The 1,091,127-nt window shown below is 52.5% G+C and overlaps 284 protein-coding genes and 7 non-coding genes across 291 annotated transcripts in view; 145 read left to right on the top strand and 146 right to left on the bottom strand.

The window, feature by feature from the left end:
* Positions 1-339, top strand: part of ColSpa_06803 (uncharacterized protein) — a gene marked incomplete at both ends in the record, with an annotated part of 373 nt that extends 34 nt beyond the window's left edge. The window contains 2 exons of the mRNA XM_049273015.1: positions 1-224; positions 313-339. The exon at positions 1-224 is cut by the window's left edge and continues 34 nt beyond it. Of these exons, the coding sequence (XP_049128972.1) occupies positions 1-224; positions 313-339 (251 nt within the window). The remainder of the gene's footprint in view (positions 225-312) is intronic.
* Positions 340-936: 597 nt separating this feature from the next.
* ColSpa_06802 (alkaline proteinase) lies at positions 937-2,355 on the bottom strand (the record flags this gene model as incomplete). Its single annotated transcript, XM_049273014.1, has 3 exons — positions 937-1,536; positions 1,665-1,994; positions 2,053-2,355. 3 exons carry the CDS (start codon positions 2,353-2,355, stop codon positions 937-939), a joined length of 1,233 nt encoding a protein of 410 aa, XP_049128971.1.
* A 5,297-nt stretch (positions 2,356-7,652) lies between these two features.
* On the top strand, positions 7,653-8,744 carry ColSpa_06801 (uncharacterized protein; the record flags this gene model as incomplete). The annotated part of the gene is made up of 2 exons (XM_049273013.1): positions 7,653-8,549; positions 8,622-8,744. 2 exons carry the CDS (start codon positions 7,653-7,655, stop codon positions 8,742-8,744), a joined length of 1,020 nt encoding a protein of 339 aa, XP_049128970.1.
* Positions 8,745-9,462: 718 nt separating this feature from the next.
* ColSpa_06800 (uncharacterized protein) lies at positions 9,463-10,023 on the bottom strand (the record flags this gene model as incomplete). Its single annotated transcript, XM_049273012.1, has 1 exon — positions 9,463-10,023. The coding sequence occupies one exon, from the start codon at positions 10,021-10,023 to the stop codon at positions 9,463-9,465; it is 561 nt and encodes a 186-aa protein (XP_049128969.1).
* A 6,876-nt stretch (positions 10,024-16,899) lies between these two features.
* Positions 16,900-17,082, top strand: ColSpa_06799 (uncharacterized protein; the record flags this gene model as incomplete). The annotated part of the gene is made up of 1 exon (XM_049273011.1): positions 16,900-17,082. One exon carries the CDS (start codon positions 16,900-16,902, stop codon positions 17,080-17,082), a length of 183 nt encoding a protein of 60 aa, XP_049128968.1.
* A 147-nt stretch (positions 17,083-17,229) lies between these two features.
* On the top strand, positions 17,230-18,851 carry ColSpa_06798 (zinc-regulated transporter 2; the record flags this gene model as incomplete). Its single annotated transcript, XM_049273010.1, has 2 exons — positions 17,230-17,584; positions 17,704-18,851. 2 exons carry the CDS (start codon positions 17,230-17,232, stop codon positions 18,849-18,851), a joined length of 1,503 nt encoding a protein of 500 aa, XP_049128967.1.
* Positions 18,852-26,722: 7,871 nt separating this feature from the next.
* ColSpa_06797 (uncharacterized protein) lies at positions 26,723-27,682 on the bottom strand (the record flags this gene model as incomplete). Its single annotated transcript, XM_049273009.1, has 2 exons — positions 26,723-27,519; positions 27,616-27,682. 2 exons carry the CDS (start codon positions 27,680-27,682, stop codon positions 26,723-26,725), a joined length of 864 nt encoding a protein of 287 aa, XP_049128966.1.
* Positions 27,683-30,063: 2,381 nt separating this feature from the next.
* Positions 30,064-30,843, top strand: ColSpa_06796 (papain inhibitor; the record flags this gene model as incomplete). Its single annotated transcript, XM_049273008.1, has 1 exon — positions 30,064-30,843. The coding sequence occupies one exon, from the start codon at positions 30,064-30,066 to the stop codon at positions 30,841-30,843; it is 780 nt and encodes a 259-aa protein (XP_049128965.1).
* A 617-nt stretch (positions 30,844-31,460) lies between these two features.
* On the top strand, positions 31,461-31,649 carry ColSpa_06795 (uncharacterized protein; the record flags this gene model as incomplete). Its single annotated transcript, XM_049273007.1, has 1 exon — positions 31,461-31,649. The coding sequence occupies one exon, from the start codon at positions 31,461-31,463 to the stop codon at positions 31,647-31,649; it is 189 nt and encodes a 62-aa protein (XP_049128964.1).
* A 938-nt stretch (positions 31,650-32,587) lies between these two features.
* ColSpa_06794 (uncharacterized protein) lies at positions 32,588-34,020 on the bottom strand (the record flags this gene model as incomplete). Its single annotated transcript, XM_049273006.1, has 3 exons — positions 32,588-33,709; positions 33,795-33,849; positions 33,929-34,020. 3 exons carry the CDS (start codon positions 34,018-34,020, stop codon positions 32,588-32,590), a joined length of 1,269 nt encoding a protein of 422 aa, XP_049128963.1.
* Positions 34,021-37,264: 3,244 nt separating this feature from the next.
* Positions 37,265-38,257, bottom strand: ColSpa_06793 (carboxylesterase NlhH; the record flags this gene model as incomplete). Its single annotated transcript, XM_049273005.1, has 1 exon — positions 37,265-38,257. One exon carries the CDS (start codon positions 38,255-38,257, stop codon positions 37,265-37,267), a length of 993 nt encoding a protein of 330 aa, XP_049128962.1.
* Positions 38,258-42,643: 4,386 nt separating this feature from the next.
* Positions 42,644-43,173, top strand: ColSpa_06792 (uncharacterized protein; the record flags this gene model as incomplete). Its single annotated transcript, XM_049273004.1, has 2 exons — positions 42,644-42,689; positions 42,785-43,173. The coding sequence occupies 2 exons, from the start codon at positions 42,644-42,646 to the stop codon at positions 43,171-43,173; spliced, it is 435 nt and encodes a 144-aa protein (XP_049128961.1).
* A 7-nt stretch (positions 43,174-43,180) lies between these two features.
* Positions 43,181-44,804, top strand: ColSpa_06791 (uncharacterized protein; the record flags this gene model as incomplete). The annotated part of the gene is made up of 2 exons (XM_049273003.1): positions 43,181-43,569; positions 43,664-44,804. The coding sequence occupies 2 exons, from the start codon at positions 43,181-43,183 to the stop codon at positions 44,802-44,804; spliced, it is 1,530 nt and encodes a 509-aa protein (XP_049128960.1).
* A 491-nt stretch (positions 44,805-45,295) lies between these two features.
* ColSpa_06790 (cell wall mannoprotein 1) lies at positions 45,296-45,985 on the bottom strand (the record flags this gene model as incomplete). The annotated part of the gene is made up of 1 exon (XM_049273002.1): positions 45,296-45,985. One exon carries the CDS (start codon positions 45,983-45,985, stop codon positions 45,296-45,298), a length of 690 nt encoding a protein of 229 aa, XP_049128959.1.
* A 4,682-nt stretch (positions 45,986-50,667) lies between these two features.
* On the bottom strand, positions 50,668-50,739 carry ColSpa_tRNA_181. The gene has a single exon. It is a non-coding gene; the product is annotated as a tRNA-Thr (tRNA).
* A 779-nt stretch (positions 50,740-51,518) lies between these two features.
* ColSpa_06789 (NAD(P)H-dependent FMN reductase LOT6) lies at positions 51,519-52,148 on the top strand (the record flags this gene model as incomplete). Its single annotated transcript, XM_049273001.1, has 1 exon — positions 51,519-52,148. One exon carries the CDS (start codon positions 51,519-51,521, stop codon positions 52,146-52,148), a length of 630 nt encoding a protein of 209 aa, XP_049128958.1.
* A 1,646-nt stretch (positions 52,149-53,794) lies between these two features.
* Positions 53,795-54,307, top strand: ColSpa_06788 (uncharacterized protein; the record flags this gene model as incomplete). The annotated part of the gene is made up of 1 exon (XM_049273000.1): positions 53,795-54,307. One exon carries the CDS (start codon positions 53,795-53,797, stop codon positions 54,305-54,307), a length of 513 nt encoding a protein of 170 aa, XP_049128957.1.
* Positions 54,308-56,003: 1,696 nt separating this feature from the next.
* ColSpa_06787 (chitinase 1) lies at positions 56,004-57,434 on the top strand (the record flags this gene model as incomplete). Its single annotated transcript, XM_049272999.1, has 4 exons — positions 56,004-56,113; positions 56,170-56,268; positions 56,299-56,387; positions 56,437-57,434. The coding sequence occupies 4 exons, from the start codon at positions 56,004-56,006 to the stop codon at positions 57,432-57,434; spliced, it is 1,296 nt and encodes a 431-aa protein (XP_049128956.1).
* A 1,132-nt stretch (positions 57,435-58,566) lies between these two features.
* ColSpa_06786 (carboxylesterase patB) lies at positions 58,567-60,410 on the bottom strand (the record flags this gene model as incomplete). Its single annotated transcript, XM_049272998.1, has 3 exons — positions 58,567-59,780; positions 59,835-60,198; positions 60,276-60,410. 3 exons carry the CDS (start codon positions 60,408-60,410, stop codon positions 58,567-58,569), a joined length of 1,713 nt encoding a protein of 570 aa, XP_049128955.1.
* A 2,807-nt stretch (positions 60,411-63,217) lies between these two features.
* On the bottom strand, positions 63,218-64,737 carry ColSpa_06785 (exoglucanase 1; the record flags this gene model as incomplete). The annotated part of the gene is given in 4 exon segments (XM_049272997.1): positions 63,218-63,232; positions 63,246-63,482; positions 63,507-64,217; positions 64,273-64,737. The coding sequence occupies 4 exon segments, from the start codon at positions 64,735-64,737 to the stop codon at positions 63,218-63,220; spliced, it is 1,428 nt and encodes a 475-aa protein (XP_049128954.1).
* Positions 64,738-69,207: 4,470 nt separating this feature from the next.
* ColSpa_06784 (uncharacterized protein) lies at positions 69,208-70,423 on the bottom strand (the record flags this gene model as incomplete). Its single annotated transcript, XM_049272996.1, has 3 exons — positions 69,208-69,737; positions 69,798-70,205; positions 70,306-70,423. 3 exons carry the CDS (start codon positions 70,421-70,423, stop codon positions 69,208-69,210), a joined length of 1,056 nt encoding a protein of 351 aa, XP_049128953.1.
* A 2,564-nt stretch (positions 70,424-72,987) lies between these two features.
* ColSpa_06783 (oil body-associated protein 1A) lies at positions 72,988-73,728 on the bottom strand (the record flags this gene model as incomplete). The annotated part of the gene is made up of 2 exons (XM_049272995.1): positions 72,988-73,575; positions 73,645-73,728. 2 exons carry the CDS (start codon positions 73,726-73,728, stop codon positions 72,988-72,990), a joined length of 672 nt encoding a protein of 223 aa, XP_049128952.1.
* A 3,309-nt stretch (positions 73,729-77,037) lies between these two features.
* Positions 77,038-77,146, bottom strand: ColSpa_tRNA_180. The gene is made up of 2 exons: positions 77,110-77,146; positions 77,038-77,081 (listed from the first exon to the last, which is right to left on the bottom strand). It is a non-coding gene; the product is annotated as a tRNA-Ser (tRNA).
* A 1,281-nt stretch (positions 77,147-78,427) lies between these two features.
* On the top strand, positions 78,428-78,920 carry ColSpa_06782 (uncharacterized protein; the record flags this gene model as incomplete). Its single annotated transcript, XM_049272994.1, has 2 exons — positions 78,428-78,671; positions 78,730-78,920. 2 exons carry the CDS (start codon positions 78,428-78,430, stop codon positions 78,918-78,920), a joined length of 435 nt encoding a protein of 144 aa, XP_049128951.1.
* Positions 78,921-81,784: 2,864 nt separating this feature from the next.
* ColSpa_06781 (uncharacterized protein) lies at positions 81,785-82,098 on the top strand (the record flags this gene model as incomplete). The annotated part of the gene is made up of 2 exons (XM_049272993.1): positions 81,785-82,006; positions 82,066-82,098. The coding sequence occupies 2 exons, from the start codon at positions 81,785-81,787 to the stop codon at positions 82,096-82,098; spliced, it is 255 nt and encodes an 84-aa protein (XP_049128950.1).
* Positions 82,099-87,958: 5,860 nt separating this feature from the next.
* Positions 87,959-88,794, top strand: ColSpa_06780 (uncharacterized protein; the record flags this gene model as incomplete). The annotated part of the gene is made up of 3 exons (XM_049272992.1): positions 87,959-88,013; positions 88,075-88,536; positions 88,607-88,794. 3 exons carry the CDS (start codon positions 87,959-87,961, stop codon positions 88,792-88,794), a joined length of 705 nt encoding a protein of 234 aa, XP_049128949.1.
* Positions 88,795-92,151: 3,357 nt separating this feature from the next.
* ColSpa_06779 (arylacetonitrilase) lies at positions 92,152-92,700 on the bottom strand (the record flags this gene model as incomplete). Its single annotated transcript, XM_049272991.1, has 2 exons — positions 92,152-92,235; positions 92,491-92,700. The coding sequence occupies 2 exons, from the start codon at positions 92,698-92,700 to the stop codon at positions 92,152-92,154; spliced, it is 294 nt and encodes a 97-aa protein (XP_049128948.1).
* A 171-nt stretch (positions 92,701-92,871) lies between these two features.
* On the bottom strand, positions 92,872-93,492 carry ColSpa_06778 (arylacetonitrilase; the record flags this gene model as incomplete). The annotated part of the gene is made up of 1 exon (XM_049272990.1): positions 92,872-93,492. The coding sequence occupies one exon, from the start codon at positions 93,490-93,492 to the stop codon at positions 92,872-92,874; it is 621 nt and encodes a 206-aa protein (XP_049128947.1).
* Positions 93,493-95,595: 2,103 nt separating this feature from the next.
* ColSpa_06777 (short-chain dehydrogenase/reductase tropE) lies at positions 95,596-96,339 on the bottom strand (the record flags this gene model as incomplete). The annotated part of the gene is made up of 1 exon (XM_049272989.1): positions 95,596-96,339. The coding sequence occupies one exon, from the start codon at positions 96,337-96,339 to the stop codon at positions 95,596-95,598; it is 744 nt and encodes a 247-aa protein (XP_049128946.1).
* Positions 96,340-97,248: 909 nt separating this feature from the next.
* ColSpa_tRNA_179 lies at positions 97,249-97,320 on the bottom strand. Its single transcript has one exon. It is a non-coding gene; the product is annotated as a tRNA-Pro (tRNA).
* A 365-nt stretch (positions 97,321-97,685) lies between these two features.
* Positions 97,686-99,680, bottom strand: ColSpa_06776 (vanillyl-alcohol oxidase; the record flags this gene model as incomplete). Its single annotated transcript, XM_049272988.1, has 5 exons — positions 97,686-97,990; positions 98,060-98,211; positions 98,263-98,612; positions 98,676-98,774; positions 98,829-99,680. 5 exons carry the CDS (start codon positions 99,678-99,680, stop codon positions 97,686-97,688), a joined length of 1,758 nt encoding a protein of 585 aa, XP_049128945.1.
* Positions 99,681-101,342: 1,662 nt separating this feature from the next.
* Positions 101,343-102,396, top strand: ColSpa_06775 (indole diterpene prenyltransferase ltmF; the record flags this gene model as incomplete). The annotated part of the gene is given in 2 exon segments (XM_049272987.1): positions 101,343-102,336; positions 102,347-102,396. Coding segments are annotated over 2 exon segments (1,044 nt in total).
* Positions 102,397-104,414: 2,018 nt separating this feature from the next.
* On the top strand, positions 104,415-105,095 carry ColSpa_06774 (uncharacterized protein; the record flags this gene model as incomplete). Its single annotated transcript, XM_049272986.1, has 2 exons — positions 104,415-104,619; positions 104,656-105,095. 2 exons carry the CDS (start codon positions 104,415-104,417, stop codon positions 105,093-105,095), a joined length of 645 nt encoding a protein of 214 aa, XP_049128943.1.
* An 817-nt stretch (positions 105,096-105,912) lies between these two features.
* ColSpa_06773 (uncharacterized protein) lies at positions 105,913-106,882 on the top strand (the record flags this gene model as incomplete). Its single annotated transcript, XM_049272985.1, has 2 exons — positions 105,913-105,948; positions 106,013-106,882. 2 exons carry the CDS (start codon positions 105,913-105,915, stop codon positions 106,880-106,882), a joined length of 906 nt encoding a protein of 301 aa, XP_049128942.1.
* Positions 106,883-107,716: 834 nt separating this feature from the next.
* Positions 107,717-108,473, bottom strand: ColSpa_06772 (endo-1,4-beta-xylanase 1; the record flags this gene model as incomplete). The annotated part of the gene is made up of 2 exons (XM_049272984.1): positions 107,717-108,052; positions 108,120-108,473. The coding sequence occupies 2 exons, from the start codon at positions 108,471-108,473 to the stop codon at positions 107,717-107,719; spliced, it is 690 nt and encodes a 229-aa protein (XP_049128941.1).
* A 2,141-nt stretch (positions 108,474-110,614) lies between these two features.
* Positions 110,615-111,485, top strand: ColSpa_06771 (uncharacterized protein; the record flags this gene model as incomplete). Its single annotated transcript, XM_049272983.1, has 2 exons — positions 110,615-110,823; positions 110,954-111,485. 2 exons carry the CDS (start codon positions 110,615-110,617, stop codon positions 111,483-111,485), a joined length of 741 nt encoding a protein of 246 aa, XP_049128940.1.
* Positions 111,486-119,070: 7,585 nt separating this feature from the next.
* ColSpa_06770 (copper amine oxidase 1) lies at positions 119,071-121,358 on the bottom strand (the record flags this gene model as incomplete). The annotated part of the gene is made up of 5 exons (XM_049272982.1): positions 119,071-119,230; positions 119,281-120,125; positions 120,181-120,306; positions 120,375-120,951; positions 121,021-121,358. 5 exons carry the CDS (start codon positions 121,356-121,358, stop codon positions 119,071-119,073), a joined length of 2,046 nt encoding a protein of 681 aa, XP_049128939.1.
* Positions 121,359-123,091: 1,733 nt separating this feature from the next.
* On the top strand, positions 123,092-123,847 carry ColSpa_06769 (choline transport protein; the record flags this gene model as incomplete). Its single annotated transcript, XM_049272981.1, has 1 exon — positions 123,092-123,847. One exon carries the CDS (start codon positions 123,092-123,094, stop codon positions 123,845-123,847), a length of 756 nt encoding a protein of 251 aa, XP_049128938.1.
* Positions 123,848-123,922: 75 nt separating this feature from the next.
* Positions 123,923-126,460, bottom strand: ColSpa_06768 (putative transcriptional regulatory protein; the record flags this gene model as incomplete). The annotated part of the gene is made up of 5 exons (XM_049272980.1): positions 123,923-124,900; positions 124,965-125,216; positions 125,288-126,032; positions 126,088-126,252; positions 126,315-126,460. The coding sequence occupies 5 exons, from the start codon at positions 126,458-126,460 to the stop codon at positions 123,923-123,925; spliced, it is 2,286 nt and encodes a 761-aa protein (XP_049128937.1).
* A 6,343-nt stretch (positions 126,461-132,803) lies between these two features.
* On the bottom strand, positions 132,804-134,878 carry ColSpa_06767 (uncharacterized protein; the record flags this gene model as incomplete). Its single annotated transcript, XM_049272979.1, has 2 exons — positions 132,804-134,534; positions 134,597-134,878. 2 exons carry the CDS (start codon positions 134,876-134,878, stop codon positions 132,804-132,806), a joined length of 2,013 nt encoding a protein of 670 aa, XP_049128936.1.
* Positions 134,879-144,387: 9,509 nt separating this feature from the next.
* On the top strand, positions 144,388-145,203 carry ColSpa_06766 (protein OS-9; the record flags this gene model as incomplete). The annotated part of the gene is made up of 2 exons (XM_049272978.1): positions 144,388-144,486; positions 144,604-145,203. 2 exons carry the CDS (start codon positions 144,388-144,390, stop codon positions 145,201-145,203), a joined length of 699 nt encoding a protein of 232 aa, XP_049128935.1.
* Positions 145,204-145,250: 47 nt separating this feature from the next.
* ColSpa_06765 (protein OS-9) lies at positions 145,251-146,036 on the top strand (the record flags this gene model as incomplete). Its single annotated transcript, XM_049272977.1, has 1 exon — positions 145,251-146,036. The coding sequence occupies one exon, from the start codon at positions 145,251-145,253 to the stop codon at positions 146,034-146,036; it is 786 nt and encodes a 261-aa protein (XP_049128934.1).
* Positions 146,037-150,115: 4,079 nt separating this feature from the next.
* ColSpa_06764 (putative sugar kinase) lies at positions 150,116-153,189 on the top strand (the record flags this gene model as incomplete). The annotated part of the gene is made up of 3 exons (XM_049272976.1): positions 150,116-150,286; positions 150,657-151,552; positions 151,647-153,189. 3 exons carry the CDS (start codon positions 150,116-150,118, stop codon positions 153,187-153,189), a joined length of 2,610 nt encoding a protein of 869 aa, XP_049128933.1.
* A 1,214-nt stretch (positions 153,190-154,403) lies between these two features.
* ColSpa_06763 (ATP-dependent RNA helicase MSS116, mitochondrial) lies at positions 154,404-156,158 on the bottom strand (the record flags this gene model as incomplete). The annotated part of the gene is made up of 1 exon (XM_049272975.1): positions 154,404-156,158. The coding sequence occupies one exon, from the start codon at positions 156,156-156,158 to the stop codon at positions 154,404-154,406; it is 1,755 nt and encodes a 584-aa protein (XP_049128932.1).
* A 1,583-nt stretch (positions 156,159-157,741) lies between these two features.
* ColSpa_06762 (uncharacterized protein) lies at positions 157,742-159,202 on the bottom strand (the record flags this gene model as incomplete). Its single annotated transcript, XM_049272974.1, has 2 exons — positions 157,742-158,326; positions 158,375-159,202. 2 exons carry the CDS (start codon positions 159,200-159,202, stop codon positions 157,742-157,744), a joined length of 1,413 nt encoding a protein of 470 aa, XP_049128931.1.
* An 873-nt stretch (positions 159,203-160,075) lies between these two features.
* ColSpa_06761 (uncharacterized protein) lies at positions 160,076-160,791 on the bottom strand (the record flags this gene model as incomplete). Its single annotated transcript, XM_049272973.1, is given in 2 exon segments — positions 160,076-160,084; positions 160,096-160,791. 2 exon segments carry the CDS (start codon positions 160,789-160,791, stop codon positions 160,076-160,078), a joined length of 705 nt encoding a protein of 234 aa, XP_049128930.1.
* A 5,225-nt stretch (positions 160,792-166,016) lies between these two features.
* On the bottom strand, positions 166,017-166,889 carry ColSpa_06760 (valine--tRNA ligase, mitochondrial; the record flags this gene model as incomplete). The annotated part of the gene is made up of 1 exon (XM_049272972.1): positions 166,017-166,889. The coding sequence occupies one exon, from the start codon at positions 166,887-166,889 to the stop codon at positions 166,017-166,019; it is 873 nt and encodes a 290-aa protein (XP_049128929.1).
* Positions 166,890-167,914: 1,025 nt separating this feature from the next.
* ColSpa_06759 (ATP-dependent bile acid permease) lies at positions 167,915-172,429 on the bottom strand (the record flags this gene model as incomplete). The annotated part of the gene is made up of 1 exon (XM_049272971.1): positions 167,915-172,429. The coding sequence occupies one exon, from the start codon at positions 172,427-172,429 to the stop codon at positions 167,915-167,917; it is 4,515 nt and encodes a 1,504-aa protein (XP_049128928.1).
* A 1,808-nt stretch (positions 172,430-174,237) lies between these two features.
* Positions 174,238-174,492, top strand: ColSpa_06758 (uncharacterized protein; the record flags this gene model as incomplete). Its single annotated transcript, XM_049272970.1, has 1 exon — positions 174,238-174,492. The coding sequence occupies one exon, from the start codon at positions 174,238-174,240 to the stop codon at positions 174,490-174,492; it is 255 nt and encodes an 84-aa protein (XP_049128927.1).
* A 280-nt stretch (positions 174,493-174,772) lies between these two features.
* ColSpa_06757 (cytochrome P450 monooxygenase ATR2) lies at positions 174,773-176,192 on the top strand (the record flags this gene model as incomplete). The annotated part of the gene is made up of 4 exons (XM_049272969.1): positions 174,773-174,854; positions 174,907-175,581; positions 175,691-176,088; positions 176,148-176,192. The coding sequence occupies 4 exons, from the start codon at positions 174,773-174,775 to the stop codon at positions 176,190-176,192; spliced, it is 1,200 nt and encodes a 399-aa protein (XP_049128926.1).
* A 442-nt stretch (positions 176,193-176,634) lies between these two features.
* Positions 176,635-177,438, bottom strand: ColSpa_06756 (uncharacterized protein; the record flags this gene model as incomplete). Its single annotated transcript, XM_049272968.1, has 1 exon — positions 176,635-177,438. One exon carries the CDS (start codon positions 177,436-177,438, stop codon positions 176,635-176,637), a length of 804 nt encoding a protein of 267 aa, XP_049128925.1.
* A 2,764-nt stretch (positions 177,439-180,202) lies between these two features.
* On the bottom strand, positions 180,203-183,694 carry ColSpa_06755 (nitrite reductase [NAD(P)H]; the record flags this gene model as incomplete). Its single annotated transcript, XM_049272967.1, has 5 exons — positions 180,203-181,313; positions 181,368-182,800; positions 182,830-183,375; positions 183,428-183,578; positions 183,636-183,694. 5 exons carry the CDS (start codon positions 183,692-183,694, stop codon positions 180,203-180,205), a joined length of 3,300 nt encoding a protein of 1,099 aa, XP_049128924.1.
* A 1,380-nt stretch (positions 183,695-185,074) lies between these two features.
* Positions 185,075-185,971, bottom strand: ColSpa_06754 (ubiquinone biosynthesis protein coq4, mitochondrial; the record flags this gene model as incomplete). Its single annotated transcript, XM_049272966.1, has 1 exon — positions 185,075-185,971. The coding sequence occupies one exon, from the start codon at positions 185,969-185,971 to the stop codon at positions 185,075-185,077; it is 897 nt and encodes a 298-aa protein (XP_049128923.1).
* A 1,528-nt stretch (positions 185,972-187,499) lies between these two features.
* Positions 187,500-188,304, top strand: ColSpa_06753 (3,4-dihydroxy-2-butanone 4-phosphate synthase; the record flags this gene model as incomplete). Its single annotated transcript, XM_049272965.1, has 2 exons — positions 187,500-187,563; positions 187,670-188,304. 2 exons carry the CDS (start codon positions 187,500-187,502, stop codon positions 188,302-188,304), a joined length of 699 nt encoding a protein of 232 aa, XP_049128922.1.
* Positions 188,305-189,573: 1,269 nt separating this feature from the next.
* Positions 189,574-190,567, bottom strand: ColSpa_06752 (L-pipecolate oxidase; the record flags this gene model as incomplete). The annotated part of the gene is made up of 3 exons (XM_049272964.1): positions 189,574-189,841; positions 189,907-190,153; positions 190,201-190,567. 3 exons carry the CDS (start codon positions 190,565-190,567, stop codon positions 189,574-189,576), a joined length of 882 nt encoding a protein of 293 aa, XP_049128921.1.
* A 68-nt stretch (positions 190,568-190,635) lies between these two features.
* ColSpa_06751 (L-saccharopine oxidase) lies at positions 190,636-191,025 on the bottom strand (the record flags this gene model as incomplete). The annotated part of the gene is made up of 1 exon (XM_049272963.1): positions 190,636-191,025. One exon carries the CDS (start codon positions 191,023-191,025, stop codon positions 190,636-190,638), a length of 390 nt encoding a protein of 129 aa, XP_049128920.1.
* Positions 191,026-194,350: 3,325 nt separating this feature from the next.
* Positions 194,351-195,211, bottom strand: ColSpa_06750 (uncharacterized protein; the record flags this gene model as incomplete). The annotated part of the gene is made up of 2 exons (XM_049272962.1): positions 194,351-194,837; positions 194,889-195,211. 2 exons carry the CDS (start codon positions 195,209-195,211, stop codon positions 194,351-194,353), a joined length of 810 nt encoding a protein of 269 aa, XP_049128919.1.
* Positions 195,212-201,657: 6,446 nt separating this feature from the next.
* ColSpa_06749 (uncharacterized protein) lies at positions 201,658-203,133 on the top strand (the record flags this gene model as incomplete). Its single annotated transcript, XM_049272961.1, has 3 exons — positions 201,658-201,730; positions 201,780-202,903; positions 202,963-203,133. 3 exons carry the CDS (start codon positions 201,658-201,660, stop codon positions 203,131-203,133), a joined length of 1,368 nt encoding a protein of 455 aa, XP_049128918.1.
* A 344-nt stretch (positions 203,134-203,477) lies between these two features.
* Positions 203,478-204,650, bottom strand: ColSpa_06748 (ergothioneine biosynthesis protein 1; the record flags this gene model as incomplete). Its single annotated transcript, XM_049272960.1, has 2 exons — positions 203,478-204,252; positions 204,331-204,650. 2 exons carry the CDS (start codon positions 204,648-204,650, stop codon positions 203,478-203,480), a joined length of 1,095 nt encoding a protein of 364 aa, XP_049128917.1.
* A 3,039-nt stretch (positions 204,651-207,689) lies between these two features.
* ColSpa_06747 (uncharacterized protein) lies at positions 207,690-208,007 on the bottom strand (the record flags this gene model as incomplete). Its single annotated transcript, XM_049272959.1, has 1 exon — positions 207,690-208,007. One exon carries the CDS (start codon positions 208,005-208,007, stop codon positions 207,690-207,692), a length of 318 nt encoding a protein of 105 aa, XP_049128916.1.
* A 7,015-nt stretch (positions 208,008-215,022) lies between these two features.
* Positions 215,023-215,211, top strand: ColSpa_06746 (uncharacterized protein; the record flags this gene model as incomplete). Its single annotated transcript, XM_049272958.1, has 1 exon — positions 215,023-215,211. The coding sequence occupies one exon, from the start codon at positions 215,023-215,025 to the stop codon at positions 215,209-215,211; it is 189 nt and encodes a 62-aa protein (XP_049128915.1).
* A 3,246-nt stretch (positions 215,212-218,457) lies between these two features.
* ColSpa_06745 (zinc finger protein ZPR1) lies at positions 218,458-219,685 on the top strand (the record flags this gene model as incomplete). The annotated part of the gene is made up of 4 exons (XM_049272957.1): positions 218,458-218,527; positions 218,566-218,667; positions 218,721-218,860; positions 218,918-219,685. The coding sequence occupies 4 exons, from the start codon at positions 218,458-218,460 to the stop codon at positions 219,683-219,685; spliced, it is 1,080 nt and encodes a 359-aa protein (XP_049128914.1).
* Positions 219,686-222,007: 2,322 nt separating this feature from the next.
* ColSpa_06744 (uncharacterized protein) lies at positions 222,008-222,775 on the top strand (the record flags this gene model as incomplete). Its single annotated transcript, XM_049272956.1, has 2 exons — positions 222,008-222,176; positions 222,288-222,775. The coding sequence occupies 2 exons, from the start codon at positions 222,008-222,010 to the stop codon at positions 222,773-222,775; spliced, it is 657 nt and encodes a 218-aa protein (XP_049128913.1).
* A 348-nt stretch (positions 222,776-223,123) lies between these two features.
* Positions 223,124-224,014, bottom strand: ColSpa_06743 (transcription initiation factor IIF subunit alpha; the record flags this gene model as incomplete). The annotated part of the gene is made up of 1 exon (XM_049272955.1): positions 223,124-224,014. One exon carries the CDS (start codon positions 224,012-224,014, stop codon positions 223,124-223,126), a length of 891 nt encoding a protein of 296 aa, XP_049128912.1.
* A 1,712-nt stretch (positions 224,015-225,726) lies between these two features.
* ColSpa_06742 (putative cytochrome b5) lies at positions 225,727-226,358 on the bottom strand (the record flags this gene model as incomplete). Its single annotated transcript, XM_049272954.1, has 3 exons — positions 225,727-225,864; positions 226,004-226,130; positions 226,246-226,358. The coding sequence occupies 3 exons, from the start codon at positions 226,356-226,358 to the stop codon at positions 225,727-225,729; spliced, it is 378 nt and encodes a 125-aa protein (XP_049128911.1).
* Positions 226,359-228,418: 2,060 nt separating this feature from the next.
* ColSpa_06741 (F-actin-capping protein subunit alpha) lies at positions 228,419-229,508 on the bottom strand (the record flags this gene model as incomplete). The annotated part of the gene is made up of 5 exons (XM_049272953.1): positions 228,419-228,764; positions 228,814-228,951; positions 229,002-229,144; positions 229,167-229,304; positions 229,455-229,508. The coding sequence occupies 5 exons, from the start codon at positions 229,506-229,508 to the stop codon at positions 228,419-228,421; spliced, it is 819 nt and encodes a 272-aa protein (XP_049128910.1).
* A 409-nt stretch (positions 229,509-229,917) lies between these two features.
* Positions 229,918-231,172, bottom strand: ColSpa_06740 (2-oxoisovalerate dehydrogenase subunit beta, mitochondrial; the record flags this gene model as incomplete). Its single annotated transcript, XM_049272952.1, has 2 exons — positions 229,918-229,955; positions 230,008-231,172. 2 exons carry the CDS (start codon positions 231,170-231,172, stop codon positions 229,918-229,920), a joined length of 1,203 nt encoding a protein of 400 aa, XP_049128909.1.
* Positions 231,173-232,040: 868 nt separating this feature from the next.
* ColSpa_06739 (putative glucan endo-1,3-beta-glucosidase) lies at positions 232,041-233,788 on the top strand (the record flags this gene model as incomplete). The annotated part of the gene is made up of 2 exons (XM_049272951.1): positions 232,041-232,164; positions 232,212-233,788. 2 exons carry the CDS (start codon positions 232,041-232,043, stop codon positions 233,786-233,788), a joined length of 1,701 nt encoding a protein of 566 aa, XP_049128908.1.
* A 2,108-nt stretch (positions 233,789-235,896) lies between these two features.
* Positions 235,897-238,135, top strand: ColSpa_06738 (efflux pump atB; the record flags this gene model as incomplete). The annotated part of the gene is made up of 5 exons (XM_049272950.1): positions 235,897-236,243; positions 236,311-236,813; positions 236,878-237,400; positions 237,427-237,540; positions 237,814-238,135. The coding sequence occupies 5 exons, from the start codon at positions 235,897-235,899 to the stop codon at positions 238,133-238,135; spliced, it is 1,809 nt and encodes a 602-aa protein (XP_049128907.1).
* Positions 238,136-240,898: 2,763 nt separating this feature from the next.
* On the top strand, positions 240,899-243,149 carry ColSpa_06737 (transcription activator of gluconeogenesis ERT1; the record flags this gene model as incomplete). Its single annotated transcript, XM_049272949.1, has 2 exons — positions 240,899-241,145; positions 241,330-243,149. The coding sequence occupies 2 exons, from the start codon at positions 240,899-240,901 to the stop codon at positions 243,147-243,149; spliced, it is 2,067 nt and encodes a 688-aa protein (XP_049128906.1).
* Positions 243,150-243,597: 448 nt separating this feature from the next.
* ColSpa_06736 (riboflavin kinase) lies at positions 243,598-244,378 on the bottom strand (the record flags this gene model as incomplete). The annotated part of the gene is given in 2 exon segments (XM_049272948.1): positions 243,598-244,098; positions 244,115-244,378. 2 exon segments carry the CDS (start codon positions 244,376-244,378, stop codon positions 243,598-243,600), a joined length of 765 nt encoding a protein of 254 aa, XP_049128905.1.
* Positions 244,379-245,621: 1,243 nt separating this feature from the next.
* Positions 245,622-246,341, bottom strand: ColSpa_06735 (protein fmp-52, mitochondrial; the record flags this gene model as incomplete). Its single annotated transcript, XM_049272947.1, has 1 exon — positions 245,622-246,341. The coding sequence occupies one exon, from the start codon at positions 246,339-246,341 to the stop codon at positions 245,622-245,624; it is 720 nt and encodes a 239-aa protein (XP_049128904.1).
* Positions 246,342-248,552: 2,211 nt separating this feature from the next.
* On the top strand, positions 248,553-249,257 carry ColSpa_06734 (putative RNA polymerase II subunit B1 CTD phosphatase Rpap2; the record flags this gene model as incomplete). The annotated part of the gene is made up of 2 exons (XM_049272946.1): positions 248,553-248,571; positions 248,671-249,257. 2 exons carry the CDS (start codon positions 248,553-248,555, stop codon positions 249,255-249,257), a joined length of 606 nt encoding a protein of 201 aa, XP_049128903.1.
* Positions 249,258-249,664: 407 nt separating this feature from the next.
* On the bottom strand, positions 249,665-250,075 carry ColSpa_06733 (uncharacterized protein; the record flags this gene model as incomplete). Its single annotated transcript, XM_049272945.1, has 1 exon — positions 249,665-250,075. The coding sequence occupies one exon, from the start codon at positions 250,073-250,075 to the stop codon at positions 249,665-249,667; it is 411 nt and encodes a 136-aa protein (XP_049128902.1).
* A 9,391-nt stretch (positions 250,076-259,466) lies between these two features.
* Positions 259,467-261,260, top strand: ColSpa_06732 (protein kinase C delta type; the record flags this gene model as incomplete). The annotated part of the gene is made up of 3 exons (XM_049272944.1): positions 259,467-259,472; positions 260,041-260,166; positions 260,226-261,260. The coding sequence occupies 3 exons, from the start codon at positions 259,467-259,469 to the stop codon at positions 261,258-261,260; spliced, it is 1,167 nt and encodes a 388-aa protein (XP_049128901.1).
* A 3,194-nt stretch (positions 261,261-264,454) lies between these two features.
* Positions 264,455-266,280, bottom strand: ColSpa_06731 (AP-1-like transcription factor napA; the record flags this gene model as incomplete). The annotated part of the gene is made up of 2 exons (XM_049272943.1): positions 264,455-265,747; positions 265,801-266,280. 2 exons carry the CDS (start codon positions 266,278-266,280, stop codon positions 264,455-264,457), a joined length of 1,773 nt encoding a protein of 590 aa, XP_049128900.1.
* Positions 266,281-269,441: 3,161 nt separating this feature from the next.
* ColSpa_06730 (BSD domain-containing protein C22A12.14c) lies at positions 269,442-270,829 on the top strand (the record flags this gene model as incomplete). Its single annotated transcript, XM_049272942.1, has 2 exons — positions 269,442-269,639; positions 269,696-270,829. The coding sequence occupies 2 exons, from the start codon at positions 269,442-269,444 to the stop codon at positions 270,827-270,829; spliced, it is 1,332 nt and encodes a 443-aa protein (XP_049128899.1).
* A 169-nt stretch (positions 270,830-270,998) lies between these two features.
* ColSpa_06729 (pre-rRNA-processing protein TSR2) lies at positions 270,999-271,535 on the bottom strand (the record flags this gene model as incomplete). Its single annotated transcript, XM_049272941.1, has 1 exon — positions 270,999-271,535. The coding sequence occupies one exon, from the start codon at positions 271,533-271,535 to the stop codon at positions 270,999-271,001; it is 537 nt and encodes a 178-aa protein (XP_049128898.1).
* Positions 271,536-272,323: 788 nt separating this feature from the next.
* ColSpa_06728 (AB hydrolase superfamily protein) lies at positions 272,324-275,102 on the top strand (the record flags this gene model as incomplete). The annotated part of the gene is made up of 3 exons (XM_049272940.1): positions 272,324-272,401; positions 272,520-273,548; positions 273,588-275,102. The coding sequence occupies 3 exons, from the start codon at positions 272,324-272,326 to the stop codon at positions 275,100-275,102; spliced, it is 2,622 nt and encodes an 873-aa protein (XP_049128897.1).
* A 307-nt stretch (positions 275,103-275,409) lies between these two features.
* On the bottom strand, positions 275,410-275,828 carry ColSpa_06727 (54S ribosomal protein L27, mitochondrial; the record flags this gene model as incomplete). Its single annotated transcript, XM_049272939.1, has 2 exons — positions 275,410-275,529; positions 275,637-275,828. The coding sequence occupies 2 exons, from the start codon at positions 275,826-275,828 to the stop codon at positions 275,410-275,412; spliced, it is 312 nt and encodes a 103-aa protein (XP_049128896.1).
* A 7,197-nt stretch (positions 275,829-283,025) lies between these two features.
* Positions 283,026-285,196, bottom strand: ColSpa_06726 (metal tolerance protein 7; the record flags this gene model as incomplete). Its single annotated transcript, XM_049272938.1, has 9 exons — positions 283,026-283,143; positions 283,198-283,276; positions 283,331-283,448; positions 283,497-283,745; positions 283,798-283,953; positions 284,010-284,084; positions 284,146-284,223; positions 284,371-284,924; positions 285,151-285,196. 9 exons carry the CDS (start codon positions 285,194-285,196, stop codon positions 283,026-283,028), a joined length of 1,473 nt encoding a protein of 490 aa, XP_049128895.1.
* A 3,004-nt stretch (positions 285,197-288,200) lies between these two features.
* ColSpa_06725 (zinc-regulated transporter 2) lies at positions 288,201-289,666 on the top strand (the record flags this gene model as incomplete). Its single annotated transcript, XM_049272937.1, has 4 exons — positions 288,201-288,291; positions 288,435-288,550; positions 288,611-289,482; positions 289,531-289,666. 4 exons carry the CDS (start codon positions 288,201-288,203, stop codon positions 289,664-289,666), a joined length of 1,215 nt encoding a protein of 404 aa, XP_049128894.1.
* Positions 289,667-295,140: 5,474 nt separating this feature from the next.
* Positions 295,141-297,780, bottom strand: ColSpa_06724 (periplasmic beta-glucosidase; the record flags this gene model as incomplete). The annotated part of the gene is made up of 7 exons (XM_049272936.1): positions 295,141-295,518; positions 295,575-296,225; positions 296,254-296,595; positions 296,650-296,730; positions 296,777-297,077; positions 297,128-297,371; positions 297,423-297,780. 7 exons carry the CDS (start codon positions 297,778-297,780, stop codon positions 295,141-295,143), a joined length of 2,355 nt encoding a protein of 784 aa, XP_049128893.1.
* Positions 297,781-299,186: 1,406 nt separating this feature from the next.
* Positions 299,187-301,550, top strand: ColSpa_06723 (alpha-xylosidase; the record flags this gene model as incomplete). Its single annotated transcript, XM_049272935.1, has 2 exons — positions 299,187-299,360; positions 299,433-301,550. The coding sequence occupies 2 exons, from the start codon at positions 299,187-299,189 to the stop codon at positions 301,548-301,550; spliced, it is 2,292 nt and encodes a 763-aa protein (XP_049128892.1).
* Positions 301,551-303,257: 1,707 nt separating this feature from the next.
* ColSpa_06722 (beta-hexosaminidase) lies at positions 303,258-306,870 on the bottom strand (the record flags this gene model as incomplete). Its single annotated transcript, XM_049272934.1, has 7 exons — positions 303,258-303,275; positions 303,335-303,421; positions 303,472-304,697; positions 304,841-306,025; positions 306,098-306,216; positions 306,387-306,814; positions 306,853-306,870. The coding sequence occupies 7 exons, from the start codon at positions 306,868-306,870 to the stop codon at positions 303,258-303,260; spliced, it is 3,081 nt and encodes a 1,026-aa protein (XP_049128891.1).
* Positions 306,871-307,646: 776 nt separating this feature from the next.
* Positions 307,647-308,435, top strand: ColSpa_06721 (N-acetylglucosamine-6-phosphate deacetylase; the record flags this gene model as incomplete). Its single annotated transcript, XM_049272933.1, has 2 exons — positions 307,647-308,024; positions 308,076-308,435. 2 exons carry the CDS (start codon positions 307,647-307,649, stop codon positions 308,433-308,435), a joined length of 738 nt encoding a protein of 245 aa, XP_049128890.1.
* A 20-nt stretch (positions 308,436-308,455) lies between these two features.
* On the top strand, positions 308,456-309,066 carry ColSpa_06720 (N-acetylglucosamine-6-phosphate deacetylase; the record flags this gene model as incomplete). The annotated part of the gene is made up of 2 exons (XM_049272932.1): positions 308,456-308,745; positions 308,796-309,066. The coding sequence occupies 2 exons, from the start codon at positions 308,456-308,458 to the stop codon at positions 309,064-309,066; spliced, it is 561 nt and encodes a 186-aa protein (XP_049128889.1).
* A 929-nt stretch (positions 309,067-309,995) lies between these two features.
* On the top strand, positions 309,996-311,714 carry ColSpa_06719 (protein pacG; the record flags this gene model as incomplete). Its single annotated transcript, XM_049272931.1, has 3 exons — positions 309,996-310,105; positions 310,234-311,541; positions 311,594-311,714. The coding sequence occupies 3 exons, from the start codon at positions 309,996-309,998 to the stop codon at positions 311,712-311,714; spliced, it is 1,539 nt and encodes a 512-aa protein (XP_049128888.1).
* An 817-nt stretch (positions 311,715-312,531) lies between these two features.
* Positions 312,532-313,972, bottom strand: ColSpa_06718 (glucosamine-6-phosphate deaminase; the record flags this gene model as incomplete). Its single annotated transcript, XM_049272930.1, has 3 exons — positions 312,532-313,029; positions 313,088-313,735; positions 313,793-313,972. The coding sequence occupies 3 exons, from the start codon at positions 313,970-313,972 to the stop codon at positions 312,532-312,534; spliced, it is 1,326 nt and encodes a 441-aa protein (XP_049128887.1).
* Positions 313,973-316,730: 2,758 nt separating this feature from the next.
* Positions 316,731-318,449, top strand: ColSpa_06717 (hexokinase-1; the record flags this gene model as incomplete). Its single annotated transcript, XM_049272929.1, has 3 exons — positions 316,731-317,335; positions 317,393-317,965; positions 318,020-318,449. The coding sequence occupies 3 exons, from the start codon at positions 316,731-316,733 to the stop codon at positions 318,447-318,449; spliced, it is 1,608 nt and encodes a 535-aa protein (XP_049128886.1).
* A 249-nt stretch (positions 318,450-318,698) lies between these two features.
* Positions 318,699-320,001, bottom strand: ColSpa_06716 (E3 SUMO-protein ligase nse2; the record flags this gene model as incomplete). Its single annotated transcript, XM_049272928.1, has 2 exons — positions 318,699-318,902; positions 318,955-320,001. The coding sequence occupies 2 exons, from the start codon at positions 319,999-320,001 to the stop codon at positions 318,699-318,701; spliced, it is 1,251 nt and encodes a 416-aa protein (XP_049128885.1).
* Positions 320,002-321,083: 1,082 nt separating this feature from the next.
* ColSpa_06715 (uncharacterized protein) lies at positions 321,084-321,545 on the bottom strand (the record flags this gene model as incomplete). Its single annotated transcript, XM_049272927.1, has 1 exon — positions 321,084-321,545. One exon carries the CDS (start codon positions 321,543-321,545, stop codon positions 321,084-321,086), a length of 462 nt encoding a protein of 153 aa, XP_049128884.1.
* A 2,732-nt stretch (positions 321,546-324,277) lies between these two features.
* On the bottom strand, positions 324,278-325,389 carry ColSpa_06714 (chromo domain-containing protein 2; the record flags this gene model as incomplete). The annotated part of the gene is made up of 5 exons (XM_049272926.1): positions 324,278-324,352; positions 324,414-324,786; positions 324,853-324,932; positions 324,988-325,030; positions 325,088-325,389. The coding sequence occupies 5 exons, from the start codon at positions 325,387-325,389 to the stop codon at positions 324,278-324,280; spliced, it is 873 nt and encodes a 290-aa protein (XP_049128883.1).
* A 4,438-nt stretch (positions 325,390-329,827) lies between these two features.
* On the top strand, positions 329,828-331,879 carry ColSpa_06713 (uncharacterized protein; the record flags this gene model as incomplete). The annotated part of the gene is made up of 3 exons (XM_049272925.1): positions 329,828-330,444; positions 330,499-331,232; positions 331,665-331,879. The coding sequence occupies 3 exons, from the start codon at positions 329,828-329,830 to the stop codon at positions 331,877-331,879; spliced, it is 1,566 nt and encodes a 521-aa protein (XP_049128882.1).
* A 5,099-nt stretch (positions 331,880-336,978) lies between these two features.
* On the top strand, positions 336,979-341,375 carry ColSpa_06712 (exocyst complex component 1; the record flags this gene model as incomplete). The annotated part of the gene is made up of 4 exons (XM_049272924.1): positions 336,979-337,063; positions 337,149-339,223; positions 339,271-340,406; positions 340,460-341,375. The coding sequence occupies 4 exons, from the start codon at positions 336,979-336,981 to the stop codon at positions 341,373-341,375; spliced, it is 4,212 nt and encodes a 1,403-aa protein (XP_049128881.1).
* A 1,188-nt stretch (positions 341,376-342,563) lies between these two features.
* On the bottom strand, positions 342,564-347,591 carry ColSpa_06711 (putative ubiquitin-conjugating enzyme E2 W; the record flags this gene model as incomplete). Its single annotated transcript, XM_049272923.1, has 1 exon — positions 342,564-347,591. One exon carries the CDS (start codon positions 347,589-347,591, stop codon positions 342,564-342,566), a length of 5,028 nt encoding a protein of 1,675 aa, XP_049128880.1.
* A 1,706-nt stretch (positions 347,592-349,297) lies between these two features.
* Positions 349,298-349,627, top strand: ColSpa_06710 (uncharacterized protein; the record flags this gene model as incomplete). The annotated part of the gene is made up of 1 exon (XM_049272922.1): positions 349,298-349,627. One exon carries the CDS (start codon positions 349,298-349,300, stop codon positions 349,625-349,627), a length of 330 nt encoding a protein of 109 aa, XP_049128879.1.
* A 1,158-nt stretch (positions 349,628-350,785) lies between these two features.
* ColSpa_06709 (2-oxoisovalerate dehydrogenase subunit alpha, mitochondrial) lies at positions 350,786-352,235 on the bottom strand (the record flags this gene model as incomplete). The annotated part of the gene is made up of 2 exons (XM_049272921.1): positions 350,786-351,559; positions 351,615-352,235. The coding sequence occupies 2 exons, from the start codon at positions 352,233-352,235 to the stop codon at positions 350,786-350,788; spliced, it is 1,395 nt and encodes a 464-aa protein (XP_049128878.1).
* Positions 352,236-353,323: 1,088 nt separating this feature from the next.
* Positions 353,324-354,935, bottom strand: ColSpa_06708 (putative transporter; the record flags this gene model as incomplete). Its single annotated transcript, XM_049272920.1, has 3 exons — positions 353,324-353,580; positions 353,641-354,672; positions 354,737-354,935. The coding sequence occupies 3 exons, from the start codon at positions 354,933-354,935 to the stop codon at positions 353,324-353,326; spliced, it is 1,488 nt and encodes a 495-aa protein (XP_049128877.1).
* Positions 354,936-355,684: 749 nt separating this feature from the next.
* Positions 355,685-356,850, bottom strand: ColSpa_06707 (putative CAAX prenyl protease 2; the record flags this gene model as incomplete). The annotated part of the gene is made up of 3 exons (XM_049272919.1): positions 355,685-356,539; positions 356,610-356,714; positions 356,773-356,850. 3 exons carry the CDS (start codon positions 356,848-356,850, stop codon positions 355,685-355,687), a joined length of 1,038 nt encoding a protein of 345 aa, XP_049128876.1.
* A 542-nt stretch (positions 356,851-357,392) lies between these two features.
* Positions 357,393-358,596, bottom strand: ColSpa_06706 (putative transferase CAF17, mitochondrial; the record flags this gene model as incomplete). The annotated part of the gene is made up of 2 exons (XM_049272918.1): positions 357,393-357,774; positions 357,929-358,596. The coding sequence occupies 2 exons, from the start codon at positions 358,594-358,596 to the stop codon at positions 357,393-357,395; spliced, it is 1,050 nt and encodes a 349-aa protein (XP_049128875.1).
* Positions 358,597-360,638: 2,042 nt separating this feature from the next.
* On the top strand, positions 360,639-361,640 carry ColSpa_06705 (2-methoxy-6-polyprenyl-1,4-benzoquinol methylase, mitochondrial; the record flags this gene model as incomplete). Its single annotated transcript, XM_049272917.1, has 2 exons — positions 360,639-360,916; positions 360,974-361,640. 2 exons carry the CDS (start codon positions 360,639-360,641, stop codon positions 361,638-361,640), a joined length of 945 nt encoding a protein of 314 aa, XP_049128874.1.
* A 2,331-nt stretch (positions 361,641-363,971) lies between these two features.
* ColSpa_06704 (uncharacterized protein) lies at positions 363,972-366,080 on the bottom strand (the record flags this gene model as incomplete). The annotated part of the gene is made up of 3 exons (XM_049272916.1): positions 363,972-365,727; positions 365,786-365,897; positions 365,969-366,080. 3 exons carry the CDS (start codon positions 366,078-366,080, stop codon positions 363,972-363,974), a joined length of 1,980 nt encoding a protein of 659 aa, XP_049128873.1.
* Positions 366,081-367,681: 1,601 nt separating this feature from the next.
* On the bottom strand, positions 367,682-370,308 carry ColSpa_06703 (protein zds1; the record flags this gene model as incomplete). Its single annotated transcript, XM_049272915.1, has 3 exons — positions 367,682-367,909; positions 367,964-368,878; positions 368,929-370,308. 3 exons carry the CDS (start codon positions 370,306-370,308, stop codon positions 367,682-367,684), a joined length of 2,523 nt encoding a protein of 840 aa, XP_049128872.1.
* Positions 370,309-375,101: 4,793 nt separating this feature from the next.
* On the top strand, positions 375,102-375,976 carry ColSpa_06702 (3-oxoacyl-[acyl-carrier-protein] reductase FabG; the record flags this gene model as incomplete). The annotated part of the gene is made up of 2 exons (XM_049272914.1): positions 375,102-375,194; positions 375,308-375,976. 2 exons carry the CDS (start codon positions 375,102-375,104, stop codon positions 375,974-375,976), a joined length of 762 nt encoding a protein of 253 aa, XP_049128871.1.
* A 1,366-nt stretch (positions 375,977-377,342) lies between these two features.
* On the bottom strand, positions 377,343-379,309 carry ColSpa_06701 (mitochondrial Rho GTPase 1; the record flags this gene model as incomplete). Its single annotated transcript, XM_049272913.1, has 2 exons — positions 377,343-379,216; positions 379,300-379,309. 2 exons carry the CDS (start codon positions 379,307-379,309, stop codon positions 377,343-377,345), a joined length of 1,884 nt encoding a protein of 627 aa, XP_049128870.1.
* An 8,633-nt stretch (positions 379,310-387,942) lies between these two features.
* On the top strand, positions 387,943-388,128 carry ColSpa_06700 (uncharacterized protein; the record flags this gene model as incomplete). Its single annotated transcript, XM_049272912.1, has 1 exon — positions 387,943-388,128. The coding sequence occupies one exon, from the start codon at positions 387,943-387,945 to the stop codon at positions 388,126-388,128; it is 186 nt and encodes a 61-aa protein (XP_049128869.1).
* A 3,077-nt stretch (positions 388,129-391,205) lies between these two features.
* Positions 391,206-393,313, top strand: ColSpa_06699 (putative helicase; the record flags this gene model as incomplete). Its single annotated transcript, XM_049272911.1, has 4 exons — positions 391,206-391,270; positions 391,404-391,547; positions 391,613-392,375; positions 392,432-393,313. The coding sequence occupies 4 exons, from the start codon at positions 391,206-391,208 to the stop codon at positions 393,311-393,313; spliced, it is 1,854 nt and encodes a 617-aa protein (XP_049128868.1).
* A 2,471-nt stretch (positions 393,314-395,784) lies between these two features.
* On the top strand, positions 395,785-397,410 carry ColSpa_06698 (cytoskeletal signaling protein slm1; the record flags this gene model as incomplete). Its single annotated transcript, XM_049272910.1, has 2 exons — positions 395,785-395,883; positions 396,019-397,410. 2 exons carry the CDS (start codon positions 395,785-395,787, stop codon positions 397,408-397,410), a joined length of 1,491 nt encoding a protein of 496 aa, XP_049128867.1.
* A 1,419-nt stretch (positions 397,411-398,829) lies between these two features.
* Positions 398,830-399,946, top strand: ColSpa_06697 (uncharacterized protein; the record flags this gene model as incomplete). The annotated part of the gene is made up of 3 exons (XM_049272909.1): positions 398,830-398,945; positions 399,136-399,430; positions 399,785-399,946. 3 exons carry the CDS (start codon positions 398,830-398,832, stop codon positions 399,944-399,946), a joined length of 573 nt encoding a protein of 190 aa, XP_049128866.1.
* Positions 399,947-400,425: 479 nt separating this feature from the next.
* ColSpa_06696 (uncharacterized protein) lies at positions 400,426-403,296 on the bottom strand (the record flags this gene model as incomplete). Its single annotated transcript, XM_049272908.1, has 3 exons — positions 400,426-402,575; positions 402,626-403,020; positions 403,082-403,296. The coding sequence occupies 3 exons, from the start codon at positions 403,294-403,296 to the stop codon at positions 400,426-400,428; spliced, it is 2,760 nt and encodes a 919-aa protein (XP_049128865.1).
* A 935-nt stretch (positions 403,297-404,231) lies between these two features.
* ColSpa_06695 (tyrosine--tRNA ligase, mitochondrial) lies at positions 404,232-405,715 on the top strand (the record flags this gene model as incomplete). Its single annotated transcript, XM_049272907.1, has 6 exons — positions 404,232-404,355; positions 404,433-404,782; positions 404,833-404,914; positions 404,967-405,098; positions 405,152-405,390; positions 405,443-405,715. The coding sequence occupies 6 exons, from the start codon at positions 404,232-404,234 to the stop codon at positions 405,713-405,715; spliced, it is 1,200 nt and encodes a 399-aa protein (XP_049128864.1).
* A 554-nt stretch (positions 405,716-406,269) lies between these two features.
* Positions 406,270-407,359, top strand: ColSpa_06694 (S1-like domain-containing protein; the record flags this gene model as incomplete). Its single annotated transcript, XM_049272906.1, has 3 exons — positions 406,270-406,297; positions 406,404-406,895; positions 406,959-407,359. The coding sequence occupies 3 exons, from the start codon at positions 406,270-406,272 to the stop codon at positions 407,357-407,359; spliced, it is 921 nt and encodes a 306-aa protein (XP_049128863.1).
* Positions 407,360-407,765: 406 nt separating this feature from the next.
* ColSpa_06693 (mediator of RNA polymerase II transcription subunit 13) lies at positions 407,766-411,212 on the bottom strand (the record flags this gene model as incomplete). The annotated part of the gene is made up of 1 exon (XM_049272905.1): positions 407,766-411,212. One exon carries the CDS (start codon positions 411,210-411,212, stop codon positions 407,766-407,768), a length of 3,447 nt encoding a protein of 1,148 aa, XP_049128862.1.
* A 604-nt stretch (positions 411,213-411,816) lies between these two features.
* ColSpa_06692 (uncharacterized protein) lies at positions 411,817-412,125 on the top strand (the record flags this gene model as incomplete). The annotated part of the gene is made up of 1 exon (XM_049272904.1): positions 411,817-412,125. The coding sequence occupies one exon, from the start codon at positions 411,817-411,819 to the stop codon at positions 412,123-412,125; it is 309 nt and encodes a 102-aa protein (XP_049128861.1).
* Positions 412,126-413,041: 916 nt separating this feature from the next.
* Positions 413,042-415,017, top strand: ColSpa_06691 (ribosome biogenesis protein ERB1; the record flags this gene model as incomplete). The annotated part of the gene is made up of 3 exons (XM_049272903.1): positions 413,042-413,224; positions 413,275-414,041; positions 414,093-415,017. The coding sequence occupies 3 exons, from the start codon at positions 413,042-413,044 to the stop codon at positions 415,015-415,017; spliced, it is 1,875 nt and encodes a 624-aa protein (XP_049128860.1).
* Positions 415,018-415,201: 184 nt separating this feature from the next.
* On the bottom strand, positions 415,202-415,742 carry ColSpa_06690 (uncharacterized protein; the record flags this gene model as incomplete). Its single annotated transcript, XM_049272902.1, has 2 exons — positions 415,202-415,482; positions 415,544-415,742. 2 exons carry the CDS (start codon positions 415,740-415,742, stop codon positions 415,202-415,204), a joined length of 480 nt encoding a protein of 159 aa, XP_049128859.1.
* Positions 415,743-419,608: 3,866 nt separating this feature from the next.
* Positions 419,609-422,431, top strand: ColSpa_06689 (uncharacterized protein; the record flags this gene model as incomplete). Its single annotated transcript, XM_049272901.1, has 4 exons — positions 419,609-420,176; positions 420,228-420,456; positions 420,505-420,606; positions 420,655-422,431. 4 exons carry the CDS (start codon positions 419,609-419,611, stop codon positions 422,429-422,431), a joined length of 2,676 nt encoding a protein of 891 aa, XP_049128858.1.
* Positions 422,432-422,770: 339 nt separating this feature from the next.
* On the bottom strand, positions 422,771-423,141 carry ColSpa_06688 (uncharacterized protein; the record flags this gene model as incomplete). The annotated part of the gene is made up of 2 exons (XM_049272900.1): positions 422,771-422,982; positions 423,129-423,141. The coding sequence occupies 2 exons, from the start codon at positions 423,139-423,141 to the stop codon at positions 422,771-422,773; spliced, it is 225 nt and encodes a 74-aa protein (XP_049128857.1).
* Positions 423,142-428,240: 5,099 nt separating this feature from the next.
* On the bottom strand, positions 428,241-429,819 carry ColSpa_06687 (putative 26S proteasome regulatory subunit rpn7; the record flags this gene model as incomplete). Its single annotated transcript, XM_049272899.1, has 3 exons — positions 428,241-428,439; positions 428,493-429,304; positions 429,361-429,819. The coding sequence occupies 3 exons, from the start codon at positions 429,817-429,819 to the stop codon at positions 428,241-428,243; spliced, it is 1,470 nt and encodes a 489-aa protein (XP_049128856.1).
* A 655-nt stretch (positions 429,820-430,474) lies between these two features.
* On the top strand, positions 430,475-431,956 carry ColSpa_06686 (mRNA cap guanine-N7 methyltransferase; the record flags this gene model as incomplete). Its single annotated transcript, XM_049272898.1, has 1 exon — positions 430,475-431,956. The coding sequence occupies one exon, from the start codon at positions 430,475-430,477 to the stop codon at positions 431,954-431,956; it is 1,482 nt and encodes a 493-aa protein (XP_049128855.1).
* Positions 431,957-449,510: 17,554 nt separating this feature from the next.
* ColSpa_06685 (NADP-dependent mannitol dehydrogenase) lies at positions 449,511-450,803 on the top strand (the record flags this gene model as incomplete). Its single annotated transcript, XM_049272897.1, has 3 exons — positions 449,511-449,863; positions 449,980-450,231; positions 450,326-450,803. The coding sequence occupies 3 exons, from the start codon at positions 449,511-449,513 to the stop codon at positions 450,801-450,803; spliced, it is 1,083 nt and encodes a 360-aa protein (XP_049128854.1).
* Positions 450,804-452,943: 2,140 nt separating this feature from the next.
* Positions 452,944-455,921, bottom strand: ColSpa_06684 (chromatin structure-remodeling complex subunit rsc9; the record flags this gene model as incomplete). The annotated part of the gene is made up of 3 exons (XM_049272896.1): positions 452,944-452,970; positions 453,056-454,902; positions 454,955-455,921. The coding sequence occupies 3 exons, from the start codon at positions 455,919-455,921 to the stop codon at positions 452,944-452,946; spliced, it is 2,841 nt and encodes a 946-aa protein (XP_049128853.1).
* A 3,797-nt stretch (positions 455,922-459,718) lies between these two features.
* ColSpa_06683 (uncharacterized protein) lies at positions 459,719-460,504 on the bottom strand (the record flags this gene model as incomplete). The annotated part of the gene is made up of 2 exons (XM_049272895.1): positions 459,719-460,119; positions 460,267-460,504. 2 exons carry the CDS (start codon positions 460,502-460,504, stop codon positions 459,719-459,721), a joined length of 639 nt encoding a protein of 212 aa, XP_049128852.1.
* Positions 460,505-461,288: 784 nt separating this feature from the next.
* ColSpa_06682 (lactoylglutathione lyase) lies at positions 461,289-462,469 on the bottom strand (the record flags this gene model as incomplete). Its single annotated transcript, XM_049272894.1, has 5 exons — positions 461,289-461,446; positions 461,529-461,823; positions 461,846-462,282; positions 462,341-462,368; positions 462,422-462,469. 5 exons carry the CDS (start codon positions 462,467-462,469, stop codon positions 461,289-461,291), a joined length of 966 nt encoding a protein of 321 aa, XP_049128851.1.
* A 630-nt stretch (positions 462,470-463,099) lies between these two features.
* Positions 463,100-466,033, bottom strand: ColSpa_06681 (protein argonaute MEL1; the record flags this gene model as incomplete). The annotated part of the gene is made up of 1 exon (XM_049272893.1): positions 463,100-466,033. One exon carries the CDS (start codon positions 466,031-466,033, stop codon positions 463,100-463,102), a length of 2,934 nt encoding a protein of 977 aa, XP_049128850.1.
* An 18-nt stretch (positions 466,034-466,051) lies between these two features.
* Positions 466,052-466,792, bottom strand: ColSpa_06680 (uncharacterized protein; the record flags this gene model as incomplete). Its single annotated transcript, XM_049272892.1, has 2 exons — positions 466,052-466,474; positions 466,730-466,792. The coding sequence occupies 2 exons, from the start codon at positions 466,790-466,792 to the stop codon at positions 466,052-466,054; spliced, it is 486 nt and encodes a 161-aa protein (XP_049128849.1).
* Positions 466,793-468,152: 1,360 nt separating this feature from the next.
* On the bottom strand, positions 468,153-468,689 carry ColSpa_06679 (bifunctional protein RIB2; the record flags this gene model as incomplete). The annotated part of the gene is made up of 1 exon (XM_049272891.1): positions 468,153-468,689. One exon carries the CDS (start codon positions 468,687-468,689, stop codon positions 468,153-468,155), a length of 537 nt encoding a protein of 178 aa, XP_049128848.1.
* A 452-nt stretch (positions 468,690-469,141) lies between these two features.
* On the top strand, positions 469,142-470,123 carry ColSpa_06678 (protein DnaJ subfamily C member 9; the record flags this gene model as incomplete). Its single annotated transcript, XM_049272890.1, has 2 exons — positions 469,142-469,277; positions 469,333-470,123. The coding sequence occupies 2 exons, from the start codon at positions 469,142-469,144 to the stop codon at positions 470,121-470,123; spliced, it is 927 nt and encodes a 308-aa protein (XP_049128847.1).
* A 3,427-nt stretch (positions 470,124-473,550) lies between these two features.
* On the top strand, positions 473,551-475,895 carry ColSpa_06677 (putative endo-1,3(4)-beta-glucanase; the record flags this gene model as incomplete). Its single annotated transcript, XM_049272889.1, has 5 exons — positions 473,551-474,711; positions 474,760-474,904; positions 474,957-475,255; positions 475,306-475,819; positions 475,879-475,895. 5 exons carry the CDS (start codon positions 473,551-473,553, stop codon positions 475,893-475,895), a joined length of 2,136 nt encoding a protein of 711 aa, XP_049128846.1.
* A 7,388-nt stretch (positions 475,896-483,283) lies between these two features.
* Positions 483,284-486,163, bottom strand: ColSpa_06676 (U3 small nucleolar RNA-associated protein 15; the record flags this gene model as incomplete). The annotated part of the gene is made up of 4 exons (XM_049272888.1): positions 483,284-483,466; positions 483,558-484,034; positions 484,266-485,639; positions 485,696-486,163. 4 exons carry the CDS (start codon positions 486,161-486,163, stop codon positions 483,284-483,286), a joined length of 2,502 nt encoding a protein of 833 aa, XP_049128845.1.
* A 478-nt stretch (positions 486,164-486,641) lies between these two features.
* Positions 486,642-488,158, top strand: ColSpa_06675 (cytochrome c oxidase assembly protein COX15; the record flags this gene model as incomplete). The annotated part of the gene is made up of 2 exons (XM_049272887.1): positions 486,642-487,018; positions 487,084-488,158. The coding sequence occupies 2 exons, from the start codon at positions 486,642-486,644 to the stop codon at positions 488,156-488,158; spliced, it is 1,452 nt and encodes a 483-aa protein (XP_049128844.1).
* A 295-nt stretch (positions 488,159-488,453) lies between these two features.
* Positions 488,454-490,539, bottom strand: ColSpa_06673 (lysine--tRNA ligase cla4; the record flags this gene model as incomplete). The annotated part of the gene is made up of 4 exons (XM_049272886.1): positions 488,454-488,517; positions 488,757-490,092; positions 490,150-490,196; positions 490,256-490,539. 4 exons carry the CDS (start codon positions 490,537-490,539, stop codon positions 488,454-488,456), a joined length of 1,731 nt encoding a protein of 576 aa, XP_049128843.1.
* Positions 488,548-490,578, top strand: ColSpa_06674 (uncharacterized protein; the record flags this gene model as incomplete). The annotated part of the gene is made up of 3 exons (XM_049272885.1): positions 488,548-488,554; positions 488,772-490,165; positions 490,303-490,578. The coding sequence occupies 3 exons, from the start codon at positions 488,548-488,550 to the stop codon at positions 490,576-490,578; spliced, it is 1,677 nt and encodes a 558-aa protein (XP_049128842.1).
* A 1,640-nt stretch (positions 490,579-492,218) lies between these two features.
* On the top strand, positions 492,219-492,735 carry ColSpa_06672 (uncharacterized protein; the record flags this gene model as incomplete). The annotated part of the gene is made up of 2 exons (XM_049272884.1): positions 492,219-492,346; positions 492,399-492,735. The coding sequence occupies 2 exons, from the start codon at positions 492,219-492,221 to the stop codon at positions 492,733-492,735; spliced, it is 465 nt and encodes a 154-aa protein (XP_049128841.1).
* Positions 492,736-492,912: 177 nt separating this feature from the next.
* ColSpa_06671 (beta-peptidyl aminopeptidase BapA) lies at positions 492,913-494,085 on the bottom strand (the record flags this gene model as incomplete). Its single annotated transcript, XM_049272883.1, has 1 exon — positions 492,913-494,085. The coding sequence occupies one exon, from the start codon at positions 494,083-494,085 to the stop codon at positions 492,913-492,915; it is 1,173 nt and encodes a 390-aa protein (XP_049128840.1).
* An 868-nt stretch (positions 494,086-494,953) lies between these two features.
* On the top strand, positions 494,954-496,555 carry ColSpa_06670 (hydroxyacid-oxoacid transhydrogenase, mitochondrial; the record flags this gene model as incomplete). Its single annotated transcript, XM_049272882.1, has 3 exons — positions 494,954-494,983; positions 495,033-496,071; positions 496,125-496,555. 3 exons carry the CDS (start codon positions 494,954-494,956, stop codon positions 496,553-496,555), a joined length of 1,500 nt encoding a protein of 499 aa, XP_049128839.1.
* A 352-nt stretch (positions 496,556-496,907) lies between these two features.
* Positions 496,908-500,384, bottom strand: ColSpa_06669 (SUMO-conjugating enzyme ubc9; the record flags this gene model as incomplete). Its single annotated transcript, XM_049272881.1, has 1 exon — positions 496,908-500,384. The coding sequence occupies one exon, from the start codon at positions 500,382-500,384 to the stop codon at positions 496,908-496,910; it is 3,477 nt and encodes a 1,158-aa protein (XP_049128838.1).
* Positions 500,385-502,365: 1,981 nt separating this feature from the next.
* On the bottom strand, positions 502,366-505,989 carry ColSpa_06668 (putative cryptochrome DASH, mitochondrial; the record flags this gene model as incomplete). Its single annotated transcript, XM_049272880.1, has 1 exon — positions 502,366-505,989. One exon carries the CDS (start codon positions 505,987-505,989, stop codon positions 502,366-502,368), a length of 3,624 nt encoding a protein of 1,207 aa, XP_049128837.1.
* A 5,545-nt stretch (positions 505,990-511,534) lies between these two features.
* ColSpa_06667 (PHO85 cyclin-1) lies at positions 511,535-512,679 on the bottom strand (the record flags this gene model as incomplete). The annotated part of the gene is made up of 2 exons (XM_049272879.1): positions 511,535-511,934; positions 511,979-512,679. 2 exons carry the CDS (start codon positions 512,677-512,679, stop codon positions 511,535-511,537), a joined length of 1,101 nt encoding a protein of 366 aa, XP_049128836.1.
* A 14,361-nt stretch (positions 512,680-527,040) lies between these two features.
* ColSpa_06666 (cyclin-dependent kinase 1) lies at positions 527,041-528,200 on the bottom strand (the record flags this gene model as incomplete). Its single annotated transcript, XM_049272878.1, has 3 exons — positions 527,041-527,320; positions 527,389-528,064; positions 528,164-528,200. 3 exons carry the CDS (start codon positions 528,198-528,200, stop codon positions 527,041-527,043), a joined length of 993 nt encoding a protein of 330 aa, XP_049128835.1.
* An 841-nt stretch (positions 528,201-529,041) lies between these two features.
* On the top strand, positions 529,042-530,133 carry ColSpa_06665 (alpha-ketoglutarate-dependent dioxygenase abh1; the record flags this gene model as incomplete). The annotated part of the gene is made up of 2 exons (XM_049272877.1): positions 529,042-529,315; positions 529,370-530,133. 2 exons carry the CDS (start codon positions 529,042-529,044, stop codon positions 530,131-530,133), a joined length of 1,038 nt encoding a protein of 345 aa, XP_049128834.1.
* Positions 530,134-530,618: 485 nt separating this feature from the next.
* ColSpa_rRNA_024 lies at positions 530,619-530,734 on the top strand. Its single transcript, XR_007414255.1, has one exon. It is a non-coding gene; the product is annotated as a 5S ribosomal RNA (ribosomal RNA).
* Positions 530,735-532,791: 2,057 nt separating this feature from the next.
* On the bottom strand, positions 532,792-533,934 carry ColSpa_06664 (questin oxidase; the record flags this gene model as incomplete). The annotated part of the gene is made up of 1 exon (XM_049272876.1): positions 532,792-533,934. The coding sequence occupies one exon, from the start codon at positions 533,932-533,934 to the stop codon at positions 532,792-532,794; it is 1,143 nt and encodes a 380-aa protein (XP_049128833.1).
* Positions 533,935-537,270: 3,336 nt separating this feature from the next.
* ColSpa_06663 (adenosine deaminase 2) lies at positions 537,271-539,167 on the top strand (the record flags this gene model as incomplete). The annotated part of the gene is made up of 3 exons (XM_049272875.1): positions 537,271-538,447; positions 538,498-538,888; positions 538,942-539,167. 3 exons carry the CDS (start codon positions 537,271-537,273, stop codon positions 539,165-539,167), a joined length of 1,794 nt encoding a protein of 597 aa, XP_049128832.1.
* Positions 539,168-540,846: 1,679 nt separating this feature from the next.
* ColSpa_06662 (lisH domain-containing protein) lies at positions 540,847-541,128 on the bottom strand (the record flags this gene model as incomplete). The annotated part of the gene is made up of 1 exon (XM_049272874.1): positions 540,847-541,128. One exon carries the CDS (start codon positions 541,126-541,128, stop codon positions 540,847-540,849), a length of 282 nt encoding a protein of 93 aa, XP_049128831.1.
* A 21-nt stretch (positions 541,129-541,149) lies between these two features.
* On the bottom strand, positions 541,150-542,183 carry ColSpa_06661 (uncharacterized protein; the record flags this gene model as incomplete). Its single annotated transcript, XM_049272873.1, has 2 exons — positions 541,150-541,229; positions 541,568-542,183. 2 exons carry the CDS (start codon positions 542,181-542,183, stop codon positions 541,150-541,152), a joined length of 696 nt encoding a protein of 231 aa, XP_049128830.1.
* A 639-nt stretch (positions 542,184-542,822) lies between these two features.
* On the top strand, positions 542,823-544,467 carry ColSpa_06660 (NIPA-like protein; the record flags this gene model as incomplete). Its single annotated transcript, XM_049272872.1, has 2 exons — positions 542,823-543,561; positions 543,611-544,467. 2 exons carry the CDS (start codon positions 542,823-542,825, stop codon positions 544,465-544,467), a joined length of 1,596 nt encoding a protein of 531 aa, XP_049128829.1.
* A 375-nt stretch (positions 544,468-544,842) lies between these two features.
* Positions 544,843-546,546, bottom strand: ColSpa_06659 (putative GTP-binding protein, mitochondrial; the record flags this gene model as incomplete). Its single annotated transcript, XM_049272871.1, has 3 exons — positions 544,843-545,913; positions 545,988-546,062; positions 546,127-546,546. 3 exons carry the CDS (start codon positions 546,544-546,546, stop codon positions 544,843-544,845), a joined length of 1,566 nt encoding a protein of 521 aa, XP_049128828.1.
* A 443-nt stretch (positions 546,547-546,989) lies between these two features.
* On the bottom strand, positions 546,990-548,789 carry ColSpa_06658 (cytoplasmic 60S subunit biogenesis factor REI1; the record flags this gene model as incomplete). The annotated part of the gene is made up of 2 exons (XM_049272870.1): positions 546,990-548,526; positions 548,644-548,789. The coding sequence occupies 2 exons, from the start codon at positions 548,787-548,789 to the stop codon at positions 546,990-546,992; spliced, it is 1,683 nt and encodes a 560-aa protein (XP_049128827.1).
* Positions 548,790-550,476: 1,687 nt separating this feature from the next.
* Positions 550,477-553,039, top strand: ColSpa_06657 (uncharacterized protein; the record flags this gene model as incomplete). The annotated part of the gene is made up of 2 exons (XM_049272869.1): positions 550,477-550,697; positions 550,762-553,039. 2 exons carry the CDS (start codon positions 550,477-550,479, stop codon positions 553,037-553,039), a joined length of 2,499 nt encoding a protein of 832 aa, XP_049128826.1.
* A 90-nt stretch (positions 553,040-553,129) lies between these two features.
* On the top strand, positions 553,130-554,518 carry ColSpa_06656 (ubiquitin-related modifier 1; the record flags this gene model as incomplete). The annotated part of the gene is made up of 1 exon (XM_049272868.1): positions 553,130-554,518. One exon carries the CDS (start codon positions 553,130-553,132, stop codon positions 554,516-554,518), a length of 1,389 nt encoding a protein of 462 aa, XP_049128825.1.
* Positions 554,519-563,844: 9,326 nt separating this feature from the next.
* Positions 563,845-564,567, top strand: ColSpa_06655 (uncharacterized protein; the record flags this gene model as incomplete). Its single annotated transcript, XM_049272867.1, has 1 exon — positions 563,845-564,567. One exon carries the CDS (start codon positions 563,845-563,847, stop codon positions 564,565-564,567), a length of 723 nt encoding a protein of 240 aa, XP_049128824.1.
* A 4,546-nt stretch (positions 564,568-569,113) lies between these two features.
* On the bottom strand, positions 569,114-570,209 carry ColSpa_06654 (uncharacterized protein; the record flags this gene model as incomplete). Its single annotated transcript, XM_049272866.1, has 3 exons — positions 569,114-569,272; positions 569,331-569,986; positions 570,044-570,209. The coding sequence occupies 3 exons, from the start codon at positions 570,207-570,209 to the stop codon at positions 569,114-569,116; spliced, it is 981 nt and encodes a 326-aa protein (XP_049128823.1).
* A 3,738-nt stretch (positions 570,210-573,947) lies between these two features.
* Positions 573,948-574,232, top strand: ColSpa_06653 (uncharacterized protein; the record flags this gene model as incomplete). Its single annotated transcript, XM_049272865.1, has 1 exon — positions 573,948-574,232. One exon carries the CDS (start codon positions 573,948-573,950, stop codon positions 574,230-574,232), a length of 285 nt encoding a protein of 94 aa, XP_049128822.1.
* Positions 574,233-574,475: 243 nt separating this feature from the next.
* On the top strand, positions 574,476-575,507 carry ColSpa_06652 (ABC transporter atnG; the record flags this gene model as incomplete). Its single annotated transcript, XM_049272864.1, has 3 exons — positions 574,476-574,773; positions 574,856-575,085; positions 575,187-575,507. The coding sequence occupies 3 exons, from the start codon at positions 574,476-574,478 to the stop codon at positions 575,505-575,507; spliced, it is 849 nt and encodes a 282-aa protein (XP_049128821.1).
* Positions 575,508-575,754: 247 nt separating this feature from the next.
* ColSpa_06651 (ABC transporter ecdL) lies at positions 575,755-577,735 on the top strand (the record flags this gene model as incomplete). The annotated part of the gene is made up of 7 exons (XM_049272863.1): positions 575,755-575,761; positions 575,813-576,603; positions 576,654-576,816; positions 576,946-577,194; positions 577,274-577,397; positions 577,453-577,524; positions 577,576-577,735. The coding sequence occupies 7 exons, from the start codon at positions 575,755-575,757 to the stop codon at positions 577,733-577,735; spliced, it is 1,566 nt and encodes a 521-aa protein (XP_049128820.1).
* Positions 577,736-577,780: 45 nt separating this feature from the next.
* Positions 577,781-579,233, top strand: ColSpa_06650 (ABC transporter gloK; the record flags this gene model as incomplete). Its single annotated transcript, XM_049272862.1, has 4 exons — positions 577,781-578,373; positions 578,431-578,511; positions 578,573-578,947; positions 579,005-579,233. The coding sequence occupies 4 exons, from the start codon at positions 577,781-577,783 to the stop codon at positions 579,231-579,233; spliced, it is 1,278 nt and encodes a 425-aa protein (XP_049128819.1).
* Positions 579,234-582,350: 3,117 nt separating this feature from the next.
* ColSpa_06649 (uncharacterized protein) lies at positions 582,351-582,822 on the top strand (the record flags this gene model as incomplete). The annotated part of the gene is made up of 2 exons (XM_049272861.1): positions 582,351-582,461; positions 582,523-582,822. 2 exons carry the CDS (start codon positions 582,351-582,353, stop codon positions 582,820-582,822), a joined length of 411 nt encoding a protein of 136 aa, XP_049128818.1.
* A 1,785-nt stretch (positions 582,823-584,607) lies between these two features.
* ColSpa_06648 (carboxy-cis,cis-muconate cyclase) lies at positions 584,608-585,511 on the top strand (the record flags this gene model as incomplete). The annotated part of the gene is made up of 3 exons (XM_049272860.1): positions 584,608-584,754; positions 584,838-584,946; positions 585,045-585,511. 3 exons carry the CDS (start codon positions 584,608-584,610, stop codon positions 585,509-585,511), a joined length of 723 nt encoding a protein of 240 aa, XP_049128817.1.
* Positions 585,512-585,543: 32 nt separating this feature from the next.
* ColSpa_06647 (carboxy-cis,cis-muconate cyclase) lies at positions 585,544-585,882 on the top strand (the record flags this gene model as incomplete). Its single annotated transcript, XM_049272859.1, has 1 exon — positions 585,544-585,882. One exon carries the CDS (start codon positions 585,544-585,546, stop codon positions 585,880-585,882), a length of 339 nt encoding a protein of 112 aa, XP_049128816.1.
* Positions 585,883-586,130: 248 nt separating this feature from the next.
* Positions 586,131-588,578, bottom strand: ColSpa_06646 (protein MAM3; the record flags this gene model as incomplete). The annotated part of the gene is made up of 4 exons (XM_049272858.1): positions 586,131-587,259; positions 587,311-587,980; positions 588,036-588,262; positions 588,328-588,578. 4 exons carry the CDS (start codon positions 588,576-588,578, stop codon positions 586,131-586,133), a joined length of 2,277 nt encoding a protein of 758 aa, XP_049128815.1.
* Positions 588,579-590,563: 1,985 nt separating this feature from the next.
* On the bottom strand, positions 590,564-592,267 carry ColSpa_06645 (D-3-phosphoglycerate dehydrogenase 2, chloroplastic; the record flags this gene model as incomplete). Its single annotated transcript, XM_049272857.1, has 1 exon — positions 590,564-592,267. The coding sequence occupies one exon, from the start codon at positions 592,265-592,267 to the stop codon at positions 590,564-590,566; it is 1,704 nt and encodes a 567-aa protein (XP_049128814.1).
* A 1,957-nt stretch (positions 592,268-594,224) lies between these two features.
* On the top strand, positions 594,225-596,030 carry ColSpa_06644 (uncharacterized protein; the record flags this gene model as incomplete). Its single annotated transcript, XM_049272856.1, has 2 exons — positions 594,225-594,345; positions 594,412-596,030. 2 exons carry the CDS (start codon positions 594,225-594,227, stop codon positions 596,028-596,030), a joined length of 1,740 nt encoding a protein of 579 aa, XP_049128813.1.
* A 568-nt stretch (positions 596,031-596,598) lies between these two features.
* On the bottom strand, positions 596,599-596,980 carry ColSpa_06643 (protein transport protein SFT1; the record flags this gene model as incomplete). The annotated part of the gene is made up of 2 exons (XM_049272855.1): positions 596,599-596,757; positions 596,846-596,980. The coding sequence occupies 2 exons, from the start codon at positions 596,978-596,980 to the stop codon at positions 596,599-596,601; spliced, it is 294 nt and encodes a 97-aa protein (XP_049128812.1).
* Positions 596,981-598,565: 1,585 nt separating this feature from the next.
* On the top strand, positions 598,566-600,138 carry ColSpa_06642 (SH3 domain-containing YSC84-like protein 1; the record flags this gene model as incomplete). Its single annotated transcript, XM_049272854.1, has 4 exons — positions 598,566-598,602; positions 598,691-598,794; positions 598,946-600,018; positions 600,075-600,138. The coding sequence occupies 4 exons, from the start codon at positions 598,566-598,568 to the stop codon at positions 600,136-600,138; spliced, it is 1,278 nt and encodes a 425-aa protein (XP_049128811.1).
* A 14,251-nt stretch (positions 600,139-614,389) lies between these two features.
* ColSpa_06641 (virulence protein SSD1) lies at positions 614,390-618,386 on the top strand (the record flags this gene model as incomplete). Its single annotated transcript, XM_049272853.1, is given in 6 exon segments — positions 614,390-614,642; positions 614,660-615,009; positions 615,072-616,265; positions 616,277-616,365; positions 616,419-617,371; positions 617,422-618,386. 6 exon segments carry the CDS (start codon positions 614,390-614,392, stop codon positions 618,384-618,386), a joined length of 3,804 nt encoding a protein of 1,267 aa, XP_049128810.1.
* Positions 618,387-619,174: 788 nt separating this feature from the next.
* ColSpa_06640 (acyl-CoA synthetase fum16) lies at positions 619,175-621,465 on the bottom strand (the record flags this gene model as incomplete). Its single annotated transcript, XM_049272852.1, has 4 exons — positions 619,175-619,261; positions 619,321-620,444; positions 620,498-620,922; positions 621,026-621,465. 4 exons carry the CDS (start codon positions 621,463-621,465, stop codon positions 619,175-619,177), a joined length of 2,076 nt encoding a protein of 691 aa, XP_049128809.1.
* Positions 621,466-625,125: 3,660 nt separating this feature from the next.
* Positions 625,126-626,821, top strand: ColSpa_06639 (uncharacterized protein; the record flags this gene model as incomplete). The annotated part of the gene is made up of 3 exons (XM_049272851.1): positions 625,126-625,161; positions 625,230-626,211; positions 626,262-626,821. 3 exons carry the CDS (start codon positions 625,126-625,128, stop codon positions 626,819-626,821), a joined length of 1,578 nt encoding a protein of 525 aa, XP_049128808.1.
* Positions 626,822-630,946: 4,125 nt separating this feature from the next.
* On the bottom strand, positions 630,947-632,662 carry ColSpa_06638 (1,3-beta-glucanosyltransferase ARB_07487; the record flags this gene model as incomplete). Its single annotated transcript, XM_049272850.1, has 3 exons — positions 630,947-631,617; positions 631,673-632,504; positions 632,582-632,662. The coding sequence occupies 3 exons, from the start codon at positions 632,660-632,662 to the stop codon at positions 630,947-630,949; spliced, it is 1,584 nt and encodes a 527-aa protein (XP_049128807.1).
* A 2,789-nt stretch (positions 632,663-635,451) lies between these two features.
* Positions 635,452-638,727, bottom strand: ColSpa_06637 (ubiquitin carboxyl-terminal hydrolase isozyme L3; the record flags this gene model as incomplete). The annotated part of the gene is made up of 1 exon (XM_049272849.1): positions 635,452-638,727. The coding sequence occupies one exon, from the start codon at positions 638,725-638,727 to the stop codon at positions 635,452-635,454; it is 3,276 nt and encodes a 1,091-aa protein (XP_049128806.1).
* Positions 638,728-640,649: 1,922 nt separating this feature from the next.
* On the top strand, positions 640,650-642,992 carry ColSpa_06636 (vacuolar protein sorting-associated protein 28; the record flags this gene model as incomplete). Its single annotated transcript, XM_049272848.1, has 5 exons — positions 640,650-640,723; positions 640,773-640,905; positions 640,959-641,243; positions 641,300-642,086; positions 642,136-642,992. 5 exons carry the CDS (start codon positions 640,650-640,652, stop codon positions 642,990-642,992), a joined length of 2,136 nt encoding a protein of 711 aa, XP_049128805.1.
* A 2,067-nt stretch (positions 642,993-645,059) lies between these two features.
* Positions 645,060-645,933, top strand: ColSpa_06635 (putative phosphatase; the record flags this gene model as incomplete). The annotated part of the gene is made up of 2 exons (XM_049272847.1): positions 645,060-645,621; positions 645,713-645,933. 2 exons carry the CDS (start codon positions 645,060-645,062, stop codon positions 645,931-645,933), a joined length of 783 nt encoding a protein of 260 aa, XP_049128804.1.
* A 136-nt stretch (positions 645,934-646,069) lies between these two features.
* On the bottom strand, positions 646,070-647,950 carry ColSpa_06634 (T-complex protein 1 subunit gamma; the record flags this gene model as incomplete). The annotated part of the gene is made up of 4 exons (XM_049272846.1): positions 646,070-646,531; positions 646,585-647,701; positions 647,763-647,811; positions 647,941-647,950. 4 exons carry the CDS (start codon positions 647,948-647,950, stop codon positions 646,070-646,072), a joined length of 1,638 nt encoding a protein of 545 aa, XP_049128803.1.
* Positions 647,951-648,491: 541 nt separating this feature from the next.
* Positions 648,492-651,092, top strand: ColSpa_06633 (HBS1-like protein; the record flags this gene model as incomplete). Its single annotated transcript, XM_049272845.1, has 4 exons — positions 648,492-648,795; positions 648,874-649,587; positions 649,638-649,838; positions 649,888-651,092. The coding sequence occupies 4 exons, from the start codon at positions 648,492-648,494 to the stop codon at positions 651,090-651,092; spliced, it is 2,424 nt and encodes an 807-aa protein (XP_049128802.1).
* A 1,736-nt stretch (positions 651,093-652,828) lies between these two features.
* On the top strand, positions 652,829-655,121 carry ColSpa_06632 (endoplasmic reticulum chaperone BiP; the record flags this gene model as incomplete). The annotated part of the gene is made up of 3 exons (XM_049272844.1): positions 652,829-652,963; positions 653,410-654,879; positions 654,936-655,121. The coding sequence occupies 3 exons, from the start codon at positions 652,829-652,831 to the stop codon at positions 655,119-655,121; spliced, it is 1,791 nt and encodes a 596-aa protein (XP_049128801.1).
* A 1,414-nt stretch (positions 655,122-656,535) lies between these two features.
* Positions 656,536-657,546, bottom strand: ColSpa_06631 (WW domain-containing oxidoreductase; the record flags this gene model as incomplete). The annotated part of the gene is made up of 1 exon (XM_049272843.1): positions 656,536-657,546. One exon carries the CDS (start codon positions 657,544-657,546, stop codon positions 656,536-656,538), a length of 1,011 nt encoding a protein of 336 aa, XP_049128800.1.
* A 649-nt stretch (positions 657,547-658,195) lies between these two features.
* Positions 658,196-658,483, top strand: ColSpa_06630 (putative NADP-dependent mannitol dehydrogenase; the record flags this gene model as incomplete). Its single annotated transcript, XM_049272842.1, has 1 exon — positions 658,196-658,483. The coding sequence occupies one exon, from the start codon at positions 658,196-658,198 to the stop codon at positions 658,481-658,483; it is 288 nt and encodes a 95-aa protein (XP_049128799.1).
* A 160-nt stretch (positions 658,484-658,643) lies between these two features.
* Positions 658,644-659,143, top strand: ColSpa_06629 (uncharacterized protein; the record flags this gene model as incomplete). Its single annotated transcript, XM_049272841.1, has 2 exons — positions 658,644-658,668; positions 658,770-659,143. 2 exons carry the CDS (start codon positions 658,644-658,646, stop codon positions 659,141-659,143), a joined length of 399 nt encoding a protein of 132 aa, XP_049128798.1.
* A 1,688-nt stretch (positions 659,144-660,831) lies between these two features.
* On the top strand, positions 660,832-661,156 carry ColSpa_06628 (uncharacterized protein; the record flags this gene model as incomplete). The annotated part of the gene is made up of 3 exons (XM_049272840.1): positions 660,832-660,890; positions 660,947-661,106; positions 661,145-661,156. 3 exons carry the CDS (start codon positions 660,832-660,834, stop codon positions 661,154-661,156), a joined length of 231 nt encoding a protein of 76 aa, XP_049128797.1.
* Positions 661,157-665,048: 3,892 nt separating this feature from the next.
* On the bottom strand, positions 665,049-666,560 carry ColSpa_06627 (FAD-dependent urate hydroxylase; the record flags this gene model as incomplete). Its single annotated transcript, XM_049272839.1, has 1 exon — positions 665,049-666,560. The coding sequence occupies one exon, from the start codon at positions 666,558-666,560 to the stop codon at positions 665,049-665,051; it is 1,512 nt and encodes a 503-aa protein (XP_049128796.1).
* Positions 666,561-667,229: 669 nt separating this feature from the next.
* On the top strand, positions 667,230-667,316 carry ColSpa_tRNA_182. The gene is given in 2 exon segments: positions 667,230-667,266; positions 667,282-667,316. It is a non-coding gene; the product is annotated as a tRNA-Glu (tRNA).
* A 3,946-nt stretch (positions 667,317-671,262) lies between these two features.
* ColSpa_06626 (alpha-amylase A type-1/2) lies at positions 671,263-672,991 on the bottom strand (the record flags this gene model as incomplete). Its single annotated transcript, XM_049272838.1, has 3 exons — positions 671,263-671,819; positions 671,885-672,709; positions 672,778-672,991. 3 exons carry the CDS (start codon positions 672,989-672,991, stop codon positions 671,263-671,265), a joined length of 1,596 nt encoding a protein of 531 aa, XP_049128795.1.
* Positions 672,992-678,371: 5,380 nt separating this feature from the next.
* On the top strand, positions 678,372-678,981 carry ColSpa_06625 (cell wall alpha-1,3-glucan synthase mok13; the record flags this gene model as incomplete). The annotated part of the gene is made up of 2 exons (XM_049272837.1): positions 678,372-678,791; positions 678,862-678,981. The coding sequence occupies 2 exons, from the start codon at positions 678,372-678,374 to the stop codon at positions 678,979-678,981; spliced, it is 540 nt and encodes a 179-aa protein (XP_049128794.1).
* A 50-nt stretch (positions 678,982-679,031) lies between these two features.
* Positions 679,032-684,251, top strand: ColSpa_06624 (cell wall alpha-1,3-glucan synthase ags1; the record flags this gene model as incomplete). Its single annotated transcript, XM_049272836.1, has 1 exon — positions 679,032-684,251. One exon carries the CDS (start codon positions 679,032-679,034, stop codon positions 684,249-684,251), a length of 5,220 nt encoding a protein of 1,739 aa, XP_049128793.1.
* Positions 684,252-684,281: 30 nt separating this feature from the next.
* ColSpa_06623 (cell wall alpha-1,3-glucan synthase mok13) lies at positions 684,282-685,601 on the top strand (the record flags this gene model as incomplete). The annotated part of the gene is made up of 1 exon (XM_049272835.1): positions 684,282-685,601. The coding sequence occupies one exon, from the start codon at positions 684,282-684,284 to the stop codon at positions 685,599-685,601; it is 1,320 nt and encodes a 439-aa protein (XP_049128792.1).
* A 1,759-nt stretch (positions 685,602-687,360) lies between these two features.
* On the bottom strand, positions 687,361-689,396 carry ColSpa_06622 (dehydrogenase xptC; the record flags this gene model as incomplete). The annotated part of the gene is made up of 5 exons (XM_049272834.1): positions 687,361-688,553; positions 688,607-688,739; positions 688,794-689,053; positions 689,131-689,141; positions 689,236-689,396. 5 exons carry the CDS (start codon positions 689,394-689,396, stop codon positions 687,361-687,363), a joined length of 1,758 nt encoding a protein of 585 aa, XP_049128791.1.
* A 1,824-nt stretch (positions 689,397-691,220) lies between these two features.
* ColSpa_06621 (minor extracellular protease vpr) lies at positions 691,221-694,535 on the top strand (the record flags this gene model as incomplete). The annotated part of the gene is made up of 11 exons (XM_049272833.1): positions 691,221-691,367; positions 691,424-691,765; positions 691,814-691,877; positions 691,927-692,032; positions 692,086-692,143; positions 692,196-693,565; positions 693,618-693,727; positions 693,778-693,886; positions 693,942-694,029; positions 694,097-694,338; positions 694,397-694,535. The coding sequence occupies 11 exons, from the start codon at positions 691,221-691,223 to the stop codon at positions 694,533-694,535; spliced, it is 2,775 nt and encodes a 924-aa protein (XP_049128790.1).
* An 82-nt stretch (positions 694,536-694,617) lies between these two features.
* ColSpa_06620 (ribonuclease P protein subunit p29) lies at positions 694,618-695,535 on the bottom strand (the record flags this gene model as incomplete). The annotated part of the gene is made up of 1 exon (XM_049272832.1): positions 694,618-695,535. The coding sequence occupies one exon, from the start codon at positions 695,533-695,535 to the stop codon at positions 694,618-694,620; it is 918 nt and encodes a 305-aa protein (XP_049128789.1).
* Positions 695,536-697,625: 2,090 nt separating this feature from the next.
* On the bottom strand, positions 697,626-698,254 carry ColSpa_06619 (dynactin subunit 6; the record flags this gene model as incomplete). Its single annotated transcript, XM_049272831.1, has 2 exons — positions 697,626-697,817; positions 697,865-698,254. 2 exons carry the CDS (start codon positions 698,252-698,254, stop codon positions 697,626-697,628), a joined length of 582 nt encoding a protein of 193 aa, XP_049128788.1.
* A 389-nt stretch (positions 698,255-698,643) lies between these two features.
* Positions 698,644-700,222, top strand: ColSpa_06618 (NADH-ubiquinone oxidoreductase subunit, mitochondrial; the record flags this gene model as incomplete). Its single annotated transcript, XM_049272830.1, has 3 exons — positions 698,644-698,916; positions 699,008-699,995; positions 700,050-700,222. The coding sequence occupies 3 exons, from the start codon at positions 698,644-698,646 to the stop codon at positions 700,220-700,222; spliced, it is 1,434 nt and encodes a 477-aa protein (XP_049128787.1).
* Positions 700,223-700,831: 609 nt separating this feature from the next.
* ColSpa_06617 (uncharacterized protein) lies at positions 700,832-701,950 on the top strand (the record flags this gene model as incomplete). The annotated part of the gene is made up of 2 exons (XM_049272829.1): positions 700,832-700,880; positions 701,064-701,950. 2 exons carry the CDS (start codon positions 700,832-700,834, stop codon positions 701,948-701,950), a joined length of 936 nt encoding a protein of 311 aa, XP_049128786.1.
* A 326-nt stretch (positions 701,951-702,276) lies between these two features.
* Positions 702,277-703,242, bottom strand: ColSpa_06616 (uncharacterized protein; the record flags this gene model as incomplete). The annotated part of the gene is made up of 2 exons (XM_049272828.1): positions 702,277-702,448; positions 702,512-703,242. 2 exons carry the CDS (start codon positions 703,240-703,242, stop codon positions 702,277-702,279), a joined length of 903 nt encoding a protein of 300 aa, XP_049128785.1.
* Positions 703,243-704,531: 1,289 nt separating this feature from the next.
* Positions 704,532-706,359, bottom strand: ColSpa_06615 (sn1-specific diacylglycerol lipase alpha; the record flags this gene model as incomplete). Its single annotated transcript, XM_049272827.1, has 3 exons — positions 704,532-705,475; positions 705,525-706,164; positions 706,330-706,359. The coding sequence occupies 3 exons, from the start codon at positions 706,357-706,359 to the stop codon at positions 704,532-704,534; spliced, it is 1,614 nt and encodes a 537-aa protein (XP_049128784.1).
* A 1,856-nt stretch (positions 706,360-708,215) lies between these two features.
* Positions 708,216-710,290, top strand: ColSpa_06614 (fatty acid amide hydrolase; the record flags this gene model as incomplete). The annotated part of the gene is made up of 3 exons (XM_049272826.1): positions 708,216-708,268; positions 708,525-709,123; positions 709,176-710,290. 3 exons carry the CDS (start codon positions 708,216-708,218, stop codon positions 710,288-710,290), a joined length of 1,767 nt encoding a protein of 588 aa, XP_049128783.1.
* A 7,006-nt stretch (positions 710,291-717,296) lies between these two features.
* Positions 717,297-718,420, top strand: ColSpa_06613 (actin patches distal protein 1; the record flags this gene model as incomplete). The annotated part of the gene is made up of 2 exons (XM_049272825.1): positions 717,297-717,620; positions 717,671-718,420. The coding sequence occupies 2 exons, from the start codon at positions 717,297-717,299 to the stop codon at positions 718,418-718,420; spliced, it is 1,074 nt and encodes a 357-aa protein (XP_049128782.1).
* A 1,098-nt stretch (positions 718,421-719,518) lies between these two features.
* Positions 719,519-722,046, top strand: ColSpa_06612 (GTPase-binding protein rid1; the record flags this gene model as incomplete). Its single annotated transcript, XM_049272824.1, has 2 exons — positions 719,519-721,029; positions 721,080-722,046. 2 exons carry the CDS (start codon positions 719,519-719,521, stop codon positions 722,044-722,046), a joined length of 2,478 nt encoding a protein of 825 aa, XP_049128781.1.
* A 1,396-nt stretch (positions 722,047-723,442) lies between these two features.
* Positions 723,443-724,193, bottom strand: ColSpa_06611 (4-hydroxy-4-methyl-2-oxoglutarate aldolase; the record flags this gene model as incomplete). The annotated part of the gene is made up of 2 exons (XM_049272823.1): positions 723,443-723,718; positions 723,780-724,193. 2 exons carry the CDS (start codon positions 724,191-724,193, stop codon positions 723,443-723,445), a joined length of 690 nt encoding a protein of 229 aa, XP_049128780.1.
* A 5,504-nt stretch (positions 724,194-729,697) lies between these two features.
* ColSpa_06610 (UPF0665 family protein) lies at positions 729,698-730,575 on the top strand (the record flags this gene model as incomplete). Its single annotated transcript, XM_049272822.1, has 2 exons — positions 729,698-729,979; positions 730,045-730,575. The coding sequence occupies 2 exons, from the start codon at positions 729,698-729,700 to the stop codon at positions 730,573-730,575; spliced, it is 813 nt and encodes a 270-aa protein (XP_049128779.1).
* Positions 730,576-731,188: 613 nt separating this feature from the next.
* ColSpa_06609 (cytochrome b-c1 complex subunit 6) lies at positions 731,189-732,031 on the top strand (the record flags this gene model as incomplete). Its single annotated transcript, XM_049272821.1, has 4 exons — positions 731,189-731,278; positions 731,437-731,584; positions 731,764-731,880; positions 731,967-732,031. The coding sequence occupies 4 exons, from the start codon at positions 731,189-731,191 to the stop codon at positions 732,029-732,031; spliced, it is 420 nt and encodes a 139-aa protein (XP_049128778.1).
* A 2,174-nt stretch (positions 732,032-734,205) lies between these two features.
* Positions 734,206-736,050, top strand: ColSpa_06608 (MFS-type transporter EF102; the record flags this gene model as incomplete). The annotated part of the gene is made up of 2 exons (XM_049272820.1): positions 734,206-734,634; positions 734,833-736,050. 2 exons carry the CDS (start codon positions 734,206-734,208, stop codon positions 736,048-736,050), a joined length of 1,647 nt encoding a protein of 548 aa, XP_049128777.1.
* A 167-nt stretch (positions 736,051-736,217) lies between these two features.
* On the bottom strand, positions 736,218-737,804 carry ColSpa_06607 (3-keto-steroid reductase; the record flags this gene model as incomplete). The annotated part of the gene is made up of 2 exons (XM_049272819.1): positions 736,218-737,655; positions 737,734-737,804. The coding sequence occupies 2 exons, from the start codon at positions 737,802-737,804 to the stop codon at positions 736,218-736,220; spliced, it is 1,509 nt and encodes a 502-aa protein (XP_049128776.1).
* Positions 737,805-739,397: 1,593 nt separating this feature from the next.
* ColSpa_06606 (FAD-linked oxidoreductase sor8) lies at positions 739,398-741,260 on the bottom strand (the record flags this gene model as incomplete). Its single annotated transcript, XM_049272818.1, has 3 exons — positions 739,398-739,683; positions 739,742-740,021; positions 740,072-741,260. 3 exons carry the CDS (start codon positions 741,258-741,260, stop codon positions 739,398-739,400), a joined length of 1,755 nt encoding a protein of 584 aa, XP_049128775.1.
* A 1,351-nt stretch (positions 741,261-742,611) lies between these two features.
* Positions 742,612-743,609, bottom strand: ColSpa_06605 (fumagillin beta-trans-bergamotene synthase af520; the record flags this gene model as incomplete). Its single annotated transcript, XM_049272817.1, has 2 exons — positions 742,612-743,207; positions 743,237-743,609. The coding sequence occupies 2 exons, from the start codon at positions 743,607-743,609 to the stop codon at positions 742,612-742,614; spliced, it is 969 nt and encodes a 322-aa protein (XP_049128774.1).
* A 1,399-nt stretch (positions 743,610-745,008) lies between these two features.
* On the bottom strand, positions 745,009-745,842 carry ColSpa_06604 (uncharacterized protein; the record flags this gene model as incomplete). Its single annotated transcript, XM_049272816.1, has 2 exons — positions 745,009-745,468; positions 745,520-745,842. The coding sequence occupies 2 exons, from the start codon at positions 745,840-745,842 to the stop codon at positions 745,009-745,011; spliced, it is 783 nt and encodes a 260-aa protein (XP_049128773.1).
* A 66-nt stretch (positions 745,843-745,908) lies between these two features.
* Positions 745,909-746,256, bottom strand: ColSpa_06603 (uncharacterized protein; the record flags this gene model as incomplete). The annotated part of the gene is made up of 2 exons (XM_049272815.1): positions 745,909-746,052; positions 746,104-746,256. The coding sequence occupies 2 exons, from the start codon at positions 746,254-746,256 to the stop codon at positions 745,909-745,911; spliced, it is 297 nt and encodes a 98-aa protein (XP_049128772.1).
* A 1,809-nt stretch (positions 746,257-748,065) lies between these two features.
* ColSpa_06602 (short chain dehydrogenase citE) lies at positions 748,066-749,272 on the top strand (the record flags this gene model as incomplete). The annotated part of the gene is made up of 4 exons (XM_049272814.1): positions 748,066-748,182; positions 748,342-748,626; positions 748,696-748,981; positions 749,094-749,272. The coding sequence occupies 4 exons, from the start codon at positions 748,066-748,068 to the stop codon at positions 749,270-749,272; spliced, it is 867 nt and encodes a 288-aa protein (XP_049128771.1).
* A 185-nt stretch (positions 749,273-749,457) lies between these two features.
* Positions 749,458-751,390, bottom strand: ColSpa_06601 (cytochrome P450 monooxygenase FCK2; the record flags this gene model as incomplete). Its single annotated transcript, XM_049272813.1, has 6 exons — positions 749,458-749,642; positions 749,698-749,799; positions 749,852-750,135; positions 750,186-750,666; positions 750,730-750,912; positions 750,967-751,390. 6 exons carry the CDS (start codon positions 751,388-751,390, stop codon positions 749,458-749,460), a joined length of 1,659 nt encoding a protein of 552 aa, XP_049128770.1.
* Positions 751,391-752,136: 746 nt separating this feature from the next.
* ColSpa_06600 (dehydrogenase citC) lies at positions 752,137-753,941 on the top strand (the record flags this gene model as incomplete). Its single annotated transcript, XM_049272812.1, has 2 exons — positions 752,137-752,343; positions 752,409-753,941. The coding sequence occupies 2 exons, from the start codon at positions 752,137-752,139 to the stop codon at positions 753,939-753,941; spliced, it is 1,740 nt and encodes a 579-aa protein (XP_049128769.1).
* A 700-nt stretch (positions 753,942-754,641) lies between these two features.
* ColSpa_06599 (BRCT-containing protein 1) lies at positions 754,642-757,235 on the top strand (the record flags this gene model as incomplete). Its single annotated transcript, XM_049272811.1, has 3 exons — positions 754,642-755,159; positions 755,207-756,554; positions 756,606-757,235. 3 exons carry the CDS (start codon positions 754,642-754,644, stop codon positions 757,233-757,235), a joined length of 2,496 nt encoding a protein of 831 aa, XP_049128768.1.
* A 227-nt stretch (positions 757,236-757,462) lies between these two features.
* On the bottom strand, positions 757,463-758,173 carry ColSpa_06598 (vacuolar protein-sorting-associated protein 36; the record flags this gene model as incomplete). Its single annotated transcript, XM_049272810.1, has 3 exons — positions 757,463-757,575; positions 757,634-757,880; positions 758,078-758,173. 3 exons carry the CDS (start codon positions 758,171-758,173, stop codon positions 757,463-757,465), a joined length of 456 nt encoding a protein of 151 aa, XP_049128767.1.
* Positions 758,174-761,808: 3,635 nt separating this feature from the next.
* On the top strand, positions 761,809-763,640 carry ColSpa_06597 (putative glycine dehydrogenase (decarboxylating), mitochondrial; the record flags this gene model as incomplete). Its single annotated transcript, XM_049272809.1, has 3 exons — positions 761,809-762,029; positions 762,136-763,139; positions 763,222-763,640. The coding sequence occupies 3 exons, from the start codon at positions 761,809-761,811 to the stop codon at positions 763,638-763,640; spliced, it is 1,644 nt and encodes a 547-aa protein (XP_049128766.1).
* Positions 763,641-764,348: 708 nt separating this feature from the next.
* On the bottom strand, positions 764,349-765,782 carry ColSpa_06596 (mannose-1-phosphate guanyltransferase; the record flags this gene model as incomplete). The annotated part of the gene is made up of 4 exons (XM_049272808.1): positions 764,349-765,245; positions 765,311-765,439; positions 765,583-765,626; positions 765,776-765,782. The coding sequence occupies 4 exons, from the start codon at positions 765,780-765,782 to the stop codon at positions 764,349-764,351; spliced, it is 1,077 nt and encodes a 358-aa protein (XP_049128765.1).
* A 5,288-nt stretch (positions 765,783-771,070) lies between these two features.
* On the bottom strand, positions 771,071-771,473 carry ColSpa_06595 (uncharacterized protein; the record flags this gene model as incomplete). The annotated part of the gene is made up of 2 exons (XM_049272807.1): positions 771,071-771,413; positions 771,460-771,473. 2 exons carry the CDS (start codon positions 771,471-771,473, stop codon positions 771,071-771,073), a joined length of 357 nt encoding a protein of 118 aa, XP_049128764.1.
* A 3,596-nt stretch (positions 771,474-775,069) lies between these two features.
* On the bottom strand, positions 775,070-775,321 carry ColSpa_06594 (uncharacterized protein; the record flags this gene model as incomplete). The annotated part of the gene is made up of 1 exon (XM_049272806.1): positions 775,070-775,321. One exon carries the CDS (start codon positions 775,319-775,321, stop codon positions 775,070-775,072), a length of 252 nt encoding a protein of 83 aa, XP_049128763.1.
* Positions 775,322-779,826: 4,505 nt separating this feature from the next.
* On the bottom strand, positions 779,827-781,640 carry ColSpa_06593 (protein farnesyltransferase subunit beta; the record flags this gene model as incomplete). Its single annotated transcript, XM_049272805.1, has 6 exons — positions 779,827-780,079; positions 780,146-780,445; positions 780,543-780,660; positions 780,726-780,853; positions 780,959-781,431; positions 781,494-781,640. 6 exons carry the CDS (start codon positions 781,638-781,640, stop codon positions 779,827-779,829), a joined length of 1,419 nt encoding a protein of 472 aa, XP_049128762.1.
* A 15,051-nt stretch (positions 781,641-796,691) lies between these two features.
* ColSpa_06592 (uncharacterized protein) lies at positions 796,692-797,224 on the top strand (the record flags this gene model as incomplete). The annotated part of the gene is made up of 2 exons (XM_049272804.1): positions 796,692-796,762; positions 796,876-797,224. 2 exons carry the CDS (start codon positions 796,692-796,694, stop codon positions 797,222-797,224), a joined length of 420 nt encoding a protein of 139 aa, XP_049128761.1.
* Positions 797,225-797,232: 8 nt separating this feature from the next.
* Positions 797,233-799,217, top strand: ColSpa_06591 (satratoxin biosynthesis SC3 cluster transcription factor SAT20; the record flags this gene model as incomplete). Its single annotated transcript, XM_049272803.1, has 2 exons — positions 797,233-799,060; positions 799,117-799,217. The coding sequence occupies 2 exons, from the start codon at positions 797,233-797,235 to the stop codon at positions 799,215-799,217; spliced, it is 1,929 nt and encodes a 642-aa protein (XP_049128760.1).
* Positions 799,218-803,558: 4,341 nt separating this feature from the next.
* Positions 803,559-805,784, top strand: ColSpa_06590 (RNA 3'-terminal phosphate cyclase; the record flags this gene model as incomplete). Its single annotated transcript, XM_049272802.1, has 2 exons — positions 803,559-804,515; positions 804,570-805,784. The coding sequence occupies 2 exons, from the start codon at positions 803,559-803,561 to the stop codon at positions 805,782-805,784; spliced, it is 2,172 nt and encodes a 723-aa protein (XP_049128759.1).
* Positions 805,785-806,589: 805 nt separating this feature from the next.
* ColSpa_06589 (manganese transporter SMF1) lies at positions 806,590-807,405 on the bottom strand (the record flags this gene model as incomplete). The annotated part of the gene is made up of 1 exon (XM_049272801.1): positions 806,590-807,405. One exon carries the CDS (start codon positions 807,403-807,405, stop codon positions 806,590-806,592), a length of 816 nt encoding a protein of 271 aa, XP_049128758.1.
* Positions 807,406-807,492: 87 nt separating this feature from the next.
* Positions 807,493-808,475, bottom strand: ColSpa_06588 (manganese transporter SMF1; the record flags this gene model as incomplete). The annotated part of the gene is made up of 2 exons (XM_049272800.1): positions 807,493-808,010; positions 808,067-808,475. The coding sequence occupies 2 exons, from the start codon at positions 808,473-808,475 to the stop codon at positions 807,493-807,495; spliced, it is 927 nt and encodes a 308-aa protein (XP_049128757.1).
* Positions 808,476-809,595: 1,120 nt separating this feature from the next.
* Positions 809,596-810,423, bottom strand: ColSpa_06587 (phosphatidyl-N-methylethanolamine N-methyltransferase; the record flags this gene model as incomplete). Its single annotated transcript, XM_049272799.1, has 2 exons — positions 809,596-810,110; positions 810,363-810,423. The coding sequence occupies 2 exons, from the start codon at positions 810,421-810,423 to the stop codon at positions 809,596-809,598; spliced, it is 576 nt and encodes a 191-aa protein (XP_049128756.1).
* A 645-nt stretch (positions 810,424-811,068) lies between these two features.
* ColSpa_06586 (uncharacterized protein) lies at positions 811,069-811,935 on the bottom strand (the record flags this gene model as incomplete). The annotated part of the gene is made up of 1 exon (XM_049272798.1): positions 811,069-811,935. One exon carries the CDS (start codon positions 811,933-811,935, stop codon positions 811,069-811,071), a length of 867 nt encoding a protein of 288 aa, XP_049128755.1.
* A 247-nt stretch (positions 811,936-812,182) lies between these two features.
* ColSpa_06585 (uncharacterized protein) lies at positions 812,183-812,682 on the bottom strand (the record flags this gene model as incomplete). Its single annotated transcript, XM_049272797.1, has 3 exons — positions 812,183-812,350; positions 812,418-812,539; positions 812,610-812,682. The coding sequence occupies 3 exons, from the start codon at positions 812,680-812,682 to the stop codon at positions 812,183-812,185; spliced, it is 363 nt and encodes a 120-aa protein (XP_049128754.1).
* Positions 812,683-813,648: 966 nt separating this feature from the next.
* ColSpa_06584 (trafficking protein particle complex subunit 12) lies at positions 813,649-817,432 on the top strand (the record flags this gene model as incomplete). Its single annotated transcript, XM_049272796.1, has 3 exons — positions 813,649-813,915; positions 813,967-815,515; positions 815,568-817,432. 3 exons carry the CDS (start codon positions 813,649-813,651, stop codon positions 817,430-817,432), a joined length of 3,681 nt encoding a protein of 1,226 aa, XP_049128753.1.
* A 153-nt stretch (positions 817,433-817,585) lies between these two features.
* ColSpa_06583 (abhydrolase domain-containing protein mpaH) lies at positions 817,586-819,004 on the bottom strand (the record flags this gene model as incomplete). The annotated part of the gene is made up of 2 exons (XM_049272795.1): positions 817,586-818,677; positions 818,807-819,004. The coding sequence occupies 2 exons, from the start codon at positions 819,002-819,004 to the stop codon at positions 817,586-817,588; spliced, it is 1,290 nt and encodes a 429-aa protein (XP_049128752.1).
* Positions 819,005-819,939: 935 nt separating this feature from the next.
* ColSpa_06582 (uncharacterized protein) lies at positions 819,940-821,938 on the top strand (the record flags this gene model as incomplete). Its single annotated transcript, XM_049272794.1, has 2 exons — positions 819,940-821,048; positions 821,218-821,938. The coding sequence occupies 2 exons, from the start codon at positions 819,940-819,942 to the stop codon at positions 821,936-821,938; spliced, it is 1,830 nt and encodes a 609-aa protein (XP_049128751.1).
* Positions 821,210-822,965, bottom strand: ColSpa_06581 (efflux pump aflT; the record flags this gene model as incomplete). The annotated part of the gene is made up of 2 exons (XM_049272793.1): positions 821,210-821,860; positions 821,931-822,965. 2 exons carry the CDS (start codon positions 822,963-822,965, stop codon positions 821,210-821,212), a joined length of 1,686 nt encoding a protein of 561 aa, XP_049128750.1.
* A 2,856-nt stretch (positions 822,966-825,821) lies between these two features.
* On the top strand, positions 825,822-827,804 carry ColSpa_06580 (uncharacterized protein; the record flags this gene model as incomplete). Its single annotated transcript, XM_049272792.1, has 1 exon — positions 825,822-827,804. The coding sequence occupies one exon, from the start codon at positions 825,822-825,824 to the stop codon at positions 827,802-827,804; it is 1,983 nt and encodes a 660-aa protein (XP_049128749.1).
* Positions 827,805-828,309: 505 nt separating this feature from the next.
* On the bottom strand, positions 828,310-828,984 carry ColSpa_06579 (uncharacterized protein; the record flags this gene model as incomplete). Its single annotated transcript, XM_049272791.1, has 1 exon — positions 828,310-828,984. One exon carries the CDS (start codon positions 828,982-828,984, stop codon positions 828,310-828,312), a length of 675 nt encoding a protein of 224 aa, XP_049128748.1.
* A 725-nt stretch (positions 828,985-829,709) lies between these two features.
* On the bottom strand, positions 829,710-831,081 carry ColSpa_06578 (uncharacterized protein; the record flags this gene model as incomplete). Its single annotated transcript, XM_049272790.1, has 2 exons — positions 829,710-830,210; positions 830,263-831,081. 2 exons carry the CDS (start codon positions 831,079-831,081, stop codon positions 829,710-829,712), a joined length of 1,320 nt encoding a protein of 439 aa, XP_049128747.1.
* Positions 831,082-834,284: 3,203 nt separating this feature from the next.
* Positions 834,285-836,073, top strand: ColSpa_06577 (putative vacuolar membrane protein; the record flags this gene model as incomplete). The annotated part of the gene is made up of 3 exons (XM_049272789.1): positions 834,285-834,350; positions 834,401-834,824; positions 834,872-836,073. 3 exons carry the CDS (start codon positions 834,285-834,287, stop codon positions 836,071-836,073), a joined length of 1,692 nt encoding a protein of 563 aa, XP_049128746.1.
* Positions 836,074-842,890: 6,817 nt separating this feature from the next.
* ColSpa_06576 (white-opaque regulator 2) lies at positions 842,891-843,574 on the top strand (the record flags this gene model as incomplete). The annotated part of the gene is made up of 3 exons (XM_049272788.1): positions 842,891-842,920; positions 842,980-843,114; positions 843,164-843,574. The coding sequence occupies 3 exons, from the start codon at positions 842,891-842,893 to the stop codon at positions 843,572-843,574; spliced, it is 576 nt and encodes a 191-aa protein (XP_049128745.1).
* A 1,333-nt stretch (positions 843,575-844,907) lies between these two features.
* Positions 844,908-845,654, top strand: ColSpa_06575 (uncharacterized protein; the record flags this gene model as incomplete). The annotated part of the gene is made up of 3 exons (XM_049272787.1): positions 844,908-845,125; positions 845,170-845,390; positions 845,539-845,654. 3 exons carry the CDS (start codon positions 844,908-844,910, stop codon positions 845,652-845,654), a joined length of 555 nt encoding a protein of 184 aa, XP_049128744.1.
* Positions 845,655-845,803: 149 nt separating this feature from the next.
* ColSpa_06574 (formamidopyrimidine-DNA glycosylase) lies at positions 845,804-846,897 on the bottom strand (the record flags this gene model as incomplete). The annotated part of the gene is made up of 2 exons (XM_049272786.1): positions 845,804-846,828; positions 846,879-846,897. The coding sequence occupies 2 exons, from the start codon at positions 846,895-846,897 to the stop codon at positions 845,804-845,806; spliced, it is 1,044 nt and encodes a 347-aa protein (XP_049128743.1).
* A 58-nt stretch (positions 846,898-846,955) lies between these two features.
* On the bottom strand, positions 846,956-847,223 carry ColSpa_06573 (uncharacterized protein; the record flags this gene model as incomplete). Its single annotated transcript, XM_049272785.1, has 2 exons — positions 846,956-847,155; positions 847,205-847,223. The coding sequence occupies 2 exons, from the start codon at positions 847,221-847,223 to the stop codon at positions 846,956-846,958; spliced, it is 219 nt and encodes a 72-aa protein (XP_049128742.1).
* Positions 847,224-852,507: 5,284 nt separating this feature from the next.
* On the top strand, positions 852,508-852,702 carry ColSpa_06572 (uncharacterized protein; the record flags this gene model as incomplete). Its single annotated transcript, XM_049272784.1, has 1 exon — positions 852,508-852,702. One exon carries the CDS (start codon positions 852,508-852,510, stop codon positions 852,700-852,702), a length of 195 nt encoding a protein of 64 aa, XP_049128741.1.
* Positions 852,703-853,598: 896 nt separating this feature from the next.
* On the bottom strand, positions 853,599-854,213 carry ColSpa_06571 (uncharacterized protein; the record flags this gene model as incomplete). The annotated part of the gene is made up of 1 exon (XM_049272783.1): positions 853,599-854,213. One exon carries the CDS (start codon positions 854,211-854,213, stop codon positions 853,599-853,601), a length of 615 nt encoding a protein of 204 aa, XP_049128740.1.
* Positions 854,214-854,758: 545 nt separating this feature from the next.
* ColSpa_06570 (carboxypeptidase S1 B) lies at positions 854,759-856,817 on the bottom strand (the record flags this gene model as incomplete). Its single annotated transcript, XM_049272782.1, has 2 exons — positions 854,759-856,336; positions 856,392-856,817. 2 exons carry the CDS (start codon positions 856,815-856,817, stop codon positions 854,759-854,761), a joined length of 2,004 nt encoding a protein of 667 aa, XP_049128739.1.
* Positions 856,818-858,413: 1,596 nt separating this feature from the next.
* On the top strand, positions 858,414-860,136 carry ColSpa_06569 (uncharacterized protein; the record flags this gene model as incomplete). The annotated part of the gene is made up of 2 exons (XM_049272781.1): positions 858,414-859,641; positions 859,715-860,136. 2 exons carry the CDS (start codon positions 858,414-858,416, stop codon positions 860,134-860,136), a joined length of 1,650 nt encoding a protein of 549 aa, XP_049128738.1.
* Positions 860,137-860,447: 311 nt separating this feature from the next.
* On the bottom strand, positions 860,448-862,883 carry ColSpa_06568 (uncharacterized protein; the record flags this gene model as incomplete). Its single annotated transcript, XM_049272780.1, has 1 exon — positions 860,448-862,883. One exon carries the CDS (start codon positions 862,881-862,883, stop codon positions 860,448-860,450), a length of 2,436 nt encoding a protein of 811 aa, XP_049128737.1.
* Positions 862,884-864,486: 1,603 nt separating this feature from the next.
* On the bottom strand, positions 864,487-865,399 carry ColSpa_06567 (NADH-ubiquinone oxidoreductase 30. subunit, mitochondrial; the record flags this gene model as incomplete). The annotated part of the gene is made up of 2 exons (XM_049272779.1): positions 864,487-864,995; positions 865,048-865,399. The coding sequence occupies 2 exons, from the start codon at positions 865,397-865,399 to the stop codon at positions 864,487-864,489; spliced, it is 861 nt and encodes a 286-aa protein (XP_049128736.1).
* A 621-nt stretch (positions 865,400-866,020) lies between these two features.
* ColSpa_06566 (general negative regulator of transcription subunit 4) lies at positions 866,021-868,583 on the top strand (the record flags this gene model as incomplete). Its single annotated transcript, XM_049272778.1, has 5 exons — positions 866,021-866,064; positions 866,158-866,224; positions 866,294-866,406; positions 866,459-868,227; positions 868,294-868,583. The coding sequence occupies 5 exons, from the start codon at positions 866,021-866,023 to the stop codon at positions 868,581-868,583; spliced, it is 2,283 nt and encodes a 760-aa protein (XP_049128735.1).
* Positions 868,584-869,466: 883 nt separating this feature from the next.
* Positions 869,467-871,659, top strand: ColSpa_06565 (uncharacterized protein; the record flags this gene model as incomplete). Its single annotated transcript, XM_049272777.1, has 1 exon — positions 869,467-871,659. The coding sequence occupies one exon, from the start codon at positions 869,467-869,469 to the stop codon at positions 871,657-871,659; it is 2,193 nt and encodes a 730-aa protein (XP_049128734.1).
* Positions 871,660-872,293: 634 nt separating this feature from the next.
* ColSpa_06564 (outward-rectifier potassium channel TOK1) lies at positions 872,294-874,565 on the bottom strand (the record flags this gene model as incomplete). The annotated part of the gene is made up of 2 exons (XM_049272776.1): positions 872,294-874,211; positions 874,252-874,565. 2 exons carry the CDS (start codon positions 874,563-874,565, stop codon positions 872,294-872,296), a joined length of 2,232 nt encoding a protein of 743 aa, XP_049128733.1.
* Positions 874,566-875,732: 1,167 nt separating this feature from the next.
* On the top strand, positions 875,733-877,001 carry ColSpa_06563 (uncharacterized protein; the record flags this gene model as incomplete). The annotated part of the gene is made up of 3 exons (XM_049272775.1): positions 875,733-875,767; positions 875,856-876,469; positions 876,499-877,001. The coding sequence occupies 3 exons, from the start codon at positions 875,733-875,735 to the stop codon at positions 876,999-877,001; spliced, it is 1,152 nt and encodes a 383-aa protein (XP_049128732.1).
* Positions 877,002-881,027: 4,026 nt separating this feature from the next.
* Positions 881,028-881,494, bottom strand: ColSpa_06562 (uncharacterized protein; the record flags this gene model as incomplete). Its single annotated transcript, XM_049272774.1, has 2 exons — positions 881,028-881,247; positions 881,349-881,494. 2 exons carry the CDS (start codon positions 881,492-881,494, stop codon positions 881,028-881,030), a joined length of 366 nt encoding a protein of 121 aa, XP_049128731.1.
* A 1,760-nt stretch (positions 881,495-883,254) lies between these two features.
* ColSpa_tRNA_183 lies at positions 883,255-883,346 on the top strand. The gene is made up of 2 exons: positions 883,255-883,290; positions 883,311-883,346. It is a non-coding gene; the product is annotated as a tRNA-Pro (tRNA).
* Positions 883,347-883,519: 173 nt separating this feature from the next.
* On the top strand, positions 883,520-883,720 carry ColSpa_06561 (uncharacterized protein; the record flags this gene model as incomplete). The annotated part of the gene is made up of 1 exon (XM_049272773.1): positions 883,520-883,720. One exon carries the CDS (start codon positions 883,520-883,522, stop codon positions 883,718-883,720), a length of 201 nt encoding a protein of 66 aa, XP_049128730.1.
* A 1,501-nt stretch (positions 883,721-885,221) lies between these two features.
* Positions 885,222-886,078, top strand: ColSpa_06560 (uncharacterized protein; the record flags this gene model as incomplete). The annotated part of the gene is made up of 4 exons (XM_049272772.1): positions 885,222-885,234; positions 885,391-885,570; positions 885,632-885,754; positions 885,816-886,078. 4 exons carry the CDS (start codon positions 885,222-885,224, stop codon positions 886,076-886,078), a joined length of 579 nt encoding a protein of 192 aa, XP_049128729.1.
* Positions 886,079-886,781: 703 nt separating this feature from the next.
* Positions 886,782-888,246, bottom strand: ColSpa_06559 (serine/threonine-protein phosphatase 2A activator 2; the record flags this gene model as incomplete). The annotated part of the gene is made up of 2 exons (XM_049272771.1): positions 886,782-887,135; positions 887,197-888,246. 2 exons carry the CDS (start codon positions 888,244-888,246, stop codon positions 886,782-886,784), a joined length of 1,404 nt encoding a protein of 467 aa, XP_049128728.1.
* Positions 888,247-888,988: 742 nt separating this feature from the next.
* On the bottom strand, positions 888,989-889,379 carry ColSpa_06558 (acetylxylan esterase; the record flags this gene model as incomplete). Its single annotated transcript, XM_049272770.1, has 2 exons — positions 888,989-889,132; positions 889,212-889,379. The coding sequence occupies 2 exons, from the start codon at positions 889,377-889,379 to the stop codon at positions 888,989-888,991; spliced, it is 312 nt and encodes a 103-aa protein (XP_049128727.1).
* A 1,913-nt stretch (positions 889,380-891,292) lies between these two features.
* ColSpa_06557 (uncharacterized protein) lies at positions 891,293-893,722 on the top strand (the record flags this gene model as incomplete). The annotated part of the gene is made up of 2 exons (XM_049272769.1): positions 891,293-891,679; positions 891,959-893,722. 2 exons carry the CDS (start codon positions 891,293-891,295, stop codon positions 893,720-893,722), a joined length of 2,151 nt encoding a protein of 716 aa, XP_049128726.1.
* A 5,263-nt stretch (positions 893,723-898,985) lies between these two features.
* Positions 898,986-900,787, top strand: ColSpa_06556 (cytochrome P450 monooxygenase andK; the record flags this gene model as incomplete). Its single annotated transcript, XM_049272768.1, has 4 exons — positions 898,986-899,297; positions 899,352-899,714; positions 899,769-900,596; positions 900,656-900,787. 4 exons carry the CDS (start codon positions 898,986-898,988, stop codon positions 900,785-900,787), a joined length of 1,635 nt encoding a protein of 544 aa, XP_049128725.1.
* Positions 900,788-901,226: 439 nt separating this feature from the next.
* ColSpa_06555 (6-hydroxy-D-nicotine oxidase) lies at positions 901,227-902,893 on the bottom strand (the record flags this gene model as incomplete). The annotated part of the gene is made up of 4 exons (XM_049272767.1): positions 901,227-901,958; positions 902,034-902,152; positions 902,213-902,336; positions 902,393-902,893. The coding sequence occupies 4 exons, from the start codon at positions 902,891-902,893 to the stop codon at positions 901,227-901,229; spliced, it is 1,476 nt and encodes a 491-aa protein (XP_049128724.1).
* Positions 902,894-904,675: 1,782 nt separating this feature from the next.
* Positions 904,676-908,718, bottom strand: ColSpa_06553 (uncharacterized protein; the record flags this gene model as incomplete). The annotated part of the gene is given in 3 exon segments (XM_049272765.1): positions 904,676-904,798; positions 904,865-908,282; positions 908,297-908,718. 3 exon segments carry the CDS (start codon positions 908,716-908,718, stop codon positions 904,676-904,678), a joined length of 3,963 nt encoding a protein of 1,320 aa, XP_049128722.1.
* Positions 904,886-908,689, top strand: ColSpa_06554 (uncharacterized protein; the record flags this gene model as incomplete). Its single annotated transcript, XM_049272766.1, has 1 exon — positions 904,886-908,689. The coding sequence occupies one exon, from the start codon at positions 904,886-904,888 to the stop codon at positions 908,687-908,689; it is 3,804 nt and encodes a 1,267-aa protein (XP_049128723.1).
* A 3,150-nt stretch (positions 908,719-911,868) lies between the features above and the next one.
* On the bottom strand, positions 911,869-915,759 carry ColSpa_06552 (NPC intracellular cholesterol transporter 1-related protein 1; the record flags this gene model as incomplete). Its single annotated transcript, XM_049272764.1, is given in 3 exon segments — positions 911,869-914,294; positions 914,306-915,431; positions 915,493-915,759. 3 exon segments carry the CDS (start codon positions 915,757-915,759, stop codon positions 911,869-911,871), a joined length of 3,819 nt encoding a protein of 1,272 aa, XP_049128721.1.
* A 1,631-nt stretch (positions 915,760-917,390) lies between these two features.
* On the bottom strand, positions 917,391-917,711 carry ColSpa_06551 (uncharacterized protein; the record flags this gene model as incomplete). Its single annotated transcript, XM_049272763.1, has 1 exon — positions 917,391-917,711. One exon carries the CDS (start codon positions 917,709-917,711, stop codon positions 917,391-917,393), a length of 321 nt encoding a protein of 106 aa, XP_049128720.1.
* A 518-nt stretch (positions 917,712-918,229) lies between these two features.
* On the bottom strand, positions 918,230-921,199 carry ColSpa_06550 (ATP-dependent DNA helicase srs2; the record flags this gene model as incomplete). The annotated part of the gene is made up of 1 exon (XM_049272762.1): positions 918,230-921,199. One exon carries the CDS (start codon positions 921,197-921,199, stop codon positions 918,230-918,232), a length of 2,970 nt encoding a protein of 989 aa, XP_049128719.1.
* Positions 921,200-923,211: 2,012 nt separating this feature from the next.
* ColSpa_06549 (uncharacterized protein) lies at positions 923,212-924,857 on the top strand (the record flags this gene model as incomplete). Its single annotated transcript, XM_049272761.1, has 2 exons — positions 923,212-924,592; positions 924,625-924,857. 2 exons carry the CDS (start codon positions 923,212-923,214, stop codon positions 924,855-924,857), a joined length of 1,614 nt encoding a protein of 537 aa, XP_049128718.1.
* Positions 924,858-928,229: 3,372 nt separating this feature from the next.
* Positions 928,230-931,228, top strand: ColSpa_06548 (sterol regulatory element-binding protein cleavage-activating protein; the record flags this gene model as incomplete). Its single annotated transcript, XM_049272760.1, has 2 exons — positions 928,230-929,084; positions 929,135-931,228. 2 exons carry the CDS (start codon positions 928,230-928,232, stop codon positions 931,226-931,228), a joined length of 2,949 nt encoding a protein of 982 aa, XP_049128717.1.
* A 2,087-nt stretch (positions 931,229-933,315) lies between these two features.
* ColSpa_06547 (neutral ceramidase 2) lies at positions 933,316-935,737 on the top strand (the record flags this gene model as incomplete). Its single annotated transcript, XM_049272759.1, has 4 exons — positions 933,316-933,945; positions 933,992-934,522; positions 934,544-935,086; positions 935,144-935,737. The coding sequence occupies 4 exons, from the start codon at positions 933,316-933,318 to the stop codon at positions 935,735-935,737; spliced, it is 2,298 nt and encodes a 765-aa protein (XP_049128716.1).
* Positions 935,738-936,406: 669 nt separating this feature from the next.
* On the top strand, positions 936,407-936,701 carry ColSpa_06546 (uncharacterized protein; the record flags this gene model as incomplete). The annotated part of the gene is given in 2 exon segments (XM_049272758.1): positions 936,407-936,576; positions 936,590-936,701. The coding sequence occupies 2 exon segments, from the start codon at positions 936,407-936,409 to the stop codon at positions 936,699-936,701; spliced, it is 282 nt and encodes a 93-aa protein (XP_049128715.1).
* Positions 936,702-939,918: 3,217 nt separating this feature from the next.
* ColSpa_06545 (glutathione hydrolase proenzyme) lies at positions 939,919-941,667 on the bottom strand (the record flags this gene model as incomplete). The annotated part of the gene is made up of 2 exons (XM_049272757.1): positions 939,919-941,239; positions 941,294-941,667. 2 exons carry the CDS (start codon positions 941,665-941,667, stop codon positions 939,919-939,921), a joined length of 1,695 nt encoding a protein of 564 aa, XP_049128714.1.
* A 5,156-nt stretch (positions 941,668-946,823) lies between these two features.
* ColSpa_06544 (gluconate 5-dehydrogenase) lies at positions 946,824-947,618 on the bottom strand (the record flags this gene model as incomplete). The annotated part of the gene is made up of 1 exon (XM_049272756.1): positions 946,824-947,618. The coding sequence occupies one exon, from the start codon at positions 947,616-947,618 to the stop codon at positions 946,824-946,826; it is 795 nt and encodes a 264-aa protein (XP_049128713.1).
* Positions 947,619-948,588: 970 nt separating this feature from the next.
* ColSpa_06543 (acetyltransferase aurG) lies at positions 948,589-950,118 on the bottom strand (the record flags this gene model as incomplete). Its single annotated transcript, XM_049272755.1, has 1 exon — positions 948,589-950,118. One exon carries the CDS (start codon positions 950,116-950,118, stop codon positions 948,589-948,591), a length of 1,530 nt encoding a protein of 509 aa, XP_049128712.1.
* Positions 950,119-950,481: 363 nt separating this feature from the next.
* ColSpa_06542 (FAD-linked oxidoreductase ZEB1) lies at positions 950,482-951,957 on the bottom strand (the record flags this gene model as incomplete). The annotated part of the gene is made up of 3 exons (XM_049272754.1): positions 950,482-951,582; positions 951,640-951,782; positions 951,834-951,957. The coding sequence occupies 3 exons, from the start codon at positions 951,955-951,957 to the stop codon at positions 950,482-950,484; spliced, it is 1,368 nt and encodes a 455-aa protein (XP_049128711.1).
* A 2,881-nt stretch (positions 951,958-954,838) lies between these two features.
* Positions 954,839-955,654, top strand: ColSpa_06541 (short-chain dehydrogenase/reductase SAT3; the record flags this gene model as incomplete). Its single annotated transcript, XM_049272753.1, has 1 exon — positions 954,839-955,654. One exon carries the CDS (start codon positions 954,839-954,841, stop codon positions 955,652-955,654), a length of 816 nt encoding a protein of 271 aa, XP_049128710.1.
* A 3,676-nt stretch (positions 955,655-959,330) lies between these two features.
* On the top strand, positions 959,331-960,760 carry ColSpa_06540 (satratoxin biosynthesis SC1 cluster protein 4; the record flags this gene model as incomplete). Its single annotated transcript, XM_049272752.1, has 3 exons — positions 959,331-959,415; positions 959,737-960,208; positions 960,268-960,760. The coding sequence occupies 3 exons, from the start codon at positions 959,331-959,333 to the stop codon at positions 960,758-960,760; spliced, it is 1,050 nt and encodes a 349-aa protein (XP_049128709.1).
* Positions 960,761-966,990: 6,230 nt separating this feature from the next.
* Positions 966,991-969,216, bottom strand: ColSpa_06539 (uncharacterized protein; the record flags this gene model as incomplete). Its single annotated transcript, XM_049272751.1, has 1 exon — positions 966,991-969,216. One exon carries the CDS (start codon positions 969,214-969,216, stop codon positions 966,991-966,993), a length of 2,226 nt encoding a protein of 741 aa, XP_049128708.1.
* A 63,548-nt stretch (positions 969,217-1,032,764) lies between these two features.
* Positions 1,032,765-1,033,473, bottom strand: ColSpa_06538 (NADPH-dependent 1-acyldihydroxyacetone phosphate reductase; the record flags this gene model as incomplete). Its single annotated transcript, XM_049272750.1, is given in 2 exon segments — positions 1,032,765-1,033,299; positions 1,033,316-1,033,473. The coding sequence occupies 2 exon segments, from the start codon at positions 1,033,471-1,033,473 to the stop codon at positions 1,032,765-1,032,767; spliced, it is 693 nt and encodes a 230-aa protein (XP_049128707.1).
* Positions 1,033,474-1,036,947: 3,474 nt separating this feature from the next.
* On the top strand, positions 1,036,948-1,037,680 carry ColSpa_06537 (uncharacterized protein; the record flags this gene model as incomplete). Its single annotated transcript, XM_049272749.1, has 2 exons — positions 1,036,948-1,037,066; positions 1,037,149-1,037,680. 2 exons carry the CDS (start codon positions 1,036,948-1,036,950, stop codon positions 1,037,678-1,037,680), a joined length of 651 nt encoding a protein of 216 aa, XP_049128706.1.
* Positions 1,037,681-1,040,415: 2,735 nt separating this feature from the next.
* ColSpa_tRNA_184 lies at positions 1,040,416-1,040,497 on the top strand. Its single transcript has one exon. It is a non-coding gene; the product is annotated as a tRNA-Ser (tRNA).
* Positions 1,040,498-1,042,384: 1,887 nt separating this feature from the next.
* ColSpa_06536 (uncharacterized protein) lies at positions 1,042,385-1,043,470 on the top strand (the record flags this gene model as incomplete). The annotated part of the gene is made up of 1 exon (XM_049272748.1): positions 1,042,385-1,043,470. The coding sequence occupies one exon, from the start codon at positions 1,042,385-1,042,387 to the stop codon at positions 1,043,468-1,043,470; it is 1,086 nt and encodes a 361-aa protein (XP_049128705.1).
* Positions 1,043,471-1,043,752: 282 nt separating this feature from the next.
* ColSpa_06535 (uncharacterized protein) lies at positions 1,043,753-1,045,552 on the bottom strand (the record flags this gene model as incomplete). Its single annotated transcript, XM_049272747.1, has 1 exon — positions 1,043,753-1,045,552. The coding sequence occupies one exon, from the start codon at positions 1,045,550-1,045,552 to the stop codon at positions 1,043,753-1,043,755; it is 1,800 nt and encodes a 599-aa protein (XP_049128704.1).
* A 3,453-nt stretch (positions 1,045,553-1,049,005) lies between these two features.
* Positions 1,049,006-1,050,629, bottom strand: ColSpa_06534 (efflux pump rdc3; the record flags this gene model as incomplete). Its single annotated transcript, XM_049272746.1, has 6 exons — positions 1,049,006-1,049,103; positions 1,049,177-1,049,308; positions 1,049,380-1,049,776; positions 1,049,840-1,050,078; positions 1,050,129-1,050,189; positions 1,050,249-1,050,629. 6 exons carry the CDS (start codon positions 1,050,627-1,050,629, stop codon positions 1,049,006-1,049,008), a joined length of 1,308 nt encoding a protein of 435 aa, XP_049128703.1.
* Positions 1,050,630-1,052,033: 1,404 nt separating this feature from the next.
* On the top strand, positions 1,052,034-1,053,124 carry ColSpa_06533 (proline utilization trans-activator; the record flags this gene model as incomplete). The annotated part of the gene is made up of 3 exons (XM_049272745.1): positions 1,052,034-1,052,507; positions 1,052,557-1,053,072; positions 1,053,119-1,053,124. 3 exons carry the CDS (start codon positions 1,052,034-1,052,036, stop codon positions 1,053,122-1,053,124), a joined length of 996 nt encoding a protein of 331 aa, XP_049128702.1.
* Positions 1,053,125-1,053,229: 105 nt separating this feature from the next.
* Positions 1,053,230-1,053,808, top strand: ColSpa_06532 (uncharacterized protein; the record flags this gene model as incomplete). The annotated part of the gene is made up of 1 exon (XM_049272744.1): positions 1,053,230-1,053,808. The coding sequence occupies one exon, from the start codon at positions 1,053,230-1,053,232 to the stop codon at positions 1,053,806-1,053,808; it is 579 nt and encodes a 192-aa protein (XP_049128701.1).
* A 144-nt stretch (positions 1,053,809-1,053,952) lies between these two features.
* On the bottom strand, positions 1,053,953-1,054,556 carry ColSpa_06531 (uncharacterized protein; the record flags this gene model as incomplete). Its single annotated transcript, XM_049272743.1, has 2 exons — positions 1,053,953-1,054,469; positions 1,054,519-1,054,556. 2 exons carry the CDS (start codon positions 1,054,554-1,054,556, stop codon positions 1,053,953-1,053,955), a joined length of 555 nt encoding a protein of 184 aa, XP_049128700.1.
* A 643-nt stretch (positions 1,054,557-1,055,199) lies between these two features.
* Positions 1,055,200-1,057,474, bottom strand: ColSpa_06530 (sodium/nucleoside cotransporter 1; the record flags this gene model as incomplete). The annotated part of the gene is made up of 3 exons (XM_049272742.1): positions 1,055,200-1,055,673; positions 1,055,731-1,056,487; positions 1,056,591-1,057,474. 3 exons carry the CDS (start codon positions 1,057,472-1,057,474, stop codon positions 1,055,200-1,055,202), a joined length of 2,115 nt encoding a protein of 704 aa, XP_049128699.1.
* A 1,914-nt stretch (positions 1,057,475-1,059,388) lies between these two features.
* On the top strand, positions 1,059,389-1,060,360 carry ColSpa_06529 (cytochrome P450 monooxygenase aflN; the record flags this gene model as incomplete). Its single annotated transcript, XM_049272741.1, is given in 2 exon segments — positions 1,059,389-1,060,006; positions 1,060,019-1,060,360. The coding sequence occupies 2 exon segments, from the start codon at positions 1,059,389-1,059,391 to the stop codon at positions 1,060,358-1,060,360; spliced, it is 960 nt and encodes a 319-aa protein (XP_049128698.1).
* Positions 1,060,361-1,062,316: 1,956 nt separating this feature from the next.
* Positions 1,062,317-1,063,030, top strand: ColSpa_06528 (uncharacterized protein; the record flags this gene model as incomplete). Its single annotated transcript, XM_049272740.1, has 3 exons — positions 1,062,317-1,062,514; positions 1,062,587-1,062,832; positions 1,062,905-1,063,030. The coding sequence occupies 3 exons, from the start codon at positions 1,062,317-1,062,319 to the stop codon at positions 1,063,028-1,063,030; spliced, it is 570 nt and encodes a 189-aa protein (XP_049128697.1).
* A 3,745-nt stretch (positions 1,063,031-1,066,775) lies between these two features.
* Positions 1,066,776-1,068,299, top strand: ColSpa_06527 (nitroalkane oxidase; the record flags this gene model as incomplete). The annotated part of the gene is made up of 3 exons (XM_049272739.1): positions 1,066,776-1,067,028; positions 1,067,197-1,068,067; positions 1,068,137-1,068,299. The coding sequence occupies 3 exons, from the start codon at positions 1,066,776-1,066,778 to the stop codon at positions 1,068,297-1,068,299; spliced, it is 1,287 nt and encodes a 428-aa protein (XP_049128696.1).
* A 722-nt stretch (positions 1,068,300-1,069,021) lies between these two features.
* On the bottom strand, positions 1,069,022-1,069,795 carry ColSpa_06526 (uncharacterized protein; the record flags this gene model as incomplete). The annotated part of the gene is made up of 1 exon (XM_049272738.1): positions 1,069,022-1,069,795. One exon carries the CDS (start codon positions 1,069,793-1,069,795, stop codon positions 1,069,022-1,069,024), a length of 774 nt encoding a protein of 257 aa, XP_049128695.1.
* Positions 1,069,796-1,070,328: 533 nt separating this feature from the next.
* On the bottom strand, positions 1,070,329-1,071,237 carry ColSpa_06525 (uncharacterized protein; the record flags this gene model as incomplete). The annotated part of the gene is made up of 4 exons (XM_049272737.1): positions 1,070,329-1,070,414; positions 1,070,482-1,070,575; positions 1,070,643-1,071,065; positions 1,071,139-1,071,237. 4 exons carry the CDS (start codon positions 1,071,235-1,071,237, stop codon positions 1,070,329-1,070,331), a joined length of 702 nt encoding a protein of 233 aa, XP_049128694.1.
* Positions 1,071,238-1,073,079: 1,842 nt separating this feature from the next.
* Positions 1,073,080-1,074,294, top strand: ColSpa_06524 (sugar transporter STL1; the record flags this gene model as incomplete). Its single annotated transcript, XM_049272736.1, has 2 exons — positions 1,073,080-1,073,801; positions 1,073,877-1,074,294. 2 exons carry the CDS (start codon positions 1,073,080-1,073,082, stop codon positions 1,074,292-1,074,294), a joined length of 1,140 nt encoding a protein of 379 aa, XP_049128693.1.
* A 1,148-nt stretch (positions 1,074,295-1,075,442) lies between these two features.
* ColSpa_06523 (dihydroanticapsin 7-dehydrogenase) lies at positions 1,075,443-1,076,332 on the top strand (the record flags this gene model as incomplete). Its single annotated transcript, XM_049272735.1, has 3 exons — positions 1,075,443-1,075,701; positions 1,075,784-1,075,873; positions 1,075,950-1,076,332. The coding sequence occupies 3 exons, from the start codon at positions 1,075,443-1,075,445 to the stop codon at positions 1,076,330-1,076,332; spliced, it is 732 nt and encodes a 243-aa protein (XP_049128692.1).
* Positions 1,076,333-1,076,974: 642 nt separating this feature from the next.
* ColSpa_06522 (uncharacterized protein) lies at positions 1,076,975-1,077,954 on the top strand (the record flags this gene model as incomplete). Its single annotated transcript, XM_049272734.1, has 2 exons — positions 1,076,975-1,077,007; positions 1,077,067-1,077,954. The coding sequence occupies 2 exons, from the start codon at positions 1,076,975-1,076,977 to the stop codon at positions 1,077,952-1,077,954; spliced, it is 921 nt and encodes a 306-aa protein (XP_049128691.1).
* A 4,881-nt stretch (positions 1,077,955-1,082,835) lies between these two features.
* ColSpa_06521 (phosphate-repressible phosphate permease pho-4) lies at positions 1,082,836-1,084,745 on the top strand (the record flags this gene model as incomplete). The annotated part of the gene is made up of 5 exons (XM_049272733.1): positions 1,082,836-1,082,908; positions 1,082,974-1,083,119; positions 1,083,178-1,083,402; positions 1,083,601-1,084,492; positions 1,084,543-1,084,745. The coding sequence occupies 5 exons, from the start codon at positions 1,082,836-1,082,838 to the stop codon at positions 1,084,743-1,084,745; spliced, it is 1,539 nt and encodes a 512-aa protein (XP_049128690.1).
* Positions 1,084,746-1,087,365: 2,620 nt separating this feature from the next.
* Positions 1,087,366-1,088,289, top strand: ColSpa_06520 (dehydrogenase azaJ; the record flags this gene model as incomplete). The annotated part of the gene is made up of 1 exon (XM_049272732.1): positions 1,087,366-1,088,289. One exon carries the CDS (start codon positions 1,087,366-1,087,368, stop codon positions 1,088,287-1,088,289), a length of 924 nt encoding a protein of 307 aa, XP_049128689.1.
* Positions 1,088,290-1,091,127: the final 2,838 nt, after the last annotated feature.

Genomic DNA, 1,091,127 nt, shown 5'->3' with positions numbered 1-1,091,127 from the left:
AGTACATGCAGACGGTTCGGTTACCAGGTAATCCGCCGATGGGCACCGTCGATGTCGTCTTTGGGAGGGTTATTGGGGTTCACATTGACGAGAGTGTTTTAACGGACGGAAAGATTGATGTTTCCAAGACGAATCCCATTGCTCGCCTGGGATACTTTGAGTACGGAGTGATTAACGAGTCTTTTGAGATGGTAGTCCCTGGGGACAAACGCTTGCTAGTCGGAGTAAGTCAAGCCCCAGGCCGTACAATTCTATGCGATATAGACTAATCAAGAAGGATAGCTTGAGGGTAACACTGGTAAGCACAATCAGGACTTGCTTCGCGATGGTTCCGAATAATAGAGTGGTAATACGTAGCGTCCCTCGAGCTATGGAGCTACCTATAGCTTGTCAGCCACGTTGGATACTCCAGCCTTAGCCACAATAATAATAGGTAGCCAAAACCTGTACTCCATAGAATCAAGAAAGGGAAAACAGTCACAAGCATGAGTGTTCAAGCCTCTGAACGACGTGTAAAAGCTCTCGAAAAATGGTTAAAAAAATTGAACTGGCCTATGGAGCCACACTCTTGATGCCAAATGGCCCGCTGGTGACGGATTTAGAAGTTAGCTTTGGACTTGCTGATGGCAAACATTTTCATGCTAAAATAAAATTGTGTCCAAGCATTTCTAGTCATTAGTGTCACCAACAGGGTTCAATGCAACTCAATGGAATCACGACGGAGAATTCAGACTCAGTGTGAGACTAAATACCCTTCAAAGAGGTTATATTCAGCTACTTGAATGCATCGCTCCAAGTTCTCAGAAGAGTCCTTTTAACCTCGATAACTACTCTAAACCATGTTTGAATAAGAAGGAAAACTTGTGAGAGTGTCTCTCGTCGCAGCAACCCCTTATCCTCCTTTTCATGTTGTTTAGTAATGGACCGTGGGCGAATTTACGCGCCGTTGCCGTTGTACGCAACCAGATTGGGGCTGCCGTTGAGGGTGCCGGTGACACGGCCAGAGGTTCCCAGGGCCTTGATGCGGGCAGTGACGGCAGCGGGGGTGGAGAGACCCTCGAGAGCCTGGAGGTAGACAGCAAGGCCGGCAACGTGGGGAGCAGCCATGGAAGTACCGCTGATGGTGTTGGTGGCAGAGTTACCGCCGATCCAGGCAGAGAGGATAGAGACACCAGGGGCGAAGATGTCGACACCGGCACCGTAGTTGGTGAAGGAGGCGGGGCGCCAGCTGGAGTCAATGGCAGCAACGGTCAGAGCATTGGGGGCGTTGGCGGGGGACTGCTGGGAGACGGGGAGGGGTCTGCCGAAGTCATCACCGTTGCCGGCAGCAACGACGGACAGGACGCCCTGAGTGTAGGCAGCCTGGATAGCGGTGGTCCAGGTGGTGGAGGCGGGACCACCGAGGGACAGGTTGATGACGGAGCGGGCCGCGCGGGACTTGGAGGTGATGTCGTTCACAGCCCAGTTAAAGCCGGAAAGAATGGAGGAGGTGGTGCCCTGAGCACCCTGGAAGACCTTGACGGAGATGATGTTGGTCTGAGGGTTGGGTTAGCATGCGTATTATAAAGTCTGATGAGGAACAGCGAGTGGGAGCCCCTAGCTACGGTAGCGGGATAGCCCGTCCGACGAACTGGTGGGTCCATCGATCAAGAGATGGTACTGACCTGCTTGGCAACACCGTACGTAGAGCCACCGATGGTACCGGCGACGTGAGTGCCGTGGCCGAGGGTGTCGGTGTGGGTTCCGGAGAAGGCGTTGAAGCCGAGAGTGACACGGCCACCGAACTGGGAGTGGGTGGAGATGACACCGGAGTCGACGACGTAGGCGTAGGTGTTGGCACCGGCCGAGGTGTCGTAGACGTACTGGGTAGAGCCAGAGGTCTTGTGGGAAATGGATCCCAGACCCCAGGGGGCGCCAGACTGGGTGGTCAGGGCACGCTCATCGACCTCGAAGTCGGACAGGTACATGTAGTAGTCGGGCTCGACAACAGCAACCTATGAGGATTGTTAGACGGTTGGTTCTGTGGCCTTCAAAGTCGGGTGTGAAATATACCTCGGGGTTGGCCTTGATCTCCTCAATGGTAGCCTCGTCAAACTCTCCAGAGTAGGCGTTCCAGTTGCTGATGTTGAACTTGTTCTCAATACCCGCAGTGTTACGCTTGCCCAGAGAGCGCTTATGAACGTCGGCAACCCAGTTCAAGTGCGATTCGACGTTGGCGGCGGCCTCGTCCTTGAGGGTGACGATGTACTTGCCAGGGGCGGCCGCGGGCTCGGCGCGTCTGTTGACGGTGGGAGCGGCGAGAACGGCCGGGAGCAGAGCTCCGATGGCGAGGGCGAGACGGCGGAGGTTGGCCATTGCGATGATGAGGAAACCTTGAGGAGTTGATCAGAGGCAGAAGAGAGCGGATGGGGCTGGAGAGACAAGAGCTGATGGAAAGGCGAGGACGAAGCCGTTTCTTATACTCGAGTTGACAGCATACCTGAGCTGACGATGAGACGATGCGATGTTGTCAATCCATCTTGTCATTGCGCCTATCAGAGTCGTATCTTGCGTGATGCTCTGCCAAGCTGTGGCTGTCAAGCTTGAAGCTGTTAAGCTGCCTAAAACGGACTTAGAGCCAGAGCTACCAGGCTTCCGAGCAAGGAAAGATGTGGACTTGGAGGCACGCGAGAACCACAATGCTCGTATGAACTATTACCTACCATAAAGCAGGAGTTGATTTACTGCTTACCCGCAATTGCATGGGCGCCCAGCTCTTTGCATATCCTGCCGGAGCTGATATCTGGGCTTGGGGCTTTGCTGGGCAGATACAAGCTCCGAGCACGGCCATCTCCTGGAGGCGAAGCGAGAAGGGTTCCGGGAGTTGCGCCGACCGATCGATCAGCATCATTAGTGATCATCTTAGAGGTAACCCGCCTGCCACTAGGTCCACATGGGCAATTCTGTGGTTGGCGGAGGCCCTAAAGTGGTTTAACGTGACTTACCATTAAATGGACATAGGTCTCGTTCTTCTTGACTTGATGTAACTACATCCTCCAATCTGCTGGCCAAGACCGCCAGACGTTGCGGTAGCAGAGGGGCCATATTGGCCTAACTTATGCTTAATTCGGAAGGTCGCGTGCTAGCATTGGCCGGAGCCAATGCAGAGGGACTAGTACTTAATTAAATGCTACATGAGTCCACACCGCCCTAACCTCTTCCCGCCTTCCATTTCCGTAAAGATATCCGACGACAGGGGGGAGGCTAATAGACTCTATGGAGGCGGGAGGATCCTCATACAGTCCGATTGCCGACCAAGAGTCACTACTCTTGCATTGTAAGCAAGGGAAGTGCCCTAACGTGCCTTTCTCAGAGGCCAGTTTGGCTTATTCAGGTACAGGCACAGGGTCATGTGTGGTGGTGCGCGCCCAGGTTAATCTGGGGAAGACATGCGCGCGTAAGCCCTGGTGTGGTGTGCATCGAGGGATACGGCATCCGGCGGCTTGGCTCCTTACTCTCTTGGGATGATACCACGGAATGGCCAATTCAACCTGCTCATCACTTCGTATTTCTACTGCAACGAGCTGCATTTGCGATTCATGCCGACAAAAACTGCGTGTTGCTCCTCTACGACCATCAAGGTTGGTGTGTTCATCTCGGGTTCAAGGAGAAGTGCATCAACGCTATGTCTGCGTTGGCAATGAACTCCCCGAAGTGTCCGTCACGTCCTTGATGACGGCGCGGTCGTCTTTGGCACGTCAGAGCCAGATGCTTTTCCGTGCTTACCTGTGGGGGAGCCTAGACGGCTTTCTCATTCCCATTAAGGCTGTTCGATGTGTGTTGCGACACCGCGCCCCTGCGAGTTGCCAGTCAATCCATATCTTGGATGATGCCATCGAGTGCTTCGCCCAGTAGCTCGCCTGTCAGACTGTGGATAGCGCCAGCTTCCCGGCGTTAACAGTTGATGCGCTGTGGGGTCTTGCCAAGAGCCGCAACAACGGAGCTCGGCTTGCCTTTGGTTCAACTGGGGGTCAACTGCCGTTCGCGTTGCGGACTAGGGTAGCAGAACTGAGGGGCGATGGCGACCGACCGAGGATTCGGGGTTTAGAGTCAGGTTGCTTAAGCCAGGGAGAAGGCAGAAGGTCGGAGTGAACACGGAGCCGGCCGGTTGCGTGACTCGCGCCCTCGAATTGGATGGTAAGCTACAGCTTGGCAAGCATGGGAGTTCTGCCTGCTCTTCCTGAGTGCAGCATTTACATCACTCGCATCGTTCTGCCCGTTGGTGAGGGATTCAAAGTTGGCATTCCCGCCGCACGGGCCGCGAGCGGCGGCAGCGGCAGTCAAATAAGGTAGGTCAGTTTAGGCGGGTTTCGACATTTCTAATGAAGGATCGAGGGGGGCAAAACTGGCCGGGCGGCACGCCGCACGCCCGCCTTGGGTGCTGAGGTGGATATTGTGCGTTGCGTCTTTCGTGTGCCTTGAGTTTGGAGTGCCCCTTGTGTCCTTCGGCAGACAAGGTAAATAGTATGCTGAAGCCGAGCGAGAGGGAAACAGGAAGGAGATAAAAGACCCCAGCAGACCCAGCAGCGCCAAGGTCGACAAGCGAGGCGCCCTTTCTGGTGACAAGGTTAGACGACAACGGCCCTTCAGACGTCACTGCGCAATCTACTGCTCCAAGGACATTTGACATGTTCCCCCACTTATCGACAGGGCCGGTGACGGGGCCGGGCCCAGAAGAGTTACTTCTTTAATGTTCGCCCGATTCATGTTGTGAGAAAGAATCACGATGGCCTTGAATCCTCACATGTAAAAACCCCTTTCAAGATCTCCTCCAATGTCTCCGCTCGGAGGGAGGTTGCCAAGCAATGGTCCCGGTGGAGCTGATAGGGATCGGGCTTCAGTTGACTCCGGCTTGGCAACAGGCTGGGACTTCGAAGACTCAAGGAACGATGTTGATAAAAACACACAACTTCCAAAAACTCTTTCGTCAACGGTTTATCCACCACTATGCCTTCTGATAGTGGGACTCTTGACATGCCGTTCATGAGGCTCTACAAGCTCTTGATGAGAGCCAGCACTTCGGTCTAGTAACCCAGTCTCGGAATCATGGTGGGTTGCACTACCTTATCAGACAGGGAGTTCACTGTCAATCGCATCCAACACCCAAAAAATCCTCCGAGATACCAGTCCCACGGCACAGGCTGGCGTCACATGCCCTGCATGCATAAAATGGACGGTTGTTATTCGATCATAGATGTTGTTTCGTCCCTGGAAGACCCAGCAAAACTTTTGTGCTTTGGGGGCTTGATCCCGTCAGTCGACGACGCAAAATCGACTCTTCTCTTGCTACGCGACACAGAGAGGCGGGTTATGTTCCGACGTTGTATCTGTACTCCGTCAGACAATTTGAATGACTCCCTTTGTTCAAATAGGGGTGATGACGCTTCGACTGCTCTCGGAGTAGCCTACTCACCTTGAAGTGCTGCAGTGCGACATTCGATCGTGAGGGTGGGTGTCAACCCAATGCCAAGCATAACACAACTAGCGTATTGTACGGTACGGGCCAATTTGTTGTGTACTGCGATAGCGACGTACGCAGCTGTGCATGCCGAGTAGCCGGGTGCGCATGTGGTAGTGCAACTAGGGCCGGGGACTTGACATCCTCTATCAGCCTTATGCGATAAGCTTGCATGCAGAATGTGACGGCATGACTGGACCAACCATACTGAAGCAGCTGCCGTGAGTCGCTGATAAGACTTGCACATTGTCAAGTTATGAATCCAAGTGTTTTCAGTAATCAGTTGTCGATAGCAAAAGTCTCAAAGTCGCTAGCAGCTGTCAGCGATTTTGAGGTGTTTGGATAATACATGCCAGGGCTCATCGTGTTCAACAGGTCGCAAATGAGGACCTCTGTAGTTGTGCAACACAGAAAAAGCGAGAATCAGGTTCATGATAGCATAACTTTAACACCAGTGCGTCTTTCATCAGGCTCTCTTGACACTATTGAAAAATGCGCTGCTGAACAGAGCAGTGCTTTTCGAGCCATGAAGGTCGCCTGCGCGGGTCGAATAACAGGTGAACAAGGAGTTCAACCTTGTACAAAGCATGATGAACGTTCCCGAGACGTCTAATCAGCAGCAAGGTTGAGCCGTCATGAAGCTAAGCAATTCACATAGACATCATCTCTTCAAAGCCGGAAGATCATGTTGGAAGACTAGATGTCAAAATAGGGAACGTCTCTGAAAATGTAAACCTGTACGTTATATCCCGGCAGTCATTGCTTACGAAAGCTATGGTTCTATTAAAATGCTTCACTATCACCGATGTAGCATCCTGAGAGTGCCAGTAGTTTCGATATCCGGATCTAGGCTGTAAGGTGTTACTGGGATAAGGATTGACGTAGACATCGGATCTCCCGGCATGCACGCCCATTACTATAACCACTTCTGACTTTTGGAAGACTGAGATCTTCTCAACGTATGGATATCGATTGCGAATATTACTTGGAATCATGGCTGCTCGATCATCTTGCGTCTTGTTTATCGAAAGCATTAGATGGCCAACCACCTGCCTTCAATTTCAAAAGGGACGTGGGTTATGTATAGATATCAAATACCAAAAGGCGTAACAGGGTGATTTGGAAGATTTTCTGGCTGAAGAGCTTGATTCAGAGTGTCTTCAAATTTTTTTGGTTAGCAACAACTAGACTCTGCTCCGACAATTGAACTGTTACCTGCATGAAGTGGCGGCTTGCATGGATGCCACTGGCTTGATTACTCTTAAGTACAAGAAGCGAGAGCTCATACTGGCAGAAGTGAGATACATGACTTGGACTGTTGATGCCCATAAGACTATATGACCACTCGGGTGACAAAAATTAGCGCCAGGATTTGTAAGGTAAAGGCATAGGAAAGCGGCGCTGGTTTTTGTCATCCGAGTGATGACTCCGATTCTAATTTGAGTATGTCTTGAAAAAATGGAGAACGGCTGCAAGAAGCTGGTCTTCAACGTCCCACACTGTGGCAATCTAGTCACCGAAAGCATCCCTCCAACCCTCACATTCTTGACGTCCTTCTTGTTCGATCCCAATTCGAGCTGTCGGAGTCAACGACCCACCCACCTGTCCCAAACCTGTCAAATCCTTCTTGGAAGCACGGTTATCGACTCGCCAATCCGATAGAGTCATCTTATCTTGCGGCCTGCTTAGGCGAGGTGAAGATGCGTAACGTCAAGCGTGGGGCAGGACTTGCTTCGAAAATGCGCAAAATGCGGGGAAAATATGGGCGATGAGGAAAATCAGCTACCGCTACAAGCCTGATTAGGCATTGTTTCCCCAGATGTTTACCTTGTAGTTAACCCGCGGGTTATTTCATTCCCTTTCACGGAGGTTCGGGGATGCCACGCCACGTCACCCACATGATGTTTGGACCAATAGATGATGATGGATATGCGAATGGTGGGTGTTTGTCAATCGGCTTATAAGTAGAAATCAAGTCAAAATAGCAAAGTTTCTTTTTACCGGATCATATCTTCGACTCCAACATTTTCCAACTCGGTTTGGACATCTGTATATCTGACAACGGAGCTACCGACTGAACAGTTCGCGCGAAAAGCAACCACCCAACGCTGATAGCCGGCTTATTTCTGACGGCTTCCTGACTAAAGATACTACTATGCCTCACGCAGAGTCCTCAACCATAACAACGCCTCCCACCATCAATGGCGTTCACCTCCACGTCAATGATGGCCTACTCTCCCCCAACGAGGTCGAGGCTCTAATCCAGTCCTATCCAGCAGAAGACCTCAACATCCTCCGCGAAAGGTTCCGCCGGAATGGCTACCTTCTCGTCAAGGGGCTTATCCCGCGCGAAGATGTTCTCTCAGCCCGTGAATCCTACTTCAAGTCACTTGCCCCCAGCGGCGTGACCAAGCCAGGAACATCTCTCAGAGACGGAATATTTGATGATGCAAAATCGCCCGAAGACTACCCGGGTATCGGTGCCGGCAGCGTCAAGAATGCCGCCCCAGGCGAGACCGACAAGTCCGCAATCTTCACCTCAGCAGCTTTGAAAGCGCACACGGAAGACTGGTACGCCGGCTCTGAGGATGGCACAGTCCAAGGCTTCTGCAACCACCCGATCCTCCACGACTTCATCTCACGCTTCACGTTGTGGGGCGACAACACGCTCACCGTCAAGCGCACACTGCTTCGCAACAACACGCCGGGCAACAAGGCCATTGGCGTGCACTATGATCAGTCCTTTATGCGGTACGGAGAGCCAACTTCCGTGACGGCCTGGGTGCCCATCGGCGACGTGCGGCTCGAGGGCGGCGGGCTGATCTATATGCAAGACGGCGAGAAGCTAGGCGAGGAGATTGAGAACGAGTTCACAGCCAAGGCCAAGGCAGCGGGTATGAGTGAAGATGAGACGAAGAACGCGTTTAATGCAAACATGATGACAACAGGATTTCTATCCGAGGGGCCAGCGGACTTCGGAAGGAGGTATGGTAAGAAGTGGTTGGTGAGTGCATATGAGGCCGGCGATGTTGTGTTTCACTCGGCACATATGGTAAGTCTATTCAATGATCCCTAGCTGGTCGTGATCTGCCCTTGGTGCATCGGTCTCTAACATGGGTGTCAGATTCATGCCTCGACTAAGAACCATGACCCTGAGGGCCGTATCAGACTCGGGACCGACTTGCGCTTCGTCGACAAGAGCCGACCATGGGATACTGTGAGGCACATTCACACCACTATGATCTGACATAGCGACTGATGACAAATAGCGATGGGATAAGCACTACAGCTTCGGCGATGGCGTTTAACATCTTCAACCACGTACTAACTACAGAATAGATACTTGATGGTATTTTCTGGCCATGTTACTTTTTCACACGTACAGAGAAAGTAGGAGGTCAATGGAGATTAAAAAACACGTTTTGGGTATTTCCGACTCCTAGCAATAGCAAGTCGTTATTTTCAACCACGATGATCATCCCCGTTCACCTAGACTGGAAACTATCAAGCTCTGTCCATTGCTCCTTTAGAGTCTTGACCAGTGCTCCTGTTTTCCACTGCACGATGGTCCTCACCTGTGCCAAATATTTGATGGTATGTTCTCGCTCGAGTGGGTGTCTTATGAGATGCCCGCCTGTGATGTTGATGTCAGATACCCTCTGGAAGTGGACACAGGCCTAGGTGAACTCACATAGAGACAGCATATGCGCCGGTAAATAATAGGCGTTAACTGCTTCGTTCGATAGAGCCAATCCCATCAGAATACAGAGATAGAACGTGATCTCGCGCTGATAGAGTTGTTAATAGTGTGCAGGAAGTGATGCCTCATACTTTACCTACCTCACTATCCATCCTCTTTTTCGTCCCCTCAAATCCCGCCGTCGGGTTTGAGCTATTGTAGTCATGGAAGCAAAATATGGCTTTCGAAGCGTAATAGTAGCCGAGACCGACGGTGGCTGGATAAATCAGCACCGGTGCGCAAACCCTTCCATGCTAAGGGATCTGCCTCTAGTCTCCGTTTTTGACTTGGCACAGGAATGAGCGCTCTTCTTACCTGGATCAGCAGCCATCCAGAGGGTTGGGAAAGGCCTCTCCCTCACCACATCTGCCTTTTCGTAAAAGAGCGGTCGGAACGAGATGGGTTTCTCTCGATACCAAACCTCCACGTCGGCTTGCAGTTTCTCCCACGCCGTCGCGCTATCTGTAGGGGATTCTATCCCATCCTCGGGAAAGAAAAGCTTCAGCACCTTTGCGAATAGGTACACGATGCGATTTGCGTGCGCCGTGTCATCGTTGCTTTTGAATGTGGACGATCTCTCAAAGTTCTCCAAGCATATTTCTATGGGTGTTCGACGAACCAGGTATACGTAAAGGGCCTGGCGGAGGTGGACCCAACTCGCGGCCTCGGCTAGCCCGCCCTGTGTGACAAAACGGGCGATGGCGTCGTGATTCAATAGGTTTCTGGTACCTCTGAGGTGGTGGTAGTGTGAATCCGTTTCGTTGTCGTATTCCTCGTACAGGCGCATGATGACGACAGCCGTCAGAAGGATGGAGTCCCATGTCTCGGGCGGTTGCGAAAATGCTTCGATGAGCAGCTCGATGCAGCGGTTATGATAGTAGGTGCTTTCTAGATCGGACTCTTCATTGGAGTCGTCATTACATTGGGTGTCGAAACGACTCGCAAGAGCAAAGATACCGTTGAGCAAGATGGGTTTGCGAAGGGCTAGGCGAGGAACATCTAGAGTGAAAGGTCGGGCGTCGTGACAGGCATCGATCTGGAACGGTAACAGACATCAGCAATGTTGTTTTCACAGTAGCATCGCACTTGAAAGAAGCCTCACAGATGGCGCTATCCTCAAGATATAAGTCCGGAATAAGAACGCCTGCCGCCCAGTGAACCCGTAACATCCAGGGTCCCCGGGCTGGCCCCGGAGATTTGCATCCGAGATAAGACCATCAGCCCGTTCTAGCTGATGTAAAGAGCCAGCTTGCGTTAAAGGAGAATCTCCTAGAAGATAGGATATTTGAAGCTGGGGCTGTACTTCCCCAGCGTTCCACTGACTGCTGTCGGCTGTGAGACCATCGCAGTCGGATTCTAGGAACCTTAGGCTCGACGTAAAGCTAGCACGATGGCGGATTTCCGGCGGCGGTCCTCCATTCAGCACGAACCCAATCGGTGCACTCCCATCTCCGTGTGAACCGTGGCCTGAGAATCGCTGACCGGGTGCTTCGGCTCGAAAGCTGTGCGTGGCCGGCGGAGTGAACTCGAATGCGAATTGAGTCTCGTATGAGGCAGAACCATGCAGAGATGTGTGAGAGGTAAAGCTGTTGCTCCTGTCACCGGTAGTCTGGACCGACTGGACGGCTGGCGATGATGACGCTTCGGTAGCAGCTTCATCTCCGCGGCTTACTTTGCTCTTGCGCCTGACTGAAGAGAGTGTGAGCTTATGTATGGCGTGCAAGGGGCGGTGAGATGATCGCCAGCGAGACTGAGACAGGGGAGCTGGGTGTGGATGTGAAGACGGTAGGGGCACATCGAGTCATCCAACAAAGGAAGTCTAGACAAACCTCTCTGGTCCGCCTTGCGGGCTTTATCACCAGCAGCCTTCCTCGCGCTACCGGGCGCGTGCTTGAACCGTAGCGTCGTGTCAAAGTGACATTCAAGATCAGCTTCGACACACGCGCCGCAGCCCGTCGCACCGGGTTGCACGACGCATTTACGGTGACGCCGCCGGCAGGCGTCACAGCAGCGCCGGGGCTTCATGTAGGTCCGGCCAGACCCTCGCTCCCAAACCCAGATCCGTCTCGCCGTTCGGGTGTCATCCGAATCCCGTTCTGTTGAATTAGACTCGATTAAAATGCCAAATTCACTTCGGATTAATCAACTCGAGTGTGAATGGCCGGTTAGTGGGTATTCAACCCCGAGTACCGAGGTAGGCAGACAACAGTGCGATGCTTTCTCGAGATTTTGGGATATGCGGGGGAGACAAAAGATGAATCCCGCGGGTTACATGGCCTTTTGAAGACATGGTCGGGGCTCGGGATCGACACTAGGCGGGGGCAGGAAATGCGGGGTGAACCCCGAGCATAAGCATGCAGTACCGCGATTAAAGGTGCGTCACGGGGGGTTGCTCCGTGTAAGATCCTGTAGGGTGTTAGTATCATGGTGCCGAGCGAATGGAGGTGGTTTCTGGTGCGATTGTGTGGCCGCTGACCGAGAGAAGGAAGTAATAGTCAGTAGACGCTATCGTCTTTACTTTGTATAAGTCAAGTCACCCACTTCTGGGCACCCCACCCATGTGGGCACCCACAAAACGAAGCTATCGCAACAACACCACCCTTTTCAATTGACTATCGCCGAGGCCCAGATGCAACTATGATACAGCTTTCTGCCTCACTAGGGCAATCAGATGCGCTAGATTCATCTATATCAATTTCAGCATTGCTAGCCTTGATCTGGGCTTGCTGTATATTGCTGATGTTAGTGAACTTAGTGTTAAGGTTGATTTTGATAGTCTTCTTTTTTTTTATTGTAGTGTTGTTGATTTAGGCCTGGAGAAGTTGTATTTAGTGGTAGGTAGTAGCTAGCTAGAAGGATTGCTTTTGGAAGCCTTTTTTGACCTTTCTGAAGAGCTGGCGTTGTGTGGTAATACTTTGATTTAGCTTGCTGAATAAGTCTAGTTGACTATTAAGGTCCTTTATTTTCCTAGGCGTAGACTATGTAATAGCAGATGAAGCAGATGCTTATCCCTCTATATCCTGGGCATCTTAGATACTTTGGGTACCTTGGGTAGCCTTATTAAGTAGTGTTATTAGTGTTATTGCTTTAGGCAGTAATAAAGAGCTTATAAGAGGTTTATTTATAGTAATAGGCTATAGTCTAGTATATTTCTAGTTATTTAGAATATTCTTTTTTATTAGTTTAGTTAAGTGTGTTAGCTAATAATAAAATAAAAAGTATCTCTTATTTATTATAGTTAAATTATTTTATTAGCTAAGGTTAAGCTAGAGCCTTTTGTGATAAGTTGTTTTAATTAGGCTAAAGATTAACTAATCTAGTGGTTAAAGGATATAGGAGGTATATAGCAGCAAGAATAATAGATAGACGTTATTAATATAGTATTACTATATGAATTTTGTTGTTATATAGCTTTTATACTTATCTAGGACTAGTAGTCTAGTTTGATTAGGCTAGGAAAAGGCAGTTTGTAGCAAGAAGACCTTTAATAGTTACTTAATAATAGTCTTATTAGTTATTTATTTATTCTCTGTTATTATAAACTCTTATTTATTATATAGGCTAAGATCTAGAAGAAACTATTACTACTAGACTATTTTGCCCTTATATATTACAAGAGGATATAGTGTTAGGCCTTTAGCTGAGATACACTTAATAATAGATACCTAGGCTTATGATCCAGGCTGCTTTTTCTGTATAGACTTAGTTTTTGTTTTACTTAGTACTAGCCTATTTATGCCTTGGCCCTTAAGGATACTAGTCTTATTTATGTTATATCTGTTGGTTAGCTAGATGGCTGATATTGATAGGATCGTAAGATATTTAAACTAGTCCCTGATAATCTTAGTAGATGCCTTATTAACACGTCTAGAATCAATAGATCGACTTCTCTGGACCTTGATAGATAGGTTTCTTTGTACAAAGGCGTCTATCTATCTCTTCCCTAGAGGCTGGGTATTGCCTATGGCATGGAGGATACGCTGGGCAAAAACCTTGACTTGTTGATGCGTTGGCGCAAGCCCAAGGTCAGCCTGTATCTGTACCCAATTAGCCAGCTTAGCCTCCTGACTAACAGAGAGCCGCTGGAGGTCAGTAAATGCGATATCTCTAGGTTGGATACCCTTGAGGCGATTCTGAAGTGTTGACCGAGGGACGCCCTATTTCCTAGATGCTGCCTGGACAGGGACGCCGTTGGCGATATCCCCAAGAGCCTTGCTAACCTCATACTCGGTATATTGACCCATAGGGTATAGAAGAAGGTATCTGCAAAAGATGAAGTGATTTGGATAAGGGATGAAAATGTTGTGATAGTTTGAAGTGGGAGGCTGGTCATGGTGTTGAGGGATTTTTGGGGTGCCCACATGGGTGGGGTGCCCAGAAGTGGGTGACTTGACTTACCATTCTCTCTGTCCCCAACCCAACGGCCCAACGAGAACTGTTGGTAACAGGTAACGAATGGAAGCAGAACCTGACCGTTTCCGATCGGAAACAGGCAACCACCAATATCTACTCGGTAACAGACAGACCCGTCGGACGCTTTGAGGTACATATTGACCCAATGGAGGAGCTCTCCAAGTTTGCCGTTGAAACCCACAGCAATTCCAACCTCACCACGAAACTGTACGGGTCCAATGCCATTGTCGTCTAAGGGTCAGAATGAATAAGAAAAATGACGTGTATTATATTGTCACCAAAACCAGCCAATAATCACGAAAACAATAGCCTAGGAAGTCCCCTATCATCGCATCTGACATCTAGGCTCAGATTCTAGCCACAAGGCGCTGTGCTGAAAGCTTTTCGCAGGGAAATGGAAGCGATCCCAATCCAGCACATCTATCAAATCGTTGTTTTAATGATAGATTAAACCATTTCTTCAGAGTAGATCGCATCACACCACATCGAGGTGGCTGATAGCAACGCTAAATAAAATCGGAAAAGATCATAAAACTGAATGGTAAGTCCACTTGACGATTTAGTTTAAGTTCATGGGACTAAAGCTTGTCTTGATGGACAAAATAGCTTAACAACCATGCCATTCGCGTTCTTTCTCTACTGATACTAACTGACGCAAAAGAGATGGTGTTTGGGCTATAGAAAAGCAGTCGAGTTATCGCAAATTTTGCATTCTTACGGCTTTTCCTTGGGATGGTTGGTAATCACGATGGCAGTTGGACATGCGAGTTGTGCCTAGAGTCTTGGCTACTTGCTTCCGCCCTCTTCGCTGCTTCCGTGATCTGATGGAACTACTGGGCCATGAACCCATCAGATCGGTATGCAGTAGCCTTGGACTGTTTTCTACTAAAACATCAATCACCGTCAGGGACGAGGTTATTGGATTCTCTTGTGAGAGGTCTGGTGTTAACAAAGGAGCGCGGATTGAGAACCTTAGCACTCTTGCTCGAGAATCTAATCCTTGACACCGTACCCTTTTTGGTTATCATTGTAGATCTTTCTTGGACGCGTCCCATTTGTTTGCAAGTCGCACCGGTGCCACAAGCTAGTCAGTTAGACCGAATGAATGCCCCTCTTCTACACATCTGTCAAACCTTCGGCTCATGACATTGCCAAGAGGCTGTTGCTATGCTGAACACTGAATTACTGGCTTTTCTTTACAATAACTCATCTCATGAGCCTCGATCGAGCTTCACGTTACGAACACGCTGCTACACATTGCTTCGGGACAAATGACCAACAGAGGGGCCATGATTGGCCCAGTCCGGGTGGACTCGGGAATGCTTACGTAAAAGATATCGCAGTGTCGCCGCTAACCCGTTTCTGGACTAGTGCATCTAGCTCCAAGATCCGCCAGAGGGGCAGATCTGCTTTTACAGGCTTTGACAGAAAGCCATCTCGTTTTCCAGATCTTTCTGGATTTGAGGGGGAAGCCGGGTTCAAGTGAGCGCGACGGTAAAGGCTCTTTTCAGAGAAGCACGTTTCTCACGCGTTCGCGCCGCCGTTGCTCAGTTCTTGCAACCTTCCACTTGAATCCAACACAAGGACAAGAGGAACTGTCATGCATGCGTCGGCAAAATAGTCTCCGAGCGCATTCGGTTCCCGGCAAACAACAAGCCCTACGACGAAACGATACTCGCATCTGAAAAGGCTCATTGCACCACAACGCGCAACATAAGGTTCGATTGAACCTTCGTATCTGCCGTCTCCCGTACCTATTTCCGGTGACGTGGGCAAGGTACAAGGTTTGCCGTCTCTTCCGGCATCAACAAACCCAACCAAGCGCCGAACAAACATCAAGGGCCAATTCATCAGACGCAGCCAAGGAGCCTCACAGGCGTGGGCCGCGCTCCCCACCGACGCGTCACTAACAATCTGCACCAGTCGGCCTAGGGCCTGGGCGTGGCCCAGGGCATGACGCTGTCTTTGTCACAGCTGAAATGCAGAGATTTTTGCATACAAGCCACGGACCACAGCTCATAACCACGACTCGGCGCGCGGTCACCCGAGAGAGTCCATCACGGAGGAATCGAGGACCATGCCAGAGGGAGGGAGTCAAAACTGGCTTATCGGCGCTGGGTTTGTCGGCTATCGTGGTGCATCCCCCTCGGAATAGAGCGGGAGCGCTGAGCCCCATGGGGTAAGTGGGAGGGCCTATCACTGGTGGCCCCCTCGTGCGATGCGACCATGGGAGGAACCGGGTATTGGAGGAAGCCGTGACGTTTACGCGTGGACGAGAATGCGGGTTGGCGCGGGGGGATATATGCATTGCCGGCGATACAGCGAAGCAGTTTATCCTCGGGTGCTCATCATGGTCCTGGTGGTTGCCAGTGATACTGCACTGGGCGTCAGCCAAGCAAGTAGTGACCGAGTGGTGATGAGCTGACAGCGACGCTGGGTACTGTACCTCGAGGTATGCTGATATCACTCCTAGGGTGCAAAAGCGTACTGCATTTCCGGAGTGATACCATCAACATCGACAAGTGCAACAAAGGATAGGGCCAAAGTCTCGTCGACCGGGTAGCATCCCCAATCGTCAAACACCAGGAGTCTCCTACCGGCCCTGGCAGACACAAGTGATCCCAAGCCGGATGACTCCCCAGGCGCGCCAAGTGCAAGCCGAGCCCCCCCATGGCCCGTCCCAAGCCAGTTCCAAGGCTCAAGGATCCATCGGGCTCCCAAGGGGGCTCTCACGGCTGGGATAACACTGGCCAATAGCCCGTTAGTGGCCAGAATCTGCTGACGCTTGCTTCAGACTGATTGTCCCCCTGGAGGACTTGGAAGGCTGTGTTCCGCATTTGGCCGAAGCATCGTTCCCGCCCCCGCCCCTAAAAATTCTAGATCCCGAAGACGGCCACGCCCTGCTGGGCCCGAGATCGATAGTGGTGTGTGTCTCCCTGCCGCTGCTGCTGCGCGCTCGATTGTCACTGCCCGTATCTATTTAGGTACAAGAGTACCTTGACATCATCATCGCTTGTGATTTTTCCACGCCCCCTTTCAACGACTCTTGACTCAGCTCGTGTGATCCATCTCCGTTTTCATAGCATCCTCTTACGATACCAATCAAACAACACGTTCAAAATCACAGTTTACAGCGTTCCACCACGAAGAGCCATTGTACTTGAGGCCCTGAATTGAGTGGGACTTGGACGGAAACGAGGCCATCATTGAAAAGGAAAAAAGAGACGTCAACCACCTTACCGCCGCCACGATGAACTGTCCCTCGCGCAACGACGACATCACGCTGGAGCATCCCGACTGGAACCAGAACCCGCCCTTTCTCGCCGCCGACCTCACCACCTGCGAGGACCTGAACGGCATCGCCAACGCCCGCGAGCAACGCCGCGCCCGGAGCGGTGCCGGGATGGGTCCGACGGCCGGGGTGACGAGATGAATTACCAGACGTTACCGCGTTTACAACCCGATCGGAGGCGCCCCGTTTCGGGAGGGTGGAACTATGGTAAGTCCCTTTTTGTTTTCCGAGAATGATTCCAAAATGCTACTAAGCTACGATGCCACAATATGTGTTCGTCACCGCTCAATGGCTGCACCAACGGAATGGGAAAACAGGTGGCCAGCTGCTGTTGAGCACCTCACCGCCCTCGGTATTCATGTGCAAGCGCCAACACCGACGACGTCTAAACACCACCTCACAACACGAAATGCACATGGGACGCTGACCAACATCATCTTAGGTTTCCACCCCCGAAACAAAAAGGTGCATGGTGGTGACGACCATACACCTCCCCTCTGGGCCTCCGCGCCCACCCGCTCCGCCCTCTGGGGCTGGGTGAGTTGGATCATGTCCGTCCTTGGCTGTTCGGCCATCATCTCTGCTCTCAAGAGCCCCGAGGCTGTTGCTTCGTTCCTCGTTGCATCCAAGCAAACCGCCCAATGTGAGTTTACTCTCTGAATCCTTTGCTTAGCCTTCAGTCATGATATCGCACGCAAACGCACAAACTAATTTCACCCTTCGTCCCACAAACTCTCACATGAACATAAGCTGACGGCACAGCCATCGCCAAACACTCCGCCCGCTCCGTCCGCCGCTCGACCTGCCCGACTGGCGGCCTCGGCAACGAGGACGCCTACAACACGCCCTTCCACGTCGGCGCCCTCTTCATCATCCTCGGCGTCTCCTTCCTCGCCTGCGCCTTCCCCCTCATCGCCTCCGTCACCCCAGGCGTCCGCATCCCTCGCCCCTTTTTCTTCGCCGTACGCCACTTCGGCACCGGCGTCCTTCTCGCTACGGCCTTTGTCCACCTCCTCCCCACGGCCTTCACCCTCCTCGGCAACCCGTGCCTCAGCTCCTTCTGGGTCGAGGACTACCCCGCCATGCCGGGCGCCATCGCCCTGGCCGGAATCTTCCTGGTCACCATCATCGAAATGGTCTTCCAACCCGCCCGCCACATGTCCCACGCCCCCGACGACTCCGTCCTCTCGCCGCAGCGTTCGGGATCCGTCGACAACGACGACAACCGTGATCCCGGGCCCTACCCTCTCGAGATGGCCCCGAGCCGCGGCGCCGCCGGCAGCATGGGCCGCACCCTCTCCCGCATCGGACGGGACGAGCAGCAGGCCGGTGACAGGCTTGCCAAGCGCGTTGACGAGGAGAGCCGCGCCGTGCAGCTCCACGCCAACGGCGTCGTGACCCTCTCCCCCGCGCAGCAACACCAAAAGGACATTCTGCAGTGCATGATGCTCGAGGTCGGAATCCTGTTCCACTCCGTCTTCATCGGCATGACGCTCAGCGTCTCCGTCGGCCACGAGTTCGTCATCCTCCTCATCGCCATCGCCTTCCACCAGACCTTTGAGGGGCTCGCCCTCGGCTCCCGCATCGCCTCCATCGACTGGCCCAAGGGTAGCCTGCAGCCGTGGATGATGGCCCTCGCGTACGGGTGCACCACGCCCATCGGCCAGGCCATCGGGCTCGCGACCCATAGGCTGTACAGCCCGAACTCGGAGTTCGGCCTGATCCTGGTCGGCACGATGAACGCCCTTTCGTCCGGCCTGCTTGTCTTTGCCGCGCTGATTGAGCTGCTCGCCGAGGACTTCCTGTCCGACGAGAGCTGGCGCATCCTTCGGGGCTCCAAGCGCGTCTGGGCCTGCCTGCTCGTCTTCTTTGGCGCGTTCGGCATGAGTCTCGTCGGTGCATGGGCTTAAGTCTGCATGCCAGCTTATACCGGGGACGGGGTAAATGATCCATCGCGTCGAGAGATCTCTGGAGACCTAGACTATTAGTGGTTCCTCGTTCCGTATATTGGATGTTGTCGGCCATCCTGCGGTCTTACTGCGCCTGAAAAGACGCGGTGAGGCGTCCATTCGGAAACCATGACGAGATCATGAAGAGGGAATGGCGCGAGCTGTCTCTTCACGATCCCGTCAACATTGCCGTTCTTTGACAGAGGTGTGCAGTCAGCTGCTGACCTTGGTTTCTATTTAAAGTTGAGATTGCCGATGGCTGTTTGATGGATTATGTTCATTGAGCCACGGCTTGAAAAAGCCGATGGCCCAGGTACCTTGATTGATATTTGTTTCCGCCCATCCATGGGTGTCCGCTCGTTTAAAGTTCCAAAGGCCACAATTAGATCTCGCAGAAAAGATTAGAGGAAGGCATTAAATAAGAATACTGTTGGAATAACAGCACCAGCTGGTTGTACGACACGCACGACTCAGGGACACACATCATGGCAGAGGGCACAGACTGGATATTCGGCCCTCGGTTATCCATTGAGGGGATCAAAAGTATATTCATGCCGAACTGACTCAGGGACGTACGAGATCATATATCTTGTGTACGAAAGCCAAGTCTTGTAGTTAGGAAGATAATCACGGAAAATACATCTTTGGTTCACCCTAACTTTAACCCGAGTACGATCGTACAAACGGGTTCTCTCAGGAAGAGAGAATCCATTCAACACTGATCAGTGGTTGCTTGGCAATCCGTGCGATTGCTTTGTGCAATCACAGATTAGCAAGAGTGAAGAGACAAGACTTAGGCTTTACGGCCGGGCTACCGGGTAGTCTTGCACTTCGTGCGAGGCGAGAAATCCTCAGGGATACCTAAGGGGTCACGCTAGAAAGTCTCTTGTGCTAAGAAGCCTTAATCCTACCTATTGTCGCCTGCTAAGCTGAACCGGGTAGATAGGATAAAGACGACTTTTGCTTTACTATCGTACAAGACAGATTCCCGTTGTCGCCTGCTAAGCTGAACCGGACGAGAATCTTTATTGTACTGTACGTAGAGTACAAAGTGTGCGCCACGGCACCAAACAAACCAATTTTGACGTCGTACGATACGAAACGACTACCGAACACAACATGGCTTCCCAAGAGGATCCAGAAGACAATCGTCAAAGCCAATATGACAACATTGATGGATACCTGCCAACGTACGAAGAAATAAGTGCAAGGAGCGAAGTCCCACTGCACACGTGGAAGAAGACTGTGAATCCTAGACGCTGGGGAAATCCAGTCGATATTACACAGGCACCGTCCGAAGAAGAGATGACTACGTACATTGCGTACATCAACATGGAAATGCTTCATCTTAGGCAATCAAAGGAAAACCTGACAATATCACTGTACGAAGATTTCAACGAATGGTCTACCTTCCAATGGGAAAAGGTCTATCGTGCGTTCAGGGCAGAGTTCATACGACTTATTGAGCTAAAGGGATTCCGATTACCGCCAATAAGAAATGTGAATCAACAGTTGGTTGAATTCATCAAGGAGATTGGGAGGAAGTTTGATGAGCAAGAAGAACAGCTTTCTACTCGTACAGCACTTACACCAAGTCGTACGATTACAACAACTCAAACACCTGTTCGAAACCCTGAATCAACTTTACCCCAAAACACAGCTGAACCAACAACAGAGCCAATCGAACCCCCGTACGATACACAGACAACTCAAACATCAATCGTACGAGAGCAGTCACAATCAGCTTCAGGAAACATACCTCCTGGAACAAGATTCACACAGGAGGTTGAGAGTTTTCCACAAATCCAGGGTCGTACAACACCTTTACATCAAGGAGACAGCATCTATGACCTACCACCAAGACGAATAGTCCAGAATGGATTGTGCGAGCCAACTACAATTTCAATCTTCCAAAAGGGATGGAGAAAGGACAGGAATTATACGGGCAAGCCGTACGATATCCTGTACGACAAGGCAAAGGTCTTTATCAGTTTTTGTCGACGCCTCAGGATCACTGAAGACCAATACCATGCAGTATTTCCTGATATCTTGGCTGATCGTGCGGAAGAGTTTTATCTCCATCACATTGGACCAACAAGGAGATGGGACGAGATGTACAACATGTTAGAAATGCATTTTAACACTAACATCAACCACACTCTCTATTGGACAGATTGGACAAGTCTATCCTTCGCACGAGTCAGACAAGACAATCCAGACAAGAATCTGATGGACGTATTAGAGATACTCTTAGACAAGATACCCCTCGTACAACGGGCACTTGGCCCAGGTTTTCAGGGGGAGATTATGCTTCGTACGCAAGTCACCCAAGCGTGCAGAGGTGTACCAGAGCTAGAAACTGCTCTAAGCAATCTTAAAGCACATCACACGTGCGAGCAATTCTTTTCTAGTCTAAGAGCATCACTACAAGTCGCTTTAGACAGGAAGTCTATGTCGCACGACATCAACTTCGTGGATAGAAGGTACTCTAACAACAAGAGTTACCCACGACCATCGTACAATAGACCGTCAGACAACAGAGGATCTTCTCGACAACCTTGGAAAGGTCAACCTTCATCACGACCTAGGTTTAATCGTGCAATATCTAAGAAAAGATGTTTTGTGTGCAAGAAGGAGGGTTGTTGGTCTACGAATCATTCGGACGAAGAACGTAATCGCGCGAAAGACCAATACCTTCAGGCATGCGGTATACTTGAACAAGAACCACAGAGAGATTTTGCCTCGTACCTTCTTGACTTTGAAGGAGAAAACCCAGTGGACGAATCGTGCGATGAGGAGGGAGAATTTACAGGAGATGAAGAGACATCAGCTTTCCTAATGTCTTCTTCATTCTTCCATCGCACGACAGGGGAGGATATCTTTTCATTACCAAAGACGTCAGAGGCCTGTCAATTCTTGTTGCACGATCCTTATATCTCATCGTACCAAGGGGAACTATGGGATACAGGAGCAGCGAAGTTCTCTACTGTAGGGAAACCTCAAGTCCTTGCATACCTACGGGAGAACCCTCGTACGGCAATATCCTGGGGACCAGGATCAGCAAACGTACGATTCGGGGCAAGTGACTCAATCACATCGGTTGGCACTATGGAAATGGAGAATCAGCTTGGAAAGGTTACGTATCACATCCTTGATGCTCCTACTCCGTTCCTGTTTTCATTGTACGATGCAGACAGGTTAGGTGCATATTTCAATAACGTCGACAACGTGATTGTACGGCAGGATGGAAAACCTATCCCAGTCGTACGGAAATGGGGTCACCCATTCTTCAACCTTAGTCGCACAGAGGCCAGCATGTTCTTCACAGAAGGACAACTCCGAAGGCTTCACAGACGATTTGGACATCCTCGTACGGACCGTCTTTACCACCTCCTGAAGAAGGCTGGGCATCACAACATTGACATCAACATTCTAGAAAAGGTCCAGAAGTTTTGTCATCATTGTCAATCGCACGACTCAGCACCAAAGAGGTTTAAGTTCACACTTAAAGACGAAAGCTACTTCAACTATGAGATAGTTGTGGATGTCGTACGACTAAGAGACAAGAACGCCTTACACGTTATCGACACAGAGACAAGCTTCCAAGGAGCCACCTTCCTGAAGTCCTTATCTGCACGAGATACGTGGAATGCACTTTGCAAGTGCTGGATCAGCACGTACGTTGGTCCACCAGACCATATCGTACATGACCCAGGTACAAACTTCGCATCAGCAGAATTCAGGAACTATGCCGACATCATGGGCATATCGTGCGAAGAAATGCCAGTAGAAGCCCACTGGGCAGTAGGCAAGATAGAAAGAGCTCACGCTCCTCTGAGGCGTGCGTACGATATCTTGTATGCTGAGCTTGGGCACAACACGGACGAGGAAACCATCCTCCAGATGGCTGTGAAGGCATTGAACGACACAGCTGGTCCGCACGGCATCGTACCTACACTACTTGTCTTTGGGACATATCCAAGGATTAACAAGGACTCACCTCCATCGCCCGAAATCACCCAAAGGGCAGAAGCAATCCAGAAGGCAATGAAAATGCTTCAGAGCATTCGTGCAGAAGTAGAGATCAATCGTGCGATCAACACCAGAAATGGCCCTAACCTCCAGAGCATACTATCACTACCGATCCAGAGTGAGGTTCTAGTATGGAGAGAAAACAAGGGATGGACTGGACCGTACGAAGTCCAGGCTATAGAAGGCCATACAGTGACAGTCAAGATGGTCAATGGTCCTACACAGTTTCGTGCGACACATGTCAAACCATACCATCAAGACACAGCACAGTCAGATTCAGATATCGCACGACCTATTCCTCAGAAACAGCCAAACAAGAGAGGAAGACCAAAGAAAGGCCAGAGAAGGGCTGTACGACAATCACCACGTACCAATCAAGCATTTCTATCTCAGAAAGAAAAAGACCACAAGGAGTTAGCAGAAAAGTTACGGCTTGACAATGTGATTACAACACCAGGTGCTCCGTACGAAGAGTCAGACCAAACAGAGATAGACAACCTTATTAACCAGGGAGTCTTCACCTTTGTACCGTACAATCCAAAAGAGCATGACCACCTCCGTATCTACAAGACACGGATGGTACGAGAGATCAAGAACTTGTCATCTAAGCCGTACGAGAAGTCAAGACTCGTCGTACAAGGGTATGGGGACTGGGAGAAAGAAGAACTCTTAACCCAGGCACCTACTATCCAACGGATGAGCCAAAGGCTCATACTTGCGATTGGACCTACCCTTGTGCGAGACTACAAATGCAAAGGGGAACTCAGAGACATAACTCAGGCATATACACAGTCGGACGATCGTCTAACCAGGACAATTATCGCACGACTACCCAAGGAGTTAGAAGACAAATACCCTAAGAACACACTTCTCCATATCTTGAAACCACTATACGGCCTAGCAGAGTCAGGCCTATACTGGTACAAAACCTATTCTGAGCATCACAAGAAAGATCTGAAGATGACAGAGTCAACGTACGATCCATGCTTGCTGTATACAACAGAAGGACCGGATACCTTCGGGATTACAGCTATGCAGACAGACGATACACTTAGCTTTGCTACACTTGCCTTCTCCCAGAGAGAAGAAGAAGAGCTGAGAAGGAAAGGACTTCGTGCGAAACCAAAGACCACCTTATCGCCCAACAGTGAAATTGACTTTAATGGGGGAAAGATTCAATCGCACAATGACCACATTACCTTTACTCAAAAAGGCCAGGCAAAGCACCTGAAACTCGTTGATCCTGATGCGCACGATGCACATCAGCAGTATGTTTCCCAAAGGGCAAGAGGAGCATACCTCGCATCTATCTGTCAACCAGAGGCATCGTACGACCTGTCAACTGCAGCCCAAACTAAGGAGCCTGATAAGAAGGATATTGAAGCTTTGAATGTACGACTTCAGTGGCAAATCGATAACCCTACACGAGGTCTTACATATATCCCTCTTGATCTCCATCGTGCGAAGATGTACATCTTTACGGATGGATCATTTGCAAACAACTCAGATCTATCGTCACAACTTGGATTTGTTATCGTACTAGCTGAGGAAACAGCTCGCACGACAACAGACTTCCAGATCAAAGGAAACATTATACACTGGAGTTCAACAAAGTGCAAGAGAGTCACACGAAGCGTACTTGCAAGCGAGTTGTACGGGATGACCACAGGATTTGATAGTGGGATATCCCTTAGTACGACACTTACCAAGATCCTTCGTACATTACAACTCCCAAGGATTCCAGTTATCATCTGTTCAGACTCACGATCTCTGTACGAGTGCCTCGTACGACTAGGCACAACAGATGAAAAGAGGCTTATGATTGATATTATGAGTCTACGTGAGTCGTACGAAAAGAAAGAGATCTCAGAAGTGAGATGGATTGATGGGAAAGATAACCCTGCCGACGCCTTCACCAAGAAATCGCCAAACTCAGCACTTGGACAATTGATTACAACAAACACATTGAGGATTCGAATCGAGGCGTACGTTGAAAGATTAGGAGAAAACACTTGACAATTAATTCGTACGACCTCACCGCCGTACGTTACCAACTATCTGAAAACGAAGTGTAACCTCAAGAAGGTATCTGATATACCTGACCACTACCAATTCCGATATCAATGTCGGATCGTACCTCCACCATATCCACAACCTTCCCGAATTACCATATCGTGCGATCCATCTGATTGTCGTACGAGATTTCAGGGAAGAGAAGTTGTGCGACTACTCCTTGTCGATAACCATGGGGCTGGCAGAAGTGCCAAGGAAGCGACCGCCCTTGCCGATGTTCTTGCCAAGCTTGCTGCCAGGCGTACGAGGCTCACGAGCATTAGTGACGTTGGGAGCCTTGTAGTTGCTGGGGCCGCCGTTGTCATCATCGTCATCATCATCGCCCGGGTTGTCGGACGAATCAACATCTCGACCGCGGTGGGTGCAGCGAGCGCCGTGCGACTGCTAGACGCACTCGGCGCAGGCGCCACCCTGAAAGGTGGGAATGCGGGTGCACTGGCGGAAGCGCGGGGAGTCAGTAGTCGCGCATTTATTGCCACAGGCAATGGCCGCACGACCACGAGACTGAACCAAGACCGCAAGGAAGTAGCCCTGGCGGCGGATGATGCTGGCAACAAACTGCTGGACAGAAGTGTTGCTAGTGACGCGGATCTCGATATCGCGCGACGGCATGTTGATGATGAGACGCTCCTCATCCTGCAGTCAAGGTTAACGTACGAAGACAAGGTAAGGACAAAAGCAACGTACGTTGATGGCCAGAGCCAACAGAAGAGCGCGATTGTTGGCGTTGCCAGTCGGAAGACGAAGCCAACGACCACCGGACGCATCGGTATGCATACCGATGTTGCCGAAGATCGAACCACCGGGGGCAGCGAGAGACATGATGGATTGATCGTGCGAGGTGCTATTGATGAATCAGTAAGAGGAAACGTATGAGAGGAAATCCTACGTACAAGTAGTTGTTGTTGGAGTTGATTGAGGAAGAAGGGGAAAGATCGTCGTTGATCGATTGTATGGGAAAACGACGCGTGCGAAGGGTGAAGAAGAAAAGAAAAAGAGGAAAAGAAAAAAACAAGTGAGAAGGGGTTTAAATAGCTAAGGTTGCCGTACGAAGGAAGGAAGGTACGTCAACAGCAGGAGCAGAAGTGAAGTCAACGAGGAAGGAAGGAACTTCACCAACACGTGACTTGCCTGCTCAACCAGGCAAGAAGGAAATGGACAGTTGCCTGGAGTTTTGATATTGGTGATTTATCGTACAACGCAAGTGGCCTAACCCACAGGGTTGTACGATGAGGTTATTGATGTCACAATCAGCGCAACCTGATTGGACACCGCAGGGAGTCGTGCAGTCACAAAAGAAAAGTTGTGAGTGTTGGAATAACAGCACCAGCTGGTTGTACGACACGCACGACTCAGGGACACACATCATGGCAGAGGGCACAGACTGGATATTCGGCCCTCGGTTATCCATTGAGGGGATCAAAAGTATATTCATGCCGAACTGACTCAGGGACGTACGAGATCATATATCTTGTGTACGAAAGCCAAGTCTTGTAGTTAGGAAGATAATCACGGAAAATACATCTTTGGTTCACCCTAACTTTAACCCGAGTACGATCGTACAAACGGGTTCTCTCAGGAAGAGAGAATCCATTCAACAAATACTTTTTTTCCTAGCGAATGTTTGCAGCAGAAAGTCCTCCGTCGCCGTCTATCATGTCTATTCCAGACTTCATTTTCGTCAACTTACACAACAGACATCTCCCTTCTCCAGGTCTAGCCAGTATTCAACTCACAAAAGTATTGGAGCTGGTCGAGTCCGACACGGTTGGACTACCAATAAATCCGCTGTCATGACTTCCCGCCCGTTCCCTTCGGGCCCCTTTGCACCTCGTCTCGAGTCCGATGGTGGCTCCCACTTCGCCGACGCCTCCGAGGCCGCTGGTGCCACTGATTCCGCTCACCCTGCTGTCCCTCACACCAGCACCTCGAGCCGCAGCAGCGCTGGTGCGCCATGCCCTCAGCTCCTGATCCAGCCTCGCCTCCTGATCCTGTCTCTCCCTTTCTTCCCTGAGTCGCTGACCCAACGCCTCCTCCGTCTGGCTGAGATAAGAAAACCTCTGAGGTTGGGCCTGCGGTTGCATCTGCACAACAGGCGGCGGCGGCGGCTGCGGCACAGACCGTCCCTCGCTCGAAGCGTAGAAACCCCACGCGGCTGCGCTATCCCGCGCAATCATGGCCGTGTGCGAAGCGCAACACACTGATGCTGCTCCGGTGGCGCCATCGCTTGGACCAAAGCCGCGGGGGGCGGGGCATCCCGGAACGGCGCAGGCGTGGGCGTCCTCGCAGTAGCTTCCATCTGGCCGCGCCGCGCCGTGACATCCCGCAGCTCGGCACTCGTGCGCGGCGCATAACTGGCTTGCAGGGACGATCAAGGGGTCTGCGGCGCGGGGAGAAGGGCAGGATGTGTGCAGGCAGGCGTGCAACCCGCAGAAGCGGCTCGCGGGCTTCGAGGGGTGGTTGCAGTCGGCTCCGGCGCACTTGTGGGTGATGCAATAGCGAGCTGCAGACGGATTCGCGAGGTCTGCGGTTGGTTGGGGGCAGGCCTGACTACTACAAGTGTCTGAGGGAGCGCACGAGTGAGCGCGGGCCTCGCGGTGAGAATGTTGGAAGGACTTACGGCTCGCACAGTAGAGCCGCGATGTATCAGCAGCTTTATCCTTCTGCTCACGGCATGGAGGATACATGCACTCATGCTGGGGGCAGAATCGTACGCCTCCGTTGACGATGTTGACGCAGCCTGCACCGAGGCAAGTAGCTGGCAAATCTGGAGGAACTTGTCAGCCTTTGACCTAACACAGCCTGGAGAAGGTGTGAAATTACGCTGCCAGCAAACGTCTTCATATTTCCCAATCGCCGTGACGGCTCTCTGGTGCCCGCAGCCCTCCGTCCTGCAAATCCGGTGGTCCTTGCACCATTGCCCGCCGTTGATGACATTGCTGCAGTCGCGGTTGGCACAGCTATGCGAAGAACAGTAGAGTCCGTGATCGGTCTGAGGCTGGCCGCAGCCGGGTATCAGGCAGAGGGGGGTATGGAGGGTGCACATTTGGCAGGCGGTGGCGCGTTTCTGGTGACACCCTTGGAAGAAGCAAGTATCTGGAGAGGAAACTGTCTGTTAGCATGGGAATTCGAAGGCTGCAGGAGAAGGACCATTGGGTCTCACGTTGCTGACAGTAGGGCCAGTCCTGGCTGGTGTCGCCACATATGCGCTGGTGTGAACAGCCGTGGTTTCCACAGCGGCGGTCTGTTGATCCCATTCATTGTCAGCAAATAGCATTGTGCATCGAATCTGGCCACACACGGTCTTCGCAGTATCTAGATAAGCCAGGTGCTTTGTGGTTCGGGCACATCAGCTCGCCCAACCGTTGTCGGCAGGCATCTATGAAGCATAGTCAGCATGGCATCTCGCCGAAGAGCTTCGGGTTACCAACGGTCTTTGCAGTAAAACGAGCGCATGACCTTGCCCTCGCTCCTTGGGTCGCATCGCAAGGCACGATGAGAGCACCCGGAGTACAGGCACCGCGGCCGGGGCGGCCGGGGAGCTTGACGCTGGCGGCAGCTGAAGAACATTGCTGCCCCTCACTCTTGGATGTTCAAGCGGCGATGGTTCAAACACGGAACAATTTGAACAAGTTCAGCCTTATCGGTGATTCCCAGTTTACCACAGGAATTCGAATAAAACGCCATGAGTGCAGAAGACTCCTTGGCATTTGGGCGTTGCCATGATATACGGGGTTACGACAAAGGACAGTGACACAGAGACATTGGTGCTGTTATCAATACATCGTCGGACCAACCGGAGTGCCTCAAAACCGTTGAAAAGAAATTCTAGAGCTGGGTACTATTGACTCAGGGTTCAGATGCATTTCGTAGGTGCCGCTTGACGGTTGAGGGTTGCCATTGTTGACCCTCAGAAAAGGGTGTTCAGAACACTGTTCCGGAGGGCTGAGGTAACAAGAATCTGCATGCAGACGATGTCGAAGGCGGTTGTGGCCAGGTAGAAACAAGAGCTCCAAGGAAGAGTCCCTGGTCCTCCATTGTTACGCAATCGGATCGCAACGCAGACATTCTCCATCTTTGACGTTGAGCTGGCTCTGCAATAGTACCGGCGTCAGGACCTCTGCAGGAGTTTGTCCAAATGTTTCAAGACTGACTGACACCATTAGCTTGAAGCAGAGAGAGTAAGCCCGCAGGAGCATAAACATATTGCTATGTCTTTGTATATCCATTATCAAAGAAGTACCACACAATGGCAAATGTAGCAGATATGCGAGCATCCGAGCCAGAGGAAAGCCGACTGGCCAACAACTTCTGATAAACACATGCCAGACCGAGCCTTTTTCCAGGAGCCCACTTGAACACCAAAGGGTAGCTTCTGCCATGAACCACTAACATACAGAGGTCGAGAGTTATGGATGAGGTTTCTTATCGAGAAGAAATATTGAAGCAGAAGAAAGGCGTGGATCTGACCGAAGCAGACCGAGACCAATTGCGTAGAGGCGTTTGACTGCCCAATCCCGTTTATGCAGGTCCGTCCAGAGGCGTACCTGCCTTCGGCTTGAGCCTAGTCCAGAAACAGACTCGCTCCACCAGCCACGCGAATCATGTGGTCCGTGCGATGCGACGTCCCCCTCTCTTCTCGCCAATAGTACCAGCCACACCCGCCACATTCAATCGCGAAATCAAGTTTCCCATCCTGGCCCGTGGGCGGCAGAGACAGAGATGATCGCCAATCCGCCAACCAGTCGCTCGTTTGCTCCCTCCCTCGTCATCCGGGCCCCCTGGGACCTGATGACCTCGCGGGTGAATCCGCGAATCGCTGCCACCACCGGCGTTACTCACTGTCTCCTGGGTTTGTCCTATCCTCGCCCCAGCCTGCCTGCGTGTTGCCGTCTATCGGCACCAGCGATTCAGCATCAACCCACTCATCCCTCTACCACGAGATCCCAACACACGGCCTTGCTCTCTTCTGTCCCACGAACAATGCCTCCAAGTCTTCTTTGACGATTGAAGCATCACATTTCGACAGTCTACGATCTCCGATACCAGCACATCTAGCGACAACACAATGGCCGATGAAGAACAAGCAGTCCAGCGCCCGGCGCAAATGTACCAGACGCCCGAGTGGGAGACTCCCACCACTAACAAGCGCCGGTCTTTCTTTGATCGCTTCGCTCCAGCATCAGCTACCCACAAAAACAACACCACCTCCGACAAGGGCTATGCTAAGGAGAACATTTCCAATGATTCGGATCATGCACACTCGGCTACGCCAGTGGTGGGCGCAACGGCCACAACGGCTGCGATTGCGACTGCGGCCCCAAAGACCCATCCTTCTCTCCGCGCTCGCTTCGACGCTCTGCTGCCGCCGAACAAAAACTACGTTGGCCTCTCCCGCAAGCGATTCCTTCTCTTCGTGGTCCTCCCACTTGCCGTACTCATCTTGCTCGTCCTACCTCTCGCCTTGGGTCTCGGACTCTCGAAGCGTGGCGGCGGAAAGGAGGACCTGCCTCTGCCCACAAATCAGGAGGTCCACACCGGGGATTTGACGTACTACGACGTGGGACTGGGTGCTTGTGGACAGACCTACAGCGATAGCGATTTGATCGTCGCCGTCTCGCACTACATCTGGGACGCGGTTCAGAGCGGCGGCAACCCGAACAGCAATCCCCTGTGTGGAAAGAAGATCCGCGTCCGCCGCGATGGCGAGGGCTCTGTAGACGTGACTGTGGTAGATCGGTGCACTGGATGCGAGCCAACTGACCTGGACCTGAGTCCGGCCGTCTTTGACCGACTGGCGAACAAGGACCAAGGAAGAGTAACAGGCACATGGAGCTGGTTGGATTGAGCTTGGCAAAATGCAAGTGGCTTTTGCAGAGAAATAATACCCCTAGTTTTTGACACTACCTGCATCGTATTAGTATCCCCAACATCTCGATTTAGCCAAGCTACAGCCATACGTGAATTAGTTCAATCTCATGTCGAATAACCTCCACAGCACGTGAGACGCAGCATCCAACTTCGTTAGGCCTTACGTTGCAATGCTTACCAACCTGACGGACATCGACCTTGGTCTAGACTTATTCTGGAGAATTGGATTGAAGAAAGAAAATGTTGTTTAGGGTCAAGGGTCTCAGTGTCATCCAAACCCGCTGAACGAACACAGGCTAATCAAAGCAGTATACAGTCGCTCCTCCACTTTGAAAGGATCTAACCTGTAACAAACCCAGCCGCGTGTACAAATATTTGGCCGTTCAAAGGCAGAACGCTGCTCAAAGACATCGGGCTTCTTGAACCTACAAGAGATTCTCGACATCATCGACGAGAAGAAGCTAAAGCCCACTCACGACAAGGAAACCGGAGTCAAGTGAATACACTAGGACAACAAGCAGTGCGTTTCGTATGACGATCACGACACTGGTTCAAAAACACAACTTTGCAGCATCGCGCTGTCTCGGCGGCACGATGATCCAGGCCCTCAAAGCCGCTGAGACGCTCGTCATAGAGATCGCGGCTAAGGCCTTCTGTTGTGTAGCTATCATGGCCGCCATCCTGCCCCTCCAGCTGATCTCCATCGTCGACTGGATAGTCTCTAAAAACGAAAAGGTCCTTGGGATTGGTTTGCTTAGCAGCGATATGAATCTCGAAACATAGTACCACCCTTTTCCCACGCTCCCCCCCTCGCTACCATAACCTTTTGTTCTCATCACGCCCACGATCGTACATCTTACGAATGGCCAAAAGAAATCAATTATATCACCCATGACGCTGGCAACACTTAATACCTAGCAGAATATAGGCCTGTATCAATAGCGGAGGAGAGATTGTTCCCTATCAACCATAGATAACCCTAAGTTTTGGCCCTTGTATCTATCCTTATAAAATGCTGGTTTCCATACATAAGGATATATATCTACAGTATATTAACCCTCTCATACCTCATATCTATTTGGCCTCACAACGAATCGCACTAACCCTTAAGACCGTGGGATAGGTATAGGAAGAGTAAACTGCTTCCTGCCCGGTCTAACGGATTTAAAGTTCAAAACCAGCATGTGCACATGACTATCAACAAGATGATATTTCGAAAATTTGCAACCTACAAAGATGCCTAAATCACTCTACTTACACCACTCACCTCAGATCGCTCGACTTAGGACGGCGGGTGATCCCGCGATAACTGACCGACAGAATGGCGTGATGAACGGATGATTACAGGCTTGCCCCCAGTATCATCTTGCCGGCTGCGATTCGATTGGGGTTTTGCGAGAAATACGATGAGGAACCCAAAGAGGGAAAGATGTTGCATGTGTTTGAAATCGCTTCGATACCCCTGTACCCCTTTTTTCTCCTTTCCTGTTATAGATACCATTAAGGAAGAAGGTTGCGAATACAACCTTTTGAGACTATCAAACGTCGCGGGGCTTCGCCACTTGGTGGAGCCGAGACAGGTATAGTTTAGCTTCTCAAGAAGGTGTTTTTATCAATATTAGTTCAGCGCGTACTGATCTATCACCCAAAGCAGATCCAGGGGTATCCATCAATATCTAAAGGTACGCCACCAATGCTTACTGACCTAAGCGACAGAACACTTACTTCGTCGGACTAAAGTCTAGCGGTCTCATAGGGTATAGACCTTGTCCTGGGCCAAAACAACTATACAACCCTCGTTCAATATCCAATTCCATCGTCTGTCGTCGTGTGCTCGGCTTTTCGTCTTCCCGCCCCAGAATGAAGGCCTTTGGGAGGGACGACCTTCTTTTCCGCGTCTTTTCCGTACCAGGGGATGAACTGTCAGGATCATTACCTTCCCACTCAAGAATGTGTCGCTGGCTTGAACTGGGCTGTAGTGCTTGCAGCGAGTTCTGTAGCTCGAGGTCGCCCGCGTTCAGCCAGATCCCAAACCCATCGAGCGTATCCCTCCTCGCCACCGATATCGCCGGTAGTGCCTGACTGACGCTTTGAGTCATGACCCCTGAAGATCCGTTCACTGCCTTCGTCCGTCCCACGGTACACGGCGTCGGCAAGAATCCAACCGCTTTCAGGCTGCGCAACCATGGGAACCATTCCCTGAGCAATGGCCAGATGAGTGGCAGATTCGACACGTAGACAGCAACGCTCGCCTCGCGGATGTACCACAACATGTAGTTCGGGCTGTACGGGTCGCTCAAGTTGAAAATCTTGGTCAGTAGTGCCGCAACGATGACACAGAGCCCCAAGCTGAAGATGAACAACAATACAGCCTTCTGCCGCCAGGCGATTTCCATCCGAAACACAAGCGGCAGCGGCACGAGCAGCATGAGCACGTCAGAGGAGATGTTGAACCACCCCTGCAGGATCGCGTACTGTTCGAATGTGGCACATTGCGGGTCGGGGGGCGGTATGGCCCAGTACCCGCTGAAGGGCCGGCAGGCGGCGAACATCATGATCTGGGTCGCGGTCCAGCCGACGGCTACATAGACCGAGAGGTAGCGGACAAAGCGCTGTGCGGCGAGGCCCAAGGTGAGCCGGGTGTAAAGGATCAGAACGCAGGCCTTGAGGACGTAGATGACGTTCAACATGGCCTGCTCCGAGACGAGGACAACCTTGGAGCCGGTGGTGCGGGCTCGAATATCGAAGGCAGTAAAGATAGAGAATTGTTCAGGCGGATAGAGGTTCGAGCCGCCGTTGTTGATGATTATGTTGAGGGATACGAGGAGGATGGTGAAGAGGACCTGAAGTGAGAAAAGGTGTCAGTGGGAGTTTAAAATACCAGGAGTGATGATGAAAAGTCAAAAATCATAGCGTTAGAAGACGTACAGCAGCAAGGATCTCGAGATAGTCGTCGACTTGATAACGGGATATTCCTCCCAGCCTTCTTGCTCTTCCGTACCTGACATCCCAACACATTAGCATCGATAGTCTGAATTCTGTGACCTAGGAGTCTGACGAACATTCTCAGAAGAATGATGGCCATTCCCAGAGCATAAAGACTCCAACCCTCCCGCGCGAGTCTCTTGGCAAACCCTTCATTCACGTCGGCCATGCTGGAATCTGGGTGCCCTAAAGGGCTGGTATTGCTGAAAAGCTTTCCCAATGCCACGGATGAATGTGGAATAAAGCTGAGCAGAGGTTTAGCGATCTTTGAGAATGCTTTGAAAAGACGTAGTCATGTTGATTAGATCCTTCCACGAGCGTAGCCAGTTGCTAGAAGAAGTTTTGAGGCATCCGCCAAGAGTCTAGGAAGGGGCGGAGAGGCAATATCCCACACGAGGTGAAAGAAGATAGCGGTTATTGTACAATGGGGATTGCAACTCCGAGTCTGGTCCAGGTCATGCGAAAACCGCGAACACCGCCAATGAGGCCCAGCTACAAGTTATTAGTGCCCTTTCTAGACAGCACCTAGGTCTGCTAGCTCGCGAACATCTTTCGGTTTCAACAAAGGCGGTAGCAGCACTACATCAATCAGAACGGGACAGTTGCAATAGACCAAAAGACACATGCAGGGGGACTCAAGCCTGGGAGCTGAATCAGGGCTGGCTCGGCCTGAGATGGAGTTATGGAAAACCCTTAGGGTCTGAAAGATTTGGAAATGACGACCAACGATCTGCATGCTTTTCATCGTGAGGCTGCATGTGGCCTAAAGCCGCGATGGCTCGGTGGCGGTTCCGTGCCGGATGCGGTGATTCACCGATGACAATGAGCGATCACGCTCAGCAGATCGAGAATCTCGAAGCGCGCGTCGAAAATGGTCAAATAACACCCCTACATGCTACCGCTGCGAATCACTGCGACCATGAGCTCGTGCGCAAACGTGACAGAGAGCTTCCTTTGTGCGAAATGGACTCACACACCATACGCGGGACGCCGTGTGTTTGGACGTTGAAAAGCATGGCTGGCCGGCAAGATTCAAGCCCACCGGACATTTTCATCAGCCACCCCGACTCCTGGGATTTTGGGCTTCGGCAGAGGCAGGCCAAGACAGTCTTTCCCCGCATCCGGACGTTCCGGGCCCTTTCTAGCTGGTTGCCGTTTTGTCGTAGACAAAGTGGAATGTCTTGGAAGAATTCCAGGAAATTACAATTTGACGGCGACGGTATTCACCGGCGACCGAGCCTTGCCCAGAAGCGTATCGATCTCATCTCCGAGACTCACATGCTCTTAGTTCGGACGGGATGAGACAGATAGAAGAGTGCTTAGATATACACATGCTGGGGGTTCTGATGAGCTATTGTATGATAAGTAATTTTTAGGTTGAGGGAGCTCCCAGTTAGCGTCTGGCTTCCGACTTCTTTACAATAAGAATTTGATAGAGCGGCCAAAAAAGGCTTTTGGGAATAAGAACAAAAGCCTCAACTGGTGAGGACTCTGGGGATGATACATTGGCCCATGAAATGAGAATACATGTACTGTTGTTAATCACCTGGCATCGTGTTGTGATCTGCTTCAACTCACCCCTCCTTGGCTGAAGCCGACAAAACGTAAACGCAACATCATGCAATTGTGATCTTCCGTATCTGCCTGGCCATATTTGATAGAGTTGCCCTCAAGTTTCAGTGTTGTGGGATGCGTTGCTGTCGGCTTCGAAGAGTAACTCGTTTGGCAAACGTCGACGCCACTGCTGTCTAGCCATACTGGGCTACTGATATCCCAAAATCGCCGTAGGGGCCACGCTCAGTGCTTTAACAGTAAAACGCCGATACGTCCAGGTCATAGCAAAAAAGAGAAGAAAAATCTATTGCTTCAACTCAACAGACCTCCCCAGGGGGTACGGGCAGCACGTGGTCTAGAACGCCGTATCATACCCCTTTGGGAAACGCGAAGATAAACAGGTTTCTAACTATACTATTATTCAGCCGAAAACTATAACGATGCCAAGAATGCAGCTTGCCGCCAGGCACCGAAGTTGATGGTGGCCGCTATTCTCTATGCATCGCTCATGCCCGTTACAGCATTCGACGGCTTGAGGCAAAAACGGCGACCAGTTCTTGCCAAGAAAAAATACAATCTTATGTCATTACTTTTTCTGAAGGCGGCCGGATGACCCCGACAGGCTCAAAGTTTCGAAGGAACGGTGTTGTTCGGACATCTATGATGCATAGCGAAATCCTTGTCGGCGCGGATTTCAGCGCAATCCCGACCGTGATCACCAAAAACTAGCAAAAAAACTTAGGCGATATGCTGGCTCTCGCTTTTCAGGCAGTCTTATCACTTACCCTAAGAGTATTAAAGGCAGTGCAGCTAATTTTCCCAGCAAAAGGGACAACGCTTGGCCTGGACTCGCCAATCAAGAAGCTCGGCCCTGCTCCGGACAGAGTTCGCATTCGTTAACACTCAGAAGGGTAATGATATCGTAGCATCATGTGTGCAAGAGATTTACTTCCTCACAAGAACCAAGTCATGGGTCCACTTCATCATTGACAACAAAAGCCATTTTGGTGAGAGCCCGACGTTAATGGTTTCAATCATGACCACGTCGTGTTCCCCCGCCGGGCTGACACGGAGCTCGGGCAAGTTCGCGGCACCTCTCAGTCGCCAATGTCATTCCACTAGTCAGGTACCACGACGACATGGATCGATCGCCATGATCGACGCAGACCGCGTGGCGGGCTGTGCCGTCCAGGCCAAGGACGGGAGCCTGTGACCCCGGACGGCCAACGCGCGGAACACGTCTCGAAGTATCTTCTCGGTCGATTTTGGGCTGCCCAGTTTCTCTCCTCTAAGGTGAAGTAGGTAGGTACTCTTGTTTCCGGCCTATCTCTATCTGTTGATGACCCGCATTGACGGAAGAAGCCGAAACCAGGTCAGCCCCGTCTGACCCCCTGAAACGGAGAGGCACAGATCGCCCCATCCGCAGGCGCGCCAGCATCTCCCCGGACGCAGCAACGGATCTGATCGCTTGCAGCGTACATGCGATTCCCGTTTTATTCATGCTAGGTTCTGGCTAAGCTGTTTCATTGGCCATTAGACAGGCGGCTGAGTAGAATCTTGGCTGCATCTGCGACTACTATCTACTTTTCCGCACACCGACTAGACTACTTGTTTCACATCTTCGCCAAGCTCTCACAGTTCCATTGCTTAAGCCTTATGCTGCCTCCTGGAATTCAACCGGTGGTCCGGACGGAATAAGGAGTTACCCCTGGTTCGAACTTCAGAAATCAGGAGATGGCCGTGGTTTGGGACGACTATAGCAGCTTGACAACTAGTTGCTGAGTTCCAAAACTCTTACAAGAGCATTTCTACATTCCTCATCTTCTACTACCATCTGATGATGATGCTGCATGGAGCGTTTATCGTTTGCCAAAAACCCTTTTCACCCATGCCAATCTTGTCTCAAGCGCAACCTTGGCAACCTCGGAACCAACAGCCAAACCCAGCAAGTCGAAGCCATGAAAACCACCACTCCAAACATGCAGGTCGGCCTGCACACCACTGTCCCATAGCTTTGTTGCATACGCCACGTTTTCGTCCCTGAACGGTTCCGCTGTCCCGACGTCGATGTATGCCGGCGGCAGGCCAGACAGGTCCGTTGCCCTCCCCGGTGCGACGTAAGGGCTGACATCTGCGTCCTCCAGGCCGGCCTTATCGCCTAGGACGCAAGACCAAGCGCCCTTGTTATCTGTAGCATCGAAGGCTGTGTCGTCTCTGAATTGCTTCTTGGACACGCCCGTGTCCCGGTCATCCAGCATAGGGTACACTAGCAACTGGGCGCAGAGCTTCGGACCACCAGTGTCCCGTGCCCTCAGAGCCGCGCCAGCCGCGAGCCCGCCGCCGGCGGAAACGCCTGCGATCATGAGGCGCGTGGGATCAATGCCGAGCTCCTTCACATGTTCGCTTGTCCAGACCAGTGTTGCGTAGCAGTCATCCTGGGGAGCAGGTGCTGGGTGCTCCGGCGCGAGTCTGTACTCGGCACTGACAACGATCGCATCGAGCTCTTTAGCTATCCGAGCAAATGGTTCAATTCCGAGAAAAGCGTCCCCAAGAATCATTCCGCCGCCATGGAAAAATACTATCCCTGGCCGCTCGCCGCTTGCTGTCTTTGGGCTTCTGGATTGTAGGATGACCAAGCAAATTTCACCGCCTGGTCCCGGGATTGTACGATCTTCCACTGAAAGGCCCTCATCTTTGCGTACAGCTGCTTGTGCGGGAGCCAGAGCAGTGGCGCGCAATTGTCGTCCCTCAGCAATTCCGTCTTTTGATTTAGGGAATGGAGTGATTCGTCCTAGAGCCGCAACCAGCTGAGGGTCGTACGGGGGCCTTGGAAGTAAGTTCGGGGACGACATGATGACGGATGTTTGGCGGCTGGTTATCGCGCTCTATTGAAATACAGTGTTTTGCAACACTCCGCTTTTTGTCTGGTCTTTTCTTTTCGGTTTCTACTCCTTTTGTCGCGGATGTGCTGTCCTTGGGCTCTTATGAGACGTTCGGCGGCAGGAAGAGTTTGAGTATGCAGCTGAGGGGTAAGTGTTACACCGATCTACGCCAGGACTCTAGCTCCAAACAAATGCGTACTAAACTGGCTAAGCTAGCCATTCGATGGTTCGAGGAACTGGCACATCCGACCTGTCCGGAGAGGGAAGGCTGATCCCTCAGATAGGAGGGATCAGTGGGATATTGTCCTGCTGCTACCCCGCGAGCCGCCACACAGGCTTATCTCTCAAGTCAACAGGACCAGCTCGAAGCCACAAGCCGGACCTAAGGTCTTAGGTGCTGAAGCTACCACGCGAAAAGTAGCCGAGGAGTACATCTTATTCGTTTAAATGCGAGACATTATCTTACCCCGCTCACATTGAATAGTAGCCCGCTCCCTTAGTGCAACAACGGGCAGACCACCGAGTGCGCTGCAGCATCGCGTTTTGACGGGTTTTCAGAGATTCACCTGGCTGGAACGATCAACCTCACGCTTTTCCAGTTCGTATTCTTCATGATTTGTTGCTATTGAATTCTGTGTATATATATTGTCCAGGAATCCCCAAGGTGATAATACTGTTAAGGTGCCCAGGCTGACGGCAAACATTTCCTAAGCTAAGGAAATGTTCACATGTTTCGGGTATAAACCTTTACTTTACCTACGGTGGTATACGAGCCGAAAGCCCAGATGACATCTGCAGGGTTTACATTTGAATGTCCCGCGCTTACTCATCTCCACTCGCTGAATCCAGAACTGAGGCGATACTTTCGCAACCAGCGTATTCAAAATTCAGAATACGTATTTGTGCGTTGCTAAGTTACTACTTTTGAGGAGAGTTATTTAGACACGGACTAGCGCAAACCCTGTCACCCTGCGAGACATGATAATAGTGAAAAAGACGGTTCCTTGGTGGCAGGTCAGGTTGCCGATTGACGGACTCGCGAAAGATGAGACGAGGAATCAGATCAAAGAGAAAATGTTTGCGAACTCAGGTATTTTTCGGTGGGAGCCATTCTTGACTTTGTCTTCCATTGGGTTGTTGATCATGAAATGTGATAAACTGCTCCAACCTACGAGACCAAGCTTGGGACCGGCTGTTCCCTTCTGAGGACGACACGATGGTTGACCAAGATTTATAGAATGGCATCTATACTATGCCCCTATTGCGGAGTTTACTTGAAACATATTCACCTATCAAATTGCTCTCCCTGGCAAAGCCGTGAGAGCTCATCGACAGGTGAGGTTGTGACATCAAATAGTCTTCTATCTTCAGGATCAGACTTTCCTCCGCGAGATGACCACCCTACATATCTCTTCTTTTGGTTCACCACTTTCTTCTCAGGAAAGTGTGTGCCGCCCTTACCAAAAATAATGTCAAGTGTTTGGGCAAAAGATGAGATGCAGGCCTAGAATGACAATCCAGCCGGAGGTGGTTGAACCTCCAGATCTCTTGGTTTCTCATAGTCCGGATCAGGGGGCAGAATCATGTTTCCTGGAAAGTGGCGTGGCTCTGACCTGATGCGATAGAAGATTCCGCTAACGTCCGTGGGTAGGTTTCGGAGATGTGGTTGTAAGGGCGGCTAGTGGAGACAACAGCCCTGTTACAGAAATTTAAAAGCTGTTTAAACTTTCTTGTCATGTATGGATCGCCTCGGTAGCCATCAGACGCGAAGATCCAGTATATGATGCCCCCGCTGGCTTGGAGCCGGTCAAACTTGAGATGGACCATTGAGAACGCCACGGTTCGCTGTTCGACATTACGCCATTACAAGGGGACTTTCGTAGCTGTGGATTATGGAATAAGTTGTGACAAAATGAACCAGGCTTTGCCGGTAAACGGGAGGACCTGTGAATCGGTTTTCTCGTCCTGCCATCCCATTATGTGTATTTTTTTCATTGAATGTGAAATGGTTGATTGAGCGTGGCCCGGAAGGCCAACGTCGAATTCACTGGAGGTTAGTCTATGGGCGGACTTACGGGCTCGGCGAATGCAGACTTGTCAAAGAAACAACAAAATCAATGAAAAACGTGCAGGCTGGTGTTATTGCTTGGGCCACAAGCAATCAAATTTCGCGTCCCGAGCTGTGCTCAGTGTGGATGCTAAGACTTTTACCATCAGGAAGTAAATTGGAGATCATACTCCAAGCTTCGGCCGCACGAGGTGTGCTCTGATGCGTTTTCGGCAGACGAGAGATAGATACAACCTATTGAAGTTTACCTAGAAAGTCACACCAAGTCTAGCCCTAAAGAGACGCTGCTCAAAACTTTGACGTTGAATGCAGACTTGAGCCAAAGCAGTTTTTATCAGAGTTCTTCCCCCATTGGCAGGGGAAGCCGAACCCTCAAAGTTGACACAGAGGGCTTAGTATATCAATCGCTTCCGGATGACCCGCAGCATTGACACCTCAGCCGGCACTTGGAGGTCTTTCATTCATGTACTTATCATTGTGGCGCCAATTGGACTCGATAAACATTTTTTACCTAATTCCCGATACAGAGCTACCAATTTACACATCAGGCCCTTTCCCTGCAGCATCGGTGACCACACTCGCATTTCTCAAAAAGGTCACATTCGGTCTTCGAGAAACGCGGCGCCGAAATCCTTTATGCCCGGTCAGTCATTCGGTGATGCCAGGAAAGCCATCGATCCCATAGGATTACAGCTGGGCGAGATAGCACCACGAGGACCCAAAGGCGAAAGCCGCGAGGTGGGTTCGGGGACTCTTCAAGCTTAAATCGTACCCGTCAGCGCTAGAAAGAGGTCACCCTCGTTAAAAATAGGACCACTTGAGAAACAGGCATGTACATGTCATACCCTTTCCATAAGTGGGAACGCATGCGGGCTGTGAGGATTGCATGACATAGCCAATCAGAAGGCTCCGGGTCTCATGTCACATCATGTTTGATTCTGTGTGGCTGCCATCCACTGCCGATTTGAGCCTCTTCATACAGACATCGATCGAGGGCACAATCATAATCTCAAAATGATGGTTGCTAGGCTAAGGATAGTCCCTGTGGCGGATCTTTAGATGACGGACTCAGTTCAGCCGTCTTCTCTAGTTCGGCTGCATTGCCAAGGGTAAACCACTCCAAGAACCGAAGCATGTGAGATGGTAGATTGTTCGCCGAGTAGTTGTGATTGTGTGGATTTAGGACACTAAGAAGACCGAACCGTTCGATTGATTCGGTGGGTATACAGCGTCTCAGCATCGATGTGCGATGCTTGTCATTTGAGTTCAGACGTGAGGAAGTAATACTACGAAATACGAACAAGGCAAGGGACGAACCCCGTATCCGGATCCATTGGTGAAGGACCGGCACTGAGCTGTCTACAGGTAGTCGCGTAATATCCGAGCCATTCTACCTGGATCCTGCTCCCTTCCTCCAAACGAGGACCATGATTCAGTGGGTGTGGTGCAATTACATCTGGCATTGGTGGTGGATCGGTGATAATCAGCCCCGTCCTGCCGACTTCCTACCGGCTTCCTTTCGGTTTCCTACGCAGTCGGAGTTTCATTAGGTGCTTACTGGGAAATGTGAATAGGATGATAGGGTGGGAACCGGCTATGTCGGACGACCGTCCCATCTTTCACACGCTGTCACGGAGGTGCCTCAGAACGTCGAGAACCCTTTGACCGTCTGGGGCGTGATAGGTCGCATCCTGTAGGAAGTGGCTCAATCGGGGGGTATGCTCGCATTGTAGCCAACTCTGGTTGTCGAGATCGGACTATGGAATCATAGCGGATGCGGATAGGGATGGCGCATGTATGCGCGCGGGTGGCGGGCAGACCCTGTCGCTGAAACCTTTTCTCTAACTCTGTCAACCTACACACAGATCCGAGTGACGCACGCCACGAGAGGCCTTGACACGGTAACGTTCTGTTTCCGGGATGCTAGACAGTCAGCCTCCTTGGAAGGGCCGCAGCCCCATCTTTTCAAGTCGTCAGTATTCCTGGCCGACTCTGCCGACCGGGACCTGGTTTGCTCAAGTCCTTACCTTGTTTAACCTTCCATCAACCCCCGCTCCGCCCCCCCTCCCTCTGCACCAGTCAATCACATATCTCGAGGGTGGTGTACGGCGATAAATCTCTCGTGTCGTGCGAGCGCTCTTCTACTCCTAATCTTTCTTAGACACCACCTTGGTGCATGCCCAATTGTTACACGATACCACATGCTGGCATGGCTTAAAATCTAATTCTCATCGCATCTGAGAGAACCCTGAGAGGCACAGAACGCCCTCGATCAGCTCACCATCAATATGTGGCTGCTCAAAATCGCTACCATAGCAGCAGCAGTAACAGCAGGTCTTATAGGACCTGTTCAACAACAACCTCGCTTGGAAGATAGGCAACTTAACGACGCCACTTCTTTCATAGCTGAACTCCCAACTGGCCAGCAGGCGGACTCAACTTCAATAGCGCTGCCGGTTGCAACAACGAGCTCGCCTCCTCCACCTCCACCGCCGCCGCCAACGTCGACATCGACATCGACGACAACCACATCGACCGTAGCACCACCATCGCCTCCTCCGCCTCCAACGACAACTTCGAGGACTTCGACTTCAACTCCACCTCCCCCGCCGCCTCCGCCCCCAACGACAACTTCGAGGACTTCGACTTCAACTCCACCTCCCCCGCCGCCTCCGCCCCCAACGACTCTGAGGACAACTTCATCAGCAGCGCCTCCACCACCACCCCCGCCAACATCGACAACACGGCAAGTTCAAACCACAACCGCTCCACCGCCAGTGTTCTCAACACCGCCGCCGCCATCATCCACGACGACTAAAGCAGTGATGGCTTCGAGTACAGTACCCATTGCTTTGCCAGCCACCACCACTGGCGCGGGTGTCGGACAGCAACCGCCTCCACAAGGAGCAGCACCGCAGCAACCTCCAGTCCAGCGGCTCATTGATCCAGCTCAAGGCGCTTTCATCGGTGGTGATCCAACAACAAATATTGATGTACCTGTGACGTTCCTTTTCTTGCTGCTCTTTGCGGCTGGTGCGTATACGCACATCAGGATCTACCGCGCCAATGCCAAGCGAGGGCACAAATTTTTGCTCTCGGATCTCATGTTCGACTTCTGCATGGTGAGAAGCGTCACATGCATCATGCGCATTGTTTGGGCGTTCGAAAAGGATCGAGTTGTCATCCTCATCGCCCTCATTGTTCAATTCGGAGGGTAAGTCTCGGATTTCCGCTCTAGAAGGTCAACTGAGCTAACGTGTCCACAGAGCCGTGGTAATAATGGTGGTAAACATATTCTTTGCTCAAAGAATTATCCGGTCAATTCACCCGAATTTCGGATGGCACCCAGCAGTCAGAGTCTTCACCCTCTTTTTCTTGTTCTCAGTTCCGGCCGTCATTGTCCTAAACAGTACTTCTATTGGCGTCTCATTCTATAAGATTGAGGATCAAGATCGCGTTGACACAGCTCTCAACCTCCTCAAAGCTGGCATATCCTGGATTATGCTACTTGCGGCGTTACCCGTCATCGCTGTTGTCTCAGCATCAATCATCCCTGGTCCCAGGCCTGAAAGGTTTGGCCAAGGCGACACTCATCAGAAGATCGCTGTGCTCCTGGTTGGCGCTACTCTGTTGATTGCCGGGCATGCCGTGCGACTTGCAGCAACGGTTCTGGGCGACCCACCAACAACGACAAACGTAATATACAGCAAAGAATTATTCTACACCAGTGGCTTCATGTTGGAAATATTCGTTGTGGTCTTCTACGCGGTAGTGCGTGTCGACTTACTATTTCATGTCCCCAACGGATCGAAGGGACCAGGCGACTACTCGAGGAAGCCGAAGCCTGGTGAAGAAGATTACGAAGCCGCACTCCTTACTAAAGAAGAGATTGAGGATGAACTCATCGGGCTTGGTCACCCTTACGAGATTGTCGACTCTTCTGGTCTCGGTAGAGACGGTTCTGGACGCACTATTGTCGCCTTCAGCACGAGGCGCATGAACGGCGAGAAACCAGTTGTGCTACCGCCACGACCAGAAGCATACAGCCGTGTCATGTCTATCCGGGGATCTGTCAGGTCCATGCGTGGCTCTCTGAGATCTGCCCGTGGTGGCCTGTCGCGAATGATGTCCACGCGGATGACATCGGTTCCTTACCTGAACGAAGTTGAAGTTGGCCACCCTGAGATCAGAGAGAATCCATTCGGAACACCTCCAGTCAGCCAATATGGTGTGGCACAGCCATTGTTTATCCAATCGAGGTTCAGTAGATATACGGACCCCGAGGATGAAACGACACAGCTGCGGCCTGAAAGCCAAGCAACTTCTGGTGAGATTCCACTGAGTTTGGATCGGGAAGGTCTTGGGCCTTACGAAGGAAGACCATTGGCACGTCGTTCGTCAGTACAAAAGTTTACGATCCTCGAAAGAGAAGGGGGTCCTTTGAAATAGAGTGCTCTAGGCAGCATATCTGAAGTAGTATAGTATGTTAAATGATTGGATTCACGTGTTGCTACAACACGATATTACCTAAGTTTGGTTATTCGGTAGATAATTTCATGAATGGGGAGTACATAGTAATCCAAAATACTGTAAAGGGCATCGTACTTCTCCAATCTTGTAAATACTTGACAAGGTTCTGTCCCGTTTCCAGAAAAACTAAGTCCTGACACTCACTCCTGTCGAAATTTCAGGTGAATTTATTCACATGACGACGCTGGTCAAGTACACGTCCCTCAACTTAGGAAGAGAAACATAGAATAAATACAAGTACGAGGATGGCTTAATAGGAAAAAGAAAGGTATATTATAAGTGAAAGACGCTCGTTGTTCACTTTTTAAATCAAACTATCCCCACTAGCGTGTTCAAGACGGACCCTGCCGTAGTATACCCCACGCCTGAATCCAAACGCCAACTTGATCGCACGCGATTCCATTCTGGCCTTAGTGTTTTTTTAAGCTGCCTAGTAATCCCATCAGCCCCCCCAAAATCCCTCCTCCACCAGCTGGAGCCGCAATCGAAGGAGCCGCAACCTCAGAAGCCGTGGCCTCAGGATCAGCGACCGCAGGAGCCGCGACCGTAGTACCACCAAAGACGCCGATGCCTTGATCTAGAACATTGCTGAGAGCAGTAGCGCTCTTCTGTGCATCGGCGTTGAGTTCGGGTGGCACTTTACTGACAAGCGCCTGAGCAAGGGCAACACTAGCAGTCTTTTGATCCTGGAGGGCGACGGCTACTAGTGGCGTTGCACCAAGGGAGTCAACCAGGCTTTTCTTTGCTATGACATCGTTGATGGTGACTTTGACGTTATTCGTGAGGGCATCTGTCGCGGCCTTCAGATTTCTCGCGTCTTGTGCGTTAAGAACTTCGGAGGCCTGTACCTGCGTGGTGGCACTCTCAATGGAATTTTTAACGCCGCCAACAGCACCCAGCAGCTGGATTCCGCCTCCCAGAGTGACGGAATTTGTGTTCTTAACAGAATTGTCGAGACCCTGGAGCGCCGAGTTGATGGTGTTAAGGGCGGCTTGAATAGAAGCCAAGTCGCGTTTGTATTTAGAATGTTGAATAGAGACAGGAGCGGCGAGAACCGTGACCGCAGCAAGGGAAAAGGTCAGCAAAGAGTGAAGCTGCATCTTGGCCTGCCAGAAATCGTCACCTTAAACTAAAATGATTGAGGTGCTTGTTCCTTGAGTTAAAAGAGAGTGTAGAGGGGAGAAGAGAGCGAGAGGGGAACTTCAGACTGCTCCGTCTCAAAGAATCAATTATGAGGTGACAGATGTAGTAACAAGAGAAGACACGGAATCTCAAAGAAGGAACTGAACTCCGACTGCGACGTCCATATAGGTCATGCGAGTGCGGGGGAGTGATGGTAATGCCAGGTCCAGGCCCATCACGACGCGCGCCGACCAACAAGACTTGGCTGTCGCAGGTCCCGATGTCACCAATAGTGCAAGCCTGAATCCTTGAGACTGCTGGCCTCATGAGGCAGAGTTGAGACGGTTTTGACTTTGTGTGGGAATGCCGCTGTTTGCATCAAGGGTGGATCGCTATCTTCCTATGGCCAGCCTCAAGGGCCACTGTTATGTGATGCGAAGCCATAGTACGACGTTGGGCTTGTCGGCAAAATACCCAGTACAGGGATGCGAGCCACATACGTTCAGATGAGTTCCCTAAAGAAGCAACTTAGTTCAAATGTTTGTTTCATGTTGCGGAAGTCCAGACGAATCAGAAGACAGAGTTTGACATACTGCATAATTGTACTTTCATTACTCTTACTGAGACCGATCGATCATCGGTGCAGACATTGCTGACTTTTCTACAATAATTGCTGGCTGAATTTCTATTCTAAGTACTTCTTCACTATCGCATGGAAGCCTGGCTGCTTCTTTATATTATCACGACATAGGCCAGCAATAGCCATTATGGCTACGTGAGGGGACCTCTTCGAGTCAGGGGAACGATATGCGGAACCAGCTCGGACTCGCCTAATTCACATCATCGAATGAGTTTCCCGATTCAATGGTGGCGCAACCTTGTCTGCACTTCAACCGTCGCAGCGTCTTCTCGTTTTCGTTTCAAAACTCGCACAGTCATGTTTCCTTAACCAGGCAATTATTGGGTCTAATTCCGGTCCCTGGTGATCACATCCACAACGATCCCCCGGTTTGCAGTGAAGGCCAACATTAAAGTGGAGATCTCCAACATATAATCAATGAGGTCAGAGAGCGACATATGCGTCTCATCACACTCAAAGTCCAGAACTTGAGCGGTTCAGCCAGTAAAATCTCTGTGCCGCGTGGCTGGAGGGTTCGGAACTTCAAGTAAACCGGCGCAGGTCATCGTTGCTATTTCAACCACATCTTCACATGAACCCGACAACAAGATATCCATACTATGACAAGCCACTACACGAGAACTAGGTAGTAATATCAATGTCTTTCAGTACTTGGGTTCGTCATAGACCAGCGGATGTGCTGTGAGTCGAGACCGCATCCGTCAGTATCTATTCATCTGCCTCGAGAGACTGAGTTGTTTATCTCGCTCATTGACCGTTGCTCTTCGGTATCAAGTCATTCCAGCACTATCCCCGGAAACATCTTTCACAAATGCTTCTGAAGATGTTCATCCTAACCCTGAATTCTTGCCGTTGTTCTATTAGTGACGAGACCCAGGAGGACTTGCGAGACTCCTGCCGCGCTGATTCCGGAGGAAAGCCTATCAGGATCTTCACAAAGTTGAATTCCCAGCAAAAGCAGCTGATAGCAGCGTCACGATATATTCGGCTGCAAATCTGTTGCCAATCACCACTCCAGCCTGTATTTTGCATCGGAATGCGCCCTGGCCGATGTCGATCATTGGTACCAAACCCTAGGACCTCAGGAGCAACTGTCCCGGAAGCCTTTTGTGTAGTAGAAAGTCAAGAAAGTCAAGAAAGTCAATCGAAAAACTCATTTCATCTCTATTTCTGCTAGGACTATTGATAAGATCCTATTGGTCGCTTACATTTTTCGCGTGACCTTGCGCAACTTCTGGAACCTAGGAGAGACGTCAAGTTTTTATTATGTTTTGGCTAGTTATTAAATGCGAGACCTAAGATAGTCCCGAGTGCGACAGAGGACTATAGAGAGTCCCTCAAAAGAAAGACTCTAACCGCATGTTTGTGTCATCTGGATCCGTAGGACGATGCCAAACCATCCGATAAGGTTATGCAGTAAAGACACATGCTGACATTTGATCATCATTTTCCCCTTTCGTAAAACGCTATCAATCTTGAGGTGAAAATTCTAACTGCGAAGCGAAATCCTCGCAACTCTTGCGTTTCTCACCATGGAAAGTTCTGTCATGGTTTCGGGCAATCCTAACTGTCTGCCATACCAACACAGTCAAGATTCCACCTCCCGAGTTTGCCCATTGCCACGATCATCCACTAATCAACACAAGCTGTCAAAATATACATAGTTCCACACGAATGCAGAGCTTCTTAGTTTGACTTTTTACAGTCATCTCCCCTCTCGAGAGTTGCCGAGTGTGGCAACCACGTGTTCGGACAAACAATTACCGTTCTTATAGTAACCATGTGCTTGGAACACAATGGCTCTTCATCAAATTGAACCATCCAGTGCGATGCTTTCTTAAAATGGAAGTCCATTTAGCCTTGGTTGTGATCCGGCATCCGCGGAAATTTTTAGTGTCGCTTCTGCAAACATGTAAACAAGTGCACTGGTAGTTACCACCTACGTCGCGAGATCAATCTATGTGCGTTCGGCGAACTTTTCAGAACAAGACCAATCCACCAACGCCACAGATTCAAGCAAGACTGTCTCTTTTCGGAAGAGACTTTGGGCCAAACCAGGTAATGTTCGGCTTTAGCGTATTAAAGGCTCCTATCGGCCGAGGGTGGACACTCTTCTCCAATTTGCCGACAAAGTTTATGCAGATGGCACCGTCCGAAAATGAGTAACGGATCTCTTCATCGTAGGCTAAATAAGACGTTTAGTTTACAGACTCCCACCGGCCGCGACCGAACACGCTTCTCCGATTTACCTAAATCATGGGTAAAGTCTTACTCCTCCAAAGATAATAGCTACTTTTTACACATCGAAACCTGGACACCAAAGGCCAATAACCTGATTTAGCGTTTATGTGTCTTCTTTTGACCTCTTCTACCCCTTATTTGATTTTGATTCATTTCTCATTTTACGCAATATCGCTCTTCAACCTGCCTTAAAGTCAAAGTGAAGTGCACTTGGGACTTGAGGCCAGTGTAGGATACCATCGGTAGATCAGTGTTCTGTTTTACAGAACTCTCAAGCTCTCTTTATGACTTTCAACCAGAAATCACACAGAGAAATACTTTGAAGTAATAACAAGAATACGAAACATTTATCCATTGGAGAGGGGTGTCTCGCTCACCCGCCGGGTGTCTGCAACAGCTACATTCAAGAGATGGCAAAGTCAACTGGATGGATCCTAACACAGTGCCGCTTGTGGCTGCTTCGATGACGGCAGCAATGGAAACGCCTCTGAAAAGTTTTGCGAGCGGATTTGTGACAGCAATTGATTGCTATGCGTAAGCTCAGCCAGGGGGTTTCCCCTAGCTGCAATACCTGGGCTGAGGCTCAATTTTTTTGCACACAGACCATGAATTGCTATGCCAAAGAGACTAATAGCCCGGATCAATGTTGAGCATTCCGATTGAGGAGAGCGAAGCGTTCAGTGTGCATTGTACCTCGTTTTTCCCTGTCGACGCAAGGATCTTTTGCTTTTCTGATCGAAAACTAGAGGCTGTGGAAAGTGGATTTGATGCATTGGTAGAGCAGAAAGGTGAGAAAGTTCGGGGGTTTTTCTCCTTGTCGGCAAGACTTACGGCATTGACAGAGACTCAGAAAACGGGTTGGTACTCCTTAGTAGCAATTCTGGGTTGGAACGACTAACGGTTGAAATCGATTATAGCTTCCACGAACTGTTTCCCGGAGCAGTGATCTCTAAAGTGAATCCAAAATGGCTCAGGAGGCACGAGACTCTATATAAGCCGTGACCACCGATCATGTCGGTTGCTGCACAAGCAGCTGAAGTTGAGTGGACCTTTTACCTTTTGTTTCGACATCGCTTTTCGAAGTAAGAGGCCTTTCTATTGCCCGAGGATGATGTATTTCTTGAAAGGCGATCCCTCCCAAGAAAAAGAAAAAAAGAGGTTTTTTTAAGGATAAAGAAGCACCCCTCTCCGAATGCAGCCATCCTTGAGCGAATACTGTGAACCTATTTTTATAGCTTTCTGCAACACCACATGTGCGCAATGACTATCACAACCAACTGGGCAGCGGTCGCCGACGAAGCGATCAAGTCGCGTACCCATATCAACTTACTACTTATGGGCTTGACTGCTGTGTCTCGAATATCTCTCTGGAAAGGTCTGTTGATCAGCGAACAAGAAATCAAGCATGGACTTAGCGAAAGCAATTTTGGCTCCTTGCAGAGATGGATTACTACTGAAGAGATACCACAGGTGCTTTGAAGTGATTATTGCGCTTCGATAACAAAAGGGGACAGACTACTAAAAATCAAATAAAGAGCTACAGACAGGTATGCTGAATCACAGTCGTTGCATTAGAGACAATGAGATGGTAGATGCGCAAACTCAGCAACAGTTTCCGAGCTCATCAGCAGTATTTTACATTTCCTTACCAAGCCCAGCCAATCTCCAGTGCAGATGTCTCAACCCATCAGCACTGGTACTACAGAACAAAAAGCTATGTAGGCAGCAAATAACGCACACTTCATTCAAGATGTCATCAAAAGTAACGGTTGCAACGGTTGCCTCGAGGGCGAATCGAACGCCCGATCTTCTCATTACGAGTGAGACGCTTTACCACTGAGCCACCGAGGCATCACAATGTTAATCGAAGTTGGTGGTTGGAAGATGCTCTTGGAAGAGCACAAGATGAATATCCCATACCGATGTGATGTGAGTTCATGATGCACCGAGTGATTCTCTGTCATACTGATGTGATCTGCTAGTGGTTGGTGCGACGGAGGCGATGTTGTTTGTCCATCTGGCGAGAGGCGGGGTTGTGGCTTACTAACCTCCGCGCGGTTCGTGTCGCCTTTCCTTCTTCCCTCGGGTTGCTCGTTTCGCCTTTCCCCAAACTGCGAAGAGAGGCGCTGCTGCTCACAGATGCAAGCAGTAAGCGCTAGATCAATTCTTGCAACCCATCTGCGAGTTTCTTGCAATGATAGGTTGACCTTGGGAAAATCAGCATGCTAGTGTATCTATGCTCGCAAGAAACGGCGCGGCGTTTGGTGTCAGAGGTCCATTCAATGCGCGCGGGTGTGTCATGCCGAGGACAGTCAATCAAGCCCGAAAACGAGCAAATATTGCGTCAGCATAGTAGGAGAGCTTACCAGCCCAATGAATATACGAATTTACTCAGATTGATGCCAACAAGGCGTTCTCACTGACGCGCGCATCAACATGCATCTGTCTCATCGGTATACGAATGACAGGCAGAGGTACTTATAAAAGACCCGCTCATCTCAACTCTTGAACAAGTTTCTTCCTGTTAAGTAGTCAATAGCAACCAGAAAAATATTCGTCAAAACAACAGAAAACATTGCGCTTCTTTGGAATCTCTCATAGTCTAAGTCATAGACGATCGAGTCCTCAAGATGAGTGCTGTCAAGAAAGTTGCCGTCATTGCAACAAGCACCAGAACCCCACGCATCGGTACCAAAGTTGCGGAATTGGTCAAAGATACGGTCACCAAAGATGCTGTCGACAGCAGCATCGATCTATCTCTTGTTGAAGTAGCCACCTTTAAGCTTCCAGTCTTCGACGAACAAATCATCCCTGCACAAGTCCCCGCCCTCGGCAACTTTGCCCACGAGCACAGCAAAGCCTGGAGCAGCGAAATCGCCAAGTACGACGCATACATTCTTGTAATTCCCGAGTACAACTCCGGACTTACAGGAGGCACCAAGAATGCCATCGACTACTTATACAATGAGTGGATTGGCAAGCCGATTGCCGTTGTCAGCTATGGTATTATGGGCGGCCACTCGGCGTCGGCTCAGGCTCAGAAAACGCTCGAGGGCATGAAGCTCCGCGTCGTGCCCACTCGCCCAGCACTCGCCTTTGTTGGCGGTGCCGGCCCAGACCTGATGGCCGCCATGGGTCACGGCGAAATCGGTGAAGAATCGCGAAAGCAATGGGAGGCGCAGGCGAAGACAATTTTGAAGGCGTTTGGGGAGTTGAAGGATCTCCTCAAGGCGCCAATTATCCACAAGACCGGGAACTGAGGTATCATTTTGCAGTGCAGCTCATTCCATTTAGACAAAAAAGAAGAACGGGTTATCAACCGGGCCTTGAAGAAAACAAGCTTGTATTTAGCTCGAAATAAATTGGGACTTTTGGGATTCACCTAACCCTTTTAACTGCGGAACTCCACCTGGTAATATCGCTTAACCCTTCAAGACATCGTCGTGGTCCTTCGTGTATCAATTTGCACCTCTGCTGCCTACCGAGAATTGCTGTGCCGCTTTCCATGGGCATTAGCCTAAAAAATCTTGTAGCGCCAGTTGCTTGCATTTCTTTTCCCATTTCTCTTCTCTTTCTTAACCATGTGTCATTGATCACCCACCACTCGCTCACTGTCCTCTTCACTATGCGGGCATCCTCTCTTTTTGCGGCCGCTACTTGCGCGGCTGTGGTCTCTGCTCAAGTCCGTCTACCATTTGCTCGCCAAGATCACTCAATCGCCAGCAGCAATGTTAATTCCAGAGCCCCGGGTGATCGCCGCTCCATCCCCACGCTCGACGTTTTGAACAACGACTGGTATTACCTTGTCAACGTCTCCGTCGGTACTCCCCCGCAGGAAATGTCGATGAGGCTTACAGTACAAGTCGATACTTCGTGGGTTCCTGATGCCCAGTACTGCAATGGCTACGAAACCTACTATGTCGACTCCGCTACGGACAAATATCAAGACGAGTACGCTTCGTGCAAATATGGCGCGTTCAATGCCACTAAGTCGTCAACCTACGTTAACCCTGGTACTGAAAGCTTTTCGTCGATTTATACCAATGACTACATCAGCGGTGATTGGATCAGCGACACTCTTGATATCGCCGGCATCCAGGTGCCTAAGCTCGTCATGGGGTTCGTTGGTTCAGCAAACACGCTCATCGGCGTGCTGGGCCTAGGCTTCAACGTGAGCAGCTATTCCTCGAGCTCGTCCAGCTCTAGCCCAAGCAGCTCTAGTGCAGTTCCCACTGTACCTGAACGTTTACTCAAAGATGGCATCATCAACTCTACCGCTTACAGTGTCTGGCTAGACGATAAGGCCGCCAAATCAGGGAACCTGCTCCTAGGCGCTATCGACAAGTCGAAGTTCGAGGGGCCTCTTATTCGATTTCCGACCAGTAGCTCCTTAAGCAGCTCTACATATGACAGATACAGAACGTTTGATACCATTATTTATTCCGTGAATGGTAGTAATTCAGCGAAGGACGAGTTGAAGCCTCTCGGGAGAGGTCTCCTATCCGAAGAAGACTACCCCTACGACAGCGACAAAATCAACGTTCGGCTTGCACCTGACTACAGTTTCTCTGTGCTACCTCCAGCTCTTGCTCTAGACATCTGGGCTCTTGCAGGCGCTTCATGGAATGACGACCTCTATTATACCGTAATACCATGCGCAGCGGCGGAAACCCTCACAGGATCTATCGTAATGCAACTTTATGGAGCCGAAGGACCTGTATTGAACGTTTCAATTGCAGACCTTGTGATACCCAAGCAAGCGTGGTCTCATTCGGAGTGGTCTTGGGACACTGAATCGTCCTCAGACTACTGTTTGTTTGGGGTTCAGTCTGACAACTCGACATCAGCGAGTTACGGCTCTTCCTATAGTTACTCCCTTGGCGGCGCGATGCTTAAACAAGCATACATGGTCTTCGACCTCGCGAACGCTGAGATTGCCATTGCGCAGACCAAGTTTGGCAGCACCGCGAAGGAGGACATCATCCCGTTTGCCAGCTATGGTGCCAATACTCCGGAGTCGACGGGTGTCAGGCCCAGTCACAGTGGTTCTGGATCTGGGGGCGGATCCTCAGCCGACGACTCTGACGATAATAATTACGGCAACAATGGGTACGGCAACTATTCTGACGGTGAATACACCTCATCTCTCCAGCACTCTGTCAAGCTTGGGATCGGTCTTGGCGTCGGTCTGTTTTGCCTGCTCGTCATGTGCTTGTCCATCTGGGCTGTCAGAAGATGCCGTCGGATTAGGAAGGCGGAAAAGGAGCTATCAGAGAAACAAGCGGACGTGGAGCAAGTACCCGATATACTGGCTAGCACTAGGGATGGAAACAACGTGGCCAAGGAGGGTTCTCTGCCGCAACAGCCAACGAATGCTGTGACTCGAGACACCTCTCACCCACACGATGAATCCAATTGAAGAGCAGCAGAATACCGTGGATGCGGTTTCCACGAGACCACAATAGACGAACAAAGGGCTCGATAGATAATCTTAATGCGATACTTAAGTCCCCCATGTGCGACAGCATGGGGTGTAGTAACCAAATTAGTAAATTTGTAAATGTCTAATTCCCTGCCTGAACCACTGATAGTGGGCTGCCGGAATCAGTGGGTCGGATACGATTGCTGTGCATGTAACGTGCGGACCGGTCCGGCATCCTTCCACGGCCAGTCAGGAGATATTGCCATACGTCTCTAGAAAGTAGGTGATCGCGGTGGCAACGCGTTTAGGCATTGGCCCGATAAACCTTGATGAGAACGAAGTGTTGATAGGCTGATGCAGGTAGATTTGATCTGCAAATACTGCTAATTTGGTTCTCTTTTGCAACGTTGCACATCGCGAAGCGTTGCGTAGCTGCGTGCGAGTCTTATTGACGCTTTGGCTGGCTTTGATTCTTCGGAACCAACCTCTGATGCTACGCCGTAATATGCATGAAATCAGATGGCAGCTACTCAGACGGCGCCAGATCCCGTGGGGTGGCGCATCCCGCAGCTAAACGGGGGGAGCGGGTGATGTGCCGTCGCCGTTCTATCATCCTCCCCCCCTTTAAGATAATGCCAGGTTTACGTTGATCTGCTACGCGAGTGGTGTGGTGGTCAATTGTGCTTCATCACCGACTTTTTATTCCGCGACCTGGTCTGTGGGATACTGGTGTTCTGGCTCTAAAACTGGAAGCTGAAGGCCATCAACCCTTCGATGAGTATCTGGATCCTCAAATTGTATCACAAGTCTTCGTTCAACTGCCACAGCTGCGATAAGAAAGTGACAGGTCCCAAGGATCCCTTGGAAGGGTGGCATGTGCTCACATTGGTCCTGTCCCGAACAGGCGACAAGATCTTGTAATGGAGGGTCACATTCGGCCCCGACTCGGTCATTCGCTCTGATATCGCCAACCTGGAGGGCACATGGTCACCAAGGGTAGCTTCTGAAGAATGTTGGATTTAACCAATCCTGAAGCATTGTTCACTTGTACTAGCAACGACAATGTGGCTACACCTGCATTAGCCCTGGCCCCTCATGTTGGTTCAGCCACTCACTGGGCGCCATCACAAAGTCGTTACCACTGCTATTGGCACTTTGCCGTACACAAATTATCTCGAATCTCCGAATTCTCTTACGCGATCAGTCTTCTTATGCTCTGTGTGGTGTGCCAATGGTGTGCATCGAGCCGCCATCTTCGTAGGTCATGGTGAATTTCACTGCTACCACTTGAACGTGACGCGCAGACGACGCGCTGGACCTCTTCACATGCGCCTGTCAATCCCACACAGACTCTTTGACCAGTCAATAGTTACTGTAGCGAGTCCAGTAGTTGGATGAATTCTTTGGCAGATGGCGTAACGTTCCGATTGAAGTGGACACGAACTGCAGCCCAAGCCACTTTGAGAGGACGTGTGAACAAGAACAATCGCTTTGTGTTTTGACTTGCATCTCCTATAAGTAGTCGCTGGTCTAAATGCACCGGACTCAACTAGTATCTGACGGTCAGTTGATCGCTTCATGTCCAGTGACGTTTAGACAAGCCGCAACAACATCTTTCTACTCCTTCAGCAACCTATTTAAGCGCTCTACAGATATCCTAGACGAAATGTTGCTTTTACCATCATTAATCACAATGGCTGGCCTACTGTCATGGGCCACTGTTCGCCCTTGCGAGGCATCGCTATTGAAATTTACACAGCGGGGTCTAGAAGGCTATACCAATGCCGTGTATTTCACCAACTGGTAAATCAGTACTAATCAACCAAAAGTCGTAATCAAACGCCCTAACATTTGCAAAGGGCAATATACGGCCGTAACTATCAGCCTCAGAACCTGCCTGCGTCCCAGATCACAAACGTTCTCTACGCATTTATGAATCTTCGTCCATCTGGAGAAGTGTGAGTCTGCCAAAGCTGCAACTTCCCTAGCCGAAAGACACGGAAGCTTATTGAAGGCATCGCTTTTAGCTATTCTGCCGATACCTACTCTGACTTAGAGAAGCATTACCCAGCAGACTGTGAGATATCTAAATTTCATCACGCTTAACCCTGCTAACAATATCAAAGCATGGAACGATGTCGGCAATAATGCTTATGGCTGTACCAAGCAGCTCTATCTCCTCAAGAAAGCCAACCGTCGCATGAAGGTCGTGCTGAGTATCGGAGGTTGGACTTGGTCCACCAACTTCCCTGCTGCGGCCAGCACTCCCGAGGGCAGGGCTTTGTTTGCCTCGTCCTCTGTCAAGCTGATGAAGGATTGGGGATTTGATGGTGTTGATATCGATTGGGAGTACCCGGCCAACGCTGATGAAGCTTTCAACATGGTTCTTCTGCTTCAAGCAGTTCGAACCGAGTTGGACGCCTACGCTGCGCAGTACACCCCTGGCTACCACTACCTCCTCACAATTGCTTCTCCCGCCGGTCCAACTCACTACAACGTCTTAGACCTTAAGGCTATCTCGGATGTAATCGACGCCTTCAACTTAATGGCATACGATTATGCCGGCTCATGGGACGCCAACAGCGGTCATCAAGCTAACCTGTACCCAAACCCCGGCAACCCAGCATCTACGCCATTCTCGACTGACGCTGCTGTTAATGACTACCTTCGCGCAGGAGTACCTGCATCGAAGATTGTCCTCGGGATGCCGATTTACGGTCGATCTTTTGAACAAACAAGCGGCATCGGTCAGACCTTCTCCGGTGTCGGCAGTGGCTCTTGGGAAAACGGAGTTTGGGACTACAAGGCCTTACCGCGCGCAGGCGCGACTGAGCTTTATGACTCTACAGCGGTGGCATCTTACAGCTATGACTCGAGCAGCAAAGAACTCATCTCGTACGATACACCTGCCGTCATCAGGACCAAGGTCTCGTATTTGCAGAGCAAGGGGCTTGGTGGCTCTATGTTCTGGGAAGCTAGCGGAGACAGAAGTGATGGGAGCAGTTTACTGGCGACTAGCTTTACTGCTCTCGGTGGTTCAGACACACAAGACAAGAGCTTGAACCAGCTGAGCTACCCCAACAGCCAATACGACAATATTCGTGCTGGTGTTCCAGGTGGTTGAGATGGAGATTTTCCGCTCGGATGAGGTTTGGGGGTTGGATTAGCGAAGGAAACGTCTTCTTGTTCTTCAATTTTTTGATACTCGTTCTGGTGTACATCCGTATACGGCGCCTTTCGTTTGACTCAAGCAACTATTAATACTACCTCCCTCGTCCTCTCAGCATCCATGTCTTTGGCACTCCAAAAGGTTTCTAAAAAATGGTGATCGTTGCCGCAAGAGCCATGGCTGTATGGATGAGTCAAGCTCAACTCCGTTTTCTGATCAATAGTTGGTGAACTTGTAGCATTTGGCAGACTCGGAATCAGACTTGGTTTATCATATGTATTCTGGTCTGTCAGGTCAGAGTTTGGAAGTCAAAATGCGACATATATGTTTCGTCGATAGACAAAACGGACGGGTCTGTTAACCTGATCTCGAACACGGCCATCCTAGGATGCTTGGTTTGTGTATATGAAAAGATAGGTAGGTTTTCAGCATATTATATGTTTCTCCCTGATTGTAGCTGGGTGCTATTTCATGGCTTTATGGCGAGTTTACTCAGCTTCAACCCCTCTACCATGTCAGATAACTACTTCTCGTCAAGCTCAGATGATTATATTTTTTAAAGTGCATTTGTATCTTCAGTTTTTCTGCACCATCTCTTCAATAGTTGCTGGTTATTACTTCTAATCTAAGATCATCTTCAGTGAATACACACTTTGCTCATCATTTCACATTAGTCGCCTTAGTTCTCTTGCTTATCTTGGGCATCTCTTCAATAAACTTTAAACACCCTAAACTGTCAATCATTCCAAGAAAGAGACTCTCGTGAACTATTAGCGCAATCAAGTGCGTCCAGAGCTATCTGATATTTGCCTCATGTGGCTCCGTCCATTTAATGTGCTGATCTTATGAAGCCGATGAGTCCAGGCCTTTTCCATAATGAAGTCTAGGCGAAATCGATAGTACGCTCGGACATTGTTAGCGTTCGACAAGTTTTCCATCGAGCCCACTGTTTAGCAGAGATCATCTGCAAACTGGCAGCTGGTTCGTGGAAACAGTCATATTTTTCTACGCTATAAAGCTATGACAAGATGCACACTGACTATGGACTCAATCGCTTCCCCAATGCAAGATGTTGAGTTGCATTGGTTCATCTGTACAAAGCCTTCTGCCACCAATCACATCTTGCTCTCGCAGCCATATCAACAATCAGCGTCTTATTGTAGAGAGATAAGACAGCCGCATCGGCTCCGTAGAGGGGTATATTAGGCAGACCAGCTACATTCGGGCTCCCTGTCTTAGTGAACGTTGTGAGATACGCCTGCAGCGTATTTGCGATAGACGCATTCAACGGAAATCCGTTCGAGCTCGTCTCGTTATTAAAGAAAGTGTAGGGAATGTCGGTACCGTGCCATCCAGGGGGAACGTCGAAGACATAGTTAAAAGCGTTACCATCCAGTGCTTTATTAAGAAAGTGATTGTTGCAAATGAACCAGGACTCGGCAATAGTTTTGGATGTTCGTTCGAGAGGTGTTTTCCAGGGATAAGTGCCATCATATACCGCTGGGTAAAGCTTGGTGGTGACATAATCAATGACTTCGTCTGAAGCCTCCGGTAAAAGAAGCTTCAGGAGAGAGGAGATATACTGCTCATTGTTTCCAATGAGGGGAGAGGCGAAGATGAAGCCCTCATCACTGTTGTGTGCGCCGAAAATTTCCACAGACGAGTCGTACTTCCCGTTTGAGAGCAGAACACCCGGCAAGTCCGGCACGAAAGCACCATCAGCTACAGGTCCCCACCCAAAGGAGCCCCAGTAAGTGGTTGCCACTGTGATCTGGTTGACCTTCTCGATCACCTCGAAAGAAAGCTGTTTAAGGTCGTTGAGAGTTGTGACACTAGAGTTGCTGAAGTAGGACGCCCAGTCAAGTGCTTTGTTGTATGCCAGTATTTGCTTCTTAGCTCCGGTATTGACCTCAAAACCAGGGGATTGAAGGATCGCACGCTTGAATGGAGCGCCGCTGGTAGAACCGTAGGCCGTCAGTTGATGGAGAATCGAGCCTCCACCTGCAGATTCTCCTATTACCGTAACATCATCGGGGTTTCCTCCAAATAAATGAACGTTTTCTTGGATCCACTCAAGAGCAAATCGTTGATCATGGAGACCCAAGTTCGAGACACCGCCCTGTTCCTCGTAGTCTGGGCCGGAGGCAAAGCCAAAGATACCGAGTCGATAGTTGATGGCAATATAGACAACACCATCAGACCCGTTCATCTGGGCTTTTGTAATGAGACTGGCAGGGTTGCCAGCGGAATTTTTGTCACCAGCGACATAACCGCCTCCATAGAGCCACACAAGGACGGGAGCTGCATCGTGATGTGTCAGAACAGCAAGTTCATCTTACTCAGAAACCAACTTACCACCGGGGTCTGAGGCATCGTGCGTTCTTTGCCATATCGCCTCCGGTACCACAACATCCAATGTCAAGCAGTCTTCTGTGACGACGGGATCGGGATGGGTAAGATATTGGCCTATCAAAGTTGCGTTTGATGATGGGCTCAGATTTCGAAGCTCGAGGAAGGTTGAGTTGACTTCTTCCAGAGACAACTGACCAGCCTGGTACAATGCTGTCAAGTCGTACCATTTTGGAAGCTTCAATGGGCAAATGCCTGGGGTCTGGCCGTCATTAATTCGGCGATCCACAATGGTTACTGGGGCGGGTGCTCCAAACCGAGGGGCAGCGGCGTAATGGATGTTAGAGAAGTTAAACCAACCCCTCGAATCCTACAAAAGACGCGATTAGTCTATGAGATAGCAAGAAATCTTGCCAACTCTCATTACGGTTAGGGAGGAAATCTTACATTGTAAGTGGCTTGGTGAATCGCATATCCGAGATCAACGGTTGGTAGTTGACTGGTGCTGTCAGCCATTACTTCCGATGCAAGGACCAGAAGTGCCAAGTTGGCCAGGTAGGCCTTGCTGTTGCACAGGAACATTTTTGTACGTTCTGCGTGGTTTGCAAAGGGACCGTCTATGCCATGTGTTCAAGAAATTGACATTGATGCGATTGATAGAGAGAAGAGACCTTTGTACTTTCCGCGTTTCGTGGTCTGCTTTGCCAGGCAGACGGATTGCGCGGATACCCTGACAAATCATTATTTTTCATAATGTTATCTGCAGGTTTCTTCTGCTTACGCTCTTCCTAGGGCGGAGCACATGCATCTCTGACTGGCTATTGGGGACTTTAGTATGCGCTGCACCCATGAGTGATGATGATTCATATTTGATGTGCAATGATGGGCCTATCTCCTTGCCTAATTCGGAATAGCCTCTGCCGCCAAATGGTGAGCGCCTGGTGTAAGTGAGATGGCTCTTTAATCACAGCCATAGTGAGTCTTTCTGCAGATATTTCCAAACTGACGATGTCTTCGGGAAGCCCAATAAGTCCAGGAAATCAACAGTTGTCAGAGTCAACACTAAAACCATTCTTCAGCAATCACATTGGCGATTACACAATTCGCTGAGAGCCTAGTAACAAAGAAACAGAAGAAAGGTTTGGCTGACTCGGCAGTTCGCTTCAGTTTGGCATATAAGCTGATAACTTCGGGCAATCATCTAGATATTAGAGGTTGATAAAAGGGGTATTAACCCAAGCCTTCAATAGATAAACAAAAAAGACTGTACTTGTGGCATTCCCACCGTCCAGAGTCCACGAATTAGATCATCGGCTGTTGCGATGCCGAGAGGTGCAAGCGAATGGCTACCACCCGCTAACAAGTAGCGGGTTACCACTGAGCTTGAGCTGGTCCAGTATTTTCCCCAGCGATATGCGACCTGGCAGGTCAAAGTTGCTTGAGCACAGGCGGCGCTGGTGAGTTACCACAGTGGTTTTAGCCTATGACCACGGTGACAGATAGCGTGCACAACTACATGTTTTAGAAGAGGCACAGGTCTAGACACATAAAGCTGGTGACGCTAGTGGGCCGTGGGCAACGAACCAGTGCGTTTCACGCTGATTCGGTCACTCGGAGTGACGTTGCTTCGTGATGCACTCATTGTACCCCACGACAGAGAACCGCTAAAATCAGCAAGAAATACTTGAACACTTTGAGAAGTCTTGCTTTCGGTGTGCTTTTGAGGGCCTCCGAAGTAACACTTACACGCGAGGTCCTGGCCACGCCGGATGGAGCAAGGAGGAATGCCAAGGGAAAATCGCTCATACAAAAGGTGAACCCAGACACGGTCAGATTCGATGGTGATGGTCAACTATTACGTTAAAATTACCTACAGGCTATCGGTTCCCCGTGGGACGCGGGTGAACCCTGCCCTGGCAATTTCAACATCATGCCAATCGGCTGCCAAGCTTTGGTGATGCTTATTGGAAAACGAACTAGATCTGGCAAGCCGAGCATCGCAATCCTTAATCCCTCAACCGAGACATTGCATGGAAACAAGTCGGTGAGAGCAATAGTACGAGTTGGGTGTCAATACGTACACTGTTGATGAGAGGCAATTTATTTAAGATGTTGTCAACAGTCCGGAAAGCGGACCGGATTCCTGTTTACAATCCTAATTGCTGTTTTCTGACTTCCTCTATTATTGCCTTACTTGTTTGAACTCTCTCATATGGGCTCAACAACCATAACAGATACTGCTCCTAGCAGTCCACCAACCTACTCAGACCGTAAGGGGCAGCCTGCTGCTGTAACAGCCGCGATATGTGTCGCTTTCGCCGTTCTGATCGGCCTCTTACTATACATGCTTTGGTGGAAGAAGTCCAAGAAAACACGACATTCGATGGCATCAACTCCTACGCCGCCTAACCATGGCCACCATCAGCACAGTAGAGACAACGCACTGCAGTTGAGCCATCGTGTCGTGCACAAGATGCCAAGAAGACCAAGGCTGGTGAAGTTGGCCAGTGGCAGGCTTGGTTCGATGGCCAAGGCGGCGGAACCCAGAACTTGCCCTGTATGCCTGGACGACTTCGCTGCGGGAACATTGGTTGGGCAACTACCTTGCGGTCATGTCTTCTGCTCCGTGTGTATCGAGCTCTGGCTTTCTAAGCACGCCTTTACATGCCCCATGTGGTGCGTCGCTCGGGTTGAGGCACCGGTCATATTTCAGAGCTAATACTCAATCCTCTAGTCGGTTCAATCTTGAGGTAGGTGCCAGTCACGTGGAGACTTGCTAGCCATGGACAAGCCGAACGAAAATAGCGTGGGGAAATTGGCCAGGTGCTTTTATTTAGCAACGATTTTTGCGTCAAGCCGCAAAGTCTATCGAGGCTGTATGCTTCGTATGTACAAGAGAAATAATGGGAAAACATGTACAATAGAAAGGATAATGTATGGTTCGTTTATCGCCACCTTGAGACAACTATGGAGATACCATGTGCATGCCTCCTTGCAGAGATACACTGGTAAAAACCAGCCATTCGCTGCGGGCAAAACAACCCTCTCTATCAATTCGTAGATATAGAGAAGTTGGCGCCATTAGACTGACAGCAAGCGGGGCACCGTAACTACTAGTTGGCTAAGCAGCAACAGGAGAGACTACGATGAAAAGAAACGAAGGATGGAATACCCGGAGCTAAGAATATGGCAGGCGTGGTGGCGGCGAGGTTGTCCAAGTCTGGCTCATTACTGTGGCAGTGACACGTCAGTAATGGTCTTAAAAGCGCGGGAAGTGGGCATATCAGGTTTGGAAGAGATGCCGGCTTGTCTCCCATGATGATAAAGACAGCGGAGCTTGAAGGTACGTGTGCGAAGGAATCGACCGTGGGAGGTCGCGGATGGGGCGTTCAACTCCAAAGACACTGCATTACTTACAGCAGTAGTTCCAGCACTGTTGAATGTAGAGCCGATGGGGCCAACCTTGATGTTGGAAAAGATAACATTGGAGTTGGGAGCCTGAGACTCGACGTCGGCGGGGAGGCCAGAATCAATGCCGCAGGTACCGCGAGCAGAGCCGGGGCCGGTAGAGTTAGTGGGGTAGGTAGAGTCGAGCCAGAGCATGTTGGAGTTGTGCTGTGCAAAACAGTTAATTATCACAGCGCCATCGGGGACCTGTATAGTCGGGGGTAAACTTACGTCGTCCCAGACGGACATGACAAGAACCATGCCCTCAGCAAGAGCCTTGCCCATCTGAGCGAGGCCGCCCTTCTGAGTGAAGACATCCTGGTCACCAAAAGCCTTCTTCTGAGCGGTGCAGTAGTCCTTGGTGATGGAGTTGCCGTCAACTCCGGAAACATCGGACTTGGAGTTGACAAAGACCTTGCCGTCTTGGACGTAGAAACGCTTGATATCCGAGAGCGCGCCAGCCTCCTCGATGAACTGGGTGACGACGGTAATCTTCTTGGAGGTATCGATGGCAAAATTAGAGCCCTTGCCGTAGAAAGAGGTGTTGCCCATGCGGTAGCTGTTGAAGTCGCAGCCGTCGGGGTCACACTGGCCAGCGTAACGAGTGGCGCTGTACGTGCCGCCGCAGGCGTCGCCGGAGCAGCTCAACTGACCGATTGTCTCGCAAGGGTGAGGGGTGTAAGCGGCGGACACGGAGTTGGCCTCCCAGATGTCCATCTCGGAGCAGCAAGAGCCCATGTTGCCCACGCCGGCGTTGGCGTCGTTGGATGAGGGCACCCAGCCCTCAACATTGGCTTTACCATCAATGAACTTGAGATCACGGGGACACTGGCTGTCGCAGTAGCCGGTTCCGTAGGAGGCGCCGGCCTTGTTGGTGGGGTATTTGGAAGCACCTCCATCTGCGTCCATGGAGACAAAGTACAAGGCGCCATTCAGGCCGCACTGTGGTCGTTGTGTTAGTCATGGCATTTAATGTCACTAAGGATGTCTGACTTACACCTAGGTTGGAAACATCGACGTCAAAGGTGAACTCCTGGCCCAAGAGCTTGAACATCTGGTACTTGTCGGTGCCCTCCATGAGGTACATGCGAGAGCCAATGTTCTTGCTGTAGGGACCCTGCTGAACGAACTTGAGGTTGAGCGAGTCACCGCTGGTGGTAGCACCGTAGGTGCCGGAGTAGTCGGCACCGTCAAGGCAGCACTTGGAAGCACAGTCCTCGCCCGTGCTGCAGATTGAAGTGTCCCATTTGTTACCGGTGTAGCAGTTTGTGCTGCCGCTGGTCTCGTGAGTCCAGCGCCAGTTGGCGTCGACAGTGATGGCGCCGTTCACCTTGGTGCAAGTGCCACCGGCTGCGCAGTTGGACCACGTGAGCGCGGGCTTGGTCTCAGCGTTAAGCGTGCAAACCTGTTGCGCGCGAGCAGCAGCCACAAGAGCCGTGATGGCGGAAACCTTGGTTAACATAGTGATAATGCTGCTTCGGAATTCAGCGGAGTAAAGAACGGATGAGAGAATCAAAAAAGAGTGTGCGATGTTCAGATGGCCGAATAGAATGAAGCATATGCTGGAAAAGAATGGCGCGGGTGGCTTAAGATAGAGAGATGATTGAAAGGGGACGACCTCGACCGCATTATATAGACTCTGAGAAACTGTTTCGAGATGTTGTCCTAGGTTAAACTATCATAAATGGCCGCGTTGAGCCCCTCAACCCTACTTCCTCCCAAACTCTGCAATTTCCTGCCAGGGGTTTTCAACATCCCGCAGGCGAGTCGCAATACTATCAACTGGGAACATTGACCCAGGATAGTACGGTCGGTTGAAGAGGATCGATAGTACAGTGGGACCACGATGTCAAGATCGGATGCCTTCCCGTCGTGCCTAAGTTGGCATTCCAGCGGGGATTGGACGAACGTGGTGAGTGCATATTGTTGTATATGTTGGAGACAACCAAGCCGCTGGGCAAGCTTGATCCGGGAGGCGTAGCTTGGCTGTCTTGGAAGGTCGTCTGCAACAAATTGATTAAGTCGTTGAAAGACCGGCACCTTGATGGCGGGTGAGGCGGGGGTTGGAAGCGGTATTAGCGAATTGGGAGAGCACATGTTGCTGCAACTTGCCGTCAGGTGACATCGTGTGTCTTCTCCGCAGAGTCTGGAAAAGCCAAGTTAGGGTTTTTGCCAGGGACACCTAGGCGGAATATCTCCTACCGCCCTCCGTTTGAGCTTAGACACTCTGCGCCATTGGTCGGGCAATATCGAATGCCCTTGTAAAGTCCGGAGGACCGGCACTTGGAAGAGGTACCGACAGCTGCCGCCGCGCGGGTGTAACGGCCCCAATTACCCCAACAATCAACTTATTTGCGGCACTAGTTGAGTTGGTCTCACGTGTGCCGTCAAGCATAGATGGGTTATGCATGCAGTGAAATGACAAAGTTCCAAGACTTTCTGGTTCGCAAAAACGGTTATAATGGTTCATTCTGCGGGTATAACCAGCGTCAAAACCTTTCATTGCGGGCTCAACCCTCCGCAGTGTGGCATGGTCTAACATCGACGACGTCCGTTGACATTTGCGCCCATGAGTCAATACTGTAGACTTTAAGCCCAGTCATCTATCTCAAAACCGCAAGCTCTTTATTTTGAAATGCGTATCTATCTATCTGTGGGGAATGCAAAACTAGGCTCATATTCGTCCCATTCCCCCTTTTGCCCCTTAGTCTAATTTGCTTTTGTGCCCCTTTTCCAAGTCAGGCTTTGCCTGCTTCCCGGCTTCGGTGTGCTGGCCGCGGGGCCGTGGGACCCACGGGGCATCGAACGGAACGGCGGGCCGCGACAACCAACATGCCCATCGGTCCATAAGAAAACAAAACAAAAACCCGGCAATGGTCTTGTCTCCCGTGTCTGGAGTTGTACTTTGGAGGCTTAGGAAGTTCGTTACGTAGTCAATGCTACTCAGAGATTCTCATGAGATAGTTATATCTACCTGCTGCAAAAGTCCCCAAACTCGGATCACCATTGACTGTAGAGGCATATGTATGCAGAGCCCCTAGGTGCCGTTGATCGACGCTGCCGGGTGGTAAACGCCACGGAGCCTAGCGTACCGCAGTCTCGGAATGACAAAGATCAACGACGTCCCCGTTATTTACTCCACGCGACAAGCGCCTTCAAGCTTTGCGGCTCCCGACCGACGGCTTGGCTGAATTGGGATGTCCAACTGGTCAGCAACTCTTCCGAAAAGACGACGGTCGGTCCCGAAGATTGCCACCAAGGCACTCGTCTTTCTCCGGTCTTATGCACCTCGGACCCGAGTGACAACTCAGTGATACGAAGACTTCGCGCTTTCAAGCTGCAGCACCTACAGATGTGCGGTCTCAAAGTATCGTCCGTCAAAGTTTCCCAGACACCCTTATGGATCAGAAACCCATTTTACCAGCAAGTGAGTGAAAATTGACAAGGTTGCGAATTTCTGACGACTTTATTTCACATCTTTTATCCTGCAAACGCACACCCAAAGTGGAGCATCTTTACTTGTGATGATTCAAGGTCGCGGATGCTGCCGCACCGTTTGAGCCTCTGGGGAAAGAGGTGAACGAAAACTAAAATAGCAGAGGAGAGTGGAGATCCGTGGCGTCAAAGTCTGTTCAAGCATATTGACTTTCTTTGTCTTGATGCTTACTCGTTGCTTACTAGACGACACTTTCTTGTCTGACAAGTACAGAGATTGTCTTTCCTGTGGGCATAGGACGGGGACGAGCGTTCAATGGTACATTTAGTTCAGACCCCGCATCGGAAAGTCGCCGCCGAGCATCTGAGACGAGTGAATGCTGTTGAGTTAACATGCTGAACTAGCATTGTCCATCTGTCAGCTTGTTGTCAGGCTGCCGTCTCAAATCCAGCTTTTCGAGTGTTTTTTTCAAGGGAAACGTATTCGACCCAAAGACTATGATCTACGGTCGGTTGCCGGGAAAGAAAATGGCAGTCACGTTCAGCAATCAAAAGATAGAATCTAAGATGAGGGTGTGCGACTGACTCGAATGATTCGCCAGGATCTACTGCAAATCTGGCGTTGACATTGACGGTCGGGTCGGGCATCATCGAGAAGAATCTGTGGCTATGACAGGGTCTTCCCCGTCTGTCGTCGAAACGGGTGAAACATTGAGCTGGTCAATGGACGCCGAGCCATACCCGACCGACAACCCGTTGTTTAAGAATGCGTTGCTGCCTATTGCATCAATAAAACGGGCTGTGCGCTGCAAAGGGAAAATGAGCTTGATCGGTCTTACACAAGGGCTCAGAGATAAGAATCATAGTCTTGAATATGGTTCGATACAATGGAGGTGCGCATTCGTCGGAGAAGCAGACTTATTGACTTTCAACGATCTACAGGTACCACTGAACTCTGGACGATTTACAAGTGCCGCGCCACCCTTCTCTCGCTTTAGCCTCAATGAAGTTTTTCAAAGACCGGAGACAGTGAGCTTGTTGATCGTGGTCGAGTCAAATTCTGGAGTGACTGAAGCACTATCCGGCACTTGTTGTTGCATCAAGCCAATCGAGGAGTGTCCATTTTTAACTATGAGCTAAAGCCTAACGTTGATCGTGGATCCATTCCTCAACTCACAATTGAAGCCATGAAGGTGCAGCGGAGCTTGATGCCCCTATAACAAGTATCATCGATTCTGCATTTAAACTCCAGAAAAACGTCGCAGGAGCTACGACGGCCCTCGAATCACACGGGTTGGACTGCAGGTGTAGGTGCCTAGATCAATCGCCTTTCTCCATTGGATGGCCTGTGGTTATCAACATCCTTCGGGCCTGCTTGACAATCAAATGGTGCGTGGGTAGAGTGCCCGCTCATGCAACCCACCACAGGTACGTCTGATTGTCTCTTTCAACTCCTCTCACTTCGGGTAGGTAGGTTCACAGGCTGTACATAGTATATTACCAATCACCTACATGTGGCATCCAGATGCTGTGCGTCGCCAAGGACGTCATCATGCCCACATCTGATGTAGGAGGGATGAAAAGCTTGCCTAATATGTACCTGCGGTGAGAAGTAACTTGATTCATTCCAAACTTTCCCGTTTCCTCTTCTGGCCGAAACGCAGCGGCGACACCGCTTTCCGGAACACCAGCCGTACGGCCATCTCCAAGAGAATCACTGTTTTTCTGTAAAAGAGAAAAGAGTACCATTGGCTCTTTGCTCCGCTTCGCTCGCCATAGTTCCTCCTGCTAATAACGTAGCGTAGGTCTCGCTTGTCCAAGAATCGTACGAGACATGTCATGGCATGCCCCCATCGGTTTTGCTTCCCTTGCTACCCATAGTATCCGAGCGTTTCAGCACGGCTGGTTTTCTGGCTGCGGACAAAGGGAGGGGGGTTAACGGCGTTTAGAACAGGGAAAAAACAACGACTCCACCACCTGGTTTCAGAAGCTGTGAAAGTCTTTTTTGGGACGCACTGCACGGGAATAGGACACGGGGACATTTTGTAAGGGCCAAGAAACTGGTAGAATGACGCGCTCGTCTCATGCTCCCAGAACCTGTTTGCTCACCATCACTTGCAGCGTCCAAGAGGGTCAGCAAACCTCGCTCACGGCTCATGCATGTCGCTCACGGTTCTGAGTTCTTGAAATACGCCTCAGTACTGACCTGGCATCAAGCCACTGCCTCAAAGTTTGTTCATAAGTTTACAAGTTTACACACAAAAAGTAAAAAGATGTATTGGTTGGTTTAAAAAATAACACTTCGCACCCGCTTCCCGTCCATTGCTTTCCTTCTCCGGATTGAGTTTCGCCATCTGTGTGTCTCTGTGCGCTCAACAACAAAAACGGGGGACGTTTTGACGTTTTTCGAGAGACTGATTAGAGTGAGACCACAAGCACATGAAGAGCGAGCCCCGGAGGCTGAACCTCCTCAACCTGAAGCCTATCATGAATCCCTTCATGGGTCAACCTCAGCCTGGAAGTCAGCACCAGGTACGACGTAGCGCCTGGCCCATCGCAGGACGCTGTTGCCCTCCTCACGCTTGTTGTTGGCGCGGTTGCGTCCGTTGGCCTTGCTAGCATTGCCACGGTTACGTCCGTTGCCGGTGTTGGCGTTGCCGGCGTTGCCAGTGTTGCCAGTGTTGCCTGTAGTAGCATCGGCGGTTCCGTTGTTGCCGGGACCGGTGTTGGTGACGGGGAATTCCTTGGTGACGACGTCGGGAGTGCCGAGAAGCTTGGTGGCGGTATCAGAAGCAGCCTTCTGCTGGTCGGTTCCATCAATCTGGTTAGCTTTGATGGCGGCCGGGAGGTCCTTAACATTGCCCTGCTGCTGCTCGAGGACGGTGTTCAAGTCCTTGAGCGTCTGGATGTTCTGGGGAGTGTTCTGAGTGGGGGTGACGTCGATCTGCTGAACGGGGAAGCAGCCGCCGAAAGGACCGGCGACGGCGTTGTTGCGGCAGCGGACAGTGCAGATGTTTCCAGTAGAAGCTGTCATTTTCTATTAGTCACATAATTCTTGCGCGAATAGATGAAAGGCTTGAGGCTCACCTCCAGAGCACTTAAGGTCAGCGGGCATCTTGACGGTGATGTTAAACTGCTGAGCCTTGACCTGGGAGAAACCGTTTACGCCAGGAACGTTGTTGGTGACCTCGAGAGGGATCTGGCCGCTGCCACCGAGAGAGTTACTCGTAGGGTCCAGATCGCAGGCGTAAGGGCCAGCACCATCGGCGTTGACCTGGTGAATGGTAACCTGAAGCTCGCTGCCAGCCTTGACCTTCGTGACCTGGCCGGCGGCCAGAGCGTTCTCCGTGTTCTCGCCAATATCGATGTTGCCAGCAATCTCAGTACGTCCGCACTCGTTCACGATATTGGCGTTGATCTCGGCATCGCGAATCAGAGTGGAGTCCTGCTGGCAGGGGTTGATCGTCGTGCAATTGCGGGCGACGTTGGGGTCAACTGAGTCGTGTTAGTGTAAGTCGTGAGGCCTGATGAAAGACTTTGGCTTGTAGGAAATCCCACGAAAGCTTCCTTCTCCTGGATTCTCTGCTCAACATACCCTTGAAGCCAATACTGGCAGGCGAGCCTGCATCTCCTTGGGCGTTGAGGATGACTCCGTGGCCGTGGGCCACCGCCAGGACGGCCGAGGCGATAACAATTTCCTTGAAAGAAAGCATTTTGGTCTCGCAGAGACGAAGTCGATGTGCCAGCACGATTAAGGAACGAAGTGAAGTGGTAGAATCGAAAAGAGAAAGAAAAACGGAACAGCCCGCTGAAAGAGCGTAGCGGAGATGTAGAGCTAATATGTAATGTGTGTGGGTAGAGAGGGAAACCTAAACACTGGACGACGCCGTGAAGGTCATCTTATACATACGCTCGCGGTCGAGGGTCGAAACGACGCAAACACAGCCAAACGTCCAACAGCGATGATGTACGCTGATCTGCTCAGATCATCTGCAACACCTCCTGTCGCAAGGCTGTGGTGCTGGGTGGAGGTCGCGACCTAGTCCTGAACCCGACGTTTTCTTGGCAAAGTAAGGAAGGGTTGCGGCAGGGGGGGTTGCGGCAGGGGGAAGAAAGAGACGAGCCCAGGAAGACAAAAGCAGAATGGGGGGGGGGGGAACGGACACAAACGGTGCAGTTTGCGTTGGTTCGAGGCCCGCTCAGCGGCTGGTAGCGAGGCGATTGGGGAGGTATGGCAGGAGGCTCACATGGTGGATGTCGAAGATGGTGGTGGACCTGGAGGTTTAGTCCGAGAACCTTGTTGGACGACAGACGACGGACTCGGCCACCGCGAGTCACAGTCTCGTTTTCACAAACGGCGTCTAGCCGTGTTTGGCTGGGCCGAGACAGATGAAATAGGTCGGACGATTACGCGCTGGGGGGCGCTGTCCTGGAAAGGCGAGCGTGTTTCATGGGGGTATTAGTCGATGTCCTGGTAAGCAGCGGTTCTAACCAAGGTCCAGCATGTCAGTGGTGGTCCGTCGCATGGGTGGGCGGGAAGCTGGCGAGAATAAGCCTAAGAGGAGAAAGCATCAATCGAACCTTCGACGCTTTGAGCAGGTCTTTCGCTAGAGCCCTGGTGCTTCTGGGTTCGGCCCTGTTGCCTTCGTCCGTTGTCAAGGGTAGACCCATCTCACCTCGGCCTAAAGGGGGTCACAGATCGAGGGGTGATACAGACGCCAAGCCTTAAGCACAAAGCGCATGCGACAACCGAGAAAAGCGGCATGCAAGCCGTTTGGTGAGGCGGATGAGTGAGCGAGTTGGGGGAGGTGCTCTCTTCTCACTCTCCTCGCCTTTTCGTCCCATTCCTGAAGCCCTTTTGACGTTGACAGCCGAGGCGTGGCCTGCCGGTGCGGGTAGGATGCAGAGAACGTGGCTCGTCTGGTGTGGGTGGTTTTCTGAGACTTGCGCTCGGAGACCTACCGAAGGAGAGAGTCGCCATTCTGGCCCAAAAGATGCCACAGAAGCGCGGCGGACCGCAATGCCCGACCGATCCAAACCCAGATGGTGGCGTTTATCTTTCGTCTGGGGATGCCGTGGACAGTTTCCCGAGGGCAAGAAGATGCGAATGACCCGAGCCTCACGGCTCACGGGATGTTCAGGGCGATCGGGGCCACTTGGCGACGGACAGATTCGAGAATCACCTACGCCTTAAGCAGTAGCCAAGGCTGTCAGGCCAGTGGCGGCGGGGACATAAGTCAACTGTCAGGGACGCACATCCGTAACCTACAAACCAAGAAAGATGCCCTACCGATGCTAAACTTTGTTCCTGAGGGTCTGGGGATGCAATCTATCAAGCCCACCAGCATCTGCCTTATTTGACATAAGGTACCGGGCGGCGTGCGGGTACCTGAACGCTTGATTGCTTACTTTGCATGTAAGAGACATGGTAAACTTTGCCTCGGATGGTGCACCGCAAATCCCTCCGCCCGCCTCCCTCTTCCTTCTTCTAAGCCAGTTCAGACTCTACGGAAATTGCCAGCCACTTACGAATACACCACTACACTTTCCTAGGAAAAATTCTCCGTAAAGGAAAGGAGAAGCGCGGGATCCACAAGATTGCTGCAAGGAGCCATCTCGTCCCTGCGGCAACCGGGATCTTTCCACACCAGGATACCCCCCCTTCACGTTTCACCCTGGCCCACAGGCTGAGCCGCTCCGAGCGAGATGCCATTCCATCACCAGCAGCCTCAAGTGGGTGGGCTGCATCGAGCCATAGGTCGAAAGAGGGGACGTTTCGAGACGAATCTGAAGCATCGACATCGAGCCACTAGAATGTAAAAGGGGATAGCTCGGCGTTTTTACTTTTTTGCTGCCCGTTTTGCTTTTTGCCTATTTTGCGGTGGTGCTCCGTCACTCGCCCACTGGTGGGCTATTGGCTTCTGAGTATCCACAACCTCTGGGTTTCGCTACCGGACCCCCGTGTTCAGTGGATAGGAGGGATGTGAGGCCAGACGGAATTATCTCGCTTCCCGCTGCCCTGCTTGACTGCAAACCCACAGTCTCCTCGCCTTTAATTGCCTGCCATAACCATTGCCCCTTTGTGCGTCCAGCAACCGTCGACTCCTGTTAGACCCGCCTACAACCCTTCATGCGTCGGACCAATAATCGATCGTGTAGGACGGCTTTACCCTCCTCGTGACGATGCACCGGACCCGCAGCTTGCCTATTTCTGCATGCAGGAGCCTCAAAAACAGCCATCGTTGCATCAACTTCATATGTGTTTGACAGTCTATACTTATGCTTTATTGTTATGGTTCTTCCATGCTTGGTCAGCGTCGGGATGAACCGCGGGTGACTCGATGTGCCTCCGGGCCTCCTGCTTTCGCTTATAATCAGACTTAAACCTCTGATCTCTCTCGCTAACATATTTCTCAAAGTCGAATTGCCCCGGCTGAGTGAAGCTTGTCATGAGCTGCGGTTCGCCCAAGGGGAGCTGGTGGCCTTTGTCGACTTGCCATAGGTGGAAGACCTTGCCGTACAGATGAACGACCTGTTCCATCTCCTTGTTCTCCGCTGTTTCCCATACCGAGTCTGGCAGTGTCCTTTGCGGCATGATAAGCATGCCCGACTTGACCTCGTACACATGGCTGTGCCAGAGCTTCCGCTCCTCCGGGTCCAACGTTTCATACAGCTTGGGCGTGATCATGTACTCAATTCCGATGATGCGCGCGTTGGGCTCGGGACTGTCGTAAAGGATGCACTGTCGTACATCTTCGTTCAGATGGCCACAGTAGTGGTTTGCTTCGACCACGCGAGAAGGGTCCGAAGCATAAGCATGGAAGGCATTAAGGTGAGCGCAGACGTTTCGAAGAGGCGCAAAGTCCTATGGTGGAGTCAGCAACGCCGCATCGTAGCATCACTCTCCAACATTGATAGCAAGACAATGGCCTACCTGGATTGCTGATGCGCCAGCCTGGAGCACCTGGTTCTCGGTGCTAATCGGCTCCCCAGCATTCGCTTCCGGCTTGGCTGCCATTATTGATCGTAGACGGGATTGCAGCGTTCCGTCGATAAACCAGACCCTGATGGGATGAGATGAAATGGGTTGAATTATGCTCAATGGAAGCTTGGTGATGGGAGATGTTATTTGCCTTCTGCCTTCGTCTTGTCCATACAATGTTCTCCAAATCCAATCGTGATGCGAGAAGAAGGATGTATCCTTGTGACGTCATGGGCGAGTGTCCGTTTTCTCCGCCTGCTATTTCATCATCATTGCAGCATTGCGGTACCGCTGCTCTGCTCCCGCCAGCAAACCGGATTGGTATCCCCCAACCACCAGGCCTGGGGACGCGGAACTTGCAGACGGAGCCGCATCGGGCGGAGCATTCTCTCCGGCGGTCTCGGCAACTACGTGTGGAAGGCATAGCCGACTCGGTCGGCCCCTATTTTCCGGTGCGGTTGATCCCGTCCCACTATTGCGTGCCCCGTTTTGCCGAGACCCGATCGGCCGGCGTCGAAGAAGGGCAGTGAGCGTCATGGCGCAGAGCCGAATGCCTGCACTGTCGTAATTTCTTGATCGGCCTTCCTGAATCATGACAGTGTAAATCATCCCCACTGGTTGTTTGAAACAGGACCGTGTACAAATTCGAATCATATTTACAATTCTAATCAACACTGATGATCTCTCATATCCAATTTTCAGAAGTTGTTAAATCAAACAAACACATAAATAAATTTATCGTGGTTTCGACGTCTTGAAAATGAGCAGTCTCTACCTCGTCGCTTTGACATTCTCTGTTTGAATACTCCGGTGACCCTCGTTGTGGTGATTTCATCTGGTATAAGCTTAAAGGTTGACGATGCGCTCATTTCTAGAATGTGTCCTACCTTGTACAGACGGCGAGCGTGCCACCAGCCATAACCTCATCTTTACGTCAGTTTCCTCTGCTCAGTTATGTAGATATCAAAAGTCACAGTGAGACTTGAGCCGTAATGGGCACGCAACCGCCCTGGTGACAATGATAACCGTTTTTAGCTCTGGTTACAAGTGAGTTCTTACAGGAAAGCTTTAGCACTGTCGACAGATATCGTCGATGTCAAAGTTTCGTTGTTGGACCATGGACTCGAAAGAGTTGGCGAGTCTGGAGCTGAATTCAATTCTGATTAGAGACCAAGGCCGCCACGCCTGGGAGTCCTACATGAATGGCAGCCCCTCCACAAGATGTCAAAGCCCTGCGAGAAATGTAACAGGTCATGACTCATCTCCAATACCTAAACCAGTCTGATGGCGGTTGTATTGCTAATGAGCCATTCGCCTGTCACCATATAACCAGTCTGTAACTAGTATCTGCTGCTGTTCAGTCGCTTATACCCGGTTGAAGTGTTGTAAGCTATGCGACATATCCCTAGATAAAAGTTTTACTCCTCAGATCAAGATTACTCAGATAGGACCAGGTTTTTCTAACCAAGTCATATGCAAGATTGCTTATCGTCTATTCTTATCAAAGCTGCTCTGAGCAATTTCTGCTCTAATTCATTACATCAAGAACGCAGTCAAAGAGATCGCAGGGCAAGGAAGCGCGCAAATAAGAAGCCTATAGCAACTAGTCTGACTGGTAGTAGTCTTCATCACACCTTTCTGGCTAATCTGAATAGCCGGAAGGTTGGCGGAGGTATTATGGGCGGGAATTGAACCAAATCACGACTGAGGTGATCGGTACAGTGATGATGAGCCTTGGCAAAGTGTTGATATACCTCGGAGTAAGAGGCACAGATTCTCGGAATTAATCCTTTTGGATCGTATTATTGACGTCGGCAGCTTTCTTGTATGAGCCTGGCTTATACCTAGTCGCTGACCCACGTTCTTCAAAGTTTCCGAGCCGGTACAGCAGCCAACGTTACGTACGCCATGATGACCATGTAGCATCTGCCCTCGTGTCACACATTGGTGGAACAAGCGGTGTTCAGGGCGGCTGGATCGCTATGACGATGTCGCATGCGGAACTAGTGGGGTATGCCAACGCGACGGAACTGTTGATCATCCGTGTCGAGGGCGAGCTTACTTTAGAGCCGACAGGATACGAGGCGCCATCAGAAGCAACAGCACGAGTATGGCAGGTGGTGCTAGTGCGAAGATCCTCAGCGGCGCGTTGTGTATCACCGACTATGACGACATCATCTTTAGGGACTTGAAAATCGGCGACACGTACGTCTTTGGAGACTGCAACGGAAAGTCGCAAGTTGGGTTCGTATTTAGTTCGACAAGCATACCTACAACTTGGGAATGATCATGTCACTGTAAGTTGTCTCTCCACCCTGCTCTGCTATTTATATCACACACCCCTGTCTGGCGTTCATCAATCAGCCGAACCCGATTCGAGTCCAACTAGCCGCTAACAGTGGAACTTGTTTGCCCACATGGGCTGGCGGCCTGATGGACCGTCGCAGAGACACAGACTAAGTCAAGACGTCCAATTGTCTCTTATCATCACACAGTAAGGCGCTCGGAGTTGGTTGGATGTACAAGTCGTCTGCAAAATGTCCAGTACCGATGACTTCTTCGGCTTTACTAATCAACGAAACCCGAGAACAGATAAACTACCAATGTAGAACATGCGCAACACCTATCTTTCCAATTTTGATAGTTCGTATAGCGCCTACGTTCGGGCACACGAAGTTGCTGATTGAGATAAGGTCTCCGAGATGATCGAGACGCAGTCGTTGTGGGCCCAAATGCCACGATCTGTACTTAATAACTGGTTAATTTCTTTGGACTGTACGGGTGGGACGCACTTGGATGTCAATGGAAAACTTGGTATCTAACACAGGAGACTTTTATCCCTATTCACTAACCACCAAGACAGCTTACCGACTACGGTGCCTCCACTTGTTAAGTCGCGACTTGAGGCTGGAATCTGTGAGGTGCTGAACATTTAGACCAGACCATCGGTCGATATAGACCTAATGAGAGTGGTGGACCAAGTTCTCGTCCATTCGAATCGTGAAGCCGAACAAGGAGAAGGGGTAATTAACGACTTCACCGCATGCGGGTCTTTAGAATCTTGAAATGACTATCCCCACTATCCGACGCTGTGACGCGCACTTTCGTACCTCGAAATCAATGACTGTATCGAGTATTTTCAGGAATTCTAATACTTAATTCATGCAGTGTGCGTAAGAAAAGTAATCACTTAATTCTGATTGTTTTCCAGTATGCTCTTGTGGCGATTGGTACGTGCGTTGCGAACGAATCGATCTGAGAAGCAGAAAACCTAGACCAAAGGAACAATTGATACAGGACCAAAAACAAACATTGGTAGACGGACGCGAAAGGAAAAAGTTGATGCGTCGCCCACAGGATTCGAACCTGCGCGTCCGAAGACACTGGCTATCGGCTCTCCGGGAGATGATCCCAAACTAGCAGGCCAGCCCATTAACCACTCTGGCAAGGCGACTGTTATTGACTACCACAGGTATTGAGTCATATATATAGCGTTGCAGCTCAGCCCAAACCTGACAATAAGATCCACATTCATCATGCCGTATTGGGAGACATCCAGCGGCAAAGGCTTTAAGGGCGGGTCTCTGTTAGCGTGAATTGACCGACCGAACGCTGCTAACTACTTATCAACCCAGACTAAAATTTGCTGCGACAGCTCAGTTGAGTACTCACAAACCTGCAAAGCGGGTGTGTCCAACTCAAATGTTCAGGGTTTGTCTGTGTCCGGAACCGTTAAGAAGCAGTCGCAAGCCCACGCACGGCGGGCATAATCGGCAATTGGACCCTGAAAGTAGCGCATTCTAGCGGGCCCCACCACTATTATTACTCTTGCCGTTATGTTCTGCGTCATGCTCGCTGTTTACGCGCTGTCTCTCCGCGCCCCGTTACTTTTGGCGGCTAGCAGGTATGCTAGCACTCGTCGGGATTGAAACGTTACCATGATGAACAGGTGAACAACCTAGTACGGTGCTTCATTAGTTTGGGTTATTTCGAGAAAAGCAAAGTCAGTCAGCGCCTCGAAGCGGCAACTTCCCTTCCCCTCATTGGGACTTCTTCGCCTGCAATACGAGCGCTTGTTATGTTCAATGTTTTTATTAGTGACAAAGATCGCCCGGATCGGCACAAAATCTGCTAAGGTTTGATTAGTGCCAGCAGCTTCGCCCTGCGTTCCGTGATCCCGTGAAATATCCCACAGCACACCTTACCGGCTTGTTCCCTTTCTCGGGCGACTTGGGCTCAAGTCCGTGCCATTTGGACACGATCTTGGGCGTGGAGAGCCCGCTAAATCGCCAGTCACTGCTAAGAATAGATGGCCTAGGGAAACCGTCGGAGACCTGCTAGTCACTGTTTTCAAGAGCTCCAAGAAAGAGCTTGGGATTGCGCCATGGACTGCAACGCCACCCCGCTAAAGCCAGGCCCGCGCTGACGGTTAGCGCGGCGGAATAATTCTAGCCAAGTCATGTCCCTTTGATTTACGACTACGGAGATATTCTCTGGGGACCCTGACGTCGACTGGTGCGAACCTAAACCATGGGGAAATCACAACTGGGGTGGTCTGTTATGTTCATTCAATGTCTTGATGAAAATACTTAAACACCGGACAATCCCCCCGGGGCCATTCTTTCGTACGCACCATCAACACAATAGCGACCGATTTCACAGACAATATCTCCAGCAACGATCACAGCACGCAACCAATCTACTCCGAACACAAACAACTATAATATCGACCGAAATGCAGTTCCGCGCCTCCCTCGCTGCCGTCGCTGGCTTGTTCGCTCTGGCCAACGCTCGCATCTACGGCATCGCCTTCCCCGAGACTGTTAAGGCCGGCGACGAGGTTGAGGCTATCATCGAGACCGAGAACTACATCCAGTCGGTCGAGGACATTGCCATCGCCTTTGGTATCGCTACCGAAGCTTCCGCTTACCCCGGCACACTTGGCCAGAGCGTCCTGGGCTCGTTTTACCTAGGGCCTGGTATGAATGCCCAACCAAGCTGAAGGGTTCCTCGGTCAATACTGACAATCGTATGCAGAGAAGTCCAACACTCTTGACAACATCACCGAGACCGTGACCATTCCTGCCGGTCTTGCCGCCGGCGAGTACGTTGTCGCCGCCAGCTTGTACAGCTTGTACGGCGCCTCGTCCTCCGCCATCTTGACCAACTACAATGTTACCATCACCGTCGGCGGCGCGACCAGCGAAACTTATGTAGGCAGCCAGTAATAGACACGATGTAATGGGTGTTGTTGAAGAACCATGGGGCACATAGAAGCGTTAAAACTTGATATTCCGGTTGATGGCTTTCACGCTGTTTGCATAGACAAAGTATCGACGAGGCCGGTCGCTCGATCCGACGAGCAGACATTAGTGTCATTTCAGTAATCGTTAATGAGTCGGGGGCCCGCGATTTGATTGCTCTCTGTCCGGGATGAGTTACAACATCTAATTTCTTCTAGTAAGAAAACGACATTTGTCTTACTTTGCTTGCAAACTATGTTGCACAGATTGTGGTTTGTTGCATTTGTAAGATTGAAATGGCGAGTGTGATGATGGAGGCCTTACATTGTTCGAAAAGGCCCAGTGGAGCTTTTCACACATCAATTTAGTTTCTAGATCATGCTTCTCTCAAAAACAACGTTTTTGAGGTAGTCAATATCGACTGTTGCCTTTCCTAGAACGGCTAACATATAGCATTGCATGCGAGCTAAAGGTATGTTTGCGTTGCACACTGATCGCATGAGTTACAAGGCATTATTTCCGAGGGACCACCTGCATTATTTCCTGTTAGCAATAGTGAAGTGCGAGAAGGTCTTTTTGCTTGTCCTCCATTCATGACCTGCTGATGTAGTATAGAGAGTGATTGCGGAGTTTTGTTTTCCCCTCATTTTCGAGTTTTGATATTTTCCATGCCTCCGGAGATCTTAGACAAGGAGGTAATAAACAATTTTCAAAGGCAAACCAGGCATGGTGATCTACTCGGCTAAAACCGTCCACAGTCATTTGTGCAGTCACTCCTAAAGATGCCGAATCAATCGTATGAATGTTACCTGGGGGGAACTCAAAGTCGAAAAAAAGAGATGGATGCCAAAATGAGCATTATAGTCGGGCACATCATTCACATCTCTCACATATCACAATTCGAATCTGTGTTAAATAGTGTTTATTTTTGCAGTGCATCTTATGCAGGTGGATATGTTGGGAGGGCTACATTTGGGGCGGGGGGGTTGGGTTCTTATTGTTAACGCTCTATATCGGACTCTATTCCGGTGCAGAAAGAATGGAGAAGCTCCATTTTTGGGACACAGGCGATTGGTTGACTTTCCCACTTTCCGTATCCGTACCTCAAACAAGTAATAGGTCCTGAGTTAAGACGAACCCATCCTCATGAGTCGGACCGAGATCTGAACCGAAGGGTACCCAATAGCTAGGATGAGGCACCTTCCAGTCCAGAGTAGATATATCGGCCTGTGATCCGTTGGTTCGTTGAAATGAAATGGAAAGTAGAAATGATCAGAATCATCACCTAACCACAAGAGCAAGCAGCGAAAAGCATCGTTGGTTAGGACCTGGCTAGAATCCGGCTAGGATCCTACATCGGCAAACTGGCTATTTTCTAGCGCTTGATCCCACAATGGTGTCGTCATGTCGCAGCGAGTCGTCGAGCTATATCCATGTGCGCAGCGATGGTAAGGTTGCATCGCTTGCGCCGTGCCATTTAGTCCAGCCAGTCATTTCGAAACTGACAACGAGAACATCACTCAAGCTATGACAAATGTTTGAGATTGCGGTCTGCATTTTTCGAGAACCACCGTCGAAGGCAAGTATGTTGTAATATACCATTTTAAATGTTATGTTGTGGTATTGTGGTCATCGAGCGCAACGTCATTGCAGGCAAACGAGCAACTTAAGCTCATTTATGAGCTGTTATGTGGAGATACCAAGATGAAATTTTTGTAGGAAAGTCAGTCATGTAACTATGTTTCCTGGCAGACATTACCAGCCCTTAAACATTTAACATGTATGAGATCGGCGATTTAACAGCTGCAAGAGGTAATCTTCAGGTTGCGTTAGAAAGTAGCGTTGGGAAACGCAATGTTACAAATAGTTGCTAATCACGCATCAGGTAAGGTCTGCGACGCTGTTAACCATGAACGCGATCTGGCTAGATTCGCTACATAGTAGTCATTGACAAAACTCGGATGTTCATCGTGTTCCGAAGGCTCCCTACTTTATCGATAATCTACAGATCCTTGCCACACATAGAGTTGATGTGGGCGTTCTTAAGACCCATCTCCGATGAACCCCGCAGCCTCTGGTCCCAAGGTAAGGGTTCAGCAACAACGCCGTCTCCAATTTCTTGGGCCAAACACACTTTTGGCCCAGAAACCGGGCTAATAATTCGCGCAAAGACACCATCGCATGTACATCCACGCACTAGACAGTGGGATCCCTACGTTCGTCAGGATGTTCTTCGACTGTTCTGCACGCAGGGGCAGGACAAATCGATCACAGGTGCAATATCGGAGACGGATCCAAGTTCCGGAAACGAATGTCACCCCGACTCGTAAGCTACATCTGGTTGGAACCCATCCAAGTCGCGGTCCGAGCACAAGCTAGCGGGGGTTGTGGACGGATGACTTCTGGCCGTTCTGCCCTGTCGTCCCATCTTGTGCCATTCCAACCACATGCAATCGGACGCTATCGCCGGTTCCTTCAAATCAAGAGCGTAAAAAACAGGTTTTGATGGGTCCAACCCCTCTATTTGTGACGAGCATTTCCCTGCTTGAGACTAATTGCCGGAATCATCCAACGGACGAGAACGCTCGAGCGTACATGTCGGATGGAGATATCGAATTCCTGCTGGGATGGCGTGGGCTGCTCCAATCTTTCAAGAGACGCCAGAAGCCCTCTTTCATGTTGTCTCAAAGCTTTCCTTTTTCTGCTCTGAGAACGCCCACTCATATCGTCGCAGGGTGAGACACCCGCGCGCCAACTCACTTCGCCAGGTTTCGCTTCCGATCTTGGAAAGCCACAACCCGACCAACAGTCTTCTTACTTCCAGTCCCTAGCGGGGGTATCGCTCAGCTATGGGGGCTGGCTATGACAACAATGACGACGCCGCGGCCTTCACGCCATCCGGGAACGGCAATGCTTCGAAGGCTGTTCTTACAGGGTCCATCGACGACGAGCTGCTTTCGAAAGTCTTGCCCCGCGTAGACACGAATGCCATTGAAGAGGCGCGTATCACCATTGGCCAGGAATTTGATGACAGCGATCTTCAGCGTCCTCTTTCACAGTCCAGCGTACTGGTAGGCCATGAAGTCGTTAGAGACCACTCCGACAGCTTCCGAGATACAACCTTGGACAGGCTAGAGGGGAGAGCTCCAACAGGGCCGCGTGAAGCTTCCCGTTCCGTACTAGAGAATGTCGAACTTAGTCGCCCTTCCCGCCCTTTGTCTCGGACAGGCATGGTTGCCCAGGGTCACTCCCCTCGATCCTATGCTAGGTCCAGCATGGAGAGCGTGGCTGTTCCTGCGCGTCGATCTTCTCGCGCAGATCGAGCTTTCGGAAGTCCCGATCCGATCGCCAGACAACATGATTATAACACACCCCAGCGTCCTCCGCGCGCCGAGGAAATCGAAGCTGCCAGACGGCTTTTGGCGCAGGTTTCTGAGGCCGAAGAACACTCCCTTACAAGCAAAAAGGGGGAAGCCCCACGAGCGTTTCGCTCAGCAACTCCTCCGCCCATAGAAAGTCGACATCGCAGGATCATCTACGACGACTCGGAGGAGGAAGAGGGCAATTCCGGCGGCCACGGTGAGGAGACCGATCGCGATTACCACGAATACTTCACAGAGCGTCTTGATGAAATCCGAGACATAACGACGACGCCAGTCACCGCAATCTATCAATCGACGGAAACTATATCCCGACCCTTGCCAGCGCATCGATCTACGCGGGATCATCCTACCACTTCGAGGACGTCGTCGCGACAATCATCGCAACCGCCACCCCGATCGCGTGCAGCAGAATCTCTCGCCGCACACAAGCTAGGGCTGCGGACACCCGTTCTGGACCATAACCGCTTATATCAGGATGCAGAGCCACCACCAATCACTCAACGACGCCCACACAACCCACGCTCTCGCAGGGCAACGTACAAGGAGATTTCAGATATGGATGAGGAAGTGCTTCAGGACTACAGTGTAAAGAATGGAATGGATGCGACGTTGACACCGGATTATCGGCCGACAACGACCGAAAGGATGGCAATGAGCGACGACTCCATGTCAATCTCGAGGCAATCGACTTCCAAGCACAGCATAACGAGCAACGGGTCTAATCGTGGTGTTGATTTCTTTGGGCCTGGTATCTTTCAAATCGTCCTCCATAATCCGACTACTTCGCACCAGCTGCTCAAGTTCGCCGAAGCTCGCTTCTGCAGCGAAAGTGTTGAGTTCCTCAAGAAGGTGAGCCAAAATGATGACACAACGCACATGCATAAAAGACTGGGCAACAACTCATCATGTTGGAATTATGCAGGTTGAGCAGTATCAAACGGTATTGAATGACCTTGCAGGCATTATGAAAAGCATACACAAAGACTTCCTTTCCGAGGATTCGTCGAAACAGGTAAACGTCAACGGAGACTTGCGAAAATCAGTCCATTCCAGCATGAAATCTCTTGTTACTAGGGCGCTCCCATCAATGGAGACTCTTTTCTCGGACCTTCAAGAGGGCGTCGAGCAGGATGTATTCCTCGATATTTACCCACGTTTCGTTCGTTACCAAATGGCATTGAGCGCGACAAGAGCGTTGGCGACCAACCGTCACAGCTATCAGGGACTTGGCGATTGCTTCTGCCTGACAAACCCAGGGTAAAAGATGCCTTTCATATTTGAGTTGGTTCTTTGCATAGCTGACCCATATTGTCCGACTAGTCTCGCAGACAACCCGATTGTGTTTGCTTCAGATGGTTTCATCAAAGTCACCGGTTATACACGTCCTGAGATCATCCCACGAAACTGTAGATTCCTCCAAGGAGCCCACACCGATCGGGCCCCGGTTCGTAGGTTGAAGACTGCTATTGGTGAGCGGAAGGAATCAGTCGAGTTGCTTCTGAATTATAAGAAGAACGGTGACCCGTTTTGGAATTTGCTTTATGTTGGTAAGTGTCAATAATTTAGATTTTTTAGCGCAAAGGCCGCGTTATACTACGACGGCGTCTCTTCGTCATCTGCGGTCGACAACGCTAATTGCGGTGGCATCCAACAGCTCCGCTCTACAACGAAACAGGAAAGCTTGCATTCTTCATCGGCGGCCAAATCAACTGCTCTACAACCATTCACAGCAACGCGGATGTGATGAAAGTTCTATCAGCTTCGAGTAATGATGATGCTGAAGATACAGGCAAAACAGCACCACTATTGCGTCGCGCTACATCAGCGCCATCAGCGCGCAAGGCATTCCTAAAGGCTCTTGGAGTCAAGTCCGATAATCATGGACTGAACAGTTCCGCCGTTGACCCAGGTATGGAAAGCAAGTTGCTCCAAAAAATGGAGGGAAGAGACTTGAACACGCAGATAAAGGAATTTTACACTGCGTACTCCAAGGTAACCAAGACCACAATGCCATGTTTTCCAATGAACATCTCTGCTGACTTGGTGACGCCAGTACTTGGTAGTAAGCTACGACTCTTTCGTTATCAGATTTTATTCTGAGGGTGTGTTGGACATACTCCACCCTGCCAACAATACTGTTGGCTTGGTGGCCGGACAAGACGTCTTCCGTTTCCTCAAACAGAACATGATAAACCATCAGTCTGACTACAAAGCGCGTGTACGTAACGGTGTCCGTGCTGGCGCGCCCGTTAGCGTAGAAGTGCGTCTCCAGACTCGACGGAGCGCTCTGTTTCGCGGTGACGAGAGATTTATGACCCACTGGACGCCTCTAAAGGATGAGAAGTCAGTAGTGCGTTGGATCGTCGTCACGATGGCGCCTACGATCCAGTAAGAATGAAGGCTTTGTACGGAAACGAAGCTGGGGGGACTTTAGAGGAGAGGAAGGAAACATCTGCAACGAGCCAGATGAAATTATGTTCATGCTGCGAGCTAATTTAGAAGCAATACTCTTCCTTGGACACCTGAATGCGTTCACGAAACGCACTTCCGTTGACTTGCGCTTTGTCCAAGGATTAATTTAGTTATGATTAAAGTCGGGTTGGTGATATGAACTCCCAAACGACCTCAAGAGCAGTGATCTTCGAACCTGGTGTTGGTATAGGAGCGTAAGAATGACTAAATTGGACTTCTTTTCACTCACGACATTGTCCGCAACTTGAATAAGTATTAATCGCAGGATGCTACTGGACTGCAACATACTAGTTTCAGTTGAATCTTTTTCTCCTTCTGTACTCGGCAGGATGCAAGTGCATCTCAGCCAATAACAACTCGACTGCGCACTGTACTCATCAAACTAATTTCTTCACATTTTAACGCATGTATGCCCGTTTGTTATGTTGAATACTAAGTGAAACAGGCCTGAACCTCATGGAAGAAGAAAGAAGAACAGAAACCTTATCCATAAATCTGAAGACATTGGCAATGTTGAATGAAGTGTTTGCACTACGACTCCTATGCTTCGCCGGACTCCGTACTTGATTTGGGACCACTCATCTCCAGCACTACTATATGGTATGACAACCGTAGAAGTCCTTCCAATTGCCGTCCGAGTGGCATACATCGCATGAAGATGAGTATGATAGTACTAGCGACGTTCCCTTCAACAAGGGGAGAAAGAACAGGCTCGCCCAAAAAACAGCGATTTTACCAATATCATCGAAAAGCCAAACGTTCTCAGCGTCGGGGAATTCCCTGTTTCGAGTTGAATGCGATGAATCGAACTTCCAGGAGAATGCGTTATTTTAGATCCGTCTATCAAGGTACCTCCGCTCATTGACTCGGTCGTAGATATCAATGGTATCGTGTCCGCCATAACGGGGGATCCTCGAGAGAGAAAGGGAATACTATCAGACCCATAGAACATTCCTATGATTTCGCGTCTTACTCTGACTTCAAATCTAGCTTACTTTATCAGGATATTCTGTGGAAAATCCGGATCATAAGTTTCCCAAGATGGGTTTGAGTCTGATCACTGAGCTTGTTGTAGAAAGGAATGCTTGGTTTGTGTCCCGTATCTAGCAGGCCATGTTGAAAAACGTCTATCTTGTTGGAAACAAGTTGCGCTTCCGATTAGTAAGGGTGAAAAAATATTTTTTTGTAGTCCTGGGATCGACTTCAAAAATGGCCTTTATATGTTGTATGATTGTGCCGGTTTGTCATAAAGAAAAGGTCGCCATGGAGTTCACACGCTGCAAGGTCATCGAGGCAGATTACGACTAAATCGCATTACACGGGATCAAGCCGCAGCAGCTGACATGCACCAGGCGCGCCGCTTATATAAAAGGATATCTCGTCAAGTATGACACAGCATCAGAAAAGAGTCTTACTTCTGACGTGAAACTGAAATCCTTATCTATATAAAGTCAGTCATTACTGTCTCCGGGAGAATGCGTGTGGCAGGTCAGCTATATGCGGTATAGAGTGTCATAGTGCAACCAGCTGACGTGCCGTTTCAACCATCACGAAACCGTTGATGCATGAGTCGATGGTCAGCACCATCAACATGTAATGTTACCCCCACAGTTGAGAGTAGAGTAGCTCGTACGCGTCCTTATATCTCCTCCATCGAGCCAAGGTCACAGCTGCTAAACAGACGATGTTGTCGTATGATGAGACGCTATCAACACCTAGCATACACTTGCACATTCTTGCTTCGTTAGGTGGCGATGGCTACTGCAGACCTGGGTATAATCGGTGGGCGGACATTTTTGTTGTTGCAAAGACCTCACTCCCAAATCCATGCTGTACTAACTCCTCCAATTCATTTCGGAGTTTCACGTATGAGACCGGCATGTTTATCTACGGTTTCAAATGGTTCGTTTTGCAGAGACCAAGGTATGCATTCGGCATAAGGTATTGTTAGTACAGAGTAGTACCGGGACAATCTTTGGACGTCGAGCCACGACCTTGGCAGGGTCCTTGCTGCCCGATCCAGCAATTCGCAAACATGTGCCAGCTGTCGTGCTTTACATAAGTTGCACTACTATTTTGGTTGTTAATTGCCCACTTACTGTGCGGTCGAGAAGTAACCAAAAACATCAAAAAGCGGCTTATGAGATTGCTGCTAATTGCTAGCTACTTAGTTAATCGCAAACCATTTTGTTTATAAGCTTGTTTTCTTACCACCGTCACCCGCTACGGGTACGAAACGTTGTAAAAATAAGGTGGTCCAGTTGAGCGATAGTTTTCGTCCTTGTCTTTTATAATAGCCAGTCATTACGTTATAGCTATGACTAAAATATTGTTTTGTTTGGAAGAGGGAGCACATTAAAAAGGCGTGGGTTTCGTTACGAACATAATCTTTATCAAAACCTTGCGCTGCCTAATTTAATCATATATGTTTGAACGAATTTGTGATTTATCGCATAGAGTACCGGTAGACATCATGATCCTTGTCAAATGTGTATTTCGTATACTTTCACTCAAAGGTGTCTCTCTTTCTTTGAAAGAGTCGTCGCATAGTCGAAGCAATCTAGAGTAATCATGCTCACGGCGGAATGCCTCGGCCGAAAGCTACAGATGCCGGAATGAGTCATAGACTCTGGCCGGTCCAGCTTGTCTATTGTGGCCAAGAACGACAATACGGTGGAAGAATGTTAGAAAGTTGACGAACCTTTCATGCGTTTGCGAATGATCTCATCAAAAGCACATTGAGGACTGGACTACGAACCGAGTGAACACACGAGTTGTACTGCAGCATTGCATAATTACAAAACACGCAAAGTACAGGACTCTAGTGGATCTGCAGCTCAGTCAGTCAATGATTTACGGGGCATATCTCGCAACAACGCTAAGCCTAATCAGTGGGGGAAATGACCCAACAGGTGTCATATTTATTAGGCTCTGAAGTGTCCTGAAATTGAGCAGACACTTTTCCAATTTTTACACACCTTTGAATCCACTTGAAGCTCACCGAGGAAAATCAATCATCATTGACAACCAACTTGTGACCGCTAGGCTAAAATACAGACGAAACTGCGAAATCGCGCGAAACGGTGTTATGGAGATCGGAGGGACTCAACATGCTACAGCTCGCAAACCTGTGTTCTTCTTGTAAGCTGAGGGCTCCAAAGGACCCCCATGATCAAGCGCTCACGTTGCCACAGTGATATTGACAACTGTCTCTACTCAAGAAGTGAGTCCTTAACCATCTCTCGAATGCAATGAATTTGAAGGATTGATCTAACTGTTGTAAGGTCACAAGATTCATGACTTGATGGCCAAGCTCATCGACCAGTATTTCGTGACGCACCTCTCCTTGTCCGAAGAAGAAGCCTCAAGGTTGACCAGAGAATACTACAAAACCTATGGCCTCGCCATCGAAGGACTTGTTCGCCATCATCAAATAGACCCACTGGACTATAATGCCAAGGTGGACGATGCTTTGCCTCTAGAAGATATATTGAAACCTGACGCTGAGCTCCGTCAGCTTCTGGAAGACATTGATAGAAGCAAAGTCAAAACCTGGCTGTTTACGAACGCGTACGTCAATCATGGAAAGCGTGTTGTGAAACTGCTGGGCATTGACGACCTCTTTGAGGGTCTCACATATTGTAACTATGCCCAATTCCCTTTCGTGTGCAAGCCGGCGAAGGAGATGTTTCACAAGGCCATGAAAGAGGCGGATGTTGAACGGGCTGAAGATTGCTTCTTCGTGGGTACGTTGAAATTTGCATTCTCTCCTAAGCTAAACCATGTCGCTAACAGTAAGCTTTTCGAAAATTGTAGATGACTCATATGACAACTGCAAGAGTGCATCAGAGCTTGGCTGGACAGCAGCACACCTCGTGGAGAAAGGGCTGCCAACCCCCGAGGCCAAAGCATCCCAGTTCCAGGTCTGTCATCTCCGAGAGCTGCGCGACATCTACCCACAGTTCTTCAAATCAACCAACACCAATACCATGTCCAAGAAGTAAAAGGCTGGCAAAACGATCTAGATGATTGTCTTTTTGTGGCCTGTGGCTGAGTAGCCAGACGGCTGTCAAACGAAAAAGTGTCGGCACAACGTCAGACCTAGTTGGAAGACTGTCAGTAACATAACACGCTTATATTCTATAGAAGTGTGGAAAAAAGGACGGGCAAGTAAATCGACGATATTGCGCTTGCCACGGAAAGTAGTGAAGTGGTGAAAGGCTATAAATTAAAGTCTTTTCGTTGTGAGGGATTTCGGTGGTTGGCCATGTCGTTATCAATCTAGACAACCATTAGTATCTAAGATAAGGGATAGCAGCTTTGGAGGTGTTTTAAAACCTGGCCAATGCCTTTGTACATGTCTCAGCTTGCGAATGACAGTGCTTCAATATCTTGTTAATTGATCCTTGCTTCATGACTCGTCCATACTGACTCCGAAGTAGGGCATTAATGGCTGTTGCTCAATCTACTATGTGATTGTCTGAAGACAAAATGGAGAAGAAGCTGGGTGAATAAAAACCACACGCAGTCTCTTGTATGTATTTGCATGGGATGCTGCTTTGCGGGTCGGAAATGATTCCGAAATCCGCAGCCACTCAGCATATCAGGGTTGTCAGCCCCGCGGTCCCTGAAATGTCTTGGAACCCCCTCATCTCCGCTGACGCCGTGCTTTGACATGTCAACTCACCTCCGCACCCGCCGCCCTCTACTCCTGCGGAGGTCTCCACCCCGCAGATAAAGACGACAGACACGCGACATCAGCCGTTCATTGTGCCTCTGGCAGGGACATCGCAACGATTCAGGCCTTCCAGGTCTCGAAACCCCTGACTCTGGCAGCCTGTGGAGGCTTCGATCAGCAGATGAAAGAGACTGGTGGCTGCCGAATGAAGTGAACTGTCCATCACACAGCCTTTCTGGCACGGCACGTCAGTAAGCCTACTGCTGCACTTCGCCTAAAAAGTCGAGCGAATATCCAGTCTTTTCCCAGCATACCATGTCCCAGAAACCGACAAGCTTTGCTTGTGAACGTTGCAGGGCGGGGAAGCGAAAAGTAGGTTCCTTGGGACTCACTGGAACGTCTCCCCTACTCTTTACCTCATGGGGACGGATTCTAAGCTCTCTGCTGGTCTGAATTACCGTGAATTACCGTAACTAACCGGCACTCCTGTTGGCAGTGTGATGCAGCTCGCCCTGCATGCTCATTGTGCAGCAGACAGAATAGGGAATGTGTCTACGCAGAGCAACGCCCCAGAAAGTGCGTCACCACGGATTTGCCGTCCTCCGCTCGAGAAAGGTTTTCGGGCACAGCTGGATACGTGGCTAATGTAACACTCTAGGCGGAAGTACTGGGACGAAGACTATGTCAGAGCCCTCGAAGCACAAGTCCAGTCGCTGCTCTTAGCATTGGAAAAGCAAGGTGCCGAGAATGAGCCATCACCAACACTATCTCTGAGTGATCGGGCATCACAATCAGTAGAGCCTGACGCCACCCTCAAAGAAAGCCTTGGCGGGGGCGATACTGCAGAAAACACAAGCGTCAACGACGCAGACCCAAACGCCCAAGGTGTCTTCTTTGTCGAAGACAACGGCGGCAATGCTAGCAAAGGCACAGGAACACAAGAAAGATCTCAGGTGGCAATGGAAGAGTTATGTGTGATGCTTTGGAGGACCAATGTTGGCGATGGAGTTACCATCATTGATGATCCAAGCACGGGGTCTCACTACTCCGTCGACCCTGTTCTACAGCCAACCCCCCCAACGTATCAGGTTACTCCCACAGACCAGGTTCTTGTCTATTGCCGCCAGAACTGTCTCATACATGAGATGTCGGGCCTTTTCCTTGAGAACATCAACCGAGAACACCAGTTCACGCCTTACAATAGGGTCAACTTTCTGCAGAGCTATCCTTATCAGGCTCCAGATGATGCCTTCTTACACAGTGCCATCATCGCCACAGGTACTACGTTCTCACGAAGGTCCGATGCCAGAATGATAGGGGATACTTTCGCGGAATTTGCGGAAACTCTTGTCTTCACTTGCTGTCGACAAACCCCCACGATCAAGGTTATTCAAGGTCTCTCGATGATGTCCTGGCGTTCATTAGCTTTGGGCCGAGACCATTTTGGATGGATGTTTATCTCGATGGCGGCAGGAATGTGCGTGCATCTTCGACTGCATGTCTTAGCCTTGGATGAGTGCGAAGCGAGACAACTCGAAGCCACCGAGCAAGAGATTCGCACCTTTTGGATGTTCTACATCATAGACCGGACCGCCATCTCTATCCTGGGCCGCAACTGTGCACTGCCATGGAGGAGAGTCAACGTCCCCAGTTTCGACACCACATTTGAGAGTTCAACAGCCGACCTGCCCCAGGTATCCTTCGCATGGCAGTGCAAGCTATGGTATCTCCATGATCAGTACATGGATCAGGTGTAGGTCTCATTTCCAGCACGTTCATGAACCGAACCCGCCCAACTGACCCTTTCAAGCTTTTCAACAACTTTTGATTCCCTTCCAATACCACAGCAAGTGCGCATTCTCGTCGCAAGCCAGGACACTCTCAGCGCATTCTTCCGCTCCCGGGACGACCGGCTTCATTTATCAGGCGATTCGACGCCCAAACCCGTTCTTCAGTTCCATCTCGCATACCAAATGACGATTCTCATTACGATGCCACCATTCCTGCGCATTTTTGCCGCTCTCTTCCAATCTTCTGCACCTTCCACGACTGAAAACGCTACTGGGCAGAACTCTGAATTCATGCTCCTCGTTCTCCGTTCACTCACGGCGGCAGCAACGGCAACTACTCGTCTCGTACGTACTTATCGCCGAGCTCATGGTTTTGAAGTTTCTCCAAATCCAGTGATTGTTCATCACCTCCTCAGTGCGGCCATCGTCCATCTCATGAACGCAACAAGTTGGACTCCAGCTCTCCGACACCAGAGTACATACTGGCTCCGCCAATGCCTTGAGCTTCTGCGTGAGCTACAAGTATCATGGCCAGTTCGTGCAATTAAAAGCATAAAGATCATCCGCATTCTAGCTCAGCGCTGGGGCGTTATGAGAGCATTGCCCATTGAGTTTAGCTACCAAGTCGAGCCTGCAGCACCAGAAAATGATAGAGACTTCAGCACAAATGGTGTGCGAGGGACTCGAACAGAAGAACCGGGCCCGGACGCTAACACTCAAGTAAATTTTGAATACGAATGGGATAGATACGGCGCGCCAGTGGTTGATGCACCGCCGGTGGATTTCAGCACTTTGGATATGAACTCCTTCACATCTCTAGGAGCGCTTGACATGTCTGTATTGGGTGGAGATCGCACAAACGGTGTTGGCGCTACTGATTTCCTCCTAGCATTTCAGAGCTTGGCGGACTGCGAGAATTTCAACTGGCTAACAAGCAACAATGGCCTCTGAGCAAAAGCGAAGTTCAGAGTCTTATTCTACTTGCGCCTGGAAAAGTCGGAATTCATGTACACGCTAAGATACCACTTCAAAAGCAAACAAACATGATGGACGTTTTTGTTAGTCGCCAACAAATGTACTCAGTGCACGCTGCAACATTATCAACAGGCTTGAGAACCTTTTGCTACATGCCACAGGCGCTTCCTCGTCCGACTTACGAACAAAGGCTATTGAAGGGGTAACACTATTTCCTCCTCTTTTGGTTCCTTTGCGATGTCCCCATCTGATCTTACCAAGGCTTTGATCTCTCTGTCAACGCTGAGCCTTAAAAGATCAGGTCTACTGTAGTGGCCTGTGCAGTCCGCAAACATTTTCGCCCTATGGATCGCGTCCATATCCAAGTCGGCATAGATGATGGTCTCCGTCGTCTCATTTACAGGCTCCGTTATACGGCGACCATCAGGGCCGAAGATGGCAGAAGAGCCACCACCGGGGGTGCACATGATGGCGCCACCGGAGCTGTTGTGTGTCTCGATGCCACTGTTGGTAATTAAAGCAGTGCTATGGAGAACAAAGGCGCTTGATTCAATCGCGTAAGTACGAGAAAGGGTTTGACAACCTTCATGTTTGGTTAGCGTCAGGTTTATGTAGCGATTAAACGTTTCGAAATCTCATCACCAACCTTCCGCACTCATTGACCACATGTCTGGGCCACCACCAGAGTGAGGTGTAACACTTGGCCACGCCGAAACGTGTATTTCCTCTTTTTGTGCAATGGTGTTGTATTTCAGAAGTGGTTGGATGTGCTCCCAGCATGCTAGGGAACCAACCCGGGCAAAGCACAAGTCGCCCACACTCTTCAAGCAGTGGCCAGAAGCATCGCCGAATACGGTTCTCTCCATGTGCGTTGGCTTCATTTTTCGACGGTGTACTTTGATCTCGCCGTCCTGGCCGATCAAGGCTTGTGCGATGAATAGAGAGCTGTTGTCGTTTTCCGAGAACCCAAGGGAAACAGCGATGTTGTTGTCCTTGGCACAGGCTTGAATAGCAGTCATCTCAGGAGAGTTCAGTTGAAGAGAGTTCTTGATATAGCGGACATTAAGGTCGAAGTCGATGAAACGGCTCCAGATCCATACCGGATAACCAGGAATCCAGCATTCAGGGAAGGCGATGAGTTGGGCGCCATTCGATGCGGCCTCCTTAATGAGGATACATGTTTTCTCAACGGCAGCAGGTAGGTCAATCCATGCGGGCTCGGCTTGGGTGACTGCGACTTTGACACTCCGGCTTGACATATTTGCAGAAGAAAGATGATGTGATGAAAGTCAGAGTCTAAAATTCAAGAAAGGGCGGGTAAGATGACTGCAGGTGAAGGCCAGACCCTTGGCTCGTCTGATACCTGTGGATCTCCCCGCGACTTATATACTCATTCACCGAGCCCTGGTTTGCTGTGTGTCGACTTGCGTAGTATACAGTAATATAAATCACAGCATTTCCTTTTCAAGACAACGCCAAGAAGCATCCCCGTTCAGATTCGTCTTTTCCATGCAACCCTTGGTCCAGTGATAAGGAAAATGCGGGGTGAGAGTTCCGCTATTCTTCATAGTTATTCTAATGACAGGGAGTCCATTACACCACACGATCATAGTCGGGGGTTTCCGCTCAGCTTTCGTGTGCTTCGCGGCGGTCATCTGGACGCGGACCGCAGACCTCCGCAACGATACTTCATCACCGATCTCACTAGACCCTGGGACGTGCAACCAGGCAAAAGCTACCGATAGTGCAAGATGCATTCTCCGCAATTTCTCATGACAGCGCTACCGGCTGAGGTCTATCAAACGATTCTAGAACAAAGATAAAACTTCGTAGCAAGACTAGTTACTCTGATTAAGTGATTTAAATAACCTGGCGGGCGCGAGAAAGCAGGGCGACTCGTATTTCGAAATGCCCCCGCAACGAATCACCCACCTTGACATCCCACGTCAGACCAACCCCACTTCGACACTCTAAATCAGGTCTCTTCACGAGATTTGGCGATTCAGCCAAGTCAATAAGCACCGCCTTCCCAAGGTCGATCGAATCGAATGCCCTGACACCCTTCTTGATGCAACTCAAGCCAGTCAAGATACCCAATCCACTTGTTCTCCGTAATCTCTCGTAAGTCGAAGCCATCTTGACCGGCGTCGATGGAGTATCCATTGACGCTCAAATAGCTCCCAAACTTCTTCCCTTCCTTCCAACCTTCCTTTTTAGGCCTCCAGACTTTGGTCATCCCATTGCTGTCACCCGCGCTGTCCCTCTTTACTTCTTTTTTGCTGCTTTTCACTCCCATCGCCTCCAGGTCAACTTCCTCCACTTCTCCTTGACCCATTAAGATGATGCATCTCATCCCACAAGTCTTGCAAAATAGGAAGTGAAGGTCATTTTGGTAAACCGTATAGTCGCCGAGGTCCTGATACGGATTGAGAGGCTTTAGCAGAAAGAAGTCGTCCGGAGACGAAGCAAGACGCATATGAAAGAACCCTGCCTTCTGGCAGGTGGTACAATTGCATCTGTAGAACTCTTGATGGGAGCGAGGCGCCGTTCCTCTCGGTAGCCGTTGTGGTGGTAGAGTGTGTGGAAATGTCAGGAAAGCGATGTATTGCGTTTCGCCACAATGGCATGATCCTCTGTACGGTCGCCTATTAGGAACTTCCATTGTCAAAAGCTTCTCTTTTGAATATGCCGAGTATCTCATCAAAAGGGTGGCATTATTATCCAATTTTGTTGGGAAGGCATACACACATTTTGAAGGGGGGAACCTGCGGGTGCGCCTTTAGTGCGACATGATGACAATCCATCATCCAATGATTGACTTCTGGCCATGCCCCTGTAAATAGTCTCGGAAACAGACATATCCCTTAAACTGCTTTTGGCGCCGCAACACAAGGGCTTTGAGAACTGCCAAAAGTGGAATCAAACAATGCAATGCACTCTACAGTAAAGAACACACTTGCAGTAAAATAAATCTTTGACGTCTACCTTTGGTTCTGTACAAAAATGCAAACTCTCTGATATTGTTCTTGTGCGATGCAGTCCCGCAACGGGAAAAAAGCACATTTCTATATCACAAAGGGTTTTTGTTGGAATATCCCCAACCTCAAGTGGCTGAAGGGTGGCAGGGGTCAGGTGACCTCCTTCGTCGGCCAATCAGATATTGAGGATCTGATTGCACACCCATCAATATCCTCTTGACGGCCACCTTCAGCTTCACCTTTCACTTCTTAATAACAACAACCAGCAATATCACCTTCTTTGACGTGATCGTTGCTACCCATTCGTGTGAGTATTTCCGCCTGTGAAACCAACAGTTTTCCATCTCCCAGCAGACTATGAGCACCTGACTGTCTCCCAAATCGTCACCATGGCAGCGGCCCGTGTCTGTTTGAGAAAGATGCAGTAATTCCATCTGGTCCCAGTGTCGCCAATTTGACCGCCTGGACTGATCCAAGTGATGCTTCGTCAGGGGCATCGTAATCGTTCATGTTGGTCGCGCAGTAGCCAGGGCAACAGATATTGAACTTCCACGAGTTGTCATCTCTGAACCGGGAGGCAAAGGTCATTGCTGCGTGATTAAGCGCAGCTTTGCTTGAACCGTACTCCATCAAGTCTCTTACGGGAAACCCTAGATTTGGATCTGTTCGGATAGCAAGACTCCCAAGGCCAGAGCTGACAAACACGACACGACGCGTTTTGGTAGAATTGTGTAAAAGGGGTATGAAGGCATCCGTGACAGCGACCGAGCCGAACACGTTGGTGTTGTAAACGGTAGTAAGCTTTTGCCGAATGGAGTCCTCTGGCTTTCCCAGCAAGATGCCTGCGTTGTTGATAAGAACGTCGAGGTGACCAAATTTAGCCTGAACCTTTCCTACAGCTGATGTTATACTGTCGTCGGACGTGATGTCCAGTACCAGAGGCTCAACGTTGAGTCCTGCAGTCTGCAGCTCCGCAGCTGCGTGCTCGATTGCGTCTTGCCTTCTTCCCGTCATGTATACATGGTAGTCTGGGTGCTCTGAGGCCAATCGCTTTGCGATCTCGTAGCCGATGCCTTGGTTTGCCCCTGTCACAAGGGCAATAGTTGGATCTACGGACTCTTTGGACATGTTGATGTTCTGTTAAGTGAAAAGCCCAGCTGCGTTCACTGACCAAATTTGTGTATCAAGCTCTGGAAGTGGATCTAGCGGTTTGAAATTGACAGACTTGGTCGGTATTAGATAGCTCAATGATTGATGGGGGAAGACAGTGGATGGGAGAACTTCATTTATTATCAGGAAACGCCGACAAGCACGTTCCACTGGATCGTGGCAAGATCTTGTTCACATGTTCGCGTCGCGAATCTTCCCAGACGTCCGGGCAACTACACAACACTGTTGACGTATCTGACCATCGGTTACCGCGCCTCCGAGCCCAGGAGGCTACGAGTAGCAGGCCTCAGTTGGGAGCGCAAAACGATCGATCAGCAGGGCAAACGACAACGCATTTGGGATTGGGTTGAAACTTGAAAAGTCTAGAGGAAACTGTCTGGTGATGAAACAATGTTGGGGCCAATACTAATGCTTGGAACATTCCACGCATCCGAGCGCTAAATCCTTCGTCCTATTCTGAAGACGACTGATGCCCAGAGTCTCGAAGCGCAAAACGTTAATTATGAGCTGAAACTGGAAGCACAAAAATTCATGCTTCTTTTACAGCTTGATACCAACATCATACTGATAGCTGCATGTAACGACGGATGTACACCAGGCAGAAGCGCCAAAAATACAGCCGAATATCGCCGTTTAAAGGACCCGACGATAGAGAGTACGTGCAACTCAGGGTAACTTATAAGCACGATCCAGTGGTAAGCGGAAGGTCGTGAGACTATATGGCATTATTTAGAATAGCAGAGTGTTCTAACCCATTTGTACAGGGTAATAGAAGTGAATAACACACTCCTCTCCTTCAACGATCCAAACCAAATTTACCCATTATGGTTACCTTAGGAAAAAAACACGATCCCATCAAAAGACAGAGGCCCTAACCAGGGATCGAACCTGGGACCTCTCCCACCCTAAGGGAGAATCATACCGCTAGACCATCAGGGCTTGATTTGATTGTGTTTCATTTCCAGAGAATTTCATCATATTAAGATTTCACATCTGAAGAATTGCCTTTGTAAGAGTAGATCTACACTTTTCCCGATATATGAGCAGTGTAGCACTGTAATATTAGATGATGCTTTGTTGCCGCCCGCTAAAGGATCATATTAGTCATTCCTGAATGCTCCGCGACGCTCGATTGAGACAGCCGTCGTATAGCTAGTGACGAAATGTGCCAAGGTCTGGAAAAACCAGTGTCCCCATATACGTCAATGAAAACACGTTATTGATTTACATCTAGTAGAAAATAGCTCCATACAGAAAGAAAAACTCCTTCTATGCTATGTTTGAGCCGCAAAACTGATCAGGTTCTATTTAATATAGTCCTTCGCCAGCGCCCACTTAGACTTGTCGTAGCTCTTGGGCCAAACACCACTCTTTCCTGGCGCCAAAATGCCGTTAGGGTCCAAAGCATCCTTGATTGTCTGGTTCAATTTGCCGAGGGCATGGTCGTTGAAATCGTAAGTGTCGGCGATCTGATCCATCAGAGCGACGTGGGTGCGGAACTCTCCCCAACCGTTGTCGGCACAGTCTTGGATCATGGTGCGGACGAGCCACTGCGCACGGCGACGCATGTCAGGATCCTCCCGGTTGTATACAATGCATACGATGTTGTCTGTGCAACTACGCGTGAGCTTATTTCCCTAATGAAATGTATGATGAAGGGGCAGGATGAATAACTTACGCATCTCACGCATGCCAATGCTAAGAATACCAAAGTAGTCAAGTTTGGCTTCAGCAAAGCGCTTCTTGGCCATGGTGTACTGCTGCATAGCCGACTTGCCGTCAACCTTGGAGATCGGCGAGAAAGAAAGGAATGTGCAGTTAGGGATCCAGCTGGGAACATGTTAGTGACTGTCTAGAACAATCTGGCGTTTGAGTGCTTACTGGTTTAACCATCGTAGTTCGTCCCAGGTTGGCAGACCTCTCATGGTATCAGCACGGCAGTGCAAGGTGCTAAATTCCTCTTTGCGATCCTCAAGCAAAAACCATCTGCTTCCGGGGACCTTGGTCATTTCTCGCTTGGTAATCTCAAGATGTGCCTTGCGGATCGGCTCGGGTCCATAGGCGGCCCCTATGTAGACCCAGCGTCCTAGGTTGACCTTCTTCGCCGCCGCATCCAGCTGCTCTTCTGTAAGAGGCATATCGGGATTGTCGGTATACTCAGTACGCGGGTGATAATGTGATGCATCAAGCGAAATATGGCGGAGACTAGCAGCATTCTGGAGAATCATATTCTGATGGGATTTGTTAGCAGTAGCTTCAACAGAGCATAGAACCATATTTCTTAAGCAACTTACAACACGAAGTGGACGAATGATATCTACGACAGCTTCGAGATCCTCGTCCTTTTCATAGGTCACCATGAAAGGAGTGATGCCAGGTGGGGCAGGCATGAGCTATGCACCAGTCAGTTCATCTAACACTCTCAGAGGTTGTTTCAAGTCACTTACCCACATGCCCATCTTGGTGACAATGGCATTGTTGCTCTGAGAGAAGATTCCATCGTTGATGGGACCGAATCCATAGGGGAAAAGCTGCCAACACTCGTTTTGATGCTGATCTTGAGGAGGCACGCCTTGGGCTGCTTGCTTGCGACCCTCGGGGCTCTGCATAGCACCCATACCGGTGCGGACCACTTCACCGTTGGCGAGAACGACCTCCATACCGCAATGCATCATCCAGTGATCACCGTAGGGAGTAAACCCGACTCCGTGGTCCAATGAGTTGCCAATCATGGAGCCATACCCAAGCTCTGGGGAGTCGAGCCAGACTTTGTCCCGAAGACCGTTATCGTCGAGATACTTCTGCATTTGGAGGTAAGTCACACCAGGTTCGACCAGACAGTAGCAGTCGTCAGCGTTGACCTCAAGGATACGGTTCATGTGAGTTCCGAGGTTCATGACTAAGCTCCCAGATACCCTCGGGGCGGCGCCACCGTAGCCGATGTTGTGGCCTTTGCTGAATGTCCATACAGGAACAAGGAACTCATTGCAAAGCTTGATGACAGCCTGGATATCGGCTACATTCTTAGGGTGGATGAGAGCACTACCAACAAACTCCTCTCGATCGTACAAGTGGTGCATATCGTGCGTTTGACAGTCGATGGTGGTGTAATCGCCATCTTCCAGAGGGGTGTCCTGGGTGATGATTTGGAGGTTCTCTTTTCCTACAGCTTGTTGAAGACCAGATGCAAATGCTTGCCACTTCTCAGCCGTGACGCCAGGGGGAAGGAATCGGGGGGTGGGCGCCGGGCCTTTTGAGGGATAGGAGCCGTTCTCCGTGCTCGTGACACTAGGTGCCATGTTGCCGTTTATAGTCAGTTAGTTCCTACTGAATGTTGGGTGTAGAAAATATGTAAATGTAAGCTTGTAATCAGATAGTATGAATGTTGATAAAGATAGAAAATTCAACTTGAAATCGATAGAAGAAATGTAGCTCATTTATTTAAGAATAGGCAACAAGTTTACGAGGCCCAAGTGTTGTCAATCCTGGAGCTCATCATTGTCCTCGGAGACCGTATGTCAACGGGTCCTCGGCCTCCACACTGTCGCCGATTGTGTCCCTCCGCCGGCCGCGAGCGGCCTGTTCAACACGGACTGAATGATGACACACACGCCTGTCCATCAGGGGGTCCGTTCAGAGAGACCGATTCTCTTCGGATTACTCGAAATGGTGTTGTGGTAATGGACAAGGTTTATCGAGTCCGGTGGGAATCTCCGAACGACCATTGCTTTGTGACTGATGCGGGAAAAACACCCCTGATCGAAGGGCCTTTTCGGAAAGCCGACAGCCGCGGATGGTGTGGTAGCATTGTTAAGTTTCAGGGTTGTTAGCAGTGGCATTCCGTCTGATAAACCATAAGTGATTACTTTGTCGATAGTTTAATTTTATTTTTCAAGCTGCTGAGTCCGAGCTTGTCTTCGGTTCGGCCAATTTTTATGAGTAGTAAATGGTACCTATTCAAGCGGCTATGAGAAACAAAACACTTTTTATCACTGGGTCGCTATCGCCGACTAGTCATTGAAAGTTCATGTGCACATATGCGTTTTTGTGGCTGTCGAAATTGACCGAAGAAGAAAAAGCGGGATGATCACGGCTTGATGCCTTTTTAATTTGTTTGTTTTAAAGTGTAGCGGTCAGCCTCCTTTACGTCCAAATAAGTGAAGGCATAGTATGAATACAAAATGTTCAATTTTTTCTATCCCCAATTTCTACGGTAGTCTGCTTCAGTGTTTCGTCTGGTCTGTGCATGTCGAAACTTAAGGCCGCCCTTGACTGTTTCGAATGACTCTTGGTTGTGGAGAATACACATGGCCTCCAGCCATCTGGCTTAACCTTGGGCAGGACCCCTGTCGCATCATTGAGTTTCCAGCTTGGCGATAAGTAAAAAGTCACACATAATCACCGTATCCATGGGTTGCTGCAGGTCAGAGCCCCGGACGTAACCACATTGACGTGACGTTGTCACGAGATGTCACCGGCCATGGCCAGATACTGGCTCGTCCGCTTCAGACAAATGTCAATAGGCACGCGAAGTATGGCGGACTACCGTACAAACGCATCAGGTTCAAGAACTTGGCATGCTTCACTCGCACGCCTTCCCTTGTTTGGACGTGAAGTATACCGCAATCCAATTGACTTTCTGCCAATGCCCCTTCCATCCAAAAAAAGATGGACGGGTGGATAATTCCAAGTCGAATCTGCTGAGTTTCTATGGTAGACTGTCAGTATCGGAGTGCGAGACTCCAGCCAAACAGCTCTTGCGCGAGGTGGCCGGGATTGGACATGACGCAGGCCTTTAAATCATTGGAAACTCCCAAATAATTTGAGAGGAACTCATCAGACTTTTCCCCCAAACACTTGGAGCAATTGAAAATACAGCAACCGCATCTCTCAACTTAACTTGAGGTACTCCAACCTCACAGCTTTATCTCTTCTGTCCACGTCTTGATACAACATTCAGTATGGCACCAGCTGTTACATTGAACGATTTTCAAGCCGACATTGACACGCCACTGAAGTCGCCCCATAAATTCAACAGTTTCACGTCTTCTGTCAACACAATCACGATTCCAATCGACCCTCCCCTCAACCAAAATCATCGATGGTGGTGGGATAAATGCGCACCACTCCTGAACAGCCTACTCAACAGCGCGGGGTCTTATTCTCCTGAAGACAAAGCGGATCACTTGCGCGTTTTCCGCGATGTTGTCGTGCCTTCATTTGGACCTCCGACACCAGAGGCTAAAGTTAGGCCCCTCCTTACGTACGATGGCTCAACATTTGAGCCATCGTGGAATTTCACTAAGGGTGACGACGGTGTAATTCGTTACACTTTTGAGCCTCTGGGCGATACTGCCGGCTCCGACGAAGACCCTTTCGCCGGAGAGATTGGCCGATCTATGATCCCGATTCTCTCCCAAGTCTCTTCCGATGTTGACTTACGGTGGTACGAGCAGATCGTGAGTGCGTGGTTCGTTACTCCTGAAGAAGCAGCTGCTGCTCGTCAGAATTTGCCGCCCCACGTCAAGCGCATCCCACAGCTCTTCCTTGCCTACGACATGAAACGCTCTAAGCGTTTACTCAAGGCCTATCTCTTTCCCGTGCTGAAGCATTTCGCCACGGGGACAACAACATCAGACCTTGTCTTCGACATGATCCCTAAGTTGCAGCCATTTGGCGACAAGCTTGCTGTGCCAGCCAAAAAGTTGCAGAAATACTTGGCATCCTGCAAAGAGCCATGTCTTGTTGAGATGATGGCAATTGATTGTATCGACCCCAGCAAAGCGCGCGTTAAAGTCTACGCCCGAACAATCTCGAACTCGAAGTCCGTGCTGGCGGATGTCTTCACCCTTGGCGGCACTCAGACCGACGAAGCGACATTGAAGGGCGTAGAGACTGCAGAGAAGGTCTGGCACCTTTTGCTTGATGAGCCACAGGGTATGGCCCCAGATCAGCGTAAGGATAGTCGAGATATGCAAAACCTGCACAAAGGAATCTGCTTCGCATTCGAATTGAAGCCAGGAGCAGAACGCATCGACATCAAGGCCCATTTACCATGGGGACAGACTGCGCGGAGCGACGCTCAGACGATTGAAAACTTTACGCAAGCACTGAGGAACTTGGATCTGAACGAGTCTGCAGAGAAATTCTATAAAGGGGCTTCAGCAACTGCTAAACTGTAAGTTAGCTCTTTCGTCACCAACGATCTTCAGAGGCTGATCAGTTACACAGACCCGGAAGAGACTACTCTCAGCCAGGCGGCCTTTCCTACGTCTCATACAACTACAATGAGACAGGGCCTTATTTGTCGTCTTACTTCTCTCCGTTGTTGCAAGATCGTTGAGAGCTTAAACGTGCGCAGAAGGGATGCTTGTAAGGTAATTTAGATTGTCGAACTTGTTCATGTAATGTGTTTTGTTTGCAGGTCAATCGAAGAGAAATTATAGTTTCTTTGGTTTCGCACTTCTGTATGACAAACATTCATGCCTGAAAAATACAAAAAGTTGATCAAAGTTGCAAACACGAGCGTTGTACATTTGGTTGCACCATGCGGTATTCAGCTTTTGTAGCGCCACGGTAGCTTAAACTCTAGTGACCACATCAAGATTATTTCGATCGCCGACCTTTCGTTACTATCATTGCATCACAACAGAACTCGTGGTTGCATACTAAGCTCCTCTTCGATCAGACGACACGCATACGATCTCTTACGAATCGTCAAGTGGCTGACCTGACACATTTTAGACTTGCAAACATCGTTGGGGATAATTTAAGAGCCGGGATTGGTACTTTCCTGCTTCTCGCATCATACCAAGTCTACGTTCATGACCCTTCCATTTCCCAAGCAAGCTGATGCCGTCCATATTTGTGGCTGGCCATATCGGCTAGGTTTCCCTAACTTTGCCTGCCAAAAATTTCCGACGAAGCCGAAGTCACGTTGTGGGGTGCGTCGCTATGGAAAGAAACACTGAACTCATTCGCCAAACGCCATTCAACCACCTACCTAGATGTCCCGTAACCGTGTGAGCTAGAAGAACCAAGTGTAACGAAGTGGCTCGTAAATTTCACGCTGGGAACGTGATGGCGATGAACCAGGGGATGAAGCACAGTCAGTGTCGCAGGATTTCGGAATCGTATTGACAGGACGGTTTATTGGTGGACGCTGCACTTAACGCCCTAGCCGCCATGCTGCTTGTTCTCAATATTCGGAGGTCAATGAAACACGCACTTTCCGGACATCCTCTGTCGATCCCCCATCTTGTTTCCGCATTGTCCGCTGTAAAGTTTCAGGCATACCATCGGATTTAAAGCCCTATTTCTAAGTCCCTAGTCAATTTCACCTCCACGTCATCACTGCATGTTACATAGTTGGTGTCTCGAACTGCGGCATTCTCCTACGAGCCGCAGGGTTTCTGTATTTTACCCAACGAAGCGATTCACAATCCTTGTCAGTTCGTCTGAAGTTCTAAGATGCCTAAAACATTTCGTTTAGGATACAGTAGTTTCCGACTTGACAGGTACGAATCGCGATTAGAAACATCACGGAGGAATGCAAGCCCCCGGCTTACAATGACGGCAGAGTTACGGCTTAAATAGGGTGGGAAAACGCGATTTCCTAAAAGTTGTCCGTATTAAGCAACCCCACAACATCGCCAAAGCGCTAATGACTCTCAGGCATCATCTTCAATTATGAGGTCAAGGCGTGGATGGCCTGACTCTGAGCCGCGGATGTCTCCATAACGAGCATAATGTATCATTCCACCGAAAGCCGGGGAGCCGAATGTTATCCCGTGTGAGATTCTTTTCGGACATGCCACTTCGCTGTTATACTTGACCATAATGTGAAGTCTGCGAAATATAACTGCGATCCGCAGGCCAGCACGTACTAGTATTTATATGAACTCAATCACCCTCTCCAGGCAACTTTTGATCAGCACCATCAACAGAGTTCTTTAGATCCAGTTCAGCACAAATCATAAAAGCAACAATACCCGAACTTTTCAAAGTATTCTTTTCACTCACCTAAAGCCAAAATGTCTGCACCTCCTGCCACCGGCGTTACTGAGCGCATGATCATCCCTGTCAAAGGAACTAAGGAGGACTGGAAGGAACCCCTCAAGGCGTATCTTCTTGCCTTGAAGCAGCATGATGGCTACCTCAGAACTCGCTGGGGACCTTGGTCTGAGAATGAGCAGATTCTTGACCTCATTTCCGGTATTAAAAAGAACCTTGCTTGCGGTATACATGGGTTGAAGGTCATCTAACACGCAATAGGCTGGAAGTCACAGGAAGCCCATGACGAATTCTTCGCCTCTGCTGAGTGCGCAAAGGTGATGGACGAGTTCAAAAAGGTTATGACTGGCTCCATCAAGTCATACTTTATCAAGTTTGTTCCGTATGCCCCCAGAGCAGCTATCGATTCACCCATCGCCGAGTGTATTACCATTAGCGGCGCGACTATGACCGAGGACGAGATGAGGGCCCAGATTGACAAGGCCCGAAGCATGGACGGTCTTAATGACCTTGCAAGCGGTTTCTCTGTCGGGGATGTTGATGGCGGCAAGGTCTTCGTTGCGGCGTTGGGCTGGGAAAGTATTGAGAAGAGCAGAGCGGCCGACAAGTCAGCCTACATCCCCTCTACTGGCAAGGTTGAGTCCCACCACGTCAATTTCCACTACCCCATCAAGGGTTTTTCTGTTACGAACACCCACTAGATGAAGAGGTGCATAGAATCATTAGCTCAGAATCTCTATGCAGTTGGTGTGCGATAGTAACAGTTTCAGTATCTCGTAGCTGAGAAAATCAAATCTTCTCTTTCTATCATCACGCATCCATAATTATTGTTCGGTTTGCCCTCATGAGAAAAGCTAGGTTGTTCAAGAATCTATAGGAGAGTCTAGATCAACAATAGAATTAAAATCACACCTTCCCGTAATGAAGCTTGGTTGAAATCGAAGATTCAAACTCAAGAAAGCCGAGGTGATGTGCAGCGCATGCGTATTAGCCCCTTTTGACGGGTAGTCACATAAAGTCAAGTATTGGCCGTTTCCGAAGGGACCAGACGACATGAGACAATCTTGGTTTTGTTATGATCCGAATTGCGACAAGGAACAGTAAACTGCCCCAACGGACTCACCTCGGAATGGCACGGATGATTACGTTGTAGCATAAGGTTATATCACATGGTGGGATTGATATGCCAAACCGGGTGTCCGATCCAATCATGTTCTGGCGAGGTAAACAGAGGGTTGAGGCGAGATAAAGAGGTACGGCAACAGCAAACATGCCAGTTTCCGAAATTTCCGCGAGACTGCAATAGCTTACGGTGATAATGCCTAGGCCCCCGACGCGGTAGAGAATACCGCCGGGGAGAAGTCCGGTTCCATTGGTTCTGTGCTGGACCGATGAGCCCGTGCATCGATTCCAATTTAACATAAGGTAGAGAGCACTTCATCCTCTCTGCAAATAAGTCGAAAACTATCAACCTGTTTACTCGGCGCAAAAATCTTCAAAGGAGAATTATCGCCCGTCATGGCACCAAAAATACAAAATGTGGCACTCGCCGGTGTAAGCTTTTTCCTGTCGATACCAAAAAAGGACTTTAGTGATTTTGCCTTGCTAATCATTTTAGGCAACCGGCAATGTGGGCAGATGGGCTTTGAAAGCCTTGGTCGCAGATAGCTTCAACGTGACTGTTTTGGCTCGCAAGCAAGGATCTTTTCCTGATGGAGTCACAGTCAAGGTGGTTGACTTCAATTCCCCAGATGATTTGATAGAGGCATTGAAGGGCCAAGAGGCTTTTGTGGATTGCACACTGGTTCATGACGATACTCCAACGCGACTGGTTGACGCCGCAGCCGCCGCAGGAGTGTATCGCTACATCCCGTCGGATTTTAGCTTGGACTTCAACAACCGCAATGTCCACGGACTTCCTGTTTTCTTTAAGAAAGACCAAAATGACAAGTATCTCCTCAAGAAGTGCGAGGAGAGTGGCATGACCTGGAGTGTCATCTGCAATGGCCCGTTTTTGGACTGGAATCTGCGTTCCAGCTTCATGAATATCGACATTTACGAAAAGAAGGTCAACTACATCAATGATGGCAGCAACATTCATGTTTGGACGACACTCGAGACAGTCGGCAAAGCGGTTTCCGGAACCCTACTGCATCCCGCCGAGACCGAGAACAGGCCGATCTACGTTCACTCCATCAACAAGAGCCAGAAACAGTTGGCTGATCTCTGTAAGGAGGCTTTGGGATCCAGCGGCTGGGAAGAGTCAAATTCGGATATGGAACAGGTCCTTGCAGAGGCTTTGAAGGAGTTCACAGCTGGGAATTATGGATGGAATGTCTTCGGCGATATGATCCGGTACGCAAACTCGAGGCCGGATTTATCGTGTCCTTGGCCCAGAGATGACAATCCGATGTTGGGTGTGAAAGTAATGACCGATGATGAGGTGAAAGATCTGGTCAAAGCAATTTTTGCTGAGAAAAACACCTAAGAGGATGAAACCACGCATATACACACACAAAGAAATAGATAGAGAGATAAATTATGTGTGTATGTCATCTTTCCATCTATTTAATGATAGGAATCGAGACTTGCGACAACCCAAAAGATTTTGTTATAATCACCAACAGTTACCGAATGCTTCGTTCAATGATATCTCTTACCTAGCCCTGACAAATCGCGCTAAGAACCATGTTGGTGGAACAAGTATGAGGGTTTCTGTATTTCTAGCAACTCTTGTTTTGTGTTGTTTTGACCTGAGAGTTATGGTGTCACTTTTGTCTTGCCGTGATTTGGTTGAACGAATTATCAGGAGTATCTCTGTAGGATTTGGCACGGCACCTCGATGCGAGCTTCCAATACTCTATATTACGGACATTAAGAATATTCTTTTCCTGAAAGCATTGTGGCGTCTTATGCTCTATATCAAGAGTAACAAATACAGCTAGTAAAACAATTCAGAACGGAAATACTTATGTCAATAAACTATCATAAATGCCATCCACGTAAGTAGCTGTTACATATAGACAGTCTTATCGTGGACTCACATGCCTCACTTTTATTTGAACAATCATTCTGGATATACATTGGCACAAATGAATGTGAGGACATTGAATCTAAGGTCATGGTACTGACATTAGAAATTTTTTCCAAAGGAACTAATTAGGAAAAAGTTGATTTCCCCTACAGCTGTGAGGCCCGCTTTCCTCGTCAGAATTGTCTGTTTCTTGAGGGGTCGCTTACTGAACACACCTGATTGTTTCGTGCCCGTATCTGGTTTGCTTGTCCAGCGGGCTTCCGCCACTGCCGGTTCGGTATTTGTCATTCAAGCTGCAGTCTCAACGTTGATGTTGGCCGATCCAGCGGATTTGTAGCCTTCGGTTGCAACGATCATGTAGTCGAAAGTGGTACCGAGGCTCATGCCTGCCTTTGCCCAGGCGTTGAAGAAGTTTTGAGTGGTGACAGTACCACCAGTGCGCTTGTCCTCGCGTATGGCCCAGAACTGCTTGAAGGTCTGGGTGCCTTCGATGGAGGGTGCGTTGGTACGGGTGCTCTCGTATAGTTTGTAGACAGAGCCATCGCTGGTGACCTCACCCTTGGGGGTACCCGAGCTGCCGGGATTATACTCTCCGTGGTTTTCGACGATGTAGTACTCAATAAGCTGTTGAAGCAATATGTCAACAATATGGTTCTAAGAGCTTAAATTTGCTGGCTGGGAATTCACTAACAGGGTTCCTAGTCCAGCCGTAGATAGTCAAGTAGCTGTTGCCGTTGTTGACGGGAGACCAAGTGCCAGAGTACTTAATGGTCTTGGCACCACCAGTCTTCCAGCCTTTTCCCCCTACGAAATTGCCGCCGGACTGCCACTGAACGCTGTAGGAGCCACCAGCACCATTAGTGTAGGTGACGGGGGATGCGCCATCAGTCCACCAGCTGTAGAAATAGCTATTGTGGGTTCCCTGAGAGGAGGGAGTAGACTGGCGTTTGATTAGGTCCGTTCTGGTGACGGGCTCGTTGGTGGGGGCAGCAAGTGAGCCGACAGCGGCTAGGGTGACCGTAAAGATAGAAGCGAAGGAGCGCATTCTAAAGGAGAGGTTAAGTATATATGTATAAGTAAAAACAGGACTAACGTAGTGGTTAGGTTATGACCAGAACTCAAGTGAAGTAGCAAACGCGAAGAAGAGCATTGATGTTTGAGAGCGGACGACCAGGTCCTTTTCAAGATAACTCTCAATTATCTCTTGGGATTCAGCTGGGTCCGATGCTGACACGACAGGGGACCACGGAGGTTCAAGTGCATGTGCGCTTTCTAGTTTGCCGTTGGTTGTATGGGAAGTGGAATGTTTGCGTGATGGGACCACCTTGTCCAGAATAAACTCATGTTGACCCATGTTGGTACTATCATTTCACGAAAGATCGACACAACGGATTTGACACTACGAGATCTTCTGTTGGTGGTCTATGGGAAACATTCCCGAACGGTCAACGCGCGACGGCCAAGATGGACTGATGAGGAGCTTTAGGGTTCCGCCTATGGACGTGCCGGGCTTTGTAGGTCATGAGACGGCGTTGGATACAGCGATGTCGGGTGTAAATGAGCCAAGCCGGGGCCGCTGTTGCACGATCCTTGCAACGCTCTCCGCAATTTGTGCTAAGGGCTGCCTGCGCCGGTACTGCGGCCGATCGAGAATTTTAGAAGAGACAGCTCCTCCGAACTCGTCCAATCGCATTGATTCCTTCAATGAACCGGCCGCCTCGGGTGCCCCATGGGCATTGATCCATCACAATGACAGCTATTTTGATGCTGGGCGATCACTATAAACATCGGGCGAGATCTCAAGCTCTTATTAGTGTACTCTGTAGTTAAGACGAGATGCCAAGGTTCGGGATGTTTGGACTAGCTACGGCCCGCTAACCAATTTGGTAGCACTTAGCGTGGCCATGCTGCACGCTGCCTCCTGAGGAATCAACAACCCTAAAGTTTATGTATTCCTTTCCCGGCGGCTGCCTTCATCTTGCAGTGTTCAGCGAAGAAAAACGGGGCTTGGGTAGATCACCCAATTCGTAAGCGCGTTATGCATGTGATGCTTCCCATCTATAGTGTTGCGAATAGGACTACTCCATCCAAGGCACCGTTCAGAACGCCGAGGGTTGGTCAGACAATCTCCTGCTGTCCCATTGAGCATGCAGAGTGGATGCTGGCTCAGACTTATTTGGTCAGCTTTACATCTTTCTCGAAACCCGGGTTGGCTCAGGGGCATCGAGCCAGTCATTTAGGAACAATGTCCCCGTCTTGCTTGAGTGCTTAACGATTTTGTCTTTGACTTATTTCTTTTTTTTTGTAACAAAGGGCTTCACGCCTTGTTCAAGTCAGTCGATTTACGTGTTAAAGTGAGGGACATGTCATCAATGTTGAGTCTGGACATCTATCTATCCTAGCCTGAACTCTTCTCCACAAAAAAGCTCTGAGCTTTTCATTTTGGGCCACAATCAGACAAAAACACCAAAGGTTGAGAACTCGTTAAGCTGACCGCCGACGCCAGCACATAAGCGACAGGATGATACTTGGCTCTGCCGACCACTGATCTGTAATGCCCTCCAACTCGTGTCTGTCTACATAGTATGGTCCCCGACGCCACATTTTGGTGTTGAGTCTAGAGTACGATAGCGCTAGAAGGGATCACCCGACGGCCCCTAGGTCACATTCCAAACCAATTGAACGCACGCCACCATCAAGCCACTAAACCAAGCAAAGCAACGCTGGCAGCCCAAGCTCGCAATCTTGAATTAGCGGCTTTAAGCGACAGGCCCTGACTTGTACAATGGGGCACCCAGGCTGCACAAACCCCGCATTTCGGCGCGTCCAGGCTTTTCCCTCTTCCATCAAAGTGCTCCCAAGCGAAGCACAAGACCACAGAGACCCGAGACCAGACGACGACGTCAGTGCAGCCGGTGGCACCACGCTCCGCCCATTGGTCCTTCTAGTAGTACTGCTAGTGAGGTAGCTGCCATGCCTCCTCATCAGTTCATAAGCCACACCCTTCGAAATGCGGGGTGCGTTGGCCGTTCTCTGAGGATGAAGTCGTGGCACAACTCAACATCGCAGGCGGTGAGGAGTTCGATAACTCGTCTTCCCACGACATGCTATCAACCAGCAGGACCATTAACGCCTAGGAGACCAGTATTCCATACTGCAGGCTACTATCGCGAATCCGCTGCCGAGATGACGTTGTCACGCGGTCTGCCCCGGTCCAATTCTTGCAAGACGCACGCAAAAGCGCGCCTCCAGGAGACTCTCACGCCCGAGCTGCTCGAGAAGCTCCGCCGATTTTGGTTCAAGCACTTGAAGACAGATGAAGCCTATATACTGCCGCAGAAGAGCCAGATGGGACGATGGTTCTTCTCTGACGCCGACTTTGACGAAGTCTGTGTGTATGTTGGCCCACAAGCTCTTCATGAGAAGTAACAGTGCTGACGTTTGTTTTAGAAGGAGATACCGCCCAGTTCTGGAGGCCATTAAGTCAGCGAGGACAACAAGCAAAGACATACTCTCAATCGTAAGGCCTTTCACACCTCTGCAATGGCTAAGTCTCGTCCTCCTTCTGGATCAAGTGCCGCGAAACATCTACCGAGGCTCGGAGTCATCCATCGTTTTCAAGTTTTTCGATCCCATAGCCCATGAGATCGCCCAGCATGCCATCAACGCCGGCGCGCCAACCCATAACAGAACTAAATACCGCGTCGCCTATCGCATGTGGTTTTATCTCCCTTTCATGCACTCTGAGGATTTGGCACTACATGACTTTGCCATTGAGCAGTATCAGCAAATGAAGGACGATTTTGATGAGCTCCTGGCTGACGATGGATCGGCCGGGTCCGACGACCAGCGGAAATGCTGGGGAGTCTTGGCGGTGCAGAAGGAATCTGCCAAAGACTTGCTGGAAACGAACTACGACTTTGAGATGAAGCATCGGGACATCATTGTACAATTCGGAAGGTACCCTCACAGAAATATGGCTATGGGCCGATCTTCGACGCCGGAAGAGATAGATTATCTCGAGAATGGTGGTGAGACTTTCGGCCGTAGCAAGTGATAATATGTCTTCAATAGTCAATGGGACTGCGACGTTGCATGGGTTTCCGCCATTGTGGATAAGCGCACCGTTCAGGTTAGGGTGCAACGAGGCAACTTGATAACTCCAGATTCTTCTCCCCGATCTTGATTTTCGTGCCATCCTTTCAATCCTTCAGTGAAGACATTGAGTGGGGATTTTGTATGATCTGTTATGATTAATCTACCGTCTAAGCAGAGGTTTTGGGGGGGGGACTAAGAAACAACCTTGATATGTGGTGAAGTCTTTCTAGCTGTTCATGCTTTGACGACTTCATTGGATAACTCAGAAGGATTGGGCATGCTGACGATAAATTTGCGGCGCTGATGTTTTTAGTAATCTCGTAAATAGTAGAATCTATTTGTTGTGATGGAACCCTCGCGGGCCGCCGACCAATAACCGCTAATCTTATCCGCGGCAACTAATCACGTTTTTACAAATCGGCAAATCATATTCCTTGAGAGCGTGCGATCCTACAACCATGACAAGCTCGAGGACAAGGGCAGCTCCGAAAAGTTCGTAAATCATGGAAGTTAACTCAGGAGGAAGTAATTCGCGACTGCTCCTGAATTTCTGTTGTTTTTCTACCAACTTGTATCTCAGAGCACAGCTGCTCGTCACATGCCATCCATGTCTCCCATCATGCCGGCTTTCATCACTTACGCAGCCTAGAACTTAATAGTCCGGATTTGCTGTGTAGCTTCCCTGAAAAGAACAAGGCAAGGACTTTGACGGCCGTTCTCTGCCAAACCCCCAAAATGCCCATTTCTAACATGCGATACTAACAATGGCCAGTTGGAATCTTGAGTGCAAAATAGGAATCGCGAGTTCCAATTTGTCGGTGGACATAAGTATGGGAAGAAAAGTCAGGTGAATTCTTGTCGAATCTTTGTCCTACCCCGCCTTGGACTCGCTAGTCACTCAAACAGAGTTCGTGTGGCTGACAAACCTTAAGACCTGTTTAGGAACTTTCTGCCCCTATGGGCCACGGAGTAAGTGTCGTTCCGAGTCAGCCTAGACGGCGTTTTATAACTCCTTCCTGATCAGGCACTTTCTTACCGCTTCCTCAGCCAGCCGTTTTAGGCAGGTTATCTTATCTTCGCGCAAGTCTGCAGCTGACAACATAATACTGGTCATCTATAGCGCCAAAGCTTGAGAGAAAGTCACTAGAGATTAATTTTCCCCTCATAGAGTCCCCTAAAGCGTCTTTCCCTTTCCTTTGTTTTTGCGACATCATTCCTGTTACCAGTTTTATCTTGCAGCCAAGGAACATTGCCGTAATGCCCTTTTCCGTATACATGTAAGGTAACGATTGAACTGGTGCTATCACGGCGGTGCCACGACCCTGTTTTGGCAGCTCAATGAGTTCTCCATGAATAGCTTTTGGCCGCGTTTTTGCTTCCACCCGTATGTGCCAAGCAGTTCAATAGGACCTTTTATTGGTTTCGCCAGAAAGGTCTGCCTGCCACCGCAACCCCCTGATCTCTCAATCATCCACCCAGCCAAGGCCTAGCTTTGAGGCCATGTTATGTAGGGCCCGGGGGAAGCGACATGAAGGTGATGACATATCTTCAGGGCCTAGAATGAGGATCTGCGCTACGCGAGGAAAGGATTCCGTGTTGGGCCATTTCCTGATTGCTTCCTACGGAATCAACCATTGTCTTCAATGGTTTTCACATGTGTCGAGATTGGCGATATCGCCTCTGATGTAGCGACTCCAAGCCCGTTATCCTTCCCTCGACGTCTACTTCGCGTGCTCATGGGAGAAGTCCGTCCATCGAATATGTGATCGTTCTGGATTGTCTGCCAAATTGGCGATAGAGACCCGCCGGTCTGCTCGACGTCCGGAAGCGCTAGCGTCACTCCGTTAGTTCTATTTCTTCCAATAGTCGTTCGGTTATTGCTGTCGGGCAGAGTAACTGATGGTATGGTCTCAGGGCCTCGGCAGTTGCAGGTACTCATCCGAGTAAACGCCAGCAGCTTGTTCAGAACTACGAACTCCACTTTGAGCTTGACGCTATACACAAACGGCTTGCACATGGTCTGAATCTCGAATTTATCGTTATATTCGAGTATTATAAGGCCTGCGTCGAGAATGAATACCACAGCGAATAGAGCTGCTAAGTGACGGACCATGTTCGTAACAGCTTTCGGTTTTATCGCACTCAGAGGTTTGAGGCTTTTGTAGCCTTCGTAGAGGAAAAAAGTGGCGATAGTAGTTTCTTGAATTGTGAAAACAACCAGCTCGACCTTTTCGTATATCTTGAAAGGCAAAAGCCATTGTTTCGGATTCGTGTTGGCGAGAAAGAAGATTACCGTCTCCGGGATATGCATCGTGACTGCGTTGAAAATAATCATGGAGAGGATTAGACGGATTTTTCGCTGGCTGTGAACAACGAGGTGAAGTCGAGACCACAGGACTATAGCTTGACCGGTGACCATGGAATACCAAGCTATAGGTATGATGATACTGGAAGTGAAGACAGCTTCATGGTAGTAGCCAAAGTATCGGAGGACAAATGCGATAACATTGATGTTGATACCCGTATTAGAAACAACCATGCTCCAGAAGTATCTTCCTCGTCGGCGTTTGAATGTGGTGAAGATAGAAAAGAACGTTTCGATGGTATTGTAGTATGCGGTCGCGGCAAAAGCGACCATCACCATCGCCTGGACCTGAGAGACCGAGATGGTTCCTGTCTCACCCGCCATCTCTCGGCAGAGAAGCAGAGGAGCAAGGCTAGGTATTTCGACGGTTCCGGTGGTTCGTATCTTCTGGGAGGCATCGTGGAAGACTCACAAGCGAGCGGTGGGCGCGAGACGGGATGGAAGTTGCGATGGTGCAGCCCTGCTCAGACGCTAGAAGGATTCCATAGATTAGTACTTAAGACGAGCATGGACGCTGTGCAAATCGGAGTCAGATTAATTCCACATTAAAGTTTACGTTGCACTTCGCGGGAAAGCTTATATTTCCTGCAAATTTACCGATCGTTGTCGCCCGTGAAACGAACAGGATCGCAGACCCAGACGGGGTCTCACGGCTGACTCGTTCGGTGTACCGGTAATATGGGAAGGCGTACGCACTCATCAGACGTTCGAAGCATCGGCTGTTGACGTTAGCCCTTAATGCAACACTGTGCAAACTTTGTATCCCCTTATGGAAAAGGTCAAACGATAAGCCTGCTCGCCATTGGCTGTCGAGATGAAGGAACCTTGAATGAAGGCTGGGTTCATGTCTGCACGGCGAATGGACTACGGTATCATTTTGCCGTCGAGCAGTTATAGTTTGAGGGGTTTCTGAGCTGTTAAGGTTCTGTTCTACCATCTTCGCCAAATCGTTGGTTTCTTTAGCCTGCCGAAATATCTCAATTGGTCTCAGAACCCTGTCCCATTAACGACACTAAAACCCTAGCCGCTGTAGTCATTTGGATGGCCGACGTGGCATGAAGGAATGATTTACACACTGTGGTCAATGGGGTTCGACAAAGTTGGCTGAACTTACTCGGCAGCAAGTTGAGACGACACACGTGTTTTCAGGGTACCATAAATCAGTTTCGAGATCTGATGTGAAATGTAAGATCTCTGCTCTCACTAACAAGGGTGGAACAAGATCCTGAGACTGAAGAATCTGCATGTAGATCATTGCATCATTTGGTTTAGTATGACACAGGGACCAGAAAGGATTCATCCGTAAAATAGTGTAGAAGAGCACAGCACATCCGGTCAGAAACGGATGATGAGGCTTGAAGTTGTCGAGTATTTTGGGACTGTGTCCCTATTGTTCTGAGCCACCTTCTCACCATGGATAAGGTTTTCGCCTCATTTTGAAAAAGTCGGGCCATGGATACTGGGGATTGGCACACTCTAGGAAGCCCAATGCCCATATCTGATGGAGTTGATTCTTTGCGCAGTCCACATGCGCAAGGGCAAAATGTTGACGGCACAAACAGTTGACCAACAGTTGTTCCTCCAACACACCGTTTTGCAAAGCAAAAAGTGTGCTATATCTACTTGAAAACAGAGGCTCTTGAGATAAAACCGAGGGTTGAGCCGAATCATCAGCGTGTTGTTTTCTATCCGTACGCGTATACCTGCGCAAACTCTAACGGTATAATCCCCCAAATCAAGTCTGGATTTTCACATCAACCCACCAAGCCGATGAAGTGATGCCGACAAATTTTTCTTATCCCTTCGTTCAACCTCCCACAAGGAGATAGCTTCGTGATAAGTGGTTTCTTCTACTAGACTGTGATCTACGAGGCGTGCGTGTGGGTTCGTCAAAGAGACTGGGTTCATTTGGTTTGAGTCGAACAACAGAGGGTGGTGGAATATCGTGCATAAGCATTATCTCGAATCGCCTTGGCCCTTCAAGGCCGGCTTTGTCCTTTATTACCAAACAACAGGATTATTGACACATTTCACAATATTCTGCCCGGATATCATCAATGTCATTTTCAAGCTTTAAATGTCTTTGAAGAGAATTTGTGCATCTCTTGAGGCTGGTTTGGCACAATTGCGAGTACTGCTGTTAATATTGCCTCGAAAGGGCCTGGTGTGATTGTTTCATGATATCAACCTGCCGACTCACTCTCTAATTAGTTCCATCTAGTACCACTCGTAAGTTTTGCTTCAACTTACTATCATGATCAGAAAACACTGCCACTCATTTGATCTTAATAGATACATGCAACTTGACATGTCGTAATCAGACTTATGCAACTCGACGACTAGAAGAGCGAATTTGTCTGGTAGATACTATCTCGGTTTATAGACTAACCTCAGCTTCAAGGGATTTCCCTGAGTTATCCTAATCTCTTGACTCAAGACTCTCCTGTATATCTGCTTGAGTGCTAGTGTTCGTGATCATAGGGCATTTTACATTCTGTGATTGTGACCCGGGTGGTTTGGCTTGCATTCTTCTCAAGCCAACTGAAAGCCTCACAATGACTCTTTCAAAGAATTGACGCATGCTCGGAATGCAAGCGGTGAAGACTCCTACATAGATCTCGATGTCCGACCAAAGGGCAGTCGCAAGAGATACGACTGGTAAATCAGTATTTTTTAATCACAGAGAATTGGCAGTCGATGGAGTAGACTTACCAGTAGGATTTGTTGTTTTATAGTTATATCCCACCATTTCGTGGACTCGAAATGCACTCACGAAGGTAAGGCTTGGAGGGCAGGTCAGACAATACGCTCAAGGGACGGGATTAAAACACAGAGACGGAAGCTGGGAACCTACAAGAACCCCAAGCAGAACATTGACATGACACCGAGCTTCTGGCGCAGTTTCATATTCAGTCTCCCTATTTGCATAGCAGGTAAGATAAGCATCCAGACATCCAGTGCGACGTTGAGAGCCCCGTGGCTAAGTGCTACACTGGGCTGGTCGACGCAATGCCCGGGTGATCCCGAGACCAGAAATGCCAGGCTAGATTCAGAGGCTGACATTGGAACAAACCAACGAAGAGGAATGCGAGGCACATCATCAAGTTGACGGCCTGCGTAACCCATAGCGCCAGCCGAACTCTTTCACTAGGGAATACTCGCAGAAACATGAACAAGATTGATGCCTTGATAAGTGCCAAAGTGACATAATAAAGGGCTTGGTTAATATAGAAGCTCTGTTATATTTCAGTCATTAGATACCATCATCGAGCGTTGTGAATGGAATGAGGTGAAGGACAATACCAAGAAAAAGTTGTCAACCTGGTCGAAAGAAAGTGTCCAAATATTCCTTCCCGCCCCATTATTTTCGGCTATTAAAGATTGATCGGTCAGTCTATTGGTGGTATTATTGCGTTTTTTTCGTTGCGTCACAAATATGTACTTACAGAAAATATTTACTGGAATAAATACAATAAGAAGGATCTTGAACGCGAGGTTAGTTTGCAAATCCCATCTTCGTGAACGATGTCGAGAAAGGTAAACACTTACATAAGCTGGCAAGATAGTCGAGTCATCAGCCCCCCACGCCGACCACCTTGCGATTTTGACCATCATGCGGATAATGATAGAGACGGTAGGCAGTATGATGAACAGGACGAATCGGACACCCTTGGTTTTGGCAAACTCATCGACTTCAGGAAAATCGCAAAATTGCGATGTAACGTTCTGTGTGACTGATAATTTTATCGTTATCAGGTAAAGTTCATTTTCGACATAGTAAACAACAACTGATACTAACCTAAAATTTCCTTGATTGTGCAGTTTGCCCTGACGCATGGTTCTATCAGTCTGGGGAACGAAGGATCTTGGCAAAGGCAGTTTTGGTTCGTTGGAGTGCATGGTGTCTGAGGGAGAATTGCCTGCATACAAAGCAACTATGAAGGTCAATACAAACCTTGCAATGGATTCAAAGAGATTCTTCTTACAGCACAATAAGGATATTCTTCGATTTCTTGTGCCAGGACGCCAGGGAACAGAGGGAGGAGAAGCAGTAGAAGATGACCTGCTCGCATGATTGCGTTTTTCTAGACTCTCTCCCTCAGACGTCCGTTGAGTGTTCAGCCTGTTGTGTTATGGAAGCGTGCTTGGTTCTCGAGGCAGTAAATTCGACATCAGATTGGATGCGAAAGGTTAACGAAACGAAACTCCAGAAGATAACTTTAACAGTGGAGAAAGTGCGCAAAAGCTCTCACGAGAACACAAGCTAGAATTGCGCCGATGTAAAAGTCGTTTCTATTCAGCATTCCACTTGAAATATTCTTAGGCGGTCTAGAGCGCTAGCGGGGTCCCCGGTGATTCTAGCTCTCATGTCACAACCATTTCTTTATCGCATGCAGTGACTATAGCTCAATCGGGATGAGGCAACGAAGGTTCTTCATTCTAAAGAACGGAACCGCTTGCAGAAAGCTTGGTCGCATCATATCTTTCGGAAGGAACGATTGTCTGTTTGCGGATTTTGCAACAAGACAGTCGCAACGTAAGTGCTTTATCAGTTCATGGCTAGCCGCTAATCGCCACTAATTAGGGTCACCTCAGCAATCAATTCAACTCTAGTTATCTGCTTTTTGCATTGACGTTGTGGCTTACAATTCCGAAGGGAGACCAGGCTGGTCCGGTCCGCAAAGGGTGACGTATGGCTTAGTGGGTCCCATATTTTGTGCTATCTGAAAAGTACAACGGGGATGCGATTACCATAAGCAGAGAGTATCATCTGACGAAGGGTCTATTTAGTCCTCGCTACGATCCATCTTCCAGTTTTTTTTTGTAAGGAGGTGGCGGGTGCGCGACTCCAGCCCTAGAACCAAGCTTCGGTTCTCTCTATACGAAGCAATAATAATTTTTTGAACAGAGCTCGAGAATGTGTCATCACAAATGCCCAATGTTACCTGTTTAATCACTCATTTAGGCCAACGCCCAAGTAATACGGGTCAATCCGTATTTCCGCCCTCTTTGGCTATCTAAATAAATCAATCTCCCTGCTCAGTATTCATACTAGTTAACTCTTATGCTTGACTACATACCAATGGTATTGGCCGGAGATCTCTTTCTTTCCTGAAGACATCTTTATCCATATATGACACGGGCCCATGCCGTTCTATACCCCTCTGGGAGTCTTGCTTTATAAATTGCTTCGAATGGGAAGTTGTTCCTCGGCACAGCAACTACCGTTGCCTGAGGTCAGTTGTGAGCCAATGTCCTTGTTTGAGGGTACGTCTAGCGCTGGGTTGCCGGTGAAGAAATCAGAAGGTGTAATGTGCAATTGCAGCATTTCGACGGGCCTACAAGCTATGAGTAAAACGTAATAATAGTCAGAAATATCGCCACTTACATCACTGGCCAATCTTCGGTACGAGGGTTGTGTGTCAGTCCGAAGACACTCCAGACCACAACATCCTGGTTGAGGACATCGTCGTTCCTGTCGGCAGCATCCTTGACACCTCCGACCTCGACCTTGCTTTGCAGGGTGTATCGACCGCCGGCGTAGAGCTCATGGTCCTTGTATTTTGTGACCCAGAGGTGGTGGCGAGCGAAAAGCGCACGCTTGGACTGGATGCTGTTGGGGTCGGCGAGGAGAAGCTGCGTTGCGGGAGGTGTGATCTTGTATCCGACAGGCTTTCCACTGATAGGGTTTGACTTCTTCAGATTCTGGACCTTGAAGACACGGTTGTTCATAGGCGCTGCGTCGAAACCACCCGACGTGGTGACTGGCGTCTGTCTGACTTCGTAAAGATTACCATTAGGGTTTGTCCGCTGGTCGATCTTCAGAGGTAGGCTTTCCTCCTGCACGACGGTATTCTCGTTTCCGTCGATTGAGGGGTCGATGCGTACACAGAAAACATGCTGATGGTTCTGTGCCAGAGCACCTGGGCTTACAACGTTGCCCCAATGAGCAGTCTTGCCCGGGTCAATGTTGACAACTGATACAATACCCGTGGCGCGTGCCTCGACGACGATGCCGGCCGCCTGATCAAACTTGAAATTGAAAATGTACTCGTAGTTGGCGAGCGTGATGATGAACTGGATAACGAGCTCGCGGCGACGTGTCACGACAGCGCGGCCAGTGCGCCAATTTGTGTGCTTCCAGTTGATGCCGTTGTCCTGCTCGTGGAGGCAGATGACGTTCTTGGTTTCAACGGCATTTCCCTTGGCATCGGTAAGGACACCATCGAAGTACTAGCTTCAACGTTAGTATCGAGGACGAGTGAGAGAACCTCAATGTAGGACATACCTTGATCACGCCAAGACAATCGCACCCCAGAGTCAGATTGTTGACGGCGTTACCGAGACCACCGTCGCCAAAGTCGAATGCTTGCTTACGGTGAAAAGGCGGCCGAGGATCTGCGTAAGGCACAGTCTGGGACAGTTTCGTCAGATTTTGCTCCCCCAGCGACCTCACATTATGTAGTGACAGTTGAGACTTACCATATCGCTCATGCTTAAACGGTAAACTACTGGACGCCCATCGTATCGAATATCATGAACAACAGCACCCTCACGAGGGTTGAAAGTTACGCGCATACGCCACTTCTGCCACTGGATGAGGTTGCCATCCAACACCGAGAAACTGGGACCTTCAGGTTGGACCACAGTCAAGGGCTTAAGATCCTTGCGCGTACCGTTCGGCAGCAGTTCGGGCACGTACTCGCTGTTCTTGCAGTGATCAACAACAGTAGGCTTGTGCGTCTTGCCCTTGAAGGCGTCGCCCTTGCCGCCAGTAGCAAGCTCGTCGATACGCACGACTTCCTTGGTATGCGCATCCATGACAGGGATCAGGGGCAGGGGGTAGGCGTAGAAGTTGGAATCCGGGTTATTGCTCCGCGTGTCCCGTGCAAAAATGAGGGCCTGGAAGAAGCGGCGGTCCCCATCCGCTGGATCGGGAGCGCCGTAGGGCCATGGCTCGATGACGACCTCAAAACCCTCTGGTAACTTGAGCTCCGCGACCTTCTCCTTGAAGAGTGCCGAACGCTCTACTGCTTGAGCAAGGGTTTCGAATTCAAAGCTAGGCGCATATGCATGTCAACACTCCTCCTCGGTGCGCAAAATGCGGGGTAGCAGGGGTTGGACGTACACTGTTAAGCTTGCCTGGTGCTCAGAACCAATGACTTTCTGTTCAATAATCCTGCCAAGGTCAAGGTCGACTATGGATTCAGTGTACTGTGCTTTGCTTGTACCGCCAATGACATCGTAGAAAACCTGTGCGCATCTTGCTGGTCTCGGTGACGAAGCTGTAAGTTTCTGAGAGTGCTCAAGGTCCAAGAATTTCAACACCTCGGCCTTTGGCGGTTCCAAGACATAAATCTGCCTGAAATCGAGGACGGATCCGTGGTGGGCAGAGAGGACAATATCGCGGGCTTTGTTAGTTTCTGCGAGAGATAGAGCAGACAAAGGGTGCGGAACTGATGCCATGTTGGGTGATCCAGGAGCCGACAGTGGTGACAGACGATTGTTGTCAAGGCAGGTCTCGAGACTGAGCAAGATGTTTGTGTTTGTGAAGGTTCCGGAAAGCGGAGGACTGTGACTCTGAAGCGTTCAACCTATTGGCGCCTATCTGAGACAATGGGCAGATGTTCCGCGAGCTTTGGCCCCATTAAATGAGTCGAGAACGCATGGTTGGCTGTGTAGGTCGGAAATGGTTCCGAGCGCTGCGTGCGGAAACCCTCGGAAAGACGGAACCACCCGAGTCAAGGACCTCGTTTCCATCGCTCTTATCTTTTACCCCGGCCTGGATAAGAGGCTATGGGGGCTCATTTGTTAAAGAAATCAAGCCCGAAAGCTACTCAAAGGCTCACTCGATTGGCCACTGATTATGATGACGTTGGTGATTGGATCCATTGTTGAAGATAAGAAGGCGGATTCCAGCTGTGGTACCGTCGCAGCCGAATATCGTCTCCATCTCGGAGGAATCGTAGCACTCCGATTTGGGAGCTTCTGACAACTTGAATGATAAGATCAAGTGTATCTTGGTGCTAAACATAATACTTATGGCGTACATAACGCGAGGGCGCCCGATACACAGGGGCCATCGCAGTAAGATCGTACGACGGCAAGTCAACACCATTGATAATGGAAAACGAAATGAAGAAAGACACTGCAACTCTGACCAAAATCGGCTCACAAACAGACATTGCTAATGGCGATGACTATCGACTAGCTCAACTAGGGCACGCGCAGGAGTTGAAGAGACAATTCTCGTTGCCTGCCTTGGGAGCGTTGTGTCTCTGCCTCATGGCAACTTGGGAGGCTCTGTCAACTGTTGTCACACAAGCTCTTGTCAACGGCGGCGCACCTTGCCTCTTCTATAACCTGTAAGTCGACAACCTCACTTTAGGACTTGATAGGTGCAAAACTAACATCATGCCAAAGCATTATTTCCACCATTTGCACGGTGTGCATTGCCTCATCACTTGGAGAGATTGCTTCCATATATCCAACTGCTGGAGGTAAGGTGTCTTGGGCTCGTGTTCAACTTAAGAAAGCTTTCGAAGACTCCGAGGCAGACAGAAGCTTACAATCAAATGTCCAGGTCAATACCACTGGGTTGCGGCTTTATGCCCACCATCGACTCGGTCCGCGGCCGCATTCACAACTGGTTGGGTTGCCGTCGGCGGTCAGGTAGTCTTGACCTCGTCGGCCGCCTTTGCAGCCGGTCTCCAGGCTCAAGCTCTCATCATACTCAACGATGACTCCTATGTATCGGCACGGTGGCAAGGCATGCTGTTCTACTGGGCGATCCTAGTGTACAGCATGGCCATGAACATTTGGGGTCACAGGCTACTGCCAACCGCAAACTTGATTTCCGGTAAGCCATGCCATGTTGGCTTCTTCCAAACCTGGTTTCATTGACCGATATCAATAGGTTTTCTCCACGTCTTCGGTTTCCTGGCAATCCTCATTGTGCTTGGCGTCATGGCACCTAAGAATACTGCCTCGTTCGTATTTACGGAATTTGTCAACTCGAGCGGCTGGGAAAGCGACGGCGTGTCATGGCTAGTGGGGCTCATTAGCGCAGTATATCCCTTTCTTGGGTAAGAAAGTCCCTTTCTCAAAGCATGAATCCTCCTGACGACCTTTGTAGCTACGATGCTGCATGTCACTTAGCTGAAGAGTTGCCAAACGCAAGTCGGAACGTTCCTCTCGCCATGGTCGGCAGCGTTGTCGTCAATGGCCTCATGGGACTTATTTACGGTACCTTGCTTCTTTTCTGCACAGGTCCCCTCGAAGCACTCCTGTCAACTCCGACCGGATTCCCGTTCATGCAAATCTTCATGGACGCGACAAAGTCCCATGTTGGCGCGACTTTCTTGTCCATCTTGATCATCCTCACCGCTGTTGCTGCCACTGTGGCAGGAATCACCTCCACTTCGCGGACCTTGTGGGCGTTCGCCCGCGACAAAGCCACGCCTTACGATCGCTATCTCAGCAAGGTCAACAAACGCCAACAGATCCCAGTTCCCTCCGTCGTTCTGGTGACCGTTCTGCAGATGCTACTGGGTTTCATCTACCTCGGCAACACGACGGCCTTCAACGCCATTCTGTCGATGGCCATCATCGGCATGTACTCTAGCTACATCATTCCCATTGTCTACATGATGGCGTATGGCAGAAAGAACTTGAGTCCCTCCGATTATGCACCCTTCAAGCTGGGTCCAGTGCTGGGTCCTGTCTTGAACGTCATCAGCCTGATCTGGATGATCGTGGTCATCATATTCAGCACCTTCCCCTCGGCAATGCCCGTCACGCCACAGAATATGAACTATTCCATTGTCGTGATGGCTGGGTGGCTATTGTTTGGGGTTTTCTACTACCTGTCTTTTGGCAAGAAGAAGTTTGAGGTGCCGTCAGTTGACAGCAACGTCGTGACCGGCATCTCCGTTCCTGTGGATTTTCATGTCTGAACACTGTTCATATTGTTTTAGGAACGTATCAGGCTTCTACCTCAGCAGTAAAGAAACGAGAGAGCCCTTCACTCATCATATCAGCCCCTGGAACCGCCTTGAAATCTCCTCTGGGTCCCCAAGTGACACTCCTTGCTCGCTGCCCCCAAAGAACCCTACTGGAAAATCAGATGGCGCCGGGTGGCCTGCATTTGCATGTCCGAATGCGTCGAATAGGTTCAACAAGTCGTTTCCCATATTAAACATATCCGGTATAGAACCATTCGTCTGGGGACTCGTATCGTAGGCGTCCCATTGGTGTTCCACTCGCCTCCCATCCCGCTCGTTGTGACTAGACGCCTGATCTCCTTCATTCACCTGTATCTGAGCAAGGTTCTCGTCTCCGTTCTCCGTCGCTTGAGGAGCTTCTCCCTTGTCTGCATCGCTCCGTAAACCCAACGACTTGATACTGGGAAGAAAGCCCCTGATGGTCTTCCATAGTCTCCGACTTGCGTGGCCATGGCGTGAAAATCCTTTGATGAGCTGAACAGCCTTCAGGAAGTTTTCTTTGCAAAGGTCTGTGAAGATGCCTGGTGCATGACACACAGCCAGGAGAATCACGGCCAGTGCGCTCATGAGGAAGTAGTTGAACGCATTCTGCTGCCGCGCGTAGATGTCGCTCGTGTCGTTCAAGTGAACAAGGACCTGGATCGTATCTAGCGCAATGTCAGTAACAAGCTTAGCGCTCTGCATATCTGCCTTGATGCTGGCAGTGCTAAGGACGTGATGTCTGTGGATGAGCATCCGCATTTGGTTGCTACGTAGGTAAAGAAGGGTCCGTAGCCGATGCATGCTACGTGGCTGGACTCTAGGTGCAAGACCCAGCCTTGGGTGTCGAAGTTGCAAATCTTCTGGTATGGAGTTGAGCCAATTCAGCGTCATGAAGTCCAGGAATGCCACTGTGTCCCTGGGAATGAACTGTGACGGCGATTCAAATGGCGGAAGTGCATCCCAGACTTTGGAACAGAGCCTTCCATAGGCGACCATGCACCTAAGATAGGGATAGTCGTCTCCCTAACACAGACCTGTCAATATATCACCCTGGGTGGAGTCAATGCAGAGAACGGTGGGGACTCACCGGCTCAGGTAATTCAGGGTCGATATCCCTGTCAATGAGCCCAAATGACAAGCTTGTCCCGAAACTCCAGCGGCGGTCTAGAACATAGACACACCAGAAGCACCGCAAAGCCTGGTCCCTCTGCTTGGGGTCTTTGAAGTTCTCCATGAGGATGGCTCGCCGATGCAGCCCAATTTCTAATACTTCTCGCCCCGAGATGCCAATGGATCTCCAAGCTAGCAGTTCCTCGCCGCAATGGAACCAGTAGATGCTCTGCGACTGGTCAGTCACCAATTTCGGAACCAGCCGTGTCACACTTCCAGGAAACAGTTTTTCGAGCTTACCAGCATGGTCATGATTTGCAGCTCTTTCAAGTCTATAAAAGCCTCTCCAGAAACACGGCACACAATGGGCTCCACTGCATCAATAAGTTTCGTGCTGATCGCATTCTGCCCTTGAGCCTCCATTACTATGGACGTGGCGATTGCAACTTTGACGATTTGAACATCCTTAAGTTCGATCTTGGGTCGATCCTTCGGGGCTCGTGAGTCGGCTGGTGGGTCTTGTGGACGTCTGGCGTAGTTGAGGATATGCTCTAGGTTGGCCGAAATGTCTCTCATGTTAGTAAAAGGATAGACTGACTCGATTTCCTCTTGATACACATCAATCAGCCGGAGAACCTCGTCAAAGTCCAATATCAGGAGAGGATCGAGGTCCTCTTGCGCTGATGACGTGTGGTGGTCGGAAACCGCGGAAGGTGCTCTCGCCGAGGCCACGGGAGACGCAGACCTACTCGTGGGCGAGGCGTCGCGCGTCTGGATGTGCACCCGCGATAGGGACGACTCCGCTATGCGAAGGCTGTAAGCGGATCTCGTGGGTCCGACAAACTGAGGTTCTCTCGGTTCGCTGGGCCGTCCGGTTGACTCGCTCGTGTACAGAGGACTCGGATGCTGTGGGCCACCAAGAGCCGCTGGTGACCGGGTGTTGATGTGCGTGATCTTGTTGGTGAGCTCCCGAAGTGACGACGACAACGTGGCGACCTGCTCCCGGAGAATGGCGACCTCGTCGCTCAGATTTTTGTATGGAGAACTGTTGGTGCGGTTAGTATTGGGTAACTCTCTGTGGCGTCATTGCAACATAGTACGGATTGATAGATTCATCCCTCTCGTGTGTAACCTCGCGTTCTCTAAGTGGCGTATGTTGCGGGCCGGGAATGACGACGCATTCGACTCCATTGGAAAGACATCGCTGGCAAGCCTCGCGATGGTCTTCCTTGATGCATTTGAGTTTCCGCTTCTTGCACGCGTTGCTATCATTAGTTGAATTAGCTGTGGTCTCAACATATGAGGGACCAACAACCAGATGCCATACCAGGCTACAGGGGTGTACTTGGCTCGTTTGGACCGCTGGCCAACGCCAGATGCAGACGCAGGGGCGGCGCGCTTCTGGACCGATGCGGAGCCTGCCGCCGTCGACTGCGGCGTCACGGCCTCCGTCACGTCAGGGTCCGGGGCCATGTTGCGCTTCCAGCAGGATCGCGGTCTCTGGGATAGAATGCAGCGCCGCGGAACAAGTAGAGGTGCTCGGAATTGGGGGGCGATGTGGATGTTGATGGAACGGAATGGTTCCGAGGGGTGATGCGGTCGTTCCGATATTTATGAGATTACCTATTAGTAACGTACGGGCGCTCCTTATCTCGGTGCTGCATCCACCTGAGGATTTGCAGTTTTGGGGTCCAGATACAGTGGGCGCTGATAACGACTAAGCCTCCAAAACAGCCGGGATCCGGCAGGAAAGTCACCTTCGTTCAACGGCCACCATGACTAGTCATCCGAGGGATGATGGCAATGCAGCTCAAGCTAGTCGAGGAGAGATTTAGTTAATAACTAGTATCTACTATAGCGATAAATGTATCTTCCGTAGTAAACCACTTGCTCTTTCTTTAGCTGAACGCATGACAGCATGGAATGAGGAGGGGATGTTACCGCTTCCTTGATGCAATTCACAGGCTCGTTTACCTGGTTGTAAATCCTACTGAAACTGCCCGTTGTGAACGTAGGTGAATTCTTACGTATCTAGACACAGCGGGCAATCTCAGCCGACGACCGCTGTCTATAGCTGCCGAGCAGGGGTGGACTAACAGCACCCGATTGAACCAATTTGCCTTCTAGATAACAGAGAACATTATGCAAAATAGGTCATTGGAGTTACCATATAAAAGTCGCAATGAGAGTATCTCCAAACGCTGAGCCACATTCTCAGAGTTCCACGTAGGTTAAAGTAGCTAGACCTCAGGTCTTGGAAGAACCTGGGACAACTAAGCGACTTCACTTCGATCTGAGCTAGTCCATAATCTAAACCACACTTGACAATGAGTAGTACTCGATAGTTAGGCAAAGATGGCTGAGTAGGGGTGCTGACGGCTGAGATGGTTAAGGATGTAGGCGCGAAGTTTTGACCGGGGGGAGACTTGGCAGAACTATGTTCGGTGCTACTCTGTGAAGCCCCTGGTTGTTGATTACTAGACGTAGGGGACGATATGTCGCTGGAAGATCCTTGGGCAACACTACCCGGTGATGATTGATATGGTTGGCTTGACTGAGGAAATCTGTTCATGACGGAGGAAAGGATCCTTGCGAACTCGGTAGGGACCTCTGCCCATCTTTCCTCGCCACAAGACTGCCATCAGACTCGTTAGTCCAAAATTAAGTTATTGACTACGGCAGTTTGGCTCACGTACGCATGTCCAGTATACCCTTGCCTCTTTATCTCTAAGAAGCCTCTTGGTGGGCCCCAAGGGCCACCAGTCCCAAGACTCCATTGTCCAGCTCTCAACCTTGCTTTTAAAGGACTCCACTATCGACTTAAAGTAACCGTCGACGACTTCATCTTTGTTTCGAAGCCAAATTTGTGACGGTGGGATGCACTGCAGTTCCGTAATCAGAGTGGGCAATTTATATAGCCTAACCAACTCAGATCTCTTGCTTCCAGGCTCAAGCCAAGCCCTTACCACGGCCCGAAGCTCTGTTGTCATGGAAGGGTGGACGAACTCGTGCAGTTTCTGGCGGAGAGTCAGGAAGGCTGAGCTTTTAACAAAAAACTCAGTGATGTGATGCAGTTCCCTGAGCGAACCGTCGTATTGCTCATCCTCTTCGGCTCCGGCTTCTTCGATGCCCCCCTCGTCATCCGAGTCGTCTTTTATCTCTTCTTTCCCAAAGCGATTTTTAAGAAACTCTTCGATCTTTTTCCTGTTGTTGATCGACTCTGCTTGGCTCGTAATGTTTACTGAAAGCTTTCTTTGCGCAGCTGGGAACCTTGAGAAGAGCTCAATTGAGATCTTGATTGCAAAATGGCCCACAAACGCTGCAGCGACGCGGTGCTCACTGTTCTTTGCTTCCAGCTTGAGGTCCCTCGCATAGTATTGTAGAAGGCGGCCAAAGTTATTCCGCATTCTGTTTGGCTCTATGGCGCCTTTCTCCACTGACTGATTGATCAGGACTAATAGAAACTCGTCCTTACAGATCATATCGGCAAACTCTTGAATAAGCAAATTATTACCGGTTGCGGACATCGACCCTAGAGACGTCAGGCTTCTCAATGATTCGGCTAGAGAGAAAACTGAGTTGTTGTCAGGATCCGAATCAGAGTGTTCCGAATCGGTATCAGGCTGTAGGCACTCAGAGGCTGATATATTTTCAGGGTCTAGGAAGGAGCTTGCGTGACTTATTTCCAATGGGGTTTCGATGCCAGCTCTTGGTTCTCCAACCCTACATTCCACCTCATTTGAGTTTTCGGCCACCACAGCGGTGTCTTCTTGTTCTGCCACTCCTAGTCCTTGGCTTATACTCTTCTTTTCGTTTCGGATCTGCGTCAGTCGCGTGATAACAGGTTTGGACAACGTTTCTTTCGAAGACATCGCCTCCATTTGACTGCTGATAAGAGCTTCATAGGCCTGCAGACGAGCTTTGAGAGACTTTATAGACTGCTCAGCTTCGCTTAGACCCGCTTTGATGTGTTTGTGTGCCGATGGACGCTGTGAGAACTGGGTACGCTCCGTTGATGTAGATTCAAACCGCGCGATCTGGGCAGAGAACTGAGAACACATATCGAGACCTTGTCGGGTGCTCTCCTTCTCCTCTAGCATCGCATTCCACGTCATTGTAGCGTCGTTGATAGCTTATTTATCCATAGCCGTAATTTGGTTGAGCCTTTCCGTTATGTCTTCTAGACGGGCATTCAGATCGTTTGTGGTGTCCACGATCATGTCCTTATAACCCTCAAGAACCTCAAGCGATATAGCAGTGGTACGTCTTTTAAGTTATGTTATAAATAAAGGCTACTACATGACAGCGTAAACATAAATCAAACGCTACTTACAGGTTTTCATCTGCTAAAGCAATCCTGATAGTAGACTTATGTGCAGCTAGCATAGTCCTAAAGTCGTTGATATCAATTTGAGAATGTCTTTGTATTATCCACTCCCGTACGGTCAAACGCGATGGGTCATTGGGTTGTTTTCCGTATCGAGTAATGATTCCAGCATACTCTTCGCATGCGTTGCCGCAGCGTTCAAGTTGCAACATGAGGAATTGGAAGTCGAGGGTCGGGTCGTTGGCGATAGTCTCAAGAAATGAGCTCAAGACCATAGATAAATCACTGACTTCTGCTTCAAGTGCTCGGATTTCCTTGTTTCGGCTTTTGAATCCACGGATGAGTCCGTGGAGCGCTATGCTGGACTTGAGAGCAAAGCCTCCAACTGCCAAAACGCTAGCCGATATGCTGATCGGATCTGCCATGATGTATGTGGTACGTTTTGATAATATTGACTGCAAGTGTGGTGATCAGGGCAACAAGTGAGCGGCGAAGGAGTTACTAAGCTCTGAAATTGCCATCAAACGACTGGCGTCTGGTATGCGTATAAAGCCTTTCACCTTTCTTTCAGACCCTTATCGACAAGAGCGTCGTTGGTGTTGGAGGTAGAATGGCGGCGGTTAATGAAACACATCATCTCGTTGAGGGGTCGCATGAGGCTGGCGGGTAACTAATAATACATCTGCTTAGCAGGGGTGGAGTTGCCAACCGCAGCGTTGGAAACCTCGGCGTGCATCTTTAGGGCGCTAAGACACGCGCCCTAGGAAATTTAATGGTGAATCCTGCCTCAAACCATCGATACGAGTAGCCATCAGAAACGAGCTGCGCCGTGCTTGCAGGGGAGATTGCTGGTGTTCACTAATGCCGTTGCCGTACATCAAAGCCACCACCTCCAAACTCTTCGCGTAGCCGAGGATTCTATTTTCTAGGGTTACAGTATATATACAGTACAGTCCGAGACACTAAACAGTTGCTGATATACATAAAGGAATCACACCACGTACTATCTCATCATGCAGGCTGGAATGTGACGTGCTATCTCAAATTATGAGCTTGGGCATTGTGTACTGTCCTGAAGAATATACTGGTATGCTGTGTGCACTGGTTATATTTCTGACAATGCGACCTGATTCGCGCTTGAAACTGGGCATGTTCAACTTCTGATCAAGGTCTTCCGTGACCGAGCTGTGGCGTATAAGGAGTCATAACACCACATTGCACATGTACCCTTAGATAGACTTATGAATAGCTACGCAATACACACATGATTGGCCCAAAAGATCAGTGTATATAATCAACGGTCGATTTTACTTTGTTCTTGCTAGCAAAGCGGTATATACGCCCCTTACCTTGACAAGTCTAGACATAAGCGTGATTCATCAAGACGTTCCAATTCTATGATCTTGGTCTGTTGAGGGACCAATTCTGGACTTCTGGAGGCTTGGATAGACCGTGTGGGTCTGAACCTGAATAGAAGTGAGCAAATGTGAGAAAATGTGAGTAAGAGGTCAACGTAGGCTGAACACGGTGAGTTGGGTTGGGTTGGGTCTGCGCTGGGCCTACACAGCGCGCATTCAAATTCAACACAAGCGGCGCTGCGTTGCATAAGCAAGGGTAAGGTGTCCATGTTTGTTTCATGAAGTCAGTGATACAAGGTACAGAACTTTTTCCGAAGCCCATCGCGGAACAGAGTGCCCAGCGGTCTGCGACCTCATCGCCTAGATCTGTGGGGACAATGTTGAACATCACTCTTCTCTCCTTCGTCGACATGATGAGACAGAATAGTGGTTAGATGTATGTCGCACGCCCTTTTCTGGCGTCTCAAATTTCCATTGCTCTGGCCACGAACTATGTTCCAGACGTCTGGACCAACAGCCGTCATCAACAACCGCAGCTACAAAGAAGGACCTATGCTTTTTCGAGGACTACGATTACTCAATTGCAAAATTTAACCAACGCAGACGCGGATTTCGGCACACCCCTTCTGTTGAAATAACGCACAAAGGTATCGCCTCGCTTCTGCGGGAATGGTAACCTAGACGTATCCGGCAAAGGGGCACATTTGCCATCAACTCTGTCATCTGTTTCCAACGCCGCATTACAAGGGCTTGTTTTCCGACACCTGCTGCAAGTCATTTCACTTGCGGTACACAAAAAACGGCATCCACGTTACCGAGCTCTCCTCTCTATCCAACGTCAAAACCACGGCTTGGATCTCATCTGCATGCGCCGCTGAGTGAGGGTCCCTCCCCGGACAACGGTTTTCATTCTCTTCGACACCAATTTCATGAACGGCCGCCTGCAACCGATCCGTTCTACATGACCCCAGACAGAGGAGACTGGGCCATCGATAAGGGCGGTGCGTCCATGATGACTACCCCGCGTGGTCTTTATTCTCTACACGTTAACCCTGTTCACGTACATCCCAGCTTCTCGGCACTCCATCGTGCTGACTATTGGAATCCACCAGCAGCTCATGGGATGTCATGTTAGACGCGGATCAGCAGGAGGACCCCACCTAAACGTTTGGTCTTCAGGATACTGTGCTGCATTCACAATCACATCACACATCTCGGAACCAATAATGAGCTGATGGGTGCGGAGCACCGATTCTTGTTTGTGCTATACACCCCTCTAGGACATTGCCAAAGTCCTTTCACCATCCAACGCAAGCGTGTGCTGTGCGTGTACCCAGCCGACCTCACGGTCCCGTGTATATACATGCCAACGCCGCAGGGCATTCCAAGCCCTCGTCTTCCGGACCCAAAAGCAAACCGAGAAAGACATTCCGTATCCCCAACACCTTGCAGAAAAAACACAACTCTTGGAAACAGACCTCCTTGCGGAGGGGACAACACCTGTACCGTTGAAGTCAGGAGTGACGTGCCCAACCCGTCACTTGCAGCCCCTTTTTGATCCCCGAGGACCTTTCGTCCTAAACGTGGCCGTCTGTTTATATACAGCTTTTTCAAAACCTCGGTGACACCACCGAAGCGTTTGGCTCGTTGAGGAGGCGTGAAGTGCTGTCACCGCATTTCACCGAGCCATGAAAACGTATCTCCACCGATTGACTGTCGAACGACAAAAGATAGAAGGTAACGAGAGAAGCACTCAAAAGAAGAGAGTGAACTGAAAAGTGGAATACAGAAAGTGGACTGGTTGCGGACGCAGTGCCTGGGCGTTCCCACCGGGCAGGCATTCGGCAACCATCTGGTACTGAGCATGATGTCATGGCATCATTGCCATTGGAAGGAAACTAGCCTCTTTTTTTGTCGTGTTTTTCTTTTTTGCTCGACCTTGCAGGTCGCATGGTGGTGGGCGGATATTGGGCAGGCTCGCGTCATGCACAGAGCACAGTCGGCCCAATGAACGCCTGAGCGCTGCCCAACACCAAGCCCAGCCACAGTCGGGGGGGAGGATGTAACACGAAAAGAGAAAAACAAGCCATAATTAGGAGAACCAAATCAGGGAGATCCAAGACATCTCAAATCAGTAGGCGGCATAACCGTCGAAACCCTCGGCGAGCGGGTCCTGAAAGGTTGTTGGTGTGACAGTGTTTGAGGATGAGATGGAGAAGGCCGGCTCGTGCGACAGACCGTTCATTGGCGAGTTTGAAGTAAAGGGCGAAAAGGCAAATGCTTCCGACGCGGACGAGAGCGGCATGTTGGAGACAGCCAGGTATGAGGCCTGAGAGGTGTCGATAGCCGCCAGTTCGGGCATGTGGTAAGATGTCGTGAAACCCATGTCGTAGTTCATGTTCTCGCCCATGTGCCCGAGGGACAGATCCATCGACATGGAGGGGTCGAACTGTGCGGCCTCTTCCTCCTCTTCTTCCTGGGCCTCGGCCTCGGCAGCCTCGTCGTCGGCGGTGACAAACACCTCCTCCATCCACTGCTTGAGCTCGTTCATGGGGGGCCAGTCACCGCCGCCCTTGCCGCCGCGCTTCTCCTCGTCGTCGCCCCTCTTGTTCTTGCCACGGGGAGTCTTGGGCTTGAAGTGGGTACGGCGGAGGTGAGCCGCAGCGTTGTAGTAGGCGCCGTACTGTTTGCGAGCGACACACTGCTTGCACTTGGACAGCGGGTTGATGGCCTGGACGCCGGACTGAATGCCGACAGTTGAGGGGTCGCGGCACACGAACTTCTTGACGATGCCCTCGTGCTTTGCGTTGATGTGTCTCCGCAACTCGTGGTCGCCGCGGAAGCCGTCGGGGTGCTCGCTGCACATGTCACAGAAGACCTTGGGGTGCTTGGGGCGAGTGTAGGTGCCCTTGCTCACGGCAACCTTGCCCTCCTTCTTCGCGGCAGTAGACTGGGACGACTTGGCGGCTTCCAGAGGCTTGGGGCAGATCTTGGTCCGGTGGGCATTTTGGATCTGCTGCAGACGGGCCTCCTTCGCCCGGCGTTCGGTATTTGACTTTGTAGAGGCGGTGCTGTTGGCGGAGATGGAGCGCTCCATCATGGAAGAGCCTTGCGAGAGGAATTGCTCTTCCATGGGCGACGGCTGAGCATAATGCGGCGAGAGGCTGGCGCCGGCCCCGACATAGGCGAGATAGCTCTCAGGCTTGACATTGGGCGAAGTGCCTGTGGGTGGGACAGCGTACAAGTCAGAAGGCATGTATTCGGCGACCTGCGACTGGGTCGAGTTGATCCTTGCCATCTCGAACGCGCCACTAAGAGACTGGTTGTCGAAGCGGTTGTCGAAGGAGCTGTTCTCCCTCGTCAAGGGCATTGTCTCGGCGGCAGAGGTGCCAGAGCTCATTGACGGGCAGGCCGAAGTAATCAGGCTGGCCTGGGAGTTGCGGCCGTCGTAGGGGTTCAGGTAGTTCTGCTGCGGCGGCGGGATCATGGCAGGAGAAGGTATCTCGTCATGTGCAGCCAGGTAGTCGGCGATGTTCATGCCGACGCCGGGGTCTGGGAAGGTTGCGTGTTCCTCGACTGGCGAGAGGCCGGAATGGCGACGATTTGACGGCGCGCTCTGCAGAGAGGACTCGAACAACACATGAGGGTCGTCTTGGCTTTGGTAGAAGCGGTCCATCATGGTGTTTGGGTTATTTGATGTCTGGAGGGGCTGCAGAGGACCCTTGACGACGAAGGGGATCGACTTCTCTGATCTGTTGGAAGCGCTTCTTGCCATGCCCGTCATGGGCGCTGCGCGGGGGTGCTGCTGCGACATGACTCTCGCGCGCTTGACGGGCTGCGGTGAGTCGTCACTGTTGCGTTCCTGGACGCTTGTTAGCACGGATGGCACTTGATTCACGATGGTCACGGTCGGTGGAGCATTACCATCATTCTTGTGGGTGCGGCAACGTAGCCCATATTGGACTTGCTCCTAGGTATGGTGGCCCGGCGGCCCAGAGGGACGCCATTTGACAGTTGCTGATGTTGGAGGAAGGCAGCATCTACATGGTAGTCACCTTGGGTAGGGAGCATGTTCATGGGACTGCTCTGGGCAGCTGGGGCAGATGCATTTTGCTGGAGGAGAAGGTTGTGGAGGTTTGCCAGCTCTTGCTGCTTCTGTTGCATCTGCCGCTGAATCTCTTGAACGTTCTGGTAAGGATGGCTCATGTTGAGTCAAGTCGACGTTGAACAGGCGGGGTGGTGAGTGAAGCTAGGGTGGGTTTGGCCTGGGTTGGCTTATGTTTCGTGCCGAGGTGTGAAGCTTATCGAGCCTCAAACTCGGTGCAATAATCCGGGGCCGTCCAAGTCAAGACGGGGAAGTGAGTATTCGATGGCGGCGGACGAGGTGTGAAGTGACACGGTGTTGGTGGTGGTGCAGCCTCGTTCTTTTCTCTCCAGCGCGCATTCAAGGACCCCCGAGTAACGGTGGTGGAAACTCGGCGGGGGGGTATTGACTGAGGGGAGTAAATAGACGAGACAAGACTATTGTTGGTTTGTCTCCTGCGTGCCGTGCGAAACAACAAACCCGGCAGCGGTAGTTTTTTTGTTTCTTTGGTCGAGACTATCTTTGTCTCTTGGGGGGGGGGGGGGGGGGGGGGGGGGGGGGGGGGGGGGCAGGTTGGGGTCTCGAAGATTTGTGCGAGCAGTAAGTTTCAAGGTTGACTTGAAAGGCGAGGCGAGGCAAGTCGATGGAACAGGGAGATTGTGGCTTCGAATAGGAAGACGATCGTGGGAGGATATGGGAAGGCGGACGGCGCGAGGCCAGTGGTTTAAAGAAGTCGAAAGGATCAGCAGCGCAACAAATGTCCAGTCATGGAAGTGAGGCTTTGCGGCGTCTCCACAGCGAGCTGGTAATGTCGGTGGAACAGACAAGACAGAGCACGCTAGACGAGCAGGGATGGGAGGAGGGATGGAGGGTGGATGATTGACGGCGGTGGTGGTGGTGGTGGTGGCAGTTGGATGGATGGATGGGAAGGGGGTGGGCCTTGCGATGATGATGATGAGGTGTGGTGTGTGTGTGTGTGTGTGTGTTTGGGGGAGGGGGGAGGGGGGGTGGATGGAGGGCGAGGATGGATGGTTGATGGTTGGACCGGGGGAGAAAAAGAGAGAGAAAAAGAGACAGACAGACAGACAGACAGACAGAGAAACAGAAGATGATAGGGTGGATGGTTGGGCGAAAGGTGTGATTGGGAGAGAGATGGACGACGAGGACGAGGTGGTGGTGGTGATGAGCTGGCCGGCGTGGAGCTGCACCGGTGCTGGTTGGTCATTCAGTGTCAGGACTGAACGTTCCGACTGGCGTACCGTACGGATCCAAGGAAGGCCTAAAGGGCTGACTTCTCTCTTTCCCTCTCCCCTTCTCTCTGTGTGTCCTTTCCCTTCCCCCCACTGTTTTGCTATTGCCGGTGATATTGCAGTTATTACACAGCTCCTCTGCACCTGGGCTGGTACCTATTCTGCCCGGCGGGAAAAGGTGCGGTGAGAGGAAATGGGGGGGGGGGGTGTGGGACGAGCGACGAAAGGCACGGCGAAGGGGGGACAATTCCAAAGGGTACGTACCGCTCGTTGCGCCAGAGCAGAGCAGAGGCAGGCAGGCAGGAGCAAAGAAACACATTGCCCATTGGGTGGCAGACACGAAAATGCAGGGAAGGAACGAATGGAAGCGAGGAAAGAAGGTTAAAGTGGATGCAGCCCGCCCGTCCGTGGCCCCGCGATTAATGGCGACCCGTTACGAGCTTCACCCAGTCGCGGTGCAGCACTCTTACGGAAGGCGGGTACGTACCCGGCCAGCTCGGTCGCCCAGTCTGCTAGGAAGTTGGGTACTTGATATGGGTAAGGTACCATGCCATAGTGCCATGTATGTATGTGCTACAGAGCGCTCTACCGACTCTGTACACACGTCGTCCAGTCCCGTCCGGTTTCCCGGCTCAGTTCAGTTCAGTTCTGGTTCAGTTGGGTTCAACCCCCACTGAGCCGACGAAGCAAGGAAAAGCTAAGCAGCTGGGACCTTCCTCGTCAGCCGCTGGCCGCCGCAGAGCGCTGTCGTCGCACGCCGCGTTTCCAGTTCCTGGGTCGGCACCCGCGAAGCCCATCCCAGCCCACCTGGCCCTCGGGTCCCTTCCAGTGGACCAGTGCTGGGACGGTATTTTGGGCTTCGGTGACGAGTGTCCCAATCCCAGTTTTCAGTGTGGTATTTTTGAGGGGTGGGAGTGTGGTGGATGCCGTGCTGTTGATCAAAGTGTGAGTGCTGAACACCCAAAGGGGTGTGTGTGAGTGTGCGTGTTGTGTTGTCTTGTGTCTTGTCTTGTGTACGTGTGTGCGTTTGTGTGTGTGGGCACCGAACACGTCTGCTAGCGTGTGTGAGGTCAAGGGTGCAACGTCTGAATCGACCCTCTCTCTCTCTCTCTCTCTCTCTCTCTCTTCAGCTCTTCAGCAGTTGCCGATGACCTCTATCCATCACGCTCACTCTCATTCTCAATTGCCGCGCATGCTCATGCCCACGCTCACCCTCATTCGACTTGAGGTTTCGCCCGGTTGCCGTTCAGCTGGCTCACTGGCCACCCGCCCACGGACTCACAGTCCCCTGGACGCCATGATGGTGGTGGTTTGGATGGGTGAGACTGCGAGCTCTGTCTTGGGCTCGTTTGGCTTTTGCATCCATCTTGACCGCATCGAGACTGGCCCTGAACCGCAGCTCAGGAACCTTGCCCTCTAGCCCGGCTGTAGCTGGGCTGTAGCTGGGCTGTAGCTGGGCTGTCATTGTCAATCTTGCCGGGGCCTTAAATCGTGAAGCTTTCCCCAACCCAGCTTGGTGCTGCCCATAATGCCCCCTAGTGCTGGCCATCACGACCTGACCGTCATCTTAGCCCGCCACGGCAGTCATCAGTCAGTAGTCGTCACTCGGGTCTCCTCTAAATGTGGCAGACGTACATACAGCAGCAGTGCGGGTCGGCCCCCGACGACCTGGTCCTGCGTGTAATGAAAAAGAGAGGGGAACACGAACGTCTGGCCTGGCTGGGCCCCCGAGACCAGGCAGACTGCGTCTGTTTCCTAGACACTCACCACCCTGGCCAGTTGGACCGACATCGTGATCGTCCCGAACTCTCCTAAATGGGCCCACCCGCTTTGGGGTGGGGAGGGATCCCCTTTCTGCTGCAAAGGCGAGATCGAGATGCCGATGAGATATCCCACATCCATGTTTCTCTCTGTCTTTACGAATCCTCCACTTTGGATTCATCCGTCCGTCCAACCACCTGTTCCGACCTCGTCGCAATTGTCGTACTCGTCCGTCTCTTGTGCAAAGGATTTCCATCGCATCCATCCGGCTATCTGAACAGGCAGAGTGCCTCTTGACTTCTGCCCATCTCTGCTTGAGTTGCCGCCCGTGCAGCACCTTCTTTGCTATTCCTGCTCCCGCAACCTGTCCTAACATGGTGACCATCGCGCCCGACGCAGCTGTGCGCAAACGCACCCGCGCGGCCTAGGAGCTTCAGAAGTTCGGCACGCAGCACCACATCCCGTCCGCCGAACCAAGGAGGGGGTTGGTGGATCGGCTTCTGCGACGCATAAGCATTGCCCGCAAAGAAAGAAAAAACAACAGACCAGACCACGATCAAACCAGACCAGCCAAACTATCCCCTCCCTTCGAAAACGGGCACCGGCACGGGGTTGGATGGATGGTGTGTGGCTTCCCGGGAGGTCTTACCGCAAAAGCAACCAGCGCCAGGCCCGTTTGACGCCGTCTTGCCATGACTCGTCCCTGGCGCCATTGACCGTTAGGTTTGCGGTTCCGCGCTACATGACATGACAGGTTGCCGGCCGAATGCAAAGAAGAGCGCGAGAGACAACCTTTCTTGACATCATCCCATCGGTCGAGTGCCAAGCAAAAACACCACGGCCGCCAAATGACTCCGTCATCCCCATCAGCTCGGCGGCCGCAATGTCCGCCATCATCAGAAGGGGGCCAGAGGAACGAGGTCCTTTTAGAGCAACCCTACTTCGTCCGTACTTCTGTAACCTTTCCCCCGCCATGTATTCGCGTCCTCTCCTCGTCTTTATTGCCCTTTCAACGACAAACATGGTCTTCAACCTCGTTCATGCGGAGCTTCCCTCGCTCCCCGCTTCCCACCCCCCTCCACTTTCTCGCAATTTTGTCGGTCCAAGACGCCGGATCGCCATTCATCACACACGTACGCAAACGAGGTCAAAGTGCGAATTGGCTTTTGCCTGTCTTTTCGGGACGAGATCGGGATGAGGGCGGGGGAGCCCTTTGCGCTTGACAACGTAGATCCATGGGTTTTCGTCCCAGTTCTCGGATCATAACCCATCTTCTTGACCCGATCTCCGACCTTGGCGGTCCGAGTCACTTCTTTCAAAGTCACCGACTCGAGAGCGATCATTACTCCGGATGGGGGTGACTGTGAACTCTACCGCAGGAACAATGATGGAATTGTGAGTCTCGAATGACGGACCACGTCGAGCGTTGAGCAGAGCCTGCCAAGGCACGGGGCACAACGGAAATGTGGTTGGAATTGGAATTCCTCGATATGCTTTTGCGGCTGCGCGACGACGAAGTCGCGCATCAACAAAAACATGCCGCACATGGGCTTGCGTAAGGGTCCGTGGACCGTGATCTACCCAGCAAAAACCCAGACAGACTAAGGCCATGCCTGGCTACCTAATCTACCGTAACTGATCTTCAAGCCTGGACTGGGGACGGGGCAGGCGGAAGGGAGCCCGGCATGCTCTCCTAAGACATTGGGGAGCGCGGGATGTTGACGCACGAAAGAAAAGCAATGTGAGCATGAAGGCAATAGTTGTGCTTGGATGCGGCCCGGGGTGGCACTTTGCAAAAAAGGGTGTTGAGGGTGCCCGGTGCCGGGCCTGACTGACCTGAGGAATAAGAAACAACACCAGAGACATTGGCTGTCATTGTGGTCGACGCCGGGACACTAGGGACAGCAGATCCCTCTTCGTTCGGGCCCTTTTAGGCTTTCTCGCCCATGATGACCATGCAGCTTCCCATGTCCATACGGCCGGCGAGAGGCTGATGAGCTCTCGGGGCAGGCTAAAAGGTGGAAAGGACCTCGACGAGACCATTGAATCCCCACGGGCTTCCCACGCCGCGACCATGTCGTGCCATGCCCTCCCTACGAGGCTCACAACGGGGACTCCATGATGATGCTCAGGCACATCGACCACCTAGGTATGCCTGCTTGCCCCTCGTCCCTCCCCTCCCTCCCTTGTCGCGTGTCTCTGGTAGCCCACATGCATCGTGGACGCCCACCACCAACTGCATCTCGTTGTCTCTCTCGAAGCAGTAATGATGCGATGGGGGGTTTGCTCTCGACCCCAGGCGCCCGGGTGCTGGCTGACCACCTCATCTGCCCGCGTCCCCCTTCTGTATCACGTCGACCCGGCGTCTCATTCGACGGGGACTCGCTGCATCTCGAGCAGGAAGTCGAAAAAAATACTGCCTGACCACTAGGGATGTCCTCTGTCGACTTGCATGGCGCCGCGCCGTCCATAGACGACAAGCGACATACGCCATGGCCCAATCCAAAGGCCATCCGTCCCATCACATCACATCTCAATCCACAGCACCCGCCAGCGACCCCGAATCGTTGTTTGTGTGGTTGACACGATGCGAGGCCATGCCATGCCCATCACTGGGTGCATGTCGTCCCCTCGCCTGTCCAGTGACATCCATTGGCGATGTTGGTCCAATCGTCGACCTGCTTGCCTCGTTTTTTGGTGAGGGTACGTACCTCCTCGTCCTCCCATCACCCGCTCTTCCCACCACGCTGGAGAACCCCCCACCACCACCAGATGATCACCACACGCGTGCCGTCTCGCTGGCGATTGGGACGTTCACTGAAGAGCCCATCGAGTGCCGTTTGGTGTTAGTGCCGCCAGGGTACTAACACCGCTGAATTGGGCCGTTCCATGTCCTTCAGCGCCGGGAGCTCCCCCCCAACTTCCAACTCCACTTCCCACCCAGATTCGGCCTCGGCGAATCACAGCTTGTTGTTTTCTCGCTATGAGGGGACTAGCGCCGCAGGGCGAGGGACGATTGGCCACGGCTCGTTCCCGCAAAGTGAGGCTGGCGCCCCGCTGCCGTAAGCCATTGGCTCCTGCGATCCCGCGCCGACACACGTGTGGGGGAATGGGAAGTGGATGATGGAGGAGGAAAGTGCCAACAGCTGCCTTCCTCGTCTCTGCTTAGCTGAGCTTAGCTTAGCTTGGCATGCTGCTGCTGCTTGCTTTTCCTCGTCTCGTCTCATCTTGTCTGCTCAGGCTCCCTTCTACTGAACGAACTCTCTCACTTGATTTGGTATTCCCACCCACGCACGCTTTTACTTCCAAGGACATGCCAGACAAGGGCCGCTCGGCCAGTCTCCATCGCCCAGCAGCGCTCCAGCTCTCCAACTTCCCCATCCGACTCAAATCAGACCTGCCCCAGTCCAATACCACCAAGCAGCAGCAAACAAGCACATCTCCAGAAGAAGCTCAAGATCGTCCCGCAGACCCCCCCGTCGGCGCAGGGCACTCCGCCTTGGAGGGAACGTCCCTCCATTCGGTCATTTCCAGCTGGAGAAGAAGTGACCCAAAAGAGAGCAAGCCAAGTTCAAAGTTGGCAGAACCCGCCAGAGAAGCATCTCCATACTCCAGATAGACCTCTCTGACCGCCGGAGAGATGAGGTGTCATGAACCGCGACCCGGCTAGCACATGGGCCAAGCATCTTTGCGACAATCTCCCGTCATCAGACGGCTTCTGGCATTGTAAGGGGAGGGGTGTTCCCGGCAGCCCCGGGACGTTTCCTTTCCCCTCTGTGCGACTGCGTGTGTGTACTATGGTCTGTGTGTATCTGTGTGCGCGTACGTCTCCTTCTGTTTCTCTCCCACCTTTCCTGATTCGACCGTGCGGACGCGGCTGCGACACAATGTTCCTCGCAGATCGCTCTATGTTTGTCACCTCACCGAACCTGCAACTTTGAATAGCGCAGGGTTCCCACCTCGGCCTTTGCGTAGCTACTCGCGCGCGACTCACGCGCGGAACGACTGACCGCAGTTGCACTAGAAGCTGACTTGACCGAGTGGGTTGTATTCCGCAATGTACAATTGCCCAGCTCCATTCAGTTCCTCATTTCCCTTTCTCGCTTTCGCCATCGCTTCTAGACCCGTCTCACGAAAATGCCACCGTTCCACTCAAACCGTCGACACACGGCTCTTACCGCCCCTCGGAGATCATCCGCATCTCACTGGACCCATTCGGTCATCGACCCCGCCAATGGATGCAACGCCAACGGAGCGCAGTCCGGGAGAGGCGTCAACGTCTGTTCCATCGATCGCCGCATAATCCCCTTCTTTTTTCCTTCTTTGTTCTCACTAGAGGGTGTTTTTTGATTACATCTCAACCCTCACTGCCAAGCACAGAAAGCCAATCTGTCTTGTCTGTCTTCCGTGCGGAGGCTGAGCCATACACACCCATGATGTTGTCCGCATGCCACAACCACGCATGGAACGCATGGTTGCCTTTCGACGCCGGTTCTCCAATCGGCGGAGGGCATTGCGCATCCCCAATGGCCACTGACATCTGTTTGTTTTGTTAGTCTTCGCCACGTCCCTCTCGGTGTGCCAGAGAAAAGGGTGCGGGTGGGGGGTTTAGGACCGTACATTGAGAGACAAGATGCAAGCCTGACAGAAGGAGCCTGCCGCTAGGACATTGTCATCCAATCCGGGCAAACTCACGACCACCTTAGCTTCGTCTGTCCTGGACACTGGTTAATGCCTCTCTCCCCCAGGGTAGGACGTGCGATGGGAGGCGTTTCCTTCGCCGAATGGGATCTGTGTTGTCTTCGGCCCCGAGCCGTATCGCAGAGATGTACCGCATCGCATCACATCACATGGCATCGCATAGACTCCCCGGCGCAGCGCCGACCATGCACAGTCTGCGTCTGTCCCCTATCCCATTTGCCCAACCGGTGCGGCTCGTCATGTCAGTCGTGCAGCAGCTGCCTGGCAGCCTACAGCAACATTGGCCCGATGGGGCGCCCAGAGCCAGACCGACCTTTGGCTGCCGTCCGCGCCGCTACTGCCTAAAAATCTTCACAGCAATATTAACACCCTCAGAGACGACGGTGCCGCCAACCTGGTGAGGCTACTTCGAGGCGAAATTACAGAACAAAGGCCGTGTGAGTTCAGTATACGATTTAACGATAACCCAGCATTCTCAAATTTTCCGAAGTGGCATTCTTGTACAAGGCATGTATGGCAGGCCAGACCTAGGGGCATGTTAACTGGAGCTTTGAAATGTCGGGCTTCGTAGCTGGAACGATGCACCTAATCTCATCGATACCGACGGTGGCACACCCGCGCTTGAGGCGCTTGCCATCCATGCCCCGGCGTTGCGTATTGCTTGGCAATCAAACATGTGAGATCGGCACTGCAAGTCGAGACGCCGCAGAGATGATGCCCAGTAGCATAGGCAAAAGGCTTCGCTATGAGGCAGGGTGAGGGCAGACACGGGGAACTGGCATACGTGCTGCCGCATCCATGATAGGTCTGTCCCGTCGAACCGGCTGTCCAATGCAATGTTTCGTCGGTAAATCAGGAAAGGCCGCACGGCTAGTCCTGCTTCTGGCTTCTTGGCTTCAGGTTTGCGCCCAAGTGCGCATCTGGTTTGTTCAATACCGGTGTTGGCGACTGTATACAGGAAGTGCTTGTGACCGATGGACTGACAACGTGCTTGATAGCTCGGGGTGATGGAAGCAAGACCAGTCGTCACGGTGTCCCAGTGAAGTTGGTTCCAGATGCTGAGAGCCTCAGCTCTGCCGTGCTGGCCGTAGCCCGAGCCTGTCCCATCTCCTATAATCCCAAACGCCGAACAGGAGCTGTGGCATTGCATCTGGGCTCTCTCTGATGCAGAAATGCCACCACCATCCTCTCGGAGTGAGACAGATTGTAATGCAATCCCATAGATGTACCATTCGTGAAGTCACAATTTAGCGCTGTGCGTGGGCTCTCTCTGGTAGGTTGGTAGGAGACGCTGCACAGATTTGATGCTGACATTTTCTCGGCACACTCTCCCATAGATAAGCCATTTTACTCTTTCTTAGCTGTCAATCGTGCACTGCAATTTGAACAGCCCCCAAGGGGATGTCATCAGCATTTCTATGCATTATTTCTATCTCAGAGCCAAGATGCAACACCACAACGAGGCAGGCCGGAGATCATGTTATATCTATGGGACACACAAAGTAGTGGTCAATTTACTCAGGTCCAGTTTGTTCGACAGGTTCCGGAATTGTGGCCCCCGAAGACATGAAGCTTTGCGCAAACTCAAGTTGGGACAGTGATGTCGACTTAACGTACGTACTTCTCTGGTGCTACCAGCTGGCTAGCAATTGATGTTAATATGGCAGAGCAGCACGTGAGACAAGCTACAAGCTCTTATCGGTTATCGGAGCGGTCTCCACCGAGCCTACCGGCAGAACATCGGCAATCTTGACTGGTACCTTGCGTAGATGACACCTGTGAGCTACGGAGCGACGGAGCCAATGCGCGGCGCGGGTGTCTAAGTAGCTTCAAGGTGGCCACACGAGCGACGGGCACCTCTCCCTCATAATCAATCTTGGTTTCTCTACATGTGATCGAACATTCAACTTCACGGCACGATGCGCCGTCTCAACCTAGTCTTGCTGGCGACAGCCCAGCTGTGCGGGGCCCGTCATCCCGGCTTCAGCATCCACGATGACCTCGTAGCCTATCCTCAGGTTCGTCCGAAGCCGCAACTCAACGCTGACGATTAAGCTGTGGTATGCTGACCTTCTGTGCGCCCTCAGTACGAGATAGTCTTTTCGGAATCATTTATATTAGAACACGATGCGCAGGCACTCTTGGACCGCACGAACCCGCACTCGACGTACTCGGCGGAGTTCTCGACAGCTTCCGACATCTCGCAGAAGGTGCGGGAGGCCGGCGACGCCGACGACGGCGCCGGCACGGAAGTCTTTGAGAAATACGAAATCATGAACATGAACCCGTCGAAATATCTCTGCTCAATACCCATCTTGGAGCCGCAGACGCCCGAGAACCACACGGCGACGGAGCTCGCGAAGCAGGAGGAGGCGCGGGAGCTGGCCAAGGCATCGGCCCATGGCTGGGAGCTGCTGAATGAGCTCGACGGCAATTGCCTGTACTTCATGTCCGGATGGTGGAGCTACAGCTTCTGCTACAACCGCGATGTCGTCCAGTTCCACGCGCTCCCGACGGTTCCCAACGGGCAGCCGCCGGTCCGCGACCCCCACACGACCCAGTACGTGCTTGGCAGAGTGCAGAAGTCTCCCAGCCAGCACCAACAGACACAGAACGAGGAACAGCAACAACAGCAGACAAAGTCCGGGGACCCGCCGGCGAACACGGATCTGCAAATCAAGGGCGACCAGCGTTATCTCGTCCAGAGGATGGAGGGGGCACCATTTGCGATCTGACTGGCCGCGAGCGGACAATCGAGGTGCAGTACCACTGCGTGCCGGGCATGAAGGGAGACCGCATCGGCTGGATCAAGGAAGTCACAACGTGTGCCTACCTCATGGTCGTCAATACGCCGCGCCTCTGTAACGACGTCGCCTTCCTCCCGCCGCGGGCTACGAGCGCGAACCCCATCAGCTGCCAACTCATCCTCCCATCCGACGACCCCAGCGCGCAGGCCGAGTGGCACCGCCGCAAGACACTTGAGGCCGAAGAGGCGATGGGGGGGAAGAAGGTGGACGCCTCTACCAAGGAGGAGCAGGAGCTGCAGAAGAAGCAACAGCCCGACCCCAACGCTAGGGACAAGGCCAAGGGCATCAACGTCGGCGGCGTCATCGTCGGCGCGCGCAACGTGCTCGCTGACGCCGACGAGGAGGGCAAGCCTCCCGCCAAGCTCGCGCCTCCGCGTAGCTACCTGCCGGGGCGTGGGCACGGCCCGCTGGTTGAGATCATTGCCAGCGCCAAAAGCAAGGCCGAGGGAGGCACTATGGAGGTCCTCGACGAGGACGAGCTCAAGAAGCTGGACCTGAGCCCGGAGCTCGTGGAGGAGATGCGGGCGGAGCTGGAGCGCATCGCCGGCGACAAGGGGTGGAAGCTCGAGGTTGTCGAGCAGCCGGGCGACCCCAGGGAGATCCGGGGCATCGTCGACCACGGCTCCGAGGGGGAGCTCGGGGAGGATGCCGCCAAGGGCAAGAGGAAGAAGAATGGCGCGGCGGAGGAAGACGGGCAGCACGAGCAACAGCAGCAGGAGCAGGAGGGTAGCGAGGAGCATTTCTTCAAGGAGGACCTCTGAGATGCGCTCCTTTTCCCGAGATGGATAGCATTCGGCGTTTTGGGGTGTGGGCTTGTATTGATACACCGAAGCATTGCCGAGGAATACAGACGTGTTTGTAACGCCTTGGTTCTTCTGGCTCTAAACCCTCTCGTGCGCAGTGATTCCAGCCATGTTCTACGGGAGCATCGCCTCCTGCATCCATCTGCATTGGCTGGGTAACATACCCAACGTAGAGAACATAGAGTGACCAAAGGCCTTGCGGTTGTTGGCCTTTGTCTCTGCATGGTTTGGCTCGGTGGAACACGCGGCTGCAAACTTTGGAATACACCGTGTCACAGGACGCATCGAAGTTTTTCGTATAAGGTATCATAAGGCATGAATGGAGGTATTCCCAACCAATGCTAGCATTCCTCATATGGATACCCAACAGAAATGACCTCCTTCTCGAATATTCTCCTTCCCGGACGATCATCTTGGGCTGTAAAGCGTCAATATTGTCTGGACTCCCAGTCCACACAACGCTGGATGTAACCCTGCCATGGCCTCGACTGACTCCTGCCTGCTCTTGGCGCTCTTTCGAGCCATTGCCTCACGGATCGAGTGCTGTATTCTCCTCGTACCTGCCTCCGGTCTCCTTTCTTGCCGTCTTTCCGTCTGGACCAGGAGACAACCTAAATGCCACGCAACCCGGGCACCTTGCAGAAGTCGAGAGGACCCGCTGGTTCCTTCCACATCTACCAGCTCCTGGCACAAGCTAGGTCGACGGAAAGAGTGCTCGGTGAGGCAGATGCAACTCCAGTCATACTATCTCGAGCTTGATTGGCTCCGCACCTTCCAACGTCGCTTTTCAATCTGGGCCAGAACGTTTTATCGCGCTCCATCGGATGATCTCTTCTGCTTTTGTCGAGTTTGTTAATCACTTTGGAAAAAAATTCTCTCCTTGCGTTCAAGGCTTGGACGGACGCTCCGGTTGCCACGAATTGCTCCTCAGTACTTCAAAGCACATCTGTCGACGCGCCCATCTATCGGTCCGCGCGTGCCGAGAGTCCCATCACGTCACGAATCGGTATCCCACGAAGGATCCTAATTAACGCAAATGATATGTCGTTCCCTTCCCCTGCCCGCTCCTGTGTTGCCTGCATCGCTGGCGTCTAAACCGAGTCCTAGATTGTTGTCGACTGGAGGTGGATTCCTCTAACTCCTGAAACAGCAACTCCGATAAACCCCCATACCTGATTCCCTCTGGGGAGAGGTGGTTGTTCTATCCAGGATCAACCCGGATCAAACCCAACGCTTCCCCAGCATTCTAGAATGGGCACAGAACACTCGTCAGGGGCACAAAACAGTCACCCTGGGTCACGGCATCCACCCGACATGGTCGGCTTAGGAGGCACAAGCATCTTCATTGAGCTTTCCACCTTGTCAGAGACACATCGTAACGCACTTCACCATTAGCTCAGTAGTTTAGCCCGCCACGATGATCTGGGTCTAACCCATCGCTGCCTGTGTCTGCGCCTCGTTATCTGTGAAAAGCCACATATGCTTCCGCCTCATATAACTGGCAGGGACGAATCCAAACCAAAGCGACGGCCCTGGTAATATTCGGTTTAACCGTCTTCGTTTCCTCCCGCACACGACGAAACGGGATTCAAGGTTCTGGTTCACAGGCCCATCCTCCTAGCGCGGCACCCGACAATGTCCTCAAAGAGAGACGCCATCGACACCGTGACATGGAAGAATCGAAGTGAGTGGGGGGGAAGCTTGAGCGGCAATGCCTGTTGTCAAAGTCCGAACTCTGGCGAAATTGGGTCGGGGGTCATTCCGGCAGGAAGAAATTTTCTTGTTGCCCACAGCTCATGACACGCTTACTCCGTTCAAGTTGATAACATCAGTGGGTTCACACAGCGTCAGCCTTATGAACGTCCCCTGCGCTGAAGGAGGAGTCCTATGCACGGCCATGTCCGACATGCCTAGGTATCGACGCTGGCATGGTTGCCAAAGAAGTCATCCCGGCTTTCGATCTGCTCGGCAACATGGGCTCAACTCCCGAGCGACTTTGGAGCCTTGCACGAGGTCCAGCTGTTCATCTCAAGATTGACGGCCCGCTCGGCATCAATCCTTGGCTGCAGGCTGTCCAACGACATTCTGTCTTCTATCGCGGACAACATCTTTGCAGTCGACAGGCCCATCAAGATGTTCAATGACACCGTCAATGCGCCGTTTCGTGTACATAGGGAGCAGCGGCTGGTTGGTCAACCACCCGAGCCACTCAGCTGCCATCTAGATGATCTTCATTATTGCGCCCGTTGACCCCCATCGGCTTCCCCGGATTCGATATTGCATGGGCAGTGAGCCGCACCGTTGACAAAGTGACAGAAGCCCCCGATACTACCGTCGTTGTGGAACACTGCATGGCCTAGCCATGCGGCTCCTTGCGCGTCTATATCACGCATTCGGCATCAGATCACAGGCGGCTGGGCTAAGAGCCGGTAACAGGACGACGATCAATAGTTGCGATTCATACGGAATATTTGACGCCTGGGAAAATCCCCGTCCGAGCACGTCACGCAGATGGAGTCCGGGAAGTGATCGACAACCCAGCCATCTCTACGGTGCACCTACCATCATCCTCTGCGCCGATCCGCTGCTTAAAGGGCTGTGGTAATGGTTGTTCGTGGCATCCTTCGACGAGTTGTTGCTTGATGTCTGATATTGTCGGTGGTGGGACCAGGACACCCACAGACATTTTACCATGTACACGCTATGGTAGCACTTGGAGCGGCTACGGGCGGCAACCAAACTACACGCACTGTTGGGCTTGTCAGGGGTTTCAGGAACTGATCGCCGGTACATTGTCAGGGACGTAGCATTTTGAGCAGAGTTCTCGCAATCGATCAAAGTTAGCAACAGCCTTGGGCGTCTCGAGCAAGGGAAGACACGGTTCCCCCGGGCTCCCTGCCCACAGCCGCGAACAAAGCTCGCAAGCATCTTGTTGACCGGCAGCGGGGTGGTGCCTGCGGCTAGCTCCGCTCGGCGGTACTCTTGTGGAGGAATCGTTGGATCTTGGCGTGGGCGGGCGGGTGCCGGGCACGTCTCGAGCAGCCAGACAAATGGCTCCGTTGGCAGAGGGGCCGGAATAGCACCGTACAGCTGCTGGTCCAAAATAACTGGAGGTCCCTGACAATCGCAAGACCCCGGGACGGAATGTCCTTCCGATTCAGCCTGGCATTTTCAGCTCAGATCCACGAGGGGAAAACCACAGACTCAAACTTGAACAAGTCTCGGCGACTTATTTGTTCCTCATTCCTCTCCAGCTTTGCCTTGCAAAGCTCATCCGATGTTGATTGGCCTCCAATCTATTCCCCCGCACATCTCCAACCCGTCTGTTCAATTTCCCATCTTTCAACTTCATCAGCTGACTCGACGGCCGCACCAGCACCCACCAGCCTCACCCTCAACCAACCCTCCCTTTCGCCCCCCTCCCCTTCTTGGCCTCGAACTGTTTCTTTTTTCCCCGCATTTGCGAAGAGAGACACGCGCAGCGAAGACAGCGGCGAGACACGCACTAGCGGTTTACTTTACACCCACTACGAGCCCCGTTAGCGACACCTTTCCCGACGAAGACGACGGCCAGAAGACGCCGCCACGCACACCGCACACGACACGAGACTGCCTCTCTCTTTCTCTCTCTCTCTATCTCTCTCTCCGGCCCTTTCTCTCTCTCGCGCGCGCGCGCACGCACGCTCACTACGTACCCCCTTCTCTCACCGGGCGCACATCTTTACCGATCCTCCCTCCCAGCTCACGCGCTCCTCGTTTCGCCTTTCTCTTCCCCTTGCCGGTGAGGGGCTAACGTGGCCGAGAGTGGACTGGCTTGGACCGGGGTGAGGCTGGACCCGGGGGTGCGCTCTTCGAGTCGAGATTTGCTCCATGACGGCTCTGCTTCTGCACTGCTTTCTACCGGGCTACAAATCCTCGCTCCACCGCGAAATTCCTCGCTCAAACCTTTTGACGTCCGACACCCCTGTGACAACTGTCCCGTCTCTGTCTTCTTCCTCTCGACCGTTCCCTTCTTCTCGTTGCGTCATGCGCCAGTGATGGACGACACAGATACCGCGAGAAATGCTGCGAGCAGGGCGGGCTCTGCAGAAGTCAAGGCCGAGTCACCGGACGCGACCACCCAGAGCCACCAGCAGCAGCAGCAGCAGCAGCACCCGAATCAGCACCACCACCACCACCAGCAACAGTCAGCGCCGCCCAAGAGAACAGTATGCGATCACTGTCGACGGAGAAGTATGATGTTCCACTTCACTCCCTACACTGACTGCACCTATTGTCGTATTTGCCCGAGTTTGCTTTCCCTGCCGTCGCATTCATGAATTTTCGTGCGATCCTCCCTCTTCCCAGCGGCCTGCCGCCTGGACAGTCCATCTGTCGGCTTCACGGTATCATCCCGCCGCCTTAGCCACTGCCGTTGCATGTCATCCCCGTCACCATCACCACCACCAAGACTGCTCTCGTCACGTTTGCAACTCATGTCCCTTGCCGCACCTCTCCTTCTCCGCCTCACCCCTCGCCGAGACAACCGCTAACCATCTCCCAGGAATCCGTTGCGATGGCAAGTTTCCCTGTGAGCAGTGCGTGCACGCTTCCCTCACCTGCAAGCGCGAGCATGTCCCCAAGAAAAGGGGTCCGAAGCGCGGCCATGGACGGGTCATAAACGAGCTGCGCGCAAGGGAGTCGTCCCATAAAGAGCAGCAACGGGCCACGAGCCAGAAACCTTTCAATGCAGAGAATGCGCTCGAGAGCCCTACAGAGTATGTGCGGCGTCGATTGTCAGCAGCATGCCCGCCGCTGAACGTAGACAGCCTCGACATCGGGATGAGCAGTAGTGACATGGGAGAGGCGGCATCTCAGCATTCATCCAACGCCTCCGCAGCCTCAACCCCGCCGAGCTTCTGGGCCGCCATCACATCCAACCCGGGACACAGCAACGTGCCGGAGCCCAGTGGCATGTTCTCGAGCGACGAACTACGACCGAGGACGAGGAGCTACCTTCACATGATCCCGCAGCTGGTCGAACTATACTACGAACACATCTACCCCATCATGCCACTCATTTACATGCCATCGATACGCGAGACAATCAACCGACCCATGACTCCCAGCGAGAAGAACCTCGTCTATGCCTTGTGCGCCCTGACTTCGATGCACATGTCTGGCAAGAGCATCGGCGCACCGGGACCAACGTCGTGGGAAGTCGTCGGCCGCTTCTTCCTGGACGAGACCATCTCAATAAGGCATTCGTACGATTTCCTGGAGGATCTGTCGCTGTATGCGGTGATTTCCTCGTTTTACCTCAGCACGTCCTTTTTCGAGATCAACCAATCGCGCAAATCGTGGTACTACTTGCGAGAGGCGTTGACAAACGCACAGGACCTAGGACTGCAGGACGACTCGTCATACTATGGGCTGAGTCGCGAAGAGACGCTTTGTCGGCAGAGGGTTTTTTGGATCCTGTTCGTGACGGAAAGGTGAGTAACGACCCCGCACCGCGATCGACGTCCATCAAGCAAGATGGCGACGTCGCAAGAGCATTGCAGTGCTAACGCGCCTCGCGCCACACAGGTCCTTTGCAATCTTGCGCAACAAACCGATCACGTTCAAGAGAACGCCGTCGCTTCCAACAACGCGACATCCCTATGAGGGTCCGGACATTCACGCCGGATTCTTGCAGCTCGTCTCGTCTTACACCCCACTCGATGAATCATTCGTGACGGCGTGGAACGAGGGGTCCGATCCCCGCGTCAGCGCAACAACCTTCTTGGCGCTACAGAACCTCCTCTCCCTTCCTCCAGCGTTTCTCCGTCCGCGAGGGCGATCACCGACGCAGCCGCACGAGCAGCTGATGGGCTCTTTCGGCGCCTCGTCCGCCGCCAGAGACCCAGGAGCGCCGGAGCCAACAGATATTCAGAAGGCGGACTTGCTCATCACGCAGCAATGGCTACGCCTCATTGTCTGGCAGTCGTCGATGAGGCAGGGCCTGCTGAGCTGGACAAACCCAGCCGACTCGGGAGGAGGCGTGTCCTCGGGCAGCGGAGTCGGAGGGGGAAACAGCATGTGCTTCTCGTTTCCGCTGACTGTTGCACGCGACACTGCATCGATTCTGTCGAGTCTCCCAAGCAAAGCTGTCGAGGTGCACGGGATGGGCATCATGGAGAAGATTTTCGAAATCGGAACATGGTGCGTCAACGTGCTGGGGGCGTGCGAGAGTGTTGGTTTCTCGACGGCCATGGACTTCACATCAGGCGACATGGGCGTGTTGAGTAGCGGTAGGAAAGGGGCAAGTCTGGATCCGATTGAGTTTTTCGTTCGAACACTGAGCGCAAGCGACAACTCCCGGAAACAATTCGCCGAAAAGCTGCTCACCGCTGCCGGGGAGAATCCGGGGAGCATGAGGACACAGCTCAGTCCGGCCATGTCTGGGATGGGGGCCGCGGCGGCCGCCATGATGGCTAACGGCCAGGGGCCCAACGCAATGGATGCAGCAGGGTGGAGCCAACAACGGGGAAGCGTAGTTGGTGAGGTCTTTGACGACAACGAAGAGAGCAACGGGAACACGCATTGTCAGCAACAGCAGCAACAGCAGCAACTAGACATTGGCGACACTCCGATGCATCATCAACCCGGCATGCAAGGTATGGGACTCGGCATCGAACTTGGCGCTAGAGAGCCGAACGGCGGCCTGGGCGGCGTAGACATGGACGCGAGCAGTGTTGATCTGATGAGCCCCTTAGGTTTGACAAGAAGCAATACCTCCGACATGGCGTCCATGGGCATGCCCGGATTCGATACGGCGTGGAGCCCCAGCAGCGGCGGGACCGGATCGCGCGATTACACGGACTATAGCGCCGGACCATATGCGGCGCAGAGAGAAGGAGGACCACCAGGCTATCCCGACATGGCAAACGGAATCATCATGCAGGACCGGATGGCAGTCGCCGTCGGAGGTCGCGTCGGAGGCCCCGTTGGCGGAGAGACCTCCGTGATGGGCGAGCGTCCACTTCATCACCATCAGCCGGCAGATATTGGGCCCTATGATCCAAGGAGGGAGGACAAGACCGGTGGATACCAAAACGGAGTCAGGGTGGGCCTGTGGTTGGGGACATGAGCCAGCTCTCAGGCTTCTGCGCGGCACGGCGGGGACGGGCGGTCAGCCGGCCGATTGATTTGTACTCATATTCAACGTTGTAATTGCTGGCGAGGGAGCAGGCCAGCACGGGTGAATTGGGGAGCGTGTTTGCAAAACGGGAGGGGGAAAAAAAATTAGGGATTCGCGCGTTGGTCAGGTGTTGTTGTCTTTTGGGCAGCGGAGGGATTTTCCCCGACGCAAGCATTTACTCGGGGGGAGGGCATTATCTTTCTCACGACATGGGGTCTATCAGTGACCACGGGGCGGATTGGCGACGCTTTTACGTGTACATGTATAACCGGCGATTATGATGAATGTCCATTGATACAATATTACCCTTACGCTTCCGTCTTCGTGCCTGGGCCTGTCGAGGCCGGGTTCGGTGTCTTTCGAGTGCGGCCTCGGCGGTGAATGTGTAGATGACCGATGTGCGCTGGTATGCACAGGACCGAAATGGGACGGTTCTGGCGCAACAGTGGCAACCCTTGAAGCTAGACTTGAGCAAGGATGTGAGAAACCCTCGTCGCGGTCTCCATGTCTTTCCAAAGTGGTTCCGTCAACACAGGTCGTCCAGCATGTCTGACTCCCAACAACAAGCGCAGGAGATTCGTCCCGGAGACAGCGACCAAGACGTGGATGTAGCGACGGGCTTGGCTTCCGTCCGGCGCTCGGCACGGCACCGTCATCACGACCTCGCGCCTGCGGCTCCGGGCCGTGGAACCAGTTGGCCTGCGCGCTCTTCGCCGGGTGAGGATGGATGCGACGTGACACGCCGCATGGGCGTCACGATGTTCTGGGCACGGTATTATACTGGAGGAGGCCGAAAGGATGCGAATATGGATTATCAACCTTGAGTCAGGATTGTCACTTCATAAAAGAAGCGCCGTCGAGAGCAAAGACAAAACCACACGATATCAAAAAAAGGGACAGGAACATTCTTTTTTGAAAGTAAAGCGTCTTCAAGGCTCTTTGATTTTATTGCAACCAGGCCCTGGATATGGTTGACTTTTCCCGACTTCTAATACCGAAAACCGAAAACCACGTCTATACCGACAACGCCAGCCACCTATCCCAGGTGTATCCCATCTCCCGTCGTACAGATGTATGAGGGTATCAAGTTGTAGTAGTAAACAAGCTCAGGACCGCCAGAAAAATGTGCAAGTAAAGAAACAGACATGAAGCGTCGTGAGAATCTAGAAACGTCCACCACGTCTTCCGCCGCCGCGGCCACCACCACCGCCGCCACCGCCGCCACCACGACCACCCGAGCCACCGCTGCGGCCTTCTCCGCCGCCTCCACCACCGCCGCCACCGCCGCGGTGTCCGTGACGGCCCTTGGGCGCATCCGGAATGACGACGAGGCCTCTAGTGCCGCGGAGACCCATCTTGCCGATGGTGCTCTTCTGGATAGGGGGCGTCTCCGGGGAGGCAAGGGCGTCGCGAGCGAAAATGTTGCCCTCGGCAACGAGCTGCTCCTTCTCCCACTTGAGAGGCTTCATCCAGTTCTTGTAGTAACCCAACCAAGCTTGGTAGATCTTGGCCTTCTGCGCCTCGTCGATACGCTGCTCGGCGATTTCGTAGACCTGCTCGGCGGCCGAAAGGTCGGCGGGGCGGGTCTCGAAGGAGATCTCCTTGAGAGTCCACTGTGGGAAGAAGCCTTCAACCTCGGCAACAATGAAGATACCGCGGCCCTCGGCGCCCGCACGGGCGGTACGGCCGAGGCGGTGGATGTACGACTCCTTGTCGGCGGGGATGCCGACCTGGAAGACGGAGGTGACGCCAGGGAAGTCCATGCCGCGGGCGATAACGTCCGTGGCGACGAGGATGCCGGACTTGGAGTCGCGGTAGTCGTTGGTCGTCTTCGTGCGCTTGCTCTGGGAGATGCGGGAGTGCAGGACGGCTGTAGGAGGCATGCCGGGGATGTTGGCGAGGACGTCACCGTAGAAGTCGGCGAGGGCGGCCGTCGGGGCGAAGATGATGGCCTTGAAGGTCTCGGGCCCGACGTGGGCAGCCTCCTCGCGGATGGCGCCGACCATGGCGGGGGCAACGGCGGCGAAGGTGGGCACTTTGATGAGGTGCTGGGGAACACGCTCATGGGTGTTGGCCTCGCCGGCCGGGATGGTGGAGATGAATTTGTAGCCCTTGGAGAGAATGAGGCCGGCGACCTGCTCAACGTGAGTGGCGATGGTGGCGGAGAAGAGCATGCCTTGGCGGTTGGTCTGAGACTTGTCGGGAAGGGCGCGGACGATGTCTTTGAGGGCGGGCATGAAGCCCATGTCGAGGAGACGGTCGGCCTCATCGAGCACCAGGGTATCGAGGTGGCGGAAAGACTCCTTGATGTACTCATTTGAGAGGTGGTCGATGAGACGCCCGGGGGTGGCGATGAGGATGTCGCAGCCGTTAAGAATCTGCTTCTCCTCACGGTCCTTGTTTGTGCCTCCGATGGCGATGCTGACGCGGTACTGCGGGAGACGCTGCAGGAGAGCCTGGGCCTCTTTGGCGATTTGCATGGCCAGCTCGCGGGTAGGCGAGATGACGAGGAGGGAGATTCCGGCGCCACGGCCGCGGTTGTTGGTGATGAGCGTCTGGATGGCAGGGAGGAGGAAGGCAATGGTTTTGCCCGTACCAGTCTTGGCCTGGACAAGGCAGTCGCCGCGCTTGGGAGGCAGAAGTTCGGTCAGAGTGGCCGCCTGGACGGGCATCATGTGGTCGAACTTGAGATCCTGGGTGATGGCCTGGATCAGGGCCGGGTTGACGCCAACCATGTCGGCGAACCTCGGTGTGTCCTCAGGAACGGGCTCGGTGAGGGGCGGCGCAGTGCTCTGAGGCGCTGCTGCAGCCGGCGCCGGCGCGGGCTGGGCCGCTCTGGGGGACTCATTGTATGGCGCATCCCGACGGTCGCGTCTGGGACCACGCTTCTGGTTCGAGCCTCTTCCTCTGCGGTCCATGATGTCGATTTGAGGGGGTGTTTCTGGGGGGATTACGGCGAGAATTTTCAAGCCGTGTTGAGAGGTGATGTCAAGGGGAAAATTTCCTGGAACAACAGGGACCTGACGAAACTGCTCTAGGCTGGGTCTAGCGCGCGCTGCGATAAGAAGCTCCGGAAGGAGCGATAAGGATTCTAGGGGTCCTGTGCAACTGCACACCGCCCGATCCACTTTGCCCCGCCCCCGCTTCTTTTACACGGGCAAGCTGCTGATAGAATACCAGCACGAGAACATGTCTTCACCTCCTCTTTTCTCTCTAGCATATTTGCTTTAACCTTAAAGGCCCTAAACTTGTTTTCTGGTTATTTAATTACCGTGTATGATTTGATTTATCCAGGACGAAGAGTGCAAGACACTTGAGGGTGGAAATCAAAGTCCCCGAGGTCTACACGATCCAGTCTTGAGAGCCATCATCTACATGCAAAAATGTATGAGTAGCCAACAGCTTAGATTACCTCCAACTAGCCTACAACAAGATAGAATTTCCTTAGTTAGTCAGTGGATATTTCAATCCGGAAGAAGCCTGTTTAACTCATCAGTCTGATCAATTTTGCTCTCAAAATCTACTTCTAAGTGCTTGATAGAACTGCAATTGATGAATGCTATGCAGCAAGCGCAATTAGCTGAACTTCGCCGCTACATAATAAACCACGACACATTCTTCAAAGAGTAGACTGCAGGACATTATGGCAGCTCACGGCATTACGATGCAAAATGGTAACCATGCCATTTTGATGAATAAAAAATGCCCATGTAGCCGGAACATTCGAGCAGTTCCGAGACTACTCTTGATGAAAATGCAAACTTTTTCCAACAGAGAGCCTCTTGTACTAAGCCACCCCAATACTAATGCCATTCTACAGCTCAAAGTGAGATGAAATTCAATGAATTGAATCGTCTAGCATTGAACATCAAACTTTAACATTTGGAACTGTGAAACACATCAATCATAAGTAGTACCTAGGATATTGTGGTGAATCAGATGATCTATTCGTTGACGGCTGTTGGCTGACATTCAGGGTTACCGGCGGTGCTGGCCGAATGGAAACCGGAGTCTCGGATGTAAAAGCCGACTCTGGCGACATGGAATCGATAGTCCTTATCGTTGATGACCTGCCGGGTGTTATTGGCGGAATGTTTCCATCTGGGTCGTTAGACAAGGCCGTCGGGAGCTCATGGAAATGTGATGGCGACGGTGAATATCCTGGCTGAGGTGGCATGGAATGATCTACCACAGATTTGGCATGGGTTACACTCCGTGCTGGCGACTGAGGATCTGTTTTTGTTTGTGATTGCGTGTTCATAGAGTTACGCTGTCGCATACTATGCCTGTTGGCATGCTGCTGTTCCCCAGTCGTGTTCTGTGCAGTTGAAGAGGGTGAAATGGGTTGGAGACTGTAGCGCATCCTATGATCGATTTCTCGGCAAAGACTTCCAAGAAACATCTTATAGATATCTCCTTCCGCAAATTCTGTATCTATGAGATCTCTGTTTGTTTAAAGTCAGCCATTTTCTGCTTCAAGCTTCAAGAAACCGGACGGGGCTCACGGGCAGCCGTTGTACCACAAGTCGTCATCGAGGCGTCTGAGCCTCTCACTTGCCCCTTTGTCGTTTCCGAACTGAATAAACTGAATAGTTATTGGGCGGATTGTGGAGATGCCCTCTCGATCGAGGGGCTGATCCGACTCAACGTAGGTAAGGTCTCCGTGTATATCTCTCAGGCCATGGAATGCAGATGTGAGATACACATCCAGAGTATACTCATCGTGCATACCTTCCCATATACCATCGGTCAATACGATGATCGTTCTTTTCCGTGTCTCTGGTTTCGACAACTTAGCTCGAGTGTAGACGTTGACGATCCTTTCCAGCTCTGGCACAATTGTTGTCTGGCAAACTACTAGCCCGTTCTTGGCTGGTTTACCCAGATCCATAGCTCTGGCAAACTGTTGAACCGTTTGGGACTTTTCTTCCCGCACAATAGCCTTGGGATTGGTGTCTGGATTGGTGAAGTAGAGTTCCATGCCGTTGTCGTCATAGCCTAGGACTCTCCACACAAGAACTTCCAAGAGCTCGGTAGCTTGCTTCCAGTGCTTCACCATTGTGGACCCATTATCCACAAGAAAAATCTATTCCTGTTAGTTATGAGTAAGATTCATTATCATGGAGAGTCCTACTAGATCACGGTCTTTGAACTGCTTCAATAATTGCTTATCCAGGTCGTCCATGTTTCCCCAGGAGCGTTTTCCTTTGACCGTCGTTTTCTGCTTGTTGAAGAGAGAACTCAGGCTTTTCATTTTGGGTCTGTATTTCAATCCTGTCTCCTCTAGCTCTTGCTTAACCTGCCAGACTGTCACGATATCGCGTTGCGGTTCTTCTTCCTGGGGATGGTAGTCTTCTGAGTCCATTGGCACCGGAGATGCGATCATCTCCAACGGATGATTCCTAGACGACGTAGAAATGTGTCTTTGAACAGATCCGTCACGTTCATATCTCTGAGAAGCATCTGTAGCTCTTTTACTGCTAGGAAGGCTCAGCGATGCACGCGATGCAGTTGCCGAAATCTCGCCCAGCTTTCGTGACCGTTGAGCTGTCGGCAGAATCTCTTCGTCCAGAAGCTTCCACCTACTCTCGAACTCAACATCTGGAGGGGGTATTTTGATATCTTTGAGTCGTTTTGTGGTCTCCGTTGCATCCGGTCTTTTGATCCCAGAATTATGATCGTAGGTTCGCTCAACTTCAAGATCAATGCTTTGAAGCAGATCAAGCAACTCGGGAGGTACTTCCGATGTCTTCGACTCCTTTAGCTTCAATATTCTCTCGAACTCTTCGCAAACCTTCTCGGCTTTCCATCTTCTCTCGCTGGCCACCAGCATATGGTTATCCACCATGTCCAGGACGGCGGCCGAAAAAATGTCCGTCTGCCGGGCTGCTTCGCGAAGGTATTTGTGCCAATGAAGGACGTCCTGGAGAACTTCCTCGCCGTTGTGGAAGACGTCGCTCATTTTTTGGGTTGCATTATAATATGCTTGGCGACGGAGTTGGTTGAAGATCAGGAACCCTTGCTTTCCGAGAACGACATACGTTGCAGCTATAGAAAACAAACAACCAAGAGACCAGACGTCACTTTCGGGTGTCACCCCTGATCTGAATTTTGCTAAACCGTCCAGAAATGCGGTTTTTTCGGGTGCAGCTATTGATAATTGTTAGTAATTGTTAAAAACACAGCCCCGGGTTCAACAACTTTGCCAATGCTGGCGTAGCTTACCATAGGTTCGGGTGCCTCCTACTGATTTGGACTGCGGCAAGACGGATTTACCAGTGGTTTTTAATAACATACTTGCTTCGCCGGGATCTGCCAACTTGAACTTGTAGTCTACTCGAAGGATGTTTTCCGGTTTGATATCACCATGCCATCTAAGTATTACTCCATTAGCTAGTGCTCTTACTATATCAAAGTTCCATGCACGGCTTCACTCACGTCAAGTATTTGCGACGGTCAATTTCAACCGTATGGATGGAGGCCAAGGTTTTGGAAATGTCGGACATCGAATCCCAAAACCCCTGAATTTCTTGGAACGATATTGGCGGTGATTCTTTCAGCATGGCCTCATAGAAGTCGAACTCTGCCAACTCGAGGACAATGTTGTAGTATTCTTGTTTCCCCTGTCTCCCATCTTTCGAGACGATTTCGGAGTTCTGAAACCATCCGATGTACCTGATTAGACCCTCTTGGTGCTCGAGGTTTTTGAATATTCGCTGCTCATTCTCAAAATGATCGTACTTGTGAGGTAGAAACTGTTTGAGTGCGAACCGGTATGTCTGTCAGGTAGAAGCACATGTTAGTTGCAATTTCTAACAATGACGAAAAGCAGATGCTAGTGGAGCTGGTTCTTACATAACCCTTGCTGTTGCCGCCATGCGTTCCTTTTTCCTGTCTTTCTACCCGCGCAGATGCCATACTTTTCCGTAGCTCTGGGCCCACAAGCTCTTCAGGAACATCAATCTCATACAGAGATGCGGTGTTTTCCCTAGGGCCTTTTCCATCACGGTATGGTGTGATCTTGTGTTTGAAGGAAAACGGGCTGATGCAATCTGGGTACTTGCGACCCATACCCATTTCGAATCGAATAGGACACCAACAGAATTGTTGCTTATAGAAGCGCTTGTGGAAGTCGGCAAACCTGGATGGTGATGGAATGTAGCGGAGTAGACGGGGATAGTCGATAGGTAAGGCGTCGGTGTTGAAGTTGCACTCTCGGAACTGATGAATAAGGGCTGGAGCGCCAATATCCAGCAATATGTAGAATACTGATAGGTAATCATCATAATCTCGCCGTCTTAGGTGAGGGGGATTTGAGTTGTGTTGGAAGTATGCCGTTTGCGCCAGGCGATCGAGTTTGTCGACGTACATGGAGTCTGTCTGGTATGCCGGAGACGGCAGCGCAGACGTTAGTCTTTTGGTGACATTCTCAACTAGTACGAACTCCTCTCCAGAAGCGGATATTCTAGTTTCCTCTTTCCGAATTATGTCGAACTCTTCGAGAGCGGCCTTGAACTGTTCGTTGAAGTTGGGAAGATTCTCTTGGCTCATCGTGAGGGTCGAGAAGCAGTTAACGCGCAGAAGGGAAGACCTCTGGAGCAAGTAGCAGGTGAGGAACGTCGGACAAGAACCAGTGCGACCGGTGAGATAATCGTAGGATGATCACAGGCGTTAAAATGAACCGTACAGCTCGTTCAACAAAAATGAACTGACACCAGCCCCTTTTGACACCGATGAAGAACAATGCTATTGATCTTGACGAAATCAACGCAATCGACAGTGATGGGTGAACAAAAGAGAAAGATTGATGAAGGAGGAGAGAAGGCTGCGTTCCAAGAACCCGTCCTAAAAGGAAAAGGGAGGGGCTCCAATGTCCATAAACGTGCGGCTGAACAGCCCCGGCAGCTTGAGTCTGTCGCTTCTTCGCAGATAAGGATTATGTTTCTTTCTGGGAGCAGCTGGAGAGTCGAGACGGTCGCCGCCTAACGACAAGGATGAAATTTTTACATATGCTTTCCTACATGCATGTACTTCATCTCGGATGCGATATGGATTAAAAAACTCATTTAAGTCCTGTTAAAACTTCCATTTTGTTCTCATAGTACCTGGCTTATGTCAAAATAACCATCACATAACGCCTGCTGCCAAGCTCCTCTACATAGTAGGTGGGAAGAAGAGTCCGCCAAAGGCCTCCAGGTTAATGAAGCGCAATCACCTGCGGCATGCTGCCCATCACATCACATCTCGTTGAAGGCTGGCGGTGAAGAGTCGGGAACCGGGGTTGAGTGCCTGCCCCCCCCCCCCCCTCTCTCTCTCTTTAGTATAGATGCGGAACCCAGACAGTCCCTAAGCTGTCGGCCGTTGCGAAGGCTCAGTTTCGTAGATGAAAAAAAATAGTTGGGGTTGCCCCTTGTTGGGCCAGCGGCAGTTCGGTCACCCGCGGTCACTCTAACGGGTTTGGTTCGTAGACATTCTTACCACGGCATCCACACGCCTTGCGGCTCAAGACGTGAGTGAATGGTTCGATGTGATGCTGACCGAGATTCGTGCTAGGTAGCCTTCAATCCTATGAGGCGACCAGATTGCCTTGCGTTTGCCTGCTTCCCGCCCTCGCCCTAAGAACTTCCCGCTGACCAAAGCCTGCCGGCCCTACCCACCTAGCTGGATGGCACGACAGTTGTGTTCCACCAGTCAAGCACTAGTGAAGTTCAAAAAGCGGTGGTTCCCACTCGATGTTTTTCTACATTTCGCCCGCTTCTCACACCCTTTCTTGCTGCCCCGCCACAGCCTGCTTGCTAAAAGCTCACTACCAACCGTCACCCGCAGATATATCTGCCTGACAGCCTGATCCTTACTTGGCATTTACTCTCCGCCCCTAAACGAGGCTTGAATATTGCGACTTCAGCAAAAGGTCTTCAGTATGTCGGGAGAAACCCCGAGCCGATCTGGACCCAAAAAGTCACACAGCTGGAAGAAGCCAACAGCTCAAGATGAACAGACACCCAAAGTCCGACGTAGGGAAACATTGCCACCTGCTCCTATGGGATGGGTTGAAGTAAATATTTCCGCATACAACTTGAAGTGGCCCAAACTCCAAAGCTGGTTGGTTCGTCGTTTCAAGATCCAAGATGGAGATCATCATTTCAAAGAACGCCAGGTGAGATTTCCGTCGTGTTCCTCAAAGTCTGTCAGTATTCGGAAATAAACACGACTAACACCACCCTCAACTTTGTAGGCGTTGTATGAAGATGAGTTCTTCTTTTTTGCCCCAGACCGCCTAACAGATGTACGCAAGATTCTTGAAAACCATTTTGCCAGCAGAAGCTAACACTACATTTACTGATTAGGGTGACAAGCGGGCCATCGACGATTTGCGAGAAAGAAACGACGACGACACTGCCAGACTCCTCAATCGACGAGACCGCACCCCAGATCGGGAACAGCGAGTACAAGACAACAAAGACTTTTGATCATCATAAAGAGTCAAGATTTTATCACTGGTTAGGGTGTTTTATACAGCTGCGTAAGGCGTTCGTCTCATGAAAGGACTGCCCATAGGCTTTTCTTCGGTCACCGACCTCGAATGGAATTGGTTTCATTGCATTCTTAGCGTACAACGAACGGTTGGGTCGAGGGAGATGGCCACACACTTGTCATTGGTTGCTGCGTCCTCCGGCGCTTACTTTCGGTGACAACGCATGAAGGCTTGCATGTGAAACCTTGTCACACTGGTCCTATCTAAACCGCTCGGCTTTCTGTGTCCATTTTTCTTACCCCTAGTTTGTCCACCTTTTGTATGATGCTTATCTGCCCTGTTGTCTGCCTCGGCTACACTGCGCCACACGGATGACACAAGAAGCCTCGTCGCTGTCTGTATGCCCTCGGCTGACATAGTAGGTGCAATAGGAAGTGGTTCCGTTTTAAGAGAACATGCCTGCACCCTTCTCATCTATTCTCTATTTCGAGGTTCTTTTCATGTCATTAGTTCAACATTCTTCTGAATTGACAACATCTTGAATAAAAATAATGACTTCCATTTCTGACTTCGCAGCGGTCTGTGAGGCATATAAACAATATCCGCTACATTATCCATCTACTCACGCGTATGGAACAGCTGCTCTTGTAGCACAGCGAAGCAGATTATGGAACTGCAAGGATCATCTTTTCACTGGCCAAGAGGATGAATATCAAGTGTCGATACGTGACATTTCAGCGTCCGGAAATGTTAACAAACTCAACATCTTCGATAACGACACATTAGGCGAACATCTGGGACTTACCCAGGTGACTAGCCCGCAACAGTCTCCCTTAGAAACTCCCTGGAAAAAAGACCTCAGTTGTCGCTTCATGTGAGTCCTTTCATATTCTGGGAGTGCTAGCTAACCCACTGGTAGCTTTCTCTCTGCAACAACCACACTAGGGCCACTGGAGCTAAGCGCCAGAATGCTGTTGCGGCTACTAGCATTCTACCAAGTCATGCCACAATTTCTAGATTTTTTGTACATCTATGCCTCGCCCCATGGCCTAGATAAAGAGGGACGCTTCTCTGGATTCAAGACAGATAAAGTGCTGTCGAATCCAGTTCCTGGCACCTCAATTCCAGAGCTCGGAAGAAGCGGGAGACGATATCAAGTTTGCTACAATCTCAAGAATCCTGCATTGAAAGACAATGGTTCTTGGAAGATTCGGCAGTCAGTCCTACATCATCAATTTGACGTTAGCAACGGCAATCAGTTGTGGATGATCGGCGATCCGCATGCCTCTCTCAAAGACCGAGTCAGTGACCTCTATCATGAGAAGAGGATCTATCCTACGAGTTTCAGTACAATGCAGCAAGGTTTCCAATCTTCCCTTGACATTCATCTTACCTTTGCATACTGGGCAGCGTCAGAATGGAGATGGAATGTTCAGTTTCTAGAACAGGAGGCAGACAGAATCGTAAGGCTCGAAAATGCACACAAGACATATATGCAGCATTGCCACTAACATACCGACAGACTCTTACAGCTGCTCTAATCAGAGAGAAGTCTCATATTGAATTCTTGGATCCAGGCTCACTTGGTGATGTACAGAGATGGGAGGAGAAAACTAACGAGTCCCTTATTGCCATGGAATCAAACGTCAACATTATGAAGCTGCTACAAAGGTTTTACGAAGACCTTGTCAAGGACGATGATTTCCCATCGAAAGAGTCCCAGGTTTCCCAAAAGATGGTCAGGAGTTTCTCTGTCAAACTGGAGGAAATTATCTGCGATACCCAAATGCAGGCCGCCCGAGCCAGAGTTCTGGTGAAGATTGTTGCTGACCGGAAAACTGTTGTAAGGAAGCTTCCCGTTGATTTTGAGGCAACTTTTCTTGGAATTACGATTAAGACTGACACTTCGTTCATATGAACAGCTAATCCAACATCTTCAGACACAGACAGCCATTATATCTTCCAAGCTCACCGCTAGCATGTATGAGCAAGCAGATCGTAGTGCAATGGAGGCTATTGCAGTGCGGATTGTAACAATCGTAACTTTGATATTCCTTCCAGCCACGTTCTCTAGTGTAAGCAGATGAAGATGCGTGTGATGCCGTGCATATAAACTGACCTCATCAGACGTTTTTTAGTACGGACGTTGTCAAGTATCAAGGCGGAGAAGCATTCTCAAATAAAGCCCTTGAACGTTTCCTCGAGGTCACCTTTGCACTCATGCTTCTGACTTTTGTTCCGGCTGGTTTTTGGTTCTGGGTTGAGTGGCGTCGACGGATGCGAAAGTCACATCAAACTAAAGATAACTTCGATGATTTGTTCCCTCGAAACGTGGGCAAAAACTTCTCGGAAAGGGACTGAACTATCGCCTGACCCTACTTATCTTAACGGAAGAAGCTGGAGAATCTGGGGCAGCTACCATTACTCAGAGTACAGAATTGGGTGACCAAGGCACTTGCGACTCTTTCGCGCGACAAGTCATGTTTGGGTACAGGATTGCACTGAGTCCGCCAAAACTGGCCATTGTGCGCAATCCTAACCAATTATACCGGCATCAGTTTGGAGTTAAACTTCAGGGGGCAATCAGGAAGGGCGTTAAACTGAGGTATGTGCCATTAGTATCTAAAACGAAAATTCGATTTATTTGTGTCAAGGGCGCATCGTGTGCGTAAGCAAATAGGTCGCAAAATTTTCTTAGTTTCTATGATAAGATGTCCAAGAATGATCATAAGCCCGCGAGATTCTCCGTCCAAGCCGTCACCATATTAGTGGCTATGAAGCAAATCATATACTATCAATAGGATGCTTGCATCCGAGTCTCTGAGGTCTTTCCAATGAGATACCGTTCTTTACCGAGGTAATTTCATATCAGAATGCTTAAGCTTGTAATCGATCAGCAAGAGTCGGTTCCTGAAGGTCTGGCTTCTCTAACGTTGTTTCATTGTGATAGATGGATAGAACACTGAACAATGAGACGTTTAAGTCATCAACCAAGACTCTAGTCTGAATGGGCAAACGCGACACCTAGGCTTCTTCGTCACCGTGTATATGCCTGCCATAGGGCTCTAATGATTTTGGCGTAGGAATGGTCCTAATTTGGAACCCGTTAGACAGGTTTCTGCTTTGACCACTTTTGCACACCTATAGATTCACCTCACATCTATCACGGGCACTGTTTGTATCCAATGGACCGATTTCGTTTTATCTCATCAGCGCTACACCGATGTTTTCTAGATACAAATGCCTCTCTGGACCTCTACAACCCAGAAACAAGCGAAACAACCACACATTAGCAATATCTTTATGCCTTGAAGAAGGCAATCACAGCCTTGGTGAACTGATCAGGGTCCTGCATGGGCGCAAAGTGGCTGACACCAGTGAGGGTGGTAACCTTGCTGCCGGGGATGGCCTTGTTCAAGATACCAGGGACGTCCCGGTTGACGGCCTCCTCGTGATCGCCGTCCGCAATCATGACCTTGGTGCCGTCGATGCTCTTGAGCTGCGCGTCCGTGAACTGCGGCAGGGTGGCCTCCATCGTCGCAACCTTTGTCCCAAAGTCGGTGAAGTTGGCTTTGGGCTGGAGGGTGGCGTACTCTTTCTGGCAGCGCGTGACGAATTCTGCGTAAATTGCCGTGTCGGCAAAAGTGGCGTTAGTCTGGTCGGGCTTGGACGAGGCGCCAAAGAGGAAGGCCTTGTTGATGGGCGCTGCGGTGACGGGGTTGATGAGCGCCGAGAGCGTGGCGATGCCGCCGTCAGACCACCCGACGACGTTGTACTTCGTCACGCCCGCGCCCTTGAGCAGGGCGTAAATGTCCTCGGCCATCTGGTCGTACGTGAAGACGTCATTCGTGTTGTACGTTGTGCGGCCGTGGCCGCGGCGGTCGATCGCAATAACGTAGTACCCGGCGTTGATGAGGCGGGTGATGACGGAGCCAAAGTAGGCTGAGTAACCCAGGCCACCGTGGTCCATAACGATGGGCACACCGCCGGCCTTTTCGTTGTACTTTTGCCACCACATCTGGATGCCGTTGATCGGCGTCTTTGTCGTGGAGATCGGAGATGGGAGAGCCGGGGTTGCCGGGAGGACTTGCCAAGCTGGGGTAGTTTGGCGGACGGCCAAGCCCGAGACGGAGCCGGTCAGAGCGACAGCGGCGAGGAGAGCGTTGAAGTGCATTTTGCCGGTTCTTGTTTTGTGGGAAAAGACGGAAATCTCAAAAAGAACGAGAGTATGGGTTGGTAGAAACGAATGTGTGAACAACCACGAGTAGAGAAAGACTGAGTGAGAGACTTGGCGATTTGGAAACCAAAGGCGCGCAGATGGGGTGAAGAGGGAGGATGATCTAGAACATCCGGGGGGTTAATCGTGTAATTAAATACACAGCCATCTCATCATTTCTCCATGTTTTTTTCACCTGCGCGCGCGTACCGAAAGGCTGGAATTGAGTTAATTGCCATTCACTTGACGGCGGAGCCAATCTGAAAATAGGAGGTGCTGTCAAGGATCACGACTCAAGCAGTCCGATTTAGAGTTTGCGCAGTTTTCGCCCTCCCCGCTTGTCCGCGCTGATGAGTTGGTGGCCCTATTGACCGGCTGTCCCGGGAACAGAGCCTCAGTCAACTCGACGATGATTAGTGAGTCTGATGGTAAAATGGGTTGCGGAGAAACGAATGGTTTCTCGGTTAAACGGCAGCCACCAAGTGTTTTCCTGGGGTTTGAGTTTGCTTCTGTCTGGACTCGTAGCCAGTTGTTGCACCCCGGAAATGAGGTCTGTCCTTCCCAAGCGGATGGCTCCTGACAACTTCGGGAGGAGCCGACTGTTCAGCAGTTTGACACATGGGATGACAGGGGTGGCCTGCGTAGAGCACGTCTGGAATTAAGGCAGCATGGCTATACTGCAATGCATTATTCACGCCAGGTTTGTCAAAAGCCTCGATTCTGCATTCGACGTCCAAAAAGAGAGCCCCAGTCGTAGTGCCGATGCTGCCGGTCCGTCCGAAAGGACTGAAGACTATTGAACTTAGGTAGCGGGGGTTGAGCGGGAACGCAACCGGCACCCTTGTGTCCCCAAGACCGATGCTTATGATCAATGCCAAATCTTATAATCGTATCTGTCGAACATAGTTCGTGAATATCAACGAGTGAGATTGTATTTAACGGTGTAAGTCTCTATTCAAGTACTAACGCGGCACTCATCTACTCTACTGGTTTAGTCCTTGCGTTGGGCCATGCTCAACCACCTTTCCCTTGTCCAAACGGATAAAGTAGTTGGCGTCCTGTACAGCCTCTAGCCTATGGGCAATCGTAATGACGGTACTCGTGGTCAGCTCGTTTCTCAAGACCTCTTGCACCCTTGCGGCCGTCTCCTTGTCAATGGAAGCAGTGGCTTCGTCCAAGACCACAATGGGGCTCCTTCTCAAGACGGCCCGGCCAATACCAATCAGTTGGCGTTGGCCTTGGCTCAGATTCTTGCCTCCGCCTTCGACGTGCGAGTAGAGATCCCAGCCGGGACCCAGCACACGGTGCAAGACAACCACGCACTCAGTGTCGGTGTACTGATGCAACGGATCCAAGTTGTCCCGCAGTGTTCCGGGGAACAACACCGGGTCCTGGGCGACGAAGCTCACGCGCTGTCGCCACACATGAACGTCCACATCTGACAGCTTGTAGTTCCCAATGCGGATGGCTCCCTCAGAAGGGTGAATTGTTGCGAGAAGGGCTAGGGCCAGGGTGGACTTACCAGACCCTGTCCTGCCAAGGACCGCGCAGGTCGAACCGCCGGGAATGGTGAACGAGGCTTCCGACACAGAGGGGTCTAAATGAGGCGCGTACTTGAGGGTGACGTTCTCAAAAGTAACGTCGTCCGAATGGTGAGGCCAGCTAGCAGGAGGCGTGACTTCGCCACAAGGTTCCTCGGGGATGTCCAAGAGCTCGATCACACGTTCGACGGAGACGAAGTCCATCTGCAGAGTGCCATACTGCTTGCAGAGATTGTGGGTCGCTTCGACGAACGCCGATGCGGTGGTCAAAACAAAGGCGGTAAGGCCAGGGGAAAGACCTTTGTAGAGCGCGAGGAGGGTAAGTGCGAATGTTGAAATGGCGGAGAGAGCGTCAAACCGGTACATGAGCCAGGCTTGGAGGCTCCAGTAGAAATGGTCCATCTTCTGGAAGGCATCAGTGACGAAAATGTTCATATTCTGGAAGTGATGCTGGGCCTTGAACGCGCGAATAGTTGCCAGTCCGTCGAGCAAGATGCCAAAGTTGGACATGAGTGGGCTTAAAGAGACCATCTCTAATCTTCGCAAGCTTTGAGAAGTAGGCAAGAATCGCATGAAGATGTAGACGAACCAAAGGGTCATGCCAACAGAAAACAGAAGGAACAACGGCGTGACGGAGGCAATGACTACCATGCTCGAGAACCAGGTAATCGACTGCACGGCAACTTCGCGCAACGGCCTCATGATGCCTCCATCGATCATGCCAATATCAGACACGAGGCGGTTCATCAAGCGTCCCACAGGGGTAACATCGTAGAACCGAAAAGTTGCTTTGCTGACTTTGGTGATGACCCTCTTGAACAGGTCCCTTGCTGCTGTGATGATCATGAGCAGAGTGAGGCCTTCCGACAAGGTGTACACAAGAGCCTGAGCAGTGGCAATTGCAAAATAGACCCACAGCCACGGGCGGAGATCAGTGTCGGGGTCTGGGAGTCTGCCAAAAAGCTTTGAAAAATCGATGCCGTTGAATGTTTCTTTCGTTGAGGTTTCGTGTTTGTAAGCTTCTCCCCAGGCTTTGAGAAACCAATAGTTGAGCAGGCTGCCCAATCTGAACAAGCCGAAAACTAGCACAAGCACAGTCCACCACTTGAGCTTTCCAGCTTTGATGTATGTCCAGTAAACCGACAGCATCACGCCTCCGTGAGCTCGATGCTCCTCCTCGATGAACTTGGACGGCACGGCGGCGTCTTGCTGCTCCTCGAGTGTCTGCTCCGGCTCGTCATGATGTGCCACTGGATCGTCATCCTCAGAGAGAAACTTGGCAACTTCGGCTGTCGCTTCTTCCGAGTTTAAAACCCGAGCGGTGTTGTCGGTAACTTCTACCATCTGGCCAGCCAAGTGAAGACAAAGGTCAACTCTATGGGTAACGAGGACCACAGTGCGGCCTTCCACAAGCGGGCCCTGAAGAAGCTTTCTCACGATAGACTCGGCGGTGTTATGATCCAGCGCAGCGAGAGGATCGTCCAACAGCAGCACGCGAGACTGGCTGTATACCGCACGGGCTAAAGCGACACGCGCTCTCTGGCCACCTGACAAGCCAATGCCGTTCTCTCCCATGTCCGATAGATCGCCGTGCTTAAAGTTCGCCAGGTCCGGTAGTAGAGCACATGCATCCAACGTCTGTGTATATCTAGTAGCGTCGAAAGGTGCTGAGAAAAGGATGTTGTCACGGATGCTCATGTGCTGCAGCCAGGGGCTTTGAGCACAATACCCAATGGGTTCGGTTGGTATAATGACATCGCCCATTTGACGATCAAGTTCGCCAAGAATCGCCTGTAGCAACGCCGTCTTACCCGATCCAACTTTACCAAACACAACAGTGAGGCCCTGAGGGAAGCTGATATCGAGGTTCTTTAGCACCGGCTGTTCGTATCCGGGCCAGGCAAATGTCGCCTTGGTGAACTTGATGTCATTCGTTAGATGGTCTGAAAAGATACCTTCCTTATCTGGTTCGCTCATGAACTCCTCAATACGGCCCATGGCAATTGATGCATTTAGAAGGACAGTGATGAGGCTGGGTAGCTCCTTGAAACTGGTCTCTAGCAGAGTGAAGAGAGAAAGGGCGGGGAACGCCACATCGACTGTCAAAGTCCTGCCGGCAATGAACGTGTAGGCGAAGAACGTGGCAACTGGGAAGAGTGTACCAGAAGTGATGTTAAGGGTAGATATCGCAATACTCCATAGACCCGTCACCACTCTGGTGCGCAGCTCGTGTCGTCTGGTGACCATTATGCTATCCAGCCACTTCGATTGCCAATCATACCACCGCAGATGCCGAATTCCTTCGACAAACTGAGATGTTGATTGCAGCCTAGCATCAGTTGCAGCCCTGCGTACGCGCTCGTTCTTGAGGAGTTGAGTGATGAAGATCGTATTCAACATTTGGGCGAAGATTATACAAGCCATTCCGAACAAGCAGGAATAACCCAGGAGTTGCCACACGAGGATGAATGAGAAGATGAACTGAAGTGGCTTCGTAACAATCGTAGGGAATTCCCAAAACCGCTGCGCAACTTCATAGACATCGTTTCTCATGAGATTGAGGATTTTTCCAGTGGTGGCAGGCTGCCTCTGCGCCTTTTGCTTCTGCAGTCGCTGATATTTGGGACGAGTGGATTGACCGCGACGAAACCAGCCCAGGAACCTGCTGAAGCGGCCGGTTTGCTCGTCATTGTTGATGACACCATCGGCACCAGTCTCTTCGTCGTCTTCACTGTCATCGTCCTCGGCGTCGATCATCTTCTCACCAGCAGGCTGGCCAAAGTGTTTCCTAGACAGCGTCTTAGCGTAGATGGTCGTGATCATCTCGCCTCTAGACCGCTCGTAGCAACGCCTGGAGAACCAAAGTTGAAAGACAGCTGCCTGACAGGCGACCAGGCGAACAGCCAAGATAGCAATAGCGTACAGAATAGACACTTCAATGTTCATCGAACCGCTCTGAATAGCCCGCAGGAGCTGTTGCAACAGCATAGGAATAGAGAGAGCCGCAGCACACTCAATGATTCCAAGGCAAGACTGAATGATGAGGTCCAGTCCGTTGGCCGAAAACAACTTGGCTGTCATGGAGCCACGAAGCTCATGAAAGAGAGCATGAAGCCTTTCGTGCTGAAAGTCGAACGGCAACTGCCATACATCTTCATTATGCAACTGCTTCTCGTAACCCCTGGCAATCATTGGCGCCATCCATGACACTGTCATAAATTTCCAAAGTGAAAGGTTGTCTTCAGGGCTGCGGAGCGCGTCTGTTGGCTCCTTTCGGGCAATATCGGAGTCGCTGAGAGAAGGGTCTCGCATCGGCATTGCGACGATGCCGACGATGCCTACTAAGCCGACAACAGGATCTGCAATAACGAGCGTAGAAATCAATCTATGAAGCCTGTAGCTGAATGCTGTCGAAACAATGCCGCACGCCAGGATTACGACATAGAGAAACAGCAACGTCTTGGGTGTCTTCGTAGGGCGGTTGACAGCGGTTATGAGCAACGCCGCAATCCATGGCACAAGGTCTAGAAGACCAAATACGCGACGCGGCGGCGCGAGGACAGACAAGATAGCCTGAACCAGCCCTGCAAGTGCCACTGCAAAAAGGTAGACAGTCCAAAACGTCCAGGGTTTTTTCAAAGAAGGTTGCGCGGCCTCGGAATACAGCGACTCCTGTGCAAAGCCGCGACACCAGGCGGGCCTTTTGCGAAGAAGCGGTCTGACGAGAGCGAGACACACCAGCAAGGCTGCGATTGATGCGCGAACAATGTTTGTGACATCCATAACTCTGGAGGCATTGAAACGAGCCGCCGTGGTCAAGGTCGCGTTCTCGAATTCGGTATGAGACAAAAGAGGAAGATGCGGACCGCCGAGCACATCCTGAAAGGCGGCATAGCTGTAAAAGGCCAATCCTCCCTGGGGAGGCCCGTCGGCTTCAAGGCTTGCAAAGTTACCCATGGTTCAAGGAGTTCAGCAGCGGATGCCTATCAAGACGTGTGGAGCCGTGGTTGCGACACCATCAAAACCGTGAGCCGCGGGGTTCTCGAACCAAATGAGCGGGATGAGGTTAAGGTAGAGAGGTTGGTCGGGTACCGGTACCGATTCACCGCTTTCCAGGTTCTCAGAAGTTCCAATTCGTCAAAGGCAAAAGAGGAGGAGGGACCCTTAGTAACTATTTTCGGAAATCCTTCACCTGACTGTTCACGTGCTATTACCGGATCACGGCACTACGTACAGTTCCTTTCGTCGGATCCATCAGCCGCATTCGGTAAGGATAATGTGCGACAATCGGATGCAATTGACGATATTGAGGCTGCGCTTGAAGCTCAACTGCCCGTTTTTGGACAAAAGAAATAATGAAACACCAACGAACCGGAGGGGCCTGTCCCGACTTCCCGCTGCTGCTAACGGCCGCCACGGAAGAGGACACGGCACATGACTTCGCCCCGAAGTTTTTGCGGGCGATGGTGACATAATGATCTGACACACCTGTACGCGGTAAATGACGTGGGGACCAACACGACCCAGACCCGGCATTGTTGGTTAACCGATCAATGGTCCCGGGAGTCGTATCGATCTAGTTTGCCGCCGACGAAGTCGACCAATACCAACCCCTTTGTTTCCAAGTTCATCCCGCCAGGCGGGTGACCAAAAAAGCCGTACACCTTAACAGTTAGGGATAACTTAGGTACCTGCACTAAAACGATGATAAGTAGTACATCGTCATCCGTAACGTTCCCTACTCAGCCTAGGTATCCCCTACCTAAATCCTCCTTGAAGGTGTCCGGCTTTTTTTGTCACCCGCTTGCCCGCCAAGCTTGCATACGAGACGAAGGACATGGTAAGAGTATACGAATGCGAACCCGATCGCCATGCAGGGCCCCCCCGTCCAATTACCCTGGATCCGCACGGCCATCAGTCATCGCGTCAGCTAATCAGACCGCATGCGAGTGATGTTGCGGTTATGCACCACACTCACTACAATGAGCTCTGACACTTATGTATACACATGCTCGTGGGTTCGAAATACACCACCATCTGTCACAGAACGCCTGCTTTTTTCCAAATCACAGTGACTAGCGAAACACTTTCAAAATCTATCAAAGTAAGATCTTAAGGGAGTGTTTATGGGCTCTGCTTATCACATGATAGATGTCTCTTCTGATCTTTCCCATCTGTTCCGGGGCGCTATCGCAGGCTTAGACAAGGTGCTTCTTTAAGAAATCAGCGGTGTTTCGGGAGCCTGCGTGAGTCTTTGATCACAACTGTACGAAAGGCGCTTATGCAAGCAACCTGGTGACAAAAGAAACGACGAACAGTGCAAGACATCAGTAGGTAATACCAACAAGCTGTTCGATATTGAGCCGTTGAGTCTCTCTTGGAACAACGACTAGACTTGGCAAGGATTTATCTTAATCGTTTCGAATATTGGAACAGAGGATACCTATAGGTGAAGTAACGGCCCCCTAGCAGTTGAGGTGGTGTTTGTATCACTTTTGCTCGCCACTGGCTTAGTGGGGAAAAGTTGGGCCACCTTTGGGCGTAGCGTTATCCTTGTGCCACGGCCTCAGGGGCTAGTACTACATGGGGCCGCGTCCTCTTCCTCGGCACCATTGGCTCTACTAAGGGTGGTGGTCTACTTACCTAGAATGGACTATGTTGGGATGGGTACATAAGTCATGGACACCCTACAACATGGGCAGTTCATCCGTAGTAATATCAGACCTGATCCCACGTTCTTCGACTCGCAAAGACCATCACCCATTATGACGACTGCAACCGATCCCGTCGCTCCGGCTGGCGCCTTTGACGCCCAATTCTCGAAGCACTGGTCCACGGCTGTGGCTGGCTTCGTTTTCGTCGTGTTTGCATTGCTGGCACAGAGCTGGTTCACAGTTGACCCCCTGGCCAATGTGCCGTTTGTGGGTAAGGGAGGACGATGGGCTCGGAGGAAGCAATTCATACAGGGCAAAGGGTACCAGCTTTACATTGATGGCTACAGGCAGGTTAGTTGGACTTGATACCGCCGGCTCTTTATAGAGTCCTAATTGTTTTTCCAGTTCAAGGACAGTATATTCCGTATCACGACGTCAAAGAGTAAGACCCAGCACCCTGCGATACTTGCCTAGACGAATAACTGACGGGCCCTTAGAGAAGGACACCATTTGTGTTCCTCCCAAATACCTCCCCGAGCTGAAGAAAGCGCCCGACGACGTAATCAGCTTCACCAAAGCTATTGATGAGGTACACACCTCTACACTTGCCCGTACCATAACTTTGAAATACTGACGTGTCAAGTCCATGCAAGCCAAGTATACAAAGATTGAGAACGACATGCCCATCTTGGTCCATGCCGTTAGAGCGTCGTTGACACCGGCTCTACGTCAGCATCACTGTACATTTGCTCTGGTGACTAGCGCTGACATCTTCAACAGCCCGTCTGAACGCGAGCATCTCCGACGAAGTTGTCGAAGCGATGCGTCTCGAGCTGCCGCAATCCACCGACTGGAATGAAATTAACATCAACGCCAAGCTCCTGCGCATCATCGCCATGGTTTCTGGACGAGTTTTCATCGGTTCCGAGCTCTGCAGGGACGAGAGATACCTCGACGCCTCGATCAACTACACCGTTGACCTGATGACTGCTGTGCACGTCATCGCCATGGTGCCATCCTTCCTGCGCCCCATCGTGGCCTCCTGGCTGCCGACAACCAAGAAGCTCTACGAGCGCATTGCCGCGGCCGAAGCGGTTTTCCGCCCAATTGTGACGGCCCGCAAAGAGGCTGCTAAAAAGGGGGACTACCAGGAGCCAGACGACATGCTTCAATGGATTCTCAACGCTCAGACAAAGTTCGGCGAGCTCAGCGACCGTCACCTTGCCATGGCCCAGCTCGGTATTAGTTTTGCTGCTATCCACACGACTACCATGACGACGACCAACGCCATGTATTGGCTCGCGGCGAAGCCTGATCTCATCCCCATGCTGCGCGACGACGTTCAGCAGGCATTACTTGGGTCAGGAGGAGAGTTCACGAGCGCGGCTTTGCAGAACATGAAGAAACTGGACAGCTTTTTGAAGGAGGTCATGAGAGTTTCCCCGCTTTCTGCCAGTATGTCCCCTACTATCGTAGCTCCCTGACCACCTTACCATGGATTTGGAAACCGTGTGGGGTGGCCCTGAAAAAGCCGTCGAAACTAACCTTGTCACCCTTCTCCCAGGTTCCTTCCAGCGCAAAGTCCTTAAGTCCCTGACGCTCCCCAATGGCCAGACCATCCCAGAGGGTATGTTCATTGATATCCCTTCCGGCGGCGTCAACAACGACCCCGATATCTTCCCGGCTCCCGAGGTTTTCGACGCCCTCCGCTTTTACAAACTGCGCGAGGCCAAGGAGCACGCCGCGTCCGGCACCAAGGCGGTGGAGGTCGTGATGCAGGCCCAGTTCGTCAGCGTCGGTACTACCCATCTGACGTTCGGGTACGGCAAACACGCCTGCCCCGGCCGGTTTTTCGCCGTCAACGAGATCAAGATGATCATGGCCAATATTGTATGCGATTACGATGTTAAGCTTCCGGATGGCGTAACCGAGAGGTACGAGAATAGGATTTTTGGCGCGAGTGTGAGTAAACCTCGGATTGCTCCAATGTTGAGACGAAAGCTGACGTACACCTTAATTAGTCTGTCCCTGACCCCAACAAGACCATCATGATCAGGAAAGTATGATCCAGGATGGAAACCGAATACGGATACGATGTCTCAGGTACATATTTCAAGCTTTTACTTATGCCAACAATTATCGTTAGTAACAATCATTGATATACGACCATTGCTCACCCCTGTGAACCAACTTCATATTTCTGCCTCTTTTTTCAGAGTATAATGATGGGTTGTAGCGTGCTGTGGTACCAGGCAGAAATAAAGCCTCCTAGTCAGGTATCTGCGGCATCAGCCGCAACCGTCAAATCAACAGGAGCATTCTGCGATCCTGGCGAACTCTTGCTTTGATCTAGTCACGAAAAAGCTGCACCCCTCCAGTCTAAACGACGGTATGCATCCAATCATTACATAGTAAGGTGTTTCTACTTAATTACCCCTACTACCATAGTATGAGTTTCCAGAATCGGTTTGTAATTCGCCGGTTCAATAGTTCAACCCGTGAGTCGATTCAGCCCTCCATATCGTCAATATTAATCCTCTCCATCACGCTCCGCTTTGGCCAGTGAATCCAGGGCTGCCAGTTATTGTCTAGGGCTTCGTCTACAAGGCCCATCACAGTAGCGCTCCACCCTCTGAAGAGCCAGTTCCCCTGCTCATATGGTCTTGTCAACGCAAGGTAGTGCGCCAGAATGACAAGCGCAGTTGGGTGTCGGTTGCCAATCATTTCAATGAACATGGGAGGCAGAGAGCTTGGCCATCCCCACGGGCCGCTAGGATTCTCATCATTGCTCTTACATAACTGGTGTACCCTCCGCATTGACTCGACCGCCAACACGCAAACCGACTGCGGATTGATCACCTCGGAGAACATTGCAGGAACTTCCCGCGCCAAGACGGTTACGGCGTCGAGACGCTTCTGGAATGGTAACGACAAGTAATCACGCCGCGACAAAACTGGAGTCCGCAGTAGCGAACCCAGAGGCCCGCCATGTTCCCTCCAAACCTCAATGGGTTGGTAGCTGAGTATGCCTCTGACACCATGGAGGAGCATGAACGATTGCGAAACTTCATTGAGCGAGACTGACCTGCCCAGTCGTTCGTTATGGGCGACGCAGCACATACTGACGAGGTAAATGAGTGTTGCTAACCAAAAGTATGCCTCGCAGTTATCCTTGTTGATCGCACTCAGGCGGAGGGCGAAAAAGCGGAGCGCGATGCTTTGGTGGTGTACTGAGATGATGTCCCATTTCTTCTGCTCTTGAGGGTGGAGATAGGCGTAATGCAGGGCTGAGAGGGCCAGCAGGCCGTGCATGAGGAATTTCTGCCACGACGTGTAAGACAATCTGATCTGAGAACTCCCACTATCCCACCATGACTTCACGAACTTGAATAAAAGAAATATGGGGATAGGGCACAGTCGAAACTACGATTCTGACATACGTGTGAGCAAGCCATCTCGGGAACAGTCGTTCTCCAGATCTCTTTTGTACAGCCTTCTGTGGGTAAGGCATCACAGGTGCTGGTGTTGTAGTGGTACATCAAGCGCAAGCTTTGCAACCACTCTTCTGAGAGGCCCCAGGGATCTGTGACGGGGTTGTTAAGAGTTGGCACCGAATCTCCGGAATAGGGCGAGGTGCTGCTGCTTGCCGTGACTTGGACTTCATGCGTGTGTCAGTTGTCGAACACTCCTTCGTCCCTAGAAGACCAACTCTAAACTTGAGTGAAAGTTGGCATACCTGCCGTGGGAGTGAGACTCGCTTCACTCGTTGCCTCATTAACGCCATGTGCTGGTTGAAGCGGCGCATCCTGCTGATCGGTCTTCAATGGCGCTGGTGGTGTAGACGTCGTCATCAACGGCGCAGGTTCATCGAGAAGGCTGCAGTGCATCCCGTGAACCACGCACTTTTGACAGGGTCGTCCCTCGTCGCACTAGAAACATCCCCAAGTCATGAGCTTGGTGGGCACAAAGTTATGCTAAACTACTTGGTCTGCGTACCTTGACTCGACGCGATTTGCAGCGCAGGCACCCGTTCCTCGACTTTTTGTGACCAAGACGCCGGGAACGCTTCTCCATAGCTAGAGCAGATAGAGCGCAAGTAACTCGATAATGGAGCTGGGGCTTCTTTTTGTTTGGCTTAATTTGGTGTCGGGGTTGGTGATGGGTAGTATAAGTCGCGTTCGGATTCGTATGCCGTGAAGCTAAGAGATGGTATAGGGGGGGGAAAAAACGAGATGAGTGCGAAGCTCAAAGCATCTCGGGTAACCCCGAATACGAGGTGGGTTTCGCAAAGTCACAAAGCTTGCTAGTGGGCCCCGTTGCAGATCACGCAGCGACTCACAACGCTATGGACGCGGGGACCTCCGGGGAACCAGGGGGTTCGAACGCGATAGGCTGCCAATGAGGATCTGAGAATCAATTGGACGATATTCTACTAGCTCTCGGACCCTGAGCGGGAGAATATCACATAGTATACCTAGTGTAATGTATGGCGTACAGAAGCCTCACGAAAGAAAAGCAAGTCAGATCACCCGAGAGCGTCTTTCCTTATGCAGGGGCCAGTCAAAGAAGCCAAACAGTAAGCATCTTCGCTGCCTGGCAACCTTGTCATGCACGTACTTTGGTAGACTGGGTTATCCGTGCGAGCCGCAGGCTCCGGTTGTGTAGGCAAAGCAAGTCAACTAAGAGTTATACACAAAGCCATCATAGAGCCTGAACACCTAGAGTATACTCGTGTTTGATCAAGCCCCCTCCATTAAGACAACAGTCGCTAGTGTTCGTCAGCATAGAGGTGTAAAGAGCTCAAAGTGCAAACGAGAATGGCCTGGATGGTGGAAATGAGTGAGCCAGATATGTCACGGTATACACGTGCATCAGCCACATTGTCAACAGTAAGCTAGCTCAGAATCGGGCGCATAGATGCAACATGGAACTAGCGGTTGCTGCCTATTGTGGGTTAACCTCACATTTACAGCGCCAGGCATGCGTGCCTTGCAGACTGCAATTCGATAACATGACGAGCCACCTTTTCTAATAAGACGTACTTTTCGCACTGCTACGGCATTGAAGGTGTCCCTTAATCCGGGCGTTCCGGGTGTTGCGAGGCTCCGAGAGTCGAGGTTCCATTCGGTACTTGCCAAGGACGGCATGTAACCTGCATGAGTTGCATAGCCGGCTGATGGCATAGGATTCACATGTGTATACAAGTGCTAAAAAAACACTTAGCAGGGCCACGTGCTGCTGGTGCTGGCAGAAAGTTTCGTCGCGAACTGACTATGACTTGGATGTCGTGACGAGACTATAAACCTACAGGTTTGTGATTTTTAAAGCATGTGGTCTCATATACCTTATAATACCAGAGAACTAAATCTTGCTTGCAAGGAATATGTACATAACGGCTGAGTCTTTGTGTGAGACTCCAAGACATTAGATTGGTCTACAGTGAATTACAGACACTTTTGCTAGTTTGTTGCTGTTCCTACCTCATGAGCTTGAGCGACACCTGATCTTCGTACAAATTGCGGGTTTACTTCTATATTCAAAGCACACGATCCGGCCAGACCAACGGAAGATATAGAATATACTCTGGTAACTGATCGGCTTAAGTGGAACCAATTACCGTCAGTAGGAGGAGTACCTGAACACTTCTTGAATACTCTTTCCAGAAAAGTATCATATATCTCAGCTAAGCGAGGATCGAGGCGTGCAGATAATTGGGATTCATTCTCAGGAGCACGCCGCAACCCGGGCCAAACCCTTGAAGCCCGATGATGGGAAAAGATTGAGAGACCAATAAATCGCAGGCCACCCAGAAGCTCGTCGCTTGCACTTTCCGCAAATACGAGCCAGATCATCGCCTTGCCGTTGTGGCAACCATCACTTTGGCAGCACGGAAACAGCCTGAACGTCACGTAACATCATCGGCGTCTCGACGACCATTCGTTGCAGATCATGAACGCTGAAATTTTGCCTACACATCCCATGTACCCCCGTCCCATTCCGATGCATCATTATCTAAGTCCCATATGTACACGAACGCCGTCCCAAATGACAACCGACCCGGAGTCCCCCGCTCTTTTTACCAGTCCGGCGCACTGCCGCACCCGCCGCCCCCGCCGACCAGCAGCTGCGCCGGCTTGTCCATCTTGAGCGGCGCCATGGGCTTGACGCCGGGCTTCTTGGCGCGGTGGCCCTTGAAGTTGATCTTCTTGTCGAGCTGCTCAAACGGCGAGCCGCCGGACTCGCCCTTCTTGACCATCCACTTGGCCGTGCTGAGCGCCGCGTCGAGCTCCTCGACGGGGGGCAGCTTCAGGTAGACCATGCCGTCGGCGCGCTCCTCGACGGGGAACGTGGCGATGCTGACTTCCTCGTCGTTCTTGCAGCTGCCGTTGGCGAGGTCAAAGTTGCGCTTGTGGTACGGGCACGACACCCAGGGGGCGGCCCGCTTGGCGTCGCCGTTGGTGCTGCAGCCCGAGTCGGGCTTCTTGGCGTCGTCGCACGCGTCCGCGCCGAGCTCCTCGCCGATGAGGCCGTCGGACAGCACGAACTGCCGCTTGTGCGGGCACATCTGCTGGGTGGCGTAGTACTTGCCGCGGATGCGCCACACAGCCAGCTGCGTGTCGCCGCGCTTGACCGTCGCCGAGATGCCGTTGGGGGTCTCGTCAGCGCCGGAGAAGTGGCTGGCCTGCAGCATGGGCTGCCACGCCGTGCTGCTCCACCGGTCCTTGAGGCCCTTGAAGTCGTCCTTGGCCGAGTCGGGCGCCCAGTACACGGGCCGGGGCTGGTCGCGGTCGAGCTCGACCTCCATGTTCTCGACCGTCTCGTCCGTGTTGTTGAACTGCTTGAACTTGGCGGCGATGGCGGGGTTCTTGATGGCCTCGGCCCACTCGTCAAAGAAGCTATCGACGAGCTCCTGCATCTGCGCCTCCAGCGAGGCGCAGATGCCCAGCTTGTCCTCGAGGACGACCTCCTGGAGGTACTTGATGCCGCCCGGCAGGTTCTCGAGCCAGCGTGCCGTGCGCTGCAGCTTGTCGGCGGTGCGGATGTAGAACATGAGGTACCGGTCGATGATGGGGATGACCTCCGTCGGGGGCACGTCTTTGGCGAGCAGCTCAGAGTGCTTGGGCTTGGCACCGCCGTTGCCGGCTACGAAGATGTTGAAGCCCTTGTCGGTGGCGATGAGGCCGAAGCTAGGCAGGTCAGTCTCGTACTCGGCTGGGTAGGGAAAAGTCAAGTCTACTCACTCCTTGTTCTGGGCTTCGGCGCACTCGCGGACGCAGCCACTGACACCGCCCTTGATCTTGTGCGGCGCACGAATGCTCTTGTACCGCTCCTCCAGCCGCACCGCCATGCCAACACTGTCGCCAACACCATAACGGCACCACGTTGTGCCGACGCAGCTCTTGACCGTTCTCAGCGACTTGGCGTACGCGTGTCCCGACTCCATGCCGGCCTCGACCAGCATCCGCCAAATGTCCAACAGGTCCTGCTTCTTAGCGCCGAACATGTCGATGCGCTGCCCACCAGTGATCTTGGTGTAGAGTTTGTACTTGGACGCCACGTTTCCGATGGCGATGAGCTTGTCGGGTGTAATCTCGCCGGCAGACACTCGAGGAACGACGCTGTACGTTCCGTTGCGCTGGATGTTACCGAGGAAGCGGTCGTTGGTCTCCTGTAGGCCGTGCATGGACTTGTCCATGACGTGGCGGTTCCACAGGGAAGCAAAGATGCTGCCGATGGTGGGCTTGCAGGCCTCGCATCCAAGAGAACTCGGGTCGTTTCCGGCCTCGCGCATGACGTCCTCGAGGGTCTGCAGCTTCTTGACGAGGATGATGTTGTACAGGTCGGCACGCGAGTAGTTGAAGTGGGCGCAGAGGTAGTTCTTGACCTCGTTGCCCATGGACAACATGGTCTTGTTGAAAATGGTCGTCACCAGCGGCATGCAGCCACCGCAGCCGGTGCCGGCCTTGGTGCACGACTTGACCTCGCCGAGCGTCTTGCAAGTGCCTTCCTTGACCGAGTTGACAACGTCGCCCTTTGTCACGTTGTGGCACGAGCAGATCTGGATGTCGTCTGTTAAGTCGTCGCCGTCGTCTTCGCCATCCTTCTTGGCACCGAGGATGAGTTGGCTGGGAGGCATGTCCAGCTCCTTCATGTTCTTGACAATCGGCACCAACTTGATGTAGTCTTTTGTGTCGCCGATCATCATGCCGCCCAGCAGGTACTTGCCGTCCTCGGTGAAGATGTACTTCTTGTACACGTTCTGGAACGGATCACGGTACGTGAGCGCCTTGACGGGGGCTGGCGGCAGACCGTTTGTTAATGTCTCGAGCGTGCTCTGCTCGTCGCTCTTCTTCGCTTTGCGAGCCGCCTTGGGGGGCAGGTATAGCGGGCCGTCGCGGTCGGCGAAGAAGTCGCCGAAGCTGGCAACGTCGACGCCCAGGAGCTTCAGCTTGGTGCTGAGGTCTGGTCTCTTGAACGCCCGTGGTTGGTGCAGCTTGGCTTGTGTGAGGTTAAAGGAGAGAACGTCGGCCATCTCGACGCCGGGGGCGATGAGGCCGAAGGTCTGGTTCCGCCAGCTGGCGCACTCGCCAATGGCGTAAATATCAGGGATACTGGTGCTCAGATCGTCTCCAACGACAATACCACCCCGCGGTCGGCACACTTGATGCCGGCCCTTCGCGCGAGATCGTCTCGCGGCCGCACGCCAATGGCGAAGCAAATGGTTGAGCAGTCCATGCGCTCGCCGTCCTCGAAAACGACTCCCCGGACGCAGTTGTCTTCCGTCACCTCGATTTGACCTACCCGCTTGCTGAGCAGCACGTCAAGACCGAGGTCTCTAACCTGGTCCACAACCATGGAGCCGGCGTCGTTGTCTAGCTGTCGACTCAACACCCAGCGGTTTCTCTCAATCAGCTTGACCTTCTCGAAGCAGTCCAGGTCCATCATGGCCTTGGCTGCCTCGAGACCAAGGAGGCCGCCACCGACAACGGCTCCCACGGTGCCTTTCCGCTGCGCGGCGAAAGCGATGAGGTTGATAAGATCATCGATTGTGCGGTACACGAAGACGCCCGTTGCGTCGTGGCCCGGGGTGTGCTTGGGAAGAACAGCATCCGAGCCAGTGGCAATGACCAGGATGTCATATGGCACGATCTCGCCATTGGAGCAGGCTACTGTCTTTGCCTGGGAATCGATGTCTGTGACTTTGGTGTTGACGTGGTAACCCAAAGAGCCTTGTGGTGTGCTGTGGTACTACTCATCGGATCAGCAACGCGCCAGGTTAGACGTGGGGGTCTGCACATACCCATTCCTCCGGGTTAAGGTAGAGGTTCTCTACTTTGCGGTGGTCGAAGAAGCTCGTCAACCCGACACGGTTATACGCCAGGTGAGGCTCCTCTCCAAGGACTGTTATGCAGTACTCATTTGCGCGGGCGTCCAGCTTCAACATCTTCTCACTTTGCAAAGTCAGCCGGACAGTCAGTCGCATGGCTTGGGATCTTATCGCCACTCACATGAAGGCGATGCCGACCATGCCCAGGCCGACAACGACGAGTCTCTTACGTTCCGCCATCGTGGAGATGTCAAAACGCTATGAGACACGGAGGCGAGTCTGAGAGTGCTGGTTGCAAGAACGAAACACAGATCAAGACACCAAAGGAGAAGAACGGAGAGAAAGGAAAAACAGGTATACGACTTCCTACGCAGACTAATATTTGTCGTCCAAGCCAACGGGCCACCTATTAAAAAGACGCATCACTCATTCCTCGGCGCACAATGAAGTCAGCCCAAGGTTGATCCGCTGGGAACAGCATCTCCGGCGAGACGGGCCACCCGCACCAGGTCCCAGGGGCGGCGCTCGTTGATTGGCCGCGACGCAGAAACGACGGCATCTGGAGGTGCATTTCCACGGTTGACATCAGACTTTGGGGTGGCCCGGACCACGGCTTGCATAGCCTGGCAGGGAGGCTCGAAGTAAGAGGTGGCACGGTATTACATGTAGGCAATTGTACGGCGTCGAGGTCGATCGCGGCGATAAGGAGGGACCATCGGATGATAAGGCACGGCACGGGCGAATCAGGAGCGCAGGATCGCGGCCCGCTGCGGGCGGCTCTGGTTGCGCCCGCGGAGAAAGACGCCTCGGGCCCCATTATCATGGCGTCTCTCTCTCTCCCGTTCCTAGCCTTCATGACACTTCCCAGTCCCCACGCGATCACTGAAACCGCGAGCGAATGAGAGACCAGGGTGGTGCGTGGGGAGACCTCTGTTTCTCTGTCTCCTAGGAGAAAGAGAAAGCTTCCCATTGTGCGCCAGTGCGCCCCTCGTTTGCCCGCAGAGCAATCGCCTGATAACAGATGGGCGCAAGCCTATTTGATTTCGACGCGGCTTGATTGGACAGCCACTGCCGATACCAGACTGCAGACGGGCAGGCTTGGGAGATACACATGTTCCAGATTGGCGTTGCCGACACTTTCGCGCACGCATACACACTCGTCATGACACATGGCGGCGTCAGTAGGAGATCTGTTTGGCAACCATGGATTCCACGAACGGGACTGCGCACTCTGCCCTTGTCTCGTCGTGGCGAAACTCGTCTCTGCGTCTGATCATTTCTGATACCACCAGCAGAGGTCATGGCTCCTCTGCATCAGACCACGCGCAAGGAAATGCATTAGCAATCGAAACTTGGCCTGTGGCGCGCTGACAGGGACCACGACGGGCTGCAAGGTCAGAGCGCAACTTGGTATTCACTCAACGGGCCGGGCCATTACAACCTGCAGCCTGGGCAGGGAACACAACCTGAGCCAGCGTCCTGTCTTGGCAACGACGGCCTTTGAAAAGGGTGAGGGTTCGTTTTTGTGTTGGAGACTCAATTGTTGCGGCACGGCCAGCCTCAGGGTATCACCAGTACTACTGTACAGTATATGTTTTACACAGGCGCCGGCGTGCTTCGTCACGCCGCCCGCCTCACTCCGAAGAAGTAGTTGCCGACCTTTTCGCTGCCCTGGACCTCCTTCCAGCCCAGCCCGGGCACGTAAACGACGCCCATGATGCGGGGCATCTCCCAGCCCTTGCCCATGAACATTGCCTTGAGCTCGTGGTCGTTGATGTACTTGCGCCAGTCGTGCGTGCCCTTGGGCACGATGCCCAGGATGTCCTCGGCGATCAGGTTCGTCGTGAACCAGCTCACCCAGGTCCGCGCAATGGTGCTCCCGACGAGCCACCCGCCGGGCTTGACGAAGGGCGCGCACCGGTCGAGGAACTCGGCGGGCGACGAGACGTGCTCGACGACCTCGAACACGGAGACGACGTCGTACTGGTCCGCCGGCGTGGCGGGGAGCGGCAGCGTCTCGATCGTGGCCGATTTGTATTCCAGCTTGCCCCTCAGCGCCGGGTCTCGCCGGGCGTGGCCTTTCGCGATGGCGAGGACGCCCGGGGTCGGGTCGATGGCGGTCACGACGGTCGTGTCTGGCAGCCTGGCGGCGCTCTCGGCGAAGATGCCGCCGCCGCAGCCGACGTCGAGGAAGCGGGCGGGCGTGGAGGGCGCGTCGGGCTGGCTGGCGAGGCAGTTGCGGATGAAGGTGTGACGGAGCGGGTTCATCAGGTGCAGCAGGCGCGAGGAGCCGTGGGGGTCCCACCAGTCGGCGGCGAGGGTGTTGAAGTGCTCAACCTCCTCGGGGGAGACGGAGGAGAATGTCGAGTGCTGGCGGCATGCGGCGGGTGAGGATGCGGGTGCCGTCCGGAGCAGTGGCGTCGCAGCGGCGCGGGAGGTCTGTCGGGCGAGTGGACCCGTGGTCGTCCGCCGCAGTGCGCGCAGCAGAGCGGCTGTCGCCGGGCGTGAAGATGCCATGGCGATTGTGTGTCGCGGAGTGCTGGGAAGGCGGGTGGTGTTCCGAGGATGCAGAATCCAGAGCAAGGGGGAAAATGGATGACAAAGCAGAGGAAGGTGTCACAATCTTTTCTGGGGCTGCTGGGGGGCCGGTTTGGAGAAATTGGAGATCCTTGGACGACCTCGGCGCTGGTACCGGCCGGCCGCCGTCAGTGCACTCGCTCGTCCTGGACCCCTGTCGATGCAGCTCTGCACCTCATCTGCGGGCGCGGGATTCTCTCGACGATGCCACCTAGGTACTATCTACGGCCCTCAGTAGACATCGGGTGCGAAATCCCTGGCAGCAGTGAGAACCGGGCACTTGGACCTTCTTCCCGGGATCGTGCCGGTATTACGGCGCAGTAGCCGCTGAGAATCATCAAGGTTGAAGAGGGGAGGAGTCGCCGAGATTGTGCAAGAACGGGGCCGCGCGGGAGTGTTTGTCAGCGTCAGTAATCCTCGCAACCAGGGAATGAGGAGCACCCATGAGAATGGTCGGCTTATGTGATCCCGCGTCTGTCGGGTTGGGCCGATTCGCATCTGAAAGTGCACCGTACGCCGCGGGCCACCTGCCAGCAGCTTCACGGGTGAGGCTGACAGCTGCGGCCATGGGTGGTGCCAGTCGCCAAAAGCCCGACCGCCGACCGAAAAGTCGAAAAGTGAACCCCGCGCAGGCCGACGTCCTCGGCGCATTCGGCGCCAGGCCGTCAGATCGGGCTGCTGTAGGCAGGGTCCAGATGCACTCAACCACATGGATGACAGTTGCAGACTAAGCCGCCTGCCAAAGGGGTGTGGTGTTCTCTGTAGCCCGGCGCGCGCCAAAAAAAAACAACCAAAAAAAACAACCACATGAGTCAACCAACAAGGGGCCGAGCGGTCCTCGACATCCTTTCGCGCTCTCATTGACGACATTTTTGATATTAATATACTTGTCGCCAGCGCAGCAAGTTCGGCACGGGCTTTTTCTCTCTGGAAGAAAGAACACGTTGTGAATACGGCAGCTACCCAAGAAGACGAAGCAAACCCGATTGATATCGTACCCCCGAGACCAGACCAGACCAGACCAGACGGACCCGGATTCGGCCCAGAAAAAATTCCCCATCCATCTGCCGCCATCGCTTTCGTTGCCCCTCTCCGCCCTCGCGTGACAGAATCCCTGGCGTCGCGCAGCAGCAGCACCAGCAGCATTGAATGAACCTAGAGACCAAAAAGACAAAAAAAAAAAAAGAGAGAGACCAGACCCCTGAGGCCACCGAGCTTTGTCCGCCAGAGACCCTAGCTTTGCACCTAAATTTCCCTCGTTCGCGGGGTCCGCCTTTCCGTCCAAGTCCAACTCGACAACCCCTCCCCCTCACTGGCTCCCCCCGTTCCCGTCACCACTTTCACCGACGAACCATTAACCTCACCTCGCCAACTCCTCCCACGACATCGTCCGCCCGCCCGCCCTCGCTCGCTCTCTCCTTCTTCCGCCTCACGTCTCGCAAATTCCCCTCCAATCCCAGCCGCCATCATGCCTTCCTCAACAATAGACGAGTCCAAGTTCGACTCCATCCCGGACGCCATTGAGGCATTCCGTAAGTCCGATCCCGAACCTCCCGCGCCCGCGCGCCGATTCGCGCTCTGCTGCGCGAGGCGCCCACAAACCTCCAGAAACTAACCTCGGAATCCCCCCTGCTCCAGGCAACGGCGAGTTCCTCGTCGTGCTCGACGACCCCTCGCGCGAGAACGAAGCCGACCTCATCATCGCCGCCGAGGCTCTGACGACGGGCCAGATGGCCTTCATGATCCGCCACTCGTCGGGCTACGTCTGCGCGCCCCTCGCCCCCGAGCTCCTCGACCGCCTCGCCCTGCCGCCCATGGTCGCCGTCAACGAGGATCCCCGCGGCACCGCCTACGCCGTCTCCGTCGACGCCGCCGACCCCCTCGTCACCACCGGCATCTCGGCCCACGACCGCGCCCTCACCTGCCGCGTCCTCGCCGACCCGGCCGCCCGCGCCGCCGACCTGCGCAGGCCCGGCCACGTCCTGCCCCTGCGCGCCCGCGCCGGCGGCGTCCGCGAGCGCAGGGGCCACACCGAGGCCGCCATCGACTTTTGCAGGCTGGCCGGCAAGAGGGAGGCCGCGGCCATCTGCGAGCTCGTCGACGACGGCCGCGCCGTCGAGGGCCGCGCCGTGCACGAGGAGGCCGGCATGATGCGCGGCGAGCAGTGCGTCGAGTTCGCCAAGCGCTTCGGGCTCAAGGTCTGCACCATCGCCGACCTGGTGACGTACCTGGAGAAGACGGAGGGCAAGCTGGCCGTCAACGGGTCCTCGTGAGAGCATTGGTTCGTCCCGCACCAAGAGCGAGGGGGGGGGCCGGAGCAGAGGAGGTTCTGCTGAGATAACGAGGGTGGAAAGAGGATGGGGAGACATGTCCTGGCTTTCGAAGCTCAAAGGTTGGGTGGTGGCGGGTGGCATCGACGTCTAATTGTCAGTATATATATCCATGGATATCGAACGCGGGTCAGTCAAAAAATTGGGCGCTTGGGTTTTTTTTTCTACATATAAAAAAACAACTTCTCGTCACATCGTTGCTTGCACCTCCCTGTCGGCGCATATTGGGTCTAGAGGTACCTGCTTGCTAGGAGCATCCAATTGGAAAAATCTTGTGTCTTTTGCGTAGCCAGTTGTTGATGAAGCCGGTGCTGGTTGAATAAATACGAGTGATAGATATCTTCGTCACTGCGTGTTAACCCGTGTGGCCATGATAGACGCATTCCAAGCCGACAACAGGCACAACAGGCATACATCACGCTGAGCCAGCGCCCCGGCAAATTTGGTGTGACGAGATCCCTCGACAGAGTGTACAGGCTACACACTGACTCCGAGAATGTCGCGTATGTGGCTGAGACGGCTGTACTTAGTTGACCGCATGGGCTGGTAGGCGTGGCGCTAGCACACTAATTCGTTTCGGGGTTGGATCTCAGCCTCTCATAATATATCTCGGCTCTGATGTAAGTTGCACGCGGGCCCGGGTCACCCTTGAAGGCCTGGCCGAGATGGAAAGCAAGCTGATGCTCTACTGCAAAGCCCCCAACGGTTGTCATAATTTGAGACGGGTAAGCAAGAAAGTGTCTTCAGAGAAGCTCACAGAACTGTGCTCTCTCTCTCTCTCCTCTGAGCCCCAACAATGGGGTTGCAGCCGCGACTCGTCTTTGGGTCTGTTCCGAATGCCAATGTGCATGGCGACCTCGAGCAAGAATTGAATTCGCCCAACATGTTGCTCCAAAAGACTTTAATGCAGGGCGACTTGTTTCTTCCCGAGAAACAACCGTCCAGAGGTATCACAAGATGTTGCTTTAATAAGATTAATCAAGTGTGCCCCCCCGCCCCTTACTCAACCGAAAAGCCAATCACAGTGATCCGTCTCCCGTTTCCGAACACAATTTGCACACATCTCCATGCTGTATGCAAACCGCAGGTCCTGTCCGTTGCCGATGCAACTTGGCCAGTGACGCCGATAATGCACTCCCATCCCCATGACCAGTGTTGGTCAACTTCGCCCAACCGTTCCCCTCGCTCCTAATGCGACGCGTAGGCAAACGCCTACTGCTTCTCATCTTCCCTGATCCATTCACCAAGATCACCCTCGATGCTGTATGTCGAGTTCGCCACCTGGCCGCCAGCCTTGCGGTCCCAACCCCAAATCTCGGCATACTCGGGCTTCAGCTCACCGTGCAGCATCTGGACAACGTATTTACCAATGACGGGAAAGAATTTCCAGCCGTGAAAGGAGCCGCCGGTCGCGATGAAGAGGTTTCTGCATTGGGAGTGAGGGGTGATGAGAAAATCGTGCCTAGGCGTCGTTGTGTCCCTGAAGCTGTGTAAGTCGAGTCAAGACTCAGAGTTATTGCGCCCAGTGGCAATGGTGACACCTACCAGCAGACTCGGTATTTTTCGATGGTCCTGCCCTTCATCTCATCTCCGTACAGACCTCTAAGGGTTTCGTAAGCCCTATTCTTCAGATGAGGAGGAATATGCTCCTTGGTGGTCCACTCAGTAAGGTGACGGTCCGTGGGAGCCAGGGACATGGTGGTGCCCGTAGGAGCATGGAACTGGTTGTTGATGAACGCCATGTCACAGTTGAACTTTAGTGTACCGTCTGGGGTCATTGACATGGACTCCCCTATGCTGGTCAGTGTGTCTCTTCAGGAGAGCCATCGGGTGTCTTACCTTTGACCGAGGGCAGGCGGTTCTTGAGCACGGGGATGCCTCTGAACCTCTCTTTCTGTTCTCCCTCAGCCTTCAAGGTAAAGCTGACGGCGCCCGTAGTAACCAGCCTGTGAGCGGCGTGGATGCCTTTACGATCAGGGGCGCTCTCGGCGAGCAATGCAGCGGTACGAGCACCCGTGCAGAGCACGATGGTGCCGTTCAGCTCGTCGCCGTTGACCAGCCTGACGCCGGTGCAGTCGCCACTGGTGTCGAACAGCAAGGTCCTGACCTCACCGACGACAAGTCTTGCACCAGCATTGATGACATGCTGACGAACGGCTTCGAGGGAGTTGGCGGCCTCGACCCAGCCGCAGCGAGGGTTGTACATGATTCGATCGAGCCCTTCAAAGTCGGCCGTGCCAAAGGCAGGCCAGGTAGCTCGCACCTCGCCAGGAGTCATCCAGCTGGCCCGGAGTCGTGCCCAAGACTGCGATGCGCGCTCTGAGCTTTCTCGTTGTGGCCATCCGGATCCGCACGAAGCACACCGACTTCGTGGTAATAGTCCTTGAAGAGGCCGTTCGTTCTCCAGCAGTCCATGGCCTCTATAGCCAAGGGGGCGTAGCACACGTTGGGGTAGTCATCCCTGAGGATCTTGGAGATGTCATGAGAGGCCGCTTTGGGGTTGGAGAGCTCGGTAGGGTCAACGAGGATTACGGTGCATCCGGGATGGCGTTTGAGGAGCCAGATAACAGTCGACAAGCCAAAAACGCCGCCGCCAACAATGATAAAGGCTTTGGGCTGGGTGTTGCCAGACTCGACAACAGTGAAGGGCTGTGACTGGGCCATTGTATCGTTCTGATGCTTCTGTTTCTCCAGGATGCTCTGAATTGTTCAAACAGAACCTTACATCTCACGGGCAAGACTCGAGTCTTATATAGACAAAAGTTGGCATCTTGAGCAGTTGGTTCGAGCAGACTTTCTGCCGTCAAGGGATATCAAGACGCAGCGAATGGTTTCCTGTCGTGCCATACACCTTCCGCCGAAATTCGCCAACTCGCCCGAATCGATGTCTATCCGCATCGATACGTCTACCCGGATTACCTTCAGGCGGCCCAAAGAAGTCGACAGCTACGCTTTCGGGGTCACCTTAGCCTCATGCTGTAAGTCAGATGGGAGTGGACCTGGCGCCGGGCCTTTGGCGATTAAGAGACGGCGGCCGCGGCGAGGGGAAACAGCTCCGCATGTGCGGCAGGAAGTAGCGGAGTATCACATCCGGTCGTGTACGAGAAAAGCGAGCGGCAGCAGTCAAGACTCGGGTGACTCCCGTGATGACGATCTGCCATCGGACAAGAAATCGTTCAATAGTCTGAGATGTATAGTCGTCAATGAGGTAGCGGAGTGTGCGATGCGACATGTCAAAGGAGACGCTGGGTGCGAGTGTATGTGCGGGTGGTGTGGTGCGGTGGTGTGGTGTGGTGGTGGTGGTGGTGGAGTAAGCCGGCGCCGTCGATGGCAGGGGGAAGATCCGCGTCTGCGGGTCTGCGCGTTCAGAGGTCGTCGCCGCCCATGTCGTTGGAATCGAACAAGGAAATGGCCATCTCGACTGGGCTTTCTGGGTGTGCTGGCTGGGGCGGAGGGGGGGGTAAAAAGCCGCGATCTACGCCGGCGCTGCTCGTCTTTCCACTCTGCCCGCTGCTTTCGAGAGTACGTACCCTTGGATCACGACCGACGAATTGATTCTGGGCGTTCTGATTGGTTCGGCGCTACATCCATAGATCCAATCACAACCCCGTAACCAATCAGCGGGCCCAGCCTCTAGTCTCTAGGTTGTTGGGACCAGCAGCTTACCAGTTAGCGTTCTTTCCTCTGTGAGACGGTTCTGTCTGTCTACTGTACCTGTGTTCCAACAACGACAGATTGGGACTTTGGTCGAAACCAGATACTCCATCCATCCCAGACGGTTCCTCCTAAATGAAAATGTACTTGGCCCGGGGGAATCAACCACCAGACATGGGGCGGGGGAGAGGGGCCTCCATCATACTACCTAAAGTAGGTGAAAACAAGTCATTTCCTCTTGTCTGGAAAGACATGATTTCTCGCGATTCTGCGCTGCTCGGCGTACCTTGGGTGGCTGACTAGCCTAGCTCACTACCAAGTTGGTCGCCTTACAGACACGACACCGCGGAGACATAACGACGTGTCTCGAGTGAATGAATCCAAGGGAGGGGTGTTGCGATAACAGCCTTGCAACTCGCAGGGTAAACAGCATCTAGGATCCCTTTCGGCCATTGCTCCTCTTCCGGCAGACATGTCCGGTTCTCTGTTCGTTTTTGCCATTCAGATTTGGCCATCAACCCCTCGTCGGCCTCTCTACGACACTCCCCCAACATGCGCCATGTCCCAGCTTCTGCGATGCAGACGTCAAGACACCGTATAGCACCGCTCTTGCAACATGCGATCGCTGGGTGATTTCCCGCTAGTCGCCATGGAGGTACGAAGCCGCACGCGCACACACGCACACCTTCGCAACCCATCGCCCGCAACCCTACCAAGAATTCCCGCCCATCAGCGTGGTTACTGAGCGGCATGTTTCCAATAGCCAAGCCTGCCCCATTCTGTGCTACCACCCGCCCCACGTTGGCGTCGAGAGACGACCGCCCCCCCTCCCCAATTTGAACTCTTGCTTGTCTCCGGTTGCTGGGCCCAAGACCCTCGCATTCAACACATTCGAGTCGCGGGCAGGCCGATACAGGGCATCTGCCTCGCGCACCTCCATTCGATGTGATGGCCGTTGAGGACCAAACGCTTCGCAAAGAGTGCAGGACTCCTTTCTATGGGAGCACCATCTCACACTTCAGGGGGAGCAAGAGCGTGTTCCTCGCTTGTTCGGGTCCAGAGAGATCTGTCCACTAGTTGCTGTTACACCAGCCTCGACAGTGGCCCGTATGGCGGGAGATATTATGACAGGCAGCGCCCCCATCTAGGAGCCTGCAGGTCCAGGGCCTCAACATATGGTGCATGCGCCGACGCCCGCGCCAAAAGCTCCGCCTTTACACAGATCCATGTGTGTGAGTCTTCCGTACCTATTGCCGGGACATGGCCTGGCGCCCCTTGCCGGCAACATACAAAGAAGGCTCCTTTTGGTGCCAGACCCCCCCTGGGCCCTCGAGGCCATCGCCGCTTTCTTGGAGAGGCATCTAGCAGTCCATGTCAGATGCGATAACTGACGTGATGGGTTGACTTGGGTGCTGCATGGCGAGTCAGCACCGGCTGGGTTCTAGTCCGACATACCAGTCGTCGCGTCGACAGACGACATTGCTGGTATCCGTACGTCGCCATCATCAATGGTGCCCACAAGAGATTGCTCGTGTCTCAGTGGCACCTTGCAGGACTCTGCTCTCGTAGGCCGCCAGCCGACAGCATAGGTGCTTCGATCGCCGGCTGGAAACGTTGCCTTCGGTATTTGCTGGTGCTTTTTCGGGCTTTGTGAAGGATAAATATGAGAAGATGCAACGCTTGGTTGCTTCAACAAGTCATTATTTGGTAATCAACTTCGTGGTTCTCGATAATTCGTATCTTGTACGCCCATGTTTGGGCGTTTTTCCACGCAGGCTTCAAGACTGCTGGTCTGCCCATCATACCGATTGACCTGATGACCATGCCTCACTCTTCATGTCCACCACGTCACCTCTTCCGAGGCGGGTATAACATGCAGCATGCCCCGACTTACAAGAAAAATATACAGCCCCCCACCGCTGACCCTTGTCAACGCGGAAATAGTGATACAGTGTGCCAACCCAACGCCTGGAGACGCTTATCCCGCGTGCCCCAACCCGAATGAATGAAACCAAGACCGCTTGGAAATGATCAATAAAGTGGCGCAAGAGAAAATTTTGTTATCCCAACAGGTTCCCGTTCGCCAATGTGGAATCTAATCCGGCTGCAGTTGCATCCTTTGCCCTAAACCCAGTGCTACCTCCGAGGCCCAGGCAAAGGTAACGGTTGGTCGTGCTTCACGTTCGCCTGGTGTCGGACCAACTGGTCTTTCCTTGCGAAACCGTCCTTGTTGGGGCACCCGGGTAACATACACTTGTGAGGTTTGGAGTGCTTCTGCAAGTGCTGCCTGTCGTCCAGATTAGCGTGAGGCCTCTTCAAGTGGCGCGTGTTGCTATTACCTGTACATGCAGTTGCGGTAGAAGATCTTGGGCCCCCCCTTGTGGTCTTGGCCTCCCTTTTGACACGTCTGCCAATGGGGGCAGATGTAGTGACCCTTTCCTCTGTGCCTCAAAGAGTCCATGTCTACGTTGGTGCCCATTCTTGGGCCATCTACGCTATCGTCGCCCATCATGGTGTCGTCGTCGTCGATATCCTCATTGCCGTCGTCATCTTCTTGCGGAGAAGCGGGGGTGGACGACCGACGGTACCGGTCAGACTGGCGGTATGTATGCGAGCCATCCGAAACAGACGCTTGTGATCCGACTGCGGAGAAAACCGCACCAGACGATGACGCCGAATAGGAAAAGGACGACCTGGAGCTCGATTCCGAGAAGAAGGTCTGCTGGCCGGGCTCTGAAGGGTGCTTCTCGTGAACGGGAGAAGCGCACTCCCTAATGTTCTTAAGGCTGGCTGTGTTGGAGTCGACCGTCTCCTTCATGCTCCTAGTTCAAAATCAGCAACTGGAGAACGCTACGTCGCGGGCTTGAACACACCTGAGCATTTTGCGCTTCCTGGTATGGAACTCAAGGATGCCCATGTCATTAAACCCATTCGCACGATACGCCTGATCAACAATGTTGTGGCCCGTCGAATTCAGGCGTTCCTCGTCCAGGAGCTCGTCGGTAAAGTTCTTGTACAAGACTTCGGTGATGTGGATGAGGACATCGCTAAAGTATGCCAGTGCGCCCTCCTTGGGATCTTGTTTGGGTAGCGTCCTGTCGCAGTCGGCATATGCTTTACTGAGGATCTTGCGGACCTCGGCCTCTTGGTTGATTGATCCCTCGGGATTGAGGAGTGAGTTGATCTTAAAAGACATGACGATTAAAGCAGGCAACTGGACGCATAACACCGTGACAAATGATCCTTGACTTTTTGGGAAGCGTGTCGTGAAGAGTTGGGAGGAGTGGCAGGTTGGATGGGTCGTAAAAAATGTTGCCCCAAGTCGAGTAAGAGAATGGAAACTGGAAAATGGGCCGTGGATTGGGGAACGGCTGGGCAATGTTGCTCTGAGGCGCTCCAAGTGGGTCGTTGAAGAGGGAAGGAAACGTTCCGGAGTACTTCAGGCCACAGTGAACCAAGACGCCGTAAGACGAACGATGGTGTTGGCGCTGGCGAAGGGACAAGAAGAGTTCTGGTCACAACTCAATAAAGGTTGGAGGGTTTGGGCAAGGGGGAAGATGGAAGATGGAGACCAGGTGGAGAGGGCGTCGACTTTGAACGAGGTGACGGGACGGGGTGAGGGAAAAGAGAAAAGAGATAAGACTACAGGACACGAGGGATGGCGGGATAAGGCAAAAAGAACCAAAGTCAAGGCAGTAGTAGGGTAGGGTCAGGGCGGTCGGGTCAGGTATCCGTAGTGAGAGTCTGATGGAGATTGATGGCGACGCGAGGGAGGGGGTGCGGCACGGGGGGGGGCGGCTGACACCCAAAGGATTACAGTATGTACGGTTTGTGTAAGACTGGATGAGAGAGGGGGCAACGACTTGACTAGGGGACCACGAATGGAACAGCGCCTTGGTATCGGTATTGGTGTTGTGGGTTCGGGGCAAGTTGCGTATGAGAAAAGGGACACGAGAGAGAAAGAGAGAGAGAAAGATAGAGAGAGAGAAAGATAGAGAGAGAGAGAGAGAGAGAGAGAGAGAGAGAGGAGCGCGAGGAAGCGCGAGACAGTGAGAGGGAGACTCGCAGACGCAGATGCAGATGCAGATGCAGACGCAGACGCAGACGCGGTCTCAGGCGTAGTGCCAGTCCCTTGCCTCTTTACGCCCGTATTGAGCAGCCGGGCAAGGCCAGGGCCTCGGGAGGGGAGAGATGAGGAGGAGATTCGAGAAAAGGAGAGGGACAGGATGAGATGGGCCGCCCGGGGAGGGGGGGGAGCAACTAAGAGGCACAGCAGGCTGCCAGGCATGGTGAGGCAATGAGAGCGGGTTGGCATTCTGCATGTTCCATTTCCTGCATGTCTAGGAGGATGCAAGCCAATTAGATGGTTGTCTGCTAGCTTCGCGTGTATGGGTTGGCAGACCGAGTGTAAGCAGAGAGACAAAAGAGGGAATGGGAATGGGGTGTGTGCCAGGAAGAAGCAAGTGTGCGGCTTGAGAAAGCAGGGCAGGTCGAGGGCCTAGAACATGGCCGATTCTACACACAAGTCGTCGAGTGAGAGGCCGAGGGGGTGTGCAGTCGGAGGTGGCAGGAGGCGAGAGGTGGAAGAGGGACGGTGGGGGTGCGGGCGGTTCACAGACACCGTTTACCGGGACCCGTAAGGCAGGTCGACCGGGCCCAGTGGAGGCAGGCCAGGGGAATGTGAAGGCGTGGAAGGGGGCAAGGGTAAGGCAGCGTGGGCGCGCGGGCAGCTTGCGGGGCCGCAGCCAGCAGCGCAGAATTAAGGAAAGGCAACAAGCGGTGTCGGGTCGGCGTTGAGAGGAATGGCGCTACCGAAGCACTGTCTAGGCGCTGCGGCTTGGGTGACGGAGCATAGCATGGTAGCCGTCAGGGTCTGGGGCCGGGTCTGGTCTAGAAATCGGAATGGCTCGTTTGGGTGGGACGGGGCAAGACGTGGAGGTGGTGGTTACTATCCGCGAGCCAAGCAGGGTTGACGTTGGATCATGATGCCGACGACATTTTGGATCATCAGAGTCGTCCTGGGGAGGGCTGGTTTACATCCGTGCTGTGTCGGCGTTTGGTGACGCTGTTGTCGATGGCCGTTGGTCATTGGTTATGGGGGACGCAGGTGGTGGGTGATGGGGTGTCCTGGAGCGGGCAACGACCAGGATACGGGGACAATTTGACGGGAACGAGATGAAGGGCGTGTTTGGCTATGCAAAACGCTGTACAGTAGGAGCGGCACACTTGCGGCCTCAGAGTTAGAACAGGCAGTTCATCGCGGAGTGCCAAGGGCTCAAAGAGAACCAGTAAGGGCCACAGGCGTCAGCAACGGACCAGCCCTCATCGCGAGTCGCCGTTGTCGGGGATCGTGGGCTTCTAGATTCGGCTTGGGCTTGGGTATGCAGGTCAGGTACATCCAACAGGTAGTGAACGGAGCAAACTTCCCTGACCACCCCGACTCGGTCATGTGCGCAGAGACGCGCCCTTGTATCTAAGGACAAGACGCCTTTGTTTGTTGTTTAGCCTCGCCGTTGCTCCGGACCTTGGTGCCTGGCAAGCTGGGTCTCACTGCAGGCGGACGCGAAGCGAGGCCAGGAAAGAGAAGAGAGAAAAGGCAAAGTGGGAGAGGTTCGGCGAGCTTGAGGACCTGTTCCGAGTATGGGTGACGGGTTACGGAACTGGGGAGCTGGTGAGCGGCAAAGGCCCTTGGAGCTCGGCGCAGGCCCGCAGCAATGATCGGTTGGTCCGATTTGCAAGTTGACAAGGACACGATGCAGGCGCAGATGGAAAGGGAAAGGCATGCTGTTGCAGGCGTTGGTGGCGGGGAAAGAAGGGAGGGGAGTTGGAAGTCGGGAAATGGGGCAGAGGAAGAGAGACATTCGAGGTAAACTAGGTAGAACAACGCTAGTGGGAGAATGGAGAGGACTTGGGACGTTGGATATGGAGCCATGCTCGGGGAAGGGGGGGGGGGGGGGGGGGGGGGGGGGGGGGGGGGGGGGGGGGGGGGGGGGGGGGGGGGGGGGGGGGGGGGTGGAGGAAGATGAACCTACTCTGCAATAGCAAAGATCGACCAACGAGGTAGATTTGCATATCCGCATGCTTTCCTGTCCCCACGTTCCTCTTGCCGTTCCTGTTCCCTCCTTCTTTCCGAATCAACTTACTTGGGTTTCTTCGCCCCCCCCCCCCCCCCCCCCCCCTCCTCCTTCCTGCGCTGTGCCCCCGTGAAGCCGTGCCCTTCGGATGTTGGAAGGTGATATCCCCCTCCCCCTTCCTCTTGCTTTCTGTGTTCTTGTGATTCTTCTTCGCCCAAGGCATCCAAAAAAAAAAAAACCGGATCGTGTTTCGTCATACCTTCCTCATTCCATCGCATTGCACATCCTATGCATCAACGAACTCGAAGCTTTGCCGGAGAATGCAGATGTCGAAATAAGCTCACCCCCCCCCCCCTCGACTTACAGTTCGCCTGGCGTGACATGCGCAAGGGCAGACACGACGCAGCAAGGACCACTTTCACCCGAAGTTGCAGTCGCAACCGCCGTCGTCCTCGCAGTCGCAGTCGCAGTTGCCGTTGCAGTCTTCTCCCACGCCGTCGCTGGTGATCATTGTCCCCTCCTTCCTCCTTCCCCGTTTCTCGTCTCTCCCGGCTCTTGTCTCCTGCCTTTTGCTACTCCCTCCTGCCTCTTACCTCTCGCTTCCAGAGTCCTCCTCTCTTTCTCACACACACACACTCTCTCTCTCTGGCTTCTTCCCTCGTCTCCGCCTACCTAGGTACCGGTACTCTACTCCTCCTCCACTACCTCCTGCCTTGGTCCTTGTCTCACTCGTTGTAAGGGACTTCTGTTGTCGAGATAAGAGCACGTCTAGTCTCTTTTTCCCGAACACCCTTCCGGCCCAATCATTCACGTTACACGGACTGGCCCGTCTGCCATCCAAGACAGCGTCCACTATTAGTTTCCCTTCTGCTTTAACCTCCCGTCCCATCCAAGGGAGGTACAGTCTACCCTCACTCGTCCTTCGGCTGGCCCTTGCGGCTTCTTCATCCTCCTTCCCGTCTCACTCTCTCTGACTTGCGAGCTCGGGCTTGCAGCAGAATTCCCCAAAGTCGCGTCACCACTCGCAGCCGCGCTAAGGCAGAGACAATTGAAAGACACAGTAGACAGGGCGACCTATCTTGGAGGGTGTTGCGACGACTGATACCACCTCGTGCGACCTCCGCATTCATTTGTATTCCGTCTCATGCAGACAAGACTCCCAGGCTAAGACCATCCGATGAGGAGCGGGAAGGTCCCATTGGGCTGAAACTCTAATTCACGGACTCGACCCAACCCAAGACACGACGGCCGGCACATCAGGTCATTTGACAAAGGAGGTGCGGTCCGCCCTTGCCTCGCCTTGCTTCTTGGGCACTGTCCCTAGACGCTGTCGAATTGCCTGCCACTACCGGTTGACGTTGGGCCCGTCACAACACCTGCAGCCACGCTATCTACGCGACGCTGCGCTGCCTCGCCCGTTGGACTTTATCGTCGTCGTCCTCGCTTTGGACAAGACATCGTCACATCCCCCCGTTGCTTAAGGCGCACGCCCAGGTCGCCTTGCGCACTTCGTCCTCGCCCGAACACCGCACGCGCAGGTGTCCGCCATCGATCCGTGCACGCCCTCGCAGCTGGAGTCCTCACCCTGAACCAACGACAAGAACATCGAATTCCTCGGTTCGATCCTGCCAGACTCCTGCCCTCTTCTTTACTCGGTATCATAAATGCCCGCCCGCACACCTTGTCTTTCCCCAGTGTTGCCGACAAGTCGTCACGAGGTACCTCACCTCACTTTTAGCTGCCAACCTGCCTCAAGACATCTGAGATCGCACAAGCCGTACACCCACACAAGACAACCTGCGACCCCAGCCCACACGGCCAGCATCCCAGTCAGTCAGATTCATGGTCCGGTCGGTGTCTGACGTCTGACTCTGCCCTCCACTCGAAGTGGAGCCGTCGTCAAACTAAACCAAACGAGAGCCCCGATACATCGGTCCCGTTCAGTCCGAGGCGGTAGGCGGTACCTAGGCGGTATTCCTAGGGGTTCGACATCTGTGCCCATCACGTCGCTACGCCACGCCTCCACGTTTTGTTCAGTCTGTTACCGGTAGCTCATCCACGTTACCCTCGCTGTTACTAGTCAGTCACTCGTCGCGCTTGCGCATCGGCCACCACCCTCGCCCGCGTTTTCCCTCCCTAGTTTTCTCATCCCACTCGTACGCGTAAGTACGCACGCACGCACGCACACTACGGTACAACCCTTCCACGCCCTGTGACCCGCCCATTAGCGGGCGCGGCAAGACATCCTGAGTTTGAGCCGACAGTAGCGCGCGCTGGGTCCCGTTGTTGGCCGTCGCTGCTGACTACTGGCCGCAGGTGCTCACTCGTACTCTTGGCCTCTTCTTGCTGGTCCTGGTCGCTGTTCTCTCCTTCGGCCCCATCTTGCCTCATTGGCCCGCACCTGCACCTGCATTTGCGTGTTCAGTCCACGCTAACGTTACCGCTCCGCCGTCTCCGCCGCCTTTTCTACCTGTTCCCGGCCCCGGTCCGCATTCAACCTCCCCTGCCCTGCTGCCCTGTCGTGTTCCTGGCCTCGAAACCGCCCTTCACGCCATCTTTTTTTTTCTCCACTGCCCTCTCCACTTTGAATCCGAACCACCACGTACCGCTGTCCTCGGATATTGACCTCTTGTCTTGTCGGGGAACGGGCGCCGTTAGGCTCGTGTGTTTGTTCTTCCCGATAACCTGGGTTCCGTAGCCAGCACGGCCCTCGTGCTCCGCTCGAGGCCGGCGGAGCTTGATGACTCGACTTGATATGGACGGTGCTGCAAACATGACAGCGAAACAGCCCCGTAAGAGAACCCTGGACCTAGATGGGGATCCCCCTCCCCCTCCGGTTCCCAATTCGACCGCTTCACTCTCTGTTCCTACAACTCCACCTTCCTCTACGCCTGCATCCACCCCTTCGCCCGGAGCCGACGACATTGACAACGCCAACCAAAACTACCAGATATGGAGCCCCCGTCAGAGTTTCCATTGTCTCTTACCGAGTCCATTCCGGCAGCACGTCGGCGTCGATTTTCTAAATCACAATGCGGCAGTCGTCGTACGACATTCTCTCCGACTTGTAGGTTCATCACTGTCTCCTAAGTTTGGTGACCCCTCTGCTTGCCTACCCCCTTGCTTGGACACCCAAGGAGAGGACTTGGGAGAAAACAGTGGACGGAAAGGGCGGGCGAACATGACAGCAGATCGGTAGTATGGCCAAAGCATCGTGCTGATAACTTACACAGCACACCGTGATCACCCTGCTGGCTCCTCGACACAGGCGCCCTTGTACGGTCCGCCGGTCTCTCCTCGCCGGTCTGCCAATCTTGTCTTCTCACCAGTACTGCCAGCTCCAGAATCACGCTTTGTGGAAAACCTGGACCTGGCGAACCCCTTTAATGACAATGCCGACGATGAAAACCGTCTCGTCTTGGGCCAACGCCCAATACAGCGGGGCGCCAAGGTTGATGGATACATCAAATTCCACAACGAGAAGAAGAAGGCGACCAACGAGCCTGGAGTAGCCGTCTTCTCGTACAAGGAAAGCGGACAACAGTCGTCTCCGAGGTCGACCCTCGCCATGTACCTCTCCCCGCAGTACATGTGCGAGATGGGTCTGCAAGACCAGGACGACAAGAGTCTGTTCGCGTTCTGTAAGTCCATGGCCTTTCATTGGACCAACACTCACTAACCGTCTACTAGACTTGAAGGCCTGGTGCCCGGGCCGGAGCGTTCTGAATAAAACTAACTGCTGGTTTGAAAACATCCCTCGGATGGCATCCAAAGACTCGTGCGTCAAGTCTGCCATCCTGGCGCTCGCTGGAACCTACGTGCTCGATTACCAGCCCAGAGAGAGGATCCGTCAAATTGCCCAGCGCCACTATAAGAACGCCGTGATTCTTTTGAACTTGGCGTTGCGGGACATTCGTGACCAGCTCCCCAGCGATAATGAGGCAGATTGCATGGTAGCTGCCATGTGTCTCCTAAACATGATTGACGTCGTATCTCCAGAGCAACGCCGGCCGCCAAATTGCGTTCCTCGTTGGTTAGAGGGTGCTCGTCTCGCGTGTAGGGTATTAGACGCAACGGATCCGGGACACCGCTACTGGAACCCCGTCAACATCCAACCCTCAGAGGCGCAAACGGGCAATATGATTATTGCCGGTCGAGCGGCTATCCTCGCCCTTCCGATGGCTCCCCTCGACTTGGGTGCCACGGACAATCGCCAGTTTGCGTGGCTGTTGCAGGGGTCGGAGCACGATGTACACAGAGTGCACGGCGGATGCGGCATGTCTCCGAGACTCCTGCATCGCTTTTCGCACATTACACACATGAGCGCCTTCTTAGCCGGCAACCCCGAGGACAGCGAATTCGTGATCAAACTGGGTGCTGACGCGGTACTTGAGGAACTGGGAAACCTTTGTCAATGGACCGAGGCGCCGTCCTCTTCGGCTGCCTCTCGACTAGACAGCTCCAGAGACACCTCTCACCCCCGCGACTTGTTGTCCTCGATCAAACTCGACAAGCACGGACTTGTCATGGATAGGAACTCCATGACCGAAGCCACAGCGGAGGCGTGGCGCTTGGCAGCCATCATCTACCTGCGGTGCCGTCTCTTGAGGCTCCCGCGTTCTCACCCAGAGGTCATCTCCCGGGTGTCCGAGCTGGTGAGGTGCGTTCGTGTGATGCCGACGTCAGGCACCTTCTTCACCGCCCAGGCACCTTTCTTCCCGGTGTTCCTGTTGGGTATCGTAGCCATACACGAGGCGCACGTCCAGTGTGCCCTGGGCTGGTTCCAGTCGGTCATCAGCACCAGCTGCCGCTCTGTAAGTCCCGTCAAGTCTGTTGCGCGTCTTGGCCTGGTCTAACCGACTCTTTGTTATAGAGCGTGCCGCCTGCATTCCAATCGCTCGAGCGGATCCGCGCGTGGATGGCTCACAACATCCGTGACGGCAGCATTCCCGAGCTCCCCCGGCGCATCTCGGAGCGGTATCCTTGGTGGGAGACGCTCGTGTCCCATATTTTTTCAACCGAAGGGACGTTGTGCTTGATTTAGGAGAGGGTAAGGACAAGGGAGGCGGATACCACGATTCATAGAGTCGCGCAATTTAGAAACGAGCATGCATCAGCCATTGATTTATTTTATCATTATCACTAGTCGTTTATTCATATCTCCTGCTGAACCACACGGCGGATCCCAATTGACTCGAGACCTGCCTGGGCGAGTAGAACCCGCAACTGCGCATACCCCCCTTTCACCATCTTCCACGAGCACTTTGTCTCCCTTGCCAAGTGAAACGAAGAAAGGAAAAAGACAAGGCAGGAGACCCGGGAATGCTTTTCGTACACACTTGCCCCGCCCCGTCTCGCTGGCGACGGAAGAAGAACCGGCCCCCGCTCCTACTCCCCGCTGACCGAGATGGCACTATCCTTCTCGTCAGACGAGGTTTCGGCGGCGGCGTCGGAGCTGATGCGGAGGAGGTACTGGCGCATCTCGGAGCCGTCAATGGCCCACGACTTGACGACCTCGAGGCCCGCCTCGGTGCACATCTTGCCGACGTCCTTATCGGACCGCTTGTGGGCGTCGAACCAGTCAATCTCGAGGCCCCGCCTCAGCGTCTTGCCCTGCGTCGCCGACACGACGTCCCGCTTGGCCCGGAGGTAGAAGCGGTGGCGCTTCTCGTCGCTTTCGATCTCGGCGCAAATGTCCCAGTCGCCGGGCCGGAAGACGTCCTCCCCCAGCAGGGCGTTGGCGTGCCGGAGGCCGTTGTGGAAGAAGCTCTCAAACAGGGCCGGGTGGCTGTGGTAGGCGTCCCAGACCTTGGCCGAGGTGACGTCGTGGCCGTCCATGCCGGCGAGGATGAGGTCGGCCGGGCGCATGAGGGCGGCCCAGTCGCGCAGGGAGGCGACGGCCTTCTTCCATGGGTCGTTGAAGAGGACGGAGCCGAGGGAGAGGAAGACGCGCGGGGTCCCCTCAAGGGTTTCGGCATAGGCGAGGCCGGCGGTGAAGTCGCCCCAGAGGCCGGCCATGTGGACGCTGCCGCCGGCGTGGCCGGGGGCGAGGTCCTCGAGGTTGGAGGTGAGGGAGTGTTTCGAGATGTCGAGGGCGAGGTAGGTCGCCTTGCGGCCCTGGTGGGCCAGTTCCTCGAGCAGGTAGTTGACCTTGCGCATGTCGCTAAAAAGAAGACAAAGTTTTTGGGTCAGCCAGCCATCCATCATTCCCAAGGAGCAAAGAGGGAAGGAGTAGACTCACCCCGCGCCCAGATCGATCATGGTGCCGTCGTCGGGGATGTAGTGCCTCGCCATCTCCCCGCTGTGCCTCTCAAACAGGGCAATCTCGTCGCGCGTCTGGTAGAACTGGGGCGTGAAGATGATGTCGGCCCAGATGGCCAGGCCCTTGTCGTCATACAGCAGCTCGTCGGGCATGGTGGGCAGCCCGCCGCGGGCGTTGGGGCGCTCGGCCGTGACAAAGACGCGGCGCAGGTCGTTGAGGATGGTGGACGACATTTGGCCGCCGCCAATGTCGAGCACGCTACCGTGCCCAGGAACGACCGCCTTCAATCGAGGTGTCATTGCTGCGGATTATGACGAGTGCGTGGTATCAGGATGTAAAGATGTCTCAAAACTTTGATGTTTGTATTGGGTTGGCGTCCAAGGTAGCAAAGCGGACGGCCAAAGGGGTTTGGGTGCTTGTAGATTCTGACGATCCAGACAAGAAACCCGAAAGCGCTGGTTCATAGAGGCTTTTTATACATGTCTGTCGTGGGATCCCGCAGTGAATCACCTCCATCGCTCTCCCGCCCTCTTCGTCCAATCCACAACGGCCTCCCTACCTACATCGACATTCACCGGCCCTCTCTTGGACATCACATCGCTTCCGATGTCATATTGCCGGACCGCAACACCACGGGCTCCTGTCCCTTGGCGACGTAGGCTGCAAGCGAGATATCTCTCCTTTGGGAACTCAACCCCGAAGCTGCCTCGAATGTGCAGACCGGATCGCTGAGACGAGATGCCCCGGCATCTTTTGGCAAACATCATCATCTTCGCAGGTGGCCTGATCCCACTCCAACACAATCATGGCAAGAGAGGCCGCGCCAGTCAAATCACGGGAGGAAGGCCCAGCTACGTCAGACGCATTGAAAGCGGGACCTGGAGCGGCCCGAGGAGTTTTCTCCTTTCTCTTCTTGGCGTGACACCCCAAGCCTTATTTTGGTTCCTGGCGACGTGGACACGACGGCCAATAGGAGGCTTCAGGCCGAGCGGGAAAGCGGAATCAGTGACGATGCGACTCGGGGAGATGGATGAACCTACAGCCGTTGGACTGGCTATTGGCTCAGTGACTTGTTCAGCGACGAGCCACGTCAAGAGACCACAAACAAATGTGGTAGAGCATGCGTTGGATGAGGACGCCGAGCCTGCCCCTCTTTGGGCCCGCGGGGTTCCCATGAGACATGATTTGAAGCGCCCATCAAGTTCCAGCGTCAGGAGCGCTCCGCTGTCTTCCGGTCAACAGAAGCAGCCAACCCGACAAGGCCGCGCGCCCGGTGAACTCGGAAGCCCTCGAATTAGGTTGCACCTCGGGCACCTTACAGACAAACTGCATGAGGCCGGTCAACTTGCATGCCGTGCGTATTAGACGATGGTGCCCCTCGCTCACCGGGTAGAAAGTTGAGTGTGCCGCACAATGAACCCGGGGAGGTGGGACTTGCAGGGTGGGAACGGGTGTATATGAGTGGTCGGTGGATGCGGGACAGCCAACGGTAATGGAAAGCGGCGTTTTTCGAAAATCTCTCCGTCAAAAGTGCATGTTTGCCTCAAGGCCTTGCCTGCGGTGCGGATGCAGCGAGGGCTTGTTGGTAATCTGACACAATCGTGGCTTTGAAGATCCGTATTCTGTCAGCGCCTGCGTCGTTCGAGTGACTAGCGGCTATGATGCGAGCCTAGCCATAGAGACGGTTTCTAGGCGATCAAGTTGATGAGACTCACATCCCTCTCTTGTAGTACGGTTGTCGTCAAAATCTGTCCGGCCGCTGTCTGTTTATGCAGCAAGACTGGTCTGTGCCGACGCCGCCCTAGGTGAGCGCACCGGCTCCGGGTGGCTTTCCGGAGCGGGCCGCTGAGTGAAAAGACAGCAAATGCACATGGCCTCTTGATGGCCTTTGCGGCCGTAGATCACCGCTTCAGTCTTTGAATGCAACCTTAGCACGTTGCAAGCCCACAAGCTTATGGATTGTGCTGCTTACGCCGGCCGGATATGTCTCTGTTCGAGGCAGCGCCCAGTCACGTCCAAGAGCTGAACACGCAGTGATGCCATCTGCACAGGCTCACATCTCAATCACGTTTTTGGGGAGGGGGTGAATGACTTCGAGCTATGCTGCCCAAGTGACTGAGGTCACGGCTGGATGGTGACTCGAAGTGCCCGCAGATCCACACAGGCAAACACACCTGATGGGAGTCGCCCATTTGCCAGAACACGGCTGAACCAGACAGCCCGGACATGACAGTACGCGCCATTAGCCGAGCTGCGAGTTCCGGTAGGGATGCTCTTCAAATCTCGTTGGTCCGTTGTAGCGGGCCTCGGGGAATGGCAGATGTCCACGGCCTCCAGCAACGTCAGTGGGACCAGAACCAAGCATGAATGTGGCACGGCTGGCCTGGGTCGTTGCTCCCAACGCACGCGCCTTGGAAAAGCCGAAAACATGGCCATGGCCCAATCTTCGATGATCCATCCGCATCACAGATGAAGAATCTGAAAGTCAAAGAGGCCTCGGGGCATATAATGAAGCGTCTTTGCAAGTTTCGGGTGGTTGTGCGCTCCCCCGGATTAGATCGTCTAACCGTCCAGATTTCTCGGTAATCACGGGTGAACCGTCTTGTCGGATGTTGACGAGTTCGGCAAGGCGGGCATGACCCAGGCTTGCCAGGCCCCTCGGTCAGGTTGGCCGGGGCCAGCCTTGCTTCCGCAAGGTCCAAATCCCCTGTTGAGCACCCGGACCGCGCGTAGTCGAGCCAGATCAGGCCGCTGTCTTTGCTGTGCCGTCGTCATGGAACTGCCCGCGGGAACCCTACCGCAACGTTTACCAAGTTGCTGCGACAGTCCCTCACAGGACCATGGGGCAGTGTGAAGCTTGAGATCTGAGCAAACATCCAAAGACGTTGTTGACCGTAACAACAATAAGAGCCCTAATCTCTGTCGATGGTAATACACATGCCTACCCCGGTGCAGAGAATGAGTCGAGTCGCCCCCTTCCAAACGCAGCGAATGTGCGTGCATCTTCGACCTTGATGCTGATGCAGAGAGACGCAAGCTGTACGTACATAGTAAGGTACGACGCGTCGGAACAGTGGGGATACAAGCGGGCGTCGGCCCCGGTGTGGGTGTGGAGCAACTCGCTCAGCCTGTGAGAGGGAGTTTGGGCCAGATTACTTGACTCAGTTCTCCCTACTCGGCCGGATTGAATTTTCAATGGCGGTTTCAGGACGGATAGGTTGGCAAAGATGCCTGGGCAAGTGATTCGCCTCCCTGGAGCGCCTCGACAGTCTGAAAAGACGACCGTTGAAATGACTATTGTAGAAGCCCAATGGTGCCCAAGGTGGAGGTCAGGCGGCCTACAGTTCGGCCGGGAATCGTTGAATGGCGGCCGTGATGGTGGCAGCGATACCTTCTAGAAGCTGGGGAGGAAAGGTCAGTCGTGAGTCTGTGTCACGAGTGTGACGTTGTGGCTCTCGGGCGGCAAAACTTGTGCGCGGCCACTTGTCGACCGTTGACTTGTGCTCGTCCGCCGTTTCAAGCGAACTCTTCTCGAGCCCACGGGACCGCCCAATGCCGAGGCTTGTTGTAGAGCCTCCAGAGACCACAGCAGCTTGGTGCGAATGGCCCAGTTTGCCTGGTTGGCCCGTGTCCGCCGTCGATTTGGACGGTGGCATTGTCTTGGTCCTCTTCGTTTTCCAGAAGCCTGGCAAGCTGCCAGGATGATGGTGGAACGACGGAAATGCCGGTGCTGCCGCAGGGTGGCCCAGTGAGAAAGCCTCTGGGGTTGACGTACACGTAGATTCACAGAGTGTTGTCCATTCAGGGTTTGCCGACTCCAGGTGTCGAGTCGAATCGGCATGGTCTGCCCGGACACTGGAAGCGTCTATGCACTGCGTACCCGGCGAGAGGGGTGTGTGCGCGCGCGCTTGTGTGGATACGGCGAGGCCCAGTCAAAAGGACTGGACAGCCAACTGACCACCATCATCTTGGGATTCTTGTGTCCCGTGACGGGAAGGCCGCCCAAGTCCCATCGAGCGAGCAATGCTGCAAGCTTGGCATTGGGTTAAAAAAAAAAAAGTTGACAGCTTCTAGGTGTGGTGCTCGGGGAGCGTGAAGAAAAAAAAAATGAAAAAAAAGGACGGCGTAACATGGCCGGTCGGCGGTCATCTCGGAGTTAGTTCATCCCACTCAGCTAAGTTTAGCTAGTAGACGTAGTTTCCTCGTGTGAGTGGGTCTAACGAAATTTAACATGCACATCCCTTCAACTGCCGGCGTCTTGCGTGGTGCTCCCTGACATGACCTGACGTTGTAACTTGTCCTTCTCGCTCGCTAGTGGACAGCTAAGGCAAGCAAACAAGGCGAAGCTAGTGCCTTTGGGACGCGTGCTAGTGAAGCTGGACAGACAACTGACAGAGATCGCCATAAGCCAGGTTTCGGCACGGGCGTTTCATGCCCGGATCGAGAAAGGATGATGGTGAGGATGTGGACGAAGGCATTTACTGCCAGGTGCCGCGCCGAACGGAGCAGCCGCCATCTAGAGAAGATTGATAAAATTGCTATTGGTAATTCTGGCATTATGGGAGTGGATATTGGCCACGATCGGGAGACTGGGGCGGGACTGTTGGCGACCCCGTTGCAGGCTTTTCTCTCTCCTCCTTTTTCTCTCTCTCTCCCTCTCTCTCACCCTCCGGCCTTGATCCTGACTAGCCCGCCAACGGGAGGATTCCTGTTGGTTGATATATGCACCCGTCACAAAGAGCAGAGCGCCCCTGGCAAGGGCAGTTGTGTTTCTTTGGCAATCCGACTGAGGCTTGGTAATGTCTTTGTCCTATTGTGCCTTGCCACATTGTGCCGGCAAGCGACGAATAGGGGGAGCATTGACTAGGTTAATGTCCCTGGTGTAATTCAGCGTCCATGTGCGATCAGGCCTAGCGTTCGTCGTGTGTGTGTGTGAGAGAGAGAGAGAGTGTGTGTGTGTGTCCTGGCCCAACGTGTGCCTGGTGCGGCGACATTGACATTGGGCTGAGAGGTGTCGTTGCTTAGAACAAACTCGAGTGATGTACGGGAGATCGTACCGTGTGAGTAAGTGCCACTCAATGCAGGGCAAGGCGTGTGGGCGCGCGGGGCGCCCGTCAATGGGATACATACTTGGAAGGCCTCACGGATCGGGAATCTCGAGAGCCCTGAGAACCATTTGCCGTGGCCAGCATGACGGCTTGTGCATAGTGCCGCAAATGAGGGCGGTGACGGCGATGTGTCGCTCGGCATGCGTGGTGTAGAGGATCTGCGGGTGAAGGAAGTCCCAGACAAAAATAGACAAGAGGTTTGGTTCGCGGCCCCCGCCGAAGATGATGAAATGACCTAGGCCATCCTCGTCGAGGGCAGGATAACAAGGGTGCCTTGGTTACGGGAGGAAGTTTGGGTTTGGTCAGTGTGCGTAAAACGTCGTGAGTTGGTACGAGGACAGGTAGCGGCGCGAGGAGGGACGCAGGGACTCTGGTTCGTGAGAAGACAGAAGACGATCCGGTCCATCGGGGTATCCGCATCGAAGTGCGAAGTGATCGCGTTTGCCTCGCAACGCGGAGGCAAGCAGACAGACAGACCGACTCGCACGGCAACAGCAACAGCAACATCATAATCTTCAACTGCAGCCACGGGCGGACGACAAGACGCAAGGCAGGGAGGGAACAAAGAACAGAGTAGAGAGCAGAGTCTGGTCATGACACGAGGCTGGAAACCAAGGCGCGAAGAGGAAGGGACAGCACACACCCACACACACACACACTGTCAAGCCATCGCGGGAAGGAAGCACCTGCCCTCAACTGTGGACAGGTAGGTACTCTGTACGTACACCCCATGATCATGTTTCTACCTGTGTCCAGTTTCCCGTACTGTGCGACCTTCGAGCCACAGTGTGGAGGGGGGAGTGGTGTGGGCGTGGATGTGTGGGATAGGTGGGTGAGCAGTCCTTCAGCCTCAGGCGAGGCACGGCCCCCACCGTCAGTGAACTGGGTGTAACTGAATGTGCCGGCTGCTGCCACGCATGGGGGCCGAGGAACCTGGAACACGCACTAAGTGCACAGTAGGCGACGTGCTCACTTAGACCCTGCCGGGCAAGGTAGGCAGCGCAGGCGTACACTACCTTGCCTACATTACTACACTACTACAGTATACTGTGGAAGCGACAGTTGAACACAATTGCCATGTACTACACAGCATGTAGAAGCGAGCATGCATGGAAGCATCATGGAAGCCTCCAATGTCCAAGACCATATCCATGCATCCCATTCGATGGACCCATTGGAACCGTGGTGAAGCCCCTCATCCAACTATCCCCAGCCGCCGACATATCCCAGATGATCTAGCAAGTGGTTACCTGCACTTGATGCAAGGCACCCTGCCTTGGCGTAGCCTGATGGCAGCCTCGTGACTGGTGACGACCCTGAAGTCTAACGCGATCGACGGTCGAGATGGGTGGGCCGGGGCATTGATGCCCGCGTTGACGACGCAGCGAGCCGTCCGACCACGATCACAGCAGCAGCAGCAGCAGCAGCAGCATCGAGGAGCCACACGAATGGACTCGGCGTGCCACACACTCGATACCCGAGTCGGGTTAGTTCGAATCCAGCCGGTTTGCGTACGTCTACCGATAAAACACGAAGCGACCCTCATCGCTGTTTGTGCTCGCTTTCCAATCGGATAGGTGATCTGAAACAGCTTGTCCCGAGACGCCTCGCTCGCTGAGTCGTACAAGCACACTTCAGATCATGTTTGTCGTTTGGGACGATGCTGGTTGCAGACTCGTATACCTACCTCACCTTACTCCACCCCAGCCAGCACACACATCTCAATAGAGTCTCCTGTCTACGACTGACCGCCGCCTTGCCCGCTGGCCGACTATGTTTGACGCGTCTGTGTCGGGCCAATCTATCTCCCCGCCCCATCCCCTCGCCCTTTTCTTTTATGGGCCTTGGCTTGGGGGTCAATGTCACCAGGTCTCTCTCTCTCTTTCTGTCTCTCATGGGTTTGTCGGATTGGGTCCTCTGTGACTGCAGCAGGGCGGGCCGCACAGACAATCGATGTGCAAAGTCGCCTGCGGCAATCTCCGTTGAGGCTCACTAGTCCGACGGCTTTGTCGGCTGGGCCACCCCTTGGACCATGCATGACGGTTGTAATAAACCGTGGTTGCTTTGGCTATGGCCCAAGGGAGATGCCGTGATGCGCCCGTGCCTGAGCTGAGTCCTGGCGAGGCGGGAACAATTCGCAGAGGGCCCCCAGAGTCTGAGCTCTCGGGAGCAGAGCCGCGGGATATTACCTTGGTGCTTGACTGTCGACACGCCCGTCCCCCCGCCCTGTTGCTGTTGTTCTGACGCCGAGGGCAGGTCATGCTACGAGGCTTATTGCAGCCCCCATCATCCAGTTCTTCAGTGTATTCGACCTGCTCTGCAACCAGCTGTCCCGTCCACAAGTCAAGGCAGCCATGCGTGCGGTCGAACGGGCGGCCATGGCGACAAACACACGACCCAGATCCCGAGTTCGCCAGTCAACGGCAAGAACGGGTATGTCTGAGGCCCCAAGCCCGTTTCTCGCTTGATGCACGCCCTCGCCGTTTCTTGGGACAGAGGGCAGGTACCATGGTACTCGACCTGCGGGGGGCCGGTCCTCCGGTCTGCGCTGCGCGCGTGAGCCCGGCTCAAGGCTGATGCGACACAGCTTGCCTTGTTCCCTCTACGTCTTGGGCCATGCCCTGTGTAGCAGAAAGTCCGTGTAATCTTGCTTGTCGGCCAATTACCCGGGGACCCCTGGGGTTGGCCAACTTTCTCGAAGCATTCTAGAAGGAGTGGAGTGGTAGAGAGAGGGAGGGAAACGGCTCTAGGGATGGTTTGACATTGGGGTACCCACCTTCGTCGCAGATGAAGCAGCGGGACGGCGGCGCAGCTCATCCCTTTGATGCAGCCGTAATCCCACCACGGCTTCCACGCCGTCAATGATTTCCAGACGCCTTCTGGAAACCTTCTCTTCTGGGTCTAGCGCCAATTTCCTGGGCTGCATGCATGGTTCAAGTCTCCCCGTCGTGCCAGGTTTGCGCCCCCAACCCTGCAGCTCACTTGTTAGAGATGTTGGGCGGCACCCCTTTTTGACCGCTGCTTCCCAGGCGCAGGTGCTCTGATGCCCCTCGCACCGGACGGCTCAGAGATGCCAAAGGTCGGATTACTGATGATGATCCTTGAAGCAGACAAGGGAGGCCGGCTTGGTGCAGGACGACCGTCGTGGACGAGGATTGCCTTTGGAATTGTACAATCGAAGCTAGCCCGGCGCGTCATTCAGTATTTGGATTAACGACCCCGCTAGCGTGCAGAATAATCGTCTCGACGGTGGTGATAGAACTTGTGGTGCACTTAGACGGAGGTACGTCCTCCATTGTCCGGCTACGGCCATGAGAAGCGGCGGCGGCGCAATTGCACGAAGGCCTTGGGCAAACGGTTCAACGGCTGTCTCTCTTTCTCCCCCGTTCCATCAGAGGTGCTTAGACCCCGATCTCGATACCAGATACATGGCAACGATGATGATGGCATCGGCCAGATCATCTCGATGTTAGGTCGCTCGAACCTGACTGCTTGGGCTCTACATCGATACAGCGCGTCAGAGGTCAGAAGGGGTAGGCAAACAACGAGCACTTCCAGAAGGAATGGAGCCCTTCCACGACCATGCCCCTTTCACGGAGCGGAGCAGCCGGGAGCCCCTGCGGCTTGTACCGTTGCACTGTCGCAGAGCCTTGGATCGAGATTGGCCATGCTAAGGCGCCCGTATGGCGAGGAAGCTGACCACGGACGTCAGTACATCACAGAATAGGAATGGACGGACTGCCATGGCAGCAGGGGGTCCATTCAAACAGCTCCAGCGCAACTTTGTTTCGTGATTTTGATACGTGCTTCGGAGGCCGCAGCCAATTTCAAGGTGTCTGAGCGTTCATTTGATGGCACTCTGCACCTTGTTGCCGTAACATTGCAGGCCAAGGGCATAACCAGTGTGACGGGCGAGGAGTGGCCGCCAAGAGGACAACTGGCGCAAACAGTGGGAAAACAACAGATTCTGCGGCAGTTGTATCTTGGGGCGCCTTTGTGAGCGCGACGCATGGAAAATGAGCGGTTATGCGATGCGCAATTGCCCATCCTCGAGACCATCTGCCACCCGTGTAGGCTCAGTTGGACGCAGAAGAAGGATACCCGTACTTGGAAGTCTGGCCCATCATGTGTTGCGAAGGCGCCTCTTCCTGCAGCGTTGAGCTGGCTGGCGTAGGTACTTGGGGTGTAAATGATTTACGAGATGGAGTGGCTTTGACCACCCTCTGTCGGGCCTCGACGACAAGCGCACGCTCAAAGAAGGTCGGCGAGCACCAGCGGCGATTGCCCAATCGAGAAGGGGAGTGACCACATGGAAGCTTTGGAATATTCCGTTTGGCGCAGGGTCATAGCACCGCCAAGTCTACGCAGTAGCTTATCTGACGAGTTCTGACTGTCGTTGTTGCTGGGGGCCCATCACCGGATGCCCACGGGCGCATTCAATTCCATCGACATATATATGTGAAGTGCAAGATCCCAGGCGGAAAGAACGACGGGCGCGCACATGTCATGATCCGCAGTCTTCGTTTGCATCGGAGATACAGAAGGCACGTCAAGTGCAGAACAACGTCGATAGAGGGAGGGCGATGCGGCCAGGAGCGGGCAGTCCAAACCCCAAAGTACGGGAACCAGATGCGAGCAAGAGCTCCAGCCCCTGTTCCGCCCTATCGTAGGTTTTGCCTGTGGGGCTGCAAAAGGTAATTTGGTGTCTCATTCTGGCTCCTGACTGGGAGACGTAGGAAAAAGGTCCACTTTGCCAGAGTGGAGATGATGGCAGAAATAACCCGATTGTTTGATGATGACGAGGCCAAACGAGCGAAAAGCCAAATGGGCTACCGGGGGGTGCTTGACGAGCCAGCTGCCAGCGGTCAGCCAAACCTCGGCGAAGGCCCCCCTCCTTCCCCTGAAAGACCAGAAACGGGGAGAGAGAAAGAGAAAGAGGAAAGGGAGGTTCGAGAAAGAATGGGGTAGGGCGAGTGCAGTTGATGATGATGAGCAGCGGAGGTGTTAGCGGTAGCGGGTAGCGATGATGATGAAAGACGGTCCCTTGCCCCCCCCTTTTGCCATTGCTGGTGCAGGCAGGGCGTGCAGATGAGCCTTGCATCGTTTGTCAGTCTCCCACTGGCTCATTTGTCGGAGTGTTCCTGACGGTGGTGGTGGTCCATTGACGCTGGCAAACCGTCACCTGTCAACGGCATGAACCTGGCTACCAGCATCAACCGCAGGGCTTTGGTAAAACCAGCAGGGGACGTGGCAGATGATGAAAAAGCATAGCAGGACGTGAGGGAAGCTTAAGGCAAGGGGCCGCGCAGAAGGCTGCGTACTGGGTGTCGGTCTCCTGATTGTGGGATGTTCTGTTCCAGCGATGAGTGTTGTGGGTGGACTCGGCCAAGGTAGAAAACCCCAACCAAACGCTCTCAAACAAAACAAAAACAAAAAGAGGGGGAAAAGAAGCAGAAGATATTGGAGTTGAGGGGTGATGGCCGAGTCTTCGTGAGGCTCAAGTCCTGACCATCGTTTAACCTCCCCGTACCGTGTTCACTTGAGCACGCAGGTACAGATCGCAATGGCTGCGGCCGTCTGGGGAGGCCAGCACCTCCAGCTTCACGTCGAGCTCGCAAGGTGGTCCCAACCCCTGAGCGGCGGCGGCGGCGGCACAGAGTCGATCGACACTGACTCCAGGTCCAGCAGGTTCAGCAGGCCCAGCAGAGTGGAGCAGCGGCAGGGAGCCCATGGAAGAGCATTGAGTGCTTGAAGGCCGCTCCCCCTTCCAAGAGACCCAAGCACCAGGTCATCAATCACCACCCGCACTGTACGCACTGTACTCACAGAACACCGCGCGGCACACCCAGCCGCTAATGGGCACGACCATGACAGGGTAGGGACAACGGGAGGGAGGTGGCAGAGAGGGAGCGAGGAGGGAGGGAGCGAGCGAGGCAGGCCCTGGGTAGTGTAGGCAGAGCAGAGGAACGGAAGAGAAGAAAGGACCGGGGTGAGTTAGGTAGGCATGGGCGAGGAAGGGAAGGGGGCACGCACCCCCGGCACCCAAGTACCTCCTTCCATGCGTCTAGGAAAGGTAACGTCGGCACGGCAGGTACCTCACCCATGTACCCATGTATCCCCGTACCTTCCCTTCCCTTCCCTTCCCTACCTTACCTTACTCCCATCACCCCCGTTCGTTCCTGCTTCAGCGTCAATGGTCCCCGGCTGTCCCAGCTAAACCGTTCGTTTCAATTCACCAAGCTTCTGCACTTGGGTCCTCTCTCACTTGACCTGACTTGGGGGGAGGGTGCGCGCGCTCTGGTCTGGATAGGCTACGACTACGGGGCACATGACGTGTGTACCTTTTTGCCTGGTTGCAGCAGGAAAAGGTACCTTGCGGTAGTACGAGTGCGTGTGCGCATGTCAATGTGGTGTATGCGTGGTGTAGGTCTATGTACGATTGTGTGTGTGTGTGTGTGTGTGTGTGTGTGTGTGTGTGTGTGTGTGTATGCAATGGATCAAACTGCTTCATATCTGACATGGAAATGCATTCATATCTTAGGTTGTCCGCTTCTCCTGCTCCCCGTCTCTTCATCTCCGTGGACTATCCTCTCTATCCATACATACTTGTTCGATTCGTAGGACAGCCCGTTTCTTTTGGTCCCCCATCCACATCCATCCCTCGACCAGGTCCTTCTTTCTGACCGATCCGTTACGACAGTACGGATACCTCGACGCTCTGGGATATTTTTTTCCCTTTTCCCTTTCTCCAGACGCCCCCCCCCCCCCCCCTCCCCTTCCCTCCCCTTCCTTCCATTCTTCCTTCCTTTCTTCCATCCCCCCCCGGTCTTACTAAAAGGATCGTCTCCGTGGTTGACATTTTTATAATACCTGCCGAACCCCGTCCATTTGTCCCTGCGCTCCGCCTGCTGCGTCACAGCTTCTTCTCCCCTTCCCCTTGCTCTTTCATTACCTCGCACCACACACGACCCTCGAGCCAAGGACCGGACCCTACGCCTTCCTGCCAGAAGAGGTCTCGACTTCCTTCATACATATTCAAACGCTCCCTCTGCAGCAGCGATAAAACTCAAGTCAATCGAGTTTTATTTTTCCCTTTCTTTTCCACCCTTTCCTTGCAATCGCCGACGACGCAATTGCAATTCCGACGACCAACCCCGACAAGGAAAACGACTACCTGTTTTACTAATATACCCATTCCACTCTCTCTCCCTCTTCCCCCGTCAAGTAAGTTACCTCTCGTTAATGTTATCATCATTGATCCCGCATTCCCTTCACATGCCTTTCTTGACCCCCCTTCCCCCTTTCCCATTCCCTCTCGCGTCTTTGTTGTCGTCGTCGTCGTATTCGATGTCGAGTCCGACACACCGGAGCGATCCTGTCTGTTTATTTGTTCATTCATCCATCAAACACGTGCTCGCCTGTCACTGCTCTCTGTGTGTGGCTGTGGTAGGCCCCGACGTGGACTGTTGGCTGGGCTCGTTGCTGGCACTTGCACTGGCACCCGGCTGACGGATGATACGTACTGGGCCTTCCTTGCCGTCTGCTTTTGGTGGCTGCCCTGTCCTCGCGTCCGGGGCTGTCCAACGCCTTGGTCACGTCTGCGGCTATGCCTCAGCTTTTTTTTCGCTCTTTTCCTCTTAGACCCGCTTTTCCTCCCCTAACCCTGCCGGACCATCTGCACCCCCGATCAAGGTTTCTTGGCCCCTGTTACCTCATCTCTCGTCCGAGACCTCAGCACACGCGAACTTTGACAAACACCCTTCTCTCTTGACACAACTGGTCGAGCCCTCGGTCCGGAGGCACCATCTTTTCTTCCTTTATCCCACTTCACACTTTCTCGGGCGCTGCACACCCTCAAGTGCATGCTGCATCGGTCTTTCTTCCAACCTTGTATTATTGTATTTCACCTTGACCCAACACTAACCGGAGGCGCGTCGCATAGGTCGCTCCGACACCACCGCATTTTGACCCTCACCACCCACACCCTCCCTCTCCTTTTCCGTCAACGGTTTCGGTTCTACAACCCATATCCGAACGAGATCCATCATCCTTCAACGGCGCAAAGCGAGTGCTTAGCACACGTCTCGGTCCCGTGACGCCCCTCGACCCATCTTTGGTGGGCTGTGCCTCCTTCGACGGGAACTCTTCGACGTTTCGCGCCACGTCAGATCCATCAGTCGTGACGACACAATAGCTCTCTATATAGACCGAGCGTCAACAATCCAACGCGTTCACGATCCCCTATCGGCATCGCGACTACGACTGAGGTCGAGCTCAATCCCGACGCGTATTTGAACGACGAGAACGAGCAGCATACTGGTCTGTGATCTGTGGTCGGTCTGTCCCGGATTTCATTTCAGCATCCGCACCAGGTAAGCCTGCCAATGTGATTTAAAGGACCCGCCACCGGGTGCTCCTGGCACATCTAGTCATGCCCGAGGTTGTGCTGGGCTATCCCCGTCACCTCTACCCTCTGTAACCCTGCTTCGTGGAATCTTAGCCAAACGCTCCCTACTCGTGGCGATGTGCCTCCCCCTTCAAAGCGGCCCTCCTCCAGATCCCTTATTCATACTCTTTGCCCCTCGGGATACCACCATACTAACTTTCCCCCAGGTAGCGCCGTCCTTATAAACTCAAAGTCTCACCTTCGTCTGACGCGGAATATCGTCTGAAAGAATCCTGCAAGCTGGCTATCCACGCAGGAATCCCGACCATTGCTAGCGATTTCCTTCGCCGTAATATGAGGTCGCCAGCTCCGGGCGAGGTAATGGACATTGGCAACTTGATGAATCAACGAAGTGCCGCTATGCAACAACACGCTTCCATCCACACCGGATCGACCCCCGAACGTCAGATGCACCAACTCCCCCAACTTACGGCGAGAAACATGCCTGAACCACCCATGGACCGCGCAGGCTCTCCTCACGGGTCCGAACACTCTCAATACTCTCGTCACAATATGGAAGGCGTCCCGCGTTCCTACCCATCTCCCAGCGCCATGGTTGGCGCTCCGATGCAGATGCAGGTGCCCGTCTCCCACATGGGACCCGGCCCTGTGATCCTGCCCGGTATCCCTCAACACGACATGTCCCAAGGCATGCCCCAGTACAAGGCCCCGAGCAGCAGGCGCCTCAGCAGCCTACGAAGGCCTACCCGTGCAGCACTTGCGGCAAGGGCTTTGCTCGCCGTAGTGACTTGGCCCGTCACGGTATGTGTGACGATGGAAGACCTGATTGGATCCCATTACTGACATGGCATCAGAACGTATTCACAGCGGCATTCGTCCGCACGTCTGCGACTTCCCCAACTGTGGAAAGCAGTTCATCCAGCGATCGGCCCTCACGGTCCATCAGCGAGTCCACACCGGAGAGAAGCCTCACATGTGTGAACGCTGCGGCAAGGTATGCTGAGACTCGATCAAGATAACGGAGGTTCTCTTGCTGACTTTTTTTTGCCAGCCTTTCAGTGACAGCAGTTCCCTGGCACGCCACCGCCGAATCCATTCTGGCAAGCGCCCTTACAAATGCCCCTACGCCGACTGTCAGAAGACCTTTACCCGCCGCACTACTCTGACGAGACACCAAAACCACCACACCGGCACTGTTGAGGAGGCTGCTGCTGCGACTGCCGCCGCCCTCGCCGCCCGTGGAGCTACCGCGAAGCCAAATGCGTCCCGCTCCGATGGTGACGCCATGTCCAACCGGGGCTCACCGCTGACGACGCCTTCTCCTGGCCAGCGAACCCTCTCGATGTCGCCCAGTGCCGACAGCATGCACCGTGCCACTTCGGAGTTCCAGTATATGGGCAACAGCTCGCTCCCCGTCCATCTCCAGCGGGACATGCACGTTGGCAGCCCTGCGTCGACATCTTCGGGCGGTTACAACACCGGCATGAGGCCCACCTCGCATCCTACCAGCTACGGACCGCCCCCAACGCTGGAGCCGAGTGTCGAGCAACACTCCGGCCCTGGCAGCGCTGGCGGCAGCCCTCACATGAGCAACGTCGGCTGGCAGTCGCCGTCGCACGTTGCGTCTCCCTCGCACAGCAGCAACGGTGGTGGCTACACCTATCCCGATCCCGACGCATACCCCGCTGCTCCCTCGCTCGGTGGCCAAATGTTCTATGGCAACCCCGGACAGGTCCGCCGACCCCAGAGCACCGAGCCCCCTGCCGGCGCCTATGACATTAAGGGTCGCCAGAGCGAGCTGTGGGCAGGCGCTCACTAGGATGAGTCCTTGTATCAGTATTGCTGAAAGCGCCCCGTATGCCCACTCAGGTCCTTGGGGCAGCTGACGACTCAGCACTTTTTTCCTTGACGTGGTTATACTCTTCTCTTTCTCCGACACGAAAAGTTCTCGCATGGCAAGGTTGGAGACGGTAAATACATACACCTTTAATACTGCGGGCTGCACCGGGACAGGGTCAGGAAGATACCAAAGGGGCGGGCAGCCATCTGGTTCGTTTTCACACACAACTGCCTTTTCTTTTGTTCTCATAGACTGGCGGAAAGCACACTTCATGATGACTGGGTCTCCATGGGCATTGGCTGGAGGCAAAAAGGTTGGGAGGAGTTTCCAGACAGGAAACGAGTGCTCTTGAGCAGCACGCCGACGGTTTTGGCGGAGACTCACTCGGCAAAGGAATTTGGCTTTTTTTCTTTTTCTTGCGGAATCTTGTATGCAAACCTGTACTAGACAATGAATGCTCGTAGCTACCTCTTTGTTTTCTCATCTCACTCATCCTGCAATGTTGTCATGCGCGTAGTGTCGTCCTCTTGGTGGAGTTGACCGGGTAAGCTTGAGGGTCGACCTGACGATGGTCAGTGTGTGAAGCGCCATGCCAGGTGCGCCGTGCATTTGTGGAGGCGCAAATTAGATCCCGTTGGTGGGCGATCCGGAACTGGCGTCCCGCTGTGACTGAACCAAGCGAGGGTGACCTCATCGAAAGGCAGGCTAGCAAGGTGATTATGGCTGATGTCCATTGAGGAAAAAAAGAAGACAATAAAAACAAACCGTCGGAACAACACCTGACAGAACAGCTGTGGGCACGTGGCATAGTCCATGTGTTTCGCATGTCTTATTCAACCCCCAGAAGACTGATCGATTGATTGGCTACTCAAGCATTTTTCAATTCTCATTCGTGTACGACTAGATGGACTGACGGTTTCAACACGGCCCAGCGAGACGCGGGCCGGGACAGGCAAACCCCGATTACCGGCAAGAGCGCCCTCCGACATGTCCCCCGCCGCATGAGGATGCCGGGACAGGACAGCAAAAGATTCGACGCTCGACTCGGGGGCAGAGACAACGACAAGATTGCGAGGGAACATGAAAAGGCGCTCGGTGGGGATGGGGGGAGAGGCGATGGCCAAAGGACTTGCTAAAGAATGATAAATCGCAAGGAAGACAACTAAATACGTGATTATTACTTTTCTTCTTTTCCTTGTTTGTAGAGAGAGAGAGAGAGAGAGATCGGACTGATGAGATAATCAAAAAATGGACAAGACGTTCTGGGCGCGTCTGTGCCTCGTTGGTGTGATTAGTGAACCGTCGACTTTTTTTTTTGTTCCGTTGATGCGGTTTTTGCCACGAAGAAAAAGAGAGAGAGAGAGAGATAAAAACAGAGAGCCAGAGAGCCAGAGAGCCAGAGAACTGGGCGATGCTGTGGGTGGCGATTGAATGGGGGAATTTCCTAAATGGGGAGAGTGCCTGTTGTGGAAGTGCCTGTTTTGGAAGGAAAGCAGTTGGGTGTAGTGAGCCGGGTCCGTAATTCCCGAGACGAGCTGGTTTCCATCGAAGTTGGTTCGTTAGTTTCGTCTGCCCTCTTTTTTCCCGCCTTCCCCATTGTACAATATACCTCGGCAAAGAGGCCTGGGGATCCGGCCTTGGGGTCTGTTTGCTTGTCGCTTGCGCTTTGGATTAGTAGTCAAAACGCTTCGGTGGGACCAGGTGTGTGAGTGATAATGTGTGTCCTGCTTGTTTGTATATGCGTGTGTCTCTCGGTCAGAGCCGAAAATGCGCGGATGCTGGTTAGCTTTATTCTGGGAGACGCTCTGGGGCTGATTAGTATTCCAACATCCCATTCGGGTCTCTTCCTTCCCACCCATCAGTCACTCGGCCGCCTCGCTCCCCGGCTTCCTGCCTCTCCCATTCAAACCAACAACGCGAGGGGCTCGGTTGTGGTCTTATAAGCTGGTCAGAGCTGCCGCCAACGTCTGACAGAGTTTCCATCCAAACCCCCGGTTTCCCCGTCCTTGCCGATCGAACCTACCTAGTTTTTGAGTCGGGCGAGGCCCATCCCCCATTTTGACGCCATTTGTCGGGAGCGAAGCTTGCATTTTTTTTCGGGGTACTGTATCCGCCGAAAGCAAGTGAGGCATAACACACATTCGCCGTGCTTCTCTGCTTTCATCGCGGCCGTCCTCATTCTCACGACCCGCGTCTTGGTCAGATAGCTACTGTAAGTGTCGACGACGCAGTCTTGCACATCTTGCCCTCCTCTAGCGCCACCCGAAAAAAGTCGAAACCAAAACCCGAGGGCGCCAAACGATGGTGGTCATCAAAATTGAGGCCGTCACGGACCTGCTCTGTCCGTGGTGCTATGTCGGCAAGAAGAACCTCGACCGCGCCATCTCGCAGTACCGCGCCGTAGACCCCTCGGCCGAGTTCGAGGTCATCTGGAAGCCCTTCTACCTGAGCCCGGCCATGAAGAACACTGGTTCGTAATCCCTCGTCCTCGTCACGATTCCCATTCAACCCCCCAAACTCACCTCGCCCCGTCTGAGCCCCTCCCCTTCACTTACACCGCGACCACTGAACCGTCACCCAGGCTACGACAAAGTCACAATGTACAAAACCCACTTCGCCAGGTCGGGCGACCTGCCCAAAATCCTCGCCCGCATCACATCCGCCTGCACCCTCGCCGGCATATCCCTCAACGTGACCGGCAACACCGGGAACTCGCGCCAGTCCCACAAGCTCCTCGCTCTCGCCCTCGCGAGGAACGGTCCGGAGGCCCAGGACCGCCTGCTCGAGACTCTGTTCCGGGGCCACTTCGAGGAGGGAGAGGACCTCTCGGACCGAAAGTATCTGCTCGCGGCCGCGACGTCCGCGGGTGTGGATCTCGACGAGAAGGAGGCGGCGGCGGTGCTGGACGACGACCGCGTCGGCAAGGCGGTTGATGAGGCCGTGCTGGAGGCGAGGAGGGCGGGCATCACGGGGGTGCCGACGTTTACGGTCCAGGGGAGGTGGAGAGTTGGCGGGAACCAGGAGCCGGACGTGTTTTTGAGGGTGTTTGAGAGGGTCGAGGATGAGTAGCGAGCGGATTTGGCTGGAAAAGTCTTAGTTCCCGTGTTCCTTGGTTGAGTCAGCGGCATTGCAGTATCAGGGATATCATTCATAGCAGAGCGTTTGGACTGGTTATGATTTTGCATTCAGTGTCATATTCTTCTTTCTCTCTGTCCTGTCACACCAGCGGGAATCCTCGTTCCTTCCACCGACCGTGACAAATCCCCCCCCCTTTTTTTTTTGGACTCATCTATAAAACTGGAGGAAAAGCGCAAGAAAACCTGCCAGTTTCGCCCATAGAAGCATCTCCCGGTTCCTAAACGCCTTTTGAAATGCAAAGCTTCGGTATATTGTAACAAGGAAAAAGGGTCGCCCAGTCTATCGCTTGACCATGTGGCTGTAGTCCTTGAGCAGATGCTCCATGTGGGTGTTTGTCGTCTTGCCCGTTCGCCGCACGGCGCGCTTCTTCTGCTGCTTCTTGGAGTCGACCTTCTTGATGGTACTCGGGTCGGCGCTGGCGGGCTTCTGGCCAACGGAGACGAGCTTCTTGACGATGTCATCGGTGGTGGGCACCTCGACGGCGTTCCACATGCGCTTGAACTCGTCGTCGACGTGGTGGTGGAGCGAGGCGTCGTCGAGCCAGATGGCGCGGGGGTGCTGCTCCTTCTTGGTCTTGACAATGAGAATCTTGTGCTCGCGCTCAAGCTCCATCAGCGCCTGGTCGCAGTCCGGCCAGCCGTCCTTGAGGTCCTTGACCGAGGTGCCCTCGGCGTCTTTCTTGCTCTGCAGGTGGCGTAGCAGCGAGATCTTGTCCCGAACGCCTGGGATGATGGGGCGGTGGACGTACATGCCTGTCCTCCAAGTCTGCTCCGAGAGCTTGGGGTCGGGCGTCCACTGGATGCGGGGATGGCGGCGCATGGCCTCAACCAGCTGTTGCTTGTGCTTATCGGTGCTGCGGGTCTGGCCCAGGTGGTCAAAGATTTCGGTGGCCGTCTTGGCCTCGTCCTTGCCCTTGAGCCACTCGAGGGCATACTGCATCTGGGTGAAGACCTCCTGACCGAAGCTGGTGTTCTGGGGCTGCGAGTAGACGATCGCGTTGGGGTCGCGCTTACGCTTGCCTGATGATGTTGTCTCATTCTTGGAAGCGGTGCTGCCCACCGACGGAGAGGGCGACGGCGGTGCGAGCGCTGGGTTCTTGGATGTCAGCTTGCTCGCTGCCGAGGCCAGTGAGCTGCTGAAGGCCGCTTTCTGCTTCTCGAGGAGAGACATGATGGACGGCGTGAGCTGTTTGTACGACCGAATCGATAACCTCGTAGGGCCCGGGGTAATAACGTGAACGTAAGGCTACAGCCGCAACACCTGGGAGGGGTAGGCAACGGTTCAAGAAATGGTCGAGTTGTGACAAGGGAACAGCAAACTTCGTGACCAGCTCTATCCAACTTCTCGCTTCGTTCTTTGATGGTATTGAGAGTTTATGTGATTCCACCTCGGGTTGGTAATAACGATGCTACGCTTTCGATGTATCGCTACGTAGAGGATAGAAGAAGTGGACTGGTCGATCGTGATTAAGAGTTCCGGGAATCTTCCACGGCGTCGCAGAATGGTCTTGCCAACGGGATTCAATCAATCACTGGTCGGACTAGCGAGATGATTTCGAGGGCACTATTGTCTTGCGCAAGCTGGACTGTCTCTGCCGGGGCTTTCCGCGATATTGCCTAGGCAAAAACGACCAAGTCCTCAGATGGCGGTTTCTCGAATCGCAGGCGCAGCTAGGCGTGAGGGTCGGCAGCACGGGAGCAGCCGCTTTCGTATTGATCGCCGTTGGCAGTCTCTGTAATGTTTATTCGGGCTCGTCGTCTGCGTTTCGCCTCGACGCCGCTGTCTCCGGAGCTGCAGCCTCAAGCTTCCAGCTTCACCCGCGCGGTCGGTCGCTGGGATCGATTTCGCCCGTGGTCTACAACTCGACCAGTCCTCGCCCCAGACAAGGTACTGCAAATACCCGTGTATTCGGAGTGCGTCCGTTTATTTTCGATTTCTGTTCTTCGCTGTAAAATGGCTGCCTGCTTTTGAGGTGAGAAAGGAGGCTTTTTAGTCAATTCGTCGGTGGTAGGATGCTTGCTGATACAATTCTTTGGAAACAGGACGTCCAAAGTTGTGGCGCACGGACGAGGCTGATGACTTGCCTCAGCCACAGATCGATTGGTTGGCTCGGAATCTAGAGCCACCCCGATTCCGCTCCTAGTCAATGTTCCGAAGTGGGTGGTGCCTGTGGACCTGTTCCGCCCGGGCCACTTACTGGTTGGAACACCAGGTTGATGCAAACGCGGCCTGGATAAAGTACCTAGCAACTTCTAGCTTGTTATGACATGGCAGATTCATTACTTGTGAACAACTTAGTTTGTAAGAGTGACCTGATGAGAGAAGGTGTCTGACCCCAGAGGGGCCTTTCTTCGGATACCCTCTCTATTGCATGCTGCATGGCGTTGGCCTTCGGCAGGACGGATTAACCATTCACGAATGCCCTCGATAAGACTCAGGTGATGTGCGAGACGTTTGCTATGCTATTTGTCCAGCATCGCGCTGTCTGCTATCCGTATATCTAAAACGCAATCCAAATAAACTCATGACCAGAACGTATATTCTATTAAAGGCATATCTTCTCCGGCAGATGCGGCTCAGTCGCAGTTGACCAGCCAGACCCTCTGCCGCCGAATTGACATCAAAAGGCTCCCTACAACACCCATCTGCGCCAGCTCGTAACGCATCCCCTTTCAGATATCGTGAGCCCCGTGCGACGCGGGAGATTTCATTAAACCCCCCCCTGCTCGTAAAGAGCCCGCTTGTTGAAGGCGGTGGCTTGCCATTCAGTCGCGAGCGGCGTGCGCGCGCATACCCTCAACCCCCTTTTCAGGAACCGCAGGCGATTCAAGCTGCATCCTCAGCGTACTTGAGAAAAAAAGACGGCAGCGACGACGGGCATTTTATGCCGACGTCTGCTGTTGCTGCTGCTGGTACTGGTAGGCGACGTAGGCGAGAACACCGCCGATGAGGAGGACGGCGTACAGGCCGATGCCGAAGCCGGGGCTCTCAGTGTTGCTGGCTGCGCTGGCGGCGGGGGTCTGCTTCTTGGGGCAGGGTCTCCGGGCTGCAACAAAAGAAAACGCGGAAAGTCAGCAAAGGTCATTCCGTGACCAGAAGTCGGAAGCAGTTATGATGCGCAATCGAGCGGAAAGAGGGGGGAAGTGCGTGGGAACTCACCTGGCGCTTCAGGTCGCCGATGAGCAGCTGCTCCAGGGTCTCGCGGGCCTCGTCGCTGTGACCGACATCCTCGAAGGCCTCGGTGGCATCCTGACCACCGACGTCGAGAAGGACCTCCTCACCACCGCTGTGCACGAAAACAAAAGTCAGTCCGGGATACGGCGTGGAGGAGAAGGGCCTGGGGAAACCCCGGGGAGGTACAGCGCGGCGCAACGCAGCGCGGGCGGAGGGGCGAGACTTACGGGTGCTCGTCGACGAACTTGGTGCAGTCATAGATCTTGTCGTGGATCACCATGTAGATGTCCTTCTTGGTGTTGTGCTCGGCAACATCCTGGTAGGTGAGTTCGACGCCCATTGTGACAGATTTCGGTAACCGCTTAGGTTTTTCGGTGATTAAACGTGGCTCCTTTTTTTGGTTTGTTTACCAGTTTGTTGAGAAATTGCGGTCTGGCTCGGATTCAGTACTGAACTCGAGTTGGAATTGCGCGACGGCGGTGTTGCAAGGTCTTTTAGAAGGGAGGTTGTCAGCTGAAACTTTTTTTTGGCGAGATTGGTTTGCAGGAAGGGTTTGTGCAAGCAAGATTCGAAAGAGAAGGAGGTCGCTCGGATGTTGAGCCTGTTGAACACTCACACTTTATCGCGGGTCCCAGAGAAATTGGGGGGAAAGGCGCACTGCACTGAACGACTGACAGCTAATGGAAGCTTCCGCCGGGACCACTGTGAATTGTGGGCTCAACTGGCACAGCTTGGGGGAAGGATATCGGTGGTCCGCTCAGGGGCGGGATTTGAGCCAATCAGGAAGACAGAAATTAGTGCACAGGTGCCGTGATTCGCTGGACGGGTGGGCTCGGCGCATTTGGGGAAAAGAAGGTGCGGATTGTAGAGGGCCATTTCAGAAGCCAGAGACGGGAGAGGGGGGAAAAAAGGGACCATGCCACCATGCAAAGGACAGCTCGCTAATGAGACAAAGGATGGATGCACTGGGACTTTGACCGGAGAGGAGAATGGTGCCGGCGTCCCTTTTCGGCATCGGATTCGGGTATTTCTTCCCCAGCCCGACAAATTGCAAGACTGCACAGTCACAATATCTCTGAGTGAGACGACTTCAAATGCCTAGGTACACCGACAGGTATAGCCACGTCTCCTTCCCCCGCCCATTGAGACTCGAAGAAAAGCTCCCGAGTCAGGGTTTCTCGCTGCATACCTGTTCGCCGCTTACATCAAACTCGCTTTGCCGCCCAGAGCTTCCACGGCGGACAGAGACAGCCTAGCTCGTTTCGAAACGGGGTTGGCTCTCCCCCCCTTCGTGCCCCCTCAACAGCAGGAATCCTGTCGGTGTCCGGCGGGCCATTGCTCACCTGGTCCGCACCAAACCTGCAGCTTTCCTTAGCATCATTCCCTCCTGCAGAAAGCTCAGCCATATAGGCCTGTACCCTCGTCTATTTGGTTTGTTGCAAACTTGCCATCAGGTCTCCAGTCTTTCGTGTTCGTATCCTTGACAATCGCTAATCGCCGGGCTCTCAAAGGGCTTGATTGCAACCCAACTGCAACATTGAACCTGCAGCTGCAATGGAAGGTCCAGCTTGCTCTCAATGCCGCTGGTACTCGGAGTCACAGAAGCACCAATAACTACTGCCTCTACTGTTGTCCCGCCATCCCGTATTATGTCATCCCGTCGGGAGTTGCGTTATCTCGCCGGTCTGCGGGGCTCTGATGGACTTTGACTTTCTCCTCCATGGCAACATGCTCGCGCGCCGTTGAGATGTCCGGGTCCCTCGGACCAGATTGGGGGACTTAGGACTTTTCAAGACAACCTACCCGGTGCCGACACGTTGTTCCGCACATGTAGGTAGACTCTTGTTGGATAGTGAATGTCACATTGCCTGCTTGAGCCCCAGACCCATAAGACCATCCACCTCCCCCCCGACCACATGCTTCGAGGCCTAGGCAGCACATCTCGTCCCGCATGACGATCCCGCCGCCCATCTAGAAACTCGGCATGATGCCGAGGCACTCCGTGCTGTCTCTGGGGTTGTGATGTCAGTCCCATAGAAGGCATAAGGCGGGGAACGCGCGGGGTAGGGATCCAGCTGTTGATAACCAACTGCCAAAGTTCATGGTACGGCTTCGCGTTACATTGCCTGAAAAGGTAATATTCGCCGGTCCGCTCCGTTGATGCATCCCTATGGCAGCAGTCGCACCAGAGAGCCAAACGGTTGTCATGTAGCAAGGCTGAAGCTAACGTATGCGCCTCGATTTTCATCATGGACGCTACCCAGCAGGTCTTCTCATGTTTGTTGTAAAGAAGCTTTTAACCATTTCTAGCCTGCGTGCTAAATGCGCAAAAGAGCATCGCTCTAATTGTGGCCCCTCCTAAGGAAAAGTGCCATGCCGTCCTCCTCCCGCCATCCCGGCTCATCGTCGCGCGCCGCCACCAATATCCTGACCCAGCCTGTACGAGGTGATCTTGTCCCACTCGATCTTCTGCCTCGTCACGGGCAGCTGTCGCCTCAGGCCCTTGAACGCGCCCTCGCTGAGGTTCGTGAACCCCCTGTTCAGTTCCTCCTGGTACTTCTTCTCCGAAGTCGAGATCTCCTTGACAATGCCGGCGCCCGTGCCTGACGAGATCGACGCCTGCGAGGGTCGGTTGGTGAGTAGCCGGACGTTGCCGTCCTCGTAGTAGTGCACGTCGACCTTGACATAGCCCTCGAGGCTCGAGGAGGAGGGATCGAAGATGTAGAGGGACCGCCAGCGACCGTTCCTGAATACTGTCAATACACCAAATAAGAACGAGACCCGGGTGAACATACCAGAAGTTGTTAGGAGAGTACTTGTTCGAGACAATAATGATCGCGACCTGGGTGTCATTCGCAGTAGGGTAGACGCCGTACGCTGCGTTGGGGAAATGCTCCTGTACGTAGGGGCCGAGACTCTTCAACGTCGACTTGCTGCAAAGCTTTCAGTATCATTGTGACACCACTCATTCCATCCAACCTACATCAAGTCCGAGTTTGCGCTCTCCAGCACGTAGCTCTGCACATTGCTGGCCTTCTGTGTGGTGTGGTCGAAAGAGAAGCTTGTCGAGCTCTCCACGTCAAAGTACTGGCCGTCGCCGAGCGAACTGTGGGAGCTGATGATGACCTGCAACGCTTCATCAACATACAGTGTCTCCTGGCGGCTGGGCCGAACTGACCTGCTGGCTTCCGCCCGGCAGCTTCACCGTGACGAACTGCTCCTCGTTGTACTTCTCAAATGCCGGCTCTAGGCTGGACACGATTTCGGGATCCGACACGGTGAGCGACTTGATGTCTTTGTCGGATTAGCATCGATCGAGCTCGGGGGCTTGGAGGATGGTCCGTCGGAGGGCATGGATTTACCTGCAATGACATCTGCGAGCTTCAATCAGGTCAGCTTGGTTTGTAGCCAAGTATCTGGGGGCTAGTGGACGGACCTCGCCTGGGGGAGCCCCCTCCACGAAGGAGGAGACGGTCTCGACTTGGGACATTGTGGATATTCTGCACGGGAAAGGTTCGGTCGGTCGTGTCGTTGGAGGTTGGACGGCGGTGATGCGGATGCGGATGCAGCTGTGATGTCGAGCTGTTGCTGCTCCCGACGTTGAAACGTAATGCGGGGCAATTGGAGGCGGGACTGGGGAGGACGGATTGGCTGGGAAAGGGGCTAAATTGTTAGCGCTGGACCTCCACTCACGCATAACAAAGTGGGCACACTAGGTACTTTTTCATCATGAAGCTTCATGTACGACCTGGACTCAATCATTCGAATGGTTTCTTCATTTTTGCAGACCTACCAGACTCCTATCTGCAAAGATAGTTCGTCTGGTCATCATGGGTATGTACTATGTTTTTGCACCTGTTCTTCCACCTTCCACAACTCCTGATCCATCAACAATCGCCTTAATAGTCCAATACCCTTTTGATGTTGTCATAAACCCCTAAGCAAGTAAGCATCACTCAATGTCACGGACAGGATAGGTTCAGACTTACTTGCAACGTCCGGAATGTTGAACTTTTCGTACAACAACGGTGTGTGAATGCTCCATCCTGCAACTCTCGCAACCGGCGCTTCCAGCCTCAAGAACGTGTCGGGGTCCTCTTGAATAGTGGCAGCAACCTCGGCTCCGATACCAGCATTAACCATGGCCTCGTGCACCACGATGCAGTGGCCAGTCTTGCGCACACTTTCAAACACGGTCTCTTTATCCCACGGGTACAGTGTCCTCAGATCAATGAGCTCAACAGAGATACCCAGGTCTTCTTCAGCCCGCTGGATAGCCGACATGCACGTGTACAGAGGCTGTCCGTACGAAATGATGGTAACGTCCTTGCCCTCCTTGAGGACCTCCGCCTTGGACAGAGGTAGCGTATATGCACCCGCCGGGACCTGTTCAACAGCAGCTCTGTACAGGATCTTGGGCTCCATAAAGATGCAAGGATCGTTGCTGCGGATAGCTGATAGCAACAGACCCTTGGCCTGGAGAGGAGATCTGGGCATGATCACACGCAAGCCAGGGACGTGAGTGAACAAACTCTCGGGCGACTGAGAGTGGTATAGAGCACCATGGCCGACGCCGCCGCAAGGCATCCGCACGGTCAAGCCGCCTACGCTGCGGCCGCATGCTCCGTCTCTGTACCGGTACTTGGCCGCCTCGTTGACCAGCTGGTCGAATGCCGGGTAGACGTAATCGGCGAACTGAATCTCTGCGACTGGTCGCATACCCTCCGCCGCTGCACCAATGGCGAATCCCATGATGCCTTGTTCTGTAAGAGGCGTATTGAAGATGCGGTCGGCGCCGTATGTCTCGGCCAGCTTCATTGTGCATCTGAAGACACCGCCAAAGGCTACGTCTTCGCCGAACACCATGACAGAGTCGTCCTCGGCCAACGCAATCGAGAGGGCATCATTGATGGCCTGGAAGAGGTTCATCTTCTTTGTCGTGCCATTGCGCACCTCAGCTGGAAGCTCTGCTGTGCTGAGGGCCGTCTGAGACGAGTGCGCAAGTAGGGAGGTTGTCGCGTAGTCGACCGGGATGTTGAGCTTCGCATTGGGCGGGTGAGTCGAGTAAAGCCGAGAGACGGCTAGGGGAAGCTGGGTCGATGCCGACGGCGCCAGCGCTCGCCGCAGTGGACGTATTGAAATCGACGACCTCATTTTGAACGGCATGGAGAGCCAAAAGAAATTGTCACGAGCAGTCAATTCCTGGATTTGAAGGGTGTCAGAGATGAAGGAATTGAGGACGGCCGGCCAGACGAGGGGACTCTCGTCCTAACCCGAGGGATAGCGGGTGATGTAAGTCAGGTTCGGCTTGCGCCGGCGTTCGCGGGGTTGAAGCGGCCCTTGGCTCCCACAGACCCTTGCAGTCACTTTACGCCCTGATAAGACTGATTCGTTCGATTGTTGCCCTGCCAACATCCGAGCTGTCAATGCACCCCCAAAACAAGGCAGGGGAATTGGATACGATCCTTGGTACCCTTGGCGTCACCACCTACGTATTCACCAAAACGCATTCATTACGCCTGGAATGTCATTTGAACTCAAAACATTCCAGTGCAACGGCGGCTAGCACCTTCAGGGACGACATTCGACGAAAATGGCGCCCGGTGAATCCTCCAGACCGTCGTCGCATCGACCACGAGACTCATCGGGCAGGAAACATCATAAGAAACGACGATCGCATGGGCAAGGATCCAGACGACCAGCCACAGAATCGAGCGAGAGCAGGGACGAGAGGAGGTCACAAACACTGTCTGCAGATGCGCTGGCAGCACTGAATCACGAGAACACGAAGAGGAAGAAGAGAAGGGAGTCACGTGCGAACGGCTCGAGAGATCCAGAGAGGGATGCAGAGAGGGCGGCAGAGCGAGCAGAGAGGAGAAGGGCACGGCGAGAGCAACAGTACAGAGATGCACCCAGGGAGCGTCCAAGGAGGGCGGAGCGGGAACAGGACAGAGAAGCGGTCTACGAAAAACCAAGAAGAGACCACAAAAACAAGAAGAAACGAGTGGTTAGCGGCGCGGTGATGGAGGAGGGACGCTCTCGCGGTCACTTACGAGGCGGCGGATGGAGCAGTTCTGACCACAGCCTCGAGAAGGAGTACCTGATGGAAGACCTCCCACAGCCCGTGAAGAAGCGCAAGAAACTATGTGAGTTACCCGCGCCTGGACATACTGACGACGACTAATTCCGGCAGGGATTTGCCTCGGCGTTTCGCTAGTTCTTCTCATCATCATCATTGTGGTGGCAGTGGTAGTCAGCAAGAACAACTCGAACAAAAGCAGCTCACCGACAACCACTCTCGACGACAGCAACAAGGACAGCGTACCGATGAAGTGGCGCGGCACATACCTCGACCCGTGGTCCTGGGAGGACACGACCGATTTCAACGTTACTTTCACCGACGAAATGGTTGGCGACCTACCCGTCATGGGCCTGTACACCGACTGGGACGACTCGAAGCGCGCCAACGACAAAGTGCCGGCCCTCAAGGACTCCTGGGGGTCTTACGGATCGCGGCCGGCCCGCGGGGTCAACGTCGGTGGGTGGCTAAACCTGGAGCCCTTCATCACTCCGTCGCTCTTCGACTACGACTCTCGGCTGGGTATCATTGACGAGTACACGCTCTGCAAGCACCTCGGCACCAAGCAGACGGCGGAGGTTCTCGAGAAGCACTACGCAACGTTCGTGACGGAATCGACGTTCAAAGAAATCGCCGACGCCGGCCTCGATCACGTCCGCATCCCCTTCAACTACTGGGCCGTTGAGGTCTACGACGGCGACCCGTACCTCTTCCGCACCTCCTGGCGCTACCTCCTTCGCGGCATCGAGTGGGCTCGCAAGTACGGCCTCCGAGTCAACCTCGACGTCCACGGTCTGCCCGGCAGCCAGAACGGATGGAACCACTCGGGCCGCCAGGGCGTGATCGGCTGGCTCAACGGCACCGACGGCGCGACGAACGCGCAGCGCAGTCTCGACATGCATGACCGGCTCTCCAAGTTCTTCGCGCAGGATCGGTACAAGAACATCATCGCCTTCTACGGGCTGGCCAACGAGCCGCGCAACGTGGACCTGAACAACGCGGACGTGGTGTCGTGGACGGAGCAGGCGTACAAGCTGGTCAAGGGCAACGGCATCGGTGGCATTGTGGTGTTCGGCGACGGCTTTATGGGCCTGGCCAACTGGCAGGGCAAGTTGACGGGGCACAGCGACCTGGCGCTCGACGTGCACCAATACGTCATTTTCAACACGGACCAGATCGTTTATACGCACAAGAAGAAGGTCGAGTACGCGTGCAGCGGGTGGACGGAGCAGACGGAGCAGTCGATGGACACGTCGACGGGGTACGGGCCGACGCTCTTCGCCGAGTGGTCGCAGGCCGACACGGACTGCGCCAAGCACCTCACCAACGTCGGCTGGGGCAACCGGTGGACGGGCACGTACGACACGGGCAACACGACGACGTCAATCCTCGAGCCGCGGTGCCCGACGGAGGACACGAAGTGCAGCTGCGACGCCGCCAACGCCGACGCCAGCACGTTCAGCAGCGACTACAAGCAATTCCTGCAAATGTTTGCCGAGGCGCAGATGTACTCGTTCGAGAAGGGGTGGGGGTGGTGGTACTGGACCTGGGACACGGAGAGCGCGCCGTTGTGGAGCTACAAGAAGGGCCTCGCGGCCGGAATCCTGCCGGCCAAGGCGTATGAGCGGGACTTCAACTGTTCCGGAACCGTGCCGGATTTTGGCGACCTGCCAGAGTATTATCGGATGTGACAGAGCGAGCTTTCGGACGTCCGGAGGTCCGGCAGACGACGACCAGTCAACGACACACGGACGACACGTGAGCATTCTGCATGCAATTGGCGTTTTTACAGGGTTCAGCAACTGCACTTTTTTCTCGATTGAACGAAACAGATAGATGGAAGATTGACGGGCAATGACAGTCATGTATAAAGCAAAGATGGAAAGTCATGTATGATAATAATGCAACGGAGGAGATGCGGAGATGCACATGATGATGTTCTAGGTAGATAGTCAAAACGATGGGAGATTACACATAGGCCAGTGCCATTGGGCTGACCGTTTCCGAGAAACGCAACGGAACACGAGCCACGGGCGGGTTTTCGCACCGAACGAACTGGGAAACCTGCCAATCCACCATGTCGCCGAGGATTTCCAATCTTGAGGATGTGCACAGACTACGAACTCGCGGCTCTGGGACTCATTACCAATACCTACACGTGGCTCGGAAATCGCAAGCCAAAGCCACCGGCGCCGAATAGCGAACGGGGGCGCGCGGAGGTAAAGGAATTAGGAAACTGTCAGATTGAATACAGACAAGCGAGCGACGACGGCGGCGCGGGACCGGTATCCGATGCTTCGCGGCTTCGGCGCTCTGCGAAAGAAGCGAAGAGACAACCCAGAGTCCAGCCGGAGGGTTCGCGTGCGGGGATCAACCATCCAGCATTCCTTTGGTCATGGGCCACATGCTACAACGTCCCGGCCTGTCACCGCCGCCAAAGAAGATTTGGAAAAAAAAACAAAATCTCATTCGAGAGAATGGACGGGGGGAGGGAGTGAGCTCCTGGCTCTTCGGGCTCAATCCAGTTGGGCAAAGGGTTGCGTCGAGGCCAGCCATATGCTGGGAGGCGTGGAATTCCGCCCGGCTAGCGTTCACGTTTGCTGCGGTTTTGCTTCTCAGCGCACGTTACAAGGCCTATTTTAGCCCTGTGACTCGTTGCAGAAAAATACCTAGCTGACTGACACTGACAGGCGCCTCCTGTCTCATCCATCCCGGTCACAGATGCCGAGGGTCCCCCGCCATGTGAGCGAGCTCTCGGCCATTGCAACGTCATGTCGACGACGATTTTATTTCCGAAGCCGCTCCGCATGTCCGTTTTTTTTCTTTCTCTTTCGCTGCCCCCCCAGCGAATCCTCGTCTTGGGCGCTCACTAACGGAATGCGACCAATGTGCTATCCCTTGCAAGATGGTTGCAGCTGTTACGCTCTAGAGCCAAGCGAGCGCTCTCTTCACTGGTCCTCGCCGACGCCAATGTCGTTGGCTGAGTGTGCAGGACGCTGTTCCTCCGGGGACAGACATCGCAAAGGCGGCAACGACCCGTTTTGCAACGGCGTCATCCATTCCCACCCCGTCCTTCACAAGGGGAGGGGGGCCCCTATGACATGCCATGCCCCGTCCTCCCCCTGCGTGTGTGTTCCTTGCCCGCAATGACGAGATCCACCTCTAACCCGGGGTGCGCTCCATCTAAGAGCGAGCCGCGTTCTGGGCTGAATAATCGACAAGAGACAAGATTGTGGGCAAAACTGAGGAAGGAAAAAACCGCCAACTGGTGACGGGATGCCCCGCTAGCACCATTTTGCTCATCGTTGACTAATGCCGAGAGTGCGAGATTGGGCGATGGGGGTGTGATGATTCTTGCTATCCTATACCCACCCACTCACTCGCCTTGCGCGAACGGCAACTTGATCCAAAAAGGGCCCGTCTTCCACTTCCACTTATTTTTTTTGCTCTCGCGGATTGAAAACAGAAGCGTTGCAACGGGAGAGGACCTGTTTCTGCCACATCCTAAATAAAACCCAACGATCCCCCTGTGCCGCATCTGTTCGCAGCCAGACAAAACCATGCCGAGCAACTGACCTGATCCTGACCTTATTACGCTCCACACGGGCCGCTGGATCTCGGAAGCAGGCCCACAGATCGGAACACCCGTACAAATATCCGACATCCGCAATCCGCCTGGTACTAACAACCACTCCTTGGGACGTTGTTGTTTTCAAGCGACCAAAGCATTAAAGAGAAAGGAGATTGAGACCCGTCTAGACTCGTCTGGAGGTCGCTCAACTGCGTCCATTACCGAAACATGACGGGCGACATCGAGAAGGCCGAGAGCCAGTCGTCCAATCCCGACAATGACAGCGCAACGGTCCACGACGACCCGGGCTTTGAGCCCATCCGCACGGGCGCCCGCAGCGGCACACGATCCATCCGTCATTCGCGGTCCCTCAGCCGGCCGCGGTCGCACAACGGCTACAGTTGTGATGACTACCACCATAGCGACGACAGCCCGCAAAGAGAAGCGGCCGAAAAGGAGGACCCCTACGAGGTGAGCTTCGACGGCGGCGACAGCGATCCCTTGTGCCCTCGCAGCATGGGCAAGTTCAGGAAGTGGGTGATCGTATCCATCGTATCATGCGCCAGTTTTTGCGTGTAAGTGACATGATTCGTCCGGGGACCGGGGGTGGCATCGAGGATGAGGTGTTGACACGTGTGACAGCACCGCCGCAAGTTCCATCTACACATCGACCTACAGCCAGATGGATGCAGAGTTCGGCAACTCCCGTATCGTAGCGACCATCGGCCTGTCGACTTTCGTCCTTGGCATCAGCCTGGGTCCCATGTTCCTCAGTCCGCTCAGCGAGTTCTATGGCCGCCGGCCCATCTACATCGTCTCCTGGACCATGTATGTCATCTGGATCATCCCGTCGGCCGTCGCCAAGAACATTGCGACCATGATCATCGCCCGCTTCCTCGACGGCCTGTCGGGCAGCGCCTTCTTGGCCGTGTCCGGTGGCACCGTCAGTGATCTGTTTACCCGCCAAGAGCTTCAAGCCCCCATGCTCATGTACTCGCTCGCTCCCTTCATCGGACCGTGCATCGGCCCGCTGATTGGCGGCTTCATCAACTACAACGTTAACTGGAGATGGACCTACTACGTGTTGATCATGTGGGCCTTTGCGCTGCTGGTCGCCATTGTCTTGTTCGTGCCTGAGACTTATCGTGAGTTGACCGTGGAGGGTGCGCCCCCTGGATTAGCTCCTGACGGCTGACGTGTGCGGTACAGATCCGATCGTCCTTCGAACTAAGGCACGCAAGATCCGAAAAGAGACAGGTGACGAGCGCTGGAAGGCCCCGGTCGAGAAGATGACAAAGTCCGTCATCAAGACCATCGGCATCTCGCTGATGCGGCCCTTCCAGCTGCTCTTCTTCGAGCCCATGGTCCTCAACCTCGACATCTTCTCGGCCATTCTCCTGGGTATCTTGTATCTCTTCTTCGGCGCGTTCCCGCTCGTCTTCACCAACATCCACGGTTTCAACCTATGGCAAGTTGGCCTGACTTTCATGGGCATCCTTGTTGGCATGTTCCTTGCCGCCGCGACTGACCCCCTGTGGCACCACATCCGCGGTCAGCTCATGGCCAACCTGGAGAAGGAGACGGGCGTCGAGGGCGCCAGCGAGCCGGAATTCCGACTTCCCCCAGTCATCTGCGGCGCCTTCTTGTGCCCGATTGGCATCTTTTGGTTTGGATGGAGCCTTCATGTGCATTGGATAATGCCCGTCATTGGATCTGCCATCTTTGGAGCAGGGTAAGTCAGCATCTCGTTTCGCACAGCATCGCAAGCATGGCCCAAAGTTGGAGAAAGGCCCGTGGTTCCGCAGCATCCACATCGTGCTGCGGTGACAAGACATGTCCGTGGTCGCGTCAAGCAGGTTTCTGCAGGTTCATGTGTGCTCGCGCATGCTCTCGGCCGTTGGGCAGTCTTTGTCAGGCATTACGGGCCGCAGCGTGGTCTTGTTTTGTCCCAACCTGTTTGCAGAATATGCAGCTGACCGCGTCAATGTGCTACAGAACCCTTCTTGTTTTTACTGGCATCTTTACATTCCTTGTAAGTGTAGCCGTCTCGCTGCCAGCTCCCCGCCTGTGGCGTTCCAGGGGTTTGGAATCATTCTCAGGACCGGGAGTTACACCACAGAACTGTGCTAAAGTTTGGACTCACAGGTCGATGCTTATCCCTTGTACGCCGCCTCGGCCCTCGCAAGTAATGCCTTTGTTCGATGCATGTTTGCTGGTGAGTAACCTGGTGGCACCAATACTCATAACCACCCGGCTGGGTGGTGTCATATCTCGCTCTGTGCTGACTCGGATGCCTTCGACAGCTGCTTTCCCATTGTTTGGAACTCAAATGTATAACAAGCTCGGATATTCCTGGGCTTCGTCGTTGCTTGCTTTCTTGACGGTAGCCATGCTGCCGTTCCCATTCATCTTCTTCAAGTACGGCAAGAAGATCAGGGGTCGCAGCCGATTCGCCACGCGTGCCTAAAAAGGAAGAGCGCCAGAAATTGACAAAGGCGCGGACAGCGATTGACGAGCGGGCCGAATCGACGAGAGATCCAGCGGCTGCCGCTGAAGGATTTCAGACATGAACGGCACCGCACAAACTTTCCACATTGGTCTGGAGGGCTAACAGCGGCTAGCTGGCCCTGAATGGTCGACAGTGTTGCGTGCAGCCTTGTTGCTGCTGTTGTTTTTGCTGGTGCATACACACAATGCGCGCGCCCCTGACCCGTCCGGCCGAACAAGGATGCCGTCCGGCGTTATTGGACGACTGGCAAGCGGAAGCCTGAGAGCAGTAGATGCGGCTGTTGATCGCAACGATCGTCATGAGGTGACGACAGTAGCCGTCTGCAAGAGGCCAGATGCTCGGGCTATCATTGAATGAATAGCGTCAGGCAGGCATGTCGACAAGGCAGAGGGTGACGCCGCATAATGCAGCGAATCGAAGGGCTGCCAATGACGGGCAAGAGGGTTTGGATGATTTGGTGCTCACATGCAACGAGATACCCCCAGTGGTTGCTGGACTGCAGATAGATAAAACAGACCGACGCTCGGCACGTCGGCTAGACCAATGTTAATGCAATGATACCATAACAGAGCTTGAGCGAACAACGCCCGGGTTTTACATTCAAAGGCGAAGCTGTTGCTGGTGCCCTGTCGGCCTCGGCCTGGCTCTAGGCTGGCACGGCGGGCTGGACACCTGGGTGAACGTGTAGATCGTATTGGATCTCACATGCAGCACGGGAACAGTGAAAATGCCAGATGTCCAATAGTGTGGCTTGCAGCTGCGTCGTTAACGTAATGCTGTGCAACGGATTTGGGCTGTAATTGGCAAGACGACAAGGGTATCCAAGGGCCAAGGGAAGGAAGACAGAGGCGGGTGGTCATTTGTTAGTAATAAGCGTTGGGTTTCGGATTTGATGAGATTTTGATGAGATTAGAAGAGGTTGACATAAGAGCAGGCCGTGGGTGAGGTGAATTGGTCAAGAAACAAGACGTGGTCAGGCCAACCTGGTCCACGTTCATGTTTGGTTTCTGCGAGAGGACCGTTTGTTGCTCGGATTGAGTCTGGGCCCGAGTTGCCTGCCACTCTGCATGCGCACAGGTGCAGTTTCTGCAGACGCAGCGGCAGGCGGCAGGCGGCAGGTCAAACCTACCTCGCCTCAAGGCAAGGAAACCTTGAAGATGTACCGAGGACAGATGAAAGCGAGGTCCTTCTTATCCTCTCACCCTCAAAGCAAAACTCGCATGGCTCTGGCACTCTGCAGGTAATTTAAAGGCTCTTCCAGCACATGGGCGACTGCACAGTCTCTGGCAATGACAGAGTCAAATAGAGTATCAGGTACTTCAGCCCTGGGCGTCTGTGGCTCCCATATTTCGTACCAGTTTCCGTCCTTTTCAGGTAGCCGATACATGGAATACATGGTGGGTCGTTGGGCTGGTACCCATATAAACCGCCCACATGCCTACTCGGTTGGCGAATGACAGACCTCGCATTTTCTCCAAGAGAAACCCCGCAGCCCAGCAAAGCAAATCTTTGACCAACGGCAGCGAGGCTGGGGGGAGCGTTCGTCCTCACTGGCTGTATGTGTGCGCGCGTGTGTGGGTGGTACTTTGCCTGTCTCTCTCCTTCGCTCTCTCTCTCTCTCGTTCATTGTCAGCTCCGAAGACGAAACCTCCTCGCGTGCTCCTCTTCCACCCGACCGAGGATAAACATCGTGACCCCAAAAATCCCCGATCCCGACCCCGACAACGACGTCTTCCGCTCAATTGCGCCGCCGCGACATCGACTCCGAATTGCGAATGCGATCCCCCCCACAAATACTGCTTGCTGCAAAGTAGTCGTCGACTTTCGCCTGCGTCTCCATGCTTCGTTCCTACAAGCACAAGGGCTACGGCTACCTGCAGACACCACGCTTGCTGTCGACCTCTTAGAACCTCCGTCACATCACCCCGGCTCAAAGCCGCCGCCAGCCCTCGATCAGCCCCCCCTCGACCCTGTCCCCCGTCCTCGTCTCCGTGACCTCATGTGGTCCGCGACGCAAACTCCGGTCTCGAGACGACTGCGCCAACTATCGAGTCCTAGTCCTGCCGTGCCGAGCACGTCGCACAAGGAACGCCTCTTTTCACTCCACCAACTCACCATTGGAGATTCCTGACTGCTGAGGATACGAACTTCAGGAGGCCCAAGACTTGCCCGCTCAATCCCACTTGCGTTGCCCTGCTTGTAAGCCGTCTGCCGACGTGCGGCGCAACTGGAAAGAAGGGAGATAACAAGACTCTCCCATACACGTTGCGGCAGCGTACAGCACCTAATTCGGGCCCTGTTTCTGCTATACCACGTCGACGCGGGAACCAGTATCAGGCTCGAATCCTATTCGCAAACCCGAACCTGCCCTTGCGCACCTAGGTCCTGAGGACACCAAGCCACACCGGTGCTGCACTTCAGACTGTGTGCCTCCACCAGCCCAGCCAGGCCCCCGCCGTGTGCTACTCGCCTCCAACCGCAGGAGGATTTTCCCAATACATTTCCTATACTGCAACGCCTGCCCAGCGCGATACCAAGCCAGGCTAGGATAGGCCACGTACGTTTGAAAGTGAGCTGTGTGGTTTCGCAAGCATAGCATCAGGGAGATTCCTAGACCGGGTCTTGCAGTACGGTACCGTCACTGCACCAGCTCTTACGCTGTTGTCGCTTGTTTCTTTCTTCTTTTGCCGAGGGGAGGCTTGTATATAAACCCAAGACACCATGCCGGACGGCCTCGAAGACACCGGGGCAGAGGCCTCGGATGCCATGTCAGATAATGACCACGAGTACGACGACGACACGCCCGTAAAAGACGACGACGACGAGAAGATGGCCGAATCCCACGAGAGCGGCGCCGACACTAACGGCGAGGTCAAGAAGAAGTACGATCCCAAGGATCCTTCACGACCGAGGAGAAAGAAGGCTCGCCGGGCGTGTTTCGCTTGCCAACGAGCCCATCTGACTTGTGGTAAGCTCCACCTGATTCCTCAGGGTCCGGCTCTCGATAGTCTCTGGTCAAGTGAATGCTTGTGAAGTCTTGTTCCACTCTGCTTTTCTCTCTTTTTCTCTAGCCCCCTTAAGTAGGGGTCATCACTACCTGCCCCACTCGTATGGCTGCCTGCCGTACAAGCTTGCTGATGTGATGGCTACAGGAGATGAACGACCTTGTCAGCGATGTATAAAGCGTGGACTCGCAGACGCTTGCCAGGACGGTGTCCGCAAGAAGGCAAAGTATCTTCACGATGCTCCGCCTGAGGCTCTCAGGCCCGTATTGGGTCCCAACTTCAACCCAACGGCGGCCCCGGCCCGTCCCAACGGCCAGCGGAATAACAGCGGGGTTTCGGATACGGCCTCGACCTCCGGTAGCACGTACTTTGGTCAGACCTCGACGGCATCCTTCCCCGTCTACTCGGCACAGCAAACACCCGTCGGGATTCCCGAGAGTCTCCCGTTCCAGACGCAACCTTCACCTATATCGCCCTCATTCCCACAACCGGGCAACAACGCGCGGACCATTGGCGGCATGATCTCACCACAGGTCGCTAACGACCCCTTTAATACGTTGTTCGACCCGAGCAATCCAGCAATCTTCAACTTTGATCTGGAAGGGCTCAACTTTGGCAGCCAATACGGCGCCATGGAGTTTGGCATGCTCGGACACATGTCGTCAGGCGCGGCGGAGACCCCGCCGCGCGACGGCTCCTTATCCGGACCGGGCGGTGAGGTCAACTTCGGATCCACAAACGTGTTTAGCAATGGCAACAATCAGTTTGGCCAAGTCTACGATAGCGGTATGATCAACGATTTCATGGGTATAGACCAGTCTTCCAACGGCATGTATCAACAAGGCAATTTGCAACATGGCCTTCCACATGCCTACGCCATTGCTGCCGGCCCAACAAGCCTACATAGTCCAAGCACAGACAACACCGCCAGCCCGCAACCTACTAACTTTACCTTTGAAGGATCTCCAAGTGGAAACTTTGGCGCCGTTGGAAACTCCCAGACCATAACCGCCGCGAATCGCCCCAAATCCAAGCCTGGACCGGCCCAGAAGAGCGGGCCGCATACACTCCTGGGCAAGCGGCAGCGCGACCCATCATCCATTTACGAGACTGTCAAGGAGCCATATCCATACCTGGCCGGCTTCCATGCGCTCATTGACTACCTGCCAAAACGCTTCTCCGCCAACCGGACATTACGCATCGCCAAGGCGCTCGCCAGTATTCGCCCGTCGTTCATCGCCTGCACCAAGACGCTTAGCCGACAGGATCTCATCTTTATGGAGAAGTGCTTCCAACGGACCCTGTTTGAGTACGAGGAGTTTATGCATCACTGCTCCGCACCCACCATTGTTCTCCGCCGCACGGGCGAGATCGCCGCCGTCAACAAGGAGTTCATTGCCCTGACTGGGTGGACCAAGGACGTCCTCCTAGGAAACGAGCCCAACATGAACGTCAACACCGGCGGGGCGGGCTCAACAACAAACAGTGGCCGCAACACCGGCCGCGCAGGCTTGTCGACACCCAAGGCACACTCTGCAACGCTCGAGCAGCTCAAGAACGAGGGCGGCTCGCGCAAGCAGCCCGTCTTCATCGCCGAGATTCTCGACGACGACAGCGTCGTCGAGTTCTACGACGACTTTTCGCACCTCGCGTTCGGCGACAGCCGCGGCAGCGTCAACCGCACGTGCCGGATCCTCAAGTATCGCACCAAGGAGCAGGTGGAGGCCGCGGGGTCAACGGACATGGCACCGCAGCAGGACCCGCGCAAGAGTATACTCAGCAACCGCGTTACCCGCATCGACGGCGAGCACGGAATCTCCAAGATTGAGAAGGACGGTAAGGTGGACTGCCGGTATTGCTGGATGATTAAACGAGACGTATTTGATATCCCCATGTTGATTGTGATGAACGTGAGTGCCCCCGCCCCCATGTTTGTGTGCCTCGAAGTCACTGACAACCCAAAATAGTTTCTTCCATGCTATTACCAGAACAAAGAATCGCATGGCCTGGCAGTGTAAATCGGAGACGTAGAAAAAAAGGGGTGATCAGGGCATATATGAAGGGAGGGGGCATGGGAGGCGTTATTTTGGGGTTTGAATCGGGATCTTCTTTTCTTCCCGCTAGCAATCGAGACATGGCTTTTCCCTTTGACAGGGAGGCCGGGATAGGGCGCATCTCTGGGTCATGATTCATTCATATTCATCGGTATCCCACATATTTCATTTCAGCCACACCCTCTGCGGGGGGGGGGAAAGGACATGACCTTATGGTCCTCTCCTTTCTATTGGACAGAGACAGATTCTTTTTTACTTTCAAATGGTTACTACTTCTTTGTTTCTTCTAAATTCTACGCTTCAACTCAGCTGTGCTCTATGGAAACATCATGATCACGGGGGCGCGAGGGCAAATGGGCGTTCAGGCCTTGGGTAGCGGCTCGACGAGCCACTTTGCGTCCAACACGCCGTCCGTCTCGGCACCGGGTCTCAGGGTCTTGGGCGGCGCCCAGGCCTTGCGGTCGAGCGAGTTGCGCGCGACGTCGCAGTCGGTGTTGATGTCGGCGACCAGGGCCTCGAGGCTCTTGTAGTCCTTCTCCTCACGGACGAAGCCGAGGATCAGGAGGCGCATGTGGGCGTCGTAGAAGTCTGCCGAGAACTTGTGCAGCACGTGGACCTCGGCGGAGCGGACCGTGTTCTTGTAGAAGGGGTTGTAGCCGATGGACATGACCATGGGGTACAGCTGGAACTCGAGGTGGGGCTGGGCCGGGCCGGCGCCGGAGGACGGGGGCGGGGCGACGCGGTCTGGGTGCGAGGCGGGGAGGGAGAGCGAGGCCCAGCCAAAGTAGACGCCGGATTTCGTGGTGTCTATCCAGGGGGTCTGGGACGCGTCTACGGGGAGGTTTGCGGTTGGGATTCCGAGCTGTGGATCAGGGGACGGGCGTTAGCGGCGCGGGTCTTGTGAGGCTTCTCGTGTCGAGCACGAGCCGGAGTGGGTGCCGCGCGGGGTGTAGTATATGCGTGGTGAAGAATGAGGCGTTCGTGCATGCCGTGAGAGACGTTGGCGAGGATCGATAGTGACTGACCTCCTTGGACCCCCGGCCGAAGCCGGAAATCACCTTGCCCTCCATCTTGAGCGGGAAGGGGGCCTCAGGACCGGAGTCCGGGCCGACGATGAGAGGGCGTGTCGTCTCTTCTGCCATCTTTCCTTGTTTTATGAGTGCTGCTGTTTGAGCGGTATGCTACTGTGTTGAGAATTGCTAGCCGTGCTGATTAATCCACTTGAGTGAGATTCGCTGTCACGGTGTTAGCAAAGGTCCTTCCGCGCAACGGTGTACAATGGGGCTTACAAACACTGTGAGTTGCAGTCGGGAGACCGGTTTTCAGCCGCGTGACTGTCGCGGGAAGATGGAGGTTGCTAAGTGAGAATCCAGGCGCAAAGGTTGTGAGAGATTGTGAGAATTGGGGGATGGCGACATGGAGTGGTGAGTCGCCGGCCGATGAGATGTGGTGGGGCTGGACGATTTGATGGAGGGGTCGACGGCGGGCTGTGATTCGGGCAACTTCGATAAGGCTCTGGCCGTCGTTATCAAGCCGAAGGAGCGGGAGGGGCGCCTGGGCAGGCACCCTTTTTTCCCTGGCGATTGAGTGTGGTGGGGGTTTCTTGGTGCAGCGCGGGAGCACACTTCGGGGATGTGGGTCAATCCAACCCGATCCTCTTGGGGAAGGACGAGCCGGCTGTCGGAGGCTGCCGTGTGACAATGCATCATCAGAACACTGGCGTTCAACTGTTCTCGTCCAATACTTGGCGACATCGTCCCGTGTACGATTTCAACATGCGGAGAAGCTCTTTTCGACTCCGACAAAAGGATAGTGATTTTTGGTATAATTTACTAGGGAGATACAAAAGCAAATCTCTGCTGCCTGGGCATAGCCGTTTCTGGTCTAAAGATAGTGGGTAGTATTTCGTACAGGAGGGATATCAACAAATTTCAATAAAACCAAAAAGCTATCGACAGGGACATCCACGAAAAGGGAGAAGCGGGAGGGCGGACTTCTCGGTACAGCCGAATCAGCTTCTGCGAAGAACCATAAAGCAACCTCATCCGTCCAAGAGGGGCGACATCGTCCCACCGCACCAAACAAGCGTCTTCGAGTGCATATGCCACTTAGCCTTGCCATCGTGACCGTGACGATCCTTTGTGTCTGTCGTAGCTACGGGCCAAGCTGCGATTGGGTTCGAGAACCCCTCGCCGGCGCCATGTCATGGCGGAGAAAACACTCTGCGAGACGAGACACCCGCGGTTGTTCAACAGGTAGAACACTTTCGAAGGGCCGCATGACCACATCGTATTCGGGCGATGGCAGCAACCGTCCCCTAGCCCAATCTCTACGCCTCCGTGTCACCGCACCGTTCCACCGACTCACTCAACATCCGCCCGGAACCTAAGAGCGGGGCCAAGGGCCGTGCTTCCACTCCGTCCGTCCAAGCCGCACAATCTCGGCGGCGCTAATCTCCCATACACCGGCTGGCGCCTTGCCCTGCTCCACAAGGATGGCTGCGTGCACGGCAGCGCGGGCAATGACCTCGGCGTCCTGGCCAATACTATCCTGGATGTTGCGGCTGACCATGCCGAGAGTCTTGATGACACTCTGAAATATGCCCTCGGCGGCACGGCCCTGCTCACGCTGACCGAGGATCAAACCGGGCTTGAGAATGATGCCGTGGTCGAAGCTGGCCTCCTTGATCGCGTCCTCGACGCCGTTCTTCATCTTGCTGTAAGGCGCCTGGGCCGCGAGAGCGCTGCGGGTGCCGGCGCTCGAGATGAAGATGAAGGCCTTGCTGCCGGCGGCCTTTGCGGCCTTGACGAGCTCGACGTTCAGGTCGTGGTCAATCTTCCACTGCTCAGCGATGCTGCCGGCGGCAGCACGCGTGGTACCGAGGGCGGAGATGACGACGGTGGGGATCGGCTGCAGGGCGGCCAGCTTGGGTGGCCAGGCCGAGGTGTCCTTCTCGATGATGGGGTTGAGGGTCAAGCCGCCAGCCTTGGGCGGGCGGCGCGAGATGGTGTTGACGGTGGCAAAGGCCTCCGAGGTGATGAGGTTCGTGAGGATGTGGGACCCGACGAGGCCGGTAGACCCAATGACTGCGGCTGGGTGCGCCATGGTAGAGAGGAAAAGAGGTTTAGTGCGACGGTAGCTTTGAAGAAGCAGGTGCCAGCGGTGCAATGGCAAAAAGGAAGAATAGGACGATTGATTCGACGACCCGGCGGCTTGGTATTTGTCAAAGATGCCTTGGAATTGTCTGTGATGCTGCAGCTGTCGGCGGGCTTTTCCTGTCTGTGTGTGGGAAAGGAAAGAGAAGAAGAAGAGAGAAGAGGCGCGAGAGCAAGATGCAGGAAGTCCGTGGGATATGTTGAAGCGGGCTTTATGAGAACTTGTTGCTTGCCTCTTCGTGTTCAAGGACTTGACCTCTGCGTTGTCTGTGTGTTTTTGGTGAGACAGGGCCGTGAGGGGGTGCGACGAGGCAAGAGGAGGGGAATGGCGGATTTGGGCAGCAAGAGGAGAGCTGAATAATGCGAACGAGCGGGATGCTTGCTCGTTCACGGGCTGGAACTGAGAGAGGAGGAGGATTGTCGAGCAGTGTTCCCGGGAGATGACGAAAGGCTGCCTGTGGTGACTTGATGTTGGCACCTGCACTTACACTGGAGACGACGGCTGAACCGGGATGGGACTGGATGAGGAGGTGGAGTGGCTGAGAAAATCACTGCATTGAAGAAGGGACGGTTTGGGGGGAAAGTTGGAACGGTGTACTTTTTAAGCTCGGACAGGGAGGTCGGAGCGGGTTTCTACATGACGGTCCCAAACTTCTCTCGCAGCTCTCTGCGTGGCTCCACCTTAGACGGCGATGTTGGCCGACCCAGTGTCGCTACGCCCGATCTCGTCATGCCCGCCTGTTCCGCGTCTGCCCTTCTCTTTTGGCAGCTAGGCAGTCTGCGGACAGCCGTTGCGGAATCCTCCTCCTCCATCACCCTTCAAGGTTGCCCCCCGCTCGCGACCTTCCTCCTTGGTCCGATCGGGCCCCACCTTAGGTTCGCGAGTCTCGTCTTCGTCAGTGTCTCTGCCTCACCTTGTCCCAAAGACGCACTTACTACGTACATCGAGTGTGAACTATCCGGTAAAACAACCTCGCATGAATGAAGGAATCTATGCACGATCAGTCATGACTAGCATATTCGGCCTCGGCATCTAGGGCTTTCTAGCCTGAATGTCCCTGGTGCCGGAGCACCTCTCGGAACATCAAGGCACGAAGGCGCGACCAACGAAACGTGTTGAAGATGATGAGCATCTGCAGCGTGATAGATGCTGCCAATGCACCGGACAGAGGTGGAAAAATGGTAATCTGCGACAGCTTCCCTAAGGCACCTTACTCATGTAAACTCCGCATTGCACGGAGAGCTCGGCGGTGGGGGGGGTTCGCTACCTTATCGCCGGGATCCTGCTTCCATCGCCGCAATGTTTGATACTATATATACCTTGGTACGCCTATGGCTAGTGGGTTCTTCGTTCCGGCTGGTTGAAGCACCACCACTTAGGTAGGTTTGGAAACGAACTCTCTACTACACAGAGGTACTTTGCAAGCCTCCGAGCCATGGTCATGCCAAGGTCGCACAGAGATATGATGTTAGGCTCCAACTCGAGTCAAACATGGTCAAAACGATCTGCTGTGGTGGTTCTTTTCGGTGATAAGATGATGTGCGGACGCTCCGCCCGTCCTCCACCAACGCGGAACCCATAGCGGAATTTCACCAATATTCGGCTTCCCCGATTACTTGGACACTTTGAAGAGAACTGATCAGCTTGTGGGAAGGATTCCGCAGGACTAGAAGTCATTCACATAACGGCAACAGTACTGGTGGGCCACTGCCATATGTAATGCAGCAGACTCTCATCCTGGGCACCGTCGGCCGACCCAGAGGAACTGATGGAGGTTTGGGTCAGATCAGCCACGGGCAGAAGGTCCAGGTGTAAGGTGTGAGGTGCGGTGAGGCGAGCCGTCCGTCCGCTGGGACAGCCACACCAACGCGGGGTGCTGATCCCTGCATCTGCTTTCTTTTTGCGGCGCACCTGCGCTAGAAGCTCCCCTCCTTTCCACTACCGGTAACCCCTCACCTCAGGCCCTCTCCACTGACCGAACTTGCGACACCAACGACTGCCTAGCCACATCATCGCCGCAGCCTCATCCTGGCCTCCCCCAAAACGCTGCACCACACCTCGACCTCGACTTCGATCTCCGAAAGAGTCTCACCTTTGATTTCAATCCTCACGATCCTGCGTCGCTCCCAACAAGCCGTAGCAGCCGCACAATCGTCCACAATGGCTACGCAATACGAAGGTGAGCAAAACCCTCCTCTGTTCACATGTCTCCCATCCCACAAACTCAACCACCCACCCCGTCATGCGTCCTCTGACTAACAAACCTCCCCCCTCCCAGTCGAGCACAACATCAAGCCCGGGCCCTCGACCCAGGAGGGGACCCGCCGCATCGACATGTCCTCCTTCACCTCCTTCCTCACAAACCTCACCACCACCGACGCCCCGTCCACGGCCCGCCACACGAACCCGCACGCGACGCCGACCCCCGTCGATGCCGCCGCTCTCTACCACCTCCTCCAGCAGCAGTTCCAGACCCTATTCTCCACGGCCCCCAACGCCGACAACGCCCGGTTCCTGTCCGGACTCGTCGAGGCTCTCGAGAGCGACATCGCTAGCCCGCCCACCGAGATCCCCGGCGTCTCGCAGGAGTACCTCGACTCCCTCGACCGCGTCTCTAAGAAGGCCCTCGGCAAGGACGAGGCGTGCCCGATCTGCGCGGAAAAGTTCTTGGACGACCAGTACCCCCTCGTCGTCGAGCTGCCGTGTCACAGCAGCCACCGCTTCGACCTCGAGTGCGTGAGCCCCTGGCTGCGCAGCAAAGGCAGCTGTCCTATGTGCCGCAAGGACCTGACCAAGAAGAAGGAGCAGGTCGTCGTGCCGGACGACGACGAGGAGAATGATGATCCCGATGGACTGTATGCGTAGGTCGGGTGTGCGATCTGGGTATAATTGTGGAGGGAAAGCATGAGAGGCGGTGGGCTCGGGTCCGGCAAACAGGCAAACGGAGGACAGAAGCCGCGGAAGGGGTCCGGAGTTTGGCTGGAGTTGGGGGGCAGCATTTGATACCCCCTTTTGATTTTCACGGCGGACGTACAAAACAAAAACAACCAGAGGCAGCCTAAACCTATGCCCTCATGTATCCTCAATGGGGTCTCATGCATTCAATGTCGAGACGGGAACGCCATACTCTCCTCCCAGCCCGATGCCGATGATACTAGTACATGCCATCCCTCCTGTCCATCGATCCCCCCATGCCGTTTCCCTCCTCTCCCTCCTCTTAGAAAAACAGAACCGCCTCGCCCCGGAACACCAGCATCGCGCGCGCGGCGTGCTCAGACGCTCCCAGCCTTGGCCGTGCTCGACCCGCTGCTCTTGCCCCCCTTCCTCGTCTCCCTGCCCGCGCCGCCGTCGCCGTCGGCCTTGTCGCCCTGCGGTTTGGACGCGGCCTGGTTCGCGCCCGAGACGTCGAGGACGTGGCCGTCGGCCTCGCCCTTCTCGGAGCCCGGCCGCGTCGTCGACGGGTCAAAGGCCCCCTTCTCGTGCGCCACCTCCGAGTCCCGCCCCGTCTTGGTCCCCTCGGTGCCGCCCGGCTTCAGCGACTCGCGGTCCTGCGAGTCCTTGTAGGCGTACCCCCTGGCCGCGGCGCCCGTGAACCTCCTCGTCGTGGTGGCGGGGACGGCTGCGGAGGACGGCCGCGCGGCGGCGGCGCGGAGGTTGAGGGTGCGGAGGGCGCGGGATGCCATGTTTTATAGGTTGGCGGTGGTTTGGTGTGGTGTTTTTGGATGGTACAAGTTCGGCTGCCGTGGTTTTGTCTCTTGCCTGTTTTTATTCTCGAGTGGTATGCTCAATTTCGTTCAATTGACTGTTTCGCTGGCGATAGAAGATTTTGTTCAAGTAAGGAGAAGGGTAAGCGTTAATGTGGTCGTCATAGTTGATGAGGGAGCAGAGCTCCGTCAAGATGGCTCTCACACCGATTCGGTGACGTCATCCATACGTGCAACGATGGACGGACTTTGACAGGTGCGGCCTGTGGCATCTGGCGTGCTTTACCCCAGATTGTCATCAATTCATCATTCTTATTTCCACTACAGTGGTTTTTTCTAGAAAAGCAAGCCCTTCCCCGTTTACCAACCAAACAGAGTCTGTGACAATGTATGCAGTTTCTCGCAAGGGTGTTCTCCCTGGTGATCGATGTGTTGCCCTCTTTTCTCTCTTCCTCCATCCCTCTCTTCGGGGCCGTCAGGAGCTCAGGTGTGGCGTCTGTAGGTTGCTAGCGAATCACTGGCTGTATCTGAGTATCTGCTGATCAGTTCCTTACCCAGAAACATGGCGGTGTGCCAAAGGCACTGAGCATTCCCTCATTCCTTTGAGACCTTCGGCATCCCGATCCCTTTGGGCCCCGTCCCTATTTCGTTACGGCCGAGTCGGTACGCATGCCAGTTTCCGGAGATGCTGCATTCGGCCATCGGGCTGGACGCCTCATGAAGCCAAGAAGGGGTTGTAATTGTCGCATTGTCTGAATTCCATCGGCCGTCCGTACAACTCGGTCGAGGAACGTCACTGGCGCGACTGGATTGGCCAACTCGTAAGTCCAAGTTGGACCCCGCTCCTTTCATGAGATTTTCGAGACACTCAGGATGGCACGCTGGTGAGAATACTAAGGGAACCCCTCGAATTGCATGCCTGCCTGCCTGCCTGCTTGTTTTCTCTAGCCTTGGCCATTCCTATCTCTCTAGCATGCCCTTTTTCTTGTAACCTGTTCTCTTCAACTTCCTTAGTTCCTCTGAAGATTACCATGCAGGAAAAACGACAGCAAGGGAGAGAGATGGTAATGAAAAGGGCATCACGCCCGTCTAGTTTTGTTCTTATTTGCGCGGGCAGTTGGGACCAGTAGTCAAGGCCGCGATGCCATGTTTGGTTTGGGTTGCATGCCGAGCCAGACATGCCAATGCTCTGAATGTACCAATAGCCACTACGCACCTGCTGTGTTGAGTGAAAAGGTTTGGTTGTTGAACTGATGCCCCCGACATCTCTGACCGCTCCAGGAAATTGCACGACATCTGGAAGCCACCTCCTTTGTTGGGAATGACTGGTCTAGAATGACACATCGCAATCTCGACGCTGCTTGCTGGCTGGCTCTGTAGAGCTAGGTCTCGGTCTCGGTTCCGCAGTACTTAGAGGTGTAGATCTCGGCCGAAGCGAATCTTGAGACTAGCTGTGCGTGATTCGCCGGGTGGCGCGGAATGGTCCGCATAGACGGCTCCGGAGTCAGTTGGCCAACAGACTTGCATTCTTCCGACGCTTAGGTCGTACGGCGACTAGGAATTTGGGGCAATTCGGCGCGTCTGTGTTTCTTTCGCGTCTGTATCCCATGGAAAAGGGCAAGCCACGATCGTTGGCCCCTTCCACATAAACTAAGCTGGTATTTGTCCCAAGACAACGTCATGTCCTGTGATGCCCCCGTAATGCGAGAGGCCTTGCCCGAGACCTTACTGCTCGTGTGTAATCCTGGCCCAACAGAAACAGGAGGCGGCACAGCGCCGATGCTTTCTCCCGCAGTTTGAGGTTGCACGCGACAACGCTTGTTGCCCGTCTCTCGATCATGCGCAGCGCCGATTTGACACTCTGGGAAATGAGACTCAGATTCTGAACCCTGCCAGCCCATTCAGCCAAGTCGCATCTTCGCGGTACATGCAATGCAATGCATAACCACTGCTGGCCAGTGCGGTCATTTCGTTGGAAACCAATCTTCTGCAGTCCTGTCGCTAAGGAACTCTTGCGGCATGCAATACCGCCCGCCCAGTTGGGCCTCCAGCTCACAGGAGTGAGCCAAATGTTGTGTCTGTCAATGGCTGGGGCCTTGAAGCAAGCCGAACTGATCCTAGGGTTGGTAAGTCGGGCAATGGAATTCTTTGAAGAGGGTAAGTTCTAAACAAGCATTTCGAGGGAACATGCCGTCTTCTGACTGGTATGAATGGGGGATCGGCATGCTACTCTCTCGACGAGACAAGCAAGGTAGGTTGAGCGGCCGGTTGCATGACCTTGAACCCAATCCCCGCCGCATGCCATTCATTGCTGCGTTTGTGGGAGCTTGCGTACCCTTCCAATATATCTAGACCGGCTTGCTGCACGACTCACTGCTCCCTAGCCACGCGCGTCGATACTTTGGAGTAGCGAAGCATGTCGTGCTGCGGTATGCGGGTATGGTGGTCTTAACACGATCACCAGGCGTCGTTAGCTTTGCGCTTGTCAATAGCAACACCTGCGTTTCAATTGTGGAAGGTGAGCAAGGTTTTCTCGCAATGATAACGGGGGATGTCAAAATGAGACTGCTGGTGGACGCATCCAGACGTCGTCAGAAAGTCAGTGACATCCTAGGAACTCGAGGGGCCATATTATTAACCCCTGAACATGGGCCTGCCAGACTAGGCGGAAAACCCGACCCTCGCGGCAGTCTTGTTTTGGGTTTGGTTGTGATCTGCAGGATCAGCAGCGTTGAGCAGCGAAAGCCTGCGCGTGCAGCCCACCGCAGCGTTGTTACTGGCGGAGAGCGGTCAGGCAAGCCGCGACAGCTGGACTGCCTGGAGACTGTCAGCAAAAGGTATTATCGATTGTGAAATATTAGAAAAAAAGGGGGAATAAAGGATCGTGTCGTGTGTTTGACACGGAGATGACCGGCGATGGATGCTCGCAGGTCCAGTATGATCCTCCAGTCGGAGCTTCTGAAACGAACCTGCAAAATTTGAGATGATCTTTGCGTAGGTCGGGAATTCCATGTCATTGTCGATGCTTATTCGTTCGTATGTAGACTCAACCTTTGTCACTTGGAGATGCGCGGTCTCGAAACTCGAATTCAATAAACAAGACATCTATTTTTGGTCTAGGTAATGGAGAGGTGTGGCTTTTGCTGTTGATTGTAAACGTCTCGACGTGTGCTTGTTTGACATGCGTGACGGAGCGTGGCGCTGAGCGGAAAGCCAGTCTGTTTTCGTTTCTTTCCCCCGACAGCGGTGTCCATTGTAACAGTGTCTCGAGTTTAGCTGACGTCCGCACAGGGTCTCCTTGGGACCCGCGTGGCACAGTACATTGACGGGAAAGAGACGAGTCGCTAATCTGGGACGGCAGGAAATCTAAGGGCAGAATCTTTCCAGAACACCGCACAATGTTCCTCGCGTTCCACATGGGCTTCGCGTCTCGGATCGGTCCAGCCGTGCGTGCGCTTCGTTGGCAGGCGGGACGACCATCCGTCAAAAGCGGGGCAAGCCGTGGTGGCGGTGATCGTGGTGGCGGTCGGCCGATAGTCGAGCAGCACATCCAATGCGCATGTGGTGTTCGGAACTACTGTACAGAGAGTTTCGAGACGTGCCTGGCAATGAAGCTGATGCGCAAGCCTCGGACAGCAATTATGCATTCGAGAAATTGTGGAACAGGCCGGGTTCCCTAGGGGTAGACCTGATGCTGACGGGGCCTACTAAGAAGTTATACGCGCTGATGAAGATATTTCTTGCATGGTTTAGTTGGACCCACGAGTCGTTAGAGGGGCGGCCCAGTCCCCTAGAATGGATTAGATGATGGATCATACAAGCGACGGTGGAGCGCGGAGTTTTTGACGATAACTCCAAACCGGTTTGATAGAAGGCCCCGGTTGCGAAAAGGGCGACTGCCGACCGCAGAGGTAGGTTTGACCGTTTTCCCTCGTGATGGTCGGTGTCAGTCAGACGTGCGGCAGAAAGGCATAGGCCGAGCTGTAGAGAGTCAGAAAAGTCGAGGTAAAAGAATGCGCCATGACATTCTCCGCACGTGGTGGGCAAGGATTTCGAATCGACTTGCCGCCGCCAGCTGGTCTAATTGCCCCGAATCCGGCAAAACCACTGTGCGCCGCCCGTTTGCAGGGCAGGATACAGCGAGAGGTGGTAGCGTCCCTTGCATCCGTCCTTTTTGTGATTCAGCTTGCAAAGAGGCAGGAAGACGCTAGTTTGACACTGGGTTTCCATGTCTTGCCAGGTTCGTGATTCCCAGCGCTGTGTTCTCGTATCCCGCAGTGGATCTAGACGTGCGGTCAAGATCCATGGTACTGTTGTTCAAGCAGAGGGCAAGTGTCTTGGTGGCTCGAGTTCCTGGGAGATTTCTGGTAACAAAGGCGAACCACGGTGCGTCTTCCCATACCTGGGGAGCTTCGTAAGCCTGTGACGCGTGGTATGACAATGAGCCGCTTTGTTAGCCATGGCTTGCACCGACGGCATCGAGATGCGTAGCGGACGAGGCAAAGAGGCCGAAAAGCTGGGCAACGGAGTGAGTTGGAAGGACTCGGCCGGCGACTAGCCAAGGCCCGTCCAGACTCAGGGTGGTTTACCGGCGGTTGGCCTCGTGGCCGTGACATCTTGGTTGGAGTGCTTGGCTTAGCACGACACGACATGGGTCTGGGAGCTGGCTCGCCTCCAACCTGCCCTCTTTTCATAGCCACCGCAGCTATATGTAGCTGGTTGGCAAACGACCTGCTGAGGCTTGACGGAATCATTTTAGTTTCTTCCCAAGTCTGCCTGGCCAGTGCATTGGAGCCTGTCTTTTTCGGGAAGGCTTGCCCCCCCCCCCCCCCCAATCCGTCCAGTGACCAGAACGTAGGCGTTCGGTAGCCGACAGTCTAGATGCGGCCGGCTTGTTGCATTCGAGTTGAGTCAAGTTGCAGTCGTGATTGGTGCCAGTGTCCGCATGTCAATTGCTTGGTAGGGCATCTTGTTGAAAGCCTATTGGGCAGGTTTGGCATAGACGGCGATGTTTGACTTTAGGAGAAAGAGGAAAAAAGATACGAACATGTGTGGTTGGGTTGCACAACAGGAGGCACGATGGGCTTTGGTTGTATACGGGCTGTAACTGTGCAGCGGATCGCCGTCCCGGCAAGGTCTACATATATACGAATTGTCGATGATGTTTGCCGCGTCGTTGCCGAAGGGGATAGAATACCTACGATGGCGACGAGTAAGAGAAAACGCAAGAGCTTCCGGGCAGTGAGGTTGGGCTGCGACTTCGTTTCTCAACTACCTCAATCCAAACATGGTTAGTTGCCTTTTGAGTTTCCCTGTTGCAACTGCTAGCGTCTGATTCGGCAACTGGGAACTGCATCGGGCAGGTGCATGCAGCCTTGGATCAAGGCCCCGTCCATTCTACGTACGTTCCCGAGGTTTGGTAGCTGTCGGGAAAACGGCATATGTATCAGAAAGAAGACAAACATACAACGATGCTTCCTCCATTGACTCGGGCGCGGGTGTGGTTACCTAGGGTTTGCAGCTGCTCGCTGTACCTTGGCGGCGTCGCAGCTGGCGTGAAAGACGACGCTGTTTGCGCCGGCAGAAGAATCCATCCTAGCCAGTTTGGCGACAGGCTCCTCCCTAATTTACCCTCTTTCCCAGGGCCATACCTATCCTCACCACGGCCACTCCGGCCGAGCGGATTGTGTTTGGGTCTACGTCGAATCGGTCGGCGGGACGGGTAGTCAGACGAAATTCGCCTTCGTCTCCCTCTCTCCCCGTCTGTCTGGCAAGGGAAGGACGTTGTTGAGGCGCAGCCATCCACACACCTTCGAGCTGTTCTTTCATTATGATGAGACAAGCGCGAGCTCCAGCCGTAGGAGAGACCCTTAGAACCAGGGGGTGGGGGCACTCTTCATGTACGCTATACCACACTACCGCGTCACGGACAGAGGGGGAGAGAAATGAGCTGGACGCGACTGGCGACGAAGACAAGGGAAGAAACAAGCGGTCGCCTGTTACAGATTTCCCAGCGTCCCATCCAGATGGGGCCTTGCTCGTGTGCTTTGCCACCACGCGTGTGGCTCGACCGGATGGCATCTCCCACTCGCCTGTCGTGTTGCCGTACCCAAGATACCGCACGACATGCTGCGGCCACGAGAGGTTAACTAAGGTTGCTTTTGCGGCTTGCTCGGTTGTGGAAGGCTCTTCATCTTTTTCAGTTGCATCATCTGAAACCTGACGTCTCTTTGTCTCTCTTGCGACCACGGTCGGCTCGACTCTTGTCGAGCACTGGGAGACGTACGCAGGCTCGACGGGTGATTCCATGTCGTTGCTTTTTTCTTTTCGAGAGCCTCGGATCCTCCAATCTGGGGAACAGGCCAATCCTCACCGTGGGTCGTCGACTGCAGCGATGGGAAATGAGAGCAAAAAAAGAAACCACGGGATCAGGGTATCTCGGGTTGCTGCAGGTCGCGTTGCTTTGTCGATTACCAGCATCATCCATCGTCCATTCATTCCTCAACCCCTCTCTTCCCCTGGTCTTTAACTCTCCCTTGAGGATACTCTCTCAATCACCTCATTCGGCCTGCAATCCCTGCTTCGTTGCACAAGCCTGTCGGTTCCCACTCTCGCTGCCACGCCCACTGCCATTCACGTCGTGTTTGGCACCCCCCTGCCATGGACAACAAGCACCGGAACCCACTTCGCAATATTCCAAGGTACGGATAGACAACGTGGGAGGGACGGGTCAGATAGTACCTCGCCGTGTTTGGCATGTACTTTGGGGTGCACATTGGGGTCACACGCAAAGCTGCGGGCTTGCCTAGGTTCCTCGTGGTCTTGGACTGGCGGTCCAGCAGCAAAAGCAAGTTCTTGGCCCGGCCCTACGTTACCGATCTATCCTGCGTCCGTCCCGACGGGCTTTGGGGGTCGGTTCCTCTGGGCCAACAGCGGACAGAGCCAACCTCAGCGCTGTGGAAGCAGACCAAGGGAGCAAAGCTACAGCGGTGTGATTCGCGGTGGTACGGCGCCGGGAAGCAAACGCGTGTGGCAGCCGCAGACCGACGTTGCGTCTGTAGAGGGAAACCTTAAAGAGCCCAAACGAAGGGAGAAACAACGGACTCTGGTCGACACCAAAGCTAAACCCCTTCGCAGTGTACCGGTACTGTACCTTTCCAGAGGGACCGGGCCAAGACGAACCAGGCAGATCTAGAAGCCATCCTGCGAGTAGTCAAGTGTCGGTACGGTATCTGCATTATGCAGGTCGGCATTCGTCCACTAACAAGGCACGGAAAGGTAGCCGTGTCTCGACCTCATCTTGCCTACTGATGCAGCAGCTAGAACGGCGTGTCCATTCGTGCGTGGGCTACGTTTCCGGAGCTGTCCAGGTTACCTTTTGCCGTTTAGGTTGTTGCCCGGCCTTACTTTGATACTTTGACATGGCCGGCGCCGCGTGGGAGCTAGGCTTCACCGCAGATACTGGTGTGAACAGCACGTTTCTCCAACCTACTGCTAGCTGTAGAGTGACGAATTGAACGGGGCGATGCGGTAGCTTTTTGCTGACCGCAGTTGTCTATTGGTCGCTTTTAGCTGCTTTTGCTCGGTCCGGCCTGATCTGTCTGGTCTTGCTGCTGGTTTCCCCTGGGAGTAAACCCGAAGCAGAGAAAGTCCTGAAGAGAGAATGAAACAAGACCATAGAGGCAGGGACGGTCTGGTCTGCAAGTATTTCCAAGTGCCATGTGGGAGAAGGAGGCGAACTCTTCATTTGGCCTACTGTTTTTTTCTTCTTTTTTTCTTTTCTTTTCTTTTCCCCTCCTTCCCAGTGTCTTTCTTTTTCGTCTTCTGCACCTATGTCTTTGTTGGTATCTGTCATGTCGAGTTCCCCAAGCCGGCCCTGACCATCCATCTGCTGTCCCGAAACAAGGAAAAGACCATATATAAAAGAAGAGGAAGAAGGAGAAGAAGAAGAAGGAAAAAAGCAAGAAAAAGAGGAAGTACCCCCCTTCTAGTTTCCGCTGCCTCATCCGTCCCCCATCCCGTCGTTTGCCTGTGTTCCGAGCCTGCTTCTGCACCCGCCCTGTCAGGAGTCACTGGCCGTGTGCTATCGCGTCTGTGCTGGCCCGTCAGTAAGATGGTCACTCAGCAGCCCCGGCCGGTATCAGCACTAGCACCAGCATCAAACCCAGGTTACGGGCAACTAGTTTCCCAGAAGGTATTCCGTACCGTTGGCGTACCTACATACGCCTACACCTACCTGCACTTGGCTACCTACCCTACGATACCTGGGCCCTGCCTTACTTTCTGTTCTTTGGCCCGTGGCCCCCTGGTCTTTTTGGGTCCATCCCCTCCCCCTCTCTACCCTTCTCTCCCTGCTGCTGCAGCTAGGCCGGTCTCTCTCACTCTCACTCTGTGTCTTCCCCCCCCTCCAAGGCCCCATCTCGTCTTCTTTACTTTCTCTCTGCTCCTCACCTCTTGTTTGTCTCCGTCGTCCCTGTCCTCGTCCGTCCCTCCTTTGCTCACTCTCCACCGCAAAGGCACCAAGTCTCCGGTTTGACACCGTCATTCGAGGCAACTTTACGGAGTAGCACAACCTAACTGGCCCTCCCAGCGTTTGTTCCCCCCTGTCACCCCGTGCCAGCTGACTGCAACGGACTCCACTCCTATCTATCCAGCCTGTGCTCCATTTCTGTTGCCGGTGCTCTCACGCTCTTCTTGTTCTTGTCTCTCCTTCTTGCTCTGCCCGTTCACCTTGCCTTACTTTACTTTCCATCTCTTCGCATTTGCCCCGATATTCCTGTTCTCGTTCTCATTCCCATTCCGCCCGCCGCCTTCTCCCTCCCAAAGACAAAACCACCGTCCCCGTTTTGGATCATGGTGCACTCGAGTCGACAATTTTCCCCCTAGAACCGAACAAGTGCAGACGTGAGAGGCCATTGAGAAGCACGACTGCTGCACGTCGCAATGGGCAATAGCCAGGGCAAACCCATCGACCTGGATGGTGAAGGTATGTGTCTCGCAGTCCCTCACCTCGCTGAATGCACGAAACCACCAACACCAACAACCACAACCACAAACCTCCACCGTCCTCACCTCCACCAAAAAAACAAACAACCACCACCCTGAGTCGTCGATGCTGCTGTCGCTGCTTCTGCTGCACTGCACCGCCCATCTCGGCCTTTCCTGCTCGATCCCGCCCTCTCCCCCCCACCACCGTTGCTGCCACCCCGATCTCTGTTCGCCAAGCTAATCCATCTCGTCTTTCTCCGTGTAGTCAACCTCAACCATTTCCGTCTACTACGAGTAGTCGGCCGAGGTGCCTTCGGCAAGGTACGCATCGTCGAAAGAAAAGACACGAATCTCTCCTTCGCCCTGAAGTACATCCGAAAAGATGAAGGTACGCACCATCTCGTCCTACCGTATTGTCTCGCCGCCTCCACCCTCCTAATCGAGACACGATGGCTCGCGCATTGCAATTGCATTGATGTTAACACCTGGCCTGCCGAATAGTTGTACGATCCGAGAGTGTGCGGAACATTATACGAGAGCGCCGAATGCTCGAGCACGTGAACCATCCCTTCATATGCAACTTGCGATACAGTTTCCAAGATATTGAATATATGTGGGGACAAATCTGCCGACACGGCCCGACGCCTGTTGCTAATAATCCATTCGCTAGGTACCTAGTTGTCGATTTGATGAGCGGCGGTGACCTACGATTTCACATCTCGAGAAAAACCTTTACCGAGGACGCTGTGCGCTTTTGGATTGCGGAATTGGGATGCGCTCTCCGATACATTCACAGCCAAAACATTATCCACCGTGACGTGAAGCCCGACAACGTTCTCCTCGACGCGGACGGCCACGTGCATTTGACTGACTTTGTGAGTTGTCCTGCAATCGCACTTCGCTCCATTGGTTGCTGACTGGGCTAGAACGTCGCCTCCGACATCATTCCTGGGAAGGTCTTGTCGAGCAAATCGGGCACGCTGGCATACCTCGCGCCCGAAGTGTACGCCGGCAAGGGCTACGACGTGCGTGCAGACTGGTGGTCGTTGGGTGTCCTCTTCTACGAATGCATTTACAACAAGGTGGGTCACCGCTCCATTGGGAACGATTGGCGGCCATTTTCACTGACAGCATCCTGCAGAGGCCATTTGACGGTAACTCTGAGAGCACCTTGAGCCAGCAAATCCAGCTCGCCAATCCCAAGTACCCTATTACTTCGCCGCCCGTCAGTCTTCCCTGTTTATACGCCATCCGAGATGCCTTGGACGCCAACCGCGACAAGCGAATGGGCTCGACGTGGGAGAGTTTTACCAAGCACGAATTCTTCATGATGATCGACTTCGAGGCTCTCGAGCGCAAGGAGATCGAGCCCGTCTTTGTTCCGGCCGCAGACAAGACCAACTTCGATGCCACGTACGACCTCGAGGAACTGCTTTTAGAAGAAGCTCCCCTCGAAGCGAGAGCCAGACGACAGAAACCCCGCGAGCGGCTGAAGGAAGATGCCTCTGAGAAGGAGATAAGAGAAGACGAGCTGTACCGTATGATCGAAAACGAGTTCCGCCCCTTCGACTACACGCTGGCTGCATACAAGAAGTACGCCTCCCCCGACTCGCTTTTTGCACACCTCGATGCTGACATTCCTAGAATCACTGGCCAAGTCGATGAGTGCGGATACGTCAATGGCGACATGGTGATGATGAACCAGCCGCAGGCTTTGACGACCGATGAGGCCACGCCCGCGGCGATGGCCACGAACGGAGGGGCCTCGAGAGCCGCTCAACCTCCGGGCCCGTTGCGGAAGAGTTCAAGCTTGGAGAGGCGGCCGGGAAGCAGTCATGCGGGCGTGCCTCGTCGACCCGTCTCCAAGCCACCCCCGATACCACACTACCCCAGCGAGTATTCCAACCAAAGGTCTGTAATGCCGGGAGCAGGGAAGAGGGTCACTAGCCCAACTGGCGGCATGCAGGTTACACTGGATGGTGGCGGCAGCTGGTCTGACCTCGCCCGGCAGGATGCCACGCTGCCAACGGACGCCAACGCCATTAGCGAAGGTAAATCCGAAAGCTCCAGCGGGGTGTTCGGTTTCCTCAGGGGAAAGAAGGGGAGAGGGCACAGCCCGAAGCCGAAGGAAAGAGGAGTGTTGGGCAAGGAGGGTGCGAGGCAGGTTATTGGCTAGAAGACAACCGCGGTCTGTTGAAGAGTTGGATAGACGCACAGGAGAGAAGGATCGATACCCGAGGAACTCAGCAATGCACCAAAGGAGCCACCGACCAAAGTACCGCAGAACATACGGTGTGGATGGCCTGGGGGCGGCTAGATCGTGGTACCCTGGCAACCGATGCCGGTGCCAGTGCGCCTCAGAACCTCATGGAGTCGTTCTGTAGAGGATCCCCCGGGGAAAGGCCACGGCGTCGAGACGGCCGACACTGCACGAGCCCGGCTCAGACTACTTTGTCCACCGGCTGGGTCTTCTCGCCGGCTTGCAAGTCGACGGCGGTTTGTGCCTCTGATGCTGGCCCGGAGTCAATCGTTGCGGCTGCCACCCCTGGCGAGCTTGGAACCATGGCTATCATCCTAACCTGACCAGTCACAGGATCTACGAAGATGAAGCGATAGGCCCGATAAGGGCGAGCAGTTTATGAAGCATCAGATGGGACGGACTGTGGAGCAGCGGAGAGAAATAATCCAACCCAGGAAGCAATATACCCTTTGTAATACCAGTCTGTTTCGTACATGCACCTGAATGAGTGGTGTACCTCTGGCTTGGTGCTATACAAACATGTTGATTCGCTCATTGAAATGAGACCGGTGCATAATCCACGAACCGTAAGGTCACAGGTTGATTTCCTCCGATGGCCAAAGCTCACCCCCGTCATCTCGTCACCTCGTTTAACCCTGATTCGAGGATGAGAGAAGGCGAGACGCAAGTTCGTGGAATTTGCCGTCTGCCTCGGACGGGGATTGCATGACGTTGGACGATTCGAGCAAGTCCGGCCCCGGTCCCCAACCTCGTCATTGGCTGCACCCGCGACGCTGCAACCGGTGGACGGTCCCTGAGGAGGAAACACTCGCAGATCGTTTTGCCTTCCACTGCCCGCCCCCCTCATGGCAAGGTTCCAGTTATACCAATTGGTCGCCCGGCCCTACGACGATAGCGTGATGGGCAGGCCAGTGCAGGCAACCCACACGCACCCAAGCAACTGGACCTGCGGCATTGCATTCCAAGGCCGAGGAGAGCCTCCCCAAGGGGCCCCGTCCATCCCCCCCAAGTGCCGACCGCATGGCGCCTTGGCTGCGCATGGGTGTGAGAGGTCGGCTGGTTGCGCCATGAACAGCGGTGCGGGCAAGGTGGGTGCGGCAGGGAGGAGGGGGAAACGACCCGATAGATCAGAACCCGATATCGACGAGGTCTAGTTTCTAGTTGGTCGATGCCAACTGATTGCGACGGAGGAGGACGGGGGCCCGAGAGCTCCTCGCGCAGCCCTTTTTCTCCATCCGTCTTGCACTGGGCCCCTGGTTCCTGTAAGCCCTAAGGTACGGATTAGAAGGGCCTCTTTGGCGCACGCACCTCGAACATAGGTACTATTAGATACTGGTCGGCCCAAGGGGAACAGAGGGTCCCCCCTTGGACGAGTCGGAAGGCGGGGGTTCATTGCCTATCGCTCCCGCGCAACGCGATACACCGCTCATCCAACCCCCCCCCCCCCCCCCCCTCCCTCAACATCGTTATCAGAAAACTATGCGCCGGCCACGTGCTGTTCATTCCGCCCACGGCTTGCTTCTTGGCCCGTCACACCATCCTGACCGATGGGGCCGTCTTTTTTCTCTCTCCGCCTGCCCCCGCATACCGAAACCTTGCGCCGGGGAATGGGGGGTAGAGGGTTTGGGGCCCGACGAGACGTCGGAGGTTGCTGCTACGGCGGGAGGAAGTGGGGGGGCGTGTGGTGTTGGGGGAGAGGATAAGGATGAGGAGCAGGAGCAGGAGCAAAAACGAGTGGCTGATGCTTGCCCTGCCACGCTTCCCCTTCCCCGCAGCGTTCTAGAAGCATGGGTACGTACGTCCTTTTATCTTGTATTGCCTCGGCTTACGGGCCAACCTTTTATTTTGTTTTTTTATTATTATTCTACAAGATTCTGCCCCCCGTATGCTATGGGGCTAGACTACCTGCAGGAGCAGAGAGCATGCTACTACTCATGGTGCCACGCCCGCCAGCCTGCGCGCGCTGCGCGCTGCAGGCTTTCGGGTGCGGGACGGCGGCGCGCGGGCGCGGGCGGATGCGGGGTTGGGGTTGGTGCGGACAGGCAAGGCACGCAAAGCAGGCAGGCACCATGCCAGTGGACTGCCAGGATGGAGTTATGAACGGACAGATGGAGAGACGGCAGGCAGGCAGGCAGGCAAAATACAGCTTATAAGGTTGGTCGCAAGTCTCATAGTGTCTTGTCATGTCATGTCTTGTCATGTCCTCCAGGCGGTTCCGGGATATTGCTTCCGGGCTGGGCAGGCGACATCAACGGCCGCCGTGGCAGGGGGAGCATGTGTGTGTGGCCGCTGTTGATAAGGAAAAGGCTAGTGTGGCCACGGGCATAGCTTAAAAGCTGGGAATTGCTTATGGTCCGCGTTTACGACGCCGGCATCTCGACCCCGGCTCTGCAGAGCTCGACCAGGTCATATCTCGTTTTGGCACTGCAGCCCTTCTCTTGGATCAAACACGTCCCCTGGAGATCAACGCCGGCCCCCCCTCCCCCCGCCCCGGGACGCCGAACGCGAATCGCCGGCTAGCCCAACGAGTCCTCCCAAAGGGATGAAGCTCCGTTGTGAGACCGGCTTCGAGGGTACGTCAGGTATCCCCGGTAGTGAACAGGAGGTTTTCTCCTCGAGACGAAAAGCACCGCATGTTTCCACGTTTGTCTCAAAAGATGCAGTATATAGTCCAATGTGGAGATTCCTATTCGTTCGTCAAGAGACATACGTATTGTGGCATAAAAGAATTACATCTGCGAATATCAAAAACCCTTCCAGTTCAACAGGGACCGTCTGGCCACCTTTAGTGTCATCATCATAGCCTCCTTGAACCATATTCGGTCTCTCGGAAGGGGTCTCTCTCGCCAGGTACAGGCTGGTGCCTGCATACACCGCCTAGCAAGATCCCCCATGTCCGTATCTAGATTCCCGATATGGAAAAATCACCATTCGCCTTGCCGTTGGGGTCGAATCAAGCCTCGATTCGCCCTGTTTTGGTCCGTAATATAACGCCTGCTTTCCCCAAAGTTTCCCGACCGTTTCCTCGGATATGCCTTCAAACCTGACCGCGTGACCCATTGCCCGGGGCGCACCTATGCCAATGTACACGTAGATGTCGAGACGGCTGCTTAGGCTTTCGTCTTGTTCTTGTCCTGGCTCGCAAAGCAAGCAGCCGCATCCTTGCCCATCCACTTGTTGACAACGGTTTGGAAGTCCGTCTCGGAAACAACCGGACCCTGGCCAGAGCACTTGGCCTTCTTCTGAAGTTCGGAGCACAAGCCATCGAGGTCAAACTCACCAGCCTGTACGCTGGGGCAGTTCTGGAGCTTCTCCCTATTGGCTTGATGAGTAATTGAAGCATTGGCCTTTGGTTGGACCGGATCGTACCAGATTTTATTGCAGTTGTAATTCTCGGCCTTGACCGCCTCCTTAACCACATCGTCATCTGCGTTCTTGGCAGCATCAATTTGGTCGATGAGGTTCTTCTTGGGAATGGCAGGGCTAGGGGCCATGTTATACGGCGTGATGAAGTCGGCGTCGATGGCGTCGTTGAAGAAACTGTCGTCAAAGGTGGTGCCCGCAAGGATGTTCTCTTGCGGTTCGCGATAGCCACCGAAGAGCTGAGGATCAAACTGTCCGCCATTCTGCTGCGCAAGCCAGTCGAAGTTGCTGGTGTCGATACCGGCAAACAGAGATTGTTGGTTAGTAGACTCTTCGCCAATGGTCGTCATCGTGTCAACGGGCTTGAAACCCATGGGTGACTGGGTAAAGGGCTCAGGGGAAGTTCCACAAGATGAACTTGGACCTCCGTTCGATTGCGACGAGGCTGATGGCGAGCTGGTCGATGTGCCGTTGTTCATACCATATGAGCCAGAGTCAACGCTGGCACGCGATGTACCGGTGCCCGTCGAGCCATTGGCAAGGGATGGGCTGAAAAGAGATGTAAAGTTGGCCAGGTCGTCCTTGGTGCCAAAGTCGAGTCCTGCAATAACGCCAGGGCTGCTGTCTTTGTTGTTGTTGAGGGGGCTGACAGGATTGCTACCATTCACGTGATGAGGCGACGAGGAAGATCTCGCAGTCTGGGCAGGCTTGTTGGGCATCTGAGATCCTGGCAGGACACCGAACTTGGGAAATTCAAACTGGAAGTTGACATCGCTCAGGTTGCCAATAGCGGACGCTCCGAATCCCATGGGCGCCTTGCTGTGAGATAGGGACCGGGTGCTCATGGCTGCCATCTTCGTCTTGTACTCATTGAGCTCTGCTGTCATCCGGTCGATTTTGGCACGGAGCTGGCTGTTCTCGCTGTTGGCATCCTTTGAGGCTTTCTCGAGTTCTTCCACCTTGGTCTCGAGGTCCTTTAGGTGCTTCTCCTTACGCTCGCGGAATGCCCGCTGGGCAGCGCGGTTCTGTGCCTTACGCTTCTGTGTCATTGTTAGTGCGGCTTCGGTACCGAGGATGAGGAGTTCAAACGTACTGAGCTCGGCTCGGAGGTAAGCGGCTTGCGTCCAGGCTTCTTGGGAACCTTCTCGCCGCCTTCGCGCCTCTTCGCGTCATTTCCAGGCGAGTCTTCGTCTTCCTCGTCGTCGGGGTGAGCTCTCTTATCGGTACCGTCGTTCTCGGTCGAGTCCGACTTGGTTGACTGAGCGGACTGGGCACTGCCAGGGATGTCACCGATCATTTTGCCCTGACCGACGGTGCTGACATCGAAGTCAAAGCTAGAGTCGCCGAAGTCGTAGTCGTAGTTGTCGAGGTAGGGGCTCTCCTGGAAGCCATGAGCCGCGCCCTGCGCCGGCGACGTCTGATAAGAAGAGGGCGACATGGAGGTGTCCTTGGTGGTGGGTGACTGGTTTGCCAGCTGCTGCTTGTTCGAGTTGAGGGCGGCGAAGAGCAGGCTTTGTTGCTGCGGGGTCAAGATGAAGTTGGTTGGGAAACCACTGTTCGTTGCGGAGGCCATTGCAAAAGGAATGTAGAAGGGCGAGGAGACGTAGGTAAACGGGAGTCAATTCGGAACAGGAGGGCTATGAAAGGAGGCAGACTCGGAAGGCCGATTGCGGCTCGGGATGCCGGGGTGAAGATGGCTCAGGTTTCCAGATAGGCCGGATCGAACGGTAGTGTCGTCTGGCGATGAGAAAAGAAAGCTCGACTACCGCGCGACACCTTCGATCCTTCTCCGTGGTCCTTGACGTAAAGCTCGCCGTCGAAAAAAGAGTAGGGGAACGGTAGTAGAGGTTCCGCGCAAAGGAGACCCAGGTACCAAGATGTGACGAAATGGTCCAAGTCTGGAGTGGGCTGAGGATAGTAGAGTTGATGCCTTTGCGGCTTACAGTTGCTGCCTGACTCACAGGCCGGTTCTCCAGGGCCACCGGATTTCTTTGTGGGCGGCTTTCGTAATATCCAGAATCCACGGGATTCGGGGGGACAAGACGTGCTTTGGAGAGGGTGTGCGGTGATGCGTGTACGGAAAGTAGGGGGAATGGGAAAAAAAGTTGTTGGTTTGTGGTGACCGCGGTGCGTCTGAGGAGGGAAGTGGAGAGAATCGAACTGAATGGATGGCTGCAGACGGTGAGGAGGGGGAAGAATTTCAGCGCCCTTCAGTGTCAATTTGTCAGCCGTCATGACACCAAAGAGGAAAGGGAAAAATGGAGGGGGTCGGCCAATGGAGCCGGGGGTCCAGGCGCATGGGACTAGGTATGGATCCCATTGAAGCCTATCCATTGGCTGGTAAGCCGGCTCTCCCCGATAAGCCAAAGGGCGCAGCCGTCGTTTTCGCATCATGCAGGCGTCGATGTGATCTCTGGTGCACAATGTCCATGTTGCTTTCCCCCTCCCCATCCGCCCGCCCCTCTTCTTGTGGCCTTTTTAGAACCTGCCTGCCCATCTCGCCCTGAAAAGGACCCCTTCGAGCCGGACGACTTTCATCCCTGTACCAGTAGCGCCTCGTCCCTCTCCCTTCCAGGTATGTAGTAGAAGAAGAAGGCCACATTCGCCACGCATCCTTTCTGCTGCCTTGGCGTCTCTTGCATCTGGAACTTTGAGAGGTACGAGACACCAGCACAGCGTAATCCACAGTGGACGCGAAAACAACGGACTTTGGGAGCAGAGGCCTCGGCGGACGGACTTTAAACACCGAGGTCCGACATCCAGTTGTCATCCAGCATCTTCGTCCCATCTCCTACCTCCAGTATCGGATCATCGCGACTTCGCTCCCTGGGCCCAGGCTCCCCTGGCAATTCAACACAACACTATGGTCACAACCTGTCAGCGTTGACTGGTGGCTTACCAGCGTGTCGCATGATGTGGGGATGGTTACTCATTGCGTAGCAATGCAAGTGGCGGGTCACCGGCCAAGAAAGCAAGGACGAGTTCCGCGCTGCAATCTTCGTCAGTCAAGGCAGTGGAAGTGGTGTACTAACCCCAGCCTGGCTGCCAATTCTTCAAACGGCGCGCCCGATCAGCCGGAATGACTCAGGGTCATCCTCCACACCAGCAACAGCAGTACGGCCTTTGCAGGAAGTTGTACTGCATAGTACAGATAAGTCCGGCATAGGGCCATATCCGCCAGAGGTACTTCCCCCAGCCCTCCAGCACCCTTCTGATACCTGGCCCAGATAGTTTTGCATCTCCATTCGTTATTCCGATCAAATCCCGAGAGCATATTGCGCAGCAAGCAGCCCCATGCTCGCGGTCACTCTTCGGACGTTGAGATCTGGCCTGACTGAGCGAAACTTAAATTAGCTGTGGTCTGCTAGACCGCCTCGGCCTTGGTTAACTGTTCACGCAAGGATTGCAGAGAAGCGGCCGTTGGTTGGAAAAGGGCTAGATCACGGCGATCCTTGTACCACCTCGTAGGGGACGTGCTCCTCTCAGGGGAATGCGTTGCTGTGTCAAGGCTACGGTGACTAATGACACAGCGAACACGTCTCTGCCACCATTTTGCGACGGTCATAACACGCAAACATTTCGAAAGGTGAAGGAGGAGACAAGCGCAAATCCCGTTACTCCACAGCCAATGTTTGCAGCACGAGACAACGGCTCTTAACACCCCTGCCTGGTCTCCCTCGGACGCGTTGCGCCGTAGCATTTTTCCTAAGAACTATCGGCCAGGGACCAAACATGATCTGCCCGCTTACTGCCTTCCCTGCATGTATTGCCACAGCCTAGGACGGTGTCTAGACCCGAGCTACTCCGCCCGAAAAGCTTACACCGTAAGCCTCGGGGAGATTGCGAAGAGGCTTGGTCCTGTGCGGAGATACAAAGGAATAATCCTGTTGCAGAGCACGTCTCGCACGTCTCCAGGGGATGGATCACTCGGGTTTGCCCGGGCGAATGCAACGAGAGGGCAAACCGTTAATGGTTGCAACTTGCAGACCAGCAAAGGCAATTGGTAGAGCAAACACACCACTTACAGCCTTGCATCATCCGATGGGAAGAGCACACAACCTGGATTGAGCCACTGAGCGATCTGTTGGAACTTGCCACTCGAAGGAGGGCCGCCACCTTGCTGTCTGTCTCGTCACCAAATGCCCTATCCAGACCAGTTGGGAATGCGTTCCATAAGTTGTCAATGGGTGAGGTCTGGAAGTTATTCGCCTCGACGTCTTTGGATATGGGTCGAACCGACTCAAAGTTCGGTTGCAGGTTCCTTCGTGCAGGAACAGAAACCATCTATGACCTGTTTCCCATCTCACCAACATTTCTCTGGAATTTCTGACGGGCCGTTTGTTTCCTAGGTGCGACAATGTGACTGTCAGGGTGCCACGAGCAATGAAATGGCGGATGCAAGCAACTGGGCAGTGTTCATTCTTTGGTGCAAGAAACAGCAGCTTCCGGCAGTAGCCGCGCCGAGTCTCCACCTCACCTGTGGACATGTGCAGTCCACGGGATGTACACTACAGTGTACCCCCCGCATTGACCACCATGCAGCCGTCCACCCCGCTCATCAGGGGGAAAGGCAGCCTCATGTCAGAAGCCAGACATCATTCGTCCGGCAGCTTCGACACCTCGCGAGACTCGCTTCAACCTTAACCCACGCCCGTCAGCCTAGCCTCGCAACAACCCTCCCAATACCCCGGATAAACCCAGCGTCGACTCGAGCGTGGACTCAGCAGCCTTGCGATGGATTTGGCTTACGATCACATCCAGGAGAGCTCGCTCCCCAAGGATGCCGACAAGAAGACGGGCGACACCAAGGACTCCAAGTCTGACCAGCCGCAGCACTCGCTGAACGATGACCTCCAGGATGCGTACAAAGCCATTTCTTCTAGCGCCTGGGGTATGCGCATCGGCGGTTTCTTGGGAAACGCTGTGAAGCAGGTAGGACGCCGTGGTAAAGTTTCTCCAAGGGAGCGGACCGGCTAACTTGATGATAGGGACAGGAAGTCTACAAGGAAGCCTCCAAGGAAGTCACCGAGCTCGGCGAAGATGCGGCTAAGGGCTTCACGTCCATCATTAGCCGAACCCGGTCGCTGACCGTCAACACGACGCAGGGAGAGCCCTCCGGAGATAAGAGCAAGGAAACAGACGGCCAAACGACGCCGACAAAGACAAGAGATCAAGCATCGGACGAAGCGATGAGCAGTTCGGAGAACTACCTAGCAAGGCTCCGCTCTGAGGCAGCCAAGCGACTCAAGGATTTGCAGAAGGCCGAAGATGCTGCCGACGAGGCTCTCCTCCGTTTCGGCACCAACATCAGCAATTTCCTCAAAGAGGCGGTCAGCATCGCGCCGCCTTCCGGTTCCAACAACCAGGGGAGCACCGTTTTGTTCGAAAGCAAGGATGCACAGGGCAAACGTGTCATTCACACTTCGAGGCAGGACGCCCAGCTGCACGTTATCCACACAAGCACCGAGAGTTTCGCAAAGGACCCCGCAACGGAGGAGTTCGCTACGTGGGCCAAGACTTTCGACGTCGAGAAGAAGACGGCAGAGATTAGCGACGACTTGAACAAATACCCTGAACTGCGTACAACGATGGAGAAGCTTGTGCCTGACCAGGTTCCTTATGCTGAGTTCTGGAAGAGATATTACTTCCTCAGACATGGTCTCGAGGCCGCCGAGACCCGACGTCGCGATTTGCTCAAGGGTGAATACTACAGCCTGAACATACCACGAATCTATGCTAACGGATATACAGCTGCATCTGCAGAAGACGAAGTTAGCTGGGACGATGACTCCGAAGACGAAGCTGCCCCGGCCGCTACCCCAGCCCCTGCTCCTGCCACTGCCACTGCCACTGCCACTGCTCCGGCTTCTGCTCCTCTCAACGCCGAGCAGAAGCAAGCTCGCCCGCCATCAGCCGAATCCTCCACCACCATCCAACCCCCTGCCCAAAACTCTGGTCTCAAGCCTGCTGCCGAGTCCCGTAAGTCGAACGACGAGAAGTCTCAGGCCGACAGCGACACAAGCTACGACGTTGTGGGTGCCACGTCCGGTGTGCCCAGCCAGGCTCCCAACAGCCCCAAGGATTCTCGTAAGGCCGACGATAGTGACGACGACTGGGAGTAGCCTCGCCACTTATTCTGCTTATTCTTTTTCCTGGCTGGCGTTGGTTGGGTTTGGACCTTTTCGGCTCGAATGGCAGCTCATAATTTGCGGACATTTGTACATCAGCCGCGGCTCGTAGTGCACCGTTTCCTTTGAGACCAAGTCGGATTTTCTCTCTCGCGCGAGTTATTTATTTCTTCTTCCTCGTGACCGTGGTGAATCCGTCCTCGTCGACCTCTGGCTCCGGCTTCTCCTTGGGTGCACGAATGAGCTGCGGGGCGTCGTCCATGTCGACGTCATCATCCTCATCGTCCTCGCTATCGTCCTCCCAGTCAGTCTCCTGGTCGCCACCCTCCACCTTCTTGTAGAGCCCCTCGACCTTTGCGCCCTTGCGACTCTCCCACTTGTTGCGGAGGCTGTCGACAGCCTCAAAGTTGCCCTTGGCGATTTCACCCCTAAGCTTGATGATCTGCTCGGCGACATCAAAGCCGGTCTCGTCGTCGACGTTGACCTCGAACTCGTCCAGCATGATCTGCAGCAGCATGGTCTCGACGTACTCGGTATCGGGCTCCTCGGGGGCGTTGGCGGCGGGGACGGCTTGGCCGTTTACGATCTTGGAGTACTCGGGGAAGACCTCGGCGACGGCGCCGGCGAACCAATCTCTCTTGTCGGCGGAGTCCGGGCCGCCCCAGTGGTTCTGGACGGCGAGGGACAGGGCCGGCCACATGTGTAGCGACAGGGCGACGGCCTGCTCAAAGGTCGACTGGCAGGCCTCTGAGTGGAAGTTAGTATCATGACATGCATCTCTCGAGGCTCGGGCGTGTAGACTTGCCTGCCGTGATGGGGTTGGAAGATCCCGTGGTTGCCATGTTGACTGATTTGCTGTTTCGCGGGGTACTTGGAGGGGCAGTATTATTATTTTTTTCGTCAGTGACAGTGCTGCCAAAATCGAAATCACAAATTTTTGGAAGACAGTGCGTGCGACGTCTGGTACTGTATTCGGCGCTGTGCGGGGCTTCCCGGTGGCCCCGCAATCGAGTCTAGGCAGGGTCCTCTTAGATTGGGCTACCAAATTCATGAAGATGGCCGCTGACAGAGGTAAGGTTCAACGAAGAATAAATGCCGGGTTGTCTCACCAAGTGGCACAATGGAACGTACAAAAACAACTTCATAAATCTTCACATGTATGGGGTTTGTTTTCATACCCGTGACAATACTCTTGGAAGCTCTGAGCACTCAAAACAGTCTTCCGCTGCTGGTCTCGCTTGGCGGACATTGCCATCCACTTGGGCGCTGCAGTGATGTCACCAGTCCCCTATTCCGGGATCGAGCTCTGGGGAAGTTTCAAGGCCGGCTTTGCTCTGTGCTCCTCAACGACGTTATGGTCTGTTCACAACTCACAAGCATCGGCCATTGACCGGGAGCTTCAAAAAGCCTCGTTTGTCCGTCCACCGTCCGCCGTCGACGGGGAGAGCTGCAATTTCAGTCGCTGGCTTCACCCAAACGTGACCGACCATGAACCCGTTGAAGCTCAACACCACTTCGGTGTCATTCGCCGTAACGCCAACCGTCGTATCCACCCTCTTCTCACATGTGAGTCCCCTATTCCGCCTTGTCCCCCCCCTAGCTTTTCCCGGATCCGTCGTTACAGGAACGCGATGCAGCCCGGTCGGTCCGTTGCGGAACGTACAGACAACTGACCTCCAACTAGTATCTCAACCGCAAGGTATCGAAGCAGCGACCGGATGCCCATTTGTCCTACGACGAGGGCCTGCACCTCGTCCGATCATTCCTCGAATTCGCTTCTCACCACACCGTCGAGGAACTGCAGGCGTTCACGGCTCAATGGGTTCCTCATCCACAATGGGTCAAGGTCGAGGACGTTGCGATCCCTGAGGCCCAGATTGAGAGATCCGCTGAACTGATTGAGGGACAATTGGGGCCCGCAGGCGTCCAGGCGGTGGGCGGTCGGAAATGGTGGAAATGGCGGAAGCCGCAGAGCCCGCTCAAGGCCGAGTGGGTCGAGATGCGAGCCGACTACCACGAGCGGAAGAAGAACGGCGGCGCGACCAAGAGGGTGATGCTCTACGTCCATGGAGGAGCCTACTTCTTCGGCAGCGTTGACGAGCACCGATACCAGATGCAGCGGCATGCTCGCAAGCTGAAGGCGAGAGTGTTCGCACCGCGTTATCGACTGGCGCCGCAGTTCCCCTTTCCCTGCGGCTTACAGGACTGTTTGGCGGCCTACCTCTACCTACTTACCGTTCAGGATCCCACCACTATTGTGCTGGCTGGCGACTCAGCGGGTGGCGGTATGGTCTTGTCCATCTTGTGCATCCTGAGAGATCAGGGCATCCCACTTCCGGCTGGAGCCGTCCTCATCAGTCCGTGGGTTGATCTCACCCACTCATTCCCCAGTGTCTCTGGCGATAATGCGCTTGACTATATCCCGTCTTCTGGTTTCCATCACAAGCCATCCAGGGCTTGGCCGCCCCCGAACGAGGACGACATGGAGATGATGAGAGAGCAGGCCATCAAGGCACGAGCGGGCAAAGAGAAGAGTGCCACGAAACTCAATACTCTTGAGAAGAAGCAGGCTCCACCGATTGCTTTGAACGAGGAGGGTGGAGCCGTGGAGGGTAACCCCAACTCTTCGGATAACGGAGATCCTCGCAAGACCGCGTTGCAGATATCTGTGACTATCAACGGCGAGCTCATTACAGTCAAGGATCAGATTCAGGTAGGTTCGCTGGCCCTAGCTTCTCGACAATGCTAACAGCTTCAGTTGTACACGACGAATGCTTTGCTATCGCACCCGTTGGTCAGCCCTGTCATGCAGCCAACCCTCGGTGGGCTCCCGCCGCTGCTGATTATGGTGGGAGGTGGTGAAGTTCTCCGCGACGAGCAGATCTACCTTGCACACAAATGCGCCAACCCGGCTAAATATCCGCCACCTGGTCTCGACAAAGCAGGCCTGGCACAGTTGCAGCAGTATAAGCCCACGGATGTACAGCTCCAGGTCTGGGACGACCTCTGTCACGTGGCCCCGACTCTCAGCTTCACGCGGCCCGCCAAGCACATGTATCGAGCGGCTGCGCAGTTTGGCGCCTGGGCCCTTGCGAGGGCACAACAGGCAGAGGTTGAGATCTTGGATGACGACGACATTTCTGAGATTTCAAGTTCGGCCTCTGATTCCGATAATCCTCATCAAGAACAGACAGAAACCCCATCTCCTCCAGAAAAGGTCGGCAAGGCCGGTATGCCACTACCGTCGTTCAAGAAGCATATGATCCGACAGAGAATTACCACTCACGGCGTTGTCCATGATCTTGCTCCTGAATCGGAACTGCCAGGCTGTACCATGAAGTTGGAAGATGTTGGTCTTGTTAAGGAAACCCCGGTCAGGAGATGGCTCAACACCAAGGCCCAGTTCGACAAGAAATTTTCAAGCGCCAAGGCAAAAGTACACAAGTCTATCATCAAAGATCTCGCAGATGGCTATATAGACTTTGGTGACGGTGAGAAGCCACCACCAGCTGCCCTGGCAGGGCGAAGGAAAGCATCGGAGGAGTTGATCGACAGGAAGAAGACCAAGAGCATTGGTTTAGCGTTGTGGTCACTTTGGGGCTCAAAGCACGACGAGACGACAATGGGAAGAGAGAAGAAAGGGGGCTCTGATGCAAAGACGAATTTTTCACAGGTCTCGCCGAGAGGTGGCGAGGGAGCCAGGTCGTTCGAAGATGTCGAGAACCAGGAGCCAGTACCGGTTGAGTCGCCCGGAACTACGAGACGGGTTGTCATGGATGAAAACCAGACATTGCAAGCATCCGACTCCCAAGTTGAAGAGTCTCTGACCACCGCGGCAGAAGAGACCCCGGTGGCTGCTCTCATCGAGATGAGAAAAGAGCAGGAAAAGCAGAACGAGGAGGCCGCTAGTGCCGCTGGTCACCAAGATCCCGACTTTGTGGCTGGGACTGGCGTCGCCGGTAAGCGGCCTTTCCTCGATGGCATCGCCTTGCCCTTCAGTCTTGGCAAGAAAGACGCAGAGACGGCGAGCATGATGACGCTTATGTCTGGAGGCGACAGTCGACCGATCAGTCCCATGCCGCCTATGAGCCGAGCGGAGACTTCTGACCTCAATGGGGCATCCGCTTCCGAGGCCACAACGCAGGTCGCCGAGGCTGAGCACACCCGTCCCCAGCTCGACAACTTTGTCACGGCGGCAGAGGATCTCCCTCTTGCAAAGGGCAAGGGAAAGGAGGTTGTTAATGGGAACGTTGAGCAGACTGCGTAAATGTGCACATAATTTAACCAATACCCCTAGTTTGTATTCGTAGTGTACAGTGATAGCTTGTGGTTTCTTGGCTTAGCCTACCAGTTTCTGGCTAATGGAAAGGTTGCACCCTTTCGAACGCTCCCCATTTTGCGTTAATGTTTTACATATTGTTACAATGTCGAGGGTATATACAGCTCTTGTACACTCAATTCGGGGCTCACAACCCCCCGATCTTTTGTGTTGTTCCAACGCCAGCTGACGCTCGTTATTCAGGCAATTCTCGTTTCTCTCTGCCTATACCACTAACTCCGTCCCTGAAATCCTTTTAATCGACGCCGTTCTGCTGCTTCCAGGTGTCGAGGTAGAGCTGAGGGTCGCGGGGACCCTCTTTCGAGGGGTAGGTTCCCTTCAGGGGCCGGACGGCCTCGGAGACGAAGGGTGTGAGCTAGGAAAGTCGAGTTATGTCAGCGAAATCGTTGTAATCGCCGTATTTTCCTGAAGCCTGCAGCTTTGGGGGGAAGGAAAAAGCGAAGGGGAAGAGTCAAAACCAACCTTGGTGTCCTTCAAGCCCTCGGGCACGACGTACGTCCGCACCTTGTGCCACTCAATGACGTATCCACCAAACTTGGTGTGGCGACCCATGGCTCCCGTTCGGTTTCCCTTGTAGAAGCCCTTGTTGACGTCCTTTGTCGTCAAGCGCAGGTGCTTGTACTTGAGCACCTGCAGGATGGGAGAGGGCCTCATGACGGGCGGTTTTCTCGGGGTTGGAACCCGGCGTCTCGATTGGGATGGTTTGTGTTTCGATGGATTAGGAGATTGCGGTCAATTGACCGGTTGTCGCTGAGGGAAGAGGAGCTCCGTATGCTCTTTCGGGTTCGTCGTTGTCGTCGTCGTCGTCGCCTTCCTCGGAGGCTTGCTGATGCGTGAGGGCGTGGTTAGCTTGTCCCCCGAAATTTTGGCGATGCGCGATTGCGCCGGATTAAGAGTTGGTCCTTTTACCGACGCTCATCCCTGTCTCAGTCCGGAGGCTACGGAGGGGACGTGCACCATTGGACACCGGGACCCGGGGATCCATAATTGGGACCCGGCGCTATGGTGTACCGGATTAGACTCGAAGGCACCGAAATGCATACGATAACGGGTTGAGAAAGGCGACCATAGGGTTTCAAGCAGATATTTTCAAGAGCTTTTTTCACTGATTGGTCCTCAATGGTAGTTCATCTATGGCACCTTTGCCTCTTTTGTGCTCTCCCTTCAGGGTTGATCATCTCCTAGAGAGCGGCAAACCCTTGCAATCTCAAACTTGTGCAACCAAGAAACAAACAATACCTTGCGTTGTCTATCTGCAGTATTCCTTTATCCAGTTTGAAGTGCATGGTTTGTTATAGTGCTGGTATTTTATGGCCAAAATGCAGTTTTCAATGTTCACGACGCTCCGTGCTGAGTTCTCAAATCCCTTTCTAGTGGATGTCTGGCGGCCGAGTTTCTCCCTTTTGCCCCGAGAGACATCTATCTAGCGCCGTTGCACGCCTTGCCGCTACCTCTGATGCAGTCTCAGAAATCTATGGAGTCGAGAGCTGGCAAACGTTCTGCGAGGGGGATGAACTGTCAGTAAAGCCCAGTCTCCGGCGCCGGTGACTGCACTGCAGTCAAAAGCCGCGGCATATGTCGGACCCACGTACCCTGGAGAAAGTGTTTCTGCCACAGCAAACTTTTGTGAGCCTCTTGTGCGCTTCACGGTCGTTCTGGTTCCCAATATCGGCGCAATAGACAGACGCCCAGGCCATAGTCCTACAGCCATTAGTTCAAGCTTGAAACGACAAATCTCTCCTTATGTTAGAGTGTATAAATACGTGGAACTGAACAAGGTAACGGTTGAAATGGTGTAATGCAGCATACTGATAGGTAATGGACAGTGACAGCATCTCGTTGATCCCTCAAGACCTTGGTTGGGGTGGGTCCGCGCTTGATTGCTTCAAAGCCAGCCTCTTATAAGCTTTTTTACTCAAATCTCATTTCTGATTGCTGTAGCAGTAACCCATTCTGCCATCTCCCAGCCACAGGAGTGTTTTTGCTTGCTATTTAGATACGGTCATGCGAAGACGCCTAATATTGCTACAGCCAAATGACTCGGTTGATGGAACTAAGGCTCGGTTGCCGACTTTGTCTTTCAATGTATATTGATTTCCTGAACTTTAAACGTTAGTCAGACAAACCTTACGCCAGAGTTCGCTATTACTGAAGTTGAGTCATCACCAATTCTGGTCCAAGGCTGGGGCAAACTTCCGTCTCTAAACGGGTCCATCGTCGCCAAAATGGACGAAGGCCTCCCACTCCCCGGGCATGCTTGGTAGTGGGCCTTAATGAACCTTTATGGAGCAACCTCGACTGTCACTTCTCACCGAATCGACTTGGGAAAGGTAGGGGTATGCCTACAATCATGAGTATTGCGGACTTGCCTACAGGTTGTGGTCTCTGAAACAAGCCATGCCGCTCGAGGTGTTCAAGCGGTTCATCGAATCTCATTCTGCGCCCACACGAAGGCTGTTATACAGTACTCCGGACCGACTATACCGCGAGTTCTGACTTTCAGTATCTGGATTGGTATGGAGCTATGCGCTCACCTTTCAGGATGAATATATGCGCCAACTTAGCTAAACTAGAGAGGGCTAGGCAGTGGTTGGGTTGCCTTCGTATTTCTAGTAAATATATTGAATAATACAAGCGAAAAGAGCCGCACCAGTAAGCATTGTAGAAATCAATGACTAGGTACTTAACGTGGTGTTTCTGCCTCTCTCATCTGCGCACCTGCAATCCTCCCTTGGCGAGCTTCACCAGTCACGGAAGGCCGAATCAGATGAAGAATTGATATTCGAGATATTTCAAACGTGGCCTAAATCATTTGAGCCTGTATCCTCCATTAAATTGGATGTGAGCAGAAGACGGGAGCTGCAAGGCCTGGAGGCATGGCATTGCCATGGACGCAGGAAAACCTCTTATGAAATACGCTGTGAATCCACCACATTGAAGTACTATAACCGTACATCCTACACATTCAAAGTAATTAATTATGTTACGGCATAAATTACCAGATCAATCTTGATCCAAGATCACAGAAGTGGTTCCAAGTAGAGTCTCCTGTTCGGGACCGGCCACCTCCTGCTTAGGCCTCCAGTCACCTAAGGACGGATCTCAATCTCGGCCCCAGGAAAATTAAAATCTTTTTCCAGCCTAACATATCGGAAACTAAGTACCGGGGCAGCTCAAAATCTTTGTTCAATGTGAAAATGGGATGTTGCGTCTATGCTTTCCTAGTAATCATAGTCATGATGTGCCTTGTTTTCGTCTCACGTCGCAGACTTATAGGAAATCCCTCTGTATTAAACTATTGGAGTAGAGTCCCGCTTGCATAGCTTATATATCGCGGCACTCACTTTATTGTCGAACAGACCGTAAGGTATTACTACCAACGCCTTTCCCTCTTTCCCAAATGGCCGGGTCGAGCTCTCGACGCGTATAGCCGATCCCAAAAGACAGGTCTTCAGCGGGAATTCAGGGGAAACCTCATGTCATTTTCCAACCCAATTCCAGCCTGGAGACAAATCTTCCAATCCAGGAGCTCACTTAGAAAGCGGCTCGCTCGAGCGCTGAGAAGAAGCCGAATCCCGGAGTAACTGTAAAAAGGTCCTCTCAGGCGGTAGGGAGGAGTATGATGTATGAAAGTTGGCCCCAGGTTGTGTACCGACTTTAACACCTACAAGGGCCCAGGAGGTTGCTCTTCATTTCGATATTATCAGGTAAGTACGCAATTGTCTCAGGAAAAAATAATCTAGCAGAGTTCAGGTCCTAACGAGGCATAAGGGTGGATGCCATTGTCCATCTGCGCCCCAACCGATAGCACACTCCTAGCTGTGCATGGTCAAAGTGAATCAGCAATTAAAACCATTTTTCAAGCCTTCCCAAACAGGTTATGGGTTGTTTGGATTTGGAAACAAGTCAAACCTTCCACGGGGCAACACTGGATACGGATTAGGAGCTTCTGCCACAAACCCTGAATCACAGCACCTTTTTCATGATGCTGTCAGTCCTCCAAGGTGACGCAGTCGTCGGACGTTGCGATATATCCCACGATCTTTATAGAATATATCTCGGGTATTGAGATTTAAGCGTCATCCGTATCTTAGTACCACCTGTTTGCGCCATGGACGCGAATAATCTCAGACGTCATCGAGAGAGCTTCCGAGAGCCAACCTCCGCCATACTCCTCGAGGCCGTGGCCGAATACTAGCACGTGGGAAGGGGAATGGTTAACTAATTGCCAGAATCTGTTAGACAAGCTGCGTACTTATCGTCCAGTTCTCAACCTTGGGGAATAAGGCGATGGATGGATTGCGAATGAGATGTTGGGCTTCTGCATGTGTGTTGGGAACAGATGCTTTTCTTCACGTGATATTCACTGTGCGGTCAGTATTGATTCTAGCGAAAGTCTTCAATGATACGCTGAAGACTCTATAGATTGTGGCGAAGGGGCATATTCTGTTAAGGTTCGTGGGCACATCCCGAATTATCTTCACCAGTTCCCAGGTTGTTGAGAGGCTCAACCTTCCCAAGTTCGACTTTGGTTGTCTTGATGCAATGGTTGAAAAGACCTGATTCATCGGATTCTATGCTTGCTGGATGGCAGTGCCCATCCATGACAATGAAGCCCGTAATTAAATATATCTGATATGCATTTTTTTCAATGTCACTACTATTTGGCACAACATTCACGCTGGAGAGGTGATTAGGTTGTGTTCACAGCTGTTTATCCAGCATTGTCAGTTTGATCAACCATTGAATCGCCCTCGTGCTGTCGTGGCCTCGGAAAAGCTAGCTTTTTTGAAACTAATTTTACGAGATTTCATTCACACCAACCAAGAAATCACTGAACTCAGTTGTCTGCTGAAAGCGTTTTCCTCTGGCGCTCCGTACCTGCTTACAAATAGAGGGCGTTCATCTTTTGGAGTCCTCCTGAGTCGAAGCACTCAGAGGACAGGATTCGTTTTGCATTGTTTTAGATAGTCATTGGATTCCCAATACTCTTCCAACAATCGGTTTTCGGCTTCAGCATGGTGGATTGAACCTTTGTAGTTGGCCTGATCCAACAAATCACCATCTCGCACGAGCTGCAGTCAAACTCGGGTTAAAAACCAGACCCTCGTCATCTAACAATACCGGCTTTTGTGACCTCTACAAAAAGAGAAGAGAAATAAAGATTTGCCCAAACCCAAATGCTGTCTGTGAAAGAATGAAGCCGTGGGAAAGCTCGTGGCAAGACAATTGAGGCGTTTGCTTTGGGCTTTGCAGGATGACCAGGAAGTTGCTGCACTGCCCGCTCGCCAGGACCATACTAGTCTACTTATCACTGTCAGTTTCTGACTCGTTCCGGAGATATATGTGCACATATCTTCGAGTAGCTGAGTTGTGGTGGTAGTATGTCAACACTCGTGACTGTCCAATGTGTTCCCTAGCCCCATTGATCATCCGGGGGTAGACTGGGGCGTATTTGGATCAGTCTTTCAGCTTTCCAGCATCTCCAGCGATTGACTCTCTACGTCATGACTTGATAAGCCACTTCAGTGGTGGAAATATAAGATCGACAGCACATGGATGCTGGGAGATTTAGAAGGAAATCTATGCAATTTGTGGTTACGTTGACCAATCTCAAGAGATATCCCCTGATAGATATGTTATGGCCGAAGCACTAGCTGACTGAACCCCAGTATCCAGATTCAATGGGGTACCCTACGGTAGTGCATAAAACCAAGATGTTACACAACGCCATGCCAAGAACCAGCGGCCAATACCAGCTTCATGGTCGGTGAGGTGTCTCTAGCAGCTGCAGAGTTATGGCGCAGAAAAACACTTTAAACGAAACAATGAGTTTGTCGATCAAAGAATGCGAGACGACTACAGAAATGATTTTGCTTTTTTCCTGCAACGGAGTGGCTTGGGCACAGTACCTGTTACCAACTCTCGTCGCCGACTATCGTGCAAACGCTTCCTTTGACGAAAGGATAAGATATACCTATTGCTGTTATGAAGTGCCATTTTCTTTCTTTCTTTTTTCTCCAAGTTTTTGTCTGTATCTTGTATACTTAATCGACGAGATATCTAACCTGGAAGGCATGGTTTTCTTGGAGTAGATGTAATGTGCATGGTGTTTGGGATTAGGAAGCCTTGGAAGCCGGAAGTTACTGTAAGGTAGTATGAGGCTGGGTGTGGGGCCATTGGGTGCCCCACCCGGATCCGCCGCCGAACCTGGCCGAAACTGCGTAGCTTCATCGGCTTCACCACCTGGCCCTAGAACCTGCGCCATCAACACTCTCATTCGAGTGAGCGAACCAAAGCTTTGTGGATCTATTAAAGACATTACTGAACATGAAGTGTGACTGAGTCATCAAGAACTGCCGACACCTTGAACCAAAGCTCCTGTCACTGCATCGATACGTCCGCTTTTCAACTTCTCCCAGACCTTGTATGCCGCGTCTGATTTGGTGGATATCATCGTTTAAGGCAGATGGATTACTGTAAACCATCCTAATACTAAAAACAGCAGTTGGAAAGGGGTTTCGTGTTTTAGAATACATCAATCAAATGGGCATGGATTCGTTTGATAAAGGAGAAGTTCTCACTTGATTTGATCATCGATGACCATATCTTGCAGACACCGTTGTGGTTCCAAGCCATTCTCTACTTCTACATTGCAATAGCCGTAAGTCTTGAGCTAGGAGCCAAGCCAGGTGTGTAAACTCATGACTGGATGTAGCCCACAAAACCTGTAAAGTCTCCCACCAGGTCAAAACATGTGAGTTTGACTGCAACATACGCGAGTGAAGAGACGAGGCACCTCGAAGGGCAAGCATCATAGCCACCATGCTCGTAGGGAGAACCATTCCGAACATATTCTCGAAACTACCTGGCACTTTATCGTTAAGATCGTGATGGCTCTTTGAGTGGATAAGAGCACCCGGCCGTTAGTCAGAGAATACCCAGCACCCTGAACGTTGTTGTCAATGTGGACCATTTGTCATGGAGGTGGAACATGGAATATGCCCCTTTGTGTATCGACATCAGCCCATCCGCATGCACGTCCCCTTTCGTCCCACCACCCCCTCAGCCCCCTCCGATCGGCTCAGTGAGCCCGTCCCATTATCCGAACCCTTCCTCCGCCAAGCCAAGACTGGGGTTGATGGGCAGATAGACATACAGCCAAGCCTTCGAGTCTGGGGCAGGACTACAGCTCGCCCAAACTGCTTGGCTGCACCGTCTCATGCTGCCCCAACCGCCAAGTCCGTTGCTCACTTTACTTGGCGATCACTAAATAGGGAGTTCGAGCAAGCAATTTCGCAGTTGACGCGACGCGCACATCACGCCAAGCATCCACATGCCACGACAGCACTTACACTACCTTGTTCGGGGTTCTCGACGACAGCGCCATCATGGTGGCAAAGAAACAGACACTTCAGACACTTGTGAGGCTTCAGGCAGGGATAGCAAACCCTTGCGAGGTTGTAATTTCTGCTTCACAAGCTAAAGAATTACGTTTCTCTGTGTATTTTTCTCTATGTGTCTCTGCGGGGAGCACCAATTGCCGTCCCCATATTCGTTTCATGGCCCGCCGAAGCCGCTCGGGAAGCCGCATTACTGCAGGTTATTGTGGCACCGCAGTTGTTGCAGACTCGTCCCCGCCTGTTCCCGTTCTTTCCCGCCGTTGCGTACCCATGTCGAAACCAGGTACGCAATGGCTAAGCACACCTTTCTTACAACGACATCGTGGAGATTTGATAAAACAGATTATACAATATTGCAGCCCAAACGCCAAGTGGCTTGTCCCCATCACTTGTTGTTTCCCTTTTATTGCTCGCACTTTTCCCTCTTCAACGTCCATCCTTCCTTTCATCAAGCTGAGTTTCGGCCGCTGGCAATCTCGGTCTCACTCACTTGGGTTGTGTCCTTCTTCGTTCGTAGAAGGATCTCCTTCAACGTTCTCTTGGTCTTCTTTGAATGTCTCTCGTACCTGAAGACGATGCGGTAAGAAACTGGCCATAACGCAAGTTGTGATGGTACTTACAATGGCTTGTGCTCTTCGTGAGGGTCGTGCGCCTCTGAGTAGTCGACGTGGACGAACGCTCTTTCGACATCTCCTAGTCCTGATCGACAAAGTCAGATGTGTACGATTCCGCACCGCCACGAAATGATCTTACCTTCAACCTTTCGCTGCAAATCCTGTGCAACGTCATGGGAGATTCTCAGAGGAGTTGACTCATCCATGACAATATCAATCTCGACGTAGTATCTCTGCCCCGCATGATACGCTCGGCACTGTTCACGGTCAGACGGCTTCGACACGCTCGGCAACAAGTTTCTTACCGTGTCAACCTTGAGGATTCGAGTGTCGTGAGTCATTGCCATATAAATGAGCTTAGAGACAAAGTCCCTTGGCGCTGACTTTCCGACCAGGAGCCAAACCTGATCAAAAGCATTTGAAACCCAGGAAAACAGGATGAGCAGTGCGATGCATATGGCACCAATGGGGTCCAGATACCACACGAATCGTTCTCCGACGACAGACATGATAAGACCGAAGGTATTGACGACGATGTCATTGCGGTGGTCGATCTACGCTTCTCTTAGCAGATGTCATCCGAAGGGGTGGATGGGATGACCATACGAAGAAGACATGCACTGAGGGGTACTTTCGGTATGCAAAACAGTACACCATCAAGGAGCCCTTGGCAAAGATGGCTACACTGACGATAACAATGGGCACAATGTGCAACTTCTCAGAAGTCCTTGCGCCCTCGGCGAGTGCGCGGCCTGACTCAACCTGTGCCCCAGATCAGCGTCTCAAACAACCCAGCCACACATCACTTGGCAACTTACCAAAAGCTGGATGGCAACGGTAGTCATCAGTGCACAGAAAAGGATGATACCGATCGTCTCGATCCTGGTTCGTCCCTATTATTGCCTCTCTGTCAGACGCTGGAAAGCCCCTTGCCAAGGCGTCGCGATAACTTACGACAGGGTACTTGTATACACTAGGCCTGGCCGCCATCCTTGAGGTGATGAGCATCACAAAGGATGAGACTAGGTCCATCTAGGCATCATCTCTTGGTCAGACTCTACGGCAATACCGTTTGGGGGCAAAGGGGTTTACTAACGAAGGCGTCGGCTGCAGTAGCAAATAGCTGGATTTCACGAGTCAACAGAGTCCACAAGAACAGGGACTTGGGTTCCAGTTTACCGAAAGAGACCCAGTAGAAACGGCAGCATAGAGCTGGATGACGAAGAGACAAAAGTTGACTGTGAAGGAGGCGTTGACGGCGAACTTGATTTTGGGCCCTACTCGCGCATCTTCGGCGACCTGTAGTCTTTCTTCGTCCTCGGCACCAAGGAACTGGTCAATGAGCTCATTCTGTCGGTTGTAGAACTTCTTCAGCTTCCTCTTGTTGCCCTTGGGATGCTCAATGGCCATCTGCTTCTTGGAGACATTGTCACGACGGTGTCGACCAAAGTCGTAGGGATCTGGGCGGTAAGTGTCAACGGTGATGGCGTCTTCGGCGTCGACATTGGAGTATGAGCCTCTGGAAGAGGTTCTAACGACCTCATTCTTGTTGGCAGTGTCATTCGAGGTAGACGTGACTAGTCCTTTGGTCGCAACTTTGTTGTCCGTGCCAGAAGCCGGAGTAGGCGAGATGGTGTCTGTGTTGGGCTCATGGTGGTTGTTGAGTTCCTTGTTCGCTTCACCATTCGAATTACTTTCCTGGTGACCGACAGAGTTTGCCCCGGCTGAGGCGGCTGGAGTGACGGTCAGCAAAGGCTGGTTCGTTGCAAAGTGGGATGAAGCAATGGCCAGTGGTGGTCAGTGGGCAGGGCAACCCGATGCGAGTAGCTCTTTGCACATCTCTGGGAGGATGTGATGAACCAGCATCTGGAGGGAGCTGGTGAGGCGAAGAGCGCTTGGTGAGGGGAGGGGGGGAAGGGGTGTGTGACCAAGAAAGAGACTGAGCCGAAACCCACGTACTAGATGATGGTTGGCCGCCGTCCTGAGACTCGCGTGGAGTATGCATTTTTGGGAACTATTGAGCTGGGTTCGGGCTTGGTAGATGGGGATGTAGAAAGAAGGTGATGATGCGACTAGAGAGTGGTAGTCATATATTAAGCATTCATGGCATCCTACGTGTTGTTCATGTCATGCTTCTCCCCCGTGACATCCGGGGGAGGTAACCGGCCACAAAGTCGGCCCCTTAGGTCCTGGACTTAACAGGAGAGCAGTAAGCTCGCTGCCGAAGGCTTGCTTCAATGCATTCCCGGTGGGCTAGACCTCGAGAGGGGAAACCAAACCCTGGCCGAATGACGAAAAGATGCAAGTTTGTGTGTCTCCAGGAGGCTTTCCCGCTTGTTTCCTGTCATTACTACTCCACCGTTCGGCCAGTCGAGTGGTGATGATGGCGCACGAGGTTGACTGCTCAGGGGGCATCTATTTGCGTCTTCCTGGTCAAGACAGGTCGTGCCGGGCTGACTTACAACTGTAAGCGAGGGAGCAGCGCAGTTGGCAAGCAGAGTCGAGGAAGCAAAGGGTCACATCGGGCCTAGCTCGAGGGCGAATGGCAGAGGTGACCCTGCCATCGCCATGAAGATGCTACCAATGTGCTGCATAGCTGGCCAATATCTGGCGAGGACGATCAGAACGCGGTCTGAGCGAATGCGACGCCGATTGGCCAAGGACGTGTTTCACACGGACGGCAGCCCCAAAACCCGCGTGGGTACGGCAGAGACAGGAAGCGACGGCCACTCTGCCAAGAGTTTGGGGCTGTTACAGAGTTTTGGGTAAGGTCGACGCTGGAGCGTAATCCGAAGCATGCCGTTGGTTCTTTGCTCTTACCGCCTATCACGAGACTTGGAGGGACCACCATGACAGATTAGCAGAGTTTTGCCGAGGGCCTTTAGCTGGAGGCCCGGAACAAGTTGCTTGTTTGTTTCGTTCCGAAGCAAGAATGAACGACAAGAAGACGCCATCGCCCCGCTCCGCATCGTCTCCAGCTTCTCCTCTTCGCATCAACTCCAGCTAGATTGCAACTATTGCTCGGATGTAATAGTTGCTTTTTTACCATCAATAGCAACAAGACGCGGCCTGCCCTCGACTGGCCCCATTATCTGTCATCTCAGACACCAAGAGCTCCTCTTTTCCATCAGCTTTCTTGGCTCCCCAAGTTTTACAAGCCCTGATCAGAAACCCTCGTTGCGGGACGATTGACGAGGTCTCGGCGCCGGACTGTCATCCCATCCCATCAGTGAGCCCATTCGGAGTCATTCTCTTACCTGGGGTTCTCAGCTATTTTGCCATGGACGCCAGCCAGCCTCCACTTCCGCCCACGCCCCGACCGGCGTCGTCGCGGTGGCCGTCGCTAGCCAGGCAAAAGGTTACCCTCGACTGCCAGGCCGATACGGGAAATGCAGCAGCGTGCGAGACACTGGCGGAGTAGACACCCCGAGACGACCCCAGAAGGCGAAGCGCAACCCGGAAGCAGGTCGCGGTAGTTTTGCGTGAAAAAATCGAGGGGCGGAAGATATGTGAGGTGCAAAGGCAAAGACACTGTCGATGGCCGTCTCTGCCTTTTCCTGAACCCCAGCCCAGCCAAGCCAACAAGACAAGCCCAACAGCAGAGTTGCCAATTAACATTAACTCGAGGAAAAGGGGACAAGTGTGTCACGGCTCTTGGCTCGACTCTTGGCTTTGGACGGCTGCGCCGGTCCCGCTGCCGCTTGCCTAGTCTTCCCCGGGCCTTCCGCCTCTAGCCTCCCCCCTCCCCCGCGCTTCCCGTTGGGTGTGGCTGTCCGCGATGAAGCCTCACTAAAGTCAAATCGAGTTAAGGAATTCTCCGACGGGTGTCCCTAGCCGTTGGACCCCGGTCGCCTCCGTTTCACACAACCCAAATTTTCCAAATGCCGGCTGGCAGACCCCGTTCGACGCGCGCCCCACGACACAACCCCCCTTCCCGCTTGGCAGTTACCCGGTGGAGGATCGACCGTCGTCTCGTTTTGGATGTTGTTCATCATCATCAGCCATTATACCCATTATCAATGTTGTTCGCCAAGGTCGACAAAGCGTGCGAAGCCGGTCGATTCGAGACGAGTGGCTGGATTGGCCACTGCTGGCCCGTCCCATCCGATCTGTTGCCCATACACCGTCACTTGTTTCTCATCTGTCAGGTCGAACCGGGCTCTCAGACACCCAGTCTCGCCTCTACCGGCAAATCATGCTAGAACGAACCACATCGGACCTTGATGGCGCCCGGGGTCATCGATGCTAGAGACGACCTGGGTGTCAGGCACCGCAGCGACTGCAATGCCTAAGCGTGGTTGACCTACTCTCCCGCCCTCTTCCTCGCCCCCTTCCTCGCCCCCAATACACTCACGGCCACCCACGTTGAACCTTGTTTCCGTTCAGGTCCTCCCGCCTCCCGCTTCCCGCGAGGCGGACGCTAAGGCCACGTCCCCCATCACGAACTCGCTAAGGCTCGTCCATCCTCAGCTCTTCCATCCTTGACAACGTCTTCTATTTCTGAATCGACTGGGCGGCCCAGGTCCCACTGCTATGTCCCATGTCGACGTTTAATCTTGCCTTACCCGTCGGTACATGGGCAGTCTTTGTGCGGGCTGTCATACGCAAAGCATATTAAAGCAAGTCGAGCCCAGACTTCAACCAAGCCTTTTCTGCTCGTCACAAGAGCGTCTGTTGTCGTTCTATCTTTCTATCGCCCGTTTCTTCCTTCCGTTTTTTTTCTTTGCTTCATTTCTCTTTTTGTTCACTCCTTTCCCTTGTGCACTCTAAATTACGACAGCGGGGACTTGATCAGCACTTTCGTCTGTTCTACTTTTGAAGCTGCGGGACAGCTTCTTGTGTCCCCTTGTTTTCTGTTGCCTTTATTTCGCAAATGAGTAGCTGGCTGTAGGCGGCCCCGGATCCTTTGGCTGCCTTTACTCTTCTTCGATTTCTCTTCTCTTTTTATTCTAGGGTTACCAATCAGGTAGTAACTCTTTTCTCGCAACACATACGATTTTTTAATCGAGATGGACGGAATGAAGGAGCCCAAGCCGCAATGCGGCGGTGGAAACACAGGCGGCACCGAGTACGACGTTGGATTGCACGTTGCCGGCCTTTGTAAGCTGGAACCTGAGGGACGTTGTGGTATAGAGCAGTCTGACTAACTTGACATAGTTTTGGTCTTGGCCTTTTCGATCTTTGGTATGCAGAACAAGCCTCGACGGACTTTGTGGCGCAACGTACTAACTCAAGGGCTTCAGGCGCTGGATTTCCCGTGGTGGCCAAGAAGGTCAAGTGGTTGAAGGTGCCCCCCAAGGTCTTCTTTGCATGCAAGCATTTCGGTACTGGTGTGCTCATTGCAACGGCCTTTGTTCATGTAAGTGGATCAGTCCAGTCCGTCTCTTAATTCAACGGGATCGCGTCTAACGTGTCGCAGCTTCTGCCAACCGCCTTTGGCAATCTCATGAACCCATGCCTTCCCGATCTCTTCACTGATGACTACCCGCCGCTCCCCGGAGCTATCATGATGGGGTCCATGTTCATTTTGTTTACTATCGAGATGTGGATTAATGCCAAGATTGGAGGCCATTCCCACGGAGGTCCCACTGGCGATGTGATGCACTCGCATGGTCATGGTCCGACGCAAGTTGCCCCAGCGCGACCCCCGCGATTCGATCAGGACAGTTTCGACGCCGACGATGACAGCATCGACTTTGAGAAGAGAATGGCCCAGCGCACATACGGCGATGAGAAGTCCCGCGTCCCCGCCTACGGCGAGCAGCCCGTAAACAACTTGTCCGACTCGGATATGCCTCCTTGGTTCGTTGTTTTCTACGAGCAGTACGTGCGTCAGCGCATGGAGATGATGAACATGATCCGCACCACCCAGGAGAAGCAAACGTCGTCGCAGGTTGCCGTGACAGAGGTCAAGAAAGAAGACCCCTTTTACGATGAAGAGGGCCAAATGGTTGACCCTGCCGTGTACCGTAAGATGTCTCTTAACATTACCATGCTCGAAGGTGGTATCCTGTTTCACTCGGTGTTCGTTGGCATGACCATTTCCATCACCGTTGACGGCTTCATTGTCCTTCTCGTCGCCATCTTGTTCCACCAAATGTTCGAGGGTCTTGGTCTGGGTTCCCGTATTGCCGCCGTTCCGTATCCCAAGGGCAGCATCCGTCCGTGGGTGTTAGTCGTCGCTTTCGGTACTACGGCTCCCATTGGACAAGCCATCGGACTGCTCACCAGAAGCACCTACGATCCCGAAAGCGCCTTCGGTCTCATCATCGTCGGTGTGTTCAACGCAATGTAAGTTACAATTATCAAGTGACAGAGATCTGAGCTAACATGGTCCAGTTCTTCCGGCCTGCTCCTCTACGCCGCCCTGGTCGACCTCTTGGCTGAGGATTTCCTTTCAGAAGAGGCCAACCGCATTCTCACCAGCAAAGACAAGATCACTGCGTTCTGCTACGTCCTTGCCGGAGGTCAGTAGAAGATTGCCACCTCGTTCATCCAATCTCAGACTAACTCTTCTTCAGCTGCTGGCATGTCAATCGTCGGTATCTTTGCCTAAGCCATTAGCAACACCATCGGGGAATCCGACTTCCCCACTTTCCCCTCGACTTGTCTCCCGCAAGAGGAACCAACCCCCCGTGCAGCCGAGCGACCAGCCCTTTCACTTCCTCAGGACCACACTAGGACGGACGAAGAGCGAAAGCCATCCCGCGTTCGACTGGACTTTGATAGCAGAGGATTAATGCTTGTTATTCGCCAATGCTGCGCCAGATTTTGTCACGCGAAACCAGGAAGGGACGGACTGTTAGTGGATACCGACAGCAACTCTCACAAAATCTACCACACTCTTTTATTTCTTTGCTATCATCCCTGGTGCAACTAGCTGCCGGGAACTTTGTATAATAGTAGTGACGTTGCTATATGTGGACCTCGCCCCGTAAACCACACAACAAACGCGTACGGGCACAACAGGCAACTTCTTTTTTGTTTCGGAGCATTATCAGGTTAACCTCACATGAGCATTTTTCATGGTGTAAACTGATATATGAGGGTACACAATATTTATTAGTCTCGCGATATAAAGGCACGGAAATGGAAAATCTTCTTGTACGATAGCAACCCCCCGAAATAGGACTGGCAAAACATTACTAGGATTGGCCATCACCATGACATGCTATCATATATGTTTACGCGTCAATAGTTCCGAGCATTCGAACCGTCATATGCTCTATTCTGGTACCGTCTTATCAGGCCGTTGTGCGACAAAACACAACCGCGGCAACGACAGAGTTGGACTCTGATCGGATCACGAGAAACAACCCACAATGTCGTTTCTGCTCAGTCGCCGGAGACACTTCGAAAGGCCAGCGCGATAGTTGAATGGGTAGGCTCAATAAAACTTTCTACTCCACATTGGTTGGCGTCTTGGAACAGAGTAATAGTGGGAGCATTGGTAGGGGGGTCGATGGAAACGGCAAAAGAAAAGACAGGATGCCAAGCAGCCGCCTCGTATGAAGTAGATGGCGGACACGAAAGGGGGTTGGTGAGAAAAGAGACCAAGAAAGATGAAGCGACGTTGAGAAAAGCGTAGCGAGGGTCCCGAATCAGGGACGGACCCGTTACCCTGGGAAAAGGCAGATGAGAAGCTTTTTCGAGCACAGCCGCCCTAGGTACATACCCTAACTACTGGTAGGAAACCCAGCCTTGCTTTGCTTTTTCTGTTTGCATCGGAGCTTGGAGCGACTGTTAGTCTTCCCACACGCAAATCCGAACTTGCAGGTACTGTCTGTTTGTTACTGCCTGCACCCTGAACGGCCGAGAGCGAGAAGAAGGGGCTAGGCTGTTACGATTTAACCATGTCGTGTATAAGGTTATCCTACGGGCCGGAGGATTACTGCACGGCGGAAGGTAAGAGGCAGAGGGGAGAAGGGGTGGAAATGGTGCAACAGTGACAGCGCGATGCATGCCTGCACCTGCAGAGCCTTCCCTCCCTCCCGTACGACTACTGCAAGGGGCATGCTGCTCTTTCTCTCTTCCCCCCCCCTCTCTCTCTGCCCCGTGGACCCTTGTGCGAGGGATGCCAGGCTCTGCTGTGTGTGCTGCGTACTACAGTGGTATGATGGCATGCACGCGAGTGTCAACCAAGGAGGGGATGGGCATGGTGTCACTGCTGCGCCTATAAATATGATTTCAGACAGTTTGAAGCAGCGGGGGTCCAAACTCCGGACGAAAAGGAGGGGGGGGGGGGGGGGGGGGGGGGGGGGGGGGGGGGGGGGGGGGGGGGGGGGGGAGGAGGACGGTGGGCAAGGGTTGCATGTGGAACTGATTGATGGGGAGACTTGTCTCGCACATGCGTTTCCCTGCAACAGCGTGGGCGAGTTCCGCCGACGACGATGGCGACGAAGGCGGCGGTGTTTCTAGAACCTTGATTTGCCTGGCGTTTCCTGTTGGCCCTACTATGTATATCTCGCATCAGTATCGGCGGTACGATGTACAGTGGGGGGTCAGAAGTGTGGAATCACCCCCGCTTCACCCAGCCACCTGCATTTTCACCCCATCACTTCATCCAGCAACAAAACTATCAACTTTTTGAATTATATAGTAAGACTATAGTTAAATTAAAGCCCTAAGTTTACTGGTCAGTATCGTGTATACTAACCTTATGCTTTTACAACTGCCTTTAAGTGTAATAGCACAACTCCCCTAGCCCGATGGTTGTACGTCACAAGGGCATATAAGCAGTGTTGACAGCAGGGCTTGCACGCGTGCAAGCACTGACGGATCTTTTGGGTCAATTGGGTCAATTGGTTAGGCCATAGAGTCAAAGGGTCCTTGCGACCGACGTCACTGTCAGCGTCTGTTACATTAAGCGCCTCGGTAATGACTTAATTAACGCTTGTATTTTCTCTTATAGGATTGTTTTTTATGCTGCCTATAATTGCTCCTTAAATCTTTTGATATCTAGCTCGTTTTTCCTAAGGTTAAATGCTTCTAGGTATAGCTTTTATAGGTTATCTTTTATTATACGCTAATAATACTTAATTAGGTTGAGATCTGGCGAATATAAGGGCTAGTTTATCTAGGAGATCCCCTAGTTAAGTATCTAATCTATGGTCTTTATAGCATTATATATAGGCGCATTATTATATATAAAATAACATATTTTGTTTCTATTAAGAAGATATTTTTCTTTTAGGTATAATATATAGCTATTAGAGCTATATCTCTGCTTCTAGGTGGTTGTATCTCTCACAAGAAAGATAAGTTTACTTTAACCCTCTTTCTATATTATTGCCTACACTATAATTAAGATATTTGCTTTAATATAGCTTATTAGGTTAATAAATTACTTATCTTAGCGCTTAGAAGGGAATCTAAATACTTAGGCTAAAGGCAATAAGGAGTTATTTTGGTATAAGTTCTTGTCAGAGAACTAGGTCTATATAAGAAGAAAATCAGCAAAAAGGCCTATATAAGAGGTAAGTCTAGAGATAAAAGTACTATTATTAACTCCTTAATTTTTTGTAGCTATTCTCTAGTAAAAGTAAGCCTCTTTAATGCTGCTTTTCTAGTAATAAATAGCCTTTTTATAGCCTTTTATTTGCGAAAGTTAGTGTCTTGTAAAGTCTGCTTAATAGTACTAAGGCTAACTTGGCCTTTCTAAGACTTAGTAAGCTCTAAGTAGATAACCTGGAAGTTATAGCGAGTAAACTTGATAATTGCCTTTTTTTCCTGCCTATTAAGTTTTGGTGGCTTGCCTTTTCGGGGCGTAGACTTAAAAGATTGGCTTTCTCGGTATTGTTGAAGTGTGTTGGCGACTGCCTTATAGGAGCAGTTGAAGACTATAGCTGCGTTGCAGTAACTTCGGCCAGCTAGCACAAAGGCCACAATCGCGATCCGCTGATCTCTTGATAACTCATTGTTAGGCTTTCGATTTCCTGATAAATGAGAAGAAAAAGCTTATAAATTGGCCTCTATTTCCTGAAGTTATGGGAGAAAGGAAAAAATCGATGTATAGAGGAAGACGCGTCAGGACGCGCTTTAAGGTGGGGTGATTCCACACTTCTGACCCCCCACTGTATGCACGGGTCAAGTGGTGGTGTACACATATCGTACACTACCTACATATCGCTTGCCTTGCCTTTTTTCCCCTTTGGGTGTGGGCCCGCAGGATGCACAGGCACATCTCCGCGCCGAGCGCACCCCGGTACGAACATTTTTCCATCTATTTATCTGATTTGCCTCTTGGGGGGTTATGACGAAGAGGAGCCCGATGATGTGGTGGAAGGCAGATCAACTGAGAAAGGCAGAGCCAGCATGGACGCCAAACGAGATTGGCTTCCTTGGCAGAGCGTCACTCGACTGTTTGGGTGACACTCGAACAGCGTTGAGGCATGGTGGAGTAAGTATAAGGCATGGATGGAATGCAGTGGGAACTAGGCAAGGTGAACCGAGCCCGGAAGAAACGGCCACCCTGCCAAGACTTGTCATGAGCAAGCCAGGTCACTCGACGTCCTGCCCTTTTTGGAGTTGAGATTTTTTTTCTGGGGGGGGTTTTTTTTTCTTGGCACAGAAAGGTAAGGCGAACGAAACATTCTGGCTATAGAAAAATGGATACGGCAAGTTCATGACGCGGCCGTGCGTTGCATCCGTTGTTCGGTTTCTTTCGAGGCGTTCGGGTTTGACAATTGTGGCTCCAAGTTGGACGTCAGGCGAGAAGGAGAAAAACAAAGCCACGGCGGCGAAGAAGGGGGGCCTGGCAGGTGGGCATATTGGCAGGGCGGTTCGTGTATCAGAACCCGATTGTGAGATGGGGGATGGGGAGGTGGTTTTTCCAACTTTTTACAAATACACGGTCTTGGCACCTGTGTGATAATCACAGGATGAGCACGGAAACCGTTCGGCCACGCACATATCAGCCAACATGTTATTACCGCAGCTCGCCAAAACTGGTCACCAGAAAAAGCAAAAAGCGGGAACGTGGCGTTTCCCCCCCTCTCCTATGCGACACATCAGCACACACCGGACGGAAGCACAACGACTACTGTTACCGATTGCTACGGTATATCATGAGGTTGCTAAGCCCGCGCGCGTTCCTTCCCCCCCTGCGGACGCCTTTCATCCGACGTCCGAGGGAGAGACAGCGGAGCGATGGTACGATTCGGAGGGAAGTGAGCTGGGCTTTGAGGGGGAAACGAAACAGAAACTCGAACCGGGAGGTCGTGAGGCCGCCTGGACGTTGGTCATGGACAAAGGGTCGTAGTCCCGTCATTGGGTTCAGGCAAGTCTTGCCTGACAATCTCTCCCCCTCCCTCGCTGGGTTCTACTCGAGATGGAAAGGAAGATTCGGAGTTACGATGTGCTTCCCTCTTTGGGGAAGCAGTAGCAAACGGTTCTGCTCTGCGAACTGGCCCAACCCCTCCAATCTCGTTATCTGAGGAGAGTTAATGGGGAGCAAGGCATGGGAAGCTAGCAGAAAGCCATGGTTCTTGCAGAGGCGAAGCCCGCCGACGGATCCGGAAGTTTTCTACAAACCTTCTGGGACACATGATGCGTAAGTCGGAGAAGCAGGTCGAAACGACATACGGAATAGAAGAGCGATGGCAGGCCTTGGTTGCGTGGGCGTCGATAAAGCTGCTGCTAAAGTATATCGTCTTCGAGATGGTGCGTGCCGGCGCGTGAAGTGATCCGAGAGTAGTTCACCACGAACTTTTACGGTCAAGTTAGGTTGCGGGGGAGGAAAGCAAGAAAGTCGTGCGTGTTCATCAGACTTTCGACCAATGTAGTTCATTGCTCTTTGTCTTTTTCGTTCAAACATTATAAGTAAATATCTACAGAGAAGGCGGCCAAAGCTGGCCCAAGGTTGTGTCATACTTGTTGAACGTTTGAACCCAGATTCCCACTGTCTAGCGGCAACTCAAAGACGGCCCAAGCAAGCACGATCCACCCCTTCTACACAACTGTCACGGTGGCGTTGCCACGAAGATCGTCGCTGGAGGAGCCAACGAAGACGGTGAAGTCGCCAGGCTCGACAACGTACTGCAGCTTCTTGTCCCACAGGCCCCAGGCGGAGACGGGCAGGTCGACCGAGACATCGGCGGTCTCGCCGGCCTTGATGAAGACCTTTGAGAAGCCACGAAGCTCCTTGTTGGGCACAACGATGGAAGAAATCATGTCTTTGACGTAGACCTGGACGACCTCGGCGCCGTCGCGGGTTGAGTTGTTGGTCACCTTGACGTTGAGTGTGACGGTGTCGGTCGGGGAAACGCTCGACGAGGAGACACTGATGTCGGTGTAGTCGAAGGTGCTATAGGACAGACCGTAACCGAACTGCAATCATGTCAGAAGCGCGTTCTCACTGTGAATCTGGTCGGTTTTATGCTTACCTCGTACAGGGGCAGAGGACTCGACAGGACGTAGTTGTTGCCAAAGACCAAGGTGCCATTGGGGTACTCCTTACCCGGGTTGGGCCAGGCGCGGGCGGAGTTGAGGTAGTCGTAGTAGACGGGGGTGGTGCCGACGTCGTAGGGGAAGGCGACGGAGAGCTTGCCGGAGGGGTTCACGTTACCGTACAGGATGTCGGCCAGCGCGTGGCCACCCTCCTCGCCCTGGTAAAACATCTGGACCAGAGCGCCGGCCTCGTCCGAGATCCAGGGCTCGGTGATGGGCTTTCCGGAGCTGAAGATGACGACGGTGGGCTTGCCGGTGTCAATGACGGCCTTGACAAGGCGGCCCATGGCGCCGACGAGCTTGAAGTCGTGGACGTCAATGTGTTCACCGGTGGTGGCGTTCAGACCCGCCCAGAGCTCGTCCTGGTCACGAGACCAGGTCCCGACAATGACGACGGCGACGTCGGCGGCCTCGGCAGCAGCGATGGCCTCGGGGAAGCCGGCCTCGTCGTTGGACCAGCGCTCAGCACCCTTGGCATAGGTGACAGTGCCCTCACTGGCGGCTCGGATACCGTCGAGGGGAGTGACGCCGCGCTCCATAGCGGTATGGATGACATAGTCGCCGTACTGAGTGTTGTTAGCGCTCGGCTGTGGTCTGTCTGAGTGGGCAGCTTACGTTGACATAGCCGTGAGCCATGGGACCAATGACAGCAACATGGGCATCCTTCTTCAGGGGCAAGGTCTCGTTGTGGTTCTCGAGCAGAATGATACTCTCGGCGTCGAGGTCGCGGGCAATCTTGCGGTGCTCTTCGGTATTGATGTAGTCGAAAAACTGGTCGTCGGGGACAGCGGTGTAGGGGTGCTCGAAGATACCGGACTTGAACTTGGCACGAAGGACACGGGAAACAGCGGTGTCAACAACGTCCTCGGGCAGAGTTCCATTGGCGACGAGTTCGGGGATGTACTGGAAGCTGTAGCGTCCACCACCCATCTCGGCGTCGTTGCCAGCAGGCAGTGCCTATTCTCATGTGAGCAAATAGTCACGGGCCGAAAGTATGATTAGGACACTTACGTTCAGGGTGATGCAAGAATCGTCAGTCTCTCCGCAAACGAAGAAGGCGTTGGCCAGACGGGCGGTACCACCAGCGTCGGACTGGGTCTCGTTAGCCAAGCTCAAGGCCAATGCCGGATCAACTTACGATGACGTAGTATTCGTAGCCCCATTCCTCGCGGAGAATCTCGGTCAACAGATGGTGGTCGGCCACAGTCGGGACGCCGTCGTAGGCGTTGTAGGAAGACATGATGCTCCAGGCATCGGCATCAAAGATGGCGCGCTTGAACGCAGGAAGGTAGGTGGTACGAAGCTCTCTGGGGCCGCCGTGAACGGGAGCAGTGTTGACGCCCTGCTCAGGGGTAGCGAAGGCAGCAAAGTGCTTGACCATGGCGCAAACGCCCTCCTCCTGAAGGCCCTTGGTGTAGTGGTATCCGTACTCGCCGACCCTACACTGTGTCAGTCTGGGTTGTTTGTTTCTGCAGTCAATGGCACATACAAGAAGGGGTCCTCGCCGTAGGTCTCCTCCACACGCCCGAATCTCAGCTCACGAGCCAAATCTACCACGGGGGCAAAGATCTGGTTCACGCCGAGAGCCTTGGACTCGATGGCAATGACTCTGGCCATCTTCTCGACCAGTTCAGGGTTCCACGAGCAACCGTGGGCAATGGGCGAGTTGAAGATGGTGGCATTGAGGGCAAGAAAGCCGTGGATTCCCTCGCTCTGGATGAAAGCCGGGATACCTAGAGAGTCTCAGCATCTCACTCGGTCCATTTGATCGCGTCCCAACTCACCCAGCGTGGTGTTGTGCAACAGGTAGTCCTGGGCTAACTTGGCTCCATAAGAGACGGTAGACATATTGGTGTAGAGTCCAGTCCAGATGGAGTTGGCTCTGTTCTCAGCAGCCCAGGCCAGACCACTCTGGTTGAAGCGGCCATCGGTCAGGTTGAGGTAGTCACGAATATCGGCCTGGATCAATTGGGCAGTCTTCTCCTCAATAGTCATGCGCCTAAGAAGGTCAGACACTCTGTCGTCAATGGTGGCATTGGGGTTCTTGTAGGTGGGCGTGCAGGTGCCGTTCGTGTAGGTGCCGTTCTGGGCGGCGACGGCCGCGACCAGCAGCGACGAGGCGAAAGTCAGAGAGAGCTTCATGCTTCCACGATTCGGTATGCGGGTCAATGGAACACTAATTGACGTATCGGCTACAGCTCTAGAGCTCAAGAAGAACGCGACTCTGGGACATGACGCGCGCCGTCAGAGGGTATTAATACAGCTCTCGCTTGCGCCGCTGCTTCGACCCGACTTTACAGCGACATGATGCCACGAGCCAAGGATTCAGAGTAAACAGACGTAATTGCATTGGGAAGCCGGCCAACGAGGGAAAGGAACTTCTCCGCATCGATCATGAAGCCCCCCCCCAGTCTTCCCCTCGTGAAAGGCCAAAACCTGGCGCGATGTAACTGCCAATTTGCTCTTGCAGCGGTCTTGCCCGGCACTCATTGGGCAGCCAAACATGAAGACCCCTGGTCGTTCCTGCACATGGCCTCCCAGAGACTTAGGATGTGGCCGTGCTGGAGGCCAAAAGAGGCGGACTGACGACATACCCAAACCTGCCGGGCATCGAACTAGGAGATCAGCTTGCAGCAGACCATTTCGATGTGCATATCGGCTCGTGAAGCTGATGGTGATGGGTGATTTTGCATGAGGGGAAGTCAGTTGGAGATGGAAAAGTTGGGGAAAGCTCCGCCCGCATCCCCAGATCTGCAGAACGAACATGAGGTGGGTTTGCTTGGGGGATGGATGGTGGGGCAAGGGGAGCGAATAGCCAGTGTTTAGCGAGTGGGTCTTGAATCGGCTCGTTTCCACCAATGACAGTGTCTGCGGTCCCAGCTCGTCCGGACCCCGAGAACCGCTCAAATCCGACCAGTCCGGTTGGAGAACAATGTTGACCATACTGCACTAACGGGGGACCGGAGACGGCAGGTTTCCCCACACTAACGACAATCCAATGGCACAACATTGAAGTGGTGATAGGCCCCAGGTCTCTGCGGGAACTGCGAATGGCCTACGGTGCTTTGCTGTGGCCTGCTGATGTCTATCATTGCTCTCTTCTCCCCTGCCCAATCTCCCCTCCTCTCTGCCGCTAACTCCACGCTTCGCTCACTATCCGCGCCGTCTCTCTCCTTCTTGTCAACTCGCTCCAGCCCACCCGAACCTGCTCTATCGGGCCGCACCCCGGAACCAATCGGGCGAAGCCAATGGCTAAACATGAATCAGCGGCCTCGTGGTCGAGGCTCACCCCATTGCGGATACTGGCGGGATTGCGACGATGGGATTCGCTGGCCATGGCCCCGGCAGCGGGACTCTGCCGTGTGAGCCCTCCCTGCTCCGAGTAATCCTCCGCAGCCCTCGTGCTCTCACTGAGAAGCAATTATCGTACAAGAGACGAGTTTCACTCAGGTCTTGAGCGGCTTCCCGGCTCGAATCGTGCCTTGACTCCCAACATCTCTGTTCGTCGTCTGTTTGTGCGCAAGATACCCCTTTGATCGACGTTCATCATGGTTCGCCTCCGCGATGGAATGTGGCTGCCCGCCGAGGGCACGGCGACGGAGTACGCAGAGGAAGTTTACTACACCACCGAGATCGAGGGTGGGAAGGGACTCAGCTTGCTGTGCCCGACGAGGAAAATCAAAACCCGCGGCCACACGCTGAATGCGAGCACCGTTACTCTTGTAAGTCGGAAATTCCGCCAGCAAGGCAGACCTCTCAAATCCTCCCAAACTCACTGCTGACACCCGAGACAGGACATCAAGGCCGAGTTTGACGGCGTCATCTCAGTCGAGGCGACTCACTGGGCTGGCGCGCTCAACAAGGGTCCTCACTTTGAGCTGTTTCCCGATGGCAGGCCAGAAGTCGAGGCTCAGATTCAGAAGGGTGACAAGGGCACGACTTTATCCTCGGGCTCGCTGTCCGCGACCATTCACCCGGATTTTGACATCCAGTTCCACAGTACCGACGGCACCAAGCGGCTGACATCCCTTGGGAGCCGGAGTGTCGGTCTAGCATACAACCCTGCGCCAAGCACGCCAATGCAGACCGGGGACATGCGCGACTTCAAGCACTACATGTTCACTCAGACCACGCTCGGCGTCGGCGAAACCATCCATGGCCTCGGTGAGAGGTTCGGTGCCTACAACAAGGTCGGCCAGTCCATCTCCCTGTGGAACGCCGACGGCGGCACCTCCAGCGAGCAGGCCTACAAGAATGTCTCCTTCTGGCTAAGCTCCAAGGGGTACGGCGTCTTCATCGATACGCCGGGCAAGGTGGAGCTCGAGATCGGAAGCGAGCGCTGCAACCGCCTGCAGACCGTGGTCGAGGGCCAGCGACTTAAATGGTACATCATCTATGGCCCCACACCCAAGGACATTCTGAAGCGCTATACCACCCTCACGGGCAAGGCGGGCAGGGTGCCTAGCTGGAGTTTCGGCCTCTGGCTGACAACAAGCTTCACGACAAACTACGATGAGCAGACGGTCAACACCTTTCTCGAGGGCATGAAGGCCCGCGGCTCGCCCGTCGACGTCTTTCACTACGACTGCTTCTGGATGAAGGCCTTCACGTGGACCGACTTTGTCTTCGACTCGGAGCGCTTCCCCGACCCCAAGGCGCAGATCGCCCGCCTCAAGGAATCGGGCCTCTGCAAGAAGGTCTGCGTGTGGATCAATCCGTACATCGCGCAGCATGGCGAGGCGTTCAAGGAGGCCGCCGAGAAGGGCTACCTTGTGAAGCGCAAGAACGGCGACGTCTGGCAGTGGGACCTCTGGCAAGCCGGTATGGGCCTTGTCGACTTCACCAACCCCGAGGCGTGCCAGTGGTACGAGGACAAGCTCAACACGCTCTTTGACCAGGGCGTCGACTCCATCAAGACGGACTTTGGCGAGCGTATCCCCTCCCTCGACGTCGAGTGGCATGACAAGACGGTCGACCCCGTCAAGATGCACAACTACTACGCCTTCATCTACAACAAGGTCGTCTATGAGGCGCTGCAGAAGCGCTACGGCCAGAACGAGGCCGTCTTATTCGCCAGAGCCGCCTGCGCCGGCACCCAGCGGTTCCCCTTGCAGTGGGGCGGCGACTGCGAGTCCACGCCCGAGGCCATGGCCGAGTCGATCCGCGGCGGCCTCGGTCTGGGCCTCAGCGGCTTCTCCTTCTGGAGCTGCGACATTGGCGGCTTCGAGGGCTACCCGCCACCCTGGATCTACAAGCGCTGGGTGGCCATGGGCCTGCTCTGCAGCCACAGCAGGCTCCACGGCAGCAGCTCGTACCGCGTGCCGTGGGTCATTGACGACGACGACGCCAGCGACGAGGGCTGCTCGCGTACGCTGGCCAAGTGGACGGCGCTCAAGTCGCGCCTGATGCCGTACATCTTCTCCGAGGCGCAGGCCGCCGTAGAGCAAGGGATCCCCCTGTCCCTGCGCGCCATGTGCATCGAGTTCCCCGAGGACCCGACGTCCTGGTACCTCGACCGCCAGTTCATGCTGGGGCCCAGTATCCTGGCGGCCCCGATCTTTGAGGAGTCGGGCGAGGTGGAGTTCTACTTGCCCAAGGGGCGGTGGACCTCCTTCTTCTCAGGCGAGGCCCGCGATGGGCCCGGGTGGTTCAAAGAGACGCACGGTTTCGGCTCGCTGCCGCTCTACGTGCGCGAGAACACGGTGCTTGTTCTGGGCAGCGAAAAGGCTGTCGGCGCGGTGTACGACTACGCTCAGGACGTCGAGGTCAGGCTGTACCAGGTCAAGGAGGGTGCCAGGGCAACGGTCGTTGATACTGAGGGCCAGGAGATTGGTGTTTTGGAGGTTGGCGAAGATGGTCAACTCAAGGACACTGCCATCCTGAAGGGCGACTTCAACGTCACGGAGTTTTAAGGGATCGGTGCCAGTTGTTGTGTGCGCGCGGTATGACATGTTCATGAATCTATGAGGCTATCTGCATATCTAGGGTTAGATGGCTTAGAACCGGTTTTCCTTCAAGGGTACTTATGCCAACACTCGCAAAGTTCATGATATTCCCAAACGTCATTGTATTTTTCAACCACCGTCCTTCCCCAAAGGTCTTCCGGGCCGTTCCAGCGGAGAGGCCAGCCAACCGGGACCTGTCGGATAGTCGGCTATTCCCAGGCTTGCAACCCACCGCCACGCAGAGCCGTCAAAGTATTTACCCCGCGCCGTGGCCCTTGATCTCGAAGTGACCGGACCCCTCATCTCATTTCCCATGATGCAGGCCTCTCTCGTGGTCTCACCTGGTCTCTTCACGTCTTCGCTAGTCATGATTTGGTACCGGGAAAACAAGCTCATCGTTCTCCAAATCTCTTACTGTCTCCAAGGCGGTCTCCAGGTGGTGATCTCCGTATTTTTGTCGCTCGCAGGGCCGGGTCCGCCCCCAGCCGGCCAGAGTTTCCCCGCGAACCACGAACGACTCATCTCCACTCCCTTCCGCACCCTTGGCTCCGGCTACCCCTCAGTCGGCCCCAGATCTCAGGCGGTGACCATTCACAGTAGCCCAAAGCCGCCGCTACGCAACGGTAGTGCTTCCCCGGTTGTTCTACTAGTGCCGGCTTCACATCTTGCGCAGGACCACGGAATCTTCAGGCTTTTCTTTTCTACCTGGCCTCCTTTGCTTGGGTGTAAGTGCAGTTGGGGTAAGCTGCAGCCTGATGTCTCCCGGTAGTACCAGAGCAGTACGTACTATGCAATGCTTCACACCCATTCAAATTCTCCAAATCTCGGTTCTTGCCATTTTGAGGCTTCCCCGGATGTGGGATAGGCAGGGTGAGTGATACTGAAAGCGAAGAAACCCGGGGAGGGTGGCATGGCTTGCGCATGTCCGAATGACTTTCTCTGCATTGAATCTTTGGAAGCTTTCATAATGCAGAGGACAGTTTTCGATTCGGGCTTCGTAAACCTTGCAGCACGTTGTGAGCCCTTTAATGTGCTTATTCGAAGTGACGGAAATGAGATGCAGTCTATATAGTCGAATTTGAAAGGAGCACGGAAGAGGAAGATGCGAAAGTCATAGACGAAGTGGCCCCATTCTGATTTTCCATTGGAAACCGTTTGAACGCATCTTCGCCGTCAAGCTAAACCAGAGGCCGCTATTCAGGTTACAGCATACGGGTGCGGCGGCGGAAGAATCAGATACCTGGACACCACTGCAGATCAATGGAGATAGACGAGCCAGAGGATTCTGATCACGGTACACGATCCACAGCCTGCCAGTCCCACTCCGGCACTACATATTATTGACATAGCCAAAACTCACAAGGAACCTGAGGGCCTGGGTCTCGGAGTGCGACTCTGCGATGCAACTTCAAGGGTATCTCGCACTTACCAAGCATTAATGTTCGCTCGCTTGCGTGATTTGCCACTGTAAAGTCTGAGTGGGCTTCTTCAACAACTGTAAGCTGGAGGCTGTATAACCAAGACACAAATAGCTTTGGTATGTGTACATGAATAGAAAGACCCTTCCATGTTCGGAACGACAATAGCCTTCCGGGCTGCAAGACAATGACGATGAAGCAAGAAACCAAAGGGTATCCCACACTCTGAGCCTCCTAAGGCACATCACAGAGGTTGCTAGTTCAAATCAGACCACTAAGACAGGGCTCTCGGTTAGCCTCTCAACTCCATCCTACGTTGGCTGCAACACTTACGTTATCCGGTGTAGTCGTAAGTTCCTCGTATGCCTGCAATATCTCAAACCCCATTGCCATGACATTTTCGTAAGAGTCGTCTTGTATCTACAGTTTGTTAGCCTTGGGACGTTATCCACGACAACGGCAAAGCTTACCCAGCTGAGCACAGTCTTCGCCGACTTGTGTGCCTTGTTCTGACGGACGCCCATCAGAGTCAACCCCTGGAGAACCAAGGTATCCTGTGACCCAGGGTGTACGACCGGTGCAAGGACACCTCCGATCCCCTCATCTACGTTCGAGAGCAGCGGAGGTACAAAGGTTGAGAGCGGGCTGCCTGGTCTGCAGATGATGATAGTCCCGAGCAGCGTATCGCCCGGCCCTTTTGCCCGCACTATACCGCAAGCCTTCGTTTCTTGCAAAGCGCACTTGTACAACTCCAAGACCTCGGGGTTCGCGCAACTGCCAACGTGACTGAGGACGCTTTCGGCATTTTCCAGGCCGTGTATCAGATCGAAGCTAAGGTTCGCTCGCTGGATACTTTGCAGCAGGCCCTCGGGAATGCTCCAGCCGCTCAGGTCATTGATTATCAGGTTGGTTAGCCGTTTGGGGAATTGGACGTCCCAGCCGTTGTTGGCGAACCAGTTCTTGACACCGCCCTCGTCGATGGGGATGCCCAAAAACACGCCCGGAAACGTGGTTCCCAGCTGTAGTTTCTTCACGCCTCGCTTGCCAATGAGATACCGTAACGCTCGTCGGTGGAGAGATCGTCCAACAGAGACGTTGCGCTTTGAGGGATCCACAAAGATGGCTCCCAGAATACCGGTTCCGTCTACAAAGTATGTGGCTGCAAACCCGTACAAGGCGTGTGTGCTGCTGTTTCTGACGACAAAGTGCGCTTCTTCAATGTTTTGGTTAAACAGCTCAAAACTCGCAGCAGGCATCGACTCCAAGTGACCCATATCGACTATATTGGCCCGGGCAACGGCTTTGGTGAGCTCCTCGAGTCCATGGGCGTCGCGGTGGCGATCATACTCTTCCACAATCCAATGCTGGCGTGACTTGAGGACCTTCTTACTCTTCCGCAGCGTCCCTGGCAGGGTTCCCTTTGGCACAATGTGTCCACAGAGAGCCCGCACCAGTGCATGCATTGCAGTCTCCGTGAAGTCAAAGGTGCAGATGTAGGTACCGATCGACTTGTCCATGGCGAAGTCATAAGGAGAGCTCACAGCTACGACGATGACGGACTTCTTCTGGCCCCGCGTTCGCAACATCGAGCACATCATCTCTACATGCTTCGTGAAGCCAGCTTGGTACAGATTCCTGTTCGCATCCGCAGTGACGATGATAATGCACGACGCTCTATGGATGAGGTTCTCATGGACTAGAATGATGCTGTCAGCAGGGCGCTCCGTTTTAGGAGAGAAAATATCGTACCTGGCCTGACTCCGTTCGCTGTGTAACTCGTATGAAGGAGTTTTCCATGACGGGATCGTGCTAGAGAGCGTCCAAACTCTCTAAACACACCCTCTCCGCTCATTATTGCTCCCTTCTCTCGGTGAAGCCATTTATCGTGAGGCGTTGGAGCTAGCCCTTGTGCATCTTTGGCCTGGAGAATGCTTTTCGTCAAGCTCGAGGCTGGTAATGGTTTGACCAGTGGTGTGAGAAGCAACAACTCTTCCTCCTTGTGCATGGATTCCGATAAGGGTAAGAGTTTCTCCTTGTCTCTGATGACCGTAATCGAGTCGTCATATGCTTTCCTGGACAGGGCCATGTGTGATGGATGTAGCTTAGAGAGCAGAGATATTCCAGGTGGGTTGAGGGCTGTCTGCCAAGACGTGCAGGTGTCTTTCAGTCGTAACACACGCTTCAACGAGGTGTAGATCCGTTCTTTGGTGAAGATGCCATTATCGACACCCAGTTTGAGGCCCTTGATGGCTTCCAGCTGTACGTCGTAGGCTCGGCACAAAAGAACCAAATCACATCCTGCCTCAACGGCCATGACTACTCCGTTCTGTACTCCAAGCTCATGGGTAAGTGACTCCATTTCAAGACACTCTGAGATGGCAACACCGTCAAACCCTAGCTCCTCACGGAGAAGATCGTCGACGACTTGGTTGGATAGGCACGCATGTGATACGTTCATGGAGGGATTCGAGATGGCACATCCTCCCACGAACATGGCATCAAGCTTGCCAGTGGCGATAGCATTGCGGAAGGGTACCAGCGCGCTCAGACTCAGCTCTTCCAGCGTCTGAGTGATGATTGGTACGTCTAGACTGGATCCTAGGAAGTCCAGGTTTCCATAAGAGGGGAAGTGTTTCCCACAGGAGGCGAGACCGGCATCGCGAATACCGTTGATGGCAGCGATGCCATACTGGGAGACCTCTTGGGGGTCGTCTCCAGTCGCTCGAACTCCAATGGGCTGGTACCTGGCGTTCGAGAGAACATCCAGGACAGGGCCGAGCATGAAGTTGATGCCACACGCCCCGACCTCGGTTGCAGTAGCCTTTGATACTTCATAGGCTAGTTCGACCCGCCCCGTGGCCGCCACGCCCATGGCACTGGGGAACTGGCACACGTAGTCTTCATCAAAGAGACTGTTGACACCCCCATTCTCTTGATCCAGAGCTATAAGCAACGGCTTGGGATGGCCAGCCTTGTGAGCAATCGTCTGAAGTTCTTTGATCAACTTGGCCGTTTCTTGAGCAGCTATATGGTATTAGCATGAATCTACAGCCCGTTGTTCCGACAGCCCAGTCAGAAACAATGAGTTTCACTCACATTTAAGGTTCTTGGCGGTCAAGATGATGGTTCCCAGATGGTGGTCCTCGATGAGGGAGCGGATTTGGGGTGTCACCTCGGTGCCGTCCCAGCCCATGATGAGCATCTGGCCAATGGCCCTGTGCGGCGCAACGACAAGACATGTCAGCTAACGAATCGGAGTATAGTCGAATGAATTGCATCATGCCCCCAGATACGATGCCGTAATGAGAGCTACGACAAGACAAGGGGAGAAAGGTGATTTGAGATGGGATGATGGAGGGCGGGTCGAGCGAGAGAGCCAACGTACCAATCGAGATCCTGCCATAGTGGGTCGAGCTCCATGTTGAGCTGGGCCATGGCTAGTGGTCTGCGAGCCGTCACGTTTTGACGCGCATAGTACCTCTCGAGGTAGCGTGTCTCGGGGTGAGAGAGGTAACGGCGACCCTTCTCGGATGTGGATGTGGACGTTGACGTTGACTTCCGCTTGCTGGACGGATGTGACCCGGAGCCGTCGCGCAGGACAGGAAGGAACGTCTGTGAGGACGTGGAGGTCGACTGGGACGCCATGTGCGGCGGCTGCGTTGGTGGGCTGCTGCACCAGCCACGGTCGACAATCATTGGCTGGGGCGAAGGCAGAGGGGAGGGGGATTCGATTGGCCGATAACCCCCTTCGACGTCCGCGCCGTTATCTCGACCAGCGGGCACCTTGCGGTGTGGGGCGGTTGGGGCCGATGTCTGTGCCGGGCTGGGACGTGTGCTCGGAAGGTACGTACCGGGTGGCCAAGCTCCATTTCTGATGTTAGCGTCTCTGATCATCGGCCTCGACAACGGAACGTTACATGGAGCCTCACCACGTCAAACCTTCTTTTTGTTCCCTCCGAGCCTAGCCGGTGTCTTTCTCTCTCTCTCTCGCACTCGCCCACACACACACACACACTGGACGCTCGTCCTTCGAGGCCCTCCAACGTCAACCGTCTAGGGCCCTGACACAATGTGGGGCGCTCGCGCCGATTCTGGAATCTGGAAGCAGTGGGTGATGCGTTGCGTCGGGTGCTTGGGTGCTTGGTAGTGAAACAAAGCTCCAGAAACGAATGCCTTCTGCCATGTGGACCATCCGTTGGTCAAGTAGTTTCTCTGACTCGAGGGAACACAACACACAAAGAGGCAACGTACAACGGGCACCGACCTGGCTCTCCCCGCTCCCCCAAAGGCACGTTTGATGCCGTTGCCTACCTAACACACAAACACACGCAAGTCTCCGTCCTATCTCCATACCACCATGTGTGGTGGCCATCCCGCTGCGACTGTGAGGGGCGATGACGATGTGCCGGTGCTCTGGAAGGCCATGAGACTTCCATGCAAGCCAGGCCATGCCGGTAGCATTGGCTTTCGCCGCTCCGGTCACTGCTGCCGCAGCCGCAGCGCCTCTGGTGAATAATACCCAACGCAGTCCCTCACTGCCACTCTGTGTCTTCCTTGTTCATGGCGTCGATATTGAAGATCAACCTTCCACTCAACCCTCCAACAGCCCAGAAGCCAGTCAGCACCCATCACCCAGTTTGACAAGATGCCTATCGCCATTCCCAAGACGCCAAAAAATGGCATCACAAAATTCACAAACTGTCGCCTTGTGAAGGGCGATGCCTTGGTGCAGGAAGACATCTGGGTCAGCTCCGCCACAGGCAAGATCATTCACAGCCAGGCAGCGTTTTTCGACGACCTGTGTCTTCCGGATGAAACCATCAACCTGGGCGGCCGCATCGTGTCCCCTGGCTTGATCGACTGCCAACTCAATGGTGCTTTTGGCTTCAACTTTTCCACGCTGCTGGAGGATATGTCGCAATACGGCAAGAAGGTCCGGGAGCTCAACAAAAAACTCGTGGCCACGGGCGTCACATCCTACGTCCCAACTCTCACCAGCCAAAGACCAGAACTTTACCAGAAAGTGAGTCTGCGTGACACCATCGGTAACTTGAGACTTACTAACATGCCACAGGCACTTCCGTATCTTGGGGCGTCAGGAGGCTCACAAGCCGCCCACGACGGTGCCGAATCTCTAGGAGCCCACGTTGAAGGACCGTTCCTCAACCCCACCAAGAACGGCGTCCACAGCGTCGATGTCCTGCAACAAGCGGAAACATTTGATGACCTAAAAGAGTGCTATGGCGCTGAGAATATCGAGCCAACCGCCAACGGAGGCACGATTCCAATCAAGATGATTACGGCGGCGCCAGAAAGGGGCAACATGACCAAGATCATTCCCGAGCTGCGGGAAAGGGGATCATTTACTCCATCGGTCACTCGGAAGCAACATATGAAGAAGCATCAGCCGCCGTGGCAGCGGGAGCCACGATGATTACTCATCTCTTCAACGCCATGCGACCTCTTCACCACCGCAACCCGGGCGTCTTTGGTGTTTTGGGTATTGCCGAGAGCCTGAACAGGCCGTATTTTGGTATCATCTCCGACGGCATACATCTTCACCCGACAACGATCAAGATCGCCTTCAATGCCCACCCTGATGGCTTCATCCTAGTGACGGATGCGATGCACATGATGGGCCTTGCAGACGGTTCCTATCAGTGGACGAATGGGCAAGATGTGAACAACATTATCAAGGCCGGCTCTACGCTGTTGCTAGAGGGAACCAACACCATCGCCGGAAGGTGAGTTCATACGGACGTCAAGAGGACGAATCGAAACTAACAACGGATAGCGCCGTCACCCTGATGGAATGCGTGAACAACTTCCTCCGATGGTCCGGCACGGGCATCCCCAAGGCCCTGAAAGCCGTGACTGCCACACCCGCAGCGATGCTTGGCCTGCAAGGCGTCAAGGGCTCTCTGGAAGACGGGGCCGATGCCGACTTGGTGGTCTTTTCCGAGGAAGTGAGAGACGGTGCCATTCAGCTGGTTGTGGACGAGGTTTGGAAAGCCGGAGCGTTGGTATCGAGCCGGAAGGAGAGCCAATCGCCCATCACCCCGTGAAATGACGAACTGCACGAGTCAAGAATATTGGACTTTCGTAAGAGAAGAACTAAGAGCAGAGCGGGGCCCTACAATAGACTGTACACGCATAGAACTGCCATCCGAACCGTGTTGTAAATGGATGAGCAAACGTTTCATATCCGGGCTGTAGGCTAGAGCTTTGGAAGGGGGAAAAGCGACGTAGACAACAAGGTCTGGATGCTCGCTTGTTTTTGCCTACTTTCGCAGATCCGCTTAAGAGCATGGTTGTACGACGTCGAGTTAGATTAGCGACGCCGGCCTTCGGCTTTCGAATACAAAAAGATTGCCAAGTCGAAGTTGAACAGTGCACCGAAGCCGAAGTGAGAGTTGCAACTGTACAGTGAGATTACCAATGAAGACTGTGTCATCGGGGTTATTAGTCCACAATTAGCCCTGCCGGCTCATCCCTGAACCCCCGCATCTCGGTGCCATCCAGCGCCAGTGCTCCTTATCCCCAGCCCGCCAGGATGCGGCCAGCCCCCCATTTGCCTCCACAGTGCGGCAACGCTTGTCTTCGTCGATAACCCCAACCAGCCAATGACGGTAATTTAGCTTCCTGATAGGGGTGGATGCAGGTGCCTGGCGCTCTTTCTCGCTGCAGCAGTGTGTCGGCGGCTGTCCACAGTGTCTCTCCACTCTCGCTTCGCTCTGCCAAAGAGATCCCTCCGCTTTTGCGTTTCCATCGATCCTCGCTCGGACAAGACATTCGTTGAGGCCAACTCCAACTCCTCGATTCGACTTGCTTTTTTGCCCGAATTTGAGTGGTTGCGGCCGTCCCCTCATTTGACAGACGGGGAGTCCTTTGGATACATTCTTGCGCCGCCCACAGCCGCTCTTCAGCTCGCGACAGCACGAGGCGTAGCTTGCGCATCGTCGGCCGGCGCTTGCGACAAAAGCCCTACCATGCCATGGCCGCGTTCCACTCAATGTCGTCCGGCGCGACGCCCGGGGATGGCATGGCTCTGAATAGCGCTGTGGTGGACGGCATAGACGCCTCCATGTTCGATGATTCTCTGTTGTAAGTATCGTCCGGTAACAGATGAGGCTGCAGCCCCGTGGCTTAGGGACAGCTCTCTACCAGTCGGTTTGTCGCAACCATGGGATGAAAGTCAGTTCAACTAATCTCGGCCCTCCTCACTGCTCTAGGGATACTGTAAACAGCACCTTTCCTACTATACCGTTCACGCCGACCTACGACTTCCAAGACTTCTCCGCTGCGGGCTTCGAAGACCCATTCGCGTACTCGAATCGCCAATACGAGGCTCAACCTGCGCCTGAGGAGTTCAACCAAGACTCGCCCACACAAGAGCTAGACAACAAACTCCTGGGGTTTTCGGCGCCGTCGCTGAAGGCCACACTCGTGGACGGCGCTGGCCAACATGTGGAACCCAACATGTCGGCCGAACTGTACGGCATGTTCTTCGTAGCCGAGGACGTCTTTGGAGCTGAGAACAGCGGCAGACCGCTCGAGCTGACCTGCTATCGGAGAAACCTGTGGCAATGCTCCGGGCAGGTCACACTGCCTCGACACATCACTCATATTGTGGACGAACAAGGCCGGCAAATACCCATATTCGAGTTGGCGGCGTCGATAACGGCGATCGAGTCCATCGAGGGCAAGATGACGGAGATCATCTCGATACCGTGGAAGAGCGCGCATCCGATAGGTGCAGAGGAACCCAAGTCTACTGGCGGACCGCCTAATATCGTTTTGGACCTCGGAAACGGCCAAGAAGTAGATGCCAACAGGGTGTCTCTGCCGTTGTCGTGGAAGAGGTTGCAGTTCAAGCACGCTACGGCGAACAACGGGAGGAGGAAAGGCCTGCAGCAGCATTACCTGGTACAAATCAGTCTACTTGGCAAGCAACAAACCGGCGAGTACGTCAAGATTGCCGAGGTCCACTCTGGGCCCGTTATCGTGAGAGGCCGCAGCCCACGAAACTTCGACAGCCGGAAAGATATACCCTTGACCGGTGGAGACAAGAAGCAGGGAGGGAGAAGCAACAGCGACGCTTCCGCAACACCTGTCAAAGACAACAGCAACAACGGCGTTCCGACTCCTGTACCCAAGTATCAGTCCCTGGGTAACGTCCAGCAACCAGCGGACTGGGCACCGCCGCAGATGTACCGTGAACTGAGCGGGGGGCCGCCTCCCGCAAAGAAAATGGCCCTGTCACCGGGAATCAACCGGCCCCCAATACCGGCCTGGTCGTCAGAACCATCAAGGCCGCTACCCAGAGCATCGACGTCGGGTTCGGCGCCGCGTGCTGGGATCTCGGGTCCCATCAACCTTTCTCTCTCGGAAGACGAGAGAAGTCCCAACAGGTCCAACTCGGACGTGCAGAGCCCGCAATTCACAAAGTCCACGGCACCCACAGGGCACAATGCGAGCCAGAGCCCCAAGGAAGAGGATGACTTGCTCTATGAATACTTTCCTCTTAGCGTGGATGATTGGTACGGTGCACTATGCTCCTTTTTTGTGGTCTCTTGCTAACTGGTTCCAAAGGATGCCACCCGTTGAAGCAATTTACCGGCCTCACGTCGTCCACCATACCATTGTACCGCCAGAGATCAAGGCGCAGCAACTGCGGAGCAAGGCGAAGCGATACTTCACCGCTGAATCTTGAACGTCATCTGAGCTTGGCATTCCCATCTGCATCTAGACTGTGCGACGACACGCTCAACTCTTGCATTTGTAGCACGGCCGGGGCTCGAGGGGTTTTTCTGAATGAATTGACGAAGCCATACATGTTTGTGTTTTCTTTTCTTCTTGGTGTGTATTATATGGCAACGGTACTTGTGCTCGATATTGGACAGACAAACCAGAGCAGGAGGGAGGAATGGAGGGCAAATGGGAAACAGGGTTCGCGAACGAGCCGGCATAAGTGGTTATACCCGAGTCTAGGTGATGAAGTAACTCAAAAAGTGAAAGAATATCAAAGTCTGTCCGGCTCCCCTTGGAGCTGGACTTCCCTCACTCCTGCGTCTGCGGACTGCGAGACTTGCATGACAGGTTCGGCGCGGTGCAGGCATAGCGCTGCATACGGCCAATCACACAACTTCACACAATGCCATGCAGCTTTGACATAAAACTGACTTTCTTTCATGTCTACGTAGTCTCAAGGAAGTTTGTAATCTACACGAGGAGCCCTGCTCTACCTTCTTGCGGCGTCGTTGTCCGAGCGGACGCGTTAAAACCCCCTTTTGGAATGCCACCGAGTTCTCGTCAAGCATCAATCTCATGTGCCCCTTTTGTTTTTCGGCCGTAGTCTAGCCATGCTACAGTCTGGTATTGGCCGCCCAAAAACAAAACAAGAAAAAACCACCGCAATGCAGACTTTGGGAAAATACCACTTTGCGTCTAGCTAGCGAGTGACGATAATGCACCAGTACCAATATGCTCGCCGTCCCAAGAACTCCTGAATTTCGCACCCGCACACTCGATCAAGCTCCGACAGTGTTCAGTCTCGACATCATCTGCTGCTCCGGGTTCGGCGTCAACCGCCGCGTAAGCGCCGGCTCCGGAATCCTCGAAGCCATGCGGTCGGGAACCAGATCGGGGGTCACCGATCTGGACAGCTGCTGCTCGGGGTTCGGCGTCAGACGCCCCGCCAGCGCGGGCTCGGGGATCCGGGTGGCCATCCTGTCGGTGATGAGGTCCGGCGTGACGGCGCGAAGCTGCTGCTCCGTCGGCGACTTGGTGCGTGCCGACATGCTCTCGAAGACGAGTTCGATGTCGGGCGACGTGGAGCGGATGGGGTATTCCGTCGCCGGGGAGGCGCGCAGTAGACGAGAGGTGGTGGGTTGAGGGTGTAGGATCGTGGGGGTCTCGACCTCGTCGACGACCGTCCTCGGTACGGGACCGGGGCCGGTGCGGATCCTGGAGGGGAGGATCTGTTCAAAGCCTTGTTCCCTGGCGACCTTTTCGATGCTCTTGAAGTACTGTTTGCCTATTAGCATCTCTTTGTTGGGTTCAGCGTGTTGGGGAGAGAAGTCTTACCTTGACTGTCTTGACCTGCAACTCCAGGGTCGCGTCCTCATCCACAACAATCATAGGGTGAGGGTGCAACTGCAGGCTGGAGAGCGTCCACATGTGGTTCACGCCTTGTTCGATACACCTCTGCAAGGCGAGCGCCTTCTTGGCGCCCAGGATGATGGCGACCACCTCCCTCGCCTCGAGGACGGTCTGCACGCCGACGGTCAGGGCGAGCTTCGGGACTTTGTTGACGTCGTTGTCGAAGAAGCGCGAGTTGGCAAGGATGGTGTCATAGGCAAGGGTCTTTACGCGGGTCCGCGAAGCGAGGCTGGAGCCGGGCTCGTTGAAGGCGATGTGGCCGTCCTCGCCGATGCCCGCGAGGAAGAGGTCGATGCCACCGACAGCCTTGATCTTGGCCTCATAGGCGACGCACTCGGCCTCCAGGTTGGGGGCGTTTCCGTTGAGGATGTTGACGTTGTTGGGGTGGACGTTTACGTGGGAGAAAAGGTGCTTCCACATGAAGGAGTGGTAACTCTCTGGGTGGTCCCGAGGGATGCCGACGTACTCATCCTGCTCATCGTCAGACAAGGTCGTGATGGGGTACGATAAGAGAGACGAATGGTGGAAGAGTTCACATACCATGTTGAAAGTGATGACATTTTCAAAGGAGATCTAGGATAGAAGCTATAAGTCACTGGCCTCCAACACACACAGAGATAAGGCCCCTACCTCTCCAGCCTTGTACTTCTGAACAAGTATCTTGTATACCCCCAGGGGGCTGCTTCCCGTCGGCAGACCAAGCACGAACGGGTGAGCCGGGGTAGGGTTGAAGTGCTTGATCCGGTCAACGACGTAGTTTGCTACGTACGCGCTGGCAGCGTCGGCATCGTCGCGGATAATCAGCCTCATCGTGGGATGTTTCTACGAATGTAGACTAGTGTGGGTTGTAACGAGACCAGAAAGGATAGTCGGTGTAAGTGGCAGGCAGCGCTGGCGAGCTTAGGCTTTGCAGGTTGGTTCTCGACTTCAAGAAGGAGCAGGATACGAGGGGGCAAAGCTGAAGGGGCCCTGCTTATGAGGGACGACAATATCAAAGTGCGGCGGCCAGAAGGTTTTGCGGTTCCGCCTTCCCTGGAGGGGGTCCCCTTTCGTCGCAGCCTCCGTCGCAGACGCCCTGACATCACAGACCTGCGGGAAGCAGCCCCAAAGTCTGCTGGAGTTTCTCATTAACCCCCCCCGTGGAGGTGGAGGGGGATGGAACGTCACTGTTATCGGCGGTGTTTGACGAGCGAAGAGTCCCACCACCGGGGCGGGCGTCCCACAACCGCCGGGGAGGGAACATTATCATCAACGTTGCCAGTCGCGGGTGTCGGCCGAGTCACCTGGCCCCAAGGATTGGATGGCGAGGCCCCGACTCATGTGGCCTGCGGAGTGGGTGGCCGATATGACGGGGTTTATCAACCCTCTGCGAATGAGAGAGTTGGGTAAAGAGCAGCACTTGCTTGCCCCATTCGATTCGATCGTCATCGTCATCCGCGATTTAAAGTCATCATAGCCCGAAGCCCCTGGGCCAGGGTTCGGCATGTCTGTCCAAGGCAGTGGTGGTGTTGAAGGAGCCATGCGGCCGGGACGATAAGCCATGCTTGCCCGCGGGGGAAGCTCTCCAAAGAGGGTGCCTGCTGTACTGTGTGGAGAGGTTCCGATATCAGCAAAGTTCGCGACGCTACGCATGGGTGGCGAAGGTGGTCGTTCGTCGTCGATAATGGGCGGCCACGGCGGAGGAGGGGCCACCAAACGTCCGTGACGTGAAGCCGGGTCCCTGGTTTTGTGATCTGGCGGCTGCGTGTTACCACTGCATGGGGGTGTAAAGTTCTGTGCTATGCATGTAACTGATACATGGGGGACCGAAGGCGAGCGATCTAACGTAACGGGCATGGTTCCCGCTCTCGCCCGGCTGGATGCTCCGGAGGAGTACATATTAAACGGCTCGTGCTGGTTGCATGTCGATGGGTTTCTGGCCGTGCCATCGAACATCTGCAATGATGCGAGCTGCCGAAGAGACTGCCAAGACGCACCGCACTGTCTGATTGATGATTCGGCGTCGACGAATGGGTCATACAGAAAACAGCTTGATTAGAATCATCAGACTGGGTAACGCGACATCGCGTAGCTGATGGAATCGTAGAGACGGAAAGCATCATCATCATCCGGGAAACCCCTGGTCCCAGCACCTCTTCCGTTGTGTCGTTGCGGCGGGAGGTTTCCTCCTGTCCGTCTTCAGTCTCCAAGACTCCGCTGTTGGTTGTTGCATGTCACTTTGGCAGTGGATCTTAACAATTTCCGCTCACAGAGTGGGGGATCTGGACCCTTCAGCGTCGGGGGTGTTCCTGCGTGGGCCTGAAAGCGCCGACGTCTCGGGACTTGAGTGGTCAACTCTGCACCTAATCCGTTTTCATCTGATTTGGCCCAGGTCAGCCACCCACTCTGTTCTTTTTGGAGCGCCCAAGGGGGGTCTGGTCTATCAAAGGCAACGTTACAGCTGGAGGGGCGATTTCCTTTCTCCATCCAACCCATCTCACCTTGAACAAGTTGAATCACGACAACCATTGACCATCACGTTCAATGCCCAGAGGCCCTAGCCACGGTCAAACCCAGCGGGCAGGTTAAGCCTAGTTCAGGGTACCTTGAGGCAGGAATAGTGGCTGTTCGAAGGCGTCGAATCTGCGCGTCCCGCTGTTTCGGCACTACACTTCTCTCATATCCCGTCTCAACGTCTCCATTAGTTACCCGTAGGTGGGTTGTCTTTGTCTAGCACTTTGCGGTGAGAAGAAGTCTCGCCCATCCACCGTTCCAGTTGATTGTTGCACGCGTTCGGTTTCCCGTCCCCGCTAGCTGGGGCTCGCAACTCTCTCATCCATCTCCAACCCGTCGCCATCCATCTTTCGACCCCCCCGGTTTGTCCATCCATGCATCAACACGAGCATTCGGCCCCCAAGTGAAGTGGATTGGAGCATCGAGCCTGGACTGGACTAGGCAGATGAACCTGGTAGCGGGATTACGGTGTGTCGCCCCATCGCCTGTGCGACGTTGAAGAGAGAAGCTCCTTCGGCCATTCCCGCTCTCACCTTGTCCAGCAGCGCATGGTTTCGCCTCCAGCTGGCGCTGCACCTCCTCCTCATCCTAGACCCTAGACATCGGTGTTGCTCTGCCCTGTAACTCATTGGCCGCTGGCCGCTGTCGCCATTGCCTTTCGTCCCTCCGGTTTTGTTATTCATCCCACTGCCGGCCTCATTGGATACGACGTCCCCAACATACACCAACCCGAGCAGTCGAACGACCGCCCGGCAGGTTTCATTGTTGCTCCGTGCACACCAAGTGCCATTCACCCTTCCTCGGATTGTGCCTGTCGATCCGCTACCAGTCCGCCCGTGGAGTCCAGTCCCCCGTTTAAACGTTGTTTACGACGTCTATGCGACCCTCCCCTTCCTCCTCCTTCTCACGCGTCTCACTTATCCATCTCGCCGGGCTTGTCTCTGGGTGACATGGCTCTTGCCCAGTTCCGTGTATTTACAGTCCAACACCTCGTCAGCTAGATGGCCTAGGGTCGTCCATAGCTCACCCGTTCGAATCCTTTCCTTATACCTTGCAGCAGTTTCCTCCTCCTGCCATGACCACGTTTCCGAAAACCTTCTTGGCCGCTGTCGTCAAGCAGCTGCTCCGGGGCAAGTCTCTGATACAGGCCCTCATAGCCTTTTGGATCACCCCTCTGTCCGTTTCCGGGAAACAGACGAGGTCGACAGTTGAGTGCTCCAAGTCCACGACGACCACATCGTCATCACGGAACGTTGAGGAGTTCCTGAAGGAGGCCGAAGACCTGCTCCTGGGGCCTCTGCTCAACAATGGCCTACTCGACTTATCCAACGCCCTCAAGGCCCAGTTCAGGGACAAGCTACGGACGAGCATGGCCTGCATGCTGCCCTCGTACAACCATCAGCTCCCAGGCGGACACGAAGTCGGTCAGTATCTGGCGGTGGACGTTGGAGGATCGACACTGCGTATCGCATTGGTGGAATTGCGGGGCCGGGATGCCAAGGGGAGTGAGAGCGAGATCGTGCGGATGAGTTCGTTCAAGATCGACAACGATATCAGGAATCTGGAGGGCATGGCCTTCTTCGATTGGATGGCCGAGAGGATATGGGAAATGGTGTCACAAGACGGACATGACCCTTCGCGGCCCATGCCCATGGCGCTGGCTTGGAGTTTTCCCATCGAGTAAGTCTTTGGCACACTACTTACACACGCCTAATAAGCTAATAGCTCCCCCTCAAGACAAACATCAGCAAAGGGCGGCCGGATCCACGGCATGGGGAAAGGGTTTCTGGCTGCGGAAGGTCTCATGGGGCAAGACCTCGGCGAGGTGATCGAGTCCGCTTGTACAGCGAAGGGCATGAACGCACAACTGCGCGTCATCCTCAACGACGGCGGCGCCACGCTACTCTCGCAGGCCTACATCCACCCGGCCACGCGGTTCGGCCTCATCCTCGGCACCGGCGTCAACATCGCTGCGTACCTCCCCGTGTCCCTCATCGGGAAGCCCAAGTTCGGCCATCGCCCGCAAGAGTGGTGGGACGAGGCGCGCGACGTGATCGTCAACACGGAGCTTGGCATGTTTGGGCAGGATGTTCTGAGCGTGACGCGCTGGGATAGGTTACTGAAGCAGGGGCATCCGAGGCCAGATTTCCAGCCTCTGGAGCAGATGGTGAGCGGCTTGTACCTCGGCGAGGTGGTGAGGTTTGCCTTGATCGAGGCGATCCAGACAACAGGGCTGTTTGGGGGCGTCGTGCCCAAGTCGCTTGATGAGCCGTACTCTCTCAAATCGGAAACGATATCTGCCATTGAAGGGTAATGCGTTCCCCCGCAATCGTAGCCTGCGTGAAAATGCTAACCACGTCACAGAGATACGTCACAGTTGTTTACGTCGTCCATCGACCTCTTCGTCTCACGCCATCCTTCATCTCACACGCCGACCTCATCCGATATATCAGCCCTCCGTACTCTAGCGTCCTTCGTTTCGAGAAGATCGGCCGCCATCATCGCCGCGTGCTTACACGCCGTCTGGTCCTTGCGTCTCGAGGCGCTAGGCGATGAGAAGCCAGAGGAGGAGTCCTCTGAAAGACTAGAGCAGGAGTCGGGTCTGGTGCGGACAATGGTCGCGTACAACGGCAGCGTTATTGAGTGCTACCCAGGGTACCTGGCCATGTGTCAGGGGTATGTGGATGCTCTGGTCAATAGGACAGATAGGGGCATCGACCTCGTGCCGGCAAAAGAGAGCTCATTACTAGGAGCTGGGGTTGCGCTGGCGAGGGCATGTGATACATCTGAATGAGACTGATGCCGCGTAGAAAGCGCGTGGGAACGTAAGCATTGCATAATCCGGGGAATTGGTGCGTGGGTTGCATGGCGAGGAGTAAAAACTGAAATCACGTACATAATTACAAAGCGCAAGGTTTCAATTTTAAGATAACTAGTGCGGCTAAAAGCTCACTTATACTTGAATGTGGGTATCATCACTTTCGTATCCATCCCTGTAACGCCGTTTCGACCGCACAAGATTGCCCAGGCAGCATGACAACTCTCACTCATCGTCAATCTCTTCAACCTTGCGCTTGTGGCTCTTGGTGCGAGCCTCACGCTTGACCTGACGAGGCTCGCCCTCATCCTCGCCATCGGTGCTACTGTCGTCCGCCTCTTCCTCTTCGCGGCGACGCTGTTCTTCCAGTGCTCGCTTCATCTTGCGTAGGATCACCGGATCATCGTACAGATCGTCAAGACCCAGCTCCTGTGGTTCTGATCAGTGGGAAAGCTCTCGGAAGTTTGCAGTACGTACGTACCATGGAGCAGCCCGCAACGGGGCAACGCGCACGCTTCATCGGCGACTTTTGCAACATGTCGACGATCCACTGCTTCTCGTACGTGTGGCTGCACACATTGTTGCTGACCGGGTTTTCGAACAGCTGCATAGACAGCGGACACCTGTAATCCCTGACCTCGCCGGCGATAACAATATCCTCATCACTATCATCAGCCGCCCGGGCTCCAGGTTCGCTCTTGGCGTTCCCAGACCCACGGCGCATGGCGGGCACAACGGGGTTCCCCGCGTCGTCGAACCAGCGTTTGGCATTAGGCAGGGGCATCTCGGTGTCGCCGTGCGCGGCGTCGTGCCAGAGCTTTTTGAAAGCGGCGTAGTCATTGTTTAAGGCGTATCGCTGATACGCGGTTTGGCGCTGGTAGTCGCGGGCTTTATCGGCACGGTGCTGGCGGAGAACATCAATGACGGAGTGGTCTGGGGGCGGGGGCGGGTCGTCCACGATGTCCCCCTCCTCGTCTACATTCGAGTCGTCTGCATTGGCTTCCGCACGGGTTCGTCTGCGTTGGCGTGGCGCTTGCTCGGGGAGGGTCTGGAAGTACGACACCGTATCCGTTAGGGCGGCCTTCTCGTCGTCGAGTTCGATTTGCCTGTCGATGAGGTCACGGAGGGCGGCCTCGGCCTCGGCCGTCAGGCGGGGGACCTCCTCGTCGAGAGTCGCTGTGTGGGTCTCAATGTCAAGCTCGCGCTGTGACTTCTCCTGGCTATCAAGGTCGGTAGACTCGGCGCGCTTCTCAGCGAAGCGTTGAAGGGACTCATGGCGGGTCCGGATGCTGTCATTGATGCCAACGACGGAAAAGCCGAGATGACGGATGGAGGTCTTTATGTGGTTCTGGTAACGGTGAACGTCCCGACTGTTCGAGAGGTCCGCGATGGCGCGCTTCGCTTCGGCAGTTAGAGGGCAGGCAAGGGGTTCGTATTCGGGGAGGTCGCTCCCGGGGGCATCGTCGTCGTCGACTACTCTTCTTTCTGGGCGCCGCTGGCCTGGTCGGCGGCGTTCGAGGATGGGCATTGTGAGAGGGTGAACTTGAGGGCCAGCTTTTCACATTCACTATAGCAGCTCCTCCTGGTTTGTGTAGCGGGTGCTTATGTCGATAGCGTGGTCTGGTGTGTTGACGAGAGCTGCTTCGAAGGTGTGAGATTGGAGATGGGAATTTTGGCGAAAGTGACCAACAAGTGGAAGGCGCGATTGACGTGCCGTAGCGCGTCGGTAGGGTTAAAGAGGTTGTCGGGTACGTACCTCATGGGCCCACTGCGGGGGTGGTCCCTGTAGAGTGCCTTCCACCAGAACGTCCTCTATCCAACATTGCCTAGGTTTACTTAACCGACTTTGATTCACCAGAATGCATCCATGGTGGACATGGAAAGCCTCTTCACGTTTCATAGCAAAGGTAACTCGGTGTTTTCGGTTTTGACAGCGATTCAAGACTAAACCCCAATGCTACATTGAACACAACATGGTCGACGACGACGACTTACACTCATAAGGTCACTGTAATCAGCAGATTGAAGCCATCACTTAACCATCCCCAGACGACACACTACTCTTCCTGTATGTATTCAAAAGGCTAGGCCTTATGCTCACTAAGGTCAAGGCAGCCTACGTTAGCATGGCCATGTTCGTCGCGCATTGTTCTCTCTTCACAGGCTGGCGACCATAATCTGAAAGTTCTGGAAGCTGTTCTGTTCCCTCACAAACCATTGTCTTGAACTTGATTCTCTATATGATTCTAGTTTGTCTTTGCCTTATCCTTGATTTCTACCGTTCCAGAATTCACTGGTTTATGGATTATCCCAGCGATCCATATCCTCCTCGATCCGTTCCCTAGCAATGGAAACCGAACGTTCCTTTCCCTCTCTACCATGTTCGTTCTCGTACTCCACCTGCATCTGAAAGATCCTATGGGTCTTCTCTATCAGCAGCATCTTCCAGAGAGGAGGCTCAATTGAGCCTACAGAAGCTCGGCGGCAGAGATTTTCGGCATCATCTGCCTGTTTCATTGCAGCGGCAACGGCCTTTATGTCTTGCTGAACCTTCCCAACATCCTCATTAAAGCGGGCGAGGTGGTTTGTGGCACGCTCTCTCTGGGAACTCTATTCGTGAGCCTGTTCTCTCGCTTCACGGCAGATGCCGTGCCAGTCCTCGTCCTCGGGTGGCACCTCCTGGCCTACCATGAACATAGCATAGTCATAGGGTGCGATGGAACAAATTGCTCCATCTAGGGTCTCTATGGCCTCTCGTAGTTCACTAGTAGCGGTCATAGCCTCACACAGCTTCCTGCCAAGCTCTCCCAACACGGTTTGAAGAAACTCGATTGTCGAAGGAGAGTGGGAGAAGCGCAGAAGTTCTGCGGTTGAAGACTCGGTGGCTGGAAAGTTGTTCTCGCAGAAGTCGTTGACAATGTCGATCTCCTCTGTTCTCTTGTCTTGCCTTGGAAGCTCAAGCTTGTAGTTTTCGTAGAGGAATAATTTGTCACCCTTGACATACCTTATGATACGCCCATTTTGACGGAGCATCTGGGTAGAGGGCGGCGTCTCAGAGGGATGGCCTGTCATTGTTGCGTCCATTTCAGATACCGATAATTTTCTTGTCTTAGAGGAACTTCTGGATTGATCTCCTTCGATTGCTTCTTTGTACTAATGCTTTGTTTGAGAGAGACTTTTGTTTCTTATATATGTACAGGACTTGTTGGGGACACTGTAGTTCTGTCTTAACCTCCGGCACTAGTGAATCAGTCAAAAGCTTCAACTTTGTAAGCGGTTCAGTCTAGGAGATACGTCAGCCTTCGATTACTCAGGCTTAGAGATGTATTTCCTTTGTACATGCATCTGTACATGTATAAGTCTGTCTTTCATATTCAAAAGACCTTTAGTTAACACCCGCCAATGCCTACGTTTACTTATTTCACTCCTCTGTTTCTTCCAGTAGTATTTCGAATGCAACCAGATTTTTGTATATTATGATAGCAATAGAGTTCTACTTGCTAAATACTAAACTTGAAAGGCCTCTCGCTATGAAAACATGCGCAAATGTACTGAGCCTGGGGACCGCCGCGTCGCATTGACTAGAGCGAAACATGCGGTCAAGGGGTAGGAGATTGGATGAATATTGACAACACCGCCTCAACCACGATCAAAAGGAGCCAAGTGGGAGAAGAATGTCTAAGGTCATGAATGGAAGAGATCTGCAGTTTTTCTCTCAGCCTCACCGGGCTTTCGTTCTATTCACGCTAGACTTCTCTTATACGTCAACTCGTCTGTAGATACGCCGAGCCAAATCACTCGGCCAGCCCGCCCATGTTGATCCCAACCAATGACTCGACTTTGTTGATATCATACACTCGTAGATATGTTCCGCGTAGATACTCTCTGTATCTTTTGTAAATCCAACCGACGTATGAACTTGTGGAAGAAAATATGCTGTGAAAATGCCAAAACAAATGCCCAAAAATATCATGTCTCATGTCCGTTCCCATACTCCCGATTCCCCTCTCCTCATTACATCTTTCCTCGTCCCAAATCATCCTTGCCTTTTCATTCTCAATGACTTCGTAGATGACCGCCACTGAAGCGGCAGTGAGCCGTAAATGCATCCAGAGCGCAGCGCGCTTGATAGTATGTCGTGGTATCTCGGTGTAAAAGCGGTAGTAGCAGCGGCAGTAAGCGACTGTAGGTGGCGGCGAAGGGATCAATCGTCGACGATCTCGTCGGAGCTGCTACTACTCGACCCGGATGTCACGCTCATGCTCTGGCGCGCGACGTGAACTAATCTGTAGATCCCAAAGGCGACGAGGGCGAGCACGACGAAGAGGACGATGACGATGATCGCGATGACGTCGTTTTGTTTAACCATGGTTGCGGTTGAGGTGCGAGGCTTCCGTCAGGGTCTGAGACTGACGGAGGGCCTGAACGGGAATGGAGGTGAACGGCGGTGTGGGACTGGTGTGGAGTGTCGCTGGTCCCGGTGGCTGGGGAAAAAGACGGTGGAGGAGACACGGAGCTCAAGCGGAGTTGCCGTGCGCCGAGGAATGTTTGGGTCTCGGGAGGAGGGTTGAAATTGGTAAGGATTTTCAACGGGCCGAGAGGAAGGATTGAAGGGAGGATGATTGTCTGTGGAATGACCGTTAGGCAAGTGCCCTTTTTCGAATTCCAATGGAGTGGCCGACGTGCGTGGTAGATTCCGACCAGTGGGTGAGTTGCCCAAAATTCCCCGCGATGTACAAGATCGCAAGTACCGACGTGTGTATGGGTCCGAGGTGGTGGAGGTCGAGCAAGTTGACCCAGAAGGACAACGGAACTGTTCGCTTCTCGATGTCCGTAAAGTGTAAAATAATAGCCGGCTTCAAGGTCTCAACATGGAATATACCAGAGAAGAAGAGAGCGGAAAACCAAAAGGCGAAGAATGTAGCGCGGGCAGCTTCACGTTAAAAAGAAGCGTTGCCCCGCCACCAGCTTTACGGCCCAAGTCAATAGAAATGCGAGAGGCTGGTCGCCAGGAAAACCGCGACAGCGCTACCGCACCACACCCGACACCCAACCGCCTGCAAAACAGGGGTCTTGAGCTGTTTTTAGTGGGCCCGTCGGCTTTTCGACGCCTTCGCCCAACCTCGCGGACTGCCAACTCGGTTCAACCTACAGGATCCCCCCCCCCTGTCGTCCTTTTTCCGTGTACCTTTACATATAGATCCGAGTGCAAAGAGACTTTGGAGACTTGGTATCCCACGGCCATCACCCCCCGGTCCGTACCTGCATCGTGCCTGAACTCAGCACTTGAAAGGCACCCGCTTGTATGGATCTCGTTCATGATTTCTTGACAAGGCTTACAGCTGACAAGCCCCCCTGGGACGAGCCAGTACACATGAAAACCCCAAGGTTCCTTGGTGGACTGGTACCCGGTCCTTGATTTGTTTACTATCTGGCTCGCAAAAGAGCTTAGCTCCTTTCTGCCATGTCGATGACGGAATACAATCAAAACCGCAGGGACTGAGAGACTAACCCGAGACCACGGCTTATTTTCAACAACTGAAAATCAGATTCGCACATCCCGCGCGCTTCCGCAAACCCACGTGTGAGACAGACGGTCCCAATTGGAAAGTCCCAAACCTAATTACAGGTAAGGTCTCGCGAGCCGTCTTTTGAAGGACCTTGACACGCGCAACCTCAAGACGACTAGAAATAAGTGCAATAGTCCCAAAGGCCTCCTGATGATATCGAGAGTACCATCAGTCCAAACGCCGTTTCCGCCCAAGATAACTCCATAGAGATCACAGACTTTTGTTGTTGCTGTCCTACGTCTCGGCCTCCGGCGTGGCGTCAGGACCCGCCTTGATGATGCGAATATGTCTTTCGTAGAATTGTAGCATCTAGTGTTCTGTCAGCATCTTTCTCGATAAGGAATGGGGCTATGCGCAGCATATCTCCTACTTTTTGGGGGCATCGCTTGTACACCACCTCCTTGGAGTGCTTGGTCTTCTGGCCGTTGCGCCAGTTTAAATAGATAATCAATGATCCTGACTCCTCGTCCTCGCAGGCGTCGATGCTCTCCACCTCTTCTTCCCAGCTGCCGCTAGGAAGAGTCCAGGCTTTGCTCTTGGCCTCCTTCGCCGACGCAGGAGGGGTAGACTCGGCGGGGTGACCGTTGCGCTTGGATTTCTTGCTGGTCGCCGGTGGGGTAGATGAAGACCCTGATGGACGACCGCGCTTCTTCGTGGACTTTGCCTTGGACTTCTCCTCGAACAGCGCTTCGCGCCCGCCGAGCTTTCTCAGGTATTCCTCCAAGATCTCGGATGCGCCGTCCCTGTCAATGTGTCAGTATGCGACCCAATGCCTCGGCTCCTCCTGTTGACCGGACGGCACAACTTACTTCAAGCTGTCCTCGGGTTCCCAGGTCTGGTCCGCCTTCTTCTCATAGCCCTCCCATTTGACGCGGAAGTTGACAGTGCCCTACGAACTGTGTTAGCAAGTGAAGCATGCAAGTGCGGACAAAAGGGGCGCGTACATCTTCGGCAACCTGATGGTCGAGAATCTTCTCTACAACATATCTAGAGCAGTGTCAGTCCAATTGTCCCGGCCGGGAGGTGGTCCAGCGCAGAACGCACTCGTCAGGCTCCAAATCCTCATCCTCGTCCTCATCTTCCGCTTCCTTGTCGTCTTTGGTTTTTGTGGTGGGTTTGGCGGGGCCGCCGTTCAAGTCGCCCTTGATCTCCGGTATTTCTTCCTTCTCCTCAATCTTAGTTTCGGGGAGGTCGTCTCGGTATTCAGCCGATCGGGACTTCGCGCGCTTCTCCTTGAGGGGAATCGCAATCTCGTCGCCCACGTCGGATTGCTCGTCGTCACTGATGGCTGCAAAAGCGGTCAGCTTCTTGGTTTTTCTTTGCTTGTACGTCTTCTGGCGCGGCATTTTGGCGGTTATGGGGGATTTGGTGCGATTATCGTGACATGCATGAGTTGCATTATTGCAACCAGACGCGCTTCTATTTTTATGCGCAGTGTGGAATTGGGGAGACAAGAAGCTTACCAGGAGGCATTAGGGAAGGAGCTTCTTATTCCAACAGGCAGCTGCCCGCTTGTGACTACAGTGTAAGATAATATGCGTAGATGGAAGGCGCGCAAGGCGAATACTGGCAAGAAGCAGCGACGCGGTTTAAGGCCGGGTGAATCGTAACTGTGGAAAGTTGCCCCATACCTACACCACTCCATGCACGGCCGCTTGTGGCGCGTCATGGGCCACGTGATCATCCAGCACAAGCCACTTTGCCGAGTGGGAAGGACCTGCCCGTGCCCGCCGTCCCTTCCGGCGCTTTATTTCTAATCCGGGGCCAATCCACTTTGGCCCGACACTTCACTGGAAGGATCTGGTGTGGAACTCCGAACTGTTGGACCAAGCTCCAAGCTCCAATCAGCATGTGCGCTGGTATTGTTTGTCGTTTTTCTTTCCTTTCTGGCTTGGAAGTTGAAGATCACAGCATGAGTAAGAAGCTTCGATGTTGTTGGACTTAGATTCAGAGGAACCGAAACAAACCGCAAATTTAATCATTAAAGACGGCTCTCTCTGTTCATTCACGCGAACAGCGTCTTGACAAAACTAATTGCCATAACTGCGTTGCAGCGATGGTCATCGACTCGCTCGGTTACGCTATACTAGGTTCCTCTCCTCGATTTCTCTCCAGTTCAAGTCGCCTCCTTCTTATTCGGATCCATAATGACCTCACAATGACTGTCATCCGTGGGAGTAAGTCATTGAGTGTCTTCTGCAGCCGTTGGTGATCTTCAACAGGCCGCTGCAGAACTATACGTCTTCCAATCGTTTGGTTTAAACCCTCCACCTCGTCAAGGACAGGTTGTCCAATTCAGATATTGCAACCCGCATTGGCTCAATTCTCTGGGAATACAGCCCCCAGGAACCAAGACGACTGTGCCGCTTCAACCAACGGAAGCATTTCTTGGTATGCAGCGTGTCTGCATGGAACTGTAGAAGCGTAATGAGGGTTTCATTAAAGCCTCTGCAGCGCAAAAGGGGTAGCGATTTGCTGAAGTTAACAAAAAAAATTAAATGACAAGTTTAACCAACACCATAGCCCATTCTTGATGAGGCTTAGGCAAGAGCGCCCGCAGCATGGATCTCGATTGCACAGCTGGCAGTATAGTGTTCAGCCATGAGCTGTGATCAAGTACAGGGTCTTATCAGACTGATTGCGCCTCGCGTCTCCCTCACATCATCTTCAGGTACTGGTCAAAAGCCGTGGCATTCTGAGGCCAGAGGACGGGCCAGCATGCGTCTGCTGCTCTGGATCAGGACCAAACGCCTTGTGACACTGGTGGGTGTCAGCTACAGCTGCCATAGAAGAAGCGGCGGAAATTATCGGCGTCCTGCAGGCTGCTAATGTTGGTTCGCAAACGACCTACTTGATGGGGCCAGTACGAGACGGCCCGGACAAGGTTGATCCAAGACGCTGCGGCTATGAGAGGCCACACTAGGCGACCATCTTCCAGGGGACGGCTTGGACGGGGAGCATCAGCAATCCAGCGGGCGGCCGACGGGCAACAGGAAGCGCCTTGAGAACCTGGACGCGAATATCTGTGTTGTTGTCCTTGCTTCGCGTCTTGCAGATGCCGACCCCATTATTCTACGCAGGAAAACGGGGTCCTATTGGGGCTGGGTGTCATCCCCAAGACAAATACGAAAAGAGAGAGGGGAGAAACAAAACGTCAGGCAAACAATCGGTACAAGGCGAGGTTGCCGACATGTGGAATCCGTGCGTTTTTCGCCGAAACGCAAGCCTTTCCATAAAGTTGTCGCCGGCAGTCGACGAGGGATATTTATTTTGTTGGTGCACAAATGCTCATGAGACGAAACCTGTCAGGTCTACTCTGTACGACTGTTGGCACCGCTGGCACCAGGTCCTTCACCGGCTCCCCTGGATGATCTCCCGAAAGCCCCCTGAAAACTGGATCGGACACAAGCCAGTGGGGGCCCAGGAGCCTAAAGAAACGAACCGGGAACGCCTACCCACGCCCCGGTCGGTCGGCCAGTCTAGCCAACGCGGTGAGTTGAAAGGTGTCTTGTCTCAAGCGAGAGATGTTGGCCACAAGTGTCGATAGGTTTGCAGCTCACTGTGGGAACAGCCATTGAGGCATCCATACCTTAGCTACGACTGGTGACGGCTGCCAGCTCCATGTAGCAGCCCTGGAGCACCTCTACCTTCCGGACAACCCTCGCGGCTGGCTCGAGTCATAGACTCTAGGCTATCCAACGCAATTTGGGCTCAATGAGGCAGCTCGACAGGGTTTAAAGAGCTGTGTGTCCGGTTTTGAAGCGTTCGGCATGTGTGGGTGTTCATCCAGGCATCCTGAGAGGAGAAGACAACAGACGAAAAAGACGGGCGAGCTTCCTCGAACAAAAAGTTCCCCGTGCACGCCCCCAGGGCCCCCGGCGGCACTAGACCAGTAAAAGTGATGCACAGGGCGGTGCCGGGTTGTGCCTCTCCTTTCCACGGACCAGATCAGCAGCACTAAGCGGATAACGGAAACATGTGAGAGAGAAGCAGACATTGGTAGTTGGAATGAGGGCGACGGGGAGAAAGATCCTGAGCGGGATGGCCGTGACATCTGAACCCAACGCGAACATGTTACGTGCGTCATGAATTGGGGGGTCTTGGTCGGCTGCCTGTTTCCACGAGGTCTCGCGTTAAGGAGTAGGTGGCCATGTCCAGCCAAGGAGAGCGCGTCAATAGAATCTTGGGAGATGGGCACTGCGCAACCGAGGGGCTGCCTCTGGTTGGAGTTGAGTGGTCTTTGGCCATGTAACCTCGCAAGGTAAAGGAAGATAGGTATATGAGAGACCAGGAGTGAGGACGATGGTGTGCTGCTGGCGTACCCAAAGTCCAGCTAGACAAGTTGTGTGTGTGTGTTCCTGGGCATGCTTGAAAACGCACCAGTGATTAGGGAGGTACTTGGTCGACGTGCAGCAAGTAAGTACTTTGCAACCGCCTACCAGAACGAGCGCAGCAAAAGGATTCTTACGCTTGTTGGCCACGCGGATTATACACTGCATGCTCGCCTTCGTTTTCTTATTCCATTTCTTTTCACAAGGTACTGTTGGCGACAGGTCGCTGGCAGGTGCAATGCAATGCAATGCAGTGGACAGGTAAGGAGAGTGCCCTGCCATAGCAATAGCAATCATCGCTATTAAAAGGACATCAGCGCAAAGGTGGGACCACCGTACGGCCCTGAACGGGCTTTGATCTGTGCCGTCCTTGGCTCCGTCTGTGCAGCTAGGTACTGGCCTGGCGCCAATCTGGGGAGCATGGGAAAGGAAGGGAAGGGAGATGGTCGTCCATGGATGGTGGATGGGGCCTGTGGGATGAAGGTGAAGGGGGGGGGGAGGGGGGTGGATGGGAGCTGAAGAGAGGGGTGCACACCCGACCAGAGCTCTTGCTCCTCCTTGTCTTTTTTGGCTTTGGCGCAGGTCGTGGACCGTGGTGCTACCCCTGCCGTTTTGCCTTATTAAAAAAAAACTGCAATAATTAAATCCCGGGTGACATTTTTGCAACTTCCCCTTACTCTTCTGTACTTGCTTTACCACCGTCCTACCCTTCTTCATCCACCCCCTCTCCGTATCTTTTTTTTTGTTGCAAGAGGTCGAGAGACTGCGAGTGTCCACGGTTGAATCGAGAAAACTGCACACCGGCGAACGAGAGAGCGAGAGCAAAGACAGAAAATTACTTCCTTAATACCCGGGATCCAACTGTACTTTTCCTCCTCCTCATACTACTACCACTTCCGACTCCTCCTTCGCCAACACGCCCTGCTCCCTCGCCTACTGCTCGTACCGACGTCCCCGAACCCGAAAACCGTGAACAACAACCCATCCTCCTCCTCCTCCTCACATATACGCACAAGGATTGGGCCGAGTTCTGTTCGTACGAGGGTAGCAGCTGCTTCTCGACATCTCCCACCGACCTCCTTCTCTTCGCACACTCGTTTGGCTCTTCAGCATCTAGTCCTTCTTTTTATTCTACCCATATTTCTCTCTTTTCAAATTGTCTCCTTGCGTACCTACCTATCACTATCCTTCCCAGCTCGTTTTCATTTTCTTATCCTACCCTGACCTGCTCTAAAATTTGCTGGCTCCGCCATCATCTTCTATCCGACCCCTCTACACATGACCCTCGATTACATAGCTCCCCTGGAGCAGCCGCAAGTGTCCTTTTAGACAAGAGCCTTGTAGCCCCCGAGCCGACCTAGGCTTCGTCCTCCCTCGCCGTCGTCGTCGATACATCCTTCGAACTACTCGTTATCCCCCACAGTCCCTTCACATACCAAGACCTCGAGCCACCATGGCAGAAACCGCGAGCAACGCCGACTCGAGCCAACAAAAACTGAGCGCACCCAAGGATAAGAACTGTCCCTACTGCGGCCAGGCCTTCACCTCCTCCTCTCTCGGTCGACACCTCGATCTCTACATCAAGGAAAAGAACCCCAAGCCTCCAGATGGAATCCACGACGTCGACGCAATCAGGCGTCTGCGGGGGAGTATCACGCGGAGACAGCCTAGGGGATCGTTGGGCACGAGGAATGCCTCGACCCCGGCCAGCACGCCGAGGCCTGCCCAGTCGAAGCGGGACGCTACTCAAGATGCTGAATCACACCAGTCTCCAGCCCTGCCCAAGGACGGTCAATATGCTGTAGACTCGACGCTCAGCAAGTACCCATGGACCCCTTCTTGGGAAGCCACGGGTGTCATCAACAATATCCCCCCCAAAAATGGCGATGTTGCTACCTCTACCGATGGAGAGGGGAGCCAGAACGCAGGAAAGAGGCCGAGGCAAGTGAGCAAGCAAGTGATGCAAAAGGCACAGTTCGATGTGAAACACAAGCTTGCCGATGCCATGGACACCGCCCGCGCGGCGGAGCTCGCATTAAGAGAGCTCTTGAGCTCTTGGAGAGCAGCCAAGTGAGTCCCCTGATATGTGACAGGGAAAGCCTGCAGTCACTGACCTCGAGCCAGGCAACACATCGACAACAATTCTATGCCTTTTGATTTTGACCCTCTCGCCCTCGACTTCCCTGCATTGACGTTGCAATGCCTTGCCTCGCCGCCTACTCTCTTCTCTTCCACGCAACATCCCACCTCCACCTCTTGGTCCGTCCAATCACCTGGCCAAAGAGAATACGACGCGCTGAGGGCCTTCTTCCAAGAAGAGTTCAGCAATTGGAAGATCACCTGCGCTACTGCTACTACGGCGGCAATGGAAGAGCTGACATATCCTCCCCGCGAGGGTCCGGTCCGAGACACTCGCGAGGCCGTGAAGAAAGCTGAAAAGTCGGCGGAAAACCTGGAGAAGCAGGTAAACGAGCACTTGCAATCAGCCTTTGCCGTTTGGACCTCTCTGCCTATTCAGCGACGGAACGAGCTATGGCTATTGGAGATGGCAAGAAGCGTGGGCAGGAAACAAACCGAGATCGACAAGATGAAGGACGACCAGCACAAACTGCAGCAGGAGAACGCCAACTTGAAATCTCAGATTGATCAGTTGAATCGCTTGCAACAGCCGCGGGAGTTCAAACTGTTCTCCCCAGCCACAGTTCCCCTAGAGCGGCAGCTCCTGACCCATGTTTTAGAGGCAGGGATCAAGGGCAGTGGCCGTGGCGTCGGCTTGCGGCTGGAGGATCGACAACTGGACCTCAATGATGTTGTTGTGAGGGCAATCGAACGGTGGAAGACGGTCATCAGCATGAACCGTGTCGCCAACAGCGGCATGAACGCTCAAAGAGCCTTGGATCAAACAAACAGCAACACACCGACACCAGCACCAACTCCTCAACAACAGCAGCAGCAACAGCAACAACGCCAACAACAGCAACAGGCGCAGTCTACGCAGCAACAACAACAACAGCAGCAGCAGCAGCAGCAACAGCAGCTTCAACAGCAACAAGTGCAACAGTTCCCGAGCCCCGATCAGCCGCAATCAACGACGAGTACCACTGGCCATAGTGACCCAGGTGTGTCGACTAGCGGTCCGCCTTCAATCGACGATGCTAGCGACCAGGATGCCGATGGGGATGCCGATGGAGATGCTGATGCCGACGCCGAAATGGAGGATGATGACAGTTTTGCCGTAATGAACACGCCCACCGCAAAACCCATGCCGCAGCAGCCGATCCAACGACAAGCCACCCTCGAGGTGCCGCGAACGAGGCAGGTGCAGCAGAGGGGTGCGAGTGATGCACGGTTCATGATGCAGAACAGTAATCCGAATGCGAATCGGGGTGGAATCAACATGAGCCGGTCAATGCCGAACATGCAGGCGACGATGCAGGGCATGCATGGTGGCGACATGGGAATGGCCATGTCCCAGGTGAGAGGCGATCCAATGTACATGGATTGAAGGGATCTGTCAACTTGGGTGTGAAGTGGGATAAAATTCTGGAGCGGAGGGCAACAAAAAAAGAGCTGCGGCATTCTTCCATCCGCAGCTTGTTTTCAGGGCGATTGCCCACTGTATAACCTTATTTTACACGGTTGCATCTCTGAGGCATATAGTACGCATATAACGCGTCGCCCAGAATGATATTTCTGGATTTTTATGGTGTTCTAGTACAAATTTACCTGTGGGGTGAAACAGGAACTCTTCTATCACCACACTTGATCTCCTCTGCAGCATGTGAATTGCTGGACTTGTACTGTCCCCAGCACGATACTAGGTACTACTGCCATTGATGACCCATCCACCAGTCAGCCAATTTGGGCTCAGTTGAGTTGGGGGCAATGCCCAACTTATCCACAACTTTAGATTACGGGTTGACATCCGGATTATGATTCGGATTTGGATATATCTCCCAAGATTCGACTACCCTTGTGCTCAGACTGTCAAGATTACTTGATGTTACCGTTCCGCCGGTGACGCTACGGTGAAAAGGTGGGGTGTTATTGACTTCGCCCTCCACTTTGCGAGGTGGAGTGCGTGCTTGGCTTCCATCTTCGGAGGGCACTGTCCCAAGTTGAGATAGTCGCTCGGGGAATGGAAGTGTAAAGTAACTTCGTTTAACTCGCTCGGTAAGAAGACCACGAGCGAGATGGGCAGCAAACGGTGCAGCGACTAAGCGTCCCACTGCCGCTGTCATGGACCCGGGATTTCGAAGGTTAGAACGGGTACGCAAACCGGATTTCTGGTTGCGAAGACTCGAGGTCCAGGTCTAGGTAGAATGAAGCTCCAGGTTGACGATGTGGGGCAGGGGAGTTGACGAGCCAGTCTTTGTCCGTTCTTTGAAAACCTCGGCCATGGGCGCCTCCGCGAAGCCGTGAGAACGAGAGAGAGAGTGTGTGTGTTAGGGTTATGCAGAGTTGCTTTGTCTATACCCCGGGTTGCGAAAGCCAATAGTTTGGCTCCTCGATGCTACGGCGGGACGGTTTCCGCGAGCACTACCCGGCTCTCGGAAGGGGTGTGGGGTTGGTTCGGAGATGGGTGACTTCGTTTAACGCTGCGAGCGCAATCTACCAGGACCACGGAAGACTCGCACTCTAACCATGAATTCTGAGGGCAACGAGACTAGAAAAGCGACCGACTTCATCTCCCGGGCGGGCCTCATTTATCGGGACGATCCCCTTGGAGGGGGTGGTGTCTGTCATCGGTCCTCATGGGGCGCCCCCAATGTTGGACGGCGCGTCGATTACGGTTTTTTCTTCTTCCATTTTTAGTTTTCACTTTTATAATATTGTCTTTCCTGAGGCGATCTCGGGGAGGGGTTGTTCAAGGACGCGTGAACGGGTCTCTCCGTAAAGGGGGGCACCGGGTCCTGGTCGGCGGTGCGCCGTGGATCGGGATTTCTAGACGCAAACGAACAGGTGGTTCTCGAAGCTATTTCTGGATGATGGGCTGGGTGTAAGCGGAGCACAAGGGTTGAGTGGCGGGCGAAGTGTTCGTGGCTGGCACCGTGGACGGATTTGGCTTCAGGGGAGGAGGGGGTGTGGTTCATTGATTTGGGGGCTGAGTTCCGATTGATGAGGTCTCAGGGGCTGGAGATGAGAAGGGGATGGTGTTTGCAATGTTGAGGGGGTTGATCTTCGTTGCCACGGGCGATCGTCTTGGGGTTGGTGTGCGTCTAGACAGGTGGGCATCGTCCCGAGGGTCGAGGTGAAAGGGGTCTAATGGCGATGGAAGGGTGGCTGAGGGGTTGATCCCGGACATGGGTTTCGCGGCCAGTTACAGAGAATATGACAGTGTTGGAAATAATGGTTCGATGTCAGTGAACTTGGCTCGTGTTGTTGGAATATCCTCATTCCAGGTTCGAGCCGGGTCCAGTCGCCTTGAGCTGTTCAGGAAGCCATGATGTTTGTTAGTGAGAGGAACCGCTCTTTTAAAATTTGCCCGATGTCTTCTCAGGGGCTCCAAAGGCGGCTCGCACCTTTGGTCGACGCAGTGGTCCCCCGCCGGCTGTTGGCGCTCGACATGTTGGAACTTTCCTCCAAGTTCTCCTGGTGAAATGCCTCATAACATCACTGTATGGTAGTTTGATGGAACAAAGAGAATACCCGAGCCCGGGTCCCAGTTGATGGGGGAATATAGGGACCAGTGTAAAGTACTTCAGTTCGAGCCAACGTGTCTGTTATATCGTCTTTGATGCATTACCGAAGGCGACTACTCCTGTAGATGCAGTGACGGGGAGTATGGGCTGGCGCGGAGAACAAGTCCCCGGCTTCATGTCGAAGGGCATTAAAGTCTCGAGATATCAAGTAAAGCAAGGGTTTTGGCTTTCCCATTGCAACATGCTCATTTAGATGTTTGTTGTTCACTTCTGGTGTACCCAACGTTCTGTGAGATTGAGATATATTTCTCTCAATAGCCATAGATAGTTCCGTACGCCTACCCCGTTGATATCATGTGGCATCAACGTAGTAAACTTTGTTGACTCGTTGCGAGGGGCGCAAACGGTATTGAATGTGAGTGATTTCAGAATTTGCAACTGCTTCTTTCTAACAAAATTTTCCAAGCCCTTAAGCGGCCATCCGGTCAGTCATCTGCTCTGGCAGGGATGCTTCAAGATGCTGGCCAGATCATTGGTATAGTTCTGAATTGAACGAAATATCACCTATACTCTCGTGTATTGAAGGCGTCGTTCTTTGAATATTCTGGTTTGAACACACCTTGAGATACACACTGAGAGAAAGCGGGCAACGCGGGTCATGCCCACTGCGGTAAACTTCCCTAAGAAGAGACAGCAACGCCCAACTAGAACAAATCAGAACCTTCCGGGCCTAGTTACATCATGGAAGCCCTGTTTCATCATCTAGACGTAACGACATCACCAGGCACATGGGGGTTCTTCCTATCTTTTGCGTCAGAAAAGGCGGACATAGCTTTTGCTGCTTCATCATTCGGCGAGGAGGCAAGTTGAAGGTGCAGAGTCAGAACACGGTGGTACGGGTGCAGGTAGTTGTCATGTTTTTTATTTTGCCCGAGACTGAGTCTAAGCTACCATACGTGACAAAATAGTGACATTCCATGGTAGCCTTGAGCGAACTGCTGTGCTTGTCATGTTCCTGTTTTCATCACCGGGTGCCTGACCAACCCCTTAAATTGGTTCTCACGATAACAATAGTCATGAGACTTTCAAGATTGTCGCGACTTCTCCGTTGCTTTTAGACGGTCTCAGAAACAGTAGGCTCGGTGTCAAATATTTAATGTTGGTGTTATTCGATGTCCATGAACCGATCGGTTGTCAGAGTTATGGTCCTAGCTTTGCAACCTTCTACCGACCACAAACACGACATCTTGTTACGTTCGATCGATTCATCGTTCTATGGCGAAGTCGTCATGAAACCGCTTCTCACTTCATAAAATGACAGTTTGGCTGCTATCTAGTCTTATATGGAAACGAACCTTGAGAGCTGGGCGGTCGCTCTGGCTCAGTTAACCCGCTCCCCTTCAAGAGCAACGCCAATAATTGACAAGTCATGATCCGTGGTCGCGGAATCTTGACAGAGAAGCAACCTATATGCCCTGCTTAATTACTGGTGCATGGATCGTGATTACTGGGCATCATATAGGAATGGGTGGCAAGCGGATGGATTTTCGCTACAACATAGAAATCATCAAATACGCATCTAAGGCTGAGTGTGGCTTCGAATCATCAAGGTTTCTGAATTAACCCATGGACCATATGTTCACACATTACTTGCAAAAAACAAAAATAAACAAGCTTATCAGCAATCTCGGAAGACTGATTGACGATGGCGGTTTCCGAGTCAGTTAAGAAGGCCTATGATAACCCTGTAAGAGGTCCGGATGAAGTCTATCAATCGGCGAGATCACGGCCCGAAAAACTACTGGACTTGGATCACAAATCCCGGAGCTTCGGCAGAAGAAAATACGCGAAGACAGCCTCGGAACCCCGGATGTCGCAGTGACGGGCGTGTCGAGGGGGTTTCTCATTCATGACCAGGGCAGCTTGAAACAAGTACGAGTGAGGCATGACGACGGGCGCCCGAGCTCTGACGGCAACCTTGCTAGCTATACGTCTGATATTGGGTTGGTACATCGGTAGCGTAGGAAAAAGGCGAGTCTGTCCCGTTGGGACTCTGGTCTTTTTTCTCCTTTTTTCTTTTGTTTCCAATTCTTGTTTATTTTATATTCTCTTGTCCGCTTAACGCCGAGTTATCGTTGAAAGCAGTTCTCAGGACGGTAGCTTTCGAGTGGGAAAAGATGCCGAAATGGGGGTAGCCTGCAAGTGAACGAGCCAGGGGATTGCGAGACACCAGAAGCCAATTGGTGGCGGCGGTCCATTCCGCGGTAACTTTGTGTTGTGGCCTTTGGAAGGAAGGAGCCACCCTTCGTGCCTTTTCAAGTATTCTCAGCACCCAGTTGCATGGCCCAGGGGACAAGACGTCGCTGCAAGTTCCCGTCCCGTCAGGTAGCAGAAAGACAGGCATTTGGGCAGGTACCGCCCATGTATCGTGGAGTCGACGCGGGACGAAGCTGATTACAGGTACTCGGTTTGGATGGACCTAAAGGCTGATTTTGTCAACTTGCGCCCCCTAAATAAATCCAGAAAAAAAATCTAGAAATCTTTTGAAGATGGCCGAGAAGGCATTGCAGCAGTCAGAGACATATTAAACTGTCAAAGATGATGCGGTGGCGGCACTACTCGAGTCGCTGGCTAGGCGCGCACTAACAGAAGCCCCAGAATGAAGGGACGAAATACCTCCACCCCCAAACACCCGGCGGGACCAAAGGCTGGCAGCAAGCTACCCCCAAGGCCAGACACCTGCACACGTCGCTCCCCTTCTGGCTTGCATCACGACACGGCCTCGAAATCCCACCACAACCTAATCGAATCCCCTTCGGAGCGCCTGCCGCTATCGCTCCGCTCCCCTTCATCGACCGATCGATTTGCCGCGATAGTCATGCCAGCGATTTCTCCCGTTGCATTGCGAACCCCCTCATGATCGCTCCATTCCACTGCGACGGGACCGCCCAACCGAGCAGCCATGGACAGCAGGGCCCAGCGATTCGAGGATGAGAAGCGGCGCATCATTGAGAGTTGCTTCAACAAGAAGGATGTGGACGGATCGCGTGCGTCAAATGCCTCATGTCGCTTTCTCTTGAGACGACGTCTCGACGATTGCTTACAGTACTAACCCTTGCTTCATGACGATAGTGCTCGAGACATACATCACCCACATCCGAATCACAGAGTACTCGTCTCATCCGACCTCCCCTCCGCCGCCTCAAGCACGAACTCCTGAATCCCAGAAACCCCGTGTCATTGTCGTTGCTGTAAGAAAAAGTGGCCGAGTGCGTATGCACAAGACGAAGGAGAATGCCAACGGAACCTTCTCAATTGGCAAAACATGGAACCTCGACGACCTCACTGCCATCGAGTCCTTCACAGGGCCGGGGGCCAACCCGACCTTCCGCGAATGGGCTGGAGATACCGGCTTCGTCGTTACCATCGGCAAGCCCTATTTCTGGAACGCACAATCGGACAAGGAAAAGAAGTTCTTCATTGCCAGCTTGGTCAAGATCTATGGCAAATACACGGGGGGCAAGATCCCCGAGCTGGCGGGTTTCGACCAGTCCGAAATGGCCCAGATCCTGAGGAACGAACGACGACCGCCACCGCCGGGTCAGCCTCCCTTCAGACCGTCCCCCGCTCCAGATGCTGCTCCTAGTCAACCGAGCCTGATCGTGAACCCACCCTCCAACTACGCCACACCCTCTCCAGGCCCGCCCGGCCCGCGCCGGCCGCCGGCTCTCAACAATGGAATGACTTCCAACTCTCCCGTTGGGAGCATGACCTCGTCATTTTCGCAAGACCCCCCCACGCTGAGGCGTTACGGAAACAAAAGCCAGGAATCGTTTGCCCCATCCCTAGGAGCCAGGAGCGACGATGCGGGCAGCTTGCCGCCCCGTTCGAGAAACGGTATGCCTGGGCCAGGGGCATTGGGCAGGTTTGCTGAGCCGCCGCCCGAGCCTGTCCCGGGACCGCCGCCACCAATCTCGGAAGAGGGGGGTCGCCCGCCAGAAAGAAAGAGACCGCCGATGGACCCAGCACGACCGCAGGGCTTCGCCGACAGAGACTTGGTTCCCGCGCCGTTAATTAGCCCAGGGATGCGACGAGATCAGGTTGCTCCTCCACCGAGAAGCACCGCCAGGAAGAACTCAATATCACAGCGGTCAGATGCTGGTTCTTACAGAGACAATAGGCCTGTCACTCCCCTCACTCCCGTCGACCCGGGGACAGCAGATGTCCCTCTCGCGCTCCGAACGCCGACGCGAAATGGGGCTGCACCTACGAGGCCAACTCCTGCAATCGCCTCACCGTCACCCGAGATCCCGGTGCCCCCTGCGCCTGTTTCTCCCGTAGCCCCAAGCCCGCCTCCAGCTCCATCCCCGGCGCCTGTGCCTACGGTCGAAGAGCCTGTTCCCGAGGAGCCTGCAGCTCCCGAATCCCCGTCTGTGCCTGAACCGCCTGCTGAGCCAGATGAGAGTCGGCCAGGTCTGGGCCCGATGATCAAGTCCAAGAAGTCCAAGGGAGACCTCGCCGGCGTGCTTTGGAAGGCCGCATCTGCTGCCTCGGCCTTCAGGCCCCGGCCCGGTGGTGCTGGCGAAAGACTACGACAACTTGCCACGAAAAGCACTGAGCCAGCCGAAGGAATCACAACCGTCTTTCAACCCCCGCCCAGACCAGTCTCCTCTGACGGTGCCAAGCTGGCATCTCCCGAGGCAGTTGCCGAGAAACCTATTGCACGCGCAGCATCAGCAGCCCCCGCAGAGCCTTCCAAGCGTACATCCGGTTTGCCTGAGGTGAAGGTCACCGTTCCTAACTCTAGCCGTCCAACGAGCTTGCAATCATCGATGAACGAACCCAAGAAGCCCGAGGAGCCTATAGCTAAAGAGGAAGACCGCAGGTCGATTGTTGTGGGCAACGACGCCAAATATCTTGCATCTCTAGGCATTGATCCCACTGTTTTGGACAACAAGAGCGGGGAATTCACAAAGTGGCTGGATTACTTCGGCTGGGTACCCGGCGAGCAGATGAGATCTCGCAATGTCGATGATTTGAGGACAGATCTCGAAAGAGAGCTTAACAAGGCTCAAGCTGGGGGCTGGCTGGCCCGATTCCAAGAAGAAGATGACCGAGTTGAGGCCATCAAGCGTGGCATCGACCTGGCAGTCGCTGAGTGTGAAGAGATGGAGAACTTGTTGACACTTTACAGTGTTGAACTCTCGGTAAGCTAGTCGAATACCTAGCGAAGAACTTTACTAACGTAAAACAGACGCTTTCTGATGATATTGCCTACATTGAAGCTCAAGGCCAAGGTCTTCAAGTTCAGACTGCCAACCAGAAACTCCTCAAAAAAGAGCTGGAGTCTCTCTTGGAGACGACGACCATTACTACGGCTGATCTCAACGCTTTGAAAGTCGCCCCGCTTGAGGACCCTGCAGGCCTTGAAGATATCGAGATGTCCCTAGTCACACTGTACAAGGCCATGATCAAGATCGACCCGTCACTATTAGGAGGTGAGCCCAGGAAGAGCGAAGATCTTGTTGGAGAAGGGGACCAAGCTGTTGGACTTGAGAACACCGACTACGGCAAGATGAGAATCGTCCAAGAAAAGAAAGAGATGTATCGTCAAGAAAGCGCCGCCTTCTCGCGACGGTTGGTCGGATACATGGCACAGCAGTTCGACGTTGCCTACAACGAGGTAAACAGAGCGCTGCGCGAGGCTCTGTCGAGAAAGGTAGACTCCCGCCACCACGATGTTGGTCGCGACATGCTTTGGAAGTACAGTCCTTTGATCAAGTACGCCAAGGATGTTGATCCGGCCAACTGGGATCGCATGATCCAGGTCTACCAAGACAAGAGCCATCCCGTATACAAGAACGAGTTCCGTCAGGTCTTGGAGGCGTGGAAGCGCAACGCACGCAAGATGACTGCCGATGAGACATCCGAGCTCCTGTTTACGTTCGAAGTCGAAAAGCAACAGGAAGGCAAAGCGACCACTGTCAGGAAGCTCACCGTCAAGCGTAGTCAAACACTGGCCAAGAGTCTGCGTTCGCCCATCGACACTGGCAGCAGAACGAATCTCAAAGAGTCGGGGGCCGAGAACCGTAGCCTCCCGTACGAGGTATTTGGTCATGTATTGGATGACCTTTTGCCATTGGTCGAGATGGAGCAAAACTTTATTGTCGACTTCTTCCATGCCACGACGATGGAGCAGTCAGACTTCCCTGACTTGGTCGCTGCGAGCAGACCGAAAGACCGAAGAGGTGGTGACCTACGTCGCCATCGTCTAATGGAGCCAGACCGCGATCTCGCTCGGAGAGTCACCAAAGCAATGGAAGTGATATTCATTTTCCTCGAGACGGAAATCGCAAAGCTCATCGAATGGGTCATACAGGCCGATTCTTTGTAAGTCAATCAATATCCAGTTCTACTCATGAGAAACTAATTATGTGAACCAGGCAAGGGGCAGGCGTCCTGGCTGTTCTTGAGCGGAATCTTGTGGACATCCAACAATCCAACCAAGAGTTCCTCAACGCTCTGCTTCAGAAGCTCCACGGCGTCCTAGAGTCCCGCTTTAAGAAATTCGTCGACGAGCAAATCCGCGCCATCGAGGAGACTAAGGTTAAGATCAATAAGCGCAAGGGCGTTATTTCGTTCATTCGCGTCTTCCCTCAGTTCTCCAATGCCGTCGAAAATATTCTTACGGGCATCGACCCGAACCTGGCTGTACGAAAGACGGTCGATCGCGAATACGACCGCATTCTCAAGTCTATGTTCGACTCGCTCAAGATCATCGCCCGCGAGAACCCGGCTGTCAGCGTCGGCGCAGCGGGCGCGGACCCGGAAGACAAGGAGGCGCTCAACTTCCATATCCTCCTCATCGAGAACATGAACCATTTCCTAGAGGAGGTCAACACGCATGGCCTCGATGTCCTCGAAGACTGGCGCGAGGCCGCAACCAATGAAATGAACGAGCACATGGGCCTGTACCTGAACGCGGTTATGCGCCGCCCTCTCGGCAAGCTCCTCGAATACATTGAGAACATCGAGGGTCAGGTTCAGTCGGGCAAGCCTGGCTCGAGCATCGCAGCACAGCCGTCCAACTCCAAGTCGACGTTCCACAAGGTCCTGGCAACGTACGACGCGCGCGAGGTTCGCAAGGGTATCGAGACGCTGCGTAAGCGTGTCGAGAAGCACTTTGGCGATGCGGACGACGTTGCTCTAAGCCAGAAGTTAGTGATCAAGGTGCTGCGCGAGTGCGAGCGCTTCTACGGCGAGGTGGAGTTGCGCATCAGCCGCATCACGGCAGATGTATATGGCGGAGACGTTCTTTTCGAGTGGCCGCGCACAGAAGTCAAGGCTGGCTTCCGCTAGAGGCAGTTGCTGAAGCCGCACCTGCTGAGGCCTGGAGCCACCTTTTAATGTACCAGGGGGGGGGGGTTGCCGCAGCGTTCAAAACAGCCACCCGCTCAGAGATGTTTCGAATTGCTTTTCTATCTCGCCGACTACCCTTTTCGTTATTTGCTCATTGAGACTTGGGGGAAGAACAGCATTCCAGGCGGACGAACGGGAATGTGTAGGCGCTGTACCTGCCCTTGCTACCTTATTGTCACTGCGTCTCGTCCCCCAATCGCTTACTGGAGGAAGCAGTGCATAGATAAGAGAAGGGCGGAAAGGAGACGGGGGACGATGTTTTGATTTCTTGTGTCGTTGTTTCTATAGGCGGACATGGGAGATCTGTAGGCGGGACGGGATCCAAAGGGGTTTCGGTACCTTGGGCAAGCCTTTTGCGCAAATAGGGGACACTAGATCCTGTGACGAAATGAGAGACTTGTTATGCATGCATGCCAGATCATGGCCACTAGCCGTGAGACCCAGCCGGCGTACGATGTAGCGTTGGCGGGAAACAAGACGGATAGATGATAGACCCTGAACAGTACCACGCTATCCTAGTTCATCATTATACTTCTCCACAAGACTTGGTGCAGATCATGTTGAGGTCGGTTATGTGCCAGGCCTTACATCGCGATCACTTCAACAAAACCACGAAAGATGGATTCTCACAAATCAATTTGACCATTCTATCAACTAGAAAACCCCCTGGCACTTCGCATCAAAGCAGGCTTCAAATGGGCCTGGTCATGGACCCTAGAGACAGTGCCGAAACAATGAAGAAATGCCTCGAGGCCAGAGCAGGGAGGCAAACTGAAAAGAAGCTCTGACGCCTAAACAACCCTGCCATGCAAAGTTGGGGTTCGGGGTTCCTCATGTGCCCCTTCTCCCTTCAATCCACCTCACCCAAAACTGGTGTGTCCCGTCCCAGGCCGTTACCATCCATAAAATCTTTGTTGAGTGAATACTATCGTCAGATGCAGAAGGGATGCATCAGGTCCTTCTGTCGGAGAAGTGCAATGCTCGTTGATGCATGTTCCATTCCATTTTCATGCAGACGTGACATCGTCTGCTGCGATGGTCACTTTGACCATCGATACCGCCGCTTGGTTCTTCTTTTTTCGTGTTTCGTTTCTTTCTGGATTTGTCATGCGGTTATGGGATTGCCACCTAAGACAGGTGGAACGCTCCCTGACCCTCTTTGATTGCAGTCGAGAGTTGTTTCCGCATAACTTCAATGCTGGTGTAGTCGGGTAGTTTGAGGTAGTTCACGCAAGTCATGACGCTGGGGAGATAGTCGTCAGACGTGTATGGGTGTTCACTCGGCTTGCAGACGACGGTGAACATGGGGGTCAAGCTCTTGAAGCCTGTTTCTGATGTAAGTATGTATCCCTTGGAGGGGACAAACAAGGTAAACGCACCTCCAATCGGGAGCTTGGGGCTTCCCGTGGTGAACTGCAAGAAGTCACGGCGTTCAGAGGGAGACAGCTCGCTCATGGCCTGCAGCAGGTTCTTGACGCTCTTGCTATCCATGTTGTAGCCATGATCTGCCTTGATAGAGTCCATAAGTGCTGTTGAGTAGGTCAGTAAACATTCGGAAGAACTCATGGACGGGAAGGCGAGCTTACTCTCAAGTGACCAATCCTCGTCAACTCTACCGAACAACGTGACGAGTTCATCGGGAGTGAAGGCGCTCAGGGCTGAGTACGGGAAGACCTGGGAAAACCCAGACCGGAATGCATCGACTTGGCGGCGAACGCCAGTCCCAAGAGTCATGTCAACGACACGCTCCAGATACGAGTCCACATTATCAATGGTGACCCGAACCTGACCGCCGTTAGGCATAAGCTCGATCTCGGGATAACCAGGCAGGGTAAAATCGAGGCAAAGGTCATCTAGCTTCATTCCATCAATGGCGATGTCCTCGGTGTCAGCCACCTTTTGCGCAGGAGTGCGTGAAGGGTCTTCGTCGATTTCCTTCTTGGCCACAGCAAACTTCTTGATGGTCTTCAAAGATCGAGCCAGGCCAGGGTCAACAACCTTAACTGCGCCAAGGGATGGCTTGACGCCGGGCGCCGATGAACCGTCTCCAATGCGGAAGAAGGTAGGGTTGAAGTTCAAGTCAATGATGCGAGAATCGATCATTGACCGAGCAACAAACTTTCCGAGAGTCTTGAAGAGCTGGAGAATGCGTTCACCGTTGGGAGCACCGGCTTCATCGTCGCTGAGTGGTCGAGGGAAGAGGCCGCTCGCGCCAGAGATATACTCTTCAGAGTCGTTCGAGTCCATCTCTCTCCACAACTTGAGTTTCTTCTTGGAAAATTCCTTCGACACCGTCGAGTAAAACTCAAGGGTGGGGCCCAAGCCTGTTCCTACCTCCTCGAAGTATTCAACCTCTAGGATACTTTGAGAAGCACCATAGAGCTCCATGACCTTCAACGCAGACTCCAAGATCTTGGATCTAGAGATGCGCACCTTCTGGCGCTGTAGTCGTCCGAGGAAGGGTCTATCGTCACGTCGATCACGACGAGAGTCGTCTGCAGAATGGGCATTCTGCCAGCGAGTCATAGAACGGGCATAGCCGAATGAGGTCGACTGCAAGAACAAGTGCCTCGTCTCGAAGGGGAAGAGGAAAGGATACAGTCTCGCAAGATCCTCTACCCAACTTGGCAGGCAGTTGCTCGCCACGATAAGCGGTTCTTCCAACTGTCTGTTCAGCTTGGCGGTGAGCTTGGTATTGACAAACTGTGACAGGGGCTCCACGTTGAGTCGGACAGCATCCTTCTCACTGTTCTCAACCATGACATCCTCAATATTGGCATTCAAGTCGTGAAGAATATTGAGCAGACGAAGAATCGAGGCGGTAGAAGGATGTTTGGCCAGGGACGCTGGCACGCTTCCGTCCCCATTGTCTTCCGTATTAGCCTCGGCGTTGGAACTGAAGGACAGAGTTTCCGCAGGCGGCGGACCAGGGGCACGCCTGAACTTGATTGGGTGGACCGCAGACCAGACACTCCGGCTGAAATGCTCATCGGAGTTCGCAGCTGAGGTATGGACAGCACGATAGATGGTGGTCTCACTGGGGATGACTTTGCCATCAAGAGTAAACTCGATGTGCCAGTCTTGAGGGACAGCTTGAATAGCTGCAGCGTAAGACATTGGCCGCGATGACGAAGTCGATGGAGTGGGCGTGCTCTGTGCCGGTGGGGGAGGGAGAGCGCTGGACCGAGTAGGCAAAGCACTCTGCGATGGCGTGGGGACTCTGGTCCCATCGTCCTTTCGTGCGGTGACCCTGCCACCAGCTGCAATTTCCATGTTGACGGCACCAGGCTCGGGCGCAGGGGACTCGCTCATGTCTTCATCGAGATCGCCCACAATAGCATCGAGGGCGCTGCTGCCGCCGATCTCTTCGTCGTCAGACAGGTGCTTCTCGTCTGCGCACTCGAGCGCGTTCTCCAGGTCGTCTTCTTCCGGAGGCGGTCGTGAGGGTGCAGGACTTTCTGCTGCAGACGCCGCGCTGCGGCGAGTAGACCTTCTCAGAACACCCTTATCTCTCGTAGTGGAAGAAGTGTCTGGACTTGCTGCAGTTTCAGAATGCGGTGTTGACTTGGACTTCGTCTTGCGAAGGGAACGCGAGCCGCTGGGCGTGGCCGCACTGGGCGGAGGCGGGATGGGGCTCGACGCAGAGGCAGCTGAGGCGCGTTCTGCAAGTCTAGCAGCAGCGTGGCTCAAAGGCAGGCCAGCGGAGCCTGCAAGTGAAGCAAGAGCTCTGGACAAATTGTCAGCTCGCCGAGAGCCGCGTGGCCGTTCAGACAGGCTGATTCTGGGACGCAAGTAGTCATCCAGCGACTTGAAGGTGGCGATAGCGTGGATCGAGACCATAATGTTCCGATAAGACCGCGGTATGTCGGAGTCATCATCAGCAACGAGTCTCAGCCGGATTTGTTTCGCAAGCATGGACGCTGCACTACTGCGGTTGCCGTCAAAGGTGTTTTGGTGGACTGTAATAACCTCGAAATGCTCGGACCTACTGAGAAGATCTTGGAGTTTGTGAACCATGACGCTGAAGGGTGTTGCGGGAGAATCGGCGGTTGCGGTCTTCGGCTTAGACTTGACAGTGTAACCCATGAACACCTGCAGAAAAGCCGACTGTGCAGTTCGGGCCAGCTCCTCATCAGGGTTGCTGAAAACCTCCAAAAGAACTCTGACGAGTCCAGAAGCTAGAAGTTCTGCACTTGTAACGCTTTCAAGAACATCTGCGTCGAAAGATGACGCCAGCTTCTTGAAGAGCTCTACACCGTTTTCAGGTGCAAGATTGGTCGCCGTTCTGTGAAGATAGAAGGCCTCAATCTCTCCAGCCAGATCCGAGAGGTTGGACAGAATCTTGGTCGCCTTCTTCTTCATGGTCTTGCCATGCTTCTCGGTCTCGTGACTTTCCAAGAACTTCTTGGCCACATCGCGGATCCTACTCCGCATTGAAGGGACGTCGGACAGGAAGTGCTGAGGCGGTCCGTCAAGTGACATGGTCGAGCCACGTGAACTAACCGGAGAGCCCGAGATATCGTCTGGATGAGGCTCGTTCTCGTTCTCCTCTTCGTTCTCCTCGTCCTCCGATTCCTCGTGATCTTCATCATCTTCCGACTCCTCGTTGTCCGACGAATGATCTCCAGAGTCTACAGAAGCTTGTGGGTCAGTGTTGCTGGTTTCCTGTGAACCAGTCGGCTCTAGCGCCGGTGGAGGAGTCTGCTCCTCGGTGGCGAGTTTCGTGATCTCCGAGATGACACCCTCACGATACAGCTGGTACCGGTAAACATCCTCCAGACGACTAAGGAGAAGTTCCGTAGCCTGAAGGGCGAGCATGACGAGCGAAGGATGGTCCTGCTGGGACAGAATCGAGGCCAGGAAAGAAGCGTATGAAACAGTCTTCAGTGCCTCTCCGAGGATCTCTTCATCAAGGTTCGACAGCATCTTCAGTTGCGCAGTGAGAACCTTTTGCCGAACATTGAGGTTGACTGTACTCGAAAAAGCATCGGTCAAGGTTGGGAAGAGAATGAGCGCGAAGCGGCGGACCTCAGCTTTGCAGCCATCAAGGAGCTCAACTCTCTTGTCGTTGGGTGACTTGCGTGCCTTTCCAGGTGCAGTGGATGAGGGAGTAATGGGTTCTGTTGAGTTCATCTCGACGAAGTCGCCGTATGAAGGGTCAGCATTGCGAGGCAGGCTAGGAAGCAGCTCGCAGATGACGTTGAGGGTTTCGATGATCTGCTCTTTGGGCCGGTGAATCAACGCCTGCATGATGACAACGCTGTCGAGCTTGGAGGCGACATCTTCGGTTCCGCTTGGTGGAGACACGCCGGTCAAGATCTGGTAGAGGGTCTCCACAACGTTGAGTTTGAACAGTTCTGCCGACAGTTGAGGGCTGGCACGAGCTGTGAAGGCCAAGACTCGCAGAAACTGGGTGTGGATATCCGACCTAATGAGGTTGGTGGTGCCAGGTACGAGCAGTCTCAAAACTGCCTTGAGTAGGTCGACACTGACGAGCTCTTCCAGCTTTGCAGATTGGTATTTGAAGCTCTCGACAATCCCAGAGACACAGATCGAGGCTTGTTCCACAACTCGCTGATCACTGCTGCCTAGCACATTGAGTAGGGTGGGCATGACATCTCGAATGACTGGGAAGGAATCCTCGGGTATGTTCCGGCAGCAGTTGGCAGCAGTGGTCACAGCCGTTCTTTGTGTGCTTGTTGCGAAGAAATCCAAGTAGGACAAGCAGGCAGTGAGGCCACCCTCTCGAACAATGCTGGAGGGGTACTCGGCGGAGATCTTTTCGAGAGTGCTCAAAGCTTGCTCGGCGAGGTCGATGAACGAGATCTCCAGAAGCTTTTGGCACAGAACCGGGACAGCGCCTCCATATACGACGTTGGCCACGCTCGCGGGCAACGCCTCCATCAAGTTTGCCAGGCAACGGCAAGCGAGAAGCATGATTTCCGGGTTCTCCTCACCCGTGATCTCGTTCGGCTGCATCAGAGTTACCAATTCCTTGACGAAGGAATCGGGCGAAAAGTGGCCCGACAGATTGTCCTCGTTTGAAACCAGTAGTATCTCAGACAGTTCCTGCAGGGCAATCAGCTGAATCGAGGGGTCATCTTTCTGACGCAGGTTGTTGAGGAGCTCTCGCAAACGTGACGAAATGCCCGACATCATGCCCGTGAGAGCTCGCAAAGTGCTCGACAGGCCTCCAGGCCCGCCAGGACCGCCAAATCCTCCGAATGGGTCATCGTCCTCATCGTCGTATCTTCGGCCATCTTCATCATCGTCATCGTTCTCGTCACTATCCTCGTCGTCGTCATGATGTTCAGGCGGAGGTGGGGGAGGTGGAGGAATAGAGTCTTTCTCTGCGTCGTCTGTACCCGTCATCGCGGTATCCTGATCGGCGTTGTTCGCAGCATTTCGTTTCGTCCGACGAGAAGAGCTGGATATGTTGGCAGAAGGATCTGCACAAACGTCAGTGTCACGATCCCTAAGCATAGCATTATTAGAAGCAGCCTCGGATTTACCTGAAGCGCTCGGAGCTGTCCTTTTGCTTCGGCTCGATTTCCGGCTCGAAGAAGCTGAAGGAGCAGTGTTCTCGGATACATTCGCGAGATCGGCGGGATTGCTAGAGAACACAGTCAGCCGAAGATGCATTCGGGATCAGGGCGGGTTTCTCACTCTGGACTCGACATGGTGGCGGTAGATTTTCCCTTCCTCTTTGGACGAGACGGAGCGGGTGTCTGTGTAGGAGGTTGAGAAGGCAGAACAGCGTCGGCTACTTTCTGACGCTTGGATCTTCTGGCCGAAGCACTCGTGGGTGGTTGTGTTCCTGGAGTAGGGCTGGCAGCTTGAGCTGGAGCTTTTCGCTTCCGCGAGGCGGTCGGCGGATGGGTTTGAGGACTGGATGTCGCCGATGCAGGGGCGGTCGCAGCAAGATCGGCGCCGGCAGCGGACTGGGCGGATGAAGCTGCGAGACTCGCTGCTTGCCGAGCAGAAGATCTAGTAATTCTAGGAGACATGAGTGACTGGTTTTTGCGAGGCATGCCGACCGAACCAATAAAAATAAAAAAACAAAAGGTGACGATCAAATCAACGCAGCCGAATCGAGAGTGCAGGCAGCCATCGGTGTCCCAACTCAGGTCAAATGTGTGGGTGCAGTGGATGTGGGTGTACGGTGTAGGTTGAAGTAAGTTATGGGTGGTGTGTAATAAATTGATGGATCGGAAGATGAAGGGGGGGTTGTTGGATGGCACTGGCCCGTAGCTGACCAGGAGAGCCGGACAAGTGAAGGAGTAAAAGGAGGAGTCGAGACGAAGAGAAAAAAGAACCGTCGAGGAGGAGGATCAACGTCGATGGTGCGGGTGAAGGAGCGGTGCGATGCAGATGCAGCCGTGTTTCAATGGTTGGAAAGAAGGCGTTTCTCTCTTCTTTTTTTCTTAGAGGCAAGGTGCCGGTGCCTGACAGATGGACAGCACGGTATGGTAGGTAGTGACCCGCTTAACTTCGATCCAACCCGTCAGGTACCTAGCTCCAGGTAGAGGGGGAAGGAGGGTAGGCACACCGGATCCCGAGGCAAAGGTGACTCTTTTCCCGAGTTTGGTTTTGAGGATCAAACGAGGTAGATGGGAAGGTGAAATCGAAGGGGCTTGGTGAACGTAGGCAGGAAGGGACGGGTTTGGCTGTGTGACTGGTGGTTGCCCCACGGCACCTGGACGTGGACGTTGAGCTGCCTTCTCCTCGTCCTGGTCCTGCTCCAACTAAGGGTGTTTCTGCTTGCCTGATGAAAGCCTCTTACTCCTCTCTTCACTTCTTCCTTTTTTCATCTTTCTCTTCTTCTCTTTCAGATCTCCCTTCTCCCCTCTCTTTCTCTCGCGATGCGCAATAAAAACAGTACAAGGAGCTCGAAAAGAAACGCGGCAAATACGGGGGAAAGGGCGGCCACCTACCGATGGGAGGGCGAAGTCGAAGCGAAGGCGGGCGAGCCCGGCCCTGAGGACGATGTCGTCGGCGTGGACGGGAGGCGCGCGGAGGGATCGTGGTCGACTACCGATCTGGAGCGCGGGTTTGCAGAGGCGATTCGTTCTGCCATGGATTACGCCATGAGGCAGGACAGCTCGAGCAGTGCTGACGGTTGGGCAGGGCGGTATTGCGATGTTATCAGTTCGGTCGGAATGGCCACCGGACACGATGCAGGGGCGGGATAGTGCGGAGGGTTCGACCGAAATCAACGGATCAAGCAGAACGTCTTCGATGTGTGGGCAGTCATCGACAGGAGCAAGAGGGATTTCCTCGAGACGGATGTTGTCGTTATCGTCGTCGTCGGGAGTAAGAAAAAGGATGTCGATGGGCGAGTACGGGGAATGTCTACGGGTTTTGGTTCGGTTGAAGTTATGCAGCGACAAAGCAGTATGGAGGGAAGAGGTGTCGGTCGGGCCTGGTTTGACTGATGGGCCGTGGCCGGTAGACGGGGACACGCGCACACCACCGTTGCTGCTAACAAGGCATACAAGCACCCCAAGACCAGGCCAGGCCACAGTCCCGCCCGCTCATACATGCAACACGCACCAAGCGGCTCTGATATCGCTGGCCCCCAGTCCACTTTTTTCCCTCCAAAACAGCCACTGGGCAGCGGGACACCCATTCAGCACGCAGAGGGGGTATCCCTGCGTCCACAGCCCAAAGTGCGTCTTGGCTCGCGGCCGCACGTCTGGCTCCTTATGTCATGGAACGGTCCTCCTCCTGTCACACCTACCGTTTGGCTCCGTCCCAACCTCCAACTGTCGCCCACACCCAATCATGGACGTGCCGCCGTCCTTCACCCCGTTAGTGCGCCGTCACAAGCCTCTGCTGCTGCTAGGTAGTGTACTAATTAGCTGCCTCCCAAACGCAGTAGCTTTGCAGTGTCCGACCGTGCAGTCGTTGCAGCGTTTGGCAGGCGTAGGCATGACATGGCACGCTTAGCCAAACCCCGCCCTGCCACCGAATGTAGGTTGGACGTTCTGTGCTGCGGCCCACGGGCAGCATTGCAAAACCGCTCGTCATAACGGAACCATGACTCCGTTTACCTCCCCACAATTCGCTTACGAGCCCCAGATTGTGACGGAGCCGCTTCAAGCGCAGTGGAGAGGCGGAATTTGTTGCTCTTGTTGCGCCATCAGGGTCTTGCAACGCATGCAACATCCGGACCAACGCTCCATTTCTAAGCAGATGGAACCCAGTGCAAAAACACCTCACACGACGTTTGTTCAATGTGGATGCTGGCCAGTGAGATCTGGCCGATTCCGTTCCATTCCGTTTGATTTTATCGCCGAAGATGCCGTCTTATTTTGTATTCTAAGCAGGTATTATGCAGTATCGCAGGTCTACGCCTTCAAGCTGTCCTTGCCCCCCTCGAACTCACTCAACTCGTACTCGTCTGGGTAATTATCCAGATGCTCACGCAGCTGCGTCATCTGTTGCTTCAGATCTGGCGTCAGCTCCTCGTAAACATCCTCAAACATGCCCCGGATAGGCGGCTTCTTCTCCATCTCGGCCTCCTTGAAAGCCTTGAGTACCTCCCGCCTCGTCGACTCTCGACACTCCTTCTCCTTGCTCTCGTCCCACATGCCCTTGGCCTCCATGTACTTGCGCAACCGCGTGATGGGGTTGTCCCTCCGCTTCCAGTCCTCGACTTCGACCCTGGCGCGGTACGCAAACGAGTCGTCCGACGTGCTGTGGTGGCTCACCCGGTAAGTCATGGCCTCAATCAGGACCGGCCTGCCCCCGTTCTCCAACGCCATCTCGCGCGCCCTCTTGGTCGCCTCCCGGACGGCCCAGATGTCGTTGCCGTCCACTCTGATGGTGTCGATGCCGTATCCGAGACCCCGGCTGGCGATTCCATCGCCCCGGTACTGCTCCAGCGTTGGTGTCGAGATGGCGTACCCGTTGTTTCTGCAGATGAAGATGACGGGGCATGACCTCGTGGCCGCAATATTCAGCGCCGCGTGGAAGTCGCCCTCGCTGGCTGCACCCTCGCCAAAGTACGCCGCAACCACTCGCGGGGGTATGGACTGGTCCTGCATCCGCTGGACCTTGAGAGCGTAGGCCGCTCCCGAAGCTTGCGGCAGCTGCGTTGCCAGGGGTGATGAGATGGTGTGCTAGATATCGCCGTTAGCGAGGCTCTTTGTAGAGGTGTAAACGGATGTCGCCCACAATATTCAATTCCTTGCTGCCGTAATGCACCGGCATGTTCCTCCCCTTGCCCGGGTCCTTGGAATTCGCAAACAGCTGATTCATAAAGTCCGCCGTCGTGAACCCGCGCTGCTTGAAGACACCCTGCTCGCGATACTGGCAGAAAATCACGTCCTCGGGGGTCAGCACGCTCGCCGAGCCGACGCTCAGCGCCTCCTCGCCCGCCGAGACTATGTAGAAGCTCAGCCGGCCCTGGCGCTGGGCTTCGAACATGATGAGGTCCATGACCGAAATGAAAACCATGTCCTTGTAGAGCTTTACGATCTCGTCCTCACTCAGGTCCGGCACGAAGGCATCGTCAACGACGTCGCCGTTCTGGTCAACGACGCGGTAGGTCGGCACGGCGGGGTAGTCGCCAGGGGTCTCGAACTTGAGGGTGTTCGTGAAGGCGCTCTTCACGGCGCCGGGAAAGGAGACATGGTTCGCGTCGGGCCGCTGGGAGAGGCTGCTCGCCGCTCGGCGGGACGGGGTTTGGGGTGTTGTCGTTGTCGACGGTGCCACGAAGGGAGCTGCTGTGGCTCCGCCGGCTCGGGGGACGGCCCCGCGCAGGGGCGCGCGGCGAAGGATCCTCGAAGACCTCATTCTCTGCTCCTTGAGGCAATTGAATTTGCAAAATCGACGTTGAAAGAAGGCACCGGATATTCAATTCCAGCGATTCGTAGAAATTCGAGGGAAAAGTCGACGGCTTAGAGGAAAGCCGAGCCAGCTATCCCGAGGGACGGTCGTCTATCGTCGGCCGACGCTCGACGTCATGGCTGAGCCGACGGAAAGCGAGGCGTTCTAGGGGTAGAGATAACCGCAGATAAACCCCCCCAAAGCCGCGAGTGGCCCGTCACCGAGAGCAGAGCTTCCCCCGCGCTGCGCTGGTGCCCCCGTGTGGGACCCGACCGATAGACGACAATGAACCGAACCTTGGACAGGGGACGGCGTCTGGACTTCTTGGACGCGTGACAAGGTTATGGTTTTCTCCGTGCCGGACGAAAAAGGAAAAAGAGTTTGGATTGTTTTGCTCATCTCTGTTTGAGATTGGTAGACTTTCCAAGCTGCCCTGCATTGATTCCTTGGGACGCGGTCCCTTTTTCGGTTGCAATGACGCTCTTTTGGAGTCGTGACGGTGTTTGTTACCCGTATCGGACGGTTCATTCTGAGGGCTGTTTTGAGGGGTCGATCAACCGCGCTGGGATTTGCCAGTGCTAGCCAAGACTCTGGTACAGGTTCAAAATAACTTCTTTCGGTCCTTGGTTCTTAACCCTGTGGTTTGCTCAAGTATGTTGTTGCCTGCCATGTATTTTGCGTTCTCTGTAACTACAGACATATCCTGAATTGCTTTCCCGGAAATTGGCGGACAACCCCGAGAACTAGATCAGTTGCATTGGAAATGGCTGGTCTAACAATAAAGTTATGACAACTGACTTTTCGCTGAGCCTCTAGGGCGGACTCTAACCTCAAGAACTGACTTCAAAGTGCCTCCAAGTTCGTTAGGCTGCAAAACAACTTGGTTTTTTACATGGTTTGCGGGCAAGCTCGTGTTTGGGCCTCTTTCCGGAATGTTGCCTGCTTCTTTAAGAATCATACATGTGTTATCACTAACCCCACCAGGCACAATACTGAGGGATTGAACATAAAATCGACATTCATTACGCGATGTAGTCAACCGTTGACCGAGGTGACTAGTAGGTGTAGCGGAAGGCCTTGTTCTCCCAGTCCGTCTTGTCCTCCTTCTCCTGCTCAAGGCCAGCCTGGAGCATGTTTTCGGGAACTCCATACTGGGAGTTGCGGCGCTTATTTTCAGCGATACACAACAGGTAGTACGCCAGCCCAGAAGCAGCCATGAGGGCGAACGCGAACATCATGGCACCGATTCCCAGGGGGTATCTCGGTGCTTGGCTAGACAGGAAGAGCTGCGGGCCAATAATGTTTCCAATTGCTGTAGTTCGGTCAGTCAGTATCAGCTGTAACCCCTAGAAAACAAGGAAGTGAAACCTACCATAGCACACAGCAACAGTGACTCCCATGAAGCTCTTCTTCGTCGCTCCGGCCGTGTTGGACGAGTTCAGACTCAACATGAACACCCACGGCACGTTATAAAAACCCATAATATACACGCCAGCCAGCGACGCGTCCCGCTGCAGGCTCACGTCGAGCGTGTGCACCATGACCGCGCCCGCGAGCCCGATCAGCGCCGAGACGATCCAGAACAGACACCGCAGGTTCTGCACGAACAGGGAGATTGTCGTCAGCACCGCGCCAGCGACCATGGCGACCGCCGCCTGCGGTGTGGCCATGAGCACCGTCTTTGTCTGGCTGAAACCGTACCCGGCGATGATGAGCGGGTTGAAGTTGGTGATGCCTGCGTTGGCGATGGCGTAGCCGATGCCGCACGCCCAGACGCACCAGCACTTGGGGTCCTTGAGGGCCTCGATGATTTGTCGGGAGTCGAACTTCTTCTTCGTGTCGACGCCCGTCTGGTTCTCGGCCAGCCGGACGATGACGCGCTTCTTCTCCTCCTCGCTAAAGAACCACGCCGTCTGCGGGGAGTCGGGTAGGGCGAAGACCACGACAAACCCAGTCAGGATCGTGACGGCGCCGTAGATGATGAAAATGTACTTCCACGTCGACAGCGAGCCCTTGATGTTCCCGATGGCGTACGAAAGGATCCCGCCAAAGACGCCGGCGAAGGTGTTATGCCATAATGCGGTGCGGAGGGGCTGCTCTTCGCGGCGGTACCAGGTCGAGTTGAGGACCAGCATGCACGGCAGCAGGGCGGCCTCAAAGATGCCCAGGAGCACGCGGATCGTCGCGAGGCCGGCGAAGTTATGGCACGCCGACATGAGGCAGATAGCGGCGCCCCAGAGGACTAGGCAGGTGCCGATGAACTTGCCAATGGGAACCTTTGTGATGAGCCAGAGAGCGGGGAGCTCCATGGCCAGGTACCCAAAATAGAAGACGCTACCTAGCCAGGAGTACTCCTGCCCTTTGAGGTTGGCGTCCTGTCGCATGCCGTAGATTGCAGCGAAGCCTAGGGCGTTCTTCACGACAATGCATGGTTAGTTTGGAGTTTGGCGGTGTTGGGGAGACTCTACTTGCCTTGTCAAGGAAGGCCAGCGTCATGCTGAGGACGGCGCATGGCAGAACCACAAGATCTGTCTTCATGAGCAGACGCCGGTTCTGGGCGGGCGTCGGCGCGAGAGGCTCGTCGTACTGCGTGACTCCATCTTGGGCGTCTTTGACATCCATCTGGTCGGTTGAGTTGTTGTCAACCTTGACTGGTTTAGGGTCCATGTCGAATACGGTTGGACTAACATGCAGAAGTGTTGTGTAAGTCGGGGCCGTGTAAGTCCCAGTCTGATCAAGAGACGAAACAGCTCAACTCGTCAATGGAACCAACAACTTAAATCAGAGCCAAGTCGAAGCCAAGATATAAGTGCGATTGGCATTCTTGTCAGTAGCGGCAGACCGCAGATATTTCAATGCCACTCCACATTGTCTACTGACGTTGACTTCAAGCTGTCGGCACGTCGTTGTTGATATGGAGATAATGGTAATGAGTTCGATTGACGAAATCGTCTTGGGGTATCACGCAATGACAAGGTGGGTCTTTCTCGGTCCCCACCGAGATGATCGTGGTGAAGATATCGGTCCAGTCCGAGTTATTGCCCGATTTGTGCTCCACAACCTTACTCTGTGATTGAGAAAGTCATCATGGATCGGTGGATGGTTTGCTAATAGAGTGGTATTGCGCTCAAGCCATGACACGTGGAAACACTTGCCGGCTAGCTAATAGGTCTATTGACAGTTGGGTCTTTGCTAACGGGTATGGCTTTACTGAAGGCAAGTTGGTCCAGGCCGTCTCAATTCAATAATGAAAATTCATCCTACTCTCAGAATCGTAGAGATTGACTCAAGAAACACAAATTCTAGAAAGCAGATGTCAACCATCACTTCGTAAATTTGATTGTTTTCTAAGGTCTCTAAACGCTTGGCCGTAGTGGAAGCATTTGGATCAAGAGTTGGCAACTTGAGTCAAATAATTAAAGCTTGGATCTCAAGCTTTCCAAAACACTCAAATCTCGAGTTTGCTCGAGATCCGCCAAAATCTGTTCTCTGGTCCTGGACACATCTCGCTCAACCTCGGCTGCGTACAACTTCTGAATTGCCTCTGTAAGAGGCCCTCTCTTCCCATCACCAATCTTTCGTCCGTCGACCTCAGTAACGTGAATCTGCGACGGGAACGTGCCGGTGCAGAAAGCCTCGTCCGCCCCGTACACCTCAGTGAGCGCAAAGTCGAGCTCTCGGACCTTGATACCGTGGGCGCGGCAGACATCGATGGTCTTCTGGCGCGTGATGCCTTGCATCTGGTTATCCTTCGTTGGCGCCCATACCTCATCGCCGCGGACGATGAAGAAATTGACAGAGTTGCACGTCTTCACAAACCCCCTCAGGTCCAACATCAGCGCCTCATCGACACCCATGACGTTGGCGCTTACGCAAGCCTGGACGTCTGTGGCTTTGGAAATGTGGTTCCACTGTTCGTCTTTGACGTCTGGGGGGCCGCGGCGAACCCAGGTCGTGCCTAGACGTAAACCGCGAGACTTTGCTGTTGGATCAACCGCCTTGATCTCAGGAATGATGACGATGAGCGGCAGACCAATGTTGACATGTGGGTTCTGGTATGGCGTCGACTTCAGCCCTCTGCTTACTACCAAGCGAATATGTACGTGAGGCTCGTTGCCCATGTCGTTGGCGTCCAAGGTTTGATGAAGTAGTGATAGAAGTTCTCCTTTGGTCAGGCCCAAGTCCATGTACATGGCCTTCGCGGACTGGAACAGCCGGTTGATGTGTTCCTTGGCGAACTGAACGCGCCCCCTAACGGCACGTATGCCTTCCTGTGCATAGTAACCCGGCGTTTAGCTGTTGAATTCTATTTTTCAATGAGAGACATGGAGTTGGACTTACCCAGATTCCATCACCAATAAGGAAATTTGAATCAAATACCGAAACCACTGCCTGGTTTCTAGGGACTAGTCGAAAGTCTTGTGTCACACCATCGCGAATACCGACCTTTCGATATGTTAGCTCTACCATCAAGTAACTCAAACCTACGTCTATTGAGACTCACCAAAATGGAAGCGTTCTTGGCATTGAGAACAGAGGTATGGCTTGTGGCCGGCTGACTCTTTGGTTGAGGCTGAGACATAGTTGAGAATCTGGCAGACAATGTTCCATGTAAGTCGGCGAAAGCCTTGTTTTAACAGTCAAGACCTTAGCTTTGCAAGAAACCCTAGATATAAAGTTCCCTGAGATTTAACATGCTGCACCAGCTTTGGGAGTGGTCGAATGCCCCAACGTCGTTCCCTATGTGGTAATCCGGATGGACAATGAGCTCGGTGAGGGCCGAAAGTTTAACGATGTCGTGCGACATGGGTCTCCACTTAAACTCGGTCCAGTCCGAGATCGCCTTCCTGCTGAAGTAACAGCAGCTAATCTTAGAATAACATGATATCGATCCGGCGATAGTGGTTAAATGCCCGAGCTCCCAGATACTGGATGCTACCATGTCAATTTGGTTTTCCAAGGCTATGCCAACTGTCAATATCAGTAAGATGATAGTAAGTTTGCCAGGGGTGGAACCTTGATTGGCTAACCGGATTTGACGGCACGCACTGAAAGCGTAGCTGAACATCACTACTTGCGGTACTCTTGCAATCGGAAGGCCTCGTGGATGACACGGAAAGAGTCTCATCTAATATCCCTATTCTGAAAGGGCTGGAGTTCGTCCATGAATGTACCGAACCAGGCAGTCAAACCTTCATCCAAGCCAAGCTGGGTGCTGTCAAAATATCCCGTTACTTCGTTCACATATGTTTCTAGTCCTTCGCCCTGAAAGGACATGGGATACTGCAGATTATCTGAAGCGAACATGCCGAGCGTGTCAGAAGAGCTGACCGGTAGCGTGGATGGGGTATCTGTCATGTGAGTCTGTACGCTTGGTGGCTCCCAGTTTGTTGGCCCGTATACTTTTATTCGTGCTGCTTGAAGAAGGTCGCGGTACTTCAGCAATCCTTCTTCTTTCATATGGGAGGTACCGCGCTCGATGAGGTCGATGCATGCGGCCACATCGCTACCATGAGAGTGAAGGAGAGGGGAGTCAGGATCGCGGGTCATTGCTTTGATATGCCTGGTCTCACTCTATCAGCCTGTGGACTATGAGATGCAGATGGAAAACTTTTAAAATGGGAGGTTGATGTGAATACGGGACTGGGATAGAGACTTACCAATCGCAATACAAGCCTGCTAGTCCTACCATCAGAATCGAATGCACATGGCGGAAGCATCGACAGACGGCCATGATGCCATGCTGGAGTTCCAACTTCAGCCATTGACGCACGGTGCCGGCTACAGCCCGAGAGGATATTTCAACCATCTCGCTGGAGGGAATCATGAAGGTGGGAGATGGTCGGTACATGAGAAGCAGGAGAAGACCATATTCAACCTTCATCTCGGAGTATTCTCGAGTGCCCTTGACATCAAGGAGAGTCATCTCTCGCTTCCAGCCTTCCAACTCTTTTTGGACATCTTCAATTTCGCTGCATATTTGCTGGAATGTGGCTCTGGACGCTCGCCCGTCGGGCGCCCTAGCGATGTAGATAGATTCGAGAACACGGCCACCTATTTGGCGTAGTCTTACAAGGTGGTTAAAAAGCTTGACATTGAGGTGGTTGAATACGGGTGCCGCCTGCACTTCAGCAGGTGTAAGGTCGTCCAGGCTGCTGAGGGACGGCCTAGAAGCATCTATCGCGTGGTCTCGAACCGATAGTACTCGCCCGGTGATTACTGCGACCTGCCTTTCTAGACTGTATATGCACCACCATGTGCGGTTACGAATCTCACGATCCTCGGCACTAAAGTCTCCGGCAGCAACAGGACGACGGTGGAGCCCCATTTCTATGGCTGTTGACATAGCATAGCGACTCAGCTGCCAAAGGTCGTCACCATGGCTCCTGACATTTGATCCCAGCATCCATAAGCTTAACAAGAGTGTGGAGTGGAGGCCCTGGAGGTCTCTCGGGTGGTCGTGGAAGTTGTAAAAGAAGCGAAGTCCGGTCTGAAAGTAGTCGGTTGGGCTGTTTAGGTCCATCATCCTCCGGTATTCTTGTTCCTCGGAGCAAGCGGCGGAAGCCAAGGAGAGAACTAAAAGAACCAAAAATCTCTGGTACACAGTACATCTCGTTGGGTCCTTGTATATGCATGCGAGACTACTCCTCAGAAAGGGAAGCGAGATAAATGGCCACCAAATGTGAATGCGGCGAATATACGTTTGCAAGAGGAAAACTGCAACTGGCTGTGGCGGGAGAGCTGCATTTCTTCGAAGAAGCTCTTGTTCTAAGTCAGGGAAATCTCCAAGGGTTGAGCGTGATCCTGAAGAGGGCGGTCCCAGGTCGATCTGCTTGAAAAAGATCCGGGCAAAGGTTGAGCCAGTGGCACTGCCCACTGGGCGATGTCACATTGGTCAACACGCAGTCACAGATACCGTCCGGCAGTTGGCATCCAGATTGGGTAATACTCACTGTATATCCTCTCGGAATAACTGTTGGGCCTCCCAATGGCCAGAACGCCAATTTCTTCGGCTTCTTTGCGGACATCGTCAAACTGACCAGGTTCGGATGCTCTGGCAAGCTGAACAGACGAGGGTTGAGAAAGACCATCGAGCCTATTTTGAAGCTCAATGATGCGATCTTGCAAGCTCTTGACAGCAGCATAAGAGTATGTTACGCGATCCGTGATGTTACATTGCTCATTCTGTCGATGGCATGTTGAGCATCGCGGAACCCGAAGGTCACACTTCGATATCGTCAATTGGTCGTTCTTGTAGCATTGGGCGGATGTTAATTCACCTTGACTTTTCGTGCATGACAGCGACTACAAGCCTTTGACACTGTCGGTGGAAAACGTGTCTCCCAGCTCGGATCCATCAACAGGTCATACAAGAACAGACAAGTTTGGTGCGGGTTCTGCGAGAGAGAACGTGGATCACCATGGCTCGGAGGTGTCCGAGTCTTTACATTGATTTACAGTGAAAGTACAGTGCTGTTCACTGTGTGTCTGTGGTCTGGGTGGGCCGGGGATCCTTACCACAGTCCCGCTTGCCGAAATCAGTAGGTTGGCAGGCTCTCGGTAGGCGGCTCGGTGAGTGGTGTGTCTCGATGAAGGATGTCACTGGCAGAGTTATGGTGTAAGTGAAGTAGTCTCGGGTACTTGGCTCTACGATACAGAAGTCTACTACATTTGGTGGCGTATATTTGAAGTGAAGTGAATTGCCTTGGTTTAGCAGACTCGAAGTTTTCCCAGCACATAAGTCGCAATACCTGCAGAGGAAGGAACTCACTTGCCATCAACCATCGCACACAGCAACTACTCACCCATTCTTGCCCATAACAAAACCGACAACTCTACACTTCACTACCAATTGACGACAGAATCTTCTCTTCATCTACAGCCTCAAAATCCCCAGAAACTCAATAAATAAACCTAGGGGTCAAACGCGAGAACATGAGTCCCGCTGCTAAGATCGCTGTTCTGGTCCTCATGCTCACCCTCCTCCTCTGCGTTATCGCCTATTTCGCCCGCAACCAAATTCACACCTTTGCCAAGGTCCTCTCCCATCACCGAGCAGCACGCAAGGAGGAGACGACCACTAATGCATCCAACGAGACCACCGTCTAAGGTATGCTCTGAATTAATATCATGAAGATGTCTTCTCCATCCACCGCTTACACGTGTCGGTATGATAGTCCCATACCCCAATCATATTCGAGGTGTGGCTTGGCCCCATTGTCACCGAAGTAAGGTAGCGCGCACCAGCCACACCCGATATCCCATCTCCACCAAAAATTCCATTCGGAAGCTCTCCCAAGCACCGATCGACTGACTTCATTGCGCCGCCCAGGATCCTCCCCTTCCACGACCCCAAGCCATTCTCCAACAATGGCCTCCCGACGCGCTCTCCGCTCCCCATGGAGCGTGCGATCCCTCTCGAACCAGCTTAGCACATCACCGTCTCCCGTCTCTCGTCCCTTCGCAATTGCATCGCGATCCATCAACACATCCGACTCGTCCGCTGAAAGCAAGACCACGCACTTCGGCTTCAAAACTGTCCCCGAATCCGAGAAGGCCGATCGCGTTGCCGGCGTCTTCCACAGTGTCGCCGATTCATATGATCGCATGAACGATCTCATGTCTTTTGGCTGGCACAGAGTATGGAAGTACGTCTCCCTCCTTACCCCATGCATCCTATATCACCACTAACACCCAAATCTTAGAGACCACTTCGTTTCTGGCCTCCAGCCAGGCCTATCAGCCTCCAACCCCCCGACTCCTCAGCACATTCTCGATATCGCCGGCGGCACTGGCGACATCGCCTTTCGCATGCTTCACACGGCGCATAACCTCAACCACAATCCTGACGTGCGCGTCACCATCTCCGACATCAACCCCTCCATGTTGGCTGTCGGCCGCGATCGCTCTAAGGCCCTGCCCGCCTCCCAGCAGGCCGCCATGTCTTGGCTCGAGGCCAACGCCGAGAAACTTCCTGAGGGCGCCATCAAGGACAATTCGATCGACCTGTATACTGTCGCCTTCGGCATCCGAAACTTCACCAACATCCCCGCCGCTCTGCGCGAGGCCTACCGTGTGCTCAAGCCCGGCGGTGTCTTCGCCTGTCTCGAGTTCAGCAAGGCGGATAACTACCCTCTCTTCAACGCCGTTTACAAGCGCTGGTCTTTCAGCGCCATTCCCCTGATCGGTCAGCTTGTCGCTGGTGACAGGGACAGCTACCAGTACCTTGTCGAGAGTATCGAGCGCTTCCCTAGCCAAGAGGAATTCAGGGATATGATCAAGGACGCCGGATTTGTGGTTTCTGGTGAAGGCTATGAGAACCTCACGGGTGGCGTTGCGGCCATCCACAAGGGTATGAAGCCTGTCGCGTAAGCGGTTCAGGTGCAAAGAGGGATAATGAGAAGGGGGCCCTATGAAGGGGCAGGTCGAGCTGGCAAGGCTCATGTACAATGCTGTATCTGTAACAATACGGAAAGAAACACGAATCAATGGCAAGGCTACATAGACGGCGGGTAGCCAGATAGATTCTACATAAAAATGTATATAAAGACGGCCGTTGGCCCTGTGTAATAGCCACTTTTCGTCCAGAGTCTCAATGGCAAACCGCTCACTTTCTCACGCCGCCCAGAGCTTTCGTATGCGCATGTAATGAGCACATACCAACAGCGTTACGAAAGCTTTGATTACAAGAAATGAATTCTTTACGTGGCCAGGAGCCTCTTGTTCTTGAATGACAGGCTGGTGTATGCAAGCTTTTTGCTACCCGATGCGTTACGAGTTCCATACATCCAAGGACGCAACGGTTACTTTTTTGAGGCACTGCAATCTCGAATCCCCTAGAGACATTGAGTGTTCATACACGTCTCATGTAGACCCAATATGTTGCGCAGACGCCATTGCGTTCTAGTAGCAACATCAGAAAGCGTTCGGGTCCTGAGCAACTTCAGTAAGCAGCTGGTGTGGTAACATTCAACAGTTCAGAGCCGGGATCACAACGCAAGAAGCACAAACCAAGAATGAGAGAGACTGATCAAAAGTGTACCTTTGAAAACTTTAGTCATAGTTTCCATGGAGTGGGGTGCGAAGACATGGCACAACACATCTTCTAAACAACATTTGAATTTGATATGTACAATATCTCCTTCCGTACAAGCTCCATATCATATGCTGACGTGCCCCTTCCCTTGTCTAGGGCCAAGGCCGAGGCCATGGTTGGCAGGCAGTGTCTTAGCCAATTTCACTGCAACTTTAACCCACCCAGTGGCTTTGGCAGATGGGCAGCAATACTTGAACGTTGCTATTTCACACCTCTTGTCCAGTGCCATACTCGCCATATAGTAAGATATGGGTCGAGTTTGGCCATTTTACTCGGGCACTAGCGGAAGCTGCAAGCATCTCTGTGTTGGAATTTCGTGATGTGCATTCCCAGAGCTGCCAGTCAAGCCCAGGTGTCCAGGAAGTCCAGAGCTTGACTAACAACATGTTTCCAAACCATCAGCAGCTTATCAAGGGGAACGGAAACCGATAACGTTTCAATAACATCGACGGAGGGAACGATTGTTTTCGGCAAAGCGAAGGGTCTCTACGTGAGCTTTCTCGCCTTGCGCAGCCCTGTTCAAAGCTCCGCCTCAAGAGGGACTGGAGTGGTGACAGCTGGATGCCAGCATATCGTGCAACTCACCGCAAGCTTACAGGACCAGGTGTGTCGGGTACCGTACACTTCAATCCTTCGCGCTTCCTTCACAGCAATTTCAACCCACCCAAACGGGACCGAACCGTTCACAGCAGCACCTGCAGCCTTCGGTATCCCAGACCGGATGTTCACTGCGTTTTCAAGTCTACCAAAGACAGTAAAGCCAGCACGCCCAGCTTGGCAGCCGCCTTTCCCAATCAGGCCATGACTTTCCTGCACTGCAATCTTAAGTCTCTTCGGAAGGACAACTCATAAACCTCGGGACTTGTTTGGGCCGATGATGCAAGTGTCCTCTACTGGCCGTTAACTCATGGACACTTCAGTCGGGTTGACTGTGCGAGCCATCATGCATGAGGAGAAGTCAAACTTTCCCCGGATGATTGGGATTGCAGTAGTTCTATGACGCCCACATATATACATCACGTCGGTCTCTAGACTTCAACCCATGGACGCAGGACGGAAACACATGTTTGGCTGACATTGAATTGGAATCTATCCGTCCGACACCACCAACTGCCATGTTCTGCCTCCCAAGGGACGCGACCCAAACAGAATGAAACATCATCCCTCGAGTTGAGTCCGCCGGCCCTCTTCCTCAACTCCCCGCCGCAGTCGTAAAATGCCCCCCTTTTTTTTTTGTCTCTCATCGATCAAAGAACTCCCAACATGAATAAACGGGGGAAACTGAGGGAAAAAAAAGGCTTCTTTTGGAAAAGATTCCCGGATAGACTGCCGTCCAACTCGAGAAAAATACCTCCATCTCCCACTAAGCTGTCTCATTAAGGTACGCGTACAAGAATTGGTAGCACTTGTTTTTTTCTTTGGCCCCTCCCCTTTCTCCTTTCATAACCGGCAAAAAACTGTTATTGTTTTGTCCTTCATTCCTCTACTGTCGAGGGGCCAAACTTGGCCATTATGGCTCCAAAGACTTCATTCGATGGTAAACGTCGCTTCGATTCTGAAGCCCGCGCCATCTTCCATAGTTCATCAAAGGGTTCGAGCGAAGAGTCCTACTCCGCCGGAGTGGCGGGGCCAGGGGCAGGCGAGGCACCACCTTCGCCCTTGAGTCCGCCTCGGCCACGGCCACGTCCCCGCTCGCCTCCGCGGCCGCCTCGGCCACCGCCGCGACCACCGCGGCGGGTGCTCTCAGAGTCACTGGCGCCGCCTGCGCTGCGGTAGCCGCTGCCGGTGTTCGCCGAGTTGCCGCCGCCTCTGCTGCTTCCCCAGTTGCCAGCACCGCCGCGAGGCTGGAACTTGCTCTCGCGGTGCTGGAAGACCTTGACCAGGGGACGGGACCGGTCCTCTTGAGCACGGGTCTTGAGGTCCTCGGGCAAGCTGTTAAGGGCGGCATCACGTTCCTCGACGGTCTTGAACTGGACAACCTTGTTCGAGTTGCCCCACTTCTCGACCTTGAGGATGTTGTCTCTGTGCTCGCCGTCGAAGAGCTCGCGCGTCTGCTCATCGGAGCTAACATTCATAATGAACAAACCGATAATGTCTTGAGCAGGCGTCTTGGGCGCAGGCGACGAGACGGGGTCAGGGCCGTGGGCCGATCCGTTAGCGGCCGCGGGAGCAGGGCGCTCATCTTTGGGGGGTACGGCGGGCGGCGCAGGGGTAGCAGTAGGCTGAGGGGTCGCGGGTTTGGCAGGCGGCAAAGGTGTTGCAACAGCAGGCTTAGGGGGTGCTTGGGATGAAGGCTGTCTGCTGGTGGGCGGGGGAGCCGTGGTCTGCGTCGAGGGAGGCGCCGGGGCGGGAAGGTTGCCAGCTCCAGCCGGTCCCGAGGGAACAGGCACGGCCGCCTTGGCACCTCTGTGTGAGAAGTTGAAGCCCTGGGCGCGCATCTCGGTTCCGATACGTCCGTCCTGAATCTCGAGCACCAACCAGCCAAATGCGGCATCTGCCAAGTTGAAGTTCCACATGTTCTTGAAGGCACTCTCGTCGACCTGGCCAAGCTGAGCCTGGCCGGCAACAGGGCCGCCAAAGGGGTTACCTCCGGCGGCAGTGGTGGGCATCTTCTCGACAATCTGGAGAGCGTTCTTGAGCAGGTTCTGCTGCGCCTCGTTCTGAGAGATGGCAGGCTCGACCTCGTTCTTGACAGTCTCCCAAACGTCGTTGAAGGACGCCTTGGAAGCAGCGAGCTTGCCACGATAGTGGTCGAGGGTGGGATTTACGCTAAACTCGTTGTAGGAGCTGCCATAGCGGAAGTGAAGCCCCGCAGAGATGGAGAAATCCGCCTTGAGGGTGACAGAGAGCTGGTTCAGGATACCCTCGCGAGCGGGAGAGGCGTGGGTGACGAAGACGCGAGTTTCGGTAGGATCGTAGACTCGGTGGGCGGTGTCGACGAGCTCGCCCATCTGCAGAAGGGTGGTCCACATGGTTCCCTGGCCTCCGGCAATCGTAGTTCTACCCTCACCGTTGTCGAACAGCTTGTGCATGACAACAGCACCGCCAAGACCCAGGAGGCGCAACTTCACCCCACCGAGTTCGAGAAGCATCGAACGGGCCTCGTCGATGATGTGCAGGTTCTGTACCTTATACTCTCCGGATCGGAACTTCTCGAGCACGCGGACATCTTCGCAAGCACCCCAGACAGTGTATACCGGAACATCGAGCTTGATCTCGCCGCTTAGGAGGAGAGGCAGTTCGGAAAGGGGGAGCTCGTTTGCGGGGAATCGGCTCTTGACGGGTCCAGGGCCGCCCTGCTGAATCGCCTTCTTGACGGGCTCCGAGATCAGAGGAGAGTACTGAGCAACATGCTTGAGGGTCCTTGGCACCAATGTCAGAATGACAGCGGTCGTGTGTAGGATCGTAGAGGGTTCCTTACTTTTCTGCGATTCGCTCCAGGGAAGTGTCGTCGTAGAAGCCAAAGTCGCCAGTGTGGATGATGTGGTCGGCTCGTGCTTGTCTCGCCAGGTCGTTCAAAGATGTGAGGTTTCCTGTTACAAACAAGTCAGATTGGAGCTCTACGGCTGGCCATCGGACGGGATTTGATGGAACAGCGACGCACCTCGAACATCAGCTATGCACAAGACTCGGATGGGGCCAGTCTGGATAACACGACCCTGGTTGGGGAGGAGCGGCGCAGCTCCAGGAGGGATCGAAGAAGCTCCGTTAGGCATGTAGCCCGGGTTGTTGTTGTATGGACGCGGCTATCAACATCGATGACATGTCAGTACTGGGGCCTGAAAGCGGGACAGGTAGGAGCTATCAAGGTCCGGCCGGGGGTCGACCAGGAAGCATCGTGGCAACGAGGACAGATGTGAGGAAGGGGGAGCGCAACGAAAAACGAGTCGCCGGGCAAGATTTTCTATTGCCAGCTGAAGCTCGACGTGACGAGAAATAAGATGCACTCACGGCAGCCATGCTAGGTTGTTGTTGGAGGATTCGCGAGATGTCGATTGGGCGATGGAGGTCACAGGGGACGATCGGGCTCGGTGTTGTCGTCGGATGGTTGACCGGTCGCTCGGTTCGGAGAGGTCGAAGAGGGGAGGGTTGGGTATCAACGGAGATGGAAAAGAGGTTGGAAGAAGCAGCCAGTGATGTTTGCGACGAGACAAGGAATAAGCTCCCCTTACAAGGCTGGTGATATTTTTCTGGAGGTTCAGGAAAAGTGCAAGGTGTAGGTGGAAGCAACGAACGGACGAATTGGCGCACTGCCAGAAGAGGCTGCTGCTGCCCCAAACGGTTTAGCGCGGATTCCCACAGCTGGTAGGGGCCAACGTGCTCTTTCCTAAGAGCACCTTGTCTGGCGCGGTGAGCATCAACCTCAGCATCCTGGGAGGCGGCAAGCAAAGACAGGGCGACAAGCTCGCTGGGCACCTTCCAGGCACCGCAGCGGGGCTTGGGCACCTGTCTTGCGCTAAATTAACACAGCTCCTTACTTCCACTTCCTCCTCCCGTCATCCACGGGCTGCGTTCCATTGCTTAGTCGGGCGCCCCGAGTTGGACCTGTCAGGGATAGACACGACACCTCATTCAGCCTACACAAACGGAGGCGACCAGCACGCACTTCAGCTCAATTTCATGGACAACAACGGAGGCTTCCCTGCGGCTCCATCATCTGCAAGTCTTGTGGCAAATCCACTGCAGAATGTTTTGCTGTCTCGCACCCAAGCACACACACAAACACACACAAAAGCAGACGGTACGTAAGTTGCATTGCTGTTCAAAGAGTCTGGACAACCTTGGCACGTGAGGTCCAACCCCAGGTATGAGGCGGGCCACACCGACGCCAAAACAACGACCCCAACGGCCATTGATGGCCAAAATCCATGGATCCACCGTACGTGGTGTTAGATTGTGCTTGTAATATACTTTATTCTTCTTCCCCATGTATCACCATCGAACCTAAGTAGCCGTCAGATCATCCCGGTCGCTATGCTATCTGTTTACATGTGCTTGCCAAGATACTTCCATCCACCACAATACAAACCGAAGGATAGTAACTACGATGGGATCAAACATGTCGGAGAAGAAGAGAAAAAAGAAGAAATAGGGCTGCCCAAGGCTCTGCCAAGCCATCAGCAAAAGCCCATCCTGAATAAATATCGAACTCGCAATCCCTGAACTCCGCCTGATGCACATCCGTTTGAATGATTATACAGCGCCTTCCAACGGGTCCACTCTCCGGTCCGGACCACAACTGGGGACCTGTCTGCTCGCCAGTGTACCCCCAGCATGCCGCTGCCGTCGTCTTCACTTCTCACTCATGCATCGATGTTCACCACATGTCCTCTCGATCGTCCCTACGCCTCGCATCGTCGCCGCCATCACGTCCATACTGGTCGTGGTAGTACTGCTTGCCAGGTTGAGCATTATAGCTGTCAGGGCCATTGTAGCCATTGCTGCGTCCATTGTCAATGTCGCCGCCGTGGTCGTACTCATAGATCTGAGCATCATCCACGTAGTCCACCTCATCGTGAGGATGGTCTCCGTACTGGTTTTCACCCTGTAAATCGAGTCAGCTTCAAAGTATGATGCATCACACTGTGGTTCAACATACTCGATGGTACTCAAAGTTGTACTGGCCCGTAGTGTCCTGGTCTGCCGCATCTTGCTGCTGCTGTTGCTGTGCGAGGTACTGTTCTTCCTGCTCTTTGCGGCGGCGCTCCTCCTCCAACCGTCTTTGTTGCGGTGATTGCGGAACCTGCATCTGAGGATGCATGGCTTGAACGATGGCGAGGTAGTTGTACATGAAGTTGCTGAGCAGAACCTGGCTGAGTAGCGACCGACGTGGGTTTGCGAGCTTGATATGAGCCATCCGATAAATCGCTCGTTCCTCGAGGAGCGGGAATCTGGTCCAATGGTAGTCAACGTCAGGCTTGAGAGGTCGATATGGAACGTCTTCCGACACGCGCAGGTGTTGGTTCTTCTTGCTGCTGCTCTCCTTCTCGCTCTTCTTCTTACCGCCACCGAAGAGGCCTGAGAAGAGACCGCCCTCCTTCTCCTTCTTGGATTCCGTCTTCTTACCCTCCTTCTTCCGCTCCTCTGCAAGCTTGTTGTCAACGTTGTCGCGATCCACAATGATGCTCTCTCTACCCTTGGAAGAAGCTCCCTCAATCGAGTTCTGCAGGACATCCAACCGGGCGTTGTCTTGTGCCTTTTCTGCGCTGTGCTTCTTCTTTTTATCTTCATCCTTTTTCTTCTTGTCCTTATCGTCACTGCCGCCCTTGAGCCACTTGGACCATCCCCCGGAAGACTTTGTCGAAGAGATGCTAGACGCGTCGTCGTCTCTCTCCTTCCTGAGCTTGCCCGCTACCCTCTTCTCCTCCGGCTTCTTTTCTTCTGCCGGCAAAGTGGGAATGAAAGTCAGGGTGTCCGTTCGGGAGGCACCACTGCCGGGCAAGATAGATGGGTGGGAAGCCATGTCGTTCAGCGTATGATTGGGAGCGGTGGTTGGCTGCTTGACAGGCTGCACCTGTGGTTGTTGGGGTGTCGTAGGAGTCGTGGGGCTTTGCGCAGAATTACTAGATCCAGGCCGCTTGGTCGAACGAGCAGGAGGCTCCTCCACTGGAGACTGCGGGGGGCCTGCTGGTTTGCATGTTGCGAAGATGACCGCTGGGGAAACTGCTGCCTTTGTCCATTATCCTCAGCTGTCGGTGACTCAACAATGGATGGGACAGCTTGTTTAGCGTCGGCAGAAACGGAAGACGTCCTCGCGGGATGCTGCTGCTCGGGGCGAGTGTTCAGAGACAGAGGCTCTTCGACCTCTGATGATGCACCGTCGGGTAATGTACCCATATCCTGAGAAAACTTGTGCTGCCGGCGTACTGATCGGTTGGGGCGTGAGAAGTTCTCCGCTACGGGGTCAGACTGGACTCGTTGGTGGCCAGGCAAGGGGGGCACATCGGGCACGTCAGACGGCAGAGGTGGCACCGTATCAGCCGAGTCGGACGAGTCTGTGTGAGCGTGTCGATTCGCAACCCGTTTCGAGAAGGGTAACCGATCTCCCGAGCGTACACTGCCGTTCTTCCGGTACGTTGTTCGGGTCGACCGACGGAGTCCCATGCCGGGAGCAACGGGCAGGATAGGCATATCTTCGGCACCACCCTCGGCTTGGCTCTCCTGAGAAAGCTCTCGCACTACCTTGGTGGGATCCTTGACCAGCTCATTCAGGTTGAGCTCCGGTGTCGAATAGTCTCTGAGGGAGCTCTTCCGTCCGAGCCTCTCGGCACCGTCCACGTAGCCGACAGCTCCTCTTCCTCCTGAATTGTCAATCTGCCGAGAGAGCATACTCTTCTTCCGTCTCAGGCCACCGCTAGAGTCGCTCCGGCCCATACCGCTGTCGTTGGATTCGCCTGATCGTCTTCTGATAGTTTTGACTCGGTCCTCCAGGAAGTTTTTGAATTCTGTTGGCGCAAGCTCCGGGTGAACAGCTGCAGGTACCCAAAGCAGCCTTGAAGGGTCGTTTTCGTCATCGTCTCCCGTCGGCGCGATTGGAGGCATCGCCACAAGGGAGAGACCGGAAAAGGGCAGCATATCGGGATCAGCGTTATTTCCAACATCCATAGACATGCGTCTCAGGGCCTGCAAGTTGCTGAGCTCCTGCGCGATATCGTTTGGGTTCTCGATGCTACCGAGGGGAAACTGGGAGGACTCGTTCTTGACATCGCGCAAGGACATGGGCGGCGACTTGGGTCCATTTTCGTATGAGTTGCTTCGCTGAGTAGGTGGGCGCGTCTGTAGAGTCTGGGACTGCTTGAGCGGGGGAGTTCCGTTCTGTACTGCTCCTAGGCCCGTCTTGTCCGTGGCCGATCGTATCATTTGTCTACGGGGGTCTTCGGCGGAGGGGTCGGCTTCGCCCTGCTTGTCGGGTTGGTCAGAGTACGACGATCCAAGAAAACTCATAGGCCGTTGGTCATTTGAGTAGTCCTCCTCGTCTCCGTACAGAGTCCCAATGGTCTCAGTCACATGGTGGCTGGGGTCTGAGATTGACAACTGGGGCGCATGACCGCGTCGACTCGCAAAGCTGCCGCCTACATCGGCGCGGGGTCTAGATGAGGTCTGCGGATAGCACGGAGAGTCAGCAACAGTAGCAGGCTGTGGGAGGAGATTCAGGTGTAAGAATTGGTGATGGAGTCCCCGAGTTCCAGGGGAGGGGCCGCAGCCGGTTCAACAATACGGGGCAAAGCATTTGGGAGCGCGAGGACTGAGGGTCTGGCCAAAGTGGCAGGTTGTGGACGAGGGTACACACCATCATCTAGGAGAATGAATGACCCGCAGGGAGGCCGAAAAGCCAGCGTTCCCTTGGATGCACCACTTGTTTGCCAAGTATCTTGTTCGGAAAGATTGCGTTGGCGAGGTCTCATCTGTCGAGGGTAGGGGGCAGCATAGGCGCGGCGAGGAAACGAGGGGGGAATCTCGTGAGCGAGCGTCGGAACGAATCGGTTCGCAATACGGAAACAGGTATCGATTCTCGAGTTAGTCGCGGTGTTTAGTATCGCATGCGAGAACGTGTTGGAGCGGTACTTGGGATGTACTGCGATAAGAGTTGGGAAAGACTGGAGGAGTCGGCCGTTGCGGAAAAAAAAGAGAAGAAAAAAGCAAGCGGCGAAAGGTGCTGTTGAGAGCACAAAATCGGCGAGGATGGGGCAGAGCCAGGCACGTCAAAGGTGGGCAGTCGGTTGGCGGTATTTCTGCAATGTTGTGTTGTGTCGTAGTGGTTAGGCAGGTAAAAAGAGTTGGTGGTGGTGGTGGTGGTGGAAGTCGTTGGTAGATGTACCGCTCGGTAAGGCCAGTGGTGTCAAATGGTTCACCGTCCAGTCATGTCTTGGAAACCGAACTTTGGAGAATGGAGTTGGGATTTCCGTCCGGGCAGTGCGCTGATGCTGATGTCGGTGCAGGTGCGGCAGGTGCAGACAGACGTAGCCAGTCAAGACCATTACCCCCTACTGCAGGTCGGAGAGCGGGCAGGAGACTGAGCGCGAGCAGCAGCAGCAACAGCACGCACAGAGAGTGTGTGAGCGAGCGAATGAGTGGAATAGAGCGATAGACAGGCGCTACCAGGTTGAGGTCACGTCGTGGAGATCAGGTACTTGGGGACGAAGTAGATGGGTACATGCCTATTTGCAGAGACGGCCCATGACAACTTCTCGTCTCAGGCGTCGGAAGTAAGCGGTCTGCTGGGACCAACCAAGTGGAGGTGAAAGAGGGGGAAGTACAAGATACCCTCTAATGAGTGGGTGACATTCGTACCGTGGAGGGGAGGGCGCCACTCAGACCGCATTAGCGCCAATTAAACCGGGCTCCTCAAGGCTCAAGCGGCCAGTCAAAGTGGTCTGGCACGAATGGGCCGCGGTTCCGTCACGTGCCCTGCCAGCCAGCCAGCCGGCCATTTGCCGTTGCTAATGGGCGGCCGATGCACCTCCCTCGGGCGAGGGAATGACTAGCAGAGTGCTTTGTATACAAGGCTTAGAACCCTCCGCGATGGGAAAAGGGGGAAGAAAGAAACCGGTGGGCCTAATGGGATGCTTCTTCTTGGTTTCAATACGTTCCCTCTTTCGTTGTTTGTTTCTGTGTTTGTTTTTTCATGAATAGTTCAGACCGGGCGCGGACGGACACAGGAGGGGATCAATGTCAAGCAGGCACGTTAAAGATTACCTAATACGCCAACCAGCTGCCCCTTACACTACCTCGAAGCACGGTAATTAGGTAGGTAGTTTAGTCCATCGTCTGTTCGGCTGGATTAAAGTGTCTTTTCGAGTCGTGCATGTGTGTGACCGTACCGCGCCTGAGTGCCTGAGCCAAGACACCTATCGTCCGTTCCCCCTTCGTCCTTTGTGCATCGAGTGCAAAGAACCCCTGGCTCGTGTGTATTGCCTACTGACTGGCTGCCGGTTTGGCATCGAGGCATTGCCGACGGATACCTACTGTACTTGCGCTGGCGGGGGCCGAAAGAGATATGAGAAGAGGGAGGGGAAGGGGGGAAAAGGGCTGGCCCATCCTTCGCCTTCGCCGCATCTCAATCACAGCAACCATTCGATTCGACCGAACGGCACCCAATCATACCCACATTGCTAGTGACACACTTGCAGTCCACCTCTCTTGCGCCTGGAGCACGGCGCCTTACCTGACCCTACCTCCATTGCTACTCTACATTCCAGGTCCAAGCCAAGGACCCCGACACTGACGATGGATGACGAGCCGAATCAAATTGTCAGCTGGCTCCGGCCGACTCTTCCCAAAGAGCACATACTAACCACGAGTTCCGGACATTGGATGTGGATGGGACATGGATGCGCCATGGCCGCACAATCAGTCCATCACATCACTGATCAAAGTCGCCAAAAAGAACCGTGAAACAAGGAAAAACCACAATACGAGTTCGGGGCTCTCCTTCTCTCGCTTCTCATCTCTAACCCGAGCTGAATCCGGCACTCTCCAGCACGTTTCTCAAAGCCCCTAAGTACCCTCACAGCCTCAACGACATCCAAACGATGCAGGGACTGCCTGCCAAAGAGGAGAAGCTCCGTGATGTGTACCAGCACCAGCGTGGCCCTCTATTGTAGACGCTCCAGGAGGCGTGCTCGTTTCTGTGCTGGACTATGGAATACAGGTTACACTTACACACAGAGCTGTTCCTGGTGGCAACTGACTTCGCTCTGCCTTGCTTGCTGCCTCGACGTCCGCCCATCGAACCGACGTCGAAATATAATGGTTCTTCGCTGATGGCTGCTGCCGACAATCGACACTAACACGGCTCATATGCCCCAGAGCGATCCCAAGGCTCCCCAACCTGGCCGGCTTTAACATCCCCAGAATAGCTCACCACTTTATGCCAGGGAACATCGGGTTTCTCTCGACAGGGTTCGGCTCTCTCTCCTCATCCTGCCTTTGCCTGACGCGCGATTTGCCTTTTCTACGCCCCCGAAACAGAAGCCATCCAAATCGAAGGGTGCCCTGGGTTAGGGGATGCAACCCACAGCCGTGCACCACGGAGTTGAAGTGGCCCCCATCGTTCCACGTCCTTCTCGAAGCACTGGACTCTGGAGAACGGGAGGCTGGAGACTGGGTTCTTGGGTCTCGGGGCTGGTCAGGTTCTTGGCCAGTGGGCCGGTGACCATCGTCACCACATCGGGCCCCTATTCACCACCGGCGCTGCCGGCCGTCGTCGCCGTATCTTTGGAGTCATCTCCCACTCTCGCCCCTTGAGCCCCTTTGCACCTAGGGATTTTTGATTTCAAGGCCCAACCGCCCTCTTGGCTCCACTGCGCCAGAGCGACCTGAATGGGCAATCTCATTTCAGCGCCCGACGGCCTCATCACCCTCCCTCCCGCTTATCCTCCTCAATGTCAAGATGCTCGCCCCTGTCCACCATCACGACCAAGGCGAAGCGCCCTAGCCACCTCTGAAAACCATCCCCTAGGGACAAACCAACCAGGGCCGCCCAACTGCGATCGAAACGCCGCATGTCATCCATCTGCCGCTTCCTAGCAAGGGTGTTCGCCATCCGCCATGATAACGATCGGGCAGCCGGTTACAACCGGCGGGTGGCTGCTGAGCGCTGGTCTCTTTTCCATGGTACCGAAAGATGTCACTAATTGTGCTGAGATGCACAAAACCCCCCATGAGAAGTGCTAAGTAGGGGTCTTTGTTCAGTTGTTGTTCAGTTTTTAAATATATATTCAACCTCTACGATGACATGTCTTTAGCCTTTCTCTCCTCATTTACAGGCCATGCGCTTCGGAAATACTGGGCATCAGAAGGCGGTACAGCCGTCCCCCATAGATGCATTCCCGACTGGCCAGTGCCGGCGATCAAGCGATCATCACCCGAAGCATTGAAGTTGGCAGCTGAACGGATTCCTCCAGGGCCCAGATCCATGCGCGCGCGGGCTGGGCTGCAGCGACTGGCATCGGTCGCTATCTGTCAGAGGACTTCTGGGCTCCCAAGGTAACACCACCACGAGTCCACGATTCCTCCCCCCCAAAAGCCAAAATGGTGGTGTGGCTTGATGTCCAAATTCCCACCCGTACAGCTGCAACAGCTGGGGTCTGCGTTCTTCCTTGCAGACCGCTCGGCCAACAGAGCTTACAGCAGCTACTGGCTGTGGCGGCCAAGAGTTGAGTTGGAGCAAGGTGGGTGGACTGGAGCTTTGTCTCACATTGGTCATCCACTGAGATCAACACCTCATTGTTCCCCGCGCCGCCACACCAACACACCATCTCCAACGCACGGGGAGACTCTGGTGTGTGTGCGAGGCCAGGCTGACATTAAACTGCTGCATGATGTGTGTGTGCTAGCCTCTTGCTTGTTGCCCGTCAACCAGACTTCGTCATCGCATCCCACCTCTCAAACCGCTGCAGCATAACTGCATGGACGTCGCACGCACTGAAGATAATGCCATGACTACGGATCCCAGTCAAATGGCTTTCCGAGCCGTAACGCATTGGCTCCAGAGCCAGACTCTGCCGGTATTCTGCTGCACTACACCGGCATTCCGGTCGAGGATGCCAACAGACATCGACGCTGACAGTGTACCTTTATCACAGTCTCATCTGAGCAACGCGCTGAGCCAGCAACAGCAACATCAGCAAAGCCAGTCGCCCCAATTCAGCGAGGGAGAGACCAGCGAAAGCGTCGCGAGGCGCGCATCATCTGCTTTGTGGACCAAACCGCTACCGCAGCTCCCGCCACCCAACATGTCCTTGTCAGGCAAGGTCGCCATCGTCACTGGCGGCGCGCGAGGCATCGGCGCGGCGATCGCGTTGAAGCTCGCACGAGAAGGGGCCAGGGTGCGTCTACCAGTCTCAGCTCCCTCCTCATTTTTTCCTTCTCCATCTATATATATATTCAAGGGAAACGAACCACGGCTAAAGCTAGATTCCTATGATTCGCGTGACTGAAGGTCGCCTTCACATTTGTAAACACTTCGTCAATAGCAAAGGCCCACGAGGTCATATCCGAGATCGAGGCCTGTGGGTCCTCGGCGACGGCCATCCAGGCCGACGTCTCGAAGCACCAGAAAAAGGTCATCGAGCGAACGATGATGGCGTTCGGCGTCACCAAGATCGACATCCTCGTCAACAACGCCGCGGCGACGCTCAGCGCGACGCTCGACGACACGACGACCGAGGACTACGACCGCATCTTTGACACCAACACGCGCGCCGTCTTCTTCATGATGCAGGCCGTCAAGCCGCACATCGCCTCCGGCGGGCGCATCATCAACATCTCGTCCGTCGCGGCGCGCGCCGACAGCCCCGGTAGCATGGCGTACGCGGGCAGCAAGGCGGCCGTCGAGGCTTTCACGCGCGTGGCCGCCCGGGAGATGGGGCAAGCGCATGGCGTCACAGTGAACTGTATCAGCCCGGGCACGGTCAAGACGGAGATGTTCGACTCGTTGCCGGATGACCAGCGGAGTGCCGACCTGGAGAGGGCGACGCTCACGCCTGCGGAGGCTCGGCTCGGCGCCGTTGAGGACATTGCCGACGTCGTCGCGTTCGTCGCGAGCGACGAGTCGAGGTGGATTACGGGGACGGTTATACCAGTCAACGGCGGCCGGTTGATGAACTGAGAGCCAGTGGAACTGATGTCTGACGTCCAACGCGTGGCGGTGGCGGTGTCCTTCGTGGCGTGCGAAATGAAACGAAAAGAACAAAAAAAAGGATTATGTGTATACGGCGGCTTGGGCAAGGGTTTTTTTCTTTACGAGGCTGTATAATGAGTCAAAAGTGTATGATGCGACTTCGAGAGACATCGGGGCTTTTCTGTATTCTTGGCTACCTACTTGTATCTTGGGTAACGAAACGGGTTCGGGTTCGGGTTCAGGCTTTGGGTAACGGACAGGTATATGGGCCGGGCTGTTCATGTTGTGCTACACGAGGCTCTTTGGGATTCCCTTTCAGCTGCGAGGTTTACGAAAACCGCAAAGTTGCACAGTTGTTTTTTAAACCTCTTGTTTCCCCCCTTTCTTTCATGTACGGTAACGACTTTGATTCTTCAGTATACGGCCGGAAAGTTTGAAATACCACTTATGACATCTATTGTTCTCTTCTACGAGACGCTCAACTGTAGCCCCGTGCATATTGTGGTGCTGCGACGGCTCCTCTGGCCAAGAAGCCAACGGACCATCGGCTGCCCTGTCCTGCCTAACCGGTCGACACTCAGACATGAATTACGCTCCGATGACAATGATGGACGACGGGAGGACTGGGGAGCCCTGGCTGCAAGGATGGACGAACTAAACTGTACGTCTTATACTTTGGTCCCATTGTGCTGATGAGCTCTTGCAACACCCTCATCGGAAGCCTTGGGAGCAAAGGTTGAGGGGAAATGCAAGTCGTTGATAGCCTGTAATTCAGAGCATGCTGTGTATTTCACGTTTGGACGGTATCTATCTGTGGGAGATACCATAGCAATCCGGAATGTCATTACAGCCAGTTGCCGGCGTATGGTTTTTGGTGATCATGCTACTGTAGTATGTAGTTCTCCGCCACACAAGCACTAATCTTTGCTAACAGTAGCACGTTCCGGACCATTCGTATTGCTACGATGCCAAAGCTTGTGTACCCGTTTGAGAAGCAAGAAAACGGGGGAAAAGAAGAACAAAGAACCCTGTCAGGTCCGGCTTTGTGTTTTCAAACTCCGCCAGTCAGGTGATGCCGTTGGGGAGTTCAAAATGACAGCCCGTTAAGAATACCTTGCATTTTATGCAACAGCACCTTAGACAATTTCAGAATCTAAACAAAAGACAAACCCAGTAACCAACAGAAGGACAACGTATATATTACTTTGATTAGAGACTAAGGTTCCTAGTATATGTGTGGGGCGGAGTTGGGTATCATATTTATGTTTAACGAGCGGTTGACAATAGTGCGAAATCGCGCCAACTCCGAGCAGATGCAAGTGGAAAAGAACGCGCCTGAAATATGAACCCTTCTCTAAGCAGATGTCGTTGACCGTCGCCAGATCATGAACGCCGCAACTCCAGCGCAGGCCGTGGCACCCAGGGCGAGATACAGGCTGGTCCTGTCCGGCGGCGGCTCCTCGCTACGTGGGAAGGCCGTGCTAGGGTTCGTCGCCGCGTCCGCCAGTGCGATGAAAAGCTCACTGATGCTGGACCACTTCACAGTGACATGCAGGGGTGTGCTCATCATTAGGCTCGAGGTGTATGTGTCCGGCTGCATCTCACTGCGCTGTGTCGTCTTGTCCTTATCCGCCTTCAAGGCCGTGTAAATGTTGGGGAGATCGTCCAGTTGCGGGTAGCGCTTGCGCAGCTCAACGATGTGCGAGAAGGAGTCGGGATCCGAGGAGTCGTACGTGTAGCAGATGAGATCACAGGCGTCCAGCTTGGCCTGGTTTTCCAGGATGGCAGGCTCGAGTTCGCCTAGTTCTTCGAGTATCAAGTAGCATTGCTTCCCACCGGGAAGCTCGACACTGTTGACAGCCCTTCGCGGCTTAATCGTTGGCCGATACAGGTTGTCAAAGGGACGGTTCAAGAAGGCGTCCAGCAGCGATGATTTGCCAGCTCCCGAGGCACCCAACACATAGCACAGCACCACGTTGCGCTCCACCTTGCCTGGGCGCCTTCTCCGCTTCCGCGATTTGGTGACCTTGAGAGCCGCTGTCGTGGTTTCACGTGCAGTTGCGGGTTCAAATCCCAGGTAGGCCAGATACTCGAGCGTCGTCTTCGGTTCCATGAACGTAGTCATACTCCATTGAGCGAGCCAGCCTTGTAGAGTGACGTGCCCGGCTTCGTTACGCACGGTCGAAGATGGGAACGAGGTCTCGATCCAGGAAGCGGGAAGCCCAGGTGTCGGCGCGAAAAGGGCCTCCAATTCCTTGTCGTTCAGACCGCCGTCGTTGTCCTTATCAAACAGCAAGAACAGGTCTACAAAGAAGCGGTAGCCTGCAGGACTCAGCTCTGCCGAAGAATACTCCGGCACATCAAACTTGGGGTGCAGGAAGCTATCCTCCAAGCTCAAGCTGTCCGTGTAGCGGAACTTGCGCAGTATGATCCAAATCGTTTCGTGCCGGCCCTTCTCCGCGTAAATCTTGTTCAGCTGCAAGAACCCTCGCTGGTCGATGCCCTTCTCAGTCGACATGTTTGGCACTGTTTTGCTGATTGAGAGCTTGATGTTTTCCAGATCTTCGGCGGTTAACGGTTTGTCGAAGCACTTGGACTGGAAGTTGTGCATTTCTTGGTCGTTGAGGTATCCATCCTGGTCCTTATCACAGAGATAGAATATCCGCTTCAACGCGTCGACACAAGCCGGCTTCAAGTTCCCCTCCTTGTAGTCGAATAGCGGGGCGATGGGGTGTGTGACAGCCTTTTGGCAGAGGAAGAAAACTTCGTTGACGTTTCGGTGCTCCCTCGCGCTCGAGCGAATGCATGAGTCGATCTCGCGGAACTCGGACATGACGGGTAGCATCTCGCCCTCGACGACCTGTGGTGTGTTCCCCTCGCCCGTCAAGTCGGACTTGTTCGCGCACAAGACGACAGGCACGTTGACGCCGAGGGAGCGGAAGTACGGCATCCAGAAGAGGGCGACGCGCTCATAGCTGTAGTGATCTGAGTAAACGAGAAGGATGACATTGCACTTTCGTATCTCTTTCCGCAGAGTGGTGCGGTCCTGAGGCCGGGCGGAAGTGTCGACGATGGTGGTGGTGACATTCTCGGGTGTGCCGAGCTGGGGAGGGATCGTAATGGAGGGGAGGACGGATTGGATCTTGTTGGAGATGAAGACGTCCTTGACCAGCGAAGCAATGAGGCTGGACTTGCCAGTGCCCTCGTCACCGCAGACGCAGATACGTACTAGAGTAGGGCGCGAGCGGTCAGTTTGAAGCTCAGGAGCAGGAGTACCGGGATGAAGCATAGCTGCCCGTCAAGCCACCTACCAGAAGCCATGGTCGATATGTTGAAGCTCGGAGAAGCGGCTCTATTGCGATGCCATGACAGGTTCGTTTCCGACTGTTTGCAAGATAATCGGCTCGGTGCAGCGAAGCAAAGCTTGGAGATGGAAGCTGGCTGCTGTGGCTGTTTCGCTGGGGTTGAGTGCAATTGTGGTCGAATTGGCCCGACGGGCTTAGAGAAGCTTTGAAGCGGGTAGTACGGGAATCTGCAGGTCGACGGGGGTAGAGTTCGAATGACGACCTGATTTGCAAGGATAACTCCGGTGGGGGACCACTGGAAGGCACTGATGGCTCGGCGGCACCAGCGCGTCGGCGATAGAAGACCCGCTGAGGAGTGAAGTCGCTTAGCGGATCAGCGCTGAGCAACTCGGGTGTGATAACCGAGCAAGAGCAATGGGTGGATTACGTAAGGGCGTGGTGGACGAGTGAGGTGAAATGCGTGCCGCCTCATTCGTTGTTGCGCGACAAATAATGAAAAAGTGAGACATTTAGGAGTTGAAATTATTTCCGAGTTCCGAGTCTGGCTCGAATCAAAGGCTGGAACAGCCCGGCCTTTGTGCCAGTCTATTTGTTGAATCTCGAAGGTATCCTTAAAGAAGCCGCTGCTGCTGATCAAGGCATCGTTAGCAAAAACTAATGTTCTCTCTTGGGACCAAGCTGATTGACGAACGGAGGGTCCCCGTTGTCGCTTCCCCTCGTAGCTGTTGCTATCCCCTCAGCTTGTTCTGAATTATAAACGTCGAACGGCCTTAATCTCTAGATTCGTCAAGTCCTCGTCATCCGTCTTTCAAGGCTGGCTCTCAACGTACATTACACAAGTAAGACATCTATTTAGCAGCCAGACGTTGTTCTGTGGCAATTCTTATTTCCAAGAGAAACAACTGGTCATTTGTATTCCGGGTTCTCAGACCTACGTGGATACAGCATGATTGAGAACCTAGAAAGGAACACAACTCGAATTAGCTGGAGCAACGCAGTGACACCACCTTCAACTGTCCGGTTCCCCGGACCCATCAACACGATGGCATGTTCCATCGCCCACCTCGAATGTTCTAGCATTACGGCTGGCTGCCCTACCAGATGCCGTCTCTTCGGGCAAGCAATCCGAGATGACTTGGAACTCCTTCTCCAGCTTTTACCCCACACTTCCGAGCATGGGGGACCAGTCTCAAACCCGGCCATCAGGGACGATTCGCCTGGCGTATGCTGCAGCGTGCTGGTGTGACTACCTATACCGCGCCCTCTCTCTCCACAGTTGACTGTTGGACCCCCTGGTGGCCACCCCTCCTGTTCCCTTCCCACCACTCACATCTCAGCAATCCTTCTCCGGACCCCAGGCTGACCTGCCTCTTTCCATGCCCTCTTCATGGTGCCTGTTGGATGGCTTATCCCAGGGTATTGACATGGCCCCGGGGCAATGGGAAGGGCGGGGACCAAACCTGAACCAGAACCACACCGAGACGTAGGTACGAGGGATGCGTGTGCTTTCTGAGTTGGGGTTGGCGCACCTTGGCCACGAACCAACCTACCTTGCTTGACTTGCCTACCGTACCTTGCCTTGTCTGCCAACCTCTCTACCCTCTGCCTCACCTCTCTATTAATACTCGTGTGACACGCCTCACATCCTCTTGCGCCGGCCAGGACAACTGCCCTTGGATCCATCTGGTCGTTGGCACCCGCTGCTCACCCACTCTCCCGCCCGACCTCTTTGCCGTCCGATCCCCGAGTCCCCGAAAGTCATCGATATCACTCGGTCGTGCGACCTTCCCGAAACGTTGATTGTCGCTATCGGCCTCGTCCTCAACCCTCTCTCCACCGCCCCGGCGGTTGTCAGAGACCCAGAACCCCCACTGCGGCCGCCAGTGACGTGAGGCGGAGCCGATAACGAACCTCCATCCCGAACGCCCGACGATAGTTACCTCAACATTCTGTCGTCGACGTTGCGGCCTTCCTCTTTGCGCTGTCGCCCGCCATACTCGGAGTCCGTACTCAATCACCGTCAGCCCAATCGAAGCACTCGTAGACCGGGACGCGCTTCATAAATAGCCCGCCATGTTGTGAGTACCCAAAGAAACCTTGTCTTGCCCGCGGTTGGCCTGTCCGTCAGCCTCCCACTTGTGCGACGCCCAGAGCACGCACCCAAAACCGCTCCTTTGGCGTACAGTCAAGCCCTTCCACGATGTTCGTGGAGGCCAAAGTTGAATTGCGGCTGACATTAGCACCTCGTGCGACATCCGTAGCGTTCTTCCGCCTCCCCCGCGATACCCTTCGCACTCAGGCGCCTATGGAGCCATCGGCGCCGGCATCGCTCCCATGATCGAGACGAACAACATCCTCTCGAACCCTGAGGGACCCGAGTACCAGTTCCTGGTCGGCGAGGGTACCTACGTTCTTAAAGAAGACCTCCACCTCGCGACGCCGCCGCCGCACCCATCCGAAGCACCCGTCGTGAACCCGAATCCTCTTGCGACGAACCCGCAGCCCGCGACCGCGGGGACCAAGCTCTCCCTGATCAGCCTCGACATGCGCGCTGCGCCGCCCTTCTTCTACAAGGGCTCCTCCGCCACAACGTTGTCATTCGGAGGTGATATCCAGGAACACCCCAACGAGGGCCGATACTCGACCGAGGCTGGGCTCAGCAGCGACGGAGGCGGCGGGTCGCTCAGCGATGCGCCCCCGACGTCGTTGACCATGGTTTCCGCTCCCGCTTTTGGGGACGGCAACACAGCGTTGGCGCCGGCCAGTACCAAGGATGCGGCCAAGAAGAAGGTGGCTAAGCCGAAGAACAACATGACCAAGAGCAACTCGTCGTTCATCTCTAGAGTGATTGTCAACGAGAGCTTGGCCAAGAAGCTGCAGGACCGGCCAACGGACGGTGTGTTTGCTTTTGCCAACATCAATCGGGCGTTTCAATGGCTGGACCTGTCGTCGCCGACAAAGGTTGGAAGTCCGGCATACAGACTGATGCAAGCATCTTGCTGACATGGCCCAGGCCGACTACCTGACCAAAATCCTGTTCACCAAGGCTCACTGCCTCTGTCATGATGTCAACCCAATTACCAAGAACATTGCGCACATTGATGTCATCATGGGCTTCTCTACCGGTGAAATCATCTGGTGGGAGCCCGTTTCGCAACGATATACCCGTCTGAACAAGAACGTGAGTTCAATGATTCGACAAGCTCGCACTACAAACTGACAGCAGTGTCAGGGCATCATCAACGGTACGCCCGTCTCTGAGATTAGGTGGATTCCTGGCTCCGAGTCTCTTTTTTTGGCAGCACACATGGATGGTTCCCTGGTGGTATACGACAAGGATAAAGAGGACGCGCAGTTCTCGCCAGAGGATGAGTTGCCAACAAATGGCTCTACGAACGGAGAGAGCGAATCGACAAACGGCGTCAACCACAACCTCAAGATTCAGATCAACAAGTCGGTTCACTCCAAGAACCAGAAGACCAATCCGGTGGCGTCATGGAAACTGTCGAACCAGCGGATCAATGCATTTGCGTTCAGTCCGGATAACCGACATCTGGCAGTGGTCTCGGAAGACGGCTCGCTCCGCATCATTGACTACCTGAAAGAAGAGTGCGTTTGCACTTTGAAGCTCAAGTTACTTTGCTGACAGATGACAGGCTCCTTGACCTTTACCACTCATACTACGGCGGCTTCATCTGCGTTACGTGGTCGCCGGATGGCAAGTACGTGCTGACGGGAGGTCAAGATGACTTGATCTCCATCTGGTCCGTCGTGGACTCGGCCATCGTAGCGCGCTGTCAAGGCCATCAGTCCTGGGTGACATCGGTAGCGTTCGACCCGTGGCGCTGCGACGACAGAAACTACCGATTCGGCAGTGTTGGCGAGGACTGCAGGTTGTGCTTATGGGATTTCAACGTCGGCATGCTGCATCGCCCCAAGGCGGTACGTTACCGGCTCGAGTCAGGCGTCGAATAGCATAGGCGTGCAGGAAACGCTAACTGTCGAGATAGGCTTCCGTCCATCATCGGGGCTCCGTATCATCACGGTTCGCCAACCCCTTGCAAAGACAAGAAACAGCGAACACTTTGGCGAGCCGGATCCGGTCCAACTCTACAGTGTCCGGAGGCGTCGTGGACGAAGAAGGCAGCGTCGTCCATCCCGTGGAACCTCGCGCGAGAATCGCCATGCTGCCCCCTGTTTCCGTAGGCTGCGCTCCGCCCTCCCCATCGACAAGAGACAAGAGAGTTTGGTTGCTGACGTTGGCGACATAGTCCAAAGCAGTTGATACCCACCCATTATGCTGGCTTGAATTTACAGAAGAGGCCATCATCACGAGCTGCAAGAACGGTACGTAGACCTTGCGCCGACAGGAAGGTGTCACCATGCTAACATGCACCGGCAAAGGTCATATTCGGACGTGGAATAGGCCGACTGACGCCCCGGTGCCGACGGAGGGTGCATCTCAACCATTATAGTCCTCCGGTGATTTTCGTTTCGCTGCAGATATTGGAACTTGGGTGTAGACGTAGCCAGACAGCCAGCATTGCACTGCGCCTCCATCATCTTCTTGAAGATGTCGAAAAAAGTCATTTTTTAACTTCGCTCCGGTTCCACCTGGTGCCATATAATCCCTGAATGTACAGAAACGGGTTTCGCCGCAGTAAACCCTTGATGCGCGCTTCTCTCACGAGGAACAAGGTGATGATGACGTGCGATCGGCATGTGATTTGAGGACCAAAGATGTCAGAGCTTCCCACCCCCTCGAGGACGTTTTGAAAATTGGAGACGTCAGTCTGCATCGGCTGGCAGAAAATCGAAATGCGGCTCCGCGGTGGGCTCCGAAGCCTGCAACCGCAGCGCCTCTGACCTCTGCATGTGGCCCAGTGTTCCAGTTAGGGGGGCTCTGTCACTTAGGATTGCAACCTGCATCCAACGTCGTCGTCCATCTGGTGGTTACGCCTATTCGGCGTAGGCATGCACGGTGCGTGGGGGTTCCACCAGCCGGCTCGTCGCTTCGCCGCCTGCTGTGCTTGCGAGCCCATGTCAATGGGAACAAACCGGGTGTGTGTATGCCGTTGGTGGTCGTGGTGGGCTGGAAAGGAAACCAAGCTTGCCAACCGCTGGCAGGGGTGGCGGGATGGAATGGGTGGAAACCCGGCCGATGGGCTTCCCGATCCACGTCGACGAAAAGAAGTCGGGATGGGAAGTTGGACGGTCGTAGCTGCTTTGACCGAGGAGATAGATACCGCAGGATTCTGGAACGCGATCCATAACTCAAGAGGGTGGAAATCGAACGGCCTCTTCCATATGGCCCATGGATCGTTGACTTTTTTCCCCTTTCCCCCTGCTCAGGAAAAGCAGGGAAAGCAAATTCCCGGCGTATAGAGTACCCACCTTTGATTTGATATGCGACAGCTTTGCTGGGAAGCTTAGGAAAGGGTGTCGCAGTCACGGAAAAACACGTCGTTGCTGTCGTTGCCGCCAGTGGGCGGAGCCTTTTTCACATGTCGTTCTCGTTGTTGGCGGCGGCGGCCTCGAGTTCAACACGCAGCATGCGGCACGCCGTGATAACGAAACTGGTGGAAGATGCTATGAGTCGTTGGACGATAGTTTGTGAGGCTTTTTAATCAATGCAGCCGCAAAGGATGCATGGCGCAGTGGTACCGCCGCAGCGCACTTCTACATGCCTTGGGTAGTACTATGTAGGTATTAATCTAGTATCTGAGGTGCATGCAGGCGTATCGGGAGATCCACGTGTATGGATGCAGAGCCCATTTGAAATTTTTCTATCCCGGCGAGTTCGATACACCTTATGAAGCCCCTCTCGGTAACCAGGTGTTAGTGTATCCTTCGTTTGTAGTGTAGATAACGGGTAGACGGCCCACTTTGAGCGGTTTGTGTGCGTGTGTGCCCGCCAGGGAAGTTTAAGAGGTCGGGAGCCAGGAGGCAAGGCTGAAGGGAGGGCTCCACAGCCGTGGTCCAAAGCAAGCGTCCTAGAGGTTAGAATCGGGCCAAAGCAAAGGGTGTGGTATCAAGGTTCACGTTCAGGACGCCTCGAAAATGTGAGACGTGCGGCGCGGCCCCTTCTTTTTCACCGCTGCAAAGGGCCGAAGGTGAGAGATTTCGGCGCGAGTGGAGATGGGTAAGCGGTAGTTGGCGAGATTTCGAGATGGGGCCAAGCTTCGTGACTCAATCTAGCTTGGTGCCCGAGATGGACCATCGAGCTTCAATATCGTTGAAACGATGGGCCTGTTTGGGCATTCCGACCATTACCAGCGAGCTTTTCGCACATTGCTGCAATACAAATGTAAACTATGCTTGAGATGCGGGCCACACTACAGAATCGCTGCGGCTCAACACGTAGCCCGCTCGGTTCCGACGGTCCTCAGTCGATTCCCCTTGCCGACAGGTATAGTACGAGCAGTGGACGATGCTCAGGCCATGATGTGCGCTGGGACGAGACAGATCAGCTCAGGCGAGACGACCGAGTAGGGATCAAACGCATGCGCACACAAAAAAGAAGACGAAAAAGAGAGATGTCATGTTGATATCAGTGGGTCTCTTGGGTGATCTGACATCAGGTCTGCGACCAGGCATGATGCTACATAGTGTCTTTGCACACGCCCTGGGTCGATTGGGTGGGGCCCAGTGGCCGCGAATGCCATCTGCGGCAGTCGGCGAGCTGGGCCGTTGGGACGCCAACTCTGTGCTCACAGCGAACTTTGTTCGTTGTAGCCTTGGTAGCTCCATGGGATCTTGCACGCTGGCCCCCTTGCAAGTTGCGGCCCTTCTTGTACCTAGTGTAGCGCCACTTAGTTCGACGGGACGACCACCCTCTGCAGGCGGAGCCTTGGTGGGTAAGGGATTGAGCTCGCTTCTGCTGGTTATCCGCCCTCAACGCAGCTTGTGCGGGCTATTCGACTGGGATGCTTGGATATCAAAGACATTGTATAAAGCAACTATTCAAACTTTCTGTGGCTGCAAAGGAGACGGCGAAGGGGCAAGCGGTGCGTACATACGTGGCCAACTTGGGACAACCTGGCCTTCCGTGGATGCAATGGCGATAATAGCCAGGGGCCAAGAAAGCTCGCCTACGACGGCGGGCGGCTGTAGTTCATTAGTTCGAAAAGAGGCTGTTCGAGCCCAAGGTTGAGGATTGTTGATGACACAATCCCGGCTTGATTCTCGGCATACAGGGAAGTCTGATCAAGAGCACTTAAACCGCAGTACTCGACGGGCGCTGAGCGATTGTGAGACGAGCCGCCGTTGGCAAAAGCCGAAACTCACGTCCGTATCCTGAAGAACTCTAGTCGGCGTAGGTCCGGGTTCGGTGCGGCTTCGGACCGCTGCACGGTGGTGTTGGTGGTTTAGTGCACTTTTCGTTATCTCGGAGTCATTCTTCCTAGCGCGGCGCTTATTGGTTGCCAGCCACCGAAAAGGGGAGAAAAGTTGCAATCGGAGGGAAAAGCAGGGTTGAAGGCGCCATCGCCAAAATTTCAGCGAAGAACCCACACACTTGTGTCGGTGAGAGGTCCATTGTTCCCTGTCTCCTGTTGGTTCTTGGTGGAGGGGTCGAAAGCCCTCGAAAATGGAGAAGAGTTGCAGTGTGAATGGTGTTGGCCGTCGAATCGTATGGTCATGGATTCATTTCGGGCTCAGCTTGATATGTTTTCTTATGCAGCACCAAGTATGGGCGGAAGCGCTGCAACCGCGGCATTGTAAGTTGATAGGCCGGCAGCCCAAAAGCAGGACCATCGGTGCTAGGATTCGGAAGTCTTAGGGAGGTCACCCTTCGCTTCGAGCTGGAACGAAAACCGGAGCAATGCTGGCCCCAAACCAACCAAGGCCTGGTGCTTATCGGTGGAGATGTTACCGAACCCTCAGGAGTCCAGAAGGATGCTCCTATGGCAGGGCTCGGTCCAGGGCCGGGTCCAGCTGCCAAAGTGTTTCCGTCTCTCTCCTAGCGACGATCCCACTGGATCCTGGGCAGGGGGTGAAGAACACTGTCGGCTCAGTGGATTTCAATGGATGCTGGATCCGTAAAAAAGGAAAGGAAAAGAAAAAGCATTGCCCAGACCAGCAGGCCGGCTAGGCGTACGGTCTGGAATGCCTTTGTCTGCTGAGAATGCTGCATGCGGCACACCAACCCGTGGAAACGGGCCTGCCAGAGAAGCTGGGTAAACTAACATGCATCGAATTCCCGCCGACCTGCAGCTGCCAATACGGAGGGGTCACACCCCCGACCGAAACGGTCGCTCGTTCACTACATGGTGAGAGACGAGACTCACAAGCCTGTCGAGGCGCAGGGTCGGAGAAGAGCGAGATGTGCGGCGATGAGCCGCCGGATTCCCCGTGTAACAGTGGCCGTGGGATGCCGCAAGCATCTCTGTTTCCGTTTGACCACATCGTGAGATTCTGGCCATCAGGTGCGCGGGGGTTGTGGAGACGCCACGGCTATTGCATTCAGCCTGTCTTATACATCTGCAGGTCTGGATGTTGCACATGCCGCTTGAAACAAGCAACGGCGGACCGTGAGCCAAGCTTAGCTGCTATCGCTCAGATGTGGGCAGCATCTTACCCCGCGATGGTCTTCTGAAAGTCTCATGATCGATGAAGCCCATGACTGCCCGCTGCGTCTGGGATGTGATCATGTCTGGAGGCACCGACGTTAAGCAGCGTGGCCTTGCCATGGCCATCGTCGATGGCGGCTGTGGGGGTTCGCCAATCTTGCCCGTTCAAGGGGAGGAGAGGCGTGGCGTGTTGGAGACGCAGGCGATTGCTTTGGGCGAGACTGGCAGCAGGACAAATCATGACCCCCGTGTCGCAAGAGGATAGTTCAGTGCGCCCAGTTTTACCCCTGCGATGCGTATAGCTTTGTGAGGTGCATACCAAAGCCATGTTTGGTGACGACGGCGTTTTCGAGGCGGTCTGTTGGCGTATGGTTGCTAGCCTAGGCTGGGTTTTAGCTGCATTGGCCGTAGACGGTCGTCGATGTGAGATATTGGGCGCGGACCAACAAGAGACAGGTACCGGGCAGCAAGCTGCGAGGCATATTCTGGCAGAGAGACAGTCGAGGAGACAACTACTACTACGACTACGCAGTGTCCCGTGTTCCGTATTAATGAACGGAAAAAAGACCGCTTCAATCGCAGCGGACCATGGATTCCAGGGCAGGCAGGCAGGGGCAGGAGTGGTGGGCAACCACGCTCATCCCACACGAGGACCCACTGGGCCGGTGTTGCCTCTGCCATTTTTCCATCTTTTTTTCCCCAAGGACGGGCGTGTCATTCATTGCCAGTTCGATGGCGGTCATTTCCAGATTCGCACCGGGCACCGTCACTCTTGCAGGGCAGAATTGGAAGGAAAGGGAAAGGAAGGTGTGGCGGCGGCGGACGGCGCAGCAACAACGACTTGGAAGGGCAGGCGTACACGCAACCACCACTGGGCGACGGCGGCAGGGAAGAGGCAGGGACCCACAGCTTCTATCGGGCTTCCATCCCATCGCACGACTCATGCAGGGGCCAATCAGTGGCGTCGGGGGGCTTTCGGTCATCCGTCGCCCTATCCGTCAGACGAACGGCGGGCGACGGCAACACCGTCTGTGGGTGTCTTCTTGCTTGTACCAAGGTATTTTTTTTTTTTTTTAATTCTGTTTGACTTTCGCTGTCGAATCTCAAGTTTTCTGCTCGGCATTGCTGACTCCGGTAGTCTGCGGTGACGAGGGTAAACCGACACGCAGCTTTCCGGCTCGGCGCTGCCATGAATCGCTTCGCAAAGGCACCATCATGGTGGGCGCCCGTCGCAATTGCTGTATTGAAGCGCAACGCTTCGGGCATCCTACCTCTTTTCCTCTGGCACTTACGACGACGGTCTGAAGAATGGGCAGATGCTGCTGTACCTTCAAGACATCGCGAACACCTTAATTACCACGTACCGCATGTGCCAGCGTTGCGTGCAGATGTTGCGCGCGAATAAGGTGCATGCCATGCAGGCCGTATCGCAGGGCTGCCTCTCTCGTCTCTTTTGGGCGACTGGGCGCAGTCTGAGCAACAATGTGCAAGTGCAGGCGCTCGAACCATGTGTTTCGATTCTGGTTGCTTTTCTGCCCCCCCTCCATCGTTGCTTGCTACCATCGTAGCACTGCTCTCCCTACCATCGATCTGGGTCTCTACCACATCGCATGCCGTGGTCTGGATGGGTTTTTTCCTTCTTGTTTTATCAAGCACACATATGTCTGATGACCACCCGCGCAGCCCACAGGAAGCCCCCAGCTGAGCTATGGAAAAAGGCAGATTGTTGCAACCTGGCGATGGTCCGTTGACACGATAATGACAATATAAGTTGCTAGTCTTACGAAAGCAGAAGTTCTGCATCACGGCCTGCGTTACCCAGGAAATCCGCCAAGCCGGCCAGACAATCCACCACCCTAAGTTGGGCAGGTTTCTTTAACCGAGCCAAGGCCCAAGCAAACAGTCTCGTCGGACAGGAGCGAGGGAAAGCAAACTGGTGGTGCTGAGAGAAACGGAGTGTCAGCCAGCAAGCTCCGGCTTAGAGTCAGACTCAGACTCAGCATCAGCATCAGCATTAGCCAGCCGCGACGCCCAATCTCACGTGGAAGTGCGCTATCAGTTCACAATCGCTACAGTTACACAACGAGTTTTAGCTTGGCAAGGGTCACGCCAACTCGAGGCACGGAAACATTGCGAACAAATGGATGTCGCGTACGCTCGTCATGACTTTTGTTCAGATGTCTGGTTTGACCGAGAGACTGACCATGATTCACCCACCCCCCCCTCCCGAGTGTAGAACTCAGGTGGTGTGCGGTACAGCACCTATCTGTACGCGCGAGACAGTAGTCCTGAGGCAAAAAGAGAGAAATTCATCCCACTTTCCATCCATCAGCGTCAGGACCGAACCCATGTCTTGGTTCCCGCCTACACCACACACAGGCGGCTCACCAAATGCATTTTTGCACAGGGCATAGGTCAGATACACACCCGCCCTCCTCGCAAAGGCCTAAGCCTCTCTTTCTGTTATCTGCGTGTTTGCTTAGTGCGTGCGTGTTCTGCCTCAGCTTTCATCTGACAGTCACAGGCCCGTCAGTCAAGCCAATCGGTCGGTGTAGAGTCGGGATTCTCTTCCCGTACCTTTTCTCCCTATTCCCAGGGTGCGGGTACAAGTTCTGCGGCAGGGCAGCACGGCAGGACGCACGTACCACCCGTACCTTACCTCATTCTCGCCTTGCATCTAGCGCATCGACCCTGCCCTGCACCTCTGCACCTCTGCACCTCGTTTCTTTGCTCGCCATGGCCCTCCCGGCTCCGTTTTGGGCCGTCTTCCTTGCCAATCGTGCCAATGGGCCCGGTGGCTGCCGCTCGCTGGCTGACCCTCACCATCCCAAACCACAATCTACAACGACGGATCCAGTACGTACCCGGTCCTCGACTGCGCCTGGGCTCCCCTTTCCTTTCCTCTGATCCCATTTTATCCTTATCCTTTCTCCGTTCAAGGTTCAAGGGGACCCTGAACAAGGAACCTCTTCACACACACCTCGCCCAATCTTTTCTCTCGGGCCATGGCCATGGATGCCCCACCAATCCCACCAGGAGCGAACCCGCCGAGGGGCGTGGCCTTCGTCGTGGTGGGCGAGGGTGTGGGCGTGGGCTTTCACTTCCCACGCTTTGGACTTTCAGACGAGGGTGGGCTGCCCGTTTGTGAGGGTAAATGCGCGAGCTTTTTGCTTGCGCTTGCTTGATTGCCCACCTCTGGTCAGATCGATGTACCTCGTACCCAGGAAGGACGCTCCGTCGATAAATACAAGCCTGTCTCCAGACCTCCCTTTCCCATATGTTTAGGCTGTTTTCTTCCGACCAGGCATACCGCTTGGTTCATGTCATCTCCAACTTCTGAAGATGCCGTCATTCAACCCATTTTCCACTGTCACGGGCAAGCATGCCGCTTCGCTCTTTGAGATCAGGTATGCGCCCTTGCCCCACGTCGCCAGATTCAATCGTTTCCTGCTTGTCGTTGGACTTGTTTGACTCTCCTGTCTCACTCGGTGTCGCTCTCTTTCTTTTGTGTGCCGTTTGCTGACGTTGGACATTCCACAGGCTAGACAATGACTTCATTGTATTCCGCGGAGGAGAGGACGAATCTGCCGGTCAGGTCCTCAAGGGCGTCGTGGTCCTGTGTTTGCCCACGCCGCTGAAGATCGAAGACGTCCACCTCCGTTTGACTGGCACCCACCGATTATCGTATGAGCCCCTCCTTGTTCCCGGTTCTCTCTGCGCATCCGCCAGCTGACTTGCGCCGTAAATAGGTGGGAATCCTACAAAACCGTCGCGTCTGGCGTCTCTACCCAAAAAGTCGACAAGACCACCATCCTGCTCCAACATCGCTGGGCTCCCTTCGTCGGCGGCACTGGTGGCAAGAACACTGTCTTACCAGCCGGCAATTATGAGTGGCCTTTTGAGTACACCCTGCCGGGCAACACCCCCGAGAGCGTCGAAGGCATCCCCGAAGCGAGCATCACCTACAAGCTCAAGGCCACCGTCGCCCGCGGCAAGCTCGCCTACGATCTGCACGCCTACAAGGCGCTGCGTATCATCCGTACCCTCGAACCCGCTGCACTCGAATTTCTGCACGCCATGAGCGTCGAGAACATCTGGCCGAACAAGGTTGATTACTCCATCATCATCCCGCAAAAGGCCGTGGTCTTCGGAGCCACCGTTCCTCTCCAGATGCGATTCACACCCCTCTTGAAGGGTCTCGAGATGGGAGAGATCTCCGTCAAGATGCTCGAAATCCGCGAATGCACATTACAAGGCCCCACGGGCAACGTTTTCAAGGAGCACAGGACCGAAAGAGAAGTTTCCAACTGGAAGTTCGACGTCGACCGAGAGGAGCATTGGCACGATACAATCGAAGACACTGGACAGGAAGGATGGATGGTGGAGAAAAAGTTAAACCTGCCCAAGCGACTGAGACAGTGTGTTCAAGACCTGAACCATAATGGCATCAAGGTCCGCCACAAACTCAAGCTCGTTGTTGCCCTGAAGAATCCGGACGGTCATATTTCAGAGGTAAGTAACTGGACGCCGTTTTTCCATGACTGTCGAATCAATCTAACAGGATCTAGCTGCGCGCCACTCTCCCCGTCTCCATCTTTATTTCTCCCAACATGCCCCTCGACGAACATGGTGTTCTCGTTGACCAGGCCCCCGGTGCGCCGGCCCAGGCCGAGGTCACCAGAATCGCGCCGCCCGGCTACGGCGAGCACGTTCTCGACCAGCTCTACGAAGACGTCGATATGAGCGGTTTCCAGACTCCGGGCATCATGACTCCGGGTATGCAGACTCCAGGCATGCAGTCTGGCTTCAGCAGTCCCTTCTACGCCCAGTCGCGCGCTGGCTCGTCTGAGAACCTTGCTTCCCTCGCCATGATGAACGGCCATGGCGTCGCCCCTGCGGCTCTCTCTTCGCGTCTGCAAAATGTTTCGCTAGACCCCACGCATCGCAACACTTCTTTTAACTCGCTGAACGCAATCACGGAGGACGTGGCGTTTCCGACGTCCATGCCTACGGGGGCAAGTTCGCAGTCGCACTCCACTGCACTGACGCGCCAGAACAGCGCTGAAGATCATCCCAACCCGCACTCATCCGGCCGCGCTTCGCCGGAACACCTCGACTTCTCTGATATGGCTACGTTGAGCAAGGTGCCCAGTTACACCACGGCTGTCAAGACCCCTCTCCGGCGGGGTGCAGGCAGCAGCGACGCGCTCCCGGACTACTTCTCGGCGATGAGCGCTCCAAATACACCACCTGCTACCGATGTTCCTATTGCGGACCCCCTTGGCATGATCCCCGAGTCTCAAGAGGGCGCCGGCAACGACCCCACCACACCAGGCGGCTCGCGCCGCTCATGGCATCGCCCCGCGAGTATGAGCAACTTGCTTCAGGCAGTACAAGGCAACGATGACCGTCGGCTCCACCTTATCCAAGGACGGGAGAGGGTGTATTGAGCGTCACTGGCACGAGAACATTTCCCTACTCATTTGATTACAATACGACTACAGAAGGTGGCAAGCACTACTTCGGGCATGGCATTGGCGTTGGATGGTTTGAAAGGAAAACCAACGAGGGCGGGGCTTTTTGAGATTTTACAGGTTATAGACATGCGCCTTGGAGGCATCAGGACTCGTTAGGCTGCTCGGACACAAGTACACGGTTTGATAAACACTACACAGGGATCTATTACTGGGGGGGCGATATTGGGAAGGCATTGACAGTTACACGATATACCCGCCGCTCAGAGCGCGGCATGTCGCATGCGAGATACTTAGATGACAAAAAAGGGTTAATACTCGATTTACATTATTCTCTTGGCTTTCTGTTCTTCGTCAGCGTGCCTGTTCATTTGCCATCTCATTCGAATGGCTAATCCTCATCTCCAGGCAGGGGCTCTAAGGAAGCTGTTCATTATTGATTCAATCACGGCCAAGTCTTCCTCCGACGACAACTCCCTAACACAACTCGGATAAGGAATCCCCGCCCGCAATGCCGAGGGGTTGGCGGCGTACCACGGGGTTTATGGTACCCGCTCCACCGTTGCGGCGTCGAGATCACTGTCGCCGGCCGATGTCGGAAGTCCCCGATAGGTACTGCGTGAGCGATGGCCTAACCCGTGACCCCGCGGGATCACGGGTTCGTTTTCGGGGCGCCCTTTGGCAATTGTATTTCGGAGTCGTGCAGACGAGGCAGGTCGGTCTGGCCGAGGAAGGCCTGCGTTGCGGATGGGACATTGCGCCAAGTCGTGTCTGGTCAACACTACAATGGATTCGCCCGCCGCAACGCCCGAACTATACCCTGGCGTTGGGCTCTTTTGTACCATCTCGTGATATTATCAAGCAAGGTTTCAATGTCTTTTCATCTTATGAGCAGGGGGCGAAACAGCTCGTGTCCCTCGGTTTCGTATAGCTTTCTCACCATTGCTTCCTACTGTGGCTAGGCTTCACTCCAAAGTGTACCTGTGTGAGGTAAATGAAGTTCGCCTTTGAGCCCATTTGAGGTTTCTTCCATTCCCTTCGCCGCCGTTGGACTCATCGTGGCTTCCTTACGTATAGGGTTATGGAGGAGGGGCGCGGGCTGATGAAGGAAAAACAGGATATCGTCAAGGTTCCGAAGCTTGTGCATTGTAGAGTCACATTGCGCCTAAGCACCCAATCGATTACAGAAGACAACCCAAGGGCGAAGCATGCCACATCGGAAACTCGGATTGTTGTCAGCACATGTGGGCGTCGTCTGACAGGAAAAGCACCGTCTTCCGCGCTCGAGGGGAAATCTGCAGCGCTGTGGTCTGCGATTGCAGTGCCATAATGCGAACAACACAGTCATTGTCGTCAACAGTCAAAGCGATCGCCGACTACTCTCGAACCCGCTGCTGTCGTCGCTTGGAAATTTTCGTACTGGGTTTAGAACACCACGAGCACAAGACCAATCGGTACGAATGTCCGGCGTTGGCAACCACCCAATCCCATTCTGTCAGAATCAAGGCCGCAACCCTGTTGTGCTGTCATTGCAGCCGTCGTCACCTTCGGCAGCAACGTTGCTTGATGGCGGGAAAGCTTGTTTAAGCGAAAAAGGAGATGCCTGTGACCGTGTGGCATTGGAATGTTGTTGATGTAACTATTGTGTTAGCCAGGATACGCCCGAAGTGGTATAACGACTAACGTCGTCGATGGTCAAACAAATGGGGATCGTCTCATCTCCCCTAGCGCCATCGTGCGTTGGAAAACCAAGGGACCGTTCACTTGAGTCCTGACGTCATATCCCCCCCAAAAATGCTTGCTGGCCCTCCTTTCTTAGCGCAATACTGCGCAGCCGGCCTATGATGCCACGGTTGAGAAACAGTGGTGAGGGCCATGCCCAGCTGAGGGGATTTAGCCAACTAGGGCCGAGAGTTGATGGGTGAGTATCTCAGTAGAGAGCGGCCCCGAGTCGTTCAGCTGTCGGCAGGAGCAAAAAAGCTCGGATGCGTCCCCCCTCTTGTGCCTCTTGTCCCTTAGACAGTCGAGATCGTCACAGGGGGTTTCCAACCTGGCCCCACCTTTCGGGGTCGTGCAAGCCAAATCTCTGTGCAAGAGCCAGGCGCTAGTGCCGCAATTTGGCTGCTGGCGCTGGTGGAGAACGTCATTCGTCTCTCTTTTGGCGCAGAAGCTTGGGCGGGTGTTGAAATTACCAGTTGTCACTGGCGGGGGGTGCGTGGGTTGGGACGGGACAGATCAAATGTCCGCTTGTTGGGCCAGCAATATAACCTCTTGCCCTTTCGCGTCGCATTCTCTCCCATCTTCAAGCCGAACCAACAGCTGAACGCAACTTGGACGAACCTCCCAATCACACCTTACGACGCCATAATACTGTTTGTCTCGCAACTCGAATTCGCAAAACTCAAAAACTTTCCTCTCCTCCACAGTTGACCCTCCACATCACGACCATGGCCGACACTAAAACCCTGCCCCAAAGGTCGGGCACCATCATGACCAACACTTCCGTCCTTAGCGATGAGGCCGTCCCCGAGGTTGACCCTACCAGCGTACGTACCATTGCCCTGCAGTTCAGAAGGAGACGAGGCTCAGACTTGTCCGGACTGATCCGAGTTTCGTCAAAATAACCCCTCAACTCCCTTGCGAGCATTGTTTTTGTATTTTGGCTAACAGAACGCGCGCAGACCGCCGGACTCCTCGCAGAGCGCCTCCAAGCTTGGAAACATGCCGTCGGATACCTGGAGGACTACATGGAGGCCGTTGAGAAGATTCACAAGGCCCAGTCCAAGGAGTACGAGAAGGCCCTCAAGACCATCTCCCACCCCTTGAAGGAAGGTCATCACTTCGACCAGAGCCTCGGCGGCATTGCAGGCTACTTTGAGAACATGCGCTCCAACACTCAGGCGATTATTAACACCAATCTCGAGACGGAAAAGAGCATCAAGGGGTCCGTCCTCCCCGTCCTCGAACGCCTGCACAAGGAGATCAAGCACAAGGGCAAGGAGCTGGCACATGGCGCCTCAAAGGGCGCCAAGGAGGTTGAGAAGGCCCGCAACACCACCCAGAAGCACATTGAGCTCCTCGGCCAACAGACTGCTGCTTTCGAGTCGGCCGGCGGCAAGATGCACGGAACCGATGACCCCTATGTCGTCCACCGAGGTGTCTTGCACAGACTGCACAAGCAGGTCCTGGAGGAGAACAACAACAGGAACGATCTCATTGCCGTTCAGAACAACTTTGAGGCCTTCGAGGCCCACACCATCGAGGTTGTTCAGCAGGCAATGGAAGCATTCATCCAGTTGACCGGCGGTCAGGCCGAGAAGACTCGCGCCCTCTACTCTGACATGCTGGGTGCGATCCAGAGAGTCCCGGCCGACCTCGAATGGAAGGGCTTCGTCTCCCGCAGTGGCGACCGCTTGGTCAACCCCAACGACCCTCCGCGTTCAGTTGAGTCCGTCAGCTTCCCCAACATGGACCATTCCGCCGTCAAGCCTCTCATCGAGGGTTCTTTAGAGCGCAAGTCGCGTAACAAGCTCTCCTGGGGCTACTCTACCGGCTACTATGTTGTCACTCCGGCCAAGTTCTTGCATGAGTTCAAGGACTCTGACAACGCCCGCGTTGATCCCAAGCCGGAACTTTCCATCTATCTGCCCGAGGCCGTGATCGGGGCTCCCAACGGGAACAAGTTCAACGTCAAGGGCAAGGATAAGAGCAAGTCGATTAGCTCCAAGCTCACCGGATCCTCGGAATTGGCTTTCCAGGCCCATACCCCTGCCGACGCACAGAAGTGGTTTGAGATTATCAAGAACATTGCGGGAGCGACTGGACCTGCGGAGCCCACTTCGGCGCCCACTTCGACGCCCACCTCGCCTGTTGTTGGATCCGACGAGAAGATGCCTACGATTGCGCCTGCCGCAACCACTCAGTCTGGCCACTCGGTACAGGAGGCTGGAGTCACTGGCGCTGACCCTAGCGCGAGCCCGGAGTTGATGAGCCCGGTTGACGGCCCATCTTCCAGCGCTGCGGCTGCTCCCGCTGCTGCGCCTGTTGCGGCGGCGCCGGAGAAGAAGGCCTAAGGATTCGCACGACACCCTCAACTTCTGAGATCCCTACACTTGCAGGTTTGGCCTAGCACCTCGTCAAGAGCTCGGTGTACCGCCCTGCTTTTATCAAAGTGAGGCGAATACTAAGGCGACAAAACGCGCTGCGAACCTCTCCGGTTGCCTTATTGTATAGCCTGCGAGGCGGACAGGCGCAGATGAGTTCGAGAACACGACACCACTATTTTGATTGGCTGCGTCACTTTTTAGCAACACCCAAAGCCTTATGCCCATTTGCTTTCCGGCGGCCTCTTTTGGCACACGCGTTTGGAGGATACCATTCTGATTTCATGTTTATGATATATAGGAGTCCTAATCAATCACCATTCTTGTTTATTTGCCGTTTCTGGAAGTGATCATTATCAGGCTCATCGTCGCCATGCGGCTCACAATCGCCCAAATTGACAAGAGCCCGCTAACAAAGGAACTGGTAATTACAACAGCTGCCCATGGCGAAGGCTGAGCCTCACCACCTTCATCCCTTTCGAGACACGGCGCTGAGACTCGCATACATCACGCCTAGGTGTCCGCGTCCCGGCGAGGAGCCTTATTTAATAAATGCAGAACGTCACCATGTCTTTGTTTACTCCAGCGAGGCATTTGATTCGGGATGCAACGCAAGCCACCTGGCGTGGTTTACCGTGCAGCATGGGCGGCATATGGAGTCAAGGATATATCCAATTCGATTTTCAGAGTAACCCAACCGGATGGACAGCTTTGGAGTAGTCGGTGTCGATTGTCTTGCACTTCCGAGCAAGAAAGCCGTCTGTGGAGAAGAGTGGTGGTTGCACACCTCGCTGAAGTTCGGTGAAGGTCTGGCTGTGGGGTGGTGTGCTGCACAAGGCACCCCCTACAGAAGCCGTTACGCTCCTGTCATTCACCACCACTCCTTTGGTTCCCCCATCCGATTCGAGAAGGCAGACTCTTGTCTGTTCCGTCATGGTCTCCGCACTTGAGGCGCCATCATACGGAGAGTGTGTTGGCTTCTTGTCAGTGGGCACTGGCCGAAGACGGAACTGCACCTTTGGCGCACCCCAATAGCTTGGTAGCCTTGGGTGCGCGGGAGAAGTGTTCGAGGCAGAGAGACGTCTAAGACAGGCCGTGTGATTCCTTTTCGTCAGCCCTGGAAACCTGGGGCAACTCCCCATCGTTACCGACTACGGTCGCAGTGCAGATGCCCCGGTGCCCAGCCTTGTCCTTGGTGACATATATACGGCTTCGCAAGTAGTTGCCCGTTTGATTCTGGACAAAACTTGCTTGAACCCGGTCAGACTCCGTTGATCACCATCAATGTAGCCCTGGCCCATCCCATCGTCGTGGTCTCTCTCAAGCCTCATCCTCATCCCCTCCAATGATTCAGAAATCCCTTGGTCGTGCTCGTCTCCAACCTCAACAATGACGAAAGCGTGGAGAGAGAAGCAGGCCGACATCACGAGGCTCTACATCCATGAGAATAAGACCTTGAACGAGGTCAAGGCGATCATGGAAGAGCAGCATGACTTCAAGGCCTCGTCAGTCTCCCCCTATTCTCTTGCTCTTCTGGATCTCCAACCTTCCCCAAGGACTGGTACCCGTCGGATGTCGCCCCCCTTTTTTGGATTCTGTGACGTTCATCAAGGATACGATGCCGAATCCACCACACTTTGGAGAAACATGGCGTAGGGGATCGTCCAGCTAACACATTGCTAACCCGCTATACAGGACCAGATCGTACCGCCAACAGTTTGACAAATGGGGCCTGGCCAAGTACAACTGCAAGAAACGGACGGCACGTCGTCGGAGCCAGGACGACAGCGGCCATCAACACCACCACCAGAGCGCCGGGCAATACTATCCCGATATGGGTGCCAACGGAGGCGGAGGCGGAGGCGGGGCCTCTGACTTTGCCGCCGCGGACCCGGACGCCTACGACCAGTCCATGAGCCCCCAGAGCTGTGGCAGCAGCCTGAGCTCCGAGTCGGCAGTGGAAGGCGGCGTGGTCGAGGACATGATGGAAGTTGCTGGCGCAGCCGCCGGAGAGCCGTATGCGAGAGACTGGCCGCTGCATCTGTCGTATTTGGAGCCTGGCCGACAGCAACAGCAGAGCGTCTCGTACCCTCAGTATACCCAACAGCATCAAGCGCAGCAGGGCCAGCAACAGATGCAGCAGCAGCAGCGACGCCGGCGCCGGCCGTCGTGGGACCAGCAGAGAACACTGCAGAGCCCCTACAGCACGCTGCCCAGCCCGCCCGCGGACCTCCACGATGGTGCTTCCTTCTACCCGGCGTACTCCAGCGCGGAGGCGGGCATGCCCTCGCAGCCCTTGCCCCCTCAGCCTTATTCCGTCCTCCATCCCGACCCCCGTCGTCAGGGGAGCTACCCGCACCAGCAGCCCCAATCCCCTTACCAATACCAGCAGCAGCAGCAGCGGCCGCAGGTGTACTCGGCAGCGCCGCTGATGCCCGCACGTCGGGAGAGCGTACCGTACTACGGCGGCGTTGAATGTGTTGTCCGTCAGTCAAGGCCGCAGTAGACGGGGTCTCGGGTTGGTGGAACCGGTCTATTTCATTTTCCTTACCGGAGGTCTGCTTTTTTGTTACCAGCCTGTTGTCGTATTTGATAAACAAAAAATGTCGTCGTTTCTGTTGGGAGTTGGGGCTGTACTATCTTGTCTTTGTTTCTCCTTCTTTTAAGTGCCGTGTATCTCAAAGACGGATGGGCTGGAGCTGGTTCTTGGTGGAGAGGGTTTGGATGCTTGTTTATGGTGGAACACAGGACACAAAACTTGGCAAACTCCCTTCCCACCCCTTCTCCTTGAGTATTCTTGATCTGTAGACTTTTGACTCTTGGTGGTCTTGTTTGTATTTCTTGATGCTAAGGTATTTCGCTCGTTTACATGACTATAAACATGAGAAAAAAAAGCGGGGTGGGTGTCTTTCCCTTCCCATATCCCAATGCTATCCTTCCCTTGCCCTTCTGTCCCAAAAACTCGAACAATGTGAGAACAAGCCCTTACATGAAGTCGTCGTCAGTAAAGGGCTCGCTACTGGCGTTGGATCTGATGTTCATCTTTGCCGCATCTTCGGCCAAGCCGTACGGGTCGTGGATGTGCTGCCTCCCACCACCGCCGCTGCCGCCCTCCTGCCCCTCCCCGTCGCCGGCGGGCGCCGAGTTGGAGCGCACCTGCACCTTGACCTCGCCCTGGATTCCGTCGACGCGGATCGTGGAGACGGTGGTGCCGCCGGGCGGCGGGCGCAGGTTCTGCGGGGCGCCTAGGTTGACGAGCTCGCGGAAGAAGTTGTTGGCCGCCTCGCAGCCGTCGAGGAGCCACTTCAGGCAGATTGTGACGCGCTCCTTGGCGAAGGGGTTGTGGTCGTCGTACGCGCAGCAGTTGAGGAGCGGGACAATCCCGTTGTGGTTCACCATCTGCGTCTGCACGTCCGGGTTGCCGGGCGTGGATTGGCCCGGGGGCGGTTGGAGGAGGGTGGCGAGGATGGTGAAGATTTGGCCCTTGATGCCGGACCAGGGGTACTTGTGGGCGGGGTCGGAGAGCGACGGAGGGGGAGGAGAGGGCGGGAGGGACTCGCTCGTGGAGTAGGGACGTTCGACGATCGGGGTCGTCTGGGAGGATTGGGATTGCTGGTCCGAGGGAGGCGCCGAGGGGCGGTTGCGGCTGGGGATGGTGTCGACGAGGGGCTTCTTGGGAACGCCGGCCTCGAGACCGTTGAGCAGGGTGATGAGGTCGTAGACGGCCTCCCACTCGATGAGCTTCTTCCTCGACTCGGCGATTTCGGAGGCCGTGGTAAGAAAATCGAGGTATTGTGCAAGGCCATCCTTGGCGCGCTCCATGTCCCAGGTGTCGACGGGGAACTCGGCCGGGTCGACATTGTCCTCGCGGATCTGGGCCTGGAGGTGCATGAGGGCGACGCACTCGGGGACGATGCGGCTGCGGAAGAAACTGAAGAAAAACATGACGAGCTTAACGTCACGCTCCTGGTCCTTTTTGTCCTGGGGAGGGTTACTGATGCGGCTCCGGAAGATGTGGTTGACGAGGCGTAGGAGGACGGTCTGCGCTGGCGAGATGATGTCTTTGGGGATGCGGAGGGAGTTCCAGGCGTAAGGTACCAAAGCAGAGTGGTGGAGGGCCTCGATGAGCTGGGAGGTGATCTGAAAGATGAGGGACTGCTCATCCTTTTCCCAGACGGCGATGAAGACAAGCATCTCGCGCAGCAGGGACTTGCCACAGTCAAGGGCGAGGAACATGCGACAGCGCGTCTTTTGGAGGTTCTCTCCCGCACGGGTGAGCCCCGTGCCGGCCGAGTCGAGGATACATGACTTGACAATCATGTGGAGGGCCTCGATCTGCTTCGGGTCGAGAATGTTGGGGATCTCAGTCAGGAGACCCGTCAGGGGGCCCTCACCGTAAGACTCGTCGTCGTCAATGTCTTCGTCATCCATCATATCGTCGTAGCCCTCAGCGTACTCCTCCTCCACCGACGCACCAGCCCCCGCCACAAAGCCCCCTTCATCGGGCCCTAGGTCCTGCTCCGACTCGTCAATCTCGACGACCTCGTGGTGGTCCTCAGTGCGCATGACGGGCGTGTAGCGGTTGAGGAGGTTGTTCTTGCAGTGCTCTGTCCGCGTTTTGGCGAAGTCGACAGACGGCATCGGCACCGCCCATCCCTCGTAGTTTGCGTCGCGCGCGCGCATCCACCACGTGTCGATTTCTCGCGATACCCGGCAGTAGGCGCGGTCCTGCTCGAACTTGTCCTGGATTTCGGGGTCCCACTTGGGGTTCACCTTCTCGCCCTCCTTGTAGTTGTCAGCGCGGACCTTGACCTGGCCCTCGGGGAACCAATTCCATGCCAGGGGTGCGATGGGCGCAAGGACGCCGGGCGGTTTATGAGATTTATTCTGGGAATAGTCCGTAAGGAGCTTCCGTGCAGTGTCGCACATCCTTGAGTTGCGCTCCAGCCAGTGTTGGATTTCCGTCTTAGCAATGTCCACGCGGAATCCGGAGCCGTCGCCCATGCCTTCTTGGGGGTCGTCGAGCTGGGCATCTTCGTCGAACAGCACGTCGTACCAGAACGACATCTTGTTGCGGTCATTCTTTGCTGTCCAGTTGTGTGCTTGCTGAAGGGACGTGACCAGGAGCTTCTTGTCTACGAAGTGTGAGCGACTGTCTTAGCATGACATATCAGCGAAGACTTACACATATCAGTAATCTCATTCAGCTTGGCCCGTGACGTCTCATCCAAGATTTCACCATCGTATCCTTTGCTGGTGACGTTCACACACAGGATTATGGTTTGGTAAACCATCTGGTCGAAGTGAACGGCGGCGCAAATGTCTTGAGGCACCTCAGGTTCCGACGTTACCAGCAAGTTTCTAGCAATGTGCATGAGCTTATTCAGAATAGAGAGGTCATCTTTAAGGCTGTGATGGTTCTTCACGATGAGAGCGGTGCTCTCCTGAGGAGTGACGCCTTTCTCGGGGTCATTTAGGCTTGACAACGGGCCTACTGAGCGCGTGGTGAGGCTGGGGATGGCGGCGCCAAAGATCTTGGTCAACCAGATCCATATCTCGACGTTCCTCGAAAGGGTTTCCCTGGTTCTTGTTAGGCAAATGAGAAAGTACGAAACTAACATGCGCGGTGAGGCGGGCCTACCTGACGTGCTTGAAGGTATGTGTTTTTTCAAGGGTTTTGGCGATCATGGATGAGACCCTCGCGGCGGTCTGGGGGCCCATGGGGGGAATGGTGTAGTGGCCCTCGAGGCATATGAGGGCGGCTGAGAAGCAGCGCTCCTCGATGGTCTCATAGCCGGGCGTGCCATCCTCAAGGTCCAGATCTGGCAGAGACGGCGGCGGTGTGTCGGCCGTCATGGTGGGGGTTTCTAGATGGCGGCCGTGAGTTTCGACCGTGGTGCCCGGGGCACGGTTGTGAGTGAGCGTGGTAACGACCGGTGAGTGGTACAAAGGCTGCAGCACTTGGGTTGGGGGTATCTTGGGAAAATGCAATGTCGCTTTTGGGGGGGAATTTGAAGTTATTGCCAAAGAAAGAAAGAAAAAGAGAGACTGGGAAAGATGTGCCGCTAGGAATATTCTCTTGAAGAATTGGAAGATGGAGTTCTCGTCAAGGTGGCGGCGCCAGGATGTCGTTGTATTGTCAGCAAGGAAAATTTCCGCCGTCCGCAGCCCAAAGTATCTCTGCACCACAAATTGGTCAGCAGATACACACAGACCAACTGCCCTTTTGAGACTTTTCACAGTTGGGTATTGGGACAGTGGTGGTTGACATTCACGGTATTCTTTACGATCCTCTGTATTCAAATCTCGCTAACTTTGAAATATCAGGAATTTCCGGGTAGTATAGTAAGGCACATGCTTTCCCTCACCTCAGGTTTCTGCCTCATGTCTTTGCCATGCTGTGTGAAAGCGACAACTGAAGACTAGGATACAACTGCTCCTCCGGGCTGAGAGCCCTGTGGAATTCTAGCGCCAACCCCTCCACAAGACCCCCTAAAACCGACCAATGATCCAGGGAGGTGTGCCCCGTAGACCCCTCTATCGGCCGTGTCCTCCTTTTGCGCTCCGACGACGTCCCCTCGGCGGGGTAATTTCGCTGCCAGTGTCTTCGACGCGAATTTGGTGCCATTTGTGCGACGAGTCACGGATTGACTCACTCCGATAGGAACATCCTCCAGGACCGCCAGATCTCGACCGATCCCGTCGCCGCGAAACTCCCAGCACCCCGCCTCCTCGAGCATACGCGCACCACTTTGATTCCGATTTTACAAACACAGAAAACCACCAGCAATATGGCGGAAGGCACCAAGGCCCAGGAGAGGTTCGCCCTCATCCAGGAGAACCTGGCCGAGATCATGAACCCCGAAATCATCGAGAAGATCCTGGCCGAGGGACGCAACCCGAAGATTTACTGGGGTAAGTATCACCTCAATCCCAAGGCGATTGCCTCTCGTCGGCGAATTGGCTGACCTTTGCGTCTTTTTGTGCCGTAGGAACCGCGACAACGGGCAGACCGCACTGCGGCTACTTTGTGCCAGCCATTAAGCTGGCTCAGTTCCTCGCCGCCGGTTGCGAGCTGACCGTCCTCCTTGCCGACATCCACGGCTTTCTCGACAACCTCAAGGCCCCGATCGAGCTTGTCGAGCAGCGCGCCAAATTCTACAAGTTCGCCATCACGAACATCCTCAACGCCGTCGGCGTTTCCACCGAGAAGCTCAAGTTCGTCCTGGGTAGCTCCTACCAGAAGAGCCCCGAGTACATTATGGACGTCTACAAGATGAGCTCGCTCATCAGCGAGAGGGACGCGAAGAAGGCCGGTGCTGAGGTCGTGAAGCAGTCTGATGTAAGGACTCTGATGGAATGGGTGCATGGGTGAAGCTGACGTTTTGGCAGAACGCCCCCATGAGCGGTCTGCTCTACCCTGTGCTCCAGGTTTGCGATGAGGAGCACTTGGGTGTTGATGCTCAGTTTGGAGGTACGCATTCGCGGTTGGGACTTGGGCTAGCTCTTATACTGATCATTTCCAGGCATGGACCAGAGAAAGCTGTTCGCGGCGGCAACCGAGTGGCTGCCCAAGGTTGGATACCAAGTGCGCGCACATTTGCTGAACCCCATGGTTCCTGGCCTGAACGGTGGCAAGATGAGCTCAAGCGACCCTGGTAAGATGAGAGCTGCTTCGTTTTATGAACTGCCTCTGACCTATCTCGTGCAGACAGCAAGATTGACCTTCTTGATGCGCCCGAGGTCGTCCAGAAGAAGCTCCGCAAGGCCGAGTGTGTGCCTAAGGTTGCCGAGGGCAATGGTGTCCTGGCCTTTGTCGAGTACGTGATACTTCCGGCCGCGGGTCTGAAGGGCAAGAAGGAATTCCGCGTCGAGCGCGAGCGCGACGGCCTCGAGCCCCTAGTCTACACTGACATCGCCGAGATGCACACCGACTACAAGAACGACGTGGTAAGTAGTGAAAGGGATGGGTTGCAGTGGCCATAGACTAACATCAATCTAGTTGACGCCCCAGCTGTTGAAGCCCGCAGTGACTAAGGCTCTTAACGATCTCCTGGCGCCTATCCAGAAGGCGTTCCAGGACTCGGAGGAGTGGAAGGAGATTACGCAGAAGGCTTACCCCCCGGTAGAGGACGACAAGAAGAAGAAGAAGAAGCAGCCCAAGGACAAGGGCTCCCGCTACCCCGGTGGAGGCAAGGGCGGCGCTGCGGCCCAGGACGGCGCGGTCAAGGAGTCGGAGCTGCCCGTGCGTCCGGCCGAGGGCGCGGCCCAGTGATTTTTGTTTCTTGCATAAAGAAAGCGTTTTTTATCTGTACGTACTACTATGGATTGGAGTTCGGATGAAGGCCAGCAGAAAAAAGAAGAAAGAATCTAGAGAGTTAGATACCTCAGATGAAAAGAGCATATGAAAGAACCAGGTCCCTGAATCGTTCCCACTTCAGGGGAAGCTCCAGCCAAACGAAATGAATGTTGAGTGTTGTTGCCTCCAATCTGAACCCCAACTTGGCCAAAGAGACCCCCGACACCGCACGGAGATCTCCCACACGTGGTGAAGACGGCGAGCGTGTGTGGTGGGGGTTTCCAGGGAGCGGGATGCCCGGGACGACGCCATGGCGGGGCACTGAAGAAATGCGGTATGTAAACCGTGGAAGGATGGCGGGGTAATTTTCGGCGGGGTCCCTCGAAAAAAGTGTCAGACTCCTAGGTATCGCAATCCTCAAGCTTTGCGCCGATCATCAGCTCTCGATTTTCTCATCCTTTTCTACTTTCTTGCCCTCTTTCACCGAGAGCACTATACCCTCTTCCCATAACAACCTCACCGAGAACATAATGGCCAGCCTTCCCGAGACTTTTGACCGTAAGGCTCCCCTGGTTCATCCTCAGAATCTCCTCCAACCTCGAACCGCGGCCTCACGCGCGCGTGAAGCTATAGTCTCCAAGCTGACAGTCTCTCCCTCCCACAGGTCCCGTCCACATCGCCGTCATCGGCGGTACCGGCCTGGGCAAGCTCGAGGGCTACACCCCCGTCGCGGCTTTGAACCCGACGACGCCCTGGGGCAAGCCCTCGTCGCCCATCCAGATCCTCGAGCACAACGGCGTGCCCATCGCCTTCCTCGCCCGCCACGGCGTGCACCACCAGTTCGCGCCCCATGAGGTGCCCGCCCGCGCCAACATCGCCGCCCTGCGCTCCATCGGCGTGCGCTGCGTCATTGCCTTCTCGGCAGTTGGCAGCCTGCGCGAGGAGATCAAGCCCATGGACTTTGTTGTCCCGGACCAGGTCATCGACCGCACCAAGGGCGTGCGCCCCTTCACCTTCTTCGAGGGCGGCGTCGTCGGGCACGTCGGCTTCGCGGACCCGTTCGACAAAGGGCTTGCCGAGGTTGTGAAGCGGTGCGCGGCACACATGCAGGGCGACGGCGTCGTCCTGCACGAGAAGGGAACCATCATCTGCATGGGTAAGTGCTCCTCACACGAAGGCGGTTGTTCGATGTAGACCGTATACTGACGAAACAATACAGAGGGCCCCCAGTTCTCCACCCGCGCCGAGTCGCACATGTACCGCTCCTGGGGCGGCAGCGTCATCAACATGTCGGCCCTGCCCGAGGCCAAGCTTGCGCGCGAGGCCGAGATGGCCTACCAGATGATCTGCATGGCGACCGACTACGACTGCTGGCACTCGTTCGAGGACGTCGACGTCGCCATGGTCATGAAGTACATGGCCGCCAACGGCGAGAACGCGAAGCGCCTCGTCGGCGGCGTGCTCGACGAGCTGTCCAAGCAAGACAACAGCGACATGGTCCTTGCCAAGCAGTGGGAGGGTGCCTCGCAGGGCGCCGTCAAGTTCATGACCAAGCCCGAGGGCCGCGACCCCGAAGCCATGAAGAGGGTCGAGTTCCTCTTCCCTGGCTTCTGGAACTAGGATATAATTCTTGTAGAAGACGGTTTTTTTTGGGTTTAATTGAATGATGAATATGGGAAGAAATGGTGTTCATATGGGAATATCAAAATCAGCGTAGACGTATAGCAACGAACAACGCTTTCATGAGTTTGCGATGGGATGGAAATTTTGCCTGAGCATCAACTGTTTAGGATGGGGAAGCGATATAGATGGCGGAATGGAAGCAATGCGCAGAGGAAGAGATGTGCCAGCGTCAACACGATGTTCAATGACTTTTTTGTCTTATGCGATTTCTTCTCTGCGCTACCGTCGTTCCATCACATGCTCAAACGCCTCGCAACGCCGCTTCTTTGACTTGATGTTCTTTGGCTTCCCCAGAAAGCAAGCAAAAAAGTCTACGTTTCATACCTCCGCCGTTGTTTCCCAATCACATCAAAAGATATAATGCCCGGACGCCCTTCTCCGCTGCCGCAATGTGCCAAGGCCGCACATCCGTTCCCCTATCTATAACGCCCCTCGCACGGGCCAGAGTACCGAGACCCCTGAAGTAGGTGAGCATCTCGCGCATCAGGGGCTCGTACATGCGCGGGTTATTGTCCGCGTGCACAATGTTGACCTCCATGACGACCGGCGGGTCCTCGAGCTTTGTCCCGCCGCGCTTGACGAGGTAGCCGCTGATGAGGGCCGGGTTCAGCTCGCCCAGCGTGGATGAGTTGCTCAGCCGGTGCGCGAGCACGGCGCCCCATGTTTGGTCTGTAACGTCGAGGAGGATGGCGTCTCCTTCGGCTGGCTCAGGGTTGGCATCACCAGGAGTGCCGCCCGGCGTGGCGGCGTTTGCTGGGTTGTTCTCTTTCATGGGCGTTGCCGGGGTGCCACTTTGCTCTGGAGACACTATGGACGCCTGTGGGGTAGAAACAGGCGTGGTGTAGAAGGCCGAGGATGCAGATGCCGGGACCTTGATAGCAGGCGGAACTAACTGCATCGATGGATTGGTGTCGACCGATATCAAGGTCAAGCTCACTGTTGCTACCGACTCCGTCTGAGCGAGCCCCTGCCAGAATCCAATCTCTTGCGCATCCATGAACCCGCACTTGGAGATGACCACACGCCAATGGACTTTCCATTTGGAGATCAAGTCATGGGTAGTTTCCCATATCTCATGACAGACATCGTTGAGCGACGTCGAAAGGGGCTTGCCTTTGCGACCAAGGTTGTAAGACGCTGTCATCTGCTGGCATCCCCTGTTATCCGTCCATGCAGCGGTAATCCATCTCTCGTCGATGCTTTGTGCGTAGGCGATATGAATGCAAGTGTTCTCATGCATGAGCGAGGACGATGATGTGTTGGAAAGTTTGAAGTCGATGCCTCGTGGCAACGACTGCTCCAGCATGATGGCAGGCGATGGCATCGGCCCTCCAAATAGCGTGCAACGGTCGTATGTCTCAATCGCCAACTTGATTGCGTCACTTGGTGTTGGCTCCACTATGCCTGTCGAGGAAGTCAAGAAGTCCAACGGCACTAGCTGTAAGACTAACTCGTTGGCCGGAGTTTGTCGTCTATCCGTCAGAGACCTCCTGTGCATCTCGAAAAGTTGCTGGAAAGCGGTGCAAGCCTCGACGATGGACCCAGGATGGTCTGGGGGATATACAAAGTATATCACAAAATTCTTCTCTGTAGCGTTGGCCGAAATGAGCCCTTGGTTAAGTGCCTCCATGCGATCGCCCAAGCCCGCAACAATGTGCGGGCTAACCGTCCCTGGCGAAGTTGCGATCTTGTCTGCTTCGAAAGGCACCAGACCATCAGTGACTTTGGAACTGGACGGGAGACGTTCAAAGGAGCCTAGTTTCAGAAGCTCGTAAACGTTTCGCATGCGATCCAAAAAGGCAGCGGCAATATCTGACATCCCATCCCAGTGGGGGAACACACACACGACGTTGACGTCCTTCGTCCCCTGAGCAGGACCAAGCCCCAGACTTTCCCAAAAATGAACGCTTGCGGGCAGAACCGACAGTCTGGCTTCCGCACGGCGAAGCTCCATATGAGGAGCTGGGATCTGGAAGAGATTGTTCGGCTTCGGCGGCTCTGCATTGTCTCGTGGGTTGACCGGCCTTGGATGAAGTCTGCTGGGCGGTCCGATCAGGGGAACGTCGGGGACTTCAACGAGGCCCTTAAAGTTGCACGTGTTGAACTCTCCGAGGCAAGAGGGAATGACTTCACGCAATGCCTGCAGAGCAGTCCGGCCAAGGGAGGACAGCTGGCGACGCGTATCTGATACAATAGCAGTATTCAAAGTATTCGCAAGCGCATCGCGTATCCTCAAATTACCCGTCACAGCCTGCTCGGTCACAATCTGTGCAATCGTAATCGTGTCCTCATCCGGGAGCGAAAGATAGATAGGGAGCGACTCTGCGTCCTCGAAGTACTTGGGTAGCAGTATTTCCGACGCTTCAGCTTTGGCTAGTTTCGGGAGATCCAAAGCCAACGCTGGGTCAGAGTCCTCCACAGACTCGATATCTCTTAGAGAGGTGACATGGGATGCAACATCGTCGTCCAGGTTGAGCCTTCGGATGCTAGACTTGAAGGGCGATGTTGGCTCATCCTCTGACACACTCGAATCGTCCTGATCTGACACCAGGCTGATGTCGTCTGCATCAGATGCCAGGTCGTCTCCCTTTCCAGGGCTTGCAATGAGTGAGCTGTTCTCGAGGTTGCCCGTAATTGTGCGAATCAACGCATTTGTATGTTCTGGCTGTCGCAGTGCTTTTCGTTGTTTTCCATGTCGTCGCAGGTAGTCAGTTGTTGGTGGCCCCTGAGAAACGGACTGTTTATTTGCGTCTTGCGACTGCCCTTGAAAGATTGGGGGACAGTCAAAACGACCACCTTGCTCATACTTCTTATTCACAAGAGGTAGAACTGGGTCGAAGTCGACGCTGTCGAAGATGCTGCCCTTCCGCGTTGGTGTTCTCTGTGGGGTGGAGCGGATGTCTGCCAGAGAAGCCCGAACTCTTTTGTAAACAGTGTCTGGATCGAACGGGCTTGATTCACGTTTGACACCAGCTGCCTTTTCTGCGTTGAATTTTTGCTTCCCTTCATCCAACAGCGTGCTTCGCGCATGCTTCAATTCTGGTTTTGCGAAAATCGGGGGACTTGGTACTGGCTTGACTTCCTCTACTGCGGGAAGCATCATTTTTGTGGGCTCGGGCACAGGAACCGGGACGGCAGACGGCGCAGAGGGTGCATCGGGCATACTCAAATCAGGCAAGCCCGACAGATCCAGGTCATCGCCGCCCTCTTCGTCAAAGAAGCTGAAATCAGCGTCCGTAATGTCGGTGTCCCCAAACATATCTGGTCCCATGTCACCGAAAAGGTTGTCGTTGTCGCCAGCCAGAAAAGAGTCGGCCCGGTCTCTTTTACTATCGTTCGATTGCCATCCGTCACCGTATGCTTCATTGTGCTGATTGGTATTCATCGCAGATGTGTCATGAGTGCCTGTGTCAGCCATAGTCGTATCTATGTCAATCACTGCCATCGTAGTCCCAGGGGCACCCGGGCTTGACGTCGTCCCGTCCATGGAGGGTGTTATACCCAGAGGATTCTGAACTCCGTCCGGCGGTGTCGGGTACATCGTACCCGCCGCGGCGGCGTTGCTTGCGCGCCTCAGTCCTAATGGTGAATGTCCGTTCGCTTGTTGTACCGGGGCAGCCGCGGCCGCCTCTTTAGATGCAGCGACTTCTCTCTCCTTTTTCCGCTTAGACACCTTTTCGTCTCTTTCAGTGCCGAGCTGAAACCATGTTCTCGCGTCGTTTAAAAAATCGGACGTTTCGTCCTGGGCCAGCAGCACAGAATCCCCAAGGCCGTTATTTCGCGCGAGCATGACGGACTTTTTACGGAAACAGAGGACTGCAGGCCATGAGATCGTAGCCAGCGTAGAAGAAAGTGGCGCTGTTTTTCCATCAATCTTGTGATCGCCCGGTTTTCGGCGAAGCAGCTGCAATGCGATCCAGGGACAAGACTGGAGGAGAGTGGGAGAAAGCCCGCGGGACTGAAGGATCTTGATGCAGGTCTCTCTCCATTGTGAGGATCTTGCATCCACACTCCTCCAAAGCTGAGTATCTGGCGTTTGTCCCAGGCCAAGTTCGGGATAAGACGTGCCTCCGCCTACAAATCCTTGATAATTTGCCAGAACACCGAATGGGGCGGCCAGGATCTGAGAACCCAGAACAAGTTGATTCGGAGATGATGGCTCATTCACCGATAAGAGACCCTCGCAGCAGGACAAAGACAAACTCATAACCAACGCCCCTGTCGTGGTAAGGTAGACTCGGAATGTTCCAACAACCGCGGATTCCGTGTCCAAAGCCCGTTCAGCTTGGCCATCCCGCGTGACTCTCGAGGGCAGCAGAACGGTTCGGTGATTTAGGGGTATCGCCGAGATACGATTGCAGAAGGCTGCCGATATCGTCGACAGAACCGCCGTGATGAAGTGCTCGTACGCATCGGGCAGGGCAACCGAGCCTGTGCCCTTCGGTTCGGGATCGGAAGAGCTCGGCGGTCCGGAGGTCCCTGACTGCGGATTTCGAAGCGACAGGTCCAGAGCTGAGTTGCTCGACGATGAACTCGTTGGTGTATTTGAGGATTGCTGCCCTAGCGTTCGCCCCTTGGACAAGCTGACTGGCTCGAAGGAACCTTCGTCAACCATCAACAGTGTTACGCCAGCGACACTGACACTGTTGCCCAAGACCCCATCGATTTCTTCGTCCGAGACCCCATCCTTGTTTGGAACGTAAAAATACCACAGAACGCGTCTGGTTGCATCGTAATAAATGACATGGCCACGGTTCCTCAGCTCGTTCTCGACGTCTGCCGCCGCCGAAGGAAAGGTTTGAGCTTGTTCCTGGGATGGTTCATAAACTCGGTAAACGATCGACGAGATATTATTCTAGTAGTACAGCGTCAGTAACAACCTCCGAAATTTCCGAAACCAAACGCACATTTAATAGGGTATTAGTATCATATTCGCTCGTGTCCATATCGACGGTCGAGTCTCGCGACGGCGGGATGTCTTCCGTGTCGCAACATCAACTCTCGGTCGCCAACGCTCCTAGGGCCACAGGAGCCGATTCACAGCTGGATATCGGCAGTCATAAAATTTTGGTTTCGTTTAGGCATCGATCGGAAGATGTTATGTGATTGTAAAGGGTTTCGGAGAGGTGATTTGTTCGAAGTCGCGAAGTCATCGACTCCATCTCCGTGTGTCCAAAGCGCGACCAAGGGACCGGCTTCTCGGCTTCAACCGAGTCCAAGATTGTTTCGGAATAATCAAGCAGCCGACTATGAGCAATGCTGTCAAGTAAGCGGAAGGTGATGAAAGACTAAATGCCGCCGATGCTCGGTTGTCGTCGTTGTCGTCGTCGGGAGTCGTTGGATGTTGTCGAAGCTTTCGCAACAATAGTCAGGCCGGGTCGGGATAGCGTCGGAGGCTGAACTGAAGCGGCGGAGTGCACTAACAGGCCCAGCCAGTGCAACCTTGCCTAGGGGGTGGACGGACCCACGAGGTGTGGCTCCCGTGTCGACCCGCTTATCGATAAGAGAAAAAAAGTTCCTTTGCGGGCTGCCCTCGACCGCAGGATTTCTTACTCTTGCCGTCGCATCGTCGCGTTGAACCCATACCCGAATTTTCGATCGCGGTCTCCGACAAATACGATGAAGTTGACAAACCCGGGAACCGTTCCGGTGTACACCGTCTCCGGTGCCTCAACAGCCAGACCTTTACCGGACTGGCTGGCGAGACGGAGAAAGCGATCGCTGAAGAACGACCCCGAATACCAAAACCGAGTCGAGCTCCTCCAGGACTTCGAGTTTGAGGAAGCCAGTACCTGCATTCGTGTCAGTGAAGATGGGACTGGGCCGTCAGCGCAGGAACCTACAAGCCTCAGATTCACGTCCACAACCTCCCTCAACTGTCTCTGTCGTTTGCGCGCCATACCAATTCTCTTACCGAAAAGTTAACCATCCTCTCCTCCGACTACTCGAAAACTCTGCTTCTCCAAGACGACCGACGCCTCGAGTTCCACACCCCAATGGGCTGCCACTACACAATTCGCATTCCTCGTTACGGAAGAGACTTGCTTTACGACAGACAATCTACCGAAGCCCTTATCCCGGCGGTGGGCGTGGATCAAGATGGCCTGGGCGAAGTCTTCCGGCTGAACCTTGAAATTGGCAGGTTCATGAAGTCGTTCCAGATTGACGTCGGTGGCGACGAAGAAGGGGCTGGTCTGCAGGGAAGCATCGAGGCGGGAAGTGTCAACGCTGCTGCATTGGCAGAGGGCACTCATGGTCTTGCCGCTTTTGGTACGTCCATCGGCACGGTCGAATTCTGGGACCCCAGATCGAAGTCACGAGTGGCGCGTCTTGGATGCCAAGAGGGTGCCATCACCGCCTTGGACTTCAGCGCTTCAGGACTGTCCATTGCTACCGGTTCCGCGACTGGCATGGTTCAGCTGTTTGATTTGCGTCGCCCTGTTCCTCTCTTAACCAAGGACCAAGGCTACGGCTTCCCGATCAAGAAGCTGATCCACATGACCACTGCTTCGCAAGAAAAGAAGGTTCTTTCTGCCGACAAGAGGATCATCAAGATCTGGGACGAGACCGACGGCACGCCGTGGACCTCAGTCGAGCCCATCGTGGATCTCAACGATATGTAAGTGATGAAGTTCCAATCATGTTTGGTATTTCGCTAACCATGATTCAGTGCTTGGTGCAAGGACACCGGCATGCTTCTTACAGCTAACGAAGGCAAGTCGCAGCACTCCTTCTTCATCCCCAGTTTGGGACCGGCCCCGAGATGGTGCTCGTTCCTCGACAACATGGTCGAGGAGATGGCGGAGGAGGTTCGCTCAGAGACCTACGACAACTACAAGTTCTTGACGCTGCCAGAGCTCAAGCAGTTAAGCATGGAGCATCTCATCGGCAAGACGAATTTGCTCCGGCCCTACATGCACGGTTATTTCGTGGCGTCGAAGCTCTACGAGCAAGCTCGTCTCATCGCGAACCCGTATGTCTGGGAGGAAGAGAGGACGAAGCGCATCAAGGAGAAGGTCGAAAAGGAGCGCGCCAGCAGAATCAGAGGCAACAAGAAGGTCAAGGTCAACCAGAAGCTCGCCGACAAGCTTCTCAAGAAGCAGGAGAACAGAGAGGTTGTGGACACACAGGCCGGTCTCCTCGGCGACGACCGTTTCAGCAAGCTCTTCGAGGACGAGGCCTTCGCCGTCGACGAGTCCACCTACGAGTTCCGTGCTCTCAACCCCAGCACAAAGGTTGCCGCAAAGGATGCTCACGAGGTTGGTGTCAGTTCTGCTGCTCGCCCTGTGGTGGACTCAGGCCCCAAGGGTCTTGGAAAGAAGGCTACCCAGGAGTACGAAATGAAGATCTCTTCATCTAACCAGAAGGGCGGAAAAGAGAGGGACACTGCCCTGGGTGCCAGGGTGCAAAAGTCGGGCCGCATCAACAAGACGAACCGTGGAGATGCGTACGGCGAGAAGGCGGTTACGTTTGTTCCGCAGGGCAAGAAGAAGCATGGCGGGCAGCAGCCCGATCACCACGACGACTCGAGGCCTCGGGATCACAAGAACAATGCGAGAAGAAGCGCCAGCACAAACACATTCCGAAGGCTATAAGTATAACCGCTATAAGATCTCAGGGGCATAATAATGGTACAAGGAAGAGTATTCTTTACGCCGCACGCAGAACCATATTCGTCAATCGTCCAGTCTCGACCGCCCCAGCAAATGAACCCATTACACCAGCACCAAGCCAGTTGGCGGCCTGCAATCCCAAGGTCTCACTACCCTCTACCTTTTCTCACTTCCGGCCCCATCTCATCAGCTTGCGCTTCGACTCGGCCTGCGCGAGACCTTTTTCGAGATCTTCTGGACGGAGTCTGGGTGTGGGCGGCACGTCATCAGCGAGTCTCGCGCGGCCGCGGTGGCTGCGTGGCGGAGACGAAGACTCTTTGACTGATTTGGGGAACTCGGTCCTCCGCGGCGTGAGGGCTGTGACGACTTTCCTGGCGGACTTGCGCATGGTCTCTCTGATCTTCCATTCGCGCTTCTTGGCGACGTAGAACAAGATGGCCATGCCAACTGTATATGGGGTTAGCAAACCGGTATCCTACAAGAGTTGGCGTCTTTTTCTTATACGTACTTCCGAGAGCGCCGACCACAGAGACGACGACGATAATAGCAATCATAGCTTCGCGGGACAGGTTGACCGCTCCAGGGCTGTCACCAGATGCTCCCGCCTCGGTGTCGACTCCGTTCCCGGATGAGCTGGCATCGCCAGGTGTGTCTGGGTAATAAGTCTCGGTCGCCAGAGGGAAGAAGTTGGAGGTCGTGGCCGCCATGGTGTTGGTGTTGGCCAGAGTGCCGCTCACAGAGGGCAAAGGGTCAGTGTCGTTGTTTTGGCGGATTGAGAAAAGGTTCAAGAGGCACAGGCAAACTGGGCGGGAAGAGAAGAAAGGGGAAAACGGCGTGGGAATCGTACGAGTAGAGTAAGAAGAAAAATACTGGACAAAATCGAAAGGATACCCGGCGCCACGAATGTGGCCCAACTCACTATTTACATTGTTTAAGCGCCTCGAGAGGGGTCTTTTACATGGTTGCCCGGCGCCAATCGTTGCTCTCCTCGTCTCCCCCTGCAAGCAGCCATCCAGAAGATGCACAAGCTAGGAAATGTGATGAGCTACAAGCGACTCTCTTACCCGAACAGTCTCTCGCACGGCACTTGTGCGCGTGCGTTGTGGGGCCCAAGAAGAAGAACGCAGGAACCGTATCAAAGTACCCTGTTATCCTGCGAAGTCTGAGTCCCAGACGGTCGAAATAGGCTCGCGATGCTCTCATTGGCGTTGAGCGGCCTCGAAGCGCCGGCACAAAGGCGCTTTCACATCTGGGGACAGGGGTGAAGTGTCCAATCAGTGGACGGGGCCTAGGATGGGCGGCTCGGCCGCTTTTTTAGGGGGCGCAGGGGACGAAGGCGTGCGTCGAGTCCCTCACAATCGAACCCCATGGCTATCTCCTAGCACCCGCATATATGTCTGCTCGGCACTCCCATGGCCGAAATACTACAATGAAAGCCACTGTAGGGCCATCGGTCACAGCAGTGGATGCTATATCGACAAGCTTTACTCGTGTGATCGGGATGAGGATGCGCAGGCGTCGAGTCGACTATGCAGTGTGACGAGCAAGCTCCTAGAGCTGATTTGAAGCTTTCATTAGGGAGGCACGTTCCGTGGCTTTGCTCTCCGTGATGGCACTGCACGTCTCGTCACTGTCACGCTCTTGCTGACAGCAAGACGCACCTGCGGAGGGGTTAGGCCATGGCTTACTCCCCCCTTCAGGCGCGGATCACGTCGGTTCCGACGATGATGCCTCCGAGGTGTCAGTTACCGCTCACTCTCCTTCCCGCTCATGTCGATATATTGATGGGCATCGGCGTTGCTTGGCTTTTTCTTGGGTAAGATCTAAAATTGGACAGCGGCCTTGGCCTGTACCTATCCTGGGGGTCCTTAATGTCATCCGTGTGGCCGCAGGGTTTCGTCGCTGGAGCCTGCATCGGCCACTCAGCAGGTCACATGAGGGAGCAGATCGCAGGGCCGAAGGGTGAATGTCCTCTTCTGCCGTGCTTCATCGCACGGATTTAGGGCGGAGTTCCGGCAACCCGGCTTTGCCCTGCAAGATGATTGTACTGTGGAATTGTCGATTGAGATGTTTTTCTGTTATTAGCAATGACATTGCTTAACAGCAGTGCGCCTCTAAGGCGACCTTTTCATCGATTATATGCTGCGTTCCAACGCAAACCACTTCAGGTTCGCTCGGACAGCTTGAGAAGCCCTCATGAGACTAGGGATCGCTTCGAGGAAACCGTCACACAGCTGTCCTATCCCCAGTTCAAATTTGTAATAGTCTGTTTGCGTGGACGTCTGCGTGGCAGACATAGCCCTCGGCGGGACAAGACAAGCCGAACTGCCTCTGAGAAGCCATGCTGAGGCGATGCTGATGGGATGGAGTCATACATTGATCTTTCCGGTTGCTGCCAAATCCGTTGAAGAAGATTCTCCCTCATCTTAGTCACTTGGACACATCCCCTCCTTAATCTTGTCCAAGTCATGTACTTAGAAGAGTTGGCTGCGAATAACCACCAGTCTCAGGTGCTTTATGTTTTAAAATGACAGTTGGGACAGTGACAGATACCTCAAGTGTCCTACCATTGTCCGTGGGATTTAGTGAGCAACTACGGCGATGGAAACCCGTTTTCTATTTCAGAAAGACACGCTGGCCTGCTGTAATACGTCTCGACTCGATGTAAACGCATATAGAAGTTACGAGCTTGCCGCGCTAGACGGGTACTCCTCGGTGCTGCCTTGGAAATATCGCACCTTCCCCGTGCTTGGATAAATACTTACTATATCAACTGCCTCATGACTTCTGCTCCTCGCCGAAATGACAAGAAGTCAAGTTCTCGTGCTTTCCGCGGGCTAGCAACAGCACTATCGTAGCAGGCGTCCTGAGTGACGATTCCTGGCATACGTTGTAGAATGTCTCCTTGGCCGTGTCATTGTTCGTCAGTCTCTTAAGCTACTTTCATTCCCAGGTAGTCATTCCAACAACACCTCCCGAACCCATCATCCATTCATCCATTCATCCATTCATCCATTGAAGGACTGCCGTTTTCCCTTGGTCAATTTGGCGTTCTTTTATTACTTGCTGCACCAATCTCGTCTTTTCTCCAAAACGCAAGATTTGACTACCATCACGTGCACTATCGCCGCGGCCTTTGGCGTCCCCTTTCAATATGACTGGGAAATCCAGTCCCGATCCGCTCCACACAAATGGAGACAGGGTTCGGTATTCTCCAAACGTACACGAGTCTGGCTCGAAAAGACACAGTCCTAACCGCCCTCTCAAGAGTGATCCTCCGGATGACAACTTCCCTTCCAGGGTAGAGCAACAGCCAGGCTTGCTAAGCCAACTCGGAGATTCGCAACCAACCACCATCTGTGTCTTTCAAGATAGAGAAAATAGACGATACCGCACCCATCAGTCAGACGTATGTGGCCCTACATCCACGGTCTATCCAGCAGAGGACAAGCAGGCACATGAGGCCAATGAATCGTTCACTTTTGCACCGCAGCCAAAGCACCGGCCAAACCAATTTTCTGGTCGCCAACATGAGCTTAACATTGACTTTGAGGTCCTCGAGAACTTGGAAGATAAGACAGAGAGACTTGTCGTAGACAGATCAGTTCCTGAGTCTGTCAAACTACAACCAACCTGGGAACGAACTGCCCACATAAACAATAACGGTCACCACCGCAACACTGCCGGTACCCAGAAAGGTGATTTATCTTGTCATCTTCGCCAAGAGAAGCAGACAAATCAAGCCTACGATTCTCAAGTCTCGAGTTCTGCTCAGCCCAAACTTGAGCATGTAAACAATCAGACTAGATTGCCAACTCAGCATGCCTCTGGTCAGACGAATGCTCCATTTGAACGTCATACAACTAGAGAACAGGTCTCGAAACTCCAAAGGAAGAGTATCGATCACCGTCCAGATTTCACTATGGAAAGGGGGCTCAATAGCCGTCCTTTTGCTGATGCCGACGTTATTCTGCCTGGTATCAGTCGGGTGTCTGCCCACGTATCAGGCCAAGCTGCAGTCGCCAACAACAATTCTACAACATGCTTTAATAACTCCCGAAGGGCAAAGGATAGCATCGTCAACTGCGCACTGACTTCAAACCAAAAAATGAAGACCATGGCACCAGTTGAGACATCATTGTCTCCTGAAGGCGATACGCTCGAAAGATTCAGCCACGAAAAGCGATACCACGCATCTCGAAACAACAAGGAGCACCTCGAAGAAGCCGTGGATCGTTCGCGCACCCCGGTTGGCGATCTCGAATTGCCACGGGGGAACACTTCAAGTACTGCCAGCAAGAAATACCGACACCGTTCTCCTCGACAGCTGCCGAGTCAATCAACGAGACATGAAGAAGAGGGGGAACATGTGCCTCAACGCGCAACTTCGCGACAGTCAAACATCTCGCGACACCGGCGGCCCCGTAATCACCAAGAACGACATAATCAGCCAGCTCTGGAGGTGATTCGGTCGAACAATCAGGCCGACGATCGATATGGGGAACCACACAGACAGACCCACGTGCAAAAAAGCCACTTTGACGTACTCAAGAGCATAGTGTCTCACCACAACATGTTCCTCGAGGATGCGAGATTGACAGAAGAGAATATGAAAAACAAGATCACGGCTCAGGAGTGGGAAATTGAATTGTTGCAGACACGCCTGGAAAAGTCTCACTTACGCTACCAACAAGAGCAGGGTCGTCGAAAGACCGTTGAATCGGACCTTGCTCTGCTGCAGCAGAAAAAGAACGAATTCGTTGCCATCAAAGCTCAGCGTGATGGTCGAGCGCAAGAGCTGGAGGATGAGGTTGCTAAACTCCAAGCTCAGGGAGAGCAGCACGGCATGGAAACCACTAAACTGAAGAACAAGCTTGCAGAAACGCAATCTAGACTGGAGAAGCTGCAGGAAAAAGGTCGTGGATACAAGGATTATCTCAACAAGGCTATTGCGGAACACCAGAAGCTTTGGCAGCAATCCAAGGACATCAGCCGGAAGGCAATCGACGACATGAGGAAGGGACATCAGAAGTCCGAAGAGGAGTTCCGCTTGGTTTTGCAGGAGAAGCAAAATGCTCAAGAAAAGCTGAATCACATTTTCAATGACAAAAGAGCAATCCTCGAGCAAGAGTTGATTGCCGGTGAGTGGACTTGGTACGATGGCTTCAGATGATTTAGCTAACGAAACTCAGCTGCCACCAACACCAAAAGCTTGAAGTATGCCATGGAAAGACTCGAGGGCGACTTGCGCGCCGAGGCAGACAGAACCAAAGGTTTGGAGGAACAGCTCAGCGAGAGCAGAGACCAGGAAATCTTGTTGCAGCGGGTCGAAGGGAACATCGAGCAGATTTTTGACAAACTAGACGAAATACACGTCAAATCAATGCAGGAAAACATTGTGCCAATCAGTATCACGGAAAGGTAGGTCAAGTCTGCCGTTCACCAAAAGGGCCAGTCTAATTAGTACAGGTTGGATGAGATTGGGGGATACGTGCAATCGGCACCACGAGTGGATGTTGAGGACGAGATCCGTCAAGCCCTTAAGACCTTCCAGGGAGATGTGGTTTTACAGTCAGTAACACCTATCTCTTCGTGATACGCCTACTAAGGAACGTTCAGGTTTCGTCAAGAGGTGAAGAGTATGATGGCTGAACGATCCGTCGTTGAAGATAGGCTTCAAAGTCTCGAGAAGAGCATCCAGGATCATACGGCACTCGCCCAAACAGAACGTAACGAACAGCAACAGCAACTACTGCAGGAAATTTCCGAGAAAAACAAAGAAACCCAGGGCCTCTTTCAGACTATCCAGTCGAAGGATGACCAAGTGACGAAAATGACCAATACTGTTTCTGAGCTGGCTCGCACGCTCCAAGAACTGAAGACATCCACGGTACTTGCTTCGCAGAATGCAACAGCCTCAGAAGTAAAGCTTCAGGTATTGGAGGAAAGCTTGCTCAAACGGGAGCTTCAAGTCTCTGATACACAAGCCGAGCTCAAACTTCAGCGAGAAGGTCATGAGGCGATGCTTCGAGAGCTCCGGGAGAGGCTCCTACTTGCCGAGGAAGACGTTCGCCAAAAAAGCGAACAACTAAAGGACTCGCAGTGTAAGATGGCAACCGCAGAAAATGACTTCGCTACTGTGGTACAGGAGAAGCAACGAGAGTTGGAGCTTCAAATGAGATACTCTGAAGACTCTCGACAGATCATCCAGCAGCAGTTGTGTGAGAGTGAAGCAGAGGTCAAGCGTCTGAAGGCATTGGAAGACGACTCTGAAGCATCGAGACTTCGGAAGGAACTCAATGATGCTAATCAAAGGATCACCAACCTGACTCTTAAGATCCGCGAAACCCAGACACCGGCTGTCGGCGATGATCTTCTTGACCAGCTGGCTGAACAGCTTGCCCAACTGAAAAACATGAAAGATGATATCAGGCAGCTCAAGGAAAGCGGCAAGACCTACACAGCGGTCAACAAAGAGCTTGCAACGATGCTCCTTGAAGTGGATGCCGCAGAGAGCAACGACATACTGGCTCCTGACAGTCTGGTGGTGCCAGAGCCGGACCTTCCCCAGTTGCAACCAGGTGATTCAGTCGACCCACTGACAAACTTCGAGTTCACATCCTCTGATATTGCGCTTGTACAAAGAGGCAAGAAGACTGTGTTTCGTAGACCTGTCGAGGAGCCGGATCACGAGGTGCCTGTACCTTCAGTCGCGCAGGAGAAACTTCAACGGAGGGAAGCAAGAAGCCATGAAGCCCATCCCAGACCAATCCTTCGTCAGCAAAAAATGGCTGCATGGTCATCAAGTGCTACCAGAGAGCCTATGGTCACCCAGCATGCCGGGCACTCTTTGTATAATCGCCCTGTTCAGAGTACGTCCAGGACTGGCCAAACTGCCATCTCAGATGTCAGATCTAACCTTGTGGGTAATCGTAAAAGCCAAGTCTCCGATTTGACCAGTCATGGTGTTTGGCAAAAGATACCAGAGCAGGAAATTCAGAGCGGCAAGCAAGGAACCAAGAGGAGCAGCAGTGTTCCACCATTCTCTCGACGCCCGAAACGTTCGAAGATCAGCTTTCCTGTAGATGATAAGGATGACGAACCTTCAGTAGTTGGAGGACGCAGCATTGTCAATCCTCAGCAGATCGATTTGTCGCAGCAAAGCGAGAGAGACAACACTCAAGCCTCCCAAGAACAGTCCAAGGACAGCGACCACACCTCACGTCACTTCCACCAGAGTATGCATAAGTCGGACGCTGATTCAGTCCCCCAGGAGAACATAGGGCGCGATGGAGACTCGCAGCAGAAGCAGCAGCGACCCAAGGTACGAAGCAGTACTAGAATTTGTTTGAAAAGGGCCCCTTCGCAGCGCGATACCGACTTAAGCAAGGTATGAGGATCTTGTGGCATTAATAGCTGAAACTTTTTGGTACGTCGAGACATATCGTAGTGATTAGATGAAGCGAAGGTATTTGGAAGTGTTGGTCTTTTTCTTTTCGTAGAATATACATCTAGATCGCGGCATTCAAAGCCTCTACTTTCAACCCGCCCATGGTGCCGGCCCAACGTGCCAATGTCCTCCCTAGGACGCGATGTCTCTGAGGGGGCGCATGCTGATGTACAACCCGTCCATGTGGTCTCCGAAAACCAATTGCATGCCGCCGTGAACGCCGTATATGGTGATATCAGTGTTGTTACATATGGTATTGATTGAATGATGAGCCATAGTGCGGGTTCATTTGCCCTTCTTCTTTTGCTCCAGGAACAAAACCTTTCTCCGGACTGTGATATCGTCAGCTCTGCCATCCCTTTCTCGACTCTGCAGCGTGACGGGGTCAACGTTCGTGGAAAGGAGCATGTATATCTCGGGGAGCGAGGGCGTGCAGGTGTTGTCGTACTTATCGGGTCGTATTTCAGCATGCTCATAGGCGACGCGGTTCGGAGGCGCTTGAAGGTGTAAAAGTATCCAGTCGCGGCCATGGACAAGAGCCGGACGATCATGACACGAGACTTCGCTGTTAGGAAACAGTTAGCTTGACGGTTCAAGAGATGCACCCGTATAGACCGAATTTCTCAGGGACTGAACAACGGACCTTTCTTGGCCATTTTGGAATGGGAATTGCACCGCGCGCGATTGGTGGGGTTGGAGCTTGAAGCTGCTTGTACTCGATCTGGGAGATCACGGGCGGATAGCTTCGTGGTATGGAGACTGTAATTTTGCGGTGGTGAGAGGCTCTCGGCGAGAAACGGGCCGTTCACCGTGAACTCGATGGGTGCTATTTTCGGTGAGTTCGGTCAAGAGTGGATCAGACTTTTGCAGGTCTCTTCTCCACAGCTCGCATCTTCTCCAGCTGCTACGTAGTGGCGGCAGCTGGCGTGGGGATAGCTGCTTGGCCCATGACACTTGTCTCAAACAGTCTCATCCGGATCTTCATGGGTTTCCTGTTGATAGTCATCCTGGTGACATAATGTTAGTCAAGTGAGACCGCTTGGAAGAAGCCTGGACATAAGGGGGTGAAGATTGTATCGTCAGTTGCAGGATTTTTGCGAACAGTCGAGGACGACAGGAGATTGCAACAGCTGCGACCTGCGATTCACCATTCGTCAAGCTTACAGGTAGACTACGCGGTGAGAAGGTCTCAGAGATGGCAATCCGATCAACGGAGTTAGCCCGGTGGAACTTTTCAGGGTTTCCGGCACTTTGCCATGGAACTTCCTCATCAATAGCTCCCCCGAAGGCCCCGGGGATTCCTTTAGACCTTGCAGGGACATGGCATGAAGCGTCACCGCCGTGTGTGTTCGGACGAACCTAGTCCACGAATACGTTTGGTGACTCTAGCTTGGGGGTTTCGTGCCTTTTCATTGCGCGCCGCTTCCCTGCATGCGTCCCTCTTCGGATTCAAGCCCGCAGTTAAGGTGGCTTTTCCCGCGAAGAGACCCCCTCCCCGACTGGCCGGCGGCCGGGCCGCTGGGCGGGCATGTTATCTCGCAGCAGCTTGGGTCGCCCTTCTCAACAGAAGTTGCAGGCCCATGCCGTGAGATGAGCAGTAGGAGGGTGGGCTAAATTGGGAGAGCGGTGGGTGATGGATAAATAAAGAGGAACGGACATCCTGTCTTGCCTATTTCCCTGAAGGGGGGAAAGGAGGGTAAGATGGGCTCGTCGCTGTCCCGAGACTTGTTCTTTCTTTCCTCTCTTCAATCTTCAACGTTCAGCTGTACGCACTTGGGCTGTTTGGGCAATTCCAGCACGCCGAGAGCAGACGCTGTCTCGTCGAGACTCCTTCTACGCCATTTTCGAGCCTTGGTCGTTTCCATCACATCGGCGCCGACGAAGAACCCGGAACGTAAGCACACGACATTGAAAACGGCGATTTCCCTACGAGAATCCTGCTTCGCGAGACCGACCATACCACATATCCTGTAAATTCCGACCGGCACAATGAGTTCGACAATGGCAGCAAGCAGAGTGGCTGGCGCAGCAAGGTCGCTGGGCGCGCCGAGGAGGCAGGCTGTCGTCGCGAGCCAAGTCCGGATGTTGAGCGGCGGAAGCAATGGCAGTCACAGACCAAACGGTACGTCGCGGTGCTGCGGAAGCTTTCCACATTAATTTTGATCTTCTTGCGGTGTTGCCTCAGAGCGTTCTTATTTGCTTCAGGCCAGGTCGGGCTATTTCCATCATCCATGCCAGCAGCTGTTGGTGGTGGTCGAGTGCAGCACAAAGCTATTCGACCTCACATTCCCCGGCGGCCCCAAGTGGGAAAGTTTCCAGTGGGAGCTTTCAGTTGGTCTCAGCTCCTCCAAGCTGCGCTTCTCCCCAGTTTTCTCACCTAGTACACCGCGCACCGCGCTATTTCCCCTCCGCAAACGAGCCCTCACCGAACAAACAAACGACCAACAATACACTTGATCAATCACCCAAGTCCGGTCAAGTGCGCTCGACAACCCCCACGTGGAAATCCACCCTTTGCTCTCCCACTACCTATAGTCTCTTGCCAGCCATTGGCCTCCCACAGTCTCGAGAGACTTGGGATTCGAAAAGGCCCTAGGGCGGAAGAATCCGCAGAAGCTCTAGGCCCGGCTTTCCCCCCCCTTGTTACCGGCCACCGGTTTCGGACACAGGCCTTTGAAGCACACCCGCGTCAAACACTGCCGGGTCTGGTCCCTGGCTTCGTCTACGACTCACCAGCGATCAGCAAGTGCTCGGCTGGCGTCCGTCGAGAAGGGGGAGGGGAAACACAGCCCGTCATGGAAGGCATCCCGCGGCAGCACAGAAACGATGTCACGCCCCCTTTGGGACCATTCATGATGCAGGGCCATGTCTCGTGCCCAATGTTACAAGTCTCAGTACCGGCCTAGTTGGTTGTGGCTGTCAAAAGTGGTGAATAAGAAGCTGGCTGCATCGGATGATGACGGGAAAGAAATGCGCTGATTTTTTCTCTACTTCGTCATCCTTTCTCTTCGCTCTGTCCGTTGATATTCGTCAATAAGACATTGTACATCGCGCACTGTTTACAACTCACCCCGCCCGCGTCCAGGACTGGTTGGTTAGTCACTGCTTTTTGCCTCGTTGACGTGGAGTAAAACAAATAGCAGCTGAGCTGGCTGTGCACGTTTTCGGGCGTTTCTGCAAACTCTCATTCTTCTGGTTGTCGTCCCCTGGTCTTTCCTATCTTTCACAATCCTTGCTCGGTCTCTTCCCGGTGTTATCCATTCGAGCAAAGGTTGCCTTTTTTCCCTCCTTGATCTCCACTGTTGCGCGGTAGGAGCCCTTTGACTAACTTTTATATGACTCTTGCACAGATACCCCGCGGTCCCCTAAGATCTTCCTCTCCAATACCCCGCCATCGCAGAGGCAACTTTTCTTCAGCAACAGCAACAGCCGTTTGTCACCCCACCATCGAACCATGTCGACCACACCGTCCCGTCGGTTGAACGTGCACAACATCAACCAGCATGTTGTTGCCGCTGAATACGCCGTTCGTGGCGAACTGGCTGTAAAGTCGGAGGAATACCGCGCCAAGCTGGCCAAGGGCGATAAGGACCTCCCCTTTGATGCTGTCATCTCGGCCAACATCGGAAACCCCCAGCAGCTTGACCAGAAGCCTATTACCTTTTTCCGCCAGGTTGTCAGTCTGTTGGAGAACCCTCTGCTCCTCGAGCACGAGGACGTTCTGCTGAACCAGCTCGGCTACAAGAGCGATGTCATCACTCGCGCCAAGTGGCTCCTGAGCAAGGTTGGCTCCGTTGGTGCATACAGTGCCAGCGCCGGTGTCCCTGCTATTAAGGAGAGCATTGCCAACTTCATCGAGCGTAGGTTTCGACCTTTGATTGTTTTTGTGCCGCGAGAAAAAACTGACAAAGATGCTTTGTAGGCCGAGACGGATTCCCTGCCGATCCCGCTCACATTTACCTTTCTGGCGGTGCCTCGTCCGGTGTCAACACCCTCCTGCACATCATTTCCAAGGACTCTACAAGCGGTGTCCTGGTTCCCATCCCTCAGTACCCGCTCTACACGGCGACTCTCTCCGTCCTCAACGCCACCTGCGTCCCTTACTACCTCGACGAGGCTTCCGGCTGGGGCACTGACCTGGCCACCATCAAGTCCGCCTACGAGAAGGCCACCTCGGAGGGCACCGATGTTCGCGCTATCGTCATCATCAACCCCGGCAACCCTACCGGTGCCTCCCTGTCCGAGGATGACATCCGCGCCGTGTACGACTTTGCGGCCGAGAAGAGCCTCGTGGTGATGGCCGACGAGGTCTACCAGACTAACGTCTTTGTTGGCAAGTTCCACTCTTTCAAGGGCGTCCTGCGCAAGCTGCAGAAGGAGACCCCCGGCAAGTACGACCATGTCGAGCTCGCCTCGCTGCACTCCATCTCCAAGGGCATGGTCGGCGAGTGCGGCCATCGCGGCGGCTACTTCGAGCTCGTCAACTTCGACCCCGAGGTTGAGGCCAATATCTACAAGTTCGTCTCCATCACTCTTTGCGCCCCCGTCATCGGCCAGTGCATCGTCGAGCTCATGGTCAACCCCCCTAAGGAGGGCGAGCCCAGCTATGAGCTGTACCGCAAGGAGTACGATGGCATTTTCAACGGCCTCAGGGAGCGCGCCACGGCGCTGCACAAGGCCTTTGACCAAATGGAGGGCGTCGAGTGCGGCAAACCCCAGGGCTCCATGTACCTCTTCCCGACCATCAAGCTCCCCGCCAAGGCCGCCGAGGCCGCCAAGAAGGAGGGCCGCACCGCTGACGAGTTCTACTGCATGCGCATGCTCGAGGCAACCGGCGTCTGCGTCGTTCCCGGCAGCGGATTCGGCCAGAAGGAGGGGACCCTGCACTTCCGCACCACCTTCCTCGCCCCCGGCACCGACTGGGTCGGCCGTATCATCAACTTCCACAAGGACTTTGTCGAGAAGTACCGGTAAGCGATGCTTTCATGGCCTATCGTTCGTCTTCTCCAGGGTTACATGGGAGAGGGGCAAGTGAGGTGCGAGGAGGCCAGCCGTCGCTGGATGGAGTCAGGTTCGCATTGATAGCGAGTGCGCGGCTTGGAAATTTACGGGGCTCGCACAACGTGGTGTGTGGCTTTGAATGCACACGAGAACATAGCATGCGAATATCGAAAGGATAAAGGAGGCGGTGCGTGAGGCGGAGGGTTGGAAATCTCCCCTTTTTTCAAAAGTTGCAGTACATCTTGCATCGCGCGAGGAAGTTCCGGGTATTTTAGCGTGTTGTTGATGCTTCTTTTCAGCATAGCTTGCGAGAATAGAACACTTTCCCGCTCCCAACAGTGGCCCATCGTGCGGTCCTTGGCTGTTTTTTTCACAAGAGACGGAACATTATGTTGCTGGCAGGGCTATCAGATCTCATGTCTACAACCCATTTTGGCATATTGCTGAGCGAATTGGTCGACCTCGGAAAGGATGCCAAACACCGGACCATCAAGCACCTCATTGATGAGGGAATAGGCAGTGAGATGCGTTCAAGCCAAGATTTCTCATATTGGCTCGTCTAATCCGTAGGTATCATACAGAGTTATTGTAGTAGCACACATTTGCTTGCCCGACCCCTCGGTTCTATTCGCCGCCTGCCATTTCTACCTCGCGCCTTTTGTCGTCCCAATCCTGACCATGAGACACAATTGTGTAAGCATTTGGTGAAGAGAGAGCGTCAACCCTCCCATCTTTCCATGACACCACTGGCAGATTACGCCCGCTCGCTTCCCCTCAGGCGCACGGCCTGGCCGTACTTCTGGAGCTTGGTGATGAGCTGATCGCCCTGGCGGACGACGTCCTGGTACTGCTTGTTCTTGTCATCGGGGCGGTTTGTCTCGATGACACCCTTGCCGCTGACGCGGTCGATTGTGCAGGGGATGCGGCCGGCTGCGATGAATTTGGCGAGGTCACTAGTGCAGAGTTAGTTATCTGATTTTCAATCATATCGGGTAAAGAATCATACCGGTCTAGGAAATCAACAGTGACGCCGAAGTCGGTCGCCATCGTCTCCAGACCAACCACACGGTAGCTCTGGAGGAGCTGCTGGTATGCACGCAGGCGCATCTCACGGATGAACCAGTTCTTGTGCTCGTGCAGGTAGCGGTCCTGCGTGAGGAAGTTTTCCTCGACCTCGGCAAGAGCCTGGAAGAAGTACTTGTACTGGCCGTTGTACAGGCTCGAGACGAGCTGAGCCAGAGGCGAGAAGTCAATGGCCATCTCGGCCTCGGGCTGGTCGGTGCTTGTGCCGAGGGTCGTCAGGTTCACTGCAGTCTTTGCCGCCGCCGTAGGTGCCGGGGCGTCTTGCATGGTGTCGTCCGCACCGGGGCCGGCACTGAGTGCACCAGACAGAGCCAGGATCTTGTCATCTCCGTCACCGAGGATAGCCTTGATCTCGGGAGCATCAACAACCTTGCTCTTGAAGTCAACACGCTTCAGGGACACGGATCCGGCGAGGACGGAGTAAACGACGAGGGAAGAGTAGGTGCAAAGCTCGTAGCTGGTGAAGGTGGACAAGCTGTCCAGGAGCAGCGGGGCTGCCAGATTGTACGACCGGACGGTCAAAAGGTAAATGCCCTCGTAGGCCTTGAGGCGGTTGCGACGATCCCAGTCACCACCAGACTCAACCAGAGTCTTTGCGCGCTCAACGTGCTTCTTCACAAGGAGCTTGTCGCCGTAGAACAGACCCATGCGGATTATTGCGAGAACCAAGTCGATCTTGGTACCCAGAATACCGGTCTTCTCGAAAACGTCTTCGTATGCAGCGATCGCCCGGTCCTAGATCTAACGTCAGTATTCCCAATCGGATTCGCAATCAGCCTTCACAGACGCACCTTGTCACCAACTCTGGCCCAGAACTCTGCCCGCTTGCCCCGCGCAGCCTGGATCTCCGTGTCACCGGCCTTCTCGACGGCCTCATCCTCCTCCTTCTGGAACTCCTCCAACTCTCTATCGTTGTCGGCCTTAAGCTCCTGATACCGAGCCTCGTCCCAAGGCAAGTTAACAGTGGTCGGCGTGCTCTTGGTGGCGATCATGCCTGCCAAACTCGACTTCCGACTCAGCGGCTTGCCGGGTGTTTGGCTGCCACCCTCGCCGACTTGGTTCAGGATGCCCTCGAGCGGGTGTGCGAGGTAGCGGTAGAGCGGCGCCATCTTGTGCTCGGTGATGGCATCGTTAAGGGCTTTCGCAGCGGCTTGTTGAGATGGCCGGGAGGCGTAGGCGTTTGTGAGGGCGAAGACATGCTGAGCGAGCGGGAGGAGAGGGTACTTTGCGTACTGGGGTTCTGAGCCCATCTTTGCGGTTGAGTGTTCGGGGGCGCCTGGAAGAGAGTGTACTGGATTATGGTACGCGAGGGAAGAAATGGAGGTTGCGGGATGGGTTTACTGGGTGGACAAGAGTGATGTCGTTGTTTGGAGGTGTTTGGAGCTGGAGCTTGAGAAAGCCCCCCTGCAACCCGCAAGCGGCCAGTCACAGTCTTGCGTGATTGGTCCGCTGGCGGGGGTGAGCTTAGTCAAGCTGGCAAGGCTGCAGTGCGACACGTACCGGACCTGCCTAGCATTACCGTACCAGCTCGCCCGTTGTTGGTCTTCAAAGTCCAGGAGTTGTTCTTTCTCTTGGAAGTAAGCTCATTATTCAAATAACTGATATTTCATCTCTCAAGTATGCCTTCCAGTTGTTCAGACTGCAACGCGACGTATTCTACCCTTTTTGATAAAAGCACCCTCGCCGTTTCTTTAACATTGCTACAAGTGGGTCCGTACCATCCACAGCAGGACCCCAGTACTTGCGGCGCTGAGCAGCTTCTTCCTTCCTTAGTGACCGTCCATTCTCAACCCTGTGAGACGGCAGGACGTTTTCGACCAGATAAACAATTCCAGGTCCTTATTCAAGATCATACAATTCATTCTCGACCTTATCACGCCGCCCTTGTCTAGAAGTTCTGAAACAATGGCGGGCTACAATGACGACGACGACGACTCTTACGAGCGACAATCTCAATCCTACGACGCGAAGAAGCGCAAGAGATCGCAATCACCATCCAGGAATGGCAACTCCTCCTCACGCCGAGGTGAAAAGCGCGAAGACGGCGGTACCGACGAGTTGCCGCAGCCCTACAATGCAAAGGAACTCCAGCCCGCGAAGCGACGAGCCGTCTCTCCCTCTGAGCAACCTCGCAAGCTGAAGAGGCCCGGTGCCCGAGCTCGCATCTCCGAAGCCGAACGAGAGGCAATCCGTCAACGAGCACTGGAGCGAGAGAGGGAACTGGAAGCTGCAGCTCAGGCTGCTGCGGAGCGCCAACGTAGCACCGCCAATAACGACGTCGTCACGCAACATTACAACAGTGTACCAGAACGAGGCAGAGACTGGAGACGAACCGACAGCAAGATCAAGGGACTTCGCGCCTTCAACAACTGGGTTAAGAGTTGCATCATCCAGAAGTTCTCGCCAGATGAGGACCATACCCCCGGCTCTCGAGAGCAAGGACTTTCGACTGGGAAGGAGCTACTCGTACTCGACATCGGCTGTGGAAAAGGAGGTGATCTGGGCAAGTGGCAGCAAGCGCCGCAACCAGTAGAGCTTTACGTCGGTCTGGATCCCGCTGATATCAGTATTGATCAGGCTCGGGAACGCTATCGCCAGATGGGCAGTCGCGGAGGGGGTGGCAGGGGCGGCAGAGGTGGATACAGACGCCCACCTCCACGCCTTTTTGAGGCACGGTTCCATGTCAAGGACTGCTATGGCGAAAACATTGAGGACATTGAAATTATCAGACAAGTCGGATTTGACACCAGCCCCCTTAGCCGACGAGGATTTGACGTCGTGAGCATGATGTTCTGCATGCATTACGCGTTCGAGACAGAACAGAAGGCCCGCACTATGCTGCGCAACGTCGCCGGTTCGTTGAAGAAGGGAGGTCGCCTGATTGGATGCATCCCCAACTCCGACGTTCTCGGCGAGCACGTCCGAAAGTTTAACGAGCAACAGGAAGAGAGAAAAAAGAAGGCCGCCGAGGAGCCGCCTCAGGAGGCAGAAGAGGGAGAATTGGAGGATGGCGAAGCAGAGCAGTCGGCGGAGTGGGGCAACTCTATCTACCGAGTCCGATTCCCGGGCAAGACCCCAGCTGATGGCGTCTTCAGGCCCGCGTTCGGCTGGAAGTACAACTTTTTCCTTGATGAAGCCGTGGAGGAGGTACCCGAGTACGTTGTGCCATGGGAAGTCCTCAGAGCCCTGGCTGAAGATTACAACCTCGAGCTTCAATACCACAAGACATTCATGGAGATTTGGGAGTCGGAGAAGGACGATGAGACGCTGGGTCCTCTGAGTGAGAGGATGGGTGTCCGGGAGCGCGGTGGTGGACGTCTTCTGGTCTCGCCAGAGGAGTTGGAGGCGGCAAGCTTTTACACTGCTTTCTGCTTCTACAAGGTTTAAACTTGGGGAGAGAGTGTGACAATAGAAAGCCTCGTGGCATCTTGGAGTAAGAAGCCGTGGGAAAAGTTCTGGGTTCAGGGTTATCATTCGGACTTACAGGCCTGGGCGCATATCCAATAGTGAAATTGATCACCTTCTGAGCAACTATGTGTGTTTCGGGTTGCGTAAAGATGCAATACCGATGCTGTGTATGCATCATGCAGTTGAATGAGAAAGAGCCCATTTGCCTCCTTTCTGTAATGCCTCCTGTTTTAGTAGAGGTCTCTTGCTTGTATAGTCTCTTGCCTCTGGCGCCCTTTTTGTTCCGTTTGTCTTCTTCTGTAACTGTCATTGCTCTCGATCTCTGTGAATTCTGCAAATTTTAAACAATTCATAGGGTGAGAATAAGAACAGTATATTCAGGTATTTCCCTGAGGTGCGTAGCCAAGGAACGGTACTGTAAATAGGAAAGAATTTTGCAATTTGTTGGTGGGTGTAAGCGCTGAGCATCGTACGCTCTCAATCCGCGGTCTGCCCGGTGGACATCTACTTAGATCTTTGTTGAAAAGAACTGGTTTCCCAAGGCACCATGTTGAAGATGTCGAAAGACGACAGACACAATGTGCCGAAAACAAAGATTAACATTTACTCCACCTCCCAGTAAGCTCAGTCGCAGGTGGGTTGGCTCCATGGTCAAACAAGAAAACACAACGCCAACCAACAAACTAGCGCAGCCCTTTTATCCAATATAGGATGCTGGGTGCTGTTGTGATCCCATGACTTTGATGAAACCTCAGCACTTAGGCCTCCCTTGAGATTGCAAAGAAAAAGATACACTATCGAATCGATATTTCTGTTCTCCTTGCTGTTGGCATCTTTTCAAGTCTTGTTCTCGTCAAGTACATCTGGCCGGACCTTTCTACCATTGTTCTGCCACTCTAACAACCAAAAGAGGATGCTAGGCAGATGCGCAGTATTTCTGTTTGCGCTAGACCCAGAGTCTCATGAAATCATCACTGTCAAACAGTGTAACGTATTGACTCGCCGCTAGAGCGCGGGTTCGATATTTTCGCCCGTGTCGTAACGAGTCATGGAAGGCGAGGGTTCGTATTTATCCCAAGGGGAATGTACCCGAATTTGCGGTAAGAAATTAACGGATGAATCGGCCGGAGGCCGAAAATTGTACTGGAAGAGGGCCCTCGTCGAGTCTGATGTCCAGTCTGGAATGTTGAAAAAGTCCTGAGGTGGAGAAGACACCTGGTTTTCAGACCTTGCAGTTGTCGAGAGCATTTGGTTCAAACTCGAAGGCATATGCTCAGTGTTTCCAATATGGCCATATTGCATCGGAAGAGCGAAAGTACTTGAGTGAAAGTCAAGAGCTGTAGAAGAACTAGTGGCATCAACTCGATTCGAGGCATCTGTGTACGGTAACTGCGCAGTGAGGTCTCTAATATCTAGTTCCGAGGTAGCGCTGTAGATAGTCTTGGCCATCCCGCTCTGAGATAGACCAGAGCCATGATAGCCCTGTTTATCGCCGTTATCAATGGCCCGGGCTCGCTCAAGATGGACTGAACTTTCTGGGGTAGAATGTGGTGGCACGGTACCCATCGAGGAGAAGTATGATGTGATGTAGCTCGGCTCGTTGCTTGCAACAGAGTGGGTTCGCTGATAATCGGAAGGCTGAAGAAGGTCCGACGGCTTTCTGGGTTGGAAGGTTGCACTTGCTGCTGTAGGAAGAACATCTGCTACTGTCAGTCTTCAGTTAAGTGTGGGTGTTTCAGAAACCACTCACTAGATTCGCTGAACAACGAGAACGGGATCGCCGAATATGCTGCTTGTCCTCTCGCATTCTCAGTATGGCGGTCGATCTTCATACATTGATCCTTGGACATTCCGCAGTCTTCTACAAGCCTCGTCAAAATCTTTCTCCCGATGAGTATTTCAATACCCCTCATTCCCGCCAGACCATCAGGTATAACAGCGAAGCAGCAGTCACCCAGAATAGCTTGCAACCATGGTATTCGTACACAAACTCTGATGAATCCCAGTGCCGGAGTTATGCCGCTGGTGGTCCATAAATCAAAGCCCCCCGGCTTACATGGGATAAGTTCCAGGGACATCTTGTTAACAACCGAGAGCGGCACAAGAGTCTCTGGACAAAAGGAATCGTATGCGGCGGCAAGACAGACGTTTCCAGCAGAAAGGGGTTCTCGAAAGCTGATTTCCACTGGCAGTTCGGGGTTGTCAACACTTCCAGCCAGTCCGTTGAGAGGGATGCCGCGCCAAATTGAACTCTGTCCATGATGCTGGGTGCGTGCCGTCGGGAACGGGGTGGTTTTGTGGCCAATTGTAAACGGATGGTTTGAAACTTGTGAAAAGGTCGGTTCTAAAGACCCAGCTGAGCTGCTTTTAGTTTTGGGTCTTCGGCGCTTGGTGTGTGGCGTCCGAGAGGGTCTTCCATCAAGTGGGCGCTGTCTCTTTCGTATCGCTGTCACATTCGGATTGCGAACTTCTGGTGTAGTGGTTGCCGTATGGAAAACTTGTCTAGTACAGCTTTTGGACGAGTCAGGCCAGGTAAGAGGGCGCCGTCTATGGAGAAGTGTAAGGTCATAAGCGCCGTCTATCGAAAAGTTCCCACGCATGACCCTCTTGCAAGTACTCATAGGGACTTTGTTTTGTAGTAATAATCAAGAGAATAGATGAAGGCAGTGCAGAGTCTCATCCTGCAGAGCAGGATCTGAGGTATCAACTCGAAGGAAGGTATTCGAAATTACACTCGGATGGACGCGGAAAGTGAAGCTCGTATCGTTACTGGGGGTGGTGAAGATGTAATGGGAAAGGGGGCAGAGCAAACAGGCGGTATGTGAAAGGCGGCAGCTTAGAAGTGGGCGAAGCCTGTTAGTAAATAGATGCATATGGCAAGCACCCTGATTATATTTAACGATGCGAATTGGATAAAACAATGGGTTTAGTCCCGGCACAGGGGATGACCCAAGTTTGCCATCGAAGGCAAGGAGGCAAAGCCCCCTTCAACTCGACTTTCCCACTTCCAAATGAACAAAATCGGAAAAACATCAATACCATTTCATAGCATTTACAATTACATGGGTAATTACTGGTGCTAGAGAGGGCTGAATGAGTCTCGGCGCACCGAGTCGCTCAGCCATTGGGCTTTCTTCGTGGACTGGGGAGGGCTGCTGCGACTTTCCCGGATATCCCAAGCCACAGCAGCAACAGCGTGTTTCGAACACAGCCAGTTCCAAGCGCTCACATTTGATTCTAGAATCGGAAGGCTGGGCGGGTTCTAATTCATGAGGAGCCGGCTCTGAGCACGGCCGAATAAGGGGGCAAGCTACGTGAGATCGACTCGGTCAGTGAACATACCCAGTGAGGGTGCCTAGTGGAACTGAGGAAGGCGTCCAAATTCCATGGGAGCCTTGCCGGAAACGCCTTGATTCTTATGGTGTCTGGTTGAGTGCTTCATAAAGGGAGCTGGACTCTGCATCGGGCGGCACACTGTAGATGGATTCCCCCTCATCACATTCACGTCTAATTGCTCAGTTCGACCGGCATACGCATCGTCTCCACCCACACTCTCTTGTTTTCGGTCTAAATCTATGTGCTGTCAAACCTCCATGTTCAAAAGGGCGCTTTTCAAGCAGGCTCTGCCCAACTCATTCTTGGAAGACTCGTCAGCTTACCATACCCTGTCAAATCCTTGGGAGTACCACTGCAAGTACAATTGGGTTACATCCTCTTCGACAATCGCAATTGGAATTTTGGGACTTGCTTCATACGCACTGGCGAAGCCTAACAACCTCTCAATTGACAATTACAATTAGGAGACCCTAAAGCCGTCAGCATTGGAAATTGGGTATGAACCGCCGATTGCGTCGAGTTAATCCTGATGAAAACTGCGGCTCTCTTACTGCGGCACGCGGTGCGCCTTTTTAGTGCCTAGCTCGTCTTGACAGCCTCACTTTAATTTAAAAAAGGGGGAAAAAAGGACAATAAGACTAGAAAGTGAAAGAAATGGCACCAAATGGGGATTGGCTCTGACGTGGTAACAACGTGAGGGCACTATGAGGAATGCTTTCTCGAGGTTTTGAGAATTCAAATAAGGGACAAGGCCCGTGTTATCATTGTCAACATCTACTGAAAGTTGTCGAGGCAGAAGATTAACCGACATCGTATCTGCATATAAAGCCTACCGCCTATTCAGATCGAAGTCTTTCACTCAGTGTACAGGATCGGGTTTCAAGGTGGGATATGCCCTGCTACAATGGAATCAGGTAAGATCACAAGATACCAAGTACTGACCTCTTTGGACCTGACATCTGCCAGAAAGCCTACATTCCTTGTGCGTTCTTCGACCCATATCTGAGGCAATAAGCCAAAAGACCCATCTTGCCTCCCGCAGAACTGTTGGTGCCCCCAAAACCCAGAGCTATCAAGCGTCGCGGAAGTTGAGCCGACCTCGATCTGCATGGGCCGAGCTATTAAAGTCATCTGAAATAAAACCCAGAAGCCGAAGATCCGATCAGAGCATCACCTCTTCAACGAGCAGCAGGTGGAACAGCAGCAAACGCCACCACTGTGATACGCCTCCATCCTCGATTGGTGAAGATGTGTCTCCTGTGGGAATCGATTCACAGAGGCACGACCCTATTGAGCATTGCGAGCGGGTCCAGTTGCAATTAGGTCGATGCCCAAAACTTCATCACAACAGCGCCAAAGAAGAGCTGGCCTCTAGGAGCACCTCTTTCCCACAACACATCCTATCCCAGGGGCAAGCCCACGAAACTGTATGTGCGCCGAGCCCAAGCTTAAGTCATCTTCAGCCTGAAGAATCAGCACGGGGGACAATCTCAGCCATTGAAGCCTTTGAAGATCATCCGGCCCACGAATATTGGACCTGGGATATCGACACGCAACGATGGTTTCATAGATATGAAGATACAGGACTTGTAATTCACTGCCCTAACGCACTGGACTAGCATCCTTGCCTAGGTAGCTGCCCGTCCGAGTCAGTAACAGGATGGAATTGATTCATTTTAGGGATATAAACACGCAAGTGATATTGATGAGTAGTTTTAGTGGGTTTGGTTGGTGTTTATCATATGAAGACTAGTTATAGACGGGGCGATAGATGTTGGCACTCAAAACTTTGGGATTTTTCTTCTTGTCATACCCACATTAGGTCTAAATTGTATGGCCATGCAAAACGTAATACACTATACACTATTTTGAAAAAGACTCAGCAGTTATCACTACCACAATATCATTCGATAGAGTTACTGTCATTGCAATGATCTTTCGTACATCCATGTTGGGGAGTCACCTTCGCCATAAACCTAAGCCACCAAAGACAGGAAGAGATAAAGCACCACCTTTGACCCTGGTCCTTCATTGTGCCATACCCCAAGACCAAAAATATCCTGGATTGTCTTTTGGAATGATCTGATGTTGAAGTAACTAAGAAGTCGCCTGCCTTTGGCTTGTAGACGTGTAATCATGCTTCTGCGGTCCATCGCAATAGCGTCTTTTGCTTCAAGTTCTTACTGTGAACATACCTACAGTAGTAAGAATACAGGTGGATATTTGGGGTTCTTTCTGAAGAATATATACGTTGAATGACAAAGGAAAGGAACAACAAAATTGAAGAAACAAACAACGAGGGTGGCTTCTACAGCTTGTGACTGATTGGTGCGTCAGTCACTATTTACATCGCCTTTGTTTCTACATCTTGTCAGTTACATCATAAAATTAGTAGGTTCCATCAAAATGGTGCAATCAAGAGGGTTGGCATTCGTGAGGAAGAACAGGTGGTGGTTTATTACTCTCCGAGACACACCTTGTCCTATGTTGCCTCATGGCCATCGTGCGATGGGAGCCTAGCCTTGCCATAGCCCTGTTTAGAGCATCGGGATAATCCATCCAAAACGAAGGACGTCGGAGGAGTAGATAGGTGCGCTTCAACAGGAGTGCCTGATGGAGTGGATTCGATCCAGCTTGGAGTCCGTGAAGGCCCTGGCGCCGGATTCGGTAGACACAGGCGGCTGGGTTCAAACGGCCCTACATCGGACGCCATCTTGGGACCAGACGAACCTTGGATTAACTTTGTTTCTCCGAAGCATCTAGGCGAGAACTGTTCATCGACTCCAGCATTGATGAATGGGATGGGAAGGGTTGAACTCTGATCCTCCCGAGTCTGGATCTGACCGTGTGCTGCCATGATGGCTTCTTTGGCTTTGCTTCGAATTCCATTCCCAACGAAAAGACCCATGTTCTGCCACGTGATAGCCATATCTATAACCGCAACATTGACGCAGAATGAAGGACTTCCAGATTCGATTCCTCGGATCAGCAGAACGACAAAGTGGCTGGGGTCGTATAAGCCGAAGGGCGTCTGGCAAGGTTTCGCCTGCAGTGACGGCGCCAAGGGTATGCGCTTGAGATGCAAGCTGGCGGCACATGAGGCAGTGATGAAGGATTGTTCCAACAACGTATGTATAGCGATGATGTATCTGAAGCAGGTCGTGTCTTTTGCCGCTCCTACGATGAAAGGTTGTTCGGTTTCGCATATGCCGAAACGCGGGCGATCGAAAGATTCAACAACGAGCTCTTGTTTCTCAGGTAGCCCAATCTGGACGACTGGGTTTTCCTGCGTTGCTAATGAAGAATCCAGATCTCTGTTTGTTTGCTTCTGCCTAAGGTTTCCGGGAGTCGGACGGTGACCCTCAGCTGACGCGGGTAATGTATGGTGGGTACTTTCGTGGTATATGTTGCCATGGTGCATGCTGACCGACAAGAAAAGACCCTTCGGTAGATAGCTGTTTACAGCTGAGGAGTCTAGTTAGTAGCTGCATCGCCGCTGACCTTAATAACAGTACATACTTTGCAAACCTGATCAACAACCACCGTCCTTACACCTCAGCGCCGATGATAGCACCACCGCTTATTCAGGGAATGTTAAACGTTTTCCTTGGATCGGTATGCAGGATATAGAAACTGATCGTAAAAATTTCTGGCTGCTGGTAGTCAACTGTAAGTAGGTTTTGGAAAAGGGCGTTGACTACGGAATCCAGAAAGGTGAGGTGTGTTTCGTTACCAGTATAGGTCAGAGTTGTGATACTCGGATCGCGGAGACTCAACAAGGAGAAGGAGATTATTACGCGACAGCGGATACGAGCTTATGACTTCTAAAGAGTGTATGGCGGTCAAAGGGGATGGTCCGCAGAAGATGGACGGACGGATGAGGCAACCGTCGATACCCAGGGACAGCCTTCCTTCATCACTTACAGGAAACACGATTGCGATCGGAACGCCTACAACGAGCCGCAGCAGCCAGCACAAGAACGGATCGCTCGAGGACTGTTAGACATAGACATGTCTTTAGTTTTGGGCTAGTCAGCACCATGGTGGTGACTCCCCAACGACATAGTGAAAATGGGAATTACAAGAGTCAAGTGACAATGACGCAGGAACAAACAGATTCATAAACATGGCTTTTACATGTTCCGGATCCACCCGAAATGATTGAGATGTAACGAATTGGAATTTACAACACAGCCCTGGGTTCTGGCTTGGCTTGAGTGGTGCTGTGCTATCTGCACGGCCAGCACATTGAGGCGAACACTGCAGGATGTCTGCGATGCGGGCGTAATAACAATGCCTTGCCATCAACCCCCCCAATGCATATTTAGTCAGCAACATCCAATGGCAGCTTGCATGACTTAACGCAAGGCAAACCACGGGCTGGTTGACACGATTCACGATTCCGCCTTCGCTTGCCTGGATCGTTGAACGAAGAATCTTGTGTGTCTCGACTCTATCCGTCGACGCGGGAACATCCATCCTAAAATAAAGACCATGCTTTATGCTTATGTGAGTGATTCCGGTTTCACCGTCAATGGCTTATTTCGCGGGCCATGATCCCCGAAGATGGCCGCCTCGTTGGTAGGAGGATGGGGACTCGCGGAAGCAGGCTGACCATGCTGAAATATATGGATTGCAAGTTTTAGGGGCTGAAATATTCTTATACGCAGGTGATGTCTTTAGGGCCTTGTTCTCGAACTAGGCAGCCTTATCCGGGACTGCACTTCGGACGCAGGGCGACATACCATGTCGCTTCAGCAATAATTGCTCATACGACACCGAGTCCAGAGCTGTCCTATCGAAAAGCAACCCAAGGAGGCTCTATATGTCTCGCAATTCACGTATATATATCACCCCATTGTGCTATTTGGCGAAATTCTGACTTCTCTTTTCCTTGGTGGTGTGTTGTGTTGCTTTTCTTTGCATACACCCGCTCGCAACTAAGTTCGGTTCTTGACAATACTATCGTACATATATGGGATCTTAGAGTGTATACAATATGTTTAACTTGTCTTCTATGTCAAAAGTTTTCTCTAATAGATAACAGATGCACTTATAGCCACAAACAGCTGGTTAGCCAACCTTACGCCGCAAGCCAAGACTCAATGGACCGCAGTTACGAGCGCAATTCAAACAGGAGCAGATGCTATCACGGTTCAAAGTCGGACACCAGTCTTCCACTCGCCAAAACCTCGGCTGGGGGAGGTTCGTCCTTAGGACATGGTCCTTCTTCGCTAGGGTCGTATCCGGGTACTGAAGCCACTCCAGCTACAGGCTGTTCACCTGTCGATCTTTTGCCAGGGAAGAATGATACATACAGGTCGAAGAGACGACATTCTATAGAGGAAAGCGAGAGGATACAAGAATCAGGAAAGGGAGACGACGAGCAGCAAGCTGCTCTTACGGCCTTTAGGCGGGACCTCTTGGACAGAGCAACTCCGAGCCAGAGAGACTTTGAAAAGGACCCTGCACACAAGTACTGGAAATGGAGTGTGCAGGAACAAAGCTGGTATCATGTGAACGAGTCTACGGGTGCGATATTCTGGGTACCACACCAGCTGGATTAGACTTCTGAGATACTCTCATCAGTCACATCACTGCCCCTTTGCCCAGTGGTATTAATGTATAGAAAGTAAAATTGCGTTGCGTGGGAGATTGCTTGCGACTAGCAATGGTTTTATGGACGTTTTGTTCGACGAGTTCCTTTTCCATATCACAGATAGCAAATATCAAGCATAAATTGTAATAGAAGCTCCAAGTTCTTCGTCTTTCGAGAAAGCAGAGCGATATGACCTTGTTGGAAGGCTTGTCGATATTCCCAAGTCATGTAGTGAACACACTCATGGGGTTTCTTATCATACTGTTGACGGTGTCGAAGCGGTTTGAGAATCTATTGTTGTGACAGAACTCTTCATGCTCAAAGGAAGGAGGTGGGGTAATGGACACGAAACTGCACGAGGGTGATGAAGGTAGTCGCCGGGCAAGCTTGAGCTTTGACTTACACTACCTAGGCACATTTCTAGAGTTCGAAGAAGTCGCAGTGACCAAAGACGAAGACCAAGAGCCAGTAATGCCATAATATGCGCAGCTAGAAACTCAAAGTCATTTTCATCGTTTCAAAGCTGTCCAAATCCGGGTCTGAACACCAAGCAATGGATGGTTCTTTGCCGTCACGACCACTCTAATCGTGAGAGTTCGATGACTTGAGAGACTGATAGAACACAAGAGCGATGAAGGACGAAAACACTGGAAGTGAGTGTCCGGCCTGATCTTCGTACCTCTCATCATTCTGATAGATACCCTTTGATGGGCCAGACCGCTGGGTACGTTCCACAGAATTTATGTCCTAAAATCGTGACTTATAGACACGGTGTAATGACGACGTGGAAGACTCAGACATAATCTGTCTCTGCTGCTGGGCGAGCTATGCACTGACACCATACATGTATAGGCACGGCATATCGCATGAAAGGCCAGGGCTGTCTCCTAGCACATACAACGAAGCCGGACGACTTCGTAGCTGGTCCAGTCCTTTCATTAGGTGGTCTTGAACGCATCGAAGGATACCGCGTAGTCGTTCGATGTGCTTCCTCAGCAACCAGTGACAAAGTCAGTGAAGGAAGGCGGGCAAGAAGCAACATCTTCGCGCTAAAACTTTCTTCATGAGGGGCGACGCTGGATATGCCCCTCGCATTCGCTGGCGCTGGGGGCTTGCCCCTCCATCCTCCACGGCTAGCAACAGCAGACTAAACGAGAGAGTTGACACCATCATAACTAGGGATGACCGGGGGGCAATGTTGGGATGTTCCCCGATTCGCTAGGCATGTTCATGTTCCGCTCTTTGCGGGAGTCAAAGTGTGATAGGTGGAGGTGGACCGAGGGAGGGAAACGCCATGTCAATGAGCGAGTACCTAGGCGCAGAATCTTCAACTGACAAAAATGACAAAACAACAGTAATGCAAAAAGATCCATGGCGAGCGACTTACCCGCCGTGGCGGGAAGGGGGAAAGGACCCCCACGACTCCTCCGGTCAGCCATGAACACCCCCGCGGGCAAAACGTGGAGATGGGGAGGCCCTGACGGATGCAGGCTTCGAGAAGCTCCCTCGTCCGTTGAGTGTTTCGTCTCGTTTGGATGAGAGCAGGGGCATGACAGACCACCGTCGGCATGGAGGGGAATGGGGGGGAGGTTGGGAAGGTCTGTATTCTTCACCGCATAATCGGCGGGAGCGAGCTACGTCCCCCGACGTCAGACGTGCTGCATAGACTGCTGGCACCCCTAAATAGTATGCCTCCAATCGCGGATACCGAAGATTGGACATGCGGGTAGCAGCTGCTGGCAAACGAGGAACGAAGAAAATATAGACGCAAGAAAGCACGAATTGGTAGTGTCTATACGTGGTGTACAAAGAGGATTGTCACTCTGTTGTACAGCGAGAGAGATGAGTCTGAATCGAAGCTTAGGATAATGCTGCCTAAGTCATTCATCAGTCTCGAGGAAGAAGTGTGGCGTCGTTGCTCGGCAACCTAACGGCTGGTACAGGGTTGTGGTACAAAGGGTGAAAGCTGGCGTACGGAGCAAGAGCTTCATGAATGGCCGGCCGGAAGACGAGTCTTGGTGATGGATGATGGATGGCGCTTGTGGGTGCATGTTTGATACTGTATAGGACCAGCCAAATCCGACTGATATGGTGTACTCCACAGTCAAGGCTTGGGCACTTGCTCGGTAGGCGGCCACTGATAATGAGAAGTAGCTTGCAGGGTTACTATGATAGGTTAGCCGGCTTGTCAATTCAAAGATACGACCTGTTCAGTATAGCTGTGCACAAAATAGCTTTTTAAACACAGGTTCGTTTCATGACCTGTCACCTGTCTCATTGAGGTCGATCGGTCTTACACCGACTGTGGGGTCGGACAATAACGGCATCGAGACGACTTGCATCGTTCATTGTTGATGCTGCCCAACTTGTTCCTTGGAACTCGAGTTTCGGATGTGTTCAGGACCATCATCCATATAAGTTGAGCACTGAACGCGGTGTGGGGAAGCAATGATAGCTAGTTTTGGACTGGTGTTCGTGGACGTGAGCCCAAAAAGGGGTTGCCGAGTGGGGACGGGCGACGTTGATGGCACGGAATAGAATGGCAACGATGATTCCCGACTGACCAGGGTAGCTCGTAGGGATTATCTGATTACGCGAAGTATATGGACGGGAAGGAAACATCTACCTAGGTACGGTGGTCAGTGCTCCAACCCCATGTTCGGGCAGGTGTTAAGGTTTCGGTCTTGGCGTGTGCCTAAGTTGGCCCATCCCATTTCAAGGCAGACTAGAGCTTCCAGCCTGCATCGTGGGACGTGGAAGTGGTCTGCCGGCTGCGGATCGTGGGAGGCTGCAAGCCCAGACTCCAGACTCCAGACTCCAGGAGCTTGGGGGAAACAGCTACTCGGGACGGCCAGGGTTGTTGGCTTCATCACGGCACGCTTCCCAGCCAAGGAAGTATGTCCTTCTTCCAAGGCAGCTCAACTTTGTTGTTAACAACCCGCGAATACAATCAATCTTAACCATTCGACACCAGGGATTAGGCCAGGAAATCGCAGTGATTACATCTCGCACCGTTCCGCGTTGCTTCCAGTTCAAAGGCAGGATACAATAACAGTAGACTCGGCCACTGTTGCTTCCCATCTGTGAAGCTTAGGTCAAGCGATGACCCCCACGGCCGTGGCCAAACTTGTATCAATGCAACGCAAAGCAACTTTCGCGCTCCCTGCCTCTGTTCGATTTCAAAAAGAAAGAAGAAAAACAAAAGCGACTCCGGACTCAAAGAAGGCAAGTCGTTGCGCACCCGAGACCCTCCCAATGCTCCTGAGGCTCTTCAGGGATGTCTGAGCCAAGTCGACCAACGCAACTCCTTGAAAACTCTTCTTGTCATCTGACCAATTTCAAATAAGACACCCATGCCCGTCGTTCATCCATCACCCGTCAGTGCCGTGACAACATACCACCCACGGAGCTTAGCTCCTCTCCCGAGGTCCTATGTAATCTGCGACCGAAGAGACATATTGCGAGGCGCAGCTAGCCTCCTTTCCCGCTTGCCCTTCCCAAGTCCCCACGATGTGCCCCACGACGACCAGGGTCCGGCCGGGGAGCTTCTCCTTTCTCCACGCTCGTCGCTAGCCTCGTCTCCTCCATCCCCAGGCCGTTCCTCCAGTCGGGACAGGAACAGGACCCGCGGCGCCCAGTCTCGACATGCCAAAGCTTGCAGAGCTAGCTACCCCCTGTAGCTCGACACCACAAGCTAGCAACAAGCTCGATGGACCAAGCCAAACAACAACCGAGTGCCTTTGCCAGCCACTGTTCAAATCACATACTACTACATCACACCGACCGAGGACTTGCGATTGTGACTTTGTCGACTGTCGGAGCGCAACGGGGAATGCTGCGGATCTGCTATGCGGCGGTTTGTAAGGCAATGTACGGCTGGGCAAGGTCATGCGGGGGGTTCCTATCGCATCCGTTACTCAATGGATGAAATGGCCAAGAGAAACAACCATAGAAGCAAGTGAGGAAACCACAGACCTAGTCTCCCACACCCGCTCAAGTCTGTATTATGGTAAATCATCCGAGACTGGGGGTTGACGACCTTCTGCTGTCAGCCCTTGCTACCATCGCATACCGCCAACGCTAGGACATCTGCAGGCTTTTTAAGGGAATTGATAGTAGAATGGGCCCCCGGTCCCAAATTTAGACCAGTGACTACCACCCCGAAAGGCTTGAAGCTACCCACCTACCTAGCGGTACCCGACAGAGGCGGGATGTTATCCGGTGCACAGACAAGCTTCTTGACACCCACTCCCACCTGGCCTAGAGGTTTTTGGGTACCAAAGTGCCAAAGTCCCTGCTGAGCTGGCCATCCAGGTGATGGACCAAACAAAGTGTGGTTGGGACGCGCTGCTCGAGAAACCAGTTCAGGAGAAGAAAGCGATCCTAGGGACCTAAACGCCATCTGACGAACAGGGGAGCAGCTCAGCGTTATCGGAGAGTTGTCCGTCCCACGTTTTCTTGTGCCTGGATGGGATATGTCGGTTGGGACACGGAGTCAATACAAGGTACGAGAGCCGGATCACTGGCTCGCAACGGTAGCCCAGTAGCCACGTGCAACTAAGCCGGACCAGCTTCCATTGCCGATGGCGTTGTCGAGCTGAACTCTCGGTGTTGGACAGGTCACAGCTCTGGCTTCGCCCAGCGCATTCATAGCATCGGCACCGTTGGCGGTACCAGACTATTATTGCAGCGTCAGACAGGCTGCCGAGAGCCAAGAGGAATTGAGATCTGCAGGGGCCATCAGGCCCAGACTCTCGAGTCTGTTGCTACCAACCCCCCAGCCTTTTACCTGTAGCCGCAGTGTCGTTCTTGTCCAGGTTTCTACTCTCGTCGTCAAATCCCCAGTTGAAACGGCATCACTTGCCTCATCACAGGGCCAGGTTAACCCTTCGGCAACACGATTGAATACACTCTTGCAACAGCCTGGCGACGTCTTTCTTAATAGCCATCTTGGATGTGACCACTGGACATCTTTTGGCCAAGCCATTCGGTTTCGTGGCCCTTGACATTCCCCGTCGTATGGAAGCTATCCGATCGCCGTCGACAGCGGAATTATGCACGCTTCATCCGCGTTCTCCAGGTCCCATAATGTCTGATCAACCTATGAGGCCCAGGTGACCAACAGCGACCGCGTGGCCTTTCTTCTCTCGAGTTGCCAACATGGAACTCAAAGACAATCTCATCAAACCCCCGGCAGCTTCCCCAGGGGCGAGTGTCTGCATCTGAGACCATTGCAAGCTTACAGCGCATCTCAGACACAAGACGGCGCCGAATCAGCAGGATGTATATCCATGCACCAGACTGCTCGCGCAGCCGGACCTCTGTAACGCCGCCATCTCCGAAAGACCTACTCAGTCCGAGCCGAGAACCAGGCTGCCGTCCAAAGTAGAGCTTCTGTCTTGGAGACAATAACGGCCATCGCGCCAAGCTTCCGCAGCCATATATGTGTGCACGTTCAGAGAAAGCAATATTCTAAGCACAAGCCGCCGAGAGCTACCAATCCGCTTAAGAACTGGCCCGTTTTGACGGCTCTATGTACGAAGACGACGAACTCGGGATACTGCCAAAAACGACTGTTGCTTCAAGAAGATCTCAGTGGTTGAGCTGGGTGCCTTGGTTGTCCAAGATGAGAATAGCAAAATGGCAGAGCGACCATCGCAGTGAGAGATGACCCTCGTCCGCCACGGATCGAGGCATAACGAACAGCCGAGTTGATCTCAGGTCAGTGGCATGGCAATTGACCAAGTCGATTGACGGTTGCGTCTCTTGAAGTGCGGCACATCAGCCAACTCTTGAAGCAATACAAAGCGGCCGACGCCAGTCTCGACAGACCAGAGGTGCATTTCCGGAAAAGATTTCGAGCGACTCAAACCTCCAAAGCCCCATCATCTACATCATAGCGTTCATTTGGCCCCACTAGCGCGGTTGGATGGGGAGCGCAAGAATGATCGACACGCCGCCATTTTGCCACCCAGACGTTGTGTTCGCCTCCTCCAGGGTGCCCGCCGTTGCTGCCGTCTTGCGACCGTTCCCAGGGAAATCATGTCGACATCAAGGTAAAATGGAGGATTCCCGAACCGACTCGGATCAAGCCTGAACCGTTGTGGTTCCACAAGAAATAGGGGTCCGTCATGGCCGCGGGAAAAAGTGGTTGCTGTGGGTTCTTGACCCGACGGGCCACAGCTATGACGCAAAAGAAACCTTTGATTGTCGGGTTTGCTGGTACGAATTGGATAAGCACACAACACAAAACAGCAAAAAGAGACGGCAGAGCTTAGGGAAGACGAGGGAATGGTGAAGGTTTTCATCCTGCTGGTGCCGCCGTGGACTTGAGTTGGTTGCCGACGCCAACGCATCTCTCTCAAAGACAGGGTGCCAGACTCCAGACACAGTTTTATCAGAAACAGATTTAGGCACAGAAGAGGCAGGGGGACGAGCAGGTTGAACTCTACAACCAACTACCGACGACGTGCGACTCAAAAGCTGGCTAGCTGGTTTGCCAGTCTTCCTGAGACTCCAAGGAGACTCTGTGGAAGAAGCACCTCAGCGTCTGGAACGGTGCTGGACACGGCCAGTGCAATCGGAGAGTTCCTATCAACAAGCAAGACCCCGGCAACTTGGCTGCAACACATTGCTGTTTCCCCCTCCACTCAACTCCACGGCCCACACGATGACGCCCCCCAGGCACAGAGTTCCCGTTCACAAGCCTGCGGCACCCGCTCCCGCTGGTGATGTCGACCTCCCGTTCCTCATGAATGGCGAATCGCCCCAACTCTAGCTTTTCTTCTCCTTTGACTTTGGGTCGCCTATATCGCGACAGCGGCGGCCTTCGTCCCATCTTGACCCACGGGGCTGGCGAGTGCAGGCGAACGTGCAATGGTCTGTCAAGGCTCGAGAATGAAGGACGACCGGCCTACTATGTACAGTGCCTAACAGCCATGGCAGGCCCTCCACCCCAGGGACTCGTCTACCCTTTTGGCCATGCAAGTATGCACAGGCCTATCCGTCTGGCGGACGCGTTCGCGATGCAGATTGACGTATCCGTACCTTTTCAAACGCTAGACAGATATCCTTCCTTACGGTACGGTGGGCTCGCACGGGGGGGGGGGGGGGGGGGGGGGGCTCTTAACGCTAGGGCGGGCTCTGCATTAGCGTTACAGCAGCAGCGAGAAGGCCTTGACGGGCAGGACACAGCTGCAGTGTTTATGTGAGGTGCAGGCGTGGGACGGAGTAGCCGCCATCCACTTCGACCTGCAAGCCGCACTCCACCTCTTGGCTAGCGCCGCCCGTCCCAGAAGTTCTCTACCTTACCTAGGAGTGAGTCCCGGACCCGTCCACACCACACCTCCAACTTCCAGCACTTTCAGCACTTTCGCCCAGATTTGCGGCTTGCCAGATTGGAGATTCCACGGCCAGACATCCAGGGGCACCAGGGGCCATGCTGTCCTGTCATGACTCCTGATACGGACTGGACCTGGGAAACTGCCCGTGCCTGGCCTTGGAAAGTGGACGGGGGACGGGGAACGGGGACCCTTTCAGTCGCATCGCCATGCCATTTCCATCTAGGTATTCTTCCCACCGTAATCACACTGTCTGCCTGCTTGTGCTTGCCAATGCCATGCTTCCAAGCTCCTCTGTGCCTCTTGTGTTCGGATACATCCCGCTGTCCGCAATATGGCCGCCCAGGCGTGTGTTCTGTGTGTTGCGTTGTGCCCAATCCCAAGCCAGAGAAAACCCCCTTCGTCCACCCCTGTGCATACAGTAGGTACGTGGTAGCAACAGCCGTAGCAGAATCGAGAGTGGGTGTGTGTCCAGATCGCCATCTCATCCCATTGGCATCGCCATCCCGACCGGCCGAAACAATCCCATTCACCGTCCGCACCCACACGAGCTCCAACATCAGCGCCAGCAGGCACTTTTCCTGGGGTGGTTTTATTTTGTTTTATTTAAAACCGGGGCTCTTGAAGCAAGCACCCACGCTAGAGCGGTTCCGCAATCGCCGCACGCCACGCCCAGATTCTCCACGTCCATCACTTGCAACACTAGGTCCTGTACCTAGGAAGGAACGTACGACGGTATCGATACGGATACCTTCCCTTCCCTCGAGCTCGGCGTAGCGTTTTGAGCCACGGCGGGCACAAGAAACCAGACCCTTCCTCCTCATTGCCTGCCTCACTTCACTTGTACCTGTCTCCGCGAACTGTCCCTGCCTTCACCTCACCTTTCCCCCTCCCGATACGTACCCTACCGTACCTTCCCAAGCTTACCTCCCCTCTCTCACCGTCTCGACCAGTCCCTTCCTTCCTTCTTTTACAGAAAGTCGAGCTTACACGGGCCACGCCTCCCCCTCGGACCTATATCAACTTGGACACGCTCCCCCTTCTTCTACCTGCCCGTCCAACTTTTTTTCCATCCACCACACATCTCATTCTTGTTTCCCTCTCCATCAAGCTTGACCTCTGCGCAAACCTCTCTTCTTCGCGCCTTCATCAACGGTCACAGACTTCCTCGCGTCTACTCATACTTTCCGTCCTCCTGCTTCACCATACTAGACAGTCCTACATCACATACTCATCCATCACCCGACCGATCGCAACAATGGCCGCCGCTCGTTCTGCCTTCCGTCTCACTACCCGCTTCGCTGCGCCTCGCGTTGCCATCCGCAGCCAGGCTGCTCGCCCCTTCTCCGTCTCTGCTCGCGCCTTCAAGAGCGACGTTGTCAGCGAGAAGGAGATTCCCGTCTCCGTCTACGCTCCCGATTCCAAGGGTGCTGGTCAATCCGACCACTTCTCCATCCCCGTCCGCGAGCATGATTCTCGCCCTCCCACTGAGTCTCCCATTCCCGGTCCCGAGAACGATGATGTCGTTCCCCTCACTCGCAAGACCTACGACTCGATGCCCCCTATGATGCAAAAGCTCTCTGTCATGGGCAAAACCATTGTCGTCACTGGGTAAGTTTTCTCTGCCAACCAATTGGAGCCTTTTCACCTCAATTGGTTTTTTTGTCCCCTAACGCGCTTTGACGAAAGCTTCTTTTTTTTCTTTTTGGCTGACTTTGAATTCGCAGTGGTGCTCGTGGTTTGGGCAACTACATGGCTCGCGCCTGCGCTGAGGCCGGTGCTAAGGCCCTGGTCATTTTCGACGCCAACCAGGAGCTGGGTGATGAGGCCGCTTCCGAGCTGCACCAGAAGACTGGCCTGCCCGTCACCTTCTTTAAGGTGGATGTCCGTGACGGCGCTGCCATTAACGCTGCAGTCGACTCGGTGGTTGAGCTCTACGGTGCTCCTGATGTTCTGGTCAATTCTGCCGGTATCGCTGAGTACGTCATTCCCCCATAGTGCAGCGTGCACCCGCAGCACAGCTTGTCCCCCCTTTTTGCTTAGCGAGACCCACTAACATACGTCTTTGAACAGCTCCAACATCAAGGCCGAGACCTACGACCCCGCCATGTTCCGTCGTCTCATTGACATCAACCTTACTGGTTCCTTCCTCATGTCCCAGGCCGTCGGCCGCGCCATGATGAAGGCCGGCAAGCCTGGCTCCATCATTCTGGTTGCTTCCATGTCTGGTAGCATTGTGAACTACCCCCAGGAGCAGTCCTGCTATAACGCCTCCAAGGCTGGTGTCATCCAGTTCGGCAAGTCCCTTGCTGCTGAGTGGGCCAAGTACAACATCCGTGTCAACTGCATCTCCCCCGGCTACATGGACACTGCCCTCAACCGCGTCCCCGCCCTCGACGCCCAGAAGAAGATCTGGAAGTCCCTGACCCCCCAGGACCGCCTCGGCAGCGTCGATGACCTCAACGGTCTCTGCGTCTTCCTGGCTTCCGACGCTTCCAGCTTCATGACCGGCTCCAACGTCATCATCGACGGTGGCTACACTTGCTACTAAGCTTGTGCACGTCGACGCCTTCCAGCGGAGCCTTGCTTCTGGTATGGGGAGGGTCATTGCACGTGTCTGGCGAGTTATGAGCTACTAGTCCGCATCGGCATCGTCTTTGGCATATCGTCGCCAGATCCGTTCCGACGCCATGCAGTTACGACGAGGAGCATTGCTGACCCACACTTCCGGTATGTCTGCTTTGGGCAGACGTGGTACCCGTGGCATCAACACCATCCCTCCGACATGGTCGCGTACAACAATGCGCGACTTCGTGCCGATTTCCTAGCGTCTACGTTTTTCTCTCATTGGTCGACTCGACACAACATCCGGGACTATACCCCCCAGCGGTCCAAGGGCTGTACGGCACCTAACCAACCCTTGACTCTTCGACTATCTCGATTGTGTTCTCAGGCAGGCAAGGCAGGTTCAGGAGTCAACGGAACGAACCAAAATATCGGGGATTTGGACTTGAGTTCTTTTTTCTGGGCTTTTGGGTCTTGTTGGCGGCTTTGGGAACAAGATCAAGAGGATAGAAAGGAAGAGAAACTTGGGCTTGGACTCTGGGATTCCTGGTAGACGAGACAAGAGTAGACATCGCAGAATAGATCTGAAAAAACGGCCACGCCTTTTGTGTTCCCTAGTTTACAAACTTGATGCATCGTAATCGCAACGCGACAGGTGATGTTCCGTTGGTATCCTTATGACTCCTGATGAACATGATTCCACGTAAGTGCATCCATCCATGACCAATTGGTGTTGACAGTGCGAGGCGGGCATCCAGATATTTCATTCCCAGAGCTTCATGACACAAGGCACACAGCACGGGTGATGCGCATCCGATGGCGGAGACCTCGTCGCGGTGGTGCAACCGTGCAGATCATAATCCCTCCTCTCCCCACACCCGCACAAAAAGCGGCCCCATGACCAGAAGATCGTGAGGCCTGGCATCGCGAGTTAATCCTGCCCACCCGCACCGGGACCGGGAGCGACGAAACGCATCGTGGGAAATGAACGGGGCGGATTTTGGGATGGGCCACACTCACACTCACACACGCACCCCGGCCCGAGCCTTTCCCCCCCTATCGTCCCGTCCCTTAGTGTACCCCCTCCCCCCGACACCTGGGCCGCCACGAGGCGCTGCTGCCAGAACACCAGGGCCGACCATCGTGAACCCCAAAGTCGCTCCCTTGGCGCTGCTCCACGGCGGGAGAGGGCCCCAGATTTCCGATCCAGGGTCCTCCCTCGACTCCACGAGAGCCATCAAATCCTGGAGCCAGTTATCATGAAAAGGGTTAAAAAAAAAAAGAAGAAAAAAAGAGACCAATGGAGAGAAAAATTAGTTTGCATCCACCCTCTGGGCGGATGGTCCCGGGTGGCACCTTTTTCAGTGGGACGGCTCGGGCTGGCGAAGCCGACACTGACTTGAGCAGCGGGCAACGATTCACAACACAACAGAGGTCTGTGAGCTTTTCCTGGGATACACGACGGCATCACGCAAGACTCGGGGCTGATGGCAGGTCCTTTTTTTTTTCTTTTCGTTTTTAGGTTTGGTTATACTACACTGCGGCAACATTGTTTGGGACGACTCGTCTCTGTCAAGACACGTTGCTCGCCCATCAACCGACCTGTTCCCTCGTACCTGACACATGATACGTGACTCTCTTCTCTCCCTCTGTCTTGGAAGTTTCTTCCAACTGAGAGCCCTGTTTAGACATGCAAAAACTGAAAAACGTCCATCAGTCTCGGGACATCTGGCAGAAGCACAGCAGTGTGTCCGCCCGCCCCGCAGAATGAAAGATAAAATAGGAGTAAATCGTCACCCTGCTTGCTAATCCCACATTCGCAAAAGTTTTGCGGTCGCCCTCCCCAACGCCTGGGTATTTGCCATCCCAAAAAGCACAAAGTTGTCATCCGCTGATCACTCACTGTCTTCACACCACAGACGGCTGTAGTTCATGGTTCTGCAGCGAGAACAAGGAACGCACGGAACATCCTCTCCCCTCATACAAATGGGTTGTGTCCGAGGTTGCTCGAAATGCTGCCCGAAAGTGCTCTCGCAATGCCACTCCGGCTCAAGGGTACAATCTGAGATGGGGGAGTGGAATTCGGGGGCTTCAAAAGGGCAAGCTCTTCGAATATATGGTTTGTATTAGAGGTCCCTCTCTGACTCGGCGAGCTGGATAAGAGAAAATACGTGGGGTCGCTGTGCACACAAACATGTTAACCTTGGGGTAGCAAAGCATGACGCAGATCAAACTTACCAAAACCCTGTTCTCGGTCATGACTTCGTAGAGACGAGGAAGCACAGTCCGGAATAGCCGCTCATTCCAACCCCCAGCCTCGCCGCCAAGCTCATGCAGCTTGAGGAGGTCCTCTTGCGCAGGTGTCTTGACCACGTTCCGGGCGATGTTGCGGAGAATCAGCACCGCACTGAGGGGAATACCAGCCGCTTGAGGAGGGGCTGAAGGGTTCTGCTCGTCGGGAGCCGTGGCCGTCTCTTCGAAGTGGACCACGAGATTATCGCTGGGTTGAGGTCCAGCCTGCGCCTTCTTGTCATTGATGGCGATGCCATTGAAGATCTGGCAGCAGTGAGTCTGGAGATGATGGCCCATGAGGGCAAGCTTCATCTTTGTGGGCTTCGGGTACTTGGTACAATCGGCCCACCGGCATCTGATCTCCTCTTCCTTGTTATCGAAGCCGCCTTGTTCGTTGCGAGTTAGCTTCAGGTGAACCTTGACAACATGGTTCCACATGGTCTCCTTGTTTCCAAAGAAGTGGCCGCACTTCTCGTTTGGTCGGCCAGACGCCGAGTCCCAGAGGCACCGAAGGAACACCTCGCCCTGGATGCCCACAGGTCGAACTCGGCATCGAATGCCATGAATGATGAACTTCTGCTGAACTTCTCCAGGAACTCCGCTGCCTGCCCAGACTTCAGCCTTGGAGCCCTTATAGACCGAACAGCTGTTCCTAATAAAGTCGGCTGGGGTAATGAGGGGCTGGCCAATGGCCTGGAGTGCCGATTTGAAAGCGTTCTGGTACGCCTGCCAGGCTGCAATCTGAGTGACAAAAGAGTCCTTGTCCTCTTCAAAGAAACACTTGACCCATTGGTTGCATCGCTCGGGCTCGTCAAGTTTCAGCAGATCCTGCAACAGATCTTCGGGCATGGCAGCAGGCTCATCGGTCGAGGGCGGCTTCATCATGGGCTTCAGGAGCGTCTCTTCCTGGTAGCGCCTGGCGTTGTGAGAAAGTAGACGGACCAGATGCTGAACCAGATGCTCGCAGTTGAGGGCCTTAACTAGGTTGTCAACGTTGCTGACAACTGCCGTGTACTGGTACAAGAAATCGAGACAGGCATCCTTCAGCTCGTCATCGTTGAGCAGCATCAGCTCGCCGATCTTAGTCAAGACGGCTGTAGGAACCTTATCCAGTCGGTTGGTAGCTTCGAGGTTCATCGAGATGCGTCCGAGCGCGCGAAGAGCCGTGAGGATAACACCGCGGTCGTCAGAATCGTTCAGTTGCCACATGAGAACCTTGTACAGGGGGTCGCTGGAGTCGATTTCAATGTAGGGGGTCAAAGCCTCAGCAATGTCGAGCATCGCATGCTTCACTTCAATCACCCACTCGTGTTTTGGAAGGCTCAGCACAATGCAAATAAGGTCCTTGATCGGCAGGAATTCGGCCAGATGAGCAGCGTTCTCCCGTAGCTGAGACATGTTTCTCAGTGTCAAGGCGGCCTCATTGATGAGGACCATCTGGTCCGCGAGGTCCTCGGGTACAATGTGCTCGTTGATTTCCTTCGGGTCGAGGGTGTCGATGCGCTCCAGGATGTCTTCGGTTCCTTCATTGCCATCCAGAGTGTCGAAATTGTCGGCGGCCATCTGAGATACCCAAGAGATTTTCCACTTCACATTGTAAAAAACGGTGCCAACCTCCAAAACTTTTTCAACCAAGCCTTCACTGAGTCCGGGAAACCCTTCGAATTTGAACTTGTCATGGCGTTCGTATGAGATCTTGACGAGGTGGTAGAGCGCAAACTGCTGCTCTTCGAAAGTGCCCGAGCGCAAGGCGTAGAGACAACGAATGTAGATGTTCGGGCCATCATATCCAACTGAGAGCTTGTTAGCAGTTGCATACGGTCTCTAACTTAGGTTGTGCCTTACCTCCAGGATAGGGTCCACTACGACGAGGGGGCTCCATAAGAGAGCGTCTAAGTTGACGGCGCCGAGCAAACTCAACCGGATTGTTACTCGGTGTGTCAACAGGGCGCATGGGAAGAATGTGTTGTTGCTGCTGGGGCTGCAGGGAGCGTGGGAGAAACGATTCAACGCCGATCGACGTGTTCTCGGCATCGGGCGGATTGAAGCTGCCGCTGGGTCCACGAGGCGGAGCTCTGGGCTGGTGAGGAAGAGGCACTGGAGTGTGTTGAACCTGCTGCGGTGTCGAATGAAGGCCGCCTGGCTGGCCCATGGAGGTAGGCGTATTGCCATGGCTCGGCTGTTGACCAGAAGCATGACGGGTCGGTCTAGATGGGCCGGTGTCTGGCTGGAAGATGACTCTTTGAGGCGGGGCCTCGCGCAGGCCTCGTGAGGCTCGAACGCTAGACGTAGGAGCAGCATCTGGAGTAGGACGCTCTCGGGTTGGGGTGCCATCATCGCCAGAAGCAGCCGCAGAGTCACCAACTGTGCCGCTATCACGTTTGGCTCCCCGGAAGTTCTCCCTGGTGCGGCTCAAGAGACCGCCACCCTTGGCCGACACGTCCTCCAGGATGTCCTTGGGAGGAGGCTCCTTGCCATGGACAAACTTGATCTCATAGGCAGCAAGGTTCTTATAGTACTTTTCCTTCAACGAAAAGGCAGTCGAGGCTACGTTGGAAGAGTGGATACCAAGCTGCTCGGCCATCCGCCGCCAAGCCAGCTTCTCATCGGACACCTTGTCGTAGCCGCCATTTGCAACGATATGGTTGAATGTCTTGTAGAGGTCAAGGTAAACCGGTCCGACCTTGGGCTCAGCCTCGAGAGTTGTGCCTCGCTCCTGATGGTAAGCTCTCAGCTTAGCCATAAACTCCTCGTATTCGGGGGTTCGGCTGATGGCGTGGAGCTCAACCTCAGCTTCCTTTGGGGGCGCCATGTTGGATTGATCGCACGGACTGCTGTATGCCTTGTCAGTAAGCACGCGAGATTCGCAGCAGTGATGAGTTAGGGCCGGTTGACTGACCACCTGGAGGGATGCGTTTGCGACTCGTTGAAGGCCGTGGCCTGTCACTGGGGCTCCAGAACGCGCCGAGAGATCCTTCGGCAGGTGTGACGAATGGCGAATCAGGCGTTGCGCGGTGCTGTTCTAAGCTGTCCCAATCGACGAGAGGATGCGGTGAATTTTTATATCGAAAGTCGTGAAGTTGCAGCACCCAATGGAGGGAGGGGGTTGAGTGTGCTGTTGCGCAGGCAGGTTCGTGGGCCCTTTGCGATCGGTCAGTGATGCGCCGGATGTCAACTGGCCCAACCGTGTTTTGCCTTGCGCTACGCGACGTTGAAAATTCCCCTGTCGCTTTGCGGCTATCTCCACGTGACTGTACCTGCCTTATCGGATGCTTGTGTGCCTGAGCTAGCAGGACAAACGCTTGCCCGTATCTGGACTAGACCCACTTGAGCTGCACCTCCCCCAGAAGCTGCTCGGGCAGGGGGGTGGATGGTGGATGAGTAGGTAGGTAGACAGACCCCTGCTTGACACTTTCCCTCGACCCGATGCCAACGTTTGCATCTTCCTCTCAATCTTTCTGATTCCAATTCGGCTATCCCCAAGCTTCCAACACACCGGGTTTCCATATCGCGATCTGGAGAAACCGACAGTCTATGATCTCATTCAGATCGCAGGCTGCCGATGCTATACTTCTTTACCCTCCTTCACTGACAGCAGTTAAAGCATGAAGCCGTCGTCAATGATGACGTGATTTACGTGATCACAAGTTGCAAGTTCATCACCTCAGACGTTGTTCGTGCGTCGCTCCTTGATCTTTTACCTCATGGTTTCAAGGCATTGACTTGGAAGCCTCAGAACATGGCGCCGAAACTCCAGAGTTGGGTATTCACGCTGAGCCAGGCTTGTGTTCGTCAAAGACCTTCTCATGAATTTGAATGGGACATCATTTCAATGCTGGAAAATGCTGTTGTTACCATTAAACAGGAAAGACTTCTTGCAAGTATTATGGGGTCAAGAGACCAACTAACCAAAGAGCCAAACCATGTACTCATCATCCCTTTGCAAGAACGTCCAGCAGTAAATCCAGCCTACACTACATACAAACTCACGTTGCTAACTCAAACCCCAGCTTAAGTTAGGTCTCGGTAGTCGTGATGGCAACATCGCCCCAGAGTTCATCTATGGAGTTCGATACAAACAGGAGAAGGGGACGATCAATATCAAATTGAACACACACGATGTACGTTGAAGTACTACTTACTCCTCGCCTCGTTATCAAAGCTTACCATCTACAGATGACCCAAGAGTTGGCTCTCCAATTCAAAACCCGAAATGATCAGGAACAGGTGCTGCGACTCTTCCGGGATCTTGGCCTACGTCTCGAATCACCACGTGAGCCTCCACGCCAACCGGCTTCTCGACAACCATCTCGGTCATCACAAGTAGTCAGCAACTTTCAAACCCTGTCGACTAACCGTCCTTTCACCTCCAGACGAAGTACCACTCCTCTGGTCCAGCACTTCCCTGAGCGATCGGGTTCTTCTCTAAGGAATCACGTCTTGGCAAGTGAGAGCAGTCCAACATCACGAGCCCGTAGCGCACTCGCGAATGACCGCCGACCTATGATGTCTATCGGCCAACGCAACGAAGCTCCTTTTCAGTCCTCTGGCCCATTGGCACCCTCTCGTTCATATGAGAGAGCAAGGACCGTATTCACAGACCGGCAGGCTATGGGAGTACATTCAATATCCTCTCAAGATAGACAGTACACACCAACACTCCATTCAAAGTCCACCACACACCATAGACTGTCACAGACCTTTTCCCCGCCATCAATACAAAAACAACAACTAGACCGGGATTTGAGTCCACTCGCCGAAAGCTTTTTGTATGACGAGATTCGTCAACCAAAATCGAGGCCCAGCTCCGGTGCTGTATTCCGAGACATGCTCCCTCCTCGACGTGAGCTGCCGTTCTCGTCAGGGAAGCAGGCAGAGTCGGGTGTCCCGAAACGATCTCATGAACAGTCAAAGTTTTTGGTACCGGAACAAGATTCTCAAAAAGCGAGCCAGCGGAAGGAATTCTTTCAACAACCGACACAACTCGTCTCAAAGCCCTGCCTCTCTGCAGAACAAGCTAAGAAGCCACCACAGACAAGGCTACTCATCGTCAAGCGAAAGAATAACGACGATATTGACATCTCGGCTACAAAGAAACAAAGGTGTGATTATAATGCAAAGCCCGTATCCACCACACCGATACCGTTGCCGAGGATTCCTCCCGAAGCTTTCGAAAGGAAGGCTATGATACGGCAACCAGACGGACCCAGCAACCCATCCTATCCACCTCCCGATCACGCCGCTCAGAAGGTCAACAATAAACTTAAAACGGGAGGTCTAATCGCTACATCCCCATCCAATGCTGCAAACCCTGAGGAGATTGCCCCCGCAAAAGAGGGCGAGGATGGAGATGCTACTGAGTTACCCGCCGCGGACACAAGCTCAACTTCATCGGACGAAGAGATTGACCTGAACTTAAACTCTATTGTGTCTAAATCTTCAAAGATCTCTGCAATACCAGATGGCAGCAATGTGCTCTCTAAGCCAACATCTACGAAGATGGGTCAGGGCACGCAGACCTTGCCTGATTCATCCAGTACTTCCGCCGAAGAGGAGGATTTATTCGTAGCCAAGTTCAAATTGATTTTCGACATCAGAGATCTCCAACAAGCATGCTTTCAACGGCTAATGGTTGATACCGGAGCAGAACAGCAGATTGATGAGGTGAAAGTTTTCGAGGAGCTGGAGCAAAATACCATTGATTTATGCCAGGCCGCCATTGACCGATATGGCCTAGCCATGAGTGATATACCTTACGATAAGCTTTTAAGAGCTATCATGCAACCGATGTATTGAAGCAATGTAATGCGTTGAGTGTTGTATTTTCATCAAAGGGGGGCTTAACTTTACATGGCAATGACTAACTAGGTTGCAACGATGGGATGCATTGCACGCACTAGACGTAGTTAGATGAGAGATTCAACCCACTGTTCAAGTCAAACTAGGAGATAAATTATTAATTAGATGGTCACACCTTCTAGCTAACCTTGAGCAGTGATGGTGACTTCTTCAAGAGGAACTCTACTAAGATTGTACATAGGAGTAATGACACGAAACATGGGTTTTCCGTTCTGATTAATGAATTATTGATCAAACAGCCTTGGTGGTGATGGCGCCTGACGAAGTGACCAAATGTAAGCATGGGGCTCAGGCGAGCACTGGCGGATTGTGGGCGCTGTAGGAAATATCGTTGCCTGTATCTGAGCCGCCAGATACTGTGGCGCCTATGTCAGGGCAGGCCATGATACCACTCATTAGTAGGTGACATACTGGTCCCAAACGCATGATTCATGAAGAATGAGTTGATAAAAAACAACTCGAAGCAGAAAACCCAGCCCTCGGAAAGATTCATATAGGCAATTTTAGTAAAATGATCAGACCTCACCTATCGAGTTGGTCACCGTGGCTCTACGCAAAAACTTGGTCTGTCCCGTTCACATCTGTTGATACACTTAGACACGTTCACAACCGCAGCCATCAGCTTCATGATCTCACCCTGTGCATTGTCCCCTAGCACACTCTCAACACCACAACACCAACCCGAACCTCATCGCCATCAACGCCGTGAACAAATCAACCCGACCCGTCCACAACCTCTGCAATCGTACCTCAAACCTTGCTCTCTCCCTTGGCGCCCTGGCCGCTTCCCTCGCCAGCCTTCTTCTCGTCGGGCGAAAACGTCAAGCTCACGCTGTTGACGCAATGCCTCTCATCCGTGGGGGTGTCGAAACCCTCGCCCTTGAACACGTGGCCAAGGTGACCGCCGCAGTTGGCGCAGACAATCTCCGTCCTCGCCATGCCGAAGGCGCGGTCCTCGTGGCGCACGACGGCGCCGGGCAGCGAGTCAAAGTAGGCCGGCCAGCCGCATCCCGACTTGAACTTGTGCGTGGCCTTATACAGCGGCGCGGAGCACCCGGCGCAGGCGTAGACGCCCTCCTCGGGGTAGTGCTTGTCGAACTTGCCGGAGCCGGGGGGCTCGGTTCCTTTCTCGCGGAGGATGCGGAATTGTTCTGGTGAGTGTGTCAGTCTCCTGCCTCACTTCCCAACCCCAGTGTCGTAACGAAACATCTCATGAGGACGCCGATATCGGGCTGACGGCTTGAGAGCACGGAACGAGACTCATGAGAGGTTGGGACACAGCAATCGGGACTACGTACCTTTGTTCAGAACGGCCCGCCACTCATCGTCGGATCTCTTGTCAGGGTACGACATCTTGTCTTGCTGCGAAGCGGAAGAGCCGAACAGAGCACCCAGGAATGGGATCGAGGACATAGAAGCGCGGAGCGGGCGTGCGGCGACAAGGGGAGTCTGGGCGCCGAGGGACTGCGCTGCGCGGACGCGGGTGAGGTTGGAGAACGTGTAGACGAGCGTGGAGATGAAGGGTGAGAATCGCATTTGCAATTCGTCGACCGTCTCGTTCCTTGTTTGGATTTCACCGGTTGGTAGTCGGTGAGGAGGAGTGGTTACTTTTAGATGCCGAGTAGTGCAACGGGTTTAGTTGGGGATTTGTGAGGTTTAAATAAGGAAACCGTGATGCCGTCTCAATGCCGTGTGGTCTGAAGAAAGAATGTCACAACGTGGGAGGGGTGGTGAGGCAAGTGACAAATCAGAGCCCTGGGGGTATTCACAGGGCCCGTGGCCACCGAGAGTGAGAAGCTCGGGAGCAACTGTTGCGTCAACGACTTTTGGCGGGGTCGCAGACAATGGGGAGAGGTCCCGCCACAGCGGCACTGCAGCGCCACAGCGTGGAATCTTGTGCTGTGATTCCATCATGGTTCCACAAAGCGCACGGTCATCCGAGGATTGGCCGGGGGATTTCACTGGCAGCATTTGGATCCTTACACATACCAGCATCAGCACTAATATCAACAGCCACAGAGCATGTGGAATCTCAGCATCAGAATTAGATATTCCAAATTCGCTTGCTTTTGGATTTGATTCCGTTTCAGACACACCCGCAGGCATATGTTGGCACCCTCAAAATGGCCGCTGGATTCCACTACCGCCGCCCAAACACCGCCGAAATGGCTTCGGAGACTCGGAGACAACCTCGCTCACTTTTCGTACGCCTCACCCATGCATCAAACCATCCGCCCCGCCTGTTGCCTCCCACCGAACACCGTTCCGCTTTGCTTTCTCATGCCATGCTCAATAATCTCATCCCTGTCCGGGTTTAGGCTTAAAAGCTCTCATTCTGAACAACCTCAATCCAGTAGTTGTCAGGGTCCAGCAGGAACGCAATATTCTTCATGCGGCCGTCGGTAAGGCGCTTCTTCCAGTTGCACTTCAAGTCCTCGAAACGCGCGCATGCGGCGTCAATGTTATCGACCGAGATGCCTGTTTCCAAACCGTTAGCTCTCACGCCCTTCACTTCCGAATCCCTCCCAAGTGTAAGTCCATAACAAATGGGAAAACTCACAAATGTGACCAAAGCCCTGGGGCTGGTCGTTTCCGTTGTGGTAGCTGAAGCTCTCGTCCTTCTCGGTGCCGTGGTTCCACGTCAGCTCGAGGATGCCCTCGCGCTGCGCCTGGCTCTCGCCCTCCTTGAGGTCGCCGTAAGCCAAGAAGAAGAGCGTGAAATCGCTGGACTCGTTCTTGCGGATCAGCGACATGCCGAGGACATCCTGGTAGAACTTGAGCGACTTCTGGGGATCCTTGACGCGGAGCATCGTGTGGTTCTGCTCATCTGTCAGCTTTTCTTGCCCCTCTTGATACTACTCATGTCGAGGCACCCACCATTCTGTACGTGGTCACATCCGTCTCCTTGGCATTCTCCGTCTGCTCAATCGGCTTCTGTCCGATGATCTCGACCCAGTACTGGTCCGGGTCCAGCACGAACGCAATGTGGCGCATCTTGCCATCAGTAAGCTTCTTCTTAAACGCGTAGCCGGCGTCCTCGAGGCGCTGGCACGCCGCCTGGATGTTGTCGACGCTGATGCACGTGTGGCCGAAACCGCGGTGCGGCTCCGTGTTGCCGTTATTGGTCTTGTACTCCGGATCATTCTCGGTGCCGTAGTTGTGCGTCAGTTCGATGATGCCCTCACGGTCCAAGGCGCCCTTGCCCGCCGACAGCGCGTTGGGCGAGTCGTAGGCCAGGAAGTACAGATCGAACTTGGCCTCGGGCTGCGGCATCTTCCTGATGACCTTCATGCCGAGGGTCTCGTAGAACTTGACTAGCGCCGGTCAGTAAGGGGAGTTGAAACGCGCTGGCGTTGAGCTTTTGCTGCATACTCGAAGCTTTGGGGTCCTTCACTCGGATCTTGGTACATGATTAGTATGAAGCAGATACCGATGCCGGAACTGCGCACTTACCATCGAGTGGTTGAACTTGTAGTTCTTGACATCTGTCGTGGTAGCCATGGTTGCAAACTGACTGATTCGTCCTAAGGTTGTCGAGAAGAATCAGTGCCACTGCTCTTAATACGGATATGAACAGACCCAAGGTTTTGAGCCGCACCTAGGGGCTTAGCTGTGAGCGCGTTTTGTACGAGTTTGATTCTCTGCAGAGCTCTGAGGGTGTTCATAGAAGCAACGGGGTTCATGCAACATGTGCTATGAGGAGGTTGCAGCGGGGGGTGAGATTTCGGGGATTGAAGCTTATGGACCGGGACTTTTTTTCGGACATAACCTGTAATGCATGACGAAGAGTCGAGCTCCAACGGCAAACTACCCCGCCATCAAGAAGCTGCCCCTCGCTAGAACCCCACTGACGTCAACACGAAGCCAATAGAAAGAACAGCACCCATTGATGCCGGCAACGTAGCCCGGCCCGGGAGCGGACATGGTAGAGACCCTGTAGAAACGGCACGGCATGGCTGCCTCGCCGATTCGGGTCACAATATCCAAAAAACATTTGTTTCAGTAACTTCTCAGTGATACTCAATTTAGCTCCATCACGCAACCACTGTGTAGCACATCTGATGTCTCCTCGTCTTCTTACCAAACGCCGTCCGATCCAATCGCCTCCAAAACACCAAACGCATCTCGCCCTTAGATGTAATACATGGTGTCCTTCAAGTTGTCATGCACGCGTCTGCTCGTGGTCAGGCCCGACGCACCACTAACGCTCGAGACTGTGTCTGGTGCATCGAAATGTTCAGGACGGTGCACACGCGCTCGCTCGCACACGATGTCCGCATAGTATGCAGGCGGGCAGATGCTGACAGCCTTGGTAGCGCGGCCGAATAAATAGCACAGGTCGTGCGTGAGCTTCTCCAAGTTGTTTGCTGCCGTGTCACCAACACCATACTTGTCACGAAAGATTTCGTCCAAAAGCACAGTGTAGTGTGCCGGGCGGGCGGTTCCCTTCAAAGCCGTATGCGCCGTGAGGAAGAAGTCCCAGTAACGGGCCTGAGTGACGCCACGGTCGACGACAGTGCCACTGCGGATGTTGCGTGACTTGGGGTCCATGGTCTGCTCCGAAGTCGGGTAGAATCGAGTCTGGTGGCGCTTGACAGATACGATAATTGACAACTTGGCTTTGCGGCCGGCTTGGTAGAGCTTGGAGCATGCCTTGCGAATCATGGGCAGCTCGACATCGAGAACCTGCGTGAACTGTCCCTCAGACACACCGTCACGGTAGATGACGATGTATTCCGGCAGCTTGTTCTGGTTGTGTTTCATCCAAAGCCGCAGGCGATCCGCGAAGTGACTGGTCAGTTCATCACCCAGCATTTCTTGGCGACCGGGCTGCTCCCACGCGATCGCAGGCCACTGTCCAAGGTCCTTATCGATGCTGGCCACTAACCCGACTAGACTGGGCGCAGCGTTCTTATCGTTTGGCATATTCGTAGGATGGGTCACGTCGTATCCAACAACCATGGTCGTGCCCGTCTTGATGATGTCGATGGGATTCTTGACAATATGATTGACGCCGCCATTCTTCAAGTTCCACTTGAGTCCAACGTTGGCGTAAGTCTGCGGACTGTCTTTCATGAAGGTTTTCTCCACTACACATATCGTGTGGATGCCGTACTGCGTATCTGCCAGCTTCTTGATGATGCCGTAGAGCGCAGAGTCTTGACGGGGAAGGACGACAAGCAAAAAGAAGTTCTTGGTGTTGTCCTTGAGGTATCGCTTCAACTTACTAAAGTAGTCATCAATGGGCGCATCGTAGTTGCCGTGACCGACGTGGAGGTCTCGTGGCGTGTTGGCGCTTTGTTGACTGATCGGGATGCCGCTAGTTTCAAGGAACCGAGAGAAGTTTCCGACGATGCGCGCCATATCGTCGGTCTGGACATAAGAGCCCTTATCATCATCAATGATACGCACCCAAGTCCAAGCATCGATCTTCCGTCCAGACTTTGCGACCTTGACGCCGCTCATGTTCCAAGAGCCTGCACGAGCCATGATATCTTTGTTCTTGTAGGACACTGGAGGCGGGTTGAGCTCGCGACCGGTAACCGTAAGAAGCTTCTTGTCCACATTCAGACCAAATCCGCGGAGCAGGTCTTCGTCAAAGCCCAAAGCCGAACAGCTATCGACCGTTAAAGACATGGCGTTGGCGAAGGGGGACCGGCAAGCAAATTCGAGCATCACCGTCGTCTCGTCGCCAGTGAGCTTTGAGCGAACGGCTTGGCCAGGCATAATGGTGCATTGTTCGGCAGGAAAGAACATGGGTTTGTCGTGCGTCCCAAGATTGACGAGGGGCATGGTCTTGTCGGGAGCCTTGCCGTATTTCCATGTCCAATATTGATCAACAGTGTAAAATCCGGGCGGCCTGTTGTTCATCACCGTAGCCTTTCCCTCTGGCGCCCGCAGGTTGAACTTGACCTCCTGAGGGCCGGCATGGTTGAAATCTGGGGCGAAGAGCACATCTTTACCCAAGAATTCCTGGGAAACGTCGAACCTGTCTGCAAGACCAAGGATGGTCTTCTTGCCCGTGATCTCCTTGTTGTTGGAGTCACGGAACTTGACCGTTACTCGAGTACGAGCCAGAAACTTGGATAGAGTACGGAGGCGCATTCGTGCATTCTTGGCTGTAGTTGGATTGCCCTGACCGAAGACGGCCACATGAAACCAGCGGCAGAGTTCACTAACGTTGACCGGGGTCTTGAAGACCCCGTGAGTGACGTTGACGTTCAGGAGCACTCTGCCAGTGCCGAGCTTAACACTTTGAAAATAGCCCCTAATGGCCGTGAGCGGGTCGTTGTGACCAAGCTGAGAGCTGGCCGCCCCGGATCCCCATGGGAAGAAGCGGCCCTTGCCAATGGAAGTAACTCGTTCACTACTCCGCGAGGTGTAACCGAGAATGACACCAAGAGCATCCACAGAGGTCGCGAATCTGGGGAAATGAGCTTCGTCCGGGTCACTCTTGTCAATCATGGTCTTCAAATACTCCTTCATTTCGGCCAAAGGGGCTTCCGTCTCGCCGACAATGTTGACCGAGTATGACTCCTGTCGATCAGAGCTCTCCTGCTTGAAGATGACCCGAATTGGGTTGACAGCCAACTTGAGCTTCTTGAGCGAGACGAGCTGGCTTTTAAACTCGGTGGCGACAATGGCACCAGGCTCGAGTTTCCGAAGCTCCTCGAGAGCATGCTGCAGGATGATCCTTAACTTACGAGCGGGAATCGTCGCAGGGGCGCCATCGCTGCCACCACCCTGCGCTCTCCCCTTACCCTTGTCTTTACTCTTTTCAGCGCTGGTGGGCTCCTTCTTCGTTTCACCCTTACGGACTTCAATGTTGTATCGATAGATGACGTTGGGGTTCACGGTCAAGTGGAAGTAATTGGCCCAAAGAAGAACCTTGTTGCCTAAAGTGCCGTAGGCAGGACGACGGGGCATGAGAGCGACAGCGCTTGTCTCACTGATACTCATGCTGTTCATCTTCTTGACGAGACTAGTGTCCTTCGACTGGTGGAACTTGATGATCTTGTTTTCGAGCTCGGTGATGCTGCTGTCGGGCTGGGGAACAGAGGGCATGTTGTGACTACCACGTTTTTAGCTAACCCGAAGCGTGGAACCTGTGATGGTGAACATACCCGTAGAATGAACCTTCGCCGTCGAAAGGAGGAGGGCGACCGCCGCGGCCACCTCTGCCGCCACCTCGACCTCCGCGATCACCTCCGTAACTGCCACGGCCGCCGCGATCATCTCGAAAGCTGCTGCTGCCGCCGCGATCTCCTCTGACGTTACCGCCACCACGATCGCCACGAAATCCTCCTCCTCGAGGCTGAAAGTCACCACCTCCACCTCGGCCACGACCGCGACCAAAGTCACCACGGCCGCGGCCGCGGCTTCCACGTCCAGAATCCGCCATCGGTGAGCAGAAGCCGGAAAAGAACAGGTTACGACTCTGGCGAGCTTCTGATGCCGCACAACAAGGGTCTCAAAGCGCTTCTGTGTAATGAATGTCAAGTTGAGCTGGAGTGAGAAGGAATGGGCATATTCACATGGATATCCTACAATGTGCCGTTGAGTAGGGCCGTTTATGTGCAAAAGGGAGAGTACATGCTTCCACCAGCAGCTCGGCTGATAATCGGGATGGGAGATCAAAAGCCTATTGTCGGCAAAGACGATGCTGCAAACAGATACATCAAGGTAGGCAAACGAATGCTGGAGGCCGTTGAGTCACTATGCAGCAAGCCTGAAGCCAACCGGAGATGTCGGGGAGTGTACATTAATGCAGTAGAGGGTGTCGATGAAGGACGGGATGTTAAGGTTGAGATGGACACAGGACATGGCAATGGATCTTGGGACGGCGTATCCTTGTCCCCAAAGTGGGGCATGATGCCAGAGGGGCATTCAAAAAAAGAGGTCCCCCTTCTAATTAATGAAAGTAGCTTTGACAGGGCAACATCAGCAGTGAAGGTACCGTAAGATAGTAAAGTAAGATGTATGGATAACTGGAACTTGCAGGGTTGGCAAAGTTTATCAACAAGGTCTTGACTGTGACATATGGAAACGGTCAACTTGCCCAATGAACGGGGATATTGGCAAGCAAAGCATTGCAGAAGGGGGGGGGGATCATCAAGAGTCACCAAGCCATCTGGTGTGGTACAAAACTTCCTTTCCAGGTATTCACATGGTTCTGGTTGATACTTCGGCGATGTTGGAAAAGGCAAAAAAGCAGATAGGCTTCAATTACCCAATAAGTGCATCTACCAAACAGCGGTCTCCCGTCGCCCCCTCTCCCTGCACAGACATTCAACAAATAAGATAATACCAAAACATACCGCAAAGTTTTCCCATGCTATTTCTTTGTGAACACGTCAGAGGAGATGAAGAGTTGCTTGAGCGCATGCACAAACCCAACTGCTCCGGGACACTCCCAATTGGCCCGCGGAATAGTTGTGAGAGAACGCCGTCTTGGTGTCTAAGCTATTAGCAGACTTGGTTCCTGGACACACTTTCGGGCCCTCGAGAAACCTTGCAGTCGCTGAGAGGGCCTTCCGCAGCTGCTTTCTGATGTCCCCATCCAGATCCAGCTGCAACTGCAACCGTGTCAAGCTGGGGGCAGCCTGACCAACTCCAATAGCTTCCCATGCTAGAAGTAGACGACTTATCTCTGTAAAACACTTTTGAAGAAGATTGCTTCACGGTTTGGAACCATGAACAGACTGAGAAGAAAGAGGGTATGGCACTGGCTGTTGATGACAGCTGCAAAACCTCTCTCATCGGCAGCAGCACAGCGCTTCTGGTCTCGCTTGCCACGCTTTTCCAAGCCATTGAATTCTTGCTCCGTTTGTCTTTTTTTGTTCCTCGCCTATGGATAGACAGCTGCTCCGCGTTTGCCTTCCCCTCATCTGCCCATGCCCACTATATCGGCCATCATTGTGCTAACAACCTTGCCTTCCTCCTCCTTTTCTCTCAGTCAAAAGAAGATAACTTGTGCCACTCGTATAAAAGTAGAGCATGCGTGTGAGTAAATGATGGCTCAGGTGCTAGCCGTTTGGCTCATTTGCTGTCAAGATAGTTGCTCCAGATCCACCACACAGGCCGCGCATGGCAACGGACCGTTGCATTCGCCAGCACTGGCGGCTTGGACAACGATCATTTTCCGCGGACCGAGAGCTTTGACCAAAGACAGCGATAAGCATGCCTATGATGGGTTCTTGACATGGCCAGCTGTGGCCACCCTCAGGATCTCGCCCTCCAAACCCTTGACGTGAACGAAATCGACACCAGCCCTCTCAAAAGCACCCCGCCCGGTATTGTCCTTGACAAACTTTTCCGGTTCTTGAACACCGACGTAGACAGTCTTGATGAAAGACCGCAGTTGGAGGATCCTCTTGGTGCAAGGTAGATTTCCGCTGAGCCTGATCGAACATGGCTCCATGGTGGTGTAAAGGGCTAGAGGCGTCTTGATCACCGACCCGAGTTCTTCTTCGGTTACCCCGTACTGCTCGGCTAGCTTCATGAAGCAGCATTGCTCGGCATGTGTGTTACCGGGAAGCTCCAGCGTGTAGCCCGTTGAGACGACCGTATTGTTGGCAGGGTTGACGATCACAGCTCCAACTCTGTAGTTGGTAGGCTTAGGTGGCGACCTCTTTGCGAGTGAGAGCGCATATTGTAGATACGCTGTGTGGTCGCCTGGCGCTATCGACGCATGCTGAATGTCATCGTCCTCTGATGTCATCTTTGAGCTATTCGAGAAACGTGCCACGGGCGCTGAAAATGCCGGTTTGGTATTATAAGTCTGGCGATGGTTTGGTTTTTTCTTTCTTTTTCGTCTTCCTCGCCTCTCCCTGTCGAAGCAGATTGATCGACACGTTAGTAGACTGGTTTGCAAGCTCGGGTCGACAAGCAGCTCTTTAAGGATCTGGTCGGCGCAGGAGGGGTAAGTACCTAGGGAAGTCCATGGATCCAGGTTCTTCCTGAGTCTATCGGTGCCGTACGCCCCGGTCCGCCGATTGTCGACGCTCGAGTCCCTAGCGCACGGCTCTCTAAATGGTCTTGGCGCACTAGCACCTTCACGGTAGTCGACCCACCACTTTAGCTGTCGCGTCTCTGCCAGCTCGAGCGCGTCACAGAGCTCCAACTTTCCGTCTCTCATCACCTCGACATCCGCACCACCATCACACCCCTGAAATGTCTTCCTCCGACGATCTCGTTGAGGGCGAGCCCCCTGTCATCGACCCTTACGAGATTCTCGGACTGGAGCGCGAAGCCACGGCCGACCAGGTCAAATCAGCTTACCGGAAGGCAGCGCTCAAAAACCACCCAGGTAAGTCACAAAGACGTGCCCGCATCTTGGGTCGTAGCTGATGTGTCTCTTGCAGACAAGGTTACCGACGACCAAAGAGACGAGGCCAAGGAAAAATTCCAGTCCATCGCCTTCGCGTACGCCATCCTCTCCGACCCGGCACGACGCAAGCGCTATGATACTACCGGCTCGACTTCCGAGTCCATTGTCGACTCGGAAGGCTTCAACTGGTCCGACTACTACCGCGAACAGTTCCGCGATGCAATTTCTGCGGACGCCATCGAAAAGTTCGCAAAGAAGTACAAAGGCTCCGACGAGGAGAAGGACGATGTCCTGCTTGCCTACGAAGAGCATAAGGGCGACATGGACAAGATCTATGAGACAGTAATGCTAAGCGACGTCCTCGAGGACGACGAACGCTTCCGCAAGATCATCGACGAGGCCATTGCTAGTGAAGATGTACCATCCTTCAAGCGATACACCAAGGAAAGCAAACTAGCCAAGGCGGCCCGCGTCAAGGCAGCAAAGGGCGAGGCGCAGGAGGCTGAGGAATACGCCAAGGAGCTGGGTGTGCACGACAAACTTTTCGGGGGTGACAAGAAGGCCAAGGGAAAAAAGAAAGCCAAGGACAGCGGCGAGGATGATTTGGCGGCGCTCATCAAGAGCAATCAGCAGAAGCGCGCCGGCTTCCTGGACGATCTCGCCGCCAAGTACGGAGCCACCAGCCAGCCCAAGAAGGGCAAGAAGAGAGTCGTCGAAGAGGAGGAGCCGTCAGAAGAGGCCTTCCAGGCTGCGGCTGCGCGGTTGAAGAAGCCCAAGGCGGAGGAGAGCAAACCCGCGAAAGCGGGACGAAGGTCAAAGCGGTAGACTTGGCATTGTTGTTTCGGCGTCTTAGGAAATGGGTTACAGTAGGCAAAGGCTGACGGGAAAGGATGGATTCGACTCAACGGTTTATGACGGAGTTATAGAGAATTGACTATCGAGAAGAAGACGCATTTGGACTCTTGCAGTTTTCTTTAGTTGAATGCAAAACCAAGGCGCATGGCGGTTCAGGTCTTAGCGCATTGGAGGAACCGCTGCCTGGCGCCACAATGCGGGGGATACTTAGCGCTGTACTACCTATCTATCTAGGTAGTAAGACATTCGCGTCCCCAGGTCAACCATTTCCCAGTAAACTTCTCAGCGCCACCTGCATATTCTCGACGCGACGCGCCCATTCGAGTCTCACGACGAACCACTCCTCATCAGTAGCAATCCATTGCAGAGATCATGGTCAGATCTGGGTAGATAGAACCCATCTGATCCAGCCCGACCATGCCATGACGAGCGATCCATCTGCAGGCCTCTATCCGCGATACTGCCTCCACCTCTCCCCGACCTTCAACACTTGGTGCCTCCTGCACGTATCCGACATCCACGGCCTGAAATCCGTGCCCGAATATGAAGGTATGCTGCAGCGAAAGCCGGCAATGCATTGCGGGTTCATGCTGACGAGTGTGCGGTCTTGCAGTTCAGAATTTCTACTTTTACAGGAACCTACCTATCAAATGGGCGCGCATCGTCGGCATCGTTGTCGCTGTTGACGACTTCCCGGGCCGGCGCATCTACACGGTTGACGACAGCAGCGGGGCCTGCATCGAATGCGTCGTCGCGCTGAAGACGCCGCCGTCATCGGACGCGAGCACTCCGAAGCCCAACACGAACGGATGGTTCAGCAGCAACAGGCCGCAGCCGCAGCCGCCCGCGGACTGCGTGGGCGTGGATGTGGGCAGCGTCGTCGACGTGAAGGGGGCCCTCGCGACATTCCGCGAGGAGAAGCAGATCAAAATCGAAAAGGTCAAGATCCTCAGGTCCACGGAGCAGGAGGTGGCGCTATGGGAGCGACGCACACGGTTCCGGGACGAGGTGCTCCGGCAGCCCTGGGTGCTCAGCGACAAGCAGATACGGAGGTGCAAAAAGGAAGAGACGAGGGATACCACTGGGGATGATAGCGAGGAGAAGAGACGAAAGAAGGAGAAGAAGCGCAAGGAGAGGAGGAAAGCGGAGGAGGAGATGCGGCAAAAGGCCGATGCTGCTGCTGCTGCTGCTGCGACGGCGGCGACGGCTGCGGCTGCCGAAGAAGATCGATATCGTGCCCACAAACTGAGAAAGGGTGCACAAAGACAGCCGAAGCCTCTGTTTGCTTCTGCAGCTGCGAGTTCGGCTGTGGAGGAAGATCGATATCGTATCCATAAGTTGAGGAGGTCTGGGGCCAGGAGCTCTGATAAAAGAGCGGGTGCATCTGGTGGCCTCTTACGGCAAGTCCTCGATGACAGCATCAGGGGGAAGGTTAACGGCCTGGGACTTTGACACTTGGTACGGACGGTATAGGCGCTCTGGAGTTGGCTTTTGCATTTGATACCCGAGGGTGGTGCCGAGATTTTAGTTGACTGTTGTGCTTCAGCCGGTACTAAAGGACTTGAGCTCTGTGTCATCCTGCTGGCCCTACCTGTCTCCCATTCCCTCTTTCTATTCTTTCTATACACCCTCATGGTCTCGTCGACAAGCCGAATCTTACCATAGACATTTGCCAAGAACATGCCAAGGTGCCCCGCAAGTCTGACTGACCGTTGACACACTGGCAAAGGCCTGGTTACACAAGAAGGACTACCTGCATGTCAAGATGAGGGTATCATCGCAATGGGTCTTCTGATCAAATGGAGAACCTCTACATGACCTTTGAATATGTCCTGGAGTTGCAAATACCACCCCTTCTCAGCTGGTCTTTACGTGGGATGCGGTACTTACCTTACGTCACTGGCCCGAGTGTCTCGCCGAAAGGCTCAACGGGTTCCCTTCCAAGACTGAGTTGGTCCCTGGAAGAGACAACATCCCGTCTGCTAACGGCCCTTCATCCCACTTGCATTCCATTGCAATCAAGGCCAAGTGACCAGTTGCTCTGTCAATTGCGCGATATTTTCCCCACCATTGGCGGTTTCGCTCAATAGCGTCCTCGGCCTGCTCGACGGCAGCTTGGATGCCGAAGGGTACCCACGCCAAGGGCAAGCACGCGTCAGCCAAAGAGGGTCGCTCAGTGCAGCATTAGTCGTGTGTGCATCTATTGAGTCGAAACTTCCTTCACGTCCAACACCTCATATCTTGCGCCTGCTACCAAAGGGCCTGAGACCTCACGGTTAAACTAGCGGCGGCTGCTCACTTTCCCGGCCATACCACGTCCCTCTCATCAATATTCTTCAAGCCTCGAATCTTACAAGTGCCGCGGCGGCCAGCCACAACATCATCTTCCGATCACCAGTTTTGGAAAAGGGCGTCCAATCCTCCAGCGATACGTAGACAGACTCACTGCAGACGCTTGCCTGTCTTGTCTGATCACGATTCCTCAGTCCCCAAGCCCCTCGCTGCCCTATTACACTGCCCGCTTCGCACTTGACCTTAGCCGAGTTCCCTGGCAGGACGTTCTACATTCCTAACAGGTGAGACCTCTCCATTGTTCCTGGAACTCCCACATTCCTGCACCCTCGTGTTGCACGGTAACGACGGAACCTATCATGTTCTGGACTTTGGTAGTAGGGCCAAGGGGCATGACGCTGCCGGCCCGCGGCCGGTTTCCATTGTTGATCCGGCTGCTCTCTGCGTGCGCCGTTTATATGAACCTCGAAGCGTCGCACATTTACCTTCTGACCAGATGAGGAACTTTTCTCCTTTTCGCAACGCTCTATCACGTATCAAGAAGCCAGACCTGGGCTTGAATTTCTTGACTGGCTCTCGCCGAAACGAACAAACATTATACTCTCCCGCAATGGCGGGCCTTCACTTGAAAATGGGGATCATTGGGCTAACTTTGATACAGGTCTTATTCTGCGAAAGTGCCCTCGGCTTGTTCCACCAGCAGCACGTTCGGCTTCACCCTGCTCACCCGGGCCCGGAGAATGTTGGCCAGCTGAACATCCGCTCTTTGCTGCTCGATAGTCGTGATCTTACCTGCCTCACGGAAACGGCGAATTTGACTGTCACAGTCAAAGTCACGAGAGGAGCGCAGCAAACATCAGCACCGAATTTTGACACCACCGACGTTATCTCTGCCATTACCACCGCAGACCCCTCAGGAACAGTAGTGATTTTGCCATCGTTAACTGACAAGGTCCCTCAAACATCCGGGTTCATACCTAGTAGTCTGGAAACCTCTGGCAAGGCAACATCTTGCCCTCTTATGTCGAATAGCATTCCGGTGCCAACCACCTTGATTGACTCGACATCACCAGTTACAACAGCCGCACCAATCCCTTCCGTACCAATGCCGTCCGGTGACATTTTTGCGGAGCCCATCGCTACGGTGGCCCCTCCTGGCTCTATTCCGGTCCGCAACGACCACCCTGTCCCGAGGAAGGGTATCACATCGAGCTCACCGCTTCAAACAAACAAGTTTTACTCCAACTTCTTCCTGGGAGACCAGACGGCGCCGACGTATACCTACCCTTACGGCATAGCATGGGGGGCAGGACGAGGGGCCGCTGCCAGCTTCGGCATGACTATCTCCCACATCGAGGCGAATCAGCGTGTCTTTGGGCCTACTAAGGCTTCTGGCGCTGCGGCCTATTTCATCAACCCGGTAGGTATTCAATCCATGGTCATCAGCGCCCAGGAGCTTGGCTCGGACACCGCCGTGGGAATCGACAGCATCACGGCCTTCTCTGCAACGATTCACTTGAAGCCAAATGCCCAAGCTGTGCCTGCGGTTTCCTTCCCCCTTGTCCAAGGAATGCCCTTCATCACCGCCCAATACGCCGGAGGGACCCCTGTTATCCGGACGGGAGTGTTCTTCAAGACGGTCACACGAGTGACACAGGACCCCAAGCCGGGCGTTGCCAAATACACCTTCCAGCTTGAAGACGGCAAGATCTGGCGGCTGTATGCATATGCAACCACTGGACCACAGCTTAACTTGCAGGTTGTCAACAATGGAGTCGCTCAATCAACGCAGCCCTTCTATGGCATCGTCCAGGTCGCCAAGGATCCCGGAAACGGCGAGGCCTTGCTTGACCAGGCTGCTGGTGTCTATCCCACGACGGTGGAGTTGACTGGCTCCGTGAGCGGTACTACGGGCTCATACAGCTTCAAGTTTGCCAAGGACGGTCACCCGGAGGGAAAGCTGGTCATGTATGCGCTGCCTCATCACGTCTCCTCGTTTGATACCACGACAAGAAGCGCCGTTCAGCCGGTGCAGCTCATGACCCCTACTAAGGGAATCGCGACTGCGGTCTTGGCTGACCAGTGGACGATGACTGAGGCGAATATGCCCATCAACATGAACTTTGCTCCGTGGAGTCCTGAACAAGGCAGCCTGACAACACTGTCTGACAACGCACGGGTCGTGATCCGCGGGATAGCAGCCCAGGAGGTGTCCCAAGACATGACGGCCCAGTCCGACTTGGACTCAATGTATTTTAGCGGAAAGGTGTGTGCATTTGAAACACCCCTCGTGATGTGACTAACATGGGAGTAGGCTCTCGCCAAGTTTGCCTTGCTGATTGTTGTGATCAATGACATTCTGCAAGACCCAGCCTTGGCACAGTCGGGTCTAAACAGACTCAAGACAGCTTTTGCAAAGTTTGCTTCTAACCAGCAGAAATTTCCATTGACGTATGAGAGTAAGTTGTGCTTGACATGACAAACGAATCCTTATACTAAACAGACATGCAGCTGCTTGGGGAGGTGTCGTGTCTTCAGCAACCTACGTGACGGGCAACGACGGCGCCGACTTTGGCAACACGCAATACAACGACCACCACTTCCACTACGGCTACCACATTCTAGCCGCCGCTGCCATTGCCCACCTGGATCCAGGTTGGTTGACCGAGAACAAAGACTACGTGAACGCTCTGGTACGCGATGTTGCCAACCCCAGCACCAAGGACACTTACTTCCCTACATGGCGTGCCTTCGACTGGTACCATGGCCACAGCTGGGCGCATGGCCTGTACGCCTCGTACGATGGAAAGGTAAATATTTCTGTCCGCATACGAAGAGCATCAACTCACTTCACAAACAGGACCAAGAATCAAGCTCAGAGGACATGATGCACGCATACGCTCTCAAGATGTGGGGAGACGCCTCGGGAGACGCCATGCTCTCGATGCGAAGCAACCTGCAGCTCTCCATCATCGCTCGCGCACTCCAGGACTACTACCTCTACAAGAGCGACAACGCCGTGCAGCCACCCCAGTTTATCGGAAACAAGGTGGCCGGCATCCTCTTCGAGAACAAGATTGACCACACGACCTACTTCGGCGCTAATATCGAGTTCATCCAAGGCATCCACATGATCCCCCTCCTCCCACCCTCGCCCTTCGTCCGCACGCCCGACTTTGTGCGCGAAGAGTGGGACGTATACTTTAGTGGAGGTCGCGTCGATAGCATCGCGGGCGGCTGGAGGGGTATCATATACGGAAACCTTGCGACCATTGACGGTAGGACCGCGTGGGACTTCTTCAACAGCTCCAACTTCGATCCTAGCTGGATCGACGGCGGTGCGAGCTTGACGTGGTACTTGACGTATGCTGCCTGTAAGTCGAGTTTTAGTCCACATGTGCCAAGAAGCCCGACCACTAACCTGGACGTCTAGTGATGGGTAACGTCTGATGCTGGGCCCCCCACAAAGCACCATACCAGGAAACACTATGCTAGAAACTAGAAACACCAAGATTGTCATGAACCCTATGATTGGTGGATGAGACATGAAGCTTAGAAGGCGGCACCATTCGAATTCAATTTTTTTCCCCTTTCGCAACGCAGATGAGTAATGACGGGACGGGAAACGAACCACGAAGAGATGGAGACGGCGATTCCTCGATAACGACGACTACAGAAACGACACACGAAAACCCTACGACGACACCGACACCAAACACTATTAGACAGCATCTTTTTTAATCAATGAGAATGGGAGTTTACTGCTTTGAATCCGAACGCCAGAAAGTGCATCGGCCAAGTGAACGCTAACGCCCAACCGTTTTCCCACCGGCCATGCAATGAACAGATGATATGCAAGAGGTGTCCCGAGGCTCCGGTCTGGACTACCCCGAGGTCCGATCTAGCAATTCCGTAACTTGGCGCGTCTGAAGAAATGGTGCAGCAACTGAATCCTGCATGCCCCCCGTTTTCATGATCAGGTCCCTACCTACGTCTCTGGCCAGCAGGCTCAGCGCATGCAGGAGGGAGCTGTACATTGCTAGCTCGAAGCTCGGGGGGTGGGATCCAACCGGACATTCCAAAAACACTTACACAGACACGGGCACACACACACCCCGGAACCCCCCCCCGATGGAAAAGACGGTAACCGCGGCCTTGGTGGTCTGGGGAAACCGCCAGAGAAATCCCGGAGGAGTGGATGGAAGTCTCCCCCTCGGGCGTCCCTGTGTGACGCGTCACTTGTCCGCGTACCACGGGTCCCCGGCATCCTCTGGTCTCTTGGGACTCGGGTGCGAAGGGCGTGTGGGCGGCACGAAACGAGAGGGGGGAAAAAGTTGGGGGCCGGAACGCTAAGCTTTTTGGTCGCCACATTGCTTATTGCAACTGCGGTTCAAAATCAGGCTGCCGCCGACCGAGTTGTCATATCCACGGGTTTTCTCAGAAATAACCAGATCAAAATGGTGACTCCGCTGTTAGTCGAAGGGTGCGTATAGTATGGGCGGTGTTGTAAGATCGTGCCGGGGGTTCACAAAAACGATATTTCTTCTCATACACGCATTCCTTGAGCACTGTGCGTCGAGCATGACATGCAGTATACAAATTCACGACTGTACATTTGCTTACCAACCTGCGGTTGGATTTGCAAGGGACATGACCGTGGGAAGTAGCGTGCATGCAGTGTAGAATAACGCGAAAGTCGTGGACGGCGCAACAACAAAAGCTCTCCAGCTCAGGATCGGATATGGTGCCGCGCCTTGTGTGCCTCACTCTAGTTTTGAGGACAACAAACTTGTCGGACGACGAGACGTTGGTGCAGCTTCAGAACCCGCCATTCACAGGGGAGTTCTTCTTCGTTCCGTGGTAAGTTGCCTTATCTATAAAGATTGCCTTGGTGGACAACTGGTATCTTGAAGTTGTCTCGTTCGGAAGTCGGCACCGGAGCTGAAGCAACTGTGCTTTTCAGCCCATTGAGGCTTTGGCTGACGGGGCTACACTAGATGACAACCTGCGCTGGGGCGAAAAATGAGACGAAAGGTCAACGTTCAAACAACCGCGTGCCTACCATAGCTGCGCTCGGGCGAATGCACCGCATAGAAACTGCAACACTTCTCAGTCGTAGGCATGCTGAGGCTCTGGTCACTTGGATGTTAATCAAGTCAGCCTGTGGAGAGTAAAAATTTGTGACCAAGGCGGGGTTGTGTTCATCCGCAGCAAGTTGCCAAGTCTGATGTGTAAGTCGTCGAGAGCTTATCAAGGTGCTATTCTATGGCCAAACTCGTCCCCAAAGGATTGCGCTGAACTGCTGCTACCTCTGCCTGGCTTGCAAACTGACAGGCCAAGCCACGCGTATATGACGAAGCGCCCGACGCAGCAGTCCGTGGATGCAGTTGGCTAAGAGAACGTGGTCGGCGCTCAATGGGGGCGCGAGATGCGTCGAATGGATGGTGGTGGCTGTGAAATGCCAGCGCACGAAGCCCGCATCAAAAGCGCGCGCATGGAAGCATGGGGGGGTGGATGACTCGAAAGTTGGTTGCAAATGAATCGCCGACGGGCCAGCCAACCAGCCCAAGTGCCCCGTCCCCGCAATTCAGAGTTGGGGAAGATGCTCGATGCCGCAAATTGCAAAGCGAGGCATACCACGCATATCTGCTGCTGCCAAAGCCAATAGTCACGAGTCGAGACAGGCTCACCAGATGGGCCAGGCGAGCGAATACTTGCCTTGAGGCTTGGCGCAGGGCTAAGACGATGGTTATGCGGCGGAGCGACGAGGCTTGGTTGCAGTTGCCGCACTCAGGCCGCGAGAAACGACAGACAGCAAGCTTTTATCGATAAGAGCAGTGACGATAAGGGGTCCAGCGTGCCGAGCAGGCCCCATGTCCGGTCATGGCATTCAGCGTCGATGTGGTTGGGGGGGGGCCGCAGATCGGTGCATGGGGGCTTGGAATCCGAGTGGACAAGGGGGTCCCCGCCCCCCGGCAAGCCAAGGCAGGGCGTTTCGCAGGGCAACCGAAAACAGCATTTCCAGGATTTCTGCTCTGGAGCTTGTTTGCCTCGATGGTGGTTGCAAGACTGTGGGGTGAGAGGCAAAGAAGGCGCAAATAGAACCATCAAGGTTTACGAGTGCTCTGTACCATGCACCGTGATAATCCATTGTTTGGTCGGAGCAATAGTCTTCGGACGAGACCAGGAATAGGCCCCTCGTTTTGAAGTTTGAGAAAAGAAAAAAAGGACGGCGAGAGCCGAAAATGGAACAGCCAGGGGAGCTGTGCAACTGTGGTGGGCTGGAGCTCGAGCTGTTTGTCGCACATCGTCCGGTCCATGAGCCGAATGTCAGGACGAATTGCCTGGCAGTGGGACGGCTGCGTGTCCGGAGGGGGAAATGTGGAAACAGACTGTCAAGCCGAGCCCGAAGTCGATCGTTTGTTTTATTGTGTCATTCTTTACCTCAAGGTTGCTGAGGCGATGCGTGGCGGGTATGCAAATTTGAGTTCGGACATTGGAGAGGCAGGAGGAGGAGGAGGGAGAGGAGGAGGAGGAGAAGACGTGATAGCCTTGGTGTCTAATCACGAGCAGGAGGATTTGAAGATGACAGACAAGTGATGGTCCCTCTTCCTCTTTTTCGATGCGATGTGATGCGATGCGAGGGATGCCGAATGGAGTTAAATGTGTGGATGACGGGACAAACGGTCAGAGTCTGAGAGGATTGGAGGCAGACGATGACGGCGTCGGCGTCGGCGTCGGCACCGGGGAGAAGAGTGTATGTACCTTTATTAGCGGTGCTGGCAGAGGCGGTACTTAGAGGCGGAAATGTGGGAAGGAGGTCCAGGCGGAAGAGGGCAGGCACGGAGGGCCTAGCAATCCGGGCAAGCCAGGTACACTAGGCAAGTGGGCGGGCGTCAAACAGGAAACAGCGGAGAAATATCAGAAGCAACGCCAGACAACACAGCCACGCTTGGCATCCCAGGAAGCTTCCCATTGGGTGTCGCCAACCATCCCCCTTGGCTCCCCAAGACTGAAACCTGTTCGTGACTGGCTAGTTGGTTGTATGACGTTTTGGGGGGAGTCCTGCAGAGGGGCCTTAGGAGGAAGCCACGGGTTACCAGAAGCTTTTATTCCCTGGTTTCCAGGTCGTTTGGTAGTGGAGAGGAGAGGGGAACAGCGAGAGAGCGCCAGCAGATCCCCTCTGACAGCTCGATGCAGTCATGGAAGGGTAATTAGGCGCCAGAAGTGCTGTGCCAGGTGCTGGATGCAGTCATTGAAAATTCTGGATCGGTGCTAGCGGTCCCCGGCATGCTGTTCCGGCGAGGGAGGCCGCCCGCGCACCCATAACTGTGATTCCCACCACGACTGCCACTCCCTCGCTCCCTCCTCATCGGCTCGTGGCTTCTCTCAGCGTCTTTTTCTGTCTCGTCTCGTCCCGTCCCTCCTTCTCTTGGGTACCACAGCGTCCGTCCCACCTTATCCATATTCGCCTGACAGGAAAAGGGGGCTGTGTTCGTTTCTTGTTCAACCGCCCTCCGTACCCATTCCCATTTTGCCATCGCCTGAACTCCTGGAACACGGCTTTGTCGAACAGATTGCTGCCGTTGCTACATTTATACCAGCAACTACACAGAGCCTGTCTCGTCTTATTGCTGCATCGCCGCAGAGACTACCAATTGGTCTTGCGCTCGCTCACACACCGTCTCTCCAAACGGACAGACACCACTTTGCAAAGCCCGACTCGACTCAATACTCCCACCTCGACTCCCATTCGACTTGGCTCGCCCCCCCCGCGCTCACTCTGCAGACACTCTAGCACTGCTGCAGCATCGTCACGTCCTTCCCGCACGTTCAATCCAACCCACTTGGACCACCTTCCACCTTCTTCCGATACAGATCACTCAGTGCCTTGGGACTTGGCGCCCAACGTGCTTCCCATAGCTCCGCGTCATTGGACCACACCGTCACTGACCGACCTTTACCCCACTCTCTTCGCCGTCAGGCGCCGCAGGCATAGGGCCTCCAGCGAAATTCTCGTCCGGTCCGTGGTGACTATCAACTACTATCGGAGATACCTCAGCTTGGGTGTGCCGGCTGTTTGTGATACTGAGCAACAGCACCAAAAAAAAAAGGCCAAGAGTCACCCGTCGCACACAACATGGTGTGTAAGTACTTCGCCCGCCTAACTTCGTCTTGGCATTCATTTCCCTCAGTTGCCTACCTTGCCTATCTACCTACCTTGAACCCGCCTTGTCTGTAGTTCAACAATTCTTCCACTTTCCCACCATCCACTGTCACCTTAGTGTAGCCCCGGCAAGGCCCCATTGGACTTTCCTCCCCCCCATGTCCTAGAGCTGCATCTCCCTGGACACCCTGAGCTTGGCACGCGCAGTCTTAGGCTTGCTCTTCTGTTTCTCTCTGCCGCAACCAAAAAGTCATCCACTTCTTTCTTTCCTCCAAGCCACACTCTGGCAGCATCGCAAACCACCCACCACTGCTTTTTTTCTTCCATTCTTCCCACCTACTTGCATAGGATTTCGGCGCCCATCTTTTACCTGGCCGCCTTGTCCCGTGGATCGTCATTCCCTTACCTTTACCTTACCTTTTTTTCCTCTTCCATTTTCACCCGCTGGCTGCCTTACCCTGAAATACGCCTACCCATTACCAGACACGCGACGGCGACGGGAGACATATCTTTGCTTTAGTGGTCAGGGCTCCGGCTAATTATGACGGTGCGATGTCCGACAATTCAGTCAACCAGCATTTTCGCGGACAGGTCCGCTCTTGGGGCACCGCCAACAAGCCCAATGGACGCGATGGCGACGCCAACGAGAGCTCGCCGCTCCTTGTAAACGGCAACCACGCGGCGAACCAGGAGAACCACGTCGCCAACGGCGACAGCGGCAACAAGACGCTCAAGTTCCTCTTCAACTCGACACATACTCCGGGCACCGATAGCCCCAACATCGCCGTCAGGTATTCCTCGCAGGCATGGCACGTTACCAAGGTATCGCTCTTGAGCAGTAAGTCACCGCATCCATTGGCGCTTCGGGGAAGCAGGCGATATTGCGCCGCGAATGCTAACAACCCGCTCTCCTCACAGACTATGTCAACTTTCTACTTGTTATGGTGCCTCTTGGCATTGTTGCCGGAAAGCTTCACTGGAGCCCGACTGCCGTCTTCACAATCAACTTCTTCGCCATTATTCCGCTTGCTGCTGTTTTGTCGTTTGCGACTGAACAAATCTCAATGAAGCTGGGCGAAGCTCTCGGAGGATTGCTCAACGCCACCTTTGGAAATGCCGTTGAGTTGATTGTTAGCATTGTGGCCCTGAAGGAGGGTCAGATCGAGGTCGTGCAGTCGTCCATGCTCGGCTCCATTCTCTCCAACCTGCTTCTTGTCATGGGCATGTGCTTCTTCTTTGGCGGCATTGTCAACATGCGCGACAGGGTCACTGGCCAAGGTATGGAGCAGAGCTTTGCCTCTGCTACGGCGCAAACCACCTGCTCGCTGATGACGCTTTCCTCTGCCTCGCTTGTCATCCCCGCCACAGTAAGCATCCCAGCCCGCTCACGCACCCCTGCTCATTGACTAACGGCATATGGCAGCTTTACTCTGTGCTCGACAAGGCCGATAGCGTTGAGAAGGAGCACAGCATTCTGGTTCTGTCCCGCGGTACCGCCATCATTCTGCTGATGCTCTACGTCCTCTACCTTTGGTTCCAGCTGCGCACCCACCCCAACCTTTTCGATGCCGAGATCCAGCACCATAACGAAGAGGAGGCCGAAGAGCCCATTATGGGCCCTATCGCTGCCGCTGTTGTGCTTGTTGTCACCACTGTTCTGGTTGCCATTTGCGCCGACTACCTTGTCGAGAGCATCGACCCTATTGTCGAGACGGCTCACATCAGCAAGAACTTCATCGGTCTGATTCTCATTCCCATCGTCGGCAACGCGGCAGAACACGTCACGGCCGTCGTCGTGGCCATCCGAAACAAGATGGACCTCGCTATGGGTGTTGCCATCGGCTCCAGCATTCAGATCGCCCTCCTCGTTACTCCTTTCCTAGTCATCCTCGGATGGGCTGTCCTTGACAAGCCTATGACTCTGCACTTCGAGACGTTTGAGACGGTTGCTTTCGCGTTCTCCGTGCTGGTGGTTACGTACACTGTGCAGGACGGCAAGTCCAACTACCTCGAGGGAGCCATGTTGCTCGGCCTCTACATTATTATCGCCCTGGCCTTCTACGTTAGCCCAAGCGATGCGCTGGACCGGGTCTTGTCTGTTGTCCAGAGTTGAAAGAACAATGGCTGAGGATGCTAAGCCATGGTAGCGTTTGGCGACCCAAAAATCAACATACGAACGATTCCTCTCCCTGTTCTTGTAGGGCGTCTTGGCATCGTTGTGTTGTTACGAAACTATTAACCAAACGTGACCAACTGTTGGATGAAAGCCAACAGATAAATCACTCTCTAGATGATGATCGCGGAACCCCTGTGTATTTCCTAGTGTACGTAAGTGCGAACTGTATTATATTTCTTGGAGTAGAGTTAGGGGCTCGGATTCCAGGCTCCTTTTCTTTTTTACAAAACGGAAAAAATTTGGTAGGAGCTTTGAGAGCCGGGAAGGACGAAAACATGATCTCCCGAGGTCTTTACTTTATAGTGTTTTGATCGAACAAGAATAAGAACACCAGGATTGTCTGAATAACGAAAAAACTGTGCCTTTTTTGTATTGCCATTGGCGCCTCTGGTACCGCGCCGGATACCAACATGAAGAATTCTATCTCTACCAGCGACCTCGAAAATTAAAGCGGTGTTCAACATGCAATGCTTCTTAACGACATGTTCCACTCCATTACATGGTCGGCCTTGACATGGGCGCAATAATGCCCTGCTTCTTAAGGATGCGCGGCTTCGTCGCCTCCTGATGAGACTCCTTGGTGACCCATTCCGGGCCCAGGGGCAGGCGCAGCGAGCGCTCGTACTGGGCCTTGGACTCGAAGGGGTGGGGGAGCTGAGAGGCGAGGTACTTGTCGTTCTGGAGACGTGTTAGCAGAGTTTATAGAGACGGCGTGGGAAGATTGCAACGAGAACAAAATAGAGGAGGACGGGGGAGGGGGAAAACCAACCTTCTTGACGCGCTTCTCGCTGATGATGACCTTGTCCAGCTTGGCGTCCTTGCGGTCCGCCTTCTTGACGCCCTCAACCTTTGTCACGAACCGGCCCTGCTGGCGCTTCTTCTCACGGTTGCTGACGCCGTCGCCGACCCAGCCGCCCCAGCCGGGCAGGGTGTTGTCGACAATCTTGTCGTCGTCCTCGGCCTCGACATCGGCCTTTTCGCGCGCAAAGTCGACGACGACGTCGTCGCCCGCAAACGCCTTGTCCATGGCCGCGATGTCGCGGATCGCGAGGGGCAGGTGGACGTCCGGGGAGTCGGAGTCGCCGTCCGACTCCTCGTCGGCGAGGGTCGCGCCGCCCGTTCTCCTTGCCGCGGCGGCGGCGGAGGACTTGGGCTTGGACTTGGACTTGGGCTTGCCGGGGGCAGCCGTCATGGCGACGGTGTTGTCCAGGTCCTCGACGCGCGCGCCGCTGCTCTTGCCGCCCGTCTTGGCGGACTTCTTGCGCGGGCCCGAGGACCACGCGGAGCCCGTCGTCAAGGGCTCCGCAGTGAGCGAGTAGCCCGTGTTGACGACGCTGTTGTCGGGGACGTCGTCGTCGTCGTCGTCATCATCGTCGTCGCCGGCCTGTGCGGCCTTTTTCTGCTTCTGCTTCCGGGCCGACAGGGCGGGCGCCGAGATGGCGGGCTGCGCGGCGCTGCCAAACTTCTTGCGGCCGACCTCGGTGACTTCGGCGTCCGAGTCGCCCTCGCCGGCGTCCGAGTCGAGGTCCCGGCGGATCTGCGCGATGAGCTCGTCGTTGGCCTTCTTCTGCGCCGCCTCGGCCTTTTGCATAAACTTCATCTGCATCAGCTTCGACGCGGGGCCGTCGTCCTCCTCCTGCTCGAGGCGGTCGAGCTGCTTCAGCAGCCTGTGCTGCTCGCCGCCCTCCTCGTCCGACCCGTCGCTGTCGCTGCCGTCGTCGGCGGACCGGTCCGAGTCCTCGTCGCCGCCCGCGCGGCCCTCCTTGCGCTTGCGGAGCTCCTCCTCGCGGCGCGCCATGTCGTGCAGGCCGGCGCGGTAGTCGTCGTCCCATACGGCGCGCTTGTTGCCGGCGCCGAGCTTGGCCCACTTGGAGTCCCTGTGCCGGGCGCCGACGCGCTCGAGGGCCCGCGCGCGGTCTTGCGCGTCGCGCTCCGCCTCGGAGTCGATCTCGCCGTTCTCCGCCATGGCCTCGTGGAGCTTCATCTCCTCGCGCTCCTTCTCCTTGCGGTGCACGCGGTGATACGCCTTGGACTTGATCTTCTTGATGCGCTTCGCGCGCTTGGCCTCGCGCGAGTTGAGCTCCCGCTCGCGCCGGCGCTGGTTGACGAGGTCCTTGAGCGCCTCCTGGGAGAGCCCCTCCTCGGCCTCGGCCTTCTTCATCTTATTCTCCTCCTGCTTGTTCATCGCGAGCCCGGACTGCTCCATGATGCCGAGGATCGTCTGCTCGAGCTCCGACGCTGTGTTCTTGGCTGTGATGGCCTGCAGCTCGCGGTTGTCGAGCCCCGCGTCGGCGGCGTTCTGCGGCAGCGGGAATACGAGGTGCTCGGCGCGGCGGTTGAGCTTGACCGTCTCCTGCCAACGGGTGAGCGTCTCGTTGGCCTTCTCGTACGCCGCCGCGCGCTGCAGCTTGTCCTGCTGCCGGCGCGACAGCGGCACCTCGAGCTTCTTGCCCGCGCCGGGCCGCGACGTCTCCTTCTCCTCCTTAGCCATGAGCTTGACCGACTTGCGCATCTGCGCGTCCTTGACGCCCGCGAGGCCGAGGTCCTTTAGGTTGATCTTTTGCTTCTGCTTCGTGGGCGCCGCGTCCTTGTCGTCCTCGCCGCCGAAGCCGGCGATGAATTTTTGCAGCTCGCCCAGCTTCGAGGGGTCGGCTTCCTGCTCTTCGTCGTCGTCCTCGTCCGAGGACGGCGGGCTTTCGGCTTCGGACTCCGAGTCGTCGGATCCCTCCGAGTCCTCCTCGTCTTGGTCGGCCATGGACTCGTCGGACTCGTACTCGTCCAGGGCTTGCGCCAGGTCTATCGCATCCTCGCCGAGCGACTCGTCGTCGTCTTCCTCTTCTTCCGAGTCGTCCTGGTCATGATGTCAGTAAAATGCTGACGGGCATGCGCTTCCGATTCATCACAAACCTGGTTTCCCTTGGCAGACTTGCTGCCTCTGAAGGAGTAGCCCTGGAAATCCTCCTGGTCGCTCTCGCCAAACGCCTCGTCACTGTCGAGCTCCGAGTCCTCGTCATCATTAACGCCGTAATGCCACTCGTTCCCCTCACTGTCGCTGCCGTACTCATCCGAGTCGTTGCCGCCGGCGCCGCCAGCAGAGGGCTTCGCCTTCTTCCGCCTGGGCTGCTCTTCGTCGTCGTCGTCGTCTTCGTCCTCATCCTCGTCGTCGTCCGCGCGGCTGTGCTTCTTTCCGGTGTCGGGCGCGGCTTCGATTTCGCGAAACCGCGGCGTGCGCTTCTCCTTGGTCGGGTACTGCTCCGAGGCAATGGTGAAGGCGTCGAGCGCCTTGGCCTGGGCCTTTGCTTTCGACTTGCGGAAGTTCTTTGGTGCCGACTTTGAGGACAGCAGAGGCCGCCCGTGGGATTGTCTGCCGGGCATCTTGTATGTGGGTTGAGGGAGGAGGGTCGCGGGGGGAAGGCGGTTGTCTTGGGTGGTCGTGTGCTTCAATCTTCACTTGTCCCGCCCGAACGCAACGCACACACCGTCCAAGAGCATGGGCAACTTTTTCTGATTCTGCCGTGGTGGGCGAAAGGCGGTGAACAAGAAATTTACAGTGGGGTCGGTAGACCCCTGTCGGATTCTGCCCGTGGCACCAGCAGCTCAGAATCGATTCCCGCGCTCTGTTCCGCCCACCGACGTTCAGGGGACCTTGCGATCGAACCAGTGGGCCCACTTTGCACAGCGCGCACGCCGAAGGGGCCCGGAACTTACTGGCTAGGGAACCCCGAGCCACTCCGCTGCTTTGGATTTCTAAATAAATTGGTTCTATGATTCATGTGTACACCCAGAACCCTCGCACCACCCGCGCATATCTCTGTGCGGTTGCGCAAACAACACAACACAGCAACCACCCAACATGGCTTCTTTCGCGCCCGGCTTGCGAAGGCTCGCCCTGAGAGCATCTCCCTCGCTCCTCGTATGCCGACAATGCCAGCGCCAACAGCCGCAATGGCAGCGCTCGTCCCCGTCCCGCATCGTCGACAGCATCGTACGATCCCAGCAGACCCGAAGCTTCAATCAGACCAAGGCGCCGCTGAACTTCAGCAGTAATGCCATCGCCGACAAGGCTTCCCCGATTGCCGAGCAGGCTGTGGCCGCAGCGAAGGAGGGCGTCAAGAAGAGCGCGTGGCCCGAGACGAACTCCAAGTCTGTTGGCTACTGGCTCGTTGGCAGCGCCATCAGCGTTTTTGGAATTGTTGTCTGGGGTGGTCTTACGAGGTTGACTGAATCTGGGTATGATTCTTCCACCATTGGCCTCTCTCTACCACTTGTGCAAACCGTAGTTAACGCCAATGCAGCTTGAGCATCACCGAATGGCGTCCCGTGACCGGCTCCCTCCCTCCGCGAAACCAGGAAGACTGGGAATCCGAGTTCGAAAAGTACCGCGCATCTCCCGAGTTCAAGCTCCTCAACCCGCACATGGACCTGGACGAGTTTAAGAAGATCTACTTCATGGAGTGGTCCCATCGCCTCTGGGGTCGCGTCATCGGAATGACCTTCGTCCTGCCCACCCTATACTTCATCGCCCGCCGCCGTGTCACCCCCAAGATGGCCCTCAACCTCTGTGGAATCTCTTGCCTTATCGGCTTCCAGGGCTTCATTGGTTGGTGGATGGTGAAGTCCGGCCTCAAGGACGACCTTTTCGCTCCGGGATCTCACCCGCGCGTCTCCCAGTACCGCCTGACTGCTCATCTCGCTACGGCCTTTGTGTGTTACTCATGGATGCTCCTCTCGGCCCTCACCGTCTTCCGCACTCGCCGTCTGTTAGCCGACCCCGTCGCCGCCTCCAAGGCCTTTGCCGCGCTGCAGAACCCCGCCATCAAGACTTTCCGCCGCCTCTCGTTTGCTCTCGTCGCCCTGGTCTTCACCACCGCCATGTCCGGTGCCCTCGTCGCTGGCCTCGACGCCGGTCTCATCTACAACGAGTTCCCCTACATGGGCCTGGGTCTGACCCCGCCGTCCAAGGAGCTCTGGGACAACTTCTACTCCCGCAAGGAGGACGGCTCTGATCTCTGGTGGCGCAATATGCTCGAGAACCCCAGCACCGTCCAGCTGGACCACCGCATTCTTGCCATGACCACCCTCTGCTCCATCCTCTCCCTCTTCGCCTACTCCCGCACCCGCCGTGTCTCTGGCGCTCTTCCCAAGGACGTGAAGAAGGGTATCCTGGGCACTGTTCACCTCGTTCTGCTGCAGGCCGCACTTGGTATCAGCACCCTCATCTACATCGTTCCCGTCCCTCTAGCTGCGGCTCACCAGGCTGGCGCTCTTGCGCTGCTCACCGGTGCTCTGGTCCTTGGACACCGTTTGCGTGTGCCCAAGTCCACGCTGGCCATGATCCAGAAGCGCATCAAAGCCATCAAGCCCCAATAAGCCACGTTTTAGCGACCTTGAAAAGTTACAGTTACATTGGTTAACTGCATTATGGCAGCGACAGCATCTGCATTTTGGCACCTGATTCACACAACGTAAATATGTACAACAATAACACACTGTAGCAATATCACCCCGAGGACGGGTACGGTCAGACCCTTCGCGGTGACCCCTTATGTATCTCTTGTCTATCCCATTTCAATTTTTTTGTTTTAAATAGAAACTCAACTCTAGACTATGGAATGTCTGCCGGATATCACTAGTGGCACCATTGCGTGCTCTCACGAGTAGACAATCATATAAGGCTCTTCGTCTTGACATCCAATCCCATAATGCCGGGCGAATTCTCTATTTGTGGGCTGTGACTTGGCATTAGTCGAGATTTCATAATGACTGGTGGCGGATTGACTCACGAATTCCCTCCTCAGGGACGGGCTTGACGCCGACAACCTCGGCGGCGGAAGCCTTCTTCTCACCCTGCTTCTCCTCCTTCATGAAGGGGAAGGCAAGCACCTCGCGGATGCTGTAGTTGTCGGTCAAGAACATGACCATTCTGTCGATACCCATTCCCCAGCCACCGGTGGGCGGCAGACCGTACTCAAGCGACATGCAGAAGTTCTCGTCGATGAGCTGGGCCTCGTCGTCACCCTGATCCTTCTGGCGTGCCTGTTCCTCAAAGCGCAGTCTCTGGTCGAAGGGGTCGTTCAACTCGGTGTAGGCGTTGACAATCTCCTTCTTGCACACGAAGGCCTCGAATCGCTCGCACAGACCGGGGATCTCACGGTGGTACTTGGCGAGGGGGCTCATGACCTGCGGGTGGCCGAAGATGAAGGAGGGGTTGATACACTGCTCCTCGATGTACTCGCCGACGAGCTTGTCGATCATGCGGGCGTTGGTGAGGGGCGGCGAGCACTCGAGCTTCATCTTCTTGAGGACCTTCTGGAGGAACTCGTTGGTCTCGGCAGTGTGCAGCTGGTCGGCGGGGGGGAACTTCTCGCCGGTGGCCTTCTCGAGCTCGGGAATCATCTCGAAGCGCTTCCAGGGCTTCTCCCAGTTGACCTCGTACACCTCACCGTGCTGGGTGTGGAACTTGGTCTTGTAGCCGCCGGTGACGTGCTTGACGAGGCCGCTGACCAGCTCCTCAGTCAAGTCCATAATGTCGTAGACATCGGCGAAGGCTTGGTAGAACTCGCAGGTGGTGAACTCGGGGTTGTGGGTGAGGTCGATGCCCTCGTTTCTGAACTGACGACCAAGCTCGTAGACGCGGTGGAGGCCACCAACGACAAGCTCCTTGAGGTAGAGCTCGGGAGCTATTCTCATGAACATGGTCATGTCCAGATCGTTGTGGTGGGTGACGAAGGGAGCGGCGGTAGCACCACCGGCAATGGGACCCATCATGGGCGTCTCAACCTCGATGAAGTCTCTCTCGTCGAAGAATCTTCTGATGTAGGTGACCATCTTGGATCTGGAGATGAGGATCTGACGGCTCTTGTCGTTCATGATGAGGTCCAGGTAGCGCTTGCGGTGACGCTCCTCGTGGTCCTTGAAGCCGTAGTACTCGTCGGGCAGGGTGTGCAGGCAGGGGGTCAAGAGGACGAACTCGGTCGCGAAGATGGACAGTTCACCCTCCTCGCCCTTCTCGATCTTGGACTTGGGTGCCGTGCGGCCGGGGTATCCGATGATACCAACAATGTCACCGCGGCGGAGGTGGACGTGCTGGTCCTCGAAGGACGGGCTGCCCTCGCTGACCTCCTGCGCCTGGGCCATGACCTGGACCTTGACGCCCTCGGCACGGATGTCGTAGAAGAAGAGCTTGTTGCCAGAGGCACGCTTGTTGTAGATACGAGCGCCCACGCGGACGACCTTCTCCTTGTCATGCTCGCCAGACTTGAGGTGGCCGAAGTCCTTGACAAAGTTGCGCAAGTCGTAGTTGGCTATGTATCGAGATCAGTATACAGATTCGTTCAGGGATCACGTTGCGCAGATCTCACTGTGGAACTTGTGGGGGTAAGGGTTGGGAGACTTGGTCTCGCGCAGCCTGTCGCAACATATCAGCCCCAGTGCACATATCACGGATGACTCCTGGACAACACGAACTTGTTGATGGCGCGAGATCGGTTCTCGAAGTACTGGCTGGGGTCCAGGTTCTTCTCGTCGGCTTCGGCATTGCCCTTCTTAGCGTTGCCGGCGGGCTTGGGAGGGGCGGCAGCGGCCTTCTTGGCCTTCTCAGCCTCCCTCTGGCGGGCCTTCTGGCGCTTCTTCAGCTCCGTCTTGGAGACCATCTCGCCGGTGACATCGTCCTTGAGCAGCTTGGCGGTCTCTTCGACCTTGAGGTCCTTGACCTGCTCGGTGGGGGGCTCGGAAGCGCTGGGGTCGGCCATGATTGCGGGTTTGCTGTATCACGGGGAACTTGTCAATAAAGACAAAGTTCGTGGAGAGGGTTGGGTTTGTGAAGGGGGCGCCCGGAAAAATCGTATCGACTCACCAAAATTTGCTGCGTCTCACGATCGAAGTTTTATAAAATTATTTAGCAGCTGTGACGAGGGGCAGCAGTGCATTGGCTACAGCGGGGTAGTGCCATTGACTCATTTGCCCTGACTCACCGCCTTGGATGGAGGGGCAGTGACCTGCGTGGGGGAGGGGTACTTTTTCGCCGTGTTGTCGGAAGAACGACACTGTGCTTCCGCACTGCTACCCTGAACGCCTAAGCAAGACATGACCTGCAAGTACGGATTGTCGCGTGGTGAACGAAGTCGAGCGAAAACACTATTGCTTTGACTGCGGGCCACTCGTGAACTCGAAGTTTCTCTCAAGCTCCCTGCCATATGCTATGCTTCTGTAAGCTTGGTTATTGACGTGGCATTGCCTGCAACGAACCGCCTTGGCTACGATCTTGAGTGTAAGCTAAGGGTGAGGTATTGCGGGCAAGGCCTTGTCGTATAAGACAATGAACATATACAAGAACCTCTTAGAACGGATAAGTCTTTTTGGTACGATGGTTTTAAGTCGTAGGCCCAAAGCCAAAGTTGATATCTTTCGCCTCCAACGATGGAAATTGTATTTAGGAGTCTGTCAACCAGCGAGTGGGCATGCCAGTCAAATATTCCTCAACATTTCCATTGAGAGAAATACACATTCTTAAATCTATCTCCTACAACTAGTTGACTTATTATGAACTTTAACAAAGTTTAGGCCATCTGTCACCTTTACTCGCAGTCCACCCTTGCTTCACTGCCATTCCTGGATATTCCTCGACCAAGGCAACACCCCACCACATCAAACTCTCTTCTTACCAGATGCTGGGTACTTGAGCCGGAGTCCTCTTCAAAAGATTGCAGTCGCTTTTTGATGGACCTTAAGATGTAACCTGTACATCGCACCTCCCTAGAGGCGCATAAAAGTCGGCAGCAGAAACGTGCAGGTTCTGATTTAGAAACAGATAGCCTCAAATTTTTGGTCTGCCTTTTGGCTCTGATAATCGGAATTATACATCAGCAAATTCAAAAGTTCGTTTGGTAGTTTGCCATAAAATCTGGGATTGAAGAGGTGTGTTGATGGAAGCGGACTGCTGCCTTCTTCCCTCGCGGGAACAGTCTAGCTCATTCCGTAACCCTTCTGACTTGCACTATTGAACTTCGTACAGAAGCCGAAGTTTCTTGATATCTTGTGTAGTTCTCATTCGGCTCCCGGTTCCGTGGTGTTTCTGTGCCTTTGCTATCTAAGTGCTTTCCAGAAGGCTCTTACCGTATTCGAAAATCAATTTCACCTACCTCCTTCCCACGAATGGACCACTTGGTCAAAGATTCAAAGTTTATTCCACTTCTCCTTCCTTGTTTTGAGAATATTGTATCGTAGAACCTCAGTAAGTGAAAAATACAGGAAGGAGAAGACCATACAGAACGGAGCAAACCGGAACTACCTTACGGGCACACCAAAAGGCCAGTTATAAGAGGTTTGCTTTCAACATTTTCTCCGTCTATCCATCATTCAATCAGATTGGCACGGCTAAAAACACTATTCCAACTTTCGATAACAAGTACAACCCGACTAGCAGCAAACGATGCTGACAGTTTTCTCCAAAATCGAGACACCTCTCAGCAGAGAGAAACCAGACGGCAGCGGTCCGTCACAATGCTGCGAAGAGGAGGATGCCGCTGCCGCGGCTGTGAGTCGAGTCTACAAGGCCCTGTAGGAAGCCTTTGCTCCTATCCAAACGTCCCATATTGACAAGAACTATCAGAAGTAGCCTCGCTCGCGGTCTTACCGCAATCAATCGCATCCTTGGTCACCTGAACTTGAATATCAACGCTGCAACGACTACGTCTGATTACGAGATTGACCCGGATGTGTGGGAAGCACATCGCCAGGAGTTCATCGAGACACTTATGGAGGTCTACGACGCCACCGAAAGAGTACTCAAAATGGCTATACGCACTGAGGAGTACCTTGACGCCGGACAGCATGAGCTGCTTGTGAGAAATATTTATCGTGTTTGCGAGAGGGTTTCTCTACTCCTGCCCCAAGATCTATACAATAGTCTTATCGGCAAAGGAAAAGAAATCACGAGACGAAAGTAGCTGGAGACGTTGCAGCTATAAATCAAGGAGGTGAAAGAGAAGGCGCCTTTTGAGCACGAGAAAAGGGACATGAAATGAGCGACAGCAAGAGGGACTTGGAACAACTGCAGGAGAAGGCAGAAGTGTGCTAGATTCTTCTCATATTTCTTCAAAGCACAAGGACCCGTTGGTAGGCGATCAGGAAAACTGCGAATCATACTTCTCCATGATCTCCTTCAACCGGTCAAGAGGCAATTCCTCAACTTTGTGTCCACAAAATCCTGTCAATGTCTCAGCCGAGCACAAGGCGTTGTAGATGCTCTCCTCCGTTGCGTCTGCCGCCGCTTCTAGGAGTCCGTTGATAGTAGTATCATCGATCGCCTCAATCTTCAGCGCCCTGGCCTTGAAAGGGTCAACCTCACGCTTTCCCTTGGTCACCGTCTGTACAGGGATGTGGTTTCCTGTCGAGAAGGCGAGGAAAATGTCTCCAGAAGGGTTATGGCCATAACCGCCGACTCTCGACAGACCAACCGTTGCCCTCTTGGCAAGTCTCTCGCATTGACTCGGCGTCAGAGGCGCATCGGTTGCAACAACGATAATGATGGAGCCATCCTTCTGGTCCTTGTGTCGTGCCACGTCGGCTTGCGCCTCTGCTTTCTCCTTCTCGAGTATACGACCAACAGGGAAGCCACCGATACGCAGGTGCCCTGCTCTTCCATAGTTGGCCTGCACGAGTGCGGCGACGGTGTAGTTCTTTTTGTTGCCCTCGCCATCGAGGCCTTCAACAAGACGGCTGCTGGATCCGGTTCCGCCCTTGAAGTAATGGCAGACCATACCGGTGCCGCCCCCAGTGTTCCCCTCGGGAACAGGTTCGTCCGTCACTGAATCGATTCCCTTGACAATATCGGATGACTTGACGGCCAACTTGGCAATATTGTTCAAGTAACCGTCGAACGTCTCGCCAACTACCGGTAACAAGAACCAGTCCACTTCGCCGTCATCGTTCGAGTGATGTTTTGTGGCGTACTCATAGATACCGCGGTAGGCATCACCGACCGAGAAAGAGTTGGTGAGTACGATGGGACTAGCAAGAAGACCAGTCTCCTCAATCCAATGGGACCCAGTCAACTCCCCAGAGCCGTTGAAGCGAAAGATACCAGCGTAGCAGGCCTCCCTGAACCAATTCCGACGGGGGAGGATGACCGTCACGCCGGTGTTGACTCCGTCCTCATCGTTGTGGATACTCTGCGTCGAGGCCAATACGCCGGGAACGTCGGTGATGGAATTCTTGGGTCCCGCCGGCCATGATCCCAGGTGGAGATTCGGGAGGACATCGCGGATGCGGCCGCGGGGAGTCGATTGGGTGGCCATGTCAGCTCTATTGACCGAGTTGCGATTGGTGATTGGCAAGTCGAGTTGGACTTTCAACTTGTCCTATCTGTCCCATCCCAAGACCACCTGAGTCGGGTGGGCAGTGGCTCACTTTATACTAGTGCGGTATATGCCTCGTCTTCCCCTCATCTGACTGCGCAGTCCTCGTAACGTCGCAAAATCTAAAGTTTCCTGGTCGAAAGATGAAATTGGCATCCACACTTGACTCACGCCGGGTTTATTGGCCAACAACGCCTGCGGACGTAGTCCGATCATCGTACCTAGCTCTAAAGCTCCGAGCGGTTCCATCCGTTCGGCCAGCTCCTTTGGGCAGGTGGGTTGGAGAAATGTTGTGGATACAAGGGACCACGCAACCCTGCTTGCGTTGCAGGTGTGGTGACGCACGTGGGATGACACATGACGAAGTGAATTGGAAGTCCGGGTCCTTCAGTCGATGATAATATGTAAGGCTTTCAGAGCTATCACATATCGCAGAGATGGAGTTTGGCGCATACCAAGGACGAAGTGAATGAGAGGGATTCAGGTACATATACCTCGGCAAACGGGCCCACAGTGATGGTTCGGCCGGTAAGTGGAGTCGGAATGCGGGGAAGCTGCTGCAACCGCCGGGGAAATCGGCCATGACATTACCAAGACAACTAGTTTGAGAGCTCTGTGCGGAGGAGGCGCGGGACGTCAATACCGACATCGCTTGTCTCATCGTGTTTCTGCTTCATGTTCCTCTCGTCTCGTCATCTCTCCTCTCTCATCTCACACCCAGGAGACCAATCGATTGACCACAGTCTTACAGCACATATCCCATATATCGAGTAGACCATTGACCACGAACGCACAGCTTACGCCAGCCATGACGCCCTCACTTCGGGTCATCCCCAACGTACGTGTCTTGCCCTCTCGGCCCAGCTCCTCGCTCATGATCCTTCCAGGCAGCATCCCGTGCCGTCTCTCTCCTACGGACAATTCAGGCCCATCCGCCATCATGCCCGTGCCACACCAACCCTGGCCACCACCACCACCATAACCCATTGAACTTTACTCCACGGCCCTTGCGGACAGGTAACAGCAGCCGCGGCTTTGCCACCCCGGTAGATGGACCCCAGAAGGAGTATGCCTTCGAGATGGCCGCCTCCTCCATCCGCTTCGGCCCAGGCTCCACGCAGGAGGTCGGCATGGATTTCTCCAACATGGGCGCCAAGCGCGTCGCTGTTGTCACCGACCCGGTCGTCGACGGTCTCTTTGCCATGCAGCAGGTTCGCGAGGCCCTTGACCGCGAAGGCATCAACTACAAGGTCTACAACCAGACCCGCGTCGAACCCAAGGACAGCAGCATCCGCGAGGCCATCGACTGGGCCCGTCCCTTCTCCCCGGACGCCTTCTTGGCTGTCGGCGGCGGCTCCGTCATCGACACCGCCAAGCTGATGAACCTGTACTCGTGCTACCCAGACGCCCCCTTCCTTGACTTCGTCAATGCGCCCCTCGGCAACGGACGTCCCGTGGACAAGGCTCTGAAGCCTCTCATCGCCGTGCCCACAACCGCGGGAACCGGCTCCGAGACCACGGGCACCGCCATCTTCGATCTCGTCTCGAAGCGCGCCAAGACAGGCGTCGCCCACCGCAACCTCAAGCCCACGCTCGGCATCTGCGACCCGCTCAACACTCGTACCATGCCCTCCGCCGTCAAGGCCGCCTCGGGCCTCGACGTGCTCTGCCACTCCCTCGAGTCCTGGACCGCAATCCCCTATCACGAGCGCGTGCCCCGGCCCAAGAACCCCATCCTGCGGCCGGCGTATCAGGGCGCCAACCCCATCAGCGACGTCTTCTCCTTCCACGCGCTGAGGGCGACGGTCAAGTACCTCCCTCGCGCCGTCAAGAACCCCGACGACTACGAGGCGCAGAGCGAGATGCTGCTCGCCGCGACGCTGGCTGGTGTCGGATTCGGTAACGCCGGCGTCCACCTCTGCCACGGTATTTGCCTCCAAAAACACCCAAAGTGGACGTAACTAACTCGAAACTCTCAGGCATGTCCTACCCCATCTCGGGCCAGAACCCGGGCTACCAGCACGCAGGCTACAAGGTCTCGTACCCCATCATCCCGCACGGCGTCTCCGTCGCCGTCACCGCGCCCGCCGTCTTCCGCTTCACGGGCGCCTCGAACCCGGAGCGCCACCTGCAAGCCGCCGAGGTCTTTGGCGTGGACGTCTCGCGTGTCCGCAAGGAGGACGCCGGCGCGGTGCTTGCTGACGCGCTGACAAAGTTCCTCGCGGACCTTGGCGACCAGCCGGCGGGCATCAAGGAACTGGGCTTCGGCACCCAGCATCTGGATGATCTGGTCGAGGGGACAATCCCGCAGGCCCGGGTGCTGATGTTGGCGCCGGGCTTGGAGACGGAGCTGGAGAAGGAGAGGGAGCAGTTGAGGGGTTTGTTCGAGGATGCTTTAGTGCACTCATGATGCTGATGATAATTGATGTGGATTGAATGGGACGTGGACAAGATGTAATCATGAGACCTTGGGTAACAAAAAAATGAGAACCTTCATGACTTACATCATCATATTGGGCAAGCTGCGGTATCGAGGACACAACAACCATGATTCACATTTCTTCAGGCATTGTCAAAGATGGTCTCAAATCTGAAGCAGTAAAAGTGCTCCATTCATAAATACTGGCTAATGAGCAAGAAACAACTTTTCGACTGACAGCCGTAGATGATATATATACAAGGCATGACGTTCGGCTATTATACCCAGCCCAAAGTCATTTTTGATGCTGACGCAAGGGAAAAAAAGGAACGAATAAACTAGTCTAGTACACCTCGAGCACGTAGCGGCCGTCCTCCTTGAGCTTCTCAATCTCGTTGCGGGCGTTGACCTTCTTGCCGCTCATCTTGGCCTCGGTGTTGATGGCCTCCATCAGCACGTCGGTGACGTCGGGCACGGGCCAGGTGGGGCCGCAGAGGTAGAAGCTGCCCTCGTCGCGGATGTAGGACTGCACGACGTCGCGCATGGACTCACGCATGCGGTCCTGGATGTAGATCTTGCGGGGCTGGTCGCGGGAGAAGGCGGCGCCGAGGTGCGTGATGACGCCGGCGTCGACGTAGGCCTCCCACTCCTCGCCGTAGAGGTACTCCTCGCGCTGGTGGCGGGAGCCGAGGTACAGCAGGATGGCGCCAATGTCCTCGCCGCGCGACTTCTGCAGGGCGCGGTACTGGACGAAGGCGCGGAAGGGCGCCAAGCCGGTGCCGAGGCCGGCCATGACGAGCGGGGCCTTGGGGGAGGTGGGCAGCTTCATGACGGAGGGCTTGACGGAGGCGACGACGGTGGCGCCGACGCGGAGCGAGGAGAGGTAGCGCGTGGCGTGGCCGAAGCGGTTGCGGCCGCGGGGGTCGACCCAGTCGACGACGACGATCATGAGGGCGACGGAGTTGGGGGTCACGGCCTGGGCCGAGGCGATGGAGTACTCGCGGCGCTTGAGCGGGGCGATGATGCGGACGAGGTCGTGGAACGAGGGGCGGGCCGAGGGGAACTCCTGGAGGATGTCGACGTAGGTGACGAACTCGACCTCGGCGCGCTTCTTGAAGTCGGCGGCGCCCTCGGCGCCACCGAGGCTGGCCAGGACGGCCTTCTCGCGCTCGTCCGAGGCGAACTCGGACAGGGCCTCGTAGAAGCGCTTGGGCGGCTTGCCAAGGACGTCGATGTTCTGCTTGAGGGACTGGTAGACGGTGCGGGTCTCGAAGGCGGCCGGGTCCTCGCGGGCGGGCACCTGGACGACGGCCTCCGGGTCGAGGCCGTACCAGGCGATGAACGCGCGGACCTCCTCCTCGTCGTTCTCGGCGTGGATGCCGAGGGCCTCGCCGATGTTGTAGGTGAGGCCCGAGTCGCCGAGGTCGAACTCGATGTGGAAGATGTTGCGGTCGTACGTCTCGGGGGTGAGGCGGCGGTTCTCCTTGACGGTGATGGTGTGCGTCTTGACGGGCAGCTCCGGGCGGAGCGACGTCTGCGTGCCGTAGGCCTCCTTGAAGACGAGGCCCTTGGCGGCCGACTGCCAGTCGACGAGCTGCGAGATCTCCTCGGGCTCCTCCTTGTCGAAGCCGACGAAGCTGTTGGGCTTGATGGTCGCGGGGAGGGGGCTGACGACGACGTCCGCGGGGAGCTCGGCCCAGGCGGCCTGGGGCTCGACCTTGCGCAGGGACTGGCCGAGGGCCTCCTGGGTCTCGGTGAGGGACACGGCAAAGCCCTCGGGGAGGGCGACCTTGGCGACCTCCTCGGCGGTGATGTCGGGGCGGGCGATTTGGAGGAAGGCGAACTCCAACAGGACCTTGGCGGCCTTGGCCTCCTTCTCGGAGATGGAGGACTGAGCGGCGTCCAGGACGTAGAGCTCAACGGACTTGTCCTGGATCTGCTTGCGCACGACGGGGGAGAGACGCTTTTCGACGTCCTCCTCCTTGAAGCTGGGGAGGTTGAGGAGCAGCTTGCCGCCGGCCTTGACGCTCTTGAGGATGTCCAGGTCCTTGAGAAGCTTCTCGTCACCGACGGCAACGACGTCGGCCTCCTCGACGGCGTAGGGGGCCTCGATGGCCTTCTTGGAGCTGCGGATGTCCGTGCGGACGATGCCGCCCTGGAGCAGGTTGTCGAACGACTCGTGGACGTAGACGTTGCTGGTCGACTCGCGGGAGAGCAGGTTGCTAACGACGGCTGGGGAGTCGACGGCGACGGAGCTGTCGACGTCCCAGAAGGTGTACTGGTGGGCCTGAACGAGCGTGGGGAAGGGCTTGGACTCGGCGTCGGCGTTGACGAGCTTGCCAAAGATGTCGGCGACGGTCTGGGGCGTCAGGGCCTCCGAAGCGGCGTACTTGACGTCCGAGACCGCGGGGTCCTGGCGCCACTTTCCGGAGAAGGAGACGGAGGTCAGGACATCGGTGTAGAGAGCCGACTGCAGGGAGGCGTCGTTGACGGAGAGCTCGTCCTTGACCTGGCCCAGGACGGCAATGGTCCTGGCGGACTCGGGGATGCTGGCAAGGAAGGCCTCCTCGACGAAGGGGCGGTAGACGCGGACGTTGATGGCGCCGACCTTGACGCCATCGGCGGCCAGACGGCTGACGACCTGCTTGGCGAGCTGGGCCTCGGCGCTGCCAAAGACAACGAGGACGGCCTCGGCATCCTCGTGTCCGTGGTACTCGAACAAGCTGTAGGCGGTGCCGAGCTCGTTGTTGAAGAGCTTGAGGAGCTCGACGACCTTGCCGGCGTCGTCGAGTCTCTTGTTCAGGGACTGGACCTCGCTTGAGATCTTCTTGTAAGTCTCGGCGACGCCCTTCTTGTTCAGGGCGTCGGAGGCCTTGAGGGTCTTCTTGGCCAGCTTGACGCCGTCCTCGACGCCCAGGTTGGGGGTGAGGGCGGTCATGAGGGTGGCCAGGAGCGCAGTGTGCTGGCTCTCGTGGTCCTCGGTGGGGTCGAGGTGCTTGTTGAAGACCTCCAGAAGGTCGGCGACCTTGGAGGAGATGGCGGCTCTCTCGCTAACGCCGGTGGACTCGGAGGTGATGCTGTTGTACAGGTCCGCGATGCCGCTCTGGCTGAGGGCATCAACGACACGGGAGGTCTCGCGGGCGAGCCTGACACCGTCGTAGATGTGCAGGGTGGGCATCAGGGCGGCCATGAGGGTCGCGAAGAGCGCCATGTGCTGCGTCTCGTACGCGCTGGAGCTGGCAACGAGACCGAGACCTAGGTCCTCGGCGGTCCGCAGAGCAGTGTCGTAGTCGGAAACCAGGCCGTTGGCGGCATCGTAGTCGAGGGCCGCGACGTGCGCAACAAAGGGAGAGGCAACTCCGTACAGGAGGCTCAGCTGGTCCAACGCGCCGCGCAGGTTCTTCAAGCTCAGGGTGGGAGCAAGCAGGGTCTGGGGCAGATGCCTCTTGGCCAGGTCAAAGTCCGGGCTGAAGATGTAGCCCAGGGCGAGGGCACCGGCGCCGGTCCTCGTCTGCAGCTGGACAATGTCGGTAGTCTCGCCGTGGATGTTCTGCTCCTTGGCCTCGGCCCAGGCCTTTGCGGCAACATCGAGGTCGAAGGTAGGCGCCGAGTAAGAGAAGATCTTGTCGGACAGCAGGAAGGCGACCTGCTGGACGAGCAGCTGGGCCGTCACGTAGGTAGGTCCGGAGATGGAGGAGAGGGCCACGGGCTGGCCAAAGGGGAGGGTGGAAGAGACCTTCTTCTGGGGGGCGGAAGAGGTCTGCGACTTGGAGTCGAGCACGGCGGCGGGGCCGTTGCTCTCCTGCTGCTTGAACTGCATCTTGGGAGGCTGTCAAGAAAGGAAGTCGGGAATAAACACAGCAAAAAAGATGCGACGAAAGATGGCCCTGGATATACGAAGGACCAGAAGAGAGAGTCTGGCCACTCGCAAGAGAATGGGTAGCTGCGGAAGCGATTGGCACACTCAAGAGCAAGTGAAGTTCACTTGCGTCAACCTAAACGAGAGCAAACAGGAGCTTCTTCGTTCTAGGAGGACCTTGAGGTTTGTAGGAGAACAGGAGAATAGGTGCGAGTGAGTGTTGAAGTATCGCCTCGACAGACTCCGAACAGGATCCGAGGATATAAAAAAACAAGAGAGGACGGGACAATGGGGACCCTTTAGCCGGACCTTACCTTAGCACTCGTAGCCACCGAGGACCCGAAGCGTCGAGCAGGGAAGAAAAAGAGCATGGCCATTTGTAAAGCAACAGGGGGACGCCCTCGGAGACCCAGCCATGCGCAGCGCAGCGCCGTTGCCGTCTCTCATGCTGAACGACGAGACTTTCATGTTCGCGTGCGAAACTCGGCGTTTGGGAATTGTTGAAGCTCGAGAATTGCGACTAAGGAACAATTGCGCCATCGCGCACCAATGAGCGTCCCGGTCGCAAATGCAACGGACCCACATTGCACCATTTCCGATCCACTCGAAGTCCCCCGACCGGTGCACTTGGATTACCAAAGCCGCCCATCTGGTCTGGGCTTTGCAATTGCGTGCTCGACCATGCGGTAAACGCAAGCCTCCTTTGCGGCCCTTTTGCCCCAGATTCGACACTCGTCGGTGGCAACCTCGCCCGGGCGTCTCACTGCCGGAGTCATTGACTCCAGGCTGTCGGTCGGCCGCCCCGGCTCTCGGCTAGGCGGTACCCGCTCGGTGACGGGACCGGCTTCCGCTCCTGGCGAGCCCAACCTCGCCTGCTCCCCCTCTGCCCATCTGATGACGCGATGAACGCTCAACACCTGGGTTCCGATTATCGAGACGAACCCTAGAATGTGATTTCATGAACCTGAACGTCGCTCTTTGGGTGCTGGAAGTAGCCATTGGCGGGATAAGGCACAATCCTGCCGGGTCCATACGCACCGTTGACCAGATGCCGTGTTGAGTCTTCACACATTGGCTGGTTGCGTCAAGATGATGTTTCTTAGTGTTGGTCATTGTGTATGAGAATGCCAAAATGCCATTGCAGCCACTTTACTTAGGTTGCTCCTTTACCCGACGTACTCTCGCCCAAATTACAGTTATTAACCAGCGTCCTAATCCCATCGTGAGTAATGGTTGCAATGTCTAATTGATGTACCGTCAGCGTTCAGAATGGCATCCCATTGCCCATTCGCTTACCCCGTCAACTTATAACAGTATATGTACCCACGTCTCCAACGTTAATCATGAAGGACTTTCAACGTTTAGTTCTGGTTACCAAACCCTGATACAGAGGCAACATGCCATTCAAGCCGCTGTTGTTCTCGAATGCGTCTTGTACTTTGATCGAGCCCTCTTCGACACTAGCGTTAGCGCTTGCGTCAAGTGACGTCTCCTTTGCCCCTGGGTGATTAACCAGCGTTGGCCCTTTTCGAATTGAACGACTGACAATAATCGCCGTCTTGCCCCAGCTTCCCTCCTCTCTCGGTGTATTCCTCTTGCAATAATGAAGAAGAGTCTCGGAAGGATCAGGCTAACCATTGACGCGTGAATGAACCATTGTCTCCCCTTGGATTCCCGGAACCCAACGTCTGAATAGGCACATAGACGGCCGGTAGAAGCCGGAAAAAATAAGGAATGAATCGAAAGCAATCATGTTCGTTCATGCATGACTGGTTCGTCAGCGCGGTCCTTTCACCACGGTATACATCCTGCTTCGGTACTCGTAGACGTCGTCGTTGTCACATATTGCAAACCAGGGTGTGTTCTTAACGCTTCTTGTCTTACACTATAGTATACAACTGCTCTATATCAATACAAGGTACAAAGTACAGGGTATCCCCAACTACTCGATCTTCCTAGCCCGGAAACCCAACCATGGGACCTTGCTCCTCAAGGCCAACGAGCTCAAGACTACACTGATGCTGCTCAATGCCATGGCCAAACTAGCCCAGACAGGGTCCAACCGCACGTGCTGTCCCCCACTCGTCGTAATCGGATACAAACATCCGGCGGCAATCGGAATGGCGAGGATGTTGTAGATGACTGCCCACCCAAAGTTGACTTTGATGCGCCTGAAAACCGTCCGGCTGAGCTCGAGCAGCGTCACGACCGCGCGGAGGTCGCTGGTGACGAGGACGAAATCCGCACTCGAGATAGCCACGTCACTGCCGCTTCCTATGGCAATGCCAACGTCGGCCTTGGTCAGCGCAGGGGAGTCGTTGATGCCGTCACCGACCATGGCGACCATGGCACGGTTCTTGGTGTGTTCACGAGACCGGCCGACGCGCGCCTTGAGAACCGTCTGCAGGTACGTGATCTTGTCCGCCTTCTCCCAAGGAAGGACCTCGGCCAGGACGTTCTCGGGGTCGATGCCCACGAGGTTGGCTACGGCCTTGGCGGTGACGACGTTATCGCCAGAGAGCATCCAGACGCGGGTGCCTTGCTCCTGGAGCGCCTTGATGATGCGGACTGCCTCCGGACGGATGGGATCGGAAATGGACAGCGCTGCGACGAGTGCCCAGGGGGCACCGGGCTTGGCCAGGGTAGGTCTAACAGCCACCAAAGCGACCGACTTGGCCTCGCTCTTCCACTTTTGCAGCTGAGAAGATACCCGGTCGGCGAAATCAACAGCGTGATCGCGCATCAGAGACTCGTTGCCGACAATCATGTCGAAAGACTCCTCGGGCTTCTCCCCGCGATTCGTTGCCTTCATGCCCTTGCCCGGGAGCTCCTGAAGGTCATCGACGTGGACCCAGGCGTCGGTTTGCGTGGTGCAGAAGGACACGATGGCCTTAGCCACCGGATGACTGCTGTTTTCCTCGATTGCTCGCAGGGTAGCCAAAACCATGCTAGACTCCAAGCTGGCACCGTCTTCTTTGTCAAGGTATAACTTCGAGTCGGTGACCTTGGGTTCGCCGCCTACGGTCAGCGTACCGGTCTTGTCGAAGACGACAACGTCAACATTGCTGGCCTTTTCGAATGCCTCTCCTCCTCCTTTGGCGAGAATACCATGCTTCGCAGCGAGGCCGCCACCGACAAAGATGGCCGTCGGAGCCGCCAGAGCAAGACCACATGGGCAAGCAACAACGAAGACGGCAATAGCGAATTGCAGGGCAAAGGCCGCCCATCCGCTCTCGGAGTCAAGGTACCGCCCAGGGACGACGCCGGCGTACCCAAGAATTATCCAGGTGAGCCAAGTGATAACGGCGATCAAGGTGATGATGGGGACGAAGTAAGCCGTCAGCACATCGGCGACGCGCTCCATAGGCGCCCTCTTGGTCTGGCCCTCGCGAACAATTGAGACGATCCGATCCAGCATAGACGCTCCGGCAGCACCCGTAATGCGAACTTGAATGGCCGAGTCCTTGTTAACCGTGCCGGCGTGAACCTCATCGCCAGGGATCTTCTTGATCAACCGAGACTCGCCCGTCAAGCTCGACTCGTCAAAGCTGCTCTCGCCCTGCACTACAATTCCGTCTGCCGCAGGCGAAGCGCCATGTGGCACGCGAACGATGTCTCCGTACTCGAGCATGTCAACCCCAACAACGGAGTCGGTAGTCTTTCCGATGGAGTCTTTGGTGACGAGAATGGCTGTAGTCGGTCGCAGCTTGCCCAGCATCTCGACTGCGTCGCCCGTCTTGGACTTACTGTAAGACTCGATCAGACGACCCAATAGGAGGAACAGCGTCAGGAAGACGACCGAGTCGAAGTAAAAGTGAGTATCGTCAACCTCGACGGGCTTGCTGATAGCAGCAGAAATCATCTGGCCGATGGACGAGACGTAGGCGATAGTCGTGCCAAGAGACATAAGCATGTTCATGCTTCCGAACTTGTAGAAGCGTCGAAGAATGGGCGTCTTACTTCCCGGACGCCACAAGTTCCTGATCTCCTTGACTGCTCTGATATGGAACACGTCGGCTCCGAAAAAGTACACGGGGGTGGCGAGAACGAACAAAGCAAACTGCGCTCGGTTGAGACCGGAGACCCACGGCTTCATGAGATAATGCTTGCCATGGTCCGAGTCGGGGACCAGACTCATGTAAACGATTCCAATGACGAAAGTGGGGATAGTCACCAGGAAAGTCAAGTAGACTCGTCGAAGGAGCTGCTGTTGGTGCTTTTGGGTGATGAGCTTGGATCGCTCCTCGAGACTGGGAGGATGGTAGATGGACGCCTTGAACGAAGGGTCGGCGGCATCGATGGCGGACAGGATTTGTCGAATGGTGAAGAAGGGTGCGTCGGGTGTGTATTTGACGGTTACCAGAGGCTTCTCGTGACTAGGCTGAGAGACAACCTTCAATTGATGGGTGAATGATGTAAGAGAGTGCGTCACTCGGCTGGGGCAGTGTTGACAGTACAAGCCCTTGATCAAGATTTGGACCGTCCGCTGCTTTGCGCCCTTGTCCTCAGACCTGACTCTCGTCACGGTATCCAGGGTGGCGTCGTATCCCATATCGTCGATAGACTGAACGATCTCGTCCTGTTTACCCTCCACGGTGTAGTCGATCGTGGCGTTGTTCGCGACTAGGTTGACAGAGACGTTGGAAATCCAATCCTTCTTACTCAACTGTTCTGTGATGGTGTTGGCACAGGAAGCACAAGTCATGCCGCCAATGGCCACGGTTACCCTCCATTTTTCGCCCTCGCTGCCTGCCTCACTGCCATCGTCGCCGTTGTCGTTGAGTTCTGCAAGGTTGTCAAGGTTGGCATCATAACCCATGTCTTCGATGGCCTCGGCGATCCTCGCCGCGTTGGACTTGTCAGTAAAGTCGACAGTGGCGCTGTTGGTGACCAAGTTGACGGTGGCATTGTCGATCCAATCCCGTTTGTTCAGTTCCTCCCTGATGGCATTCACGCAAGACGCGCACGTCATGCCACCGACAGAGAGCGTTGCTCTCCATTTCGAGCCGTCCGATGACATGTCCTTCACACTCGCAATGCCATTGCTTTTGCTCCTGGACTTCCGCAGCCCGTTCTGATGCCCGTTCGAGTTTGATGGCACTCCTCGATCTTCGCTATGGGACGAGTCGTCTGATTCACGACACTGTTTGCAGTTGAGAAGATGGGCCTCTCGCTGCGCCTCTGGTGATTCACTGGACCATCTGGGCGTGAAGGAAAGCAGCCCATCAAGGGCACCGTTGTGAGTGGAGTCATCCACCCCAGTTTGCGGTTGGGTCTGGGTGATTGTCTCCAGGTCGGTGTCGGTAGCAGCCGTGGTAGTGACACCACAGATCTCAAAGCCGGCATCTTGAAGTGATTTGGCCATGCATCTGATGGTGATGTCGGGAGTTGGCGTGTGTCTGTGTTCAATGGTGACGACGGACGTGACGACGTTTGGTGAGACCCAAATCACATCGTGGCTGGACGATTCCTGAAGAGCCTGCTGGATCGACGAGACACATGACGGACAATGCAGGTTTGCCAGCAGAAAGGAGGTGGTGATGCGTGAGCTCCTTCCGTCGTCCATGGTGATAGGCCTACGGGCTGGTCAGTCAGTGTTTCTTGTGATCGTCGCCGTCGTTGTCGCCAGAGTCTCTGTGCCTAATACACGAGAGGATCGACAGGGACGGTACACAGGGATGGAAGCGCGTCGAGGGACAGCCGCCAGGAATGTGGCGGGGGAGATAAGAGGACAAACTTACTAAGAGGGTGACGGAAGGATATAAGAAAGATGAATTGATTACGTGGCAGGAAGGTATCTGTTCCGGCCAGTCCCAGCTAGGTATACCTTTACTTTTTGAGTATTTGTGTGTTCTGCACAGTATACAAAACGTTCAAGTGGGTGAATGAAGCAGAGATGAAGGCCGTGATGGTGGGGAAAAGATGGTGTGTTTGTGCTTCAGGCTCCGTGTCCGAGTTTTCCCATCCACCTGTACGCCCAGTTTCTGTTGCGCCTCCGTGGTTCGGTGTGGAGGGAGCAAGTGAAGATTACCAAGGGAGTGAGTGCAGTCTACGATTTTATTCCCCGTGCCTGGCCATCATTCGGCATTTGGCTTTCCACTTCGCGGCAATTGTGCTGCTTTGAAATGTTTTGACAGATTGGTCTTGCCTCTTTTGGGTGCGCGTTTTGTGCGGTGCAGAATTTCTTAGGTGTCAAGAGTCAGCGGCTCACCATTTTTTCCTCAGAAACACCGTGTTTGTAACGTCGGGTTCTGCACCCAGAAAAGGCCCGACACTGTCACCACACTGTGCCGTCGGCACAGAAAGCGCAAGTTCTGACGTAACCTGCTCAAAACGGGTCCGTTCCAGTTTCATTTGGGTGCCTCAAGGGGGCAGGCACGTTGACACGCCAAACCGAGCGCGCTTGCCTTACTGGACTTTTGGAAACGACGTGAATCTTCCGCCGGCATTCCGCCTTCGCCCACCACCCAGCACCACTCATTCGGAGTCACCTTGATTAACGCGACCCATGTTCGAGTTGAGAGTCTCCTCCAGTGGCAAACCCGACCAGCGGCGCCTGTTGAGTCTCCCCCGCAATGCGCTAGCCGCTAGCCGCAGCTGGGTCCACATGGTTCCCGATTTCTAAGCACCTGCAACTGCCATTGATCAGCCAGCCCGCCTAGAACATCAGTCCAGCGGTTTCATACCTTTTCATTAGATATCCATGTCACTGTTCCTGTCGATCTCGGAACCTGCCATTCGGGTCCATTCTGGACCCTTCGAGCTCTCATGGTGCGCTGAACACTGACCTATCAAATGCCCTCCGGCTCCCGTTCCCAAGGTTGTGCGAAAGAAACGTTAATGCCGGCCACGCTGCATCTCGAGCACCTGGACGCAGTTCCATTCTTTGCGATAGTGCCGAGCAAGAACGTTCTTCGCGATGGCGGACGATGGGCGGACATAACAGACGCAGGGGCCGGAACTCCTGCATCCTCATCACGTAGCATCCTGCCATGGTCCTCCGGACTTCCCACGTTGTGTTCGACTGCGAACCGTATCTGCAGGGGTATGGGCAAGGCATTGTGGACAGCTGCGCCGAGCCACTTTTCGGTTGCTCGGATCAGAGAATAACTGACCGGCAAACCACAAGAACAAATCCGAAACAAAATGCCGTACCGGGCTTCTCTGGAAGGCCCGCGGTCATGGTCATTGGGACAGCACTACACCGCTTTGAGAGCATGGTGAACAGACGTAACTCAAGCCTCGAGGCTGTGATGAGATCGGACAAACCGCTCAGGCCGTGTCAGCTGTGTCAAACCGGGGGGCATCAACCCACACATATCCCAACGCCCGTACGGAGAACAAACTCCTTTTGGGTCGTTTCGCTTCTTTCTTCCTCTTGTGAGCATAAGAGATATTGGTAGCATCATCAGGTCGACGAGACGCAGTCGTAGCTGGCCCAGCTGACTTCCCTATCAGCCCACTCATCCGGACGCGTGGCTGTGCATGCCCTCAACACTTGACAATCAAGGATCAGCAAACGTGGTCCTGGTCATGGTGTCATGCCTTTAGCATGGCTATTGATGCGCTGATCGACACATAATCTGCGTCCGTTACCTGCAGTCCGGTTTTCCGGCCACCACATGCGGACTGCGTCAGATGAATCCTCATCGGACGCTCCAAGGTCTTAGAGCGGTGGGGAAACGAGACTGCCCATACTTGGTGTCGCCAACCATGCCCCACGTATTGGTGACTACGCTTTCCAAGACCTTGTTGCATGCCTGGGGCTGAGACGGCGCAGCACTGCTCAATGGCCGCCAGGTTAACAAAGCCTCGCAATGAAGTATCACGGACTGACATGATTTTACACGCCTACTCTAGGTCACATGTGCAGTTCTGCCAACAAGGTTTTATCGACAAGCAAGGAAACGTACGAGTGGCCAAAGCCACATTGGGTATGAATCTAAACGACGATGGCCGCAGCAGGCCCAGTTCGCGGTCTGCCCAGCCGGAGCACTCGGGCGCGCGACGCGGCCGTGTGTGGCGGGACCGAGGGCTGGCAGACAGGGATTCAAGTCGCTGGACCTTGGCGCCCGCGTTCACGAATCCGGGGCGGGCTTATGCCAAACCGCGGCACCGCGGGCGTTGGGCGGGCTGAGAGGCGCACACAGGCTTACTGCCAACCAACCGCAAGGGAAAATTGTGTAGTTCATTAGGCATTTCGAGTGGCACAGATGGCACATCACGCAAACCGATCAACATTATCTGGATAGACAGACATCCGACCGCCAACATAACGGGCCCCGACCTCGTGACTCATCCCCAGCCCCCGACCCGGGCTACAGACCCACCCCGACCCGGACCGCCGGCCAGCCAGAAGGGACTCCGCCCTTGCCCACAGGGCAATACGAAGTGTGCAAGCACGACGCGGCACGTCTCTGGGATCGCCGCCTCTTGGAAACACGTCCATCGACACGGACATGGGGCATAGGTACACGGAAATTTCCATCCACTTTCACGAATGGTTCCCCAGCACCCGTTTTAGCATGCTGCACCTCACGATCCGCGCGTGTGGGGACGGAGCCTAATTCCTGATTCCTGACATTGGTCCCTCCCCCAGCCACATCCTCCAACGAATCTTACACGCCCGACGACGCCCACATGCCCATCACCGCGCACACCCCCCCTCTCCGGCGGATTATTGACCGACATTTCCTCGCAAAGGGACAACGGACATACATCCACATCCAAGCCGAAGACGACCAAGGATGCAGAGTGTTTCTGCAACGATCTTGTTTCTTCCCATGAGGATGATGATGATGATGATGATGATGATGATGGTTTCCCCGCTGCCTGATCGAGGATCACTCCTGTACGGAGCACACACGTGTACCCTCCCCGACAGGCAAGATCCCCGCCGCCCGTGAAGCCAAGTCGCCAAGCAAGCCGGCTGCCCTTGACGTGCAACCCCTCCCTGCCGTTATGCATGTCAAACCTCCCCATCCAACCCTCGTCGAGAACGTCACCATATCGGACCCTTAATGACACTTGTCAGTGTCGGGGCTGCATGCTGCATTCCCGAACCTTGCTCTGCATCGCCCAAGACGCCATGCAGGGCAGTTGCGAGGTGTAATACCTTTAAACTCTGCGCGCCTCTCCAGACCGTTATTTCGTTGGTGACGAATGGCGAAGACGAAAAGGGCTAACCAAATATCCCGAGAATTGTCCTAGTGAGCATTTGATTTAACCCCCCCCCCCCTCGCGACGTCCTGGACACGCATTCCAGTTCGCCGGCCAATCGCAGGGACCTCAGAGTCGAATCCTCCGTCTCTGGATGCAGAAACGAAAACCCTGCGGGAGGAGAGAGGACCAGACGTCCGGGATCCGCCGTCAGTCCTTTTTCTTCAACTGACCGAAAGTCTCGGGAGGGATGGGGGAAGTCGATGCCCGACGGCGAACCCTTAGCCTACCAGTGCGCTAGACCTGCTAGTCACCGCGAAAGATGATTTGACATCTCTCGTCCACCGCCATGGACAGACACCCCCCCCCAAAAAAAAGGCCCAGACCGACCTTCTCCGAACCCACTCACCGGCACCGGCGTCGTCGACCGCTAGTCTCTCGTCTGCTAACTGCCTGTGGTCGCACCCGTATCCGTGCGACCCCGTTCCGTCCGACCTTCCGTCCACCCCGTGCATCTAGATCTCTCTCGCTCTCTCTCTCTGCCACCGCCCTTTCCCACCCTTTCCCAAGAAGAAGAAGGGGAAAAAACCGTCCCCGGCTTGCGGAATGCATCCCCTTCCGAAAGCCCACGGCCGCCATTAACGGCGTTTTCCGCGTCACCCGCCGCCCCTCCCCTCGTTAATCCAAATCCATCTCTTTTTTCTCTCCCGCTACCGCAGCAGCCGTCGTCGGCACATCGCAAGCCCGCGACGAGACCGTTGTCGTCAGCGATCCGCAACCAAGTTTTTTTTTTCTGCTTGTTTTCTTTTCCTGTTCCGAACCCGGGTTAGGGAGCATTTTCCAGGGCTTCCAAGGCATGTTCGCCGCACAACCCATACACCCACCCTGATATAAGGTTGTAGCAAGACTGCGGAATCCGACTCATGTCCCGATCCCCCCAGCAGCAGCACTGACGTCGATGTCGAGGGTTAAGGGTGGGGGAACCACTCGCGACGTCGGCCGGGTCGATAAGCTCTAGGACCAAGTCATGCATCATATGTGCCCTGCGGCCACTGCGACATGTTAAAACCCACAGACTCGGGTGCCGATGGGCGGCGGGATGGAGTTGAAAGCGTCCCTACGTGGTCGGTCTCGTGAGGGAAAAAAATTGAAGAACCGAAAATAAAAATTAAAAAGTAAAAAAGTAAAATAGCCTGGCCACGCTACCATAGACGCAGGCAGACAGAACATGAGGGCCGTCTAGATGACCGCGGCGTAAGCATGCCCAATGTCTCGCATGTGAAGCTGAATGCGATGAATTCTGAGCCCCCCCCGCCCGCACCCGCTGGCTGCATTCGAGATCACGAGGGGCATCGATTGCGGGAGTATTGCCCGCCGCTAGCGCCAACCGTTCCAGACCACCACCCCGGAACCCCAGACAGGCCGAGGCTGCAAGCGGGAAGAATCATCGTGTAAACTGCCGTTCACGAAACCAAAGACTCGGGACAGGTGGTAATGTTTGGGAGCGGCGATGCCGCGCTGTGTTTCTCATTTGATGGGTGACGTGTTGTCTGCCCAGGCGTATTTCTGCTACGCTATACGATGTGCTGACCGTTCTATGTGGCAGCGTGCCCAAGTCCAGCCCGAATCCCACATCCTCTACCAAGCGAGGATGCCAAACAACCCAAAGAAAAAGAAGAAAAATTCATGTCCATGAATGTCCGCCCAACACCGATCCATATATGCAATGCCCGAGGATGCTCTATCCTCAATTCGTGTTCCATGTACCGGTCTCCATTACCCAACGCCCTCGGGAATAGTAGAAGAAAAAGAAAAACAAGTCAAGTCTGTCCCCCCGTTGCTGTCTCTATAGCACAATCCAACACCATGCTTTTGTGGGGTGGCTCAAAACGCAAGAAAACGTAAAAAGACGAGGCTGTAACAAAGAGAAAAATCTGTGCAATGTGGCAAGTCTACCGCACTGTCACGGCACCGCCGAAAACGCGGCCCCACATGCCACGGCCCATGCGTGCCCTCTTGGCCTTGGTGCCATCTTGCATGTCGCGAAGCTCCTCGGTGCTGATCTCGTAGGGAAGAAGTGGTTTCCGCTTGGGCAGAGTCGACGCCGGCTGCTCGATATGGACCTCGACCGGCGACTCGTACAGGCTGCCGTTGGGCACGTACATGTACGGCTCGTCGGCGGGGTTGTCCAGCGGCGTGGTAGCCCGGGACTGGGAGCGGCTTGATGCTACTGAAGGAGCGTAGGAGCTGATGGAGCTGCCGTAGCTGCTGCTGTAGCACAGGCCAGGAGGAGTGATGGAGGAGCCGCTGCAAGTGCGGGCGTGATCCGGCGTCTCCTGTCGTGAGCGAGAGCTGGCGCGCGAGGAGGGGGGCTGGGGTAGACGGCCATGGTGTACATCTCCTCCTGCTTCCGGCGCATCTCCTCCTCCTGCTTGCGACGGCGAGCGATACGGCGAGCGTGCTTGGCCTCGATCTCGGCGCGAATGGGTGCCAGGAAGGGGTCAAGCTCGCGGTAGAGATCCTCCTCGGTAATCTTCAGGTCCCAGTCCAAGAGGAAGAGAAGTTGCTTCTCCATCAGGTTGACCTCCGTTCTGCTGAAGCCAAAGTTGGAGAAATCGTTGTTGGCATGGCTGTAAGTAGCCCAGTGCTTGTTCTTGGGCGAGCTGTCATTCAGGTACTTGGCCGTCAGGATGAGGGCGGCAAGGAAGATGCGGTGGGTTGTGCATCGGAGACCGCGAGCCATGGGCTGAAGACGAGACTTGAGTCTCGTGAGATAAACCAGGGTGGACATGAGCGTCGGGACCTGGACGTTGGAGGAGACAACGAGCTGCGTGATGAAGGCCTCGAGCGTAGGCAGGTCGGCGTCTTCGGAGCGGACAGCGCGGGGTTCGGGTGTCCTGGGCGGCGTCGGAGGAAGCTGCTGCTGGCGGTACGCCTCTGCGGATGCGGGAGGCATCAGGGCGCTGTCGCATGCGATGACATTGTAGGCGGCACCGGCCAGGTAGGAGATCATCGACTTGCTGACGGGCTGGTAGACGAAGTGGTCAAGGGCGGCGGCGTTGAGCTCGGCCAGGCTGAGATGTGACCGTGACTCCATTGTGTCGTGTATGTGTGTGTGTATGTGTGTGTGTGTGAGGGTGGTGGTGGTTGGGGTTATCCTGCGGTTGGTGATGGGAGGTTGGTTGACGGTGAGAGTCCTACGAGTAAAGGGCTCCTTGGGGTTTAAGGAGGCTTCCTTTGGGGTATTGTTGTTTGAAGTCGTTGAAGAGTGACGAAATGAGAGGAGAACGAGAAAAACCGCAGACGGGCAGCCTGGACTGATATATTAGACGAAAAGGAGGGTGCGGGTGTGGTGTGCGGCGAAGTTCATGTGCCTCGTCGCAAGTGCTGGGGCCAGGCTCTGGGGATGGCCCTGGTAGCAGCGGCAGTGAGGGATGCGGAATAGCTACTCGTCAGTGGGTGACGTGCGGTCCACGAGGCTGAGTGGGCAGGTTGTCAGGGGGTCGCTAGTCAAGTGCTAGCGTAGTAGGGGGTTAGTTTTTTAGGGAGTCTCAGCAGGACGCCGACGGAAGTGCCTGCTGGGGGGGGCTTGGATGCTTGGGGTGGGCTGGAATGCTGTAGATCCCAGGGGTGCAGGGGTGTGCAAGCGGGCAAGGGGAGGGGCGTGCTTTGGTTGCGGGTGGCAGGGGGTGCGGGGCTAGGGGTGCAAGGAAGGTCCCGAAGGGGGTGGCGATATGAAGGCTCAGAGAAGAAGCGAGGTCGCAAGGGGGCGGACTAGCCGGCAGGGGGGGTCTGGATTTGGCGGGTTGCAGAGTCGGTGCTTGCGGATTACAGTTTCTTCTTCTTGCTGCTGCTGGATTCGACCTCGATATCGGGACTGGACTGTGGCGCGAGATTCTCTCAATTTTGCAGTTCTGCCCAGACAACTTGAATTTGTCCGTTGCGAAGATCTCGCGATAGTGACTCTGACCAAATGGCCTTGGCACTGCAGAATGGTGCGTTGCGGAACACACGGCAGCCTAGCTGCTGTGTTGCTGTATTTTGACGACGGTGAATGCGGATGGGGCGGGTCACCCTCGACGAGTAGGTGGCGATGGGGAAAATTGTGAAAGAAGGCGCCAACGACGACGGCAGATGGTGGAGGTGGTGCAGAGTTGCAACGAGAGGGTGCTGGTTGGGGGGAGTTGCTTGAGCTGGAAGCAGAGGAGTCCACGACGGCGTCTAGACGATTGTGCGATTGTTGAAACTGACGACAATGGCAGTCAAGGAGAGACGAAAACCTAAACTTCTGGAAAAAATTGCCCGGCGGCCTATGACGAATCGAGGAATAGGCCGAGTTTTGAATGTCTGCAAGCGGATGAGATGGCCGGGTCAAAGTTGCCAAGCGCTTGGAGAAAGTTGCGGGTGAGGAGTGTGACGGCGTCAAGTAAAACGACCAGGGCGAGTCAGGGAGTGCGGGTTTGGGTTTGGGTTTGGGTTTAGGTGAAAGGGTCGAGACGGCGATGCGGCTTCTTGGTGCTCGACGAAATGAGACGATGCGTCAAGCCGTCTAGGACAGATTGGGCCAACGGGCTGCGATCCGAATTGAACCAGGTTGATTGAGTGACTGATTGACGGTTGGGTCGTGCTCACTTGGTGGAGCGAGCGGGATGAGAAGGATAAATTACTTGCTCGAGGCGGCAAAAGCGGCAGAGCGGAATCCGTGGAGGATCGGAATTATTAGCAGCGCGATTGACGACTGTTGATTCCAGGCTTCCGAACCAGCGGACGGCGTTGGATGAATGTCGATTGTTGATGAAATTGTTCTCGGGGCCGCGGCGGATGCGATGCTGATGCGGGCAGCGGGGGTGTGTGCAGGTCAGCAGCGAGATCACAAAGAGTGCTTGCTGACTTGGGCTTTGTTCGGCCGGGATCCGAAGACCGAAAACGTTAGGCACCGGTCGAAGACGGGGGGAAATTATTGACAGTCCTTTGCGCGCACAATCGGGGCTAAGGGGCAGACTTGAGTTTGTCCGGCAGCGTGTAGCCAACAGATGAATCAAGGCAATGTAGCCGTTACAGGGCAAGAAGTATCGAGCGTGTAGGCTCGGGATGGACCTAGTCTGCAGTCTCTCGATGCGACGAGCAGCCCAAGATGCAGTCAACAAGAGAGGCGGGAAAATGACGACAGGCGACCAGCATCCAGAGTAAGGTTTAGCAACGCCCTGGGATGGCCACAATATGAACCGTCAGAGTGAGGCTTTGGTAATGCGCTTTCCCAAGTTGAACCCGCTTCCCACTCGGATAGATGATGCGGTGGGGAGGGAGTATGGGGTACGTGGGATGTTTGAGCAAAGTTACGCGGCAGACGAGGTAGTTGGTACTTGCGGGCTCGCAAAGTGCAGGTTCTGGACTGTTGGGCGCGAGGCGGTGCTGGTTGCTTTCTGCGAATGGAAGGCCGCAAGCAGGGGTCGTCCAAGGTGGGCAGATGGCGTCGGCTGGATTGGATGGATGAGATTGATTCGGGACCACACACGCTACGATGCAGGATGTGCTTGCCGAAGGGTCGAGGCCTTCGGGCAGAATCGAAGGCGGAATTGAACACGAGGGTAAGGTGTCAATCGAGATGTGAACGGGCACGGGTGGGATAGAGTCGACAGCTGTGCTGTTTTGGTGGTACGATGTGTCTCGGCTTAAGGTGTCGACTTGCGCCTCGGGCAGAAAGTGTACGCAAGATAAGCGCACGGGAAAACGCCTGAGCGAGAGAAGGCTGGTGATGTTTGATGTGGTGAGGATAACTGATCAGATGGCGCAGGCTGGGCTCTGCCTTTTGAATCCAGACTCGCGTGGGCGGACGAGGGAGAGGTAAAGGACTGGAGTCGACGACAGGGCAGTGGCAATGCAAGAAATCCAATCGATCCAACAATGGAAAATCCCGTTCCAGTTTCCTGGTGCTGTTGGTCCAAAGGGGTGCAGGGCCAAAATGGGATGGATGTTTGGAAACGAGGGCGTCGAGAGCAGCAGCGACCGACTGTGCGAGTGCAGCGGGTGGAAGGCGCTACTGGGGAGGGGGGAAGAAGCTGTTGTGGGGCGCAGACGAGTGACTGGAATGCACAGTCGATGGAGGGGGAGGAGCTTGGGTGCAGAGACGCGATGACCAGCAACGGAGGGGGTCGATAGTACAGAGATCGGACGAGAAAACAGGAATCCAGGGGAAAAAAATAGAGTAGTAGACAGTAGAGCCAGAACTAGGAGGAGAAAAAAACAATGAATGAACAAATACGATTCGTATCGACCAGGCCGGCTGTTGATGCAGATGAATCGGGTGGGGTCTTCGGTGTGGTGACAGATCGGTGGCTTCCGGTCGGTCTGTATGTCTCCCTGCTTCTGCTGGTGATGGACGGCGGTAAAGCTCGGTCGGTGATGGTGCCGTTGAACGCGGGAAAGAACCGGGTCAGTTGTCGTATTCAATACAACAGCCCTCGAATGCCGATGATGATGTAACTGATTTGGAAATCAAAGTCAAGCCCAACCAGACAAGACTCGAGACTCAAGAGGGAGGAGGACACAGGGATGAGATATAGTGCAAGAGGCGCCGAGGTGAGGGATGACTTTGATATATTTACTTTTGCAAGCCCAACACCAAGACTACCAGCCCAGAATCAAGCAAGATTGCATCCCGTACCAAGGAATCGGCATTGCCATGGGCAGAAGCGGCTGCAGGCCGAGACCCGCCGGTTGTCGACGACGACGGCCATTGCCAACTTCACCGAGTGTCTTACGAAGGCCGTTGACTGGCCATCACAGCTCGGTTGAGAGTGCTACCCCGTCCGCCTCGTTCCGCTGCACACCAGAGCTGATGCTATTTCAGCCAGTGGTTGCAGAAATACCAAGACACGATCCCACAAGCAAGGGCCCATGTCTCTCAAACAAGCTGCGGGAGCATTGCATCCACTCAAGCGAGAGACTGCAGCAAATATCCGCACAGGACGGACTCTGCGCGCGCGAGAGAGACACAGCGGGGCGACAGAGGGTAAAAAAAGAAAGGGAGGAGAGACCAGGATGACCCGCCTCCAGCCGTCCGTCCATTCTCCCCATTCACAGCATCTCGCTCCTCTTTGCATGCTGTCAGTCTGCGTTGGCCGAGATGCGTCCTTGTGGTTGGTTGATGCTCGTCTTGGGCAGTTGCCTTCCTGCCATCTGACTGGCCAACGACGGTGCTCATAAGCAGGTACGTACCTTGCTCGCTCGCTCTCTTGCGGGGGCAGTTGCGCGCTGCCCTCCCTTGCCTTGTGCGTCTCCGGTGCCGTGCCTGCATCCAATCGATAGAGAGAAGAAAGCACCCATGAACCGCCAGCTCAGCACCAAAAAAGAATCAAGCAAAGCAGAGCAGCGCACGTCAGCTTTCCTCTCCTCCTCACCCCAGCCTGTCAGGGACGTCGACCCAAAAGGCTTTGCCTGGCACGACAGATGCGCGCGGCTCATTGGTGGTCGCGCCTTCCGTTGAGCGTGCAGATGAAACAAGCGATGAGCACCCTTCTCTCGACCTCTACACCAATCGATCCACGGCCAAGAAGAACAAGGGCCCTCCGCGAACTCCAACTCGGATCCGCGTTGACGATGGACCCCCTTCCACCTCTTCTCGCATGGCGTCTGCTCCAATGAGCGTTTAATCTCTGCTATTCTTCTTTTCGGTCCCCTGCACTGAAACAGCGTATCGACTTGCCTTGCCTCGCCATACCGTATCAGGACGGGGCCATGGACGCACAAAATAACAAATGTTAACCCACATCTAGCACCACGCCGCGTAGTCGCCGACCGCTGGAAGCAACCGGGCCCGCGTCGCGACCGCCCGTTCTTGACCTGACGCCGACACGCCGCCGCGCTGCTCCTCGTCTCTTGGGGCCACTCACTCCTCCGTGATTCATCTCGTTTCCCACCGGCCTACAGTCATTTGGTACTACCGCTGTTGGGCTGCCGTCTGGGTCTGGCTGTGCCGTCTCGTTTGTCTCGAGAGGCGCTTCTGCTCACTGCCTGCAATCTTCTTCCTCGCCGCCCTGCCGCAATCAGCAGCGTCAACAAGCCTGCAGCCAGGCCTGTCGCGCCGTCACAAGTGATCAGCAAACAAACGCCCTGCTCGGGCCTCTGGTTTTGCTTTTGCTCTCCCTGACCCGCACATGGTCACCTAACAAAGCTAGATATTCTGCAGCCAACACCGATTTGGTACGCATCACAACCTGCGTGATGCCGCCTCGCGCGCAGGATTTCGATGACTGGGGAGCTACACGCTTTAGACTTTGGCCTCCCCCAAAGGCCAACGCCCGCGCTTGCTACAAACCTTCAGGTCAGAACAAAGTGAGACCACGCCCGCAACCCACGGTACGGCGCAGCCAATCCCGCCTGGGCAGCCTTCTCCTTTTCGAAAGTCGCCATGAATGATGATTCCCATCCTGCATCGGCGGCTCAGCAGCCAAAAGGGTGCTGCAAATGGTTAAGCGTTCGGTGGTGCTGATGAAACGAAACATTCAACGCCATTGCTATGCTGAGACATTCCCTGGACCTTTGGCAATAGTTGTCACCAGCTTAACCGTCAGCTAATGGAACACGAAGGGCAGCCGGCCAACCATCGTCGATGCTTCCTCCCCTAGCGGCCAAACGACAGTCATCAACATCAAGGTTTTAGACTTCGTTCAGCCCAGTCCAGCCAGCAACATTTATCACCCCACAAACCTCACACTTTGCTCCGAAGCGGCTTCTTTGTCGGGCTCTCGGGGTATCAGCAGGAATTCCAGAGCAGGGCGCATCCCCCGCCCGCTTGTGAGAAAAGGGCAAAGGTGTTATTCATCTAGTGACCTTGACCTTCGCATCTTGCCACACACTGAAATCTCGAACAGACTTTCGAAGTCATCGGGATTCCTCCACATGGCGGAAAACTCATCCAATCCTCTCCCTGCACAAAAGCCCCTGCAGGACATTAAGCCTCGAACGGTGAACCTACCGGACACACGTCCTGGTGAATCACCCTCTGCCCTCATACACGGCCGAGGTTGGGCTTGAGACTGGACGCCGTTACCAGAACAGGTCACTCTACACCGAAGCTGAAGTCCAGGGCATACGAGGGCACCGTCCTCTGCTGGTCACCAACAAGCACGACCCTATCATCGGCCCAACGTCAAAGTTTCGGGTTCGCATGATTGATCGCTCCCTTCCCGCAATTGACAAGATGGCCTAGCCATGCTGGAGCAGGGAACGGGCTCGCTCTACCACTCTCTCTGTGGAAACCCCACCGCTGGCCATACTAGTTTAAATCCTCATGCGCCAGCTGCGACTCTCGTTCCCTGAGGTAGATCGTTCCCCACGTCACGGTTTCATGTGGATTCCTTTCATTCCCAATCGAATGCATCCCTCCTCCCCCTCGTCTCGACGTGTCCAAATGGCGTCTGGTATCACGTTGTTGGGCCCCTATCGCCCCCTTTCACTTTCCGTTTGATCGGGTCGGTGGGCCGACGCCTAAGCGCAGGGCAAGGGTTTTGGGAATGCGGAGGGACGAGCAACAAGCTGGCTAGGAAGCTAACGCAAACACTGTCAAACAGCCCCGATCTGTATCGCGAACCACGGCAGCCGTACAGACTTTCGTCCGAAACGGCGGCCCTCTTGCAGGGACATGGGATGGCAGCTGACAAGAAGCCAAAGACACACCGTCGACTACCACATGCCCGAGCCCCATGACTGGCGGCGTTAATAGCCCCGCGCCATGCGTCTTTTCCAAATGACCTGCTGCGACGGTGGCTTCGCCATGACCCGCGGGGCCACGGCCAATTTGCCCCCTTTCGTTGCCCGTATCGGAATTCAAGATGCCCACCAAGTCAAGATTCCTACGTTGCCTATTGCGGCGTTATCAGCTCGACTGATGGCCTTTGGGTGCCCCATTGACAAGCACTTATCTCGGGCAGGAACGTGCTAACCACCGCCACCATGCATCGAGGCGTTGCTTGGTTGGAAGCTATTCCGCTTGAAATTTTCTGCAACACCCCAAGCTCAACCAGCTCAGCTGGGAGTTTCCCCTGAATGGCGCGCCTCACCTGCACCCTCTTCCAGTTTGCAAGGAGCGGGGACGGATTACAAGCAGCGTGGCTTGCCCTGAAGAATCGGGGCGTGCAAGCTGTCAGTACATTATCGATGGTTTACAATAAAGTGCATTCTTAAGGGGTCCGTCAATGGGAGGTGAACCGACTACTATTGGTAGCAAGTTGACTGGGTACGTACAGGCACCACGACGTCTCAATCCATCGCCATCATCGCCCTACCATCAGGCCAGGTTCAATCCTTGCGGTGCACCAGATCAACCGTCCACGTCGTATGCTGAGCCAGCGCACTCGTCTCGTCCAGCCATTGCAGCGTCCGTCCGCCGCCCGTACGTCTAGACCGTCTCGGCACCCGACTGAATTTCTCACCGCCTCCCTTCTCACTCTCCCCAACGACTCCCGAGCTCCAGCTCCCTCTTCTCCAAACTCCGTCTCCATAAATCCCGGGAGGCCTTGCCGCTTTCGGTCCTGGTGCGTCGGAGACGTCTCCGAGAGATTTCCATGCGAGCACTACGATTGGCCAGAGGGGATGCAAGCCAAACACCACCCCAGCAGTACGTGCTCGCCAATCGCGCTTCACCGTGCAGGCCACACAATGTGGCTGAGTCTTGAGTCAACCTGTGGCTGACGCTTCCATGAATGACACGCGTGAGAGGCCTTGAACCAGGAAAAACTTTTCCTCTTTCCTTCCTGAACGAATGCAACCACAGTGTCATGCCGCATTGAGACTTAGACAATAGGCCTCCCAAAAAAAACAAAAACAAAAACTCCACGTTTGCTTAACATAACAGGCACAGCCGTCTCCGCAACGACAATGGCCGCGATGCAACTTCATGCGGCCGTCGAGGCAGTGAATCAGTTAATGTGTCGTGTCCCTCGCCCGTTCGGCTTGTGCCAGCTGATTCGAGGCATGCCCATGCCTGCTGGGCTAGGGGGACCTGTCGCTGAATCTGCACCCCGCATAGGCCGGCCCCTCCCATTTGAGCCACACATGCTCAAGACACACGCCCCCCTCCCCTACTTCCTGCACCTGCCGGGGATTTCGCACATCCCCATTCGCCCAACAGGGATGGTAAGGTGTGGCGCGTGCGCGCTCTCAATCTGTCATCCCATCGCTGATCGCCGGCCTCGGCTCATTAGTCAGTTGATCGACGACTCTCCCGATCACGCTCTCCAGGGGTCGTGCTGCCCTGCGTTGGTCTGCCCTTGTCCAACGTGCCCCCTTGGCTCCCTCGTCCGTATTGCCTCTCGGCCCACAGCCCAAAATAGGGAACTGCGGCGCCGTCCAACAGCACCAGCCACACTTCGGGACCTGCGTCGTGGCCTTGTTTTCCCCTTCCACCCGATCCGCCACTTCCCGGACCTAAACCCAGCCTCTTGTTTAGTCATTCGCGTCGTATCCTTGGCTGCGAGGCCATCTCAACCCCACGAGCCGTCGAAATACGAGCTGCCCCCGCAGCAAAAGAAAAAACACCCCGATCTCAGCAACGCCACGGCGGTGCAGTGACGCCAACGTCACGACCCGAGAAACCACGTCCCAAGAACCCGGAGAAGAAACCCCAGCAGCAAGCCCGCCAAGTCTCTCTTTCGTACGAATCTTATCGCCCTGAAAACCCCAGTGTTGCAAGGCGGCGGCGAGTAAGCCATTGATCAACCGCCCGCGGCGCTCGCTTGCCGGGGCGTGGCGGCTGTCCGGCCACCTTGGTTCTTTGACGTCTCGGCCGCAGTATCGAAGCGGATAAACTTCGCTGTTTCCTGCCAAGCAATACGTAACAGTGTCGTCGACTCCAAAAGCACACTGGCGGTGTCTTCCGTGACGCCTCGTCGGCACGTCGCCGAGACACTGTTCCTGTCTGGGAACTGAGTCAAGCTCAACGCCGGTCCGCCCAAGGAACGCCAGAAAAGACAACAAAGAGCATATACCCTATCTCGAAAATGTGAGACCTGCCGTTCACACTCCCTCCAACCCCGATGCTGTTTGGCACCTGAGCAACTGCGTCTCGCTGCGTAGACGCCCTCGAGTCCAAAGAACAGCCAAAATAGCCTTCCGCAATCAACCTCCAGAGGTTAGGGATTGGTGTCCGGCGCCCCAACATGCAGGCGGCTTATTCCTCGCTTGAGCTCGAATCCTTATTCTCCAACGCCATCAGCAAAACCCCCTCCTCAACCTTGCAAGTGGCTAAACATCGTCTTGTCGAGAAAAAGCGACGAACCATCCGCCCTTCCACGGCGGGTCGGCCCCCAAGCGCCGCGTTTCAGGAAGCGCGTCTTTTCGTCTAAGCCTCATTTCTTGTTCAATCAGAGCTGCACCACCATGACTAGCGCCCGCGCATCTGTCATCCGAACAGCGCCTCCGTCCCATGTCTTCGGCGGCCTGTCGCCTCCCCCACAAGCGCTCGTCGGTCATTTCATGACCTGTTGGTCCACCCAGGCAGTACGCTTCAGTTAAACGCCGCACGGGCCACTACTAATAGAAATAGCCACGGCAATCTGCGCAGCCGCTGCGAGTATCATGCATCCACATGGGCCATCATTGGCTCTCCAGCCGCAGTCACCTAACCGACCTCAGACATCTCCTACATGTTTGACCGCTAGCAAAGAGCAACTGATGCCCGGAAACAGCACGACTGATCCGAGTTGCTGCGTTACGTTTTGGGAACTCAACTGTGCCCTTCTACGCCTCTCCGCATCCCCCTTCGTCATCCAACCCAAGGACCCGACAGCTTGGGCGACGGCGTTCAAGCTTACCTGCCAAGACCGAGACATGGGCCCCTTAGGCCTCCTCGAGAGGATTTCCTTTAGCAGGTGTAGTACACATCATCGCCTGGCCCCCACCCACAAGACGAACCCCAAATCCAACAAAAGAGGTTCCTCTGCATCCCATCATCCACCCACCAACCTCGATCCGCATCCGGCGAGACACTTTCAGCCAGCGCACATGGCAGCCTCCTGCTTCACTAACAATCGAAAGCCTAACGGGCACAGCCTCCACAAGATATTCGATCCTCCCCGTCTATAGAAAGCTAGAGATGCGCATCCCGCCGCTTTCTGTCAGTCGTTCTTCCCTCTAAGGCGTAGTGTCGACCTTGGCCGTACCACAAGCTTCAGGTCCCCGAGACAGGTACCACGTCTTCCGGATGGGTCCCATCTCGTGCTCGCTTTCGCTCTTTCCATCACACACCCTCCATGTGGGAGATTTGGATAGCCTCAAGCCTCGCGACGTCTCGCTTCGCTACAGTCTCTTTTGTTCCAAGTCTCCAGTCGAAAGCCTCCCGTTTGCGGCATCGCCGGTGACGCGCAGAAACCTTCTTCGCCGCCTTCTAGCTCGTTCTACTGTTCGCACCGTCACTACTCAGGCACACATGCAATCACTGATACACACCCCCGAATCTATCGACCAACGAAGCCACCCGTCGTGACGAAGAAAGCCCAGGACGAGGAGCGTCTGAAGCTGCGCCTACGGAGATGTCCTAATCACGCGATCTTCACGCGATCTTGGTGCACAAGACCCCGAGAGCCCGTAGCGTGGTGGTGATGCCAACTGCGTGCCACACCGCTTCTGTTTTGCGCCGTAGTCACTATCCATGCCTATCCATTTCCCTTTTGAACCCAAGTTCTGTCTGCCCGGGCATGAAGAGCAGCCAGGCACACAAGGACACTGGCGCCCGTCGTCGCCTTTCTAGGGTGACGTGAGCTCTCCACGAGAGCCTCATTGGGGAAGGAGGTGTCTCTCATGTTGACTGATTCAGGCATGGTCGACAGAAGTCGAAACTCTATTGAAGCTTTCATGAAATCATCCTCGCAAGTCTCAAGTTTTGTAGGGGTGTTTACAGACTGAGACTTTGGAACTGTTTCCAGCTTCCTGGGTCCTCCGCCCTGCTTTCTTCCCCCCCCCGTTTGAACCTGTTTCTTGGGATTCCTTGGTTTCGCACGTAAGAACCAGTCGGCGGTCTTGTCTTACCACTGGACAAGCCCATTACAGGATCCAGGTATTGGGTTAAGGTAAGGAAGGTGCTTTGGGCTGAGAGGAGGAGCAAGAAGGTTGAGCCCGTGAGACTGGGATCGCGATAACGCTTGGGACGTTGGCGATCTGGTCTCGATGTCGATGCTAGTCGCCCATGACGTCTGACGGCAATGTGGCACACATCCCCTCCCAGTGTGCGCATACAATGAGAGTGCCCCTTGGCCTGTGGTGTACGATACCAACCCGAACCGTGTACGAAAAACAAGCTCTCTTGCGCGGCCCAGTTTCGTTGGCCACAATTCGTCCCAATCCCGTGCCGCTCAATGCAAAAGGTCCCTGGCGGAGGAAGCTTGTTGTTGTTTGCTTACGTTTCAACTCCTTCTGGCGAGGGGCTAAGAGGGCTTCTCTTGTTCTCCTTGCCCCGAAAAGGGGCACCCCTCGACCGCAGAACGCCGAAAACGGTCGTAGTGTGAAGTGGTGACCGGGATTGAATAGTAAACACGGACACGGAATTTAATCTGAATTTTTTTGGCACCCGCTCAGCCTATCCGCTACCTCCTCTCCGTCACGTCCTTGTCCCGCTTCCCCCCCAAAGCTCGCTAAGTCCTCTGCGCGGTGGACGGTGACATGGGAGGAGCTGGGCGTCGTCAGGCTAGGTGAACTTGGGCGAAGGCTGGCCAGGCCAGGGTTGCTGCATCGACGTTCCTCGTCGCTTCCCATTGGTCCGTTCGTGCTGTTATGTCTCTGGCCCCTTTTGATTTTGAGTTTTGTCCCTTAGATCTTGATCTGCCGCTTGTCGATGGTTTGCGTCAAGCGGCTTTCTTTCGGGGGTGACACACGTCCGATTTCTGGAGTCATGGGCCCACTAATCAGGCCTCCTTCCTTGTCGTGTCGATTCACATCTTGTTCCGAGAGGCCCGTCTAGATCGACATCCCATGAAGGTCCTTTTTTGCCTGTTCGGATTCAGTTCGTCCCGTCTGCCGGGACGATGCGTCCGGGGTTCTCGGCGGCGGCGGCGGGGAGGGGCGTGTGGAGACGGCATGCGTCTGACATCCCCAGCCGAAAAGGACGGCTGGCGGTAGGGGCATTCAGAGACACACGCCCGGCCCGAGGCTTCGCGAGATGATGGATCGCCATCCTGACGTTTGTCTTTCTTTCAGTGTTTGCTTGGTGTGCTTCTCCTGTTTCAGTGGGAAAGGGGCGGCTTCCCCCTCCTTCCCTCTTTTGTTTTTTGTCATTGCCGCCGAGAAGGGAAACCGTTTCGTCGTGCTAGCGACGCTACGGACTTAAGAAGCCTAAACCGTTCAACCGCCATCGACTATGCGAAAGTTCCTTAACCCCCAGAAAAAGACGCAGGAACAGGAACGATGTGATGTGTCAGTGATACGCCGCCTCCTTGTGCGGGACAGGAAACACCGTTTGCGATGAACTGGGCGGCTTCCAAACCCGGTGGGCATGTCCTCCGCGCGTCCTGTCTTTTGAGCGGTCACCCGCGGACGAGCGAGCATTTCTTCGACGTAGCTGCTGGTACAGTGACAAAACAAAGCACACGCTGGGTGGTTCGAACGCCCATCACCCCCCCCTCGCGCTATGCCCGTTTCCTACCCATTCATCCGACATTGCCGTTGGACGATCATGATGCTATCGACGGATGGGGATACCACCCCGACAACTGCCGGACAGGCGAGGCACCGCATCAGCGTGAAAAAGTGAGCTGATGTGGGACAGGCAGTGGACTTGGACGGCACTAGACGCCGGGGGACTGATTTGAAGCCACCCCTTCCTCTCTCTGGTCACCCGAGATGTGCGTTGGAACCCGGACCACGTGCCTTGTACCTCGTAGATTCTCGAAAGGGTCCCTACGCATATGGAAACTGCTCCGACGAAGTGCCGGACGAGGACCGCATGCGAGGCATGTCCGTCTCGTCCCGGCCGTCGGACGTTGAAAGCGTGCGCGGTGGAAGAAAGCCCTGTGCCTTATGTTAAGGGGGGAATGATACGATTTTCCACGTGTTTTCCCCCTTGCTCTGCTCGAGATGCTGCTAGAAGTCCCGGAAGAATGTTCTGGACGATATGGGGGAACTGGTTTTCCCCAACTGCCGAGGAGGGCTACATGTCGTTGTTGGCGCTGATGCGAGCTGATGACGGGGGGTTAGGCCGGATCAAGTTCGCCGCACCGAACGATGGAGATTTGTTTTGGCCCGCGGTGACTGTGTTACGGGTCTTTCGGGGACTGTGTTCATAGGCAAAAAGACATTATGCTCTAGCGACCAAGATTACGAGAGACGTGGGCCGCCAGCCCATGGCAGAAGCCCTCTGCTAGACTGCAAGGTCCAGCCAAGGCCTCAGGATGCCGCGATAACCTGGTCACGGTTCCTAACCTTTGTCCCTTCCAATTACAGAGTTTTGGATGATCGCCCAACTGCTGACTTGGCAGCTGCTTATTCCCGGGGAGAAGAGGTGACAAACCGTCTCCCCGGTGAAGATATCTCCTCGGCACAGATCTCATCCCGCTAGCTCGCGATGATCTGACCATCCCGCCCCTTTTGCGGGCTAGGATCTAGGCTTATGCAGGAAGGGTGCACCGTTCCCATCAATCGTCGGACCTGCAGAAAGCACAGGGGCGAGGGTGAGCACTAGGCAATTGGGCTGGTCTAGAATCATTTGGCCAGGCATCACATCTGGGCAAGGGGAGCGGGTGGCAGCCGGTGATGATCTCGCGGGTAAAAGGCAGAATGCCAAACGTGTCTTTTTGTTCCATTAACCTGCCCTACCGAAACCGACCGTATGCATCATCTTTACTCCGTACATTAAGGTTTACGACAAAAAGAAATGAGAGAAGCCATGTTCTCCTTTGCGTGGGACGGGGGGTTCCTTGGTGATGTGTTGATTATTGGACTCGCTGCCTCCTGGTGTCTGAATAGAGAGGAAACCACTGACGAGTGCGAGACACGCGTCCCACGATCTGCAATGGGCCCCGGTGGGCCAAACGCAAAATGACAAGAGACACCTTACCGTGCTGTAGCAACGTCTGACGGTCTGACAACCAGTTGGAGTGACTCGACATCGTCACATCTCGGGGGGGTATTGTGTTGTGAGTGCCAAGCTACTTGCAAACGCTTCCCGTCGCCTCTCACCAAACCCCCCAGTGCCGTTTGTCCCCTGGCGATAGAAACGTAGAAAAGTCTGTTTCGTAATGGTGACCACCCAATGACCAAGAAAAAGACAAGACATCCCCTCTCAGTATCCTGGAAAGCAGATAGGATACCGAGTCCATAAAGAGTATGCTGTGTTGTCCCAGGTCTCGGCCCCCCGAAAGCACCACCCCCTGCCGCTGAAATACCTGCTGCAGGTTCCCGAGGTGGCATCTCAGAAGTAGTCGAAGCGCTGGTGCTGCATGGGGGCCGCGTGCGAGATCATGGGAAACTCCTAGTTGCCATAGTATCCGTTGGTGCGGCTGCTTCTTGTCGTCTGGCCAGAGTGCTGGTCAGGGTAGCTCTCGAAGTACGGGTGGTTGCAGGCGCCCTTGGCCGAGATGCGACTGGCCGGGTCGTACACCAGCATCATCTCGAGGAGCTCGAGGCCCTCCGCGTCGAGGTTCGTGCACAGGGGTTGAGACTCGTCTCGGATCCACTTGGGGAAAGAGCTCTTGAAGTCGGGGTACGAGGTGACACCAGGCCAGACATCCTCGGTCGGCGTGCCGAGGGTGCTACGAGAAAAGGGTTAGCGAGCTGTGCAAGGAGATACAAGACACTTGATGACAGCAGGAGTACTCACCGGAAGATCTTGAAGATCTCGTCAATCTCAGAATCGCCAGGGAAGAGGGGCTTGCGGGTGCACATCTCGGCAAAGATGCAGCCAACGGACCACATGTCGACGCCGGTCGAGTACTGGCGTCCACCGAGCAGAATCTCCGGGGCGCGGTACCACAGGGTGACGACCTCGTGGGTGTAAGTGCGCAGGGGGACACCGAAGGCGCGTGCGAGACCGAAATCAGCCAGCTTCAGGTTGCCGTCTCTATCGATCAACAAGTTCTGGGGCTTGAGGTCGCGGTGGAGGACGCGGTGGGAGTGGCAGTAGCGGACACCGTCGCAAAGCTGCCACATGAACTTCTGGATGACGGTCTGGCCGAGGCCGAGACGGCCCAGGGACTCGGAGCTGCCCTCGGGCAGAGCCTTGCCGCGGCCACCGTCGGCGACGGGGAGGGACTCCATGTACTTCTTGAGATCGAGGTCGAGGAACTCGAAGACGAGGTAAAGCTTGTGGCCGTCGGCGTGGACGATGTTGAGGAGGCGCACGATGGTGGGGTCGCGCATCTCCTTGAGAAGAGAGATCTCGCGGATGGCGGTGGAGGGGACGCCCTCATCCTCGGCCTCGAGGCGGATCTTCTTCAGCGCCACGATGCGACCGCCATTGAGAAGGTCCCGGGCCTTGTAAACGACACCGTAAGTGCCTGTAAAAGGGAGGCAAAGTTAGCACATGTCTGTGTGAGAGGTCTTGCGTCATGTTGTGCCCAATTCGGTGCCCGGGGTGCATTGTCTGGGGTGCGTACCTTCACCGATCTTCTCGAGCTTCTGGTAGTTCTCCATGATTGCAGTGCAAGGGGGTTGACAAAGCGAGGGTCAATTCGTGGAAGGGGGTTGCAAGAATTAAATCGAATCAGCTCGTCTGCTGGTCGAAGGAGCGTCGAAGGCAGTCCGTCGTGAGGTTCGAAGCGGCCTTTGTTGGTGGGGTGAGTTAAGGTCGCTGTGTTGTGTAGTCACCTCAGGGTCTGGAGGGGCACAGGTGCTGAGGGTCTCTCCGGGAAGAAAGGTAAGCCGCTCAAAGGGAGGGAATCGATTGTCGTCGTCCGGGGGCAACGTGATGCACGCAGGGGGTGGGCAGAAGAGAATATCAGAAGTCGGCCGCTACAAGAAGGAAGTCTCCATGGGAAGAGGGAGGAGAAGGGGTTAGTATTGTTGTCGTCGGTCGCAAAAGGCCCTGGCGGGAAGGGCGTTGTCGGTCGGCGGATTGGGCGATGTTTTGTGGTGCTAAAATTGCACTTGGTTGTCGTTGTTTACTAGCAATGAAGAAAAACAAGGCGCGATCTGATCTCACCCAACCAAGACCGCTGTAGGCAGGGGCGCGTCCCAACTTGTGGCGTGGACTCCCCTGACAGGCTGCCCGCACTCAAGCTTATCGATAATCAAGCTTATCTCCTATCCGTCCCTATCGATAAGGTCACTGATGGTGGGGTCACGGACTCACTCCCGATTTTGTCCCGCAGATTCACCAAGGGTTAGAACATACGATATGAGAGCTCAGAGTGCCACGAGACTACGGCATTGATTGAAAAGTTTATATGAACTGGTTTTTTTTTTCAATAGATTATTCCACAAAATTTCTGCGCGCTCGCACGCCTTCCTGTAACTCTCGCTTTAGTGCCTCACAATGGCAGCTGGAATAGCCGAGCTCGATGCTCATGAGCAGCCCTCAGAGACAATGCGGGCACAATGGAAGGGATACTCAAGGGCAGACCAAAAGGAACTTGTAAATGGGGACTCCATCGATGATCCTCGATCACCAGAACAAGCTGGAAAGTTCTCAGTGGCTGGGAAGATTTCGGTTGACCAGCTCACAACTGCTTTCTCTCACATAAGTTCGGCCGCAGTCGACACAACGGCACTTCAAGAGGTTCCTATTCTTTACCACCCGCTTCTTCCAGGTATGTAACTCGTACTTGAAAAAAACTCCAAGGAGATTCGCTAATGGTGTTTAGGACTTCTCATCGTACCGAACCTGGTGCCTCCCGAAGTTCAGAAGACTCTCCTCTCACTAATGATCAACCGAGACCTAAGCATCCCAACACATCAAACAAACCTTCATCTACACTATGATCTACCTTATCCAAAAGCTTCCGATGGATCTTCCGAGTCGTTCTTCTCATATCCGCCTGATCAAACACCCATCTTCACCCCTAAGGACCCTTCAGTTCACAAGCCCCTATCCATCAAGCAGGTTATGGAACGACGCCTACACTGGGTCACCCTGGGCGGCCAGTACGACTGGACGAACCGCATATATCCAGAAGAGCGCCCTCCTCAGTTCCCCTCAGATATTGCCCAATTTCTGGAGGCAGTTTTCCCGGAAACCCTTGCTCAAGCTGCCATCGTTAACTTCTATACACCCGGCGATACGATGATGATGCACCGCGACGTTAGTGAGGAGACCGACAAGGGCCTCGTCAGTCTGAGTTTCGGCTGCGATGGTCTCTTTATGATCGCACCAAACGAGCCTGAGAAGATATCCGACGAAGCAAAGGCCACGGGTAAGGAGTACCTTCTCCTCAGGCTGCGCTCCGGTGACGCCATCTACATGACCAAGGACTCCCGGTTTGCGTGGCACGGAGTGCCCAAAGTCATGAAGGGGACATGTCCGGACTATCTGGCTGACTGGCCGGCGGAGGATGGAAAGTACGAGGAGTGGAAAGGTTGGATGCAGAACAAGCGGATCAACCTCAACGTGAGACAGATGAGGGACTGATGGCGAGCGTATAGCTATGGCTGTCTCTTTGGAGTGCTTGTCCAAGTCACCTTGAAGGTATCGTGGAAGGTATCTGTTTGCTGTGCTATTCTCGACGGGATAAGACCCTCCGTTTTAGCTCGGTGCTATTGTAATGGCAGGAAAAAGCAAGCCGTGACTTTGCATTTCCTACCTTGTTGTTCGACTATGCTGCATTTCACAGTGCGCATCACGGCACAACCAAAATACAGTTTGGGGATATAGAAAGCTGCTTCAACGGCCGGTCCTGCATCATATCTCAATTCCACAAAGTGGTTCGCAGAGAAACAGTCTTCCACAGAAGCCTGAAGAATGAGACCTAGTTCTTTAAACCAAAGACTACCTCCCGACGAATCCCCAAGTTTGACGTGTCAGGACATGATGTCTTCCTGGGATAAGGTGTGCATGCTTCTCAGGTCGTCACCAACCATACCAATATAAGTGTCCCAGGAATGAGTTTCTGTCACATACGACCATACCCACTGGAAAACTCGGGATCCCGTCCGCTCTCCCTTAGATAAGCCAGTGAGGGCCGGATTAGTAGTTGAGTCGGTGACGATCAGCGAATACCTGGTGTTGTATGTTTTTTTTGCTTTTGTGCTGATTTTCCTGGGAAAGCCTGGGAAAGTAACAGGACTGTCTGTGACAGACCAAATGAAAACAAGAAACATCGAATTCACATACAGTAGCTATCTGAGAAGTCTGGCCTGTGATAACCTAAAACTGCTTTGGAAAGCGCAACCAAGGCAATTGTGGCAGCCTTGTCACCATCTATCAGTTCAAGGCTTCTTTGCCGACTTGCAACCACTTAGCGGGGAAGCTGACAAGGCTCGGGGGTCCTCTTTGTTTGACCTCTGCCTTTTTTTCTTCTTCTTCTGTCTGTTACTCACATGATTGACTAAGTAAGTGTGGGTATTGAAAAGTTCAGGAACATCAGTATACGCCATCTTAACATAAGTAATTACTGTGCTTCAGCAATAATGGTCAAGCAAAGTTACAGGTAGTGCTTCTAGATTTCATAAAAGTTCGACCAATGGTTTGAGTACTTTACTTATGCGTCCTTGGTGTCGCCGTCCCGACTACATCTTGGAAAAAGAAGCGGAGAACTATATGGATTGAACTCATTCCTTCACAAAGGTCTAATGAAGAGTTGACTGGGAACAAGTTTCAAGTGCACTGCGCTTACAGAGGCACCCGAAAATAACACAACACAGTAAAGAGTCTTATTAATTTGTTTGAAGATATTGCTTCTGGTTCTTCTGGTTCTTATTGATACCCTTAGGCCAGTGCCAGTGCACTAGGCGGCGGGCTTGAAGTTGATCAAGCTGAGTGCACGATTACCACTAGTCCAAGAAAACCTGAAGAGAGAAGCGGTATAGAAGCAAGATAATGCTGATTGCGAATTCTCCGAAGCTTGTGCTGTTTTGATCATGTTTACGTCTTTTGATTCATCAACTGAACGTCATGAACATTCAAGCTAGGCGAGACAGTGTAGACCCAACCTTAACATGCTGATGGCCACGAGCGGCCTCGAACCACCTTTCAAGATCAACTAGAGAATTGGACAAAAACCTGCGATGGTACTTTTTGTAGCAAGGCAGCAAGTCAAGGCGAAACACATTGCGGCCTTTCCAGCTCCCCGTCTATACGACGTCGACACCATCTCCAACCAATGCGATCTTAAACACCGTACGAAAAAATTGACGAAATTCCAAACAACTCATGACTGTCTCTATTGAGGTTGTCCTATTAGCTCCAAATTCTGCCTGGAATTGAAGTGGAAACAAACCTAGTCGACTCAACAACTCCATGGGGCAGTGGCTGTGCCTCGCCCGAGCCCCCTTTTGCAGACCCTCCCCAGATCAGGACCACTCTTTCTAGTAGAACTTACTTTAGCGGCCAACTAGTCATACTACCGGCGTTGGGACTTTTGTCAAATAGTGTAAGGGAACATCATGTCACGTTTGGGATCCAAAACCTCCGCTTCATCACGCGAACCCCATCGCCTGTCTGCCTCGCTCAAAGCCCTGATCGATTGAGATGCTCGAATCTGGAGCCTAGTCACAGAATTAATATCTTCTAGCTGTGATCGGCCCGACTATTGACTTCACATGTCGAGGCACTGCCGATTTGATGGGTGTGACCGGGAGTCTGGTCCATGAATTGGACTATATCGACGCCCAGAAACTTGGAACACGAGATGCCCCAGGCTCTCCCCGCGCCTCGTCCAACAAGTAGCATAGATCTTGTTTGGTACTTCTGAATAGGATGCACATGCACCATTGTCATTTTGTCGGGCTTCATCAGTTCCCGTGCCCCGTCGTCAGGGATAAAATGCCGTAGCCCCAGTTGCCAAGGGGCAGTGTCACTGGTTATACGATCACCGGCAGCATGAAGCTAGAGTTTGGTACATAGGGTCACCGCCACTTGGACGGCCTCATGTGGATTGTCGAAATAAGTCTATCTAGAAAGTGCATATGGTACCTCTGGGACGTACACCGTCGGCCTCATGCGGCTTGTGGGCTGCTCCTCCCGGGGGTATCGCGAGCAGGAGAAGGAATAAAGTAGAAAAAGAACCAATGTACAGAGGAACTATGTACAACCGAAAGGCGTTAACCCTCCATTACTCCCGTGGCAGACTTACTGCACGGTGAAGCCGGCGCTGACGGGGTACGTCGCGTACTCCCAAGACGCAGCCCGCTGAAGGAGCTGGTAATCGAAGCCGTCACCCCCTCCGCTCACGTAAAGGAACTTTGTGAATGTGGCCGAGGCGTGGTACCTGAAGGGAGTGGCAGCGGGGATGAAGACGACGTCGCCCTGGATCAGCGTCACGGTGTCGTATCCGTCGACAGCGATGTCCAACGCACCCTCCTCAAGCTGGAAAGCCAGGGGCTGGGACAGCTTCGCCTCGGTGGCCGTTTGGTTCGACACTAGGGGGCTCAGGGTGACAGTGCCCATGGTGAAGTTGCTTGCCGTCTGATTTCCCGTGGCCAAGGGGGCGATGAGGTGGTAGACACCCCCGTCGGTGTTGAGGTACTTTGGCCCGCGGTTCTTAGCGACGAAGTTGGGCGTAACGGCGTCGGGCGCGAGGGCGTTGGCGGCAGTGTGCCAAGTGTCATCGCCCCCGGCGCTGCCATTGACGAGGTCCCTACGGGGGGTGAAGTCGAGCTGCGCGTAGACATCGAACGCCTCCAGGGCAGAGATCAGCTCCGGATCGGAGCCGGACGACCCGTCGGCGGCGGCGGGGACGAACTCGGCGCCCGTCGACGAGTTGAACTCGGAGTTGGCGATGGCGATAAACAGCTCCTCGAAGCCTCCCGGAGAGATGACGCCCGTGAGCTGGGTGTCCGGGTCGGTGATCTGGAACGTGTGGACCGTGTTCTGGGGCACGGCGCCATAGTCGCCCGGGGTGAGTACACGGGCCTGCTCCTCGGTGTCGTTGGTCTTGGCCCAGAGCTGAATCTGGCCCTTTGTGCAATAGAAGTTCTCGTAGTGCGCCTTGTGGATGTGTGGAAGCACGCCGAGCTCGGACGAGTCCGGGGCGTTGGTCTGCATAAGGGTGAAGGCGCCGGCCGAAGAGTTGCCTGTGACGGAGAAGCGGTAAACCTGCTCGCCGACGGCGACGGCTCGACCGGAACCCTTGCGAAGGACATAGGGCTGCGGTGCATCCGGCGCTTGATCGAGGATGAGGGTCTTGCCGGTGGCGTTGACCTGCTTGAAGGAGTGGCCCTGGGGAGCGGCTGCCGCGAGCGGCAGGCCGGCCGCAAGAGTTGAGAATCTCATGGTGATTTGGTGGGATCGGATTTCGATTTGAACGGGAATCAACAAGAGGTTCAGCGGGAGACGCAGACAATGTAGGGAACCAAATCAAAACGTTAAGCACCTCAGGGGAGACACACAACTTATAGCAGTCACATCAGAGCACTTCATTCAGTGTTGCGGCCGGGCAATAAGATACTCGCTCGGTGTCCGAGCTGTTTGCCCCCTACCGGGCCCCATCGCGAGATTTTTACCCGGTGCAACCCTGATCGCAGGTATTGCTTGTTCTGAAAACATAGAAACGTGAAAGCGCCTTCTTCTTCGGTCCAGGTTGTCTCCATCACGACTCCGTCGGCCCGCTGTTCATCCCATGCAAAGAGCTGAGCAGCAAGGGTCACGGGTACCTTGCATGCGTGACGTGAACCAGGGCGAAGATGAGCCGGAGATAGCAAATGCGTAAGGAGCAAATAGAAGCAACGACAGGGAGCTCGAATGGAACCAAACACTATGACGGGGATGAGAGTGGGTTGGCGTACGTATGTATCTCGATGATTCTTAGTTGAAGTCCACTTGGGGATGGGTCCGTCAAGCAAGGTCGGCGTCCGTGAGGGCGGCATTCCCGAACTTCCTGGTCAACCGGCAGTAGTAAAGCGATGTTATCCACCTTGGTCTGCTTAACTCCACCCGGAAATTCCGGACTAGATCAGATAATGAATAGAGTCCGTACCGCAGCGTAGCAGACGACTTCTTGGGGACAATTTTCTCAAGATGACAATAACAAATTGATTTAGCCCGGCGTCCCACTGCGGACTTTCTTCGTAGCCAGAAGGTCTTTCAGTGTACGCACGAAAGCACCAGGAGGTTCTGGTGGTGGCCAAGCAAAGTGCCGATCAACAACCACACTCGTAGTCGATGACCTTTCCTATGCGGTTCTTTGTCTGTCGAGCTTCACCAGACAAACCCATTGCGAGGCGTGAACGGAAGATACAGCCTGGACTTTTTCCACAATGCTGCGGCACAGACTGCAACTTTGGGACGTCTATAGGCAAATATCGTGTTGATCGCAGCCGGTCATGCGGCAGGAAATTTCAAAAGCGCCCATCTCCACGAGGTTCTTTTGGTTATGCGCGAAGACCTACTCTCGTGTGCAAGCAATCTGCCTCTGTTCAGACCTTAGTCTAGTCGGGGTTTGGAGGCCGTTCTTGAGAGGGTGTTGCACCGCCCCCCATGGATTTGGACACTCGACATCCCTATTTGCCGCTGATCATGTTGTGAATGTCAGTTGGCCCAGACAGCTCATACATTTGGAACTCTATATCAGATTATCAGATGCTGATCTGAGCCACGTTGTGGCAGTTGATGTAAAGGATGAGGTGGTGCTGAGCCATTTCTGAAGCCAAATGCAGCTGCTTAGAAGATGGACTTGGTGACCAGATGACACACAATTCTCCACTTGCTCTAAGGTGAAATACGCGACGAAAGGAAGCGGCTGCGCCAGCCTCGAGTCCGTGATACTTGATCCATGTCGTCCGAAGCGGTCGAGAGCAGGCGCTTGTTGATTCACAAGCTACTTCCATGAGGCGGGTAAAGCAGGCGCTGTCAGGCCGCCAAAGATGGCCATGCTCCATACCTATGGGGTCAACAAACATCCACTCTTAGTCGACAAGAAAACGCCATACATACAGCCTTGCTGCCTTGGATTAGAGTTGAGCCGCTTAAAAGGGAAACAATCAGTTTCTACGTCCCAACAGGGGTCCCGCACTTGGGGAACATGCAGAAAAGTCCCGGTTCTCTGGAACGGCGGGAGGGGTTCGTGCACGGAAAAGAACCTTGTGTAGGGGCGTTTGCAGATTTTCAACGGTGTGGCTTTCGTAGAAAAGAACCCCTGGCAAGTTTGGTTGTTGAGCTGGTAAACTGGGTATTGTGTGGCTTTGAAACTTTGGAGTACCATGCCTTTCATGGATGAGAGTCAGTGGCGGCGGGTTTGACGATAGGTGAGAAAGAGTTTGGTGAAGCGCTGTCGGCACTGGCGGACAGCGTTTGCTGGCGGGGCTGGACAAAAGCAAGGAACCGAATGATTCATACGGCAAAGAGGGATCCATGTCGAGATGGATGAATTGCAACCGCCCGGACAATTATTCGTGAATGTAATAGTAGTTGAGCGCTTGTTGGTCCTGACAAGATAAGCCACGAGACATTGGGGAAGGGGTCGCGTGGGCAGGTCCCCAGGTGATTGTGGTGGACTGGGAATAGCCACATGGTGCTTCCCACTGTTGCACTCAAGTGCCGCAAAGAAAAGCAGATGACACTGGTGGAGCAGTGACGATTCCTTCATCGCGGTTCCTCAGTTGAGCCATGTGAAGTGAGGAACTGCGTTCCCCAGAACCAGAAGCACGGAAGCGCTGAGCAAGAGCAGAGGACGAGAAAGCCTGTGGTCTGCCCTGTGGGTCCTCTTATTGGCCCAGTCAGTAGGTACTGTCGACATGAAGGAACTGTGCATTGCTGTGGCTATGTATATGGTAAGCTAATCCCGATTAGGTGGAGGGGAAGCCAGGCAGCTCCTGCCTCCCCAACCCGCCCCATTTCGTGCTCATCTATCGAACCCAGCCCTGCTATTTGCTTCTAGACGCAGGCAGGAACCGAACCTAAACGCAGTTGTACCATCGTGTCCAAGCCGAGCTGCCCAGTCATTCTCCCCCCCCTCCCTCCCAAGGTGAGCGGTTGCATCTAACCACCCCGACCCTAAGGCTGGCTGCGCGATTGACTGGGGGGCCAAGCCAAAGCAAAAGGAGCTCGCCGGGCCTGAACCACGTTACCTACGTTGAGGCCTCGGGGCTTTGTTGTACCTGGAGTCACTCGTACCTCTCTCCACCTACTACTCTTCTAACAACGCATCTCACTATCCGGAGGGAGGGTTTTGAATTTTTTACATTTCTATGGACTACTATACCTAGTAGGAATCCCTTGCTCACTATGATAGAGCTTGTCATGGGCCTTGCGCATTCAAATAATTGATACTTCTCCCTGCGACCGCTCATTCATTCGCAATCCAAGCGATCAAGCTCATTCATTGCGACAAAGCGCCATTCACTGCGCCAGGCGCTGCTTTGGTACCTCCCTTCAAGACCGAGCACCCCAAAACTTCAGAATCCCACCGTGCTTTGTTCGGGTTCAATTTCCAATCTCATGGGGAGCTTGTGCTCGAACCTTGAAAAGGACGATGCACCTGGCGAAAAGGATGGTCAGGGAAGAAGGGACGACAACAATCTCACGCGACACTCCTCAAGAAGGCTACGGAAGCCTCATCACAGCCGCTCTGCTTCACCGTCAGCCGACATTCATCACCGCCACCAGGCCGACATGGAAATGGCTCAAGAAATGATTGATGCCCACGACAAAATCATTGACGGCACCGGCGACGGGCTGCTGCGCAACGGCCTCAAGCGCCACCGCCGGCAGGTTACCGTTCTCGACCAAGCCCGGACGAGGTCGGCCGCGGCCAAAAAGATCGAAGAACCTGATGAATACTTCCGCCAACGGATCGAGATAATGAACCGCGAAAAGACTCTGGCGTTTGACTTCCGTCTCACGGCGCTGGCCTCATCCAAAGAGACCAGAGCCAACGCCATCATTCAAATCGTCAAGGCTGAGGACCAGCGCTTGGTGTATGACGCGGCTGAGCCAAGGCAAGGGTGGGGTGGTCAGAACCACCCGCGCTTCCCTACAGACCACTTTCTATCAAACGTCGATCTCATCAACGAAACGAGGCTACTTGATATCGCGATAAAGATGCCCAAAGGGGCACATCTTCACATCCATTTCAATGCTTGTCTGCAGCCTCATGTGCTCCTGGGCATAGCCAAGAACATGGACCGCATGTTCATCACCAGCGATAAGCCCTTGCCTCCGAGTGATGACGGTAGGACAGACGAGGAGGCACGGAACGCTCTTCACGTCTGTGAGATTCAGTTTTCCATTTTGCCACCTGAAAAGGAGAACCCGGGCGACATTTTCTCGCCGGATTACGTGAAACGACAGACGATGAAATACTCCGAGTTCCTCAACGAATTCCCAAAGAAGCACAACATAGACCCAGAGAAGTGGCTCACAAATAAACTCGTCTTCCATGAGGACGAGGCCCATAACGTGCTCCAGACAGTCCAGGGCGCCTGGGAGAAGTTTAATGGCAAAACACGCATGATGAAGGGCCTTTTCAACTACGAAAGCGCCTACCGAAAGTACACTCAGGGGATTCTTGAGGATTTTGTCCGTGACAATATCCAGTACGCTGAGATCCGGCCAAATTTCATGGAGACGAATCAGCTCTGGACTGATGACGGTACACGACAAATCGATAACGTGGGCATTATGAACATAATCATTGAGGAGTTCGACCAGTTCCAACAAAGGACCAATAACTCGTTTGGCGGCTTGAAGGTCATTTACTGCACACCTCGGTCCTTCTCGAATGAGTCTGTAGCTTTCGCGCTCGACGAATGCTTTAGGTTTAAGAAGAAGTGGCCCAAGTGGATCGCTGGTAAGTATTAGGATCCAGGAACTGCATGAGACGTGTAACTAACGAGCCAGGGTTTGATCTGGTTGGCGAAGAGTCCAAGGGGCGACCTCTGCGGGACTTTATCCCCGAGTTCCTTGCATTCAGAAAAAAGTGCGACGAGTCTGGCGTCGACATTCCGTTCCTTTTCCACTGTGGCGAGACGACGCAGATCGGCAACGATACGGATGGTAACCTCGTGGATGCGCTTCTGCTCAACTCGAAACGCATCGGCCACGGCTTTGCGCTGGCTAGGCACCCGTACATCATGGAGCACATGAAGAAAAAGGGCATCTGCCTCGAAGTGTGCCCCATCTCCAACGAGGAACTCGGTCTTACGCCGAGAATAACCGGCCACGCCATGTACAACCTTCTCGCGAACAACGTACACTGCACTCTGAACTCCGATAACGGAACCATATTCAGGTAAGGTATATGGCCTGGGTTGCGGAGACAGGTTCGCTAACCAGAGACTGCAGATCAAGTCTTTCTCATGATTTCTATCAGGCAATGGTTGGCAAGACGGATATGACTTTGCACGGCTGGCGACAGCTTATTGAATGGAGCCTGGAACACTCTTGCATGTCCAAAGAGGAGTTGGCCATCGTGCGGACGGACTGGGAGAAGCGTTGGGAGAAATTTCTGGATTGGGTCATTGCCAGACATGGTAACATACAGGCGTTGGAGGACGAGTCTAAGACGTAGTAGAGATGATGAGGCGCCTGCCCTTTTAGATACCGCTTTCACACGACCTAGTTCGTGACAGATACCACGTTTTGGGGCGACAGAGGCACGAGGCATACGTTTATGGATTGATGATCAAAGTAAAAGAAGTTCGTTTCCCCTTTGCAATCAGAGAGAATCCACAAAATGATTTGACTTGGGGGGAATGGGTTGCCATTGGGCATTAAGGTGGTGCTGGCCGTTCATCCAGCAAATGACGAGGTATTCGCCGGACCAGGCGCTTTTCCATATATATCGCACGAGGCTACCGCTGACACCCTTGAGAGCTCTCGATAATGTGCAGACGGTTGAAAGAAAGGTACATTGGTAATGGGCCTATGTATCGGGGTACCTTGGCCAGGCTGTCTCAGGCCGTGAGGTCGTAGCCGGTTACCCGTGTTGTTCCATGTACTTACATCAATGAGACTCGTCAGTTCAAACAACCCCCGGAAGTACAAAGCACAGTGTATTGTCCCAGGGCTTCGCCACGTACGTGTTTGCAACCGACTGCCAATGCGAAACCAGTATGCCAGGCTCGTTGGATATACGGATCCGGGCCTGTGTCTTTCGTCCATTCCACGGCACGGTCCCTTGCCCATAGGTAGTGACCCCTAACCCATCCAACTTTAGGTTTTTTTAAGCTTAAGACCGCCGCGGTGGAGCACCCGCCCGCCCCGACCTGCCTACCTTAGGTACAGTACCACCTCACGACCGGGGGCGTGCCCTTTACCCGCCTGGGACCCCGAACCAGAACCCACCTTTTGCTGGTGCGCTGACCCTGACACTGACCTTCCCCCGTGAGAGCCTGGCCTCCCGCCTCTACGAGATTTCTCCATCTCGTTCTCCATTCCCGTCTCTTCTTACCGCGATCCCCACCCGTTCATCCTATTTCTCGCCCGCTCCTCGACTCCGTCCCACGAAACACACACACCAGACAACGAGACGAGGAACAGAACTTCGGAGCCCTGCGAGGACGTGGGACTCCCTCGGGTCGTAGAGCCGGGTCAGGCGTCGTGCTCTTACACTTCCAAAACTGGGAGTAGTGGAGGGCAATCACCTCATCAGGCTCTGGGCCCTTGCCGTTGCTACCCTCCTTGGGGCCTGTTACTGCGCCACAGCGTTCGTGTCACCGGTCCAGCCTGATATCCGATCTGAAGGGTGCGTCCGTCACCGGTCCGGCCAACGTGGTTCCTGTTGTGCATGGCCACAACTGCACGTGATGCCAATATACTCGAGAGTTGCCCCTTGGGCCGTTGGGGTCACATGCCAGGACCGCTGTTCAGAGTGAACAGGACTGCAGGACTGGGGAGCACTTCTCGATTCGACGTCACCAGAGGTAAGGCCACTGGCGACAACGTAATGATGCTGAGGGAAATGGGCTGAAAGTGGAAGATGTTCAACTTTTGGATTCTATGTACACAGTATCGCGTGCGAGCTAATACCGGTTCTAGTGATTATACCCTCTACCAAGCTCTTTCGTCTCTTCTTCTCCCTCCAAAAAAAAGTGCAATGCTCTGGGTAGAAAACAACGAAAATGCAGCAGTGAACCAAACCCCTCTGCTTCTCTTCACCGAACCTGAACGCAAAATGTCTCTTTTTAGGGATTCCAAACTCCAAGGTCAAAAAGCAAGACAAGTCAAGGTCTGAGCTAGTCGCAGGACCTAATACTCAAACTTGATGCCCTTCTTCTCCGAGATGTCGATCAGGCCGCCGCGGTAGCTGCCGCGCTTCTTCTTGTTCTTCTCCTTGGTGAAGGCCTTGCCCTTGGTGACAATGAGGTCCTCGTGTGCGCGCTGCGAGTAGTCGTTGGGGACGTACTCGTTGCTGGCGAACTTGGGGTCGACGTAGACCTCGTCAGGGATGCGAGAGAAGGGCTTGTTAGGCACCTTCTTCTCCTTGCCGTTGGCGCCCTTGCCGCCGCGGTTGTTGGGGCGGTTGAGCATGGGGTCGGGGGCAGAGGAGGGTCAGCAGCGGTAGAGGTTTCGGGCGAGGTCTTCTCGAGGGTCGCGGAAGAGTTGGAGGCCGAGTCGGCAGTCTTGGCGGCCTTCTTAGCAGACTTCTTGGCAGACTTCTTGGTGTCTTCGTCCGAGTCCGAGTCGGAAGAGGAATCGGAGGATGAGGAGTTAGAGTCGGATTCGGGAAGGGGCACCTTTGCGGCCTCGGAGCCGTCCGAGTCGGAATCGCTGTCGGAAGAGTCAGAGTCGGAGTCTGAGTCGGAGGAGTCAGAGTCGCTCTCGCTGCTGGAGCTGCTGTCGGAGCTGGAGTCTGAAGAGTCAGAAGAGTCGCTGCTGTCGTCCTTCTTGACCTTCTGCTTCTTGGCCTTGGGAGCCTCGTCTTCGGAGCTGGAGTCGTCCGAGCTGGAAGAGTCGCTGCTGCTGTCACTGCTGCTGCTGTCCGACTCAGGCGCCTTGCGCTTCAGAGCGTTCTTGGGCGCAGGCTTCTCGTCCTCGCTCTCGCTGTCGCTGCTTGAGTCAGAGTCCGAGTCAGAGCTGGAGCTGGAGCTGCTTGAGCTGTCGCTGTCGGCGGCGGCATCGGCCATGTCCACGTCCTCATCGTCGCTGCTGCTGTCGCTGTCACTCGAGGAGCTGTCGCTATCGCTGCTGGAGCTGTCGCTGCTCACAACCTTGACGTTCTTGACATCAACCCCGGCGGCAACGGGCTTGCCATCGACAGTAGTTTGCCAGCTCTGGAAGACGGTGACAAGGTCGGGACGGGTGGTCTGCTTCTTGGAGGGCTTCCAGCCGCTCTTGGCGCGCTGCTTCTGGAAGGCCTCGTGGGCGGAGGTGAACGAGTTCTCGGAGAGGAAGGAGTCGACGAGGTCCATCAATTGGTCAGGAGGAGCCTGCTGGGTAGGAGCGGCGACGGCCTTGGCCTTCTTCTCGGACTTCTCCTTCTTGACCATCTTGTCTTGTTGCGGTGTTGTGGTGGTAGGGGTGGTGTCGTTGGTCTTGGTGAAGTTGTTGGAGAATAGCCAGGACGGAGGTGCCGAAGCTGACATGTGTGTAGGGGCGAGAAGTGGGAAATGTTTCTGTCAATCGCAATGGCAAGAAGAGGAAGGAAGAGTGGGAAAAAGCCAGGCGCGTAGGAAAGTCCTCGGTGAGAATGGAGTCGTCTTCGGCCTTCACCTGGGAAAATTTCTGTGGGATCGCAGTGTCGGCCAGTCGGCGTCTCCAAAATTTTAGCGTCGTGATCCCTGCTCGCAACTTTTTTTCTCATTTCTTTTTTCCCTCGGATTCCTTTGCGAGTTGCTATCTTATCGGGAAGCGCCCCAGTAGACTGATATATGCATCTAAACCTTCTAGCGCAGCCCGTTGCTACGTCTTCCGCCTTAGCGCCGCCACCCACGCGACAGGGGTGGAAGCTCATTGCCCGATCAGCAGCTGCCGTTTGTTGACTTTCGCAAAGCTGGGCGCCTGGGCTGCGACAAGCCACCAAGCACCATCCTATTCCTGGGGGATCCGTTTCATAGTGCAGCACGGCGCAAATGATCATAGACGACTGAGAGAAAGCCTTTACTTACTCCAGTCCCATCGCCCATACGAGCCGACGACCTTTTCCCCGCCGCCCTCGTTCCCCAGTTCAGGATAGACGCCATTGTACACCCGCCGCTCCCGTTACATCGAACCACGAAATCACAATGAACGCTACCAAACGAAAGTTCAACACCCTTATCCAGGGTTTGGGCAGATCCTCCGCGTCGACAAAGTCCAACGACTCCTCCAGTCTGCCCGCTGAGTCTCCTCGTCCATCGACGACATCTCTTCAGCCCACCGACACGAACTCCTCGACTACGACCACAAACAATAAAACGAGCATGTCAATCGACGAGGACATATTGCTGAAGCGCCGGCGCTTGCAGGCACTGACGGAGAAGAATGCCGCTACAATGAAAAGTTCCCCTTCTATCCGTGCAACAGGACCGGGGACGACCATTACGAACGTTGTACTGAAGAAGTGGACGCCCAACTCGTCCAAAGTGACAGAGGTCAAGCTCGCACCGAAGTTCGCGCCGAGCGACCGGAGCGAGCTTTTGAAGAGGTTGGCTTCGTTTCAGGAGATCACTGACTGGACACCCAAGCCCGATGCGGTGAACGAGATTGAATGGGCCAAGAGAGGGTGGGTATGTCAGGGGAAGGATCGTGTACGGTGCACTCTGTGCAACAAGGAGCTTGTTGTGAAGCTGAACAAACGCGAGGTCGATGGCAAGGAGGTGCCGGTCCTCGTCGCGTCGGATGTTGGTAGGTTCATGACTGCCACTCCTAGTCGCTACTCAAAACTGATTGGTGAAGCAGAGGAAGCGTTAGTCGACAAGTACTCGGACCTGATTGTCACAGCACATCTGGAAGAGTGCTTGTGGAGGAAGCAGGGATGCGATGGTATGTCTTGTGAGATCTCCAGAATGAGGACTTGCACTAACTTACAAAGATTCACTACTTCGGCTGTCCCTCACCAATGCCAAAATTAGTATGGAGGCATTGCGGCAGCGGTACGATGAGCTGTGCGGGAGGAAGCCGTTCCTCCCCTATGAGTTCAACCTGAGGCTCCCCGAGGGTCTCAACATTGACAGCGTCCTTACCCAACTACCTGACGACTTCTTTACAAACCCGCCACCAGCCAAGGACTCCCCAGACCCGAAGCAACCCAACAGAGTCGCCTTGGCCTTGGCCTTGACGGGATGGCAAGGCCTCACAAACCCTCGCATTGGAGCGGTACCGAACTCTGCATCCTGTCACACTTGTTTGCGAAGGCTAGGACTGTGGATGTTCAAGAGCAAGGAGGTCAGCGCCGACGGCGAGATCCTTGTCCCCGCGCCAATGGATCACCTCGATCCCGTCAGAGAGCACCGCTTCTTCTGTCCGTGGAAGAACCCGATTACGCAACGCCTGGGTAGCGCCAAGCCCGGCTCCGAGTCGGACATGGCGGCGTGGAAGTGCCTGGTGCAGGTGCTCAAGAATGACGCTTACCTGCGCGGAGCACTTGATGATCGCCCGAAGAACAGGTGGCACAGCAGAGGCGCCTCGGTACCGTCGACGCCGGTACGCAGAGGTGTCGCGCCGCCCTTGACACCAGGCGGCTATGACTCGCCGAGTGCTGCAACAGAGCCGGGAGGTGACGAAGACGAGAAGTCTCGGGATGCAAAGGATAAGGAGCGCTGGGCGCGTCTGCGGAGGGTGAAGAGTCTCTTCGAATCCAAGAACGCGAAGAAGATCCGCCGGCAGCTGAGTAGACCGGGAACGGCGCAATCGGCAGTCTCGAAAGCCACAGCAGGGGATAAGGAGTAATTACGACTAACGGACCGCGTTGTATTATATTTCACACTCATTTGGCGATTGCACATTGGGAGGGACGGATGAAGGAGTTCTTGAGGGTTAACGTTATAGTCGGACGACGACTGCTCGCAATTTGTCTTTGCTAGAATACCCATATGATGGAACCTGTCCAAAGCGTAAATAGCCCTTGGAGTCAATAATTTTTCACCGAAGGCCTTCTACCCTCGCGCGCATGTTTGCATAACAGGGTCCTCCATTCATATCACCAAATGAACGGCCGTTCCTCTTGTTCAAGTATGCGCCATATAATGAGTTGCAATTTCTTCTAGAGGGTATCTCTCGTCTCGTTACCAGATCGAAACACTATCCTACACCGCCACCGCCGACTCACGAGCTCCAATCCCCAAACTTCTTCTCGAGCTCCTCAAACGAAACCACGTCGCCCGACCACGCCGCCGGATCGCTCTCCAAGGCCTTGCCCGGCTCCAACCTCTTCTCCTCCTCCGCCGTCCCGGTTCCCGTCTTTGGCGACGAGACCCTCGCTCGCTCGGGCGCGACAAACTCCCTGATCCCGGCCAGCTCCAGGACCCCCATCCTCACACCCGCCATGCCCGCCGCGCTCCCCGTCCCGTCGACCTTCCAGCTCTTGTCGCGCTCCATCCTCGCCGCGGTGATGTACACCTTCTTCACCCACCCGTCCCACCCTGTCCGCGCGAAGCACCGCTCCGCCTCGCGCAGCCTCTCGGCGATGCCGCCCTCCTCCCGGGCCCGGCGCAGCAGCGCCTTGTCCATCTTGGTGAAGACCAGCATCACGGGCCGCCCCGCGTCGGCGAGGAGCTTGACGATCTGCGCGTCCTTTTCCGACACCTTCTTCTCGGACGACAGGAGCAGGATGATGCCGCGGAGCATGGTGCGCTTGTTGATGTACTCGACAATCTCCTGGCCCCACTCCTCGTGCGAGGCGTAGCCGTAGCCGGGCGTGTCGACTAGCACGATGCCGTGCTCGGGCCGCTCCTCCTTGGTCGCGCCGCCGCCCTCCGCGGCGACGGGCTTGCGGAACGGGAGGCCGGTGAGGGGCCCCACGCCGTACGCGTTCATCGACACCGTCTTGCCGGCGCGGTCGCTGACCTTTGCGAGCGAGGCGGCGTTGGCGAGGGCGTTGATGAAGGACGACTTGCCGCAGTTGCTGGCGCCGACGACGCAGATCTCGGGCGTCGTCGTGTTGATCGGGTGGTGCTTGAGGCGGAAGGCCGAGTAGAGGAACGTCGCGGGCGGCGAGAGGAAGAACCTGGCGGCCTGGGCGTGCGGGAGGTCCCGGACGTGGGAGGCGACGATGGCGCCACCGTCGCCCTCGAGTTCGGGGAGCGGGGGCGGCGGGCTGGGCTTGGGGTCTGTCGATATGCCCTGGATCGCTGCTTTGATGGCGCTTGCGGAGGCGATGCCGGTGTTGCGGTTTCGCTGTGGCGATGCGGGTTTGGGGGTTTGGGGACGGCGACGGGCTGCTGGTGTTCTTTTGACCTCTTGGGAGGCACGTAGTAGAGGGACCTGGCCTCCCACACGTCCTTTGGTGTGTTGATCTTGTCCAGCTCCTCTTGCGACAGTTTCGGCTGATGGATAGTCAGTATAGGATTTCAAAGGAGCCGTTGTTTTAGGCTTGGAGTGGCAACTCACCATCAAGACAAAGCCGCCTCCCTTCCTCTTCGGAGCCTGGATCTTCGGCCTCAAGGGCCTGCTTCTGCGAGGCGGGTCCGTCCGCGATGGTGATGAGAACCTTCCATCTCGCCCACGGTCGTCTCGAGGAGCATCCCTATAATCCCTAGGATTGAATCGATCGGGTCTCCTGTAAGACGCGCCCATCCGCGATGACGACGAGATCCTCCCATCACGCCCGCTGTACTCGTCTCTAGGCTTAGGTTTTTCGAAGCCGGGCTCTTCGTGGCGGCTCGGATGTCTCCGCCCGTCATACCACCCGTCCGCGTCTGGTTGGGGTCGCGGGTTGTAAGTCCTAGTCGGGGTGGTGCTCAGCCATCGTTGCGTCGGAGGGCATTGCCTTTGGACAATAGCTCGACAACGGCACGCATTTTTGAGCATTTCGGGGGCCGATCAATGAGACCAGTAAACAATATTATGAAACAATAAAGTGCATTGCCACCAATGATGAGGCAAAAGTTGATGGAGAGCATGATGAAAAGAGATATGGATCATTTCAACTTGGTCCGAGTTTGCTGGAGAATATGTGCCTAGCCGGCTAATCTCTCCCGTTAAATGCATATCTACGCAAAACTCCATCGGCTCAAAGACATGATCACATTGCAAGAACGTACACTCGCTCATGTTGAAGACGAGACAGTTTCACAACGCTCGAAAGAGAAGAAGAAATATTGGCTTCAACAGCCTCTATTTTGTCTATCTTCCCTATGCATGGTTCATCAAAGCCTCATCATGCATACCAATTCCTCTCATGGTTCGATGTAATTCCGCAAAAAAGTAAAAGCCAACCCGTCCAACGCCCTCCGCATCCAGTGGCGAATTGATCAACCACCGGCCTGGTAGCGGTAGTAAAAGTTCTTCTGGTTGTTGAGTTTCACGCTGACTCCGTAGTCGTAACGCTTCTGGTGACGGGTGGCATTGCTGCGGCCTCTGACCTCCTCCTGTCTGACAGCACGCTTCTGCTTGTCAGTCGCACCAGCCATACCCGCAGCGTCTCTGCGAGTAACGGCACGCTGGTTGCGAGTCTTCCGGTCGCCGGTGGTGGCAACCTCTCTTCCATCCACATCCATCTCATCGCCAGAGCCTGCCTCGATAGCCAACCGCTCCTCACGCTCCTCGGCAGAGGGGTAGTTGTGCAAGTTCTGTCTGAAGTATCGATTGTGAGAGCGGTGGCCAACTGCCTTGCCAGACGGAAGGTGGAGCTCGTAGTCGTCGTAGAAGACGGCTCGAGTGTGCTTGTGGGCATGAGAGTGCCAGCCGTCTGCCTGGTGACGGGTGCGAGGGTCTTCACGAGCGTGGTGAGGGTGCTTGTCGAGGCGCTCATACTGCTCATAACGGCCATCCGCAGTGAAGGCCGTCAACTCATCCGAGTCGAGAGAAGAAGCCGAACTGTCCGTCTCCCAACCGTCCTCTGCGCCATCAACCTCCTCGCCGTCTTCACCAACCAGCTTGGTTGGGCGCTTCAGACCCAGCTTGGCTCCGCCATTCTGCTCAGCCTCCTCTTCCTCGTCCGACTCCTCGCCATCGGAGTAAGTGCTGCGGAAATCGTAGAAGTCACCAATGTCCAGCTGGACCTCCTCGGTGTCGTAAGGGATCTTGCAGTGACCCTTGTCGCGCATGTGGGTCTGCACGGCGAAGGCCGTCTTCTTGGTCTTGAAGCAGTACAGGCACTGGTGGCCCTCGTGAACGCGTTCTTGCAGGTGCTGCAGCAGACCCTCGAGGTCGACAAGGTACTGCTTCTCAGGAATGAACATGTCGTGGAATCGCTCCATGTGGTTGGCGTTGAGGGGGACAGTGGGCGACTCGTAGTTGCAGAAAAGGCAGGACTTTGTGCTCCATGCGATCTCCGGCTTGGACGGGACGGGAGTGGTAGAGTCGGAGTCGCGGTTGATGGAGGCATCATCACCAGCACGCTGGCCCTGAGCAGACAAGTGGGGGTTCGAGGGGCGCTTGACGGGCGAGGGACGATCGTCGTGGGACTCGTGAATGTTGGCCTTCTTGAGACCCTCGACGACCTGGGTGAACTCCTCCTCGGCCTCGGAATCCAACTCGTTCTCCTTGTCGACAGCGATGGGCTCGCCGAGAGAGAAGGTAGAGCTCATGACAGAGCTGGCATCGTCGGCGACGCCACCCTTGCGTCTAGCAATGGCGGCGACACGGACCTTATGCTTCTGGCTCGTAAGATGGTTCTGGTACGCATTCTCGCTCGAGTAGGACTTTTGGCAAGCATCGCAGCTGCGCTCAAACAAGGCCTTCTCTGCCTCGGCCGTCTGGACGGCGCGGGCCTGGAGAACCTTCTCGTTGAAGACCTCAGAAGCGATGGGAGGAAGCGAGGCGACTCTGCGCTTGAGGTTGTATCGGCTGGGAAGATGATGTCAGTTGGTCTGAGCGGAACAGCGCGGAAACACGATGGGGAAAATCGGGGACAAAAACATCGACAACAGGTGTTGAAGAGGAGAAAAATCAGGGAACACATACTGCCAGTCGCTCTTCATGTGGCCTCTCTGCAGATCGATGTTTCGGTACGCAACAGAGCAGGTGTTGCAGGTGTAGGGGTGGGAAGCCGCGGTTGCCCCTCCATTGGCGGGAACGGCACCGAGTGCAGCAACATCGACGCTCGCCATGGTGAATGTCGTGTGCGAAAGGCGTGGTCTGCTTTTTGTGTTTGTTCTGGTGTTTGCTCGCCTATGTGAAGGATCCTTTGGAGTAGGGAGTCAAGTTGCGCGCAAACGTGAATTTGGCGGGTGCGCGATAGAAAAGGAAGAAGGGAGGCAAAAGATGAGCGTCCCGGCGGTGCAGGTGCGTCAAAGTCAGGCGGATGGAGGGGAAAATGATTTTAAAAGGGAATGGGAAAATTCGCAAGGGCTTTAGTGGGTTAGGCGGGGGTTTGGAGGGACGTGATAGGCACGTCACTTGCAGTGTAGAGCCCTTGGGTTGGGCCTGTCCTGAGCCTGTCGTGAAAAGTTGTGCCACTGACAGGCTTGAGCCTTTAGCGTGTTCCTGGCAGTTGCTGCCCTGCTAAGTGGGGGCAGGGCCTTCTTCCCGAAGCACCGGACCTGCGAAGAATGGGCGATCCTTTTTTTATTGTATCGGGGATGGGGGGGTTCTGCCTCCTTCTTTCTGGGTTGGTCCGGCTGACATATCAAGAAATGAGATGAGTACCTAGGAAGATGAGGAGGAGGCAAATCATGGTCGTGTGCCTGCCACCGTTTGGAGATAAGGTGCCGTACCTTATCCAGCAAAGTCTAACTTGTTCTGTGTGGTTTTGGAGGCGCAGGCGCTTGGTCTTTGCGCATCAACATGCAGGTCTTGCTTTGGGCATGTCTCGATGAATAATACAGTACAGACAGACGGTCGACACAACACTGGGACCTTGTCTGACGCAGGTGGCCAAGAGTGGTCTTTGACTAATTTTCCCACGGCACATGTCAAGATTGGCTCATACTTACCATCTGGTTGTTTGGGTTTTTTGTAACAAGGTAACAGCTTGGCCGGCGAGTGGTTGACGCTGAAACTATATCGAGGAACCCCTCCGAACGGCAAAAATCATCAAGGGACTGCATGATGACTGATTGCCAGATCAGGATGGATAGAGAGGAGGGGGGGTTGCGGAGGGCGGGCAGTGGCGGCAGTTGGGTCGAAAAAGGTCGGAGGCAAATACCGCCGACCACGCCGGGCCTGGGCTGGCTGGCTGGCGCCTGGACGTTGGTCCCGTCCTCGATCGAAGGCGGCAATGATGCGGCTGATGTCAGAAACCATGGTCCCTGGTTCGTCCTTTTTGGCCCTAACGCCGCTCTGACTGAAGTCGGGGTGGAATTCGCATGCTAAATTCGGACCCTCTGCGGAATGTTCCATGTCCTGATTGCCTGCTCCCGTCTTTCCGGATCCACTCTTCTAGAAAGACCCCAGGAACCGTGCCCCGTCGAGTCCTAACCGCACGGTGTCATCGCCGAGCCTCGTGGCGTGGCCATACGGTGCCCAGTTGCTCCCCCAGCGCAGACGACACTACTGCGTACGCAGCCCGTAATCCACCCGCTTTCCCTGCCTACCCACCCGTCATCGACCCAAGGTTGCTCATTCATCGTCAACGTTTCTCTGCTTGCCCCAGCTGTCGCTTGGTGGTTGTAATATCTTTTGTACCACTACACCTTACCGACGACAACAGTGGCCCCTGCGCTTCAGCTTCTCCTGATTCCTTCGGTTTCCTGCCCTCCTCGCTAACCGCTCCCTGCCGCATCTGCTCCTCTCCATCGCCAAGAGCTATCCAACTTGAGCATCAGATACCCCCAGAGCGCCTACGACCCGAATGACATGACTCGAGATATCCGCCGCCCTGAAAAGGGACCTCAGCCCGAGACCAGCCTCGATGCTGATCTCCTGGCTGCGCTCTGGGAAGACGCCCCGTTTGCGCGCCTGCCTCCCGATGCGCCGCCCGAGCTGAAGGACATGGTCCAGACCATCGAGAACCCGAAGCGCGTCTACGCCATCCACCGAGCCAGTCGCCGTCACAACTTTCAAATCCTCGTCGAGATGTGCGTCCCCATACACCTTGGGACCTTGATTCAGTGTCATCGGAGCTAACATGCCTCGACTCAGATACATCCTCCAGCTGCGATACGGATGCGACTCCAAGTCGTGTACGACCGCGACCTGTTTCTCCTGTCGCAAGCGCCTCGCCGGCAAGGCCCCAGTACGGAGATACAACACCACCAGTGCAAGGACCTTGGCTGTCTACCTGGCTAGCCAAGACAACCCGGAGACCGGGCTCTGTCCCTACCTCAAGCCCCCGAAAGAGACTCCGGCCGCGCTGAACTCGCTCATATTCTCGCCGAACCCCGCCGCTCCGGCCTTTAGCGACCCATTCTCGAAGCGTTCCGCTGCACCGAAGGATCCAAGGCGGCGGAAATCAGGCACGGCTAGCAGATTAAATGGCGAAGACGGTGGTTCTCAAAAGGCCATATCCGATGCTGAGGAAACGGCACGTCGACCAGCCTCTCCCTCCAAGGAGCGATCGCATTTCGATTCGACAACGGGCGCCGCCAAAGCCGCTTTTAAAGTCGCTGAAAGGCCCATCAGCAAGGACTATCGCTCGTTCGCCGCCAACGTCTTCGGGACTGTCGCCTTCAAGATGCTGGAATGGCTAACTCCAGCTGGCCTGGATGCCATGTCTGAGAAGGTTGCGGCTCTAGAGGCCGATGCGACGCAAAGCCCCCCGAGGGAGGAAACCCAAAGATCACAAAAGCCGTCAGGCCAGTCAACACCCATGCAATCAATACCCCCCGTCATATATGCCGACAAAACCTCGAGCGAAGTACCCCAGCCGATGACGGACCATGGGCCGGACGCTGTTCTGGACCAGGCTTCCCAAAAGCTGCATGGTTCAAGTTCGACGATGCCTAACTCAAGGCCAAGCAAGCCTAAGAGGAGCTCAAGCGCTAGAGTGAGGGCCAACTCGAAGCCGACAAGGAAGCTCTCCATCGAGCCATACCCAACCTCATCATTGCCCGAGGATGTGACATCAGGGTTGGCTTCTCCCAGAACGTCCCACGAAAAGCCGCAGAGGCCATCCAAAACACCACACGTTAACCCTTACGCCATCCCTGAAATACCATCGACACCCTCTTTTTTTGACAATGTGCCGCCGCAAAATCACTCGGTGACGATTGTTCAGGAGCCAGAGTCACCACCAAAGACGAGTCTTCGCAACGTTAGACCGCCAGCAGAGATTCCTAGCTCACAAGAAGGGGTATCAGGAACTCGGTTTGCACAAGCGGATCATCCAATCAGCGACACGAAGCAGAAGGAGCAAAGCGAGGAGCCGGTCGACGTTTCAATTGCCGATAACATGCTTCCGCAATCATTGACACACCTCAACGTCGAAGTCGTTGATCTTGTATGTGACATACTACAAGATGACGGCACCTCAGAATCCCATCTCCTTGACCCCCCCAAAATTACCAGCACGTACTCCGGACTCAAGGACCGGGCTCCCAAGATGCAGAGGAAACACAGCCCTAGAAGCACCTACCCTAAGCGGCTCCGAAGACAATGGAAGCTGTTTATCGAGCAAAGCCTGTTCAACATTTTAAGCGACCCCGCCACTCTGGTCTCATCCTTCGTCAAGGATGATGAACTGCTTGATTCTCACACAATCTGGTACTGTATGCTGAGGCTTACACGAGTGGCGCCCAGTCTGGTGTTTCACAGCTTGTGGATGGCTGCTGGTAGTCTTTTTGGCGCACCCAAGTCACTCCAGTCGTTGCGCTCCCCTACCACCAAAGTCTTCCGCCGGACTGACCGGTCTCTCGCCGGTCTTGAGGCCGGCCACTTGCTATCAATATGTCTTCACGCATTGGTAGCGGCGGCACCGTTGATAACAGACTCTAGAATACTGTTCGATATGTCACGCATCCGCTCAAATGGTCTCACTCTGGCGGGTAGCGGTGCTCTGGCGCGGCAACCGGCTTGGTTGTGCCTTCTTTATGATGACGCATTCTCGAACGATATGGCACTCAGGCTAGCGAGGCGCCTATTTGCTGCCATTTCTGCGCGGAAGTGTTTTGCGGACATGGCCGCGCAAGACGATGGTGCCGAGAATGGTGACGAAGAGTTGGATGCCCTTCGACCTCTCCTTTCTCAGCTAGACTTGCTCAACTCGTACTCGTCTTCCAACCCCGAGCTGGGACAGCTTGAAAGGGCTGGTCATGAATCAAGGGTCTCAACTCTACTTTTAGACTGGGCCAAGACAGTCATGCTTCAGGAGTGGGACGGACAGCCTGAAATCTCATGCGATGGCTCCTTCGGCGGAGCTCTGTCATTGATTGCTGCAATGTGCAAGTGTATAAATCTTTATCTCTTGGGCCATTCTAACTAATATGCTACAGACGAGAAACGGCAGGACCTGCTTCTGGGAGACGTCCAATTCCGCGTGGACTATTTCGCAGAGAGGCTAGACTCGATCAACATGCCTGTCGCCTGGCTTAGCCACATGTCATCTAAGCAGAAGAAGCATCTGCTCGACTTCCCCTTCATCTTTGACCCATCTACACTAGTTTCTTATTTCCGATCTATCAACTTTTCGAAGATGAGCCGAAGCTACGAGGAATCCAGCTCGCTCCAAACACGGATGAAGGCGATTGTTGCCCCCGGAGGCCTCATCACCAATCCCCATCACAAGCTTGTTTTGCAGGATCTTTTGAAAACGGCGTCTTCCAAGTATCTGATTCTCGAGATCAGCCGTAAAAATGTCGTAAGGGACGCCTTCGATCAGCTTTGGCAGCGGGAGGACCGGGAACTACACCGACCATTGAAAATCCACCTTGGTGAAGATGCCGGAGAAGAAGGTTTCGATTCGGGCGGAGTCCAACAGGAATTTTTCCGACTTGCCGTCGCTGAGTGTCTCAACCCAGACTATGGCGCTTTTACGGTGGATGACCGAACTCGTATGGCTTGGTTCGTTCCTGGATCCGTCGTGCCAGCATGGAAGTTCGAGATCCTTGGTCTTCTGGTGTCGCTGGCCGTCTACAACGGCCTAACGTTGCCCATCACTTTCCCGAAGGCACTCTACCGCAAACTCCTGGGTGAGCCTGTAGACGAGTTGCATCACATCGCCGACGGGTGGCCAGACCTCGCTATGGGCCTGACGACGCTTCTCGAGTGGGACGAGAGGCAGGGATTGGTGGAAGACGTTTTTGCACGCACATACGAGTTTTCGATTTCGATGTTTGGCCAGCCGGTTTCTCGTGAAATGAACGACCAGGCTCGCAGCTGGCCACAATTCGAACCCGCGGCAGGCAAGTCACTAGTAGACGAGAATCCCGAGGACGCTCCGCTCGTAACCAACGAGAACAGGAACGCGTATGTGAGTGATTACATCAAGTACCTCACAGACGTTTCCGTTCGCCCACAGTACGAGGCGTTCAAGCGCGGTTTCCGGGCTTGCCTGCACCCCAAGGCACTTCAACTTTTGACGCCTCCACTTCTCCAATCGCTCGTTGAGGGTGTGCAGGAGATCGACATATCTGAGCTTCGAAGATACACGAGATACGTCGGCTGGGACGCCAGTCACCGCGGTGTCCGCGACTTCTGGTCGATAGTCAAGCGCTACGACGAAAAAATGAAGAGACGCCTCTTGGAGTTCGTGACGGCCTCGGACCGTGTGCCCGTGGGAGGCATGAAGAACCTGCAGTTCGTCGTACAGAGAAATGGCGAAGAGGAAGGCGAGGGTGGGCATCTGCCCACTGCATACACATGTTACGGCACGCTTCTGCTGCCGGAGTACAAAGACAAGGACGTCCTGAGAGAGAGGCTTGCTATGGCATTGGAAAATGCGCAGGGCTTTGGGTTTGCTTGAGCGAAACTAGGCGAAGAGTTGTATGTTAGAATAATAAAAAACCTTATGGGCGGGAGGGGATTCTCGTCGGTCTTGAAATCCTTGGGGCGCCTTGCTTGCATTGAATAGAGAGGAAAGGTTCCTAACTGTCTATCGTAATTGACATTGTTCCAAGCAGCTGAGGCTCTTCATCATGATTGGGCACGTCCGGCCTGGCCCTACGCTACCATGTATGAGCATTCGCATCAAACCCTGTCATCGGTGTCTATGTTTCTTTTCGTTCACCTATCTGTCTAAGCGCCCCGTTACGGCTCTTCTCCTTTTCAAGTTGGGGGCCCTCTCAGGAATTCCTGACGAACTCAGATACGCCGCCACGAATTCTGCCTTGCCGGCGTTCGCCCAATGACTGGCCGTGGAGCATTCAGCGAGCACAGCATGTGCAACAAGAGCTGCGCCATGCTCACGCATCGGTCGCTGAACCAATGGGCACCGCAGCTGCCAGACTCACCCATTGGGCACATCGAAGGCCTCCGCAGTGGCTTAGTTTGTACACGTGGTGAAGAGGCATCGGCCAGCCTGATCTGGTTTCACCATCTTTTCTCTCCTTTTTCCTGATATTCCTCTGTTATCTATGAACATGACGAACATCGTCAATCTCCCTGCTCTGGATTATTGGGTTTCATGAAATATCTCTACATTACCTTTGTTGAACACACCATCAACCCGAGTATCTCGCCCTCGTCCCCATCGCAACTGCACAATGTTCAACTGGCACGAGTCGACTTGTCGAAACCCTGATGTCGTCTTTCTTCATGACCTCAACATCCCGTACTGCCAATCGTGCGGGGAGACCGCTTCGGTGGACGAAGGTGCAAATGCGAAACTGGATGGGTCGTTGTCCAAGCCACCATCACAGGCAAAATTCGAACTATGCTGGCCGTCTTCGCTGCCATTCGTGGAGGACAACAATGCTACTCATATCGATGGCAAGAGTGAGTTGCCTATGGGAGAACTCAGTTCTTCCACACACACTGCCAATCAATACCAATCACTCTCATCCAATTCTGCTCCGACAAACTCTGGTAATTGTGCAGAGGTCACCACGGCGTCTTTATACAAGCCTCTTGTCGCACGAAAGATCCGAATACTTCGATTGCTTCCTGGAGCGTACGGCGAGCCCATCAGGGGTGAGCTGCTGACCAGGGACTTGGCAACCAAGCCAGAGTATGAGGCCTTGTCGTACACCTGGGCTGACCAGTCGGGTGATACATCAAGGTCTCAACTGATCTTCTTGGGGAAGCGTTGGGACATTTTGAACATCACTGTCAATTGTTCCAATGCCCTTCGTCGCCTTCGGTCACCTAGATGGACTAGGGACATATGGGTCGACGCTATCTGCATTGATCAAAACAACACGCACGAGAGGTCACACCAAGTCGGAATAATGCAGTATATATATGCAACTGCAACTAGGACCCTTGTGTATTTGGGCGAGGATCCTAAAGATCCTAATCCATTACCACTAACTCCTTGGAAATACGAGAACAACGGAAATACACTACAGCCTCGAACAGACGTCAGCAATCAGTCTTACTTCTCTAGGATATGGGTTATCCAAGAAGTTGCAACAGCCCACGAAAAGCACATCCTATTCGGGTCAAGAGGAATCAAATGGCAAGACTACTTCATTCAGAGAGTTCGTAGCGTGGATAAAAAAGTCGACAATAGCCTGCCTAACAGTGATTGGGAATATGCTCACAATACCAAGAGGCTACATCAGTTGTATCCCTGGTTATGCCAGGTCAACATACGACAACACAGAGACCTAGATGAGCTTATTCAACTTCTGTATGCAACAACTCAGTCTGAGGCATCAGATCCCCGGGATAAGATTTTTGCCCTCCTGGGCCTTTTCACCGACGCTCAAACTTTAGGTCTGGTTGCAGACTACTCCCTAAGCCGGGAGCAAGTATTCAGCGGTGTAACAGCGTTTCTTCTTCACCGACATCACCCAGAAAGATGGCGAGTTCTGGCGACGAGACGACCGAGGGCATTGTCAAACCTGCCTTCCTGGGCAATTGACTGGTCAGAGCACACTGACTGGCCGAAGGCATCAACCCCTCCGGAAACCACTTGGTACGACCTAAGACCTAGGGAATCCAGCACTTTCCGGTTCAATAAGGGCGGGGAGCTATTGTTGCTAGTCGTCTCACTCTGGGATCTCAAAGACTGCTTTTTAAGCACTTCTGCCACTCCCTTCGAACCGCCCGGTGTAATAAGGGGCATAGCTTACTTTAACAATCCACCTCCTAAGCCGAAAGAGCTAAATCTTACACGCATGACTTGGGCTCGAGATGGAGATAAGATTGTTGCTGTAGCAGGGCTTCCGTATCACCTGATGATTCTCCGACCAACAGCAGAAGCGACAAACAAATACAACTTCGTCGCCATCTGTGAACAGCCCAAGTGTCGCTTTATCTCTGGAATGAACTTCACTCTCAATAGACAACAACTTCTCCTGATCTCGGCTTGGAACTATATTTTGAATGGCGACTCTTTGTATTCTCGACTGACGTGGGTGAGAGTCGAAAATATCTGTGACAGCATAATGGAATTCTGGAGGCTGGAGTGCGGTATCCGAATTTTTATGAGCGACTTGATGCAATTTCGGAAGAAATTTGGCTATTCTCGAAATATTTGGCCAAAATTTCTGAAATCAAAAAGACATATGACGATTATATCGCCCGAGTTGGAACAGATTCTAAGTCACGCGTCAGTGGTTGAACCAGAGGAACTCTGGGAACCTGGGGAGGTTGAGAACCTCGAAGATCTCGAGGATCTCAAATGGCTCGAGGATCTCGAGGATCTCCAAGATCTCGAGGATCTCGAGGATCCTGAAAAACTAAACAAACGCAAAAAACTCAGAGAGTTGTGGGGACGTCTCATGATTATCGAGACGCGTGCTGCCGAAATACTCTCGATTGACAATCATACAAAGGGGCTAACGGCTAGCCCACTTCAGCTTCTCAGTCAACAAGTTCAAGGCCAAGTGAGAGATGCTAGGATTAGGGTACCCTGGCGGCTAGTGGACTGTGACTACGCTTTTTTGCCAGATATCCCCCTGAAGGTACCGATATAGAACCATACCAAAGTGACACAGTGAAAGATTTGATTTCCGAGACAATGGTGCAGGCTTGTTGGGATTGGGGCGAGACAGAAAGTTTCGCTATGCCGTTGGAGGAGCCAGTGTCACTATCCCCAACCGATGAACATCGCCGCAAATTACCGTGGCACCCTGAATATCTACACGGAGAACATATTGCTCAAGTTCTACAGAAGCTTGGTTGGTGTTCCGGTATGACCTTAAGACTCGAGACCACGGCCAGTCCATCTTCGCCAGCGTTTATCGATTCGCTCGTCAAGCAAAGACTGGATGACAAACTAAAGGCACTCAGAATCATCGCTTCAAGCCATAGAAAGACAGAACTAGATCCTGACCGAGGCGCCGAGTCTTCTCAGATCATGCACTGGCTTCAGAATAGCGTGGAGCTACACCCTTGCAGCTCCGAAGACTATATGGGATCACAAAAGCCAAGCTGGGCAAGCGACCTCATCCGTACATGGGAGCTCTTAACCATCGAGACTCAAAATCATAACGAGAGATCCAAGTTCTTTAAAATGGAATCTCTGTGGAGGCTGGATTCCAGGGGGTGGGATGATGCATTCGACTTCATAGGAAAACGAGAAAAATGGGGGCCGCTGCTCGATCTTGCAGAAGGGACGAAGAGAATACTACTCCCAATCACGCGAAATTTCACTAAAGAGTATTATGCTCTTGAAAGCATACCAGATATGATCTTTCATGGTCACAAGAGATGGGAGAAAATTTGCGTAGTTTGACTGGTAGGCAGCAACATGGATATACGGCTTGGAACCGGTATCTTGGAATCTTGCTCTCTAATGTATCAGAATATCCTACATTGAGTACCACGAACAACGTGGTCTGTTTTACCAGCTCATACTGAAACATAATTGTAAGCAGCTGACATCGAGGTTCTTCCTTGCTGAAGATGCCCCAATCTTAATTTTGGACTTACCCCTATTTCGAATAGTTCCACTAGTAAAACGAAACCACAGTGCCTAATAAATCTGGAAGCGACGTACAACAAGATTTTTAATGGGCTTCGATCCAGTATTATCTCTCCGAGTCCACAGAGGCTTGCTGTTTGTTAACACGCCGAAATATTGGGCGACATCACAAGTCTTAGTGCAGCTTGATGGAATTATTGGTATAATAAATACTTATGTTCGATTGTTTCGTTAGGTTGGTTTAGTTGCAGACTATTCTCTTGACCAAGATCAGATCTTTGCGGGTATTACGGCTTTCTTTCTCGCCGAGGTCCCACCATTTGGTTGGTAAATATTTTCTAGGGTAAAACCAATCTTCATACCCAACCTTCCATCTTGGGCCATTGACTGGTCCTTAACTCAAAATAGCGTCATACATAACTTCGCATTACCAACTAGGTCACCCAATACCAATGAGATCTGATATCAAGAAGACAACCGTGATGAAAAGCGTACTAAAATTCGATTCAATCGAGCTGGTATACTTGTCCTGAGCGGGGATCCAGTATTCGCTCTCGACTACCACACCTCCAGTGGACTTGTAGTACCTGACGCCCCAGGGCTCATTCAAGATGTCAGGTTCTATACAGCAATGGAAAATGAGAGACTGGAACCTTCTTTTCCGTCGATACACCCTTTTCTAAAGACTGACTAGGTTTTCTACTCTCCGGCATTTCCTGAACACCTCATGCTACTTCGGCCTGTGGCACTTCCGAACCTCCATCCGTTAGTAGGCATATTCCATCAGAAGCAGGTTGACCCTTGAGCTAAGTACCTTGATCTGATTGATGATCGAGTCATAGCCTTGTTTGCGGTTTCGAACCAACCACTTTTGCACACCAGCATGGTGCCCGTATGGTTAATGCCAGAATTCTGGGCTGAACTGAAGAGGGTCTGTGAAACCATCAAAAAGGCATGGAAAGTGACTATGAGCCAGTGGACCAGAGCTTTTATACTTAGGACCAAAAGGACTCTAGCGAGGAGAAGCCATGGGAACTTGTCCGGGCATGTTACTGGAACCCTAAGAGTGACTCACAAGGATAACATCCGACAGACAAAAGATATGGTTGACCAAATTCTCGCCTCTATCCGAGCATTAAGAGAGCTTCGAATTGTAAGATATAGACTATACCAGCCGGCAGAAACGCTAAGCTGGGATCTAGTAGCGGGATACTAAAATGGCTCAACGACAATACCGAAGATTGTTGTCCCGGTTCTTCTGCAAGCCTGCTGGAACTGGGAACGCAACCTGAGATAGGGAAGGATATCCATCGGTTTCAGCGATGGCACTTCGGCAGTAGCTTATATGTAGATTGCGGATGGAACCGTGTCTTCCCAACTCTATCGACACGATATGACGGTAACCTCATTAGAAGGGCCTTCAGAGTCGATGTCAGATGCATATTGCAACAAGTATTGCACAGAACTCCTCTGCTTGGTTCCGAACACATTGCCGTGCTACTTTTAGGGCAGCAAGTCTCTGACAAGACGCGCGCTATACAGATCTTGACTCGAAGATACGCAGCCACTACGGATGAGGACAAAGATTTGGATAAAGGTTGGGGCCTGGATGATCACAGTAATATCCGCAACATTTTTCGAGACCTTCGACAAGGGCCTCATCTATCTCGACAAGATTTCGATAATGTAATTAGTGAAAGTTCCTTACGTCTCTCGCTTCCAAAGGGGTTCTCAACCACTGCGGATGACGGCGAACTGACAAGAAGGCTTCGAAAAGTAACTTCATTGTGGGCACCAATCCTCGATTCGCGAGACAGAACAAGGCTTGCTTCCCTTGGAAGCGCCACTCATAATTGAATCCCGAAGAAGACAACGCTCGAAGTCAATACCGCTCGCAGAAATACGCATTATCTGAGAAGTAAGGCTATTAGATGATCAAGGACAACACGGTTCTCAACAATGGCCACTGCTGCATTGAGACATCTCTCAGGGAAACCAACCATCATCGTCAAAAGTATTGGAAAAGTATAGGGTGTGAAACGTAAATGGATTCAATGTTGAAGCGGAGCTCAGATGCTTGAAGGCCAGACAGGCATAGAGTTCTGATTGAGCTTTGCATTTGGTCGAGCGAAACTAGACGAGGATCTATGGGCTAGAAATAATAGTCTTATGGACTGAATGCTATTCTTTTTGGGCTGATATCCTTCCCGCTGCTAAGTTGCATCGAGAACCTGAAAGAGAGAGAGAGGCTTCTGCGTGTCTGTTGCGGTTCCCATCTCCCGACGCGCCGCGAATTCTAACAGCCGCAATGGGCAGGCTCGACTGGCCCTGTATTGACAAATATCAACTGTGTTTGCGTCGCATATAGTGTATCTCCGACGATGATTTTCTTCATATTTTTGCCGTAATGTGTAAGCGAGTGGCCCAGGCGCCTTTTTCTATTTTGCAATAGAGACGTCCTCAAGTCTACCTTTCAATTTTAAACGGACGAAGAATCTTGGCTGGTGTTTGAGCACAGCCTACTCAGTTGTAGCTGCGCCATAGACCAGGAACTCAGTAAGGAACATGCACCAATAGGCGTTGCAGGTGGCTTCGTTGCTAGTTAGCTGGATGACAGGCTAAAGCGACGCTATTGTCTCGCAAAGTGAAGACAGCGTCGGTGAGGCTGAGCTGCCTGTCTAGTTAGATTTCCCTCGTTCGTAAATCATCTTCACTTTCCGTGCTCTGAAAAAAACACAACTTCGCGCTCTTCGAAAAAAAGAAACACCTTTACCAGCATCTTGCCGAATCACGTTTTTCAACACTGGCCCTCGCCGTCTCGTTAAGTTCGCTGAAGAAGCCCGCAAGCAGCTTCGCCGAAAGTTCTACCAGGAAACCTCTTTTCCGCTACGGCAACGATGTTCAACTGGCATGCTCCAGAATGTCGTCGGCCCCATGTCATGTTCTTGGATGATCTGAACCTCCCGTCGTGTCTGAGCTGTGGGAACACAGCTGCAGTGCCCGACATTTCAACCCAGTCTAATGGACCACCATCCCTACCAACCTCAACCGCGGAGCATAAGCTTTGTTGGCCATCCTCGTTGCCTTTTCTTGAAGACAATGAGGCACAAAAAGTTCTGCCAAAGAGCACGGAAGATGTGTCCCCCGGTTCGAAAACTAAAAGCTCAAAAAAGGAGAGTGAAGACGAAACCTTGCTCCTCAACTTCTCGGCTGTCAACGCCCAGAAAGATACGCCATCCTCATTGAATGACCGGAAATCATATGACACTCTATACGCCAAAAGAATACGCCTACTTCGGTTACTTCCTGGTAAATTTCATGATCCTCTCCGAGGCGACCTCAAGGTTGTGAACTTGGCCTCCAAGCCAGATTACGAAGCGCTGTCATATACCTGGTCCGACCTGAACGGAGACACACGAAAGTTCCAATGCATTTACATAGGGGATCGTTGTGACAGTCTTGCTATCACTGGAAACTGTGCGAACGCCCTTCGTCGTCTTCGATCTCCTAGCTGGAGCAGGGATCTCTGGGTCGACGCCATCTGCATCAACCAAGACGACACACGCGAGAGATCCCACCAAGTCGGCATAATGCAGAACATATACGCAACTGCAGCCAGGGTTCTGGTGTACTTGGGCGAAGATCCCGCAGATCTCAACCCAGCGCCACACTCCCCTTGGAAGTACGAAAACAATGGAAACACGTTACATCCTACAACAGACATCAGCGGCCAGCCTTACTTCGCGAGGGTCTGGGTCATCCAAGAAGTTGCATCAGCCCAAGAAAAACACATCCTGTTTGGATCAAGAGGGAGCAGATGGCAGGATTTCCTTCACCCACAAGATGACGCCACGGTTAGAAGTCTGCATAGACCAGATGCTGCCGAAAGAAGCCATAAGAGGCTATATCAGTTGCATCCTTGGGCACACCAAGTTCTCAAACGGAGGCACAGGGATCTAGAGGAGCTACTCGATCTCATGTACGCCACAGTTCGCTCTGAAGCATCCGATCCAAGGGACAAGATTTTTGCTCTCCTGGGTCTTTTCCCTGGCGCACACAATGCTGGTCTAATCGCCGACTATTCCTTAAGCAAGGAGCAGGTGCTCACTGGCGTAATGGCATTCTTCCTTCTTCGACACCCTAAAGAAAGATGTCGCCTGTTTGGGACATTACAGCCAAGGTCCTCGTCAAGCCTTCCTTCCTGGGTCATTGACTGGTCACAAGAATCCGACCTGCAGGAGCAAAATGCACCAAGCACCTCGATAACCACACGTTACTTACGAGTTGTAACTTCTCTAGAAGATTCCAGCGCTTTCTGCTTCGATAGAATGGGAGGGCTTTGGCTGAGAGGTGTTTCACCCTTGCGACTGGAGGACTGCATTTTTACCAGAAACGTTGATCAACCGAATCTTCCCGGCATAATAAACGGCATTCTTTATTCTCCAACATCGGAAGAGCAACGTCTCACGTCCGTCACATGGGCACGAAAATCAGATAAGGTATTTGCGGTGGCAGGACTTTCAAATCACTTGCTGGTGCTCAGACCAGTTCCACTTCATGCAGATAAGTACAGTTTTGTGGCCATCTGCGAGATACCCAGCATCGATAATGTCGTGTTGATCAACACTCTTGACCGCCAGAACATTCTGCTCATCTCCGCGTGGAATTACATCTTGGGCGATGATGCCTGGTATAGTCCGAGAACGTGGCAGGCAATGGAAGACATTTGTTCTGCCATAGAGCAATGCTGGAAGAGGGAAGAAGGTGGACAAAATGCCATTCATTCCCTTCGGAAACTATATGATCGGGCAGGCCAAAGTAAGCCTTTGAGTCTTGGTCCCTTATTTCTCGAGGCGCTTCGGACGATAGCGAGCATTCCGTACGAGCTATCACAACTACTTTGTAAGGGACCGTCTGATGGGGTACCGGGCACAGGACAGATGCATCATTCTTGGACGAGTGTGCCAGAATTTTTCAAGAGTGTTGCCAGAAGGACAAAATCAATGACTCGGCAAGGCTACAATGAAGTTGCGTGTGAAGATCTCCTTGATCCGAGTCAAGAAGGCGCTTCAAGTGGCTCCCCACTAGCACTTCTCCGGCAAATCGTCAACCGGCGTTTACAGGCTATGCGGACTGGACAAGAACCTCAGCCTCTGCTATCACTGTTCACACGTTTACCCGACCTGGAAATGCGGGTGAACCTACCTCTGAGAGAGACTCCACTGAGTAAAGGAGACGCTAATTTATTGTCCCAAACCATGGTCCAGGCTTGCTGGGATTGGGGAGAGAATGGAGACTTCGCTGCGAACCTGGAACGACCAGAATCGCCGCCTAAACCAGATGACCATCGCCGCAACCTCGAGTGGCAAACCGGACCTATGGAAGGTGAATATATGGAGAGGCTTTCGACAGAGAAAGTTTTGACAGACCTTGGCAACATTTTTGGATTGAGCTTGAGATTTAGAAGCAACATGACGTTGGATGGTCTCCTGAAATTGCTCTTGGGACAGAGACTCGACGACAAGCTACATGCTCTGTCAATTCTCGAATCGTACTACCACGAAACCGCAAAGGGCTACCACAGCCGCAGGGATGAGATCAGATCTAGAGGGATCATGCGATGGCTTCAGGATAGTATGGAGCTGCAAGGAGAGCCTCGTAACATGTCATCCAGTCAGAGGCCTCGACACCCAGGCTGGGGAGGGAACCTTGCCCGCACGTGGGATCTCTTGACCCGGGACGACCTCCACGGAGACAAAGTGGACGAGTTCTTTTCGCCTTCGCCATCGCTGGGCTCTTTCTGGAGGCCTGTTTCGCCCGCCACGAGAGCAAATTGGGCGCCGCTGCTCGACTTAGTGAGGGAGACGCGGGAACGGCTTTTCCCGCTGCAGGAGACCTTTACGGCCTATACCAGCCTCGAGGAAAGCCTGAAGAAGTTTTCAGTCAATCAAGATGGGTGGGAAAAGATCTGCGTCGTTTGAAGGGCGCGCAGCCTTGCAGCATACCGCTTGGGATGCCGGATCCGGAGCTTCGCAGAAAGTCGACCCACCTGACGGCCGGTGTGGATCTACTCGGAACGGGCGACTGGCGTCCGGACGAAGTCAAAAGACGGAAAGAGCCCGGGGGTTGGGCCACGTTGATGCGCAAATAGATATTTCTAATTGCGTTCTACTAGAGCTATTGGCTCGAAGCAACTCTAGAAATTCTGTCGAAGAGGAACGCTGAGGGGTGACAGCACCAGGTGCCAGAGGATAGTGCAGAGCCAGCTCACAGCCCTTCACTATATGTCATATCACAAATGTTTTCGTCGGCTTATTGCAGTCTCGGAAAGTCATTGATAGATTATGCAAAAAAAAATAAACATTAATCTCGTATCTCGTCAACGTCTTTTCAGATGTACAAGAATTTAGGGGCACTTGAAATAAGCCCGGTATTTACAATGGTCTCGTCTCCCTTTTTTTTTTCTCGGAATGGAATCCAGCACCTAGCACCCGCACAGGTTGAAGCGCGCAACGGACGGGTCGTGGTCGCTGACGAGCTCGTCGTACAGCTCCCACGAGTTGACGTGGATGTGCTCGTAGGCGGTGCCGTTCTTGGCGGCGAGCGCGGGGCTGACAAACATGTGGTCGAGCTCCTGGGCGTTCATGTCGTAGACGTACGTGTAGCGCTCCTCGACGGGGATGCCGACGGCCTCGTCGAGGTCGACGAGCCCGGACTTTGCGGCGAAGTTCTTGATGGGCGCGACAAACGCGAACTCGTTGAAGTCGCCGGCGGCGATGATGCGGGCGTTGGGGTCCGCGGCGAGGATCTCGGCGATGAAGGACTGGTTTGCAGGGTTAGCCGGGGCTCGTAGAACGGAAGAAGAGGGTAGGAGGGGGGGGGGGGGGGGGGGGGGGGGGGGGGGGGGACATACGCCGGTGAGCTCGCCCTGCTCGATGCGCGGGTTCACGACACCATTGACAGGGGGGCGGGGGTCGCCGTGCAGAGATGAGGAGCCGCCCTTGGAGGCGAAGTGGACGTTGACGGTGAAGAAGATTTTGTTCTGGGGCCCCTTGATGGCGCGCCACGCGGCGACGAGGGGCTTGCGGCTGGCGTCCCACGCGCTGCTGGCGGGCGCGATGCGGCCGGGGTTGTACTTGAGCGCCGGGCCGGGGAGGACCTCGTTGGCGTCGAGGCTGCCGCCGGGGTTGGGCTTCCACAGCTCGACGACGTCGGGCTTGTAGAGGTACGCGACGCGGATGTTGCCGCCGGGCTGGCCGCCGTCCTGGCCGTCGACGGGGTCAATGACGACGAAGTCGTAGACGGCGCCGGAGCGGGTTTCGATCTCGGCGGCGAGGGTGGACAGGGTGACGTTGGAGGAGACGACGCCGTTGTTGGTCGCGCCGCTGTTGTCCTGGATCTCCTGGACGAAGATGAGGTCCGGCGTCTTCATGTAGTCGACGATGTGGGCGGCGACGGCGGGGAGGTGGGCCGAGGAGGGGAGAGGTTCTCGACGTTGTAGTCGCCGATGGTGATGCCCCTGCAGTCGCCGCGGCTGACGAGGGAGGTGGCGGGGGCGTTGTTGGTAGCGTTCTTGGCGATGGTGATGGCGGTCAGGGGCAGGATGCGGTAGAAGCCAAAGGCGTAGGTCACGACGCCGGTGATCTCGGTGAGCTCATCGCCCATCTTGGACTCGGGGTTCTTGGTGCCGTCCAAGGGGTGCCAATGACAATGGTCTCAGGGTTGGAGTCTTTGAGCATGTTAGCCACTCGTTTCCCGGGGTTTGGAGGAGGTGCAGGTGAAGCTTACCCTTGTCAGTCATGGTGATGCCGCCGTGCGAGTTGCGGCCGGTGGTGGGCCAGTCGCCAATGACCCATGTGTCGCCGTACTGGTTGGGGCGGGTGACGGCGACGGGGTTCTTGACGGTGACAAGCTCGCCGCTCAGGGACTCCCAGAAGTCGAGGCCGTAGAGCGTGGGGTCGAGGACGGGGTTCTCGATGGAGATGTTGGCGACGGCGTTGGGCACGGCATAGATGTCGCCGCCGTCGAGGCTGGTGTACTGCTCGGTGGGAGGGGGAAGCGTATCGACGCCAATGACAAGCGGCACCACCTCGTTGCCCTTGGACACGACAACAACGTTCTTGGGGGAGCTGAGCTCCGTGAGGTAAATGTAGTTTGTCGCGGACCTACGCTGTATTAGCCGAAGCTCACATGAACTACGATTGTTTGTGTGGGAATCATCTTACCTGTACTCCTGAATCTTTCCATCCAGGGTAATGACGTCGCCTACAGTGAGGTTTGCGCCAACGGTACTGCCGTAGACGTAGACGGCCTCGGAGGTGGCATCGTCGTCGTCGGGCGTGGTCGAGCGGATCCAGATTCCGTTGGGGCCCTTGGCGAGGACAAGACCGGTGACGTTGGTCACGGACTGGTCCTTGAAGGGGGAGAGGAACTTGTTGCCGTTGATCTCGGCGATGGTCAAGGCCGAGGCGGCACCAGCGACGGAGAGGAAGAGGGATGCGACCTTCATCTTGGCTTGGCAAGGATGTCTTTGGACAGGCCTTGAAGGAAACTAAGAGGCACACACGCGCGCAAGCACCGACGGTATGGGATCACGAGAAAAAAGGCAACGAAGCTCTTTCTCTGGGTTGGCGTCCTGGAACAAGAAGAAGATCGTCCACGAACATTTTTTTCTACCGCGGGACCGTCACCACTATATGTAGTATGGAGCTGAACTCTCAGCTTGTGGTCCGCGTCCCCCGATTCTCCTAGGTAGGGTCGTATCGCACCGAGTCGAATGCCAAGAGAAGCTGTACACATCGTGGGGACCGGTGATCCATTCCGCCCTTGCATCGCGGGAGCTGCCTCTTCGCATGTGTGTGCCTTTCGCGTGGACAATCTTCCATGTACGAAGGCGAGATTGGGCGGAAGAAGACAGGGAGAGGCGCGGTCAGCTCCGATGCCTTCTTCCAAGATGCGCAGATACCCGTTCTCACTGGACGGGACGGACAGAGATTCTATCGATTGATGGGCAGGGGTTGACGTTCCGTCGTATCAATTGACCTCTTAGAGCGTTCCGTGCCTGGCACGTTCTGATTTCTGCCCACCCTTGGCCACGGCGCCGGCAACGTCACGGCTACACAAGCAGCTTGGGCTAGCTGCCAGACACGCAAATCGTCGCGGCGATGCATTGGCCAGCCCACACCCGATCGGGAAGGTGAAGGGGTGTCCTGCGAGAGCGCGGGAGAGTCGCCTAGCTGGTGTCTAGCCCCGGTGGGGACGACGACAATGGTTGAACGGCGTGTGGGGGGGAGACGAGAGAGCAAAGGAAATGAGAGTCAACGTCGAGAAGCAATTCTGCCCTTTGACTGAACCCATCCAACATGCTATAATTACAATGGACAACCCGCTCCAGCCAGTAAGGAGAGGGAAGATGACTCGTCCAACGCAAACACAAGCCGGGCCAACTCCCTTCCTCGGACAAGTGAGCCCCCTTCGAGAGCCAAGACGCGTCGGGGCCACACTCGATAGGCCTAACCGGGACGCGCGTGAATCACTTGCTGTTTTGTTGGTCGAGGTCGTTGCTCCGGCGGTGGAGGTGCGGAGACGGGAGAAACTCAATTACACTACTCTAAAGGATCGGGCAGGGATTCGTTAAAGGGGGCCCGGGCCACGACTAATCTGCGCCTTATCGCCTGCCAATCATTCCCCTCACGTGTTGGTGGGCCCTTGCCGGGCCCCGAAGCTCTGACCCCCGGTCGTCCTTGGATGTGCCCCTGTTGCTTCGCCGGCCTCCGAACCCGTTAAACTTGATTCGACATCCCTCACCCGTTACCAGTTGCCGTTCGTCTTCACTCACCAAAAACTCCAATTCACATCTCCCTCGTGAGGATCTTCAGCTCACCCGTAAGGGTCCCCAGCCCACTCTGTTCTCTCTCTCTCTCCTCACACTCACACACACACACACACACACACACACACACTTACACCAAAATGTGGTTTGAAGCAACCAGTTCAATTCTCGCTCTCGTGGTATCACAATTCTACGTAAGCTCCTGAGGGCGACATCTCAGCTTCGCCCAAGACTGCGGTGCGCACCTTTTCACTCAATTTTCCTATCAAAAGGAACACACGTCTTCCCAAGGACGTTTACAAAACATATCCCATGGAAACTCACGTCCACAGAGTGAAAAGATTCCTTCGCCCCAAGCCCTTCCTAAGAATACACCCAAAAAAAAAAAGATACTCCTCAGTAGTGCGACGGGGAAGAAAGCTGCTTCACTGACATCTCGAGTGAGATCCAGCCAGCCAAGTTTCCGTGCACACCGCAAAAACAAAAAAAAACCTTAGTATGATTTTGTTCTTTTTCCCATTCAATCATCGAGACATATCAACACACTCGGCGAACAGCTCTGCCTGCGTAGCTGCCTTGGCTTTGGCCGTTGGATTGGCCGGGTCCTTTGGGAGGAAACCCTGTCCCAGGACCCGACTCGGCCTTTAATCCTTCGGCTCCGGCATCGGGAACCAGACGGAGTCGTCCACTTCTGTTTACTCCGCATCATCCGCATCATCCGCATCAGCTGCATCAGCTGCATCGGCTGACTCTTCGTCGCGTCCAAGAAGGCCGGTGAGCGGGGCGAGAGGGTCGTTCTGCTGCTGCTGACCGTCGGCCGCCTTGCCAGCGCCACCAGCCGCGCCACCGGTGAGCTAGACGTAGATTAGCATCGCTGTCCAACTACATGTGACTGAGATGACGAGAACTTACACTACCGAGAATGGAAGAGAGGATGTTGTTTCCGTCCGCCGCCGCAGCGTTGCCTCCGGTGGCAGCACCGCCGGCAGCGTCGGCGGCGTTGTTGTTTTTGTTCTTCTTTCCGCCCTTCTTCTTCTTACCACCGGCGTTGGCGGTTCCGTTCTTCGCACCACCGGCAGCCGCTGCGTCGACAGCGGCTTTGTTCTTGGCCTCGGCAGTCTTCTTGGCGTCCTTCTTTGCCTTGGCGGCCGCCGCATCATCGGCAGCGTTGGCAGTACCGTTATTGGCGGCGCCACCTGCACCGTTGTTCTTGTCCTTGTTCTTCTTCGCGGCGTCCTTGCCTTTTGCCTTGGCTGCCTTGTTCTTGTCCTTCTTGTTCTTCTTGGCATCACCGGCGTTGGCGGTTCCGTTCTTCGCACCACCGGCAGCCGCTGCGTCCCCAGCCTTAGCAGCCTTAGCAGCCTTAGCAGCCTTGCCATCCTTAGCAGCCTTGCCATCCTTCTTCTTGTCCTTCTTATTCTTCTTGGCATCGCCGGCGTTGGCAGTTCCGTTGTTGGCCGCTCCGGTTCCCGCGGCGTCAGCAGCAACGGCGGCGGCGTCCGCAGCCTTGGCATCCTTCTTCTTCTTGGCGGCATCCTTGTCGGCGGTGCCATCCGCGGCAGCGTCGGCTGACGAGGGAGGTTAGTCAAGATGTAAGCTGGGGTTGAGGCAGGTTTGGCACTTACATTGCGCTTCCTCGTCCTTGGCACGGCGGAGCTTGGGCCTGACGTCGACCTGGGGCGCGAGGTTCACGTCCCTGATGGGCAGCGCCACGGATCGCTCATCGTGGGTGGGGAGGGCGATGACCTGGGCAGCGATGGCCACAATGGAAAGGAGAACGGAGCTCTTCATCTTGGAAGTTGGGAAATGGAACGTTGATGGTAAGTTTCCGTAAGTAGAAAGAGGTTCGCAGAACCTGAGAGAATCGAAAGAAACTGAGAAAACAAGGCACTCAAGGAAAGACTGGACCAGCCAAAGTGAAGGAACTGAACCGAGTTTGAAGTTTTGCTAAAGGCTTGGGAGTGTCGAGAGAAGAGAACGAAAGAAGGGCCAGGCTGGGCCGGGTTGATATAGACTATTAGGCCAGAGATAATCTTACCCCGATCCAGATCCTTCGGGAATTCATGCCGCAGGTTAAGCATGCACAGAATGCTACTGTGAGGTCACAGTGCCAAGGAATTGAGACATCTTGTCAAACAAATGAGGTGAACACTATCTCTGTCGCCCATGGCCACCATGTCAGCCATGTCACAGGCTATGATCCATCGCGAGGGCAGTGCAAGTTCGGTGGAGCCAGGAGAGTGAGGGCCTCTCCCAGTTTGAGAGAAGAATGTCGCGCCACACCCCGGAGCAGCCGCGAGCCGGGGGATGTGGAGACAAGGTCCAAAAATAATGGGAAAGAGGACAAACGGTTAGGGAAAAAGGGCGTGTGTAGCCGATTGATGATGGGCGGATCATGGGCTTCGATACCGCGGATTGGTGCCGTAGAGGCCCATGAGGGCGGTTGCTGATCAGACGGATGGTGATTCAGAAAGGCCCCGCCGCGCCGAATTCCAGTGTCTGTTCTCCGAAGTTCTGGGCTTGCGGAGGTGGGAACGGGGTACCAGCTTCAACGTTGGTGGCTTGTTGGAGAGGCGGCTAGACCCCTTTGCGGCCATTACACAACAAATCCACGGCTCCGCGGCTTTGGGAAAACCCAAGGTCGTCCCCAACTTCTGCTCCCTGCGCACGGTGGAACACATGGGAGGGTTGTGCAGTTTGATCGGAGGGCAGGTTGTCAAACCTGGGATGAAACGCCGCCAGCGAAAGCGCTTGGCTAGAGTCGCAAACGCTTTTTTGTGATCCTCCCCCCTCGTTGACTTGACTCTTCGCTGATGTGACGGCGCTTGTCCCAAGACACTGGTGCCGACCGAACAACTTTGTCCGTCTGTCCGCCTGCCCTACACCAGGATGGCCTCTGAAGCATGAGCATAACCGAAGCGACAGAGTCTAAATTCATTACAACGACGCACCCTGAGCGGTTTCTTGACAAGCAGGGGCGTCTCTTGTGAGTCGGAACCGGGCTCCTGGGTGTTGCAGAAACAGCGAGTGCTCTGGATGGATGGATGGATTTGCAGAATTTGCTGCATCTTTGCTGCATCTTTGCTACATCTTTGCTGGGTCACCAACCGGTTATGATGGCCGCAACAGGTTGGAACAGGCAAGAGGCTCTCCAAGAGCCTTTGAACTGTCAGCCGCAATGCTGCGTTGAAGAGGTCGAAGCTTGGCTTCACGCCCTGGTCGAAATCGTTCCAGCCCTTGCTTTCCCCCTTGCCGTCGCCGCAACGTCGCTCGTTTAGGCGATTTTCAAGGAAGGGGAGGGATTCGGCGACTTTCCCTACTGACCAGCAAGATGCTTGTTTGTTTGGACGTTGACCCGCGGGTTGCGGTTGCTGCGCCATTCCGTGCCTGTCCATCCCGTCCGCTCACATCCCTCTCACGGTAAATGCCGAGGGCCAGGGCCAGAGCCACAGGCGACATTGGGGGTCGGCAGAGCCTGGCAGCGCGGTACCGCTCGAGGTCGAGTTGGAGAGAAATGGATGGTGTTTCAACTGGTGCATCGAATTGCCAAGGCCCTGTGTCTCGAGGAGATTAACAAAATCGGGCGATGATCGTCGCGCAACGAAGGCAATACCTACTGTCGAGCAGCAGTAATTAAGCGGCTGAAAGAAAAGAGTTAATAGCAGATCAAAGAACCTATAACACCAAGAAACATCAAGAAACCTGCTTGAGGGGTTGGCGATGCTTCTGGCCTTGGCTCCCCGAGTCTCAGAAATCGCTTGGTTCTCTCGTGGCTCTCGCCAGTCCACAGACCTCAAACCTCAGACCTCAGAATTCTCAGACCACAGGATCTGAGAATCCCAGGCCACCACTACATCCGGGGATCACTGGGGCGAGTCCCCAGGGTTCAGAATTACAGTAGAAGCCAAGCATTTTCGCGAGGAGAATCAGGGGACGAACGGATGTGCTGCGATCCTGTTTGGGAAATCATGGAGCCGGCGGCACAGAGATGATCGGCGAGCCAGAAAATCAGACAGTGACACAGGAGAGAAAGAAAGACGCCCCATCGTGGGTACAGGTACCTAGGTATTGTCGACTGGCACGACCGGGCCCTGCTGCATTGCTTTCTTTCCCCACGAGAAGGAAGAGGAGAGGAGACAGGCCGCTCGCATCCCCTCTGAGTGAAGGGGTGCCCCTTTAACCCCGTTGATCCATCTTTCTTTCCTTCTGTCCAACTCTCTGACCAGCCTGTGAGGCGTGACAGGTGCTCCAGACTGACCCGAACAGAAGGAGAGGACCCAGAGGCTCCCGTCTTGGCAAGTCAGTGAGTCAACATCATGTGTCCCCTCTTTCTTCTTCGCATCAAATCATGTGCATGATGACGAGTCCGCATTTCAGATTTGGTTGGGTCTTCCCTTCCATCTGTTCGTGGATTACACGTGTGGGGGGGCAGGAGCAGAACACCAAGAGTGGACGCCATTCCAAATGACTCCATCTTCTGCACGAGCTTGTTTTGCTTTGAATCGTGCAAGTCTACATTTAGCAAAAGATGGGCACAATCGACCGACTTCGGACGACGCCGTTACCATGTAAATTCCCACCCCGCCGGCCGTGTGAGCAAATTGCAGCAGGTCGCCTCGCCTACAGCACCTAAACTGGCAGACACCTCAGCCCAGTTCGTGCTCGCATCTGCCTTACCGGTACGTGACGTGACTCTCTAGGTTCAGTCATCTCAACGCCTCTTCCCAGAGTCATCTCATCGACATGCACTCTCTGACCCAGACGGTTCCAAGGTCAGAGTTGACACGCCCTGCGGTCCCCAACGTCCAATCTCCTTGCCAGTGCTTCTGCATCTTCACTCCCCCTCCCAGGCCGGTGTGCCGGTTAGCGGCACGGAGGCCGACTCGTCCAATGCGTTGGTGCTAGCTAGGCTGCTGCCCTCGAACCGACCAGACTCCCACCTTTTCCCATCATCTGTCGGTAACGGGCCGCCCTATCCTCCATCATCGTTGTTGGCGTCGACTGTCAACCCGTTCATCAGTCACAGATGAGACTGCATCCGCTTTGGGCAGTTCACGGGGTGGCTGTGTCTGGGTTCCACTGTGCCGCTCCCCGACGCTGACACTGCTAACGCCGTCAATCCGATTGGCACCAATTACCTACTATGTACCACCACCTCACCGTCTCTCCAACTTGACTTGGCTACGCTGCCTAAGGCTGGCCTCTCCAGGTTACGAAGGATTTGCCCGCAGCTACACGACGCCTGCAGCAAGCTTGTTTTCCATTCCGGCCCAATCTCGTCGCGGTTGAAGGCTTTCCCGTTTCTCAGCAAGCTATAAGAGTAGGCAAGATTCAACAGTAGTGTCTCTTTGAAATATTCCCACAAGGTCCTTTACCTCTGACATTGACGCTCATACTGGGAAGCGAGGTAACAAAGCGTTGCATTCGGTGCCATGTTTTGTTTGAAATCTTCCTTCTAATTAAATTGCCTCACTCTCCTGGATCTTGAAACACCATCAGCGCAGACAAAGGTCCGGTGCCTACCACACCATGTGGCTCCCGCAGCCGGCCTGTCCTCCCGAGCTGGATGACTCGCTCGGCCCGTGGGCCGGAGAATCATGCCGGGGCGGCTTCGACTTTACGCTACTGTTCGAGGAAGCCGTACTTGCGGTTCCCCTGCAGTCTCTCTTACTCCTGCTGCTCCCCACCTGCACCGTACGCCTGGCTAGGTCGGATGTCAAGGTCATAGCTAGTACCTTGCGTTATCTCAAGGCTGTCAGTCTCGGCGAACTCGCGCCACTACTATGTACTTGCTACACTTGGCTGACGTACTGAAAGGCTTCATTCATTTGCCTGGTTGCTCTCAACCTTGCGCTTCTCATACTCTGGACCACTACGCCCACTAACGTGATCGCTCGCACGCGTGCAACCATTCCCACCTCCGTCCTCAGTCTCGTTGCCTCGCTCGGGCTAGGTTTGCTGTCATGGCTTTCACACGAACGGTCCGTGAGGCCGTCGTTCGTCCTCTCGACTTATCTCTTACTGTCAGTCTTGTTGGACGCCGCCCGTGCTCGAACCATGTGGATGTTGAGCCCCCATCGAACCATCCCCGCCGTCTTCACATGCACCTTGGCGTTGAGGGTGGTCATGATCCTTCTAGAATCGACAGAGAAGCGGCGCATCCTGGTCCCGCAGCACAAGGGATATTCCATGGAGGTTACCAGCGGTACCTTCAGCCGATCCGTCTTCTTCTGGCTGACGTCGCTCTTCGTCAACGGCTACAGAAATATTCTCCGGCTAGACGACCTCTACCCGCTGGACCCTGAACTAGCCTCGGGGCCGATATACAGGAAACTCGCGGAGGCGTGGGACAAAGGTAACAAAAAGACCTCCCGCCCGTCACGGCTAAAATATATTATTCCGCAGACTAATTAATATATCTGGCGATCGCTAAAAAGTCCCCGACAAGACCGTGCCCGGCGCTTTGTTCAACACCTGGCTCCGTACCTTTGCGGGCCCCATGTCCGCCGCCATCGTCCCGAAGCTCTTCCAGATCGCGTTCAACTACGCCCAGCCGTTTCTCATAGAAGAAGCGATCCGCTTGGCCAGCCAGCCGCAGACACAGCCCTACAACAACCGTGGTTTTGGTTTGATAGGGGCGTATGCTCTCGTCTACACAGGTATTGCCGTGAGTTGTTTCCTCGTTTTGACTTGTTTCGGTTGCGATTGCTTCGGACTTTCGGCCGTTCTGGAGACCACTCAATCGCGTACGCTGAACATTGGACCCAGGTTTCGACCGGTCAGTATGACTGGCGTAATCAACGCGCGTCTTCGATAACGAGGGGCAGCACCACTGCACTTGTTTACAGGAAAGCCCTCAGATTGGATCTGACGTCACCAAATGTCAGTCCCTCGGGGGCTTTGACTCTGGTTGGCACCGATACCGAGACCATCAGCCAGGGCATCACTCAGCTCCATGAGGTTTGGGGTGGGCTTTTGGAAATTGGCATCGGCATTTACCTGATCTACAGGCAGCTCGGGGCAGCTTGTGCCATGCCCGTTGCCCTCGTCTTTGGTATGAGAACGTATTGGATTCTCCAAGTGGCGTAGTAGACTCATTGGATCATCAGGTGTCCTCATCGCCACAGCTTTTTTCGCAATTCCGACTGGCAAAGCATCAGCAGAATGGATCAAAGCCTCGCAAGACCGAGTTTCGACAACCTCGAAGACCTTGGGAAACATAAAATGGCTCAAAATCTCTGGCCTTAACGATGTGGCCTTTTCGGTTATCCAGAAGCTCCGCGGCACTGAGCTAGAGGTATCGAGAAGATTTAGGATCTTGCTCGGCATCTCCATGATGTTCTGTTAGTCAAATCAATCCTTTGGCGTGATTGTTACTGATGATAGCCTTCAAGTGATTTGCACGCCAATTTGGTCTCCGATTCTTACGTTTAGCACTTTTGTTGGCACCGCATCCGGAAACGGCGACACCCTGACGATTCAAAAGGCTTTCACGGCGTACTCTCTTTTGATTCTCGTGAACCAGCCTCTGGTTGGTATCGTCATGGGTTTGCCCATTCTCGCAGCCGCCCTTGCGTCTTTCCAGAGAATACAAGACTTCTTGAACGGAAATGAGCGAAGCGACAACAGACTCATCACAGACAGCCCCGAGCGGGATGTCAAAACCTTGGCAGGAAAACTCACTTCTCAGAGCCCAGCAGGAAAGAGTGTGCCGATACAGGATCTCGAGCTTTTCGAGATGCAAAAGAGCGGCTCTGATGGCTTCAATCTTGCTAAAAACGTCGTCATTTCTATAAACGGAACGTTCTCGTGGTCAGACGACTCCAAACCTGTCATCGACATTGAAAACTGGAATGTCAAGCGAGGTGCCTTCACCTTGATTCTGGGGCCTGTCGGGTGTGGGAAGTCAACGCTTCTCAAGGCCCTCCTCGGTGAACTTTCGTCATTCAAGGGAGCGATACATTCCAACTTCGCCAGCATCACATACTGTGGTCAGACGGCGTGGATACCCAACGATACGGTGCGGAACATCATCGTCGGTCACAAGGCCTTTGATCCGTCCTGGTATCAGACGGTCGTCAGGGCCTGTGCTTTGGAGAAGGATATCTCTAGCTGGCCAAAGGGAGAGAACACCGTAGCTGGAACAAAGGGGATTTCTATGAGTGGTGGTCAGAAACATCGGCTGGTATGTCTCCCTACAACGAATGGTAACCCCTGGTCTTAACATTTATTCAGGCTATTGCGCGAGCTTTGTATGCAAGACAAGAACTGATGCTTCTCGATGATGTGTTCAGCGGCCTAGACTCTACCACTGAAGAAATCGTCTTTAGCAGTCTTTTCGGTAGCGAAGGCTTGCTTCGGAATACTGACACGACTGTTGTGCTGGCATCCTCTGATTGTAGGTTCTTCAAGTTCGTGACACGGCATTCTCGCTTTACTGACAGTTGTGATGTAGCGCGTCGACTATCATTCGCTGACGAAGTCGTTGTCCTCAATGAAGACGGCCAAATCGTAAAAAACGAAATAGCCGGGAAACCTGCGAGGAGCCAGATCCCTGGCAAAGAAACTGTCCAGTCAACCAATTTGCCCAAGGGTGCGCCTCGTCAAGCAGAGAATCGCAACGATATGCCAACAGCTACAGTCTTGGATATGCTCGAGGACCAGGCGGACGCCACGCGTCAGCTCGGCGACTGGGGGATGTACAGATTCTACGCCAAGGGAGCTGGTTGGCTCAGCTTGACTACCTTCGCCAGTGCCATGGTTGTATTCGCCTTTTGTGATTCTTTCCCAGGTAAAGCTTACACCTGGCCTCTACCATAACAGTTGATATTTGAGCTGATGCGTGGTGGCCACAGATATTTGGCTCAAGTGGTGGGCGGAGTCGAACGAGACGAGGCCGAATCAAGACCTTGGCAAGTGGCTTGGTGTATATGCTGCGCTCGGGGTCGGATCAGGAGTGTCTGTTCTTTTCGGCATGTGGTAAGTCTCAAGAAGACTGGTTTACTCCTGCCTCAACTCTGACGGCCCATACCAGGCAACTCTTCATCGTCATCATCAACAAGTCGGGCGTCTATTTCCATGGTGCCTTGCTGGACACCACGTCTCGGTAAGACGTGGAGATTCTCTTCTTCCCATAGACAGAAGCTGACGAATTCAGTGCACCAATGTCATTCCATAGCTCCGTAGACAGCGGTATTACAGTCAACAGATTCAGCCAGGACCTCCAACTTATTGACATGGAACTGCCATCTGCCGCACTTGGGCTAGCCATTGGTTTGCACACCTATCTCCCTCGCAACAAGCTTTACGTCATCTAACTCTCGTCTCGTTCAGGCGTAGCATTCGGCGTGGCCCGCTTCATAATGATTTCCGTGTCCTCCCGCTACGTGGCCGCCATTCTCCCGGTACTTGTCCCTGTCTTCTACGCCATCCAGCACTTCTATCTCCGCACCTCACGTCAGATGCGTCTCCTCGATATCGAGCACAAGGCCCCGCTCTACTCCCAGCTCATCGAGACTCTCGAGGGTTTAGCGACGATCAGAGCGTTCAAGTGGGAAGACGACTTTGAGAAGACGAATCTGCACCGGCTAGATAACTCGCAGCGGCCTAGCTATTTACTCACTTGCCTCCAACGGTGGCTGACATTTTCCGTGGACATGGTTATTGCGGTCATTGCTCTCGTATTGATTGCACTCGTTACGACCCTCAGGGAACAGATCGGACCTGGCTTCATAGGTATTGCTCTGACGAACATCTTGTCGTTTAGCGGCATTGTCAAGACGATCATCACGTCATGGGTTACGTTGGAAGTTTCGCTCGGCGCGGTTGCGCGGGTGAGGAACTTTACCTTGACTACAAGACCTGAAGGGGATTCCGAGGTCCATCTCACTGAGCCGGAAGGGCAGTGGCCCAGTCGAGGTGCGGTTGAGTTTTGTGGTGCAACGGCGTCATATCCGTGAGTTCGGGGAGATATCTTGAGACGTCGACGAGATGGAGGCTAAAACATGTGCAGGTCGTCCGGCACCATCCTTAAAAGGGTCGACTTATCGATACAGCCGGGCCAAAAGGTCGCTATATGCGGGCGAACAGGCAGGTAAGTTGTCGCTCGCCGCTCCACGGAGAACCCGTCAAGAGGTATCTGACATCGAAAACAGCGGGAAAAGCTCTCTCATCCTCTGTCTTCTCCGCATGATGGACCTAGATTCCGGCTCCATCACGATCGACGGCGTCGACATCTCCACCCTCCCACACGAATACGTCCGCTCTAAGCTCGTCGCCGTACCGCAAGAGTCATACATCTTTGATGGAACGGTCCGTCTGAACCTCGACCCCACCGAGACCGCCCCAGACTCGGAGCTCGTAGCTGTTCTTGAAAGAGTACAACTCTGGGACAAGGTCGAGGAGCGAGGCGGGCTCGGCGCGGTCATTGACGACAAGTTCTTTTCGCAGGGCGAGGCGCAGTTGTTGGTCTTCGCGAGGGCGATGCTGAGGAAGGGCAAGGTGCTCATCTTGGATGAGATCACCAGCAGGTAAGACCCAAGCCTACGTTTCCTCGCCAAGTGGAGACTCGCTAACATGCGTCATAGTCTAAACGAGGAGTCGAGTCGGATTGTTGATGAAGTACTACGGACTTGGTTCCGTGACTGGGCCATCATCGCCATCGCACATAAGTTGGAGTCGATTCTGGACTTTGACCGAATTGCGGTGCTTGATGCGGGCGTGGTTGTCGAGTTCGGCGAGCCCAGGCAGCTGCTGAGACAAGCATCAGCTTTCAGCAGGCTGTATGAGCATTCGCCGGCTTCTGGTACAGGCTGATGGAGGAGCACGTAGGGGTATGCAAGGCTGTAGGATCGACCATCACTTCTCCATTTCATGTAACATTACTAGTAGAAGCCGACTCCATTCTTTGGATAAAAATCAATATTTAATGGAAGATATACCATCTCTATCCTAGAGCCACTATTGCCTGCATGATCATTATTCTGTTTCCAGCCCGCTTCGAATCTGTGCCACCTAGTTGTTGGTCTTGGCTACCTAGGTCCAACATGCATATTGCTGATTCCCATTGGATCGTGTAAAGCTGCACTTCTGCAAATACCGAAGCCTTGCAGGCAAGCCCAACACACCAGTTGCGGCCTGAGACGTTTCTTCTGCCAATCACCCCAGCCTTTTTTCACGTCTTCCCCTCAATCACTCACCTCGCTGCCTTTCCCACGAACTCCAAAGTGCCACTGCGAGGGTGACCAAACATCAACATCAGATTCAAGTTCTACGATTTCTGATATCTGTCTCATTAACCTCTGACTTTTCTTTTCCCTGCTTGCTTAATTTATCCTTTTGTTATCTTTAGCTCTTTATCTCAATACGAGATACTGGAAAGGAAACAACCCGAGGGTCACCAAGGAGCGAAAAGTCTCGGAACTCTCGTCCGAGCTCTATGTCAACTACAAGCTATCATAGCCGTACATGCCCCTGCGACTCATTCGTCTCGCTTTCGACGATACGGTCACTTTCCATACGGCGTGATAATAGGCCCTGGGAAGGCTTCCTACGAAGTTTGACGCCATAGGAACACATGGAGAACCTACATACCGAGTCCCGAAAACATTGGCGAGCAGGAACTTGTCAGTGGATATTCGACACCGACGAATACACAGAATGGGAAACGGGAGACAAAGAGACGCTTCTTCTCGTTGGGCCCCCTGGAGTAGGAAAGTCAACACTGGCTTATGCAGTCACTGAGAGACTGAAATTATCCCAGGATCCTGTGCTGTTTTGGGATTGTTCCAATGGCACCTCCCGAAATGACTTTTTCGGTTCACTGGTCCGACAATTAGAGCAACACTTTGGCTTAGACGAAGCGCACCAAGGATCAGATTCTTTCCAGTATTTCAGCGACTTTTTATCAAGGACTCGTCATGATATGTCGTGGCGGCTGATCATCTTTTTGGATGGACTTGAGCAAGTGAAACCTGAGGCCTTGTCCACGCTGTGGGAATCGTTTGACAAGATTTCGAAACACGGACGTCTTAGGGGCCCCCTCAAAATCCTCGCAACTACAAGACCTTCAGCTGGAATAACGAGGGCACTCGAACGTGTCGTCATTTTGCCAGTAACTTCCTCTTATGCAGATGTAAAGACCTACGTCTTCACCAGTCTCGGCGCAACTCATTCGCTCCCTTTCTGGAACGATGATCAGCTCCTTCATCAAGTCGTCAAGGAAACGAAGGGCATGTAAGTAACGCTGTCAAGGAAAGAGCAGGTTGTACTTGACAAGTCTACTAACGCATATAGATTCCACGTTGCCACCCGCCTGGTTTTGTTGTTGTCCAGGCTACGCAGCAAGCTAGAAGCGGAGCGCTTCCTTAATGCATGGACCGTAAGCCCGCAGGACCTGAACTATGTCTTTGACGGACTATTCAAGCCTCTTCTAGAAAGACTTGGAATAAGCTTTGCAAGGAGTGCTATTGAATGGGTTGCTTTCTCCAAACGACCTCTCACCGTCGATGAGTTCAGATACGCGCTCATTGCTGGGGTCTCCAGGTATCAACAACCTCTTCCAGAGCTAGATGACATTTTCTTGCTATGTCATGGAATCATAGAGGTGTCTGATAAAGGGCCTAGAACTGTCCAGTTCTATCACCCTGCTGTTGGTGAATACTTTAGACAAACACTGCACGACCACCAGTCGAAGATCCATGAAACGATCATGGATTGCTGTGTGCAATATCTGTCGCATATTCAAGGGCCCCATGGCCCTTCTCAAACCGACTGGGAGTTTGAGAAAAGGTTGGAGTCCAATCTCTTCTTCCAGTACGCATCATGCAACTGGGGATACCACGCCCACGAGTATTCGGAGCCTAGTCAAAACCTCCTGAGCTTCCTGAACGACGACGACAACGTCGCAATGTCGACCCAAGCAATCATGGTGCATAGTAATGGATCTTCAGCTCCTGGCTACAGCCAAAATGTGGCCCGGGGTGTTACTAGTATGCATCTGGCCGCCTACTTCGGACTAGAAAAGGTCGTGGAGAGCTTGGTGAAGAGCGGAATGGCGGTGTCTGCTAGAGACTCACTTGGGCGCACACCCTTGCTGTGGGCAGCTCGAAGCAAGAATGAGACGGTGGTGCGATACCTTTGTCAGAAGGATACAACCACACTACGAGCGCTTATCCGGGATGGCAACACAGAGCTCGTGAAGGGCTTGCTCGATGCAGGATGCGAAGTTGACGCTCTGGACTTCCTAAGGCGGACCCCATTGCATGACGCGGTAACATTTGAACGCGCTGATATTGTGGCCGATCTCATTTCTGCAGGTGCAGATATAAACGCCAAGGACGCGAATGGCGCAACTCCTCTGGGACTTGCTATCCACACTGGGAACTTGGAGATATTCCACTTTCTAGTCGACAAAGGCTCAGAAACAAAATCTCGAGATCCTACTCGGCTTCGTAGTTTTCTAGGCGGGCAAGAATGCCAATTGTTAGAAATCAGGGAGTTCCTCACAGGGCATACTGCTCTCCGGATCCTACCTAAGGAAGTTGAGACAATTAGAAAAAGCGGTAACCAAGAAAAGTATATGCTGTAAGTCCTTCAGGGTCTCTCATTTCGTGTCTTGCATTACTTACTGTTCAATGAAGACAACGCTTTGACTTGGGTAATATACGCCCTCCCCCGGGTTGGCCTGATGTCGAAGACCCGTCAAACGGGCCTCAGTTTGAACGTTTCGAACTGGGAATCATGGAGTCAATCAGGCTAGCTGATGAATCACGCAACACTTACGCTAGCTACTTTGTCGATATCACCCTCCCAGCTAGTCCGCAGCATACTATCAACCAAGAGTCACGACGCGTAATTATAGGCTGGGATGTCGAGTTGACAGGTTCCGAAGATGGGGCAAAACTATGGCGCACGAAGGCCCATTTCACCACGATGCCAAGTGTATGGCTCCCTGAGAACGGCACCGAGTTCTTGCATTACTTTATATCCCACGTCAAGTCAAACTGGCTTGCTTATTGCGACGCCCATCTCGCGGACGTCAATGTATGTGCTCCTCTATCAACTCAAAGGGCGCCGCACGCACCGCATACTGAGCCTTTAATAGCTTCGCAGGCAGGTGATCAATTCCAATGGAAGTGATCCGCAACTCTTGAACACGCTGTTAGAAGATGGCCTAAAGTGGCTGAATTATCGACAGCAGCTGGGAAGGTTCACGTCGAAGATCCGAGATTTCATCAAGAGTTATTCCAGGAAGTATAACGAGACGGGCGACCTGGACGAAGTCTTGGACCAATTCTACAATGATATTGGTAAGAAACTCGATTTGCTGGACGAGAACTCAAGAGACATCATTCAATTGGTGAGCGTATCCTACTATATTGTACGATCGATCCCGTTGGGCTAATATCTGAGGAAAGGAATTCAACCTAGTATCCATAAGGGAGGCACGACAATCAGTCAACATGTCAACAAGTATGAAGCGTTTGAGTTGGATAACGGTAACCTGAATATACGCTCTACTCCTGCCTCGTACTAAGTCTTTGTTTAGTTCATATTTCTTCCACTCACCTTCGTAGCGGTAAGACCAAGCACTCTGTGGACACATTAGTGTATACTAACGTGAGCAAGACTCTCTTCGGAATGAACATAGACATACTCGAAAACAACCCGCCCTGGTGGATTTATATCGTATTCGCTACGGTTATTTCTGGCCTCACATCGGCCGTGTGGCTCCTCTTCAAGTTTACTAAGGTACATGAACTACCGATCACAATCTGAAAATGAACAAAACGGTTCTGACGTAGCGTAGCTTGAGATTGGTATTGAGAATAAAGTCGTCGATGTAACCTCTTTTTTCAAGAAGATGAGACCAGGGAAACGGGAGGATGAGGAGCGTGCTTGGATGGCGGCGCCGCCGGCCAACAGGTGAATGCAAAGAGCAGGAGGCCAGATTTTGGCACTCGGCAACCTTGACAGGTCAGCAGGGCAGTACGGAATTAAGTATATATTATCCTGGCAGGAGCCTTCTACAATTGGTTCCCTCTCTCCAATCGGCCATGGTTGGCACAATACCCTGATGTGAAGCTGTCGTTAACGGGAAATGCGCAAAAAGCAAAGGTAGAGGTCTAGCGCAACAGCAGAGAGGAACGTGGTTGGAGGGAGGGCGGGGTGAAATCGGCCCGCATCCGCATGACTGGGTTAGCCCGGGAAGGCTAAGCAACATGACAACCGGGGACCTGAATTTACAGTCCAAATTGCCCCTCCATTCGGGTGTTCAAGGTCGACTGATTGGTCAATGAGGCCTTTGAGTGCCTCCGCACAGTCTCATTGCCGCGGGCAGTGGAATGGGAGCGCCGAGGTTTGTGTGTTGTCGGCCGGCTCCCGGGTCATGCGCTTCCGATCTCGAAGTGTCACCGATTGGGAATCAAGATCTAGCAGTCGGTACAGGACGAGGGACACTGCTCGCTCAAAGTAAGCGTTCCTTGCGCCAACTGACCGGCCAAGTCATACGAGCCGGCCAGCATCATTCGACGTCAGTCCACTTCTTCCCGGGTCGATCGTGAGAAACCGGCCTGGATATATATCTATCGTTCGAGCCCGTGAAATCACAACTCCGGGCGCTGGCTGATAGCTCCAAGAAAAAGTAGTGAGAACGCGGGGGAAGAACACTCTGCCGGGAGCAATCGTCCCTCGTAGGCCAATTACCGCCCACATCTCCCGAACGGCCCCTCCTAAATTGCGGCGACCCCACCCTGCAGTTATCCAAAGCGGGTCTTTTTCCTTCTTCTCCATGCACCGTGCCCCTCGTCGTCCGGGGTTCGGAAACGAGGGGCAGCAACAGCTCCAACTCTCTATCTTTCCCCCGTCCCCCATAATGCAAGGTACATAGTTCTTTTCTTAAATCTTTCGTCACCTCGATCCCTTCCCATCTTTTCTCTTTCACATGATTCTCTTTCTGGCCTTGTAAAGCGCAGATATCGTGATCTTTACCAATTGTAGCCCGAGCTATACACCTAAAAGCTGGCCTCTTAATACTTGCCGGAACCTCGCTCCTAGCTTCTCCGACTTCGCGCCGCTTTTTTCCTCATTGCGAAGCAGTTTCGTTCAGCCCATGCCCCCACGGCCATCGCGACTCTTTGCAACCCTCAAGACAACCTCCACTGCCAGGCTCTTCTCCACGACGCCCAAGATGCCCGTCCACCACCTCATGATCGGGACATGGACCCCGCCGGGTGCCATCTTCACCGTCGCCTTTGACGACGAGAAGTTCACTCTCGAGCTCGTCAAGCGCACCGAGATCCCCAAGGACCAGCCCATCTCGTGGATGACCTTCAGCGTAAGATGACCTTGGAGCCGTTGTGTGGGAATGCGTTGTCGGAACCAGTTGGACCCGTTGGCTTACACGACATGAATCGACAGCACGACAAGAAGAACATCTACGGCGCCGCCATGAAGAAGTGGTCCAGCTTCGCCGTCAAGAGCCCCTCCGAGATCATCCACGAGGCCTCTCACGACATGACCCATGATCGTACGTCTCACGCTCTACCCTATGCTGCGACGCACCCGTGCCGGCCGGCAGAAAGCCTCTCCAGGCTTCACCAGGACTGCCCAGCTAACACTGCCCAGCCAACGCCGCCCTCTCAACAACAAACACCCGCGCAATCTTCCTGCTCGCGGCGCAGAAGCCCCCCTACGCCGTCTACTGCAACCCCTTCTACAAGCACGCCTCCCACGGCAACATCTTCACCGTCTCCCCCACCGGCGCCCTCCACACAAACGTCCAGAACTACCCCTATGACCCCAACTCGGGCATCCACGGCATGGTCTTCGACCCCACCGAGACCTACCTCTACTCGGCCGACCTCACCGCCAACAAGCTCTGGGTCCACAAGAAGCAGTCCGCGGACTCGGCGGAGCTCGACCTCGTCGGTTCCGTCGACGCCCCCGACCCGGGCGACCACCCGCGCTGGGTCGCCATCCACCCTACCGGCAAGTACCTCTACGCCCTTATGGAGGCCGGCAACCGCCTCTGCGAGTACGTCATCGACCCGTCCACCCAGCTGCCCGTCTACACGCACCGCTCCTTCCCCTGATCCCGCCGGGCATCCCCGGCGCCAAGAACAAAATGTACCGCTCCGACGTCTGCGTCCTCTCCCACAGCGGCAAGTACCTCTTCGCGACGGCCCGCTCCAACAGCTTCGACGTCACGGGCTACATCGCCGCCTTCAAGCTCGGCGACAACGGCCACATTGAGCGGCAGATCTGCCTGAACCCCACGCCCACCAGCGGAGGCCACAGCAACGCCGTCAGCCCCTGCGACTGGAGCGACGAGTGGCTCGCCATCACCGACGACCAGGAGGGCTGGATCGAGATTTACCGCTGGCACGACGAGTTCCTCGGCCGTGTCGCGAGGCTGCGTATCCCCGAACCCGGATTCGGAATGAACGCTATATGGTATGATTGAGGCAGCAAGCGGAGTTGGGACGGGGCAAGATAGATTTTTCTTGGTTCAAAAATGGATAGAAATACATAGCATTTATATATACACCATACATGAGAGTTCAAACGACCGTAACTGAGGCCCCCTCAGTCGCCAACATGGCGCGTTGTGGGAGTGGTAGCAATATCGAGTGCGGGAATTCGTGCAATTGCTCAAATTATTATTCGATATCATACAGACGCATCCCGCCCACGAAGCCTAATCACACCCGTCTACGACTTATTTTTCCTCTTCTTTCGCCTGTTTTTCTTTTTACTCGCTTGTTGGCTGTTGTTGGTGCTTGGGGCGGTACTAGATGCGCCGTCGCCATCATGTTCTTCGCTCTCCGCATCGCGACCGGCAGTCTGCACGTTGGCCTGGCTGGTGGTCCGGGAACGGTGTCCAGAGGATCCCTTAGATCCAGCCTCGTCAGAGTCCGAGCTAGCGGCCTGGATAATGATCTTCCGCACGCCACTGCTGGTCTCAACCACGTTCTCGCTGATACTACCGCTTCGAACGAGAGGTCGGCGCTTGGGAGTAGCGGATCCTTCATCAACAATGCTCGTCACGCTTGTCGCGCTGCTGACCTGGCCGGGAGAGACAACGATGGTCAAGTCTGTTCGGGCAGCCTCGGGGCTTCCACTTCGCGAAGCTTCGAGGCTACCATTCTCGGGAACGGTTGCGGGTACATTTACCCCGTCAGCACCCTTGTCATCCTCTTCATCGTGAGCGGTGCTGGAGAGCCTGACCTGGGTCTCGCTCTTGCCCGCCGCGCCATAACTCTTACGGATAGCATGAACACCGCCCTTTCCAGAAAGCTTAGGCCGCATAAGAGGGGTGTGTTCGTCTGTCTCTTCGTCCAATCTGTGCTCGCTCACGTCGCCAGTTACGGAAGCGGGGCGAAGAGCCGGAGAGGGGCTGTGGAGCTGGGACAGGGGCGCACCAGTCGGAACAGGCTTGATCTTGACTGTCGTGGACTTTGTGTTCTTGGGGTTCGATGCGCGGTTGGAAGGCCCGAGGTGCTTGAGGTGCTGCTTGGCCTCGTCGAATGTAGCCTTAACTGGGACGGCGGATGAAGTCATACGTCCGTCTGGACCTGCGGAACTCCTTCTCATCAGGAATGTTGTCCTCGGCGCACTGCTAGACAGATTCTCTGGGGCATCACTCAGAGCACTAATTGATCCATTGCGTTCATACGGAGGATGCGGTTCTTCGCCAAACTCGATGAGATCGCCGTTCTCTGGGATAGGTCTGGGGGAGGGTTGGGCGGACTTCTTCGGAGTTCGCGCCTTGGGTGCGGGAGTCATGCGGCGGATGGCCTTGTGTACGTCAATGTATACGTCGGACTCGTCGATAATTTCCCTGTGACGCGTTAATACGTTTCCAAAAGAGGACGGATAGGTCACAACTCACTCTCCAATAAGCTCCTCAATCACGTCTTCGAGGGTAACGACACCAATGGCACCGTAGTCAGCGCCGGGATACTCAGATACCAGGACCATGTGGGATTTGCCCTCTTGAAAGAAGTTTACAATATCCAGGCAGCTTGTCTCGGGACGGGTCTCGGGGAGCGTGGCCAAGGGGAAGTCCTTCACCTGCAAGCAATCCTCGGGGTCGTAGGTGATGAGGATCTTGACCAGGAGCATGCCTACAAAGTCGGTCGGCTTTCCAGTGGCGTGAATGGGAATGCGAGAGTAGCCTTCGGACAGGATCCTATCCATAGTCTTCTCGTCAAGAACGGTGTCCTCGGCCATGATGAAAACATCGTCCATAGGGGTCATGACATTCTCGACGGGCTTCTCCTTCAAATCCAAAACGGCGCTGATGATGGTGACCTCATCCTGGTTGAGACGTTCGCCAACCTCGCCAAGGGACTTGTGCAGGGTAACCAGGGTCTTCAGGCCGCTCTTCTTGTACACGGTGCCGTGATCCTCGCCCAGCGCCCAGTCAAGAAGCTTAGCCGTGGGCCAAGCAATGGGCGCCATAAGCCACATGAGCACAAGCACAGGCTTGGACATGTAGCCACCGATCTGAAGACCGTATCGAACGCAGACGGATTGAGGCACAACTTCGCCAAAGATGACTGCGCGAACGTGTTAGTTGAGGTTGCGCACCCACAAAGTTCCTTTTCCACGTACCAATAAGCACAGTACTGCCAACAACAGCCTCGACGCCTCCGCCCAGACAGCGATCCAGGACGACGGGCAGAGACTCATTTACGATGACGTTGGAGAGAAGCAAAGTGACCAAGACCCAATGCTTTCCCTTCTTGAGCAAGTTGTAGACGCGCTTGGCGTTCTTGGACTGCGATTCGTCGGGGTCGCCGGCGAGGACCTGGAGGTAGATGCTGTCTTGTCCCATCAGGCTGGAGGCCAATGTTAGCAAATGGGCATCGGCAAAGCAGACGTAAGATATGGAAGTGGTACTCACGCGATGGTCAATCCAGCAAAAGCACCACCAAGAAGAACGAGCGCGATGGAGGCACCCATAAGAGGCCAAAAAGATGCGCCATCGGCCTCGGGCTCCTTGTCGGGATGGGTTACGGCGTGGATGGGCGCGGCGGCGACGGAAGATACACCCAGCGTCAAAGCCTTTGTGAGGCCGAGCACGGCGGTGCGGAAAAGACCGAAGCCGCCGGCATTGTTGGCCCGTCGTGTCGGGACGACTCCCCTTGTGGCCATAATCCTCGGCTCGTCAATTGAGAGATCGTGTGTCGTGGGAAGAGGCGTAGAGTGCGTGGAAAAGCAGCAAGGTCAAGCGCACATTTTATGTGGCGGACGCGGGAGACGGGCGACAAACGGGGCAAACTCAGGGTGGTATGGTGCAGTGCTCCACTCTGTTTACCTGCAGCTGCTTGTGCGTACGCAGGTGGGCGAGGTAAGCCGGGCAGTAGCTCCACCTACGGGCCAAGATCGGAAGACAAGTGGGTTCTTTGCTGTGGATGAAGATGCAGTGTGGTTCGAGCGACGGAGCCTTGCGGACGGGGACCAAAGGCACAGGAAGGAGTTGCTGGACGTCACTGATGACGGTAGACCGTAACGTATTTGTAATGGAAAGGTTTGCAGCGACGAGAGACGAGGATGCCAAAGAAGCCCAGGACAGAGCTATTGGGAAAGAGGAAAACAGAAAGACGGGAAAGGGGTGCGATGGCAGGTTAGGTAGGGTAGAGGTAGGTACCTACAGTAGGGAAGCTTTGCCTCTTTCTTAATGGGTGCTACCTAGGCCCGGCCAATCAACGACTCTCGTGGCGCACAAGCTTGGCGTCATCAACGGTCGGGGGACGGGGTCTTGAATTGCGAGGATGATGCATCATTGCCGCAGAGACCTTGGGACCTCCGCACTGGCATGCAAGCCGCCCACTTGAGTGCCAGGACGCAAGGTAAAAAGGCTGTCATCGGCACGTACGTTTATCGGCTATTCGGAATGGGCATAGTCAGTGAGCGCTCTTGCTTCGTCTCACTTGCCCCGCCATTTGCCTTTTTTTTTTTGCCGCAACACAATGTCTCGTCATTCTCACTAGATAGGTACGTGTGTACCGGGATTGTGCAAAATCCGGGGTAATGTTATGCAGGACAAAATACCGCGGCCGAAATGTTTTGTTCCTAGATCTGGGTAGTAGATGAAATCGCGATGGTCGGAACTCCTCGCATGAACTGAAGCTCAAGGTCTAGGCCGAGGCACATGCTCCAGTCTTTCTATTCGGCGCCAATTGAGGCTCTATTGCTGGCTGGTCCCCTGCCCTCGGGACGTCGGCACATGTAGAGCTCAACCTAAGCATAAGTCCCCTTACCTTGGTTGTGCAGTGCAAAGATACATGCCTCCATCCTGGCATCCACTGACGAGACTTGCTCGCGTGAGCAAGTATCTCGCGGTATTTTAAGTGCACAAAACGCCATTACTCATGGCGAAACGACTCGACGCTACGACGCGTCAGTGGTCGGCCGAGCTGTCTAGTCGTCGACCAGCTGGGAACTCGAAGGATTGCCCATCCATGTCAACATCACAGCGCTGGAGAACCACCAAGGAGTCCACGGGTCGTGGCAGCGACCCTGCGTCCGCCAGTTCACAGACTTTGAGGTGGCATTGACCTTCACTCGATAAATCCTCGGCCCCACACGTATTTCGTGCATTTACGGAGAAGTTGCACAAAACCGTCAGATCTGCTGTGGACTGTCGCAAACTTGGCAAACGTTGCAGCAACAGGAGCGAGCGATGCATCCGAGCGGCAACATCGCAAACAACCCCATTTCGCAACGGCTGCCGTTATCCGACTTGTAGCGACACAAATGCAGCTTCTTGTTCGACGTGAAAGCACGACAACGTGTCGGTTCTGCTTTGGAAGAGATTGCCATACTTATATGGCCAGGGTCGCTGTCATCGATCTAGTTAGGCACTAAGATGGCCGCCCGCGTTTAGTGTTGCAACAGTCCCCAGTTTATTCGCCGTGCCGCCTCTCGATTGACCTCTTTCACTCGTCAGTAGTATCACAAAAGCTGCCAAGATCCACGAACTCGTGGGGGGAACCGGCCCCCCCTCCCCCCAAAGAAAGTACGACTCTGCTTCGTCCTGGCTGGAGGTTATCGCTGGCATGCGGCATGCGGAATGCGGCAAACGAATCCCATACGATTTCTTTCTACTTCCCACCAGTCTCCATCCTTTCTCCTCCTCACAACCTTACCAGGCTTACGTTGAGAATACCTTCTGCTTTTTGCAAGTCATCCACCACTTCAACGCCAACTTTCCCCTTCACACCTAAAATCATGAGCGCCTCGTTGCCTTCCTCCGCCTTCTTCTCCTCGTCATCCAGGCTGGCCACCTGCATGAAGGTGATGTTGATCCCATGCCGGCCCAGGACCGTTCCTACACCGCCAATCTTGCCTGGCTCGTCGTAGTTGTGCAACACCAACATCGTCCCCTGCGGCTGGAATGTTGCGCTGAATCGGTCCAGTTTGGAGATGTATATGCTCTGTCCCGAGACATACCCCTCAATGACCTGTTCGCCATCCTTGCCGTGTGACCGGAGCGTCACCAAGCTGGCGTATACCGCGTTATTCACCTCTCCGCTGTGCGTCTCGCTGATGATGATGCCCTTTTGCTTGGCGGTGAGGCTGGCGTTCACAATGTTGACATCACGTCCGCCAGAGTCGCTGATGGACGAGACAAGACCCTTCACCAAAGCGGCAAACAGCGGCCGTGTGTTGGAGATGCCTGCCAGGTCGCCCTGGTAAATGAGCTCGAACTGCCGGCCACCCACCATGCCGCCCCTGCCGCCAACGAAATGTTGCGTGTACAGGCCCCCCATCTTCTCGATGAGCCGCACAAACGGCTGCAGCTTGCGGTATTCCTCCGGCATAATCAATGGCGCGTTGACAGCTGCCGTCGGCAGTCCGCCCCGGAGGATCTCGACAACCTGCGTACAGACATCCATCGAGACATTCTCCTGGGCTTCGACCGTGGACGCGCCCAAGTGCGGTGTAGCGACCACCTTGGGGTGTTGAGACAACTGAGCGGCCACCGAATCGACTTTGACAGGCTCTGAGGTGAAGACGTCGAGACCAGCTCCAGCGATCCACCCCTCATCCAAGGCACGAAGAAGGGCAGCTTCGTTATACACTCCGCCCCGTGCAACGTTCAGGACCCTGGCAGTCTTCTTCATCTTTTGGAACTCCTTCTCCTTCAATAGGTCCAATGTACTTGCCATCAACGGAGTATGGATTGTCAGGAAGTCCACAATCGGTAACAGGCTCTCGAGATCAGGCACAAGCTCGACACTCGCTTGGCGAGCAATCTCGGCGCTGGCATATGGATCAACCGCCTTCACCGTCATGCCAAGGCCGATGGCCATCCGGGCAACCTTCATTCCCACCTTGCCGAGTCCGATGATCCCGAGCGTCTTGCTGCCAACTTCAACGCCGACAAGTTTGCTCCTTTCCCATTTCCCGTCTTTCATTGTGGTATCTGCACGGCCAACATTTCGTGCCGTAGCGAGGAGGAGGGCAATCGTGTGCTCGGCAGCCGCGAGGATATTACCGGAAGGCGAGTTGACGACAATAATGCCTTGGCTTGTCGCTGCGTCTACGTCAATGTTGTCCACCCCAACGCCAGCTCGTGCCACAACACGGAGCTTCTTCCCAGCTGCAAGTACAGCCGCGTTCACCTTCGTCTCCGATCGCACGATCAGCGCGTGGTAGTTGGGGATGACGTCGATGAGATCTTCGGGGGACAGCCCGGTGCGGTTGTCTACGTCGTATTTGTCTTGAAGAAGGGCGAGACCGTCCGAGGAGACTTTCTCAGGGACAAGGATCCGAGGTCTGTCGGGTGAAAAAGATGACACTGTCGACGTGATCCTCTCGATAGCAGAGGGAGCCATGGCTGACACAGAGTATTGGACAATTACACGTTCAGTTATTCGCAAGTTTGATTCGAGGTAGAATGTGAGGCAGGGCAAAACCCGACCAGTACAGAATGCTAGATTTGGGAGCTAAGGAGAACTACTTCACAAAGAAGGTTTATACACGCGACCGCCGCTTAGGTTTATATACAAAGCACCCCCCGCATGACGGAGCTACACACGTCCGAGTTTGAGGTTGGCACGGCGGACGGAAACCAGCATGGCTGATTTGGATCCAAAGGGAAAGGTTCCGAGATGGATGTCGAGCGATATCGCGCCTCTCCGTCGGCGGGGGGAACTTTTGCTCAGCTAATAGCATGTGCTAATGGGAGCTGGGTGTCCGATGCGGGCAATGACGCCGTCAGGCGAACAGACGCAGACTTGGGTAACGATTCTGCCTATGACAGACAGAGGATCCGTCGGAGAGGCATCAAGATGCGACGGATTAAGGTGTAAGTCGGACGCGAGGGACGCGCGACCCCTCACTTCCCCCACGTTCACCTAATGCACCGGCGTCCCGCCCCCGCAACTCAACTGGTTAGCCCCCTCGATTCAGTGTCTATGGCTCTGCAACATGTTTGCGGCCATTGATGCTGGCTGGTCCCTTTCCGGGCAAGCGCTGCCGAAACGTCCTGGATTGGAGGAGCGCTGAGCCCCCGGACTCATTGCAACGCACACGAAATGGCACGAGAGGACGATATTGGACGGTGTTGCAGGCCTCATAAGTAACCTGCTAATACCCTTGCTGTTGGTCGGTCCATCAAGGTGTGGTCCACATCCCAGAGAAGCAGACATTGGTTATTCTTTCCAACGAAGCTAGGCATGTGCCGGGGAGTGGGAGAGAGACCAGATACCGTGGTATGATACTAGAAGATATCCTGCACAAGTCCAACATGACTCACGGCTATACTTCCGTCGAAGGGTTCAGGTTTTACTAATATCGATGGCCAGCGAGTGTCATCAAGTCAATGATGCTGAGCCAGTGTCTAACTCTTGAGACCTGTCGTCGACCGTTCAACCTGGCACTTGACTGGAGAATGCTGGATGACAACGTGCTCTGAGGCTGTCATCAAATGGCTCAAATCAAACCCAAGTCATGGCATCTGCTTGGGTAAGCGCAAACAACATCAATGCCGTGCTATGGATAGCAGGCAGACTCGGCGTATGGGATTTGAGCTCGTAAGACGACTTGTAGCCCCTCATCGAGCCAACTCTGCACCTTGGAAAGCATAAGAGCCTGCGACAAGTCCGTGTATCGGTCTGAACGCGGAGCTATTGCTCAAGTTGTTATCTGAAGTTTTGGATTCTTCCATGCATAAGTCTTTTTCTTCTAAACTCTGTTGACAGGGTCTAAGCGCAAGCATCATGAGTAAGACAGGATTGCTTGGAATGTCAGAACTACGAGTAGATGATCAAGCCGTTCTCTTGTGAGCCTTCAGGACTAAAGAAAAAATGGAAAGCAAAGCGATTGCTATACATCGTCTCGCAATATAGCAAATGTGAAGATATGCGTGTTGTCGGGACAAGGTCCAACTAACACAAACGCAGCCTATTTAACATGGGCACCTGCCAATGAACACGGGCACCTGTCAGCGCATCTACCACCTTTTCCGTCGATGTACAGTGGAACGGTAGGACCCCACCTCCACTGCCGTCATCACTGCCTTAGGCAGGGACATGTTCTACGGACTCGACCCCCAATTGCCCCTTACCTGGCCGGTATCAGCGGCGCGTGGATACTCTACTCCGTAATATTGACCCTAGGCATACGACGGTTAAGGTCCAGCTGGTCAACTCTGCGATCTTGCGATCCTTCCCCTTTCTCTCCGACTGTACCTACTGCATCAACTGGAGATCGCGCGACGATACAAAAGACCCGCCCGCCGCAGAAACCCCTCAATCCTTTAGCCTCGTACACACATAAACAAAGGCCACGATGTCTCGAAGACCGCCACCGAACCCCGCTGCCGAAAGAGCGGCCCAAAACCAGCAGACAATCAAGAGCCTCTTGAAGTTGGAGTGCAACAAAGTATGCGCCGACTGCAAAAAGAACAAGCGTAAGTCTGAGGCGATGCTTCTTTCCCATACCCTTCGATCTTCCCACTGACGGTGCCACGTTGCAGACCCGCGATGGGCTAGTTGGAACCTCGGCGTATTTATCTGCATCCGGTGTTCGGGTATCCATCGTGGCATGGGTACGCACATCAGCAGAGTCAAGTCTGTCGATCTCGATTCCTGGACCGACGAACAGCTTCGAAGCATCCTCAGCTGGGGCAATGCGCGCGCAAACAAATACTGGGAGGCCAAGCTGGCTCCCGGCCACGTCCCCTCCGAATCCAAGATCGAGAACTTTATCCGCACCAAGTACGAGCTCAAGCGCTGGACAATGGACGGCCCCATCCCCGACCCCGCCAGTCTCGATGTCGACGGCGACGACGATGTGCCTTTGAGCCTAGTCAAGGAGAAGCAGAACGTGGAGCGAAGGGAATCGGTTCGCAAGAGTTCGGTTGGAAAGTCGGCGGCTCCTCCCAGGAACGTTACTTCCCCGCAGCCGCAAGTCGATCTTATCGGCGGTGATCCCATCCCCAGAGCCAGTACGGCCGGCCCGCAGCCTGGCAAGGTGCCCCCGAAATCCGAGCCCGCGCCCCCAAAGGCCACGAGCACTAAGGATTCTCTATTGGGATTGGATTTCTTCGGCGAGCCCGCTGCTCCTCCACGACCCGCCAGCACCAACAATGCAGGTGGCATGGGAGGACCCTCGCGGCCAGACCTCAAGCAGTCTATCCTGTCACTCTACGCCTCGGCCCCGCGACCGCAACCCCAACAGCAGCAGCAACAGGCTCCTCAGGCCGCCGGCGGGGCATTTGGCGGCATGCCCTCGCCTACCTTTGGACACCAACAGCAACAGTCCTTTGGCGGCATGACTGATGCCTTCAGCAGCCTCAGCTTCTCCAATACCACCAGCCCCAAGCCGGCTCAGGCAGACCCGTTCGCAAGCCTGGCCAGTCCCGTCAGTAGCACCAGATCACCACCGCCCGCCTCCAACAACGCTTTTGGCGGTCTCAGCGGCGGTAGCTTCTTCGACTCCAAGCCGGCGGCCCCTGCGCCCTCAGCACATCAGAAGCAACCTTCAAACAGTGGCTTTGGCGGATTTGGCTGGTCCAGTTCCCCTGCCCCGGCTGCAGCCCAGTCCCCGCCAAAGCCCGCTCAACCGGCGTCGTCCATGGGTGACCTGTTCGATTTGTCCGCTCCTGCTCAGCCTGCCGCTGCCCCCAGCAAGCCGTCCCCCACTCCCGCCTCCTCTTCCGTCTTCAACCTCTCAAACCAAACCAAGTCAACACCCCCCGCTGCCAACCCGACCGCAGCTGCAAGCACGATCGGCTCAGGAAACTGGTCAAACTCGGACGTTTGGGGCTCCAACGCCTGGAGCACACCCGACACGAACACTGCGGCCGCTACTCCCGCTGCTCCCAAGCCTGCGGAAGCACCCAAGCCCGCCTTTGGAGGAACTGGTGACTTTGGTGGATGGGGCTCGTCTGGAGTGTCCTCGGGATTGCCTACTGGATCGTTTGCCAGCACGCCGATTGTCCCCGGAGCGTCTGGTGGCTTCAGCGCCGCGCCCAAGGTCGCCGCCGATGAAGAGTTCGGTGGATGGACCAGCAGCACGGAACCCGCTGCTGGTTCCGGATCGGCCAAGCCGATCGGTGGCAGCGAGGATCTCTTTTCGAATGTTTGGCAGTAAATTGCAAGCCGAGCAATGGGGGATCTCGGTGGGGAGTGAAAGGCTGGTGTGCGCTTCCCAAGACCAGGCCCTGGATTTACGTTGATTTATAGATATTCAATGGTGACGTCGGGAGACATGCCTAGTAAAGGGGGATTTCCCAATGGGCATGTTGGTGGTTCGAATGCAAAAGCGTCATAGATCAAGAATTTGCCCGAATATAAAGCAAGCATTGAAACTCATGGTAAACAATGACATGAACATTTGTGCGTGCAGTGCTAGTTTGCTCGTGCTAATACAGTCAGACGGTCCTGCTGGCCCCCCCAAAACTCCAAATCCATGCGCAGGGTATTTGAACGTCCACGCGCGCCCTATTTAAAAGTTTTACTCCCGTATGTGTCATTCCCGTAATGTTGGTTTCCAGGCCGCTGTTGGGTTGTCCCCCCCTTTAATTCCTTATTTTGAAGCAGTTGAAAAAGCTCGGCGTGTTCCGTCGTGAATTTGGTTGGACCTGAAATCGCCATGGGAGAAACAGACTCATCTCCGAATAGGCGATTGTCGTCGAAGCATAAATCATCTATTATCCGCTTCAGAAGAAGAGCTTTGCGATGTAGTACAAGACGATGAAGATGCCGATGATGATGCCCGACAGCTTGAGGATGGCGACCTTGTTCCCCGAGGCGGCCATACGCGTTAGGCGGCCGGCGGAGCCCTTGAGCTGGGTGGACATGGAGGAGAAGGTCTCGGACTATAGAGGAGAGACATGGTTAATTACGGGGTTCGACAATGGGTTACGCCCGACCCGAGGCAGGACGAGGGAAAAGGGGGGACCGTACGGTGCTGTCAATGACCTCGTGAGCGCGCGCGTTGTCGTAAATGTCGACCGTCACGCCCCTGAGAGCCGAGACCTTGGCCGACAGCTCGTCGAGGCGGGCATTGTTTTGGCGCTCGCGCTCGTAGGCTTCTGACATTTTTGCAGGTTTCTGTGGGAGGACGGAGGACAGGGGCGAGAGAATCCGGTAAGGGGTTCGGGAGACGGAGGGCGGAGCGATGCGGTGCGGAGCGGGAGGGTTCGGTAGACTTTGCGATGAGGGTTCTTGGGTGGGTATACGCCGCTGAGGCTTATGTCGACAGCCGCGTGTGCTAGATCGCCTTTGTCGTCGTGGGTGTGGACGTGGTTCTCGTGGTCGCGTGGATCGTGTGCGGCGATGGAGGGTTTTCACGTGTTCGCGAGAGGACTTCGTCTTTAGTGTCGGCGCTTGGTGAATGTGCTAGGGAGCGGCAATAAAGGGTGGAAGTAAGGTGCGTCTCTGCGTCTGTCGTGACTCTGACAATGGAGGTTGCGGATGTGGTTGATTCGGGCGGCGAAACAATGACGATGGGGGTTCGGAGGGCTGGTGCGTTTCCGTCGGTCTGTCTGGCTGATCTGCTCTCACAAAGGCGAGGCTGGGGGCCTGGCTGGATGGGTCTCCGACGGCGGCAGGCGAGCCGGGCCCAAGAAGAAGCACACACCCCGGACGGCTTCTCCAAAAAAGTGACATTGTCAGCAGATGGTCTCTGCGCTTTCTCGGAAGCCGCATCCTTGCCGGTGGGGTTGCGCGTCAGTAGGCCTGCGCCACAGTGGCCCGGAGCCGGAAGAGAGACCAAGCAGCCTCCCCCCTCGACTAGACGTCGAGGTACCCCGCGAATTACTATGTAGAGGACGGATTACCTCATCGCGCCTACCTTGTATATGCGAACTCGTCAAGGTCACACCCTCTCCCGCCCGGGCTTCTGTCAAGCTTGCAGCGCCTCATCAGGGCAGCTGGCTCGCCTCCCGGTCCTGGTTCTCGAAATTGTGTCCCGACGATCCCAGAGCTGACGGAAGCCAATGTCACCTGGTGCTGCTGTTGGCTGACCCCAAATGATTTGAAAAGATTTCCAAGCCTCCCGAAGTCATCAACGTGCGCCGCTCGCCAATTTGTCGTGTTTGATGAGCTGCAAAGTCGTCCAATTGTTGCTCAGTGGTGCCTCGTACGATGGTTCGGCTGAATCAACAAAGCTTAAAAAGAAAACCCTGGGCAAATGGCTCCGAGAGGGAATCAGTGCCTTGCTTCATGTCGCATGTCGAGTCCCCCAAGCCCAACAGGAAAGAAATAAAGTCAGGCAGACCCCTCCCCCCAAAAACCCCCCAAAACAGGAAGGAAATTCGACTACAAGCTAGAGGAAAATTAAGAGGCGCAGGCCCCTCGGCGGCTCTTCTCACCTGTCGTATCGCTGAGGATACCCCACTCAATCGTTAATTACGTGGAGGTGTGGGCACGCACTCGCACTCTTGGTGCACGCTGCTGCGGGAACTGTGGACGGAGAGGATCCCCGAGGAACGGTGCCTACCTAATCGCATCCCAATATCCCAGGCACACTCCTCCTGCTTTTTCGTGGCTCTCTTTCTTTCCCTTTCTTCACCTTCAAGTCTCGCAGCCCTTCTCTCCCTCTCTTCCTACGTCCCCGAACCGACCCTCGAGAAACGCGAAGACCGATCACACCGTAATCCCTCCCCTCGATACACTCGTCAGCATGGGCCTCCACAACCCGCTCCCGTCGTCTATGGCGTGTAAGTCCACACTTTTCCCTAGGTGCCGATCGTGCCGTGGCCCGCCAGTCATCATTGCAACATCACGGCTGACAACAGATACAAACAGCGGAATGCAAAAAGTGCGGCAAGATCCTGACCTCCTTCATCGACCCTCGGCAAGCCTTCAGCCCTGACAAGATCATTCCTCCGTCCGTCCTCGCCAACGCAAAGGTGAGCCAAAATTTCCCACCCCGCCCTTTCGAACCCGCGATCTACCCCCGCCGCCCGCGCTCTTGGCGTATGCGAATTCCGAGAGGCCTCCCAGCCCTCGCGAACCCCGTCGCCGGATGTGACTGCTGACGTGCATTGGTCTGGAATCTAGGGCCTTGCGATTCTCACCGTACTCAAAGCCGGCTTCCTTGGATCCGGTCGCTTCGGTAGCGGTCTCGTCGTCTCGCGACTCCCCGACGGATCATGGAGTGCGCCGAGTGCCATCGGCACGGCGGGCGCCGGCTTCGGCGGACAGATTGGCTTCGAACTGACTGACTTCGTGTTCATCCTCAACGACGCGAGCGCCGTCAAGACCTTCGCACAGGCTGGTTCGCTGACGCTCGGTGGAAACGTCTCCATTGCCGCCGGCCCCGTCGGTCGCAACGCCGAGGCTGCCGGTGCCGCGTCGCTGAAGAGCGTGGCGGGCATTTTCGCCTACTCCAAGACCAAGGGCCTGTTTGCCGGCGTCTCGCTGGAGGGCTCCGTAATCATCGAGCGCCGCGACGCCAACGAGAAGCTCTACGGCACCCGCTACACTGCCGCCCAGATCTTGACCGGCAGCGTCCGCTCTCCGCCTCAGGCTGCGCCGCTCATGAACGTCCTCAACTCCCGCTCCTTCAACGCTGGCCGTACCGGACAGGCCAACGATTCCATGTACAACGACATCCCTGTCTACGATCAGAGCCATGACGATGTGGTATGGAACGGTCGCCAGGGCACTGGATACGGAGAGGGAGATATGAACCATCGCAGCAGTGTCTTCGGCCCTGGTCATGGTCCTAATCGGGGTGCCGATGGCGCCAGCGAGTTTGGCGGACCCAAAAGGTCGAGTACATGGCAGGACGATGTCTACGACCGGCCGAACAACGGAGGCTTCGGTGGAGGAGTGTCACGGTCCAACACTGGAGTGTCGCGGTCGAACACGTTTGCGTCAAGAGGAAGCCACAACGACGACTACGTCTACAGGGACAACCCATCACCCAACTTCGTCAGCGAACAGAAGACCGGAGCACCCGGCAGACCTGCGGCGCCGAAGCCAAACTTTGCTTCCAAGACTGCGATGCTGAAGAAGAACGAGGCGGTTGCGCTGTTCACCTTCGATGCCGACCAGCCTGGTGATCTTGGGTTCAAGAAGGGCGATGTCATCACGGTGCTCAAGAAGACTGAGAGTGAAAACGACTGGTGGTATGTAAAAGGTTCTTTAGCACTTTCCATGGGCACAAAGCTAACATTCACAACAGGACTGGCATGATTGGCACGAGACACGGCATCTTCCCCAGCAACTACGTCAAGATGCGTGAGTAAAAGCCCGCCGAAAGCTCAAGGGCAGCAAAGCGGCAGAGTTGGATACCCGATTGATTGCATTCGAAAGCATTGCCCAAGTCAAGTCGCATACGCAGAGAATATGGGGAGGACTCGAAGGATTTCTGTTTGTTCATGATACTCCGGATGGTGGGTTCTTCGCCCCCATCCTGTTTCCGCCACAACGTCTTTTATGATAACGAATGTCGTCGTTTTTTGGCAAGTCCTGGCGTTTGGGTCAGGAAGAAGGGCGATGTTGAATGAGGGGTGTTTCTTCTTTCTAATTAGTCTCCCAGCATAAACGTCGGAATATGGGCTTTTGGGAAATGAGAAGAAGCTTTGTCTTAATACATACCATGCCGGTTTCCTACTACGAGTGGCATGCGCTCGGGAGCTCTGATGTTCTGTGAGTGTTGTCGAGACGCACAGACGGGTCCACGTACCGTCTCCCATGCCTCAGCTTCCCACGGCACAGTTGGATGCCGAGGCTCGCGGGCGCGACTGTCGCCCATGGCAAGACGGGTTTGGGGGACAAAGAAAACAATGATGTCAGCCGGGATCGACGCTCCAGACGAGTTGAGGTACCGGAGAGGGTGGGGGAAGAAGGGTAGGAGAGGGGAAGGGGGGTGTGGGATTTGTTTCAGCGGCAGCGTGGGCGGGCGGGCGGGCGCGCGCGCGCACCTTGGGACGATCCGGGGAAAAGCTTTCCTGGCCCCCTCCCCCTCAACGCAGGTTGAAACGTTGTTTCCTCGGGCCCTCCTCGCCTGCTGAGTCAGGGACGCGACTTCCATCGTCTTTTCGCGCCGTCTGCTGCGCGTTGGTGTCGCTGTTCCTGGTCCCTCTCCGCGTCCTGGATTTGCGGAGAGGAGGAGAAGGAGGAGGAGGAGGATCTCTTCTTGACGGGGCGAGCGAAGAGCGCAGGTTTCGGAGGTTCGTTCTTTCTGCTTGCACACGGGGGGACTTTTTGATGGCGGGCTCGTGGTGGTCGAAGAGTGATTAAATCTTCCTTTCCCTCCAATGTTGGGCAAGGGGAAAGGTTGTCTCCTTTGGGTACGAAGTGGGCCCCGGCTTGTGAGTTGACGGACTGCAGACCGCGTGTGCGACGGAGGCAAGTTGGGATGTCGTCGCCCGCTCTGCTCCAGAATCGCAAGATAATACAAGACCGAGAGAGAGAGAGAGGCCGGGGACGGAAGGACGGCAGAGAGATGGAGATAGGGCGGGATCCATGTCCCGGGAGAGATACAGTACTTGAGATACAATTGAGAGGCTGCCCGTCACCTTTACCCCATCCCTTTGTGTGTGAGTAACTGGTCTTATTCTGGGCTCAAGCTACCAATAGTCTTCATCTTTTTCTGCTCCTAGACGCAGAGGACACATACGGCAGCAACGTGCCATACGCACGATGGCGGGAAGAGGAAGCAAACAAGAACAAACAGGGAGATGGCATTATATCCGCCATTCAAGATCCCGTGCTGTCTCGGCCCCTGAAAGCGGGTTCAACTAGCCACTCTCACGAAACGGCAAGCCAACTCATTCCTCTTGAGAGGACACTGAATCACAAGATAGGACGGCAATAGTACACAAAAGGAGTTCACCAGGCATCCATCGTTAGTCACGTCACCTCTTGCACAAACCCAAGATCGCAATGCTTTAAACTTTCTTAGGCTTTCTAGGCCTTAAGGTCATTTCAGTACTTAGGCGAGTCTCTCTAGACTAGAGTTATTGAACCACCATCTCCTCGGCGGTACACCTTCTCGCACATGACCAGTAAAGAACGCCCCCTCTGTGTGGGCATGAGACATGGTGGACCAAAGAGCCAAAGATTCTGGCCTCTCGTCGCTGTCCAGCAACGTCTCGTCTGAATAGCGATCCTTTTTTCCCCCTTTGAATTTCCATACAAAGCAGAAAAAATCCCACGACAGGTTGAAAGGGGTTTGCCTGTCTGCCCCAACAAATCTGAATTGGCCGCCCATTCCCGCTGGCCAAATCAAAGCATGCGATTCATCGTCTCGTCTCCTCTCAGCGACCGATTGCCGAGGTGACGTTTGTCACCAAAATTCGGGAAACACGATTGGCCCAAAGCGCATGTCTCAATCCAATGAGAAGAAAAGGTTGCCCATATACAACCGGAGCCTGACATCGAGGCGAGTTGGCGGATCCAGGATCGTGATCGCCTCTATGTAATGCATAAAGTGAAAAGCCGTCAGGAAAAAAAAGACGTTGCTTGGTCGCCAACATGCTAAATGGTGCGCGTGTGCAAGTCGTCAAGAATCAAAAAGAAAAGTCGAGGGTCCATGCCGAAAATGGTTCAGGTGTCCTCCGACGTGGTATCTTGAAAGCAAGTAGAGAGTTATGATTGGGGCTGAAAGCCTGCTGGCCATGGCACGCAAGCACTAGATTCCTCAGACGGACCAAAAGCCGACGAGGCTTGGCCACAGAATGAATGAAGCCGTGCACAGCGCAGATGGAAAGCGTCCTCGAGCCGAATGTGCCGAGGCCAACAGTACTTCCTGGGGTATCTCAATGCACAGGTAAGGGGCAGCCCCATTAAGGAGTACGTTGTCGTCAAGGTCGTGGGGTTAGTGTCGTTTCAACCGCCGAAAGATGTTCTTGGATGCCTGGCTGAAGGTGTCCTACTGTCCCTTTCTAGCCTTTTCTGCAAGACGTGCCTCTCTGGCGGCGCGCACCAACGGTGACAGCTGAGAAAGATCAACGCAGCCCTTCATGAACTCGTGCTGAGAAGGAGGTCAGTAATCAGTCCTTGGTGGCATCAGGGCCAAACTTACTCTAAGTAGGTCATGCGCGCTTGCTCTCTTCTCAGGGTCGACCTTGAGTGCGAAGTAAAGGAAGTCGCGGAACACTGGCGACAAGTTGGACTCCTCCTTGATGTGAGGTGTGCCGTTGGTAGCGATCAACCACAACGCTCTCAGGGGAGACTCTGTCAGGTAGGGCGGCTCTCCCTCAATCATCTCAATGGCCATGATGCCAAGAGACCAGATGTCGACCTTGCGTCCGTACTCCTTCCGCGTGACGACTTCAGGGGCCATCCAGTAAGGCGTGCCAACCATAGTGGTACGCTTGTTTTGGGCCTCGTTAATGGTCGCGCAGAAACCAAAGTCGGCTACCCCATTGTTAGCATCTCACCATCTCGGAGAATGCTCAGAGAACCTACTCAGCTTGATGTTGCCCTCCATCGACAGGAGAATGTTGTCCGACTTGATGTCGCGGTGGATGACACCCTTGGAGTGGAGGTGCTGCAGGCCCTTGAGCGTTTCCCGGCAGACAGAAGCAATCTGTCCCTCAGTCATGATGTTGAAAGTAACGACATCAGTCAGACTACCGCCCTCCATGAATTCCATGACCACCCAGAGTTCACCTCCGCAAAGGTAGCTGTCGATGAAGTTGACAATGTTCGGGTGGGAGCTGTCCTTCATGACAAGGATTTCGTTGATGATCAAATCCTTCTTGGGCTGCTGCTCGAGGTTCATCTGCTTGATGGCAACCAGACGGTTGGATCCTCGCTCGTAGCCGGTGTAAACACCGCCAGACGCGCCTTGTCCAATCTTATTGAAGTTCTTGTAGACTTCGCGTGGGTCTCCGTCGGAACAGATGCGCTTCAGTGCAGCAACGACATCGATGCCAGTGCTCTGGCGGGGACGGTGTCGAGGCCTGGAGCCAGGAGCGCCAGGGACGCCAACCTGCTGTCGCTGGCCGGGGCCGCCGTTGGCCGCAGGACCCTGGGGATGCTGGTGCTGCGACTGGGGCGGGGTCGGCTGCTGGGGGGGCTGTCTCTTACTCGGGGCGCGGCTGATTTGGCCAGACATGGCTGCTTGGGCCTGGGCCAAGGCCTGCTCTTGCTGCTGCTGCATGAGCTGCTGCTGGTACAGGTTCGCCTGGACAGTCTGCGGGTTAGGGGTGGGGGGGACGTAGGCGGGGGAGGCGCCGACGCGCGAGTTGGATCGGGATCGGGACCGGTGCTCTCCGCGGTGCTCCTCGGGGAGCATGGGGACGTTCTCCTTGGGGGGCTGGTATGCGACCGGGGGCAGGTCCTCGCCGGGCTGAGACATGCCAATACCGGAGTCCTTGGCGGGGTAGGGCGAGGGAGCGGACCTCATCGGGAGGCTGACGGGAGGCTTCGGGGCCGGACGGCTGGGCATCAAGTTGATGTCCTTGTTGCCGGGGCCTTTGCCTCCGCCGACACCAGGAACGGGGGGCGGCTGGCGGGGGTTTTCGAAAGATCCTTCATGATTGACAGTTGGAAACCTAGGGCTCGCAGGTGGACTGATCATTGGTGACATACCCATATAAGCTGTTGGCGGATACATGCCCGGCGACATGGCACCCGACGGCGAGTTTGTGTTCGCATACTGACGGTAGTCAGGGGCTCTGGCATCGTGGAACTTCTCCAAGACTTGATCCTCGGCTGGCTTCTCGGTGGTCTCCTTGTAGAAAGTGATGATGTCAACCATGGTTTGGGGGTTCTCCCTACGTTCCTTCTCGGGAATTCCACTTTCGTTGATCAATCTCTGCCATTCTTTCGGAAGACCCTGGATCGTAAACATGTCAGCCGCAACCATCGCAACGACAAACGGGAGCACCACGAGGGCAGTGGTGGTAGTAGCAGCAGCAGCAGCAGCAGAAGAGGAGGGTAAGCAAGCAACGGGGGAGAGTGGAGGGAACGACTGACAGTGAACTGGCCAGTGGAGCTGTCGTAGCCGACGTGGGTGACATGGACGGGGTTCTCAGGCGCTGAGATGACTGGCTTCTTGGGCGTGCCGACGAGACTGTTCATGAAACCAGAGAAGCCCGACTTCTTGCGGAGGACGCCCATCCGGGGCTCCTTTGCCTCGTCCGAGTAACGCTTGGGGCTAATCATTGAGTTCTCCGTCACCCGACCACCTTGTGATTTTTCGTTCATCATCGCGGGATCGGTCGTGAAGCTCCTGGACTGTCGAAGGGCAGGGCTTCTGATGCGCGAATCGGTCGCCGACTTGATGAGGGGGAGCGGCGGGACGTTCTGTCGCTGGTAGAGGCCCTGGGGAGGCTGGGGTTGAGCGGCGACGGGGGACTTTGTCTGCTCGATGCGGTTCAGGACCGCAGCACCGTCAAACGGAGCGCCGATGAGTTCGTCGTGGGGTTGTGACGGCAGAGGCGAGGTCGCGGAGAGATCGAGGGGTCGATCACTGCTGTGGGCGATACCAACACCAACTCCGTTGCCGACGGGAGAGTTGTTGCTGGTGGTGTTGTTGTTTTGGTAGAAATTGCTTGTGTGGTTAAAGTTCTGATGGTGGTGAGGGGAGAAGGCGGTGCTGGCGTTGGCGTGGCCGTGGAAGGTGGAGGTCTGGGTCTGGGGGTGGTGGTAGGCAGTTGGGGAAGGAGCGGCTCCGGCGAACTGACCCTGAGGCAGGATGGGGGAGGGATTGGGAAGGTGCGTCTGGCTGGAGGGGAGGTGACGGGGAGAAGAATTGTTGGAGGCAGCAGAAGAAGCAACACCAGGAAGAATACCAGCCGAAGCAGCAGCGGCGGCGTTTGAGGGGGTCGTCCGAGCAGGTGGAGCGGAAGGAGCGCGTCTCAGCGAGGTTGAGCTGCGTTTGCTCTGTAGCGACAGGGCGTCGATGCCACCATCGAGACCACTCGAGGAGCGGGTGTGTTGCTGGTAGGACGAGGGAGGCTTCTTGGTGAGCTTGCGACGTTGGGAGGTGCCGTTGGAAATGGTCGTGCTCTGGCTGCTGTCCATGATACACCCTAAAAAGTCTAAAACGTCGAGGAAAGGGAAAAGGGAAGCGAAAGGAAGCAAAAGAGGGTATGAATAGAGGGTGTGTGAGGAGGAAAAAATCGGTACGGACACAATGCGATGCTGCACCCTCGACTTGTGCTTGAGACGGGGGGCGGAGGGGGGAAGGTACGGGACGCTCGCAGTGGTGGGAGTGGGATTGGATAGCGGCAGCGGCGCCCGGTAGAAGCAGTCGCCGTCGCAGTACCTAATCTGTCGGGTGGGTAGTGGTCAGCGGTACCAGCATGCGTAGGTGTGTGAGAAGAATAAAATAAATAAAGGTAGTGGTGCAGCAGTGGCAGCCGTAGCTCGAGACTCGAGAGCGGAAGACACAGACGGAGAGAGAGGGAGAGTGAGAGAGAGAGATGTGGAAGAAGCCTTGGCCTGGCTCTTAGCAAACAAGCGGCGGCGGCAATCAATCCATGCACATGCGCTGGGTCGCAGCACTTTGTGCTTGATGGACCGGGTCACTGACTGTCACTGGCTGAATGGAGTCAAAGGGTGGATTCCAGGACAGTGTGTGGGCTGGGTCGGGAAGGGGAATCAAGGATATGTAGATGGAAGTGGACAGGACGGGACTCATTTGCAACTTGCTGGACCCGAGGCTGGTACAAGCTGGAACTGGAAACGGGAGGTACACGCAGCGGCAGCAATAACAGCAGTAGCAAGGCCTGCAAGATGAGAGAGAGGCAGCCCTGGCCTGTCGATTGGACGGCCTGGACTGAATGGATGGAAGAAATGGACGTGTTGGAATCTTGACTGAGGGCGAGGAACGGTACATGCGACACGACTAGACAGGCAGGACATGGAGCCCGTGTGTGGTCGACAGTACAGTCGAGGCAAGCTGCCTGTGTAATGCGGCGGCGGTGGTGTGTCGATGTTGTTGATGTCTATTGTGCCCACAGGCTTCTTTTCTGCCTCTGCTCCCTCTCCTTGTCCTTGTCCATCGCGTCCTTCCCGGTCTGTTTTGGTGCTGTGAAATAAAGTGGAGAGTCGAGGGGGAGAGGGGAGAGGGGTGGATACTGGCCGTGGGTATCGGAGGATGAATGGACTGGGCGCGGACGGGACTGGGACTGGGACTGGGACTGGGATTGGGCTAACTAACATTAGGCTGGGGGCCGTGTGGCCGTGTGGTCGTGGCCTGTTGTTGGTGGTGCTAGTGTGGTGGTAGTGGGGGGAGGGTGGGTAGAGGCTGCACGGTACGTATCTTGCCTTTATTTATTTTTTTATCCCGCTTTGTTTTTCTTTTTGCTTTCCCTTGCGCTTTGAGATGACAGAGCCCTGGCTGCAGGACTGAATGGGGGGACTGCTCTCCTCTCTCCCCACCTTAGACCTCTACCATGTACATACTCTGTACTGTGGTAAGCTCTCTGTCCGTGGACCGCCATGTACTACAATAACTCAAAGGCAAGGTTAGAAAACACAGTATGAACCTGAACTTAAACTTTCCGACCTTTCCACGTCGGCAATGTTTTGTTTGACCAACTGCAAGGAAAGACATGGATATCGCTCGCTGGCAACTGCCATACCCACGGTGAAGCAAGCACCGGAAACCTCGGTGAATATCCATGGTCGCCTGGGAATGATTGCGTAGGTAGTAGCAAGCAAGGCGAAGGCAGGGTATGACGGGGACGACGACAACTCGAGCTGCCGAGTACGCGCCCGGCCCCCTAACTGGTTTGGATGCTGAGTGTGTGATGCGTGTGCCGGGTTCTGGTCCCCAAGGCAATGCGCTGCGGCAGCAGAAGAAACTATAAACTGCTTCCTGCACGAAAGAGTGTGTACCGTACTGGTGCATATCAGTCGACATCTCCGTTCGATTTGCAGATAGAGCTCCCGTACATGAAATGACCTCCTTTCAGGATTTGGTCGAGGTGCTTCTTTACACGCACGGCAACAGGCTGGAATGACACGCCATTGACGCCTACCGTCTGCTTGACGTTTCTTATTCCCCTGGCGCCCTCATCACCGAACCCGTCCTCTTGAGTTCCTGTCCCGAATTGGTGGACTCGACCACGCGGCTGGGCGGCCGGGCAGTTCGACAATCAAACGACTGGCGCGCTCGCAAAAACCCGCGACATTCCAAAGCGGTGCAGCTTACGACACGTGCTCTATCCTCTGTGCCCCTCCATCTCTGAGTAACCCCCTTGCCTACCTAGTTGTCCTGGGCGAAGCTCACCTCGGGCAAGAGGAGGCGAGAGGAAACCCCCCATTAAGCGCAACCGACATGCTGGTAGGCTGCAAGTGAGCCTCTTTGCGTTTTCAGTGCATCGAGGTTAATTATGGACTCGGTAGGAAATAGAAACGAGCAGGGGCGTGGCTATAATTCTGGTGGTCGTGCATCGATCGGCGAATCGTGCCCAGAATAGATGCAGAATACGGCATTGGCAACGAAGGCAATCGTCTGGGCTTTCCGCCCTGTTGTACCAAGTATCAATTGGCGGGAGCAGGTTGGCGACCTGAGGTAAGGTAGGCCCAAGGTCGAATCACTGGCGTGTTTGGGATCGTAGGAGAGCCAGGGCAAATGGCGCGGGTCCTGGGCCTCGTCTGTGGTTTACAGTGACTCTAGCCGAGCAACAAGCAACCCAATTGCAACAGCAACAATATATCGGTAGGCTTGCTTTGCGTGCTTCCTTGCCCAGTGCGCCGTACCTTAAATGGGACGCTTTAGGTTGGTGTCGGTGCTGTGCATGTGCGTCTCCAGCCTGTGCTGTGCTTCAGTTGACTGCTTGCCTGCTAGAGCCTCAAACTGACGGTCGATCCTTGGCCAATCTCAGTTGCGAGATGGGCGTCTCTGCTTGACAGAACTTGGGGGAGGGGATCGTACGACGGCTCTGCACTAATGATGGTGCGCCGCCATGCGGTGCGGTAAGGCCAGGGTGCGAGGGGTCAAGGATCAGTCAGGGTCGCCGGCGCCGTCGCGGTCGGGGACAGTGTCAGTGGGGAGAAGCTGAGGCACCAAGGGTCTTGAGTCTGAGCCGGATCGAGACAGACAGAGGACAGTGTGGTCCTGAGATGGAACAACTCTGCCGCGTCGCTGCGTTGCGGCATTGCTGCGACCCGGACGTCAATCCGGCCGGTTGGGGTAGCAGAACAGGCACTCGGGAGCTGGACAGCCACTCTGCGGATGCCTGTTGGTAATGAGCCGAACGAAGCGACTTATTGCTTTGCTATTGCTTACCAAGGCTTCTCTTGGCAGACTGACGTATGCTTGCAGACAGCATTGCATGTCTTGGTGGTGGTGGTGGTGGTGGTGGTGCATGTGCCTACAGACTTTCCCAGGTGTGAAGATAAGTAGGTACGGACGTAAGAGGTTAATCAACCATGCAACGCTGTGTAGATGGGTAGTGTGTGCCAGAGTAACCAGCCTGGTGCGAGGCATGAACTGCGTTGAAGCCGTGGCCGTGAGGGAGTGCGGACGGCCGGCGGCTCGTTTCTCCCCGGCCGCCAGTGCCCAATCCCTAGGGAAGGTGCAAGCTTGCAGCCTCCGTGCAGGTGAGGGACGACATCCAATCCAACGAGGGATGAGGGAAAGCCCGGAGTGAGGGGGAGGTGAGGGGGGGATGATTGGGATTGGAGGAGAACGAAGATGAGGGCGTTTGCTTTTTCGCCCAAGCTTCTTTTTCCTGGGCCCTTTGTTTGTTTGAGCTGACCTTATTCCACGCCGACAGGGAGATGCTTTCTTATTGCGTCACGGAATCTGCCAGATTTTGCAACCGTTCGGACAGAGATTTCGTCTTACTGGACCAAGTTTGACACCACAATAGGGAGCGCAAGTAAAGTCGTCGACGGCGAGATGAGCCGATTGGACGTGTGCGACCCTATCCGTGTCTTTTAATTCAGATAATTGAACAGCCCCGTACGAGAGAGGTACGTATCGCTCTGCTGCGGGCATGTGGGCGGTACAGACACGCTCTCATCACACAATGCCGGGGCTACACGAAGTCGCTTGGAGTCGATGTTCTCTGTCAACCCCGCCGAATACCTACTGCTCCTGTCCCGCGAGCTGCTCAAGTTGACTACTTTCCAGCAGAATCCGCTGTGGGCTCCGACGAATCATTTCCAGCTTGTAGATCCTTATAAGTGGTCATCTAGGCCGTCGCTCAAAGGTGACGATGGTCCAAAACGACACTGTGCCAAAGCCTCGTCCAAGACATCACACCCTCCCTGGTTTCCCGCCCACCACTCCGCTAGTGACCTTGGGTTGAGCACACGCGGGCCGGTCCAATCAGCCGCGGGAATGGCCGTCATCCTGCGCTTTCCCGCCATCAGACCAGAAGAAGCTCTCCACTTGCCAAAAGATCTTCCATCCAGCAAATGGAACGACCAGAAGCAAGCCGAGGAACTTCAGCCCTCCATCCACTCCTTCTTTCCGCCTTCTCCAATTCTTCTATTATTGTTCCAGTAATATGTCCGTAATTACCTTCAGCAACTACCAAGCAGCGCGCCCTGCCTTGGTCAGGCTGGATACTTGGGAATGAAGAGATAATCACGGCTGCGTGCCGCAAACAAGGTGCAATATCATATCGTGCTAAGGGACACATGTGAAGTCGAGGTATCTGTAGTGTACGTACCGACCGCCCTCTTCCTCACCCGATCTACCTATCCAAGGGCCTGGGGCAATCCAGTGCTGAAGTGGGACACTCCTAGCCAGTGCGTCTTTCTGGCCTTCCGGCTCCTGAACCCGACATGAGCTGGCCCAGCGGGCCTGCCCTGAGAATTTGTGTCTTGTTTCAAACCATCGAGGGGATGACTGGGGAGTTGGACTCTGTTGCTCCACAAAACGGTCCCGGTAATGCTTCATCGCCTGGGTCTTAGTCAACCGCTGTCGCAACGCTTGCACCCTTCAGGCATTAAACCCTCCTCATCTCCAACAGACTCCAGCAGACTCCAACCGCGAGAGTTACATCGATGCCTGTCTGCGAAGCGCTGAACCCCTGGAGATGACATGCCAATTTCTCCTAACTGCAACCGGCTTCCCGCCCGTGGTCCCGTTGCCTGCTATCCGCTGCCCGAAACGCTGCCCAGCAACTTTTTCCCCAATCGTTTTGGAAGGGGGTCCGACGACAACGACGACAACAACAACACCACCACCGCCTAGGCCATCCTCGAGGTACAAACACCATCGCCAATTTCCGTGCGGCTTGGTGGTGTGCACCTGCGACACTGCGGCCCATGGTTCAATGGAAGGCATAACTTGGATGGGGCGGAACCAACAACCATCAGCAGTGGCGCCAGACCTTTTCCCCTTCTTCCCACCGCATCAAGCAAAGCCGTTACACCAATATAACTAGGTCCCGTTTCCGTGCTTAGCGGCGACGAGACGGGGATGCTACCAAGGAACTGCGCGCCTATGTCATCATTGTTGCTCGTTTGGGGACATCACCGCGCCCAGCTCACCCGCTCCTGCGTCCAAGTTTCTGCACTGCCACTAGATGGAAAGCATTCCTGATACGACCGGCGCAGTGGATTTGTTCAGCCTCGTCAATTATTTACATCGGTGTTACCTGCGCTTCATTTACCTCCAACCTTGTATCGGGATTTCACCGGCCCATCCGCCTTGGTCGGATTGAGGTCGCTCGTCAGATTACTACTAGTTTTGATGAGATCGCGGCCGTTTTCCTTGTCTTGAGGCTGTCACTAGAGCCTCATGGAGTTGATATCGTGTCATCACGACATTACATGCCTTATTCAACATCCTCGTATCAGGATGATGCTTGCGCCGAAAACACCGACGCGTCACTGTGCCTACCAGGCAAGGATTTTGCAGCTTTCTGCCGCCGTAGCTTCGCCCAAATCCCATTCCCAGAACACCCCGCAAATTTGTTTGACAGACCCTACAGTTCATGCGTCATCCTATTTGCTACACGATCACAAGAGCTTAAGACAGCTTTGGTCGAACTGCTACGGCGAATAGGCTGGGTACAAGTCACTGTCTCAGCGGCATGTCTTAATCAAGTCGTTAAGCTCATTTACGGTGCCAGCGGGCTTCTTCTGCCAATCTACGTAGACAAATAGCTAAAACCTAGCGCTAACAACGTCCTAGGTGTTTGTCTCTGCCATGCGCATCGATGACTTCATGAGATATTGTTGTCAAACACAGATAGGGTTCTATGGACCCTTGGGTACGCGCATCTACGCTTTGCCGGAACCAAAAACTCAAAACTCAAAACTTAAATGCGTAGAGGGATCTAATTTCACCTTTATCCAATTCTTAGTAAAATGGGGACACTGAGTCTATCTGAAGCTTACTTTATCTACTTGTTTGCAAGAAGGGGGCGCACGACGACCCCGCCCTGGATCGCATCGCTTCCTCGACTCCTTTGCGCGTCGAACGTGGACGAGTCTGGGTTATGGATGGCATCATGCGATTAGTCTGCGCCCGACACAGGCTCATTACCTGCCGATTCCCAATCGCGGCATGTCTCTCCCTGTTGCTAATGTTTGATTATGTCGCACATCTGCGGTATGCTTGTTTGTTGCAAAGACAAATTAAACGCTCCCTTGCTATTTCTTTTCTTTTCTTCAGAATGCAGGATGTCTTGACATGAAGCCACTCAACCCCTGTGTCCGCCACCTTTGGCAGCAAGTTTTCGGGACAGCTGAGAACATTCCACCTTCGATCTTAGATCGAATGACTTTGCTCGAGTCTAGCTGGCTAAGCCATTTCCCGCGGTTGCAATATCAGTGCCATCTTCACGTGCTTCAATGCGAGCACAACGGACTTGGTTGTTCTCTCAAAGTGCTATCAGAAGCTTTCAATACCGAAGTCTCGACCTGACTCCCGCTGAGTCCAGTAGTCAAACATCATGCGCTGACGGCTCTTAGGTTACCAGGGCCGATGGGACTAGGGTAATCTGGGCTTCAACGACCTGGCCAGTATCAAGTCTAACGAGGTTCGGTTTGAGTGCTCAACAAGTTGATTTCCCAGATCTGAATGATCGGGTGGTTGCATGCAGCTTGGTTTCAGGAGTAAGCGGAGGTCCTCGTTGGCACGTACTGTGCCTCTTTTGTGCAATGTACGGAAATGATAATGACGATTTTGCTCAAACTTTGAATGTTTCAATAGGCAATGCTCCATGGATTGTTCCTTGGAACCAGGATGTCTCTGTCCTTCAGCTGTGTAGCTGCGGTGTTGCTTGTTCAATCCACCCAGCAGGTGGAAGGACCGGCCGTTAAGTAAGCCCGAGACATCAGATCACGGAAACATCCACAAGGCTACATGGCATGGTAGATTTGGTTGTGTCGAAAGATCCGAGATTTATAAACGTCATGAACCATATTCGCGCCTGTATGGAGAGGCCTTTACCTTACTGAACGGCTGCACGCAGCTGACAGTTTTTGAGACTCCGATCCGACGCGCAGCGACGCAGACTGCGCGACGAAGACGACTTCAAATGGATGATCACCCTTGAATACATATTTTACTCTCTCAAACACATGAACCTCAAATTGTCCTGCTGCATCCCTATACTTTACAAAATTTCACTATTGAGCCCACGGATATTGATCAGCCGCAAAAGGCCTAGACTCAACCCCAGTACGAGAGCATCACATTGTTCGAGACCCCTTCCTGGCAGATCCATTCAGGGAACGCACACACCTCCAGTTCCTTGAGCATCCTCGACTCGGCTGCAGCCCCAGATTCCGGGGCCGGCTGAGTGAGACCTAGGCGTCCGAGGATCGGTTGAGTTTAGGCCCGGGACACACACCGGGCCACGTCGAACCGGCGCGCCCCACGTGATGCCGGAGCTGTCTCCCGGAGCTCGTCCAATGACGGGAGCTGCAATTGGGGCTGGTCCTTCCAGGCGCAACGGCTGGCCCGCGCCTTAACACTTTAGGTTGTGGCTGAGTTCAAGTGTGGGGTCACGCAAAGTGGAGAAGCTGATGGTGCTGGCAGCGCACCGCTGGCCAGACGGAACCTATCTGGAAGTAGAATCCCTGCCCGCCAGAAATTCCATTCCAATTGAACAGCTCGACCATCGTCGTGGAGTCGAGAAACTTCCACCTCACCCTTATTCCCCTTCAAACCCCATCCCATCTCAACGCCCTTCTCCCATCTCCCCCATCCTTTCGGACCATCAATTGGTTGGCTCGTCTACTCTGCCAATTCCTCTATCGCGATTCAACCTCACCTGGATTCGATCATTGTTGCCGCTCCGGGTCACAATGTTCTAAGCCAGCAACAAAGTCCATCCTCTCCATCGGTTCATCTGCTGCTCAACGGTTTCTCGCGCTTCAGCCTTCTTTCATCGGAAGTCTGATTCTACTGGTCTTGTCCCCAATTGCCGTATATATCGTTAGTTGTAAGTTCCTTCCCCTGGCTCGAGTTTTATGCACGCATTCGCATCGTACCCTCCGTTGTCGCTACACGCACAGCTAATCGTGGCTACCCCTTTCAGATATACCGAAACGCTCTCCGAATACTCCCACGATTCTATCGCATCCCATCGACGACTACACTGGTCGTCACGCTATACAATGGCTTCTGTCGATCCTACAACCTCCAACGGTGCTGAGCCCTCGGCTGCTCAGAAGCTTCTTCAGACTCATGTCGACCACCACCCCACTGTCGAAGATGTCCCTGATGAGGACCTCCCCTTGAAGTCTGGCGACTCGGCGACCTGGGCCGACCCTATCTCCACCAAGGCTGCGGGCAAGCAGAAGGAAACCTCTGCTCCTGGCAAGAAGTTCGACCCTCAGTCCCATGATCTTTTCCCTGAGCTCGGAGCCGGTGGCCCCAAGTCCAAGACCAACGCCGCCCCATCTGGGGAGCCAAGAGCAACGTTTCCACCCCCGCCAACGGTCTTTCCCGCTCCTCGACTCCCGCTTCGGGAGCTGCCACCCCGAAGAATGGCCCTCCTTCCATGTCGATCCCTGGTCGCAACGTCGAGACGGTTGTACTGGAGCCTCAGTTTATCCTCCCGCGTGGCCAGCTGAAGCGCCCCATCCCGGACATCATGAAGGACATCAACCGCAAGTCGCGTGCCAACATCACTCTGTCTACCGCTACCAATGGAAGACTGAAGTTTGATGCGACTGGCCCTCAGGACGTTGCTCAGCAGGCCCTGAAGGACCTCGTCCAGCAGATTGGCACCAAGGTAGGAGACCAACGACGCCACCAAGCTCGGCAGCCACGCTGACATTGTTTTCTTTCTTTTAGACTACTATCAAGGTCCCGATCCCCCAGTCCGCCCGTGCCCACATCATTGGAAAGGGTGGCTCTGTCATCAAGGCTATTCAAGAGAAGTCCGGTGCTCGCGTCCAGCTTCCTAAGGTGGAGGAGGGTAGTGCCCCTGTCGACGAGGATGACGACTCCACCATCGATGTTCTCGTCGAGGGCAACGCTCTCTCCGCTGCCTCGGCTCGCAACGAGATTCTGAAGATTGCTGGCGAACGTGCAGCCAACGTCAACACCAAGCTGCGCGGCATCCCTGCTGAGTTCTACCCCTTTATTGCGGGTCCTGGAAACAGCCATGTCAGCCAGTACGAGAACAACGGTGTTCAGGTTCGCGTCCCTCCCCACCAAATCTGGGCTCCTCGTGGCCGCAACCTCGCTGCTGGCGAGGGTGAGCGCCCCGTGTTCGTCCCCGCTGCCGACAACCACATCCAGCTAGCTGGTGACCGTGCTGCCGTCCAAGCTGCGCGTGCCGAGATCGAGCGTCGTGTGCAGGAGCTGCAGAACCAGCTCGCCATCGACCAGTTTAGTCTGCAGAAGGGTCGCCACCAGTTCATCGCAGGCCGCCGCGGCGAGTCTCTGGATGACTTCTTCAACCAGACTGGTTGCACCATCCTCTTGCCAACGGACGAGGACGATGACTCTGTTACCGTCATTGGCCCTACCGCTCAGCTGAGCAAGGGTGTCGAGACTGCCATGGACAGAGCCATGAACATGCAATTCTCCACTTTCGACATCGGCCGGTTCCACAAGAACGCCCCCGGCGGTGTCAACACTCATGCCCGCAATGTCACCCGTTACCTGCGTCACCGTGATCTGTTCGACGAGATTGAGAGAGCCCACAGCACTCACATCAACACTCCCTTCTCCGCCAACGGCGCCTCCCCATACGAGTTGTATGCGCGTGATGGCAAGAGTGTTCTCCAGGCTCAATCGGCCATCGAGAAGCTTGTCCACGCTATTCCTCCTGCTAGAATTGCCCCCATTCCCGTTGACCCCTTCTACCACAACTACCTCATCAAGGATGTCAGCCCTCGCATGAGGAACAACCACGGCGTCCACGTCATCCTCCCCGAGGCTGGTGAGCCTGACGCCCCTGTTCTGTTGGTCTTCGAGGGCCCTTCTGCTCCCGAGCCCAAGCCTGAGATTAAGACCGGCCGCCCTCCCAGGACGAGATCCGTGCTTTCCAGGAGGGCCTGGAGGATGCGCGCAAGCAGATCTTGGACATCATCAACAAGCAAGAGCAGATCGCCTCTGCCTCCATTGACGTGCCCCAGAAGTAAGTTGTTGTCTTGAGCCCGTTGTAAGAGTGTATCATGCTGACTTTGGTAGGTTCCACGAGCGCCTTCGCCGCTTCATCAAGAAGGAGCAGGCCAACCGGCCCGATGACCAGATCCCCATCCGCGTATCCTCGGTTGGCACTGTCGTTACTCTCCGTGGTCCTGCCTCCGCCGTCAAGAAGCTCGAGACCAAGGTCATTGAGTTCGTTGAGCAAGAGAAGGAGGATGAGAAGGAGCGTGGTTTTACCATGTCATTCGACTTCCCCCAGAAGTTCGCCAATCACCTCATTGGTAAGGGTGGCTCGAACATCAAGGAGCTCCGTGACCGCTTCGACGTCGAGATTCAGGTGCAGGACGGAAAGGTCGAGCTCAAGGGCCCCAAGGCTAAGGCCGAGGCAGCCAAGGCGCACATCAGTTCCCTCGGCCGCACTCTGGCCGATGAGGTCACTCACATCCTCAAGGTCGACCCCAAGTTCCACCGCGAGCTCATCGGTGCAGGAGGAAGCGTCACAAACCGCCTGCAGAGCAAGTACAAGGTCTTGATCTTCTTCCCGCGATCCGGCAAGGCTCCCAAGGACGACGATGCAAACGCCGACGCTGCCAGCGATGCCGGCAAACCCAAGCGTCAGCAGGAGCCCGACGAAGTTATCGTCCGCGGTCCCAAGAAGGGAGCGGATGAGGCTCGCGACGAGATCTTGTCTCTCCTCCAGTACCTGAAGGACAATTCTTTTACGGCGACTGTCTCTGTGCAGCAGAAGCAGGTCCCGTCGATTATTGGACAGGGCGGTGCTGCCTTGGAGGAGCTTCGCATTTCTTCCGGCGCTAAGATTGACATTCCTAGCGGCCGCGACGCCGACACTGTCGAGATCCAGATTAAGGGTACCAAGTCTCAGGTGGCGGCTGCCAAGAAGGCTCTCGAGGAGAAGAGAGATGTTTTCAACGATACCATTGTGAGAACCATTGAGGTGGATAAGAAGCACCACAAGTCTCTTATCGGTTCTGGAGGTAAGATCATTGGCATCCCAATTCGCTCAGCTCAAACTAACACGTGGCAGGTGCCAACCTCCGTGACCTGGTTGTCAAGGCTGGTGGATCCGATGACCGCCGCGAGCTTGCCCGTACCATCCAATTCCCCAAGCAGGAGGCTGATGGCAACACGATCAAGGTTGAGGGTCGTTCTGACATTGTCAACAAGATCTGCGCAAGGATCGAAGAGATCGTCGCAGAGAAGGAGAGCCAAGTCACCGAGGTTCTGGACGTCCCCACCGAGAAGCACAGAACCCTGATCGGCCGTGGTGGAGATGCCAAGCGACAACTCGAGTCCCAGTTTACTGTCTCGATCGACATCCCCCGCCAGGGCGACGGCAAGACCGGCGTCAAGATCACCGGTCGCCCCGAGAACGTTGAGAAAGCCAAGGAGCACATTGCCTCGCTTGTAAAGGAGCAGGAGGGAGAGACCCTCCAGGTTCCCCGCAGCCTGCACCACTCCATCTCCAACAACGGCCAGTTCTTCCGCCAGCTCCGCAACAACCACCAGATCTCCGTCGACCACGCTGGCCAGAGCGTGCCTCCCAAGCCCAGTGCCAGCCGCAGCAACGGCGGTGCTCTGCCCTTGATTACCGACGACGATGATGCCACTGCCGATGTCCACTCCTGGAAGGTTGTGGACAGCGCCGCTGGCGAGGACGGCGATATCGCCTGGGTTCTCCGTGGCTCTCCCGAGAACATCGAGAAGGCCAAGGCTGCCATCGCTTCAGCCATCGAGCAGGCCCGCAAGAACACCCACACGGGCTACCTGGTCCTGCCTGACCCCAAGACGTACCGCTACGTCATCGGCCAGGGCGGCAGCAAGGTCAACTCCATCCGTAAGCAGAGCGGTTGCAAGATCAACGTGCCCCGCAACGACGACAAGGAGGATGCCATCGAGGTCATCGGCACCGCCGACGGCGTCGAGAAGGCCAAGGACTTGATCCTGGAGGCCGTCAAAGAGGGACTCAGCTCCCGTGCGCCCCGGGACTAGGAGTTCGGACGCGATACTCGGACGACAGAGGAGACATCCCACTGTCGGTTCCGACAGCAGCTGTGGGGACTCACTTCCGACTGGGCAGACGAGCCACATGTAGAGCCTCTGCAATGGTAGATGGAACAGGAGACGGTATTTGGCAGCAGCGGCATATATATTGCGTTGTCGAGCGTAGACACGACGGAGGTATATCGCTCTTGCGCCGAACAAAATGACACACACATATTCAAACCAAAAAATGGAATAAAACACTGGATCGTACTTGAAGATGACCCTGCCATGTATGTGCCTTCTTTTAAACGTGAGTGAAAGTGAAGGATGACGGGAGAACGCTGGTGAAGTTGTGTGTGGACGGGACACCCATCTCGGCGGAGCAAAAGCTCAGTTGCAGAGGCCCTCCATCCATGCATGGCACGCCGAGTGCCAGAGCTTGAGCGAGCCCATCACGTCAATCATTGTATTGTCCCTTGAGGCTACACTCACCCCACGAATGGGGTAACCGATACAGGGATGGTTAAGCAAGTCGAGTTTTTGGTAATCCAGACTGGGTAATAGTGTACATCATGACAGATCATTCAGTGCTACAAAGACAATAATGTGTCGCAATCCCTGTTGAGCAAAGCAAAGTTCTCGTCCCTTCCATCCCCTCCCTTCAGCCCCGCTTTTCTGCCATTACTCGATTTTGGCGGTCTTGTTGAAGGGGAAAGCTTGGAACAAGATATCGGCTGTCTCGGTGTGTGATGGGGAAAATGATTTCCTTCAACAACGTCTCATTCCCTCCCCGATCACTCACTGAAAGCCTTTTCCATCTGCGCCTTGTACTTTTCCCTGATGACTCTCCTGTTGACCTTTTGGGTGGCAGTAACGAGGCCCTGTATGCAATGTCAGTCTGAGTTCCTGTTTCGGGCTTGCCGCTGGTAGGGCCACTTACACTGTCCGGGGTCCACTCCTCCTCGGTCAGAACGACACCGCCGATGATCTCGAGGCCTGTCAGACCAGCTTTCTTGCCGAGTGATACGAGGTCCTTGTGTACAAGATCAATGACTTTCTTATCGGTGTGCATGTTGTGCTCATCAACACCAAGCTTCTTCGCCTCTTCAGCGAGAACCTTTTCGTTGGGGGCGATGACGGCAATGGCACGAGAGTGCTCGCCGTCGCCGTAGACCATGAGGTTAGCGATGTAGGGGCTGCCGCGGTAGACGGTTTCCAGCTTCTCGAGGGCAATGTACTCTCCGCCCTGCATCTTGACAAGGTTCTTGACGCGGTCGATTACGCGCACGTGACCGACAGCATCGAATTCGCCAATATCACCCGTCTTGAACCATCCGTCCTTGGTAATGGCCTTCTCTGTCTCCTCCGGGTTCTTGTAGTACTCTTTCAGCACAGGGGGTCCCTTGATCCAGATTTCACCCTGGGGCGGGTTCGCGTCCGCGTAGTAGTTCAGATCCGGAATGGAGACGAGCTTGAGGTCAACGGCAGCAGGGATGGAACCAATGGCGGTAGATGTGTACTCCAAAGGGTCGCCAAGGGCGCCGTTGGCGGCCGTCTCAGTCAGACCGTAGCCTGTCAACATGGGCGCAACGGTCATGGAGAGGAAGTGCTTCGTCCCGTCCGAGATGCCGCTCGCACCGTTCATAATGAAGCGAAGACGGCCACCCGTCATGTCGCGCACCTTCTTGAAGACGATGTTGTCCAAGAGGGTTGCGCCTGGGAGTCCATACTTGACCATGAAGGTCTTGTAGTTGAATGCACCCCAGAAGAGGGCCTTGATGAGAGGACCAGAGCTGTTGACCTTGGCCATGATGCCCTTCTTCACCGTCTCCCAGACTTGCGGCACACCGACCAGGGCCGTCGGCCGGAACTCGCGCATGTCACCAGCGCAGTTCTTGACCGACGCGTCGGAAAGCGTTCTAGGGTTGCCATAGCCCAGAGTGCCGCCGGCGAATAGGACAAGGTTCTCGAGGACGAGCTCAAAGATGTGAGCCAAGGGCAGGTATGCCAGGACGTACTCCCTGTGGCTGACACATTCCTCGACGCAGGTGTAGAGGCCGGTAACTGTGCACGATTAGCTTCTGGCGGTTTCTCGAAGCAGAGGAAGGATGACTTACTCGCCGCCACAGTACCTCCGTGGGTCATGGGTACACCCTTTGGCGGCCCAGTGGAACCGGAGGTGTACATGATGCAGAATAGGTCCTCAGGCTTGGCCTCGACGGTCTCGACGGGGTTCTCCTCGCCTAATGCGCGCACCTCCTCAATGCTAACAAGCTTGATGTCGGGGTTCGCCTTCCTGAAAGCATCGACCTCGGTGCCATCGGAAAAGAGGGAGTTGTTGTTGTAGACGACGAACTTGACATTCTCAGCTTTCTTCAGAGCTCCGCTTGCCGTCTTGAGGAGCTGGGGGTCGATGTACATGGCCTCAGCATTAGACTGGAGCAGCGAGTGCTCGACGCCGCTGGCGCCGAGGGTATCGTAGGCGGTAACAATAGAGATGGACTGCGAACCACAGGCGTGGGACATGGCCATCCAATTGGCACTAGGTTCCAGAAGGTTGGGTTAGCTTCTTGGCGAGCCTAGATTCCCTTCGCGGAGTGCTCGGGACACGGGAGGATAGGGGAGGGTTGTGCTCTCGGACGTACGTGGTGGTCGCAAACAGATGGACTCTGCTGCCTTCGCTCAGACCCAGTTTGCGCAGGCCTGAGCCAATCTGGTTGATGTAGGTGAGGAGGTCGGCGTAGGTCATGTAGGAGTATCTGGACAGTTCGAAGAACTGCCACTCCTTCTCAACCTCTATGACCTCTCCATCAACGTTCTTGGGCACCTTCTTCTTCTCCTTGTGAAGGCGCACGAGCTTCCGGGTGCCCACGGCGGGTTCGTTAGGGTAAACCTGGGCGCTCCGCTTGACGATGTCGTAGACTGTGCGAACGTCGGGATGGGGTTGAGTTCGCAGGCCGTCCTTGGCTTTCCAATGGCGGCGAGGGAGGGTCTCGCCCTCGACGCGTTCGTAGCCAGGCGACTCGACGGTGTAGGGAGGTTTGTGCACCGGGTGCAGGGGCATAATACCCTTGGTCCAGTCCATTTTGGCGGCGACGGCAGGGTTTGCGGGAGACTTTGCGAGAAACAGGCCGGTGAGGATGGCAGCCAAAAGGACGAGTGCGGCGGTGATGATGGACGGAATGGTGGGAGAGTTCACGGCCGTTGAGCCTTTGAGGACTGAGGTGAGGAACGGACACGAGATTGACGGGTAGAGCGAGGAAGGGGAGGGTTCAAGCTACAGGATTTCCAGGCAAGCGAGGGCTCGTAAAGATGGCAATGTAGGAATTGTCGAGCGACGGGATAGAGAGTTGACGGTCGCAGCGTTTGCAACGTGTGCCGAGTTGCGAGACTTGACGAGGGAGAGCTTGGAGTTGCTCTGGTGTCTAGGTTTCGAGGAGCTACGTGTTGCGGGCAAGAGCGCAAAGCCAAGCTGTGAAGAGGGCGACAGGACTTTAATTGCGTCACGGTTGTGAGCTGGAACGCTGCACTGCTGCAGGCCTGCAAGGTAGACAGGCGGGCGGGCAGGGGCAGGTCGATCCGCCACTGGCTGGTACGTGTTACGTGGGCCCTCCTCTGGGCTCTCTGCTACGAAGGCCGCTGGCTTCCATGTTAGTGTACATTGTACTCTGGTAGGGGGGAGGGGGCCCTCGGAGCTGGCTCCCGCTGATACCTACCCTAGTATGTAGTACCTAGCTGCTAAAAGAGGCTTTCCCAGCTTCGGAGCTTTGGCACGCGGAATGCCAGGCCACCAAGAGTAGCTTCCTGCAAGGTGTGACAGGAGATACATGTGTTTCGGTAGGAGAACACATCCCAAACCAGCTCGATTGGCATCAGCCTCAAAGTACACGATACGCTACTGTCGCCCTTGGCTGCAGCTACCTGCTGGACTCACTGACGACGGAACGCGTCAACCCCGGGTTTAGGTATGGACGCCTACGCAGTTCGTCGCCAACTTAAAAGCCCGTCTCCGTCTCAACCCTGACGGGTGACCTGCATCTGTTGGAGAATGTAATGTGGCGATATGTATGGAGGACGCCTTTATACAGTATGTACAGCGCAGCCAGCCCATGCGACCTCCACGACTAATGCTTGCCTCTTGCAACCGACCACCATGTCCACGACTTCAACTTACCTCGGCCTCACGGGGGTCAACAGCTTTTCAAGCATGAGAAATGGCAGCTTTCCAGTGGACCATCTGCGGCCGCCAGCCAGCGACCAGTTTCCAAATCTACAAGCCAAGTAACCACTAGTGTACGGATAAAAAGAGGGGCGGACGGGGGCCTGATTTGGTGATCTTGGCACCGCTTGGGCGAGATGCGAGATCTCTCTGCCCACCGCAAACTTGGTAGGTGGTTACATAGTTGATGTGTGGTCAAACCAAAAGCCCCCTGGCAGTCTTGTGTCACCAGGACAGCACTGCCCATTCCTCTCAACAACCAAGCCTGGGACGCTTCGCAGAAGACCTCCTGGCCTGCTGATGCTGACTACTACATCGCCTGCCATCCTCCAACAATTTCATTCCCAACGCTCAACAATGCTATACTCGTCTACGCACAACGCCTGCCTGACTGACTGAATGCTGAATAATCACATGACAGAAAGATCAGCACCATGCCAGCGTCGGCGCGCTCGAACCCGAGCAGGGGGACAGCAGGGCGAGTCCGACGATGATTCGGGGACCATTCTCTAGATCCAACCGACGGGCTTAACCTCCCGATGAAGAAACCCGATCCACGTCTCAGTGTCGAGATTGTCACTCTCCAATTATATCCTGCAAGCCTTTGACTCGAACACAACCAGAGAGAGCCACCGCAATCCACTCTCGCAGCAACACCAGTAAGCACGCCCGACACGGGTACACGGCTTCTTTTGTCTCGATTGTCCTCCTGTCAACCTCGCCTATCTACCCTTTCCTGATGGCAGAATTGCAACTGCTGGGGTCGTGATCCGCTCACGTGCAAAAAGTCATCCTCCGTTGCTGACACATGCGGCGGACCTGCTCCGACAGCCGAGGCCAGAGCAGGAAAGAGGGAAATACCTAGGGAAAGAGGCTCCTCGGGGTGCCACCGCTCATGTTTCCACCCCTCCACCTCTTGATGGCCCCCCTGTTTTACCGTCCCGCATCTCCAGTCGCCCGTTGTCTGAATTCCAATCCACAACAGAGTTTGGTTCATCGCTCTCTTTCAATCGACCGCCCGAACTCCTGCTTCCTTCTCTCTCTCTCTCTCTCTCTCTCCTCCATCCCATCCTCATGATAATTCTGCGTCCCACCGCTCTTGAGGCTATTCCCGCATCGCCCGACGCTGCTGACGTATGTCATGTTGACGCCTCCCCGTCCTTCTAGATCGTGCGCCTGATTCAGATTCCTCTCCATCATGAGCGGCTCACGACCTGCATAAATGTTCCTCGGACCTTTGGTAGAAGGAGCTATGGCCACAGTGAGCCACTCGACGAGGAGCTAGACCGACCGGTTCGGGAACACCTCAGCTCCTGTTCCAGGCCCATCTCTGAAGCAGACGGAAAAAACAAAAAAAAAAATCAGCCGACATGACGATTACATGTTTTGTGGCGCCCAAACAAATAAGCAAGGAAACCGTGGAAACCAAGTGGTCAAACGCGGCGGCTCAGGTTGAGATACGCTTCGCACCGCGGTGAGAGTTCATCGCATGGCAGCAGCCGGTCAAAGAGCAATTTATAGCAACACTCCGTCCAGCTCAATCTTACGGTGCCTCTCCCTGCGGGCCGAGCGTGCAGACGGCTCTGATCAGTTTCCCGCCGCCGCAGGGGAAACATACTCTAGTCGGAGGTCTAGTCGGGCCCCCAACACAGCATAGCAACCAACACATCCGAGGGGTTGGTTTGACTGGAGAGAGAAAAAGAGAAAGAGAGAGGTCAGGCGGCCGGACAGCTTGCTAACCGACCTACAATGCCAGCCACTTTCTCTTCCTCTGTCTGCAGGACGCACGTGTCCTGGGTCACCAGCGTTGGAAAACCACTCTTCCAGCCGTCGGGTCCGTCTCTGCTACCGTCACGGTGCTAGCGGGATCTACGCTGGCCTAACGGCTTACACTATGGGGCTAAAGCAGCACCGCTCGGCACTCCCTGACTCCCTCGTACCAAGGGGCCGTGGGTCTAGCCTCATCCTTTCACAGACAGAGACTGCCGCACTTTGTCAACATGCAATTTGGGCGGCGCTGCCGTGCAGGAGCGTCCAGCACCAGATGCTGACCATCGCAATTCTAGAATGGACTTCCCCCATCGGACTCTGACTCCCTGCCCTGTGTCTCTCCCTCGCCCAACCAATCATGCACCGCAAGCGGCCCTGCCGCTCGACCTTTCTCCTGCTGCACAGCTCTCGAAATATACTCGTCGTCACCAGTGTGACAACAATGAAACGCCCCTTCTGCAAAGCCCCGAGCGTACGCCAGCAGAAGATGCCCCAAGAGCTGCAGCACAGAGACGCCAGAGGGCGCCTGAGTCCACCCAACCTTTGGACCAACCTCGATGGAGCAGGAGGGGCGCCCGCCTCCGACGTGTTGTCGGCACGGCATTGATGATATTAAGATAAAGTTATGCCGCAGCTGTCTCCCTTTCGAGACGAACTCTTGTCCTGTTTCCCGTCGTGTTTCTCGTCGTTCCAGAGCTGCTGCCAGGCCCCCAACCGAAACACCCCTGCCTCTCTCTCTCGCTGTAAGTAGCCATCATGCAGAGGTTGTGTGGTATGCGCCCTGAAGGGTTGGTGAGTCTTCCCATTTCCATTGGCCTTGACTGGCATATCGCGATGTTGCTGCTCACACTTCCGTCTAGACGGTCCACTCAAGGTTCAGCCCTCTGCCGTCGACGTGCTTCTTCGACACAATTATCATCCCCTTACCGGCGTGGATTCGTATCGTCGTCACCTTTGCCCTTTTCCACTTCGTCGTGCCAGTTATCATCGTCGACAAGATTAAGCGGTATGCCGTTAAGAAGGAATGGCAGAGACACGCCCAGCTGTCGGCCTACTACTTCTCGATCCTCGTCGTCTTCCTCATGGAGATTCTCGAAATCGCACGACTGGCGCAGCTCCGCTACGCCATCGGTCTACTCCCCTTCGTCTTTGCGGGCTGCGGCTTATGCGCAGTCATGCAGGCCACCCGCGGCGCCAAGGGTCGGGTTCGCAACTGGCAGCCGGCCAACGTGATCTTTTGGATCATGAGCATTGCCGTCACCATCATCAAGATACTTACGATTCAGCGTTCCAGTATGCGCAGCCCGGAGTTCAGGCGGATGAATACCGACTACCCGACGACCCATCAGGTCTCAGACTTGGCCGTCATTGCTGGCTTTTACTTTCTCCTCTTTGTTAACGAGCTCGCACTCATGTTCCAGAAGACGTGGGATGAGACCGTCGACGGCGAGAACATCAAGAAGCTGCGTCTCACCAGGTCGATCAGCGACCAGGCTCGGTACGATCTCACGCGCGCCATCGAGGAGGGCTACTACCCGTCGGGCGTCACATATCTCACGCTCAGACTCGAGGGCGAGTCCGCCAGCGAAAAGGCTGTCAGCAAGGACGACATCCTCAAGAAGACGGCCAGCAAGGACGCCTCCATCGCGGGCTCCTCATCCAGCGAGAAGACGGCCGGCAAGAGGATCATGGAAGACGACACTATTGAGCCCGTGCCCTTGATCCCGCCCAGCTTCCGACACAACAGCGAGCGTTGGTCTTCGGCCATGACGCTTAAGGACGCCGGTGGCGATGACAACATGAACGAAAAGGTGGGCGGCAAGGACACCAAGAAGCGTGGCAGTGAGAGATGGTCTTCCGCAATGACGATCAAGGAGCCCACCCCCGTGAAGGTCACGACAAGCGCATTTCAAGCTTCGCCACCCCCATGGTTGCGGATATCGACGAGATCACGCCTATGGAGCCTTTGTCGACTTCGTCATCCCGCTACGAAGACGAGCACATCGCTCAAAAGAACATGCTCCTTGACAGCCCGTTCCCCTTGAAGGAGCTCCCCGAGAGGCGATCCTTCTTGCTCAAGCCTTCGCGTCCTAACACGGAGCGATGGTCCAACGCGATGACGCTCCGAGGCGAGCCGTCTTCGAGCCAGGAGCCTTCTCCCAAGGACAAGGACTACTACACTCCCAAGGAAGACTCTTCTCCCAGCACGCCTCCTGCCCCCGCGACGGCGCCGACGACGCCAGAGCGCAAGGTCTCAAGCAGCGAAAGAAACATGACGAGGCGGTACTCTGACGCGTCGACAAGATCTATTAGGCGGTTCTCGGCGCGCAGCGACCTCCGCGAGGCGGCGGCTACGGCGGCGGCGTTCGTAGACATCGATGAACCGCTCTCTTCGCCGACGGAGACGCACCCGCTGCAGCCGCATGACGACAACAACGAGCAAGCGCCTTGAGGTGGTGGGCCCCGATAACACCGAACTATCCAGTTGATTGTTCACGATCCTCTTCGTCACGTTACAAAAAATCATCACCATCTTCTCAATAGGCTACGAGATGGATCGTCTAGTGTGTAATGCCCCGACAGTGTTGAAGCCAAACAATGTCCGGGAGGGGGCGTCCGGTTGGGGATTTGGCACCTGGGGGGCGTTTGTCTATTTTTTCCCGTCCTGCCCTGCATTAAGGAATCCCGTGTGTTATTTTTCATCCTCTGAGTAAGATCAGGATTTAATGAGACAGACATGTCTTGGATGTTTTTCTTTTTCTTGCAATATAGATCGAATGGGGTTCGCTTGGAGGGAATAACGGAAGAAAGAAATCCAAGTTGCATAAATTAATTGTCTGCGCCCCCAGATTGTGATTTGCTAGACTTATGCGGCGCTACGGACGCCAGTCGACATTTCCCCCGACGCCACCCCGTCGCAGGAGCGGGACACGAGGTGAGGGCTTGGTGGCTGGTTAGCCCAGCCTACAAGCAAGCCCGTCCGACGCGGGAAGGTGTCCCAGAATTGACAGACGGGCCTAACAAACATATCCAGTGATATCTGCTACCAAGCAAAAGACACGGCGCGTTGTATCCAGTATATTTCGACGTTTCGGAGTAAAACCACGCCCCTGGTCTTGTCTTATCATACGTCTAATTTCAGCATTACTCTTTTCGAGTTATCTCTTTACGCATAGTTCATTTCCGCTCCCACACATCAATATATATTGATATCATTGCCGCAGGAATGTTCGCCAAGGCTGATGTGTGTGACGTCAAGGGCATAAACCGAACCCAACTTAAGCTGCTGGAAGATGCCATAGTAGCACTATGATATTAGTCAATGATGTCTTTTTTACTACTGAAAGGATGTCACATTGATCATCTCCGGGTCAGTTTTCTTTGACTTGATTTCGTTCCGTATACTACAATTAGTTCTGTGATGCCTGCCGCATAGAATCATAACCACGTAAAATCGATGCACATATTCAGCCCCTCAATGACTTGGATGCGCCTTCGACATATCTTTCTCCTCACTCCGTGCTAATGTAGTTAATGGTAAGACCAGATGAGCCGCGTAGCCGCATGAGCTAACAACGGCATACACCTCCCCGGATATCAAATCGGAAGCCGAGATAGCAGTGATCCAAACTGCTTTCATTTTGCTGTTAACGATGGCTTCTCAAAAGAGGACCGGTTCTACAAAACTGGCGGCCTGGTCTTTTGAGCACTTCTCCTAATACATGAGAACATTTGAATTCTATGCTAAAATGGGTCACGCAGAATCAAACGTTCTCTGTTAAAGTAGAAGATCTTGCATATGGAATTCGCGGAACATGCTGTTCAGAAGCCGATTTTTCGCTCGTGCGGGTTGCAGGGGAGGGAATCGAATTACAAACCCGCATTGCACAGCTGCCATCAAGACGCATACTGACAATGATGTTTTGCTATGTGATACAGAGCAACGTTATTGCTGGTGAGGTTTGAATTATCGCGTAGGAGTTCTTGAAGAACCTGGATGCCCTTAAAATTGCTACTGCTACATAGTTGGACATGCCGAAACTGTAGGTCTGGTACTTTGATTCATAACTACTGCCGTTACAGAGATGGTAGGAGTCTTCTAGTTGGTCGCCTTGTTCAAAGAGTTGAGGAGTGTGGGAGAATACTACAGTGGCCTAGTGTGGGGTCCCCTATGACATGCGTCAAACAGGCCAGGGACGAAGACCTTAATTAGGTTAGTTGTAGGAGGGCAGATCACGACGGGTAATACACACAAGCGGGAAACAGCTCGTGCGGGAGGCGTTTTCGTTACTTGTATGCGGAAACAACCTGGCTCTAGCACTAAGTGCTAAAGTCATAGGGTTGCATGGTCGTGAACACCCTGCTTTCTGAATGCAAATCATTTTAGCGTGTACTAGCCTCGAGTTCTGGTCTGGAAAAGCCACTGAGAGGTGTCGGTGACCGGAGCAAAATCCAGCCGGTGTCAAGGCATCATGCCGAATGGATCTCTGGCCAAACTATTGAATACAACGATACTGGCATATTGATAGATGTTGATTCCCATAGGTTTGCTTGTATGTGGCCAGCTGGCGACTCTACTCCATTCCCCGCGACGGCTGGTCGATGCTAGTCCCAACATCCAGCAGCATACATAGTATGCACCTGCGTTTGCTAAGAAAGAAGCTTTTTGTTCGTTACTTATTGTACACGATTGGAGATTGTTAGCCACCGAGAAACATAAAATATCGCTGAAGAGAAGACATCCATTGGAGTGCCAGTGAGGCGCAGTCGCATGGTGCCCAGGAATGTGTGTAATTTCCAAAGGTGCGAACCAGTGTATCAAGAAATTGGCCAAGACAGCCAATAGGAAATAATCGACATCGAATGCCTCGGCGGCTAGTCTGGGCGCTTCTGACACCTGTCGGCGACTTAATTATACGAACCTTGGCAGCCCTCCTCATCTCACCAAGATCAGGTGTAAAAACAGAATCCTGCATTCTCATTTCTCGACCATTTGGTGCGAGTTTCAACGATCTTGGTAGAACTACACTCATGTCAGCTTGGGGGAAGCAAGAGTTCTCCTTGGCCATCTCAGTCGCCGTATATGCGGACTACAGTAAAAGGGGCTGTCAATGGTCTGGACGTGGTGGTCATGGCGGCCTGGGCATGCATGCCAACCCATTTCAGCAAAGCAACCCCGCTGACTATCTTTCGTGTGGAGAACTCGTCTATAGAGAGCCAAAGGTGGTTGCGGCCTCGTCCGAGGTGGTTTGCTTCAGTATATGATTAGCACAACTCAGCTGCAAGTGCCAGGGTATCATAGCGTCTAAGGGATCAGCCGGCTGTACCTGCAGAGGTATGGCGCGTTCAAACGCGACTCTGAGTTGCTGCCTTCCGCACCTGGGCCGTCGCGAGATTCTCAACCCGCTCCGTGGTTTGAGTAGTTTGAACTCGGGCTATCCCACCTCATCCGGTGAGCCCGCTGCTTGATCCGAGAACCACCCCGCCCTATCCTACGCGAGTCTCATACAAAGCCCGATTTCAATCTGCAGGTACTTGTGGCACGGTTTATGCTGCGGGCTTTACACGTTAAGCCTAAAATATCTCTTTGGGACACGTAGCTTCTTATTGATTTCCTTGGCGATACGGGGTGAGCGCGCTGTTGGACGTTGGAGCAAGGTTGGCAACACCCCCTTGCTCGGGTGGAGCAAGCAGCATGCCCTGACCATGTTGGGCGAGACGAGGAGGGGGCCATGCCGTGTGCGGACCAGATCATTGGTGCGTGTGAAGCACTGACCTGTCGTCGGGCACATACATAGTAGTCTACTGTTTTTCCGTTATAAGTTTGTTGGTGTACCCGCCCGGGGATGACCTTCCCCCTGTCTCCCATCCACCCCCTACCCGGTTCCCTTGGGTGACTAACACACAAAATCCGCAGTGTTTGTAACAGACCTCTATCGACTCCTAACAACAATATATTGCCAACAGCCATCAGAAAGAATAGAAGACCTACTTCCTAAGCTCTGGGATATTTGGTGGGAATCCTGTCATCTTTTTGAGGCTTGCGTTGGCGCCGATGTTGTCTTGTCTTTTGAGACGTCCTCGAAGGAAATCGGCGATTTTTCGTTACCCGAAGGAGCTGTGTCCCACATGGCGGCCCTACGGCTCAGCCCCAGGTTTGCGGGCGTTTACCTTTTTTAGAGCTGCACCCTACCCATGCAACTGACACGAACAAAATTCCCTCACAAACTGCGGAAGCCAAAAGTCCAGCATCTCCATCGACAACGTTGTCAATGGAACATCTCATTTACATGGTTAGTGCTACAATGTGATGCTTTGGCTCTGGAACTAGCTACATGACCTCACTCACGAAGCAGCTCTTACAGCAGCACTAGAAGAAGATAAATATTAGGTGTATACATCTACAGTAGAACAAAGGAAAGCGAGTTTGATGCTGATTACACACTGTCGAGCCGAGACTGTATCCGCGGAACGCCGCGTGGTTCCTACCTGGGAACCCTACACGCGAGTATCAGATGTAGCACCTGCGTTTCGGCCATCTTATTTTCTTCAATTTTAATCCCATTACAGACGCCATTTACAAGGCTAGGATGGCTGCACCAACGCAACCGCTGGCAACCACGTAGGCACCAATGGCGAAACCTCCGAAGTTGAACATGGGCTGGGAGGGGCTGCCAGCGGCAGCGTTGCCGGAAGAGCTGGAGCTGGGGTTGGCGGTGGAAGACGAGGGGGTGGTGTCGCTGGCAGAGTCGAGGGCGGCCTTGCAGGTGTCGTCGCTGGAGGGGCTGACTACTTCGGCTTGACCGTCGTGATCACAAGCACTGCTGGAAGAATCCTGAGCCTTGTAGTAAGCGTCCATAACGAAGGCAAGCTTCTGCTCATCAGAGCACATGGAGAAGGCGCCATAGACGCCTGTGGTGGTGTTTGTTTTGATTCCATCGCAGGAGGCTGGTGAGTTGCTGCAAATGAAGCCGAAAATTTCGCCAATAGCGGAGGCCTTTAGGTCGGACTTGGGAGTACAAGAACGACTCTTGACCATGCATTCGCAGAGAGACTTGTCAGGAACAGGAGGGAGGGTGTCACCGTGAACCTCCCAGTTGGAGGTGGTGCCTGGACACTCGGCGGGGCTATTGGTCGGTTCGTAAGAGTCCATCTGTACGGCAGAGGGCGTGGCAGCCAGGACGCGGGACGCAAGCTGGTCGTAGTTCTTCATCGTCTTAGCCTGGCCGTTTTTTATTTCCACAAGACCTAGATATACGTTAACGCAGGGCCCAGGAACACAATTGTGCAGTGTTAGGCATACCGTAGTCGTTGGCCTCCTGGTGGAACATGTACACGATGCCGCCAGAGAAGACCTCAGTCATCTCCTTCTCATATAGAGCAGTCGTTTCCTCAAAGATGCGGCCGTCGCCTCCGCTGGGTTTGTTGCAGCCGTACTCAGCAAAGAAGATAGGAACAGAGTAGTTCTTGAAAAAGTCGATTTGCTTATCGTAGCCGGCGCCTACAAGGTCGTTCTCGCCGCACCACGAGTAGATGTTATAGCCCCAGAAGTCGATAGCGGTATCTTGGTTACCGCAGTTGAAATAATGGGCAGAGTTGACGCGAATGTCCTCGTCATCGTTGGCAGCATAGCCGACACCCAGCCAGCGGTATCCCTTGTCCTTGATATGCTTCTTGGAGTCACGGACGGCGGCCTTGACAAACGCAGAAGCTTCAGTGTTGGACTTGTTGTTAGAGACCTCGTTGCCCGCGAAAAAACCGATAGTATTATCGTATTTTGCGAGCGCGTCGATCACAGAGGTGTAGCGGTCGTACAGGTCAGTGTTCCACTGAGGGTCGTCACGGTTGACAGACATCTTGGGCTCACCCAGATCAGAGACAACATAGATACCGGCATCGCTAAGGAGCTTCATGCAGGCGCTATGGTCGTTCTTGGGGTCGATGGCGTAGGTGCGGATAGTGTTGGTACCGGCCTTGGCCAGAATAGGAACATCGCGCCTGCAGGCTGTCTCGTCGGCCAAGGGGTCTTTATACTCGCCGGTGACGGATTCACCACCAGCGGCGGCGGTGTCCTGCTGGTAGGCGATGCCTTTCATGAAGAACTGGGTGCCATTCTCGTAAAAGAATTTCGAGCCCTAGGGAATGTTAGAGAATACGAGAAGGACGGCAAGGCAGGAACATTGTTGGAAGCTAGTCGGAGCTGGTGGCATACCTTCATGACAATGGGGTCGAGGGCGCTTGCATTACTAGCAAGCAGCAGAGCCGCCAAGGCGGCGGTAGACAGTTTGCCCATCGTGAAGTTTGTGTTCGCGAGGCTCGGGATGGGTTTGGTTGTTCAGGTCGCAAAAGCCGTCAAGTCAGTTGCCAGTGCTGGGGAGAATGACGCCTGAGATGTGTGTTGCTCTTGACGTCGGAACCCCAGTGGGAAGTGTTTGGTTGATGTCGCTCCTTTTGCGTAGACGGAGATTACAAAGAAAGAAGAAGAAAAGGAGGGGAACAGAAAAGAAGCAAAAAAGGGCAGAAGTGGTGGGTTTTGTGAATACGGTGCCAAGGATGGCTGAGTGCAGTCTAATTAAAAGATAACGGTCCATGACAACACCAAATTCGGGTACGAATGCTGTTGGATTACAAGTGGTGAAATGAATGGACAGTTTTGAGGCAGGACGTCCAAATGGGACCAACTGGTGAGGCGGACCGTCTTGGCCTCATAGAATTCACAATGAGTGAGAAAGGACTTTGGCAGGCAGGCAGGGGAAGAGGCATGGAGAGGATGCAGGGGTCACCCCTTGCTGTCCCGCTCATCCCTACTGGGCAAGCCTATTCTGCTAGCCTTTCTTTCCTTGCAACCCCATTCCTTCTCCTTCCAGATTCAGGTTAATTATGCTCGCCCGTCACGACTGCGCCGCCGACCGCTTGGCAAGCATTGGCAAGCATTGGCAAACGCTGGCAAGTGTTGGCAAACATTGGCAGGTCCTTCTTGAGTTAGGGATAAATTTCGCTTCTCAGGAGTAATTAAAAGGCCAAGAAACGTCCAAGAAGCGTCCAATGAACCGCCTGGCCAAAGTTCAAATCATCTGAAGGTTATGGGGGAGCACCATTAGCCCCAAAAATCACTTCCAAAACTCTCTTCAAGGAATCTATTGTACTAATCGACTTATGCGCAAGTCACTTACTGCCAGGTGTCTCAGATAGTCCCCGGCTAGTGTTACTCCTCAAAGACTACCACTACTTAGTATAGCTCGAGATTGGGACTACCAGTAGAACATTACTTATTTGGACTGTGTATTGATCTATGTAAGTGATCGTTAACAATTGTGGTTAGTCTAACCTGAAAAGTATCCAGTACGAGTCCCGCGTTCCAGTACAGTTTGCTTAACCACAGAGAGGAAGGCCACCGACATATTTACTGACAAGCAAGTCTAGCCAAGTTTGTATCCGAAATGATGCACGACCGAATAGGTAAACTCTTACATATATATATGTGTATATATATATATATATAGAGAGAGAGAGAGAGAGAGAGAGAGGAGATTTAGGCTATTGATAGTAACCACAACTGTTACCTCCTTGACCCACCGGGCAGAAAACCTGTGCATGCTGTATATACAGATGCTAGAGAACCTAGCAATACTTTCGTTTTACCAAGTAGTCTTATTGCTCAGCACTGGCCCTGCAAACAGCTTGAATTATGAGCCAATTATTCAGTGGACAAGCTGCATGAGTTGTTGGATTGGCATATGCACAATGCATTTCATCAGGAAGGCAGAGATGTTTTAGAATGCCAGCAATCCACTCCCTGGTCGTTAGCTTGATATATTGACTAGCATAGGCCCAGCTGTCACAAGAGACTGTGATGTCTTGGGACAGAACCAGCTTAGCCGCTTTTCTCTGGTAGAAGAATGTCAAGAAAGACTCCGTCTCCAGCCTTGTACTACAAAAACTTCCAGCACGCAAAACGATGGTGGTGATAACAACATGAAGGGCAAGAACCACCTCAAACCGACTGCCCACAGCTGATGACAGTATCCGCTTCAACCTCTCCATCCGGAGCTTCTCGCCACCCTTCACAGAAAACCCCTCTTCGCGTCCTGCTCTCCGAGATACTTGTTTAGTGCCAAACGCAAAACACCGCGATGGCGACCAGCACAGTTAGGCAGTGCTTCAACGAGCTCGACGAAACTACAAAGGGAAGGCAACTGTTCGTGTAAGCACCACTAGCACCATCACTCACTACATCGTTATACAGAATGCAACCATCGACAAGGGAGATGGGGACTCGTTAGGGTAAGCCCACTACTGCACCAGGTCGAAGACGGGGTAGGATGGGAAGCCAAGGACGTCTTTCACGCGTCTTTATTGAGAAACCTGTTGTAAGATCCGGCAGACGAAGACGAAGTTGTTCATCAGGGCCGGTTTCCAGCAGCTGCCATATACCCTCAATCAAACCCATTCAGAGAGGAATAGACATGGCCCCTTCTGGAGTGGCGCATTGAGAAACCCGATGGACAGTCATACACTCTGCCATTACTTCAAAAGTGCTCAAATATAACTCCTCTTATGAGTGCCTACCCTGCCCTTAGTGCATCGAAACAATGAGAATACCTCGGTGTTGCCAACCCTACATGACTTCGTCCCTAATTACGCCTTGAATTTGAGGACACCGACGGCATCGACGACTCGCGTGGGATCGACACGGTCACAATCTCACATAGGGACGATAAGCAAAGTGCCCGGGCAATCCATTGAATTCAACTCTTCACTCGATCGTACTATGCTTGTCATGGCCTCATAACGAATTCACTCCGCAGAAAAAACAACCAAAACGATAAAGAAAAAAGACCCCAACGCATATCGGGGCCCAGAAATCACCCAGACGCCACGCTTAGAAGCGCTCGAAAACACAAACCGCAAGAAAAACACGCGCATCCGTTCCATGCTTCGCGAAACCCCGCCCCCACCACATCATTCCGCTCTATATGAACTTGAAAACTTCCTTTTCGATAGTCCAGCATGTCAGTGCCTGCGATGTATATCTGCCCCCGAGCCCCTTTTACAATGTGTAACCCGTTCTATTACGTCTCATCACCTCGCTAACCGACTACCCTTTCGGCGGAAGAAGATCATGTACGGTACCTCGCCGCCGCTTTTGAACACTCTTTCACTGTAATCAGTGGAACGCCCCGTCCCGTCGATCCTGATACTTGTCACCTGGGAATCATTGATTTTGTACCAGGCGGTGGGATCAGGGTTGTGTGTGTCTCGGGCATAGGTGTAGTAGTGGCCGGAGTTGATGTTTGGTCCCGAATGGATAATGACTGCGTAACACTCGTAGTCGAATGGAAGCTCAAACTTGTCATCTGGCGCAGGCCCCGCGGCCCGCTCTTCTGCTGGGATGAAGAACTGGTCGGCGTTGAAGCTGTTGAAGTCCCATGTGACCCTGCTCAAATCCTTCTTTACCGCTCCGTGGTTATCGACCGTGAAGCGCTTTAGGCATAGACAGAAAAGCTCTGGCATTCGCGCCAGTCTAGCCTGTTTCCTGCCGAGCCCCTTCGTGTTGCAACTGTCGCATTGGTAGTCGGATATGTTTTCAGGCTCGAGGTGGGCTTTGAGGCAGTCCTCGAGGGTACGGGTGTCCCGGTTGACAGGTATCGAGAGGAAATCAAAGGTGTCCCAGGTGTATGTGCGGTTCTTACACTGTGCACATACAACAGTCGAGAGTTCTATGCCGCGCCAGTATTTATCGACAATAGATGCGTTCTTCTTTTGGTACTGCGTCCACCATTCGTAGGCGCCCTGGAGCATTGACTTGCCACCCATTGAGGGCGCCGGTGTCTCAGGGCTACTGCGGTCGCGTCGTACGTTCGTTTCATCGTGAAGATAAGCCATGAGCCATGAAATGAACTCATGTGCATCCTGTTGTCGGCCGCCACCAAACTCGTCACCCCTGTCCTTATGACGGCTCTTTTCACAGACTGATCGAGAGTAGTCCTGGGATTGGTTAGCAACTGTGTGCAAATGGCAAGAAAAAAGAATACTCGCCATAAGTGTCTGCGCTTTCATGACGTCAAACTTGCCAGAATCCAACCAATGGAACAAATTGGACAGGATCCGAGACATCAACTGGGGGTGGTCGTTCTTCTCGTCGGCCTTCTTTGGCACCTTGTACATGTTTTGCCATTCAAACGTGGCCAAGTCCTTTCCGAATCCGGGTGACATTCGAAGGGCTTGTATAGAGCTGTTCGCGTAACACCATACACCTGGGTTGTTAAGACCTGTGATACGCAAACCATCCTTGCTGACATTCGTGACCGAAGGAGAATCAGGGCGGGCCAAAGGACCTTGCTTCGGGTTTCGGGCTTGGGCAGAGAAGGCGACAGCGCCAGGTCCCTCGTGGTCGTCTTGGGTCTGTGATAGACCGCTATAGCTTGGACGCGGAACTGCCGGGGCGGGCCTAGTAGGTGGTGATGGCAGGTCGGAATAGAGATCGACGTGATTTTGAGAATAGCCGTAAGTCGACTGTTCCGCACCGACTGGTGACTGCATGGATTCTTGTTCGGTCGATACCGCAGGGAACCTGCGCAAGAACTCCTCCGTACTACGAACGTGCATGAAGCCAGGAGATCGCGCCGTCTCGAGTTCGGCATTCTGCAGTGTTTCCTCCCAAAGCTTGACTTCTTCGGGCCTTAACGGCGTGACCTTGTACTTTCTGGTCGGCTTAGAGATTGAGATGGTTGGCTTTAAAGAAGGACGAGCCATAGGCGCTCGTACGGCGCCTGCAGTCTGCGAGGTGGCGAGGGCGCCCCTACCCATGAGATCAGTCCAAGCATCCAAGCCACCCTGAAGCAGCTTCGGGGGGTTCTTCAGCTCTTTCCCGTAGTTGAAGTATGTCAAGGCGCGCTGCAGAGACAGCAACGCAGCGGCGTCCATGTCAGGTGAAATATACCGGGGAATAGAGTCCGAGTCTTGGTCGTGGAAAATCACTAGGTCAAAGGCGTCTCTCCTTTCGAAGTGGTGGTACTCTTGAGGGGGCGAGAGAACCATGCTCTCGGCTATTTGCTCCGATGAAATATTCTCACGCAGTAGAATGCTGGGTTCGATGCAGATGACGGCCTGTGATAAGATATGGCCCTCGTCAAAGTCTTCCCGACTCCGGACGTCAATGATCAAGACCTGCAAGCTTGCGGAACCCCTTTTGATGTAGTTCATTAGATCTTCAGCCGTAATCGAGTCGCCTTCGGGTATCGTAATGCTGGGGGCTCTGGAAGTAGTGGAAGAGGCATTGGGGCCGGAGTGAGACGGAACGAAGTATTCGGAAGACTTGTTGTTGCTATTGTTGGCAAGAACAGTGTTGATAGCAGCGGACGAGCCGGTCCTGCTGAACAGGCCCCGGGGTGTACTGGATGGTAGTGAAGCTGCTTCATTGGACACAGTCCCTCTAGCTGGGCTGTAGATGGCATCTGGCATCTTGGGCAGATCCGGCAGACTGGTCACCACGGCCACTCTGGGTTTCTCAGGCGGCTCCGGCATAGCTCTCGGCCCAGCCGGTCTGGGAGGCACAATAGGGTGCGTTCGTATGCGCGGATCCTGGCCTGGTAATGCAACAGGGCCTCGCAGGTTGGCGAAGCGGGCCGCCAAATCCTCAGCAGCCTTGCTCTTGGGGAGACCAGCGCCGCCAGCGCCAGGACGTATGGCGTTGCCATGCAATGACACAGGCTTTGGTTGTACAGCCGGCTTTGGCTTGGTTGCCGGCGACCCATTCACTTGCGTACCAGCCTCGGCTCGGGTGGGACTCGTTACCGGCGGGCTTCGGGGCGTCTGTGGTCGGATGACTTCTCCGTTGCTGATGGAGGATGGCCTCGATGTCGTGGGTCTGACACCGGTCCTATGGTTATCGGCGATGATGTCGGCCTTGATCTTTTCGAAGTTTCCATGCTGGGAGTCGATCTTCTTCATCAGAGCGGTGTAAATGCGATTCAAGTCGCCGCGACCGCCCTTGACGGAGACGGACTCGGTGTGCAAGGGCACGTATTTGACAGCGATCAAGGAGGCTTTGATATACTCCTTAAAGGCCATATCGGGTCGACCGAAGTCGCGAAAGGTCTCGGCTTGTCGCATGGCGTTGTCGCCCATCTCGAGGATCTTGCGCAAAGGGAGGTTCATATCGATATTAGGAGAGGTAGAAGTGAGGTCGTCTATGTGTGGCAGGGGAGGTCTGCCACCACGGCCGGCAGGAGCTCCATCTCTGCCCATGGCGAAGGAGTGCAGTCCGGAGCCGCTGGATAAGGCCGGACCAGCGCCGCCGCCGCCGCCGCCGCCGCCGAGGACGGTTCTGGTGGCCGAGGAAGCCGTGGAACTCATGTGAAGAAGAAAGGGTGTGTCGTGGTTTGGTATAGAGCTTGGATCATGTCGTTGCAAGCTTGGCGACTCGGAGACGGGGGGAGGAAGCTGCAGCTGGTGATGTCGGGGAGACGTAGGAATCGGAGTCGTCGAGGTATGTAGGACGAGAGGCGGACACAACGACAGTCGGCGGCGGGTTCGTCATGAGTGGCAGACAAGGGACCGACTACTCTTGTAGGCTGTCGAGAGGGGCAGCAGGCTCGTTATGTCGGTGCTGCAGGGTGAGCCGAGATGGACATGTTTCTTTGAAATGAGGCAAAGATCGAAAAAGGGCGTCGAGAAGAATGGCAAATGAAAAGAATGGCCGTTCTTTGACAAACGAGACGTGGATGGATTGCTGCGGATACAGCGTGTACAGCACAGCGGCGGTCCTGTGAAAGACAGATGGTCTGTAGTGGAGGGACAGCCTCGTTCGCTGGCGCTAACAGTTTCAACAATGGCAAGACATTGTGGAGAGGAAACGGTACCGTTGCGGCGGCTGTGTTTTGGGGGACCGAGTCGGTATCTTATCCGACAGGGTCCGTACTTCTTTTTGGGTGGGGGACCAGGGCGTCAGGTAATACTCCTCCACTGCTCACTGTAAGGCGCTGTGGTAAGGTGGTAAGGTAGTAAGATGGCTGGGGCTGGACAGCTTCCTGACGCTTCCGGCAGATTACCAGATATGTCAGAGGGCGTGGTCGGACGTCAGAGCAGGTGGGCAATGTGCGTTCTCGTCTACGGGTTGTCTGCTGCGTGTTCACATGGAAAGGTAATAAGGTACTATAGGAAAGGCACGGCGTGAACCGGAACTGGAGCTGAGGCGGCGACTTGCACCAACTGATTCATGACCTGGACGGGACTTGACAACTCATGTTTATGCAGAGCCACAAATTGGCCGATGAATGTCCATGTTGAGGACGTTGGATCGCTTGTTCTCCTATAACCAGAATCGCTAGTCTAAAACAAAATACATTATTTGAGGTTTGCAGAGAGAACCGTGCTGGACTGAGTAATTAGCTAAGGTCATGTCGCGATATCCGGGAGGTTCATGCTGGAACCCAAAAGATACGTACCTCTACGGGCATCTCGCTTCAGCCCAAGTTCTCAAGTGCCTCACTTTATGGCCGAGCTGGGTAGGCACCTGGCAAGCACATACCTTACCTACGCGGCTACGCCACCAGCGATCCACTTTACTTCTACCCAACTTCGTCATCTACGGGGAAGTCGTCACTGCCCGTCTACGCCGACCTGGTGCTCTCTGCCCGCAGTGCCCGCCTTGCCCGCCTTGCCCGCTGTCCAGAAGACTGGCCAGTGGTGTTTTTATTTTATTTTAGGTTTAGCGCGGAGACTTCCGCTCGTCACAGGGCGACGTTTCTAAGCGGAGCAACAGCCACGAGGCGGCGACGACAGCAGCCTAGAAGACACTCGGTCACTAAACACTGATCATACAAGGCGGCAGCTTGGAATCCACAGTCCACACTTCCAGTTGACCAACCCCTGCACATTCGTACTAAGCCAACGTAACCCAGAGAACTTCCACGCCCGAAGCTGTCCACGTCTAGCCTAGTCGGTCCTGAGCCCACGCCGAAGCCTGTTGCATCTCCGACTGAACCACGTCTTACGCACCTCCACCACCGCCGCCGCCCCCAACGCCGCACCTACCGCTACATCTGGGCAACCAACAGTTAGACAGAGACGCGCCCAAGCTTTCCCATCGCCTTTTCATCCACATCCTCTGCATACGCGCAATCCCTTTGGACCACTTTTCGTACGTCGACGACAAAAGACGACGACGACCTTGCGTTTGCGCCCGAACACCCGTCGAGTAGATAACCAACCGCCGACCATCGAGACCCGCCCCTTCGATTAGCTCCCCGCCAACCTAACGCACCTAGCTTTCCAAGATGATGGGCTGGTGGTCCAGCTCGGCCAACTCGGCCCTGGACGAGCAGATTGAGAAAGCGACCAGCAGCAGCTTGTACGACCCCTTGTTATCGCGCGGGATGCCGTCTCTAACACTGTTACAGGGAGGACATCGCCTTGAATCTCGAGATCTCTGATGTCATCAGATCAAAGACTGTCCAGCCCAAGGAGGCTATGCGCTCCTTGAAGAGGCGCGTCGGGAACAAGAATCCTAACACCCAGCTGAGCGCCTTGAATGTAAGCCATCATCGCTGCCTGATCGTCGTTGACTAAGCTAATCCAGACCGCAGCTCACCGATACATGTGTTAAGAACGGAGGCACCCACTTCCTCGCCGAAATCGCCTCGAGAGAGTTTATGGACAACCTTACCTCACTCCTCCAAGCAGTCGGGCCCGCCGCCGTCAACCACGAAGTAAAGCAGAAAATCCTCGAGCTGATACAGTCCTGGGCTGTCGCCACCGAAGGCCGTCACGATTTGGGATACATCGGAGAAGTTTACAAGACGCTGCAGAGAGAAGGCCATCAGTTTCCTCCCAGAATCAGCGTCGCCAGCAGCATGATCGATAGCAGTGCGGTAGGCTCTCGTCCGTTCTAGTAATTCCGCGGCACCCAAGCTAACCATTTTCAAAGCCCCCCGAGTGGGTCGATTCAGATGTCTGCATGCGATGCCGAACCCCCTTCACCTTCACGAACCGAAAGCACCACTGCCGAAACTGCGGCAACTGTTTCGATCAGCAATGTTCGGCCAAGTCTTGTCCCCTTCCGCACCTCGGTATCATGCAGCCTGTCCGTGTCGACGATGGCTGCTACGCGAAACTCACGGATAAGTCCGCCAAGGGAGGCGCACCCTCGCCCTTGCCGCAAGACCGATCCCCCACCTATCCTTATAAGACCCGAAGCACATCCGCTATGCAACCGCGCAACGCTCGTGTTGACGACGCCTTCGACGAGGACCTGAAAAAGGCCTTGGCTATGAGCTTGGAGGAGGTGAAGGGTTACTCCCAGGGATACGTTGCACCTACCGCCAACGGCCCCTCAGGTCCCAAGGTCAACGGCAACTCCGAGCCCGCGGCATCGCATGGTGCAGATGAGGAGGACGACGACCTCAAGGCCGCGATTGCCGCCTCGCTGGCTGACATGGAGGAGCAGAAGCAAAGGCACGCGACGGCTTTGAAGGAGCAGACCTCGAGTGCTGGTCCAAACCCGACACAACAGTTCTCCTTGCCTAAGAACGACTACGAACTCACTCCGGTCGAGGCTGAGAACATTAACCTGTTTGCAACTCTCGTCGACCGCCTACAGACGCAACCCCCCGGCACGATTCTGCGTGAGCCTCAGATCCAGGAGCTTTACGACAGTATTGGCACACTGCGGCCGAAGCTTGCTCGCACTTACGGCGAGACTATGAGCAAACATGGTAGGTTTCGTTTAGAGCTTGTCACAAGCCGCTGCTGACATTTGACCAGACACGCTTCTTGACCTTCATGCCAAGCTCTCTACTGTGGTTCGCTATTATGACAGAATGCTGGAGGAGCGTCTCTCCAAGGCATATAGCCAGCACACCGTTGGGGGCTACAACCTTCCTAGTCCTCGCCATCCCTCTGGCGCATACCCGTCTCTTCATGCGAGTGCGCCCACCAGCGCTGGACCAGCCGAGAACTTTTACACCGGTTCACAACAGGTGGACTACGGCCACGCACCACCGCTCCAAGGATACCACCAACATCCTCAACACACACCCCAACCCCAGTACGCAACCTTTGACAAGCGCGCCTCCATGGCCGGTCCACCTGGAGGCCCTTACCCTCCCCAAGAGCCTCAACAGACGGAAAACTGGAGGAGCGGAGCCGGTTCCGCCCCTGACGGACAGTATGCGCCGCAGCAGCCGTATGCTCCCAGCGAGCCACCCCAACCGAGCCACCAGAACCAACCTGGCCAACCTGCTGGAACGCCTTCTGCTGACCCTAACGCTTCTTACTACTTCAACCCTCAACAACCCAGCGCGCCGCCCTCTGCGCCACCCTCTGCAGATCCCAATCCGTCCCCCTATCCGAATCTTCAACAGTCAATGCAATACCGACAGTCCATGTCCCACCAGCAAACGCCCGTTCAAGCAGCTGCCCAGCCCGCGCAGCCAACGCCGCAGCAAGCCCCGCCGCAGCAGCAGAGTTACTGGCAACCGTCAGTACCGCAGCAATCTGCGCCTCCTCAACAGCAATGGCAGGGCCAGTACAACAACGGATATACCCAGGAGTCGTTCCCGTCTGCACCGCAGAACGCGCCGAAGCAGCCGGCAGTGGAAGAGAGTCTAATTGATCTCTGAAGGAGAATATGATGGCCCTGAGGCATACAGGTCTGCTACATTGGTTCTTGGCGTTTCATGGTCACAAAGGGGAAAGCCGAACACCAGCATCTTCGGACTTGAGACTGAGCTATAAAATGGTACTTTTTTGTTGGACATTATGCATCCCTTGTCCGGCGTTTTTGCTGGGATAAAGAGTCAGTGCACTAATTGCGGACTGACATCGCCAGACTGAACAAAGAATAATACTTTTCGAGGTGATAATGTACCGATCTTGTGATGCCCTTGTGCACATTCTCGTGGAATTTGAACGAGGGCGACAAAGGCAATACCAGTGGTAAGATATGAACCAAGAGGGACCGAAGCAGAAATCAAGCAGGGCTGTGCCAGCTCGTCATACCACAGACGAGTCTTGATTAAGCCGCAATTCGTTTTAGGGGCTACCTTTCGTCTGATGATTTTGGATACAGTCTGTGGGACCACCTCGTTCACCTTGAATGTTCCAAACACTGTTCAAAGCTGGTGGTGGTGAAGTATCTCTATGCTCCTGTCTAGATGAAAAGTCCCGGCTAGCATAAAGCATCCTTGTAAGATGAATGGCGATCTATGTGTTCGGTGATTCCTTCTGCGGTACTATTTGCGTATTCGTTGCTTAGTGATTGACTACTTGGATACGCTGGTGCTGACAACCAGGGGTCAAGAGAAGTCATTGTTTCCCTACTGCTTTCTCTTAGAGCGACGCTTTTTACGGACTGCGTTGGTTCGTAACACAGTTTCAACCTAGAGCAAGCAGCATGGCCATGTCCCTCATTAAACTTCAATACTAAGGATATTACGATGGTTGAGCTTCTTATGACTCCGCCATAGTCAAGTCTTCGACATGACTACCTCAGTACTCAATCGCCGATTGCGTCGTTGGCTATCCCCTATCCTACTTCTGGTAGCATTGCTGGTGTATGGGAAGGTACCAATAGGCTTTTGTGAAGCATAGAAACAAACCGCTGGCCAGTGGTCTCAAACTCATGTTGCAGGCGTTATTGGAAGTTGAAGGCTTTGTAGAACGGTCGTCCAACCAGCCCCTCATTGGACCTTACCGACCTCGCTTTGCTTCCACTGTTGATGGTCCCTGTGGGTTTCTGCATCATCGGCGAGTAAACGGCCGCAAACCTCCTCCTTTTGATCCTTGACTCCGAGACGTTGTCCAAATTGATGCTAGGAGTCGGAATAAACGGCCAAGCTCCGAGTCGAATCATCTCACGACTGGTCCATATAGCAGTCAGATCTGCAGTATCTTAAACAAGAGTAGGTTCCCGTTCAATATACTTCCCGCCAATCTGCTCCGTGACGGTCGGCTGAGTCACACTGAACGTAGTCCAGAACACCCAAGCTCGTCAGGCATCATGCCGCACCACCTATATCGGCGAAGCTGTAAGCAGTAATTCCGTTACCTGTAACGAGGCTAGCGGTCTTTCCAACCATTGGCTCGGAGAACACATCACAAAAAGCTCAATTTAGGAGCCCGAGCCCACGCCGGCCAACCACCGCCGGTGCCAGAGGCCCGAATCCCCACTTTTCGCCGGTCATCGGCGCCGGAGGATACCTCCAGGTACTTTGCCTTTACTGCCCGCAGTATGAAACCAGCAACGCGAAGCGTAGCGCCAGCGGCACGGCCGCAGCAGCCCACGTGGATCCATTCTTACCCCTTCAGTGACTCTCTACCTCTCTCCTTCGACGCAGATGTTGCCCATTCGTTTTTTGAGTCATTCCCAAAAGTCCAATTAAGCCCACCCACCCCAAACAAGGAATTTTCCCGAGACAGAAGGCCATTACGTAGCTACGTTTTGCTTCCTCCACCGACACCAACCGGTTGCCTATAATTGGATCGTGAACCCCAGAGACCCAGAACTTCAAACTCGTGCTTCAGTATTCATCGTGAACAGACCGTTAGACAGCAGTCACTTTTTAAAAAAGAAAAACAATCGCGGCATCGCCCATCACCCCTCTCATTTCCGTCATCCCACCTCATCTCATCTCATCATATACTCACAGACAACACACTCTCATCTCATCAAACGTAAGACCAGCAAAATGCCCGTCCAAATCCACCTCGTCCGTCACGCCCAGGGCTTCCACAACCTCTCCCTTGAGAACGAAGCTATCCGCGACCCCCTCCTCACAGATCTGGGCAAGCAACAGTGCGCCGCCCTCCGCGCCGCCTTCCCCTACCACGACCGTCTCACCCACCTCGTCGCCAGCCCCCTCCGCCGGACGCTGTACACCTGCCTCCTGGGCTTCGCCTCCGACGCCGCCGCCCCAGTCGGCAAGTCCCTCAAGGTCCTCGCCCTGCCCGAGGTGCAGGAGGTCTCCGATGCGCCGTGCGACACGGGGTCCGCTGTCAAGGACATCGAGGGCGAGTTCGCCGGCCGCGTGGATTTCAGCAGGGTTCCCGAGGACTGGACTGACAAGACGAACCCCAACTCCAAGTGGGAGCCGACGCTGGAGAAACTCGAGAAGAGGTCGGCCGAGGCGAGACGGGCGCTGAGGGAGCTTGTGGGTGACGTGCAAGGCGATAATCACGTTGTGGTCGTCACGCACGGAGGTATTCTGCACTTTTTGACGGATGATTGGTCTGGTATTGGTCCCAAGAAAGGTAAGTTACACCGTCTAATCGCAGGCCTCTCAGCTCAGCTGGAGGATATCCCAAGTACGCAGGTGAAACTAGTTTCTGACTGAGCACATAGCAACTGGCTGGGAGAACACCGAGTACAGATCGTATGAATTCGCGGACCCCACCGGCGAGGACTCCAACGCGTTCCTGAAGGAGACGCAGGAGAGCTGGGAGCGTCGCCAGGGCGAGAACACTCGTCTGACGCCGGAGCAGCAGGCCGAGTTGAGGCAGACCTTCTACCGCGAAATGGAGCCTTACCTCAAGTACAGCCCCGAGAGAGGCTGGATGCAGTGAAGGAAGGGGCGAACGCATTAGTTGGGAGGATAGAATTGGTGGTCTCGACATTGGGGCCTCTCTATTTGCATAGTACACAGCTTGGTATAATCCCAAACACCATAGACCCATCTAGAACCTTTTTACCGTTTTACTTTTAAAAGTCCTCCTCGCCAGACCCAGAAACAATGACGTTGTTGACCTTCAGCACCATTCTGCATAATTGCGTCGCGAGCTGAAGTTGCTGCTTCTTGCTGATAAGGGGGTCGATGACGAACGCGTCCTTCATGTCGTTGCTGCCGCGGGCCATGCAGTCCACGCCGAGCTTACCACGGGCGTCAGGGCCTGCCTTGACCTGCTGGCTCTTCACCTCGGCCAGCGTCGCGATGGGGTTCAGACCGCTGTTTTCGGCCAGCGCCATCGGGACGGCGTCGAGAGCCTCGGCAAACGCGCGCATGGCGTACTGCTCAAGGCCAGGGGTCTTGACAGCGGCGTCCTCGACCGCCAGGGAGCAGGCGATCTCGGCGGCACCACCACCGTAGACAACACGGTTGTCCTTGACCAGGTTACGCACGACGCAAAGGGCATCGTGAAGAGAGCGCTTGGCCTCGTCGATGATCTACCACAAAGTCAGTAATCAAACCATCGCTTGAGAGCAAGTCTAAAACTCACCATCTTGTTGCTACCGCGAACAAAGACGGTTACCGCGCGGGTGTTGGCACACTCCTCGATAACCAGCATCTTCTCTCTTGTGGTACCAAATGTCATTTCTCTAACGATGCCTGCAGTTCCAAGCTTCTCGGGCTTCAGGTCCTCGAAACGAGGCACAATACGGCCGTTTGTCGCAATAGCCACCAACTCAATCTCGGGGCCACCAACCCACCGCACGGCAGGGAGGCCGTTCTGGAGCAGAAGGTGGTTTGCCTCGTCGTCGAAACCCCACTGGCAAAGGGCCAGGTTGGCGCCGGAGTCCTTGATTTGCTGAATCATCTCGATAAACTTCTCGCGCTCGTAGTTCTGCAACTTCTTGAACTCCTCGACACTGGTAATGTCGAGCTTGTGCTTGGTCTTGGGCTTAGGGGGCTCGAAGGCACAGGTCAGGATGGCGATCTTGGCATCCTTGACCTCCGAGGGCATCTGAGGATGCGAAAAGTCCTTGTCAATAATGACACCCTTGACGAGCATGGTATCTTCCAGAGCTCCTCCAACCTTGCCGTCAACCTTGATCAGCTCAAAATCGACGTCTCTCCGCTCGAGGTCGGCCACCGAGAGGACGGCGTCCACTGCGATCTGAGAGAACTGGTCGTGCGCCTTGGAGACGATCTTGCTGCCCAAACTTGTCCGTGCCACCTTCAACAGGTTTCCTGTCTCTTCTTTGCTGAATTCGATCACATCTGAGATCTTATCAAGCTCCGACACGGCAATGTCGCAGGCCTGGTCATATCCGTCCGCGATGCGGATAGGGTGAATGCCCTTGTCGATCAGCTCCGCCGCCTGCTCTAGGAGAGCTCCGGCGAGAACGACGACACCCGTGGTACCGTCACCAATCTCGTCATCTTGCGACTTGGACAGCTCTACCAACAGCTTGGCGACATGGTTGGAGATCTCCATCTGTTGCAGAATTGTGGCACCGTCGTTCGTCACTGTGATGTCTCCGTCGGGGGAGATAAGGATCTTGTCGAGGCCGCGGGGGCCGAGGGAGGTCTTGACGATGTTCGCGACCGTCCGGGCGGCGAGGATGTGGTTCTTGACGGCTTCGTTGCCATATTGTCTCTTCTTCTTTCCTTGGCTGCGGGGCAATCAGTATAGTGCCCCTTGGTCGGGCGGCGAATGGTAGCAGCAGAACTCACTCTCTAACGACGATGAAGGGACGGCCCTGCTCGTCCTTCATGACGGCCGCTGAAGCATATCTCCGTTAGCATGTGCATTCCGGAGCTACTAGTCATCGTGGTGCTTACCATTTGCCATATCAAGGTCTATGCATATTGTCAGCCGCGTGCAATTTAATTGGGGTAAGGTACCACATACTCATAGCCATGTTGAAGGTATTCGCACGTCACTGGGGGTTCGGGATGGTAGTGCGATTCAACTGGGAGTGACGCCGGGGGGATAGAGGTATCGTGCGTTGAGGGGGGTTGAGCTCCAAGGACCGGGTCGTGGTGGACCAAAATTTCTGAATAATTGGTGGTGCCTACCGTTCTGGGCGACCAGAATCTTCGGTAACCGGGGGCAGATAATCCGGAAGCTCACCGCCTGAGGTGCCAGAAAAAAGGCCTGGAGGCAGCACCAAGTACCCCGCCATCCAACGTGGTTGCCCCTCCATGACCAAAGCGCCCCACGCATCCCACTTCATGACCAGTCCAAGTGCCGTCGTTTGCAAGTTTCCAACTACCACAGCAAAGAAGTTCGAGTCACAGCTTTCAGTGCATCACTCACCCGACGGACAAAGTGGTCAAAAAACCGGGATGCAATAACGACTTACAAATCTTTTTCAGCTTTTCGAAAATCAGTTTGCGACATAATCCCACGCCTGCACCCCTTACCCGAACACATTTTCAGGAGATCCTACCACAGTAAAGATGTCGCGCCACCAGGCAGTTCGCAATCTCGACTATGATGAGGCTCTCGATGAGTACGAAGGCGATGACTTTGAGGAGAACGAGGCCGATCAGCTCAGCCCCGAGGATCGCGAGGCTATGAACGTAGGGACCGCAACCGTGCAAAGCGCACTCGGCCCTGACGCCGACAAAGTGACTGCGCAGCAGATTCAGGATGCCCTGTGGTACTACTACTACGATATCGATAAGACGGTGTCTTACTTGCAGAAGAAGTTTATTGCACCACCGCCAGCCCCAAAGCAGGAGCCGAAGAAGGCCAAGGATGGTAAGTCACATTTCCATACGCATGTTACTCATGTTTCCTGTCAGGCAGCGGCAGTAGCAGAAATTGAGTGTTTGGCAGATGGTTTTGGTCTTGGGGGCATCAATGGCGAGGTTGGGGAATACGACACAGCATCTACTTCAGAGTACCCCATTCAGAGGGTGGTCTCTCTATCTCCGGCCTCATTTTTCCATGGCATTTCTTGGATGAACGTACCCAGCAACCGACAGGCTGTTTTCGTCCCACCCCGTCCTCTCCCAGGCGGCCTCCTTGGTGGCGGTGAGGGTCCCAAGCTTTCCAAACTGCAGGCTCTGGCCGCAGCACGGAAGAAAAAGACCGCGGACGCGAAGAAGCCAGACGACAAAGTTGATCGAGCGGAGAAGAGAATGTCAGCTTTAGCTATCGATGAGCCCTCGAAGGAGAACCAGAGATCCGGCTCGAGCATCCTCGCTAAACGACAGAAGCTGGCAGAAGACTCTGCCTCGGGATCTCAATCTTCAACACCTGTCTCGCCGCCGCAACAAGAAGGCAAATCTGTCCCAAACCCAGTCGACATGGATGTTGACCAGTCTCATGTGCCATCTGCTGGAACCGGGGAGCAGGACGAGGATGACTGTTTCGTGGTGCCATCAACAAGACCATCTGCCTTTGCTCAGACACTCTTTGGACCTGCTCAGGATACTGCTGCCACCTCTCAAACGTACACAATACCGTACATGGAATCGTCCACTTTTGTTCCCAGTGCTTTCACCCAGCCGAGCCCTGATGACATCGTACTCGCTGCTCAAGCGAAAGGTTCGCGTTTTGCGAATACCCAGTAAGACGCTGACTCTAATTCCTTCCAGCGGGCACCAAGTTCGACGCTGCTGCTGCTAAGAGCGCCACCAAGAAAGTCGTCACCAAACCTACAGGCTCCCAGACGCCCACTGGCGAGATGAAGCAGCTACAACTCGACGACTCGGCAGCACCCAAGAACAAGAAGCTGGATGTTCTTAAGGAGTTTGAGAAGAGCGAGAACAAGAGAAGTGCCAGCTTCGTGGTAGTCGGTAAGCTGCATTCACTGATACTTCTGGTCAGCACACTGACACTCTGAAGGCCACGTCGATGCTGGAAAGAGTACCCTGATGGGTAGGCTGCTGTTGGAGTTGAAATATGTCGAGCAACATCTCATCGACCGTTACCGACGACAGGGCGAGAAGATTGGAAAGTCATCATTTGCCCTCGCATGGGTGATGGACCAACGGGAAGAGGAGCGCGAGCGAGGTGTAACTATTGACATCGCCACGAATCAGTTCGAAACCGACAAGACGCGTTTTACGATCCTTGACGCCCCAGGCCACAGAGACTTTGTACCCAACATGATTGCGGGAGCCAGCCAGGCAGACTTCGCTATCCTCGTCATTGACGCCAACACGGGAGCTTTCGAGAAGGGTCTAAAAGGCCAGACCAGAGAGCATGCTCTTCTATTGAGAAGTTTGGGCGTGCAAAGAGTCATCGTCGCTGTCAACAAGCTTGACATGGTCGGTTGGTCAAAGGATCGGTTTGATGAGATCTCGGAGCAGGTCACCGGGTTCATGAAGGGCAACGGATTCCAGCTCAAGAACGTCACTTTTGTGCCCATATCTGGACTCAGCGGTGCGAACCTGGTGCAGCGGCCGGATGATGAAGGTCTTTCATGGTACACTGGCCCGACATTGATCGAGGCTCTGGAAGACTCTGATCCGATGACAAGAGCGCTCGAAAAGCCTTTCCGGATGTCGATTTCGGAAATCTACAGGACGCAGCAGAGTCAACTCACTGTGGCTGGCCGGATAGAGTCTGGCACGGTACAGACTGGAGAGCCGTTGATCGTTCAGCCCAGCGGAGAGTCGGCCTCAATACGATCGATCGAAGTGGATTGCGAGGTGCAAGAGTGGGCTGTCGCGGGGCAGAATGTCAACATTGGCTTGTACGGCATCGACCCGATTCATGTGCGCGTGGGCGACATCATCAGCACCAAGGCGGCGCCTATCGAGACGAGTGATACCCTGACGATGAAGGTACTGGCTTTCGACCACTTGATGCCGATGCCTGTGGACCTTCACCGCGGTCGTTTGCATGCGGCCGGCCGGGTCGAGGCCATCCCAGCCGTTTTGGACAAGTTGACGGGGGCGACATTGAAGAAGAATCCTAAGATCGTGCAGCCGGGCAAGGTCGCGCGAGTCGTCGTCAAGTTGGAGTCCAAGGTGCCGTTGGAGGCGGGGCAGCGGGTAGTGCTAAGAAGTGGCGGAGAGACAATCGCTGCAGGGCTGTTGGAGTAAACGGTGCAGAAATCAAAAAGAAACGTGGCGCGATTCGTAAATAGGGACTGTTGAAGGATCTGGTTTATGACTGACGAGACGCTTCCAAGCATGGCGTGCAACATGGTGCTCGCGTTGAGGCTCAATTAGAGTTCTGTACTGAAAATAGAGTTGGTGGCGACCGTCGTCGAAGCGCAGCCAATAGGAATACTCATATTCATAGCAAGATGCCAACTAAACAGCACGCAGGAAACGCGGATGCCTCATACATTTAGTGGGAGGACACGATTTGATAGCTCTTCTTGAGCAATGATTGCTGGCCGCTGAGACCTGCTCAGATTCCGCCCACTCGATCCCAGCGATGTTGACAGATATGTCATGGCCCCCGTCAGCTCGAGGCCACGGAAATGAGGCCGTCGTGTTTATTGTACCTTAGTAAGTGCATACAGGTACAGTACCTACATTGGGTAGCCGCTGCGCGGAAGAGCATGGGCCAGGAGCCAAAGCTTGCCCCCCTGCCTAGGCGCCCCCTCATGTTGCCCCCCTTCATCTCAGGGCAGGGCGAAGACGGGATGGCACTGCTAAGTGCACCTTAAGTGAGGTAAGGTGTCCCGTTCTCTATGCACCTTGCCCCTGCCCTTCGCTGGCCTTGCCTGACTTTCTCAAGCTTCTTTACCCGGAATGCCGCCCGCCCGCCCCACAGCAAGCAAGTGGTGGGAATATTCTGGAAAGGAAAGATGCATTGAATTGCCCCGAAATGGGGGCTGGGGGGCAATCAAACTGGTTTGAGGCCACTCTGTTCGCTTCCCCAGGAGTTTGGAAGGGACAGATTGAGGATACAGATAGAATACTAGGTAATGGGTTGCAACCATGGATACAGTGACAATCCAATGGGGCCGTTGTCTCTTTGAAGCAGGTGCTGGGTCGTGAGTCACTGCCACAAGTAAAAGGAGTCAAGTCATGGGTACTGTGTACCATGTATGTACTGAGGCGTGGAAATCGGCCGGAAGCCTGTGGAAGACTGGAGGCGAACTGAACAAAAAAGGCCACGTTCAATGGTTTTCCAGGGGGACCACCTGTAATCGAAATCTCCAGAATCGCAGCCTTGGTGGGGTAGAAGTGCGATGGAAGGGCCAGCACGGACGCAAGGACGACAGGCAGCGGCAGCGGTGAGGCGCGCACACCTTGACTGCCGTGGCTAGGGGGCCGTCGAGGGTGAGATGCTCACACGGTACGTGGTCACTGTGCTGCCGCGGCGGAGACTGGTCCCCCGAGCGCCCATCTCTGCCATCCCATGGTGTCCGTCCCTCCATTTGCCGGAGGAGCTGTATTACAGTAGTGGACACACTGCAGCTTGCACACTGCCCGCGTCAGGGTACCACACAGTAGGGATCCCCAAGGCCACCACACCTTTGACCAAAAGGAAGTGACCCCTGTCACGTGTGGCGCCTCTCAAGGTGAAATCTGGCCTTTTTGTGCAATCTGGACACCTCAATCTTTTTTTGGAGAAGCCATTCATAAAGCCAGCAGCTCTTCCCTTCCACCGCTTCACTCTCAACCTCTCCCAATCCAACACCTGCCAAACCACCTCAATTTGATTGGGTGTGCAGCAAGTAGAAGGGAATCCTGTCAACCTTCTCCCACACGTCTCCCATTGACGTATTTTCTTTCTTTCCTTTCCCCCCAAGAGCTCGAGATACCACACGCGCGCAATCCATCTTCACAAGGTAGCTTCACAGCACCAAAAATCTCCCACAATGTCGAGATCCAGAAGCTCGATGGCCTTAGGCTTCGGCCTCCTGGCCTGGATGGCTCTCCTCTTCTCCCCTCTTGCCTTCGTCCAGACCGCCCAGGCTCAAGACACTGAGAGCTACGGCACTGTCATCGGTATTGTAAGTTTGACAGCTCTCCCTGCACTTGACCGGCGGTGCGCTTCGGCGCTTCTGTCGCCACCACCAAAAGAAGACACCGTGTCCTAACAATTTCTTTCTAGGATCTTGGAACTACCTACTCTTGCGTCGGTGTGATGAGAAATGGAAACGTTGAGATTCTCGTCAACGACCAGGGTACGTTTATACTGCCGGAGCTCTTCAAGCGCACCCCCCCTCAGCTCCAGACAGCTTGACTGGCTTGACTGACTTTGTTGCCTGCAGGTAACCGTATCACACCGTCTTACGTCGCGTTCACCGAGGAAGAGAGACTCGTCGGTGACGCCGCCAAGAACCAGGCCGCGGCCAACCCCCACAACACCATTTTCGATATCAAGTAAGCTCCAGTCTGGCCTCGCGAGCCTCGAGACACGAACTAACCACCTGACAGGCGTATGATCGGCCAGAAGTTCTCCGACAAGGCTGTTCAGTCCGACATCAAGCACTACCCCTACAAGGTTATTGAGAAGGATGGCAAGCCTATTGTCGAGGTTGAGGTTGCCGGCTCCCCCAAGCGCTTCACCCCCGAGGAGATCTCTGCCATGATTCTGGGCAAGATGAAGGATGTCGCCGAGGCCTACCTTGGCAAGAAGATCACCCACGCCGTCGTCACTGTCCCTGCCTACTTCAACGACAACCAGCGCCAGGCCACCAAGGATGCCGGTGTCATCGCCGGTCTCAACGTCCTCCGCATTGTCAACGAGCCCACCGCCGCCGCTATCGCCTACGGTCTTGACAAGACCGACGGTGAGCGCCAGATCATCGTCTACGACCTCGGTGGTGGTACCTTTGATGTGTCCCTGCTCTCCATCGACCAGGGCGTTTTCGAGGTCTTGGCTACTGCCGGTGACACCCACTTGGGTGGTGAGGATTTCGACCAGCGCATCATCAACTACTTCGCCAAGGCCTACAACAAGAAGAACAACGTCGATGTCACCAAGGACTTCAAGGCCATGGGTAAGCTCAAGCGCGAGGCCGAGAAGGCCAAGCGTACCCTCTCTTCTCAGATGTCCACTCGCATTGAGATCGAGGCCTTCTTCGATGGCAAGGACTTCTCCGAGACTCTCACCCGCGCCAAGTTCGAGGAGCTCAACAATGACCTCTTCAAGAAGACCCTGAAGCCCGTCGAGCAGGTGCTCAAGGACGCCAAGGTCAAGAAGGAGGACATTGACGACATCGTTCTCGTCGGTGGCTCCACCCGTATCCCCAAGGTTGTCAACCTCATTGAGGAGTACTTCGGCGGAAAGAAGGCTTCCAAGGGTATCAACCCCGATGAGGCTGTCGCTTACGGTGCCGCCGTTCAGGCCGGTGTTCTTGCCGGTGAGGCCGGAACTGAGGACGTCGTTCTCATGGATGTCAACCCCTTGACTCTTGGTATTGAGACCACTGGAGGTGTCATGACCAAGCTGATCCAGCGCAACACCCCTATCCCTACCCGCAAGAGCCAGATCTTCTCCACCGCCGCCGACAACCAGCCCGTCGTTCTCATCCAGGTCTACGAGGGTGAGCGTTCTCTTACCAAGGACAACAACCTCCTCGGCAAGTTCGAGCTCACTGGCATTCCTCCCGCGCCCCGCGGTGTCCCCCAGATCGAGGTTTCCTTCGAGCTTGATGCCAACGGTATCCTCAAGGTCTCCGCCCACGACAAGGGCACCGGCAAGCAGGAGTCCATCACCATCACCAACGACAAGGGTCGTCTCACCCCGGAGGAGATTGACCGCATGGTCGCCGAGGCTGAGAAGTACGCCGAGGAGGACAAGGCCACCCGTGAGCGCATTGAGGCTCGCAACGGTCTTGAGAACTATGCCTTCTCCCTCAAGAACCAGGTCAACGACGAGGAGGGCCTCGGTGGCAAGATTGACGACGAGGACAAGGAGACTGTAAGTTTGATCATACCCTTCGACCCGCTGCTACAGATTACTAACAAATCGCTCAGATCCTCGAGGCTGTCAAAGAGACCACCGACTGGCTTGAGGAGAACGGCCCCACCGCCAACGCCGAGGACTTCGAGGAGCAGAAGGAGAAGCTGTCCAACGTCGCCTACCCCATCACTTCCAAGATGTACCAGGGCGCCGGTGGCGCTGGTGGCGAGGATGAGCCCCCCAGCCACGACGAGCTCTAAATTCGTAGATTTGTTGTTGTTGCTTCGTTCGGGATTAAAAAGAGACAGTACCCAAAGATTCCATCATGCAATTTTCGTCTCTGGTGTTGGCAGGTTAATCGGCGTCGGCAGCATGGAGCATGACTCCACCATTGTGTACACTAAACACGCATAAATGAGACCACTTGAACACATTCTGCTTCCAAAGGACATGTTTTGATATGATGTCCCATGTCGGTGTTGAAGAATTCTCCTGTTGATGAAGCAGTCAAACAGCTTCGTGGCCATGTACCGCTCGGTGATGAAAAACGTCACGGACACGTTTATTACAGACTACAAGAAAGAGGAAAGCCATCTGAAAGAAAACGTTTTTCGCCCTTCGATACAAGGAGCTAAACTCACCGTAAAGGACTTGGTTTGCATCAAGGTCTTCAGGGTTAGGGACCTCGTCATGCTCGCCAAAAGTTGTGTACCACCTTAAAAGCTCGGGAATCGTCTTGGACACGAGCTCGCCGTCCCACTGTTTACAGAGTATACTGCCATTCCCAAGGATCCCGAGCAGATCTGTGGCAATATACAACGCCAAAGTTAGCTTGCGGCCGGGTTCGCAGCTTAACACTGTATGCAGCCGAAGAGAAGTCGTTATATGCAAAGTAAGTAAGGCGGGTATGCCTATGGCTAATGTCCTTTGGTTGTATCAGCATGCGCGCGCTGGAAGTGGAAGCTGCTTGTGAGATGGAAAATTGAAGCTCGTCTACTGGCTGGGGACTGGGATCGGAGCGATCTGCGCCCACAACAAGTGCAGCTCCACTGCTCTGCGTTGCCAGCGTCTTATGCTAAAGAGCGTGGCCTCCCATCATGGTAGATTCAGGTGCTTCCGTTTGACGAAAGATGTTCTTAGTGGGCGTAGCATCTGGCAGGGTCGAAATTGGCATCAATCGCCTTGGCCCTTGGTGGAAGCATGTTTTTGAGTAGTCCACTTAACACAAACGAAGCAGATATGAACGATTATTTGGAATCTATTGTGTGGGATACAACCCATAATAAGGATATGTCCACCATGGGGTCAAAAAGGGGGTTTGGCGTTTCAGTGACAAAAAGTATAGCACTTGGCCAATCACTCTGATCTCCTTGGTTCAAGCAATCTGATTGCCGTGAAATTATGGCAGCTATCTAGGAACTTCATACTGGCCTCTATTAGCTAGCCGTTAAGAGGATTCTGGAAAGCTCAACTCCATCTTCGCAAGGAAGAAATTTGCGCGGTAGCCGGCCTATCTCACTAACCAGATATTACTTTGTGGAAATCTCAGCCATGATTTGGGAATTCGTGTACAGGAGAAACCGAAGTTTGCCTGCACAACTATGACTACCTTTGCACTAAAATCTTACTCGTCCGTTTACAACCCAACATCTTGCCGCATTAGCCGTGGTGCCATCAGTCATCGTTGAAGCCCACTAGCTTGTTCGACTCCTCCCAAAGCTGCTTGGCTGATACCTCGTCGTAAGCCCACGGAGCGTACCCAGGCTCGCTTTGCGACCCCATATCGGCTGGACCTTGCTCGACAAGATCGCTGAGATACTTGCCGCCTCTGCCCTCCCATTCCTTACTAATCGCAGCGTAAATGGTCGTGGCTGCCCCCTGAGGGATGCTCTTCATGTTCTTTTGCAACGCTTCGTCTTTTGCAATCGACTCCAAATGCTCCTTTGGAAGATATTGAGAAAGGTTGGTGGCAATAATACCTGGGTGTAAAGAGAGAGCGTGTAAACCCTTAGACCCGTAACGTCTCTCGACCTCGTTCGCAAAGTAAATGTTTGCCGTCTTAGACTGCCCGTACGCACTCCAGGGCTCGTATGGATCCTTGGTAAAGTTAAAGTCGTCAAAACGGACTTTACCAAAGCGATGGGCCATAGACGATACAGAAATAACCCGAGACTGAAATTCGGGTGTAGAGGCCGCCAGGAGCGCAGGCTTTAACAACTGGAAGAGAAAGAAATGACCTAGATGGTTGGTCCCAAATTGAGTCTCGAAACCGTCTTCTGTCTTGCCCTCTGGTGTGGCCATAACGCCGGCGTTGAGGATGAGTAGGTTTAATTTATCGCTTTTGGAGAGGAATGCCTTGGCAGCTGAGCGTACTGAGGCCAGAGAGTCTAAACGAAGCTCGATAGCATGGATTGGCGCATCAGACTTAGGTCCAGGCCCATTCTTGACGCTATCCACAGCTTGCCGGGCCTTGGCTAGATCTCTGGCTGTAAGAAAGAGGGTGGCACCTGTGGCGTGGATGGCGCGTGCTGTCTCGACACCGATGCCTGAGTTCGCGCCCGTCACAAGAACGACTTTTCCAGAGAGTTTGCAGATAAGACCTTCATCGTTGACGACTTGGAGGGCTGTAGGACGGGCATCTCCAGGCCCCTTGGGGCTGACGTGGGAGGAGGCGTATCTAGACATTGTGGTTTGATGCTGTTTATTGCGTGTGTGCTCTTAGTGTGTTGGGGCGCGGATAGACAAGATTGCGTTGTTGCGTTTCAGTTGGTGAGATGCCGATTTGAGAAAGAAAAGGCTTGGGGTTTTTATATTCGCAGTCAAGGCGCATTAGACAGTCCAACTCTCCCGGCCGATGACCTCCCTGGCGCAGACTTCAAACTCAGAGTGGGCTCTGACAGACCGTTCTCGGCCTTAAGCTATCTCCATATGTGAATTACCTTTTCTGGTAATCAACGGATGCCAGAAACTTCAAACTAGGGTCATGGGAGATGCCAGGGGCCCCCGATGATTCTGCAAGGCGACCCTCTACAAGTTTAGGTGAACACACAACGATGCCAGTATCGGCACCCCCCTCGGAGTGGCGATCATAGCGTCAACCCCGAGAATGTTAAGTCCGTCACTCCACAACGCAGATTTGGTCACCCGGCTGCATGATGCAAATCCCAGGTTGATACTTTGGCGCCAAAGCGTATGGCTCACTAATCTATGTAGGGTATTGAGATATAAAGCTTCACTTAATCATTCAGCATCCTCAGAAATTATCCAACCACATATACTCGCTACTCCTTCAGTCCCTACACACACACGCTTTTACACCCACGTATCGTACAACATGGCTCCTCTTGTCTGGCTGATCACAGGAAGTTCCACCGGATTCGGTGCCGAATTTGTAAAGGCGCTTCTCGCGGCGGGAGATAAGGTCATTGCCACGGCACGCAACACCGCCAGCATCGAGCATTATCAAAAAGCAGGAGCATCTGTTCTCAAGCTAGACCTGGGCTCAAGCCAGTCCGACTTTGACAAACTGGCTGAGACAGCTATTGGTCTCCATGGCGGGGTTGATGTTGTTGTAAACAACGCTGGATACCCACACTTCAGCACTGTTGAGGACGATAGGTAATTGTGACCACGCTCCATCTCGTGAGTTTGGAGGTTCCTAATTGGATTTTAGCCTTGAACACTGGAACAACGTGTTTCAAACTCATGTCTTTGGACCTTTGGGAGTAGCACGAGCTTTCCTGCCGCATTTCCGGTCAAAGAGAAGTGGAAATTTTGTGTTCATGGGGTCCATTGCCGCGTGGGGAGGTATGCCAGCATTGGCAGCGTATTGCAGTTCAAAGGCAGCTCTCCGAGGTTTGTGACACACCCAATCTGGACTGAACGAAACAGTGACTAATATGTGCTAGCCGCCGTCGAAAGTCTGAATCTGGAATCAAAGCCTTTCGGGATCAAAACGCTTTTAGTCGAGCCCGGCTACTTCCGGACCGAATTTCTCAATGAGAAGAAGGCAGTCTTTGTTGACACCAAAATTGACGACTACAGGCCCCTTGTGGACAACTTGTACCCACAAGTCAAAGGGATCCATCAGAAACAGCCTGGCGATCCTGCCAAAGGTGTGGCGCGTATCGTCGACTTGGTCAAGTCTGACGCCGCTACAACAGAATTCCCCGTTAGTTTGGCTTTGGGCGACGACGCTCTTGAGGCGATCCGAAACAAGTGCCAAGCCACGTTGGATTTGTTGGACAAGTGGGCCGACAAGTCTTCGAACATGACGTTCTAATCGACAACTATGGGTAACATGATGACGGTGAACGTAACTTCTGCAGACCTGGCTGTGCCTTTGGTATCGCTTCTCAGGAACTGCAGCAGCCCCCCCCATGTACTCCAAGCAGAACAGACTATGTCTAATGACAATTTATCTATCTAACATGTATCTTTGCATGCTCCCTCTTCCTTTGGAGCAGACACCTACGGTGATGAAACGTCCATTAAAATTCGCATGATTAGACATCATCTCATATGATATTCAGGTTTTTCAAACCTCAATTGTTTATATCATTCTGAGGCTGTCGCTCTACTACTGGCTTTCAAGGCTGAACATGCACTCGTTGGCCCTCTTGATGCGTTTTTGGGACACATAACAAATAGCGCTTCACACTCTCGCACTTTACTTTGCAGAATGGGTATATTGCATTGGAACATCATGGTTCAATCAATAAAGTAAACAGCAAGGCACTTATAAGGCTTGCATGCATCGCGAAGCAGGGAAACAGTTTTCGGAGATCAGTTGCCTTGCAACCTTCGTTGCAACTAGTCTTTGTTTGGTAATGGCCAAGCCAAGAACAAGACGAGGGGTTTGGATGCTTTGAAATGCAGTCTTCTGGCTTGTACGAGTTCATGCGGACCAAGAGGTTGGCAAAGCCCTCTCTGCCTGGTCAACCTCGCAGTAGGCACCAATGATTTCCACAAGTGTCAATAAAGTTCGGCTGTGTTTCTGCCAGACTTCCGTATTAGGCAAACAATCAAGCAAGCCCACTAGCTACCAGCTACTAATCGTACGTCAAGCCAAGCTCTGCGTCTGTGCGACAGGGCTCCTCAAGGGTATGGGTGAGCACAACAATCGCGACAGGGTCCAAGAAAAGTATCTGAGGCAACCCTATCTATTCTGAATGTATCGGTCATGGAGCTGCTTTGTAAGCCATCAGATTGTTTACCCAAAGCGGCAAGATACGAGGAGAGGCAGATCACAGCCCATTGAACCCCACAAATACACGCTCAAATCTGATCCAAGCCACCGCTGAGCTGCGTAGAAGTCACAGCGGTATGAAATTCATGGAAAAGACATCATCCTAAAACTTTCGGACTTCGCTAGCAATATCGATGATAACCTTTCAACGCGGAAATAGGAGTTAGGACGAATTTCCAGTCTCTAAGCCGACCCTCTGAACTTTCCATGTGGTTAGGGCCACTTTCTACTGCGGTTGCACCATGAAGGCTCTCATCTAGCTTGGGCTTGGCCACGAGTATATTGCCGCCTGAGCCCAGGCAATGCCCCTCAATACGAATCATCAAATACCGTAGACCTCGTTGCCAAGAGTTTTAACGTCAATACCGGCCATCTTTCCCTCATCCTTCTGAGCTCACCTGACCTAAACTAGTTGAGCCAATGCCGTAAATGCGTACCATTACTTTCGAAGTCGATGGCCAACAAGGAATTGACCGTGGCCGATGTTGTAATCAAATGATTTGCCAAGTGTAACAGGCCATTCATGCTTTTACCGGTTCATTTGGAAGGCAGGGTCAAACTGGTTATTTCAAGAAGGCCTTATATAGATGGCAATCACTTCCAGGTCATTTTGAATCTTCCGAAACCATTATCTTATTGTGTTCACTGACAGCTGTCAGAAAATGATGCTTTCTATTACTACCTTCTTTTGCTTGTTGCTAGGAGCAGCTCAAGCCATCAACATGACAGATTACGCGCCGGCATGTGGCGTTGACCATGGGTTCGACCTCTGGTACAGGAAGTACGTCGACTTTCAAGACTTATGACTTAGCAAAGCTCACACAAGACCCTACGCAGAATCCTCGGTGTTTTTGAGGACCCGACAACGACAGACAGTGTCACCCAATTCTTCGCACCAGGTGGCGCCTTGATTCTCCGTGACGTTAGCGCAACGGGCGACCAGATCTTGGAAGCTCGCGGAGCTATTCTGCCCGTCGACGGTTCAGTGCAATGGAACGTATGTAGTAACCCTTGCTGCTCAGTAACATCCCCAAGCTCGCCAGCTAAATTCGTTCGAACAGCATTTCCCAAACAATACAATTGTCGCCTCAGAAACGCCGACGAATAAGTCATTTGTTGTCGCCGGTGTCTTGGAGGTAACTCTTCCCGCTAATGCAAGCTGTTCCACAACCTAGTAAGGCATATCAAATTCCCGGCATGTGTGACTTAGAATATGGGACAGCACTGACGCTGCAAATCTAAGCTTCCAAACTCTTTTCACTGTGGAAAAAAACTTGACTACCGGCAGAGCAAATCTTGCTCCCTATGGCGGTAGTCTTCTCATCTACCATGGCTTTTCAATCAACGCAACGAACGATCCATGCATCAAGTAGGTCATCAACGATCCAAGCAACGCCCGATCAATACAAGGAAACCAAATTGATTTGAGGGCTGCTGGCGAATGAGAGTGTGTTAAACAGCCAAGCACAAAAGACGTTGGATGCTTGATTAGTGGGTGGCCACCTATGATAGCCCTCAAGCCAATAGATCACCAAGACCACAGGAGAACAGGTCCAAATTTTGTGCTGCAAGAGACTTAAAATCTTATATAACGTCATCACCCCATGTACAGTATGCGCTTAACAAAGATTGCTTCGTGTGTAACGTATCGAGCAACAGCTCCGTGATCCAGTCTAGATGCCTAAGTTCCCTCCCATAATTGACTATGTACACCCCTGAAGCCACTATGGAGCGGGCCCCAGATTACTCTTGATTAGTTTTAATCTCTGCGTCGGTACCTTGATCGTAGCTTGCAAGCCTAGTATTGTATTCAGACTGGAACAGGCGTGCTGCAACAGCTAGCAGAAAACGTTATCCAGTAGGCCAGCTTGAGATTTCCACAGAGTCAGCCACGGCACGCTCGTAGCAACAGGATAGGACTTTGTAAACCCGATCACTAGAGGTAGAACTCAAAAAAAGATCTGGGTGTACGGCTGAAGTGTTTAGCAGGGCTGCTAACATGTAACTTGCTGCTAGTGATCCGAACAAAGGCCAAGGTTTACGCTAGAGCAAAAGCAGAAAACAATTAGGTCTTGGCACCCGATCAAACTGAGAGAGCTTTGTTTTAGAATTAATTTTGTAATCCGGCCCCCACCCCGCGCGCCTTAAGTCCGGGAGATCTTTATCACTGACTCCGGCTTTCTATCTACACCAGTGTTCTCTAATTGTTTTCCTAATTGGGTGAACCCATAGATCAAACACCTCGCTACATCTCATCCGCCAGCTTTTACATCGAAAAGCTCTAAGACCACACGCCCTTTGGACAGGCATACGCTTTGGGGAAGCTACCATCAGGTGCCGAATTGTTCATGTAAGTGGTACCAGGACAATCTTGGTTAGCTTCCGGCGAGCAAGCAGGCTTGGGAACCACATGTCTGCCTCAAGGTTGGCCCCATCTACAGGTAACGCCATGTCTATGAAGGCGCGTGTTGCAACAAGACGGTGCTGACGTGGTCAAAAGAGGGCAAGGGGTTCGCTTTCGTGACAGCAGATTCGCATGGCCAGCCGGCTGCCGAGGATCGCAAGCTTATACGAAGTCATGTCATGAGGGGGAAGAACACCCGCAAACGAAACACCCCTAGTAGGCTCAAGGGTCGTGTCTCTACTGCCACTCTTGCGAGACAAGTCTCAGAGCACTGTATAGGGGGCATTGATTTGTCCAAAGAGTCCCACACAGCTCATGCAGGATCCCGGATTCTCTACAGTGATGCCATTCCGTTGTACGGCCACCCCGGCTCGACCTCTCTTGCCGTCAATGCTTTCACTTTTGTCACGTTCCCTGAAGAAATCGACAGCAAAGCCCGCAGCATGCTATGCACATGTAAGTCTCTCTGCCTAAAAGTGGGATACTTCTTTTGACACGTTCTTCGTTGCAGACTTCACATATCTGAAAGATACTATGTACCCGATTGCAAGATATTCTCGTTCCGATTCTGCCAGCACGTATTGGTTCGACTGGACCCAACTCGATCTGGCATATCTACACTCCATTCTGTTTACAATGTCATTCTTCTCTGATAGTCTGACAGGACATCCAAGTGAAAGAACAAAATATCACTCGTATCGGACCATAAGCGAGCTTAACAAGCAATTAGCTGACACGAAAACTGCGCTGACTGACTCGACAACCACTGTTGTCATGGCTATGGCCCTGATTGCAGAGTGTTTTGGGGACGTGGATGCTGCTCATATGCACGTGATGGGCCTTAAACGAATCGTTGAGTTGCGCGGTGGCATGGAGTCTTACGTGAGCAAGCCTCTCCTACAAGCCAAGCTTTACCGGTCAGTCATGTTTCTGTCTTCTGTCGCGCCAGAATCGCTGATGACTATGCTTATAGTGCTGGCTTGGTGTACAGTATTTGTACCGGGGCTGAACCAGTATTTTGCGAAGAAACTACATCTTATGCGTCAGCTTTCGATCATTCACCTGAGCTCATTCGGCTGAAGCCGCTTGACGCATCACACTTCTCTCACTCGCGAACTCTTGTACGCGCATTAGACAGAAGACTCTACAGCGTATTCAAAGATGTACAGGGCCTCTCACACCTGCTTAACAACAGCTTTGACTCTGGGCACAAGACACAGGAGATGGTTCTCGAAGAGCTATTGACATCTGTTCAGTCCCGGCTACTCAGGCTGAAGTTCCATGACCTGGGCAGTAGTATTGCCGAGCTTCTCCGGTTGTCACTTATTGCTTATTTGACAACCGTATTCTGGTGTTTCCCAGGTCTTAGGTTCGACTACCCGCATCTGGCCATCCAGTTTCGGCAGGCTTGTTTCGCCTTCTCGCCTACGACAGCTAGAGAAAAACATCATTTCGTCTGGGCGTTGACGGTAGGCGCAATCTCTTTGTTCCACGGGCGTGATCAGGATTGGCTTTTGAAAATACTCTACCCTCTGATCCAAGATCACCTAGGGACGACATGGGTTGAAATGAGGAAGAGTCTGGGTCACATCATGTGGGTTGGAAGTATTCATGATTCTTTAGCTTTAGAGGTGTTCAGCCACTATATTGGAGAATCCGGGGCACAAGATGCAGCTGTTTTCGAGTCAGCAAAATGAACAGTTTTGTGAAGTTATCCGTCTTTTTACAAGCATGAATAGCCATCGCAGCTCGCCCCATCCCAAGAGATCAACATCTTGAATGTGCATGCGGAGGCGCCCATGGGATCTTTGCGTTGTAGATACTGCGGCTCGCCGAACAAAAGCTGCCGTCTTACATGCCCGACTTCCCGGTGCAGAAACATCTTTGGCTTGCTGTGGGCACAAGCCCCGGTACGTGCTGTATCCCACGCTTGGCGCATTGAACTGTCCACTGACCCTTGTTCAGGCGGTCTCAATGTCCTCGGTTCTGTATTGAAAGGCCGAGGAGCATGGGGAAGACATGTTGGTGGTGGCAATCAGAGAGATACACTTAAAGGTGATGCACTTATTACTGAACAAAGATGGACAGAGATATGGATCTACGAGTTGACAAGTTTCTAGCTTTCAGCGTTGCTTTGCCCCGCCATTACCTTTTGTTTTCCTTTCTTCTCTTGAGTCTCTTTTCCGGTCTTCTTACGTTTCTGGATTTACAGCTACGTCCTCAAATGAAAGTCTTGCCACAATGAGTACTGGTCGCCCACATGTTTTCCATGGAAAGCTGTTGTAGAGTGTCCCCCCCCCTCCCAAACCACTCTCATCTATTCGGGCCAAGGCTCGATGATCTGAAATGTTGAGGACTCCTAAGAATAGAGACAATTCAATTCACACCGTCTACTTTGAAACGTCCATCCATAGGCCACGGGTCCTTGGTCTTCTTAGCCCTGGTAATCCGAACAAGTCAGCGTCAAAAACCCACGTCTCAACACGCAAGACTCGAAGTACGAATAGGGAAGAGAGTGAAGGACATCGTTAAAACCTACTTCAAGTCGGCCCCAGGCGACATCTTTGCGGCATAATGCCGTAAAGCCCTATAATACCACGCCGAACCTAGGCCAACGGACCCGACCCACGACGCCACGGTAGCCATCTTCCCCGACCTGGGCACCCGAAGCCTAGCGTACCCCTCGGCAGCCGCCCGGAAATCGCTGCCTGCAGCTGACGCTTTCTCGTTTCTCTGACTAGAGGGGCCACAGTGCTTCAAAAGCATGCTCGCAAGAACAGTGGCATCCTCGATCGCGAACCCCGTTCCCTGACCGCTGGTGGGGAGCATCAGCCGCGCGGCGTCGCCAAGGAGGACGATGTTGCCGCCGCCGCTGGGGGTGCTCCAATGGATTTCGTTTTCTTTCCAGACCCGTTGGCGCAGTGGCGTGTGGATTATACGGTCTGCTGACTTTAGAATTGTCTTGAAGTCGCCGGCGAAGGGGTGGCGGAGGCGCAGGTGGGCGCGGAGTATGGCGATGGTGGCGGATTTGGGGTACTGGCTAGGCACAATGGCGGCGTGCCACGATTCCTCGGTCCCCTCTCCATCTACAGTTGAGAAATCTGTATCGTTCGCAACAGCTCTGGAGTCTTCTGCCGGGTCTGTCCGAGATTCTGGCGGCGTTTGTTCCGGGAGAATCAAGTCCCAGCGCAACATCCTCCCGGGACATGGTCCCGTGGCTAGGAACCCCTGCGGCAACCACACAGAATGGGATTCGGAGAACTGGCGCTCAGGGACGTGTGAGGCGGGCATCTTGTCGGCAGAGGATATACCGTAGATGCCCGTCATGCCCATATGATCCGGAAGCCAGCGCTGTTCCGCTGTCTCCGGGTCACGGAGGTTGAGGATATGGCGGCGAACTGGGGAGTACCCGCCGTCTGCACCAACGAGAAGGTCGACATCAAGGTGTGTGCCATCGGCGAAGCTCACACGGGTTTGACTGTTGCTATGGCCATCTTCTTCTTCCATGCTTTTGCTGGTAGGAGCAATATGCTCGAAACGGACGGCTTTTTTGGACCACCTCAACTCGCCTCCGAGCTCACGTACACGGTTGACAAGGAGGGATTGCAGCCCCGCACGCTCAAAGTACATGGCGCCCATTTGCATGTCGTGAGACCAGAATCCATTGACCATTGTCTTGAGATGCGTGAGGGGGGCGTCCACGTCGCAGTCCAGAGACGAGGGACCGGACCAGAGGGTCAGGTCGTCACATTCATAGCCGTGCTTACGGATAGCGTCACCGAGGCCGAGACTCAGGAGGGGGTGTAGGCCGTTTGGGAGGAGGGCAACCGAGGCGCCAGCGCGCTGGTGATGGTTGGTTGAGGGTGAGGATGGAGAGGAGCTTCCATCGCTAGTGACCTGGACTGGGACCGGGGCTGGCGTCTGGTCGAAGAGGATCGGACGGAAGAGAGTGCGGAGAACCGGATGGGTCAGGAGGTGTAGTGCCAATGTCGGGCCGGCGATGGCGGCGCCGCATATGCCCACTATTCTCGGTGCCGGAGGTGTCATTGCGGGATTGGTTTATCTGCGATGCGGGGATGGAATGTGCTAGCATTCCATGAAGTACGTATTACAAGCGTAAAACGAGCAGCAACAATTAAGAGTAAGAGTGATCACTTCAGAAAATATCTGATGTCGGAGATTGTTGACTTTTTAAGGATTCCCACACAAGGAGTATTTTTTACGAAGTGTCGATATTCTTCTTTAATTGCTTTGCTCTCTTGGCTTGGTGTGTCCTTTCGGACAACCCAAGCCGCACGAGAGCATCTACATCCAACGAATCCGTCGTCCAACATTCCAAAGCTGATGCCTTGGCAGAAGCCGCCCAATTGGAATCTTACGCCAGGCATTGGCGTGGCGCGTGGCTTCCATAGGGCTGCATCCTGCGTAAAAAGGTGACGCCCGGGCCGTAAAAAGACGATGGCCGTGGAAGCCAGGTCCGGTCACAGTTCGTAACGGGTTTCACTGCGGTGCCTGTCACTTCACCGTGCCGACGGGCTTGCCCAAGTCAGCGGAACTCACAAAGGTATACAGGGACTTGGGAATAGAAGATAAAAAGAGATTGGCTGCCTTTCAAAAGCCTGGCAGGCTCGAGGAGTGTCATTAAATCTCGGGTTCACTCAATGTAGAGCAAAGAGAGATACTTATTGTAGAATTTGAAAGGCTTAGTCACAGAAATCCGATATGGTGTAGTGGCCAACATGATGCCCTCTCATCTCTACGAGAGGTTAGGCATAGCCCCGAGTTCGATTCTCGGTTTCGGAACATAACCTTTTGCACTTTTGACCAAGTTGCAAACGATCGATCGGTCCTCTCGCAATTGCCCATCTCCCTTTTGGTGCTCTTGCTTCCACATGGGGCGTTTGCTGGGCCAGGAAGACGAGAAATTCCGCGTTACGCCCCGGTGTTCATGCTTCCGTTTTCTAAATAACGATGTGCAAACTCAGATTTTTGATATATAACAAACAAGACTCGGCGATGAACATCATCGATCATCAAGTTTCAACCTGTTCACAAGAGTCACCGACACCAGCATGTTCCTGAATTACGTAGCATCGAGTTGGGCTCAGTCGTTTTGGGAGGCAGCGCACGCCGAGGCTTCTTGCTCTTCATCTCTGCCAAGGACGACCTGAGCCTCATATTATGCCGTCAAGCTAAACGGTATAAGCGACAGAAACTCAAGGGAGTTTAAACAGCAAGTAAAGTTGCAGCCGCAGCCGCGAGGCAAACCACCTGCGGATCCCATCCCAGTCACGATGGACTTCCCATAATCCCCGTGAACATCAGAAGCATCGAGGCCCGACAAACACGAGGAAATCGTCCGCGAGCCAGTCCAACCAAAAACCATCAGAACCGTATGCCGCGCTCGTCAGTCCTCCCTGGCTTCCCGCCGTGCCCTACCCGAGTACCAAGTTTCAACAAAAGAGCATCGAACAAGCAAGCATGAGACAAAGATCCACCAAGTGTCTTGAGGAACTGAACGCCACTCTGCCGATCGCTCGTGGCCCAGCAAGGTTTGTCGGGACCATTCCTCGCTGGTCCCGACAAAGTACCGGCCGTGAGACGGGATCAGCTACCGGTACTCGAGAAGCTAAGGAAAAAGGAAATAGACGACCATGTCAATAAACAATCAAAAACCCCACCCGGAAGAGATTTGGAAGAAACTCTAGAAGTGTCGAAGCGAGAAACAACCAAGGTGACAACATGGCACAACAAAATGTCCGACTCGAAGCGGGACGGGATCGGCATCGCACGTGCGCTCTCGCAGAAATAAACTGCCCGCTTTGAGCAGACAAATATCATCCTATGCGAGATGTTCTCCATCGGCTCATTCAGAGACAGTAAGATGGACACTGGCATCCCAGCGCGTTCGACCCTTTTCCAAGGATTCAACTTGGCGGTCCACCGCGGTTACGTTGCAAGAGAGACTGGGGGGAGAAAACGAGAAAAGGCGGAGCCGGACATGCCCCCGGGCCCCGAGCGAGGATCGGCGGTATCCCACTTGGGGGTGACATTGCAAAGTCGTAGCCGGCCAGCAAAGACGCCTTGCCGTCGAGGCGTCGCGGCCTTATCACGAGGGTTGCAGGATCAACAATGCGGTGCCTCATCGGTTTCCCCTCACCATCTGCAGAGTTGTTGACGGCCAGAATTGAGTCCCATTTGTGAATCCCGCCAGGCTTTTTTCTTCCAGAAGGGAACGAGAGAAAAATCTTGGAAGGGCGGCGGTGCCCGCCAAACTTAACCTCGCGCCAATCCCACCCACGCCCCCATCGAGATCCTTCTCATCGACAGCCCATCCATCCTTCTCGTGCGCGCGGGCACGACGGTGCACCGTCTGCCGTCCTGTCCCTGCTGGATGGCTCCAGCTTACCGTCGATCGCCAGCATGCAAGGGAAAGGCAGCACTGGCCCCCTCTCCCCCCCTATGCGCGCTATCTGATATCAATATCAAAGACATGGGCACCACCAACCACCCTCACCAAGCCTATTCCAGACATGGATGCGCCGCTCTCAATGTCGGCACCGACGAACAATCTGCCGGCGCTTCTGGAGCGACGAGAGAGACATGCGTACAGCAGGAAGCATGGCGTCTCAGACATACTATAGTACAGAACGTCCGCATCAGCTGCGGGCCTCCCTTGCCTACCTGCTGTCTCTGGTCAGTGATCGCCCGTCAACAACGCGTCAGTCGAAACAGTGTTGCATGCGCATACGCGCAGGCGATGCGTGGTGCAAAGAGATGTGCGAAGCCCGCTGCATGTCTTATCTCTCGGCGTGGGAGGTTATCGCCTGCTCTGCTCAACCCGCCCGCTTGAGCCGTGACAGCAGCCGGCGCGCGTCTTCCGTGCGAACCCACCCACACGTATGCGTCTTCAGGTCACGTTCGTTACGGCCACTATGCGATGAGCATCCCCATGATCTACGCGACTGTCTTTGATGCAGAGCGAGAGAGAGAGAGTGTGTGTGTCTATGTGTATATGCATGTGTACGTGCACGTGCGTGTACACAGTCGTGTCAGTCTTCAGTCATTGCTGCCAAACCTTTGACATCGGCCCAATCTCAGTGTCCTCTGGAGCCAGCCACCAAGAATGGCCATCAAAAAGGTCCATCCCTCTCTGCATCCCATTTCTTCTTCTCCGTGCGAGCCATCCGACCGTTTCCCTCCTCCTCTGAGAGCCCTACAGAGTAGGTACAGGTAGGCCCTCAAGGGGGCCCCAAAACGGAACGCCGATCTCTTCGTATCTCACCCTCGTCCGCACCGTGTCGAATGGGCAGACGGGCACCCCGTGCCCGCTCAAATACGGCGGGTGGGCTGGATGCAACTCCCCAGTGGCCCCCCTCTAGAAAAGCCAGGTAGCAACCGGTACGAATGCAACTCTGCCATCTTAAGCAATTGGGTCTACTTTGTATAGGACCGGGGTGCGGTCCGTTTTTTTCAATGCAAGGTACAGTCGCGCCGCTCCTCCCGGTCAGGTGGCGCACCGTCTATCCAGAAGCCCCACAAGGAGTCTCGCCAAACGTCCCACAAGAAGGGAGCCGACCTGTCCGACACGAACGGATTCAACCGGCGTAGGTACTCTGGACAGGTTACAGAGTACCGTCCAACAAAACCCACCGCCTTCATTCAAACCCCTTTTCCATCCCCGGGCGCCGTGGGAACAAAAGGGGTCCTCGTTTTCCCTGGACTCTTCTCAGGTACTTTTAGAGAACTCTCGGCAAAAAGAGACGGGCGCAGAGACTGAGCAAAGGGTCTACACGTTTTACACTCGGCGATACGGTTATCCTTTTCCCAGATGCTTATTGTCCATCGCGTGGTGGCGGTGCGAAATTTACAACGGGCGACCCAGCGGCCCCCCAATGTTTTCCACGGGGGACGCCGACTGGCTGGTCCAGGCCGAGGAAGAAAAACAATGCCCAATAACCAAGGAATTTTTTTTTTCAAATAATAACGGCGACGGGGTTGTGTGGGCGAATCATGCGTGACAAACGTGCATGGCGGTTCAAAAGCTGTTTTCTTGGTCCTATGCCAAGTTGACTGGTAGACTTGGCCGGCATGCTTTTTCGGCTGCGCTTGGGGCTCCGTTTTAAACGTTTCCTTATCCTTGGCCAAGTGGACGGACGGCCTCGCCTAGTGCGTTTTTGTGTCTCGATTCGGAACAGACGTGCAATCATCGCGAGTCCGCGGGCGGTATCGAGGTCCGATGGGATAAACCACCTGATTCTCGTTTTTCACCACAGGCTGCATGAACCACCGTTACATGGTCGGGTTGATATTACGACTTATTCTTGATTTTTGAAAGTCTGGTATCACTACAAACAAATCCCTCGGCACCCTGCTAGAAAAAGCTGCCGCCTTCGAGTCGTATTGCCGACCAAGGTTCATAATGGCTTCGTCGCGGAGGGGACATTAAACAATACAAATGTACGAGAGAATACATTACTCACCAGACCATGTGAAAGCTTCGGGCGGAAGCCTGGGGGACACCCTGAAGCCGCGGGAGGATAATTACACAAAGACTGGTTAAGAGATGTGATAGCCTGCGTCATAGCCGCCGTTGGATGATCCAAACTTCGCGCGCGAACAAAACAAACACTTGACATTGAATGGAAAATAGCAGACATGTCTTGGCTCGCAGTACACTCTAACCCGAGCTCGCGCCTTTTCTCGTTCTTTCTTTCTTTCTTTCTTCGCACATTACGCCATGTGTTGCTTATGCAAGGAGAGCAAAAGAAATGGCCATGACGGAGGCCAGGACCAGGGTCAGGCTGCTGCCGACGGCGCCCGCGGCGCTGTTGCTGTCCTTGCCGGCCGTCTTGGTGCCGTTGGCGCAGAGCTGGGTGCCGTTAAGTACGGACACGGGGACAACGGCCTTGGGCTCACCCTTGGACATGTACAAGGTAACATTGCCAGTGCCGTCGGCGGTGCTGGTCGCGCAGGAAAGCACCTCGACAACCTCGTCGCCAGGGTTGAAGCCGCCGACGCTGAGCTGGTAACTGTCGCCCTTGGAGCTCTTGTTGGTGATGCAGAAGACGACCTGGGCGCCATCGGGGCCCTTACGCAGGCACAGGTGGGTGTCCTCAACGAAGAGCTGCTCAGAAGCCGTGGTAGCGAAGTTCTTATTCATGCTCTGCAGCTGGTTGCGGGTCTTGAGGAGGGTCGAGGTCAAAGTGTAGAGGGGCGCCGAGGTGTTGTACTTGGACTGCCAGAGGGGCTCGCGGTTGAAGGGGGTAGAGTTTCCGTTAAAGTGCTGCTCCTGGCCCTGGTAGACTATGAGACATGCATGTTAGCACATGAAATGTCACTGGGCTGGGGGTTGGAAGAGGGGGTCCTACCAGTGGGGATACCGTCAGTCAAGAGGATGTAAGCCATGGCATTCTTGGCGAGGGCCATGTCTTCGTCGTGGACGGCGAAACGAGGCATGTCGTGGTTCTCGACGAAGGATCCGAGGGCAAAGATGTCGGTGCAGGCGTCACGGGCCTGGTTACGCCAGTCGGCGAGCTGGTTCATGTCGCCGCCGAAGAAGACTGAGTTCAGAGGGTAGTACTCAATGTAGTTGGGCATACCAGGCAACAGGTTCAGGGTCTGGTAGCGGCACATGTCCGCGGGAGCTCCCGTCAGAACCTCGCCGAAAGCGAAGACTCCAGAGGCGTTGACGAAGGTGGGCAGGAAGGCGTCGTTGACGTGCTTGGCGGCGTCGATACGAAGGCCATCAATGGAGTAGTTGGAGACGAGCTCCTTGATCCACTTGTTGAATTCGCTGTAGACGGGCTGGGTCTCGGTGGCCAAGTCGGCGAGGGCAACGCCGTAGGGGTAGAGCCAGCAGTCCTGGTAGTCGGTGCTGTTGTCCCACTCGGTCACGTTGCAGTAGGAATGAAAATACTTCTCGTCGTTGAAGGGGTTGAACTTGGAGTAGTCGAGCTTGGGCGGGAGGCTGTCGAGCTTCTGAACCATGTTGTTGACGACAACGTCGACCATGATGTACATGTCACGCTTGTGCATCTCGGTGATGAGGGCCTCGAAGTCGGCCTTGGTGCCAAACTTGTCGTTGGTGGCGTAGTTGTCGAGGGACCAGTAGCCGTGGTAGGCCTCACCGACGGCGGTGTCGTCGTCCATGTTCTGGACGATAGGGCTGACCTGGATGGCAGTGAAACCCATATCTGCATGTCATTGTTAGTCGGGAGATTCCAGCAAGAGCCTGGCGATGATCTGATTCCCGGTTGCTGACCTTGGATGTAGTCGAGGTTGTTCATCAAGCCCTTCCAGGTGCCGCCACAGAACTTGTAAAGCTCGCATTCGTGGTCGGTAGAGCCATCATCGTGGGCGTAACGATCAATCATGACCTGGTAGATGGCCCGCGACTTCCATGCCTCGAGGTCGGCGGCCGAGACCAAGGCAGAAAGGGCCGAAACGGCAGCCCACGCAACTGTTGAGGTACGCATGGCTGATGAAGTTGACTGTGAGTCGAGTTAAACGAGGGACTGCGCCGCTTATGGGCGATGGATGAACGATTGGCTTTGCGCTTAGGAGTGAGCGTGGTGAAAGGAATGAATAGGGTCGGGGGAGGTTGCGGCGCGCACACAACACGATATAGACTTTTGGTATGTAGGATGGACCGTCAAAGTCCTCTGGGATGGGGGATGAACGAATGGATGGGGGGACCCTTCAGTGAATTAGAACGAATGACTGGTCCTCGGGTGCCGAAATGGACTGGACTGGGAAAAGGGGTGGGAAAACCCGGTAGATTAAACGAGTGACTAGAGAGCGACGTGGAGTCGGTTGACAGCGAAAGAAGAGGGGCCAAGCGCGTAAAGATGACACTGACGCCGTTGACACGAGGGGAGATCAGCAGAGGAAAACACAGAGACCGAGGGAAAGAGGGCGAGGGAAGGTGTGTGGTGGTGGACTATGGAACTCTTTTCTGCAGCCATTGATTTTGATTACCAGTGTACACGGTGGGTGATGGGACACAAACGAACCCAGCACTAGGTACGGGGAGCCAATGCAAGGTACGCGAGACAGAACAGTATTGGCGCGGAGAAGGGGCCAAACCTAGACACGAGGGCCACCGGAACAACGCACCGAGGGGCGGATGGGCTTGAAAGAGACCCGGAAAGACGTTGAGGGAGATGACGGTTCCTGGCGAACTTGGCCTTACTTGGCCGCAAGTGTCAATGCCTCGGATCAGATGGGCAACGAGGCCCACACGGGGGCGGGCATGGTTAATAATAATGGCCAACAGGCGGTTGATAGGAAATTGAACCCAAGCAGAGAACATGAGGGACTACGAGGGGGGAAGGATACGATGGTCGCCACGGAGGCCAAGCTGGGGGGTGTGGAGGTGATTTGTTCCTAAAAGGGAATAGTCCCGGGGAGCACGGCTCGAGGAGACGTGATTTTAGTGATGGAGAGCAAGTCGGCCAAGGTGCTGCGGACTGTAAGGATATGGGAGAGGAGGGCCTACTAAGCAACGGCGTGCAACTTGACGAGAAGAGAAGTGAAGAGACGACGAGGTGTACGGAGGGGGGACATGCAGGAGAACGCCGCAAGCCTGGTTAAGGTGCTGATTGATACGTGCCCAGCCGCGTAATATTGCGGCAAAGGAAGAGAGGGGGTGGTAAGCGGTAGTGATAGCCATGTTGTTGGCTGTTGTGGTCGTGTGCCGTGCGAGCGAGCAGTTGGTCGGGTGTGTGGTGATTGTGGGAGAGAGCCGTCAACGGCGCAGCGAAATTGACGTTGTTGTGATTGGAACAGCGCCAGCCAATGAGGAAAGACAGAGTACTAGGGAAAGGGCAAGGGAAATAGAAATAAACGTCAAGAATAAAGAGATCAGCTGGACGTAGGGAGAGGCAATCAGAAGGGTGGAGAGCGTAGTGTTTGGTTCGCGGAGAGCTGCAATGGTGTGCGGCGTATTGATAGACGGGGAAGTTGGCAAGGTACCCGTTGAGCGTTCCAATCTGCAAAAGCCTCGTTTCCCTTGTCAAGCAGAGCAGCGCCAGTGCGGCCAACGGTGCGGCCTTGGAAGGACCTTGGAACTTTTTTTTCTCGTCGAGCGGGTGTTGAGCTTATCCCGATGTGGTGTGGTGGCACCAGGCCGTGGGAACGTCAAGTCGGCAGTGGCATCAGCGCGGCACTGGGGACTTGGGAAGGGCAGTGTCGAGCTGTCAGTGGTGCGCCTCGCGTCGTCAACGGTTGACGGGCACGACGGATACGACGGGTGGGCGACGCCACTTGGCGGGCGCTGGCGGCGGACGGCGACGGCGACGGCGACTGCGGTGTTGGCGCTGCAAAGGTGCCATGGTTGTGCAAAGGCTCGGGGGAAGTGAGCTCTTGGACAAGTTTCTTGCGTCTCTTGGTGGTCTCCTGGGCGTGGTGCTTGATGCCGGGCTTGGTGTGCTTGATAGTGTTGGGCGGCTGCTTGATGCAATTGGCGGGCTGCTTGGTGTTTGCTTGTGTGCGCCGCACGTTTGCAGCCCGACGACGGTTGATGATGATGATGGAGCGTCTGGTGGGTGCGAAATGCAAACCGTTCGAAATACGAATCACGAATGTGATGCGTGGGCTGGACTAGGTACCTGTATTCCTGCTTGTTGTTGCAGGGGCGGCCTGTCTGGAAAAGAGTTCAGAGTACCGACATAGTAGTTTACCTCCAGGAGCAAATTCTGCCACCCCCTTTCCTTCCCCCTTCTGCGTGTGCATCCGTCACAGTACGTACTTTGCTGTTGTTGATAGATGATAAGCAGTCTGGGTTTGGTTGGTGCGAATGCTAAGGTGAAGGAAGGTGGGCAGATAGGGGGGAAAAGGCAGGCGCTGCGCTGCGCCGCCCGCCATTGACGGCAACGCAATAGCCGTTGGCGTCGAGGTGAGTAAGCCTCCATCACATAATCCTCCCGATTGAGGCACAACTCGCACCGTGTACATAGTAGTCGTCCCACAATCCGCCAGACTCCATGGAACTGGGAGCGGCGGGCAACCTTACTGCATAATGCTCAAACTTTATAAATGCATCAGGGAATCCCTTCATCCTCAAACGCACGAGTTCCCAAGAAGGGGCTTTGTGCTTGATGGTCCTCCTGAACGGACCTTTCTCCTGTTTCCTGTCTCCCGTCTCCTGAAAACCAAAAATGGCCGACAAGCATGGGCAGACCCAGACGCCAGCAGCATCCGGTCACGATGAGACACGCAGAACTGACAGGGCGGCAGAACCAAGAAAACAAGGGATAGATGCAAAGAGAGAATAAGAAAAAGGCAACGCCACCATAAAAATAAAACTAGAATACTAAGAAAACAGGAGCTCGCAGGGCCTTGGCTCAGCTCAGCCGACCTTCTGACTTGGGCGAACATGGTCCCCGTGGTCTCGATTGCTCGCATCTCTCCTCAGCACTTTACTTCCCCTTCCACAGTTCCTTTGCTGCCCTGTTTCAATGCCCAGCGCCGCCAACGATGTCCAGCAGGGCGGCGTCGAGTGGCCATAATTAACTGCGTCACGGCGCTGACTCGTCAATTGGACTGCGCCGACCGCTCTTCTCCTCCTTGTTCTCCTGCTACAGTACCTAGCTGGAGTACCTAGGTATTGTACACTACAATGCGGCCGATCGTCGAACATGGCAAGTGCTGCACCGTGGTAGGAGTCGGACAGGGGAGGCCCCGGTCTAGCCCGCAGGAAGTGCAGGTGCAACTCCGGCCCCTGGAGCCTCGACCAGACTTCCCAGCCGACGTCGTCCCATTGTAGGAGAACTTCCTCGTGCCTGAGTGGATATTACGAGTGGGTCTCTTTCCGGCTAGCCCCAGTAAGGTGGGACTTCTTAGGACGTGATCCTTGCTGATGTGGCAGGTGGGGGAGGGGCGTCAAAGACGTCCTCGATGGGCAGGCCCAGTGAGAGGCAAGAGGCCTGCGGGAGTAGCACAGGAAAAACGGTTGGATGCGCCGCGACTCTGTGGCTGATGCAGCCGGAAAGGCGGCCAAGGATTGGCCGAGGGGGTTCCCAAGCGATATCCATTCGAGGCCCACTGTGTGGTTCGGGGTTTTTGCAACGACACTCCATCGTCGAATTCTCCTAGGTTAGGCAGTTTTGACCGTCCCTTTTTTTTTTTTGCCCTCGCCTTGTTTGCTGGCTGCTACACGGCACACAATCGGTCACGCACATGGACCTTGCTCGCCCAGCGTTCCTGTCCCGTCGTCGGCTTTGGCTCCTCTCCTTGCTGCCCCTACCCAGTTAACGGATGCATCACCCAGGTGCATCCCCCGTTTCACACCAACTCTGTGTGTGTCTTGTGCCACCGCCTTCCCAACGCCAACCCCGATTTGCATTGTATCTTTCCTTCTGCAAATCCTTCCGTCCTGCAGCTGCCATGATCGACTTGTCTTCTCTTGCCTTGGTTCTCCAGCCAGGCGACGTCACAATTATGATCCAACAGATGCGCCTAATGTGTTTCTGTCTTGGCTCAGTCCACTCACACCAGAATCAACCCAACTCAGCTTTCCAACCCAAGCCTACGGGCCGACATGGCTTGCCCCAGCCCATCGATGAACGGAGTGCCACACCGTCGCCGGCCGAGCATAAGCGACTGTTATGCTAGTTGAGACGAACCCGTTCGACTGCCATCTGTCCTGTCAAATTGCATCCACCGCGCCGTGCTGATTGGGCCCTGCCCTTGAGCCTCAATTTGACCCGACTGGGAAATCACTGCTTCTGGATAATCTTCGAGAGCATGGATCATCCGTTCTGGTAGCCCGGTTCTTCTCCAACGCCTCGTATTCTTCTGGGGGGGCCACACAAAGTAAAACTGACTCGATACAACACAGCACGTCCACTGGCCAGGGGCCGACTGACAGCGGATGCCTCGACCGACAAAACGGAGCTCGCCCGAAATCGACCAACGAGAAGCACCACACCGTGCCGGCCCATCCTTGGTCTTCAGCGCGCGCCCCCTGCTACTGCCTGCCTCTGGACCACCGTATTGGCCAGTTCTTAATGTGGGAATCGTCCAAAAGGGCAATTCAGGACGGAGCCCGCCAATCTCCTCTCACCCTAATGGTTCGCTGCTACCCAGGCATTCGCCTGCACCCTATGCATATCCATATTCCAAACTTCGTATAGCCAGAATTAGCCCCGACCACCCCCGGAGCCACACTGTCATGTACCACCACAGAGAGGGGTTGGACGAGCAGGAGGAGTCTCCATACGGGTACCTCTCTCCCCTTCTCTTATGTACTCCCTCTCGACGAGAACTGGGGAAGCAGGAAGGGCTAACGACTCGGCTGGCCCGTTCCTGCAGAAGGGGGGAGGGGGGCCCATCGCCATCACGGAATCAACGCCCTGCGGCCTGTATCCCACTCTGGCCCCCCTTCTCCCAAGACCGCTGTCTGCGAGACTGGAGCCTTGACAGGCGAGGCGGACGGGACAGATCCTTCATGGACTCTTCTACGGCCCCAGCCACTCTGGAGTCTACAATGCCTATGCCTGTGCCTTTGTCCATGTCTGTGCCTCTCTTCCAGAGATCCATCCCCCTTTCCGCCCTCAGCCTGGGGCATATTGCATTTGGGCTGACCCAAGCTCCCACGAGATTACCCCCTTTTCTACCGGTACCAACGTGGTGTTGACGGCCGAGTTTTCTTCCCATCCGTCCCGCGCCTTGCCTTGCGTCTCATCCCGTCATTCGTTCTTGCTTGCTTGCTGGTCTGCTTCGCGGCCTTTCTCTCCTCCCCCAACCCACCATCACCATCACACTCCTTCGAGCTTCACTTCGTCACTCATTCCTGTTTTATTTTTTTGTTGTACAATTTTGCTCACTCGCCCCTGCCGGCGAGTAAGAGTAACAATGTCTAATTCAGTACTGGCTTGGGCACTTACACTCCTTACCGCCTCATCAACACTCGTTTCTGGCCTCAAATACACCGCGAGCGAAGTCGATTACAACCTCAACCAGAACAGGTTAGCAACGAACCCATTCCAATATACAGGAAAGCGAGACAACCACACATTTGCGAAATCACCAGAAAACTGGCGGTTCCCTTACTACACATTGTTCATCGACCGTTTCGTCAATGGCGACCCCGAAAATGACAATTCCAACGGCACGCTTTTCGAACATGATATTATGAGCAACCAGCTTCGCCATGGCGGAGACTTGGCCGGACTCGTCGACACATTGGACTACATAGCGGGCATGGGCATCAAGGGAATCTACATCGCCGGTTCCCCCTTCATCAACGATCCGTGGAAGGCGGATTCATACTCGGTACGAGAAACCGCCCGCCCCTCGTGACCGGCATACGGGCCCGGCACACGAGTGCTGACAGATACCTTAGCCTCTCGATCTCACCCTTCTCGACCGTCATTACGGCAACATCACGGCATGGCAAGAGGCCATCGACGCCATTCACGCCAAAGGCATGTATGTGGTCATGGATCAGACCATGGCGACGTAAGTACCCAATGAATCGATGCGGTATTGCCGTCACTCACCGTTTCTGCTAGCATGGGTGATTTGATCGGTTTCGAAGGATATCTCAACGCGTCGACCCCGTTCCGGACCGATGAGCACAAGGTTCAGTGGAAGACGTCTCGGCGATATCTCGATTTCGACATCGGCAACGAGTACAACGAATCCTGCGAGTACCCGGCTTTCTGGTTCGAAGATGGCAAGCCCGTCGGCCAAGATGTTGTGTCACAGCTGAAGGGCTGCTACAACAGTGATTTCGACCAATACGGTGACATTGAAGCTTTCGGCGTTTTCCCTGACTGGCAGCGTCAATTGGCAAAGTTCGCGTCCGTGCAGGACCGTCTTCGTGAATGGGTTCCCTCCGTCCGTCAGCGTCTCGAGCTCTACTCCTGCATGACCATTCAGATGCTCGATATCGACGGGTTCCGTATCGACAAGGCCGTCCAGGTCACCGTCGATGCACAGGCTGAATGGAGTACTGCTATGCGAAAGTGCGCATCGGATCTCGGCAAGGACAACTTCATGATTGTGGGTGAAATCACCAGTGGTAACACTCTGGGGTCCATTTATCTTGGACGCGGACGAACCCCGGATATGGCCTCCGCTTTAAAACTCGCCGACGCTGTGGCCTTGGATTCTAAAAGCACTTCTACGTCTGGCAGCTTCATCCGTGAGCATGGAAAGAGTGCGCTTGATGCTGGTGCCTTTCACTACTCCATCTACCGTTTCATGACCCGTTTCCTCGGCTTGAGCGGTAATCTCGAGGCTGGATACGATCTACCGACCGACTGGGTTCAGACCTGGAACCAAATGATTTTGACCAACGACTTTTACAACGCGAACACGGGCGAATTCGATCCCCGCCACTTGTACGGTGTAACCAACCAGGACGTTTTCCGCTGGCCTGCCATTGAGCTTGGGACGGAGCGCATGCTTCTCGCCTACTTCATTACTACCATGCTTCTTCCCGGCGCTCCCCTGGTTTACTACGGTGAGGAGCAAAACTTCTACGTTTTGGACAACACTGCCGAGAACTACGTTTTCGGTCGTCAAGCATTTTCCGCCGCCCAGGCGTGGAAGGTTCACGGGTGCTACGCAGGCGATAACTCCGTCTACGTCGGCTGGCCCGTAACCAAGGGCAAACTGGGCTGCGAAGACGAGACCGTGGCTTACGATCACCGTGACCCCTCAGCCTCGATTCGCAATTGGATGAAACGCCTCTTCTCTTTCCGCGACGAGTACCCCGTCCTTGAGGGTGGCTGGCTCCTCGAGCAGCTCTCCAACAAGACCCACGGTATCCAATATAATGGCAGTAGCGTCGCGACCCAGACAGGAATCTGGAGTGTCGCGCGTGGCTACTTGGGCAACCAGAACAAGACGGGTGACCCAGTCTGGCTGGTTTACCACAACAGCCCCAACGAGACGACCTACGAGTTCGACTGCAGCAAAGAGGCGGACGCCTTCCTTTCGCCTTTTGACGGCAACACCAAGGTCAGAAATCTATTCAGCACCGATGCCGCCATCACTCTTGAAAGCTCGACCAAGGAGAATGGATTCAAGGGTGCTGGCCACAAGGCCGGCTGCATCAGCAGCATCACCATGTCGCCCTTTGAGTTCCGAGCCTACGTTGCCGAGAAAAGCTGGCTGGATATCGCGCCTGCCATCACCGGTTTCGAACCTGGCCATGACGCTCCCATCGACTCAACCGACGCCAACGGCAAGATTCCCATTGCCTTCAAGTTTTCGACCGACATGGACTGCGACACCGTCACCAAGGCCATCTCCGCCTACGTTACTGTTGACGCGAACACCATAAACAACGTCACCTTCGACACCCCCGTCTGTGGTGCTATGGACCCAATCGAGAAGGATTCATTTATTGGCGCCGTCGCCTCTGTGTGGAAGTGGTCTGCCAACCTCCAGAACGTTCCCGACGGCATCGTCAAGATCACTGCCAACAACGTCACGGCGCCTGGCGGAAAGAGTACGAACGCCATTGACCACTTCCTTATCCGCTTCGGCAAGCAGTATAACCCCGTTGTATTCCCCGCTACCGCCAACTACTCGCGATCGCTCATGGAGGAGAGCAATGGTGTATACTACATCAACCACGCCGCTCCTGGTGCCACCAAATGGCGTTACAGCACCAACTGGGGCTCGACTTGGAGCAATTGGCAGTCGTACACCGGTGCCAAGCAGCGCATGATTCCCCAAGCTTGGGATGGGACTGAACTCCAGAAGTGGGAGGGCGAGCATCTCATGGTTCAGTACTTCAGCAAGCCTCTCGGTTCGTCTTCCTTCATCCAGCACTCCGACAGCAGTGACATCCCCTTTTCTCGCCGCTGGCCTCACATTTTCCTCCATGGACCCTTTAACAAGTGGGGTTACGATGCTGGTCTGCCAAACTTGATGACTCAGGTCGAAAACAACCTCTGGGAGCTGCACTTCATGTACGAATGGCCCGCCCAGGTCCAATTGAACCTTTGGGGCATTAACCCCGACAACCAACCTGATGCCTCCTTCATCTACGGCGATCCCAACGGCGACGGTGTCCTTGACCGTCTGCCCCCGAGCAGTTTGTCCGACAACGTGGTCAACCTGACCTCGCCGCCACCGATGCCCGCGCTCTCCTACAAGCTGGTTATCAACGACGCCAACTGGAACTACGTCGCCGTTCCCCAGGGCAACATGTGGATCCAGATTATCTTCTTCTTCCTCCTTGGTCTCATGCCCATTGTCCTCGCAGGATTGGCCGGCTGGATCTACATGAAGGGTTTCTACCAGGTCAAGATTAACAAGTCAGGATTCTCCAAGAAGGGTTGGTTACCACTCAAGCTCGGGAATGAGTCCAACATTAACTTCGGCGAAAAAGGCAAAAGTCTCGAGATGTCCCAAATTCCTCCCTCCCCTCTCGCCACGCCAGCTGCCGCAGCGGCCGCCGGCGGCGCCCCCCGAAGGAAGGTCCTCATCGCCACCATGGAGTACAACATCGACGACTGGAAGATCAGCATCAAGATCGGTGGTCTTGGTGTCATGGCCAAGCTCATGAGTCAAGCGCTCACCCACGTGGATCTTATCTGGGTTGTCCCCTGCGTCGGCGACGTTGAATACCCCGTGGAGAACGAGGCCGAGCCGATGTTTGTCGAAGTCATGGGCGAATCCTTCGAGGTCAAGGTCTACTACCACGTCCACAAGAACATCACGTACGTTATCCTCGATGCTCCCATCTTCCGCCAGCAAACCAAGGCCGACCCCTACATCGCTCGCATGGATGATCTCGAGAGTGCCATCTTGTACTGTGCCTGGAACAGCTGCATTGCTGAGTCGATCCGCCGCTTCAACGTTGACATCTACCACATCAACGATTACCACGGTGCTGCCGCGCCCCTCTACCTCCTCCCGGAAACTATCCCTGTCTGCTTATCTCTGCACAATGCCGAGTTCCAGGGTATGTGGCCCATGAGAACCGAGGAGGAGCAGAAGGAAGTCTACAGCGTCTTCAACCTTCCAGCCAAGGTCGTCAAGGACTACGTCCAATACGGTTCGGCTTTCAACCTTCTGCACGCCGCCGCCAGTTACCTCCGTATTCACCAGCGCGGTTTCGGTGCTGTCGGTGTGTCCAAGAAGTACGGTGACCGCTCCCTCGCTCGTTACCCCATTTTCTGGAGTTTGAAGAACATTGGCCAGCTGCCTAACCCCGATCCCTCCGATACTGGCGAATGGAACCCCGAGGAGGATATCTCTAACCACCAGGACGACATCAAGATCGACGAGACCTTCGAGGCCAACCGAGCCACTCTCCGAAGACAAGCCCAGGAGTGGGCCGGTCTTGAGGTTAACCCCAACGCCGATCTTTTCGTCTTTGTCGGTAGATGGAGTTTGCAGAAGGGTGTCGATTTGATTGCCGATCTTTTCCCTAGCATTCTCGAGAAGTACCCCTCTGTCCAGCTCATTTGCGTCGGCCCCGTCATCGACTTGTACGGCAAGTTTGCGGCCCTGAAGCTCAACAAGCTTATGGAGAAGTACCCTGGCCGTGTCTTCAGCAAACCTGAGTTCACCCAGCTGCCTCCCTACATCTTTAGTGGTGCTGAGTTTGCCCTCATTCCTTCTCGTGATGAGCCCTTCGGTCTGGTCGCCGTCGAGTTCGGCCGTAAGGGTGCCCTGGGTGTCGGTGCCCGTGTCGGTGGTCTTGGTCAGATGCCCGGTTTCTGGTACACTGTCGAGTCCATGAGCCCGACCCATTTGCTCCAACAGTTCAAACAAGCCATTGCCTCTGCCCTCAGCTGCAAGCCTAGAAAGCGAGCCCTCATGCGCGCCTGGAGCGCCAAGCAGCGTTTCCCCGTCGCGCAGTGGATCAGACAACTAGACACGCTCTACAATGACTCGATCAAGATTCACAACAAGGAGGCTGCCAAGCAGAAGAAGGCTGGCGGCATCCGCAACCTGACCGATTCTTCTCTGAGATCAAGCGTCGCTGTCAGCGAGTACGGTGCAGAACTCACCCCTACCGGTTCAAGAGCCCCGTCGCCCCTTCCTCCTCCGAGCCGCATTGCCAGCCCCGCGGGCCGTATCAACTCGCCTGACCTCGGCACACCCAACATGCCGTGGACCAACATTCCTTCTTCCCGCCGCAGCTCTTTCTCGAGCTCCATTGGTGGCCGAGACAGCATGCTGGCACCTCGTGAGAGCATGTTTGGTGCGGGTCGTGAGAGCATGGTCAGCGTGGACAGTTTCGCCATGCGCGCCCAGAACGACCCGTCTCCCCAAACCCCCGGCTTCGATGGTCTCGGTCTGCCTCAACCAAGCTTCTACAAGCAGCAGCGCAACAGCTCTCAGCTGTCTCTGCCTGATGTCGTCGGTGACCGCCACGATCTCAAGCTGCAAAACGTGGACCAGAACTTCACTGATAAGAACGGCGAGTTTTACGCGGAGTTTGAGCAGATGCTCAACAACCTGACGGCCAAGAACTCGGGCAACGATCTCTGCATTGAGAACTTCCTCAAGAAGAGTGAGAAGAAGTGGTTCGCGAGATACCGTGACGCCAAGCTTGGCCGGAGAGATCATAGCCGGTCGAGAAGTCCCGCGCCCAGCCGTCCAGGCTCGAGCAAGGGTCTTGGTGCCAAGTTTGATGATGAGCGTGGTCGTAGCCGCACACCGAGCGGTCTCACCGGTGCCTCTCGTTACGATGACAGTCCCGTCGACGACGAATTCCTGTTGGGTGACAACTACAACGCGCCCACAGGTCTCAAGAAGTGAGTCTCAACCCTGACATGTGTGCTTTGCAAAATGCTTATTTCTTCCAGGATCCTGTCCATCCGCATTGGCGACTGGCCCGTCTATGCCTTCTTCCTTGCCTTCAGCCAGGTCATCTCCATCAATTCATACCAGATCGTCCTCCTCACGGGCGAAACCAACCAAACGCCCCTCAAGCTCTACATTGTTGCGGCGACTTACCTCGTCACATCCGCCCTCTGGTGGATCATGGTCCGCTTCACCAAGTCCGTATACGCTCTGTCGCTCCCTTGGGCCTTCTTCGGATTGGCCTTCCTCCTGCTTGGTCTTTCCCCCTACATGTCGCCCTGGCAGAGCCGTGCTGCAATGCAAGACGCCGCCACTGCTCTCTATGCAGCCGGCGCCAGCGCCGGAGCTCTGTCCTTTGCGCTCAACTTTGGTGACGAGGGCGGTGCCCCGACGAAGCAATGGATCACTCGCGCTCTTGCTGTTTCCGGTGTTGCTCAGGTGTACTCTCTGATGCTCTGGTACTGGGGATCTCTCAGCCACACCGCGGAGACTTCTCCCATGGCTTTCATCAACGGTACCAGTATTCCCAAGGCTTTGGTGGTCTGCGTCCCCGTCGCCATCATCCTTTGGTCCATTGGTCTGATCCTCTTCTTCGGTCTCCCCGACTACTACCGCCAGGCACCGGACAACATTCCCGGCTTCTACATCTCCCTTGTCCGCCGCAAGCTTGTCCCAGTCTTTTTCATCATGATCATTATCCAGAACTACTGGCTGTCGGCTCCTTACGGCCGTAACTGGCAGTTCCTCTTCGCCTCGCAGTTCATCCCCGGATGGGGCGTCGTCCTCCTTGCCCTCGGCTTCTTCGTCGTTCTCTGGGCCATCATCCTCTACGTCTTCTCCTTCTTCTCCGAGAGCCACACCTGGCTCCTGCCAATTTTCGCCATCGGTCTGTGCGCTCCTCGTTGGGCGCAGATGCTCTGGGGTACCAGCAGCATGGGCATGTATCTCCCCTGGGCCGGTGGCCCCGTTGGTTCGGCCATCCTATCCCGCTGCCTCTGGCTCTGGCTCGGCCTCTTGGACAACATCCAGGGTGTCGGCCTGGGTATGATGCTGCTCGCGACCCTGACACGCCAGCACGTGTTGGCCGTCCTCATTGGTGCACAGATTGTGGGCAGTGCCTTCACGATGCTCGCACGCGCGACGAGCCCTAACGCCCTGTCGCCCAACACGACCTTCCCCGATTTCTCCCAGGGACTGATGCCCGGCGTTTCAAGTTACTGGTTCTGGATCTGCCTGGGCTTCCAGCTGGTGATCCCCATCTTGTTCTTCAAGTTCTTCAGAAAGGAGCAGGTGTCGAAGCCATAAGGGATGGTTCGTGCAAAACTTATGCGATGCGAAACAAAAAAATACCCGGGGGCGCGACTACAGTGCCGCGCCTCTTGTCATGTTTGGTCTTGGGGTTCCAGGGAGAGAAGACCGGCACCGGACCACTTTTCCCCATATTTATGGAGCCTTTGGTTGTATAATGATGTATAACTTTCCCTCCGTTTTATATACACATAGCTCTATGTGCCTCTTGCGCGAGGAAGCAAAAAGCGTTTGTACCTAGCCACGAAAAAGGGAAAGGGAAAGGGCGCAGATGGCGATGGGAAAGGACACATGAATGTCTTTCCCGCAATGTTTCTTTTTATCATAACCTACCCACACATGCCTCTCTTTTCGAGACGAGCGACGGGAGGCGGATGTTTCTCTTTGACGGCACAAACACAACGCTCATGGAAACCCCACCATTTAGATTTTAGACTCACGCTATGTCCTCGCTCTTTTTTTTCAATCACGAATAATATCTTGCAAGCATTCTCCATCGTTTCTTCAAGTGACGCTTAACTCTTGCCCAGTCTTTCCACTCGATGTCCGAAATTCCCTGACTGACCGCCTTGAAAGGCGCAGGAAGATGTCGTCCTCAGGATTAACCGACATGGCTCCAACGGCCTCTCCACACCTACAAGACAATCTCGTCGCCAGAGCGCCGCATTCGCAAGCCAACCTGCCCCCCCCCCCCTGGTTCTCCCTGCTCGGCACATGCCCCGACTCGACCACGGCGCCCGCCCGCTTCAGCTTACTGAGCTGCTCCAGCAACCCCCCTGAACAGGTGCTGGTTTTTTTACCGCTCCTCTTTTGGCGTTCAGGTACCCGATGCTGTCGCACCTTCTCGCCTGCGGCTGCTCTCCGTTCTTCTCCCGTGAAGTCCGGGAAGATACTCGGGGTGACAGTGGTCCGGTCGTTAGGGATACATCAGGGAGGGGGGTGCGCTAGCGCGGTGGACGTGGGCTTCGGGACTGTCTCATCTGGCACTCGGGGGATTGAAGTGGTTGGCTTTTCTCCTGTGACATGTATACGGCAGTGGTGTTGGTGGTGTTGGTGGTGTTGGTGGTGGCTCAAGAGTGAGGCTGGGCCGCTGACGCGGGCTTGGTCATGGCGACGAGAAGATTCAGGCTTCCTGGGGACTCGCAGCTCAAGCTGCCACAGTATGCGAATTCCGTTTGCATCCGTATTGCGACCCTCTGGATCCGGGCAGGTTTGTTTGGAAGGAACGTGCTTGCCTAGATATCACTCTCATGGCTGTTGAAACCCGTCGAACAAGGACCGGACGGATGTGTAGATTGTCTTATCAAAATGCTCTTTCAACTCTTGCCCACCGACGATGGAGTCTTGACTGGCTTCTGGTGGATTAGAGAGCACTGAAGGCTTGGGGTTGATGTAAGCGTGAGATGGAGTCCGATTGATCGGCATGGTGCTTTCGGAAAGCTCATCCCCGTCTGAGTGAGGGGGTTTGCCCTGTCCTGGAGTGAGATGTTTGCGACAATGTCTCCCTGTTGTAGTAGTGATTCAAAAGAGAGGGCTAGTGTTGCTATTGATGATGCCGAACAGTTTCAACATTGAGCAGGCGTCGGACAGGAGGGTATCAGGCGGATGCTCTTGGCCACGGCACCAACAAGCTTCTTTGGCATCCTAGTTTCCTCCGGACAAGTCTCCCGTCTCACAATCCATTTTCACCAATTCTCCATTTCCTCTTGCAAAATGCCCTCTTCCAATCTTCCTTGCCCCTCGAATAGCTGTGTGACTACTGCCTCGCCTTGATCAGATCGACAGCCTTCTCCGCCAACATGTAAACCGTCTGCTGCGTGTTCGCCCCGGGCAGCAGCGGCATGATGCTCCCATCCACAACGCTGAGTCTCCGCGCCCCGTGCACCAACAAATCCTCACCAACAACGCCGCCCATCTCCAGGGGCTTCTTGGCCGCCGTCGCGATCGGGTGGAAGTTGGTCGGGATATACTGGCCTCGAATCCATTCCCTCAACGCCGCGCCCGTCACGTTCGCCCCCGGGGACGTCTCGAATGGCTGGTACCCTGCAAAGTCCGGACTGGCCATGTACTTGCGCATGAACTCGACAATCTCGACCATGATGTCCATGTCGACGGGGTTGCTGAGCGCGCGGTAGTCCACCACCGGCTCGCCCTCCGGGTCCGACGGGTCAATGTTGATGGTCCCGTGGCTGACGATGTGCATGGCCATGACGATGCCGCCCGCGCCGCCCGACAGGGGCAGCCACATGACGTTTATGTTTTTGTCGCGTAGGAGCTTCGCGTGGAGAGCTTGGAAGGCGGCGTAGCCGGCCACCACAGTCGGGTGCGTGTTCTCCGGCAGGAACTCCGCCGGGTTCTGAGCCTCGTAACGGGACGCGATGGCCTCGAAGTCGGACGTCATCGTGGGCAGGCCGACCCAGGCGCCGAGGTTCGGGGCAGCGACGCTGGACGGGTCGCCGTTCCCGGGGACGTCCGGGCCCGAGGGCGTTCCATTGCGCCATTCGTAGCCGACGCTGAGGTATGCGTGGTCCTGGAAGTTCTGGCCCACGCCAGGGATGTCGAGGAGCACCGGGATGCCGGCCTCGTCGAGGAGGGGTTTCGATCCGATACCGCTGAGTTGTAGGACCTGTGGGGTGTGGACTGCGCCGGCGGCGAGTATGACTTCCTTGGTGGCCTTCACCGTGATGGGCTGGGCGTCGCCATCGCGGGAGGTGAACTCGACCCCAGTTGCCGTTGTGCCGTCGAAAAGAATCTTCCGGACTTTGTGCCTGGTGATGACCTCATAGTTGGGACGAGTGATGCCGTCGTAGTGGCCGGTGCGAGCGTACGATCTCCGGTAACGCTTGGGGTCGATCGAGGACGGGAACCAGAACAGGCCGTTGTCACCGCCCGCGCCATCGAGAGGGACATCCATTCGCGGCATCTTCTTGACGGCCTGGTACGTGGGTACTGCTCGGTGTCAGTACATCTCCATTTGTCAATGTTCTCATGGTCTTTCTTACTCAACCAAGGGTTCTGGTATTCGGGGAACGACGCAAAGACCCTCGTTTTCTCTTCCATACCCCAAGCATTCGGGTCCCAGGTGATGTTGAACGTCTCAGCAATCTCCTCCTCGGGAGGTGTGAAATGCACAGCCTGCATTCTCGGTCAGTCGGGGGCTAGGGATAAAGTAACAGCCGCATTGCACACCTTCTTGAAATAAGGCAGCACACCGTCCCAGTTCCAAGTCGAGTTCGGCCCCCCCAGCTCCGCCCAGCCGTCGTATTCGACCTTTGTCCCACGCACCATGACCATACCGTTGATGGCCGAGCTACCGCCGACGCAGCACCCGATCCAGACAAATTGCGTGCGGTTGTTCATCCCGGGCTGCGGGGTCGATGTGATATTGTACTGGATGCCGGGGTCGTTGAACCAGCGACCGCCGCCGGCCTCAATGATCGCGTCCGATACTGCGGGATGTTAGCATATCAGGGTGCTTTGTGAAGTGAAAGCAGGTGGACATGCTTAGATGACAATACTCGATCACCAGTACGGAATCTAGTCTCGACGGTTAGTGTTTCGGGTACGTGTTGATGAGAGATTGGAGGACTAGCATTTCCCATCCTCGCTCAATCTGTCGGCGACGGTCAACCCCGCGGTTCCAGCGCCAACGATGACATAGTCGTATGAGTCCTTGACCTGCTCGGTGCGCTCGAGTATGGTCGCCGAGTCTAGGAGCATCGACCTTGCGGCGACTGGCGTTAGTGCCAACAAAGCGAGGACGCTCGTGAAAGCAGCAATGGGCCCGAACATCTTGTCGAGTCGATCGTGTACGGTTGTCCTTCCTTGCAAAGAGGGTGTCCAAGAATCTGCGAGCACAGACGCCCCTTTTATGGTATTGCAACGACCCAGAATCCCATGGCCTGGTGTGCCTAAACATCGTACCTACCATCCTCGGAAGCGTATGCGCCGCAATTCGGCCGTTTTCGAACGCGGGGAACCCAAGTTCAAAATGCAACACTGGGACCTTGCCAATCATGCAGCTATTCCGGTGTCCAAAGGTCTCATTGGGAGACCCGAATGTCGGTATATTGTGTGGGGTATGTAAGTTAGTCTGAAAGGGGTTCATAACCTGGGGAGCTTCAAGGTGCCCGGCAGTCGCAGCGTCTCCATGCCAAGATATAAGCGTAATTCACCCGGCATGCAGTCAGCGTTGCCATGTGGCTGGCACGAGGTCGATCTTTTGCGAGCTGACCACCGGCCGGTCTGCGTAGGTAACGAGTCTAGCCAGACCAATCGGAGCAGAATCTTGTTCTTTGTGCTACGATTCATCGCTCCTATTGTTTCATCCATTATGCCCCTCTGGCTGCTTTGGTCCTCATTCTCGGTCCCGAGGAAGAACAGGAGAGATGATGCCGTTTCTGTGAACACACGAGAACTACGTTTGTTCGGTTTCAGGCAGTTGGTACCGCAAAACCATAAGTCGCTGCCGGCTTTCATTGTACAATAGAACAGCAAAGGCGCCTCATGCTGAAGTCGTAAAAAGAAGGAGAGGAAAAGGAGAAGGAGGAAGTTGTGCTACTTCACACAGTTCGTTGTGTTGCTAGGTACGGTCTACGTACGATGCTACTAAGTATTACTTTCGATTATCACTGACGATGGTTGCCGAGAACGTCTCCTTGTGCTTTTGGAGAGTCTCAACTTGACGGAGAGCGCAACAGGCATCTTAGGGCTCTACGAACGAACTGAGAGGAAGTGATGGTACCTAGTTCTACGCTGCGAGGCACTCTCACCTAACGCGTTGTTTAGACCTGAAGCCCGACGGGTATCTCAAGATGTTGATAGCTCGTGTGTAAGCACCGCACTTTTGATTGACATATTTAGAAAAACCCGGAACTGACAACAGTATGTGCGCATAATGGGATGCGTTTGAATCTCCATAGAGTCGTCTCATTGTCGTCCATCCTTGTGAGCCCCTCCTTCTGGGCGGAAATAACCATAAAAGTCAAGGGCGGATCGTCTCATGAACGGGTCGTTCCGACGCATCTGCACCTCTGGCACCACCTATTTAAGCGACCGGAGACTCGAATCGCGGTTCTCGCGACAAACACAGCCTTTCATCCCACCGAACCCCGAGGCCGACCGGCCATCTTTAACCACTTCCTTGTGTCCCAGGATCGCAGAATACGAGGATGCACGCCTCTAGCGTGCATACCGAATATTGAGGAAATGGGCCGGAAAAAAGTGATGCGTTGATAGACCAAACTCAAGAAGGCAGGTCAACACAAGGCACTTAGAGGGGGACAAGGGATCCGGGTGCTGGACGCCATGGTTGGCGGTGGGCCGCAATTGCTTGGCATCGACGGTGAGGTCGCCTCTGGGGTGGAGATGCCACTGCGATGACTGCCGAAAGGGGACAAGATGCCGGGGTTTGGGGTTGCTTGTGCATTCCGTGGTATCAAGCTCAATACGAGATCGTCAACGGGTCGTATCATCACGCGAGGGTTTCCCGGGTGCTGCGAGCCGCGGAGGCTCATAAAAGGTGTTTGCCGTCCGGTGAAGTCACGAAGAAGCGAGGAAGAGAAAGGCATCGGCCCCCAGCTCGATTCTCAAGATTACATTCGTTTATTAGCAACTATGCGTGTCGCAAGTGCCCTGGTCTCTGTGCTGGCTTTGGCCGGCGCGGGCGTGGCCAAGGTCTCTCGACGTGCCATTGACGAGGATGTTCGTCCGTCCAACGATACCGTCGTTGCGCCCAAGAAGTTCATCCTTGAGCTCGAGCAGGTATGTGACCTAGGCGAAGGGAATAGTCCAGAAGTCAGGACGCTAACATCTCATAGGGAGCCGACAAGGACGCCGTGGTTCAGCAGCTTCAAACCCGCCCTGGAAGCAAGGTCCTCAAAGTGTTCGACTCATCCATCTTCAACGGCATCGCTGTTGAATCTGACAGCGACAACACGGACTCACTCGAGGCGATTGTGCCCGTAATCAAGGCGTGGCACTCTACTCGCATTCAACTCGCTCCCGTCGTAACCGGAGACTCATTCAGCGACGATGCCAAGGCGCTCAACTACTCCATCCACTGGATGACAGGAGTCGATAAACTCCATGAGCAGGGTGTTTTTGGCAAGGGCGTCAAGGTCGGCATTGTTGACACCGGTACTGAGTACACCCATCCCGCAGTAAGTGTTCTTTCAATCTTTTGTGTGCCGATAGCTAACCAACCTCAGCTTGGAGGTTGCTTTGGAGAGGGCTGCAAGGTTGCTGCCGGATATGACTTTGTCGGCGACAGCAGTAGGTTGGCCATTGTAGACTGAAGAGAAACAATAACTGACTTTAGCAGCTAATTGGCCATACCCGGGCGAGGAGAGACAGCCCGATGAGGACCCCATGGACCAGGCTGGTCATGGTACGCACGTTGCTGGTATCATTGCCGGCAAGAGTGCCGAGTAAGTCGGCAAACTAGAGAGGCCAAACGAATATCGACTTACCCTCTCATCAGATTCACCGGAGTTGCCCCTGAAGCTACCATCTACTCCTACAAGGTCTTTGGCCCAAATGTAAGTTCGCGGAACGAAGGATCGTCTCCCTTCAACTCTGACTTCCTTACAGGAGGGTACCAGCGAGGAAGTCTTGATCGAGGCTTTCCTTCGTGCGTTTGACGACGGCGTCGACATCATCACAGCCTCTGTGGGTTCGACCGGTGGCTGGTCTGACAACGCCTGGGCGCTTGTCGCCTCCCGTATCGTCGAGCAAGGCGTGGTAGTCACCATTGCCGCCGGTAACTCGGGTGATGTCGGCGCCTTCTTCCCCAGTAGTGGCGCCGCCGGAAAGGAGGTCCTCGCCGTGGCTTCTGCCGACGCCTCCATTGTCTCGGCCCGCCAGTTCGCCGGCACCTTCAACCTCGACGGCCACTCGAACCGGACCATCCTCGGGTACCGTCCCGCCGTGGACCTGTTCCCCGCTGAGATTGTCGGCTGGCCCATCGTCCCCATTACTCTTAACATCAGCGTCGAGAACGACGCCTGCCAGCCGCTCCCTGAGGGTTTGAATCTCACCGGGACGATTCCGCTTGTGCGATTCGATGAGGGATGCCAGGATTCCGTCAGGCAGAGATGGGTCCAGGAGCGCGGCGCCAGGTTTATGCTCTTCTACCTAACCGACAGACCTGTTGTCAGTTTCTCTGGTTTAGGCTGGGTGCAGAGCAAATGGGGTCTCCTTTCCAAGGATGCCGGCGAGGCCATTGTCAAGACCATCATTGCCGGTGGAAATGTCACTGCAGACTTCTCTCTGGATCAGAACAGCAACTATGTTGCCATGTACAACGCCGGCGGCGGAAAACCCTCTCAGTTCACGAGCTGGGGCGGCACTTTCGATCTCGAGGTGAAGCCTGACATCACTGCACCTGGAGGCAGGATCTTCGCCCCCTACATTGGAAAGCGCTATCGCGAACTTTCAGGCACGTCCATGGCATGCCCCTATGTCGCCGGTGTTGCCGCTCTATACATCAGCGCCCACGGCGGCCGCTCCACGCACGGTGCTGGCTTCGCCAAAGCCCTGCACGCACGTATCGTCGCTTCGGGTCGCGCAATCCCTTGGTCCGACGGCACGACCAAGGATTTTGGCTTCTGGGCTCCTCCAATCCAGGTCGGAAGCGGTCTCATTGATGCTGTCTCTGTCCTGAACGCGATTTCGCAGCTGTCCGGTGAGACCAAGTTCGCGCTTAACGACACGCACCACTTTTCGCGGTATCACCAAGTCGACATCACCAACACCGGCACCACGGAGCTCGAGTACGTATTCAAGGTTCAAGATGCCGCCGGCTTCGAATCGTACTGGACCGCGGAGGCTGCTGGTGCTGGGATCAACGCCGTCCCTCGCATCAAAGATCTGGTCGAGATCGAGCCCTTCAAGATTGGCACCCCTGTCAGCCTGCCTTCGGGCACGTTCAAGATTGGACCTGGCCAGACCAAGACTGCGAAGTAGGTCACCCCGAAGACTGTCTGTGTATGACGCAAGCTGATGTGGTTTCAGATTCTCTTTCAATATCCCCCAGGGTCTCAACGCCACGAGACTGCCTATCTTCAGCGGCAAGATCCTTATCAGCTCCAGCGCTGGCGATGTCCTCTCTGTGCCTTACTATGGTGCGGCTTGATCCCTTTTTGACTTGTTTATTGCTAACCATTGTCCGTAGGCGTCGGCGGAAGCATCAAGCACGACATTGCTGACATGTTTTACACGTCCTTTGGATACCCTCGTGTCATCTCTGGTGTCAACCGGACGTTGCTGTCTGAGAAATCGAGGTAGGCTCCCTACTTCTGTGCTAGAGAACCGACGTAACTGACGCGAGATCATCAGCTTCAACTTCGACCTCTCCCTCGATAAACAAGATTTTGTCAAGCTTCAAGTCGCTTTGACCTGGGGAACTCGTGAGCTGCGCTGGGATGTAAGCAATTGCCCCTCGTGCCAACCTTATAGTCAAAGTTGCTAACGGGAACCCTCAGATCTTCCAGTCTAATTACCAAGAGCGCGAATGGGTTTACCCGCCCGTCGTCGGCCAGAACAAGTACATTGGCTCTGTTGCCAGTTTCGACGTCTACAACAGCGTTAACTACCCCGTCTTCGACCCCGCCACCGACAGCGTCAACAATACCTTCTCTTACCCATTGCAGGACCAGTCCCGTGACTCTCCCTATGAGTCGTGGTGGCTCGGAAAGCTGGCGGACGGAAGCCAGATCAAACCTGGAAAGTACAAGTTAGTGGGCCCCAGACGCGGTCTTGGATCTGTTTATAATGCTAACTCTCGTGGCCAGGTGGCGCATCGCCGCTTTAAAGCCGTTTGGCAATCCCAAGGCGTCGGACAATTGGGACATTTACGAGACTCCCGAGATCGAGGTCCTGTCGCTCACTGGAAGCAACTCCACGGCCACTCTCCGTCACCGAACGCTGTAAAGATATTGTCGTTCCACTCCGTAGACCAATAGTAATCTAAACCCTTTTTCTCTGCAACATGTGTGCCTGGGATCCAACAGAATCATTCCATTTCTACCAGCTCATCCTTGGCCGTCTCAGGTTTCTTTTTATCGCCCTTGTGCTCATCTTTGCCAAAAATGCCCTTCTCGTCAAACCAGTTCACGTCCTGCTCGAGCGCGTATTTTGCCAACCTGTCCGCCTCCTTGTTCTCCTTCTTCGGAACCTGCCAGAACTCTACCGCCACGCTCAGCTTGCCGAGCGACATCATCGTAAGCATCAGATTGTCCCACAAGTCCTCGTTCTTGACCTTTTCTCCCTTGGTATTCTTCCACCCGTTGGCCAACCACTTTTTCATATGCGGTGGCTCTCCATTCCTTCCGCCCGACACACCCTCCACAAGGTACGCCGAATCGCTCTTTACCACAATATGGTGTAGCTTGAACGGCGCCGGAGCCCTGCCCGCACCACGCGAATGCGGCAACCCTTGCTGCGCGATCCGTGCTCCCTCCATCAGCCCTGCGATCGCTGCATATAGATCGGCGCGCTGTTGCGTGTGTTGCGGACGGTCACGACTGTCACTGCCGTCCGTGTCGCGCATGACATGACCGCGGTCGGCGGCGTCTGGGACGCGGCAGGCGCGGTTTGCGACGTTGTTGGGACCAAGGTAGACGCCGACGGCGGATTTCGTCGGTGGCTGGTCCGGACTGTTTTGAGGCGGGCAGATGCCATGGATAGCAATGACGAGGGAGTCGGTGTGGCACGAAGGTTTCTGATCCGCCGCGGAGGGCGCGGCGTGGCAACGGACGTGGAAGAGGTTGAAGTGGCCGGTCCCGCCGGCGATCTCTAGGTTGGTGGGATTTTCGCCGTAAACTTCGACGTGGTCAGTCGGGAAGCGGCGGACGACGTAGCCGTCTGAGTCCGGCTCGACGAGCTGGCCGATACGGTGGTGGGTATGGGGGTCATGCTTTGTGCGATTCATTTTGGCAACAGAAAGATGGGCGCGATGGAGTCTTTAGTGAGAATGGTATGTGCACTGGTGAATCTTGATTGTTTTGAAGTGATATGCCAGTTCAGATTTCGTTGAATGTACGGGTGGATGAGATGGCGAAGTATGAGTGACGATGGCGGCGATGAGGTTGATGAGTGAAGTGGGGATGCCAATGAGAGGTTGAAAACTCAGGGCATGTCGTGCAAGGGATAAGTCATCCGCCCCAGATTTTCACCCGCCCGGTTGTTCACTTCTGTCGTCTCGCAGTTTTTGTTACTTGTGAATTGCCCGAGAACAGCGGGAGTCAATAGCAACCTTGTGCTCTTAATCCCCTGTTCGTAATATCGAAGGCTCATTAGGCGTTCAGCCTAATTCGGTGCCTAGTGTGGGCAATCGGCACCCGGCGGTAAGGGGATCCGGGGCCGGCAGGTAGAAAAGTGGGGAATACAGCACACCGACGGCCGCCGGCCGTGCTGTTAATGGCTTTTCTTAGAAATGTTAAAGTCGGAAGTTTCTTGTTTGTTTGCACAATCTCCTACAGTTATTCGCCTGTTATCGCGCCAGCCAAGACGAAGGAGAGTTTCAGGTGGTCGACGCTGGAGCATTCCGGCCTCTAGTATGCGTTAACAGAAGGAATTCTTCGTGAATAATCCAAATAAATTCACGACAAAGTAATTAAAAAAAAATTGTGTTTTGTGCATCCCAACCAGGGTGAAGACGGGCAGAGTAGAACGCATCACGGCCTGTTGGTGCCAGCCAGATAGAGACATATACCTTGTTATAGTTATTGGCAGTCTATGCTTTGCATTCTGAAGGGCTTAGATGCTTCATTCAGCTAAGCCAGGTCTTAAGTACTCCAAAAAGGCGTTGTGCTTGACTATACCTCGTAGGACGCTCTGTAGCGGAACGAGCTTGAGGATCGAGATGTAGGGATGCTATCCTTGACTTGCAGTACTTGAGGACGACACAGCGTCTGCCAATTATGTTTGTGTCGCTTGTCTATTGCGGTATGCCATGTTTAGTCTTGGTCATTCATTATGTCTTCTTTTTGGCTCAAAAAGCCTCCTGCTGTGAACCAGTTATGACACCTGACATGCCACAACAGTGGTTGCGTGAGGTTGTGTATTCAACCTGTTACCGAACCTTATACCAGCATTCCAGGTACCACAGTCGAACAGATCAGCAGCAAATAGACGAACATATCAAAGGCATCGGCCGGTCAAGGGGTTTCATATGGCCACCGTAACAACTGGGGGCCGGCAACCATTAGGATTATCAGCATCTAAACAGAGCAGCACACAGAAAAGGTGCAAGAGAAGGATACGACAGACAGATCAAGAAAGTGTTGCTCCTTGTATAAAATGGTACTACTCGGTGGGGGTTTGCTATGCTGGAGCATCCAGCCCCTTCTCTACGGCGGATGTTAACGCGGAGTGTACGTCTCAAGTCGGAAGAGCAACGACAAGCTCTGTGAGAGAGTGTCCAGCTCTGGTGTCTTATTTTACATAATTTCAACCGGTACTTCGAGCGTTATGTGCCTGCTCGGTGAGTATGGGTGAAAATGGGAGCACTGCAGACTCGTGGGAGAACCGTCAATGCCTTGAACGCCGCGCTAAGATACGGTCCCATGAGGCACGAACTAAGCTCAAATGGCTTAGACTGCGACTGGCGCCCTGGTTGAATAATCGAGCATACTTCAAGTGCCGTCTATGTCCGTTAGGTTTAACGACACCTCTTTCTCACTCCAAACCGTGTAAAAGCTTAGCACTCGAAGTTGTAAGGTTTGAATGCTTGGAACCTAAGCCTTGCCAAAAATGGCTCTGCCCTATCGTTTCGAGATCGGTTTCGAGACAATGGTTTTGCTGAACAACTCGACTACCGCGGCCTATCATACTGGAAAGTTCCTGTTGAAAGGGGCACATGTACCTAGCTTCAGACCCATTTCTAGGCGGAGAAAAACTGAAGGTCGAGGGGCACCGGGTACAGCCAGACAACAGGGTCTCGTTGACGGTCTCTAGTCTTGTGCTGGAAACGGAATCTTCTGGTAACATGAATCATGGGGTATCATTGTGGTACAGTTATTAACTCAGCCATTTCTCGGCCTTGTTGGGTATCAATCTCCTGAGCACATCAATCTGCCGCGCCTGCGCCTTATGCTTCAAGTCCGTAACTCCTCGTCTGTCGATCCGTCGCTGGCCATTCGAGTACACAACTGTGTAGTCTGGTATCTTCTCGCCAGGTTTGATGACGGTCAAAGGTGATATCGTGCAATTCTATGGCAGTCAGCATCTCAACTCGGTATCGAGAATGTCACACCAACCTTCCCAATGACAGCACCACTCCCTATCCGAGATCGGACCCCAACCACGGTATCCGCCCCAATCTCCGTGCCTCCAGCTTGTATGACCGAGCCGACCTCTACGGTCACATAGTCTCCAAGCACAATGCCTCCATTAGCATCATCATTGCCGACCGCACCAATATGAGTTCGCTCGTGGATGATGCACCGTCGGCCTATGAGGATGCTGCCGTCGGTAGATTCCAGCTTCGATCGTGGATGTAACACACTTTCCGATTGGATCGTGACCGAGTGCGTTCCGACAAGAATGGCGCTGTCAGCGATGGTGAGGGAGGAAGAGAAGTTGACTGGCGGTCGCGGGCCGGTGTTGGAGACGGCGGGCAGCATAGAATGCCGCTTGCTAGACGACATTGTGGTGTGTGTTCTGGGTTGCTCCACCGCAAAAGATTTGCTATCCAGAAAGTGAATGGTACATTCTTGGTGAAGATCGCAACACGGGTTCGGGTCTCTTTAACCTGCCGGGCGTACGACGCGCAGCGATGTTAGCGATCAGTGAGCTTGACGTGGGGCATCGCACCGGCCGTCAACGCTCATTCTCCAAAGCTGCCCCAGCACATAACCCCGGTTGATACATCAGAGTCTGTCACGTGATTGAATCGCTGACTAACCGGCCCGCATTGGCCAATCAACGCCAATTGGAAATAAGCATCATCGACTTGGTGCAGCAGAGCTTCGTTCCACGACGACGAATTCATCCGACCGACAACCCCCATCCACCACCAGACCCCCCAACGCCCACGATGGCCACTCCACGGCGGTTGCCCGCGCAGGCCGCGCAGGCTGCGCGAAACTTCGCAACGGTACGAACATACGGCGGCCTGAAGGACCAGGACCGCATTTTCCAGAATCTCTACGGCCGGTTGCCCCCGACGCTGGCTTCGGCGAAGAAGATGGGCGATTGGCACAAGACGAAGGAGATCATTCTCAAGGGACACGACTGGATCATTAGTGAGGTCAAGGCTTCCGGTCTTCGTGGCCGCGGAGGTGCCGGTTTCCCCTCAGGATTGAAATGGGTAGGTTGACACCTTGCGAGTTGCTGAATTATTGCCGCGGCAATCAAGGGAAGGAACGGGACAACGGGCTAACGCAGATGGCACCGCGCAGTCGTTCATGAACTTCAAGGACTGGGACAAGGACGATAAGCCGAGATACCTCGTCGTCAACGCCGATGAGGGTGAGCCTGGAACCTGCAAGGACCGCGAGATTATGCGAAAGGACCCCCACAAGCTCATCGAGGGATGCCTTGTCGCCGGCCGAGCCATGAACGCCACCGCCGCCTACATTTACATCCGTGGCGAGTTCGTGCACGAGGCTGCCATCCTCCAAAACGCCATTAACGAGGCATACAAGGACGGTTTGATTGGCAAGAACGCTTGCAACTCCGGATACGACTTCGACGTCTTTATCCACCGCGGTGCCGGTGCCTACGTCTGCGGTGAGGAGACCTCCCTCATCGAGTCCCTCGAGGGCAAGCCCGGAAAGCCTCGTCTCAAGCCGCCCTTCCCCGCTGCCGTCGGTCTCTTCGGCTGCCCTTCGACCGTTGCCAACGTTGAGACCATCGCCGTTGCCCCTACCATTTGCAGACGTGGTGGCAACTGGTTCGCGGGCTTTGGCCGCGAGCGTAACCAGGGTACCAAGCTCTACTGCATCTCCGGTCATGTCAACAACCCCGTCACCGTCGAGGAGGAGATGTCGATACCTCTGCGCGAACTGATCGACAAGCACTGCGGTGGCGTTCGTGGCGGCTGGGACAACCTGCTGGCCGTCATCCCTGGTGGTTCTTCCACCCCTATCCTCCCTAAGAGCGTCTGTGACAACCAGCTCATGGACTTCGACGCTCTGAAGGACAGCCAGTCCGGTCTCGGTACCGCCGCCGTCATTGTCATGGACAAGAGCACCGACGTTGTCCGCGCCATCAGCCGTCTTTCCCACTTCTACGCCCATGAGTCCTGCGGTCAGTGCACGCCCTGCAGAGAGGGTAGCAAGTGGACCGACCAGATCATGAAGCGCTTCGAGAAGGGCCAGGGCCGGCCACGTGAGATCGACATGCTTCAGGAGCTTACCAAGCAAGTTGAGGGTCACACCATTTGCGGTATGTACTTGTCATGACGTAAACTATTTCAAACACTAACAGGTCTTTTTCTAGCTCTTGGTGAGGCTTTCGCCTGGCCTCTTCAGGGTCTCATCAGACATTTCCGTCCCGAGCTTGAGAAGAGAATGGAGGAGTACGCCGCTCAGAACGGCGGTGCCCACGCCTTGGGTGGCGGTTGGGCGCATGATGCCCGGGCTCAGGGCAAGCTGGTTTCGCCAGGACAGTAGAAGGCTGATGTTTTGCATGCTTGTAGACTGGCGCCTGAGGGCTTGTATATATTAGTATCGTACATTAGCAGAGCCCTAAATGTGCTGGAGTTCATTTGTTCACGATACTCTCGCATGCAACTCGGGCATTGGTGACCAATCGCCAGTGTGCTAACACGGGACATGGATAGAAGAGCCACAGGGATATGTCGGGTATTCAATCCCCATAATTTACTATAATCTAGGGGTGGGCGGCAGTCTATGAATCATTCACGTCCATTCCTCAAAGCCTGAATTTCGGCGTTAAGCCGCAAAGAGCTCATCCAATGAGGCCGTTGGATTTCTCAGCTTGCTCGCGTCCCCATGCTGTAGCTAGGATCTTCTCGGCCCACACATCCGGACAGCCGCTCACACTGGGACTTCGGCTGGGCCCGGTCAAAGAACCTCCGACGACGGCGGGATTTCTTCACCACGACCACCGACACCGACCTTTGACAGCCGTCCTCCTACAATAATGCCCGGCCAGTCAGAACATCAATAGGCCACACTCCAGTCCATCCCCCCCCTTCGTTTTTCTAGCCTATTCGCGAGCATTTCTTATCTGGGTTTGTCGGTGGGATATCTTCGGAAATGACTTCTTTCAAATACGACCAGTTTGTGGCCTTCGGGTCCGACAGTGGTAAGTAGATCCCCTTGGTCTTGTCTTCCATCTACGGGCTATTCTAGTTTCGCCGGGAACGACATCTAGTCACTGCTTTCCTTGCGTGGTTTCTGGTTCGTTGAGAATTGGCTTTTAGCGAGGGCGCTTTTCTTGCTCATCCCTCACTGCCTCCCTCACCTCATAATACTCATGAGACTATAGCCGGACTCGAGCGCATCCTTCGCGGCCTCCAATCCCTCACTTTAATCTTTGGCGCATACCCATCCCTCGTCTCCCTCGTTCTCCTGGCCTCAGACTCGCCCCTCCTCGAGGCCCTCGGCCCGTTGAAAGGCCACCTGAACCTAACCCGCCGCTTCATCCGCTTCTTCTGGTTCCTCAACTCTTTCGGCACATCGTACAACCTCTACTCTTCCATATCATTGTCGCAAACCACACATGGCTCTCAGAAAAAGAAAGGCGTCGGTCTGGAAACCTGGCTTGACATTCTGAGGTTCACGCTCCTTGGCATCTACGGCGGCCTCGAGTCCCTGACGCTGCCAGACCTCTTGGGCGTTCCGCAGATCGAGATCTTTGGCGCGGAGCGCACGAGGACGCTTAATATCGAGGCGCAACGATTCTGGCTGCTCGCGTTGGTGTTGGGAGTGGTTGCCAACTTGACAAGGATGTTGAAAGCGTTTGCATATGCGCCTGTGCCGCAGCATGGTCATGGGTATGGAACTGGCGAACAGACTCAGCAGAAGGCTGGAGACAAAGAAAGCACCGGTGAAGAGAAGAAGGACGACGATGGCGAGGAGAAGCTTGATTGGCAAGCTGAGCGTGCTCGTCTCAGGGCTATCGTGGCCAAGAGACGGGAGGAGAGGAAGAGGTGGAGAAGGAATGTGGCCGTCCAGGTCAAGTCTCTGGGACGTAAAGTCTTCTCGGACTCGTTGGATTGTCTCATTCCCGGTGTCATTTTGGGTTGGGTGAATTTGCAGCCGGGTACCGTAGGAGTTGCCATGCTCATCACGACTGTCCTGACGAGCAGAGACATCTGGGAGAGGTGCGGTGCTACAGTCACGATGAAGAGGGCTTCTCAAAACAGTACATAGTGTGGTTGGCGAACGCTCTGCATACGATACAACATATAGACGGGATAAAACGATTGGGTTGGCTGCTCTGGAGCCTTGGAATACCGGATTGATAGAAAAGATTGGCATGGCATAACGCTCTGCATAATGCCAATTTCGTACTCGAGTTTCTTCGCACAAACTCCGGATAAAGCATTCCTTCACATCTGTCATGGTTTCTTGTACTCCGCTCATTTTGTTTTCTGAGGACACGCTCGTCTCGTTTAGTGAGCTAACATCGTCGTAGTACAGGCAGCGCCTGCAAGCCAGAAACTGCATCATTTTGAACAGGGCGCTGCTCATCTTAATCAGGCTGCAACAGACATGGTAGCATGCCTCTGTTCGGGGCTCTGAGGGAGCTGGATGCGGTACTTGTGCGAACCGATGTCATCCTCTTTATTAGTGTCCCACATGATCTGTACCTTGGCACGCTTCAAGATTGCGAATTGTGCGGCAATCGCGATGACGCCTTCGAAGACACTTTGTGCTTGTCAGTTACCAATCCAGAGAAGACGCTCTACCGAAGCCTGGCAGGGAACTCACCCAACGAAAATGGCAACAATGGCAATACCGACATGCTTCCCAAAACCCCAAAAATCCGGGGCGCCGGCAGCAACAACACCAGCAGTGAAGGTGATGACCGCAAAGGTGATGTCGATGGCGGTATACACCAGTCCCACCACCATGCTCCGCTTACTACCATCGTCCTCCATCCAAGCCAGCACACCGCCCTCCTCATAAGAATCATTTTTGCGACCCCGTCGGCCAAAAATGCACTGGACAAAGCCGAGGTCAATAGTGAAGCCCTTTCTACGTCCGCTACGCCGGTGATGACACCGCAGCACGAGGGCCAAGATGAGCCAAATGAGCTGCAGGATGGCGAGGGAGATGTAGAGCTTGGCCACACCCTCATAATGGCCTATGAACTCGAGGACGACAAGGACGATGCTCAACGCAATGGTAAAGACGCGTAGCGCGTCAACGACGCTGAAGATGAACGTCGCACACACTTTGGGTGAGCCGCCATCGTCACCGCCGGGATGGGAGAAACCAGAGGCATGAGACGGAGGCGTCATGGGCCGGAACACGACGTTGGGATTGAGCGGCCTGTTCTCGGCCGGGGATGAGGAGGCAGTTGCCATGGTACGGAAGGTACCAAGGCACTTTGTTGAAGGGAGGTCGTATGTGATGTCGTAGTGCAGCGGGTCTGTGTTGACCGGGAAAGACGGGACCGGGTATTGGTGGATGTCTGACTTGAGCGAGTCGGAGGGCATCGAGAGTCATCCGACGGTGGGCTGTGGTGAACGGGAGATGGTTATATATGAGAGCCGGGCACGTTCCATTTCAAGACATGACACGAAAGAGGCAAAGCAAAGGCGGGAGCCGAGTGAGAGCTTCTGGAATCGGGAGGGGTTCGTGTTTTTTTCCCCCCCCAAAGGAGGAGGAATTACCAGACTTGTCGCTTGGGTCCAGGAGGAACCAACAGGTTTACCTTGGACGACACGCCATCAACCTGCCCACTCCTATCTCTTGGTTGTCTAGGTGCCCCTTTCCTAAAACATTCTCCCTCCCCATTGGAAACAGAGCTAAGGAAAGCTAAGGAGAGCCGCAGATGCGCCCGGCTCCGCTATGCGGCATCGCTAGCTGCTGGCTCGTCCACTGACGTTGTCCGGAATTCGGGTGCCTGGAGATCCACTTGGATACACGTTGGTGCTTGTCAAATAGACACACGACACCCGAACCCTGCTTGGAGTTGGTCCGATACATGATTGGCCAGTGATGGTTTGTGCGGAGGCTGCGGCGGTGCTGGGTCGCTTGAGTTTAGGCCGGGGGGAGGAAAGGATAGACGAGTCTCGATTTAATTGTCGGGGTTGGTCAACGGCTTAAGCTTCGCGTGATAGAGCAGTGTGATGATCGACGTCAAAGTGCTGTTTGGTCAACGTGGATTGGTACTGCATTACGCGTCGCTCGCTGTCTGTAGGAACGTTGTTTGTATACTATCAGAGGTCATTTGGGGCTGGTGGATATGCCTGGGGAGTTTGGGAACAGTTACCAACCTGAGATATTGGCAGATCGCAGGGGCTGTATTTTTTTATCCCTTTGGAAATGTAGGTGTTACTTCTGTGCTATTTCGCCCAGAAAGTACGCTGTCAGAACAGGGTGCTGGTTTCTAAGTGCCGTCGCCGTGATGCGAGTATCATGACTAAAAGATAGAACACTTGTGCTTCATTGAAGAGTTCTGTATCATGGAGATATCCATCCACCTATACCGCAAGTCGAACGCCTCAATGGTAAGCAAGTCAAATCCTCCCAATGGTATCTTGCTCATGACCGCAAATCATACAAACATCATGCAGAAGTTGGCTCCCCCTCCACGATAGCTCGTCTCCTCAGTCCAAATAGTCCACCCCCGGGCGTCAGGAGCACGTAAGTTTTAGAGCATTTAACGCTGTTGCCTGGCGGGCAAAGTCTCCGAATGTTTCAATGCCGAGTCCAGACACGGATGGCTGACGCAACCAAGCGACGCTCTCCGTGGCAAGGCATGCGTCTTCCGCCAGCCAAATCACCGGCGGCCCGTCACCCGATAGCTCCCAGTTCCGATCGACACTTTCCATCCATCATTGACGAGGGCAGCAATAACGCCCTGTCTCAGTCGCGACACACCCCCAGCGCTGTGAAGACCCCGGCCCGTAACAATTGTGAAGCCCTCCTGGGCCTTCCTGGCTCTGTACTCTCCCAGGTTGTTCCACCAGTCCCAAACGCGTTCCCGCGCGATTCTCACACCGTCAGCGACCTCGACACCGTGGAGATCGATCTCATTGGTCGAACTGGTACTTGCAACATGTATGTCGGCGGCAACACTCTTGGCCTTGGCAAAACTGCGGGCTTCCTCGCGTCCGCGCTCAGCATAGTACCCTGCTGCCTGTCGGTACAAATGTCCTTTCTTGTACACTTGCCCAGCGGTGCTGTACGAGTGGTTGCTAGCATCACGATATACGCTAGCTGTTTCCATTGCTTGCCGATAGGAGTTGGGTGCGGACGAAGGAGCGGAGAAAGCAGGCGTGCTGAGCGTACGTCCAGTTGGTGACATGACTGCTAGCTTGGGTGAGGCCGTCTTTTGCCAGCCTTCTGACGAGCCTTCCAATTCCGCGTTGGTCAGAGGTGCAAGCTTGTAGCTAATATCTAGTCGCTTGGCCGGCAACTTGCCAAAGTAGCGATTCAACAATGCAGCAACCTCCTCAGTCCATTGGTGATTACTTTGCGTAACTTCGTTAAGGGGGGGTAGGTAATGCTCGGGAACATGTCGAAATTGCTTCTTTAGCTCCTGGATATGTTGCTTCTGGTGATTGTCTTCGCGGCTCCATGCGCCAACACCTTGTTTAATATATTGATCCAGAAACTCAACAATGGTAAGTTCTAAGGAACCTTTACGTGCATCGAAAACGTCTGATACCTCTTCGAATGGCAAGTCGAGCTTTTCCACAACGAACAGTATCTTTTCGACTCCTGCAAATGGTCAGTCACGGTGCTTTATGAATTCGGTTGTTAGACATACTCTCATTGTCGTCGTTGATTGGCGGAGTATCCTTGATGCTGCTAGAACTTGACGACAGATCTGTACGCATGTCTTTTCGTTTCTTTCCCTTGCCTTTTCTTTTCCCAGAAGCCTTTTGAGTGTTTTCTGATTGAATAAAACCGTCAATTCCCTTGGGCCTCTCGCCAATGGACTCAAGGAACTGTATGTTCAACAAGGTCTCCAGAGCTGTCTGGAAATCACCCTGGGCTTTTTTGAGGGCAAAGTTTACGTCATGCGGCTTCAGGTCCGAAAACATCTCTTGAAGCTGCGAAATCTTCTCCTGGTCCGAGTCCCCGTCAAACGTTTTGATGCGCGGGACATCGTAATCAGGCTCAGAGGGGGGCGGGCTCGTCAGAGTAGTCCCTGAAGAGTCTGAATCCTTAGGTTGCGGCCCTTCAGAAGTGCTGGTAGAGCTATCCGGAGCATAGACTGCTACATCCATGGAGCTGATGGTGTCAGGGACGCCGCTCGCATTGAAGCCGCTTGCTTCCTCATCTAAGACATTCTGGGCGAGACTCTGCAGCATGCCTCGCACTTCGCTAAGCTGACTGTCATCGTTAAGATCCACCTCACTTGCAATCGCGATAACAACTGTTGGGTCAAGGAGAGGAAACTCCGCCTACTGTGTCGTTAGCATGGTGCACAAAATGCAACTCCCAGGGCTCATTCAAGCGCGAGTCGTGTTACAAGTCGTCTGGTATGACATCGCCCATGATGTCATCTGCGCATGAGACTGGGTAAAGAGAAGGACAGAGGTCTTATTGAGCCGAAAGGCATCACTCACCACCAAGTCGTCGAGTTTTGTTGTAGCCATTGAACAAGTTTACTTCAGGGTTCGAGGTATCGTCGTGGGATAATCCAGATAGGCTCGCTAGTCATAATGAGGGAAAGGTAGCACGAAGGTTTCGCTCGAGGTTGGTCGTGGAAACCACCGATAGGTTGGGCCAGGCAAAGTCGAGATGTTAGATGATCGACGACAACGCAAGCACGGAATGGACGGGTAACGCCAGCTGAGCGCACTGCAAACAATGGGATACCGTTATCGAGAAGTAGTCGATGCGACAAAATTAATGACGCGGAAGCGGGGCTGTTTAGCAGCAATACTTGTCGATTTCTGCCGACGTCTGAAAGGAGGGTCCGTGGCGCTAAAGTGCTTAAACACGCGATCTAGTAAGTGCTTGATGATTCATAGGGTGTGCCTGTTCGCCAGTGCAGGTTTATGAAGAGAAAAAGAAGAAAAAAAAGGGCAAAGTCAATGACTCTGATTCAGTGTGTCATTGGAGTCAGGCTGTTGGTTGGGTCAGACCGCCGCCTCATTGTTAGGAAAGAATATTGGTATTCAGAGCTTGACTGTGGCTTATCTTTGATTATGGCTGAAGTCATCATTGGCACGTGCAGTTTCGAAGTGTGGCTAGCTCGTGGCTGTTGAGCGCTAAAGAAACCGGTGGGGTAAAGTTTGTGGCTGAGGTTTCGGACTTTGGGTGAGACTCATCTCCACAGATGACTTCACACACGTACATGGTACCGGTACATCCGCCCCCTTTGAACCGTGGCACGACATTAGTGGCCCGCCTAGTGGGTAAGCACCAGCTACCGGTTTCCTTCCCGAGGCCGGTTCGCTGCGACTTCAAGCGCTCTAAATGCATCAAGAAAGTCCGGCTGCTTTCCAGGTTTCCAGGGGCGGCAATCCGCGGAATGGCAGAGACCCCATTTCTGCAAGAAACAGGTTAGTGCTTTAATCTATTCGTTGGGTCTCCTTCCGCTATTAGGAGGGAAGCGGGAAGCGGCCCTCTAAGCTTGTTCCACCGCCCTTGTAGGCCAAAAGAGTATCTCACGTTACCATATGGGAATCTGCTGAGATGCATCAGCTGTGTGCCTTTTGTCCTTCTAGCCACCCGATGGGGAGACTGCACTGGCGTGGATTCGTCAGTCAAATACATGAACAGGAACAGGCTCAGCTTTCTTGTTCCGTCCGGACATTTTCATCCCCTTAGCTCAAAGGAACTCACCTGCATGAGCACCACCTATAAACACTCAACTCCTCACCTTGTCTAGATTCGGCAAGCAAAGCAGGGCTGCACGGGCAAAGACAGGGATCAACTGCTTCGGTCGACCGAGGATCCCGACCACGACCATCTGGAGGCAAACACGGCCAGCCTCGCGTCGTCCCCCGGGAGTAAATGAGGAAGCCAGAACACAGGTGAATCACCTTGGATGAACGCAAACGATTACAGAATGACTTAAGACTAGGTCACTGATAAAAGGTCACATTACAATGACTGGACTGTCATCAGGGACAGCAGTTCCCAGTGACAGGCAGCTTTTCTACCCACTTGGCCACGGCGTGGTGGTTCGTTCGTTCGCGAGCTCAAAGGGCCTAGGCGCAAACCTGCCGCATGGTCATGCCCAGTGTTCTCATACGAGGGAGGTCCTGGCGGCTGCATCCCAGCGCATCAGCCTTTACTTTTTGTTTCCGACACAAACTCGGCACAGGCCTATATAAGCTTGTGCCGGACCCCTCCTCCGGCGCGGCTCTGGTTGAATATGTCACACTCAACGGCATTTACCAATTCTGTTCTTAGACCTGAAACCGATGTACAATTGAGACTTGAACCACAATTTAGACTTGGATCTAACCTACATCCCCATACCGTCCTTAGGCGGCCCATCATGAGTACCGAGACCCGGAAGAAGTTCATCAACTACCCTCTGCCGATTCCTGGGTGAGTTGTTCCATCTCAATTTCTCGGTGATGGACGCACGTTCGTCTCGCGCGGCGTGTTCTATTGTCGACTTTGTTCGTCTCAGTTTTGTATATGTCGAAATGACTTGCTCACTGATTTTTCAGACCAACGTTTCCATACAACAATGGCAGGAAAAGCAACCCACCTCTTAGAGGCTGGATTTTGGTCCTAGCAGCGTGGGCGTAAGTTGTACTCTGACTGGATTGAAGTGCCCAAACATTCTGACAGGATGCAGTATGGAATGCGTGTGGTTCGTGCGGTCATATATCTGGGAAAACGCAGGCTTCGGAAGTATTAGGAAGATCCGCAAGCACATCGAAGATGCTGAGCCTCGTTACGACCCTACTGTTATACCCGTGCCGACAGAAGAGGCCAAGGACCCGGCTGTCCTCCACCGCGAAAGTGCCGTGAAGTCGAAGCCGCACCCCTTCAAATACTACTCCGTCAACGACTATCATGAGATGTATTTGTCAGGCGCAGTCACACCACTTGCCGTTGCCCGAGCCATTTTGCCGTTGATACGTCGCGACACAAACCCGCCGGGTGAGCACTCAATCGCGTGGTTCGACACCAAGGTCGCGCAAGTTTTGGCCGCTGCTGAGGCTTCTACGAAGCGATACAAAGAGGGGCGCCCACTGGGGCCTCTTGATGGTGTTCCTACGGCTGTGAAAGATGAGTACGAGATTGACGGATACCGGACCTGTCTCGGCTCAAGGAACGATTACACTACGCAGGCCGAACCTGGCCAGTCCATCACAAGCTGGTGCGTTAGAAAGTTGGAAGATGCAGGCGCTGTCGTTCTTGGGAAGCTGTCTATGCACGAATTCGGACTTGGTGAGTCTAGAACTATGAAACAAACGGGAGGCCTTCCGCTGACAACCACCAGACACAACCGGAAACAACCCAATTTACGGAACGCCGCGAAACCCTTACAACCGCGGCTACTACACTGGTGGAAGCTCGTCAGGAGCCGGATATGTTGTTGCGACTGGCTTGGTTCCCGTAGCCCTCGGTAGCGACGGCGGTGGCAGCATCCGCATTCCCTCGTCCATGTGCGGTGTTTACGGCCTCAAGCCTACCCACGGCCGCGTTTCGTTTCACCCCTGCCCAAATCACAGCAATAGCTGCGCAGTGAATGGCCCCATCGCCGCAGACATCGAGTCCCTCGCAACCTACTTCGAAACAATCGGTGCGCCGCACCCCGATTCCAACTTCATCCAGGCGTCCCCCTTCATCTCCTCCCCTAGCGAGAAGCGCGGCAAGATTCTCGGTATCCCCGAGGCCTGGTTCGGTCAGGCGGACCCGGCTATTCAGCGCATGTGCAGAGCCATGATCACGAAACTAGTCACGCAGCATGGATACACCACCGTCCCTATTGATATCCCGTTCTTGGTTGAAGGCCAGTTTGCGCACGCCATGACCGTTCTCACCGACGGTGCCGCCCTCCTCCCGGAGACCAAGAACCTCACACCCGCGAATCGTATCCTGCTCGCGATTGGACGTGTTACATCCGCCATGGACTACCTTCTCGCGCAGAAGCTCCGCGGTCTGCTCATGTCACACCTTGCGCACCTCTGGCGCATGTACCCCGGCATGATCATCGTCACCCCCACGACTGCCTGCGCAGGCTGGCCTATCATGAGCAAGGGTGAGTTGGCCTACGGCTTGAGCGACGGCGACCGCACCATCAGGTCGATGGAGTACGTATGGATGGGCAACTTCTGCGGACTCCCGGGCGTCACGGTTCCAGCGGGCTACGTCGTGCCACACGATCAGCCAGGTGCCGGTGGCGAGGCTGGTCCCGAGACATTGGGCAAGGTTCCCATTGGGCTTATGGGCATGGGCGAGTGGACGGATGAGCACAGCCTCCTCGAGTTCGGGCTCGACGCTGAAGAGCTGTTCGCAAAGGAGCGTTGCAGGCCGCCAACCTGGGTTGACGTCATTCAGCGGGCCAAGGATGACATGGCAAAGACCGGGGAGGACAGCTTGATAGACATTTAGAGACGATATCCACAGCAGCGGGAAAGATCCAAAACTAGCGAGCAGGAGCAACCTTGTCAAAATCAAACAAGAATCCACCATCTTCATGCCTTCTGAGACTAAGTGACTCTCGAGCCACAATGACAACATGCCATCTCCACAGGTTTGAGGAGGCCAAGATTGTCACAGGGTTGATTCGTCGCCATTGATCTGAGGCAGGGATACCCCCCCATCGACAGCAATGGAGAAGCAATTGGAGATCGTCTATCGATAAGCTCGCAAGCGCCTACTCATCCCCCCATGCGTGGATCAATGCGAGTTAAACCCGGGGAAAGGGCCCAAGCGGGCAGGGTGACAGCTCCGGAAAGGAAACATGTTGACGACCTCGGTGAACCAGACAAGCCGGAGCAAACCTTCCTGGCCGAGGCGCTTCAACCGGCGGGTAAAGTCGCAGGAGTCCAAGCACCTTATTCCTCCAATGTGGACGCTCCATTTGCCAAGCCCAAGACGGACGGACGCTCTCTGGAGGGTGAACGCATGTTCAACGCAAAATAAGCATTTTTTGGAACTGGTTCGGGACGGATTAGGTTCATCTCCCACCCCGCCAGTAGGTGTTGGAACGGTACCTGTAGGTTCTTGCTTATACGTCCCGAGATATCGGACGTAACCTGGACCGCCCGACCACTGCAGCTTGATCATGCAACAGCCCGTTCTCGTTGTTATCGATGCTTCGGTGGCACGGGCGGTGGGGGAGGAGACAGGATGCATGAAAAGGTGCGACTGCAGGCTCTGATGGTGGCAGTGCATGTGAAGACCGAGAACCTGGCCTGACGATGGAAGCTTAGGTTCCGGGTGTTATCTAGACTTCGGCGTCTTGTACTCGATCGTGTGGTCGGGAACATATTCCCGACTGTCAGTCATAGTCGCTGCGTTGTCAACATCTCGCTGTAGCCTGCCTTGGTGAATTTTCAAGCGACTTGCGTCAGTCAATGTGGCTTTTCTAAAGATAATTCCAGAATACTGAATTGCTTTGAGGAGGATGAGATACAATCAAAATTAATAATACCACAACAAACACTTGATCCAACAGGCCACGCTGCCTATGAAGAACTTTTACTATCGCACGATGTTTCCGTAGGGGAAGGCTGGGTACTGGCAGACTTTCTCATACGCATCTAAACAATTGTATTTCTTTGAAAAGGAATTTTCGCAGAAGGCACAATCTTTTGTACTGTTACTGTATGATTGCTCAACCGGCGATGTAATACGTTGCCGGACTGGCATGGCCGTGGAGCCCCACCAGCCCACCCGGCGCCGGCGGCGAGTCTTCGGACTCCCTGCCATGTCCTCAGTTGCTTCACCTATCATAAAGTAAGACCTGTTCAAACATTTCCTAGTGTGCTGTTCTGGTTGAGCCAAAATTTGGCAACTTTAATTAGTTCAGTGATATTCCTACGTTTTTATATTCACTATGGAATCCGCATAGTAGCAAAATCCCGCCAGCACGCCTCATATGTCAACCACGTGTTCCATATCCTCGCGCTTGTTTTTGATCATAATGTTGGAATACATGGACTGTAAAGTTGTTTATCAGAGCCGGCCACTCTAGACTGAATCTTAAGCGCTCACATCAGGCTATTCAAAGACTTTAACTTTATATGGTTGTCCAATACAAAAGTCATGATGCTTTTTGTCTTGTGACTTACTCCCGTTTCTAACTTGCAGGCACACGAGGCAACATCGCAATCTAGGAAGGGATGAAACTTATCTCAAAATCCGGTCTTAAGATTCCACCGACCGTCAGCCAAATGGTCTGGCGATGTCGTTGAATCCTTACGAAATACCCTTCGATAGGTGACGCGGGTTCGAATGGGCTTACTGGCATGAAAACAGACTTATTTTTGGCTCCTTCCAACTCTTGATATCACGCTGTGGTACTTTATCGTGGTTATGACGCCTACGTCGCGCTAAACCACCGATTCAACCTCGCACTTTATAGACAACTCTAGAGGAAATAAGCCCCTTCCAGCGCATGTGCTCAAAGAAGATCTGCCAATCTTGAATTGTATAGACCCAACTCGATGGAATAAGATGTCATCTTTGTCATCGTACTGTAGCGCTCCAGGCAGATCAATGTTCAAATTGATGTCATCCGGCGGTGCCGTTAGAACAAAGGGATATAAAGCCATTATGAGACCAGAACGCTCAAGAAATCTCGGCGTCGAAAATGTACAGTCAAAAGTCAGGTGGTCTCTTACTGGACTTGTTGCCCTTGGGAACCTTATCAGTCTAAAACAGCATCCTTTTCTGTAAGTGTATGGCACCTGACTGGCTGAAGTTGAGTGACGGACAACGTCTATGGCAGCATAAAGACTTCGTTTCCAACTGAGAGGCCTGCAACAGCTCCAGCCTTGTACTTCAGGGCTGGTCTTGCGATCCGGCCATACGCCGCCACGCTTGGCTCTTAGTCGGGCGCCATCTACTTTAGGCACGTTATGCACGTTTCTGACGTATTCATGACCTGCGCGGGGTCTTCAGCACTGATGCAGGCGAACTGCAGCGACCGAGACCAGACAGCACAGACTGATGCAGAACGCCGGGCGCCACCCAATCAGCTGCGGCGCCGTTGACATTCCCGGAGGCACGGTAGACGATTATTCAAACGGGGTCGTCTTCAGGTCCCCGAGGTCGACTGCAACCGCATCGGCGTCTGGAACGGGCGTACGGAAGCTGGTCGGGCGGCAGGCGGAAACACAACATGGACGTTTTTACCTGTTCGGGAACGGCCGGCGGAACTTGTTGAACGTGACAATCATCGGAGAGCTCTGACGTCCCAACAAAATGCAAGGAATCTGGCTGGTTGAGGTGAGGGGTTAAGGTAAGGTAAGGTAAGGTAAGGTACAGAAAGCTGGCTAAACCTGACGTAGCGCAGGAGCTTCAACCTCTAAAATGCCACTTCGCTGCCTTTCGCCCGGTACTGTGCAACCTTACTGCTACCTCGCGCCCCGAGCTTCCTGCTTCTCCGTAATTCTTTATTTTTTTTTCCTTCGTTAGTTCAGCTCCCCCGCATTGTTTGAGCATTGAGCGAGAGATGACCTAATCTTTCCTGCAAGGACCTGAAAGGCTCACCCAAGACTTGGCTAAAGCTGCTGCCCGCTATATTTTGTTTTTCGATTGCAACCGCCTGCGACATTGTTGTGCGGCGGGTTGCCCTGAAGAAGCACACCGAAGAAAACAGAACAGACCGGAAGAGCCGCACGTGGGAATCCATTCGAAGGTTCGCATCACGTTTAGGGAAAGAAAAAGAAGAGGGGCGTCTGGGGAGAAGACTGGATGACATCGCGGGCTTGGCTGACATTGTGGGCCCCCCCCCCCCCCCTTTGGTTGGCGCATTCCCCTGCCTTTCTCTCTCTCTCCATCCTTCGCCCGGACTCTCCATAGGACACATCCCTCCCATTTTTTGGACAGCCAGTCTCAGCTGCCCTTCCTCCACCATCTGCGTCTCCAGTCGCATCGCCAGAATAGACAGAAAGAGGCGCTACACTTTGCCGTCGCCGTCTGCTGCCCTGCCGTTCGTTTCCTCTTTTCACAATCGCAGAAGAAGCAATACCCGTCAGCCTTGGACTCTTTATCGCTGCCGCCCTACTGCACCCGAAGGTTCCACACCACACCACCGAGGATGAAAGTCTAAGGGAGTGGCGCAACAGTTGGCGAGATTTTCACACAGCTCCCTATACCATCTTACTTGTTCGAAACCACCCAGATCATCCTTCGACATCCTCCATTGAGCCGATATGCCTGACCACGCTGGGACGGCGGCCGCCGCGCCGCCGCAGAGCGAGTCTAATCCGACCCCTCCCAAGGAACTCTACCCCATGGTCAACTGGAAGTACGACCTCTTCCTCTGGGTCTTGGGCGTGCTGGTCGACCTTTTCTTCCGCGAGGTTCATCCTCGAGGCTCGTGGAAAGTCCCCAAATCGGGACCTGTCCTTTTCGTCGCTGCTCCTCACGCGAACCAGGTCGGTTTATCCCCTTGCTAAACCCCCCTGTCATTATCACATGCTAACCGCAATCTCTGCAGTTCGTCGATGCTCTGATCCTCCAACGCACCCTCCGACACGAGGCCGGCCGGCGAGTCTCTCTTCTCATCGCGCAAAAGTCTGTACATGGTTTTATCGGATGGGGTTCGCGCCAGGTCGGCTCCGTGCCCGTCGGACGCGCCCAAGACGCCGCCAAACCCGGCTCTGGCGTGATTTATCTGCCCGACCCCATCAACGACCCTACGCTTATCCGCGGCGTGGGCACCAAGTTTGGTGAGGGTGAAGGCGAGGTTCATGGTATGTTGTTCCTGCCCTCTGCCAAGAAGCAGACCGGCGCCAGCGTCGACATCGCACAGATCCTGGGCCCCGAGGAAATCCGCATCAAGCGCCCTTTCAAGGGCAAGCTTCCTCTGGAGCAGCTCACCGGCCGCGACGACATTGACGAGAAGGGAAACTTCACGAACAAGGACCTCAAGGGATGCAAGCCTGGCTTCCAGGGCACCAAGTACAAACTCGCTCCCCACATCGACCAGACCAAGGTGTACGAGGCCGTCTTCGACCGTCTGAGGTCTGGAGGCTGCGTCGGTATCTTCCCTGAGGGTGGTAGCCACGACCGCACTGAGCTGCTGCCCCTCAAGGCCGGTGTCGCTATCATGGCTCTCGGCGCTCTCGCTGAATCTCCCGACTGCGGTCTGAAGATTGTGCCCGTTGGCATGAACTACTTCCACGCCCACAAGTTCCGCAGTCGCGCCGTTGTTGAGTTCGGCCCCCCTTCGATGTCCCCCCGCACTTGGTCGAAATGTATAAGAACAACCAGAGACGCGAGGCCATTGGTCAGCTTCTGGACAGCGTATATCAAGCATTGAGCGCCGTCACCGTGTCTACCCCGGACTACGACACCCTGATGATGCTTCAGGCTGCTCGCCGCCTCTATAACCCTACCGGGAAGAAGCTGCCTCTCCCTGTCGTTATCGAGCTGAACCGCAGACTGGCCATGGGTTACGAGAAGTACAAGGATGATGCTCGGGTCGTCAACGTGATCAAGGCAGTCAAGCAGTACAACAAGGAGCTTCGCTACGTCAACCTTCGCGACCATCAGGTCCAGTACGCCAAAATGTCAATTCCCAAAGTCATCTTCCTGTTGCTCTACCGGGTTGCGAAGCTTCTTGTTCTTCTGATTGGAGTCTTGCCTGGCCTTATTTTGTTTGCCCCCGTCTTCGCCGCGTCCAAAGCCATCAGCGTTCGTAAGGCGAAGCAGGCATTGGCGGGTTCGACAGTCAAGATCCAGGGGCGCGACGTCATGGCTACCTGGAAGCTCCTGGTGGCCATCTTCTTGGCTCCGACACTGTACCACTTCTACTCGGCCATTGTTACGTACAAGGTTTGGCAGGACCATCTATGGGGCTACATTCCTGAATGGGTGCCATGGTGGTCAACCTATCTGGTCATGTGGCCGTTGATGGTGGGCGTCACATTCGCTGCCCTTCGATTCGGCGAGGTTGGCATGGACATCTTCAAGTCTCTGAGGCCGCTGGTCCTGTGTTTGAACCCCGCCTCCAGCTACAACATTCAGCAACTGCGAGCGAAACGGGCCGACCTCAGCGCCCAGGTCACGGATCTTATCAACACACTCGGCCCCGAGATGTTCCCCGACTTTGAGAAGACTCGCTTGGTTGCGGATCCGTACAAGGCCGATGGATATTCTCGACCTCGTACTCCGCCAACTCGGAGGGATAGCGACGCATCTAGTGCTTACGAAGCGGCCACGCCGCCGTCCATCTCCCGGAGAACAACTCACCAGTCGAGCCGTGGCCTGCCTCGTAACGAGTCGTACAGCAACATTGGCGGTGTCGGTATCTTCTCCACCCGACCTCCTTCACGCTCGAGGAGTAGGAGCAGCAGCAGCGGAGGCGGTCTTGGGTCCGGCGGATTCCCCATCAGCGGTTTCACGACCCTGGACTCTGCCGGTGGGTTTGACGAGGCAAGCAAGAAGATTCGTGAGGCTATGAAGCTGCGCCGGAAAAAGAGTGGTGAGCATCGCATGGAGCTGGGCGCCGACGACAGTGAGGACGAGGAGTACAACGAGGCGCGCAAGAAGAACACATGAGGTCACACCGGTTGCATGATTGTGAGAAGAGGCAGTCTACCCATGTGGAGACTAAGGTGAAGGCAATCCTTATTGCCATGAGTACGTATAGACAGCGATTAATACTTAAACGTGGATTCCCATTTTGTATGCATGTCATCGCCCGTTGATTAGGCAGAGCTAAAGCTGTGGAGGAAATGCGAAATGATGGGGCAAATGCGCAGCCAATAGCGGCGATTACAAAGTGAGCGCCGAGTAACTCCGCCGTCAGGGCGCTGTGGCAAGATCTGATAACTCAAAAGTCTCCTGCGCACCAATTGTTAGTTGGTTTTCGGGCTGGCGGTCACGCTATTTGAGACGATGTGCACGCGTGGCCCGGCTGGCAATCCATGCCGGACAAGCCGTGGATCCATAGACCGTCTCATTCACGGCGTATTGAAATCGCCGAGCTCTCGGTGATACGAGCCACACTGGAGGAGCCCTTAATAAGGAAGCGCGCGGGACTGACTAGTAGGAAGCAATCATCGACCTCGATGGATTTGTTGACCCAAGGATAGAAAAGCAAGAGACTGTATTGGTTCGGTCCAAGGAGCTCTTTCTGCGCCGTTCTGGTTCCATCCCGCTTTTCCACGAATCCCCCCAAACTACCTACTCCGACGTGAGCGTCATCCTGGCTCGACCAAAACCAATCCCCTTACCCCACATCCCGCTACCTTTCCGACAGGTTGGGCCGAACGACGCCGCGCGCTCCCCGGACTGCTGTTCATCAGCCTTTAGACTGCCCCTCGTTTCTTTGTTCCCGTATCCCTTTTCTGCAGAGGGTTCGGCGCATTGTTATTCGGAAGTCAGTCGCTCGAATTTTAAATTTTTCTTCTTGAATTTTATAAAGCATAACGGCATCATGGCGTCTGCATTCAAATCATTCGTTTCCAGCGCCAAGAAACTCGCACTTGGCACCACCCACGGCGTGCCGGCGCTCGAACTGTTTCCCAAGACGGACCCCGCCGTCGATGGCGATGATTGCGACCATGACTGTGAAAGCTGTCATGTCAAGTACCCGAAAGGCTTCAAGATTGACGAGAGCGACGAGCTGTACGGCCACGTCAAAGGATGGAGCACCCACGCCCTCGTTGCGACGGGTAAGAGCGATTGGGTAAGGGACGTTGCGGACGAGAAGGGCAGTGTGATGGAGGCCATTGGCAAGGCCGCGTCACCTAGCAATGGAGTACGTATCCCTCTGGATGTTTGCGAGAGCCCGCGCTGACCAGGAAACAGAAGCTGATGCTGTCCGCTTCCAACATTCCTACCCCGACACACTCGAGCAACTACTCTGAACCCACGACCGTCCTCCTGCTTCCCGCGTTCGTCATAATTGACCACGTTACCCCGAAGCGCGTCCCCGAGCTGATCACTGAGTTCGTTGACAAGGCGCCGACGAACGACTCCCCTCTCGCGCCCCTCACTCTTCCCACATCCGTTGCCGTGACCGCATCCAATGGCACCGCAACAGACGCTGCCGGCGCACCCAGCATACCTCCCGAAATCTCCCGCCGCCCATGCCCGCACAGCGCACTGATCCTCCTCTGCTCGCAAAAGACGCGCGACGCACGCTGCGGACAGTCCGCGCCGCTGCTGCGCAAGGAGCTGGAACGTCACCTGCGGCCCCTAGGCCTCTTCCGCGACATGGATGACGAGCGACCCGGTGGTGTGGGCATCTACTTCATCTCGCACGTTGGAGGACACAAGTACAGCGCCAACGTCATGGTGTATCGCCGGCCGGACCCCTTCGGTCTGGATAACGTGGAGCGGGCGAAGGAAGGGGGCGAGCTGAAGCCAAAGCCGAGGGTGGCAGCTCTCCCGGAGACGGAAGACGTAGGCGCCGCACAGTGTATCTGGCTGGCGAGGATCAAGCCCGAGGACTGCGAGAACCTGGTGCGCTACACGATTCTGCAGGGTAAGGTGGTCAAGCCTGAGACGCAGCTGCGTGGCGGGTTTGACCGTGCAAAGGGGATGATGAGTTGGTAAGAGGAGGGTTTTGGATGGACGCGTTGGAGGAAGACATCGAGCGCATTCGGAAACGGGGATATAGAGCTACGGACTGCTCGTTTGGGCGTTTGGGCGGATATACATGGAGGCACGACCCGCGGTTCTATGTAGAAGAGATACATGGTTGGGACGTCGACCGAATGGAACTGACGGGGGCAAACAAACAGGAGATTAGAGTTGAGGCATCAGGAGGCCAAAAAGAAAAGAAAAATTCAATGCTTACAGGGCCAATACGGGCCACGGCTTATTCGAGGCCGGTCCTGGGCATCAATGAACACAAGTCGAAGTACTACGATCGTTGTGTTCCTCCACTCAAAGGGCGAAAACATCTACTCGTAGAGATTGGGATAGCAATCGTATGACGGAAACAGTAGATCCAAAAAGCAAAAGGCGGACAGTTATAAGTTTAAATGTCTTTCAAACGAAACAACATGTGCACTGCAAACCCAGTCTCCGCACAAGAATCGAGTCGACCGGAGGACAGGCCCCGCTTGGTACCGGCCCGCCCCGCACCCTCCAGAAAAAAAAAACACACGCCAAAAACCCCAACTGCGAAAGCTACAAGCGCGTTGGCCGATAAGATAGGCAGGTACCTCACTGCAGTGACGGCACAACGGGGACAGGTCCCACCGTGGTCGCTCAGACAACGAAGCTAGCATAAACAATCCCCACGGCCGCCGCCTCGAGCCAGTACCACCACTTTCAGCTCACCGACACGACCATATCCCAACCCATCCCAGAGACCCCAATCTTTCTTATTGCTACGACAGAAAAACATTCGCAAACGGGACGTAGTCTGGCTCTGAGCCGTCTCCCCCAGCTTGCTCTACTGATTCTCTTCTTTTTTTCTCCTCTCGTCTATCCCCAAACATGGTGTGACTAGGAAGAGAGAAATATCCAACAAAGCTGCCGGGGCTCTCTCGTCTTCATTCATCACAAAAGCATTGGAATTACGTTTTTTTTTGTTTTCTTCGAGCAACATCGACTGGAAGCACATTCCGCCCGGGACATTCTTTTCGTCCAACGAAACCAGCAGAACCCTGTCTCGAACATTCCCGCCCCCATTTTCACTCGACAATGGGCTCCGCCGCCGAAGGAGATAACAATGGAGGAGGCCGCCCCAGGTCCTCGGTCCTGAAGAGCTTCATGCACCGTCGTAACCAGTCCGAGGGGTCTGCACTTCTCACCTCGCCGCCCTCCGTCCAGGTCACCACCACGCCCGCACACCATATCCAGACTACCTACGCTCAACTCGAAGGCAGGATGCCGCCCCCTCCCATCCGCACCGAAGGCTTGGGGGCCCTCGGAGAGCTGAACAACAACTCCCAGAAGGACCCCGTGCCTCGTTCGCCCCGCAAGGAAGACGACATCCGCGACCGATCGCGCTCGCCGACAAAATCCGCCTTCAGCAACATGTCCTTCAAGTCCCTGGCCAAGGAGGCACGGAAATCACGCGACGTGTCCCCCGAGAAGCCCAAGAAGACGAAATCGAGCACGAACCTGACAGGCTTCCTGTCGCGGCCCCGATCGACCATATCCCTCAACAAGACCTTGTCGAAGGAGGAGGAGGAGCGTCGCCAAGCTAAGGACAAGGAGAACCGCACGCCCCCGAGCTCGACGTCGAGCGCCGACATGACGGGGCCGGCGCCACCCATTTACGCACAGTTCTGCAGCCAGGATTTAGGAAGCAATAGGCTGCGCGGCAAGACGTCGTTCGACGCGGGTAGTGGACGATACGGAAGCGATGCCTCGAGCGAATTGAAGAAGCAGAGGCCAAAGTCATACCATCCGTCCACCGCGATATCCGAGCACAAATCGACGTCAGACCTCCGCAACAGACCGAAGGCGGACGGCCGCGAGCCCTCTGCTTCCGAAAGAATCAAAAGCAAGGTGCAGCGGCCGAAGCTCTTCACAGCCTTTTCCGCCATGGGCCACAGCACAAAATCCAAGGCTTCGGATACCTCTTCTGGCAAGGCCATCGACCCAAAGGAGATCGACACCCATCTAGAGGCCATGCTTGACCGGCGCAACATCCCCGAGAACCAGCGCTACAAGATGCGTTGCTTGGCCGACACGATCAAGATGGAGTTTATCCGACAAGATTGGGCGGAAATGGCTGCCAAGGAGCAGGCGGGTGCCGCTGAAAGCAGCGAGCCTTCCTCCGCGGTGGCTGGAGGTTCGGACCGCGAAGAGACCCAGTCCAAGCGCTCAAGAGGCCGAAGCTTCACGCTCTCGCGCAAGAAGGATCCTGCTTCTCCTACAAAGAAGTCAAAGGGCGATGGTAGCTCGATTGGCCGCCACTTCAGAAGCAAGTCCTCCGAGAGCATAGTGAGCGAGCGGCCGACGTCGGCAGGCTCCACGGCGAGCAACGGCATTCTTTCTAAGATCAAGTTCGGCCAGGGGCCGGGCGACTACGTCTCGTATCTGCGCAAGGCACAGAAGCCGGAACTGGTCGAGGTCGGAAAGCTGCATAAGCTCCGGTTGCTTCTGCGCAACGAGACGGTTTCGTGGACAGAGGACTTCATTCGCCAAGGCGGCATGCAAGAGATTGTCGGATTGTTGAACCGAATTCTCGCAATTGAGTGGAGGTATGTCGTTGTCTGAATTACACAAGGGGAACAGTGCTAACAAACAATAGGGAGGAACACGACGACGCCCTTCTCCACGAGAACCTACTATGTCTGAAGGCCCTCTGCACGACGGCATTGGCTCTGCAATATCTCCACTCCATCCACGACGACCTTTTCCCCAAGCTCCTCCACATGCTGTTTGACCCCGAAAAGAAGGGTCCAAGCGAGTTTACTACACGCAACATTATCACATCAGTGCTATTCACATATATCGAAACGGCCGCTCCCGCGGAGCGAGTCGCTCGCGCTCAGAAGGTGCTTTCGTTCCTGCGGAACCCCCAGCCCAAGGAGGAAGAGAGGCCCGTCGGCTTCGTGCTGGAAATGCGAAAGGAACGCCCCTATACCGTTTGGAACAAGGAGGTGGTCAGCGTCACCAAGGAGGTCTTTTGGATCTTCCTGCACCATCTCAACGTCATCGCCCTGCCCTCCGAGATGTCTACCAAGGGCGGCGCGCCGCTCAGCACCATCATGAACGGTTCCCAAGACCCGTACGCCTACATGCACAGGCACTTCCCCTCGGAGCGGCCACCCGTTCCGGCGGCACCCTACGTCGGCGGGGTGGAGTGGGACGCAACCAACTACCTCGCCTCCCACCTCGACCTCATGAACGCCATCATCGCCTGCACGCCAACGGCGACGCAGCGGAACAACCTGCGCAACGACCTGCGCATCTCGGGCTGGGAGAAGGTGCTCGGGGGCAGCCTCCGGCTCTGCAAAGAAAAGTTCTATGGCTGCGTGCACGAGGCCCTGCGGTGCTGGGTCGCCGCCGCCACAGAGGACGGCTGGGACTCGAGAGACGTGCGCTATGGCCCGCCGCCCGAGTCGCGGAACAACAGCCCCGCCAAGAAGCCCAACGCGGCCCAGAAGGCCAAGGTGGCCGAGGCGGCACCCAAGATTGAGATGCCCAAGCTCGATTTCGGACTCGACAACCACCGCGTTACGCCGGTCAAGGAGAGAGATGTTTGGCTGTCGTGAGAGGGGTGTGTGTGTGTGCCACACTACAGAGTAAAAGAGGACGAACAAAACGACAAACACTCTCGGGGACGGTTGGGCTTCCCGGCAGGGCCCCTCCTCCTCCGGCACACAATTGTACATCATTGCTACGGGAACGCGAAAGGAAAACAGGATGGGGGAGTCGACATGTCGTCCGGGCTCCCTCAGTGTCAGGGTATCCCTCAAAATTGTCAACGCAGGCAAGCGAAGCGTGCTCCCCCCTCCCTCCCTCTCCTATACCGTCCTCCCCTCAGTCCGAGGGAGGGGGCAAGACGAGGAGGGGAGGTGGTCGCGTAACCAACGGCGCTGCTTTCCTTGTGGGTTTTAGGTTGGATTAGGAAGGGGGAAGGAGTTGTCGTCTTTTTTTTTTGGCTTTTTTCCCTCGTCTTTTTTTTTTTTTTTTTGGTTCTTCCCATGTTGCGTCTCTTCCTTGTTGTCTTGCATGGGGTTGGGATCACGGGAGAATTGTCTGGTTTATACATCCATGCTGCCTAATGCTTCTTATGAAGGGCACGTTTATGAATTGATGATCATCATAACATAGAATAAGCATTATTTTTTGTGCGCGCCGCTCATTTTTTCCAGAAGCAGAAGAAAAAACCCTCTTTTGGCCTGCTCGTGGCCCCCCTCCTCGATCTGTGTGCGTGTGTGTTTGCGTGTGTGTGACTCGTTGCTCTCCAGCAAAGGATGGCGAAACCCCGGGAGACAACGCCCACAACTGGAGGAGCTACTTTGCGCTTTGGAAGGGGGGAAAAGAGGGTTTGTTCGAGGGGACAGAGGAAACCTGAGATCTGACAGACTTGTCGTGGTGTAAGTTCCAAAGGGGGGGCGGTCAGCGAGCCGAGGGCACGGATGCCGAACAAGCCGTAGGGCTCCAAAGGGCAGGCCTGGGAGGGCGGATGCGATCCCAAGCCTGTGGTTGGCAGACAGGTTGCTCGTCCAGTGCATGATTCGCGAATGGGCCAGGGGTTCTTTGCAGACATGCCGGGGATGGTCCAAAGTCCTCCTGGGTCGTGAGTGCCGGTGGGCTCGGCGGAGATTGGTGACGAGACAACGGTTTGTGCATTGCATTGCTCCGGTGCATGCCTTCTCTCTATCCAGGTCCTTGGAAATACACCGAGAGCAAACGGCAGCTGACGCTGGATGCCGAGTATCTTTGCAGTGGCATTGCTGAACTCAGGGGGGGGGGGGGGGGGGGGGGGGGGGGGGGGGGGGCTGGCAATACTTCGGTTTGGTTGCTGGCATCGTAGTCACCAGTGGTCAAGGATCGGTGTCAAAGGGCCAACTCGTTTGGTTGGGTCATTGAAACTGTTGTCTCCCAACCAAGTCCGTGAGCTGCCGGGAGGCGAGACATGTTCAGAGGAACAGTGGCCGAGGTTCAAAGATTGCTGCGATGGGCACTGAAGGCGTCATAGACACTCACTCCCCTCAGCACGTCTTCCTTAACCTTGTCGTCAGCGGCCGTCAGTTTGGGGAGAAGCTCCAAGACCTGATCGACTCTATCCTTGGGGATGGAGACGACCCCGTTGACGGGGTCGGCGAAGACGAGGTCGCCGGGGTTGATAACCGTGCCATCAACGTTGATAGGCACTTGCACTGCCCAAGGCGTACTCTCTGCCCCCGCGCCAACGGTGGAGAGCCCTCTCGCCCATATCTGGGTTGGTTTAGCCACCGCCGGTCAGGATAAGGGGACTTGCAAGTTTGGTCCGACTCACGGGTAGGCCCGTACTGGCAAGTTCGTCCAGGTCCCTGGCACGACCCACGACCACCACCGCCTTCGCTTGGCGAACCTTCATCCTGACAGCCATGATGCCTCCGCAGACGGCGTTCTTCTGCCCGTCGGGCTGCCTGATGATCACGACGGTGCCGGGCTGGGTGACATCAGCCCAATGGGTGTCTTTGGGAATGTTGGCTGGCGGCGAATCCAGCGTCTCCCCCTTTCGGGCAAACAGGATCGTCGACGCTGGTGCTATGGTTACGGGAGCATCTGCCGTGTTCGATTGGCCCAGCAGTTGTAGGTCGGGCAGGAAACCAGCTCCGGGGACCTTGAGTTTCGCGAGTGCATCTGATATGTCACAGGCGGTGAACTTCTGAAGAGCTGCGATTCGCGCGTCGTCCGTAGTGGCCATGGTGACGAAAAGCGACCAATAGGTGATGGCGCAAGAGCAACGAACTGGCGGGTAGAGGGCACGAAGGCGGCAGGCTCGAGGCAACGTTTGATCGAGAAGGCAACTTCAAGAGCTCCAATGTGTCAAGAAACAATCAGGAGCGAAGACGGAGCGAGGGGCCCAGGTCGCAATGCCAGCATCAAGTGGCGTTAGCTCTGGTTGACGTTCGGCACAGCTGGGGTTCGGGTGATGTTGGATGCTCGGGAGCCGCTGAGGGTGAGCCCCTCCAATCAGATGGTGTCCCAGATCGACTTGTGTGGGCTGCTTTGGTGGAATGCAGGTTGAAGGCTTATTGTGTGGTGGGGGAAACAACATGTGCGCGGTGCATGGGCGTGGTGCAGTGCGTTGGGACGAATGCGGTGCCATCTTGGCGGCTGCGAAGGCGTTGTGTGGCCTCGCATGTGTTTCCAACCTTTGTCGCCTGCAGACACGTTGGTTAATGCAGCAACTTTGTTCCCAAGTCCGAGTTCTAACAACGGGAGGGGGAAAGAAGCCGACGACCCAGTTTCGATAGTTCAAAGGTTACGGTAGCGGCCTAGGCGAACGACCCATCTACCGGGTTTAGGGAACGGTGCGGCAAAAGAGTGCCTTAGAGGCATGGGCAGGAACTTGTAGGTGAGACTGGTGGAGTTGAGGTACATCAGTTGTAGAGGTACTATATCTATGCCACAGACTGGAGGTACTCATATGCTGACTCGGTCCGCTGACTTTGCTGGTGGTTTATCACTCAGGTATTCACATACGCCTCAAGCATCAGGGGAGGCGATTTTGCAATCCTAGGAACATTGATTATTGATTAGACAGGAAATGGTAGTATAGGTCGTTCTCATCCCGAGCAAGACGGCCTTTGGCTGTCTCTGCAAGGTAAACCGAAAACCGTATTCTCTCACGCAGACTTCCCCTCAGTCGTCGCAATAACAGCATTTCGTGCGCTCACTTCTCTCGCAGCTATTGGGCTGCGCCACGCGAGTTGTCTAGGAAGTGAGAATAAGCCGACAGGGAGGCTGGCAAGTTGCAGCTCAAGGTAGGCCTCGAAATGGGTCAGGTGTGAGTGTTTAGGATGTGATGTGGTCCTTCGGAGCTCGCGTGCGTGTTCCTGGAAACAAGGGCAGGAGATCCTGGCTAGCAGTCAGTAGCCAAAGAGACGCATTGGGTATTGGACATTGTGGTGAGGGCGGAACAGCTCGTGTACTGCAACCAGATGGGAAAAACATATGTCGCCTCAGCAGGAACCTAATGCCGGTCGCCCGCTGCCAAAAGAGCCGAGCTGGGTTTGAATCACCTAGCCAAGAGAGTTTGAAGCCGACAAGCGAAGAGGGAGAAGGATTCTAGACCCGGGTAGGAACACCATGGCGACATTCCTTAGTCGCCTAACACCGTGATTGGCAGGCACCCTTCCGTCCAACCACCAACGCTCTTGCATTGCATCGATGTCTTATCGGGGACCCACGTGACGATAGGTGCAAGTGACTTTTCACAGCCAACTCGAAGGGAAGGAGCTTAGCGACGCCCGAGATTCCATTCCCGCCCATGGTCTTCGTTCTGTCCAAAGACACGGTTGATGTGGAGGTAGTTGCATTGGACTCGAATATCGTTGAACTTTGACAAGTACCGGCCCAGTCAAGATAGCACCACTTTGACTGAGAGATACGGGCACGGATGGATGGATGGTGGAGGAAATGATGATGGTGGTGGTGGTGAGGGGTAAGTATCTTCTCGCATGTCTCTGGAGAGAAGAATACATTCAACACAGCACGTCTCGAGGCGATACCAGACTTGCTGGTGTTGGAGTCCTACGATAGTAACCTCAACCTCGCAAACACCGGGCACATTGAGGTGACACAACTTCCGGCATTGTCGATTAACATCTCGAAGTGATGCCGCGATAACGCAACTGATGATTCCTCGCCTCTCCACGAATCCGCCATTCTACTCGGCATCCACGCCCCTGCCGCTCGGCTCCCACTGACATCGCATCCAATCTCTTGATTCATTGCTAATGTAACATTGGCCTCAAAAATCAACTATACCCCTCATTCACCGGGGCCAATCGCCGGGCCACGAGAGATACCGGGTTGGCGACGACTCCAACGACATGACACGGAACACTCGTCACTGGCTGCCCAATGCGAATCGGGTCAGGGTCTGTCCACAGTCCCCTCAGTCCCTCCTCAGTCACCACTCCAACGCCCCTGGCCCCCGACAGAACCCCCCGCCACAGATCTCCGTTTATTGCCGGGTTCCAAGCGGGACGCTGGCCAGGGACATTCGGGCAGGCATGTTGCCGAGCGCGCTCTGGTCAATGAAAGCCTACCACTGGCGTATCCTCGCAACTTGATACTGGGCCTGGACAGTGGTTGGAACACTGAAGCGACTAGGACCTGCTGCTCGACGCCCCGATGTCATGGCAAGTCTCGGCCCGCTGAAGATCGTTCCGCTCTTGACAGGAAACGGGAAGACAATGGACGATTGACAAAGTTCCCTCCCTGGGCTCAGACCATCACAGCTTCGAGTGGGACATGAACTAAACGGCAGCCATTCCGAGTCATTCCTGTGGACTCGAGGGAGTCGCCCTCTTTGCTTTTTCTTCTCTCTTTCAAAACAACGTACATTATTCGTCTGGTACCCCATGTGAGACATATGCCGCGCAGCGCGTTGCGCTGACCTGGGGCGTCGATAGCCGGAGGACTCAGTGTTCATAGTGGGCCAGGCGCTGCTACAATCCAAGCAGTTAGGACTGGACTTGGAGCCCTCAGGTACGAACGACATCGTCCTTGGGCTCGTCGGAGCCAATCTTCAGGCATCAAGACACGGCACGGCGTACCTTGCTTTAGATTCAGAATCATGATTCAATGCCTTTCTGGGAACCCTACCAGACGACCTGGGCATGGCAAGCTTGACTGGATGCCTTGAGGGTTGTAGTTGCAGTCCACAAGGTGAAGGGTACTCACCGAGCCAATCCAGACGGGAGAGCTTCGAGGAGGCTTTAGTTCCAAGGACGAGGGTTCCTGGCTCGAGTCGGGTGTAAAAGGATCGGCGCGTCCATTCCGACGTCCCTAGTCTGCACTTTGACACTCTGTTTGCCAATCTGGACCTGAACCTGGTCATCCGTCGTTCTTGGAGAGACCTCCAAAGTTGCAACTGCTACAGTGATGCAGTCGAGCAGCAAGCCGTAGGTACACTACCGATGAGCACCAAGTACGGCACGCCAGCTACAGGAGCCGTCACCATTCACTCCGGCCGTGGATGTGGCCCCCCTTCTCTGGGTCCTTAGTCAAGCCTTACCGCGGCATGACTCCCCAGGCAGAGGTAGGGGGCATCTTGGACACCTTTTCCACATCTGCGCCGCCTGGTAGGTAAACCTCGGAGGGAACAGATCAAGTACGGTCCACAGGCGTCGTCAATTGGGCCAACTGCAGGACGATGTCGCCTCAAGCTCCGCAATCTCACAAATTTGCATTGAACGGACGGGTCCCCAGGTCTGCTGCTACTGCGTGATCCAATGCGCCTGCTCCTGCGGCGCACAGAGCCCCCCATGGCTGCAATGGTCGCACAGGGCGCGACCAGCTAACCCTGGCCAAGCGCTGACCTCATTCGTCCAGACTCGAGGTGCTGGGCTGCAGCAGTTCTGACCAGCAGGGCCCATGTCGCTGGCACCTCATCCACACCTGCGAGTCTGCGACCTCCAAACCACTCAAACCACTAATCAGTGGTATTGGCTAGGCAGGACAACACACACAGAGAGAGAGAGAGAGAGAGAGAGAGAGAGAGAGAGAGAGAGAGAGAGAGAGAGAGAGAGAGAGAGAGAGAGAGAGAGAGAGAGAGAGAGAGAGAGAGAGAGAGAGAGAGAGAGAGAGAGAGAGAGAGAAAGAGAGGCAGATAGCGACCCGCGCGGATGCTCCAGACCGAACTCATCGTTCTTCATGCGGAGGTAAGCAGCAAGGAGCAAGAAGCAAAGAGCAGCAATTACGGTACTGGCATCAGTCCGTCCGTGTTCCTGCGCAAACGGCATAAGCAAACACCGAAACAGGCGCGTAGCCAGCTGGACATGAGGCACCGAAGCGAATCAACTTAACCAACGTTGGCCGACTTGCGTAAGGTACCTTGGCAGCTACCGGAATCCAAGGAGCCTACCCACTAAACGCAGACTGCGACGTAACGCAACGCAACGCTGCGCAACCTGCGCAACGGTTCAGAGTCAGTTGGAGACTTTTTGGAGACAACCTAGCTTGCCTCTCTCTTTTGCGCTGGCTCTCTTACTCTCACTTTCACTCTCACTCTCACACCCGGCCATCGACCTCAGCACCTCAGCCATCAGTCGCGGCGGCGTCTTCATTGGATCCCCCGCTCACAGGTAGGCAAGCAAGCAGGCAAAGCAAGCATACAGGCACACGCACACACGCCTCCGGGGGCTACATGGGAGGTACATGCTTCATTTCACTTTGTCTTGTCGACCTTATCCGCATTTTACACACACCCATCTCACCTCGGGTTGATGAGAGAATCCTCTACATAGTACTGTACCGCCTGGCCCATCCCATCCCGCCCGATCCCATCCTATCACACCATTGATTGTCTTGTCACAGAACCCCTCCCCCACCTCTATTACCTACGCATCCGAACTTCCCCAGCCACCGTCCTCTGGCTAGTCCGAGTAGCTGCCGCAACCTGGCCCATCCTCTTCATCTGTTTGGCTGACGTCCTCTCTCTCTCTCTCTGTCTTCCGGCCTGGCCCACTCTCTTTCGCCTGTCTTCCACGGCCTTCACTGCCTGGCCTTGCCGCGCCTTGCTTCGGTCAAGCACAATGTACCTTAAACCCAACCCTGCCGGCCTACCTTGACCTTACTTTGTCATTACCATAACATACCATACCGATCCTTGCCTTGCCTTGTGCCTCGCCTTACCTTTACTTATCCGCCCAGCTACCTTGACCTGACCCTAACGCTATCAGCCTCTGCATCCTTTCCCACCGCTCCGGCGACTTTCTCCTCTTTCCCGTCTCGAACTGTATCAGACAGCAGCCGCCCTCACCACCACCACCCGCCGACGCCGACGCCGCCTCCGCCGCTGCCCAGAACGCGACGCCCTTTTCCCTCAAAGTACCTCCCCTGTGCCTGTGCCCATTGCCAGGGATCCACCCCACCACAAGCATCCAGATCTCCGAAGCTTCTCTGCAAGCCCTGCCGCTACCGACCACGCCCACTCCCACGCAACCCTCAACTCGCTGAGACGAACTAGGAAGCTCTGCGCTGCAGCTGCTCGCCGTTCAAAATGTCAATAAAGTACGTCCCTCCATGTCCGGTCCCCTTCTATGCTCTGCCTCTGCTTCCCCCTTCATCTTCCCGTCATCCCACGCTGCTCGAGCCCCATCACCACCGGAGCCATCCCGGTCAGAGTCCGTGGTACCCCGCCGCCAACCTTGACCTGATCTTCTGTTGGCTCCCACCCCACACTTCCCGTCCAACATGACGGACCAATATCTGCAAGAGCAGCATGCCCTTACCATTGCCCGCACCGTCCAGAGAGAACGGCAGCTTGCCCAGGCCCGCCTAGATTCTGACCATGGCGACAGTTGGGTCATGATCACCCAGACGGGTGAAATCAACCCTTTGCCTCACGAGCACATCAGACACAGATCCAACGCCAAGGTCAGCATCGAGCTGTCGGTCCCCAAGTCACTACAGCAAGGGAGGACGCCGTTCACGCGCAGGAGTGACAACGGCACAGCATACATCACAACACAACGGGTACGCAATGCATGACTGTCCCGAGGTGTGGCGCGCCGGAGCTCTAATTGACAGTTCTCTTCCAGGTCATATACATTCCCGCAAAACCAACCAGCGAGTTCAAATCGTTTCATGCGCCCATCTTGAACTGCGCCGACTCTTACGTGGGTTCGCCATTCTTTGGCGCATGGTTCTGGTCCGCCACCGTGGTACCGGTGGCAGGAGGCGGCGTGCCTGCCGACATACCGAGAGTTGAGGTGAAGCTGAGCTTTAAGGAGGGCGGTCACAGCGAGTTCAGACAGCGATTCGAAGAGTTGAAGGAACGGCTGGAGCACGTCAGGCGCCTGCAGCAAGAGACTGGGCAGACCGTCAACATCCCAGACGAGCCGTTACCGGCATACGAGGCGACTGAAGGTGGAGGCGCTTCGAGCGGCGTTGCCTCACAGCCACAGCAGCAGCAACAGCAGCAACAGGAGCCATCGGTCGGCCGGTCGGCCAGCTCTGGGAGTCAAACCCGACGCCCGGATGAGCCCCCACCAGATTATGAGGAAGCGCAAGCCCAGACACTCAGCATGCGGCTCGAAGACCACGTTCGCGAGGAGTCTGATAGAGCATAGTGGTGGGTGGTTCTTCTCGGCTCATGAATAACGCGTTGCATCGATACCTTGCATTTCACTCCCTACACCTGTACTTTTTTATAGCATCTACACTAGCGGCTGGCGGATTCTGCGTTACTTGACGAACTTGCAGTGTAGAAATGACGGGCATGTCTTGACGATAATCGGAGATGTGCATCCAGGAACAAGAGATAGGGGCACAAATGAAGTACGTATGCCGGCTCACGCGGCAACATGCTGGACGATTGCCGCTTACCACAATGACCCAACATGACGCTGTGAGGCTGTACGCAACCATACAAGAAATCATTTCATAATTTTGCTGCGCTGTGTCTCCATGTGACGGCGATTGAAGAACTTTGAGCCTCCAACCCGGCCCTGAAGACTGAAGTGTGAGCCGGGACGGCAAATCCTTGGCGCTCCGGATCACGTTCGATGACGCTTAGTCACCCAGCCTTTCCACCGCAGCCAATCAAAAACGACCAATTGGGAATAACTTAGCATCCGAATCAGACACCCAGTTTTCGTCTTCAACCTGCCGAAAGCTCCCGACTTCTTCCATCACCATTCACGCCATCACGTCAAGCCATTGAGAGCACACACCTCCGCCACAATGGGTTTCTGGGATACCATCACGGACCTCGCTGAGGCCGCCATGCCGTGGGCCACCGTCGAGGCCGAGGCTCCTGCTGCCGAGGAGAAGGTGAGCTGCGCAAATTGTTGCGCGATGGCCTGAGGCCGGGCGAGACACGTCGAAACCGCTCACCGCGATGTCCGACGGCATCTCACACGGTCTCGGTGCATCTCGCGGCACTTTTCCGACACTCGCGAAGCTCGAACCGTTCGCTGACGACATTACAGGAGGAGGAAACCCCCGCCGAGGAGTCCAAGGAGGAGTCCAAGGAGGAGCCCGAGGCCGAGGCCGAGGAGGAGGAGGAAGAAGAGGAGGAGGAAGAGGAAGAGGAGGACGAGGAGGAGACCGTCGATCCCAAGGAGCAGCTCGAGAAAGGTCCGTCATCCCGATACTTCGATGCACAAGCGATATCCGGTGCTGGCGGTGGTCGATGACACGCACATTGTGCAATTTTGCACATCATCCGACCCAGCGTTGTTTCGACCGCCCCTCAGCCCGATGCGAAATCAAGATATCAGAACATACCTGAACAGAACGCTGACAACGTAGTGCAGAGTGCGAGGAGTCCAAGGCCTGCGCACCGGCCAAGCACCACTACGACGAGTGCGTCGAGCGTGTCACTGCGGCCGCCGACAGCGAGGACGGCGCCAAGGAGGACTGCGTTGAGGAGTGTAAGTCGCCCGAGTCTGCCAAATCTGTGATGCAATGCCGCTGGCACGGTGTCTAGCCGTCGAGGACGAAAGCTGACTTTGTACAGTCTTCCACCTTGCCCACTGTGCCACCCAGTGCGCTGCCCCCAAGCTCTGGGCCAAGCTCAAGTAAACCATCCACTCGACTCACGAAAAGACGGCGTCGACGGATCCCAAGACCATCGCAGCGGCATAGGCGCAGGTTATTTTCTTAGAAGGTGGCCGCGAGAGACGTGATGCCGAGACGAGACGACGTCAAGCATCGGTCCTTTGGGACCAACCCTGTACCCCACGGTGCCGATCAAGCCGGGCTGCTCAGCAGTGAGCATTGTCGGGCTTGCGGCACAGATATTTGTCCTTTGTACCATAGGCATCGCCCGCAATAGATTCCTCTATGATTTATCAAATTGGTACCATTATGATGGCAGTCGACTTACGATCTCGGCAGTCTAGCTTGAGACTCGTTGCCACCTGCTGCGAACCCAGACCGGAAATGTCGCTCAAGTGCCAAGATGTGGAAATCTGCTGATGTCTGGAGTTAGGTACGCTTCAACATATGCTCTCTCTACGCTTCTGAGTATTCGAAGACCAAAGCTCTTGGGTGATAGCGCAGCACAGACAAACACACCATCTGGCAATACTGCACAACAAAGATGTGCCAGCTTGACCCAAAAGGACAAGCTCAAAATGCAGCACTAGGCGCTATAAAGCACCAAAAAAAAGGAGAAACCCGGTCATCTGCGGCAATACGGTGAGAACTGGCCTCCGGGCAAAAATTCAGGCCCAAGAAGGGAACGCCCTCCTTCGCCGACTCTCAGTTGCAGGTGCTGATTCCAACCGTGACACACAATCATTGCGAGATGTTTCAAAGTCCTTTCTGTTCTTCTTCTTCTTCTTCTCGAGTCTTGGCGTATCGACCTCAAGGGCTGCAGCGGACCAGCGGTAGAAGTTTATGATATCTGCAGCAGAGCGTTTGCGGCATCTCTCTCGGACGACGATGCTGAGATTGGCGGACTTCGGATGGCTGCCGGTCCCTGTAAACCAAGGCGACTAGGCCGGGCGACAGGGCCCAATACGATGAACCGGCCGAGAGACAGGCCAATGGGAGACCAGCCACACAGCGCCTTCCATCTCTGCGGTTGCTTCGCCGTCAACCCGCTTAATGTAGTAGGCTTGTTCTGCCTGTTCTGGACAACTGGGAAAAAAGGTTGTGAGTTCTGGCCAACCGCCTCCTTTCTAGCTGCACCATCTTTTGTAATTTTGGTACGTTATCTATCTACCATGTAGTATCCCTCGGCCACGGGAACCACAATGATGCAGGTTCAGGCATGTGAGCGTCTCTGAATGATAAACTTGGGGTAAGAGTAAGGACCAATATCCACTGCACGACACGAGACCTTTTTTGGGTTTGCTTGCTACATGTAGTGGTTCCAAGCTTCTCATGCAGCGGTTCGTTCAGCTGTGGTAAAAAGCATGGTTCTCCCTCGCAGCTTCGCAGCCTCGGACTCCGTGGCCCGTTCCTACTTTTGACATCTAACAGTCGACCATTCGCCGGCCGGTGCTGGCATGTTAACACCGGTAGTGGGCTTCTTTCCACAAGTCGGCATCGAGGCACGGGAGGTGGAAGTTTGACGCCATCTTCCCCTCACCTCCCTCCTCCGTGCTCGTAATTCGGATACTGGACCAACATGCGCTGACAGGGGGAACTCCTGCAGGTGAGAAATGGGGAGGTGACCAGATTCATCCGTCGGTTTGACTTTTACTCTACTGCGTGTTGCGTAATGCCAGCCAGCCGGCGTCGAGTTGAGGTACGGTGGGTCGGATTAGCCGTAGCCTCAGTCACAGCAATAGACAGGTTCTATCCCACATCCAGTATCAGTTCACTTGTTCTGGATAGGTAGAGATGAGCAAGAGCAAAAGGCCACTGACCCATGCAGCGCGATAGGTGTGACTTGAGGTCCCCTGTCATGGCTTCTGGTTTCCCATTTCCTTTTCAAGTCGGCCTCCCGCTTTCCCTTCTTATCTTCTCTTCAGTCAGTTTCCCCTCATTTGCGGCCTTGCTCGGCTGTTGGTTGTTTCTTGCTGCCTCTGGATCTACGGCCAACTTCAACCGTCGGGAAGGCTCGTCTTTTCTGTTACGTTTGCAGACATAAAATCGAGGCGAAAGGAGAGAAGCTCACAAAGGGCCAGGACACTTCCCCGCCAAGACACGCCTAGACCGATTCCCCGTGCCCGCTAATCCACAACCCCCCCCCCCCCCTCTAACCCGCGTCTCAGAAAGGCGCACGACCCAGTGTATCTAACAAAATGCCCTTCTTCCGCCGCCCCAAAGGCCAGACTGAGGACGTCTCGGTCGCAAACAACACCACCGCCGATAATACCAACATCGCAACCCACAACGACTATACGGGCAACGAGGACAAAAGCAACGCCGAAGACAAGGTCGCGAACCCTTTGCGCGATAGCCTTGCGAAGCAGGACGCCCCGATGCCGAACCACGCTCGGCCCGGCTCCGGCTTTGGCAAGCTGGGGGACGAGGACTACGAGCTTCGCGATGTGGACTCGTCGGCGTCGCGTGACCACTCCGGCAACGGTGTGCCCCGCAACCCGAATGCCATGGGGGGCGCCGACAACGACAGCGTGCTTGAGGGAACGGCGACCGAGTACCGCACGTATAAGCGCCGCTGGTTCGGCCTAGCGCAGTTGACGCTGCTCAACATCATTGTGTCCTGGGATGTAAGTCGACGAACTCGTGCACTTCCGTATTCTCTTTCCCCGGACATGATGTCTTTACCGATTCGGCATTGAGGTCTGGTACCTGCAGCCCGTAAGCCAGGATCCTGCGATCTCGACGAGACTGGCGAATGAAACAATCCCCATGGGCCAATCCTACAAAACGGGGATCGCAGAGAAGCTGACATCAGATCGTCACAGTGGCTCACCTTCGCCCCTGTCGCCTCCAGCGCCGCGTCCTACTACGGCGTCTCCGAGTCCACCATCAATTGGCTCTCGACCGCCTTCCTCTTCTCGTTCGTCGTCATCTTCCCCGTCGCGATCCGCATCCTCCACTGGGGCCCCAAGCCCTCCTTCATGACGGCGGCTGCGCTGATCCTCATCGGCAACTGGGTCCGGTATGCCGGCTCGCACGACAGCTCCGGGGGAAACTACGGCGTCGTCATGTTCGGCCAGATCCTCACGGGTCTCGGGCAGCCCTTCGTTCTGGCGGCGCCGACGAGGTACTCGGACCTTTGGTTCACCAACCGCGGCCGCGTCGCCGCCACGGCGCTGACGTCCCTCGCGAACCCCCTCGGCGCCGCACTCGGCCAGCTCATTGTCCCCTTTTGGGTGACTTCCCCGAGCGATATGTCCTCGGGCGTGCTGTACGTGTCCGTCATCTCGACCGTCGCGGCCCTCCCGGCTTTCTTTATCCCCGCGCGCCCGCCGACCCCCGTGGCGCCTTCGTCGGAGACGATCAAGCTTGGCATCCGCGAGTCCGTCGGCATCGTCTCGCGTTCCCTGGAGCTGTGGCTCGTCTTCATCCCCTACGCCTTCTACGTCGGCTTCTTCAACTCCATCTCCTCGCTGCTGAACCAGATGATGGTTCCCTACGGCTTCTCCGACGAGGAGGCCGGCATCGCGGGCGCCCTGCTCATCGTCGTCGGCCTCGTCGCGTCGGCCATCACGTCCCCGATCCTGGACCGCACAAAGAAGTTCCTGCTGGCCATCAAGACGGCCGTCCCCATCATCGGGCTGTGCTACCTTGTCTTCATCTGGATGCCCGAGACCCGCAACATCGCGGGGCCGTACGTCGTCCTCGCCGTCCTCGGCGCGTCGTCCTTCTCGCTCGTGCCCGTCGCTCTCGAGCTGCTCATCGAGCTGAGCCACCCCGTCAGCCCCGAGATCACGAGCACCATCGCCTGGGCCGGCGGCCAGCTGCTCGGCGCCCTCTTCATCATCATCTCGGACGCCCTGCAGGCGGACAGCAAGGCGGACCCGCCCAAGAACATGAAGAACGTGCTCATCTTCCAGGCCGTCATCGCCATGGCCATCGTGCCGCTGCCGCTGTGCTTGGGCCTGTTTGGCCGGCGCGACAAGGTCAGCCTGCGGCGCGTCAGGTCCGACACGCAAGGGGTCCGGCAGGAGAACCCGTAGTCACGTCTCTGCCGGTAACGTGTGCACGAATTGATAAGGCCAGAGGGAGGGGCGTCTTACGAGTGAATGGAATGTGATTAGGCATTATGTTAGTTTTAATTTTGGATACCCTCTATGTTTTGTTTTTTTTGCCAAGCAAATGACCCGCGACCGTTCGTGGGCCCGTCTCATCCGGATTTGCCGTTGCTGTGTCCGTTGATACCCTGCCCGCGGATGTCAAGAAACTCTTCCCACTGGTGTCGCAGCCTCTCCATCTCGGCCCAGATCTTGGTCCCCAGCACCTCAAACTCGGCCAGCTGCTCCTTGCTCAGGTCCTTGGCGTTGGGGTTCCTCCCGACGACCTTCCTCAGCACGCCCGTCGCCGGATCCCTGGACAGGGAGTCGCGGTCTTCGACGGCGCCCTCCCACCCCCACCCCTCGACCTCCGTCTTCTTGACATCCTGCCGCCCGGAGAAGGACGTCGCGGAGCCCCACTTGATCTTCTTGGCGTCCAGCTCCACGAGCGTCTCGTCGTCCTGCAGCGCGATCCAGACGGGCGCCGCGGCGCCGTTGTACCCCGTGACGGGATGCCACGGCGAGCCCAGCCACCGCGCGAGGTAGAGCGCAAACTTGTAAGCCCAAAAGAGGATGAAGGGGAAGGGGACGGGGAACAGGTTGGAGGCGACTACGCCCGGGTGCGTGAGGTAAAAGGAAGGACGAACTGGTAGGGCCTGCGCCGCCTTGGGGTCTTCGGGCTTGAAGAAGGACGCCGAGACTTTCTGGGTTGCGGGGAGGTGCGAGGTCAGGCAGAGGACGTCGGTGAGACGCTTGGAGGACTCGTAGGGCCCTTCGGTCTCGACGCCCTGGAAGTCGTCTAGGCGGAAGTGCCGGGCCTGGGGCTCGATACTGCTCGTCCAGATGACGCGGCCAGGGGTCTCTTCGGGGGTGGCCCTACTCAGCAGGGGGAGGAGCTCGTGCGCAAAGACGTAGTGGCCAAAAACATTTGCGCAAAAGACTTCGCCGAGCACGGGGGAGGAGGGCTTGGTATCGTAAGCGGAGGCTAGGGAGAGGGGGTTATCGGGGGAGTCTGTGGGTACCAGGTCGGAGCGGACGGGGCGCTGGTTGAGGACGGCGCCCGGGCGGGCGAGCTTGAAGGAGGGCCAGGTGACGATGGAGAGGAGGCCCTGTGTGAAGAGGCTGGTGAAGAGGCTGGCCCAATCGAGGCCCGTCCAGCCGCCGAAGCCGGCGTTGAAGATTATCGAGTCGAGACGCGGAATCTTGTACTGTGGTGCGGGGTTCGTTGTGTCGGTCGGGTCGGTGATCGTGCCGGACACGAGGTTCGCGGCGCAGGCATACACGGAGGCGAGGTCGCAGAGGTCGAGCTGGGTGGAAAGCAGGTGGACGCGGGCGAGGGTGTCGGCGGGGTCGTAGTAGGAGGATCCGGCACGGGAGCGGAGGGCCGGGGACGTGGTCGCGGTGCGGTGGAGGTGGTCGCGGAGGGAGGAGATGGTCTCGCGAGACTTGCGGACGGAGCGGGTCGTCGGGATGAGGATCAGGTGCGCGGTCAGGGGCCGGGTCGCGAGGAAATCGTCGATGAGGCGTTCGCAGATGCCGAGGCCGACTCCGCTGATGGGTGTCAGCGAGGGTTTTGGAGGTGTCCAAAGGGGGGGGAACACGAGACGCTCGCTACAAGAGGTGGTTTACCTGTTTGCGCCAGTGACCAGCACAAATAGCTGCTCGCGTGCTGAGGCCCTGTCCCAGGGCGCTGCGATCATTGTGTTTTTGTGGTCAATTGAAAAAGGGTATACTGAAGGTCGCAGCTTGACAAGCGGGGTGCGGAATGAATGAATGAAGAGAAAGCAAAGGGGATGGTCGCAGCGAGCGCGTGATGGTTGGCGGTGAGTCTCGTCTTAATCAAATTTCAGACGGAGGGGGGGGCTTGGGGCACGAAGGAGAGGGAAAGCTTGATAGGTCGCTGCCTCTTTGGGAAATGCTAACGGGCCGCCCGCGTCTCATGCGGGTCCGAGGAAACCTCCGCGCGCCGGTTTTACGTCGAACTGCCTACCCTACCTCTGTGCATTGTCCGAGGGGCAGAGGGAGGCGTAGTCGACGTCAATGTCCGTTGGTACGCGTCGGAACGAGCTCTTCCAGATCGTGCCATTATCAAAAATTGCGCGTTACCGTACCTGGCACCGCTGCATGCAGGTGATGATTGGGGGGGTGGATGCTTGGAGATCGGGTGTAAGCGAATTGGGTGGGAATTAGGGTCCCTGTCAGATTCACATGTACTAGTAGGTCCGACTATCGTTAATCAACGGGCGGTGTGATTGGTTGATGGTGTTTACTGCGTACTGTTTGCTGCAACCCGAAGACCCGAATACGGATGCGAGAGGTCGTTCAAGATACCCAACTTGAGAACGTTGTAGGAACTCGGCGTCAATGATTGTCTAAAAACCGCCGCGGCAAAGAACCGGGGACATCTTGTGGATGTTGTTGCGGACAGCCTGGTCCAAGCTCACTGAACAGGAATGGCCACGAATTGAGGTCCACGCCTTCATGACGTGCACTCGGATTACGTGCATGCCGATATAACTACGGAGACGGTGGAAGAGGGCTCACCAGACGCTATCTGGAGTGCCGTGGGGGTCCGATGACACTCAAGGCGCTACAGTCGACTGCCGATGAGGGTTGTGGGGTTATAGGTTCGGATCTTATGTTTTTGGGTAATTACAAGTCTGCTTAGATCGTTACTTGCTGTCTGGGAACGCAGCGTCCTGTGACCGTCTAAAGGAAGACTTGAACCTTCTAAAAGGTCCGTCGTTTTTATTGCAGTGAGACAGGTATCCAGACGGGCCTCACGAACCATGTCATTGACGTAATGACACGCTGCTATGCCCCCTCAACGGATGTAGTCTTTATTATCGCCAATGATGCATTCACGCATGAGGCCGTGCTGTTATTTGCCCAGAGGAGCTTTCGATTTTCGAGTTAAGAACGATCTTGATCAAGCCAATCAGGTCAATTGGTCCACCGACCAATGTTTCTACTCAATCACGACAAGCCTGCATGAGATTTGATTTGACAAATCTGACTCGCTTACGATACCGGATTCGGCTGGTTGCCAAGCTTTGATCTCAGTCAAACAAACCAAACAAATCACGGACCTCCGCCTTATTGCTCAATCTGTCACCAACGCTGTATCTGATTGGCCGGCAGGTTACCCAGTCGATTTGATTACTTTGGAACGTTCCCAACTTCACTTCAACCCAACAACGGAGCATGCAACTCGAGATTGAGGCATTAAATAAAGCTATATTATATTATGATTATGTATGCTTGCAATTTGATACAGTATCGTCGTTGCCCTCTCACGCAACCATGCAAAGACGGCCGTCGCTCCGCACCTCCCAGTCGTCACTGCCAACACCCGTCAGGGCGTAAAACGTGCTCTTTGGGTCATAGAGGCTCTTGATCGCCTTGAGCTTGGCGTAGTTGTCGCCGTAAAACGTGGACTGGAAGTCAACCTCGTTGCGGTCTGCCTCGTTAAGGTAAGCGCCGCCGCCGGGCGTCAGCGCCTTGAGCTTGGGGAGGATAGTGTTCGTAACCGTGTTTTGGCCGGAGACGAGGGTCGAGAAGTCGGTGCGGCTGTAGGGACTGCAGTTCTTGTTAGCTAATTCGCTCGTGACGGAGGCAAAAACAGTGGAACACTCACGTTCCGACGGTGGCGGAGAAAAGGGCGGTGCGCCAGGCCGGGTTCACGGCGTTGGGCACAACGTTGGCGGGCCGGGCCACGTTGATGCTGAGACCAGAAACGATGCCACCTTCGTTCAAGATGGAGCGCAGCGTGTTTGTGAGTTCTGTGGCGGAGGCGTCATCGGCGACAAGGGAGCGAGGCATGAGACGGCCGCCAATGTTGTACTCGGTGACGGCAGGCTCCGGGTTCATGTCGTTGTAGCTGTCCAAGTAGGTGTTGTACTGGCCAATGTTGAAATCTGGAGTTTATTAGTCGAATTGTGATATAGGGGCTCATCGATCGACTCACCATAGGTGATGCCAGCAGCATCAAGCGCATCGAGGGTCGGCTGGAGCAGAGCTTGAAGCTCCTCTTTGGTCTTGTTGGGCAGGGTGGTCGGCTGCATAAGGAACACGCCGGCGCTCAACAACCAGATGCTGACCGCTCCGGCATCGACGATGGCGGGCAGACTCTTCAGGTAGGTGGTGACAGCGCCATAAAAGACGTCATCCGTGACACCCGAGTTGGTCATCGTCAAGTTGGCAGAGGAGACAATCGTGTCAGGGTAGGCCTTGACGGTCATGGACAGCACAGCAGCGTACACACCGCCGCCACCTCCAGACAGGGCCCAGTAGAGATCAGACGACTCGGTGGGGGTCGCGACAACCGTCTGGCCTTCAGCAGTGACAACCTCCCACTCGAGAACCTGGTCGGCGGCGAGACCGTACTTGGAAACAAGAGGTCCGTGGCCGCCACCCTGGGTATAGCCTCCCGCGAAACCAACAGTCGGGCTGTTACCTCCCACAACGACAAGGCCCTGTGCGTGCGCGGCGGCCTGGGCCTCGCCGGCTTGAACACCAGCGCCGACCTTGAGCGCCTTGCCGGTGTAGCCAGTGGACTCGTAGTCCAGAACGCTGGTATCCTTCAGGGAGTGTGTCCAGAGCGCCAAGGCACCGGCGCCAGTGGACTTTCCGAGGTAGTCGTGGCCGGTGTTGCGGATGACGAAGCGGATGTTGTTATCCTGGGCGAACTTGATAGTCTTGACGTAGTCATCAGAGCTGGCGGCCTTGACGGCGTATTGGACGTAGGTGCCGACGATGCAGCGCGCGGTGCGGTCGAGAAAGGGATCGCAGCTGTCGTTGGCGAAGAAGGCCGCCATCACCGAGGAGGAGGTCTGAATGTGCGTCTCGGAGTTGGCCCAGCTGTTCTGAAGAGCTGTGCACTTGGCCTCGTCGTAGGCGCCGAACGAGCTATCGTGGCAGACGGCACCGATGGGGACCGTTGCGATGAGACGTCCACCGACGGTCTCGTTGAAGGCATCCCACTTTGCTGTTGTCGGCCAGCAATCCTCTCCAGGGTAGCAGCGGCATGTCGAGTCCCTTTGGGCGATGCCGTGAGCCAAAGGCTTTCCTGGTCTCTCGCCCAGACCAATTCGGCCGATGGAAATGGCCGAGGCCACTGCAGGCGCGATTGCGAGCAAGTTGAGGAAAGACACCATCTTGAGCGAACAGAAGATCGTCACGATGGCTTGCGGGAGAGGAGAGGGGAGGGAGAACTGGAGCTGAGAGAATGGAGGTGAGGAGTAAACGATTGAATTCTAAGCTGCCTGTCCTATATATTTAAGATCTAAGTCATGAACAAGAGCACCAAAAACACGAAAAATGAATGACACCGAGCACAGCCAAGAGACTGACGATGGTTTGATTAGCACCCATGCCAATATTGGTCCCTTTGGCCCCGATTGCTATGTGTCCACTTGTCCATTCGTCCACCTGAAGGGTGAGGGAAGAAACTTTTGGACTATTGGCAAGAGTACGTCTGAAGCGGCACGCTCCTGACTCTTTAACCCTGCGAGCCCGAGCGGAGGAACTGGAAGAAATAGGACTGTTTGCCGTATGTAACTCCCGGTCAAGAGACCAAGTCAACGCACGTTGCGGATGAGAGGACCGTCAACCTTCCGGATAAACATCGGCCTCCGCGGGACTCGGATCTCTTTCATTCAGATGAGGGGGCTTGTTAAACAGTTGGATGGTCCAATTACTCTAGTGACCTGGTACAGGTAGGTACCATCACGGTGTTCCCCTGAGGGATTGTCACTAGCACTTGTACTATACTCAAGGATGTCAGTCGTTCTCTGTCAAGTTGATAGTATGCAGGACTAGCATCTCGGGGCAGGGGACTCGTAGGACACCCTGTAGTGTGCAGACTGGCACTGTCAAGGTCAGCCCGTCCGCACCCACAACCGTTCCGATGCCTGTCAACGATGCAATCAAAATCTGCAGTTACGTGGAACCCGCAAGGTGTCGTTGCAAGATGATCTACCCCAGGTGGCTCGGGTGGGCGGACGATACCCGGAGTAGGACGGAAACCAATGAGTCAGCCGAATGGAACCCCGTGCCATACCACTGTCTTGACGAAATACACCACCAGCAAGGAGGGAGCCAAATGATCCTTCCGCGTGTGCGGCTTATCATTAACACCAGACGAGTCAATCTTGCGCCTAGTTGGCATCTTTCTAACGTTTCAATTTGCCAACCAATATTTACGAACAGAGCTAAGGTATCCTCCGGCGCCGCGCCATATTCTTGCACATCCTGACCCCCGCGGCCCGCTCCCTGCCTGCGCTTGACTCGTGACCCTAGTCGACTCCAGATCACGCACGTCAACGACTCGACAACAACCTCTCCGGGTTCCAAACTGACCTCCGACTCCCAGACGGTCTCACCTACTTTCATCGCTCATGACTCGCACAGCTTCAAGGGTCCTTGGAAAACCGACTGTAAACGGCGCGCTGCATACACTGCAGACTTGTAGAAAACAGGTAATGTCCTAACGCCCCCCAGCGCCTCTTAGACATGCGCCGTGAACGACACGAAACCGTTACCGACGAGCGGCAGGGAATACAGACAGATGGTCCACAGGCACCATAACTTCCAAGCCCAGGAATCTGTTTCGGGAGTTCGTCTCCGAAGGACCCCAACGACAACCATGACGCCGGATAACGTGGGCAGCAAGACTGCCCATGAGCGGATGTGCCACACGTGGACACAGACGCACGACCAGAATGGGACGAGCACCGCGAGCGACAGACGCGAGGCCTTATCGCCAAAGAAAAGGGGTACGGTGGCACGGCCGCGGCCGCGGTCGCCGGCCTGGTCTTTCAGGTCCTGAACCTGCATTGTTGTCAGGATCACGGCGCTAATGATGGAAGCCCACGCATATCCCTCGTTGGTGATGGTTGCCTCGGCGTCTCCGCCGATTGCGATCTTGAGTGAGGCCGTGTTGAAGAGGCCGTACGCCACGGCGATGATGAGGTCCCGGACCAGCTCGTCGCCTCCTCGAAGGTCGTTGTACAGCCATGTGAGGATGAGGATGAAGACCCCTCCTTCCAGACGTCCAGGACGTAGTTCAGCGCCAAGACGGTAGGGATAGCGACCAGCATGGCCTTGCGCGTTTGCTCAGGTGTAACCTTACCGGCGGGTATCGGACGCCAGGGCTTATTCGCTTGGTCCTCGGCCACAGATTCGGGACCGCGCTGGTTAGCCAGGTCGAATATGAGAACGCTGTACCAGTTGAAGGCAACGACCAGAGGAAGACGCTGGAGGACCGAGAGCGTTGTTGCGTGGCCTGAAGTCAGCGGCAGTCCCGTAAGCCCGCCCAGGATGCCGAAAGCCGTGTTGGGGACGACGAAAGTGGCGAAGTTGCTCTCGGTAAAGTCCCAGATCAGACGAGGGACGCGGAGGATGTTCATGATGGTGGACGGCTCGCTGCTCGAGGCAATCTCGCCTTCAAACGAGGAGTGTTTGAGCGTTAGGGGGGAACGCTCCCCGATGGCTGGGCTCTGCATGGTGTCCCGTCCTGCAATTAGGTTCCTTGACGTTCAAAGAGATAATGATTCTGGAGAATGATCAGACAACTTGGGTCGACACTTCGTTTGAGCACAAGGAGGACCCTCTTTGATCTTTCATCTTTCGAAGGGTGCTCATGGCCCATAGATAAAGGCCCGCTGAGGGACAACACATCGTCGGCCTCGAGGGTCTTGCGGGCAAATACGACACCGCTTTGGCCGTCGTCGTCGTTAGCACATGCCCAAGCGGCTGTGGATGCCTCCATCACCAGATGTCTAATTGTTAGACGGTACATCAACCCCAGGCTCGTCAACATGACGCTTCCGAGGTCTTCGCAACCATGGCGCGCCCGTGACTTATGCAGCAGGCAATGCACACATATGCGAGATGCGTTGAACCCCTGAACGATCATACGCCGAGGGTCGAATGAGTCGGCTTGGTGCGATATGCAGCTCTCACGGCAAATCAAGGTACACGGGATCCCTTTGGGAAACGTTCCTCAAAGCAGTTTCCGTTTAAGCATGACCACACTTGTGAGGACTATAGTAATGGTCGGTATCCCACGAATGCAAGATCAAAGTCTAAAACCAACTCCTGACTCCCACGACGAAGATGGGAGCTTGTAATCAACTAGAGTTTGTGATCGTGGAGATCAGGCATGTGATACTACACAGTGTCGTATGGAGCAGCGATATAAAGTGGTATTGACCCATATTCTAGCGTTGTATTGATACATCTTTCGGCTGAGCGGGAAATGGGTTTAAATCATTAAAGATGGAAGCGCGATACACTCAACTGTGGAGATATACCGGGGTTGATTGATCTCTCGCAGCATTACCCTCGGTCTCGGGTGGCGACACTCTTCCATGATTCTCACACATTATCCACCTCAAGGTCCACGTATGATTAAGATGTGACCATAGCTTCTGCCAGTTCAGACTCAAAAAATTGGTCTCGCTTGGTTAGACTGCTTCCCATCGCTGAAGTGATACCTCCTAGACACGATAGCAGGGTATCCCCAGCCACGGCACCGGGTTGCCTTCACTTTGCTGCTCCACCTGAGACTCCAGAGTCTTGTCTTTGCTTGGAGACGAGAGAACCTTTCTGGGCAAATGATTCTACGTGCCTTTCGCCAAGCCTGCCTGGACAGTCCTGCCGCAAGTGATCGCGAAACCGGTCTGTTGGAAATTCTCCCGGAAGTTTTACAACGTTAGTAGCCACAGGCATTGGAAGATCCTAGCCGCGGATCATTTGATAGGAAAGTTGAACACTATATTTATCTCGATCGTTGAGGACAGAAACTCAGATGGATACCATGTGATTATAAAGGAAAGGCAATTAAAAAAAAGCTATGTAACTCATATTCCGATAACGCCGACCCTAACCGCGACCACCGACTCAATTATGCGACTCTCGTTGAGACGTCTCTGACGCAATGTTCTGGTGGACATAGATGACCGGCCTGTTGGCACGCGGTGCCTCAAATTCTGGGGAGAATTGGCACCTGGTTGTAACAGCACCCTCTTTGACCAGCTCGGCGCGTTCGAGGTCCATATAGGAACCGCTGTCACCGAGCTTGTCGTATATCCGACGGGGCTGACGGCTGCTATGGCCACTGGTAGAAATCTCCTTGAGATGAACAGCTCCCCTCTCGGTCGAGGGGTTCGTCAGCTTGGAGACGGCGGGTTTTACGTATGTCTTGAACAAGGGGCCAAGAGTGGGCAAGCAAGCAATGATGATGCCAATCCACAGCTCGAGGAGACTGATGAGGCCGATGTCGCGGAGGTTATAGACGAAGTCGAGGTCCCCAATCGTGGTGACTGTGTTGATAAGGCGCCAGATCATGATTCCAATGGTTCTGTTTGTGTTAGCTAACCTGAGGGAGGACGGTGCGTGGGGAACAACTTACGCAAAGCCCATGCCAAACATGGCGCTGACGGCAACCTTGTTTCTCAGGGGCATCTGAAGCCCCCAAAGCGCCGGCATAGGAAGTGCGGTCATGGCGACGTCGATGACGATGTTGATTGTTACCGAAACGATCTGGTCGATGGTGATGTCGCGGCAGTGACCATCAGGGACCGGCGCCCACTGCTGAGACATTGGCGAACACCTGCTCATGAATAGGATGAGGAACGCGACGCCGTAGGCGCCAGTGATGCCCATCAGAATACGTGACCAGCGCTTGAACTGGGCTGTGGCGAAGATTCTCGTGTATAACCACAGGATGGCCATCTTGATAAAGATGGTGCCCAGGAGCCATGTCACGCCGCTGGCGAGGATAAGCTATGCAGCAAGCTGTTAGAGGATGATATCGAGAGGAAGCTGCAGAATACTTGCCTTGAACTGCACAGCATACTCTTCCAGAGTCAATTCGTTCGTGTGTTTGCCCAGACCGTTGTAGATAGCCCAGACCACCACGCCTTCCAGCGCTATCAAGTTGGCCTGTCCGAGTTAACCCAGTTGATAACGAGAAAGAAAAGAGCCAGGACTTACAAACGCAAACAGGATCATTCCGTCATCCCAATAGAATGACCTTCTCATTACCTTGGCAGACCATGCCCGCAGACACAGTACGGAGGCGTCGAGAACGGTAAAGACAACAGTCCATACCAGGAGGCTGATGCCCCTTGCGCCAGCGCCAGGCATATCGGGCAAATTGTTGCGGAAGGATTGAGACTATGTGACAAACAAAGCGCGCTTGCAATGCGGTTGGTTCGAACCCCAAAGCTGAAGATGTAAGTTCGGATGCCAGACAACTAACACGCATTAGCGGCACAGCCAGGCGCGTGGGATGCCTTCAACTCTTATGGGGGGTGCGGAACCGATGCTCATGGCATCGAAAGCCGCGGCGTCTAGCCCGTCCAGGCACACTCATTGAGACGAAACTTGGTTCCCCGCGACTATCAGTCACAGCAAGGGGCCTTCCCAATAGCAGTGGACGATGAGACACAAGTCGATGCGACCCTATTTGCGGTTGTTCCCAGCTTTGGTGTGTGTATGGGACGCTAGCCATTGGTGGCTTGGTTGAGCCAAGTACATTAACTAGTGGTTGCGTTACCGGGCCGTGCATTGTATTGTATTCCCGCATCACCAAGCATGCAAGGCTGCTATCTGATAGAAGGTGGTGGTAGAGAAAGATGAGATGGCATGAATCAGTCTAGGGTCGCGCGTTTGCCCGACACTGCATTCTGCGCACTCCACACACGCACACAGGCCTTCAGCATCCGGAGACAATCGGACAACCGACTGCGATGGGTCCGTCATTCGTCCCTGGAGGCCAACCATCTGCTCGACGTTCCCGCACGTGTGGACCATGTCAATATGGAAGCATGACATTTCCCACATGACTGTTCTCTTTCTCAGCTGTGATCGGAAACCATGATGTGCGTGATAGACCCCACAAGTCGCAACCCGCAAGGGTGCTTGCCAACTTTGCTGCCCATGTCTCTTTGAAAACGGTGTCCCCGCTCTACCATTTACATGTTGCAGGGGTCTAATTACTATTCTCCAGTCTATCCAGTTTGAGTCTCGGAGTCTTTACGAGTACTATGCTAGTGTAGTCGAGTACGTACAGTCTCAAAGGGGGTAGATCCAGAGTGGAGTTTCTGCAAATTGATATAACAAACTTCCTGGTATCCTTGCAAACGGCCATACATAGTACACACACTACACAGAGCAAAGTCCCACACAACCACGGCAAACATGTGAATGCCTCCGACGGCACCGCAGCACTACATGCCGCATACTCAGCTGGACCTGGCTCCATATCCCAAATCGTCGTGCCTGCAGACGTCCTTCTAAAATGGGACCCCGCCTTACTTGTCCGGCCATGGTGATGTTGCAGTAAAGATTGCTGTGCCTCACCGGTGGTCATGCAAGGCACAGTTATCACTTTCCTTCAGTTTCACCTGAGTCCCGGCTCGGCTGTCCGTGGTGGAGACGTTGTCGTTGACAAGCTTGCATAGGGTCAATGAAGGAACGCCGCCGCCGACCAGTCACATCATGTCCAGACCAACTGCGCCGCACTAGTCGCAACCCAAGGCCTTGTGAGCACGTTCGAGCTCTCTGGTTACTACCGTGCCAGGCCGAAGTCCTTTTACCCCTCTCTCTCTCTCGCGAGTATCTTGTGGTTTGCAATCAGGCTTATCTTAGCAATATTACTTCACACACATAGGTGACTGTCCAGCCAGTTGGGTTGTGATCCCACGCTGACTGTGGAACCAAAGCAACAAACTACCTGGTGTGCGTATACGAGTTACCCATCACAACATAGTACATGGTGGTTCGCCCTGGGGATAAAAGACGGGCCCCGTTCGCGATAGTCGACTGTATTCGTTCAACCCCGTGCGCTTCTTCTCAGTCTATCCATCGCTCCTGCTTCATTCAATCTCTGTGTTCGACACCTCCAAGGTTGAAATCCAGATTCCTATCTCGGGCGACCTCAATATACCAAAGATGCAACCCCCTCTACCCTCCATCACGCCGACTTGGCGCAACGACACCTACGATGCCATCTCGCCCTCGCGTCCAGAGTTGAGCGCAGCGGGGAAGACTGTCATCGTGGCAGGCGCAGTAGGTTCCATTTCTCAACCCCCCCCCCCGTAGTCCCACCCAACTCCTCCGTCGTACCCGCGGATTCCCACTCCGATATTGGAGTCCGGAGTTCTTTGCCCCTCGCAGCTTCATGTCGTACCACGCGCAATGTTGTGTCTAACTGAACCTTTCCTGAAGGGGAGTGGAATCGGCCGAGAGACCGCTTTAGCCTTTGCTTCCGCCGGGGCGGCCCGAGTCATTCTCCTTGGTCGCACTGTGGCCGCCATAGCCGAGACGGCCGCGTCCCTGCCGTCTTCGGTACAGAGTGATGTGCACGCTGTGGATATCACCAACGAGGAGGCGTTGATCAAGGTCGCAGCGGCGATTGGAAAGTGGGACGTCCTAATTCTGAACGCTGGATACGTGTCCAGCCCGTCGGCTGTCGCAGAGTCGACCAGTGACGAGTGGTGGCAAAGCTTCGAGGTGAGTGAACCGTTTACGCTTGGACGAAACTCCACAATGAAGAGAGCCCAAGCACTTACAACATGGTAGACGAACACCAAGGGGACATACCTCGTTACCAAGGCATTCCTCCCAACGGCTAACCCAACGCACGCTTCCCTTGTGGCCCTTACGACTGGTACGACGGCACTGCCGGCGGTTGCGTTGCCGGGCTTGTCCGCATACATGGCATCCAAGCTAGCCCAAACCAAAATTATCGAGTTCCTGGCGGCGGAAAACCCGAACATCTTCGCGGCCACCCTTCATCCGGGCATGGTCGAGACGGACATATTCAAAAAGAGTGGCGCCAAGGCCGAGGCCCTCCCAATGGATAAAGGTGCGTCGTCATTTTGCCTTCTTTGCCCTGCCATCATTTCCCAGGTTGTGCCTGGTCTCCTTCCTATTGCAGCTTCTGTGGGCCAACAGGGTGCTGACTTGCCGTACTGCAGTACAACTCCCTGCCCACTTCACGGTCTGGTTGACCAGCCCCGAGGCGGCGTTCCTGAACGGTCGTACTGTTTGGGCGAACTGGGATGTTGACGAGCTCAAGAAGGGTGCCGAGGCCATTCAGTCCGGTCAGCTGCTGACAAGCGGCATCAACGGTTGGCCTTACACTAGTCTTGCGTGATATCGATGACACCGTGACTGTAAAGGAGGCCCATCACCGTGGCCCAGGTTGCAGATACTCAATGAGTTAGTGTTTGAAGTATGCAGAATGGAGAACAAAGACCGTCCATGTGACTTGAACTTGCATTACTACGATTGGCCTGACTAAAACTTTGGTCGACTATTTGTTTGCACGTGGTAGTCTGATCATCTCAGCTCGAAACACAGGGACAAGGGTCCCGGGTTAGATGTGAACTGGTCCTTGATGTCGTCAAACACGCGGTGTCCCGTCTCCCCTGGTGCGAGGCGGAAGTGGTACTTCTTGACCAGCCTAGCAACAACGAACCTCATGGTGTCCATGGCAAGGAAGCGACCAAGACAGCTGTGATGGCCTGGAAAAAGATTAGCTGTCGATCCAGGGAGGTAGCCAAAGAAAGTTCACCATACCTGTTCCAAATGGTGCAAAGGCTGCTACATTGCGGATCATCTCCGGACGAGTGGTCCATCTCTCAGGAATGAAGTCATTGGCCCGCTCAAAACAGTCCTCTCCTGCAAATGAAAAGTTAGTTGAAGTCTAAAAACCACCTCCACCGCTGCTTACTTCGAGATATAACGTGACGCGGGGCAATGATTGTCGTGTGAGGTGGGATGAAAGTCCCGCCGATCGTTGCCCCGTTCTCCGTCGTCTTCCTGGCCCCGCCTGTGAGAAGTGCTGGGTACAGACGGAGGCCCTCGTTGATGACTGCGTTGAGATGGGGAAGGCTTGTGAGGGTCTTCAGGTTGGTCGCGTCGACGTCTTTCAACTCCTCGTAGATTTTGTCGGCGTGCTCTGGGTGTTTGGCTATCTCGCAGAAGATCCCAATGAGAGCGGCAGCCGTAGGTTCGCTGTGTCCTTTAGTTGCTGGATTTCCAAAGGGGAAGAGAGGCAAGTTTACCTTCCTGCAACAATGGCGAGCAAGCTGTCGCCATAAAGCCATGTCAAGCGGTCCTTTTTCTCGGTCTGGCCGTCGTCCAGCTCCATCAAGTAGTGAGCGAGATCTGGCATGGCCGGCTTCGGGGTGGCATCATCCAGTCGAACGCGCATCTGCCGCTCGCACCAGGCGACCATGTCAAACCAGTCCTTGAGGACGTTTACCCGTGGTCCAAGTTTGAAGCCAACCTGAATGAGCCATGGAGCCGGGCTGAACGGGCCCAAAAGAGATAGGGCGCGCTGCAGCCGGACAATGATGTGATGCCACTGCTGCTGATGCAGCATATCAAACGACTTGCTAAAGACAAAGTCGCCCATGACATCAAAACCGAACCAGAAGAATAGATTGCGAACTTCGGAAGGAACGTGTGCCTTGGCATCCGCCTCGATGCACAGATCCAGCTGCTCAATATACTTGAGAATTTTTGACTCGTGCTGGACAAGGGCTATCAAACGGCACGGCTCGTCAGAAATAAGCTCACGGCACCGGAGATCTATGGGCTGCATACCTTGTGCCGAGAATCCACGGTTCCATTCACGGCGTCTCGCAGCGTGAATTGGCTTGATGCGTGTCGTGACAAGTGCTCTGTCGGGGTGCAGGATATCGTACCACTCAGCCTTGATGCATTCGGATCGGGGTCCATCCACAGCCATAAAGACTCCAGGATGGAAGACGGTGATCTCACTGGGACCTTAACAATCAATAAGAAAGTGTTCCAAAAAGACCAGAGTATGAGGCTACTCACCTGTCCTTACGAAATCTCCATATTGCTCGTGCAACTTCTCCAAGACCAAGTGGTTTTTGCAGTCTCTGCAGGCCCAGATGTGCCAGAGCTTCGTGACACGGGCGTACCATGGACCTTTGAAGCCAGCGGTGCTGAGCTGATGAAAAAAGACTCTGTATAAAGTAATGCTGGTAAAAAGTCCAGGAAGATATCCAGCAGACAGAATCAGCAAACAATGGGAGAACTCCCCAATGGCAGTGCCACTGTAGTATATGCTCAGGCCTGCGAAGCAAGAGAAGAGCCACAAGTGACCCAGCAGGATCTGAGGTGCCTGTACGTGCCATTCACCACGGATGAAGATTCCCCAGTGAACGGCAAAGCCACAAAGAAGCCCAAGACCATAGACAAATACGCTCCGGTAGTCGGAGTCGAAAAGCGAATCCATGATGAAATTCGTGCTGTGTTCTCGGGAAGTCTGAAGAAGCTCAAAACCCATGGACTGACGGTCTGTGAGTCTATCTTTTAGTTCCAAAGCTGGCATGAGCTTGGAGTTGGTTTACGTACGCCAGCTGAGCCGTCGTCGAAGCTGGCATGGCTCTCATTTCCATGATTGGGTCCGGCCTGGTCTCACCGCCAGACAGCATGTTGAGCAAACCAGAATCCCACGCACACTGACTAGTGTCCAATAACTGTGATGTAAACCAGCACGGTCTGCAGTGCCCGAGATTCTATCTCAGAGTTTGTACTGCTTGATGTGAAGTACATGCCATATCGCGACGTGGTCACCATGGGTCACCCCGATAACCTTGATATACAGATATCCGCCAGGCCTCCCCTAGTCAGTCACTGACCGGGGGGCCCCGGGAGGTGGGAGGGTCTTCGCCCTAAAACGTCAAGCCCCTATTGCATTTACACTGTCGTACGGATGCGACTCTGCAGTGGAACGTCCTCCCAACGGTACCAGAAATGGCTGGTTGGCGCATTGTCGTATGTTGGTGCAATACGGCCGCTGCGCGGGGGAGATGCCGGGAGTGTTCTCGGCGCTATGGCAACAAGATGCTTTGCCGCAATTGTACATGTCTCGGGATAGGGGATTTGCCATGATTTAACAGTGGCGGGAAGTCCAATGCTCTCCTCTGCTTCTGCAGGTTCATTTGCGTGCATTACTTGACATCACACCTTTCTTTCAAAATGACTGCGACGTACGACTTTGTCATTGTGGGCGGCGGCGTTGCCGGCTTGGTAGTAGCGGCACGCCTGTCCGAGATCCCAGATCTCCAAGTCCTGGTGCTCGAGGCGGGAGAAGACCAAACGGCGGATCCTCGGGTCAATATTCCCGCATTAGGCCCCAGTTTGGTGAAGACGCCTTCTGACTGGCAGTTCCGGACGGTGCCACAAGTGAGTTCTGCCCAAGAACATGTACTCTTAGCAGGCTAGGTTTGCTGATAGAAAGTCATCTGCAGGAAGGCCTTGGTGGCCGAGAGATTGTCGTGCCTCAGGGCCGCCTCCTTGGTGGCTCGGGTGCGCTCAACGGCCTCTCTTTCACTGTCACCACAAAGTCCAACGTTGAAGCGTGGGCCAGTTTAGGCAACCCCAGTTGGAACTGGCCTACTTTCAAAGAGGCTTCTGAAAAGACCTACTCCATCGCATCTGGTGAGGGGAAAGGTCCTCTCAAGTTGTCTCTTCCAGACAACGCGGAGTCTTTCTGGCCAAAGGTCTGGCAAGACACCATCCGCGGGCTGGGCTTCGCGGACTCTTGCGATCCCTTGAGTGGCCAGGGAGTCGGCAGCAGCATCACACCCGACACTGTAGACCCGGAGACAAAGCAGAGAAGCTATGCCGCTAGCACATACCTCCAGTCTGCAAAGTCCCGGTCTAACCTTACTGTTGTGACGGGAGCACTCGTGAACAAGATCGTCTTCAAGGCAGATGCTGGCGAGATTGTCGCTGAAGCTGTCCAGTACACCAAGGATGGCGAAACGAAAACAGTGACGGCACGAAAGGAAGTTGTGTTGACTGCTGGCACGCTTAACTCGTCACGACTCCTCGAGCTCTCTGGTGTCGGAAATGCAGAGCTTCTTCGTGGACTCGGCATCGACGTTGTGCTTGATAACCCCCACGTTGGCGAGAACCTTCAGAACCACGTCATGGTTGGCGCAAGCTTCGAGGCCCTTCCAGAACACGACACCATGGATAGTATTGTCCGGCAGGATCCGGCGGCCGTTGGAGCTGCTATGGAGGCGTATGGCAAGGGCACCGGACCCTTTGCCCGAAGCGGTACTTCGGCGACGGCGCAGCTCCCTCTGCCGGCTGGTGAGGACCTGTGCCAGCTTCTCGACAAGTTGGGTGGACCCAAGACATCTGCAACTCCGGCCTTCACAAAGGCCCTTGAAACGTATGTACGGTCCGTCCTGACGTCGTCCTCTGAGCCTTCGGGATACTATCTGTCGTTTCCTGGGTATGCCTTGTTCAGCGGAGATGGAACCATGGCACCTCCACCTCCTGGCGACGAGAAATACTTCACAATAGCCATACTCCTCGCTCACCCACTCTCGCGAGGTTCGAGTCACATTACGTCGGCATCCTTGGAGTCATCCGCCCTTGCCATCGACCCCGCCTATCTTTCTCATCCTTTTGACGTCGAAGTCTTGGCCAGGCATGTCCGGCTACTGGAGAAGATTGCAGCTAGTGAGCCGCTTCGCAGTCAGCTGAAGACGGGAGGAAAGCGTAATCCGAACAATGCTTTGACTGATCTCGAGCAAGCCAAGGATTTTGTGCGCCAGACTGCAATTGGCGCTCATCACTTCACGGGCACTTGCTCCATGATGCCTCGTGAACTAGGTGGAGTGGTCGACGAGAAGCTGCGTGTGCATGGTATCCGTGGGTTGCGGGTGGCTGATGCTTCCATTGTTCCCATTACGGTGCGTGCCAACCCGCAGGCGACCGTATATGCCATTGGCGAGCGTGCTGGCGATCTGATCAAGTCGAGTCTTTGAAAAAAATTCGGTATAAGATGAGATGTCTTCAGGACCAATGGAAACACCAGGGTCGTGAGGAAGAAAGGTGGTAGCTGTAGATAACGAATCAATAGAATGGCCAGAATCTGGATGAAACTGTATGTGATTTTCATCAATGCGAGGGTCCCGAATACAGGTATGACGATGTTTGGAGTCGGCAGTTGACTTAATTGTTGGCAAAAGCAGTCTGCTAGTTGGATGTAAAAGAAATGATAATCTATTTAGACAAGAAGAAACTCCAACTCCCGGGGAAATCGTAGTTGTATTAAGCTTCCAAATTTCAGTGTTTTCGCCTGCATGGATGTCACCATAGCTCCGCTGACAGCGCTAGCAAGCGCCTGTGCCACCTGTTTGGTGGCTGTTTGGACGCGTCCCATCGCGGTTTTAATAGGCAATGTACCAGTACTTCAGCTTGCGAGCCCGGTCCACCAAATCACAGGTATCTTCAAGTCACACGTGACTGCGAGCTCACTTCGCGTCCTTCTCCCGGCCGCGTCGCTAACATTTTCGCGTCAAAATCGCCTCCGTACCCGATTGTCTACACTCACACCTTGTCACTTTCCACAATTAACACTTCGACAGCTCACTCCAGAATCTCGCCTTGCGTATGCCTAAACCTCGAACTCGCAGCCCACTGGCTCTATAAATCCCAGTTGCATGCCTTATTCAAACGTCAGTCATGTCTGACCTAAAGGGCTTATTTACAGAATGCGCCTTCGCCTTCGTACCGAGCGCCTACTTGGCTCCCAAGGAGATCAGCGAACTAGCAGAAATCGTGAAGGGCCGCGGCGGCACAGTCCTGGATCCGAGACGCGATGGTTCTATCAGACTTGAAGCGGTTTCTCACATTATTTCCAACACCATCGACTTCCCCCAGTTCACCGAAACCCAAGCCTACATGATCCCCGTCGTCAATCCCGGTTGGATCAAAGCATCGATCCAGAGGAACAAGCAGGCCCAGGTGCGGCCCTACTCCCCTGACCCGCGCATGTTCTTCTCCAAAGTCACCCTCACTTGCGCCGGTCTTCCTGAAATCGACAAGGAAACCATCATCGGTGCCACCTTGGCTATGGGCGGTATGGAAAGCGCCGACGTCACGCGACAGACCACCCACATTTGCGCCTTATCCATGGACAATCCCAAGTGTGTCACCGCTAAGGAAAAGGGGCTCAAATGCAAGATTGTTCTGCCTCATTGGTAGGTTTGGTGAGATGAAGCGTCGGATCATCCCTGACGCGTCCTAGGTTCGAAGACTGCTTCAAGCTCGGCAAGCGAATCGACGAAGGCCCCTACACGCTACCCGACCCCGAGATCCTGCGCAGACCTGAAAACCAGGGCGAGGTTCAGATTCCTCAATATGACCACCTTCAAGGAGCGACCTCCACGACCCCTAATCACCTCGCCGACGGCCCCCGGAGGGCGGCTACCATATTCCGAGACAAGAAAGTCATGCTCTCATGGGACCTTAATATCACCCCACGATCGCTGGAAGTTGTTAAGCAGCTAATTACGAATGGCGGCGGTAAAACTGTGGACGATGTGGAGGCATGCGACTACTTTGTCTGCCAATACCGTGACGGAGAACAGTATGTGAAGGCTGCCCAGTCAGGGAAAGACGTCGGAAACCTGTCGTGGCTCTACCACCTTATCACCCACAACGAATGGACATCCCCTCTCCGTCGGCTCCTCCACTACCCAGTACCCAGAGACGGCATCCCGGGCTTCAAGGATCTCAAGATCTGCCTCTCCAACTACGGCGGCGATGCTCGCATATACCTAGAGAACCTGATCAGAGCGACTGGCGCCACGTATACCAAGACTATGAAGGCGGAAAACACCCATCTCATCACGGCGCGAAGCAGCAGTGAGAAGTATGAGGCAGCCAAGGACTGGAACATCGAGACAGTCAACCACCTGTGGATCGAAGAGAGTTACGCTAAATGCGAGATGCAGAGGGTCACTGTGCCCAAATACTCCCACTTCCCGGTTCGCACAAATCTGGGCGAGGTTATTGGCCAGACCTTCTTCGACGAGTACTGTTTGCGAGAGACATACTACCCTGGTGGCGAGGAGCAGATGTCGCCGCGAGCGCAAAGGAAGCGCAAAATCCTCGAGGCTGCACAGGAGAACTCCTACAACCACGGACCAGCTGAGGGCGTCGTCATCGGCAGGCAGGAGGAGAAGAGTGCAGAGGAGGTCATTGACGACAGCTTCATGACGCCAGTCCGTCCCAAGAGAGGTGGCCGTGGCAAGGAGAATGATACTCCCTCGGTTGTTTCAACCGGCAGCCGAAGCGCAAAGAGCAAGGCCCTCACCAACCTTCAGCGCATTGCCCCGGATATCGCCCTGTACGAGAAGGAAAAGAAGCGAGCCAAGGACGGCCACGGCCCGTGGGGTGGCAAGCGTGCTGCCGATCAAATTGACAAGGAACGCGGACGCACATCTAGCCCAGCGCAAGCCATGGATGTCGACGAGGAAGACAAACGGCCCGCCAAAAAGAGCAGATCCTCGCGTCCAGATATTGAGATGAGAGTTGTCTTGACTGGCTTCACGAGATGGGTCAACGGCAAATCCAAAGAAGACTCGGAAAGGGTAAGTCGAGTCGGCTCCTTGACGTTCGTTTTATGTGCTAACCACTCGCAGAGGAAACTCCGCGACATGGGAATTCTTATTGTGCAGGACAATCAACCATGCGACTATCTCGCTGCACCTCACATGGTGCGGACGGTCAAGTTCCTCAAGACGTTGGCCAAGGGACCAACCATTCTCTCATCCAACTTTATCGACGCGGCCCTTGACACGGGCGAGGTCCCGGATCCTGACGAATTCCTCTTGAATGACAAGGAGAACGAGAAGAAGTTTGGCGTCACAATCGAGACGGCGGTGTCCAGGGCAAGGGCCAACCTGGGCAAGCTCCTGTGGACCGTCCCTATCTATTGCACGGCCAACATCTGCAACGGTCCCGATAGCTACAAGGCCATTGCCGAGGCCAACGGGGCCATGTTCAAGCTGTACCGCGCGCGCAGCGGTACGACCATCAAACCGACGACGGAGGAAGAAGACGGCGGCGCCCCGCCCGAGCCCGTCTACCTTCTCAGCTCTAACAGCGCCGATGAGAGGTCCCTCTGGCCCAAGTTTGAGGAAATGGCCCGCAAGGGCCACATGGAGCCACGCATTGTCGCTGCCGACTGGCTCTTGGACGTGGCCATGACGCAGCAGGTGTCATTTGACGAGAAATACCTCGCCAAGAACTTCTTCGAGAAGAGCGCGTAGATGCAGGGTGATGAACAGAACGCCTGGGGCTTCACGCTTCGGCGACTTTGGTTGTAAATATATTGCGCGCTGGCTTGGAGTTGGAAGGTTCATTGGAAGGGAGCCACCGCCTGGGGCTTTGGTGTTCATTACGACCGCTCGGAGAAATAATGTGTGAACGTGGCACGTCTAGTTAGAGATTGCGGCAAAAGAGATCATGGCTCGTCATCATCAAGCAAGAAGAGCAATCAAAAGAACTTGACACCCTGCGAGTCCTCTTGTCCAAAGATCTGGGCCTTGCCACGCTTGACCAGGATCTGTAGCGCTTTCGCGAGCAAGTCGGGGTCGAGGCCGTGGAACTCTGTATGGCAACACCGTCAGCTCATAGTCGTCACGTCGCGGGTTCGAGTCACCCTCACCCGTCCCTCTCGTGCCCTCGCCCTCCGTCAGCTCGTACAGCGTCAACACGACGCCCTTTTGCGCCGTGTCGTCGATCCACCCCTCAATCACGGCGGCCCACTCGTCCGGCGTGCGCCAGTACACCCAGAACACGTCCGTACTCGCGGGCAGCGCCTCGGCGCGGCCGTCCTTACGCATGAACTCGAGCACCTCGCGCGCGTCGGCCAGCGACAGCCGCTTGTTCAGCGTCTTGTTGTGGAAGAGCTCCTCGGGCGCGGCGGCGGCGGAGGACGTCGCGGTCGCGGGGAAAAGGTCGTCGGCTCGTTGAGCGGGGATGACGTGGCGTTGTGGTTCGGCAGGGCGTGCGGGAGGGCCGAGGAGGCGGAGGGGATGGCGGCGCCGAGGGAGAGCTTGAAGATGCGGTGGTGGCGGCAGTAGGCGAGGATCAGGTCGGACCATTTGACGAGCTGGGCGTGGTGAGTTGTGAGGTTCGTTTGGCGGGTGAAGAAGGGCGGGAAGGAGTATTCCCGCGGGAAGGGGAAGGAAGATGCCGTCGCCATCATGCGTCGTGGTGGTTGTGGTGTGGGATTGAGGGAGTTGTAGCTGGAGCTTCTGGAAATGGAACGTCACTCATCGCGGGGGAGCGCAGGCACCCGAGGGGTTGGTGGGGCACTGGGTGCAGTGGTGGGCCTGGGCTCGGATGTGATGGCCAGAGCTCGCCGGAACTGCCTCTAGAAGTGGAGTCGGGGATGCTTCACGTCCATGTCTCTATCACGTCAACCATCAACATTTCCACCAGATAATAGCAATCAGAATATTCTTATATCGACATTGAAAGTTTCACGTATTATGGATAGGTCAAAGAATGGATACCAACCTTGAATGATGGTTCATGGCATTTCCCGCCATTGCTAGTCAACGTATTCATCCTGGTTGATGAAATTCCGATTTCAAGGCCGTCACCTCGAACAGCGAATATGACCAAAGCTCCGTATTTCTTTAGTCAAAGCACGTGTGGTTACAGTTTAGAATCGTAACTAAGTATCTTATCAATATCTAGCCTACTGTGTCTAGAGTTCAATGCCACAAAAGTTGATTATGCTGAACGAAATAATCTCGACATGTTTCTCAATCCTCGCCAGAATGCTTCGAATGACTTACGTCATGTGGTCTGAGCCCTAACATCTTTTTGTATTTATATATTTTACATCTTTTCTGTCTCTCTGGAGTAGAAGAGGTGCTCGACAGTTGTGAATGAGGAATTAGTGACCATAACGTGTAGGGCAGATCCGGTTTCAACTTTGTAAGACTTCAGTTATGTTTGCGGAGCATCTATCATATCAGCCTACCCAAACAACGGATTATGCCTTGAGTATTCTATCTCCTTGATTCATCAACCTCTCTTGGTTCTTATAATCATTAGCCTTGTCTTGATATTCATTGGCCAACCCACAACAGCCGATGGCTCCGACTGAAGATTAGGATTACGACAAAGACGCTCCATATAAATCTTCGGGCCTGGATCGGGAGCAATGCTACACCTTAGCGCTCCTGTAGCAGGCTCGTTGCGTTTGTCTTGCTGTGATGGCCCTCTGCCAGAAGACTATTTCTTACAAGCTGACCACGCTAATGGGAGGGGTGGCTGGCGGAGTGCCACGTCTGCCCAAGCGATCCACCCAAGAACTTAGAAGCACCCAGCCCTCCACTCGAAGCCATGTGTATTTCACGCAAGCACGCGTTTCGCCTGCTCGGCGAGAAATACTCGGAGAACTTGACGTTGATCCGGGGGAAACTTTGTTGGCTCGATCTGGACATGTAGGAGATCTCTCAGCCGACGGATGTAAAGATCACACAGATACTGGCGTCCACCTTGGAAGGCAGAGAGATTTTTTCCACGAGCCACTGCTAGCCAGCTCAGGTTCATAGGTCCAATCCTCGTAGAGCTTGTCGTTGACCGAAGTTCAAGGCTTGTTACTGAAATCCATGATGACTTCATTATCGGTCAGGTCAGTCTTGAGTATCGATACTTCCGTGGAGTCAATGGTTTTCTGGCCACAGGCTTCGTGATGGCGGACTGACGAACTCTGGACCCTCTCGGATGAGGTCCAGTGGTTGTTGCATTCGATTTGGCGGTCAACGACGGGGTAGGGGGTCACCATGACAACTCGTAAAAGCAGATGGAGCGGTCGAAAGAGCAATGGTAGAAGCGTTTTTACGAACGGCCTTGTTGGCTAGGCAAGTGCTGGCTTGCTGCTTTGACAGATCCAGAGTCTGGGTTTGTGGAGAGATGTTCTTAAGGCTACCGCCGAAGGAGTCAAGCGCAAGTGGCAGGATGATGAAAAGAGAAGAGAGGGAATCTCTATTTCCTCCGGTTTCCTGTAGACATCCTCCTCTTCCTTTTTCACTTGGTCATCGGCCTGTTCCGCCTTCACCAAGTCATCCAACTTCCTATTTTTGACCTGAAAATCCGTGGTGGTTTCAAGACGTTCTCGCTGAGTGATCAGATGTTGTGCACGTTATTATGCATCAAACTGCGTTGGGGTGAGAGTTTGGGTCGTCAGACGAGAAGTGAAAGCTGCGGGAAGGAATCCTCACATCGTGAGGACGTTGCCGTGGAGTCGTTTCCAGTCCTGCGATAGTTCTGACCGAAAGGCGGCAGCTGGGCATTGCACACTATGAAGGAGCACAAAGCATTCGGCCTTCTTGGATTCAGAGCCCAGACGAATTCATAGTCTTCCATCTTCCCCTGAAAATGCTTTGGGATTCTTCTATGCAGGCAGCTTGTTCCCAATTCCTCATAGACTCTGCAGGCACCACAGGCCATTTTAGGAGGAAGCCGGGCAAGCAGGAGTATATGAACTAACCTTTATCGCGTCCATGGAAAAGAAGAACCCAGGACCAGACTCGACAACTGCTGGATCCCCAGTTCGCGGCACCACGAAACGAAGGGGGCCTCGGTGACATGACATACACCGGTCACACCGTGGTATCAAAACCCCTCGGGTTCTCGTCGACCCCCGACCCCAGCCCAGGGCCCAGAAAAACTTTTGGAAATGGAGTCTACTCGGTAGTCAAACCCCGACATGCCCGAGCACCCCATGTCTCCATCAAACGCATCTCGGAGTCGCGCTGCAGCAGCGCGAGAAGACCCTTCCCAGAACAACCGCCAGAAACCGCGTCGTCCTCATTTCGCAGTGAGAGAGAGAGAGAACGTCGATTTCTGAGCCCACCGCGATGCGCCCCCGATTCCTCCTCCCATGCGTCCCCAATTCTGCTGTTCCCCAATCCCTTGCCAGGATCTCCCCTTTTCTTCAGAGGTCGTTCGTCCAAAGCACCAGCGGGCCGGCGAATGGCAATGGCAATGGCATCTGCAGTGCGAGGTGGTGGTCCACACCGAAGCCACCGGCGCCATGGACCTGGCGGCGTCGCATCCACGGCCGCGCAGCTGGTCGCACACAGCTTCGCCAGCCGCCTCCAAAACCCCTCAATTGTTCCTCCAATCAGCGCCCGACGCCCGCTTCTGACATCATCCCGAGCGCCGGCGCGAAGCTGAAGCTGGGGCCGCCGCACATGTCCGTCCGAAATTTGTCGCAGCGGACGCAGAAGCAGACGCAGACGCAGACCCTGGACGACGAGGGCAACGCGGCTGGAGATGCAGTCGCAGACACGGCTCCACGAGCCAAACGCCCTCGTGATACTCCCGCAACCCAGACCTGCGGGACGACGCGGGCCAGACGTCCCGAGAACACCTCTTGTCAACCTATTGGAACCGCCAATGGCCAACCTCGGCGGTCGACGTACTTAGCTAGGCAGTCAGTCACCCAAAACCACAAAAAACGCAGCCATTGCCCTCCCTCCCTTCAACCCCCCGCGTGCTCCATTGCAATTTCTATGCCCTTTCACGATCCCGACCTGTCCCCGTCCCCGTCTCTTGGCCCGCCACCTCGCCGGTTCCTAGGGCCGTTTCGCGCGAACGAACAATCATCATCCCTACCAACCCCCATCGTCGATTCGTTCTCCTCCGCGTGATTACCCCCTCCTTTCTCCAGTGAAGCCCCAGCTTGCCCTCTTGTCTGGTCGTTGGCTTTGCCTCCGTTGCACCCTTTTGCCGTCTTGAACACATCTCCTTCCCATCTCCCTACTCACCACCTCCTCCAACTACAGACCTCCCCGAGACAACAAAAGCCACGACGCAATGGCCGAGACGAGAGACCCCAAGCGCCCGCGCGTGGCCGCCGACCCGGTCGAGCACCTTCCCGCCGGCATCACCGAGACCCAGGAGGAGCTCAAGGAGCAGTGGTTCGTCGGCAGCATCGACCAGGGCACCACCTCGACGCGCTTCCTCATCTTCAACGGCCTCGGCGACCCCGTCGCCATGCACCAGATCGAGTTCGAGAACCACTACCCGCACTCGGGGTGAGTCGACCTCCCGTCTCGGGGCGCCAGTCGCCTCACTCGGGAACTGCGCTCCGGGACCTCGGCCGCGGCAACCAGGCCCCTTCCCCCACTAACACCATCCCAGATGGCACGAACACGACCCCCTAGAGCTTCTCTCCTCCGTCGAAGAGTGCATCGAAAAGGCCACGGCCAAGTTCATCGCCGAGGGCAACTCGGTCTCCGCCATCCGCGGCGTCGGCATCACCAACCAGCGCGAGACCACCGTCCTCTGGGACGCCCGCACCGGCGAGCCCCTCCACAACGCCCTCGTCTGGCCCGACACCCGCACCACCCCGATCGTCCGCGAGCTCCGCGCCCGCCCCGGCGCCGACCGGCTCCAGGACCTCTGCGGCCTGCCCCTCTCGACCTACCCGTCCAGCGTCAAGCTCCGCTGGCTCCTCGACAACGTCCCCGCCGTCCGCGAGGCCTACGACGGCGGCTACCTCGCCTTCGGCACCGTCGATTCGTGGCTCATCTACCGCCTCAACGGCGGCGCCTCCCTCGGCGACAAGGCCGTCCACGTCACCGACTCGACCAACGCCAGCCGCACAATGTTCATGAACCTCCGCACGCTGCAGTACGACGACGAGCTCCTCGCCTTCTTCGGCGTCGACCGGTCCAAGATCCGCCTCCCCAAGATCGTCCCTTCCTCCGACCCGACCGCCTTCGGCTCCCTCGCCCGCGGCGTCCTCAAGGGCGTCCCCATTGCCGGCTGCCTCGGCGACCAGTCCTCCGCCCTCGTCGGCCAGTGCGGCTTCTCCCCCGGCCAGGCCAAGAACACCTACGGCACGGGCTGCTTCCTGCTGTACAACGTCGGCAACGAGCCCGTCATCTCAAAGTCCGGGCTTCTGGCCACCGTCGCCTACGACTTTGGCAAGGGCCGCAAGCCCGTGTACGCGCTCGAGGGCAGCATCGCGGTCGCGGGCTCTGGCGTTAAGTTCCTCGTCAAGAACCTCGGCTTCGTCGACGACTCGACGCGCATCTCCGAGCTGGCCGAGACCGTCCCCGACAACGGCGGCGTCGTCTTCGTCACGGCCTTTAGCGGGTTGTTCGCGCCTTACTGGATCGATGACGCCAAGGGAACGCTGTGTAAGTGTTTTTTTTTTCTCTCTCTTCGAAACCATCCCTCATCATCTGCCACCCTGACTATCAGCTAACACACCACCCGCAGTCGGCATCACGGCGCACACCCAAAAGGGCCACATTGCGCGCGCGACCCTCGAGGCGACGTGCTACCAGACGAAAGCCATCCTCGACGCCATGGCCAAGGACTCGGGCCACGCCCTCGAGTCCCTCGCCGTCGACGGCGGCCTCTCCAACTCGGACCTCTGCATGCAGAGCCAGGCCGACATCAGCGGCATCCGCGTCGACCGCCCTGGCATGCGCGAGACCACGGCCCTCGGCGCCGCCATCGCCGCCGGCCTCGCCCTCGGCGTCTGGAACGAGCTCGCGGACCTCAAGCACGTCAACCAGAGCGGCCGCAAGATCTTCACCCCGTCGCTCGAGAAGGAGAAGACGGACAAGATGTTCAAGAAGTGGGAGCAGGCCGTTGAGATGTCGAGGGGCTGGGTGCGCGATACCCTGGAATAGAGCAGCATCTGTGTCGATACCAAGTTTGGGACCTGGAGTCAATGGGATATAGAGAAAAAAAAGGGGAGAGCGTTTTTGGATGGATGTTGGGACGATATCGGGAGTGTTTGGTCGATTTAGACAGGATACCTATAAAGTCAGTTTCTCCTGCTCGTCCCGCACACCCACTTGGGGAATGCTCGTATCGTCATTCCCCAGATAAAATCATGAGATGCTCGCCTGACGTGTGCAGACATGGGCAGCAACACGACACTGTCACTTAACGCATTTGGGCACCGAATCCACAGGTATCGTCTTTATTGTCATCTGTCTCGGGCAGGACTCCACAACTGGGTCCCCCGTGCTAGCGACATTTCGAGAGGGAGTATCCTTCATACAGGGAGAACCCTCAACCGTCGTTCCTTTGCATTCGTGGCAAATGGGACAATCATCTTTCCCAGAAAGAAAAAAAAATAAGAAACATCGCAAAGCAAAGTGCTTTTCTGCGCTCGCCAAATGATTCCCCTGCCGACGCCAGCCAAAAATGTAAATGTTTGGTTTCCGCCCCCTTCTTTAAGCTTTCAGGACCCATGAGTGGAGTGGTGAATCGTATCGCAACTTGGAATTAGAAAGTTGATAAGAACAGGCGCGCAGAACGAAGTATAAGAGCTCGGGTCCCGGGTGTATACGTCCGGGGCCAGGTACAGTGTTCGAGTTCGGTTGGGTGGTTTACATGATGATGGCGGGAATGTCAACGTTGGCCTTGATGCTCTTGTGAGGGAGAATGCTGCCGCCGTTGACGTAAATCTCGTCGCCAATCGTCACGTCGTCGCCAAGAACTGTGACGTTCTCCAGACGAGCCCACTTGCCAACAGTGCTGTTCCAGCCAACAATGGTACTCTTCACCCAGGCGTGGTCCTTGACCTTGGAGCCGGGCAGCAGGACGCAGCGCTGAAGACGGCAGCCATCGCCGACAACGACGTTGGGGCCGATGGTGACGTTGGGGCCGATCTTGCAGTGCTTGCCAATCTTGGCAGAGGGGTCGATCAGAACGTTGCCGCCGTGGACGTACGGCTCTGAGGGGGAGGCGAGCTCCTTGGAGCCCTGCTTGGTGAGAGAGGTGAGGTACAGGCAGGTGCCGGTAAGGAAATCTTTGGGCTGACCAACGTCCATCCAGAAGCCCTGGAGGTCGAAGCTGTGCAGCTGGCCGTCGCGGACGATGGCAGGGAAGGTCTCCTTCTCGATCGAGGTGGGGCGGAGCTCGATGCGCTTGAGGACGCTCGTGTTGAGGATGTACATGCCAGCGTTGATGCGGTTACCGACGAACTCGACGGGCTTCTCGACGAAACGGTCGATCTTGGTGGCGTGGCCGGGCTTGTGGACGACGACACCGTACTTGGAGGGCTCCTCGACCTTTGTGACAACAATGGTACCCTCGTCGCCGTGGTTCTTGTGGAACTCGGCGAGGTCCTTGAAGGGGAAGTCGCAGATGACGTCCGAGTTCAGGACGAAGAAAGGGGTATCGTCCTTGGCAAGAATGCTCTCGGCCAGCTTCAGGGGGCCGGCGGTGTCGAGGGGCTCGGTCTCGACGGAGAAGGTAATGTTGAGGCCGAACTTCTTCTCGTACTGTTGTGTTCGGCGTCAGTATTGGTCGGCGTAGCAAGTTCGGGGGAGAGCTCGGGGAGACCCACCTCTGCCAAGTGCTTCTCCATCACCTCGGGGCGGTAGTTGACAGCGAGGACGACATCGGTGACACCGGCGGCAGCGAGAGCCTCGATCTGGTGCTCAATCATGGGCTTGTTCGCAAACTCCACGAGGGGCTTGGGAAGGGTCAGTGTCTGCGCACCGAGAGCAACGTCAGCAAGTGTGTTCTGCCAAGTGTCTGGAGCGGTTGGCGCAGCTGGCGGCAGTCTGGCACTGTTGCCATATGTCGGGCGCCAACCGAGGAGGAGCATGTACTTACCAGAGGGCGAAGACGAGTGCCGAAGCCGCCAACGAGAATAATGGCTATTGCGCGTGTTAGCAGGTCTGCGACGTAAAATTGCCTGCCTGCTGCCGCGCCTGCCAGCCGTGTAGGTGCATGAGCAGCATACAAGACTAGGTCTGGCTGGAGCAGCAGGCAGCAGGCCATTGGGGAGAAAGAAGGCGGTGCTCACCCTTCATCTTGATGGTATTGTGGTTGAGGGGTTATGTAGTGGTTCGGTATCGTTTGGTCAAGTGAAGAAGGGGAGATGCGACAGCTTCTGTGGCAGGTGCGGTGCAGTGCAGTGCGCAGGCAAACGAGTGTATGAATGGAGGGTGGAAAGGGGAAGAAGCTCTTCTTTCGGCCGGGAGTAGTGCGACTGGTCGACGATGTTCGGCAGCGACAAGGGGTAAGCTTCGCTTTTTCGCAGGGCAGGTGGTAGGTTGGTAGGTTGACCAAAGAGGTTTCTTTGTTCGGTCCAGAAAAAATTACAAGGCTGTCGAGGCGGGGAAAGAGAGCGAGCCTTCCTTCCAAGGGTATACAACGGAAGGTATTGTTGGAGGAAGAATCCGGTGATGGAGAATTGGCAGGCTTGGGAAGTTGCAAGTTGCAAGAGGAAGAGCGAGTGCAATAAAGGAAGTAACGAGGGAGGAGGTCGAGGTGAAAAAGGGAGGTGGAGGTCAGAAGTGTCCAGAGACCACGGTGCGGTGCAGTGCAGTGGCAGAAGCAGAGAGAGAGAGGCGCAGACACTGGGCTGGGCCGGGTGGTGAGGGAGGAAGGCACCTTCAAAAATGACACGACATCTCTACCCCCAAGGTCCTGGTTCTTTGGCTCCAGTCCAGAGTCACACCCACACTCTCTCTCGCTCTCTCTCTGTGTCTCTGGTTCTCCCTGCCCCGAGTCCCGTCTTTCCTCTGGGGGAGGGACGACAAGGAGGCCAGGCCAGGCCAGGCCAGCAAGGAATCTATTGGGGGCAGGCACAGCAGAAGCACAGGGCACCCAAGGGGGGAGGGGCAAGGCGCGAAAGAAGGGGCCCAGGGGCGGGATGGGGGGTGTTCGAGGGCCAGGAACGGGTACTTTGTACACTAGGTACCGCCTACACTACAGTAGGGGACGGATGCCTTAGGTAAGGAACCTGGAAGGGTCGAGGAACTTGACATGATGCTCGCCGTGGCTGACACCTCCCGTGTGCTGTTCTAACTAGGCCTTTTTTTCTTTTCTTCTCGTCAACTTCTTGTCCCAATCAGAGTCATCTACAGCTCCACGTTTTGGGCGGACGCGGCGTAGCTGAGGTGAGAAGGCGATGCAACAACCCATACTTATGTTTGGGCATGTTCACGAAACGGTAGAGTAAGTTGCCAGATGCTGAACTAAAAGTACTCACACACACACATACATATCACACATCACAATATACGTACCAAAGTCTCCAATGGCCAATGCGAAATCCCATCCAATGGTTTCCCTCCCCCTCCGTGCGCGGTCCCCTCATGTGATGGCCTCGTCCAATCCCATGGCGAGGGGAAGCAACGAAGCTCGGGAAAAGGACCATGCAAAGACGCTACGCCGCAACGCCCAGCTGTCAGGGGATGGGGCTTGCTGCCGCCTCTGGACGTTGATTTCCCGCCGTGTGACGGATGGATTTGTCGAGTCACTTTACGTTTATGTCTGCTCGGGCTCATCTCAGGACAGATCACGGCCTGCTTGTTGGTGTGCCTATGTACGTACACACATACATACCTAGTTTACCTTGGTACCTTGGTACCTTGGTATGTGCCTGGCGCCTGTGCAGCGTCTGCGCCTTCCCAGGCCAGACGAGGCCAGACATTGGACAGTCACGACACAAACAGTGGAGGCAGCAATGGGGATCCTCCCGATGTTCGAGATTGAATCTTATTATGGTACCACGGATTCGAGAGCGTTCGTCAAACGTCTTGCCCCCAATTTCCCCTTGCCGAGATTGATGAAATTGTTCATGCCTCTGCCCACCCACCCCTTGCTTGCCGCTCCGAGCGAGACGTGGGCCTTTGGACATCCAACACCGCCGCAATCCGACATGGTCCGCCGTAAACCCGCAACAGTGTCCCTCCTTCAACCGCTCCGAAACCTCTCAGCGGGAGCGCATGCAAGGGCCCTCCCTACAGACCGACGACAGCTGACCGGCGCCCGTCACTCAATTCGCGACTTTTGCCTCTTCTTGGGGGGCCTTTGGCACTGGGATGCCTCCTCTACTGCACTACTGTGTATGCCCACCGGTTGCGAAGCCATCGCGAGGCCGGGCAAACCGACCAAGTAGCAAACCTCGTCCGATACCACCCAACAACGGACGAAAAGACGTTGCAATTGGGCGTCGTGTTTTTTCAGCCGCCTCGTGTTGTGACTACGCCAGACGCCGTCGCAATTACGAGAACTCGTGCAATGTCACATCCCCCTAGCCCGTATCCCCTCTTCACGGGGGGCCATTTGCATTGCCTCTCCCTTGGCACCTTTGTCTCCGATTGGACAAGATGGGTTTAACCCGTAGCTTCAGGTTCGTTCGAACATCTCACCCTCCGGTTTCTCCTCCTCGTCCGCCTCGTCAGCCCCAAGATGCGACAGAAATAGGCCGAATTCGCCCCCCCGCGCGTCCTCAGCAGAGCCGGTGGGGCTTTTCCACCTCATTACCGTCGCCGCAGAAATCATCCCGTGACCTCGAAATAGAGAGGGGCTCTCCTCGAGCAAAGCCACAACATCGCACCAAAGAATTGTCAGCTGAGCCACCTTGACACTCGAGTTCCCAGTGTTAAAGGGCTGGAAATGTGTGTCCTCACCCACCAAGATCCAACCACGGGTGGGAACCTCGTTCGCTCAACATGCAACATGCTACGTGCGTGACGTACGCGTTCAACTCCTCTCTCAAACGTACCCCCCATTCATGGTTTCCACGATTCAAGGGGGAACCTCTAGACGCAAAAGTGGAGGAGACCCAACAAGGCCAGATGAACCAAACGTGACATGTGCAGAGCCACACGCGAAACCCCAATGCGTCAATCCAAATCCCGGGACCGCCCGGCGGCCATGTCGGCCGGGGCCATCAAGGCATCGCAACTTCGTCGTCCATCTCTCTCTCTCTTTCTCAGGCTTTCAGGCCAGCAAGCAGGCCTCCCTGGTCATACCACGCACTAGCACGGAAGGAAACCCCGTCCCCCGTCTCTGAGATTCGCAATCCCGGCGCGATCCCAGCACGCCACACGGACTCCCGTCCATCCCATTCATCAAAAGACAACGGGAAATCATCCGAATCCGCCCCCTTCTCAAACTTGACTCTTGCAGATCCCGCAAAAAAAGTCAATGGCAATCGCCCCGAGGTTCAAGATAATCAGTACAAGGTCTCAAGTTGGTGGTATTCCAAGCCATGGCTGCAGACATCTGCCGAAAAAGAAACCCTCTACAGCACGTGGATGGGTTTCAACGCTCCTCACCTTCCCTTGGAAACCGAGCCCATGCTCGGACAGAGAGAGAGAGAGAGAGGCCACATGTCTTCTCAGCCGCATCGATATCAAGACTATTTGCCACACGGGCTTGTCTACATCACCCAAGTCGCCCAATTCAAAATAGGCGATAGTCTGGAACGCGCCCTCCCCCCCCGTGAAGCTTCTTTTTTGCAGTCTGTCAGAACGCCCGTCAAAGTCTTGCGTCTCCCTGAGCCCAGCTCCCAGATCTGTCGCCCAACCCACCAGTGCGACGACGCCCTCGTAGTCTAAACCGTACCGCATGCCACGTTGCTGGGATGATTGATGAATGGGCCTTAAACGCACACATATACACTTATACCTACCTACACACACACACACGCACACACGCATCTACATACACGCCCGCACACGCATACAACCACAATCACACTCACAGCCACATGTGTGTGACTGCTTCTGCATGTTTGCACGTCGCGTCCGTGGCCAAGGGGTGGGCACCATGTCTCGGAGGTCTTGGGCCTGGCAGCCGATACATCAGATATCCCCCCCCTTCCCCCCTTTTCCATCCCGTCCGTCCCTCCAGTACCACGCCCTCGGCTCCGGGCTTCCATCCAGCCGCTGACGCCCCATCTACTGCGGTAGCTTAACCCCCCAGAACCCGAGAGGGGCAGCCCGGCGAGCTCCGGGGCGCACGCGACCCCCCGTCCCATCGGCACCCGCTCCGTACGCGGCGCCGTTGGCGGAGAGAGAAAAGGGGCAACATCGCATCCATTCCTGATGGCCTGGTCACTCCGCGGCGGCCCATTACTCCAATCATCACATAAATGGTTCTCTCTCGTGAACGCCAAATAGCTCAAGCGCTTGTTTTATTTCTTTTTGTGTCTCTGCTCTTGCCGTCGTAAAATCTTTGTCGTTATGGTCGTTATCATTCATCATAAGCGTCGCGGAATGCGTCGCAGGAAAGGAGGAAGGAAAACTAAAAGGACGAGAAGGGCCACAGGATCGTGGAATCCATCCTTATCCACATCCAGCTATAGTCCTCCCCGGGAGAACCCATTTCCCATCACAACCTTCTTCATCCCTCCCAGAACCTTTGCTTCTCCTATCAAAACCGCTCTCACCCTGCTGCCGTCTGTTGGCAGCAACATCTGCCTCCATCTCATCAAACATGAACTGGCCATCCACAACTTGTCAGAATCGGCTCATTAGAGCGGGTCGAAATGCAGCATGCCCTTCCACCGCGGATACCCCTTTGCTCCCTTCGAAAATGCCAGAGAAAATGATGCTTCGCTTTTGAGGCAGATGAAGGGGAGGCTTTTGTCGGTCAGTCTTTTCGTCATTATTCCTCCTTTTCCCACCCGTTTTCATCTCGTGAGCAAGAGGAAGAGAGAGCGCGAGAGAAAACATCAAACATTGCCGAGTCCCACGTCTCAAGCATGAGTCTAGCCGCCCCGTCATGATCTTTTGTTGCAATCTTTTTGTGGCGAATCGGTCAAATACGAGAGAGAGAATAAGAAACAAAAGCAGACCAAATCCATGGAGTGCCCAGCCCGAGCGGAAAATATCAAGAGCGAAAAGGATGGTCGATCGGCCAGAGTCGCCTCTGGTTGTTGATCCGTTCGAAAGTAGCGGACGGCCTCTGGCTGGTACTGTACAATCCCAGCCTAGCGCCTGGTCATCAAAAGTCTTGAAAAAACATGAACAGTTCTGGAAAAGACGAGAGAGAAATCCCAACGGTTTTGTCCGAAATTAGAAGGCGACCGGCCGGAAGGATGAAGGAGCGCAAAAAGAAATCAGATGTGCCGCGCGGAAACCATGAGTCTAGGTCATTAAGTCGTTAGGAGTCGTCGCCGATGAAAGATTCGCGTCGCTTTTGCCCATTTTGGACCAATTCTTCTCCCACCTCTTGTGTACCGCCAGGCCCGGTGCCTGGAGGGGTTGGACAATCCTTGTGGCAGTTCGAAACCCTTTATAGGTGCCGACTTGGGCTCTTGTCATCATGCCGGGCAGAGACGCGGGCTGCCGGTCCGTCCTTAGTCAAAAGAGGCCGTCGAGCTGCTGCTCGAATGGTGACCAGATCGACGGTGGCTGTCTCGCGAGCTGTGACTGGACGACGTGTGGCGGCTCTTCTTGGAGCGGCGGGCAGTCTCAGTGGCCGGTAACCCTTGAACGATGCCGTTCCGGGCAAGCATGCCACCGTTGACCGAGAAGTTGCGGCAAACCATGAACGCACGCATGGCGGCGTTTTCTTGGGCCAGCGAGTCGGATTCGTACGCGAGATCCGTTTGGTACTCTCGTCCGTTGACCAGAACCAGGCATGTGTAACCGCTGTGGTCCCGGTAGCACTCGTACGTAGGATCCCGCCATCCACGCCGTCTGCAAAGGCCTAGATTGGATCAGTTAGCCCCTGGTCTTCTTTCACTCGTTCGGGATCATGACGATGGCAGAGCTGGGCGGGATATGCGCGTCTACGCCTCACCGAGGCGATGGCAGATTTCTGCATTAAAGCCCAACACCCTCAATTTTCCCCTTGGAGCCCTGCATGCCGTTTCCCAGGGGCCGCAACTTGAAGCTGACGTCGATCATGAGGCTCGAAGCCACATCCCGGCTCGTCAAGATCCATCAAGGCCCAAGATACGCATGCCATTACTGCCTCTTGAGAGCATGCAGGGGTAGGCACACGATCTGACCCATTCCCCAGGTCATGATGACCAGCCCCACTTATACAGACAATGGTGATGGCGAGGTTCAGGGAAGCATTGGGCTTTGAACAACTCATCTGCAAAACTCAATTGATGACTTACTCTCAAGGTATTGCATGTAAAAGCCTCCCATGTTGACGATGGTCCCCAGTGGATCGATTACGAGGCGTGGCGACGGTTCGGGACTGCAGGTCCAGTGTGGATATAGACTGGCCGTGGCAGGGGGGGGAGGACGTCGTCTCAGAGCCGGAGAGAAAGAAAAAGTGAAGCAAGAGAAGAGGGTTGACTCTTAGCCAAACAAGGGGATCAAGATCCGGACGCCGTGGGATGCAATCGAGCCCAACGATGGTGAGGCGAGCAGAGAGATCTGTGGTTCAGGGCGGCCTGGGCTCGCACGCACTCTTCGCACCACACGCCGAGCTGTCTTGGGGGGTCGTATGTGAGGCGTAGGGCAGAAATCCGGGGTGTACTCGAGGGTAGGCGAGTATGTATGAATTGGCTCAACGAGACTGAAAGAAGAAGAGCTGGGATCGGGCAGGTTTCGAATTGTTTTCGTGGTTTCCGGGTTGGAGAAGTAAGGCCTGAGGAGGTATGGGGGGACAGATGAAGAAATTCGGTGGAAGGGGTGCTGATGTGTTGTAACTCGCGAAGTATGTGGATGGGTTGTGTGTGCGTGTGCGCGTGGTGGGTGTGGGTGGGTGGTGTTGTAAGTTAGACTACGTATCCAGGGCTTCCGCTTCTTGGGTTGCAGGAAAGCATCTGAGCCATGAATGGCGAGACATGTGTCTGCTTTATTGCAGAAAAAGGTGCGTTCTCTTTTTTCCCCCCCTCTCTCTCTCTCGTGCTCTGGGCTTGTTGATGAACTAGTGCGGGGGCAGGGGGAGGGGTGGAGGGGGTGGTCTAGCAACAGGTCCCAGGTCCAACATCAACGTTTGTAATGGTACATCAACATAGCAACGACACTATCCGTAGCAGTATGCGGTAATGAAAGCTGCGGCGGCAACGGCAGCGGCAGGAAATGAGGGACCGGACGAGCGAAGGAGGGGATGCAAGTGTGTGTACCTTGGAGTGGGGAGAGGAGGTCGACAAGCAGCAGGGCGTCTGTGTCGGAGCAGGGACGTGGAAAGACAGACGCCGAGTGGACAGGGAATAGGAAAAACCGGGCACTGCGGAATGTGCACGACGGGGTGGTTCTCTCTTTTTTTTTGGTTACTTTTGGTTCGCGATGCAAGCGGCGATGCGGCTCTCGAAAGAGTGTGACCCATGCTTTGCTGCGTTGGCTCATCTCGTTGCCAGTTGATAAAAACCGCTGGAGACTAGACAACCCCACACAGCAACACTCCAAGGAGGGGGAGGGGGGGTACCAGCATCATCGCTGGGCCAGGGCCAGGGCAGCCCAGACGAAGATCTACTTTTGCTGAGAGGTCGGTCCCCTGCTTACCTGTTAGTGGTCTAGTGGTCTAGTGCTCCAGCCCCTTGGACGCTCATCGCTAGGCCTGGCCGTTCGTTTGGCGTCCTGTGCCGTTGTAGCGAGCGAGTATCGAGAACCATCGCTGTAAAACACATAGGTATCTCGATAACGCCCCTGAGCCTCGGGAATTCACCGTACACGATGCTTCATGTGTTCAAGGTGCTTCAGATGCCTCGGGTCCCCATGCTGCCTGTGGCGGTCCTGGCAAACCCCGGCTGTGGTTTTGGCGTGGCTTCTGCTTTTGAGAAATGCTACCTGTGCAGCCGCCGGTCTTGCCGCCGCCGTGGACCGACTTACACTTTGTCCAGTTTAGAGCGGGTTTCTACTTTGCTAACGACATCATCGTCACAAGCAAAGGCGCGCGCCTCCATGCGCGAGAAGTGTACATGCATACATGGTCGGAACTTTGGATGAAGTCTTCTGATGACCGTGTGGCCCGCCGGGTCGCATGGAGGGCTGCCTTAGCTGCTCTAGGGCTACGTACAGCAGAAAAGAGTGCCAATTTTGGAGGCGAAGGAAAAAAAAAATGAGAAAGAAAAAGGCAAAAGACTGACGAGGGCTGCAAATGCAAAGCCGGTGGCGAAATGGAACCATTCAGAATGGCAGGATCCAATCTGGTGAGCCGGTTTCGTTTGGCTGTACATGGAGACGATTCGCACGACAATCGTACCTCGTCGAAGAAGCAGCCAAGTGACTCTCCCCCAATGGTGGGCAGGACATGGGGGATACGCGGTCCCAAGTCCTCGTTTTTGGTCTCTGATTGACATGTTTCGAACTCGCGGCATGTCAAAACGCCAGAGCATCCTTATTTGATTTCTTTGAGCTTTCAAGGAGGGATGTGCCTGGTAACACTTGGGTAACCCTACCCAGTCAGCGTCGAGAGACAAAGGACGACTGGTGAGAAACCCAAGTTCCGAGTTGTTTGTGTTAGCGGCGACTAACGATGCACCTGTAATCGGCCAGCGAGAAAAAGGCCGATTAGCATCCGTAAACATTTGATTAGCAGCATGCCAGAGGTGCCGGTCGTTTTTATTTTCATTTCTCGTGGCCATCGTGGTTGGCGTTGCCCACCGCCAATTGTTCGTTGCTCTGCCATGGGTGGGTTGAGCATCGTGTTGCTGTTCCGAATCTGCCATCCATCGCTATGTCTGTACATCGTACGTATGAGGCCATGTGCATTGGTTGCTGGGCTTGCGTGCATGTATGGACTGTGGTCGACGACAACCTTTGCTGTGGTGGCAAGTCGATGCATACCGTAGGTTCGGACTCGGAGTCGAGCACCTCCAGCACTGCACTGCGTATGTACATACGTAGGAGACGTCGACTTCGAGCCCCATTGTTTACACAGCTCCGCTTGTCGGTTGCCCGCTTGTGGTGCGGGACCCGACGTTGAGGAATTGGAACAGCAAGGCCGATAACTTGGAAGGTGACGTTGTGATACCAACAGAGAAGGACGGAGAACCTAGGAGTAGAAGAAGGGTCGACCACTCCATGTTCGTCTGCGCCATGACAGGCAAAGCCTGGCCGTGCCAACTGATGCTACTGGGACAGGGGAACGACAACGGTTGAAAGGCCAGGCGCCGGACCCACGTTTGGGATCATCCAGTGGCTCCCAATGATGTGCAGCGATGGCGGGCGATTCGCAAGGCCTCATCAAAGTCAAACCTGTCAGTCGGCCTGTCTTGTCGCCTAAGCCAGCTATTGTACCCAGTCAGAATCGGCGAAAATCGAAATCCCTCGTGAGCCCCTCGACAAATCAGCTGCGGAGAAAGTAGACAAATCCCCGTGCGGTGATGTATATGTACACTGGTAAAGACCCCTTGCGGTGACGGAACAGGGTGCCGCAACAAAGCAGCAAATCAGCGGTCACCGGGCGGCCGGTCGGTCGTTGGCCCGGAGCGTGAGCCAGGGTGGCTACTAAAATAGAGGCCAGTGGAGAGAAGAGCGAAGAAGGATGGATACTTGGACAAAGGCGAGGGGCGGTTGGCGGCGAGACGCTGGTTCTCGTAATCGTGCTGCTGCTGCTGTTGCTGCCGCTCACGGGGTTGGGGGTCAAATGTCGTTCTCCAGAGAAAAGGGAGTTCGACGAGACGTAAAACTACTATGTACATGGCGGACGTCCAGTGGCCAACCACAAGTGAGGTTCATGGGCCCCTCAGCAGGCGGCAGAGTCCCCCCCCGCAGACAGGATCGTAAGGTCGGTGAAGGGCTCATTTCTCATGTCTTGTTGCTGCGAGGGACGTGGACGACGTGCATGAACCCTCTGAGCGCCGAGAGATGGCTGCTGGGAGTGGATTCGACGGGGCGAGATCCATTGACATGGGGAACTCTGTCGACATTGGAGTGGGATGAGCGGCATGGGATCGATGTAGTGTGCGCTGGCGGATTGCATGTTAGTTCTCCATCTGCAAGAAGCATGTTCCTCTGCGTTCCCCTCCTCTCTTTCTTTGAGTATTGCGAGAGTTACAGCGGATGCCGAATGTTGCCTAGATCGACCGAGGGCCCTCTCGCTGTAAGGTGAGGCAAAAGTTGAAGGCCACAAGCTAGTATGGACTTGGAAGGCGAGTGTGGAGGGGCAGAGGAAAAGAAGAAGCAAAAAGAGGGAAGCGTAAAAGCCACGCGAACACAAACCGTTGGATGGCCAGAAGCGGACGACGGCGACAGGACCGAGAAGGGTGGGAGGACGGAGGCACTGACGATGGAAAGCCGCGAGGGTTGTGAGGAGGTCAGGGTAGGTACGGACACATAGAGGTGGAGAGCTTTGAGTGGTCGAATTCGTTGTGTTGTTGACGTTGCTGCTGCGCGGCGTGGGGAAAGTGGGAAAGGGCCGCGGTCGTTGAGTACCAATTTTCGCCTGGACAGACGAGAAAGAGGTACGTCGCAGCAAAGTACAGTTACTATCCATCATCCATGGGATACCTTGGGCGCGCGCTGGTGGTGCCGCTGCTTCAGTAACAGTAGCAATAGTAGCAGTAGCAGCAGCAGCAGCAGCCGCCGCCGCCAAGATGTAGCGCAACAGCGGGTGCGCGCGCGGAGGAAAAGACTAGGCAAAGAAAGCGCAGGCCCTTGGGATGCAGGTCATGCAATGATGAGCTGGCAGTGCCGCTGGCGAGACCTCGATCGAAAGGCAAGGTACTTTAACTTGCATTGCCTTCCCTCGCTTGCCTCGTTGGCTTTACCTGAGATCTCAGGTGTTCTCACCTCTGAGTCCATGCTGCGCCTGGCAATTGTCGTCTGTGAACTCTCGTGCTCTTGCCCCCCGGTTCGCAACTGCGATCTGGCAATGCAAGGCAGGAGGCAGAGGTTGATAGGTACACTAGGTGGATGGGGTCATGCACGTCGAGTTGGGAAAAAGGTTAGATTGCGGCGGGCGAACTGTTGCTGCTGTTCATGGAACGGAGAGGTTGGCAGATTGTGGCGTGCAGCTTGAAGGTGCAGGAAAGGAAAGGATCGGTCAGCGAATCGCCCGTGCTTTCCTTCCCGAAGCAATCTGGAAGCGAGAGGAAGGCGCCGGCGCTTCGCTCTCGTAGATGAGGTACCTTGGGTAGGCACTCGCTCACAGACTGACTGCCTGCTTGCCTCCCTCCTTCCGTCCCTCCTCTGTTCCTCCTGCCTTTGCACTCGTCTCGTCGCCGACTGCAACATTTTGTCGTCGACTGCGGAAGTCAAACCTCGTCGTAGGTTTGATACTGGTGATATGGGGCGGGAAAAAGCAAACCACCATTCCCCCCTCCGAGGACTCCCAGGACCTTCCCTGACAACTCTTACCAAGCTAATGAAGCACGGAAGGTGCTACGAACAAGCCAACGACCCTTCCTGACCAAAGAGCTACCTACCTTACTTTTTAGCGCTCACCGTCGACGCCGCTCCGCCACCTGATTCGACAATGGCATCTTTCTGGAACCCTGTCGTCGTCCCTTCTACCGGTATGTACAGAGTATCTGAACCGAGTTGAGCTTCCCCTCTGGTATCTGTACCCCCTCTCCACCTTTCTCCCCACTCCACCGCCGGCTTTCTCTTAGTGGGAGGAGAGAGAGAAGGAGGAGAGGGAGGAGGCTGGAGTGACGTGACGTGACGTGAGTTGACAAACGGCAAGAGAGAGTAATGTGTCGTCTCTTCTCGGACACAAACAACCTACGTGTCACACATGTCGATGACCGGCTTCGAATGAGAAATCGGAGGACCAACAAATGTTTTCCCTCCTAGGCCCCACCGACTAATGACACACATGGCACGACGAAACATCATACCAGACTCGGGCTGTACAAAGTGGACATCTGCTGGAACCCAATCAGCCAAGATCCGGTGCTCCAACGACCCCTCTGAAGAGCACGGCCGTCCTCGCAAAGTGGATATCCGTCTACATATGTAGTAGACTTCGGACTGGGGATATCCTCACCACGCCCGGAATCTCCCCCGAGACATTTCTCTCGAGGGGTCCTTCCTTGTACACGTCCACACTAGCCATGCTTGAGTGAGAGGGAGAGAGACAATACCACTTGCCTCGTCTTTCCGTACCATCGTCGCCGGTTTACCGCGGCAACAGAATACCCCCCAAGAGAGGCCCCTCACCGTCTCACATTCTCTGGCCACTTCTTGTCGGACAGAATCCTATCATGACAGGAGTCGTCAATCCCCAACATCCACAACCGGACTTTTTGGTGACCACAATCTGCGGGATCCGGTCGCTCGGGATTAACAATATGTGATTATGCTGGCGTCCCGCTTGTGAATCAAGTACTACACCCCGTCCGGAGCTGACTTGGCCTGGCACCGTAGCTATCGACGAGGGGTGTGAGGGGCAAAAGAACAAATAATAAGACACATCAGGGACCCCTCCTCGCCAGTCCATCTGCCACACACCACCCCGCCCGCAGAAACAACACACCTGGCCTTCTTTCAACGTCATTTGTGTCCTGGAAGTCGCATATGGACAGATCGCCATTGGATAAACCCGCCAACAGACCCGAGAAGATGGGGGGTTTGTCAGAGTCAAAGAAGACGCCCGACCTCGAAGTGGCACCCTCGTTGAATCGATGTCGCACCACATACCAGACCGCCGTTCTGCCGTTTCGCCTGCAGAATACCATGCCATGCCATCCTCTGACCTGCTCTGTTCTGCTCACTCTTCTTGGAGTGACTTTCTTGTGTCTTCGTCCTACTATGCGGCGCGAGCAGCATAGGCATGCTGCTGCTTACCGTCGAGGCTGACCCGGCGGATCCAACCTAGATTTCTTCCCGCCCTCGCCTTTAACAGCCAACAACGCGTCCTCCCCCGGTAAGAAGTTGGAAGCGACATGAATTCTAGAGGCATTTGCGGCAAGTTTCAGCGGCCATGAACATAGCTGGGAACGTTCCCCGGCTCTTTTGGTTTGATATCAGAGGCCGTCGAAAAGAGGGGCCACATGCGTGTTGTTCATGTATGACAACAAAAGACATCTGCTCAGGCCCTGCTCAGGCCCTGCGCGGTCCTGTAAGGCGAGATGCGCCAATCGAACCTCGCATGGTTGCCATGGGCCAGGTCGTTCTGCTGGGGTTATCCACCGCGCTCGCAGCAATCAGTCTTCTCCTCTTGATCGGTCTACTGTCCACACACGCACGAGAATGCCGATTTAGTTTCTCTTGCTTCTAAGTTGTCTCAGGGCTGGGCTGGTCCCTCACTCTCTGTGTGTGTGCTCCCCTGATGTCTCAAACCTGCCATTCTAAGACAAGCATCCAAGTCGTCCCATAACTGTCAAACTACAATCAGGCATGGGTGGGCGGACACACAAGAACCGCATGGCAGAGACATCCAAGTGGCGTGTTGCAGGGGCCCAAGCCGCCAGATTGGCCCAGCTTGAGATGATGTGCATTTCGCTGTCACCACGTCGTGGCGCCGAAAGTCAGGATAAGCAGCAGAACGACCCTTCTTTCCAGACCATGTGCAGCCTTCGGCCATCGAAAGAGGCGTCGGTGGAAATGTTGGCCCGCTGTGGGATGGATGGTGAGGGAGGTGAGCGATGTACATGCCGAACTGGATCTGCCCCGGCGGCCACTTGGTCCCTTTAAAAGCCAGAAACGTTGCTTTGATATGTATTATCTGCCATAACACATCCATCCCCCATGCAGACTGTATGCTTGATTCGCGTGCTGCAGCTGACGCCCGGATTCCTCGTCTAACTCGGGCTTTCGGGAGGCCCAGCCTGGAACGCGACATGCACAACCACAACCGCCGCCGCCGCCGCCACCACCACCAGCAGGTTTCCTGCGCCGTCATATTGCCGTTGATGAGTTGTTCAAGAATATCACATACGATCCCTGTACGAGATCTCTTTCTTGCGCCGCTGCTCGAGCCCGAGATGCAGGCGTCATTCCGTGGCGTTCCTTACGCAGTCCCGCCCGCTTCCCTTTCTAGTCGTCGGGGGGCCGTCAGTAGGCGCGTCTTTAAATCACCAAGCTCATCACGGAAACGTCTCCGCTACTCTAAACGGCCCGATCCTTTCTTCTCCTAGCCCACGTGATACAAGACCTCCAATGTGCCTCTTCCTGGTCCTCCTCCTGGTCCTCCTCCTCCTCTTTCTCCGTACATAGAGGGGGGGGCGGCCGCTTTGAAGGCGGCCAGGCTCCGTGGCAGGCTTCAGAATCCCTGTCTGGACTCGAAATACGCCTTCATGTCGTCGACGCTCTCCTGGGGGATGGTGTAGACGGGGTGGATCGTCCCGACGCGGTCCTCCTCGTCGAATATCTGTGTTCCTTCGGCACACGGCGACACCACCCACTTGGGCTCTGGGAGGATCGTCTCATCTTCGTTGACATATGTAAGATCCCACTGATGCTGCGCCGAGCTCAGCCCCGAGAGGACATAGCAAGTGTGATACGCATCCGAGGGCCTTTATCGTTCGAAAAGTCAGCAATCAACGTCACACGGAAACAAGCGTTCTACTGCTGAATCTCACCTGCTGGGCTTGTCACGGAGGCCACCACGTTTCGACCGGTCCTGGCCGCAGCATAGGATGTACCGGATCAGCCCTTCTCGACTGTACAGACTGCCCTGATGGGGACTGAGTCGACCATCGGTTGGCGGATCCTCGAGCTCGCTCGCACCCTTCAGCACGGCGTCGATCAACGGCCAACACCCACCAACCCAATGGCTGTAGCAGCCGTCGACGAGCTTGTTCGTACGGCCACTGAAGCCACCCTCCGGGGCGTACTGCCGTGACGAGAGCCAAGAGATCAGTCGTGGCACGTCAAGGTATCTGTCGCTCGGGAGGCAGGAAAGAGTCAGTTATGCGCTGCTTTCATGTCAACCCCTCAGTGGACGAGGGGGTGGGCTCCCAGCGGGCCTGTACGTACTTTGGGATGATGCGGTGCGGAGTATCCAAGATCGAGAGGCAGCCCAGCGCGCAGAAAGCATACGCTCCATGCGCTTCACCATCCGGCTTTCCCGATATTCCCCCCTCGAACGTCTGGCCTTTATTGGGTGAGCGCGGGCAGGCGGGCGAGAAATGAGGCAGCCGGAGCTAAGGCATGACTTACATTTGCGTACATAGTCCGCCAATCCAGTGAAGAGCGTGGGCCGCTCAGGCGTCCAGGCTGGCGAGTCGGTAGAGAGGTCGAGAGGGAGGTTCAGGAGGGTTACAATAACGGCTGCACAATATGCTCCCCTAGAGAACCTGTCAGAAAAGAAAACAACGTTCGCTCGCATGCTCGCACGCACGCCACGCCGAGCGAGCGAGCGAGCGAGAGGTTGTTGTCATGTCAAAACCCACCTGACGTCTACTTCCCCACCCAGGGTCATCTGAATCCCTCCGCTTGGTTGTTTGAGGGAGCAGAGCCACCTCCACATGGCTTTCCTGTCTATGGCCTCATACGCCTCCTCGCCGCCGACGATGGCGAGGGCGAGGACCACGGCGTAGGTTGTGGCGAGGTGGGAGTTCTGCCCGTGGCCACCGCCGATGCCACCGGAGGGGTTCTGCATAGTTCTCACCGTCTTAATCAAGTCCTCCCGGTACACCGCCGTGTCGTAGCCCAGCAGGGCTAGGGCGTTGAGCGACCAGTACAGGAACCACGGGCGACTGGCGTCGGCGGCCACGTACGGCGCAGGGAACCGCCCTAGCTGCTTCTGGAGAAACCTAATGTGGTTGTCGCGGAGCAGCGAGGGCACGCCGTGCGCGTTGTAGTCGATATCGCCGTCCGTCGCGGCCAGCAGCGGGACACACTCCCGCACGGTCTCGTCCTGGGCCTGCGACGTGGCCGTCGTGAGCGCATCGCGCACGGGGGCGGCGCCGTGAAGAGGTCTGGCACGGAGGCGTTTGGCTCGATGCTCAGGACGTCGTCGCTGGCAGAGTCGTCGATGAACTCCTCGTCCACGTCGCTTTCTTGCGGGCGTTGTGACGACTCGCCGGCCTGGGCCTGAGCCTGGCCTGGGGCCTGGGCCGAAGCAGCGGCCATGTTTGGTGCTGCGCGCTTGATGAAAGTGACTTTGGGACGACGTTTGAGAGGTTTGATGCGGGGTCTCATCTCACTCGCAGCGGGAAATGGGAGAACCCGAGTTGTCTGACAAGTCAGTTCAAGGCCTCAGCTCTCATTCACGTATGAAGGTTACAGAATTCTCATTCCTGTCAAGGTCCAGAGAGCGGTCCTAAACCGAGATCTGTGGCTTTGAGTGGTGACGGTTGGAGCCCCTCTCACCTGCCACTGGTGTGGTGCTGTGTGAGGAAGTTCATAAAAGCGGGTTATCGGGTGTCTGATTGGCTGCTAGTCCACTACGCTATTACTAAGGACGGGATTCCGTCACCACCAAGACGTGAAATCACGATATCAAACCTCAACGGCATTCCTCTGGATGTGAGAGACGATCGAAATTGATGGATTGTTCTTTTTAGTCGCAATGATTTAAGTTGTAACCTAGTTTCTGATCAAAGCGTGGCTGAGCGCGGTCATACTAGGGTTAGCATGTAAGACCCCACCCCTCTTTCCCTTCTGATATGGCCAGGCTTCCGATAGCTTCCACTAGGACTGGAGACTGTTGCATTCTCAAACTCTTCACCCGGAGAACTATGTCGGTCTGGCTCTCCTCATCCAGACTAAGAATAGAATCGGTAATTGGCATCGATAGCGAAACAATACCAGTCCCCTCCCAAAAATATAGAAATGAAGGATCGAAGACATGACATGTCCTCAGGAGCGATGTTGACTGTCATTAGTCGATCAGTAGACTTGGAAGTCCTGCACCACAACCACTGCAGATCGCAACGCTCTACGAATATGATTGCTATACGACAATGGGCTGGAGTGATATGTTTCACTAAGATAGGGCAAACATCCACCCAAAAGCGGGTGTTATCCGTCTTGTACTTGCTGTCGGAGTCGATCTGTTCTTAGGTCCACCTGACGGAGGCTTTGTAAAACTCAATGTCGTCGGTATGAAAATTTTCGAGGCCGCTGGCACCGCTGCGGTGGCCAGCGAACCACTTGTAGTAACCATAGTGGTTCTGACAATCCCAGCGGGAAGCCATATCGGCATAGATATCAGAGCTGATTTAATCCAAGTCAGCTGAAGCTCTAAACTGCCAGTCATCCCATAAAAATAGGAGTTTACATCGCATATGGTACTACTAACTTGAGCTTGGCACCAATGTTCCATTCGCTGGTGGCAGCGCAGCAGCCCGATCATTCAAATCAAATCGGGGGGTATCGTTTGACTGTTTGTCTACTTAGCAAATATTTTGTTTGAATTAAAGACATTTTACTTAATTTCCTATGTTTGATGGATAACAAGCTGTGATATTGTGCGCGGCAAGGGTGCCCAATATTGTGAAAGGGGCCACTCCTCGAATTTTGAGAGGCTGAGGGCCAGAAATGATGAGACGATTGAGGAACACACAGCAATGGTCTAAGCGGTGTTAATCTTGATTACTATCTAGGCCTCAAAAAATAAAAATATTCTTCTACCGTTTATATGATTGAAACAATGTAGTAACCACACATCACAGAGCCATTGCTATAAGTGCCCCGTTCATTTCGAGAAAGGAGTTCGTACGCAGGAGCTTGAATCGCGATGGCAAATTACAAAGGGCACAATAGCGAGTAGACTCACTAGCGCTAACAGCAGAAGTGAAGCACGGCTAGTCACCAAGACGAGAAGAAATGCTTCAAGGTAATCACATACAGAGACTCCGTATACGCACGATGTCTCATCAGACTAAAGTGTCAGTGCAGAACAACACTTTCCGCATTACCCTTTGTGATACTCACGATGTGTAATGGATGATGCATGCAGAGCACTTGTCTAGAGCAAGTACAGCGATGAACAATGCTCATATTCAGAACACAGAGCCCTTTGCATGTCAAGTATACATAGATACAACGAATAGTGTAGGTATAGCTATACGTATGTGATTTTATCACATACGGGTACTGTAACCCATGCTCTGGGAGCTGTAGTGTGCAAGTGCAGGTACTAAATCGTAGTGTAAGTCCAAGATGAATAAAGTCAGCATGTGTCCCCACGACTTTGATTACACACTGACTAGACCTTTCTGCAACACACTATCACGTCGACTATAAGCTTGGTGGGGCCTGCTTCGATGCCTATGGAAAGACATACTGACGACTGAAACGAAGAGTGAAGTTTCACAAATTTGGCGACAATCCGTAAGAGGCTCACCTTTGTACAGTAGTCAGAAGTGAACCAACCGCAATCCAAGGAGCAACCACTAGTGACATATGAATAACTCTGGCGTCAGCTAAGTTGTTCAGAAGGAATATGAAATCCAAGATGAAGGATTCTTGCATATCCTGATGTCCCCAATCTCTTCCCCTCACATACACAGATATACACGAGACTCCTAAGAAGTGCTGTTGTGTGAGTTGATGGAACTGGAAAAGGGTTAATTAGGACTCTAGTGTAGTGGGTTCATGATGTCTATCTTTCTGTACACAGTTGTAGTCAAACCCCTTTGAGAACGCATTCTGGCTTCGTGTCGTTTAAATCAAGTTAGAAGACCCAGATTTAAAGTTGTGTGCTCCTCAAGGCGTTGGCACAGGCTCCCTGTGGTTCGTAAACAAAATCAAGGAAATCTTAAATTCCTTTCAGAATACTTCAGGTAGGCCCCATACGATCTCAATGCCCTAGCCCAAAACACTTATTGATATAAATCAACATTCTTTGCATGTGCATGATGAGGCACTGTACATCTTATTAGCACAGACCTGGAAGGTGCTGAACAAAGAAGTGCCGTTCTAACGCTGGCATAATAAGTAGGTACAATGCTATTCCCTCTATTGTATATCGGCGTTTGCGCTATATTACTCGATATCTTGTTCGCTTCAGTAAATCTTATTCGAGCCTTGCAACAGCAAATATTGGAGTCATAGGCACTTGCTGGAAAATCGGCGGGGTCTACAAGATCCTCGCAGGGCAGAAAGGCTGATGAGGTACAGGGGATGTGATAGGACAAAGTAAACTGTATTCTAACAATTGATATCCAAATATGTGGAATAGCACGTCTCCGTATACTTTATCTACATATTGATGAATCCTCAGCCATTCGCCAGCCTGCCGAAGACTTTAACGTAAAACGAGTCAGTCGTCAATTGTTCATCATCGGCGTTAGCGTAAGGGGGCATCTTCCGTGCCCGTAGCTGTTGACAAACACAATCAAAACATCAACCGTGTGCATGGGGGCGAGGGGCACTGCGCGAACAATCTGGCAGTCGCTGGCGCCCATGATCCGCCGCCTGTTCGTGGTAGCAATGCCAAAAATAGATGGGGCCAGAATACATTCCAGTTTCTTGGTAGTCAACACCCATCATCTGATCTCCGCTCAAGTTTGTTTACTTTTGGCGGCCCCATGGGGGTAATCTTAAGATCGACCTGTCCAAATGGGTTACCTGTCGCATTTGGATTGCGAGCTCCGTACCATCCCCAAATACCTAATCCAATTTTTTCAATCTAATAAATAGCTGCAAGCACATCTCCTTTGCAACAATCCGAAACCTCTTCTTGTAGACCTGAACAACACTGTGCTTTCTCGAGGAGTCACAAGTGAAGCAAAACGCTCCGCGTCAGGAGTGGTTCGATGATTGCTTTACGTGCTATTCGTGCCGTTGGCTGCAGCAGTCAATCTATCGGGCACGTTTGTCGTGTCATTTATGAAAATATCGAGCGTCGTGTGGCTTTGATTGTTCCTCAAGAATTTCACGATCTCATCTTGGCCGGCCTTAATAGCATCTTCGACTCCATCGTGACGCAGAAGCCCTGCGCCATTGCTGACTAGGAACTTAATTATGGAGGTACGGCCTTTCCGCCGAGCGGTTTGCATAGCTGTGAAGAAGTGGCGCTTGCTTTCGGTATAGGTGGATGTCTTTGCAAGATCAAAGTGTTTGACCAGCAACTTCATGGTAGATAGCCGGTTCCTCAACGAGCAAGCCTCCAGCGCATCTCTCTCGCCGGGGCCCAGGATTGCACCTTGATTAAGTAGCAAAGTGACGACAGAGTCATGCCCACCCAAAGATGCGGCTCTGAGGGCCGAGCCACAATGACCGATGGAATTGGCATCAGCCCCTTGTTTGAGAAGGGCGTCTACCCATTGAGCTGATCCCCCAAGACAGGCTGCTTGTAATGCATTCCCGAAGAGGCCACCTGATTCGTTGACATCTGACATTTTCTTTAAAATAGGCAAGATTACGTCTGGTTTTACCCCTCTATAAAGGGCTACTTGTCGAGAATCGTTGGCCCCTAGTATTGCTTTATCACAACGTTAGAGAGATTACAAACAACCAGCCAGCTGGATCGCTTACATTCCTGTCCTGTGTCGACTACAGCCGTTTGCACTGGTAAATAATGCTGAAGAAGCGTATCAACGGTTTCATGGTTACCATTATACGCAGCTGCCTTGACCAGACTTCTTAGATTTTCCAAATTATGGCATAAGTTATTGTTGACAAGTAATTTGATAGTAGGTTCTTGTCCTCCAACGATAGCAGCGTGAAGTGCCGTGCCGAATAAGCCCTCTGCCAAGGGGTCAGCACCATTTCTCAAAAGAACTTCAACAGTACTAGTGTGACCATGGTATGCGGCAGCTTGGATCGGGAGTTTGTATCGCCCACCGGTTGTGTTGACAGAAGCGCCACGAGCCAGAAGGAATCTGAGGGTCTCATCTCGGCCGTAGACTGCGCTGAGATAAGTCACCGACGTCCCAAGGTTGTTTTTCGCATCCCAATCCATGTTGGAGTTCTCATTCGCAAGCCGCTCAAGTATTGCCGTGATCCCATAAACTGAAGCGACAAAAATTGCAGACCGACTAGTAGAACTCAAGCCAGTAAGTTCCCTCAGAAGCGCTGTGGATATACTTCTCTCTGTCGCTTTGTCGACTTGCTTGAGAAGTTCATGGACATCTTGGAGCCATGCAACGAACTGGAAGCTCCGGTGATCGAAAACAAATTGGAGAATCTCTGGATCAGCCTTCGGCCTGAAATCTCTGCCTCCTATCTTTGTGTAATGACGTGGCCAGTAGCAAACTGCGTAAGACTTGAATGACGCTAGACGGTTTGCCTTGCTTTCATTCTCGGTTTCGTCAAAAGAGTGGCATGCGTCTTCCAGAACAGTTGGTGTCGCCAGGTTTGACAGATCAACGTGCGTGTAGTCGAAGTCTCTGTATTGTATTTTCAAGTAGTTCAGACACTGTGACAATGCAATATGATGTAAAGCTGAGGGGAGGAAGCCATCAAGCCCACGGATGAATTCTCGGATTGATTCATGGGCAAAAATAAAATAGTTAGGGTCTACATCAAAATCGATGAAGCCACGGCAAAGATTCCTCATATCCTCTTCTCGAAGAGGCTTTACCTATTATACATGTCAGCCGACTTCTCTATTGAATATCTATAGGTACGCCTACATGTGATAGGCCATCATTTTTGCCGATGTTTTGCGGCAGGGACATGACATCCAGGAGTTCAGATCGCGAGAGTCGACGCTCAGAGACGAGCAACCACCCGAATATGGTTTTCGTTATATGTTTTGATCTCGGTGGAGAATTCTCCACACGCTCATACATCTTCTTCAATGTGTTGAGAAGAGATGGTGGAATCTTTAATGCTTCGAGTTCTTCATTGACATCAGATTCAAGAGCAAACCTTGGGTCACAAAGTTGCTCAAGATGGAGAGATGCCCATAAGAACATTGATCCCGAGCCTTCTATCAAAATTTCGATGATGCGATCCTGTAATTCTGGGGAAACAACACCTCGAAGCAACCTCTTGTCACGCACAGCTGTGCTGACAGTGCTCTTGACGAAGGTAGAGATGTCTTTTTTATTTTCAACACTTGTGATCCCGATCAAGATCGCATCTTGCAGGTAATCAGACACCGGTGTTTCTTTCTCGACACGGCTAGAAACGAACAGCTTCACAATGTTTTGTGATTTATCAATGATCTGTCGAAACGCATTGAGAAGGTCGCGGATGTCTCCATCCGCCTCGTCCAGTCCATCAATGATGATTATCACTGGATAGTCGGATGTAATCGTGATGATGAGCGCCTGACATTCGTCGAAAGAAAGGGCAGTCGGGTCCAATCCGTCTTGTTCTGCGTCCTTTTCTCGCTTCAAGAACTCGTCCCACACTGAATTATGCACGCTATTGTTCGCTCCAAGAAGTGCAAGCTGCTTTAGTATGGAGCCTATAATTATGAGAGGGCTGGCTCTGGGCTGATTTCCGTCAATACCCACTCTCGAGCAGTAGCAGTAGGCGATAGGCGCTGCGTGGGTGTTTCCAGAGACGCGATCAAGGTGTTTCTGTATAACAAGAGAAGCCAGCTTGCTTTTGCCGCAGCCAGGTATACCGTGGAGCCAGAGGGTGGAAGAAGAACTCGATTCACACCAATTGATGTACTCTTTTCTTTCAAGTAGCCACTGTCCGGTGTTTGGGAGTAGTCCGTAATGCACCTTACGATGAGCGGCTTCGTGTCGGACCCCAGACAACCACCTTCCAAGTCGCTTGCGCTCCGTGGCTTGTATGTTATTGTCTATTCGATCGAGTGTGCCGATCAAACGTATGGTAGGCTGCTCCAAACTCCGTAATAGTACCATCATGGAACTGAACTTGGTATCCAGAGATTCTACTGTTCCAGCTGTGTTTGACACAGTCTGATTCCGAATAGTTGTGACAAGCTCAGTGACTTTTTGCTCTTCTTGAAAAACAGCTGTCAAAGCTGGAGCCGAAGATACAACACTTGCCGCCAATCTTTTCCCTGTCGACATGGCGTAGTACCTTCCAGCTTTCGATAGCCACTCTAAGATAGCGACGTAGAGCGATACTAAAGCGTCTTGGAGCATGGCGCGTACCTTTGGCAAGGGGTAGTTTCTCGGAGCAAGGTGACAATCTTCGTAAATGGCGCAGCGCGTGATGAAGCGTGAAACTGTCTCAATGCCCTCAGCGACAGCACCTAGAGATTCCGTTTCGTTGATGGCGATTTGCAATAGCATGCGGATTCCGGCCCAAGGAAGGGCAGCGTGGGCAGAGTCATATTGAATCCCAATATCCACGGCCTCTTTGAACTTTTGAAGCCATCGGATCGTTTTTTCAAAGAGATCTCTAATCACGATAACTTCGCCATTTGAGCGTTTGAACCTCCATCTTCGCTCTATGCACTCTTGCTGCTTCTCTCGAACGAGTTCCAGGAGCTGTTGAGAAAGTGTGTTGCTGTCAAATACTATCTTAAAAAGCTGGTCCTTCTCGGCATCTGATAGCCTCTTCGTTGCAGCAGCCCAGAGACTGGGGGCGATGTCGTCCGGTGATGCCATATCATCGGAGCGCTCAACGATGTTGAGGGCGAGTTTGCCACTGATGAGGTCGTGAAAATTTGCAGGTCATCTATGATTGCAGAAAAAAAGGCACGGCATCGGGCAGAAGCAGAGGCTTGGATTGGGCTGAAATTGGGCTTATTTGCATCCGCGGTGAGCACAGCCAGCCCGGTGGATGTGCATTTTTCTGGCTGCCTTATGTGGCTGCCTCCTATGATTTCACTTCACTCAATCATTGCTTGCAGCTTACTCAATCCGACTAGCAGGATAGGAAACATGGCTTGGCTCTAAAGGGCACCGGTAGTCCACATACTGGGTTGAAGCTGGATTCATGATGAAAATAATGTACATAAACTATCCCTTGGCCAATTTGACTTTTTACGGCTAATCTTGATCCCATGGGTTGGAGTCGTCAGGCTTAGCCCAATAACCTTTATCGTTATGCTCGCTGTTTTAGATAAACAAAATATCCTCCTTTTTTATATTATAAACAGTTCAACCCTCTTATAACCGAGCCTTTGCAGAGTGACAAATGTTGGCTAGTGCCTTTTTACGCGGACTGACTTCTTTCTTCAATCGCAAAGGTCGGAGTACCGAACTTTGACCCAAACATGCATCACATCATTACATGAGACCGAGGGTGTTCCTTCAAACACTCCTTATCTCCAGGACCACGGTCATTCCTCGTGCGCATAGGTAACACCAGAGCTTCAGATTAGATATATTACCATAAAGTTCACCACCTCCTATAGTGATTGCAGGCACTTAGAATAAACGAGATTCATATTTGTCTTGAGAAGTGGCACACATGAATGTAAGAAATAATATACTTAGGAAAATAAAATAAAAACTGGGATTTAGAGAGATTGCCGGAACGGTTGAGCAGAGAGGATGACTGGGCGAAAATGAGGGGATACGGTAATGATGGAAAATGCATCTAATAAAGCATCAGCCTACCATACCTTGGCATAGATATACTGTTACTGGCTAAACATAGACACCGGAAACTCAACAAACAGGCTATGTCTCTGAAGGTATAGAAAGCGCTTGACCGTTGGGACAAGAAACAATGCAGCAACTCAATCTCGTCCGGTCTTCTATCCGCCCGGGCCCGAAACTATATCCATCTAGTCCTGACCCGATCCGATGATAGAGGTCATACACCACTTCGTGCCAGTCTTCTAACACCGTGTTCGTCTGATTTACAAACTTCAACGACAAGATCAGCTCGTGCAGGCCATTGAACAAAGGGAACTTTGTCGAGGCATTCATACGGAATGTCCTAAAGGAGCCTTACGATAGATGGACATATCCGCCTGGCTCGAGACCTTTTCTTGAACTCGGTGACGCTGTCGACACATGTCAGGTGAGTCATTGCGTTTGCTGATAATATGGCGCTGGTTCGTCCTTGTCCAGTGCAGCCACGGGCTTCCACCCTTCGCGGTGTCTCTGTGTTCTCGTGGATAATACAAGTGACAACGGGAAGGTTGTTTGTGATGCAGATAAGAAGACAGATGAAAGAGACAAGAATCTAGGAAGCTCGTTATACTGAGGCCAGATGGGTGGTTGAGGAGCCGGAAGCACTCGCTTCACAACGACTCAAGAGGAATGACTAGCCTGGAGCAGTGTCTTATTCAACGACGACCATTGTGAGAAGCAAGGAAACATGTGAGCCACAATTCTCTCCCGGGTGGAGGATGACAGCAATATGGTAGAAGACTATAGAATTGAAGAATGCTTAACCCAGCTTCAACAGATGTCGTGTAATTATCCCAAAGTTAGGACCCGAGAGTTCCAATATCCGTCTCACTTGGTTGACGTTAAAGTGATCAGATGAATTTAGAAAACATCAAACAAGAAAGAAACAGTTGTGAGCTCACGCAAACCATTGACTCATTGACGCCCAAGCAGTATTGGGTACCTGAACCCTTAATTTGTCTTTAGACTTTAATTATTCTTGAGGCGTACGACTGGGTAATGACGCAACCCTCCACCTAAAGAGTTTCATGACAACACACAACGGAGACGATGCAAATGCCCTTAGCAATATTGGCGCCAATTACTTACAAGTAAGGCAAACGGTTGCCTGTCGTGGTGTTCCCCGAGAACAAGAGGCCAATGTGTCCACACACACTTCATGTGCGGCATCCAGGTTTTTCCGCCCTCGCACCGCTGAGCGGTCAGCCTTTGCCCGGGATACTACTGGAGCCAGCACATCATCGTTGCGTCCCTGCATGAGCCAAGCAGCACAGATTTTGCATGTGTTTCTCCATTCGAGAGGATTCGAATATCTTCAGCTGCCTGCACTTCCAGCTGCACTGGGGAGGATTTCCCCATTGGGGACGCCTCCAAGCCCGGCAGATCCATTACATTCGTACGATTGCAACGGAAACGTGGTGGCACTTTGGGAGACGACGTTGGAAGTGTTTATAGAGCGTGAGCCACACACACGCTCGCACACACATACCGCCGGCATCAAGAACAAGCGGTCAAGACCTTTGAGAGATCCGAGCACCCTCACTAGAGGCGGACGGCGCCGTGATGACAATGAGGCGATACAGTGGTCTGGCCTCGAGCTAAGCTCGCCAGGAACGTCCACCAAGGCTTGCCATCGGTAATTGAATTGGCCACCGGGCTCTTTCCCGATCGTTGTAGAGAACCTCAATCCGCGAGGGTGGTTGCTAGAGATGGGGAGTGAGGTTGAATTGGCCAAGGAGAAGGCGAAGGTCCGGTGCCCCGCGTCAAAAGAGGAGGGGTACCAAGAGGGGTTGCGATAATCGAGCAGCCCCATACGCAATCATTTACAGAGGTTCCCGTCCCAATTGGCTTCGCCGTGGTTCAACTTGAATCCCTTATCAACTCGACGAATTGACTTCCCAAAGCTGTCACTTAACAACCGGTTTATCATGTGCTTGGAGGACATCAGACAGCCACATGGGGTCGAGCCGACGCGTTGGATCGATAGCTTGCTGTCTCGAGTAGTCTCCTGTCTCTCCCGAGTGTTCAAACGGTAGCCAGATGCATTACTTGCATCACGTAATGCAAGGAAGACAGTAGGCCGACAACGTCCTCGGACGAATCCCGCCAACGGCCAACAGACCAGCCGCCATGATTGGCCGGCGGGCACAACCGGGCGTTTTCTTTCAGACGGGAAATCTCACACCGCACATTCGAAATCCAGGGGATGGCTTGCAGCAGGTTTCTTTTGCCGTCTAAAAAGGCAGGCATTGAAGGGGGGCGATGGCGGGGAGACACGACTGTACCTGAACGAGCCCCTTGCCGGCCTGCTCCAGAGCTCTGTCTGGCACCCAATGGCCGTGTGGGAAAATGACTCTTGCCCGCATCGCTGCCGGGCGATTTCGTTGCCTTCTTGCATCTCCGCCCCGGTGCCGGGTCGGAATTTGACGATGAAACTTTGATTCACTTTGGCACGAGGTTCGCAGCTCAAACGAGACAATTGCCCTTTTCTGACATTGGGTCCTGGTTTTCGTGGCTTTCGTACGACATCGGCTTCGGCGGATATCTGCTTCAGACCACGCGCGCCATCTCGTTTCTCTGGTAGGTATGCCCAGGACGTATCCGGTCCGTGTGGGGTCCGGCCGACCAACAGATGACGGAGAAACCAAGGTGGTTAGAGGTAGAGTATGCACGATGATGTGCCATTTTTTATGCTATCAATGCGGGCAGCCGATAAGAGGCAACTGATACGAATTGCCGTCGTACTGTGGTAGAACGGTGCCTCTGGAAGTGGACATGTCGGATCAACTATCGATTAAGATGCCCGACGTCCAGTGCCCCTTTCCGTTTCTTATGTGTGTCTGGCAGGGTCTGGCCGTCGTCGTGAACGAAGTAGGCTGGGAACAGGCGGCATCGATCGGGAAGCTGATGCAGATCTGATGTGCCTTATTTGCGGGCGAAGCCAACTGGGGAGACGTGCGTTCGGCGCGGCAAAGAAGGGCTAAAAGAGACCTCCCGCTTGCGACGTTGATCGCCTGGTCAAGGCAAGAGTTGTTTGTGTGGCCGTCTCGAGGTCGGGATGCACCCTGATTCCGAGCAATCCTTTCAATATCGCAACGCATCTCCAGACATCATCCGTGATACGGGGTGGGTATTGGCCCATCGTGTTAAGCTGCTGCTGGTTGATTGCCGCACCGCGTCGAGCTCGGCTTCTCGACGAGCAAGCCTGGACCCTGTACTGCGACTTGTTTCGTCATCTGCAACTGGTTCGTTTGACAGGTTGAGGGCTGTGCACCCAGGGCCCCCTCCTTCGTTGTTCGAGCTACACTACACTAGAGGAGGGAGATCTGCTGAAGCCTCGCAATGGTCTCTGCGCCGGCACCCCGCTATCCATCTTGTTCTTGGACTGGACCGGATTTTTCAACCAACCACCGGGAGGGTGACAGCCGTGACAGCTAGCGAACCGTCGAACCACTTGGCTCATGATTCAGCGATCCGCCAGGAAGAAACTATTCCCGCGAGGGGTTCCCCACCAAGCCGAACGAACCGTCCATCGTGCCATGGCAGCACCGCGTATCGCCCAATCCTTCTCAACCAGGCAACCAGCTTTCAGGCCTCTGTGACGTTCCAAAATAGCTAGAAGCCAGCTACGGATGGTTGCTACCGGCCAACATGCAGGAGAGCCCCCTTTGGAGCTCAGTGCCCAGCAGAGGCGGGGTCTGCAAGAAGACAATCCGGACGCAGGTCGTCTCCACGATGTGGGGGGAGAGGAGCATCGGAAACATCAGGTCGTTCCGTCGCTAAAGCCCAGGACTGTGTAGTGTAGTGCAGTGCACCAGTAGGCAAGGCGAACTGGGCCATTGGCAAAGGTGGCTTCGCCCACCTGCAGTCTGGAGCGATGATGCGGTTCATCGGCCGAGGGATATACGGTAGCCAGGTTCGAGAGGAGTGGACAAGGGCCCGTGGTTCGTCTAGGTTTTTGTTGAGCCGGCTGCTACCAGCGCCTCGCAAGCGCGAGGGGCGTCGTCGTCGTCGTCTCTTTTTGCCGTCGAGCAACTCGCATGAGGTATCCGTATAGAGCACGGCAGCGCGCAGAGGTGCAGGCGTCTGGCCTTTGGACCCGTTATCGACTGGAGCCCGTACGAGAAGATTTTCATCCTTGCGTTTGCTAATGTGCCATGGTAGATCTGCGGCAACTTGCGATCGAAACCTTGCGCAACAGACGACTCATCAATGGCTGCTCTAGTCCATTCTCGTGGGGCTCCGGCTGCGGTGGTAGGGGGCCGGTCGAAAACTCCGAAGGGTCTGGTCGGTGGTGAGAGATGTGGCCCTGACTCCCCCCCCCAGCCACTGTGGGCTTGGCACCATGGTAAGGGTCGAGAAAGCCAGGTTTTCATCGCGGACGAGGGCTAATTGAATTTTCCCGGCCGAGGCTGTCAGTGGGCGGTTTTCCACCTTGTTTTGTTCGTTCGGCATTACCGCTTGTAGAAACAGGGCGACAGCGATGCCACTTTATTCATCTCGTCGATGTCGGTTGTCCGGGGTGAACATGATGCCACGAATGGATACGCAAGCTGCAAGCAACGGCGATAGTACAGATACGGACAGGACCCTGCCGGAAGGAGGGAGACAAGAGGAGGGGGGGCCGATGTGCCGTTGACGCGAGGTGCAGATAGAGTTGCCCGTTGAAAGCCGACCCATTGCCGTGAGGAGCTGATCGTTTCCCAGAAGGCCGTGGGCGCATCGTCTTTCCATTCCCGTCTGCACTGTGTGCTGTCCTTTTTCATGCCTCGTCCACATTGCCTTGATGGCTGCACCGCGTCGCCGTGTCGGTTGCACTGCAGGCGCAGCAACCAGTCAGTGTATCCGTACAAGCCATACATTTGCTGCCACAGTAGCTAAAGGAGAACGGGAGCACGGTCGGAAGACTAATCGAATGGAGCCCTGGCCAGCAGCCGGCCAACGTCCGTGGCCTGTGTGTGTGCGTCTCCCGCGTCGCAATAACGGACGAATGCTTCGGGGCAGCCCGGTCTGTGTTGTTTTGCAGAGTTGCAGATCGGAATGCCCATGTTACACACCCACCATTGTCAATCAATCGTTCACTCACGTCTCGCCCAGTTTAGAGCAGGAATCGATGGGGAGTGCCGGACGTGTTTGGCGATAACCGCTAGGGGGTGGCGGCTGCAGCAGCGTCAAGCGAGAGGCGAGGGGCGTCGCAGGCAGTTCAAGCTTGCAGCCCAGTGCCGATGGCCAGCTCCAGGTCCAGCTCCAGGACCAGCTTCCGAGGGCTCCAGGCCTTTTGCTGGTTTGGCGCCGGCTGGCTCGTGAAGGAAGCGTACGAGGAGGACCAGAGAGAGAGGAAGAGAGGTCCACTAGACCATCATCCGGAACCTCCTGTTTTAAACTATTGCCTCTTTGGCCTGCGTGCTGCAGGCACGAGGAGAGGTCTGGAATGTGGGCTCTGGATCAGGTGTGACATTTTGACACGGATGCTGAGAGAGGCAAACCGTTGGAGGCACGATGGCTGACTTGTGCTCACCAACCCCGATGTAGCACTCATGATTCGTGGCAGCGAGCAGACAATATGGGGAGGGGCAGCGTCATTTAATCATGGCAGCGATGGCATTGGCGAGCGTGTGACTATTGCCGGTGGTGGTTGTCCACATGCGTGGGATCGTGAGGCTTGCACTGAGGAGTGAGAGTAAGAGTGAAAGGCACAGTGAGTGAAAAGTGACTTTGGTACCTACATGGACATCGTGATGGTGGGGAGGAGGATGGGGGGATGGAGGGAGGGTTCAGAAACCTCGCCAAAGGCGGGAAAGAACGTTTCCATTGACGCTTCCAAGGTGGAGAGCAACTGGAGATACGTACCGCACTACGTACTGATGGAGGCTGCGATAGCAGCGGCTCAGGCTGGGATTGTCAAATCCCGGGTGTGGAGGTACGTACCGTTGAGAGCTATCGGGTCTCGCTTTCTGCGCCGTCCAATATCGACCTCCAGCCATTCCGCCATGGAACAGGGTCTGATGGGAGGCCAGCATTCAGCAACTTCTGTCCAGTCCAGTGTTAGCGACACGTTTTACAACCGCCCATCCCACTGTTCTCTACCCGCTAAGGTAAAGGCTTGGCCCGCCTGCAAAATACAGTATGGACTGACATGGAACACAGTCTCACTCACACGGAGGCGGCTGGTTGATTGGACAGGCTTGGGTGAGAAAGTGGTCCTCGTGAGCAGCCGCCCCCCTTCCACCCTTCCACCCTTCCACCCTTCCCAGTGTCTCCTCCCCCCATCCGCCAACCCTCCTTCCCACTGGCGCAACTCGAGCAGCCCCCCCGGTCGTCTCCGCTCCACACTCGTGCAGCTGCAGAAGGTCCACCGGCCCCGTTCATTGGCTCTGGCTCCCGGCCGGGGCTGGACGTTCAACTGCATCTCTCACCGCTTCTTTCGCGGGCTCGTCGTCGTTCCTCTTCACCCACGCATGCCCGCTTCTGGGCCCCCGATCAAGTCCTCTCGCCTTCTTCACCACCCGAATCCCTCTCAACCCACCTTTGCCGTCCCCCAAAACCTTGGTCGCCTCAGCGTAGAAGGTTTCTTGCTACCCTCATCCACATCCTCGACGCCCCGACGAAAGAGCGGTGTCCTGGGGAAAAAGCCCATATCTGCGCCCCAACTCCCGTCCCTCGACTTACACCTATTCCGTTGTTGGACCTTTTCCCACGACTGATCTCACCAAACATGAACGTCAACTTCGATTCGAGTGGAGGCGACGGCCTCTTGGACCTCTCCTCTTTCGACCAGCGGGACCGGTTTTCCTACGCCTCGCAAATCCCCTCATCCCAGAATAGCCCCCAGAGCGTCACCAACATGCCCGCTCCGAGAATCTGGCCCATTCCTCTGGATATGACCTCGAACGTCGCAGCCTCGAGCCCCCCGAGGACCAGCAAGCCCACTCGCCCTCACATAGCTCATCACCTCTGAGCCAGCACTCGCAACACTCGCCGTATCAGCAACCCGTCAACTCGTTGACCGACTGGGCCCTTCAACAACACCAGCACCAGCAGCAACAGACGCCCCATGGACTGCCCGATTACTCTCAGTTTGTCTCCGACGCCTACATGCCCGTCACCTACAACCCGTATGCCCCTGGCTTCCAGACAAATCCCATCGACTTCCTTCCGGCGACGACGCAAGCACTGCAGGCGGCAAACTTCCAACTCGCTTCGGCATTCAACACGATGCCCCCATGGATGAGACTGTTCCGGCTATGAACTGGAACATGGGTATGGAAAGCTGGCACGACATCCAGGCCGCCGCCTCGGCTCTTCAGATTGAAGGGCTGTCACATAGCATCGGCAGCAACTCGCCGACCGGCACTTTCCTCGAGGTCCTGTCCCTGCCCAGCTCCAGCAATGGTGAGGGCTGGTCAATGGTTGTCGAGCAGGGTTCTGGAGCCGGATTCGACCACTTCCAGCAAGCCCAATCCAATGCGGCTATTTTCAACCCTGGCCAGACTCTGCACTTGAGAACCAATTCGGACTCGTCAGACGGCGCCAACTCTTTTGAGCTTGGCAGCTATGAGGAGATTGCCCCGTTCCCCATCTCGCCCTTTTCGCCCGAGTCCGATGGATATGTCGATGCCGGATCGCACCGCAACTGCTTCGGAGACAACCACAACCATAGCCACGCCCACAACCACGCTCATGCTCACACTCATGCTCACAACCACGATACAGTCAGCCCTGCAGCTGCCGTCCCTCCCATGCCGATCAAGAGCTCGACTACGCCGCCCCGCCCGACGCCCGCCAGCGGCTCCGGCGCCACGTCTCCCCCCATTCTCACCACCGCCCGGAGAAACTCGGGCCAGAGACGGAGCCCCGTCACCGGCAAGGCTACCAAGGCTGTCATCCGTCGCACTTCAACTGGTAAGAAGGACGGCACCGAAGTGAAGAAGGTTGGCCGCAGGAAGGGCCCTCTTCTTCCCGAGCAGCGTAAGCAGGCCAGCGAGATCAGAAAGCTTCGTGCCTGCCTGCGTTGCAAGTTCTTGAAGAAGACCTGTGACAAGGGTGAGCCGTGTGCTGGTTGCCAGCCGTCTCACGCCAGACTCTGGCAGGTTCCTTGCACTCGCATTGACATCAAGGACATCGGCTACTTCATGAAGGACTGGAAGGCCGACTACGAACGCCACCTTGGTCGGGGTGTCTCCGTCTACAATGTCAAGGGCTTCGCTCAGAACGAGACGGTCATGTGGATCACCCACGGCTACGGCTTTGCCCTTCCCGTCTACGTCCGCGAGGTTTACGTTGCCGACGAGAGCTGCTTCCAGGTTGACTGGGTTGAGTCTTGCCTGACCGACCAGGAGCCCATTGACTTTGAGCTTCGCACCGAGAGGCTCGATGTCGGCGCCAAGGGTGTTTCCGTTGAGGCTCTCTCCGACTACCTTGATAAGCACATCGATGGTGGCTTTGAGGACTTCATCGAGGACCACTTCGAGGGCACTCCCTTCATCACAGAGATCCTGAAGACGGCCCACCGCTACTACGTCAAGGAGCGTATGCCCGTCATTCGCAAGGCCCTCAAGCTGGTGCTCGCTTACAACCTCACCCTGCACATCACCATGGTTGAGAGCCAAGGCGAGGAGATTCCCCTCGACGGCCAGATTGACGACGAGGACTCCAAGTTCTACGGCAAGACTGTCGCCCCTGTCATGATCAACTTCCAGATTAAGTGCGCCATGGCCGACATGTGGCGAGAGCTGCAGAAGGAGATTCTCGAGGAGCTGTCTGCTTTGTACTCGAGCGTCTACAGCGGAGAGCGTCTCAAGAACTGGCCCACCATCTTCATGCTGGCCTCCATTCTCCTTGCTGTTTGGGAGGAGATGCAGTTCGACTGCCACTACCGCGTGCCTGACCCGGCTGCCGTTAACAAGTTCTGCAACGACATGGAGACCACTCCCGTCGGTGTCATTGTCGGCCTCTTCCACGCCATCTCCCAGAAGCTTCCTGCCTTCATGGACTGGGACACCGCCAAGCACGGCCACCTCCTGAACAACAACGTCGCTGTCTGCGAAGCCATGACTGAAGTTCGTCAGCATGTTATCAAGCACGGTAAGCAACTCCATGTCCGCTTGCGACAATTGCAAATTTACTAACGACTCAAACAGAGGCATACCTGCGCACACGCCCTGATGCCAGCTTCGACCGCAACGACTTTGACTGCCTGTCCAACAAGTTCCTGTCGAAGCTCGTTATCCGGGCCAACTAAATGACCTCCACTGTGCTATTATTGCTGCCATATATTTCTTTCTTGAAACTATGATTTTTTAAAAGCCCCCCAGGGTGGGCAATTTCCTTTCATCTCTTTTGTTATTTCGAGTCACAGCGACGGCGTTGAACGAGACACCACACACACAAGTATCTCTCCCCCACCTCTTCAGTTCACTTCTTTTCGGCTGGTCACCTCCCCACCACGACGATTCATCGCGATGTGTTACGACCTTTTATCATGATTCAAATTACGAATGTATGACTCGAAACTTCTGGGGTTGGTGGTCTGGAGTCGCGCGCAGGCGCGAAGGGCTGTGCAGCGGCAAAGAGAGACGCGACATGCGCTAGAGACGTTCATGGAGACGATCATGCCGGCACGACAGGCAAATGACAGAGCATAGCAAGCATAGACGATTATGATATGCATTGGAATTGGGCAAAGGAATGGCCCCCTTAAAAAAAGCTTTCCAAGATTTGGAGAGGCACATTGGCCGGTATCGGCATTATGCTGTTGTCGTTAGGCCAAAAATCGATATATCGAACTGTTTGTTTCATGGCCATCAACTTTATGACCTCAAACCTCTCTAGTGAATTGACACGATGTAATGAGTGAGAGGCCGCATGCACCGTTTGAACGACATGATACTGCCAATCGGGGCAATCGACATCAAGGCAAGCAAAGACTGTAGATTAGATAGGATAGCACAGCCTGTAAGAGATAAGTCTCTGCGGGGATTAGGTGAGTGAAAGTACCCTTTTGAGCAAGTGAGAGCAGGGAAGGGGCTTTGGCGCTTTTAGGTCCAACCCAATGGGAGGGGAGGCTGGAAGAGGATGCGGATAGTGGTGGTTGCGGTCTGCTGCAGGAATGGGCTGCCACGTTGACAAGGGACTCAAGCTTGCATGCTGTCGTCAGGCGTGGCCGATGTCAGTGCGAGCGAAGCACTCGGAGTGCGCGCGTGGACAGATGTCGCGATAAGGTCCAAGCAGGGGAACACCGATGTCGCCATCCCCTATCCCGCGATAGCACGAAAGCGTCGCTTCGGGGGACGATGGGGTTGGCAGGCAGAGACGGAGGTTGCTCGGCGATGGTTCGTCTTCCACCCGTGCTTTCTAAAGGTGTGTCTTTCGTTTGCACCCTCAGTTGGCCGTTCCGAGTATTGTTGAGGTCGGCCGAAAAGGTTGTTGTGGTGTCTGTTCCCGTTCTGGCGATGGTTCAGGTAAAACCAGGGTCGAAGAGGCTGGGTGTCCTTGGGGGATGACGTCGGATTGTCATCTAACCCGGTTTCGCCGGTCCTCTGTCTTTTCTCCGCATTTTGCCGTTTTGCCCGTGTCGAGGGAAGACTGACTGCCGGCCACGGGGGGAGGCTGGTGTTGCACAGATGTAAGAGGCCGTCGTGAGGCCAAATGCCAACTTAAAAAATAAACAGCCGTCAATGACAACGTGTTCTTCTGAAGTCGATAGAAGGTTTCCATGGGTAAGCCAAGCGAGTCTTCGGACGAGGCAAAGATTGACTAAGAGGCCCCAAAGGTGGCGAGTTCGGGGGTGAGAGAGCGACCGGTGTGACACAACCTTCTGCTCAGTCAGTTGGGTGTTTCCAGAGGACTGGCCGGCATCAGGGTGGCGGGTGGGGCGCTTGTTTGTCAGTGACAATTCGCGGTCGGGGCGGATGTCTTTGGCCTCGGGCGCAAGGTTGGCGTCCGGCTTGTCTGCAAGGCAATGAGACACGGTGATTCCAGCGAGGTGTCAGACGAAGCCAGCCTTGCCAACCATGGACATTCTTCCGACTGTCGAATACGTACCAAAGCTGGACTGAGAGCAACCGCGGGGCAAAGAAAAAGCATTCCTGGCGATGCTCTCGGCGAGCGCTTCAGCCCCAATGTCTGTCGTCGGCGATGACGATTGCTAATGTTTACGGCTTGGGAGAGAAGACGGGAAGAGGCGGAGCAGCTACAGGGGTTGATTAGTGATAGAGAGGGGGTCCTCGAACCATCAGTTCCTCACCGATAGCGCGCCCCCCCCAAGGCTGTCTGGGGAAGCAGAAACTATCGTGATGTTCCTTTTTCTTGGGGAAAATTCCATTTCGCATTGCAACAAGGGAAAAACAGATCTTTGATCTTTGGAAAGCCACATTTGTGTCAAGTGGTTCCCTGGGACTAAGAGTGCTGCAGCGGCGGTGGCATGAACGAGACCATCTGATCAAAGAAGCGGCGGCGGCGAGTGGCCAACCGTCCAGTGCAACTGAGACATCAGGCACAGCAGTCAGAGTTCCAGCCTTTCCAGGTTCGCGGGCAGAGGCAGTCCGATAGCGAAGACAAGAGTACCTGTACTTTTCCAGCACGGCCGTTTGGGTTATTTGTTGGTGTGTGTTGAAGTATCTCTACCTCTCATCGAACACCCCACTTGGTTCTGGAGGGTTCCGGCTTGCTCCTGCCTACTTTAGCGCCCTCTCGCACTTGCGCAGTTGCTGATGAATCATTCGCCATTCCCCAGACAAGGCACTCACTGCATAAACCGCTCCACCTTTCGCCCCTGCGCCTCCAATCAAGGGCCTCCTTCCTTTCCCTTCCGCGGTCAGTCACCACTCAACCGGCTCCTTCCCTCCCACCTCCTCCAGCAGACCGACCGGCCAACCTCCAACCTTGGTATTTAAACCACTTCACCTCTTCCTCTCAACCTCTTCCACTTCTTCCCACTACATCCATTACAACACGCTCTCGCTTTGCGAATCCATCAGCGAATATCTCGATCACGAGCATCTAACTTGCAATACACAACCACTCCGAACACACACATTCACACGAAGTCGCCATCATGCAGATCTTCGTCAAGACCCGTAAGTTGCCCCGAGTTGGGACGGTTCCTCCACCCATCAGTTACTGACCTTTCTTCTGACAGTCACCGGCAAGACCATCACCCTTGAGGTCGAGTCTTCGGACACCATCGACAACGTGAAGTCGAAGATCCAGGACAAGGAGGGTATTCCTCCTGACCAGCAGCGTCTTATCTTCGCTGGCAAGCAGCTTGAGGACGGCCGCACTCTCTCCGACTACAACATCCAAAAGGAGTCTACCCTCCACTTGGTCCTCCGCCTTCGTGGTGGTATGCAGATCTTCGTCAAGACTCTCACTGGCAAGACCATCACTCTCGAGGTTGAGTCCTCTGACACCATCGACAACGTCAAGTCGAAGATCCAGGACAAGGAGGGCATCCCCCCCGACCAGCAGCGCTTGATCTTTGCCGGCAAGCAGCTTGAGGACGGCCGTACCCTGTCCGACTACAATATTCAGAAGGAGTCCACCCTGCACTTGGTGCTGCGTCTTCGCGGTGGTATGCAAATCTTCGTTAAGACTCTCACCGGTAAGACGATTACCCTCGAGGTCGAATCGTCAGACACCATCGACAATGTCAAGTCCAAGATTCAGGACAAGGAGGGTATTCCTCCTGACCAGCAGCGTCTTATCTTCGCTGGCAAGCAGCTTGAGGACGGCCGTACTCTCTCCGACTACAACATCCAGAAGGAGTCCACCCTGCACTTGGTCCTCCGCCTTCGTGGTGGTATGCAGATTTTCGTCAAGACCCTGACCGGAAAGACGATTACGCTGGAGGTCGAGTCTTCGGACACCATCGACAACGTCAAGTCGAAGATCCAGGACAAGGAGGGTATTCCTCCTGACCAGCAGCGTCTCATTTTCGCTGGCAAGCAGTTGGAGGATGGTCGCACCCTTTCTGACTACAACATTCAGAAGGAGTCAACGCTTCACCTCGTCCTCCGCCTGCGTGGTGGCCAGTAAGCGATGGCTTCGGTACATACAGAAGCTACCTGATTATGGGCAACGGCGTTCATGGGTTATGATTAAGGGATATGGCATGGATGATATCTTCACAAATACCTAGAAATTATCTAGGCACTTCGCGCTCAAGAAAGCGCACCAATACCAGACTCTATTAAGTCTTAATCTTTTTGTTTTACATGTTTACTTCGCAAAGGTGATATGTGTTGATGTTGGGCCACTGCCTTATCAGTGACGTACTCGGTGGATCCGTCTATGGGATGGTGGGGCAGTCCGCAGTGAATCACTTCCACAGCTGCCGGAACCCTGCATCCAAATTTATCTTCCCCAGAACACATGCACCTAGCCCGTCTCCGTGTTGCGCCACGAGATGAGAAGCTCCTGGAACCTCTGGAAACACTTGGAAATACACCTTCTTTTGCCTCCATAACGACTTCCCATTTCTTTTGCCTCTCTTTTCCCTTCCAGACCACTCACAGCCTCGTACAAAACTAGGACGGCGGCAGCATCGTCCAGGAGCGAGCGGCCGTCAAGGCTGAGAAAGGCTATGCGGTCCTTCTTTTACCACTTGAAGTTTGAGCTCTATCCCACCTCCAGCCCCGCGACCGACGGCACGACGAGAACGAAAGGGAAGGCTCAGGCAGCATCATTATCATCTCTCAATGATCTCTGGCTTCCCCCAAAAGGCGCCGACATCTTCGCCGAACTTCCTGCACATTCGAAGAAGACTTCCAAAAAACTGAGCCCTTCTTACCGACCGCAGCCTTCGCCTCTGCAGTCATTCGAGCCGCCTTACCCCGCCGACACCTACCGAGCGAGTATACTGCGAACATCGACCGAGAGTCCGAGCCCCAACCTCATCGACTGCGGTCCATCAAGGGTACCGGTGAAGGAGGATAGTGGCAGCAATATTGAAAGGATATCTGAGAGGCAGTGGAGGGCGCGCACGCAGAGCTTCCCCCCTCCGCCTTCTTCAGTTGCAATCCGGCCAGAGACGGCCGTGAGGGACTGGCGTTTCGGGCAGGTGAGCATCGAGAGTATCGACGTCGACTTGGAAGGCGACGCACACAGGTACCAGATGGCGACCGATGCGACAAGCTCGACCGCAGACTTGGGCGTTGGTCCGACATTTGGCGGTACGGGAACGTCCACGAAGGCGAAGTATGTACCGCTCGAAACGAAGAATACAGAGGTCGGCTGGGGAGTGGTGCATTTCTACCGCGAAGCAGAGGATACGCCTGGCCTGGGACTGCCCCCTTCAGAGGACGAGGGCATCGAGGCGGAAGAGTGTACGACTCTGTGTATACCCGCAGTTCCCAGTTATCTTACTCCGGGCGACTTTCTTGGATATGTCGGCGAGAAATGGAGGGATGACATCAGTCACTACAGAATGGTCATGACGGCCAGGATGAACCGTTACCTCGTGCTACTGAAGTTCCGGAACAGTAAGAGGGCACGCGAGTGGCAGAAGGAGTTTGACGGAAAGGTGTTCAACAGCATGGAGGTGAGCAGTCAGAGCAATTGTTGACTGGCGGTGTTACTGACAAACTTTTTACAGGCGCAAGTTTGCCATGTCGTCTTCGTCAAATCGATTACGTTCGAGACGCCCACAAGAGAGAACCGCACGTTTCCCGACCTCAATCACGATCCTTTTACATCTTCCTCGTCAGTCGCTGCTTCGAGCAGCTTGAAACCCTTTCCTCCACCAACACCAAATCTCGTCGAACTGCCGACCTGTCCAGTGTGCCTCGAGCGCATGGACGATACAACTGGTCTGATGACTATCCCCTGCCAGCACGTCTTCCACTGTACTTGCTTGCAAAACTGGAAAGGCTCAGGATGTCCAGTCTGCCGACATACGAATCCAGAGACGGCATATGACCCGTCGAACCCGTATACGCAGCCTTTCGGGTCGTCAGTATCGAACCTTTGCAGTGTGTGCGACTCTTCAGATGACTTGTGGATTTGCCTCATCTGCGGCAACGTGGGCTGCGGTCGGTATAAGGGTGGTCACGCCAAGGACCACTGGAAGGAGACAGCACATAGCTTCGCTTTGGAGCTGGAGACGCAGCATGTGTGGGACTACGCTGGCGATACCTGGGTCCACCGTCTGATTCGCGACAAGGGAGATGGCAAAGTCGTCGAGCTTCCAGGGAGCAACGGCCATCATCATGGTCCTGAGGGTGGCTACGAGGATACTGTCCCGCGAGCGAAGCTGGATAACATCGGTCTGGAGTACACCCACCTCCTGACTAGTCAACTTGAGTCACAGCGGGTGTATTTCGAGGAAATGCTCAGCAAGGTAGCAGACAAGGCCTCCAAAGCGGCCGCGACAGCCGAGACCGCATCATCGCAGGCAACCAGGGCATTAGAAGAGAATGCGACCCTTAAGGCGGAACTCACACGCCTCCGGACTCAAGTCATCCCCCAACTCGAGCGCGATGCGGAACGGGACCGCAACAAGGCTACTAAGGCCCAGGAGCTCGCCCGCAACATGGGCAAGGCTCTGCAGGAGGAGAAGCAAGTCACACAGGGGCTAATGAAGCGCGTGGAGCACAACAACGCCGAGGTCGAGGCGCTCCGGAAAAAGGATGAGGAGTACAGGGCACAGATTGCCGAGCTGGAGGAAATGAACCGTGACTTGTCCATGTTTATCTCGGGGCAGGAAAAGCTCAAGGAGCTGGAGAGCGAGGGGAAAGTCGAGGCCGGGGAGGTTGCGGAGGGGAGTGTCAGTGTTCCTGAGAGGAAGGGGAAGCGGAAGGCGAAGAAGTGAACTTTGCGACGCAGAACTTGGCGTTCAGGGGGTACGGCTGGTTGTGCTATTGGAATTGCATAGGCGAGCGACTCAATTTAAACAACCGCTTTTATGATCGTTTGATTTTCATCACCCATCTACCTTGGAGACGGGATACTGCTTGAGCGTGGATATGTGCATCTATCTTAATGCCACTACATGCGCTTGCAGCATATTTGGAGTTTGGGAATGGTTCGAAGTCACCACCTGTTCCTTTCCCAACTTGATACAAGGTCCACAAGCACCTTTGCAGACTCAGGCGTCCGAATCTTCCAGTCCACGGTATCTCATGAGTACCATGTGACCAACGAGCATAATATGAACGCAGCCCCGGGACCGTTAGGGAGCTCATCAGGACAATACATGTTTCTTCAAACACCGACCTGGGCCAAACCCATCTTGGTGTCCAGGTGGTTGGCTTCCTGCCAGAGTACTGCCCCTTGTGGCGCTGCGTATGGTGTCCCTTTTCTCCCCTGGCTTCGGGCTTCGGGCTTCGCAAGTTTCGTACTCTGCACTCGAGACGAAAGAGAAACAAATGTTTCCAGTAACAGTTTTCTGAAGTATAATGTTTGACTTTTGAGAAGCGAAGCCTGGTGGTATCGACGTTGTGAGTTAGATTCGGTTTGGTATGTACAGCCCCTATTAGCTCTCCCTCATCTACTACCCTCGTAAAATAATTAACGAAGAACAACTAAAGAAGAACATCGCAGCGCTGGGCACACAAGTTATTCATCAATCATCAGTCATTTGAGCGTCCTCGACCTCTCGCCTCTCTTTAGTTGGGTTAACCGACACTTTGTATCACCAACAACACCAGGTTCGCAACCACCATGACGGTAATCATCAGCCAGATCAGCACGGCCAACACCGTCACCCACCACGAGTTCGCCATCTTGACGCCCACGGCGCTGAACCTCCTCGCCGGCACCACACCGGTATCGGACCCGTAGCTCGCCGCACCGGGGACGACCGTCATATACTTGTTGAACGAGGTGAAGTAGATGAGCGGCGCCGTGATGACGGGGAGAACTGTGCCAAGCACAACCTGCGTCCCCGTCAGCGCGTTGCTAAGCCCGGACTGCCCCGCGACGGCGACCACGACGATCGTGGGCGTAACGCTGATCAACCGCGTTATAAGGCGGCGGAGCCACGGTCGCATGCGCCAGTTTAGCGCGCCCTCGCTGACGAGCTGGCCAGCGATGGTGCAGACCAACCCCGCGGACACGCCGGACAGCAACAAAGCGAAGGCAAAGATGACACCCGCGGCGGAGGAGATGCTGTTCGACAAAAGGTCGTGCATGCCAAAGATATCCGAGGCAAGGGACGTATGGCCCTGGTACAGCGAGGCGCCGGCGACAATGAGAATAGCCGAGTTGACGAAGAGGGCGAAGATGAAGAGGGACAAGACCACCTCGGCGATGGAGAACTTCATGCAGTGCCGTATGGCTGCCATGGAGGGGAAGTAAAAGATCTTTTGGTAGCTGTCATCGGTTGTCATCGTGTCTGAGCGCGGGATCTCCTGAAGGTTGCCCTCCTTCATGTCGAACTCCTTGAGGCGGGACTGCACGACGCCGGAGCCAAGGTGGAGGCTGTGCGGCATGACTGTTGCGCCCAGGATGCCGCAGGACTGATACAGACTATGAGACATTAGCGGGATGATGCTCTCCAGGCGGGACTGGGCTGCTGGTTACCCCTGGGTCTGGATGATGGATCCGGATGGGAGATAGCCCCGAAAAACCTCGCCGATGGTCGTATTCTCGATCAAAGAAAGCTGGATGCAGAAACAGACGACAACTCCCAGCACGAGGAAGCAGACGCCAATCTCGAACATCCTTAGCCCTCGCATCGAGCCGTCGGGCCGGTAAAAGACCACTATAAAAACGACGTCGACGACCGTCAGGACGACGCAGGCAATCAGCGGCAACTTCGGTATCAGCAGATGCAGGGCCGTCGCGGTACCAATAACAACCGCCATGTCTGTCGCAATGATGGCGATTTCGGCGAGGGCGTAGATGATGAGATTGAGCCATTTTGGAAGGAATACGCGGGATGCGGTGGCCAGGTCGAGGCCCGTAATCGTTCCCAGTTTGATTGCGAGGCTTTGGAGGAAGATTGCAACTACGTTGCTCAGAAGGACGATGAATAAGAGATCGAAATGGTACGATGCGCCGGCAGCGATGTCTGTGGCGTAGTTTCCGGGATCAACTGCGCAGGATGGTCAGTCTCGCATGCCCCCTTAACGCCTGTTCTTCGCGACTTACTGTACGCAACGGCGATCATGAATCCAGGCCCCATGAACTTTGCAAACGTAACAAGGTTGTTCCATCTTCGATTTATCCACTTGGGCTGGTCTTTGTGATACGTATGGTTAGGGAGAGGGAGCGTCGGTCCCGATAGCAAAGACAGCGGCCCCGGGTCGTCTATCCTGACCTGCTTCTTGGGCGTCGCCACGGAATACTCGGTGCTCTCCGATGTGCCCGGGGACGAGACGATCGTATCGAGGACGATGTAATCGGGCGGCACTTCTATGCTCAACCGCCTACCGTTCGGGTGAGACCGCCCATGGAGCGTCTGGTTGATGGTGTAGTCCGCTGTGAAGGGGTTGGCACTGAGCCTGCGGACTTGGACGTCCTCCCCTTTCTGGGGCTCGTCCAACCAGGTCGGTTTCATGGTAACCCGGGTAGCAATGAAGGGCGCTGCGCAGATTCGCGAGGCTGCATTCCAGGGTATGATTAGAGTCGGTAAACAGAAATTGGAAAAAGAGAATTTCAACAGAGGGAGATCCAAGAAACTTACCATGAGGGCGCCGATGAGCGACAGTGTTTTGTTCTTTGCCAGTGTATCAAAGGAAGATCGAAGCGGGCAAGAGACAAAAAGGTGCGGGAAGATAACAGGAACCTCGATGATTTTGTTATATCGCAGAAGACAAACGCCGAATGCAGCCTCCCAACGACGCCGGATCCCACGTAACGGCAGGGTTCGCCGAATGCGGAACTGCAAAGGAATACCGCTTCACCGTGCGAGACACCATCTCGTCATGGGCAAGCCTCGGAGACTCGCCCGAGCCAGTGGAGTTCTGAGAGGGAAAGGTACGGGAGGGAATTCACCAAAGGCCCTCGAAACATGCCAAACCGTCCAAGGGTCTTTCCTGGCTGGTGTCTGGTCGAGCCACTGACCAAAGAAAGACTCTCTACAAGAAGTTGACCCGCCACTAGTCCTGGGTTGCGCCTTTTAGGAATGCTTCTGGACCAAATCTTGAGACCTTCTGCCCGTCTTCGGAATAGCCGCGTGTAGAAGGCAGATGCCAAGAACAATCAGCATGGTGGGGGAAGAAAAGGTCAACAATTACGGCATGGCTTGCCAATTCAGATGTAGGAATACGAAGTAGGTTTCGAAGCATGATTGTGTGAGCATGTGGCGTAAGAAAGGCGCCAACCATGCCATGTAAAATTCTCATTCTTTGGTTGGTCTGACTAGAAGTGAAGGTTCCTCGGTTTTTGGCCACCAAGGCATTCCGGGCAGCCGTACTTTGTTGAAGGCTGATCTCTGATTCTTGGCGGGCCGGTTTGGGTTTGACTCAGCCGGCCGGCCATCCTCTCTGTAATGTGTGCATGTGTGACGGGTCAACCCATCGGGTTGACCGGTTCTCGCCGGGGACCCATCACATCTCTTTTCCCCGGCGGGACTTGCATGGCTCCGTACACCCCTGTCGCCCGGTCTTGCGCTCGGCCCCGATCCGGACGGAATGTGGAGAATTATGTTGCTGTTGAAGCTGGGCCTCTTTTCACATTCACCTAACCTTCTTGGTGTCGTTGCCGGCGGCACGCTCGCGGTCTCTCTTGGCGTAGATACCAGCAGTGAATGGGTTCTCATAGCTCAGGGCGACCTGGTAGACGATGTAGACCCAGACGGTCAGCAGGATACCGGCGGGCTTGCCGTAAATGAGAGCCGCGCCGAGGAAGCTCATTGTGGAACCATTGTACATCGGGGCATCGGTGATGTTGAAGGGGAAGCCAGTCACAATGCTGTCCATGAGGATGCCGAAGTAGTCACCGAGGAACGTGCCGGTGATGCCCAGCTGCCACGTCGAAGAGAGAACAAGAATGTTGCCACAGGCCACAAGGGCATATCCGACATAGGTCACCGCATCAGACGAGAGCAGAGGGTGCGCAGGTTGGAAGCGAAGGGCTCGTTCGTAAAGGAGGTCACGGAAGATGCCGAGGGAGAAGATGGTAACCGCCAGGCCGTAGCAGGCAGTCTGCGAGCGTCCGCCAAAGAGCTTGGTGAGGACTTTGTTCTTGTATTCTAGGAGTCGAGTTAGACAGCAGCACTACCGGCCACGACAGCAGCAGTCTCACGAACCTTGTCTCGCGACGATACTACGCAGCTGTCAGCACACCAATTGGCGGGGAAGTATTTGAGGAGAGCAACTTACTTCCAGAATAGCGGGTTGAATGCAATTGAGGCAGCAGAAACTGTGTGCAGCAGGTCAGCAAGAGCGTCGACGAAACGAGAAGCTCGGCAAGGCCCAAGCTCCACGAAGACGACATGACGTACTGAACAAGCTCTTCTGGTCGAAGTCGACCAGGGCCTTGCTTCCGATCTCGACAGGTGCCATGGTGTGTTCGAGGTGGTGTCAGTTCGGAGGGTTCTCTGTTGTAAGATTTCTCAAATTTTTCTTTCTCCGAGGCACAGCTGAGCTCTTTTCGAAGAAGCGTTGAGGACAGACAGACGTAGGAAGAAGAGTTGAGAGCGCCCACTTGCTTGTGACAGAAGCTTGCTCCACCCAGGTATTTATGTTAGCGGGGACACCTGGCCATAGCGCCTCGTCATAACGCAGTAATGCATGGGTGCACCTTCTTTTCTTCATGGGGTTTCGGTTCGGCGGCCTTCGGGGGGGCTGGGGTAAAGTAACCCTCCGTGCCGCCGCTATGCGGAAGGCCCAGAGGTAAGTCCCTTCCTTACGTGTGGTATAGTCATACAACCGCCGAGTTTTTTTTTTAATCACCAAGAAAAGCTTCTTTGTCCAGCAGTGCCCGCATACACACAGCGGTAACACACGAGCAAACGTAGCTTGAAGACAGCACGATGACTTGTCAGCAGTCATCGGAATATCCGTCATTTCATTCTAAATGGGTAAAATAGCAAGCGCCGCCTGGATAAAAACGCACTATGGGGGTATCAACCGCATCCTCAAAACACCTGGAACACTGAACCGTTCTCTCGGAGCTAGGAAAGCCAACAACAACGCGCGGGCACCAGATCACCTGCGATTTCTAGTCTTCTTGGCCACGGTGCCCGTGTCTTCTTCCTCGTCGTCCTGGCCCTTCTTAAGGTCCTCGGTCAGACCCCACTCCTCCTTGTCGTACCAGTCCTCGCCGTCCGACATGTCCCGGTTCGCTCCGCTGTGCGCCTCCGCCTTGGACCAATGAAGCACCGTCTTGCGCAGTCGGTTAGCCTTGAGGAGGCCTTCGTGGAGTTTCATAGCACCACGGCAGACCTCCTCCTGCTTCTGCACGTAAAGTGCGAGCAAACGGCGGATATCCTCGGCCTCGGCCTCCGGCAGACCCACATCTCGGTCTGGGCGAGCGTTGGGCGGCGGCCGGAAGAACGGGTGCACAAATGTCTCGTCCACCTCTTCCGATGCTATTGACGGCGCATGCGTTCCGTTGCGGTCGACTACGTCTGTTCCGGACTGCGACGGAGCTGCCGCATTGCCTTCGTGCATTTCGACATCGACCGCCTTTTGCTTCTGCTTCTTGTCGGCGATGCTCTCGTCGGTTCCCGTTTTCTGGGTTGCATCGGCCTTCGATACATCGCCGTTGGTTGGCCGAGATGCCTCGCCTTCGGTATGTGTGCCCTCCTTGGTTGACTTTCCAGGCATCTGCTTCCCAACCTCCCCTTTGTCTGAGCCTGCATCAGTCATGGTGATGTCCCCATCACTGCTCTGCTTATCGCCCGAAGACTCTCCGTTCGTGCCGTTCGGCGCTTGCTCTGGTTTCGCGCCGCCGTTCACTGTTCCAGATGTAGCATCCTCGATTTGCGCGGCGATGGGGGCTTTCGTTTTGCGCGCGTAGCCGCGTTCGACGTAGTCGGTCGAGTAGAGATCGGCGTCGTCGGGCCCGATCATTGTGCCGCATGGCACCCACGTGTAATCGCCGCACAGCCTTGTGAAGAGGTGCCTGACTCTCCACAAGGATGCATTCTCTTTGCGTCTGACTTCACAGCTTTGCTGGGCGATCTCGTCTAACGTCTTGGCAGTGAATGGTTTGGAGAGAGTGGGATGGCTTGGGAGGTCGGTCGAGGCAGTCAATGGAGCTAGGATCTCTGTGGAAGAACGGGGTCAGCCATGTCGCTACAGTGTCGGCCAGAGAGGACTAACGCTCAATTCGAATGTTAGCATAGGGGTCGAGCTCGGTGGCCGCGGAGACGGCCTCTTGGATGCGCCCTTCGTCGTCGTCACTGTCGATTTCGTATCCCTCTTCGTCTACGATGGGCGGGTTGCGGCTGATTATTGTGCGCTGCTGTCCGGCGTAGTCGATCACCTGCAATCGTCAGTCAGTCCCGATAGGAGGCCATTGGCGAGCGAGCCAGTTGGGGCGCGTGACGCACTTCATTGTAGACTTCAGGGCCGGAGGGTGGTGCGAGTTGACCCTGGTGAGAGAAGAGAGCACGCTTTTTAAGCTTGTGGCCGCGATTCCCGTAGTGGTCAATCTCGTCGTCCGAGTCGGATTCTGCCAGCTACTTGTCAGAATGCTACAGGCAAGGGCGACGGCGAGGTCGAGGAGGGATTCGGGTGCCTACCGTAACTTTTCCGCTTGAGAGCCTTTTTCATAGCGGCCACCGTTTCGGCAAAAAGGATCTGTTGTGTTGCCATTGCGCCGTGCTGCCTTGCTCCTGGCGTTGTGCCGGAGCGATCACGGAGGTCGGGCGGCTGGTCGGCAGCAAGGAAGAGGACGAGGGCGACGACGAGGGGAGGATGGGGTCGGCGGGCGTTTTCGAGCAAAGAAACCAAAGGTTTCAGAGAATTACGGTCGGAATAGGATTCGCAGCGAGATGGGAACGAAAGGGAGTCATTTACGAGGTCAGAGAAGCAGGTGGTGTGGTGTGGGAAGAGGTGTAGAATGGGTAGCCCTCAATTTCTGCGCGCAGTTTCTGTGACGAGGCGGGAGGAGAAGCACCACGCGGGCGGCAAGGCTGTCTTTCCTGGCTCCAAGGTGCACATTCCAGTTCTCTCTCCGATCCTTCAGGGCACTTGGGCCGTGGCTCACTGGGGAGTGCGCTCGCGCTTCCGCTCTTTTGTGGTGGGCCATGACCGCATCTGGGCCTACAGCCAATCAGAAACCGCCGTGTCGGCACCCACTTTACCCGACGCCGAGATGCCCGCCCTGGTGCCAGCTGGACGTGGTGGTGTACGGATAGTCGGTTGTTCATCCCCCAGCGCGGTCCAGGGGTACCTACCCACCCACTGTGAAGTCACTGCAGTGCGATGTAAGCGTAGTGGGTTGGGATCGCTGGAAGGGAGCTTGCGATGCCTGTGACATGTACTCTGTACCACTCGCGGAGGAGACCCTTGCTTGCGCGCTTCCCACTTGATTGAAGCTCCCACTTCGCGACAATTCACAATCTTTCTTCGCTGCGTCTTTTTCGCCGCCAACATCTGATGTTCTAGTCCGGCGACCATGCTACCTTGAGCACCACATCCGTACGTGTGCCACCAGCCACCGGAGCTATATGTCACTGACCTAGACACCAGAGCTTTGCGATACGGCCGACTCCTACGAACCGAATCGATATCTCCATGGTCGCCTGCCTCTTGTACCTTGCCTAGAACCTCTTGAAAATGGACGGATACCCAGTTGGAAGCCTGGATCACAACATCCCGCACATCGTTGTCGCGGGCCTGACGTCGGATCCCACACGAGACCTGCCTTTGAACGCAGAGCTTCGAGACCAGGCCCTCCTCCTTCGGTCAGAACTACCGAGCGTAGAAAGCCAGGATGCCGAGGCTTTGATAGAGTATATCGTGCGCCAGGATGGAAGAAACCACCCTTGGAACGGGAGGGACAGCGGGAAACCGTACAAGCTGCGGGTCACCGTGGCTGGTCGAGTACGGCTTGTACCATCCACATGCGTCCTGTCAAGACTAACTCCTGGATAGTCTCTTGTCCTTCCTCCCCGTCGCGCCAGGCTTCCAGAGGGCATCGAGGCTCCTGAGACACCCGCCGTCTTGCACTCACCCTTTTCACCCCTCAGTCCGGTATCACCTCTGTATCCCGACGGCTTGATGAATACGGATTGGCTCCAGAAGCATGAGGACTTGGTTCCCAGCGTCTATGTGTCGTTTTACACCTTGACAGCCGATCCCACACTTGCGACGCTTCACGACAACCAGCTCAAGATCGACATCAACAACACCAAGGCTGCCCTCAGCAGGTCGGGCTATAGAACGCGCTATGTCGTGGTTCTCCTAAGCGATGGTACGGTGTCCTCTTCTATGCAAGAGTTTATGCAGGAGCGCCTCGACAACATTAGAAGGGGCGTTGCTATGGACACAAAGTCGTTCTTCTACTTGTCACCCCATGACCTGTCGGAAGACTTGGAGCACGCAGCGGACTCCATGCTGGCGGCCGTGTTTCTTCAAGCTATAGAGTACTACCGCGATCTCGGGCGTCACGCTAGGAAGAAGCGCAGCCGAGGTGTCGCTCCGCAGCCCACAGTGCCGCCCACAAACACGTCACAAACACTCACGGTGCAGGACTGGAACGTGCGATACGACTACAAGGCGGGTATCTTCGCCGAATTCCGACAAGAAATGGATGCGGCGCTACGCTCATATGACCAAGCCTATGAAGGACTCCTCAGCCAAGATGTCATGGACATCATTCCGAGCTGGAGTCCAAGATGGAACGAAGCGCGGATGCTGGCCGATGTCATCGCGATACGCAGCATACGATGCTTGCTCTGGGGCGGGCAGACAACCGCTGCGGTGCGAAGATGGCAAATCCACCGTGACAGAATAGCCGATTTCATCGACAGACGTGGCCGAGGCACCAACAACTACGGCTGGGCCGCATGGGAATCAAGGTGGGCCGTGGTCATGGCCAACTTGATCGAAAGGGTGGATGTCCGCAGCCTAGCGCCATCGACGCGAGCTCTATTCCTCCAGCCAGAGAAGGCTGCCATGAGCGAGCGACTGCAGCCCTGGGAGCTGCTGCATCACACGGGATACTGGTACCGCATTGCTGCTGAACATCTGGCTGCTCGGCGGGCCCTTGCTCGGTCCATCCCAGAGGCAGACCGGCGCTCGCCAGATACCACCCCGGCATCGGCTGTTGCCAGCAGGGCCTTTCAATACGACACTTACATGTGCCCAGACCCCCATGAAGAGTTTCCTATTCAGGGGATGGGCGTAAATCACTCCCAACTTATCATAGACTGCTTAATGGCAGCTAGATCACAGTTCCAGGCGCGGCGACAGCTTCGGTTGTCGGCCGAATTGTCGCTGGAATGTGCTAAGGAAATGGTCAATCTGAAGGCGTGGGACGGCATAGTCGCGTTGTTGCGGCCGCTATGGGAGGACATGTCGTTTAGAACAGAGGGCTGGCTGAACATCACCGAAGATCTGAGCTGGGTGCTACGCGCTGCAGCCGCCCATGCTGGTCAGGGAGAGCTTGTAGTTGCCATTGACTGGGAGCTGCTGAACAGGAGTAAGACAAGCGCTTTCGCTTTCCACTGGCCGGGAACTAACGCTGTTCACAGAGTTCACGCGGCGGCCCAAGTGGCATTATGACATCTCCAGATCCCTAGAGGGTCTAAAACTCGATTCGAAGCCAACTGTGACGATAAACGACCACGTCATCTCTTCCTTCATCTCCGCCTCCTTCATCTTCAAGACCGAAGACGGTAAAGCGGGCGAGACTTGCCAGGCACAACTTGCGATTAAATCAGACGCCTTCCCAGACGCGACAACAGTAACTCTCAAGGGCTTGAAGATTGATTTTGAAGGCAGCCTCAAGACCATCACTCTAGACCACGAAGCAGACTCTATAACTGGCGCAGAAAAGGGCAATGTGATGCTATCAAACGTGCCTCTGTCCGAGACAGCTCGATCAGACGCAGGAGAAGGCGAGGAAGGTCCATCAGGGCTCAGCGGATCTGCAAACTTGTCGGTGAGGCCGGGTCGCACAAATGTCTACGAAATGGCGATACCCCTTCGAGAACCCGGAGAGGCCCACGCTTCCTCGGCCACTCTGATTGTGGAAACGGACGCGTTCACGCTCAACTACACCATCGCCTTCCGAGATCTGGGAGCGGCGGACTTCTGGTTTGGTCCCTCCTTGTCGAGGAGACGAATTGTGCGGCAGAGAGCCCACTTTATCCAAGTACACCCGAGGCCACCCAAGCTGGAGATCAAGCTGGCACAGCCCCTGGACCAGTTCTACGCGAATGAGCCCATGGATTTGGTCTTGGACGTGGTCAACGCTGAAGATGCAGAGGCGATCGCCAAGCTGGAAGTCCATGTCTTTGGCGAACATATCCCGCCCTTCCGAGTCCACATTGAGAACGAAGAGGAGCACAGCGCGGAAGCTGGCAAAGAGGAAGCCAAGCTTACAGGTCTCTCACTCGGCACGCTGGCGACGTCGCAAACGACCCGCGTCAAGATCAGTCTGGATCCAGTACAGTTGACGACCTCGTACGACGTGACGCTGAGAGTCTTCTACCATCTCGCCACGGACCCGGCGACCTTGATCATGCAGATTATGCCCGTCCAGCTTACCGTCGTCAACCCCTTTGAAGCCAACTACGATCTCATCCCCCGCCTCCATCCCGACCCCTGGCCAAGCTTGTTTGACCACGAGGGCGTGCAGGATCCCTCTACAGACGAAGCCGCATTGCAGCCCTGCGGACTGGCGCAGAAGTGGTGCCTGGTGTGCCACTTTGCCTCGTTCGCGACGGAGGACCTGGAAATTGTCGGCATGGACGCCGAGGTGGTTGCGTGCCATAACCGCGCACGATGCACCACGGCAAGCCGACCGGAGATTCCAGAAGGAGGCCTTCGCATCCCGCCGAAGCAGATGCAGGAGGCGCAGTTCAACTTGGTGGCGCAGAAGTTCAGCCTCGACGACAAGGGGCCGGCGTCTCTTGACTTGGCTTTTGTGCTCAGGTGGAGGCGGACAAAGTCTTCGACGGCGGCCGTCAACACGACCAGAATGCTCGTCCCGCGATACATCGTACTGGGCACCGAGCCCCGCGTCCTCGCGTCGTATTCCCTCGCTAACCCGCTGACGGGCCTGATCCACCTAGACATCACCATTGAGAACCCGTCAAGCCACTTCTTGACGTTTGGCCTGAGCATGGAGCCGAGCGACGAGTTCGCGTTCTCCGGCTCCAAGCAGACGACGCTCCACGTGCTGCCGGTCTCCAGGAGGACCGTCACATACCGGTTGCTGCCCCTCGTGAGAGGCGACTACATCCGGCCCACGCTCGTGGTGAGGGATAAGTACTTCCAGAAGGTGCTGAGGATCATCCCGACGGAGGGCATGAAGATCGACAAGGAAGGCCTGCTGGTGTGGATCCCGCCGGAGGAGAGCGAGAAGGAGCAAGAGGGGCGAGACGATAGCTAGATGAGGATGCCGGCTTTCTTGTATACATATAGGTAGTCTACATCTAGGGTCTCTAGCATCCAGCTCTGGACGTCTTGAAAAGTGTTTAGCATCATCGCACGCTTTCAGTTCTTTCTATGTGTGTGAACCCCCCCGTCGCCCCTTGGCCATCTCTCACATCTTTGCCTTGGGCGGCCTTGAAGAACCTCCGAGCCTCTCCATCCACTCGTCCGTCAGCGTGGTCTTCTCCCGCACGCTCAGCCTCGTCCACCGCTCGTAGTCCTCCTGCTCCGCCCGCCACTCCCCCAGCCCCTTCTCGATCCACTCGGCCGTCAACCGCGCGCTCACGCCCGGCACCTCCATGGGGAACAAATGCCCTCCCTCGGGCAGCGTGACCTCCCTCACCTTGCCCTTGGCCGCCCCGCCGCTCCCGCCGACGCCCGTCCCCGTCAGCCGCATCTTCTCCTCCCTCAGCTCGGGGGTCGAGAGGTCGCTCGCCCCGCCAAACACGTACAGCACGCCCGGGCGCAGGTTCGGCAAGCGGACGAGGGTGTTGGCCCCTTCGGAGCGGTAAAAGGGGAACGTGTAATACCGCTCGTTAAGCGTAGGGTCCAGATCCGGGACCAGCTCCTGGCGCACAACGTCCCGGCCGCTGGCGTCGTAGGCGTGCCAGCTGGGCCGGAAGTAGGTGAAGACCTCCTGGTGCTTCGTCGTCGCTAGCGTCACGCTGCCCTTTGGGGTGGCGTCCGACGCGGGGTAGAGCTGCGTGGGCACGTCGCGCAGGCCGTGGTTGACCCAGGCGTCGAAGACGCGGCTGTCCCAGGCGCGGTAGAAGGGGGACTTGAGGAACGCCTTGCGGGCTTCCTCGCGGGAGGGCCAGACGTCGCGGCGGCGCGCCGAGGCCGCGGCGGGGGAGGAGGCGATGGTACCCTTGGCGTTGGCGGACCACTTGGAGATGACGGGGTCGAGGAGGACCACGGCGGAGAAGAGGCGCGGGTGGATGAGGCCGACGTTGGCGATGGCGTTGCCGCCGAAGGAGTGGCCCACGCCGATGAGGGGCCGGGGCGGGCGGAGGGTGTTGATGAGGTGGAGGAGGTCGCGCGGGTGATCGAGCCAGCCCGGGTCGTTGCCGAGGAGGGGCTCGTTGAGGGCCGAGGAGGCGCCCTGCCAGGCCGCGTCGGCGATGATGATGGAGCGGATGCGGAAGGTTGAGGACGGCTTGAGGGACTCGGCGTGGAGGTCCTGCCACAGGGGCTCGTAGAGTTCCTGGGGTTTGTTAGTGGTTGTTGGATGAGTGTCTAGTCAAAACACGATCCTTTGATGAAGTACAGGGCCCTCCGGTGATTAATAGGATATGAAACATGAGATGAGAAGACGGGAGATGTATGAACTCACCTTGGGGAACCCGTTGGCGTGGGCGCCGATGATGGTGACGTCGCCGGGCTTCGGGTTCGGGTTGTCCTTGGGGATGTACTCCTTCACGGCCAACTTGAGGACGTCTTCCTGGGAGCGCGAGAGGGCGCGAGGGAACTCGCGAATGTGAGAGCCATCGAGAACGTGCTCCTTGATGTGGAAGATGGAGGATATCGACATGGTCGCGAATACTCTCTCCCTGAGCTGGGCCGGAGAGTTTCACTCAGGTTAGATGAAGCAAAGGCACTTGAGGTTGTGGGCCGAGTCAATATGCGGCTATGATTTAGGAAGATCTCGCAGCAACGATTGAACCGAATGAGCGTGGATTGAGACGGAAATGGACCGGATATCTGAGAATGCCCTCTCACGACTCATCGGCACCGGAACAGACGAGGTTAGAAGACCGAGGGGGGACCACACTTCCATCGGCGGGACGTTGGACTCTGGGGTCTGGGGTGTGTGTGTGTGGAGCTGGACATGCCGAGGTTCCAGCGGTACAGCGGTTACCGGTAACGGGTAAAGAGCCCCCCCCTGGGTCCCTTACTCCTCGGCCCTGGCACATTGTTCTCAGAAGGTCCACGGCAAAAAAGAGCATACACATATAGTTGCGAGAAAACACGCCAACAAGAAGACAAACGCACGTTGCCGAGACATCGCGACTCGGTTGCGTCGGACGGCAGCTTGTACTCCGGCACGTCTGGGAACCTTTCGAAAGAAAGGCAGAGGCAAACCAGAGGCTCGGGGGGTACAAGACGCTGTCAGCCACCGTTTGAGATTCTGCGGTCTGTTGCGCATTTCCGGGAGACGAATCGAGTTTGCTTTTCTGTGTGCGAGTATTGTCTTTCTGCCTCTCCTTGCATTGTCACCGTGTTACCCGCCTGTCATCCAGTCTTTCTTGAGATTGAAGGGGAGGGACAGAGCAGGGAGGAGCTGCACACTCTCCAGGTACTCTGGACCGCGATGAACCGATCCTACCCCGCAATGCCCAACGATCATCTCCTCCCCACTTCTTCATCACGTAGTCCAGTGTTGCCCGCACCAAAGACTCCCCACCCACACTTCAACCAACACATTCCATTCCCCCGGACCGGAGCCGGTCCCAAAAAGACCCCTGCATGCCGAGAGTCCTCATCTTCACCGGCGCCCCGGAGGCCGACTGGTCCTCCCCGGACCTCCTCCTTCCTTCCACTTCCGCTCCGGCTCCGACACCAACCTCAGACTCCACATCAACACCCGCCGCCGCCCCGGCCTGGCGCTCCCTCGCCCTCCACCGCCAGCCCCTAGTCACGGGCTTCTCCCAACCACACGGTCTGCCCTCCGACTTTCTCCCTCCCGCACACTTCTTCTCCCTCTCCCTCAACGCAGACTCCCAGCAAGACACAACCGCCGGCGCGTCCCAGGAGCTCCTATCGCAGTTCTACGACCAATCTCTCGCCCTGCATCACGACCTCGCCTCTTCCCAGCTCCCTCCCCCGCCAACACCATCACGTCCCGGCGCCCCCGGCGGCCGCCGCGTGCCCTCATCAACGGCAGGGCAACACACGGAGTCGTTCAACACGACAGCCACAGACTCCTTCGTCTCGGAAACAACAGACTCCTTCCAGGACACCACCGCCAACCTGACGACATCCAGCGCCCGCCCCCCGCTCGTGACGTCCCACCACCTGAGCGACCTGGAAGACATCCCCCCGGGCCCGGACCTTCTCCGCCTCGCGCCGCAGACGGTGACGGTGAACCTCATTGCGGGGGTCATATCCGTTTCGGAGCCGCGCGGCGTCAAGACGCGCTGGGGGAACGAGCTGTCGCTCGTCGAGGTGCTCGTCGGCGACGAGACGCGCGCCGGGTTCGGCGTGACGTTCTGGGTGCCGTCGGACGGCGGCGGGGGCCGGCGGGACCCGAGCATGCCGACGCAGCTGCGGAGGCAGGACGTGGTCCTCCTGCAGAACGTCGCGCTGCACGTCTTCAGGGGCAAGGTGTACGGGCAGAGCCTGCGCAAGGGGCTGACGAGGACGACGGTGCTGTATCGGAGGAAGCTGGGCGAGGACGACGAGGGCGGGTATTATCGCCGGAGAGACCTGGAGACCGGCGGCAGGGAGGGGACGCATCCGCAGCTGGTCAAGACGAAGAGAGTGTGGGAGTGGGTGCTGAAGTTTGTGGGTGGCGAGGAGAGGACCACCACCAAGGGGAAGAAGAGGGGTTGGGATGCGCCGCCTGATGATACCCAGTGAGCGACGCCACATGTTGGACACTTTTTACGGTTTCAATGTTGTGATGTTTGTCATTTATCATTACATATTATATTCTAAGCAGAGTGAGATTCTATACCGGGTATCCTCTATGCGTTGATTCGCGTCAAACTCGTATCGTACAGCGGCATTTCGCCTTTTATACAGCAACAGCAACGGCACCGCCCTTGCCCTCCTTCTTGACGCTCTTCCACTGGAGACCCAGACAGGTGACGAAGGCAGCGCACGCGCAAGCGAGCGTGACGTAGAACGTGTGCCTCAACCCGACCATGTAGGCCTCCAGCACGATCGGAATCAAGTCTGCGCGGCCCATCTGGGTGAGGATGCTGCGGACCTGGTCGGCTCCGGAGTTGATGAAGATGGTGGGGTCGATGTCAGGAGCATTCTGGGTGACGCCCTCAATGAGCCCCGTCTGGAAGAGTGTCTGAGCGACAGCAATCATGATGGCGCCGCCAAAGGACTGGAAGAACTGCACGCAGGCCGTGGCGACGGGGACATCCTCCTGGGGCAGTACGGTTTGGACGACGAGCACGCCGATCTGGAAACCCGCACCGATGCCGAGGCCGGCGAGGACCTGGTAGCCGAACCACTCGCGCATGGGCGTGTCGACGTCAAAGGTCGTGATCATGCCAGCACCGACGGAAAACAGAACCATGGAGGGGAGGATGATGGCGTTATAGTAGCCGATGGCGGAGATCAACGCGCCGCTGACAATGGAGGCGACGACGGTGGCCAAGAGAAGGGGCAGGATCTTGATGCCGGCCTGGACGGCGCTGACACCTTGGATGGCCTGGAAGTAAAGCGCTGGTGGTTGTCAGTGTGCTGTATCGAAGACGACTCGCTGGAGAGAGAGTACTTACACAAGTAGTAGATGAGGGGAAGAAGGCGGCGCCAAAGAAGCAGCCAAAGAGCATGGCGCAAACCACGTTGCGGTTCTTGAAGAGCTTGGGAGGTAGCGTGCCCTTGTCTCCTTGCCAAAACTGAACGCCAATGAAGATGAGGATCATGAGCGCAAAGCCGACAAACAGCCCAATGACCGTGGCGCTGTTCCAGGCGTATTCGGTTCCGCCCCATTGCAAGGCGAGGATCAGGCAGACGATGGCAGGGATGAAGATGGCCGTGCCAATGAGGTCGAGCTGCATGATGCGTTGGACAAGGGTCTCACCCAGGGCGTTGTTCTTTTTGGTAATGGTCAAGAGGAAGAAGATGAAGACCATGGCAATGCCGCCGATGGGCAGGTTGACGTAGAAACACCATCGCCAGGTCGCCTTCTCCGTAAAAACACCACCGAGCAACGGCCCTGCCACGGAGGCGACGCCCCACATGCCTCCGATAAGACCAAAGGCCAAAGGCCGTTTCTCGAGAGGCATCGTGTAGCTCAGAATCACAATGGAACCGGAGAACAGACCGGCGGTACCGATGCCGGCGATGGCGCGGCCGACAATGAAGGCGGTCGAGTTGGGCGCCAAGGCGCAGATGAGGGAACCAACCTCGAAGACGGCGATGGCGGCGAGGTAGGCGTACTTGATGCTGAAGAGCTTGTAGATGGTGCCGTACATGGGCTGCAGGGCGGTGGTCGTGAGGAGGTACGATGCGCCGTACCAGCCAATGTCCTTGACGCTGCCATATTCAGATGTGATGGCGCCGAGGGCCGGGGCGATGATGGTCTGGTCCAAGGCGACGAGGAAGACGGCGAGACATAGCGAGATGATGATGAGGACGAGCTTCAGGCCCGACGGGTACACAACGTCGTCATCCTCGGACACGTGGTCCTGCTTGCTGAAGGTGTCGGCGGCGTTGTTGTCATCGTGGGGATGCGTCTTCTCGGTGGTGATGGAGGGGTCGGCCGACGTGGTGGTCTCGCCGGGCTTCTCTTCGGGATGTTTCGAGTCCATGGCAGCGGATTCACGATTGTTGTATGGGAGAGCAATGTTTGTCGTGTTTTCCTTTTGCCGCAAGGGAGAGGGCCTCACACATACACTTTTGTTGTTGCAAGGAGTAGGAGGGCAGGTTTCCTTGAAAGAAAAGGACAAAGGACTAAGGAAGGGTCCGGGATGGAGAGAAGAAAGGCCAGGACGAGAGCGCAACAAGGGAGGCGGCAGGCGGGATACTTATCCTCCGATGGGCTCGCTCGATATCTGAGATCGTGAAAATTAGCAGCTGCAGCTTTCCATCGGGCAACAGCAGGGCGGGCCACGACCACCTCCACCCCCTAGGGACCACCATCCAGGGTCGCTTTTTCACATAAGGACAGGCTCTTACACATTTGCAAGCCACAGGGACGATCGAGCCAAAGCCCGAGCTCCTCTAAACTACGTACCGGTAGTAGACCGTACTAAGAAAATAGAGTAGCCGAGTAGCGTAATGTGAGCTTGTGTGCGTTTGAGTGGGTGGGATAAGGGCAGGGGGGGAGGGCCTAGGCATGATGTGGATGCAGTCATCGAAAGGAGAGTTGAAATGTCCGAGGAAGGATCTCTCACTGGAAATGACATGATCACCACAGTTACGGGAGCTTAGGTTCATTTTTTTCTTCCTGCGTGCCATGTCATTCCATAACATGCTATGCCATGCCCATGCCAGACGGTGCGCCGGACCAGGGGTTGGCCAGGGCGGCTCCACCGCTTGCTGGGTACTTGTCCGCGAGCCTGCGATTTACGACGACTGCAGTGCGTTTGCCATGTGGTAGTGGGCCGGGATAAGGCAGGACTGGGGAGTGCAAGCCCAGCGGATGGGCGCATAAAAGATGACGGCTTGAACATGCGTGCATCATCGGGGGGCCTCTCTCGGAGGTCGGCTCGAAAGGTTGTCCGAAATGGCACGGGGCGGGTCCGATGATTGGTCGTCCTCGGCCTTTCCTACCATCGGTACTCGCTCTTTGGCGTTACGGTGTAATCCATCCTTTTTGGGATGTACGAGGTCAAAGACACAACCCCCCCCCCCAGGCGAATACTGCCCTGTAATTTGTTTTCAGCTGGGTCCCTAGTGGACACTAGCCACGGCCGCAAACGCCTGAGCCGTGCCTGGTGAGTCACGCATTGGGGATCTTTCACCCGGGAGACGCCCTACGAGGCCAAGTCGTGAGTCGGCGCAATATCGACTGCGACTCCAGAGTCCATCCGACGACCGCATCTCGCTGATTCATGGAACGTGTTTGCGGGCACTGTCGGACCGCGACGTGGGTACTGGGTCGCATCGTGAGACGTTGACTCGACTAGGGCGAGATCCCTTCCCGAACGTCTAGTTACCCTGGTGCCACACGAACGAATCAAGTGAAAAGGGACGAGATCCGACGTGTTAAGGAGGGGGGGGGGGGGGGGCGCACAGGTTGATAGGGCGTCCAGACAGTTGACTGTCTTTCCCACCCTCTGTCTCCCACATACTGCGCGGCCTGACATGAGGGTATTCGGAACCCTCGACACAATGCAATTGCACATCGGCATATGGTCCTTTCGGAAGACGTCGGCACCGCTCAGAGTTTCAGGAGAATGGCGCACCTTCCATGTCAAATGACGAAGCAGCAAACTCGGTTGTATCCCGGGCAAGGGTTGGGTTTGACAGGCGTCTAGAATGAGGGTAGACGGCCTCCCTTGGTGTACGGTAGGTATGCGTGACTGGGTCCGAGCACACTCGACGTAACATGCTTGACAGAGCAATGCTGATGAGAGCGTGTTCCCCGTCCAAACCATGGCACCCATCAGTCAGTTGGTCAAAGGGCGGGTGGTAAAGTAAAGAGACAAACCCCCAATGTGAGATCATCCGTCAAAGCAACAGCGGGTTCCCTCGTTCATTGGATGCCCAAGGGCCAGCCAGTCTCTGAAGAGTTGCGCAAGGGCTAGATTGCGACTGTCACGCCGGCCCCGGAAGAAAAGGTTGATTCTTCTGCCCACTTGAAACACGGTCCAGCTGGAACACGATGGGCGACGAGCTAACAACCGTACGATACCTACTCAGAAGGCAAGCAGCCTCGACGCACAGCGCAGCTGGTGAGAATAACGGCTCTCGAAAGATGAAGCACCCTGCTATTTTAAGCCTTCCCCGCGGCGTTTCGGGATCGGTGTGGAGAACATCCAGAGCCAAACTAGGTACCTAGGTACCCAAGGTAGGCGCAGTGCAGTGCAGTGAATGAATGGGAGGGAGTGCGAGTTGGAAGTGCCGCTATGGATCGACGAAACAACTGGGCCAGAAGCACCGCACCGGCGCGTCGGTGATGGATGTACCGCCCACCGTAATCTGTGTGCGTCGATACCCTCCGTCTCTTTGCAAGGTGCAGCCTGCCAAAGAGCCTCAGCGTCGCTCGTCAAGGTTCGCTGTAAATGGGTGTACTGTATACGGCTGGATACGGCGCCAATCGAATCCCGGCCGCATCTAACCCCCTCCAACGTCGTCTGCCCGCCCTCCCGCCGCGTCGACTCAACCTCCGCTCTCAAAACTACAACACGGACTACCCTGAGAGGTTGGCTGTGTTGATGCCATCTTCCGTCTCGCCGACATCCCCGCACAAAAGACGCTCCGGACGGCTTTGCAACAATCTAACAATGCCATTTGTTGAAATACACCCCATAGCCAGTATCTCAATGACCTCGCCCAAGCCTTAATCACGAGCCCCCAAAACGTCACTGAGCCCACGCCCCGACCCGAACGATCCACTACCCACCGTTGCCGGATATAACTCTACTGTTGATCAGTCGACCGCCTACTTACTTGGCTTGCTCTTTCGCGAACAACGGTGCACTTTACTCTGCTGCTACACCATGGATCGAGCCATGGACTTGAGGGACATGGACTTTGAGTCTGCCATCGTCGACGACGATAAGGACGTCGACTTTGTCGGACACGCCGTCGCGACTCCACACCTGCTCGGCCGCTCGCCCTTGTCCAAGACGCGCTCCATGTCTGACGGAGGAGGGACCCCGTCGAAGCTCACTCCTTCGCCGCACATCGCCGACGGTCGCCAGGCATCCAAAGACGACAATCACATCAGGGACACAACCACGACGCCCGTCACTCCCCACCGGTCCGAGTTCCCCCTCCGCGGCCTCACGCTGCAGATGCCCACGAACCGTGACCCGGCCTCCCCTGCATCGACCTCGTCCGCCGCCTTTACGAAACCCGCACCTCTGTCGCCGAAGCTCGACCACTCCCAGATTTACGCAAGCCCGACCAACATACTACCGCGTCGCTCCCGCGGCCTCGACTTCTCGCGGGCTGCCACCAGCCTGCATCACTCGACCCTCGCCGAGTCGTCGCCCGACTCATCGCCCACCATCGGAGGAAGAGGCATGAACATCCCGGGCCGCAGGAGCAATGATTACGGGCAGGCCGAGCAGACGACCAACTCTCTGTGGTCCATGATGGGGAACCACGAGCGCATGACCGTGTCCAGCTCGCTGGGCAGCGCGAACCATCTGGGGTCAGATTCTTCCTCGTCTTCCGACGACGACGACCTCATGGACGAGGATACGGATGAACCCTACCTCGGGACGCCGCAAGCCAACAAAACCGCCACGCCGCTCGGTATCCAGCCAATGATGGCACCGTGGGGAGGCTCTCCTGCAATGAACAGCCTCATGAGCTTCCAGCACAGGCAACGGCAAAGGAAACAGCCAAAGAAGAAGCACAAGCTGCCGCTGGGACTGGGATTCAGCCCCTCCACAAACGCCGGCGTCTCAAAATCGCCGCCCAGCACTATGCCGAAAGACATGTCGGGCCACAACCGCCGGGAGAGCATCAGCTGGCAGGCGAACCAACTTCACATATCCGGGAGTGAGGAAGAGCGGGGCGATAACATTGACGGCGTTCTCACGACCCCGAGTCGCGACGGACAGCGTCCCACCGTCATGCGACGCGTCGTCACACGTCGTGGCAACTTGTTGCCCAAGACGAAGAATTTCGCTCGTATCAGGGCGGCCTTGTTCGAAGAAGGAGCACCTGTGGAGACGGAAACTCAACGAGAGGCCGAGGTCGTCCGTCAAGTGCGTGAGAGCGACGTCGATCTTGGGGGACCTCGTCAGCAGACGGCACCGGCCACCACGCACTCCTCGCCGAATCTCGGCGCCCAAGACCAGTCTCTGGACGATATACCAGAAAGCATGATCACAGAATCGGCCCTCAACCTCTCGGGTAGTTTTAAGCAACAGGCCTTGAAGAATTCGAAGGGCACCAAGTTCTGGGACACGTTTTCCGAATCGAGCAGCATCGGTGCCCGCACAACACCACCACCCCCGAACGGTCTGCCCCGCGGCTCGTCTTCGGGGATGAGCGAAGACATATGCATGGACTCGCCGTCCCTCGGGCCCACGGCGGGTTTTGCCATGGCCGCCAGCAGCGGTGAATCTCAAAAGGGCGACACCCCTCTGCTCGCGCAAGGCCCGCAATCGGCGCCCAGCGCCGCAGACATCACACGCCGCATCAACAGCAAGCGCCGGCGGGACGACGACCACGACCCGGTCAGCCTCAAGCGCCGAGCCGTCAGCCCCGGCATGAGCGTGCACAACTCGCCCATCATGCAGAGCCCCATGCAGCGCGAGATGGCGCCCTGGGGATCGCGCCCCGGCAGCAACAGCGGCGACCGCGGCGGAAGCGGCGCGCCGAGCGAGTCGGGCAGCCTAGGAGGCACGCCCGGCAGCGGCGCCAACGCCAACGCCAACGGCCGGGTGAACGGCAACAAGGGGCGCGTCGGGTTCCAGGGCATGGTCGACACCAACGACGGCCTGATGCGGATGAGCATCGAGTGATTGATTGGTTCTTTGAGACGCTCGCGGAGCAGTGTCGGCGCAATCTGCATTTTCAGGCGTTTGGTCGGGAACACCTTTCAGTGAAAAGTACGGACGGAACCAGGGCGAATCGGCAGGTCATGAAAAAGGGGATAAATCAAGTATATCCATAGAGGCCGTACTCGGTGGCACACACACACACACACACAACGCAACATACATAACAACACTGCAGATGAAATAGAGTCGTAATTAACAAGGCATTGTACAGAGTGATTACGAACATGATGGTAAACTGTTGGCCGTGGTATCTTCCGCCCCCAACGCCTGTGTACGCCTAGAATGCCTCCCCAAAGCTCTCCCTCTCTCTCTCTTTCATCCCCCATAAAAATCGACACAATTTCTAAATAAAAAAGAAAGAAAAGAAAAGAATTATGCAGCCCGGCCTCCCCGTGACAAAAGTCCAACACTCGACACACATCGTACACGTCTGATCGGAACCACCATGCGCTCCACGGGAACACACCTATTCGACGCCGACGCCCTCCTCCGGGACGCGCAGGCTGCCGAGCTTGTCGTCGAGCCAGCGCGCCAGGTCCTCGGCGTGGCGGCGCAGGACGACGACGCCGGCCGTGTTGACGCTGCCGACGCTCGCGAGGCTCGCCGTCGTCTGCGCGCCGACGCTGAGGACGCTGTCGGCCTCGGAGGGGGAGGCGGGCATCTGGGACGGGGTCGCGCCGCCGGAGCCGCCGTTGGGGTGGTGGTGGTGGTGGTGGTGGTGGTGCGGCTCGGGGGCGTGGGAGTCCAGTGTCTCGGCGAGGGGCCCGATGCAGACGAAGAGCAGGCCGCACTTGAGGCGGCGGATGACGACGACGCCGGCGGCGAGCTGGACCGTGATGGTCAGCGGCTTGCCGGCGCCTTCTGCCGCGGAGGCCAGGGGCGGCGGCGGGGACGACGACGACGAGTTTGGCAGCGCGTCGGGGATGTCGGGGGCCGTGGAGGCGTGCAGGGCGAAGAGGGAGGAGGCGACGGTGGACTGCGTGCGCAGGAGGGATACGGGGTCCGGCGAGGCGTGGGCGAGGAGGCGGCCGGAGGGGGTCGCGAGGAGGGCCGTGTGCAGGTGGGCGTTGAGGTTGGAGGCGAGGAAGGCCGTCAGGCGTTTCGTCAGGAGGAGGGGGGGCGTCGGTTGGGAGAGCGACATGGTGGGCGTTTGTTCGTCGTTGTTCGTCGTGAGGATCGGAACGGTCGTGATGTTGTTGTGGTGGGAGGTTCTAGAAGGGTTTGGGGGCCGTTGGGGGGCCGATGGGAATGGGTGATTGTTGTGTCGTGCTGCTACGGCTTTGGTGGTTCTTGTCCCCGTACAATCTTCAAACAAATATCACGGTCGTCGCGGCTGGTCGACGTATTCGCAACAAGAGCTCAAGCTCGAGGCCGCGCTGGGAGACGAGGAGGGTGTGGCGGGCAAAGGTACACAGAGGTCAAAGGTTGTGCGATCCACAATCCGCGGAATCGGAGAGCTGTAGCAGCCTCACGCTCCGGGCGCTGCGCCCAAGAGGAACTTTGGGGTGGGGCAATCCTGGGCCCCCGTCCAACGTTTTGAGGGTACGTACCGCGGCCGAAGCACCGAATTGTTGGTGGGGGGGGGGGGGGCCGCTCGCCACGGACGACCTCTTGTCATTACTAGGCTGGCTTTAGTGCCCGACATCTGCAACTAACACGCCCCCGTCGCGTGATGGATTGGATGAACTACCCGTATCATGGAACGAGCGCGAACTAGCTTTTGTTGCCGTGGACGTGACGGCTATTTGGGAATTGATGAATGACGCTACGGGATGTCGGAACCAGTGTGCAAATACAACCATATCGTGAGAAACAAACCGACAGAGCAACGCCAACCACCCCGCCTGTATAGACTGAATCAACAGCTCACTCATCCATCGCCTCACCCTTGTCAACAGCTGCAGCATTGTTCAACACCAAAAACCGATACCCGAGGTCATCCTCGACGTCCACATACTCCCGCCCGTCCTCCGTCTCGTTCCGCCACCGCCGGTACAGCACCTCGACCTCGTCCGCCAGCGCCTGGGTCCCGACGGCCGGCGCTTCGAGGTCGTAGTTGAGAAGCATCCGCACGGCGAGGGTGAGGTACGACGAGTAGCCCACGCGACACAGCGTCTCGTCGATGTGGACGTCCGCCTCAGCGTTGCAGGGCGTGGGACAGCGGCACCCGCGGAAGGTGTCGTGCTGGCACTCGCGGCTGAGGTGTTTCCCGTCGTAGACGCAGTCGACTTTGGCGCACCGCCGGATGTGGATGCACTTGCACGTCTTGCACCCGTCCAGGCTGGGGAGGGGGTTGCCGACCATCATGCGGAAGAGGACGGCGCCAAGAGCCCAGTGCTCGTCGCTGAGCGTATACAGGCGTTTGCTCTGCGACCATGGTCAGTTGCTGTAAGTGTGTATGGGGAATTTGAAAACTCACGTTCCTCCCCGTATCCAGGTACTCCTTCCACTGCTTCGTCATGTCCGTCAGGGCCATGTGTCCCTCCTTGGGTGCAATCGGGAACCCGATGCTGTGCGGAAGCGGCTTCTCGCCCTTGGGCGCCCCATCCCGCCGCGCCGGCACGCCGGACACGAACGCGCTGCCGAACTTGCCCAGCTTGCAGACGCCGTACGTCTCCCTGCCGCGAGGGTGCTGGAAAAAGACGGTCTGGGCGCTGATCCCCCGGTGCAGGATGGGCATCCACTCGGCATCCGTCTTCATCCAGCGCCGCTCGCCAGTGACCCAGTTCACCTCCTGGCGGTACCCGTCGTGGAGCCAGACGAGGGCGCGCATGATGGACACGAGGACGTGCCAGCACAGCGACTCGGGCAGGAAGCAGCCGGGCTCGCGCTCGGTGTCGGGCTTCGCCAGGAGGTTCTCGAGCGTGCCGGCGTCGCAGATGTCCCAGACGAGGTAGTCCTCGGTGGCGTCCACGCGCGGGTGGACGGGCTGCTGGCGGAGGTAACCGGCGAGGGAGATGATGTTCTCGTGGTTGAGGATGTGGGAGACGTTGCGGCCGAGGTTGCAGTCGTAGAGGAGGTCCATGAGGCCCTTGACCTGGCGCTGCCTCTTGGTGGTGAAGCTCATCGAGTACTTGCCGGCCTCGTAGTACTCGTCAAAGTCGTCCACTTTGCGCGCAACGAACTCTTCGCCGTCGGCATAGCTGGGGTTCTGGGCGACCCGCCGCGCCAGCCAGATGTTGTGATGGACTCTCTTTACCAGTTGGAAAGCTGGCTGGGGGTGGTCCGGGTCCTCCATCACTAGTGATTGCAACAGCGCAGTGGTAGATTTATGTCAAGATGGTATATACGTCGATGCAGCTGAAGGTTAGACACCGCGACGAGGAACCTGGGCAACGGGGTGCTATCATCTTTGTAGGCCTTGTTTGTAGAGCACTGTGGTCTGCTGAGGGCTAAATCATCTTCATGAATGCATTCCCTTCGTGTTCGAGACAAAGGGTGATCTCATTGCCATTGTCCTCTTTGATTCAACGGCAGCCGTCTTGGCAAGCCAAAAACGGTTGCCGCGTGCGCCTCTTCTGCCTTTGGTACCTACGGCCGTTGAATTCCAGAAGGGCAGCTAGGAACCACAATAGGCATCGCAAAACATGTCCGGGTTTTCGGCGTGTCGGCGCGGTTATTTTTGTTGATTTCGCGAGACGCCTAGAAACCAGCATGGCGACGTTTCCTCGGCCGAGATTACCGGCGGCAAACGCAAACTCCCATCACCCGCAATTTGTTCCACCGAACCAGTCTTTCGGAGGCTTGGCCAAACAAGAAACACTTCATGCACCCGGGCTCAAGCCCAACCGCTTGGCAGACTAGAAGCCACGGAAGTCCTGGAAACACGGCCTTTGCTGAGCCCACCATTAGACAGGCAGCCCTTTGTCGGTCTGTCGCATCAAGATTGGGATGGCGACAAAGATAGCCGAATGGCCGGGGTAATCCACGTGCACGTCGCAAGCACTCCGCTGAGTAAATTGGCTATGGAGAAGCGAAATGCTGCGACTTCCCGAAGTGGGAGGCATCCAAGATTGCCCTCGGTCATTTATTGCTGGCACCAAATCTTGCTAGGCCGTGTTGGCCAAGACCTGCCGTCTGATCCGAAGTATCTTTGGCCCTTCCCTTGGGAGGCGTTGCCAGAAGCTGGTTGGTCCACTGGATGCTCGGGCTAAGCCTGGGAGGTGTGGCAGGGTACCTAGCATGGAGGGCTCGTTGTCAATCGTCGTTGCATACCAAGCATCACCCTGCGTTCGGCTGGACCGTCGAATGACCTAGAGGGACAACCAATCAATGCGAGAATGGTGCACTGGCCAGGTCGCAGGTTGAGAAGAAGAAGCAGCGACGAAGCCCTTCTTCTAACACCCAGGGAGTCGTCTCCGGGTTGCTTGACATCATGCGTACCGTGGTACGGACAAGGGCTGTACGTTTCATTGAGACTATATCCGGATGAAGCTGAGCGGCGTTGAGACGGAATACCCGTGTCGGAGGGAGAGCATCCATTCTGGCTGTGACGACAGTGGACAGCCGTCGATTTGTCCAGAGTAAGTCGGGTTTGACTCGACTGGAGTGGTTTTCCTCTCTCGTCCGGCACCAGATTGAGGGGTCTCGGTCGGCTGGTGGTGTTTGGCCGTCAGCCACAGCGAGTTTTGACCGAGGAGGCTTCTTAGCGCGGCCTCACATCTCCCGCCGGCGCGGCTCTAGCCTCCAGAAGCTGACGTTGCACTTTGTGGGAGTGGTTAGCAACTAACCCGCGATCCTTCAGGAGGGTCCAAACCACGCGGGCAAGAAACTTGGAGAGATGCAGGACTTGGTTCAATGGTTGGATGGGTAAGACGGGCGCTTCCGAGCCGCGGGTGCAAACATGGCCGCGGGAGTCGAGACGACGAGGCCGCGAACCCGCCGGCCATGTTCAACCTCGAACCAGTGCCTGTATCGAACAGAGCGACTGGCGGACTTGGGAGTAGTTTGGGGGCCACTCGGGCGACCTTTGGGCCCAGCAGAGACACTCAGTTCAGTGAGCGGATGGACGAGGGACGAAGAGAGACCAAGGGGTAGGACGGAGAGGATACATTGTGGGGGGGGCCCTCACTCGCGTCAAGGGCAGCTATAAATGAGTCGGGCCAATCAGAGATCCAGATCAGACGGGAAATGGGACCTCAAACGCTCTGTTGGTGCGCTAACCCCGATCGGGACAGATGGTGGCATGGTACCTGCGTTAAAGGCCGCGCTTCAAGTCGCTATTGCTCCACATGCCTTGCGGACGCTCGAAACCGCCAAAACCATGCTGCCCGCGCGCCCGCGACAACCCCGTCCTGCCCGTCTAGTTCGTCTGTGTCTGCGACTGGCCGGGGGATGAAAATTAATTGGATGACTGTACCGAAAGCAACCCCTTCCCCCCCCATCTTAGCCCCGTCTCCCATGGCTTGTCAGTACATAGTGTACCTACTGGCCTTGACCCTTCCTACCCAAGTCGGCCCCCCCGCTTGCAGATCTCTCTTCAAGACCTCCACTGCCACTCCCCAAGTCGAGGGTCACGCTCACGTCCTCGTCTTGCGCTCTCCCTCTCGCTCTCACACACCAAACATTCCACCCCCGAGGTTCGCGAAGCAGTCTCGTGGCCTCGAGAGCAAGACTTCCATCTCTTCGCCCGCCGTCCCCCGATTGTGTGAGAAATCCACGTCGTCCGCTCCTTCAGGACCTCCTCGACTATCGTTCAACGACTCGAACCCTCGCGCTCTCCGCTGGACCAGAGTTGTATCATCTCTTCGCCCTTTTCGACATCCTGAGACTCAGCCTTGTAGTCCGCAGTGGCCGATCAAACGCGGATAATCGGCTACCAGAACTTCGTCTCCCTTAACCCACAAGCCCGCCCACAAGCCCGCCCACGAGACCGCTTGTTTTCCCTTTTTTCCCCCCTCCCGACCGTCAATCGCAATTCGACCAAGGCCGTACGAATGGTCAGCCGTTGAACAAACCGAATTGGGCTTTGCCAGCGCTGTCGTCACCTCACAACGCTTCTTTTTTTGCCCATTTTTGATCCACCCTCAAACACCCGGTCGCTCGGCCATGCCAGCTTAACACTTGCGCGGTCCGACCTCTCTTGTGTTGCACAATTCAGCCCATCCTGCCCTTGACCCACATTCCGTTCTCCCTCTCGTTCATTCTCTTCTTTCCCCTACATCCCGTCGTCCCGTCTCTTCGGTATCGACTGGTTCTCTTCCTGGGTCATCAAGAAGAGAAACACAGTCGATTACTTCGCGGGCGAATAACGACGTGTGTTGACGGCAGGTCCGAGTTGCTCTATCACACTCATTCACGACTCCGGTCCCAGTAGGCCGCTGCTATCAACAGCTTCATCATCATCTTCTTCTTCTCAACTCGAATCAGCTCGACTGTGTCGGCATTCTTCGATACCTTTTGACAATCAATTGTCGTCCTCACCGACCCCCAATTTTCAAGATGGGGTGCCTCAGCCACCGTAAGAAGGTCACTGAGCAACGTGCCGAGCAGAAATGGGACTACATTGTAGGTGGAAATGGCAGACGTAGTCACGCTCTGGCGCTAACAATCTGCAGAACCTCAACGACTTCAAGTCGCGGGGTTGCCTTACCCCGTTCGCCTACTTCTACCTCTGGCTCATGTTGATCATCTCGTTGGCTGTCTACGGCGTCGACATGTTTACCGCCGTTAACCTGCTGGCCTTTGACCGCTGGTCTTCCGAGATCGATCCCGCCATCGACTTCAAAGTCTCGAAATGGATCTTCTCCATCTCCATCATTGCATCCTTCGTCAACATTGCATTTGAACAATTCAGGGCTATGAGAGTCATGAAGCGGGGAAACGTGGCAGAATGCTATCTTGACAACATTGCTGTCCGTCTCGAAAGTGTCCGGATGGGAAAGGGCCAGGGGTGGAAGCGTTTCTTGGTCTTCGCCGAGCTCACCAAGAGCAAGAAGGGAGCCGAGTATATTGCTTTGTTCACCTACTTCAGCTTGCAATGTAAGACCCACCCATGCTGCTGCACGAAATCTACTGACACATCCCAGCTTGGATCCGTGTTCTCGTCTGTTCCGGTCCCCGTCAAGTTGTCAATGCCTTGACGCTCAAGTCGGTCTACGATGCCAAGCTTGCTGTTCATGAAACATCCGTCGAGGGCTCCCTGCTGGGCTTCTTTGACAAGATCAAGACACTCGCCATGGAGGACTACCAGCAGGCTCTCATTCTGTCTGGTATGCTCTTCACCCTCCTCATTTGGGTCTTCTCCGCCCTGTACCTCATCATGGGTGTCCTGTTCTACGTCTTCTTCCTGTTCCACTGGATCCCCAAGGCCGATGGCGGCCTCTCCGGCTACTGTGAACGCAAGGTCACCAAGGCTCTCATGAAGATTGTGACTGCCAAGGTCAACAAGGCTCTAAAGAGACAGGAAGAAGCCAAGCGAAAGCTGGAACTCAAGGCGGCAAAGAAGAACGGCGAGAAAATGCCTCTCGAGCGACAGGCCACTCTGCCTACGCTCCCCAATGTTGGCGACCCGGACAAGCTTGCCGAGATGCCAATGTTTGGCCGCAGCGACACCTTCACGACGCTCCCCGCCTACGAATCTCGACCTGGTACTCCCGGCAGCATCGAGCTCAACTCCATGGACCAGAAGCGTCCTGTGCCTTCAAGGATGGGTACCACGACTTCAACTGCCAGTTATTCTTCCCATGCGCCCCTGGTCGGCGGGGCCGCGGACTTTGGCTACCAACGATCTGCCTCGCCCGTTCCGTCGCTCCCCCCGATGGACCTGAACAACTACCCGCCCGTTCGACCTGGTACCTCCAACTCTCAACGCAGCTTCCGACCCCAACTGTCGCATATGCAGACCAACTCACAAAGCTCCTTGCGAGGCGGCTACTCGGAGAGCCCCGCCACCTACTCCCCAGACACCATGCCCCCTTTCCCTCCTCCTGTCAGATCTCCCACTGCCCGGACGATGGACGGCTATGGTCTGCAAAGGCAGAACACGTACCAGAGTGACCGCTCCGCCCCGGCACCTAGGAGCACCTATGACGACTACTCGAGCCATTCCAACGGACGAGCCAGTCCAGCGCCTTCGACATACTCGACTCGTTCGGGCGCCCCATGCCGCGTGGTCCTGGCCCGCTCAACAACACACCCTTCCAAGCCTACCAGCCGTACACCCCGACGCGAAGCGCGACTGGCCCACTTCCCCCTCGAGGCCCACCGAATGCTCCTGTGCGGAACATGACGGCGCCTGTGCCTCGCCCGCAGGAAGACTACTCGGCCCGTCCGGGGACGTCGCAGAGCCAAAGACCCAGCCCACGCGGCCAGGGCTACGGCTACAACGACGACGTTGAAGCCCAGAGAGACCAGCGGTACTAGGCGTACCGGACTGGGGCTTAGGGTTCATAGATGAGCATTCGGCTCGGGGCAGCCGCTTTTTTCTTTTTCGTAATGTCTCTATGGTTCAAGGGGCATCTTGCCAGCGTTGGAAAACGCGCACCCTCACGACAGGCTTCCCATCATTTCTTCTTCGCCCACGCCTTGGGCCTCGCACGTCCAGATATGGATCAAAGTGCTTGGGCCAAGGAGCGGGCTGTCCCATCTTTTTACGACTATCCTTTCGATACCCCCTCCGACTTTTTTTCTTCTTCTCATTCGTCATGTATTAACAAGGGAACCGGGCCTACTGGCTACGGAAGTGCTCTAAGAGCCGCTAGGGGAAATCCAGAACCATTGTACTACTAGATACCAAAGAATTACAGACTTGTCTGTTTTGACAAACAATCCGATGTTGACTGAGTATTTGTGACGATTTTGACACTGTAACGTAATGTAACCAGTCAACCAGTCCCCGCGGTTTGCGGGCCCCCCTTGCTGGAGATTTAGAGTTTGGCCCCGCATGTCCAAAGTTGGCGACCCTTGTCAGCCTGACAGTGCCAACCGCCAGTGTTGCCAGTGTCAGCACCAGCGTTGAGGCCGCTGCTCCTCATCACGACATCGCGCGCGCCCTTCGACGCTGATTTGTCACCTGCATGTCAATGTCATAAGCCGCAGTTTGCAAATCCCGACAAAATGCTGACACGCATCCGCGAACGTTCCACTGGCAATTTCTGCTCATGGACATGGCATTAATCACCTGGGCACTCGAGGATTAGATCAAGTTTGAAAGCAGCGCCCAACCCCCTCCCCTCATGAACTACACGACCCTCCTAACAGCCATATTCGCATCACACATCCTTCCACCAGACGTTCTGTTCATCCCAACACCCAAAATGCCGGCACGAACAATGGAATTCCATCCGGGCGAGCTCGCCCTCCACGATCTCCTCAAAATTCCCCGTCGACCCAACCCCACTTCCGCCGGCCTCCCGCCGTCCTACGGCGCCCGCCTTGCCGCATCCCCGCTCCTGGCCCTCGGCACACTCGACGGCCACGACCGACCATGGACGACGCTCTGGGGCGGCGAGGCGGGCGGTGTGGCGCGGCCGATCGCCGAGGACGTGCTGGGCGTCCGGAGTCTAGTTGATGTCATTGATGACCCTGTGCTCTCTGCGCTCTGGGGCGTAGGCGAGGAAGGGAAGGGCGTCGAGGATGGGAAGGTGGTGCAGCCTGGGTTGGAAGGTGACGGAGGGAAGCTCGTAGCGGGACTCGGGATTGATCTGATCACTAGGGACCGGGTCAAATTCGCGGGGAGGATGGTTGCCGGGGCCGTGAATGGCGGGGAGGCTCAGGTCGCGGTCAAGGTGGAAGAGAGTTTGGGAAACTGCCCAAAATACCTGAACAAGAAGGACGTCTCCGCCCGGGGCTCGATCGAGAGGGGGAGGGTGGAGAAGGGGTTGCCTCTGGGCGAGGGGGCGCTCGAGGTCGTGAGACGGGCGGATATGATGTTTCTCACCAGCGGGCACGAGGGGACCATGGATACGAACCATCGCGGAGGGTCGAGGGGTTCGTGAGGGTTGCCAGGAATGACGTAGGTGGGGTGGAGATTATCTATCCAGAGTGTGAGTTTCTTCCTTTTCCTTCTCGAGCGATGACAATGTGTTTTCGTTTCGGTTTCGTGACCTGAGGATGGAGGGCTGATGCGTTGTTACAGTTTCCGGCAATCGGTTGTACCAGACGCTGGGCAACCTTAAGGTGAACCCCTTGGTCGGCGTCGCGATCCCAGACTTTGAGACGTCTGACGTCCTCTACGTAAGTGTCACTCCCCCTCCCCCCCTTTTTCCCAGAATGGCACCCAGACCAGCGACAAAAGGCTAACTACGGTTTAAGCTTACGGGATCGGCGTCGATTCTCGTCGGAAAAGACGCCGCCGCCCATCTACCGCACACGAAGCTCGCGGTAAAGATCACGGTGACGGCAGCGGTGTTCGTCGAATCAGGGCTGCCATTCGTCGGCACGCCCCTGGAGGCGTCGCCTTACAACCCCCCCGTGCGGCGGTTGCTCAGCGAGCAGGAGCTGAACGCGCCGTCATCAGTACCCCGGACTGGCAGGACCGCCACCTTGCTCCGCCGCGAGGTTGTCACGCCGACGATCGCGCGCTTCGTTTTTGGGCTGGAGCCCGGGGCGAAGTGGGAGGCCGGACAGTACGTCACGCTCGATTTCTCCGAGGAGCTGGACGTGGGCTGGAGTCACATGCGCGACGACGCGCCACAGAGTCTAAACGACGATTATGTGAGGACGTTTACGGTCTCGTGCCCGCCGGGAGACGGAAAAGAGGTCGAGATCACGGCAAGGCGCAAGGGCCTGTTACGGATATGCTGTGGAGGTGGAACCTAAGGGTCCCTTTGAAGGTTCCCGTGTTGGGTTTTGGTGGTGAGGAGGCGTTCAGACTGGGACGACGAAGGGAGGACGGCGTGGAGGAGGTGTTTGTGGCGGCTGGAGTCGGGATCACGCCGCTGCTCGCGCAGGTTGGCAATATTTTGGGAACGGGGGGCAGGCTGAAGGTGTTTTGGAGCGTAAGGGGGCAGGACATGAAGTTGGTGAAGGAGGTTTGTGAGAAGGTTGATGGATTGGGTGGTGTGTTGCGGGTGTTTGTCACAGGTCAGGTTGGGGAGGCGGAGGAAGAGGCTATCAGCGGCGTCGAGGGTCTCGGAGCTGCGGTCGAGAGACGGAGAATAGGGGAGGGGGATGTGAAGGATGGGACAGGAAGGAGAAGGTTCTTCCTGTGTACAGGACCTGAGATGTTGAAGATCCTGAATGGTTGGTTGGAGGGCGAGGAGGTTGCTTGGGAGGATTTTGCGTTTTAAAGGGACCAATCCAGTGTCAACTAAGGCATATAGCCGAACGTTTCCCAATAGTCGGGAATAGGGGCGTTTTGCTCTGGTGCCTGATTGCGCCTTACAACGCTCGTGGCTAGAGAGCAAACGGTAAAGTCGACGGGCACATCCGAGTAGGTTCCGGCTCCCCTGAGCTCAAAAGTTTGTCGGCAATCAAAGCCTGAACATCCCCATCCTGGACTCCCAAATTAACGTTGTTCTATATGCTTCTTTTTTTGGATGGCATCTAAGTAAGCCGGAAGACCATGCTAGTCTCGCAGTCAATAGAAGCTTTCTCGGCATCTCTGCTCCCGGGCGAAGAGTCTTTGTGAAGATGGGAAAGGCAGACGCGATTGAGGTTTGTTTAATCAGCTAGACTTCGCCAGTTGCGAACAACATTGTCTCAACGGACATCGTAAATGGGGATGTAAAGACGGTAAGCTTCCGCAGATGCAGTGTATAACACTCATAGAGGTTTCCGATACACGCCCCCTTAGAGCCAGAGATGTGTTACAGAGCCAATGGCTTGCTGAAGGCGTCGATCTGAGACACGACATCGGGGGCCGGAGTCCATATCAAGGGTTTAGGAACGTGGCTGCAGACAAGTCATCGAATTAGGCAACGCCGAGATTCGGAGATTTTTTCCTCCTGTCCACCTATTCGAATCGAAGCGGAAGGAATGTGCCCAATAGGACCTACCACCGTGTGTGAACTCGATTGAGATCGAAGGCGTGATTCTGGACGGTCACTGTAACCGAGGAAAGACCACAGAGACAACTAACTGAGTGGATTGGATTGATAGCAGGTACTTTCACGTACACGCAACCACCACGGGGAGGCGAGTACATCTCATCAGAGAGCACCACCTGCCACCAGCTGCACAGCCATCGCGATCTCCCCCAGCGCAAGCCACGATGCCACACAATTTCTCGATGAGCACTCAACCCCGGCGTTCCAGAGCTTACACCCGGCTCAGATCGAGGCCATCGTCGACAGCCTCGCACGACCATGCGCCAAAGCTGCCTCATGCTCTCGTCCCAGATCCTGTTGGAATTGAAAGCGTGAGCCCGAGTAGTGGTTGCGCGCGGCGGTTGTCAAGTGGGAGTCCCGAAAGTCAAGAGTCAGCCGCAAATGGGGGGTGCTTTCGAATCAAGTCAGGTGGCCTGTCTTCGATTGAGATGTTGTTGTCCGACGTTAATCTATCGGGACTTGGTTGAACGGGGTCGAATGGACCTTGTGCGCCAGCGAACATGGGGAAAGGGACCACAAGCAGGTCTCATCGATTCACTGAAGATGCGGCTTGGCCTCTGCTCACCAGTCGTGGTGGATCCCGGGGGTGAGCATGCGAGCTCGGATCGAAGACGTGGATGGGAATAGGCATTCCCATATGGGATCCGGCATGCCATACGGGGGAATGTCGATCGGGGTTTGAACTGAGGCCATCGCGGGTCGACCTGTCCCCGCCAAAACCCAACGCGCGGGTGGATGAACTCGGCAGAGCAGAAAACACGCAACTGTCGCCGTAGCAAAAGCTCCGCGGGTTGCCTAACGTCGTCGGGTCATCGTCTACGATGTACGACTCTTCTCCGCTGCGAGCTCGCTTCTACGGACACCAAACATACGAAGCTCACCGTTCCCTCAGTCACCCCCTGCTTTTTCGGCCGATTCCTTCTCTTGGATCGATCAAGGGGGCCTAAGCCGGACAAGGCATTCGGAAGACCGGGTCTGGACTCTTTCCAATGTGACGCAAGTACGGTTTGCTCACGACGGCCACTGGCCAGCCTCCTTCGGCAAGTTCCTAGACTACTGGGGTAAAAAGAAAGAAAAATGTGAGAGATCTCGATGGCGCAGCTTGGCTGGGCACAGACGGCGCGGTTGTCAGCATGTACCGATGCATACAAATTCCCGATACCAACGCAAGCACATGGGTAAAATACACTTGCACCAGCCTGCCATCCATCCACCCACCGGCGACCTCGCGTCCAGAGGGACGAGTGTCACAACGCCTATCGAGTCGCTCACGAAGCTCTTCCTTGAAGAAATGACAATAGTATGGAATCTCTCACACGGAGCTCCCTATACTGGAGCTGAAAGCCTGCCACCCCGAAGTCAATGCTAACTCGAACGGGTCATGGGGATTAGGAATACTGTGTATCTGGACAGGAAGAATCATCCAACGACAAGAAGCCGATTCCTGTCCCCCATGCTGGTGGAGACGACCACCACGACCACGGGCAAAATCAGCCAACTTTTGTGCACGAGAAAAATGCGCGTCTAACTAAATCAAAAAGGTTGCAGGGCGCTATGAAGTCTGAGCAGGGGCCCAAGGACTGGCGGGGATCGAGATTGTAGGAAAGCCGTTGTGGCGATCGCTGTGATCGCTGGGCCAAACGCAAATCTGAGCATCGGATTTTGGCCCGACCCGACTCAGAACCCCCAGCTCAGACACCTTTCCGTCCATGTCCTCGCCCAGCGCTTCGAGCACCGTCTCGCCACTCTGCAATAGGTTACGGCTGGGCGTAGGTAACGTAACGTAACCAGGCCAGCAGCAGTAGCAAGCACTGGCCAGAAGATACCGGTAGAGCCCACGAACCCGGCCGAGGGGGCTACGTTGACAGTCATCCAACACTGAGCCCTTCTCTCACCATCCCCGATGGCCAGTACATCACACCAAACGGTGTTTCTGACACCATTCGAGATTGTTAAGCCTCTGGTAGCCCCACCCGAGCCACAAGGCACCTGCTCAAACATGAATTACCTACATAGTAGCTACGGGGAAGGTGACGCTCGATTGCCATCATGGTTCACCCCGCAGAGCGTTCGTTCTCTTGTTGCTCCTACTGCGGTTTGGCAGTCAACCACTCCCTTGCAGCCCTTACAAGCATGGAAGTGGGAGCTCCGCAAACCGAGAACATGGGCCTGACCTGTTGCGGACCCCATCAGCCCTTACAGACTCTGGTTCAATGGTTCATTGATGTAATGTCCCCTCCAGTCAGGCCAGCACTCCCCTCTCGGATTGGATGAAATGGGTGGTCGGCGACCACTATAGCGGACCTAACCCCCCTGCGTGAGAGAAAGAGGATAAACAGACAGAGTCCTCTACTGAGCTTCCGAGCTTACCTCATCTGGCACACCGGCAGACCCCTTCGGCTCCAACCTCTATCCCCACGCCCCCATCCCCCGATCACCACGTCCCACGCATCACCTCGCGATCAGTCCAAGGACACCAGGGATCGTTTCGCTTGCGAGGGGGACAACGGCATCCTCAATCCCCACCACCCGTCACCACCAGGTTTCCCTAAGTAGCTGTGCTTTGCCCAGCAGCCTCGACTCCATAGCATGCCGCTCATTTCTGAACCAGCAGCCAGCCGCTCTTCAACGACTTAGCTTGACCATCCTACATCTGTCGCAACGACCTGTCACTTTTTCCGACTTTGACGTTGTCCTACCTTATACCTTGTCACCTCGTCCTACTAAACAACATACCTTTCAAACCTGCCGTTGATTTACTGCCAGCGCGTACATCGCATAATGCAGAGTGCCTAGTCATCTCGCTTTCCACATCACCTCTTTCGGATCCTGCTCCTGTTGTTGGAACCAGTCAAGCCCCCCAGTCTACCATCCCGCACCCACATCCGCCGCACCCTTGCCTTCGCCCGTTGTGTCGTCGCTTTATAATCACAGCCGGACTCGCTGCCAACCTTGATCATGTCGACACAGGAGCTTCAATACCCGGCGGCTTACATCTAACCTGAGAAGACGGATCGTATTCTATCATTCCGGACTCAGTACCAAATGTCCTCGACCATGAATCCATGGGAGTCATGTGCACTTCAGGTGAGTCTTGGGCACGTAAACCTCACGCCTGCGGAACTGGTAACTGACTTACCGTCCAGTATCAATTTTCCGGCGAAAATGATCAAGCCTCTCGCGGAAACGCTGCGTCTTGGCGACAACCTCAAGCTGCCGCTGATCCCGTCATGTACCCTGGACTCTACTGTCCCTCCGGCTTCGACATGATGAGCATTCTTGTAGGTTGGCAAGAAGTCCGTCGGCAGTCCTCGCAACTAACAACTCCAGCTCCGCGTCGCCGGCAGGCCCAACCCAAAGGTCCAACTCGGCGCCATCGACTGCTCAGTCGCTCTGTTGCTTTGCGACCTCAAGCAGCCAGACACTCCGATCGTGTACGCCTCGGAACATTTCAGCATCCTCACCGGCTACTCGAACAAGGAAATCATCGGCAAGAACTGCCGCTTCCTCCAGGCGCCCGGTGGCAAGGTCAGCAAGAAGTCCACCCGCAAGCACGTCGACAAGAACACCGTCAAGACCATGCATACGGCCGTCGAGACGAACGACGAAGTTCAGGTTGAGATCCTCAACTTCAAGAAGGATGGAACCCCTTTTGTTAACCTTCTCACCATGATCCCCGTCCGCTGGGACTCTGAAGACTTCCGCTACTCCGTCGGCTTCCAGGTGGAGCGGGAGGATTGATCTCTTCGCATATATACCAGTCAGCGAACGGGACCAGCCATCATTTCTCTCGGTTGGACTGCACTCTTCTGCGGCAACGGAATTTTTCCTTTCCTTTCAAGGCAACAAACATGTCACGACTTTCTACGAGCGAGGCATCTGCTATTAGGCATTTACGATACCCATATTACACGCATGCGAGTTAGAGCTCAGGCATATCGCAACGAAAACGACTCTGGAACTGTTTTTCTTTCTTTCCTTTTCTGGAATTTCAAGGCGTCGATCAAGTGGAATTTCAAGTACGGCATCATCAACGACAAAAGGCGAATGTACTGCATGGGAATCCGGAGTCACTTTTAGGTGCATATGAAGATTCCATTTATCCCACCTCATTGGAGGCTTTCCGGGGGTTAGCAAGCATTGTTTATGGAACGGGTAAACAGCTCGAAGCATTGGGACGGCGTTATCAGTCAGGCACTGGCCTTTGACTGGGGTTTCTGGGATTTTCTATCATGTACTACACATGGTATTTTGATCATGACGAAATAGGCTAGCACAGATGAAGGCCCAGGCCGTCGGCGAATGAACCACTAGCATTTCTTCTCGGGACAAAACCTTGATCCAATCTGCTTCGGGACGCCCAACCCAAGTGGTGTTGCGGCCTGCATCCGTCAACGTGATTCTGCCATCTTGCAGCGCCGCCATGCATTCCGAAACACTTTGATGGTCGGGCGTGCTCAAAAAGACCGCACGCTGAACCCCTCTTTCCGAACGCATGCCCCAGATCGTAGGCGTCATTCGCAGGCTGGTGAGACACATCTATCGAAGACCAATGGCGCTTAAAACAAAAGAAGGGTAGCCACAACAGCACGCCCAGATCGTCACCGTAGGTAGTTAGGCAGGCTCCCCCCGCTTGCCCGCGTCCTCCTCGCTTACTCGCCCTTCATCCTCTCTGCCCTTTTCCGGCTGGGCCAAGCTCGACAAAGGGACGGCGCGATTGGCTTCATGGTCCGAATTCCACTACCCCCCGACTGAGACAGCATATCCGATCTGTGTGGCTTTGCCTTACCTAAGCCAACGCAAAGTTGACCTTTCTCGGAGTCCCCCAACCGTTTGCTGGTCGCTGCCGGACTCTCTCTTTCCACGGCAGGGCCATCGTGACAGGACGTTGTTTATTTCCCACCTGTTATTCTAGTTTGTTCTATTCGAGAAAAAAAAAAAGACTTGACCCGATCGCAAACGTGACCCGGAGAAGAAGAAAAGAGGCGCAGGCGAGGAAAGTATACTACATAGACGCAAGGTGTGCATCAACAAGAAGCAGAAAACGTGGACGGCAGAGATTCTCGCGCGCAAGATGCCTCTCCGCGGACCCGTGCCGGTGAAGTTGTTCAAGAAGGAGGACAGCGAGAAGATCAGCGTTGGGCCGATGACCATCTACATCTTTGAGGACGGCAGCAACACGGACAACCGGATCGGGTGCATGACGCTGGAGCTGCCGCCGGCGACGTCGGGGCCGCCGCTGCACTGGCACCGGTTCCACGACGAGTGCTTCTTCATAACCAAAGGTGGGGGGTATTTTTATTTTTATTTTTTTTGTTGCTCTTGGGTTACCCCAGGCTGGATCACGTCGCCCGATATTCAGTGAACGAACTCGGAAGAGGGCATGTGCTTCTTGCTGACGTGGATGACGAGTCAGGAACGGTCCGCTTCAAGACACCGGAGGGTGACGTCGACGCCGAAGAGGGCCAGGTGATGGTCGTCCCGCCGCGGGCCATCCACTCCTTCGCCAACGCGTCCGAGACTGAGCCCGCCGAGTTCTTCATGACCTCGACCCCAGGTACGTTTTGCCCAGCTGTCGCCGCACATGGTGGCGCGCGCGCGCGCCCCCCGTGCTAACTCAAGAACTAGGGTACTACATGGACTGTGAGTGGGAGCAAACCGAGGAGGCCGTAGGGGGGAAATGTTTTTCGAGGCTAACCTGACAGACTTCCGCACAATTGGTAAGACTGTTGCCGAGGGCAAGAAGATGTCTCCGGACGAGACGCAGCGCCTAATGGCGCTATTCGGGACGTTCCCGCCGGACGTCGAGTCGGAGCCGTAGGCTGGACTGGACTGGCCTGACTGGTGCCACCCTTGGTACATTACGTGGCATCGCCTACCCCTTCCGTGGGGAGAGTTTTGGGGTAGCAACAGCATAAAAAGGGGGACCTTTGGGCGTAACCTTGATCGAGAACTCGATAGTCTATTTCTTCAATCGAAGGGATCTTCGTCTGCTACCCGTGTCCTCTGCCGGCGTCTCCATCGCCTCCTCCTTGACAACGCTCTTCTTGGTTCTGGCTGGGGCTTTGGGTTTCTCTGCGGCCTTGGAGCCCCGCGGTTTCTTGCTCGGCGGGGCCTCCTCGGCCGCGGGGGCTCGGAAGGCTCGGGAGACGACTCCCGCTTGACGCCTGAGTTGGCCTTGGCCTTTGCCTTTGCGGGACCCTTGGCGCCCCGGGCTTTCTTGACCGGCTTCTCGTCCTCGCTCTCCTGCGCCTTCGCTTGCCTCTTGTTGGTCTTCTTGGGAGCGGCTGCCTTGGGCTTCGCTTCCCCGTCCGCGACAGGCTCCTCCTTGGCTGATGCCACGACCTGGCCCGTCTTCTTCTGCCTCCCGGGCGCGTAGCAGCTCGTCCGCCCGCCGACCGTGATGAACGCAAGCTTCTCCCCGTTGGGCAGCTCCGACGCCGCGTCCTTGCTCCCCTTGCCCCAGCGGTAGTTGAACAACCAGTCTACCGGGAACTCGTCCGAGTCGCCGAGCTTGTCGACGGCCGTCTGGCACACGTACCGCACCGCCTCGTACAGCCTCTTGACCTCGGCCTCGTCGAAGCTGTCGCAGTACTGCTCCGGGTGCAGCCTCGACTGGTAAAGCACCTCGTCGGCGACCCAGTTGCCGACGCCACTGATGTGGGACTGGTCCAGCAGCAGGGCCTTGACGGGGACGTGGCGCGTGCGCATCTTGTCGCGGAGGTAGGCCTCGGTGAAGATGTCGACGTCCACGACGGGGTCCGGCCCGTTCTCCTTCAGCGGCGAGTGCTTTCGGATGTCGGCGCCGTGGCAGTCGACGAGTCGCACGCGCCCGAAGCGCCGCGGATCGGTAAAGGCGGCTGCGACGGGAGGGTTGTCGTCGGTCTCGAGCTGGAATTTCCAGTACTTTGGAGGCCAGACGTCTGCCTCGCCGTCCTTCATCTTTTTGTAGTAGTTTGTGTAGGCTGTCTTGTCGCCCTTGATGTGGATCCATCCTGTGAAGCGTCAGACCCGTGGCAGGTGGGTGGATGGGGAGCGCTCATACCCGTCATGCCCAAGTGCATCACCGCGTGAGGCGGTTTGTCAAAAGTGATCCTGTGGGATCATGAGCTGCTGATACTCCTATAAGGCAGCAACGGCGACATACCAAAAGTACTTTCCTTGACTCCCTACTGATACGACCTTGCGTCCTTTCACGGCCTTCTCGAATGCCGGACCACTGGTCCCGACCTTCCCAAAGACATTGGCATCATCCGGGGCAGAGACCTTGGCGATCTTCTTCCCCAGGAGATGTTGGCGCAGGAAGTGCACGCACCGGGCGACTACAAAAGCATGAGCTGAATGTCGGATTGGGGCAGATACTAGTCATACCTTCAGCAATTTCAGGCATTATGTTCACGTCTTGAAATGGCTCAAATCACACGTTTCTTGAACTTCTCTACTCGGAGATGTGACGAAATGGAGACCAGCGGATCCATGACGCAGGCAATCAGGACGCGTCTAGCTCTCGCAGCTCTCCCCCGGCCATCCGCGCATCGAGCCGCGAGTGCACGTGACCAGGTCCCTGAGCTGGGCTCGTTTAGTGGGTCGTGGCCGACCGCGCGCGCCGAATTTTTCCCAGCCGTCCTCACCCCACTCGAGGCTCAAATTCCCAGCACCTTTAAAAATCTTTCCTCGCAACTCCCTCAACCTCACGATCCCTTCTTCACCAACCAACACTGCGAACAACGCAGCAGCATGGCTACGTAGCCTCGCTTGATCCGGTAAGTCGCGATACGCGCCTATTCTCCTTCTTCTGCTACACCCCATCCTTGGTGATGACACGCAAACACCGCAAACTAGAGTCTTTGACCTAAATGGAATGAAACCTCTGTTTTACACGTCAGTCTGATAGGACACGACAAACTTCGTTTTCCGTTGCTGGACCTCGCGCTTCTCTTGAGCAAGTTGCTAACCCACGCAATCAGGCTTTTGCAGATTCTTCTGACGCCGCGCTTCAATGGCTACGTTCCCGCCCTGAGATGGCTTGACAAAAGGTACGGCACGCGCAACCTCTCCCTACGCTGCTCTCCCCCATCTTCACATCCCGAGAACCTGATGATCAATTTTTCGTACAATGTACGGTTGGAATTACCGGCTGAAACTTACTGTTGAAAAAAACTGGCTGTTTCTGACTGTTCTCGCAACCCATTATTTCCATGTGCTGTGTATTCTCATCTGAACCATAACTAACATGGAAATTCCCAGTCATCTCATATACCCAATCGACAAGGTACATACCCACTCCATCTATTCCCTTCATTATTACATGATGAAACGGCACTGGGCTCCGAGAGTACCCATAAGGGGCTCAGCCATGAGCAGACAAGCCGTTTTGTGGCAGGCCTAGAAAACCTCGCCCACTGATTTCGAACCGAACACTCAACTTGTCGGGATACATCTTGCTGCGCAGGAGGCTGACTCGCCCGCAACAGTGTCGAGATGGAACTTGCTACAAACATCGCTTCTGCTGCAAGCGCGGCTTTTGAGGCAACTGCCTTCCTCGGTCCAGTCTTGGTAGGTCTCAACACTTTTTCTTGCTCTCCCCCATGCCTACCTGATGAGTACATTAGATGACGAGTCTGATTTGGATCTTCCAATGCGGATAACCCTTTTTTATACCATTCATGCAACGACTGAACTTGGCAATCATACACATTTTTCTGAAAGACGATGAAGCATGAACATCGCTAACCATTTCTAGATAACAGTTATATGTTAACATGATGGGCAACTGTGGAGGATCCCATGGCTCAAGTGGTAAGCTCATTACTTTCTTCTATTTACAACCACCCCAGCCTACCCACGGCTCCGTTCTTTTATGATGAACGATAAACCAAAGACAAGCATATGTCAGAGCCTAACGGCGAAGCTGAGACACGTTGACTACCAGTCATTCTGATCAAACGACCTCACAAATGCATTTTTTCTTGGGAACTTTCGAGAGATATGCAGGTGGCTAACATAACCACTAGACCCATGCGGAAAACATACCCTCGTTCTTCGGCAATCGTGTTGCGCCAATTGGTAAGCTACTTCTCTTCCTCGTCTTCACCTAAACACAACCTCCCTGCCCCCGCGTCTACATGATGATCATAAAATTTTCACGACGGTCTCCATAGCCATATGCTTTGATGATAATGCCTTTGACAAGGCTCCCGTACTGATATGACGCTTCATACACTGTTTCTTTCAAGTCGTGTGTTTTACAAACAGTGGCTAACTGAAGTTGTCAGGCTCTCTTATGATACCAAATGATCTTGGCGCAAGGAACGGTAAGTCACTGCCACAATAGTATAAATACTTGAATACAACAGCACGCAAAGGGATTCATCCTACTTCCAATTCTTAAATGTTTTCTTGCATGTGAGCTTCGTGTTGAAAAAGTGCAATATATGATCTGGGACAGGTTATACATACCTTCATACGAGAAAAGTCGAACATGCCGGCCTTCCTATCAGCCATGAACAATACGAACGGCATGGACCCAATTACCCACATGTCTCTTGCTATGTTTAATGTGCAGATGGATCATGTGTATTGTACACCATGCACTTGCAGCCTTAAGCCAAACGTGAAACTCCACTAATCAGTGCGTTTCGATACGGAGTATCGCATATTTGATGACAATGTCTTGACCTGTACGCGGTTTCTCCTAGCACAGACTAACCACGGGCCAGTCTGGTTCATCGTCAGGATACTTGAGAAACTTGTGAAGAGTTGGCAACACATCCGTTTCCACGGCTCAATGACCTTTCGCCCAATAGGATTCATCTCAGTTAATGGCAGATCATCAAGCAAACTTACTGTTGGCCGCAGTAATGGTATCTTGCAATCCCTTCTCATGCATCTTATCCAGTTAATGCCTACCTGGTACAGAACGCCACCATTCTCCTCTGATATCCTTATTTGCTGGCAATAGAGTTAGGGCCGTCACGAATCAGTCTTCTGACAGGAGCTAGGACGTTGAAGTCATGAGACTCTCAGTACATGGCCCTCACCATAGATGCCCTGATAATACATGAAATCACAGCACAGGAGGGAGTAGGATGAAGAGAGAAAAGCACGGCTTGGTTATTTGGTTCCCTGCGAAGCGCCTAGACATTTTCAACCCAAAGTTTCAGCCATTATGTACCAGTCGGAGGGCGCCCTCAGAAAACCGGAATGTGAGAATCCTTCCAGAGGAACACCCAATCACGACCGTGGACCCTAGTACAGCAGACGACGAAGGGCGAAATTCAGCTGGCAACCAGAGCAGGTTCTGGTCGTTCCAAGTAATCCAGGAACGATCCCGACTGATACCAACGCCGATAGTACTCAAAGTACAAGCTTGAGTACCTGGCAGCGGGGAGGGTATCCCACTAGCTCTGTCAGTGAAGGCTGTGGTACCAATGTCGGTTATTAGGCAGGTGTTATTGGGTTCGGATAACAAGAACCGCCAATTCCATATGCCAGTATAGACTACTCGAATGCAATTGCCTGTATCGACACCCCAGATCCGGACCGTCTCATCGTATGATGCTGAAACCACAAGAGCTGAGTCGTGTGAGAAGATGACTGATTTGACGCCCTTACTATGGCCCTTAAGTTCCTGTATACAGTCGCCTGTACCAATAGACCAGACCCGGACTGTCTGGTCGCCTGACGCTGACACTATAAGGGCTGAGTTATGTGAGAAGGCCGCTGAGGCTATATAATCGCTGTGGCCTTTAAGCTCTTGCATACACTCGCCTGTGTCAGCGTTCCAGACCCGGACTGTCTGGTCTAATGATGCTGATACCAGAAGAGCTGAGTCGGGTGAAAAAGCAACTGAGTAGACTGTACCGTTATGGCCCTTAAGCTCCTGTATACACTCGCCTGTATTGGTGCACCATGTCCGGATTGTCTCATCGTATGACGCTGACGCTATAAGGGCTGAATTGCAGGAGAAGGCAACTGAATTGACCATATTTTTATGGCCTCTAAGCTCCTGTATGCAATCGCCTGTATTGGCGCACCATATCCGGATTGTTGTATCGCTTGACGCTGACGCTATAAGGGCCAAGTCATATGAGATAGCAGCTGATTCGACCTCATCGTCATGGCCCTTGAGCTTCCCAACAAACTGCTTTGTACTAACGCTCCAGATCCGGACTGTTTTGTCAAATGATGCTGACGCTACAAGTGCCAAGTCATAGGACAAAGCAACTGATCTAACCATATCACCATGGCCTTCAAACTTTTGGATACAGTTGCCTGTATCAGCAGTCCAGATACGGACTGTTTTGTCGTCTGATGCTGATGCTATAAGAGCTGAGTTGTGGGAGAAGACAGTTGACCAGACCACACCTTCATGGCCCTTAAGCTGCTGAACACACTCTCCTGTATCAGCGCGCCAGACACAGACTGTCTTGTCGTCTGATGCTGATGCTATAAGGGCTGAGTTGTGGGAGAAGGCGACTGAATTGACTACATCACCATGGCCCTTAAGCTCTTGTATACACTCGCCTGTATCGGTATACCAGACTCGGACTGTGTTATCGTGTGATCCTGACGCTATAAGAGCTGAGTCGTGGGAGAAAACGGCTGACCAGACCGAATTATTATGGCCGGTAAGCTCTTGAATACACTCGCCTGTATCAGTGTACCAGATCCGGATTGTCTTATCATCTGATGCTGACGCTACAAGTGTTGAGTTGTGAGAGAAGACAACTGATCTGACTGGGTTGTTGTGGCCCTCAAGCTTCTGTATACATTCGCCCGTATCGGTGTACCAGATTCGCACTGTGTTATCGTGCGACCCTGACGCTATAAGGGTTGAGTTGTGCGAGAAACTCGCTGACCAGACTGTATCGCTGTGGCCCTCAAGCACCTGGGCACATTCGCCGGTATCTGCATGCCAGATCCGGACCGAACAATCAGATGATGCCGACACTATAAGGGTTGAGTCATGTGAGAATGCGACAGACCAGACCGCATAATTATGTCCCTCAAGCTTTTGCAGGCATTGATCCCACTCTAGATCTGGCTTTGGCTGGAGGGAAATCCAGTTAGGAGTGGTCTCTGCAAAAGTACGACGTACTATGCTCCTTTGAGGTGTAAAGACATGTGCAGAAGAATACAGTTGAAGAGGTGCGGCGTTAATCATGTGCATATTTGACTGAACAAATCTGATTGCATCGTCTACGAATTCTTGCAGTGCACCGCCATCTGTACGCTATTTCCTCGTTAGATATCATGTCCTCAGCGGGGCTACGTGTACTCACCGCGACAACGGACTGTATTGCTCGAAGCATGGGAAGACCCTCATAAGCCTTACCGGCCCAGCCTAGTACTTCAAGCCAATGCAAGAAGTGGCGACAGAAAAAATCGTAAACAAGCCCGAGAAGATCTGCCCCAGCGTCCGCTTGCTCTACATGATGTGTCCAGTAAAGACATGCATACTGGGCTTCTGGTGGCAGGCAATCGTCGATGTCCATGGAGTCCACGATGGATTGAGTGCCCGGAGCTTGTAGGTTTAGAATATCCTCTCGGAGATGATCCCCCATGATACGGAGGCAGTTTGTCACTAATTGGCGGTGAACATCCTTCTCATCCACCCAGAATGGGTTGCTCTCTCGATAATTGGGGTCAACTAAAAAATCGCGGAAGGAAAGATGGAGCAGTCGCACAGGGGAAGCAGAATCCTTGGGAACATCGAGGACGGAGTGAAGCATGTCGAGCCTGTCTTCAACGCTGTTGCTAGAAATGTTCAAGAGCTGCGCTATAGCACCGGCCGGGAGGGGGCTCGAGAGTATGATGATGGTGCCAACAATATGGCGGAACTCCTGGAGAACTTCCTCTCTTTCTAACTTGGACAGATCAACAAGCTGCTGATCTAATGCTGGTCGATAAGTTAGGTCGAACTTAGAGACCAAGTCTGCTTTTGATTCGGTTCGGTTCCAGTAGTTCAAGACTCGCTGTAGTTGTTGGTCGGGGTTACCGCGCCTACGCTGATCAAGGAAACGGCACGTGGTTGCAGCGAAAATGAAGAGTGGAATCGCCATTCTCACCAGGATTTGGATGTTGGATTGACCAGGCCAGACTGGGGGTAGTTGTCGTTCCTCAGGAACAGAGCGGTTATAATCATCCTTAATACGCGCCAGTTCGTGCTCCAGAAAAGCCGATATATCTTGTTCGATAACCGGGGCAGGTATCTCATGCAGAACTAGGTCGCTATACGTGCCTTCTACTGCACTAAATCCTAGTCGAACTGGCAGTTCCGGTCTGCTAGTGAGGAGGACTTTGAGGTGTGGAGACTTGAGGATATTTCCGGAGGAAAATAAGTTGATGATAACTTTGATATCGTTGTCGTGCTCGCATTCGTCTAGAGCATCAACAACAATGGCAACAGAGGCGCCTTTATAGGCTTCTTGAACTTCTAAAAGAGGCTCAAGGATTAGCCTATTAAACTGCTCCCGTAACACCTTGGTGTGTATTGCTGGATCGGCGTCGATCGCATCCTTAACATGAGGCGCCAAGTCCGGCAGATGATTTACCAGCTGTGAGGCTATCGTCGTAAAGAACTTGGATGCATGGCCCCTGTCACCTTCGCCTCTTTTGAAGAAGAAACTAGCGCCTAGTTGATTTTTTTGAGCCAGAGACTGGGCGACGGTCCGAGAAATCGTTGACTTCCCGGTCCCTGCCATCCCATTCAACCAAAAGACGGCCTCTGCGCTGGGGTCGTTGATCCATTCGTTCACCTCCTTCAGGAGTTCCACCCTTGTACTTGGTAGACAGGTCGGGTTATGCTCCTCAGCGTGGGAGTCGAATGAGGCCTCGGGGACGGTTGGGAGTTTATCCAATACGAATTTCTGTTCAAGACTGAGTAGTATTGCTCTGCGTCATAAATTGATAAGCACATGACGACGATGGCATAGAACATGATTTGATTAACGTACGTGTTGTCAATTTGTAGCCCCATTGATATCATCTGTGTGTATCGCATTATGTCTCGCACCAGCTTTTCGACATCATTGCTCTGGAAAGGCCACTTCAAGGCTCGGACGCCGAACCGACGCATTGCCTTCCGGGTGCTAGAAGGATGCAGTTCGGCATCGAGAGCCTTAAGCCGCAAGGCAGCTCCCTCGACCGCACCGGTTAACTTCTGGGAAGCTTTTAGTGCGGCGCCGTGAGGACCTTCAAGGAGTTCCGAGGCGCTCTCGGCGACGGCTTTGAGGCTGAGAGTTTCCTCCTTGACCCGCGCGATCTCTTCCCTCGCGTTCTTGACGTCTTTGGAGTACTGAAGGCATATCGACGCAATCTTCGCGGATAGTTCGACGACCGTGGCAATATTGACCGCAAGGCCAAATGCCTCTGCCATCCTGGCGACTTGGGGGTATATCGTCGATGTATGGTGAATCAGTTAAAGCTGACATCGATAACGGCGGGGTCGCGCTGTTGGTCAGGCAGTGACGAGACCGCTGCTTCGCTGCATAGGCGACCACGTGAGGCTTACCTGCAGCAGGCCAGTCTCGGTAAAGTCGCAAAGATGGAGACTTTCTGGCCTCCATTTCTGTTGGCTTCTACAATATAGCAGCGCATTTGGTTTTGGAAAAATGGTAGCTGTTGATTTCATTGCGACGTGTCCTGGCGACATACCATGGTATACCTAGAGAAAAAGAACTAAGCTTGGCTTGAGAAGACCAGAGAAGACATTCCAAGGGGCGCAAAATCGTTGCTATTACAGCTATCAATAAGGGGTATCATTAAAGTAATCAGCCAACACGTCCAGCACATCTCTGCAGTGCCCCTGTTTTATGTTTTCTTCCATGTCCAAATCCCAAAGAACGCCGATCCAGTGCACCTAGACCCACCCATATGCTCCTTATTCTATCAAGCGCAAAATGCTTTCGAACTTTCCATCTTTTACAAACTCCCGATACCGACGCAAACCGCGCCGGCCATCAGGGCGACCAAAGCCGCGAAGGAGTCCCTTGGCTTACTGACGGCGCCGCCGCTCTTGGGCGTCGCCGTCGCGGTGAACAGCCCCGTCAGCACCGTGGATGACGAGGAAGCAGCCGACTGCGTCGACGTCGGGGCCTCCGTGGCCAGGGGCCAGTCGCTCGAGGCGCTGTACAGCACGCCGTTGATGATGGTCCCCTCGCCGCGCGCAATCATGCTGACCTGGTCGTCGCTGCAGGACCCCTGCATGTACCGCAGCCAGCACGTCGGGTCCGGCGAGTTCGGCAGCTTATCCGTGTGCGTCGCATGGGCGTCGCCCGTGGTGTTGAAGCTTGTCAAGTTCACCTTGTCGCCGGTCGAGACGGAGGTGCCCATGATGACGCGCGCAAAGACCTGGAACGCGGTTTCCGGCTGGTAGGCGGGCACCGAGTGGCCGGCCTGGTAAATGCGGCTGAAGGACAGGTTGCCGAACTGCCTGACGACGCCGCCGATGTACGAGTCGTTCACAATAATGGGCGCGTAGCCGGCGGCGCTGAAGCCGCGGCCGTAGACGGCGCCGGCTTGCCAGGCGAGGTTGGTGGACGCGGCCTCGCCGCCGAGCCAGTTGCAAATGTAGTCGCGGTCGCCATAGATGAGGGCGACGCGGATGCCGCGCTGGAGGAGGCCGGCCAATTTCGGCATCAGGGGCCCTCTCATGTAGTCGCCGGTCGTCTGGAAGGCCGAGAGAACCGCCTGGCTCGTCATGGTGAAGTTGACGGTGGAACCGATGGACTGCTGGAAGCCCGCCGTGTTGACGTACTCGAGGTACGTGTTTGGCGGGAACGAGTCCGGGTTCTTGCGCGCAATGTCATACCAACTGCGGCCGGAATCCGCATACGGTGTCACCACATCCTCGTTGCAAGTGGCATACGCCTGGGAGCACAGATTGTTGACCGTGGCCACCCTGCCAGTGTTGTTGGCGTCGTATACGGATTCGGCGGTACGACACTGTCGAATGAGATCCAAGCAGCCGCCCGAGGCGTACAAGCTGCCGTTGGCCAGATTCGCACGGACATCGTTTATAGCTTTGAAGCCGTACGTGTTGTTGGTGGCCATGGCAGGGTAGAACTCTGCCTGGACCTGGTCGTCGATGCAGCCGTTGACGATGCCCAGAGACGTAAGATGGATCTCGAGCGTGTTGTTGGCAGACAAGGTCCCGTTTTGGCGCTTCTCGTTCTGCAACTCCCAAACATCTGAGAAAACGGGGGCGTACTTCCCACCGTAGCTCTCGGCGAAGAGATTGATGCCGAGGGAGCTGTTGTTGGGAGGGTTGTACTGGGGGAATGCGCCCAAGAAACCCTGGAGCATGTGCCATATTGCGAATGCAGCTGTCTCGGTGGTGTTTGCCGTGTTGTTGGTGTTCAGCGAGCTGAAGGTTCCGTTGAGGAACGTCGCGGGCGGCTGGCCATTGGGGACTGGCTGGGGTGGGCTCGACTGGTTGGCATTGAAGAGGTCCATGGAGCCATTGGTCGCGATGTCGTACGAGAAGCCGACTTGGTTAGGCTGTATAGGGTCAGCGTGACGTTGCCAGGCGGCTTCGAGCCCACAAAGGCCGTACCTGGTCGATGAACAACATATTGGAAGCGCGGTCCCAGCCCCATTCCCGAGCAACAGTTTCATACTGATCCAAACCCTTCTCGACAACCTCGCAAGGCCCAACTTCGGTGAACATGCCAAACAGCGAGCTGACGCCCGGGCCGCCGTTGAGCCAGATAGTCATGGCCTCGGTCGGTTCGCGGGCGCTGATGAACCAGAAAAACATGTTGGCCGGAAACGGCCCGGGTACGCTGACCCATCCTGTGTACTGCTGCTGGGAGTCGTATGCCGTTTTGCAGGCGCCCTCGGGGATCTTGTAACGAATGGTGACATTCCCGTCTACGGGCGACGTGATGGTGGTGAGATTGACCGAAGTCGAGGGGAACTGGGCCGCCGCGAAGCCCGAGAGTAGGCCGGCGACGGCGAGGACTGAGTGGAAGAGGCGCATGGTAAGATGTCCCGCATCGTGGCCTCGGCGCATCCTCTCTCGTATGGGGAGGACGGCGGGATTGTGCTGTTGTCCTCGTCGAGGCCTGGTTCCGGTACCGCGTCTTTTTGTGTGATAATCGGGCCTCGGACCTTGGTGTTGAAGAATATGAAGGAATGACGCACGGCACGAGGATGTGGAATGGAGGAACGAGGCTGCCGGGATTGGGAGAGGAATGTCGAGGTTTTGAAGGTTCCCAGTTCCCGTTAGGTAGCGGCTTGGCAAACGTGCCCCTGCATCTTAGTGCCTTTGTTTGGTGCCTACGGGCGCCCACAGGACCACACGGGGCCCCGATCGCCTACTGTACATAGTGGACAGGCCTGTCGAGACACGCGCGGCCCGCGGGGAGTTTTGCTGACGGGATCTCCCAGATGCCGGGATCCGGCAGGCCATAGACGCTGGCAGCTGAATCAGGTCTCACACTAAACAAACCTAGAACCCCCCGACAATCTCGAGCTGCAGTCAGCATTGCAACCGGCTCCTGCAACTCGGAACTTGTCTCGTGAGATGCCGGTTTACCCGCAGCGATTCCCGAAATGCTGTTGTTGGTCTGTTCGTCCCATTTCGATGTGGAACTGATAAAGACGCTGACGCTGAGTACCGGACGACGAACTCTGCTAAGATGAGCCGAACCTAACAAAATCAGGACCACAATATTCATCAGGCGAGGCATGGCTCTACGTAACTCATGTCAAAGACCTGAACTGAATGTGTTTGCCATTCTCGACGATATAGTGCATTCGAACCCCGGGAACGTTGGACAGCCGGCGCTCTCAACCCGCATGAGTGGCTGCTACAAAGGCGACCGCACAACGGCCATTACATTCCGTTGACCGCACAACCGCGTCAGTATTACAGCCCTCACTATAATTTGGGAGCTACAGCAGACTCAATGTTCGTGGGGGCTTTGAGACGACCGAGTTAACCGCACAATGCCTTACCCAGCATCTCTCTCTTACCCCAGTGTTCACGCTGTTTTCTCTCGGCTCTCAGTTTTCGCAGAAAAGCGCGCGTTCTTGGTGACCCAATCCCTCCAACACCCAACGCAATCCTTTTGGAGTCTGCCTGCTCCAGGCCTTGCCTCCTACGCAGCCGAATATAAAAAACAAAATAAGAAATCATCAATATTTCGCTCTTGATGCCTTGGCATACGGTCGCTTCTACAACCAAGCTGTGATACCCAAGTCAAATACAATGCTTTTGTAAAATGCTGATGTAGCTCGGTAGCTACGAGTAGTACAGGGGCATCTGGCTCTGCTTAACACCAAACGGGTAAGGTCAGCTGTCGGCCATCGCCAATGACTTCCCAAAGCTGTCAGGAACCGGTGCGGCTGAAGGCCACCAGTCAGGGGCAGTTCTTGTGACTGGAGCAACGGCTTTTACTTTTCTTCGATGGTATTTTCAACAATCCAGCCTGTTCAGGGAGTTTCTTGGGGTTCAACAAGCTCCGTCTCATCGTGCAAGACGCTGTTCTGATCTCTTCGCTTGGCCCAAATCCAAATACCGCCTGCCGCCGTCGCCGCCCTCACCCCGGACCGCAATACCCACCCGGATACAATGGCCGACTCCGGCACCGGCACTTACACAACGGCCTCCGATGTCATAACCTACATCGGCGTCCCCCTTGCCGTCCTCGGTGTCCTTCCCATCCTCTACAACACCGTTGCGACCCTTGCCGCCCGCTCGCGTATCCGGCGCATGCTCCGCCATGCGCGCCTAACGGCCCTGACACGCTCCGACATTGTAAACCGTGTCATCGAGGTCGATTTGCCGCGGTACGCCGTCACCCCGTGGGATCGCTTCGACCACCGCGAGGAGTACTGGTCTCTTGCCCGCCACCCTTCGTCCATACCTGGAGGATCGTGGACAACGTTCAACTGGCGCACAAATACCATCGGCCTCAAGACGCAGAGGGTTGAATATGCCGACCAACTGCGGCAACCTCAAGTCGATATCAACTTTGAGGAGTTGATTTCGTATCTTTTGGATCTTGGCGCCATTCCAGACGCTCATGGATGGAGATTGCTTAGAAGCACTGGGTTATGGACCCCCGTGGGCTGTACTCTGATGCAGAGTCCAAATGGCCAACACAAGGCCCTGACCATTGCGCCCCTGAATGACTCAGACGGCCATCTCTCATTATCTGTAACCTGGCATTCTCACTGGACCACGAGAAGCCATCAGTCCTTACCTCCCTACTGGGTCCGCCTCCCTCCGCCTCCTGAGATCCCTATGACCGAACCCGAACCTGAATCACTCGAGGACGCCAAAGAGACGCCCTCCCCAACGTCTTCTCTCTCCAGCATAACCCGCGCCGTCAACACCACCGCCAAAGCCCCCATCGCCTGCAAAATATCCTCCGACGGCCTCATCAGCGCCCACCCCGAGACCGAGGACCGCCCCGCCACGCCCCTCCACATCGACCACGTGCGCATCCGGCCGGGCCAGTCCGTGGGGATATGGTTTGCGAGCGCCGCCACGGCCTACGGCACCTCGAGCACCACGATCCTCTGGAACTACCGCATCCCCGACGACGTCCTCGCCTTTGCGCGGGGGTCCTCCGTGCCCTGCGGCGTGCTCGAGCTTGTGGGGTTCGTAGACGGCTCCCAGACGCCCGAGTGGGCGAGCCGTCACGATGACATGAGGGACAACCTCGACCTCATGAGCCGGAGGATGCGCGAGCAGCGGAACGCCATGGCCGCCGAGTCGAGGCTGGGCCCGATGGAAAGGGAGCAGGCTGTTGTGGACCGTATGCGCAAAGAATCGGAGCAACGCCTAGATGACCGTAAGTTTCGCCCCTTTGCCTCTTTCCACCCCCAACTTTGAGATCCCCACGGTGTTGAGCTGACGCACTGCAGTCCGAGATAAAATGCGGCTAGACGTCCAGCGCCGCGACCTCCGCACCCACGAGGCCATCCAATCGCCCAAATGGGACGCCGCCCTCGTGGCCTCGCACACCCTCCCCTGGCTCCGGCAGCAGGGCCACGTCGCCGAAAGCACCAGCCTCCGCGCCGCGGCCGCGGGCCTGCTCCACCGCATGCTCCGCGACGGCGCCTTTGCGGACGAGATGGGCTCCATGCTGGACAAGTGGAAGGCGTGGGCCGACAACGGGGGGATGCGCAAGTCGGACCTCGAGGCGCTACGGGAGGGGCAGACGGGCTTCGCGCAGGCGAGCCTGCTGGTCGCGGTGATTCGGGACGCGGGGGCCGCGACGGAGGGGGGGCTGAGTGTGGATTTGCAGGAGTGTTTGCGCATCTGGCGGCAGGTGAGGTTAGGTTAGGGGGAATAGCATAGTCCGCGATACCCATTTTGTTGTTTGGTGATGTAGGATACGGAGTACTCGACATATTTTGGTGTATGGTGATTCGAGATGATTGCGAGGATCGATTAGGAAATGAAAGGCCTTCTAATTCCACTAGTAGCTATGCTGTCCCAATTCCTGTGAAACCAAACTGTGTCTACCGACCCTGCCGTCCCGTCCATGACCAATACCTTATGTCCCAAGCCTTGTTAACCAACAAATGCTATTCCCAACTCCATCGCTCTGAACGCAAACCTCCACAATTCCGTCAATAGTGACGTCAACCTCTGTTATAGCTCATCCTGCTCCGAATCAAACACAATATCTTCGTCGTCCCCCCGACCCTCTAGCAATAAACTCTCAGGCAACATTTGGCTCTTAGACAGCAACTGGGATGAATCCAGTTGGAATGTGCCAGACGGCAAGCGGATCGGACTATCATCCTCGTCGTCCACGAAGATGGGCAGACTTGAGTTCGCGTGTGTGGGCCGTGGCACAGATTTGAATGGCGACTGCGAGGGGCTCGACGCCTGGCTGACCGTCGTTGCCTGCGAAGGCCTTACCGCACGGCGGGGTGTGGGGTTGGGCGGCCGGCTGAAGGGTGTCGGCGGTAAGGTGGGCTTGGTGAGGTGGAGCTCTGTGCCGAATTTCCGTCGACTTTTGGTTGGTGTCTGGCTGGACGGTACCAGCAAGTCGGCGTCCGATGAGTGGTGTTGAGTCGAGTGCTCGATATCACTTCGAATCTGCTCGGCCAGTTCCTGAGATATCGTGCAATTCTGTGTAGGTCCCACGACAACCGGCAACGATCCTTCTCTACCGGTTTCAGGCTCAGGCCCGACTTCGTCCTCCTCGTCTTCGTCATCTCCGAATACGGAGCATCGCAGGTTGGCCATCAAATGCCCCACGACGGCCGGCGGCACGTATGTGTACTTCTGTGGCGGCCCATGGAGGTAATCCCGATCCATCATGTACTGAAGAGACATTGGGTCGTTCAACTCGTAGAGCTTATACAGATGATAGGCAAACTTAGATCCCTTCTTCTGGTTAAACTCCGCGTTGCCAATGCCGTCTTCATCGATCTCGCCCGGTGTCTTTGCGTCACTGAAGCATGCCATGTACTTCAGCTCTGCGACGGGCTGGGTAATGTAGAGCCACATTCGCGAGACCGTGTGCGGGATCTTATAGTTGCGGAACTCGTGGTTCTTCCTGCCAGCCACAATCTCCTCGATATGCTCTGGGTGTATGGAGATGAAGATGTCGGTGCGGTCGCCTTGAGGGCCCATACCATTGACGACATCTTGAGGAAGTCGCTGACTCTCCAAACCTTGTGTGTGGGGCGTCTTTGGTGTCTTTGGTGTCTCAACAGGGGCCTTCCCCTTGGTCTTGGGTATTCTCTGACTTTGCGTGGGTGTCTGAGAGATAGATTCGTCATTAGTTTCCCCACTTGCTTCGTTAATGACACTAGAGCCGCTGTCGCGGGTAGGTTCAGGAGAAGATGTGATGACCTCGACAGTCTCCCTGCGATCTGATGCATTCGACTCCAAGCGTCCTAGCTTGGGGAAAGCGAACGGCTTCGACAGAACCACCGTGGCTTCCTCTTCATCCTCCTCGCTGACAGAGGGGGTGACATTCTCCTTATCAGAGTCGCCCTCCTCTGCAGGGGATGCCTCCTTGGAAGTCTGCCTCTCTTCCGACGAAGCAAGCAGCTGATCCATCTGGAACTGAGTTTCTTCGCCGACTGCTTCGTATCCTTCAGCCTCTTCATCCAGAATTTCAAGCTCATCGGATTCATCCTCAGAGTCTGCAATTTCCCGCAGAGGTGATCTCGGAGGTCTACGGGGTGATGGGCTGACATCACGTCCTTCTACCTCTTCGCCTTCCGTTTCCTCCTCTTCCTCCTCCATTAAAGCTAGGCTGGCCGTAGGATGTGGCGTGATAAAACGAACGTTCTTAGAGGGCTGCAGTGGCATTTTGGAAGGAGAGGTGAGCTGGGTTGAGCTCTGGCTGCCCGCCGTCGCGTAAGAGTCCTGAACCGTAAGAGTTCGCGGGCGTTTGACAGATCCGGTAAGCTTCGGCAACGGGGACATTGTATTCGTTGACTTGTCTTTCAAGGGAGACCTCTTCGGCGCCGGGCTATATCTAGCCAGCATGGGAGTGAGCGGGCTGCCTTGTGACGATGGAATCTCGAGAATGATGCGCTTGTTGGTTGGGGTTTGCGGGACAACGGACGGTGTCCTGCTTGGAGCCTTCTTGCCAGGCAATTGATTCTCTTTGTCGCTGGCCGAAGGGAGCACTGGTGGGTCCTTCTCTGTCTCGTCGTCCGAGGGCTGGAATTGCCATACGTCTTCTTCTTCTTCTTCTTCTTCAGCTGGAGATTTCTCTGAAGATCTCCGCGACATCTGCGTCAAGGTCTGCGTGTGGAAAGAAGAGCTCGGTGTCGGTTCATCTCCCATGGTCTTTCTCCTCCTCTTCTTAGGCACAGGGTTTTCTTCATCATCGGATAGGTCGAATCGCACAGGCGATGAGCGCGTAGTGTCGTACATCTGGGTCAAGGTCTTTTGCTGGTGATTGGGGATACGAGCGGTGGGCTTGCGGGCGCTGTAGGTTCGCACTTCCGTTCGTCGGGGCGGGAACTTTGCTTGCTTGGCCGGCTTGACGGACTTGTAGACTCGGTCGGGAGGAGGGGCAGCGGTAACCCGTCCGCCGGAGCGGGTCTGTGGTGGCATGATGGACGACGGTGTAGTTGTCACCGGTGGAAGCTTGTGTGATCACTTCCAGATCGTATGGATCACCGATAATGAAGAATGGGTGGGACGTTGAACCTGCGCGCAGGATGAGGGTCAACTCAGGTGGTCGAGCGCATGCTGACTAGGCCATGTGCGGTTCGAAGGGCGCGTCGCGTAGGAAGTGGGATCGATTTACGCGTGGAGCTGGCGTATCGGACGTGGTGACATCTGACATCACATGCATAAAACGGGGCAGCGGGGAAATGTATCGGAGCAGGCGTACTCGCTTAAGTAAATCGAAGACGCGTGCACAATTTTGTTCCGTGTGTACATAACAATGTCTACAGTTGAGGTAAGTACCTGCCCGGAGATTGTGCAATTCAATGACAAGGGCGACAACCGCTCGCAGAGTTATTCTCATCAATGAATAAGTGTTGGATTTCAAGTATCATCTCACAGAGTTTTTATACAACACAACTCAAGAAATTGAAGGATGACAGTATTATTGGACTGTTAGTGAGTATCGACCTCTGGCCTGACTTAGAAATTCCAACTTGTAGAAGGCAACTTCAACACCCGCAATGTGTGAATACAAGAAACTCCTGCATATATCATGCTTCGTATGTGTGTCTCCCGTGACAAATTTCATTTTTAGGTGGAGACTTTCACTGAGCTTTGTATGGTTCACGATCCTGCGGTCATGACATGAGCCCACCGCCTGATGTGTATGTTGTTTGACCGAAGCAGAGCTAGCTCAAGTGCTTGCATAACGGTATAGATCTAGGTCAACCTTTGTTCAGCTGCAATTATGTGCAGGGAGTGTTTGTGTGGTTATGTGAGGTCTTCCCGGGTGGGGGGAAATCCCCCGTCACAATTTCTTCCTGGTGATATATTGAAAAATGCACTTCAGGTTAGACTTGTGCTTCGTTGATGAACTGCCCGAAGCCACCGATATAGAACAGTGGGTGGAGCTGGATTCGAGGCGATAGTAGTTCTCAATGTAGTCGTCGATGAAGTCCTCGAGGTTAGCATCGCAAACGGCGAGGTCTAGGACGTGGCTCTGATAGTATTGGGTCTTGGCCTCATATCTCAACCGCTTCAGATTGTCTGCAGATAGAAGCCGGGAAGTTGAAGTAGTGAATGCAGCCATCTCTTTATCGTATGAAACTAAAGCTTTTTGATCAAGATACTTGGTGAATGAGGCCTTTTTCAGAAGAGTTAAGTGAGTAGAGCTGCTGAGACTAAGATGGAAAACGAGGGTGGAATGGAGCAGGAATCGGCAATCGTTTCGCGGCTTCAAGAGACGTTCTTTAGTGTCAAGAATAACAGTCACAGTCCGTATCAAACTCCGAGGTTAGCGGACCGTGTGTAGATTCGAGGCTGTTGTACAATGGCGGGCGGCCCATCTCCGAAAACATAGCTCGACCATAACTCTCACGATATTGCGGATTTTTGCTCTTGAGAAATTGGCAAAGTCACAACCAACCACACTTTTTGAGCCTTCGGTACGACCACTCAAGGCCTAGGCGGACAGTTCAACGCAGGATGGTTGTACAACAAAGAAGATTCTAGAGTCAGTTATATACACATCAGAACCTTCTGACTATTTCTTGGGCTCCTCCTTCTTCTCCTCAGGCTTCGGTGTCGGCAGCTTGAAGCTGTCGGGACGTCGGTCTGTGCCAGGCCCAACCTGCTCCCAGGCGCTGGTGCCGCCCTCAAAGTTGCGGAAAGCCTGAGTGAGCTCGAGAGGCTCGGTGACGATGCGCTTCTTCTCCTCATCGTATCTGATCTCGGTGTAGCCGGTAAGGGGGAAGTCCTTTCGCAAGGGGTGGCCCTCGAAACCGTAGTCGGTCATGATTCTGCGCAGGTCGGGGTGGTCGGTGAAGAAGACACCGAAAAGATCATAGACCTCACGCTCGTACCAGTTGGCTCCGTCAAAGAGGGGAGTGACACTGGGGACGGGCGACGCCTCGTCGGCATAGGTCTTGACGCGAATGCGCGAGTTGTGGCGGACACTGAGGAGGTTGTAAATGACCTCGAATCGCTGGTCTCGGGTCGGGTAATCGACCGCAGTGATGTCGCTAATCTGAGTGAACTCGGCCGAGGTGTTGTCTGCCAACTGTTAGATGCGAATTGGACTACGTCATGGACAATTGACACGTACACTTGAGGAACGACATGATGGGGATGATACCCGAGGGAGAGACGTAGATGGTGAGCTCGTCCTTCCAGACCGAGATCTGCTGGACGTACTTGGGCAAGCAGCCCATGACCCAAGATCCGTACTTGTGCAGGTTTTCGGCCTTGGAGCCGTACTTGTCAGCCGGGTTGATGAGAGGGGCCTTGAGGGTGCCGATGTGCTCGCGAGGAGACTTCCTCATGTTTTCGGCATCCTTGGGAAGACCGGTCGGGAAGCCGGCCAATTGAGGGATGGAGGTCGAGAAGCATCGAATCTCGCTGGGGCGGCAGTTACGCAAGCCCGCCAGAGCTCTACTACGATAGAGCTTGGTCGCCATTGTTGCCGTTGTTGCAGTGCTGGGGGCTTGATGCCTCTGTGGAAGTGGTGATTGATGATGCTGTGCTTCTGTGATATGCTTGGGGATGGAAAGAAGCTAGCCGGTTTAGGCTCACCCGGGGGTGTTGAGTCTGCCTTCTCTCTTGCATGCAATCTGGGCGATTTGGAGACTCGGTTCTGGTCACTTGTGATTCCATGTATAAAAATGTCATCAAAGGCTATCCTAAAAGGTTAAAACCAAATCTCACTTCCATCACCATGAACGCATATTTTAGCTTTCAGTTCCTTTCAAATATTTATTCCTGCTGCACCCGTTTCCAAGTCTCTTCTGTGCCTTCCAGATAGATTCCTAGGCAACGGGGAGGGTATCTCTAGACGCTGCTGACTTGCACCATTCTCTGCATTGTGATTGGTCGAAGAGTCGGAATATTGCGGATAACACGTGACGATGTCTGTGGGTCCATGCCTTCTTACCTAAGGTGCCAATCCGACAGACGACCCATCCGAGAAAGGCTTTGGCTTCATTTGCGTATTGAACAACTTCCCTCTCCTTACCACCTCCACTCAGAAATCGACGAACCAACCTCCCACAGAACATCCTTACCCGCCCCAGATTGTCACCATGGCACCCCAAGATACCTTTATCGACGAGGAGGAAGATACCTGGTATGCTACTCTCCCCGTCTCATTTCGCGCGCATCGCAAGACCTGCACAGGCTTTTGAGTATTAGGCATCATGAACTGACTTAATTTCCACAGCCCGCTATGTATCGAAGAGTTCGACCTGTCCGATCGGAATTTTCGACCTTGCCCATGTGGCTACCAGGTACGGCGACCCCTCGATTCGACCGCCCCAGCCCCCGCCGACGGCCATCGATTTCTGACCGTTTTATAGGTGTGCCAGTTCTGCTTCAACAACATCAAGAACAACATGAACGGCCTGTGTCCCGCATGCAGGAGACCGTACGATGAAAAGACGATACAGTGGAAGGTCGTCACCACGGAAGAGTGCGTATCCCCTCGAGGCTGCCCCGGCGACGCCACGCTGACAAAGTTTTAGGGTTGCCGAGTTTCGAGCAAATATCCAAAAGAACCAGAAGAAGCGCGCTCAAGACCAGAAGCAAAAAGAGGTTCAAAAGCGCGAAGTCGAGAAAGAAAGTCGCAAGAACCTCGTTGGCGTCCGCGTCGTTCAGAAGAACCTGGTTTATGTGACCGGTCTGACACCTACAGTGCGAGAGGACGAACTACTCAAGACGCTGCGCAAGCCTGAGTTTTTCGGTCAATACGGCAATATTCAAAAGATCTCGATCAGCAACCGAAAGACATCAGACGGCCAAAACTCTCTCGGAATTTATGTGACTTTCGAGAAGAAGGAGGATGCCCAGCGGTGCATCCAGGCGGTCAACGGTTCTCAGAATGGGGATCGTGTACTGAGAGCCCAGCTTGGTACGACAAAGTATTGTTCGGCATGGCTGCGGCACGAACAGTGCGCCAACAGGCAGTGCATGTTCCTGCACGAGTTAGGTGATGAGGAAGACAGCTACACTCGGCAGGACCTGTCTTCGATGAATAGCATCAGCTCGCAGCGGCCGCTGCCAGCGGGCTCCTCATCAAACAGCGGTGGCGGACCGTCACGGACTGCATCGCGACAACAAAATATCACGCCCTCCGTACCCCCGGCTTCGCAACCCATGGCGCGATCATCGAGCAAGGAAGGATCTGAGAATGGTGGCGACGGCCCAGCTCTGCCAGCATCGGCCAACTGGGCAAGGAATCCTCAGCGCAGTCGCAGAGGAAGCCACGCCACCAGTGGCGCCGCTTCCAGCCCTGCAATTTCGACAGCTCTCCCCGCAACCGCCGAGGCAGTACCCGAGGCTATCGACGAGACGCCCTCAAGAGAGGAGTCACCCGCGCCTGCGACCGAGAGCAAAGCCTTGAAGTCCCCTACCACAGCTGACAGCAGAAAATCCAACAGTCTCCCGGAGAACCTCCTCAAGGGACTTCTTAAGGCCATGCAGGGTTGTCCTTTCAGTTACCATGAACCCGATACGAACCAGATCGAGACGATTTACCCCCCCATGTTCGATACCCGCGGAGGCGAGAAGAGACGAGCTATGCGCGAGGAGGAGGAGTCACGCCTGGGTGTCGACCAGGAGCAGCAAAGCGATGCACAAGAAGCCTCGGAAGGCGAGCCAGAGACGGGAGGCAGTCTGGCCCTCGGCGGGGAGCCCGAAGATCGGGATGCCGCTCACGACGTCGCATTCGAGCAGCGCCGACCCGGAACGCAGCCGCCTATCCAGCGCACCAACGGTGAAGGCCTCTTCGGTCCTGCACTTGGTTCAGGGTTCGGCCAAGCCTCTGTGTCCGGCGGTTCCGTTGCCGGCAGCCGCTCGATGACACCTCAGCAACAACTTTTCGTCCGGTCCCAGAGCGGTTTCGGCGATCATCTGCCTCCGGGCATCGCAACTGCGCAGCCTTCAGCGGTTCAGCAACAAGGTGGCGGCCACAACAGACAAGGATCGAGGTTCAGCTTTGCTAATGACACCGCCGGCACTTCAGCTTCAGTCAAGGTTGCCGCGAACCCGAGAATCATGGCGCAGCAGACGGCCATGATGCCATCCGCTTTCCACTCGCAGCCCGGCAGCCAGTATTATGCATCCTCCATGCCCGGACCTCCTCCGGGTCTCAAGTCGACAGGCACGCCACCAAACATGTTTGGACAGGGCCACTCGTTCGGTGGCAGCTTCGGTGCGGCCTCCAAGGATTCCGCCGAGCTTCTTCAGACGTTGATTCGCGGTCGGGGAGCCAATGGTCAGGGTCATGATGCTGGTAAGCGTGAGTACATGTTATCTTCTTTCTCTAATCAGTACCCATCCTCTACCTCCTCCACCCCAGCTCCTGCTTCGGGCCTCCTGGCGTCGCTCTACGGTAACCAGCCTGGAGCATTCCAAGACTTCGGTCCCAAGCAGAAGAAGAAGGGGAAGAAGCACAGACATGCTAACACTTCCTCCTCTGGGGGAGGTGGCCTAGTTGATCTTGCGGACCCGAGTATCCTGCAAGCGAGAATGCAACACCAGTCGCAGAGCAACGCCGGAGTCGGACAGGGACTGTTCGGTGGACAGAGCCAAGGTGGGTACAACCCGAACATGATGTACAACACGCGCTTCCCAGGCGCCGGCTGGTAGCCTTTCAGAGACAGCGTGATAGACTAGGGGCTTGGTGTTGGTCGTTTACGGGTTTTGTTTTACACACACTTCATGTATCATGAGAAGGGAGGGCGTCGCGGCATACTACAGGCGGACGGCCGTCCTTCGAAGGGGACCGGGAGCGCACCGCACATATCATGCATTGATTCAGCGAGCATCGCGGAAAACATCAGGGCCGCTCAGGGGAGTGGTAAGGGTTGCATTTGGCGTCGCGCTTCACACGTTTCTTATGGGCAAACAAGGACCGACACCTACACTCGTCCCGACACATTATACCTCTTTTTCTTTTTGGACTCGCACGTCATGGTTTATGGGTCACGTCAGTCAGGCAAGCCATCATCGTCTTCCAAAATCGCCTTAATGTACGTTAACTCGCAAACCGTCCTCCGGTTATGAGGATGGGGGGTGGCATAAGGAACAATATAGCATTTTGCTCACACTTATCGCTCGTTGTCCCCGCAAACCATCAAGGAAGACGATGATGGCAGCCGTGAAGTGTTCCTGTAATCCGCACCCATGTATATAAACGTTGTCTCTCGTGCTACCATGCTCTGGCGTCTCTTTCTTTCTCTCCTAGTTTTACTACGGCACTCTGGGGAACCTTTGGCTAACCGGTTCCCTAGATGACGAGTTGTTCTCTCTCGACGAGGCTGCCTTCTCGGTCGATGCGCTGGTATCCGACGACCCCCTGCCGAACTACGTTGGAACCATCGGTGGGTTAGCAAGACCAGCTGTTCCGACACCGCCACCTGGTCTCGGTCCTGCTCAAAGAACAGCATCGCCGGCTCCGCGACAAGCCCCGATACCCGTGGTGCCTGCAACGCCACTTACGCCTGCGGCCCCGAAGCCTGCGGTTCCGACCATGGCCAATATCGTCCGCACGGCAACTCCGGACCCAACCCCTCGTAAGAAGGCTGGCGGGACGGAAGCCAAGAAGAACATCAAGGCTTTGGCTGTCGAAAGTGGTCTTTCCAAGGACATCGCGTCGCAAGCATCTCCGTCCAAGGGCAAGTCTCTGTTACAGGAAGAAGACTTCCCTGCGTTGGATGCAGTTAAGGCGAGCGTTACGCGGCCTGGTACACCGTCAAAGCCTGCGGTTGCAACGCCAAAGATTGCCCCGGCCAGCATCAAGAAGCCCCAGCCAGAAGCGACAACTGCAGCTTCAACTCCGGTGACTGAGGAGCCCAAGCCTATACACAAGGCAGTCGAGAAGAAGCCCGTGCCGGGCGTCTTGAACATCGCCGCGGCCACCAAAGCAGCCCAGCCGAAGCAACCAGAGACAGCCACGGCAGAACAGTCGGATTCATCGGCATTCCCCGCCTTGCCAACTCCAACAACTGCTAGTGTCGCATCTCCCATTACAAGATCTGCACCCAAAACTCTGCGTGTCGTCTCGACACCAAAGGCCGAAGTGCCGCCGCCCTTGCATTCTGGTACCACCTTCTCCGCTGCCGCCAGAGCCGTGTCTACTGCTTCCGGTCGACCTGGAACACCGGCCAGCGAAATCGTCAGTGACAGTGCATCCATCGTATCGGCATCCGTCTCTGCATCTCGCACGAGTTCGCCACCTCCCACTAGGGTTGGAATAGCTCCCGTCCGCACTACGACGAAGAGCCAACAGCGTAAACAACGTAAGGAGGCCCACAAGGAACAGTCTGCCACCATTGCTGTTACGCCGAAAGTAGCGGAACCCGAGGAGCAAGCGCCCATCATCGGCCGCAAGAAGAAGCAGAAGAAGGAGAAGTCGGTGGCTACGCCCCCAGCGGTGCCCAAGAAAGCTGCCGAGCGCGCAGCGACGCCGCCACCTCCACCGAAAGAACCTACTCCTCCTCCCAAGCCAATCCTTGAGAGAACGGTCGTTGATCTGCCTCCTCCGAAGGGTAAGGCAGCCAAGAACGCCGCGAAGATCGCGAAGGCAGCCGAAGAAAAGGGTAAGAGCAGAGAGGTATCGGCAACACCTACGCCTCCACCCCCAGCGCCGACTGCTGTTGTTGCGCCCGAAGAGTCACAAGACATCGCAGACAACCCCAAGACCATCCCCGAGGTTGTCTTCCAGGACCTTCTCGGTGCTGGCCAGGCTCCTCCGGCAGACGCCCTCACGCTGCTCAAGCCGCTTACCGAGCAGAACACCCGCATCGATCGAGCGCACGCCGCTGCGGCACATGGCAATAACCCGCCTCCATCAACCACAACTAAAAACATGATTTCTGAGGCAGACCACTCTGCTCTTGTGACTGGCCAGCCGGTTCGCAAGGTGATGGATGGCCATCGCGTGCTCATCACGCCCAATGGTGATTGCGTCCGCAACCTCACCGAGGAAGAAGAGGATAAATACCTGGAGCTTCAAAAGCGTGTCGCAGTAGCCAGCGACCAGCCCGACAGTTTCGTTGCACCCCGCCACCAAGCTCGTCCTGGCGGCTTCTCTCTCATCAAAGGACGCGCTGTGCCCAACGGCCCTCCGTCGTACTTCCCGCCGTCTCCCAACGCGCAGAAAATGTTCTCCGACGATCCGGTCAACAAGATCCAACGCGAGGAGGCCATCAGCTACATCAACCAGTTTGTGCTCCCGCGACTCAACCTTGGTAACACCAACTTGTTCCCGGGCAGCTGGAAGTCTGCGCCGGGCGCCAAGGACGCTCTCTCTGCGCGCGAGACGGCCGCTGCCAGCCTCAACTCGCTGGCCCCGTACATCTACGGCCATGACGCAGCTGCCGGAGCGGGCATTTACTCCGCTGAGAGCGGTGGTTCAGGCAAGGACATCCCCGAGGACGAGACGCCCTTTGGTGGCTTGGACTCGCCGCAGCACCAGGGTAACGAGGTCGCCGTTGCGAATGCATCTGCCTCTGCTGCTGCCGCCGCTGCCGCGCAAGCTCACGCGCACAGCAGCAGCGCGCACCCCAAGCTTCCGGGCACGCCTCTCAACGCCATGTCGCTGATGAGCGTCGAGGACGCGGAGACGGCGCTGGCGCTGGCGCGCAAGGAGACTGAGAAGCTCGAGAAGGGTCTCAACCAGGCTATTAAGCGTAACCGGAGACTGCTTCTCGGCGGCAGATGACTAGCCGTGAGTCTAGCCGAGTTTGTGGAGAGGGTTGTTGTGGCTGTGGCCGTGCAGGCACTGGTGCTGGGGGTTGGCGTGGTTGGCACCGTCGTGGATTTGTTGTCTGATGTCGGAGGAGTGAGCTGGTGATTTCTGAGATGTTTGAGATGTCTCTACAGCGACGATTTGGGGGGTTTATGCTTGGCCATCATGATGGGAGCGTGCATTGTTACGATATGAGGGATGTTTAGACCCCTTCCTCTCAAGCGTTTGGCGAGGTTTGCTACGAGGATGCTGCTGGCTGCAGGTTTAGGATACGTGTAGCGCTACTGTACATATTATTTGTACACTTTGGTCCGCCCACGAGCTGGTTGGGCACATTTGGGGAACGGGACCTGTTGTTCCGCGGGATGGATAAAGCTTAATGATACTGATACCCCTTTGCGATTACGACGAGCTGTCAAGGTGTTTCCGAGCGTGAGCATGGCCCGTGTGCGGAGTATGATGCAGTATGTAAAGTCATGTTAATTTGTGCCAATATGAAGTTTGTACTTATAAGCAAAGAGCCAGATGCATGTCTCCGGATAAATGGTACAGTATCTGGCAAAACGTGACGATGCATGCTCGAGCAAAACGCCAAAATGACGGGGTATCACTTGCGAACCATGTCTTGAATCTCCTCCCTCCCCTTCTTCTCGTCCTCCAGCCCACGCTCCCTCTCCGCCGTGCTCTTCTTCTCCATCTCCTCGGCCCGCACGGCATCGAGCTCGTCGCGCAGCTTCTCCGTGAGCTTGTCCAGGATCCACTCGGCCTCCTCCTGGCTGCCCATCAGCGGCGACTGCGAGCCGACCCAGGACCACTTGTCTTCGTCGGGGCACTCGCCGCCCTCGTCGACGTCGTCGGCGGCGTTCTTCCTGTTCTTGTGTTTCTTTTTCGAGTGGATGTGCGGGCGCGCTTTGCGGTGCGTCGCGGCGCTGGACTCGTCCTCGCCGATGAGCTTCAGGTACCACGCCCACTCGGCGAAACTGTACCGCCGCGCGGGCTTCTCTTTTGCGTGCTGCCGGACGGCGGCGATTTCGGAGATGAGGAGGTAGTGGTAGTCTGCGCGGGAGGACGGGAGCGGGGTGGTGGGGGAGCGGATGCGGGAGAAGGGGCGGCGGCGAGGCTGCTGTTGGCCTCGTTGTTTCTCGCGGTCGGCGTCTGGCGATGACTGCTGAGCGCTCTGTGAGCGTTTCCGGTCGGTGGAGTAGGATTCGGCCTTGTCGGTGTCGCCGTCTTCTTCGGAGGAAGATTGACGTTGGCGGTGGGCGTTGGAGAGGAAGCCTGGCGGGAGTCCGTTATCCTCTTCTTCATCTTCGGCCTCCGACTCTTCGTCTTTCTCGGAGGGATGCAAGAGAGCGCCGCAGGAGAGGCGATGAAGAAGGGACATGAGGTCTTTGCGGAAGCCGCGCTCGCCGGGTAAGATTGTGATGTTACCCAGCTCGAGGGTGGCGTCGCGGACGGCCTTGACGACGGTGTCGCCGGCGTTGGAGATCATGACGGTCATGGTCGGCAGCGCCAGCAGGGACCAGAAGACGAAGAAGGCCTTGCCCGCGTTGGAGATGGGGGTGCGGTCGCCGTAGCCGATGGTCGTGAGGGTGACGAAGGCGAAGTAGAAGCCCTCAAAGTAGGTCCAGTTCTGGTAGGGCCGCTCGCACTCCTGAAAGACCTTTGCGCCGACGAGCCAGAGGATGACCCAGGAGGAGAAGGAGACGGACATGGCCATCCAGCGGCGGCGGACGGAGGCCTGCTCCTGGATCTTGCGCATGAGGTAGAACTCCCTTTCGCGGCGTTCGAGCTCCGTAAGGGGCAGCGAGGAGGGCGACGAGCCCTCAGAGTCCTGATGGATGGGCTTGAGAATCTCGTCCTTGCCCTTGCGGGTCATTTTGCGGATGAGCTTGCGGCGCCTCTTCTCGACCATGCGGGCGTCGAGCCGGCGGCGGCCGCGCTCGAGGACGAGGCTGCGGATGGAGCCGATGACGAGACCGAGGCTGATGACGCCGATGAGGGCGTAGGGGAAGAGGAGGGCGCGGCCGAGGGGCGTGGCGGCGGCGAAGTCGCCGAAGCCGACGGTGAAGAGGGTCACGTCGGCCCAGTAGACGGCGTCGAGGTAGGCCCACCCCTCAATGGTGGAGAAGACCAGGGCGCCGAGGAGCAGGTAGAGGAGGAAGAGGATGGTCTGCAGCATGAGGGTGCGCTGGGCGGTGGTGAGCTGGAAGTCCTTTGCGTAGTGGTGGGTGTAGGCGCCGTAGACGGTGACGACCATGAGGGAGGCCGTGACGAAGTAGAGGATGGCGGCGAACAGGCCGTAGAAGAAGGCCTGGGAGAGGATGTACTCCTCGGCGGGCTCGATGACGAGGGGCCCCGCGGCGGTGGCGTTGAGGGCGATGAGGCAGACGGCCGAGATGTACCAGCCGGCGATGGTGATGGGCTGCGCGAGGGAGAAGCGCACGCGGCGGGCCATGTTGAGCAGGAGGAAGACATTGGAGATGATTGCTATGGTGAGCTGGATGGCGTTGACGATGATGAGCCTGTGGGTGGTGTCAGTCTTTCATAGTGTTATAGGCTTACACGCTTGTATGAGCGACTAGACAAAAGACGGAAGAAGCGTACCACTTTGGGTCCTCGACAAAGGTAGCGGCCGCGATGTCGGTGCCCGGCGGGAAGTGCTGACGCCAGGGCCGGACAAGGGCACAGATGGAGAAGGCGGAGGCGACGGGGCCTAGGGTGCCGGCGATCATGGGGAAAGCGGAGGAGGCGAACCACCAGCGGCTCGGGTCGAGGTGGGCGACATCGTTGGCGAAGCGCTTGTCGCGCTGGCGCTTCGATTCCTCGAGCTGGCCGATGCGCTCGTCGATGTTGTCGCCCAGGTCGGCGTCGTTCATGGTGGCGGTTGGAATTGGCGGGCCGGAGGTGAAGGCATTCCCGACTGTAGCTCGAGGGACACGACACTTGGGTTTACAGGATTGCTTGACGAAAGGTTTGGCAACGATAAGAGGAAGCTTTAAAGAAAGGAAAGGCGTTTAGGTCTCTTCTTCTTCTTCCATCGAGAACCAGCGTGAACTCGAGGTCCAGGCCTACCGACTCGGACTAGACCGCTCTCCTGACCCTCTTGGCCGGGATATGCCCCCGACCAAAAGCAGAGAGGTACTTCGCGATGACGTCTGTCGTTGGTTGAAGAGGGTGTGCAGCCCGCTTGCGGCCCTTCGTCACTAGGCCACTAGCCACTTACTGAGACACCGGACGACGCTTTTGCACCGTGCAGCCAGAAACACACAAACGGGGGCGACTGGTTAAACCAGTAACGGCGTGCGCTGCCGATGAACCCTGAGAACTCGAAGGCGTTGGAATGTTTGCGGGAATCTGGCGATCTCTCGAGCGTCCATGCAAAGTGTGCGCGGCCTTCGCGTACAACGGCATCGACAATGGCACGCACCCCTTATAAGTATCCCTCTTGTGTGTCCACCGCGGATCGCACGTCTCTAGGAAATTGTGGTCAATCATCGGATAGATCAGGTTACCCATGCATGCAGAGACGAGGGACTCATGATCTTTGACGTAGCACGGCGACCCTTGGCTGTTGGCCTTAGGAGATGGGTGGATATGGGAACGCTGTTTGGCTCGTTTGGCGGCCACGAGGTGTGCTCTACGCCCGTTTTTAGCAGTTTTTGCTCCGGTGGTTGGGGGGCAAGGGGGGGACGGAAGACCTGGGACCCTAGGCGGCGTTGGCGAAGCTTTGCGGCGGTGCAGAGCTGGGGGAGGGATGTGGGATGTGGAGGAGACAGAATCACCGCTGGTTGGTCCGAGGGGGGGGGCCCTGTCAGGAGCTACGGGAAAAAACGCGACTTCTCCGGTGTTTACTTACTCATCTACATCGTACATTCAATGTCAATATTATGTGCGTTGCATGAGTAAGAGGCGGCTGGATATGAGCAGTGCGATATAGCTTCTTCACATCATCTCGTATTTTTAGACGATGAGAAGATGGCCTGGACCCTGGCTGTCGTTTCGTCTTCGCTCAAGCCGCGGCGTACAACGGCGATGCTTCCATCATGACCCCACGCCCGTTGTTGAGTCTGTCGAAGTCGTGTGTGGCTCCTCGGGGAGCATCACAGTAGAGTACATATTCTTTCACTCCCATTCGCCCGGAACCTCAAGACTGACGCCCCTCTCAGCCTGCATAATGTCACCCGGCATGCCCCCTCAACCCCGCTGGTGCTGTACATCCCCCCCTTCTCACCAACCCCGGGCACACAGCCGGCCGTCCCACGGTTCCTTCGCCCGTACCCTACCGCCGTCATCAACTACCGCTGGTCCGCCCCGGTCCCCACCCGTCAACCATCCCCAGGCACCGCCGCCGGCGAGGACCAACAGCACGACTTCAGCACCCCCCTGCAATGGCCAACGCCACTGCACGATACGCTCGCCGGCTACACCTGGATCACAGAGAACTTGCGGCCGCTCCGCATCGCCCGCCGCGACGTCTATGTCTACAGCTCCCACGCCGGTGCCAGCATCGCCGCCTCCCTGGCCCTCACCGAGTCGCACCATCATGAGCGCATGGCCGTCCGCGGGCTCGTTGCCTGGAACGGCATTTACAACTGGTCCATGTTCCTGCCCGATCACAAGGTCAACAAGCCAGCCTCCGCTCGTAGTAAGAAGCTTCCACCGCGGCCCGAGGAAGGGTCGGCACTACACATGTTGCAGATGAAGATGCCTGAGCTGTTCCGCGCGCCGGTGGATTTGCTGGATCCCTTTGCGAGCCCGAGCCTGTTCTTCCAGACGGCGGGTATGATTGCGCCGTCGACGTTTACGCAGGCCGCGGCCGTGTCCTCCTTCTTGGACAAGTTGTCCTCCATGACGAGCGAGGTGAAGCCGTCAGATATACTGGGCCTCACCAGCAGCGCATTCCCAGCGCCGAGACGAAGCGCGCTCGTCTTCCCGCCGAGGAAATCCACGCTGAAGCTGCCGTCAACACTGTTCCTCCACGACTCCCCTTCGGCCGAGCCAGCCCCCAGCGCAGAACCATGAAGACGGCATCGTCGCTAGCCAAGGAGCTTGCCTCGAGAACGGCAAGGCAGCGTAAGGTGACGGGACATACGTTTAAGGCCCAGGCGACGGAGCTGGCGGGTTTGATGAGGCGGAGCCTGGAGAAGCTCGAGTTCAAGGCGCGGATGGAGTGGGACGAGGACTTTGACGAGGTCGCCGAGGCGGAGAGGCGGGTGGGCATTGTCGAGCTCGGCGAAAATGAGGGCCTGGAGCTTGGCGAGCAAGGACAGGAGGCCGTGAGGGAGTGGTTGGAGGACAGGATACGTTTGTGATACCCCTTTAACGATTTCTCCCCTCGTCATTTTGTCAAGTATTACTGAATGGACTGGAAATCTGTTCCATGGAGCCCGCTCGCTCTAGAGTTTTTCAGTGACCTGGACGAAGCCGCACTGGTGAGGCAGCAGCTCGTCTCCACGGTGAGCCGGACCAGTCGCACGCCCTCGAGACAACCGGGCCACGTGGCATCGCGAGATGAGGTCGAGGTGAGTTGCCTGGAGCCACCGCCACCATCGGTACACTATACCTGCACCATGAATACCTGCCCCGCTCGCTCCTTCCATCCCATCATTCACCTCGACTAGCCCTTTATCAAGGCAACTGCCTCGTATTGCTTCCAACCAGGATCAACCGGATCGAGTGGCCAGCTCAGCTAGCCATTTGGTCTGGTTGGTGGAAGAGACAAAAGAAATATCACGATCGGGGTCTTTCTGGTTAACTCGCGTGACACGCAAGTTCGATCCCATGGGGCCGACCTTGGGCTTGTATTCTTTTCCTTTTTGTTTCGGTTTCTTAGACTTGACCCTAATTTGATTCTTACAGTTAATGCGGTCTAGAGACCAACATGAGAAGGAAATAAATCCATGACTTGTATATATGTAGAGAGCTGTGGATGCTTTACCCGTGGTCACTTGGCATGTCAAGTTGCTGCGATATCACAACAAGGTGAAGGACGTTTGTTGAGTCCCAAACCCAAAGGCTGTGAGCTGAAAACTTCTTCGAGGCTGAACATCCATCTTAGGCAGAAAACGTGTCTGTTTTAGACTGGGTTTAGTTTGTAGCAGAATTAGCAAGAAGACATGCTACCCCACCGAGGATAAAAGTGAAGTACAGTTGGTATCAAATCCAGAGAGGAGAACCCAGACAGCAGGAAAATAAAATCTGAATCTCGCGTCACGGTTTCCAAATTTAGCCTTCCCAAAATAGCCAGGGCAACTCTGAGGATAGCGTCTCGAGTTCCTCCGCCCAAACTGCGTCTCCTGGGAGTTCTACCCTCTTGCCAACACCGTGTGTAAGGCTTTCTCCAATATCATTGAGCACCTGAGTAGGAAAGTCGGGGGCTCTTCTTCTTCCTCAAGATGCCTACCACAGTTGCGAACTTTCTCGTTCGTCTCAATGTTTCCATCAGCGACCTTACATAGGACTTCCGATGCCTCAAACCCGGTCTCGGAAGCTGTAGTAGTTGATTTGTACTCCTCGTCCGTTTCTTCGCCCGAACCATAGTTGCTGTCATCTTCGGGGATGTCAGGATCGTCAAGAAGTTTTTTGTCAGCCTCCTCCCACGGCCGATGAGACTTGATTAGTCTTGCCACAGCATGGTGTCCTTCTCTGCAAGCAAATCCAATCGCCCGGACATATTGGCGACGACCTCTACCGACGGTCTCAACGCCAGAGTTGAGTAGCAACTGCACAACATCCAATTTGCCGTTCTCCGCGGCACCTTCTAGTGCGGTCCGTCCGTCTGGTCCTCCCCTCGGGCATTTGGATTTGCCTGGAACTCTAACAATCTACGTACCAGACCAAAATAACCCTGCATGGAAGCAGCTTGCAAAGCAGTATATCCGTAAATGTCAGCAGAAGCGTTGATGTCGGCACCTAGATTCTTGAGTCTCTCTACGAGAGGAAGATTTCCTCTTAAAGCAGCCGCCTGAACAGGCGAAACATAACCATTACCACTTTCATCAACGTGTGGGCGGTTGAAATCGACGCCTAACTCAAGTAACCATTCAGTGACATCGTAGGATTCGTAGTATATTGATTGTGAGAGTGTTTGTGGCGTCATCTCTACACCAAAGCTTTGTAGCGTTTGGAGCCCCTCCAGGCTTGGGCATTTGTAAAATTCGGGACACATAAGAGGTGGGCGGTACCCAAATTGGAGCAGCATGATGCTAAAGCCAAGTCCTATATTATTGGGATACTCATGAGCGACTTCCACTAGAACGTCTTCTCCAGATCGTTCGTGGGGGAGCAAAGTGGATTCGCGCCACTGGAGATAATCATCTGGCATTCGCGGAGTTCTGCGAGCGAAAATGATTTCTGAGAGAGCGTAATCCACCCTTAGACATTTCTCTGGTCGCAGCCCTGACGCCAACATCAGTTCTACAATGTTGAGTAGTCCGATGGTCGCTGCTAGGCGCATCGCTGTACCAAGCCAGAGCTCTTCCGACTCTGATGGCGCCGAAATACGACCTAAGAGAAATCTAAAGATGTCGGAGTCCTGGGTGGCTTTCGCAACAAATATGGCGGCCCAGAGTGAAGATGCAACAACGGCTTGAGGGCTGTCGTTGATAACCCATGAGATTAGAGCCGTGTCTTGTGTAAGAACCGCTGCCTCCAGAACCGAAAGTGTGTCGGGACTGGTCGGGCTTTCGGCAAAAGACGCTCCTCTGGCGAGGAGTTGATCAACAACCGCATATTGGCGAAATGAAATGGCAATGGCTAGTTCACCTCCAACCAAAGTAGCTCCTGCCTCTAGGAGGAACAGTGCATTATCGGATTTGCCTCCAATTAGAGCTGACTGAAGAGCAGTTTTCCCGATGTGCAGTAAATCTTCTGGGTGCATGTAGTAGTTGTGGACCTTCCTAAGAGGCCAGGAAAACCCAGCATTGGAAGGATGACGGTGATTAATGTCGATCCCTTGTCGCAAAACTTTCCGAAGCGTGTCAACATCAGACACATAGGCAGCATATTGAAGGAGAGAACAGGACGTAGAAGAGGGTAACAATGGATCGAGAGAGGCCCCCAAGTGCAAGAGGCGTTCTAAAAGTTCAGTATCCCTTGCATACATAGCAGCCATGATTGGTCTGGCCCCCTGTGCGGTTTGATGATTGATATACGTTCTCAGATGTTCCGGGTCCTCTGAGAGTAGATCCAGGGCAATTCTGCTGTGTGCTCTGATGGCCGATATGAGTAGTTGCGATTTTGATGCCGGAGTGTGAAGTCGTGTCCGAAAGAACTCGAAAACCTGTTCAGTGATTGGGCAAGCTTTGGTTGAGGCGATTACTTCAAGTAGATGACGAGCCTGTCCGTTGTCTTCTTGACTGTACATAAAATTCGACAGCAGGAATGCCATAGATTCCGACGTAGTGCGGGTATTTCGAGCTTTCCAAGCCGCGCGAATCGTTTCTAAATTCATGATCGAAGAATTGGCTCTCAACTCAATGAGTAGTTGAATCAAAGGCCAGTGGCCTATCAGAACTGCATATTCGAATGCGCTTGACGCTCCAAAAACTCCATACTGATTCATGATGCCGTTCAAAACCTGATTGACATCAACACCCATTCGAGCCAAAGATCTCACAAGACCAAGATCAGATGCTAGAATGGCTTCCTTGAACAGACGGTCTAGCGCCGACTGAATGCTCACTGGAAGCTCAGTGTACTGCTGTGACATCAGGATACCCCAGCCGTCGGTTTGTGGTAACGCATGGAGCAGCGTTCTGATAACCTCATCATGCTCTTCATAGTAAGGTTCCTGCCTGTCAAGAAAATTGTTGGAAAAGAGAAACAAAATCACTTGAAGAGCATCGGTAATGTTTATACCATGCTTGGATGACAGGAGGAGGCTCTCGGCGTGGAACACATGGTTGTGTTGGAGTTGCTCAGGCATTATCAAGGAAAGTGCCTCGAATGTAGACTGAAGTCTAGCTGTATGATTGGCTTGACTTGAAGGACGTCTAACCGCCAACATAAGAATATCATCGGTTGGAAGTCGAGTGTTTGCGTCGACAGTACCAGGAACCAGAATATTGAGATCTTCAAGATGCTTCAGTCAGCGTTTGAGTCAACGCCAAGGTCTGATGCTGCGACTATCACCGAGAAGCATGGTAAAGTATACCTCTGATCAAGCTTTTGGCTGAGAGCCAAGGAATATTGTGCATATTCCACAGTTCTGGGGCTCTCTGAGGAGATGGCGTTCGTATAATCAGCGATATATCTGTTGGTGATGGTGGCGCAACAACTAAATACAGCTGTTAGGACTTGGTAGTTCGTAAGTAAGAAGAAGTGGCTTGATATGGTGACTAACCTCCCATGCACTTTTCCATAGCTGTCTCGTAGCAATGACGGCCCCTCGCCTTCTCTACTGTCGCATCTTTCAGTCGAACACCTGAAAGATACACCCTGCTTTCTTTGCCTGCAATGTGTCGCTTGCGAATTCGATGGGTTACGTATTTCCACTCCGAACTCGTCATATTCTTGGTCATATGCCACTGTTTCAACTTCCACTCGAGCTGAGATTTGCTGTAGTAATGTTAGTATGCTGACACTACAAAATAACACGAAAGCTGAAGTTCGCCGGTTTGTATGCTACATTAAGCTTGGCAAGTAGGCAGACAACTAACCTCAAGCGGAAGCCTTGAGACATGCTGAGAATTGTCAAGACGTCTTTCAGACTCCTATCTTCGGTAAGATACAGCTTTCGGATCACCGGCTGAAGCCTCTCCCATTCCTCATCCTTGATGTCAGTCTTCTTGGCGCGAGGCGGCATTCTGACGGATAATGTAGTGGTCGTATCTCGAGGAAAGGGCAGCCCAAGCGTCTCTAAGCAACTGTAGAGGGAGAATCCGAAGATGATTGAAGCTGGTGTACAACTGTCATCTGGTTGTGTTGGTGTTGGCATCTGAGAGCTCTTATATGCCCGACATGAGCCTGGATGAACCGCTGCTATAATTGGTTCGAGCCGGAATCTCATGCATGAGCCTGCCTGCTGATTTTGGTGACAGGGGCAATCAGAGAGGATGGAGGTCTAACACAAGTGATTGGCTATCGCCGGAATCTGGCTCAACTTGCATGAGCAATGTGACGTATCACGATTGCAGCTGATATGCATGCTGGTGCCAACTGACGCCCTAATATGCAGGCTGAGCAGTCGCTGTGTACCAACTCGGTTGATCGTCAAACATGAGGCTGTAGGTTGGAGTCAAGAGCAAAGAAGTCCCGAGACTCTCGAAGTACCTGAACGAAAACAACATGTGGAATGATCCAGCAAACATGCTCTGGCCTAAGGTTCCAAGCCATGGAAGAAGTCGATTAAGCTTGTGCGTCCATTGCAAAGTCACTCGTATCGAATGGTGAAAGCCTGTTGGTATGTGTCACAACACTCAGTAAACAATACCTTGTGTTACCCGTGAGATATTGGCTCCCTCTGAGCTAGTGAACAAGTGATAGGCGCTGCTGTTGGGCCCCTTTTCTTATTTACATGCGGCTAGACATGATTACCTTGGTACTGGAAGGATGGTATCGACGAGACCAACGATTCAACAAAGATCCTATCCAAAAGCTCCATCATATTTTCTTGAGTTTTTGCCGGCAGTGATTCCATCTAAGAAACACAACCAACCACACTCACACCCATATCACCGAGAGGAGTCCAACCTCGACAGCAATTCAGCCAAAGCAGAGCGATGTCGGTCTCACTGAGAACCTGCGTTGTCGGGCGCTTGTTTCATTGCTTCCTTGCTGTACCGAGGCTCTACTTCAAGTCCCCTTGTGAAGCGAGATCGATGGAGGCCATCCGGTTCTAGCTTGCCATTGTCCTCTTACCAGCCCGGGTACACTCGACCATCTCAATCGGCCGCCGGTATTTACATCTCGCAAACCACAGAACCCACGGTAACTCAAAAACTTGACGAGTCACCCAAATTCCCGAAAATATCTGTATGCTGGTCCTCTACCCTCTCAAGCCTCAAGCCAAACAGCGCCGCTACTCGTGAGCTTATCAAGATCTGAGAAGCCTCCTACCAATGACCTCGCACACTCGGCAGCTGGCAGGCCGGCCCTTGCTCAAACCTCAGGCTATCCAATCAGTAATTTGGGCCCAGCTCCGCCCGGAGCCAATTTGGTGGTTTGCCGCCAAGGGCCACTTACACTGATTTCATAGCCTCTCCCCCGTCCTTGGAAAAAAATTTCTCGGAAAAAAAAGTCGTCTCTCGACACCACGAAGAAGCCATCTCTGGATTCACTCTCCTGCTGCATTTTGACATCTCAGAACCCATTCCGCATGTCTCTTAAACGCACGGCAGCAAACGCCGGTACGTACCCACTGGAAGCTCAGACCCGCAGCGCACGCACCCCTGGATCCCTAAAAGTCACTTTTGTCGCTGCGCCGCAGTCGAGCAATGGGCGAGCCCACTACCGCACACCCACTGTCCTGTCCGTAGTAGTGCACGAGTCACGAAACATAGGCCGCTAACCCGCCTTCTCCGGCATCGCAACACCTGCATTCCTGGTCGCTAAACGGCTTGGTTCGGCTCAATGGTCTAGAGGTATGATTCTCGCTTTGGGTTCCTGACATCCGTCTACTCTGCGAGAGGCCCCGGGTTCGATCCCCGGTTGAGCCCCATCTTTTGTTTTTGCAACTTTCTTTTGCTGGGTGGTAGTTAGTACACCATGAGCACGAGGGATTCCGACAATGCTTTGGGACACGCGAAGCAACGTGGATATGCAGAGGAGTTGTGCTGTGATGAAGCGCATGCACAAGTGGGTACTGACCTCTCCCACCTGGTCAATAAAGATGTTGCCGTCCACGTGCCTCTCTGTGGACGGCGTCTTCGCGCCTCCATTCCGTTGGGGACATAGTCCCGACGAAGGTGAGGTGAAGATCAACGGGCCAGTCGAGATGAACAGCGTTGCAGCGGACGAGGGAGACCCATCCGCGCCAATTTCGAGCAATCTCGAGCCACCGATCCAACGTTTGGCCTTCAGTGCCCACTGATTGTCTCTTTTTTTTCCATTGGGGTGGCTTGGGAGGAGTGAAGCTCCCCCGCCCCGAACCAGCTTAGCGGCGCCGGGCTGCCTCGATGGTGGTGCTGGACCCCCCCTGGTCCCCAGCTCCTGATTGAGATGACGGCATTCCGCCAGATGTCGTGTTTGCTTCAACTGGCACACTTGCACGGACGATGGCACTCGATATTGGATGCCACCCATCAGGGCAGTTCCGGATTCTGCAGGCGAGACGGATGAGAGATTGATGACCTGAATCCGGCCAGCACCGAGCTAATGGGCAATGATACGGACGGATACGACAGGGTAGGACAAAAAAAAACTTGGCCGAATCTGCAGCGAGCGAGCGAGCAGGCAAGCCGCCCAAAAAGCAGGGTTTCATCATCCCGCCGTCCGGCCATCCTGTTCATCAAACTTTGACTCCCACTCCCACAGGAACTATTGCGATACGAAGGGCATGCGAATGTCCGATGACGGATGAACTCTGAACGCTGAACGCTGCCCTCACCGGCTGTGGCTGCAGGTCATCACCGTCATCAGAGCCGGCGCGATGGAGGAGACAGTGAACGACAACTCCGCGTATTCGGAGTGAGGGAGCACGCAGAAATCCAGCCGCGCATGCCTTCATTGCTGGCCCATCGTCTCTCGACGTGTTGACTGCGAGACGGGTGACCGGTTCCTTGGCCAGATGAGGTGCTGCAGCCAGCGTGCAGAGAGAGTCATCGCAACTTGCAGCTGGCAGGGGGGGCCTCAGTGAGTGTGTGCTAAGCTCAGAAACGTTGAAGTACCCGCCGCCCGTGCATTCATCCATCCCTTTAGTGGCGGCCGTGCAGCAGCTGCCATCCCTACCACTGACAGCCAGCCAGCCATACCTAGGTAGGTACTACCTACCTCACGCTTCAGATCCCAGTGGATCCCTTCCTTCCCCCCCTCTCATCGTCCCCATTGATTGTCACTGCCTCAGCCAAGCTTGCCAGGGCAGTCACGCAGCCCATTGGATCCCACATCTGTCTACCTGCTTTACGCTGAAGTTAGGGGCCATAGTAATGTACCGTGCAAGTCGCGGTATCCCGGCATGGCAGCAGTAGCAACAGCAGCTCCTTTCCCTTGGAACCCACTGCCCACCGCCCGCCGCCCGCTCTTGCTGTTTTTTCTGGTGGATGAGAAGCGTCGGCCTAGGCCAGGGCCATGCCAAGCATAGGTAGCATGGCATGGCAGTCAGTCGCGCTGTGCTGTGCGACCTTATGCTGTGCTGAGACAAGACGAGACCCTTCCCTGGGCGTCTATTTCTATCTCGAGACCCCATCATCGTCGCCGGTGGCCTCTTTTTTGACTTTTCTTCTGCTTCTTACAAAAGACTACCGTCGTCTGTCGCAACCATATCACTACATAATCCCATCCTTCTCGCCAGTAGCTCGTCGCTATCGCTTACACCGTCGTACGACACTCGAAAACACCACCTTTGACAGCTTACCCCCGTGCAATCAGTCATCATGCCTGGAGTTCGTGAGTAACCGCCCTTCCCGTTCCCTTCCTCGTCTGCTCCTCGAGGCATCGCGATAGCCATCGAAGTTCCCACGAGACAAAGCCACAGATGAATACGAACGTGGTACCGGCACCGAATGCCAAGAAATACTCACTAACACGTCTTCCCCCAAACAGCCATCGACGCCCTGGACAACCTCAAGTCCAAGTTCAAGGCCATCTTCAAGAAGAAGGACGAGAAGAAGGCTGAGGCCTCCAAGCCCGCCGAATCCAAGCCTACTGAGACCCCCGCCACCACTACCACGCCGGCCACCGAGCCCACCAAGACCGACGCTGCTCCCGCCGCTGCCCCGGCCAGTATGTCCTCCCATACGAGACCCCTCGTGCTTGATAAGCGGCAACTAACAAACAATCACAGCCGAGCCCGCTGCTCCTGCCCCCGCTCCTGCTGCTGCCGCTGAACCGGCCAAGGCCCCCGAGCCCGAAGCCAAGAAGGACGATGCTCCGGCCACTACCGAGCCCGCCAAGGCGCCTGAGGCTGGTATGTCGAGATAGACAGCCCAACAGCTTGGAAACTACGTGACTGACAATCCCTCTCTCAGCCCCTGCTGGCCCCGCAGCTCCTGCTGTGACCGCCGAGGCCCCCAAGGCGCCTGAGCCCGCTACCGCTCCGGCTCCCGCCCCCGCTCCGGCTGCTGCCACCGAGCCCGCGAAGACCGAGACCCCTGCTACCACTGCCCCGGCCGCCGCTCCGGCTGCCGAGACTGCGCCTGCACCTGCGCCCGCTCCCGCCGCTGCCCCCACCGAGGCTGCCAAGCCTGAGGAGAAGCCCGCTGAGGAGAAGAAGGAGACCACCGCCGCTTAGACGGCGACGCCGAGTGTCTACCATCTGGGCTTGCGATAAGTGCCCAAGGGCCACGGCGAGTGGGCAGACCGAGTCGCAGATTCGGTTGGATGTCCTTTGTTTGCGTGAGTTACCGATAGACAGCGATCGAACTCAGCGAGCAGCTATCCGGTCTGCCGCTGCCGTTCGTCAAGAGCATAAGCATGTCACAAGCGATGCACGCAGAAGGGGATTACATGGTTTTCTTGCTTAGACCTTTGGTCTAGTATGTTCATTTGCTTAATTGTCGGATACCCATTAGTCGAGTAGTTGAATCAAGCGTACCTTGCTTACACTGTTCCGAAGGAGTGTGAGTCGCCCGTGGCCTTTTGCAGACCTTGACTCGTCCATGTTTTGCTTTCAGTCTACTGCCATGTCTGTGTGACGTGTTTTGGAAGCAACATCGTGTAATGTACACTTTTTCTCAGCAAGGGCCATCTGGGGCAGTGTCTCGAATCCTCACGCAGCTTCTGGCTGCTCGGGATAATCGCCCGGCCACCGTTTTTCCAATCTAGGAGGGTGCTGGCGTCCATCTAGTCTTGATGGGCTTCAAGGCTCCTTTCTCATAACCGAGAACACCGGCGAAGCCGACATGCATCTTTTCATCCGACAGTCCGCTCACTTCGCCCACGGCGCCTTGGTCAGCGTAATCTGCGCATCCGTCGTCCCGGCCCCGCCATCTTGCCTAGCCTGCCGCGCCCCCGAAGGCATCGGCATCATGCTCGGACCAGGCGGTGCCCGCGCCGAAGCTGCGGACGAAGGCGGCGGCGGTTGACGCGTGTAGGGGATACCGGCGCCACCCGGCGGGAGCATGCGGCCCGTCGCACCGGTCGCCCACGGCGCCGCGGTGCCTGATCCCTGAGGGGCGGGGCGCGGTCGTCGCGGGGTAGTTGTAGGAGGGCTGGTTCGCGGCGTGGACCGATTGCGAGACGGGCGCGGCGTTGGGGTCCTGGTCCCAGGAGAAGAGGGAGCCAAAGGTGAAGTGCTGGACGACGGGGAACTTTTGGAGGACTTCGGCGTTGAACATTTTGAGCATGCCCTGCACGATGAAGGGTCAGCGGTTTCATTCTCGGTCTTAGGGCTACGGACCCGGTGCTTACCTTGTTGATCTTGCCCCAGCCGTCCTTGACGCCCGACACGTCAAAGAGGATGGGGCTGTGCTCCCAGAACGGGCCCTTTTTTACGTCGTTGATGAAGCCGACGGCGGAGAAGTACATGTTCTCGGCGCGCTGGGCCTCGACGACGGCGGGCTTGACGATGTCGCCCGTCTTGGGGGCGCCGCGGACGGAGCCCTCGGTGGGCATGGGGTCGGCGTCCGAGGAGACGGGGGCGGTCAGCTGGGCGGAGCCGAAGATGTAGGGGAGGAAGGAGTGGTCGTCGAGGCCCCAGACGCCGTGGGAGCCGGCGGGCTCGAGGGTGTAGGTCAGGATGAGGCGGCGGACGACGCGGAGGTAGGGCTCGATGACGCCGAGGACGATGGTGCGGTCGAGGGCGGCGGTGTCGGGCTCGCCGCCGGCAGCGGGTGTGGGGGTGTCATTGGCGAAGAAGGAGAGCTTGTAGAGGGAGCCGAGGAAGGCGAGGAAGGAGAGCTCGTGGCCGGTGCCGTAGTCGAGGCGCTGCGGGGAGCCGAAGGCGCCGAGGAGGTAGGAGAGGAGCTCGGACGAGGGCGGGTCGGAGGACGGGGTCGTGGGGAAGGAGAGGACGGCGTCGGGGATGTGCTCGGACAGCAGGGCGGGCGCGCGGTCGGCGAGGAGCTCGTGCCACTTGCGGAAGGAGACGTTGCCGAAGCGGCGGGGGCCCGGGTCTGGGGGCGCCTGGTCGATGAGGGACTCGGCGGCGGCGAGGAGGTTCTGGAGGGCGGCGATGGAGGGCGGCAGGCGGGCGGCGGGCGGCACCGAGGTCAGGGGGTAGGTGGTCGCGGGGCCGCCGGCGGGCGAGCGGCGCGGGCAGACGGCGCGGTTGAGCTGGAGGAGGAAGAGGAGGATGTCGCGGTAGGCCGTTGTCGTGAGGAAGGTCGCGAGGTCGGCGCCCGTGTTGATGCGCTTGGTGGGGGTCTGGAAGCTGCGCGGGGTCCGCGGCAGGGGTTGGATGGAGGGGAAGGCGGGTTGCTGAGGCGTTGTCGGCGTTGCCGTCGAGGCCGTAGTGTCCATGGTGGGTGTGCGCGTTCTGGTGTGCAGGCCAAGGTCTGCTGTTTGGGGATCCGTGTGGTATGAGCGAGGCGGGAGGTTTGATAGCTGTAGGTGCTGCTAGCTCGGACAGCTCCCGGTGGTCGTGCGGACGAAGGCGAGGGATGGAGGGGCAAGTGACGACACAGTGCCTTAGTCAGCGGGCCGGACCGCGGGGTCCTCACTACCTAGGTATTTGGCACCCATGCACTCTAGTCGTATTCAACTTCGAACTTCGAGCTTCGAGCTTCAATCTTCACGCCTCTTGCACCTCGATTACGAAATGTTGAATTGACTTTCGGTGCCGAGCGCACTTTGGCAGAGCGACAAAGGGCTTCCTCGCTGGGGACAAAATGAAAGCGAAAAGCGTGTCTCGAAATGGGCTGTATTATTGTACGTCTATGCTTAGGTTTTCTATCCAAACCTCGGCCGCGTCTGAGCGCCGCCCATGGGCTTCCCGATTATGTGCCTTGTATGTACTATTGGGCCAAACTCTACGTGCCGAAATTGTAGAGAGTAGTAGAAAAAAACTCGACAAGGGAGAAGAAAAAAAGAAGCCACAATGACCTTCGTTTCGAAAGTCATCGATTACAAGGTACCCAGAGGCCGCGCGGCCTTTTCGGGCTCTCTTGCCCAACCACAGTCTCCGAGTGCGAGTCGGAGGTCTCTGTCATGTGTTTCTAGTTGGTTCGTCGAAATCTCAGTGCGGGCTTGCTGTTTTGTACGTCTATTTCAGCTTGTCGCTGACAAACTGCTTGATCTGGTCACCGTAGATGCTCGGGTATTGTAGATGCGCGACGGGGTCGTTGCCATTGCAGCAAAAGGGGTCTGCTGAGTCGCAAAACGACTTGATGTTGCCCCCATTCGGACACTGGAACCCTTGGGGTCGTGGTGCAAACTGGCCTTGTGTTAACGACCCGAACTTCGTGGGCTTGGTGGCGTGAACTCACCCCTTGCGTCTTGCAAGTTCCGACCTCGTAGGGAAGCCCAGCAACATATCGAGGGTCGCCCATGAAGATGGCCACTTTGACTTGCCCAAGAGCCTCGTTCGAGATGAGCACGTTGGCGTCCTTGACACCCTCAATCGTGTCTCCGCCGCCGCAGTAGGCGTTGTCCATGATTTGCGCCCCCTGACGCAGGTTAGCGTTTGCGTTTCAATGCAGACAATCTGCCAGCCCACCTGAGAAAACCCTAGCATGACAATCTTCGTCTTTGGGCATTTCTTGTTGAAGTCGTTCACGGCCGTGGCAACAGCCGCGGTCCCGTTCTTCACCGAGTCGGCGTAGCTCACGCCCAAGCAGTCAGACGCTCCTCCACAGGCAGGGTAGACAATGGGCTCGTTTGTGGCCCCTTGTTTGCTTTCGTAAGGTCGTCCACGATTCCAGCTGCCGCCCCGAAGCCCGGCGGCGCCGTCGTTTCTCTTGCGCCAAAGATGTGTATGGGCGGACAATCGTTGCCTTGCCGTTGGCGGAGTTGCTGAAGTGCATGAGGCGAGGCTAGGGTCTGGCCGAGCAGAAGTGCGATTCCCACGCTGGCAAGCATATCGGGCAGTACCAATCTTCAAGGGGGATCGTCGTGAGGAGTTGACTCGAGGCGAGGTGGACATTAAACCGATCTCGTGGCTGGGAGAGACCGCTGGCATATGTACCTCCACGGAACGAACGAAGACAAGCAATGAGGGGCCGTCGAATAACAAACTCCCGCGGCTTGGTGAACCAACCTGGTGGTTAACTCGAGATGACTGAATCTTGAAAGCAGCTAAAAGAAGTAGACCGTTGCTTCCGAATACCACAAGGTTTATCTGCGGCCTGACGGGCGAACACTTGTCCGACGCCTTCCACCAACAACGGAGAGCAGTCTCGCCTCCCAGGCGTACTTGTCAAGGCAGCCAAGAAACCGGATGGGACGAAACGAATGCGATTGCCACACAATCGTAGAGGCAATTCCGGCGCTTCAAAGTGACGGCATAAAGCTCTGGCTCCGGGGAGCTGAGGTCAGGGACGGGACGTGTCGCAGCATTCAGACGAAAAGAGCTGTGCTGCATGATGCACGACCGGCACGACGTTTCCAAGGTGGAAAGAGTTATTCAAGAAGAGACTAAAGGACGAGTAAGACGTCGAGGAAGGGATCAGTATCCGACAGACGGTGTGAAACGGGGTGGAGCTGGATCGCGGTTGGGTTGGAACACATCGTTGTTTGACATGGACCTCCATGCGCGAGATGTCTGTGTGCCTGGGCTAAACGAGGTGAGCTTAATCGCCGGTCTACCTCGGTCTGGCGAGCGTGGGGCCAGACCGCGGGAAGCATGACTGTCATCATGCTAGCTCTTCTAACTCCGTCGGAGTCCTAAAAGGAGATGGCGAACCTATCGTCGAGGGTTAACACCTGATCGTCTACACCGGCTGATACGACAACTTTGTTTGAACTAGACTTAAGTTTCGAGCCAATACCATGTTGCGATGAGTCTCTTCCAGTGAGGCAGAGTCCATCTTCAGCCAAGGAACACCTCATGATGATGTTATGTAGCACTTGCAAGGCCTTAGTTAGGTTGGAGACATGGCCAAATGACGTTCACATGAGCCAGAAGGTGACTCCATCGTCATATCCGGAGCTGTGAGGGACGACCACCACAAGCCGAAGACGAACTGGACGATGTCAGGCCAAATAAAATGATGCGGCAGTTCAATGCAAGGCCGAAGAAATCTCGATTTCAATCGAGATGGCATTGCTAGAGTGGCGTATGAGAGACAGTATTGTGAAGGCTCCGTGGTTCCCTACCTCAGCAGGTGTGGTCTTGTAAGCTTATGAGAGCGGATGGCTCCGTATGCCTGCTTCGGTTCCGGTAACCTTCTCTGGCGTAACATGCACAGGGGAGGAAAAAAAAAAGGCAATTCATGGTGGTCGTCTTCGGATGCAGAGGCCGACTGGCTGCTTGTGCATGTTCCCGTAACTCAGAACAACACGGTGACATTGCCGTGGTGTTGTACCTACGTACGTGCCGAGAAGCAGACAATGGTCCTAAGCTTCGCCAATGGCCCAAGTCCTAGAGAGCTTCTGTGCTGACTCATCCGGTAGAAGGGTACTCTCGCCCGGCCCCGCCCACCCGGGCGCCAGCACGGTGAACCCTGCGCGGTCGGAAGGCACGATGAGCGCGTTGCTGTCACGCGAGCTTGGGAGCTGCCGCTGCGCCATTGGACGAACAGCTACGGTAACACAACAATGGGATGCCAAGGGCCTTGAACCACGACCGCAGCACCCGATGCACTTCTTTGGCGTCGTATTTGTCTACGACAATTTCCCCTCCCTCCTGGCCTCACAAACATCGAGGTCGCCATGTCGACCGCCGCCAGAAGACGACCTCCGCGACAGGCTCCGAGCCGAGCCGCGGGGCATACCGAGGACGGCCTCCCTCCGGCGAGTACCTCCGATAACGATCCTCCGGGGCCTCCTGGGATCCGACGTAGCAAGCGTCTAGGTCATGTCGAAATCGAGGACATAAGGGACTTTGAAGCTCTGGGGACAAGGAAGCGTCGGCGGAGCGAGAATCACAGCGAAGGAGACGCTCAAAGTAACGGCGAAGGTGATCAAGACGATGGCGAAACCGCTGCCACTTCAGTGGCCTTGGCTGAACCGGCGGCACCGAAAGTAAGCCTAACCAAGTTTCTGGCGTTTCGCCGTACTCACAAAAATTCAACAGGCCACGGATGGACCCAGTCGACGACAGACACGGACGAATCTCCGAGTAGACACACTTCGCAAGGCCGCAAACAACACGCACCGCATAAACAGTCGCGGTGTTGAGGAAGCCAAATCTTCAGGGGCTACGAACCCCTCAAGCAGGGAAACTAGATCTTCGAGAAAGGCCAGAAATTCACATGAGCCGGGTCTCTCAAAATTGAACGAACCTGCATCCGAGGCCAAGCCCGTCGACGACATCTACGAGTTTCAGGCCAGCTCGCCCAGGAAACGCAAGCCAGAGGAAGAGACGTCAAGTGGGTACCGAAAGGGCAGAGCGTACACCTCGCGGGACTTCGATACCGGCGACGGCCTTTTTGTCGTGCAAGAGGAGGACGATGCGGATGACGGTGGTGATGAGCAGCTATATGACGATCCAACGATCGTAGGCCTACCGCCATCGGCGCAAACAAGAGAAGAGGGACAGTCTACTGAAGACGCCGTGCACGACAATGAACCGCAGTCGAGCGCAGCAACTGAGCAAGTCCGACGTCTCGTTGTGGACATGGGCCCGGCCCCCCCTGAGCCCTCAGACGAAGATGATGACGGATACCCGGACGACCACCTCATCTTCAATCCGCCTGCAGGACAAGAAACAATAGCCGCGGCGCCAATCAAGTCTAATTTCCTGAAGAGCATTGCAGAGCTAATGGGCGGAACCGGCTGGACACAGTCTCGCGGAGAGATCACGTCGGCGGCCCACAAGGCGCAATTCTCGAAACGGACACGCCCCCTTTGGAACGAGCTCTGCCACCTCAATAATTTCTGGGAGGGAATGCCACGCGCGCCTCTGTTTGACCAGCAGTGTGACTACTTGCATTCGGATGACGAGGATGCGACGAGCGCGAGGCTGAGTGTCAGGAAGGTCGACGGGCTTATCCGCGCGCTGGCTGACAAGGCGAAGCAGCCCAGCCACGGCGAGGAATCAGACATGCCGCCGTTACGTTTTGTGGTGGATATCTACGAGAGGATCATCCCACTGCTCGTCCACATCCTTGAAAGCGTATTCCGAAAGGGAGCCGACCTTGAACGATCACGCTACACCGGGAGGTTTACCAAAACAACATTGCAGATCATGCAGAGAGTGGCTGCCTGGATCGAGAAGTTGTACGAAGCAATGCAGGTGAATTTGATTAGAAGAAGGCTGAAGGAACAGACGCTCTCGAAACGAATCAGTCGAGAAAAGCTAGGCGGGTATCTACGAGGCTTCAAGTCTGAACTCGAACAGGCTTGGAGGACAGCAGATGAGGTTATTGAGTGCCAACAGCGCTATGAACAGAGGCTCTTGCTATCGAAGACTAGGAAGGATCGAGAACAACGCGAGTTTGAAGAAGCTAGGCGGCGACAACGAGAGCTTTGCGATAGACGCCTGGAGGAGTACCTGCGACGCACTGCTGTCGAGAGGGCACAGATAGAGGCATCCTCATCGCAGTATCCTTCTCAGCGGACAAGCCGTGGGAGGCAACAAGCAACGCTGGCCCGAACCGAGCCAGTGGACCGGGCAGAGATGGCAAATGCCGGCCCAAGCAAGCCGTGGCCTGAAGACGAAGCCAAGAGGCTCTTACGGGTACTATCAACGAGACCACAGATAGAGATGGAGGCTCTGGTTTGGGAATTCGAGCGCAGCGAGGAAGACGTCAAGGCAATGGTGGAATTGCTGAAGCAGAGTGCCAGGACGTACGCCGCATCCAGGGGCAGACAGATCCCGGCGTTTGCTGCCAGCTGAGCAAGCACAGGAGTGCCGTTTGCCCGGAGCGTTTAGTAGTTGCGAGCTCATTGTTTTGATGATACCCAAGTGTGCTAGCGCGCCGTTCTTTCTTCTTGTTGAGCAAACCAATACTATCACAAGGGGGTTTTCGCAACCCGGAACTGTCAAACCATCTTGTGTCTCCCAAGACTCTCGAGACCATGGCCCTCTGCCCCGCTGACTTACTTGACAAGCTCGGCAGTTCGAAAATGCTAATTATTACTAATCGGCAACTTGACGTGATTGTAGCAACCGGCAGATGTGATTCAACCTTCAGCCGTTACATCACACGAAGTCTAGGCAAGAGGGTTCAAAGTCGCTGCCGTACCATAATGTAGCAACCGCTCAATTGCATCAATACAGTATCACAATGTGACGTTGACGTGAAGCCGGACGTCAGTCTTGGCGAGATGGGCACTCTTAACACGGCTTATATGGGCCGGAAACAGGCGCGCAAAGGGGATTCGCGGGATCGAGGCAGCAGCGTCGTCCGTGTTCGCAGCGTCTTTGTTCTGTTTCCCACGTGGCCTGGCCCCCCCGATCGATCCCACCTGTTCGTGCCATGGACGGGTGGCAGTGGGAGGTAATACGCAGGGCGGCGGCAGCAAAGGAAACGGACGGACGGCGCAGAGCGGACAGTGCATGGAGGCGTGCGCCCCTTCCTCCCCCTTCTCTCTCGATGAGCAGCCTGGCGGCAAAGGCCAGGCCGGCCCAGGCCCAGGCTCTCACCCGTAGCCTGGATCGATGGGGGAGGCGGCCGCCTACCGCACCGCCCTCTGGGGGGGGGGGACAATGTCCAGTTAAAAATCTGCCGAGGGAATGTTTTGGCTCGAGGAGGTGATACGCCACGTAGGTGTCACTGGGTTCTGTTGGTTTGGGGGGACAAGGGTGCGCTGGCCGTGGGGCTTCGGCAGATGCATCTGGGAGGAGGGAATTTGGAACGGGCAGCGTGAGGGTTAGCCCTGGACGGCATCACTTTTTGTTTTCCCTGTTCCTTTCCTTCTCGGGCTTTTGTTTCTTATTCTTATTGATTGAGTTTCCAAGGGAAGTCAGTCGTCAGTCAAACATGGGACGAAGGGAGATCAGAAGGGCTGGTTAGATGCGCTTAATCGCGAGAGCGAGGCCCGCGTCGACGGCCAGCGAGCGAGTGGCTTGGCTTGAAGCGGCGAGGGAGCAAGCCGCGGTGGAGTTTGGTCCGGTCCAGAGCCCCAGAGCTTGATTTGAGAGCCCCCGCGGACTTTGAAAGGCGATGGATGTCGCTGGCGAACAACGCCCAGCGAAGGCTGAACCCGCGGCTTTCTTTCCGGGCAGAGCATACAGTGGCGCGGAAAGCGGCACGCACAGGTGGGCAGTTGTTCGGATACGGCCCTTCTACACGCGTTGTGGAAGGGTTTAGGAGCAGAGGCTGGCTGGCTGAGTGATTGGAAATTGCCGGAAGCCCGGAGTCATTTGCCGAGTGAACCCGGATAGGTTCATGTCCGGCGAGATGGAAAAATTATTCTGGGTGTGAGACCCAGAGGGCAGCAAACCGGTATGGCATTGCATGGGACGCGGCGGCCACATGTTTTTTCTTTTCACATTGAACGATTTCTTCTTCCCGTCTAGCCGCAGAACCCGGGCCCCTCAGCCCTGGCTCAGCCGCCGCCGAAGGAATTTCTCGAAGGAGGGCAGAAGAAAAGAAAGAATGAAACCAGAGCCCAGACGATGGGCGGCGCGGTTTGAGAAGCACGTCAAACTTGCTGTGCTGTGCTGTAACCCAACCACGGCCCAGCCTCCTCGTCCACCCTTGCGGCGGCGGTGGGGTTGAGAGTGTGGGATTGATGATGCAGGTGCGGGGAACCCATGGATTGTCAAAAAGGCAGATATCCGGGGCGGCTTTGCGGGTTGCCGTTGGGTGGTGCCGACACGACCGAGGGCTTCGGGGGACGGTGGTGGGAAAAGGGCCGGGACTGACGGCTGGAGGTGATGTGATGTGATGACAGTAGTGGCAGCAAAGGCATCAGATCACAACTGCCGAGTTGCGCGCATCTCGTCTCGTTCGGTTCAGGCAGTCAGTCGTCGGTCAGCCGTGGTGTCTGACGGCGGTGGAGGCGGGCCAACAGGAAACAGACGGACGGGGCAAAACGACGCCCAGCGTTGACACTCTCTTCGGGGCCGAAAGCGTTTGATGAGGTGCAAGGTCGCTTGGAATGAGCGGTGATTGGGCGCGCTCGGGAGAGGTTGGAATGAGACGATTTGGGGGTGACCCATGGAGGGATAATACTTAGGTGTCATGTCTTGGAGCTCCGTGGGTATGCGGATGTGACCAAGTGGGCAGCCTGCAGTAGCTAGTACGGGGGCCCTTGGAGGGTTTCGGGCCAGAGACTCGGCAATGAATGTCGGATCGACGTTGAATTTGAGTGTCTCTGGTTCTCGCTGGTAGTTGGCCCGTCTCGAGCTGTGTGGTGTGTGTGTGTGTGTGTCTTGTCCGCCTCGCTCGGCGAGAGCGGCGGGCAAAGAGACCTGCCAACAAAGAGGGTCGGCCCATGAAGACGAGTCGGATCATGGGCCCCCAGGACGCGAGGACAAAGGAATGATGCCATCCCGCATCTGCCGACTGCTCAGAGTTTCCAGAGACTGAACACAGCCTTCCCAGCAGAGTCTCTTGAGTGGTGAGCTTCCCTTTCAACCCGGCGCAGCGCAGCGTGCCGGCCAGCTTCGCGAGCGCGAGTGAGCCCATTTACAACTGCCGTGCCCTCCCTCCACCAGATGCCATGGCCATGTCATGCCTGTTTCCAGCTTCGTATGGGGTCCCCCCTCCCCCGCAGATAAGGCACCCCGGCGGTGGTGGGTCGGCCGGAGTTTTCTCCCCCTTCACCGCCGACGATGCGCGTCAATGCTGGGTTGCTGGTGTTGCTGCCTCTTTTCTGGTGTCGTCGGCATGTTGCTGTTGCTGGCTTGCTTGCTTGCTTGCTTCTACGTCGCCCGTCGCAAGTTTCTCGGCATCTTCTGAGATGAACGGGTGGCTCCATCTTCCCGATTCTGCATAGCCTCACGTTCCGCGGGTACGTTGGCCTGTCTCGAAGAATAAATTTTTTTCCCCGATGAATTGTATTCCAATGCTACACTGCGCAGTGTAACCATGGCCGGCCCGTCTCTCCTGAGCCAATGGGAAATCGAGCCTCGGAGATGCCAGCCCAACGGGTTCGATCCAAGGTGCAATCGAATCATCGCTCTGCTGTGACACTTACTTTTCCTCGTTTGGGCTAACAGCGTCCGCACTTGGGACGAAAGAAAAAAGGGCTCTACGCTGTAAACGACGGGCTGCGGAATTGCATCTGCCGAACATCTCGTTAGTCATGAGCCAGACGACAAGCTGACTATCCTGACAAGCCTGACCAGCCTGTCCGGAAGTGTCCATCACCCCTCCGTCTCCATCCGGGGGTCGGCATTGGCATTGGCATTGGCATTTGACAATGGGCACAAATCCCACGCGCACTTCACGCTGCAAATCCCGTCCGTGCCTGTGCTGTGCAGACCGACTGTAGGCGCACGCACTAACACGAAGCGTTTATTCTCCTTCGGCAGGCAACTCGGTTGGCGTCCCCCTTCCCTTCCCACGCCCCTCCATCATTCCAGCTCTGGATGACAGCATGACCATCCGAGGGACCGCGATCTGCCTCTCTGCGAACCTGATGCGCTAAGCTAAGCTGCACGCCTGCCCAGGAAAGGACGCGAATGACAACACGAGTTGGTATGCCCCGGCTCGGTTCTCTCGGTAGCGGAATCTCCCCCCCCCCCCCTCCAACTCCTCCTCATCGACAAGGGTTCCCCCCATCCGTACCCCAGGATCTCCTCACGCGCTTGGCTAACGCAGCACCTACTGAAGTCCTCCGAGACACTAGGTACGCACTGCTGCTGCATGGGACGATGGCCTACTCGTACACTACGCGCACTAGGCAGTGGACCACCCCCGGTGTCATTCTGCAAGCTTCTGAGTGGTCACCACCCTCCGCGGTACCTGAGGCCGTCCAGCTAGGGTTATGAGTGCTGCGTAAGGTGTGGCATTCCATTTGCTCATCTCTTGATACGGAGACGTGAAGTCTGATCTAAGTCAGCCGTGGTGCCAGCAACCTTTCGGCCGTCGTCTAGCGGCGATTTCGATCGCAAGGCCGTCTGGTGTCTGTTTCCCTGCGCTACCCGTTGCCGCCACAGCGCCTCGGCTGTCGACACGGACGGCCGCTGCCTGAGACTTGTTCCTTATCACTGAAGTTGCCTCCTCAAGTGGACCGACCTGCCGACTTGCCCTCCAGTTGCCAAGACTAGACCGACGGGCTCTTAGTGTGACGACCTAGTCGTCAAACGTCTTGTCCAGACTCGCAGGTTCCGGACGGCTGGGAACGCCCCCAAGCCCAGATCCGAAATACCTACACGACTCTTGTTTTCCGCCGCCCCGACTTGTCATGTCCATCGATGCTCGTAATTCCCACCACTCCAGCCTCTCCCGTGTGGCTGTCCTCGCCTCCATCGGCACGGCGCCTAACACCCACCGCCTGTGTCGTTGCATGTCCATGACTCTCGACATCCCTTCCCCGAACCCACTTCCATATTTACGGGACCCCCAAACTCAGGATCCCAGAAACGCAAGAAACCCTTGCGAATCCTAACTCTATTATCTCCCGCAGTCTTGTCTCATCTCCCACGAGACTGACGCCGAGTGCCAATGCTTCTCGGCCGGCCCGTGGCAAGACACAAGACGGCAAGCAAACCGTCGTCGAGGGTTGAACCCTCTGAACTCTCCGCTCGTTGCGTCCCGCAGCCTTGCTGCCTTGGTGTCGACTCGGCTTGGCTACAAGCACCTTGACCAAGGTCCAATCTCATTTGCCGGCCTGCCGCCTGGAGAAGACATACGGACACGAGCGCGTCTGCCCGTCTCCAAGGAGTGACGCTTGTCGTGCTCCACCCGCCCGCCGGAGGTACAGTCGCAGCTGCACGTCGACCCGTATGGCATGGTATGCCCCTCGCACACCTCTCCGCCCCCATAGGTTCCGGCCGGTGCACCCCAGGATAGCAACTGGATAAATTGCTCTTCGGTACCTGACCCGGGAAGTCCATCTGGGTGCCGGCTACATCTACTTGTACCCTCCCGCCCGGTTCTCCCACCCAGCCCAGTCTTATACCAGAGGAACCCCCGACGTCCTCCCTCTCTCCCACACTTCCCTCCTGCCTACAAACATCTCATGACACCCCACACCCTGTCAAGATGCACGGCATTACGGAAACAATACTAGAAACGGTGGCGCAGCACTGGCTGTCCATCGGCCTGTCACTGGTCGTGGCCTGGCTGGTCAAGAACCACTACCACAACGGCCTCAGCAAATACCCGGGGCCCTTCCTGGCCTCGTTAACAGACTGGTGGCGCTTCTTCGACGTCAAGGGCTGCCGTCCGGAGGTGACACATCGGAAACTGCATGAAAAGTACGGCGACATTGTTCGGCTCGGCCCCAACACGCTCTCCTTCGCCGACCCGGCGGCCCTCAAGACCATCTACGGCCTGAACAAGGGCTTCGTCAAGGTACTTTGTTGTGTGATGTCCATCGTGGAAAGCAAGGGTTGCTGACATCCGTAGTCCGACTTTTACATCGTACAGCAGTCCATCGCCAAGGGCTACAGACTGGAGTCGCTCTTTAGCACGACCAACAATGAGTTCCACTCGCAGTTCCGCCGTTGCGTCAACTCGGCCTTCTCCATGTCGGCGCTGGTCCAGTACGAGCCCTTTGTCGACAACACCACCAAGCTGTTCCTGTCGCAGACGGAGAAGCTGTTTGCCGGAAACCAAGAGGGCTGCGACTTCACAACGTGGCTGCAGTTCTACGCCTTTGACGTGATTGGCGAAATCACCTACAGCAAGCGCCACGGCTTCGTCGAGAAGAACGAGGATATCGACGGCATCGTCGCGTACCTGGGAAAGCTGTTCCTCTACGTGGCACCGGTGCGTGTTGTGGTCGAGTGGTAGACCATCGTCAGCGGCTAACACACACCCCAGATCGGCCAAATCCCCTTCCTCGACCGCCTCCTCCTCAAGAACCCCATCTACCTGAAGCTCTCCCAATGGGGCTTCATCGACGCCACCTTCCCCGTCGCCCGCTTCGCCCGCGACCGCATGGCCGAACGCCTCCCCGAGCTCGACGGCAAGGAACCCCTCCTCCCCGTGACCTCGGGCAAGAAGCTCGCCCAGCAGCCCGACCTGCTCTCCAAGTTCCTCGCCGCGCGTGAGGCCCGCCCCGACTTCATGTCCGACGTCCTCGTGCAGACCATGGCCGTGAGCATGGCCTTTGCCGGCTCCGAGACGACGGCCATCAGCCTGGCCGCCGTCTTCTACTACCTGCTGCGGACCCCGGCGGCGCTGGCGCGGCTGCGGGAGGAGCTGGACGACTTTGCGAGGGCCGGCGGCTTCAGCGACTCCGAGACGGGGCTGGTGACGTGGACCGAGAGCCAGAAGCTGGAGTACCTCGACGCCTGCATCAAGGAGGCCTTCCGCATGCACCCGGCCGCCGGGCTGCCGCTGGAGCGCATCGTGCCGGAGCAAGGCGCCGAGATTGCGGGGACGTTTGTCAAGGGCGGCACCATCGTCGGGTGCAGCGCGTGGATCATCCACCGCCGGCCGGAGATCTGGGGCGACGACGTCGACGTCTACCGGCCCGAGCGGTGGCTGCCGGAGGAGGGCAAGGACGCCGAGGCGGAGGAGAAGCGCATCAAGGAGATGAACGGCCACATGTTCCAGTTCGGCATGGGCAGCCGGACGTGCATCGGCAAGAACATTAGCCTGCTGGAGATTTACAAGGTGGTGCCGAGTCTGCTGCGGCGGTTCGACGTGAGTGTTTGCCGTGAAGTGTGTCGACGACCCCGGACGAGTATGCTGACGGCTTGCAGATTTCGTTCAAGGACCCGAGCCAGGAGTGGGAGCTGGTCAACGCGTGGTTCGTCAAGCAGAACAACTTCAACGCAAAGTTTGCGACGCGGGAGATTGTCAAGCCCGAGGCTGGCGAGAAGGCGGCGCTGTGAGGCGGGGCGGTGGTGTACGATTACTGCTGACGAGACTGACGACGTGGATGATACAAGCACATTAGACGTGACAAATCACAAAAAGCCTGTTCACATCATTGATACCAGCGTCCCGTTTAAAGTGTCATTTTACAAATGTGTTTGACATAATATTTTCGACACCAGGTTTCTATGAGTGACGGCAACGCGTTCGGCCCTCTTCAAGGTCTCTATACGATGTATTTCCAACAGGCCCATTATCTGTACCATCTGCAACAGGAAAAAATCCTCGGTGACAGGTTTCCATCTCTAATCATGAACTCAGTCCTTCCTCTCTACCAAAGTCCGTCTATACCAGTGATGCTCGACAGGCTCCTTTATCTGTATACTGCAACAGGACATCTTACTGCACAAGTATGCGCGTCGGAAACAGACCAGCTGGTCCAAAACCCGCACCCCCTCACTCCCACTCAAACTCGTTCTTCAACCCCTCCGCACGGCTCTTATCCTCCGGGTCCAGGAACCCGGCGATCCGTCCCGTGGGGTCCCACTTCCGCCTCACCTCCATCAGCCGCGCCCCCTGCTCCGCGCCCCAGAACTTGGTCCGCCGGTACCGGAAGTCCGCGTCGCCGAGGTAGCTGCCGACCGAGTGCCTCTCGACGCCGGCCATGACGTCGCTCACCCACCCCTGGCACCGCTCGTCGTCCGCGGCGTCCGGGTAGACCGTGTACAGCGCAAAGTAGTGGTCCGACTGCATGCTCAGCGCCATGTCGGGCATGCCCCCGCCGCCGCCGCCGCCAGCCTGCTGCTGCCGCTGCTGCCGCTGCTGCCGCCGCGAGCACGGGTTCATGGAAAAGTACAGCGCAAAGGACTGCGGCGTCGGCAGCTCCGTAAAGGCCTTCTTCAGCACCGCGGGGACGTCGGCGTCGTTGGCCACGTACGCGTTCTCCGAGATGTACCGGTGCGCCGGCGGGTTCGCGGCGTCCTGGTCGACGTACTGCAGCGGCAGCGAGGTCGGCGTCGCGACGACGGTGGCCAGCGGGTCGGGCGGGTGCGAGGCGTGCACGGGGGCCAGGAGCTCCGGGTCGGGCGACAAGGAGAGGAAGTTTGCCATGATTTGCGGCGCCGTCGCGCCCGGCGGCGTGAGGGCGAGCATGACGATTTCGAGTTCTGGGGCGGCCGTGGGGCAGACCTGGGTTTTGTGCGTCAGGAACAAGGTCCGCGATGTGGTGTTGGGGGGGCGGGATGATGAGGGGACTTGTCATACCTTGATCACCCAGTTCAGAATCTCCTCGAAGCGGTCGAGCGGGTAGAAGTAGAGCGACTGGAACATGCCCGTCAGCGGGCGGGTGCGGAGGTGGAAGCGGGTGACGATGGCGGGGAAGCCTGCGACGGATTAGCACATTGTCTCCGGGGGAGGGTCAGTTGAAGTCCGGCGCCACGTACCCGGCCCGGCGCCGCGCGCGGCCCAAAAAAGGTCGGCGTTCTCCATCTCGGAGCACCGGAGCTCCCGCGCATCGGCCGTGACGACGTCAATGGCGACAACGTTCTCGCACGCCCAGCCCCAGTTCTGTCTTCCGTCAGATCATATCCTTCTGCTCGAACTAGGGACGGGAACAGACGCACCTTGCAATTCCACCCCATCCCGCCCTGTAGCAGGAACCCGCCCAGCCCGACGTCGGGGCAGTGCCCGCCCGGAAACCACCTCCCGACGCCCTCGCTCTCGTTCCCGGGCCCGCCAATCTGCCCCGCAAGGAACCCGTTCACCTGCCGGCCCGTCCTCGAGGGCGCGACGCTGACGATCCCGGTCGCGGGGTCGTACGCGATGCCCTCGTCCCCGCCGACCGCCGCGCCGAAGCCGCCCAGGTCCAACAGGAGCGCCTCGTCGCGGACGGACCACGCGGCCCACGAGTGGCCGCCGGACCGCACGCTCACGCGCCAGCCGCGCTCGGCGGCGAGCCGGACGGCCTCGACGATGTGGGCCTTGCGCGTGGCCTGCACGACGGCCGCGGGCCGGCGGGCAAAGTCGCGCCGGGCGTTGAAGACGCGGCCCCAGACGGCGGCGGAGTACTCTGCGGAGGGCGTGTCGTTGGCGTAGAGGATCGGCAGGGGCGTTGAGTCCGACATTGTTCCTTTTTCCTCCGTGTCTTTGGTTGCTGGTTCCTAAATCCCAAAGGGCAGAGTGTGTGTGATGTTGCGCTAGCTTCCCGCGCTTGACAAGGGTTGCGATCTACAGAGTACAAGACAATCGTCCGGTATCCAGTTCCCGTAAGGATTGCAAGATCAGTAACCTCGTGACAGATGAGATGGAGGAAACCCAAAACAAAGAAACCTTCTGACAATAAGACTGAGCCGGAGATGCGAGCTCCAAGAGCTTGAGCCTGGGCCGCAGATGCCGGGGAAAAGATTCAGATGCACGGAAAAGTTCGGATCGACCAGGCGTCGGGCCACGTGTCGCTCTTGCAAGTTTGGGCCGGCTGTACGTCTAATTCTCAACGATGCGGCGCCTCTCAAGTCCTAGAAACTCATTCAGCATTTCCACTTCTCCAATGTTCAACACCTAATGCTACGGGAAAGGAGACTCCCGGGCCTACCTTGACCCCGCGCTCTACTTGCACCCTTCGGGTTCGCGCCTTGTCTTGAAATGGACGGCTGCCCCAGATCTATCAAATCAAGCTTAAGTCGGATAAGCTCCGACAGGCATGCGGCAAGAGGAGCAAAATCGAAACGACAATATCACCCCTCGGTAGCTGGCAATGTGGACTAGGAGCTGGGACGTCCAAAGAGTCGGTAGAACCCAGCGGTGCAGATGAGACGGAGGGAACGGAACCGAGCAATCAACTCAATCGGCTTCAGTGGATTTCCAACAAGCAGAGACTGTTGTGTCCGGTAAATATGAGTTGGATATAATAATAAAAAAGAACCATCCCATCAACAACCCACCTCGACGCCATTCTTTTCAAAGAAAGCTCGCCGTCCCTCCTTGCTCAGCTAATCCCTCCACACCTCTCCACCGCGCATCGCTTCCGTCCCCCCACCCTCCCGAGCCCCTCCCATATCGGCCGGCACTTCTCCGTCAGCACAACCGACTCATGCAATTTGACCACTGCAGCGTACAGGTGCTAAGATGTGGTTCCTTTTTCCCCGCCCTCCGATCAGGAACCGTTTTGTTTCACGGGATGCGGGCGGCGCACGCGCCTCACCCGCACCTGCACCCGATCAGCTTGACGAGGATCCCCGGGCTGTGACCGCCGATGAAGCCATCGTGGCGCGCCATTATCAAGAACCATACGATACCCTTTTTCTTACAAGCCGGCCGGAGATGCCCTGCCATCTGCCAATCAACCATGTCGACCGCGTCTATTGACCGTGCTCGTCGTCCGCAGTCGCCACGTCGTGGCTGACATGAAGCTCACTCACATAATCACGTCTTCTCACAGCGATGGAGACCCTCGAACAGCAAATATTGCAGCGAGAGGGAAAAAGGGGGTATCGTCCATTGCTACCTCGTGGCGTCACACATGCCGCACACGCATTTCCTCCGTAATTACATTGCGGCGCGCCCTGCCGAGACGACGCAGCACGCACACACACACACAGCACGGCGCTTGCTCCTCGTCTCCATCCATCTCCTGCAAAATCAATTTGGTACCAGTACGCAAAACAAGCACACTTTTTTTTGCCCCTTCTGCTTTCTCAACATGCCAGCGCCAGTAGGACATACTGTCTGACAATGAAAAACCCCCGTGCTGTGTATTAAATCAAGAAACCTACGCCCGGCCGTGCGGGCGAGGAGAAGTGGCCAAACGTGCCCTGCGTTGTTGTTGTTGATGATGCGAAAGTCGTCAGGCCCGTGGCGAGCCTGCTAGCCAACCCAGACATCTTGCTCTCTCAGTGCGTGCGATACCTTCACTTGTCGAGCCGCGGCGACTGCTGGAAGTCCGTGATGGACTCGAGCATGGCTAGGTTCTTCTCCTGCATGTCGCGGTCCATGTTGTGGATCTGGTTCGCGTTGACTCTAGCTCGTTGCAGCTGTGACTCCAGTTAGCTTCCTGTCACCTCGGCAGACAAAGGGAGCATCAAGCAGGGCGGTCGCACCACAGCCAGTGCCTCGGAGGAATGGTCTTCTTCCTCACCTTCCGCGGGCTTGTCCGCTGCGCCCTCCGCCTCGTCGTCGGCATCCGCGAATCTGCTGGCCGCGAGCCCCTTGGGCTTGCCGACCGCCGCGTTGGCCTGTGCCGTGTTAGTGATTGCCCGTCCGTCCGTGCCGTCCCGTGTTTTGCCTACCTTGGCCTCCGCGATCTCGGCGTCCTTCACCTTGAGCTGCGCCTGGAACTCCTCCACGCCCTTCTCCTTGTCGGCCAGCGTCTTCTTCAGGCCGTCAATCTGCTCCTCCAGGGCTTTCCGCTTGGCCTGCTCCTCCTCCACAATCTTGGTCATCGTGTCGTTGAGCTCCTCGTAGTCGGCCTTGTAGGTCTTGAGCTGCTTGTCGGCCTCGAGCTTCGACGCCTCGAGCTCCTTTTGGGCGAGCAACAGGTCCTCCTTGACGTCCTCGACCTCCTGCTTGGCAGCGGTGAGGCTCTTCTGGACGACGTTGAGCTCCTCCTCGAGCCCCTTCTTGACGTTGTTGAGCTGCTCGCGGAGGTTGTCCGCTTCCGCAGTGTCGGGCGTCTTGTTCTTGACGGCATCGAGAGCCGCCTCGGCCTCGGCGCGAGCAAACTTCTCCGTCGAGATCATCGCACCGAGCTCACCGCACTCCTCCTCGAGCTTGGCCTTCTCGGCCTCGACCTTGGCAACCGAGTCCCTGGCAGCCTTCAGGGCAGCCTGGAGCTCGGCCGCACCGGCCTCGCTCTTGGATTTCTCGGCCTCGGCCTTGGTGACGGACTGTTTGGCAGCCTGGAGCGCGGCCTCGAGTTCCGAGTAGTCGGCAGAGATCTTGGCAACCTCCTTGGCGAGCGACTCGCTTCGGGCCTCGTACTGGCTCGTCAGCTCCTCGACGACCTTGGAGTGGGCCTTGTTGATCTCGTCAAGCTCGGCCCGGGCGCCAGAGGAGCTCTGCTGCTTCAGCGCCTCGAGCTGCTCGGCGTGCATGGAGATGAGCTTCTCGACCTCGGCGGAGTGGGTGTCGTCGAGGTCCCTCTTGGCCTCGGCGAGAGCAGCGGCGCTCGACGTCTCCGTCTCACGGATGCGCGTCAGCGCCTCCTCGAGCTGGATCTTGATGGTCGCGAGCTCTTCCGAGTGGGCGCTTTCGCCGGCCTGCTTGACAGAGGCCAACTCGGCCTGGTGCGACTCGAGCAGCTTCGCCTTGGCCTCCTCGAACTCGGCCTTGTGCGATGCAGCAAGCTCCTTCTTCGCCTCTTCGAGCTCGGCCTGGTGGGATGCCACGAGCTTCTCCTTGGCCTCGGCGAGCTCGGCCTCGTGCTCGGCGCGCAGCTTCTCGGTGATGGAAGCGAGTTCCTCCTGGTGGGCAGCAAGCAGCTTCTCCTTGTCGCCGGAGCTCTCGGCCAGAGCCTTCTCCTTTGCGCTCGCAATCTCCGCGAGCAGCTTCTCCTTCTCGCCAGAGGTCTCGGTCTGGAGAGCCTCGACTACCTCGGCGTGGGAGGCCTTGAGCGCCTCAATCTCCTTGGCCAGGCTGGCCTCGCTGTCGCTCTTGAGAATCTCGAGCTGCTTGGCGTGGCTGTCCTTCAGGCTCTGGAGCTCGGCGAGCTGGGCGTCCTTGTCAGCGGAAGCACCGCTCTTGGCTCCCTCGAGCTCCTCGGCGTGGCTGGCACGGATGGCGTCGAGAGCCTTCTGATGCTCAGCCTCCTTGGCCTCGAGAGCAGCAACAGCGGCAGCGAGCTCGGCCTTGGCGGCCTCAAGGGCCTTGGTGTTGCTCTCAGAGGTGTCGGCGTGGCTCTTGGTGAGGTCGCCGTGCTGGGCCTCGAGCTCACCGTGCTTGGTGGTCAGCTCGGTGTGCTTCGACTCGAGGTCGCCGTGCTTGGTGGTCAGCTCGGTATGCTTCGACTCGAGGTCGCCAAGCTTGGTGGTGAGTTCGCCGTGCTGCGACTCCAGCTCGCCGTGCTTCGTCTTGAGCTCGCCGTGCTCCGTCTCGAGCTCGGTGTGCTTGGCCTCGAGGTCCTGGAACTTGCGCTTGAAGAAGGCGTCTCCCTTGAGCGACTCAATCTCCTCCTCGTAGTCCTGGGACACCTGCTTGAGCTCGGCATCGTGCTTCTTGACCTGGGCCGAGTGCTCGGCCTTGGCCTTCTCGAGGGCCTCGTCCTTGGCGGCGATCTCCTCCTTGATGCTGTCGATCTGCTTCTGGAACTCGAGCGCCTCCTCCCTGGCCTTGGCGACGTCGGCCTCGGCGGCCGCGAGCTTGCTCTCGAGGTCGGCGACGCTGGATTGCACCTCGGCCAACTCGGCGGTCTTGGCGTCGAGGTCGGCCTTGGCCTGCTCGGCGGCCTTCTCAGCAGCCTCGAGCTTGCTCTTGAGCTCGGCGATCTCGCCCTCGACGGCGGCGAGCTTGGTGTTGTGGGCCTCGACCTCGGCGTTGACCTTGCTCTCGTGCGCGACCTCGAGCTCGTTCTGCGAGGCCGTGAGGTCGTCAATCTTCTTCTGAAGCTCGGCGATGGCGTCCTCGTGGCTGGCCTTCATCTTGGCCAGGGCCTCCTCCTGGTCGGTCGTGGCGGACAAGCCCTGGCTCAGCTCGTCGGCGTGCTTGGCCTCGAGCGCCTCAATGGCCGACTTGTGCTGCTCGGTCAGGGAGTTCTGCAGCTCCTCGAGCTTGCTGGCGTGCTCCTCCATGGCCTTGTGCAGGGCGGCCTCGCTCTCCTTGAGCCTCTCCTCGTGCTCGGCCTGGAGGGTCTCGAGAGACTGCTTCAGCTCCGCGAGCTCGGCCTCTGCGGCCTCCTTGGCGGCGACGGCGTCCTTGTACTCGCTCTGCTGTTTCTCGTAGTCAGCATCGGTGGCCATCAGATGTTCATTGGCCTCATCCACCTGGTTCGCGAGCTCGGTCTGCTTAGCTTTCAACTCGGTCACCTGGTCCTGGTGGGTCTTTTGGATATTGAGGACGGCGTTCCTCACCTGGACGGCATCCCTGTTCACCCCATCAGAGTACTGCGTCAACTTGTCCTGGGACTGCTGGACCTGCGACTTGAGCTCGGTGAGTTGCGCCTCCTTGTCGGCCAGCTCCGTCTCCTTTTCGGTGAGCTGCGCCTTGAGCTGTTCGACCTCCTTGCCGAGGGCCTCGGATGCGCCCGAGGAATCGGGGCGGATGGAAGTGCGGGCTCTCGGGGCGGCGGCGGAGGTGGGGGTAATGGTGGAGCTCGAGGCGGTCGAGAGACGCTTCTTGGCCTCGGCTACGGGGCCGGTGGCGGCCGACGAGCGCGAGCTGATGGAGGAGGGCCGGGGCGCGACCGAGTTCGGGGTGCGCGACATGGTCGACGAGGGCCTGCCGGCGGTCGAGCTGGCGGCGGAGCTGGCGGGTTTCCGCGCGGCAGCGGTGGCGGCGCCGAGGGTCGAGGTCCTCTTCTCCCTGCTGGGCGAGCCGACGGCGCTGGCGCCACTGCTGGGGCGGTGGAGGTGCGGCGGGCGGTCCTCTTGGACTCGTCCTCGGAGGCAGACACGCTGGGTCGCGAGCGGTGGGTGGCGGTGGACGAGACGCTCGCGGGCTTGCGGACGGTGGTGGTCGAGGTGCTGGAGCCGCCGCCAGGGGGACGGGTGGGAGGCTTGGTCAGGCCGCCGGCGACGCGGGAGGTGGTCGAGGAGGTGGTGCTCGCGGGTTTGCCGGTGCTCGTCGTCGAAGAAGTGGTGGGACGGCGGGCGGACGAGGTGGCGGCGGCGGCGGCGGAGCTCGAGCTGGGCTTCTTCAGGGAGGAAGCGGTCGAGACGGTGGACTTTGTGCTGGGGGAGCGCGGGGCGGCCTTGGGAGCCTCATCGTGCTGAACGACCTCGAAGCTGCCGGTGTCGGACATGTTTGCAGGAGCTCGTGGGTCGGCGGGAGGGAGAGGTTCTGGCGTTGGATGGTTCTGCTGGCGCATGTCAAGGTCAGCCGGGAGCAGTTCATGGGGAGGAATTGCGGATAGCTGCAGGAAATGGGAGACACAGAAAGGGTAGGGGGGGGGGGGGCGGACGATCTAGCAGGAGTCACAGCATTCCTCGGGGGATGTTAGGTCGAGCAGAGCTGCATTGAGAGCTCCAAGACGACAATTGGGTGGGACGAGGGGCATTGAATTGGTGTTGGCCTTGTTCTTGTGGTAACTCACCTCGTGACACGTCGTACGTGGCCCGGTCTTGGTCTCCTTTCTTTCTTTTCTCGAGATTCCTCCTTTGCGAGAGCTTGGAGCTTCACGGCGGGGAAATCAACAAACAAAACAACAGAGAATAGAAAAAGGAAGAGACCCCGACTAGAGTACAGATGACGCACGAAACCGACACGTGAAATGTCGTCGTATCTACAAGATGGGAGCTCTGATCAGTGGCGAAGAGCAGCTGAACGGAGAAGGAATGATTGGGAATGGGGGAGTAGAGAGAGAGAGAGAGAGCGAGAGGAAAGGATGTCGGTGTCGGGATAGCCTACGGGAGGGAAGACACACGGGACGACGGCTAGAGGTGAGGTGTCTAATTAGGTAAGGTGGCCGCCAGCTGGGCGAGGATATAAAAAAAATGTTGCTTCTAGATTGGCGTGGATGGAGACATGGGGACATGGAGACACTTTTTTTTTTTGCTGCTGCTGCTGCTGCTGCTGCTGCTGCGACCCTGTCCCTCCCCCGGGTGGATGTCCAGGCTCGACCGACGTCTCTGCTCCAGGACCCTTCCTTTTCCATTCTTTGGCATCATGGGGGAGGTGACTGACGGGAAGCATTGGATGGCACAGGCACAGGCACAGCAACACATAGGCACAGACAGGCGCATGCACTTGGACGCGTCTGCACTAATCGGCAGGCAGGTGGGAGAAAGTTGAGCTGGCATATTAGGCGGCCCTTGCAGGCTTGCAGCACTGACACCCGACGACGAGGACAGTAGTATAGGTTGGTGTACATATACATACCGCGCACTCTGTGTACATGTGGTAGATATTATGTAGTCACAGGCCAGTCGACATTGGCCAACAGCCAGCAACACGCACACTCCGTTCTCTGTACTCTGTACATACAGAGGCACAGAACCAGGGGGTTGCAGACACTACCGGTATCTTAGGTAGGTAGGCAGTCACTGGCCATCGAGACGTGTCACCTCCAACGAGCTGGCCCCTCCGAAACGGTTTACTTCCTTTTGCTGCTCCCCGAATCCAACGACCAAGAAGCAAGGGAAAACATGTTCTTTCCCCCCCTCCCAGACAGCCAGCGGCGACAAGCTATGCACCTGGCAGCTGTACAGGCACCGCAGGTGAGCTGGCCAGCCCGTGGACAGTGCCGGGCAGAAGGGCAGCACAGCAGCACGGCAGGGGGCGGCTCTCGCTTCAGGAGCTCGGGCGGTGGGCCACCCGTCCGCGACCTGTCATTTGCTAGCATCTGCCACCTGTCCAATCAGACCCTGCGCTGGCCCCCCAATATCCACGGTACGTACCTCGAGGTATCTGTTGTTTCGGTACCTCCACGTTCCAAACGTCCCTCTCACTTCTGTCTCTCTTTCTCTCTCCCTCTCTCTCATCGGAGCAGCCCTTTTCCTCTCTCCTTAACTCTCGGCCCTGCGAAGCGCCTGTTCCATCACCTTTATGCATCCACGCGACCGGCCGTTTCGATTCGCCCAGAGTCCCCGTCACAGAGAGAGCGTCGCGGGATCGGCGCAGGTATGGCATTGACGGCTCACCATCCATACCCAACTCTGATTCAACTGTGGCAAGCTTAGCCAGTAGGTATCTCCGTGGCCGAGAGAGAGAGAGAGAGAGACCAGCCGGAGACAAGCTTACACTTTCACGAGGGGGGAAAAAGCCACCCCGAAGCCATCACTATCGGAGCCCCTGTATTAGACCAGACGACTGACTAGCAAACTCCCCAATCCCACGCGCGGACCCCTCCCTCCAAGAGCGCGTCTCCATTGCCTCATTCGTGCTGTGCCATGTCGATATACTGGTAGTAGCAGTACTTGCCAGCTTATGATTGACCATCGCCAATCATCCTCTCTGCCCAGTTCGGTCCACAAGGGGGGGAAGCTACGAGTCGGAAAGGGGCACGAGCGACCACGCGGTTTGCCTGCCAAATTGATACGGAAATTTGACCTCAGGTAGCTCGGAAGCATCGTGCCCCCCCTTGCACCTTTTTTGTTTTATTTTATTTGATCTTATTTCATTTCATGTCCCTTCGTCTGAATTTCCTTTCCCCATCTCTTCCAGGACTGTGGCATCGGATGGACGCCCCCAAACGGGCCTCAACCCAAAAAGGATATCTTGAACCCCTCTACTACGTAACCAAGTGTCTGCCATCGTACGCTGCAAATACTGAGAGCCATCAGCTTCGTCTTCGACCTGTGTTGCCATGAATACTTTCGCTAACGGTCCATCCTTTGCCAACGTTCTTCAACTGCAAGAACCCTGCCGGCGTCCAGCGCGCCCTCTGTAATCCTTCCTCCGGTTTCTCTCCATCGCATTCTCTCACCTGCTCCTCCTACCCATCGTCGAATGTCACCGTGAACATGTCTCGCATGCAACAGAAACCCACCGCAGATGCTGCGTGTCACTGGCGAATCCTACATGAACGCCTCCACCGCCGCCGCCGCCCCAAGTGACGCCCAATCGTCCGTGATGCGCTGTCACCTCGTTCGCACATGTCACCGCAATCCCACCCCCGCCCATGCTTATGTGGCACCTTGCCGTTGGCCCAGCCCGGATTGCGGCCGACAAGAATACTGACAACGCCGCCAGGGCTTGCCTTTGCCCCAGCGTGCCCGACCGGATTCTTCAGTTGTGGACCAAGCGGCTTGAACGATTATCGTGCCCGAATAGACCGTTTAATGCGTGGAACATGCAGATGAACACTTGTTGAAATCGAATCACCACGTGCGATATGCTCATGTCCACAATCATACGCAGTCAGGCCGCAATGTTTATACGCAAGCAAAATCCGTTCCATTATTTTACTTCCAGCTATTATTACAAAACGTAGACAGAGCCATCCATAGTCATTCTAGTAGTCGTCGTCAGAGTCCGTGTCCTCGTCAGGTACGAGGGCACGGTATCTGCGGCTGGCGAGGTCCTCCTCGATGCCGCCCTCGCTCTCCGGGTCCACGTATCCCTCTCCACCGAACAAGCTCAGTGCAACGGGGAGGAAGATGAGTGCGTGCGTGCCGGCGAAGATGACAAGCGCCAGCCACACTCGGAAGTAGTAAATCTCAAAGATCTTGGACCTCGTGAACGCGAGCACAAAGACGCCCAGAAGCTTGGTGACGGTGATGCCCGAGAAGACGGAGCTTCCCACGTTGACCAGAGCGGTCCAGGCGCGGGCGTCACGGCCGCGGAAGCGGTTCTTGGCGCGCTCCATGACGGTGCGCGAAGGGAACATAAAGGCCCTCGCAATGTGGGCGCAGAACTCCACGCCGATGCCAACGCAGATGATGAGGTTGACGAGCGAGACCGCGTTGAGCGAAACCCCAAACACGGCCATCGCGCCAATAATGTCGACAACAGTCATGCAGACCGTGACGGTCACGACCAACGCAGTCATGAGAGACCCCAACAGGACCGACGCAATGACAAAGATGATGGCCACGGCCGAGCCAAGAAGGGCCCCCGTCAGCGACACGATGCTGGCGTATTGGTCGAAGAAGATGTAGAAGAGACTGTAGGGGAACACGTCGACGCCCGTCGTGCGGGTAATATCGGACGCGATTCTTCGGGCAGCGGACATGGCGTCGATGAAGTCCTCCTGGCTGCGCAACGGCGTGTGCATCGTCCTGAAATGGCTGGCGGGAATGGTGTCCGCCTCCGAGTCGATCACCACGGCCTGGCCATACGATGCTTGGCCGCCCAGCGGGCAGTCGTCGTTCGTTGGTGCCTTCAGGAACTTCTCGAGGTAGTGGATGAACTCGCCGTCCTGGGGCATGCCCGACAGGGTGATGTTCCAGGGCGGGTTGCGGTCGGCAAAGCATGCCTTGCCGTTCTCCACGCAGCAGGAATCGCCGAGGTCGGGGTTGAGCCACAGGAAGTAGTCATCAATCCAGCTGGCTGCTGGCGAGGAGATGTACGAGACCTCGGGTCGCTTTCTCTCTCCCTCTAGAATGTTTGCCAGCGAGAACTGATCGCAAGTGGTGAATCTGGCGCAGATCTCGCGTTGGTTCTTGCGCGCGGTGGCGTTCAGGCCTCTGGTGACAAAGTAAACAGGCGGCCCAGTTTCCATGTACTTGTAGAGATCATTGAAGTAGGGGATGAGGTAGGATCCGTCGGGAATGGCAACACGCTGGTCCAGGCCGAGCTGGACTTCGGGGATGAGGGCGATCCCGGCGGCAAAGAGGCCGAGGAAAACGGCGACGATGATAACCTTGGCCTGCTTTGCGAGAATGGCGGGGGCGTACGTCCGACGGATGAATTGCTGCAACCAACTCTCCTCCGGCACTTCGTAGAATCGGGCATTCGCGTTTCCGTTGCCGCCGCTGAGGTGGACACGAGCGGCCTTGACCTGGAGGCAGGGAATGCAGTCCGCGCGATGGTCCTCAACGCGGATCTGGTTCATGGCCAGGACGGACACAAACAACGTGATCTGGAGTATGGCGTTGATGAAGACGGCGCCGGCGGCGTAGGCAGCAAAGTTGCGCACCGCAGGCATGCCGACAAAGGTTCCAAGAGCAAAGGCAACAGTCTCGGTGAGGGCCGAGAGGAGAATAGACGGCCCCATGCGGCCCAGTGCCTTGGCGATCCGTTCCTCGACCATTTCATCGGGGTGGCTAACGTTGACCCGCTCGAACTCGTGAACGATCAGGAAGATGTTGTCAACACCAACGGCAAGGACGATGAAGGGGATAACTTCGGCGATGATGAGCGTGGCCTTGAGTCCAAACCAAGAGAAAAGACCGATGGAGGCGCTAATGGACATGAGGACAATCAGGATGCCGACAACGCCAAGGGAGAACTTGGACTGAACCAGAGCAACAGCTGGGTTCCTGATCATATCCCGGAATGACAGCGTAGTAGATCCGAGAGCCAGGGATGCGTAGAGAAACATGATGATGTAGCTAATGACCACAATCTTGGCATCGGTGTTGGTGGACTTGTTCAGCTCCTGCTCCAAGCTGATCTCGGTGGAGAAGGACAGGCGAAGACCACGGTCCTGGGCCTCCTGTTGAGCCTCCAGAAGACGGTCACGTAGGGCAATTTCCCAGTCTATGGCACGCTCAACCTCAGGGCTGCCTTCGGCTGCATTTTGAACGACCCAAGTGACTGTGATGGCAGTGGCGTTGGCGGGATCATCCTTATAACCACCAAGGATCATGTTGGGCTCGATGGGCAGGCCGAACTCGGGGCGGCACTCAACAGGCGACTTTGCGCACTGTCGGAGCTGATCTTTCCAGTCGTTCTTGCCAACGAGCGAGGGCTCGTTGTCAAAGTAGGCCCGATGGACTGAACGACACAAGCGGTGCCAGTAGGCTTCAAGCAAATGTCGTCGAGGGTGGCGCCAAACTTGGCGCCCTTAAGCTGCTTGACACTCTTCTCGACACTCATCCACCAAAGCAGCGTGTCGTAGCTAAGGACCGGAGCGGGTTCCTTGGAGTGCTGGTCGTTGACCAAGAACATCTTTTCGGCACGGTAGAAGGGACCGAACTGTTCATCAAAAAATGCCTTTTCCTGCGCAGCAGGAGAGGTAGGGCTGACCCAGAGGCGTGCAGGGTCCCGTTCGAGGTCGAACCTGACCCATCCAGCGCTAAGAATGATGACGATGATGAGGGTAACGCCAATGGTGATTCCCTGGTAGCGTGCCGCTGCGTGGCCGAGCTTGCTGAAAGCCGCGTCACACCAGGTATTAATCTTGTAGTATCGTTGAGGCCGGTCAAACATGGCGCCGTTCTGAACCAGGTCGCCCTCATCCTCGTCGTCACTGGGAGACGCATCTTGCAGCAGCCTGAGACGCTCGCTTTCTCTTCTGGCACGGCGTCTCCAGACAATGTGTCCGACAACTCCGGCAACAGCAGCGAACAGCAGAATGCTATACGTAAAGATGGCCGCAAAGGACAGGCAAGGCAGAAGACCGACATGGCAGTCGCCAGGCTTGGAGACAGCAGGGAGCTCTGGGCAAACAGAAGGGCAGTCGACGCACGCGCAGCGGTAGTTGGGGTCCTCGTCGTTGCACTTCTTCGCCTTCAGGTCGCGGGGTGACATGCCGGGCTCGTTGTACTCGGTGGGGAAGTTGATTTGGAAAGGAGAGCCAATGACCTTCTCGTCGCCCAAGAACTTGAGCAGCTGGGAGTAGTTCTTCGCGCCACCTCCGATGAAGTCAATGGCCCTCGAGTTGGAGGGGCCAAACTTGACTTCCTTGCAGCTGTCGAAGAAGCCGGTGCCGTATTCCTTTGAGATGAGCTGGTCCAGCTCCGTCACCATGGTCTTCTTGTTCTTCTCCTGGGTCTTTGTGATGTTTAAGAAAAGAGATTGATCGGGGGAGCACGTGAAGGTGCAGAACAGGTTGAAGAAGTTCTCCTTGCAAGCCGGGCAAGAGGAGATGATCTGGTTCGGTGTGCCGAGTTCGGAGGCGAGAGACTTGACCTGTTTGAAAAGATACGCGTTAGTACGCTACATTGAGGTGGTCTTCGGGATGACAAATTACCTGGTCGGCATCGCAGCAAACGGGACCAGAGTTCCATTTCGCTCCGCAAAGGTCGACGATTTGCTGTCGCAGTTTCTCATCGGGCTCCTCGGCCAGACCGTTGTCGGGGCAAGGCAGTTGCTTGCCAAAGAAGCTCTTGGAGCCGCAGTGGCCGCGCATAGCACATCGTCCGGCTTCATGCTTCGGTGTGAATGGCTCTGCTGTGGCGCTGCTGCTTAGGCCTGCCAGCAGCAGGCTGCCAGCTCCGAGAAGCTTCCACAGCGTCATCGTGGATGTCGTCTTTGCCGCTCAGCGGCTATGTTCGGGCTATAGTCGGTGCTCCGTTGAAACGTCAAGGTATCCGAAGATGGGTGACGAGTAAACAAATGGGAGGAGATAACGTCGCAGAATAGCCGAGAATGGACGACGACAACGACAGCGACGATGAGAGAGATGTGGATGAAGGATGGAGGAGGGACGATGGAACGGTCGGATGTTGGAGGTGCGACACGCGATACCTCAGCAAGCTTCCAGGGAGCTCCGGTATGACTTGCGACTGTTCCGCCCGCGTGCCTGCGTCATCCATGTGCAACAATGTGTGTCAGTGGGTGGCTGCCCGCCCGCCTGGCGGTGGTTCCAGCGTCCAGCCTGCAGAAGTGGAGACGCTCGCTCTGGCTAAAGGGCCCAGCTGCCGAGCGTTCCATTGGCGGGCTCAGTCCCAACCACTCCGCTGTCAATGCCCCCAGATATCAATGGCGTCACGAATATGGTCACGTGGCTGTCCGTTTTTGGTACCTGCCCAATGTGGAACAAGCTCGGATTCTCCTCCGGGGACCACACCGGACCACTTCCGGACTCCGGACACCACGCTTCCCCAGCCAACTCAATCCCGATCCAAGGCTCGGGCCGACGGCTTTGGTGTCAACCATAACATGGGTTGAACGATGTACTGGTATGCAGTCCGTTTACCGCTGAGTAGAGAACACAACAGACACGGATGTAGTATCCTGTAGATTATGAGCTGTCCAACCCCAGTCCCAAGATCAACGGATCAGCTAAAAAACATAGCACATAAACCTTTCTGACTGCTTTTGAACCACACGCTTCGTCTAATACGTCGAGATATTCCTCTCCGATATTCGAGAGAAACAAGGCAATAACATATATGGAAGAACTGCAGTAAATATGTCTTTAGATTAGCATTACAGAGTAAACACAACATTACAGCGACTATCTATGCTCATTTCAAAGAAAGAATAGCCGGAAATAGTTTACAACATTAAGTATGTACAGGTGTATGAATTGATTTGCCACTATCTTTTGGATATGGCATTAGGCATCTGAAAACTACAACGTCACGATGCTTCAAAAGTCCCTGTGTTTCTGTTGGAGTTTTTGGAAGAACATGGAGAGCTTCGATCGTAATGAGTTTTGGGACTCTGACCAGGGCAACGGCATAGATAGGTAAGGTGATTGAGCTTGTGAATAAATTCAGCCCCTGCTGGAAAGCGCGAAGGTACGATACCTAGATAGCTTCGTATTAGCAATACCAAAAAGCCATGTGGGGATAGCAGGGTCCAGGTAAGTCTAGCAGAGGGTAACAGAAATATGCAGAGACAAGACAAAGTGAAGCAGAAAAGCTTGTAGAGGGCTCAGCAGTGTCTATAGTGTTTTGTGCAAACTTCTCTTCAAGGCACATCTGGAAACCTGTGTCTCTACACACAATGAAGAAAATGACCGTGAGGTACTCTTGAAGCAGGGAATCATCGCAAGACTCAACGTCTAAGCAAGACAGCCAGACTGCGGCTGCAGGCAAGGCATTACAGTGCGGATGGTGAATATTTCCTAGTAGTTAAATTGAGTAGGGAATTCTATGCAGCTGCTCAAGAAAATGTCACATCTTCCTCAAAGCGCCTCCATCAAGCATTCTCACCCCCCTTCCTACCCTCCTCCCACCCAAAAATCTTCGGCCCGAAATTGTACCACCCATACATCTCAACGCTCCCAACCACGCAGAACCCCGTGATCAGCCAGAACCGCGCCCGCGGGCTCGACGTGATGTGTCGGAGGTTAAAGACGGGGATCTCGATCGGGCTCTCGCCGGACTTGTTGTTGCTGACGTTGTTCTTCCCCGGCGTGGGACCGGCGGCGGCGGCCCCGGGCCGGGTTGTGGAGAAAGCGACGCGCTGTTGCGGGGCCGCGAAGCTTTTGGCCGCGATGCGCGTTGTTGCGGCGGACATGGCCTTTGTTGTTTGTGCAGCCTTTTGGTCTGATGGATGAAAAGCAAATGTGCAGCCTGAGGTTGCAGACTTGGTTGCAGGGTGATCAGAGATAACATGATGCTTTCGACAAGTGTTGCACTCTTCGCGGCTCCTCGCGCCCTCTGGCGGACTTATATCCTTGATCCGTTTGCTATTTACGACCCGAGCGTCTTGTTTTTACGAAGCATGCGCCACACTCATCTTCGAACGACATGGTCAAGCGTAATGGTGGCTTTCCGAGCCGACTGCACCCGGAAATGTGGAGACAGGTCCGTCAGCTCGGAGGAACTTCAGTAGGGTCTCAGGTACCTCAAGCTGCCTGTTTAGGTCAAGGTGAGATGGGGTAAATCGGACAGCGCAGATGCCAAGCAAGTCACAAGTACAGCACTTTGTCATGTATTCTTACACTCCTATGCTAATCGTCCAGCCAACGCCTATCCCATCATATCGACGGTAAACGCCCCAAAATCCAAGCAAGATGCAATCTCATCAAGCAATCATGACCTGTTAATCGTGAGCGGCTTGAAGGGTTTCCTCAGCCGGTCTATCGGCGCAATGCCCCCTTCCTTCTTCAATGCCGCAGGTCGTTTGAACCCTCCAAAACCGTTCGTCGTCGTGGTCGCATGCAAACAGCTAGCCGGCCGTTCTCGGATCGGCGGCGGCTGGTCCGTGTTTTGGTTCTCCTTTTCAGGTGACGTTGGCCGAGGAGGTGAACTCGAGAAGTTTGCATAATGTTTCTTCGGCCCCACGGTGCCTTCAACCACTGGCCTCGCCGGCTTGGCGGGCAGCTTGCTTACTCCGAGCCTGTGCCCGCTAAGGCTCGGCTCGATGGCTGAGGCAGGCTGTTGCGCCCGGTGCGGGTTCGGAAGTTCGGGCAGCCCTTGGAAAACCGGCCGTGACTGAGAAGTAAACGAACGGTTTACCGCTGAGCCGGCTGCGTCTGACATGTCGGACCTGGATCTCTTGACGAAGCCCAGAAGACTCTGCTGATCCGCCGGTCGCTTCGTCGTTCCCCTTCGAGGCCCAGTCGATTTTTGAGGACCCGAGTCGCTACGCTGGGCCGATGTTGCCATATCCTTCGCAGCGGCAAGCATTGCCTGAGCTGCGCTTGCGGTTGTGAAGCCAGGCAGCGTGAAGCTGGAAGCACCATCCATCGTCGTAGAAGTATGCCATGTCGACGCTGGCTGGGAATCACTGTCTTCTGATACCGGCATTGCCTGCGGCCGCGGACGCCGTTGCCATTGCCTATTTCTGCCACCAGCATCGGCTTCGCCGAAAGAGTCCTCTGGATCCTCAGGGTACAAGTTGTCCTCAGGCCGTTCCAGGAGCGGCATGTCTTTGAAGACTTTGTCTTGCGACGGCACCTCAGACTCTCGTCGCAGTATGCGTCCGATTTCTTGCAAGATCCCAGGCTCGAAAGATGGGCCGCGTTTTCTAAAGTACGGGTGAATCTCTGATGGAATAAACTTCGACAACTCCGTACGCTCGCCCCCATTTCCTCCGTTCTGAGAACTGTACATTGGGCAGCTGAGGTAGAGAAGCGACTGGGCCCGCGTCATGGCCACGTAAAGAAGCCGGCGCTCTTCGTCGAGATCCTCGGACCTCATGTGCGGGATAGATCCATTATACACGGCAGGGACGAAGACGACCGGCCATTCCAGGCCCTTGGCTGCGTGGATGGTCGAGATGGTCACCATCGGCTTGTTATCCGCATCGCCTTTTTGCTGGGCATCCGACGCCAAAGAGACATTGGCCAAGAACCGGCCAAGGGCGTCGTTCTCTTGCACCTGTTGGACTCCATCGATCTCCGGGAGACGATCTTCATCCGCTGTTGCGCTCAGGTCCCGCATGAAGTCTCCAGCCAGACTGATAAACTCCTGGACATTGGCCCATCGTGCCTCGTGCTCCTCCGGATAGTTCTCTTGGAGATACTTCTGGAAGTTGAGTTGCGAGAGCAGATTTTCGATGAGATCAACTAAGTGATAATACGGGCTCCCGGTAGGGGGCTCTTGGATTTTCCTCCTGACTCCCGATACCAACCGGAGCAGCTCTCCGCTGATCTTCTGCTCCATGGCCTTTTTGATGTTTGTCTTTGCTTGTCGTTCCCCTCGGCAATGCTTGTTCAGCAATACCCAGACGCTCAACTTGGAGCTTTCAGCTTCCTCAAGAAGGGACTTGATGGTCGTGTCTCCGATGCCGCGGCGAGGCACGTTGATGATGCGAGCCACTGCATCGTTGTTGTCTGGTTGGTGAATGACACGCAGATAGTCGAGGATCACCTTGACCTCTGCGCGTTCGTAGAACTTGAACCCACCAACCATTCGATACGCCATTCCAGCCTTGCCAAGGGCCGATTCGACGTGTCTGGAGAGGGATGCTGATCGCAGGAGGATTGCCACATCATCATGGGTAAGCATCTTACCCGCCATCAACAGCGTCCTCTTGATCTCCGACACGACCCATTCAGCCTCGACGGCGGAAGACTTGAGGCGGCGCAAGACTGGCCGGGTGCCTTTATTGTGTATAGGAAGCAGCAACTTCTGGTACCGTTTCTTGTCTTGCTGGATAACCTTCAACGATACGTCTAGGATCGCTTGCGACGAGCGGTAATTTTCCTCGAGGGAAATCTCGTCAGTGTCCGGGTAGTCTTTGAGAAGACGATAGAGGTTTTTGATCTCGGCGGATCGCCAGCCGTAGATGCTCTGATCAGGGTCTCCGACGATGGTAATCCTCTCCTTTGCCTGCGCGAACAGCCTCATGAGCTCATACTGAATGCCGTTGGTGTCTTGGTACTCGTCGATAAGCACGGCCTGGACGTTGGCAACACATGACGGATGCTTCCGCAACAGCTCCGCACACCGAGTCAACAGGTCGTCATAGTCCAGCAGGTTTGACCGCTCGAGGTGGCTCTGATACTCTCGAAAGCAAGTTTCGAGATCGCGGCTTTGTGGAACCTCCTTGCCGTTCCGCTTTTGCGGCGTCTGGTTGTCGCCTTTTGCCTTTTTCTTGCTGATCCATGATCTTGCAACCGGAGGATCCACCGAGAGCTGGAATCGCTTGCATATCCTCTGGATAATGGACCTGGAATCTGCATCGTCCGCAATGGCGAATTTTTCGTCTAGTCCGATGCGTTTCCCATAAGCTGCAAGATAGCGGCGGGCGATGCTGTGAAATGTGCCGAGGACAATCTTCTTCCCACGGTCATCTCCAAGGGCCTTAGCAATGCGTTCCTTCATCTCCCGTGCGGCCTTGACCGTGAAGGTGGCGACAATAATGTCGGTGGGGGCATAGCCAACATTGTCCACAAGCCAGACGACGCGGGAAGCCAGAGTATGCGTCTTGCCACTCCCTGGACCGGCCAGAATGGCTACTGTAGAAGACTTTGATGTGACGGCTCGGCATTGTGCTGTGTTCAGGGTTGCCAGGATAGATTCGGCTGGGCCAGGAGCCGAGCTAGACGAGTTCATCGTCGAAGAGCGATCATTGGCGAGAAAGAACACATCAGACGCAAGATCTGGTATTCAGGCAACAAGTGAGCAAACGATGCTGAGCCCCAAGACCCTTTGTCGTCAGTTGAGTCGCGTGCTACGGGCTGGTCGACGCGTCCGGGTGATGCACAGTGGAGGCGCCAGCAGCCATGTCAACAGCGCGACTCCCGGCACGGTGTCACATGATTCATCAATCGACACAGCACGTGAATGATTACGTGAGTGACCGAGATTTCTCCATCTGAAGTAGTGCACCTTCCGGTACTTTCAATGGAACGCACATGCGGCAACTTAGGTAAGGTCGGTGTCCTCCGACAGGTCCCCACCCCTAAACGGCACCTGCAGGAGGGCGACCCGGAACGCTGCAAATACCGAAGGCGGTGCAAACACTCAAACGCTCTGGCATCTCGACACCAAAAGCTTTCGTCAATGGCTTTCTTTTGCGGCGGCTCGCACAAAGCGACCCATTGAGACGATCTAAGGCTTACCAGACCATCGGGGCGACCCGGCAGTGCAGTTAGGATTTGTTGTGTTGGCCCAGTCCTTTACCTCGTGCGCGCGCGCTCAGGCTACTGTCTCGACCCAAGCAAACTTTTCCACAATGGTGGCTGGTTTGCGCCCGGCGTTGTATCTCGTCGGATTCGGTAGCAGTTGCCGACGGTTTACTGTGTAACCATCTGTTGTGCACCGCGGGGATACCTCAGTGACCACAGCCTCTGCTCGCCCTGCGCCGAGACCATCATCTGTGGCGCTGATTCGACGAGCTGAAGATTTGTTTCCTCGATCAATGGTCCCATCCCGCTGTTTCCACACGACTCCGACCAATGAAAGGGTGGATGAGATGTCCGATTGGGGATAGAGAACATTGTAAGCACCGCTTGGATAAAGTCTGTTCTCGTTTGCTTTGATGCATTGCGATGAGTGAGTTCTTCGCCCACCCGCCGAAAGCGAACCGTTGCCCCCGAATCCCAAGGTTTCCCCTCTCTGCCAGGGAAAAATTAGTTGAACGGGGCAAAGTGTATCTCGACGTTCCATCGGTCGATTGGGAAAGGAAGGCCTGGATCCTATCACGGTGATGAAGCTACTGATCATCACGCTTTAATGCTGCTCCCAATGCGAAGTCACACCTAGGCAGAGATCCCATTCGAGGACGGCCTGTGATGTGATGGCGCAGACGAGTGCTCCGTAGTGGCTTTGTGCAATAAGCCGCGCCCTATTGCAGAAGAGCACACGCGGTCAGAGACGTAGCCGTGGACCCGACGCAGGGATGGCCCTCCCGCTGACCGGCACCTTGGCATGGTTGCTCTTCTTCCCTTTCGGCGCAACGGTTAGAAGACAGGACGAGAAGTGAGGACCACGAACGACAGGCTGGACACCTGACCGGGGAACCGCTCGTCTTTCACCACTTTTCCAGACTGGACTACGGTGCTTCCGCCCTCAGTGGACGGCCCATTCTGGGCCCTGGCCGGCATGGCGTCGCCCTGCACCGACGAATTGAGTTGTCCAAATCAGTTCGTGTGGTACAGCGCGGGGTTGGATCAAGTTGGATGTGATGGAGCAGCCCGCCCAATCAAGACCCCGGGAGTCGTCCTCGGCGCTTAAATCCCCCTGCCATCACGTCGATCCGTCCAACCACATCTTGGGAAGCCCTTGATGCTCCCGCCTCCCCCTCTGCAGACGACAATAATAGCCACGGGCCATTTTGGGCGCTATCTCGCTCGTCGCCATCGACCATCATGCAAGTGCGACCGCTTCGCAGGAGTCGTGCCTGGGGGCTCCAGCAAGTCAGAGTCCAGAGCACACGGCCAGCGCCAATCTCGACGCACTGCCGAACCTCACCAGCCGCTATATACCCTTTGTGCGCCGCAGAACCGTGCCTTTCCATGTAACTTCTCCATCACAATGTGTTTCGGACCCTCCTCCAGGAGGTAAGATCATCAAAGCTGGATTTGACTTTTTAAAAAGAGTTGCGGTGTCCTCACCACCTCACCATGAAACCTGTCCAAGCCCTTCTTAACTCTCGACCTCGACCTCGACTTCACTTCTTGACCTTCGCTCTCTTCTTCATCATCTTCGCCTGCAGCCCTACCACCACGCAGGCAGACCCATCTGTCCACGAGACTCGCAACAACAACCCACTGAACATTAATAGGGATCCCGCACCGTCGCCCGAGGACGGACCTCCAGCATCTGCCGGTGCCCTGAGAGATCCCTCATATCTTCCCTACCAGGTCGGCGCCATCGTCGGCTCGTACGGAGTATCCTTGGTGCTGGTCGCCGTTTTGTTGCTTATCCTGTCCAAGAGACGTCGTGAGGCCCTGTCTGCCGGCGACGAAGAGGTTGACTTCGAGGAGCCAAAATCGCCCCCGTTTTCGCTGCCGCCGAAGCTCACGCTAGAGGTGCCCAGTTCCCCAAGGAGCATCCCGCGGAGCCCCGTTCGCAATCGCAACTTTTCGTATCCCGCCGCGGACGAGTATCAGACACCGGAGTACCCAACTCCCCAGACGCCTTACGTCGCCCCAACACCCACCTCAACACTTCACGCGCCCGGAGTAGATTTCACGGTAGACCAGCGAGTGGTTGCAAACGATAGGAAAATGGCACAGACGCAGCTCGAGGAGATGTACAAGTACGTGATGGAGCAGGAGGAGGCCAAGGCACAGGGCATCAAGCTGGAGGGATCGCCGGTGCTTTCCAACAACCCGCCGCAGTTGCCAGCACCACCAAGCGCCGGCTTCAGCAAGTCGACGCTCAGGAAGGAGAAGCACAAGCCGGGAAACCTGAACCTCGGGGAAGAAAAGTCCGAGAAGAAGCAGTCGAGGGCATCGTCCATCTTCGCGGCCCTGCGCTCGCCTAAGAAGAACAAGGAGGTCAGGGGCATCAGCATCTCGTCGCCCATCATGACCCCCATGACGGGAACCTTCCCACGCCAGGAGTCCCAGGAGCTGAGCGCCATCCCGCCGCGGCAGTACGCGCCGCCGCCGCCGCCGCCGGTGCCTTCCAGCCACATGCAGTACGGGAGCGTGCAGCAGCAGAACGGGCAAGTGTCTCCCGTCAGCCCGGAGCACTCGCCCGAGAGCACGCAGAGCATCGACGAGCGGATCGGCGGGCAGATCCCCATCGGCCACATCCGTAACCCGTCCGCGGCACTGTCCGAGATGGACCCCAACTCGGCCGTGTCGGAGAGGTCGACCGCCCCGCTCATTGGGCTACCGCAGTCCCCGAAGCCGGGTGCCCGGTTCTCCACCACCCTCCCGGCATCCCCGAAGCCGGGCTCATCGTTCCAGATCCCCGCGGCACCTGGTGCCGGCGGTGGGTTCCGGTCCAAGGCCCCTCGGCGGTCCGCACCGGCGGCGCCCTACCGCTGCGCGCGTACGAGCCCGCGCTAAGCTCGCCGTCCCTAGCGCAGCAGACCACCAAGCAGACCGTCTTCACGCGCACGGGTCCGCTGTCCCCCTCTGGAGCACGGACACCGGCGACGGGGATGGCGGTGCCGTACTCGCCTTACCAGCCCTTCACGCCGTGCGTGCCCATGACGCCGTCACTGGTGACCAAGGCCGACCGCAAGAGGATGAAGAAGCTGGAGCCCAAGACACCGACGTTGGAGATGGTCAGGAGCGAGGACGACATCTGGTAAATTGCAGGGGTAAGGCCGGTTGGGGGGAGGGCTGGTGGGGGTGGCTAGAAAAGGGAAATACCATATAGACTGTGGGATCAAGCGGGCGAAGCAGGCCTAGCGGGCGACCGTATGGAATAATGTCGTGAACGAATTTTCCTTTTTTTCTTCTTCTTCTCTTCTCCGAGTCCAGAACCAGGACGCCGTTTCTTGGCGTTGTCTCTGTTGATGTTTCTTTGTTGCTTCAACCGCATATACGCCAGTTGCCATATAAAGCAAGTAAGGAGGACGATGAGAAGTGAGAGCGAGTCAGATTCATTGGGCCAGAGCTGGTGACATGTGAGCCACGGATGCACAAGGACTAGGAGGCCGGAGGGAAAGGGAATCTGCCAGTCTGTGTTCTGGAGCCACGATCTAGCATCTAGGTTATTTAATTAGGGTTTCTCCGTTATTCGCACTTGGCCCCCCCTCTCCTTGTAACCCCAGGGTTTCCCGTGCCATGCGTGTTGCCCAATGTCCAAGGATCAATAGGCGTTTCAGATGGACCGGACGAGAAGGGGTCAGGCATGTGCCTCGCCGCGTCTCCTGGTGTGTCAAGTCGGAGCATGTGCTGATCTGCGGTGCGGTGTGGTGCGGAGCCACGAGGTTAACGATTAAGAGAGAGGGACGTGTGAAGGCAAGGGGACCGACACAGGCGACTGACCGGCCTGCCTCGAAGGGTCTGGAAAGAGAAGTCGAGGCAGAGCGGGCGGGCGAGCCGGGGTTGGGAATGTTAGAGGCCAGGACGATCGGGGAGATATGCGGGGCTTCAGGTTCACACGTTTTTTTGCTTGGCCCGCGGTCAGCGTGGCGGGTTTGATGTCGCATCCATTGCCCCATTGTGAGACACTTGCTGAGGCGTTCGATAATGGGGGAGAAGGGGGGGGTCAAGCAACGTGGGAAGCAGACGGAACTTGAGGGAATGAGCGGCGGCGCCAAGTGAGGGCTTGAGGCCGACGGGCAACGAGCGAGACACAAGAGGCCGAGACGATGGAGATTTCACAGGCAGGCCCATTAACAAGACGGACAATAGAGAGGCAGTGCACAAGCCATGGCTGTTTTCAGCGGGCGTTGGCGGGCACTGTTCTTTCGAAAGGCTTCTTTTGCGACGGAATCCAGTCCGATGCTGCGGCAAGTGCCAGGGGGGGGGGGGGAACACCATATTTGATGGTTTGGGACATGTTGGAGAATCAACCCGGGAACGTGGGAAGCCTGGGCAGAGCAAAACACAACGGAGAAAAAACAACAACCACCACCCCAACGCCCGCCACGGTCTAGTGGTGTCTTGTCTCCATTGACCAGCCTGGGAAAACCAGACGAGCTGAGAGCGGAGCTGAGGGTAGGTGAACCCAAGCCAAAAATGAGTGAGAGCGAGCGAACGAGATTGAGAGATAGAGAAAGTGAGGATTACGAATGAGTGGTCAGTGAGAGCCGCCAGAGTGAGTGAGTGAGGGCCCCAACACGCACACAACTTAGCGGCCGTGCCTGGAGGCGGTTTAAAGAGCGTTCTAGCTTGAACCACTGTACCACTCCAGCGCCACCCACGGGTTCGCAATCTTCTCGCTCACTGCTGTTTGTCTGGTGGGCCGCGCCCCTCCTCCATTCCATCCGAAGCTACCTACCAAGGTGAAGTCATGGGTAGACTTTTGCAGTGCTTCTTGGCTTCAAGTGGCGTCTCTGCCGTGTGGAGAATGGACGGCAATACATGCCTACGTACCTACATAGTACATAGTACATAGTAAGGTGTCAAGGTACCAAGGTACCATAGTATGAGGATGGAAAAGGGCAGGGCAGAGCAGGGCAGCAGCAAAGGCCGGCCGGCGCGGGTGTTCCTGGTCCCCCGGGCATTTCTCAGCGGGCATGGACGCTGATCCCATCATGCGTCCTCCACCATCTGCCTCCTCTATATACTGGACCACCACCGCCAGCCAACCTCGTGTGCAGGCACCGCTGGGAAAGAGACATTGTTGCCGGTGCCGGTGTCAGTGTCAGAGACATGCGTCGATGGATGATGCATGGATGGATGGAAGAGGCACCGTAGAACGCAGAGAGAGAGAGAGACAGACAGACAGACACACTACTGTAGGTACGGGCGCCTGTTCTGCTGGTCGAAGGGGGGCGGACAGACGGGAAGCGAGGTATCATCTCATATAAAATAATGTACCGAGTGCGGTACGTACCTGCCTGACACTTTGGCCCCACATGGCTGCCGAATGACTGGACTGGATTGCGCTGGGACTGGACGCGACGCTTGGGGACAACCGACGGCAGCCAAAGAGCGGCAGGCGGGCAGGCGGGCAGGCAAGGAAGGACGAGGTCGAGAAGGTAGGTACGTACGGGACATGGTGGGAAGGGAAGCGAGGGGGGCACGAGGCAAGGACGGGCAGGGACGCAGGTGGTCTGGGCTCCTGCCGGTTTCTGGGCTCATATCAGGCGTAGATTCCAGATAATCGTACGATCGGCCCCCGTTTCCTTCCCTCTCTGCTCCCAATTCTTTACCTTCCTCTCCCACTCGACCCCCCCGATTCTGCGATTCCTCAATCCGCATCTCCTCCCCCCCCTGCACCACAACTGTACTCGTCTCGCGCTGCTGCTGCTGCTCTCTCATCGCGACCCCAACCAATCCTGCCCCGATTGCTGCCATTCGCCCCGTGTTCGTGTAAGAGAAAAGAGACGGAGAAACATAGAGTGCGTGCCGATACACCACTCTTACTTGCCCACCACCGCCCAAGCGTCAACAATCGAATCTCTTGCATACAGCATACAGCACACTACGGCACTACGGATCCCTCCCTTTCAGGCTTTCCACACCCCCGCTCCACGCACATCGACCCTACCCTCTTGCCCAACCCCAGCACGACTGCAACCGTGTGTGAAGAACAATTGCCAGGGAACGAGAGAGAGAGAAAAGAGGAAGAAAAAAAAAAAAAGGCCAGCGTCATACGACTCGACCCTCCCCCTTGGTTCTCCGTCTGGGTCTTTCCGCCTTACTGTCCCGGCTGACACCACCACTCCTCGCATCCATCCCATCGCATTCTCTGCTGACAGTCGTACGACTACGAACTCTCCCCGCTGCGACCACGCCGCTGTTGACCGTCATCAATCCCTCGCTGTACGCCGTCCCTTCCGCCAGTATTAGGATCTTGCCGATTGCAGACTTCCGTACGCTCCAATCTCTCTGGTCCCTGGGGCCTTCCTCGACCGACCCCGTTGCGACCGCCGGCCACTCACATCTCGTCCCGAGCCAGCATCGGGACCTGGCCCCCATTCGCAACCCCAGATCCCCTCAAGGGCCTGTGCCGACTTCGATGAATTGAGCATCAGACCATAGTTGCATATAGACTGCTCTGCATCATGGCGGACCAGGATTCCAACGCCTTATTTGGCCTCGACGACTCGACCCTCGGCGTTGCCCCGTCCTTCCTCAACGACTCGGAAGGCCAGAACGTCAACAAGTCCGATTCCAACGGACCCTCCAACATCGCCGGCGACAACCCGTCCTACTACGACGCGACCAATTGGTCCTTTCAGGACACACCCCCGTACGATTCCTACAACATCGCGGCCACCACCGCCGCTTGCGCCACTCCTCTCTTCCAGACGGCCGCGCCCTGGGAACTCTCTCCGAACCAGCACCAGCAACACCAGCACGGCGTCCCCAACGTTTCCTCCGCCCTTGATCACTCGACTCTCGCCCAGGCTGGCTTCTATGCCGCTCCCACTCCCGCTCCCGCCCCCAACCACCACTCCCACCGAGCCGGCCAACACTCCCTCCCGCAAGAGACGCTGAGCCTCTTGACTCCCGCCCAGCAGGAGAAGCTTAGAAACATCGCCATGCCCGCCCATCTCCAGTACCAATCCCCCAAGAGCGAGCCGAGCCCCGGATCTGCCACGAGCGACCACAAGGCAGCAGGACTGTCGTCCCCCGATGCTCAGGATCTCTCGAGCAAGGCCAGCAGGAAGCGCAAATCATCGGCCGAGGTCGACGATGAGGACGACGAAGATGACGAGAACCACCCCGTCAAGAAGACGGCCCACAACATGATTGAGAAGAGGTACCGCACCAACCTCAACGACAAGATTGCCGCGCTCCGCGACAGCGTGCCCAGTCTGAGGATCATGTCCAAGAGCGCCCGCGGCGAGGACACGACCGAGGATCGCGAGGAATTGCACGGCTTGACGCCGGCTCATAAGCTGAACAAGGCTACGGTAAGCTGAGATGGACGGACAGACCGAGGCCAAGATACTGACCTTCACAGGTTTTGAGCAAAGCGACCGAGTACATCCGCCACCTCGAGAAGAGAAACAACCGACTCCTCGACGAGAACAGCGCTATGCAAGCCAGAATCAGCGCGTTCGAGAAGCTCTTCGTCGCTGGCGCGATGAACGGCGCGATGAGCCCGCTCCAGCAGCCGCCAACCCCGATGCAGTACCCGCAAGACCATTACATCAACACACCCATCGGCACGCCACGCGGCGAGTCCGCTCAGGGCATGATTCCTGTGCCTGAAGACATGAAGCGCATCATCTCTGCCCAGATGGCGGTCGGCCAGCCGTACCCCGTCCCGCAGCAGGGATACCGCGGAAACCCCACTCTCATGCGCCAACAACAGATCCAGCAGCAACAGCAGCAGATGCAGCAGCAAGGACGCTGGGGCGCCGGTCCTTACTTTGGCAAGCTGATGGTTGGCTCGCTAGCTGGCCTGATGATTATCGAGGCTGTCCGCGAGAACGAGCAGAGCAACGAGTCGCCCGAGGGCCGCGGCCTCTTTGCCATGCCCATCCAGCTGCTCAGCTACCTTGGGTCGACTTCACACATGCACGTCGGCGGCTATTACATCTCGCCTGCTCAGGTCATTTCGCATCTGAAATTCTTGCTCTTCCTTGGCACCTTCTTGTGGGTCTTCGTGCCCTCGCTGTTTGTCTCGTCTGAGAAGAAGCCCAAGAAGGCCCATCACCTCCGGGAGTCACTTCAGGCTGCAGGCTCGGTCGCCTCACCGATTCATGTGCGTCGTCAGGCCTGGTTGACGGCCATTCAGACTGTCTGGGTCCCGCAACACAACTTCTTCCTCGAGGCTGCGGCCTTGATCTTGAAGACGATGAAGCTGAGCATTCGCAACGCTATTGGCGTCCACGGCTACCAGATGCTCACCGGCCTGACCGAGGAGCAGGAGGCTGCCCGCGTCAAGGCGTGGTCCATTGCTCTGGACGCTCAACTGGCGGGAGGCGACGTTGAGATTAACAAGAGCCGCCTTACGCTTACACTTTTGGCGTCCGGCACCCTTCCCGATACCCCCTCCCGGTTGATGCTCAAGGCCCTGCACGTTCGCGTGCTTCTCTGGGACCTCGGCTCCAAGGGTTTGCACAACATTGTTGCCAAGAAACTCGCTAGCTCCCTGTGGAACGAGGCCAGAAACCTTAACCGTGTGCTTGCTCAGCTTCGCCGCAACTCGGAACAAGTCGACGACGATCTTCCCGACCACCTTGCTGCTCTGATCGAGTTGGAATGCGATGAAGTCCTCAACAACAGTGTTATTCAGCGAGCGTACAACCTGGCATGGAACCTGGCGACGACCGATGGCGTCACCGATCACAACGATGGCATGGACTCGGTCGTTGACGACCAGGCGGTACGTTCGCCTCTCGATGCCGTTGCGGCTTGGTGGTCAAGCCAGACCATCCAGCGCGCCTTGGTCACCAGTCTCGAGGCTGGCAAGGACGATGGCGATGCCCCGAGAGTGGTGTCGACCTGCTTGGAGTCGGCGCTCAAGACCGCCCCCATCGGATCTGGTGTACAAGCACGTGCTCTGGTGGCCCGCGCTGTCCTCGTTGACGAGAAGCGGGGTGCCAACATTGCCGCTGCGCTCCAGGATATCCAGCCCACCAGCGAGCAAAACTCTCTGAGCCAGATTGCCGCCATCATTGACTCGTCCACAACCGCTCAAGCTCCCGATGTCCAGATGGCGCTCAAGTGTGCCATGGCCATTGCTCACCTACAACGTGCCAAGTTGAACGCCGCTCCACCGCAAGAGGGTCTTCTTCTTATCGAGAAGGTTGCCCGCCCCAGAACCACTGCCAACATGTCGCTCCTCGGCTGCACCGCCCTCTTCAAACTCATGGAAGAGCTGTTCGCCAACCGATCGTCAACCGAGTGCTTCAGCACCTCCCTCGAGCGTCTCGCCGGCAGCCTCCGCATTTGGATCGGCAGCGCGCCCGGTGAAAAGTGTGGTCTTGAGCAGGACGTCCGTCACAAGATGGTGGACCGCTGCATCGGCATCACCAAGAGCGTCGTCGGCATGGAGGCGGACACCGGCTACGGTAGCATGAGCGAGTGCGAGGAGGAGGGCTGCTGACGAGTGTGTATGTTTCCTTTGTTTTGAGGTGGCATCTCCCCTTACCACATACTAGATGCATTTGTTTCTTCTTTGTGAACTTTCTACGGATAGGGCACCTGAATTTTTGGCGTCGCGCACCTGGGGGGATGTGAGTCTTTGCACTAGGCGTTTTTGCAGGGAAAGCAACGAGACAACGGCTGGAAAAGGTTGGGGCCAGCGGATTTTGCTCCAGCAGAGACAGGACATTGTTTCTGGTGGTTGACCTTTAATCTCCATTGGGACTGTCATGGGATGGGATGGGGGGTCTAGGATTACACACATCGGCTCGAAAAAGTTGCGATGGAATTACTCTATAATACGCCGACCATGGGGTTGAGCACTATGTAGAATCAATATTGACGATGTGTTGATTGCTTAGCAGTCCTATCTATCACATGCAGGTTCATTTGTTTTTGGCGGTCAGTGACGGTGCATGGGGGGAGATAGCCAGGAGATATGTCCTGATGGAGTAGGTTACCTCGTGAAGGTTGCAATGGACGGGATGCACCTCGTCAAGGAGCACGGGGGACACACGACTTTCCTATCTCGATCGATAGGGTTGTCACCAATAACTTGGGTTGTTGGGATGAGGAATCCGGGGTTATGGATAAGAGAATAGGGCAGGCTGCCGATGACGTTTGTCATTTTCCATGCCGACGTTGATGTTGGGAAATGCTATGGCGACTTGAAGACGGCATGGCGAGACTTTGTACGGCCCGGGAGCCCGTATCGAGGCCCCACACGGTCTTCGGTGTCAAAGGCCCAAAAGGAAGACAAGCAACAGCCGGTCTCCACCCTTCTCCACCTTTCAGAGCTGCATAATTCCCACCCGCCCAAAGATAAACATCAACGGGTCACTGGCACTTTGTCGGATCCGGGCCCCAACGTCGGCCCTATGCCTCTTCTGCGACGGCACATGATGCGTCCAAAAGGGGAATTTAGACAGGGTCCTCTGCCAAGTTATTGGGAGAGGTTGCAGCAATGGCCTGCTGGGACGGGATTCGAGTGCCGCCCGATATCTATGTGAGTCGTTATCTACCGGCGCGAAGGGAGTATGGGATCTTGATTGCTGATTCTTGATTCTGCAGTATCGGCCGGGCTGCCGAATGAGGCTCGGACATGATAAGTCGGATTCGTGTTAGGACAATTTCCGTCCTTCTGAGTTTTTTCGACAGATAACACTCACTCTGGCACACCTTGGGCATGGCATGGGACCGATGCATCGAGGGCGAAAGAGAGTGCGGAAGAAATGACTAGGGGAGGGAGCGATGTCTCGCACGCGGATGCATAGCATGATGGCTCAGGTCGCCCCGAGATGGGAGCTTCTCTCAGCATGTCCCAGTCTGCGAATACCAGGACAGAACAGTTTATGCTTCTCCTTTTCGACATCGAATCGGAAACCATCCTGCCGAAAGGGAGGGGGGCCATTTGAGCGTCTCTCCCCCCCCTTCTCCGAGACCAGGACCGGCCAGTGCCAATGATGGCAGCAAATCCTTCCCAAATCACCACTCCCCGCATCCTGATGGCCACCCACCACCATGTCGAACCCAATCAGACACCGATATCACCGGGCGCCATGTGACGCAAGCTTGCAGCTGGCAAAGATATGACCGGCAAATGGGCGATGCTGTCCTCCCCTCCAGAGTGAACGGTCACTTTTCTTGTCGAGAACGATTGTCGACGGCTCGCGCTCTGCCCTGCTTTGCTTTTCGATAGTGACATGTACGGACACCCTCGCCTCGGCCGTCCACCTGCCATCCAATCTATGTCGCGCGCCACACTAGGAGAGCACGGGCAAATCATCGTGTCTGAATCGTCGGCATGCTTTCCACTTCCCGCAGGACCGGCATTGTGATGGTCAGGTACCCGTTATGTTCATGTAGACAAGGGAGCTCGGTCAGCTCCCAATAGCTCCAAGAGCTCCTATAGGGAGAAGAGAGGGGGGGCGCGATGCCCACGAGCTCCTGGAGATGGGGGAGGGGACCATAAAGAGCGGGCGGTTCGTCGAGTCTTGCTGGCTGTCGAGCTCTCAGTAGTCAAGCTCAACCGACGCTGAACCCTTCACGATGCCTCGCCACTCTCGCTCTGGGCTAGAGATGCCCCGGCGCTCCTTCTTCACCGTGTTTGCCCTCGTTTCGTTCGTGCTCCTCGTCACCATCGGCCTCACCACGCTCGGAGCCCACCAGGGTCCGAAGTTGCGGTTCGAACGCAGCGAAGACGGGCAATGGCACGTCAAGGCTAAGACGCGCGCCGCACCGAGCGGCGACAAGTACCTCATCGGCGTTGGCAAGGGCGACATCACCGGCCCTGTTGTCGAGGTCGGGTTCGCTGGCTACGCGGACCTGAGCCAGGTGGGCACGGGGCTGCGGCAGCGCATCTATAGTCGCGCGTTCATTGTTGGAGACGTGAGCAAGCCGAGCGATCGGTTCGTGTACCTTGTGCTAGATACCCAGAGCGGTGACACGGCGGTCCGAAACGGGATTCTTGAGGGCGTGCAGGCGCTGGGGTCGGAGTACTCGGTGTACAACAAGGACAACATTGCCGTGACGGGCACGCATAGCCATGCCGGGCCGGGGGCGTGGTTCAACTACCTCCTGCCGCAGGTCACCAGCCTGGGCTTCGACAAGCAAAGCTACCAGGCCGTCGTCGACGGCGCGGTGCTCTCCATTAAGAAGGCGCACGAGTCCCTGACCGAGGTAGGTCGACCGCTCACACAGTCTCGGACCGGACTAACACGCACAGGGCTACCTCGACGTCGGAACCGGCGAGGTCGCTGACGGCTCCATCAACCGCAGTCTCTGGGCCTACCTCGCCAACCCCGAGTCCGAGAGGGCCAAGTACGCCTCCACCACCGAGACGACCCTCACGCTCCTCCGCTTCCAGCGCGCCTCGGACGGCAAGAACATTGGCGTGCTGACGTGGTACCCGACGCACGGCACCTCGATCCTGCAGAACAGCACGCACGTGGCCGGCGACAACAAGGGCGTCGCGGCGTACCTCTTGGAGAAGGACCTCGCGGCCGATGCGAGCGCCGCGCCGGGATTCGTGGCCGGGTTCAGCCAGGCCAACGTCGGCGACACGACGCCCAACGTGCTCGGCGCGTGGTGCGACGACGGGAGTGGCCAGCAGTGCAGTCTCGAGAACAGCACGTGTGCGGACGGCAAAAGCCAGTCGTGCCATGGCCGGGGACCGGCTTTCGACAAGTTGGATCTGGGCATCTCGAGCTGTTACGAGATTGGGAAGCGGCAGTATGCCGGTGCCAAGTCGGCCTATGTAAGTTGCCCGTGACCGCAGTGTGTGGAAAGTGCAAGCCTAACTCGACAGACCTCTCTCGCGTCCTCCTCGACCCCGGTCGTTGGCACCAGCGTGAAATCCTTCCACTTCTTCCACGACATGTCCTTTTTCAACTTCACCCTCGCGGACGGCACCACGGGCCAGACGTGCCCCGCCGCGCTGGGCTACTCCTTCGCCGCGGGCACGTCGGACGGCCCCGGCGCGTTCGACTTCACGCAGGCCGACTCGGGAACCCCGGACGCCAACCCGCTGTGGAAGGTTGTGTCGGGCCTGCTACGCACGCCCACGGCAGGGCAGGTCGCGTGCCAACAGCCGAAGCCGGTGTTGCTGGACGTCGGCGAGATGAGCACGCCCTACGCGTGGAGCCCCAACATTGTGGACATTCAGATGCTCCGCGTCGGGCAGCTGGTGATCATTGTCGTGCCGGGCGAGGCGACGACGATGAGCGGGCGGCGGTGGAAGGACGCCGTCAAGGAGGCCGCCAAGACTATTGTCGACGATGAGCCCGTGGTTGTGCTCGGCGGTCCTGCCAACACGTATGCTGTAAGTGGTCCCTGATAAATCTCCTGGGTGAGACCCGACTGACGACGACGGTGGTAGCACTACATTGCCACGCCGGAGGAATACGCCATCCAGCGCTACGAGGGCGCGTCGACGCTCTTTGGCCCGCACACGCTGCCCGCCTACATCAACCTCACCGTCTCCAACATGGCCTACCTCGCGCCATCATCGACGACGACCCCGCCTGCGGGCCCGTCGCCCCCGGACAACCGCGGCAACTCGCTCTCCTTCATCACAGGCGTCGTCCAGGACGGCACGCCCAGCGGCCGCTCTTTCGGCCAGGTCGTGACGCAGCCCGCGGCGTCGTACGCGCGCGGCGCCGTCGTCAACGCGACGTTCCAGGCCGCCAACCCGCGCAACAACCTCCGGCTCGAGGGCACCTACGCCGCCGTCGAGCAGCTGCAGGGCGGGCAGTGGGTCCGGATCCGCAGCGACGCCGACTGGTTCCTGGTCTACACGTGGACGCGGACCGACTGGCTGCTGGGCCACAGCGAGGTCGTCATCAGCTGGGAGACGGCCGGCGACGGGGCCGCGGCGGGGACGTACCGCATCAAGTACTATGGCGACTCGAAGCCGTTGATTGGGAGCATCAAGGCGTTTGAGGGGACGAGCGGGAATTTCACATTGGTTTAAGGGGGAGAGGTCTATGATGAAGGATGATTGATGGCGGCGGTAATTCTGATGACGGGTTTGTTGGTCATGGGTTAATGATATGGATTCTGAGGGTTTTGTCGATGACTTGGTTCCCGTGCCTTGTTAATGAAAAGCGGTTGTTCGCTGCTGCTTTGATTTTTTCGCCTTCGTGTTGGAGGTTCTGCGCATCGGGTCATGAAATGTTTATGCCCTCTCCGGTACAAGTTGATACTGACGTATACGCGCGGGGCCACGTATTGCTGCTTCCCAATGCGCCAACCGCATGTTCTACTTCAGGCCCAAGGACTAATCCGCCTCCGGCTATACCTTCGACAGAGCCTGCCACTAGATTCGGCTGTAATTTAGGCCTATTTTTCTATCAGCGGTGTAAAATGTCCATCCAGGCGCTAGATATTAATGACCAGCTGAAGCAAACACGTAGATGGTACAGCAGCTGAAAAATCACGAGAAGTAACCGCTTCTACTGTCGCTCTTTTAACTTTCATTGTTCTCGTCACCTCCCTCTTTGCTAGACCTTAGGATGATGGAAGGACGAAACAAACGAAGAGAGGAAGAGCAAAAGTAGGGCATAATGGGCTTGCTCTTGTCGGCCTTACTCGGACAATTCAGCGTCAGGCTGACCTGGACAGCTCAGTCAGTTAGACCAGGATGCTGGCGTACGGCCAAGTCAGCCAAAACTGGCCCCAGATCGGCAAGGTGAGGCGTTTCTCGTATCTGTTGGACAAGGACGCCACAGATATGCAGGTCGGCACACTTCAGTCAAGGCGGCCATCATATCTGGCTCGCTATTGGGGCCACTTTTCTTGGGGCCAGTTTCTGTAGGCTTCCCAGATGTTTAAAAGCCATGCTCATCGTGCGTGAGCGCCTTCTCGTTCTTTCTCCTCGTGTGTCCGCGTCGGCCATGGGCATTGGCGCCGCCCTCATCCGATCTGAACAGAAATGATATCGGGTCGCTAAACTAGAACTAGCACCAAGTACGTCTCGCTGTATAGCGTCTTTGTCTGTTGACGGCTAAGTCCTACGCAACGTCCGCTACTAGCGGGGCGAACGCGACCCCGCGCCTCTCTAATTCACCCTTCTTGTCTTCAAATTTGGGAACCGGAGATTGATACTTCTTGGGATTTGTTTCTTTGCCAAACAGGTTTCAGCTGCGATCAGTCTTACGATTTCCCATGTGGTTGCTGTGATATATTCGCTCCTCCACCAATAGGTTGGCTACCACGAGCGGTACCACCAAACGCAAACGCGGACCAAGCAACTGGGGGACCATTGTTCCACAGTACGGGTTGCACGTTGCCCAGCGAGAACTGCATCTCTCAACGACTGTTATACGATCTTATAGATCTCTCAATTCTGAGGAACGGGGAAGACACCAGCCTCGAAACGTTTGCTTGGAACCAAAATTCTCAACCATCCTGCCTCGGAACTGAGACTCAAACCAAACCCACTCCCTTCTTCGGGGCATCAATAACCACCACTTCGGAGATTCAACCAAACTCCCACACGCAGACCTCTCGACTCTCACCACCTTCACCTCTCCACCTCGCCAGTGATACAGGAACCTGCAGTGTCTCAGGCTCTCGTGGTTTCACACCTCTCGCACTGTCTTCTCTAGAACAACAACCGATCAACCCTGACACGCGATTGTCAACGAGTCTTAAACCTCTTGATGCCAATCAACTGGTTTCTGGTGTAGACGTTGTAGAGAAAAGTTCATCCGAGGGTATACCAGCCAGATCATTCTCAACATGTTCTCCATCTTTACCTGCTTCGACCTGGGCAACCACGAATCTAGCCTTGGATGTCATTAAAAAGGGGAGAGATGGGAGCAGCAAGAAGATTGCTTGTGAACGAGGCTGTCGTCGGGAATTTCACAGTCGGAAAGACCTTCAACGGCATTACAAGTCTCGAGCGCACGCACAAAATCACACGAAGTCGTACAGATGCCGATGTGGCTACTCTACATCTCGGAAAGATCATTACCGTCGACATCTGCGCCAGATTTCAGAGACGCGGTCTTGTGAATACCTGAACCCCTACTTTCAGTGCATCTGCCAACTTTCAGAACATCAAGCGGACGCTAAAACCCATCTGAGGCATATAAACGACTGCAAGGAGGGAAGAGGAATTTCTGGAAGGCCGAAGAATGCTTAGTATGTCGTAGTTGAAAGGTCTATAACTTTCGACTAGATAGTAGCTGACTGTGGATAATGAACATGTCCTTCTTTCAACCTCAACTTTTATGCCAGTTTAGTACTATATGTATTTCAACATGTCTTGGACTGATTCGTGTAGGCACGAGAGAAAGGATAATTATGACTTGCTCGGTGGTTGTGATTGTAGTCCACATTTAACATCAAGAAGTCTTTGGAACTGAGCTTAGTTTCTACAATTATTTAGCCCAAGTGAAACCCAGCCAATGATTAAGTTTTGGTAGCTAACACATCATTTATCGAGGCGGAGATCTCAGTAAGGAAATAGTACTGGACATCGGGGCTCATAATGCTTCAGTTGAGCTGAGAACTATTTATGGATACATTTTACAAGCGTAGAAACGGTCGCTTTCACTTTGTTACAGCGAAACATATTCTTCTCCTTGAAGATGAAACCTGTGATACCGAAATGGTCAGCCGGGGACACCATTCCAAGAGAGTAAAGCTGACTGTTGTTAGGGCTCGATTCTATTATCATCTCTCAGAATGAAAACAGAAATCGGGGCTTACACAAATCCCACGGTTACTTGTAGTTGGGGCCACTTTGAAAGTCATAATGTCTCTGAACATGCTGCTACCAGAGTCAGGACTTCTTAGGGCCCATCAGGCTGTAAGGAGAACAAGTGACGTTTCAGTCTCGGCCCATGATGTAACCCTTGAGCAACTACATATGGACGGCGATTCTCCCAGGAAATTAGTCCACGTCTTGGAAGGGTTTCTTATCTCTCTTGCAATCACTGTTGTGGAGTCACGCAAATTTGCGCTCCTACGTAAATCATGAATCAAGCCCCCGGCCGACTCTGACTATCGCTCAAACCTTATACTATCGATCGACACGGCCCATCCGAACATGTGGTCCTTGAAACCGAACCCATACCTACTTTGCTGCCTAGTATTACTCCACCAAGCAGAGGCCGTGTACTATATCAATCAGGCAGATGGATATGATTCCATTCCGTTGTGTGCCGAGCCACCAATCAGCTCCATCGTCCGGGACATGGTAGCTGGTTGCGGTGACGGAGGACGGACAACCTCGTACAGTTGCTTCTGTACCGCAAGCTCGGACCGATTCAGGGAGATCATTGCTAGCTCAGTCGCTCAACAGTGCGGAGGGTCAAGTCCAGCGGTGGTGAGCGCGACCAGTCTTTTCGACGCCTACTGCCGTCTTGGCAAGGCGGATCTTGGAACTACAAGTCAGTGCTTCCGGGACCCAAAGTCTTGATTTGTTGCTTACCGGTCTACCTCCTTAAAGCAGCCGCTGGAACTTCGTTCACGTCAAGCACAGCCGACGTTTTATCGAGCACCGCCTTTGCTACGCCGGCCAACTCTGGTAATCTAGTCAACACTCCATCGCCTACTTCGACCTCGTCACCAGCTAGCTCGAATCCGAACAACGCAGGGATATCCACTGGCGCAGTAATTGCCGCGAGCGCCTGCACGTCTCTGATAGTCATCGCTTTATCTGCCGCAGGCTTCATGCTGTGGCGCCGGCGTCAGCGGGCTGCACGGAGAAGTCCGGGCACACAGAACCATGTCCATATGTGTAGTGGCGCATTGAACAACCCGCAGACTCCTGGTCCGTATAAGGCTGTTATTTACGAAAATGCCGAATTAGACTCGCGTACCGTGGTGATGGAGATGTCTGCGTTGCCGAAGACAAGGCGTTACGAATTGCAATGATGTTTTGTTCCGCATGGCGTTAGGGTTGATTTCTTCCCTCTTTTATGTGTGGAACAAGGACTTATCTCTAGGCATGAAGTAGCAATGATAGGTTGCCAAGGAGATGTTTAGCTACGACTGAAGTTAGTTGTGAAGGGGAGGCTGCGTCACATTTCGGATTGAGAAAAGTGGTGGACGAAGGCTTTCGCCCAGCCCATCAAGAGTTGCTTCCAAAATATCATCAGCATTCCATTATTGAAGGTATTGTACAATCTTTTTTTTCTGGAATTACACAGCATATCCTCCCGAGTTCTTCTGTCTCGGCTCACCGGCGGCCTCAAAAGTGCCGTTCGGCAACAGCCTCACACCCTGTGCCGTACTACCGCCAGGCGCAACCCAGGTAACGTTTGTGCCGAGGGTCGTGAGGTAGCTGGTAGTGGCGTTGTCGTAGGCGTACTCGAAAGCGGCAGTGTTAGGGCTCAGCTGGTCGTGGAAGCGGGGTTCAGCCAACGCCTCCGCCGTCGTCAAGTTTCTGTCCAGAACATTGTGAATGTTCTGGATGGTCGCGGTGATGATGCGGCTGCCTCCAGCAGAGCCAATGACGAGGTACAGCTTGCCGTCGGGCTGCTCGACGATGACAGGCGAGATGGACGAAAGGGGTCTCTTGCCGGGGCGGACGTAGTTGGCGGGGCTTGGGATGTACCCGAAAGCGTTGCTAGAGCCGGGAATGCTGAAGTCGTTCATCTCGTCGTTCATAATGACACCAGTCTCGGGGACCATAAGCTGCGATCCGAAGATGAGGTTGACGGTAGTAGTCAGGGAGATGGCCATGCCGCTGGCGTCAGCCACGGCGATGTGCGAAGTTCCCGGCGTCTCAAGTGACTCGATGCCCTCGGGGTTGTAGTATGACACGTTCTGGGTCTGGAAGTCGGAGATCTTGGAGCGGACCTCGGCGCCAGTCTCGGGGGATATCATGCTTTTGGTGTATGCCGGCAGGCCGTCCACAAACGACGGGTCACCCAGCTTTGTGCGCTGGCCGTAAGCAAAGCGCATGGCCTCATCAAGTCGGTGGACGGTGGTGTTCCTAGAGGCGGGGTCACCGAAACCCTCGTATCCGCTGACGATGTTTAGGGCACTCAGAGCGACGATCCCACCGGAGGGCGCGTTGCAAGCGGTAAGCTTATACCCTCTGTAAGAGATTTGGGCGGGCTCTCTGATGGCGACTGTGTAGTTCTTGAGATCCTCCAACGTCATGGTGCCGTTGGCCTTCTGCAGAGCAGCAATGGTAGCGTTGGCAATGGCACCGGTGTAGAAGGCGTCGGCGCCCTCATTCGCAATGACTTCAAGGGTATCCGCGTAGCGCTTCCGCGTGATAGTCTCGTTTAGCTTAACGCGGTAGCCATTGGGCGCGAAGTCAATGGCCCAAGTTGGGTTTTCCGTCAAGAAGTTGCCGTTTGGGGTGACGCTGTTCATGTATCTGACCAAATCCTCCGTGACACGGAAGCCGTAGCGTGCCACCTTAACCGCTGGCGCGACCACCTTTGCCCAGGGTAGCTTGCCGTACTTCTTATGCAGATGCTCCAAACCACGCAGTTCACCAGGGACGCCGCTTCGAGGTGTCAGATGTCATGAATACGAGGCGAATAAATCGGAGACAACTTACCTGGCCAGGCCCCCATACAAGCTGGCAGCCGTGTTGTTCGAGTACATGGTCTCGAACGCAGCAGCCGGGGCAGTCTCTCTGAAGTCGATGAACTCATAGGTTCCGTTGCTCGACCTGACGAGCATGAAGCCACCACCACCGATACCGCTATGGTACATGCCCACGACACCGACGCAAAGGACGGTGCCCACTGTCGCGTCGGCAGCATTGCCACCCTCCTTGAGGATATCGATGCCGATCTTACTGCAGATACCGGACTCTGAGGCGACGGCGCCCAGCTTCGGGATAGTGCTCTGGCTCGGAGCCGCAAGGACGGGCTGCGTAATACCAAACAGCAACTGCACAAGGGCAGCAGAAGTCAAGGAGAGCTTCATGATGGCTGAGTAGGGCAGGTCACAGCTACTGGTCTTGCTTGGCGGTAAGACAGCACGGTGTACCTAGTGGTCCTGTGCGAAGGAGCTGCTGCAGGCTTGGACCGGGAACGGGCTGGCTGGTTCAAGGGAGACACAGAAACCGACGATGTTGGTAGGCGCGGCCAAGCTTTAATATGAATGGGACCTGGATGGCGCAATCGACATGGAGTGAAGTAAGGCCGACTTCGCCCACAATCCGACTCAGGTCATGGTCCCGCTTGGTTGGGGAAAGACTAATGCTTTCATTTCGGCAACCCGCAGGTCGGTGACGATCACCAACAGTAGATCCGCCCTATCGCAATCGCAACTTAGCTGCAGATAGCCCTGGAGATACGAATTGAGACATTTTGTTCCAGCTTCCCCGCAGCGCCTGGCCGAACGGCCCAGTTCCTCGAGGCTCGAAAACCCCAGATAAGCTTAGGCTGGTCCGGGCATGTTCCTTGCGCATATGCTGCGTGCCTGTATCGTACACTAATTAGTACGCCTCAACAGGGGCCGAGCCGGAGGTGACGTCGGACTCGAATTGGAAAACTACTTGGATCAAACTGCAGAGTCGAAAGACAAGGCGGATCAACAACAAATCATATGCGTGGGTGGCTGGGAGACGTCGAAGGCTAATTGGTTATCCATCCGAGAGGAGATATCTGCACTTGGAGAAACATCGAGGGAAATGCCGAAACGAATCCACTGTGGAAATGTTTAGCGGGGTTGAGATAACCACCTTCCTGTTGTGGATAGCTCACGGCATCCCGGCACCCTCGGAGCTGGGAAGGACATCCCCGGCCGGGAACCCCGCTACTGTCCGCTATCACACAGCAATGCTTTGTAGTGCTTGTTGATAAGTAAGTTTTGTGCAAGACACCTGATAGCTCTAGAAATCCTAAGTCGTCCCACTCGTATCTTATGAGCTTCCTCTATACTCTGACAGACCAAGCAGTCGCTGTTTTAGTCTCGAACACTACTCTGCAGGATAAATAGCTGCGCCAGTGCGCTAAAAAGCGTCGTGTTGCTTGAATGTGCCCCGCCCCCCCGGCATATAGACGTGAAAGGGGTTTCCTTGGAAGATAATTTTAATGACATGTACCCTTTCACCATCGACATCTAACAATGTGACTCTATCTTCGTCTATGTTGACCAGTTTTCCTTGATCTAACCGAAATCATACATGCCCGTCATCGGCGTATGGTACTGCATCAGGTTCATATTCTCGTTGAATCGCAGCAGGTGCTGTAGCCTCTGGTACTAGATTTCGTAAGGAGTCATCTCTGTTGATCGACGCCACCGGCGAAGAGGAATTGGTCTCAGAGATAAGCCGCCGACGACCGCAGTGGGCGAAGTAATCGGCCATCTTCATGGCTGTTACGACGGATCTCATTAAACTTTTGAGGCGTTAGCTTCCAGATTTGGGTAAAAGCACGGCACACCTACATGAAGGAATACGTTAGACGATCAAGCTTACCAGGGAGGTACAACTTGAAAATCCCGGTATGAGCTAACTCTTCCTCGCCGACCTGAGATAAGACTCCGCTACCAACAGGATGCCATGTGAACTGTTCCGCCGCTCCTGATAAATGGCTTGATCTTGAAAGAAGACAGAAAGAGTTTCCTTGCTGATAAGTGAAATGTATGCGTTAAACTCTTTTACAATAACAGTAGAGAAGATCCATGTATGATCATCAATAGAGTAAAAGCTAGTTGGTCTCATGAGACAATGGCAAGGAAGTGAACATTTTACCGAAGTGAATTTAAAAAAAGGTCGGGAAATCTGTGTAGATTTCGGATCCTTGAGAAAAGAACTACGAATTAGACGGAATATTTTGTTTGTACACTTGTTGTGCATGTATGTGTCTGTGCGGTTACGTTTTTGGCACCTGCTCTTTAACATAATAGAAGCTATAGTCATGGAGGTCATAATCTTGGAAGAACTCCCAGTATGATAACAGGCAAGTGAAACAGTTAGTCAGGAGCTTGAATAGTAATCGGTGCGTATCAGTGCTGGGTGTATTTTGATGTCTGGGAGTTCTTTTATTCTTTCAAGCAAGTTAGCCTTCGACACGCCATTATTTTAAAAGTCGTCTTTCGCAGCCTTCAGCAAATGTTTCCAAAACCTTACTGTAACTTGACTACTTCGCTTCCCTTGTCTGCGATGATACTATGTATTGCACGCTGTTCACAGTCAGAACACTTGGCTAGTTTTACATAGTCACCATTCACAACAATGGAGGTTTTGTCTACATCATGGTGTGTGGCATCCATCTTCCAGCAGACGACGTAGTTGTCCGCTCTCAACTCTAGGGTTCCCACCCTAGCAAACCCCTATTTGGCCTCTTGCACTTCGAGGGCAAAAAGCCATAACTCAACCACCCTGCTTCCCACGCAACCCCGCATACCACGCAGCCCCAAACCCCCATTAATATCACCATACCCATCAACAACATCCATTATTCCTTATCTTTACCACCTACCCAGATGCAACTTTCTGCTTCACTAGATAATTCAGATCCACTAGATTCACTTATGCTACTCTCTGCTTTGCCAGCAGCAATTTGTGCCCGTTAGATATCCTTGATATTAGCAAACATTGTGTTAAGGTTTGTCTAGACCCTTTTTCTTTTACCTTATTATTAACTATTTGTCTAGGCCTAGAATACCTAGGCTTAACGCTCTAGGACTATTAGTCTATAGGCCTATTAGTCCTAGCCTTTTTAGACCTTTCTAAATAGGTAATATTAAGTATAGATTTCTTAGGTATTTTATATAAACTAGTTAAATAAGTATAGCTAATACTAAAGATTAGTAGACTTATATAAAATTAATTATAGGATTATAAATATAGCTTTATTTTACTATTAACTTCTTAATTACTTAATTATTTAGCTATTTAGTTATTTAGTTAATTAGTTAATTAATACTTTAAATATAAAAAAACTAAATAAAAGTTATATTATATTAATTAGTTATAACTTAATATATTTTTAGTTACTTTTAATAACTTAAATAATTAAAGCGTTTAAATATATTTTTTTATAATAATTTATAAAGTTTTTTTTATTTATTATAATTAAATTACTTTATATATTTAAGTACTTTAAATATTTTTTATAAGTTACTTTAAGAGATTAAAATACTAACTAATTTAAAGGCTAGAGGATATATAATATATATAGTAATAAAAATAAGAGGTATATATAGTTTTAGAAGTATTATTATAAAAAGTCTATTATTATATAACTATAATAAGCGTTTAGAACTAGTAGTTTAGTATTTAAAGAGTTCTTTAAAATAGTCTAAAAGATAAAGACTTTTTTTAGCTATTTTAAAGTATTTTAATTAGTTATTTAGCTATTCTTTATTACTATAAATTTTTAGCTAATATAAAGTTAAAGATCTAAAAAAAACTACTATTACTAAACTAATTTACTTTTATATATAATAAAAAATAAAAATATATATTTTTTAATAAAAATATATTTAATTAAAGATACTTATACTTATAATTTAAGTTATTTTTTTTTAAATATATTTAGTCTTTAAGAATCTTAATATTAGCCTATTATTTCTTTTATTTTTAAAAATACTAGTTTTATTTATATTTTATTTATTAATTAATTTAATAAATAAAATTACTAATAAATTAAAGTAATAAAACTATTTTTAAATAATATTAGTAATTACTCTATTAATTTATTTAATATTAACTATTTTATATTACTAAGTTTTAATAAATAAGTTTTTATAAAAAAATTACTATATTTACTTTTTTTTAAGTAGTTATTACTTATTACTTAGTATATACTTAGTTAGCTCTTTAACTTATTAATAATAAAACATAAAGCCTAAAGTAGCCTACTTAGATATCTACTTAACAAATAAACCTTTCTAGTTCTAAAATAACTACTATAGTCTACTAAAGGTAGTATTTCTAGACTAAATACTATAAAGACGTTATTATATAGTTACTTCTAAAATACCCTATTTATAACTTACCCTACAAATACTAAGCCTATTAGTAATATCTTAAAGTGCTTACTATAGCTTATATTTATTATACTACTTTATCTTATAGTAAAAAAGATATCCTCAAAAAATAGCGTTATTTAGGGTAAAATAGAAGATGTTGTGATAGTTAGAAAAGAGGAGTAGGTTTTATGGTGACGCGTTGTTGGGCTGCGTGGTATGCGGGGTTGCGTGGGAAGCAGGGTGGTTGAGTTACCGGATGCCGGCGATCGACCTGCTCTCCCATCCGTTCTTTACGGAGTAGAACATTCTTGGGCGGCACGAACCCTGCACTCAAGACCATCATCTCCACTTCAGCATCTACTAGGTCAGTCCCAGCTAGGATATCGCAGTCATCGTCGGAGAATATCGCGCAAAAGCCCATCGTAGGAAGGGTCGCAGCATGGTAGCTCGTTCCTGGCTGTGTCCACGAGGCATTACTGGCTCGAGGGTTTCGACAGATGGAGAGTGGTATGACAGGCGCCTGCAGATGGACTTCTCGAGGTAGCGTCACGTTCCAGATAGTGAGTCCTAATCAGATATTTAATCTGTTCCCCTCGTGAACTTTCAACCCCTTGTCTGAAAGTTCTTGGGCATGGCCAAAGATTTTGTGTTGAATAGTGGCGGCTAACCGCTTTCAAGATCCATATCATTTTCGAAATAGAAGGTCAGATATAGAATAATTAGTAGAGCCAATGTGCTGTGTAACCAAATCTGTCGTTGTTATGATGATTGACTATCAATCTTCGCGAGCCAGATTAACTCAGCTTACGTTCGACCGACGAAAGACTTACCTACTACCAGGGCCTCTTGATCAAACTCAACTACAACGGGTATGTTCAATCGCTATGCACTCATGCTTGGTCAAGCCGCAAAGTGGGTTTATAATAACTCTGAGACGTGAGTATTCGGCGTCTGGTTTCGAGTTCCAAGATCGAAAACTGTCTGTTGATAATTTAAGCATAAAGTGCCTAGGGATATTGTGCTTTCGATACATAGCTTTCAGCAATTGGCAGAGACATTCCATGCATTACTTTCTACTCACGTCTTCGTAGGCCGTACCTAATGAGATAAAACACAACGCTATGAATGCGGATATCCCTACACGAAAGATCGCTCTGCTAAGTAGCTGAGTATCCCCCATCAACGAAGATCGTTTGCCCTGTGACCGCAGCACTCGCATCGCTTGCCAACCACACTGCAACCCCGGCAAAATCTTCTACCACACCGTTCCTTCCGATCATCGTACGTGCCGCATGTGCTCCCGCTGTTTCCGGCTCAGCGAGCACCTCCTCCGTCATCGGCGTCTCTACGAGTCCCGGGGCGATAGCGTTACACAGAACCCCGCTTCGCGACCATGCCTCGGCCTGAGAGCGTGTAAGCGATACCAAACCGCCTTTTGCAGCACCATAGGCGCCACTGTTATTGAAGGCGCGAAATGATTGTTGGCTGACAATGTTGATTATGCGGCCGCTTCCGCGTTCAGCCATCCCTGGTCCGAATGCCTGGCCTAGTGCGAATGGCGCCGTAAGGTTTGCCGCGATGGTATAGTCCCAGTCTCCTTGCGTTATCCGCGACATGGGTGGGCGATGGGACACTCCAGCAGCGTTGACCAAGATATCAGGTACCCCGTGAGCAGATTTGATGCGGGCGCTGGCGTGGTTGAGGTCTGCAAGATTGGAGAGGTCTGCTGTTATTGATGTCGCAGGTACACCGAGCTGGGTGAGTTGCTCGATAGTTGATGTGAGAGGCTTCGCTCGGCGCGCGATGAGTATGACACTTGCACCGCTCTGCCCAAGGGCGAGCGCAATTTCCTTGCCTATGCCTGAACTGCCACCCGTGACGACGGCTGTCCTGCCTGCGAGACTAAACAAACGGGTCAGATATGCTGGTAGGGCGCTCAAATTCCTAGCCATTTTCTGTAGTGATCTATCTCTCGTCGTTGGAAGCAGAGCGTAATATTTTTTTACTTCATATACTCCTCGAAAGCAAGAGATAAGGGTGGCCTGATGATGTGGTGATTTGAGATGAACACCCGACAATGAGGGGTTCGAACGACAAAATGCTGAAGTGACTAAATGTCCATGGCTGGCGGAATACGAACAACTTGTATTCTAGGCCAGACCGAAATATGAAATCCAAGGCGGGGTATCTCACATGCAGCTACCGGCGTTCCAAGAGCCTTAAACCTGCTAGGACAGCGACGGTCGACATTCTACGACTTATTACTCGAGCATTTTCACACGTGATGTATTTTGGCCTGCACCCTCCATCCAAAATAACCGCTTTTGCAGGATAGTTGGAGGGAGGGGTTGGCATGCATGAGCGGAAGCTTGCGTTAGGAGTAAGCTAGTGGATTGAAGAAGGGGTTGGCGATTGGGGTAGGGTGACTTCATGAACAGGGCTAAGGCACTGTTGCAAAAGACAAAAGATGAATCAGCCCTCTCAGTTGAGAAATTGTTGCAATTAAGACCACTGTCACGTATAGTTATTTTATTCCTGCTCGGCATTTCTCAGGGTATAAAACCTCATGATTCGGACTAAGGCTACCCAAGAAGCAGGCTGTTCAGTGACTGGCTTTGTCGTGAGGGAAGTAACCTTTGTGATAGCGCCAGCTTAGCGCAATTGATGGCGCCCATCCGTCGAGAAGCAGCTGGCAACAATAAAACCAGTCCGGTAGTAGCAAGCTAGCCATCGAGAGTCTGGAAAAAGAATGAAAATATATTTACATGTAACTGGTTGGCTATAGAAGTTGTGGGTGCGTCAAACCTGTCTTGCCAACTTCCAAGTAAATGAAGAACAGCATGGCAGTAACCGAGGGAATATCCCAACGCCAGCCATGTTTCAGGAAACCGTGTATACCATTCAAGAGTACACTTCATTCCTCTAACGGTTTTGAGGCAGGCAATGCATAGCAGTAAACTGGTTCTTCGGAGCGGCCCAGAATAGCCATGCGAACACCCAAACAAACCCAAGGGTCTTTCCAGCCTTGCCGCTCATCTTGTGGTAGAAACGAGGGAAGTATGTCTGGAGGCAGTAGAGCAGTGCTGTCTCACCAACAATTCCAACAAAATTCATGTTCCACCACCAGATCTCCCACATGTAGCTGCAGTGGATGCCAGAGAAGTAGTCGGTAAACCCGTGAAAGATGCCACTGATGGCGAAGACGAGCCCGTTGAGTAGCCAACGCTTCTTTCCGCGGAACGGGCGCTGACCTAAGCCGATGGTGGTCATGAACATCTCGCCGAAACCGTTAACGGCACGGTAAATCAGACGATCCCAATACTTGCTCCAGAAGCGACGGAGGTTCCAGGCCTGGCGAATGTCGCCGAAAACCGGGGGCCATTCCTCGGGCTCGTCAATGTGGAGGACCACAAAGAAGATGGCGATGGAGGAATGAATCATAGTGTAGAATGCGTAGGCACCCCAAACTGCCTGGAAAGCGAAGAAGCAGCGGATAACGACCTCGCGGGAGGTGACTTCATTCAGACGGCGGAAGAAATGAATCTTGTGAAGTTCAACATCATCCCAGTTGAAGCCGATGGTTACCTGCGCGATTTGGTCGATTATGCGATCTAGAACCCAGACAATCGTGACTATTGCGATTGTTGTTATGATCCAGCGATTCCTGGGGCTGAGCCATTTCCAGAGACAGGCAAAAGGCCAGCTAGCATAGTCCCAGGCACGATGGCCAACTTCACACGCACCATTCCATGTCGCTTTGATGTAAGGTAAGTCGCCGTTGTGGTCATCGTGCCGATCAACGAGAGCGGTATTATTGTTGAGTTCCTTATCGTTGTCCATTTCGGTGGCGGCGCAAAGGATTATGTTTTGACGCTCCTCGTCTGCTTTTAACAGATGGAAGATAGGAGCGGGTCGGGAGGTGTTGACGAATCTTGAATTCCACATGATCTTGTACGTGGCGATGGCACGTCGTCCCCAGGGTAGCCTTTTCTGCTCCTCTGTGAGACAGAACTTCTCCCACAGAATCATGACGACAGCACCCATATTGTGAACGAGGATGAGCCTGACCATGGTGTCCTTGACTACGTATACAAAATCCGTCTCGGTGATAGATTGGATGATAGCAACCCCAATGGCAATGGAGGTGGTGACCCAAGCTGCTCGGTAGCACTCCCTGACGTTAAGAGCAATGGCTATACAAGCTACGCTGAGGGTGTAGAGAAAGACTGGGTAGATCAGTTTCTTAGATACCAAAATTTTGATCGATATCCAGGTCTCCCAAACGAAGAAGGTATACAGAGCTTCGAGGGAACCCATGTTGCCGTAATTGTTGTACGAATAGTAGTCGGTGTAGTTGTTGAAGTCGTACTGTGTCGAGTTCCATGTATCATCCCATTGGAATTCCATGGGATTCAACGCCCCCACCGCTTCCATGCCCTGCACAGATTCCATGATGCGGTGCTGTGATGTAAAATGATGTCGACTTCGAGCTGCTGTATATTCTCAGGACATTTGCCTGCATGACGGACGACGATACGAAAGAAAAGAGCATTGCACTGATAACTCTTTGGCAGAAATAGACCATATGTAGCAATATGTAGCGCCCAACTCTTCACAGATTGCGGACAGAAGATGTCCAATACGAAGGCTAAAGTTTGATCCCACGCCACGGATGCGACAAGCTCAACAGCCCATCGCTGAACCCTGTTAAACAAACAAACTATTCATGAACCTAGACATACGTGGAGTCATATTAAGGCTTACAAGAAGGGATGTTACGTTAATCTCGGTGTCATGAATGTTATGCCTGCACTCTCACTTCCCGATACGGCATAGTCGGCCATTCTCATGAGGAAGCCCGTCCGCCGTGTGAATTGTCCAAAATTCACTGCCGACCGCAGTAGCCGCATAGAAAACATCCTCCGGATCCCACTTGCGCTTCAACTCCAACAAACGTGGGTATTTGCTATCTCCGTAAAACGACTGCTGGAAGTTTGGCTCCATTCTGTCCGACTCAGCAAGGTATGAGCCGGCACCTGGAGAGACGTCCCGCCATCGTTGCATATCTCCGAAAGTGAAACCCTTGCGCACCTCCAAAATTTGCTCTGCAGTCGCGTTGATTGACCACCTGACAGACTGGAGCGCAAAGAGGATGTTTTCGCGCCAGGCGGGGTTGACTGCGTTATCCGGGTCATCTGGACTGGTTGCTTTGATGTTGAATCCCACAAATATGTGGTTCGTCTCGAGTGATTCTCGGATGGCGTCAAAAGTGGCTTGCTTAAGTTCCTCATCTTCAAAGTTTTTACGCGGAAAGAGACGGGAACCGCTCTGCACGTTGACCTTTTCGATCACTTCAAGTGGGAAGAAGTCTTGCCACGCAGGGTAAAAGCTATTATACTGTGTAATGTTGGGAACAAAGTTTATCCCAAGGTTCCGAAGCTCGTTGAACCACGGACTCAACAGGGTAGTGACTTCCTCCGCCGTTTTGTTTGGCGCGAAGAAAGGTGTCATCTGGAAGAGAAAGTTTCCAGGGCTCGGGTTGTTGTGCAGCAACAAAAAATATGCGTACGTGCCGTTATCGGCATTGTAGATGAAGGAGTCGAAGTAGCTTCGCACACCGGCCCAAAAGGTCTCGTTGGAGCTACCATCTGCCGTTGAGAACTTGAAAGCCGAGGCGGTGGTAGTAACATCCGGGAAGGTTTTGACTGTGACCGAGGTCGTAACACCAAAGGTTGAACCACCACCGCCACGAAGAGCCCAAAAGAGATCCGAGTTTTGAGTGTGGTCTGCCGTGACGAACTCGCCATCGGCCGTGACGACTTCGAATGCAAGGGCTTGGTCTGCTCCCGTGCCATAAATAGAGCTAAGGGGGCTGTGGCCGCCGCCTTGAATGTAGCCTCCCATAACTCCTACTGTCTAGGAAGATTCTCAGTCTCTGGATCATCTGGTTCAAGTGTTTCTCTACGAACATACCTGTCCTTCGCCACCAACAACGACCTTGCCATACTCCGAAGCCACCTTGTAGATCTCGAAAGCTTGTACGCCGGTACCACACTTGAATGCGGGACCGGAGTACCCCTCAACTTCATCAACAATCTCCTCAACATACTCGATACCTTTTAAATAATGTGTCCATATACTCAGTGACTCCCCACCACCCGACTTACCTGAGAAATCATGTCCGGTGTTCTTGACCACAAGTCTAACGCCTGTTTCCTTGGCAAACTTGACACCATCCTGCACATGCTGCGGCGTAGTCGCATTGATGACATACCATGGGAAGCCGCCCATCGTGCAATTCCCCGAGTCATAGATATTCGGTGGCAGACAAGTTAGACCTTGATAGACGGGCGAAAACATCTCGATGGGGTCATCAAGGTGGATGTATGAGTTGGTCCAATTGGATGACATTTTGGCACAGGCAGCCGCATCGTATTCGGGGCCATTGTAGCATACCGCTGCTTGTGGGCGCGGCTTGAGGAGACGGTTGTCAACGCGTTCATTGAGCGACGCCCAAGCTTCATCAGAGGGCCAGGTGGCGTCGGAGGGATAGACCTTACAACGCAGTGCCGACGCATTATCGGTTAAGGCCGCCACGGCGTAAAGAAGCGTTGAGAGTCGGTGCACCATGGCTGATCTTGTATGTTAGGAGAGTGCGCGCCTTATGCAGTACCTGTCCATCTCATGTTCAGAGGGAACCGAAGTAGGTCTTCTGCTCGCATTTATGAGAAACGATGCCGTGTCAAAAATCTTCATTGAGCAGGTCCAAGTGCGGGGGATCGCCGGCGTTGCACAGAAGATCGCGCTCACTAGCCTCGCTCTCCAGAGTCTCTGAGCCAAGACGGCGATCTTCGCTATAATCAGATGGAATCAACGTAGCATGTCAGCGTAGCAGAACCAAACTATATTGTTATCTAGACCGCCTATTTGCTTATCCGTACATGGTTGACTGGGTCTTGAGAGGAGTCTGCAGTAGAGGTTGCATTAGACAAGTGGTTCTTTGCTAAAAGCTGCAATGGGCCATGTCACGAAGGCCCAATAACAGAAATGCATGTCGGCCTTTCCATTTTCTTGACTTTGCTATTTTCCTCAAGCCGACCCCCCGACCTTCTGTCGATTAATTATTTGCGCTAGCTCGAGGTATTACCATTTAGAATGACCAAGAGAAGCTCCAAAACTTTTGGGCTCTGATGCAAATGACGATGAATTGCCTAGAAACGCCCGAAATATCTCGGAAAGAATCGTTTTCCCTGTAAAACAACAGAATAATTACCGCAGAATTGAGCCAATCAACCGCTGTACCCATCTTCCAAAAAACACCGAGCCTTTACGTCATTCCGAGCTGCTGTAGTCCTTGTGTGGGCTTGAAATCGTCTGATCTTAAGCAGCATCGGCAGCTCCGTTAAGTGCAGAGTTGATATGTCCTTGAGTAGCTCCCGAGTTGGAACGATGGGTGTTTCTATTGGCGCCACCATTGGGCCTTGAATGGGGAGCTACAATCCATGAATGGAAGTTTTCGTTGGGCGGCCTCGATGGAAACCAGACAAATGCCTTCTTCGTATGGTCGTGTCCGGAACAGCAGATGATTTGAACCATGACTTCGTGTCGGTTGCATCCCTCGGCGGCGAGGAACCCGTCCATCGTTGCAATTTCCGCCCCCGTTAGCCCAGTGACATAGACCCCGTCCATGCTCGCACCTCGGCGACCGGAAGTGGAAGGCTGACGGGGATCATCGCAGAGAGTGGCTTGTCGATAATGGTATCTCTTCGTAATGGCTCGAGGGGGGTTGGGGCTGCCGTGGAGGAGAACGTAGAGCATGCTTGGTCGCCTCCAGTTTCCGTAAAGGAAGATGGAATTCGTGGCCGGCATAGTAGATTCTTCGATGTATATAGACAAAATAGTCGTCGGGAATGGCTTAAGGCTTGGGAAGCAGAAGGTAGTTGAAAGGGGGAAGTTATACTGATAGCGAAAACGTTCATATTTTTCTGCGCAAAGTTTTTGGGAGCGGATTAAGATTCTGTTGACCTTTGGTAGGGCTGGCTGGAGACGAGTTGGCGGACCATTTCACATCTTGTCCGCATATTAAAGTTAAGGCGAGAGTTGGATCACGGGGTATCAGGCTACTACAATCTCACTCAGATGACCTGGTCAATTCAATGCTACTAAGGGACGATTTATTTAATATTACATGGCCGAACACAACCCAGAGAATGGTCATCTTTTAGACCCTTTGGCCATTGGCAGCATACAAACAAGTAGAGTGTGGGATATCATTCGATGTTGGCCATATTCCTGACCATAGCACTTCGAAATTCAAGGTGCAACATCGCAGACGCCCGATTTCAAGGTCCATTTACTAGCTGATTCAATCAGAATATTATATCAGGATGGCCCAGGCAGGTAATCAATGCTAAATATTCAGGTCTCTTTTTTGTAGCAGAATGGAACAAAGCAATAGTACTTCATGCTTTTGATATGCATGAAGTTCGAGCTTTCCTGTGGTGTCGTTCAAAGTCCCCAGCGTCATCTTAATGCAAGTGGCACTTGAAGCCCAAGTTCGGATTCGGGTGCAACCTCCTTACGGTACTGCAACGAGTTAAAGGAGAAATTGAGAGCTCGAAATGCCAAAGATGGGTGTAACGAGCAACCGAGTGATGCTCATAATCGCAAACAGCAAAATACGTACAGAGCTTGGTCCGTCAGCTGTTACACCGCCATTGTTGGTTAGCAAATCAGTTTAGCCGTCGTGTGACGAACGACGAGGTGAACCCTCGTCTGCACTCAATCTGAGTGAGAAGGACGTTCGAGGCTTTTTGAATCCGCAACTCTCTAGCCAGTTTCGGATTTCACGAGACCAATGACGTTCCAAACGGTCACCCCGGATCTTTGAGAGACGACATTCTGTTGGGCAATGCACAATTGCGGGGTTAGGATCCACATGTTGATTGGACGTCAGACTGAAGCTGTACGACGGAGGGCTAGCCCGAGTGGTTGTGGTGTCTTTGGGCCATTATGAGGCGAATATAGCGATGCCGAGGATCTCGATTGAGGGATATGAAACCAAGTCAAAGTGGAAGCTCGAAGATTTTATTTAAATTTCACAGAACCAGTTTCTCAACATCTTCCATACTTCCTTTGCCAGCCATCCGTTATCAATCCCCCAACGCTCACAATGGCACACAAGTACACTAACAAGCTCGAGGGCAAGTCAGTTCTTATCGTTGGCGGAACTTCAGGCATTGGCTTCGCAGTTGCTGAGGCTAGCGTCGAATTTGGCGCCAACGTCGTTGTCGCGAGCCGAAGTCAGGAGAGAGTCGACAAAACCATCAAGCGCCTCATGGAATCGTACCCCGACGCCAAGGGTCGCATTCGCGGCCATGTCGTCAACCTTCACGGCGATGAGTCCGAGACCAGCATCAAGAGGCTCTTTGATTTTGCCACCAATGAAAACCAAGACAAGATTGACCACGTTGTCGAGACGGCTGGTGAAGCCCCTGATGCCTCGCTCACGCTGCAAGACGCGACTCCCCAGCGCATAACGGAGGCCAGCAGCTCTCGCTTCCCTGGCGTTGTAGTCCTTGCCAAGGTAGCCTCCAAGTATCTCAAGAAAGAATACACGTCCTCGTTTACCATCACCGGCGGCGCAGCCACGTACAAGCCCTCGCAGGGCTGGGCCGTGCTGGCGGCTATTGGCGGGGCCAAAGATGCGCTGGCGAGAGGGCTTGCGGTCGACATGGCGCCCGTGAGAGTCAATCTCGTCTCGCCCGGGGCAACGCAGACGGAGCTCATGGCGTTTGCCTTTGATAACTTGAATTTTGGGGATCTCAAGGCCGATCCCGAGGTCGTGCGGGACATGTTCAGAAGCACGTCGTTGCTGAACAGGATCGGGGACCCGGAGGACTTGGCTGAGACCTACCTGTCACTGATGAGGAACTACTTCGTAACTGGAACAACGCTCCATGTTGATGGTGGCAAGTTGTTGAAGTAAGGACTGAGGTCTCCTCGAGGCGAATTGATTGATGGGGACTTTGTGGATTGGCATTCTTGATGCTGGAAGGGTGCACCCTGGGTGGAGCTGAGTCACTTGCCTTTTCGGCTACGGGCCGAGTCGAAGTGGAACTCAAACAGTCAGATCTCCCTCAGCATAATCCTTGTGTGTCAACGATGGCTTCACAGCTAGTCAATTGGCAGACATTAACTTATCGTCCAGGGGTTCAATGGATTAAAAAGGAATGAAACTGTATTCGATAACAAAAGATAGTCTGAAGCTTCAGACTAATGAACCTTCCGTCGATAGCGAAGGCATTAATCATTAATCTGCAATCCCCATTTTCTTTCCTTCTCCCGCAGCGCTGTCCCGCGAAGAGCCTTTCACCTTGATTCATTCTGCTAACGATGTCCACGCCAATATTGAAACACACCCGACTTGTAATGCTCGATTCCACGCCGAGCACCAGGCTATTGCCATACTCTTTGCTGGCGTCTCTAGTCCGGTCCTATTTACGCCTGTTTGAGCGCTGGTTATTCCGCGACGCCGTCCCCGTCTCCCTCACACGTGGTACTGACAGTTGAGATGCGGACCAGTGCCTTCCGAACGCCGACTCTTCGTAAGTGGTGAGTTAGCAACAAAGCCATTGGCGCTGTGTTACCAGGACACCGGGCCACACCAGCACAACGCTCATCGCCGATACCCGATGCAGCCCTCCCATCCGCGACTTGACTCATCGAGGCACGACCTCATTCCCAAAAGGTGTTTTCCTGCCGAAAGCAAGCCAACTCTCTCGTAACGATACGCCCACTTCTTTCGGCCTGGCCTACTAAGCCGCTGCTAATTAGCCCCCAACGCTATGGGAACGAACCAGACCGCATCCTTGCCGGAGATCAATAGCGCTTTGGCCAGCGACCACCGGCCCTCCATAACTCCAAATCCTTAAACATGGCAACGAGAAACACTATATTGTGTAATAGTTGGTGAGGCTGATGTTTTGGTGGAGTCAAAATGACATGATGCAGTGCAGTCGCGTGGCATCGGCAGCCCACTATGCAGAGCACTAGCCGTGTGGCTTGCTGCAGACGACGACGCTGCTTTGTGGGTAGCATCTTGAGACGTGGCAAATGGTCATGGTATTCAAGGTTTCCTTTCATCAGAATCGTAATCTTCAGCGAAACGCTATGTGTTAACCTCAATATTCGTTTTGCTCGGCTCAAATTAGCCCAGAAGCCTTCAAGGGCCTATCCTCGAAAAGCATACTATCGAAACATTACCCTAACGGAGGGAGTGGCACTCGTGATACCGAAGGTTCTCTGATATTACCTAGACGCCGCAGAAGACTTGCCCAGGGTCTGTTAACGTTTTCTAGGATTAGGCATTGCAGATGTAGTCAGCATGCACCACGTGCGAAATGCAATACTCATGAAGTAAACAGCATGCCAACTAGCCTGGCAACCCGCGTCGCCCCCTAAGACCGTTCTCTGGAAAGGTCTTTGGGTCCTACACTCATGCACCTTCCGATTCCTATGGACTTACAACCATTGGTGATGCAACACAGTATTCTGTATGTGCCGGATCGCTGCACCAGCCCTCTCAAGTCTCAAAGGAACAATGACGATAGGTTCATGCTTTGATTATTTCAGAACTCGAGACGGTACTGAGCTGTTTTGACTTGATATGATGCCACTTTGTGGGATTCGGCCCGTTTCATCTGGATGGACTTGAACGGTGCTGTAGTGGCTGGCACAACATTATACTAAGTTGGAGTCTGTGGCTGAGCTTTCGCTGCAGCGCAACAAAGCCACTGAATGTGCTTACAGTGATGCTAAACGACATTGGAGCCAGACCGGCTCGTCTGAAAATCATTTGCACATCAGCTGGAAATCATCACACATCGTCTTCGACTGACGACTTTTCAGCCACCCGTTACTGGTCACCTTCCGGGCCGAGTCGGTGCTAGCTAGATAATATGATATGCTTCTTCCGGCGGCCAAAGCCCTGGCCAGATCTTCTGAGTGGGCGTCGATCAGCAGCGGCCCCTCACCATGTCTCATCCGTGGAAGCTTGTCTTGTTGCGTGATAGAAGCTGGGACCACATTTCCGGCGATGAAAGAAAAGAAAGTCGAAGGCGAGAATGGGAATAAAGGTGCGAGATCCGGATGCGATGAAGACTTTCGGTCTTAGTACAGAAGACGAACTGTCATCGGGCTGTCTCCACCTCGAGCAATAGCCGTAGATCTTTGACGGATGGGCTCTAAGGAGAAACCTGGCTCGTTCTTGGCCCCCGGACGGTCCGACGCCGCAGTTCGCTGGGCTGGTTGTCTGAGCGAACCCTCCTCAGATACCAGGATGCTGATTCGCCAATACCCCTTATTTGAACAGGTAGGCTACAGGGGAGCCGGCGCACGACCGCAGCGGGTGTCTTATTCGTCCCATCAATGTTTCCCGTGGTGCCTCTCCCCAGACGTTCCTTTAATTCACAGCTCCCAGGAGGAGAATATTATCCTTGAAGCCGGTGTGTTGCGGAATCACGTTGCATTGGGGTCCAAAAGAGGCCAAGGGGATCGGCGTGCACGGACGGCCGTTTTTGATTTCTGATGTGTGCATTTGAGAATCCGAGGAATGCGATTCCGCGAGGAACTGCGAAAGGAAACAGGTGAGGGGGGAATGCACGTCGTGCCAGATTCGTCCTCGCGTATCAGCATTATGCACGCTCAGTCTCCAGAACGCTGCAGAGAATGAAGAGAAGAAAAGACGTGCAGCAAAGAAGAAAACAGAGAATTCCATAGCGGCCATGAAGTGTTCTTGACTGGTTCGTGAATTACGTATCCGTATGTTTAGCATTAGTTTCGATTGTTCAAGGGGTTTTTTTTTCGCAGCTTCGCACTCTGACCGGCTGATCGGACTGTGGAGTCCTTCATCCGTTCAAAAAAGAACTTTTGGAGGATAGACTGACGCAAGGTTTAGTCCCAGCAGCAGCCCAGCGTGCCAGGGGAGGTTTGCGAGAGACAATACTCTAGAGTTCTTTTTTGACGTGGCAAGTGTTACAAACAGCATACTTTGCCTGTCTGACCTGTCGCGAGTCAATACCCTTTGAACCTTGATTCCGTCTATTCGCCCTTTTCAATGCCCACTGGCACTCAGCGATCTCGACCTTCTTAGTCCGTGCCAAACCGGCCAAACCAGTGCCTTTTTCTGGCAAGTGAAACAAGTTCGCCCTATCAGGAAATGAATGCTAAACTAGCATAGCCCAACCGCTTCCGGAGTGGCAGTCCCACGTGTACAGGGGGGCCTGGTGCTGACGGCTTCCTCTCTAAGAGCCGGACATCGACCCTGCAGAGCGTGGCGCGCACTACTTTCTGGCTTCCTCTGAAGCTACTACGTGCTCAAACACCCCCTCGTCAGGTTCATCTCAGATCTGGCGGCTTTGTTTGCCAGTCTTGAATTCATTTATCTCGCCCCCGGCCGCCCCTCCCTCTCTATTCCCTCATTCAGGCACTCGCTCTTACAACGTCGTTCCAACCGTTGTTCCCCCAACTCCTGCTGGGTCGACGACGCTTGAGACGTTGGAAGCGAGATAACACCCTCGCTGCCGGGACGTGGACTTGCGGCAAATCAAGGCCCCGGGCGATGCGAACGGCAACTGCTTCGATTACGAACATACTGGGTGCCAATGGTCAATATAGTTGACTTACTCGGCACGGCCGACAACCTCAGTGACCCTGAGCCCGCTCTCAACAAGCGATCGACGGTCTTGGGTATGGTTATATCTTTTCTGGTGAATGACACCCACTGCATCGAAAATCTCAACGGGTCCTTCTAATACTCTTCACAGATTCTTGCATATATATGTGGTATCTACCGACTTTATGTTCGCTACTTCATTCTTCGGTGTCCAGGATGGGATGATTATTTCGTTGTCTTGTCTTTGGTAGGTCACATTGGGTGAAGCGGTTCTAAATGCCCATGTCTAACGTTCTGAATATAGCTGACAAGTTTGCTTTTGTCTGCTGCGACTTGCGCCGGTATGTCCTCTGCCTTTTGCTCGTCTATCATTGACACTGACCCATCTAATATAGCTACGGAGTATGGGCTGGGAAAACACTTTATTCTGCTCGGAATCAACGGCATGCAAAACTTCATCAAGGCCTTCTACGTGTGCAACGGCGCGTATCCCATGGCCACTGCTCTTATCAAGTTGGCTCTGCTTTTCCAGTACTTACGAATGTTCGAGCGCGGCACCAAGTCACGATTCATAACCATCTTCTTCATCGTGTTCACGGCCATCTGGGGTATTGTTTACTCCTTCCTTGCATGGGTTCCGTGCATTCCCGTATCGGCCTTTTGGGACTTTTTCTCGTTGACGGAAACACGATGGGCTTTTGGCTCTCGCGACCCTGTCGTTTTCGCCCGTAGCTTCGAAAGCCATGTAGGGATTAATGTGGCGTTGGATCTTATTGTATTTGCGATACCCATTCCTCTTTTTCTACGGGCTGGACTTCGGAAGAAGTCTCGGATGAGCCTGTTTGGTCTGTTCGCCATGGGTGTGCTGTAAGTTTTCCAGGCCCAGACTTCCTCCTTCAACACCATCTGACTCGCTGACTCGCTAGTGTTAACGTTCTTGGAATATTCCGTCTCGTCGGCATTTCTAAAAGTAGAGCTGGAACGTACCCGACTCTCGATCCCAGTTGGTATGGCTGCACCCCCATAGTACTCGCCGCCGTCGAAACCAATCTAGCCACCATTTGCGCCTCGCTCCCAGTATTCTGGCCTACTCTTCAGAAAAACATTGGCCAGATCTTCATCACGAAAGAAGTTGAAATCACTTCAGAAATTCGCCGGTTCAGCACCCTCCAGGACGAAGAGGCCACCGCCGAGCTCCGTGACTTTTCACCAAGAAAACCGTCCAGAGCCCTTGGCAACGATTCAAATGCGAGATGGTACACTGAAACCCTGAGTTTATCAAAGTCGACAAAAACAGCGGTTGAATCGAAGAGACTTGCATCAAAGCCGAGCGAGAAGTCACTGATAAAGATATCAAACGACCAGGAGTCGCAGGACCGTCTTGTATCTTCACCTTTCCATGGCCGTTTGGCTATGTAAATATCTTAGAATTTGGATTAAAGGACCCGTTGTCCTTTTTTATCAAAATACACATTGTTGATGTTGATACTATCATATTATCTTAACTGCTCTGTGTGAGCGAGTCATCATAAAATTGCTTCCAGCCGCACTACTGAGTGTGTCTCTCAGTGTTTCCACCCGCCAAATCTCTCCCGTTCCCGGACACCTCTCCTTGCATCTATGTACAAACTTCATTGGGAAACTCAACATCAAAATAGCCGGTTGCGGTGGGCTCGACCCGTAAGCTAAGAGAAGCGGAAATGCGCTTGTCCTTAGTTCGGTCACAAAACTTTATCCGGAGACATCAATAAAGTGACTAGGCAGAGTCTTTGTCGACGAACTCAAATACCAACGCCCCCTCATACTACGCACAGTACTTTCCCGCAATTACGGTTTAACTCAGTTTTGACACACGTTCGCCCCTGAAGCATAATCGTTGGCAATGGACGTCGTCTATGCCGGTTTACTACGGCTTTGCATTAATCGTATGCCACTTTTAAGACTCACAGACGCCCTCGCGACTTGATATGCGGGTTAACGAAAGATTATTTGCACTCATAACAGAAAGGGCCTCCCTGGATCCTCATGACATCGCTGATGGGCAGTTGACACGTACTCCTCCAAGCTGAAATAGAAGGAAAAGGTATCAGTTACAGTGTAGTATTTCCGTAGAGAACGTCGCAATAGAAGTTGAGTGGCAGGTAGGCATAGCGTCTGGGCCGCGTCTTACGCCCAGTCTATGGCCATTGCCAATCTTCATGCTCGGCATGGTAGTTGCTTGACGTTTAGGACCGATCCTTTCGGAAAAATGTAAACGAGCTAGAAACGAAGTTGAGTTTGTTGTGAGGAAAGCTTGTCTCTACAATGCCAGCCGCTTCAAAGCTTGTTCAGCGCGTCATGTGCGAAACAGTAGAGCGAATCCCCGGAGAAATAGCACATGCCAACGTTCTGATTTAAGATACAAATTTACTTGACTGAACAACAGGACAAGACCAAATTGTTAGGTCAAAAGAGTCGGATCATACCTCACTGACTGCACCGCCAGTTCCCTGGCGTTTTCTTGCAAGGATAGTCAGGCTGTTGACTTCAAAGTTAACTCAACCACCCTGCTTCCCACGCAACCCCGCATACCACGCAGCCCCAAACCCCCATCAATATCACCATACCCATCAACAATATCCATTATTCCTTATCCCTACCACCTACCTAGATGCAACTTTCTGCTTTACTAGATAATTCAGATCCACTGGATTCACTTGTGCTACTCTCTGCTTTGCCAGTAGCAATTTGTGCCCGTCGGATATCCTTAATATTAGCGAACATTATGTTAAGGTCTATTTAGACCTTTTTTCTTTTACTTTATTATTGATTATCTATCTAGGCCTAGAATACCTAGGCTTGATGCTCTAGGACTATTAGTCTATAGGCCTATTAGTCCTAGCCTTTTTAGACCTTTCTAAATAGGTAATATTAGGTATAGATTTCTTAGGTATTTTATATAAACTAGTTAAATAAGTATAGCTAATACTAAAAATTAGTAGACTTATATAAGGTTAACTATAAGATTATAAATATAGCTTTATTTTATTATTAACTTTTTAATTACTTAGTTATCTAGTTATTTAGCTATTTAGTTAACTAGTTAACTAATACTTTAAATATAAAAAGGCTAAATAGAGGTTATATTATATTAATTAGCTATAACTTAATATATTTTTAATTATTTTTAATAACTTAAATAATTAAAGTATTTAAATATATTCTTTTATAATAGTTTATAAAGTTCTTTTTATTTATTATAATTAAATTACTTTATATATTTAAGTACTTTAAATACTTCTTATAAGTTACTTTAAGAAATTAAAATATTAATTAATCTAAAGGCTAAAGAATATATAATATATATAGTAATAAAAATAAAAGGTATATATAGTTTTAGAAATATTACTATAAAAAGTCTATTATTATATAACTATAATAAGTATCTAGAACTAGTAGTCTAGTATCTAAAAGGTCCTTTAAAATAATCTAAAAAATAAAGACTTTTTTTAGTTATTTTAAGGTATTTTAATTAGTTATTTAGCTATTCTCTATTATTATAAATTTTTAGTTAATATAAAATTAAAGATTTAAAAAAAACTATTATTACTAAATTAACTTATTCTTATATATAATAAAAAATAAAAGTATATATTTTTTAGTAGAAATATACTTAATTAAAAATACTTATACTTATAATTTAAGTTATTTTTTTTAAATATATTTAGTCTTTAAGGATTCTAATATTAACTTATTATTTCTTTTATTTTTAAAAATACTAGTCTTATTTATATTCTATTTATTAGTTAGCTTAATAAATAAAATTATTAATAAATTAAAGTAATAAAACTATTTCTAAATAATATTAATAGTTATTTTATTAATTTATTTAATATTAATTACTTTATATTACTAAGTTCTAATAAATAAGTTTTTATAAAAAAATTATTATATTTATTTTTTTCTAAATAGTTATTACTTATTACTTAGTATATACTTAGTTAGCCTTTTAACTTACTAATAATAAAACATAAAGCTTAAGGTAACTTATTTAAATATCTATTTAGTAAATAGACCTTTTTAGTTCTAAGATAACTACTATAGTCTACTAAAAGTAGTATTTTTAGACTAAGTACTATAAAAACGTTATTATATAGTTGCCTCTAAGATATTCTATTTATAACTTACTTTATAAATACTAAGCCTATTAGTAATATCCTAAAGTGTTTACTATAGCTTATATTTACTATACTACTTTATCTTATAGTAAAAATGATATCCTTAAAAAATAGCGTTATTTAGGGTAAAATAGAAGATGTTATGATAGTTAGAAAAAAGGAGTAGGTTTTATGGTGACGCGTTGTTGGGCTGCGTGGTATGCGGGGTTGCGTGGGAAGCAGGGTGGTTGAGTTACAACCCGGAAGACTTGCCAACTCGGAGTCGTTAGCGTACAAAAACATCGTGATCGGCGATGCTGTCCCTCAAGGCACTGTTAAGAAGAGGCGAGTTGAAGTCGCGACAAAGGCAACTGGGGTTCGACTTAAGCGATGACCCATAATTTCGGTCACCCTCCAATAACCTTTTACTTCAAGCCGAGGAGTGACGCAAAGACCTATGAGGACGGTGAGCTTCTTCAAATGGCCTTTGTGAAAGCATCTGCCACCGTCCTGCTTGTTTTCTTGGTTGTTATCCTGCCCGGAAAATCATTCTCGATAATCGTGTCCTCAGCGAACGGCTCGTTGTCTTCAAATCAGTATGGTTTGTCGAAGATGTTACGAATTGACAAAACCTTCGCAAAAGTATCGAGGATGATATTACAGTGGACGGGTTTCCCCTTGTAAAGACATTCGTCCCGCAGCTCTGACTCGGATATATTATTCAGTGATGTTCACTGTATGTTAGTAATGTTTGTGTTCAACATACCAAGAAATGGCTGTTCGATGAAATCGGCCCTGCACCGCGTTTCAATTCATCATGCCTCAACTTGGATCGCATCAAAGTTGATTGACTCACGTTGACTGGCACTTGCTCCAACACGTAGATGTACATGCTCTGGAAATCGTTGTATTGGGACATGGAGCCTGACCACGAGTCATTGCCGTTCGGGGGCAGTGATATTAAGCACTTGATGGCAATGGTGCAATCTAATCTCTGGCCTAGAAGAGTCGCTGCCACTTGTTTGTATTGAATGAGCGGGTTCTTGTATAATATTTTTGGTTTTGTTGGCTAGAAAAGTTATTGCAACATGAAAGCTCGTCAAGAAACGACGGCCAGACCCGTAGGGTTGAATAGATGCCAAAGTGAAGGAACACAATGAGCTTGAACAGAGATAGCTCTCTGATTCTTGCACCAGGATTTGATTCGATCTGCCCCTTGAAACAAGACGAGAGCGAGCTCATATTTTCGACCTTGCAAGGCAGGGCATATATCGCTGTAGCTTCTTTCGGGTACCTAAGACGGAGTCCCTGAGTACAGAACCTTGGGCTTTGGCTGCAGAAAAAGGAATTGAAGACTTGCGTCTGCTCTACTCCGACGCATTTTGGTGGCGCATTCCGACATCCTCGACAGCGTTTGACTTGATCAATTGAGACTGCAGAAGCCTTTGAATGCAAGCAGGTTATATTACATCTCCGCAAACAATAGTTGTTGCGCGCGGTGACACTGTTGTCATGCTATTCATGTTTATCACGGCTAGGCGGAGCTTCATGCAGATGATGTTTGGTATTTCCACAGAAACCTGCCCCTAATTTCTGTCGCCTGACGCTTGTGCATCAGCCTTGCTTAAGGACTTTTCATGAACACTGCTCACCGAACATGTCATACACCTCAGCACGGTGAGCAGAGAACTAAGCATCAACTTTGAGAAGCCGCTGTGAGGGCCCAAACTTGCTGAATCCAGCTGGAAAATTTCCTTACAACCTTTTAATACATGTTTGATGGGGAATGCACCCGCTCATCTCGAAAAAGATGCAGCCAGTTTGGCATCGGATTGGGGTGTATGAACCTGAAATAGAGAGAAAATCAGGAGCCGAGTGTGGGTTTTCGAAAATACGTTACCGAACACGCGAAGGCGGCCTAGTTTGGAAGTCATCACCACGAACGCGTGGCTTTCTACGCTCAGACGATGACTTAACAACTGTTTGAGGAGAAAGTAGAAAAGTTATTTTATTTACTTCTTTGAGGTTGATGGTGGCGCAATGGTTCTTCGGATATGAATGACCTGGAAAGAGTACATTTTCGCTCTATAAGGCGTCTCGAGGCGGCAAAAAGTGTAAAATGAGCACTTTTTTATCCGTTGGTTGGGTCTATGCTGTCTCAAAGTTTGTAGTGTCTGACATTCGAATTCTCGCTGGCAATTGCCAGACCCAATAGACTGAAATCAAAAGGATCTTGCCCATTACATGAACTAAAAAGAACTTTTGTAAAGAACTTTCTTCCATCCACGCCGCATGACCCTTGTCATCTATCCTCTGTTAATTCAGGGGGAAAGACAGATAAAACACAGCAGGGGAAGGTGGAGTCCTTGCCAAGGGTGATCGCTGACGTTGCAGTACCCAGAAAGGGATGCACAACAACAGAAGGCAGGGTCGGATTAGCAGAGCGAGTTGGAGTTACTGGATTCCCTACAATCACAGTTAGGATCGGGAAAGTCATCTAAATGCAGACTGAAGCTCCCCCAGCGAAATATTCCTTGACTGCAAAGTGGTGTTCAACGAATGACTGGCAGTCAGCAACATGTTGCCAAGATTCACAATCACCAAACCTTCCTAGATCAAATACTAAGATACATCAAATAATCTAGAGAAATGCTAAGCCATGAAAGTTGCCACGATGAACCATTAAGCCCAATAAATTTAAACACGGACAAACAAGACCTAGGTTTTTCCGATCCAGATTAATCCCACTTGCGATTCGCTGTAGACCGATTGAAAGTCAACTGTCCTCTAATCTGTTGACTCTAGCATTGATGGGTTTAACATGCTTTTTAAACTTTTCACCCTTAAACATTTACGACCAAGCAAGCATAGCAGGACCAGAGTCGCCTTACAAGCGCCCAGTGGCTATAGGATAAGTTCTATGTAGAACACATCAAACATCACAATAAAACAGCAAGCAAACGAAAAAGGCAAGTAATACACAATAAGACAAATAAAGATAACTAGATCAAGCTGTTGATAAGGATTTTTTAGTTATCGTTTCTCTAGTTGAAGATCAAGCTAAATAATAGCTGAATACTTTGTAGACGCATGAGAATACACGTGTCAGCAGCTATAGAACATAGAGCCTACAACAGCTCATGAAAGTTAGATATCTAACCGTAACACTGATCATGGCTAGACGATCGCCTCCGAGTATAAACAAGAAGCATAAAAAATAAAACAAACACCACATAAATCACCTATAAGCTACACATGAGCCATTGTACAAAAAGAAACGTTTTCTACTTGTGGCAACAAGAGAGTGTAGTAATGTTGTCTGCAAACTTCTAGTTGCCAGTAATAAATGTATGTTACAACGCAGCAAACCCGTATATTTCTGTCGCTCATGTTGGCTATATCGGCCAAACTTTGCCCAAACATATCCGCAAATAACTCAATTAACAAGTTGCCAGCGAGAAATGCTGCGAAAGTGCCCTGAAGCAAAAAGAAGAGTTGCACTCTAACGTCACTTTAGTAGTACTTTTCTTTTCCAGTGACATCGAGCCTTTCTGTCAATGTTTCTTCGTTCAGCACGAGCTGCACATTATGGTATTCGTCCGCTCTTGCCCTCACTGACTTCTTCCATAGCTCTGGAGATGTTACTCCGGCACCAGCGTCCGCGAGATTGGCATCAGATGGAGGCGTTGTCTTGAGTGCAAGGACAATCAGATCCTGTAGATCGGACCAAGGGACCACGCTCAGCACACGAAACCGTCTGCCCCGACCTGTCAACTCTACAGCATGAGCGAACCCAACTGTGGAGGCGTTCGCGAGATAGATGTACATCATGGCACGCGCAAAAGTAACAGTTTTGCGTGATCGGCCAGTTCCATACCCATATCTTTGAACGTCAAAGTCGAATTGCACCATACCATGGAACATTTCGCTGTATACTTGTGGAAGTGACATATTGTATAATATTTCCTCGCCGTCATACTCCACCAAGCTGTGGGTAGTATTTACGTCGCTTATTGACAAGGATCCATTCGAACGGCTATACTGCGCTTCTAATTCGATTAAATCCAGACGGTCTGCGGTTTCGCTGATTTTGAGATACGTTGTACTTTGCGAGCCTGTTCGAGAGATGCCGTCGGTGAGATAGACGCCGAATACCTTGGACAAGAACAACTCTGCTTGGGTAGTGTTGCGGTCGTTAATGGAACTTTCTGGGGTGAAGCTTCTGTCTGGATATATACTGAAGAGTTCAACGAGTTTCAAGAGGGCGGAGGTGAAATTGTTTGTGCGCGTGCCGTCGTCCTCGAAAGTAATGTTAAATTCCGGGACAAGGTATTGGAACCAATCTTTATTGAATCGGATAATATAACCATCGTTCAAAATCGGACTTTCAAACACTTCGTTCATGCGTTCCTTCTTGTTGAGGCTGGACATCAGAACGTCACTGACTTTTGGGTCGATGGAGAAATTCGAAGCTACCCAGCTGGCAGTCAAGCTGCAGGTGTAAATGAGGTCCTTTTCTCTGAGACCATACGGATGAGGAACTTGCCCTGACGTAAAGACAACAGAGCTGGGATCTTCAGCTGTAAAGTAAGTGTGGGCTATTTGTATGTTTGTCTTCTCTTCTCCTCTCCACCATGCGTTGTTGACTATTGGTGGGCTGTGCTTTAGTCGTTCGCACTCAGTGTCGCCGAAGCAATTAAGGTATTCGGTAGGATGTAACATGTCCTCGCTAGTGTTTAGGATCTTGTTTTTGTTGTAGACTCTGCATTTGGACTGAACAAATGGCTGGTAGATGGAACGATCCGCTGAGGTATTATCATTGGAACCGTCGATCTTTGCTTTAAGTTCATAACGGGCGCCGCTAGATACGTCGCCTACGGGGTTCCCATCAATGTATTTCTGGAAGAGGCCCATAACCGTCATAAAGAAGTGTGATGGAGTGGTGAGCAGTGTTGGTTTGTCATTCGCCTCTGATGTGTGAGTTTCAGGCTGGGTGAAAACTAAATGGCGCCGGAGGTCTGTGGATGGGTAGTTGAAAGTCAGATTGTTGTTCAAATTGGTTGATCCAAAAGTCTGAACCCAGTTCCAAATTTCAGAATAGCCTCCGGATGGACAACCAGCGTAATAAAATCCGTCTATTCTCTTGCATGAACCTGTCACGTTCCAGGGCTCCGTGTCGGCGAAGATTTCGGGCCTGACCGCGTCGAAACTCGCATCGTACAAAACGGGCATTTCAAGATTACTGAAAGCCTGGTCGTGCTTAAGTGGAAACCAACCCAAGGTTGGCACGAGGAGAACTGCCGATGCAGGCCCGACCACGGTGGACATGACCGTAGCAAAGACAAGGTAGGTAACGAGAAAAATCTCCCATGGCACTGTGCCATCGAGTCCTTGGTGACGGAACGGTGAGGATAGAAGGTAGTTGATATCACCGACTCGATATCCACCTGTCAAAAACCCCAGTCGCACACCTCTTCCAACCAGCCGCCGGCGGAACATAGAGATGGCAATAGCAGAGAGAGAAGCGACAACGAGAAGCTCATGTATCTTGGCCGCGAATTGTAGGACATTTCCGATAACATCGGCGCTAATGCCATCCCATGGGCCGTCTTCCGGAAACCAGAACCACTTTTCCATGCTGATCCAAAGGATGACTGCAGTTGACACCAAAGCGGGGATGTGCACAAGCCATCCGTTCAAATAGCGCTTCGCATTCGTGCGGGTGATGGGCTTTGGCATTTTCGGGTTGTCGACAAAGTTGGGTTTTTGGTCTGCATTATCGTTAGGGCTATTGATTGACCGAGTTGTCATCATGTAATTGTATTTTACTTTGCGATCAGGTTGGTCTTCTAAGCCACCGGGGTTGTCGTCGATGCTTCCAACTCGATGAAAGGGATCTTGTTGACCAAGAAGTGGCTGCTCAACGGTAACCCCAGACGGAAGCGGCCTCCAGCGACTCAGCGCTGGCTCAAGAGGGTGATAGGAGACTTGTATTGGGTTGGAATCATCTTCGGACTGGCTGGCTTCCTGACATGGAATACGCGAATGATCAAGCCTGATTGACTCGTGGTTTGAACTCATATTGATTGTTGGAGAAGGGTATTCAAGAAAGATAAACTAAGATGGCGACGGGAAAGCAGAGCGGCGTTCTTTAGTCCGAGGAGAACATAAATGTGAATCATAAGGCTGGATTGGGGGTGTCAAATACTATCAGACAGACCCAGTCAACGAGCCCATGCCCACTACTGTAATCTTACCTCCCCTGGCGATTATTTAGGTTTCCAATGTGACGGTCAGGGCCGGCGACGCTGTTGCCTGCATATCTGTCAGAGCCTGATATTCTTGAGCGCTAACAGGAGGATAAGTCAAAAAGTTTCCTTCCTCCATCACGAACTTACTCGTACGGTCTCTACAGAAATTCATCGCGGGACACCCTCCCAGTTTCGGTGATTGGAGCGCTCCACAGTCACAGTGACCCCTCATGCCAAAGACGATACGTTTGCAAAAGGTCTGGCAGCGCAGCTATGTGATTCAATCCAGAGAAAATCACGGTTTTACCTCACCGAACGCCCCCGCCTCCCCTTGCTCGTTGCAGGCTGTGATTGAGACAAGTTACCGGGCTTCGTACCCGGACCAATATGCAAGCTAAGCGCCCGCTGCGGCTGGAAGAGGCTACTTCATGCATAAGTGCTGACCAGTGGAGAGCACATGCGCTCTGTCAATTGAAGTAGGTTGGCAGCATCCATGCATGAGAAGGAACGCTAAGAAGGCAGGTTCAAAGGCTTAAAGGACTACTGCGTACGTGGCTATGTTTTCTTGCCGAGGCTTGCGACGAATATACATAGGGAGAGCTGGAGAGGCTACAAACAGGATCGAGCCTTACTTGTGTCCTGCAAACTCGGACGCCGGATGGAGCGTTAATTGTCCAAGTCGCCATATGTTTGTCCGCAACACCCTAGCAGACTTTGCCGTAACAGTGAAATCTTTCTTTTTATTCGTAACGAAAAGGTTGCCGATAGTAAGTCTTGGCGTCTGCTAATCTTTAGCCCCCAAATGCGAAGCCTTCCTTCGCCGTCAGCGACTTGTGTGTTCTTTGGAAGTTCGCTGGAGCCTGATCGTGCTGCCAAGGCCACCAAGAATTTGTGATAGGGGCATACCATGCGTCACAGGCTCACGTAAGCATGTAGTTTCATCCCTTGCTAGGTACAATGGTTGGCCGATGCCCGTTTGAGTAAGTTTTAATGCCGAACACGCAGCTTGATTATCCTCTACCCCCAAGCCATGGATTGCCACAAGCTATATCCAAACGCGCAACTAAACATAAGAAAAGAAAAACAAACCTAGAAGAGAGTTGGGTTGGTTTGCTTTCCTTTGCCCTCTACTGTAATCATCATGCCGTGCATACTCCAAGACCCTCGGTAAAGCTCTACGAGACACTCTTAAGAAGGCAGATTAGATAGCGTTCATGTACGATACATGCTCGCAAGGAGTCATTAACTATTTTAATATGGCAAACTGATCTATCACAATGTCGTAGAGTCACCACTTAGGGTGGAAAAGACATAAGGAAAACGGCTTAGATTTCTACGTGCAGGATTGCCTTGTCCGAAACGAATAAATACGTATCCTGCGTGGTGGATCCGCACGAAGGGACCGGACTAATAGTTAATCCGGGCCTGGCGCAAATCTCACAAGGCTGCGCGATGCGCGTAAGGGCATCGCAACACACCCCCCCAGGCAGATCAACGGATTCCAACCGTTATATATCTAATAATAGCTATATATAAAAGAATTGCCTTAAAAGAATGAATAGGGACATAAATACTTGCTTTTAAAGCAATAGATATACTTAGAATATATTAATAATATTCTTGGATAGTTACAGGGAAGTAAAGAGACTTAGTGAAGGTAAAGGTAGAAAGATAAGGTTATTATATTTTTCTATATTATTATATCTTCTTTTCTTTCTAAAAGGTAAGAATATCTTAGGCTTATATCCTTTTCTTAATATCTTATTAGTAATATGATTATCTAATAAAATAATCTTATCTGGAATCTAGGAGTTGGTTTTCTGGAATCTAGGGTTAACTAGATCTAAGGCTGGAATTCTAGGGTTAACTAGATCCAAGACTAGAATTCTAGGGTTAACCTGATTCTTATAAGCCTATCTTATATATAGACAAGTTATATATGGTTATAAAGCTCTTATTTTACTTAATCTAAATATAGATATAGTAAGTTTATATAGTTATTAGATATAAAGATATAATTAGATAAGATAAGAGTTCTTATAATAAATCTTATTCTTAGTTTCCCTTTTAAGTTTATTCTAGGTTAAAATAAACTTATAGTATATTATATCTTATAGTAAAAACCTTTATATATAAAGGAAAAACTATAGTTATATTTATATATATTATTATAGTTATATATATTGTTATAGTAAAAAACCTTATATTATAAGGAAAAGTATATAAAGAATTTATTAAAGGGGAAACCTTAGTATTTTAGCTGTTTAACCTTCTTTATATTAAGGTTATTATTATTGTCTTTAGTTTCTGTAGGTAAAAACCCTTTTATATTAAGGTTTATAGTCTCTATAAAGTAATTAAACGTATTTTTATTTATTGCTTTAGTAAATATATCAGTAATATTATTACTTGTATATATATAAAATAGGGACACCTTATTATTATTAACAGCTTATCTAGAAAAGTAGTATTTTATATTAATATACTTTGCTTTCTTATATAGCTCTGGATTTTCTGTTATTTGTTGTGTAGCTTTATTATCTATAAGGATAATAAGTATATTAAGATTTAGTTTTAAATCTAAATTTAGTATTATATAATTATATAAATTATATAAGTATATTATTTCCTTAATAGCTTTATATAAAGCTATATATTTAGCTTTATAAGTAGATAAAGCAACAGTTTTCTATTTTATACTATTTTAGCTTATTATATTATAGTACCTTAAAGTAGTACTAAGAATTAAGAAGTAAAATTCTTATAATTCTTATATATAAATCTCTTTATAACTCTATAACTAAAAGTCCTATAAATATATAGCTATTTTTTCTAGATTCTTCTTGAAAAATAACCTATAAAAGTATACATTACTATATATAACTATACTAATACAAACTACTACAAACTAATACAGTCTACTACATATAAACGTATATACTTCTAAGTATTATATATACTAGTACTTATACTTATCTATAGGTATATATAGGCATATATATATATATATAAAAAACTATAAGTACCTCTTAGTACTTAGATATATACTTAGATATACACTTAAATACTATATATATCTAAGAGACTTCCTATATAACTAAGAGATATCCCTTCTACTTAGACAATTTTTAAGAACAATAATATATAATAATACCTTAACAGTTAATATATATATATACCTTTTCTATCTACCTTTAGTCTTCTCTACTTTTCCTTATAACTATTTATAAATAACCCCCTATTATTCTAACTAGTTATGAGCCTAGCTTAGTAGAGAAGACAACTCTTATACCTTTACCTTATACTTATACCTCTATTTTATACAACAAAAATTTAACCTTACCAAGAGACATACCACATTAGCTAAGGGAATTTTAAGGAATATAGCTCTAAGGTAACTACACCTCACACCCAGCAGTCCATATTCAGCAGAATAAAGGGACCAGCTTACTAAGCAAGCACTACACCTATCGCTATACTTTACGCCACTATAGCTCCAAGCAAATCACAATCCTATTTTACCAGTTAAAGGTTATTTCTAGTCTATATCCAACAAAGACTATATACCTTAAGCTAAAATTAAACCTAAGAGCTCTAATTAAGTTACTAATTTAATTAGTTAATCTAAAAAATAGCTTAACTACTAGACTAACTACTCTACTATCTAGTAAAAGCTTCTTTAATTAAAGGCCTATATATATCTTTAACCTAAGGTAACTAAATAACACTATACTATTAATAACAACATTATAATAACCTAACTACTTCTAAGACCTATTTTTCAAGACAAATTCAATAGTACTATTAGAATACCAATATCTCTCTCTAATCAACCAAAATCAACTAAAATCCTTATATTCCAATTAAATTCAAACCAAATTAATACTATAAAAAAAATCTATATACTATACCTTTCTAATAGCCTTAACTATAATATTTAAATAACTAGATTTAAGGCTTTATTTATTAATAAAGATATTAACTTTAGTCTTATAACCCCTTTAACTATACCTTCTTAACAAAAAAGTAATATAAAAGTATTAGCTTTTATAAAGCTATTTTATAAGGATTCCCTTTTAAAGGTTATAAAAGACTCTATAATAGAATATAAAGCCTAAAAGAAACTAAAAGATCTATATAAACCTACTAGTTTTATTAATAAATATCTTACTTATAAAGAGTTCTTTAATATCTCCTTAGAATCCTTTAGATCTATAAAAGAATACCTTAATAAAATAAAAAAGCTTATAAATAACTTATCTTCTAAAGATATAGCTTTACTAAAATAAGTTATTATAGCTTAAATATTAAATAGTCTAGATAATAGTTATAAAGGTTTTATAACTAATATAACCTAAGCCCTTAAAAAGAATACAAATTCTTATACTATAAAATCTCTTTTTATAAATCTTATAAATAAAATAAAAAGAAAAGGTTCTTTTATAGTATTATATACTACTTCTACTTTTAAAAAAAAAATTAAAAAGCCTTAAAAAAAACAAAGAGTGTTTACTATATATACTATAAGTTAAAAAACTATATAGTTAAAAACTATAACTTTTTATATCCTATTAAGGCCTTTAAAGGCTAAAAAATAAGGATAATACTAAGAAAGAAGTCCTAAGGTAACAAAGGACTAATATAAAGAGAAATAAGCTTTATAAAGCCTAAAAAGCCTTAATAGCTAAAAAAGCTATAATAAAGAAAGAAGATTCAGAAGAATCAGATAAATTAGACATAGAAAATACGTATATTATAGTTATAAATAATATAGTTATAAATAACCTTTAACAAGAGAAAAAGAGTAAGATAAACTTAGATTTTGAAAATATAAGTTATATAACCTCCTCTATAATAACTATAACTAATAATAAAATAAGTAATATAAATAAACCTATATATATAACTAGGAATAATAAATATATTACGTTTTACCTAAATACTACTACTACTATTAATATTATAAGTAATAAATCCTTATTTATAAAGACTACCTATATAAATAAGTATATTAACTAGAGAGATATAAGAAGAAAGAAAATCTCTCTATAAAAAGATATAGTAATTTCTTTTTCTAATAATAATAATATTTATATCCTTAAAGACTATTATTATATACCTAAAATAAGTATTAATCTTTTAAATTAAAATAAACTAAAAAGACTTAAGATAGCCTCTCTTTTCTAAAATATAAAGGTATCTTTAATAAATATAAATAATAAAAAAACCTTTTATAAAAGGAATATAAAAGACAATCTATATTACCTAAATATAAAAGTTTTAAATAAAAAGAATCTTAATAACTATAAAAAATATATAAATACTATAAATATAAGAAAAAAACCTTATAAATATAAGAAGATTATATATAATAAAGAGATTAATAACTATAAAAAGTAGTATAATAAACTAGAACACGTAAGTAGAAAAGTCTTAATATAACTTAAAGATAATATAAATATAACTAATAATATAATAGAAAAAGACTATACCTGTAATACCTATATAAAAGTAAACTTTACTACTAAAATTAATAAGTATTCTAATAACTATAATAAGAATTATAAATATATAGAAAAAGTCTCTTCTGATCTCTATAGACCTATAATACCTTCTACCTATAATAAATATTAATAGTTTATTATTTTCTTAGAAAGAAAATCTAGACTTATATTTATAAAACTACTTAGAACTAAAGAAGTAGAAGAAGTTAATACTACTATTCTAGAATATATAAATAAAAATAATATAAATAAGAATAAAATAAAAGACTTTAATATAAATAATAGTCTAGAATTTAATAATAATACTATAAATTATACCTATATAATTAAAGGGATAAATTATAATATAAAAGTACCTTATACTCACAAGCCTAACAGTATAATAGAAAAAGTAATAAGGACTATAACTAATAAAATAAAAGCTATACTTTTATAGGTAAATTTACCTTTATATTTATAAAGAGAAGCTACTTTAATAGTAGTAGATCTATATAATATAACCTCTTATAAAGCTCTTAACTATAAGACCCCTTATAAAATAGGTAATAATATAAAGCCTAATATTAATACTAAGAATTAAGAAGTAAAATTCTTATAATTCTTATATATAAATCTCTTTATAACTCTATAACTAAAAGTCCTATAAATATATAGTTATTTTTTCTAGATTCTTCTTGAAAAATAACCTATAAAAGTATATATTACTATATATAACTATACTAATACAAACTACTACAAACTAATATAGTCTACTATATATAAACGCATATACTTCTAAGCATTATATATACTAGCGCTTATACTTATCTATAAGCATATATAAGTATATATATATATATATAAGAAACTATAAGTACTTCTTAGTACTTAGATATACGCTTAGATATATACTTAGATACTATATATATCTAAAAGACTTTCTATATAACTAAGAGATATCTCCTTTACTTAGATAGTTTTATATAAATAACTAAGATATAACAAAAACTTAACGGTTAATATATATACCTTTTCTGTCTACCTTTAGTCTTCTTTACTTTTTCTTATAACTATTTATAAATAACCTCTTATTATTCTTACTAGTTATAAGCCTAGCTTAGTAAAAAAGACAACTCTTATATTTTTACCTTATACTTATACCTCTATTTTATATAACAAAATTTCAACCTTGCTAGGGGACATACTATATTAGCTAAGGGAATTTTAAGGAATATAGCTCTAAGGCAGCTACACCTTACACCCAGCAGTCTATATTTAGCAGAATAAAGAAACCGGCTTACCGGGTAAGCACTACACCTATCGTTATATTTTATGCTACTATAGCTCCAGGCTAATCATAATTTAATCTTACTTTACTAGTTAAAGGTTATTTCTAGTCTATATTTAACAAAGACTATATACCTTAAGCTAGAATTAAACCTAAGAGCTCTAATTAAGTTACTAATTTAATTAGTTAATCTAGAGAATAGCTAAACCACTAGACTAATTGCTTTGCTGTCTAGTAAAAGCTTCTTTAACTAAAGGCTTATATATATCTTTAACCTAAAGCAACCATATAACGCCATACTATTAATAACAACATTATAACAACCTAACCACTTTTAAGGTCTATTTTTCAAGACAAATTCAATAGTACTATCAGAATACCGATATCTCTCTCTAATCAACTAAAATCTACTAAAATCCTTATATTCTAATTAAATTTAAACTAAATTAATACTATAGAAAAAATCTATATACTATACCTTTTTAATAGCCTTAACTATAATATTTAAGTAACTAGATTTAAGGCTTTATTTATTAATAAAGATATTAACTTTAGTCTTATAACCCCTTTAACTATACCTTCTTAACAGAAAAGTAATATAAAAGTATTAGCTTTTATAAAGCTATTTTATAAGGATTCCCTTTTAAAGGTTATAAAAGACTCTATAATAGAATATAAGGCCTAGAAGAAACTAAAGGATCTATATAAACCTACTGGTTTTACTAACAAATATCTTACTTATAAAGAGTTCTTTAATATCTCCTTAGAATCCTTTAGATCTATAGAAAAATACCTTAATAAAGTAAAAAAGCTTACAGATAACTTATCTTCTAAAGATATAGCTTTATTAAAATAAGTTATTATAGCTTAGGTATTAAATAGTCTAGATAATAGTTATAAAGGTTTTATAACTAATATAACCTAAGCCCTTAGAAAAAATACAAATTCCTATACTATAAAATCTCTTTTTACAAATCTTATAAATAAAACAAAAAAAAAAGGTTCTTTTATAGTATTATATACTACTTTTACTTTTAGAAAAGGAATTAAAAAGCCTTAAAAAAAGACAAAGAGTATTTACTATATATACTATAAGTTAAAAAACCATATAGTTAAAGACTATAACTTCCTATATCCTATTAAGGCCCTTAAAGGCTAGAAAAATAAGGATAATACTAAGAAAAAAGTCTTAAGGTAACAAAGGACTAATATAAAAAGAAATAAGCTTTATAAGGCCTAAAAGGCCTTAATAGCTAAAAAAGCTATAATAAAAGAAGAAGATTCAAAAGAATTAGATAAATCAAACATAAAAAATACGTATATTATAGTTATAGATAATATAGTTATAAATAACCCTTAACAAGAGAAAAAGAGTAAAATAAACTTAGATTTTAAAGATATAAGTTATATAACCTCCTCTATAACAACTATAACTAATAATAAAATAAGTAATATAAATAAACCTATATATATAACTAGGAATAATAAATATATTATGTTTTACCTAGATATTACTACTACTATTAATATTATAAGTGATAAATTTCTATTTATAAAGACTATCTATATAAACAGGTATGTTAACTAGGGAGATACAAGAAGAAAGAAAATCTTTTTATAAGAAGATATAGTAATTTCTTTTCCTAATAATAATAATATATATATCCTTAAAGACTGTTATTATATGTTTGAAATAGGTATTAATCTTCTAAGTTAAAATAAACTAAGAAGACTTAAGATAACTTTTCTTTTCTAAGATATAAAGGTATCTTTAATAAATATAAATAATAAAAGAACCCTTTATAAGAAAGAAATAAAAGACAATCTATATTACCTAAATATAAAAGTTTTAAATAAAAAGGACCTTAATAACTATAAAGAATATATAAATACTATAAATATAAAAAGAAAACCTTATAAATATAAAAAAGTTATATATAATAAAAAGATTAATAACTATAAAAAGTAGCATAATAGACTAGGACATATAAGTAAAAAAGTCTTAATATAACTTAAAGATAATACAAATATAACTAATAATATAATAAAAGAAGACTATACTTATAATACCTATATAAAAGCAAACTTTACTACTAAAATTAATAAGCATTCTAATAACTATAATAGGGATTATAAATATATAGAAAAAGTCTCTTCTAATCTCTATAGACCTATATCACCTTCTACCTATAATAAATATCAATAGTTTATTATCTTCTTAAAAAAAGAATCTAAATTTATATCTATAAAACTACTTAGAACTAAAGAAGTAGAAGAAGTTAATACTACTATTCTAGAATATATAAATAAGAATAATATAAATAAGAATAAGATAAAAGACTTCGATACAAATAGCGGTCTAGAATTTAATAATAATACTATAAATTATACCTATATAATTAAAGGGATAAATCATAATATAAAAGTACCTTATACTCACAAGCCTAATAGTATAATAGAAAAAGTAATAAGAACTATAACTAATAAAATAAGAGTTATGCTTTTACAAACAAATTTACCTTTATATTTATAGGGAGAAGCTGCTTTAACAGTAGTAGATCTATATAATATAACCCCTTATAAAGCTCTTAACTATAAGACCCCTTATAAAATAAGTAATAATATAAAGCCTAATATTAATAATATAGTAACTTTTAGATCTATATATTACTATAAGAATAAGGATCCTAAGATAAAAAAGCTAGATAATAAAGCTATAAAAGCTATAATACTTAACTATAGAAATAATATATATAAAGTATATGATTTTCAAAAGAAAACTTCCTTTTAGACTAGAGATATAGTTATTCTAGAAAATCAGTTTATACCTTCTACTATTAATAATAATAATATAAATATAAATAATAAAGAAAATAGTAGTAATAATAAGATATCCCTACGTGACTATAAAAGTAGAAGAAAAGACTTAAATCCTAGAGGTATAAATATAAAGCCAATAAATAATAATAATATAATAAATAATAATAATTATAATAATCACAATTGTAATAATTGTAATAATCATAATAATAATAATAATAATAAATCCAAGATAATAGTAGAAATTCCTAAGCAGAATAATAATAAGCTTAAAGACTATAAATAGGTAACAGACTAAGAAAGCGCTTTATATACTATAAAAGACTACCCTATAATTAAACCAATACTTTCCACTATAAATAATCAAAATAATAAAATAAATAAGTTTAATAAAGCTATATATATCCTTACTATAACAACAAATAAAGACCCTACTACTTATAAAAAGGCTATAATCTCTACTTCTAAAGATAAATAAATTCAAGTAATAGTTTTAGAGGTTAATAACTTACATAATATATATACTTAGATAATACTTCCTTTACCTAAAGGAATTAAGCCCTTAAAAGGAAGATAAGTATATAAATTAAAAACGGATATAAATAATAATCCGTTAAAATATAAAGCTAAGTAAGTAATATAAGGTTTTAATCAATATATAGGTATTAATTATCTAGAAACCTTTAGTACTACCTATAAACCTAAGAATTATAAAGCTATATTTATAATAAGAATAAAGCTAAGCTAGTTTTTTAGGCAATTTAATATCTCTAATGCCTTTTACTATACTAATATAAATAAAGAAATATAGGTAAAATTACCTACAGGTTTCTCTTATAACTATAAAACAAATACCTTAGAATATATAGATAATATAGCAGAAAAAGCTTTATATTGTAAGCTTAAAAAGGCCTTATATGGTCTAAAATAGAGCCTTAGACTCTGGTATAAGTAGTTAAGATCTATAATTATAAAACTAGGCTTTAAAGAATCCCTTCATGATGAAGGTATCTTTATAGCTAATAATAATAACATAAGAGCTATAATAGCTTGTTATATAGACGATATAATAATAGTAGCTCCTATAAATAAAGATATAGAATATTTCTATAATAGTATAAACAAAGATTTATAGATATAAGACTTAGGAATTCTATATACGTTTTTAGAGAACAAAATGTGTATAGATAAAGTAAATAAGATCTTATATATTCATTAAACCAAATATATAAATAAAATACTAGAAAAGTATAATAAAAAGAATACTTATCCTTATAATACGCCTATAAATCCTGCTATTAAGCTTAGGAAAAATATAAGGCAAGCAATAAAAGAAGAAATAACTTAATATTAACAAGAGATAGGATCTCTACTCTTCTTAAGTCTTAAGACTAGGCTAGATATAATATATCTAGTAAATATATATGCTCGTTATATAAGTAACCTATCTAAAGAGCATTTTATTACGCTTAATAGGATATAGGGATATATAAATAAATATCCTAATCTAGGATTAATATATAACTATAATATTAATTTATAGTTAGTTATATTTTCAGACTCTAATTAGGCTAGAGACTTAAACGATAGAATGTTTACTACTAGATATATAAGTACCCTAAGGTACTATAATATAATAAGCTAAAATAGTATAAAACAAAAGACTATTACTTTATCTACTTGTAAAGCTGAATATATAGCTTTATATAAAGCTATAAAAAAATCTATATACTGAAACTGCATAGGATAAAGGAAGCTAGCAAGTAGGTAGTTAACACACAAACCACACCAAACACCAAGGTCCCAGTATTATCACAAGTGTACCTGGAGTGACTGATTACCCTAAGTGACTACCTTAACGCCTAGACTATAAAATACTACTTTTTTCAGGTCCTCCTTAGCCTAATTAGGGCTATAAGCAAACTAGAAAAATGTATCCTTTATGTCTTGTAGTCTATTTAGATTTGCTTTTATTACTAAGTAGTATATATATATATATTATAATCTCTAGAGGAAGAGAATACCTTCCTAGACCTTAAAGGTCTAGTTAGGCCTAAGAAAATAAAGTAATAGTTACTTATTATATGTCTTATTTAGATATTAAAGTAATAAATTTGTCTATATCTATCTAAGTACTTATCTAAAGATATTAAGCTTCTTTATCTACTTTATTATAAGATCCTAATCTCTGTAATAGTATTTAACTAGAGTCCTCTTTTATACTTAGAAGGGTTCTGCTTAGTTACGTCTGATTAGGCCTGTGATTATGTTTATAGGCTAATAAAAGGAAAAATGAAAACGTAAAACCCTACCCTTTTCTAATTATCCCTTAGTTTTCTTCTTTATATAATATATTAAAAAAAGAAAAGTGTAAAAGCATAAGAGTAAATAATATATAAAAGTAAAAACTAATCCTCTTTATTATATTCTCTTTAATTAGACCTGTAATGTCCTCCTAGTAGCAGTAGAAAAAGTATCTTAAGCTACTTACTTTGTTATAAGCTGCCTTCCTCTTAGCCTTAAGACACTTCTCCTTAAACTTAGTATCTTACTTTTATCCCTAATTATACTACTTATAACCCTCTTATCCAGGTGTAATTATAAGTTATAGAAACAGCTACTAAGAGTACTATTATACTACTACTATCTTATAAAGGTTCTTAAATATATTAATATATTTATCCTTAATATAGTTAGTAATAGACTTAACCTTATACTTTTTTAGCTTATAGCGCTACTCTTATATATTAAATAAGGCTTTCTTATAAGTATTTTGCTGTCCTTTAGCCTTTATATATATAATAAAAGCCACATTAGATAATTACTTAAGGTTAAAGGGGTAGTATAAAAGCATAAGCTTTATAGTAACCTTAGACTTAGTATTACTAACCTCCTCTTTATTATTTATATCCTGAGCCTGATTAGGCTTAGGAGATAATATTACTACATTACCTTCTAAGGCTAGTGTAATAGAGAAGCCTAGCTAGTCCTATAGCGCACTAGTATCTAAAAGGAGGTATATTAAACCAAAGAGACTAGTGAGATTATTATCTTAAGGTATTAAAGAAGGTGTCTTTTTAATAGGCTTAAAAGTCCTAGGAAAGGTGTTAAAGAATTCTAGTGTGTTCTTTTTAGTCTAATCAGGCTTACTAAATGCTTCTTGTTAAAGTCTCTTGTTATAACTATCTAGTATAAGCCTTAGCTTATTATAAAAGTCCTTTTTACTATAGTTTCTTGGTTTATTAAACTCTTTAGTAACTTATTAACGCTAGAAATAGTTAATATAGTTAATAATATTACTTCTACTATTATTCTAAACCTTTATTTAAGTTAAACTCTTTATAATATTAATAATATTATCTTAGATATAGCATTTAATGAATTCTGCTGTATACATTCTATAAGTCTACTTGTTAGGCTGTTAAGGGCTAATTATAATGCCTACTTTTATATAGATTACTTTAATTAGGTTAAAGGTAATATTAATGCTTTAATAGAACTTGTAGAGATAGTTTATATTAATAGTATACTAAAAGGTTATATCTTTGTTTTTTTATATACTATTATACTAAAAAGATTATCTAGTAACTTAGTTAATAAAGAGGGTAGTGAAATGATTAATATAATAGGTAATAAACGCTAGGTAGTTTACCTTTTAAATCTAGTTCTTTTAATTAGGTCTAGCTATTATAGTAGGGGTATTATAGCTCTAAGGAGAACTATTAGTAATAAAGTAATTAACCTTAGTATCTTAAGTAATAAATGCTATAAGACTTTGGATATCGTTAAAGGCTATCTAAGACTACTTAACTAAATGTCTAACTACGTTATAGATACTAAGAAGATAGGTTTTTAACTTGTTGTTTGTTTACTTTCTTTAAGAACTATTTTATAAAAAGCTTTTGTTTTAGTAATTATATATTATGCTTATAGTAGACGTATTATTACTTAGAATCTATATAGAAATAGGTCTATTACCTTAATTAGATAGACCAGGATAATTAGGAGGTCTTAGTAGAGTAATAAGGTCTTTAGTAGCTAGGTCTATAAACCCTTTAAGTAGCTTAAGGTCTTTAAGATATATATACTGTGATTTCTATAGTATCTTAATAGTGTTTATAGTTTACTTAGTTAGATTAAAGAGATTATTACTAAGATTCTGAATATAGTATTCCTTAAAGAGAGTTTAGTAGTACTTTAAAACCTATATATTATTAGTTCTATTTAGGCTAGTAGGAGCGTTCTAGATAACGTTAATAGCTTAAAAAGAAAATATAATAAGTTATAGATATATATAAATAAGTCTAATTAAAGTAAGAAAATAAAAAGAAAAAGAGAATAATATGTTATTAATTATTAGTTAGCTTAAAATTATGTAGCTAAAGTTGATAGTAGTGGTAAAAAAAGGAAAAGTAAAAGTTATTATTAGTAAATTTCTTAGGCTTATTTTATAGCTTTATTTCTAATAAATCTTAACCTTATTATAAGAAAAAAAGTAATTTAAAGTTATTAAAGAGAAAAAGTAAAAAAGTAAATATAAGAAAATAAAAAAGATAATTATTTATTTACCTAATATTTATAAAAGTAAATAACTTTTTTCTATTTATAATAATAAATCACTTTTTTTCTCTTAGTTCTTTTTCTCTAATTAGTGAATTAGAAGAAGTAGGTTATAATTAATAGAATAAAAAAAAAGAGGCTAAGAATCTTCTTTTAGATCACTTCTTCTTTTCCTCTATATAACTTCATATTACTTTTTAAGCTTTATCTTTTTTATAACTTAAAACCACTTAACAAATTAACTTAACTTTCTTACTATAGCTTTAATTAAATATTACTATACCTTTTAAGTATAAGCCTAAAGTTACTTAGAACCTATAGTTCTTTACTTATAACTCTCTTACTAAAAATAATTACCTAGCTATAACTTTTATTAATATTATAGTAAGTTATTTTTTACTTTTTATTAAAGGTTTATAGCTTTAATTAAATAAATTATAATTTTCTTAATATAATAAAAACTTAAGTCTTTAATTAGTAGTTTTTACTATAAAGTCTAGTTTACTAATAAAATTTAAAATAATTAAACTTATAAAAAAGTTACTTAGGCCTTTTAGTAAGCTATTATAAAAAGTAATATCCTTTAAGTCCTCTAAGATTATACTAAAACTAGCTTATTTAAGCGTTATATTTTTATCTATACTAGTTATTAGGGTACTTTTAGATCCTTAGCTTAGAAGCTTATTAGTTATATATAGGCTAGTATTACCTTAGTTATCTATAGCCTTAGTAGTTATAATGCTATTCCTTGTAAATACTATAAAAAGGGTTAGTAGGCTGTTTAGGCTAGGCCTAATCAGGTTACTTATTTTGTCCTTTTCTAGGAATACGTTTCTCTTCCTAATAAATTTAGTAATATATACTTTAATTGCTTTTATTATAAGACTTAAGTCTAATATTGTTATTAAAATAAGGACTTTTACTAAGAGTTTAGATATATAAGTTAGGTAAAAGGTACTAAAGAGTAAAGAGCTAGTAGTAGTAGTATCCCTTTAAGTATTCTTAATAATATCTCTTTTATTAATTTTATATAGTTCTTTTAGTTTAACCTTATGAAACTTATTAAGGATTAGTATAAGAGGCTTTCTAAAAAGAAGAGAAAGTTGTTTAGTATTTTAAATAGTTTTATCTAAATATAGGATAATATTGACTAGAAGATAAAGAGTAATAATAAGGATTTAAACTAGGAATATAAGGTTATTTAATGACTTAGTAGTTTAGGCTTAAGATTTAAGGTAATTCTAAGATGTTTCTAGGTCTAATTAAGTATTTCTTTTTTTAGATAACCTTATCCCTAAGTTTATTAATAAATATAATAAAGGTTTTAAATCAATAAACTTTTTATAAAAGGAAATATATATAAAATATTATAGAAATAATAATATAATATAAATATTAATAAAAAAAAATAAAAAGATATAATAGTAGGCTTAATTAAGCTTATTATATTATATTAATATATTGTATGTCCTTTACTAAGTTCTTAGGTTAGATATTAATTATAAGTCTAGATAATGACTTCTAATACTTTAGTTCTCTATAGAGTATATTGTTTTCTTTTTCAAAGTATAGCTATTAAAGCCTTAATTATATCTACATAATGTCTTTATTCTAATTAGGGCTAAAAGCTATATTTACTTCTTAAAGTTTATCTTAGTAGTCCTAGGCTAAGAAAAAGAGAGTTATTTTGTCTTTAAGCTTAGCTTTAGTTTACATAGGATTCTCTAATTCCTAAAAACTAGTATTGTTCTTAATATATCTCTTGAGACGTTTCTTAGTATATATAGTTCTTGTAATAAGGTTATTAGTAAGTATCTCTAGGCAATATAATACTAAGTTCTTAAATATAAAGTAGACTTATAAAAGGCCTTATTAATAGTATATAAGTTTCTTAGCTTTCAATTTATTAATTATATGTTTCTTGTTAAAAATAAGAACTAAATCACTAAGCTAAAGCTTCTTTAACTATATTATATGTTAATAGTATATATTATAATAATCCATAGATTTTTATTTTATAAAAGCTATATTCTTAGCTATAATCTCTTTATTAATTTTAAGTTATTTAAAGGAGTATATTTTAGCAGTAAGTTCCTAATTAAGGTTATAAACTTATCCCTAGTTTAATATTCTCTAAATTAAAGTAAATTCTTTAATAAGTATAATTACTTTATATTCTATAATTAAAAAGAAAAGTGTATAGCCTATTAGTATATAAACTATTATTTAGACTATAAATAGCGTAATAGGCATAATTTTCTTTTAATCTCTTTTTTCTTTATTTAACTAGGTTAAGATAATATGTATAATAGGTTTATAGCCTTGTTTATTAACCCTGTTTGCCTTTAAGTTATATACTAATATAACCCTTTTTCTAATACTATACTTTTTATTTAAGTAATCTATAGTCCTTTTATTTTCTAGTCTACTATTAACAATCATCTCTTTATAAATACTATAGTAGTAAAAAAAGTCTTCCTAAATAAAGTTAATAACTTAATTAGAGGTAACAGTCCTTACTCTCCTTACTTCAGGCTAACCTGTTATATTATAATGTCCTTTAATTAATACCTAAGAACTAATCCACTAGATATTAATAGATATCTTTGTAAACAGTAATTCCCCTAGGACTATACTAATATGCTAGTTGTCTATCCAGGTTAATTAAGCCTTTTAATAGGATAAGTATAATATAAGCTAAGCCTATACCCTTTAGTATATATCTTTCTAGATATAAGATACAAAAAGCTAATAAAATATTATATTATGTCCTTAGTGTCTTAATTTGATGTGTATGTTCTTAATCAGGTTCTTTTAAATCTTTAGGTTATTAATAAAGCGTTTAGGGATTAAATATCTCTTTGTTAGTTAATAGTATAAATAGTTATCTTAAACAAAATAACACTAGGCCTTTATTTTAAACTTCCTGAAAGTATATAGTGATATTTTATTTAGGTATAATAGTGTCTTTAAATAAAAGATGATTTATCTTATTTAGTTAGTCCAGTACTAATCAGGGTAGAGCTATGCTTTAAGGAGTTAATATAGGTAAGAGGTTTTTGAAATGCTAGATTTAGATCCTCTAAATAATTCATGTAGTTAAACAAAGTAGAGGTTAGCGTTAATGAAATCTTTAACCTGATCAGAGCTCTTGTATTCCTTAATATTAGATAGCCTTGGTGCTTTTTATGATAATATATCTACTACTATATTCTTTATTCTTAGTATATACTTAACGTTAAAGTTAAAAAGATATATCTAAGTAATTTACCTAGTAATTAAGGTGCTAAAAAGATTATAAGACCTTTTATTAAGCTAAGTAACTAGGACCTGTATATTAGTTTCTAATAAAAATCTAATTGTTGGAATAACAGCACCAGCTGGTTGTACGACACGCACGACTCAGGGACACACATCATGGCAGAGGGCACAGACTGGATATTCGGCCCTCGGTTATCCATTGAGGGGATCAAAAGTATATTCATGCCGAACTGACTCAGGGACGTACGAGATCATATATCTTGTGTACGAAAGCCAAGTCTTGTAGTTAGGAAGATAATCACGGAAAATACATCTTTGGTTCACCCTAACTTTAACCCGAGTACGATCGTACAAACGGGTTCTCTCAGGAAGAGAGAATCCATTCAACACTGATCAGTGGTTGCTTGGCAATCCGTGCGATTGCTTTGTGCAATCACAGATTAGCAAGAGTGAAGAGACAAGACTTAGGCTTTACGGCCGGGCTACCGGGTAGTCTTGCACTTCGTGCGAGGCGAGAAATCCTCAGGGATACCTAAGGGGTCACGCTAGAAAGTCTCTTGTGCTAAGAAGCCTTAATCCTACCTATTGTCGCCTGCTAAGCTGAACCGGGTAGATAGGATAAAGACGACTTTTGCTTTACTATCGTACAAGACAGATTCCCGTTGTCGCCTGCTAAGCTGAACCGGACGAGAATCTTTATTGTACTGTACGTAGAGTACAAAGTGTGCGCCACGGCACCAAACAAACCAATTTTGACGTCGTACGATACGAAACGACTACCGAACACAACATGGCTTCCCAAGAGGATCCAGAAGACAATCGTCAAAGCCAATATGACAATATTGATGGATACCTGCCAACGTACGAAGAAATAAGTGCAAGGAGCGAAGTCCCACTGCACACGTGGAAGAAGACTGTGAATCCTAGACGCTGGGGAAATCCAGTCGATATTACACAGGCACCGTCCGAAGAAGAGATGACTACGTACATTGCGTACATCAACATGGAAATGCTTCATCTTAGGCAATCAAAGGAAAACCTGACAATATCACTGTACGAAGATTTTAACGAATGGTCTACCTTCCAATGGGAAAAGGTCTATCGTGCGTTCAGGGCAGAGTTCATACGACTTATTGAGCTAAAGGGATTCCGATTACCGCCAATAAGAAATGTGAATCAACAGCTAGTTGAATTCATCAAGGAGATTGGGAGGAAGTTTGATGAGCAAGAAGAACAGCTTTCTACTCGTACAGCACTTACACCAAGTCGTACGATTACAACAACTCAAACACCTGTTCGAAACCCTGAATCAACTTTACCCCAAAACACAGCTGAACCAACAACAGAGCCAATCGAACCCCCGTACGATACACAGACAACTCAAACATCAATCGTACGAGAGCAGTCACAATCAGCTTCAGGAAACATACCTCCTGGAACAAGATTCACACAGGAGGTTGAGAGTTTTCCACAAATCCAGGGTCGTACAACACCTTTACATCAAGGAGACAGCATCTATGACCTACCACCAAGACGAATAGTCCAGAATGGATTGTGCGAGCCAACTACAATTTCAATCTTCCAAAAGGGATGGAGAAAGGACAGGAATTATACGGGCAAGCCGTACGATATCCTGTACGACAAGGCAAAGGTCTTTATCAGTTTTTGTCGACGCCTCAGGATCACTGAAGATCAATACCATGCAGTATTTCCTGATATCTTGGCTGATCGTGCGGAAGAGTTTTATCTCCATCACATTGGACCAACAAGGAGATGGGACGAGATGTACAACATGTTAGAAATGCACTTTAACACTAACATCAACCACACTCTCTATTGGACAGATTGGACAAGTCTATCCTTCGCACGAGTCAGACAAGACAATCCAGACAAGAATCTGATGGACGTATTAGAGATACTCTTAGACAAGATACCCCTCGTACAGCGGGCACTTGGCCCAGGTTTTCAGGGGGAGATTATGCTTCGTACGCAAGTCACCCAAGCGTGCAGAGGTGTACTAGAGCTAGAAACTGCTCTAAGCAATCTTAAAGCACATCACACATGCGAGCAATTCTTTTCTAGCCTAAGAGCATCACTACAAGTCGCTTTAGACAGGAAGTCTATGTCGCACGACATCAACTTCGTGGATAGAAGGTACTCTAACAACAAGAGTTACCCACGACCATCGTACAATAGACCGTCAGACAACAGAGGATCTTCTCGACAACCTTGGAAAGGTCAACCTTCATCACGACCTAGGTTTAATCGTGCAATATCTAAGAAAAGATGTTTTGTGTGCAAGAAGGAGGGTTGTTGGTCTACGAATCATTCGGACGAAGAACGTAATCGCGCGAAAGACCAATACCTTCAGGCATGCGGTATACTTGAACAAGAACCACAGAGAGATTTTGCCTCGTACCTTCTTGACTTTGAAGGAGAAAACCCAGTGGACGAATCGTGCGATGAGGAGGGAGAATTTACAGGAGATGAAGAGACATCAGCTTTCCTAATGTCTTCTTCATTCTTCCATCGCACGACAGGGGAGGATATCTTTTCATTACCAAAGACGTCAGAGGCCTGTCAATTCTTGTTGCACGATCCTTATATCTCATCGTACCAAGGGGAACTATGGGATACAGGAGCAGCGAAGTTCTCTACTGTAGGGAAACCTCAAGTCCTTGCATACCTACGGGAGAACCCTCGTACGGCAATATCCTGGGGACCAGGATCAGCAAACGTACGATTCGGGGCAAGTGACTCAATCACATCGGTTGGCACTATGGAAATGGAGAATCAGCTTGGAAAGGTTACGTATCACATCCTTGATGCTCCTACTCCGTTCCTGTTTTCATTGTACGATGCAGACAGGTTAGGTGCATATTTCAACAACGTCGACAACGTGATTGTACGGCAGGATGGAAAACCTATCCCAGTCGTACGGAAATGGGGTCACCCATTCTTCAACCTTAGTCGCACAGAGGCCAGCATGTTCTTCACAGAAGGACAACTCCGAAGGCTTCACAGACGATTTGGACATCCTCGTACGGACCGTCTTTACCACCTCCTGAAGAAGGCTGGGCATCACAACATTGACATCAACATTCTAGAAAAGGTCCAGAAGTTTTGCCATCATTGTCAATCGCACGACTCAGCACCGAAGAGGTTTAAGTTCACACTTAAAGACGAAAGCTACTTCAACTATGAGATAGTTGTGGATGTCGTACGACTAAGAGACAAGAACGCCTTACACGTCATCGACACAGAGACAAGCTTCCAAGGAGCCACCTTCCTGAAGTCCTTATCTGCACGAGATACGTGGAATGCACTTTGCAAGTGCTGGATCAGCACGTACGTTGGTCCACCAGACTATATCGTACATGACCCAGGTACAAACTTCGCATCATCAGAATTCAGGAACTATGCCGACATCATGGGCATATCGTGCGAAGAAATGCCAGTAGAAGCCCACTGGGCAGTAGGCAAGATAGAAAGAGCTCACGCTCCTCTGAGGCGTGCGTACGATATCTTGTATGCTGAGCTTGGGCACAACACGGACGAGGAAACCATCCTCCAGATGGCTGTGAAGGCATTGAACGACACAGCTGGTCCGCACGGCATCGTACCTACACTACTTGTCTTTGGGACATATCCAAGGATTAACAAGGACTCACCTCCATCGCCCGAAATCACCCAAAGGGCAGAAGCAATCCAGAAGGCAATGAAAATGCTTCAGAGCATTCGTGCAGAAGTAGAGATCAATCGTGCGATCAACACCAGAAATGGCCCTAACCTCCAGAGCATACTATCACTACCGATCCAGAGTGAGGTTCTAGTATGGAGAGAAAACAAGGGATGGACTGGACCGTACGAAGTCCAGGCTATAGAAGGCCATACAGTGACAGTCAAGATGGTCAATGGTCCTACACAGTTTCGTGCGACACATGTCAAACCATACCATCAAGACACAGCACAGTCAGATTCAGATATCGCACGACCTATTCCTCAGAAACAGCCAAACAAGAGAGGAAGACCAAAGAAAGGCCAGAGAAGGGCTGTACGACAATCACCACGTACCAATCAAGCATTTCTATCTCAGAAAGAAAAAGACCACAAGGAGTTAGCAGAAAAGTTACGGCTTGACAATGTGATTACAACACCAGGTGCTCCGTACGAAGAGTCAGACCAAACAGAGATAGACAACCTTATTAACCAGGGAGTCTTCACCTTTGTACCGTACAATCCAAAAGAGCATGACCACCTCCGTATCTACAAGACACGGATGGTACGAGAGATCAAGAACTTGTCATCTAAGCCGTACGAGAAGTCAAGACTCGTCGTACAAGGGTATGGGGACTGGGAGAAAGAAGAACTCTTAACCCAGGCACCTACTATCCAACGGATGAGCCAAAGGCTCATACTTGCGATTGGACCTACCCTTGTGCGAGACTACAAATGCAAAGGGGAACTCAGAGACATAACTCAGGCATATACACAGTCGGACGATCGTCTAACCAGGACAATTATCGCACGACTACCCAAGGAGTTAGAAGACAAATACCCTAAGAACACACTTCTCCATATCTTGAAACCACTATACGGCCTAGCAGAGTCAGGCCTATACTGGTACAAAACCTATTCTGAGCATCACAAGAAAGATCTGAAGATGACAGAGTCAACGTACGATCCATGCTTGCTGTATACAACAGAAGGACCGGATACCTTCGGGATTACAGCTATGCAGACAGACGATACACTTAGCTTTGCTACACTTGCCTTCTCCCAGAGAGAAGAAGAAGAGCTGAGAAGGAAAGGACTTCGTGCGAAACCAAAGACCACCTTATCGCCCAACAGTGAAATTGACTTTAATGGGGGAAAGATTCAATCGCACAATGACCACATTACCTTTACTCAAAAAGGCCAGGCAAAGCACCTGAAACTCGTTGATCCTGATGCGCACGATGCACATCAGCAGTATGTTTCCCAAAGGGCAAGAGGAGCATACCTCGCATCTATCTGTCAACCAGAGGCATCGTACGACCTGTCAACTGCAGCCCAAACTAAGGAGCCTGATAAGAAGGATATTGAAGCTTTGAATGTACGACTTCAGTGGCAAATCGATAACCCTACACGAGGTCTTACATATATCCCTCTTGATCTCCATCGTGCGAAGATGTACATCTTTACGGATGGATCATTTGCAAACAACTCAGATCTATCGTCACAACTTGGATTTGTTATCGTACTAGCTGAGGAAACAGCTCGCACGACAACAGACTTCCAGATCAAAGGAAACATTATACACTGGAGTTCAACAAAGTGCAAGAGAGTCACACGAAGCGTACTTGCAAGCGAGTTGTACGGGATGACCACAGGATTTGATAGTGGGATATCCCTTAGTACGACACTTACCAAGATCCTTCGTACATTACAACTCCCAAGGATTCCAGTTATCATCTGTTCAGACTCACGATCTCTGTACGAGTGCCTCGTACGACTAGGCACAACAGATGAAAAGAGGCTTATGATTGATATTATGAGTCTACGTGAGTCGTACGAAAAGAAAGAGATCTCAGAAGTGAGATGGATTGATGGGAAAGATAACCCTGCCGACGCCTTCACCAAGAAATCGCCAAACTCAGCACTTGGACAATTGATTACAACAAACACATTGAGGATTCGAATCGAGGCGTACGTTGAAAGATTAGGAGAAAACACTTGACAATTAATTCGTACGACCTCACCGCCGTACGTTACCAACTATCTGAAAACGAAGTGTAACCTCAAGAAGGTATCTGATATACCTGACCACTACCAATTCCGATATCAATGTCGGATCGTACCTCCACCATATCCACAACCTTCCCGAATTACCATATCGTGCGATCCATCTGATTGTCGTACGAGATTTCAGGGAAGAGAAGTTGTGCGACTACTCCTTGTCGATAACCATGGGGCTGGCAGAAGTGCCAAGGAAGCGACCGCCCTTGCCGATGTTCTTGCCAAGCTTGCTGCCAGGCGTACGAGGCTCACGAGCATTAGTGACGTTGGGAGCCTTGTAGTTGCTGGGGCCGCCGTTGTCATCATCGTCATCATCATCGCCCGGGTTGTCGGACGAATCAACATCTCGACCGCGGTGGGTGCAGCGAGCGCCGTGCGACTGCTAGACGCACTCGGCGCAGGCGCCACCCTGAAAGGTGGGAATGCGGGTGCACTGGCGGAAGCGCGGGGAGTCAGTAGTCGCGCATTTATTGCCACAGGCAATGGCCGCACGACCACGAGACTGAACCAAGACCGCAAGGAAGTAGCCCTGGCGGCGGATGATGCTGGCAACAAACTGCTGGACAGAAGTGTTGCTAGTGACGCGGATCTCGATATCGCGCGACGGCATGTTGATGATGAGACGCTCCTCATCCTGCAGTCAAGGTTAACGTACGAAGACAAGGTAAGGACAAAAGCAACGTACGTTGATGGCCAGAGCCAACAGAAGAGCGCGATTGTTGGCGTTGCCAGTCGGAAGACGAAGCCAACGACCACCGGACGCATCGGTATGCATACCGATGTTGCCGAAGATCGAACCACCGGGGGCAGCGAGAGACATGATGGATTGATCGTGCGAGGTGCTATTGATGAATCAGTAAGAGGAAACGTATGAGAGGAAATCCTACGTACAAGTAGTTGTTGTTGGAGTTGATTGAGGAAGAAGGGGAAAGATCGTCGTTGATCGATTGTATGGGAAAACGACGCGTGCGAAGGGTGAAGAAGAAAAGAAAAAGAGGAAAAGAAAAAAACAAGTGAGAAGGGGTTTAAATAGCTAAGGTTGCCGTACGAAGGAAGGAAGGTACGTCAACAGCAGGAGCAGAAGTGAAGTCAACGAGGAAGGAAGGAACTTCACCAACACGTGACTTGCCTGCTCAACCAGGCAAGAAGGAAATGGACAGTTGCCTGGAGTTTTGATATTGGTGATTTATCGTACAACGCAAGTGGCCTAACCCACAGGGTTGTACGATGAGGTTATTGATGTCACAATCAGCGCAACCTGATTGGACACCGCAGGGAGTCGTGCAGTCACAAAAGAAAAGTTGTGAGTGTTGGAATAACAGCACCAGCTGGTTGTACGACACGCACGACTCAGGGACACACATCATGGCAGAGGGCACAGACTGGATATTCGGCCCTCGGTTATCCATTGAGGGGATCAAAAGTATATTCATGCCGAACTGACTCAGGGACGTACGAGATCATATATCTTGTGTACGAAAGCCAAGTCTTGTAGTTAGGAAGATAATCACGGAAAATACATCTTTGGTTCACCCTAACTTTAACCCGAGTACGATCGTACAAACGGGTTCTCTCAGGAAGAGAGAATCCATTCAACAAATATAATAATATTAATAAATACCTACTAATGTATAAAGAAATAAGTACAAGGAGTAAAGTCTTACTATATACATAAAAAAAGACTATGAATCCTAGACGCTAGGGAAATCTAGTTAATATTATATAAACACTATCTAAAAAAAAAATAACTATATATATTATATATATTAACATAGAAATGCTTTATTTTAAACAATTAAAAAAAAAACCTAACAATATTACTATATAAAGATTTTAATAAATAATCTACTTTCTAATAAAAAAAAGTCTATTATACGTTTAAAGTAAAGTTTATATAACTTATTAAGCTAAAAGGATTCTAATTACTACTAATAAGAAATATGAACTAATAGCTAGTTAAATTCATCAAGAAGATTAAGAAAAAGTTTAATAAGTAAAAAAAACAGCTTTCTACTTATATAACACTTATACTAAGTTATACAATTATAATAACTTAAATACTTATTTAAAACCCTAAATTAACTTTACCTTAAAACACAACTAAACCAATAACAGAGCTAATTAAACCCCTGTATAATACATAGACAACTTAAACATTAATTATACAAAAGTAATCATAATTAGCTTCAAGAAATATGTCTCCTAGAACAAGATTCACATAGGAGGTTAAGAGTTTTCTATAAATCCAGGGTTATATAACACCTTTACATTAAGGAGATAACATTTATGACTTACTGCTAAAACAAATAGTCTAAAATAGATTATATAAGCTAACTATAATCTTAATCTTTTAAAAAGAATAGAGAAAAGATAAGAATTATATAAGTAAGCTATACAATATCCTATACAACAAGGTAAAAGTCTTTATTAGTTTTTATTAACGCCTTAAGATCACTGAAGACTAATACTATATAGTATTTCCTGATATCTTAGCTGATTATACAAAAGAGTTTTATCTCTATTACATTAAACTAATAAGGAGATAAGACAAGATATACAATATATTAGAAATACACTTTAATACTAACATTAACTATACTCTCTATTAAACAAATTAAACAAGTCTATCCTTTATATAAGTTAAATAAGACAATCTAGATAAAAATCTAATGGACATATTAGAAATACTCTTAAACAAGATACCCCTTATATAACAGGCACTTGGCCCAGGTTTTCAAGAGGAAATTATGCTTCATACACAAGTCACCTAAGCGTACAGAGGTATACTAGAGCTAAAAACTACTCTAAGTAATCTTAAAGCATATCACATATACAAATAATTCTTTTTTAGCCTAAAAGCATTACTATAAGTCACTTTAGACAAGAAGTCTATATTATATAACATTAACTTTATAGATAAAAGATACTTTAATAACAAAAGTTACCTATAACCATTATACAATAAACTATTAAATAATAAAAGATCTTCTTAATAACCTTAAAAAGGTTAACCTTTATTATAACCTAGGTTTAATTATATAATATCTAAGAAAAGATGTTTTATATACAAAAAGAAAAGTTATTAGTCTATAAATCATTTAGATAAAGAACATAATTATACAAAAAACCAATATCTTTAGGCATATAATATACTTAAATAAGAACTATAAAGAGATTTTGCCTTATACCTTTTTAACTTTAAAGGAGAAAACCTAGTAAATAAATTATATAATAAGAAGAGAGAATTTATAGGAAATAAAAAGACATTAGTTTTCCTAATATCTTTTTTATTCTTTTATTATATAACAAAAAAAGATATCTTTTTATTACTAAAGACGTTAAAGGCCTATTAATTCTTATTATATAATCCTTATATCTTATTATACTAAGAGAAACTATAAGATATAAGAGCAGTAAAGTTCTTTATTATAGAAAAACCTTAAGTCTTTGTATACCTACAGGAGAACCCTTATACAACAATATCCTAGGGACTAGGATCAGCAAACATACAATTCAGGGCAAATAACTTAATCACATTAGTTAATACTATAGAAATAGAGAATCAGCTTAGAAAAGTTATATATTATATCCTTAATACTCCTACTCTATTCCTGTTTTCATTATACAATACAGACAGGTTAGGTACATATTTTAACAACGTTAACAACATGATTATATAGCAAAATGGAAAACCTATCCCAGTTATATAAAAATAAGGTCATCTATTCTTTAACCTTAGTCACACAAAGGCCAGTATGTTTTTCATAGAAGAACAACTCCAAAGGCTTTATAGATGATTTAAATATCCTTATATAGACTATCTTTATTACCTCCTAAAGAAGGCTAGGTATTATAATATTAATATTAATATTCTAGAAAAAGTCTAGAAGTTTTACTATCATTGTTAATTATATAACTTAGTACTAAAGAGGTTTAAGTTTATACTTAAAGACAAAAACTACTTTAATTATAAAATAGTTATAAATGTTATACAACTAAGAGACAAGAACGCCTTATACGTTATTAACACAGAGACAAGCTTCTAAGGAGCTACTTTCTTGAAGTCCTTATTTGTATAAGATATATAGAATACATTTTACAAGTGCTAGATTAGTATATACATTAATCCACCAGACCATATTGTACATAACCTAAGTATAAACTTTACATCATTAGAATTTAGGAACTATACTAATATCATAGGTATATTATATAAAGAAATACTAGTAAAAGCCTACTAAGTAATAAGCAAGATAAAAAGAGCTTATGCTCCTCTAAGGCATATATATAATATCTTATATACTAAGCTTAGGCATAATATAAACAAGGAAACCATCCTCCAGATAGCTATAAAAGCATTAAATAACATAGCTAGTCTATATAACATTATACCTATACTACTTATCTTTAGTATATATCTAAGGATTAATAAGGACTTACCTCTATTACCTAAAATTACTTAAAAAGCAAAAGTAATCTAAAAAGCAATAAAAATGCTTTAAAGTATTTATACAGAAATAGAAATCAATTGTACAATTAATACCAGAAATAGCCTTAACCTCTAAAGCATATTATTACTACTAATCCAAAGTAAGGTTCTAGTATAAAGAGAAAATAAGGGATAGACTAGACCATATAAAGTCTAGGCTATAAAAGGCTATATAGTAATAGTTAAGATGGTTAATAGTCTTACACAGTTTTATATAACATATATTAAACCATACTATTAAGATATAGTATAGTTAGATTCAGATATTACATAACTTATTCCTTAAAAACAACCAAATAAGAAAAGAAGACTAAAAAAAGGCTAAAGAAAGGCTATATAATAATCACTATATACTAATTAAGTATTTCTATCTTAGAAAAAAAAAAACCATAAAGAGTTAATAGAAAAGTTATAGCTTAATAATATAATTATAACACTAAATACTTTATATAAAAAGTCAAACTAAACAGAAATAAACAACCTTATTAACTAAAAAATCTTTACCTTTATACTATATAATCTAAAAAAGCATAATTACCTCTATATCTATAAGATATAAATAATACAAAAGATCAAGAACTTATTATCTAAGCCATATAAAAAGTCAAGACTTATCATATAAAGGTATAAGGACTAAGAGAAAGAAGAACTCTTAACCTAGGCACCTACTATCCAACAGATAAGCTAAAAGCTCATATTTACAATTAGACCTACCCTTATACAAGACTATAAATATAAAAGGGAACTCAGAGACATAACCCAGGCATATATATAATCAAACAATTATCTAACTAAGACAATTATTACACAACTACCTAAAGAGTTAAAAGACAAATACCCTAAAAACACACTTCTCTATATCTTAAAACTACTATATAGCCTAACAAAGTTAAGCCTATACTAATACAAAACCTATTCTAAGTATCACAAAAAAAATCTAAAGATAACAAAGTCAATATATAATCTATACTTACTATATACAACAAAAAGACCAGATACCTTTAAGATTATAGCTATACAAACAGATAATACACTTAGCTTTATTACACCTACCTTCTCCTAAAGAGAAGAAGAAGAGCTAAAAAAGAAAAGACTTTATATAAAACCAAAGACCACCTTATTACCTAACAGTGAAATTAACTTTAATAAGGGAAAAATTCAATCACATAATAACCACATTACCTTTACTTAAAAAGGCTAAACAAAACACCTAAAACTTATTAATCCTAATATATATAATACATATTAACAATATATTTCCTAAAAAGCAAAAGAAGTATACCTTACATCTATCTATTAACCAAAAGCATTATATAACCTATTAACTACAGCCTAAACTAAAAAACCTAATAAAAAAAATATTAAAGCTTTAAATATATAACTTTAGTAGTAAATTAATAACCCTACACAAGGTCTTACATATATCCCTCTTAATCTTTATTATATAAAGATATATATCTTTACAAATAAATCATTTACAAATAACTTAGATTTATTATTATAACTTAGATTTATTATTATACTAGCTGAGGAAATAGCTTATATAACAACAGACTTCTAGATCAAAAGAAACATTATATACTAAAGTTCAACAAAATGCAAAAAAGTCACATAAAGTATACTTATAAGCAAATTATATAAGATAACTATAAGATTTAATAGCAAAATATCCCTTAATATAACACTTACCAAGATCCTTTATATATTACAACTCCTAAAGATTCTAGTTATTATCTATTTAGACTTATAATCTCTATATAAATACCTTATATAACTAAATATAATAGATAAAAAGAGGCTTATAATTAATATTATAAGTCTATATAAGTCATATAAAAAAAAAAAAATCTTAAAAGTAAGATAAATTAATAAGAAAAATAACCCTATTAATACCTTTACTAAGAAATCACTAAACTTAGTATTTAGACAATTAATTACAATAAACATATTAAGGATTTAAATTAAGGTATATATTAAAAGATTAAGAGAAAATACTTAACAATTAATTTATATAACCTCACTACTATATATTACTAACTATCTAAAAACAAAGTATAACCTTAAAAAGGTATCTAATATACCTAACCACTACTAATACTAATCTTAATGTTAGATCATACCTTTACTATATCTATAACCTTTTTAAATTACTATATTATATAATCTATCTGATTATTATACAAGATTTCAAGAAAAAGAAGTTATATAATTACTCCTTATTAATAACCATAAGGCTAGCAGAAATGCCAAGAAAGTAATTACCCTTATTAACGTTCTTACTAAACTTGCTACTAAGCGTATAAGGCTTATAAGTATTAGTAACGTTAAGAGCCTTATAGTTACTAAGGCTACTATTATCATTATTATTATTATTGCCCAGGTTATCAAACAAATCAATATCTTAACTATAATAAGTGTAGTAAGCGCTATACAACTGCTAAATGTACTTAGCGTAAACGCTACCCTAAAAGGTAGGAATACAGGTACACTAGTAGAAGCACAAAGAGTCAATAGTTACACATTTATTGCCATAAGTAATAGCTATATAACTACAAGACTAAACCAAGACTATAAAGAAGTAGCCTTAGTAGCAAATAATACTAGTAATAAACTACTAGACAGAAGTGTTACTAGTGACGCAGATCTTAATATCATGCAACAGCATATTAATAATAAGACGCTCCTTATCCTATAGTCAAGGTTAACATACAAAGACAAGGTAAGAACAAAAGTAATATACATTAATAGCTAAAGCTAACAGAAGAGCGCAATTATTAGCGTTACTAGTTAAAAAACAAAGCTAACAACCACTAGACATATTAGTATATATACTGATATTACTAAAAATCAAACTACTAGTAATAGCAAGAGATATAATAGATTAATTATACAAGGTACTACTAATAAATCAGTAAAAGGAAATATATAAGAAGAAATTTTATATATAAGTAGTTATTATTAAAGTTAATTAAAGAAAAAAAAGAAGATTATTGTTAATTAATTATATAAGAAAATGATATATATAAAAGGTAAAAAAGAAAAAAAAAAAAAAAAAAAAAAAAACAAGTGAAAAAGGTTTTAAATACCTAAGGTTACTATATAAAGGAAAAAAGGTATATTAATAGCAAGAGCAGAAGTAAAGTCAATAAGGAAGGAGAAAACTTCACTAACACGTAACTTACCTGCTTAACCAGGTAAGAAAAGAATGAATAATTACCTAGAGTTTTAATATTAGTAATTTATTGTATAACACAAGTGGCTTAACCTATAGGGTTATATAATAAGGTTATTGATGTCATAATCAGCGCAACCTGATTAAATACTACAAAAAGTTATACAATTATAAAAAAAAAAAGTTATAAGTATTAGAATAACAGCACCAGCTAGTTATATAACACGCATAACTTAAGGACATATATTATAGTAAAAAGCATAGACTAAATATTTAGCTCTCAGTTATCCATTAAGGGAATCAAAAGTATATTCATACTGAACTAACTTAGAGATATATAAGATTATATATCTTATATATAAAAGCCAAGTCTTATAGTTAAGAAGATAATTATAAAAAATATATCTTTGGTTTACCTTAACTTTAACCCAAGTATAATTATACAAACAGGTTCTCTTAGAAAGAGAGAATCCATTTAACAACTAAAGTTAATATCTTTACTTATAAGTAAAGCTTTAAATCTAGTTACTTAAACTGAATAGTTTAGACTACTAAAAAGGTATAGAATATAGATTTTTTTTTATTATAGGTTAATTCTAGCTAATTAGAGAGGGATATTAGTATTCTGATAATACTATTGAATTTGTCTTAAAAAATAGGCCTTAAAAGTAGTTAAATTATTATAATGTTATTATTAACGGTATAGCGTTACATAGTTACCTTAGGTTAAAGATATATATAGGCCTTTAACTAAAGAAGCTTTTACTAGACAGTAAAGTAGTTAGTCTAGAGGTTTAGCTACTCTCTAGATTAACTAGTTAAATTAGTAACTTAATTAGAGCTCTTAGGTTTAATTCTAGCTTAAAGTATATAGTCTTTGTTAAATATAGACTAGAAATAACCTTTAACTAGTAGAGTAAGATTAAATTGTAATTTGCTTAGAGCTATAGTAGCATAAAATATAGCGATAGGTATAGTGGTTACCTAGTAAGCTAGTCTCTCTATTCTACTAAATATAGGCTGTTATATATAAGGTATAATTGCCTTAGAGCTATATTCCTTAAAATTCTCTTAGCTAATATAGTTTATCTCTTAGCAAGGTTAAATTTTTATTATATTAAATAAAAGTATAAGTATAAGTCTTTTATAAGCTAGGCTTATAACTACTTAGAATATGTTAATAATATTCTTAGATAGTTATAAGGAAGTAAAAAGACTTAGTAAAAATAAAGGTAGAAAGATAAGGTTATTATATTTTTCTATATTGTTATATCTTCTTTTCTTTTTAAAAGGTAAAAATATCTTAGGGCTTATATCCTTTTCTTAATATCTTATTAGTAATATAATTATTTAATAAAATAATCTTATTTAGAATCTAGGAGTTAGTTTTCTAGAATCTAAGGTTAACTAGATCTAAGGCTAGAATTCTAAGGTTAACTAGATCTAAGACTAGAATTCTAAGGTTAACCTAATTCTTATAAGCCTATCTTATATATAAATAAGTTATATATAGTTATAAAGCTCTTATTTTACTTAATCTAAACATAAATATAATAAGTTTATATAGTTATTAGATATAAAGATATAATTAGATAAGATAAGAGTTCTTATAATAAATCTTATTCTTAGACTAAGAATTAAAAAGTAAAATTCTTATAATTCTTATATATAAATCTCTTTATAACTCTATAACTAAAAGTCTTATAAATATATAGTTATTTTTTCTAGATTCTTCTTAAAAAATAACTTATAAAAGTATATATTACTATATTGTTATAGTTAGATATCTAACAGTAGTATTTTCTGCTAATAAGCAGCTAAGGTTAATACTTAGTAATAGTAAGGTAAGTCTTGTTAGTAATCTTGCTGGTCTATTAGTGTCTAGTGATCAGTTAGGTACGTCTAGGCGTAGATAGCTTTATAGCTTTATAATAGAAGGATAATTTAAGAGTTATTTATAAGAGAATAAATTATAAAGTTAATTATTAAAGAGCTATAAAGAGTCCTTAAGCCTTAGGCTTAAGTCTTGTCTATATACTAATATTTACTTATTGTAATATTGTTAATAGTAATTAACTAGAGTAGGTCCTAAGTAAGCTACTCACTTAGTAATCACTCTTAGTAATTACTTTATCTCTTAATCACTTTCTTATTATTACGTAACTTGTCTATAGTTCTTCTGTTCTAACCTTTGCCTATAAGCGCTATAATTATACATACATAAGCCTGAATGTTCCCTAGTCCCCTGTAGGTTTGTTCCAGGTGGTTATATTAATTAACGCTTTTTTTAGGTTATAATATTAGGTCTTTTCTTTAAAGGTCTAGCCCTTTAGACCTATATAAGTAAGTAGGTTCCTACTATAAGCTATTCCTAGGTTTATCTTATTCTTATCTTTTTCCTACTATATTGTTAGTAACTAATATGGCAAAGTTAAATACTCTTAAATCTAGTAAGGCTTCTTTTACTAAGCGCTATCTTATAGATTTCTTAAGGATTTATAAATACAGAATTAAAATTAAAATGCTATATAGTTAGTATTATTTTAAGGGAATCTATTACAAAATACTTATAAGTTTCTAGAAGTGTTAAGAGTATACCTGCTAAGGTTACTCTTATAATAAAAATAATAATACAATTTATAAATATAAGTGTTTCTTATAGTTCTAAGGTGTGTAGTTTTCTAATAATTATAGTGGATTGTTTATTAAATAAGGCTAATTGTTTAGATAAGGCTAAAGAGTAAGAGGAAGAGTTGCTTTATTAAAAGGTAGAGTTATTGTGAAAGCAAGTAGAACTGTTCTGTCTTACGTAGGCGGAGATAAATACGTCTCTTGCTTAGCTTAATTATTTATATAAAAAAAAGTAGATAATTTTTAAGAGGGGTTATAAGGCTGTTGCTGAGTAGTCTGTGGATTTATTTATTAATCTGGTAGTTAAGGCGGTTTGTAAGGTATAGGCTAGTAGTAGTTTTAGTGTAATTAACCTGTCCTTCCTTAAGTCTTTTAATCCTAGTGATTTGTCCTAGTAGTCCTTTAGTAAGTTACTTGTTAAGGGTTTTGTGGCTAAGGGTTCTAGGATTTATAATAGTCCTAAAGGAGTTACTAGGAGTATTAGAGGTTCTTAATTAGCTCTTATAAATTATCCTTATATCTATATCCTTTTTATTTAATAAGATATTATATTTTTTTGTTTTTCTTTTATTTATTAATAATTTATTTAACTTTATACTTTAGTTTATTTAGTTCTATAATAATATAGTTGTTAATGTTTAATTCTTATAGTACTAGTTTAAGTAATATAAAATAAAAGACTAAATAGATCTTTATTGTGTCTAGTAAGTTAAGTTTAAAGTTAATGTTTAAGATTTTCTGAATAATTTTAAAAGGTCTAAGTTTTTTATAGTCTAATTTATTACTTAGTCTTTTTGTTTTAATATTACATTATAGAAGATATATATTATTTTTCTCTTTAAAAGTTAACCCCTTAACCCTTAATATATTAATGTATTTCTTTATTTATGCTTTAATAAATTTAAGGTCTTTAGTAGCGTTTTCTTAGATTTCTTGTAATTTATTATAATCTGCTATAGCCTTTAGCGCTCATAGTTCTTGTTAAGGTTCTTTATATGCTATAGGCTTAAATCTGTAATTCAGGTAAAATAAGGAGTTTAGTATACTTTCTCTTATAGTACTATTGTAGACAAATTAGGCCATTAGTAGTAGTAGTACCTAATTATCTTAGTTATAGTTAATATAATATTATTAATACTATTTTAGTATCTAGTTAATTCATTTGGTTTGTTTATTAGTTTATAAGTAAAAAACAGTTAATAGCTTATAATTAGTTCCTAGTTATAAAATCAGGGATTTTTAAAATTTAAACATAAACAGTTTATCTCTATTAAATACAATTTCTTTAAGCAGTCCATAGTTATTAACAATATATTTTAAAAACGTATATACTAAGTCTTTTATTATACTTAACTCTAAGTATAAGATAAAGTATATATATTTTATAAGTTAATTAATAATAACTAATATACTATTATAATAGGTTTTTGTAAGTAATTCTCTTAACTTAAGAAGTTTAATAATAAAGTCTAAAGAGATTAAGTACTAGGCTTCTAGTAGCACTAGTAATAGTTATAATTATCTATATAGTTTATATAGACTATTTTTGCTTTTTTTACATATATTATAATCCTTAATTACTAAAGCTACTTCTACTTAAGTAATTTATATATTATAATATTATTAAATTCGTTTAAATATCTTAGTAACTCCTTAGTATCTATAGGCCTTAGTACTATAAATCTTTATAATTTATTTAGGTGTTATTTTACTAGTTATACTAGTATTAATACAGGTACTAATCATAATAAGTTTCTGTGCTAGGACAAGGTCACCGTTCTTATCCTTCTTAAAGATAACTTAAGTTTCTTCTAGTACCAGAGTTTTATAGTCTAGTCTTTAGCTTAAAGCATTAGCTCTTTTGTTCTTAGATCCTTTAACATAAATAATTCTAAAGTTAAATTCTAATAGGAATTCAGACTATCTAATTTATTGTTTATTAAGGACTTTAGAGGTAATAAAGTAAGTGAGGTTCTTATAGTTAGTATAGACCTTAACTTTATATCTAGTTCTAAATAACTAGGGTTTTTATTCTTAGAAAGCTTTAATAATTACTATAAGTTTTTTGTTATAGATTTAGTAATTAAGCTTAGCTCTACTAAGCTTTTAAGAGAAGAAAGCGTAAAGGTATAGCTTTCCTTTATTATTACATTAGCTAAGTTATTTACTAATAACATAATTTAAAGCGTTAGTTTCTAGTTTAAAAGGTTTTCTTAGGTCTAGAATGATTAGAACTAGTTTAGAATAAACTTATTACTTAACTTCTTTAAAGGCTTTTTCTTATTCTTTAGTCCATTTAAAGGGTATATCCTTTCTAGTAAGCTTAATAAAAGGGTTAATTTTACTAAAATATCCTTTAAGGAATTATTAATAAAAGTTAACAAATCCTAAAAAGGATTAAATATCCTTAACATTTTAAGGTTAAAGCCAGTCCTTAATAGCCACAATTTTCCCATTTTCTATTCAGATCTCTCCTAGTATAATAGTAAATCCTAAAAAGTTAACTTATTAACTATAAAATATACTCTTTTTAAGTTTAACTAGTAATTTAGCTTCTTATAGTTATTAAAGTATAGTGTGAACGTGCTTCTTATGTTCCTTAAAGGTATAAGAATAAATAAGTATATTATCTAGGTAAACAATAATAAACACATCTAGAAACTCTCTTAGGACATAGTTAATTATTATCTAGAAGGTAATAGGTATATTAGTAAGTCTAAAAAGCATAACTAAGTACTCAAAGTTACCTTTCCTAGTATAAAAACACGTCTTTTATTCCTTGCCTTTTTTTATTCTAATTAGGTTATAGGCTCCTTTAAGGTTAATAGCTATAAACTACTTTATATAATATAGCTAGTCTTATAATTCTAAGATAAGAGGTAACAAGTAGTAGTTCTTAATTATAATATTATTAAGTTATTAGTAATCTATATAAAGTCATAATTTACTATTCTTTTTTAGTATAAATAATATTAGGTATTCTATAAGGGATATTAATAGTTAAATATAACCTTTATATAGGTTTTCTTTAAGGTATTTATTAAGTACTTTACGCTCTATTTTATTTAGTCTATAGATTTTATAAAACTTTAGGTATACTTTTTCTTTAAACAAAATCTTATAATTATATAAGCTATATTTAGGTAAGCTAGTCTTTAATTCTTTAGTAAAGAGTTTAGTATATTTATAGTATTATTCTAGGATTAGAGAGAGATATTCTTTTTCTTATTAATTATTAATAAATTACTTAAATTATTTATTCTTTATAGGTTTAATTCTTTTAACGTATATAATATATCTATGTCGCTTTAATTTACTTAGGAGTTACGGCTTATAACACTACCTTACAGTCAAATCTCTCTATTAAAGTTAGCCTGTTCTCTAATTTATACTTAGGTTATATTATTATAACCATAAAATTCCAAGGATAATATCTATATCTCCTATTTATATTATATTAAAGATTAAATATTCTTAATAGTTATAAGTAACTATAGAGAGTTATATAGTTTCTCTATTAATAGTACCTCCACTATACTTAACTATTTCTCTTTTTACGTTTTATAAGGTATATAGATCCTCCTTAAATCTCTATGTGATTCTTTGTTAATTCACTAGTTAAAATAACATTAAGTTTACTTATACTTTACTATTAATCATAACCTAAGTAGGCTATCCTTTAATATAAACGCTTAGAACAAGGTATAAAACATCTATTATTATCACAAGGTATAAGGACTTCTTTAGTATTATTACCTACTATCTTAGTGCAGTTAACGTTCCTAGTTTTTTAAGTAATATTAGTAGTTTAATTTTCTTTTTATGTTTACTGGTTTTACTTTAAAAGGTATTTATTCTTTAATCTAGGTTCTCTAAGCCTTTATTTTACCTATATAATACATTATATATTCGTTATATATACATTTAGATTAATATTTAATTAGTCTATTATAGTATAAAACTAGATATTCTAGACTAGGTTATATATATAATTAACTTACTTTAAATTCCTTAATTATTTATATACTAAGTTAGTAATAAAGGTAAATTATAGGGATTAGCTACTACTTCCTTTATTAAGAAAAGAAGTTATTAAGTTCCTTGTCTTAGAGGTAGAACTAGTATTCATTATAAATGTAGTTAGCCTAGAATACTTTAGTGTAGCGTATATGTTTTTAGTTAAGGTACTTGTAGTCTCTAAATACAGGTTCCTCTAGGATAAATACTACTAGTTTCTTATTAATTCTAGTATTATTTATTTTATAGAACTAGACTTCTTAATTATCTTTATCCTTTTTATACTATAGCTAATACTTAAAGTATTTATTCTTAGTAAGCTAAGCCTTTTTAACTATTAAGTTATTACTAAAGTTAATATACGCTTATATAGCTATTAGTTTATTTAAGTTATAATAAGTTAAGCTTTAGTTAGTTTCATAAAGCTATACTTCCTTTTCATAAAAGACTTTTTATCTAAGGTCTAATTCATTAAAAGATTCTTCTTCTTCTAAGAATAGTATAAATATAATTATTCTAATTTTCTTTTTAATATCCTTATAAGATATTAATTATATAGAAGTTTAGCTTAATCTTTTAAGATCTATAAGTTACTTAGTAGCCTTTTTTTTAAGCTTACTTAAGGGTTTAAACTTATTAAGCAATTCCTTATGTTCTTTTTTAGAGCTTATTTTTTTACTAAGTACTTTAATTAACTCCTAGGGTGTAGGTTCCCTGAACCTAAGTCTTAAAAGAGAAAATCTAAGTCATTATAGTTATTTCTATCCTATAACTACTATCTTAGTAAGCTTCCTAGGTTTAATGCTCCTTTTCTTTTTAAAAGTATTCTTAAAGTCCTCCTTAAGTACCTATTGTTTCTAGAAGTTTTCTTAGGCTTATATATATAGTTAAAGTTATTCTTTAATAACTTTTAAGGTATTAGGTATACAAAGGTTATCTTTCTTGCTTTATACAGCTTTTTTAGCTTAAATAAGCTTAGTAATCAGCTGTTAGTTTTATTGCTCTAGTTACTAAACTGTAGTTTATTCTAGGTGGCCTCCTTTCTAGGTTTATTAAGAGATTACTACAGTTCTAGGTTTAAGCTATTATAAATACTATCTAGCTTACTCTTTCTATTCTTAATAAACTAAACAGTTATCATTAAAGCAAGTAGTCTAGTTTCTTTATTTATAAGGAATTTCCTTTTTAACTATATTAGCTTTCTTAGTACCTTTAAATATAGGTTAATTCTAAAGTCGTTTAGGCTACTTATAGTTTTTAGCTATATAGCTAGGCTTTTTATAGTTATAGTATTTAAAGTCCTTTAGGTCCTGGTTATTCTAGTAAGGCTTTTTAGTTATAGCACTAATGTTTATAGGTCTACTATATTACCTATAAGAAGTACTTAGCTTATTATGTTATTAGTTGTTCTACTAATATAAGTTAAGCTATAAGTTCCTAGGTCTTTATAGTATATACTTTTTACTAGTATTTAGCTAAAGGCAATATATTTCTCCTTTTTCCTTTTACTATTTGTATAGCCTAGTATTAATTCTAACTATAATTTCTATATATTATAGGAAGTTATTAGGTTAATTAAGCTTAAATAGCTTATCTTTTATATCTTTTTTAAGTCCTTAGTAGAACATAAATATCTTAGTGTTATTAATATAGTTAAGTTATATACAGATTCTTTAGAACTCTATAGTATAATTAGTAGTTAACTTAGTTTACTTAAGGTTTAACAAATCTTATTTAGCTTATTACTTTTTATCTAGATTCTAGAATAAGGATTTTAAGGTATACTTAAATCCTATAAAGCTTCTAAAGATTTACTAAGTTTCTAGGTTATAATGCTCTAGTATTTCACTATCTAAGTAGTCTTCTAAGTAGAGTTTAAACTAAGAGAGGACTTGTCTTTTAAAGAAGGTACCTATATAAATAATTCTCTCTGTTTCTATACAGAAGTTGCCAGAGTAAAACATCTAATAGGTCTTAACCTATATTAAGAATCCTTTAAGCGTTCTAGAAGTCCTGTTATAAATAGTAAGGGAGTTAAGCTTAAGTTTCTTTTACTAATTTACTAGGGTTAAGATAATATTAATAGTAGCTTAAAGAGTATAAACTTCTTCTTTAAGGTTATTAGTTTACTAGACTTTAGCTTAAAGTTAGTTAAAGAGTACTATATTATTATTAAATATTTATTATATATTTATAATATCCTTATAAGCCTTCTTAAGTTATTTAGCTATTTTAGTATTATTATCCTTGTTATTAAAGGACTTAGTGCCTTTTATTTCTTGGTCTAAACTTATAGGTTTAAGGGGTATAATTACTTTTTCTTTAGATTTGTTAAAAGATAAAGTTAAGGTAGCTTTAAAGGATATTATTACTATTTAGTAAGTATTAAGGTTAACTTACTAAATAGAAGCAATTAAAGTGTTATAGTTAAATATCTAATAGTAGTATTTTTTACTAATAGGTAGCTAAGGTTAATACTTAGTAATAGTAAGGTAAGTCTTATTAGTAATCTTACTAGTTTATTAGTGTCTAGTAATTAGTTAAGTACGTCTAGGCGTAGATAGCTTTATAGCTTTATAATAAAAGGATAATCTAAGAGTTATTTATAAGAGAGTAAATTATAAAGTTGATTGCTAAAGAGCTATAGAGAGTCCTTAAGCCCTAGGCTTAAGTCCTATCTATATACTGATATTTACTTATCGTAATACTGTTAATAGTGATTAACTAGAGTAGGTCCCGGGTGAGCTGCTCACTTAGTAATCACTCTTAGTAATTACCTTATCTCTTAATTACTTTCTTATTATCATGTAACCTATCTATAGTTCTTTTGTTCTAACCCTTGCCTATAAGCGCCGTGATCATGTATACATAAGCCCAAATGTCCCTGGTCCCCTGTAGGTTCGTTCCAGGTAGTTATGTTAACTAACGCTTTCCCTAGGTTATAATATATATATAACTATACTAATATAAACTACTATAAACTAATATAGTCTACTATATATAAACGTATATACTTCTAAGTAATATATATATTAGCGCTTATACTTATCTATAGGTATATATATATATATATATATATATATATAAGAAACTATAAGTACCTCTTAGCGCTTAAATATACGCTTAGATATATACTTAGATATTATATATATCTAAAAGACTTTTTATATAACTAAGAGATATTTTTTCTACTTAGATAGTTTTATAATAATAATAAAGTATAACAAAACCTTAACAGTTAATATATACACCTTTTCTGTCTACCTTTAGTCTTCTTTATTTTTTCTTATAACTATTTATAAATAACCCCCTATTATTCTTACTAGTTATAAGCTTAGCTTAGTAAAGAAGATAACTCTTATACTTTTACCTTATACTTATACCTCTATTTTATATAACAAAAATTCAACCTTGCTAAAGGACATATCACATTAGCTAAGGGAATTTTAAGAAATACAGCTCTAAGGCAGCTACACCTCACACCTAGCAGTCTATATTTAGCAGAATAGAGGGACTAGCTTACTAAGCAAGCACTACACCTATTGCTATATTTTACGCCACTATAGCTCCAGGCAAATTACAATCCTACTTTACTAGTTAAAGGTTATTTCTAGTCTATATCTAATAAAGACTATATACCTTAAGCTAGAATTAAACCTAAGAGCTCTAATTAAGTTACTAATTTAATTAGTTAATCTAGAGGATAGCTAAACCACTAGACTAACTGCTTTGTTATCTAATAAAAGCTTCTTTAATTAAAGGCCTATATATATCTTTAACCTAAGGTAACCACACAACATCATACTATTAATAATAACCCAACCACTTTTAAGGCCTATTTTTCAAGACAAATTCAACAATACTATCAGAATACTAATATCTCTTACTAATCAGCTAAAATCAACTAAAATCCTTATATTCTAATTAAATTTAAACCAAATTAATACTATAAAAAAAATCTATATACCACGCCTTTCTAGCAGTCTTAACTATAATATTTAAGCAACTAGATTTAAGGCTTTACTTATTAGTAAAGATATTAACTCTAGTCTTATAACCCCTTTAACTATACCTTCTTAACAAAAGAGTAATATAAAAGTATTAGCTTTTATAAAGCTATTTTATAAAGATTCCTCTTTAAGGGTTATAAAAGACTTTATAATAGGATATAAAGCTTAAAAGAAACTAAAGGATTTATATAAACCTATTAGTTTTACTAACAAATATCTTACTTATAAAGAGTTCTTTAATACCTCCTTAGAATCCTTTAAATCTATAGAAAAATACCTTAATAAGGTAAAAGAGCTTACAAATGACTTATCTTCTAAAGATATAGCTTTACTAAAACAAGTTATTATAGCTTAGGTATTAAATAGTCTAAATAATAATTATAAAGGTTTTATAACTAATATAACCTAAGCCCTTAAAAAGAATATAAATTCCTATACTATAAAATCCTTTTTTATAAATCTTATAAATAAATAAATAAAAAAGGTTCTTTTATAGTATTATATACTACTTTTACTTTTAAAAAAGGAATTAAAAAGCCTTAGAAAAAGACAAAGGGTATTTACTATATATACTATAAGTTAAAAAACTATATAGTTAAAGACTACAACTTCCTATATCCTATTAAGGCCTTTAAAGGCTAGAAAAATAAGGATAATACTAAGAAAAAAGTCTTAAGGTAATAAAGGACTAATATAAAGAGAAATAAGCTCTATAGAGCCTAAAAAGCCTTAATAGCTAAGAAAGCTATAATAAAGGAAGAAGATTCTGAAGAATCAGATAAATCAGACATAGAAAATACGTATATTATAGTTACAAATAATATAGTTATAGATAACCCTTAATAAAAAGAAGAGAGTAAAATAGACTTAGATTTTGAAAATATAAGTTATATAACCTCCTTTATAATAACTATAACTAATAATAAAATAAGTAATATAAATAAACCTATATATATAACTAGAAATAATAAATATATTACGTTCTACCTAGATACTACTACTACTATTAATATTATAAGTAACAAATCCTTATTTATAAAGACTACTTATATAAACAAGTATATTAACTAGGGAAATGTAAAAAGAAAGAAAATCTCTCTATAAGGAGATATAGCAATTTCTTTTCTTAATTATAATAATATATATATCCTTAAAGACTGTTATTATATACCTGAAATAAGTATTAATCTTCTAAGTCAAAATAGACTAAAAAGACTTAAGATAGCCTCCCTTTTCTAGGATACAAAGGTATCTTTAATAAATATAAATAATAAAAGAACCCTTTATAAAAGGAATATAAAAGACAATCTATATTACCTAAATATAAAGGTTTTAAATAAAAAGGATCTTAATAACTATAAAGAATATATAAATACTATAAATATAAAAAGAAAACCTTATAAATATAAGAAGGTTACATATAATAAAGAGATTAATAACTATAAAAAGTGGTATAATAGACTAGGACATATAAGTAAAAAAGTCTTAATATAACTTAAAGATAATACAAATATAACTAATAATATAATAAAAGAAGACTATACTTATAATACCTATATAAAAGCAAACTTTACTACTAAAGTTAATAAGCATTCTAATAACTATAATAAGGATTATAAATATATAGAAAAAGTCTCTTCTGATCTCTGTGGACCTATAACACCTTCTACCTATAATAAATATCGATAGTTTATTATCTTCTTAGAAAGAAAATCTAGACTTATATCTATAAAACTACTTAGAACTAAAGAAGTAGAAGAAGTTAATACTACTATTCTAGAATATATAAATAAGAATAATATAAATAAGAATAAAATAAAAGACTTTAATACAAATAGCAGTCTAGAATTTAATAATAATACTATAAATTATACCTATATAATTAAAAGGATAAATTATAATATAAAAGTATCTTATACTTACAAGCTTAACGGTATAATAGAAAGAGTAATAAGGACTATAACTAATAAAATAAGAGCTATACTTTTACAGGCAAATTTGCTTTTATATCTATAAGGAAAAGCTACTTTAATAGTAGTAGATCTATATAATATAACCCCTTATAAAGCTCTTAACTATAAGACCCCTTATAAAATAAGTAATAATATAAAGCCTAATATTAATAATATAGTAACTTTTAGATCTATATATTACTATAAGAATAAGGATCCTAAGATAAAAAAGCTAGATAATAAAGCTATAAAAGCTATAATACTTAACTATAGAAATAATATATATAAAGTATATGATTTTCAAAAGAAAACTTCCTTTTAGACTAGAAATATAGTTATTCTAGAAAATCAGTTTATACCTCCTACTATTAATAATAATAATATAAATATAAATAATAAAGAAAATAGTAGTAATAGAAAGGGGCAGGGTTTTGCGTTTTCATTTTTCCTTTTATCAGCCTGCAGACATAATCACAGGCCTGATCAGACGTGACTAAGCAAGACCCTTCCAAGTACAAAAGGGGACTCTAGTCAGATACTATCACAGAGATCAGCATCTTAGCATAAACAGAGAGATAAGCTTAACATCTTTAGACAGGCACTTAGATAAACATAAACAAATTCATTACTTTAATATCTAAATAAGATATATAATAAGTAACTATTACTTTATTTCCTTAGGCCTAACTAGACCTCTAAGGTCTAAGAGGGTATCCTCCTCCTCCAAAGATCACAACATACACATACATACTACTTAACAACAAGGGCAAATCCAAACAGACTGCAAGACGTGAAGGATACACTTTTCTGGTTTGCTCATAGCCCTGATCAGGCCAAAGAGGACCTGAAAAGAGTAGTATCTCACGGTCTAGGCGTTAGGGTAGTCACTTAGGGTAATCGGTCACTCCAGGTGTACTCGTGACGATACTGGGACCTTGGTGTTTGGTGTGGTTTGTGTGTTAACTGCCTACTTGCTGGCTTCCTTTATCCTACACAGTTTCAGTAATAATAAGATATCTCTATGTAACTATAAAAGTAAAAGAAAAGACTTAAATCCTAGAGGTATAAATATAAAGCTAATAAATAATAATAATATAATAAATAATTATAATAATCAAAATTATAATAATAATAATAATAAATCTAAGATAATAGTAGAAATTCTTAAGTAGAATAATAATAAGCTTAAAGACTATAAATAGGTAGTAGACTAAGAAAGCGCTTTATATACTATAAAAGACTACCCTATAATTAAACCAATACTTTCTACTATAAATAATTAAAATAATAAAATAAATAGGTTTAATAAAGCTATATATATCCTTACTATAACAACAAATAAAGACCCTACTACTTATAAAAAGGCTATAATCTCTACTTCTAGAGATAAATAGATTTAAGCAATAGTTTTAGAGGTTAATAACTTACATAATATATATACTTAGATAATACTTCCTTTACCTAAAGGAATTAAGCCTTTAGGAGAAAGATAGGTATATAAATTAAAAACGGATATAAATAATAACCTATTAAAATATAAAGCCAAGTGAATAGTACAAGGTTTTAATCAATATATAAGTATTAATTATTTAGAAACCTTTAGTACTACCTGTAAACCTAAGAATTATAGAGCTATATTTATAATAAGAATAAAGCTAGGCTAGTTTTTTAGGCAATTTAATATCTCTATTACCTTCTACTATACTAATATAAATAAAGAAATATAAGTAAAATTATCTATAGGTTTTTCTTATAACTATAAAATAAATACCTTAAAATATACAAATAATATAATAGAAAAAGCTTTATATTATAAGCTTAAAAAGGCCTTATATGGTCTAAAATAAAGCCCTAGACTTTAGTATAAGTAGTTAAGATCTATAATTATAAAACTAGGCTTTAAAGAATCCCCTTATAATAAAGGTATCTTTATAGCTAATAATAATAATATAAGAGCTATAATAGCCTATTATATAAACAATATAATAATAATAGCTTTTATAAATAAAAATATAAAATATTTCTATAATAATATAAATAAAGATTTATAGATACAAGACTTAGGAATTCCATATACGTTTTTAGAGAACAAAATATATATTAATAAAACAAATAAGATCTTATATATTCATCAAACCAAATATACAAATAAAATACTAGAAAAGTATAATAAAAAAGATACTTATCCTTATAATACGCCTATAAATCCTACTATTAAGCTTAAGAAAAATAGAGGGTAAGTAACAAAAGAAGAAATAACTTAATATCAACAAGAAACAAAATCTTTACTCTTCTTAAGTCTTAAGACTAGGCTAGATATAATATATCTAGTAAATATATATGCTTATTATATAAGTAACCTATTTAAAGAGCATTTTATTACGCTTAATAAGATATAGGGATATATAAATAAATATCCTAATCTAGGATTAATATATAACTATAATATTAATTTATAGTTAGTTATATTTTCAGACTCTAATTAGGCTAAAGACTTAGACGATAGAATGTCTACTACTAGATATATAAGTACCTTAAGGTACTATAATATAATAAGCTAAAATAGTATAAAACAGAAGATTATTACTTTATCTACTTATGAAGCTAAATATATAGCTTTATATAAAGCTATAAAGGAATCTATATACCTATATAACTCTTTTTCCTATATATATAATAACTTAAAGTTAAATATAACATTAAATAAGCCTATTATTTTAATAGATAACGAGGCAACACAACATATAACAGAAAACCCAGAGCTTTATAAGAAATCTAAACATATAGATATAAGATATTACTTTTCTAAACAAGTTATCTATAATAATCAAGTCTCTTTATATCATATCTATACAAAGAATAATATAGCAGATATATTTACTAAATCTATTAATAAAGAAGTATTTAAATACTTTATAAAGACTATAAATCTTAATAAAAAGGGGTTTTTACCTAAAGAAACTATAGATAATAAAGAAATACTTTCTAAAAAGAAAGTAATACAGCTTAAATACTAAGGTTTCCCCTTTATAAATTTTTTCCTTTAAAGGTTTTTAACTATAACTATAACTATAACTATTTTTCTTATAATTTTCCTTATATAAGGTTTTTATAAGTTTTTATATAAAGTAAGTTATATCTATAACTTAGATATAACTTAAGGAGAAAACTAAGAATTAAGAAGTAAAATTCTTATAATTCTTATATATAAATCTCTTTATAACTCTATAACTAAAAGTCCTATAAATATATAGTTATTTTTTCTAGATTCTTCTTGAAAAATAACCTATAAAAGTATATATTACTATATATAACTATACTAATACAAACTACTACAAACTAATACAGTCTACTACATATAAACGCATATACTTCTAAGCAATACATATACCGGCGCTTATACTTATCTACAGGCATATACAGGTATATATATATATATATAAGAAACTATAAGTACCTCTTAGTACTTAGATATACGCTTAGATATACACTTAGATATTATACGTATCTAAGGGACTTTCTATATAACTAAGAGATATCCCCTCTACTTAGACAGTTTTATAATAATAATAAAGTATAATAAAACCTTAACGGTTAATATATACACCTTTTCTGTCTACCTTTAGTCTTCTTTACTTTTTCTTATAACTATTTATAAATAACCCCCTATTATTCTTACTCTTAGTAATATAAAAGAAATAGTTATATAATACTATATTTAGTTATTAATAGTAAAGAAACTACTCTTTTTCTTCTTATTACCTTTAAATAATTTAATTAGATTAATAGCTTTTAATTAGCTAATTAATTATTAAGTTAAGTACTTATCTTTTTTAATAATATTATTTTCTTTTAGCTTAATAAAAAGGTTTTCTTTTTTATTTTTTTTTATTTATAATAATAATAATTATATATTTAAAATATTATTATTTTTATTATATATATATATATTTACTTATATTATAAGCTCTTTATATAATATTAATATTTAAAAATAAATACCTCTAAAATCTAATAAGAAGGCTACTATATATACCTACACTACTATAACATGCATAGCTTAACTCAAGAGGCATAATAAAGCGCACAGAGGTAACAGGGAGAGCAGCAGCTCTCTTGATCCCCTTGGTGACCAGCTCGTGGTCTCTTCTCCTCTTATACATTTATCTTTTATCTAGGTCCTTTATATCTTAAGTGGTATTAACGTGTGAGAGTAGACTCCTCCTGCCAGAGGCTATAGTAACAGGGAGGTTAACACCAAAGAGGACAGCTTATAGCCTCCTCTTCCAGCTGACCTCCCTGCAGGTACTGTGGGTAAGGATAAGGATAATTCAGAGTTGCCTCCCTTTCTTAGCGCCTAGGCCCACTTTGACGTAGCCTTAAGAGCCTAGGCTATAGCTTAAAATAACTATATATTATACTTCTTTATATTTAATCTAAACTTTGTGTTAACCTAATTAAATAGTAATAAATGTGATAGGGTTTGTAGAGGGAGAAGGGGAGTTGGATGAGGAGGAGGAGAAGAAGAAGAAGGAGACAAAGTGCGCTAGGACCTTAGAGCCTACCCTCTAAAGAGACTTTAAGTACTTATAGTACGTTTAGAGTATACTATATAATAACTCTTTAGGTTAATGTGTACTAGTAAGTAGTAACTAGACCTTTAAGTGCTAGTACTATATACTTAGTAAGACCTCTTATATTATAATTATTAAAGGTTCTAAGCTCTACTATTTAGCCTAAGAGTTCTTAGTTATAAAGTATAGTAATATAGCTTTAAGTATATATTTTTATATATAATATTTATTTATTTAGTTTTAATTATTTTTATAGATCTTTAGCTAAATAATTAGTATATTATAAAGCTATATTATGTTTAAGTAAACCTTTTTTTAAAAGGATATTTAGTATAGTATATAGAAGTGTAGTAAAGTAATACTAGTACTACTTAGTAGAAATATATTAATTAGTCTAGCTTTATTTAATAGTCTTACCTTTAGTATAGCTATTATTATTATAAATAAGGGTTAAGTAAACGCTATTTAAGCTACAATTAATAGTTTTATTAGTTAGTTAATACCTATATTAATTATACTTATGTACTAGCTTTTTATAGACTAGTATATAGTATTTCTAAGGGGTTAGTAGTATTAAAAAAACTTCTTTCTTAGGCTTTTACTAGGAGTAAAGGCTTATAGGCTATAAATAGCAATTTTAAATAGCCTATAGGCATTTTTCTTTTACTAATACTTTTTTTTTAGTATATATAATCTTTATTTATATATTTTATAAATTAAAAAGCGCTTTAAAGTACTTAAATTTTATTCTAGTAAGGTTCTTAGTAAAATTATCTATTAATATATTATTTATTAGTATATATATAATATTAAATAAACGTTTATTATATTCTTATTAAAGCTATATATTCTAAATATTAATATACTATAAGTAGGTTAAAATTTAGTTGTTTTTGCTTATAATAAGGTAAATAGTTTAATTATTATTATAATTAATCTTTTATATATTACTAAGCTTAAGTTATATGTCTTAAAAAAGACGCTTAAGAGTAATAGTTTTTTTTGTAATATGTTTAAGGCTAAGGAGCTTAGTTTTAGTTATTAACGTTATAATAATATTTTACTAAGTAGCCTTTTACTAAATTAGACCTTTAAAGAGTAAAATAATATATCTTTAGGATAATCTTTATGTTTTATTATTATTTATAAATAAAGTATTACTTATAATTAATAATGTTTATATATTTTCTAAGGTATTAAAGTATATTACTAGGTACTAAGTATAATATAAGTATTTAATAACTTAATTTATTACTTATTAGTAGATATATAAGGGGTTTATTAGAAATTATAAAAGTAAAGTATATATAAATATAATATTAGGTTAGATTATTATTGTAGTATAAAGGATTAATCTAACCTTTTTTTAAAAACGCTTTATATTAGCTAGGGTTACTTAAAGGTTATTCTTTTTAAGCGTAACTACTAGTAATAAGGTAATTAGTACTTTTAAGTTAATAAAGTTAAATCTTTTAGTAATTTGTTTAATATATTAGTTATAGGCTAAATAGATCTTTTACTTTAGCTAGTTACATAGAATTTATATACCTAGATATTATTTAGCTAGGCCTTAGTTTTTCACTTTATATATTATTTAGATTCCTTTTATAATCTTTTTTATGTTTTTTATATAAGACTTATGATAAAGTATAAGGATATTATTAATATAAAAAAAGAGAAGTATTTTCTTATTTAAGGTTTAAAAGAAACATAGGTCTTTACTTATAGCCTTTATCCTAAGATAATATAAGGTGCTTAAGAGTTCTTTATACTAAAGGAGAGGTATATCTCTAAGACTATAAAGTATATACTGTAATTTAATGATTTTATTTAGTATTTTGAAGCTATTTAAGAGGAAGTATATAATAAGTAGTTTATTTAGTTTTCTCTTAGCGTTTAGAAATATATTAACTACATTAAATTAGTATATCTTAAGGTTAAATTTAGTTATAATAGCTATTATAATATAAAAGGTCTATACTATAAGTGTTACTATGTATATTTATTTAAGAGGATACTTTTCTTATATATTACCTTTTATATAGATTTATGCTTTATAATAGTTAAAGAGTTTATTTTAGTTTATTTTATATAAGAAGATTTACTTTAAAAGAATTAGTTTCTAAGTAACTTTGTTTTAGTTTATTATTTTCTAGGTGCTTATCTACTTAAGTTTCTGAATCTTAGTTATTACTACTTATAGGAAAAAGTTTTAATATAGCTAGGGAAGGTTTAGAAGCTTTTTTTAGTTTTTTAGTAGAAGTAGTAGCTTTTTTATTTTTTTTTTGTTATATGGTTTTTGTTGAAATAACAGCACCAGCTGGTTGTATGACACGCACGACTCAGGGATATACATTATGGTAGAGGGTACAGACTGGATATTTGGCCCTTAGTTATCTATTAAGGGGATTAAAAGTATATTTATGCTGAATTAACTTAGGGATGTATAAGATCATATATCTCATGTATAAAAGCCAAGTCTTATAGTTAAGAAGATAATTATAGAAAATATATCTTTAGTTTATTTTAACTTTAACCTAAGTATAATTATATAAATAGGTTCTTTTAAAAAGAAAAAATCTATTTAATACTAATTAGTAGTTACTTAGTAATCTATATAATTACTTTATGTAATTATAGATTAGTAAAAATAAAGAGATAAAACTTAAGCTTTATAGCTAGGCTACTAGGTAGTCTTATACTTTATATAAAACAAGAAATCCTTAAAAATACCTAAAAGGTTATACTAGAAAGTCTTTTATGCTAAGAAGCCTTAATTTTACTTATTATTACCTATTAAGCTAAATTAAGTAAATAGAATAAAAATAACTTTTATTTTATTATTATATAAAATAAATTCTTATTATTACTTATTAAACTAAACTAAATAAGAATCTTTATTATACTATGTATAAAATATAAAGTATATACTATAGTACTAAATAAACTAATTTTAATATTATATAATATAAAATAACTACTAAATATAATATAGTTTTTTAAAAGGATTTAAAAGATAATTATTAAAGCTAATATAATAATATTAATAAATACTTATTAATATATAAAGAAATAAGTATAAGAAGTAAAGTCCTATTATATATATAGAAAAAAACTATAAATCCTAGATACTAAGGAAATCTAGTTAATATTATATAGGTATTATCTAAAGAAGAGATAACTATATATATTACATATATTAATATAGAAATACTTTATTTTAGGTAATTAAAAAAAAACCTAATAATATTACTATATAAAGATTTTAATAAATAGTTTATTTTCTAATAAAAAAAAGTCTATTATGTATTTAAAGCAAAGTTTATATAACTTATTAAATTAAAAGGATTCTAATTATTACTAATAAAAAATGTGAATTAATAGTTAATTAAATTTATTAAGGAGATTAGAAGAAAGTTTAATGAGTAAGAAGAATAGCTTTCTACTTATATGACACTTACACTAAGTTGTACAATTATAATAACTTAAATACCTATTTAAAACCCTGAATTAACTTTACCCTAAAACATAGCTAAACTAATAATAGAGCTAATTAAGCCTTTATATAATATATAGATAACTTAAATATTAATTATATAAGAGTAATTATAATTAGCTTTAAGAAATATACTTTTTAAAATAAGATTCATATAAGAGGTTAAAAGTTTTTTATAAACCCAGGGTTATATAATACCTTTATATTAAAGAGATAATATTTATAACTTACTACTAAAACAAATAGTCTAAAATAAATTATATAAGCTAACTATAATTTTAATCTTCTAAAAGGAATAAAGAAAAAACAGGAATTATATAAGTAAGCTATATAATATCTTATATAATAAAGTAAAGGTCTTTATTAGTTTTTATTAACGCCTTAGAATTATTAAAGACTAATATTATATAGTATTTCTTAATATTTTAGCTAATTATATAAAAGAGTTTTATTTTTATTATATTAGACTAATAAGGAAATAAAATAAAATATATAATATATTAGAAATACACTTTAATACTAATATTAATTATACTTTTTATTAGATAGATTAAATAAGTCTATTCTTTGTATAAGTTAGATAAGATAATCTAGATAAGAATCTAATAAATATATTAGAGATACTCTTAGATAAAATACCCCTTATATAATAAGTACTTAGCCTAGGTTTTCAAGGGGAGATTATGCTTTGTACATAAGTTACCTAAGCGTATAAAGGTATACTAGAGCTAGAAACTACTTTAAGTAATCTTAAAACATATTATATATATAAGCAATTCTTTTCTAGCCTAAAAGTATTACTATAAGTTACTTTAAATAAGAAGTCTATATTATATAATATTAACTTTATAAATAAAAGATACTTTAATAATAAAAGTTACTTATAATTATTATATAATAGACTGTTAAATAATAAAAGATCTTCTTAATAACTTTAGAAAGGTTAACCTTTATTATAACTTAAGTTTAATTATATAATATCTAAGAAAAGATATTTTATATATAAAAAGGAAAGTTATTAGTCTATAAATTATTTAGATAAAGAATATAATTATATAAAAAACTAATACTTTTAAGTATATAGTATACTTAAATAAGAAGTATAAAGAAATTTTATTTTATATCTTTTTAATTTTAAAAAAAAAAACTTAGTAAATAAATTATATAATAAAAAGAAAGAATTTATAAGAGATAAAGAGATATTAGCTTTCCTAATATCTTTTTTATTTTTCTATTATATAATAAAAGAGGATATCTTTTTATTACTAAAGACATTAAAGGCTTATTAATTCTTATTATATGATTCTTATATCTTATTATACTAAGGGAACTATAAAATATAAGAGTAATAAAGTTCTTTACTATAAAGAAACTTTAAGTCCTTATATACCTATAAGAGAACCTTTATATAATAATATCCTAAGAACTAGGATTAGTAAATATATAATTTAAGGTAAGTAACTTAATTATATTAGTTAATACTATAGAAATAAAGAATTAGCTTAGAAAGGTTATATATTATATCCTTAATGCTTCTACTTTATTTCTGTTTTCATTATATAATATAAATAGATTAAGTGTATATTTTAATAACGTTAATAATATAATTATATAGCAGGATAAAAAACCTATCCTAGTTATATAAAAATAAGGTTACTTATTCTTTAACTTTAGTTATATAAAGGCTAGTATATTCTTTATAGAAGGATAACTCTAAAGGCTTTATAAACAATTTAAACATCTTTATATAAACTATTTTTATTACCTCTTAAAAAAGGCTAAGTATTATAATATTAATATTAATATTTTAAAAAAAGTCTAGAAGTTTTATTATTATTATTAATTATATAACTTAGTACTAAAAAGGTTTAAGTTTATACTTAAAGATAAAAGCTATTTTAACTATAAGATAATTATAGATATTATATAACTAAGAGATAAGAACGCCTTATATATTATTAATATAAAAACAAGCTTCTAAGAAGCTACCTTTCTAAAGTCCTTATCTATACAAGATATATAGAATACACTTTATAAGTACTAGATTAGTATATACGTTAATCTACTAGACTATATTATATATAACCTAGGTATAAACTTTATATTAATAGAATTTAGGAACTATACTAATATTATAAGCATATTATGCAAAGAAATGCTAGTAGAAGCCTACTAGGTAATAGGTAAGATAGAAAGAGCTTATACTCTTTTAAAGTATATATATAATATCTTATATACTAAGCTTAGGTATAACATAAATAAGAAAACTATCCTCTAGATAGCTATGAAGGTATTAAACGATATAGCTGGTCTATATAGTATTATACTTATACTACTTGTCTTTAAGATATATCTAAGGATTAATAAGGACTTACTTCTATTACCTAAAATTACTTAAAGAGTAAAAGTAATTTAAAAAGTAATGAAAATGCTTTAAAGTATTTATGTAGAAATAGAGATTAATTATATAATTAACACTAGAAATAGCCTTAACCTCTAAAGTATACTATTACTACTAATCTAAAGTAAGGTTCTAGTATAAAAGAAAAATAAGAAATAGATTAGACTATATAAAATCTAGGCTATAAAAGGCTATATAGTAATAATCAAAATAATTAATAGTCTTACACAGTTTTATACAACATATATTAAACTATACTATTAAGACATAGTATAATCAGATTCAGATATTACATAACCTATTCCTTAAAAACAGCTAAATAAGAGAGAAAAACTAAAAAAAAGCTAGAAAAGGGCTATATAATAATTACTATATACTAATTAGGTATTTTTATTTTAGAAAAAAAAAGACTATAAAGAGTTAATAGAAAAGTTATAGCTTAATAATATAATTATAATACTAGGTGCTTTATATAAAGAGTTAAACTAAATAAAAATAAATAACCTTATTAACTAAAAAGTTTTTACTTTTATATTATATAATCTAAAAAAGCATAACTACCTCTATATCTATAAGACATAAATAGTATAAGAGATTAAGAACTTATTATTTAAGCTATATAAGAAGTTAAGACTTATTATATAAAGGTATAAGGACTAAAAGAAAAAAGAACTCTTAACTTAAATACCTACTATTTAATAGATAAGCTAAAGGCTTATACTTATAATTAGACTTACCCTTATATAAGACTATAAATATAAAAAGGAACTTAGAGATATAACTTAGGTATATATATAATTAAATAATTATTTAACTAGGATAATTATTATATAACTACCTAAGGAGTTAAAAGATAAATACTTTAAGAATATACTTCTTTATATCTTAAAACTATTATATAGCTTAGTAAAGTTAAGCTTATATTAGTATAAAACCTATTCTAAGTATTATAAAAAAGATCTAAAGATAATAAAGTTAATGTATGATCTATACTTACTATATATAATAAAAAGACTAGATACCTTTAGGATTATAGCTATATAAATAGATAATATACTTAGCTTTATTATATTTGCTTTCTCTTAAAGAGAAAAAGAAGAGCTAAGAAGAAAAGAACTTTATATAAAACTAAAGACTATTTTATTACTTAATAGTAAAATTAACTTTAATAGAAAAAGGATTTAATTATATAATAACTATATTACCTTTACTTAAAAAGACTAAATAAAATACTTAAAACTTATTAATTTTAATATGTATAATGTATATTAGTAGTATGTTTCTTAAAGAATAAAAGAAGTATACTTTGTATTTATCTGTTAACTAAAGGCATTATATAACCTATTAACTATAACTTAAACTAAGGAACCTAATAAGAAGAATATTAAAGCTTTGAATATATAACTTTAGTAGTAAATCAATAACTCTACATAAGGTCTTATATATATCCCTTTTAATCTCTATTATATAAAGATATATATCTTTATAGATAAATTATTTATAAATAACTTAGATCTATTATTATAACTTAGATTTATTATTATATTAGCTAAAGAAATAACTTATATAACAATAGACTTTTAGATTAAAAGAAATATTATATACTAAAGTTTAATAAAGTATAAAAGAGTTATATAAAGTATACTTATAAGTAAATTATATAAGATAACTATAAGATTTAATAGTAGAATATCCCTTAGTATAACACTTACTAAGATCCTTTGTATATTATAACTTTTAAGGATTTTAGTTATTATCTATTTAAACTTATAATCTTTATATAAGTACCTTATATAACTAAGTATAATAAATAAAAAGAGGCTTATAATTAATGTTATAAGTCTATGTAAGTTATATAAAAAAAAAGAGATCTTAGAAGTAAGATAGATTAATAAGAAAAATAACTTTACTAATACCTTTACTAAGAAATTACTAAACTTAGTACTTAGATAATTAATTATAATAAATATATTAAGGATTTAAATTAAGGTATATATTAAAAGATTAGAAGAAAACACTTAATAATTAATTTATATAACCTTATTATTATATATTACTAATTATCTAAAAAAGAAGTATAACTTTAAGAAGATATTTAATATACTTAACTACTACTAATTCTAATCTTAATATCAAATTATACTTTCACTATATCTATAACCTTCCCAAATTACTATATTATATAATCTATCTAATTATTATATAAGATTTCAAGGAAAAAAAGTTATATAATTACTCTTTATTAATAACTATAAGGCTAACAGAAGTACCAAAAAAGCAACTACCCTTACTAATATTCTTACCAAGCTTGTTACCAAGTATATAAGGCTTATAAGCATTAGTAATATTAAGAGCCTTATAGTTACTAAGACTACTGTTATTATTGTTATTATTATTACCTAGGTTATTAAACAAATCAATATCTTAACTGCAGTAAGTACAATAAGCGCTATACAACTACTAGATATATTTAGCGCAGACGCTACCCTAAAAGGTAGGAATATAAGTATACTAGTAAAAACGCAGAGAGTCAGTAGTTACGCATTTATTACCACAGGCAATAGCTATATAACTATAAGACTAAACCAAGACTATAAAAAAGTAGCCTTAGCAATAAATAATACTAGTAATAAACTATTAGACAAAAGTATTACTAGTAACATAGATCTTAATATTATGTAACAATATATTAATAATAAGACACTCCTTATCCTGTAGTCAAAGTTAACATATAAAGATAAGGTAAAGACAAAAGTAATATATATTAATAGCTAAAGCTAACAAAAGAGCATAATTATTAGTATTACTAGTTAAAAGATAAAGCTAATAACTACTAGATATATTAGTATATATACTAATATTACTAAAGATTAAACTATTAAAAGTAATAAGAAATATAATAAATTAATTATATAAAGTACTATTAATAAATTAATAAAAAAAAATATATAAAAAGAAATCTTATATATAAGTAGTTATTATTAGAGTTAATTAAGAAAAAAGAAAAAGATTATTATTAATTAATTATATAAGAAAATAATATATATAAAAAGTAAAAAAAAAAAATAAAAAAAAAAGAAAAATAAGTGAAAAGGATTTTAAATAGCTAAAGTTACTATATAAAGGAAAGAAGATACATTAATAGTAAAAGCAAAAATAAAGTCAATAAGAAAAAAAAAAACTTCACTAATACATAACTTACCTACTTAACTAGACAAGAAAAGAATAGATAATTACTTAGAGTTTTAATATTAGTAATTTATTATATAACGTAAATAGCTTAACTTATAGGGTTATATAATAAAGTTATTAATATTATAATCAGTATAACCTAATTAGACACTACAAGGAGTTATATAGTTATAAAAGAAAAAGTTGTAAGTATTAGAATAACAGCACCAGCTGGTTATACAACACGCACAACTCAGGGATACACATTATAGCAGAAGGTATAAACTAAATATTCGGCCCTTAGTTATCTATTAAGGGGATTAAAAGTATATTCATACCAAACTAACTTAGGGATATATAAGATCATATATCTCGTGTATAAAAGCTAAGTCTTGTAGTTAGGAAGATAATCACAGAAAATATATCTTTAGTTCACCTTAACTTTAACCTGAGTATGATCGTACAAACGGGTTCTCTCAGGAAGAGAGAATCTATTTAACAGTTTTAGTATTTTTTAAGTGTATTTTATTTAGATAATTAATATATAGACATAATTATAGATTATTTAGTGTTTAGTAGCCTTTTTGTTTAGTATTTTCTGTTTTTTTAGTAAAAAAGTGTTAAAGAATATGTTTTAGTTTTGTTCTGAATATAGGAATATAGAGAAGTAGTTAGTGTTTTTTGTTTTGTTAGATTGGCTTATTGTTACTAGTTCTGGTAGTAAGCTTTGTTAGTGTTAGCTTTACTAGGTTAAGGTATTATAGTTTAGGTTGTTTTAATTACTAGTACTTAATTTTTGCCTTTGGTTAGTGTGGCTTATAAATATTAATCTTAAATGTGTTATTAGTTTTTTTTTTGTTTTGTTTTTTTTGTTTAAGGGTAAATTAGTATAAATAATAATCTTATTTTTAATTACTTTAGTTAAGTAATTAACTTCTTTGGATTTTAATATGTTTTTGTTTATTATAGCTTAATTTTTAATAGTTATTGTTGTTTTAATCTTTTAATTTAAGATGTTTTTTGGTTTAAGTAAGGGTTTAAAGATTAATAGTTATTCTTTTTACTAGATATAGTTTACTTTATAGTTATTTTATTTCTTTTTGTTTAGAAATATTATTCTTAGTATAAGAGTAGGTAGTAAGGGCTATTATAAAGGGTGTTTTTTTTATAGAATTAGAGTAATATTAGTCTTTTTTATAATACTTAGAATATAGAATTCTAGGTTATAAGTTATGTTTAGGTGTTGTATGTTGTTTGTAATTACTTGTGTTTTTTTAACTAGGATTATTACTTTTATGTTGTTTTTCTTGTAGAATTAGCTCTTATTAAACGTTATATTCTATGTAATTATGATTTATTAAAGTAAAAAGATTTATATTTAGTATAGGTTATAGGTATTCTAAATATAGCTTACTAAGTATTTAATATAGCCCCTTAGTTTCACCTTAAAGTATTATCTTTCTATATCTCTCTCTTGGTTTCTTTAAATAAGGTATACTTAGTAGCTATATATATAAAGCTATTTTTATTATAGATATAAGTCTTAGCTAAGGGTTACTTAGTATTAAGGTTATTATTAATAAAAATATTATTTAAACTATTTTTTTTTTAATTAAGTAAAGCTAAGCGTTATACTAAAGAGGGCTAATATTATAAAAATATATATTAGCTATTACTGCTTTAACTTATAGTTTATATAAAAGGTTTACTTTAGAAAGTAGTTTAATACCTCTAGTTATTACTTCCTAGCTAGCTCTTTTAGCTTTACTATTTAGCTTTTTTATATATAAAGAGGTAGTCTTAACCTTAATTTCTTTTTTTTCTACTTATTATTAAAACTTTATATTACTATTAATTACTATAATAAAGTAGTCTATATCTTATCTTATCTTATATAAAGTAAAGCTATATTACTTTACTACTTATTACTTAAAGATATATAAAACTTTAAATATATTCTTATAGGTTTTTAATACTTTTAGAAATCTAAAGAGTTAATTAGTATATTTGTTTTTAATTATTATAAGCTATAAGTTCTTATTATATTTTTTAAGGTAATTAAAGAGGTTCTAAGTAATTTTATAGTATAAGTAAAATGATTTTTATTTTAATTTTTATTTTAAGACTATTTTCTTTATGTAGGCTATTTAGTAATAGGAGTATTCTAATCTCTTATAAGCCTTAATCTTTACCCTTTAAGTATTTAAGACTAATTACTTAAGTGCTTAGGGTCCTAGGTGGTTGTTTTATAGGTGTTAGAGCTAGGTAAGGTCTAAGTAAGTACTCTTTTTGTAATGTGAAGGTTATATAAGAGTATTGTAGTAAAGTAGCCTTATTACGTTAATATTAACTATAGATATGTTGTTTACTAGGATTTATATATAAGAAGAGTAGTTAAAAAGAGGCTTATATTTAAGGAAAGTAATATTTATTTTTTATATAAGTTATTTAACTATAAAGTTATCTAAATACTTTTTATATTAGAGAGTATAATTTAGTTTTAAGTACTAAATACTTATTATATAAAGTAAAGCTTTTAATATAATGTTTATATAAAAGTTCTTTATATATACTATATTCTTAAGCGTAAGGTTTTAGTTTATTTTATTTTAACTTCTAAGAATCTTTTTAATTATATATTTACCTTTTATATAAATAAGGTATAAAGTAATACTTAAGTTAACCTATTAATTACTTTTTTTAACTACTTAGACTATACTTAGCTCTAGGAGAGATATGTTATTTACTAGGTAGGTAGCTTTATAGTTATTTAATATAGTGTTATATAAAAGGATATATAAGCTAAAGTATAAAGTAGTAAAGATACTATAAACTTCCTTTTTCTAAGTGGCTTTATCTAGGTTTAGTTAAAGTAAAGTAAGGTTAATAATATATATAATAACCTTTAATAATAAGTTATTACTAAGTTTATTATTATTATCTTTGTTATTATTAGTCTTGTTATTATATCTCTTAAGATCCCTTTTTTAGAATAAAGGGATTACTTAGAGCTACTTTTTTTAAGTAAGTTTAGCTTAGAGGTTTATATTTTAAGGGTTATTAATTTAATTATAGATTTATTATATATTATTATTAGTAATTAAGGCTAGTCTAAGTAAGTAGCTAATAAAGGTTTTCTTTATATAAGTATATTTAAGTAGAGGCTAATAGTATAAATAGCTATAAATATATGTTTTATTTAAGTTCTTTAGTAAAAAGTAGTATATATTATTTTTAGTTAATATAATAAGATAACTTACTAGGGTTATATAAACACTAGGCTTTTTCTTATAGTACTTTACTATTAATAAGTCTTTTTATAAAACGCTAATTAAAATTATTATATAGTTATTTAGGTTTTTAATTAAAAAGTCTATTATTTTATTTTAAATAATTTTTATAAGTTTATAAGTTATTTAAGATAAAGTAATTTTATATAATATTACTTTTAAAAAGGTTCTTAAAGTAAAAGTACCTTAGATTTCTAGTAGGTTTAAGATTTTTATATAAAAGTAAGAATTTTATTATTCTATTAATTAAATAAATAAGTTAATACTTAAAGCTATTTAATCTAATAAAACTAAATATTCTTTTTAAATAATAGTTTAATTAAATAAGTTACTTAAAGCATATTATTATTTAAGAATTTTAAGTATTAAATAAAATATTATTTAATTTTATATTAAAGTTTTTATTTAAGCTAACTTAAAAAGTAATTTAATAATTAATATTTTTATTTATATATTAATTATATTAAATATCTTTTTTTATTATTTTTAAATAGCCTTTTTTATATTAATATTTAAAATATATATTTAGTATATAACTTTAATATTTAAGTTAATTATTATTAAAAGGGGTTTATTATTAGTTTATTTAAGATTTATATTAATAATAAATTTATTAAAAATAAAAATCTTTAAGGTATTTAAGATCTTATTAAGATATTTAGGTTTATTTTTTTTTATTTATTTAAGTCTATTTAAGTTAATAAATTCCTAAATATATTTTAATTTTACTTTAAGCTAAAGAGTTATATACTATAAGGGCTAATTACTTTAAGTCTTAAGTTTTCTTATAGCCTTAATAGAAATAAATATATTAAAGATATTAGTTTAAAAAAATAAAAATAGTTTATTTAAAAGAGATTTTCTAGCTTATAGTATACTTTAAATATAATAGTTTAAGGGTATAATATAAGCTAAGCTTATAACTATTATAAAGTTATTATTTAAAGTAAAAAAGATATAAAGAAAATAGCTTAGATTTCTATGTATAGGATTGCTTTGTTTAAAACAAATAAATACGTATCCTACGTGGTGGATCTGCACGAAGGGACCGGACTAATAGTTAATCCGGGCCCGGCGCAAATCTCACAAGGCTGCGCGATGCGCGTGAGGGCATCGCGACACACAATCAATATGTTCTACCTAAACATATATTCCAAACGCCACAAGGAAGGAATCAACGCTGTGTTTATCGCCAGGAGCCTTACGCAGTAATAAGAGCTCCACTCATGTCTGGATGTATTGCCACAGTTCATGTGGCCGTTCAAACTTATTCTTAATGAGGCTATAGTTTCGTGTGCCTATCGGCTTGCTTTATGTTCTCGTTATGAGACCTAAGCCGACCAACGCCGCGCTGTGCTTCGAAGAGATGCAACGCCACCAACACATGCCTCTATAAGGTACTAGCAAAATCGCACCCTCAGCGAAATATTCACTCCTGGCAATGCAATCAGGTTAACCTGTTCAAACGCTTGCCCCCATTTCCCATCACTGCACTTACCAGATCCGGATCAGGCTCCAGTCACACTGCCGTTTCGGCATCACGTCCACTAATTTTGAAGCACACCTTTTTTGGCGCTTACATGTCCGCTAACATGTCTCTGGTAAGTTCGTCTCTGTTGCTTCAGCCGGTGTGGCTTTTTTCCTCGCCTTTGGGATTGAGTGGATCAGAATAGAGGGGTCAGCTATCAAGTTGGGCAACCAGGACAATATGGAAGCAGCAAACCCCAGCAGCAAGGAGAAACCAACAGACGCAACATGGCATTGAAGTTCGCTTCTCTGTCTTCGGGTTTCTCTGCACCAGCTCCTCTTTTTAGGGGAACCAAAGCTTGCTCAGATATTCCGGTTGCAATACAGCTACTGGGTAGTGCAGTTTATCAATGGTTCTTTATTGACGCTGTGAGAACAGAAGCTGGCTGGGGCTATAATAATCTTTCGTGCGTAGTCTGTGCACCTGATACCCCCGATATCCTAAATACTTCAATATGAAGCCTTTTCACAGGGCGCATTTTGCCCCCTTGAAATTGTTGTGTGACGCCCTTTCCGAGTACTATCAAATTCGTTGGGGAAAAGGTCAATATAGAAGTCTTCCTGTTGGAATATCCCCAACCTCAAGTGGCTGAAGGGTGGTATAGGTCAGGTGACCTCCTTCGTCGGCCAATCAGATATTGAGGATCTGATTGCCCACCCATCAATATCCTCTTGACGGCCACCTTCAGCTTCACCTTTCACTTCTCAATGACAACAACCAGCAATATCACCATCTTTGACGTGATCGTTGCTACCCACTCGTACGAGTATTTCCGCCTGTGGAGCCAACACTTCCGTTGAAATAAGTTATGTAGAGAGGGGTGTTCTTCAGCATTAGGCAGTTCTCTATACAACGCTTGATACCCTTTTCTTTAAATCAATTTTGCTGTGATCTTATAGCATGACGGCAGCATATCAGAAACCGCTTGTCCCTGGACATGACGTATGTATGATAACAATCAGTTGTGCTGTGAACCATTCGCAATTCTCTCTTCCTTGACTACCTTCTGTACCTTTGCCAGATCAAACAATTCCCAAAGTTCGCCAATCGATGATCCATTCTCCAAACAGTTTCAATGCCCACCACACTTCCCTCGACATACCACCGCACCATAATCAGTTTGGTCGCCCGAAAAGCCTGCCCTCGGACTTCAGCGCATGATTGACCAGCTCCTTCGCGAACAGATCCGTATCAGTCACCTCCTCCTCCTGCCTCAGGTATACGTATCGCGTGTACAGATCGCCCATCTCCTCATATAACGAGCCTGGCATAAGACTGGGCTGCGGCTTCTCGGCAATCTTAGACTTGCCGATGCCCGCCATGGTAACCATGACGCAAATCCCGAAAGGCCACAGCTCCTGTCGGAGTGTCCGACTGTAGCTCATGATGGCGCACTTGCTGAGACAGTAGGCTGATGCGAATACGTATGGCGTCACAGCTGCGCAAGAGAAGATGCTGATGATCAGGCCCCGCGCCGCGATAATATGGTCTGCAAGAGCCTTGACCATGGCCATGATCCCGAAGACATTTGTCTCGAAGGTGGTGCGGACATCTGACATGGACAAATCAGTAGCAGGAGAGATGTAAATCCGTCCACTAAGCGAGGATGTGTTAATATAGAGATCGAAATAACACCAAGTCAAGGGTACACTTGGCATATACTTACGCGTTGTTAACCACAATATTCGGCCTGCCTCCTGTTCTTTCTTGGACTTGCTTGTGACAGGCAGCTATACTCTCCTCATTTGTCACGTCCAACTGTGGCGCGTCAAGCCCCTCAGCAACTAGTTCGGCGATTACATCTTCTCTGCGAGCCGTCGCCATAATATAAAATTCCGATGCATGTCAACGGCCCTCCAGAGACGGATAGTTTAGTTTTCTGCAACGATACCTTGTTTTCGGAACATCTGACAAAGTGCATGGCCGATACCGCCCGAGGAACAGATGGTGTCTATGTTAGTCGATCTGTAAGCGTTATTGGGGTCAGGTTCTCTTTCCCCCTGTTACGAGAACTGTCTTCTGGCGAGGGCGTAGATTCATTGCCCCGTATGCACGTTGTGATGATGTACTGGAAACGAGCGGTGGACCCAAAAGTTTTGATCTTTGCCAAGATACAATTCAGCCATGGACAATAGTTTTCATTGGTTTCGTACTTCCTGACGTATGTCCTTCTCTGAAGTGACTTTTGGTGAACTGGTGTTGGCACTCATCACTGGCTAATGTATCGCTTCGGTACTACATATTATTGAATCGCAGTCACACTCTTCTCTCATTCGTCAGCATTCGATGTCAGGACTTAGAGTGGAGATTACGGAAAGCCGTTTAGTCGACGGGTGTGTTCTTGACAGGACGTTGACAGGGATGTAGCAAATCGCTGGGGAGGCGTTGACGAGAACTTGCCAGAATGACGGTCGCATAGGTAGTGGTGGATCTACCTGACGGAACCGGACTTTTGTATGTTCCATGCATTTTTGGCTTCTTCACTAAAGCATATCAAAGAAGTAAAGGGTGGCCTCCTTAAGAACACATACCGTTGGGTCATCGATCATCACGACTTTTTGCTTGGTCACCAATGTAATACGCTTTACGCCGAGCCCAAATATAAAGTTGTTTAAAGACCAGAAGTTTCTAATCAGGTAGACTCACCAAACCCTTTGTTGCCCAGTAAGACACAACGTTCTCATTTTCTGTTGCAAAGCGATCGACACTGCGCATGGTAACCTTTGGCTCTAGAAAGTTACATTCAAATATGGCTACCATCGAGCCCACAAAGATTGAGTACGAAGCGTGACGCGACGAGCGCTTTAATGCACTGTTGACAGAGCAAGGAGCCCGAGCCAAATTCAGGAGCAGCCCCATCTTGGGCAATATAGACCGGGATCCTTGGTGGACTATGACAAACTTGGGACGAGTCCCCCGCTGTTAAGAGGCGGGTCAAATATCTGGCTTTTGGACCTCGGCGGAGGTCACTGCGGAATTCTGTTTATTCATCATCCGATAGCTGCCGGGTCCTCGCCATTCGATATCGTCATTGTGAATGAGGCTATCGGCTTTTGTGACACGTACTACTGGTACAAGTATCGAGAATTGACCTGTGGTGTTGAAGGGCACTGCTACCTCCACTGCTCAAGGAAACAGAACCTGCTCCAGGGCCGAGAAGTTGAAGTCTTAATATCCATTATGGTACGAACGACCTACGTTTCATCAGGTGACCCAGCAACTCATTAAATTTATCAAGCGGTGGAACCAGCTCTGGAGGCATTGAGGGTTCCTCGATCATCTCGCTCGACGTGTGTCTGAGTGTAGGTCGTAGCGTCCTGATGGCTGTGGAGGGACCCTATTTCGTCATTGCGCATGGAGCCATCGCTCAGTGGCATGTCTTTAGTAATTGCTTTCAGACTATTAAATGATCAAGCGTGAAAAGTGATAATGTGATGACTTCTCTAGGAAATTAGCTGCTGATTTGACTGTGTGATTATGGCGTAAATAGGGACATGCAGAACCTCAATGCATCCGACATTCCGCTATGTGCTGCTATTGTGGTGTACTGTTCACGTAGGGACCGTCACCGAAGTTTACAACGCCGCGCGGGTGACCAAAGCAATGACACACCTAGAAAATTGTTGCAACAGCTCTACTGGTACTCTGTCACATCTTACACGCCAAGCAGTGATTGTTCTAATTCATCGTAAGGTCATAAACGCTGAAAATTAAAACTCTGAAAATGCTGGTAATATCTTCTAATTGTCTTTTAACACTTCCCAACTCTTAAGATTTGGCAATTAAGAAGGAAGTAAATAAAGCGTGCCGGTTATCTTGTTATCCACGTGAACGGGTGGGCAAATATGGAGCCCGGGCTACCGATGGCTGGCTGTCTTAAGCCCGGGCCGGTTTACGACCAGCAGATCTTTAGAGTTTTACACAGCAAACAAAAACAAGTCATCTATTGGAAGGTAGACGAGACTGAAACGAATTTGAGTTTATCGCTAGATAGGTTTACCTGTGCGCTACCATTCGTTCCGGATATTGGCCAGTGCGCCATGAACAAAGTAGAAGAGCGAATTCCTCGGAATAAGAGTACATGTCGGCATGCTATTCCACGATGGAAACATAATCGAGGATCGGATGATAAATTGGTCGTTGGCCGTTTCGCGATATGCAAAGTGGCATGTTCCCGAATGTCAAGACATGAGATGGAAGAGCTTAGTTGCTCCATGAATAGACATTAGACGGAGCTGTATGGTCCTATCTCCCCCCTATCATCCCCCAAGTAAGTCTGTTTGTACAACACGTGACAGCATTGGTTATGTGTGTACCTCTTCTTCCCATCTTCTGTCTTCAAACCTCCTCCTTTGCTTCGTTATGGTTGCAGACACCGACATTATGGCCGAGAATGGTACCTACAACAATGTCCACTTCATGGGTTCGCCCGGATTCGTGGGCGACAGGACGGTGAAGCTAAACACAGCGCTCATTGCTTGCACTACGGTGGTAGTTGGTCTCCGACTGTATGTCAGGGCGATCATGTCCAAAGCCCTGGGCGTTGATGATCTGCTAGCCTTCTTGGCATATGTTTGTCGCCCTAGTAACGAGGTATCTTGAAGCTCAAGACTAACAACTAAACCAAAGGGCCTTGTGGTCTTACTCTCCGGCATGGAAATTAGACGTAAGTCGAATTCTCTGCCCTGTCCTGCGGATGGCTGATCCCCTATCTATGTAGTTGTGCAATATGGTAGCGGAGCCCACATCCAATACGTTCCAGAGGATTTACTGCCGATATGGTTTGAAGTGAGGATATGGGTCTCGGCCAAAATGATCCAGCTAACGGCTTCTCTAGGCTTTAACCACACAAACTTTAATATACTTTGTGGCCACGGGGATGATGAGGTTATCGATCGCCGCCTTTCTGCCCCGGCTGAGTCAAGATAGTATATGTGAACGCTTCTGCCTGGACACAACTCAAAGCTAACAACTGACCTTAGGGACCTACCTGACGCTCGTCTACATCACCGGGTTTTGCGTTGCGGCCCAGATGGCTGGATTCTTCGTCTTCCGCCTTACCGAGTGCAGTCCGATAACGTAAGCCAACAGGCGCATTTCTTTTGGCAAATCTGAACAGACGTTGTGAAAACTAACTAACAGGACGTAATCAGAGACATTTGGAAACCTCGATTTTCCCCAGGGCTGAATTGCATATCACCAAAGGCAGATGATACCATGATGGTAACCCATACAGTTGTTGGCCTGAGCCTTGATATTGCATTGATGGGCCTCCCGATTTGGGTCGTGCACACCAAGATGCTCTTTTCCGAACGGGCCTGCCAGGTCATCTTGGTATTCAGCACGGGAATATTCGTTATAATCACCGGGTGCATCCGCCTGGTGAAGATGAAGACAATGATGTTCCTTACCGATCCGTAAGTCGAAACTGGACACGACACCACTGAAGCTGGGAGTCTTGCCTTAGGTTCTAGCTAACCTTCTCTTTACTGCCTGTAGGACTTTTAACGTCACAATCATTGGCATCTGGATTGATCTGGAGGGACATGTCGGTCTCTGGGTCGCCTCCTCCCCCGCTCTTCAACCTCTTGTCCGCTTCGTCTCACAAAAGCTTGGGTTCCGAAGCAAGCTCCATAGCTACGTTAACAACGGCCAATCGAATCCTTGTGGTAGTAGTGGTAAAAAACCAACGCCTGGGGTTTGGGCTGGCGCTACGCGCAACAAGGCCCAGGTCCAAAACTTGACCAGCATCGACATTACCGAATGCCGCAGCGAGTGTAGTTTCGGACCGGAGGAAGATGAGGAGATAGAAATGTACGAGATGAGTAGGGGGGCTCGGGGATTCACAAGCAGGTTGACGTTGAAGTCCGGATTCATCAGGCACCGTCGCACGAGGGTGGCTCGACAATTGGCCCCGGAGGGAACTCTAAGAGATGGACGGAAGTGTAAGACCAGATGTGGCTACATTATTACGAGTCTACTGCCTTGGGCCTGTCTTATGATTACCCTGCCAAGCATCAGAGGAGAATAGGTGGCTTCAAGTAAGAAACAAGGCGTCCGCTTCTTATATGCGGACATGGGAGTGGCTCTCAGTCATCATCGCCATCGCCACCGCCATCGCCCTTCTTCTCTGCTACCGCCCTCTTCATCTTCGTCATCATCGCTTCCCTCACCATGAGACAAATTCTGTGTTACAGCAACCACCCTTTTGGAACTAGCAACTGGTTGGCTGACAGTTGCTGCCGCTTCTTCGAACCCAGTAGGCCCCGAACTCCCAAGTCGCGCTGTGAAAGGACCGAATCCTCGCTCGTGCAACTCCAGGTTCGCTCCGGAGTCTCCTGGATTTCTTCCGGCCTGTTTTGACAACGTCCAACCCATAACTGCGTCAGCACCCGTAGCGTCAGGTCCCAATCCTAGCGTTGCTTCAAGGCAGTTCTCGTAGAGGAACGTGTAAGTGAGAGAACTCTTGTTGATGAAGAATTCATCTACAATGGGCCGTACGGCAAAGTTCCCCTTCACTTCCTGGAATTGTCCCCGTTTGTCCCTTGTCGGAAGGTGGCCATGACGCCGCCCTGGCCGTCGGCCAACGCTGCGAGAGAGAAGTTGCCTCCCATGTCGCCGGTGAGGCCTATCCCTCCCCGCCCTGCTCCATTCACCAATGGGAACAAGAGCTGGCCGATGAAGGATGAACAAGGGGATTCAGGGAGGGCCAGTGTGAAGGCGACTTGGGTGCCGGCACCGAAGAAACGCTCCATCGAGAGGCCAGTAGCCTGGTCCACGAAGAGTGTGATCTGTTGTGCTGGCGAAGATGACTATGAAGAAAGAGAAAGGGCAAGAACGAAGGCCTTGGAAGTAAGGAAATGGGATAAGTGGGGAAATGAGGCCACCATCTTGACCAAGATTGGCAACTGCTCAGTGAGCCTAGATGTGAAATGAATACTTATAAGAGTGGGTGAGCCTACGCAAAAGTACTCATACGGAACCTATGGCTGGTTGATGGCCGAGGACACAACATATACTTAACATATGCCCGGTCTACGAGGGCCTTAATTATCAACTTCTCAAGATTTAGGCTTCTTCCTACCTCTCATTTCAACCTCAAGCCAAGGAGGCAGTATGGCGCCACAGCTTTCTCTCGTCGTAACCGAGATTAGCCACGGGTGAGTCAACGTTATGGCCAAGATTAGCTCCTCTTGAGGCTTGCTCAGACAGTCAGAGTTTGCTAGACGCTCCTTGGGTTCGTCCCAAAGAGATTACTATTAGAGAAGAGGTTGAGGTTTTCTATTAATATGGAAAAGAGTACGGCAGGTTTTGGCGAAACACTACATTGTAAGTTGTCAGGCAAGAAAGTTGTTTCGGGCTGTCTGGGATTGGACTGGTTGGCGAATCGCCGTAGACAGGGGACAAGGGTGATGACGGAGGAAACCCCGCATCATTGACAAACCATTCCTTGTGACGTGAATTTGGGGCATGTTGCAGCTCAAGAGTCTGCCTCTTTCCACATTAACATCCCATAATAATTCTTATCTTCAGATTGCCTTGGCCTGAAATTAACGGAGTTAGACAGCGGTCGCATAGCGTGGCGGGAAAACAACCAGTTTGTTAATTCTTTGAATCTCTCTTGTCAGCGGACTAAGTTGCCCCGGATTCCTTGTCAAGACAAATACTGTTGGCCTGTTCACACGGAGTAGCCGACAGACACATCGTACCGCCGTGCAGGATATCGTGACGTCCTAAGAATCAGCAAGGAGGCTTATCGCTAAGCTTCCAGGCCCGAACCGGCCCGAATAGCATTTCTAAACCAATTGAATATTGCCATTTGGGCGGAAGCTGAGCGGCAATCTGAGGCTCAGCATCTTCAACAGAAACACTTGATAGTTTACGACCGGGAGAGTTGACCTTGAAGTCGCCTGCATAGCAGATCGGTCAGGAGCTTTGTTCTCTTGTCACATCTCCGTTCAGTATATACTAGAATGGTTTGTTTTAAAACTCCATATATGCAAACGTTAGACAAGCTAAGGGCCAGCAGATTGATCTCGCACTTCTGGAAATACCTAATTATTAAGTGATACTTGGTCGTTTTACGACAGTCGAGTAGAGACAGCAGAAACAGCGCCAGAAGGTACAGGGGTCAGTTATTGGAGTTCCAACCTCTAAATAACTACTACATCGGCTGGACTTCTCCCCTGACGAAGGAGGCAAACCTATTCGTCCGATCGACCCGAGGTTCAGGGCAGGTTCGACATCGTGTCATTTTGCCGCGTCTTTTGCATCGAGCGTAATCGGGACGACTCTGGATTATTGACCAACTTGGCGTTAACAACCAGGCACCTGGCATTCGTTGTCTGCAATGACCTGACTCGGCCAAGAAAGCATTGACGATGCAACGGCTCCTCGAGGCTGTGCGAGAAAGCCGTCAGGGAACTTTATATTTGATGGTAGTGCACTATTGTTAGGCCCTTGCCCGATTGTGGTGTCGGCGGTATCTGGGCTGGGCTCCAGGGTTCACGCTCGGCTTGGTTGGAGAATCTGGGAACTATCCCAACATGAGCTTCACCGGGCTGAAGCACAACGTTGCAAGTCCTACAGGACAATCGAGGTCCAGACCAGTCTCTAGCGTAAAACGGCGGTGGTCTAGGTAATCATCGTTGTGGACGCTTTGTGGAGTCCTATACCGCCAGCACTCGTTTATGCGTCCCAGAACATGAGGTAAACTCCGGGCAGAAATAAACATCCCCCGCCTCGAAGCGGATTCCTTGATTTATCGGCGTTGTGGCAGAGTGGTCTAATGCGCAAGACTAGAAATCTTGTTCCTTCGGGAGCGTCTGTTCGAATCAGGCCAACGTCGAATCTTTTGCCTTTGGCGTCGCCGAGCTTCCAGTGTTGCACTGGCCTCTGCTCTTTGTTGTTTGTTGGCTTTCGTAGTCAACGACAAAAAGTCTACAAAGTGCGTTTTTCAAACCGGTAAAAGTGGGGACTGTCTCTCTATTTTCCGCGGTTACTTTCTCACTCAGAAAAGATTCTGACCTAACCACTCCGGCTACTGTGGGTCCATCATGCATCCCATCTTCACTTCTTTTATGCATATCCGCCTCGATTTCAGCTGAACACAATCCGCCTCTGATACGGCAGTGTCACCGCCAAATTCAAGCCGTTTGTCCAAGACACAGCCTCCCTCGTTCCTCAACGCCGCCGCCGTAGTACTGCGGAAACAAGACTCACGAGTGCCTGCCTCGCATACCATTCAAGTCATCGAGCCGGTCGCGTCCCCGTCATACGGCGTGATTCCTATCCTGTGCTGGAGGTCAGCGAAGACACCGGCATCTCCTCAATGTGGACCACACATGCCAACGCACCGAGGGGTAGATGACTCGAACTGGGCCAACGGCAAGGCAGATCCATCTCTTGCATACGGCACCAAAATTGCACGCATTGGGGCTCCCAGGTCTGCCTCACCTTGTTCCCTAAGGGGGAACGCAAGTAGGCATCGCCCATCAGCTCAGAGCCAGCCTTAAGCCACGTACATGGGTCCATTCTGAGACTAGCGAACGCCTTACATGGAGACCATCGCCCCATTCGCTGGTTTTGCCAGCCGCACCGCGCCGGTGACCGTTAGGGGCTTTAGTCTGACAATCAATCAAAGGACCAAGGCTGCTTCGGACTGTCTGCCTCGCTGCTTGCCCGCAATTGCAGGCCAACCAGCTGGGCCTCGCGCGAGTGTCTTCTTGATCAAGTCGAAATAAGAAACTGAACGTTTGGCGGGTTCGCCTAGCGATTGTCTAGGCTATGAAGCTTGCTTACACCAACCCGAGAGGTCTACGGGCTATAGTGCTCGCTTGGGCTGGAAGAATGGGCACGACTAAGGCAGGTTTGAATTCAGCAGCGATGCTTGACATATCACGTACGCAAACTGAGCTGTTGATGCTGCCGATGGGGAACATCTCTGGCAAACCTGGCTGCATCGCTCCAGAACAATCCCGCTCTTTCGGCCGATCGCAGCCCGTATCGAGGCACTGAAGAGCCTCTCATGCTCACCTACTGAACGATGATAGTCACGCCACATCGCCCATCTCGAAACCAAAACGCCTCTTCTGATCCCAAAAGCTCAAGGTGTAGACAAGGAACACCAAGGTAGGCCACAAGCGCAACCAGACCCAGCATCTCTAGTCTCAGCCGCTCTGCTCTCTCTTACCACCGTTCCAATCCAGCCTTCTTTGATCCTCACGTGTATCTCTCCAATATGTCAAGCCAGAGCCCACGCGCCTCGCGAAATAACAAAGATCCAGACTTCCCTGCATTAGCCCCGACGCAGGGACGGTCCCGTACGCCACGAACGTCGCTGTCATCTCCAGCCCCTCCCCGGCCGGGCAGACAGGACTTTGACATGGGAAACAAGGGCAGGGGTCCGATGCTTGTTTTCAGCTCTCGCCCATCAACAATGACTTGTGTACGCTGGAGGCGTTTTAGACGTTGAAGCGGCCTTTGTCAAGTGACTCGGGGTTCGAGTCCTTGGGGCTCGAATCGACGCAGTCCTCTATCATATGCCTGTTCATGTTGATGGCCCCAAAAGCAAGGGGCATACATCTCCGTTATCTGCTCGACTACATATACCACACCAATCGCGCACCGAACCCAAGCAGCCTGGCAACCTCACCTCCAAGCCTCCACGGCTCACACGCTCAACCACCATCATCAACACCCACCCAAACCCCTTCATCACTACAGCACATCCACCATGTTGACCTCAACCCTTCTCGCCCTCACCGGGCTGCTCCCCCTCACCCTGACCCTCGCCGCCGACACCCCGCAAAAGCCCCTCAACCTCGAGGCCGCCAAGCCCTTCGCGGCGCTCCCCGACCCGCTGCTCCCCGGCGCCGGCTCCCTCCTCCTCAGCTTCGGCGCTGCGTCCTCGTCCTGCGACGCCGGCGAGAAGACGTGCGACGCCAAATGCATCCCCCTCTCGGGCACCTGCTGCTCCACCGGCACCGGCGGCTACTGCGAGTCCGGCAAGTACTGCGTCTCGGGCGGCTGCTGCCCCGTCGGCAAGACCTGCACGGGCGCGCCGCAGGGGTGCTCCGCCGGCAAGGTGCTCTGCAACGGCTTCTGCATCCCCACGGGTAGCGTGTGCTGCGCCTCGGGCGGCTACTGCGACGCGGGCGAGACGTGCACCGCCGACGGCTTCTGCGCAAAGTCCTCCGGCAGCGGCAGCGGCAGCGGCCAATGTGACACCGGCAAGGTGCCCTGCGGGACCGGGTGCATGCCCGCGGGCCAGGTGTGCTGCTCGTCGTATTACTGCACCACCGGGGAGACGTGCGCGGGCAACGGCAAGTGCAACACGGGCAGCAGCTCCGGCGGCGGCGGCGGCGGGGGGAGTGGCCAGTGCGGCACGGGCCAGTCGCCGTGCGGAAGCGGGTGCATGCCGGCCGCCCAGGTGTGTTGCGACACGTACTACTGCTTCACGGGCCAGACGTGCGCGGCCAACAGGAAGTGCCGGAACCCCGCGAGCGGCGGCGGCGGCGGCGGCGGCGGTGACGACGATACTACGACGTCCAGTCTGTTCCTGACCACGACGCCGCTCCCAACCACCACCACGACGCTCGAGGATTCGCCTGAGCCGACGACGACGGAGGACGACGAAGGGTCGACCTCGACCACGACCGACTTTTTCGCGACGTCGGGTACTACTACTGCCAGCTCTCGGACGACGGGGTTGGCGGCGCCGACGACCACGGGCCGGTCGGGTGCGGGTTCGGCAGGGAGGAATGTGGAGGGTGCGGTGCTTGTGATGGGATTGCTCGCAGCGGCGCCGCTGGTCGTTTAAGGAGAAGTTGTCGGAGCCGAGAAGGAGCTCAGGGATTATCACGAGTACAATAACACCAAGCGCATGATGAAGAACGTGCCAGTACGATTGAAAGTTATTGTTCAACCTATATTTAGATTTGTCATGTCATGTCTTAGCCACGCTACCCAACGCCCAAAATGGCCATCTCTCCAAACGCCAAACTTTTCGTGCCTGTGATGCAAAAAAAAAAAAGTGATCCAGCGCCTTGTGTAGTGCTACCAAGCAATGCTGCCCGCGCCCCATAAATGTTTCATGATAATCCTATAGGTACCTGGGCCTCATCCACTCGACGTTGCGGAGGCCCAGGTTGAGCCCGTTGCTGGCCCACCATCTGCGGACCGACTCTTGGTCGCCGATGCTGTCCTCCAACGCTTCTTCGATATCGCACGTCCTGTACTCGACGCGGTGCTTGCGTCCCTCCATGCCTTCGAGCTCGCCATATGCGAACTTGCGCCACCACTCCAAGACTCCGATATGTTGGTGGATCGTTGGCTGTACAAGCACCTCGCCGTCAAAAGCAAGCTTGTCATCGCCCTTGAGCTTCCGCCAGAGCTCGAGGACGCCGACCTGGCCCCATCGCGAGGCAATCTTGGCTACGCCATCACCGTGGGCCACAGGGATACCGGATGCCATCCACCATCGGATGACATCCACTTGGCCATGCTGAGCGGCCCACAAAAGTGACTTGCCGGGTCTCAGGACGATCGTGTCATCCTGAGCGGCAGCGTCACGCCACCATTCGAGCACCAGGAGGTGGCCCTTTCCACTGGCCTGCTCGAGAGCAGCTTCGGTGAACCGGAGGGGCAGCCCGGAACGGCGCCACCACCAGTCGAGAACCTGGATGTACCCGTTTTTGGACGCGCCGTCGAGGGCCTCGGCATCATAGCACTGTTGGTGGCGGCCGCGAAAGTACCGACTCTCCTTCCAATAATCGAGGACATCGGGCCGCCCAAAGTAGGCCGATGCCTTGGTCGCAAGGACTTTACCGTCAAAGGCCTGGAAGAGGTCGGGTCGGTTGGCTTCCATCCAGGCGAGCACTTCGATAAGAGAGAAGCGGATTAAAAGTTTGATAACAAGAGCCGGGAGTTCGTGGAAGGTGGGCGGGGATTGGAGTAGCTTTTTGCAGATGGACGTCGAGTCGCAGGTGAGAACAAGCCACTCCAGCTCGTGCTCGTAGACCTTGAGCGGATCGTTGGGGTCCCTGGGCTGCAGCTTCCAGGGATGCGGCATAGGCAGGTTAGTGAAAATGCCCAACGCCTGCGAGAGTTCCCAGTCGCCGGCGTAGTCCAGAATGATGGTCCAGATCTCGGGCGGCAGGTTGGAGTAGACTCGCGGGTCGCCCGACGCGAGGTAGCCGAGGTGCGTGACGACGTCAACATCGCGACCTAGACCAAGCAGGTCGGCCTGGTTCTTGATGATGCCCAACACGTCATTGAAACCGTTCCAGTTGACGATTCGCTTCGGGTTCTTGTGGGAGCTGTCGTAGTGCCACAGGATGGGCGGCATGGCTCGGATCCACGGCCACTTGCTGTTGATCTTGTTGAGCTGCCTCTTTGTGACGGGGTTCTCCCACATGTGCGTGCTCATCCCAGGGACGAGCAGTATCTTCTTGGCGGTGTCCCAGCCCCTCAGGACCTCGAGGAGGAAGGTGTCGGCGATCCCCATCATCATCTTGGCCATGTTATCGGCATCGATCGGGGCCAGTACCAGGAGGTCGGCCCACTCGACCAGCTCAAAGGCCTGCTGGCGGTAAAACTCAATATCGTCGACGTCGGCCTCGGAGCCAGCACGCGAAGGGCCAAGCGGCAGGGTCATGGAACGATTCTGCATGGTGATGACGGTCTGGCTGAGGCGGGGGACGGCGTCGTCGACAATGGCGCGCATCTCAATAGCCGAACTCTTGGAAAGACGGACGACAAGTGTCTGGGCCCATGATATGTCGCGGGGGCCGTTGGCGGCGACCAGCAGATGGAGTTTCCGATCGCGAGGCTTGAAGTGGAGGGACGAGGACGAGGAGGCGCTCCGCGTTATACGCAACGGCAAGGGATCTGGGGGATCCATTGGCACATGCTTCGGCGGTAGTCGAAGAGGGAGATGGCGACGGTCGGTGCCGTTTCGTCGACGGCCCGTTCGTATGGTTTGCTCGGGATCGTCGACGCCAGATAGACCGTCGGGGCAGCGGTCGTAGTCGGGGATATTTGATCGGAAAGGACCGCTGTTCGGTAGGCAGGTCGAGTTGGGCAGGTAAAGACGTCTAGATCGATGTCGATCGCTAGCAGCAGAACACGGGGGGAGGATTTGCAGCGGCAGGTAGGTGGTAGGAGGAGAGTGTCGCTGAAAAGCGGTTTCGAAGTTGAGAATCTCTGCCTGTTGAATCACTATGATCCGGGGCCGTTGGTTTGTCGGCCGGTTGTGGTGTGTTGTGATGGTTGCGGACTAGTTTGCGGTGTGTGCAGCGTCGCGTTGGGTATGTCTGCAGGCCCGCGGTGGCCCAGTAATTGTCCGGGATGTGTGTCTCGAGCGTGTATCCGCAAGGCTCAGGAAGTGTCGGTCGCGCACGTCAGATCAGCGGGTGGAAGGAGTTGCGGTCTTGTTGCAGACGAGTGGGAAGAAAATGATATGGATGGGTCGCAACATGTGGCATCACCATGACATGGGTTCGAGATTCCTTAATTCCACTCTCGGGTCGAGGTGCGTGGGCGTGGGCGTGGATGCATGCGGTGACGGCGACGGACCGAGCGACGGCAGGGCCGTTAAGGTGTGTTGCGTTGCGGTGCGGTGCGGTGCGTTGCTTTGCTCTGTCTGCTGCCAGTGGCTTTCGTGTCCCGGCTGTGGCCCCCAGCGCTCTGTAGTTCGCCTAGTCGGTGGCCGGGAACAAGCTGGACGTGTCGCGGTGGCAGAGGCGTCGATTCCGTCCCGAGGGGCAAGAGTGGCTTGAGTGGGTGGCAGAACAAAGATGCAGACAGACGCAGCAGGGAGACGCAGATGGAGACACTCGGGAAGACCAGGACGAAGGGGTGGGGAAATGCTGCAGGGCATGCAAGAAAAAGGAAGGGAAAAAAAGGGGACGTCGACAGGGAAGAGGCGACTACGTGCCCAATAAGCCCAACAGATGGCAGCAGGAAGACGCAGATCGAGAGGCAGGCCAAAGGCGACAAGGGTAGGGGGGGAAGGACGGCTGTCGACGTTGGACGGTGACGGTGACATTTGTGGAACGAGCGGACACCGCTGCTGCTGACCTTTGCCATCCCGTGTCTCGTCTCTGCTGAGGCTTGGCTGAGGCGTACAACTCGGTACTGCTGCTGTTGCTGCCACCACTACCACCACTACTACTGCTGCTGTTAGTGCTACTGCTGCTGGTCACCACATTTAGCAACCAGTTCTCCCTGCAACGGTACCTAGTCAAGTGTCTCTGACTTTGATGCACACAGCGGGGTGAAAAATAAAATACCATACAAATACAAAGCTCAGACGCTGCGGCCAATCAAACGCCAACCGTAGGTGGCCAAGTACCTAATCATCCCCGCCTTCTGCATGATTGTCCCACGCTCCTTCTCAGGAGAGCACCTGCGCCACTACGTCACTGCCGCTCCTTCTGTGTGTGTGAGACACGGAGACTAAATTGTCCAGTGGCGGAAGGAGGTCGTGCTGCGTTTTTTCTTATTTGCGCCTCCCTCTCGAAGCGCTGCTATGGTACAGTGTACCGGTAACTCTCCGGCGCTCTTTCTGGATCGTGTACACAGTACAGAGTCGGTGTGAGCGGGGAGGTTGGCTGGCGTTTGTATTGCAGCATCGCTTTCCGGAACATTTCCTCCTCTGCATACCTACCGAGTACTCTGCAGTATTCACTCGTCTGGATATCGTATCATCGTCGATCATCGTCTACCAGTCCATCGATACCTCTAGCCGGTGAATCAAGACCGTCATCCAACCGCGCCTCTGCCGTCTTCACCACGCTCAAACACGAGCCAGCGCATCCTTGTCACCACCACAAGACAGCCGCAGGACGTTGTGTGATGCGTCGTCTCAACTTTCTCGCCAAGCACCCCCGTCCAACCCCCTCCCGACTCGGATTGCTCCAAGTATAGCGCTTCTCGGCCTCGCTCCCGCAGGGTTCTCCGTGTCACCGGCGCCGGATCCAGCCGACACGGTCACTTACCTGTGAAATCATCCGGGCTCGCCATCTACCCTTGGTAGCCTGTGGGAGCCTCTCAGGCGAAGACCGTGGTCGATCCCACCGACAACGACAGGGTCGGCGTGAGCCTCACTGGTCCGTCCAGATAAGGTTGGCTGACATAAGCCAAAGCATTCGTCCCCACGGTTCCTTTTTGGCGTTCTCGACGCCATGTCAAGTCGTCCGTACTTCGTTGGCCAGGGCATACCGATTTGCATGCCTAGTCACTTACTCCACTAAGTCCCTACCACTCTCTAATCATTCTAAACAGTCAAGGATTCTTTGGCTGGCCATAACACGTGTGAAGTGCTCGTCACGATCGACTGCACGCCACGACTCGTACTTGAAAACCTTCAAACTCGGCATGCTGAAGACCATCTTCTCTATGGACTCTCCTGAAAAGCTTCGGTACTAGTGCCGATCCAGGGATACTCGCCTGACGATTGGGCCCAGCGGTAACCTCCGAGTCCGGAAATCGGGGTCTAATAGGTTTCCAAGGAGACGCTTTCTAGCATTCAATGTGACGTCTGCCCGCGCTCGATGACGGAGAAAATGCCTATGCAAGACCTTGTAAGAATGATTGTTGTCGCTAATGGAACCGGCGCCGAGTTCAAGCGCAATACCGTGCAGAGGTGCGGCCTTTCCCAACTGAGAGAGAACGGTTGACAGAGCTCTCAATGCCTCCGCAGCTACTGCATTGTTGGCCATTATGGTTTTGTCATCCAGTGGCTGATAATATCCTGCGCTGTAATACTGCGCTGTGCTGACGTAGAGTGAGATTCTCTTGACGAGCTTGATTCGGTGGCCTCTTACAATCTGATCTATGCGACTGATTTCAGAGCCGGGGGCCCGAATCTTTAATTTTTCGAGGGTCTCAGGCTCAAAAAAGCGTCGCCGTTCCTTTGAGACACTGGCCCAATGTGTCAGTTGGTGCAAACTTCACAAAATTCCGTTCGTTTTCGTTACTAGGTGAGAATTGACCTGGAAACCTGGCATATAGCAGCCAGTATCTTGTACCCGCATACACACGTTAAGCCTTTTCGTTGTTGAGGACCTTGATGTGTGGCACGTAAATTATACTTCTCTTAAGGTACAGTGGGACGCCAAAACTCTGACTACACTCCACGATGCGCCGCCCAGGTCTCTAAGTGCGGCAACGAGGACAGTCAGGGCCCTCTCTTGGAACGCGGTGCGCAAGAACTGGCGAAAGCAAACCTCTTCAGGGTATGAAAATTGATCAAAGCACTGCAGTTCGAAACCAAACGCCAGTGAACGCTATGCCCATGCTCGTCTAGTAATGCTCCTTTTCCAATTCGTAACAAAACGCCAACCGTGCGGGATCATTCATCGGAATCATCGCTGTTGCTTTTCTCGACCCAATTCTGTGCTCTGGACGCAAACTTTGAGATCATCAACACCAAGACGCCAGCCAAAAGTCCTGAAATAGCAGCTGGAACGTCAAAGTTAGCAAATGTCGCGAAGGGAAAATCGAGGTGCGGTGGATGTCTTACTTATCGTAAAAGACCATCCTACTCCAATGGCATCGATCATTGGCACAAGACCACCGATACTGCCAGCGCCAAAGCTGTACTGAATGACATACTTGCCGCTGATGACGGCTGTTCTGCGTTCAGGCAGTGCCTCTGTGGTGATGGTATAGTGATCAGTGACCAGTACGGCGAACGGAGGCATATGCCGAGGGCGGAAGACTTACCGGCAGAGTATGTATTCAGGCCGCTAAAAGACCACATCAGCCCAAGACCCTGGAAGAAGGAGCTAATTATGGGTAAAGCCATCCCGCCAACTTCCTTTTGGAGACTCCAGCCGAATATCAATGTACCGGCGGGCAAAACGATGAAAATGGCTGGTAAGCTGCTCTTCAACCTGTCTTGCGGAAGTCTGAGACCGTTGCGCTTGCGGATGTACCGTTTGACAGTGTGGTCAGAGACTCTCCCGCCGATGGTACTGCCCATCAAGAAGCCTGCACCCGGGGCCAGGTAGAACAGACCGCTGATGAGGGGGGAAGTGAGATCGAAACGCGGGTTGATGACACGTCTGATGGAGCTAAGAAGACCGTACTGGTTGAAGCCCAGCAATCCACATGCGAAGTTCTGTACATGGGATTAGCATCCAGGTACGACGCAGTTAAAGGGAAAAGAAGGAAAGTAGCATACGGCGGCGAGAACGTTGGGGTACCTGTACTGGCGAAGAACCCCCATCGGGTTGAAAGCATGTGCAAGTTCGCCGAAGGATCGTACAGGAGTCTTTTCTACGATCTGGTGCTTGGCCAGCTCGCTGGCTCTTGGGACAAAAAAGAAGGCCATGATCAGACCGAGGAACGCCATCCCAGCCTGGACACCGTAGATGACTCGCCAGCTGGTGAAGTTTACGATTACACCGCCAGTCAGTGGTGCTAGAGCTTTGTGAGAAAAATGCACGTCCAGACCCCGAGTCCTTACTTACCTATTGTGTTTGCTGCGACGCAGCTGCCCAAGAAAAAACCGACAGCAGTTCCGCGTGTTGTCTGTCAAAGCTGTTAGCCATACCTCACCAACTCCAACTCTCACTCCAAGACCCACTCACAGGATCAAAAATGTCGGCCAAGATGGTCTGTCCCGCAACGAGGAAGAACGGGCCCGTCGTTCCTCCAATAACCCAGATCGCCGTGTAACAGGCAAAGTTGTTGGACAATGCCGAACCAATCGAGCACAGGGTCAGCAGAGTGTTGGCCACCAGATACGTCGTCCTTCGACCGAGGATATTGCTAGCCGGCAGCCAAATCAGCGCCGACATGGCCATGGCAATGAACACGCCGGCGTTAGCCGTGGTAATAGCATGCGTCGAGGTCTCAAAGTCGGCAGCGACTTCGTTCGTCGCCGACAGTATCGAGCTTCCGGAGAAAGTGACGGGCAGAGCCATCCAGCAGACAACGAAGAGCGTAACCCACTTCCGCCATGTCGGCATTTCCATCACCACATCGTCGATGGCAGCGGGCCGGAGGGGGCGGAGGTGGCCCGGACGGGGCCGGAGACCGGATCGGAACTTGATTGGGGGACTGTGGTGGTGGGCAAGTCATCCGGGGTTTCGGTGCTCGGGGAACCCATGTTGAAAGCGCCCTCACTCAGTAGCAACGAAGATGGTATAGTTTTTTGTGCTGGGACATTATCAAATCGGACCCCAGCCGGGAGCGCTCCCGTGTGTATATAGCACGCGGGAGCTCCGCCGGTCGGAGGCGTTTTTCGGCAAGCGAAAATTCTTCCATTTTTCTAATCCTCTCCAATGACTCAAATCTTTCGTTAAGTGGGCCATGCATTGCGACTTGATTGAGACCGGTCCGGCCGCGTGACGGAAATGCGACTGATATACGGCATCGGTGGTTGGTTACTTGAAGGACAAGTCGGCAACTTGTCGAGTTGCCGACTTAGGAAGTTGGTTAGTTCCCCTCGCGCGCTGTGGGGTTGAATCGTGGCCAACACCCTCGGCGAAATGAAACATGATGCCGATAATGTGGGGAATTGACTATATTTTTTCGGCGTAATGCACCATTTATGCCGAATCATTGCCGCCCGGGCGAAGGTTCTCGCTCACAAAGTCTCACCTCGGCAACAAAGAACCACTGCTTAGTAGGTGCTGATGTCTTCACAGTAAGAAGTAAGTCCGTCTGACTTGCTACATAGTACATGTCCTGCTACCCAGGGGTCTGTAAAACAAGCGGGTGCGGTCAAATATCTACCACCTCTTTCGGCATCTGGTACAATCTCCCCGAGCAATCGTCCTTCAGTGACCAAGACCTGCGCCCCGATCCGGCGTCCTGATTGACTATCATGGCGTCCGAAGTAGACGCATCTAGTGCAGAGGACAGGGGCCCATTGAGGTCGGTTCCGACGTCTTCGGGAAATCCGACTCGTCCGAGGACCAAACCAACTGCGTGGGTCTCTCTTACCCTTTCTCTGTCCGAAGCGTCACTGGTGATTAACACTGACATCTCTCTGCGTCAGATGTCGCAGATGTCACTCCCGGAAGGTGAGATGCTCTGGCGGACAGCCCTGCGACAACTGTCGTCAGGCAAGCAAGGGCGGAGAATGCACGTATCCTCGAAGGAACCGCATGGTCAAAGTCAGCCAACGGTACATCCAAATTACAAACACCTCAGTACCTCAAGGGCCCGTCGCTGATAAACTCACGCTCAGATACATCGACGACCTCATTGCTGAAAACCAACGGCTGAAAAACAACAGCAATGCTGGCACGCAAGCCCGTTCGGAACCCTTTCTCCCAGAAATCACAGTAGCGCCGGTCAGGGAAGCGACGGACGGTGCCGTTGCTATCCCTCCCCCTTCGCTTGATGAACGTCCATGGTTCTTCGAGATGAACATACCGCATACCCCGATCCTCATCGGCGAAGCATCGGACGCTGCGTTCGCCACCAGGTTCCGCCAGGCCATCTCGACGGCCGAGCATAGTCACATCCCGCGGGTCAACTACGCAACTGATGAAAGGCTCCTCGCGCTGTCCGATATTGACTGCCCATGGCCCAGCCCGGCGAGGGCGCGCTTGCTGGTCGGGGTCGCACTGCGATATGTCAGCCGTTGCTACCACATCGTCCGCAAGAGTCTAATCCTGGAGGGATTGGAGCAGACCCTACAGAACCCGGCTGAGAGTGATTCTCTTCTCAAGAGCAAGCTCTGGGCGCTATTCGCCATCGGGGCTATGTACTCAACTCGTTCGGCCACCTCGGAGAAGCACTTCCCGGGCATGGACTACTTTGCACGAGCCACTAGGATTCTTCGAATTGTCAGCGAAAGACCAAGGATTGACGTCGTCGAGTTGAGGCTGCTGCTTGTAAGAATGCAATCGTTACCCGTATCGGATTGTTTCTGACACTTGACAGTCGTTTTACTCGCTTGCACTCAATCGACGACATACTGCATACACCTTTGCCGGCTCGGCAACTAGACTGGCCGTTGTGATGGGCCTTAATCTCAATGTTCCCGAGTCACAGCTCAGGGATGCTGCCGCCCGCGAACATAGGGTCAGGGTATGGTGGACGGCATACATCTTCGACAGGATGTGGGCAGCGAAACTCAGCCATCCCGTGGCCATACAGGACATTGACATCGAAGTCGATCTCCCGTCCAACCCGAAAGTGGATGAGAGCGTTGCAGACGATTTTGCGGACGCCTCTTATTCTATTGCTAGCGTCAAGCTCGCTCGCCTTTTGGGCCGGGTCGTTCCATCCATATACCGAAGACGAGAACAGCAAACCTCATTGTCACATAGAGTTCAAGAGGCACTCAAAGAGCTTCGTGCCTGGTCTGAGGAACTTCCGCCCCAGCTCCACATCGACTTCAAGCCCACTTCAGAACGTACACCCAAGCCAATCTCTTTGCACCTCAACTTCAATCAGGTTAGTCAACGACCCTCAAGCCACCATCGAAGCACTGGCTAACCAGTCCTAGTGTGCTGTGAGCACCACACGTCCTATTTTACTTCATGTCCTTCGTACACATGTAGCGTCTTGGGGGACACCAAACACCTCTGAGCCTCAAATCCCGGCAACCGCCATGACGTTGGCCGAGACGTGCATTCGCTGCGCGCGGCATTCGTGCCGGCTTCTTACCGAATGCTGGATTGATGGCTCGTTTGCTACCTTTGACTACTTTTATACACAGTACCTCTTTTCCGCAGCGACGATCCTCGCTGCCTCCAGCTTGCTGAATGGAAAAGAAAGCCACAACGACAGGGAGCAGTTCGAGGAAGCTGCTCAATTTCTCTCGCAGCTGAAGGACAATGGTAACTTCGCAGCCGAGGAATTTTGCCAACACATTGACGCCATGAAGAAAACCATGGCTGCGGCCCAGGCCCGTCGAGGAGGTTATGCCGCCGAAGGAGACACGTCTGCGGCGATGCCCTACCCCACATCTACTTTCACCGATGCCGTGAACCTTGGCCAGCCTTTCCAAACGCAGAACACGACGGCTGGTATGGCACTCAATGAACCTTCGCTGCAGGAGCTCCTGGCCCAACCGATCCTGGACTTGCAGTTTATTGATGCCTCCATTTACAATGATGGTGCTCAGGGGCTTTACTGGCCGGACTTTAGTCCGGAATCGTGGACGCCGGATGCCTGGGCGGCGACTTGAGCACAGCACGATTTTCACATTCTGTTACAGGTGCACAGTAGTGGTATTGGGCTAGAGAGCAGTCCATGCACTCTTTGTGGGACTTCCCAACGCCTTGCTTTGCACATTTGACCTCCGGGGGCATCCCACAGCACTAGGTAACATCTACCAAAACTTGAATGGCACACGCAACCTCCCCGCCGCGTTCGGCGTCGCGGAACTGGAAGCCTCTGATGTTATAGCACCGGAACCCACGCCTGTCGATGGATCAGTTCCCGTCGCGGTCGTCTCAGTAGGTGTCGCCGCCACAGTCGTCGAGTCGGTAGACGCCACCTCTGTGGCCGTCACCGTGGCGGTTCCACTTCCACTACCGTCGCATGACTCCTCTCCCGGGATGACGGTGTAGCTGGTGCTGCAACCGATGCGACCGCACACGTCTCGGCACTGCAGTGAGAGGTACTCTGTTGGCGCCGGGGTAGGGCAGCCGCAGGACTGCGTCAAAGTCAACACCGTAAGGCATTGTGGTACCGGGCAGGTAGCGCATCTTTCTGCTACCTCCGTCACGGTCGGGCACCCCGAGTCAGTGCCGTCTGTCTCGACCGGAAGGGTGACCGAAGCCGTCAAGTCGATTGGGAGCACCGAGTAAACATCCGTCGTAGTTTGGGCGGCAATTGGTGCCGCGCTGGAACCGTTAGTGACACACTCGGTCAGCGCCATGGACAGAGTCATACACAAAGATGATAGCCGAAAGCTGCTTGGTAAACTTCATTGTGGTAGTTCACGAGTTAGATGGTCGTGTAACAGACAAGGATACTGCGTTTTTGAGTGATGAAGGAGAGAAGAGGATTGAAATCTAACAGAGGGTGCCATTCCAGGTCTTTTTGAAGTCAATCACGGGTGACACCACCGAAGATCTCCTCTTCTTGAGACCCTGATGCTCATTCGTTCGGTCCGTCGGTGTACAAACCACCATCCTCTTTCGGCATTGGGGTCTTGGCTTGCAGGGGTGCGTCTGCGGAGAGCCCGTATCGACTGGCCACCGACCTCTTGATTTCCAACCTATCGCAGCAGTTGTCGAGGGACCAGGTAGTTTCACCACGGTTGTTGGCGAAATAAAAGCCACGACGGCGGGAAAGTCTCATTGCTCAGACCCTGCTTCCTTTTATCCCAACTATAGCAGTCGTATGACGGCAAAGGTGGTTATGCAGCCAAGCCCTTAAAGTAGGACTTGTAAGTTAGTTAATTGCCTTCCTGTTAAGTCAGTCAGCAAATCGACGATCCGCCACTACTTGCGCAGTGTTACATGTGCAAAGACAAACAGCTTCATTCATGCGCTTCATGTTGCAAGGGGTAGTTCATGTGATCTCATTCATGTCACTCGAAGTTCTGAGGAATCTGGGTAACTGCTACAGCTACAATACGCCTTGCTGGCGCTTGTCGGCAACCTTTTCCTGCGATGAGCTCCTGTCTTGTGTCCAGGTCTCCTCTGCGCTCGGTGCACGAGCCTCAATTGTAGAGTCCGCCGAAGTCTGTGGCACCCCGTCAATATCTAGCGTACCAGCCGCATTCGCCCTCGAAAAAATCGTGCCCGGCATGACGGGGTAGTCGCCTTCAGTCTTTTTGTGTTCGGGGACCAACACGTTGAACCAGCGTGGCATGACGAGGCCAACGAGTGAACTGACGAGAACGATGTGCATAAAGGTAAAACCGGCGATATGCAGAGGGTCCCAGCGCTTTCCAGAGTAAAAGTTCGGGTATGCAAAGGAAAAGATGATGGCGACAATCGGCGCCGTGTTGTACTTCAGCACAAATGCCCATATGGCGGGGATCTTCCACTGCCCGCTGACGCAGATCGTGGCGTTGAGATCGCGACGCAGTTGGTTGCCCTGCACAATTAGTGAGCAAGTACAAATCCCTGCAAAGGAGAGTGCCTGTGCACTTACCGAATATGATGTTAGATACCAGAAACGTCTCATGAAGGAACTTTTGCAGAAAAAGTCGGGGCAGTAGGCCGTTGGGTCAGAGGCGAGGAGCACCGAAGAAACAGTTCCGACGACGAACATGCCGAAGCCAACACCGGCGCCGGCCTCAGCAGAGACCGAATGGGCCACAACAAGACCGATGAACATACCTCCGACGTAGCCAAACACGTTGTACAAGCACCAAGACAGAATGCCGCACTGGTCGACAACATCGCGGTAACGATAAAGTGTAGTGGCACAGACAGCTTCGCACCAGACGATCCAGAACAGCGCCAGATAATTGATCCAGGTGTCAGCCGCATCAACAAGGGTATACCCGAATTCAGTGCAAAAGGGCAGTGATATGAGGCACGAAGCGATGACAATGACAGTGGAGACCCACGGGCGAGAATACTTTTTGCCCCAGTCAGTGTCGCAAACCATGGTGACCAACGTCTCAAGCAGAGCAAATGCAGAACCGAGGCCCAGAATGAAGAGGGTCGCGAAGAACAGGACGCCCCAGAAGTTGGCGCCGGGCATCTCAGAAATGGCTTCGGGGTATGTCAAGAAACCAACGACGAAAGTATTGAGTCTGTCGCTGGTGTCTGGATGCATGCCGAGGTAGCCGACAACTCCGAAGACAGACATGGAGCCAATGATTTCGATGAGAGAGTTTGAGATGCAAATGATCAGGGCATCCTGAACGGCGTTGGAATACTTGGAGTTGTATGAGGCATAGCTGGTGTAGTATCTAGAGGCCGAGCACAGTCAGTAACTATGTTCTTTTTCTTCTTTTTATTTTATTTTTAGAGATGATCGTTGAGCCTCTAAAATCAACTTACCCCATACCAATGCCGGTACTAAAAAACACTTGGCCACACGCTTCCTGCCAAATAGTGCCCGAGGCAAGCTTTTCGCTGTGCCACTCGGTCCAGTAAATACGAATGCCGTCAATAGCGTTGGGCAGAGAGCAACCGCGGCCGATGAGGACGATCATGAGGATTAGAGGCATGGCCATCGTGAAGTAGACCACACGCCCCGTAAGACCGATGCCTTTGAACATGCAAAGCCATACAACTAAAGTAGAGCGGAAAGTCAGCTGGGAGAAGGCAGATCCTTGATTGACACTGTGCGGCTTACCAAACCAGGTGAACAAATTCCACAAAGTCGTTTCTGTGACCATCCCCATGCCGGGATAGTAAGTATAGTCTTGAACAGCGCTGCCATCGGCCGTCAAGTTTCCCTCAACACCCGGAACATCCTGAAGAACAGTCCCATAGAAAAACTCCTCATTGCGACCAGTCCATGGCAGAGGGTTGGAGAACGAGTGCCGAAAGTATGTCATGATCCACGCAATGATGGGAACGTAGTAGATGACGATGGCGTAGCCAATGTAGACGACACCAAACCCTACGCCTTTCGCCCTCTTGTGAGCGTGGTGCCAGGCAAGGACACAGCCGCTGCGGTAGGCCTGGCCGATACTGATTTCGAGAAGTAGCGTCGGGATGGCCAGGCAGGCGAGCGAGATTAGGTAAGGGATAAAGAATTGTAATCCGTGATTATTGAAGACGATGGAAGGGAACCGAAGAAGGTTGCCGAGACCAACGGCACCCCCCATTGCTGCGAAGATGAAGGATGTTCGAGAACCCCATACATCACGGCCATCGTCGCCCTTTTCGGCGGACGGCGCCAGCAGGTTGTAAATCTTCCTGCCAATGCTAACCATGATTATTGTTTTTACCCAGAACCTGGAGCAAAGTAAGAGTAGCAGAATGGATTAAGAGCATGAAAGATGTTCCGTGGCCTGTTGTGAACCGTCTATGTTGTGGTTGAATACTTCAGTGACATGTAGCAGCAGAGGTGCGCAATTGCATCTCAAAAGCTTGCCAATAAAAGAAAGAATCTCACAAGAAAAGATCAAAATGGAATGGAAAATCAGACAGATAAGCTGTCAGGCTGGGGTTGGTCTAGACTTATATGAGGGACAGGGTGCATACCAAGCCCGCATTAAAGTTAGAGGTCGACCCAAGGAACTGGCCACGGACACTGAGAGCTAGTTTCAATCAGCAGCTGAAGGATTTCGATAGGGAGATCTGTTGGCAAAAGTTGTCAGAGCAGAAGATTAAATGAGAAAAAAGCTGGTCAACCCTGGGCGCCAGGGCACGCGACCATGCCAGCCAAGCTTCTTGGACGTCTTGTCCAAGATAAGGACCTTCCAGAAGCCCTCGAGGCGTTCAATCACACGAAGTCGCTCACAGCTAAATTTTGGTGATTTCATTGGATCCCATGAGTGGCCGAGTCGTGGGCCAAGAGCCTCTGGTTCTCTGAGATTGGGGTTTCTCGGCTTTCCGGCTTCAGTATGTTGCTTCACCAGACACCCAATATCTTGGCTCGACAGAGCCATCAGTAAACGCGTGGTAGGATGCAATTTCCCCACACCTTGGCACGCGCGCGGCAGCGTCAGCGGCCAAGATTATGATTAGTGTTGAGGGTTACAAACATTGCGGTCGGCGACTGAGAACCAACGAATTCTGCCCCTTGGCTCTTGGAGGGCCTTGGAGCTTGGGCTTAGTCCTGCGCTCAACCATGGATGGATTACGTTGCCGGGGAGCATGTCTTAGCTGGTGAACCAGATGAAGAAGACACATGGATGGACGAGCTGTCAAGCACAACAGAAGTAAATTAATGCAACCATCTTGAATATTTGCTGGCACTTGTGTCTGCCCAGACACAACTCCCCACCTTACTGTTAGAAGTAACGAGAGAAGTTGGCACAAATTCTCATTGTGAAACATGACGGCTAATTGAATTTGGACCTAGCCAAGATGATGGTGCTGTTTGCCCCTGGACCTTCCTTTGTTTTTGGTTCGAGTCGTGATATTGAGTTTCGATATATTCCCGCATTTTCTTTTGATAGTCCTGGCAATATTTCAAAGTCAATCTTAGCTGTAACTAAAGATCAGCAGACTCTTATCAAAGAAATATCAACTGTGTCAACTGATGAAATGAGGTGTGTTTCGCCCCAAGGTATCTTTGCAACCATGCGAGCTAAGATTATACTTTATTACTTTTTCCACACACCTTGCATATATATCACGTTAAAGCTATGAAAGTTGTAAATCAGTAGCCTGCGACTTTAAAATTGGTAACTTGAAAAGAACCGAACGCATGATTGATTGGTTAGTTCCCAAGTACGAGCTCTCTGCTTGTTCCACCAATTAGTTACTGTCGCAGAGCTTCACTTTCCCCTCCTATCCCGAGTCAACAAGATATGCTGAACCTTCGTGGACGGATTACCTAATCCTCATGCCTTGGTTGAACAGCCCAATCGCATCACAAGACTGTGACGTTCGCCATTTTCTGGTGTGAACTGGTCTCTAAGCCAACGTTTAAAGCCCCTCAAGAGTTCGGTTTTATGCCACCACTTGTCCAACCCGTACATCATTCTCAATCTAACCCCATCTGTATGCTGATTATTGTCAAATTTATACTACCAAATTTCATGAACATGGGAATATGCAGGACTCCTGAAATGTCACAAACAATCGTTGCTGGAATTGTTCTTACATTCACCTATGCTGTCTTCGCTTTGTACAGAGCACGAAGCTTTTTTAGATTGCTACAGCGCGGCGGACTACCGATGCCCCCTCACCATCCTGTTCGGGGCCATCTCAAAATCGTCTCTGAGATCTTGAGAGAGCTGCCACCAGACTTTATGCTATCGGCAGTTATTGTGCACGAAATTCGCATACGATACCCATATCTTGACCAGGCGTTCTACTTGGACCAGTGTGCTTTTGCTAAGCCCATCCTCATCGTTTCGTCTCCGGACGGTGCTCGCCAACTTACGCAAGGGCATTCACTTGGAAAAGAACCAGGTCAACAAATGGTCCTCAAGCCTCTCCCTGGAGGTTATGATTTAGACACCATGGAAGGCGACGAATGGAAGTTATGGCATAACGTCCTAAGCCCCGGGTTTCAAGTCTCGAACATCGCAGCTCTAGTGCCAAGCCTGGCTAACATGGCCAACATCTTCTGTAATCGCCTCCGCCAATCTGCTCAGAGGAACGAGACAGTTTGGCTCCCTTATACTACTGCGGCTATCAAGAAAACTCTAAGAATATACCCACCTGGAGCTACGTCAAGAATGAGCAATCTCGACTTTCACCTCATGATCGATGCGATACCACTGAACTATAAGGACTCCCATCAAGCTAGAACGAACCTAATGTTACCAACGGAAGGGTGCAACGTCCTCGTCAGCCACTAGGCCATCCGTCACAATCTACCATACTGGGCTCAGCCCAACGAGTTTATCCCCGAGCGATGGCTAAAAGAGGACGAAGGCGATGCTTTGCAGCCCCTGGCCAACGGGTGGCGTCCATTTGAACGTGGACCAAGAAGCTGTACTGGGCAGAAAATGGCCCGGACTGAAATAAAGACGGTATGCGCCATGACGGCAACAGTGTTCGATATCAAGCCTGTCTATGAAGAGACTGGCCATTACGAAAAATATCATGAGGAATCTGTGTATCTGGTCAGCCGGGGCGGGACGGCAAATCCTAGTGGTCTTTCCCGTGTCGTGTACTTTTCGCTAGTTAAAGAACGATGAGTTGCTAAGACCTGGTCAATGTTAAACAAGGGAGAGGGGAGAGAAATCGCCTCTGGCTTCTGATGGCCTGACCCGAGTCCGTGTCTTAATCTAGTTGGTCGCGTCGGGAAGTAGTGCTGGTGTCAATCTGTTGGCGGCGGGCTTGTGAAATAGTAGATCTATGTATCATTATTTCTGAAGCTCACCCATGTTCTCCGATGCAACAGTGGTAGTGCACAATACCTTAGGAAAAATTACTCCAAGAGGCCTTGAGTCCTAGTTTTCGGAGATAACAATGCCGTTGCGGGCATAGGCTTGATACTAGTGGTTTACCCACTCTTTTGGCAGCAGCTATTTCCCCACCGTTCCATTACTACTTCATTGCAGCCACTCGAGGTTAGTAGCACCTGATTTCTCTGATCGACCCAACGAAACTCAATCGTCTTATGAGAAATTATCTCTCATTCCTCATGCGGTCTCCCGTCATTGAATCACTCTCAAATCTCAGCCGCATCGTAGCCGTTCTGAGGACCTCCAACAGGCGCCGTTACCGAGATGTGTCTGATCATCGAAGTGATCGTTATTTGCCCCACACAGCTTCAGCACCAGCGACCTGGCCGTGGGCTCTGCCAAGTCGCTCTCAAAGACCCGCAGTCCGGGTATGTCCGCATCCGATACTGTTCATCCAAGACATCCGATCCACCGGTCAAGGACAGCAAACCAAAGCGGGAACCTATTTCAAGACAACATGCATGTGTCTCAGCTGGTGAATACTGTGTAAAAATCTCACCCCCTCAGAAACTACGGTATCTTGGGCACCAGTCCAAAGCCTGAGAATGAACACGTTGCTGTTGAGAGAATGCACAAGCACATAGAGCTGTTCAGTATCGTTGTGATGTATGGGATTCTTAGATCATATGGCGAGTTCAAAAGAAAGCAATTTTGGTAGATCTGAGAAAGATCGTTCATTTGTAAGACTATTTTGACTCGGCCTGTCCCGTGCACTAGTGAAGGTTGCTCCGACGGGATCTAGGTAGATTTCCGTCAAACGCCGCTGTCATTGTAACGGTGTGAGTTTGTAAGCTGGCAGTCGGCTTCAGCTTCTGCAAAACGTGCGGTTGGGCCATTACTCATGTCGTCATACTGTCTCTGCTCCAGCTGCTAGCCGCACTAGTAAGCCGCCGACTAGAACTAAAGCAAAGCAACTGACAACAGGACCCTGTCCCGAAACAGCATCTCAAGGTCCCTAGTGAGTTTAAACGTAGATTATTCAAAATTACTTAGGAATCTTGCTGTCGATCCCCGAACTTAGCGTACAGGCTCTAAGTACAAAATGTTGACCTTGGCATTTGATCATTAGTTAGACATCAGCAGGGTTTGTCTTGCATTCCCCACTACCAAGATTCCGGCAGGGACAGGTTAAGGGATTACCTATTTGGGAGACATTATTCTTGAGCTAAGGCATAGGTTGTCTTGGAATTGAAGTGTCTCTGATCTTCAATATCTCGCGAACACAACAGTCGTGACTACGTCTATTCTTTCGGCGAGGGATGTTCTTTTAGTCAGGAATAACGGAATGTTTACTTTCGGATAGTTAGCGAGTAAAAGCAACTTCAGTGTCGTCGGAAGAAGCTGAGCGCTCGCTGATCTTTCCTCATCAAGGATCTTGGCATTTTTATTGAGGCATATGGCAGTCAGAATTAGCATGAAGCCTCCGACGTAGCTTCGAAGGGAAGGCGTCGAGATCTCGGCTGGGAGAATCGAAGACCGGATCCTAACACTCACTGCGTCGAGTTTCATACTATGGGAACAAGAGTTGCATGCCCTAATTCGAGTATAAGAAGCAGCTCGTCTCCCAGAATCTTCATCTTCATCCTCACAACAGCAACCGCCTTCTTCTAGTCTTCCAAACTCAAATTAACTGTCATCCTCAGACTTTCTACCAACTGAACCAACCCAATCCCTGAAACCGGCAAGATGCAATTCTCTACGATCAAGTACGCAGTCGCTGCTCTAGCTGTCTACAGCAGCAGTGTCCTCTCTGCGGCCACGCCTGCAGAGGTTGTTCAGAACATCCGTACGCTCACCCAGAAGTCTCAAGCCCTTCAGGCTCCTGCTCAGAGCATCAACATCGTCAGCGGTCCTTTGATCCTCATTGGCCAGGGTCCCTTCCCGGTAAGAAAATTATGCAACCCTTGAACGCACCCAGTTTACGCAATTTGATGCTAAGACTTCCGATTGATACAGCCAATCATTGCCGGATTTACCGATATCGTCGTGACCACAACCACTGCCATCGCATCAATGCAGGGAATGTCCCCTGTTCCTGCGGGAAGCCCATCTGATGACATTTTCAATGCATTCCGCGAATTTGTGCGCGTACACCAAGTACTTCTCAACATTCTTATTGGCAAAGCTGGTTTGTTCCAAACCGTTCCCTTCATTGGCCAGCCCGTCGCACAGGTTCTGCGACAGGTTGAATCCGTGGTTGATGTAAGTTTGGTTCAAGATCCAGCTTCAAAACTTAGTTGATCTAGAAGTAGCTAACCTAAATCTGGTAAACAGACGGTTGCTTTTGGCCTCATCGACGCCGTGCAGAGCAGGGCGGACGACCTCCGAGGTCAGGCTTCTCAGCTCACAATGACTATTAGCAAGGCAGTTGACTCCTACGACGGCCTTAGTCTGTCTTAGTCTTTGAGTACTGTGAGCAAGCTAGTCTGGATTGGCATAATTAATGTGTCGGTTATAAGACTGCGGACAACTCCTCTCACTTTTTGGCTCTGTGTCAAGAGTTCAGGAGAGTTGCACTTGGGAGTCATCAGCTATCGGCTGGCGAAAGGCAACGGGGAAGGCCTGCTTTATGATGTTATGCTTGAAGTTCATTTCTCAGTTTGCGAATAGTTTCAGATTAGGAATCCGATTCAACATGCGGAATAAGATACGATCACTTGTCAAGCAACTGCTTTCAGCTTGGGAATTTGTTGAAAAAGGTCCATACGCACACATTATCCACTTCTTTTTGCTAACATGCACCTAGGTTTTCCAATTGAACTGGTACCAAGTGTTGCAGAAAATGCGCGTATGTATAATGAAAATGCAATAATTGGGCGTTATCACGTCTACAAGTATCAACTGGAAGGAATATACTCAGACGCGTGTTTGCCTGATAGGCCATTATCGATAACATTCTTTCTGGTTCGGTAGTATTTGTGCCAGAGTCCTCGAGCATGTCTCTTCCTGCTCGACATTGCCTCTAGAGGGGAACCCCGCTATGTTAGATCCTGACCGGCTTGCTGTTTACAAAGATGCTCCTGGAAATCGAAACGAAATCATATTGAGGGGTGTTTGGGATGCCAGAGCTAATATTACTGCCCAAAGTTCCCAGGCCCGGACTTCAGGCCATGTAAGCCGAGGTGAAGGAAATGTTCAGGAAAGACTTCACTACCAACAGGAACGCGCCTTCTAAGACCATGGATGAAATAGAGAGAAAAAATTGGGGCAACACACACAACCAACCAGTTCTGAAGTCTCCGACCGGCTCTTTCTTCCCGCAGCTCCAATAGCATTACCTCTTTCCCATGCAGAACGCGGGAGATACTAGACAAGCAGCCGGGGGGATTGGTGCACAGAGCAGACTCGCAGAGACGGTGAGCTTCTTCTAATTATTGAATTCGGGAGTCAAGTATCACCTACAAAGCTCTGATTAAGAAACCATCCACTTGGTGGTTTGAAATCGCCATATAGTGACTTTTTCTTACGCTTCCTCCCGCAGGCCTGTAATTACAACACATTTGTTTATGTCTGAAATAGCATTTTGGAAACGAGCCATCCCACAGACTCACTGGAAAGTGCTGACAAGAGAACCGATCGAGTGATTCATGGTCTATGTGCCTCTGGGAGAATCCTCCTCGTCTGCTTGAAGGCCTTTTGCCAGCTGCCAAATGAAGGCGCTATTGGATTTTGCGTATTTGGCTGGCGAAACCCGTTTCAGGCACGCATCCGACATTCACCCAGATTGTCCCACTTTCGTCCAGGTTGGGCAGCCGTATTGCCCACCTCAACATTGGGCAACCAGTCATATGTGCCGTCAGCGCGTAGCGCGCAACCATTCAAGCTATGCTGCAAGAAAGCTCGTTGATATCAAGCCGGGAGCTTTACATCATGGTTGGACTTGTAAGAGGTTGCACGCGCGCGCGCCCGGCCACCTAGGACGCCGCACTATCAATTGGCCGAGACCTGACAAGGCCAACTCCGGGCCTAGCCTGTCTGTTACTTTCGCCCTTTTAGTCAATGTGAATTCTAGTTCGTGGCCGCAGTAAATGGGACACATTTCACACAATGCAACTCCAAAAGCTACGCTACACGTCTTGAAATTGCCTACTAATAGTAAGCCAGTTTTTCTTTCGTTGTCTTCATCGACCTTCAAAGCCCCACTATCCGTTGTCGCATACATATGTGCGCGATGTAATATATAGCATATATTTCAACTTGCATCAGTAGAGCAGCTGACTCGCCACCCTACCAAAGGGTTGAGTTTGCAGATCAAAATGACTTTTCAATATAAGCCTTCAACAGCTGACATCGGTGTTACCGACCGTATCAAGACGCAGTTAGGAAATGTTGTTAAAAGGCGTGATGCCCAGACCTTGTGGTTTAATTAGTACAAAATCTCATACGGAGAGTTGAAAGTTAAGCCATTCTTTGTCACCAAAGCACATTCAATTCCATTCCCTTGCTTCTTTCTCAATCCTCACATCTTGATAAGTCTTACAGTCAAAATGAAGCTTTCAAAACTCGCTACCACTAGCTCACTAGTATTTTGTTACTCTTTTTAGGGTTGCACTTACCTGTGATGCTTACACATACTGCCACTGCTGTAACTTTGACGGCGCAGTAAACGCCACAGCAACGGAGACAGTCTGCAACCGCTACTATGGGATCGGAGAGATAGTCGCCGATGAGTGCCATTATATTGGCACAGAAAAGTACTGGGGGGTCATTGGATCTGGTACGGCTTTAGCAACTGCGACTGGAGTGATATGTGTGCTGAAGCCTGCGCGACTGGGTCGGAATCTAGTTGCCGAGAGAAGCCAGACGGCTACCAGGCATATGCTAAGCACAACTAAGCGAACACCACCTGTGGGACAAGCCGCTACATGAGACTAGCTATTGGGGCGAAAGGGTTAGCATACCTTCTACCTAAGTCATATTCTATAACGCTCTTGCTAATACCTAAATCCCCTAGGGAGAGCTTTAATGCCAGGTACATTACCTGCCAAACTTATGTGTTGTTCCCTGAATCTCGAATTCAATGGGCAATACTCATGGGAAACAAAGCAGATGTCGATGTACTTCCAGGTCCTTTAAGGGCTGCAGAGACGTTGAGCCTTCAAAAACTATACAACTGGGGGTCAATGTTCCACCGAAAATAGGAAGATGAGTTTCATAGGTACGAACTGATGCTTTGTTTGCAGAACAAAAGCGAGGTCATTTGGTCGAATGTTAAGGCGTGCGGCAAGACAGTTGCTACGACTCTACAAATTACATCAGCCCGAAGTTGAATTTTGGCAACGAATCTTACGGTCGACGAATATATTTTTCTTTCTCGGTTAAAACCCTTTCATATGTGGCAGAAGAACCAACAAGGCTGTTTGATCTGAATGACAGCGTCTCTACCTAAACCGACGAGTCTACTGCGCACCACAGCAGAGTGCTGACCGTCATGCCACCCTACTTCTATGGCGACATTGGACCAAGCGAGACCTCCATAGCAAGAGAAATTACAAATTAAAACGCTGCCCTGGTATTCCTTGCCGTCCAAAAGTGCTTGGTAGATTCCTAAAAGTGCAGTTGTTGCAAGAGAATTTCCGGTGACACCCGAGGTGACCTAATGTTCCCGCAAGACACCGCCCGCTTGGGTTGCTAGCGCTCGCTCAAACTAACCCCACCTACCCCTCCTGAACTCACATATTAATTGGCCTGTCGTAACCGTGCTTGGAGGGAAGTCTCGCTCCAACTCAGGCAGGCTTCACTGTACCAAGACTCAATCATTCTGATGCCAACCAAGTGAATGCAAAGTAGAACGCCAAGTTATCCAATGACAACTTCAATAAGAATGAAAACCTTCGTAATTATCCCAGCTCGGACTAGCAAAGCTGACATGAGAAAGATTGTTACCCACCCTATGCATGACTAATCAGCAAGCTGACGTGAGATCAATGTTACTGGAGACAACCTGCGACAGATAAAGACGTTGTCCGTCTACAAATACTCCAACTGTCGAGAAAGAAGATTGTTAATTACAAGGTAGAAGCTAGAGTGTCTCGAAAGCCGACGATCAGCTTCTCCATCTTGTACACCAGCCGCACTTATCATTAGTACATCGCTCATTGAATATTTCACAAGCAACACGAATAAGCTGACAAGCCCAAACAACATGCCTATCGATTTCAGCCTCAGTCCCACCGAAGCGCAAGTCCGGAAGGTTGCTACTAAATTTGCCCATCATGTGCTCCGGCCTGCGCATGCTGAATACATGGTGCATGTGGAACAGCACAAGCGATTCCAAGCTACTCAGTCAGTTTACACAGCAGCAGTGCAGGGTGGTATGATCAAGGGTCAGATTTCGACCTCTCTGAGTGGTACCAGCGGATCACTGGTTGAGGCTGCCATCATGGTCGAAGAATGCTGTAAGGAATTTTTCAACGTTTGAATCACTGCTCGCATGACCCAGGAGGCGGATTGAAGTGAAGTCGCAACAAAACGCTTGCTTAGGGTATCACAAAGCGATCCCGCATTACAAAGCCACTTCGAAACGATGAAGTGAACTCAGCAATGTTGACAGTTGTTCTTAATAGACGCGGTCGAACCGAGTGCTTCCCTCACCATATTTGCGACTGGTTTAGGTCTTACCCCTCTGAACCTCACACAGAAGCCGGAACATCGCGAGTTTCTGGGGCCATTCCTCAACAGCCACGGAGCGCCCCTCGCTTCACTTGTGTTCAGTGAGCCGGGTGGAGTAGCAAACTACCTGGAAAAGGGCGCCCCAGGGCTTAACACAACGGCTTACCGTGATGGGGATGAGTGGATCATCAACGGGGAGAAGATTTGGGCGACAAACAGCGCCGGTTGGGATTTCAAAGGCGCCGATCTAGCCTGTGTGGTCTGCCGCGATGTGTCCTCCACGCCTAAACCGGACGCCAACCCAGAAGACAGTGTCATGATCATCTTGGTCACCCGTGCGGACCTGGAGCGCAGTGGCGAGGGAAGTTTCCAGGTTCTGCGCCATGTTTCGACGCCTGGGCACACCTCTACTTCCGGGCCTCATATTCGATACACCAATGTCCGCGTGCCAGAAAAGAACGTTCTGTGCCCCCCTGGAGAAGGTGCAGCAATTGCATCGGGCTCCTTCGATTGCAGTGCAGTGCTTGTTGGTGCTATGGCCGTGGGACTGATGCGCGCCGCTTTTGACGCTGCTCTCTCCTTCGCCAAAGAGGACTGCCGGGGAGGCAAGGTCCCTCTGTTGGAACGGCAAGCTGTTGCTGATCTACTCTCCAGTATCAAGATGCAGACAGAGGCATGCCGAGCGTTAACGTGGAAAGCAGCTCATGCGCTAGAAAATGGGCCTGGCGATTACAGCGCCCGCCGTGAGTTGGCGCTAGCAGCTAAGGTGTATTGCAGTGATGCCGCTGTCAAGGCTGTGACGGAAGCCATCAGCGCAGTTGGAGTGTAAGCTCACAGTCGCTTGCCTTACATCCAGATGCTGGCTAGAGCAGAACAGCTAACGAGAAGTCGCAGGAACGCCTATGACACAAAGCAGCCTTTCGCAGAGCTTCTTAACAGCGCTATAGTTCTTCCTATTTTTGACGGGGGCAACGTGGGTATTCGACGACGGCACATGCAGCAGCTATTGCTGTCTCCAGGCTACGATGCTTGGGCATCGACGTACGGCCCCAGTTAGTGACGAGAGTCGAACATTTTTTTTGTGTCCAATGAATTTTGTTTTTCGAATTAATCAATGTATACATACTGCTGCCACCTGAGATTCCTCTTTCCTCGATGTGGGGCCCAGTTCACCATTGTGTTTTCGCTCGAGACTTGAGGACGTCGTCGTCTTATTTATTGGACGCTCTGAACACAACTCAAGACCCACTTACACGGAGCTTGAGTCTTCTCAAGTGATAGAGTTCTAACAGCAAGAAATGGTTCAAGAGTGTTTACCAACTGAAATATTTGGAGAAGTCAGAGGGAATCGCACGAGATCCCAGCTGCGCCAAGGTGGGCATTGCGTTTCCATTGTCGCAAGCGGCTAGTTCGAGGATCAGCACGGTTATCCCATTGAAGAGATCTTCAGGGATAAAGTGATGGTGGCCAACAATGCCAATGCAAATAATCAAACGGCTTTGAAAGAGCTCGGGCTATAGTTTTCAGTATGCGCCTACGTCATAAAATTTGCTTGGATTCACTAGAGACAGGCTCTTGGGTCTCAAAAAGTATGAATCAATTATTAAGGTGGTTCAAACCTCTCAAAAAGAGGGGGGGGGACTAACATCACTAAATGATGACCGATAACGAGGAGTGATATTGAAGCACAAGATAACAGAGCTTTCAGAGCATACCAGGTGATTCTCCTATGTTTCTCGTCCCAATCAATGAGTCCGAAGAACATACGGCAGCCACAATTCATGAAGCCCCGGTCTCTTGGCTCTCCCATGTGTTTCTTTGTCGCGCCTTCGTCACGTCACCACGCTGCCAGGAGACGAGATCATGGTACCCGTACTTCTGGGGATGGTCCAGAGGCTTGAGCTTTGCTGACGAACCAAGAAGTCTGCCAATAATGCCGCTGAGTCTTTTACCAGCTGCACCTTTCATGACATAGTACTTGTCGAAGATCCGCTCTCTCAAAGTCCGCTTCTGAGACTGGGTCGGTTTCACCGCCTCTCTGTTTTGTCTCTCAACCATCTTGTGGTTTATGTTGATGAACAGACGCTCCCACATGCCAATACGCTCCTCGGGGAGGGTCAACTTTCCATTTCCAGTGCCTTGAGTCCAGACCCAGTTGTTTTGGGGCTGGTCAAGAGGATGAAGGTCAGCTTCGAAGGGCATCTGGTGAACGACGAGCGTGTGGCTTTCGTGAGACTGAGTGTCCACTGTGTGACCACCGTATACCGAGGATACTTTTCCACTCAAGGTTTCATAGGTAGAGGCGATGGGGCCCTTTGGGTAAGGGTCCTCTAGCTGAGGAGGTCCCGCGCTTTTCTGGAGCTTGTATCCGTTCTTTGTCAAAGCCGCACATTCCCACTCGTCTGCGTCATCGAGACCTAATCCGTTGTAGAGGTATCGAATACGCACTGAAGGGTGAATGTACTCCTCAGGGTCCTGGATACCACTCTTTCCATCGTCTTCCATGTATTTACCTGGTGTGCGAGTACCAATAACAGTGTTTTTGCCCATCATTTTTTGGAAAGGGTACCTGAGAGTGTTGTATGCCCGATCTGGAATGGACGTAGTGATTGCAGGGTTGGAGATTCGTCCCAGTGCCCACTCACGTACTTTTGCCCCAGGTTCAAGCGTATAGAAGAGACGTTTCATCTCGGGGGTGCTGAATTCAACGCCTATAGAGGTAAGCTGATCCGCCATCCCTTTGTTGTCTTAGGTTAGCTTTGGCTCAATGGCAGTGGACTCTGTGCTGCCAAGAGAGATACACATACAGGCCATTGCTATCGTTGCAATTTGTTGATCTTCGAACCCTCCACCAACATTGCTGTGGCTACCGGGAAACCAAACTTGGCGGAGATGGGTCTTGTTTTCGTTGTCTTTCTTTCCCCACAGGGTCGGTTTGAAAGTGGTCCTCCACTCGTCCAGCGCAAGTGCATGGAAAGCGTGTTTGACCTTGGGATGGACGTCGAGACTTGCGAAACGAAGCTGACCATTGTCAGTAATGAAGTTCTCAGTGAAAAGGACTGGGTGACGAAAATTTGAATATGGCTTCATACCTCATCAGCGCTGCGGTCCCTGCGAATTTTCTCCCAGGGCATCTTAGGCCAGCCGAGACTTCCGACAGTATCCCATACACCTAGAGTGACATGAGCTCGTTAGCTAATAAAACCTGCATGAATCAACCTCTCAGCTACTTTACTGACCAACTGCATTAACCTCGATCACCGCGGGAATATAGCGCTTCATATCCAGGCCATATTGAAAATTCGGGTTCTTCTCGAACAGAACCATTTCATGCTAAGATCTTGGTCAGACGTAGAACCGATGAAATGGGATGAAAAAAATATAGTACTGGGATTCTTACCTTTTCAAGTATGTCTACATAAGTCTTTGCCATTTTGCGAAGCTTTCCTTGACCTTTGTCGTTACAAGTCGCCATTGAATGGAAGAAAGTGTTCTTCTCATGGTCAAGCTCTGCTTCCATTTCAGCATCGCTTCGTCCTTCTCTTTTCTTGAATTTTTCAAGTCGCGCAAAGTTGGATAATGTGAAGCCCACAAGGTGCTCTTCCTTGTTAAACTTTGTGTTACTATTCCAGCTAGTAAAGTTCTGGTAGTCATGAAAGATTGCTCCGAACTGTGACAGTCCCACACGGTTCAGGAGACCGATATTGCAGATCAGTCCCGAGACCGATCGAGCAGTGAAAGCACCTCGAGAGAAGCCAAGGATGACAATTTCATCCCCGGGGTTGTAGTTGTCGCAGACAAAGCGGTAAACATCTTTAATGTCCTAGCCAAGATTTCGTTGTTAGAGCAGCGCTTGTGGGACAGATCATCAACGTTGTGGAGGAGTAAGAGCTCACTTCAACGATTCCCTTTCCAAAGACACCTCCGAGGTACTGTACAACCTTGAAATCCTCTGCTGTTCCAACTCCTCGGTGGTAGTACACAATTTGCGGCATGCCGGTACAGCATTTGTGAGCAATCGCAGCCGAGAGGCGGGCAACGTTTGTTGCAATTGTTCCCTTCTTGTTCCTGTGACAGAGTAACTTAGTCTTCAATAACAAAAATTCTGCCTCAGGGGTCTCAGAGCTCACGAGTTGTTCCATGTTCCATCGCAGCAGACAATGATTCGCTTGTTGTTTGTGGTCTTGCTTGTTTGATGAGCGCATTTCTCGTACTTCGGCTTGCTGTTAAATTGGGCACCGGGCAGTTGAATTTGGGACACCCATTCGGGTGCATCAGTCGCTGCATTGGCCATATTACCTGAAATTTAGTCGCCGAAGCTCCGACAGTAAAGGTAAAGAGATGAGTGTTTGAGGATGGAGGATCAGGCGTTTTTTTTAGGAGGTGCATCTTCTAGGTATTAAAAACATAGCGCCTGGCCTGTGATTCTGCCAAGTTTGTTGAGGCAATTGTTCCATCGTTTGAGACAAGGATTTCGTAGATGGCTAAATGGAAACCTAGGGCTGAATGATCGTCGTTGACGGATTTCGATATGTCTTGGACGATTATGTGAGCTAGCAGGAACCAAAATTAAATTAGGTGTGTAATTTTGCCCCATCAGCACGTTTCCAGGGTCGAGACAAGTCAAAGCTCAGTCTACCTACGTATGCGTATTATCCAGAACCCCCAGACAGCAAAATGATAATTACTGAGATTATGAATCCATAGCCAGAATGTCTTGATGGGTTACCCATCGGCGAGCTTCACTACTCTAGTGAATAGGTAATTCGCAGCGCAACGATCAAGGTCTATTTCAAGGGGTTTGACCATACTGTATCTATTTTCACATGTTGGTGAATTGACGATCGTCTTTGAGTTGAAGAAGGGCGCTGGAGATGTCCATTCCTGAGGGATTATTTATACCAGCTTTTGGATGGCGCAGTCAGCTCGTCTCTTGGGGTTAAACTCAAACTGCCGAGTCGTCGACAATGCAAAGTAATATCATCGACTTTTTGGGAGTAATGGTTTGGGTTAGAGGATTCTACATGCTTTGGGCTATTTGGATGAATTAGACAAAGCCACGACCAACTCTAGTCTAGCGGTGTGGCAGATGACGTCGATTTGAGACACTAGAGACGGCAGTATCTAGGGGAGCTACAAAAACACGCGCTGAAATTACGCTGATCGAAATTTTAGGTCATTAGCTACCTGAGAACCAAAGATCATGTGTGATTCTCAGTATCCTTGGTATGGAACATCGCCTGATTTCCCCTATCAATTCTTGACCTGTCTTCTGTGTCCAAGAACTATTGGTACGAATTGATTGCTGGCATTCGGACTTGAGACTAACGAAGGCAGACTACTGTCCAAAGCCGACCGGTCGGGGCGGCCCGCGCTGTGGGGCTAAAAGGGGAATTGGTCGGGGCCACTGACACGGCCGTTGCTTTCTGCCATTCTTCTGGGGCTCTACAAGCTGGAGGCTCAGCAGTGAGATCTACATCAAAGCTGATCAAACGACTAAACTCCTTCCTTTTTAAACTATATATCTCAGTCCCACTGATCGCACATCTCGAGGCTTTAGTGATATGTGTCGACCCCGCGGTGTCTCAAATCAGGGTGATGACTGCAATCGGTTTCCCATCGCTATAGTTCTACATTTAACTCTAAAGCCAATTGTGACCCAAGTGGGAAACTGGTATCATTGTGTCCTGCTACAACTTAAGATGCCTCTTTGGGTGTGTTTGTAAGTCGGTCTTATCTCCGCCCGAGAAGGTCAGTCTTGGTATTGATACCTCCAAATTTAAGTCAATTTCATTTTTGGCGAGAACCTTGGTCGTCGAAAGACGAGATGGAGCGCCATGGGGCTCGTCATAATCGGCGCCACGGTGCAAGCAACAGCATACACTGTTCCTAACCTATTAAACGGACGTATCGTTACGGGTTTCGACTTTGGTATGTCATACATCGGTGGCCCAGTTGCTTGGCGTCTTCCCCTCGCCTTCCAGATCGGCTTCGCTCTCGTCGTGGTCATCTTGGTGTTCGCTCCTCCTGAGTCCCCTCGATGGCTGTTCAAGCATGGTCGCGAGCAGGAAGCAATTCAGGTCCTCTGTGACGTTTTTGACAAAGATCCCACCGATGAGTACATCCGAACAGAAGTGCACGCAATAGACTACGCCATCGACCTGGAGGTTGCAGAAAAGAAGTCTTCCTCTTGGATCAGTGTCTTCAAGACTGACCGCCTGAGGACCGGCCATCGTATTCTTTTGGCATGGGGTGCACAGTTCATGAACCAGATTGGTAGAATTAAACTAGTTGTCTACTACATACCCTCGGTTCTAGTGCAGAACGTTGGTTTGACGGCACAGATGGCCCAGATCATTAGAGAATGCGTGCAGATGATGTTCATGTTTGGTTCCATACTGCCGGCTTTCGCGTTAGATCGTATGGGTCGCCGCAAAATTATGATGTGGGGAAGTGCCGGGCTTGACGACTGCATGCTCATGATCTCGATTCTGTTCTCTCGAGTCGGGCTTGCAAACGGTCAAGTTTGTGCTTCAGCATCAGTGGCATTCTTCTTTCTGTAAGTGGCTGTTTGTGACAGTTTTTCCAAAAGAAAACTAAAAAAACTAATAAAAAAAACTGATGGGAGGCATAGCTACAACTTGATTTTCGGTATGGGCTTGAACTGCGTCCCATGGGTCGTTGTACCGGAGATTCTCCCGCTGCAGGCTCGAAACCATGGTACTGCTGTGGGCATCAGCTCCAACTGGTTGTGGAACTTCTTTGTCGTTATGATCACCCCAATCATTATCAATCGTCTGCAGTGGAAGGCGTATCTTATCTTCATGGTCACCAACTTTGTTTTTGTGCCTGTCATTTACTTCTTCTACCCCGAAACTAGCAATTTTAGATTAGAGGAGATTGACGAGTTCTTTACGTCAGGCGGCAGCCCGGTTAAGATTGCGAAGGAGTTGTCCAAGGCCATGAAGATTGGTGCGGATAGGGCCGGTTGCGACCCAGAGAAGGTATTGCACCCCTTGGACGAGGACAAAGTAGAGGTAGAGCATAATTAGCTTGGCATACAAGAACGAGCCTGGTAGTTGCTCGTATCTTTCTCATCTATGTTGTTTCAAAGATATGCTAGTTATCTGTAATTTGACCATACTTAATGAAAAACTTTAAACTCGATTCTCTTAAAGATTATAGGAAGGTGTTAATTTCAGAATGGCTAAGTGCTGTGCTTGCATAGGTTCAATACGAGATGATTCAATATGTATTAGTTCAAAAGTATGCTTGACATTAGAAGATCTTGGTGATGACATGTACTCCAGGGCGAAATAGCTTGGACCTTGATGTTTGACCCTTTACGCCACCCTCCAGAGCACGAAGACAGAGGGGCTGGCAGTATTTGCGTATATGTATTGCAGCGGTTGCCATTGGAGGGGTGTGCCACAACATTGACGCGGTACAACATGACATAACGATGCTGACACCGGAGCGGGACACCACCCGTCCATAAATGGTGGATTGCCTACTCTGCGTTGTCTCAACGCCACGATGTTTCCCTGTCTCGCCAAGCCCCAAAGCAATTCGACGTCCGAGTAGTGACCTTGACTCGTGCAGTCTGTCTGCTGTGATGTCGGCCCTGATGAGCAACGCTTCCGATGTCCGACCTCCCGAAGGCCACCATACCGGTCGCGGATGAACAACGGACGTTTTATGGATGAAAAAGACCGAAACCTTTTCTGAACATGATTGCGATGCCGAGTCAAGCTTGGAGCAACCAATCCCGCTCGACGGAGTGTGGATCCGCGCCGAATGATTGTTAAGCCAGTCTATATCCAAGGTTATGAGCAGGCGAGCCCATTGCCACTAGTCCCTTTACGGTCTAGTTCAAAACCCACTGATGGCCTTCCCCTGACCGCAAGTCTCCATAGCATGTTATCGCAGTCGGCTTGATCTTTAGTGTTTAGGAAGGCCGGGCCCGAGTGACCTCGGTTTCGCGATGCGATTACCAATTGCTAGGTGGTGATGCAAGCTAGTTTGCGCGCAGCCATGCCGGGCATTTGGTCAAGATTGAGGAGCATATCAGCGATGAAAAGTTATGTTGTATACCAAGATAAATACATCTTCTTTACTACGCCACTTTCAAAGGCTTCTAGTCAAATATTTGACACTTCCAACACCATCCACTTATCTCAAAAACAACTAAATAACGAAAATGACTGAGACAGTCCTCGTATTTGGTGCCTCTGGCAACATGGGAGTGGCGGCTGTCATTGCCGCTCTCCGCTCAAACCGTCAAGTCATTGCCGTCGTCCGCGATCAGAACAACGCGGAGAAGATATACAAATACGCGGGCACCCGTGATGGAATCACGATTGCGCAAGCAGACCCTACTTCAGAGGATTCTCTCCGAAGCCTTGTCGATCAAGTCCGGGCTGGCAAGCTACCCGGCTTTCAACATGTGTGGGCATCTTGTAAGTGGATCCCTTGTGTTGCTGCATCTTGACGAACGAGACGACTCTTTTGTGCTCCGAACTAGGCTGACTTAGTATCTAGCGGGAGGTATCTACTGGGATACGCCAATCCTAGAGCTCGAGGCCTCTGCGCTACGCGAAGCTTTGAAGGTGAACTTCGAAGCCTATATATGTGAGTGATAATTACTCAGAAGCTGTAGTTCATGGTAGGCAAGGAAACATTGAAAACTGACCACGTCCATTGGCAGATGCTTATCGCGCTACCGTTCCCTACTTGCTTGAACAAGGCTTCGCAAACAGCACTTGGACAGTGTGCACTGGATCCCAAGGCTACATTGGCGAGCGCGTGGCCCCAGCAGTGACGCAGGGTGCCTTGTTCAGCTTCGCTATTGCGGCTGCTCGCGAGACCGAAAAGACAAACGTTCGCTTCAACGAGGTCTACCTCGCCTATCGCGTCCAAGTTGAAGTGGAGGGAGGTTACCAGAACTGGAATGGCTTCCATATCACGACCTCTGAAAGCTTTGCTCCTTTATACGGAAAACTTTTGGATCGGGCCGACATCAAGGGCAACCGGGTCAGCGCCAAGAGCCCGCAGGATGTCATCACCTTGGCTGCCGAAAAGTTGTTCTAAGGCTGAGGTGTTTTCGACCCCTATATTTGATATTTGTTTGGGCCATCTAATTACCAAATGATCGAAATGCAGGGAACCTGAACTTAGCCATAGAAATGAGTGTTTGAACTCAGGTCAGGGTCGTGCAGCTTGAATCTAAGTGATGTGAAGGCTTCAACCAGCTATGTCATAGGAGTAGTAGCTTACTTCATTTGATTGACGCGATCTTTCTCTGTGTTCTGCTTATAAAACCAAAAAGGTAACAGTGTACTAGTCGTTCCGCAAAATACACGCAATGAGATAGCCAATGGCTACTTCCCTGAGAGACGCTCAGGCGCATCCTACTGCATATACTGCAGCTCTAGTGATGGCGTTCCGTGGAAAATATCTGTAACGTTACTCTACGAACCTATCGCATATTCGTCAGCATTTGGTAACGGGGGCCACCAGAACACTGCGAAAGCGCTGCTTACACGTGACTATCTCATAACGCTATCATGAAAAGCCCATCGTCGTGAAAGCATAAGCATGCGCACCGACAAAGTTTTGTCCCAACTAGATGAGCTATTTTACGGCGATTTGCTATAAAAAGCGAGATAAGCCCAACTCGAGGATTTGGGAGCTCATGCTCAAGCGCCATCCAAAGCGACGTCCGTAAACAACATGCTTCCAATCAAGAAAGTTGCAGTCCTTGGTGTAAGATAATGTATCGATATCTAATTAATCATGGCGGACTCGCTGACTCTTCTAACTAGGGGACCGGGGCGTTGGGAGAAGCACTCATACCCGCTCTAGTACAAGCCGATTTTGAGGTGACATGCATCACCCGTACTGGGAGCGGAGGCACAATCCCTCCAGGCGTGAGCATCAAAACAGCCGACTACACCGATGTCGCAGCCCTCACAGCAGCTTTCAAGGACCATGATGCCGTTGTCGAAGCCTTCAACCCCGCTGCAGCAACTAATCAGACACACATTCTAAAGGCTGTCCTCGCTGCAGGGGTGAGACACATCATCACACCTGACTTTAGCGGCAACACGTTCCACCCCAACGCAAAGGAGATCATCATCTTCAACCCGAAGCTTACTGCTCAGCAAGTGCTTGAGCGAGTTGTTGCAGAGTCTCAGGGGAAACTTACATGGACGGCCATCATCTCTGGTCCATGGTACGATTGGACTATCGAAAAGGGTATATTCTGGATCAACAGAGAGAAACGTACAATTACGCGTTACGGCACAGGCGACCAGAAGTACAGCATAAGTCGCCACGCCCTGAATGGCGAGGCATTAGTCGCTGTCCTGAGCGATCATGAGAAGTATCGCAATCGGCCCGCATACTTTGCCAGCCACACCGTATCCACCAACCAGCTCATTGTTATGGTCGACAAATTGGGATTGACGGGTTGGAAAGTTGTCGATGTACCGTTCGACGGATTCTCGGACAGAGCACATGCAATGTGGCAAGAAGATACAGAGAAGGGTGTTGAGGACAGGCTGAACTCCAGGGCATATGAGGCTCTTGCTACCGTTGCTCTTTTGGACGAGAATAACCGCTATGGCTCCGACTTTGGGGACAAAGTAGAAGCCGGGTGGGATGAAGGAGAGGAGGTACTCATGAAAATGTTGAAAACACTGCTCGACTAGTTGAAAGATCGTTTATTGCTCCTAAGCCGTTGCAGTCAGTATTAGAGTTCCAGGCCATGAGGAAGAAAGCAACGCATTGGGTCAAGATTGGGCAACTTCGTGTTGCAGGCACAATGCTGAATTGCATGCTGGACAATTCCAATATAGGTTCATGCTTTTATGATTTTAGGCTACCATACTCTGGGCTCGTGCTCTCCATTCTGACTCCATCAACTTTGATCTGACTTCAATGGGAAGATTTCTTGCCAAAGTCCTCCAGCCAGAAGCTGGTTGCACATCTATCAACGATCAACAACAGTAACAGGACATGCCCGTCACCGGTCTCTGAGCTCGCTGGAGTGTTCGTGCTCGTTTGAAGCTCGCTTACATGGTATCGTAAACCCCGGTACAGAATGTGACTCGTGACGAGCTAGTACAGCCTATGTTGCGTGTTCATCATACAATTTCATCCTTGAGTCTCGTGCTCCATCGACTCTAAGAGATCCAATATCGTCTTCATTTCTTTCGACGGTCACTACGTATCAGATTGTTTAGGCCGTCGAGAAAGGGGCAAAAAAAAGTCAAGCCAAGAGGGCAAGATGACGATTCATGCCCAAATCATGTTACCCATGCCGCGCGAAAGCAGCTGAAGAGGTCGAAAATAACATGGAAAACTCGCAGAAACGGACACCCGCGGGTACTGTGGGTACAAAGATTGGTAAAGTGGAAACTCATCGATTTTGTATTAATGGAGACTGTTGCCACCATGGAGACGCACTTACTACGTGAGAAATGCTGAAGATGAGAAAGGTCACTCGCTGTGAGAAGAAAGAAGAACCATACGGGCCTGACGGCACTCCACGCCTCCCAAACACGGAAACAGCTTTGGCTGCATCCTGCAGTCAGCCCACAACATTGTTCCAGAAGACAGTCAATGCGCGGCGAATGCAAGGTGGACCAAGGATCCTTAGCTCGGAATAACCGGCCAGGAGGATGCAGTTGGCTCTGCATGCCGCGCCGGGGAGCGCAGAGGCACTGCAGATATATAGAGTAGCATCCAAGTCAATATTTGACTGGACTTACAACCGACCCTGTCTAGGCCGCGAAGTGAATCAGAACTACATCACTCGTACTGAGCATCCAAGTACGTATGGTTTGGAGAGCGTGGTTTTCGCCACCCAACATGTTTTCAGCCCGAAGTTATGATTCTCTAAGGATACCAAAGAGAAACCGGAAACGACGTCAAGTGTCTGGAACATAAACTTCCAAGTCGGCGTTTATTCGCTATTCTGGATGACTATCTGCGAAAGTCGCCAAGGACCTAGACTGGCCATGTGGACTAATGGTGGGGTCTGAGGGATAACCGCATCGTCGGAATTACCGATACATCGTTCAAGTCCAGAGAAGGCCCAATATTACTGGCAACCTGCAAGGCGCTTAGACAACCTCGAGAAAAGAAAGTAGCCGGGGCACCACGCCAGGCTGCTGCTCTCTAGCGTGGGGTGGGCCGTGACTTCGGTGCAAGTTTTCAACTTAACCCTTGTCATCAATCGACCCCTTGATTTGAACCAAGGAACTGGTCAGTCTGCGGACGAGATAGCAGGATCAAGGTTATGTAGCATTGAGTCATCTTCCGTGGTCGAAAGGTGTTTTGATTCATCGCCAGTTCCCCATATAATCTGGGACGCGAACTACAATAAGGGGAGGGAATGCCCCAGATTATGAGTAGCACCGAGGAAAATGTGTCGCCGACGGAAACATAGCGGGGTCTGGGAGGAGCGACTATTACGACAGAGAATGATCCTGCTATTGGTAACATATTGTTACTTTCACACTCTTAGCAACAATACTTCGTTGGTTTGGACATTTCAGGACAGAAAATATCCAGAGACATGACATATAGGGCAAGAGCTTGGCATCTCAAAGTAGATATCGGAAGCCACGTGCGGCCGATAAGACGTTAAGAGACTTTGGACCCTTTTGCCATTCTTAAGCCTTGATGAGTGGTTTCACCGAAGAGGAAAGCTGAGGCCGCACGACAAGACGGCCTAGCCGAGATGGACACCGAAGCGCAAAATGACGGGATGATGGACTGCCAATTATGCCTATGATGTGGCAGCTGTCACCGGCATTGAAACAAGGGTGCGTGTGTTAATGTGACAAAGACGAATGCCCCGGGTGTCCATAATCGTCAAGAGGGTGGTACGAACGTGGCGGCTGCTACCGAGCGGTAATGTTCATTCGTCTAGTCTTGCTTCCCATATATCACAGTAAGTGGCTAGCCACTTGGCAATAGGCAATATTGTGCCACAGGGAGAAACCAATGGAGGGAGGTGACAGCGATGGTAGGCGAGATTCCGTCATGTGTGCGGCTCGTCTGAGGCAAAGGAGCCGATGGACCGACATACCTGCTTGACTGAGGCAAACATGATGTCGAAAAGTCTTCAGATAGCCACATAGACCCTGAAAACAACTCGTTTGCCTCACCAGCATCGGACCAGATCTCGTCGTCGGCAATTCGTCACCCCAAGCGCTGTCAACTGTTAGCTGAGAGCGAATGTAGAGCATTCGGGCGGCGTTGGCGTTAGCAGGGCCAAGATCCACCGGCGCGAGGGCGCACCGCCTGACAAGTTCCACTGGCGGCCTTGGGCTGCAAAAGAAGAACACGGGCTTCAGAGGGGGAAAATCATTCGTCGACGGCAAAGGATCGAATCGGCTTGGTAATTGCTTGGGTTTCTTGGTAAATGTGGCAGCCAACACCGGGGTGACGGAACATGGCCCACAACGACGATCCGGTAATACCAAGGAGGAGCCCAATCATCCCAAATGTCTGTTGAGTACCTACGCACAGCACGGGGGCGGCATGGTTCGTAAAAGTCGTCAGTCTTTGTCGCTCATGCGAAAAAAAAGTCGGTTGATTGACTGAATTCGGCGCCAGGGAGGAAATGGGCGGACATGAGTGGCGGAGGAGCGCAGGTGAGAGGAAACCGGGGATCTAGCTGCATCGGGGAAGTGCTGGGGCGAGGTCCCGGGTGAGGTTCGGGCGAGGGACTAATAGGGCGAAGCTCAGCAGGCAGACGAAGGAGTCGGGACGAGGAGGGACGGGATGTGGCCGGAATCTGGTGCTGACATTCGATGTTTGGTCGAGTAGGCTGAGCGATGTTGGAGGCATTGGAGCTCTTGGCTGCTTGGCTGCTTGGCGGAGGCAGCATGATTTATAGGAATTTGAGCCATTTGGGGAGGTTTGGGACGAGTGTGTTGACGACTCAGTTGCGATGTCGAGGGAGAGTGTGTCCGGGGATGAGGCCGGGGTAATCCACAGGAGGAGGCGGGAACCAGCACGTGGTGGAATCGGAGGCCGTGATTTGGTAGCCGCGGAGGACGGGAGTGGGGCCGCAGCTTCCCTGAATGCCTTCCTTTGAGTAGAACGAGCGCTTGGCGCTTCCTGAGAGCGTGTCTTGGCGCGCTCAAGCGCCAAGTCGCTTGGGTCGATCCACTACCTAGTGGGTCTCGGTGGCTGTTTCGGGAAAGGTGCGTTGCCGTCTATCTTCCCCGTCTTCCACTTCCTTCGTCAACTTCCAGTATGGTGTGCCTGTTAGTGTTTCTTGTAACGACCTCTGGTTCTGTTCCATCTCTGATCAGCTTCTCCCTCGGTCGTAGTTGGACGCTTCCGAATGCCTACCCCTGGAGGCTCGGCGTGCAAAAGTCTAAGTCCAACATTCGGCTCTTTTACTATCAATTGGCCGTAGACAAATCTCGTGGAGCACGAGCTCAACATCCCACTCCACCCCATTTCCAGCATGGCTGTACCAATATCCCCAGAGACGAGCTGAGCTGCCCGGCTCAGGCAATGTAACCCTCACCAAGCATGCCAGTCTATCAATGGCACGTGGGGAATGCCAGACTGTGTCTTGCTGCAGTCCACGCTCTTTGCGTCTCGACCTTCGATACCCATTTCTTCCCGTCCCATGCAAGTCCAAGACAGCCCGGTTGTCAGCTATTCGACCTGCGTATCCGTTTTCTTCCACCGAGAACGCCCCCACTCTCATGCGCCGTACCGCAATATGCTGCCCGGTCGAGATGTGAAGGTTGAACCCTCAATCTTTAGCCCAGGCTAGAGAGCTCAGTGTCGGAGCGAAGATGATATCCAGAGCCAACCAAGGCCATAATCATCCAAAATACCAGACGGTTGCGGCTATTCTCCAGCTTTCTCGGTCATTGTATCTGGTCGAATGACAGAGTTGGACGGTGCCGAACAACCTTCAATGTCGTCCAAGATTCTTGTCGTTCAATTCCCAAAAGGGGAAAATGTGCCCCAAACGGCTGCGCCAGAGCCAAGGTACCCTAGGGAGGCACCCGTGTAAAATTTGATCGAGGTACATTGACGGGTCCGCCGCACTTGCATATGGTGCATGTGGCGAGTCCTTGTCAGGCGTATTTGCGCTTTGCAGAATCCAGTGAGCCTGCCCTTGTCAGTGTCTCGTCTTTCCTTTGCTGATGTTGGCCTGTTGCCGCTGCTGGCCTGCCCACGTCGCCCACGCCGCCCGAGAATCACACCCTACATCCCGGCCACATCTGTGACAAGGAGGGCGGAACATGTGCATCTTGGAGGGCGTCTTGGAGTGGGCCATCGTTCGGTCTTGATCGTCCCTTCGTATGGTATATATCCTTCGCGTCTGCCCGGTCTACTCTGTCCTGCTTCTATGTCGACTTCTCGAACACCATTCCCTACCCGGCCTTGCCTTCCGCGCCAACAACAGGGTTTTTGATCTCACCTCACCACTCCCTTGGTTTACACAGACTTGAAGCACTTGTGCTACTCAGTCCGACACTTTCATTGAATCATTGTCGACCTCCCTAGAGAAGATCAGTTTCCGCGCCCTTGCGCCAAAGACCGACAAGATGGCTCTGCATCAGTATGATTACATCTTTGCCATTGGTACCATTTTCGCGTTCCTTGACGCGTGGAACATCGGTATGCGCCCATAAACCGTGGCCTCTGCATCGTCAAACCATGAAAACTAATCTTCTTGTCCATAGGTGCCAACGATGTCGCCAACTCCTGGGCCACTTCGGTCTCGTCCCGATCCATCTCCTACATCCAAGCCATGTCCCTAGGTTCCATTCTCGAGTTCGCCGGTTCCGTTGGTGTTGGTGCTCGTGTTGCAGACACCATTCGTACCAAGGTCAGTCATGATTGCCCAACGTATCGCAATGGCAGTTTACTGACTTATATCGCCCCAGATTGTGGATATCGACCTCTTCGAGAATGACCCGGCTCTTCTCATGCTTGGCATGTGCTGCGCTGTCACTGCCTCTGCCATTTACCTCACCATCTGCACGAAAATCGGTCTTCCAGTTTCCACCACCCACTCCATCATGGGCGGTGTCATCGGTATGGGTGTCGCGCTTATTGGTGCTGAGAACATTCACTGGGTTTCCTCGAGCGGCAGCATTGACTCTGGTGTCGTCTCCGTCTTCCTCGCCTGGATCATCGCCCCTGGCATCTCTGGAGCCTTTGCTGCCATCATCTTCTCGATCACAAAGTACGGTGTCATGTTGCGCAAGAACCCCGTTATGAAGGGTCTTGCTCTCGTACCTGTTTACTTCGGAATCACAGCCTCTCTCCTGACCATGTTGATCGTCTGGAAGGGTGGTTCCATCAAGGTTTCCTTCAACGATGCCGAGACCGCCGGTATGATCATTGGTGTCGGTGCTGCATGGGCTCTGCTTATCACCATCTTCTTCGTCCCTTGGTTGTACCGCATGGTCGTCAAGGATGACTGGCAACTGCGCTGGTACCACGTTTTCCTCGGTCCCCTCCTGCTCCGCCGCCCCGAGCCTCCCATGCAGCCTGAGGGTATGAACGGTGGCATTCGCGACTTTTACGCCGGCCACATGACCAAGGAGGAGCTTGACGCTGCCCGTGGCGGTGTCGTTGCTCAGACACACAGCAATGATATTGAGTCGGGCTCTGCCGATGGCGAGAAGAAGGTTGTCCAGGATTCCTCTGACTCTACGACCGCGGCTCCCCGCAACAACGACTACGTTCACAAGCCCATCGTCGGCCCCCGCCCCGAGGGTCCCTGGCACAACGGTGCCGTCCTCTTCTGGATGGTCAAGAAGGTTTTCCTCTCCGGTGTTGACCAGGACATCATTAACATGCAGAAGAAGGAGAGCGTACTCACCGGAGACTTGGAGGAGATGCACGCCCGCGTTCAGCACTACGACAACAAGGCCGAGTTCCTCTACTCCTTCATGCAAGTCATGACGGCCTGCACTGCTTCCTTCACCCACGGCGCCAACGATGTTGCCAACGCCATCGGTCCCTACGCCACCATCTTCCAGATCTGGAACACCGGTGTTCTTTCTGGTAGCAAGTCCGAAGTCCCCATCTGGATTCTCTGCTTCGGTGGTGCCGGTATTGCTCTTGGTATCTGGACTTACGGCTACAACATTATGCGCAACCTTGGTAACCGTTTGACGCTTCACTCTCCCGCTCGTGGATTCTCCATGGAGTTGGGTGCTGCTTGCACGATCATCCTGGCCACCCGTCTCAGTAAGTGTTCCGCTGCGACTGCTTTTGAAGCACCACTAACCTCCAAACAGAGCTTCCCGTCTCTACCACCCAGTGCATCACCGGTGCCACTGTCGGTGTCGGTCTTTGCTCCGGTACCTGGCGCTCCATCAACTGGCGCATGGTCGGCTGGATCTACATGGGCTGGATCATCACCCTTCCCACTGCTGGTATCATCTCTGGTTGCCTAGCTGGCATCATTGTCAACGCTCCCCGCTGGGGTATGGGCAATTAAGATGGTGGTTCTCGCTCAATGGATTTTGGCACACTCCGCGATTCGACCAAGGCCTTTGGTCTGGGCGTCCGGGATTGACCTCTTCGGATTTACACCCATAAAATATTGTACTCTTTCTTTTGTCTTATAGACTACTACTCATACCCTCATTAGTATTCTAGCAATTAATGAATTGTATCAGCAAGACGTGAAGTACTCATACCTTAAGTTGAAAGTGGGCATAGACATTCGGACGTGATGCGGCACAATGAACTGGGTGTTTTGCACTGGATCACGTCGGCCCCATACCGGCTGCTTCGCGGGACTGATGACGGTGCTCCCTTGAACTGGCCCTGATTGAGAAGGTGCCCAAGACACTGCATTCGAACAGTGGCGGGAGTCCCGGGAGGGTAAGTCTTTTTGCTACGTGTGGGATTCTTGTCAAGCTCACCGGTACAAAATCGGTATCAACGATGAGTTTACACAAAGTTATAGTGGAAATACCACACAATTCATGGGGACCGGCGCTGACATGAAAGAATATCAGTCTTCTTTCCCGAGGTGTTTTTGTTAATTGTCCTTAGAGTGCGTTGGTGACTTGTGGGTATGTCGTTCAAGTCGGAAGTATGCACCCTTTTGACTTAATGGTCGTCTACTCGAGTTGATGAGCGCGAATCAAAGTGAACTTTCTCTGCTCAAGTGGATGATGTATTTCAATGTTTACGATAAATCGGGCGGAGGTTCTATGCACAATGGACCGACGAATCAATGTGCTGCGTGACAAGCTGAGCATAGAAAGCCCTGCGAAGAGAAGATTCGCACAGCAATTTATAAGCAGACGCACTGCGCGATATGAGCTTGAGCCGCCATCAACAAGGAACCCTCTGCATCGCGACCTTGTAGGCTAAGTTGGAGGGTGTGATGGTGCCAAGACTGGCTGTGCAACGTGTGGTGATGCTAACGGCTACGCATTTTGCACTTTTCCCAAGGCGTGAGATGAGGGATATAATGCCAAGAGGTATTCTGGATAGGTTAGCAGACAGAAATTGTGCTTTTAACTTAGGGCTGAATTCGCAAGGGGGGGAAGGGCTTCCACGAAATTTAGTTAGCTTGATCAAACGCTCAGCCTACCAGCCTAGTTAACAAGAGAAGCAGCATTCCACTCTCGAAGAGTATTACAGAAGAGTCCATTTTTGGACTGGCTCACCAGGTTTTCCATCGATAGAACACCTTGGAAGAGCAATCCTGCACATGAAGCAGACTTTCAACTAAGTCTTCCGAGTAGTAAACGGTCTAGACGAATTTGAAGATACTACGGCATATGTTTTAGCGGTACTTTATGCCCATAGTCTATGAACAATGATGAGCTATGCGTGCAAAAGGGCTCTTTATTCTGATCAAGGTTCTGTACGATCAACAAGAGTTCAAAGGGCTGTTTTTAGCACCAAAATGCATAAATAATAGTTCTATTGTGCTCAGGAAAGACCTGCAATTTGTTTCGTGCTTCCAACCATATCAATACGCCGGATCAAACTTATTTTAGAGACCCTAAATCCACCATACTTTCAGACAAACGAGTAGCAAATACATGTGGTATATTATCGCATATCCATGTACCACCCAACGTTAGCTGATCTGGGACACAAAAATGGTGTCTGGCTAGCAGATTGGGAATTGGACTAGCTGGCTAGGTAGCTCATTTCGACAAACTTTGACTGCTATCTTTCAAAAATGGAAGTTCAGGAATCCAATAGGATGGATACTTATAATACTTGATCTAGGACCTTTTCTTTCTATAGCACGGTGCACAACCAAATGAGGAGATATTTGGCTCAAATAGATGTAATGCTTCATAAATCGCGTGTTGGGCCTGACTTGATGTGAATGGGGCACCTTGATTCGCTATGCAAGGACTATTTCTTTGTGTCAACCCTCCGTCGATTACAAATAGGCCGGCCCATTCACTACTCCCAATAGCCGCGGATGACGAAAGCGAAAGATGAAGGTAGATCCGTAAAAAGTCCAGCACATCTGGTTTAAAGAGGAAAGCTTTTCTAGACAAATCAAAAATTCATTCCTTTGCTGAAGTCAGGAATATGTAGAGCTGATCCATCAATAAAAAAGGTTGAGTAATAACGGTCGAGCTGCTCGGCCTGGCCGGGCTTCTCACAAAATCCATGCGGGTATTACTCAATCAGAGATCAGTAATCCGACCAACGTCGGGGAATGAGCCCCTGCTAAGTTCCATGAATTGGTCAGCCATGTCGACATACTCATAGGCTTTCACAAAACGCAATGTGTCAACTAAATGCAGATTGTTTAAATGCCTTGATCTTCTCGTTTTTGATATAATTTAGACTCGCGTGGATAACAATCTTGTACTTCTCTATATCAATTCCGCTCTATTAGTGATAATCAATCTCTCCGCACCACTTCAGACTCGAAAATAGTCATGTCTCAAAAAGCTCTTTTACTTGAGGAGATAGGCAAGCCACTGGTTTTGGGAGCTCGTCCAATCCCACAGCCTAGCGAAAATCAATTACTGGTCAAGGTGTTGGTTGCCGGGCGTACGTTGACCAATCCAACGACTAAAAATAAGAGAATCATGGCTGATTCATGTTTAGTAAATCCTCATGACCAAATGACCCGTGATAAAGGTCTCTTTGTCACCAGTATGCCATCCGTCCTTGCCAGTGATCTGGTCGGAGAAGTAGTGGCTTTAGGAAACGGAGAGCATTCTGCCCAGTTCACTGGTGGTGAGCATGTTTTTGGCCATACCTTCGCCCCAGGAGGTTTCGATAATGATTTCAACGGAGCGCAACAATATGCTTTAGTCGATGCGAGGTTTGTGGGTAGGGTGGCTGGAAGCGGCATGAGTATCGACCAGGCGTCTACAATTCCCGTGGTTGTGTTGGCCGCATTCATTGCCCTTTTTGCACGTTCAGGCCATGGCTTCCCCACTCCGTTTTCTCCGGAGGCAAATTCTTTCGATTATGGCAGCATCACGCTCCTTGTTGTTGGAGGCGGCTCCAACACCGGGCGAGCCACCATTGAGCTCGCGAAGTTGGCAGGAATAGGGAGAATCATCGCAGTCGCCGGGCGTCATAATGAAGCAAAGCTTAGATCTGCTGGGGCTACTCATGTGATCGATCGCCAAGCACCCGATGTGCTAGATCAAATCCGTGCTATTGCGGGAGATGAGCTAGTCTATGCGGTCGACACGGTCAATGCCGACGTGGAACAAGCACTTGGTATCGCGGCGCTGTCAAACACAAAAAAAGGCAGCTTGATCACTCTTCGTCGAACGGGGGGAGACTTCGACGCGGCTCAAATAGGAACCAAGTCTGCGGGGTATGAACGTCGCCAAATACTTGGAGTCTCTCCGAGACATCCAGAGGCAACTGTGGGGTTCTGGAAAGAGGTACCTCGATGGCTTAAGGAGGGACATCTTAGCCCCATGAGTTTTGAGGTTATCAAGGGACTAGATGCGGATGCCGTCAACAAATCGTTGGACCAATATCGAGATGGAAAGGGTTTGAAGGCCAACATTCACCCATGGGAGTGAGCATAGACGTTTAGTAGCACACAAACTCTCCTCTTAGAATCAAGTTAACACTCAACTAGACGACGTTTGAGCAGACCCATTCATCATTTGATATAATTCTTATGAAAGCTTACGAATCCTAATTCGAGAACTCACTTTTCGCAAGCCCAGATGATGGCTTCAGCTGCGTCTTCCTTTTCTGCCAGCCGTTAAGTACGCCCTGCCTACATTGTTTTTTCTTGAAATACGCTGTTGGGAGCGGTTGCCTATTGGTCAACCAAACGCAGACTGATGCACACGGATTAGCTCTTTTAGGAGACTAAAGATAGGATATAGGATGTCGAAGACGCATATGTGTTGGTCAAATGTGCGTTGCCAAACCGATTTGTTATCGCTTGCGGTGCTGCTTGTTAGCTGGCACGACTGTTAGTGCCGTGGGAATAGTGAGCCAGGGTTTGTTTTGGCTAGTCTTGATATTTCCTTTAATCATAGAGCGACAGCCTTAAACACCCGGAGGGCTCGTTATACATCTTGTTAATTACAGCCGCACATGCAGACACCCTCAATCAAGTTGTTATCGTCATCAAAATTCTATTCATGCTCGTCGTAAACCCAACTCTCCCACTCGAAGATGTTCTCAATGCGGAGTTTTAAACGAGAAGACTAGCGGGTAGCAGGCCTCGTCTGAAGCCATTCCGTGAGCAGAGATTACCGTGGCGTAGGGTTGCCGGCGAAGATAGGCCTCTTTGGGTCGTCGGGATTCTCTGATTCATCCAGATCGGTTATATCGGCGAGAGTACTAAACGTCCGCCAGGATATGGGGTACTGTGATGACTTCGGACCTATAGGAACATGTCGCTGCTCAAAGTCTTTGTCACTGGAAGGACTGTATCGTGGGACACGTCCGAGGGAGAATAGATATAGGCATGTCATTAGATACCATTACGTGCGACCTCAGAGCAAAGATTTGGAAAAACAAGGAAGCAACAAACCTGGGCCGAGTTATCATTTGCTCAAAGCGGGATGTTTGCTGTTTATACCCCTAGATTCATCTTGGTTCGGTTAGGAGCCGGTGTGGGGGCGGTATGGGTCCTGCAGCTTGTTGGGTCTATTATGCCACAATATCTTTCGGCGTCAGCGCGTCCATCAGCTAGCTGGCAACTAGATAAACAATAACATGACAACGGAACGTCATTAGTCAATTTCAGTTAGTGCCGTTGTCAAACGACATTGCGCCACAACAACGAGAGGGTCGACAATGGCGTCTGTGTTGTAGCCGATGTGATTGTGTACGGCGAGTGATATATGCGTGCCTTGACGGCCGTGTTTCGTGGGCTTGTCTTTTTGCCCTGCTTGATAATTACGTCTTGCGCCCACATACAATGACAGCACCAGAAGCGAAAGTGTGTATCTCCGAAGTTTGTCAGCCGTCCGTGAAATGAAGTTTCGACCGAAGATAGATTTCTTCTTATTCAGAGATTTGGCAGAAATGGGCTGTAGTTCAGCTTCATTTGATATTCGTTGGTATGGCGTCGAGTACAGTAACCCCTGTCTGGCTTCTGAAATGATGGTGGTTGCACTGGAAGCGGGGGAAATGCCCTTCCCCTCTACTGACTACACATCCCTGATGAGGTTGAAGTTGCTGAGAGACTCTGTTTGGGCATTTGGGCTGGCACGATAACCATAATTCCTTGTCAAAATAATTGTATGTTGAAACTAAGCCGATTAGCTAATACGTGTAGCATACGCAGCAAACCTTTGTTGTTGAATTAGAACGACTTCAGAACGGTCCTCCAGGTTCCTTTCAGCATAAGTCTAGTTTGTTTACGTTCCCTTATCAGCAAGTCTCAACGTCCAAGGAGAAGCTTCCGCTTGCCACCCCGTTCAATTCAATGCCCTTTGATTGTAGTTATACTCTCTGCTACCACTGGGTTTATAACGAACTAGAGTAAGCGCACATTAAGTGAAACCGGGCGTCAAATACCACAACCAGCGCATGTAAAATCAATTTGACTCCCTGTGGCAACAAAGATTTGGAGTGCCAGCCAGTATCTTATCGTACGGGAGCTGCGACCTCGGAAGTACGGCAAACTTATCGTAGTTTTCCGAATCCTCCACCATCCGCCTTACCGAATCTGATCGCTAAAGACTGATCCCTGATTGCCTGCCAAAACCAGACGCCCAATCCCCGCAACGGCAGATAAAACCAAGATAACGCCAAGATACTCAATTGGCCAATGCCGTGGATGACTATCCGCGGTTGGTGTATGGACAGGATGATTGTGGTTCGCGATGGATGATATGATCTTTATCTTCAAGGACCTTTTGCAAAAGTGCGATCGGGTCCTTATCAAAAGCCTACATGGTGCCAGAAGCTATTGATAAGGAACAAGACCATGCATGGTACGCGTGCACCGCGCCGGGCCAAATTGGCGCAACCCTTCATAACAGCGTCGATGCCGCGCCGGACGCTACCGCCTTGGCTACTCTAGCCGGTGCTTGTTTCTACGCCATTGTCAATCTCTACCAGTATGGCAGCCGATATTAGCCACACGCCGCCCGAGTATGTCGACTCTGAGAAGTCTCCTACTCAGGACAAACTCAATATCAAGACGGCTCACAATATCCACGGCCAAGATGTCGAACTCGAAAATGGACACCTCGCGGAGTTGGAAGTGGATATGGGAAGGGTTCTTGAAGAAGAGGGCGAGGGGGACTACGAAGCCGACACTTCTCCTTTCCCGCAAGTGAGAGCCGTTGTACCCGAGACGGATGATACAGCGATTCCAATCAACACATTTCGAGCTTGGTTTCTTGGTATTGTATGCATCCCGTACATCTGTATGATTGATGATGATG

The sequence above is a fragment of the Colletotrichum spaethianum genome (genome assembly GCF_022836535.1).
Source record: "Colletotrichum spaethianum MAFF 239500 DNA, contig16, whole genome shotgun sequence".
Taxonomy (NCBI): Eukaryota; Fungi; Ascomycota; class Sordariomycetes; order Glomerellales; family Glomerellaceae; genus Colletotrichum; species Colletotrichum spaethianum.
Note: the sequence above shows the minus strand (reverse complement) of the source record. Positions and strands in the feature narration are given on the sequence as shown.